Genomic DNA, 1,153,433 nt, shown 5'->3' on the forward strand with positions numbered 1-1,153,433 from the left:
TGATTTATGCATATACACACACTCCTACACAAATAAGCATGTATTCATATGTGTGTGGATATGTTTCTTTGTGTGCCCATGCGTGCGCACACATACCACACACACACTAACACACATATATATGGAATAACTCATTCGAGTTTTCTTGAGGAGTATCCTCTTTATAAGTATGTTTTGTTATTTATCATTCAATTACTGCATCTGAGTAAGGTTGAACAGCTAATTCTTCCCACCGAAACATGGTTCTCAATTGCCAATGTACTAGATGTGTCATTAATAGTCTGCCTGTGAAGGTGAGTGAGGGGATCATACACTGATGGGGTACAGAAGCCTTGTCTGGATGGTGCAGTAAGCAGAAGAATTCTAATTGTGACTTCTGATGCTTAGGACGTGATCTGCACAGGTTAAACCGATAGGACTCTGATACGCCAAGATCACGTTCATGTGTAGGATACATTGTATTCTTTAAAACATGATTGTTTTCTTCCATTTTCCACATGTAGTGCACCTTTATTTACTGTGTTGGGAAAATACCCAATTGTGCTCTTAAACAAAAGGGATACAGTTCACATTCATGATAAGTCCCTTAACTTTAAGTTATATCACGCCGCTTGACATCATGTGAAATCTAATGCCAGCAAACAAGTGTTCACTCAGATAAATCATTGGTTAGTTTGGTAAAATTGCATTTGCTTTTGGCCGCTATTTCCCTCCATGGTTCAATTCCCTCTCAGCATAGTACATAGTCAAGATCCTTCTGAAGAGCAGTTCAACTGGTTGTTGCTGCAGAAACACGCCCCTAAATTCAATATGAGATTCAAATGTGAGCCAATGCCGTCCTGCCTTTCGATGTATAAGGGAGTGATTACAAATTATCTCACATGTATGGATGAAATGAAAGTACCCTTCTGGCCAGATATTTTTAAGTTACATATTGAAAACGAATAAGGAGAGCAGCAATTTTCGTTTTGAAAACACAATTTGCTTTTGGGCTAGAGTTCAAAATGCCCTTTGTATATTGATATTTTCACCACTCCCAGCAGGCCATACCTTCAAATAAGCTTATATTTAATATTTTGCTTTATGTAGCACTTAACGTCTTGTGTAAGCCAGCGCTGCATCAACACATGACGCTATTACCCAACTCATTGGCACAACTTTTATCTGCTAGGTATGCCCTGTTGAGATTCACACTTACTGGTTACACATCAGTTCTTGGGGTGAGTTTTCAGGGACTCCCATTTATTTGTGATGTGAATGTAAGACTTACATGAAGCGAAAGATATGACAAGCAAAGGGTCAAGAGTTTTTGTTTTTTGCAGCACTTAATCATTAGCCGTCCTAGCCGCGCATTAGGGCTAATTGGGCAGGTTTAGCAGCCACCATTCAGGTTCGTCTGTTTAATGGTCAGAATGTTGTTACTGAAAAAGAAAACATTTGGCCATGATGTTATCATGTTGCTCCTGCAGGTCAAAATATGAGTACACCGCTCAGCGACAAGCACAGCATAACCAACTGCGCTGAAGTAAATTACATTTAGTGTCTGGGCGAACAGATGTAGACAGCATGTTAGAAGACAGCGGCGACCTAATCCTGGCGGTGTAAATGTCACTCCTGCTGGCTTTTTGTATTAAGAATTAATTCAGAGAGTCGCGTTTCTTCTAATGGAAAGATTACTTTACTGATTGCCAGGAAGAAAATGGCAACACAGAGACACTGAAACCAAGCAGCTAACAAATGCACTCTTGAGATTGGGTGTGCAGTTGGTACAGAGCCGTGGACTGCTCGTGGACCTTGTTTATGTTTCCATTTGCAGGTTCTGGCTCAAGGGCTACTGTAATATCCGTGGATGAATAGCTCAATGTCTGTCCTATGCTGGTGTTGGCCATGAGTAGGGTTCAGATACGCGTGGAATGCCTCCCGCTCTAAGGTATTTTGTGCTGCTTTGTACAATTTGTCTAATCCCACCTGAATGAAACATCTAACTAGAACACTTTAATACCATTTTAATTTGTAAGTCATTTAATAAATTTACTGCATATCCCTAAAATTATAAGACCATCTCTCCTGCCACACATATATCTCAACGCGCAAAAGCACTGCCGCAAAATCTGGACTATCACCTATGGGCCAGGCAGTTGGATGGCCATTAATATGACCATGCACTTGAAAACTAAGTGGCTAGTATCTGTAAACAGTGCCCAGACCACTACATGTTGCATGAGCGCATGACCACTTTTACCCCCTCCTCTACCCTCCAGCTTCAACTGTGTCTACCACCGTCACACAGGCTGCTTCTACATAGAATACCCATCTAGGAGTTAGAGTTGTCATAACAGTATGGGCAAGTATAATAAAGAACTTTCTTAAGAGACTTCCCAAGATCAGGCATCTGAATGTGACACTTGTAAAGCGCTCTACTATCCGGAGGTGTCTAAATGTAAATTTGGCATGTATGGAAATGATGAAATGAATTCTGTTAGCCTGTTCTTGGTATTTGCTGCTTTGTAGTGACAAGGTGTTTTAGTACAAAAGGCGCCATACACGCACACAGATCACTCTACCTTTAGCAGTATGGTTGTTGTGAGAGAACAACCGTCTTTGCTGTCTCTTGCTCAAGGCTCATGAATGGCATGCCACACAGCTTACATTAAGAGAAAATATTGTAACATCATGGGTCAATACAATACCATGCTACAGGCCCTGTGGTGTAGCTCTAACTCCATACTATAACATAGGATGGTATTGTGTGTACTACTGTAACTCAAGGCACCTTGTTTCACTCCGTCCCTTATGTTCCTTTGTAACTGACAATCACTGCATGATGCAGATGTTGCACTGATGCCACTCGGGCGATTTTTTTATAGGAATTAAAAGAAGGAAAATGACGTTTAATACCTTTGGACGTTTTTAAAAGCACATGCTCAAATTGTAGAATAAAGCAAACCCAGGCAAGGCTTAAAACCAGCAATTACAAGCACAAATCATTTTGTAAAAACTGAATTCACTGTCATGGTTATTCTTCGAACTTACGTCATTAAGTTGTTCTTTGACATTTAGTGTAGGAAGGGTATGGGTTGTATTTTTGTTTAAAGTATTATCAGATGATATCACAGTTGGTTCAGATAAATATCTGCAATCCTCATACTTGGCAATTTTATAGAGCACACCTCTGTACAGCCTCAAACCCATTAATAGAATTGAATACAAATACTTTGCTTACCAGCCATTGCAATTTACTCTCATTCACTTCCACTAAAGCATATTTCTTCAGTTTGGAAAAATACTTTATAATGCCACAAACAGAACATTTTCTAAAGCTATGAGTTAATTAGCAGATGGACTGTCCTTTCCTTGAAAATATTGTTTATTTATATCCCATAATAAAAAGTAGAGATTCCAATGTAATACTTACTTTGATAGAATTCAATTACCTTTGGGCAATGCCACACAGCATTTATTTGTCCATATCTCCTCTGAATAGTTATTTTCAAATTCTTTCAGTACACAACTTGCAGACTTACAAAACGTAGACAGCAGAGTCTGAGCAATGTTACAAGAGCCCCATGAAGTTCTGGTATGTGTGGTAACTCCCATATACACACATCCACACAACATAACTCGATAATGTCTTACTCATTTATCATCGCACAGTTGTCACAGCAATACAGCTTAAAACAACACAGTAGTATCTGTCTTTTAACCTAGAACCTCAAAACAATTACCCTATCCTCTCCGATACCACTTATATACATCCTCTCGGTCCCCCATCCTCCTAACAAGAAATAATCTCACTCTTTATCTGACAAGACCAGCAAATATGTTTAAAATCCTCTTTGTGATACAGAATGTGTGAGATTTCCTCGCCCTACTTCTGTGGTGCCTTCAATGACTTCCTGCCATTATGTATGTACTAACATGGAAACTGTTTGACTGTGTAATTAGAAAGTAAAAATATCCAGAAGTTGAAAAAACTGTATATTGATATGAAATATACATTTATATACAAATTAATTGTACCAAACTGATAAAACCTCATAACTTCATGCATGTAGACCCCAACGATATAAGTCATACAATAAGATGACTGCGGTACAGCACATTTTAGTCACTTATACACAGATCATATAGTTTCAGCTACCTTTTGGAACTTAATCAGTTGCTTCAGATTTAATTAGAGAATTAACCGCTTCCATGCGGCGCCGATTCCGCCCCTGTGCTGGACATTCCAGAACAGGGCGCGGTCGTGACGGAACCGTTCCGTCATTAGCACAGCTCAGCCGTGACTGATGACGGAACGGTTCCGTCACAAGCATCGAAGGGGTTAATACTCAAATTCTGTTCAAATATAAATGACACATACTAATCATAAAAAGAACACACAGGTCACGTACCTCCATGCAATGTATGTTCTAATACACCCCATGCTACCTTATCCTGTGATAACTTGTGTGCATATCCTGTTCCCCTTCACAAAGAATTTATGTCCACACTTGCATTATAGAACGAATGCACATGTACTAGACATAGCGCTCCATTGTACAGATGCACACATTGGCATGCATTTTTGCTTCACATGTACAACTAACGCATACTATGTTACTACATACACAAACATAAAAGAATATTATTATGACTGCTTGCTAGTTTAACCTAGTAAGAACTGTATTGGCAAGCCCTTCTATTAAGTCAGTTTGAACCTTTTAATGCTAACAAGAGTGAAACAATTAGTGCAATTAGAAGCCAGGAAGTGAAAGGCAACAGTTGATTCCAGTATGTTTAAAGCTTTTCTTCCCGATGTAGAACCTGACATATTCTTTAAACTGGATGATGGACATTTTCTCTTCCCTTAAATACCTCCCTGAGATTATGAGTGATTTATTGTTGGATTGCAACTATAAATTGCTGCTACTTCACACTTGGTACATCATGTGTTATTCTATGGTCTGTGCACTCTATCATACTCCGAAGTGAGACTTTAGCAACCCAGGTATTTCTTCATGCAACGTCCAAAATAGAGGCATTTTACCTGGCACCTACTGTAATTGTAGGCTTCTATTTATATCTCACACCCACAATTTTAAGCATGGAAGATTTTCGACTTATAAAAAGAATGGCTCACAAACCTTTAGTACAGAATTATATTGATTACTCCTATCAACGTTATTGATTGACTTATATTGTCTGCAAGCTGAGTACAGCGTATGCTGGTTCTTCTTATTTATTCACACTCACAAAAGGATGAGTATAGAATTTTTACACGGGAAGATTGTCAATGTTTGACAATTATGCTTAAGTGCAAAATAACAGCTAGTATAAATTATCCAAACTGTAAACATTAAGCCATAAAATTATACATTTAAGATACCCATCACAGTTTAAGTAGTTATAATAAAACGTTTTATAGAGCATAAAAAGCATCTGGAATAAAGATAGGTTGTTTTAGTCTATCACTTATATTTAAAAATGCATATACATTTTTAATTGTTATTTTCAGATTTAAAAAATATACTAATACATATACGAAAAATTACACCAATCTGTACAGAAACATCTACTAATGACAGTGAATTCAGACATTTATATGAACAATTAATATATTAGGCTACAACACCTTTACGTGTAGAGAGACAGAAATTATTAGGTACAGCAGCAATAACTTTTTGTTTTTATATGATATGTACTTCTGTGTGCTTAAACTGTGCATGCTGTATGGTGTACAATAAAAAGAGACAATGGAATGCATCAGGAGCAATAGAGTTTTGTACACATGTTCACCTTGTGGATACCTGGTTTTCATGATCGAAGCGGCCATTAGCATTTGTCTTTTGCTCATCCGGTACAAAGGCAACATTATCCGATTCAGTAGCGAAATGCGATTGACAGTGGACACTTTATTTGATGTCACCAAACTGTTTCTTCCTCAACATCTCCCCCATTGTAGCTGCTGGCTCCTTAAGTAGTGACCTTCAAAAGGATTATGGAGCAAGCCAGGGCAGGAGAACAGACTTTCCCTTGAAGGTTGTTCTGCTTAAAAAGCAGCTCATGAAAAATACTTCAATCTGTCTTGATTAGATTCTAAGCTCAGCAAATCAGAAGCAGAGGGGATTATTCAGTCAGACTCTTCGGGGAATCAAATGCAGCTGGATCTTTCTTTTTTTCAGTAACACCATAGTTCTTTCTAAGGTTCAACATAAGCACATTTTGCTTTGACAGACAAAAAATTTATATTATTCTTACCTTCAAGGTTTTCTATTTGTCCATGCATTCCTATGCAGCAAATGTGTTTTTTAATAGCAAATGTGTTTTTATTATATAATATTAAACAGTATTGGTTATTATGAGAAATTATGGCAATACATGAATCTGTCATTCCTGCTCTGAGGCATGCAGATAACCAAGGTAGCAGTGGGGTCAGACTAGTGACCATACATAATGCACAACAAATAGTTCTAATTAAGTTCCTTATCCTCATCTCACTCAAATGTGTTTATGCATGTATGTCATACACTCACAGGTGTTGTAAGGCATTTCAACAGTAAATGGTCTTACCTTGTAAAGACAGTACAGTAACTGCTTCGAAAATATGTGAATATCTGCAACATTCTGCTTTTAACTCTACATAGCCTGCCTCATCTGATTTCCACTGGATAAAATAAGGAAAAAAAACTACTATGTATTGTAGAAAGTGTAGAAGACAAATACAATATTTTTGCAGATGTAACTACTTTTAATATATGCTAGTTGGAAGTCTCAAACAGTTGTATGCCGTCTGTGTAATATTTCTGTTGTACATAACTTGAGGCAGTGCATACACTGTTGTTTTCTATGTCTGTTTAAATTGAAAACTTTGTACTTGTTTTTTAAAAGGACAAAAAAAATTGAAGAGCAACCAACGTACTTCCTTCCTTTTGAGTGTTAAGGACACTTCAGTTTGTACAGAAAACTGATTGTAAGAATACAGACTAGCCTTTTGACCTGCCTACATTTTTCAGCATACACTCTTGCTTGCGATTCTGAATGCTATGAGGCTTCTGCAGACACCCTCCCCCAAAGCTTCTTGCCGTCACCAGTTTGGACTCACAACTTCAACTGGAAAGCCATGTATTGCAACAAGATGATTCAATGACGCCTGGGACATTGAACACGCATTAATTTTGAAAATGTTTCATATATGGAGGACTTTGGAAACAAAGGACCCCGCTAAATGGCTTCAGCAAGCCCTTACTTTATAGTGTTTTGGGGCAACGTGGTAAAACAGGACCCTAATTAACAAAGAACCAAAACTAAGGTGTAATTTAAAGCCATACTTACTTTTGAATAAATACATATTGCAAAGAATCAAGGAAAAAATCAATAACAATGTTTTTATGTGTCTGCAAGAACTGTTGTACCACTAGGGCACACATAAGGGCATATTTATGTGGTTAAAGGTCTCCCCTTACAATCAAACCATGACAGTGAATGATGTTTTTGGAGACCAATTTATACGAAAGAGATGTTTTAGATTTAAAAGAAAAACATTTTTCAATATTTGAATATTTTTGGAGAAAAGAAAACTCAAATACTTCCTGGTTTTAATAGAATTGTTGCAGAAAATACAGTTTTGTTATATTTCCAATTTTCAGAGGATGTATTCGATTTTATTTTGGCTATCATGGTCACAGTCCACCAAAGGCTGAATGACTGAAGGCGTCATAACAAAAGGGAAGGTCACAAAAATAGTACACCCTCCACCCAGATTGCAAGGACTCTGGCTTATTTGGTGCTTGGCTGTAGTATTTAGGAAGTGCTGTCCTATTGTTGGTGTAGTTTGCTACTGTTGATAAGCATGCTCACCACTGTTGGTAACCCACTGAACCCGCATTGCCTGACAAGTGTGTAATTATATTATTCACTCCTAAATCATAGCAAGAAAGTACTTTCAAAGAAATAAAACTCAATTGCCTTGTACAGCCACCACGGTTTATTTCATTTCTGCTTAAGTGTATGATAATATTTTTGTTTGAATGTCCTATGTCTATAAAAAGGGCGAGATCATAAAGGTTTTTAATTATGGCATTTGAAGGTTTCTGTCTCTCCCCTGTCCCTGTTTACTACACAAGCCCTAACACGTTATGTACTGCAAGTAAAACTACAGCCTGACTCATTACATTTTAAAGGCCATCAAAAGTTTTCCATGTATCTCATAGGACCACACTACGACGTCCCCGGTCAAAATGTTTTCTCTTAATTTAGAATGTAATAGGATTGGTCCTATTTTATGTTGTTTAAATTATTAGTTATGTACTGTTAGCATTCCATTAAAATGCACATATGATTTATAAATGTTTTCTGTAAATGACAATCAATGTTGATGAAGTTACTTTCTTTAATGCTGGAGAAAATAAAAAAAAACATATACAATATAGAAGCTGTTGATGGACTTTTTTTTACAGATGAATGAATGTCACAAAACCTCTTCCTGAGAGGGGAGCCTTTGTCTGTATTTCTCATAGTTACATGAAATGCATACTCAGTACTGTGCATAATAGTTCTAACATCTTCATGTACATTAGACTGCTACAGGAGAGCTGCAAATCCGTAGTCCCACTGTCCATATTACTCATACTAAAAAAGCAAAGGGCAAGCAACACTCCCAACACCTTCATCTGGAAGGCAGCATAAAATGTTCAAAAACAATAAACAAAAGTAATGATAGAAAACTCAAAAGTTATGGCATGCTTATGACTGCCAAATACAAAAAGATGTATATATTTAGAAGAGTCAAATCATGTAAGTTGAAATACACATTATAGCCTACTCCTAGCTATGTCAGTGTCCTCCTCTTCTCTCAAGGGGACAACGACCACCTCTCTACATCAAAAGCCAATTAGTGCATAAGTGTTTTCCCACCAGTCTTTTATGGGCAATGATAGCACACCCTGGAATGCCTTATATACAGTCGATATGCAAAAAAAGTTTTGAATGCTAAATCCTACTTCTTCTATCCTGTCAGTAACAATCTTCACTTGTCTGAGATAGCAAAAGTCTTGGTATTTATTTGCTCCATACATGTACTGTTTACAATTTATAAAGAACTTGCCCACTGGCTTGACTGGTGCAGCAGGGAAAAGGGTGTATTTAGCAAATATTCAAATTCACAAATGAATTTGCTCAAAATGTGATAGGTGTACACATATCATGCTGCAAAAACCTACTTGCCCCAGTGAAAAAGGGTGGTGGCAAGCATGGATATGTGCATTCGTCTTTCAAACAGTGATGCACACAGATGTACACCTGTGGGAGTCCTGGCTAGGCACAAAACTACAGCAATGGAAGCACAATAAAGGTAAAGGACGAATATGTCTGTTGCAGACTCTGGTCACCCATGCTCATCCTGGCCAAGAGTACTATCGTGAAGCATTAGATTCCCACCTCTAAATTAGGGGCTTTATTCATTAAGGCGTTTCTAGGTTCACTTCAAAGACATCTATTTACATTGTGAATATAACAATTTCATTTTCGCAGATACGATTATTTACAATACGCCACACTGCCATAGACATTTGGACTTTTGTCTTCTGAAGAGTCCTCTTCATAAACGAGTTTGGGATACTCCGGATCAATTGTGTCCCTTTGTTGGGTTCTCACACCTCCCTTGGTTTTAGTGGGTTCAGAAGTAGGTTAACTCAGAAGGAAACACCTTTAATGAATGTTGCTGACTACTTCTTGGGACTCTGTATGGATTGCCTTCTCTCTCCCTCTGATCCTAGTAGCAGATAGAAACATTTGTGTCTGCTTTTTCATGTCTTGGAAAAATGCCTTATAATTGACCAGTTCTTCCAAAGTAGTAAATCTCTGTCGATCTCACAGTGGGATAATATATCATATTCTTTTATTTGGAAACATGCTCAGCCTTCTCCTGCTGCAGTTATGAATTTTCATTTACACCTAAGTAACCTTTGCCTGCCTGTTTTCACAGATACAGTCATCAGCTGGCTGTATTACCTGGGCTGTCTGTGCACTACTCCAGCTTACTACTGAGTTTGAGCCTGCTCCTGCACATCCTGACCTCTTAGAAGTATTATTTCCAAATTTAGGGGAATATTTATCAAGGATTTTACGTCGCACTTGTGCCACTCAAGGGTCACAGGACAATGTAAAACTTATAATGAGATTTACCAAGCCACGCAAGGCCACCTTGGGTGGCCCTGGGTGGATTAGTAAATCTGGAGTACTGCAAGGAAGCGCTAGTCGCTGCTTTGCGTTACTCTGCCCCAGGGAGGACATGGATTCTGAAGCATTCCCAGATTTACCAATACTGGTAGACCTGGAAATGTGTCAGAATGTTATGCCTTCCCAGCAGAGGCACAACAAGACTATCTTTATTTCTCCTCATTGATTCCTCTTTCTACGTGTGCTGTAGAAAGAGAAAAAATCTTAGAGGGTTTTTTTAGCAGGAAGGTTTCCTTCAAGCACAAAACAATCTTGCCTGTAACACAGGCACCCTTGTACCATGATTCAGAGGTTCCTGCATTGTCACTAGGTAGCAGTTTCTGCACCAGCACAGGCAAAGAGCTGGAATGTGCCGGTATACACCCGTTACAACGGATCTTTTACTCCGCAGACCCATTACAACGCGACCATTACTCCGCATACCATTACAACGCATTGCGCTGGGGGGCGCTCTAGGATAGGGAATAAGTATAATTTACTATCCAACACCTTCCCTAGGGTCCACGGGGACTGGAGTTAGAATAGTAAATTATACTTACCACTATCCAGCGCCCCAAGGCGCTATGCGTTGTAACGGTATGCGGAGTAAAAGTCGCGTTGTAATGGTCTGCGGAGTAAAAGTATGCGTTATAACGTCATACATCCGAATGTGCCACATGCTGATAAAGATGATGCATTCCTGCCCTTTTACGCAGCGCAGTAAGGTGTCTTGCTGCGCTGCGTGAAACAATGATAAATATGTCCATCAATTCTTCTCTGAATATATAACATGCTCTTCCTCTGTATGCTGCTATTTAAATTTGATTGTATGGAGATCAAGAGAGCACCTCTGTTACACAGTCTGGTCCTACAGATTTCAGTAGTCTGCCCTCCAGGATATCAGAGACCTCAGAATATGAATGGTCAAGAGTGTCAAAGAAATGTAGGACTCTTGAATGCCATTGGGCAGAGTGGTATTTCAATGGCACTGGACATTGAATTAGATTTCTCTGCTCTGACAGGCAGACACCTGGCTTTAGCTTTAGATTCTACCATTGTCAGTAATTCCTCCTGGATAGGTTGGCATTAGCCTTTCCAGTCCTGTCACTTCCCTCCAGCTAGAGCTGTGGGCCGCTGCAACTACAGCCAAAGAGATGGAGAGGTGTGTGGATAGATGGGGTAAAGTGGGCTGCTCACATGCTGACAATATTAAGGAAATTAGCAAGCGGTGGATAAAAGGTAAGGAGCTGCCATCGAGTGCTTACAAACACCATTGACCGTTAGACTGTCAAAGGCTTGGTGCCCTCTGAGCCCGACAGGCAGCCATGGAACAGCACTCCCTGTCACTCACATCCTTCCAAAGTTGCCAGATGGCGTATTGTAGTGCCAGCGTATGTCTGGCTATAAGTAACCAGCAGTGACTGCTCTGCATGCAGGAAGATTCATTGCAAGTTGTTACAACATCATATGTGCACCTGCCTGCAATGTGTGCACTTCTGGCTATATGTACCCTACAAATATATCGATCGACAGAAGACCACAGGGCATTAGGCTGCAATAACCATACTGTCTTCACGCAAACAGACTCAGTCACATGCCAATATAGTTACTACTCATGGAATCATGTGTGCCCTTTACAACTATAAATCTGCAGTAGAGAACACGTGGCATGCTTGAGCTGACATAAACTTGGTTCATCCCTTTCTCCTATTAACTTGCTATTACCCAATCCGACCCAACAGTGATAACATGTTACCTAAAGACAGATCACTATAAAAGAAGTGGCAGTGCTACCTTCAATATACAGTGTTCCAGCAACAACATCTGTATTGCTTTTGCTTTCTCGCTCTAAGTGTGCCGGGTATGCCCAGACTTGGGTCCCGGGCTCACTGTGTCACTGGATTCAACCTAGCCTGGCTGATGAAGGGTGATGCCCTAAAACCGGTCCCAGTATGCTTGTTTCTGGTCCAGGGAGGACCTGGATTGGCAGTTTGGGATGGACTGTTCCCATTAACCACAGCGTCAAGACTGATTTGCATAAGGCTGAGTCTAACAATTGATTGCACTGACATCTTTTGCGTATCGCACAAATGAAATTCAAACTGAACCCTCAAACAATTTAACTCCTTCCCCTCACTAAAAATATACCCTTCCTACAGAATGGAATGGCCACATAACTAGTATATGTCAAGTTCAAATCAGACAGTTTCCTTATTACTGTTCAAGAAAAGCCTTAACATTCTTTACTTATATTGCACACACCAACTTGCTGAATTCTGATATCCCATTGTATATAGTCTTCAGGTTATGGTGATACTTCTCCTGATGAATTTCTGAGGATCATACTGCTGAAATCTATTTTTCTTTCACTAAACTGTATATCAGTACTAAAGCTATCCCATTGCTCCTATACCTTAGTCTTATCCTCTCCCTCATATGATACGTTATGCTTGAGATGTTAAAGTGATATAAACATCCCTCTATGTAACCATTTTGTCGCAATTCTTGGGACAATTTCATGTTTAATAGAAACTCTGGGGAAAAAAAGAATTCACTTCCACTTCCTCACTTCCACTGCAGGCTCTCCTTCCTGCCTGCTGACATCATCAGGTGACCTACCTTTGACCCACATGTCTAATAGGAGCCAATGCAGAGCAAAGATACAGGTGTACAGTGGTGTGCTAACCTGAGTAGGTCAGCACCAAGTTTAATAACCAAGTTTAATAAATAAAGGAAGCAGACTTTTTTCAGGTTTCCCCCCACTTTATGGCCCCATTTGAACTCCTAGCTTCTGTTTTTGCGACACTAAGCATGCACTGAGGCCTGCTAATCAGATCCCAGCACCACTGTTCTACCCGCTTACAAAGTGTATGTCGAATTGGCTACCCCCAATTGGCAAAGGCTGACTTACTTATAAAGCCTTAGAATATGGTACACAGGGCATGCAAGGCAGAGTGGACATCCAGGGCTGCAGTACAGATTGTGCCACCTTTGGAGTGACAAGGTACAAAATGAGTCCCAGCCTGCCACTACAGATTGGAAGGGCAGTGGTAACACTGCTAGTTTGACTTTGCCATTTCAACTATTTGGAAAGCCCCCACTTCCCTTAACAATATATGTAAGTCTCCCCTAAGGAAGGTCTACCGAGCCCCAAGGCAGGGAGCTATATATTAGTAAGTAGGAAATATATTTTATATATATGTCCTGACAGCAACACCAAATTGTTGTTTTTTTACTGTGGATGAGTTAGTAGCCCCATTGGCTAACATAGGGCTACTGACAGCCCTCAGCCTGGCTAATTTCTGAATAGGACTACTGATATGGGTTCTGTAAGGTATCAAATTAATTGTAGCTTTAAACCCGACTTGATGCTCAAGTAAAATTTAATGTCAGTATTAAACAAATATAACTATTCGGAATTTGCCACTCTGTGACCCAGTTTGTTCAGTGGACTCACATGGTCACTGGCCACCATACTACTTTCTGTCCTCCTGGGGAATAGTGTTAATGACTCCCAGGCTTAGGAACAAACGCCCCATGCTACAGGGTGAGGTGTTAGCTCCACTTCGTAGGAAGTACTCCGTGTGTTAGCCCAAAAGGCAAGCTCAAATGGCGAAGTTGCCTTTGATGGGCAAATGGCAACCTCATTCTTGAGGGGCTGCCCTTTGTTCAGATAGATGGGCTGGCGGTGGGAACAGAAAGGGGAGACCAGTGCCCAAACCAGTTTCCCCATGGGCGTGTACCCCACAGGCAGCCACATCTGTAGGGTAGGATATCAAACTCCTAACATCTGAGGAAGGGTCCCAACATCTTGAGAGTGTGTGCAGAATAGTGCACTCTGGGATTGCTAGTTGCCACATATAGCTGGAATGTCATCACCAAGAAGAAGGGGACCTGGAGACCCTTTGTCTAATGACCACATAATCTCCCGCGGGCACTTTCTGGGAATAAATATGGCACCCTGAACCTCAGGTCACAGAACTGGAACAAGCACCAATTAAGGACTGCCTTGCTGACCTCTGGACCTGGAAAAGAGAGGCTACACCATCCGCTGGACTGCATCTGCTGAATCTTAGGTTAACAAAGAGAGGACTGTGCCTGTTGCCCCTGGCTTGGGGAACAGTCATGCCCCAGACCAAAGATGTGTTTTGTATACAAAACTTGAGTAACCCTACTCACAAGTAACCAGGGCAATTAACACATATTAAAGAGACATGTGGACAATGTGCAGGATACTTAATATTGTTGGTGCACATTGACAGTTACCATTGGCATACAGATGTCAGTGAAGAAGTCAATATCACAGAATGCAATACATAGGTCTATAATGTTAGTGCAAATAGTATATTTGTAGTGTAGTGTAGTACTGTCGGTGCTCGGTGTCGGTGCTCGGTGTCCCAAGTGAGCTAGAACCTATATTGCCAGTGACAATTTATAACATATATTGAGGTTTCACAATCAACAAAAACGACCATTTGTTCAATACATAGTCATTGTTCCTAGCCTTCTACCACATTTGTGAGGGCTATCAATTGGTTTGTTTAAATATGTGTTGATGGCGTTTCAACCCCACCTCTAGTAAGGGGCTCATCAACACCTAACAGTGAGGGACACCTGAAAGATAATGAAAAAAGGGTGGAGGGCTAAGCAAATATTCCAAAAAGTTAAAAAAATGGTATCCATCTAGGAATGTTATGCATTTATAAAATTTTACTTGAAATTAGATTGATAATAACTTGTCAGGTAATAGTGCACACCAGTCATGTGAGTGAAAACAAATGAAGTGATTATTCACATGAGACCCAACAGGGGAATGTTAGAGGTACAGGAAGAAAAACAAAGAGGGTAGACTTTAAACGCATGGCTCTATCTTTCTCATTTATGCAGTTATAATATTTAACCCAAATTAGCTACTTATCCCAGTGAGGGGAAGCCTGACAATTTCTATTACATGTTCGCAGATGTACACTGTCACTACCAAAGAAGTGGCACCAAGAGTCAGTCGACTGACCCTCCCGTAACCAGCACCAGGGATACCAAAGATGAAGTAGCTACATCAATCAATCAATCAGGTGACTTGTAAAGCACGACTACTCACTCGTAAGACTCTCAAGATGCTGGGGGGAGGGTTGAGAGGGGTTGCTGATCAGCCAAAGGCAATGTGGTTCAGTCGAAGAGTCAGGCCTTCAGGTCCTTCCTGAATTGAGGCACTGGCGGTGTTTGCCTGAGGTTGAGAGGCAGGGTGTTCCAGGTCTTTGCTGCAAGGAAGGAGAAGAAGCTACCTCCAGCCTTAGTCTTGCAGATACATGGGATGATGGCCAAGGCCAGATGGGCAGAGCGGAGGTCTCTGGTGGGTGTGTAGAATGAGAGGGGGTGGTTGAGGTACGCAGGTACTGCATCACCTAAGGCTTTGAAGGCATGTATGAGGAGCTTGAAGGTGATTGTTTTGTTGACTGGGAACTAGGGGAGTTCTCTGAGGTGGCTAGTGATGTGGCTGCAGAGGAGAATAGTGAGGATGAGTCTAGCAGAGGCATTCTGAATGTTCTGCAGTTTCTTGAGGAGTTTCTGAGTGATGCTGGCATACAGTGCATTGCCGTAGTCGAGTCTTATCCTGAGGAGTGCGTGGGTAACTGTCTTTCTGGCCTCGGTGGGGATCCACTTAAAGATCTTTCAGAGCAGGCATAGCACGTGGAAGTAGGATGATGAGACAGCGTTGATCTGGCGGTTCATGGTGAGCAATGAGTCCAGGAGGATTCCAAGGTTTTGCATAAGGTCTGTGGGTGTGGAGGGGGATCAAAGATCTGCAAGACACCAGGAGTTTTCCCAAGCAGAGGAGGTGGAGCCCAGGAAGAGGACTTCAGTCTTCTCTGAGTTGAGCTTAAGGCAGCTGTCCTTTGTACATATAGCGACAGCCTTCATTACGTTGTTGAAGTTGTTATTGGAGACTGTGGTTTCATTGGTGAGGGAGAGAATCAGCTGGGTGTCGTCGGCGTAGAAGACAATGTTGAGTCTGTGGTTCCTGACGATGGCGGCGAGCAGGGCCATGTAGATGTTGAAGAGAGTGAGGCCCAGGGAGGAGCCCTGATGCACTTTTCAGCTGATTTCTGTGAGCTCAGAGTGGGACTGAGGTAGTCTGACGCTCTTTATTCGGCCGGTGAGGAAAGAGCGGATCCATTTCAGGGCTTTGTTGTGGATACCGGCTTTGTGGAGTCTTGTGCATAGGGTACGGTGGGAGACGTGTCGAAGGCGGCAAAGAGGTCCAGGAGGATGAGGGCTGCAATTTCGCCTCTGTCGAGGAGGGTGCAGAAGTCACCTTTGGCGGCAAGGATGGTGGTCTTGGTGCTGTGGTTGCTTCACAAGCCGGATTGGGAGAGGTCCAGGATGTGGTTCACTTCAATGAAATCAGAAAGTTGGACATTGATGGCCTTTTTGGTGATCTTGTCTGGGAAGGGGAGCAGGTAGATGGTTCTTAAGTTCTTGAGGTCCATTGGGTCAGCAGAGGGTTTCTCCAGCAAGGGGTTGATCTCTGCGTGTTTCTAGTCTTCCGGGAAGGTGTTAGGGGTGGTCGGATTTGACCCCTTTCATGAGTGTTCAATGTAGATTCCTCAGAGCTGCGCAGAATGCAAACCGTATTGTGCCCCTGTGACCCTTTTGTGACCTTCCCTAAACCTCTTACAGACTGAAGCTACGGTATTTTGAGACGCTCCCTAGGTAACAGAAAAGGGAAGCTCACCCGCGAATCCTTGCTTGGCTTACTGTTTGGTTAGTGACCACGCCCCCTCTACTCAGCGTTCTGCTCCGTGAGGTTCCCTTAGCGTTCTGAGATCCTGCTTTGCCCTAACGATCCCGTTTGTGCTCTTTTCCTGTTCCTGTGGTTTTTGCCCTTGAGTCACGGTATTTCTGTTCCTGATCTGGGTCCTACTCATTGTTTGTACCTCCCGCTACCTTTCTCCTTCGCTGTGTAACAAAGAGGGTTTTGGCAAAAGCACAGTAAGGCTGTGCCTGATACTGAATGAACAAAAGATTGCCAGTACTGTGCAATTATTTATGCTTATTTTACAAGGTGTTGAGCGAAAAATTACTCAACCCAAAGACCACCATTTCAGTCTAGAATCTTTATGAAAATTAATTTATTTCATTAGTTTTTTGTTAGCTTTTTTTCTTTTTTTCTCATAAACGAAAATAAACCAGTCAATTTGAACAAGAGATTAATTTCAGATGAGTGTTTGCAATAAACTCAACATGTAAAAAACACTCGTTTAAAGGTTCATTTCAATACAATAACAAAAACCAAAGACAACAGGGTATAAAGACCCAAATCACAGTTCACCAATACAACATGAAAAATGACGATTTTAGACAACGATTAGACAATAGACAACATATAGAAGTAATGGGGCTAAATGAAGCCTCTATTTGAATTCAAATTATTCAAGATAGGACCTATTGCAGAATCTCTGCTCTAATCTAGAATCGGCCTATGCATCTAAATGAAAACGTGCCAGATTAGACATATCTTTTTGCATATACGACCACACACTATGTTTGTATTTTACAGATTTTCAAAAGAAGGTTGGTCGCAAAAACAGAATAAGTCAGAATTAATGAGGAGGGGGGGTCGACGCGTTTCGAATCTCTGCTTAAGTTAAGAGATTCTCTTCAGGACCGACAGACATGATCTGAAAAACATAAATAAACAGACACTCAGTCGAAACCACACATGAGAGACCTTCAACTCACATACTGATCAGCGCAATTTTGTATCATACCTGTGTTTACTTGTAACAATGTTCAAATCCTAAAATCTGAAACGGAAAGAATGAGCCATTCTTAGTAATTGCAGTCATTTTTGAAGTAGGGGTTCAGGCATTGTGGGCACAACGAGTTCGAAGTGAGAGCAACTTACATAATTGATGTTTGCGATAGTCCAAAAATAAGTTTGAAGGGCCAGTGGGGAGTTTCACCCGACTTGCAACTCGATCTGATAACAACTCCTGAAAATGACAAACGGGTTCGTGATTAGCAGGGCGTGTAGGGCGCCAGATCGATAAGTCACGTTTCAACAAGGAGAAAGTCCAATGTGCTCATTGAATTAGCGACTGCTTAAAACGGATGGTTTGTCAAAATGTATTCAACCGGCGGCATTCATGCAGGGTTTTTTTTTATAAACAAATTTATCGGGTTTGACACCGGGCAGAGATTCGAAACGCGTCGACCCCCCCTCCTCATTAATTCTGACTTATTCTGTTTTTGCGACCAACCTTCTTTTGAAAATCTGTAAAATACAAACATAGTGTGTGGTCGTATATGCAAAAAGATATGTCTAATCTGGCACGTTTTCATTTAGATGCATAGGCCGATTCTAGATTAGAGCAGAGATTCTGCAATAGGTCCTATCTTGAATAATTTGAATTCAAATAGAGGCTTCATTTAGCCCCATTACTTCTATATGTTGTCTATTGTCTAATCGTTGTCTAAAATCGTCATTTTTCATGTTGTATTGGTGAACTGTGATTTGGGTCTTTATACCCTGTTGTCTTTGGTTTTTGTTATTGTATTGAAATGAACCTTTAAACGAGTGTTTTTTACATGTTGAGTTTATTGCAAACACTCATCTGAAATTAATCTCTTGTTCAAATTGACTGGTTTATTTTCGTTTATGAGAAAAAAAGAAAAAAAGCTTACAAAAAACTAATGAAATAAATTAATTTTCATAAAGATTCTAGACTGAAATGGTGGTCTTTGGGTTGAGTAATTTTTCGCTCAACACCTTGTAAAATAAGCATAAATAATTGCACAGTACTGGCAATCTTTTGTTCATTCACCTTTCTCCTTCGCGGCACGCCCTTCCCCTGTGCCTAGCTCTCCCTTCCGCATTGATTCCCCGTCTGCCCTTCTCTCCTCGTGTTTGTCAGTTACTTGCTGGCGATTCAGCTCTGTTATTCTCAGCGGTCATTTCTGTGATTGAAGGGGTTCTGCTTATGTGTGTTTCTGCGCTCCACTCAATCTTTAGTTTACGAGTGGAGCACTGCTGGTCTATCTCGTATTGTTACATGTACGCTCCGCTCTGTTCTAAGTTTAAGAGTCGGACGTGGTTTGTTTATTGTCCGTGTTCTATGTTGTTTGTCCCCTCTCCGCTCTGTCTTAAGCTTATGAGCCGGAAGTGAGGATTGTCTGTGTTGTATGTCTGTTTCTCACTCCGCGCTGTCTTAAGTTTATGCGCTGGAAGTGGGAATTTCTGTATCACTTTGTCTTTAGCTTTATAAGTGATACCAGTTTGTCATCAGCTGCGCTTGTGGCCCCAGTCCTGCTCTGTCTTCAGTTTATGAGCAGGACTGGATTTGTATGCATTCTGCCTTGGAGATATCCTTGCTAGTTGTCACCCAGGTTCCCTCCTGTATCTCCTGATTCTCGCCTTGACTACTAGCATAAAGCCCTGACGCTCACTTGGTGAGGTAAGTGGAATGCTATGTTGAACACTTATGTATCAGCCCTGTAAAGTACTGGTGAGGTTAGTATTGTTGTACATTTATTTTCCAGTCTTCTCCTGCCATCAAGACTGCAGCGACGTCACCTTGCTGGGGGAGAGTGGTATACTCCTTGGGATAATTCCCCCCACACTTTTTGGTAGCAGCTGACTTTGAGTGAAGTTATCTTTCTCGCTTGGGTCGCTGTTGTCTGGAAGTGTGTGGGACATTCATCTTTGCTCCTGTGGATGAACAGCCTCCTCTACCGAGGGGGATCCTTGACAGAAGGTGGCAGAGTTGATGGAGCAGTTGAAGGTGCGGCAGAGTTAGGGGGCGATTGAAGTGCCGTCTCTGTTGATGATGTGGTGAGGGCAGGGGTCTGAGGTGCTCCAGAGTGGATAATCATCATGATCTTGAGGGTGTCATCAGCGGTGGGGGGATTCCAGCTGAGCAGGGTCTGCTGGGGTCCGGTGTTGTTGGGTGCATTGGTTGCAGGTGGAGTGCGAGGTTCTTGGGTATTGAGGCTGTTGAAGCTGTCGTGAATCTCCTTAATCTTGAGGAGGAAGACAGTGCCAAGGTAGTTACAGAGGTTTGAGAGGGTGGGATGTCTGCAGTCTCTGTGCTGGTTTTGGTGTATTCTTTGACCGCAGCAAAATCCTCTTTGCTATTGAGTGCGTTGGCATTGATCCTTTGTCGTAGGGCAGCTTTCTTTGTTGTCCTGATGAGGTGGTGGTGTGTGGTGACAGCAGTATTGAAGGCTGAGTGGTCTTGCTGCTCCACCTTCTCTTTTTGAGCTGGACAATGAAGGGCGGGAGTAGCTCAAGTCAGAAAGTCAGTAGCCACCTCAGAAGAATCCCCGCTGACTGCCGTTGGGCCCCCCCAAGAGACCAATCATCGATGGCCAAAAGTTGTACATGAGTCAACTGGACCCGGGAGTGTTGCCTTAGTACAAACTAATCACCTAAGAGGGACACTAGCCACCATTAAGTGATAGATATTGCTCGGACCGCTGTGTACAGAGATCAGTAGTCCAGCCCCAGCTGGCCTTCTACTGTCTTAAAAAGGACTACAAGGGATGCCGACTTCCATGGCCAAAATCACCCCACATGACCTATTGACTGTAGAATAACCACAAGTGCACCTCAATCGACCGCACAGCAGTCAGAGCATCCTTTAGCATCTACCGCATTCACGGCATCAGGACCACTCCATTGAAGTATATGACGATCGTGCTGTAAAGTTTGGAACTGGGCTGGAAATTCTTTGATGGTGAGATAGCTGTCTAAATACTCCTTATTGCCCCTCTAGACCTTCTCCCTGCTGGATCTGGTCAGCCAAGCCAGGCTGGAGTAGTCAAACTCAAATCATACAAACTTTTTAAAAGTTTGCAAACTTTACGGTTAACTTGTTTGTTGTTATACTGAGATTTAAGTTTTCTTTAAAAATCTGTATCTCCAGAACCCTCTGTTGGATTTGACTCATTTTGGACTATAATCTATTTTAATAAATTGGTGTTGGATTTCTTGTGGGTTGTGTGGCTTTTTTATTTCGTTGGCTGGTACTTTAATTGCTTTACAGTGTTTCCTTTGTTTAAGCCTTGCTGGTTGCAGCCGCAGCTACCCAGGGTTGAGCTTAATATTGTACAAACAAGCCTAACTGAAACCAAAACAGTTTTTGTGAGTGTATTACACAGTTACGGCCGCACAGTCATACTATATAATGCACCCAAATCCTCACAGATCTCCACAGTGAAAAAAATCAAGATCCAATGTTTTAAAGATTATCTTTTTTATTGGCTACAGATCATATATCTGTACTGCAAGGGGACAACTTTGCATTATTCAGAGTGCAAACTGAAAAACTAAAATTTCATCTACCTCAACACATATTCAGGACCTAATACGTAAAAAGGTTTCAGAAATAAATATTTTCAATATTATTCACACCAGACTCTAATATAGAACATAACTAGTTATTATATAGAAATGATCATAATTCTCATGCCTAGTTAACTATAGGTCTCTAGAAAAACCTGTAGGTGAAACATCTGCTTGAGACACATTACCATTACAATCTAATTTCATTGTTCATTTAACCCAATAATACAATAAATAAATTCATATATTGTATTTTCCACATTAACCAGGTGTATTGTTGGTGTTTCAGGACTCTGAATAATGAGTCCCCTTTATCAGGGCCATGTATAATTAAAATAGTGGCACATCAAAAATATTTTAATTTGTTAATTAGTGCAAAAGACTACAAATCACTTACATTTAGCAATCACATAGTGTGGTCTTGTGTTTTTTATAGGCTTTTATACTTGTGGGGATGTGCAGCGTTCACCAACTGAGTTCGAGGGTGTCTTACATGTGGAATGTTATATTTTTACATATTTCACACATAGAGGCATATTTATCAAAAACTCATGCAGCACCACGCAGCAAGACACCTTGCTGCACTGGTTGATAGGGAAAGGAAAGGAAGGCGCCGTATTTTACATTATAAGGCACATTACGGTCTTTTACCTAAGCTGGCGCACCCTTGCACCGTGGTTTAATGGTGCCTGTGATGTTAATAAGTTTGTTTATACACAGGAAGGAGCTCCTTCCTGCACAAAAACAATCCCCAAGGCATTTTCCTCTTTCTATGTGTGCAACAGAATGAGGCACACATAGAAAGAGGAAAGAACAGGGAGAAATAAAGATATTTCTCCTCTTTAAGCCTCAACTGGGAAGGCATGGCATTTTGACACATTTCCAGGTCTACCACTAATTGTAGATTTGGAAAATGAGTCAAAATCCATCGGTTGATGCGTGGGAACACCCACGCTCCACCAATTGAAAACCTCCGTGGGGCAGAGTAACGCAACTGAGAGATTTGCGCTGTTCTGTGTTGCTTTACTTCAGATTTATCAAGTCACTCAGGGCCATGCAATGTGGTCTTGCGTGTCTTGATAAATCTAAATTAAGAGTTGTGTCGCTCCTGTGCCCGAACGCATGGTACAAGGGTGATGCAACTCTATGATAAATATGCCCCATAGTGTTTGGCTTGGTTAGGTACTAATATCCACCATTAACGCTCCTGTAGGATGTGTAGCATCGCCCACACCCCAGCATGCACAGAGCCTTTTTCTTCTTTTTTTAAAACCATTTTAATTGATTTTTGATGTATAACAAAATTCAAGCAACAAGATTTTCACTGAAGATGATGATTAACCAGACAATTCAGGCAAAGAGTCATAGAAGGGAAGTAACTGTACTTCTCCAGAAGACTAGGAGGTACGGCTTTTTTACTGTGTGATGATGGCACTGCTGAGTGTATTTTTGGTCCATCCTGTTTTATGACCAGCTCATCAGTTCTACTTTGCAAACCTACATGGCAGATTTCACAGCTGGAACAGTGACCTTTAGAAGGTACTTCTTCACTCTGGTGTACCAGGGTGTGCTGGACCTCCGCCAATGAAAGCTGTTACGGAAGACCAGCTATCCTACGAATACTACATTCAAAGTATATTTTGAACTTCCTGAAGTTCAGTTTATAAGCTGCTTCAGATATCACTGTAACTATACTGGGCAAATGCTGTACATGTTCTTTCAAATCATCATCTCATATGTATATGTCGCTGACACAAGAAACTATGCCCTAGCAGTAATGCTATTATTCTTTCAGAGAATACTGCAGGTCAATTGTTGGAAAATGTCCCTCTTTGCATTTTGCCTGCCTCCTCTTCTTTTTCTAACCTTGTTTTTGTTGGCTTTAGGACTCTGAACACCTTGCTACTGCTAACCAGTGACAAAGTGTATGTGCTCTCTCTTCTAAACACGGTAACATTGGCTAATACACATTTGGCATATTTAATCTACTCATACGCCCCTGGTAACGTGCATTGCATGTGCCCAGGGCCTGTAAATTCAATGCTACTAGTAGGCCTGCAGCACTGATTGTGCACCCACATAAGTAGCCCCTTAACCATGTCTCAGACCTGCCACAACAGAGCCTGCGTGTGCAGTTTTAAACTGCCATGTTAACCTGGCAAGTTAAACCTCTTGCCATGCCATACCTTACTTTTTAATTCATATAAGTCACCCCTAAGGTAGACACTGTCCAAGGTCAGGGTCCAGTGTATTTAAGAAGTTCCGGGTTGCCGGTGCAGTTGCTTGGCCACTCCCGCCTTCCTTAGCATATAATTACCATCCCTTCCCGGCAGCGCAGCGGCCGTGCCACTGGCGCGCCGAAGGCGCGCCTAAGGCAAGCCCGTCTGTGCCCGTCCGCGGCCGCCTGGGGCCTGGGGCCGCAACCCCTGCATCATTTATCAGCCCTTTTAGGAGCTATAGTTCCAACTTTCTCCTCAAATTAAGAACAACTGTAAAGGCCCCATGCCATTACTCCTGGCACCCACTAGACTTGCCTACCATCTGCCCCCAATGCAAAATTCAGCTCAGCTCAATTCACCATATAAAAGAAAGGCTTGAACTTAAAATGTATCTCCTGAACTGTAGGTCACTCCCCAAGCATCGCATAGAAATCGCTTTGCTCCTAGAGGAACTCTCTCCAGGTGCCCTTTTCTTAACAGAAACTTGGTTAACCACCGACTCTGAACCAGATCTGGTGTAAGTACTTCCTCAAGGGTATCAAATCACACGGAAATACCGCTCTCATGGAAAGGGGGGGTGGCTTTGCAATTATCTGTAAAGATTGTTACACCTGCCGCTGCTCCTCTGATTTAATCCCAGACTGCGAAAGTCTGTCCTTCTCTATTGATTTCTCCCCCAACAACAGTTTCTCCGGAATACTTATTTACCGCCCTCCTGGAACCTTAAAACAGTTCCACAAAACCCTACCTTCCATTGCTGCCCACCTAGCCACAACTCCCTCTAACTACACTCTGTTAGGAGACTTTAACATTCATTTTGATGATAGTTCAGACCACACTGCATCACAACTAATAGCTAGTCTTTCTGCTTTACAATTGCAACAATTTGTCCTTTCCCCTACTCATGTCAAAGGTCACCTTCTTGACCCTGTTTTTAGTAACTGTACTGACCTTAAGGTGGGCTCCCCCGTCCCTCTTGCGTGGACAGATCACTCTTTGATCCCCCTTATTTGGAACACCCATAACCTCCCCCCCTCAAATCCTATCTCACGAAAATCTCGCAACTGGTCGAAACTTCCCCTAGACGACTGGATTGCAGCCCTAGAGACCTCCAGACCCCCAATAAATCAGGACCCTATATCAGCCAACAACAATTATAATATTTGGATCTCAAACTCACTGGACTCCACACTCCCTCTACGCTGCACTAACTCGAAACGACACTCAAAAACTGCCTCATGGTACTCCTCAGGACTTAGGGAGATGAAACGTCAGTGCAAAAAATTGGAAAGGAAGTGGCGATTACACTATTCCCCAGTAGACAAAACAATATATAGGGAAGCGATAAGATCTTATAAAAACGAGATAAAAACTGTACAATCTGCCTTCTATACACGAAAAATCACTGCAGCCACCTCCAAGCCAAAAGAAATATATCAGATTGTAAAAAGCCTTACTAAGCTCCCACAAAATCTACCATCCAACCACAACATACAATCTCGCTGTAATGACCTGGCGGAATTCTTCTTCCAAAAAATTAAACAAATCTACACTTCTTTTCCCGCCACTGATATTGACCTTTATCCTGACTGCACATCCCTGCCCCCCGGAACTCATGCGGCACTTTCCAAATACTCTTGACAACCTTCCTCTTCTGGACTCAGAGATGCTTAGCCTCATAATGCTCCAAGTAAAGTCCGGTTCCCCTTGTGACCCAGCACCCCCCTGCACCCTAGTTGCTGCTACTTACATAATTCTCCCTACCATCCTTGACTTACTCAATGCCTCCATATCCTCAGGCATTGTCCCTCCCCTGTGGAAATAAGCGATGGTACGAGCACTCCTTAAAAAATCAAACCTGGACCCCAACAACCCCAGTAACTATCATCCCATCGCCCTGCTTCCCTGGATGAGCAAAATCCTCGAGAAAGACGTCAATAAACATCTGACGAAGTTCCTCGAGAGTAACTATCTGCTCGGCCCTTCCCAGACGGGCTTCCACCAAAAGCATGGGACGGAGACCGCTCTGATTGCGGTAACAGAAGAAACTAGGGGGATCTTGGATCGGGGGGGGGATCGGTGGCAGTCATCCTCCTCGATCTAAGCGCCGCTTTCGATACGGTGAATCATGGAATTCTACTGCATCGACTCCTTAGTCTGGGAGTGGCAGGGACAGCGGTAACCTGGCTCAAATCCTTTTTGAGCGACCGATCATTCCAGGTTTTTGAAGGCGATACCGTCTCCCTTAGCAAACCCCTGGACTGTGGGGTCCCGCAGGGCTCATCCCTGAGCCCTACGTTATTCAACGTATATATGAGCCCACTAGCTGAGGTTGTTCGTCCATATGGTATAAAGATCATCACATATGCTGACGACACTCAGCTAGTGGTATCCCTCAATCAGCTAGACAGTCAACTAGCACAGGTCAATCTGAGGGGCTGCCTAGAAGCAGTCAACAACTGGATGACCGCCTCTTGTCTCAAACTTAATGGAGACAAAACGGAGTTGATGCTCCTCGGTAGCTCCATCTCTCCCACGATCAACTCAATCTGGCCCCCCTGTCTCGGTTCTCCTCCAACGCCCAAAGACACTATAAAAAGCCTCGGCGTCTGGCTGAATAAATCTCTCAGCTTTAACAGCCAGGCAATCAAGTTATCAGCCACCTGCTTTGGCCTTCTCAGACTTCTTAGGAAGATTCTTCCCCTCTTGCCCTTTGAAGCCAGACAAATCGTGGTTCAAGGTTTGATCCAGTCCCGCCTTGATTTTGGCAACGTCCTCTACCTGGGAGCCCCTGAATATACTTTGCGAAAACTTCAGATAATACAAAACTGTGCCGTCCGAACTCTGCTTCAGCTCCCCCGCAGCCTCTCGGCAAAACCCGGCCTGAGAAGCCTGCATTGGCTCCCGGTTAGGGAAAGAATCAATTTTAAAACTCTTTGCATTTCCCATCAAGCTTTCTGGAAAATGGGCCCGGCATTAACCATCCCTTAATCACTCCTTGTCATCCCACTAAACAGCTTCGCTCAACTCATGCCTTCCTTGCCACAGTCCCCACAATTAAGAGATCAAGATCTGGAGGCCGGTCATTTTCTTATAATGCAGCCAAATTGTGGAACTCCCTTCCCTTTCACTTGAGATCTGACTCCAACCTACTTTCATTTCGTAAACAGTTAAAAACTTTCATTTTTAAGAAGTCGCACTAAACTCTCGATGCTAGTAGTCTCACTAGAAAGCACTTCTTCTTTTTTTAGCGCTAGGACGCCTCAGGGCAGCTACCGCGCTCTATAAATCTTCTTTTCATTTCATTTCATTTCAACATATACTTTTAAGTTTCACATGTCCTGGTATTGAAAAAATCCTAAAGTCACAGCTGGGCTTTGTGTATTCCTGTAGACAGCCACACACAAAGGGAGCTTAGGTGTGACTTTATGGGCCATCCTGGGAGATGTGAGGGAAGAGCTGGTCACAGCCTCACACTTACACATGAATAGGAAAGTCCCCTACCCTGTAATCCGCTGGTTGTCTAGTTTTTAAAAATATCTGTGGTTTGTAGGTTTGTATGGGTGGTGCCACAGCGTCGCCCCAAATACAGCAACTTCCCCTATTGCTTATCTATCAACGTAGCGCTTTAGGGCATTTTGTGTCCTGGTCCCTTGTCTCAGTGACACAAGTGGGGTACTGTTCTAATTGGGGGACATGTGGTTACTCTGGGTAGGAGGAAATTTGTGGCTCCCACAGATTCCAGAAAGTTTGGCGCTTGCAAGGGCTTCTGGGTAATATTATCTAGTGAGATCCACACAAGTCACCCCACCCTGGATTCCCCCTGGAATTAAATTTTCATAAATGTTAATGTTTGATAGGTTTTCTTAGTTGCCGGCTGAGGTATGGGCCAAAATTCACAGCTACCCTCTTTGAAAAAAAGGTTAGTTTTGAGTGGAAAAATTTGATGTAGCCATGTTTCTTTTGGGCCATTTTGTGCTGCAGGCAGTAGGCCTCCCCACACAAGTGTAGTGCAATGTTTATCGAGAGATTTGGGGGAATGTCCACTAGAGGGAAGTTTGTGGCTCCCCGCAGATTCTAGAACTTCCCATCACAAAAATGTGAGGAAAATGTGTTTTTTCGGACATAGCTTGATGTTTGCAAGGGATTCAGAGTAAATAAACCTGGTGAGAACCACACAAGTCACCCGACCCTGGACTACTCCAGGAGTCTAGTTTTTGAAAATGTTCATGTTTGCTAGGGTTCCTTAGGTTCCTGAGCTATGGCACAATATCCACAACTGCCCAATTTGTAAAAAAAGGGTTAACTTTGAGTAGACAATGTTATGTATCCATGTTGAGTTTTGGGCCACTTACTGCCACTGCCGCTAGGCCTACCCACATAAGTGAGGTAGTATCAAGAGACTTGGGGGAATGCTGGGTGGTGGGAAGTTCGTGGCTCTCTGCAGATTCCAGAACTTTCCATCGTAGAAATGTGTGAAAACTATGTTTGTTATAGGTATAGTTTTATGTTTGCAGGGGATTCTGGGTAAATAAACCTGGTGAGAGCCACGCAAGTCACTCCACCCTGGATTCCCCTAGGTGTGAGTTTGTCAAAAATGTTCAGACTTGCTAGGTTTCCCTAGGTGCCGGCTGAGCTATGGACCAAAATCCACAGGTCCCTACTTTGCAAAAAAAGGGTCAGTTTTGAGTGAAAAAATGTGAAGTATCTATGTTCTGTTTTTGGCCGTTTCCTGCTGCTGGCACTAAGCCTACCCACACAAGTGAGGTGCCATTTTTATCAGGAGACTTGGGAGAATGCTGGGTGGAGTGAAGTTTGTGACTCCCCACAGATTCCAGAACTTTCTTTTTTTTTATTGGTATTTACAGATTACATACATATAAACAAAGAACATACAAGTAGAGTTCTTTGGAGGATCATGTAGGGCAATAGCGATGAGCTTGACGGACTGTCTTTGTTCGCCCAAGTCGACTGGCTAACAAGTAACATGTAACACATAATCTGTTGCGTTTGGCGGGTTTCTAGTTAGAACATAAAACATAAAGTGGTGGTGGTTGTTTTGTGACAGAACCTCTGGACCGGTCTTGGATGTAGGTAGAGCTAGAACCGGGTTGTACCTTGTCTATGGTGGTTTGTAGGAGTCTATGAATTTGTCCAGTTTTGACCACATCTCTCCGCTGGGGTGTCTCCAGGGTGTGTGTCTGAGAGTGGTGTAGTCTGCTCCTCTGAGGAAGATCACCCAGTTCAGCCACCCTTTGAATGTGGCCTTGGAGGTGTCCTTCCAGTTGGTTAGCACCATCTTTGTTGCAGATGTAAGGAGGAAGTCAAGGAGGTGCCTTTCTTCTTGAGTGGCTATGTCTGATGTGATATGTGCTGTGATTATTGTGGCAAATGTTTCCTTTATGCTGCAGTTTAATGTCTTGTTTGTGAAGTCTAGCACCTGTTTCCAGAGGTTTTTGACTTTTGTGCAGCGATAGATAAGGTGTTCTAGGTCTCCTCTTTCTACCCCGCAGTTCCAGCAGGTATCGTTCTCTTTTAGACCTATCGCGGCCAGCCGTGCCGGTGTCCAATGAGCTTGGTGGAGTAGCCAGAATTTAGTCTGTGCTAGCACTGGGGATATCAGTTCAATTCAAAAATACTTTATTCGACAACATTGTCATAAAAGCTTTCAACCCTATCTACACATAATAAATACTAATCTAGTAGTATAAAAAACATATTAAATAACATGCAATATTGCTTTGTTGGCGAATAAGAAAAAATCTTTAAAATTTTAGACATTAAAAGTATCATCACAGTCCAAAGGAAGTTCATGTAGTTCATGGGGGTTTTAAAGTGCGCGTGCGTATGATCCAAGCCCATCCCAGGAACTTGGCGACTGCAATTACAAGTTGAGGGGCACAGTTTGATTTCAGGACCCTGTAAGCCTCGAGACAACTCCTTGTGCCCAGGTTTTTGCATGCAGGTTTCAGCCATCTGCTCCTTGGGGCTGCATATAATGGACATACGAATAAAAAGTGCAAAAGATCTTCTGCATGGGATTTACAATAAAAGCATGTGCTGACGTTATCAGGGGACCATTTAACAGTGAAAGCATTCAGGGGTAGGGTGCCGACTCTAAACTGGAAAAACAATTTCCTATCTAAAGGCTTGGAGATCAAATCCCAGTACAGTTCGAACATAGGGAGTGTTTTTATCTCTAAGAACTGGGATGTCAAGGCAGGGGATTGGCTGGAAACCAGTACGGCATTATTTATCATTTCCCAGTATAGCTTTTTTAATGCATTCTTGGAAGGAAAGACATCTGGGTCGGTTTCATACCACAAGTGTTCAAGGTGCAATTTTTGAAGTAGTTTCCTCACCTCTTTCAACCAAACTACTTTGTGAAAAGTGTCAGATTTATCAACATCTAACAAGGCAGCAGCATAGTGGCTCAATTCCAGAGTAGTTTTTATACGCCTCCAATATAAGAGGGGGCGGAGTCTAATCATGTCCTCAATCCTTTTCCTCCCCAAATCATACAGGAGAGGAATGGTGGGGGTACTCTGTGGGACTCCGATTAGGCCTCGCAGGAATTTATTTTCTGCCGCTGATAAAGCCTTCAAATTGGTGAAACCCCAAAGTTCTGACCCATAAAGACATGCACCCAGCACTTTCATGCCGTAAATTTCCAATGTTGGCTGTATTGGTTTTGAAAATGAGGTTTTATGCTTCTTTGTTATTGCCCCTGCCAACTGATTATATTTTAACATTACAAGGTCCATATGAGATCTCCAATTCATACAAGCGTTCATAGAAATGCCTAGATAGGTAAAAGCGTCAACTTCTTCTAAAAAGGCCCCATTGTAGACCAGTTTCCCCTTGTATTTCTTAGAGGGATTCAGGTTCATAAATTTTGTTTTAGATGTATTTATTTCTAAGCCTCGGATCCGGCAGAATTCTCCAAAAGCGTTTAGTGTCTTTTGTAGGCCGCTAGGAGTCCGCGAGACCAGCAAGGTGTCATCCGCGAACATGAGTACTGGAACTCGCTTCCCATCCAATAATGGAGCATCTGTCGGAGTTTGCTTCAGAAAGTCCACGATACCGTTTATGTAGAGGGAGAAGAGCGTGGGAGCCAGGACACAGCCCTGCCTTACTCCTCTCTCCACAGGAAAGGTTTCCGTGATCTCCCCCTGGGTTCCCCACCTTATCCGGGCGTAGTTGTTCTCGTGGAGTCTTACAAGCAAAGTTAGTAATTCCTGGCTTATTCCTAGATCCCTTAGAACACCCCAAAGTTTTTGACGGGGAACTAAATCAAAAGCGGCCTTCAGGTCAACAAAAACAGCGAGCAAGGGACCATTTAGCAGGGTGACGTTCTTCCAATATATAGTTAAAAAGTGAAACACTTGGTCAACAGAGCTGGTTAAAGGGCGAAATCCAGCTTGATAAGGCGAAAGAATGTCCTTGTCAACTATCCAGGCTTGTAACTTCTTTTGAACCAGCCTACCCATCAATTTTTGGGCACAATCGATAAGGCTGATTGGCCTGTAGTTGCTTGCTAGAGCCTTATCTCCTTTTTTGTAGACTGGAATAATTTCTGCTCCTTTCCACGTTGAGGGAATCTTCGCCCCCTGTGCGATAGCATTCCCAAGCCATACAAAATATTTGCACCAGCTGTCTCTATCTAATAGGAAAACGTCAGCCGGTATACCATCAATGCCTGGTGCCCTGCCTCTGGTCACTCCATCCATTGCCTCATGTACATCTTTTATTGTGAATGGTCCATTGGCATAGAAGACCCTTTCTGGGGGAGGAACTACCTGTTGTCCTATATTATCAGCGTATTGGGGTTTGAAGAAGTCAACCCAAGACTCTTTCGGGACATGATTTTTTGGGCATTCCGCTACACCCCCTGAGCCCCATTTTAATATGGCCCAAAACTCTTTCTGGTGTTTGTCAGCACAAGCCTTCTTCAGTTCTAACCAGAAATTCTCATCCCATTGCTTTTTTGCCTTTACCTGAGTTTTTCTATATTCATCTCTGGCTTTCAAAACTCCCGTTTTAGACCTAAGAGCATTACTAAGGTTATGCCTTGCTACTCTACATGATTGGTCATACCAACCCTTTTTTATAGGTTGTCCATTTCCCTTCTTCTTCTTGCCAGCCTTCAAAAATAATTTCTGGAGGTTGGCAAAAAACTTTGGCTGTGACTCTTCAATTATCTTTATAAAATTTCCATCGTTCATTAAAACCTGCAATCTGGCGACTTCATCAATAACTAGCCCCTCTAGGACCTGCCTATCCTCTGCATTGGCCACTAAAGTTGCCCATCTAACATGACGGACGTCATTTGTTAAAACAACGTCTGAGGTCATAAAGTTCCTAGCTAAAATTTCTGTCATGATTTTTTGTTCAAGATTGAACGTTAAAGACAGAGGGTTGTGATCACTCTCCAACCTGGATATGACCTGCATATCGATCACTTTATTCCAGACTCTAATGTCTATCAGAATATAATCAATTCTACTGCTTGATCTAAGATTATCAAAGGTATGTCTACCGTGAGGATCAGAGGGAGTACGACCATTTGCTGCCCTCAATCCTCTGGATAGGCATAAACTTTTCACCTGGATGGCTACTTGTGACCATTTTTTAACCACTGGAATGTCCAACTGAGGGATTCCCCATTTCGTATCTTCTTCGTATGTCAAATCGTTGTCCTCACAGCCTAGAGGTTCGAATGTTGTGTTTAGGTCGCCTCCTACTAATATATTATACTGCGTGGATAACTTCTCTAGGTCCGCATCTAGAGCAGCTATTATATCTGAGGGTATTCCCCCTAGAGTCCCCCTAGCATAGATATTGTATATTGCCAGCTTGCAACCATCGTTGCAAGTAAGCAGGATAGAAAGTAGGTCTCTGTTTGGAATAAGATTTTGCTTAGCAGTACTGGGGATATCATATTTTTTGATGGAGACGTCCACAGTGTTTGTAGTTCCTGTTCCGTGAGTTTGGACCCTATCTGGTTTTCCCAGTAGGTCGTGTTTTTAGCGTTAAGTTTGGTTGAGGCAGGTTGGAGTAGTTTGTAAAGAAGTGAGACTTGGTGCCCTGTCTTGTTTATGATTTCCATAAACTGGAAGATAGATGGGGCCTGTTTGTGTAGTTTTGACTTTGCTAGGGCTGTTTTGATAGCTAGGAAGCTGTAAAGTTCTATATCAGGAAGGTTATGTTTTGTTTTCAGATTGTTGAAGGTGTATGGCTTCCCATCTGCTTCCAGATGAGCTGGGAACAGAATTGCTAGCTTCCTCCATGTATATATCTCTAGTGTTTTCCTTTTGTATTTAATCTTGGGGTTAGACCAGAGTATTTCCCACTGCGAGTTCTTGATGCTAATTTCTAGTTTACGATCAACTTTGAGTAGCGTGTGTCTTGTGATCTTTAGGATCGGATTGTTGCTGAGTGCTTGCTTGTTACATGTGAGCAGTGAGAGTGGCTCTGTATTGTTCAGAATGGCTTTCTCTATGTGTAGCCGTGTAGGTGTGGACTGTTGTGGTGGGAGCAGCCAATGCATCCCTTGTCTGGCTATGAATGCTAGTTGAAATGTTTTCAGATCTGCTATATTGAGCCCGCCCATTTCTTTCCCTAGTCTCAGCTTTTGGAGACCTATTCTAGCTTTTTTTCCTCTCCATATAAATTTGTTGATCATTTGGTCTGTCTTCCTGTGGAAGTCTTCTGTAAGGGGCAGGGGTAGCATGTCTGCCAGATAGTTGACTAAAGGAGTTACCATCATTTTGATAGTGTCTATTCTGCCCCACCATGTGATGAACTTGGGTGACCACGTGTCTAGTAGCTCTTTTATCTTTCCCAGCGTGAGCTTTTCGTTCAGTTCTAGGGTACTTCTTAGGCTTCTTGTAAATTGGATGCCCAGGTATTTTACAGCCTTCGGTTGCCAGGCTAGGCCTGAGTCCCCTATTACTTCTGTAGTTGAATGTATGTTGAGTGGCATGCATTCTGATTTGTCCTTATTGAGTTTGTAGCCTGAGTGTTTGGCGTATATTTCGATTGTGCACATGAGTGCTGGTATGGGTTGGGTTGTTCGTTATTATGAGCAGATCGTCCGCATAGCCGGCAATCTTGGCTGTAGTGTTGTTGATTGTTATCCCTGTTATGTCGCTACTAGCTAGAGTGTCTCTGATCAGGGGTTCTAGGGCCAGTAGGAACAGCAGTGGAGACAGCGGGCACCCTTGTCGCGTTCCTCGCTCTAGTTCGAATGAGGTCGATGAGCCTCCATTAATGGCTCATCGACTAATTAGTCTGCTGCTAATCATACTTTCTATTTCTATGGCAAAATGAACCCCCTCATTTTGTTCCTTTTTAAATTAAATGTTTCCAGACTTACCACTTCATTCCAATCAAGATGGCTTCTGGTGTGCCATACTTTTGTCATAAGTAAGACTGTTAGCGCTCTAGTTGTTCTTTAGAACACTCTGGGACATTCTGTCATTGGGCTATACTTGGGTTACATCTGGGTGATATTTGGGCTACATTTGGGCTCTTTTGTCTCTGGTGGCCATCTTGGGAGACTGCATGTCAGAATTTTTTAATGAAATAGAAGAGGATTTGGGAAGTCACTCAAAATGTGCCCTAATTTTTCTTTCTGCAGCACTAATCATACTTTCTATGGCAAAATATACCCCCTCATTTTGTTCCTTTTTAAATTAAATGTTTTAAGAGTTACCACTTTATTCCAATCAAGATGGCTTCAGGTGTGCCATATCTTTGTAATAAGTAGGACTGTTAGCGCTCTAGTTGTTCTTTAGAACACTCTAGGAGGCTGCAGTAGAACACAAAGGAATCAACTGACAGTCTCTGCCCTTGTTGGATGTACATGTTTTACTGAGAATGTCAGACTTCATTCTCACATGACTGAGAAAGATAATGTGAATTTACAGAAAATATGCTTATAGATCCCCTTCCAAACCACTGTGGGAAAAGCATGAGATAATAGTTTTCTTTCAAACATGATTCATGATATCCCAGCAAAAGGCTTTTTCACATGGTAAAATCACCTTAGAACACACCACAATTCCTAAAATGAGTATGGTACCATCAACAAATGATTTATAATGTAACTAAAGTCCTAAAACCCTCTATTAACTACAATGCTTTTTAATGAGGTGCTATCATGTATATCGGTCCCAAGATGGCTGCCAACACTTCTTGGATGAAGTGCTGACAGCCAATCAGATCTCACGATGAGATGTGTGGTTAGGCTCCGCCCAGATATATATGTGTTTTTGAAGTTAATTTTCATAAAAACCACTGGAGCAATTTTCACCAAATATAGCAAAGGCACTTCTGCGTACCAGTCCCTACAATTTTGCCAAGTTTGGTGTAATTCCGTTCAGCGGTTCGGGCTGTAGCCTTGTCAGAACGTCCTATGGAAATTAACATGGGGAAAACACGTTTGGGACCCCCCTTTTTTCTCAGCCCCCACTTCACGAATCTCCCCGAAACTTTCAGGGAAGGAGCGGAGCTGGCCAAAATTTTGGGAAATTACACGCAAATTCCCCAACCGGCGCCAAAGTTATTCCCAATAGAATGTTGCGGATTTCCTATGGTAGCTAGGTCCTAACTATATATACCTACTGGCTATCGCCAGTGGGTAATATATATATATATATATATATATATATATATATATATATCACAAACAATGGCGAAATGAGCCCGCGCCACTTTCAAAAGGCAGGCCGCAGCGGGGTTCGCCTTACCCCCGTAAATCCAGTAGAAAAGTTGTCACCACTCTCCGTAAGACAACAAGCTGAGGCCCAGTTGCATTCAAGGTGAGTTTTTAATAGCAGAAAACACCCAACGCGTTTCGCAGCCGCAGCCGCTTGATCACTCGAGGGGACACTGGAGGGGACAAAATGTGCTTGACAAATAAAGGTTTGATACCCAACTTGCAGTGGTGTGCGGCTTCAATTTCTGGGCAACTTTTTTGGACATGTTTACACGGCGGCTCCGGCCGTGGAAGCGACGCACCTCCGACTGACCGAAGAAAGGACCGGCAGGAGGGTAACGTCCCGCCTGCATCGGCGCTGGGAGTTTCATGAATTAAGCACATTGTGTACCGTCTGGGGCCCACTGGAGGGCTATTTTAATATATCCTGGATTGTGGCATGGGGACGGGACTCAGTGGAGGGTTAAAAGTGCCTAAAAGAAACTCCATTCCCCAGCATGCAGTGTTTAAAGGACACGTGACATTACTAGCACACCGGAGGCTGATTAAAATAATATCAAGCATTGCAGAAGGAATGGAGTGGTGAAGGAATCTTTCCCTGTGCCGGCCTCTGAAGAGATGCACAAAAGCATCGAAACGCGTCAGGCCAAAGGATTAAACAACTGGAGGGGACAAAATGTGCTTGACAAATAAAGGTTTGATACCCAACTTGCAGCGGTGTGCGGCTTCAATTTCTGGGCAACTTTTTTGGACATGTTTACACGGCGGCTCCGGCCGTGGAAGCGACGCACCTCCGACTGACCGAAGAAAGGACCGGCAGGAGGGTAACGTCCCGCCTGCATAGGCGCTGGGAGTTTCATGAATAAAGCACATTGTGTACCGTCTGGGGCCCACTGGAGGGCTATTTTAATATATCCTGGATTGTGGCAAGGGGATGGGACCCACTGGAGGGTTAAAAGTGCCTAAAAGAAACTCCATTCCCTAGCATGCAGTGTTTAAAGGACAGGTGACATTACTAGCACACCGGAGGCTAATTAAAATAATATCAAGCATTGCAGAAGGAATGGAGTGGCGAAGGAATCTTTCCCTGTGCCGGCCTCTGAAGAGATGCACAAAAGCATCGAAACGCGTCAGGCCAAAGGATTAAACAACTGGAGGGGACAAAATGTGCTTGACAAATAAAAGTTTGATACCCAACTTGCAGCGGTGTGCGGCTTCAATTTCTGAGCAACTTTTTTGGACATGTTTACACGGCGGCTCCGGCCGTGGAAGCGACGCACCTCCGACTGACCGAAGAAAGGACCGGCAGGAGGGTAACGTCCCGCCTGCATCGGCGCTGGGAGTTTCATGAATAAAGCACATTGTGTACCGTCTGGGGCCCACTGGAGGGCTATTTTAATATATCCTGGATTGTGGCATGGGGACGGGACCCACTGGAGGGTTAAAAGTGCCTAAAAGAAACTCCATTCCCCAGCATGCAGTGTTTAAAGGACACGTGACATTACTAGCACACCGGAGGCTAATTAAAATAATATCAAGCATTGCAGAAGGAATGGAGTGGCGAAGGAATCTTTCCCTGTGCCGGCCTCTGAAGAGATGCACAAAAGCATCGAAACGCGTCAGGCCAAAGGATTAAACAACTGGAGGGGACAAAATGTGCTCGACAAATAAAGGTTTGATACCCAACTTGCAGCGGTGTGCGGCTTCAATTTCTGGGCAACTTTTTTGGACATGTTTACACGGCGGCTCCGGCCGTGGAAGCGACACACCTCCGACTGACCGAAGAAAGGACCGGCAGGAGGGTAACGTCCCGCCTGCATCAGCGCTGGGAGTTTCATGAATAAAGCACATTGTGTACCGTCTGGGGCCTACTGGAGGGCTATTTTAATATATCCTGGATTGTGGCATGGGGACGGGACCCACTGGAGGGTTAAAAGTGCCTAAACGAAACTCCATTCTCCAGCATGCAGTGTTTAAAGGACACGTGACATTACTAACACACCGGAGGCTAATTCAAATAATATCAAGCATTGCAGAAGGAATGGAGTGGCGAAGGAATCTTTCCCTGTGCCGGCCTCTGAAGAGATGCACAAAAGCATCGAAACGCGTCAGGCCAAAGGATTAAACAACTGGAGGGGACAAAATGTGCTTGACAAATAAAGGTTCTGGGCAACTTTTTTGGACTTTTACATATATATATATATATAGATATATATAAATACGAAGAATCCTCGTTCTCCCGTTTTTCAAAAAGCAATCGAGTGTGGACCCAGGTAAGTGCTTGATTTTTCTTTATTGCATTAACAAGCAATCCGCCATGACGCGTTTTGGCAGCTCCTTCTACCTTGATCACATGACAGCGTTACCATTGTGCTTCACCAAATTTAAAGTGCTAGTGCCCCAATCACATGTTATAATAAACAGTGTAAAAATACTACCATGTATGTATTTTTTAAAACCATGATGAATCTTATACATTTTAAATAAATATCAGTGCATAGTTGAATTGGATAAAAGCATAAATGCAATTAAGGTATGTATACAACAAATGAATATTTGTTATAAAAGCAAAGAAAGTGGATTTCTCATAGAATTCATTGATTCACTCAGAGCATAAATGCATAATCAATTTTCCAATGCCACTTTACCTTCGCACACTATCGGCTTCAATGCATATTAGAAATGAATATTTAATGTAGCACTTTTAGCCTCTATCTTTTACATATCCTTATACTGATATAAAAATTCCCAGTTCATCCGTTTTGAATGCATAAATGCAGAACATACTAATTCTGTAGTGATAACATTATGGAGGGCACTGAAATAAACCGGAACCTATACCCTGTAAGTGGAAAATTGTGCTAAGAATAAAGTGAATGTGCAAAAAAAGAAAGAATTTTTTTTTTCTCCTATCCAATATTACTCAAAAAGATTTGGTACTATCCGGGAATCTCTCTCTATATATATAACCTACTGGCGATCGCCAGTAGGTAGTTATAATTAAGACCTATTTCCCATAGGAAATCCGCAACATTCTATTTGCAATAACTTTGGCGCCGGTTGACGAATCTTCGCGAAATTTTTAAAACTCAAGGGGCGCTCAAGTCCGCACCTATCCTGAAAGTTTGGGGGTGATTTGTCAACCGAGGGCTGAGAAAAAAGGGGGTCCCTAAACGTGTTTTCCTCATGCAATTTTCCATAGGAACCTTTAATCGCAGCTACAGCCCGAACTGCTGAACGGAATTACACCAAATTTGGCAAAGAGGTAGTCCTTGGTTCACACTCATGCCTTTTGGTTAAATGGTGTAAATCTGTTTAGTAGTTTTTTAGATATTAAAGAAAATAAAATACACATATATCTGGGCGGAGACTAACAACACATCTCATCGTGAGATCTGATAGGCTGTCAGCACTTCATCCAAGAAGTTTTGGCAGCCATCTTGGGACCAATATACATGAGACTGTCATTTGATTCCTTCGTGTTCTACTCCAGCTTCCCAGAGTGTTCTAAAGAACAACTAGAGTGCTAACAGCCTTATGACGTATGACAAAAGTATAGCAAACCTGAAGCCAACTTGATTGGAATAAAGTGGTAACTCTTAAAACATTGAATTCAAAAAGGAACAAAATGAGGGGGTTCATTTTGCCATGGAAAGTATGATTAGTGCCACAGAAAGAAAAATGAGGGCACATTTTGAGTGACTTCTCAAATCCTCTTCTATTTCATTAAAACATATTCTGACATGCAGACTGAAACATGTACTTTCAGTACCAGCAGCAGACTTTCCTGGTGAGCAGTAGCTTTACTACAGTGATCTAAGGAGCAACTAGAGTGCTAACATTCAGAATGTATGGTAAATGTGTGACACATCTGTCTGAATGCCTTCTTGATGGAACCAAAGTAAAACACTGAAAGTATTTCCTGCTGAGGAGACTGTAATAAATGAGGACATTTGGAAACTTCATTACAAATAGGTCTCTCAAGATGGCCGCCAGAGACAAAAGAGCCCAAATGTTGCACAAATATCACCCCGATGTAGCCCAAGAATAGCCCAATGACAGAATGTCCCAGAGTGTTCTAAAGAACAACTAGAGTGCTAACAGTCTTACTTATGACAAAAATATGGAACACCTGAAGCCATCTTGATTGGAATAAAGTGATAACACTTAAAACATTTAATTTGCAAAGGAACAAAATGAGGGGCTTCATTTTGCCATAGAAATTATGATTGGTGCTGCAGAAAGAAATATTAGGGCACATTTTGACTTCTCAAATCCTCTTCTTTTTCATTACAAAATTCTAACATGCAGACTGAAACATGCACTTTGAATACCAGCAGCAGACTTCCCTGGTGAGCAGTAGTTTTACTACAGTAATCTAATGAGCAACCAGAGTGCTAACATTCTGAATTATTGGCAAATGTGTGAAACATCTGAATGCCTTCTTGATGGAACCATAGTAACAACTGAAAGTATTTCCTACTGAGGAGACTGTAGTAAATGAGGAAATTAGGAAACTTCATAACAAATAAGTCTCCCAAGATGGCCACCAGAGACAAAAGAGCCCTAATGTAGCACAAATATCACCCAGATGTAGCCCAAGTATAGCCCAATGACAGAATGTCCCAGAGTGTTCTAAAGAACAACTAGAGCGCTAACAGTCTTACTTATGACAAAAGTATGGAACACCTGAAGCCATCTTGATTGGAATAAAGTGGTACCACTTAAAACATGTAATTTGCAAAGGAACAAAATCAGGGGCTTCATTGTGCCATAGAAATTATGATTAGTGCTGCAGAAAGAAAAATTAGGGCACATTTTGACTTTTCAAATCCTCTTCTATTTCATTAAAAAATTCTAACATGCAGACTGAAACATGCACTTTGAATTCCAGCAGCAGACTTCCCTGGTGAGCAGTAGCTTTACTACAGTGATCTAATGAGCAACTAGAGTGCTAACATTCAGAAGTAATGGCAAATGTGTGACTTATCTGAATGCCCTTTTGATGGAACCAAAGTAAACAAGCAATGGAAATGCAATAGGTCTCTCCCTCGTTTAAGTTAAATCAATTCTGTTTGAAATTAAGTGGCTTTTTAGCTTAGCATTTATTAGTGTTTTTCAAACTTTTATGTACTTAACATGCATATGTATGCATATATGTATATGTATATGTATGCTTGCATTTATATTTGTATTTATATAGATATGCAGATTATATATGTTTATATATGTATGTATATATATATATATATACACATACACATATATTAATGCATATATGTGCATACGTGTGCGTGTTGAGAGAGGTAGGTAGAGAGGCTAGAGGTGTAGAGGTAGAGGTAGAGAGGTAGAGGTAGAGGTAGAGGTAGAGAGGTAGAGAGTAGTAGAGAGAAAGGTAGAGAGGGAGAGAGTAGAGAGTGAGTAATAGAGTAGAGGGTGAGTAGTGGAGAGTGAATAGTAGAGAGTGAATAGTAGAGAGTAGTAGAGAGTGAGTAGTAGAGAGTGAGTAGCAGAGAGGGAGTAGTAGAGAGTAGTAGATAGTGAGTAGTAGAGAGTAGTAGAGATTTAGTAGTAGAGAGTGAGTAGTAGAGAGAGTAGTAGAGAGTGAGTAGTAGAGTGAGTAGTAGAGGGAGAGTAGTAGAGCATGAGTAGTAAGTAGTAGAGAGTATGTAGTAGAGAGTAGTAGAGAGTGAGTAGTAGAGAGAGAGTAGTAGAGAGTAGTAGAGAGTAGCCGAGTAGTAGAGAGTGAGTGTGAGTAGTAGAGAGTAGTAGAAAGTGAGTAGTGGAGTGAGTAGTGGAGAGTGAGTAGTAGGGAGTAATAGAGAGTGAGTAGTAGAGAGGAAGTAGTAGAGAGTGTGTAGTAGAGAGTGAGTAGTAGAGTACTAGAGAGTGAGTAGTAGAGAGAGTAGTAGGGTAGTGGAGAGTGAGTAGTAGAGAGTGAGTAGTAGAGTATAGTAGTGAGTGAGTAGTAGAGAGAGAGTAGTAGAGAGTGAGTAGTAGAGAGTAGTAGAGTGAGTAGTAGAGAATGAGTAGTAGAGAGAGAGTAGTAGAGAGTAGTAGAGTAGTAGTGAGTGAGTGGTAGAGAGTAGTAGAGAGAGTAGTAGAGAGTGAGTAGTAGAGAGAGTAGTAGAGAGTAATAGAGAGTTAGTAGAGAGTGGATAGTAGAGAGTGAGTAGTGGAGAATGAGTAGTAGAGAGTGAATAGTAGAGAGTGAGTAGTAGAGAGTGAGAGAGTAGTAGAGAGTGAATAGTAGAGAGTAGTAGAGTGAGTAATAGCGAGTGAGTAGTAGAGAGAGAGGAGTAGAGAGTAGTAGAGAGTGAGTAGTAGAGTAGTAGAGAGTGAGTGATAGAGAGTAGTAGAGAGTAGTAGAGAGTGAGTAGTAGAGAGTGATTAGTAGAGAGTAGTAGCCGAGAGTAATAGAGAGTGAGTAGTAGAGAGTAGTAGCGATTGAGTAGTAGAGAGTAGTGGAGAGTGAGTAGTAGAGAGTAGTAGAGAGTGAGTGGTAGAGAGATAGTAGTAGAGAGTAGTAGAGAGTGAGTAGTAGCAGAGAGTGAGTAGTAGAGTAGTAGACAGTGAGTAGTAGAGTGAGTAGTAGAGAGCGAGTAGTAGAGAGTGAGTATTAGAGAGTGAGTAGTAGAGAGAGAATAGTAGAGAAGTGAGTGGTAGAGAGAGAGTAGTAGAGAGTAGTAGAGTAGTAGAGAGCTGGAGGTAGAGAGTAGTAGAGTGAGTAGTAGAGCGTAGTAGAGAGTGAGTAGTAGAGAGAGTAGTAGAGAGTAATAGAGAATGTGTAGTAGAGAGTGGGTAGTAGAGAGTGAGTAATAGAGAGAGTCGTAGAGACTAGTAGGGTAGTAGAGAGTATGCAGTAGAGAGTGAGTAGTAGAGAGTAGTAGAGAGCAACTAGTAGAGAGTGAGTAGTAGAGAGAGAGTAGTAGAGAGTGAGTAGTAGAGAGTAGTAGAGTGAGTAATAGAGAGTGAGTAGTAGAGAGAGAGTAGTAGAGAGAATGTAGTAGAGTAGTAGAGAGTGAATGATAGAGAGAAGTAGAGAGTAGTAGAGTGAGCAGTAGGGAGTAGTAGAGAGTGAGTAGTAGAGAGTGATTAGTAGAGAGTAGTAGAGAGTAGTAGAGAGTGAGTAGTAGACAGTAGTAGTGAGGGAGTAGTAGAGAGTGAATAGTAGAGAGTAAGTAGTAGAGAGAGTAGTAGAGAGTGAGTAGTAGAGAGTAGAAGAGTGAGTAATAGAGAGTAGTAGAGAGTGAGTAGTAGAGTAGTAAAGAGTGAGTGATAGAGAGTAGTAGAGAGTAGTAGAGAGTGAGTAGTAGAGAGTGATCAGTAGAGAGTAGTAGTAGAGAGTAGTAGAGAGTAGTAGAGAGTAAGTAGTAGAGAGAAGTAGCGAGTGAGTAGTAGAGAGTGAGCAGTAGAGAGTAGCGGAGAGTGTGTAGTAGAGAGTAGTAGAGAGTTAGTAGTAGAGAGTGAGTAGTAGAGAGTAGTAGAGGAGTAGAGAGTGAGTAGTAGAGAGTAGTAGAGAGTGAGTAGTAGAGTATTAGAAAGTAGTCAGTCAGTGTCAGTCAGTGTCAGTCAGTGTCAGTCAGTCAGTGTTAGTCAGTCAGTGTCAGTAAGTCTCAGTCAGTGTCAGTCAGTCAGTGTCAGTCAGTGTCAATCAGTGTCAGTCAGTCAATGTCAGTCAATCAGTGTCAGTCAGTGTCAGTCAGTCAGTATCAGTCAATCAGTGTTAGTCAGTCTCAGTCGGTCAGTGTCAGTCAATCAGTGTCAGGTAGAGCAGCTCTGCTGATCTGGTTCTCTGGCTCTAAAGCAGCTCTGCTGACCTAGTTCCCTGGCTCTAAAGCAGCTCTGCTGACCCGGTTCTCTCCCTCTAAAGCAGCTCTGCTGACCTGGTTTCTCTGGCTCTACAGCAGCTCTGCTGGCCTGTTTCTCTGGCTCTAGAGCATCTCTGCTGACCTAGTTCTTAGGCTATAGAGCAGCTCTGCGGATCTGGTTCTCTGGCTCTACAACAGCTCTGCTGACCTGGTTCTCTGGCTATACAGCAGGTCTGCTGACCTGGTTCTCTCCCTCTAGAGCAGCTCTGTTGACCTGGTTCTCTCCCTCTAAAGCAACTCTACTGACCTGGTATCTCTGGCTCTACAGCAGCTCTGATGAACTGGTTCCCTGGCTCTAGAGCAGCTCTGCTGACCTGGTTCTTAGGCTCTAGAGCAGCTCTGCTGATCTGGTTCTCTGGCTCTAAAGCAGCTCTGCTGACCTGGTTCTATGGCTCTAAAGCAGCTCTGCTGACTTGGTTCTCTGGCTCTAGAGCAGCTCTGCCCCCTGAGCCACCAGTACGTCACTTTTTGTGACGTAGTGATGGCGCTGGGGACTCCTTCATATTTAGAAGGAGAGGAAAAGCCACCCTGCGTGGTTTTTCCTCTCCTTGAAAATACGACCCATTCAAATGCAGCACTTTGCGTTGAAGGGGCGTTCCATGGGTGTTGCAGTGTCTGTTCCCACACAACACCCATGGAATAACACATCTCAAGACTTACGAGAAAGTGTAAATCTATAGATACGTGTGAATGGCGCGCCACGCTAGAGGTGGTGTAGCGAGGCACAACAAGGAGAAATGTTTTAATTTCTCCTCGTTTTTTCCTCTTTCAATGCAGTCTGCATTCCATAGCACACATTGAAGGAGGAAAATGCCTTTAGTGATTGTTTTTGTGCAGGAAGTAGTCCCTTCCTGCACAAAAACCATCTCCCCATGACACAGATATCCTTGCACCATGGTGCAAGGGTGCCTGCGTCACTGCATGGCTGCAGTTCGTGTGCTAGTGCAGAGGGAGCACAGAATTGCAACATATTCCTGGAAATATGTCACATCTCTGTGCTTCAAAAGTGCTGCAGCGTGGTGCAGTTAAAGGGCTTGCAGTGTCACGCTGCAGCACTTCCTCATAGATCTGCCCCAATAAATTTACCATAGCACTAATGCATTATTTCAGTCAATCATGCTCTACACATACATTCAACCAAACTTTTCAGACATTGCCATGCAATTATAGTTCATTTTTAAACCAGATAAGATAGTTCTGAACTTTTTTTTTCTTCAGTTTTTTGTTTTCTATTTTTTTGTAGTTTGTAAACAATTTTGTACTTTTTTTGGTGTTTTTTAAAAATTGAACAAAAAGCAGTTAGCTTTTGGAATATAACATCATTCCAAAAACAAAAAAAGAAAAAAAAATTACATTTGTGGTTCTGTTGAGCTACACAAATAGCGTCTACTGACTGCTCACCATAACAGATGATGGTTTTGCACTTAGTGCAGTGCTGCTGCAGAAAAGCAAATTCTGGGCGAATGCCTACTGGTGGTGCTGAAGTGGACGCTCCGGAGGTGCTAGCAATGCCTGGTGGTGGATTTATTGCTGCATGCCTCATTTCTTCTCCTGCCAGATTCTTCGGGTGAATGGTCCGCAGATGTTTATACATACTCGCTGTTCCACAGGAGTATTTCTTGTCACTGCCACTCGACAGGACCCTGACACACAGCAAGCATGTGACTTTTCTTGCGTTTACCTTTTTTTCTCTGGCAGGAAGGGTGAAACATTTCCATGCCACTGATTCAGGCCTCTGCTTGGGTGGATCTTCCTCCAAGATATCTTCATCTGAAGAATGATGAGGAGCTTGTGAACCAGTTGCAGTTTCTCCCATGCAATTTTTTAAAAGCACCCAAAAAAAATTCCAAAATCAGCTCTTAAAGAAAAAGAGATGTCTCTCATCAACTGCTCCAAACAGAATAATTAAAATGGGTGGGGTCTTTCAATGAAAATGTTATGAACCAATCAAATCTACGTCACATGGGATCCGCACACCGTGTGCTCACGAAGCGCGCACCCGATGCAACTTCGCGAAAATATATTTAAAAATAATATACGTTTATTACAAGTAGAAATATATTATTTTTATGAATACCATAGATAATCTTTTGCCCTAATATGTACATTAAAGACACGTACATATCATTTTACAACATAACAAATTTCACGGGCGTCGCGCACCCAGCGCGCCTCAGCACGTATATGACGTCACGTGGGGCCCCCCACACGCAAGCATTGCGTACCCTAATACGCATGTGTTGCGAATGCGCAGGAGTCATGGACCAGTCACATACGGGTCATGCACATCACGTAACATTGTACATATATGACGTAACTGAAAAAATCATGCAATCGTCGCTCACCATACGCGGATCCTTCACGACTTTTCCAAAATGGCAGCTAGAATTTGCGGACCCGCTGCAGTAAGTACGCTTTGGGTGCACAACTCCCCCCAAAAAATTGAAAAGAAAATTATATAAATATATTAAAATACAAAAAACCCCAAAATATTTAAAAATATTTCAGTTTTAGTTTTTTTTTTTTTGTTGAAATTTTCAGAAAAATATATAATGTTTAATAAATAAAATGTTTAAAAACAAACAGTTAAAAAACTGTAGAAATTCAGTACAAAAAAATAGTTATAACTACTATTGCACTTAAAAATTAGCCTTTAAAAACCTTTGAAATTCAATGAAAAAACATAGGTTTCAGAGAAGTTATAGTTAGAAATTAGCATTTAAAAAACCTTTGAAATTCACTGAAAAAACCATGGGGCAGATTTACAAGCCCCTTCTGCCTCTTTTACGCCGCCGTTGCGTCACTTTTGTGACGCAGTGGCGGCGCAGATCCAGCACCATGGTGCGGGGTACTTACAACGTGACGCATCTGGGAGATGCATCACGTTGTAAACCCTGCACCACAAGAAGGCGTTCCTGCGCAGGGGGGGGGGGCGTTCCGGTGCAGGGACACCTCCTAAAAGTGGCTGAGTGAAATCTTCAATATTTCACTCAGTCACTTTTAGGGCCATGCTGCGTCAAAACCCTGCACCTGCTTGAAGCTGGCCTAGGGATTGACGCAGCATGTTAGAGATAGGGACCCAACTCCAGCAATGCACCGTATTTCCGCCGGGGATGCATCACGCATCTGCCCATCCGAGCACCACGATGTGCCGCATTGTAAATGCGGCCCATCAGTGGTGGTGCACGGGTGGGCAGATGCGTTGCAACTCTTCTGCCGCTTCTCTGCTGATTAGCATAGATGCACCAGAAGTCGTAAATCTGCCCCAATAAGTTTCAGAGATGTTATAGTTAGGAATTAGCATTTAAAAAACCTTCGAAATTCACTGAAAAAACCATAGGTTTAATGAGTGTTATAGTTAGCTGGACATTTCTCTTCTACAAAACCATAGAAATTCCTCCGTTATAGTTAGTTGTGCTAACTATAACTCGCGCGCTCGCAATGCACTGCTGACGATGTCACATATTACATCATTCATGACATGGTCAGTGAATTTTATTCAATAGCAGATTCCGCCCCAGTGGGCGTACACACTTGGCCTTCTGGTCTAGGTAGTCTTTAGTGTGAACCTGAAAGTTTCTCAAACCAAGTGGATGCCGCTTCCTTCGTCAGAGGTCCCCTCCATTCTCATGAGCGCACACTGTCCCAAGCACTCGAGAACCGGCTGAGAAGCGGTTAGGCCTTTCCACATTTTCGGACCAGCCGCATAGTTATTTGCACAAAAGGTTGCCCTTGGGAGAACATGGCGGCTAGCGGCAGAAGCTAGTCGGGAGGCTTCGAGACCAGAGACGGCTCTTTTCTTATGTCTCCCGTGAAAAACGCATGATTTTTTTTATGGAAAGGAACGGAGAGGACGAGCAAAGGATGCGGGCGCTGTAAGGCGCAGAGGATCAGTTTTCGTGCAGAACGGAGGTCCGTGTTTGTGTTTGGCAGTGAGGGAAGGTGAACGCGGAAGTGAGTGGAGAGACGCCGGGACAGCTGTATGCGGTCCAGGGCTTGAGAGATACACTATCGCGCACCACGTCTGGGGAAAGCAGTTTACCTCAGCATTTCTCCAGCGGTCTCGGCGGGTGTCCCAGGGCGATTGCCTGGGGGGTAAGAGGACCTGGCGGAGACAGGCTTAAGCATCCGGGCTGACGCCGCCATTGTTGGTGGGAGCCTACAGGCTCAAGCGGACTCACAGCTGCCAAGTAAAGCGAAGGAGGTGAGGAGACTACAAGAGTGTAGCTCAGGGAAGGGGGCTGTCCAGTGGGCTAGAGCTGCGGTTGAAGTAAGGAGGGAGCGCAGTGCTGTGGCAAGAATTTCGCATGTAGGTAGAGGCAGGGGGGCAAACTATATCCATGGACTCCAACTCCCAGTCTCCATTGGGGCAGGAAAACAAAGACAAAGGCAGGAGGAGAGCACTTTAGGTATTGGAGGAGCAGAGGAAGCTCCTCTCGATCTAGGGAATAATTTACACGGTATAAAGGGCTGGAAAAACTGCCTGAGAAGCACAAAGCAGGACGAGGAGGGGTCTAAGGGCTCAAGTACTTCGGCATGTGTGAAAAAAGATACAAATCTACCGAAAAATAAAGGGCCGCTTCCTATAAATAAACCGCCCCTGCTTCTCAACTCTAAGGGGAAATCAAAGAAGAGGAGAGACGGGTTAAAAAATGTACCCCCTCAAGCTATAAAAAATTTTTAAAAAGCCCGTACCCTCTCTTAAACAATATTACAAGGTGGTACCCCCGACTCTGGAGCTAAGACCCATATGGGGTAGCCTTACAGGTGCGGATTTGGATTATCCAGAGGATCTTTTAAGCCCGCATAGATTTCAGCCCTTGGCTGGTCAGGAGGGCATAATAGACATGCAGAGCTCAGGGTTAAGTGAGGACCTATCTAGCTCATAGAATGGGTTAGGAGCATCTAGCAATGAAGAGGTACCTTGTAAAGAAACTAAAGGTCCCCAACTAGTTACTGTCCGGATACAATGATAGGTAGCACAAGGGTGGAAATATGAGAGGATGACGACATGACCTCTAATGATCAGTCAGTTTTGAGGATGTTGCAGTCTTTAAGCCAGGAAATGAGGAACGGGTTCAAGGTCTCACAGCAGAACCAGCAAGAAATTAAAACATACTGTGAAAAATTGGAGGAGAAATTTGAGGCCCTTGCTGTTAGAACGACAGACAATCCACAGTCACGGATCTGAGAAAGCTAGCTTCACAACACTCAAAGAAAATTGACGATATAAAACAACGTGAGCAGGGGTACCAGGAAAAATGGGAATCAATTGAAAATGCTCAAAGAAGAAACAATCTTTGTTTGTTGAAAGTACCAGAAGGGGTAGAGGGGAAGAACATTGTGGAGTTTGTTGCCAAGTTAATCAAACAAGCCACGGAAATTGAAATCTCAGAATCCAACATAATTAAGGACATACAGAGAGTACATAGGGACCCATATAGGCTGGAACCAAACAAGACAAGGCCAAGGAAGATTCTGGTTCATTTTTTAACATACACGTTGAAAGATCAGATTCTGAATAGGGCTCTGAAGAGTAATACTCTCTCAGTAGAGGGCATTACTTTTCAAATCAGATCGGACGTATCTTCAATTACGGCATCCAGGCAGTGGGAGCTTGGGAAATTATTAGACCCATTCAGACAACAAGGGGCGACAGCACAGTTAAAGTTCCCGACATCTTTGAAGATTATGTTTAAAAATAAGATGATAATTTTTAAAAGGGTGGAGGAAGCTGAAGCCTATTTACAGTTAATCACAGATTCTGTTCAGGAGACAGGGTCGGGATAACGCTTGGGTTTTTCTTGTGGAGTTTTGGAATTTCCTAGTTTTCTCCCTTTTCTTTCCTTTAGTTTTCCACCATTGTGCCCTTTTTTTTTTCTCTGGTTTGAGAGATTGAAGGCAGATAGATATGAAACTAAGTGCAAAGCGAGAATAAGGGGCTCATAAGGGAGACAATTCATTATGTAAAAATATAAATAGCCGTCGGGAGTCAGGGGAGGAGCCTCAAGGCCAGAGTAGGGCCAAGAAGAAGAAGGGGGGTTTTCCAGGGGAGCACTAGGGGCGGGAAGGGGGAGGGGTGGGAGGAGCGGGCACATTGGGTGGGGAGCATGTGGGAAAAAAAATGAAAAAAAAAATGTCTGAGTTGCCAAAGTGATGTAGGTAATTATAATTTCCGCCAATGGTCCAGGTTGGGTTAACCCAGGACATATATCTGAAGGTCTTATCTTGGAATATAAACGGTCTAAGGGTAGTGCATAGACGGGAAAGGCTATTTCAATACATAAAAGATGCACCGGAGCAGGTTTTTATATGCCAAGAAACCCATTTAACAGAGGAAAAGTTGCGAGAGGTATGTAATAAGAAAAAATGGATCCAAGAGGTGATCTGGACCTCGCAACAATTAACTATAAGAGGGGTAGCGATTTTGGTTAAAATGAATCCAGCAGTATCAGTAGAGAAGTCCAGGGTAGACAAAAAGGGCAGATGGGCGATAGCTATGAATAAATACCATTTCCATAAATTTACAGTGGCAGGATATTATGGCCCGAATCTGGACGACCCTCTCCCCTTAAGGGAATTGATGGAAGAATTGTTAGAGTTTAAGGATCCCCTAATTCTAGCGGGCGACTTTAATGTAGTTTTGGACCCACAAATAGATAAAACATATAGGGATAGATCCTTATATAATTCCAAAACTCGTAACCTTCTGCGAATCGCTATGCACCAGTTGGGCTGGTCAGATATATGGAGAAAGAGATGGGGATCAAAGAAGGAGTACACGTTTCATAATAAGAAGTTAGGGCATAAATCAAGTTTAGACTTCTTTTTAATCACAGAAGAATTGGGGGATAAGGTGAAGGAGGTCAAGCATGTAGGGAGTCATTTATCCGACCATTCAGCAGTTACCCTAACTTTAAAATTGCTGAGTGAGCTATGCATGAAGAGGTGGACTCTGGATCGCACTATTTTGTTGGAAGACAATGTGGCAAAAAAGTTGATAGACGAGTCCGAAGGCTTTTTTGAGCTAAATATGGGAACAGCCCCAATTGAAGTTGTATGGGGCGCTTACAAGGCCTTTTTGAGGGGGGTGATTTTAGGTATTCAAGCCATGAGACAAAAAAGATTTAGAGGTTAAAATAGCTAGGCTAGAACAAGATCAATCCGCCCAGAATTACCAACTAGATCCATCGGCTTTACAAGAATTAGTAGTGTGTAAATCGCAATTAGAAGAAGTGTTGTATTCTAGGCTTAGGAAACGATGGCAGGCTTGCTCTCTCTCCCATTTTGAATATGGAGAAGCGAGTGGGAAACTTTTGGCCTGGAAAACGAAAAAGGGCCAATCGAGGAATAGAATCAATGAGATACAGATGGATATAACTGGGGAGACCTCAGATAACGCATCGGACATAGAAAAAGCTTTTTTTAGCCACTTTGAACAGGTGTACAAAGGGGATCTGTCTCCACAGAATTCCTCGATTTTTGCTTGGTCAGAACAATATGCAATCCGGAGAATTGAGGACGAAGAAGCCACCAATTTAAGTGGGAAAATAGATTTGAGGGAAGTAGTTGGGGTAGTTAATTGAAGTAAGAAGGGTAAGGCTCCGGGGCCGGATGGGTTGCCAGCAGAGCTATATAAAATTCTGTCTCCAGTGGTTGCCCCAATTCTCTGCAGGCTATTTTCCTCAATTTTTGAAGAGGGAGGGAAGATTCCTGCATCATGGAACGAAGCAACGGTGGTGTTAATTCTCAAACCGTCAAAACCACAGGCGTCATGCGACTCATACAGGCCAGTCTCTCTGCTGAATCTGGACTATAAAATCTTTGCTGGGATTTTAGCAGAGAGACTGAATGGTGTTGCTGGCAATCTGGTGCATGAGGACCAGAAGAGATTTGTCAGAGGGTGATATATACAGAATCTGATTCAAGCATTGGTGGGAGCTATAGATCTAGCATCTTTTCATAAATTGCCTATGGCCATTATCAATCAATCAATCAATCAGCGGATTTGTAAAGCGTGCTACTCACCCGCTAGGGTCTCAAGGCGCTGGGGGGGGGTGCTGCTACTGCTGGAAGAGCCAGGTCTTGAGTTGCTTCCTGAAGGAGAGATGGTCCTGGGTCAGCCGAAGGTGTGCGGGGAGGAAGTTCCATGTCTTGGCCGCTAGGTAGGAGAAGGATCTTCCCCCGGTGTTGGTTCTGCGAATCCGTGGGACAGTGGCGAGGGCGAGGCTGGCGGAGCGGAGCTGGCGGGTGGGAGTGTAGAATATGAGGCGGTTGTTGATGTATGTGGGGCCCGTGTCGTGGAGGGCTTTGTGTGAGTGGGTGAGGAGCCTGAAACGTGATCTTCTTGTTGACTGGGAACCAGTGTAGGTCTCTCAGGTGGGCGGAGATGTGGCTGCGGCGGGGGATGTCCAGGATGAGTCGTGCAGAGGCGTTTTGTATGCGCTGGAGTCTTTTCTGTAGTTTGGCTGTGGTTCCAGCGTAGAGGGCGTTCCCGTAGTCCAGCCAACTGGTGGTGAGGGCCTGGGTGACCGTTTTTCTGGTTCCGGTCGGGATCCACCGGAAGATCTTTCGGAGCATGTGCAGGGTGTTGAAGCAAGAGGATGAGACGGCGTTGACTTGCTTGGTCATCGTGCGGGAGGAGTCTAGGATGAAGCCCAGGTTAGGTGCGTGGTCTCTGGGCTTGGGGGTGGTACCCAGTGCAGGGGGCCACCAGGAGTCGTTCCAGGCGGAGGAGGATGGTCCGAAGATGAGGACTTCCGTCTTGTCTGAGTTCAGTTTCAGACGGCTGAGCTTCATCCATTCCGCGACGTCTTTCATTCCTTCCTGGAGGCTGGCTCTGGTGGTGGCGGGGTCGTTGGGGAGGGAGAGGATCAGCTGGGTGTTGTCAGCATAGGAGATGATGTTGAGGTTGTGTTGGCGTGCGATGGCTGCGAGGGGGCTCATGTAGACGTTGAAGAGGGTGGGGCTGAGCGAGGAGCCTCGAAGCCTCGAGGCACGCCGCAGATGATCTTGGTGGCTGCTGAGCAGAAGGGAGGCAGGCGGACTCTCTGGGTTCTTTCGGCAAGGAAGGAGTTGACCCATTCCAGGGCCTTTCCTTGGATACCGGCGTGGTGGAGGCGTGAAGTTAGGGTGCGGTGGCAGACGGTGTCGAATGCGGCCGAGAGGTCGAGGAGGATGAGGGCAGCCGTTTCCCCATTGTCGAGCATGGACCTGATGTCGTCGGTAGCTGCGATGAGGGCGGTCTCGGTGCTGTGGTTGGCTCGCAATCCTGATTGTGATGGGTCGAGGGAGTCGTTTGTCTCGGGGAAGGCGGTCAGTTGTTTGTTGACGATCTTCTCGATGACTTTGGCGGGGAAAGGGAGGAGCGAGATGGGGCGGAAGTTCTTGAGGTCCGTGGGGTCCGCGGTGGGTTTCTTCAAGAGGGCACTGAACTCCGCATGTTTTCCAGCTCTCCGGGAAGGTGGCCGATGCGAAGGAGGAGTTAATGATGTTCTGGAGTTGGGGTGCGATGATGGTGTCGGCTTTGTTGAAGATGTGGTGTGGACAGGGGTCGGCTGGGGAGCCGGAGTGGATGGTGTTCATCACGTTGGTGGTGTCTTCAGTGCTGACGGGGGTCCAGGTGCAGAGGGTGGTGGTGGGGGGCGTAGGTTCGGTGGTAGGGGGCGTGGTGTGGGCGCCAAAGCTGTTGTGTATGTCGGCGATCTTGTGGTGGAACAACGAGGCAAGTGAGTCGCAGAGGTCTTGCAAGGGTGTGATGTCATTGTTGCTGGTGTTTGGGTTGGAGAACTCTTTGACGATGCTGAAGAGTTCCTTGCTGTTGTGGGCGTTGTTATCCAGTCATTCCTTAAACGCTGTCTTTTTTGTGGTCCGGATCAGCTGGTGGTGTTTGCGGGTGGCGTTCTTGATTATCACGCTCGATGCCGCTAAGGCATTTGACAGTGTAAATTGGGTCTTTTTAAATAGGATGTTAGAGAAATGCAATTTGGTTGAGAATTTTTGCAGAGCTATCTCTTCAATTTATCAGTACCCAACAGCTAGAGTCTTGGTCAACGGGAACTTATCAGTACCCATATGTATTAAAAGGGGGACAAGACAGGGATGTCCCCTTTCGCCCCTGCTCTTCAATTTATACATTGAGTCCTTGGTGGAGAGGATTCGACAAGACACGAATATAGTACCCTTTAAATGCAGGAATTGGGAAAAAAAGTCTCAATATATGCTGACGACATTCTTATATACACGTCAGACCCAACTCAAGCAATTCCGGCAATATATATCGGGATGTATGCTTTGGAATGTCGAAGTTCGGCTTCCTATAGTAAAACAGGAGCTAAGATACTTAGGTGTCCAAATCACTCAGGACATTGAAAAGTTAACAGACAGAAATCTAGATAAAGTAGCAAAGGAAATAACTGAGACGTTGAAAGGGTGGTCTCTCCTCCCCCTTACACTTATCGGAAGGTTGAATATCATAAAAATGATGTTGCTCCCCAAATTGATTTTTTTGTTTCAGAACATTCCGTTAGCTTTTAAAGAAGATAAGCTCAGACTAATTCAAGCTAAATTTAACTCCTTTGTATGGGCCGCAAAGGGTATCAGGGTCTCGTGGAAGAAACTGAGCAGAAAAAAGAGTAAAGGCGGTTTGTGTGCTCCAGATGTGAAACTATACGCATGGACCTTATTACTGAAAGCAGGAATTCTACTTTGTAAGTGTCCAGACAGGTCAGACATTGGAATAATGTTCAATGAAATGTTGATAGGGATTCATGGAAGTTCAAATGGTTTTCTTTATATATACGGAGATCCTCGTTTTTCTAAAAAGGTGCGATTGAAAATCTTGAGGGATATGGCGTTTACCTGGGACAGACTAAGGAAGGCCCTGAAACTTACATACTATACGGCCATGTCTCCTATTTGGGAGTCCCCTGGTTCCCTGGGATGGGCAAATGATAGCCTCGCAAAGCCTTTAAGGGAAGCGGACATTAATCACTGGTCTCAGTTAATGATGGAAGGTGCATTGTTATCTTGGGAAGAGATCTCTTATGTCACTAATTACAACTTATCTAAGTTTAAATACTTTCAAATAAAAAGCTGGAGCCAGGCGATAGGACTGCAAGTAGGAACCACAAGTACCGTTGAGGATCTACTTCAAGGAATTAACGGTAAGATAAAGACAGCAACCCTGTATTGGGCCATCTTAGAAGCAGAAGACCGCGATTTCACTTTACCATCTCATCTGTGGGGAGAACAAATCCTGGACGTCGATCTTGAGAAGTTATGGCAAGTATCTTTTGACATACTACATACCACAGTCTCTCCCGCCAATTTAAAACGCAATCATTTTTTCTCTCTTCACAGAGTGTATTGGTCTCCCGTTAAACTTTCTAAATTCTTGAAGGAGACTGTTCCTTGTTGTCCTAAATGTAAGATGGAAAAAGCAGACGATCTCCATATGTTTTTAACATGTCCTGCCTTGCATAAGTATTGGTGTGGGGTATCTGAAGGTATGGAAAGTATATTGGAGTTAAATATACAGGTCAGTACCTTACTCGTATTTTTTGGTATTGTTTTGAATTTTGAATCCCTTTCACGAGAGACAAATAAGTTGTTGTTTTATTTAATTATATTAGCTCGAAGAGAAATAGGCAAATTATGGATAAAAGATACCGCACCGACTTATTTGGATTGGATTAATTCAATTAAGTATACACTAAAACTAGATAGTATAAATTGGAACAGAAAAAAACATTTTTGGACTCCGTGTATCTCTTGGCTGGACAAGCTTTAAGCTTTAAGAATAAGGTTCAATGATTATGCCTTTTTGTAGTTTAAAGTACCCTAAGATCAGTTCTATGGTGGTCAGTTAGAGGAACTGAATTGAAGTATCTTGGATGGGTATCTACAAAAAGTGCTTCCAATAAGATCTTCGGAGGACATGATCATTCCTGGTTACATTCGATATCAGTGGTTGGTAACAAGGGAAGGATCTTCGAGAATAAAAAAAAGAAAAAGACAAAAGGTTGCCCTTAGAAAATGCCACACTCAGAGGTTGCTTAGATGAGACGGTGTCTAAACAAATGCTGTTGACAAAATATTCAGCTATCGGAAACGCCTTAAAATTTAACTATCAAACTATTGGGAATAAAATAAAGGCCGCAAGCAAAGTGCAAGTGCAAAAGATTGTCTTAATGGCCAATGAATATAAGATGCTAAAAAACTGGCAGGGGCTATATGTGTAAAAAGCCCAAATGTAAACATTCAAATAGTGCAAATAGTGCAAATTCGTATGTTTGCATAGGAATGTGCAGATACAGTTGAGAACAGTGATAAAATTACATATGCCTATACTTAATATTTATGAGAGCTATCAGGTTTAAATTCGGCATATCTATCCAAACAGTATGTAAATAGCTCTAGTGCCTATACATGTGAAAAATAGTGCAAACAATTCAAAATTATATATATACTAGCTTACCCGTCGGGCGTTGCTGCGATCTCCGAAGAAAGGACATTCAAGGAAACTTGTTATGATTTATTTATTCGAGTGCTTGTGGATACACGATTTTTTGTTTTTCCGTCTGGTGCGTACATAAGTATTCGAAAGATTATGAGGGCCCTGGGGGGGCGATATTTCAAAAATTTGTATGCCAGAAACCTTCGTGGGAGTGTACTCAACAACTTCCCAAAGTTTCCTGGCGATCGGTTGAATGCTGTTGTAATTCTATTTATTTATTCGAGTGCTTGTGGATACATGATTTTTTGTTTTTCCGTCTTGTGTGTACATCAGTATTCGAAAGATTATGAGGGCCCTGGGTGGCCGATATCTAAAATGTTTTTATGCCAGAAACCTTCGCGGGAGTGTACTCAACAACTTCCCAAAGTTTCCTGGCGATCGGATGAATGCTGTTTTAATTCTATTTATTTATTCGAGTGCTTGTGGATACACGATTTTTTGTTTTTCCGTCTTGTGCGTACATCAGTATTTGAAAGATTATGAGAGCCCTGGGGGGCCATTATTAAAAAAGATTTTTATGCCAGAAACCTTCGCTGGAGTGTATTCAACAACTTCCCAAAGTTTCATGGCGATCGGATGAATGGTGTTTTAATTCTATTTATTTATTCGAGTGCTTGTGGATACACGATTTTTTGTTTTTCTGTCTTGTGCGTACATCAGTATTCGAAAGATTATGAGGGCCCTGGGGGGCCGATATTTAAAAAAAATGTATGCCAGAAACCTTTGCGGGAGTATACTCAACAACTTCCCAAAGTTTCATGGCGATCGGATGAATGGTGTTTTAATTCTATTTATTTATTCGAGTGCTTGTGGATACACGATTTTTTGTTTTTCCGTCTTGTGCGTACATCAGTATTCGAAAGATTATGAGGGCCCTGGGGGGCCGATATTTAAAAAAAATTTATGCCAGAAACCTTCGCGGGAGTGTACTCAATAACTTCCCAAAGTTTCATGGCGATCGGATGAATGGTGTTTTAATTCTATTTATTAATTCGAGTGCTTGTGGATACACGATTTGTTGTTTTTCCTTCTGGTGCGTACATCAGTATTCGAAAGATTATGAGGGCCCTGGGGGGCCAATATTTTAAAAAAATGTATGCCAGAAACCTTCGCGGGAGTGTACTCAACAACTTCCCAAAGTTTCATGGCGTTCGGATGAATGGTGTAGTAATGCATAAAGGACAAACAGACAGACAGACAGACAGACATTCGTTTTTATATATATAGATATAGTTAAAGTTAGGAGCTAGTTTCCATAGGGAAAAATGTTTATTCTTTTGCTAATAACTTTTGGCACCGTTTGATGAATCTTCACAAAATGTTCAAAACTGGTTTGCTATTCACAATAGCTGCTTTCTGGAATGTTTCAGGGTGATTCGTCAAGGGGGGGGTTGAGAAAAAGGGAGAGTCCCTAAAGGTCTTTTTCCCATGCAGTTCCCCATAGGTATTTAGACATGATCACAACCCGAACCACTGAATGGAATTACACCAAATTTGGCAGAGAGCTAGAAATTGGTCCAGAAAGGTTACAGAAAAAAGATGTGTGTATGTCCATACATGTGCATCCACCGTGGTGAATCAGCGGACCCACAAGCCAAAAGCAATGCCATGATTGGCTGGCCGCAACCTGAGAGGAAAGTTGCGGCCACAATTTTGTGAATCGGGACTCCGCTCTCTGATGGTAAAATAAAATATAAATAGGATAGAAGTGGTCTGGCTAGAGGTACCCTGACCCCATCAGACTGATGGAGGAGTCTGTGAGGAACCCCTTATGGAAAATAAAAAACTTTTATTGAGGGCGCGCGAGGGTCTGCAGATCTACTGTTGCACTCAGAGTGGCCCGTGTGAATCTGCGGTGGATCCGCTGTTCCAGATCCCAATTTTAAAAACATACACCCACTCACACACCCATTCATACACTCTGTCATACCCCCACACAACCACTCACACACCCATACAGTTACTCGCACACCCTCTCACACACCCATACAGTCACTGATACATCTATTCACAGACCCAGAGAACAACTCATACACCCACTCACAGACCCAGACAGACACTCACACACCCATGTGTGAATCCACAACAGATATGCAGAGCCAGATTCTAATTTAACACCCTATCACACACCCATACAGTCACTGAAACATCCACTCACAGACCCAGGGAACTATTCACACACCTACTCACAGACCCACACAGGTACTCACATACCCACTCACACAGCCATATACACAAGCATACAGCCACTAGTTCACTCACTCATAGAACCAAACAACCACTTACACACCCACCCACATATACACAGTAAACCCACAGACACATCCATTCATACACCCATACAGCCACTCACATACCACTCAGAGAACCACACAGCCACTCACACACCCAATCATACACCTACCCATCACACACTCACACACCCAGTTACACACCCACATAACCACTCCCACACCCACTACAGCACCAATATAGCTATTCACATACCCACTCAGATACCCAGAAAACCACTCACACACCCACTCACACACCTGTACGGACATTACACATATAGTAACACATCTATACAGCCAGTCACACACCGATACTGACAAATCCACTCAGAGACTCAGAGAACTTCTGACACACACACTTACAGACACACACAGGCACTCACACACCCACTTACACAGCCATGCAACCACACACATACCCACTCGCATATCCATACAGAGGCTCACACACCTACTATATTTAGTCTGTTGTGTATTGTATTGAATATATGCTTTGGTTGTCACTAGATATGTGGATCTGTTGAAAATCCTCCTGCAGCATAGCCAGCAGACCCCTTATTTGACCTAGGATCTACAGCGTATCCGTGGATCCGAGTGAGAACTTAGAAAAAGGATTTGAAAACAAAAATAACCAGTGTTGGGTAAAAGGTTTGACCCTGAAAAGAGCCTTTGTGTTTATGGTATGTGGGTAATAACTACACAAAGAATAGGATGCAGTCTGTTAAGTTGTTGAGGAACACCCTGTTGCCTGTGAAATAGGCTCCATCTTTTCGATAAATTCCATCTATTCCAACTTGTTGTAGCTTATATTGTGGTCTCAGAGAAATGTAGAAACAGATGTATTGACATGTTTCCTAGTCTTCTTTGTCTGCAGACAAAATTGGGTTGACCTCTGCCACTTCTCTCTTTGGCAAATGTTGGAGAACACCAAGGCAGAATATGGGAAAAGTGTCATTAATTTACCAAAGGTATCCTTCATTAGGATTTCCAGTCCTACTCCAGTAATTGTGCCTGGGTCATTGCCACCACAGTGCACAATCATGAGGTCTGGATGTAAACAGCAATGTTTTCAACAAAAGGCAGCCGTTGATGCCACTTTAACCCACTCTGGCCAACCCACTGAATGTCTACATTGAATAAACTAGGTAATTGTAAATGCCACGCCTTCTAGCACTCTCTCTAGCCCAACTCTTACCATTTAGGAGACAATCAGGAGTAGCACACAGAAAAAGGCTGCAGCAGAATGAGGCGGTTTGGAAGATGAAAGGCAGCTAAAATGAAGGACAGGAAGTAAAATATAAAAGGACATATTTGTTGGATGCAGGAGATGTGCAGGAAACTAAAATTAGGTAGTGGCTTTAAGAAAAAACTCTGTGATTGGATTTGGAAAAAAATGTATTTGGGATTTGCTTGGAATTGCAAACAGTCAACCACACCTGCTACAGTGAATGTGAACCATGTATGCTGTTGGGAGAGTGTCTTGTAAACCTTAGACCAACTGGTGGGCAGAGACTATTGGAAAGGGAACAAAAGAGACTGCAGTGTGAAACTGAAAAGCAGAATGGTGTACAAAAATTGCATAGTAGGGAGTGTATGTCTTGTAACTGACAATATTTTACAAAATGAAATATAAATGAAACGCATTAGCAGCAGATTGTTGAATGCTTTTAATGGCTTCCGTGTGGATCTGCTAATCCACCGTGGATTCACATAGGGGGCTGCACTGAGTGCTGCAGTGGATCCGCAAAAAAACAACTACGTTGAGCTTCTATGCAGGAAACATGGAAAGGGTTAAAAAGAGTGACCATTTATAAGTGGTATAACAAAAATAAAAGATAAAAGGAAGTTTGTGATTTACAGGAGTATCAGTTAGAGTGCATTGGGAAGAGTGTCCATTTTAGGTACTTTTCTACTGAGAGTGGAGGAGGATTGCCATATTTCTGACTTGAGATTTGCAGTGGAAAACAGCAAAGAGATTTTCCTGGTATGTTAATTAGGTTGTACTATAAAAAAACTATATTCAAAAAAACTGTGAGTGTATATAAGCTGATAGAAAATGTGTAGCATCTAGACACTACAGTAAAAGGCAAAATAGAAGGGAGCTTAGATGAGAACATTATCTAAAAATATAGGGTCATATTTATGGGCAAGTCACGCAGTGCAGCAAGTCACTTTGCTGCCCTGCACGACAGGGAAAGGGTAGAAATGTGCCATATGTAAGCAAATACAGCACCTTACTGCCTTTTCCTCTGCACAGTTCCCTATTGGCTGCCTAGCGTCAAAGTGGGCACCCTTGCACCATGGTGCAAGGTTGTCTGCGTTGTAAGGAGGATTGTTTTTGTACAGGAAGGGGCACCTTCGTGCATAAAAGCAATCCCCTGATGTTTTTTCTTGTTCAATGTGTGCTGCAGAATGCAGCACACATTGAAAGAGGAAAAAAACAAGGAGAAATGAAGATATTTCTCCTTGTTACACCTCACCTGGGGAGGCATAGGTTTTTGGCATGTTCCCAGGTTTACTGCTTCTGGTAGCTCCAGGAATGCGACAAAATCCATGAATGTTGGGTGGGAACACTCATGCAACACCCATGAAAATGCCTCCCAGATACAGAATAATGCAACACTGCGATTTACGCTGCTTTGCATTATTCAAGATATATGAAGCCTCTCAGGGCCTCGCAGGGGGCTTGCATGGCTTCATAAATCTCTTTTTGAAATTGTGTCACTCTTGCACCACATTGTTTGGTGCAAGAGAGACGCAAAGGGGCTTCTAAATATGACCCACAGTGAGCAGCAAAGGAGGAAGGGGAATTGCGATACTCATAATATAGTTTTTCTATTAAGCCTGTATGAATAAATGTGTTTGTAATTAGATGTGGGTAGTTGTTTATAGTATGTAATTTAATAGTATGAAATTTGCATACACTCACACAGTCAGGCAGGCACTTAAACACCCAGTTGCACTCCCACAAAGCACTTATGTATCCACTAATCATATAACCAGGCAGTGACAGACACACTCAGTTGCACACCCTAAAAGCATTCACACACCCATTTACTCACCTATACATCCACTCAAATAGGCATTCACAGACTCATACAGGCACTGTCATGCCCATTCACACACCTATACAGCCATTTATGTACCCAGCACTTAGACAGTCAGTTACACACTCACTTACACACCTATACACCCAGTTATAACTCCAGTTACCCACCGATTTAGCCACTTACATACCTATTTATAAAACCATAAAGTCACTGACACACCCAAACAGACAACAACAGAGGTACCTACACATCCACTCACACACCCACACAGCACTTACGTATCCACCACTAACAGAGCCACTTGCACACACAGTTATACACCCAAACACCTACTAACACAGTCAGTTTCCAATCCACACAGCCACTTACATACCCACTTATACACCCATACAATTACTAACATAACCTGTCACACACCCACACAGCTACTTACATATCCAGTAACACACCCACAGGAGCACTGATACACTCACTCACATATCCACTCACACACCCAGTCACCCACAGTACAACCATTCATATACCCATTTATACACCCATACTGAGACACTTAAACAACCTTTTTTATACTGACATAACCACTTATTTAGCTACTCACTTGTTTATAGTATTTAATCTAAGAGTATGTAATCTCAAGTTACATTTATTCTATATTTGCTTTTCAAATATGTACTAGTGTTTAAAGAGTAATGGAAGATGGAATGGTGAGATTAAAAAAATTAAGAATTATGCTTCTTAACAGCATCCACAAACTGGACAACAGATGATATATTTAGTCCAACTGGCAAATGGCATTTGCCACAATAAGTGACCATGTCTTGCATGTTTGGTGAAACAGTGGGATGGTGAGTATCTGGTCAGGTGGTAATGTTCCCACAGATGATCCAACTGCTGATGATGAGGCACCACCTTCCCTGGCCCCTCCCGTCTGATTTTGGCCCCGGAGACCCCAACCCCAGAGGCCTGATGTATGTTCATGGGGAGGGGGGTACACCGACCCCCTCCCCGGGCTGACTTCAGCCCTGGAACCCTATCCCCTAGGCCCAGTGTAAATTTTAGGGGGAAGTGTGAATGCGGCCCCCTCGCTGAGTTGATTTTGACCCCAGGATCCCAATCCCCCTCCAACTTAAAGGTGTGTGCTCTAGTGCCCACCCAGGGAACCCACCATATCCTTGTTTGAAGGACATGGAGGGAGCCACAAGACCCCCACAGCCCCAGCTGGCACCCTGCATACAGCAGGATCCCACTTGGAGGGAGTTTTGAAAATGAAATGCTCCTGCCACATGAGAACAAACACAGGTGTTCCATGTCCATGCAGGTGCAGGCAGGGAAACGTCAATGGGCCAGGTTTGGACTCCCCATGGACGTAACTTGTGACCCAGCCCAGGGGATGGGGTCCCTGGGTTACTAATGACTCAGAGAGAAGTGGTTCCTGGCCCCCTCCCTTAAAGTAAATGGCCCCAGGGGTGGGCCCACTGGTACCTAATGAGGCTCAGGGAGGGGAGCCCTTTTTCTAAAATGTTGGCCCGAGGGTTGGGCTTCTTGGGCCTGACCATAAATCGAAGAGGGGGTCAGATGGCTGCCTCCCCATACAAAGTATATTATGCCCAGGGGTGGCCCCCTCCCCATACAGAATATGTTCAGCCCCAGGTTGGGCCCCTGGGGCTTCTTATAGCTCACAGAGGGGGTGCCCCCTCCCCCTAACCAATATATGCAGCCCTGGGGGTGAGCTCTCTAGGGCCACTGATGGCTCGGGAGGTGGCCTAGAGTCTCCCTTCCATATAAACAATGTTTTTGGCCTCAGGTACGCTACCCGGGGCCTCTAGAGGCTCCGGGAGGGGGCTATGCATCCCCTTCCCCATTAGGAGTACATCCCTGGGGATAGGTTTCCTGGGGCTTATAATTTATAAATGTGGCCTGGCTGCTATTTTTGTTTTTTTGTTCACTGCATTTTTTGCCAATTTGTTTTCTGTTTGATCCCGAGGGCCCCCTCCTTGGGAACTAGTGGTCAGGATATCCCTACCCTACCCCTATATATCTTTATTTTTTTATATCTTCAGGACAGGGTTCTATATTCCTGAGTCCTATAGAGGCTGCCAGCAACATTTTTTCCATGTTGCTGGCGGCCAATCAGAGCGCTTGCTCTCATGGAAGTCTGACTCTTTCAGGAGCAAGATAGCCCAAGGAAAATAAAACTCCCTGGGCCAGTCAGAATGCTCTCTTTTTCAAATTGTGCTCCTGCAAAAGAACTGCCTAAATATACAAATACGTTTTACTGTAAATTTCTCAAAAACTACTGCAAGGATTTGCATCAAATTACAAAAAGCCCACTTTGGGGACCAAGGGCTAGCTTTCTGCAAAATTTGGTGTAATTCTGTTCATCAGCTTCTGTTGTAGTCTTGTCTAAAGAAGTCTATAGTAAATGCATGAGGATTTTGTGTTTTGGGGCACCCCCTTTTTTCTTACTCACCCATTTGACCGGTTACCCCAAAGCTTTCCAGGGTGGAGCTGAAGTAGATGGACTTATTTTGGGGAAGTTTTGGGAATATTCATCAAACAGGGTCAAAGTTATTAGCAAACCAAAAAATGTTCCTTCTTTGGACAAACAAACCTAACTAAAACTACCTACTGGTGACTGCCTCTGAGTTATATATATATATATATATATATATATATATATATATATATATATATATATATATATATATATATATATATATATTACCTACTGGCAGTCGCCAGTAGGTATATATAGTTAGGATTTTTTTCCTATGGGATTTTGGAAAATTCTATGTCGAATAACTTTTGCGTTTGAGGACGGAATTGGCTGAAATTTTCAGGAAAATGGAACATTATATTTCTGAGCAGCCCCTGAAAATTTGGGGGGGTTTCGTCAAGGGGGGGCCGAGAAAAAAGGGGGGTCCCAAAACACGTTTTTCCCATTCAATTTTCCATAGGGCGGTTGGACTCACTTTTAGCTCGAACGGCTGAATGGATTTCCATGAAACTTGGCAAAATTGTTGATATTGTTTGCCCGATGTGCCTTTGCTAGGTCTCAATATATGTGCTCCAGTGGATTTTGATAAATTAACGTTCAAAAAAATATATATATCTGTAACAGCGCTCCGGTTAGCGCCCGGTTCGCGTACCTGACGCGTAACGGAACTTCGCGAAGCGAAGCTGATTGGCTCTCCGGTGTCTGTCAACATTCCAAACAGTCCGGAGCGGCCGCCATCTTGTCTCTCGTTAGGATCGAGAGACAAGAGGTGAAGAAAAACGAAGGGGGAAATTAATGAAAGGGGGCAAGGTAGACCCCTCCTGACCCCCTAGGATTGATGAGGGGGCTATTAAAGGGTCCCGCGGGGCAAAAAATAAAAAAAAATAAAAAATCTGTTTTTTCGCGATAGAGGCGCTACCCGGTACGCGAACCGGTTAGCTAACCGGTAGCGTAACGGGAGTCCGCCATCTTGTGTTTCGGTCGAATTTAATTACAAGATGGAGGAAAAACAATGTGGGAAATGGGTATAAGGGGGCACGGGAGACATATCCTGACCCCCTAGGTTTTCTGAGGGTGGCTGAGGAGGCCCATATATGCGGAAAAAAAAACACATTTTTTTTCTAATTTTCGCGCGGTTAGCGTCCGGTGCGCGAACCGGGTAGCGCTCCGGAAAGCGTAAATCATGAAAATTATTTTTAAAAAAGTTACATTTAAAATTTGTTTAGAGTGATCATAGTTAGGGTAGCTCTGAGAAGAGCTTTTGGGTCTGTGGTAGATTTAGGTACTTATAAGTAGGTACCAATACATAGTCTTAAATTCAGGATGAAAATTCTGTTCCCCTCATCTGAGAAGTGAACTCCATCTCCTCTGTAGATATCTTGCATGTAGTAACGCAAGTTATTGTTGTAGATGGAGCCCATTCCATGGTCTCTCATGTAAGCTGAAACAGACTTATTTACATGCTTCCTCGATTTCTCAATTTGTGGAGAAAATTGCATGGACCACCTCCATTTCTGTCTTTGGCATATATTTGAATATACCAAGGCAGTTTGAGGAAAAAGTGCCATCAATTGTTCAAAGGTGTCCTTTAAAAGCATTTCCAGACCTACCCCAGTCAAAGTGCCCAAATCATTTCCTCCACAGTGCACAATTAACAGATCAGGGTTTGGCAAATGCAAAAAGGTTTTCACCAATGGTATCAATTGGTGACATCTCAATCCTCTGTGGCCAATCCATTTAATTTCCACATTTTGTAAATTGAGGTTGTGTAAATTTCTGTTATCAGCATACCTTTGAGCCCAGTGGATATAACTATGTCCAATAATCCAGACAGAAAACATGGTGAGAGGAGGTTCTGCTGCAGTCAGATGAAGTGTGGGAATGAAATGGCAGTTGAAACAGTAGGAGTTTGTAATGAAAAAAACTGTGGAGTTTCAGTGCTAATGATTCAGTAGCAGTGATTGGTGGATTTTGATTGCTGAAAACAGAAAGTTAGGGTGCATGGATGAGTTCTTTGAAAGATGAAATTTGAATGGTTAGGAAAAAAAACATTTTAAGAAACAATGCTCTGGATACGCAGGTGTACTGAGAGTTCAGAGTTCAATTGAAACGTTGGGTGAACTTGTATACATGAGAGGTCTTTCAGGAGGTAGTTGCTATGGAAAAAAGGCAGAAAGGGTAGATGGGGGAAGGGTGTTGATTTGAAAAAAGTGAGGGAAGAGTTTTGATTGGGTGACATGAGAGATATGTGTGATGAATTTCAGCATTTCTGCGCCTTTGTTGGTTGCAGCCTCTGGAGTGCATACCCTTTGCTCTGCTAAAGAAAAATTGGTGTGTGTCTGAGACTGTTTTGAAACTCAAAAAGTATTTGCTAAGGTGAGAAAAGATTCATTTAATTTAGATAGAGATTAGTATGCTTAAGGGAAAAAATTAGGAAGAAAGTTGTGTATTTAAAATGTTGCTTTGTGTGAAGTGTTTTAGAAATAGATTTTGTTTCTTTGAGAAATTGTAATTGGAGATAATGTGAAGTATTAGTACTGACAGGGTATGCTTGTACATAGGAGCTGTGCTGTGTTTTCAAATTATGACTTGAAAATCGTTTTTGAGGAAAAGGAATGCTTTTAAAATTTATGACAAGGAAATAATGGTGTCTGCTTCTTTAAACAAATATTTCACTTGCCCCATGATTTAGGGAGAATAATTTGCTTACTTGATGTGTTTAAAAACGTTTCTTGAAGACATTTAGGTTTCTTGATATGTACTGCTAGAGTTTCATAGCCAGCATGGGGCATATTTAGAAGGACTTTGAGCCACTTTCACGGTATTTTCCCCATATTAAAAGTTACGTACAAGTGGTGCAAGGGCCTTGTAAATACACTCTCATGTTTGAGCCACTTTCATGTTATTTTCCCTATGTTAAAAGTGATGCAAAAGTGGTGCAAGGGCCTTGTAAAATATGCCCTCATGTGTGTTAGGGCATTTTAAGTCACTTCACCATGAATCTGGGTGAATAATTTGCTTACTTGATGTGTTTAAGAACGTTTCTTGAAATCATTTAGGTTTCTTGATATATACTGCTAGAGTTTCATAGCCTGCTTGGGGCATATTTACAAGGCCTTTGAGTCACTTTCACGTCATTTTCCCTATGTTAAAAGTGACGCAAAAGTGGTGCAAGGGCCTTGTAAAATATGCCCTCATGTGTGTTAGGGCATTTTAAGTCACTTCACCATGAATCTGGGTGAATAATTTGCTTACTTGATGTGTTTAAGAACGTTTCTTGAAATCATTTAGGTTTCTGGATATATACTGCTAGAGTTTCATAGCCTGCTTGGGGCATATTTACAAAGCCTTTGAGTCATTTTCACGTCATTTCCCCCATGTTAATAGTGACGCAAAAGTGGTGTAAGGGCCTTGTAAATACGCCCCCATGTGTGTTAGGGCATTTTAAGTCACTTCACCATGAATCTGGGTGAATAATTTGCTTACTTGATGTGTTTAAGAACGTTTCTTGAAATCATTAAGGTTTCACAATATGTTCTGCAAGAGTTTCATAGTCAACATGGGGGCGAATTTACAAAGCGTATGAGCTACATTCACGTCATTTTCCCCATGTTAAAAGTGACTTTAAAGGTGATGCAAGGTCCTTGTACATAAGCCCTCATGAGTGCTTGGTAAATTTAAGTCATTTCTCCGTGGTGCAAGGCTCTTGTAAATACGCCCGCATGTGTGCTTGGCAAATTTAAGTACTGACAGGGTGTACTTGTACATAGGAGTTGTGCTGTGTTTTCAAATTATGACATGAAAATAGTTCATAAAGAAAAGGAATGCATTTTACATTTATGACAATGACAAAAAGGTGTCTGTTTCTTTAAATAAATATATCACTTCTCACCATCAATCTGGGAGAATAATTTGCTTGTTTGTCGGTTAAAAAATCGTTACTTTAAGACATTTAGGATTCACAATATGTACTGCTAGAGTTTCATAGTCACTATGATGATAATGATATACATTTAGAACTGTGTAGGAGGCATGGAGAAACTGAGGCTTCTGTAAGTGTCAAGGGAGGTGAGTAATGTACATTGCTCTGTTGCATACAGTCCTCATCTTCTGCGTACTCTTGGATATGCTAGACTACATCTGCACAATGAGATACCTAAGCTGAGGAAATACAGGTGATGTGATTGTGAAATGAGCAAAAATATTTGCATGTTTTTCAATTATATCACCTGTGTTTCCTAACATTACGAATCACATTGTGCAGATGAGGTTTAGGCCTGTCCAGGGAGACAGAGGAGGTCTGGCCTTTGTTCAAGAGTGCAGTGGACATGACTCACTTCGTTGGTAGGCCTGCACGTGTATTATCTCCTTTGTACTCTTCAACAAGCCTAAATTTCATCTGCAACCTGAGTAGGTCTCACCTCAAACAAACCTCTGGATAGGCCACACCTTATTGTCATCTTGAACCAATCATTTAAAATGTTAGGGGCAGATTTATGATGGCCGTGCGCCTCTTTTGCGCCGTCGTTGCGTCACTTTTGTGACGCAGCAGCGGTGCAAAAGATGCACCATGTTGCAAGATAGGCCTCACTTCATCTGCAACAAGATTCCGTCAGTTTAAACTATATACATTTAGGACTGTGTAGGGGGCATGGAGAAGCTGAGGCTTCTGTAAGTGTCAAAGTTGTTGCATACAGTGCTCACCTTCTGCGTACTCTTTGATATGCTAGACTACATCTGCACAATGAGATACCTAAGCAAAGGAAACACAGGTGATATGATTGTGAAATGAGCAAAAATATTTGCACGTTTTTCAATTAATCACCTGTGTTTCCTAACATTACGAATCACATTGTGCAGATGAGGTTTAGGCCTGTCCAGGGAGACAGAGGAGGTCTGGCCTTTGTTCAAGAGTGCAGTGGACATGACTCACTTCATTGGTAGGCCTGCACATGTATTATGCCCTCTGTACTCTTCAACAAGCCTAAATTTCATCTGCAACCCTGATTAGGCCTCACCTCAAACAAACCTCTGGATAGGCCACACCTTATCGGCATCCTGAACCAATCATTTAAAATGTTAGGGGCAGATTTATGATGGCTGTGCGCCTCTTTTGCGCCGCCGTTGCGTCACTTTTGTGACGCAGCAGCGGTGCAATAGATGCACCATGTTGCAAGATAGGCCTCACTTCATCTGCAACAAGATACCGTCAGTTTAAACTGTATACATTTAGGACTGTGTAGGGGGCATGGAGAAGCTGAGGCTTCTGTAAGTGTCAAAGTTGTTGCATACAGTGCTCACCTTCTGCATACTCTTTGATATGCTAGACTACATCTGCACAATGAGATACCTAAGCAAAGGAAACACAGGTGATGTGATTGTGAAATGAGCAAAAATATTTGCACGTTTTTCAATTACATCACCTGTGTTTCCTAACATTACGAATCACATTGTGCAGATGAGGTTTAGGCCTGTCCAGGGAGACAGAGGAGGTCTGGCCTTTGTTGAAGAGTGCAGTGGACATGACTCACTTCATTGGTAGGCATGCACATGTATTATGTCCTCTGTACTCTTCAACAAAACTAAATTTCATCTGCAACCCTGAGTAGGCCTCACCTCAAACAAACCTCTGGATAGGCCACACCTTATCGGCATCCTGAACCAATCATTTAAAATGTTAGGGGAAGATTTATGATGGCCGTGCGCCTCTTTTGCACTGCCGTTGCGTCACTTTTGTGACGCAGCGGCGGCGCAAAAGATGCGCCATGTTGCGACATATTTACAACTTGATGCATCTAGGCAGATGTGTCACGCTGTAAAGTCCTGCGCCACATGAAACCTGTGTCAGGTTTCATGTGGGCGTTTTGTTGCAGGGTGGGCGTTCACTTGCATGAAAGCCCTGTAAAACTAACACAGTGAAATTTACAAGATTTCACTGAGTCAGCTTTATGGCATTGCTGAATCAAATCCTTAGGCCTGTTTGAAACAGGCATAAGGAGTGACGCACCATGCAATGTGTGGCTTGCCCCTGTGCATTGCAGGAGTCATGTCGCGCTTGCGACGTGATTCCTGCAATGCGCCGCTTTTGCGGCACAGATGTGTGACGCATCTGTGCTGTTTTTGCCCCATGGTGCTCCGCATTGTAAATGCGGCACACCATGGGTGGCAGAGCAGCGGCGCACGTTAACTGGTGCATCCCTGGGGATGTGCCAGTTAACATAAATCTGCCCCTTTACATTTAAGTATGAGCAGGGGACACAGAGTCGGTGAGGCTTATCCAAGATTAAGAAGAGATGGGTCCTGTTCACTGAAAACTTGGACATAGGCCTCACCTCCTCAGCATCGCTGGACATGGCTAAATAATATCTGCAAAATGTTACTCTTGTTAAACAATTTTACTATTATAGTCTCTGAGATTTGTCTCTTACTCTGCAACATCTCATTGTTGTCCTCTTTCTTTAAAGATAACGACAACATCAACCATGAGTGATAATGAGCAATCTGTTGATCTCGATCTTATCATTGAACTTGTCATTGAAACGTCAGTGGAAGTAGATCCCTTGGATGATTTATATCCTGTGGATGATGAAGAATATGATGAGGATGCCGATTTGTCAGAATTGTATGACATAGGGTGGGTAGCTGATCTGCTCGAGCCTATTGAACTATAAAGACTTTAAAAAAAATGTAAGTTACTGGAAATGAAAAGTAACCATGTTAACCGTTTTATTTAAAATTAAATACAACTTCAAAAACAGATTGTGTGAAGTGTCTTTAATAAAATATTGAAATATGCTAATAAAATTAGTTCAGATTCACATATAAAAGAGCACAGGTCAAATGTAGAAGCATTCAATTTCTTTGCTACTATTTGTGAGTTTTAAATTTGTCAATGCACTAAAAATTATTGTATGTAGAATTGACAACTAGTGTGTTAATTTTTTGATGACTGTTATTGATTTACTGTTTGGTAATAGTGGTTAGTAAAATTTTTTATTATATTTTACCACAGATTCAACTGCAGATCATTTCAAAATTAAAAAAGGCCTTCACGGCAACGGAGGAGAAAGGCTACAAAACGTCAAACACAGCAGCTTACTACAAGCCTGCAGCAGTCTTCTACAATAAAAACTCGTTAAGTCACCAAAAAAGCTCCGGGTAAGACAACGAAATCTTTCCTAAGAAACATTTTCAGAAAAAAAAGTATCACTACAGAACATGTTTTAGTCCAGAAGAAGAGAGTCAATTTAAACAGGAAGGAAAGGCCCCTTAATAAAGTTAGTGGTAGAGCAGGAGAAAACTCTGTGAGTGCCGGTAGAAGGCACAATCAATTTAGGGACATTCGTACATGAATGTTCCGCAACAGGATAATTGTAAATTTGATGAAAAATGTAAAGAAAGGTCAACAGAAACTGGCTTTTTATAAGAAAAAGAAACATTTTGAGATAATTATTGATCAGGCTTTGGAAATGAAACGAAAGTCATTTATTTTGGTAATCAATAGAATTAGGAAACTAAATAAGGCAATTTATGAATTCAAAACAAATAGTAGATGGAAGAGAATAGTTAATCGTACAAATTTTTGTGAAGCATTTTCAGGAGAATGGATGCATAGTTCAAGTTGTGAGGCATTTTTCAATGAGGAGAGTTACTTCCAGGACAATGATTTGGTGCATGCAGTTGACACCAGTGGTCGAGCATATGAGGTGAAAGACGGTTGTCCAGTTGAAAAAGAAAAACTTGTGTCAACAGAGGCAGAAGAGGTGTTAGGTGATGAAGTTTTAGGGAGACGTCCTAAGGGTCCAGTGTACACCTGGAAGTGTAGTAGTATTTGCAGTGTGCGACAGGATTCCATCAATTTGCTTTGTGATTTTGTACGGACATTTAATAAGAAAAGTTTAAAACAGAAAATGAAGTTGTTGCAGGAATTAGATCCATGCAGAGTGAGAGAAGTGACAGGTTTACATGGTCATTCACTGGCTTGTCTTTCCAGGAGAGTATGCCAGAGTGTTTTTCATCATTTCAGGATGCTAGCAGTCCATCATAATAAAGTGCGGAAATTAGTGAGAATGTTGTATTTTGCTAAGAGTCCAGCAATTAAGCTTAAACAATTAAGCAGTGCTCTTTTGCATGGTTCTGAAGTAGATGTGAAGAATATTTGTGAAGAAATTGAGTTTTGTTACTTTGCAAGTAAAAAGGAGAATGTTGAAATTAACCCAGAAGAAGAAGGTAATGTGGAAGAGAGTGTACAGATTTCCAGTACAGATAATTTTCAGAAGGAAATTGCCACGTTTCAGGTGAAATCAAGTGAGAGGCCTCATTTCACTTGTGTGTGTTGTCGACGCACTTATTATAAGAATCAGACTAAGTTAGTGGATTTATATGCAAAAAGTGAAAGGGAAAATAATAGTGAATGGAAAGATTTCGCAACATACTTGATGGTAGAAAATTGTTTTGATTTGGGATCGGATCAACGTGTGTGTACTTATTGTTGTAACAAATTAAATCAAAACCGGATGCCTGCTAGAGCGGTTCATAATAATCTGGAATTGGTTGACATTCCTTCTGAATTGAAGGATTTAAATACTTATGAATCTATTTTGATTCAAAGTGTCCATCCCTTTCAGGCTATTGTACGAATGGAGCCAAAGACAGGGAAATTGCCTCCATCAGATTTACAGAGAGGATTAAAGGGAAGAGTTGTTTATTTGCCTCTAGATTTGAAGAAAAACATTAATACAATTGGAGTAGAGAAAGTGGAAGAGGAACCTCTGGTTATCTTAGTTAATGGGGTTCCGACAAAGAGTAAGAAAATCTGGCAAGATTTAGTGGATGTTAGGAAAGTCAAAAAGGCAACATTGTATTTGATGAAAAACAATAAGTATTACAAGAATGTATGTGTTGCAGAAGAGGAAGTAAGTGAAGAAGAGGACAGCGATTTGTGTGCTGGACAAATTGAGAAAGTAGAAGCCTCTAAAAATTAAGAAATATATGAACATTATAGTGTTCATCCTTTGCATTCCAAGGAAGTCATGGGGAATGCTATTGAGTTGTTTCAAATGAAACAAGCCAAAGGGAGTCCCATTAGTGTTTGGGAGGAAAGTTTGTAAGCTCGGTGTTTCCCACAGCTATTTCCAACAGGTCAAGGAGGAAGATATGATGAGCGACCTGATCAAATTCCTGCTTCTGAATAACGGACTTTACGATTGTATGCAGAAGATCCTAGGTTCCGTCAATGCATTCCCCATTTGTTTCATCTACTGTTTGAAAGTGATCTGTCTGGACTGTCATATGCAGTGAACCACATCTTGAAAAGTGGTGTACAGATGCAAAATATCTCGGCAAGGGACTTTATGGATAAAGTCAATGTGCAAGACAGTATTTTGGATTCTCACCTGATTAATCTCATGGCATGTCAGCGTGGTACTAATGAGTACTGGTACCGTCGGCATGGTGATTTAAAATGTATGCTGAGGAACTTAGGAACTCCCACATGGTTCCTCACTCTCAGCTGTGCCGAGTATGGCTGGGGAGACTTACTTGAATTTCTACGAGAGGCAAATGGAAACATTGAAAATATCGAATTCAAGACACCCGGAGAACTGTGCTCTTTGGATCCAGTGAATGTATGCAGGTACTTCAATCATAGATTTGAAGCTATGATGTCTTTCATCATGAACAAGAAAAATCCACCTCTTGGAGAGGTGTTGGATTTCTTCTGGAGAAAGGAGTATCAAGCAAGAGGTGCTCCTCATATACATATGCTGCTATGGATCAAAGATGCACCCAAATTTGGAACAGATCCGGATGACTTAGTGATGAGTTTAATAGAACAGTATTCTACATGTGCTGTTCCAAAGACAAAGGAAGACAAAAGCCTAAGAGAACAAGTTTTACGCTTTCAAAGCCATCGTTGTGGAAAGTACTGTCGTCGTAAATTCAGAAACAAGGACAAATTCTACACAAAATGTCGTTTCGGCTTTCCACGACCGGTGATTTCTAAAGGAAGAGTGAACAGTTTGATGTCTTCGCTGCGACATAATGTGATGAGGAAATCACCCAAAAATACATACAATTTGAAAAGAAACGAAGAGTCCAAGTACATCAACGACTACAACCCAGTGATTTTGTCCATTTGGAATGCTAACATGGATATACAGTTTGTGGCTGATAACTGTATGGCTGTGGCTCGGTATGTGACATCTTACATCACAAAAAAAGAAAAGACAGAATTGAAGGATATGTGGGAGGACATTTCCCATGAAAAGAGCCTCAGTAAGAAGTTGTACAGTTTCAGTCTGAAGATGTTGTCGCATCGAGAAATCGGAGCTTACGAATGTTCTGACCGGTTATCTTCAGCAAGTCTCTATGCCAAATCTAGGAGTATCATTTGGGCGAGTCTTGGTCTTGCTGCAACGCGTAATCGAGTTCTGAAACCTGTACGGGAAATTGAGTATTTGGCGGAGAAGGAGCCAAACATACAGATATTTTGAAGACCAACATGTTGGATACATATTATCCAAATAGAAGCAGTCACCTCGAGAATGTTTGTCTGTATGAGGTTCTACAAAATTACATATTCAAGAGGAACATCAAAGAAGATATTGATAAAGGAGTGTATGCTATAATTGGAAGTGAGGGATGTCTGGTCAAGCAAAGGAAATGTCAATTGGTAAATCATCGAAAATTGAGTGGCGAATCTCCTGAAAGAAAAGAGTTTTTCTATTTAGCTCTTTTGCAACTTTTCAAGCCTTGGCGTGCAGAAGAGGAACTGCTTGGAGATTTCCTCTGTTACTAAGATTCTTTCAATGCAGCCAAGGAGACCATAGAATGTCCTGTTTTTGTTATGTTATGTTATGTTATGTTATATTAATTTATTGTGCGCAACAGCTACTCCAGCCAAGGAGCGTCCCGGCGCAGAGACGAGGAGAACATAACACAACAGGAAAAGATAAAACCTAAAAAGGACAGCTAGAACAAGAATGTTTTAATAGCTCTCCGGAAAGGCAGCAGGTCTTCTAGCAAACGGATTTCAACTGGGAGGGTGTTCCAAATTAGTGCAGCTTTCACGCTGAAGGAACGACCCCCCATCCGGCTGAGTCTGAATCTGGGGACCACAGCAAGGGCTTGGCCCTGGGATCGAAGACTACGGGTGGGGACATAGAAAGAGATGCAGTTGGACAAGATTTCGGGGCCGATACCTCTTAAGATTTTAAAGGTCAAACAAAGGACCTTAAAAAGAATACGCTTCCTTACAGGGAGCCAATGCAGGGAGCGGAGGACATTCGACACCGGGCAAAATCTGGGTAGGCCAACAATGGCTCTAGCCGCAGCATTTTGAACCCGCTGCAGGCGAGTTAACTCAGCCTGGTTGGCCCCAGCCAGGAGAGAGCTAGCGTAGTCCAGACGAGAGATGATGGTTGCCTGGACTACAAGCTGTCTAGTTGGGGCGTCGAAGAATTTAAGAGCAGGTCTTAATCCTCTTAGCAGACCGAAACAACAGGCTGCAGTTTTTTTGGTATGCCCAACAAAAGTAAGGCCAGCGTCCAACCAGACCCCCAGATTTTTCACCTCCGACACCGGGGTCGGAGTGGGGCCCAGCTCAGACGGCCACCACTGATCGCCCCATAGCTCCACTCCCTTCCCGACAACCATTACCTCCGTTTTCGTGGCATTAAGCTGGAGACAGTTTCCTGTCAACCAGTTAGCCACTGCCTTCAGTCCAGACTGAAACCTGGGGGCATCATGTTCTGAATCCCCGCTGAGAGTAACCGCCAGCTGTGTGTCATCGGCATATGAGACCAAAGTTAGGCCCCACTGCCTCGCGACATCAGCCAGCGGTCTCACGTAAAGATTGAACAACGTGGGACTCAGCGAGGACCCTTGCGGGACCCCCATGGCCAGAGGCTGGAAACTGGACGTGAAGGGAGGGATGGCAACACAGAAGGAGCGGTTGTTCAGGAAGGAGCGGAACCATTGCAACGCCAAACCACTGGTACCAATCTCCTCGAGCCGATGCAGGAGGATGCTGTGAGATACCGTATCGAAGGCGGCGCTGAGATCTAACAATATCAGCGCCGCCGTCTGACCAGCATCCAACCTTGCACGCAGATGTTCCACCATCACAAGAAGAGCGGTCTCCGTGCTGTGACCAGCACGGAAGCCATTCTGTGTGGGGTCGAGGGCATTGGTCCGAGCTAGATGTTCTGACAGGGCCAGATTGACATGGGCCTCTGTCAACTTTGCCGGCCAGGGTAACAGCGAGATGGGACGGAAGCTTTCAGGCTTAGACGGGTCCAAGGAAGGTTTTTTGATAATCGGGGACACCACCGCCTGCTTCCATTTAGTTGGAACTACCCCCGACTCCAAGATGAGGTTGGCAAGGGAACGCACAACAGGGCGTCCCATAAAGGCCTGATCTCGAAAGAGAGCAGGTCTCACTGGATCGGATGGAGACCCAGATTTAACTTGCAAAGCAAGTTTATCAAACCCATCCGAGGTAAGAGGGGGAAATGAACGCAGGGTGATCTGACAAGGTGTCCCATTGGAGCTCCCCGACGAAACCCCAATGCTAGGGAACGTCCGATAGATAGCTTGGACTTTTTCCAAAATATCTAGAAATGTTGAATGCGGAAATCGAGCAGGAAGCAACAATTGCAGCCGAGATTGCTAGAGACAGTTCTCAGGACAGTCAGAGTTCTGTTTCATTGAGTCAGGATCCACTAGGAGGACCAGTTATCGAAAATGAAGCTGCCACTGCCATGATTGAAGTGGAAAGAGCCATGGAACATGCTCAGGAGGATGCGGTTAACTTAGAAGATTTGGAAAGACAACTCAACGTTGAGCAGAGGAAAATATATGACGAAGTTACCAACCAAATTGATCATGGATTAAGTCATGAGAAGAAAGAGTGCTCATGTACGTCGTTGAAGCCTGTCCGACTGTATGTGAGTAGAGAAGCAGGAACTGGAAAAAGTTTCCTCATTAAAGCAATTTCATGTTATCTGCAGAAAAGGACGGAGTCATCGTTGTCTTGTGTTGTCACCGCTCCAACTGGGCTGGCAGCACATAACATTAAAGGAATTACTTTACATCGTCTACTGATGCTGCCAGTGGAGCATGATAACAAATTACAATACCACAAGTTATCTGGAGATGCTTGTTGTGAAGTTTCAAGAATCCTGAAGAAGATGAAACTTCTTATCATTGACGAAGTAAGCATGGTTTCTAATGTCATGCTTGCCTTTGTGCATTTGAGGATGCAGGAAGTTCTTAAAACAGAGTATGATGTGTTATTTGGTGGCAAACACATCATTGTTTTCGGTGATCTTCTGCAGCTGACACCAGTGAAAGAACAACCACTGTTTAAACTGCTTACGCATGAAGATACCAGGAAGTGCCTAGGGAGCATTGGCAACGTTAACATATGGTTAAACTTCAATTATGCTGAGCTGCGTGAAAATATGCGTCAGGCGAAGGATGAAGATTACAAGAATATTCTACAAGATGTTAGAATCGGGAAAGTGACCGAGCATGGGAAAGAAGCTTTACATGCACGATTACTGTCAAATTTGTATCCAGAAGAAGACATTCTGCCAGAGAATATTTTTCGGAAAATTACTGAGAAGAAATCTGGAATATGTTTGATGCCAACTCTTGCAGAATGTGCCATCTTCAACAACAAAATGTTGAATTTAGAAAACCAAGAGATTGGGAAACTGGAAGCTATTGACAGAATAGAGCATATGGGAGCAACAATTATTTTGTCTGAGAATTTGAAATCTAAATTGGATTCATTAGAGAAGACTATATCTAAAACTGCTGGTTTTGAAAAGACTCTGAATGTGTGCTTAAATTGCCGTATCATTTTGAGAAGGAATTTACATGTTGAAAGAGATCTGGTAAATGGATCAATGGGTAATGTTGTTGATTTTGAGAAATACAGAAATAGAGATGGAATTGAATTTTTAAAAATTAAATTTGATGGCATTGAGGAAGTACAGCTAATTGGTCGTTGCTCTGCTAGGTTTTTGCTTGTAAAAGACTTATATGTTCGCCGTAAGCAGTTTCCTGTTTGCTTGGCATATGCGGTGACAATCCATAAATCGCAAGGTTTAAGTGTAGACAGTGCATTGGTGAATATTGGCAGTTCAGTGTTCAAGGAGGGTATGGCATATGTGGCATTGTCACGAGTCAGAACTTTAACGGGATTGTACTTGATTGAGTGTGATGTCACAAACATTTGTGCGGATCTAGATTGTGTTAAGGAATACAATAGGTTAAGAAGAGAGTATGCGCCACATTTGCCTCAATATCCTTTGTTTGAGAAACGTGTGGTAGGCCGGAAACGAAGAAATGTGACCAATAGTAGGGAGGTTGTAGCAAAAAGACGAAAAGTCGATGAACCCGAAATTATAAGCAGAAAGAAAATGGATTCTGTTGAAGATGTTGTTGGTTTTCAATTTGAAAATAGTTCTGGTGTCAACTGCTAGGCTAATGTAGTGGTTAATGTTGTCTTTTCTCTAGAAACTTTAAAAGAACAGATTGTGATCAATTCGGATCAAAGTTTTTGCTGTTTGTTGAATTCTGTGTTAGAGAAATGTAGTACTGATAGAACAAAAATAGAAAGTGTGTCTGAAATTCGAAATCTGTTAGACAAATGTTCAGGTCAAACGCAATTCTCTCAAAATATTCAGCAAGATTGTCAGGAGTTTTTAATGTATATGCTTGATGTATTGCAAAATGAAGGTGTAGATGTAGATCATCTGTTTGGCCTTTCTTATCAATGGCAGCATGACTGCGAGAACTGTAGGGTATCAAGTACTACTAGTGTAGACTCAGAAAGATTTATATATTTAACTTTGCCAGACAGTAAATCAGTGTCCTTTAATAAGCTAGTAAAAGCAGCCGATCAAAACATGGAGTGTAGCCAATGTAAGTCTGCAATGCTGTCCACATTATTTATAAGAAGTTATGGCCAGTATGTCATTTTAATGTTCCAACGATGTAGGCCTGATGGAACAAAATTGTCAACTTTAATTAAAAATATTGTGGCTTCGCAGTTGTCAATATCAGGAAGGACTTTTGTAACTGCAGCAATTATATATCATGACGGTCCTTCAACAACATCAGGACATTACACAGCTTATTTGAAGTCTGGAAATGGCTGGTCATTCTGCAATGATTCTGTTTTAACTTTGAAAAAAAGATTGCCTTTTGACCTTAAAAATTCTTAACTGGTGTTTTTACAACCAAAATTTTAGGGAAGGAATCTCGGGATTTGCTCTGAGGAATTTCAAGAGGTTCGAATGGCTCCTACACTATTTGGCCTTGAGGATAAGTGTAGTACAGAGTGAAAAGTTAATGTGGAACATGAGTGAGCAAGAAGGGCGAGATATTACTAGTACAGGATTGTGAAAGTGATCTTGGACGTTTTCTTTCTGAAAGTTGTGGAAAAAGAAAATGACGGGATTTGCTTAGAAGAAGTCCAAGAGTTATAAATGGCTCTTACACTATTTGGCCTTGAGGAGAAGTGCGGTAGAGAGCGAGAAGTCATTTATTGTATGTAACATATTTGTCAAAACGATGGAGCTTTTCTTTCAGAAAGTGGCGGGCAGAAAATAATAGCAGCACAACAGAGTATAAGCTGTTCATAGGACATCCTTCGACGTCATGGAAAGTAAGTTACTTTTGAGGAGTTCTGATTTCTGATTGGTTATGTTATATGGGTTTTTTAAACACAATCATTTTGATTGTGTTTTTTTCCCCGCTGTTATATGATGAATACCTTCAACTCACTGTTTTTAGTGAAATTTGATATATTCTGAGAACAGCAAAAATAAACCATTTAACATGTATAATTAATTCTGTACTTTGTATAGTGAATTTTGTACTCATCTTGTCTCATGCTCACTCGTCTTTTACTACCTTCTATCAATCCTCTTTACATACTCACATTGCCTTTTGTTTTATTCTCTTTCACCCTTGTTCTCTAACTCCACTTATCTTTCAACCTTTGTTTCCCTATTCCAACTCTGCTTTTTTCTTTTCTCCCTTGCACCATTTTCCAGCTTTTAGACCTTCTGCTTCGCTTGTCTTTTCCATCTTTCCTCCCTTTGTTTTCTAAATTAAATATTTTTGGGTTCTCCTTTTTTGGTGCAATCAGTTAGTATAACTCACCCTATCTCATTTATCTTTCTTTGTTGCCTCACTCAGTCTGCATCTGACACTCTTTCCTTCACTTCCTCTGTCTCCTCTCTCCCTCACTCTCTTTTCCTTATTCACCCTTTCCTTATATAGTTTACCTTACTCACTTTCTTTTAGTAGCTTACACAACTTCAATTTAGTTTTCTCTTCTATCCTTCTTTTCTGTCACTGAAAGTATCTTCCTTTTTTTCTCTTAGTAATTTACTCTATTACAATTTCTTTTTGTCTCTGACTGTCTATCACCGTTTCTTTCTCTTTTTTTCTGCATGTTTATCTCTAACTTTATTTCTTTGTAAAATTGGATGATTTTCAATCTTTTCCCTTGTCTTTTCTAATTTTTAAATACATGTTTTAATATTGTTCCAATTTTTGTTCTTTCTTTCACAGATTGAAAGTATAAAAATAACAAGTGACTAAGTTAACGACAATTATAAGGTAAGTGTTTTGTACTCTTTTCGTTACATTTCTATCACATTTAACTTCTATTAGTTCCACTGCTTCATTTCTTTAACCCTCAGTTTCCTGCCTTTGCTACTTCCCTCATTCCTTTTTCTATTACTTACTTACTCTACTCCTTCCACTCCTTTTCTCAGTCCATCTGTTCTCATAGTTCCTCACTCCTGTTCACTCACTCCGTCTCTATTACTCTCACTGTCTCTGACTCATCACTCTTTCACTACTTGTTCATTATGCTTTCTCCCTGTAGTTCAAGCACACTATGTTATTTACATTTCTTTGCTGTTTCAATTATTCCTTTTCTGTCACTTCTTCTTTTCTGCTTTGTGTTGTTTCTCTCTGTTATTCCACATGTTTTAACCTTAGTCACTGTCATACATCTTGTTTTATTCCTATTTACTTTCGCTCACTGTTTTCTTAACACTTTCCCTCAGGGTTGTTCTTTTACTCCGGTTCTATCCCTACCTCTCATTCCACATCCTTTACTGTTTTTCTTCCTAATTTCAACATTCACTCACATTCTCTAAGAAACTCTTGTTTATTATTCTTCTACTCTCCTTTTTTTCTTTCACTTCCTTATCTATTTTGTTTTTCTCAATTATACCCTCTTACATCTTTTCTTTGGTAAATAGATCTATTAAACAGTATCTCTCTGTTACTCCCTCTAGCTGTCTTTCTTTTAACATTACTCTCTGTTTCCTTCCCTTATACTCACTCTTCCTTTTTTTTTTTTTTTTTTAATTCTGTTTCGCTTCCGGTTCGCGTACCGGCGCGCGAACCTGGAAGCGAATCAAAAGAAATAGAGGTTGCCAGAGTGCTAAACATTCTAGCAATTTTTTATAAATGGGAGGTAGTTCTGAAAAGAACTTTTTTTTATTGTTTTTGTTGTTTTATATTTTTGTTATTATTTTTCTGAACATTTTTTTACTTTTTTTGTATTTTTTGAACGGTTTTATATTTTTTTGTTTTTTTTGGGGGGGGAAACGAAAATCTTTCATTATAAAGGGCTCAACAGGAGCAACAAAAAAAAAAGATAATTTACTTTCTGGGGCGTTTTGTACATTTATGATTTTCAATAGCTCTGTTGATCAGATTTATGCTACTCTCCCTATAGGAAATTATTCGGCCGCAAAAAATGCAGACTTGCTTCACGACCCCGAAGTTCATCTGTATGTTGGGGACCGTCTCCCTCGCCTCTGGTCCCGTCACTGCCTGTTCGGTTGATGTACTGGCCACAGGAGGGGGGTTTTCCTGCATGTCACGTACCTGCGCAGCACTATAATTTATAGGGTGCCACCTATCCATGTGCCGATGCATGGTGTAATTCCCAAAGCTGTACTTTTTATCAGTCCCTCTGGACAGAACTTTGTCACAGATCAGACATGTGACATAGCGGGCATTTACTTTTTTTTGGCCCCGGGGAAATGTATAAAATTGCCAGATATAACTATCCTTGACATGGGACCTCCTTGGCTCTTCAGGCAAAAACAGCCTCCTCCCTTGCTCCTCTTCCTCTTCTTCCTCGTCTTCCTCCTCTTGATTAAGGATGACCTGAGGAGGTGGTCCATCCTTTTTTGGTGGTGGTGGTGGATTGGCTCCAGCAGCTGCAGCTACAACACTTGCCATTGTAGAAAAAATAGAAAGTAGGTCTTCCTCTCACAAAGATGAAAGTCAGAGTGAGGAAACAAGGAGGGGTTTTCATCATTTGGGAAAAAAAATAGTTCTAAACCAATGAAAAGTGTTATTTACAGGTCACAAGACCTGTTATGCTTACGTTACGCGTCCCGCTCCGCGCCCCGGATCGCTTCCGGGGAGCTGCGCTTCGCGCCTCGGTTCGCGTTCCGGAGCACTTCCGGGTGCGCTAACGCGGCGCGTCATAAGACGCATTACGCGGCAACGCGATACGTTGCGCTTACGCGACGTGCCCCGGATCGCTTCCGGGGAGCTGCGCTTCGCGCCTCGGTTCGCGCTCCGGAGCACTTCCGGGTGCGCTAACGCGGCGCGTCATAAGTCGCATTACGCAGCAACGCGATACGTCGCGCTTACGCGATGCGTCACGATGTTGTTTTGTAACGCGACAGTTGCGCTAATGGAACGTTTACCGGTTCGCGGACCGGGTCGCGGCAACAAATTGAGCTAACGGGAAGCTACCCGGTGCGCGGACCGGTAGCGAAACAAAAAATAAAAATAAAAAATATATATATATACATAAAATAATTATATTAAATACATATAAAATATATTTTTCCTTTAAAAAAAGAATACATTTAACAGCTTTTAATATTTGCTATTAAAAAACCATTGAAATTCACTGAAAAAACCATAGGTTATAGACCATATATAGTTAGGAATTAGCATTTACAAAACCTTGAAAATTCACTGAAAAAAACATAGGTTATACACCATATATAGTTAGGAATTAGCATTTACAAAACCTTATTTTACTCACACAAAACCATTGAAATTCGCACATATAGTTAGTTGCACTAACTATATATCGCGCACCCGCAATCCACTGCTGATCATGTCACATATTACATCATTCATGACATGGTCAGTGACATCACTGATGACATCACTGATGACATCTCAAATGACATCACTGATGACATCACTGATGACATCTCAAATGACATCACTGATGACATTACTGATGACATCTCAAATGACATCACTGATGACATCACTGATGACATCTCAAATGACATCACTGATGACATCACTGATGACATCTCATTTGACATTACTGATCACATCACTGATGACATCATTCATGTGATAATGCGACGAACCTCTTCAGACTCTAATATAACCTTAGATACACTCAGTGTAAACAGACACTCACAGACTGTCACTCATCCATGAAGTTACACACACGCCTAGTCAGTCATGCAAAGAATCAATCACACCTCCATTTTCTCAACTATACAGTTATACACACCTTACTTATTCAAACATATACTAACACATATTTACTCTCCTATACAATCCTGGATACAAGTTCACAATGATCCATACAGCCACTCACACATTCACTGGCTGTTATGCACATTTATTTATATATGTCAACTCTCGCATGTACTGTGTTTTACATATGTACTTACTTTGACATGTAGCACTGAGATATCCATTCACTCACCAATACACTCATGCACACAGTCAACCGCCCATACAGATGTTTCCACATGCACTTTTGAACCCATACATCTAGTGAATCAACTGCTCACACATCTATGCACAGTCATACACCTCCCAGCCACCCATACACACTCTCAGTTTCCCATACAAATACTTGGGCAAACAATTAATAACCCATATAGTTAATCATATAGCTAATGATTAACACATGCAGCAGTTTACAGAACAACAGACATAATGATGCACAAATTAAGACAGTTTAGTCACTAACCCATGCACTCAGTGAGACACATTTAATCACTCACTCATACAGTCAGTCATGCACCTACTAAATCCTTTATCCAGACACTTATAAATCCACTCATTCTTCAATATGTAAGACATATTTTAACTTTACAGAAACATACAGTCACTGGATGATGTCATCAGTGATGTCATCAGTGATGTCATTTGAGATGTCATCAGTGATGTCATCAGTGATGTCATTTGAGATGTCAACAGTGGTGTCATCAGTGATGTCACTGACCATGTCATGAATGATGTAATATGTGACATCATCAGCAGTGGATTGCGGGTGCGCGATATATAGTTAGTGCAACTAACTATATATGGAATTTCAATGGTTTTGTGTGAGTAAAATAAGGTTTTTTAAATGCTAATTCCTAACTATATATGGTGTATAACCTATGGTTTTGTCAGTGAATATATATATATATATTCACTGACAAAACCATAGGTTATACACCATATATAGTACACCAATACACCAATAAGGTTTTTTAAATGCTAATTCCTAACTATATATGGTGTATAACCTATGGTTTTGTCAGTGAATATATATATATATATTCACTGACAAAACCATAGGTTATACACCATATATAGTTAGGAATTAGCATTTAAAAAACCTTATTTTACTCACACAAAACCATTGAAATTCCATATATAGTTAGTTGCACTAACTATATATCGCGCACCCGCAATCCACTGCTGATGATGTCACATATTACATCATTCATGACATGGTCAGTGACATCACTGATGACACCACTGATGACATCTCAAATGACATCACTGATGACATCACTGATGACATCTCAAATGACATCACTGATGACATCACTGATGACTACATCCAGTGACTGTGTGTTTCTGTAAAGTTTAAATATGTTTGATATATTGAAGAATGAGTGGATGTATAAGTGTCTGGATGAAGGATTTAGTAAGTGCGTGACTGACTGTATGAGTGAGTGAATAAATGTGTCGTACTAAATGCATGGGTTAGTGACTAAACTGTCTGAATGTGTGCATCAGTATGTCTGTTGTGATGTAAACTGCTGCATGTGTTGATCATTAGCTATACGAGAGGCTATATGTGTTATTGATTGGTTGCCCAAGTATTTGTATGGGAGATTGAGTTTGTGTGGGGGTGGCTGGGAGGTGTGTGACTCTGTGCATAGAAGTGTGAGCAGTTGATTCACTAGGTGTATGAGTTCAAGAGTGCATGTGGAAAAAGCTACATGGGCGGTTGACTGTGTGCATGAGTGTATTGCTGAGTGAATGGATATCTCAATGCTACATGTCATAGTAAGTACATATGTAAAACACAGTACATGTGAGAGTTGGCATATATAAATAACTGTGCATGAGAGCCACTGAATGTGTGAGTGGCTGTATGGATCATTGTGAACTTGTATCAGGGATTGTATAAGAGAGTAAATATGTGTTAGTATATGTTTGAATAAGTAAGGTGTGTATAACTGTATAGTTGAGGAAATGGAGGTGAGATTGTTTCTTTGCATGACTGACTAGGTGTGTGAGTAACTCCATGGATGAGTGACAGTGTGTGAGTGTCTGTATACACTGAGTGTATCTAAGGTTATATTAGAGTCTGAAGAGGTTTATCGTATTAGCACAAGAATGATGTCAAATGAGATGTCATCAGTGATGTCATCAGTGATGTCACTGACCATGTCATGAATGATGTAATATGTGACATCATCAGCAGTGGATTGCGGGTGCGCGATATATAGTTAGTGCAACTAACTATATATGGAATTTCAATGGGTTTGTGTGAGTAAAATAAGGTTTTTTAAATGCTAATTCCTAACTATATATGGTCTATAACCTATGGTTTTTTCAGTGAATTTTCAAGGTTTTTTAAATGCTAATTCCTAACTATATATGGTCTCTAACCTATGGTTTTTTCAGTGAATTTCAATGTTTTTTTAATAGCAAATATCGTAAGCTGTCGAATGTCAAGTACGTGGTAAGTAAAAACATTTTCGTGTTTATGCACACTGATCTGCTTTGAATGCTGCCCCCCCACCTCATTTCTATTACGAGTACTCTCTCTTTGCAGATAGTGAAGGGTAGTTAACGCAGGCCTTTGCCCCCGTTATAATCCGTCGTGCCTGCTTCTCTCTCCATTTGATTCATTGTTATCCAAGCATTTACTGTTTCAGAATTGGTTCGCTTTGGTTTATTCTCTATGTACAAACAAGCACAGAGTAGCAAAACTCTGTTTAGTCTTTGCAGATAGTGAAAAATCGTGTAAAAAAACAAAAGGAATCGAGCAAAATCAGTAGGCCACTAATGGGATCTCTTTTTGACCTCGCTAAAATAGAAACATTAGGAACAACCCCTCATGAGAAATACGAAACTAGTGAGAAGAACTGAGCTCCACGCCATGATGGCTGCAAGACAGCTCGGCTCCGCCACCCATCCCGCCCAAAATAACGATAAACTCTATGCAAATATTACAAATATATACAACACACCAGCAAAGTAACAGGGTAAAACGTTTTATTAAATAACTATTTACATAACTATTTTATACTTTTTGTTGCCCGATCCGGCTAGCTCAATCGATCAAGCATGAAACTCATGCACTCTGATAGTTCAAAGTTTTGAGGAGTGCTTGTTACACTGTCTGAAGGTTATTTGCACCTGCTACAGCTTCACTATTCTCAATGTAAGTGAGGGCTGTTTGAGGACGTGACTGCATTTGAAAACAATGTGATGCGGTGCCTCCCTGAACCGCTTGACGGAGGCCCCCGAGGGACGGTGTGATGGCGCGGACTGGGAGGGGGTGCTTGGCTCCTGCCCCCTCCCCAAGTCTTGTTGCCCTGGTGTGGCCTGAGATGCGCCCCCGACATAGGCGGCCGGCTCCCGGGGTCAAGCGGAACTTTTTGCCTTTTGGTGACTCTTCCATTCTTGACCTTGTCCCACAATCCGTTTGACCTGAAGACACGCTGTAGTGGGGCGCCCCTTTACCGTTTCAGTTGCCATTCCGCCCGCTTTTGCTACACTGTGCCTCTTCCGCTATTCAGCTGTTTACCGCCCGCTCTTGCGACTACAGCGTTTCGCTCACCATGTAGTTGAGTTGCTCCCGCTCTTGCGGTGCAGCGATAGGCGGCTGCCACAGGACTCTCAAAATGGCGGCCGGCTCTTCAGATTTGGGCGTGGTCCACTAAAATGGCCCTGCGACACCTTGGAACTCGGACGCTTGTCTGGTAGGGCTTGGGCTCCATTCTCGAAATCGTCCCCTCAGCCTTGAAGATTCTACAAAAGACTCCCGCAGGCTTCTGGTGGGGAGCGGCTGCCATGATTGCTCGTGAAATGGCCACGACGGAGCTACGAGATGATGGTGCTCTCATGCTGACGCCAGCTTCAGTCTGAAACATCCAGAAACACTGTAGACTACCAATTCGATCAGTTCCGGTAGCGCCCCAACGTGACCCGGTAGAGAAGAACTTGCCCTCCCCTCTTTGACTGATGGTTCTTGTTGCCTGTCCCTTCTGTTGTCATTTAACAGAACTATTTAGCCTGCTGAAAGGGGTTGTGTTCCGACCGCTGGTTGGTGGAGACATTTTGACTATATTCTGGACCTGCGTTGTCGCGTAATGCGTCATATGACGTGCCGCGTTAGCGCATCCGGAAGCAATCCGGGGCGCGGCGCGCAGCACGTAACGTAAGCATAACAGGTCATGTGACTTGTTAATAAAACTTTTCATTGGTTTTCATTTTACTTTTCTTATTCTAATGATGAAAGGCTTGGTCATATGACCTAAAAATTACGCTTTTTATTGCTTTCGAACATTATTTTTTCTAAAATATATGTTATAATGTTCCAGGCTAACGTACTTTCCCGGAAAATTTACAACTGTCCTGCAAGTAAAATATATTCCTTTTTCGAGAAAAAGGGCGTTTCTTCGTCCCATGACGGAGCCGTTGAGCAAAAGAGGCTCCGCCTGCTGTCTTAGTCGCCGATACGCCTGAATATCAGATTCTTATCAATCACTTTATGTTGCAGAAGTAGAAAACACAACAGCCCTTGACCATTTATCTTTACTGCGTTCCTGCGTATTATACCTTTTACCCTTCATGTAATTGGACTGCTTTATTTCACTTGCCTTTTACTGATTCGAAAACAGTGACTATTATTAAAAACTTTACCAATGTAAATACTACTACCATGTTTTCTTTTAAAAACCTTTATTGTGAAAATGTCAGTATACAAATACGGGCCTATAACCACGTGGGCCGGCCACGGTGCAAACTGTAATCGTATATGATGAGGAGACATTTACACTGTAGAGGAACGTAACGGGCGGGCCATTAGGTTGCAAGAACTAAGGTGTCTAACAGTTGCGGAATCGGTGGACGTACATTTTATAATTAAAATACGACAGGGCCAGTTACAATAAAATTATCTAGATATACATTTGCGGGCAAGTACCATGGGTGACGTTAAATCGAACTTTCAATAGTACAGTAATCAATAACACATCAGAACTTAATATCAATAGGGATGTCGAAATATTCAATCAATTCTCATCCCCGCCCGCCATGTGCTTCAAAACTGCATACGTATCTCGTGATATCAAGGTTGTGCAACCAGTACACAACAAGGAGTTACGAGTCCCATTTATTCCGGCGCCATTTTGGGCGAGGACGGGCAGGTCCAGGATATAGTCAAAATGTCTCCACCAACCATCGACTATGATGATGTTCATATGCTGTATTGATTAGAGTAACACTCATCTGTCCACATGAAATTAATTTGCCACAATCTAAACATGTCATTTTAATCTTTCCAAAGTTCTTCTGAATATTTGGGACCGTTTCCCTTGCCTCTGATGCTGTCAGTGCCACTTCTTTGGTGAATGTACTGGCAGGTCGGGGGTTGTCCTCCAAATCTCTCTTTTGTGCACCACTATAATTAATCGGTGCCACCTCTCCATATGACGATGCATGGTATAATTACCATAACTATATATTTTTTCGGTTCCTCTGGAGAGTACATCGTGGCAGATGAGGCAGGTAACGTACCGGGCATTTACCTTTTTTGCATGTAGAGGAAAGGAAAAAAAATTCGAGCGTCCGAGTTCTAAGGTGTCCCAGGGCCATTTTAGTGGACCAGGCCCAAATCCAAAAAACAGGCCGCCATTTTGAGAGTCCTGTTGCAGCCGCCTGTCACTGTAGCAGCAAGAGCGGGCGAAACTCAGCTAGACGGCGCTCCACTGCAGATGAAGTGCCTCAACCTGGAGAGGCGGGAGAGGCTCGTTTGCGCCGCCTCCCTCCCCCCTTCGGGCACCCCACGCCAACTTTCGGCACAGCATTGTAGGATGGCCACACCAGTGCGGCAACTTGCTAGACACCACCTCGGTGCCATCCGGATCGCGGCGCCCCACTGCAAATGAAGTGCCTCCACATGGAGGGAGAGACTCGTTTGCGCCGCCTCCCCTCCGCTTCTCAGAACTCTCAACTATGACACCATGTTGTGTAGATAAATCACACATCAATTAACTTGGAAGTAGGTTTAATACAGGAATGTCCTGTAGCAGGTACACAGCCAGACAGGTTAGCAGTCAGCAGTAACTGAATACATTGGAATACAATATGTAGGAACACTCGGAATAGAATGTAGAATGAACATAGTTAAAGCGATACTCATGAATTACACAACATAACACACCACCTCGGTGCCATCCGGATCTTGGCGCCTTGTGCTGGTTCCGGCCTATTCACACATCGGTCCGCTACTGACGCCACCTCAGAGGCCAACGTGGTACCCCACGCCGACTTTCGGCGCAGCATTGTAGGATGGCCACACCAGTGCGGCAACTTGCTGGACACCACCTCGGTGCCATCCGGATATTGGCGCGTTGTGCTGCCTTCAGCCTATTCCCACATCGGTCCGCTACTGACGCCACCTCACAGGCCAACGGGGCACCCCACGCCGACTTTCGGCGCAGCATTGTAGGATGGCCACACCAGTGCGGCAACTTGCTGGACACCACCTCGGTGCCATCCGGATCTTGGCGCGTTGTGCTGCCTTCGGCCTATTCGCCGCAAGTGCGCACGCAACTCAGCTGCATAGCGAGTGAAACACCAAGGGGCGCCCCACTGCAGCCGAGGAACCTCCATCTTGGGGACGACGCACAGCATCACATTGCTTTCCAATGCAGTCGGATCCTCAAACAGCCCCCACTGACTGACGCGAACTCACAGGCCAACGGGGCGCCCCACGCCGACTTTCGGCGCAGCATTGTAGGATGGCCACACCAGTGAGGCAACTTGCTGGACACCACCTCGGTGCCATCCGGATCTTGGCGCGTTGTGCTGCCTTCGGCCTATTCGCACATCGGTCCGCCACTGACGCCGCCTCACGTGCCAACGGATTTTCTACGCTTTTTATAACCCTATACTGCATAACAGGTCATGTGACTTGTTTATAAAACTTTTCATTGGTTCATTTTACTTTTGGTTTCCTAATGAGGAAGGCTTGATCATATGACCTAAAATAACACTTTTCATTGGATTAAAACATTTTTTTTTCCCAAACGATGAAAGCCCCACCTTGTTTCTGGATGTTTCAGACTGAAGTTGGCGTCAGCATGAAAGCACCACCATCTCGTGGCTCCGTCATGGTCATTCCGCGAGCAATCATGGCAGCCGCTCCCCACCGGAAACGTGCAGGAGTCGGGGGCCCCCAAGACTTTTGTAGAATCTTCAAGGCTGAGGGGACGCTTTCGAGAATGGGGTCCAAGACCTAGCAGACAAGCGTCCGAGTTCCAAGGTGTCCCAGGGCCATTTCAGTGGACCAGGCCCAAAAAGGAAAGAGCCTGCCGCCATTTTGAGAGTCCTGTGGCAGCCGCCTATCGCTGCACCGCAAGAGTGGGCGCAACTCAGCTGAATGGCGGATTTTGCCACAGTGTACCAAAAGCGGGCGGAATGGCAACTGAAACGGTAAAGGGGCGCCCCACTACAGCAGACGAGCCTCCACCTGGGGAGGCCCGTTCACGCCGCCTCACACCCCTCCCCCCCCCCCGGGGCACCCCACGCCGTTATTCGGAGCAGCATTGTAGGATACCAAAACCAGTGCGGCAACTTACTGGACATCACCTGGGTGCCATCCACATCTCAGCGCGTTCTGCTGCCTTGGGACTATTCGCACAACAGACCGCTACTGACAATGCCTCCCCCGGGACGCGTCACGCCGTTTTTCGGAGCTGCATTGTACGATACCAAAACCAGTGCGGCAACTTACTGGACATCACCTGGGTGCCATCCACATCTCAGCGCGTTCTGCTGCCTTGGGACTATTCGCACAACAGACCGCTACTGACAAGGCCTCCCCCCGCACCCCCTGGGACGCCCCACGCCGTTTTTCGGAGCTGCATTGTAGGATACCCAAAACCAGTGCGGCACACAGGTAACATCACCTGGGTGCCGTCCAGAACTCAGCACGTTGTGCTGCCTTGGGACTATTCGCACAAAACACAGCTACTGACCATTGTTGCTTCTTTTTTCCATAAAATGTTTAAATGTATTTACTGTTTTTGTTGCGTTGTATATATTTATAAGTTATTAAAGTTTTATAATCCTACTACTTTGTTGGAGTGCTATATATTTTTAATGTGACACATAATTGTAAAAACTTTGATGTACAAAGAGGCATCCCTGGAATCTTCCGCTTCAGGCTGGGTCCCCTCCCCAATCACAATACAGGATGGTTTTCAGATAGTAGGAACGCGTGTGGTGTGACGGATCTCATCGGGTGGGGGCCTTGATCTACTGTAACTCCTTTGAAGAGGGGTGATTCCTTACAGCTGGAGCCATAAACTACATCTGCAGGGCTAGGTGATAGCCTGGGACCGGCCTGGACAATCGGACACATAGGAAGAGGAGTGTCAGAGGGTGCGGTAGTGAATAGGGCGAAAGGGAGGTGTCGAGCGGGCACAGGGTGTGATTCTCAGGGAAGAACAGCGCAGATGGGGGGAGGTTTATTGCCCATGCATAAGACAGAGAGCGGGGGTGACCAGTGCCTGGGGGAGATGCTTGCGAGGGTGGGGAGCCATGCTAAGGATCGACAGCGTGCAGAGAGTGGGTCTGGTCAACGCATCTAAAATGGCTGCCGTGCACGACAAAAGTGTGGCATTTGAAAAAAGGCAAGATGGCGCAGACAATGTTTATCAACACTTCCTGATTTCCTTCGAATCGAACGTTAACAGACGTTATCTCTCCCACACTACCGGTCCCCCTGGGCTTAAACGCCGAGATGGTAGGGACTGCATCCCGTGGAGATAGGCCAAGACGTCACTCGGCAGAAAAAAAAAAAAAAAGTCTATAAACATACAATAAGTTAAAAGTCAATCATTCTTGTTTCCTTGTAGTACGCTCCCCAGACCGCTTCCCGGTTCGCGAACCGGGCGCACCCCACGAAAAAAAACCTAGGGGGTCAGGGAGGATCTACTATGCCCCCTTATGGTCATTTGCCCCTTCGCTTTGGCCTCCTCTTGTCTCTCGATCCTACCGAGAGACAAGATGGCGGCCGCTACGGACTGTTTGGAATGTTTACAGACACCGGAGAGCCAATCAGCTTCGCTTCGCAAAGCTCCGTAACGCGAAAAGTACGCGAAACGGAGCGCTACCCGGGACGCTGTCACAGATATATATCTTTTTTTGAACGTTAATTTCTCAAAATCCACTGGAGCACATATATTGAGACCTAGCAAAGGCACATCGGGCTACCAGTCCCTACAATTTTGCCAAGTTTCGTGCAAATCCATTCAGCCGTTCGGGCTAAAAGTGAGGCCAACCGCCCTATGGAAATGAACATGGGAAAAACGCGTTTGGGACCCCCCTTTTTCTCGGCCCCCCCTTTACGAACCCCCCCCCCCCCAAATCTTCAGGGGCTGCTCAGAAACAAAATGTTCCATTTTCCTGAAAATTTCAGCCAATTCCGTCCACAAACGCCAAAGTTATTAGACATAGAATTTTCAAAAATCCCATAGAGAAAAAATCCTAACTATATATACCTACTGGCGACCGCCAGTAGGTAATATATATATATATATATACATATATATATATATATATATATATATATAAAAAAACAACTGGCTTTTATTAGTAGGTGGTAATAATTAGGACCTAGTTTCCATAGGAAAAGCGTTTTTTGTTTTGCCAATAACTTTGGCAACGTTTGATGAATCCTCATGATGTTTTTAAAACAGGTTTGCCGCGCACTTCAGCTGCTGTGCTGTCAAGTGGGGTCCGAGAAAAAAAGGGGAACCCAAAACCCGTTTTCCCAATGCAATTTCCTTTACAGATTTTAGACAATACCACAACCCGAACCGCCGCTGAATGGAATTACATCACATTTGACAAAAAGTTAGCTCTTGGTCCTGAAAGAGCCCTTTTGTGATTTGGTGTAAATCCATTTAGTAATTTTTGAGACATGAAAGGAAAATCAGATTTGTATATTTAGAGGTGTGAATCCTTCACTCTACTTTGTGAATCCACGTGCGAACAGCTATGCCATGACTGTCTGGCAGCAACCTGAGTAGAAAGTTGCGGGTGCCACATTATATAATGAGACATGGGGGGCTGAAAATAAACCTGCAAAGTAATAGACGGGGTCAGGGTAGAGGTACCATGACCCCATGTGTGTAATATAGGGGCCTCTGAAGGACCCCTTATGGGCAACAAAATGCCCCAAAATGATTTTTCTCCATGTGCAGGAGTTCATGAATCTGCTGGGATGATCAGCACAGCCCCTTGTACCTCTACAGCAGATTCACAAATTTAGTAAAAATAAATTTAAATGTACACTAACACACTCAGACACTATTGCACCAATTCACAAACCCAAGCAGACTCTATCACTCCCTCTGACAGACCCACTCAGACACTCATTGACCCACTAGGAGACCCACTGAGATGATTATGCATCTGCTCAGAGACCCACTCAGACACTCATGCACTCATTCATACTGATCAATGGGAGATCTCACCTGCGCTCCAATATATATATAGAGAAAGTTAACTGGTAATCAACTTCAATCACAATGGAGAATACAAATAGAATTATCACAATTATAAACACAGAAGTGTAACCATAAGTGTCGGGTCACAAACACTCATATACATAAAATGATAGAATTCAAGTATTAATATCTATAACTCTGGTGATATAAAGATAGGAATTTGTGATTTTTTGTGAGTATTTTGCACATTACAAGATGGCGCTGACTCACTAAATAGTATAAAAGGGCTTACAAATATGGCGACGAATTTGCACGCCGAGACTGATAATGACGAGGATCTGTTACCACAGTGAGAGGGGGATGCTACTTAACTTGAAACTATAAATATGCGATAATGAGCGCATATTGACATGCGCTTTTATCTTTTTCTCCCTCACTGTTTATGGGATAGGACATCTGGATGAAGAGGAATAGCGAGGTGAGTTGTAACTTGGTAATCCTAGTTACGACATTTGGACCTATGCTCTGGGTGTGTGATTAATGATTTTTGTATTTATAACTTCTAAGGTTATGATAAATTGAGGATATAACTTGAGGTAAGCGCCATGATTAAGGAATTGTGATAAGAGTGCTGGGGATAACCTTTATTGTTCTGATTGCTGGGCAATTTATCTTTGTTTTCTCACAGACATTGGTGAATCTGGGGAGGCTTTAGATATAATATTTCAGTCTCTGAAGGAGTGAGACACTGAAATAAGGAATTGTTGAATATATAGGGTAGGGTGGACCAATTGCAACATTATAATTACTGGAATGTCTGTGATGATATCGTCGTATGCCTGATGTTGCAATTTATTTACTACAGATACATATACTGTCTGACCCTTTCGCGTGCGACCTGGAATCGTGCTATCTTTACTTATTGTTGGAGGCCATGATGATATATTGAAGTGGTGAGTTCAGTGAGAGTCTTACATGGATTTTTGTTGCTGTTGGAATAGTGTTGTATAACACTTACTAGAGATATATGGTATCTTTAGCACCAAAGTACGTTTAGGAGAAATTGGGCGATGGGTTACGTGGCATCGATACTATGTAGCGGGGACAATAAGAGGAAGTATTGAAGTTTAGTTAGAGTAATTAGTAATGTAATAAACTTCTGTTATTTAGATTACGAGAAGGACTAATTCTCTTCAAGAGGATGAAATAAATCTTCCATGTATTTATTACAATTAGAAAAGGTGAATATTGCCTTACTTTAAACATATTTTGGGTTATAAGGTGTGCACAGTGGAGACCCTATGATCTCGGTGACGTTTTGGTTTCCTTTTCTCCATTTCTCTCGTAGTGAATTAGAAAACTTTTTGATCTAGTTACTATGGGTGCACTTCGTGGCTAATCTACTTTTGGACAAGCCACTTTTCTTTTCTTACTTTCAAGACCTACTTTTCAAACAACCCTTTTTGGAACTATACAGTCCTGATATATATTTATTTGATGTTTATAATGCAGCCCTGATGAAGTCTTTGGCAAATGTGAAAAGCCAGACGAAACACGTGTTGGCTGTTTTCTGAATATGTACTGAAGCTGTGATACATCACGCAAGAGAATAAAGAAGAATTCTACTGGATCCTACAGCTTGTGGATATTTATTTTGGGTCCAGCTATCAATACTGGATTTGAATGAGTTACTGGACCAGGACTTGAGGAATGGATTCTGAGTGTTTGTGACCGGACACTTATGGTTACACTTCTGTGTTTATAATTGTGATAATTCTATTTGTATTCTCCATTGTGATTGAAGTTGATTACCAGTTAACTTTCTCTATATATATATTGTAGCGCTGTTGAGATCTCCCATTGATCAGTAGTAACGGCCACACCCTGGTGTGGCTTCTTAGGGTAGTCTGGTAACCACCCTTTTCTCACCTTGCTGCACCACCTCCTATAAAAACTTTTTTGATACTAATATCCCTGAGGATAGTGTTGAGCACCCTTATCTGCGAGGTTACCATTTACTAGTCTTTCATGCACTCATTTATAGACCCACTCAGACACACACACCTACTAACAGACCTAAACAGACACTCATGTACCCACTGGGGACTGACTCAGTCACTCATGCATCCTCTCAGTGACCCATTCAGACACTTACACACCCACTCACAGACCCACTCAGACACTCACCCACTCACAGACCCACAGATGCTCACACACCTACTCATAGACCCACTCTGACACACACACACACCAAGTGATAGACCTACTCAGATATACACACACACTCAAAGACTCACAGGCACTTAACACCCACTCACAGACTCACTCGGGTACTCACACACCCAATCAAGGATCCACATGCAACCTCACACACACAATCATACACTCACACACTAACATTCACTCACAGATCCACACAGAAACTCACACACCCACTCACAGAACTACGCAGACAATCCCAGACCCCCTCACAGACCTACTCAGACAATCCCACACCCACTCAATTACCCCCTCAGACACTTATGTATCTACTCACAGACCCACCCAGACACTCATGCACCCACTCACAGGCCTACTCAGACACTCTCATACCCACTCACAGACCTACTCAGACACTTATACACTCAATCACAGACCCACCCATACACTCATGTACCCACTCAAGACCCACTGAGGCACTCTTACACACACTTACAGACCCACTGAGACACTGATGCACCCAATCACAGACCCACTCAGACACTCACACACCCACTCAGGCACTGATGCAGACACTCGTATGTCCACTGTAACACTCAGACACCCACTTAGTCAGCCATACAGCCACTGACATACCCAGTCACACATACAGCCACTCACACAGGAACTCACTGACTCATACACTCACTCACATATCCAGGCACATACAGTTTTTCTTTTTTTAAATCAAAAAAGGTGATTCTAACTTTTACTTACTTTCCTGAAAAGAAAATTGTGTTATTTAACATTTCGTTTTTTGGGGTGTTTTTTTTTGCTTAGAATAGCAACTGGAAAGAATTAACTTTTGAAAGAAAATACTCAAAACTAGAGTAACAAGAGTCATCATTAAAAAAATATTAACACGTGCTTCTAGAACAGCGTCAACAGACTGTTCACTTACAGTTACAACCTTTTTGCAATCAGGTTAAAATGTGCCACTTTTTGTAGTTCTATTTAAGAAACAACAAAATGCCGACCCCACCACTATTCAGATGCTCATCAGTCTGAGCAAACAAATCAGACTGGATTCAAGATTTGTTTGGTATATTTTATTTATACCTTTTGCTTTTAGAAATTTTATATGCTTAAAAATGAACATATGTCTGAGAAAGACACCCTACATTTAACATTCTACAAAAATGACATTCTACAAAAATGACACCAACATAACTCAATTATAAAACAAACACAAAACACAATATGCCTTGTTAAACAAAAAATAAATCTTTACATGTATTCAAAAGAAAAACAATATTTCACAATACTCCAACTCAATGATAGAGACACTTTTCAAGGAAGAAATCAAAGAACACAGATTAATTCAGAACATTAATCAAGATCAGAACTTAATCCTGTATAATTCATGTATTCCTTATATTCTGCCGACGCGTTTCGAAACCGTGGACAAAGTGCACGGAATCTCATCAGGGCTCAATCAATGGGGTTCTGTGAGGTGTTTTAAAAAAAAGAAAAAAGAGAGCACTGTGTCACCAACCTTCATTCAGTACTGGGTGACCAACCCACCTCCCCCTGTGGTAGCCCTCCTGTACCTGTTTATGAATCAGGAGCAATTGTCGCGGTGATCCTATGATGTCATCAATTTGTCAAAACAGTGTTATCTGCAAGATAACAATGCACTAAGTATATGGAGTTATAATCAAGTACGTCTGGTGTATACTATGAAAGAAAAAAGACATTCATACCTTGGACGGGTCTATATAATCCTCCCTTTCCAGTGATTTAATTTATTGATGTGCTTTCAGCCTCGGAGCATAGCGTGTAGTATAGCTCTCGCCGCGATCTTAGTCTACAGCGGCACCTCTTAATGTGTACACAAACAGCGTTCTAGAAGGGACAGAGAGCGGGACTTTAATCTATTTGTAGTCATTGGCCAAATGGTTTCTGCATATAGGGCAATACTGAAGAGTACAAAAAAGACGAGTACAAAAAAGACGGACTCCCACGCCCATTTACCTGCGCTCGTATGCTTCTGCGCTTCTGCTTCGCTCTCCTAGCTGGTGTGTGTCTTCTAGAGCAGTCGGCGAGGAGACGCCTTCCCGCTCGTGTATTCCAAGAGTCACCTCGCACTAGGGAATAGAAACTAGTTACTGTTCCGTTCTCTCTAGAAAAACGGGTTTCTAAATGCGCTTGCTCACGCGGAGGCTTACTGTTTTAGTCATGCGCCCAAAGCTCAAAACTGTCCAAATGCTTCAAAAACAGCAGCCGCCATTTTTTTGGGAGGCGGGGATATAGACAAGAGCCCAGCGCTTGGGCTTGTGGTACCTGTAGTTAGAGTTGAGTTTCTGATAGGGACAAGTACGTCTCAAAAGTCAGATGGAGCACTTCAAACACACAGGCAATCGGGAAAATTTATAGCCTTGAGACCTCAGACATACTGTTCAGTCCGGTCTGGGCACTGTTGAACCTCATAATTAAATAGGCCTCTTTCCGTAATAAAATCTCTTCAATGTCAACATGACCTTTTCCCGTGGGCATTGTGAAAAGTAAAGTCCACGTGAAATCAGTTTCCGCATGTTCCTGGTCAACAAAATGTTGGACCATGGGGGCAGTGAGTACTTTATTTTTGATCCGCGAACGGTGTTGTGTCATCCTTGTGTTCACTTGCTGGTTAGTCTTGCCAATATACAATTTCTGGCAACCACAAATGATAGCGTAAACGACATTTTTTGTTTTGCCATTTGAAAAGCCTTTATTGGTCCATTTCACGTTTTTATGTTGGAATTCACTCCCCTCGAGACAGGACCCACATGACACACAATTACCGCATTTGTGATGTCCAACTATGGGTTTGAGTCCCCATTTCGAAAGTAGATCTTGCTTGGGTCTAGGTGTTCTTATGTCTGCACGAACCACATGTTGACCAATGCTTCTGTTCTTTTTGTAAGCGAAAATGGGCAGCGGAAAAGGACACTCCAATTCCTCCAATAAATGCCAGTTTTTAAGGACCATTTGCCTTATCCGGTGGGTGTCTGGTCCAAAGGTCGTAACGCATACCATTTGTTCCAGGTCACGTTTCACTTTATTTTGTAGTAAACACTCCCTTGGTGTGTAGCGGGCCCTCTTGTATGAGTGTTTGAGCATCTTTTTAGGATATCCACGGGTAGTCATCTCTTCGCAGAACCTGTGGGCATGATGGTCAAAGTCCTCTATGCTTGAGCAGTTTCTGCGGATGCGAAGCAGTTGCCCATATGGTAGGTTGCTTCTCAAGTTACGTGGATGGGCACTCCGATGATGGAGAATCGTGTTCTTATCTGTCTTCTTGCGGAAAAGGGAGGTTTTAAGATGCCCCTCTCTGCAAGTGATTTCAACATCTAGAAAGGTCATGGAACTTTTGCTTTGTTCTAGAGAGAATTTAATGTCCTGGTGTTTATTATTCAGCCACTGGTGGAAGGCAATCAGTTCCGTGTGGCTCCCCTGCCACAGGAGCCACACGTCATCGATATACCGTAGCCACTGTCTGATATTTTTTTGAAAGGGATTATTGTTTTCAATTAACCTTTGTTCATATTGTGCCATAAACAATATGGCTACCTCCGGAGCATAGGGACAACCCATGGCTGTCCCCTTGATTTGCATATAAAATTGATCGTTGAAACGAAAATAATTCTTTTTCAGTGTCAATTCTGCAAGTTGCAAAATAAATTTTGTCGGTACTCTATGTGGCCTTTCGCGGGTCTCCAAATACATCTCAATCACCTCAAGCGCCTCGTCTTGAGGGATCTGTGTGTATAAGGACGTAACGTCCATGGTGACCATGATTTCAGATCCAGGGTCAAACTCGATGTCCTCAATCTTTAGAAGGAAATCGGTAGTGTCTTTTAGATAGGACCGCACTCCGCTTACAAAAAGCCGGCAGGAGATATAACACCGGGGTGCGTGGGAACTTCTTCACAAGATATTCACTTTCTTTCACTCCTACATATCCACTCTCCCTGCCCTCCTGAACTAGATCCATTATCGCTCCCTGAATCTCCTTGACAGGGTCTCCCTGTAGCTTCCTGTACCAAGTCACGTTGTCAACTTGCAGCTGGCCTTCCAGCAGATATTTGTCTTTAGGCCATATCACCACGGCCCCACCCTTATCTGCTGGTTTAATCAAAATAGATTGATCTTCTTGTGAAGAAGTTCCCACGCACCCCGGTGTTATATCTCCTGCCGAAAATCCATAAAAATCTGACTGACCCCCCGGGGCGACCAATCGTCTCGGGATGTGATTCCTGTTTGGAGCCTATCTCCAAATACATTGACTTCTTTTTGAAGCCTTTTGTAAGCGGAGTGCGGTCCTATCTAAAAGACACTACCGATTTCCTTCTAAAGATTGAGGACATCGAGTTTGACCCTGGATCTGAAATCATGGTCACCATGGACGTTACGTCCTTATACACACAGATCCCTCAAGACGAGGCGCTTGAGGTGATTGAGATGTATTTGGAGACCCGCGAAAGGCCACATAGAGTACCGACAAAATTTATTTTGCAACTTGCAGAATTGACACTGAAAAAGAATTATTTTCGTTTCAACGATCAATTTTATATGCAAATCAAGGGGACAGCCATGGGTTGTCCCTATGCTCCGGAGGTAGCCATATTGTTTATGGCACAATATGAACAAAGGTTCATTGAAAACAATAATCCCTTTCAAAAAAACATCAGACAGTGGCTACGGTATATCGATGACGTGTGGCTCCTGTGGCAGGGGAGCCACACGGAACTGATTGCCTTCCACCAGTGGCTGAATAATAAACACCAGGACATTAAATTCTCTCTAGAACAAAGCAAAAGTTCCATGACCTTTCTAGATGTTGAAATCACTTGCAGAGAGGGGCATCTTAAAACCTCCCTTTTCCGCAAGAAGACAGATAAGAACACGATTCTCCATCATTGGAGTGCCCATCCACGTAACTTGAGAAGCAACCTACCATATGGGCAACTGCTTCGCATCCGCAGAAACTGCTCAAGCATAGAGGACTTTGACCATCATGCCCACAGGTTCTGCGAAGAGATGACTACCCGTGGATATCCTAAAAAGATGCTCAAACACTCATACAAGAGGGCCCGCTACACACCAAGGGAGTGTTTACTACAAAATAAAGTGAAACGTGACCTGGAACAAATGGTATGTGTTACGACCTTTGGACCAGACACCCACCGGATAAGACAAATGGTCCTTAAAAACTGGCATTTATTGGAGGAATTGGAGTGTCCTTTTCCGCGGCCCATTTTCGCTTACAAAAAGAACAGAAGCATTGGTCAACATGTGGTTCGTGCAGACATAAGAACACCTAGACCCAAGCAAGATCTACTTTCGAAATGGGGACTCAAACCCATAGTTGGACATCACAAATGCGGTAATTGTGTGTCATGTGGGTCCTGTCTCGAGGGGAGTGAATTCCAAAATAAAAACGTGAAATGGACCAATAAAGGCTTTTCAAATTGCAAAACAAAAAATGTCGTTTACGCTATCATTTGTGGTTGCCAGAAATTGTATATTGGCAAGACTAACCAGCAAGTGAACACAAGGATGACACAACACCGTTCGCGGATCAAAAATAAAGTACTCACTGCCCCCATGGTCCAACATTTTGTTGACCAGGAACATGCGGAAACTGATTTCACGTGGACAGTATTTTTCACAGTGCCCACTGGAAAAGGTCATGTTGACATTGAAGAGATTTTATTACGGAAAGAGGCCTATTTAATTATGAGGTTCAACAGTGCCCAGACCGGACTGAACAGTATGTCTGAGGTCTCAAGGCTATAAATTTTCCCGATTGCCTGTGTGTTTGAAGTGCTCCATCTGACTTTTGAGACATACTTGTCCCTATCAGAAACTCAACTCTAACCACAGGTACCACAAGCCCAAGCGCTGGGCTCTTGTCTATATCCCCGCCTCCCAAAAAAATGGCGGCTGCTGTTTTTGAAGCATTTGGACAGTTTTGAGCTTTGGGCGCATGACTAAAACAGTAAGCCTCCGCGTGAGCAAGCGCATTTAGAAACCCGTTTTTCTAGAGAGAACGGAACAGTAACTAGTTTCTATTCCCTAGTGCGAGGTGACTCTTGGAATACAAGAGCGGGAAGGCGCCTCCTCGCCGACTGCTCTAGAAGACACACACCAGCTAGGAGAGCAAAGCAGAAGCGCAGAAGCATACGAGCGCAGGTAAATGGGCGTGGGAGCCCGTCTTTTTTGTACTCGTCTTTTTTGTACTCTTCAGTATTGCCCTATATGCAGAAACCATTTGGGCAATGACTACAAATAGATTAAAGACCCGCTCTTTGTCCCTTCTAGAACGCTGTTTGTGTACACATTAAGAGGTGCCGCTGTAGACTAAGATCGCGGCGGGAGCTACACTACACGCTATGCTCCGAGGCTGAAAGCACATCAATAAATTAAATCACTGGAAAGGGAGGATTATATAGACCCGTCCAAGGTATGAATGTCTTTTTTCTTTCATAGTATACACCAGACGTACTTGATTATAACTCCATATACTTAGTGCATTGTTATCTTGCAGATAACACTGTTTTGACAAATTGATGACATCATAGGATCACCGCGACAATTGCTCCTGATTCATAAACAGGTACAGGAGGGCTACCACAGGGGGAGGTGGGTTGGTCACCCAGTACTGAATGAAGGTTGGTGACACAGTGCTCTCTTTTTTCTTTTTTTTAAAACACCTCACAGTACCCCATTGATTGAGCCCTGATGAGATTCCGTGCACTTTGTCCACGGTTTCGAAACGCGTCGGCAGAATATAAGGAATACATGAATTATACAGGATTAAGTTCTGATCTTGATTAATGTTCTGAATTAATCTGTGTTCTTTGATTTCTTCCTTGAAACGTGTCTCTATCATTGAGTTGGAGTATTGTGAAATATTGTTTTTCTTTTGAATACATGTAAAGATTTATTTTTTGTTTAACAAGGCATATTGTGTTTTGTGTTTGTTTTATAATTGAGTTATGTTGGTGTCATTTTTGTAGAATGTCATTTTTGTAGAATGTTAAATGTAGGGTGTCTTTCTCAGACATATGTTCATTTTTAAGCATTTAAAATTTTTAAAAGCAAAAGGTATAAATAAAATATACCAAACAAATCTTGAATCTAATCTGATTTGTTTGCTCAGACTGATGAGCATCTGAATAGTGGTGGGGTCGGCATTTTGTTGTTTCTTAAATATAATATATGGTCCTGCTGACCCTGCGTCCTGGGACCTACCTCCTCAACTACTCACTTTTTGTAGTTCTGGCACTCTTTCTGGGAGTCATTGTTCTACATCTGCTGGAAGGGATTCACCAGGTGCAATTGGCATCGCAGATGAAGTGGAATGGTGTGATGTATGACGCTGACTCTCCGCTCTTGCCAGGTGTCTTCCACGTAAAGATTTTAAATTTTACAGCATGCTTTTTGTTCCATGCGAATATTTTTTGCCCATTCCTCTGGAGAGGATCTTATCACAGACGTTGCATTTTACATTTGTGATGACTCCCTTCTCTAGAGGGGATGGTGAAAAACTCTCAAGCTATTGACTGCTTCTTTACAGGGCTTTCCTCCTCTGAAGAACTGGCATCCCTCTCCTCCTGGTGTTATTCTGCCTTTCCTCCCGATGCCGTTTTAAAGGAGAAAAGGTTAAAAATATTGAAGAAAGTAATTTTTACACCAAAACTAGAGCTCCAGGAAAAATGAATTCAAATTTTAGCAATGTTAGTAAAAAGAGATGAAAACTGGGTGGGGATTTCCTTTCCAGAATCATGAAAAGGGTTGTATCCAATGAAATTGCTTCATTCCAAAGTCACGTAGGATTTGCAAACACTGAGGTAATCCCGATTTTGGTAAAATGTAATAAAACAGTCTCTTAACATAAATGTAATTATTTAAATCTAAGGGCCTCATTTATGAAGACCCTTGTGGCACTTTTGTTTTGCCAGAACGTCACTTTTTTGACGTTCCGGTGGCGCAATGTGTCCCAGCATATTTACAAGGCCACGTAAAGCAACTTTAAATGGCTTATCATGGTCCTGTAAATATATGCCCCTTTCACGCAGAAACCTGTGACAAAGGGGCGTTCCATGGGTGTTGCTGGGGGTTGTTCCCATGAAACACCCATGGAATCTGAAGCATTCCCAGCTATACGAGAAATCGTAAACCTGGGAATGCGTCAGAATCTAACACCACCATAGGGGTGGCGTTAGGGAGGTGCAATAAGGAGAAAGGTTTTCATTTCTCCTCGATTTTTCCTTTTTCTATATGTGCTGCATTCTGCAACACCCATAGAATGAGGAAATCACCTAATTTGGTTGATTTTGTGCAGGAAGGTGACCCTTTCTGCACAAAATTAATCAGCCCCACTATACAGGCACCCTTGCACCATGGTGCGTTATCACATGGCAGCCCATTGTGCACCAGCCCATCGAAGAAGGGCAGGAATAAGCAGTATCTTATTGATAGGGTGCATTCCTGCCCTTTTCTTTTGATACAGGACAGGGCAGCAAGATTCTTTGCACACTGCTCTGCAGGAAAACCTCATAAACGAAGCCCTACATTTTTATGTCATGTTACTAAAGCACTGCCCTCAAACAATAATTTTATAGCATGTATACATGTTCTTAGGTATTCTTAAAAATCACTCCAATTTCACAAATGTCCTTGGTACCGTAAAGTATGTATCACAACTGTTCGCAACAACTTTGTGAATTCTTTTAAAAAAAAGCTTCTTGACATATCTACATTTCACAGCACCAAAGTAGAGGAAAGGTATACATAGAGGGCTGTAGCAAGGGTCAGATAGAGGCCTACCAAAAAGTATTATCCAGTAGAGTAGCAATAATGCCTTGGGCCATATTGCAAATAAGGAAAATTAACAATTTGCCTGTTGTTGGGGAAGAAAATACATGGGGTCAATGGGCCCTGGTGCATCTGCACCTGCTGCACCAATGGTAGTGCTGTTGTCATTCGGGAATATTCAATTTATTTTGTCACACTCTTGATCACAGCACAATGCAATTCTTTGGTGTGATTCACACATATTTGCTTGCACATTTTAGGCCTCATACAATTGCCATATGGTGCATGTCATAGTGTTTTTGAATCATTACAACATTCACACTTTATGACCGAGTCATGGGTGCAAAATATATCCACCCTACGGCCCCTAACTCATCATAAAATGAACCCATCTCATCTCATCACTGAAATGTGATCTGTGTGGGAATCCGGCTGAGGAACATGTATGTGATGGCAACATTAGAATTGTGACAGGCCTTCAGTAAAGGTAACACACTCTGCCAGAGGGATTACTATAAGGTTATCAATAATAAAGCTTATCCTGGGAACCATCCTGAAAAAAAGAGTGATACCCTTCAGGGAGCTTTGTGGTGTCAGCAGGTTGCTGATTTAAACTTAAGTACAAAGACCAAGAGCTTTGTAGTGAGCTGTTGCACTATCAGCAATTCTATAGTTGTAGAATAGGGCAAGAGCATAATTGGCATTTTTATGTAAAAATGCCCACTTTCAGTATTACCTAGATGTTATAGAACAGACCAAGAGGCTTAAACCGTAAGCATTTTCTTTGTCGGTTGCTCCTTGATGTCTGTAGTCTAACAGTACCTTTTTGGCATTTTTGAAGCCTCATTTTCATACTATCTGATTACAAAATGTATTTCTGCATGTATTTGTTTATTCATTTATTTATGTTTTTATTTATTTGTTTGTTCTGTTGCCAATTAGATAAGAGAAGTTAGGAAATATAGTTTCAAAAACTTAGAAATTCACTCAAAAACAAAGGTTACAGGGCTGTTATAGTTAAGAAATAACATACAAAACTGTAGAAATTTACTGAAAAAATAAAGGTTACAGAGATGTCATAGTTAGGAAATAGCATTAAGAAAACCTTAGATATTCACTAAAAAGTCAAAGGTTACGGGGACGTTGGAGCGACCCGTGCAGGTAAGAGCAGTCATTCAACCGACAACTTGGAGGGAAAATTAAATAAATAATAAATTGTCCCTCGTTGTTGTCTGTCGAATCCCCCCATCCCGCCCCACAGCTCTTACCTGCATGTGCCGCTCCTGCAGGGATGTTATAGTTAGGCTTATATTTCACATGTATCAAACCATAGAAATTCTGCAGTTATAGTTACCTGAGCTAACTATAACTTTTGCCCACACAATGCACTGTTTGTGACCTCACACATTACATCACTCATGAAATGGTCAGTGACATCACTGATGGCATCACAAATTACATCACTGATATCACTAATGACATAATCCTCAGAACCTCTCACACACCCATATATCCTCACATAAGCCTCATCACATACCCTCATACCCGCTCACATACTTATTGACAGACCCATACAGCCACTCACACACCCACTCATAAACATTGTAAATGGAAAACCCTGCCAGCGAAAAGTTACAAAGATCCCAAATGTACTATATTTTCTTTATTTATATATCTCTTATTAACCCCTTGCGTGCTAAAGATGGCTCCGTGCTGTCCTCTGCATAAGTCCTCGTGTGCTGAGGCTCTGTGCAGTCCGCACACCCGAGGCAGGAAATCCTTCTGGAGAGCGCACCAGAGGAATTTCCTCTTATTTTTTAGCCTTAGGCGCTGAGAAGAACTTCCCTGGTAGCCCAAAGCATTTTTTTCCAATGTAATAACTGCTTTCATGCCGTGCTGACGTCATTTAGTTGAAAGTGAAAGTCAAATGAGGCAATCAGCTCATTTCATTTTCACTGCATCGGTGCTTGGGGCATATCTCAGCCACCTGAGCACAGATTCAGGTGGGGGAGGTGTCATTGGAAACAAGAGAATCACGGCAATGGGCTAGTGCTTTCTCCCTCATTGGGCCCAAAAGTCTTTCTGCCTCCCAGGAGCAGATTGGAGGTACTAACCATTAAAATGCCCAGGGTGGCAGAAAGCCCACTAGACACCAAGGATTTTTAATATGGCCTTAAATATGTCTGGGAAGCCACCTAGGCACTAGGCCTAGCCCGCACCCACCCATAGAACTCTCAGCAGTAGTTCTGTTGGGAGCATATTGGAGGTGTCTGCCTCCAATCTGCCCCTGGCGGGGGCAGAGATCCCAATTGACCACCAGGGACAATAGTTGGAGGGGGAGCGCCGCCCCAGCAATGACTGGTGTGTCCCCCCCCGACCTAAAATCTTTCTTCCCACCTCGGCAGACTGGAGGTTCTATAGCCCCAGTCACACAAATGAGGTAGCATTTTGATCATATCAAGTGGGAGAACACTGGGTAGTAGAAATTCGGTTGATTCCTGCTGATTGCGGAAGTTTACATCACAGAAATGCAAGGAAAATGTGAAATTTTGACAAAATTTGGGGTTTGCAAGGCATTGTGGTTAAGAAAACTTTGTGGGATTCACATGAGGCATACCACCCTGGACTTCCCTGGGTGTCTAGTTTTCAGAAATGTCTAGGTTTGGTAGGTTTCCCTGGGTGGCACTTGATCCCCGGCCAAAAAAATGCTGCTACCCCATTTGTCAAATCAGATCACTTTTGTGACAGGAAATGTTGATGTCTCCACATTGTTCTTTGGGGCCTTTTCTGCCAGCTGAACTAGGGCCCAAAAGCTACAGCTACACACTGCAAATAACGGGTTAATTTTGAGTGGAAAAGTGAGATGTATCGATGTTCCATTTTGGGACATTTCCTGTCACAGGCACTAAGCTTACCCACACAAGTAAGGAACCAGTTTTATCAGAAGACATACGGAATGCTGTGGCTTCCTGCAAATTCCAGAACTTTCCATCACATAAATGTGAGGGAAATATGTTTTTTAGTCAAAGTTTGAGGTTTGCAAGGGATTCTGGGTAAAGCAACCTGGTGAGAGTCACACAAGCCATCCTGTATTCCCCTATGTGTCTACTTTTAAAAGATTTACAGTTTTGCTAGGTTTCCCTAGGTGCTGGCTGAGTTAGGGCCCAAACTCCATAGCTACCCACTTAAAAAAGAAACATTGCAGTTTTAAGTGGAATAATGTGATGTTTCCATGTTGTGTTTTGGGTTGTTTCTTGTTGTGAGCACTAGGTCTACCCACACAAGTGAGGTAACATTTTTATCAGAAGACTAAGTAGAATGCTGAGTGGAAGGATGTTTGTTGATTTTGGAAAAGGGGGTGGTGATGGACCGAGTTTCTGAATGATGCAGAATACTCCTACCAAGTCAAGAGATTATGGTTTTAATCCATCACCGTTTTTTAGCTCACTGCACCATCCCAGCTCAGAACCTGGCTATATGCAAATTAGTCTGTTCCTGTCCCAGTGCATGATGGGAACAGGGCAAACCAAACTACCAAGCCAATTCTTATACTGGGAAGGAAACAAGCTTCCGGGGACCGGTTTCTGGCATCACAGCCTTCGTCGGCCTGGCTTGCTTGAATCCTGATGGTGCAATGAGCAAGGGACTCACGTCTGAGTATACCCTCCCACACATAGTGTGGATAAAATCGATTTTGGAAAAGGGGGTGGTGATGGACAGAGTTTCTGAATGATGCAGAATACTCCTACCAAGTCAAGAGATCATGGTTTTAATCCATCACTGTTTTTTAGCTCACTGCACCATCCCAGCTCAGAACCTGGCTATATGCAAATTAGTCTGTTCCTGTCCCAGTGCAAGATGGGAACAGGGCAAACCAAACTACCAAGCCAATTCTTATACTGGGAAGGAAACAAGCTTCCGGGGACCGGTTTCTGGCATCACAGCCTTCGTCGGCCCGGCTTGCTTGAATCCTGATGGTGCAATGAGCAAGGGACTCACGTCTGAGTATACCCTCCCACACATAGTGTGGATAAAATCGATTTTGGAAAAGGGGGTGGTGATGGACAGAGTTTCTGAATGATGCAGAATACTCCTACCAAGTCAAGAGATCATGGTTTTAATCCATCACCGTTTTTTAGCTCACTGCACCATCCCAGCTCAGAACCTGGCTATATGCAAATTAGTCTGTTCCTGTCCCAGTGCATGATGGGAACAGGGCAAACCAAACTACCAAGCCAATTCTTATACTGGGAAGGAAACAAGCTTCCGGGGACCGGTTTCTGGCATCACAGCCTTCGTCGGCCTGGCTTGCTTGAATCCTGATGGTGCAATGAGCAAGGGACTCACGTCTGAGTATACCCTCCCACACATAGTGTGGATAAAATCGATTTTGGAAAAGGGGGTGGTGATGGACAGAGTTTCTGAATGATGCAGAATACTCCTACCAAGTCAAGAGATCATGGTTTTAATCCATCACCGTTTTTTAGCTCACTGCACCATCCCAGCTCAGAACCTGGCTATATGCAAATTAGTCTGTTCCTGTCCCAGTGCATGATGGGAACAGGGCAAACCAAACTACCAAGCCAATTCTTATACTGGGAAGGAAACAAGCTTCCGGGGACCGGTTTATGGCATCACAGCCTTCGTCGGCCCGGCTTGCTTGAATCCTGATGGTGCAATGAGCAAGGGACTCACGTCTGAGTATACCCTCCCACACATAGTGTGGATAAAATCGATTTTGGAAAAGGGGGTGGTGATGGACAGAGTTTCTGAATGATGCAGAATACTCCTACCAAGTCAAGAGATCATGGTTTTAATCCATCCGTTTTTTAGCTCACTGCACCATCCCAGCTCAGAACCTGGCTGTATGCAAATTAGTCTGTTCCTGTCCCAGTGCATGATGGGAACAGGGCAAACCAAACTACCAAGCCAATTCTTATACTGGGAAGGAAACAAGCTTCCGGGGACCGGTTTATGGCATCACAGCCTTCGTCGGCCCGGCTTGCTTGAATCCTGATGGTGCAATGAGCAAGGGACTCACGTCTGAGTATACCCTCCCACACATAGTGTGGATAAAATCGATTTTGGAAAAGGGGGTGGTGATGGACAGAGTTTCTGAATGATGCAGAATACTCCTACCAAGTCAAGAGATCATGGTTTTAATCCATCACCGTTTTTTAGCTCACTGCACCATCCCAGCTCAGAACCTGGCTATATGCAAATTAGTCTGTTCCTGTCCCAGTGCATGATGGGAACAGGGCAAACCAAACTACCAAGCCAATTCTTATACTGGGAAGGAAACAAGCTTCCGGGGACCGGTTTCTGGCATCACAGCCTTCGTCGGCCCGGCTTGCTTGAATCCTGATGGTGCAATGAGCAAGGGACTCACGTCTGAGTATACCCTCCCACACATAGTGTAGATAAAATCGATTTTGGAAAAGGGGGTGGTGATGGACAGAGTTTCTGAATGATGCAGAATACTCCTACCAAGTCAAGAGATCATGGTTTTAATCCATCACCGTTTTTTAGCTCACTGCACCATCCCAGCTCAGAACCTGGCTATATGCAAATTAGTCTGTTCCTGTCCCAGTGCATGATGGGAACAGGGCAAACCAAACTTCCAAGCCAATTCTTATACTGGGAAGGAAACAAGCTTCCGGGGACCGGTTTCTGGCATCACAGCCTTCGTCGGCCCGGCTTGCTTGAATCCTGATGGTGCAATGAGCAAGGGACTCACGTCTGAGTATACCCTCCCACACATAGTGTGGATAAAATCGATTTTGGAAAAGGGGGTGGTGATGGACAGAGTTTCTGAATGATGCAGAATACTCCTACCAAGTCAAGAGATCATGGTTTTAATCCATCACCGTTTTTTAGCTCACTGCACCATCCCAGCTCAGAACCTGGCTATATGCAGATTAGTCTGTTCCTGTCCCAGTGCATGATGGGAACAGGGCAAACCAAACTACCAAGCCAATTCTTATACTGGGAAGGAAACAAGCTTCCGGGGACCGGTTTCTGGCATCACAGCCTTCGTCGGCCCGGCTTGCTTGAATCCTGATGGTGCAATGAGCAAGGGACTCACGTCTGAGTATACCCTCCCACACATAGTGTGGATAAAATCGATTTTGGAAAAGGGGGTGGTGATGGACAGAGTTTCTGAATGATGCAGAATACTCCTACCAAGTCAAGAGATCATGGTTTTAATCCATCACCGTTTTTTTAGCTCACTGCACCATCCCAGCTCAGAACCTGGCTATATGCAAATTAGTCTGTTCCTGTCCCAGTGCCTGATGGGAACAGGGCAAACCAAACTACCAAGCCAATTCTTATACTGGGAAGGAAACAAGCTTCCGGGGACCGGTTTCTGGCATCACAGCCTTCGTCGGCCCGGCTTGCTTGAATCCTGATGGTGCAATGAGCAAGGGACTGACGTCTGAATAAACCCTCCCACACATAGTGTGGATAAAATCGATTTTGGAAAAGGGGGTGGTGATGGACAGAGTTTCTGAATGATGCAGAATACTCCTACCAAGTCAAGAGATCATGGTTTTAATCCATCGCCGTTTTTTAGCTCACTGCACCATCCCAGCTCAGAACCTGGCTATATGCAAATTAGTCTGTTCCTGTCCCAGTGCATGATGGGAACAGGGCAAACCAAACTACCAAGCCAATTCTTATACTGGGAAGGAAACAAGCTTCCGGGGACCGGTTTTTGGCATCACAGCCTTTGTCGGCCCGGCTTGCTTGAATCCTGATGGTGCAATGAGCAAGGGACTCACGTCTGAGTATACCCTCCCACACATAGTGTGGATAAAATCGATTTTGGAAAAGGGGGTGGTGATGGACAGAGTTTCTGAATGATGCAGAATACTCCTACCAAGTCAAGAGATCATGGTTTTAATCCATCACCGCTGATGAAGGCTGATAGCCAGAAACCGGTCCTTGGATGCTTGATTCCGGTCTGGGAAAGACATGGCTTGGTAGTTCGGACTGGACTGTTCCCATGAGGCACAGGGTCAGAGCTGATTTGAATATAGCCAGTGTCTAATCCAGGGTGGTGTGGAGTGCAAAAAAACGATGGATTTAGGCCCAGATCCTTGTACTGGGGTGAATGTATGACATTGTTCTACATTCTGTCCATCAACTGTGTTTTTTGCAATTTTCACCCCGAGTGTGCTGGGGATGCTCAGACGTGAGTCCCAGGCTCTCCACACCACTGGAGTCAAGCTATCCAGGCTGATGAAGGCTGATAGCCAGAAACCGGTCCTTGGATGCTTGATTCCGGTCTGGGAAAGACATGGCTTGGTAGTTCGGACTGGACTGTTCCCATGAGGCACAGGGTCAGAGCTGATTTGCATATAGCCAGTGTCTAACCCAGGGTGGTGTGGAGTGCAAAAAAACGATGGATTTAGGCCCAGATCCTTGTACTGGGGTGAATGTATGACATTGTTCTACATTCTGTCCATCAACTGTGTTTTTTGCAATTTTCACCCCGAGTGTGCTGGGGATGCTCAGACGTGAGTCCCAGGCTCTCCACACCACTGGAGTCAAGCTATCCAGGCTGATGAAGGCTGATAGCCAGAAACCGGTCCTTGGATGCTTGATTCCGGTCTGGGAAAGACATGGCTTGGTAGTTCGGACTGGACTGTTCCCATGAGGCACAGGGTCAGAGCTGATTTGCATATAGCCAGTGTCTAACCCAGGGTGGTGTGGAGTGCAAAAAAACGATGGATTTAGGCCCAGATCCTTGTACTGGGGTGAATGTATGACATTGTTCTACATTCTGTCCATCAACTGTGTTTTTTGCAATTTGGAAGGATGTTTGTGACTTCCTGCAGAATCCAGAACTTTCCATCTCAGAAATGTGAGGAAAATGATTTGTTTTAAAGCAAAGTTTGAGGTTTGCAAGGGATTCTGGGTGACCTAGTGAGAGTGACACACGTCACTCAATCCTGGATTCCCATTCCCTAAGTGTCTAGTTTTAAAAAATGTACAGGTTTGCTAGGTTTCTCTAGGTGCCTACTGAGCAAGGGCCCAAAATCCAGCACTACCCACTTTGCAAAAAACGGTGCACTTTAGAGTGGAAAAATGTGATGTATCCATGTTTCATTTGAGGCAGTTTCCTGTCTTGAGCACTAGACCTACCCGCACAAGTGAGGTACCATTTTTTGTAGAAGACAGGTGGGAGCATAGATCAATAGGATATTTATTATCGCTAATTTTCTTTCGCTGAGTTTGTGCCCTCTAAATGTAAGCCAGTGAGTAAAACAGAAGACATTTTGAAAAATATGCTAAAAATCATATGCACGTATGGGTACCCTCAAATTCAGAGATGTACAAATAACCACAGCTCCTAAACTCCATATCTTTTGCCCAATCCGGAAATACATAGGTTACCTTGATAACTATTTTTCACTCTTCATATTTCACCATATGAATTGGTCTATACTCAGTACAGAATGAAAAACCATTGAGGTAAATTTATAAACATTGTGCATTGGGTTAGCATCACAAAAGTGATGCTAACCAGCACAATTTTTTATTTTTATTTACTTTCCAGCGCAAAACAGGTTTTGTACCCTAAAAGTAACGCAAAACAGCGTGAAGCACTGCATTGCATTACTTAACACCAAGTGGGCGCTACATGGATACTACCATGCAACCACCCATGCCTTTTGACACAAAACCCTATGTACAAACAACTGTAGACAGGGTTTGGTGCCAAAAGTTAACGCCACTTCAAAGGAGGCGTTAACAAGAGAAATGTTTTTATTTCTCCTTACTTTTCTGACAATGCATGTGTGCTGCACTGTGCAGCACACATACAAAGTGGGAAAAGTGTTTAAACGTGTCTAGGCATAGTATTTTGCACAGGAAAGGTACCATTCCTGTACAAAACATATGCTAGACTCAGGCACGCATCCTAGCACTATGGCGCTAAGGTTTGTGCCTGGTGCACTGCAGCTGAAGTCAGTGCCAGCGCTAGGGAAAGGGAAGGAAAGTGCAATTTCTCTGCTAATATGGCAATCTGCTGCTCCCTCCCTGTCACACAATGCAGCACTGCCTCTTTGAGTGCTGCACTGCTTTGGTATCTTTTTTTGAAAATCTGGCCCATTGTACAGTGCAGCTCAGTTGTTGGCTCTGAGTACCTCGGGTTCTTGGAGAACCTACAAACCCTATATATCCCCACAACCAAAAGGGTTTAGTGAACATAATAGTGCATTGCCTTTGTAAATCAACCATTGTAACAAAAAGTTTGGGATGAAAACATTGTTACAATGGGCTGTTTTTAGGTCGAGCCTAGCGCAGCACGCATGCACTGCTCTAGGGAAACTACCTATTGGAATCACTCTGGACTTTCCACACGCTCGTGCGTGTGTTTTTTTATCGGCATTATTTTAATTGGTCTTTGAGTGTGTCTTTCTAAAAAGACAGCATGCAATTGGGCAAAGGTGGCTGCATGTCCCACCTTTTCCAGTAAATGTATCCACCCTTGGCCAACGCCTTGTGGTTAAGAGCAGGGGCGCCATCTGTTCGGGGTCATGTCACCATCTGTTTTTAATTAGCACGTTCGCTGCACTACTGTGCTCACTTGCCCGCTTCTCTCTTGTGCCATTCTTTTTAACCAACTCTCCCTTCACATGCCACATGCACAAGCACAGCCCTGCCAATGCTCTATTTGCAAAGGGGAACTTGTGCAATTGCTGTCATGCTAGGCCCATTGCTGTTGACTTGTGGAAGGAGGAAGGCAATCTTAACTTTAAGGCAAGCACCCTATTAATCTTATGTTTGATCCTTCAGAACCACAGGTTCGAACCTCAGTGCTTCTGCTCAGTCTTTCATCCTACTAGAGGCCGACGAACTAATTAACATTCATTTAGTTGGTAATAAGCATCTGTTACTCTGCACTAAGATGCAGCATACTCCAGCCCCGCCTTAACTCGCACACTGGGATAACTCACATTCGCCTCCTTTCAATTTGGCTCCTGATTTCCTTTACTGCTCTCTTTCTGATTTGGTACTGGCAATATATAATGCAATCTTTACTTTAAGGCAAGCCCCCTATTAATCTTATGTTTGACCTCACAGCCGCAGGTTCGAAACCCAGCGTGTCTGCTCAGTCTTTCATCCTACTAGAGGCCAACGGAGTAATTAACATGTATTTGGTTGGCAATAAATATCTGTTACTCAGCACCAAGATGCAGCATACTCTAGCCCCACCTTCACTTGCACATTGGGATAACTCACTTTCGCCTCCTTTCAATTCGGCTGCTGATTTTATCTACTGTGCTCTCTTTCTGATTTGGTACTGGCGTTATATAATGCAATCTTAACTTTAAGGCAAGCACCCTATTAATCTTATGTTTGACCTCACAACTGCAGGTTCGAACCCCAGCGTGTCTGCACACCATTTATCCTACTAGAGTCCGATTAACTAATTAACATTCATTTGGTTGGCAATAAACAGCTGTTGCTCGGCACCAAGGTGCAGCATACTCCATCCCCACATTCACTTGCCCACTGGGATAGCTCACTTTCGCAGCCTTTCTATTCAGCTCCTGATTTTCTCTACTGCTCGCTTTCTGATTTGGTACTGGCATTATATAATGCAATCTTAACTTTAAGGCTAGCACCCTATTATTCTTATGTTTCACCTCCCAACCGCAGTTACAGTGACATCTTGCTTTTCCTCTGAATCGTCAGCACTGTCTAATGAGCGGGCCTTGGTCAAAAAGCCTACCCTGGAAGGCAACAAGCAGCTGCTACAGTAGTCAAAGATCCTTAAAGGCCACTCATGTCTTGGGGAGGAAGGGAAAGATCCTTGTGGGGTTTCAGTAAATAGCTACATTGTGATGCTTAACCATTTGTTGACCAGATGATCACGCTTCTGGGTAAACAAAACAGAAGTACGCTAGCAATCAGCATTTTACCCTAACTGTTGTGGAGAAAAAACAAACATCTACAGCAGGTAGGCAAGGCGTAACTCTACAGAGTGCTTCTTTTCGCTCCCTCACCTCAGACATCTGCAAGCACTTCTCCTCTCATTCCTTTTTATTTTTTGCATTATGTAGCGTGAATGAAGGTATTAAAGCACTTTACATAAGTACTAGTTCCATTACAGAAATCTGCCCGGTGGGTGATAATGTGCTGCATGGCTAAACACTTATAAGGTCCCAAAGGCGAGACCTATTAGCTATGCCAGTGCTTGTTTCTACTTGTTTTCAATATTTATTTATTTCAACAGAAAGGTTTTGGGGAAAATCTTGAGGGATCTACACATATGACACCTTCCTGAATTTCGAATTTTGTCTACTTTTCATAAATATATAGGTTTCCTGGATCACACATGGGTTTCACACTGATTTGCACCACAAACTGGAAATAGGTTGAAAGCACAAAAAATAGGAAAAATGGACTACATCTTGGGAAAGTGGCAAAACTGTGGTAAAACATTTGGTGGCATATTTACAATGAAATGTTGGAGCATGGAGCTCTGCCAAATTTGACAGCACCGCACTCTGACATTTCCAAAAAGCAGGGATGCAATGTATTTACAACAATACGGTGCACCCCTGTGTTTTCACTAGTGCTGGTGCTCAAATTATCTGCCTAGTGCCAATGCAGGCGTCCTTATACCATAGTGCAAGGTTGCCTGCGTTGCAGGGAATGATTGTTTATGTGCAGGAAGGTGTCCCTCCCTGCACATGAACAATCCATAATGGCGATTTGTTTCTTCCATGTGTGCTGCAGAATGCAGCAAACATAGAAGTAGTATATCGTTATTATTCAATAATGGTTTATGTGTAGGAAGGGAAACATTCCTGTACATAAACAATCATTAATGGTGTTTTGCTCTTTCTATGTGTGCTGCAAAAGTATTTCTCCTCATTTTGCCATTCTAACGCCTGCTTTTGCATGGCGTTAGTTTTTGGCGATGCCTCAGATTCACACATCAATATAAATCTGGGGCAGCGTTAAGAAGCAATGGGTTTTGCGGTGGAATGCCCACAGTAACACACATTGCATGCCCCTTTCACGCTAAGTGATGCATGTAAATGGGCCGTATTTACAAGGCGTCGTTAGGCCACAAAAAGTCGCTTAACGCTGCTTTGTAAGTATGGAGACGGGCATAGCGCCACCACAACGTCCCTAAAAGAGACATTCTGGTGACGCTATCCCCTTGTAAATATACCCCTTGATTTTTAGGTCTCGCTGAACCAATGCGTAAGCATTGTTCAGCGAGATTATAGTAAGGCTTCCGAAAAGTCTCCCCAAACTGCGGATTAGGCACAATTCATGTGAGCCAGGCGCGTGCACATCACCAGCCACATCGCACTCCATACACCATTTGTCTGCGACTTCAAAGGAAGCCGCTCGCCCGCCCCCCATCAGACTTCAAAGGAATGCGCTCCCCCGCCCCCGCCACAGCAATGCTACTCCCCTAATGAAAGTCTTTACATAGTCCATTGTCCCCACGTTTCTGTGCACATTTCGATACCGCTTTTCTGTGCCTCGTACATTAATTCATTTATTTGTATATTCATAACAGTGTATTTTGCTTTTCAGCCGTCGCTCATGTGCACCTCTCTCCCAATCTACTTTCCATGTTGCTCTGTCGCCAGCGTCCTTCTCCCCCACCCGCTCTGCACTGCTCTTTTTTTACAAGCACCAACGGTGGATCACCCTTGTAAATTTCAAAATAAATAAAATACTATGTTATCAAAAACATATTCTATGTATCTGTTAAGAGCCTGGCGGTAGCAATATCTGTTCCAGATGTAGTTTTCTGATGACCTGCACTTAGCTTGTTTAGTTGTTTACCTTCTTACTGATCAGAGTGCCCTGCATGTGGAATTTATATGGAGGATTTGCTTTGCATTTGAACCATACCCTTCCAAGGACCCATGTCTCAGGTTCCAGCAGGCGCGGTTATTCAGAAGATGATGGTTGTTTATTTTTCTTGAGTTGCAATTTCACAACATGCTTCTCTAGTAACGATTTCTATGAAATTGCATTTTTGCGCCATGGTTGAATACGTGTATATTGAAAATGCACGGGTGTGATTTCCATACATCAAATATGATTGAACGATGGAGGTGCAGGAGTTTGTTTCAATCTAAGCAGGTGGTGTGCATTGAAATGCAGATACCGTGGCAAGCGGCACTGCGTCAGTTGAGTGAGTTGGCCCCACTGAGACTTGAGAAGAACACGTCTTCTCTATGTAGCTAGATAAGCAGCAATGTTGAATCTACCGCCCTCACTCTACCACTCTACCGCCCTCACTCTACCGCTCTACCGCCCTCACTCTTCCGCTCTACCGCCCTCACTCTACCGCTCTACCGCCCTCACTCTACCACTCTACTGCCCCCACTCTACTGCCCTCACTCTACCACTCTACCGCCCTCACTCTACCACTCTACCGCCCTCACTCTACCGCTCTACCGCCCTCAATCTACTGCTCTACCGCCCTCACTCTACCACTCTACCGCTCTCACTCTACCGCTCTACCACCCTCACTCTACCGCCCTCACTCTACCACTCTCCCACCCTCACTCTACCACCCTCACTCTACCACTCTACCACCCTCACTCTACCTCTCTCACTCTACCACTCTACCGCCCTCACTCTACCACTCTACCGCACTCACTATACCACTCTACCACCCTCACTCTACCGCTCTACCGCCCTCACTCTACCGCTCTAACGCCCTCACTCTACCACTCTACTGCCCTCACTCTACGCCCTCACTCTACCGCCCTCACTCTACCACTCTACTGCCCTCACTCTACCGCCCTCACACTACCACTCTACCGCCCTCACTCTATCACTCTACCGCCCTCACTCTACCACTCTAGCGCCCTCACTCTACCACTCTACTGCCCTCACTCTACCGCCCTCACTCTACTACTCTACTGCCCTCACTCTACCGCCCTCACTCTACCACTCTACCGCCCTCACTCAACCGCCCTCAGTCTACCGCCCTCAATCTATCACTCTACCGCCCTCACTCTACTGCTCTCACTCTACCACTCTATCGCCCTCACTCTACCACTCTACCGCCCTCACTCTACCACTCTACCGCCCTCACTCTACCACTCTACCGCCCTCACTCTACCACTCTACCACCCTCACTCTACCACTCTACTGCCCTCACTCTACCACTCTACTGCCCTCACTCTACCACTCTACTGCCCTCACTCTACCACTCTACCGCCCTCACTCTACCGCCCTCACTCTACCACTCTACCGCCCTCACTCTACCACTCTACCGCCCTCACTCTACCGCCCTCCCTCTACCACTCTACCGCCCTCACTCTCCACTCTACCGCCCTCACTCTACCACTCTACTGCCCTCACTCTACTGCCCTCACTCTACCACTCTACCGCCCTCACTCTACCAACCTCACTCTACCACTCTACCGCCCTCACTCTACAGCCCTTACTCTACCGCCCTCACTTACTCTATCGCCCTCACTCACTCTATCGCCCTCACTCTATCTATCTATCTATTTATCTATCTATCTATCTATCTATCTATCTATCTATCTATCTATCGCCCTCCCTCACTCTATCTATCACCCTCCCTCACTCTATCTATCGCCCTCCCTCACTCTATGTATCGCCCTCCCTCACTCTATCTATCGCCCTCCCTCACTCTATCTATCGCCCTCCCTCTATCTATCGCCCTCCCTGTATCTATCTATCGCCATCCCTCTATCTATCTGTCACACTCACTCTATCTATCGCATCACCACAGCATCACTCAGCACCACCACAGCATCACTCAGGGGCACAACAACATCACTATGCGCTACCACAGCATCACTGAACGCCACAGCATCACTGAATGCCACAGCATCACTCGTTGCCACCACAACATCACTCAGCGCCACCATAGCATCAATCTGTGCATCCATTCAACAACTGGTTCAAATATGTTCTCTCAATGTTTCAAGCTTTATTACAAATGTCACAAAAATATGTTAATATTTCACTTCTGTTCTCTGATTTTTGTCACAATAAAATACACTGAACATAATCTTCACAATAGTTATTTACAAAAGTTTAAGCTATTGCCATTATAAATTATAATAACTTGTATTTAAGTATTAATTATTTTAAAAAATTAAAAGCCATTGTTATTTGTAATATCAATACATCTAAGTCACGTAAATACAACACATATTGCATTACAAATGCTATGGGTGTCAAATTTGCGAAAGTTAAAACTATTGGAATTGTAAATGACAAAGCTATTAATTTTGCTATTTTCAAAACCAACACATAAATACAAAATTTGTCATTTACAATACCAATAGCTCAAACTTTCCTAATGCGAGACCTATTGAATTGCAAATGCTTGTTTGGTTTAGCTCTGCATGTTCCTGAAAGATGGAAAGATTGTGACAATAGCACATCAAACCGTTCATTGATGCCATTTTATTTTTTTGTAAACAGACACTTTTATCCAAAGCATTTTCTTCCTGTTTTCCCCCAAAAACTCAACAATATGATATGCTATCTTCTCTTTCCCCTCCAGAAGAATCGTCGAACCCTGGGTACCTTTAGATTCCCCAAGATGCTGGAAAAAAGGATGCAAATTTGGAGTGAATAGCCTATTTGGATAAAAAGGTAAGGAGGCCTAAGTGCGAGCTACTCCAAATAGCCAAAAAAGGCTTATCACAGGGGGTGAAAAGGTTTAGCTGCAAAAGGTTTAATCTTACTCTATAGTACCAACATGCAACGTAAAAATGCATGTTTTTATTCCCTTACAAGGCACTTTGTGTCATGCCTGCATGGGGCAACATTGTGCATGCACGACGCAAAGCTCTAAGTTATACTTATGAAGCCGCACAAAGTCACTTTGCGTGGATTTGAATGGCTTCAGAAATATGACGTTTAATGCAATGCCGCGCCAATTGCTGTGTTGCTTTACTCGGCAAAAGGTAGGCTGTCTATGGGTGTTGTGGTGGGTGTTCCCATGCAAATCCCATGGTTATTGATTCATACCCCGATTAATCAAACGTAGTAAACCTGGGACTGCGCCAAAAAGATACGCCTCCCCAGGTGAGGTGTAACAAGGAGAAATATCTTTATTTCTCTTAGTTTTTTCCTCGTTCTATGTGTGCTGCATTCTGCAGCCCACATAGAAAGAGGAAAAAGCCTCTATGGGTTGTTTTGTGCAGGGAGGTGTCCCTTCTTGCACAAAAACAATCCTGTCTACAACACAGGTACCCTTGCACCATGGTGCAAGGATGCTTGCATTGGTGCTAGGCTGCCGAATCAGCGCCAGGGCAGGGGGAAAGGACAGGAATACACTGAATTGGATACATAGAGCACATTTATGCCCTTTCCTGTGAGCAGGGCAGCGCAGCAAGGTGACTTGCTGCGCCACAAATCTTGTAAATATGCCCCTTTGAATTCAGAAATTGATGGATAATTTTGCACATTGTTGCACATAACACATTTTAAATATTAACATATTACCCCCAACAAAAACACATATTTCTCAAAACAAACAGGCATATCTGCAGAGAGGCAAACAATGAAGACTAAATAGATAACTTTCAAATGCTAGAAATCTTTGCAAAAGATACTAAAATCAATTTGTCGATCATGTAATATAAAAAATATATAATAAGTAAGGGGCATATCATCAAGGCCATGTGATAATTATCGCTCAGTGCTCTTAGCGCAAGGATAATTATTGCCGGCCAACTCTGAATTTTATCGCGGAGATAGCGTGCTATCAGCAACGCTTATTTCCAAAGCGATAAAATTCCGAGTGCAAGCTGCCAATTGTGCGATTATCGCTGGAAATACAGCGATAATCGCACAAGCTTTGGCGAAAGATTGCTGATAAGGCAAGGCATACTTAGCCATGATATCGACCTTACATGGGATATCATGGCTAAGACAGTTTTAAAGCAGGTGTAAGGAAAGTAGCGATAACAGAGGTTATCGCTACTTTGCTTGTCGCTCTGCGGGTCAGCGTGCCCATTGATAATTGGAGAAATGTGCTTAGCGACATTTCTCCAGTTATGTCAGGGCAGGAACGCCCACTTTGCATCTCATTAGAGATGCAAAGATTGGCATTGGGGAAATGGCGATAATGCAAGGATTCACGCGATAGTGTGACCTTGCTGATAAAACTATTATAATTATTGCCGCTTATGTCTGAAAACAGACGCTAAAGCGGCGATAATTTTATCTCCGGGGCTTGATGATATGCCCCTAACATGTATAAAGTGGTCCAATATTGCCGTCTCAGGGTTCAGTTGATATTTGTGAACCACTCAGCCTTTGGTCTTGTGGTTTCTAAATGTCACCAGAACTCCTCGATGGAAACACATGTCCATATTACAACCTTAGCGTTATATATTCCCTCTCTCTCTCTCAACTATGATGATAAATAGCATGCTGCATTCTGAGCATTGGCCCATATAGATTATGCCATGGCATTTTCTCACTTTTGTTTAAAAAATGGATATCGAACTGAAACAAGGATGCAAGAAGTTAAACTGGTGCAGTAAGGTGAAATCACACCCAACAGATAAAACAACTATTAGGTGAGTTGCTTTCATTTGTAAGTGCAATTTTCCATGTCAATGAAAATAAATGTGGCGACATAACACATAATTTGAAACACGTGTACTAATAAGCACACTTTCACTCATTTATTTCTGCAGTACAAATGTCAAATTCCATATTATTACAAGAGAGTGTAAGTAATTGGAGAAGAAAGCGTATTATCTCACAGATTCCATCTAGAATCAGTTGAGAGAAGAACAAACCTTCTGTCACAAACACAAAGCTTTCTTATTGTAATTGTTCCCACTGCACACATTTAAACCCTTAAGTTTTATATGTTGGTGCATTTATAACTGCTGCACCTGCACTTGAATAAAACAGTATGCATAAACCATACATTCAGACGCGCAATCTTATCTGTTACTTTTTAACCATTATTGAGGGAGGGTTGTGGAATCTACTCAGTCGAGGCTGATCCTCTTGTGTGTCATAACCCCTCCTCACTCACAAAAGTGGTAATAAATAACCAGGGCTCGAGTCGGGGGTACACGGACATACACATCAACCCCCCACTTTTTTCAAGGGGTGGACGCTGTCCCCCCTGACAAGCAGGGCCCCACAGAAATATGCTGAACTTGTCCCGGTGTCATTTTCAGACATTGGGACAGGTTCACAGCACCTGCATGTTGCCTGCTTTCCATTTCCAGCAGCAAACGTGCAGGCAGGGAGTGAGCCTTTTTTCACCTCCAGCTGGGCCGAAGTTAAGGGGCCATCCGGCCTCCTTTTGTTTGTATATGCTGACTGGGGCCCGCCTGGAACCTTACATTTAAATGTAAATGCCACAGAGGGAAACAAAAATATTTACAACAAGGGGTGGTGATGGACAGAGTCTCTGAATTAAGCAGAGTACTCTCACCCAGTCAAGAGATCAGGGCTAGATCCAACACCGTTTTTTAGCTCATTGCACCATCCCAGTTTCAGAACCTGGCTGTATGCAAATTAGTCTGTCCCTGGCCCAGTGCATCATGGGAACAGGGCAGACCAGACTACAAAAGCCAATTCTTACACTGGGAAGGAAACAAGCTTCCGGGGACCGGTTTCTGGCATCACAGCCTTCGTCGGCCTGGCTTGCTTGAATCCTGATGGTGCAATGAGCAAGGGACTCACGTCTGAGTATACCCTCCCACACATAGTGTGGATAAAATCGATTTTGGAAAAGGGGGTGGTGATGGACAGAGTTTCTGAATGATGCAGAATACTCCTACCAAGTCAAGAGATCATGGTTTTAATCCATCACTGCACCATCAGGATTCAAGCAAGCCGGGCCGAAGAGGCTGAAATGCCAGAAACCGTTCCCCCGTAGCTTGTTTCCTTTCCAGTGTAAGAATTGGCTTTGTAGTTTGGTTTGCCCTGTTCCCATCATGCACTGGGACAGGAACAGACTAATTTGCATACAGCCAGGTTCTGAAACTGGGATGATGCAGTGAGCTAAAAAACGGTGTTGGATCTAGCCCTGATCTCTTGACTGGGTGAGAGTTTTCTGCTTAATTCAGAGACTCTGTCCATCACCACCCCTTGTTGTAAATTATTTTGTCCACCCTAAGCGTGGAAGGGTATGCTCAGACATGAGTCCCTTGCTCACTGCACCATCAGGATTCAAGCAAGCCGGGCCGAAGAGGCTGAAATGCCAGAAACCGGTCCCCGGTAGCTTGTTTCCTTTCCAGTGTAAGAATTGGCTTTGTAGTTTGGTTTGCCCTGTTCCCATCATGCACTGGGACAGGAACAGACTAATTTGCATACAGCCAGGTTCTGAAACTGGGATGATGCAGTGAGCTAAAAAACGGTGTTGGATCTAGCCCTGATCTCTTGACTGGGTGAGAGTTTTCTGCTTAATTCAGAGACTCTGTCCATCACCACCCCTTGTTGTAAATTATTTTGTCCACCCTAAGCGTGGAAGGGTATGCTCAGACATGAGTCCCTTGCTCACTGCACCATCAGGATTCAAGCAAGCCGGGCCGAAGAGGCTGAAATGCCAGAAACCGGTCCCCGGTAGCTTGTTTCCTTTCCAGTGTAAGAATTGGCTTTGTAGTTTGGTTTGCCCTGTTCCCATCATGCACTGGGACAGGAACAGACTAATTTGCATACAGCCAGGTTCTGAAACTGGGATGATGCAGTGAGCTAAAAAACGGTGTTGGATCTAGCCCTGATCTCTTGACTGGGTGAGAGTTTTCTGCTTAATTCAGAGACTCTGTCCATCACCACCCCTTGTTGTAAATTATTTTGTCCACCCTAAGCGTGGAAGGGTATGCTCAGACATGAGTCCCTTGCTCACTGCACCATCAGGATTCAAGCAAGCCGGGCCGAAGAGGCTGAAATGCCAGAAACCGGTCCCCGGTAGCTTGTTTCCTTTCCAGTGTAAGAATTGGCTTTGTAGTTTGGTTTGCCCTGTTCCCATCATGCACTGGGACAGGAACAGACTAATTTGCATACAGCCAGGTTCTGAAACTGGGATGATGCAGTGAGCTAAAAAACGGTGTTGGATCTAGCCCTGATCTCTTGACTGGGTGAGAGTTTTCTGCTTAATTCAGAGACTCTGTCCATCACCACCCCTTGTTGTAAATTATTTTGTCCACCCTAAGCGTGGAAGGGTATGCTCAGACATGAGTCCCTTGCTCACTGCACCATCAGGATTCAAGCAAGCCGGGCCGAAGAGGCTGAAATGCCAGAAACCGGTCCCCGGTAGCTTGTTTCCTTTCCAGTGTAAGAATTGGCTTTGTAGTTTGGTTTGCCCTGTTCCCATCATGCACTGGGACAGGAACAGACTAATTTGCATACAGCCAGGTTCTGAAACTGGGATGATGCAGTGAGCTAAAAAACGGTGTTGGATCTAGCCCTGATCTCTTGACTGGGTGAGAGTTTTCTGCTTAATTCAGAGACTCTGTCCATCACCACCCCTTGTTGTAAATTATTTTGTCCACCCTAAGCGTGGAAGGGTATGCTCAGACATGAGTCCCTTGCTCACTGCACCATCAGGATTCAAGCAAGCCGGGCCGAAGAGGCTGAAATGCCAGAAACCGGTCCCCGGTAGCTTGTTTCCTTTCCAGTGTAAGAATTGGCTTTGTAGTTTGGTTTGCCCTGTTCCCATCATGCACTGGGACAGGAACAGACTAATTTGCATACAGCCAGGTTCTGAAACTGGGATGATGCAGTGAGCTAAAAAACGGTGTTGGATCTAGCCCTGATCTCTTGACTGGGTGAGAGTTTTCTGCTTAATTCAGAGACTCTGTCCATCACCACCCCTTGTTGTAAATTATTTTGTCCACCCTAAGCGTGGAAGGGTATGCTCAGACATGAGTCCCTTGCTCACTGCACCATCAGGATTCAAGCAAGCCGGGCCGAAGAGGCTGAAATGCCAGAAACCGGTCCCCGGTAGCTTGTTTCCTTTCCAGTGTAAGAATTGGCTTTGTAGTTTGGTTTGCCCTGTTCCCATCATGCACTGGGACAGGAACAGACTAATTTGCATACAGCCAGGTTCTGAAACTGGGATGATGCAGTGAGCTAAAAAACGGTGTTGGATCTAGCCCTGATCTCTTGACTGGGTGAGAGTTTTCTGCTTAATTCAGAGACTCTGTCCATCACCACCCCTTGTTGTAAATTATTTTGTCCACCCTAAGCGTGGAAGGGTATGCTCAGACATGAGTCCCTTGCTCACTGCACCATCAGGATTCAAGCAAGCCGGGCCGAAGAGGCTGAAATGCCAGAAACCGGTCCCCGGTAGCTTGTTTCCTTTCCAGTGTAAGAATTGGCTTTGTAGTTTGGTTTGCCCTGTTCCCATCATGCACTGGGACAGGAACAGACTAATTTGCATACAGCCAGGTTCTGAAACTGGGATGATGCAGTGAGCTAAAAAACGGTGTTGGATCTAGCCCTGATCTCTTGACTGGGTGAGAGTTTTCTGCTTAATTCAGAGACTCTGTCCATCACCACCCCTTGTTGTAAATTATTTTGTCCACCCTAAGCGTGGAAGGGTATGCTCAGACATGAGTCCCTTGCTCACTGCACCATCAGGATTCAAGCAAGCCGGGCCGAAGAGGCTGAAATGCCAGAAACCGGTCCCCGGTAGCTTGTTTCCTTTCCAGTGTAAGAATTGGCTTTGTAGTTTGGTTTGCCCTGTTCCCATCATGCACTGGGACAGGAACAGACTAATTTGCATACAGCCAGGTTCTGAAACTGGGATGATGCAGTGAGCTAAAAAACGGTGTTGGATCTAGCCCTGATCTCTTGACTGGGTGAGAGTTTTCTGCTTAATTCAGAGACTCTGTCCATCACCACCCCTTGTTGTAAATTATTTTGTCCACCCTAAGCGTGGAAGGGTATGCTCAGACATGAGTCCCTTGCTCACTGCACCATCAGGATTCAAGCAAGCCGGGCCGAAGAGGCTGAAATGCCAGAAACCGGTCCCCGGTAGCTTGTTTCCTTTCCAGTGTAAGAATTGGCTTTGTAGTTTGGTTTGCCCTGTTCCCATCATGCACTGGGACAGGAACAGACTAATTTGCATACAGCCAGGTTCTGAAACTGGGATGATGCAGTGAGCTAAAAAACGCTGTTGGATCTAGCCCTGATCTCTTGACTGGGTGAGAGTTTTCTGCTTAATTCAGAGACTCTGTCCATCACCACCCCTTGTTGTAAATTATTTTGTCCACCCTAAGCGTGGAAGGGTATGCTCAGACATGAGTCCCTTGCTCACTGCACCATCAGGATTCAAGCAAGCCGGGCCGAAGAGGCTGAAATGCCAGAAACCGGTCCCCGGTAGCTTGTTTCCTTTCCAGTGTAAGAATTGGCTTTGTAGTTTGGTTTGCCCTGTTCCCATCATGCACTGGGACAGGAACAGACTAATTTGCATACAGCCAGGTTCTGAAACTGGGATGATGCAGTGAGCTAAAAAACGGTGTTGGATCTAGCCCTGATCTCTTGACTGGGTGAGAGTTTTCTGCTTAATTCAGAGACTCTGTCCATCACCACCCCTTGTTGTAAATTATTTTGTCCACCCTAAGCGTGGAAGGGTATGCTCAGACATGAGTCCCTTGCTCACTGCACCATCAGGATTCAAGCAAGCCGGGCCGAAGAGGCTGAAATGCCAGAAACCGGTCCCCGGTAGCTTGTTTCCTTTCCAGTGTAAGAATTGGCTTTGTAGTTTGGTTTGCCCTGTTCCCATCATGCACTGGGACAGGAACAGACTAATTTGCATACAGCCAGGTTCTGAAACTGGGATGATGCAGTGAGCTAAAAAACGGTGTTGGATCTAGCCCTGATCTCTTGACTGGGTGAGAGTTTTCTGCTTAATTCAGAGACTCTGTCCATCACCACCCCTTGTTGTAAATTACAGAGGGAAACAAAGGCACACAGCGTGCCTTCTCTTCACAGGTACTTAAGAGAGGCATGCTTTTGCTTTGTTCTGTCCCTGTATATAAATGCAGACACTGTAAGACTGTCGTATGGGTTAATCTGTCCCAGTATTTAGACAAATAATTTAAATAGCACTATTTTATTTCTTTTATAGCGCTACGTCGTGATGTCATGAGGTCATTTGCATATTGTCCTACTTGGTCCGTCCCCCCACCTCTTTTTATAGGACCTGTGCCCTGTAACTAACATATTACACTCTGCACATTGACATATATGCAAATCCTAGAATGCTGCTGCTTCCTGCGTTTTGCTTTGTACCTGCCCTATCCATTAGGGAGACGTGTCCTGCTCCTGTCCATGTTAGGGATGTGTTGTGTGGTAAACAAGCTTGGAGGTGGGGGGGGGGGGGGTTCGCCATGCAGAAGCCGAAACGATAGCCTTTCCCAACGCTTCTTTCAAGAAATTAAAAACTAAATCGTGTGTTTAGTTGCATGCCCAAATACCCCCCATAAAATGGCTCAGATGGGTCTTTTAATAACTGTCCGCGCGAAGCACCCAAAAACCATCTGTGATGCATGGCATATGATGATAGCCGTAGACGGTGCGTGGGTCTCTATGGAAGAAATATTACAACGCAGGGAACCGTTCTGAAGGACAACAAGCTCAGAACAAAACATTAAAACCGGGAAAATGCATCTTTTATGCCCTAAGAGAGAAGCTCCTCTTTTACGAATTGCGACAAATTCTCTTTAATATGATCAGCCTGTTGGGGCAAAAAAAATAAAGCTAATGGAACAGTTCTGCTCTGAGAAACGCCCTGAAGGGAAGCCGCGTAATTTCAAATGAATGTGTACTTGCATATGTAGGCTCGACAGTTGACTTCCCTCTACCCCCTTGCAAAACATCCGACTAGAATGTCTGCCCTACTTGAGATGGTAATGTGCATTCCCACCAGCGAGAGGAAGCGCTTCAGCGTGACATTAAACGGCCCCTCCCCGCCCCCCGAACGCATTATATCTCAGGTTAAATGCGATAACGCGCCGGGAGTGGCGAAGTCAATTCAGTTCAATTGTCTGACTGCTCGCGCTCGTGAAATGGAAAGGATGGCGGGGGTCCAGGGATCTCGGGGTTCCACTTTACGGTAATTCATTGCCCTCTGCAGAGGCTTTGATCCGGGTATCCAGAGTGGTCATAGCCGCGGTGGCTCCAGACGCCCAGCTCTTCGCCGGAGTACAGCAGATCGCCAGCTGCTCGGCCAGATGTCAAAGGTGCAGTAATGGCTGCCAGGTCTGCGCGCGCCCGCTCTGGAGAAGCCCGATGAATGTGGCTGTTAGCGCTACAATAAAATGTGATTGTGATTAACGAAGCGGTGGCACCTAATAAAGGAAGTTGACTGGCGCGTCCCCCTGGTAGGCATTCTAAATGTCCACTAAACAGTGTTTTTACCTACCAGCGGGGACGCGTAAAAAGCTAATCACCGTCTGTGGGCCATTAGAGAAGTTGTCTGCACTTTCTCAAGTTGAAACCAAAGGGGAAAAGATAATAGGTTTGGTTAACAGAGCTGTTCGGAGAGGGGAGGCATACAGAGAAGGGGGCTGATGAAGCCAGCGTGGTACAGTAGCTGGGCGCACAAATCCGTGGGAGCTCTTGTTGACTGTACTGTGAGTCCAAATCCTGGTCGGTGATGGAAGTTCGTGGCATAGGCGAGAGGACTTCCTTGGGCACGAGTCGTCCATTTGACCACTGTTGCCGGGTGTGTCCAGAGTGACAATAATACAGTCAGACATTGTTTATTGCAGTGAGCAGATGCAGAAGGTCACAGTAGAGTTGGTAACCTTAGACTGGCTGTGAATGCCACGTTTGGCACTGGAAGGTTCTATGAACTACATCATGTGCAGTATTTATGCTCTACATCATTTAAAGCTCGCTCTGTGCCTGGTTACTGCACAGGTCTGCGCTGTGTACGTTTTTGCCGGCAGACCCAGCTTAAGAGCCAGTGGTGCCCATTGTGACAATCTTTGTTGGCATCTGTAGGAAGGTGGAGTATTATGTGGTGATGCTGGTTAGTCTTAACCATGTAATACTCTCAAAATACCCCAAAGATGGTCCTTAGATTCACAGTAATAAATCCTTAGCTCAGTCCTGGTAGACTGGCAAAGAGCAGTCAGGCTTTACAAGAAGAGTATGTGTTAAGCATTTCAACATGAACGATAAGTAATTGACATGACTCAAAAGAAATCTGACACCAACTCATAAAAATAAAGAAGATTTTTATATTTTTAGACACTTGAGCGAAGTAAATTAGATAAGTACAATCGAAGTTGTGGATTTTAGAAGCAATAATGAATCAGTGCAAATCAATGCTGCAAAACTTTATCATTGTGGTCAAAGGGAACTAGCACTCGTGAAAATTGGTCACATGCAGGTCAAGTTTTTGATCCCAAGTAGGGTAAAGGTGATTCAGGGCATCAGGACCAAGCCACAACAATTCGTGTTTACATGGCTTGAGAAGCCTAGGTGTAGTATTGCTGTGGCTGGCCATGGGTAAAGCGGGAGCCGCAGGAGAGCTGGTTTTAAGACTTACGCAATGCTGGTGGGGAACAGCGTGAAAAAAGTCAACAGCAAAGCCACTGCTGACATCAAATGAAGGTTTTGCAGAGTTCCCTCGAGGTGCAGCATCAAGTAAAAGGGGTGGTTGCTGTTCTAGTGACCAACAAGCCTTGGCAGCAGTAAGCACAAGAGAAAGTTATTTTGAAGTCCAAAGATTCGGGGGAAAACGGTAGCTGCCTGAAACTTCGCGGAAGTCAGGGCTACATTTCCTAAAATGCACTGGACCATTTACTACCATTGAAGAGTCTAATGACCAGCGATTTTTTTGTTCTGGTACATTGTTTTGTCTGCGGCGTGCAGGGTACTAGTGCCTCTAGTCCAGAGGCATTTGGTGATGCCTTTGGATCTCAAAGTGGTCCCTCTGTCTGGGGAACCGAGCTTTGGTCCAGGGTGAGTTGGAGTCGTGCAGTTCTAGGATGGTTGCCACAGGTGCAGTATATCACGCCTTTTGTTTGTCCAGCTCCTGCTGTTCCAGACTCGGGCTCTTCTTGTATCCTTTGTTATTTATTTATTTAATTATGCGTTTTTACATAGCGCAAACTTTACCTGAATGTGTCAGACTGCTTTACAATAGGACCAGTTACATTACATAAGGTCTTCAGAGTACATGTATAACATAAAATATACAAAACAAATAAACTCTAAACTCACATACGTGACTCGCGTATCTAAATCAGAACTGGAGATCTCGTGTCAGATGTAGCCCTTAAATCCTAGATTTAGGGGCATTAGGTGTGTGGGTTCACAAGGCCAATGGGCTACTAGCCCTAAAGGCGAATCAGCCCAAGAGGTGACCACATCCAGGGGAGTAGGTCATCTTTTCTACCCAGAAATCTCTTTTCTACCGCTTTTAAAAATGGCAGAAATCTTTCTTAGCTGTACAGACCAGGTAGCCCACCCGAGAACTGTGGCTAGCCTTCTGGGGGTTTATTCCTCTTGAATACTTAAGTTTCCCTCATGCTCGGGTGAAAATGTGCTGCGTGGGAGTAGGAGGAGGGTTGGTTCCTCCTTTGGGAGGCAGCCTGGTTGCATTTGATAGGTGGGTCATCCCTTGAAGTTCACCACCTAGATGTGCCACGTCACAAGCCATCCTTTCAGGCTGGGAGGTGTGACTTCCTTCCTGTCCAAGCCATTTTGTCTCACTCCTGGGAGAGTTCACACCCCCTGGCAGGGTGTTAGATTCCTGTCTTGGTGACAGCAGCTGCAGGCTGACAGCCAGAGCACAGAAAAGGCTGGGGTAACCAGGTGGGCAACCTCCATGGTAGCCACCTGGGTGCTTGCCACATAGTCCTTGACATGAGATGAATGTCAGGGGTGATGAGGCATGTTGTTTTATACCTAACATGACATGTTTATGCAGTACCATAATGGAACTGCCAACCTTGGGTTTGCCAGGGTGCCAGCCCATGTTATTGTATGGACCGTCTAATACAAGCCTTTAATGGTAAAGGCCACTAAAGGGACATATAAGCTTACACGTACGTGTCCATACATTTAATATAATGCACCCTACCTCCTGGGCTCAGGAGGCATTCCTTAGGGGTGACTGGCATACATTAAAAATAGTGCATTGACCTTGCAACACATGGTGAGGGCAAAGTCAAGCTAGAGTAGTTTGCACTGCCCTTGCAGTCTGCAATAGCAGGCCTGCAGTCAGTAGTTTACTTGGGTCACTTAGGGTGGCACAAACAGTCCTTCAGGCCCTTGTGGCCTTTTTAACCCCAATGCCCTTGGTACCACTAGAACCATATACTAGGGACTTATAAAGGGGTTAAAGTCCTTGCCAGTTGGTGTTACCAATTCAAACATATCAGTTATAGGGCGAGAGCACTGGTACTGGGACCTAGGCAGCAGGCTCCAGTGCACTTTCTACTTGTATACAGTGCTCATGTTGCCTTCTCTGGGGTTGTTTTCCAGTTAAACTTGTTTTATTGTACATGCAATGACGGAATTAAACCTTATTTCAAGACCAGTACATGAAAGTATGAAGCTCTACTCGTGAGGTAGAAGGACATTATCATATGGAATATATTGTCCATCATTGGTACATACCTACACACAAGTTCATCAATAACAGGGAAAGTGGATAAAATCTCTTGGCATTCGTATTTAGCAGGAAAGGACTGTGCTCTATTTACACTTCTACTAATATAGAGTTCGATGTTTAGGGCCAATTCACAGCGGCATGTAAGATTATGCAGAAAAAAATACGTCTAGAGTATTACTTCTCATACTCATAGGAATTGTCCTTTTGAATTGGCCCCAATGCGACTATCCTCTCCAAATCAATTGTGCCCCAATAATGCTAGCAAGTCAGAAAGCAACTCAGAAAAGACCATCCTGGAATGTAATAATTTGTCTTAGTCTGCATAGCACAAAAGAGGTCATATTTACAAAGACTTCATGCCAGTTCTCAACATCACACAAAGTGATGCAAAGCAGCACAAAGACTTAAAAGGGTATTTACTTTCCAATGCAAAAAGTATTTTGCTCTGGAAAGGTGCTGTTTTCTCAGCGCAAGTTGTGATTTGAGCTGCTTTGCACCACCTTGCGTTAAAGGGGTGTTACATGGCTGTAACTTGGGTGGATTAGTGCAAGCACATGTACCTTTCGAAGCAAAGCTCAATCTACTAAATTAGCCAAACTAGGCTTTATGTAAAACAATAATGCCTCATTGAAGCAGGCCCTGCCTTGCAGAACATTTTTAATTACTCCAAATGTTCAATAAATTGCATGCATATTTCAATGTGCAGCACACATCAATATTTGGAATGTTTTAGAATTTGTCTAGGCATTGGATTCTGTACTGGAAGCTTATGCTTCGAATACAAATCCTACACTAAACATCACTAACACCTCTCTGCACCGCTGTGCAAAGGTTGAGCGTGGCACTAAGAAACCGTTTTGTTCACCAGCGCAGGGGATGAGAGCAGCAGTAGGCCATTTTTAGATCAAACATACTGGAACGCAAATGCGCTGTTTGTTGCGAGGCATATTGTGGCTTAACAAGAACAAAGGGGTGCTTGAGGCTTCCCATCACTTACTATTGGTGTCTTTCTTTGTCACTTTAATTTGCCTGCACTTGTACATGTCTCAAAGCAAACACAGGAGGCAATGGATGGAACGCTGCAACTATTCAGACACTCACCCCCAGTCACAGATCTGGGATGAATCCATCATCGTTCTATAGCTCACTTCGCCACTCCAGTTCAGACCCAGCCATATGCAAATCAGTCTTGACATTGTTCCTCATGGGAACAGTCGAGCCTGAACTGCCAAACAGGTCTTTCCTGGACCGGAAACAAGCATCCTGGGATCAAAGGGGTGCTTGGAGGCTGCCCTCACTTACTATTGGTTGGCCTTCTTTGTCACTTTCGTTTGCCTGCCTCAGCTTGCATGTCTCAGCTTGTCAATCTTGAGTTTGTCCCTCCCATTGAGCATTTACACTTTACAGTCTCTTTGTTTTGCATGCATTGCTGCTTCCACTGCTTGCTTTTCAAACACTACTTTTTTTTCATTTGTGTGATACACTTCATTAGAGGGTGTGTGTTTTGGAGCCATCTTCCTTTTGTATGTCTCTTACCCTGTACTCCACGTTTCTCTCTGTTGCCCGACAACTTCTACCTACTCCCCTCTTGCACTCACCCATGTGCTCTGCCTCATTGCTTCCCCCACCTGTGCTCTCTGTGTTGTTTTCCAGCCCTTACCCCCTGTTACCTTCGCTTCCCCTCCTATGTTGCTTCCGCATTACCCTCACCCTCTATTGTATTGCTTCACCATTTTCCCAGTCTCTCATTCTTTTGGCTTCTGGTCCCACCACCAGCTTAAAAAACAACAAAAAACCTTTTCCATATTTTCTTTTCATTTTAATTACCTATCCAATTTATATTAGCCACTAACAAGAAAAAAAAGCACCTGTGTCATTTTGTTGGCACATGCATGAGTTATGTGGGCATCTACAAAATGAAGCAGGCAGCTGTATCAAGGATTTTTTTGAAAAAAACTATAGCCATGCTGCATACTATTGTGGATGCTATGCAGCATGGCTAAAAAGTACTGTCAAAGCCAATAAGTAACAAAGGTGAGGCCTATTGTCTTTGCCAATGCATGTTAATAACTATAGTTGTGCCCTGCTTTCTTCACGCTTGCACAGCGCAGCACAGTGCAGCGCAGGGCATCACAGAAAAATAAAATAATAAATCGGCCCAATAGTTCTACTAGCTCAGTTACCTTTACTCCAAGCTTCTAACCTCAAATCCTCACCACTCTGTAAATGATCTTCAATTCTTCACCCGGCCATGAATGTATTAATGCCTGACTAAGCTCTCCCAGCTTACTTAAACAGGGTTCATTGCTTTTTGGGTGCTCTATAAATTTTCCATATAACATTTCATGATGTTTCCACACAGAGGTTCCTCTAGAGGCAAAATAGCCAATAGGTCCACCTCCAATGAAAAAAATAAAAGAAAAAACATGGAATGCAGAATGGAGCAGCCAGGAACAAGTGCAGCACAGATCAACAACCTCCCTAAACCCCCCAACAGCCAGGATGACCAGCCAGAGTCCCAGGGGAAGAGGCAATGCAAAATCAGGGCTACATATATGAAAAGAGGCACATCGCTGGGGAAAACCTGTTATGCATCTCTTTTCATAGCGCCCTCCTTGCATGGCAGCCAAAATCTTGAAAGCGCGGACAGTCCCTGGGGCCCGGAGGCCTCGCTGTGCCTGCATCTGGGACCCGGAGAGGGATGCAAAGGTGCTGTGGAGTTGCTGGGCCGTAGCAGTAGACATTGAGGTGTCGAACTTTGAGGCGACTGCTGTATCCATGCTTGTGAAATCCTGCCTGCCTAAGGCTCCTGCTGGCTGAGTCATAGATTTGGAGAGAGTGCAGCGGTTTGCGCCACAGTGTCAATGTGCAGGTGAGGAGAATCTGGGACGCATAGTGGAGGAGACCCGGAGGTCAAGTTGGGCCCAGGCCTAGCACCTGTGGGTGACGCATCCACAGAGGCAGCTCTTCTGGCAGAAGAGCATCTCCCCACTGCATTCAAGCAGGGCAAGAAGAGGAAACATAATATGATGATAACTTTCTGATATTCTCATGCTATGTTTCTTTTGCGGCCGGGAGGGTGTGTGGGGCTCCTCTACTCGTGGAGTAGGGCAGGGGTGGAGTGGTATGCCCACTCAGGTGTGCAATGACTGTTTGGTCAGCCCTCTCAGGCCGCCAAAAGCAGTCATGTGCACTTCCCTGTTTGCAATAGAGGCTGCATTACAGCCTACATGGAGAACATACCCACCCCTAAAGCCCCTGGCTGAATGCCTTGTCCCAGAGCTCAAGAACAATTACATAGCCGCATATTGCAGCATTGTGATTATCTGAGGGTAGGGAACTTGGCTGCCTGCTTCCTGTTCCTTCAAGCAGACTCAGGAGAGCAGGAGCACAGAAGATGCTGGACCCGGCCTCGAGGTACGATTAAACAAAATATATATTTACAGCCCCCACTCACCCGCGTCCTGCTCCCTCCTGTGTCCTTTCCTATGTTTCCCACCTCCCAGCTGTCCAGTCCTTCCCACAGCCCTACTTAATGGTGGCTGCTGTGCGGCCATGCGCAGCGGGTGTACCACTGGTACGCCAAAGGCAAGCCTTTCTGCATCTGTCTGCCCCTGGACTGCGCCCAGCACCAAGGACCCTTCCTCTCAGACACTCCACCGCTTCGACACCAGCACCCTCGTCGCCATCAGCCCTGGATGCCACACCACCTGCCATCTAGCATCACTGTCTATCTAAAATGACAGTCCCGGTGATCAGGCGTGCAAGGATTGGTGGTCGATCCTTTCGCTATTTAGTCCCGAAGGAGTGGAATGAACTACCACTCTCTCTCAGACAGGCTCCCAATCTTCTTACTTTTAGAAGAGAGCTAAAAACGTGGCTTTTTACTAAGTAAACGTGATCTTTCCCCTGTGTCTGCTTTTAAGTTGTTGTGTTGTTGTTTTCTAGCTGTTCTTTCTTCACCAAAGCGCCGGGATGCTCCTCGGAGTAGCCGTGCGCTATAGAAGAAATAAAATAACATAACATAACATAACTGTAGAATTCCCTTGCAACATGCGCCTGCCGAAACCGCAAATGCACCATCTGCCACATCAGCACACCAGCATCTCCTGCCGCCCAGCCAACCAACAGCGCAGCAGACCGGCTCAACTGCATCCTCCTCAATGTGTGGTGCCTCCACAAAGATGCAACAGAAATGTGGGACCTCCTCAACACCACCTATTCAGACATCGCCTTGTTCATGGAAACCTGGACCAACCTCTGCTCCGGACCAGACATCGCCATCACCTTCCATGACGTCCACAAGTTCACCCTCACGACCACCCCGAGTGCCCAGGAGGAGGCATTGCCATTGTCTAAAAATGCACATTCCTACTGACAGAGCACTCCAATGACCCGATGGCTACCATTGATACCTCCACTTCCAGATCCGGAACAACCCCAACTCCACCCTCCTTGGCACCCTCTTTTCCAGGCCCCGTGGCCCATGAACCCCCATTCACTGATGCCATTGTAGACCTTATCGCACCCCAGGCTTTCCCATCCACTGACTACATCCTACTTGGATACCTCAACTTCCACCTGGACAACCCCAGTGACCAGAACATCACCACCCTCCTGATGAACCTCGCCAAATATCAGACTCAAGCAGCTATTCACCGCACCAACCCACATAGCTGGACACACGCTCAACTCTGTCTACTCCGTCAGAGGGAACTTCAACTACAGTCACACCCCTGAACTCTCCTGGACCGACCATCATAGTATACATCGCACCTTCACCATGCCGATCATGGCCCCCCCAGCCGCAGCTGGATCAAGGCTGTCCAAGAATTTTTTGGCAACTACCTCAGCACCACCACTCCACCAATGCTTACAAATGGCAACACAGCAGCGTGCACACTTCACCAATGAGCGCCAACTGCGCCGACACCCTGGCAGCTCCTCCGTGTCAGTGGACCGAACATCTGGGGGTCACTGGACACCGGGAATGTGACAGCAGACGCCCTGGATGCCTAACTAGACTATGTACAAAAGGACACGTCTAGGCATATGCGTGAACTTGCGAATCCCAATGCAACATTATACCTGTGTCAGGTAGGATGTATGCAGGGTTGGCGTTCCCACATAACAAAGCCTCGTAGGAGTGGTGCAGTGAAATCTATGAATTGGAATTTTATGTTGAAAAACTGTGGTTTTATGTATGTTTTTATGTATGCTTTTATGACTTAATTGTCGAATAAAGTATGATGATGACGAAATCTATGAGATATCACTGCAACAATTCTAGGACCCCACTGCATCAAAACCTTACACCTGCCTCATGGCGGGTATAAGGGTGACCAAGTGCCATAGGGATAGGCCTGCCCCATGCATTGCTGGAGTTGCATCATGCTTGCGACAAAATTGCAGCAATGCGTGACTTTTTAACACTGACAGATACATCAGCAATACTGACATATCTGTAAATCCCTGCAACATGGAACGCCGTACAGTAAATACGGCGCATCCATGGTGTCGCAAGGAGGGCGCAGTGAAAAGTGTGCCAACACTGTTTTGTTTCAGCAATGCAACACTTTTCATGAATAAGGCCCAGGACTGCACTCTATCTTATTGTGGGGCGTATTCTTGAGCTTTTGTTTTGGCGCAGGGCAGCGCAGCAATATTCTTTGCTGTGCTGTCCAGCACCAAAACCTCTGTTATGAGGCCCCAAGTGTTTTCACCAATTTTAAGACCAGCTATTTTCTGGTCTTAAAAAACTGCCTCTAACTGAACGTAAAGGCAGTTTTTGGGGTTTTGCACCATACAAGGAATTCCTTGTAAATATCGTGAGTGGGGTTAGCAGCAGTTTTTTCACAGGAACGCCCACCTTGCGTCTCATTTCCGATGACTCTCTCTTAACAGAAGTTGCGATCTTAAAATTCATGTTTTCACAGGAAAAGTCCCGCTAACTCCAGTTGACCGCAACTTGTAAATACGGCAATAAAAAAATTGCTGCTGTAACGTCAAAAAATTGATGCTATGGCAGCGTTAAGTACTTGTACATATGCCTCAGAGATTATACAGTGATTTACATAGTTACCGCAAGTGACTAAAGTGTCCTGTCCAAGGTAATTCTTCATTTTTGCCTCTTACGATACTGCTGTCTTCTGATGTCAGATTTGGAGGGTGCACAGGATCGCATATTACAGAGAAGTAAACCTCCACATTTTGGTTTTCATTCAAAGTACACTTTCATGCAAGAAGCTGACTTATGTACAAAAACAGCTGTGCAGATGCAACTTCATACCTTGGCTCAAGGCCAGATTGAATATGACGATTGGTTTTATAAATATTTGAGGCCTAAATTTACTAAACTTTATACAGCGCTGTGTGGAAATCAGCACCACTGTGCATACTGTATAAAATTGTACAGCTCCATATTCATACAGTTGTGCAGGGATAGTGTAATTGCTTCACGTGAGATAAAAATGCAGCTTTACCATGATGCAGTGAACCAGTAGTTCCTTGTTTGGAGTTTCTGCTCGAGGTATACCTTCTAGTACAAATTTCAATGTGAAGAAAACCGGCAAAGGGTAAGTCACGGAAAATGTGAAATTTCACATAAATTACACGTTATTCATAGAAATAACACTCTATAAGCCATTACCCTTACCTCACCCTTGTTTACTCCTAGGCGCTTATTTAAAAAGTCCCTTGCGCTGCCGGTGCGTGACTTTTAACATGGGTAAAAGTGACATACGGGTGGCGCAAGAGGCTTGTAAATAAGCCCCCCAGTTTCATTGGGGCTTGGATTTCACACAAAACAAGGTCATGCTATTTTATTAGATCTTGCTTTGTGTGGAATGTTATGGGTATGGGTGTAGGTACAAGTCAATTGAGCCAGATCTGCATTGATTAAAGTGAGGTTGGCAACCTGTGATGCCAGGAGATTTTAGCTCTGTCGTTTACTCAACTTTCACTGCAAAATATCTTTTGCATAAGAAAGTTGATTGCCACTTGCATTTCCTTTAAAAGATACTCTCCAAAACTGTTCATGATTTTCAGTGCTGTTCTTCCATCAACACATCCCTTCCGTCTGTGCAGTCATTCTTGCGTTGCCTCGTTCTCTTAAACATCCCTACATTTTGTTGTGTTCATGCGCCTGCCCAAATCAGGGGCCTCATTTATGAGAAATGACGCATCGCTGCATGAAAGCAGCGATGCGTCACTACTCAGTGTGCACTCCTTGCGACATACATGATGCGTCATATTTAATGTATGACGCATCATGTCGCAAGGAGTTACAGATACATCAGTATTTCTGTGACGCAACTCCTTCAATGCGCCCTTTCACATGGGGCAAGCCCCATGTGAAAGGGCCTGCGTCAGTCTTACGCCTGCTGTGAGGCCGGGGCAAGATTTTGACGCAACGGCGTCCTAGAAGTGACGCAGTGAAATCTCATAGATTTCACTGCGTCACTTCTACGAGGCTTTTTGCGGGGGAATGCCACCGCTGCATACATTATACCTGACGCAGGTTTAATGTAGGGCAGGGGTTTACAAAGTGACGCATCTGCTCAGATGCGTCACTTTGTAAATAGTGCGCAACAGGAGGCATGTTTTATGCCGCCGATGCGTCACAAAAAGTGACGCATCGGCAGCGCAAAACTGACGCAAGGCCTCATAAATGAGGCCCCAGGAATTTTTATATCCGCACATCAGAATCACCTCTTCTGAGGAAAAAAATCCGGGGCATTTTAAACATAATTGGGTAGGTCTCTAGATTTATTTTTTCTTAACTTCTTCAGATACCTTGCTCTGCTGACAAACAATGGCTTGATAAGATCTCATACTGATGGATTCTTTGCATATTTGACACAATATGGATTCCTTATCATATGCCAAAAAACACTTCCCCCAAAAAATATTTGTTTCTACATTAGGTACACTAGAAATAGAGAATGGATTTTTCAAATATATTTTTATTTAAAGGCTAATATTAAGCGATAATGGGCATGAGAGCATATGTATACTAGAAATTCATTGGCAATACACTGATCATGTGAATGGTTCAGAGAATAGTTTATATAGTGATAGAAATAAAAAATACTTTTTAGAAAAAAATCAGTGAAGGAATATGTAGCCATCTCCAGAAGCAAGGAATACATAGGCCGAGAATGATCAAGTCATTGTGTTGTCCTTACGTCACGCAAGGTGATGCAAAGATAATGCAAAGGCTTCAGTAATGTTTACCAAGTCACACAAGAGATTATTTGCGACACCTTGCAAGGCTTTGTAAAGAAATGTAACACAACACAGCAGTTTGCACAGTATTTGATTACATTTCAAGTTGGGAGGCATTCCATGAGTGAAGCATGGACATTCTCATGCATCCACCCATGGATTTTGGTGTATTCCTAAAATTACTAAAGCTAGTATACCTGGGAATGCGTCAAAATGCTGCGCCTTCCCCAGTAAGATGTAACTAGGAGAAGTATGTTTATTTCTCATTGTTTCTCCCTTTTTTATGCATGGTCTATTCCACATTGCACATAGAAAGAGGACTGTTTTTGAGCAGGAAGGTGTCCCTTTCTGCACGAAAATAATCCTGCCTGTGACACAAGCACGCTTGCACCATGGTGCAAGGGTGTCTGTATTGGTGCTAAGCAGCACACATTCACCTGCGTAAGGATGGAGCCAAAATGCTCCATATCTGTGTAAATATAGAGCATTTCTTCTCTCTCCCTTTCAAGCAACACAGTGCACAAACGTTGCTCATTGCCCTGCGTTGCGTGAAAGATTAGTAAAAATGCCCCATTGTGTCTATGGCAGACCTTCGTCTAGAGTGTAACATATAGCTCTATCAAATATTTGTCTGGTCTACAAGTATGAGAGCCGATCTGGTTGTTCTGGGTGGCTTCTTCTCTTAAGTCACAGGGTGGAAAAATTGAGAACCAATGTAATAGCGCCTGTGGTAGTGAAACCTGAAAAACAATAGTTCATCTTAGCATGATCATTAAGGGTCCGGCTCTCATGTGAGGCAAAATAAATGTTATCACGGAAAAACTCAAAAGTTCAGTAAAATTAAAGGAGAGGAGTCTGAAAATATAGAATTGGAATACTATATTCTAGTCTTACCTGTGAGACATAGACTACACGAAAGGAAGTGTACGTGTAGGTTTCTCGGTTGCATATGGTGTTAAATTTGTGGGGTTACCAAATAAGGGAGAAGCCTGCTGTGATACTGCAGGGGAAAATAGCATACTAGTCTCAGGGGTATCCGATGAGCTCTTCTGGAAGGAGTTCGCTCGTTCCTTATTTGTGAGACGATTCTTAAGAACAACATTTTGAGTCTTTTCCAGACTTTAAGAAAGGTTTTGGGGGTAGGCTGTTACAAATTATCAGGGCACAACCTGAGAAATGCTATTTGAAACCTAATTTCTTTTTAACCCCTTCGCTGCGGGCTATTTTCCCCCCACTGTGCGAGGGGAGGGGGGCTGCGCGTGGCACCGCCGTGCTGGTGACGAGCTCAGCTCGTCACGGCCACACCCATTTTTAGAACATTCAGCACAGCGGGGAAATTAGCCCCGCGTGCGAACGTTCCAACGGCCGTGACGAGCTCAGCCCGTCATGAGGTCAGCTCGTCAGCAGCACCCATGTGATTAAAGCTCAGGAGCTCCAAGTGTGTGTTCTCCTTGCTGCCAAGGTTACAACATCAGACTGATCTGACGACTGTCATTCAAGTAGTGTGGAGAGTCTGGGAATAGTTATAAAAGTCAATCCTCAGCGTTGAAGTTCGTGGAAAATAATCATTTTTGCCCCCCTACAACTGTTATGGAGGTTTCTCCAAAGATTGATATTTGTTGTATAGTAAATCTTGTTCACAGCATTAGTATGGCAGAAACACCTGTTTGTTACTTCTTACGAAACTGAGGGGCATATTTACAATCGAAGTGACAGAGCGCTGCGTTAACCTTCTTCACATAAAGCTGCTCTTCGCCACTTATGAAACGCAGGGCTGCACAGTACTTACAAAAATATGGTGTAGCCCTGCATTTCCCCCTGTGCTACCACTAAATGTTCCTGTCTAGCACCAACGCAGGCACCCTTGCACCATAGTGCAAGGGTTTCTGAGTTGCAGGGAAAGATTGTTTATGAGCTGGAACAATCTGAAATGGGTTTGTGAAGCTTCTATGTTTGCTACTTAATGAAACACATATAGAAGGTGCAAAACATAATTTTTTTAAATTATTGTATATATGTAGGAAGGGACACCTTCCTGCACATAAACAATCAATGGCATTTTGCTGTTTCCATGTGTGCTGCACAACGCAGTACACAGAAACAGCAAAAACAAGTAGAAATTAAACGTTCTCATCGTTGCGCCAGGGTTAGACCAGGTTTTTCCTGGTCTTAATTATGCTGCTTCCCCATATTTACGCCACCCTTGTAAATATGGAGCAGTGTCAAAATCAATTGGTCTTGCGGTGGAACGCCAACCTCAACACCCATTGCCCTCCCCTTTCATGCTAGGTATAGCGCGCAATGGTGCCTTATTTAAACGGCAGCGTTAAGCCACGTTAAGGTGTAAATAAGGTGAAGCCCCTATCGCCACCACAACGTTGTCAAAAGTGACGTTGTGGCGGTGATAGGGGCTTGTCAATATGCCCCATAGTTGCATCTCATGAATCAACACCTTTCTGAGAATCCACTTAGATGCTATTGAAATTACCTCCATGTCAACAGCTCTCCAAACCAGGCGCTATTTACATGAAGGTCAAGTCAAAGAGCCAAGGGCAGGGAATCCCTCTTGTGCTGCAACCACTAGAAGGATTTTATTTTTTTAAATGTTCATGTCAGTCTGCAGGAGCAGACCTTTCTCAGCATCCTCTGTTGTTTTATTATAATTAAGATCTGCATGCATTGGGCACAGACATTATTACTGTAAAAGTGAAAGTAAGATGAGCTGATCGGGCCATTTTACTTTCATTTGCATTGATGCTCGAGGGATGCCTCATCCAAGGAGCACCAGTTTTGATGAGGGAGATTTTTCCCTTTCCAAAGTTCTCCCTCCCTAATGGGTTCTTGCTTGGTTATTGGCATCATACAGTGATCCCCAAGCAGGGGTCCACATCACAAGATGCCAGCCTTTGTTTTGGGTGGTAGACGCCCCCTGGCCATTAACCTTACCCCCCCCCCTCCCCCATGGGCACAATCACTCTTTCTGTCTCCCCTCTTCCTGGTGGGTGGATCGACCGCTTTACACCCAATCTGCCCACTGAGGGGGGAATACTTGGGAAGGTTTGTGGGGGCATAAAGCTAACTAGCCACCAGGGAATTACATTGAATGAAAAAAAGGGTTGGGTGTAGCTCACCCTGGCGTAAGGTCATGCCCCCACCACAAAAGGGGAAAAATACAGTATTACTTCCCCCATGCAAGGCAGATTTTGGTTTGCCGCCATTTTTTTCTGGATGCATTTTCCAGGAACAGGCCAATATGTGACCAAAATCTATTTTCCATATCTAATCATGGGAAAATGCAGGAACAATTATTACATTATTTATTGCAGTTTCAAAAATGTAATTCAATGGTTTAAGCAGATTTTTGATAACTGTAGTAGAAAACTAGTGTTGAGACATTGTATTTTTGCTGCCTGGAAGAAAACAGGTATAGAACTGGTTTGCCTCTCAGCCCTAATCCAGATCCTTGGCTGGTTTGCAAATCACCATCTACATAGAAGACTGTAGATTAGATGCTGGTAGCAGAAAACAGAGGTGTTGTCAGCAAGTGGGCACTTATAATGGATTAGCCACATGGTGGAGGGAGAAGCTGTTCTTCTTTTGATTTGAAAATGACAAATAGGGCTTTCAGGAATTCATGATATTAATTCCCAGAACCACAAAAGATTTTCTGACTCCATCTGTAGCAGAAGGGAAAGCTAGTTCCAACTTGATAAAACAGAAGACACCTTATCTCAAGAGGGTATGGCCCACTGGCTAAAGTGGTTAACCTCGAAGCTGGGGAATCAGGTTCGAGTCTCGGCAGGGATGCCCAGCATCCTGTGTTTCTGGGCAAATCACATAATCTCCAACTTGCTAACAAAAAAAATTAATGTGTCCATCTGTAACGCAACTGGTGCTCATGTAAAGTGCTCTGGTACCTTTGGATCTAGTTCGCACTATATGAAACCCCCCCACCAAAAAAAAAGCAGGTAGTGGTAGGGAAGAGCCAAAGCGCCTCCAGGTGGATGGAGCTGAATTGGTTTAGGGACTTTGCAAAGGTTTTCAGTAAACAAAGAGACTGAAAAAGAAGGTGGGGATTCTGTGAGAAAATACTCAGGATTTGGTGTAGAAAATTATCCAGTCACTGGCTAGTGCACAGGATAATAGGTGCACCTCATCAGCACGTCTCCAGAATGCTTGTTGACATAGGAAAGACATATCTTGGAAGAAGAAGACTACGTATGAAAGCTCAATGAAAGAAGACCCAGGTACTCCTCACTCTTACTAGCCTTCTGTTATCCGCAACAGAGACAAGGAAATACTTCTGACACCACGAAGTTCCACTGACCACTGAGGACTGGACTCTGCCAGTGCCTTGACTAGAGACTCACCTGGTGCCTAGACACATATCCTGAGGACCTGCAGGAGTGGCGAGAAGAACTTTGCCAGAATCTTGTAAAAAAATTGTATTGGTAATTTTTTCCACCTCAAGGGGACCAGGACAATCTTCAGAGACTTCTCCACACAGGTTGAACCCTTGACTCGTTATCAGATCTTTTTGTTCACTACTGAAAACATATTTAGTAAATGTATTCTGCCTCATGGATGCCTTCCCAGCTAAGATTTCAACCTTACTATGCTCATGGATTTTGAGAATCCAAAAGGAGACTGAGTCCAAAGGTACAACCTTAGACTCAGGCAAGGTGGCAAATCTATGCTTGTAGCAAAACAATCTCTGCATCTATGGAATCCAGCTTTGCCCACTCTGAGCTTTTGATGGGAATGTGTCTGACTTAGAGAGACCCTCAATGTCTTTAGCTGATGAACTTGCTACTGGAGAACCTGGAGCTAAACAAAATCAGATATTAAGTCGAACCCGAAAGTAAAAACCAATGCAAGCCACTAGGTGTAGCCTAGGTCAGTCCATCGCAGTCTGACAGAAACCACCCCTAGGACATGATCAACTGCAAACCGATCCTTTAGATTGGCACTTAGTATGTTCGAAGTGCTTTTTGCCTTAACATTTTACAAATTCATATCTCTAGTTCCCCTACCCAAGCTTGATTATTTGTCTTTTAATTTGCTTATTCATTTTCTCACCAATTTTTGAAATTAGAAATGCATTGTGTGGTATTATTAACTTTAAAATTACTCTGCTTGAACTTCATTACTTTTTTCTAGGGAGTTTGCTGCTGCTTGTGCTACAGCTGCCAGAAATTCAGCAACGTTTCTCCTAGAACAATCTTGAGAATTAACACATAGGCGTGTTTCTTAAGTTGGTAAAAGATCTGTCTTTCCCAAATTAATTACCCACTTTGGCACTGTTTAGGACCATAAACCCACTGTTTCACGTAGTCTGCCAAGTACTGGTTTGTGATGTTGAGAAAATGTTTTCCTCACATATTCTTACTTGCTGGGTTACTTTATATTCACTGAGCTAGCTTTCTAGGATTAGTAGGGAAGTTTGTTGGGTGATGTTACTATAATACCACAACATCCACAGATACAAGCCAACATCTATTCAGATGATAAATATTGGCTTTAAAAGACTGTGGTGTCCTTAACAAATTACCTCCGTTTAATACAAATTACCTAAGAGAAAGTTATCAAGTCTAGTAGGGAGTTTCCATTCGCCATGCTTCCTTGACCGTATATTAAAAAACAAATCGTCCCATAGCTGAATAGAGGAACAAATATACCTGGGGTCGAATTGTTCTAGCATCTTATAAATTAAAGTATAAGAGCCCATTAACAAAAAGTTCCCCTGAATTAACTGTTGCATCTCACCGGGAGTTAGCCAAGCTTCCTCCCTTAAAAAATCTGATAAGGTATTAAACCCTGCACGATCCCACTGCATTACGATATCTGAACCGATTTGGATCCCAGTATATCTAAAAACTTACATTAATGGGGTCCTGTAATTAAAATGTGGGAGAGAGTATCTTTTGAGGATAACATCCCGTCGTTTAAAGAACCAGTTCATGATCTTATATCGAGCTAGTTTCGGAGATTTAGTAACTTGCAAAGGAAAGGGAATTTGAGCCTCACGGCAAATTTGATTAAAAAAAAAGTTAATAAATATATTTGGACTATGCATTCCAGTTTTGAATCGCTCTAAATATTCAGCAAAATATGCACTATAGTAGTCTTTAATATTTGGTAAAGAAAGACCTCCATGTTCAGTATCTGTATAGAGTGTCCCTATTGCTAACCAGGGAGATTTTTTTGCCCAAATGAACCCTGAGAACAAAGATTCTGTTTTTGAAAAGAAAACCGCAGGCAAAGAACATGGGATCGTTGAAAATAGGAAATTAAAAAGCGGAGGTACAGACATTTTGATAAGGGCCACACGACCCAAAATCGAAAGAGGTAACGGATTCCATCTGACGAACATAGAATGTACTTTCCGAAGAAGTGGTTCAAAATTAGGTTTATATAAGTCTGAAACCGAAACGGAGAACAAAACCCCAAATACCTCTTAGGCCTTGAATTAACGCATCCAGCTAAATCTGGATGTAAGTCTACATTTACACCACCACAGACTAATATTTCGGTCTTTTTTTTATTAATCCGATAGCCACCTAAGGCTTCGAATTCTTCAAAAAGCTGTAAAACCAAAGACTGAGATTGAATATCCGGCTTAATTAATAACATAATATCGTCTGCGTACAGTTTAATTTTAGCCATGGAGGCAATCGGAGGGGCAATATTTACAGAGTTATGGATAGCTACAGCTAGTGGCTCAATAAAAAAAGCAAAAAGAATGGGGGACAAAGGACAACCTTGCCTGGTGCCTCGCTGCACCAATACTGTACCAGCCATAACCGAATTAATAATTATATTGGCTTTAGCACCAGTGTATAGATTTTGAATTAATGTAATAATTTGTGAAGGAATTCCAAAATGTGCTAAAATAACAAATAATGTTGTCCAAACCACCAAATCAAAAGCTTTTTCTGCATCCAACAATAAAATTAAAGCAGGAATATTCTTAATCTGAAAATAATCTAAGGCCTCAATCAAAAAGTGAGTGTTAGTGACCAATTGACGGCCCGCAATAAATCCATTTTGATCGAGATGGATAAGACCCGCCGCAATGGTGTTAAAACGTATTGATAGTAGTTTGGTCATAATCTTATAGTCGGTATTCAATAAGGTAATAGGCCTATATGAATTAGGGTCTTTAGGATCTTTACCTTTTTTGAGAAAGCCAACAACAGTACCAACACCAAAAGAGTCAGGAACGTGCCCACCGTTTAGCATGGAGTTTAGCAATTGAAGTAATAAATCAGAAAAAGAGCTAAAAAAAACCTTTAAAATTCGTCTGGAAGGCCATCAGGGCCACAAGCCTTACCAATTGGTAAGTCCTTGACCACCCGTTCTAATTCAGCCTTCGAGAATAGGTTTGACATTACTTCCTGATCCGCTTGAGAAAGAGAAGGCACTTCATATCTGTCTAAAAAATTAGAAAGCTTTAAATAATCTATATTTTGTTGTTGACTATATATCTGTTGATAATGAGAGAGCATTATAGTACCAATTGCTGCAGCCTGTGATGTCTCTATATGTGTAGTAGGACATTTTACCAAGCGGATCTGATTTGCGGCAGCTTGTTCTTTCGCCTGCCAGGCCAAAAGTTTACCGGTAAAGTTGCTCTCCTCATAGATTTTCTGAGATTGTCTTCGAAATTGCTCTTCACTCTGTTTAAAAAATTTGCACTGAGTTCGCGTTTTGCCTCGTTTAATTTATTTTGAACGGTACTGGAGGGATCGGATTGCCGTAGTAAAGTTAAGGTATTTATTTTTCGATAAAGTAAGTTTCTCGCTTGCTTAATAGCAAGCCATTCCGATGCATCCTTACTTATTATGATACCACGAATAAACGCTTTCAACGAATCCCAAACAATGTGGAGAGGGGCAGTACCAGAGTTGCGTATTATAAACTCTGAAATCTCCAGTTATAATGAAGTGATCCAGTTATCATCCTGTAAATATGCCTTATTAAATAGCCATCTTTTAGGGACTCTACTATCTTCACCGACCATAAATTCAATAGCCAACATAGCATGGTCTGAGAACCCATTGTAAAAGAAACTTTGATAGGAAAATTCTAATTGCCTGGAGGCCAAAAAAAAATCAATACAGGAGGAAGATTTATGTCTGTCCGACCAACAAGTGAATGCTTTTTTTTGTGGATTATGTAAATGCCTAGGATCACAAAGATCAAGTACTGTTATATTATGCATAATAGATCTTCGTGATTTAGGCTTAAGCTGTTTTTTAGAGAAGACAGTCGAATCCAATTTAACGTCCATAAGAATATTAAAATCACCCCCAATGACAATGTCCCCCCTAACCATAAGCAATGATTGAAACAAGTCATCATAAATTTGGTGACAATCATCCACTGGGGCATAAAAACAGACAAAGGTAATCGGCCTGTGTCTATTCTTCACTAAACATGTAACCCAACACCATCATCGACGATTTGTTTTTGAATATACGGTCAAGGAAGCCTGGCGAATGGAAACGCTGTTTAGCTTATCACATCGAGGTGGATGTGAGTTTGAAAGCCATTAAAAAATGGCAGGAACAAGAGAACCTCGATCTCCCTGTTAATGTTTGGAAGACTTTAAATAAACTGAACTTTAGTGTGTTGCGTGGCTCTAACTGGAGAAGAATGCTATTCTTTAGTAAATGGCTTTTATACCATACCCCGGCGGTTATTTAAAAAATGTACGTTAACGCTTCTGCTAATTGTTTTAGATGTCAGCAATTTACTCCAGCCAATTGGTCCCACACTATAGTTCATTGCTCTAAAATTGTACCTTTCTGGAATGAGATTTTTCTATTTTTGCAAACTTACTGTGAGATTCAGGTTACGTATAATGTGAAATTAATGTTGTATGGCTATGATTCCGATCTTGAACTGGCAGATCAAATGGTTAAATTGTTGTTTATTGCAATGGCAGTAGCAAGGTACTTAATATTGCAAAATTGGAAATCAATACAGGTCCCTTTGTTTCATGCATGGATTCAAAAAATGAGGAATGTTAGAAGGAGTGAACTATTATACGCACAACGAATTGGAGGGACGAGGAAGTTTGATAAAATTTGGAGATCGTATAATTTTGGACTAACGTATTAATGTCAAAAATGTTGCCCTTTCTGCCTTTTGAATGTATTTTGCGTTAACTTCATTTTTTGTTTTGAAGTTGTTTGTTTGTTTGTTCCGATTTCATGACCCAAAGAACTTCAATAATAAAAATGTTTAAAAAAAAAAAAGTCTAGTAGGGAGTCTGAGATGGGACTTAATGCATTTATTTAAGTATTTCAAGTAATACATACATGGTTGGTCTTTGTGGGTGAAGGTTGATTAAGAATTAAGCTTCCTTTTTATGGGCCTAGCCTTTCTCGCCAGTTAAGTGTCCTGAGGGAGTTTTCAATCATTTAAAAAGAGATTCATTTTAAGGCAGAGTCACTACTGCACAATTGGAAGCCATTGCTACCAGCGTCCATGCTTGGTCTGCATTTAACTCCACTGGCAGAGGGAGAGAGGAGAGCTGAGCTGATGCTGGAGATGGGGGCCACGAGCCTCTAGTGTGCCATGCGAAAGACCGCATGAATCGCAACGCTCCTCAGTCTACGATTACACCAGGCCCCTCATTTGACTGCCAGCACAAGCTGATCTAGGCCTCCCGACGGACGCACGTGTGTGTGTGTGCGCCTGTTCTTGTATGAAAGACTATGTTCACATTTGTGTGTGCTTGTGCATGTCTGTGAGTGTGATGGTGTTGACATGTATTTGGTTATTTTTGTATTAGAGCATGTGAATCTATGTGTGCTTGTGTTTGTGCTCGCAGATGTTTCTGTATGTGTGCTTATGTCTGTGTGTGTGATGGTGTGTGCATGTATTTGAGTGTTTTTGTATTAGAGCATGGGATTGTATGTGTGCTTGTGCGTGTGGATGTTTCTGTATGTGCGCCCTCTGTTCGCGTATGAGAGTGCGTGCGTACATTTGTTGTGTGCTTGTGCATGTCTGTGAGTGTGATGGTGTGTGTGTGTGCATGTATTTTTGTGTACGTCCTAGGGTATTTTTGTTCTGGAGCATGATAGTTTCTGTATGTGCATTTGTGCGTGTCTGCGTGTATATGAGAGTGAGCGCATTTGTGTGTGCTTGTGCATGTTAATGCATGTGATGGTGTTTGCATGTGCATGTATTTGGGTGTTTATGTATTACAGCATGGGATTTTTTGTGTGCTTGTGTTTTTGGATGTTTCTGGCTATGTGCTTCTCTGTGTACGTCAGTGCGCATATGAGAGTGTGTGCTCACATTTGTGTGTGCTTGTGCATGTCTGTGCGTGTGATGGTGTGTGCACGCTGGATTTGTTATTTTCTGGCGGCCGCTGTCCTGGATATTGACTTTAACTGCCTGATGCCTAACCTTAGGATGGCCACCAGTGTACCAGTGTACAGTACAGTCCCTTGCCTGACCCAAAGATGGCTTCCATAGTGGTCCCCTACACGTTGTTTTACTTCCCTGGGACAACAATTTGACATTGACCAGACCTTGAACCTATCCCCTAACCTGCCTACACACCAGGACTTTGAACCTGCGGAACTTACCATAGACTGTGGAGACCTGAGCGATTTGGCTGATGCCCGGTGGAGCTACAATATAGCTAAAGGGAAAGATGGGTTGTGGACCCCTCCCTGCCATCACCTTCCCAGCCGGACCTTGGGCAGATTTCCCCCTCATCTCTGCATCCTGTCTTCCCCCTACCCCTTTACCCTATCCCCTTACCCTTCCTGCTCCATTCACCTTGTCCCCTATGTTCTTTAAATGCTTTTCTTGAAATTTATGTAACTTTTAACTGATGTAATTTGCAACAATATTGTCCCTCATGTAAAGCGCTCTGATTACATTGGGTCTAGCCAGCGTGATATAATAACTCATTAATTAAATTTGTTCCCATTTAGTACTCTTTCTCCCTTTGTCTACCTCCCTAGCTCCTATCCACTCTCCCCTGAATCTCTCAACTTGCCTGCTAGTCTGCCTAGCCCCCTGTCCTTTGTGCCCTTTGACTAAGCACTCCTAGTCCCCTTGTTGGGGAAAAATCCAATATTTATACTCTAGAGTCTCAGCGTACCCGCTGAGAGAGTCCACTGCGCCAAGGCAGCCACTCACAGCTGAGGTATAGTATGGCATCCCTTGCCAAAGCACTCCCTCTCCCCTTTTTGGGGAAGGATCCAGTATGTAGGCCTTGGAGTCTCAGAGACCCCTCTGAGAGAGTCCACTGTGTAAAGGGAGCCTCCCGCAACAGAGATAGGGAAGTGATACCACTTCCCCTGGGATCACAGCTTACTGGACTTTGGACGTTGCATTGACTCGTCTACCGGTTTGTGTCCCCGTCACCCTTCCCCTCCTCTTCCCATGCGATGTCCTTCACCCTCCCCTTTCCCGCCTTTATTACCTGTCTACTTCCCCAGCTCCTCCCCCCTCCCCTGAATCTTCCCCCTTGCCTGCTTTTCCCCTTACATATTTGTTCTTATTGTTTATCTTGACCTTACAAGTAACTATGTTGCCATGCTCTAATAACTGTGTAACCTTTGTAACAATGTAACCTGTAACTATGATCTGATGCACATGTAAATCGCTCTGATACCTCTGGGTCTAGACAGTACTATATAAAACCTTTAAAAAAAAAAATATATATATATATATATATATATATATATATATATATATATATATATATATATATATATATATATATATATATATATATATATATATATATATATATATATATATATATATATATATATATATATATATATATATATATATATATATATATATATATATATATATATATATATATATACCTTTGCATGGAAAAAGCTTGCCCATTATAGGTTCCACATTATGAAGCAAATGCAGGTGATGTGATCAAGGGAGGGATCTCCCGAAACGTGTTATGGCGGCACTGGCTAAATAAAAAAAGCGCTAAAATACCGGGTCCATGCTCGTGTATTCGTGTGGGATTCGAAGTGAAGGCGGGTTTTGAGTGATATATATATATATATATCTATACTACTATTATAAAGAGAGAACTGTCAACCTTTGAGGCGGGTAAACTCGGGAACCACTGCGCCAATCCAAACACCTAATACATCATTGGAATTGTCAGGGTCTGCAGAGTGACATAGGCTATATACCACAAAAAAATATACGTTCTTTAAAAAATATACGTTAAAAAAAAAAGTAGTCCCTTGGAAGTATCGCCGGCCGTGTGCGCTAACGACATGCGTGCTGACATCATCAGGAGCGCGGGGAGGAGCGGCGGACAGGAGCGGTGAACGGTGAACTTTGGTGGACTGGAGCGGGCTGAGGTACGTGAAGCGCGGGGAGGAGCGGTGAACTTTTGCGGACTGCAGCGGGCTGAGGAAGGTGAAGCGCGGGGAGGAGCGGTGAACTTTTGCGGACCGGAGCGGGTTGCGGAAGGTGAAGCGCGGGGAGGAGCGGTAAACTTTGGCAGACTGGAGCGGGCTGTGTGCGGCTGATTGGGGGCCCTGAAGGTAGCGGTCTGGAGCGGGCTGAGGAAGGTGAAGCGTGGGGAGGAGCGGTAAACTTTGGCGGACTGGAGCGGCCCGTGTGCGGCTGATTGGGGGCCCTGAAGGTGGCGGTTGACTTTGGCGGGCTGAGGAAGGTGAAGTTTGAGGCTGAGGAGCGGCGGCGCCCGCGGTGGACTGGCATAGGTGAGTGTGGGGTTGCAGCGTGGAGCGGACAGGAGCGCGGGAAGGAGCGGGGAAGTTTGAGAGCCTGATTGCTCCCGGACAAGGTCGGGACGGGCTGCTAGTATATATCTATACTACTATAATAAAGGAAGAACTTTCAGCCTTTGAGGCGGGTAAACTCGGAAACCACAGCGCCAATCCACACACCCGATACACCGTTGGAATCGTCAGGGTGTGTAGATGGTTATAGGCTATATACATTTTTTTAAAAACGTTATTTAAAAAATTTACAGTAAAAAACAAAGTAGTCCCTCCGAAGTAGCGCCGGCCGCGACGTGCGTGCTCACGTCAGGAGCGCGGGGAGGAGCGGCATCCAGGAGCGCGACGAGGAGCGGCAGACATGGCGCGGGGGAGGAGCGGTGATGTGAGGAGCAGCGGACAGGCCAGCGGCGGTGCGAGCAGTGGACAGGCTGGAGGAGCGGCGGCTGAGGTAAGGGAGCGGCGAACATGGCGCGGGGGAGGAGCACTGACGTGAGGAGCAGCAGACAGGCCAGCGGCGGTGCGAGCAGCGGACAGGCGGGAGGAGCGGCGCCTGAGGTAAGGGGACCCATGTCGGGGCAGAGAGGACCCATGTCGGGGCAGGCGGGGGTCGGGGCAGGCGGCGGACGGGCCGGGCTGAGAAGCCTGTTGCTCCCGGACAACGTCGGGACGGGCTGCTAGTATATATATATATACCTTTGCATGGAAAAAGCTTGCCCATTATAGGTTCCACATTATGAAGCAAATGCAGGTGTAGTGCAGTGTGCACACACATTTGTCTTCTACCATTACTGGCTACTGTCAGTGTAGCCAATAAGTTTTCTGCAGAAGACCCTAGGTTCCCTGCAGCTGGATCTCCAGAATACAATGAGGGAAGATGCACAGCCTCTGAAGTTCACATTTTATGGAGGACATTATGGACAACCTTGAGCATTGAGCGTTTGCTCCCAACCAAAGATAGATAATTCTGTGCGAGAGTTGAAGTGTCTATATAGCCCCAAGCATGTACTGGCTGGTAATGGCCATTTTTGACATTTCAGTATATTAAGATGCTTATAATGGAAATCTTTTCTTCCCAAATTTCTCTTGCAGTCTGATCGCATCTCTTCATATTTCAAACTAATTTTTCTTAGAATTCCAGTCAATATTCGTTTCGAACAGCTCTCATACCGGTTGTTTAACAAGCACCACATACAAAGACACATACACTTTAAATTGACACCCTTAAATGAAAAACACACAAAATCATATTCACTAAAGCCAAATTATTATGCATCAGACAGTGACAAAAGGTAACTCCTCAACACCGCTACACCCATTACTTATGACAACATCCAGTACGCACAAAAACAACACATTCCAAAAGGCCCTTTGATTTCTCCTCAGGGCCACCAACTTAACAAAACACATTACAATCAAGGCTACTGCACTTAACAAATGTAAGCGAACGCTGAAGCAGCAATGCACTACCACATCATCATCATGAACACAATACCCCACACCTACCTCTGCAACTTTGCGCAATAGCAAGGCTATGCGGCAATGACCAGAACATGCCAGCCCAGAGGCGTGTTAATGCAAAACCCAGGCAATCCCAGAAATGTTTGGTAGCACCAAACCCAGACTAGCACAGAGCGATGTAGCAATGTACAATCCAGGCAGCCTACTTCAAAGTGCAGATGTGAGCAGCACAAACGCCAGTAATATCATTGCTTCTCAAATCCTAAGGCACTGGTATGATAATTAGGATTACACCTACTAACAACAGTCTTTGAAGTTCCAACATTTGTGTATCTAGTGTTGTGCCAAGTGCAACTGAGCCTACAGGCCAAAGATTATCTCAACTATAACCAAGATGGTCTTTTGACAGTGTGTGCGGCTCTGGTGTCTCTTGTGTACCAAGTGCCCAGGCTATGCAAAAAGTCACTAACTCTTCGTGTGGTAAGAGGTAAGGAAAGTGCGACATGATATCTCTTATAAGAAGACACAATATATTCTAGCACTGAGAGACGGCTGGTTAACCACACTATTAAATGGCGCACACCAGACTAGAGATATTTAGAGTCAAAATAACTTTTTTTTAAAAACAGTATGTGTAGAAAACGTGTAAACACCCTCCACCCCCTCCGATTGAAACATTAACAGAAGGGCGCCCTTACGCAAACCTTAAAATTATATAATGTGTTACAATGCATAACAAATAACACTTAGCCGCCATTTAAGTCCAATTTATTGTAGCCGTGGTCCTGTCTATGCTGTGAATATGGTCACTCACCCTGAGAACGAAATGAGCGCTCCACGGGACCCTCGGTGCAACCACCGAGTAAGTAATAGAGTTGTTGTGTAAACAGCTCCACTTACATCACAGGCTGCGCCCTCATGCCGCCTCCGTGGCTGTGCGCAATTCAGACAGAACATTGCTTCGAGAACGTTCCTGTTTGCGCATTGCCCCGATGCTGTTATCTGTTAATCAGCACGACTCTTTTCTTCCATCTCCTCGGGTAAGTGTCTGCATGGACGCAGCCAGTGTTCAAACAAGCTGTCGCTTTGCGTGCTGGGAAGTCTGTGTATCCTGTTTAAGTCTGTAGGAGTTTTCTATTAAATGACAACATGAATATGTAAAGTTTTCCGACTCGACATTGTTTGCGAGGCTTTGTGATATGCATATAGGGGTAGCATCTTCCCTGGGGTCTTTAACATGCATAGGGTTTTAGAAAAAGGAGACCAGGATGCATGCATTTATTTCATTCCAGGTTCAGAGTGGGGGGGGGGGGGGGGGGGGGGGGGGGGAATTGACGCACGAGACGCTAAAGTGGTTTGCCCAGGATCACACATCTTGGTCAGGTGCTGGGGATTCAAACTGAAGATCCTGGATCCAATATTTGCAGATTGTTCTATTTGCCATATAAAATGTTTGTGGGATTAAAATGAGGAAGAGCACTATACACCTTTTTCTCTGTGGTGGTGCCATATTACAGAACTAAAAACGCGCAACTGTGCCAATCAGGGGCTGTATTATTGAAAGTGCCCTGGAGCCAACAGGCTCATGTTCCCCCTTTTTGCACACCCAGGGCACTTTGGTACTACAGGCAGAGCCGCAAATGCTTGCCTGGCCCCTTTTGTAATGGAGCCAGAGCCAGCGCACGTGTAGCGTCAGTGCTATCCCAGAAATTCCTTCGTTTATGTGTATTTCTTTTCACCCGGTTTTAAGTAAAATCCTAGAGCAAACTATCTGGAACCTTGGCAGGTGGAATTTTATCAGGGTAGAGGAACTAAAAACTGCTCTGGCCGTGGATGAGTTAAGGAGCTATGGCTTGAAGGGCTAGATATGACTTGGTTTCATTTACTCTCCACTAATCGGACAGTAGTGCAGGAGATGACGTGTGGAGCATCCCCGTTGTAACCCATCTTATTAACATCTACATATGGCCTTTGCTACATCTAGTAAGGATCATTTGGCTATTTTTCCGTCATCTCCTGTACCAATGATACCCAGTTGATCTGGCTCAGTCTGTCCATGTCAAACAATGCTAGCAATGTGGCCAAAGGTCTACTAGCCGTCCAGAACATAATGTCTCGCAATCTTCGCTAGCTGAACAGGAGTAAAAACAAGAATGTATTGGTAGGAAATAACACTGAGGGATGACAGGAGTATTTTTGAACAAGATCAATGAGTTACCCATCACCCACTGTATCTAAAGTTAAATAGCTGGGGATCCTATTAAATGCTCACTCATCTTTGGAGTCCCAGATTAAATCAGCTTGTTTCTTCTCTATCTGAGAACCTTGAGGATAATACTGACTTTCCTTCCCACGCAGTATTGCTTGCAGGTGGTAGTAGCACCATGTATACTTCCATATTGGGTTACTAAAACATGTATATTGGGGCCTGTCCGATTATTCTTGGAAGCAACTTCAGAGAATTCAAAACTTTGGGTATCAGTTCACCTGGGGATTGGAAGAGAGCCAAACATGTCTCACAGGGCAGCAGAGTGTTGCATTGGCTTCCCTTTAAACAACGGGCAATCTTTAGGACTTTATGTCTATTACTGTTGTGGTGCCGGGCAGCGCAGTAAGTCTCCTTGCTGAGCTGCCTTGCGACACAGGGAAAGGGCAGGAGTGTGCCATATTTATCCAATACGGTGCATTCCTGTCCTTTTCTCTTGCGCTGGCACCATTTTCGCAGCCTAGCGCCAATGCACGCACCTGTGCACCATGGTGCAAGGTTGCCTTTTTTACAGCCAGGATTCTTTTTGTGCAGAAAGGGTCACCTTCCTGCACAAAAACAATCCTGAGAGCCTTTTACTCTTTGTATGTGTGCTGCAATCTGCAATACCCATAGAAAGATGAACAAACGAGGAGAAATAACGATATCATGTTATGCCTCTCCTGCGGAGGCTTATCTTTTTGAAACATTCCCAGGTTTACAAGTTCTTGTAAATCTGGAATGTTTCAAAATCCATGGATGTTTAGTGGGAGCACCCACACAATGCCCCTGGAAATGCCTCGCTAGCCCAGAGTGATGCAGCCCCCAGATTTGCTCCTAGTTACATTACTTGAGATTTATGAAGTAACACAGGGCCACAAAGGGTGGCCTTGCTTGGCTTCAAAATCTCATTTTACATTGCCTTCACTCTTGCACTACGTTGTGTGGTGTAGGAGCAATGCAAAGGGGCTCATAAATATGCCACACATTGTATGACAGCAAACAGAAATCTCCTCTTGCATTGCACTTCAATGGCTAAACGATCTTAAGGTTCTTGCAGTCTCATTTTTCTATTCCTTGCATTATGAAATTCAGAGTGTGAGGTAGATGTCTCTCCTGGCTGGACCCCACGTTGTGGAACCATCTTCCTACAGGGGTTAGATCCATCATAAATAATTACTTTAGGAAGGCAAACAAGACTCTCCTTTCTTGGCAAGTAAACCATCAGCATCATATATAATTACTGTATAGAGTTATTATACTCAGCGCCAAAAAACTGTTGTTGTTGAACATTTGTTCTATAAATTCTCTCACTTACTCATTCATTCACAAAGGTAATACAGCACCCCCACAGCATAGATATTGATCAGGTGTGGTAAATACAGTGCTTCATTTGTGAAAGAAAGAGTGCTGTTGCCCAAAACTCTGCTCAGAAACCTGTGCGATTAAATGTTGGCATGCTGAACACTGAAGCCGGTAGTCTTCAATGCACTATCAGACAATTCCTGTCCCATTTTCTCGCACTTGCAGGTTCCTGCTTTCTGTTTGTGACAGTTTCGCCATCTTTCGCTTCCTCGGTCTTTCCAATCTATGTGTTTTCCCCTCTCTTCCACTCAGTGAATATGTGATACAATAAGTGCGGCGTCCCCCACCGGCAAACGTGGCTCAAATTAAGTACTGGGTAAATACCAAGCTCTTTCCCAGCTACTTTGTAATTAGGGCTTCCGAAGTGGAATTAGTTTTAAGGTGTCTGTAGGTATTTGGGGACATAACAGGTCATTTAGACCTTAGCAAGCTGGAAGGCTAAGGTATTCACTCCTCTGGCAGAAAAAAATAACACAATGGGCAATATGTATCAAGCACAAATGCGTTCGCAAACGCCGAAATTCGCCGAAATGCGCACACATGTGAATTTCAGGGGTGCATCAGGGTGTCCTTATGACACCCTTGCACCCTTGAAATTATTCTCAATTTGCGATTCTCAAATTGCGATTCGCACATTGAGAATAACTTCCCATTCATTCCTAAGGGCCTCCTGGCCCATAGAAATGAATGGGAAATTATTCCTTAATTGCGATTCGCAATTTGCTAATCGCAATTAAGGAATTTTAAGAAATTGCAAAATAAATTCGATTTTCTACATACATCCCTATTTGCAAATCTCAAATAGCGACTTCTAAAAAAATACATCTGCCCCTAACATGACAAGATCCCTACCTGCCTGGATGGGAGCTCTAAGCCTACAGAGCTACTTCAGATGGGGAAATTGTTCAGAAGACTGAAGAGTTTGTTGAGCGGGTACTAATTGTATATAGTGTCTATTCTGCAGATTTTTTTCTAAACTATTCGAGCTGAAGTTGTTTCTGAAAAACATAAATAAATCAATGACCCTGACGAACAAGGGATATCCTCCCTGCACGTTGGGAACACTATTTGCCTGCCTGGAAACATCATTCCTGCATGAGAGGATTCTAGTGGTGTTTACCATGTTCTAAAATTGGGTGGAGCAACCTTCATTGAAAAAAAGACAATCTCTTAGGAGACAGCATCCAGGACAGAGGTTCTAGATGGTGGAGCCAGCTAAGGCATTTTTAAAGCAAACCAAACTTTTAATTCTGGGACTTGTTCTTCTCTGATTTCTTTAAAAGGATGTGTGTGATTCAGTCTGCCTACAAAGTGATTTTGCTCACAAAGGCTCTACCAGTTTAAGGAGTCATGTATAATTGAAGCTCATGTTCAAAAGGCAAAGTAATTTCTTTTACTAAAATATAATTGCAGTTCTCTCAAGTTTTAGCCTATCCGGACCTGGGTTTATTCCTGGTGTTCCAGTACTCACAGATTTCCTTTCCCATTACAAATCCATGGCTATAAGTCCCTGAACTGAAAGCAAAAAGTAGCACTAGATGAGCCACACAAACACGAGACAACTTACAGAATTTTCTGTTGGATTTTAAATTTCCATGTTGGTTTTCTTAGTAGGTTCATTGCTTCCATGGGGAGTACTTACCTCTGTGTTATGTTGGTTACCCAGAGCTGGCACATCTGTTTGTGTGACTCTATCCAAACTTGCAAAATAACAAAACAGAACATGTGTATTTGTAAAGCGCACGTTCACCACTACGGGTATCTTGGCGCTGAATAACAGATGTGTGTTGTTACCCAACTTAATGGTACTCATTTTATCAACCTCAGTTGGATGAAAGGCTGAATGGACCCGCCTGGATTTAAACCTGTGACCATGAGGTCAAACACAGGCCCCTGCAGTAGACCAATTAGTCCACTGTGCCACCAGACCCGGTTTGGGGACTAACTGGACTTCCAAAGGCAAGGGAGGGAAGGATGCTCTAATCTGAGTAATGAGGAACACGTGCACCTCATCTTTCTCTTGGTAAGTAAACAAGAAAGTCTTGTCTGACAGGCTTATGTCTTTGATACAGGTTTCTGGGGTATGGGGTGTTTCTGCCCCACAACCTTAATGTCTTCAGTTTCTCCTCTAATCGGGTCATCTTCACTTTTTGGGCTTCTACGATGGTCATGAGTTCAATTGGTTGTTTTGATTTATCACATTGTTTTTTAACATATTCATATAACGGGTTCAATAGTAAGGTAGACGTGCCTCCTTTGCTATAAAGTGTAGGCCATCACTTCATCAAACGGGTTTTTTGGAGAGCAAGGGGAGTACTAAGATGAAGCATGACACCGGGTGCTGTGTGAGGACATCCAGTCACAATTTTTTGTGTGTCCATAAATAGGCTTGAGGTGGACAACCACTTATAAAGGAACAAATAAACATTTTCTCGGGTGGATTTTCTTGTGTTTAACATGTGCGATTGGAGGCCAGCTCACCCTAGAGAACCCACTGCCTCCTGTCCCCAACCGTGGAGAATATCCAAGGTTTTGTGGATTGATAATAGTTGACCTTACCCTGACATGTTTTTGTTTTTTTAAATCCTCACACCAGTTTGCATTACAGAATTTACTTGATTGATAATAATGTTTTTTCAAATGTATTGTTAGAAACACTTTATTGTTGAATAGAATGACTTCACATTATTTCACAGAATAAATACAATGCATAAATAGAAAATTTTTATAGTTTAACCAATTTCCTTTCTGATGTATAATGAAGAAATATGGTACTGATGTTAAAAAAAAAATGTTCATGCTTATTCATTGTTTTATGTAAGTTAGCATTCCCTGCGCCATTTTCTATTTGGGCGCCATTTTAGGCTGTTCAAAACTGATCTAGCTCAATTTCGAGAAATGCTTCTCTCTGGGTTTCATTTCTGCATTTGGGTTTTGAAATGAAATACCAGTATTTGTAAAGCGCACAGCTACCTCCGAAGTGGTGTCCCAGCGCTGGGGGCCCTCGGGAAGATTAGGCAAGCTATTGCCCAGAGTCACATGGTGCTGGGCTAACCTGCCGCCGGCACCGAGGATCGAACCGTGAACCCGGTAGTCCAGAGTCAGGCATCCTGGCCGCTGCGCCACACCTCTTCCACAAATTCTGTAGTAACAAATTCACTGCTCTTATTAGCGCATACCTTTCTCACTAGATAAAGGCCCTCTCCCCTTTTCTGGTGGCAAACCCCATATAGAACGACCTTGGGTTTGTTACTTTGTGTAGAGAGATGGGTGCTGAAACCATTTTTTGCTGTATTTCACTGTTTAGCTGCACCTGCTTGCACAATTTCACTGTGGGCATGTTTTTGCCCGGCTACGGAACATACATAATGTATCTTTATGCTTGTTGACTTCAGTCCTCTCTGTAGCACTCCTAGCGACTCTGCAGACGGGGCTCCACTCTGAGTGCACATAATAAACGGTTATTGGTTTGTATTCTCTACTCTCTGACTGACTCTTTATTTGGTATGGAAGGCTGAGAGGTGGTCATTCAGTGACCTGGGTGGCCCTAAATGGGTCACTTCCTTCACTGAATAATATTCATTGCTGCAAATCATTAATTTTCACAGAGATCTATTGTTTAGCCTAACATGCAGTTTATTTAATTGGAAGGTCAGAATGTGCTCATATTCATGGGAAACGAGGTCTAAGAAACAAAATCCTCCTAGTTTTTCATAAGTTTTAAGATTTGTTTCATACCTCATGGTGATTCTTTGTAAGCCTATCAAGAAGGAACTTGAGGAAGAACAGGACGAGACAGTTCCAAAAAAGACGCGAAAGCCCATTCGTTGGAAGCAAGGAGAAGATACAGAATGATTTGCAACATTACTTTCAGCTGTTTATATTAATGAGTGTTCCTAGAGTAGGTTAATGCCTCTCCTTAATCCAATCCATTCCATTTCTTATGCTTTTTCCCTGATTCTTTCCAGATCCTACTATTGAGGTGCTTTATTATTTTCATTACCATTTGCCCACATTGAAGCTGAATGTTATTGGTTTTATTACAATGTTCTCCGAGCACACAAATAATCTAAGCATTGAGATCGTGGTATCAACAGTCCTTCATTCCAATGTTCAAATCGGCCTTTGTACTTGGACTTTCTACTTTCCTTGCCAACACGTGTTTTGTCTATATGTTATGAATAAAACAGCAGACTTCCTTAGGGCTGTACTGATATATGTTATACTTCCTGTGGTACTGCGTGTATGCTAGGTCTGTATCCTATAAGTATTCCAAAAATACTGATGCAATGCAGCACGCCGTAGACCTGTGTTCCAGCAAGACCATCATCCAAACAAACATGTTGTCCGAACAATGTTGACACCAGATCTTACGACACTGTGAGGGCAAAAATATCCTTGCTGCGTATTATATAGGATACAGCTGTGATAGCTTAGATTATTTGTGAGCTCAGAAAACATTGTAATTCAGTTTGGATTTCCGCCGGTTGAAGGAGATTAGGTGGCTCTTCTTGCTCCAGAGCACCAAATGAGATATGGATTTTCTTTTGATGGACTGAACAGTATATTCCTATTCATAATAATTTAGTTGTGTGCGCCTATATTCCCAGCCACCATCCATACATTGTAACTGGGATCCCGTGAGGAATTCTCCAATATGGTCCGGACGAGTGGACCAACCAGCGTCTGTTCTTCATCCAAGTTGATATTGGTATTTTACCACCAGTACCCATGCCTTGAGAAAGTCTTAGTGCAAGACAAAACGCGTGTTGGCAAATTACGTGCTGGGAGATTTTACACAAATACTTTTTGAATACCAATAAAGAACTGATGAAATTACAAGAAGATTGACAGTAAATTTACTTTTGAATCGTCTGGATCTTTGCATCTGAAGATTATGCTTGTTACATTTTGTCCTATTGTCCAATAGAGGGTTTATTGATCCTGAACAAAATGTTACTTAGCTAGAATTTGAAAGAGAGACTTATAAGGTGTGCTTTGGGTAGCCTCAATTTTGTTTATTGTAACTGCTATCGGCTTTATGCTGATGGTTGAATGCTGAGTGAAATCTTACCTGATCTGTTTGCTGACTGCAGTTGCTACTGCTTCTGCATGATTATTCTGCTTTTGTGAACCTATCTTTATGGGAAGTTCAACTGATATTGATTGATTGAATTTGAGCGTTATGCTCACTCTCACTCTTGACTTTGAACTCTAAATGGGTTCCTGATAATACCCATTTTTCACCCCATTCCTTAGAATAGGGATTTCTTTCCTTTATAGAACGTGCTGTGTTGCTTATTTGATGATTCTTTCTAAACAATATTTCTACTATCAATTCTGCAATTTGATTGATGCCTTTTTGACTACTTAAATAAAGAAAAATGAAAATCTAACTAAACCTCTTATTGAAAATAAAACCCTTAAAAACGAATCAAAAACTCTCTTTATTGACTGAACTTAGAAATACTATTGTGATTGTTGATTTTGTGATGTATAGCTCCTGATTTTCTCATACCCACGACAAAGGTCTGCTGCACAGAAGTGAGAGGAAACTCACACACATAAGAGAAGCCGTATCTACCCTGTTTTGGAGTGTGATAAAGATGTTAAACCAGTTTATTTAAATTGATTTCTGCTCCAGCAGATGTAAGGGTGAGTTACTGCTGCTGGCATTCAATGCCCTGGCGTACAGCAGCAAGTAGATAATTCACTGGTCCATCCCGTTGGCTGGTTGTTTACTGTCTGTGTGTGCATGCGTGTTTACATGTACACATATGGGTCGGTGTAAAAGAAAGACATGGCATATATGTGTGTTTTATGGCCCTTGGTTTATTATTGACCAGACAGCCAAACCCTAAATGTCATCAAGAAAAGTTACAGTTTTCAATGATTTGTTAAAAACAAACTAGTTATTACATCTTTAAGGAATTAAACAACAAAAAACCTGCATTATTCGTATGAATGTACAAATTTGTTGAACCAGAGTAAAAAATCCAAGGTCTTCGAAGACAAGGAACGTAAGTCTTTTAAAGCAGCACGAGGTATATTTACTGAGGTTTTGTGTGGGCCGCCTTGCTTTAATTTGCTTACCATTATAGAAGCCTGCAGGCGCAGTGCAAAATTGCACAGTGCTGGGCAAGCGCCCGCCTAGCCCTGAGTAAATAAGTCAATATTGTTCACAATTATAAAATGATTACAATCGTGTGTCATACTCCAAAGACTCGTCATCTTCGTCGCCATCCGACTCAGTATTTTCAAAGGCAAGGCTGATCCTCCCGGGTGTATAATCATTCCTTTTCAAATCTGCAGAAAAGTAAGGGGAGGTTAAGCTTAAAAGTGAAGTCATGAAGTTTACATTTTTTTAAACATTCATAGAAAGTCATGAAAAGCAAACACTTTTTTCCTGGCTATTCTTTTCACATCCTATAAAATACTCTACATTTATTTTCATAAGGCTGCTCTCGGCTTTATTTTTATACAGTATTGGTGACTTATACTCAGGGCCGAACTGGAAAACCAAAGCAGCCCTGGGAATTTTTGTCAGATTGGCCCCCACCCCAGGAAAGGGGGTGCAGGCATGAAGCACTGCTGCTTGACATAACAGGTCCCTAGCACTACTGCTTTTGTTACTGGGGCTGCTATTGCTGCATCACTACAAAACCACCCCACAGTAACAAAACCGGCCCCCAACCATCCAGCCTCCTGGGCAAACGCCTGATGCCCTTTATGCCCACTCCGGCCCTGCTTATACAGCGCACGTTTACCCAAAGGTATCAAGGCGCTGTAAACCTCTGGTGGAGACATAGCACGCATTCTGTCAGTTACTGAATTCCAGGGCCAATGGCTTTCTCGAGCCAGGTTTCAACGTCTTTCTAAAAGATTCAAGTGGTGTTTTGTCCGAATAGCAATAAGGATGAAATCCCATGTTTTGGGAGCTGAGACTGAAAAGCTGTGGCCTCCATTCTAGTTTCAAGAAACCAGTGCAGGGCACGAGTCGGGGGGGGGGGGGGGGGGGGGGGGGGTGTAAAAGAGGGTGAACGGCGTCCGCCCACTATTTTCACAGGGTGGACGCCGCCCACCCTGCCAAGAAGTTGGGCACCTCTGTAAAATATGCTGAATTCGTCCTGGTGTTATTTGCAAACACCGGGGCACGTCCAGCAGCGCCTGCACGTTGTTGTCTGCTTTCAATCACAACAATGTGCAGGCGGGGACTGGGCTTTCTTAGTTCAGACTCCTGCTGGGCCAATAACAAAGGCCGAATATGAGGAGTCATCAGGCCTCCTTTTGTTGGTGTCCCATGGTTGGAAGCAGTCAGGAGCCTCACACCTAGATTCAAATGCAGCATAGGGGAAACAAAGGCTCACACCTTGTTAGCACTTCACACATACTTAAGAGAGGCAGCTTTTCACTTTCTTCAGGCTCTGTTCAGGAGATGTGCATGCCTGTAAGAATGTCAGATGTGTTGGTCTTTCGCTGTATTTGCACAACATAAATGTAATTTATATAGTGCTTACTACCCCTGAGGAAGCGTTGAAATAATTTAAGTACCACTAATTTTCTAGTAAAGCACTATGGGTAGAGGAAGTTTGCACTGACAAAAGGAACACTGTTTTACGCGTAGCTTTCAAAAGTGTGAATTTTCTCCCTCAATCAGGAGGGTTTGCGTGTATACTCGAAATGTGCTCCAATGTACTCATGATAGACCTGCTAAACATATAGGTGAGGGCTCAAGATCTGAAGCCACTTCCTGTGATGTCACACGCTGTGATGTGACGCGCCATGATGTCACACACTGCGATGTCACGTGCCGTGATGCCACTTGTATTCTGATTAACTAGGTTAGTCCCCTCACTTCTTTTTTTAGGACTTGTGCCCTGAACCAGGATATCACTGAAAGATTTGGACTGAATAAGCGTGGGGCCCCATTCAGGATGTAGAGTGATGCATTTTACTAAGAAAGTCTGGAGCTAATCCACGACCAGCCCTAAAAACTAAACAGCAAACTTTAAATTGGATACGCTCTGCTACCGGTAACCAGTCTGGTTGTTTTAACAATGGAGAGGGTATGTGATCATCGAGGGACTTTGAGCTCCAGTTTAGCTGCTGCATTCTGGCCAACCTGGAGACGTTTCAGATCAGTCTGGTAGCCCCCGATAGATGCTATTAGCATAGTCAATAAGCCAGGGCAAGGTTTTCGTACGCAGCAAAATTCAACATAAGGTGCACAGAACAATGCTCATGGGAAAAGTTCCAATCCTAAATCAAGGTGCATTTGGAAACAGACATTCCCAAATATGGTGGAATCATCGCAATCGCAATCTTAGATCTACGAGCGGGTTTGTAGGTGTCCGGGTGGTCCTCTCAGTAAAATCCAACAACTTGTGTGTTTCCTGGACAGGCCCATCCCCATTGCAATTCACTGTGGAAATGTACACCTTTCGAAAGGACAGGTGTATGTGGATTCCTAAAAGCTATCAATAGTGCAGCCGGTACAATGCATGAAGACCCAGAGGTGGGAGGGGCCCAGTCTGCCTACACCAGCTGAGGTTCAGTCAGAGACGGCCTGTCCTCATTATTTTCTTTTTCTAGACACAGTGCACACCATGGGCTTCGGCTGTGTTTACTTATCAGGGGGTTGGTTATTGAAGGAGTAGAGTATAGGGGAACAGTAGGAAAGTGAATGAAAAGGAATGAAAGAAAAGGAGAGGGTGAAAGAAAGGCGAGGAGGGCAGGAAAATGTGTCAGCATGGGAGAAGGAAATAGGGCTGAGCAAGAAAGAGAAAGGAGACTAGGATGAGCAAAGTGAACAAGAGAAAAGGATGACAAAAGGTACCAGAAATAAAGAGAAAAGGGAGGAAGGTGAGGATGAGTGCGAGATAGAGGGGCAGAGAGACTCAGGAAGGGGATAGAAAGATGAGCATTAAATGGATGAAGGAGATGAGAGGAAAGCGGGGTGGAGATAGGGAGGTAAGAAGAAAAGATGAGCAGAGTGAGGAGTTTGGAGCCCCATAAAATACATTAGTGGAGCAGGTGCAGTGACACTGGGTCAAGGGGTGTGATTGGCGCTTTTCATCTCATTTATAGCAGTATTGTAATACCGGCTGCGGGGCAAGTTCATTGCTTGCTCTAGGGCTCACGACCCCCAGGCTATGTTACTGTGCATTTCAGGGTGCTATGGAGGCGAAAACACATGCATCTTTAATGGGGTGTCAGAGAAGGGGTTGCCCGCATGGATAAATATTTTCCCGTGCACAAAAACAAAATGCTGTCTAAATCATAGCCACATTTCCGCCCCTCTACATTTTCACATGGTTTTATTCTGCTTGCAGAAACTGTTATGTCCATGATGTCTCATTGAAATCGACGAATGCTCTTGCCTGGGTTGTGTGAGTCGGCCACTGTGCTCACCACTGTGATCACCCTTGCAGCCTCGGCAGCATTCCACGTGTACAAATAAACACACTAGTGGCGTTCTGCCAAAAATCTAAATAAAGCAGTGAGTAAAAAATGATAAGGTCGATAACTTGTGGGCACCATCCAGTTCAGTCTTGGCCACTCCCAGGAGGCTTTGATGCCACTGTAGTGAGTGCACCGCACAACTGCTGAGCAATGTATCACCGTGAAAAATTTAAAATTAGATTTACACCAAACCATTGATATTAGAATTACATTTGTACCATTTGAAAATTGCATATTGTGCAGGCATTTTGTGCAGAACGTCAGTGCAAACGTCGGTGCAAAATGTCCACCAATGCTGCAACATGACTCAGTCACCAGTAAAATGCATGCAGTCCGGGCCCAGATGGTGAACCTCTTAAGTACTGGCACAGTTTAAAGTCGCCAAAACTGAGCCAGTACTTAAATTGTAAAAATTGTAAATTGATACTTGTATAGCGCACTACTCACGCGCAAGGGTCTCAAGGCGCTTGTATGAATACCGCTGTGGAACCCATCCTGGCTTTCCCTGTGAGGTGTCCACTCCTGGGCACCCCCAAGGTGGAGGCCAGGCATCCTTAGCGTTGTGGGGGCCGTTGTGGAGATTAAGCAAGCTATTGCCCAGAGTTGCAGAGTGGGACTCCATGATTGGAATAGGCACCGAGGCGAGAATTATCAGGTCCGTGGAATTTTTGAGCTCAAGACCCGCCGAGGCGGGGAAATGAACCCTGGTCCCGGGCTAGACCTCTGCATCAGGGTCTGCCGCTCTAACCATGCTGAGGGCCACACTTCGTGTCAACCAGTGATAGAACGAGAGCCGCCTGTTGTGGCCGCAGCCCCTGTGACATGTCTGCCCTTCTGATCTCCTGTATTCCTTATCCGAGGCAGCACACTTCGCGGCCCGATTTCCCTCTCTTAACAAGCGCCACAGTTTATTGGCATTTTCGACAGTTGTCTACGGGGGAAAGAAAGCTACTTTGTATTATATTCTTCTCCATAACATATCGGCAGTCTGGCAGCAGACTCCAGTTTTCATTAAGAACCTGCTTTTTTTCCTCTAGATTAAATTGACATCCGCCGCTGATTAAAGACAGCTTAGTTGTTGTAAACTGCTGCAGGTTGGCCCTGCACTGCTTGCAATTAGACAGGCTTGCTGTGATTACTGAACTGTGCCAACATGATGTGCAAAGGCTGATTATTCTAAACCGCGGTGTAATTTCTCTAAAGATCCCCCCAGCGCTCATGTGGCAGCTATGGTAGAACAGTCTTCTAGGGTGAGGCGCAGGGCTGCTGTTTTGTCTTTCTGCGGAGATTCGATGCTTACTTTCACTAATATAAAATGCCACAAGCCGCAGCATCAAACTGAAAAATCCCCATGGTTGCAAGTTATTATTTTTGTGCCAACAGCCTGATGCTCTGTTCTTATATATGCAGTGCCCACAGAAAGTCTAAACCCTCTGGAAGTTTTACTGTATGTTGACTCAGTACCACGCATGAGCGTATTTCCACGTACTTGCACCTTTGGTTAGTTAGTTTCTAAAATGTACGTCCAGTTGTAAAAAATAGTAAAAGTCTGCCTTGAGGGCAGTCGGGGAGTTTTTTTTTTAAATGTGCAAAGATGTAATCGAAATATACCTCTTAAAAAGTCAGTTCTACTTTTTTCTTTTGTTTCATTCTTCAGGATGTCCCTCCATGGACAATAGTGGAGCAGAAGCAATGGAAGGACAGGGGATTTGGTGCAGGGGAGGAAAGTATTAGGGGGACTTATTTACAAGCCCCTTGCGCCGCCAGTACGTCACTTTTTTGCATATTAAAAGTGATGCACCGGTGGCGCAAGGGGATTGTAAATCTGCCCCCAGGAATTTTAGGGGATGGCGGGTGGGCGAATCTTTTTGGCCAGGCATCTTTGTGGTAGGGGAAACGCCAGCCATGAAAACTGCAGATGGGTGATGCAGCTCAGAGCTTGGCTGCTCAGGTGCTGCCCGTGGTGGGTCATTCTAGGAATCTGTTTTGGGGGCTCAGGTCAGGGGACAGGGTGGACAGCAGCCAAGAAATGTCTGTCCCTTCATTACCATTGTGACCTTTGTGCAGAAGCTGCACAAGTTTTCTGTACTTCCATGATTTTAGGTCATTAGCTACAAAGATCTCCAGCTGTCTGTAACATACACTTAGACTGGGGCTTGGGTCAGCCCCTTGCTCATGATTGGATGGCTTTGCTGTGCGAGTTGTCGGCTGATGATATTCTTCCCAAATTTTGTGTATGTCCCACCTAGTGGCATTAGGGTCTCATAGTATTCTGACCGGATTATTTCTATCCTTCCAATGCATTTCTCAAGCAGCTCTTTTTTATTTAGTATTTAGCTTTTCGTGGGAGTGCATGTGCTTCCTCGCTCTCTCCCTTTTTTTTTTTCTGCATCCCCACTGTCCACTCTCTTCTAATTTCTCCAACCTGTTCACCATGCTCCCCATGCTCCCCTGCCCTGTACCCTGTCCCTTCCCCTGTGTTCATTTTTAATTAATGTATTTACTTTCATGAGGGTCCAGCAGCTACAGATCGCTGCAGGTCACTTCCTTTGCTGCAATTCATATTGTTATTCTTTTTTTTTAATTTAGCATTCTAATAAGGCCATCTGACACAATGCATGTGCATGCATGTGTCACAATCCATTTGTGCACATCGGAGGTCACCCTGGAATGGATCTGCTTTAATAAAACACACCTAAATAAGGACAGAGGGTGAAGGATTTGTTAAGTAAGGAGCCTGATCTTTCCCGGGGAATACATGCCTATCCTAGAGCCAAGTCTGTTATCTGTATCCATATTTCCAACCTTAGGGGCGGGGCACTGATTCCTTGATCCGAAGAGCCCTCATCCGCACAATTCCATGTAGCATGCTTCATCATTGTGTTCTCATCCAGTGTTATATATTAAGAGCAACAATGGTTCCATACATGAAGGATAAGTACAGTATTGCAATTTTTACAATCAAAAATTGGAATTATGCGGGTATTCAAAAAATAGAAACAATTTATTATCATTAAATTAGAGGCACAAATTATAAAAAAAGGTTAGTGAGCAGACAGTGACGCGGTAAAAGGAAATCAGTTGATTTCCTTACCACAGGCAAGTGACTTTAAAAGTGACTTTTGAGTGTGTGGAAATGTAAATAAAAAAGTCACAATCAATTAACATCTCATACTCAACAATAAGATACAGATTATAGTATGGAGTTAGAGACGTGTGTCAACAACGTTTCAATCCCTATGAGATAGTGGGATCTCATCAGGACAAGGCGATGGAACGAGTGCCTGGTAAGTTTGCCTCGGTAGATGTAAGTAGAGAGGATGGGGAAGGTAGGAAAAAGGGGGAGAATGGGGTAAGGATTAGTAGACGGCAAGGACAATTATGTATATATAGGTCACAACACACTGATAATTAAGAAAACAAAAATAAGGAAGGCATAAATTCTAACATTTTGGTACATGCGGAAATTGAGGATTACGGGAAACGAGACAGTCTTGCCAGTAGGGAGAGTAAAATTAATAGAATAAAAAATGAGCAACCGGCGTAAGGCCAAGGGATATGCTGTGGTGGTAAACAGTTGAATTATAAACCTAGTTGGCCGGTAGGTATTGTACACATCATTGTAAGGAAAGATGGTAATAAACAGGAAAGGTAGGAGGAGTGAAATCGTGGTAGGTCCAGGTAGGTTCGTGAGGAATGGCTAAAGGGCGAAGGTGCGGTGGAAACAATGCGTTGGGTTTAGAATGGTGGCATGCAGGCACGGTGTGTCACTGGTAGTGCGGAGGGAGGGGGACTTACAGTGAGCACGGTGAAGATGCAAAACCAATGATGAAAAGACGGCCAGCAGGCAGCTGGGACCTCGTGGCGCCTAATAACGTGATCGGTCAGAGTCCAGTCCCTAGGAGGTACGAGGTGCGGTTATCCCATCCGGGATATCTTACTGGGAACTCAGTAGGGCAGGAAATTGCACCTGTAAGTAGAAGCGCACAGTAGTGAACAGGGGTGAGGGAAGGAAGTTAAGGGAGCAGGGAGTGGAGTAATACGCTTACCTGCGTGAAGGTTAGGGGGAGCGGAACAATGGGGCTGGTGAATCCCAGCCGGGATCGTTGTGGAACAGTGTCCACGTGGGGTTGAGATCGGCGCCTGGGGAAGGGGAGGTGGGGATTAGATACAAATTGGAACTGGGGTGCTCCTGTATGTAAGAACAGGGAATTCGGGATTAAAGTCGCAAAAGCACTTTTAGGCAAAGTCGAAAAAACCCTCTCTGAGTTCCACAGAATTGAACAGAACAAGAAAATCACTAAGGTAACGTGACGTCAAAAACTAAAAAACAGACAGGACATACCCCTACCTAGTAGAGGATTTCTACACAAACAGATCATACCTGGGCCCCAGAACACAACGACCCTGGGGTAGATTTAACAAACAACATAATATAGTAGGATTCTTTGATACCTCAGCGGAAGCTTCTGGCAATTCTGACTCTGCGGAGGGCCTGAGCACATCTAGAAACTGAGGCAACAACCCTAATTTTTTAGGACAGGGACGTCAAGCCAACCACGGCACGCCGTGGCCACCCCGGTGGTACAGCGTGCCCGGGGACAGACAAACACGTCAGAGATACTACCAACGGTAAGACACCACAGAACGCATACTGACCCTACAACCACTGTTTTTACCGGCAATATGCCCGACTCCAAATAAATCCCAATTTTCAACCTCTCTAATAACCAACTATCCGAGAAAGAAATTACACTACTCAGTGAGGGATTGTCCTTTGTCCCTACCATTAGACCTGAATATCTTTAACACCAGATCACATTACTACGGTTCTTCAGAAAAATACGCCTCCAAGCATTTTTTCTCGATACACCATATATACCCTCCACAGCATTCACTGCATTCCGTCCCCCATCTACCTTTTCCCCTCCACATCACAGCATACCAGCTGAGATCCTCACCTTCGAAAAGTTGGTACTCAAAGTAATTACAGATCATGAACACACACGTAGATACATTCCTTACAACCTCACTCTTTCTGAGAAAAATGCTTTACACGGACTTAAGCAAATTGAGAGTTTGATTATCAAACCAGCAGATAAGGACTTCGTACCTACCACCAAATGCTACATCAAGGATACCATGGTTAACCTTGTAGAAGGACTCCCCTTTGACCACCTTCACAGCCTCCTCTGTACCCTTGACGTCGAGTCACTTTATACCAACATTCCCCAAGACTAGGGCATTGATGTTATTGGCTTTGCCCTGAATTCCAGACCTCAACGCCACTCTGTCCCAACATCATTTATTCTTTACCTTTAGAGATCTGCCTCACACATAGTTTTTGCCTCTTTTATTGGCAATTTTTATCAGCAAGTTAAGGGCACCAGCATGGGCGCAGTTTTTGCCCCCAATTTTGCTATACTTTACATGGACTGGCTGGAGACGCAGAGAATACCATCCCCCTACAACCCATTCAGAATTAACATTCTTGAATGGAAACGGTAAATAGACGATATTTTCCTTATCTGGAATGGGGCTGAGGAAAACCTCGTAGACTTTCAGAATTGGCTGGACACACATAGTAATGGCCTTAACTTTACTATCAACAGCAATAAACAGGAGGCGGCTTTCCTTGACTTATCCATCATAGCCAAAAATGGTACAATTTACACAACACTCTACCGCAAACCCACTGAAAAAAATACCTTATTAGCATACAGTAGTCACCATCCGAGAGCCTTACGTGATTCCCTCCCATATTCACAATTCTTCCGCATATGCCGCAATTGCTATCGCAAGGAGGACTATTTTATGGGGGCAAGCTTCCTGTCCAAAAAAATGCCCAGCAGAGGGAAGCAGCGCAAACTGGTTAAAACTGCATTGAAAAGAGCATGGTACTACCCTAGAGAGACGCTTCTTAATCCCAAAGAAAGAAAAAATGGTGATAAAATAGTATGTGTCACTACATTCTCACCCATCTCCAATACATTGAGAAAATGCATTTTGAAACACTGGCCCACACTGAATGCAGGCCACCTCAAATTAGCGCGCCCTCTCTTCGCCTTCAAAAAGAGCAAAAGCATAAAAGACCACCTGGTGAAGGCAGCCCTCCCCAACACAAAAAAGGACTCCTCTTTAAGAGGTCTATGGGGCCTACAACCTATAGTAGGACATTTCAAATGCAGCAGCTGCAGCGTTTGACATTTGACCTCGGATACAAAAAAATTGTGCATGCGAATATTGACATTACTCTTACTAACTTCTCCAACTGTAACACCGTCAATGTTATATATGCAATTACTTGTCCTTGAACCTGAGTTATGTGGGTCAAACAGCACAAAAGATCAGAATCTGCATTTGCCAGCACAGAAGCTGCGTGCGTTGCAGAGCACACAATGCGCCCCTTGTTGAACATTTCACTTGCCCGAATCACACTGAAGATGACATAAGATGGCAAGTGATCAATGTGATCCAGCAGCCCCCAAGGGATACAAACATTGCTGGCATCCTTAACAAGGAAGAACTAAAATGGATAATTCGCACTGACAGCCTCCATACAGGTCTGAATCGCCTGGAGGACTGGACCAATCTCCTATAACTTGGTGAAACCACGATGAACAGATGACATGTTTTCCAATGTTCTATAACTTCTGAATTGTAACCACATTTCAAATTTGTTCTGTCCACTATAATGGGTCCATCTTTATGTGTCTCTATTTTCTGTCTATTTAATTACTATATTTACATTGTTTATCTGCTGGGGTAACTTGTGGCACTTATGAATACTCATATCTATCACTATCAAAGGAGAGAGAGAGGACTAGGTAGCTAGCCCGTATCCCCATGGTTTTATATGTGAAATCAATAAGGACTAGCCTATTTGTGAATTTACATAGACTCAAGACAGTAAGACAGGGTACAAACCCTTTTGTTTGTTCATGAAGCCCTCACCCACCAACCTGGTTGGTGGCATGCTTCATCATCGGGCCCACCCAGTGAGACCGAGTGCGTCCCGGGTGTGCTTCGACGCCTGAATACAGCGGAGTACTGATGTTTCTGAGTGTGCAGTGTAGTGACGTGAAGGTCAAAGTTTAAAAGCTATACAGGGATCCCAGTACCCGAGGGTAAATTATATTTTAATAACTGGGTCACCGTTAGCATTAAAAGAAGGCTGTTGGATGTTATAGGAGTGTTAATTAGGGTCTCCTACATCGAGGTGTGGTCTACATGTTTCAGCCAGGCCTTTATGATTAAAACTGGCTTTCCTTAGGACCAAAGTGTGTAGGTGCAGATTACTTAATTTTAAGTGACTGTGTAATATTGAAAATGTGTAGCACTCGCTAAGGTGCTTTACATGTGTGAGGGGGATTCCCTCTTAGAGCATTACTGGACATACAACAAGTATGACAAAACACACATACAGGGGAGAGTCTTAGTATAGTAACATATTCACAAGACAGTTTGATTGCCAGATATCTATTGTGCTGTGCAGACGATAAATAAACGGCAAATGGTGTAGTCATATTGGTGGTATGACTAAGGTGAAAGTTATCATATATACATGAAGTTTTGTGGTGGGCTAAACATCGTAAGCGCATCAACACAAAAAAACGGTGGTAGGTGCATGATAGGAAGATTATCCTCACGTTGGCTTGTTGCCAAATTAGCCCCATGGAGCAGTTCGGCAGAGGAGTGGACCCTGGGAGGATAAAGGGGCCACAGGGGGTTAGGGACCTGTGGAGAGAGAGCTTACCTGCTCGTAGCTGAAGCGCTGGGTTTACTCACGCAACTTTCGGCCAGTGTCTGCATTGAACCTCTTGTCATCTCTGCGGCCTCCGTAAGACTATCCTGGGCCATGTTTGTGCCTTAAGTGCAGTCTGCATCATTCGGAACACCTGTGCGGGGAAGGACAGAGAAAACAGACTGTGCGAGGACACACTGAATCATGGCTATGCTGCACATGTGCAGGAGAGTAGTGTACCCTGCTGTGAGCATGCCCATGTGTGTGAACACGCTGAGTCATGGCTATGCTGAGCATGTGCGGGAGAGTAGTGTTTCCTGCTGTGAGCATGCCCATGTGCGGAAGAGTAGTGTATTCTGCTATGAGCATGCGCGGTACCGATTGTCGGCACCTGCGCTTTGGGTGTGGCTTTGTAAGCTGTACCCAGTGTACACAGATTAGTGTACAGGTGTAGTAACATGAACGGTTGAGAAATAAAGAGCGCTAACAGTGAAAAAAGGACTAAAAAAGCGCTGAGGGTTAAGTTGTGAGGCCAGGTGTATTATAACTGGCTAATACAACAGAGGGACATTTTGCACGGAGAGGAATCAAGAGTAGTGTTTCGTGTGGGGAGAAAAGAGTCATATCTTCAGCGAGCTCCAAGGTATGGAGTCATTCAAGCCCAAACCCAGTTGCTGGGTGGAGAGGCGATAGATCCATCTCTGTTCTTTTGTATGAAGGATCCGGTCATTGTCTGTTAGGTTAATGTCAAATTGTTCAATGACAGTCAAGGACATGTCGTTGGGGGTGTGGTGTGCCGTGAGGTAGTGCTCTGTCAGTCTGCTGATGTTTTTGCCACACCTGATCGTGCTTCTGTGTTCAAACACTCTAGTCCTGATTTTGCTGGTCGTCATGCCCACATAACGGAGCCTGCAGGGGCATGTTATGAGGTACACAAGGTTGCTGGAGTTGCAGTTTGTGTGTTGGCATTGTGTCCAGGTTTTGCCATGTTCAAGGTTGAGAGTTTTAGTTGGTTTAGTGAGATGGCACACACTGCAGTTGTTACATGGGTAATGGCCAGTGACTTTGGGAAGGCCCCAACAGTTGAGGACTGTATTGTCCATACATTTAGGACTGGCACATGGTCGTGTTGACACTAGTTTGTCTTTAAGGTTGTTAGCACGTTTAAATGCAAAGCGCAGGGTCTCCCATTCTCCGGTGCCTGAATTGATTATCTTCCAATGTTTGCGGATAATACTAGAAGCTTGATTTGACGCTGTATTATAGGTGGTGACACAGGTCATGGGTGGTGGTTCCTGGTCTTTTGTCTCCGTTTCCAGTAGCGATTCTCTGTTTATATTGCGGGCCCTTTTGCTGGTTTTGGGAATAATGGCGTTGGGGTATCCACGCTCCTGTAGTTTGTGTGATAAGGTGCGGGATTTTCTTTTGTAGTCCTCTAGGTGGCTGCAGTTTCTGCGGATCCACAGGAATTGCCCAAAGGGTAGGTTTTCTCTTAAGGGTCTGGGATGGAAGCTATCAAACCGCAACAGTGAGTTCCTAGCTGTGGGTTTGTAGGAGGTGGTAGTGCGCAGAATCCCTTGTTCTGCTGTAATGTTGAGATCCAGAAAGGCCAGCTCGGTGGCACTGGAGTTACACGTGAATCGTAGGTAAGGGTCACGCTCATTAAGCCAAGTGAGAAAAATGTTTAGTGCATCCTGTGTTCCCTCCCAAATCACGAAGATGTCATCTATGTACCTACGCCAGGTCTTTATGTTTTGTGAGTATGGGTTGGTCAGTGGTATGACGTGTTCCTGCTCGAAATGGTGAATGTACAGTCCTGCCACGCTTGGAGCAAAAACACTACCCATAGAGGTTCCGTTAGTTTGCAGGTAGTAAGTGCCTTCATACTTGAAATAGTTTTCTTTGAGTGCAAGGGCTGCGAAGTCAAGGATGAATTGCCATGGTGTATGGTACATCCAGGGGTTTTGCATCAGTACATCTTGTAGGACTTGCAGGGTGGTGTCTTGTGGGAGACTGGTGTAAAGACTTTCTATGTCCAGTCCCCCCAGGAGTTGGGTGGTTTGATCGAAGTTCATTTTGTTGATGATGTTCAGGAGATGTTTGGTATCTTTGATGTAGGTAGGGGTTTCTTGTACCAGTGGGTTCAGGAAGTGGTCACAGTACCTAAATAGTGGTTCCAATAGTGAGTTGATCCCTGACAATATGGGTCTTCCTGGGGGTGGAATGGTGCCCTTGTGCACTTTGGGTACAGTATAAAAGTAAGGTACTTTCACATTTTTGGTGCACAGGTATTCTGCCTCTTGGGTTGAGATTTGTTCAGCGTCACTGGCTCTCTTTACCAGGGTGTGTATGGTGATTTCCTGCCCTACCGCTTAGATATCCCAGATGGGATATCTGCACCTCGTACATCCTAGGAACTGGACTCTGACCGATCGCGTTATTAAGCGCCACAAGGTCTCAGCTGCCTGCCTGCCGCCGGCCGTCTTTTCATCATTGGTTTTGCATATTCACTGTGCTCACTGTAAGTCCCCCTCCCTTTGCTATACCGGCATCCTACTGTGCCTGCATGCCTCCGTTCTAAACCCAGCGCATTGTTTTCATCGCACCTTTGCACTTTAGCCATTCCTCACGGACATACCTGGACCTACCACGGTTTCACTCCTCCTACCTTTCCTGTTTATTACCATCTTTCCTTACAATGATGTGTACAATACCTACCGGGCAACTAGGTTTATAATCCAACTGTTTACCACCATAGCACATCCCTTGGCCCTACACCCGTTGCTAATTTTTTATTCTCTTAATTTTACTCTCCCTACTGGCAATACTGTCTCCTTTCCCGTAATCCTCCATTTCCACATGTACCAAAATGTTAGAATTTATGCCTTGCTTATTTTTGTTTTCTTAATTTTTAGTGTGTTATGACCTATATATACATATTTGTCCTTGCCGTCTACTAATCCTTACCCCATTCTCCCCCTTTTTCCTTCCTTCCCCATCCTCTCTACTTACACCTTCCCAGGCAAACTTCCCAGGCACTCGTTCCATCGCCTCGTCCTGATGAGATCCCACTATCTCATAGGAATTGAAAGATCGTTGACACACGTCTCGAACTTTATACTATAATCTGTCTCTTATTGTTGAGTATGAGATGTTAATTGATTATGACTTATTTATTTACATTTCCACACACTCAAAAGTCACTTTTTAAGTCACTTGCCTGTGGTAAGGAAAACAGCTGATTTCCTTTTACCTCGTCACGATCTGCTCACTCACCTTTTTTGTATAATTTGTGCCTCTAATTCAATGATAATAAATTGTTTCTATTTTTTTAATAGAAGCATAATTCCAATTTTTTATTGTAAATATTGCGATACTGTACCTATCCTACATGTATGGGACAATTGCTGCTCCTAATATATGTCTACCCTTGGTCCCGTCTGACCTCTAGGGTCTCCTTGTATTTTTCTTTGTCTCATCCAGTGTAATGACGACCTCCGGGTGGGCTCAGTGTCACTTTTCGAGTGAACACTTTGGTGTTACCAGTAAACAGTTGCAAATTGTTGTATGGATCCTCAGAGGGGAGCTAAAAATGCCAAAGGGTGATACCCCAAATCTTTATTAGGAGCACCCTTGGTAGGTTAAAAACACAGTAGATGCAATGAGAAAATTGATTGTGTCTCTGCATCCTGTAGGGAAAATGAATGCCCTCATTGCATCGTTTCTATTTTCCTTTTAGGTCTGGCTTAATAGCGCAGCTGTCTGCAAGATGTATTGTTTGTTACCAATTCTTTAAAATATACTCAGAGTGGGCTTCGTCTTTAGCCAGAGCATTATGAGTGACTCAACTCATACTATTGGCTCCTTGGTGTATCATCCTGACTCCTATGGAGCGATTGCACTGCATTGCATGAGGGACTATTTTGTATATAAAATATACACTCAATCATGGAACATTTTATTACTTATCTTATACATTTCTTACACACATAAACTATTTATTTGCAATTCTGTTACTGCAGTAGGCTTTTTCAATATTTCTGCCAGGACTCAAGGGTGAGCTATTTCCAACACCATCTTCTTTACCACCATTACTACAACAATCATTGCCATTATCACAACCACCACCTCCACCATTGCCACTATGACCATCACCAACACCACTATTGTTACAACCACCGCAGTTGTGTCTTCCTCTGTCTGCATGATTTATCAAATGAAAGCCTGACCTATTGACTTTCTTATGTGATTTAATTATGGGTAACCATATACTGCACTTAGCAACATGTAGTTTGTATAGAAATTAAACAACACTAACATACACACAGCATACTCAACACCTTTAATGGAACACATATTTTATTGTCAAAATGTAATACATTTGAAATACAAAATGGAAGTATTATTGAGTATGTCATTAGCTGCCTAAAATGGAAGCACAGTTATAAGCAATTACAGCCTAATGGGATAGGTCACTACTAACACTGCTAACCAGATTTAACAATACTTCAAGGTATGAAAGTTCAGTTGCGAAATGTTGATGGGCAGCAATAAATTATCCATCAAATTCTCAATGGGAAATTAATCAGGGGTGTGACTTGGACACTTTGGTCAATTCATATTCATATGTACAATGGATAGTGCCCCAGTCCCTGTTGATGAGAAGCATCCTCATTACAAGAGACTGCCACCTCTATGCTTCACAGAAGGTATAGTCCTCTTTAAGGGATGTGCTCTGCACTGTGGTCAAAAGATTCCATTTGAGTTTTTCAGGCTGCAAATGTTTTTATTAAATGTTTACAGAACATCTTGCATGATTTTTTTCCGAACGCTTTAACTGAGTTGAGATTCATGGTGTGATTTTGTGAGGCAATGTTTCCATCTTGTTCCCATACTGCATTGCACACATTTATGGAGTACTTTGGGTATTGTTGGGACATGCGCACATTGAACAGTCTAGTCCAGAAAATGCCTGCAGCCTTTTTAAAGTTGTCTTTGACCTCTTAGTAGTGTCTCCGATCCTTATCATTCGGGCACAGTGGTTCCCCTTGGAGGGACAGCATGACCTAGGTAGGGTCTTAGAGGTGCAATACACCTTCCATATTTTAATAATCATCATGACCATGCTCCAAGGGATACTCCAGGCCCTTGAACACTTTTCTACAAATTTCACAATTGGTGTCTATTAAATTTTTGTCACAAAGCTCGTTTGTAAGCCCCCTTGGTGCTCTTACTTTGAAATGCAAAATGCAGCAAAAGACCCCTGCCTGCAGGACCTCTCGATCTTATGACTTTATACATCGGAGCTAAGGTAGGATATTAACGCAAAGGGCAATGAGTGGACACTTATCCAATCAAGACTATTTAGCTTATATTCATAATTCATTTTCTAAAAGTGTCTTTAATGCATCCTAATTTCGAACTATAAGGCAACAAAAGGTGCAAAGCTTGACAGGAGATATAGACCTTTTGTGCCTAGGTGACTGATACGCAGGCATGAACACAAAATTACCACTGATTGAAAAAGAAGGTCACTTGGGGAAAAAACTGCTTCTCTTTGAAGAAAAGTTAGTGTTCGGAAATGCACGAACTCACCAATATTCTAATCAGTAGTAACGTAGTTTAATGCTGTTATTAACAAATGTTAAGATTTTTCAAAAACAGGAAAATGCCATTATTATTAAGAAGGTATGTAAAAACTAAAAGATATACTTTTCTTGCCTGCTTTAACAGCTATTTTTAGCACAAAGTCTCCAAATGATTTTCAGGGTCATATTTATCAAGGGGTTGGATCGCTTTTCCACCACACAATGTGGTGCAAAAGCGACACAATCCCTAAAGTGCGTTTTATCAATCCACACAAGGCCCCCTTGCAGGGCCCTGAGTTTCTTGATAAATCCAGAGTAATACAATACAGCGCAAATCCCTAAATTATGCACCAGGGAGGAGTTCCATTGGTGATGCATGGGTGTTCTCATGCAACAAACATAGATTTTGATGCATTCCCAGATTTACCATTACTGGTAGAACCGGAAATGATCCAAAATGCGATGCCTTCCAAGGGGAGGCGTAACGAGGAGAGATATCTTTATTTCTCCTTGTTTTTTCTGTTTCTAAGTGTGCTGAATTCTGCAGCACACAAAGAAAGAGGAAAATGGCTCAGGGGATTGTTGGAGATTATTTTTGTGCAAAAAACAACCCTGCTTGCACTGCAGGCATGCTTGTATCATGGTGTAAAAATGCCTGCATTGGCGCTAGGCAGCACATTGTGTACCAGAACTGGTAAAAGGCAGGAATACTCCGTATAAGGTTAAATATGGTGCATTCCTGCACTTTCCCAGTCAAACACCGCAGCCAGGGGACGTGCCGCGCTGCATCACTTTTTGATAAATTAAACCCTCAATGACCAAGGGTTTTGGAGGAGAGAAGACCAGCTATTTGTAGTGAGGGAGGGAAGACTTGAATGGAACCTCAAAGGTGGCAAAATAGGAACTCTGTCCGTTTACAGCAGATGTCCAATTTCAGCCATACATTAAATGGCTCCTTTCGAATCCTTCATTCTTTGTACGAAAATGCACTTTGTGTATGAGTCAGCCACAACCTCCTAAGCATTGCCTTCTGCATAGCAGTATGGGTGTATGAAATATGCAAGAATGTGAAACTGTTTCTACTGTACACCACAGATCCCAGCACAGAATAATTTTCTTCCTTGAGAAAGTTAGTGTTATTATTCCTTAAGGAATATTAACACGTGTCAATGTGAACCATACAGTCACTAAAGTAGCCTGAGTTCAAACCCATTGTACAGAGTAGGCAGGCTTAACTTAGGGCAATGTGTAAAGTATTTATACTGTAAACAAACAATAATAACATAAAATCACCAAACAATAAAATATATTATATAAACAAAATTCCAACAAAATCATAAAAATCCAATAAGGGAAACCACACATATTACTTAATAAAATTTGAAGTAAAACTAATACCAAAAATCAATAGGCACCAATGATAGTCTATGGAAGAAGTAGCCATGGACCTAGGCGTAATTTCAGGCTGACCATGATAAAGCACATGTCGGGTACACCCAAGGGGTTTGTCCCTGTCAAAGATTTTACCTTCTGATTTAGGGCTTGGTTACAAGGTTGGCAGTCTTTGAGTGGGTCGCCACGTCAGCATCCCGCTCCTTGATCGCCAAACCCGTAGTCTGGCCGCTTGCCGCTATTTGATTGGAATACAAGTCGGGCGGCCCTGCAGGGCGGTTCCACAGTGGTGCCTTTTAAAGACCCAGCACCTACGAGACCTCCACTGGCTCCCCGTTGAAAAAAGAGTGACATTCAAGCTGCTCACACATGCCTACAAAGCCCTCCACAATACCGGACCCCAATACCTCAACGAACAAATCTTCTTCTATGCCTCCAAGAGAAACCTAGGCTCCGCTGACCTAGCTCTGGCAGAAATCCCCTGCATCCACAGAGCCAGAAAGGGAGGCAGATCCTTCTCCTACATCGCGGCCAAGACCTGGAACGAACCCTCAACATCAGATGAAGCGCGACACTGCAAGCATTCAGGAAGAGCCTTAAGATCTGGCTCTTCCAATGACCAGAGCTGCCTGAAACCCACCTTCCCACAGTGCCTTAGGACCCTGACCGGTGAGCAGTGCACTATACAAATCCCTGATTGATTGATTGAAACATGAACTGACACTGTGTTTGATTGGCATTTGCAAATATAATACAGGTATTTCCATAATTAAGCTAATCAACAGTGGGCTTACCACTATAATCAAATACCTACAGCTTAATTTAATATTCTATGCTACATTATGCCTATATATCTGGAGGGGACCCACGTATGTGTGTTTTGATACTCATGGTTTCTGAACTAAAGATAATGACTTTGGTCTTCTTACTGTGGAGCTGCATCTGATGTATGTGTATCCAAACATTCCTTCTGCTCTTTATTAAAAACGAGTTTGATCTGGAAGTAAAGTTAAACTATAATGCCAGCATGCACATGGTGTGCCAAAATTCTAGCATTATTTCCTGAGAAAAGAGTCATGTCTTCCGCAACACGTTGAAGACACCATTTCCGTTCTTGGTAATTCGACATTTGTTTGACTGCTATACACTGTTAACCACTGCTTCAACAATATGAGTGTAGATCATGGGTTTCCAACCCAGGCCCTTGAGGTCAGGGTGCATGCACGTTTTCTGGATATCCACATAAGATACATTTAAATACTGTTAATCAATGTGGAACTCATGTAAATATTTAAGGCTTGATTTCCAGCTTGTCTGAGGTTTACTACTTCATAAACTTAATGATATCCTATCTGTTATATTACAAGTGCTACAGGCTATAATCGATGTAATAAGGTTGATGGGTGTTAGACCTTGCATCCTCTGTGTGATTTTGTCCTAACATTTTGCCTCCAGACCTCCTGTTGTGGCTGACTTTGTTTTTGTTAGCCTTAAGATTCTGCTCACTTTACCATGGCCAGACAGTGCTAAAGTGTTTATGCTTTTTCCCTAAAACATGGTAAAATTGGCTTATTATTAATTTACTTATAAGTCCCTAATAAAGTTCACTACATGTGCCCAGGTCCTATATCACTTATCGTGCTACCCACTTAAGTAGCCCTGTAAATATATCTCAGGCCTTCCATTGCGGAGCCAGTATTAAGCTGAAACTGCTATTTCGACCTGGCAAAATAAACCTCTTGCAAGGCCCAAACCTTCCTTTATAATACACGTGTCACTCCTAAGGCAGGCCCTAGACAGTCTCAAGGGCAGGGTGCAGAGTATTTAAAAAGTTGGACAAGTACTTTTAAGTTCACATGTCCTGGTAGTGAAAAACTCTTAAATTTGTCTTTTACTGCTGCACGCATATCTCTCCCATAGGATATGATTGGAAGTTGCCTTAATATATTTTATAAGTGTAATTTCCGAATGGGAAGAGATAAGTGGCTCATGTTTGGTGTCTCTATTATCCTAAATTAAAAAATTAAAATGGAAAGATTATGGCTAAATCGGATTTCATAGTACATTTCAGAAAATGGCACTTCTAGAAAATGCCATTTTCTTGCCTTACCCGTTTGGTGCCTGCAGCCTGTCTCTGGTCACATGGCTGGGTGTAGTTAACAGTTGGGCTTTGTGTATTCCTCTTAGACAGCCACACACAATGGGAACTTAGGTGTAACTGGATGGGCCAACACTGGCAGGATGGGAAGAGCTGGGCCCAGCCTCACTTACACCTGAATCGATGTGTCCCTTCTCTGCACAAAGGAATGCATAACCCCTGTCGTTAGTCTGGAGCCAGGGGATGGAAGGCAGTGCATCTGTGCACTTCAAATGCATGCCTTTAAACACTTCTCCCCACTGCCTGGGCCAGAAGGACTGGACGTGCATCTCTTATACCCAGAACCCAGATTAACTCCAAGAGCTATTTGGCTGGCCTGAGCTCCTGATCTGAAGCCTTGGGGACATGCGAGGCTTCCAACAACCTTGCATCTGCACCTGAAATCTGCAGCGCGGCACAACCCCAAGCGGAGCCGACGGATCTCCGCTGCGGCATGGATTGGAACTGTCGTGAATTACTCGCATCACCGGCGCAGGCACATTGCCTTCTGAACTACCACTGCACGATGCACCCTTGGCTCAGGCCCTTGCACCTCTCAACAGCAGCCTCAACAATGATGCCGGGCTCTCCATCACATCCTTGCAGCTCCTCGGAACCAACGCATAACCCCGACTGTGCATCGAATCCCTGATACTGGACATCGCATTGCCAGCTCGGTCAACTGGATTCCTGATCTCGACACAACAGAACTTCGCCGCATCTCAGAACCAATACATTTCTTCATCTCCGCATCCCATCTTTAATGCGGATCCACACATCGCTACACAAACATGGATTGAAGGTACTTTTGTTCAGCAGGCCTAACTGGGTCCCTCTAGCCGGCCTGCATTTTATCGCAGTTGGCCTGAACTTGTAATTTTGTCCAGGTTTGGCAGGCCAAGATAAGCACAGGTGGCACTTTTTGACTTTTAGTGCTATTTTCCCCCAAAACTTTAAAATTCAATATCTCTAGTTCTATTGATTGGATTTCTACTGATTGGATTTTTGTTGTTTTGGTCTTGGTTCATTTATTAAATTAGGCTCTATTTTTCTAACCTGGTGTGGAATCTTTTGGCGTGGTTATTTCACTGTTTTACCGTTTGAAGTGTTATACAAATACTTAACACATTGCCTCTGAGCTAAGCCTGATTGCTCTGTGCCAAGCTAACAGAGGATGAGCGCAGGTTAATTTGGGGTTTGCATGTGCCTTACCCTGACTAGAATTATGATGGATGCTTCACCAGGGCTCACATCCCAGTCAACCAGTAACCCAATTTCTAACAATGGATCTGTCAGATTTGTAACGTGCTAACCAATCTGCCAAACTCCAAATAACCCTCTTTATGGTGAGCCTGAACATGTTGTATGTGTCCTGCCCTCCTTTACTTACGTTGGACACTTATGGTGTAAACTAACATATCCCAGGTTATATTACCTGGGCCAGGTCATATTGGTAAGTGTTGCATACCTATGATAAGTGCTTTTGATCAAATATTTACTTTTCTGAAGAGCTTCTTTCCATATTCCTCCAAACCTTTCAAAGCTTATAAATATAGAGCTGTAAGCATTGTTCTAAGAACAGAAAATATAACTTTTGGGTACTGATAAAATGTTTTCTAATACCTAACATTGCTAGTAAACCTTCCAGGTCCAGTTACACACATACATGGAGCCATGATAAACAATATAATTAATAACTGCATCAACATCAAAGATTGTTCTAGTACGTACCAGGAAGTTTAAGTTTCCTACAACAGGAATTGCATCGATGGTTTGCAATAAAGTTTCTCAGTGCATCTTCTCCTAGATTGGCTGGGCCAAATACCATGCCTCTGGATCTTGAAGGAAATATTGAAGGAGAAGCAATCATGAGTGCAAACCAAAGAGAATTCTGTGAAAACACTACAGCAGAAAAATCAATTTACAAAGGCATCCGAAACAAGATTCGAAGCTGGGTGGCATTTGCTCAGGTGCGAATTTGTCATCTGCTACTTGCCTATGTGCAAAATACACATGTCATTTGCCAACACCTTTCAGCAGGTAAATCCCAATAAGTATCTTGTTGGCAAACATAGCACAATTTTGATTTTCTCTAGGGTGCACACATTGGAATTTCACACTAGGTGCACAAATTAAAATGTTACGCTGTTTGCCAACAAGATCTTCGACTAGAAACATATCTGGTTTCAATGATGGGTTGCAGACATTCAAGGTTGGGGATGCCAGCATAAGAAAGTCAACATGCACAAACATGCATGAATGTACCAGTTTTACATTTATGCATGTGTAACTAAGCATGTCAGGCTTCTGCAAAGTAGTGACAGCTGGAAGTCTTCTGGAGTGCTCAGTGAATTCCAAATAGGTCCAACATTTACTCCAAATGTGGACGAGTACAGGAATACATGTTAACATTATTTTTTCGGAATCAGAGCCATAGTCTACAAACACGGGAGGCCAAAATAAGGCTACAGTTTTTGAAGAGTATAACTCTGATTCTAAAAAACAAATAGGTGAAAGGATAGGTAACACAAATAGAAAGAAGAAAATGCCTCTAAGGATTGTTTTTGTATTGGATGATGCCTGCATTCGAGCTAGGCAGCACTCAGTACACCAGTGCACGGAGAGATATATCTTAATAGATATGGTGCATTCCTGTTCTATCCCTGTCACGCAGCGGAGCAAGTTGTCTTGCTGCATTGCATTGCATGACATTTTGCTAAATCTGTCCCCCAGTGCTAGGCAATGTCACTACCATGGAATACTTAAGAGCAACATGTGCTACCAATGTGAACTACCAAAAAGAGACCTAGATATGTTTGCAGGAATGCAAAATAATGAAAAGGGTTCTGCAAGGGTTTTTTTTAGAACAAGTTCAGCTCCTCTTTCAACACGGTTTACAATATCACCCTGCAGTGCTCACCATTTTACCACTGTTGGCATTAGAGGGTCAGTGCTCATTTGGTCCCTCCTCTAACCTCTCCAACTGATCTTTATCAGTCTCCAGTGCAGGGGACAAGTTCTATGAAAGAGTGGGTGGGCTAATTAACATATGTATTTCACAGTGAAGTCACAGGAAGTTAAGTCACCATAAGTAATGTCATGCCCTTATAATACTTGTGCCTTAAAACTCAACAGGGCTATTTTACAAAAACAACAAATTAACATAATCACACAGAAACGTTTTTTTCATACTTTTAAAAATCACTTGTAGGTTTCCACAAATCAATGTTTAATTGAGATCGGGAATGGCAGAAAGGGACACTCTTTTTACCTGATATGTGGAACTTGATATGACATCTTCAACCTGCGTTTAAAGTGTAAACAAATGTGCTGGGATTTTTTTTGAACAGTCAAACCTGCTGTTAGAGAGCATTCGTTTTCTCTTGGTGTTATTTGTCCAGCTTCAAAGCACACACATGCTGCATATTTGCTTTCAGTAGGCAATAGAAGGGTTTTTGGCTTAAAGTTCCCTGTTACTTGTTAGATAAGAGATTCAACAATAACCCCTCAATGGGCCTCTCTCACAAATTAAGTGGGTGCTACCAGTGGGAAGTGGGGTTTAAAAGCACTCGGCGCCAGGTCACATGCATGCCATGTGAGTAAATGCAAGTTGTTGCAGTGCTGGGGTACAGCGTGACACCTCTTCACCTCCTTGTGCCTTGGGTAGGGGAAATAGAATCCTCTCTCTAAAAATAGTGGGGGGACTCCATACAGTAACATCTACACTCAACTTGGGTCCTAATCCTGGTGCTACTTTTGTTATGTATCAAATGCTCTGTATTCAAGGGGTTTGTTTACTAAGGGGTGCACAGGCACTCACACGGTGCTGCTGCACCTTTATGTCCAGCGACCACAATCTATCATTCATAAAGGTAAGTACATTGACACAATACTGTGAATCACTTTACACCTCTCAGACGCCCAAGCAAAACCTCAGTAAGCAAACCCTTAGAATCTTCCAAGTTTTGGTTTCGAGTCTCCTAATCTTGTTCTGGTACACAACCTAGTCAGGTGATATAATTTGGCTTTTACTGTCACCTCAGTGCCAGTGTCCCTTACATCTTCAGTTCATTCTTGTCCATCTTCCCTGGCACTTTGCTCTATTTCTGACTTATCAAATATTTACAGTGGGCTTAGATCAGAGGCGCAACTAGAGCCAAATTTCGGGGGGGGGTAAGAAAAAATTTCGGGGGGGGGGCTGAACCTTTAATCAGTAGGCAGCGTGGAGCTGCAGGGCCTCCAACAAGGGGTGAAACAACAGCAAGGCCTAATTAGCATTCAAATGGTCTTATAAAGACCTGTGAAACGTTCGGGTGAGGCTGTGTGTGTGCCCGGGATCTGGGATGAGACAGATCCCGGGCTGCCACACACGACAGGGGGGGCTGAAGCCCGGTGAGTCCAATGGGTGTTGCGCGCCTGCCTTAGATCCCTCCCATTGTTTATCACTGTTTCGCACTCTCATTTGGTTGCCTCCTATTCAATGATTGGTCTAGCTCTTCTTGTGTTTGTCCTTCCCCTGAAACATGGCCTCTTCGCATCCTTTTCAATTGCTGACTTGTATCTTTCCACTAGTCACTTTTAGGGACTGCAATTCTCTGTTTGGTGAAGCACTCCATGAGAATGCATATGTATTTCTCTCCCTCGTGTATTTCTCCCCTTGCTAAATACCTGCTTCCAACACTCTGTGTTGCTCGCTACCTCATGTACTGCTCTCAATCCCTTGTCTGTTTATCCCACCACCAAATCCCCCAGCACTCTGTGTTCTCTCTCCTTTGTGTGCTCTCTAACCCCGCCCCACCTGCCTTTAATATACTTAATATCCCCCAATCCCAACTGCTTCCACCTAACCCCTTTGCACCCGAACATTTTTTCTATTTTTATTTTATTTACTTGAGAGGCCCAGAGCTGCAATTTGTTGGTGGGCCACTCAGCATTGCAGAAAGCCGAGTTGCATTGCATTTTTACGCAAAACAAGTTAAGAAAAGGGCTGTTGTGTCATAAAGCTGGTGCACACATGCGTGGTGATACACTAACATGCAAGCAGAACGATGGGCTGCATCACGGCACCTTTTTTTCTTTTGTAGATGCTACACAGCATCGATGTGAGGAAATGGTGCATATTACATTATATGGTTGTGCGACCATGTAATACACTTCAAAACCCCTTTAGGACCAGTAGGTTTTGTTTGTTACCCCTAGATCAACTCTGGGTAGCTGTAGATCCAAGCAGGCAGGCCTACCTGAAGGAACAAGTGTACAGCATTTAAACAGCACCAAACCCATTGAAGAAGAAATACATAAGACACTAAAGAAACGTCACACCAATTTATAAAAATAGTTCGATTTTTATGATTTTTGGCACCCAAATGAAAAAGATCCACCTCAGGGTCCCAGACATATAGAATTTACCAAGTATTGTAAATCAACACTGTTTACTTAACTGTGAACAAGCATCATCAAATTCAAAAAATTTGAAACAAGTTTTTTCAAGAAAAACTTGGGTAAGTATCAACGTGGTTACATTAAGTGACAGGCACCTTCAGGGACCCAGTCATGGGGACCAGCAAGGTCCACAGAAACAGTTATGTCTCCAAGAAAAGCAGCCTTCAGTTCAGTTCCAGTGTCACTGACACCTTGCCATTGACTTCTATGGAGTGGCTCTGACGCAAGGGATACAGGATGCTGAACATGACCAAGGATGCTGAAGATGCTGTGTGGTGGATGGAGGTATTCCTGTGACTACTCCTCAGTCTACGAGATTGGTGAACTGGGTGACATCCCTCGAAGTCCTCTTGAGCTGGGTAGAAGTCCAGTCGCCACTAGGTTAATAGTCGCCCGGTACAGCGGTTTCAGTGTTTTTTTCCTTTTGGTGGTAACTTGTCTTCTGGACAATCATGGTAAAAGTTCGATGGCTGTCCAGGAACCAGCAGACTCAAGGCAACTTTTGAGCATCAGGTCTTGGTGATGCATGGTGGTGAGGAGCGGCGATCCGGTAATCTAGGCTACCAACTTGACAGAGCAGACTTCTTCAGCTGTTGTGGGCCTGGGCTTTGAACACAAGCTTAACCAGCAGACTCTTGGAGTGCCTTGCTTCAGCTGGCCTTGGGAGTCGATTTCTTCACAAGCAGGAAACAGCAGGAAAAGTCCCTTTGCTTTGTTAGACACCAGGTGCAGCAGTTGCAGTCCATGTCTGTACAGTTCCTCTTCACCGAGTTTTCGGTCCTCTTCTCCAATTCGAAAAAGATCTGAGTCTGGGTGACAGAGGTTCTCTTAATATACCTAGAAAATTCCTTTGGGGGAGGTTGCAGTCACTAGCCAATGGGTTACTAGGTTCCTTCCCTCCTGATAACTATTTCCTTTGTGGCATCAACCTATCCCAGGCGCCTCCATTCAGCCCACTCCCAACATATCAGAACCCCTCTATTGGTCTACAGTGCTCCCTATCCTATCTCAGATGTGTTACCACCAAAGGAGCTACACACCCTTGGAAAACTGGTTTGACAGCTTGCTTCCCTTCTCTGTCCCTAGAATGCCTGTCTGCTTAATCAATAGAGCAGCCCCTCTCCCAAGTGTTGGCCTTTTGCCAATTCAAGATGGTTTCCCCTTTGAAGCTTGCTTTCTGGGCTAACACCCATTAGGCTTCCTGCCAGAACCTCTACCCCATGCAGGCATCTATTGTGTTCTCTTCTGGGAGTCATTCTCCTCAGGGGGCAGAAGGCTGTCTTTGAGGACTGTTCTTGTGTATACCCATAAACTGGCACCGAATAGCTTGGGCAACTAAAGTGGCAACTTCTAAAGTTGCTCTTTGCCCACCATTGACATTGGATTTGATTTAACCCTCACATTTAATTATTCAATGCACTGATTCTTTTCATACCCAACAGCACCATCAGCAGTCCCACTCAGAAGTTAGCAGGGCAGAAATGTCAGCCTGTAACTCCATACTTGCAGACTGAGCTGCTATTCTTTTTCACCACAGTAAAAACAACATTTTGGGGTTTTACTGTGATAGAGTTTGGCAGACAGGTTGCTTATCACAAATGTGACTGATATCCCGCCCATCCTATTGCAAGTGCATGATATCCTATGGCACTTGAAATAAGGCAGACAGGATATTCGCCACGTTTGCGATGAGCCCCCCATCCTCCAAACTCTAATTCAGACCCTTAATTCTCAAAATGTATTGTGCTTCTTTCCTGACCATACTATTTAAACAAATGTTAGACTTTTCTCTAAAAAATACCCTTGAATGGTATTTTGGGACACAGTCAGTTTACATGTCAATGAAAGCAGCACTACTGGGTGGACAAAAAAAGGTAAGATTAGCATCTGGGAGTGCTTTACGATTACTCATAATCCCAGAATCACACATTCACCAAGTTATTTACACTTTTATGGGCTCTAAAACCTAATCTTTCAGCGGACTAAGCACATTTTTAAATGTTGTCCACCTCATTTCATGATGTATTTCACAGTTTCATTCCTGCTTAATTAAAAACTATTATCATTCATATTGCTATAATAAACTGTTGAGACAGTTGTTAACATGTTCTTTGCTTCCCATTCACAATTCTTTCATACAAAAGCATAGGTACAATGTAATTCTTCTGTAGGATGCCTGCATATAGCTCTTTTCTACGAATCTACACCAATATAACCTGTTTAATCGTTCACTTAGAAAGCACACTACATTGTCTCTACATAACTACTGCATCTTACTATTAATAAACATCTTTGCAACATTTGAATACACATTGATCTGCTCCTGGGGTGGGAAATCGACAGAAAATGTCCCTAAATTCAAAATGGAGACAGCAAGTTTCAGAACAGCAGCTTGTTAAATGATTTTACACTTACTGCTTGTCTTCTGGTTTAATCACAGATGGGTCTGTAAGATTTTCTCCAACACCTGGAGAATACAAATTCAAACAATGAAAATGAATGGAGATCACAACACATATTGCACAAAGCAATCATTAGTAGGAAATGATCATACCACTCTGTCACTGCATGCAAAAGGCCCCTTTAATTACAACTGTCAAACAGAATACTTAATCCTTTGGTTGAGCTCTACAAGCTACCCTGTCAACTGCGCCAACAAAGGTTCTAAACCCACCCGCCTCCCTAAGTAACTCCCACCCCCAACACCCCAAACACGTCTGAACTGCACACAACCTTTGATATGCCATGAGCCCTTGTGGTCCTCGCACCGGAACCCACATTAAATCTGAACTGAGTCAGCTCACTCTTGGACCAGGCACTCTTCCTTGCCCCAAATCTTGGATCTATTTTTCTTTGCTCGGTCTGAAACCCTCCATCTTCTCACAACCAGCTGAAGAGTTTGCTTTCCTCAACTACCAGAAATACCCCACCCTGAGATGCCATTTCTGTTATCCCCAACTCAGAGCTTCTTGGAGTATTTCATCCACCCTTCCAATGACCTTGTCAAATCTTCTTAATACCGGTTGTTGCCCTGCTCAGAAAAGCGTGTGCTCCATTGTGCCTGAACAAATGTGGGGACCTGAAACCAGGCCCCCAGACTCCCAATAGCTCTGTTCCCTTCTTTCTACCTGCTGAAACCCCCATTGTCTAAAATACTGTGTATCATATACCTTTCAGAGACAGGCAGCATTCTGCAGTTACTTAGTTGTAAATATAAATGGCTTGACTGAAACTTATACTATGAAATGCTAGTCTGAGTCTAACCCTTCTGCAATTTGATGAGATATGCATGCTTACCCTAATTCCTTCACTACCATGATTATTATCGAATGTAGCTTATAATAATATTCAGAAAACCACATAAAGTATTTCATGAAAATCCATCAAGAAAAAAACTGCCTTTGAAGTAATCTCCCAGATCATACCAACGCAGCTGGTGGCACTACAACAAGAAAAAGGTTCACTGAAGAATTTCAAGTGATTTCATGAAGAGTATATTCCGGAGAAGACTTCAAAACTAGTCAGTCATCAAACTGAGGGAGAAGCAAACATAGGAATACTGGAAAATGAAAACCAATATTCTCTATGGGGACCTGATATACTAGAGTTCAAGGATGGCCGCCACATTTTAGTTCACATTTGTTCTCTTTTGGAATGTGACTCTCACTATTTGGGTGACAGATTGGTTTGCAAAATATACACCAAACCCTTCCCATTTCAGCTTCAAGTTTAGAATTAAAGACTATTTACTTAAATCTGGGTTCAATATTAATTACCTGAAAACAGTGCTCAAAATATAAAAGTTATGAATAACTAAATCTAAGAAACTATAAATGTACTCATGATCACGGCCATCTACCTTGATTCCTTGATTAGCCTCCATGGTAAAAGGTTTTCCACCATAATATTGTTTCAAAAATATCATGGGACACAAATATCATGTAAAAAATTATTGTTATGTCTAAAATATCTTGGGAGAGAATACTGAAGGTAATTTTTTAGGTACTTTATATATATGTATTATATGTAGTTGTATAAAATGGATTTTTTTATTTTGTTGTGTTTATTAGCTTTTATTTGATAAGTTATTATTATTTTACTGTTATATCTGCTTGCCTTAGGGTAGTCTTACAACAAACCTTGTGCCCCCCTATTTCATTCATTTCATTTGTTCTTGTTGGCTTTACGAAAATAGCAACAAATACAAGTTTAAGCTCCTCATGTACTTTTGCTGTAATTTTGCTTAATTACACTACAGCAAGTTACACGCGGTGTGTCCTCCTCTCATTAGTTGGAGCTGCAGCAGCAGTTTCAAACTGTGACACAGAGAAATGTGGTAAACTTGCTTCCTCACCAGGTAGAGGATTCCTAACAGCTTGTAAATGATATACACAATAAAAAACATCTGAGAACTGTTGGCATAAAATTGTATTTTCTATTCGAGCCTTAACCATATTGTTGTGTATGGCAATATCAGCTAATCCTATTTCATTCAAACAGTAAACATTTGGGGTCATGATACCCTAAAGACCATGAAGAGCACCCGCTCCGGAGCATCTTCAGACCCCTGCCTACCACACATCTTCCACAGGGCCTCCACAGTCCTCCCTCCCCCGAGACCGCCACATTCCCCAACAACTGGAAGTGAACTGAAGTCAACCCCCTCCTAAAGAAACCCTCAGTAGAACCGAGGGACCTCAAGAACTTCAGGCACATCTCACTGCTTCCTTTTGCAGCCAAGGTCATCGAAAAGTCATCAACACCCATCTATCATACTTCATCGAAGCTAACAACATCCTAGACACCTCGCAAGCCAGATTCCACAGACGACATCCATGCCCTCCTCGATCAAGGCCAAATGGCATCCCTCATCCTCCTGGACCTATCAGCAGCCTTTGACATAATCTCCCACCGCACACTAACCACCAGACTCCACGACGCCGGCATCCAACGGAAAGGCCCCAGACTGGATACGCTCATTCCTCACGGGCAGAACACAGAGAACAAGACTCCTCCCTTCCTCTCAGAGCCGACAGATACCAGATGCGGAGTACCCCAAGTATCCTCCCTCAGCCCCATCCTCTTCAACATCTACATAGCCCCCCCTGCAACCATTATCAGAAACCATGACTCAACATCGTCTACTACGCCGATGACACCCAACTCATTTTCTCCCTTACCAAGGTACCTGACATCACCAGGCACAACTTCCAAGACAGGATGAAAGCAGGCGCAACTTGGATAACTAAACACTGCCTGAAACTCAACTCAGAGAAAACAGAAGTACTCATCCTTGGCTCCACCCCCTTCACATGGGACGACACCTGGTGGCCCCTGCCCTCGGAAACCCACCCACCCTTATAGACCATGAACGTATCCTCGGCATCATCCTGGGCTCATCACTCACTATGAATCGCCAGATCAACGCAGTCTCCTCCACATGCTTCAACACCCTCTGCATACTACATATTACATTCAAATGGATACCATCTGACTCCAGGAAAATGGTCGCTCAGGCCCTCATCAACAGCAAACTTGTCTATTGCAACCCCCTCTTTGCCCCAATCAACAATAAACTCCTCTGGAAACTCCAGACTGTCCAGAACGCCACAGCCAGACTAATCCTCGATATCCCATGGCACAATCACATCACCTCCGTGACTTCCACTGGCTCCCCGTTGAAAGAAGAATAACTTTCAAGCTGCTCATGCACACCTATAAGGCCCTCCCCAACATTGGACCACAATACCTCAACAACCGCCTTTCCTTCCATGCCCCCAAGAGAAATCCTTCGCTCAACCAACCTCTCCCTAGCACTTCTACAGGAATAGAGCGGGTGGAAGGTTCTTCTCCTACCTCTCAGCCAAGACCTGGAACGATCTCCCCCCTTCACCTCTGGTGAAGCCCGACACCGCACCAATTCAGGAAATACCTCTAGACGTGGCTCTTCGAATGACCCCAACGGAGCTGCACCCCCCCCCCCTCCCTCAGCGCCTTGAGACCCTTACAAGTGAGTAGTGTGCTCTACAAACCCCTGATTGATTGATTGACACCTGAGCAGGGAATTAATATGGGCTTTCCAATCTGTCAGACCCACGGTTCCAGTGTAGGGATGTTTGAACTTCATTGCTTCTCCGTATCATCCACCTTGTACTCTGAGAAGGCTAAAAAGCCAATCCGTGAATACAGGGGGAAAGCGGAATTGGCAAAGACACTGTGTAGTGCACTATGGTATAGACTCGTCTCGTGCACTCAAGTCCTAAAGAAAATAAACAAAAATGTATTATATTATCTTCTGAACTGAACTATATCTTTTAGAGTTGAGTAGCATTCTGCAGAACCTGTGTGGTTGTAAATATAAAGGGTTCACTTTCACGACGATTTTATCCCACTTGTGTCTGGCCACTGCAGCTCCAAGGTAGAAAGGGGATTATGGGTGGTGCTTTTGCACAGACAAGATCATCCAGAGCCTTCAGACACTGCTCTCCCCGTACAAGCACTGGACTGTTGCCTGGGATGATGAGAGAGGCTCTCACAAATCTGCTCATCAAGATTGCTCAGGGTCTCTTCTCTCACATTGAAAGCAGACTGAACACCACAGCTTTAGGTAGCAAGAAAGGAAGGAAAGCAGAAATCAGTGGGAAGGTGGCAGGACGAGAAGAATTATTTTTTGCTCCCTGGATGAGGGAGGGTAGTGTTTTGTGAAGGGACAGTTTCGCATGACGCAAATAATTTGTTGATCTTGGGGCACAGAAGTGGTGGGCATTACACACAGTGGTATGATTGGGTGGTCTAATGCAAGATATTTTAGATATTTGGATGGGGGAAACTGATACTAACAAGGGTGATGTGGATGGGTGGTGGGATGTAAAGTATGTTTTTTTAAATATTCACGTGGGAGGATTACCTGCAGATGGTGGTGATGGGTGTTAGGACACCAAGCATTTATAATTTTGAAAGTACAGCACAGGGTTGGGGGGGTAAGGCAATGCTATCTATGGCTATCCTATGGCTCAACTATCCTTGATCTTTTCATCTTACAAGAGGTAGGGGATTTCGGGGAGGTAAATACATCACAAAATTGTAGATGATTTGCTGTCAACAACAGGGGCATTGCCACCTCACGGTAGCAAGTCACATCATAGATAACTAGAGATTCATTCTTTTTTGCCAATGTTACATTTCTTGGTAGCCCTTAGTGGAAAGCACCCCAGTTATTGACCGCTATCCACCAATAATTCTATTTGCTATGGTTTGTTTTATTATTCCGAAGCAGTCTCTAAAACAAAATCCCGATCTATATGCACATTTTGTTATGCAAAAACTTTGCTGAAATCTGGCAGCACTTTTATTCTTTCAGCTTTCTAAAGATCACTTGATGTGTTATGCATTTACCTTGTAAATCCAGCACAAGTAGTTCTCCACGTGTGTACTCATAGCTCCAGTGGGAAAAAGACAACAACGTCTCCTCCAGCATGTTACTCGGTGTGATTTCATCTCCGTTGTTATTATTGTACTTTCGAAACTCCCCAGTCATGTACTTCTCGATGGTAAGCCACTGGTTAGCTGAATGGCAGTAAATTAAAAACACTTCCAGAAACCTAAGGAGAAAAATTGCTTCAAATCAAATTTACAAATACCATTAAAGTTTAAAAACTCGTAGTACATGCTTTTAGCTAAAATTACGATCATGTTTTTAAGCTATGAACTATCAGTCAAAAAACGGTAGGCTTTTTATTTTTTTTTACAAAATAAGACAATATATTTTTTACAATGTTTGCCTGCATAAATTGTACTTGGGGAGACAAAAGTTCTCAATGGCACCCGCATATTCCAATCTGTGATGCACAAATAGGGACTGTTGGTTCTCTATAGGTGCAGGTGGGATACTATGACTTGGGAAAATTCACCTGTTGGGTTTGAATTTACAGATTATCACATGTGGGTTATGGGTGGGAACATAGTGATTCCCAGTGAGACTCCAGGTGTTCCCTTTACAGATAATGGAAACACCCACAAAATTAAAACTTTGTGAACATTCGTGAACATTAAAATGCACCTCTTACCCTACTGTTTAAGCCTATTTATAGGTTTTCTATAATCAAGTTCTATGCGCCCAAAATCCGCCATCGATCGAATTGAATTGATCTTCTTCTCCACAATAATTTTTACCAATTTCACAGCTGGCAAAGAGTAGCACACAATTCTCTTTGCAGATATAGAAAATGAAAGGAAACTTGTTTTCTGGGATATGTAGCAAAAATTACTCACCACGTTGCAAAATAGATGACAAGATTGACAGTGCTCTGTTTTTATTGTCAATGTCTATGGCAAGCTACATACACCATAGCACGCACTACAACACATCTCTGAGGTTTAGAACTGTAGTACACTATGGAGGACTATTTTGGAATGTGACTTGGATTTTAGGATTGCTAAGTAAGAGCTAATTTGCCCAGAATTAGCCTTCGTATGTCTGTGAACCCAGTAGGGGAAGAAAGCCCCTCATAAATGCCAATACAATGCAATACTATAAAGTACCTATTTATAAACAAACCATTTAAAAAATATATATTCCTTAGGTAACAGAGTTGAACAATCTGTCCTAATTTTTACTAACTTCAGTAGGGAACGTTATTTTTGTCAGGTATCAGATAAAAATACGTAGGGAAGGGGAGTCAGAGTGAAACAGAGGAAATTGCAATTCTTGAAAAAACAGTAAGAACATGTCACTGCTCACGTGTCACTGCTCATATAATTTCAATAGCAGTGATTTATATTTTATCAGCCCAGATGGTGCACCAACACAGCCCCACACTTTAACTTTAGAACATATATATCCAATATGTTGGTTACATTTACAACTACTTTTTATTTAGAATTAATATATATTTACTTGCGGGTCTAAGCATGGGTAGACATTATACCATAGGATACTAGTAGTTGCAACATTGTTTTAGGCATCATATTGTGGGAACTGGAAACCCCAGAATGGACTGGTATGGAACAGACCACACCTCCACCCTTTTGTCAAATAATCTACTGCACGGTAGCTGTAATCAGGGGCGTAGCTTAAAGAGAAGGGGTGTTTGGGGTGTTACATACCCCTAATAAATGTATTTCGTAGTAAATAGTTAGGAACAGGTGCCTTAAGTCGTGTATGGTGAGGTGTTTGTTAGATTTCACTTGGGATTTTTACATACACATGCAGACAAAAATACACACTCTTTTCTCTTTTAAAGGTCTTAAAAAATATTTATTTGACATAATATTCAGTTATAAGTACCCCTCACAACCTTCCTACTGTTCCTTATGGCCCCCTCCTGCCCTGCTTCTTGCATGATGTATTTCAAACCAAGTGATTGTTGGAAAATATGAAGCACCCCCCCCCCTAATCTTACTGACCAAGCTACGCACATGGCTGCAATTGATTATCTATGTCTTTATAAATACACGCTTGTGATTTGATCATGGGATGAAACATTTGCTAAGGAACTTCTGCCACCTACTCGCTCCTTTTTGCACATGAGCACTGTTCACTATGAGCAAACAGAAATACAATTATTTTAATACATTTGTAAATTCACTAGTCAGTTTGGTTTGTAAAAATGTTTAAAATCAATTGTTCGTCCAATTGTTCTTCCACATATAGTATGTGTATCCTCAGTTATTTCACTGAAATAACAGTATAACAATTCATTCTATTATTGATTAAAAAAATTACAATATTTAAAGCTGAATTTGCCTTTAACAACCATGCATTATGTCCTTTGCTCTTGAGCATGTAGGGCTGCATCTTACCTTAGTGTGTAGGGTATGGTGTGAGGCTTCACTTGGTTGAAGGTGTATATCAGCTTCTGAGCAGCCCTCTGTTGTTGAATTTCCTAATAAAGTGTGAACATGTCAGGCCTTTATAGTTATGCACATGTTATTATGACAATGAATGAGCAATTTCTTAACACTAGTTGAAATTTAAAATTCTAACCATTCTACTATATACATGTGTATGTGTGTGCATGTGTGAGAAAGATAGCAACTGAAAAACACTGTACATTTAGATAAAAGACCTATCATAAGCACATTTTTGTTTGTACTGAGTCTGTGTTTCATTCTAAATCAATGCCTATATGTGTGACAGTTGCTAATATATCAGTAATTATAACAAGGTTATTCAAATATTGTCTAGTTGTCTTTTGTGATAGGATATAAAAGTCAACAAAGTGAACATGATAACTTTCTTTTAAAAGCCACACATTATACCCATTACACCACTTCCTTTCGCATTGCTTACATATATTTGCATATTTGACCTAGCCACATGGGCAGCATCAAAATATCACATGTAATTGGAAAATACACTAAAGCTACAGAGGAATAGCATAACAATAATGATAATAATGGCCAAAAGATGGAATAAACGGTTGTGAGGATCCAAGTGCAATCTTTCAAATAGATTATGTATATGTGGATCTTCAGGTTTCACCTGCAAGATAGATTGTTGTAGTATGATGTCTTCATGTAGGTTGTTCCAGAGACTTGGATACAGACTTTAGAAGGCTTGGGTCAGTCTTTTGGCTTTTCTTACATTAGCAATTTGAAGGATCGTCTGAGGTTTTCTTCATTCCATCCAGTGCTTGTAATTTTGTCTTTTGAACAGGAAGGTAGACCTACATGCCGGTTTTGGGATTTCATGCAAGCCAATTTGAAATAGATTTTCACATTTAAAAGCAAACGTGAAGTTCGTTCATGAGGGGGCAGCATGGTCTAATTCCTTTTGCCTTTACAGAGTTGGGCAGCTGCATGCAGAAAGGGTCTGGATGAAGGCTGGTGCTATTTTGTGTGCACATCCGTCTACAGCATTGTTTCCATCGAGGTACTAGAGAACCAAGGGCTGTACGGTGGTCCTAGAGTCTTCAGGTGGAACAGAAGGTTTCATAATCTTGAAAAGGTGGAGCTAAAATTAAACAGTGTTGTTCATTTGGAGATGTGAGGAGGATAGTTCGGTCACTGGTGAATCCAAAGGATTGGGAATGATTTCTAGAGCAGAGGGAGTTACTAGCCATTTAGCAACTGAAAGCAAAGACCATGAGATGAGTGGAGAGTAAGCGAAATACCATTTTGGAGGGGTTTAATTTGAGAGCTAATGTATACATCAATTTTGAGAGATTTCCCATAAATACTTTAAAGAGAATGATGTCTGATGTGATTGATATTTTTAGATAAGGTTAGGTGTCATTGGAGTAGAGCTGTGATGTTATCCCTTTAGTGTGTAGCATAGGATCAAGAGAATTTGTCTAAATGTCATAAAAAGGAAAAAAAGATTGAGCCTTGGGTTTTACAGTATCTGAGAAGATTAGAGAGTGATCTTGAAGAACAATCCATTTTCACAAATGTAGATGTAGATTTGATACTTGGTTAAAACCATTTTACGACCAGGAAATTCATTCCTATTCTATTACATAGGTTGTTAAGTAGGTGACCATGGTCTCTGGTATGAAACGCTGCTGATAAATCTAACAGCACCAAAAAGCAGACACCTTTTACATCCAGAAAAGGTAGGGCATCATTATGGATTTGTAGGGAGGTACTTGCTATGCTGCTTTTATGACAGAATTCAGATTGTTAAGAACTTGGCAAGTTATTGGTCAAGATGTTTGAAAGGAATTGCAGAGACTAATTTATCAAGTACTCATCCAACTAAGACTGGTTTTAGGTTTAGATGTCTTAGGAGCTCATACTTGACTTATTCAGTCAGGGGTTTGATCTGGCCAGATTAGAGAGAAGAATAATATATGTTGTCACATGCCGTCAAATCATAGAGTGGAAGATGTTGAGAAATGGGCATTGTGGTCCTTATAGCATGTTTTTATCAGGTTTGCTGAGATGGGATTGTCGGCATATATGAAGGATGTTTTTAAGGGCATAACTTGTAGAACAGAGTTCTGTATGTGATCTCAACATTTTCATATCTTTAGTTGGCAGTTCTTTACCGATCAATCAATCAATCACTCACTTAAATAATCAATCAATCAATCAAAATGTATTATGTGATTTCTTAAATTCATATAAATACAGCAAATAATTCGGACACTTCTGTAAAAACACTGTGTAAAAACACGACCCATTAAAATAACATTTCCTAAATCAAGAGTTATCTTTCAGACATGTTGAAAATAATGCGTCCTGCAGCTTATTGCTCTATGCAAGATTCAGCTCAGGTCATGTAGAGTTAAAGACATCTGAGATATCGCCATGCCCTGACTTTATGTCCATAGGGTGGTGGTATAGAGTGTGTTATTCATAAAATGTCACTGATGTATAGTATAAATGAAAGCTTGATGCTTACACTACAAAGATTCATAGTGCTTTACAGTTTGGAAGTGTGTATTGGGAGTTTGAAGGCTTCACTTATCACTTATGTCTTTTCGAATTTTTGTTTGACTTTGTAGAATTTGAATAGTGTATGGGGTTTGGTAATTTCTTCAGATTCATAATAGTTTTCTTGCACGTTTCTTACTGGAGTTCAGGTTCTTGTAGCAAGTCACACAGGGTTTTATGGGTCAAGTTTATGAATAGTGTTTACAGTAGCTTGTGTGTAGTACTGCATAATGTCTTCCTTAGGGCTATGAATGATATGGATGATTATATACCATTGAGTTTCTCAGAGAGTTGATGGGTGGAAACATTTTTCAGTGGTTCGTTGATAACTGTAGTTGGTTGGGGCTGTCCCTTGTTATGGAAAGCTGGTGCCCTGCATCTCAACTGCCATTTCAAGTAAGTGTTTACTTAATGAACACAGGAGCGGCAGGTAAGCACTATGGTCTGTCAAGTCAGAGCATTTTAGTTTCAACAGACAAGGCAGCACTTTTTCACATTCAGATCGAATGTCCAGCATACCCAGTAGATGCATGTGTTACTGGAGGCCTGAGCCAAGTATTAGCCAAGTAGAGGAGTTTTCTTCGAAATCATATGTGGATGTTGGGTACAAGGAACTTGGGCATATTTATGCAACAAAGTATGTACAAAGGAAAGGAAGTGGACATATTGGATGTGTAATTGTAAGTGGGAAGCTTGGAAATCTTAATATGATTTACTCTCTCTCATCACCAGTGCCTTACAGGTTTACACTTTAAAAATACTCTCTTTGATCATTTCCGAAGAGGGAACCTGCTTCAATCTGAAGCAGAAGAATGCCTTTCCTGTCTTAGGCAATACATAGCTCTTGCCTGCCTGCTACAATACCGGAGAGAACAGATCACAATTTGGTTTTGAATTGCTACATTCCAAAATTTTGCTCCGAAACTGGTGGCACCAGTCTCCTGATGACCCATAAAGCTAAATTAGGCGAAAATTCTGCTGGCAACACCTTATTGCCTCATACAAAATTCCACCCTGTGAGTGGAGGATGCGGCATACCTTGACTACATGGAAGAAATCCTGTGAAACAGCTAGAAATTGGCATTTCCTGTAAACCAGCTGAGCTGAGGGAACTCTAATTGGGAAATATCTGTTTTTCCTTTACAAAGCTTTATGGTGAAAGGTCATTTAGTGGATGCATATAATCAACATATCAGCTGCAGTCTTACTGTTAGAAATTGGTTACTGCTTGAGGTGGGTATAACTTGAATTAAGCAGCAACCACAATCCTTGTCAGGGTGAGGCACAAGCAAACTCTAAATTAACCTGTACTCAACCGTCTGGTAGCTTAGCACAGAGCAGTCAGGCCTAACTTAGAGGTAATATGAAAAATATTTATGCAGAAAAGACAGCGTAAGAAAAATTCCTCAGAAATTTAGAATAAATAAATTAGGACCGAAACTAAAAAAATCCAATCAGTAGAACAAGAGTTTTACAAGTTTAAAGATTTCTGTGAAAATAGCACCAAAAAGTACCAAGCTCCAAATGTTGACATCTAGTAATGCTAGACCGGCATAAAGTCACCAGTTCAGGCCGACCACGATGGAGTGCCGGCTGGCTACAGGGATCCACTTAGGCCCGCTGAACAAGAGTACCTTAAATCCTGGTTGTGGAGCATTGTAAGGTTTCATGTAAAGGATGCGTCACATAGCCAATGCGATGCATCGGTTCCGAGGAGCTCCGAAGCTGCGATGCGACGTCCTACTTCATTATCAAGGATCCTGTCAATGAGGGCTTGTGATGGGGAGTCCGGCATCGAGAATGCATTGAGCAGTTGAGGAGTTGCGTCGGTTCTGAGAACCTGCGAGGTTGCGATGCGAGAACCTGTGTTGTCATCGGGGCTGCCGTCGGTGAGAGATTTGCAATGCTAGGGTTTGCATCAAGGAGGCATCACACAGTGGTAGTTTGGATGCGGCTGAATAGTGAAGGCAGATGCCTTTCACTGGCAGAGTCCCCGCAGCAGAGGAGATGCATTGATTCACCTCAGGGTTGCACCTCTCAGCAGAGGAGATGCTTTGGTTCTGTTGGAGCCAGAGATGGGCTGGTAGTGCTTCCAATGGTCCAGGAACCTGTGTTGTCATCGGGGCTGCCGTCGGTGAGAGATTTGCAATGCTAGGGTTTGCATCAAGGAGGCATCACACAGTGGTAGTTTGGATGCGGCTGAATAGTGAAGGCAGATGCCTTTCACTGGCAGAGTCCCCGCAGCAGAGGAGATGCATTGATTCACCTCAGGGTTGCACCTCTCAGCAGAGGAGATGCTTTGGTTCTGTTGGAGCCAGAGATGGGCTGGTAGTGCTTCCAATGGTCCAGGACTGGGGTGGCACCACTTGAAAGTGTAGGACTCACATATTGCAATGTCCAGGTGCTGGGTTAAAAGTTGTTGGAGCCTTCTGTCTGTGAGGCTCTATTCAGGAGGCCAGCCCACTAGCTCTTGGAGTTACTCTGGTGTCCTTAGTTCAACAAATGCAGGTCTAATCATTCTCACCCCGGAATGAGGGCAGCAGGTCAGTACAGCAGGACAGAGGTCCTTCAGAGCAGCTGTACAGCAGTGTGTCAGTCCTTTCAGCAGCACAGTAGTCCTTCATCCTGGCATAGTCTCCACAGGTCCAGACTTCTACTGAAGAGCTGGTGTCTGTGGTCCAATATTTATACCTGGGCCTTCCTTTGAGGTGGGAGAAGCTTCTAGAGTTTTCCATTTGAAGTGCACAGGTCTCATGCCTGCCCTGCCTTGGCTGTATATTAACTACATTGGGTACACAGCCCTTTGTGTAGAGGCAGGACACTGCCTATGTAAGTTTAAGTCGAGCTATGCCACCTCTGCCCTCACATACTGACAGTGATGGCCAATCCAGACAAACCTAAGCTCTCTATTGTGTGTAGCTGTCTAGGAGGAATATACAAAGCCCAACTCCCAGCTACACCCAGACGCTTTTTCATTACAGTTCCAAAGACACCAAACATGAAATGGAACCTGCTTCCATTTGGAAATTATAACTTAATAAATGTAATAAGGTAACTCCAATGTTATCCTACGGGAGAGGTAGGCTTTGCAGTAGCCAAAAATGAAATGAGTTTTTCACTACCAGGATATGTAAAACTAGTACTTTTTAAATACACTGCGCCCTGCCCTCTGGGCTGCTCAGGGCTTACCCTAGAGAGACATATATGTGAGAAAAAGGAAGGTTTAGGCCTGGCAGAAGGTTTGCTTTGCCAGGTCGACAGGGTAGTTTAAAACTGCATACACAGGCTCCAATGGCAGACCTGAGACATGTTTAAAGGACTACTTAAGTAGGCAGCACAATCAGTGCTGCAGGCCCGCTAACAGCATTTAATTTGCAGGCCCTGGGCACACATAGCGCCACTTTACTAGGAATTTACAAGTAAATCAAATATGCCAATTGGGTAAAAGCCAATTTTAACATATTTAGAGGAGCGAGCACAAGCACTTTAGCACTGGTAAAAGTGGGCAGAGTCCAAAGGCCAGAAAAACAAATTCAGCATAACAGGTGGATTGAAGGCAAATACTTGGGGGGAAACCAAGGAGGCCAGATCTAACACTAGAAACGTTTTCTAATTTTTAAGATGAAAAATGTCTTTGAGGACAATCACAGGTTTAAATCCAACTGTTTTCACTTAAGTGTTGGCCACAGAGATGCCTAGGTCTCACTCAAACACATGGAAGACACTTTATCAAGTGTTTAAACTTTGTATGCCCTTCCCATAGAATAACATTGAGAATTTTCTAATTTACATTAATATGTAAAATACAAATATGCTTAATGATTTATTAAATAATGTAATATACTTTATAAATGTATTCTGTACTTTATCATATAGAGATCTCCTTTCTGACTGTGGAGTCTCTAAGACGTCTGACCTCAGACCAGGTCCACTCTCCACCAGCAGCTCCGCTGTTCCGTCTCCTGCCCTCAAGACCCTGACCTCCTCCTTGGGAGGTTTGAGGCTGCTGCCAGCGCCTGCTGCCAGCTCCACCCAAGAACTGGCCTGCCATCAGCCGCCACCGTAACTATTTAATCCGCTCTTAAACTAGTGTAATTTTTCACTGTTGTGCCATCTGTGTTCATTTTTTTTTTCCCCTCTGTTTTCTTTTGGTGCCTGCCTCCGCTTCGCTGCTTCACCCCTGCTGCCCCTGCGGCCTCTCCACCCTCAGACAGCCCCCGCTCCTGCCACCCAGCCTCTTGTTCCTCCCCTATCCTCTACTTAATGGTGGTCGCTGCGCAGTCGCGCAGTTGACGCGCGCCTCTGGTACGCTGCTTGCGGGCCAAAGGCACCTCTAAGGCAAGCTCGTCTGCACCCGTCCGTGACCTGACCGCGACCAGCGCCAGGGACCCTGCATCTTGTCCCACCCACCGCTAGAGCACAGTCGCCCTCCAGGCAACCAAACACAGTAGACTCAACGACTGCCAACAGGCCACGCCGAACACGACTCATAGCCAGTTCTCCTGCCCCCACTGCCGCCAGACCTTCACCACCACTCCAGCCCCCACCACCTTCAAGGCATACACAGGCAACACCCTAAGTTGCATCCTCCTCAATGTGTGCTCCATGCACAAACACGCCATTGAGATCTGGAACCTACTCGACTCCCTCTCGCCTGTCATCGCCTTCTTCATGGAGACCTGGGCCAATGCCTTCTCCGACCGACATGAACACCGCCATCCCGGACAGATAAAAGATCCAGAGGAAGGAGCGCCACAATAACCCGGGCGGGGGCCTCGCCATCGCCCACAAAAACACCCTCTGCCTCACCACCTCCAGCAAAACCTTACCTCTCCGCCAAACACCTGCACAACCAGATACAAACCAGCCCCAACTCCACATTCCGCAGAACCCTAGTTTACAGACCCCTCGGGCCCCCTTTGCTGCCACCATCACTGACCTCATCGCACCCCACGCCATCGACAACCACAGCGACCCCAACTGCACCACCCTTCGCGACAACCTTGCTAACATCGGACTCAAATACCTCGTCACCACACCGACCCACAGAGCAGGACACACACTCGACCCCATCTTCGCAGCAGGAAGCAGCGTTCACTTCAGCCACACAACGCAACACCCATGGACCAACCACCACTGTGTACACTTTGCCGTCAAGGTTCCAAAGACACCAAAACCAGCCCCATGCCCACCACGAAGGAACTGGAGCAAGGTCACTGACGAGCAACTGAACTCCGCCCTCACCCGAGACAACCACACCTCGGCATCCAACGCCAACGCCACAGCCAGGGAACTCCACACCTGGATCTCCAACTGTGTAGACGATCTCGCCCGCTATGCAAGCCGGACAAACAGCACCCCAGGAAAGCCGTCTGGTTCACCGCCGATCTCCAAGAAGCCAGATGCACCTGCAGACGCCTGGAGAAAAACTGGAGAAACACCAAGACACCATGCCATGACGGACTACCACAACCAAATAAGAACCACCAAGAGGACTTTCGTCCACAACAAAATCCTCGCCAACTCCAAATAATTCTTCAGTGTCATTCAGGACTTCATCAACACCCTTAGCGAAGACACAGACATCTCCCCATCCCAAAACCTCTGCGACAAGCTCAGAACCTGTTTCCACCTCAAGATCAATAACCTCTACGACAACTTGGTCGACCATCCACTGGACGCCACAGATGGCCTGCTCCCCAAACACACCAGCCAGCCAACCATCTCCTCCTGGATGCCTAGCACATCCGAAGACACTGCCGCGACCATGAAAGACATCCACTCAGGTGCCGCCACCGACCCCTGCCCTCCACACATCTACCATAGAGGCGTCACTGCCATCGCACCCGAACTACAAATCACCATCAACACCACCTTCGAAACAGGCACCTTCCCAGATGACTGAAAACACGCAGAAGTCAGGACCCTGCTCAAGAAACCCACCGCTGACCCTACTGACCTCAAGAACTATCGGCCCATCTTGGTCCTCCCCTTAGCGGCCAAAGTTGCAGAGAAAACAGAAAACGAGGAACTGACACGATTCATCGAATACAACGCCATCCTTGACCCATCCCACTCAGAACCACAGCACTGAGACCGCCCTACTCGCCGCCACAGATGACATATGCACCCTCCTGGACCAAGGCCACTCCACAGCCCTTATCCTACTCCATCTATCAGCAGCCTTCGATACGGTCTCCTACCCCACACTCATCGCCATACAATATGACGCGGGCATACAAGGGACAGCCCTAGACTGGATCAGATCATTCCTCACCAGAAGAAGCCAAAGAATTAGACTGCTACCCTTCCTCTCCGCTCCCACAGAAATCACCTGCGGAGTCCCGCAAGGGTCATCACTAAGCCCTACCCTCTTCAACATCTACATGACCCCCCTCGCCGCCATCGTCCGACAACACTGCCTCAGCATCGTATCCTACGCTGACGACACCCAGCTCATCCTCTCCCACACCAAAGACCCCACCACTGCCAAACTCAACTTCCAGAAAGGAATGCAGGACATCGCAGTCTGGATGACCAACAGCTGCCTAAAACTCAACGCCGAGAAGACAGCAGTCCTCGTTCTAGGAACCAACCCTCCAGCAATGGACAACACCTGCTGGCCAACTGCCCTCGGAAGCCCACCGACCCCCTTGGGCCACGCCAGAAACCTCTGCATCGTACTCGACTCAGCCCTCACCATGAACCAACGGGTCAACTCTGTCACCTCCAGCTGCTTCTACACCCTCCACATCCTCTGTAAGACCTTCAAATGAATACCCCCAAGTCAAGGAAGACGGTCACCCACGCACTTACCCCCAGCAGACTGGACTATGGAAACGCACTCTATGCCGCCATAAACAAACCCCTACTCCACAAACTCCAAACTATACAGAACACCGCCGCCAGACTCGTCCTGGGCATCCCCCAGCACGAACACATCAGCCAACATCAAAGAAGGCTCCACTGGCTCCCCATAGAGAAAAGAGTCACCTTCAAAATCCTCACCCACAAATGCCTACACAACACTGGACCCAAATACCTCAACGACAGAATCAACTTCCACGTACCCAAAAGAAACCTCCGATCCTCCAACCTCGCACTAGCCGAAACCCCGCGCATCCACAGAGCCATGGCAGGCAGGAGATCCTTCTCTCACATTGCGGCCAAGACCTGGAGGGAGCTCCCGGCAGACATCAGATGCGCCCCCTCCGTGAGTACCTTCAGGAAGACCCTCAAGACCTGGCTCTTCGGATAAGCAGATCTGCGGACCCGCCCCCAGTGCCTTGAGACCCTCACAGGTGAGTAGTGCGCTTACAATACCCTGATTGATTGATTGATTGACATGGTAAAGTATACAGAAAAGTGAAAAAGAAAACATTAAGTATGGGCCGAAAATTCGTTCCGCTCGCGGAATTTGCGGATTTTCCGCAATTTCGCGATTCGCGAATCTCGCGAAATTGCGGAAAAATCCGCGAGCGGGATGAATTTTTTTCAGGAAGCACTTACAGGGTTACAGCAGGTGCCCAAGTTGAAGCTAATTTCTTTGTAACCATTTACAAAATGGTTACAAAGAAATTAGCTTCAACTTGGGCACCTGCTGTAACCCTGTAAGTGCTTCCTGAGCGATGCCTCATTGCCTACTTGCAACTATTCTCTGACCCTGCTCTGACCCTCGAAGCAGGGTCAGAGAATAGTTACAATTAGGCAACGAGGCTCCTGTCACAAAAATTAAACCTCAGCAGGAAGCACTTACAGATATTAATAAAGCAGGTGCCCGAGTTGAAGCTCAAATTCAGTAACGCATTATAATCAGCCCAAGAATCTAGTGAGCACGGTCGAGGCTAGGCAGGTGTGCTTTCTCCCCAAATCTAGCGTCTACAAATAGCTGTAATCCGTGATGGAGGTCTAGGCATCCACGAGTTTCTCGAGCGCAATCCCCCTGTACTTCCAGTGACCAGGAGGCTGCTTTCTCCTCATCTGCTTCTCTGATCGGTGTCTGACCCTTTATAAACAAGAGGTATGTGAACTCGCACAGAAGCCCGGCCCCACACACACTAGGCTATGCAACCTCTACCCGCCCTTTCCCCCACTGTGATGGACAGCTCACTCGAGGGACCTCGGCGCCTTTGGGCGCGGTGGCAAAGTTACAGACACACGTGGTGACTGGACAACTCTTCTGGGCCTTTACGCACCTGTAGTGTAGGAAAAGCACAATACATTTACCCAATGAGGTAGCACTTACTGCTTTCTCCTCATCTGCTGCTCTGATCGGTGTCTGACCCTTTATAAACGAGAGGCATGTGAACTCGCACAGAAGCCCGGCCCCACACACACTAGGCTATGCAACCTCTTCCCGCCCTTTCCCCCACTGTGATGGACAGCTCACTCGAGGGACCTCGGCGCCTATGGGCGCGGTGGCAAAGTTACAGACACACGTGGTGACTGGACAACTCTTCTGGGCCTTTACGCAGCTGTAGTGAGGGAAAAGCATGATACATTTACCCAATGAGGTAGCGCTTACTGCTTTCTCCTCATCTGCTGCTCTGATCGGTGTCTGACACTTTATAAACAAGAGGCATGTGAACTCGCACAGAAGCCCGGCCCCACACACACTAGGCTATGCAACCTCTTCCCGCCCTTTCCCCCACTGTGATGGACAGCTCACTCGAGGGACCTCGGCACCTATGGGCGAGGTGGCAAAGTTACAGACACACGTGGTGACTGGACAACTATTCTGGGCCTTTATGCAGCTGTAGTGTAGGAAAAGCACAATACATTTACCCAACGAGGTAGCACTTACTGATTAGCCAGTAGAAAGTACTCCAGTTGAGTATAGTGCAATTGCAAAAAAAATCTGCGATTTCGCAGGGAAATCCGCGAATTCGCAAATTTCGCCCATTCTTAGAAAACATAACTAAATGAAATTGCACACATATTTATGTTAAACAGTAAAGTAAATGAATAGTATATATTCATTTTTAATGTAAAAAAATGAAACATGCTACAGCACTATTACATTAATTTTTATTACATCTTTCATTGATTTAAATATAAAAGTAAACTCAAAAATACTCTTATCTAAAGTAAAAAAACTATGCATTAATAATTACTAAAAGTGATGTATAGAATTAATTAAAAGTAATTTCATTATTTTTTAATAAAAATTAATGTTACCTTACTATATAAATGTAAAAAAAAGTTGTTAAAATATTGTGTAACTAAGTAACATTGGTGTTTTGTTCTAGATATTTTTAACATTAAATAATATTTGTTTATAGTTTTAAATGTTTTAAATAATGTTATTTAACATTATTTTCTATAGAGTTTAATTTTATGTCCCTTCCTCTGTACTACTGTTTTAGGTCGCTTTTAGAGTGTAGTAACATTAGATGTGTAGTGTGTGAATAGCAATAGACTTACTCTTTTGTGGGTGGGTGCATGTCCCTCCCTAATCCTCCCTAAACAATGCCTTACTCCCACCCAAACCCCTCTTATTTCATAGGAAGAGTGCTCCTATTCCAGCCACTACCCCGGCCCATTTCATATTAACTACTATGTAGCGAACTTAGGTGTGTGAGGATCTCCCCATAGAAATGACAGGAGTAGTGGAGGTGAAGAGTTACATTGTAGGTTTGGGAATAGCATTTTGTAATATTTTAGTAGTACTACTGCAATACCATTAAACATAGTACAAAATGCAGTTTGTAAATAGGCCACTCTGATTTCTTATACTCAAGTATATGTACCAAATATGCCCTTTATGACATGAAAATGGGTTGATAAATACAAATACACACACAGACACATGTATGCACACACACACCCACAAACACAAGTTGGTATTTATTTATTTATTTAGCCCCATTAACTCCTTCCTTACTTCTTTTTCTGCCAGAAAATTATGTTCCTCTGTTTCCTCATGTAGTGCTGAGTGGTGGCTGGTTTGGAGGGATATTCAAATGCAAAATGTCACCTGCAGCATTATATATGTTTAGCACAGTTAAAGAAATTGACTTCCAGATGAGGGACAGGTAGGCAAGAGAACCAAGCATGAAAGGGGCAGTTTGGCACAGTGTGCTATCAGATTCGCTTCTCTTCATTATTCAAGCAACTCCTGGGGAGAGTTGGAGTTCTATTATTCAGAAAAACCTATCACCACCAGAGACGTTTCTCTTGACTTGTTTGCCAATGACTGTTGAGAAATGACAGTCCCTAAAGCACTTCGCGGGTCCCCACCACTACCTTCAAACACAAATGCACACACTGATACACTGTGTGTGTCTTGTTGGCAACTCTGAAGAAACCCTACACAGTGCACCTGGACTGATGTGAATTTTTCAACTTGTTGATGAAGTTTAGAGATTAGCTGGAATACCTGCGATGTTGCTATGCTACCAGATTTGTAAAGAGCAGCAAATACCTTGAAATGTGTCCTGGCACTAAATAAATACACGAAAGGAAGATTATGAGCTAAAGCACAGAGACACCTCTATCAACCAGCTAGAGATCAGCTCAACATGTCCTAGTTATTGAAAAGCCAGATCTGCAAAGCCTTCCTGAACCTTAATAAGGAAGGGTACCGTTGTAAGAGAGCTGGTAGCTCATTCCAGAGCTATGTTGCCCTCACTAAAGAGGCCTTGTCACCTGAGTGAGCCTTCTTATATTTGGGCATATCCAGCAGTTGCGGTCAGCGGGAGTGCAGACAGCATGATGGAGTATAATTGTGGAATTTCTGTACCAGGTACTCGGGGCCTCTGTGTTTAACTGCATTAAATACCAGACAAAGGGACTAAAAGATAAGCCTCTTTTTCACAGGTAGCCAATGCAGAGATTGTAGAGCGTCAGAGGTGTAAGAGAAAAGAGGAACCCAAGGCTAATCTGGCCAATGCATTTTGTAATCTTTGGAGTTTCTTAAGAAGACCTTCATCCAGCCCCAAAAAATAAAGAATTGCAGGAGTCCAGGTGACATACTGTAGTGGTCTGGATTACCACACAGTGAGTTGATTTAAGAAGAAATAGTATTGTCTTCCTGAGTAGTTTAAAGAGGGCAAAAAATGTTGATCCAGCATGCTTTACTTGGCTCATCAGGTAAAGGTCAGATTCCAAATAAATCCCTAGGTTTGTGACCATTTTAGCAGGAATTGGAAGGGATGGTGAAGAGATACCCCTCTAATTGCTTAGCCATTACGGTATGGAAGAAGTAAAAACAGAAGATGACAAAGATGATTCACATTTCCCAGCTTCACATAGAATGTGGTTTCATATATTCACATTTTCTGTACTGAGTTATGTAATTTGCTCATGATTTATATTATACTGAAGATTCATTATTTACCACAAAACTCTGGCTTATATTTTTTCATTGAAAGCACCATACTCAAATGTTTACTCGGTTCCACTGCAAATTAGGTCCATCCTATGTACAATTTGGGAACGTGTGGTGGTGGGAGGGGACTCCCCTCAGCTCATGACCTTCTAAGGCACAACAGAGTATTCATAAAGGTCTACAGTTGTATTGCAGAGAGCCCAGAAAACCCTGACAAGAGAGCCGGTCTTGTGTGCCACTTTCTTGGTATTTTTTGAGGAATGTGGGAAGTCCTCATAGGTGATATACATGTTCACGTTCCTTGACTGATGCTTTTATGCGCTACAGTGTTTGCAGCTAAGAACATGCTTTGGATGACGGATGCTTCTTTGATTTGGAATGAACATACTCCATGCAACTTAGTATTAAGCATTTTTAATGTGTGCGCACTTTAAGAACAAACATGCACTCAGTATTAGTGAAAGTACTGCCCCTAAAACCGTAGCATTTGGCTGCTATGAGCGCCATTTACAGAGATCTCCAAACGTTTTACATCATTGAGAATGCTCTTCTGATTCTAGATTTAGAATGATTTATGATTACAATTTAAGGGTATAATGTCAAATTGTGAAGTTATTGCATTCTTATAGTCTAAATCAAGATAAGGGTGTATGACAGGTTAGTACAGATTTCCCCCTTGACAGTCTACCAAGAATAGATAGTGTTTTGTTTATATCACTTTGTGCTTTCTTTATATTGCTTCACAGTGCTTGCAAGGAGACAGGTGAAGAGCTGCAATCAAGCACAGAATAGACGCATATGGGTTAAAGGGCTTCCTAGCATACATTATGGCCCAGATTTTCAAATAAAACACCCAACACGGGCAGCAAGTAAAGTGTTGCATGAATGGGACAGTGCAGAACAGAGCCATATCTACAAAGATGTGGTGCAGTTCTGCTCTCTCCCTGGGCTAGCCCACGTTATGCTGCCATGTGTCCATGCAGACACTCTAGCACTAGGGGAAGATGGAACTCTTAAAGCTTCACCCAGCAGAATTTTGCCGGAACTCCACGTTACAAGAGTAACGCAGAGTCACCAAATTCCACCAATTCCATGGGCAGAATGAAATATTCCGCCCACCCCTATCTAGCATCATAGTGCAAGGGGTCAGCTTTGCGATCTGCATAATTTTTGTGCAGGGAAGGGTCACAAAAACTATGCTAAAAGTCAGTTTTCTCTTTGTATGTGTGCTGCAGAATGCAGTTCACATGCAAAGAGGAAACACGAGGAGAAATTAAAACATTGCAAGTCTTTGTAGATATGGATTTGCTTCAAAATCCATGGGTGGAAGCACAGAAACATCCATGCACCACACATGGAATACATCCTTGATGCAAACTAACAAAAGGCATTGTGCTGCTTTGCTTTATTTTGAGTTACAAGCCAACACAAATTGTGATTTGCATTGGATTGTAAATACCAACATTTTGCGTCGGGTCCACATTAAAAAAGTAACACAAACCTAACACATATATATATTGCGACTAACTTACAAATGACTTCCTTTACACAGCCACAGAACACTGAGAATGCTTGGAATATCATTTTACTATATGCATTCATGATCATGCTATCACACTCATTGCCCTACAATATTTGGTCTGTTGCACCCACTGACACTAAAGTGAGATTTACTATCAGATAGTGCTGGTGCATGGAAAAGAGTTAGGAAAGCGCCATAGAAATGCTTCAATATGATACATTACCAAAGAACAGTCTACATATTTGGTAAATTTCAGTGGTCAAAGGAGGACTCAATAACATATTTGGGTCAACGTAATTGGTGGTATAGAGCATTGCTATCAACCTAGTCTTGCAATGAACAAGATTTTGCTGCACTAAACTTAACAGAAGAATAACGATAGCAAAACGATAAGTATAGTCTACCTCTTGTTTGATCTGGAATCTTTTTCTATCTGCCTATGCCTACGGACCTTGACTACAACCTCGTATCTCGCCAACCTCAAACTAATTATACAATCTCTTACATTCAGCAAAAAAAGTTTTTCAAGCAGAAGCGAGGTACTAGTGAATATCAGGAATAAAACTGACCCAGTAAATTTCTTCATATTACAAAATAAACGTGTTTAGCCAAAAGGTGAAAAAGTATATCCAAAGTAACACGTATATTTAAATGAAATTTGTAGTAGGTAATCCTACTCAGACAATATAAGCATATATACATATAAATATATTATTGTGCTGATTACAGCTGGCCTAACTGACAAAGCCATATTAACTATAAGGTAATACACTAACCCAGAAAGGCGTTTTTTCATGTTGAGCTATTGATTTGGACGAGATGATTTTCTCTTTTGCTGCAGTTTATGGTGCGACTTTCCAGAAGCCATCTGTTAACTAGTGAATAGGCATTTGGTTTGTATTAGAAAACTGAAAGTAAGGCTCTCACCTGGAGGATAGGAGACAACAGGAAGGATGATTCTTGGAAAGAACCCTGTGAACCACAAATTGTGGACAAAGTATCTTTTAAAGATCTTGTGTCTATGGCCCGAATGCAGACATGAAAAATTAGAGAAATGTCCTATTACCAAAGGTTTACTGAAATCCAACTCGACATTGTAAATGAAGAAAGTGAAAAATTTTACAATCTAGAAGATTGTGCGTTTATATCAGTGACTGTTCCTAGAGCAGAGAAAGGCTTCTATCACTTGCATTTGCTGAACACTCCTCTCCTAATTTCTTGAGATTATTCTTCATGGGGGATTGTTTAGCCTATTTTCTGTTTTACTAGATGTCTGCTGATTTAAAGCTGAGAATACGGGGCGTGGCCAAGATGGCGAGCTGAGTGGATACACTCTCTGCGAGCTCCTCCACCCTCAGGCCCCTGAACCGTGAATCCGCACAGATCTCCCCCCGGATCGTAGCGGTGCATTTGCGGATTTCCACGATCTCCAGCGGCTCTCTGGGGGGCACCCTCCCGGTTTGCAAACGGCACCTAAGGGGATTCCGAGGAGCGGCGACTTCTGGAAGGCGGCCATAGCACGGCGCCACGCAGACGGCCCGCTGGTACAGCGTGCCGCTCCGAGTCCAATGCGGAGCAGTTCTAAAGACACCGTGGGGATGAGTGCCAGTTAACACCAGCGGCCGCCTGACCGAGCGCCCAGAGAGAGAGGGTCAGCCGCGGGCGGAAGTCGGCGGCGCCAATCCGGGATCCCGTGGGACCGGAAATCCTCACGCGAGGTCGGGGACGCGGCCTGTTGATGAAGCGCCCCGGACCTCTGCCACGAACTGGGCAGCCGCGCACCTGCACGTCGTCACACTTTTGGAGGTGAGGTGCCCGGCGCCGATTGATCTGCAGGGGGGCCGCGACAGAGAGTCCAGCGACTACAGCGACGGAGGGAAGCGCCCGGGACCCGGCCAACGCGGAGTCCGGGGTCCCGGAGAGCTGTGACGGAGCGCTGGTCCGGCCGGACGCTGCCACTCGGCGGACCCCTGAGATTCCACTCCAGGCCCGGCAGCGGCGGTGAACACCGGACTCGGTGAGCGACCGGGGACAGCCGACGAGCAAGCGGCCGGACTCTCCCCGGGTGCGGCTCCCAGGCTGACCCGAAGACGCGGCCTACAGCCGGGAGAGACCCCCCCTGCCCCGCACTGTCTAGCGGACGCCCCGACAGCCCGGGGACCACTGCTGCACCTCTTGCGGACTCTGTAATCCTGCCCCAAGCCCGATAGCAGTGGTGGTACGCGGGAGCTACGAGGAGTGAACCGGAGGAGCGTGACCGACCGCTCCTGGAGTGCAGCTCTCCCGGGAGGCCCGGAAAGCGGCCTACAGCTGGAGAAGACGTTCCCCTGGTCCTGGACAGTGCAGCAGCTGCTCTCACCCCTGAAAGAGGACGGGCGAGTGGCGGAGCGGAGGGCTTGAGGTGCCGACTCCAGGTACACTATAGCGCTAGACCACGCAAAGGCTTCACCGACTCCCGAGCTAGCCCGTCTCAAAGTAAAGAAGCCGCCTCACTGTGCGCTCAGTGGGTCACCGTCGGCGATCGGCAGGACCTGCGACACCACGGGCTGCACTGGTGGGAGCCAGTAGAGGGACTCACCCGACTGGGGCTGGCAGACTGAGCACTGCACAGGGCCCTCTCGCTTGTGGCCACAAGGGCGTGGAGGGAACACGGGGCACGACCGGAAGGTCCGTGCTGCGAAGAGGGGGATCCCAGGTGCCCCCACCGCCAACGACCTGACCCAGAGGAGGATCAGTGACTCTACGCAGAGGGGGACCGCTCTACCCCTACACCGAAGGCGGGGACTTGCAGGGCCCGGGATACAGGCGTGTCCACTCCGCTTGGACTCTACTCACCGTCCGCCTGCCCTCCGAACTAGCCTTGCGGGCTGAGCGACACCGCCCACGCGCCAGCGCCCTCAACGATGGCTGGCAACAGAGGACCCAAGAAGGGCGACCGAACATTACCTGAGATGATGAATAGAGGGTCGTCGAAACCCAACAAAGGGCAACATTCACCGGGCCCCTCGAGGACTCCGCTGGAGGCGGAGGACAGAGAACCACCGGTCACCAGATCCTTCTTGGAATCTCTCTTCAGCTCCCTGCGAGATGACTTTCAAACACTGAAGCAAGAGGTGGCCGGAGAAGTCAGAGAAGTGCGGAGGGAGGTGGATAGCCTGGGTGAGAGGGTAGCTACGATGGAGGAAACTGGCCACTCCAGAGACGTATAGATCGAACATTTGCAGCAGGAAGTGCTCCGCCTGCGAGATCAACACTTGGACCTGCAGGCGCACAATGAAGACCTGGAGAACCGATCCCGCCGCAATAATATCAGAGTCCGAGGAGTGCCATCCAAAGAAGAAGGGGAAGACGTCACCACTTACCTACAGTGCATGTTCAGGGAAATACTGGGGGAAGCTGAAGACTTTCCCGTCAGGATAGACAGGACACACAGAGTGGGCCTAGCGCGCCGGAGCTCAGCGCCGCCACCGGACATTCTAGCCTTCCTACCGGACTACCCGCTTAAGGAACGAATTCTCCGCGAAGCGAGGAAGCAACAGTCGTTGCACTTCCGAGGACACCCGATCGCTCTTTTCCAGGACTTATCAGCGATTGCGCTCCAAAAACGGAAGACATTTAAAATTGCGACTGACTTTCTGAGGAACCATGACACGCAATACGCTTGGGGGCACCCTTTCCGACTTATCTTTCGCTGGAATGGCACTTTGCATCAGCTCCGCTCCCTCCAGAATGCCTGCGAGGTATTGGGCATCACCGCATCCGATGAATCCCCGTCTACACCACGTCGCAGACGCTCCACTAGAGACGGCTGACAACGGATTCCGGACCGCCGGTCCTCTGCCTCCTCCACCCGCCCAGACTCGCCTACCACCCGGTCCGGCATGGACAGAGCTGTACAGAAGGCAGCCAGGGGCACAGCCGCCAATACTACCGAGTTGACAGCTTGAGATGTCTCCAGGGGGAGATTGACGCAGCCTTACTATGAAGCAGGTTTGGGGGTGCAGGGGAAGGGGGGTCAGACGGGGGTGCGGTGGCAGGACGTCCACTACTTTAACTGACCACAGTCTTGTCCTTGCGGGACCGGCCTGGGACTATGAGACCTTGGAATTCCTTGCGGGGCATGGGAGGGGGGAGGTGGGGAATGTGGGGGGGGTGTTTGTTTTTGGTGCTTGGGGACCCAGGTTGGGGGTTGTTCAAAGGATGTTGGGGGGGAGGGGATGGGACCGTCCAGTGTTCTAGTCACACACACTTTGCCCAGACAATGCTCATATACTCTTCTTAGCACTGAGGCGCCCTACCCAGGCTCTACTTCCCTGCTCGTGCTGCTGTTGACCCTATGACTATGGCAGCTCTTAAGGTAGTGTCCCTTAATGTAAAGGGACTGAATAACCCAGTCAAAAGAAGAGCAGTCTTGTCTTTGCTTGAAAACACCCATGCAGATATCTGTCTCCTACAGGAGAGCCACCTGTTAACTCGTGATTGCCATACGCTGCGATCTCACACATTCCCCACGCAATTCTTCTCATCCAACACTACCAAGACAGCGGGGGTGGCGATCTTGATTTCCCGGACCTTCCCGGGGGAGGTTTTGCACAAGTTTGCGGAACAGAAAGGGAGGCTCCTGGCGTACAGGGTTAGGTTAGGGGGACTAGTGTTCACCATAGGGTCGCTATATAGCCCCAACGAGCACCAGGAGCGTTTTTTTCACTCAGCTCTGGTGGATGTCACGGCCACGGCAGATAGACACATTATCCTGGGGGGTGACCTGAACATGGTGTTTGACTCATCTTTAGACAGGTCAGCGCAGCGATACCCCCAAACGGGAGAGATTTCCCAGGGTGGCAAGGCCCAGCTGGAGGACCTAGATCTTCACGATCTGTGGCGCCGCTTTCACCCCACTGACAGGGACTACTCCTTCTACTCACATGCGCATAATACATACGCGAGATTGGACCATCTTTTGGTCACGGGGCCGGTGTGCGCCCTCGCTACGGAGTCAGAAATGGGGGTTCTCTCCTTGTCTGATCACGCGCCCATCACAGGCACCTTTCGCCTCCCACCGATGTCCTCCTCGTGAGGAATTTGGCGCCTCCGGGACACCCTACTACATAAAAAACCAGTAGTGAAACACATTGTGGACTCGATCCGGGATTATCAGGCCCACAATGGTAACACTGACACCTCCTTAGCGACGCAATGGGCGGCCCTGAAAGCGGTGCTCCGAGGGGAGTTCATAGCGATATCGTCTGCAGAAAATAGAGATCGACAGGCTAAACGGGACGAACTCACTCGCTCTGTTCGTGAACTGGAGCAAGTGCATCAGCGCACGGGAGCCCATAGGGTATGGAGACAACTTAATGCTGCGAGGAAACTCTTATCGGCTCTAGACACAGACAGAGCGGAATATGCAGAGCTGCGTCTGAAACATGCATACTACACGGGAGGGGACAAATGCGGCCGGCTGTTAGCGAACAAACTCCGAGTGGCGCATCAACGACACTTAGTGAAGGAACTTCGGGTCTCAAATGACGAGACGGTCACGGACGATGACCAGATTGCTGAGACCTTCCGCCAATTCTATGCGGAGCTATACGCCGGTGAACCCCCTTCCCCGCGGGCGGAAGCGAACTATTTGAACTCGGTCACTCTCCCTTCCTTAGCGCCGGAGCAGGCAGACTACTTGGAAAGGGACATTCGCATTGAAGAAGTGATTTCGGCCATCTCCAAGCTCAAGCATGGGAAGGCCCCGGGCCCGGATGGCAATTCTGCCCTCTTCTATAAAACGTTCTGCTCCGTGCTGGCCCCTATTCTTACTCGCCTATTCAACTCATTCTCCGCTCCTGGTGCTCTACCACCTGACTTGCTCCGAGCAACCATATCGGTCATCCCCAAACCGGGGAAAGACCGGACTCACTGCAGCTCATACAGACCGATCTCCCTCCTGAACATAGATCTCAAGCTATACACCGGGATCCTCGCGGCCCGGCTGGCACTCCACTTGCCGGGTCTTATAGACCCGGACCAGGCGGGGTTTGTCCCGGGGAGACAGACGGTGGATAACACCAAGAGAGTGGTTCACATCCTAGAGAAAGCATCCCGCATTCCTGGGGAGATAATATTGCTAGCCGTAGACGCGGAGAAGGCGTTTGACCGAGTGCACTGGCCTTATCTGGAGAAGGTCCTAATTAAGATGGGTATTGGTGAGAAGTTCCGCACACTGGTATTCAACTGCTATAAATCCCCATCAGCGGTGGTACGAGTGAACGGCTGCAGCTCCCGGAGGTTCACTATAGAGAGGGGCACCAGGCAGGGGTGCCCGTTATCGCCGCTGCTTTTTGCTCTATTTATGGAGCCTCTGGCCCAAAGGATATGCCAAAACGCATCCGCAACGGGAGTGAGAATGGGGGGACATACCCATATGATTAGCCTCTATGCGGATGACGTTATACTGACCCTAGAGGGGCCCTTCCAGCATGTATCGCAGAGTTGGACACTTTCGCATTGGTGGCAGGGTTCAAAATGAATATGGGGAAGTCAGCAGCCCTTGATATCTCCTTAACCGCGACCACAAGGTCGGAACTCCAGAGTCTTTTCCCCATGCACTGGTCTTCGGATGTTGTCCCCTATTTGAGCATCCTTTTGGCGCCAACCTTGCCTGCTATGGTCAATGCCAACTATGCGGCATTAGGAATGAAAATTAAGGAGGAACTGAGACGCTGGGACAAAGGCACTTTGTCCTGGCTCGGTAGAGTGGCAGCGGTGAAGATGACGGTCTTACCACAGGTTCGATACTTATTCCGAGCCCTGCCGCTCCCGCCTCCCAAAGGGTGGATTCAGCAAACGCAGGCGGATCTGGCTAGTTTTATCTGGCAGGGTCGCAAACCCCGCCTGAAGAGAACACTCACCACACTGGCCCCAGAGGCAGGGGGTCTGGGTGTACCGGATCTACGCAAGTATTTCCAGGCCGCACAACTGCGCTATCTAGTTGAATGGAGCAGACGAGAATCAGATAAACACTGGGGAGCAGACGAGAATCAGATAAACACTGGCTTTTTCAAGATCAGGCGGTAGCGGGCAGGCCACTACAAGAGATACCCTTTTTACGCAGAGCGCACCGCCCCCCCAATTTATACGCGTCCTTTGTCACACGCACCCCACTACGAGTGTGGGACACCACTAGTGTTGTCTACGATCTCACCACGTTCCCCTTCCCGTTTACGCCAATAATTGAGAACCCGGATTTCACCCCCGGGATGGAAGCAGGTGCCTTTCAGGGTTGGCGGACAGAGATGCATGGCGCTGTACCACATATATACCACGGAGGGCGTTATCCCATTTGAGGATCTTAAGCGCGAGTATCACCTAGGGGAGACGGAAAGGATGCGGTACCTACAGGTGCGACATTGGGCGCTGCAACCACAGGTGCGTGACTTGGCGGACAGGAAACTCTCGCCCTACGAGAAGTGGCTTGTAACACGTACTTCATATGCAAAGCTGATTTCGGATCTTTACCGACTTCTACAGCCTCCCTCTTCTCATATCTATAACCCGGGCAGAGTGCGCTGGGAACGGGAACTGGGGAGGACACTGAGTCATACTGAGTGGGATCAGATCTCATACCGAGCACGACACTCCGCATACCACTCCGGCCTTACTGAAACATTTACCAAAGTGACCACTTACTGGTACTACACCCCAGAGAGACAGCACAAAATGAATCATAATATCGAGGGCACATGCTGGCGGGCTTGTGGGCAGGTGGGCACTCTTACACACATCTTATGGGATTGCCCGTTGCTGCGACCTTACTGGAATTAAGTCCTAGACGACATAGACACACACTTTGAGGTTGAGTTGCCGCGCTTCCCTGCTTATGTGTTGCTAGGCTTACCCAACCGGTTGATGTACCCTTTAAAGTCCCGAAGAGGCAGACAGATAGCGATAGCGCTGTGCTCAGCGGTTCAAAATATTCTTATACACTGGCGCACCACTACAGTTCCCTCTACCGTGGGCTGGCTACACAGGTTATGGCATGGTTTGGGCATGGAGAAGCTGTCACTCACAGTTGCGGGTGACGTAGATCGCTTTAATGACCTGTGGCAGCCATTCCACTCACTGCTGGTTACAGAATTTAAAGAACTTACGTGTCCACGATATCTTCGACTCTTGCGACTAACGTCGGCTGCAGACTCAGCTATCTAGGGAGGTCGTGGCAGGGTAAACCAGGAGGGAACACGAATGCCGGTGTATGACTCCAGGGAACACACTGGACACTGGACGGGGAAGGGAGGGAGGGGTTAGGGGAGGGGGAGGGCTGAAGGGAGGTGGGAAGGGAATTGTTTATTGGTTTATTGTTGTCGCTGCATGCGCATCACTGAGGGTACCGGCTGATCACCTTCTTGGCAGAGACTTTAAGCGCCCTTGCGCTCCAGAATAGCGATGTTAGGTCAAGCTCCTTCTGCGACTTTTGTTTTATGTTTTTGTGAATAACTCAATAAAATGCTTTAAACCTAAAGCTGAGAATACCTTCCAGCTTGATCTTCCTTTTAATTGATATGCAAAGGCATTCTGCTTATGCACTTATTCTTTCTTCATTACTCCTTATTAGGTATCTGAACTGACACCTTATTCTATTTCATTCTAATTTAACTTAGATTAGGGAAATTTCTGTACGCAGCATGCTTGTTGTATTATTACAATATTGTCTGCTATTCTTACAAACATTGTATCCTGTCTTATATTGAAATATCAATTATTGGATTACATTCATTTTAATGCAGATACTTAAAATACTAATACTTATTGAATACATAAAGCAACTAAAAGAATTGAAAAATAAAACCCTGTAACTCACACAAATTCACATTATTGACTGCACTAAAAGTCTTTTGCAATTTTATTGCCCATATGTTTTAAAATAGATGATCGATCCTTTTCAAATCTCATTGTCGACAAACAAAGGTCCATATGACCAATGGCAGGGGTTATTTAATTATCAGACCCGAATATTAAGATATAGAAAACCCCACTCCAGCATAATTAGGCCTGACAGCAACCTGGAGGCCATCCTGCTAACTTATAGCCTGTTGACATCACTATCCATAGCCTAGCACATGGATTCTTAAGCTTTGGTCCGAGGAAAGCACAGGGCTGTGAATCCTACTCAGGGGATCCACAAGGGTTAGAGATAGCAGATTAATTAAGAATATACAAATAAAAATTAAAAAACTGAAAAAAAATTATGCTCTGTAAATGCGAAGGAATTTAAAATTGGAAGCTAAAAAACTAAGTTAGTAGCTGTAGTTTGATTGGTGTGAGCGGAGCAAGTACAGCAAACTGAAATATGGTTGCCTCAACGGAAGCACTAGCGCCGACACAAAAAGAGAGGAGGTGCGAGGTTTAAAAAAGTCAAAGTGATATACAAGATGTTAGACCTGGCATCCTTGGCGTGGTTTCCCCTATCTTTTTGCCTCTACCTCCTGTAATTTTGATGCTTTGCTGGATTTCGTTTTTGCTGGTTTAGATGCTTTGGGCACTTTGCCACTGCTGATCAGTGTCAAAGTGCAAGTGCTCCCTGTGTAAATTGTTATTGTGATTGGTTATTCATGATTGGCATATTTTTGTCACCCAGAAGTCCCTAGTAAAGTGCACCGAGTGTGCCAGGGCTGGTGATAACAAATGCTACTAGCGGGCCTGCAGCACTGATTGTGCCACCCATATGAGTAGCCCTAAAATGGTGTCTCAGGCCTGCCACCGCAGTGCCTGTGTGCAGTCTGTGAACTGCCATGTCCTCCTGGTCAGTGTCCCCACTGACCAGGCCTAACCCTTCCCTTTCTGTACACATTGGTCACCCCTATGGAAGGCCCAAGGTACCCCCTTGGGCAGGGTGCAGTGTAGGTGAAAGGTAGAGCATGTACTAGTGCAGGTGACATGCTCTGGTAGTGAATTACAGCCATTTCCGTTTTTCACTATTGTAAGGCTATCTTGCCCCATAGGCTCTCAAGGGGAATGCTGGCTACAGTGGCTAAAAGCATATCTTCCCATAGGAGCACGATAGGACATACACGTCTGGTATCCTTGAACTCAGAGTTTAATAACACATCTTTTAGGAAAGGTTGTTTTTAAATCCTGTGTTTCAGAACAGCACTTTTAGAAAGTTGCTGTTCTCTTGTCTGACCTTTCTGTGTGCCTTGGTCTGTTTGTGAATTGACTGTCTGGTTAGTGAGTGAGAGGCTCCCTGAGGCTGAGTGGGCCATCCCTGGGCTGAATAGCTCCACATGCATCTAGAGTGGTGGGAGGGGGTAGCACCTGGGCCTGAAGAGGGCTGTGCCTGCCTTCCACAATGCTGGCTCCACCTCCTGCTGGGCGGCTGACGACCCTGCCCCTCTCTCTGAAAGGAAAGGAGAGGCCAGGAAAACAGAGTGCTCAAGGAACACCCAGAACTGGTTCAGACCGGGCTCAGAGCCCTCCTGCACAAAGGGAACAAAGACTTTTTGGGGTATAAGTACAGGACCCCAGACTACAGAAAATTAGATTATCCTGGAATGAAGAAGGAATCTCTGCCAAGGAGAAAGCTGGGAGACTGAAGAAGGAAGACTGTCCCGAGAGTCAAGCGTAAGAAATGGGGAGGTTTAAGATTCTCATTCCTTGCTCCATCTTTTTGGAATGCCCTCCCATTGGACATAAGGCTTGCTTCTCCCTATACCTGTTTTAGATCCCTTCTTAATACTTATCTGTTTCGCATTGCATACAACTAAAAAGTTTTTTTCTTCTCCGTTCTTTTTCTCTTTTTTTTCTGTTGCTGCTGTGCACTACCTCGTCCTGTCCAGGTGGTGCCCACCATCCTTCTCTGCCCCAGCGCCAAGAAACTGTATAGTGTATGCTGCGCTTTACAAATGCCTTTCACATCACATCACATCGTCCTGCTGTTGCTTTGCTGGACTGACCTGCATTTGCTTTGCTGCCAAGGAGAGGGGAAGGACTTTGCTTTGTGCTGTGTCCCCTTGCTTGAAGGAATCTCCAAGGGCCTGAGAAGAGCTGGCTTCCTGTTAAAAAGTCCCAGTAACAAAAGGACTTCACCACCAGCTTCCCTGAACTCTGCTGAGAGAGTTTTGTTCTTCCTAGAGTGTGTGGGGCCAGTTGTGGTGCCTCTGGAAGTTGTACCTGTGTTGGGAAGCTGCAAACCAAGATTTTAAAGACTTTATGCAATTTTTAACGCATCGCTCGCTTGCGGAGCGCATCGCCGTCAGTGTGAGGAAATTTCTGCCGCCGCAAAGGCCGAAATCGTCGCCGCGCCTGTTGCCGCTGCCAGAGTCACTGCATCCTTCGCTTGTGGGACGCACCAGTCCGGTGCGGGAAGATTACCATTGCTGCGAATATCGGGGCAGAGCCTGTCGTCACTGGGTGAGATCGTCGCACCACTTGCTTGCAGATCGCATCACGTCGCTGCGAGAGTCGTTGCAGAGCCATCGCATCTAGGGGCCGCGAGAGGAGAAGAACGATGCTGAGCCGTGCATCGTCGCTGCACCGGAGATCGTCGCCGCCCCAAATATCGCCGCATCGTACCTTTTGCGAGCCGCTTCCACCGAAACCTGTGCACCGGAATCCACGCAAGGTATCGCATCCCTCCCCATACAGACCGGAGTCATCGCAACAGGCCCGCTGCGTCCAGCAGGGTTGTTTCATTGCCTCCCCAGGGTCTCAGGAGTGACGCATCGCTTGCTTTTCACCGCTACAGCTTTCACTTTGAACTTTTGTCGCATCTAAAGGTACTGTTGGCTAAAACGTGACGCAACTGTGGGTTATATTAACGCAACCTTAAGAACTCCTTTGAAACCATATCCTTGAACTGTGTATGTTGGATTTTTGTATTTTGGACTTGTGTAGTTTAGATTAAAATACCTTTATTTTTCTAAACTGTTGTCAGTGTGTTGTGTTTTCACTGTGTTACTGTGAGTGTTGATACAAATACTTTACACATTGCCTTTGATAAGCCTTGACTGCTCGTGCCAAACTACCAAGGGGGTGAGCAGGGGTCATCTCAGAGGGTTTCCTCTTTACCCTGACTAGAAGCAATGGTCCCTATTTGGACAGTGGTACCTACCCCTGCCAACTAGAGACCCCCAGTTCTAACACTAGAGTATAGCATGTCATTGACTTTTTTTAAATGAAATAAGATTTAGAAAAACTCAACCTTCCCTTTGAAATTGGAATGTTGACTTTTGCACTTTTTGTTTGTGAATTAAAGAAAATATTTCATATTTTGTGTATTTGATTATGCTTATTTGTGTAGTTTTGTTTATTTCTCGAAGTTCAAATGATTAAAAATGCTTTGTTCGGGGTTCCCTGCTTCCAATAGCAATTGAGTCAGGATCCACAGAACTCCAAAGTAATGAACCACTGCCCTAGTACTCTGCAGTGACAAAATGGGCCCCAGACCAAAATACATAAACAATTAGCTCACCCTCAGACAAAGATGCAGCACGGTTCCGTTATGGAAGATCTTCTGCCAGGTCTGAACAACTTCAGGGAGAAATGATTTCACAATGAAGACCTCGCCTGGTTTCAGCACGTCGTTCTCAGACCAGGTGCACACCACCTTCATGGCTCTGCGGAGGCCCCCGTCCATTTCCTGCCTAGACAAGACCTGGATCATAGCAGCTGTTCCCCGCTGTGACCATGAGGACATGCTCTTGTCGAGATTCACTGGAGAACTCTCTTCCAATCTGTAGATAGTCACTTCCTCTCCAGCTGTGCCCAAAAATAGATTTTATTGGTGAACTTATACAAAATTTAGCAAGAAGAAACATTTAAATGTAGAAATTGTGATCAGTACCATATTGTATGAGACATACAGAGGTTCACTCTGAGCTAAGAAGTTAACAGCTAAAAGAAATGTTAATATAAAAGAAAGTCAGTTACATATCAGCTGAATGAGTGAGAATCAGGAACAGTGAGGAGCTATGTTCTTGTCACAGACATCTGACGTACGAGAACCTGAGGGTCATCTTAACTGTACGCAGCAAATGTCAGCTTCTACATAGGGTGATTCCCAAGAAGGTATGCAGCTTTGTTACTTCTTTTACAATTTAACCAAGTCTTACAAAAAAGAAAAATTATTTGCCCGTCCTTGAGGTCACAATAGTAAAGATTTTCCTCTTGCTGCTGTCTCTTTGGGAGAAAATCAGTAACAACCAGCTTTTAATTAATTAGTCCTAGAATTCAAGAAACTGTTAATTAAGGTGCAATATTCATAATTTTAATAGGGGGAAATATTCAAATTAGTGAGCTGGTATCTTTCAATGTTACCAGTAGGCCTGTTAACTCATTAATAAATATCACCAAAACCCAATACAAGGATGGGTGAATTACATCTTTTAGGTCAGATAATAAACCTGTCATTTTCTCTTCCCCTTACTTGCTTAACTGAACTGAAAGTGCCTCTTCAGCACTCCTTACCTAAGCCTCTTTTTATGTTTACTTCCTCCAATATAAACAATCCTCCCACTCTCCTCACTTCATGTTTTTTCTTCCTGTCCCCCTATTCTTTGGGCTCTTGTGGCCACCTTTAGAAATACCATTAATTAGGCACACTGTTCTAAGAGGTGTAGCTGGCCCACTTTCTTTATTTGCAGGTTATTCTTTTCAAAGGCAGTCTACTGGCATGTGCATGAATCATTTGACATTTTAGAAAAGGAGCTGTGTGTCAGCACGCTCCGAGCTTTAGTCCCCCGGAAGCTGCAGTTGCTGCATGAGCGGCTTGAGTGGAGGTGCATCGACCCACTCAAAATATATGACCATTTGAATTCCTATGTGAAGCCAAACTTGCAGGAAAGGGTAAGGGTAGTGTGTACCGCCCATTTGCTAAGCTTTTTTTGTGGCCGTGTTGGCATGAAAAACAAATAATTATTTAATCAGCAGTGCTGAAGTCCGCTTATCTTCTTATGAGGTCACCAGAAGATGAAACACAATAATGGCATGCTTACCTTTTCGTGGACAATTCGATTTATGGGTTTACTTTTGTAATATTAGTTTTAAGGTCACAGGCATATCTTAGCCTTCCCTCGGCTGAACTATTTATTCAGATTTTTTTCTGCTCCTTCCTCATAAGTTATTCTTTATTTACAGAGGAAAATATGAGAAAGCGTGCACAGTAAAAGCATCACTCATCCCCCCACTCTTCATCCAAGAGAGAGTATGAGCATGGGATCAGGAAAATTAGCCACAGGTCTGCTAACTCTTCCTCGATGTCAAGGATGTCCCTTGATTCTATAGTAAAATCTGCCTTATGAATACAACAAGCACAGGGGCATGGCTTCTTCCGTCTCATGAAGACTCAGGTTTTTCTTGTTGGTCAGTTTCTTTCTTCCTTCTCCTCATCCTGACTGTTATGCCTCCTCTTCTACAGGGGCGAAAAATATTCTCAAATAGGAACCACAGCCAGTGGTTACCTCTCTGTCTTCTAATAATTTCTAACTGCCTCCATAGGCAGAAGAGCTGAGTACCAGTGGAGAGTGGTTTCGGTAATACCATACACATTCAATCCCTAAAATACTAATGATCTCAGTAATCCAGTAGAGAATGGAGAGACCCCCACAGACCTAAAGTTACTCATTTTATGCTGAATCTTATTTCTTTGTCGAATGGTGAGCTGAGCGTCTTTAATAGCAAGTCATTGATCATCTAATGGCAAACCTGACAGGACAAACTACATGGCTAACAGAGGACATTTCAATGTTGGACCCTGTGGATAAGAAAGTAGAGAGTGCCTTGAAGAAAGCATATGCGAGTCAACATCTCGTATGAGATTATTTATGCTTCCCAATCCCAGGTTAAATACTTTAAATTTTTATTTGGTCATATTCAAAATGGGAAGGATTTCTCTCAAGTTCTGTATTGCATGAAAGTATAAGTGAAGTTGTTGTCTAACATTGCCTCTGTTACTCTGAGGGCTTCAGCTATGGATTCAAGTGGTGTTGTAGAATCTCATAGGAATTTGCCTCTCAGATATGGAAGTTATATTTTTGCTCCCCAAAGACTTTTCTTCTGAGGATGCCTTTTTCAGGATGCTGTTTTTTGTGAGAAGAAATAGAATCCATGGTTTTCAAGCTCTCCAAAAATCTAATTTTTGTTCAGAGGATGCCATTTCCAGCACTAGGCTTTTCTGAGAAGAACTAGAGTCTGTGGTTTACAAGTCCTTCAAAAATAGGAAATATTCAAAGACGTTTAGGTATAAAGCCAAGGGGCAGATTTACAAAGACTTTGCACTCATGCAAAGTGAGGCAAAGTAGCATAGTCCAGGAAGGGTATTTACTATACAGAACAAAAGGTATTTTGTGCTGAAAAAGTGTCCTTTCCTCAAAGCAAATTGTGTTTTATGCTGCTTTGTGCGACTTTGCATCAAGGGGGTGTTACATGGGTGGTACGTGGTAGACCAGTGCCGCCACATATAGATTTTAAAGCAACTCAGATCTACTAAGATAGTGAGACCAGGCTTTTCATCCAAAATGAACACCTTCCTGAAGCAGACACAAAGTAGGAAAAATGTTTTAATTTCTTATAATATTCCACACACTGCATGTGCTAAATAGGACAGCACATATCTAACATGTAGAATGTTCAGAAAATTGACTAGGTATGCAATTTTGGACTGAAAGTTTATACTTCAAGTACAACACCATTGGTAGATATCTTGCACATACCTCTGCACCATGGCACAAATGTTGTGCATTGTGCTAGGCAGTCTGCTTGTGCATTAACGCAGGGCATAAGACTAGCAGCAGGCCACAATAAATAAATATGGCTCTACATTGCTTTCTTCTCCTTCTGTAATGAAACAGCTTTGAATGCTGCACAGCAATGTTCCACAAATAATAAATCTGCCCCTTAGTCCTTTGAGAAAAGGAAGAAATCTTTTGGAAGAGATCAAAGGAGAAGACCTGAGTTTGTTTCAACATGTCAAAGTTTCAGTCAAGGAACCCTCCAAGAATTCACATCTCATGCTCCAACTTGCTACATAAGGGTAGTCAGAAGCCACATTCCTGATTATGCTGGGAAAAGGCATCCTTCAGAACCAGTTGGCAGCTGCCTAGTAAGAAGCCGTCTATTTCAGGACTGAGGGGGCAAGCTGGTTTTCAGATAGATCAGTCCTGCGGATTGTGCCAAAAGACTATTCAATAGACTTTGGCACAATCCCTTCATGTTCTCATTTCACCCACACTCCTTAGCTCATTGGTTTACTGAGAAAGAAAGTCTTGGAGGAGAGCATAGCTGTTTTCATTCTGAAGAATGCAATTCTCCATGTCCCACCTCAGGAGAGAGTTTTAGGGTGGAATTCAATTGTCTTTCTAGAGAAGACCTCTTCAGGCAAGTACAGAATAGTGATGGGCTGAAAAGGAGTAAACAGATTCATTATATCATCCTACAACAGCTACTGCTGATATTTATTTGGAAGAATCTTCTCGGTCAAAATAGAACTGCAATGCCTTTTATACATCCCGATTAAGGACTCATTTCAGAAATTGCTAATGCTTGCAAACATCACTGTCAGTTCTTGTTTTTCACAACAAATCACTCAGGATTTACCTACCTGGTCTTTAATATCAGCCATCTTCTCCTGCTTAGGGTTTGATGGACCTGGAAGTTATGAGATAAACTCCTTTGCAGTCAGGTCTTCTCATCAACCTCTCCAAGTCTAATATACAGCCTACTCACTATGTACAACACTTTGGATTATAGTTCAGGATGGATATAGGCAAAGTCCTTTTCCCAGAGATAAGGAGACTTAACCACATCGCTGCTTGAGAGTTTCCCCTGCTGTGCTGGACAGCAACGAAAACGGGTGTGGTCATGACGAGCTCAGCTCGTCTTGAGCACCTGAGAGGTGCATGCCATGACGAGCTGAGCTTGTCATGAGCATGGAAGTGGTTAAGCAGCTACTTCATCTCCAGCAGTTAATAGCAAAGAGCAATGCATTAGCCACAGAGTTGCTTCACAGCCACGCAAACATAGTAAGTGACTAGAAAGAAGTTGATGTGTTTGGTGAAAAGTCTTTGTTTTTTTGAAGGAATGACAATTTAATTATCTTCATTCTTTTTTCCAGAAGGCAACAGTTTTCAGAATTTTACTAACACAACAGCATCTGGGTCGAGTAGTGTTGCATGTTCCAAATAATTGGTCTCCGCTTTTAATGAACAACTTTGCTCTGATTACAATATTTCAGAACATTTGAGATTGTTTCAATGGTTGGTAATTCCATCAACCTTGGGAACACGGTGGGTTGTTAATTTCCAGACACATTAATTACAATAGGTGGTAGCAGTATAGGTTGGTTGATAACACTGGGCTTCAGTTCAATTTAGGGACCATACTCCAAAGAAGCGGTTCATCGATTCGCCAACTGGAAATAAATAAAAGAGGTTTGAAAAGCACATCAAGAATCTGCATGCAGTCTGAAGGAGTTAGCTGCAGTGATTTGGATGGACAATATGATAACCAAGGCCTATCCTAGCTGAACTGTCAATTCAGACCAGGGCCAAGAACCTTGAATCCACTTAAATTTCAGATCTGCACTTGGATACAATTAAACCTTTTGTCTCTCAAAATGGTTTACATATGGGAATGGAACAATATCAGACCAGGCCCCTAAAGTTGGATTTTCTTGTCTTCTCACAAGCATTCTCTAGGTTTTCCTGTATTTCAACTGGTATGTCAGCCATTTGGGAACCCGGAGGTAGAACTTTTTGTAAATCATTAGAATGTTCATTTGTCCCAGTTCTTCCCTAAATTCCTAAACCCTCAAGCATTAGCAGCAGATGCTCTACTATGTACCTGGCTGATAATTCTTCTTTATGCCTTTCCCCTAATTCCTTTCATTCACAAGGTACTACCCAACATTCAGAGGTAGGAAGCAGAGTTATTCTTTGTTCTCCCACATTGGCAAGGAGATCTTGATATCCTCTTTCAAATCTAATCATGATACAGAAGGATTGGTTGATTCCCTTATCTCCTGTCCCTCTAAATCATCCTCTACTTCCAATGGGCAACTACAACGTTTCAGACCATCGGTGTGGAGGTTGAAAGGTCAGGCCTTTTAAACAAGGATTTATTCCTACCATTTTGCACTTCATTCAAGCTTCTAAAGGAGCATTTACTAAACAAGCATACTGCCATCATTGGTCTTTTTTAGTGTGTCAGTCTAATGCTCTTTTCCCTGTTGTCTGTGCTCCAGAAAATATTTTGCAGCTTTTATAAAAGGGTTTGTAAGAAGCACTTTTCAGCAGCCAAGTCGAAACTGCAGTGGCAGTGATTAGTAATTTTTGGTCACCATAGGATCATTTATCAGCTATTGAGTCTCCAATTTCTCAAATTTAAGGGTTATATTTTTTTTAGATCTAGGGTAAAATAATTATTTATATTTATTGTGATCTAGGGTAAAAGAATTATATCATCATAAGGATCGTCCCCTAGTTTTTGATTTTCTTTAGGAAATCACTTATGAGCATTTTGTTTTGAAGAAGGTAGATTATTATTTCCTTTTTAAAAATGTTTTCATTTTAGTAGCAATCACAGTAGCCATAAGGTTGGGGGAATGGAATTCTCTCCTTTGTAGAAATACTTTTCTAAGAGGTTTTGGGGATGGAATTGTGTTTATATTGGATCCAAGCTTCATTCCTAAGGTCAATTCTGCGTTTCACAGAGACTAAAGAAATTACATGTCCTGCTTTTGACCCCAACCTTCATGGTGAGGAAGAATCTATATTGTGTTGTTTGGATGTGGTAAGAGCAGTAAATAGTTATATTCAAAGGTCAATTGACCACAGCCAGTCAAATAGTTTGTTTGTAAACTTTGGCCTGGCAAGGAAGGAATGTAAGTCATTGATGCCTACACTGGGCCATTGGATTAAATCATTAATTTCTTTAGCTTGCCAGAAATCAGGTATGAATTGTCTGGAAGCAATAAAGACACATTTAACTTGTGTGATGTTTGGTTCCTGGACGGAGTGGGTCATTGATTAATATTTGGAGGGCAGGTACACGGTCTGTCCCCTTCAACTTTTATTTCTCATTAAAATTTTAATCTGGCACAAGAAAATTAATTGCCATTTGGTTTGTGTATCATACCAAAAGCATGTTTTGCTTATTTTTCCTGAGTTATTATTTCTATTCACAGAAGTGTTTCTATTAAATTTGTTGTGTACCTAAGCAGAACGTCTGTGGTGGGGTTTGTCTATAAAGGGTTATCCAATACTTTTTCTTATGTCTACGTCCTCAAAAGGGGAAGTAGACATACAGTAAGGCTTAGATAGTGAGGGCAAGAGGCTGAGAAGAAAGGCCTTTAGTTACCAAGGAAAGAAAGTGGATGAATAAGAATGAATATAAGAAACGAAGATTACCAGTAAGTAAGTAATCCAACCACTTAACAGAAAGAGAAATTATTGTGGTCATAAGTACTTGTGATCCCTGTTTTCTTGCCTCTGCTGTGAATCATTTACTGCAATATTGTGAACAGATGTTGATTTGACATGTAAAAGATGGCTAAACAAAACACATCTAGGCATGCTCGAGGAACACCAAAAAAACAAATATTGTAGATGAGTCATTATAGGCAATTAGTTCACATACATAAAGCAATAACTCGGCACCATGAAATTCGAGTATGAAAAAGAGAAAGTTTGTCCTGTCATAGCAAACGAATGAGCAATATGGACAGAGAGAAAATCTATTTATAATGACTCTTAAAGGGGCAGACAATCACAACATGATGCCAAACATTTAAAATACTTCTTAGCAAGATGATATCTGTTAATATTCACCCTGTTATATACAACAACATTTTACACTTACGAAATAGCTGAACAGGTGTGAACGGTATGGTGTGGGCAAGTCTCATTAGGTTGTTCCTTTCAACGGCTGTTTAAAAATGAAAAAATAATATTGGAATTAGTAAACTTTATTTTGACTAGCTGTTCAAAATGCTATAACATAATACGTAGGAAGAAATTCCTAAATAGATATAATAGATTTAAATAATAAACTATTTAACACCACTAAACGCCCTCCTTTACACAAAATGGCTTCCAGTCCTCATCAATAAGTGATAGAGAGTAACAGGCTACACTTCTGCTGAGACTTCTATTTTTGTGTCTTTGAGCACAAGGGTGTATACTGACAATAAACTGTAGCTTATGATTAAGGTTTTGATGGGTTATGGCTTCTTTTGTGTTTGGTGTGTCCCTTCTCAGCTTGAAGTGTGATTCTGGGGATGGAATGTTAGGCATGCCAAAAAGTGTTAGGCTGGCACTAGGCGAAAAAAAAAGTGTACTTTTCAACTTGAAAAAGAAAGTATTTCCTTTTATGACAGCCAGTATCCTGCCTGCTTCACGTATTTACTTGGGATATAATTACTACTCGTTTAAATATCTGTTCAGGAAAGATTCAATTGAAAATGTCTACAATATGTGCATAATGTGAAAATCTCTACATGGCGTTTTCTGCGGCCAGATATTGGCCAACAGAACGTTTGATTTTCCCTTCACAAGCATGGTATTTCGGAAAGGTAAGAGGAAATGCACTGAGCACTGGAAGAATACTGTTGCTCATGAACAAAAAAGAATGCTGCCACTTACATGCTAAAAATCACAAAATTAAATACTATCATGTGAATGATATCAGTACATGCATACTGTTACTCAGGCAGGTTTTGAAAATATTTTGAAGTCATTTAGGAAAATATTCTTGTAAATAAAAATCAGTATCCAAAAATTGAAAAAATAACAAGTGTATATTTAAATGTATCTAAATTTAGCAAAAGGTCAATGGTACAGTGAAGTAATGAGACTGCTTTTTTACAACTAAGAAAGGGTTCCAGATTGTAAAGGATAGCCTCTCTTATAAGTCAAAAGGTGCCTAGGCGATAGGAGGATGTGATTTCTAATGTCTTTGGCACGTATGGTCAAATATGCACAAATGACCATCAATTATGTGTACTTTATGAGACTATCCCACGGGTGTTTGCACTTGTCTGGTTGAATACATCCTCCATTCTTCTGGAGTCATTTTTGTGCGATAGCTCATATAATTTACACTTATGCCAAGTATTTGCGAAGTCCGCAGAATATGTAAGCACTTGTGTGAGTCGCAATGTTGTCCGTAGTTTACCTTTTTTTGATAGTCATGACATGACTCACAACTGAGTTAATAAATTATTTTCCCTTTGCTTACAGACTTTGTAAACCTACACCCGTTATGTCACAAGTGTGAGTCCATTTCATGAACTTTCAACGTGCCAAATGTGTGGTATCTTTTTAGAAGGTGTGTATTTACTGTGCATGCTGTGTTGCGTGCCGAGCAGGAACAGGGTTCCTGCCCGGCACTGTTCCTGCTCGGCAAGCAACATGATTGTTTCTCTTTGACTTATCTGTTTATGTTTGTTGTACATCCCACCTTCCAGCACTGGTTTCTCCATGGAGTTCGTTTCAAATTCTCTCCTGGCAGTTTATCCTATACATCCATGGTGAGAGCAATCCAGTCATGGGTTCTATGTATTACAATAAACTCTTTTACTTTTTCACACCGACTGTGGCTCTTCTTCTTCTTAACACTCTTGTAAGGAAGAGACTGATAGCTAATTGCAGCAGGTATTGTAAGGTTTTACATTTATACATAGTGCCAACTTGGCCTGAGAGCATCTAGGCATTCTACTGGAGGACCAGATGTTACACATGTTTTAGGCAACAGAGTACCCTCTTCACCAAACTTAAGATCTTTCTGCCTCATGTCGAAGTGCATGGAACTCAAGTATGTCAGTGACCCAATCTAGTAGGGACCCTCCTCAGAGGTTCTGCCATTTGTCCACTCACTCTATTTAGGGTTAAAGAACTAATGGTTAGTTTTTAGCTCCACTCATCGCCATCCAAAACGTGGTGGTATGTGAAGGTAAAAACATTTTAATGATTCTCACATCATAGGATACAACTCCTATGCTAAATGAGTCATTGCTTTTTTTATTTTCAAAAAGAGAATCCCACTTTGGGATTTTTTTTTGAGAATAGAAAAAAAGTTGAAACTGTGTCACATGTCACTCTTATGTTGATGGAGCTGCACAGCATTATACAAAGCATTGACAGGAATTGCTGTGACAGCGGTTCCAGACACTATAAGAGATGTCCACTGGGGTGGCAGAACATGGAGTACAGTTACTTGGTAAGGTTGCCCTGATGGAGTAAATAACATACTCCGCGATCTAAATCATCACCTCAGTGATTTGTCCAGAATCACAGGATATTGAGCTGAAGACAGCATTATCACCTAGTTCCCTAGTTCTAAAGTTGGCAGTTAGAGATCTGAATTAATTTCACTTACCAGAATAATGGGGGTTCAAGTCTGGAGAGGTTTTCAATGAAGCAGGAATTTCTAAAATGAATTGGAACAATATTAAAAAGTACATTGCACAGTGTCTTTAGGATTTTTCTTTTCAATTAAACTGGTTTATAAAACTGGATATCAATAGTGGAAGAATCGGAACAGATTAGGTACACACTGGCAAATTCACATAACTTTACTACGTTGGGCTTTTCACAACATTCAAGTGCAGAGTTACTAAAAAATGTACACGTACACGTCCGCACCCCCTGAAAAAAGGTGAGGAGTTACATTCAAGAGTGTAAAGTTACTACTGCCAAAATGGATCAGTGGTATATCCAGCACCACAAATGGCCAACCACTGATACTGTAATATCCTCCCGTAGAAAATTATGAGAGTGGGGACCTAAAATAGATCCCCATAGAAATAATAAAGGGTGGAGCTCTCCCAATTGTAAGGGAAAGTTATATTTTCCTTAAACTTACCATACAGAGAACTCCGCCTCAACTGTGGACCTTCTCTATGGTAAAGCATAGGGAAAATTTGAAAAGTTTATTGAGCTTGGAAAAAAGAGTAAACATATTTTTATGTTAAAGATTATTGCAAACTAATGTATACATCTTTCTTAGGTGTAGAAAAAAGAAAAATGCTACAGCAGTTATAAGTTATTTTAGGTTTAAAATGTAATTATTTTGAATATATTAAATTTAGATTTTTTAATAATTACCACTTAAAGTAAAAAATATGGTTTTAATAAGTATTACAAGTGATGCATGGAAATATTTAAAACTAATTGAATTATGATTTTTTACAGTAAATTAAATTATTTAATGTTTAACTATTTTAATTAATGTGACTGAACATTATTTCCTATGGGGGGCTATTTTAAGTTCCTACCTCTATTATATTCTATGGGATGGTGTTGCAATACCTGTCCATGTGAGGTGCTGGACTTACCCCAGCTCTGCACTGGAGTATGTTTACTGCTATTTGGGTTTGTTTTTGGCAGTAATACCTATAGAAATGCAATTTGTGAATTGGTGTGAAAGTTATTCTTTTGTGGGTGCTGCCTTGCCATCTGGTCACTGGGCTGGCCGGTCAGTTACGGACTGTGGAAGAATATGGGGCTTCGGAGGCTTCACAGCTCTTGCAATACCGCTTTGTGGGCCCAGTCCCTGCAGGCTGTTGGTGCCAGCCAGAAGGCAGGGCCCTCCACCCTGCCCAGGGCAGCTGGTGCCCCAACCACAAGGGTCTGCCAAGTTTCAAAATGTCCACCAATTAGCTTGTAAGCTTCATGTGGGCAAAAACATCACCAGTAAGGGTTTCATTGTCCAGGCCGTTCCAGCCAATGGATGAGTATGGGTCTTCCAGATCAGTGAACCACATCACCAGCTCAGTCTTCCAAATTTAAATTTCCTCAAGCCTAGTTACCATTCAAAAAGTAGAAGCAGTCTGTATCTAGGGAGTACACAGATGCTCCATGGTCTTCTATTACCTCAATCAATGCCTCCCTCAAACTGCACTCCCATTCCTTCTTTAAAGGACAACATAACCAGATGTCAGGAACACTGGAAATGTGACTACAGCTGTCCTGTACTTGTTTCAATGTCACTATTTACATCAAGGAGGGAAGGTAAAGAGAAGCTATGGTCCATTCGGCTTCCGTACCTTAATATAAAAAATCAGGGGGGAGAATGGACTACTTGTACCTGTGTAACTAGGGTCAATCAGTTGTGGATCTTGCTAAAAAAAAAGCCTCCTTTTCGTACACAGGTGGTCGGCGGTATATCTTGATTCTCCGTCTTCCTGTAACGTGACAGCATCATCATTGGGTTTATTGTGAGTATGCTGACCTCCGCCTGGAGGAAGACCAACTGCTATTACAGTAGTGCCCAGAGATAAAAATAAGTGAGTGCGGTGCTCAAGTGAAGTGAGTTAAAATTCCCTACACCGCCATATAATTTTTTTTTCAATGAAATGGCGGTGTGGAAAATTAAAAACAAGAAGGTGCACGTGTAGATCAAGTTACTAATCTAGCGCACTCTTGAGTTCATATAGGTGGTCGACATGTTTCAACCTTGTTGTCCAAACAGATCTAGGTGCTTTCTTCAGGACCTATAAGTATGTAGACGCACGTTGTGGGGACTACTATAAGTGGGTTATTGACTTACCACTCTTATTGTGTTGAGCCAGGTCATTAGTACCTGTAGCTCAGTAAACCCCATTGTAGGTTTCCTCGGGGTGCCGGCGGTCTCTTCACACCTGCTCGGTAGCAGCTGAGTCCTGACTGGTGCTAGCTCTGTGCACGGTGCCCCGTGATAATGCTGTCACATTACTGGAAGGCGGAGAATCAAGATATACCGCCCACTACCTGTGTATGTGAATGAGTTTTTTTTTTAGAAAGATCCACAACCGATTGACCATGGTAACACAGGTACAAGTAGTCCATTTTCCCCCCTGATTTCTTGTTTCAATTTCTTCATTAACAAATGTGAGATACGCTGCATGCATCCTATGTACAACTCAATTAGCACAGTTCATTTGTCTACCATTGGTGCTGGACTGAACATCATTTGCATTACAATGGAAGGTCAAATTGATTATTCCTAAAAGATTCCAGCAGCACAAAAACAAGGCATTATTTGTTGCGTGTGATGTAATAATATATGCACCAGAGTCTAAAAGCTGTCAATGAGATTATTCCTAAAACAATTCCTGTAGCACAAAAACAATGCACCAGAGTCTAAAAGCTGTCAATGAGATTATTCCTAAAACAATTCCTGTAGCACAAAAACAATGCATCACTTGCTGAGTGTGATCTATTACTGTGTGCACCAGAATCTAAAAGCTGTCCTTTTACTTAGGTGCATCAGACGCTAAAAGCCATTCTTTTGCTACTATCTGCCAGGCACTAATGGCTGGTCCCCTTGGTGTTGGCAGCATATCATATTTGCTTTGTTGGAGGGAAGCACACTATGGAATATCCTTTGTAAAACATATTCCTCCACCTTGTAAGGGACATTTAGTGAAATTTGTGAGTGGGAGAGAGTGCATGCCACTATGTTCATGACCATGTTATGTTTTTTGTATCTCCATATGTGCCCTTAACCTCAAAGATTGTGGAGGTCCAGTTGCAGTACATATGTGGAAAGCAGTCCACATTGTGCCTGCAAAGTTAAAGATGTACTGGTGACTTCAAAAAGATGGCCCCTCTTTTACAAATGCATTGCCACAAGGGAGTGGTTTTGCATTCACATATGAGCACCCTGCAACACTGAGCTCCTGTAAGGCTGTGTTGCTTCAAAAGGCTGTGTCACAGTAAACATTTCTGACATGCTTAAAGCCATCTTTTTACATTACCTAAGTCATGTGTAAGTACTGCCCTGGAGCGAAAATGTCTGAATGCATGATGTGGGTGTGTGATGTGGAAAGTTGAGAAATATGTAAATAACACGTTTCTGTAGTAACATAAATAAAATGCAACTGTCAAATGTTTACTGCATTAGACCAAAACAGCATTTCCATTTTGTCTAGGTTTGGTATAAGTTAAAAAGTAAAATTCTCCTAAGGTGGCTAGGAAAGGGCTAAAAAAACAATCTTCACTGCATTACTTGCAACCTATCCAAAAGGATAGGGAAGCTTGCAGAAGTAAGTCATAATCATACCAGTGGGTATGCTTAAACCCATGGCTGAACTAGCAGAACTCGCAGAAGCTCCTTCTACCCCCTTGACCACCAGTAATGCTAGCAGACACGCTCCTAAACTAATAACAGGTTTTTATCAGCAGATTGATAAGGAGTCTGCATCTATGTTAATCACTAGAACAGTACTGAGTCCCAGGACATTGGGGGGTATATCAGCAAAGTACTCCAACTGACGGCCTGATTTAGAACTCAGCAGCCGGGGTACTCTGCCACAACGGTGACAGATATCATGCCTCCCAAAATATAAATCCTATGGAATTTATATTTCAGCGGACGCGATATCTGTCACCGTTGTGACAAAGTAACCCATCCGCCGAATTCTAAATCAGGCCATGAGTTGAGAATGGCATTACTCAAAAGCGGGTCAGTTCACCCTACTGTAGATAAAACTGGTGCAGACAGGTCTAAAGGGTGGCTAGGAAAGGGCTAAAAAAAAACATCTTCACTGCATTACTTGCAACCTATCCAAAAGGATAGGGAAGCTTGCAGAAGTAAGTCATAATCATACCAATGGGTATGCTTAAACCCATGGCTGAACTACCAGAACTCGCAGAAGCTCCTTCTACCCCCTTGACCACCAGTAATGCTAGCAGTCACACTCCTAAACTAATAACAAGTTTTTATCAGCAAATTGATGAGGAGTCTGCATCTATGTTAATCACTGGAACAGTACTGAATCCCAGGACATTGGGGGGTATATCAGCAAAGTACTCCAACTGAGGGCCTGATTTAGAACTCAGCGGACGGGTTACTCCGCCACAACGGTGACAGATATCACGCCTCCCAAAATGTAAATCCTATGGAATTTATATTTCAGCGGACGTGATATCTGTCACCGTTGTGACAAAGTAACCCATCCGCTGAATTCTAAATCAGGCCATGAGTTGAGAATGGCATTACTCAAAAGCGGGTCACTTCACCCTGCAGTAGATAAAACTGGTGCAGACAGGTCTAAAGGGATTGTCTGCAAAATTGAGGATGATATAGTTGATCAAATAGCCCGGGCACAAGAACAAGTGACAGTAAGGTTAAACAGCAAAACAATTTATCTGCGAAGTGCATGGGATTCACCACTGACTCAGCATGTGGAGACTGCTAAGAAGCCAAGAAAAGCCAGTAATCCTCCCTCTCTTAAACTGCCTAAGTGCCTAGCCTGGGACTGTGCAAACAAAGGCCTTGTAACGTTGTGTAGCCAACAGGGAGATAAATGCCCAGGTAGCGACTCCCTGAGTACCAGGTCCCTAATGTTCCTTGACTATACCCTTTCTGATATACCAGTAAGTGCTATAACTCATGGGAGGCCCAGCATAGAGGGGGCAAGGAATTAGGATGGCCCTATCATCTCGATGACTCAGGCGAGGCCCAGGGCGAGTCTGATAATACTCCCTGTGGAAAGTAGCACAACTTTCACTGGGGGTACTCGCTTTGACAACTCAATTTTTCACACTATCCCAGTTAACCAGCTTCCTGGGAGCATTTTATCCAATCTGAATGCTTAGCAAGGTGTAGAATTTCAAAAGCCATGAATGCACTCAACAGAGCCCTGTCTTCAACACTCTCGCTTCTGGAGAAGTCCCTAGATAGGACTGAACACATAGGATCATTGTAGACCCTGATACTCCTTGCCTTAGTGCCAGAAGGCAAAAAACTTGATGAAGTCTCCCAGACGAATATATGACGTTACAATGCATACATTTACAATGCATGCATTTACAAAGCAGTTTTTACATCACAACATCATTTACAATGCATTCTTTTACATCACAAGCCATTACATCGCAGTTTTGGAAACTACCTTTACAACGCATTCCATGACATCGCATCATACCATTACAATGCATACCATTACATCACATTTCAGGTAAGTGTTGGATACTGTAGGGGTAATAATTACTATTCTAACTCCAGTGAGTGCAACAGTAGGGTAAGTGTTGGACAGTGTAGGGGTAAAAATTACTATTCTAACTCCAGTGAGTGCAACAGTAGGGTAAGTGTTGGACAGTGTAGGGGTAAAAATTACTATTCTAACTCCAGTGAATGCAACAGTAGGGTAAGTGTCGGATAGTGTAAGGGTACTATGCGTTGTAATGGTATGTGTTGTAATGACTTGCGAAGTAATGCCTGCGTTGTAGTGACATGTGTTGAAATTACATGCATTGTAGTGACATGTGATGTAATGGCTGCGTTGTAATGACATGTGATGTAAAGGATGTTGCGATGTAATGACTGCGATGTAAAAGTAGTGCGATCTAATGACTGAGTTGTAAAGGTAGTGTCCCCTCCCAGACAGACACCCAAAATGAACCAGAAAACTTGGTAGCACAAAAGGCAACCTCTGCCACATAATCTTACATAATAGCTGATACTCGCCCAGTTGTAATGGCATGATTAGGCCGCCAGCCCATCAGATGGAAGAAGTAAATAATGTGGGCACTAGGGCTGGTACAACTACTGACCCCCCTCAATATTGACACCAAAAGCCAAAGGGCAAAAGTTACCTGTACCACGAAAGGCAGTGAGACCAAGCCAGGGGTAGCTGCACCGGGTGTTCTAGCAAAGCACCTTGTAATATGGGGAGTACTGCATTAAAAATTAACTCTGAAAAAGGTGCAAATACTACCACAGGACCTGTGAACTCTGGGATGAAGGGTAAACCCCCAAACAAGAGAGGGAATGATCCAAACGTCCTAGTATATTCATTTAGTTGGCCGTTCTCCAATCCTAAGGGGCGCAATATTGGATAAGTGGTAGTTTGGTATGTCCAGACATAATGGAGAGTAAGGTTGCCTGAGATTCAACCCCTAACCAAACTACCAGAAGTATAAATGATACAAGTGATGTAAACAACACTGTACACCGCAAGACTGATATAACTCTGCAGTGCTATGTCGGCCAACGATTAGACAACCTGAAAGAAACGAAAAAACAACAAATGCAATTTAAAAGGAAAAGAAAATCTCAGGCATGTTGATCCATTAAAAGAGCACCCCAAGACTGATATAACTCTGCAGTGCTATGTCGGCCAATGATTAGACAACCTGAAAGAAACGAAAAAACATCAAATGCAATTTAAAAGGAAAAGAAAATCTAAGGCATGTTGATCCATTAAAAGAGCTGTTAAGGTGCTTTGGTTGGCTTTGGTATCTGAGTCACGATATTCGATAACTCCTGTACAGGGCCTGGGTGCCCAGTCCAAGAGCATGGTCGCTAATCCAATAGAGGAACCTGGGTCAGTGCCTAGCCTTAATCCCTTTGCCCAAATATTTGTAAGAACAGGAGGTGGTGTAAGAGGTCAAATTACAAATAAAACCTCCTTGTTAGATACTACTACCTTATCTGACCAAAAACAGCTGATTGCTATCTGGAATTTATCCATCTCTTCCTGGACATTGACACTGTGAACCACTTAAACAGATCAAGACTGCTAGCTCTTTTCTATGCAATTCCTGAGCTAAGATTGGTCTTGTCAGGTGATATGAAAATAGTGAAATTGAGCAATCAGCAACTGGGGTCGGGCTCTGAAGGGAGCAATGCCCATTCTGCTAAAGTTGAGTTCACATTGCCCGACATTACCAGACTGGTGCTCAGTCATATAGACGACTTTCATATTATAAGGGTCGATGTCATGCCTTGCACGGGCTTCAGCCAAGAAGAAGCAGCTTCACCAGGACAGCATTGGCCACATACAGTGCCCACGGACATGAGCACCTTTCTAGCCATTGATCATCTGTGGGGTGACAAAGAGGGATTTACCAGTTACTAATGGAGTAGCCAACGAGAATGAGAATCTGTGCATTACCATGAGAAATAACACCAGGGCAATCAAGCATCTAAACCCTGGTATTAAGAAGGCCAAGACTAAATATAAAGACTAGTCCTGGATAGCAGTAGCACTGGCTACCAGCTCCAGTGTTTCTGTTAAAGGGCAATCTGTTTGAGTATGGTTGAGCCCGTTCTCCCTTTCTGCTGCCACAATCTGAAACAGGTTTCTTAAGGCCAATGTAACGGGCAGCACTAGCAACAAATCCTGGTATGTTTAATCCTGGAATATTGTGGGCTTGGCTAGCAAAATGAAGGATGAGTACTGTTTGATGTTTGCCAATCAATATGAAATATACTGCTTCCAGGAAATGTGGGCTCGCGATGGAATAAGTTCATACGGGTTCCTAGATATTTACACTTTGGCTGCTCACCCCATAAAGGGGCAGCCTTCGGGAGGGATTTCAGGGTGTCTTGTAAACTGAAATGCAAGATAGAGCAATTGGGGGTAGCTCATTTATCGTCTAATGTACAACATGTGAGGGTCTGGTTCACTGGTCCTAAAGGTGGTGTGGTCAATATTTTAAAAGTATACATTCCACCTGGGTGGTCCCCAGAGATCCAGGTGATTTGGGGGAATTTTTTCTCCTATATTGAAAGCATTACGGAGGTTGTGGCTAATTGTAAATTGATTGAGGAGAGCAAAAGGGGGAAGCATTTGCTATTGATCTGTGGAGATTTGAATACAAAACCATCTGATGCTATCAACAACAGTGAGGTTCTAATGGAAGACCGTTGCCTAAGTGTCCCTGAGGCAACTATGAGCTGTTTTAAATCAACCAAGAAGGGTGGTGCATTCTCTGATTTTCTGATAAGTTATCAACTGCATTTTAATAATGGTAGTACTGCCTCAGATAGCACTGCTATGGTGACTTTTGACAACGTGAGAAGTGTATCGTTAATTGACAAAAGAATGTCCCAAGGAAATGTATTTTAATTGTTCATGACTTTTATGGTTTTTAACTAATAAATTGTTTTTAAACATGTATGTACAAATAAATGACCTGTACATTTTGATAATCAAACTTTTGGATGCTCGTGTATTATTCAAGTGTTGGCTGACACAATGAAAGTGTAGTATTTCTCGTTGTTATATTGTGGTTACATATACATGTCTTTTGCCAAATTAAACTCACATAACTGTACGTGAAACCTTGGGACATTCTTTTGTTTCTTAGATTTTACCCAGTCCCTATTACACGTAGTAGTGTACCTCCCTTTCTTTGTAAACCTATCGTTAATTGACTACATTATATTCAATAAGGGGGGTTGGGAAGGTGTGTGTGTTATGACCATTATCAGTAGAGTGGAAAGTGGCCAAGATCCTGTGGCACTCGGCTTGAAGTTGTGTCCCAAGTGGTGTGCTGTTACAGAAAGGGGGGTTGGACCCATGCAGTCGCGGGGACCTGGGCGCTACGTGGTACATAAACAGAAGGGTCCCCGCAAGGACAGCGTATTGTACACTACATACACTGAAGACTAAACACAATACAAAAAAATACTGTAAAAATATATGTCAAGTATTGGCATTTATTTGTCAACACCATGTAATTGCCAATTAGCAATCAAAATTCACAATCAATAAATGGCCCCATAGGAAGGCAGAAAGGGAAAGAGGGAAAGAGGGAAAGAGGGAAAGGAAGATGAGTGCACGTGAAGCGAGTGGGGAAAAGGTGAACACAGTCCAAAGACAAAATCAATTGTAACTTTATCGATCAATCACAATACATAAAATACATAAACCCTAAATCAGGGCAGACAGTGAGACTAAATAAACAAATGACAATCAACGGTCACATACAGATTTTGAGAACAGTCTGGGGCATGTGCCGGAAGTCCAAGGAAAAATAGTCGACGTTTCGACCCCTGTCTATAGGCTATCTTGAGTCCTTTTACGGGGTCTTCATCAGGACATAGAACCGGGAATTGGGGAGGGAAAATTGGGGCGATGGTCTCTGAAAAATTAAAAACAAAAATGGCACTTAGTATGGCGAAGGTGGACTAAATCCAACCATCCGTAAGGTGTTCTAACATATAATGAAATGGTGAATTACCATGGAGTAAAGGCCCACAATGGCTCTAAACATGGAAAAGGAGATGATGCCACGCGATGTGTCGTGATCAATCTCATCGATAAAGATTCGCAACTACAGAGGGGGACAGTAAATCATGAAGGTGAGTACAGAACTCCGATCATCGATATACTCTAACATCAATTAACTTGAAACACAATCAAGGATTAACACATGACTCCCTTTCTTATGTAGTTGAATGATGTCTATTCTCAGCTGGGGCCCTTGTAGGTTGGGTAGGCTCATAAATCAACAATTGACTCATTCACTGCCCATCACCTTTTGAGTCATGTGTTAATCCTTGATTGTGTTTCAAGTTAATTGATGTTAGAGTATATCGATGATCGGAGTGCTGTACTCACCTTCATGATTTACTGTCCCCCTCTGTAGTTGCGAATCTTTATCGATGAGATTGATCACGACACATCGCGTGGCATCATCTCCTTTTCCATGTTTAGAGCCATTGTGGGCCTTTACTCCATGGTAATTCACCATTTCATTATATGTTAGAACACCTTACGGATGGTTGGATTTAGTCCACCTTCGCCATACTAAGTGCCATTTTTGTTTTTAATTTTTCAGAGACCATCGCCCCAATTTTCCCTCCCCAATTCCCGGTTCTATGTCCTGATGAAGACCCCGTAAAAGGACTCAAGATAGCCTATAGACAGGGGTCGAAACGTCGACTGTTTTTCCTTGGACTTCCGGCACATGCCCCAGACTGTTCTCAAAATCTGTATGTGACCGTTGATTGTCATTTGTTTATTTAGTCTCACTGTCTGCCCTGATTTAGGGTTTATGTATTTTATGTATTGTGATTGATCGATAAAGTTACAATTGATTTTGTCTTTGGACTGTGTTCACCTTTTCCCCACTCGCTTCACGTGCACTCATCTTCCTTTCCCTCTTTCCCTTTCTGCCTTCCTATGGGGCCATTTATTGATTGTGAATTTCGATTGCTAATTGGCAATTACATGGTGTTGACAAATAAATGCCAATACTTGACATATATTTTTACAGTATTTTTTTGTATTGTGTTTAGTCTTCAGTGTATGTAGTGTACAATACGCTGTCCTTGCGGGGACCCTTCTGTTTATGTACCAAGTGGTGTGCTAGCGTGAGAAACCTGGGTGATCGCCTCAACCAAAGCTGGAGAATAAGATGGAGTAGTGAGAAGCACCTACTCGAACTCCCACAGCTCAAAATTATAGTGACCAGGTATGGAGCCAGAACTATGAACACCTTAAGCAATGATAGTGGAATTTTTCTTAGCAGCTATGCCGAAATGGTAAATGAGCTGAAGGTTTTGTTGTCCAAGCCAATTGGGCCCAAAAATGTTGGACCTATGGGAGGGAGATGGACCGCAAAGGTTAGTTGGTATGATAAAGAATGTTTTAGAATGAAGCCAGTTGTCTGGCATGCCCTAACACGACGCAACTGCAGTCCCAAAGTGCAGCGTTAATCCGAAAATGTAGGAGTAAGTAGAAATGCCTTCTGAAAGCTAAGAAATTGCTGCTTCAAATTGCATTATGGGTGGAACTGAGGGAGTTCTTGTATTACAATAACACCAGAAGATTCTGGGAACTTGTAACCCAGGTACAGCAGTGAATCTTCTAGAAACGTATATTTGTTTCATTCGCGTGGGTTCGTCATTTCAGTACCTTATACAGCCCCAACCCCAGAGGCCCACCTGGCTTCCTATCAGTGTAGGAGGCAGTCTGCAAGGGTCCTTGGGCAAATGGCATCCTAGTAACAGAGGTCGATAGAGCAGTGATCGCTATGAAGAAGCATAAGGCACCAGGCACTGACCTTGTGCCTACTGATATTTACTGCATGGAGCCCCATTTGTGGGCCAGTGACAATCGTGGCAGTGCTTCTAAATATCACCCGATCTCACTTCTAGAGGGGCAGGCAAAGATCATGGGAAAGTCCCGCTCAACTGTTTCCAGGGCTTGTTGGATGTTTATAATTTCATGACAGAAGTGCAAGCTGGTTTTCGATCAAGAACAGGTACCATCAATCAGGCTCTTCGACTATATAGGATTTCATATAAATTTACTGTCGTCAGAAAACCTGCTCTGTACCTATTATTTGTAGACCTGAAAGCAGCCTTCGATCTAGTTGACCGGGAGAAGCTGTGGAGATGACTGGTAGATCTAGGGGTTAATATTACCCTGGTACTACGGTTTACAGACAACTTGCACCGGAGTAGCTACATACAGAAGGCAACTAAAGTCCTGAGACAAATGACCGGGGTGGTTCTAAAGTTTAGGTATAAGGCAGGTGCCAGAATTATTAGTGTTATCCTGCAAATATATAACCAGAATGCAGTGGCGCCAGCGCTCTACGGGGTGGAACCCGGGGGATGGGGGGAGGAGTATGTGAATATATGTCATCTGCAAGTGGCCTTGCTGAAGTTGGGGCTAAGCACTCCCTTATTAGCACTCTATGCTGAGCTTAGTTTTACTCCAATATCAGAAAAAGCAGCCCTTAGGCCAGTGCTCTTTTGGGTCATGCTAGTAAAAAAACAAAGGTCAGCGATATACTCGAGAACCCTGGAAGAAGATTCCACCAGCGCTGGCTGAAGGGGGAGCACGCGGTTATCCCATGTACATAACGTTTTAAATGAGCTACAGATGGAGTCCTTGTGGGTGGATCCCTGTACAGTAAGGCAGGATACTGTAGATCTTATCAAAGACGGATACCACGAATGCTGGGACTAGGAGGTGCAAATGTCTACCACCAGCTATGTTTATGGTTCAATTTACATTCTGAGGTCAGAGAACACCCCAAGATGGCACACTGACAATAGGAGTTTTTATTAATTATACTTAATAGAATTGAGTGCATTTCCTCCGGATGTAGAATTTTTACTTTTAGAAAGCTGCCATTTACTGCCTAAACCAACAGTACCTTTCTGCCAGTGTCCAGGGTCACATGACTGCAATGGTGTGATGTGTATTTTGCCCGGAAAGGGTACAGAAAGGGCTTGGGTGACTGGACTGGGGAAGAGTGTTCTTCTCCTGAGCAGGATGAGAGAGCTCCAAAGGGTAGCCAGAAAGCTGTGCCCACCCCATCCCGACTTTTGGAGCTGCCTGCTCTGTCACTGGCAAATGCAGCTGACACCTGGGCATACCTGTCCTTTGTTACTCTAGACAGTTTTGAACTACACCCAGGAGAAGGGGCAGAACTCACCAGAACCAGTTTTGGGTTAGACAAAAAGAGAAACCCCCGCACACAGGCTGACACTGGGCAAAAAAGTGGCACCCTCCAACCTCTCATCAGAACACTCCTAGACCTGTGGATAATTCAGAAGAAGACCTGCTTTGCTGTCTGAAGAAGGAAGGATGGATGTGCTTGCCTTGAACCCAGGAACACCGGAAGTTACTTCTAGGGTCAGTTGGTGGACCTACTGTTTGAGCTGCATTGACATAACAAACTTCCAGAGGCCTTCCCTGCAACCGCCCAGCTGACCAGCAACAACTGGACCTGCCGGTACCCTGCTGCTAGCCTCTGCTGGAGGGAGTCCTGATCTCTAAAACTGTCTTGGACCCTTGGCTGACATCAGAGTGCACTCCACCTACTCCAAAACTGCAAAGACTGAACTACAGGTGAAAATCCATAAGGGCTTTTAGCGACTCTTCACGGCAGCAGTGACTGTCCACATCTCTCACCAACGCAAATATCCGACGGTGATCTGCTCATCAACCCCACAACGATCTCATTTTGCTCCCATTAATGTGCAGTCCTTGTGTCTGACCATCATTCCAACACAGTTGGCCTAAACATGTGTCACTGACCAGGTCCAGCATTTATAACTCTGCTCCTACTGATTGGATTTTTATCACATTGGTGTCATTTTATTTATTAAAATAGTCTCAACTTTTCTATATTGGGATTATTCTTGGTTTGTGTTTTTTACCATATTACTGTTTGAGGTCTGCCTGAATACTGCCTCTACGTTAAGTCTTACTGCTTTTGTGCCAAACTACCAAATGGTTAAGCACAGGTTAATTTAGTGACTTTTCTGGTTCACCCTGACGAATATTGTGTTTATTAGTTGAGTGGAACTCCCGCCCGTCTCAACTATTTTTTTTTTTTAATACTTTATTTTGAGCGTGATGTAAAAACATACATTTGAGCAAACCAGCACATGTCTCATCCGTAACGCAAGGAGTCGGAGAGTTCTCAACAGACACAGCCATTCAGCCCACATCCCGGAGGCTGGGCGGCAGTTAGGTACCAGAAACATGGGCTCCGTAGTCATGACAAAGCAAAAAACATGCCGTAAATACAGCCAGATAAAAATACATCATCACTGTGCTCTTTTCTGTTTACTAGAACAAATGGAAAAACGTTCCCCCCCCCTCCCCCCACAAACTCGGCATCAGTGAAAAAACAGGTATATACATTCCGTTCAGGTCGACAGGGCCCATCCGGGCGCAGGTATCATATCAAAGACAAACACAGATCCATTAGGGATAGCAAGTAAATCACCTATTTACAGAGGGTATGCGTGCGGTATTAGGACGACACTAGCTCGGAGCAATCCCCTCATCACCACTCCCGTCCACCTCCGCCCCGGAGACCGACCCCTGTGGAGTGAACAGCTCAGCACTGGTGGCATCCGAATCACTATCTACAGAACCCACCGCACACATCATGCGCCATGCTAAGAGGTCCTCCTGCAGTTTGTCATCTCTATGTGTATGTTGCATGTGTGTTTCCTCCGCCAGGGACCATTCCTTGAAGTCTCTAAGCCAAGATGTCACCTCCGGGGCTCGACTTCCCATCCAGGTGATGGCCACCCTGCGTCTTGCGAGCACCAATAGCAGCTGCAACAGCTTATAGGACAATTTACTCTTTTTAGGCTTGGGCACCAGGGCCAACAGACAATGTAGTGGATCCAAGGCGATCCGGAGTCCCGTAATCTGCCTGATGCGCCCAACCACCTGCCCCCAGAAGGTCGCTACCGGCGGGCACTCCCAGCCTAGATGGAAAAAACCCGCCCCACTCTGTCCACATCTAGGGCAGTCGTCTCGTCGGTCGTTGGAGATGCGGTGTAAGGACACTGGGGTAAATATAGGTGCGGTGCATAAAATTTAAGTGGATGAGCTTGAATCGTGCGTTACACGAAACCATACGGGTCAATGTGCCGATTCGTTTGCGCCGGTCGGGTTCCAGCGGGATCCCGAGATCCGCCTCCTATGCAGCCCAAGCCGGGGAGACCGATGTGGAGGATCTGAGTCCCTCCGCATCGCGGCATACAACAACGCAGTGAGCCGTCGGCCCCTGCCACAGGAAAAGAGGATGTTAAGGGTGTGCGACATCGGAGGCGCCTCCGGGAACTGCGGCCAGGTCACTCGCGCCATATCCTGCAGTCCCCTATAATGTAGGTAATGCCCCTCCGTCAGGCCAAAGGCTGCCGTGGCCCCCTCGAAGGTTACAAAGGAGTCATCCAGGCACCGGTCCGCCAACGTTTCACATCCCTCCTCCCTCCAGGATCGGAAGGACATGTGTTCTGCCATCCGCACTACAGGCGCCAGAATCCACACTGGCAATTCCCTATGGAAAGGGGCTCGCCTCAGGATTTTCTCTACGAACCTTTGCCAGATCGTTGCAGCGTGCCTCACCACATAGGGTAAGGACACATCCGCTCCCCGTCCTTGCATCAGTGCTACCTGGAGGGTCTCCTCATCAGTCCGTCCTGCCAAGAGGGCCAATTCCCAGTTAGCCGTGCCGGAGAACCAGCGCGCAGCTGGGTGGAGCTGTGCCGCGAAATAGTATAGGTCGAATCTTGGAGCCTCTAGACCTCCCTCCTCCCGACTCCGGACGATAGTGCGCAAAGCAATTCTACTGCGCTTACCCGCCCAGAGTAATGACGTAAGCAGTGAGTCAAGTGTGCGAAACAGGCTTGTCGGGATCGGGCACAGCGAATTCTGTAAGACGCACAGCAGTCGCGGGAGCATCACCATTTTAGCCACCGCCAATCGTCCCATGAGGGAAAGCGGAAGCGTGTTCCAGAACGAGACTGACTGCTGAAGGGATCGCACCACGCGCCCGGTATTGCGGGCCAGCAATTGGTCATCCGTCGGCGCCACCTGGACGCCCAGATATCGGAAGGCTTCCAGTTCCCATCGCAACCCCAGATGTGGGAGGTGCGCCCGCTGGTCGGGGTCATATCCCGCCAAGGGGAAAATGAGGGATTTATCAGGATTAATCCGGAGACCCGAGGCCGCGCCGAAGCGATCCAATAGCTGCAGCAAAAGTGGCAGCGACTCATTCGGGGAAGTTAGGTAAAATAGAGCATCATCTGCGTACAGGGGGACCACATTGACGGTGTCCCCCACCCTGGCACCCCACTGTGCCATTTCCATCCGCACTAGGACCGCCAAGGGTTCAATTGCCAAGGCAAAGAGCAGCGGCGAGAGGGGGCACCCCTGCCGCGTGCCCCTGCCCAGGGGCCAGTCTTCTGATCGGGCTGCGCCGAGGCGAATCCGAGCTCGAGGTGACCCATAAAGGATCCGGATCCAGTTACAGTAGATGGGGCCCAGACCCACCATTCGAAGCACTTCCAGTAGATACCGCCAATCCACCGTGTCGAATGCCTTGGCCAGATCTATGGACACCAGGACCTGGGGGTCCTGACTATCGCGCACCTCGTGTATAATATGGTTCAACCGGCGGAGGTTCATCGCACTGTTGCGACCGGAAATGAAGCCGCATTGATCCTGATGCACAAGATGCGCCATGTGCGGTGCCAGACAATTAGCTAACATTTTCGTGAGAAGTTTTGCGTCCGTGTTGATGAGAGTAATGGGCGGATACGCTGCAGGGTCGCAGCTGTCGCCTCCGGGTTTGAGAATCATGCACACCTCCCCCTGATTCATAGTGGGGGGGAGGGCGGCACTCTCCAGCGCCTCACCATAGAGCTGCAGGAGCCGGGGGGCTAGGGCCTCCTCAAATGTCTGGTAGAATTCCGGGGGAAACCCATCCCCTCCAGGGGTCTTGGCCCGCGGCAGACTGGCCAGCGCGACCTTGAGCTCATGTAGGGATAAGGGGACCTCTAACTCCTTCTCCGCCTCCTCCGATAAAGTCTGGAGGGGCAATCCCCGAAGGTGAGCCTGAGAACCGGACTCCGTAACCGAGGGGTCTGCAGCATATACTGCCTGTAAATGGGCCCGTAGAACCCCCAGGATACCCGCCTCCGAATGTACGAGGTCCCCCGCAGGGTTGCGCAGAGCAGCTATCCGTTCCGGGGCGAATTCTCTCTTAAGAATCCAGGCCAGTAGTCTCCCAGCCTTATCCCCTTCGCGATGGAGTCGCTGACGATACTGGCCCAGAGTGTACTTATCCAGCCTGGTCAGTATGTCCTGGACCTCCTCCTTGGCCGACCTCTCCGACTCCAAATCCGGGTCGTCTGGGTCCGAAAGAGCCTGACAGTTCCGTAGGCGGTCCTCCGCCTTACCCAGGTCACGGAGTAATTGCTTCCGGACACCATAGGTCAGGCCCATGCACGAACCACGCACCACAGCTTTCATGGCATCCCATTTGACCGCATAGGACAAGTCAGCTCCACCCCAGTTCAAATCCAAATAATCAGTAAGAGCTGTCTCCACATGGGCTTTACCCACTGGGTCTTGTAATAGATCCCCCGGCATCCTCCAGATCCGAGGACGAGATGGCCGGACAAGCCACTGGGCTACGCACGTCACCGGGGAATGGTCTGACAAGAAGCGGGCCTGGTGGGTGACCGTCAGGGAGAGGGACACGTCCCTATTCGCAGCGAGGACCCTGTCCAGTCTGCTATGCGTATTATGTGTCGGAGTGTAGCAGGTATACAATTTTTGTGAGGGATGGTGCTGTCGCCATATGTCTACAAGCCCCAGATTAGCCATCACTTCCCGAAGGTTCGCCGTCATACGAGGTTTCGTGCCGGCCCTGGGGGGATGCCTGTCCAACTCCGAGTCTAACACACAATTAAAGTCCCCAAACCAAAGGAGGGGGGCATCAAGCTCCAAAACCAGGACATCCTGGAGCCGGGAGAAGAAGTCAGGGTCATCAACATTGTGCGCATATGAATGTAAGATCGCTAAATCCCTTCCATCTAGCTTCACCCGCAGTAGCAGGTACCTACCCTCTATATCAGCCTCTACATATTGTACTGCAAAGGGTACCCCGGGGGCCACCCAGATCAATACCCCCCTAGCATAGGTAGAGAAGGAGGAGTGGAACACCTGATCTCTCCATTTTTTAGCCAGTTTTTGAGCACCCTCATCTGTTAGATGCGGTTCCTGCAGACATGCGATGGCGACTCCGTGGCGGCGGAGGAAGGACAGGACCCTATGTCTCTTGGTGCAGGTGCCTAGCCCCCGCACGTTCCATGTCATCAACTTATAACCCATGGCCTGTGTTGATGCCCTTCCGGGGTACTAAGCGCATTCCAGTGGGTTCCCCCGCTTGTGACCCTGAACGGTGCCTCGATGCCAACAACAATCATCCCCCAACCTTTGAAAGCCCCAAACCCCTCAACTCCCCCAGAACACACCCAACCACCCCCACCCACAAGGAAACAGGCAGTGAAAACCATAAAACATGCTACCTTGCCCTCCCCCTGCCAGTGCCAGGATGTGCACAGCCACCCCATCCGTTCCATACAACTCCACACACACACCAACCCAACCGGTACTCCCCACCCACCCCCCTCCCAGCTCCCCGCTAGACCCAGACTTACATAGCAAATCTCAGGCAAGATACTACAACAGAGCATACAGTTACCCCGCCTTAGATTCCCCCTCAACTGGATGCAAGTCCTCCGCTCCATCCCATCATCCCGAGCAAACCGCGGAGCCCACCCGCCTCACAAAGGATCAGCAAGGGCATCAAAGTTCCTCCCACACCAAGGACAACATTGCAGAGTTTACAAGTACCTCAGGATGGGACCGGCTGCGTCATTGTCTCGGGTAGTCCGGTCTCAGGAATCACCGGTGCCTCGGTGTCTGTGGTGGGCACCGTATCTTGCAGGGTGTCCGGAACCAAAGTGTCCCCAGGGAGAGACCTGAGCAGAGACTCCGGGCCCGCCTCCCCCCCGGGTGGTCCCAGCAGGAGAACGCCATCCTCACCCACCATGATTCTAGGCTCTGCAGGATCCATTGAGGCAGATCGGCGCCGTCGTCTCCCGCGGCTTCGTCGCTGAGGGCAGGTGCCCCACGTCTCCCGGGGACCTCCTCGTTCTCCCGGTGGTAGATCATCGCCGCGTATCTCTAGCCACTCCCAGACCTCCGCCGGGGATTCGAAAAAATGAGCACGACCTTGTGAGAGTACTTTGAGCTTAGCTGGGTACAAGAGCATATACTGCAGCTTCATCTCCCGGAGCTTCAGTTTCACGGCCAGGTAAGATTTCCGCTGCTCCTGTACCTGCTGGGTGTAGTCCGGATATATGGAGATGCGGCTGTTTTCAATAGTGAGGTTGTCCGTTTCCCTTGCCGCCCTCAGTATACAGTCCCGGTCCTTGTAGTTCAATATCTTGGCGATAAGTGCTCTCGGGGGTTCCCCCGGGCGCGGCGGCGGCGGCACCAGGGCCCTGTGCGCCCGTTCGATAACAAAGACACTGGATAGTCCCTGTGGGCACAGGTGGGTCCGAATCCAAGTTTCCAGATAACGTTCGGCGTTGCCCGCCTCCAATCGTTCCGGCACACCTAGGACCCTGATGTTACTACGGCGTGCCCTACTCTCCGCGTCCTCTTCTCCAGGGCAAGTGTCGTAGTCGTGAGGGTCGTTACCGTTTTCTTGAGGGAGGCCACCTCACCCTGCAGTTGAGTGATATTGCTCTCAGCGTCAGAGACCTTATCCGCCACCTTACGGAGATCCGTGCGCAAGAGGTTGACATCAATAGAAACTGTCTCGATCTGCCGCTCAAGCGCAGTGTGAGAGCCCTGTATAGCTTTCAGCAGTTCAGCTCTGGATGGTTCCGCCGGCCCCTCCGCACCCTCCTCTTGGCCAGTCTGACGGGTAATTCTTTGTGAGGGCAGCCTCTGGGTAGTGTATTGCGTGATTGTGTTGGGCTGGGTGGACTTCGACATCCTGTCTTTACGCATCGCCGGTGGCAACAGGACTCAACAATCCCTCTCTGGGTGACTCCGAGATTTCTCGTACCCCCTGTCTCCCCGCCTCAGGGCTCCAGGCAGTTCCTCGAGGAGCAAGAGGACCCCAGGCCGCATCAAGGCAGGCCCACACACCTGCGCCGAAGGCTATGAGGACCACCCTTGCCCCCTCAGAGCAGCGGCATCGGCGGGGGGGAGTTGAAGTCGACCACCCGCTCAGCCTTGGAGCGGTCAGGAATTGGACGGATCCAGGGGTCCCAGGAGAGCGAATACAGGATGCACCCCACCTCCTCCGTCCAGCAAGCGGCGAGGTTCAGATCCGGCAGGCCAATGCAGGGATCAAGGGTGTCGTAATGGGCTAACACTCCACTAGTCCTCCATTCCCATGGACGTACGGCTCTTCAGGCACCTGGAGATCCGGGAGGCCTGCCCACAATGCTGAGCCCCCGTGGGGAGACCGGGCCTCCAGTCAATCACCCAAGGGCCACCAGCCAAGGAAACAGTCTCTCAGGAGCAGCCGGAGCGCGATCTAGCAGCCTCCTCCCCACCAGGCCGCCGGAGGGGCCCAGGGGAACCAGCACACTCCAGGGAGGCCGGGGCCCAGCAGCAGCGGAGAGAAACGGCTCCACCAAGCGTCGAGTCAGGGACACCGGAGATCGGCTCCCTTCTTCCCTTTTCCACGGCCCAACACGGAGGCGCCCAGGCACCCGACCCCCTGGGCGGGGGGGGGAAAGCAGCACAACGCCTCCGCTGGGGTCCGTAAACCCCCGCCGCACACAGGCCCCAAGGCAGCCTGCGTCTCCGCTATGCCGCGGACAAGATGGCGGCCCAGCCCTGCAGGGCCTCAGCTCCAGAGTTCAGAGCCACCGGGCGGGACACAAGGCCACTCCGCCCTGGACTCCACGTAAGCCTCCAAGTCCCGGCTCCAGGGGCATCGATCCGGGCAGGGGAGCACCCCGCAGATCACTCTGCAGCCTCCGGGCGAGAGGGCGGGTGCCGCGCCTCACCTCTGATCCCCCGACAGGTCCCGAACCGAGCCGAGCGCTCCCGGAGAGCCCTCCGGGGCTTCACAGGCGCTGAAACGGCGGAGCCCCAGATGGCAGCAGGCTCCGCCGATGAAACGAGAACACGGCCGGCACCAGGGAGCCCAGAGAGGCCACTTCCACTGCACCCCTCCGCACCAGGCCGCGATCCCCGGCCTTGCGTAGATGCTCAGCCGGGCCCCTCCGTAACAGCTCTCCCTTCCACAGGATTCGCGGGCGCCGTCGCAACCAGTCGCCAGCCAGGGGGTCTCCAGGACAAGGGGATCTCCGGCAGTCGAATTAGTCCACTAAAGATGCCTGGACAGGATTAATTTCAGGATTTTTCGGGTCCGTCGGACGGGAGCTGGCGGAGCTCACGTCCTGCCAGTCATGTTGCCTGGCCACGCCCCCTTGTACCCCGTCTCAACTATTAACCCAATTCTTACACTGTTACTTTGCTGATCATTCGTTCTATTGTTTGGTAGAGGTATGGAGGTATAAACCATCTTTGAAACTTGAATCAGGCATCTTTTGGGTGCCAAAACGTAACTAAGAAAAAAGTGGGTGGGTTGGAGATACTAATATAAAAGAAACATTAATATGTTATCACAATATTGCAATATTTGTTGCTATTCACACTTCTGATACACATTGCTGTCACTGGTTTGTTAAGTTTCATAATAGTTAGGAGTAATAATGTATGCTCTAAAATAGGATTTTGGTTTTAAAATAATCTTTCAAATAAATCCTTGGTTTTCCATTGTTCTTGAATGGGTCTTTCCATAAAAACGAGGGTTTGGGTTCACCTAACTATTCCTGTGTATCTCACAGGATTGCTTGTTACATAGAACACATCTCACTCAAGTCCTGCTCAGTGGGTTATAGGGTGGTTGCAGTCTAATTGGCTATCTGTCTTCGATTGGCACATTATCAACGTCAGTGATGCATATGGTCTAGAAAGTCTATTATTGTGCCATGATTTGGAAATGTAATACTGAAAAGGTATCAACTGTGGAAGGAGGGAAATACATTTGAAACTAGAAAATGACTAGTAAGTAACCTCTCACACTTTCAACTACCCAATGTTGCAGATGAAGTAAACACAGCAAGACAACGAGACTGCTGGTGGACCTTAGCTTAATGGCACCCCTTGGGTTCGTGAAGCAAAAACAACAAGTTTCTGGCTATTAAAAACAAAAAAGTAGTACCTAATCGGATATTGTTGCATAAAAATATGCCGCAGTCAAGAGTAAATAACAAAACACTACTATTCACCTTCAAATGCCTATGGAAGTCACAAGGCTAAGCTGGAGCCATGGAAAACAGGGCTCCTCAATGAAGGAATGGATCAGCATATCCTCTCTTTGATTTCCGGTTCTAGGTGGGTATATGTAGTGATAGTTTAGTTTCCAGTTTAGTTTATTTTGCATAGTTACTGAAAACCATTGAAACATTTTTTTTTAAAAGAGGAAATGCATTAGAGTTAATATAATACACCAATAAAATTGATAAAACAAATACTAAAAATGCTCTACAATAGTTAAATATTATCAATGCGAGCGATTGCGAGAATCGACTGATTCACAGGATAAAGTGCAATGCAATCCCTGAGCTTTGCTAATGTCAGGCGTGCGAGTGATAAGGTGCCATACATTGCGTAAAGTTCAGTTGTTATAACCTGCTCAAAGTTATAAAGGGTGTGGAAGGTGCCCCTTTTCTTGATAAAATCGAGAGAATCCACACCCAGTTTGTATGCCGAGTTCTCCAAGGCAGCTTCTTACTTCTGTGGCCGAGATTGGGCTGTTAATTTAAGCATTGTTTGTTCGGCCAACATAATAAACTTTACCATTCTGTAGTTCAGTTTCGTGCCCCTCGGATTAAAGCATGGCAGCACTGCTTGCCTCCTAGTGTGGATGCCTTTCTGCTTGAAGGGGTCTTTTAGCAGTTGTGACTGTTCGTCCTTGAATGTGCAAATTAAATGTAAGATGTCTCCTTGAGTAGTGTTGCACAGCCTGCAAGTGTTTTGGGTTATTGCCCTCTGCCAAGGTGGAAGGTGCGGACTGCATGGAAGGATGCCCAGCCTATAATTTAAGAATTTTATTTTTATGGATTTGGGACAGCCCTAATTAAAGTACTTCTGCAGTGCAAGTGTTTTGTAGGTATTTAGGGTCATTCAGGTACTATGCGTTCTGGCTGAGAACATTTCCTTGTCATCTACCAATGAGATTTTTTTATGCATGTCAAAGCCAGTTTTTTGAAGGTCAGGTGGCCGAGTTGTGTATTCCAGAGTTCCGTGAGCCTAGTAGTATCCAAAGATGTCTGCAGGTAGCTTCTCGCGTGGGAGGATTCCCTGTGCTGGATTTCATGCCATAGCAATTGATTTATGGAGTTTGGGGCAGCAGCTCTGATCTTATGCCAGCAGATAATATAAAATCCATGCCTGGCCAGTGATTGTTGTAGATGTCCAAACTCCAGCCTTATTTGAGCGGGTATAATAGCATGGTTCTGTAAGCTTTGACCAGAGTGCTATCTATTGCTTTGGTGTCTCTACCTCCATTACTTCGCTGCCGTAGGTGATCGTAGGAAGTAGTTTGGCTTGAGCTACCTTCAGAAGCAGGCTCAGTGTTTGCCCCGTCAGCTTGTTTGTGAGGTTTTTCATAGATAGTGCAATAACAAACCCTCTCCTTCTTATTTCGTCTTTTTGGCGCGTGAATGTCCTTTCCTTGTCGATTATGACTCCCAGGTATTTGTATTCCTGGGATGGTTTGAGTTGTGTGCCTCCCAGATACCATTTCCTCTGCCGGTTTCTTTTGTTATTTACGGACATTGACCGAGTCTTGCTAAAGTTGATTTTAAGTTGTTTTCTGTTGTGTAGTTCTGCATTTCCATTAGTAGATGTTGAAAACCCACGTATGTGTGACTGAGCAGAACTACATCATCTGCATACATAAGGTTGGTCAGTACTTTGCCTCCTAGCTTGGGTGCATGTGAGTTGCGGATGACGAGTGCTTTTGGAAGGTCAGCCATAAATATGTTGAACAGTGTGGGAGCAAGCACACAGCCCTGCTTCAGTCCTTTGGTCGTAGGGACCTTTGAGGAGAGGTGAGTACCGCTGCCTAGCTTCACCTGCACCCAGGTATCTGTATGGAGAAGTGCCAAGATGTTTAAAATTGGCTGTGGGATTCAATGGCGCACCAGCTTCCCCCACAGTATGCCCCCTCCACGTTATCAAATGCAGCGCTGAAATCGATGAAGCATAGGTGCAGAGGAAGGTTGGATGTTTTTGCTGAGTCAATCAGTAAAGAGAGAGCTAGAATATTTGTTGATGTCCCAGCTGTTTTACGAAAGTCTCTCTGGTTTATCGGTATTATCTTGTTTGCTTCCGCCCAGTTAGTGAGGTCCTCCAGGTCAGTGCCGGCAAAGTATTTTGCTTCATTGTCTATTAATGCTACTAGCCGATAGTCACTTGGCTCTGCCTTAATGTCTTTTTTGTGGATTGGCACGATTGTTGAACCCTTCCATGATTCTTGTATTCTTTTTAAAAGCCTGAATTCCAGGAAAAGAGGTTGCAGGATGTCGGCCCAATCATCCGACTTGGCTTTGAACAGTCCAGGTGGAATACCTTTTGGTCCCGCTGCCCCTTCTCTTCTCCCTTTTGGGATCTGCTTTTTTATCAGCAGTGACAGTGGGCTGCTGGCTGCGCAGGGTGGAGTAACTTCAATGGCTGGCATCTTCAGCTCCGACGTCTTATTATTGCGTACTCCTATGTGGTCCTCTGTGGCCCTCTGTTGGCCAGCTGTTGCGATCTTGTATTCCGCTGCCTTTCAATTGGTTATTGAAGTGCTTGATGAGAAATTCCACTCAAATTTCTTCCGAAATGTGTGACGAGATTCCCTCATGATGAGAATGGATTATCCCGTTCACAGTTTTCCAAAAGCGGGCGCTGTCGTGATTTAAATTAAAGTTTTGCCCAGAGTGCATTGACTTGATCTTTGTTGGTGTCCCTTTTCAGTTTTCTGAGTGAGGTCCTTTGGTCCCTGAGCAGTGAGCGTATGTTTGCGTCACCAGGGTGTTTTTTCAGCCTGCGCATTGTGCTGTTTGTTAACTTTTATGAGGCGCTTGAGGCGATTTCATTGACCTTACGGGATTCTGTTTCTCCGTCTTGAGGCCTGGGAGTGCACTTTTCCGACTGTGGATGGCAGCCTGACAGTCTAAAAGTGTGGCTGTGAAGTGTCCCCAATGGGCTATTTGATCTTTTGAACTTGTCATTTGTGATTTAAAGAGTTTGATCGCTACAACTGCCTGAGATTCTGCATTAGTTGTTGAGCATTTGATCCTTCTTAGGTTGGAGGTGTAGGTAGACCCCAGGGTTAGATCTTGCTTGATAGTGCTAGAAGCAGTGACTGTTAACTGCAGTTCTTGTGGGTGGTGGTCGCTCTCCCCCTTGTCCCCCATTCTGAACCCAGAGAAATGTGTGAACAATGAAAGGTTTACGAACGTGTAGTCCAATATGGAGCTTGTTGTTGTGGAGTAAAATGATTCTACAGGAGGTGAATTGTCGGGGAATCTGCCATTGAGGGCTAAGAGGTTTAGATGGTCTAGAAGGCAGCTTTTCCTGCAGCTCTTCCTTCTGTATGTTGGTGCGCATTGGGTTGGGGTGTTATAAATTGCAGTTTGCATTGTAGCCTCTTCTCCCCTGATGTTCCGAAAAGGTATTGGTTTTGGTCCCCTGACAAGATAAACTGAGGTTTTCATCTATATTGCATACCTTGTTACTTGGTCGGTTAGCCTTTTTGAATCTTTCAATTTTTTGTTTTGGATAGATATATGTGTTACTTAGGCCCACCTCCGTTTCTTTGCCCTGGAGGGATATGGTGATTTTAACTGCTATTGTAGCTCCTGAGGTAAAGCCCATGAGCGCTGCTGATGGTATATTCGTTGTAGATATGTAAGTAGCGAGCCCCCCAGACCGGTGTCCAAATTTCCTCCCCTTGTGGCTGGTGTGGTGAAGCACATAAAGCCCTGAATATGATGTGGGTACGTGAGCCAGGTTTCTTGCAGCATGATTATGCCGAAGTCACTGACATATCGCAGGAAGTCCGGGTCCTCTATTTTTGTTGATAGACCATTGATGTTCCACAAGCATAAACTGAATGGCGCCTCCTATAATCTTCTGCCTTCATCTTGTGAATAGCGTCAGTACCCTTTTGTGCATGTAGTTATGGTTCGGGTAATTAATTCATTATAGGCTGAATGACTCCAAGAAGCTGTGCTATCCTGAGTCTTTCTCGTGGGTTCGCCAGTCCGTTAGTCCGCTGTTGTGGGGATCTTCCCAGTGCCCCTCTGAGCACGGAGCTTGTACTTGCATGGAGTGTTGTTCGTGCTGGGCTTGAATTGCGTGCTAAGAGGGGTAATGGATACCCTAGTTTTTGGTATGGGGATATGTCAATACCCCAGGCTTGGAAAGTGCCCTGTTCTGCTAGGATTTTCTCTGCAATTTTCGTTGATTTCCATGTTGCCTTTGTGGCCTCTGGCCTTAAAGGATTTGCAGTGCGGATGAACTCTATAGAGAGTAGATCAGTTGAGCTCAGACCAGCGAGGGTTGGAATTGCATTCGTTAGCCTTATGATGTTGCCTCTGCTAAGGGTGTCCTGATGACCTTAAGAAGTGAACAAGGGGTAGAAAAGCGTAGCCTGTGTTTATTGCTGCGTGGTTCTTAGTTGTTGTAGTGCTGACGGATGGTCAGTAGCTGTGCGAGTTGCAAGAGATTAGTATGTAAGGCTAGTTGCTTCTTTTGGCTGAGTTTACACTTGTGTGCTTATTGCTCTTAACTGTGAATTCCAAGGGTTTGTGTTGACTATTAATGGCTCTGAAGGTGCCTGTTTTGTGGCTTGCGCTCATATGCTTAGTGCTCTCAGCGGTGAATTCCCATGATTTATTTTGACTATTGTTAAATCTAAAGGTGCCTGATTTGTAGTTTGCACACAGTACTGTGCCTCCTTGTCTGTACTCCTCCAGCTGGTGCGGTCTTTGAATGGTGAGGGGGCCAGCGTAAACTGTGAGTGCCAGTTTGGCCTAGCTTTAATTCCTGAGCCTTCACCGCTGTGCCTGTTGCTTGGATTCATGGTGGTTGCTTTACCCATTGTATTTGCCGGCCTTTGAACTTCCGAGCATTCCTCTGTTGCCTTCAACTGTTGGGGATTTTCAGAGGTTTTGAGTGTTGGGGAGGCTCTCCTGTAAGAACTTGACAATGCTGCGCCTGATAGGAACTGCCCTTATTCGACATATTGGTTAGCGGGTTGGTCTGTAATTCCTTGTGTCTTCCCTATTTTCCACTTGTACCTTATGTTTGGCAGAGGAGAGGTTCCTCCTTGTTCCTGGAGATTGTTAGGGCTGCCGTGGGGTTTGTTTTTGTGGGATTGATTTGCCTGAATTAGTGACCCGTTTATTGTGGTGACCTGAAAAAATTGAAAAGTAGGCTGTTGGAATTGGGGTGGGCTTCCGGTGACGCCCTTTCCCTTTCTGTTGGCGACGCTGTTTAGAGTTGAGCTTCGGGGCTTGAGCCCTTCTAGTTGGTCTTTCGTCAATTTGGTGTGGGCTCCTTCGTTACCATGCCCGCATGTCTTCTCCATGCTCTCTTGTTGGTTGGCTTGCAGAGCCTTGCTGTTTAAGAAGGTTATTGCTTGACCATTGGCCATGCCCTGTGTGATGTTGCAATGGTCCTGGCAAATACTGGTGGGACCAGAGGATACATGTTTTATGTCCTTTATCATTCTATTTAGCATTGAGGGCAGGGTGGAAAGCTTATCAACGATCTGGCTGCAGCTGCAGCTGAGGTGGGCGTCGGATTGGGCTCTCTTGAATAAGCCGTTCAAGTCTCCTAGTTCTCATCAATGCCTGCCATGAAGAGTGCCAAGGTGTTCAGTAGTGAAAGCTGGATGCCTTTTCAGACTGGTATTGAAGTGCGTCAATGGCCAGCTGTATTGTGTTTAAAAGAGAAGCCCAGGTGCTGACAGTTTGTCCTTGCGGGACTCCCCCGCCTTTGACTTGTTTTTGGTCAGGTCTCTAGATGGTGGGTCCCATTTTGGCTCTTGGGGGGGTGCTCCCTTCGTGACTGGTCTGGTGAGTAAGTGGCAAGCATGTCTTCCTATTTTTGTATGTTCAGGTAGGAGATGATCGCCTTCCTCTCCTCTTGCTGAGTTAGGTCCAATGTTCCTGCTAATGGACCTCCTTGATTGATAAGCGGACTCACTTGTGCAAGCAGTGGTAAGGTGGTTGGTGAGTTTACCTTTGCTGTCTGTGATATCAATGCAGGATTGCTGTAAGTGCTGGTCCTCTGTATATGGCTAAGATTGATGTCTATGGCTAGTCCCTTTGTCGCACTCCCTGTGTCTCCTGTGGCGTCACTCCCGTCTTTGGTCGTGGTGATGCTGTCCCCTGCCCCGAGCCCAGGTGGTGGAAGCTGCACATTTCTTTTATGATCAGACTCTTCCAGTGAGAGGGTCCACTGAAAGACACCCTGTTAGCAGATTATATTTAGGGGAGGTCTGGAGCACGCGGGCCCTCCGTCAGAAGCCGGAGAGAGTGTTAGTGCTGTTGCTGGTGCAGGATCCAGTGCTGGATTTGTGGGGACTCGAGACTTGATATGAACTTGCTACCATTGTTGTTGGAGCATTGAGTTTCTTAAAAGCCATGTTGAGATCAAGTTGTTTTCAGCGATGGTGTGCAGGCCCTTTGGGCTGCCCATTTGTTCGGAGCACATCGATCTCCTGGTGCCATCAGCCTCTAGGGCTGTCAGCCTGGGTTTTGGGATGTGTTGATTAGCTGTTGCGTTTGCCATGGCACTTTTGAGCTCTTTAGATCCCTGATGCCCAGGCAAGCAACCTCAGGTGGTGATTTACTTGGCGATATGCTTGGGGCCGAGAGCTGCAAATGTAGGGGTAGCAGTGGGGTTTGCAGACCTTTGAGAGTGGCGTTGCTTTGCAGAGAACAGATCCTGCGTCCTTAAAGAAAATGAATTTTGTATAGATTTTGGGGTGAGTTAGATGAGTTCCGTGCGTTGAGCTGTTTGGTGTTGACATAACTTTTTGATCCAGGTCTGTTGCTATGAGTTGCAGATTGGCATTTTGCTGAATGCGGGAGTTTTTATTTTTTTCCTTTTTTCCCCAGTCCTGGGGGGATGGGCACCCTAGTTCTTCCTGACCTCATCTACTTGGGTGCGTAGTGCTTAGAGTAGCTGGAGGTTGCTGGCAGTTGATACTTTAGAGGCCGCTTTAGAGGTCCTGGTTTTTTGTGCCTTGGTGTCTCCCAAACTTTTTTCCCTTGGCTGGGCCTTGCAGGCTTACAGAGTTGGGGCTGTAATATGGAAATGGGAGCGAACAGCCCAGGTGTTGTTGTTATTGTTGTAATTGTTGTGGTTGGTTGGGTACAGGCTTAACCCTTGTTCACCCCTTAGGCCTCCTGGAGAATCAGCACTCTAGTCCGTGCCTCCAAAGTATTGATGCTTATGTTGTAGTTTGCCCTATATATCCCCCCTGCTCCCATATACCCCCTTTATTTCCGGTGAACTGAGTATTAAGGGGCACTGGGGTGCAGGATGGACAAAGGGCTGTGGCAGCGGACTATGCTGATGGTGGCCCTGGAGAGCCTAGGCAGATGGCGGATGAATAGCAGATGCCTGGGAGACCCATGTGGTGGCTGGGTGAGGCTGGGTGAGGCCGGATGAGGCTGTAATTTTATGTTTGATGTTTGTTGACTTTTCTATTGGCTTCTAGTTGACTTTTGTTTGCTTTTTAATGAGTTTTGTGTGGGAGGCTGGTAGGCTAATATGGGAGGCTCTGTGTAGAGGTTCTATGTAGAATCTCCACTGTGGGGCTGCCTCCCCCTGCTTCTGCTTCTCCATGCTCCACACTGGGCGTTGAGCTGAATAGCTTGGTCAGCTGGTGCCACTTAGACGGAGGCTGGCTACTGTTTTCTGTGCCTGAGACTGTAGGAGCCTTGCTGAAGGGGAGGAAGGGGGTGGGTCCGAGCAGGAGCACTCGGGGACCCCGTAAGCCACACCTAGCCAGGATGCTTCCGCAGAGTTTCCTGGCTCACTCTTCCACAGATGGGGCTGGCCCACCCCTGAGCTCAGACCCCTTGCTTGTGCTCAACTGCTAAATGCCACCGCCACCACTACGATGATCTCGCACCCTCAACCACTTGCCTCACAGTGTCTCTCGCAGATGCGGGTCGGGAGGAGGTGCGGGAGCTTCGTGGTGCAGACTGTCACCCCCACTGGTGTGTGGGGTGGACGTCTAGGGTATCGGGGGCCTGAAGCAGCAGCAGCTGGCGGCGGCAGTCAGCAATCAGCGAGTGGTTAACAGAGCAGAGCTGTGGAGCCCCCGTGGCAGCTTCGCCTCTGGAGCATGGCGTCTGACGTCACACAAACAGTAGTGATAGAGAGAGTTAGGGTCTCCTCAATAATCATTATTTTTATAATTTTTCTTCCATTTTATTTATGGATTAAGATTTACAGCCTAGGAAATCTATCATGCAACCTTTCTCCATCTCCTCAATATAGAATTGGTCAGAAAAATGCAGGGGAAATTACTATGAGCACTAGAAGAATGATTAGGCATTGAAAACTGAAAAATGCATTACAATTCTTATACAAATAATACTAAATATTAGGTGGCAAAATACAAAATTAGTAGTCACAACACTCTCCAACTGACTGCAAAGATATGGACAAAATTAAACTTACTGTCTGCTCCATTTGAATCACCCGACCTGTTAAAAAAGATTACATGTTAGAAAATGTATGCCCATTTTTCATGGTCAATAGTGATGCATTCCTTCCAATAAAACCATCTTGTTAACTTGATACCAACACAGAAGTACTCTGTAAAATAAGGAAACCAAAGACTACTCTTTCTTCATAGACAAGCCATTAGAATTAGAAATCTCACATAAGATTGTGCATGCAGTGATCTTGGCAATACTTTGCGAGAAAGGGCCAATTTCCAATACAATTAAGACATTATTTCCAATACAGTTAAGAAATGATCAACCTTTAGGCCTTTGTCTCCAACTAAACTTTAATTGTTGGTACATTCAGGATTGTTATATTCTATGAAATGTATGAACAGGCAAGCAGACAGCTCCTGAAATCATGAGATTCTAGAACTAGAAGGTGTAGTCTCACACCACACCTTGATGTTCCTTTGGCAAGGTGTGGGTGGAGTTTATTTTATTCCACCTGATGTTGAACCTCAAGGGTACTGTGGAATCAAATTACCAATGATAGAGTATTGTTTTGGCTACATTTCTTCTATTAGGTTGTCATGAATACACATTGGTAGACTATTTTAATGTGGATTTGCAATTTAAGGGTAGGAAAGCTTCATGAAGGGTATATTTTGTGGAGAAGGGTGATACCTTGTTGGGTTTGAGAGAGAACAGTGAGCCTTGGGGATGATAATTGATTCCAGTCATCCCGACCAAGTGCTTACGGGTGATGGAGAAGAGAAATGAAAAAGCCAATATTCTAAATTATTTCATGAAAGTCTGTTTTTTTTAAAAATAATGTGAACACTATATGTTCCACGACTGAGAAGAGCCCACCACGACTACCGAGCCTCCACCCGAGCCTCCACCTGAGTGTGGAGGCTCCTTGTGAATCATTGCCGTCGACTTCGGAATTTTTATTGGGTTATGTTTAGGTAGAGCCAAGAATCTGCAACATACATTGCGCTTTATAAATACTTTATATCACAACATAACTGGTATATTTAAGATAACTTCATCCGAACGGATCTTAAGTTTATATTGCAGGTGGGGTAGGGGGAGTGTTGCTGAGTTTTCAGAGCTTTGACAACTATCAGAGCTATTTTTAGTCATGTGTATTCAATATGGAATATTTCCCCCCCCCAATTAGGATACTTTTTTGCGTACATTATCCTCCTGCTCAAACCAGGAGGAATATATGCATGGAAAAGGGTCAGGAATTAAGATCAGAGTTTGGATCCAGTAAGTATTTGCAAGTTCCAGTCCCAAAAACTCAAAATGAAAAGAAACTAAAGTGTAGATATCACACAGATTCCGTAACTCCAACCCTCTATCTTCACATCCCATTACCAGCCAATTCTAAATGGGGTCCTGTATGGATTTGGTGCCCCGTTCAGTGCATGACGTATTACTGGGTCTATCTATTAACCTTTTTGTAAGATAGGTTAATTATAAAAGTGATTATACTTGTGCTGTATACAGAGTATTGTTGCTGGAAATTTAAGAATGCTGATAAGCAAACCAGATGTTCTATCTGGGACAAGTTGGACATATGTTAAGGGTTCTGCCCAATGTCTTCTGTTGGATGTTTATAGTTTAGGATGATTACAATGAAATGTCACAAAGAGATATTATACGCAAAAGATGTGTTAACCCTTTTGATGAGAACATGTAACAAGATAAAAAGTGTCTTTAAGTTGGAGTTGAGAGGTTTGTTTACATTTTTTAGTTAATACTGATATGACCTTGTGCATTAATCATCAAATATATTCTGCATACTTACAAAGAGTATCTGCTCAGCTTGCTTTGACTGGTCATCCAAAGCATGTTATTGTTGAGATCCTGTAGGTAGGAGAAATATCATTACATCTATCATTACCCAGCACCACACCAAGCATCTTTGTAAAATGCAACAAACATACATCAAATTCAGCCCTCATCAAAGTTTGTAAATTAAACTTCTGATTTATGATCTGACATTTTACGCCTTCAGGTGGCAAGGGTCCAGTCTAGTGATATACATCTGTCATTTCAGATATAGAATAATATTATCAAAGAAGTCAAACAGTTCTTTTCAAACAGTATAATGTGTACTGTTTGACTGTAGAGTAAACCTTTAGATTGACTCAGCTATTTTATTTTATGGATTTATTCAATGTACTTATACACATGGAGAGGGTTGTTGGTGCAAAGAAGGCTGAGACAGTCAAGCACAAACTGCAGGGCTTTAGAATACCAGCTGGAGAAGAACCAGGTTTTCAGATGTTTCCTTACAGTTAAAATACCTGGAATACAATGAAGGAAAAGAAGAACACCACTGCAAAGTGCCAGAGTTAGAAGGGAAGACGTTCTGCCACCAAGTCATAATCTCCACAGCTGAGCAACTACAACATTTCAACGTGTCCAAGGATGTCACAAATGAGCTGTTTTTTTTTTTAACGAAACTGAGGATCTTTCTTGTGGAGTGATTTATGCAGTTTACAGAGCAATTTAAAAGAGATACATGGCTAAGTGGGAAGCAGGTTTAATTTCTGCAACAAGTTACAAGATACAATGTGTCCTTGGTAATCATTCAGGCTGCTGCATTCTGGATAACCTCCGTATGAGCCTACAAATACTGGGAAAGGGCTCAACAAATAGGATGCCCAAAACAAAATATGATCTGATGATCACATCCACAGGTGCATGGGTAACATACCTTCTAAGCTCAGAAAGCTATGCTCTTGTGAAGGTTCATTAGATTAAAGAAACAGACTGAGGAAACAGAGACCCCCTATTTTATCAGAGTTCAAACTGAGCCAGAGGGCGCCATCTATTAACTGACTTGTCGCATGAAAGCTAAAGCAGTCACACATTTAATTCCTAGAATAGGGGGATTTGCAGGGACTGATAGTTTCAGCATGGCGTTGTGATAGCCAGCTGAATCTGTGATTTAAATACAATGTTAAAGATGATGACCAGAATTTTGCCAGATGTGACCTTGCATCTCCATGGAGCCTTAATCTCTCTGCAGCCTTAAGTATGTATTGAACGTGGTCTATAATCACTTGAGACAAGTATTTATAAGTAAATATTAGACTACAATGGATGCAATTAAATGAAAGCTCAGAATAATATATATGGTGAGTAACGGGTTAGATAGTATGAGAACAACCTAAACATCTTAGAACGGGGGTTACATTTTGCTTACTGCATATAGCCCCACTACTACTGTGAAGAACAATTGAGAACACGTTAGAAATAAGTTACATTCTGTAAACAAATTAAGGTATCTCAGATTTGCAGAATATGCAAATCTTTGATTTATATACTTGAGTTCGGATAAATAATAAAAATAAATGCAAGGTGATTTTACAGTAATCATGACAATACTGTTTTCTCAACCCTCACCTCTCTGGAATGTCTCAAGTAGTCACTGGTTTGTACCAGCTGCCTTTCAATTTCTTGACTCTTCAGGTGCTGATGCAAGTAACTTATACGTTCTAAACCTGCAAAAACAAAAATATTAAAGAAAAATTATAATCCATAGTTTATATATTTGTTATGACTTCACCCAAAGAACTTCTTCAGTACTTAGAAGTATTCTTCATTATCATTTGAGACAATGAAACTTAGATCAGGATGCAATATTTATGTCTGGGATTCAAATAAGTTTTCAATAAATTTACCACAAATCTGAAAATGTTTCCATTTATCTTGACCCCCCAGCCAAACCCATCATACTGGGGACTCGCAGAACAAATTACTTACCTTCAGTAATGCCTTATCTGTAGAGACTCCAACTAGTCGCAGAGTCCTCAGCTTAGAATATTCCCCAGGCAGCAGGCTGGATCCACAAATGTATTGGTGAGCAGAACCCCTGCGCACCAGTAAGTGGTGTTGTTAGGCTCCACAAGACATCGTCCACGCCGAAAGTGACATGTACGGTGGCTATATAGGCGCCACTCCAGTGCACTGACGTCAGTTTCTTTTCACAACTTTCCATGCCAGCAGCACAGAGCTAAGAGGAACAGTGACCACTGGTGCTTAATCTAGGGCCTTGAGGAGGCTAAAGTCTGTTCACAGAGCAGGGAGGATGGCTGGGCCGGTAAGGAATCTGGGGCTAGATAGAATCTCCAAAGGTATGTAACTTGTTCATGTGATAGGGACTTCTAACTGCATATTCCTTACCTTAGAATAGATACCCAAGCAATTACTCCCCATAAGAGGGGTTGCTATATGGATTATACGACCAGTCTCACATAACATCTTGACTAAAAGACTGGAAGAGGTCAGATTAAGAAAAACAGCTTTACAATGGATGAAGAGTTTTCTATCTGACCGCTCTCAGGTGGTCAATTTAGGACCTTATCGATCAACCCCAACAAAATTATCCAAGGGAGTACCTCAGGGCTACATTATTTAACATCTATGTTGCTCCCTTGGCCAATCTTCTGAGGTCCCATGGGTTCATCCCATATCATATGCCGATGACACCCAACTACTCTTCCCATTTAACAAACTCACCTCAGAAGTTCGGGTGGGCTTCTCCAATGGAATGAGAGCAATATCACACTGGATGAGGAAGAATTTCCTCCAGTATAATGTGGGAAAAACGGAAATTATACTCTTTGGAGAGGCACCCCTTCTGTGGAGCTGTGGACACCTGACTGGTGGCCGGTAGACTTAGGCCCCCACCCTGTACCCAAGACAGTGGTCAAAAACCTGGTGATCCGGCCAGACCAGGCACTTACAATGAAGGAGCACTCGGATCAAACTGTGGGGTCCTGCTTCCATGTAATGGGCTTACTACGCCGAATCTTCCCTCTGCTCCCTGATTCCTCTCGGCCGGTTAGTCTCGGCCAACGAAGCTTCGTTGGCCAGACTGCAGGTAGTTCAAAATTCGGCAGCACGATTGGTACTTAATGCCCCACCGAGAACCACTTCTCGCACTCTTCTGATGGAACAACTCTGGCTCCCCATCCGCCAAAGGGTTAAGTTTAAAATCTGCTGCACCATACATAAGGCATTGTACAGCTTAGGCCCCGCTTATCTCTCTGAGAAATTCAAGCCTTATGCTCCCCCTAGAGCTCTCCGCTCAAGCACTAAACAGATGCTGATGGTACCCCGAGTGACAAGAATAAGAATGGGAGGTAGGGCTCTTTCCTATCTTGGCCCTCACTACTGGAACGAGCTTCCCCTACCTCTGAGACAATGCCTAGACCATCTACGCTTTAGGAAGATGCTCAAAACTATTCTTTCCGCCACCTGTTAGCTTGCGGGGGCCAGACCTCTACCTCATGTTCTGCTTAAGTGCAGAGATACCCCTTTGGGGGTCGATTCTAGCGCTATATAACCTTATAAATAAATAAAATAAAATACATTCCTGTAGGACTTAATGGGTGAAATGCCTATCATGCCAGATCTGACTGTCCAGGCAGTAATGCTTTGTGAACTTGTGCAGCGAAGCCCACATTGCTGCCTAACAGATATCCAGGACAGGAACTCCGTGAGCTAACCCAGTGGTCACAGCCTTCGTTCTGGTGGAATGACCTTGCAAGCCTTCAGGAGGTTTGTGTTTTGCAAATGCATAGCAGATCTTGATGCAGAGCACTATCCAGCAAAAGAAAGTCCATTTCTGCACCATCTTGTACCACACGAAGAGTCACCCTGAACTCTCTTGTGAGGTCTTGGTAGAACAACACTTTTTTGGGGTCTAGCCGATGGAGTCTCTCCTCTTCGTTATAGAGGTGAGGTGGAGCGTAGAAGGTAGGCAGAGTGATAGACTGGCCTATATGAAAGGGCTCGACCACCTTCAGTAAAAAAGGATGCTCTAGTCCGAATTTTTAGTTTGTCTAGGTAGATGTTAAGGTATGAAGGATGTGCTGACAGTGCCTGTAGCTCACTGAACCTTTGGGCAGATGGTATTGCCAGTAGGAAGGCCGTTTTTATGGTAAGAAGCCTGAGAGCGCAGTTATGTAGTGGCTCGAAGGGAGCACACATCAAAAATGTGAGAACTAGGTTGAGGTCCCACTGTGGCGTAATGAAAGGTGCTGATGGGAACATAGGTCGAAGAACTTTCAATAACCTATTTACAACAGGGGATTTGAAAAGGGATGGCTGATCTGACAACCACTGAAATGGCGAGATAGCAGACAAATAATCTGCCAATGTGCCCAAAACAGAGCCCTGCTGGGCTAGGGTAAGAATAAACAAAAGAACCTGGGAAAGGGGTGCACATAGAAAGTCAGCTTTTTATCTGTACAGCATGCAGCAGGCTATGAACTAGCTCCAATGGCAGGCGTATACCATTTTGGTGGAGGGATGCCTGGCTGCCAAGGTAACATTGCAGACTTCTCGCAGATGGTCGAAAGCTGTCAACTGTTGTCGCTCAATCCCCATGCATGACGGCAAAGTGTTTTCAGGTTCAGGTGCAGAACTCTGCCCTGCTGCTGCAACAGAAGATACTCCCGAAGAGGCAGCCAATCAGAGGTCCCGTGCTTTTGCTCAACAGCTCCGGATACCAGACTGTCTGTGCCCAATTGGAAGCCACAAGAATAACTTGGGCATGGTCATTCCTAATCTTCTTCAGAACTCTGAACAGAAGTGGTTTGGGTGGAAAGGCGTACAGGAATGAAGAAGGTTAGCCATAATCTGAGGTGAGAGATGAATGCTTGAGTGAGCTTGCTTTAACAGCCAATCATTGAAGTTAGGGAAGACTGGAACATATGACCTGCGTAGATGAGTTGCGACCACCACCATCGCCCCTCTGCTGCAACAGAAGATACTCCCGAAGAGGCAGCCAATCAGAGGACCCGTGCTTATACTCAACCAGACTCTCTGTGCCCAATCGAAAGCCACAAGAATAACTTGGGCATGGTCATTCCTGATCTTCTTCAGAACTCTGAACAGAAGTGGTTTGGGTGGAAAGGCGTACAGGAATGAAGAAGGAACACACAAGGGGCACTGGTAACGCCAAAGGGAAGCATCGCAAACTGAAAGTGCTCCTCGCCAACCATGAACCTCAGGTAACGCCTGGGAGCAGGCAGGGCAGGGTTGTGAAAATATGTATCCTGCAAGTCCAACTATATCATCCAGTCTCCTGGGACCAGAGCAGGCAGGACTTCCACAATTGTGAGCATCTTTAATTTCTCTTTTATGGAAGAGATTGAGCAGGCACAGGTCTAGAATGGATAAAGTCCTCTGATCTTCTTGGGCACCAGAAAGTAGCAAAATAGGAAACACAACTTACCTTTGATGCCAGCACCTGCTCTATAGTTCCCTTGTTCAAGAGAGCTTACACTTCCTTACAGAGCAAGGACGGATCTATGTTGAAACATCGCACACTATTACACTGCGTGCGTTAACCACACGGTTATTACATTGTTCGCTTCTCAACATCGCGTACTTTTACACCGTACGCTGTTGCAACGCCAATGCGTTGATTTCTATGGGCATGTAGTTCACTTCGCAGACCACTACATCACACATTTTTACAACGTGATTTGTGGTGTCCTCCCTCAGTTTTTGCATTCTTCTTTTTCAAATGCGTGATCCCGTCTCTAATCCCTGGCCCCCGCTGCCCCCCCCGACCCCTGGCGACTCCACGACGATAAATCTTCAACTTCTATTCCCCCTTTATTTCTTTTTTTAATTAACATCTTGTCAATACAGTGTTCATCGTGCAATTACAGCATTATTAAAACGCTTACATTAAATATTGTGATAAACGTATGGGGGGTACAAAAGGTGTCACGCACCGTTGCTCCATCTATTTCTGCGTCTGTTGTCCAGCTGCCCAGATGTGAGTCAAACGTTCCTGTGCCCAGACATATCCGGTAAGTTTCATCCATTACGGGCTGCACGTGAAATCCGCTCTTTGTAATTATTTCTCATTAATTAATTATGTGTTTCTTTTCTCAAGGTCGTGCCTTTGAGAGGCATACTGCTGACATTTTTCGCAGTTCACAGTACGTGTTCCCCCGACAATTCTCTCACAGTAGGTAAGTGTTTCAAATGCGACTGATGCCGCACTGTTTACTATGGTGTGAGCAATTGAAATAGGTCAAGTTTGTGTTGAGAAATGGGGGCCATAGCACTACACTAACAGGTATGCTCGCTATACTAGAATGGGCTCAACAATGCAAATAATTAAAGTCTGTGTGTAGGGTTGTGTGCCATAACACTAAATTAAATGTGGAGGAAGCAGCGTCTAAAGGGATTTCAGTGCCACAGTGGTGTCCGTTCAGGAGTTTATACAAAAGGGGGTGGTGATGGACGGAGCATCTGAGTCAATCAAACACTCACACCCAGTCAAAAGATCTGGGTTTAATCCCATCACCGTTCTTTAGCCCACTCTGCCACCCCAGTTCAGACATGGCTATATGCAAATCAGTCTGACCCTGTGCCTCATGGGTACAGTCCAGCCCGAACTGCCAAGCCATGTCTTCCCTGGACCGGAAACAAGCTTCCAAGGACCGGTTTCTGGAATTCCAGCCGTCTTCAGCGCGGTTTGCTTGAATCCAGTGGCAAAGTGAGCAAGGGACTCACGTCTGAGCATACCCTGCCACACGTATGGCGGCCAAAAGCGGTACAAAAGGGGGTGGTGATGGACGGAGCATCTGAGTCAATCAAATACTCACACCCAGTCAAAAGATCTGGGTTTAATCCATAACCGTTCTTTAGCCCACTCTGCCACCCCAGTTCAGACATGGCTATATGCAAATCAGTCTGACCCTGTGCCTCATGGGAACAGTCCAGCCAGAACTGCCAAGCCATGTCTTCCCTGGACCGGAAACAAGCTTCCGAGGACCGGTTACTGGCATTCCAGCCGTCTTCAGCCCGGCTTGCTTGAATCCAGTGGCAAAGTGAGCAAGGGACTCACGTCTGAGCATAACCTGCCACACTTATGGCGGCCAAAAGCGGTACAAAAGGGGGTGGTGATGGACGGAGCATCTGAGTCAATCAAACACTCACACCCAGTCAAAAGATCTGGGTTTAATCCATCTCCGTTCTTTAGCCCACTCTACCACCCCAGTTCAGACATGGCTATATGCAAATCAGTCTAACCTTGTGCCTCATGGGAACAGTCCAGCCCGAATTGCCAAGCCATGTCTTCCCTGGACCGGAAACAAGCTTCCGAGGACCGGTTTCTGGCATTCCAGCCGTCTTCAGCCCGGCTTGCTTGAATCCAGTGGCAAAGTGAGCAAGGGACTCACGTCTGAGCATACCCTGCCACACTTATGGCGGCCAAAAGCGATACAAAACGGGGTGGTGATGGACGGAGCATCTGAGTCAATCAAACACTCACACCCAGTCAAAAGATCTGGGTTTAATCCATCACCGTTCTTTAGCCCACTCTACCACCCCAGTTCAGACATGGCTATATGCAAATCAGTCTGACCTTGTGCCTCATGGGAACAGTCCAGCCCGAACTGCCAAGCCATGTCTTCCCTGGACCGGAAACAAGCTTCCGAGGACCGGTTTCTGGCATTCCAGCCGTCTTCAGCCCGGCTTGCTTGAATCCAGTGGCAAAGTGAGCAAGGGACTCACGTCTGAGCATACCCTGCCACACTTATGGCGGCCAAAAGCGATACAAAAGGGGGTGGTGATGGACGGAGCATCTGAGTCAATCAAACACTCACACCCAGTCAAAAGATCTGGATTTAATCCATCACCGTTCTTTAGCCCACTCTGCCACCCCAGTTCAGACATGGCTATATGCAAATCAGTCTGACCCTGTGCCTTATGGGAACAGTCCAGCCCGAACTGCCAAACCATGTCTTCCCTGGACCAGAAACAAGCTTCCGAGGACCGGTTTCTGGCATTTCAGCCGTCTTCAGCCCGGCTTGCTTGAATCCAGTGGCAAAGTGAGCACGGGACTCACGTCTGAGCATACCCTGCCACACTTATGGCGCCCAAAAGCGGTACAAAAGGGGGTGATGATGGACGGAGCATCTGAATCAATCGGCAGTGTACAATGTGCAGAAGTCTGTCTGAGATGGAAAATGCTACTTACCCAGTATGCATCTGTTCTTGGCATGTAGAGCTGTAGAATCTCATGCTTATGCATAGATGGCCATCTAGTGTTGGGCCCAAATGTTTGCACTTTGTTTTTCTTCGAAGAAGTCTTCCTAGTCACAAGGTAGGTAACTCCTCCTTTCGGTGATAGTGCGCATGGTGATCAACTCCATCTTCAGCTTCCCGCAGAGGGTGAGAGAATGGAGTAGTAGTAAAGAATAGAGATGTCCATGTGTATGTATATATAGTAACAAGAGAACTACAGCAGCTACTGGTACCCGGGGAGATGGGGGGTGCATGAGATTCTACAGCTCTACATACTAAAGAACAGATGCATACTGGGTAAGTAGCATTTTCCGTTCAAGGCATCTGAGCTGTAGATCACATGCTTAGGCATAGACTATACAGCAGTCTCCCCTAAGCAGTGGCTATCCTGTAACTAATGGAGTTGTCTGAAACAGTGTTTTAAGTACTGCCTGGCCCACGTTAGTTTGTTTTCTGGCTAACACATCTACACAATAGTGCTCGTTGAATGTGTGTGGTGTGGACAATGTTGCAGCTTTGCATATGTCAGTAATGGGGATTTTCCCTAAGACAGCTATTGTAGCCCCTATCCTACGAGTTGAATGTGCTCCAGGGGGTACCGTTGGTGTTCTTTTGGCTTTTGCATAGCAAATCTGGATACATGTAACGATCCACGTAGCAATACCGGATTTGGATATAGGATTGCACTTGTGAGGTGGTGCAAAAGCAACAAAGATTTGCTTGGTCTTACGAAAAGATTTTGTTCTTTCAGTGTAATACAACAATGCTCTTCTAACATCTAAGATGTGTAGAGCTTGTTCTACAATGGAGTCATGTTGAGGGAAGAAAACGGGTAACTCAACCGACTGATTTATGTGAAATGCAGATACTACCTAAGGTAGGAATTTAGGATTGGTACGACGAGCCACTGTATCTTTGTGTAGCTGTAAAAAAGTTCTTCTATGGTTAGTGCCTGACATTCACCTACTTTCCTCAATTAAGTGATTGCAATGAGAAAAGTCGTTTTCCAAGTGAGGAACTGTAGATCACATTTGTGCATGGGTTCAAATGGTGGGCCCATTGGCTGTGTGTGTGAGGACTATATTAAGATGCCATACTGGGGCTGGTGAAAGTCTTGGTGGTATAACTCTTTTAATACTTTCATAAGTGCTTTGATTACACGCACTCTAAAGAGTGATAAGTGTTGCCTATTTTGCACATAAAGTGGTACAAAAGGGGGTGGTGATGGACGGAGCATCTGAACCAATCAAACACTCACACCCAGTCAACAGATCTTGGTTTAATCCATCACCGTTCTTTAGCCCACTCTGCCACCCCAGTTCAGACATGGCCATATGCAAATCAGCCTGACCCTGTGCCTCATGGGAACAGTCCAGCCCGAACTGCCAAGCCATGCCTTCCCTGGACCGGAAACAAGCTTCCAAGGACCGGTTTCTGGCATTTCAGCCGTCTTCAGCCCGGCTTGCTTGAATCTAGTGGCAAAGTGAGCAAGGGACTCACGTCTGAGCATACCCTGCCAACTTATGGCAAACAGAGGGGTACAAAAGGGGGTGGTGATGGACGGAGCATCTGAACCAATCAAACACTCACACCCAGTCAACAGATCTGGGTTTAATCCATCAAAGTTCTTTAGCCCACTCTGCCACCCCAGTTCAGACATGGCCATATGCAAATCAGTCTGACCCTGTGCCTCATGGAAACAGTCCAGCCCGAACTGCCAAGCCATGCCTTCCCTGGACCCGAAACAAGCTTCCGAGGACCGGTTTCTGGCATTTCAGCCGTCTTCAGCCTGGCTTGCTTGAATCCAGTGGCAAAGTGAGCAAGGGACTCACGCCTGAGCATACCCTGCCAACTTATGGCGAACAAAGTGGTACAAAAGGGGGTGGTGATGGATGGAGCATCTGAACCAATCAAACACTCACACCCAGGCAACAGATCTGGGTTTAATCCATCACCGTTCTGTACTGGGGTGAATGTATGACATTGTTCTGCATTCTGTCCATCAATTGTTGTTTTTGCATTTTGCAGATAGGCTGCAATTGCAGTGAGATGCAGTCTGATGGATGCATAGGCCAATAATGACCGCTGTAAATGTAACAGGTAGCAGATAATGTTTTGTATGGAAGCATCAAGAGGGTTGATTATTGCAATAGATAACAAATCTCTTCCATTTGGCTGCGTAGCAGGCCCTTGTAGTTGGCTTTCTGCTGGAAGGTTCCAGATAACCAAACTCTATGACTTCAGGAGCCAGATCGCGTGGTTCAATTGTTTGGGATATGGGTGGTTGATTTCTCCATGGTTCTGTGTGAGGAGACTGGGAGTTAAATGTCATTCTTGATGCGGTACCAGAGAGACTTCCAACAGGGTTGTGAACCAGGGTTGACATGCCTATGTTGGAGCTACCAGTATTAGTGTGAGGGATGTTTGTCTGAGTTTCCGAACCACTGATTGAATGAGTGGGAGAGGCGGAAAAGCATAAGCAAATATCCCTGATCAGTTCATCCATAGAGCATTGCCTTTGGACCAAGGGTGTGGATACCTGGAGGCGAAGCTTTGGCATTTTGCGTTTTGGGGTGTTGCAAACAGATCTTTGTGAGGGACTCCCCAAGCTTGGAAGTATGGGTAGAGAATTTGAGGGTGAAGTTCCCATTTATGTATTTGATACCTCCAGGTGTCTTGGGCTAAGTGGGACAGTTGGAGAGAGTGTGTCCCCCCTGTTTCTGTATGTAATACATAGCTGTCATGTTATCGGTTCAAACCAAGACAGCTTTGCCAGACAGGGGATTTTGAAAGGCTTTGAGAGCTAGGAAGATTGCCATCAGCTCTAAATGATTAATGTGGAACAACTTTTGCAGGTGGCTCCACAGCCCTTGTACTGTGTGTTGTTGACGATGAGCTCCCCAGCCAGTTAGGGACACGTCCGCTGTTAAAACTGTCTGTGGAACCGGGTCTATGAAGAGCCATCCCTTTGACAAATTGTGGGTGTTCCACCACTGCAGAGAGCAATGAGTACGGCCGCTTACCAACACTACATCAGTTAAAAGACCGTGCGACTGGTTCCACTGACAGGCTAAGTATTCTTGAAGTGGACTCATGAGCAGCCTGGCATGGGAAACGATCATGATGCAAGACGCCATCATTCCCAACAGCTGCATAAAAATTTGAGCTGGAAGTGACTGACTGGCTTGAAACTGGAGAATTAATGCCTGAATGTTTCGAATCTGGCTGCGTTGGGAAACGCCAGGGCCCTTTGAGTATCCAAAGTGGCTCCTAGATAGTTCTGAGTTTTGCCTGGCTGAAGATGTGATTTTACAATTGAAGTGGTGGGGTGCACACCTTGTTTTCATATTTCTTTATATTTATCCATGATTATCTAAGAGTGCGTGCTTGTTGGTGAGGTACCATGCCCAATGGGTACTTTAGTTACTGACAACATAATTGGGTGGGGCATTCTCTTGCCCCAAACCGACCGCACAGCTGCTTTGCGCCACGTTGGCAAATAGTTCATTTTTTCTCTCCATTGTAATCCATTTTTACACATCTATTCAACTCTTATTGCATCTCTATATTTTGCGACTGATACTCAAAATCCACGCGCGGGATGTTATGCCATTTTCAAGTTTCTTATGTAAAAGCTGCGCAGAAGTTTGTCCAAAGCAGCATTTATTTAAAACCCAACGCATTTCGGGCTAGGAGCGCCCTTCGTCAGGGGCCACTGTAACTGGTAATAAAACAAATATCCATCATTTCAATGACCTTAGATCAACATTTTAGGTAATCACAGAAAGAAACAAAAAATGTTTAAACCCCTTGCACCATTTCACCACGTCTTCATTATAAGCAATATGAGATAACACCAATACCCCTCTGTTCTCATGGTGGACCGAATCAGCCAATTTCCTTTTTTTCACCCACTCTATTCTGCTAAACAAACATCCGCCCTTTCTCTGTATAAATATTGCTTAATGACATATCCTTTTTCACCCCTTACTTATCTCCCCTTCCGCATACATACTGCTTTCTCCACCTCCATTAATTTTACTCGCAGATCCATAAACCTGTTCCTTCTCTCACCTTCTCACTACACACTCCTACTCCTCCTTTCATTAAACTCACGCTCAAGTGCAGCGAGTAACATCCGAACCCAATGGTGGAAAAAAACAATCTGAAGATGGAGTCGATGATCACGCGCACTATCACCCATAGGAGGAGTCACCTACCTCGTGACTAGGAAGATTTCTTCGAAGAAAAACAAAGTGCAAACATCCGGGCCCAACACTAGATAGCGCTCTATGCATAAGCATGTGATCTACAGCTCACATGCCTCGAACTTCCATTTTCCATCTCTCAAAGATTTGCCTGGTGGCGTTGAGTTTGCTGAATTGTAAGTACATTCTGACGTAGAATTTGAATCTATAGGTATGTGTAGAATCAACTCAACTGGAAACAAATTAATTTGGGACCATGGGACAGGAGTAGAGAGTTTATAAGTTGTCGGATTTTTACATTTTGCAGACTCTTTCGACTTCAGCCTCAAATAGATGTTGTTCATCGAAATGAATGGTCAAACCTTTCCTCTTACTATTTGTATAACGCATTCTGACATTTCTACTCTCTTGCATACATTTTATGTCTATTTACAATTTTAAATGGTGCATAAGTTGGTTCTATAATAGTTTGCACAGTGCTTTGAAATTAGGTTCATGATCCATAGCAAAAACATACACACATAATTGCACACATAACTATTCTGCAAATGAATCAAGATATTTACTCTATTTGAACACTCTGTTGAACGTATATATTAATTGCCAGTCGACATTTCAAAAAATATTATAGAGTTCTAAAAAAGTTTACATATTTTATCTAGAACTGATTTTTAGCACACATATTTGCAGCTTGAGTTATGAAGCCTCAATGTGTGTGTGAACTAGGAGAGTGAGTCTATTTCACATTCTCCACTGTTTTAAGACTAGTGTTCCATCTTGGTCTCTATGTATAAGCTTGAGCATCAGTAATTTCCAGTTAATTTGGGATGAGGACACTCTAATGGTTTTCGTAAAAAGGATGCAGCTCATGGCAGCAGTAGTAAGACAGGCAATGTTCTTCCTCCATGACTACTGCACTTGACTACAATAATGTGAGACTGATGCAGAAATATCTCTATTGGGCCCACAGCTCATACTAATTCCTCTTGCTGTTCAAAGCTGTCTTCCAGTTTGTGTTCTGACTGGGTTGTTGGGTTGCATGAATTGCTTGCACGGACTTTCAGTTCCACCCAGCAACACCTATGAGACAACTCATCTTCATCAGCCATGATGCAGAGTCTATAACTTTAGCATCACTGGAGGTTTGTTAACATCAGAGAACCAAACTATCCAAATGCCTTGGAATGCCTCTGGTCAGGAAAAGAAAAGTATAGAATCAGGAGGTCGCTTCGTTGGCTGCTGCCTAATGAAGTTCTCTGTCTGTGGAAATGTGTTTGGTACTTACTGGTTTTTCCATTCCAGCAACTAAAATCCTACTCGTATGTGTATTATTCATTGTTTTAACCCTTTTTAGAGTACTATATCACTGAATTTGTGAGGTGCGAACTTCTTAACAATGCCATTGTTAGATAACGAAATACTTACTGAGCTGGCTGAAGTTGGTTACAGAAAGAAAATTCTTGTTGTGGTCTTCTTCCTCATCACACTGGAAGTTGCAGTCTGCCGGCTCTGAGCTCATTTGAGTGCTCTGGGAACACCCATCCACAGTAATGACCTGGAATTAAGAATATACAAGACGCATAATCAGTAGCAATTACAATGACTGCTTCAACACCAAGTGAATATTTCTAAGCAGCACTGATCTGCATGCATATGAATGGAAATGAGCACACATATTCTAACTAGACCTGCTGTCTCCTAATTTTATTAGATTAAAAAAAATGGAAAGATTTACCATGGACATGTCTGAGTTTATGTTTTGCATCATTAATGATTGTCAAATGATCGGGTTCTGGTAGTTTCAATCAGTTTCCGGGTTTTTCAGATGTCATCCAGCCTGAACTATTACACTACATCATTTGAGTACGTATATGTATTTTTCGACCCCATGCCATCCTCCAAGAACTATTTTACATTATTTTTCCGTTATAGCAAATTTCATGAAAGAAAATCATGTTATTCCACAGAAACATTCCAGTTGGCTTATGTGCAACAAATTTGGATACCAATACAATTTTCTTTCCTCCAAGAAGTTAATATGGATCCAAATAATGTTTTGAATTTCAAAATGAGTATGCCATATTTTCATTTCAACATTAATAGTAATGCTAAGAAACTATAATATGGAAGGCTTTTGAAGATGTAGCAACATTAGCATATGAATGAATGTTAAGCAGTACCTACTCAGTGAAAAAAAATACAGGCTGAAAAAGGAACTCACAACTAAACACATTTGATTAACTTTTCTGTTTGAAATTAAACCGGTACATATTACATAAAGAATCTCTAAATTAAAGCCAAAAATAAAATTGAAGAAAATAATATATGAAATAAAGATCTTGCTTGGGCCTCATGGACAAAATACAAAATGGATTACCATAAATAATGGACTTAAGCAAGGCTACATCTCTGAACCCATTCTTAAGGTGGCGCCTGTTTGAGCATCTGCCTGAATGGATACAGTGTGCTTTAGAGGAATAAACATCCCTCATGCTACAGACAATTTAATGTAGCATTTCACAACCCAGGGAGTCCTTCCCATTGCAGTTCATGAGATGCATTGTTTTTAGCCTTAAGCAGGGATTATTTGATTAACAAAAAAGACACCTTGAAAAAAAAGGCTTTCCATTTGTAAAAGAAATGCATTCTCTAATATAAGCAACTGCTTACTAGAAATAAGATTTTAAAATTAACGATGTAAATGCTCCTTATTATGTGTCATGTTTTATTTCTAAAGAAAACAATATTTTGCTGTTGGAAAAATGGTTACATAAAAAAATCAAATCTTTTCTTTTAAAATAATACTTGCCAAACAGTATACAGCATTAACACGATTTTCTTGGTGAGCTGGGTCAATACTTTACTCAAGCTGCCACTTCATTTCCAAGGTTGGATTGGGTAGTCCCTTGCCATTCTGAGCATGACCCTCTCAAAGACTGTACGTGCACATTGGCCCCTAATCTCAGCTTTCTTTTGTGACCTGTTATTACTGTGAAGTCTATGCACAATAGAACATGTACTACTGTAAATACTTCACATATGCAAATGTACACTCATATCTTTGTCTTCGTGAATTGAGCTCACGCTTAGTGCGAACAAAATATATAACCTTCTCTAATGTACATTATCATAGTGTTCCCATTATGTACAATCTGAATATGTAGCTTTCTGTTTAATACATTAATATAGATGCTGGTGATGAGTTTTATATAAGCCATGACATAGCTGCTTTATTGCTAATTGAAATATATAGTAGACGAATCCATTTAGCTGTAAAATGAATATGTGTGTTCAAAATGGATACATTGTTGGAATGAGTATAATGAATTTAGAATGTATTGGGAACTGTCAATCCATAGGTTAATGTATTGCAGGCACCCTTGTGTCATGGGCAAGGGTGCCTGCGTTACAGGCTGGATTGTTTTTGTGCACGCAGTGTCCCCTTCCTTCACAAAAACAATCCTGTCTGAATCACAGGCACCCTTGCAACATGCTGCAAGGGGGCATGCATTGGCGCAAGGCAGCACACTGTGTGCCAGTGCAAGGAAAGGACAGAAATGTGCATATAATGTTAAATATGGCGTATTCCTGCCCCCTCCCTTTCACGCAGTACAGGGCAGAAGGTGTCTTGCTTCCTTGCCTTGCGTGAAAGTTTGCTAAATCTGTCCATATGTCTTTAGACTTCAGATTCTGTGGGCCAGTGGACCGATTCTCCTTTTTAACCCGTTAAGTGCTGCCGTCGGCCGTTGAATGTTCGGAGCACTACCTGGCTGGGGCTGCACACGTTCAACGGCCGACACAGCACCGCCTGTTTTTAAAAACGGCCGCACTGCCGCGAAATCGCGGCAGCGGCCAACGGCTTAATGTGCAAATGTTTATATTGCCTTCTGTATGCAAAGCAATAAAAACAACCTGCTTTGTAGACAAGCAAGGGATTTTCATTTTTCGTTTGAATAAAAACATTGTGGAAGAGATACAAAGACAGTATGATGTTGTACTGGAGAATGTTAGCCCAGAGTTGAGCACAGCGGCAGCTTATCCCTATATGAATTAGACAAGTATTGTCATTAAGGCACCTATTTGCTGGATGAAGCTTTCTCCGTGTTAATATGTGAGGGGTGCAAGTCACCCACCTTCATGGGTGTAAATGCCTCACTATTTTAGAAATTACATTGTTGTGTGAGTATGTTATCAAAAAAATATGTTTTTAAAGTATTTAAAAATAAACCCTTCCTGTACTCATTCACTTCAAAACTCCATAAAATTATTTTTAGGAATTGCCTGTGCCAAACTGATACAATCCACTCTAAGCTCAGAGTAGTCAGGAATGGAGTAGACATTCGTTTTTTCCAGAGGGCAACTTTCTGCTCTTGTAGAAAATGACTTCTCCACTTCTGAGTAAACTCTTTGAGATATTTCTGATTTCATTGTTTATTGCTGCCTGTCCTGGCTCCAAAACATAAGGGTGACAGTGGAAAGATGAATATAGTTCCTTGAGGAGATGCAAACTGGGAGAATAGGGATAACTTCTTATAGACATAGGAAGCTTCTGGATATGGTGACAGTCCTGGGTGGGTGGTGTGCTGCTAGTGGGGCCATGTTCATGAAATCCCATGTTAAGGGTGAAGTGGATGGAAGGTCTGGTGGGTGTAATACACCTCGAGGCGGTAACTGAGCCTCCTCATTCGTCTTCCTCCTAAAGTCCTCACATATGAGTTCATCTCGATTCATGCAGAACCTAACCACCAAACTTGACTTTTCCTTCCCAATACAAGATGGTCCCCGCACCCCTGAGTACAAGTACCTCACTTCCTGGGAAGGACCTCCTGAAATCATCAAGCACAGACAGAAATCCATGGACCACAGGGAGAGAGGGGTGGGAACTCCGGACTGTGACGAGGAAGACATGGACTCAGATTAATGATTACAGGTAAGTAACAGGGCAATCTGGCTGATAGTAGAAGATGTAGGATGCATAATACTGGCTTCTAAGAGGGTTTAATGAATGATACTGGACGTTGGAGCACGGGACACCTGTAGAATACAGACTGTGGGTTGCCAAACTTTTCAACCCTTATTATTTATACTGTAAAAGATAGAAATTGAGCAGGAATTTAATTGGTCTAAAATAAATCCTAATAGTGCCTAAGTCTAATTATTCGCAAATAGTATCGCCACTCCTATCACAAGTTCATAGTGCACCATGAGATTAAGTAAAGCACAGTTTGTTGGCACTTACAGGAACCTGAAGTTGTGTTGGCTTCTTTTCTTCTCTTGGGGAATTACATTTGCTGTTGCAAACTTTCTTTCTTGTACACACACCCTGATCAGGATCTGATGGCTTGAAAAGCTCTGCAAAGTGAAAAAAACGGGTTCTACCCTATGAATTCTAGACAATTAATTTTTCACCCAATAAAGCAAATCACCTTTCAAAATGTTACCATGGACGAATTTGTATGTATTTTTTAGCTTATTCACATAGTCTCTGCTATGCAAATATAGATGATAGTAGGACACGTGTCTGGCAACTTTCGGCATGTGAAACATCATCTTGACGCTCAGGTGGCTTTACCACTTGAATCCACAGGTCGGAATGAGTGATAACATGCAGTTTCAGTTTAACTGCACGGTAAAATAACAACGCCCCTCCTTTCTGATCAGCAAAGTTTTGAATTTGGACATGTTCTCCCCGTACAGATTTCACCAGGTAATATCTGGCAAAATCTGCACTGGAGAAAGATTTTGTTTTCTGGGGCAGTTCATGCTGGACTCATCTACAAAGGCTGTGTGCACCTTATTTGATATTTACCATGGGACTCTGAGTGAGGCTGTTGGCGCCACTGGCCCTTGAGGATTTTCGACAGTTCTATGGCAGATTTTTTATTAAACACAAGGTACCCAGTCTACACTGTGTTTAATTAAACATCTGCCAGCTGCTTTCTTTTTTTCTTTTGTTTGGTATTTCTGATGCCATTGTTTACAATTAAAAGGCACCACTACCAAGAACTGTGTAAAGTGTTAAACTGACCCTTTGGCCCGAAGTTGATGGATTCATTACAACATTTCTTACATTTCACCACATATCCACAGACTGCTTAAATAAGTACACCCATTGAAATGCATGGATGCTTTAGTGTCCATTCACCACAGGGGACATTGACCACTGCTATGCATATTACTGTATCAAACACCCAAGGGCCTTGACTCACCTCAGTAAGGCTGAGTCCGTATAACGTCAAAAGTAAACAATTGCCAGTACTGAGCAACACTGATAAAGATTAATTTTTCTCTTACCTGTATGAACCAAATATATAGATACACTTGGAAATAAATCCATCAGTAATTGTTTTTTATTTCAAAAGCCATTTAGACCATATTTCAAAAACCACTTTATATACATGTGTAGGGAGACAACAAATCCAACAACAAAGGAAAAATCCTATAAACAACAAACTCCACTTAAGTGTGACACCCCCCAATCTATCTAGCCTTTCACTCACCCAAACGTTACAACAATCTTTCACAACCACAATCCATTCTCACTATTATTATTCACACAACAAACCAGTGCTACTTAAGCTGGAAAACACCTAAAAACTAATCCCCACGTCAAATGATAAATCTGGATAACTCATAAAAATTGTAGGAATAGTTCTGATTAAACAATCTTCCTAACATAAACGTCTTGAATTGTTCAATTGAGTAATTGATTAGTATCCACAAATTGGTTTGACAGGTACAAAAAAAACCGGGGTCGTCGTGTTTTGAACCAGACCCTTTGTCCGGTTCTCATCAGGACCACAAGTACTCTTGTTTTGGATGCAGAAACTTGGCAAGTTCTAATAGAGATTGTTTATGCACATCGGTGGCCGAAGTCTCGGTATGACGTCCGATATACTTGTAATATCTCAGGTCTCTTGTGAATGCAAACTGTCAGGTGGGAGACCATGTCATTCCCTCGATTCTTCTAGGAACATATGCCACACACCAGAGCTGGAGGTGGTGTAGGCGCTCTCCGATTTAAACGGAACTGAGTCAGGTTTGGCTACGATTGAACCAAGCCTCCCCAGCTGGAGGCTTGGGTGGATCATTTCTTTGGCTTATACTCTGATGATAGGGTTATTATAATTGCCTACGCTGACCAATCACTGCCGTTTTAGACGTCACTGCTTCTGATAGGCCCATACATAACCCCCAGAGAGTTTTCAGCCTTGATGACACTTTGTCAGCAATCCAGAAACTTAAAAGATCGGTGGGGAAGTGTGGCTCAATGGTTAGAGTGGCAGACCCTGTTGCAGAGGTCTGGCCTGGGACCAGGGTTCAATTCCTGCCTCGGCTCAATTTCCTGGGACCTGATAATTCTCGCCTCTGTGCCTATTCTAATCATGGGTCCCACTCTGCAACTCTGGGCAATAGCTTGCTTAATCTCCACAACGGCCCCAACAGCGCTAGGATGCCTGGCTTCACCTTGGGGGTGCCCAGGAGTGGGCACTTCACTGGGAAAAGCCAGGAAGGGTTCCACAGCCAGGAAGGGTACAAGCGCCTTGAGACCCCTTCGGGGGTGATTCGTGCGATATACAGCTACTACATTTACATTTAAAACAGGTAAAGCTGCGGGACCCGACCTGATACCAGGGGACTTGTATAAGTCTGAACCCGCGATATGGCACCATACATTAACCTTTTGTCTAATTGTATATTAGCTGGTGGTGAAATTCCCGAAACCTGGAGGGGGGCAGAGGTAATAACCATCTTTAAAAAGGGTAACCCTGCTATCCCCTCTAATTATAGACCCATCAGTCTGATTGACAACCTACAGTAGGTGTTTGCTAGACAAGTTTTGAAAAAACTCCAGGACTGGATGGATGAAAAGATGATACTGTCCCCAGCCCAAGCTGGTTTCCACGCAAAAATTAGCACATGTGACCAAACTTAGATTTTCTCTGTTAGCTTGGAAGTACCTGCTACATAGGAAACAGCGGCTCTATGTAGCTTTCATGGACCTGCGAGCTGCATTCGATTTGGTACAGCGTAATCTACTGTGGAAGACTATGCTTGACCAAGGTGCCCCAGTTGACCTGGTGACTGTGCTTGCTAGATTGCATAAGGAAAATTATACCCAGGTTAGGTGGGGGGGTAAATGGGAAACTGACAGAGATGATTCCAATTGATCGTGGGGTGCACCAGGGGTGTGTTCTCGCCCCCACATTGTTCTGTCTGTCTATTAATGATGTGGTGAGTTGTCTATTGGATTGTAAAAATGACGCCCCTTCATTGAACAATGCAAAAGTACCCATTTTGCTATTCGTCGATGATTCATTATTAATATCCACTACCCCTATGGGTTTACAAGTTTTATTGAATACATTCCTGAGCTTTTGCAAGGAGAGGAGGCTGGAACTGAATACCACAAAAACAACATTTATGGTGCTCAGCAAATCAATGGGTGGCATACAACAGGTCAAGATCAATCATGAACCCCTGGATTGAGTAAAAGATTTTGATTACTTGGGCATTGGCATAAATGAGTCGTTTAGTTGGGAATATCAGCTACGGAAGAGTCTCCTAACCTTATGTCAGAGATGGAAATCAGTTTTAAGAATTTTTTGAAAATCCTACACTCAACCCCTCAACACGGCTCTTGAAATACACCGTGCAAAGGCTCAAAATGGAGCTCTGTATGGAGCGGAGATCTGGGGATTCACTCCTGTAAATCAGCTAACGACTTGTGAGAATAACTGTGCAAGGGCTTTGATCGCACTACCTGTCAGAACACCACTTATTCCACTTTTTTGTGATCTTGGGCTAAAAAGAATTGATGATCTGGCTGCCCTTAAACCCTTAACCTATCGGTTGCGTCTGCGGACTACTCCCCAACTAACTGAATATTGTAACTCTTTACGGGACGTCCTAGTGCTTAACGGGGCAAAACAACTCCCTTGGTTCAAGCACATCGCTAAATGGTGCAAGTTATTGAAGCTAATGGGCTTATGGGAGTATCCAGAAAGGGCTAACAGTCGTGACATTTTGTCTCTCAAAGCTACTTACTGGAAGGTGGTGGGCGAGCACTATATGAATAATCCAACTAGTGGTCAGTTAACTACAAACTTCGTAATTATAAAATCTTGCTCCCTATTTGAACCGTTCCTTGACCCGATCTCGCCCTCTCTTGCTAAAAGCTTGTACATCAGGTTTAGGTATGGTAATCTGTTGTTGAAATTTCCGGGGGAAAGAGGTGAGGGGCCTAACTACAGAAACCTGCCCGGCATGCTGCGTGGCTGCCGAAACCGAAGAACATATTTTGTTCGTCTGCCCCAAGTATAGGCAGTTACGCAGGAGATGGATTAGACCTATGTGCCTTAACATGAGTATTAGGAAGTACCAGATTGTATTTAGAATTTTAAAAACAGACACTTCTGGACCAATTGTGTTTTCTCTTAGTCGTTTTCTGTTATCTTTGTGGTTGATTCGTTAAAATTGTCTGTTAATTATGACACCATTTTTAAACCTTTCTTATTTATTCTTTCATGATATATATGTATCTTACATCCTTAGCTGACTCACATGGTTTAGTTTTCATATGCTGGTGACTGCATTGCGCCCCCCTCCCCCCCCCCCAGCATGGTTAGATCGTTGGTACATGTATTTATGCTCTTAAAATGATTCAAGATGTCATTTGTATTTGCGATTGCAATGGTTTAATACTATTTTAATTGTAGAGATATGTATGTTTCATTTCTTGTATACTTTGATGGTTCTTATACAAATTACCGAGTAAAGATATGATGATGATGAGAACTGACGTCATGAACTTGAAGTCAATCCCCGGACTTCACACTCTGCCCTGAGTGTGACATAATTCAATGAACATGGAGTGGGTCTCCCCTGGAGACATCTCAGGATGAATAGGGGCAGGGGGGTTGCTAAAATGAAGAAACCTCAAAGACAGCATCACCCACGCTCAACAATGTGTAGTTCGGTTCCAATTATAAACCTTAACTGTGTGTTTTATTGTTGTGTTTGGTGTTTAAATTACGCTTATTTCCTTCAAGAGGTACTCTTTTAGTTTAATGTGTTTACACCGTGTTTTATTGTGCACCCAGTAGGCGATGCTAGCATACCAGTGTAGCAGTCACGCTAGTCACACTTATTACATGCCAAAACGAAACACATTGAATGTCTACTTTGCGCTGAGGTAAAGTTACACATGACAGAGAAACGAAGGGCATATTTCTGGAGGCAGCACTTCATCAAACAGTAACTCCAGCAATCCTTTATCGCTGTGTGCATGCACGTGACAGTTTGCTTGGCAGAACTCTCAAGCACTGCACTGCAACATAAAAGTTCGCAAAGCATAGAAAACAGACTTCCCTTCCAAACATCAGTCTATTTAAGGGAATTCACTCTACCAAAACACATAAATAGTTACCGCGCTGTCATTAGTTTCACTGGAAGGAGATAACTGCATCTTTTAGGTGCCTAAGGCCATACTTTAAAGGTAAGTAGAATGCGCCATGAACATGCGTGCTGCTACAAAACTGCCTCTCCCCTTAAAGAAGCATTAACAAAAACAATATGTTTGGCTATGTATAGTGCAAAGACATTGATTCAAAAAACGTGCAGGGCACAAAACTGTAGAAAGCACAGATACGTCCTCAAATGCATTTCATAAGTGGTATAAATTGTTACATGGAACAACACACAGTGGCATTTTTACCTGTTCTCTCTAACACTCACAGGACCTTTCTTTTACGAAGCAGTCATATAGGGCCAGATTCAAACATTTGTACTCCCCATTTCACGCAACGCACCACGTCAACTTTGCTTGCAGCCCTGCATTGCATGAAATATTAGTAAATGTGCCCCTAAATCTCTGCTTCTAAATAGAAAATTCTAAATTACAGAATTCACTTTACAATTCTGAAATCAATTTACTTTAATTGAATAAGCCACCATGTGACCGTCGATTCCACTTGAATAAGTTTAGGAAAGAGTACTGCATGAGGTGGCGTCGCTAAGGGTTTTTACAGATGGGAGGTAATAGGTATAGAACACCTGGGTGATGTGTGGAGGGAGAAATCCTTTGGGCACTTCGAGATCCTCCGCCAAGAATATGATTTGGCAGATGGCGAACATTTCTGCTATTTACAGTTGGGAAATGCGTTGCGGGTCCACATTCCGGAGGGGGTAGACCTTCTGGATTCCTCCCCCCTGGAGGATCACCTGCTCACAGAGCCCATCCCAACCAAAGGAGTTTCTATGACCTATCAAAAACTAATAAATAATTCCCCTGAGCTACTGGGAGGCCTCCCTAATGCCTGGGCCAAAGACCTGGGTGTTGTCCGATGATGATTGGGCTGAGGCCTTTTTGTGCCCATGGGAAATAGCTATCTGTGCCAGATTTAGATTAAATCAGCTGAAAGTACCCCTCAGGGTGTACTACTCGTGCACCGCCCTACATATAATCAGGAAGACCAGTTTGTCACACTGTGTTAGGGGCTGTAACTAAGAAGGCACATTTTTCCATATCCTGTGGGAATGCCCGATGATCCAGAATTTTTGGGAGGAAGTGACAAGGGTGATGTCCCAGGTGATATCTCTGCGGGTGTAACCATCTGGTGGCAGTGGAGTGCCCCCCACTGTCCACGAGAAGGGGTAAGAGAGGTGAGGGTAAGGATACCTCCTTACAGGTTAAACTCTACTCACAACAGTGTATCCTGATCCCAAATTGGCTCAAAAAGCCTTCTCAACTCCTTAGGTGGCATGTACCGCAATAGCTGGAAGGAAATGATTCCTTTTATTATTTAACCCGCACACACCCTATTGGTGTCATGCTTCATCATCGGGTTCACCCTAACTCCTAAAGGTCAGGGTGGGCTCGACAATATTTCAGGGAGCTCTTAGGAGATGTAGGCCAGGGAGACTTAAAGATAAAAATCCTACTACACCACCCAGGTATCCCTTTATTAGTGGTGATGTAGTAGGAAGGAAATGATTCCTTTTGTTATTTAACCCTCACACACCCTATTGGTGTCATGCTTCATCATCGGGTTCACCCTAACTCCTAAAGGTCAAGGTGGGCGCGACCATATTTCAGGGAGCTCTTAAAAGATGTAGGCCAGGAGGACTTACAGATAAAAAATTCTACTACAACACCCAGGTATGCCTTTATTAGTGGTGATGTAGTGGATATTAAAAAGATAATAAAAGCAGGTCTTTATCGGAAGTTATGGTCCTAAGGCCCTAAAAGGGGGAAGAGAACTGGCTGCCAATTACGGGAATTTGGAAAAAAACTGGTAGCGGTGGCAGCAAAAAGTAATATTGCAAAGAAATGAAGGGCGAGTTTCCCTCCGAGTGTTGATGAATGGGAGGCAGACATCTACTGGTGCCAGAGAGAGAAGTAGTAATATACAAGGATAGTGGGTGCTCCAGGAAGTGGGATAAGGTGTGGGGAACCTGGCGTAAATTCCAGGACATCAACAGCGTATACGCATGATTGTGGGGTTGGTGTGTTGCATGAGTGTCCAGATATGCGTTGAATGTCTAACCTACATTATTAGATGGCCGCAGAGATACCCTAAGTAACCTATATCTTTGGTCTGTGGTTCCTACAAGGTATTCAAATAAATGATGAATACAATTTCATTGCTGGCTGTATTAATTTACTCTGTCTCGCAAATGTATGATGAGCAACTGTTCAACAAAAAAAGTTTAGGAAAGAGGTGGGTAAAGTGGCAGAAAGATGTGTAAAAGGGCGTGTGGCCAAGTTAAAGTTTTAGGAGCACCCACAAAATCTGACCTTTGTGGCATTCAGAACATATTTGCATGTAGCCCCAGGCTCAGAAATGCTCCTAAATGTTCTCCAACAAGGTTGGTCTAATTTCTAATCCTAGGAAAGGGAACAGCACAAAAGTTCAATGGGTTGTTGTGAATAAGTGTTTGCACATGGAACATTATGGTCGAAATGGAGAAGAAAATAGGGGAAATAAATACAATGCCAAGGTATGCACTTTTCATCTAACTACCTAATCAGTAGGATTTTTCGTGGCTAAAGACCAACCTGAACTAGAATTACATTTTTCATGCACATGTCCGGCAATTTATGATAGGTGTGGGTTTCAAGGACCTACACCTGCAAAAATGGTTTTGTGTATCACACACAAATTGGTAATTTAAAGACAAGGGAAGACGCATATCTACTTTGTTATAGCCATGTTTCACTGGGGTGCATAGCAAATAGGTGAGAATTTGCTCCCCTAAAATTATCTATCCATAGTAGCATATTTCTGACGTGACTTTTATAGGATTAATAGTAGACAGTAAAATAGAGGTCAGTCATAGATTTCACTGAGTACTCAAATAATTATAATTTCCACACGCGGAACTCTAAGCAGATGTAGAATTTAACATGCATACAGAGAATGAAAATCTGATAAATTCCTTTATACTATAACTATATACAATATGCAGTGTGCCCTATGGTCTCCAATAATAGATTCGCACATACTCTTGAATGCAACATGAGTGGTTTTCAGTGTAAATGGTGGGGGGTGGGAAATACCTTTCTATATGGTTACAACTATCCAAAAATGTTCGCGTTTGTAGGTGCTTGAACGCTTCCCTCTTAAATACATATGTTCTCTAAATCTCGCCTTGTCTACAAAGTAGATATTTCCACTACTGCTCCCTTATTTATATCATTAATTCCTGTGGGGGTCCCATCTACTTTATGTTTTACCCAGAATTGCATAGAACTTTGGTAAAATATGTCACCTGATTGTTCTAACTCCAAAAATCAAGGGTGTAATCCAGTAGCATCTCACAAGGTAACGAAAACAATTCTAGATTATCACCATGACGTTTAGCAACTTCGTGCATTTGAATTCCATTATTGGCCCCTCTTCTAACTAAGCCAGGTCAGAATGTTGGGGTTCTCCCTTTACACACCTAGGGCCCGATTCACAAAAGTAATCAGAGACAAAATCCTAACTTTAGGACTTTCGGTATTCACAAAGGGCATTTAGGAGTAGTAAAGTTAGAAATCCTAACTTTACTACTCCTAAATGCCCTTTGTGAGTACCGAAAGTCGTAAAGTCAGGATTTTGTCTCAGTTAAACTTAAGTTTTGGTCTTAAGATCAAAACTTAAGTTTTACTTTTGTGAATCTGGCCCCTAGTTCATATTTCTGAGTTTGACCTCAATATCCGCGTGACCTGCCATTCTAGTACAGTCATGCTTCCAGGGACACTAACACTGTGTGTAGGGAAACTGGCCTATCCAAATCTACCGACTTGTTATGTCCACTAATCTCTCCCCCATTAATCGCATTCCCACAAGTCTAGCTTCTTCATAGCCTTAACCAAATGAATATATACTCATAACTTGGCATAGGGGTCCTTAGATTTTGTCCTTGACAGTTTTTGCTAGCTGCAGAACTCTGAGCACTTTACCACTGCTAACCAGTGGTTATGTGCCTGTGCTTTTAACATGATTCAATTGTCATACCATTAATTGGCAACATTAATTTACCTATAAGCCCCTATTGTATGCTACAGAGTGTACCGAGGGCCTGTAAGTTAAATGTTACCAGTGGGTTGCAGCACCCATTGTGCCACCCACTGTGGTAGCAAGGCAACATGACTGTAGGCCTGATGTGTGGCACAGTTCTGCAGGTTTTCACTTGTGTGCAGTGTTTCATTGCAAATTCGACTTGTCAATATAACCCCTTTTACAGGCCTAAATCCTCCTTTTGAATATTATTAAGTCATCCCTGAGAAGGCCTTGATGCTCAAAAGGCAGGGGGTCTGGTATTTAAGGGTAGGCCATGGTGAAAATGAGTGTTAAACATTACCTTACAGTGAAAAGGCCCAAAAGGTATTTCTCAGTGTAGCAGGGTTGACTGTTCCATAGGAAAGCATTAAGATACAATTTTACATTTAATATGACTTTATCTGCCTATTAAACAGCTACAGAGTTAATTCGCTGGCTTTTTAAAATATTTATTACCAGGCCAATTCATTGGTAAAGTTGTATTTGTAATAAATATTTTAGAAAAGGTAATTTTAGACAGTTGCCTGTTATCTGTCTAAAGCCTCTCGAAACCCATTTGGATGAGCTTCCAACTGTCACAGAGAAGCTGAATCACCCCTTTGAGGAGGTTTTACCTTACTCTCAGAGCTGAGGCAAAGGCCTTAGGTGTGGGGAGATGTTCTGTTTCTCTGGCGAACAGACCATCTGGGCTGGGGCCGGGAACTGAACAAATTTCAAAGAGGCCTATTCTGTCACAGGTAGATGTAGCTAACACTTGGACCTCTCCCTACCTTTGTCTCCAAAGCCAGTCAAGCACCAAGCCAAGTGGAAGAGGAGCTGCCCCCAGAGTCGGTTTTGAAGGACTACAGATGAGGGCTTGCTTATTTCTCTGGCCACACCTCTTGATTGGGCATAGGAGCTCTACACATGTGAAAAAAGGTTCTGCCATGTTGCTTTTAGGAAGAGAGAGGCACAGTAGAATTGCTTACAATATAACAACCCGGAGGTGTTGCAAAGGTAGATAGGGTCACTCCGGGGAGGCATTACCCTATTAGTTACGGATTGTCCAGGGGTTACATGGACCCACATGCTGCCAATAGGCATATATGTGGCACCCACTCAGAAAACTGCTGGACTGGTGGAATAGTCAGAAGAAGGCCTGTCCTGCTGTCTGAAGACCTGAAAAGACTTTGCTTGTTTGCCGCGAATATCCACAGAGACCATACCTGTTATTTTGGTGACTACCTTGGAGCCCGCTGCCCGTCACCCGTTGCAGCCGTGATAGCCCGCCTCCCGCTGCCGCACATTACCTGTAGGAGACTGTGGCCGCCGAGTGGAGGGGGGGGCGGTGGCACCGTTGGACTACGGAGCCCAGCAGCCTTTGCGGCCGGAAGCCGCCTACGGGATCAGCGCTTAAAACAGGGAACCACCTCCCGCATCGCGGGACCGCGCGCAGGACTCGCCGGGCTAAGCCCGGGCAAAGGGCGGGCCGTCTGTGGCCGTCCGGGGCCGGAAGAGGCCAGGACGGGCCACACCTCTTACATCCATGTTGGACCAGCATCAGAGACATCAGTAAGGAGGGTCCTGTACATTGCCAGACATTGTTAAACCAGGCTAATTGTATTGTCACAGTTGGGTAGAGAGCCCCGATAATATACATCAGGGGTGTAATATTGTATTATTATGATCAAAGTTAACCCTAAAGTGTGTTCTGGGGCTGGTAGGTTTGGAACCTTAGATGCCTTCCTTAAATTAGTCGAAAGCGCTGTGGCAAAAGAAATTGAACTTGTGGAAAGAAGGCGTTCCCTGGATCCATCCTGTCACACTGTACCTCCAATATTAGTTCCAGAGACAATGGATTGCCCTACGGTTCCATCTGCTCTTATACATCTCCTGCAGGCTACTAATGGGTCAGTCTTAGATGGTAGCTTATCTATCAGCTCGGCTCCATCTTCCCCATCTTCTGGTAGCAGTTTAGTTCCTTCGCCCCCGGTAACACGCAATAGGCAGCAGCGGGCCAGGCAACAGAAAGGCTAGTAATGCACCCAAAGGTAGCCAGCAACAAGCTAAACAACCTAGAAAATTAATTTCCTTACCTGGGTTGGGTGGGCAGCAAAATAAGGTTATACCTAAGGCTTTTGAAGGCAGAACCCCAGGCAGAAATGAGCAGATGGTGAAAGAAGCAGGGGCCAACCAGGGATGCAATATGACCGAGCTCATGAGAATCATGGACGAAAGCCTCAGGTCCCTTATCTTGCCATTAATGGCCAAACTCGAGCAAATAGATGGTAGATTAAATGCCATAGAAAAACATTTCCTAGACCATAAAAGCCCATCACCAGAGAATGACTTAATAGCGGCTCACCCTTTGAATACAACTAGAGTAAACGACCTGGTGGACTCTATGATAACTTCTTTGCCTCAGGATATAGCCCAAGTTGTAGCACCTACTACGACTTCCCCAGCTTTAGGACCCAGGGAGGCAGCAAAACAAGGGCCTCGGGGGCCTGTAGGGAGACTAAGCCCACACTGGAACAGCCAACTAAAAAAATCTTCTCACTGCACCTTCTCCCGGAGGCTTGCCCATATTCAGTAATCCTGGCAAATGTCCCGAAAACCCAGGATGATCGCGAAGAATATTGGACCACACTAAAAAACAAAGCACCAGTGGAAACTGGGCTGCAAAGCCCATTGGTACAGCTAACCACCCCCAGTGGGGGTAGGGGCACAGACATAATATAGACCAGGACCAGAGCTACTGAACATCCTATAGGGGAAAGTGGGTCGGAATCTGGCCATGCCGAAACCCTGGAATGTATTCGGACTATTGGGGGAACAGGGGAAGCTCAGGAAGTAGTAAGAGTTATCTCCTGGAATATAGCGGGTCTGGCATCCAAATTCAATAACACTGAGTGGCGCCACTATATTAGTGGCTATCAGATAATTAGCCTCCAGGAGACATGGGCGGTCGACAATAGCACCTTTCATATCCAGGGGTATAAATGTTTCTTTGTCCCGGCACAAAAATCTAGATCGGGCAGAGCCATGGGAGGACTATCCATATATGTAGACCTGAACCTCCAGGGCATATGGTCTAACACGGACTGGTGCTCGTATGCCATTCAAGCCGTACAATTTAAGGGCAAGGAGTTAAGGTTGACCATGTTTAACGTTTAAAACAATGGGGCGGGGGGAGACTATAACACACTTGTAGGGGAATTGGATGACAGATTGAGCCAGGAAACCACAGTTAGGAAGGGGGCACATGCACCTGCTATACTTGTCATGGGAGACTTTAATTGCCACCTATGTCCGGCCCTAGTTCCAATAGATGCTGAATGGTCTCATTGCCCCGTGGTGAACGGGCCGCATTTTGACCATACGCCGGAAGGTCTGGCCTTTAGCAAACTCCTACACAACCATGATTTAGAACACACAATTAATATGATGGTCGTGCAGAAGGATGGCAGTCTACCATCGAAATTTAAGGGCAGAGGGTGCTCCTCATTTATCGATTCTATCCTAGCCTCTAGAGTTTTAAAAAACAGAATCACTAGTGTAGGGATTGAATGGAGCTCTTTAAGTGATCCCAATCCCCTAGTATTGGAGTTGCTCTATTTGGCTTGGCCTAGAAGGAGACAGCCTGGTATAATTATTGAGAAGGTAACGGACCAGGGTAGGCGACTGAGGTAGTCTAAAATAGATGAGGAAACCTTCTATAAATCCTTGATGGATACTGGGAAATCCGTTTTCGAGGATTGTTTAGATACCGCAGTAGAAGGTCCCCCGTTACTCGTGGCATTTGGGCAGATTGCTAAGCTGATAGATGAATTGTTAAAAACAAGGGCGCCTACAAGGAAACACTGTCACACATGATGGTTCGATCGAGATTGCTCACAGGATTTAAGGGAGCTTAAAAGGAGTCTTAAAATTAGACCAAGGGACCCCCAACAAGTTACACTGTGCAGGAAAAAATATAAGAGTGAGACTAAGAGGAGGAAATTAGTCCTACAGGGGGAAGCATGGGCAGACTTAAGAGAAGCGGGGGAAAAAAGGGACATGTCTGAATTCTGGAGAATTATTAACAGACCAAGTTTCAAGGATAACAATGTCCCCGAAATAGGGACGAATATTCTGCCGGACCAGTGGGTCTCCCACTATAAGGGGCTGTATAATCACGAAGCAGGAATAACTGAAGAGCAGGTAGGGAAGGCGCACCAGGGCCAGCCTGTAGTTTTTTCCATTAAGGAGATTACTGCCGGAATTGAGGGTTTGACGAAAAATAAAGCCCCTGGCCCAGACGGGATCCCGCCTGATTTGTTTCTGAGCTGTGTGGAGCTGTGGGCCCCTATAATGACTAGGGTCATAAATGCTGCCATTAGCTGTGGTTTGCCGCCCTCATGGTCAATGGCCATAATCGTCCCCATCTTTAAAAAGGGCAATAGGGACGACCCCCAGTGCTATCGCCCCATTTCCCTGATTGATGTGTCTTCTAAACTCTTGGGTAGGGGGGTCCTTCACCGACTGACTGAGTGGACCGAGGAAAACAACATCATCTCGGACACTCAGTACGGCTTCAGGATGGGGAGGTCCACTAGTGACCAATGCTTGAACCTCTATATGCTGACTGCCAAATACACCAAGGCCAGCATGGATTTGGCAGCTGCATTCGACCACGTGAATAGGGATAAGCTCTGGGACATGATGTCCCTCATGGGGATTGAGGTTGGCCTAATTAACATTTTAAGGGAGCTTCACAGTGACACCTCAGCAAAAGTCCGGTACAATATGGAGGGTGGGTTGACTGAATCATTCCCTTGTAGGAGTGGGGTACGCCAAGGCTGCATTCTTGCCCCGTTTTTATTCTCACTTTACATAAATAATTTAGAGCAGTTTTTGTTAAATTTAAGGACAGACTGTCCAAGAGTAGGGTCGCGTCACATCCCTGTTTTACTTTACGCGGATGACGCAGTCCTGCTTGCACGTACGCCAAAGAGTCTACAGATTTTGATTGACGGATTTGTTAAATTTATGGGTTCTTTAGAACTGTCCGTTAACCTGGGAAAATCATATGTGCGTTTGGCAGGCAATAACCCTTGCACCAAATCCACTTATAGTCACAAAATAGAAAAGGTTAAAACATTTTCCTACTTAGGCTTACTATTCGATGGGTCTTTACAATTTAACTCCCTGGTAGAGGAGAGTTGTTGTAAAATGATTGCTACCAATGGCGCTATTGCAAGCTATGGGAGGAGGGTAGGTAGATGGTGTCCCGAACAGGTGATGAACCTTTATGTTTCTATGTGCTGCTCCAAAGTCATCTATGGGGCGGAGGTATGGGGCTTTGCCAACATCTCGCAACTTTAGTGGGAAGAAAATAAATATTTAAGATCCATCTTGAAAGTTCCACCAATTACCGCCGGCGTAATAGTCCATAGGGAACTAGGGAGGCCATACCTCGAAGACTTGGTGAAGCTTAGACCCATAGTGGCTTGGTTGAAAATTTGGACTAATCCCGAGGCGTCCCTGAGTAGGGAAATTCTAAATGATTGCCTAGGAAGAGAGAAATGTATGAGAATCCCATGGCTCAACTATGTAAAGGCCACCTTAGAAGCTCTGGGCTATAAGAATCTCTTTGTCGAGCCGGTAGCAATTGTACCTCAGCATAAAGTGATCGTAAAGAGAGCTTTTCTAGCCCAGAAAATAACACAGAGAGCTGAGGCCGAAGGGTCAAAAAAGACTGTGAGGGCTCATAGTCTTGTTAAGAGCACCGAGGGAATGGAGCCATATTTGTACCTTATGCATAATGCCCAGGATAGGTTTTTAATGTGCCGTTTTAGGCTCAATTTATTACCTTATTTATTAGCGTTAACAGAAGGGTTTTTAACTACAATTGAGCAGAAGGGAACCTGCGGTTGCGACAATAGGTCTCCGCAGGATTCCCTTCATTTTGTACTGTTGTGTCCTTTTTACTCAATGCCTAGGCGTAGATTCTTGGTAAATATTTTAAAACAAGCTAAAATGAAGCATGCTCGAGAGCCCTTAATTTATTTACAACAAGCAACTGACCCGTTGACATTGTGTTGCATCATGAATTTTATTAAAGTGGCGGTCCAACTAAGGGTAACCAGAGGGGGAGAATGATTGTCAAGACTTCTATTGTACTCTTTTAGATTGTCTTTTCTCCTTTTTTAAAGTATTAGATAGCACTACAAGCAGGATTATGATAATAATTTAATTGGATTTTAAACAGTTGTATATATATGTGCTTTTATGGTGATTTTTAATCATCGAATAAAGAATTCTTGACTTGACTGGGCCTGCTCCCCTTGTACCCAGAAACCCAAAAGTGACTCAAATGGTCATAAAGCTGACCTCATGTTTGAGCTTCAGGGTCACAACAAGCTTCATTATGTCTTTTTCTACATTAACAACTGACTAGTACCAACCGGACCTGCCCTAGATCCTGCTGCTGGCCTCTGTGGGAGTGAGACTTGAACCCAAAGTGTTGTTCCCAACGTGCTGGGCCCTTGATTGGTGTCAATGTGTACTCCGCCTAAGGTTTCCTGAAACATGGAACTTAGAATTTCTTACCAACATTTTGCCCTTAGAAACGGCGTGGGATAGGGAACAACCTGCCAAAATGAATCAACAAGGGCGCATCACCACTGGGATTGAGTAAACCACAGCTCCCTTCACGTTCTTCTCTGCAGTAGCAAATCTGATTCAGCTGCACTACTGTTCACTGGCATCCGACACATTGAACCCTCTTTAGCAACACCCTGCAGCCGTGCCTCACTGAGGAGATCAAACCTCCGGAAAAGTGTCTAAGTCCAAACGCAAAAAGCTTCACCGAAACAAGCAGGTGCCTGCATCTGATCGAAGTCAAGAGCTTTTTGGGTGTGAAACCTGAACTTTCCCCACGCTGATACTTCGTCCTTTAGCTCCCCATAGTTGATGAGCCCATTTTGTGCCATAGCCTGCTGCAATGCCCCCTGAAGACTTTCTGCTTCATGACAATTTCTACGTATGGAGGTAACGTTTTCCCAGGGACGAACCTGATTCCTATATCTAACTCACTCTTCATCGCGGTCAGCCTAAACTTTACCTTGGTCCTGGTCAAGCACAACCCGGATGTCAGAGGTTGATGCTTAACGCTGTTGTGTGTCATATTTACATTAAAACTTTAAAAATTCATAACTCCATATTTTCTTATTGTATTTTTGCAGTTTGATGTTATTTTAATTAATAAAATTCTATAAATTGGTTTGGGATTTTTCTCGTGTTGTGTTTTGCCTTAATTACCGTTTGAGTACTGCATAAATACTTCACACATTGCCTCTAAGTTAAGCCTATCTGCTCTGTGCCAAGCTGCCAAGGTTAATTTAGTGACTTTAAGGGTTCACCCTTACAATGATGGTGGTTATTATTTGTGGTGGGTACTCACGTCCTTAAACTAATACCTTAATATCTTAGATCCTCAATGCAATGACCTTATTCAGATAAATTGCTTCTGTCATGAGTGGTCTTTTGATTATCTCTTTGAACTTTACCATCCCCTTTCATGGTGTGCAGAGATAGAACTGGATGCCTCATTTTGCTGAATAGGCACACAAAAGGTTCCACAAAATCTATCACATCCTTCAATACAAGTAAGATTTTGCTTAATTCAAGAACTGGAGCATGAATCTACAAATGATACGTGATACAAATCTCCTAATCATGTAAGTCTAGGTTACAGATTACAGTGTAACAGAAAAAGTATTCCAGCACAATTTAGGGGCATCTCCCTTCTTTCTGAATGAGAAACATGAGTTCTATGAACCTCTAGGTGGTACATTAGTGGGCAGTCTTGTTGATATTTAATTTTTGACCACGTGTTTTGTTAAAATTTTCTTGAAAATATTTACTACTTTTGCCCTGCTCATTTGTTAATTGAACAAAAAAATCTTTATTATTTCATTAGGATCCTGAACATGACCTGCTATCTTGTCAGAGGACCTAAAATATTGACTATTTTAATGTGCTCTCCATTTTCACACCTCCGCTCGTTAGCCTTGCATTTTACACTGACTCCATTAATTCTAGTTCAGGTGTTAAGTCATGATGCCAAATGACCATCTGTTTCTCCTCTTCACTCCTTCCCAAATTGGATGCTTTCAATAAAGTATCTTCTTCTCCCCAAAGTAGGCAGACATTGGTCTCTGACTTCTACGTATCCTATGCAGTGTGCATGTGCTGCATTGAAGACCTTTAGCCGTCGTTCAGCTCTTTGTTGAAGCACTTACTCGTGCTTGTGGCGGCAGACACCTTTCAGGAGCGCGCAAAGGCGCGCCACAAGCACGAATGTGTGCTTCAAAAAACAGCAGACTGTGCGCGCACGCCCCTACTCACTCCCTCTTTCTCCCGCGCCGCCTTCCTCTCCGTGTCTGCCTCCCACTCTCAGATGGAGCCTTTAAACCACCTACTAGGACTCTTGGACAAGACATTCCTCCCACTGGCTGCCACCTGGTGTGGACTGCACTACAAGTCCCCGTATGCCCTTCTCCCCCTCACTGCCTGTAGTCTGTGCCCGGGTTTTGATCGAGGGAAGCCTGCTAGGCTTTGCTGCTCGCTCCATTCCTCCTGCTGCTCCTCGCAGCGACCTATATCAGGTCAGTGCTGCGGCTTTTAAGCTCACTTAGTTTCTGAGCCTGCCCAGTGATGCACATTGTACACATTGAGTGCAGATGATACTTGCCACTCATTTTCTTGTTTCTTATTTGATTGCATTGATTGCATTCCTTCATCTGGTGCTTGAACTCTTTACCTTCCTTTTGATTGGGTGAATTGTATCCAAACACAGCTCACCTTTTTTTCTTTTTCTATAAGCACTCAGTTATCTTGCAGTTTCTTTTGTGCTCCTTCCCCACCCTCATCTTAGTGTCCGTACCCTTGATGTGTTGCTCATTCTTCCCATACCCTCGACCCTTTCATCCCCCAAATCCTGGCCACGTTGGGAGCCATTAAAAATGCTAACAGCTCAGATTTAGTGCCTCGCTACTGGGCTCTTCAAATTTTTTTAAATTACCACTCCAAGTGGTACCTGTATTTTAGATAGTTAAATAACATTTTAAAAAATTGTATATTTAGCATTCTGTAGGCGTGTGTATGCGAAATGATGCAGCCACAAACAGCATAATTTTCTTGCACTGGATCCGCAAATAGCATTGCTAAAGACAATTGGCCAAAGAGGTGAGATCTGTTGTCTTTGCCTGTGCTTGCTATTATAGACATTGCAAAAAGAGATTTGCCTACCCCTCATATATTTTGAGTTTTGCAATTACTAAGGCAACAATGATAAACACTTTTCTTCTGTTTATCATAGACATTTATTTGTCATTTCATACAAAATTTTCGTTTTTTTCGAACATGTATGCATGTGGAAAAAGAAACAATTGCACTTCCAACTTCTGCTCACATATCACAAATAATGAATTTCATGAGAAACAAGGGATTTTTATACAGTGAAAAATTAAACAATATGTGATTTATGTACAGTGACAAAAAAGTGATAATATTTGTCAAAACAACGATGCAAGATAATGATTTCAATCAAGCATATACCGCTTTTATACAATTTAGTACATTGCGAACAATGAAGTTATTTTTGAAAGAACTCAAAGTGAAAGACCAACTTGTCTATTTAAAACAGACATAAATCAGTGCGCCTCGTTTTATTACTAGGCTTGTGCCGACGCGTTTCGAGTCCAGACAATCAATCGCCAAACTCTCATCAGGGCTTTATTGTTCTGATCTACAAAATGAAATGTTTTGACAACATTAGGACGGAACCTCTCTCTCTTTGTGATTACTGCACTATCTACCGTTATGTTAAAAAGGGGGGTACCTGAATGAATGGTTTCGTCTTTCAATGTAATTTAGGAGCGTTGTGGCCATCCAACAAGCACCTGCAGGGGAACATATTTAAAACACTCTCAGTGTTTTGATTCTTTTCTGTGAGTTAATGTTTATGACGCATGCAGGGAAGAGTACATACCAACAGAGGGTGCTCCTGGACCTTGATTTACTCACGAAGTTGATCAAAAAATTGGGGACTATGTTGTATGTATCTGAAATTCAAAAACGTTTTGGTTTTTGATTACATGTCCATTCCTTAATCATCGTTATAAGTGAACCACAAGGATAGAGTACGGCGCAATGGTACCTGAATTAGTCGTTATTAAGTTGTAACATTGCTGGGGATCGCTTGACCACACCCGGTTGGCCAGAGGGGTTATACTTCAATTGCTGTCTGCAATAAAGTGACAACACAATTTTGAGTAATCTCTTCTCCTAACAGTGTCATAGTTGCGTGTATTTAGGCTGGAGAAACTCACCGCACTTAGGCGCTCGTTTTCCTGGTAATCAGTCTCTCCTGCCAAAACGCCATTACTCCTTCACCAAGTGTTTGCTCAAAGTGTTGTTTCTATAGGGTCATGTGATCAATCATGTGACCTGATATTTCCCCTTGGCATTGTGGGATGTGTAGTCCCTCTGTTGTGCCACTGCTGAGTTTCCTTCGAATATAAGCATTCAAAACCTATTTACTTCGCTCATGCTATTCAATCCACTCAGTACACTATCAAATTTCATTATTAGGTAGGCCTCCCTACGCAATAATGTAGATTCAATATCAGTGGAACTGGGAGCATTTATGACTGACAGCACAGTCCACTGAAATTCGTTTTCACCATGTTTTTCTTCCATAAAGTGTTCCACCATGGGTGCAGTGGACACCTTATTTTTTATGCGTGATCTGTGCTGCGTGATCCTTGCATTCACTTGCTGATTAGTTTTGCCAATATATATTCGACTGCAGGGGCAGCGGATGGCATACACAACGTTTTTGGTTCTGCAATTAGTAAATTGCTCATGTTTCCACCTTATTCCATTGTGGGCAAATTCTATACCTTCAATAGTCTGGCTACAAGCCACGCAATTCCCACATTTGCGATGGCCTTGTATAGGTTTTAAATTCCATTGGGAAATCAAATCACATTTTTGTTTGGGAATCGAGACATCTGCTCTCACTATTTGCTGGCCAATACTTGTGTTCTTCTTCATTGCAAATATTGGTTTTTGTAGGGGAGTCTCAAGATTCTCCAATAAGTGCCAGTTTCTCAGCACTATCTTTTTGAATTGATTTGTTTGGGGGCCAAAAGTAGTTACACATACCAATTTTTCAAGTTCCGATTTTTCTTTTACTTGCAACAATGTTTCTCTAGGCGTGAACCTGGCTCGTTTTTTAGAGTGGTTTAGCAGTTTCTTTGGATAACCCCTTTTACTCATTGCTTCACAGAAAACCGAGGCATGGTTTTCAAAATCAGATATCTCAGTGCAATTTCTCCGAATGCGGAGTAGCTGCCCATAAGGAAGGTTATCTTTTAAACTCTTTGGGTGTGAGCTCCTGTAATGTAAAGTGGTGTTTTTATCCGTATCCTTTCTAAACAATGATGTTTTTAGTTTCTGATCATGTATGCTGACTTCCACATCTAAAAAGGTCATTTTAATTTTGCTAGACTGAATGCAAAATTTTATGTCTCTATGTCTGGTGTTAATCCAGTCATAGAATTCATTGAGTTCCATCTGGCTCCCCTGCCACAGGAGCCAGATGTCGTCAATGTACCTCAACCAATGTAGGATGTGTGTCTTGTAGGGATTATTGTGTTGGATAAATCTTTTCTCGTATTGCGCCATGTAGAGCACCGCCATCTCCGGCGCATAAGGACAACCCATAGCTGTGCCCTTGATTTGAACATAAAAGTTATCTTCAAATTTAAAATAGTTGTTTTTAAGGGTCACCTCTGCCAGCTGAATAATGAATTTAGTCGGAACACGATGAGGGCGTTCTCGTTGGTCAAGGTAAAGTTCCATAACTTCAAGTGCCTCCTCCTGGGGAATTTGTGTATATAGTGATGCAACATCTAGTGTTGCCATCACTTGGGTCTCCTCATTAAACACTGTGTCCTCAATCTTTATGATGAAATCGGTGGTGTCTCTTAAATAAGAGTCCACCCCGTGTAAGAAAGGCTTAAGAAAAAAGTCGATGTACTTCGACACTGGTTCCAATGCCGAGTCACACCCCGAAACAATCGGGCGTCCTGGTGGTCTAGAGCTGTTTTTATGCAACTTGGGTAAAAAATAAAGTATGGGGGTCCTTAGTAATTGCAAAACTCAAAATATATGAGGGGTAGGCAAATCTCTTTTTGCAACTTCAATTGGCCCAGCCAACCCTTCTGTCCCATGGGCTCTACTCCCCCCTTTTTTCAGTATTGCTATTATAGACAGCCGGAACCAATTAGTAAAATTCATAGCTTAAGAACTCCTTGTAATATGTGAAATGTTGTACACTATCTTTGTTGGTGGCTCTGTTCTAGGCACAGCTAAATCCCGAGATTCTTGAACACCAAGGTGGCATAGGGCCGTATGAATCAAGCAAAATTGCATTCGCAAATGCCGAAATTCGCAGAATTTAGGCGTTTGCGAATGAAATTTTGCCAAATGGTATGTATTAGGGCAAAATAAGGAATCGCAAAATTTGCGATTGCATTTAAGGAATCGCAAACTTTGCGATTCCTTAAATGCAATGTAAGAAGCACCAAAAAAGTGCAATTTGGCCATGAGGAATTGCAAATGACCACCAACTTCAAGTTGGTGGTAATTTGCGATTTCTTTGAAAAATGCACTTTTTTGCATTTTTCAAAGTGCAGTGTGAAGCACATACATATCCTTAGGGCATGCATGTGCGCCACATGTGCACCCATGCTTATTTTAGGGGTGCAACAGGGTGTCCTTTTGACACCCCTACACCCTTGAAATTGCATTCTCAATTTGCGATTCGCTAATTGCTAATCGCAAATATAGAATGTCTTCCCAGTCATTCCTATGGGCCTCTAGGCCCAAAGGAATGAATGGGGAGGTATTCCTTAATTGCAGATTCGCAATTAAGGAATATGTAGGATTCGCAAAATTTATTGCAAATCCTACATACATAGCATTTTGCGATTCTCAAATAGTGATTCGCAAAAAAATCGCTATTTGAGAATCACAAAATGACTTTTTGATACAGATGACCCTTAGTCTTTATTCCACCTCCTTCGTCTACCACTCTACACCTCCTGCTTCTTTGTCAGTCTTAGGGGTTCTTTATCTCCCCAGAGTTCTCCCTTTGTCACAGATTTACAAACTTGCTTTCCTATCTTACTACCTTTCGATCTCTCACTCTGGGACAAAATTTAAGTGTTGGTCCCAAAATGAGGAGTTGGTGAACAGCACCTGCAAACATGAAAACAGATTAAGCACGGACTATATGTGGGGAAAAAGGAAAAGTTGTCTGTATCCTCATCACTTTTTCTACTTTTGTATGTCTATATATGTGTATATTTGTGTGTGTGTGTGTGTGTGTGTGTGTGTATATATTATAGTTTTTCTATAGTGTACACTCATTCAAAATGCAGCTTAATGCTGTATGTGTTCTAAGGCAAACTTAAAGTCGACGAGTTACAGTAGAGGAAACTGAATTGTGGATGATTAATGCATTGTGATTTAGTATTGTTTTAAGAGGTGAGCCTTCAACTCCTTCTTAAATTGGAGCAGCATTGGGGTGGTCTTGATGGCTACAGAGATGCTACAGATCCTGGGTGCATAGATAGAAAAGGCCTATTGCCTTCTTTTTTTTCTTCTCTTTTACACTTATACAGCCAGGACACTGTGCAACTGCAGACTTTGTGGTGACAACCACTAGAGATGGTGAGCTTGACTGCAAGAAAACAAGCATTTGTAATGCAATAGGTCTCGCATTTACGCAAGTTTCAACTATTGACAGTGCAAATAACAATGCCTTTTTTTTCGTTTTTAAAACATAAATAAAAGGCATTGTCATTTACAATGCCAAAAGCTTAAACCCACGTAAATGTGAGACCTATTGCATTGCAAATGCTTGTCTTCCTTTCTGCCCTACTATAACTGTAGAAATGTGCCACTGTGTTGAAATAATTAAGCCCAATGTGCCACTGTGTTGAAATAATTAAGCAGTTACTGTGCCGCTAAAACCTCTGCCATACTTTCATTGAATTTCTTAAAATAGTAGAGGGGACAAATGCTCTGGCAGTTTTGCACCTTGACATTTTCTAGTTTTTTTGTCCTTTAAGTTATATTTTTCATGTTTTGAACTAATCAAAATAAACTCATCATGGTCTTCATGATTTTTTTCTTTCAAAGCATTGTGAATCTTTTCTATTGCTTTGCTTCAATTTATTATCTTTGTCATTTATTTGTGACAACTCATGTACAACTTAACTGGTTACGCCCAACTTCAGGAACATGATCTGAATAGCCGTTAGTTCACAAAAAAGAGCAATGTCAGTGTTTCCAGATATGCTGGTGCATTAGTATTATCAGATGAGTAGTGAGTTGTGAAAAATAAACTTTCCAGTGAAGCTGCTTTAGTTTGTTTCTCGTCTAACGTTTCAGAGAATCCCAGTGTTGCTGCTGCCCAATGTTTCTCCTAAAGAGCGTGTCCTGAATATTTCACATTATAATGATTTTTTAAATCAGAGCTCTATGAAGTTGCATGCAAAAATGTATGTTCCAACATTTTTCAAAAATATGAAATGATGATTAAAAATATATGAAATAAAGTTAGACGAAAACACCAACTTGAGAAAGCATTAGGTCTGGCTTTAAAGAGTTGCACACTAAATGCTCACTGGGACACGATTCACACAGCACTCACATGGAAAGAGTCTATTACCTTTGATGAACTTGGAATAGGATCAGATTCGAGAAAGAAGGTAAGCCTTCTCTGGTTCGATGGAAAATGATCACAATCAAACATGCATCAACAGAGGTACAAATATTGCAAGAGGGCTCCTAGGGCTGAACCCGAGAGTTGAAAGTATTGGGGCATGTGCCAGTAAATGTTTTGCACCATACAGTAGGAGAAAATAAGTAACAGATGTGGCAGCAGTATCTGAAAGAGACATATAAGATATTTGGCTAAGCCAAGCAAGATGCATTCCTATATTACAAACAGAATGAGACAGCTACCTGGATCAACAATCTTCTCCCTTCAACTTGGAAGCAATGAAGATCTTAAAAAATGAGTAACATATACTGCATATACAAGAGCCCCACTGAGAGTAACACAAACATTTTTGGCCATGGTAGTAGTTGCAGGGAGTGAGCCAAAAGCCAATGACTACCGAATGGAGGTCCATATCTAAGATTGATTCTGTAGAACCAACACTTCCATTGTACCCATAATTAACTACAAAAGGGTATTGATTGTCCAACAAGTGATAGAAGAAAGACATTCCAGAAGTTCAAGGGGTAAATCAGTGTTAGTACCATTTTGTACCATTTCGTTATAACAGGTACTGAGTTTTAACAAATTATTGTCAGCGATCCAAACATGGATTGCTGACCGTAATGCACTGAACTGATCTCTCTCCCTCGCCGACTTCGTTAAATCACTAGGCATCACCGTCAACAATAAACTCACACGTAATTCCCACATCAAGAACTCTGCAAAAAGTGCTCTCTTCACTCTCCACCATCTCAAAAAGATCAAACCCTTTATCCCAGCTGAAGACTTCAAATTAATTATCCAGTCTCTTGTTCTATCCAAAATAAACTATTGCAATGCCCTTCTCTCTGGCACCCCCAAAATTCACCTGGCCCCCCTCAAATCCGTTCTCAACCTAGCCACCAGGTTAACAACAAACTGTAAACGCATGGACCACATCTCCCCTGCCCTCAAATCCCTAAAGTGGCTCCCCATTGAAGGCAGATCCTCCTAAAAAATTGCCTGCATCACTCACAAAGCCCTTCACCAGAAGACCCCATCCTACCTCTCCAATAAACTTAAAAAAGCTGGCTGTGCCCGAACACTGAGAAGCTCCAACACTCTCCTTCTCATTCCCCCCCTACTCAAAAAAGCTGCTTCCAAATCCCGCTCCTTCTCAGGTAAGGCCCCAGCCATTTGGAATGCCCTACCCAAAGACCTTCGAAGCAACCCCTCCTACCCCAGATTCAAAAAAGACCTGAAAATTCATCTACTCGCCACATTCTGGGGAAACTAAATCCCTGATCTCCTTCCTGACAACCTCTCCTCCTACCTCCTTAGACTTCTCCCCATTCCCTCTTTCCACCCCTCCCATTTTCCTTTTTCTCACCTCCCTTCCCCCTCCCTTTACCTCCTACTACCTACTATTGTCCTTTGAACCCTCCCGGACATTCTATGCATATTCCTACCTACAACCACACTCAGGTTCCTGCAACCTGCTATTCTTTCCCTACCTATTTGTGCCTTTAATCATTTTTGTTTTGCCTATATTATTACCTGTATTTTGTATTGATTTTAACATCTGTATAACTCGTATGTGATCAATTTACTATCATTATTTGTTATTGTGTAATGCCATTGCTGATGTAAAGCACTCTGATACCCTCAGGTGGAGCTAGCGCTATATAAAACCTTCAAAATAAAATAAAATAAATAAATACATTTTCAGAGTTTTTACCTTAAACAATCTTTAATGTACACTCAACTAAATACTAAACATAAAATTACAAATGTACGCAATGAAAATGAGACCTCTCTTATGACAACTGAACTAGAGATCTTTGTCACAAGACCTATCAGTGTTAAACAATGTATAGCTACTTCCTATGATGTTCATCACTTCTTTACAATGGGAAGTACTTCCTCTTGCAGTTGCTATACAGTTATCAATCTAAACCTAATTTCACTTGCGCTTGTCAGAAATCTCACAATGTGACTCTGCTTCCTAGTGCATTGCTCAAAGAGTTTACAATATAAAACCTGACTCTCAGAATGATATGGCAGAGTAGTCCAGGGAGGATTCAGGGATGAGTAGTGGGCTAGAAACTCCAAACTGAGCAACACACAAAACATCAAAGTTCAGCCAATGCCTTTTCTTTCTAAAGAAAGAGTACTGTAATGCAGACACAACTAAATACTATACCTTCTGGTATAGAAACAATATTTCCTTACCTGCGTATGTAAAATAGAACCTGAGTTATGCCTTGTTGATACCCGGTGCGGGACAGTAATGCTTTCTGTTGCTTCAATAGAAAGGAGACTCTTGATCTGCTAATGTCAGAGACTCCTTAGCCCTAACGCTGCCAAACTGTAGACTTTCCTACTATCTAATACTTTGATTTTCTTGACTGGTAAGAAACAGAAAAGGAAATAAATCTACAAAAACTGGATATGGATATCAAGGTTAAATTGTCTGAATGGCTTGTAAAACCAACAACAAGGTTATTGTATGAGTCTTAAGCATACTGACTGTATTTCCAAAGTAAGGTCTCATGCTGGCCTCTTTTAGTCACCCTTTTTCATGGACATCACTGGGATGTTTTGTGGCAGTTTGTTCTTATGACTATATATTCTTTCTGTGGTTGATTGCTTTGACACATATATACATGCAGGATCTAAGTATGGTTGGAAGGTTTTGGAAGTAATGGGTGCACGTTCACTTGCAGCATGGAGTGTCTTCCTCATTTTTTCAATTTTACTTTGTTCCAGATACACTAGTCCTATTTAATAAGGGTTATTGTTTGTCACTGTTCGTTGAGCCTTTCATGTAAGTTTATTCCCTATACAGGTCTTCTTCCTGTGGTTTCCCTTGCCTGCCCTCCTTTCTGACATTTCATTTTCACTGTGCCCTGAAGAAGTGCCCTGTACACTGCATTTGGGTTTTGCACTGAAACTCACATTGGCGCTAATTAAATGTGAACCAGAAGACCATATCAGCCTTCAGGAAATATTAGTGTGATCGACAGAAAACTATTACTATGAGAGTGCATTACCTCTATGTTCAACTGAAAGTCTGTATAATTTGAAAGTGATACAATAGAATATGTTGAATATGTATATGACATACTAGTGGACATACATATGCACAATAATGATTCGTATAATATTGTGTTTTCATATTATTTTGCAGTATTAATTTCAAGTTATTATATGTTTTGGTCTATTCTCTAGTGCTGTACTTGATGGTTTTCATCACTTATGTTGATTAATCTATGTATTAATGAGGTATGATTGACATGTTTGCAGGTATGCTGACATTTTAGTATGGTTGGAGGGTACATTAGCAATAACTTTGAGAAAATACATGGTTATGTGTCCATCAATCAATCAATCAGAGCATTTGTAGAGCGCACTACTCACCCGCGAGGGTCTCAAGGAGCGGGGGGGAGAGGTGCTGCTAATGCTCGAATAGCCAGGTCTTGAGTAGCCTCCTGAAGGTTAGAAGGTCCTGGGTCTGCTGTAGGAGGATGGGGAGGGTGTTTCAGGACTTGGCAGCGAGGTGGGAGAACGATCTGCCACCGGTGGTTGCTCTTCGGATGCGGCGGACGGTGGCAAGGGCGAGGTTGGCGGAGCGGAGCCGGCGGTTCTGGGTGTAGAAGGTGAGTCGTCTGTTGAGGTATGCCAGTCCTGTGTTGTGGAGTTCCTTGTGTGCATGGGTGAGGAGCTTGAAGGTGATCCTCTTGTTGACGGGAAACCAGTGCAGGTCTCTCAGGTGGGGTGTGATGTGGCTGTGGCAAGGGATGGCAAGGATCAGGCGTGCAGAGGCGTTCTGTATCCGTTGTAGTGGTTTCAGGAGTATGGCTGAGGCTCCAGCGAAGAGGGTGTTTCCGTAGTCCAGCCTGCTGCTGACGAGGGCCTGGGTGACAGTTTTTCTTGTCTCTGTGGGGATCCACCTCTAGATCTTGCGGAGCATGTGAAGGGTGTTGAAGCAGGAGGATGAGACGGCATTGACTTGCTTGGTCATGGAGAGTGTTGAGTCGAGGATAATCCCCAGGTTGCGTGCATGGTCGGTGGGTGTTGGTGCTCTTCCCAGTGCGGTAGGCCACCAGGAGTCGTCCCAGGCTGAGGGGCTGGAGCCGAGGATGAGGACCTCTGTTTTGTCCGAGTTCAGTTTCAGACGGCAGTTCTTCATCAAGTCGGCGACGGGTGTCATTCCTTTGTGGAGGTTGGTTTTGGCGGTAAGAGGGTCCTTGGTGAGGGAGAGGATCACCTGAGTGTCATCGGCGTAAGAGATGATGTTGCGGTCGTACAATGGGGCAACGTGGGCGAGCGGTGCCATGTATATGTTGAACAATGTCGGCCTGAGGGATGATCCTTGGGGTATGCTGCAGATGATCTCGGAGGCTTCAGAGTGGAAAGGGGGAGGGGGATGCTCTGGGTTCTGCCGGAGAGAAAGGAGATGGTCCATTCCAGAGCCTTGCCTCGGATCCCTGCGTTGTGGAGGCGAGTGCGTAGGGTGCGGTGGCAGACAGTGTCAGAGGTGGCTGATAGGTCCAGGAGGATGAGGGCCGCGGTTTCGCTGTGTTCAGCAGGACCCTGATGTCATCGGTGGCAGCGATGAGGGCAGTTTCAGTACTGTGATTACTGCGGAACCCGGACTGGGACGGGTCCAGGATGTTGTTCTCCTCGAGGTAGCGGGCCAGCTGTCTGTTGACGGTTTTCTCAATGACCTTCGCTGGGAACAGGAGCAGGGAGATGGGTCGGATGTTCTTGAGGTCCCTCAGGTCGGCCTTGGTTTTCTGGAGTAAGGTGTTGATCTCGGCGTGCTTCCAGCTCTCCGGGAAGGTCGCGGTCTCGAAGGAGATGTCGATGGTCTTGCGGAGATGGGGTGCAATGGTGGCGCTAGCTTTGTTGAAGATGTGGTGTGGGCATGGGTGTGACGCAGAGCCGGAGTGGATGGTGTTCATGATTTTGATGGTGTCATCATCATCATTTATGTTGATCCAGGTGAGCAGGGGGTTGATGTGGGTGGTGTCCGTGTGGTCTGAGGTGTTGGTGGCTGTCGGGCGGTCTGGTTGTTGAATCTGTCGTGGATGTCTGCAATCTTGCAATGGAAAAAGGTGGCAAGGGAGTTGCACAGGTCTTGCAATGGTGGGATGTCGATGGTGTTGGAGCTAGGGTTGGGGAGTTCCTTCACGATGTTGAAGAGCTCTTTGCTGTTGTGTGCGTTGTTATCGAGGCGGTCCATCGGTATGTGTTTATATTAGGTTATATGTATGTCCAAATTGTATCTATAAAGTACAGTAAGAAAATGTGCTAAAATAGAAATTTCAAAAGAAAAATACTAAATACATCGTTTTTTTGACAAATTTGTTTTTAGACTGGGTTTGTATATGTAGGCACAAAATATATGAAACAAATATATGCTATAAATTAAATAAATGTATGAGAAGTATATCCAGCTAATGTAATAGAGTTGGCAGCTGTTGTTTACTGCTCTGAGTTCATTTCTCTTGGTTCTGCCTCTCTATATTTGATGAGTAAGGGGCTCTCTTATTTTCCTTAGGTACATCTTGGCTCTGACATGACCCATCTCATATCCTAGCCTGCCCTCAAATGGCAACAGCAGTTAATATTTAATTAGTGAACTGATTACTGCTAAAACATCCCACCTGGCTTCGTAAATTCAGAAATGGAATCCTGCACTTATATTTAAGCATTCATCAATGCTGATGTGAGCAACTGAAAACCCAATAAATCAGCCTTTCAGCAGTCACTCATTAAAAGTCCATCCTTTTAGCCTTAGGTCTAAATAAATATCACCTTAGGCCTATGCAAATGGCCCCCTAGGCTTTTAGTTCACCAAAGGACTAAATTCCCCAAACATGTGTATACCATAGACAATTAAACTGGGCCAGATAAGATCTATTAAAGCTCAAAGAATTTACTTATTTGAGTACTCTTCTCTGAGTACTCTACCAGCTACCTTACCAGAGTCCACGACCACAGACAAATAGATGTTTGCACTCATTTTAAAGTGCTAATTAAATGTCTTTGCTTACTCAGCACCTGAAATAATTGCTAGCTGCCCACATTCTTTATTATGGAAATGTGATGCAATGTCACAGCAGTGGGAAGTGTCCAGGTTCCCATTTGTAAAAAGTACCTATCTGTTGGGAAATCTTGGTAAAGCTATAACATTAAGGGTCAAAAGTGCACTGAGGAGGGCTCTGTTGTGTAGTTTCACTTTGCAATCTCATACCTTTTAACAAACGGGTCTTCATTTCTGCTGCCAGCAGGTGGGTAATAGACATGTGATTATAGATTTATGCAGAAGATGTTATGGGAGTGTGAGAAAGTCATCCTTTTTGCCCTGATCACCCCGTTTTGTTGCTTGGTACTGGTGGTAACTTACTCTGACTTCACCCTGGGCTCTTCTTTCCATGCCCAGGGCTCTGATTATAAGGATATGCAAATTAGGTGTAATTATAATTGGTACTGACAGCCTAGCTGCACGTCCCTATTATATAAGGCATGTAGGGTTAGAGGCCCAGTAGACTTAATGCACTTAAGTGTGCACTACTGTGGTGCCTGCTATCACTTTAAGAGCAGAACTGCCTTTCAGGCTGCCTTTACCTTAAATTTAAATGCACAGTCAACTTTGGATTTAAAGGTACTTCCAATGTCTTAAACCACCTTATAATTACATATAAGTCAGCCCGAAGGTCTCGCCTAGTTGCTCCAGAGCTATTGAGCCTTGTAACTATAAGCAAGGACATTATAGAATATGTTTTATAAGCCCTGTGAGGGAACAACTGTCAAATTAGTTTTTCACTATTGTAGTGAATGGCTGTATAGGCCAACATTTTTATTAAGCATAAATATTGATAGGAGCCACCTAAAATATACTTCAATGTATCCAATTAATAGTTCAGATAAATACAACAACTTGCCACTATTAGATTTACAATAACTATTATAGAAAATAAGTTATTAAACTTTCTATTATGTGAGCTAAAATCCAGCTTTCAGCTGCCCTGTCCTGATTGGTCAGCCTTTCCCAGGCTGAGACAGAGCTGCTTGATGAGGTGTGAAGTGTCCTGTCAGAGTAGACAATAGATTTCCTGTTGGTGGATAACTATAGCTGCAGAAACCAAAAGGAAGGAAGGGTGTTGGGGAGCCAAACTGGTCTTCAAAAGGAAAATGCCAGTCTGGGACCAGCATAGACTGACCCCCACATCCTGCACCCCCAGCCACACAGAAGCCTCAGTAATAAGATTAGTCATGGGGTTGGAAGCTGTTAGTGAAACGTAGCCACACCAGAGGGTTGGCTGAGCCTGATTTAACCTTCAAGGTGACACATTCTGCATTTTGAATTTTGTGAGAATACTGCATTCTGGGACAAGAATATGTCACACTTTGGAGGAAGTGGTCATTCCACTGGTCAGGGGTACCCCCCTGTGTGACACACAGAAACTGCAAATAAATATAGAAGAGCTGCAATGCAACTCAGGTTTGCTGCCTGAAACTACAAGGAGAAGAAGGACTGCCCGGCTGGAATCTGATTATGCACCCAAAGTACTCACTCTGAAGGGCTGCACCTGCCGCTCAATCTGGTACTACAGCCCTAGGTACTTGGCCTTGCTTCAAGAACAATTAAGGAGTGGACGCACTGCAAGCTACAGGTAAACAGAGCCCACCTGCATCATCTCCATCAAGAGTCCCATTCCTGGAATGAGAACAGTGGACATTTAAGGATTTGGCCAGATACATTGTGGGAATTGTATTCCAGACATCCCAAGAATCCTATAAGAGATTCCAGGCCCTTGGATTTGTGTTTTGGACACTTTGAACTCTCAAGAGGAACTTCAGGAAGACGGGCTAGAAGTTTGGGCAAGTTTTGGGAACTTTCTGTCAAAAAACTCCATAAGGTGACCGACTTGAAGTCGAGAGTCAAGCTGGCAACCATCAGCTGCAACCCGGCCTGGAATTCAGGTTTGTCCCACTAAAAGCTCCGGAGCTCCAGGGTTCCAGGATTTGACTGAGGCCTCGTGGAGAAGCAATCTGATGACATTGCATCAAAATTGGCCTGCTGGAGGGGACCACTTGACAATGAGGGAAAAATCCTTCAGACACATTTCTAAGTCTGAAGGCAAAATTTTAACTGGGGCTTCCCGCTGAGTGTATCCAAGTAGGGCTCCATCGCGGTTGGCCTCAAAGTTTGACTTTATCCCAGTCAAGAGCGACCAAATGTCCTAAAGTGGGCCTATATGTTTTTTAAGCACTGGAAAGTGTTTATTCTTTAGAAATTCGTATCTCTTGTTTCCTATATTGGATTTTTGTCATTTTGGTTTTTATTTGTTTATAAAAATGTAAGCTATTCTTATAAATTGGAGTTGGATTTTTAGTGTGTGTTGTGTCTTACTTTTTTAATGAATTGGTGTTTTCCAATGCTTCGCCCACCTGTTTCCTAAGTTAAGCCTGCCTGTTTGTTGCCAGCTAGGGAATCGTTTATTGAGTACCTAACTGAACCTTTTATGGTGTTTGTGGACTTATTAAGAGTGGCAAGTCACTACTTATTACTACTAATAATCCACTTCCCAACAGGGAGAGATTCAATTGTTTTTCAAAGCACACTAAAATATAAGGTGGTGCCTTAAAGGAGTTTATATTTTCCATCCACTATGTATGCTAATATTTTTAAAAGCTTGTGGCATGTGTACACTGTGCCTTAGATTAATTGCATATCTCTTTTAAGCTTCTGTAATTTTTCCCAATAACCCAACAATGTTTGTGTGTTGTGTTTTTCTAAGATTATATTTAATTCAAAGAAAATAGTAGCTGTAGTTTAGTATAAACATGTCTTTATGAACACTGACATTTTGAAATGTGTCTTTGAAAACAATCTAAACTGTGTGGCCAAGATTGCTCAAATAATTAAATTAAGTGGTGTCACTTAATCATGCTAAATTAGTTGTTAGTCAAAGTTTCAAGAGTACATATGTATATGGCAATTCAGTGATAACATCTTGTTACAGTTGGTCTAATGACTGGAACCACAACACATTACTGCTGTAAAAGCAGGAGAAGATATAGATCCACCAAAGCAGGGACAGCTCAAACCTACATAGAAAAAGTATTATAAAAAGTACTTGCCTTTGGTTGAACTGGTTTTGACTTTCCCCATATTCTCCAACTTGCGGGACTTGAAACTAGCAGCCTTGCAGAAAGACCAATCTTTGCGAAGAGGATTGATCCAAAAAGAAGTGCTCTGCCGTCGCAAGGAGCCACACTCTGAACTGTTGCAGCTATGCGCCGATTTCTCAAAGCTGAAAGCAAAGGATTTCGACTCTTTTATTTTGACTCTCCGGGGGATACTATTGCTGCAGGTCATCTCAGTAGCATTGTCACTATCATGCACCTTTCCCTCCTGCATTTTCTTCTGTGTGAACACTCCGGTTTCATCCCCTTCTGAGAATGCCCAGTTCACATAGCCACCACCTGCATCCTCACTAGGAATATCTATGGGAAGGGACCTCTGTAAGTTTTTGTTGTAGACTTGTGGATTTTTGTGGAAGGCTTGTTCCTTTGAAGAGTGCTTTCTCATCGACCCATTGTTGAGTAGTGTTGGCAAGTTAATAGACTGATCCCAGTTGCAGTCTTGGTGTTCCCAGTCATGATTCACAGATAGACTCCGTAAACTTAGTTCAAGTGGAACATTGCAAGCATTTGTTTGTCCCTTTCCTGCTAACAAGTCTGCCTTGTTTTCAATGAGGGTATTAGGCTGGTGGAAAACATCATCATCAAGTGCCTCATCTTGACCTGGAGGGACAAGTAGAAAGTTTCCATAGTGAGAAGATTTGTTTTCTGAAGATACCCCTGATGTTGCTGTGTCACTTTCTATGTCATGCTCTTCCTGGCCACCAACGGCACCCATGCTTATTTCTTGAATGGGGCTATGGCATTCAGAGGGCCACTGGCTCCTTGCCATGGTTCTAAGAAGTGATGGTGGCATGCTGTAATAATTGTACTGCTTGTCACTGATCCCATCCAAACTATCCAAAGTTTTGGAGTACATAACGTTGCTCCAACTGTGTGGGAGCTTTTTGCAGGCGTGGCGACTGTTATCCACCAGCATGGCTTCCTCCACTTGTAATGTGTCCACAGCAGAGATCACTTTCAAGGTGTCCACTGTTAAGGCTGAGAGGTCTTGCAGGTGTCCTAGCTGGCTGTCCAAGGAAATCAAGGCATCTTTAATGTAAAACACCTTCTCATTCACTTCCTTCAGCTGCTGAAACATCTCTTCTACTCTGAAAAGAAAGAATATGTGATTTCATTATTTTTATTATTTTTTTACTTTCCCACCATGCTCACTTTGAAAAAGGTAAAAATAAATAATTAAGGCATGGTCAACATTTGGCAAGCTGTCACATACTTTCTGTGTTGTGTAATGTGAAAAGACAATAGATGTGCTATACAAACAGGCTTAAATGGGACAAGAACATCGTGTTGGCTGGTATCTTGAACTTAACAAGTTCAGAAGCAACATTTTCATAGTGGGAGTATTGGTCCTGAGGTACTGATAAGGACAGGCAACACAACCATGTGTTGAACTGACCCTTATACATGTGCCAGATCTAGAAACAAATATGTGATGCGGAGAAAAGGGATGCTGATCATGTTTTCTGGATATTCAATAGGATGTCAAACATCAGCAAAAGGCTTCTGCCGTACAGGTGAACTAAGTATTATACTTTGGGAACAGTGTAGAGAAATATGAAATATTGCCCACTGTGTTTTCGGAGGGGCCATATGCACAGCCACCAATCTCATCTGGGGTACCGCTAGGTGAAACACAAATTATATAGATTATCACTACTTCACCCTTACTCTTCAGGAAATAAACATATAAAAATCACTTATCACAAAGGTCTAGGTGACTGTCACCTTCTGTGCTCCGCATGATACCATATTCTCATGAATCTACAATGCACTCTTGCTTCAGACACAATCACCTCCTCCCATGTTGTAGTTTGCTTAACTAAACTATAGGGGACTGGTATATTAATTTAAATCCTTGCAATTGACTGAAAAATACACTGGTTAAGGTTTAAATATGTTTGAAGGATACAACACAAACCATACAATGTGTGGAAATCAACCAATTAAGTTATTTCCGTAAGTTGAACTCCGGCACAAGTTAATATTTATAACTCACACATTTGCTCTCTTACATATTATACAAAATGTTACAGTAAATAATATCACTGGGATCATTGTTAATATTGCCACATGGTTTGAATCACATTTCAGGAGTAAACTACACCACCACGTACAATCTCACACCTAAAAGAAACATTATTCTCTGAAGACCTTACACCAGAGCTTGCGACCAGCATACGAACAAAGGTACGACTCATGTGCCCATGTGAGTTACAATATATACATTCTTAAAAATGTAACTGTGTAATTCCTAATTCCCATACTCTATGGCTCAACAAACAGTCAAATGTCTCACACACGCATTCAAACTCCCTCTCTCAACCACAATCACTCTGTTGTTGACATAGTCACTCGGCATTTCAAATTTCATAAAGTGGGTGTAAATTAAGATTAAGTCACTAAAGTAATTAATGAATTCCCATACCTTTTAGTTTTTGTGTTGTAGACAACTTTACTCCATCTATCAACCTCAACTAAGCCAATGCTGTTTACACTGAATATACGCGTATTACAAAGGGTGTATTTGAGCTTCAGTAGTTGGGGTTGAGGTGTGCATGCCATATAAAAGGCCTATTTTGCCTCTCTTATAACTAAGTTATAAAAGCCATCCCCAGCAGGGATGGAAGGGTTGGACGCAGGCCCTATCCCAATAGCTAACCACCTCTTAGCATGATCAAAGGTCGTGCAGAGTGGGGATTTCTGCACGGCCTGGCGTTTGACTTCCTCGAAGAAGGCAAAAGGATGGAGAAATTCCTTTTTATACTTTATAATTTGTTTTATTTCATTGACTTTTGGTGTGAGTTGGTGGGTCTGTTACAATGCAATTAATATGGACAATGTGTGGGGGGGGCGTGGCTTGGACGCCGGGAGGAATGGCGGCGTGATTCAGTCCTCCTCCAGGCAGCTACACCATTGTCGACCACAGACGGCTGCTACCTGGATCCAGTTCCTGAACTACAAGGAATTCGATCATCGGAACCCTAACTCAGCATGCCCTGAAAATCTGGGCTGATTCCGAGCTCGGAATCCTGGTGAAAGAGGCCTTTTTGTTCCGACCGATGGTGACTGCGGAGCGGGGCGGAGACTGAGGCCGGATACAACAACGTGGTTGCCCCGGGCATCTGGTCCGCTCCACCGCAGGCAGTGACGGAGCCAATACGATGTCGGAAATTGCCTCAATTCCTCCCAAACCGGCGGCATGACTTATGCCGGAATCGTGAGTACGCTTCTGCTGACTGTTTGAGGGAAAGAGGAAAAAGGCGCGAAGTATCAGCAACTCCAGTGGCGGTATGATCAAGCTCCCGATTTTGAACGCTGCTCCACAATCTATGCGATAATCTATGCAAAATATATAAGACTGCTGGGGCCCTCTGTATTTGTCTGCTTCTGGCCACACTCGATATCACAATGACTCAATACCCGTAAGGATGTGTGTGTAAACGCGCGGCAGCTAAGCCCACGAAACGCGCTTCAGCAAAATGGCGGCGACTGCTACACTGCGACTGGTCTCGGTGCTCTGCATCCTCACAACAGCTATTAACAGATATTAGCATAACGAGGGCCATGTGCACACTGTCGTTTTTTGTACGGTCTCTTCCCCACACTAATGCGCCGAATGCAAACGGACTTAACAGATCCAATTCTATGTTGTGGCAGCTTGTAATGACGGCTCCCCAGCGCGCCTGACGTCACGCAGACATCGTAGCTGGGTCATCCTGCTGCTAGATCACCCTGCCACTCTGTTCAGTGCCTGGGTCAATGCCTATGTGTTGGCTGTGAGGAGTGGTGCAAAGCACCTAAAACGTCCCATACAGTGGCTCTACAGCGCACCTGACATCACGGATGTATCACCCTGAGACCTGCTGCCGTGTGGATTATGGTGTATACAGCCTCTGGGATATGTCACTGCGAAAAATAATGAAAACGATCTAGGTGCTTGTCAACTGCTGTGATCACCCTCATTGCCTGCCCTACATTTGCTATATTTGCTGTGTTTGCTGTCAAAGCAGATCTAAAGTCATCAAACATCTAGTGAATTGGGAGCATATACATATAAACAAACCTACAGCATGGTGTGCTATACTGACTGATCCCTTATAACAACTTTATGTAACCAGTAGTTACAGGGAGTGATATTAACACTGTATAAAGTAGTGACGCCTACCGATGTGCGTTTCTGAAAGGGAATGCAGCTTATAGATTGTTATTGAATACATCACTTCCAATTGAATAAAGCACTTTCGCTAAGGGAGAAGTATCTAATCAGTTTGCCTGCACTGTCACAACATAGATTGGTCTCAGCGTTGTACACCTGAGGGGCGCCGAGGTATTTACACAACCCATTGCTACACACGACTAAAATGGGGGACAAGGATAATGGTGCAGCTTCCAAACGCCTGAAATCTAACCCACCGACACCGGTCAAAGGGAACAAATTAATGGCGGAAGCCATGGAAACAATTTTGAGCAGGCTAGAAGAAGTTAGAGACTTGGCAAAGTCCACCAAAGATGAGGTTGTTGCTGTCCGCCAGGATATCAAAGACATAAATTCAAGACTAACGGAGTCCGAGAGCAGGATCAGCAAATTGGAAGACTTTGAAAATAAAGCATGTGGAGCTATCAAGAACCTCTCCTTATGTTCCGACCATATCGTGAGGAAAGTTGCGGAATTAGAGGACAGAAACAGAAGGGGGAACCTAAGAATTTTTGGTATGCCGGAAAAATCAGAGGAATCCCATGACTCATGCATACCCTTCCTCGAGGAGTGGTTCACGCAGGCCACAAATCTAACCTTCACTCAGCCACTGGAGTTCGATAGAGCACATAGGGTACCGGGACGAGCCACTCCATCTGGCCTAGGATAAGCTCTGGTCTGGGGCTTTGGTGCTATTACTCTCATGTTCCTACTACTCTAATGTTCCTGAATCCTCGTAGAGCCCACTCAACTGGGGCTGGTTTTGGTTGGTTTTGGCCTGTTCTTCTGATCGAAATGGTGCTCTTCTGTGTACCTTTGGACTCTCTGCCACCGATCCTCTGGCTTCTTGATCCCTTAACTCAAAAGCTGTATCATAAAAGTTATGTCTATGCTGCCATGATATTGCTCGTATCCCTCTTGGGCCTCACCTAGGTACTATGTTGTGGTGTTGTTTTGTAGCAATCCTCCTTACTGTTAAGTGCACCCAAGATTATTCCTCGATAATTACTGTTGTGCTTGGTTCACGACACTGAAGTTAATGCAGCGACTTTCCTGTGCTCACTGTTATGGCGTCACTGTTGTTTATTGTTACCTACATACTTAGCTTATTTTTTCCCTAGATAGGGGTTGCAGCCCCAAAGATCAATAGTTATGAGTAAGCTGCTTGGAGGCGGCCTCGTGGTCGTCCTTCCCGAGTCGCCATGTTCTGTTGTTTCTACTATTGGGGACGGAGGGGTGGGCTGTGGGTGAGGGAGGGGGGCGGGGGGAGGTTGGTAGGGAGGATGGGGGGGATTGTTTTCGCATTTTGCATATTGTTTTGTTTAGTTTTGTCCATCTTGCATCCTACCTTGCATCCATTGTACCACATTACGTTCCGAAGCTTATACTCTGTCCTTCTATTTCCTGCATATTGTGCTAGCCCTACATTCTACGTGAAAAATGGTACTGCTGGTTTTTTCAGGGGTATGAGACTGCTTTCACAACCCAATCCTTATGCACACACATGTGTTATGAGACGATATCACTGGTTGTATAGTTGATGGCTCCTGTTATAGATACTCCAATAGGGACGACAACTATAGCTAACCTTAGAATACTATCGTTGAACGTGAAAGGCCTTAACCAGCCGGTTACACGCCAGAAGACACTTGACTATCTACGAAGGCAACGTGGAGATATAGCCTTACTGCAGGAAACAAAACTAGAAGCAAAGCAATTTCACACACTGCGCAATAAATACTATACCGAAGTGATAGGCTCTGAGGCAATCTCAAAAAAGAATGGGGTGGTGATGCTAGTGGCCAAGAATGCAAATGTGGAAATAGTCTCTAGTGCAGCAGATACAAAAGGTAGATGGGTTTCGGCGAAACTACTCAAAGATGACACTGAATTCTTTATCACAACTATCTATGCCCCTAATACACACGATCCGTCCTTCTGGGTTGGCCTAACGAATCAGATAAATTCCATCCCCGACACGGCAGTCCATATTTTGGCGGGCAACTTCAATCTCCCATACGACCCAATAATAGATAGAGACTCTAAATGCGTCTTTCGCCCGGGCAGAGCCCATAAGGCGTTCATGAAACTATGCAATAGATTTCATATGGTAGACACGTGGCGCTTGATGCATCCTGATGGTAGAGACTACTCCTTCTACTCCCCACCACATGACTCGTTTTCGAGAATCGACTACATACTCATATCTAAAAACGCGGTGGCAAGAGTTGAGGACGCGGACATTGCTCCCAGATTAGTCTCTGATCATTCCTGCATCTCCCTCACATTATCTAATATTAAACCAACTACCCGTCAATCTATGTGGCGATTCAATGACACTATTATTAATGACACGAAACACAAAGAAACCCTTGACACTGCCATTAAAGATTTCTTACTGTTAAACAAGAGGGGGGACACCTCAGACACCGTCCGATGGGAGGCACTGAAATCCACTATAAGGGGACTTATTATAAAAATATCGTCTGCAATTAATAAGAACCGCACTGCAGCCTTGTTGAAATTAGAGGAGGACATTTCAAAACTCCAGCGCACATACTTGATGAGTAGAAACCCTGAGGTCCTAACTGAACTGTCCAATCAGAAATACACCTATAACAAACTTATTAGTGAAAAGGCAGGAATTTGGCTGGACAGGAGGAAACGTTTCAAAATTTGTGACTCGAACAAAGCGGGGAAGGGGCTAGCGGCTTATCTTAAATTTAAAATTCAAAAGAATACCATTGCCTCCTTACTCGATGGAAATGGTACTCCTAACTCCGATCCCACTAAGATTGCGAATATCTTCAAAGACTTTTATGAGAAACTCTATGCTAGGAACATGCACGTGGACAGTGAGAAAATGAAGAAATACCTCTCCAATTGCACACTCCCAACGCCTACGACTGCAGAAAGAGACTCCTTGAATGAACCAATCTCTGAATCGGAGGTTATTAGCACGATCAAATCCCTCAAAAAGGGGAAAGCCCCTGGCCCTGACGGCTATACAGCACAATTTTATAAGACCTTTGCCCATATTCTTACAACTCCTCTTCTAGAGGTCTTTCATGAAATTAGCAATACAGGAGAAGTTAAGGGGACTATGGCAGAGGCTGTAATTGCGGTATAACCCAAGGAAGGTAAAGACCACAAACTCCCCAAAAACTACAGGCCTATCTCACTGATAAATTTAGATTGTAAGCTCCTGGCATCGATTTTAGCGAGTCGCATTCAAAAGGTCCTGCCATCCCTAATACATCCCTCGCAAGCGGGTTTCCTGAAGAACAGGCTCTCGAGCGATAACACGAGAATCCTGGCTCATGTTATTGAAAAAGCGAAATTCTTATCCACACCTACCATTGCAATTACACTAGACGCTGAGAAAGCGTTCGACAAAGTAGACTGGACTTACTTAAATGCTGTACTACACAAATTCGATCTGGGTCCCCTATTCACTAAATTAGTCATGTCCCTCTATGCCTGTCCCTCTGCTAGAGTACGAGCTGGTGGCGCTTTTTCCTCCCCCTTTAATCTAGAGCAGGGCACTAGGCAGGGTTGTCCATTGTCCCCGTCCTTATTCCTCCTGGCAATTGAGCCCTTTCTGTACTACATAAGGGAAAATCCTGACATTGCTGGAATTCGGTTCGCTGACTGTACAATTAAACTCACGGCCTATGCAGATGACGTGTTGGTGATGAGTGAACAAGCTGATAAGGCTATCCCGGCGCTACTGTCCACAATAGAAGAATTCTCAAGTGTATCTGGATACTCCTTGAACAAGGATAAAACTGAGGTGAAATCATTAAATAACCTATGTGATAAAAACATCCTGGGCGACTCCGGGCTTACCTGGCAGCCGAAGAGTTTTAAATATTTAGGACTGGAATTTGAAAAGGATTTGATATCCACCTTAAAAATTAATGAAGAGCTGCTCTATAAAAAAATACAAAAACTATTAGACGGCTGGTCTCCAAAATTCCTCTCGTGGTGGGGTAGGGCGGAAACACTAAAAATGATGATCAGTCCCTTGGTAAATTACATGGCATGTATGCTCCCCATGACCTTCACGGAGGACTTTCTACATAAAGTCGAGAAATTGCTCTCGGATTTCTTGTGGAAGGGGAAGAAACCGAGAATTGCCATGAAAAAACTGCAACTTCCAAAGCTTAAAGGGGGGTTAGGATTACCAAATTTCAGAAACTACCAGACCGCCTTTCTCTGTAAGCAGGGAGCCTCCTGGTTTATCGAAGACCCTATTTATACGCCCTTATGGGTCGATATTGAGAAATCCATTATAGGCAAGGCCCCGCTCTCTGCTGTCCTAACAATGGACCTCTCACACCTTACGAACTCTAAATACATCATGCTCAATACCAAGAGAGCACTTCTGCGGCTAGATCGCGTTCACGTCACTGGTCAACAAATCCACAATTCCTCCTCTGCATCTTTATGGCGTAACCCGTCCATTAAAATTGGCGGATCGCCCATCATATGGGACCACTGGTCTGATAAAGGTATTAATGTGGTTGCTGATCTACACGAAAATAATATGCCACTGCCATTCTCGACTCTGCAGGCTAGACACTCCCTGTTACCGATTGACTTTTATGCTTTCCTGAAGCTAAAGTCAGCCCTATCCACTAGAACATTCAAGCTAGTGACGCCTTGGCTAAAATCTATGCTACCCCACTTTCAATCCTCTGGACATTTTGTCTCAAAAATATATAAACTACTCGCGCCAACGGCCAACAAGTCGATGAGGCGCAATGAGATCAAATGGGAATCAGAACCAAACAACACTGGCATAAGTATAGACTGGGTCAGGATACATGCATCAGCACTCACACACAAGGTATCGCCGATACTATCACAGACCAAGTATATGATTATTAACAGGGCATTCTGGACCCCACAGCGGCTATTTAAGGTTGGCCTGCGGGATACGCCGAATTGCTGGAACTGCTCCTCTGGCATTGGTGACCTTCCACACATGTTGTTTGATTGCCCCATGCTTCACACCTTTTGGGCAAAAATCTTTGACTACATTGGGCACACGTTTGACATACACCCTGCAAGGGAATTCATCTACATTCTCCTAGGAGCCTTAGACCCATTATTAAAGGGGGACCATGACCGCCAGCTCCTGGATCTTTTGCTAACATTAGCATGCAAGGTGATCCTATGCAATTGGAAATCAACGGGTGAGGTCTCCTTCAATGCATGGAGGGAATGGCTGTCCTGCATTAGGGGCACTGACAATCCCGCTCTACACTCATCACCATGGCAGGTTACCAACAAAAAATTATGGTCTTCCTTGGATCAGGCCTCCTTCATCTTCGACCCACCCTGAAGTACTAACTGATGAGGTCTACACTCAGTCAACCTCAATTTATTTTTTGTATAGTTCTATGACTAGATATGAATTACCCCTATTCATTCTCTTCTAAATGTATCCTAAGCTCTGTGACAAGTTGATAGTATTATGTTTTTCACTTGTGAAGTTATTTATATTGTGGATAGGGCACTAAATGTGGCAATGCCGAAGACCGGTTTAGGTTGAAACGCGTTGCCTGGAACAGATTTTTTTGAAAGCAGTAAGCTGAGTGCAATCATCTTTGTGTTCCACTGATACGTGAGACGCCGCCTTCCCATTGTTTATGGGACGCGTACCCGCTGCATTGCACCAGCCCCTTCAGGTGGACTGAGAGTGTAAAAATGTAAGGCTTGGCAGAAAAAGGACACACTGATCATCTCTCTGGATGCTAGGAAATACTATCCCCAGGGTGGCTTTGAAGAAGCATAAAGAGTGTTGCAGACTATTCACCTACTGGGTGTTTGGGGAGCTGGAACCGGTACAGGGAGTGGCCCTCGATCGTACCACGACCAGACTAACCACTATGGAGGGAAAAGTGTGAGGGGAAGTCCATAGACTTTAGCTCATGAATGAAGGCCACATTGTATGTTTACCAATTACTTCTCACAAAAAAAATTGGGAGTTATAGGACGTCCCCCCAGCATAATGGATTAAAAATCAATAATGTGTTGTCAACTGTGATGTCAACAAAAGTGAAATTGGTGATGTTATACGTGATCTCAACAGTGACGTCATGAATAGAATGATATCACTGTAAAAAAAAAGTCCAAACGCATTGACTGTTACTTGAAAAAGAGAGGTCTACACATGCTGACAGTTCTTAGAGGCAACAAAATACGTGGTGAATTATGCTTGTGAATAAATAAGAGAGTAGATACGTTTCAACTTTCTTTGTACAAATAAGCCATATATTGGCAATGAAGACACATCAAACAATGTAATTGTGTGGTGCCTAAAGAACAGTTGCAAGAGCTTTTCCAGTTAATCATGTTGGTGTCTTTTGTGAATATGTTACTTTTTTAAAGAATGTGAACAACTTTTGAATATCATTAATAAAAATCTTGTTGCTGTCTGCATGATGTATAAGCCCTCGTAAAATGTAAATTGATACTTGTATAGCGCACTACTCACCCGCAAGGGTCTCAAGGCGCTTGTACGAATACCGCTGTGGAACCCATCCTGGCTTTCCCTGTGAGGTGTCCACTCCTGGGCACCCCCAAGGTGGAGGCCTGGCATCCTTAGCGTTGTGGGGTCCGTTGTGGAGATTAAGCAAGCTATTGCCCAGAGTTGCAGAGTGGGACTCCATGATTGGAATAGGCACCGAGGCGAGAATTATCAGGTCCGTGGAATTTTTTAGCCCAAGACCCGCCGAGGCAGGGAATTGAACCCTAGTCCCGGGCTAGACCTCTGCATCAGGGTCTGCCGCTCTAACCATTGCAAACACAACAGTGATGGACAGAATGTGGATCAATGTCACACATTCACCCCAGTCCAAAGATCTGGGCCCAAATCCATCGTTTTTCCACTCCACACCACCCTGGGTTAGACAATGGCGATATGCAAATCAGCGCTGACCCTGTGCCCCATGGGAACAGTCCAGTCCGAACTACAAAAGCCATGTCCTTCCCAGAATGGAATCAAGCATCCGAGGACCGGCCCGGTTTCGAGGTAACACCTCTCATCAGCCCGGCTAGCTTGACTCCAGTGGTGTGGAGTGCCTGGGACTCACGTCTGAGCATCCCCAGTACACTTAGAGCGGTAATTGCAAACACAACAGTGATGGACAGAATGTGGATCAATGTCACACATTCACCCCAGTCCAAAGATCTGGGCCCAAATCCATCGTTTTTCCACTCCACACCACCCTGGGTTAGACAATGGCGATATGCAAATCAGCGCTGACCCTGTGCCCCATGGGAACAGTCCAGTCCGAACTACAAAAGCCATGTCCTTCCCAGAACGGAATCTAGCATCCGAGGACCGGCCCGGTTTCGAGGTAACAACTCTCATCAGCCCGGCTAGCTCGACTCCAGTGGTGTGGAGTGCCTGGGACTCACGTCTGAGCATCCCCAGTACACTTAGAGCGGTAATTGCAAACACAACAGTGATGGACAGAATGTGGATCAATGTCACACATTCACCCCAGTCCAAAGATCTGGGCCCAAATCCATCGTTTTTCCACTCCACACCACCCTGGGTTAGACAATGGCGATATGCAAATCAGTGCTGACCCTGTGCCCCATGGGAACAGTCCAGTCCGAACTACAAAAGCCATGTCCTTCCCAGAACGGAATCAAGCATCCGAGGACCGGCCCGGTTTCGAGGTAACACCTCTCATCAGCCCGGCTAGCTTGACTCCAGTGGTGTGGAGTGCCTGGGACTCACGTCTGAGCATCCCCAGTACACTTAGAGCGGTATTTGCAAACACAACAGTGATGGACAGAATGTGGATCAATGTCACACATTCACCCCAGTCCAAAGATCTGGGCCCAAATCCATCGTTTTTCCACTCCACACCACCCTGGGTTAGACAATGGCGATATGCAAATCAGCGCTGACCCTGTGCCCCATGGGAACAGTCCAGTCCGAACTACAAAAGCCATGTCCTTCCCAGAACGGAATCAAGCATCCGAGGACCGGCCCGGTTTCGAGATAACACCTCTCATCAGCCCGGCTAGCTTGACTCCAGTGGTGTGGAGTGCCTGGGACTCACGTCTGAGCATCCCCAGTACACTTAGAGCGGTAATTGCAAACACAACAGTGATGGACAGAATGTGGATCAATGTCACACATTCACCCCAGTCCAAAGATCTGGGCCCAAATCCATCGTTTTTCCACTCCACACCACCCTGGGTTAGACAATGGCGATATGCAAATCAGCGCTGACCCTGTGCCCCATGGGAACAGTCCAGTCCGAACTACAAAAGCCATGTCCTTCCCAGAACGGAATCAAGCATCCGAGGACCGGCCCGGTTTCGAGGTAACACCTCTCATCAGCCCGGCTAGCTTGACTCCAGTGGTGTGGAGTGCCTGGGACTCACGTCTGAGCATCCCCAGTACACTTAGAGCGGTAATTGCAAACACAACAGTGATGGACAGAATGTGGATCAATGTCACACATTCACCCCAGTCCAAATATCTGGGCCCAAATCCATTGTTTTTCCACTCCACACCACCCTGGGTTAGACAATGGCGATATGCAAATCAGCGCTGACCCTGTGCCCCATGGGAACAGTCCAGTCCGAACTACAAAAGCCATGTCCTTCCCAGAACGGAATCAAGCATCCGAGGACCGGCCCGGTTTCGAGGTAACACCTCTCATCAGCCCGGCTAGCTTGACTCCAGTGGTGTGGAGTGCCTGGGACTCACGTCTGAGCATCCCCAGTACACTTAGAGCGGTAATTGCAAACACAACAGTGATGGACAGAATGTGGATCAATGTCACACATTCACCCCAGTCCAAAGACCTGGGCCCAAATCCATCGTTTCTCCACTCCACACCACCCTGGGTTAGACAATGGCGATATGCAAATCAGCGCTGACCCTGTGCCCCATGGGAACAGTCCAGTCCGAACTACAAAAGCCATGTCCTTCCCAGAACGGAATCAAGCATCCGAGGACCGGCCCGGTTTCGAGGTAACACCTCTCATCAGCCCGGCTAGCTTGACTCCAGTGGTGTGGGGTGCCTGGGACTCACGTCTGAGCATCCCCAGTACACTTAGAGCGGTAATTGCAAACACAACAGTGATGGACAGAATGTGGATCAATGTCATACATTCACCCCAGTCCAAAGATCTGGGCCCAAATCCATCGTTTTTCCACTCCACACCACCCTGGGTTAGACAATGGCGATATGCAAATCAGCGCTGACCCTGTGCCCCATGGGAACAGTCCAGTCCGAACTACAAAAGCCATGTCCTTCCCAGAACGGAATCAAGCATCCGAGGACCGGCCCGGTTTCGAGGTAACACCTCTCATCAGCCCGGCTAGCTTGACTCCAGTGGTGTGCCTGGGACTCACATCTGAGCATCCCCAGTACACTTAGAGCGGTAATTGCAAACACAACAGTGATGGACAGAATGTGGATCAATGTCACACATTCACCCCAGTCAAAAGATCTGGTCCCAAATCCATCGTTTTTCCACTCCACACCACCCTGGGTTAGACAATGGCGATATGCAAATCAGCGCTGACCCTGTGCCCCATGGGAACAGTCCAGTCCAAACTACAAAAGCCATGTCCTTCCCAGAACGGAATCAAGCATCCGAGGACCGGCCCGGTTTCGAGGTAACACCTCTCATCAGCCCGGCTAGCTTGACTCCAGTGGTGTGGAGTGCCTGGGACTCACGTCTGAGCATCCCCAGTACACTTAGAGCGGTAATTGCAAACACAACAGTGATGGACAGAATGTGGATCAATGTCACACATTCACCCCAGTCCAAACATCTGGGCCCAAATCCATCGTTTTTCCACTCCACACCACCCTGGGTTAGACAATGGCGATATGCAAATCAGCGCTGACCCTGTGCCCCATGGGAACAGTCCAGTCCGAACTACAAAAGCCATGTCCTTCCCAGAACGGAATCAAGCATCCGAGGACCGGACCGGTTTCGAGGTAACACCTCTCATCAGCCCGGCTAGCTTGACTCCAGTGGTGTGGAGTGGCTGGGACTCACGTCTGAGCATCCCCAGTACACTTAGAGCGGTAATGGCAAACACAACAGTGATGGACAGAATGTGGATCAATGTCACACATTCACCCCAGTCCAAAGATCTGGGCCCAAATCCATCGTTTTTCCACTCCACACCACCCTGGGTTAGACAATGGCGATATGCAAATCAGCGCTGACCCTGTGCCCCATGGGAACAGTCCAGTCCGAACTACAAAAGCCATGTCCTTCCCAGAACGGAATCAAGCATCCGAGGACCGGCCCGGTTTCGAGGTAACACCTCTCATCAGCCCGGCTAGCTTGACTCCAGTGGTGTGGAGTGCCTGGGACTCACGTCTGAGCATCCCCAGTACACTTAGAGCGGTAATTGCAAACACAACAGTGATGGACAGAATGTGGATCAATGTCACACTTCACCCCAGTCCAAAGATCTGGGCCCAAATCCATCGTTTTTCCACTCCACACCACCCTGGGTTAGACAATGGCGATATGCAAATCAGCACTGACCCTGTGCCCCATGGGAACAGTCCAGTCCGAACTACAAAACCCATGTCCTTCCCAGAACGGAATCAAGCATCCGAGGACCGGCCCGGTTTCGAGGTAACACCTCTCATCAGCCCGGCTAGCTTGACTCCAGTGGTGTGGAGTGCCTGGGACTCACGTCTGAGCATCCCCAGTACACTTAGAGCGGTAATTGCAAACACAACAGTGATGGACAGAATGTGGATCAATGTCACACATTCACCCCAGTCCAAATATCTGGGCCCAAATCCATTGTTTTTCCACTCCACACCACCCTGGGTTAGACAATGGCGATATGCAAATCAGCGCTGACCCTGTGCCCCATGGGAACAGTCCAGTCCGAACTACAAAAGCCATGTCCTTCCCAGAACGGAATCAAGCATCCGAGGACCGGCCCGGTTTCGAGGTAACACCTCTCATCAGCCCGGCTAGCTTGACTCCAGTGGTGTGGAGTGCCTGGGACTCACGTCTGAGCATCCCCAGTACACTTAGAGCGGTAATTGCAAACACAACAGTGATGGACAGAATGTGGATCAATGTCACACATTCACCCCAGTCCAAAGACCTGGGCCCAAATCCATCGTTTCTCCACTCCACACCACCCTGGGTTAGACAATGGCGATATGCAAATCAGCGCTGACCCTGTGCCCCATGGGAACAGTCCAGTCCGAACTACAAAAGCCATGTCCTTCCCAGAACGGAATCAAGCATCCGAGGACCGGCCCGGTTTCGAGGTAACACCTCTCATCAGCCCGGCTAGCTTGACTCCAGTGGTGTGGGGTGCCTGGGACTCACGTCTGAGCATCCCCAGTACACTTAGAGCGGTAATTGCAAACACAACAGTGATGGACAGAATGTGGATCAATGTCATACATTCACCCCAGTCCAAAGATCTGGGCCCAAATCCATCGTTTTTCCACTCCACACCACCCTGGGTTAGACAATGGCGATATGCAAATCAGCGCTGACCCTGTGCCCCATGGGAACAGTCCAGTCCGAACTACAAAAGCCATGTCCTTCCCAGAACGGAATCAAGCATCCGAGGACCGGCCCGGTTTCGAGGTAACACCTCTCATCAGCCCGGCTAGCTTGACTCCAGTGGTGTGCCTGGTACTCACGTCTGAGCATCCCCAGTACACTTAGAGCGGTAATTGCAAACGGACGGATGCTTGATTCCGTTCTGGGAAGGACATGGCTTTTGTAGTTCGGACTGGACTGTTCCCATGGGGCACAGGGTCAGCGCTGATTTGCATATCGCCATTGTCTAACCCAGGGTGGTGTGGAGTGGAAAAACGATGGATTTGGGCCCAGATCTTTGGACTAGGGTGAATGTGTGACATTGATCCACATTCTGTCCATCACTGTTGTGTTTGCAATTACCGCTCTAAGTGTACTGGGGATGCTCAGACGTGAGTCCCAGGCACTCCACACCACTGGAGTCAAGCTAGCCGGGCTGATGAGAGATGTTACCTCGAAACCGGGCCGGTCCTCGGATGCTTGATTCCGTTCTGGGAAGGACATGGCTTTTGTAGTTCGGACTGGACTGTTCCCATGGGGCACAGGGTCAGCGCTGATTTGCATATCGCCATTGTCTAACCCAGGGTGGTGTGGAGTGGAAAAACGATGGATTTGGGCCCAGATCTTTGGACTGGGGTGAATGTGTGGCATTGATCCACATTCTGTCCATCACTGTTGTGTTTGCAATTACCGCTCTAAGTGTACTGGGGATGCTCAGACGTGAGTCCCAGGCACTCCACACCACTGGAGTCAAGCTAGCCGGGCTGATGAGAGGTGTTACCTCGAAACCGGGCCGGTCCTCGGATGCTTGATTCCGTTCTGGGAAGGACATGGCTTTTGTAGTTCGGACTGGACTGTTCCCATGGGGCACAGGGTCAGCGCTGATTTGCATATCGCCATTGTCTAACCCAGGGTGGTGTGGAGTGGAAAAACGATGGATTTGGGCCCAGATCTTTGGACTGGGCTGAATGTGTGACATTGATCCACATTCTGTCCATCACTGTTGTGTTTGCAATTACCGCTCTAACCATTGAGCCACACTTCTCATGAAATGTGATACAAAGGTTACTGAATAAAGAGGTGTTAAAAAGTTGCAGTAAAACTGCATATCTACGAAAACAGGACATTGGGATGGTTCCTAACCTTTTAATGATGCTGTGAACTCTATCCCCAGAGGAAAATACTATCAGGGTATGCTAACTATGCATATCCCTAGTTTTCTCGAGTTATAGGGCTCATCCAATGCTCAAATATACTTGAGATGTCATCAGTGATTCCATGTGTGAGGACATCAACAGCAGATGGTGAAGGCATGAATTATGGCCTGCACAGCTTCCCGTAACTGATGGGTTTCAACAGCTTTAGGTGCAAATATAACATCCCTTTGACTGTACTTTTATAGGAGAAAACGCATGTAGTTCTTTATAAACACACGTTAACTAGCATCAACAAAGTTAAGCATAACTCCTATAACTAAGTCTTTTCATTTAATAAATATGCACATATGCATTTCCAATCATTAATTGAACAGACATTATAGTTAAGACCCCAAACCCAAAAAACACCGCATTTGACAGCTATTGAGATGGACAAACAAATGTCACAAATGTCCCTCCTTCGAATGCACTGATAAAATTCATGAGATCAAAAGTTCCAATGGCATAAAAAGCACAGTAAAATTAGAAAACAGAAACACCTGTAATGTCTTGATTTTAAAGGGAACAAATGAAAAGGTCTGCATTGCAGGAGCCCTGATTTCACCACAAAGCAACACAATGAATCCTACTCGCCAGAACAACAAACACAGATCTGGGGGGCAGAACTACCTTGGCCAAGGGAACAAATGCCACACATGATTGAGCCTTTCTGTCAATACTGCTGTTCCTAAATACTGCAGGGACAAATTCATGTAATAGCTTGTACTACAGCGTTCAAAGAATAGTTATGAGGAGGATATGTAATGCTAGCGCATTTACTTGAAACACCCTTGATTATCTAGGGGAATAGACAGCATCAAGAGAACATCAATGATGACGTCAGTGACGGCGTCTTCTATCACATGACCGTATAATTTATCAATGAACCTGACTCCATAAATGATTGCTCTCTTTCACATGTGTTGCTGAAAGTGGAAATATAGGCGTGTTTCACTTCCCTTGGTCGAGGCCGAGCCCTAGTAGCTGCTGTGGCAAGATAACTTAGCACAGGGCAGCCCCCAATGAATGCAGCAGGACTGGGAATATTGCTGCCAATTGACCAGTGCTTTAACGTTTAACGGAAATCTTCGAATAATTCATTTTAAATACATTCTCCAGGCCTTCTATACGCCACTGAAACTGTTTAACGATGGGCTAAGAGATACCAATATATGTAAGAGATGCAAAATGGCAGGAGCTGACTTTGGGCATCTCGCTTGGTCATGTCATGTTGTAGCGACGTACTGGGAAGATGTAAAATGCAAACTGTCCACTATGATTGATGCTGATTTATCATGCTCTCCGCAAATATGCTTGCTAGGTCTGGTGCCTTTTTTGAAAGGGGTAGTGCGGAAATTTGTTACAGTGGCCCTGCTTCTAGCCAAAAGACGGGTGGCCCTGACCTGGGAGGGAGCAGCAAAGCCTCAATCTGCTCACTGGATCATGGATTTGGTATATTGTCGTGACAATCTAACACTATATGCTGAAAATCTGTCCTCCTCCTCTCAACCTCGTGATATTTGGGAACCTCTATTGCAGTACCTGCGCACTGTGGTGCACGATGATCCCCCAGACAGATTAGTGCCTCTGTTCTCCCTCTATACTACTGGTGTGATACTTCTTTAAGATGTGCAATTTAAATTTCTGCCATTGCCACGGCTCTGTATTGTTCATGTGTGGGTTGTTTGATGCTTATTATCTACACTTTTTTTGATGCTGCATTTGTACTTTTCCGAATGTGTTAATGAAATCAATTAAAAAAAGGAAAAATGTTAGCAAAGGGCATGGTTGGAAGTCATGCCCAATATCCAGACGCCATTAGGCATAGAGAAGGCTGTGCCTAGCAGACTCATGGGAAGGGCCTGGTCCAAGCCACTGTTCAAGGGCATCTTCTACCCCTAGAGCACGTTAAGAAGGGTCCAAGGTAATAACCAGTATGCTCTCTGAGCAGGGGACTATGTACTTGGTTTGATTAGAGGTCACTCCCTACATCAGTGGCTCTGGGGTCAAGGGAGCAGCTGCAACACCGTCTGCATAGAGAGTTCAGTAGCGGCTCCCACAAGTAAGAGTGGTGAGGCGTTGGGGCACGCCGGGTTGGGGGGTGGTGGATGTCGACAGACAGAGGGATAAGTAATAACAAATAAATAAATAAAATCTCTCAATTTGCATTCACCGCGTCCTGGTGCTAAAAGTGTATCCTTTAGAACCTGTGATCCACTGCACTTGACTTGCACAATGCCAGTTTCTGATGACTAATGACTCACGCATCTTAATGTGTCACCTCAATAACAACGGATGGAGGCCTATTTGTAAACTGATAAACATGGTGACTGATATCTACTAGTTTTAAAGGGATCATTTTAGGAAAACAAAGAATTATATTGGCAGAACATTTGGTAAGTGAAATCCCTTGCCCTGTGTTGTTTGGGATTCATGAGATCCTTACACAGCTTCATTCATTTCGTATTTTTTCCACTTTAAAAAATTGTGCAATAAAAATACATTTATACCTCTCAGTTGTAATACGAATCCTTTCACTGTCACTGGAATTAAGGCTTTCATTCTTCTCGTGGAAGTATTTTTCCACACATTGCTCCTCAAAGTCATGAAGTTTCTTCAGCTCATCATCACTCAAGTACAGTTCTGAAAAAAGGAAACAGGTAGGCGATATCAGAATGCCTTATTCGCTTTAGCTCACAACGGTGTATTGCGTGGGGGCAGTTCTTTTTATTATTAAGCAAGCTTCAGCACCTGGGGTGAATCCTAAAACTCACACATTTCGATCCTTAAATGGCCCTTGCACTCTATTTTTCTCTTTCAGATTTAGACAGTGAGTACGAGAGATTTGAATACTAGGAACCCCCTTATCTCTACTGCTGACACATCCCAATGTAGATTATACCATTTTAGTTTGCTCTCAGTCTGAAATAGGTTTCCTATTATGTCTTAAGCAACAAAAGCAAAGCATAAGGTGTTCATAATAAATGAAAATCTCAGAGATTGGAAACATCTAGCCATAGACAGTTAAGAGTCCTCTTATTTGCCAGTGTCATTCTTGATCTCACTATATGACTTTTGAACTGTTCCCAAGGAAGAGAAGTGGCATTATTGTGCAGGGGGATATTCTGGGAGCCATTGAGCATTTAAGATATTACATTGTGCCTTCTGCTGCCCTCCGACACCTTCTTGAGGGCCTAGACACAAACGGGTTTGAGGTGCAACTGTTATGCATACCTCATTAACCAAGCTCTCTAGCTCTCGCCATCACCAACAATACAGAATGATATTTGCTGTCTCCTCCACACGTCATCGTCTTTCTTGTGGCTCCTCGTTCTCAGGCATAAAATGGCCCTTGATGTTATACCTCTCTCACACAACTGCCTGTCGATGTTTAGGAGGGCGGAGTGTTGTGCATCCCTAGCTGAAAGGTCTATTCATATGGCTAGGGCTTTCTGATGTGTCCCCAGAGAGCAGTGTTGTAGCTTATGATGAAACACAGCAAATGTAGGGGTAGAGTCACTAACACTGGCACACCTTTTAACAAACAGCAATATTATGAATCTTATGACTACACCATAGCACAACCTTTAAAACCACTCAGCTCCAGCTACACAATCCAATGTTAGATCACACAACACTTTTCTACATTTCACACCATGTAATCACAGCTAAAGATTTAAAAAAACACACATTACATTATGCCATACACCACAGGCAATTCCATTCCAAACTGTACTTTACACAATTCAATGTCACATCACAACATAATACACCACATTTCACTACTGCCTCTAAACAAAACCACATATACCACATCAGACTTTGAACGAAAGCACCAACTGTATAACACCACATCTCACCATAGAATCCCTTATTCTAAGCTATGCTATACATCTCATCGTTTCACACCATGCTACAGAATATCTCACACAACACGGTACAGTAGATAATCCAAACCCTCACTACACCAGACCACACGGTCTTAAATCACACTATAAAGCAGCATACTATACACCTAACCACTCCATATGATGTAACACCACAGCATCCTACACATATTTAACAAGTGTACCATAGAGCATCACAATAAAGTACAGCATACAGCACACAAAGGTGTGCTACCTTTACATCACAGGCAGTACATTAGGAATCACAATACATCTGGAATTTATACTTCGCGGGTATGTTTTGCAACTTTTACATTAAAGAACGGAGGATGGCAGCACATCTGCCATAGCTGCAAAGTGACCTAAGTCACCAGGAAATCCAGCCCATTCTGAGCTTGACCAATGGCTTCAGCAAAAGAATGACAACAATGAATTCAAATTCAAGCATCCTTAGCCTGCTTCAGCCCTGGAACTTGTTCCACTGGGATGTTTTGGGGCAGATTTACAAGAAGGTGCTGCAGCGTGGCACCGCAAGCCCTTTGGCTGAGCTACGCTGTGACACCTTCAGAGCACAGGAATGCGACATATTTACAATGATATGTCGCATTCCTGTGCTCTCCCCTACGCTGGCGCACAAACAGCTGCCATGCACCAGCGCAGGCACCCTTGAACTATGGTGCAAGGATGCCTGTGTCATGGGGAGATTGTTTTTGTGCAGGAAGGGGGGCATTCCTGCATAAAAACCATCACTGTAGGCATTTTGCAGCACACATAGAAGTTGCCAATCTTTATTTTAGTAATGATTGTTTATGTGGAAAAAGGCACACATTTCTGCACATAAACAACCATTCATGGCGATGTGATTTTTCTTTGTGTGTGTTGCGCTGTGCAAAAACAAGGAGAAATTAGACATTTCTCCTCATTTCTCCATGTTAAGACCAGGGTTTTTTTGGTCTTTATTTTGCCGCTGCCCCATATTTACGGCACCCTTGCCTCTATCCTCTGAGGCTCTTCGGTAAGCATCACCCTCCATACTCACTCGGACTGTTCTTAGCGCATTGCCACCTCACGCGAATGTTTCCCCTTCTTAACTCACCCTGCCGTGCCTGCCGCCGACCCTGTTTTCATTGCGGAAGTATGCTTATGTTCACGACGGACTCGACCACGAAGTCCGCCTTTTCTAGCACTCTCACATCTTGCGCTGTGGTCACCTCCACGTTCAGTTCCCTTGGTAAGTGTATGGAACTTCCCACACCCTTGCGTTGGAGAGCCCAAACTTAACTGCAGTAGCGCAATCTTCACCAGGCTGCTCCTTCTACTACCTACTAGATCACTTATTTTTCTTGCACTTAACCAGTGTCGCGCCATACACTGGCCACCACAAGTCACTTATCTTTTGTGTTCATAGTCTTTGTAATTAAATGGATACATTTCCTTTTTCCCCCCTTTAGGCATTTAGAGGCTAAATCAATTTTAAGGCTTTTCATTGTAATTGTCCTGATGATGGACCCTGTGACTTACTAGGGGTCCGAAACGCCGTCGACCTTTTAAGCACTAAAACAAAAACGTGATTACTATGTGTTTTAAGGTGCTCTGTTGTGATACTCTGTACAACTGCATTTATGTCAGAGAAACTCGCTTTGCCTTATAAAGCCCTTCTTTGCTTTCTATATCCACCCTGTGTACCCGTTCCGTAAGTGCTGGGCACAGGCTTGTGTTCCACACTGGCTGATCTGTGGAAGGTACTTTGTATGATTTAACTACATGAATTTTGAGTAAAAACTCCGAAAGACCACTGTCCGGCTGGACATGTCTCTCTAAATATAGATTGACTCTGTCTATATTTTATTTATCCCTATCTCTCTTGTATGCATGGGACCAATGTTGTTTGATAAAAAAAAAAATATATGTAAATTGGGGGCAGCGTCAAAATCAATGGGTGTGGTGGGGAACCCCCACTGCAACACCCATTGCCCGCCCCTTTCACGCTAAGTGTAGTGTGAAAGGGGGCCTTATTTACACGGCGGTGTTAAGCTACCTTAAGTGGCTTAACACCACCTTGTAAATAAGGCAATGGACTTACACCACCAGAACACCTTAAAAATTGACGGTCTGGTGGCGTTAAGTCCTTGTACATATGCCCTCTGGCACATGTGTGAGGACTTCCTGTCAATTTTTGTGTAGCTGTCAAAAAGCTGAGACAGATGGTAAAAAGCAGGTAGATAGAAACTGTGAAGCAACCCCGGGTACAGTTCTCCGGGTTCGCTCCTAATCTTAAAAGCACCTCCTCTCTAAATTGTTTCTTAGAATCCAGATCGCCAATGAGTATCACCTCCCCGGGCACTTAATTGAGAATGTCAACATAGGGGGTGAGCTTTCAAGATTCAGATAAGTCCAGATTTCTAACTAGACCCTTACACGCGAGCAGGGAGCATACAAAGAAGATAGCAGCCAAGATCTTGAAATACATGCCAGATCCTGAAGAGGTATAGCACATGAAGTCACTTCGTAGTACTCTTGTTTTCTTAATTGAAAGGAAAAATTTGATTCTAACAAATTTGCCTCCTTTACCTTTTTTTAAGGCGGGCACACTAGTTCCATGAATCATTTTTGCGACAGAAAGACACATGCCGGGGGCTGCCTTAATTACATTTTCGAGTCTAGACAATAGCAACCTGGGAGCTCCTGTAAGCAAATTACCGGCGGAAATATCTTCCCTCTGTAAATCGGCAAGATGTTCTAGTGATGTAATCAAAGAAGCGATTGGCTTATGTTAAGGCGAACAGCGTTTCTGGGATTTGGCCCTCGGATGCGTGTCTCTACGATGCTTGGAAATATGTCATTGGGTAAGTTTAAAATTAATTCAGTCATAAGAAGCATAATTCCGAAAGCCACTAGATGGCAGTACAGGATCATGAGTACAGTGAATAATATACAGTTACGAGCGCAGAAAGAAATTTCATAACCAGTGTGTGGCTCTTTTCTAGGGTTTAAATCGAACATATGCCACATTATGTCGCAGGGCGGGGCAACAAAAGAAATGGCAGGGACATCAGTTTGGCAACTGTGAGGAATGGGGCACAGTCGCCCATGCCCATTTTAATTGAGCTAGTCACCTATGTTGGTGATGAGAATTCCGACTGTGCGTGGGGACGTGCGTGCTGTGGGAGGGGATGACGCCGTAAAACCCTTTCGCTTACTCACTCGTACTTGTCCACGATAAGAATTGACAGAGTCACTGTTATAGTTCAAAATGTTTAATTTTAACTCGTGCTCTATAAAGCAGTATAAGAGCCACTATCAGCAGGAAAACGCACAAACATAAAGCAGTTAGCATTGCAGTAAGTCCATAGACTATGTAAAGGGAAGTCATCGTATACAGACAGTGGACAAAGGACTATAAGGCCTAACCACCCTCCCCTTCAAAAGAATATGTTTTATTATATAAAGGAAGATCTCTGGGCTTTGTCAGCAGACCCAGTACCTTAGTGCCTACATTGTAGTTTTTACATCATAGGAACAGCATAGCTCTTCTACCTGAAAAGGTCCCTCTCCAAGTGTGTGTTAAACCAACATGCAATCCCATAATATCAAAGCACGGGTTTATAGGAAATGCAGCTGTGTAGCATGTTTTGTCTAAATGCTAGGGACTGACCAGAACAGAATAACAAGGGGCATTGTTTGTCGACTTAGCGCAGTGTGTTCAGAATAAACTCCAGGAACAGGCAGAAAACGCAGAACGCGGACAGTTCTCCTGTGAAAGGCACAGAGTCTTGGAAAATAAAGTCATGTAGTAACGTGTGCAAAAGCAGCATCATGGCAGCAGAGTTCATGCTTGTAGTGTTGGGGCCCTAGGCCCACATGGTGGAGTAAATGATGACACAGGACACCAGTTAGGGGATCGTAGATCTGGCCACGAGCACGTGCGCTCAGGGTCTTTTATTAACAGCGTCACCTGACCCAGTGACGTCTGTGGTGGGTGGGTGTTTAGTGTAGGGTTACACATGAAACAACTAGACTGTGTCCTAGCAGGACACTACATTCCTCCCAAAATCTAATGAAAGGAAAAGCGAATGTCCAACCTGCAAGAAAACAGAATAATAACATTTGATAGCCCCAACAGATCTTCTTCAGGCGATCAGCCGGGAGAATGTTGGCAGTTCCAGGACTACAAAGTCAGTCAGATGAGCTTCACCTCGGCGGTGTACTTCAGATCATCCTTGTCTTGCTGTGTTGACGCTTATATACAGGGTTCATCACTTGGAGCATTGGGAGCAGAATGGGTGTGACCCTTGAGGGGTCTCGCAGGTGTTCCTAGTCCAGTGGATGACAACGCTTGTTGGTTGTAGGAGACGACTATGGCACGAGAGGTCTTTCCTTGGATTTGCTGATCTTGATGCCTTCACATCTCCGTCCGGCCAAGTAACTTCCGACTTGCCTTTCTTGCCAGACTCCTCTCTCACTGGAGCCTCGAAGACTGGCCTCTCCTGCTTGGACTCTTCTCTCACTAGAGACGCTGGGAGGACCCTCTTGCCGGACACGATGGGACCGGGTGGACCGTGCGGGCTTCGCATGAGCCGCGCAAAGGCGTCGCTGCAGAACTGCCAACGGACTCACCGCCAAGTCTCTCATGACGTCCTCGGGGGTGTTGATGTCATCCGCCAAGATGGTCTTGCCGTTAGGACATGGGTTCAGTGTCTTCACCAGACCTTTTCTCGGTGCCAGGTGTTTACCTGGGGCCTTCATGCTTCCTGTTGCCTGTCGTGGAGCTGCCGCTGCTGCACCTCTCCCATCCGGATTCCTTTCTCACAGGACATGCGGCCGAGGCCCTTGTCCCCTGGACTGCCACATGATCGTGTGGGCTGTGCGGGTCACTGCGGAACTTCGGACATGGCCACAGTCGAGTCTTGTGTAGTCCACAAGGGTTGATTGTCTAGTGCTCGGGTTTGCTCTGCTTCGGCAAGCTTCAGGTTCACGGGGCACCCATGCAGTTCTTCAGTGGTTGGTCTCCTCGAATGCAGGTTGTAGGGATTACTGGGATCCACACGGATGTTGCGATGTTCCTTGGCCAGCACCGATGTTCCTATGTGCTGACTGTTGCGATGCTCCTTGGACAGCACCGATGTTCCTGTGTGCTGTGGTTGTCTCTCCTCCTCTGTGGAGTGATGTTGTGTTACTCCATTCTTCCTCTTCGTTCACTTCCTCGACGCGGTCCGGTCTTCTTTCTTGCTTACTCGTGCTAACCAGGCTTCTCCATGTAGCGGGCCCTCTACATGTCGTCCCCTTGGTCTTGTCCATGTGGTAGGACACTGTCTTCACTTGGCTTGGTGACTAGACCTGTCGTCGTTTCTTCCTGTCCCTTCTTCTTTTTCTTTATGGCGTCGCGCCCTTCCTTTCCATGTTCCTTCTTGCGACGTGGTCTGGTCCTCTTGCTGTCATTGGCCTTCCCGACCAGTCTTCCCCAGGCAGCGTGCACTCCACCTGTTTCTTTCTGGTCTGGGCATAGCTCTCCGGCATGGTGTTCTTCTCTTGTCTGACTGGACCAGTTGTCGCGATCTTCTCTGTTGCTGCTTTTCTTTCCTTGGTGACCAGACTGGGTGGTCGGCTTTCATCTTGGGCATGAGTTGTCATGCTGTGTTATTTTCTTTGTGGTCGCTATTCACCGTCACGGTGTTTTGGCGTTGGCGCGCTTTGTCTGCGCGGAGGAGGGTTGCGTCACCGCTCCTGGTGCATGCCGCCATGCGTGCTGACGATGGCGTTCTGGTTGCTGTGAGACATCGCTGTCTCCGTTGGGGACTTTTGTGCTCTGTCCCGTGGCGTTGGCGTGTCGCTGTGCAGCGTCACTTTGGCGCTCTTGATTCCTGGCAAGTTCTGGTGCAGTGCTGCGCAGTCCTGTCGTGCGGGTGTGGAGTTCTTGGACTCCTGTCGCGTCCTTGCGCTTTGTGGTACGGTTCTGTGCTTCTGGCGCGTTCCTGCGCGGTCTCCCTTTTGTCCTCAGGAGGTTGCGTATTGACGTGGAGTCGTTTGAGCGTGGCAGTGTTGCTGCACACGGTGTGCTCAGTTTCTCATTGCGGGCTTGCCCTGGTGCTGTCTGGTGCGTGGAGTTCTTGGACGCCTGTTGCGAGTCGTTGGGTACTTGCTGCTTTGGCTGTTGTCAGGGACTTGCTGCTTTGGACCGTTGGCGGGAGTGGTTGATGCTGCGGTGAACACCTGTGGCCACAAGGCGTTGCTGCTCTCTCCGTCGTTTAATCTTGGCACTCATTTTCCCTGGACGTTCTTCCAGTGCTTGGCAGTCGTTTCCTCCAGACGTTCTGTCAGTGCTTGGATGCTTAGTGAGGCGTTCGTGCCTCTTTCCCACGTCGCGCTGGAAGTGGCATCTGCAGACTCCTTGCTGGTGTGTGTGGGTGTCTTCTGCGTGGTTGCGCACTTACTTGCTGCGTGGTAGTAGATTCTCCTTGGGGGCGTTACTCAGTCTGTTGCCCCTTGCTGCTGTTGACCCATCGTGGGTTTGTGCAATGCTTGTTTTCTTCCTTTCTTGAATGGCAGGTGCAATTTTCCTTTTGGCCACTGGGTGGCAGTGTTGCTTTTCTCGGTGTCTCGCAGCTTGCTGGGACCCGTGGAGAACTGCTTCTGTCCTGCCTCATGCTGCACTCGCCGTGCTGGAGTGGTGAGAGACCAGACTGGCACCCGAGGGCTGCTTCCTTACTCTTGGTGAGTGTCTTCCCCTCGCAGCAGTCAAAATGTTCACCGGCTTTGGGGGAGGGGGGGTAACTCTGTCCCTGTGGGGTGGGCAGTCTCTTGTTGATCTCCCCTCGCTGCAGGCCCCTTCAGGTCCCGGGCTGAGGAAGGGGGGAAAAGGGGGGCCGTTTGATGACCGCGGGCAGTCTCTTGTGGCTCTCCCCGCCGCCGCAGTTTACTTCCTTCCCCGAGGGCGGGGGAGGGTCGCGCTACTCCCGAGGCTGCCTGCCTTCCTTCGGGACACACTTGCTGTTCCTCCCTGGGGCGGGTGAGACGCACGGTAGTCTCTCCCGGCAAGCGCCCGGCAGCTCTTTCATACGCTGCGGGCGTTTCACTTCCAAGTCTCTTCCGACGCTTGTGGCAGGCCGCGGGTGGGCTCCGCTGGCGCTGCTGAGTCTTCCTTTGGGGGGCGCTACCGGCGGGCCGCGGGTGGGCTCCGCTGGCCCGGATCACGTTGCGAGGGGCGGTCGGGAGGCGGGTAGCTACTCCGCTCCCTCCCCCTTGTTGTTCTCCTCGATGCCGGGTCCGGTCGCTCCTTCTCACGCCGCCTCCATTCTCTGTGCCCCGCCGCTTCCACTCACACACGCGGCGGGGGCAGGGGACGACTCGGGCAGGCCGCGGGTGAGCTCCGCTGGTCCTGCTTATGTCTGGGCCTTAAAGTTCATGTCTATAGCGGGTGGGCTCCGCTTTGGTGCACAGTCTTCCGGGGGAGTCACCTCCCGCTCCCGGCTCACCTTCGGCCGACGGGCCAGGTCCTGGGCTGCGGTCGTGGCGGGTGGGCTCCGTCCGGCCGGTGCACCTCTCCGGTGGGGGTCTCTGCCTCGCGGCCGTCGCATGTAAATGTAAATGTAATGTACAGGAATTTATATAGCGCAAATCACCGAGCGGTTTCTAAGCGCTTGCTTAGGGAACCCGTCCTGGTATTCCCCTGTGAGATAACCCCGGGAGTGTATCCGCAAGGTGAAAGCCAGGCATCCCACCGCGAGGGGCCGTTGTGGAGATTAAGCAAGCTATTGCCCAGAGTCGCAGAGTGTGAACCCGTGAATCGAGTAGGCACCGGAGCGAGAATTGTCGAGTCCATGGACATTTTAGGACTCAAGACCCCGCCGAGCCGGGAATTGAACCCTGGTCCCGGGCTGACCTCTGCTTCCAGGTCTGCCTCCTCTAACCAGTGAGCCACACTTCTCCACTAGTCGCAGGTGGGCACTGGGCAGTCCGCTCGGCACCGGTGGTGCTGGATGGTGGCGGCCGACGCAGGTGGGCTCCGGTCGGCTCGTCCTTCAAGGCTGGTGCGGTGGGCCTCACGGTCGCAGCAGGCTGTGGGGCTCCGACGTGCCCACCGGCTTCTCGGCGCGCTGCGCCGTGCTGCAGGGGATGCCCTCCAGGCGGGCAGCTCTCTTCCCCTTTTTCTGCGGGTAGTGGGACGCATGGGCTGCACTACCGACCTCGTCGCCAATGTAGTGTTGGGGCCCTAGGCCCACATGGTGGAGTAAATGATGACACAGGACACCAGTTAGGGGATCGTAGATCTGGCCACGAGCACGTGCGCTCAGGGTCTTTTATTAACAGCGCCACCTGACCCAGTGACGTCTGTGGTGGGTGGGTGTTTAGTGTAGGGTTACACATGAAACAACTAGACTGTGTCCTAGCAGGACACTACAATGCTAACTCAGCAATGTCGATAATGCCCCTAACGACCATGGTACAGGACATGGATTTTCATCTAAGAAATGAAGAAGTTTTTGTAAAGCTATTAGGCCTGCTGTTGCCAAGCAGACATTTTTCAAATGTATTTTTTGCAAGCATATGCGCACATATGAAATAGGACTTAAGGGCATGATTACGATCTTGGCGAACAGGGTTACTCAGTGGTCGAAGCGAGCGATATCGTCAGGGCACGGCATGCCCCTAATTTGTAAATTGAATCCATTCCCCTACTTTTTCATTGTAGAAATGGATCCCAGGATGGCAGAAATAGCCATGGCCTATAGATAAGGCTCGGCAATTTGTGGCCTTTCGAGATGGGTGGGGCGAGCAGAGAAAGAAAAGGGCTGTCTTTTTAGGTCTTGTCTGGGCAATGCTTGAAAAAACACCCATCTTTTTCATTGGTACTTCTTGCTGTCTTTCCTAAATTCCTGCCTTTCATTGGTTAATATGCTTAGTAGTCCATCCTTTTCCACTTTTGTAACCTCTCATGATTACTGCCCCTTTTGCATGTGCTGCCACTCTTCATGTTAATTTATGGGAATTGGAGAGCACTCTTTTCTTTTTTTTGGCCTGCGTGTGTTATTTTTACTTTGGGCAAACTAAAACGTTACCAACAGAATCATTAACCAGTGCTTCCGCTTCAGTCGTTCTGCACATACTTTATGCTGATGGTATTTTTTGTATATTTAAAATTTTACTGACTTTGCACAATATTAATTTTATTAGGTTCTGGTTTCTCCCCCTCTGTGTTCATGTTTCCTCTGCCACTCCCAACTGCTCCTGCTGGATATCTGTTTGTTTAGTTTATTGGCATTACTGCAATTGTGATCGATAGTCATGTATTTACATTCTATTTTTAATTTTTAAATGCACTACCTATGCCGAGTATCGAATCTGGTTCCCCAGGTCCAAACTAAGCAGCAGTGAATTACACCACAACCTCTCTTCTGCTTGTTTACGTTTACTTTTGCGTTTGCTTGGTAAGCGCTCCATTTGTAATATCAGTTATGTGCAGCAGGTGGCAACGTTGTATTACTTCTATTTCTTGTTGTGGCAAAGCAGCCATGAGTTCCAAAGCCTTCAGGCTGGAGCCTCTTTACGACACCATGAACAGTTCCTGCCTTATCAGCAGCACTGTTATGTGAGATGGTTACAGGAAAATAACCTCCGCCTTGTTATTTTCAGGTACCTCGTGATTGGACATTCAGAAAAAAATAAGTTTTTGCCTAGCACCGTTTTACCGGTGCATATTGTTTAATCAGTTATGAATACTTGGCCATTTAATGGAAAATGCAGTATCGAGGGGATACTTCTTAGTTTTTTAAGTGGTGTATTATCTGTCTACAGGCATCTCGTACGCAAAAACACTGATTTAATAACCAAGGCCCCCTTTACTTCTTAGAAAAAGTGAAAGTAAAATTAAGTGTACTCTTCAAAATACTCACTTCTATCATTGTTGCTCTAGAAAATCATTAGGGGCGCCTGATCAAAAGAACGGATGCATTAGGCCCATCAGACGTCTTTTGAAGGTCTCACTGTCCCTAAAGAAGCACTTGTGTGGCATGCTGTGCCACACACCAAGGGCTACAAGGCCAGTCTTGCAGGAATCCACCTGGTGCCATCTCTTCCAGGTGACAGTAGCTATTTGCCTTTTTACTAAATACTTAAATTCCATCTCCATCTTGTCTACCAAGCATTGAGGCAGGATACCGCTTGGATCGAGAGAAGTGGATTACTGACCCAATTTAGTCCCTAAACTGGCTCCAGCTAAAAAGACAGGGACGCTTAGTTACACTGCTGCCACTCAACACTTCAACTAGCCCCCAAGTCATCAGGGCCAATTTTAGCCAATCATAACTGCCTATGCCACAGCACTGTGGATTCTGGGAGTTGAAACTTCCCTTTTTTCGTATAGGTTTTTAAAAAAAACTGCAGCAGTAGTGGTGGACTGGCAAATACTTGTTAGGGCAGCTGAATCAAGGTTTGCAAGGCAGCTATCCTGCTGAGTCAGGGCGGTATTAAGCAACCCAGGAATAGACATTCTTAAACAACAATGACCTCTACACAAAATCTTGTGAGCATGTCTACAGATAATAGGTATGGACATGCCCATCACCTGTCTGTCATGTATTTAGTCTTCTGGGTTCGGCTGCTTCTTTTATGTTCTTTGTAGGCACACAGCCTTTTGGCATTTGTTTCTTTCTAAGTTGTGCACCTGAGTTGGCTGTCCAAGAACATATTAGTCAGGTGACCGCCCTACTTATAGCGCACAATGAGCATTTTGAATAAACATGTGGTGTTCCAATTTTTGGTGACCTGTTTTCATTTAACCACCGAAACAATCTTCAACAGTGTTCACTTCGCTCACAAGAAGTGAGAATCCCAAATACATGTAATTGTTCACTATATTTATACAAGTCCCTTGTCACATATTAATAAGCTTCAGCTTTTGGAAACATGTAAATGTGGTGAATAGAGACATATATTATAAAAAACAGCCTGGATTTATTTTACAAACGTAAAGAGACAATCAACAACTTTATACCCCATAACATAAAAGACAGGGTGTGCACGGCTCATCCAAATCCACACCACATAATTCTACCACACACAGCACATTTGAACATCTCATAATTCCATGCCACACAATTCAACTATACATAATTCCACTCCACAACAATCCATGCCACATAATTAAAATCCTAATTCCCCAACATATAATAGCACGCCAAGCAAATTAATATCACTCCAAATCACATAAGTACACTTTACACAACAACATTCAACTGCAAACAATTCAAATACACATAATTCCACTTCAACCTACATAATTTCACTTCATGCCACATAGTTACACTCAATTCCAAAACACATCATTACACTCCACACACTACAACTCCACAACACTCTACATAATTACACTCCACACAATTATACACCATACCATGCCACATAATTCCACACAACGCCACACAATTCCACAATTCAGCCCCACACAATTTACCACACAACATAATTACACTGCACATTACAGCTCACAACGCCACATAATTCAACACCACATAATTACACTCAACTCCATACCACATAAATACACTCCACATAAATCCAGTGTATGCCACATAGCAACACTCCACATAAATACACTCCACACCATGCCACATAATGCCACTCAACATATTTTTCACTCAACGCCACACACTTATATGCCACACAATTCACCTCTACACATTTCCACTCCACACCACATAATCCATCAACAAACCACATAATTCAACTCAGCAACACAATTACACAACACACCACATACATCCAGTCCACACCACAAAATCCCACATCATGCCACAAAATTCAACAGACACCACAGAAGTAAACTCCACTACATAACACTCCACAACACAAAATACCATTCCACATAATTCCACTCCATGACACACAATCCCACTCCACATAATTCCAGTACACTCAATACCACTTAATTACTATCCACATAGTTCCACTGCACACTCTGTCACATTATTCCATGGTTGAAGTGTTGGTAGCCAATAAAATTTCAACACGGGGACTGTGGATCCGTGAGTCCACTGCAAGGATCCATGTCCCTACATAGCTATATTTTTTTTAACCTTGAATATCTCTAAAACTACTAAGCGGATTTATACCAAAGCACAACAAGCATTTACAATGCAATAGGTCTCGCACTAGGAAAGTGTGAGCTATTGGTATTGTAAATGACAATTTTCTTTTAATATGTGTTCGCTTTGAAAATATATAAATTAATAGCATTGTTATTCACAAAGCCAATAGCTTACACTTTCCTAATGCGAGTCCTATTGGCTATGGCAATGCTTATTGGTAGCAAGCAAGGACAGTGCTGTTGTGGTGCTGAGTGATAATGTAGTTGGGCTGAGAGATGTGGTGGTGTACCTGAGTGATGTGGTGGTGCCCCTGAGTGATGTGGTGGTGCCCCTGAGTGATGTATTGGTGCCCCTGAGTGATGTGGTGGAGTCCCTGAGTGATGTGGTGGTGCCCCTGAGTGATGCGGCGGTGTTCCTGAGTGATGTGGTGGTGTCCCTGAGTGATGTGGTGGTGCCCCCGAGTGGTGCTCCTGAGTGATGTGATGGTGTCCCTGCGTGATGTGGTGGTGTCCCTGAGTGATGTGGTGGTGCCCCTGAGTGATGTGGTGGTGTCCCTGAGTGATGTGGTGCAGCAGCACAGAGACTGAAGCTAGGAACACGCAGGGTTGAGTGCTACAAAGCGCGTTCAGTTTCAAAGCACAGAAGGATGGAGCCGGGAAAAAGCAAGGGGAAATAGGACAACACAAGGACAGTGTATAATGATAGAGGCAACTAGGGCTGGGGCTTGGACAGCAATCAAGTACAGGGTTGAGAAGGCACTGAATGGGAGAACACGGAAAACACCCAAGGCTAAGGAAGGAAGATGCAAGCACACAAGCAAAACAAGCTCTCTGCATTGCTGTGGCGGGGGGCGGGGGAGCGGGAGCACATTCCTTTGAAGTCTGATGCGGGGGACGGGGGAGCGGCAGCCTTTGAAGTCTGATTGGGGGGGCGGCAGCCTTTGAAGTCTGATGCGAGGCACAGACAAATGGTGGTGTGTGACGTGGCTGGTTTGTGCACGCGCATAGATCACATGAACTGTGTCTAATCCGCCGTTTTGGTAGACTGTTCTTTTCCCCTTACTATAATCTCGCCGGAGTAATGCGCAAGCGCATTGGCTCATGCAAGACCTAAAAAGCATGCTTTCTGGACCAACATCTAGCTTGTTGGCAAATTTGGTGCAATTCCCTTCAGCTGTTTGGGCTGTAGTTCTGTTAAAAATTCCTATGGGAAAATGCATAGGGAAACACGTTTTGGGCCCCCCCTTTTTCCTCAGCCCCCGCTTGACAGATCACCCCGAAACTTTCAACACAACAGCTAAAATGTATACATTTTGAAAATGTTCTTGAAAATGGTTCGTCAAGCGGAGCCAAAGTCATTGGCAATACATAAAAAGCTCTTCCTATGAAAACTTTATTCCCATGGGGAGCAGAGCAGGATCAAGACTGGTTTGCATATGGCTGGGTCCAAACTAGGGTGGCATTGTGAGCAAACAAAATTGTGGATTTAGGACCTGCTCTCAGTATTGTTGGTGAACTTTTGACATTGTTCAGCATTCCGTCCATCAACTGTTCTCTTTGCATTTGGCACTCCAAGGGGACGGGGATGCCCAGACGTGGGTCCTGTGCTCGTCATGTCACTGGATTTAGGCTACCCAGGCTGATATGGGGTGATACCCCATAACAGGTCCTGAGATGCCTATGTACAGTCCAGGGAGGACCTGGCCTGCCAGCTCAGGCTGGACTGCTCACATGTTGAAAACTGATTTGCATATGGCTGGCTCCAAACTAGGGTGGTGTGGTGAGAAAAAAATTGTTCTTTTTGCATAAGTAAATAGGAGGTCACTTCCTGTGAGCTTATGTCAAAGATAACAAATCAGAAAGCAAATTGTATAGAAACCCAACAGCTGGAAATACAGTTCTCCATGCTGCGAGCTTCCACCCTATATAAAAAAAAACCATACCATATGGTGAAAACTCGTGAGTGAGGAGAAACTGTAGTGAGAAGAGGAGGCCTATTTGGTGCAAGAGGAACTAAAAACTCGATTTAGGGAGAGAGGAAACTTCATAGCTTCAGATATAGATGCCATTAAAAAAGAAAATCTAGGAGAACGTGAGGCAGTTGTGTTCAACAAACAGAAGACAAAAAGAAATGAGCCATCTAAGGTCATGAGTCCTAGTCTGGTGTCCACCTACAATAGTGAGCTTGGGGCAATGTGCAAAATGTTACAAAAATACTGGCATTTGATAGAAATGATTCGGTAATTGGAGCCTGTTGGACTTGGACATTTTTGCAGGGTCATCCCTGAACTTTTTGCCTTCCTCCTAGTCTTTTTTCTGACCTGGTATTGGTTGTTTTAGCCATCTGTGCACTTTAGCACTGCAGCCAGTGTATAGTGCATGTGCTCTCTGTGGTAAACATGGTAAGATTGGTCTACACCTGTTTGGCATATTTAATTTACCTGTCAGTCCCTTGTAAAGTGGTATCTCAGATACCTAGGGCCAGTAAATTAAATGCTACTGGTGGGCTTGCAGCGCTGATTGACCCACCCACCAAAGTAGCCTTTCAAACCTGTCTCGGGCCTCTGCCATTGCAGGGCTTGTGCGCGCAGTTTACTGCCGCTGTGACGTGGCACATAAAGTGCGTGCCACGTCTGTGACACCCCCTTTTATTGTATGTCAGTCACCCCTAAGGTAGGCCCTAGCTAAGCCTATGGGCAGGGTGCATTGTAGGTAAAAGGTGTGAGATGTCCTGGTAGTGACAAACAGCCATTTTGGTTTCTCACTGCTGTGAGGATGCCCTCTCATAGGAAGGCATTGGGCATTCCCTGATAAGTGTTTCAGTGGTAATTCCTGATATGAGAGGAGCAGCGTCATCAAGTCTGGTATGTTTGGAATAGTAATAATAAATGCTGCGTAATGGTATGCGCAGATTTATTATCACTATTTTAGAAATGCCACTTTTAGAAGTTGGCGTTTCTGTGTGCTATGTGTCTCTGCCTGCCTGATGTGTATTGCAGGTCTGGCTCTGGCGTGACATGGGCTGGTGAAGCATGTGGCTCCAGAGGGGCTGGGTGAGTCAGCACTAGGCTGAATGGGCAGATCTGCATTTGGAGTAGTGGAAGGAAAAGTCCCTGACCCTGAATAGGTCTGTGCCTGCCTGGTTGAATGCTGGCTCCACCCACCGGTGGTGTGTCTGAGGACCGAGCCCCCACCTGAAAAAGAGGAGTAGAATCACTGTAAATAAAGTACTTCAGTGCCCTCCAGAACCTGTTGGGACTGGTTCTGCAGGCCCTGTGCCAAGGCGGAACAAAGAGAAAAGGGTGTATAAATATTGGGGCTGTGATCCCAAGTTGGTGTGCTGCTTTTGGGTGCTGCTTGCTGGGCCCCAGGAGGACCCGCCACGAGGGACTGCCCTTCTGCTGGAGGGCCCTGTGAGCTGGCCTGCCTGGGCCCCTCTATAACTCTTGGATTCTAGCGCTTCGTGAGCGCTTCATCTTTACTGCTGGAGCCCCAGAGAGGGGGACTCCAGAGGATGAGAGGTGCGTTTGAGCCCTGCAGCGCTGGGCTGCGAAGTGTCCTGAGGAAATCCCGGTGTGGGGATTCCCCCGTGGTCCAGAAACGGAGCGGGAGCCCACCCTGCATTTTTGTGCATCTTCGAGAAGTGCTGCACCACAAGAGGCATCCCCGGAAGTCAGGCAAGCTGCCTGGTGTAAGGCGGGCCTGGTCAAGGAAGCTGATGGCCGGCTGGGGACAAGGAAGCTGATGAGGCAGCCAATTGCAGCGCTGCGCCACCAGAAGACAAGCAACCCTGTGCCTGGTGTAGGGCGGGGCTCCCGGAGGGTCGCACTGCCGTAATGTGGAGCAGAATCAGGCGGTAGCCTAGCCCGCACTAGTGAACGCCCAAAGACGACAGAGACTTTGCTACGCAAATGGGGGCCGCCAGGCACACTGTTGGTGTCTGCCTCCTACCCCCAGAGACCGCAAGGAGTCCACAAAGAGCCCCGGTGAGTGGGGCTGAAGTATTGGGCATTGTTGGTGCCGATCGAGGTTCGTGCCAGTGCTTATTTGACTTCACAGCTGCACCGCAAGTTCGCGGGCAGCTGCAAAAAGGGGGCACTTTAATTTTGCTTAGTCCTGGAGTGGGGCTTCAAAGGCACAGGGGTGCCCAGGCTGATTTACTCAGCTGCACTGCAAGAGCACGAGCAGCTGCAACAAGGGGGCCATTCTTTTTCTTTGAAGGCCCACCATAGAGTTGGAGGGGCTTGAGTGGTACTGTGGTGCCAGGTCACACAGCTGCACCGCGAGAGCGCGGGCAGCTACAAAGTTAAGGGCATTGTTTTGGGTCCCTGGAGAGACCAGGGTGGGTTGCACCCTCACCCCATTTAGCGCCCTGACTTTTGGACAGAGGGCATTGAGGGGAAGACCCAGATGGGCCCCCGAGGAAGGCCAGTTGGCCGATGAGTACCTGCGGTACTGGTAGGGTGCAAAGCTCTAATGTGATGCATAATGTGTTTATGCCTATGGTGATGCATAATGTGTTTATGCCTAATGTGATGCAGACATAATGTGTTTATGTTGCTTGTGATGATGCGGAGTACAGTATTTTACTAGTAGTTACTGGTTGTGTTTTATCACCTGCCCTTATGGTTCTGACAGTGGCCCGATTGGCCCTATCATGTATATAATCCCCTGTGAAGTATTGTCTAGTGCCAGGTGGCACAGTGTTGTGATTAGGATTCTAATGTGTTTATGATAATAAAAGGCTATTTGTTATATAACATTGAGTGGAGTTTATTTTGTGATGTGCCTAGTGTGTTGCCCAAACGCTTTACACATTGCCTCTGGCATAAGCCTGACTGCTCGTGCCAAGGGGGAGAGCAGGGGTTATCTTCAACGTGTAACTCCCTTGCCCTTACTAGAGTGGCGGTTTCTGCCTCACTTAGGCGCATGCCCTAGCCAACCAGAAATCCCATTTCTAACAGGCCCATAGTCACAAAAAAACCTAGTGTTAGCTTTACAAGGGCGAAATTACCCAAATATGGTCTGGTACAAAGTAGTACAGAGATCCTGTGTAGGTAGACCTAGCAAGGAGCTCGCCATGGTTTTAAGAAAATGCAGTAAATACAAAGCATGCAAGTATGGGGTGAATAGAACAGAATTTAAGTCCACATCTTTACAAGATCCCACAAAAAATCTAAAGAAAATATAATTGCAATAGGGATCAAGTAATTTACATCTTACGTTGTATCTGTGATTTGAAATATGGGGAGCACAACTTTGCAGGTTCATAAGAGAATAGTGCAACATATTTAAGTAATAAAGAATAAGGATAACAATGATCCAGAGGCCTGTCATTTTGAATAGATACACAGGGGCACTGATAGAGGGAATACTTTGTTGTAGACTCTGTACCAAGAAGCGTCGGGGGTGAAAATCTGGAGAAGGAACTCAGGAGGCTGAAGTCAAGATATACAATCAAACTATATAAAAAAACACCGAAGGGCCTTAACATGGAGGAAGATATGTATACTCATTGATACACGTCTATTTCCTCTATTTTAGGTGGAAGGAGCAGCTATGCACAGCCAGTAAGGAATATAAATTAAGATAAGATAAGTCATAAATTGGAGTACTAGGCAAAAAAGATTGTGCAATCATAATACGGAGAGGCAGTGGCAGCCGCCACAACATGAAGGTGGAAGATCAGAGGAGGGGCGGGCAGGAGGAAGGGTAGGACAAGGGACAGGAAAATAATATTTTTTTTAAACGTACCTTGTGCTGCTGCCTTCGACGGCTGCCGCAGTGCTCTCCCATCAGTCTCTCGGAAGGCAGAGACTGCCCAGCCAATCCAGACACTTCTCTCTATGAGAGCAGCACCAGGATTGGTCTGAGCGGCCTGCTCTGCTGCTCAGACACGGTCTTGTAGCCTGCACCCTTGGGTTGGAGAAATAGAAGTGCATGTGTCTGTTTGGTCGGCTGTCCATGCGCACTTCTAATTGCCCACCAACTGTCTGTCATGGCCCGCCTCGCCCCTCCCTACACGCATGCCAGAGCCAGTCATAAAAAAATAAAATGATATTGTTTCATTATCATTTTATTTATCTGTAACTGACTCCGACCAGTGGGGCGTTGGTCCTCCGCCATTACAGAGCAGACACCCCTGTGTGGAGAGGTACTAATTGGGAAGAAAGAAGGAGTGTTAAAAAAATGAAGTTGCAAAGTATAATTGCCAAATGGAATCCTTACTGACTTATATTGAGTATTTTAGAAACTATTTATGAGCAAAGGTGCAATTTTTATAGTAGCACTTTATTAATAATGTGGTGAGAGGGAAGGTACTATAAAAAACATGTAAATTTCAGGTGATGAAATTAAGCAAGAAAGGATTATAAGCCCACTTGGGTATGATTGCAGTGCATGTTTATGCCAGAATTTTTACAATGTGTTTAGCGAGTATCCGTTATTATTTAGTATGTTTTTATGTCTATGGTTTGGCGAAGCACAAGAGCACTTTAAAAATACTCTCAATATGGTGTTCCGCTATGTGAACAAGGCTCTTGTCACAGCCGAACCGCATCGTGGCAGTACACGAGAGAACAATATAAATTGTGTATGCAACACAACTCTGGTTTTGATTGCCTCTTTCCATGAAAAAAAGGAGAAATTAATGTGTGGTTCCATGGACGTTGAGGTGCATTTAGATGAGGGTGCCGGATTATGGCTGAACCAAGCCATTACTTATCAAAACACCTCCTGTCTCCCAATCGCACTATGCAAGAGATTTGACCTCATAGGGGCATTTTCTGTGCTTTATTCTGTCCTCAACATAACACAACACTAAAAACTCAATGCGTTTCGGTCTTCCTGGACCTTGTTCACAAGAATACCTTTTGTCCTATCTGACTATTATTAAGCTTTCACGGTGAGTTACATAATTTCCCATTCTACCCATAACATTAGTGCTTATATGGATCACTGTGCACACTTTTATGTGCAAAAGGCAACAAATCATTGCCTTAAACTTAATCATTCTTTGGCTACCAGAGTTATCTTCCTGTGAAAAAGATAATTGTTCATTTGGAGCAATGATTGCTCATGTCTGCTGAGGTTTTCAATCAATGTTTGCATATTGCATTGTGGATGATGTAGTATTGCAGAGTCTTAGTGATGAGTACCATTGCTTCTATGTTGTGATTTATTTTTGGGCTCTTTTTCTTTGTATTCATCCAGTTGTAACTATTGGCCAAGTATTGTAGATATTTTATTCCCATTTGCCTCTTATTGATTCCAGTGCAATGTATCTCATATTTCTGATGTGTGCCACATTTTAAATGAATTGTGGATGAGGTTCTTCTATTTCACAAATTAGTTTCCAAGTTTCCGTTGTTAGGTTGACATCATTGTTCCAATAGATCACTGTTTTTATGTTGCTCGTGCTCTTTTATCACCACATTGACTCTTCAACATAAATAAACCTTTATTCATAATGGCTGCTTTTGAAACATTGTATTCCCCTCATATATTTATAAATCCTGCCCTCTATTGGGCTGCTACAATTTCTATTGTTGCTTGTATGTTCTGTTTGTCTCTTCTGCTTATGTGATTTTCAATTATGTGATTTAGTTGCTTTGAGATTAATGGTATCTGTTTTGAGTGTCCTTTTTACTGATGAAATTTTCAAAAGTGTTATTTAGTTGCTTTATAATTTCAACTATAAAAGACTGTTTATGTATGCACATATAATTGTTCGTCTTGATTGATACCATTCAGGGTCAGAGTGTGAAGGGAAATGATATACCTTGATTTCATATGGTGTAGTTTTTTCTCTCGGTCTCACCTCTTTCCACCTTTGTTACTTGATCGACTGGAATATATTTCCGCCAGTCACTCTCATGATGTTGTTCCATGTGTTAAGCCATTGCGTAACCGCGGTCTCTTTTTAGTATGACCCAGATGTGTTCTAGGATTTGAGTTTTTAAGGAGCAGGTAGTACTCCCCACATACATAAGATCACATGGAAATATAATTATGTAGATCACAAATGTACTTTTGCAGGTTATGTGTTTGTTTAATTTTAACTTTTTTGTTCTTGCGCCAATTTGAATTACTTTATGTTCACATCAAATGTATTTGCTTTACATTTTGAACATTTCCAAAATCCCCTCTGGAGTAACCATTTGGTGTCACTCGTTTCTGTGCTACTAAAGCAACTGTACACTAGTCTGTCTCTCAAGTTTCTTACCCTTTCATGGGTTATGGTGGGATGCTCACTCAACTGATTTGCAATAGAGTTTCCATCTGTATGGTGTGCCAATGTTTTGTAATATTTTTTTTATTTTGAATTATTCTGCTGAGTAATTAGTTATCATTTTAATTATATTTGATTCTTGTCCGATGACCTTAGTTTGTATTATTACATGTCTACTTTTTTTCTTTTCCCGTTCCAATCCTGCTTAAATTATTTTACTCTGGTATTTCCTATTTTTTAATCTTTTAACAACTTCTTGACTATAGTTTTTAAAATCTTCTCCCTGCGAGCTTTTTCTATTTGAGCGTAGAAATTACAAGTACAGAATACTTCGTTTTAGATTTAATGGATAGAAACTTTCTGCATGAAGAAGTGCATTTGTTGTGGTCGGCTTCTTGCTTGTCACCTGATTTGTATTATGTTTTCTTGTATGAATATTTCAGTGTCCAAAAATGTAACTTTTGTATTATTTCTTTCGTAGGTAAATCTCAAATTTTCAATATTATTGATAATTTTAAAGTATGTCTCACAATATCGTGCTATTCCTTTCCAAATTATAAATAAATTGTCAATGAATCACACTCACAAGATAATTTGTTTTACATATTGCTTATTGTCAGAGACCCAGGCTATCTGTGGTTCCCATCAACCCATCGTCAGGTTGGCATAGCTCGGTGAAAAGGAAAATCCCGTTGCAGTCCCTCTGGTTTGCTTATATACTGCTTTGTCAAGTAGGCAAATACAGGCACATTTCCCCAGGAAGAAATTGCAAGCTCTTATTTCCACTTTGTGGTCTAAGATTGCGTAAAGAGGACATGGAACATGTACATAGGCCTCAAGCTTCACTATCCCTGTTGGAATCACATTAGTATCTGCACATTCCTCAGTTGAGTGGCACTGAATGTGCAGTCACTGTTAGCCTCTCTAGTGCCATTGCAAAACTGTGTATGAACTGCGACAGATCAGCAAGTCTGAAGTTGAGACCGCTGTTGAGCTGCTGCTGGGCCAATTGTGAATCACTTCTCGGGCCAGTGTATTATGGTTACATCTTTCTGAGTATATTCTCTGAATGTTAATTTCTGAGCTTGCTGATTTTTGATTTGTAGAAGTTGCTTCAGAACTGTACTTTGTCAAATCTCGGCTTCGAGCTACACAACAGTACACCAATGGTTGGTTAGGTTATGGCCACTCAATGTCATTGATCACTAACAGTCAGGAGTCAGCAGTTGCTCATTGATGGATGAGTGGCTGCTAATCTGTCTTCTTGATGGAGAACTCCCTTGGGACGCTACACAAGGCCAACAATCTCTTGCATCTATTTCTGGTCTATTGAAGGTAACCTGATACAGACAAAGTACGGGTATCTGGCCATTTTCATGGCACTGACCTTGAGTTTCATGCTATGGAGAGACTTAGTAGAGCGTTAGATATGAGCATGACTCAGGAATGATTGTTCAGTCATATTAACAACATGGATGTCAGCATTTGTTCCAGGTTCCATGACACAACCCTCCGTGACTGGAGTGCTTTGCTGAAAGATGATTCTTGGCTTTCAGTGCCTCGTACAGGAGAAGACAGGAGTTTGATAAAGTTAATTTAATTTTTGGTGCGATGTGGAAATAAACAGGCCCAGCCTGTTTTTGGCCATGACTGACTATGGCTGCTGGGAGATACTGGGGTGCACGGGGCTCCTGTCCTTTCCCAGGATACTGGAGAATATCTGGGGTGGTTTGTCAAGGCCTTCAGTACCTTTGTCTTATTCAGGGATGATCACAGGTTACCCTATTCAACAGCTTGGGAAGCAAGGCACAAACTACTAGAGGCTACAGTGATTCAGGTGGTACCAGAGGAGTAGCTACCTCAGGCCTGGAAGTCTGCATCTGACTCAGTTATTAAGTGGTGGGAGACACAGGCCTGGTGTCACATATACGCCTGGGCATGTGTATGAATGTACTCTCCCTTCGGCTCAAAATGACAGGGAGTAGGAGAGGGTCCTGTGCAGCTCACCTACCACTCCCTATGGCTCTCAAATAGTGTTTCCTTCTGGCCTAGCCATGCCTGCAAATGGGCATTGTGAAGGTAAAAGGCAGGGCAGGCTTGGTCAGTATTTTTGTCTTGCATGTTGCAGACTTTCAAACAGTACACTTGTGTTCACTTTCTTATGTAAGTGAAGCAGCAACGGAAGTAGGTCAAGGGGGAGCTACGTCACAAGTTTGGCTGGGAAGAAAGACTATAATTTTACATGCACATGTTTCTTAAGTTGCCTTCTTTTCTACACAATGACTTTTGATACACATTTGCTTGTGTGACAGTGCAGGACTAGTTTCTCTGAAGCCATATTTCTTACATTTCCAGTTCATAGGCACACTATCACGACACCTTGAACATTTAGTACAAGGCCTAAATGTTCATTGTGCAAATGTTGTTTGTTGTTCGTCCATAGGGGACACAGTTTTCACAAGGGGATAAACAATGACAGCTTGGCTCAGGCCTCAGCACGGAAGCATGGATGTGGTAATTAAATAAACACACACACATTTCCGTGTCCAAATCAGAGGAGCACTCTGCTGTCATTGCGAGGTCGCTGTTTGCCGGAGTCTCAGTCCAGCTGATTCCTGTTTTCCCCGATGTCCAACTTGTGACAACGACGGGCACCTGAGCACATTCACCCACAGGCAATGGAGAGTTAGAACATTCGGTAAGGGATTTTGGCAGATCAACTGCCCTAGGTAACTAGGTTAGGGAGCGCATAGTAGGAGTACCCTACTATTATAATATTGAAACGCCTCTTCGCGTATTTCTTGTATATCTCGCTTGGTATTCATGAGTGACTGAGTCAAAAGGTTCTAGATCTGTTACCACGTTTCTTTGGGGAGTCAGGGTTGTCATTTTCTGAGGTTGCCCAATCCATTTGTTACCTTCTCAGGTTTAAGGATACATATGGTGGCACTGTGAGGTAGCAGGACAATAGGCCAACATATCCTTAGGGGGTGCATAGAATCAGTCTGGCACAATACCAAAGTTTATGACTTCAACCAAATGCACAGTCTTCCTGAGAAAGTAGGAGATGTATAACAGCTGAAGAATGTACTCAACAGAACACCAATGTTGTGGTATCAGGGCAGACTAGCCTGGGGTCAATCAGGGCAATAACTTTAATTTCAGCATGTTAACTCATGATATTGTGCAGTTTTGGAGACAAAGCCTTCCAGGCTGACATGGAGGATTTGTCCCCAAAAAACAATGTGGTATTACCACATGGGATGCTACAGTAGGCTTCATATTAATTTTAGAGTGGAAACATGAGTGCAAGCACAAACAGATATTACGATTCTACTAGTTATGTTGTTCATCACATCTTGGAGATGTTACTACTTTTCCTGAGGGTAGGTCCAACTTTGGGTCTAGGCACCTGTGATGTGAACAGAGATTAAGACCTATGTCATGGGGGCTCTCAATACCTTATATGTGACACATGCTGCGCAACTGCACTATGTTAAAAAGCAATGGTCACCCAACCGGGCAGAACCTCCAACACATGAACTAGTTAAAGCTTTATATTTTAATGGACAGGGGAGCCACCTCATTGAATGGCTGTACTTGAGTGTCCGCATGCATGTGAGGTTCCCCCTTGATGCCCTCTGGGCGCTCTCTGGGCGCAGTGGGTGGTGGATATGGGAAGGGAGTTAACAGACACGGAATGGGCAGATATCTTAAAATACCCATGGAAGATGCAGCGAAATGCAAAGTTCAAATTTATACAATGCATGATTATACACAGAGCCTATCTGACCCCACACAGACTACAGAGGATGTATCCGTCCACCGCCCATCACTGCCCCAGATGTAAGTTACTAGAGGCTGACCTGCTCATATGCTCTGGGCATGCCCGGGACTGAGAGTGTTCTGGGGAAGGGTGACACAACTAATTGAGGCAGTTACCCATCTTACCATAGGGGTGCAGTGTTGGAGTGTTTACAGTGTCTCCGTAAACGCAGAACAGCGCAAAAGGTCCAGTTGCGTTTTCTAGATTTGACGTTATTAGTAGCAAAAAGGTCCATCACCATGTGCTGGAAATCAGCCAAAGATCCTTCACTATATATCTGGCACAGTGAACTGGTCAGGTGGGCGTGGGCAGAATGCGCACCCATGCGTAGGGAGGCAGCCAGGGGACTCCGCAAAAATCCAATATCATTAGGGTGGGACACAACACTGGAGGCCTTCAAAGGAAGAAACCTGGACGACATCCTGGATGTTCCACACCAGCAACAAGTGGAAATATAGTAAATGAGTAGGGATGACGTACGGTAATAGGGGAAGGACACTTACACGACCTGAGGGTCTGCCTCAAACAGGATGTTGAAAAGGGATGGAAATGTGACTTTAGAACTTATATAATCAGAGCCCAGGGTGTGGGTGGGAACAGGGAGGGGGGGAATTGATGGGTCGAAGTTTAAACTATTCAAATGCATGTTGTTGATACAATTTCTTGCAATGATGTATACTATATTTGGGGTCTCGACTTGGATTGACCAAAAAGAGTGATACTGTCATATATGCAGAACCCGCATGACAGATGCTACACGTTTATCAGATGTATAATGTAGAAGAGTATTGAAAATTGAAAAACCCAATAAAGTTTGTTTAAAAAAAAGACCTATGTCATGGTGCTGGCCCATGTCCAGATCAATGCCAGATAGGTTATATAAAACTGTCTCATCTGCAGTCCATTAACAATGAAATTAATTTGTCCATTGTTTAAGAATATTCAGTTTATAGTCGTTGAAGCACATGTTTTCTACTTAGAGATGGGCAATCACAAAACCCTTCTTATCCAAAATTGTTGTCCATGTAACTTGCTTTGAGGAGCACGATCATAGATGCATGTAGCAATATGGACTACTATGTAGCAATCTCAAAGATTCAAAAATGTAAGAAACTATATCACACTAAGCAATAACAGTAGTAAGTAGATTTAAATGGTATCATTTTAATAGGCACTATCTAGCAAATTCTACAGCGCTATTCATATTGTGCAAAGCATTAACTGATTTTACTAGTCAATCTAATATTTGTGCAACAATGAAATGAAGAAGAGAATATACTCAAAGGAAAACACAGCAGTGGCAGAATAATGATCTTGTAAATATGGGAAAGCGAGTTAGTGCGCATATTAAGATGCACATGGGGCAATATGGTGCTACTTAGAACCAATCATTACAGTGTATGCACCTCGTTCCATAGAATTCTACCCAGCTATAAACCTTTTTAAACAAGAGACTTAGGACATGCTAGAGGACTGAGGCATGTCTCTTAATTTGACGAACATAAGACAATGGGCGTGTCACTTACTTAGACCAACATCTCCCTCCTCTTGATCCACCTCGTTAAGAGGGCGATGGTGGCAAAGGCGACCGATGAGCAGGCCAATGTGGCTGAGAAGGATGAGTGGAGGCGGCAGCCAGGGCTTCTCGTAGTAAGTCATGATGTAGCGATAGCGGTTGTACTTCCACAGCTTGTGTGATATGGCCTTAAGATCTGTGTATACATTGCTGTAACGACAACACATGGTTATAGTAGAAAATCTGAAGAAACACACATAGCACTGCGTACTGTTCAAAATATTGATTTCAGAAAAAGTACTGAACATTCCTTTTGTGTTGAACAAAATAGTCCCACTGCCAACAACTTCCAGGATGCTATTCCTGAATCAAACGTGTACTTTTCTTCATAGAAATGCAATGATAAATTATTTACAAGTATACAAAACTCACAATAAACTGGTACTCAACTTGTCTTTAATCTCGGTCAAATGTGGCTTTTGGCCTTGATTACAAGTGCCACGTAATTTTGCAATCCCTGTTTGTGCAGATATCGCAATTACAAGAGTTGCTGAGTTTACTACACCCGGTTATTACCAGGTGCGAAAAGTCAATACCCCCAAAGTTTTTCCTTTTAAATTTCAACATGCCAAGCCGGCAGAAATTTAATGGGTGTAAAATGGTAGGTAGATACCAGGAGAGGAGGATTTTGACGCAGAAAGACCCAAAATCTGCATAATTTTTTCCATTGTTAAGTGAAAACCCGTAATAGGTGCTATTTATCACACCTGATACATTCCCATCCACTAAATATCAGATTATATCAGGGCAATCAGGCCTTAATTTGCAAAATTATAAGTGCTATTGCCCTAAGGCTTCTCATGAGATCGCTGCCGGTGCTGCCAAATGTCGGGGTTGCCGAATATCTAGGCTGAGTAGTTTTGATTCTGCCTCAGTCCCCTTTCATCCACCACTATTCACTCCTTACCCATTTATCTCACGCTTGCAATTTCTTATTCTCACCCATGTTCTCCCTTTGCCATTGAATTTTATTCTTTCTCTTCCTCCTTCCTCCTTCCTTTCCCTTTTTGTTATTTTTCTCTCCTTTGCTAGTGGTCAAAGTCTTGTGAGGAAAAATAAGTGTTGGTTCCAAAAAATGAGCACCGTGGACACCACCTGCAACCCCTAGCTCAAATTAACCACTGGCATAATTAGCCCCCACCTTCTGGAACACTCGTAATCCAGACCGTGGTATCTTTTGATGTTCATATACAAAAAATACACTTTTTATATTCAATGTTTTCTTGAACACTTTTGACTTTTCTCCCATCAGTCTATATTCCGCAAAAATGGCCTCGCCATTCAGCATCTTAGGATCCTCTTCTGCGTGGACTTCATAAAATTAAATAGTCTCCTGTGCAGCATTCGTGAAGGGCGCTCCAGCACTTTCAGTGCTTAATTCGAGCCGGCGGTTTCCAGTGCTCAGCACCGTGCACTTAATCATCAACACCGGCGTTTTTCATAAGCACCAGTTAAGGACACATTCATAAATTATGGTAGGCATGGGGTGATTAAGTGATTTGCCCAGAATCACAGGGTGTCGAGCTGACGCCATGATTGAACTTGATTCGTCCAAAACTGAAGTCGGCAGTTCTGGCCATTATGCCACATCCTCTCCTCACTTTCATTGTTAGTAGTTGGTTTTGTGTTAGGCGGCCCCAACAGGAGAAATGAGCTGGTGCAAGCTGTCTCCTAACGAGAGCCCCGGTACTCTCTTTTTTTTTTTTTTTACAAATTAACCACTGATTTAGCCAGGTGACTGGAATGCCCTCAACAACGATCAATAATCTGTCCTCGTGCTTCTTTACTTCATTTGTATGTATCTGATTTACCCGGAGCAGTTCAGAAATACAAGCTTTTCTACCTAAGGGCGTATGGTTAATTTATTTATTCTCGAAACTGCTCTGGCACAAATAACTTTGTTTTAATTGGCAGGTTACCGGGCTGAGCCAAGATAAAGAAACACACTGGAAGGGACGCAATCAGACCATGCGGTGTTATTATTGCCCTTCGGGTGACGCCTCCATTTTGGACTCTGACAGCAAATCCATGACCTGACTGCGTTGCAGACTCCAGGCAAATAAACTGTAATAAAACTAAAAGGATAAACGTTGGCACAGTGGAAGTCACGTTTCGCTGGACTTTGTAGCAAAAACCAACGGAATTGTTTATTTACAGACTCAAAGCATTCATGCGAGGATCAGGGCCCGGGGCCATCTGATCTGACTCTTCGCTGGCCTACTGTACAATACAGCTTCAAACATTGCCTAGTCTCCTCAACGCCCTGACTTATTACACACTTCAACAAACACTGGCAATACAGATATATATTGCGTGTGTGGCTGCATAGTGCACTCACAGGACAACTGCTCAGCTTGTATTCACACGAGCACGACTTTCATCCAGCAATTATACACTGCTCAACCTGCTCTTACAGGGGCCCACCACTCAACCTGCACTCACACGCCCACATCCCTCACCCTGCACTCCTGTATGCAAACCACACTCCTTCCTCTCCATTTGACACATCCCTTATATAGCACTCACACAGAACCGCCCCTGCACTTACACACAACTAACCCTGCGCTCACATGGGCTACTCTCGCACCCTGCACTCTAGTCCCTCTTCCAGCACTCATAGTGACACACTTTTGCACATACAGATGCACTCTGGTCACTAACTGCAATCACATGAGTGCACTGCTAACACTGCACTCACGTGCACAGACTGCTCAGCCTCCACTCACACAGGTACACCTCATTCCATGCAGTGATCAGATAAAAGCAGATCTCTCACATAACGAAAAACATACTTTAACGTGCATTAGAACATTGGAATGTGGAGCACTCCATTGCAGACATTGGAGTACTCCGGGCTTCTACGGGCTGGTAAAGGCCCGCAATGCAATATTCCAATGTTGTTTAAACAAAGGCCTCTCTGAGCCATAGGGGATTTTAATCCCCTCAGGCTCCGAGAGGCCCTTGTATAATTTGTTAGAACATTCTGCTCTCTAGTGGCAGAATGTTCCAATAAAACAAACACAAGGAGATGATGGACGGAGTGCTGAAACTATTCAGACAGTCACTCCTAGTCACAGATCTGGGTCGAATCCATCATCATTCTTTAGCTCACTTCGCCACCTCAGTTCAGACCCAGCTATATGCAAATAAGTCTTGACCCTGTGACTCATGGGAACAGTCCAGCCCGAACTGCCAAGCCAGGTCTTCCCTGAACCAGGAACAAGCATCCTTGGACCGGTTTCTGGGTAACACCCTTCATCAGCCAGGCTAGCTTGAATCCGGTGGCAAAGTGAGCAAGGGACCCACGTCTGGGCTTTCCTTGCCAACTTAGGGCGAACAAAGCAAACACAAGGAGATGATGGACGGAGTGCTGTAACTTTTCAGACAGTCAACCCCAGTCACAGATCTGGGTTGAATTCATCATCATTCTTTAGCTCACTTCGCCACCTCAGTCCAGACCCAGCTATATGCAAATCAGTCTTGACCCTGTGCCTCATGGGAACAGTCGAGCACAAGCTGCCAAGCCAGGTCTTCCCTGAACCTGAAACAAGCATCCTGGGACCGGTTTCTGGGTAAAACCAAAGGGGATGATGGACGGAGTGTTGATCATTGCAAGCACTCACCCCCAGTCAACTGATCTGGGTTTAATCCATCATCATTCTTTAGCTCACTCTGCCACCACAGTTCAGACATGGCCATATGCAAATCAGTCTGACCCTGTGCCTCATGGGAACAATCCAGCCCGTACTGCCAAGCCATGTCTTCCCTGGACCGGAAACAAGCATCCTGGGACCAGTTTATGGCTAATCAGCCGTCATCAGCCAGGCTAGCTTGTATCCAGTGGCAAGGTGAGCAAGGGACCCACGTCTGGGCATACCCTGCTAACTTAGGGCGCACAAAGCAAAACCAAAGGGGATGATGGACGGAGTGTTGAACATTGCGAGTACTCACCCCCAGTCAACTGATCTGGGTTGAATCCATCATCATTCTTTAGCTCACTCTGCCACCCCAGTTCAGACATGGCCATATGCAAATCAGGCTGATCCTGTGCCTCATGGGAACAGTCCAGCCCGAACTGCCAAGGCATGTCTTCCCTGGACCGGAAACAAGCATCCTGGGACTGGTTTCTGGCTAATCAGTCGTCATCAGCCAGGCTAGCTTGAATCCAGTGGCAAAGTTAGCAAGGGACCCACGTCTGGGCATACCCTGCCAACTTAGGGCAAACAAACCAAACACAAGGAGATGATGGACGATGTGCTGAAACTTTTCAGACACTCATCCCCAGTCACAGATCTGGGTTGAACCCATCATCATTCTGTAGCTCACTTCGCCACCTTAGTTCAGACCCAGCTATGTGCAAATCAGTCTTGACCCTGTGCCTCATGGGAACAGTCCAGCCCGAACTGCCAAGCCAGGTCTTCCCTGAACCGGAAACAAGCATCCTGTGACCGGTTTCTGGGTAACACCCTTCATAGCCAGGCTAGCTTGAATCCAGTGGCAAAGTGAGCAAGGGATCCACATAGAAGAATGTTCTATTAGCCTTATAGCCCTTCGTAGCTGGGCTATACCGGCCATTAAAGTCCCGCTCCCTTTAATGCTGGAGCGGACCTTTAATAGTCGGTATAGCACGCTACAGCGGGCAATTAGGCTATAATAAAGTGGGTGTTACTACTATGCCCTCCCAACTACTAGTAGGACACTTATAAAGGACAGCCATTCGTATCCCCACACGCAGACACTGAAATAAGAATGAATAAAAGAAAATTGCCTTTTAAGTTTGAGCAAATGATTTTGCCACATAGTTCTTCTCAAAAATCATTAATTAAAGCAACATTATGGCTACACTATTTACTGCCCCAATGCCTCCCTACAACACACAATCTAGAGTCCACCCCATCCTTCCAAATTCTGTCAATTTTTCACAACATCCTTCACTGAGCGTATTCCAGTAATCCATGCCGCTAGTCCATCCCCTGTGCCATCTCACCCACTTATCCCTCAGACCAATAGACCTCTAGACCACATGCCCAGTGCTCTACGGTTGTCTGAACTCTATCTGTTCATCTATTCCCTGATTTCTGGCACATCCCCTTCATGTTGTAGATCTGCTGGGGGTCTACATCTCTTTAAAAAATATATATTTATTGTACATCATTTGTCTCCTTCAAACTACTGCCCAGGATCCCAACTTCCCATTCTCAACTTTTATTCCTTTCCTTGCATTCCTTGCATTCCTTGCATTCCTTTTCTCCTTTTTATTTTTCAAAGATGGAACAGTGTGCATCACAGTCGCTCTCGTGATAAAAGGATGCTATTGTGAAGTGATCGACCTTTATAGCCTGAATTGTTTCTTTATAATGTAAATCCTATTGGATGAGTAAGGTAACTTGATCTTAACTGAGAATTGGAATGAGCTCCTGAAATCATTCGAACTGAGCAGAGATGAGGGAAATAGAAGACCCCAGTACTCATTTGTAGCAAGGATGCTTGACTAGGTCTGGCTCCAGGTGCAAGTTCAAAAACAGATGCTTTCTTCTTGAAACTACAGGCAAAAAGTAGACATGAATGAGGTATTGTAGCTCATGAGGGGGTCTGAAAGATGCAATGTTGGAAAGACCCTTTATTGTCAGGGGATCTGGAAAATCAGAAATGTAACAGTCAGATAAATAAGAGTGTATGAAGATTGGACCTGATTAATCACTGCTAGTTTAGCACCATACAAATAACACATGCATTCATACACACCTATTGTGTCAAATAGAAGTTTGCAAAAAGCAAATAATTCTGTAGCAAACAGTGAGAAAATACAGAGCAACAATGAATAAAATGATAAAACCAGATAAAACTACAAACCTAGGGGCCTATTAGGATGGCGGACGGACCTGCGTCCCTCCGCAGGGGCAGCGGCGGTCCCACCGTGCGAATTAGGATGTGACCGCCAACCTGGCGGTCACATCCTGTATTTTTAACATTGCGGCGGGTGCTGCTCGAAGCAGCACCCGCCGCAATGTTAAAACTGCATGCAGTGCATTTGCATGCACAAAGCGGCAGGCACCGCGCGGTGCCTGCCGCTTTGTGCATGCAAATGCAGGGGGATACCATAGGTACCCCCATGTGCACTCCCACCCCCCCTTCACCCTGGGGGCCCGCAACGGGCCCCCAAAGAAAAGACCGTACGCGGAAAGGCATGTCCCAAGGCTAATCCTAATATGGCTGGCGGTGTCTGATAGACACCGCCACCATATTAGAGCTTTTCCGCCGCGGTCTGAAGGCGACTGCGGCGGAAAAGCGGCGGACGGTCTCCCCGTCTGCCGATGACCCCCCAGCCATCCTAATCTGGCGGGGGGGTTTTACAAACACCGCAGAGGTGAATCCGCATCCTCCCGGAGGATGCTGATTCACCGCAATCATAATCGGCCCCCTAGGTAGGACCTTAATTAGAGCTTGCTGTGGTGAGAGCATTTTACACAATTCAGAGCCCACCATCCAAACTCACAGCTCTCCTGCTCTATTTAGAGACCAGGAAAGTTCAAAGTTTATAACAGAAAAGCCACCACTAGCTCTCCTGGTATAAACCTGGTGTCCTGTCCACCAAGGGGGCCACCCGACCACAATGATGGCCTTCCCACCTTATTCAAGGGGGGCAACTGTCGCTCATTTTCCCTGCTGTCTGTGCATGCTATACTATTTTTTTTATATTAAGAAAACAGACTCCTACTTTGGGAGTTTATTTTCCCAGTACAAATAGCCTTGTTGGGTGAGGACTTTAAATGTAGCACCTATTCTGCAAACCTTTAGGCCACCATGAAAGCAGGGATGTTTTAATAGGGTGGACATTCCTTCACTATGGTGGGCCCCTGGTGGACCACTGAAGACTCCACCGGGTTCTAAACAAACTCCTCATTCAGCAAATATATATTACATATGTGCAACAATAGAATATAAATGAGTGCATAGGCTACGAGTAAAGTACACTTAGCTAACCAAAAGCAGCATTTAAAAGAGGCCATATCAAAAGAATTGTGTAATTGTGTTTGAGATACATCGTTCACGATTGGTAATAGTTGCTTCAGTGTGTATGGCAATTAAAAGGAAACTGCAGGTAACATCGGTGTCCTTGTCTTTAATAACATATTGCTATTCACCGTTTAGTCAAGGAAAATCTCAATTTTGCAACTTTTCTGTACTTACTTAAAGAATGCAATTAGCAAGTTGACCATGATGATATACTGTATGAAGAGGTACACTGCCTGCAGAAAAGGAGTCAGGAAGGAGCCAGGGGGACAATCAGGGTCTTCTGCACAAGCTACAAAAAACAGTATGCAAATAGTGTGTCAATTGGATGCTGTAAGTTTTAATGTCCAGCTATAAATCTTACATTAATTACAGTTTTCATCCCTCCTTTAACTTTTGGCCTGTGGTAGCATTTGGAGGACGCGCTACTCCGTCACTATCGTGAAGGATATTCTGTCTGCCGTTCTATAGGTGAAGTTGGATATAATCAGTGCTACTGTCTGGTACTGAGTACCGGCACTTTTTTATTTTGAGAGGGAGAGTACCTGCACTTCACAAGAGAAACATAATACTTTTATTTGGAGAGTATCAGAAGTTATCAGAAACAAGCAGGTACTCTGGCAGTCTCGTCCGGCATTGGCTCGCGGGTAGGAGGGTGAGCGCGAGTTCGCTCGGGGAGGGGGGATCACGTGGGGAGGAGTGGTTCAATAATAAAAAATAAAAAAAGAATTAAAACTCTACCTTTCTGCGGGCAAGTGTCCCGCGTTTTCACTGCTCCTGCCATCCTGCCTCTGGCAGGAACAGGAAGCAGGCAGCCTCCCTCCCCTACCTCAAGCCAATCACAACGCTCCAGTGGGGCATTGTGCTTGGTCAGGATGCCGCCCAGACAGGGGCTGTAGGCTGTAGGGGATGGCATGTTCTCGATGTAGGCTGCAATGCAGCCTGCATGGAGAAGTGCAGAGTGCGCATGACTGGTTTGGGCGGCCTGAAAGGGCCGACAAAACCAGTCCTGCGTACTCATGAGTGGGCAAATCACTCCTGCCTAGGCAGCTCCGCTCACCCACCCACCCACATTGCGGAAAGAAACATTAAATGGTGATAGCCAAAAGTTATTACCAGATTATGTTTTTTCTCGCACTGCGAGAAAGCAGTGGGGCAACACTCCTCTACAGTAGTGGAGGATCGGCCCTTGTACTCTGTAGGGTGACCAACTGGCGTGGGTGTAAATTCAGGACAGTGAGTGAATAAATTCAGGATAAAAGGTCAGAATTCAGGACAGGAGGTCAGAATTCAAGGCAAAAACTTGGGATAAAAGTACATTTAACAGACACATCAGAGGAGGTTGTGCAATAATACTACATAAGTAAATAAACAACCAACAAAAGCACAAGTCAAAATAAGTTTATTTTAGGTTGAGATAACCTTGCACTGCGTCTGTTGTGTGTTGGAGTGAAACTTATATACCTGCATTTGCATATTGGATGCACCTGGGTAACGTGTCAAAATGAAACCTCTACCCCTCCCCAGAGATTGGACCATGGTTATGTGACAGGAGCCCATTAACAAAAGCAGTTTGCCATGCCCTCGGTTGTGGCAGGAGGTGGCCCAGTAAATGCTGTCACTGGCCCATTATCATTCTGTATGTGATAATTAGGCCAACATACAGAATGATAATGGGCCAATAGCCTGGTTGGGGAGGGGCTCCTGCAGGCCTCTGATCACAGCAGGTGCACGAGCTGGCGCCTGCAGTGAGAGTTACCGAACTCCCAGGCTGCTTGCAGGGGGCAGCTTGCTCTAAAGTATGAAATTACGGACAAAAGGCGTTCGTGGAAGAATTATTCATGGACAAGAGGCCCAAATTACTGTCAGTCCGTAAAATTTACGGACGGTTGGTCACCCTTCTATTTTTCCATTTCAAGCACCTGATATAATGCACTTGTAATACAATAGATGGGATATCCATCATGTTAAACACACTCAGTAACACGTCCACCGAACTGTAATCAGGTCCTTTGTTCTCAAGCTAAACTGGCAACCGTCTGCTAGTGTTACAGGAACCAGTGTGGAACAGAGTGCACTCATGTTTTATACATATTCTTAAAAGAGGTAGCATCACTACACCAGAACAAGTCTGTGCTGTGCCAGGTTTAGAGTGAAGAGATCACTGGCTTAATAAAGGTGCTGAGACACCACAAATCTGTTGTAATCAGCAAAACTAGGCCAACAAAATCTGAGACTTGTAGGTATGCTATAAAAAAACAAAAGCAATTGATCTACAATGGTCAAGCAAAAACTTGGGACCACATGGTTATGAAAAAAAAATGTGTTTGTATAACTGGGTGGCTTTTATCATTTTGCAATTGAAAGAAAGTGCTCAAGTTTGAATGTTTTAATTACACTGCCTAAAACCTTGAGTTTCTGCAGAAATGCTCAGCTGTAAAAAAAAAAAGCTGCTGTGCAGATTTTCGTTTCAGCAACATATACAGTTTTTTTGCACAAAACGTGTTTTATTGATTTGTGCCCCACAATTTATTAAAAATGTTGCTAATATTTTGAAAATACATCAGTAATTCATGTGTTTTATTTATTTATACAAAATTTGTGAAAGTGCCATAATTTTGCATAATTCTGCACAACTCTACACAAGACGACATTCACTGACTGTATACAACATATTTTGCACCTATTGTCTTTCAGTTGTCAGCATTTGCTGACTGCGAACAACACATTAACTCTCTTAGAACAATGGAATGTGGAGCACTCCATTGAGTGGTAAAAAGCCTGCAGAGCGACATTCTTATGTTGCTTTTGCTCACAGACAGTGCTGTGATCAAAGGCCTGTAGGAGCCCGAGGGGATTTAAACCCCCACGGGCTCGAGAGGACTTTGTTTTATTTGTTAGAACATTCTGCGCTCTAGTGGCAAACTTTTCTAATAGCCTTATAGCCCTTCTTAGCTGTGGTATACCAGCCATTAAAGTTCTGCTCCCTTGTTAAAAGCCCTTGCCTTTGGCTCGGGCCTTTAATGGCCGGCATAACCTGCTAGGTGGGCTATAAGGCTATATTAGCTAACACATTCAATAATCTCTCTGCTCAGGCCTCTTTTGATGCCGGAAGGACTCCGACTTACAGTCCTATTCACACACAATGCTAGATTGAAAATGTAAACGTCTAACATGAGCAAGGTTAAAGTAAATACTAGCCCTGAAATGTTTATTCTGGTGAATTTAAATATATTTAGCAAAGCCAACTTAAGCATCAAAATGACAAAATAGGACAGAAAAAAATATAACGAAGACAGATCTCACGTAGTCAAATATACCGGTAAAGTCTGGCTTAATCTCATAGAGCCCGCCTCACAAAGCAATTTGTGACTGAAAATTCAGCCTTGTTATGCAGAAATCATTAGTTTACATTTGTAAATGAATTCACTAACAGGCAAAATAATGTCAGTATAGTGTAATAGGATCCCCCAAGGAGTCATTACTGGATTCAGGAACCCCATCCAACCTAAGCATTTTCAATGATTTGAGCCACAAAAAAGAAACGAAAATACAGAAACAAGCACTAACAAAACCAATTAAATATTGTATTTAATACACAAATATTAAAAATATATATATTTTAAAGGGAAGGGTGGAACTTTTCAAAATTCAATTGAGGCCTCTCATTGTCCATACTATATTCTGTTTGATGAACTTGCAGTGTCCATGAACAATCTGATAAATTTTTTGCCTCCCACTTTAAATTCCTTCACATTTATAGAACATTTACCAATTTTCAATTGTACTTCATTATTTATTAATACAATGTATTAATCTGTTAATATTTTTTAACTTTATAAGCAGTTCCAGACCCCAAGAGTCCCCGGACCCCAGGTTAATAACCATTGTTCCTTTGCTATTTCCACTTCTTGGCCCAACCATATTTTTAAGCCATTTGTAGTGACTACACAGAGGCAGGAATGTGTAGGAACACTTAAGTTTAATGGCTGTTCATCTCCACAGCTTCCAGGGACACAATTAAACATCCCACAGTATTCAGACCATCACATTCTATTACTATGACAGTGACATCACAAGCATAGATAAGCACATCAATAACTCTATTGAATGCAGCAATAGGAAGACTACTACACTACTTTTGTCAGGTGTCTATACCTATCAAAATACTACTAACAAAACTACTCATGGGTTACAGTTGTGAATCAGGCATTTTGTGGGTAACCAATTCACGAGTCAAACATATCTCCTTAGTGCAAGGTTTCGTATAGTCAGGTCTCAAACTCACAACATATGGTTTGCATAGAGAAAATAGTGCTGATCAATATATATTCGAGGTACAATGTGATGTAGATTTTTAAGGAACTGTGCTATTTATTTTTTAAATAAGCCTGCCTACACACACAAACAAAGCATTAAAACAAATAACTAAACCTACCATCAATTTCTCCAGCATACACTTCTCCAAACATCATCCAGTATGGCTGAAAAACAATATCTCGAGCCAGAGTCCAAGAAGGGAGCTCGTGCGGATCCAAGATCGCCTTACGGGAAACTCCAAAGCTCAGCAACACTATTGCCATCATTATCACAATGCAGAACATATTTGATGTCTGAAAAAAATGTTGACATGCTTGAGCTCCGGGCATCAGCTCCTCAAGTACAGAAATGCAAAGTGTGGCTCTGCCCATCAGATGTGCTTTCTCAGAAGCCATGCACGCTCTCAATTGGGTAGCGCTTGAAGTATCCAAATTTACAAAGGTCAACAATTTAATTCATAGAGTTTTACATTCCTCTTACTACTTCTAAAGTGTTCATGAAGGGATTCATGGAATTACAAAATGCAAAGGATACAAACAGATTCAGGTTAAACATCTGGATGCTTTTCATGTTAACTGAGATAATGCAGATATTTGTGCAGTAAATGCAGCTGCTGGGATAAATTAGTCTTTTTCAGCTCATTGTACATTAACATCGTCCGATTTATTGCGTTAATAAATAGTCTTTGTAACTGACAGAGATAGTCACTATGTAGTCGCGGAAGGTCATCTGGATGGGAATCCCTTGTGTGAGTTTGCATGTATGTACTGAATGTTTGACTAGTGCTGCTTCTGAACACACTAATGAGGTGACTACTGAATAACATGCAGGTTATGGTGCTGTAGGGTGGCGATTTCAACTGTGTAGTGGGTGGGAATATTGATAAATCATCCTCCCACATTGGGACATCTAGATAGAACATGGCATGTTAATTTGAGGTTTGTTTGCATTTCACCCTGACAAGAATTGTGGTTGCTGCTTGAATAGGGTTTCATCCCATTAACCAGTAATCCAATTTCCTACCGTATATCTGAGAATGAATGTAACTGGGCTATCATGGACTACAATGGTAGTATCTCACCTATGACGGACATATCCAGGCATATGATAGGAGAAACTGGTGTATAATTGTGGTACCTTGAAAAATAAACCTGCACACAACTTTCCCAGTGGTGGCAATGGCTCGATAATATTGGTACCACCTTACCTGTAATAGCAAAGCCTGGTAGAGCAGCACTGGGCACAAACAACTTTGCCATTAAAGTTTCTCTCTGTGTGCATAGAGTTGCATGTGCTACAAGGGAGGCTTGTGGGAGGAGTTCTCTGTTGCTTATGTCAATTCTCAAATGGCCTCAGTTGTGGGTGAATGCTTTTTTCAGGTAGCTCTAATTTTAATCCTTGCATGGATCAATCTTCCTCTCAGGAAAGGGCAAGATCTACTGAAGTTTGTGGTGTATTCTGTGTTTCTCACTCTTGGGGCAATGATGCCATACGTCTGGTTATTGGTGCCTCCTTAGCATGGGATCTGACTTTCTGGTTAAAAGTGTAGGGCTGCCTTGACTACAGTATTTGTGATGTGTGCAGAAAGTGTTTGCAGCTACTATACCATTAGTGGCTCCAGGTGGAAACACAAACGATGTATCTCTTGTATGGAAGAAAGAGTGAAGTAGCCAGGCATGCTTGTGCCAACTCTGCGGAGTTACACTGCCTGCAGTAATGTGATTTGCTGTCCTCTGGGCAGTTATTGTTAAATATATGCATAAGTGTTCTGGAAGATGCTAGCGGTGGCCTAGAGAAAGGCATAGACGGAACAAGGAGCTTGTAGGTGAGCAGCCCAATGGATAGCCGTTTGGAGAATGAGCCTTACCTCGCCAGATTTTGAGGGATGAAGAGAACAAGATATCTGTTTAGGAGTATCCTTAACAGCAGCATGGCCACTCTGAGCCTTGAGAGCCCACGAGTTAGGTGGGTTTGAGCCACCATTTGAAAAATTGCAGGGGTAGCCGGCCTCCTTCACTGGGCCAATGGCTAAGAAGATGAACAGGAGTCATGGGAACTGTGTTTAATGTCTGGCTGTGCGGTAAGTGGCTGGTGTGCTGAGGGTGGCAGCTGTTAGAGCAATTGACCCTGGTGGGCGAGTCAGGAGATAAGGAGGGACCTTGATCCACTATCTTGACTTGACTATTTTTTAAATAATCAAGCCAGTGTGTTGAATGTTTCTAATTCAAGGAATCTAGGCTGGAGAAGCGTGGCTCAGTGGTTAGAGGAGGCAGACCCGGAAGCTGAGATCGACCGTGGACCAGGGTTCGATTCCCCGCCTCGGCGGGTCTCGGGCTCAAAAATTCCACGGTCTTGACAATTCTCGCTCTGGTGCCTACTCAACTCACGGGGTCAAAATCTGCGACTCTGGGCAATAGCTTGCTTAATCTCCACTACGGCCCCTCGCGGCGGGATGCCTGGCTTTCACCTTGTGGACACCCTGCCGGGGTTTCTCACAGGGGAATACCAGGACGGGTTCCCTAAGCAAGCGCCGGGACGCTCACGGGCAGCTGTGCGCTTTACAAATCCAGCACATTTACATTTACATTAGGCCATTTTACTTGCATCCTTAAAGAAATGGTCGTCACATCTGTCAAATGATTCGGAGTAACATCACTCCTGGGCCCATTGAGGGTATACAAGCTTCAAACACTTTCTGCACACTTGACTTCACACATATTGTAGGGAAGACCTTGGAGGTGTAGGACACTTCTGTGTTTACGACCACGAGAGAGGAAGTGTTACTGTATGTGCTAAGGGACAGAAAGATATGTTATATAATCTCAGAGTGAAATTCAGCCACATGGCCCTATGTGAACGAAGTGATAATTTATATATTTCCCACTTGAGTGATGTGTAAAAATGTGTTTACCTGGGTATTGAGAAATGCGGATGGCTCTATATAGTTCGGTGTGTTTTTCCCGTCTATGTCAGAGACGTGATCTGTAAATAAAACTCAAAGTATGGTAACAGCCTACTGAGTGAAGAGTTGGTATTGGAGCAGTGATAACCATGTGAAGCAACTAAGGTTTTAGAGTTTGGCAGATGGGGCACTCCGCCACTAATGTGGAGGATGCCCCGCCCTCAGAATTATAAGTCTGTTATAGCCTATGGCACTGGCAATATGGCGGACTGGAAATCCATCACCTTTTAAAGAAGTATCCTGTCCCTAAATTCTAAATAGGCCACTAAGTGTGATATCATTATTTTTGCTTTGCAAAACTGTAAATACTTTCATTAGATAGGGTCCTGAACCAGATATAAGACTCACCATTTTACCAATCATTGTGAGGTAAGGGCCAGCATGCTGGTTGACCGCAAAAAAGTCCAGCAGTCGGACATACCAAAAGATAATATCTAGGCAGTAAATAATCCTGCCTGCTGTTTGCATGGGCGGATCAGCCCAGCGCAAGCCGAATCCAGTCACAAACAGGATGATGGCTATTGAATCTGTAACGTTCCAGTATTCATTAATCCAAACTTTCACCTTTTGGCTGAACTTCCCTGGCTCCGAGATGAATACCTACGAAGAAAGGTGATAACGAATCAGAAGCCGATTTATGTGGTAAAACAAACGACAAATAAATTATAGACATACTGCGCAGCTTTGTTTTATATATCCTTTCTTAACAGACACAAAGTAAGTCATTTTCATTAATCTGCTGTAAACCTGCATGCAGCTTTCACGGATTTGAAAGTGTGACTCCAGATCATGCACTTTATCGCTATCTCGCCCATGTATCTATGGTCTGGGCTATTTGTTTTAATTCGTTTATTTACAATGTGCTGCTGTTAAGATTCTTATGGAAAATAGGACCCTGGAGCTACGTTCGTTGAGCAAACGAAAGAGGTATGTCAACAATGTACGGTACCATTTTGCAGCCATGGAAAAAGGCGCTGCGTGCCGGTAAAATGTCAGCAATTTGCCGAAAATAAAATCACATAATTTAGAATAGAATCTTTGATGGTCATGAATTAGGTTGCTATGTAGGTAAAAAAAAAAACATAATATTTTGACTGTTCAAATGTTTTAGTCAAGTCACCTGAGACGGGAAACTAACGAGCGCCTAGAAGCATGCGCGAGCGCAGCGCAAGCCAGGTTTCCTCCTTACAGCATAAGGGTTTTCGAGCAAAAATTACTAACCCAAAATGAATGCTTTCTGATGATCAAATAGTCATACCACGTTAGCATCAGTTTGTAATCCCATGTCAGCCTCATACACTCCGTTGGACTGTCCTTTGGTTCTTCCTACCTTTTGTACCTCTGCAGGACACTGGAGTTACTACAGACAGAATACATGCTTTACGTCAATTCAACGAAAGCACAATTCTCGCAAGGGGATTAAAGGCAAGGCCTTTGAACCACCTTTGATTCCGAGCCTTATCAAAAGGGTGGCAAGGCCTTACAGTGAGAGAATCAGAGTACCAGAATGCCACTATAACTGCAAGCAGAAAAGCAGTATCAAGATAGCATGTAGAGTTTAGGTGAGCAGGTGAACCACTGTGAATTTGTGGTTTTCCCACTCTATCAAACAGTAGCGTAGCTAGGTTGCCATGGGCCCTGGTGCAAGCAAAGTAACTGGGACCCCTCACTAAGGTTGCATCTCAGTCTGTAAGCTGTCTCTGACACTACTCAGCCTCCTTTGACAAAGTCTGCATCTGCCATTTCAAAACCGTCTACCATTCTCAGCCATAATCCTAAAAGGCATTACCAAAGTCAATAGGTTTGGTCCCTGTAAAGCACATGCACACAAATACATAACATGCAGGGACCCCGCATTCACACTGCTGCCCTCACATAGGAGCATCCCTCATGCAGCACTCACAGAGGTATATGTCTCGCTCTGAACTTTCACAGGCACAACTTTCCCCCTACAGACCACTTACCCTGTGGTTCAATAAAAAATGAAAAAGTAAAGCTTCATGCTGATCTGTCAGTATGCAGAATACCATTTCAAGATGGTGACAAGGTTTTGAAACTAGGCTCTCTGCATAAAATAATTGTGGCCTAGGAGTAATGGCAGCAACGCTGCTGGAACTCTCAAATAGCACCAGTCTGCATTCGCAGGTGAGCCCGCTGGGGGACAAACTAAAGGAAATATCTCTTTAGGTCAGACTTATCTGGATGCAGAGTAACATAGAGTAAGTAGTCAAAATATTGTTGGTCAGTCTACCTTACATCCTTAAGACCAGCATTAATCTTCTAACCAGAGCCAAATATTGGCAACAAAGCCAATAGCTGAAGAGGGATGATCCAGGCCCAATTGTATGTATGCTGTTCAGAATGGCTGAACTTATATGTGAATGACACCCTGTCTGATGAATAACTGAAGTGGGCTTACCTAAAGCCCAGTTTTGCTAAGCACGATTATATATATTATTTTGAAAACTAGAGGTTGATGTGACAGCTAAACAGTCTTTTGGTGAGACCTAAAATGCAAGGAAGTAGAGCATAGGGAGTAGGAGTGCAAGGGGGGCCCTTGGCTCACACCCATAAGACCTACAGCACTGGTCAAGAGCATCAAAGTATTCCCTGAAAGACAGATAACAATAGTGGCACTACAGGACCAGTGCAAGTTTTCTTTAAAGATATGAAACAAGTGTGGTACAACAGTGCCAGCCACTGCAAGCTTCCATCAAAGACATGAAACAAGAATGGTGCTGAGTGCCAGAGCAAGTGTGCTTCAAAGAAATGGAACAAGTGTGGTATTGAAGGGCCACCTCAAGTTTGCTTCAAAGACAGGGAACACGTGTGGCACTGGCAGCAAAATATAATGCCTCTCTTAGATACCATAAACAAGCAGCATTTCAGATGTAATGCAAGTGTAAGGCATGGAATTGAAGTGCATGAGTTCAAGTTTGACTCACACACATAGCAAGACAAGATTTCCATACACAGGTACAACACCAGACAGGAGAAAACGCTTGCCTCACTCTCACAGAACACATTCGGACATGGTCAGAATCAATGCAAGATTCCCTCACATGCTTAGAACAGTGTCACTACCTGCAGCAGCAGTCCAAGCCTGTGTATAGGCACACACACACAATGTGCAGCTTTTGTCAGCAGTGTATATTTCTCTTGCACGCAGCACAGGTACGCAATGGTCATCAACAGGGCAAGCTAACATATCCTCACATAAAAACTGTTATCACACTGGCAGCAACATCTAAGCTTGTTTCAAGCACAGAATATCCAGAGTAAAGTATATAGGAAGGTGAGCCAATGAAGGCTCGAGCCAGATGCTAGGCTCTTTTTCAGATCGAGGTCCTCTTGATCTCTCAAGTCCTAGATGAACTGAGCTTTCTTATGACTCCTGCTCGCCACTCATTCTCTAACCTCATGCACAAAGAATGAAAGACAAAGCATAAAACATTGATTTCAAGCAGGAGCAACACCGTGATACCAGTCTAGAGGCTAAAGTACACAATGTGAGACTAAAAACATGTGATCAATCCTGGCTCTGCCCCTTGACCAAATTTGTGTGGTCCTAGGCAATTTGATATTTTTATTGTGTTTCCTATTGATTTCATTATTGCATATGAGAAAACCTTGGAATATTTGAGGATGTGTGCTTTACAAAAATCACTCTTAAGTTTGACTTAAGGGACTATAATGCTTCTGTGGGCAAAATAAGAATGCAGCCCACATGTAGGGTGCACATGTCAACCAACCTGCCTCTTGATTCACTAATGGTATTGTCGCCGGAGGTGGGGATGTGGGCATTAATGTTTCCATGTTCCTGTTTAACTTAATAAACGTGTTTCAATGCAGTGATTTTATCTGAAGTCTTAAAGGGAAAGACTTGTCAAAGAAATACACTTTTTTTGAATTGAAGAAAGTTTATCATATTTAAAAAAAGATTTGCTTCACGATATCCATGCCAAATGTTGCCATGGCTGAGCTGGTGCCTGGGCTTTTAGAGCCAAGACAGGCTTTTAAAGCCAGGACAGACCCTTAACTCTCTCTCTCTCCCTGTTAATTTGTTGGCTTGTCCATCTCCTTCTACAGTACTGTGTAGAACAGTTACTCGAGTTCCCCCTTTCTCAGTATCTTCTTCTTGGGAGCAACATCTTGTTTTCTGAGATTCTGGCTGGTTCCTACGGGTCTCAGAAGGAGAACTATTCATACATCTGGTTTAAATCAAGAGGAATTGCACATTAGCAACCAAAAGAAGTTGTTTGAAGTTATGTGTGCAGTTCCTCAAGCAGAAAAAAGAACAACCAATGCTCCAATCACGCATATTACCAATTCCAGCAGGTGTCCTAAGTATGTCTATGTTCTTTTACTAACTGTCATTGTCTACCCCCCCCCCCTGTCATTCTGAAGCAGTGATTACCATGACTGCCTTCTCTTCAGAATCCAGCGGCATGGAGAAACTTCTTCTTGACCTCTGCTGGTGTTAGAGAGCCAGGGCAGAATGAAGAACTCTGCATTTACAAAAGTGAGCATATGCACTCCTCGGCCATTCATTGTGCAGGCTTTGAGGATTTCACAGTGCCCCCGCAGGTGCTTTAGAAGATTCTGCAGCTCAGAGTCTGAATCTTGCAGCTGAGAGAATCGGAGGGAGCTAGCAGCAAGTTCCCAGTGGTGTAAGAGCTTCTGTGGCCCTAGTAGGCAGTGATGCTGGAACAATTTTCAGTTTGGTGGTGCTGCCATCAATGTTACATCAGTGAGCCATTACACATTCTCACAGATTACATGTAAAAACAACTGTCGCAAATGCCGCTGACCGCGCAACCCGCAGGGGAAGCATGGGTGGGGCAGCGCCTTAGTCCCACACGTCTGGCGAGAGGAGCTTCCTGTTTGCGCCCCTCCCTGTGCCCACCTCCTTATTCAAGCCAATGGGGAGGGCTTACCTGGGAGGAGGGGCGCCCCTCTGGTATTTAGCGCGGCAGCACCATTACTTGGCTTCTTATCTCGGCGGGAATCTCCCTCGGCTCTGCGCTGTTCCCACCCTGATCCCTGACCCAGCGGCAGAGCGACAGTGCTAAAATGTTGAATTTTATAATGGTCTGGTTTTGTGTTGCAGGCGGAGTCACAGGGCGATCTGGAAGCAGACGGACCGTAATGGTACCTCTGCGGTAGAAGGGTACAGTAAGGGTACCTCTGCCTGGCACAGTAAGGGTGCCTGAGCCAAGGACCTGGAGCCGATGGAGGTTCCGGGAAACCGCAACGGCGCCCCGTTAGTCCTTCGGGCGGTCGGGGGGCCTGAACCGACCGGGGATGTGCCCACTGCTCCGCCCTGACAGGGGGGGTGGGAGTATAACAAAAGGGTAATGAAGGCACCGTCAGAGCATCGTCTCGCCGTGCAAGATGGCTCCTTAGGCATGCGGGACAGCGAGGGGCTGCCTGCTTTGGATCGCCCGTAAGATGACCCACCATAACGTCATACCTGTCTTGTATGAAATAAAACCTGCAACAGTTCTTTCCCACAGATATGTCTCCTGAGTTTCTTTGGGAAGTGTAAGTGTGTGAGTGTCAAGCGGGTGAGCACATGGCGGTGTGGGCACTATGACTCATGCCCATTCTGCAGGAGAGTGATAAGGGTGTAGTTAGTAGCTGCTGTTGCTTTTAGGAGCACACTGTCACAAATATATTACTAAAGCATGGGTGGTGCCACTCTCATTTACAGAGAGCAGATTTCCCATTGAAATTACCACTAAATGTGAAAGGACATACAATTTTACTGATCAAGCTATGTAGCGCACAAACGACAATATGTGGGAATTGTGTTTTAGCGAATATTTGTCATTTGCACATCACCAACTAAATTGTCTTGTTTTACTTTAACCCTATTGAAATACTTGTGTCCATCACAATTTAAAATAGGAAAAAAGTGCTTCATTTGTGCATTCCTGGTTATTTATTTGGAAATTCTGTGCAGTTCAGTTATAGGTATTTAAATGTTGTTGTGTGTTTGAAGAAAAGGACATCTTACAGCCTCTCCTTTCACACCAACACTATTTTCACACAGTTCACTTTACAATATTTACACACTTAATCTCACACTTTCCTTGTGAATTTGTTATAAGACTAGACTGACATTTATGTCTTCTGCTGCGTAATACTAGGCCAGATCTGGTCCTACTGGAAGGATTCTACTTTAGTGTAAACATTTTTAATAAGCATTGGCATAGCCAATAGGTCTCGCCATTTGTACCTCATAAGTATTTAGCCATGCAACACATTATCCTGGGTGCTGAAACATCTACTGCTACTTCAGGTGCACTGGTGAAAGGCCACACACCCAATGATGGGCTTCCATGCTATTTCATGAAAATATGATAAAGTTGTGTGCATGTATGTCATGAGAAAAAAACCTGTGGAATTGAGAGACACCAGGGTCTGGGCATGCAGACAGCAGAAGAGTGCATCTGGAATACTGTCTCTATGACAACAGGAATTGTGCATAGTTGTCTGTGTGCAAAGTACGGTGGTTGTAAGTGCTCAAGGGAGTCCCCATGTTTGGTTTTGAGGGGCTGAGAGCACGGTCATTGTGTACATACTGTGTGCAGAGAAGGGTTTTCGCGAGAGAGCTCAGACATGGTCTGTCACATTGTCTTTGTGAGAGGAAAATGGGCATAGCTATCAGTGGTGCCCTGCTGCCAGGCCAGAGGTGCCCATTGCAACCAAATTGCACATGAAATGTGGAGCACATGCAGCTTGATTGCCTTGTGACTGCATCTAAAAACACATATTGACAAGGAATTAGGGCATCAGCAGTTCAATGTGGTGAAAAAAAAACATTCTCTCACCTGAAGAAGTTCCACAGTCAGATGGAACGATATGTGTTGACAGTTTTTGTTGCTTCTTTAACCAAGAATAAAGAAAGAATATCAAAACTGTTTTGAGGGCTTTATTGTGTATTGTTTATATTGAAAATGTGCTCTTCCTCAACCAGAAACAAAGTTTAGATACTTTTACTTTAAAACGAGGAAATAGTTGGGACATTTTGAGTGCATGCACCAGGGCCAATGGCACCATTGCCCCTTGTTTAAAACAGCTGTGTACACTTGTGTGCACATTACGGCGTCTCCGAGAGACACTCAACAACCGCTACCTAAAGCCACTGTCGTCAGCAAATGCAATATTTCATCTATGCCACAAAGGCTGTTAGGCTTATGACTTTACGAGGAGAGACCGAGTTTGTGTGCGTTTGTGTGCACAAAAATGTTGACCACGCAGGCCACAGAAAGTTTTTTTTTAAACAATCTCATGCATGCTTCCAGATCCGAGGAGAGAGGCGGTGACTGAAAAAACTGGCATGCGAGTGAGATGGGATTTTGCGGCCCCTTCAGTTCCTTTGAATGAATTAATGATCTTATTTAAAGGCATGCAAGTTTAAAACAAAAAAAATAGCGACATAGCAGCAAACGCCAAGTGGTATTAACTCTTTGGAAACCAGATCGACTTCACTCCAGGGCTTTCCCTTGCAATAAGTTACTTCCTCTGCTGAAAGTCGTACCTTTGTAAGAAAAACAATTGGTTCTGTCGGTTTCTTAAACAACCGAGCAATTCATTGTGTTATTCATAAAAAACAATTTGCTTTAGTTCAAAGAAACAAACACAAAGACCATACGGGGTATTAAGTAGTTTTTATAATTTTTTTATAAATTACATCATTTATAAATAGATACCCAAATCGATTTTGTAAGGCTGTCAAAACGCACAGTGAAATATAATATGTGACAAGGTGACATCTAGTGCTCAGTGATACAGTGATGGTGCGTAATATGCACAAGGTGGCTAAGAGTACGGGAAAATTGGAGGGCCAGACAATAGACACTAAATAATTCTGCGAACTGAATAAATTGAAACGGACCGGCGAGCCAGGACTCAAGCCTGATCTTGCCTTAGACATCCGGAGGCTCTCCCAAGTAACTTAAGGAGACTTTGCCTGCCACTAGGAAGCCACGAAGTACGAGCACCCTCACAACTGTATACTGGTCTTAAATCATTGCAAGGGGCCACACGTTTTGGAGAAGACAAACGCTCTCCTTTTGTCGCAACGAGCCGCGAAATCTGACTTACCATCACAATAATTACATTTCATTTTTGAGCTGCGCTCCACTGTGCATTCAGGAGCTTCAGTGCAATCCTGTTCTTTGATACATACTGAAGCATGTGGGACGTGCAGAGTGCGTATCGACTCTGTAATGACAACCGAAGGAGACCCAGGAATGTGACATTTTGGTGCACATTCGTACGATGTAACTAGCGACCGGGCATCGCGCACACGTAAAATTGAAGTGACTGTGTATGTTTTTGCACAGACACTCTACCATCCTGTGCCAGCTCTCTCCTCCTCCTCAGTACAAAATACTTTAAAAACAAGCATTTGCAATGCAATAGGAATCACATTTAGGCGAGACCTATTGCATTTGAAACAGGAGTGTGGGCGGGCATAAAGGCACAAACGGGAGTGCGGAGGGGTGGTGGGCCCGAGAAGTCACGGTCTGCGGAAGGGTAGGGGGGAGCCATGGGAACAAAATAGTGTTGAAAGTAAAGAAGCTAGAAGCCATGGAAGGATACAAATGATGACATGGCCGTCAGGAGGAGGGACTAACCAGTCTAAAACCAATGGGAAGGAAACATTTAGGACCTAAGCCAATAAAAAAGATGGGCGGCGAGTGAGCGGGGCTTCCACAGAGCTTCCACGCCATACTCAATACTGCATGCCTCGCAAAGCGAGCAGCGCATGCGCGGCATTGAGAGGCTCGACCTAAAAAGCAACAAAAATTCACCCATTTGTTATAGGCCCAAATCCCTATAGGACTCCTTGGCTAAAATCATCAGTAGGGTAATCCTCCACAAGGCAGTCCTTTAAAATATCTTTGGTGAAGGAACAAAGCGGGGTGGTCCAAACTTTAATCCACAGGAGCAAAGGGTAGCTAGGACTGCATCTTCAGGAAAAGAAAGTCCAGAGTCCAGATGGTTCATTAATCTGGCTGTGCTCTGGGGGCTAGCCAACAGCCTACAAAGGAACGTATTCTCAATTATTTGTAAAGGACCTGGAAAAGTGTAGCCCCAAACTCCTGCCCTGTAGGTTCCCAGATGGATGCACTTCACTTTGTACAAGGCGATCAACTCCTCGATTGGTTTATGGCCTGATTTCTTTGAGAAATGGCTAAAATTAGAACAAGTTAAAGCTATCTCCTGGTTGTCTTAAGTAAGAAAATCTTTTTTAGAACCAGATCTTCCCTATTTCTTTTTTACCCCAAAACAAATGCACTGGAAGTGCAAAAGATGAGACGAAAACAGCTTTATACCATCATAGAACCCAGTTGAGATTTATTAACCAATATTTTACAACCTCAATTTTGCGCTATTTAGGTTTCAAACATGAGGCAGGGTTGAACGCCATCTCCTTTGGGTCACTAATTTAGAACATAGGTTCTACCTTACACGTTTTAAATTAAGCATGGTCCACGGTCCATGGTTCCACAGTTTACTTCTTTGTCCCTGAGATGGCATCGCGATCTCATGTCCATTTTATATTTTCCTGCAAGTTTTATTCCCAACCCAGAAGGTCTTTTTTACGACCCATTCTGCTGTCATTTGGGGCCAGAGTTATAATGCTAGCTTATCCTGTCTTTTATGACTAGTATCAAAACTTTGTTGCTTTGTTATTACTAGTTTTACCTGTGGAGCTTTGAAAATCAAAAATTCCCAGAAATAGAATTGGTTCAACATAACTGCAGCATTTTTAAAACTGTGAACTTAGTACTGCATTTGAATTATTGACCCTTTTAACTTTATCATGTATCATTTATAACTGATTCCCTTTTATAGGTTTTATACGTGTAGCTCATTGTAATACGTTTTGCTCAAGTGGTATGTTTTTCGCCATTACGGTTTTACACTTCCCCAAGTAAAACAGACGAATAATTCGTCAGACTCTTTTCCGGATTGACATCCTGAGTAACATGTCAACCCTTTTTGTGACCTTTTATGGGTTATTTAGAGGTTTTAATTTTCTCAGGCTTGTCTTAATCATATGGTATTGTTGCAGGGTTTCTGTACTCACACAGAACTGTGCACAGAGGAGTGGAACCTCGGCAAATTAGGGTGTCCCAAAACTTACCTTAGCAACCAACTCACCCCTTACCGAGCTAGCTACAGTGTCTCATTGGACATGTCAAACTCCCAATGTTTAGACAAACCAGAACATGAACTTACAGTACCTCAGGGTACGTGGGACTCATGAACACTCTTTCGTTATATTATCATTACAAACCAGAACATGGAGTAAAGAAGACACATGTGCATTTGAAATGTTTATTTACTAATGCCGTCTTCTCAGGCGCAGTATCTTAGATAATACAAGTATACTTATTATCAGTATCAAAATTATCAGCATAGTTACTAAGACATAAAAAGCGAATGGTGACAGCATGTTAACATGCTGTAATGAATAAGAGTTAACAACACTTATATCTCACCCTCCCTAACACATATATTATATTATTAGCTAAGAAGGTCTCTTTGGGTTGTTTTAGGGCGGGCCCATACCTTAGTGTCCTAGCATGAAGGAATCACATCAGCATACACCAGCTCTCTCTGCATGTGCACCGCATCAAGTGTGTTAACAATTCTCGTGCAAAGCAATATCAATCCCGCCTCAAGCCCAAGTTGGCAAAGGCTGCACTTGTGTTATGACTATGAAGGCGTGGAGATCAGACCTCATAACAATACCATATCGTGTTGCTCCTGAAACTTCAGCACTCTCCGTGCAGACATGGTTTATTAAACAAAACTGATATCAAAACAATAACATATTTTTCTCACATACACCACGGCAAACCACTAGGTTGAAAGCTAAGTCAACAATTAAGGGTCGTGTGCAGAAGTTGCAAGAAAGGAAAAATGGCGTTTAAATCTCAAATGTACCTATGCTAACTTAACACGATATAAGGATATATAGGAGCTATACAACACCCCCCCATGATCCGAGAACGGACTAAATAAGATAACAGAAGTGCCATCACATGAGAGCAGAATCCAACAATAAACGAGCATGAATAAAAATTCAATTATAAAAACTAATGCTAAAAAATAGCCCACAAGTATAATGTGGCTCAAGCCAATAGGCAAGCAAAAATAAAATGTCTTGACCAAAAGTCAATAAAATCAAGAAAATGCTATCAATCAGCATGTCCATTTGAGGCAGTGTCTATGATAAGACTGTATATGAAAAGTAAGTTGCAACAGCCTCCAGGAGGAAGTCACTGTCCTCATCCGAAAACAGTTCAGCCATCCAATTTAAAAGATGAAAGGAACATACGTGATCTTCCAGCACCGGATCCTCTATAACCATCAGAGGACAGCTCGGTGGGTTTTCAAGAAAACTTTGTTCCAAGAAACTTTGCGCTGCCGACAACACATCCCAGGGACCCATTAGTCCATGTGCCACCGCCAAGGCCATAATCCTTTCGTCAGAACAAACCAACTCGTGAGCAATGATAGGACTCATCAGTTGATCAAAATCGACGTCAGAAGATATTGGTCCGCAGAGACACAAATCAATGGCCCAAAGGAAATCACAGGTCAGGCAGCGAAATACAGGCTGGACACAGGTGAAATAGGAGAACCGAAAAGATAATCCAAACGCCGTGCTTAGAGTCGCCAACGGCAGTGTGCCATAATAATCAAGCATGCGGTTGCGAAACCGCGTCAGTAGCAGTTGAGCGTGGTCTTGCACAGGAAGGGCATCCATATTTAAAAAGGCAGAAAACCACCAATGCGCCAGCCGCTAATGCAAGTAAAAACGGGAACCCTCCAAATAAGGATGAAAAAATAGAATGGAAGAAGGCAGGGATGACTCCAAAAATCTTCTCAAAGGAAGTCACGAGACCACCGCTAACAACTTTAAAAAAATGCGCTAGGCCCGTTGTGGAGGATGCGTTAAAGATAGAACGGACCATGGCTCCGAAATGCAAAGGCAAATCAGTGTTTAAAAGAGCCTGAACCTCCGTACGGGTGTTAGCAATGTGAAGCACGAAAGTTTCACGGGCCGAGCTCAAGGCCACCTCTTTCTGGGACAATAGAGCTCTTATTCTAGCCATGCCGCTGAATTCTGCTCCCAAGGTCGGTATCTGTGGCCAAATGGAAGACTCCCTATGTTCACGTGTGGGAGGATAAAGAACATTTCTGCAGCAAATAACTCGCTCACTAACTGTTACTATGAAAGCTATACCTTTCATTAAACCACAACAGTTTTCATTATTGAGCATTAAATAACTACCATTCTCTAACAATTTAAACGTGGGGATGATAGCAGGAACTGGCGTGCCCTGTAAAACGCAAGCCATATTCGGTCGGTCCTTGTTACATGAACCGTGTAACTGTATGTGTCTGCACATTAAAGAATGATCTGGCGTCTCAGTACACTCATCCCCCGTTAGATAAACTTCTTGTTCATCCTTGAAACATCTGTATGTATATGGGAGTGACCAGACCTCATGAAGAAAACCGCTACCTAGGGGTTCAAAACGACCTATTGGCACATATTTCATACAATTTGAAAACTTATATAAAGCAAAAGGCAGTGTTATTAAACCGTGGATAAGCCACGTAGCAGTAGTGGCTTCTGCCACAGAAAAAGGTAAAGACTCCAACCTTTCAATATGGAGCATAGAAAAGGAAGCATCACGCATTGAAAGCAAGCGTTGTTTATCTGTCAAATTAAACGGTGAAAATAAAGAGGAAACGTTCATGTATCCCCAGGGAACTTTACCCATTTTCAGAGTCTGAAGTGTCCACGCAAACTGCATGATTGACCGTAATTGATTTTGACCATGGTATAATACTGACACTTCATCATGCACAATATCAACAACAGACGACACAATATTATCTAATGTGTAAATTCTAGAGGAAAGCACGTTAATGCTATTGTCAACAACTGCAAGCACTTTCTCAAGATTCGCCTGATCAATAGCCCTAAGGCGTGAAGCAGCCTCAATCTGTGAGAGTTTCCAAATTTCATTGTAAACCCCATATAACCACCGTTTCGACCTGCCACTAGCTGGGCCCTTAATGAAATCATTCAAATCCACGTCTGCATTCAGTTTGGAAAGGTGATACTTAACCGCAGGTAAAGTTGAATGTTTCAGCCAAGCTTGACACAACTTGCCCACAGAGTAAGAGGTGACAGTATGACTCAAATCAAACCGGGGATCAGATCTAACAGTCTTAAAACCGTCAGTTATATTTAAAAATCTTTTTTGGCAAGAATCAGCACTACGTTGCCAAAGCAGCCAACCCTTGGGATTCATACTGGAAATGTTAAAGGAGGAATTAAGAAGCAGAGCCTGTATATCTTTAATGGACAATCGAGTAAAATTACTCCAATCCTCATATTCCTCCAACTCCGGGAAAGACGGGGTGTTTAACCTTTTAGATGTAGCCAATCCAAAGCATGTGGTCTGGGAAATGGTTTCATTTAAAAACAACATATGATTCGGGATGAGACATGCACGGTGCAAAGCCTCAGTGCCTCGTACCTGCCAGGCCCTTGAACCCCAAACCGATTTAAGGTCTATTGTTTCCTTCCATAACTCATAGCCCCCAGTAACTAATTGATCTAGGAAGGCCTTCGAATACAACAATTTTGTATCGGTAAGTCTAACCTTGGACAGTGGCTGTTTGTGAAATTTAAAATAAAAGGACTCGGGATTGGACTGGTTAAAGTCAGTGAAATAAGTATACTTTTTAAGAAACGTTTCTGAACTCCCTTGTGTAGGAGCTGGGCAATGTTCCCACTGAGTAAAATTAACAGCATCCCTTCGGGAAGATGTTTTGTGTAAGAAGTGATTGCCATAATGTTGGTAACAGAACAATTCACCATAATTAGCAGATTCTAAATATAAATTCTCAGCATCAAAAGCAGCATAGTATTTCAAATCAGAAAACAAACTTTCCACAGCATTAACATCCCAATCATCAGAACGAATGTTTTGTTTCACCACATCCCCCATATTAACTCTTAGTACATTAGGAACATTAACGACTTCCGTTGGGCCATGAATCTGAAAACGAACTGCATCCCACGCGATTCCATCCAGAACAGGCCATGCTGTGATGTTAACCAAAGTCAAGTCTCTTTTTAATCTGTGTGTAGAATGTGAAGAGGAAAGTGGGGCCAATGTTCCATTTAAATGAGTAATGCAAGTTCTCTCCTCGACATAGTGTCCATTCATAATCCGAAAAAAATAAAACACAAAACCAATTGACATAAAAAGGTAAACCGAAAAAAGGACCAGCCAAATGTATATCCAAGGAGGAATCAAAAAATGTTTTTTAAACAGGCTAGCATATACCGCAATTTGAGAGGGTTTTATCGAGGCAAGGGAAGCAGAGTCAAATGAAAATCTGGATTCCGTGGCTAAACGAGCTTGCAGGTCAGGCATGGACAAATCAGTGGGGTATGTATAGTCTGTCTCATCAATGTTAGTTCCGGGTAAATTATTTAATAATGGACTGGAAACTGCAGGTAATTCGATGGCCACCTCAGGTTCATTATTAGAAGCAGTGGGCATAATTGAATTTCTCACAATGGAAGGACAGGAAACAGCTGGTGTCATGCTAAGAAGAATCGGCCACTCTGTGTATCTTGACATTGTCAATAGAAATAAACCTGTTTTCCTTACGACCTGGAAGTGGTGGTAAAATGACTGTTCTCGTGCCCTTCACTCCAAGCACTGGGACCGGAGCTCGATAGGAGGGACCAAACTCTTTCTTGTTGTCGATCTTCTCTCGAACCAGTTCTCCAACTTGGGGTAGCCAGCCAACTACCGGGATCTGCAACGCATCATCCGATGTGGAGGGCAAATGTTCCTTTGCAAGACTGTCTCTGGTCTTTTGTAGATTCTGTAAAACATTGCAATGTTCATCTGCGTCAAAGGAAGTGGCGCGAACCACAGAGTCTAGACCGTCAAGGTCAGGGACGTACATCTTGATGCCAAAGAGCATTTCGTATGGGGTCCGCCCACCCAGAGACCTTCTAGGGAGATTATTAAGAGCACGCTGCACGCCATAGAGGTGAGCCAGCCAGTTTCTGCCAGTGCCTATAACTCGGGCTGTCAAAGATTGCTTTAAATCACGGTTCATTCGTTCAACTACACTATTACCCTCAGGTCTGTAGGGTGACGAAAACTTGACTTGGACCCCCATCGAAGTCATGGCATCCTTATACGCCTTAGAGGCGAAAGCCGGACCCTGATCCGAATGGAAGGTACCACAGGCAAAAATCCCTATAAAGATACGCAAATCTCTAATGACAGTCCGTGAATCAGCGCTGCGATGTGGCCATACCCACACAAAGCGTGTGCATGAGTCAACTGCTACTAAGATGTACTTATACGCAGTATCAGATGAAAAAGGACCGAAGTGATCTAAATAAACACAGCCTAGTGGTTTATTAGAAATGTACAACTGAGTCTGTGGCGGACGCGTAGCAGATGAAGGTTTAATCTGCTGGCATATGTCACAAAGAAGGACATAATCACGCGTCTGTTTGTACAGTCCCCGCCACCAGAAACGTTGTTGTAGTAGCGTTACAGTGGCTGAGACGCCCGCATGCGCAGACGCCACACCTTCATGAGCCGCTGTAATCAAGTCTGTTCTGCGATCCGAGTTGGGAATCAGCCGTTCCCCAACATCAGGAATTGTCACAAAAGGAACCTTTTCGGGACTTAAGTGGTATTTATACTTCGAAGGGAATCCCGCAGGATGTTTACTTCCCTTCTCAGAGGCAGCAATCGCTGCCAAGATGTCGCTATCAATCTTGGCTTTAGACCTAGTAACTGCTGCAACTAAGTATGTAGATACTGCTGATTTCGCTGCTTCATCAGCAAGCGAGTTGCCAACAGCGTGAACTCCCACGCGCTGATGACCGAGAGTATGAATCACATAGACGAGTGGCAACCTAGCCTTAAGCTCTGCCACTCGAACCCAGATCATTTTATGTTTTATTGTGCTACCCTTGGAATCATGAAAATCATTTTGAATCCAAAAGAACAAGTTTTCATTGTAAGACTGGACACAGTATTAAGAATCACTTACAATTAGAGTAGTAACACTTGGATCTGCGTACTCCAAAGCTAGTAAGAGAGCACGAAGCTCTGCCAATTGTGCGGTGCAATCGCCCAGGGGCAACGTGTGCACTTCCCTGGAAACTAACTCATCATTCAACATAGCACCGACCACAATGGCGCATGCGGAAACGTAGGCATGTTTAGAGCCATGCGCAACCTGCGCCGACCCATCAGTGTAAATGATGCAATGGAAGTCCTCCAAAGGTCGCATAGCCAGAGGAGCAGGATGAACGAATTCATACTGCAAGTACTCCTGCGACCGTAAGGAAGCGTCAAAAATAAACATGACATCCGTGGATGACAATGACGCAGCCCACTGAATCCACCGAGGGTGCAAAGCCTTTGAATTCGGTACACTGGCTTTCGTGACTGCCTCCAAGTGAGGACAGGGTGTTACCACTAGCATGCGTTTCCCCTGGGACAGTGCTCGTTCCTTCAGAATAGCCATCTGTACAGCAGTTAAAACCTTTTCCACTGTGGGAAACCGCATCTCAGCCGAAGTGTACAAGTGTGACTTGTAAGCAATAGGTACTGTGTCACCTTCATTAAAAGTGAGGTATGTGAAACCCACCGTCCCAGGAATTATTCTTATTACCAGGTTGGTGTGGTTATCACGAGTCAGTAAATATTTAGAAGCGAGCAGATCAGCCTGCAAGGATTGCAAAATGGCTGAATGCTCAGGCAGCCAGCATGATTTTGAGAAAGTTGGTTGTATCAAAGCATACAAAGGCTTGATACGCTGGGCATAATCCGGAATGTAAGTTCTGCCGAAATTCAAAAAGCCCAGTAAAGATTGTAATTTTTTCAGTGTTGTTGGAGCGCGCAATTGTGCGCACTTCTCTAAGAAGTGAGGAGCCAAACCCCTACCTTCATTGTTGAGCTCATAGCCCAAAAACAACACTGTGTGTTCAGCAATGTGCGATTTTGCAAAATTAAATTTGTAACCCATGTCTGCAAAGGTACAAATTATGGAATTCACTCGACACAGATGCATCCAAATTTCGTCGTCTGTGAGATAAATATCATCCACATAAGAACAAGCATCCGGATCGATTCCCTCCAATAGTGTGACTATTCTGGAGGTGAAGACCCCAGGACTATTTTTGTAGCCCATTGGGAGTCGCCGGAAGCATTTTTGCACACCAGCGGACGTAAAACTTGTCCATTGGGAGCTAAAGCCATCCAGTCTGTGGGCATAAAAACCATTGGAAATGTCAAGCGTTGTCTTGAAACGCTTACGCACTAGACTATCCACTAGGGCAGAGCCGTGAGTATTCTGTACTGCACAGTTACGGCAATGCGAGTTCAAATGCCGGTAATCCAATACCAAACGATATGATCCGTCAGGTTTGGTCACAGTAAAAAGGGGATTATTCATTGGTGACACACACGTTTCAATAACTCCCTGATATTCCAATTGTTCAAGGATTTCTGCGACGGCCGCTTTAGCTTCACGCCGTATGGGATATTGAGGCTGAGGCTGCGGCTCAGACCGCAAAGGAATTTCGTGGCATGGGGACAATTTGTCCCAACCACATTGGTTGCGGTAGAGAGCCGGTGCAAGAGCCCGAGCCCACTCTTCTGCAAAATGCTGCGCATGCTCAGTCGAGACAGTGTGCGCGAAACTGGGAAGGATTACCTCCTCCCCTCGCGGCGCTGCGAGCACAAAAGGTGGGGGCCAGTCAGCCTCGGAAAGCAAAATGTCGTACGTAGACGAAAGGTTCTCCCAAAATACCCCTCTGACAGTACGCTGTATGTCACCTTCAATTAACAGGACAATTTCAAAAAGTCTTTCAGGGGGAGCTAATCTCGTATCAGCTGTTTCTATTACAACAAACACTTCAGTCGCTGTCACCCTCAGTAGTGGACGGAGCGCCTCTCTGACTATGGTAATCTCCGCCGCGCTGTCCAGCAAGGTCAGAGCCCACGTCAGATTCCGAAGCCGCGTTCTCACTATCTGTGGCATATCTATGCGCTGTTAAGGCTGCGACTTTCTTCTTCGCAAACTGCGGACGCTTAGGCGTAGAATCCTCCAGCTTCACTGCGCCGTCTGTCTGGCGGGACTGACCACGTCCTTGCTGGCCACCACGTCCACGTCCACCCACTCCTCCACCACCGGTCTTCTGGGCCGATGTTTCCTGAAAGGAACGAGGAGAGCGTTGATCAGAACCCTGAAAACGATCAGGTGATTTAATCATCGCGCGATCGCGCAAATCATAAACTCTGTCTGCCGGCGCAGGAGCTTGTATTGCAGGAACAGAATCCTGAGTTTGCCTAGTCTGCTTCCCCTGTGTCTGTTTTTTAGGCCAATTCTGTTTTTTGGACTCGGGCTGGACATCTGTCACTGCAGATTGTCCCTGAGGTTGTTTTTTATCCTTCACTGGAAAATATTTCAGACCTCTACTTGTGCGGCCAATTGTCTTATAAGCGGCCACCACAATCTTTGCTAACTGGCGGGGTTTGTCGGCATCGGGCAGAGCAGCCAAAGCATTCGACACCTGAAAGTTAACTGCATCTCCTTTAACATTGGAGAGAATGAGATCACTTACAATCTCAAATGAACCACACAGGCGCATACCCAATTCAACCGCTGCCTCTGGACCGTGATCATTCTGAACACGTCTAATGATTTCAGGCAGGGCATTCATAGACGGGGTGCCGAAGCACCTCGTATAAACTGCCGCAAAAGTTTTTCCCCAGCTTTCACAGTCAGCAAGTTCAGGAGTAATATCCTTTGGTAGAGTAATCGTTAACATTCTATGTTTATCAGCAGGAGTAGAATTCGGAAAAACCGCCTCCAGTTGATCAAACTTCTCCGCTAGCCAGAATGGGAAGTCATCGTTGTCAACTGGACGCGCACCAAAAACCGAATTAACCATCACAGGATTGAGACGCATTCCGCCTCGTTCCATGGGAGCGGCTGCACCCCCCTGGGGACCACCAGGAAGATGTCGACCGATGTATTGCACTAAAGCACGAATCACGGAAATGGAAACAACATGTAGCCTGCGAATTTCTGCCAGGGTACAAGCCCCGTGATTCGGGTGCGGGGTAAAGCCACCCAACGCAGGCCAATTTGTACCTGGAATTGAGAGTGGACCTAACCTCGCAGCGGACAAAGAGTGGGGGAGGGCGCCATCAAACCAAACTCGATGCTGCCAATGATCAATAGGTATTTCCAATGCCCTGTACGGCGTATATTCAGCCGGGACATCCGAGGCGGTGTAGGAGTGGAACAAACCAGAATTAGCGTCCACAGCCGGAAACGTAACCCAAGAGTAAAACAACTCGTAAGGAAACGCCGGATCTGCACATACCACGAAAATCACAGCCATCCCATCTACTGGGACTTGGTACGTCTGAAGATGATTGCGTACCGCTACGCGACTATGCTGCGCAATAGCCACCGCCGCCATGTCAACACTGGAAACAAGAACACACAAAGAATACTTTGTAGCACAACTGGGTAGTAATTCAAAGAAACCGTTTGAGAAAGAATCAAGCTTGAATAAAGACCTATTTCAAAAAATAGGTAGGTTTCACCGACACCCCGTTTTCCGGAAACGGATGTGAAGGGGTTAAGGCATGAACGATAAACTACTCGAGTGTCATGATATAAGACCACCGAAACCGTCTGGCGCCATGTTGCAGGGTTTCTGTACTCACACAGAACTGTGCACAGAGGAGTGGAACCTCGGCAAATTAGGGTGTCCCAAAACTTACCTTAGCAACCAACTCACCCCTTACCGAGCTAGCTACAGTGTCTCATTGGACATGTCAAACTCCCAATGTTTAGACAAACCAGAACATGAACTTACAGTACCTCAGGGTACGTGGGACTCATGAACACTCTTTCGTTATATTATCATTACAAACCAGAACATGGAGTAAAGAAGACACATGTGCATTTGAAATGTTTATTTACTAATGCCGTCTTCTCAGGCGCAGTATCTTAGATAATACAAGTATACTTATTATCAGTATCAAAATTATCAGCATAGTTACTAAGACATAAAAAGCGAATGGTGACAGCATGTTAACATGCTGTAATGAATAAGAGTTAACAACACTTATATCTCACCCTCCCTAACACATATATTATATTATTAGCTAAGAAGGTCTCTTTGGGTTGTTTTAGGGCGGGCCCATACCTTAGTGTCCTAGCATGAAGGAATCACATCAGCATACACCAGCTCTCTCTGCATGTGCACCGCATCAAGTGTGTTAACAATTCTCGTGCAAAGCAATATCAATCCCGCCTCAAGCCCAAGTTGGCAAAGGCTGCACTTGTGTTATGACTATGAAGGCGTGGAGATCAGACCTCATAACAATACCATATCGTGTTGCTCCTGAAACTTCAGCACTCTCCGTGCAGACATGGTTTATTAAACAAAACTGATATCAGAGCAATAACATATTTTTCTCACATACACCACGGCAAACCACTAGGTTGAAAGCTAAGTCAACAATTAAGGGTCGTGTGCAGAAGTTGCAAGAAAGGAAAAATGGCGTTTAAATCTCAAATGTACCTATGCTAACTTAACACGATATAAGGATATATAGGAGCTATACAACAGTATCTTATTGTAGTAAAATGCTGTTAAACGTATTTAATTTTATTTTATGCTTTTGTACAGTGACCTATATTTTATCGTGTTTTTTAACATATATCCTGTTTACTTTTATGGTTCCCTTGAACTGAGTAAAGATGTATGATTGACTGACTGACATTTGACCTGTTGTGTTTTGTGCTAATGTGACAAGATAAAAACAAACGTAAAGTCATCTTTAATGCTCAGTTCACCTTTGGAACTCTATCATGGTTATTTAGGTATCCTCTCAGTATTCAATGCCCCCTGCTCTACTTCCTTCATGACACTCCACAACACTCTACACCACTGCACGCCACTACGTGACATTCCACGCCACTCAACTCTACGTCACTCCACGCCACTCTATGACACTTAACTCTACTCCACAGCACTCTCCTTTAACCACTAACTTTTAGCCATGCTGAGCAGCCGTCACGCTGGTGTACAACATGACTAAAACATTTTGGAAAAGTCAATAGCTCTTACATAGGGGAGAACTAATGGCTTTGCCAGTGGTTGTTTGATAATGTGACACACGCTGTCGTCATTCTGGAATATGCTACGCAAGGTATTCCAAGTGGTTCAGAAGCGTTAGGTCAAGAACTTCCAAAACATGTTTTCTCTACTCAGGTAGGAATTTTCATTACACAGTATTTCCATTTGCAATTTTTAGAAATAGATATCGCTTACAGTGTTGATAAAGGGATCCAAGTTCATGTTGCTAGTTTGCAAGCAAGGAGCTTATACTGAGAACGTAAATCTGTCCGGTATTGGGGTTGAAACACCGAGTAACTCTGAGAAGATCATTATTAGTTCAAGGGGATTTTTTTCGTTGATGTAAAAATGCTTAAAACAAGATATCTTGAGTTATAAGGCCTGGTCACAAAACCATTTGAGGTTGGAAGTCCAATTTAGATGCACAAAAATGGCTTGATTTGTGAGTGCAAGATATTCACACAAGGTGACCTTGCACTCGTAAATCATTTTACTCCTGCCTCATATTTCCAAAGAATGGTGTCAGACAGGGTGTGAGACCATTTCAATGAAGAGGTAGGGAGTGAGCAGTTCCAGGGTGGGATTTTCCTGCAAATTTAAAAAACATTCACAATCTCAAGAGTTTGTTGGTATTTTCAAAGTTTTCTTCAATCCAAACTCATCCCGGAAATGTTTAGGACATTTACTAATGCAAAAGGCAGGAGCAAAAGTCTCTCCAATGTGGGAAGGGAACACCCCTAAAACTGCTGCAAGTATGAGAGATGGGTTTTCCACAGGGAAGAATATTTTTCCCATGGAGATAATGTGATGCCCTTTTAGGATGACCAGTGTGTACTATATGCACCTGCTAGGCCGTACACGTTTCCGTGAGCATGAGTTGTCTTTTGGAGTCGTCTCGTCCCCCGGCACAGCAGACACACTCCCTCCCACATGGATGAATTTCGATTTGTGAGCCTCCAGTAACAAAAGTTTCAGAGTGCACAACCTTTAATTGGACATAAGGCCGAAAAGTGGGCTATAACTGGTTCGGCGGATAAAAAATACTTTGTTCACCACAGGTAATTAATATGAATCTACTGCTCGATTCCCAGCAAGTGAAATTCGCTACTTTCCAGCGAAATAAGTTCAAACATTTTTAAATTGCAAATGAATCACACAGCAGCGTACAGTATTCTCAGCACTTCTGTTTACGCATGAGCTGGGAGTCACACACGAACCTACTGTTTTTTTAAATGTGAGCGAACTCGGAACCAGGGCCGGACTGGCCAGACGGGCATCGGGCATTGCCCCGGAAGGCTTGAAGGGTTGGGGCTGGTTTTGATACTGGGGCAGGTTTTCCAGCGGTGCTGCAATATTGGTCCCACAGAAACAAAAGCAGAAGTGTTTCACACTTGCCCCCCGCCCTGCCCCCGGGGGCTGGTCCGAAAAAAATGCCAGGACTGCTTAGAGTTCCCAGTCCGCCCTGCTCGGAGCTGAGTGATGCTGTCACCCTCCCTGAAGTATGGGAGTCCACTTCAAGAGCCAGGGCCCAAAGCTTTGCAGAGAAGCTGTGGCCAGCGCTATCGAATGTCAGGGATGTCAAATACCAAGATTGCACAATCTTGATTCTAATTTATTGTTCTTTCTGACACTCCCTGTCCCTTTAGCTCACTCTTTCAGGTTCGTTTTCATCCCTGCTTTCTTTCTTTGTCATTGTTTTACAGTCTTCCTCTTTTTTCCCCTTTTGAGTTTTCTCTCTTTTGCTCTGGGTCAAAGACTGATGAGAAAAAATAGGTGCTAGTCTACAAAAATGAGTGCAGGTCACCCCCACCGGTAACCACCAGCTCAAATTAAGCATTGGCTTGTCCTAGAGGGCTGCAGAGGTATCTGATTGTGCTTTATGGAAGGTAGTAGTGGAAGCTGCGTTAGGAAGCAACATGGTGCGATTTTAGGTCTGGCGTGGCAGAGGATCTATCAGCTGAAGTATCATTAAAATATATGTAAAAACTGCATAGAGTGGGCTATGGTTCCTCCTGAGGACTATTACTATCTCGTCCTTTGCCATTTGCTCTTTGGTGTGTCATTCCATTGTCATTGTTCACGATAGTGCATTTCCCACTGATCAACTTGTATTTCTTTTTCCTTTAAGCTGTGTGTCATTTTATATATAAATTCCTGAAAGTGAAAGATCAAAATAGTTACAGAATATGTTATTTTTTAGGCACGCCTTTAACCCCGCCTCTACACTCACTGACCCCGCCCCCATTGCACACAGCATCATAGTACCCATACTTCTTGTAATGCACTTCGACCACTGGCCAGCCAGTACTATGCATTTCTATTGGTGAAAACAGAATCTTGTGTAACAGGAAAAGCTAAATTCTACTGCACGTTTTCTAATACGAAATTGTACCTCAAGGACATATTAAAACACAGAAGCGTTTAGTGACTGGAATCAGGCGAATCACCGCGTTTTAGAACAATTAACAATGCTTAATTGAATGACTCTATTATATTAGGCAAGAAGGAAAAGTGGAACATTTAAAAGGTCACGAGGCACGTTTTACACATTTAAGCTCGATACAATTACAACTATTCTAGGGAGAACCGATAAGAAGCAGACGGAACAGGTGTGCTGTTACGTGCGCCTCTCACAATTTCCTGATAACATCTGCAGGAACACACTGACCTTGTCACATACAACCAGCCTCTCGCAGCTAATCTCCGGCAGGCATGTATAAGACGGGACGTTCTCAATAAAGCTGCTATTTGACAATGACAGGCCCACGACACGGTTATGGGTACCATGTATGCAGAGCACAAGTCCTCAAAAAAGAAGTGGTTGGACTAACCAAGTTAGGCGGTATGCAAATGGCATCCCAACGCATGACATCAAGGCATGTGATATCCCACGTGGCATCACAGGAAGTGGCATCACAACTCAAGACCTCACAGGAAGTTACATCAAAAGAAGTGACTTCAGATCTTAACAACTGTGGTAAATAAATAAATAATACCTCTATTTTTGACTAGATATAACAATAACAGATAGCTCAATAAATAAGAGTCAAGATTCGAGGTAGTAGGAGTTTGCAGGTTTAATACAGCATAAAGGACAGGAACAGGACAACCTGCACGGGGAAGATCTGGGATGGCTAGCAACTTTTAATAACAGTGCACAAGCATATATAGTTAAACAAAATACATGGTGTTCAATACAATAGGCGTAGCAGTGGGCGGGGCCTGTAGCAGTCGCGAAAGATAAGGCGGAAAGTAGGTGTAACAAGAGGCGTGAACAGGGCGTATACATAGACATGTGATGTAAACGTAACGGAATATGTCATAAATGGGCGGAAACATGGAGGGGGCTACCTAAGGAGCCGGGACCTCTAACCTAGTGGTGCGCGCAAACTGACAATGACGTGTTACTAGGAGAAGCTGGGGGCTATGACTTCTGCGCTAGAAGGAGAGACTAAAGTCTGGAGAGTCAGAGCGGCATGTACCTAAACACTATCTAGTATCTGATGTTTAGAGAACATGTTGATGGAATCCAAAAGTTATCAGGGCAAAGGCTAACAGACACTAAGACTGGTGCATGCATTATTCTACATGTAGTGTGTGTTGAGGAATATTAAATGATCATTAATACAGTATTTCTCTTACATGGAGACGTAAAGGCTAGACGATGACTGAAACTATTGATGCGATTCAGTAGCTTAGGAATGCAGAGAAGGAGAGCTGGACTGATAACTAGAATCATAACATACTCTTGGCAGACTGACAGGCAGAGCCAGGCCGAGCCGGGCACTGTGAGGCAGGAAGTAAGTGAAGGGTCAGGGATACAGGTGGGGGCTGTATCGCTCCTCGGAGAGGGTTCAGGAGACAGGGGCTGAATCTGAGTCCGGGCCCTTTTGAGGCCTAGAAACGGAGACTTTTCAATGAATTTAACGTGCACACTGTAAAACGTGGCAACATAACTTTACATAGGCCTGATGCTCGTTGTATTCACGAAAACTAGGAACTGGCATACTAGAGATGGACACAGCTGTAATTGCGTCTTTAATCGATCATGAGGAATACATATGCATATTAATCGTGCACATATAACATAACATGGGGAACACGTAGGGACACAGAACATGGCAAAATTTACTTTTCCACATTCCCTCCTTGTCACTGCGTTTCCATCAAGAAACATCAATATTCATGATACCATCTATCATTTCATACAGTATCATTTGCTCGTCTCGAATTTTCTTGGAACGGGATCTAGGACGGGACTTGGGACTAGGAATACAAGAGGTAGCACAAATGCCGCAAATCGCAGGGCCACATTGTATACAGAGGCAGCAACTGAATATGATCGCTACTGCAATACCTAGAAATGACAATATTTTCCATCCCCAGGCAGAAATAATACTCCAAAACCAACCGGACCATGTCCAGGTGCCTGGATTCTGGTGTAACTGATGGGCAATTTTATGAAGTCTGGTTATAGCTGAATAAACAGACGGCGCGTTATTAGGAATGAAAATGCAGCAACTAGATCCGATGACTCTACATGCTCCTCCTCTATCGGCCAGTATGACGTCAAGAACGAGACGATTTTGGAGCACGACAAATCTCATAGCAGATTGCTCTTCGGTTAAGTTACCTAGGGCAGAAGCAGTCTCATTCACTACTGCTTCAAGGGTTCTGGTTAATCTACGTATTAACTTACTATTCTGGATAGGTCCTATAAAGAAAAAGAATCCTTTATTGAAATCTGTATACTGTTCTAGAGCAGTTTCAGTTTGATCGACAATCGGGGACTCAATCTCCCTTCTATGTCTAATGTGTACTAGATGTGTGTTTCTATGATAATCAGATGGGGCTAGGAAAACTGGTGGCAGTAGGAAGGCAATGTAACAGGTTCCCTCCCAATTGAGGGGCAGACGAACATATGCGGTCTGACCACAAACAAAATAAGAATGACGTGAAGCTTTAAAAATAGATTTCCCACTGTCACTATACTTGACAATAGTAGTACAATCACTATGTCCTACATGTACGGAACCATTATTTCTGACACATAATTCGCCTTTGACTGGTAATACTGAAATAGCAGGTAAGTCTGGAGTAGGATCAGACTGAACATTCAGAACCATGAAATTCGAAGAATAATTACCCAAATTATAAACTTCATTTTCTAGATCTAACCCTGTTCTGTGGGGAAGACCTTGCTTGTCTGGAAAACATGTACTGTTCAGAAGGGACATATCAGTCGAGGATGACGTTAACGTGGACCATGCTCCACACGAACCATTATGTGAAAACGGATAAGGAAAGAGTGGCAGAACTCCCTTAGGTGTCTGGAAAGGGGGGAGTCGACCACACACCCAACAATTAGTGGCATTGCTGGTCTGGTGTGAATAATGTAACATACGGATAAATGAATTGTTGCGCATAGCAAGACGATAGGATAGTTCGTGAGGAGGCAGATCACTAAACGTGTGCTCTACTGTAGCATTAGAAGACTTATTTACATGAGAAATTGGAAAACATAAATGAAATGCATAACTCGTGCAGGTAACCATCAGGCTGAGAAACAATATAAAACTTAGAAAAACGATACATCGGATAGAGTTTTGACTAACTCTCTCACTATGGGGGTCTATTTCATACATGTCAGATACCTGTCTAACCGTTTCACCTAGGGGAGGACTTAGACAATTAAACTGGCTGACTTATTTTACTAGACCGAAGCATCTTTTTATACTCCTGCTGCGGAGTTTCCTCTAACAGGGGAGGTTTTGAATCAATGTCATTGGCGGGACAGTCCTTAAGAATAGTATCTGTAGAAGTGTTATTTAAAGTTTTAGGTCTTAGTCCGTGAAATTTCTTGACGTGAGACAGATGCACCCAGCCTTTCCTGCCTTCCAACTTCACGGCTGTGCGGGTGGTTAGAAGGACTAACTTCGGCTCCTTCCAGCGAGGCTCCAGCGGACTCGAACGATCAAAATTCCGGACAAGCACTAGACTTCCTGGAACGATTTCATGCGGTTTCACCTCGGTATTGTCTGGAAATGCGGCGGCAACCTGTGAACGACAAGAGTGTAGGGCAGACATCAAGGAAGCTAGGTAATCTGTCAGCATATTACTGGAAACATCTGTAATACTTCGGGGTCTAGGTGTACCCCACATATTCGGGGGACGGCCGAATACGACCTCATAAGGGGACAGACCTGATCTGGAATGTGCGATCATGCGCATATAAAACAAAGCGACTGGCAGAGCAACTAACCAGTCTACACCTTTTTCTTGACAGATTTTGGCAATGCGGATTTTCAGGGTTTGATTATGTCTCTCTACAAGACCGGCTGCTTCTGGATGGCGTACACAATGGAACTTCCACTGGTACCCTAACAAAAGGGAAACGTGCTTCATTAGTTCGGATGAGAATGGCTGGCCGTTATCAGAATACACGACCCTAGGGAGTCCATAACGGGGGAAGAATTCACGAACCAGCTGCTTGGCAGTGGTCGCGGCCGTATAATCTGGGACTGGATATGCTTCTGTCCACCTGGACAAAGCGCATACAACTACAAGGATATACTTGAAACCTCGACATCGCTCCATCTGAATATAATCCATCTGGAGGACTTCAAAAGGGTGGTCAGGGGGTTGGAACCCACCTTGTTCCACCGGGACACTTTTACCTGGATTGAATTGACAACATATCATACAAGTACGGACTTTCTGCTTGGCTGCAGCTCGTAAATGCTTGTTAAACCAGATGTTCTGGATACTGTCTATCATGGCTTTTTCTCCTAAATGTGCAGGACTATGTGCGGTATTGATAATGACTTGAACCATTGAGTCGGGGAGAAACCATGTGGCTTTTCCCTTCGTCACCCATCCCTGGTCTGTCTGGACCCCTCCTTGTTCGGACCATTTCTTGATTTCTTCGGGAGTAGCATGTAACTGGATATCTATGACATCCTGAGTAGGGTCCTTAACTGTCATACAAGTAGTCTGTTCTAGAGTGGATGTCGGTGTCTTGTTAACTGGTATGTCTGGTGTCTGTGCTGTAAGCTTGGCTGTTCGATCTGCTAGATCATTACCTTGGGAAATAATGTCAGTGACTTTCGTATGTGCTTTGCACTTCATGATAGCGATAGATGTCGGTAAATGTATTGCATCTAACAGAGCTTGAATAAGGAAACCATGCTGAATCTTGGTTCCATGAGAAGTCATGAAACCTCTCTCCTGCCAGAGCACTCCGAAGTCGTGTACGACTCCGAATGCGTAGCGTGAATCTGTGTAAATATTAACTTTCAGGTTCTTGGCACGTATGCAGGCTTGTGTCAGAGCAACTAGCTCTGCTGCCTGAGCAGACAGGGTGTCAATACGGTGTGTTTCAATAACTTCAGTGTCAGTAGTCACTGCATACGCGGCTACTAGTTCTCCTGTACTCGTTCTCATACATGAACCATCCACATAAAGTGTCAGGTCGGGGTCTGGTAATGGAATATCTGTCAGGTCTTGTCTCGGCTTAGTCATAGTGTTAACTACTTCCACACAGTCATGTGTGGCAGGATTTGAAGTAACTGACGGTAACAGTGTAGCAGGATTTAGAACGTTGCAGCGTCTGATTTCTATGTGTGGCTGGAACAGTGTTAGTTCATAACCTGTCAAACGTGCAATTGTCAAGTGCTGGGTCTGTGTTCGGTTTAAAAGAACTTCCACGGAGTGTGGAACTTGTACTGTCAGGGAATGTCCTAATACTATGGAATCACTTTGTCTGATAGCTAGTGCTGTGGCTGCAACTGACTTGAGGCACGCAGGCAGAGCCTGGGCTACTGGATCTAATGTGCTCGAAAAATAAGCACAGGGCTTGTATTGTCCTGCTTGATCTTGTGTGAGAACAGATAATGCAGTACTATCACGTTCTGTGACAAAAAGTGTGAAAGGCTTACTGTAGTTCGGTGTAGCTAGAACGGGAGCTTGGCATAAAGCTTTCTTTAACTCATTGAAACTAAGTGTATGTTCAGATGTCCAAGGGAGGACAGTCGATACGGCTGCCTCCTGTGTCGTTAACTGTATCAGTGGTTTAGCTAGAAATGCATACTGAGGAATCCATTGTCTGCAATAGGAAGTAAGGCCGATAAAAGCACGTACCTCCTTCTGGGTCTTGGGCTGAGGAAGACTCGCTATTAACTGGATACGGTCAGGTGTCAACTGCCTACCCCACTTGGACAGTAAGTGGCCTAAGTAGATCACTTGCTGGACACAGAATTGAAGCTTTGAAGGGGACACCTTGTGCCCCATCTCGGCTAGGAAATACAGAACTGTGAGTGACGCTCGCTCGCAAGCACGTTCAGAACGGGCTGTGATCAGTAGATCATCGACATATTGGAGCAGGGCAGTGTCAGTTGGCATGTGAATATTGTCTAGTTGTCTCTTAAGTGCTTGACTGTAAATGCTAGGACTTTCTGTGAAACCTTGAGGAGCTCGTGTGAATTTATAGCTCCTTCCATTTAAACAAAAACCGAAAAGGTACTGGCTGTCTGGATGAATTGGAACACTGAAAAATGCGTTTTTGAGGTCTATGACTGTGAAAAATGTAGCCTCAGAATCAATGGCTGTCAATAGAGATGAGATATCTGGGACTACTGGATACTGGGGGATGATACATTTATTAAGTTCTCGAAGATCAATCACTAATCGATATACTGGAGGTGCATTTAGATCAGTACGTTTCATGACTGGAATGATAGGAGAATTACATACATTGGAGTCAGTTTCTACAACTACTCCTTGAGCCATAAGCTCGTCAATAATTTTGGATAAGGCTGCTACAGCCTCAGGTGGCAATCTGTACTGTCTGATTCGTGGTAACACTACACCTTGCTTGAGAGTCACACGATGGGGTGTGATTTGCATGAATCAGTTGGACCTTGCGCCCATAGATGTTGCGGGACATTTGACAATCTCGGATCAAAATCTCGTAATACATAGTGACCCTTGAAGTCACGTAAAAACAAACGTATCCGCTCTGGGGAACAGCAAATAACTGCACCTAATTCTTTCAGTGTCTTAATACCTAACAAATTTTCTGGACATGACTTCGTAAGCAATAGATCAGTAGTTCGGGACAATGGACCTACTTCTAGAGTAACTGGTTTGGAAATCTCGTTAACAATTGGCTTTCCTGAAAATCCAAGGGAAACATTTCTCGAGCCTGAGAGCGGAGCCCCTGGAACCTCGTCGTGACTAATAGTAGTCCTACTTGCCCCTGTATCAATCAAAAACTTTCTGTCTTTCCCCAATACTTGACTATGTACATAGGGACCTTCTTGATCTACAGGAATCTCGATGAGAGGCAAGCCTACCTCCCTCTCTAGGCTGTTTCATGAATACGCTTGATACTCTGGATACTCTGACTGAGCATACTGGTACATCTGCTGTGTAACATGCTGTGTTGCAGCAATAGGCTGCGGTGCTGGAACTGTCTGTTGTGCATTCTGTGGTGACTGAGAAGTCTGTGAAACTTGTTCTTGTCTAGGCGGACGTGGTCTTTCTTTAGTCTTACCAGTGGCTATATTGTGTTTCAGAACTGCACACTCGTTTATAAAATGACCTGGCTGTTTACAATAATTGCATGTCCCTTTAACGGGAGCTGCAGGATGACTGGCTTGATTCGGACCCCTCTTCTGACTGTCTTGAGGAACAGATTGTGCAACTAGTACTTTCATTTTCGTGTCTTTCATACGTCTTCTCTCGTGTTCTTGCTCTTCTCTGATTCTATTCTGGTGATACTGGAGCATTTGAAGCATTTGTGACGGGGTACTAGCTTGCCAAGTACTTTCGACTTTCAAAACTCGATTTTTAACTTGTGGACTTGAATTCTCGACTAATTTAGTAACAAAAAGATGAGGGTATGACTCACTACTCGTCTTCAAACCACTGTTTATTATAAAACATTTCTCAAATCTAGAATAAAAATCACTAGTATCTTCGTCTGGTTTCTGTTTACATGCTGAGATTGCATCACAGTCTTCCTTTTTCGTGGCTAATAACCTAGGCAAAACTTGTATCAATAATTCTGGTAATTCTTTACATTTATCTCCAAGACCGGTACCTGGTACTCGTATCTTATCTTCAGCTTCTAGAGCTGTCCAATCGATCTTTTTCTCTCCCACCTCCCAATCTTTTTCCTTGAGTTTTTCGTATACCCCTGCGGGCAACAGGACTTTTAACATTTTAATAATATCTGGATACGTGTATTCTCCCATACGGAGCATGTCTTTTAATTCTCGGTGGAACCCTGCTGGATCTTTGTCGTGACAGGGAATTAATTTCTTCATCTCTAAGAGTTCCATCTTGGTAACTGGGGTGTAAACAAATACTCGTTGCATTTCACCATCTGGTGTCCTAACTGGGTGTACTTCTCGTAACGGATGCTGCCTGTCTATGTAAAACGGTTTACTTTCTGGAGGTGAGACATGAACAAAATGCGGGTTCAAAAACGTTCTGTATTTGTGGCGCTGTTCTAGAATGACACTAATTAAATCAGTACCTAAACCTTTCCATCTATACTGGAGTAACTCGTTCAGGACATCATGTAACGGACCTGGATCAGAATGTTGACCCTCATACAGTGTAATGAGGTGTTGGATCATATACATACCCACCAGTCGCTGCTCGGCTGGGGGCAATTTCAGAAACATTTGTGCCACTATTTCGTCTGGAAAAGTGGTAGAATCAGTAATCCATCGGACTGCTGATCGGGCTAGTTCTTGTTCATGCATAGTACTTAATTCACTATAACCGATTCGTGATTTCAGAATTTGATCGGTAGCTTGAAATACTTGTTCTAGAGAACCTTGTTCTGGTGCTGGAAGATGAAAGACTTTCTTGTGTTCTAGGCGTAAATGTCGGTCTGGAAATCTAGATTTACCTACATACGCTATTCTGGCGGTAGTCTCGTCGTCTACCTCTTCAGTAGAAGAGTCATTTTCTTTCTCGCTTACTTGTGCTTCTTTGCGTTGTTCGTGTAACCTTATTATTTCTTTACGTATTTTCTTGTACATACTCTCTATACTATTGAGTGTCTTGTGCTTACCCTCGGCTATATTATCACTCCACTTTGTCAAAATTTTCATTTCGTTCGGATCTTTAGTCGGGGAATCTTGTTCCCTAATTAAACAATTGATCAGAAACTTTAATAACATGAACTGGATCTCAGATTTCCTGAGAGACATGACTTCAGCAATACTTTCTGGATCTTGTCCTGTACGAATGAAACGATACATTCTGTCTAGATCTTCTTTCATATTCGGTAGGGTGACCAAATACTCGGACACCTGCCTTATACGTACGGAATATATAACCATACTATCCTCGCCTGGGACTGGATCATAACAGCATTCAGTAAGGAGTCGCCTGATTTCTGCAATGGACTTATATTTAGGCGTACGCTGTAACGCACGTTCATGTAACTCGACTGCCCCTAGACGTCTACTTGGCGGCGGGGTACCAGGAGGACCTCCTCCCGCGGCCCCTAAACTGGAATCGTCGACTGATACTCTTCGAGCTGGCAGAGTGACTGAAGTAGCGGGAATTTGTACTACGGGCTGGACCGGGGGTACCGTAACAGGTACTGCAACAGGTGCCCCGGTGGCTGGAAGACCATGAATTACATTATTCACAGGAGCTGGTGGAACAGGATTTGCATATTCTGGGACTGTGTCGTCCAAATAGGACGAGAGAAAAATATCAGCTGCGGTCGGTTTGTGACGCAGATTGGTCGGAACTAAAGGTGGCGGAAAATTACTGGATGCTTCCGGGGTTGCTTTTGGCAAGCCCTCGGCAAGAAGAGGGTACATACCCTTAATAAGGGCATTTCTCTGCCTGTCTGACTGTTCGGTTTTAACTCGTTCACCTATTTCGATTAGTTCCTTTTCTTGGGCTTTTTCTAAGGATTCTCTACTTAATTCTGACTTTCTGATTTCTTTTTCGGTTCTTTTATGAGATTCTTTGCGCCATAACTCGATGGCATCTTTCTGTGACTGTCTGGCTTTCTTTTTCCATAATACTTCTTCTACTCGCATGATGCACTCGGCATCCCATGTACCCTATACGGGCAATCTATACTTTTCTTCTAACTGTTTGGTGTACTCCACCCACAAATCTAGATACAATATGGCACTTATGCCATGCTTTTGATACATAAAATGACCTGGACTGTCCCTAGGCGGGACAGGAACTGCTTCTTCTAACAGACCTTTTCTAGTTTTTAACTGACGTAACTTGGAAAACAATGGCATGACTGGGCTGGAGTCTAGACACAATACAATACACAATGAACACGATGATTACTAAACAACACATTCATACCACGACATTGAAATACATGAATGACATTTAGGATAACAGTTCGGACAAAACACTACCTGGAATACTGAAAACAGAATACATGAATTTCTCGAGAACAGAACGGACTAGAACAGAAACTAGATGCACTGCTAAAACAGTACGAAACTTACCGGTCTCATAAAGAGACACGTCAGGACCCGCATCCACCTAAGTGGACACTTCGTGTTGGATCTGCGTACCCAAACCCACGGACCAGAGACAATGCAATTGACCCTGTCTAGATACTACCCCAGCAATGGTACTCACCGGGCAGCAAGAACGGAAGGCCTCGGACTGGACTGGACTGCTTCGACGCCGGACGGACGAACTTCGGACTTCTGTTACGGGTGGGCCTCCGGATACCTCGGACCTTGGACTCTCGGCTTGGGCTCTGGTCGGGACTCGCCGCGTTCCTCCACCGCCTCGTCTGGATGCTGGACCGCAACCTCCGTCTCCTCCGTGGGCCTGAGGGATACTTGAAGCAGAAATATCTGCACGTGCACGGTATGGTTCCGTCACGGCTGCAGAGGATCAGGGGGCTTGCGTGGCTTCACCGGCGCGTGGGGAAAGGGCAAGTCCCTGTTCGGGCGCCATTATGTGGTAAATAAATAAATAATACCTCTATTTTTGACTAGATATAACAATAACAGATAGCTCAATAAATAAGAGTCAAGATTCGAGGTAGTAGGAGTTTGCAGGTTTAATACAGCATAAAGGACAGGAACAGGACAACCTGCACGGGGAAGATCTGGGATGGCTAGCAACTTTTAATAACAGTGCACAAGCATATATAGTTAAACAAAATACATGGTGTTCAATACAATAGGCGTAGCAGTGGGCGGGGCCTGTAGCAGTCGCGAAAGATAAGGCGGAAAGTAGGGGTAACAAGAGGCGTGAACAGGGCGTATACATAGACATGTGATGTAAACGTAACGGAATATGTCATAAATGGGCGGAAACATGGAGGGGGCTACCTAAGGAGCCGGGACCTCTAACCTAGTGGTGCGCGCAAACTGACAATGACGTGTTACTAGGAGAAGCTGGGGGCTATGACTTCTGCGCTAGAAGGAGAGACTAAAGTCTGGAGAGTCAGAGCGACATGTACCTAAACACTATCTAGTATCTGATGTTTAGAGAACATGTTGATGGAATCCAAAAGTTATCAGGGCAAAGGCTAACAGACACTAAGACTGGTGCATGCATTATTCTACATGTAGTGTGTGTTGAGGAATATTAAATGATCATTAATACAGTATTTCTCTTACATGGAGACGTAAAGGCTAGACGATGACTGAAACTATTGATGCGATTCAGTAGCTTAGGAATGCAGAGAAGGAGAGCTGGACTGATAACTAGAATCATAACATACTCTTGGCAGACTGACAGGCAGAGCCAGGCCGAGCCGGGCACTGTGAGGCAGGAAGTAAGTGAAGGGTCAGGGATACAGGTGGGGGCTGTATCGCTCCTCGGAGAGGGTTCAGGAGACAGGGGCTGAATCTGAGTCCGGGCCCTTTTGAGGCCTAGAAACTGAGACTTTTCAATGAATTTAACGTGCACACTGTAAAACGTGGCAACATAACTTTACATAGGCCTGATGCTCGTTGTATTCACGAAAACTAGGAACTGGCATACTAGAGATGGACACAGCTGTAATTGCGTCTTTAATCGATCATGAGGAATACATATGCATATTAATCGTGCACATATAACATAACATGGGGAACACGTAGGGACACAGAACATGGCAAAATTTACTTTTCCACACAACTCACATACATGTTTAGCAGGTCCATCATGAGTATGTTTGAGAACATTATTAGATTTAACAAAATCGATTTTGCGTCGGAGTTGCGCCAAAAAAGTAATGCAACCCGATGCAAAATGTGGACTTCAAATTATACATTGTCTTTTTTTAAACCCTGCCACAAAGAAATTGCCTGCACGGAGAAATGTAGAGAGTAAATCTATTCTGCTCATTTTTTTGCAAAGTCTGCATTTTAATATATCTTATGGGGTTAAGGCACCTGCTGTAGAGATCTTTGTGAGCTCAGAATATCTCAGGGAATAATAATAATAATGGAAACATAACTCTGGAGGTTAACAAATTTTCTGGAGAGATCTCTGTTTTGTCTAGTCTCAATTTTTAATCAAAGTAGCATAGAGGGTTAATATGTCTCCTGCAAAGCACATCATGTAAAATGCAGTTTTTAGGTCTCGCCTGTCAATGCGCATGCGCATTGAGCTTGCGAGACTATGGGGGCTTAAACAGACTTTAACCAACTTGCAAGGAATCGATGGCGATTCCTTGCAGTGCCCGTGAAATTCAAGCTCAATGCGCATGCGCATTGACATTAAAAGCGCGTGCACATGCCCCAGCCGCCTGCCTTGCATGTCTTTTCCCTCAGCCGCACTCCTCCCACACCCCCGCTCCGCCCCCTCCCCTGCCTGCCGTGTCGCATTTCTTCAGGGCACCTCCCCTCATCAGTTCCCCAGCAGCATCTGTTCCCCAGCCTGCCGAGAGCAGCTCTTCCTGCTCCGCCCTCTCCCCACTCTCTCTCCCCTCACAATGCTTTCCGGCTCCGCCCCCTCCCCACTCTCTCTCCCAGCACACCTCCCCCTCCAGCATACAGCACGGAATTCAGGCATCAGCTGGACATGCGGAAAATTCCCCAGATTCTTATAGCGCAACTTGTAGAGATTGCATAAACTGCTTGCTAAAGAAAGAAAGTTACATACTATTTTGTTCTGCAGCTCTTCCCGCTCCGCCCCTTGCTCTCCGCCCCCTGCCTCCCCAGCCGCCAGCACCTCCCCTCATCCGTTCCCCAGCAGCATCTGTTCCCCAGCCTGCCGACTCTTAGTCGATCAGCCTATAATCCACTTTACTGCTTGTCTTCCGTGAAACTGTCTGTTCTGCCTCGAGCGGAAGGAGGCTCAAGACGCAGCTTGCCTCTTGTGTCATACACCTATGCATCACCGCTTACAGTGCGGCTTCTTTGGTTGCAAGTCGCCTCCAGCACAGCCCCTGCCCGATAGCTTTCAGTCTCTCCTACCCATCTGTTGGCGGAAGCCTCTGCTCTCCACACCGATTCCTCTCACAGAACGGGGCATGTTTCCGAGGGCGCCCATAACAAGGATGCTCCGCCAGCAGCTCTTCCCCTCCCCACTCTCTCTCCCAGCACACCTCCCCCTCGCTCCGCCCCCTGCCTCCCCAGCCGCCAGCATTCCACACTGACACAGCCTGCCGAGAGCAGCTCTTCCTGCTCCGCCCTCTCCCCACTCTCTCTCCCCTCACGACGCTCTTCCCGCTCCGCCACCTCCCCCCCAGCACTCTAGCATACAGCACGGAATTCAGGCATCAGCTGGACATGCGGAAAATTTCCCAGATTCTTATAGCGCAACTTGTAGAGATTGCATAAACTGCTCGGTAAAGAAAGAAAGTTACACACTATTTTGTTCTGCAGCTCTTCCCGCTCCGCCCCTTGCTCTCCGCCCCCTGCCTCCCCAGTCGCCAGCACCTCCCCTCATCCGTTCCCCAGCAGCATCTGTTCCCCAGCCTGCCGACTCTTAGTCGATCAGCCTATAATCCACTTTACAGCAACACATCGCCCATAACAAGGATGCTCCGCCAGCAGCTCTTCCCCTCCCCACTCTCTCTCCCAGCACACCTCCCCCTCGCTCCGCCCCTTGTTTAAAGCATGAAAATACATCCCGCCTCTCCTCCCCCTTCCTTCCCTCCCCCCGGCTTCTTCCCACCCTCCTCCCTTTGCCCGAGGACATCACGAGAGCCGCTAACCCTCCTCCAGGAGCCTGATGATGAGGGAGGAGACGCACAACTGCGGACCTCTCCTGCTGGCACACGAACAACGTCACCTTCTTCACTCTTCAGCACACCAGCCATATTTTTGGGGGACTAGCCAGAGTTGTTAAAGTTGAGCTATATGTACTGTGAAGCCAATGCAGACAGCGGCAAAGTGGCTTTGGACGAAACTCAAAACAAGTCACTCTCACTAGGGTCCGCAAGGCTTTAATGTCGAGAAAGAGTGCACGCTCTAAGAGCTGAAAAAATAGACAACGTTCGCGTTCACTCAAATTCTGTGATGCTTCTATCCACAGCTCGAAAAGTTATTTATAAAGAAAGAGACATCTCTCACTTTCCTCTCGTTCCTGCCAGCTGTCACCTCCACATTCCATATCCTCCGTACTTTTAATTTTGAATCATTATGTTGCCCTCCTTCTCCGTAACTCATTCTTTCTCCCGACTTTTCTTCCCTTTACTCCTTTGTTATCTACTCCCAACGTACTTCTCTCTTCTAATTTCATTTAATAGGTCGAGCCTGGTCAGCCCATGCACTGCTATGCAAGGTGTGCTGTATTGGAGTATGGACTTGAAGCCCTGCCCACTCTCTCCCCACCACCACATCCACCACACCCACCACCACCACCGCATCCACCACCACCGCATCCACCACCACATCCACCACCGCCACATCCACCACATCCACCACCACCACATCCACCACCGCCACATCCACCACCACCACATCCACCACCACCACCACCACCACCACATCCAACACCACCACCACATCCACCATCACCACCACATCCAACACCACTTCACCACCGCATCCACCACCACCACATCCACCATCACATCCACATCCACCATGATATCCACCGCCACATCCACCACCGCATCCACCACCACATCCACCACCACCACATCCACCACCGCCACATCCACCACCACCACATCCACCACCGCCACATCCACCACCACATCCACCACCACCACCACCACATCCACCACCACCGCATCCACATCCACATCCACCACCACATCCACCACCGCATCCACCACCGCATCCAACACATCCACCACCGCATCCACCACCACCACATCCACCGCATCCACATCCACCACCACATCCACCACCGCATCCACCACCGCATCCACATCCACCACCACATCCACCACCACATCCACCACCGCATCCACCACCGCATCCACCACCACCACCACATCCACCACTGCATCCACCACCACCACATCCACCAGCACATCCGCCACCTCATCCACCACCGCATCCACCACCACCACATCCACCACACCCACCACCAGCACTTCCACCACCACATCCACCACCACTTTCACCACATCCACAACCACCACATCCACCACATCACCACCACATCCACCACCACATCCACCATCACCACCACCACCACCACATCCACCACCACCATATCCCCCAGATCCACCACCACCACATCTATATGTGTGTGGCTCTGTGTGTGTGTAGGTGCAAATGCAATGTTCTTGGATTTTTGTCACAATAAAATACACTGAACATAATCTTCACAAAAGTTATTTACAAACATTTAAGCTATTGCCATTATAAATTAAAAAAATTATTTAAGTATTAATTATTTACAAAAATTAAAAGCCATTGTTATTTGTAATATCAATACATCTAAGTCACGTAAATACAAAACATGTTGCATTACAAATGCTATAGGTGTCACATTTGCAAAAGTTATAACTATTGGCATTGTAAATGACAAAGCTATTAATTTAGCTATTTTCAAAAACAACACATAAATAAAAAAAAATCATTTACAAGACCAATAGCTCCAACTTTTCTAATGCGAGACCTATTGCATTTCCAATGCTTGTTTATTTAAGTGGGTTACTGCTTTTAACACAGATTCTTTTGTTACTTGCAGTTCATAAATTGTACTCCTAATATAGCACAGTGAGCTATGAAGGACAAGAGACTACTACACCTTGTAACTCTTTCTGCCTTATGTAACACATCTTGTAAATTGATTTACACACTTGCGTGATTTATTGTCAATGTATAATGTGTACTTGTGATATAAAGCACTCTGACACCCAGCATTCGGATGGGTAGTTGTTAGAAACGGGGGTCTCTAGTTGGCAAGGGCTTGCACCTTTGTCCAAATAGGGTCCTTCTTCCTAGTCAGGATAAGGGAGTTACACTCCTAAAATAAACCCTGTTCACCACCTTGGTAGCTTGGCACAAGCAGTCAGGCTTATCTTAGAGGCAGTGTGTAAAGCATTTGCACATAACCAACAGTAATATAGTGTAAGCACTACAAAAGGACACCACACCAGTTTAGAAAAATATCCAATATTTTTAAATACTTAAGACAAGGCCAAAAACGGTAAAAATCTACAATACAGTACTTAAAGATATTCAGTTATCAAAATAACCTTGAAAAACAGCTCCTTGATGTCGATAGCTCTGTCCGGCGCTATCACGGCGTCATGAGCAAACAAATCCAAACAATCCTGGCTGACCGCGGAGTCACAGGGCAGCTACATTGTTGGGAGGACCCGCAAACAGTACCTTTTAGAAATGCAGGGCGTCTGCGACCTCTCATTGAGCTTCCGAAAGCACGGTGTCCACAGGCATCAGTTTCGGAGGTCGGTGCAGGAGTCGTCGGGGCCCTCGAAGTCACACGCGTTGCAGGTCTTACTCCTCATTGTTGAAGCCAGGAGCACTGGCGTCGGCAGGCGTAGTCAGGCATCGAGTGCTGTTGTGCAAAGTGCAGCGGTGTGACGTGCGGTGCCCGCAGGATGTGGTACGAAAAGCGGCTCGATGGCAGCATCAGATGGCGTCATCGGTGAGACCAGGGTCGCGGTGCGAAGTGGATGCAGTGCTCGTCACGGTGCTGGCAAGTCGCGGTGCAAGCAGCAGCATCATCCTTGCGGAAGCGTTGTTGTCGGCTGACAAACTGGAGTTTATGGCACCGGCATCGGTAGGCCAAGGCTGCAGTGTGGGATGAGGGTTGTGAGCCGGGTAACTTTACGAGCGGGTCCCTCGAACCCCGGTGCAAGCAGCATCGTCGATTCCGGCGTGGAGTGATGTCGTCAGGGATCACAAGGCGTTGTCGTGAAGTGAGGCGGGCGGAGTGTGGTGCCCACAGGTCACGGTGCGAGCAGCAGCTTGGTGGCGGTGTCAGCAGGCATCGTTGGTGAGACCAGGGTCACAGTCCGGCGGTGTCCTCGGCGGTGCTGTCAGGACACGGAGTCAGCAGCTGCATCGTGGACGGAGTCGGGTTGCTTTTTCTTCTGTTGCAACACAAAACACACAGTCCCCAGTGCTGAGGGCAGAAGAACTTGAAGTCTTTGCTGATCCTGAGACTTCTTGAACAGGGGGCAAGCTCTACCTCAAGCCCTTGGAGAAACTCACAAAAGTAGATTGCAGAAAATTCAGTCCGGTCCTTTCACTGCTCGAGATGGATGGAGCCACTGCAGGCCAACACAGCAAAGTGGTAGTTCCTCCTCACAGCTTCTCCAGCTCTTCTTCTTGGCAGTCTTCGTAGTCCAAAAGAGTTCTAAAGTTCTGGGGTTTGGGTCCCAATATGTATACCACAAAATCATTTGTTCTTTGAAGGCAGAGAGTGTCTGTACCCAGCCCAAACCAGTTCTGTCCTCCCTGGTGCAGCTTCCTTGCAGGAGGTGGAGACAGCATTGTTGAAAGCAGACCTGGCCCAGGCAGCTGAAAGGAAAACTCCTCCCCCTACTCTCTATTCTATGAAGGCTCAGGCAAGTGAAAGGAAATCTCCTCCCCCTATTCTCAATTCAATACAGGGCCTATTCAGTCCTGCCCTGACCCATCAGACTGCTGGAGCCAAGGCCCTCTCCAGCCCCCTGTCACTCACAAACCTGACACAACCTAGCAAAGGCATACTGGATGGTTAGGCAAGAAAATACCTACTTTCTAAAAGTGGTATTTTCAAACACAGGATGTAAAAATCACTCTCACTAAAAGATGTACTTTAACATTCTGAGTTCAGGCATACTAAACTTGTTCTTCTACCTTGTTCCCTGGGTCAGTTCGGATTATAAGGTGTTATAATCAAACTGCCCATTCTGGCCTATGGGAACAGGTAGCCTTGCAATAGAGAATAACGAAATTGGCTGTAAATCACTATCAGGACATGCCATACACAACAAGGCATGTCCTACCTTTCAGATACAATGCCACAGGGGTACATTGGGCCTACCTTAGGGCTGGCTAACATGTAGAAAATGGAAGGTTTTGGGACTGGCAAGTGGGTGCACTTGCCAAGTCGACATGGCAGTCCCAGACTGCACACAGGCTCTGCAATGGCAGGCCACAGTTGCACTTTACGGCCTGTTTGCGTGGGTGGCACAACCCAGTGCGGCAGCCCACCAACAGCATTTGATTTACGGGCCCTTGGCACACACAGTGCACTTTACTAGGGAATGACACAAAAATCAAACAGGTCAATTATGGAAACACAAATCCATAACAAAATTTACCACAGGAGCACTTTTACTTTACCACTGATCAGCAGTGAGAAAAGTGTGCAGAAACACTACGCCAGCAAAAACAGAGTCAAAACCGGGAGGTCAGAAAGCAAAACACTCAGGGGAAACACGCCAAAAGATGCCAAGTCTAACAGTAGTGCTATAAAAGAAATAAAATAAAATAGTGGCATTTAAATTCTTATTTGCGTAAATACTGTGACCGAACAACACATCTGACTTCTTACAGTGCATACATAACTCATATAAAGGGACTGAACAAAGTCAAAACCATGCCTCTCTTCAAGACCTGTGAAGTAATTACAAGCTGTGAGCCTTTGTTTCCCATCCATTGCGTTTGCATCTAGGTGTGAGGCTCTAGATACCTCCTAGCCCGGATACTCGAACAAAAGGAGGCCTGACGGACCCTTAACTTCAGCCTTTGTTATAGGCCCATCTGGAAATTGATATGTCTCCCTCTCTGCCTGTCCGTTGCTGCTCCTTATGAAATCAGACAATGTGCAGGCGCTGCTGAATGTATCCCGATGTGTAAAAATTACACTGGGACGAGTTCAGCATATTTCTTTGGAGAGCAACTTATTGGAAGGGTAGGCGGCATCCATCCTGTGAAAATAGTGGGTAGATGCCATCCACCCATGTGTACCCTCAACTCGTGCCCTGCAAGTAGGAGGAGTGTTACCCTCCTGCACTGCAGACATGGTATGGTGAAACATGCAATTGCAAACAGAACTTCCTTGTTGGTGTGTATTTAAAGCTATAGTTTTATAATTACGGCTTTTATATTATTTTATCAACCCACTTGTTTTTGCAAGTTCATATTTGTGTGTGGTCTGGTGGCTACTTAGAATGCAGGATTGGACCACGTTGATTTCATTCTTCTTGTATTCATGTACTCTTAAACGTATGGAAGCCTTATTTATTACTCCTTAGACTTTATCAATCACTGAGTGTATACCCGCTATGTCTTAGGTTATTGATTCAGCTGGAGGAGACTCTATTTTCAGTATATAATACATTCATTTTATGACCCTCACAGTATGGTCTGGGTGCTTCCCATTGCAATTTATATTTTTCCTTGTCCTGATTCACAATTCATACTTTTCCTTGTCTTGCCACTCTCTCCATACAATGTAACCAGGCTTAACCTGTACTCTGTATTAACAGGTCGAGATAATGGACATTGTCATACAAGTATTGGTTCTTATGATTATTACATGTTAGATATTTATGAAACAAGTATACTAATAAATTTTATGCATTCACTGACTTTCTTTGGATTTTCCTATAAGGTGTCTGATGATCTATGTCCCTCATTTCTTTCACTAACGATTCACAATAATTTGTCTGTGACCTAAAGTATTTATTTGTGTGTTATTGTTATGTTTAAAAACAACATATTATGCTTTGATAACTCCTGCTTCTGTATTTCTCTCACCATTGACTCCTCTCTCAGAACGTACGGCCCACTCTCATCTTCTAAGATGACATTCACTTACGACCAATCTCACAGTCCTATTTCTATTTCTCCCAGCCAATTTGTGTACAACTACATGCCGTACTTCTACGGCAGCACCGCTTCCTTCCGGATGGACATCTACTCCATTCCTGTGTTGCCCATACGGTAAGATTCTCACCCCTGGAGGTATTGACGATTTTAATGTTTTTGCTCACTGCGGTTCACAGAACCCCTGCACATAGACTATATAAGCTCCATCGGCGTGCCTCATAACGCACTACCTTTGTTGTAGATATACTTTTCTCCAGGTGGGTGCCGTTAATTATGTGTTTTTATGCCTCTAAGGTGTTCTGGCGCTAGTGAAGCTAGACATAAACTTTATTCCTTCTTTGGTGGCCACTTTGCTGGGCATTTCTGGTGGACATTCCTCACCTTGGCATAAACGTTATGTTCCTTCCACCAATGAACTATGGTCTTAACAAGCATTATCTACGTTTTTAGGCTAAATATTGTGAACCTCATTGAAACTTGACTGGAGTCCTCAATAGACTGTGTATTGGAACAGGGGGCTAGCTTATCTCAAATTGAAGTATGTATTTTATAATTCCCTGCATGTGATCCTCTACAATCAGTACTCTCGCTTACCATAGTGGTTTATTCTATAGCATTGGCTGACTATCAACAACTTAGCCAGATTGGGTTTTCATGGATCTACACAACATCAGGTCAGCATATAGGTTCTCTCAACAGTAGGTTGCCATGCATGTGTCCTGCTAACATTGGTTGCATGAGCACCCAAGCTTCACAAGCCTGACACACAAATTGTTCGGTTCACATCTCCAACGTATATTGGTATTAATGGTTGCATGTAGCCTTGCATTGTCATGCACGTCCTTGCATGTACCGAAGACTGTTTCGACTAATCATTATTCTTGTAATTAATTCCATTAGTTCATTATTCATCTTTCTTTCTCCTTTTTTCTTACACTTCAGGTGTTTTATCCATTACTGTACTATGTAGCTTTGTTTCAGGCATATGATTCATTTTCCTGATGATAATCCCAGAATTGATACAGGATCGAAACGCAATCCACACACACTCTGATCCGCTAGATTATGCAAAAAACTTTAGTTTGGGCGCAGAAGTGAACTGTTTTTTTTATATATGTGACCCTTCTATTGTATGTGATTATTGGTCACACTTTTCATTACCTGTTTGTTTTCTATTTTTCGTTTGTTTTGCTTTTAACACCTATTTTTGCATTTACTTCTGTGTGGGTATATTATTTAGATGTTCTTTTGCTTGTTTTGACTCGGGAAATAAATTGAATTATTTACAGTCATTAGAGCAATTAATGGTAATTATTATTTTTCCATGAATATTGCTTACAAAAATGTAATGCTTAGGTACCATTGTTCCTTTGATTGCACATTACCCTTGTTCCCTCATGATCCTATGGTTTCCCATGTTCTTGAAACTAGTTTTTGAAAGTGGACATTTCTCTGCACTTACTGCTCTGTGTGCCAAACAGCATGTCTCCAATACACATCTAGGATGGGTGACAGCTACATGTTATGCATTCCCTAAAGGAAGCCACAACAGGGGAAGGCTAGGTGTGTCTGAGTACCCATCTACATACATCTGCATTCTGATGGCCTTCCTGGGCAGAATGGGAGGGAAAGGCTAACACTTTACTTGACTAGGCAATGTCCTGTCCCCACACAAAGGACTGATTACCCCTGGCAGACAGGACTGGGTTGAAAAGGATGCTTGTGCACTTCAGAGAGCTGCTTTGAAGTCACCCCACATCAAAAGCACTTTTGGCTACCAAATTCTGGATCTCTGACCCCCTAAAATCAGACACCTCTGGATCTTGAAATGAACCTCTGTCAGAAGGACTTCTTTGCTGCGTAAAGGACTAATCTTTGGGGAGTGTTGTAAAGGACAGCAAGCGGTTGCCTACCTGTGGAGGCCGGTCCAGTGTTTTTTGTTTGGAGGGTGTTGGTGTCTTCCTTTGCCGCAGCGCCTTGCTGCACCTGCTTCGCGGGTGCCGCTTCGTGGCGCTTGGTTTGCCTGTAAGGACCCCGGCTGTGGCGTGGAGTGGAACAGCTGCTGTAGGGGTGGAGCGTTGCAGGGACTCACTGATCCAGGAGCCCCTGCGTGGCCTGAGTGACCCGGCCTGCGCCCCCTGCTAGCCCCGCCTCCTGGCTTAAAAAATTGAGTTAAAGCGCCCAACTCCCAGGTACTCTTCGGGAGTGTTGTAAAGGACAGCAAGCGGTTGCCTACCTGTGGAGGCCGGTCCAGTGTTTTTTTGTTTGGAGGGTGTTGGTGCCTTCCTTTGCCGCAGCGCCTTGCCGCACCCGCTTCGTGGGTGCCGCTTCGTGGCGCTTGGTTTGCCTGTAAGGACCCCCGCTGTGGCGTGGAGTGGAACAGCTGCTGTAGGGGTGGAGCATTGCAGGGACTCACTGATCCAGGAGCCCCTGCGTGGCCTGAGTGACCCGGCCTGCGCCCCCTGCTAGCCCCGCCTCCTGGCTGTCACACGCCCTACTAATTCAGCCTCCTTCTCCGATGTGCGGGACGCGCGCGGGAGCGCCCGGGGCTAAGCCCAGGCAAAGGGCGGGCCCTCTTAGGCCCTCAGAGGACATCAGTGGTCGGGCAGGCCACCCCTCTAATATATACTATAAGAGGTGAGCCCGGGAAAATCACCATGGGGAAACGTAACATCAGTACTACTATGTTTGCTCCTGTAGACCCCTCTGCCCTGCCCCCTTCCTTTGAAAGCTTACTGGAGAACGCCCTTAACATGGTCACAAATGAAATCGCTAATACTGAAAGGAGGATGTCATTGGGCTCTACCACCAGTCACCTGCAGTCATCACAAGTAAGCCCTATTAAGTATCGCATTTTGTGGAGAAATCCTCCGCTGCCTTTTTCAGCGGGAGGACAACACCACAACTCGCGGAACCCGCTCCGCGGGTCCCGCTTCGCCTCTGAGTGCAAGGAGTCACAGGAGCTGCAGGCATCAGCTGGGCGTGTGTGCGAGAGACAGGGCTGCGAGCGCAGGAGCCGGGACTCGCTTTCCCAGGAGTCCCGGTAATCCTACGGCCAAGTCACCTGGCCCGCTCTCCCTGACCGCCCCGCCCGGCTCATTACCTTTAAAAGACCCCGCCTTCAACTTCCTGTGGGGACGCTGACCTTATCTTTTGCCAGCTGCCGTTTTCAGCGGGAGGACAACACCACAACTCGCGGAACCCGCTCCGCGGGTCCCGCTTCGCCTCTGAGTGCAAGGAGTCACAGGAGCTGCAGGCATCAGCTGGGCGTGTGTGCGAGAGACAGGGCTGCGAGCGCAGGAGCCGGGACTCGCTTTCCCAGGAGTCCCGGTAATCCTACGGCCAAGTCACCTGGCCCGCTCTCCCTGACCGCCCCGCCCAGCTTAACCCAGATCCATAGCTATAAAAATCTGTGAACAACGCTGCGCGGGAGCGCGCGGGAGCGCCCGGGTTAAGCCCGGGACAAGGGCGGGACCGTCTGTGGCCGTCAGGGGCCGAAGGAGGCCGGGCAGGGCCACCCCTCTAACTACTATCTGCCAATTGTATTCTGCCCTAGGGGATGCCCTCGCCGGCACCATCCGAAACCCCATTAAGGGAGGGAGGTAGTAACGTAGGGACGCTGGACACCTATTTTAAATCGGCCAAAGGTGATGGGACTAAAGAAAACTCCTTAGAGAGACGCAGGGTGGAGCGACGGCGCTCAATTGAATCCATAAAGAGCCGATCCCTAACAGAAATCATTCCATATCCTACATCTCAAGAGGAAGGTACGCTTCTAAATAGCTTAAACCCCCCCACCCTGGACGATTTCCCTCTTTTACTTCGGGATACGCTAGGTACCCCGGGTATGGCGTCCACAATGATTACAGACACAACTCTCCCTACGGTTTGTCCCACTTCTGTCAATCTGGTTACGCAGTCTCCCGCTTTGAGCGCAAACAAGAAGTGTAAGCAAAAACAAAGTGTTGTGGTAGAGGTACATAGGCCCCCTCCAAGTAAACGCTGTAGGAAGACATTGGGGGGAGGGGGGAAACCCAAACCTTCCCATCTAGATTTTGGGAAGAAAAACCTAAGCGTCTTCCAATTTGGGAAGGATAATCAGCAGGTGCCTATCGTTGTACCCCCTAAGGCCCCCATCTCGAATACAGCTTGCACCACTAATGACCCAAAGGTTAACATTTCTACTACAAATTCCCCGCCCATATCCATAGGGAGTATAGAATCTTTACTCCGCTCCCTTCTCCAGCCACTTAATGATAGCCTAATCAAAGTAGAGACTAGGCTCACTTTACTAGAGACATCCCTCACTACACTAACTACCCTAGTGAGTAAGCAACCCATCGCAGGCAATCCTCCTAATCGAGGAGTATCCCAGGGTGCCAGTGTAGTCCACCCTCAGAGTGTGGCCATTGCCCCTCCTTTGCAGCCCTTAATGGCTATTCCAACAAAGATACCGCGTAACATCGAACACAGTAGGCCCCTACAAACAGCAGTGGCTGCCCCTCAAAGCTCCCAGATGGGGAACAACGATGGCCACCAAGAAGCTGGTGGAGTTCCTGTACACTCCCCGGGCTTGCCACCTTCAAGAGCACGAAGACCAGATCTCCCGCCAGAAACTAATAGTATAACGGTGGTCCTAGCAGGCGCCCCTCAGCTAAGAGCAGGAGAACACGAAGACTACCAATCTCTAAAGAAAAAGGTTATCAAATGGTTAAATTGGAACCGACCCCTACCATCATGTTTTAATAACGAGATCATCATGGTTAGAAGGGTCCCTTGGTTAGGGAGGTCTAGAAAGACTATAATAGGGGATTGTATTCTGGTATCGTTCAAAGACCCAGGCACTGTTCTCCATATCTGCCAAGGCGTAAATCGATCACTGGATTCAACTATTCAGACTCTTCCTGTAGCCTTTTTTTTTCCTCCAATTCGCATGCATAATGTTCAATTGCATGACGAATGGACAAGGGTGGAATATAGGCGCAGACCAAAGAATCCTGTACAACGTCCAAATGCTCAAGTGCCGGATACACCCTATTCCCATTTTAATCGTTTCAACTGCTTGAATAGCCTGGATGGGGTTGATTGACTCTCTGCATATAACTCAATGCCCCGGGATAACAGCTTTGGCTCAGTCCACGAGCCATCTATTCCAACCGTTGGCAATAACCCTGGACTATCAAAGGATACAGCGACCCTGGGTATTGGTTCCACGGGACCTTTGGACGAATTTGTACATAGCGCTGAGTATGCATCTGGCACATTGAATGGCCCAGTGCTAGTGGACAATGCATCTTGCAGACTTCTCGATCCACCCGCCTCTATTGATGACAACTTGCCAGGTTTCCTGAATGAAACGGTGTTAGAAATTACTTCCTCTAACCTAGCTGACCAGGCAACCAACACACCTGACCATCTGAGGTTAATATGCTGGAACGTTGCCGGGCTGGCCAATAAATTGGGTGACCCGGAATGGACAAATTACATTGAGACTGGGGACATATGCATGTTCCAGGAAACCTGGGCCAGAGAGGACCATGGGCATCAGGGCTATATGTCATTTTTCATTCCAGCTAGGTGGGAAGGCAAAGGTCGCCCATCGGGTGGTCTCACGACTTGGGTTGCATCCCATCTGGGCTGTGTGGCAACTCGGTTGCTGACCAACTCTGAAGACATTCTTGCGGTCACATTGTCCTGGCCTAACCAAGTGAAACTTGTTTGTATTAACATCTACTCTAGGCCAGTGGGAATTGCAAGGGAATCGCAGACCATAGAGGAACTCTCAAATTATTTATCCGAACTACCGAATGATTCATTTTATGTGGTGGGAGGGGATTTTAATTCTCATTTCGAGCCACTACCCGATCTTTTGGAGGGGTTCCCTGCGGAAGAAGAGGCCAGATGGGCAGTGCCCCCAGTGGAAGCGCCCTCGCCGAAGGCTTGGACCCCACTAGCATTACAAATTACAGCCCTTACCCTCAAGTTTGGAATACGAGCCTGTAATGGGCGTTTGACCTCGGATATACCCAGTAAAACTACTTACAACAAACCTGGAAGGGAATCCCGTTTGGATTACCTCATGGTCCAAATAGTGAAGTGGCCGGTTATACAGGACTTCAGGGTGTTGGAGAGGGCGGAGAGTGACCATAACCCGCTAGAGCTTGACCTTATCCATCCGTGCCCCCAACCATCCGCGATTAACGCGGAAGGGAACAAACCGGCTCTTCTCCTGGATAACACCAGGAGAAGAATTAGATGGGAGCACTTAGTTGCAAGCAAGAACAAACTCCCCCTACTCTATGACGGGATAACTCCCATCTTGGAAATTGTGGGGGGGCTGTATTGCGAGGAAAATAATAAAGATTATCAGGCCAAACTGTATAGGGCCCATGAGGACCTTATAAATGTAGCGGCCCCCCATCTCTCCTCCAGCTCACGAAAGCCTAGGGAGGTGCAACGAGGCAAAACTCTATGGTATAACGCAACTTGTAGAAGGGCAAAAGCAGAACTGCTCAGACTAATCAAGGAGGGGGTAGGGGGGGATAGTCTAAAAGAGAGTAGGAAAGCTTATAAAAAGCTTGTTGCCTATGCTAGGGTGGAATGGGAGGAAAACCAGTGGGAAGAACTCACAAAGGCCCTAGCGATCAAGAACCAGCGTTTGTTTTGGAGGTTAGTGAGTGGGGGGTCAGGGAATCTATATTCGGCACTGGAGCCTAACATCGCTCCAGGGGTGTGGCAGGCACACTTTCAGGCCTTATATAGTTCTGAACCGGGAGAATCCACTGCAGCTACGGAGGTGTGCTGGCAGAGACATGAGGGCGAGCCCATAACGCTGGGTGAAGTAAATCTTGCCATCTCAGCCTTGGCTTCTGGTAAGGCGCCAGGACTGGATGGCCTACCTGGAGATATGTTTAAACAAGAGCCCATTGTTTGGGCGCCTTACCTTACTGCCCTTTTTAATGGAGTCATACGTGGCATGGAAATCCCTAGCACTTGGCTGGGGGCAGAGGTGGTCCCCATCTTTAAAAAGGGCTCGCCTCTGCTCCCAGCCAACTACAGACCCATCAGTTTAATAGATGTGGCACAGAAACTGTTTGGCAGGGTCCTGCTCAATCGGCTCCAGGATTGGATGGAGGAGGTGGGTGCTCTCAGCCCCTATCAGGCGGGTTTTAGGAGGGGGGTATCCACATTGGATCAGGTTTTTAGATTGAACCTTATTTATTGGAGGGCAGCTAAATTCGAGGGCGGCAGTCTGTACACAATTTTTGTGGACTTACGAGCCGCCTTCGATTTGGTGCCTAGGGGGAAACTGTGGAGCGTCCTGGCGGAGATGGGCGTTCCCCCGGACATCCTACAAATCCTGCAGAGGCTCCATCAAAATAATTATGCCCGAGTGAGGTGTGGCCGTTCGGGGGAACTGACGGACAGATTCCCCGTCGGACGCGGGGTAAGACAGGGTTGTGTGTTGGCACCGACCCTGTTTTGCCTCTTCGTCAATGGGGTAATCGCCCACCTAAATGCCACAGATTATACCGATGCCCCCAAACTGAATGGCAGCAGGGTACCCGCAATTATGTTTGCGGATGATACCCTGCTGCTATCCAAAACCCCTATGGGGATACAGAGGATCCTTGATTTATTTCTGGCCTTCTGTATCGACAGAGGGCTAGAAATCAACGCAGCAAAAACCAAATTCATGGTTCTGAATCCGAGTCAAAAATTGCGGCCTAATCCGAAACTGGGAGCTGTGCGACTCGAGAGAGTATCCACCTTTGAATATCTTGGTGTGACTCTTAACGAAACCATGTCTTGGGGATCCCATCAAACTAGGGCAAACCTCAAGCTCATACAAACTACTGGAGGTATTGCCCGGTTGATGACTGGTTCGACATATCGCCCACTGGGGGCAATAATTCAGATATACAAAGCTCAGGCTAGGGGTGCGATTATGTATGGGGCAGAATTGTGGGGGCATACACCCTGTCGGACTATGTCACTCACGGAAAATAAGTTTATAAGACGGATAACTGCACTCCCGCCTAGTACTCCGCTGCTCCCCCTGAGGCTGGATTTGGGCCTACGTCCGTTAGCGGATGAAATAAGTCTGAGACCTATAGCATTCTGGCGTAGGCTGTGGAGCAGTAACGATCTTGCAGAATATAGGGCGGAATTGGCCGAATTACTGACCCATCCGAAAGCGCTCCACATCCCGTGGGTCAAAAACATCAAAGCTACCTGTATGGAATTGGGGCTCCCTGATTTATGGACGGACCCGGCGAAGGCCGCATTAAGTATCTCTAAAAAGTCACTGGCTAATCTGCATTATGAACACAAACTATCCAGGGCTCGAACAACGCAGGCAGAAGGGTCCTTGTCCTCTGACTTTTTGCAGAGCAAGGACACTTATAGGTTCGAGAAGGTACTGGATCCTATCTATCCTGTTCTTGCTAGGAAGTTGTATCTCCAATGGAGATACGGCACGCTGCCCTTCCGGTCCTTCACAAGCACCTGGTCACTATGCTCTGCCACAAAGCAGTGCCCAGCCTGTGATGCCATGGAGGAAACCGATTTACACGTGGCTTTTTTCTGCCCTGCTTACAAGGCAGCTAGAAAATACTGGCTCCTCCCATTGATAAGGAACATGGGTTGCAGGGAATATGCACCAATGTACAGGATTTTAAAATCTGAGGGTTCTCCCCCAATAGTGTTCGCACTAACAAAATTTCTAACTAAGGTTTGGTACACGCGTAACCGTATTTTAAAAACGCTGACCCTTTCTTAAAAAATTTTTTTTTTAAGATGCATAGTTTAATGTATTTTTACATGTTTTCCAATGGTTCTTATCTTTCATGAATTGATTCACTGTGATGTATTTGTTTTGTTTATCTTTTATGGCCAACCGGCCGAAATAAAGATTGGAAACTTGAACTTGAATACTTTACCGCTCTCACCAGTGGTTACTGTGTTGAAGCCTACTACCCAGGCTACTCGGTTGCAAGTGTTGCATGGGGGTAGTAGCCCAGTTATTATTATTAACTCCCAGCTTGACCCCATTGCACAGACTGTTACTGCCCCCCCCATCCCCAAGCAATAGGACTGTCGACGGAAAAAGGAAAAGGGGCCCCTTGAAATCTACAGTAAATAAGAGGAAGCAACCTATCCATAATAAGAACCAACCAACCCCCCAGAGCATGTGGTCCAGAGGGAAGCATCATCAATCTGGGAGTGATACAGACAATATGGAACATTTGCAACCAGTAGAGGTGGCCTCTGTTGCCGCTCCCCTAACCCCCTCTACAGAAGACCACAATTCAGTATGCACACAGACTGAGTTTTTAACTGAAAGTATCATTCAATCTAAGCCTAACGGGAACTTCATTGAAACAATTGTTGATACTATTTTTAAACAATTGGAAAGTCAATTGATCAAACAATTTAATACTGTTTTTAAAAGACTTGATAAATTAGAAAATCTTGTAAAAAAGGATGAAGCAAAAAGGAAAGGGGCGATTAGTCTTGATCAAATGAGGGGTGATCGAATTTTGAAAGATCTAGAGTCTGCTAGTAAGGCCTTCTTGTGTGGTGGGCCTAATATTAGCAGTAGTTTCACATCCAAGGGTGGGCCTAAAACTATCAGCAGCACACCAATATTTAACACTACACCCAGATGCGACATTGTAGAGCAAATTCTACCTGCCACAAAAGCCCAGCCTACTCCCTCCGTAGCAGCTGGCCCCTCTCGTACTACTACTATAGTTAGTAATACACAGAAGGATGGCCCTACTGTAACTACTGTGAAACCTGTGGCCACTAGTAGCAGCAACGGTGGCAAGGGACAATCGGTTGTTAGCAGACCCATAAAACATCAGGAACCTGCCCTCCATTTAACCCCTGACGCCTGCCCTTATGTTCTAGTCCTAGCAGGCGCCCCACCGCTTAGGGAGGGACAAGGTGAGTCCTGGGTTCAGTTGAACAACAAGTGCATCGACAGGCTGACCAAACATAAAGGGGTAGGTCATGACATCGCAAATGAAATTTTGTCTGCCCGTCGGGTGAGCTGGGTTGGCCCCTATACAAAAACTTTAATGGGGATTGTATTGTTATTAATTTTAGGCGCCCTGGCACTGCTAAATTTATACTCAACAACAACAATATCTACCCGGGTCTATCTACTGTTGTTACTCCATTGCCTTTGAGTTACTTCTATAGGCCCCCACAAAGACCATTTCGCTCAGCCCCACCGCCTTTTTTACTTTACAATAGATACACTGCATTAGCTGAAACGGGCAGTCTGGACTGACCATCAGTTATTTCACCTCACATTGTAGTTAGTGATTACACTAACACGCATGATCCCGTAGGAAATTTGTCAATCTGTCCTATTACTATGTTGCCCAAATCACCCAGAAGGCCCCGGGCGTCATCTGACTCCACAACAGGTGTCCAGGGCTCCCTCTCCCCCATATTGTCCGATGATTTGTCTCTCTTGAGTTGGAATATTGCAGGCCTCAACGCGAAAATGAAAATTAAGGCCTGGACTGATTGGGTAACCAATTTCGATGTCCTAATGTTGCAGGAAACTTGGTGCACGAGTTCTCTGCTTCACGAAGGATACAGTTGCCACAACCTGATTGTACCTTCCCAGCCTATGGGTCGTCCCAGCGGGGGTTTATCTATTTGGGTTAAAATTACTGCAGCAGCTAAAATCGAACCATTGCAGAGAAATAACAAAAACTTCATGGCGTTGACATATACCGGCAGGGTAAAGTTATGTCTCATTAACTTTTATAATAATGAGAAATTGGGGCAAAAAACCTAACGGCATCGACCGACAGGTTAAGGGTGGTTTGGAAGGGGATAGACAACCAGTGCGTTTTAGCTCGAGTCATTAAAAAACACCCGACATTAGCACTGGTTTGCCTATCAATTGACAACCCTGGGCTTGATATCGTTAATTCATTTTGTGAATTATGTAAGGCTATAAAAAAAGGAAATCTCCAAACCTGTCCTAGCTAACAACAACAGTAATCCAAGGTGGTTCAACACCTCATGCTCCAAAGCTAATCGGGCACTTAGGGCCGCCCGTACAGCTGAACCGCGTGATTTGTCCCTGGTAAGGACTCTGAGATCTAGATACAAACACACCTTAAGAATCAGATCTGATGAGTTACTAAAAGATCACGGGGACTCCCTTGTTCGCACAGCAGCTTTAAAAGATGTAGCCGGGTTTTGGAGGGCGGTTAAAAACCTGAGATCATTGGGCTCTAACATCACCCCTATAAATTGCAACATAACAGGGGATGTGTGGGTTGACCATTTTTCTAAGATCTATGATGCTTCTGGCAACCCCACAGAAACCGTTTTTCCAGCCAGGCCCTTGACTATTACGTTGTTGGAGGTGGAGGATGCCATCACAGAAAGCGCTGGGAATAAAGCCCCCGGACCCGATGGTTTATCCATCGACCAAATCAAATCTGAACCTGATTTTTGGGCACCCCTACTATGTAACATTTTTAATAATCTATCCCATACCCCTGTCCTGGTAACATGGTCTTATAGTACCATTGTGCCAATTTTCAAAAAAGTCGACAGACTCGACCCTGGCTGTTACCGCCCGATATCTTTAATCGATAATACGTTAAAGGTTCTAGGCAGGGTCCTTTTTAACAGAATTAGAACCTGGGCGGAGGAAAATACCATTTTACACCCGTGCCAGTTAGGTTTCAGAAGTAAAGTGGGAACGGTGGAGCAATGCCTAAATTTAAATCTGCTCATGGCTAAATATACAATTGCTAAAAAATCCCCTTTATATTTTGGGTTTATGGATTTAAGTTCTGCCTTTGATTTTGTAAATCGCTCCCGTCTATGGTCAGTCCTGTTGAATTATGGTTTGGATGAATCTCTAGTTTATTTTTTGGCCCATCTTCATAGCAATTTGAAAGCCCTCGTTCGCATTAACAATGACGGCGAAGTTTCTAATGATATTTTAATTGGCAGGGGGGTCAGACAGGGTTGTGTCTTGGCCCCCCTGCTTTTTATCTTGTACATAAATGAATTGAGTAATTCTTTGAGTAATCTAACTAACGATGTTCCGCAAGTAAATGGTAAACCCGTCCCCGCACTTCTTTATGCGGATGATGCGGTCCTTATGGGCCGCACACCCAATGCGTTGCGTATTTTAATTTCTGGCTTTGTCACATACATGGCAGACTTGGGCCTATGTACTAACTTTAAGAAATCATTTATAATGACATGTGGCCCAAAAAGTTATAAAATAACCCAGATTCTGTCGGGGGACAACATTTTAAAAAGCACTTGCACTTTTCCCTACCTTGGCTTGTTGTTCTCCAATACTGGATCCTGGCAGCCTCATGTTGCTCAGGGAAGTAGCAAATTGGGCAAAGCTATAACCTCTATAATCTCCCTCCGCCAACCCAACCAGGCAGATGTGATTACATCATTGTTACAAATTTATAGAACACAATGTTTACCCACAGGAACCTATGGTGCTGAGGTGTGGGGTTATTCGAATTGTACCCAATCACAGATCAAAGAAAATAGATTCTGTCGGAAGGTTCTGGGGGGGTTATTACAGCCCCAACTTATGTGTGTCACAGGGAATTAAATCTCCATTATATAGAGGATTTCATAAGATCCAGACCTGCCCTTTTTTGGATAAAAATTTGGAGGAACTCTGCTGCCTTTTTGTCCTGTGACATTATTTCGGATTGTTTAAAATGTGAGAGGGCCAATCTTATACCATGGTTTAGGGCTGTGGAAAAAGCTTATCAAGCGTGGGGCAGGGGCATCTTTTTACCTCCCCCCAATTGATTGATTGCACACACAAGAATTTAATGAAAAGGGCTTTGTATGATTTTTATCGTAAAGAGAGGGAAAAGTGCGACTTTGCAAAGTTGACCACAATAAGGTACATTTCCCTTCTGGAGCCATGTGACAGGCCTTATGCTTTGCCCCAGGGTTATCTCCGTAAAAAGCTAGGCAGGTGGAACAGGAGCCTGTTATTTCGGTTCAGGGACGGGAGCATCATTAATCTACTCTGCTTCCCGATAGGCTTCAATAAACATGTGGAAAAATTAAGCTGTCCCTGTAACCTTGGTGGAAAACAAAGTCTGCTCCATTTTACCTTTTTTATGTTTTTTATAGAATGTACACTAAGCACTATTTAATACCGTATTGTAGAAAGAATGCTTTGATGGATTTTAAATTAGCTTTTAAAGATTTATTGATGTTAAACTCGGATGAAGTAATTTTTAGAGTGAGCTGCTTCCTCAAAGCAGTTGTCCGGTCCCGTGCTACTCTGCTCATTGATTGAGAAATGTGCACTATGCGCTCTTTGCACATTGCATATTTTGCACTAGTGGTTGCCTCTTTGCACATGACAAAGCTATCCATTGCTATGAATTTGTACTTTTGTAAGCTGTTATTTGTCTATATTTTATCTTCTATGACTGTGTTATTACCTTTGCTGTGCTTGATATGTACTTTTATGGATGTTTTATAATCCGAATAAAGATCTTTTGACTTGACTTGACTTGACTAATCTTTGGACTGCATACTTGGAAGGTCTGTTTTTCTCTTGGGTTGCCCTGCTGCCTGCTGCTCTCTGACTCTGCTGAAGGAGAGCTGGACTCGGCCTTCCCTCCAAGTGATCTCCAAGGGCTTGTTTGCTTGACACCTGTTGCTAGAGACTCAGGTATATCAAAGTCTCTACCCCAGCTCTTGTGCCTGGCTCACATAAAGTGGCCCAGATTCCTGCAACATGGATTTCAACACATTTCCTGAATGCTGGTAGCAGAACCGGAGCATCGAACTGGTAGCAGGTGAAAAATCAGTGCATGGCATCGGAACCAGCGCTTTGACTCTAGAGATCAACGCATCGGACAGCATATTTCTGTCTCTGCAGCTTGGTGAGATCGACATATCCCCTCAGCTGCATGGTAGAAACCGGCACATCGCTGGACGCCTCTCGACTCCTGCACCCTCCCTCGCAACTGATGTATCGCCCTCACTGCATGGAGAAGATCGACGCATCTCGTTGCTTGCAAATAGGAAAGGTACTTTGTCCACCGGGGCCAGTTGCGACCTGTAGCCAGCATGCGCTTCCACAAGGTCAGTCCGTATTTTGACTTTGCCCCAGTCCAGCGGGACCTAAAGTAACCTTTTTAGCGTTACTTGCTTCTAAGAGCCTTACTGCATTTGTTCTTTTAAAATTCAATATCTTAACTTCTTTACATTGGAATTTTGTCATTTTAGTCTTGTTTAGTTCATAATACAATACTAACCTTTTTGGAGCATTTTTTGTGTTGTATTCATTGTTTTACTGTGTGTGTGTGTGATGCACAAATACTTTACCCATTGCCTCTTTAGATAAGCCTGACTGTTCTATGCCAAGCTACAAGAGGGTGAGCACAGGTTATCTTTTAGCATGTGCTTAGCTTACCCTGACTAGATTGGTGGTGCCTGCCTGGCCTGGGTGCATAACTCAGCCAACCAGGAATCCCATTTCTAACAAGAGATATTAAAGGAGAGCCAGAACACATTTGTATAGCAAAGACCCTAGTTAAAGCAGTGAAGATTAAGATTATCATGTTGATCACTTCTAGCATGGTAACAATATGGGATATGACTTTTGCACTGTGATATTTAATCTGTGAATCTACTTTTATTACTGCATTTACTGTAAAACAACATTTCTTATTGGATCATAATTATGTTAACTGGTATAAATACATATGTTTGATGAGTGATCAGAAGGTTCGGATTGTTGGATCGAGGAGATGGACTGATTGCTTGAGATGTGTATAAGGGATTACACATTAGCACATATTAGCAAATAAGTATAAATTAGAGTCACTAAGAGAAGAAAAGCCCTAAATTGGAGCCATGCGCTGTATAATGTAATTGCATGAGATTACTTTTGGGGTTGCTATAGAGAATACTAATGATTATGGGGTAAGCACTGTGAGCAGGGATGTCAAGCACAGCTGTATCACATAGAGTGAGCACAGAGGCACTAGGGTAAGACGGTCTCTGCCACATTTCTGGGCTGACTGTGGTCTTCAGTAGTTGAAGAGCTGAAGCAACGCTATTTTACCACTTTTGGCAGTGGTAAATGGTTGCTTGTCACAGGGACTTTCAAGGCATGTGCTACTTTTGGCTTCAAAGGTACCAGCATTAGAGACATTTCTGAAAAAACATCAGAACATAACAAGAGCCTACACTAAGCAACATAGCAACACAACTGAAACATAACAGTGCACATCACAAAAAAGTCAAAACAAAACACAATAACACAATGACAGTACAACACAACAAAATCATATTGTAATAATGCAGCACGAACACAAAGCAGAACAAAAACAACAGAACAGACCACCACCACAACCATAAGCCACACAAAAATATGCACAAACGTCACACATTACCACCTCCAGAAACCTGTTTTCACAATATGAGGCTAAAGGTCTTTGGGAGCAAGTGATGCTTTAACTGACCAGCAAGACATGAAACAGCACAAGTCAAAACATGTTGTGATCCAGCTATTAGTGACCATGGAGAGTGCTCTTGTTATCAGACTTCTTTAGTAGTGTATGGAGATAGCTAAAGTTATAGGCTGTCACGGTTCCAGGTTCGAATGATGGTATGGCAATCAGAAATTCGAAACTGAGGTGTATAATGTAATTAGATTTATAGGTAGCAAGCATGCTCAGTAAACAATATTTGGCCAAATATTTATATTTTCTGACAAAACCATTCAAAGCAAGGGACCAACACTGCAATATATGTGTAGCATGCTGTATTCAATTGTCTTCGGAAAAACAGCATATTAGTGAGCTGTCTGTAAACAAGAGTAAACAGTAAAAACACATCTAGGGCATACCTCGCGGATTTTCTCGATAGCTGTGGTGAAAATGTAGACAATGACACACCACTCTTGTACCGTGGGCCGGGGCTCCATCTTTACAAGCACTGTGTATGTAAACAGCATCAGGAACACCAGGTACGCCATCTGCGAAACACACACAGCATGTCACATGTACATATCATGGCAGGAGTATTTCACTCTGCATGTTTCTCTTTAATTAACCCTGCGAGTGAGTGGTGGACACACATTGCATTATTTCACAGAGTAGCCGAGTCAAGAGGCTGGGTCATAGAACATTGCTGACTGGCGCATTTACGTGTCCTTGGTGACAGGGCGGGCTTTAGCGCTGGTGGAGTCCGGTGTGACTGTCTTTTTTGGCGCTCCCTGCCCCCCCTCGGATTCCCACACTGTCACATTGATCGCTTCAACCTCCTGAACCAATTTCAATCTGGTTTCAGAGCTGGTCACAGCACAGAGTCAGCCATGACACATGTATTAGATGACGCTCTAAAAATCCTCGTCCAAAACGAAGCTTGTCTGTTAATCCTACTCGACCTGTCATCAGCATTTGACACCGTCAAACACGACAACCTGCTGAATCTCTTGAAACACAGAATGGGTTTATCTGGAAGTGTTTTTAACTGGTTCGCCTCCTTCCTTCAAAACAGATCCCAAAGATTCAAGGTCAACCAATCCCTGTACTTCCCCTCGTCTGTCACGCTGGGAGTTCCTCAAGGCTCCTCCCTCTCTCCCACCCTTTTCAACCTTTTCATGGAACCCCTCACCTATCTTCTCATCCTTTCCAATATACAATTCCGCATGTGTGCTGGCGATACCCAAATCTACATCAAAATTCACTCTCTGGAAGACATCAAATCACTCAATTCCACTCTACAAAAAACCCAAATCTGGCTGGCCGAAAACCACTTGAAACTTAACTCCCTCAAAACGGAATTCCTTGTAATCGCCCCCCCTAACAAAACTCAAACTATCACAGATTGGTTGAAGCATCTAACAACTCTCAATGGACAACCGCTCATAGCTCATAGTCGTCTCAGCAAAATCTCTTGGGGTAACGCTGGACAATAACCTCAAAATGCTGAAACACATCAGTGCCTCAACTAAGGAAGCCAACTTCCACCTAAAGACCCTATGAAATCTGAAACCTTATCTGCCCACCTTTGATTTCAAACAAGCTGTTCAAGCCTTAGTTATCCCTCGTTTGGAATATGGAGCAGTAACCTTATGCGGACTCCCGAGGTCTTCGACAGCCCCACTAACAGCCACGATCAACTCAGCTGCAAAATTCATTACAGGCTCTAAGAGAAACACCCACATTTCCCCAGACCTGAGAGCCCTCTACTGGCGACAGTTTGAAGGCAGAATTCATTTAAAAATCGCTTGTATGACTCATAAGGCTCTCTACCACAACACCCCACAATACCTAGCTCAGAAACTGGTGCTCTCAGCGGGCAGCAGAGCTTCCAGAAGTGCCAAGACTCTTCTCCTACAACCTCAGCGATTTGCCAAGAAAAAAACGTACAACCGGTCCTTCTCCGGTATGGCTCCAAGGATTTGGAAAGCTCTACCCAGTGAAACTAGAATGAACCCTTCCCCGGCTTCCTTCAAAAGAGAAGTAAAAGCTATCCTCATGGCTCAATCCACGTGAACTTGCTGTTCTATTCGCTGTACTTTATTACTTGCATTTCCTCGCTTATATTCTTCCTTCGATTATATCTTTGCCATTTTGCACTAGCTTCGCACCGCCTTGTCTTGTTCTAGATGTATCTAGTACTTAATTATTGTGTGACTCATTATATCGTTATATATTCTGTATATATTTCTACCTGTCATGTAAAGCGCTCTGATACTCGCAAGAGTCTGGTTCGCACTATATAAAACCTTCAAAATAAATAAATAAATAAAATAAAATAAAATAAAACTCACGGTGTGGAACCAGAACTTCACGATGGGGGCGTTGTAAAATTCATAGGCTTTCCTGGACAAAGGAAGGCTTCCATGCCCGCCTCCAGGGCTGCGGTTTTGACTTTCAGCCGATGTTTCGCATCCTTTTTCTTCATCATAACCCTGTGGGAACAAAGTGTTTCTTTTAAACGCTTATTAAAAACAAATTATTGGCACACACGGATGTGAGGATACTTCACTGCGTAATACCCAGAACCAACTACTTCAGACATACAGGACCCCAACAAGCTAGGCTGCCCGTGGTTAACGATTAACTGCTGCGCCACAGTGGTCTTTCTACCGCGGCCTGAGTCATCTATTCTCGTTAGTGCTACTTAATGATCGCAACAAGAAGCCCTAAGAATATTGCCATGGGCAGAATGCTACTGGCAAAAGATGCCACGAGATGCAATTATATGCCACCGGCTGTTAAACCACACACACCAGCAACACCAGCAACGTTTTTTCCAAAGACCACAACACGGGCATTCACAGCATTGCTGCAGTAACACTGCATGAGGGACAGATAATCTTTTGTTCGTGAGCACTCCTGCCACCCAAGACCTCATGAAAACAAGCCACTGTCAGTGGTGGTAATTCACATGGATTGCAGTCAAGGGTTTTATCTCAGGAGGGAGAGAGAGTGCGTGCCTGCCTGCGTGAGTGCGTGCGTGAGGTTGGTGGCATGTCAATCATAACTGGGCCACATTTACCGGACATGTCCATTGTTACTACCAACATGTCACTGGAGTTCTGATTATTGATAACAGGGAGTGATAAGTGCTCTTCTCTCTCCCCATTGCGGATTATTGCCCTGTAGTATTTTTTCATAACATCGAGTTTTTGATATCAACCTGCACCAAGTGGCAGAATATTGACTACCACAAAGGACCTGATTGCAGGTTAGGTTGAATTCCATGTGGAAATTTCCAGCAGTGGAATTACTGTTAGTTAACAGTGACTGTCACACGGTGTATCATATGTCATACTAGATATAGTAGTTTTCGAACTTTAATGGTGAAAAACTACAAGTTACACATTATCTTTTGTTTTAGATATGCAGTGCAGCTGAGCCCAGCTAAAAGAACAGGAAGAATTAAGATATCCAGTGGCTGCAAGTGAATATGGTTGTCTGAACATTTTGTGACAATGTTTAAGCGAACGTAGGCTGCCCTCTTCATCCTTTAATATTTATTTTATATCTAGAAGTGAATGAGCGAGTGAGAAAGCTTGTAAAACTCAAACGATTGCTGTTGGGTGCTAAAATGAATGAGGTTTCAAAACCCTCCTAAAGTTGGAGTGATCCTGTGTAGCACACATTTTAAAAAGGAAGGGGTTCCAAAGAAAGGATGTGTGGACAGAAAACGAGAATTCCCAGATCTGGATCTCAGAAAGCAAGAATTACCAGTAGGGACAGAAACTCCCACTGAAGTGGACGCTGAGGAAGAGAAGAGGTGGAGGAGGTCAGAATGGTTGTAAGAGCGATATCAAGTCCTAATATCTTCTGGAGAACCTGATTTCGTAAAAAGGGTCCAGAAGTCAATCGGAGAGATTCCAAAAACAGGGAAGTAGAAGATGAATAGCCTCCTACTATTGTGTAGGACCTTGATCTTACTGTAAAAAAGTGCTAGATTACTGCATATCTGCCGCAAGGAGGGAACAATCATTTTCACACTCTCTGGATTGGCCAGTTATAGTTTAAATATTTTTATTTTCACCTAGAATTCCACATACTCTTGCCTACAACTACTGGCCGGTGGTATGATAGGAATGCAATCCAAGAGGTAGATTGCAAAGAAAGAAAAAGTCATTTCTATTACAAAAAAAGGAAAGAATGACCTTAAGAAATAGTGGAGAATGGTGGGGGCTAGAGGCTTCATGGAGCCAGGTTTCCGAAAAGAAAATAATAAGAGGTGTGAAAGATCAAAGTAAAAATCTCCAATTGGCGTTTTGCAGGATATTGAACATTAATCAGTTTGGAAGATAAATTTGATTTAGAACCTTTATTATCACATAGGATGATGGAAGAAGTAGCACTATTGATGCTAAGTTCATTAGAGTTCACTCCCTTCAGTCCTTTTCTCACAGAGAGTCTCTCTTCCCTTAAGTTCCATCAATTTACTAGTAGAGCTAGGTGGGAATCTAAAGATGATAGATGATAGGAGTGAAAGATAGCAAGCCATACCTTAAATATAGCACGGTTTCTGCTTAAGTTGTATTAGAAAAAAATAACCACATTAAAACAGTTGATTTCAATGTTGATATTATTCAATTGTTCATCTATGCAGATGCTACCTTAATCAATATGTGAATTTCTTAACTCTGTATGTTTACTCCTATGTTTAAAGACACCAGCTTTCGTTTGAGTCCAAAGAAAAAATATATAGGTGTTTGGCATTCCATAGATACCAATTACATTATTAGAACTAATGTTTATTTTATTAAATACAAATGTAATTATTTAATTATAACATGGTATGCTATATATCTGATGTGGCGGGCATACCCAGGATACATCTGTGTTTCATGTTTTAACCCCTAGCTTGCGTATTTAAGAATTTGCAATTTAGTCTTTTAACATTTTTATGGAAAAGTGAATGCATCAGAGTGTTTGGAAAATATAAAAAATAAAATTGGAAGGCGGCATATTTTCTCATGATGTTACGGTTTATTGCTTTTGTTTCTGTTTCAGGTAAGCTTGCTGTCTATTTAAACAATGTTTAAATACTTTTAGTCAAAGATGAGCTTGCCTTGAAAGAAAAGTACTGAATATTTATTTTTTATCTAAATTACTTACATGGACAAGTGCAATTCCTTAACCAGGTTCCCATTGATTTAGCATAAATACAATCTGTTTAAAAAAATGTGTAGTTTCCCAAAAAATTTATGTGGATCATTGTTCTCCCTCTACAATTTAGTACAATAAGTTGTAAAAAAAAAAAAAAAAGGTCTATATTTTGGAAGGTTTAGAATGAAAAGCGCTATTCCCAGTCGGTACAATTAATGAATGCTAGCAATTTTACTCCTATTTAGGATCTTCATACCGCTTTCAATTTCCCTTAATACATGCCATGTAGAGCCCAGTGGGAAGGGAGAACTGACATAAATCAGTAAATCAATTTTATAGCATTCATTTAGCAAAAAAAAGACATCAACCAATGAGAGTATTCGTACACCTGCAAATATGTGCGCGGTTGCAAACTCAATAATTTCTGAATTGGTGCACACTGTAGGCTTTAGAAAAAAAAGTGACATGCCATATCTTACTAACCAGAGACAGTTCATCTTTAGTGTTGCTGAGGTTCGAGTCCACATAAAGCCGAGTGAATTGATGGAAGTCCTGTGATTGGGGTATATGAGACATTTCGGCTTTGCTCTTAAATTCCAACATTAAGATGGAGGGTGGAAGAAGAATACAGACAATCACCTTTAAAAAAAATAATAACATTTGTTAAGCAAACAGAAGTATAGTGAAGGTTTCCCAAGTTTCAAATACAAAACACTCAGGATGTCAAAAATAGTCTCAGACTAAGCAATGCCAGACCTCTAACCTCCTGATCAGGGAACCCTTCTCTCTCCTCATGCAGCTCAGTTGTTGCGCCGCTGCCCTCAGCTCCTCTCTGGTTGCAGGTAGGTGTTTGTGGCCCTCCTCCACCCGCAGGCTCTTGCCTGCGCGCCATTCCTGGTAGTCCAGTGGGAGAGCCGTGCTCTTCTGCCGGTCTGGTCTGCCAGCTTTTCTGTTGTTTTTCTGCTCTTTGTTTATTTGTGCCTGTTCTTTGTCTATTTGTGCCTTTGTCTGTCTGTTGCCTTGTTGGTCTATTTGTGCCTTTTTGTTCTGTCTGTGCCGCTTTCACTGTTGGTTTTCCATATTTTGCCAATTTTTCGCCTTTTGCTCCCCTTCCCGCCCCTCCTTCCCCCGCTGCCCCTGCCGGTTTCTGTTCCTGCCTCCCAGCTACGCTCCCTCCCCGTCCCCTACTTAATGGTGGCAACTGCGTGACAGGTTGAGCAAGATCTCTGACCTCCTGATCAGGGAACTCTACTCTCTCCTTGTGCTGCTCCATTGTTGCGCCGCTGCCCACAGCACCTCTCTGGTTGCAGGTAGGTGTTCGAGGCCCTCCTCCACCCGAAAGCTTCTGTCTGCGCCTCATTCCTGGTGGTCCACTGGGAGAGCCTTGCTCTTCTGCTGGTCCGCTCTGCCAGCCTTTCTGTTGTTTTTCAGCTTTTTGTCTATTTGTGCCTGTTCTTTTGTCTATTTCTGCCTTTGTCTGTCTGTTACCTTTTTGGTCTATGTGTGCCTTTTTGTTCTGTCTGTGCCTCTTCTCTGTTTCTGTTGCTGCTTTCACTGGTGTTTTTCCATATTTTGACAGTTTTTCGCCTGTCGCTCCCCTTCCCGCCGCTGCTGCCGCCCGGCCCCTCCCCCCTACCGGTTCCCGCTCCTGCTTCCCAGCTGTGCTCCCTCCCCACTTAATGGCGCCTGCTGTGTGGTTTCGCAGCAGGCGTGCTACTGGCGCACTGAAGACACGCCAAAGGCAAGCCCATCTGCGCCCATTCGCGACTCGACCGCGAACAGTGCCAGGGACCCTGGTTCTCTGACCTCCCACTGCTATGACTTAGCTGCCCTTCCCGCACTCAACCTCAGAAGAAACAACTGCCAGCAGTCGAAGTCAAATACCAACCATGGTCAGTTCTCCTGTTGACACTGCTGTCGCACCTTTACCCACCTCCAGATCCCCATGGCTACCGCCCACCCACCGGACGCCAGTGCACACAAACCCCTGAGTTCCACAAATGTCACTCCCTGCCCAGACACGCAGTAAAAATCTGGGACCTCTTCGACACCCTGTCGCCAGATGACACCTTCCTCACAGAAACGTGGACCAACGCCACCTCCGCCCCCGACATCATTACCGCCATCTCCGACGGATACTAGATCCAGAGGAAGGACCGCCTCAACCACCCGGGAGGAGGACTCAACATCGTACACAAGAACTCCCTCCGACTCACCACATCCAGAGGGAATGACTCCTCATCCGCCACGGAACATCTCCACTTCCAGATACAGAATGACCATATGTGGCACCCTCGCCTACAGATCTCCTGGACCATAATGTGCATTCGCCACAACCATCACTGACCTCATTGTGCCCCATGAACTTCATACTGCTCGGAGAACTGAACTTCCACCACAACAACCTCAGCGACCCCAACTCCCTGCGTTCCTAGGCAACCTCGCCAACATCAGACTAAAGCAGCTCGTCACTACCGCCACCCACAAGGCAGGACACACCCTCGACCCTATCTGCGCAGGAGGAAACAACATCCACTTCAGCCACACTACGCAACCCCTCTGGATGGACCACCACTGCGTACACTTCTCATTCACTAAACCCACCGCTCACAAACCTACATCATGCCCTCTGCGCAGGAATTGGAGCAAGGTCATTGAAGAGCACCTCAACTCCACCCTCAACCACACACTCCCTCCCGCCACAACCAAAGTCAACTCTGCAGCCAACAAACTACACAGATGGATCACCGACTACGCACACAAGCTCGCCCCCTCCATAACTTCAACAGACAGCACCCCATGAAAGCCACCTGCTTCTCCACCGACCTCTGAAAATTTAACCGCACCTGCAGACGTCTCGAGAAAGTATGAAGAAACAGCAAAATCCCAAAAGCACGGACCAGCTACAAGAACACCATGACAGAATACCATAAACGCTTCAAATCTACCAAAAGGAACTTCATCCAGGACAAGATCCTTGCCAACTCCAGCAAATCAAAGGAACTCTTCAGCATCATACAGGAATTCACCAAACCCCCCAGCGAAGCCTCAGACATCGAGCCCTTCCAGGACCTCTGCAACAAACCCAGCTCCTACTTCCATCTCAAGATCGAGTCCCTCTACCACAACTTCAACAAACAGATACTAGACACCAAAATCACACCTACCTCCAGTAACGCCAGTCAGCCTACCATCTCAGACTGGACCCCAGTCACCACAGAAGACACTGCCACGACCATGCAGAGCATTCATTCAGGAGACCCCAAAGACCCCTGCCCGCCACACATCTTCCACAGAGCTGCAGCCGCCATAGCACTCGAACTAAAACACACCATCAACTCGACCTTCCAAACCGCCACATTCCCCAATGACTGGAAACATGCAGAAGTCAAGCCCCTCCACAAGAAGCCCTCTGCAGACCCAACAGACATAAAAAACAACAGACCCATCTCACTCCTCCCCCTTTGCAGCCAAAGTAACTGAGAAGATCACAAACATCCAGCTCACAAACTTCATTGAACACAGCTCCATCCTCGACTCTTCCCAATCTGGATTCTGCACCAACCACAGCACCGAGACCACCCTCCTCGCCGCCACAGACGACATCCGCACTCTCCTAAACCAGGTCCGCACGGCGGCTCTCATCCTACTATACCTCTCTGCAGCCTTCGACACCATCTCGCACCGCACACTCAACACCAGACTCCACGCCACCGGCATGTGGGCCCTCGACTGGATCCGCTCTTTTCTCACCGGCCGAACCCAAAGAATCAAACTCCCGCCCTTCCTCTCCAAACCCACTGAGATCAGCTGCGGAGTACCCCAAGGATCTTCGCTCAGCCCCAGGCTCTTCAACATCTACATGGCCCCCCTCATCACCATAGGCAGCCAGCATGGACTCAGCATAGTACCCTACACCAATGTCACCCAGCTCATCCTCTTCATCACAAAGGAACCCAACACTAACAGACTCAGCTCCTAGGAAGGAATGAAAGACAGCGCATCCTGGGTGAGCAGCAGCTGCCTGACGCTCAACTCGGAGAAGACAGAAGTCCTCATGCTCGGACCCACCCTCTCCACATGGGTCAACACCTGGTGGCCCACTGCCCTCGGCAACCCCCTCACACCCACGGACCATGCCCAGAACCTCTGCATCATACTTGACTCCGCCCTCACCATGACCCGACAGATCAACGTCGTCTCCTCCATGTGCTTCAACACTCTCCGTGTCCTCCGCAAGACCTTCAAAGGGTTCCCCCGAATCTAGAAAGACCGTCACCCATGCACTCATAACCAGCAGATTGGACTTTGGAAATGTCCTCTACACTGGAATCAACAAATCCTTGCTCCAAAAACTCCACACCATCCAGAACACCGCTACCAGACTCATCCTAGTCATCCCACAACATGACCACATCACCCAGCACCTACGACTGGCTCCCCGTCGAGAAGAGAGTAACCTTCAAGCTACTCACTCATGCCTACAAATCCCTCCACAATACCCGACCCCAAAACCTCAGCGAAAGAGTCTCCTTCCACGCACCCAAGAGAAGCCTCCGCTCTGCCGACCTCGTCGAAACCCCCCGCATCCGCAGAGCCAGAGAGGGTGAAAGAGTCTACTCCTACATCACAGCAAAGACCTCGAACGAACTACCGCTCAACATCAGACGTTCCCCGACTCTGCATATCTTTAGGAAGAGCCTCAAGACCTAGCTTTTTGGGTTAGTCAGAGCTACACAACCTCCCCCCGAGCTCCTTCAGACCCTCACATGTGAATAGCGCGCTTCACTAATCCATGATTGATTGATTGAATGCCACAACATTAGAATATCCACATGACACTTGTAGATATAATACATTTAAATGTGAATCATCTACATAGTCGGTGAATATTGTGAAAATCTGGAATGACTCAAGACCAATGTAATACACCATTATACATGTTGCTCCTGCATAGCACAAACAACAAATTATAAAGACGGTTTAGAGTCATTTAAATAAAAACTGCAATTCGAGGCGCAACACCATGTCATGATGGCTGGGGTTAGTTTCCGCAAAACAAAATAGCAATGACCTGAGACCATGTTTTTCCCCCATACTGTGGGAGGAATTGTGGATTTTCCAGGGTCCTATTTAGTACAAGCCACTCAGTACTAATTACGCCTGTGTCCCTGTGGCAGCCAGCAAAGCATTCCCAGAAGCGGAGCCAACTGACAGTCTACTATTGGAACCAAGAGGCTCCCGCGGCTCTAAATGAGGCAAAGAAACAGGAAGGCTGGTGGTCTGGACAGCTGATTTTTGTCAGCTACCCTGTTTCCTCCCAGCTCTAAATAACCTCCTTAGTCTCCTATTTTTAGATAATTTGTTAGGGTTTGTACAGACTCAGTGTTACATTATGTACTACCTTAAACTAGCTACCACAATACAAAATAATGTTCCTTTATCAACTGTATATTTGTAAAGATAACTAAGAGGACTGTCCGAGCTGAACTTTTCTGAGCTGAAAATGTTACAGTCCAGTGGGCATGGCGTCCTCAGCTGGGCAAAGGACATCCCCTCATGATGAGGGGGAGCGTTAATGCAGGAACATCTTAAGGATTTATGGGGCCCTGGGCCAAACATATTTGGGGGGCCCTTGTTCTGAACATCTCTGAATTTATGATCCAGTTTGAGCTCTTTGAAGCACTCTTTGGCCAGGTCACTGACAGTGCACTGAAACACTGGTCCAAATTCTCATATTTGTAATATAGCAGCAGCTCAGTAATATTACTGCAAATAATATCTGTGACACTCTTCTATTTATTGCATATGAGGTCCTGTTATGATCTAAAAGAAACTTTTTTATGAGTGTTGCATGAAACATAAACACAACATTTATCTGCAAAATGCCTGTAATAGACCAGCATACAACATCACCTGCATTCAAAACAAATGAAAGAAAAACAATATTTAAAACAATCTGTTTAAGAATTATTCAATGTAATCAGGGCAAGACTCTCTGCAGAATATTGCTTGCTCTTTCATGGGGCCCTATGAAAGGCTGGGTCCTTGGGTCAAAGCCCACTTTGCCCATGCCTTAAAATGTCTCTGCGCCAATGATGGCCTCAGACCAGGGTACCTCCGTTCCAAGTCTAGAAGTGCCCAGGGAGGAGGGTCTATCAGTGACAGTGCATCATAATGTGGGGTGGGGTCAGCAGTTCCACTGATCACATCCCACTCCATGACAAGAAATGGAATGCCCCTCTTCTCATTGGCTGACCTAAGATCAGCCAATGAGAGGAGGTGGAGGTCCCAACCATTCTGGACCCCAGGCTTCCCTCCCTGAGACGCTGCAGTCAGTAAGTTTTGTGTTTTTAAATGTTTGGTATATGTGTATTTGTGAGTGAGTGTTGTGAATGGGTGTGTGTGTGTGTGCGTGTGCGTGTGAATACATGGGTGTGAGTGAGTGTGCATGTGTGAGGCTCGCAAGTCCCACCCACGCTCTAATTACTGGCTGCCACTGATTATAAGTAAGGCTTCCTGTTTTCCGTTTATACCGATTTTTACAGATAAAAACAGACAGAAAACAATGTGTTTTCTGTCTGCATTTATTTTTAAAAGTGGATAAATACAGAATATTGTGCTCTCTTTCATGAACAGCTGTGCAGATGGACAGCATGGGAAATTAAAATACAGGATGAAATTTCTTTACATAACGTATGTTTCAATATCCATTTGTGGTGTAATGCTAGTGTTTACCAGTGGATGTATTGTTATGTAACATTTGGCAGCTTAAATAGCTAAAACACGACAGACATCAAAGGATAAGTGCACGTCTATCAGTTAAGTAAATATTGAAATGTACAGTTTTACACCTTCATTTATACGCAAAACACAAAATAAATATGGATAAATGTATTTATTATGTAGTTTATAGAGCGCAAAGCTACCCCCGAAGGGGTGTCCCGGCGCTAGAACCAGAGCCTCAAGGGAAAAAGAAAGGGAGGATATCATCAGGAGGGGGATCAAAGTCCGGAAAACAGCCAAGTTTTAAGTCTGGCCCGAAAGATGGATTCTGAGGGACAGAATCTGAGATCGATTGGAAGACCGTTCCACAGTTTGGCAGAGATAACACTGAACCCTCTGCCGCCCATTCTAGCGCGTCTAAAGCGGGGAGAGATCAAGAGGCGTAAGTTGTTAGATCTCAGGGATCTAATGGAATGAGATATTGATACTCGTTTTTTAAGGTAGTTGGGTCCAAGGTCGTTGATAGCTCGGAAAGCAAGGGTAAGGATCTTGAACTGAATGCGGCTAGCAATGGGAAGCCAGTGGAGCTCTTTGCGATAGGCGGTGACAGACTGACGGTAGGGGATGTTTCCAATCAGTCTGGCAGCCGCGTTCTGAACGATCTGAAGCCGGTCGATCAGATACTGAGGAGCACCAGCGTAAAGGCTGTTTGCGTAGTCCAGGTGAGACGTTATGAGAGCCTGGGTAACCGTTCGGCGGGCGTCCAAGGGGAGATAGGGGAGTATCTTCTTAATCATGCGCAGCTTCATGAAGCAGGCAGATGTAACCTTGTTGACTTGAGCCTTGCATGAGAGAGAGTCGTCGAACTGGTATCCCAGGTTGCGGACTGAGCGGACAGGGGAGGGAGCGGGATCAAGTGCCGTGGGCCACCACCGTGAGGGGGGATAGGATTTTTCTGGTTAAAAAACAGCACCTCTGTCTTATCAGCATTGAGCCTTAAATGATTGTTAGTCATCCAGACACTAATGCTGTCAAGACATTGGCGGAAGTTGGAGAACGTGGAGTCCGAGTGGTCTCTGAAAGAAAATATCAGCTGAGTATCGTCAGCATAAGAGACCACTCTGACTCCGCAGGACTCCACAACAGCGGCCAGGGGGGTGAGATAGACGTTGAAAAATAGAGGGCTGAGAGCAGAACCCTGTGGCACACCACACATCAAGGGTTTATCCTCTGATTTAAACGGCCTCAGCAACACCCTCTGACTTCTTCCAGTAAGGAAGGATTCAATCCAGGTGAGGGCAGTGCCGCCAATGCCGGCCTGTTTGAGACGGTCTAGGAGGATGGAGTGGGAGACCGTATCAAAAGCGGCGGATAGGTCGAGGAGGACAAGCATGGCCTCCTCGCCCCTATCCACACACTCACGGACGGTCTCAGCCACCTCCAAAAGAGCCGTCTCAGTGCTGAAACCTGCTCGAAATCCCGATTGTGAGTCGTGCAACAGAGAGTTATTCTCCAAATACTCCGTAAGTTGCAGTTGCACGGCCTTTTCCAGGATTTTAGCGGGTTTGGGGAGGAGGGAGATGGGGCGGTAGTTAGCGAAAATTGTGGGGTCGGCATCGGACTTTTTCAGGATGGGGACCACCAGCGCTTCCTTCCAGGTGGTTGGGAAGAAGCCATGGTGGAGGGAAGCATTCCAGATGGAGAGAAAGGAGTTGGCTAGTGAAGGGGCCAACTCACCCATTAGTTTGGCAGGGACAGGGTCGGAGGGGGCTCCAGATCTACATTGGGTGAATAACCTAAGTGCGGTATCAAGGGTCAGATTGTTGAAGGATAGTAGGGAAGAGGGTAACGGGGACCTAGTGTGGGGGGGCTGGGGAGATGGCCCATTGGGGAATGAGGCACAAAGAGAGTTTATTTTTTCGAGGAAAAAATCAGAGAGTCCATCGCATAGGGCCTGACTGGCAGAGTTCTGCGTGGTCCTAGCGGGGGGATTGATGAAGTCTTTGACGATGGTGAAGAGGATTTTTGATGAGTTTTTGGCGTTAGCTATTTGTAGTGAGAAGTAGTCTCTCATAGTAGTTTTTTTTTGTTTGAGGAAATTTTTCAGAGCGGATTTGTAAATGATTTTGGCTTCAGGATCGTAGTTCTGCCTCCACTTGCGTTCGAGTGTTTTACATCTGCTTTTTTCCTCACGGAGGGTGGTAGAGAACCAGGGAGCAGAGGGGCGGGATCTGGCAGAGGAGATGGATTTAAGGGGGGCAATGGAGTCGATTGCTTGGAGAAGAGCAGTATTGAGCCTAGAAACATTTCCATCAATGTCAGTGGAAAGATGGTCCGGTTGGAAGTGGAATAATGGGTCTAAGCTGGCACTGGTGACCTTATGCCATTTTCTTCCCAGCTCTTTTCTGGGGACCGTAGGGGCAGGTTTCAAGCCCAAGGCAAGGTCGAAAGGGACGAGATAGTGATCAGACCAGGTGAGGGGGAGGGGGGGGAGGACTGTGATGTTAGAGAAGTTGGCAAAGATAAGATCAAGGGTGTGACCCCCAGTGTGAGTAGGGCCATTGACTAGTTGTAAAAGATTCATACTTTTCATAGTTTCCAACAGGTTATTAGCTTTCGCGCAGAGAGGGTTGTCTACGTGAAGGTTGAAGTCACCAAGCACCAAAAAGTGTTGGTGTTTGAGGGAGAGGTCAGCCAACTGGTGAGTAAGTGCAGTAAGTGAGAGGGTGGAAGCGGTTGGGGGGTTGTAAACTAGAGTACCCGCCAGTATTACTGCCGCAGAGTCGGAGACAGAGAAATACATAGCTTCAATTATCCCGATGTTAGTTAATTTGGTGGTAGTCAAATGAAGATGGGATTTGAGTATGGCGGCTAAACCGCCTCCTGATTTGCCCCCAGCCCGATTGATGCACTTTATGGTGTATCCTGGCGGGGTGGCAAGATGGATATCAGGGGTAGAGGAGTCTGTGATCCAAGACTCAGTGAGGAATAGAATGTCCCAATCGTCAGAGGTGATTGACATCCAAATGTCGTTGGCATGGCGGGGCAATGACCGGCAGTTGACCAGGCCTGCTTTCAGCGTCAGGGGGTTGGACAGGCGGTTCTGTAAGTTGAGGCGGGGGGGACGACGAAGGTTATAAGGCGGGAGCGTAAAGTTACAGTGAGGGCAGTGGAAGGGAGCATCTTCCAAGTGGTCAGGGCTGCAGCGAGTAGTAACCGGGCAGGTAGTGGGGTTTAAAAGGAGTAGTTGGGTTTTGGTCCAGCACATGCGGGCAGAGCCAGCCGGACGGGCAGGGTGACTGGCCCTAGGCACGGTCCAGGCGCGGACGGGCGCAGACGGGCTTGCCTTAGGCGCGCCTTCGGCGCGCAGACGGCGCGCCCGCTGCGCCCGTCCGCTGCGCGTACGGAAGTGACACATAGTTCTATGCAGATAAAATGGCCCAAAAATAAATATGGATGAATACAGAAAGAAATGTTTGAAAAATGAATACCAGAAACCGGGTGCCCTAATTATAAGCCCCAGGTATTGGCAAGTAGGAACGTGGCATTCCTTTGCAAAATTCTAGAGAACAATGTAAGTGAAAAACTGGAGAGAAAACTATTGGCAATAATACAAAACGAGGTCTGGGGTTAGCCCAAACTCTACAACTAAAACTGAATGGAAATTTACTTTCAAAATTGCAGATTTATGCATTAGAAGGTAAGCTATTACCCTTTGTATCAAGCTAGACTGCCCAATATAGTGACTGTGACCTGTGTCCTGTCTATAAAACATCTATCTAAAGCATCTTGGTACTTTTATTCTATAAACGCTACCTATATTGTCTTAACACTTCTATAGTATCATGTAGAATGTAATTGTCTATTCTTGCTATCTCAATTGCTCATTGTTGGTGTGAAGAACTGCTTTCTTTTCTTCTTAAGCACTCATTACAAGAGTTTGCTGAATATTGCACCCAAATTCTGGATTATTATGTGCCCACAGCGTTGAAAAAAATTAATATCATTACCCGCGGGGCGTGGCTTAGCAGGCCAGCATGGCGGACGCTTGCTGAACGAGCTTCGTCCAGCCCGCCGTATAGCCTGCAATGATCCTACCCCTCCGATGTCGCACAGACCATAGCAATGACCCGGCGGTCCCGTGGTGTCCCCAACATCACCCTGACTGACTTTGGGACACCCGCGGGGGTTAGTGGCGGCATACTGAAGTTTCGGCCGAGACGGGCCATGAGGGGGCGAGGCCTGGCTGATCGAGGCACCGCGCTGCGGAGAGCCCGCTACCGGGAGAGAGCGGCAGCCTCGACGTGGCGTCCCGTGAGGGAACGGAGCAGAATATCGCTGATATAGATGGGCGGGTGGAGGCAGCCGGCTGGGGGCCGGCCACTGCTTTGTGGTGCAGCCTGCGGCGAAATCTGGCGGGAAGGCTCGGCGGCCAGATTGGGCCGCGGAGGTAAGGAGCGAAGCGGGGGAGTGGGGGTCGTTGTCCACGGGCTGGTGATCTCCTGGCCTTGGGGGCGCCCACGCCCCAAGCGGCCTCCCTAGCGATCCCCCCGGCGGCGGTGGGGGCCCGAGGCATTTGCGGCCTACAGACCTGGCATAGAGGGGCATATTCACCTGGACCCATCCCCCCTGGCCTGCTGCGTAGAAGGAGTGCAGCGGTGCTGTTGAGCCGCTGAGGGAATGGACGCATCGGAGGTGGAGGACTGAGGCGCGTATGGGAAGGCTCCTGGACCAACGTCCGGACACAGAAGAGGCAGGCCCTCTCCCTCCTTAGGGACCCCCCTCAGGCCACAAGAGACAATCCTATAGGCAGCTGGCCGGGCAGTGTGGGTGCCATTGAAGACCCTGGGCCAGGCGGTGGCTAGAGGGGGTGGGCGGCTCTGAGGCGTTTGCGCTAGACAGGCTGTGGGCCTGGGGAGCCGCGAGCGCTGGGGGCCCCCATCCTGGACCCAGGACACCGTAGTGTGGACTGAGTGACGCAGCGGATCCCTGGTGGGACCGTCTATAGTGTGGTCCACTGGGCTGCGTGCTGGCCTCAGCTCTGGGGCGGCTTCTTGCGGGCCCCAACTTGGCAGTTGGACCGGGCCGCGGGAGCTCACAGTTGGACTATCCTTGAATTTACTTCCTCCCCGGGCTTCAGCGAACTTGAGTGGGGAGCATTGAGAGAGGCCATGACACAGGACAAGGGCGGTGGCGGCCCGGCCAAGCAAGGCCCTATTGACAAATAGCCCTATTGACAAATATACAGGTGCGGGAGTGGCTGCTGGGGCACCCGGTGGACAGCAGGGGGCGATGCCTGATAATGCGGCTCTTATGGCGGCCATCACTCAATCCAGGGAAATGCTGGATGTGAAAATTGGAGCAGTCGGCTCTGATGTCATGCTGCTGAGACAAGACTTGTGCAATACAGTGTCGCGTATCACGGAAGCTGAAACTCGTATCTCTGGAGTGGAGGACGATGTCACCTCACTAAAGAAAAAAGTGGCTGACATGGAGAATGCTCAGAAGGGGCTTGCATTGCGAGTGAAGGATGCGGAGGGATGGGCCCGACGCAACAACCTCAGCTTTGTTGGGGTCCCGGAGGGTTGCGAGGGGGGCAATATGGAGCGCTTCCTGACACAGTGGCTGGAGAGTTGGCTCCCCCCGGAGGCCCTGTCTCGTTGCTTTGTTATAGAGTGGGCCCACAGAGTGCTCATGCAGAAGCCCCCACCAGGGGCTTGCCCACGGCCAGTTATAGCAAAACTTTTGACCTACCTTGATCGCGTCGCCATATTGAAGCAGTCCCGAGCCAAGGATCCGCTGCTCCATGAAAATGCCCGTCTGAGGGACCTTAAGCTCCCCTATGCTCTCCTGTTTCCTGCCCGCCTGAGGGTTGTATACCACTCCCACACACACTTTTTTGACACTCCTGAAGAGGTCTTCAAATGGACTGATGAGACGGTGCGGGTGAGAGTGCACACACCACCTGGAAGAGAATCTTATTCCTCATCAAGCGAGATGGTCTGGAAGGCTCCCCGGGGTCAGCTGAGGGGTAACAGATGTTCGCGATCTCGGCGCTGCTCCTAGTCCTGCAGTCCTGCAGTGCCTCCTCGCCGGAAGGCTCCACTTCAGGGCGGCACATGTCGGCAGATTGATTTATGGATCCGCGGGGAACTGCAGGATTCTAGACTGCTCATTGCTAATCGGAGAGACTCTGGCACGGGCTGGTTTTCTTGCCAGGCTCTTCCTGGCGGGGAATAGGCCCAGGAGGCATGGGCTGTAAGTTGGGGATCCATTGGTTGGGGCAGCTCCCATTCCCCCATTGGGGATTCGGGTCCAGCCCCACCGCGACAGATGCTTCAGTGATTTTGAGGTATAGGGTGGGGGGGGGTTTGTTGGGTGGAGGTTGTTTACATTCACAGATCGCTCTTTTGCTACTAGATTGCTGCTCTTCGCATATGCACCGCACAGTCCCTGGGTCTACAATAGTAGTGGATGCCCGCTCAGATGGCCAGCACATCTAGTAAAGGGAGGGTGACCCCGGGTACCCTTCGCATTGTTAGCTAGAACGTTCATGGAGCCCTAAACAAAATAAAACGTGGGGCCATATTTCAACAGGCCAAGCGGGCTGGGGTCAATATACTTATGTTGCAGGAAACACACTTCATGGGTACGAAGGCCCTCTGCCTCCAGTGGGGTGGGTTTAAGCAGGTCTTTCACTCGGGCTTTACGAGCGGTACACGGGGAGTAGCGATACTGATACACCGCAAGGTCCCCCATAACCATGATAAACCATGGACGGACACACAGCGGCGGTATCTGTTTCTTCGGGGCAAGATAGGGGAAGACCCCCCTAGTGCTGGGCAGTGTGTACGCTCCCTCTCCCCTGCAATGGAATCTGGTAGAACGGCTTATGACTTTATGGTCGGATATGCCAGAGGCACTCTCTGTAGTAGGTGGGGATTTGAACAATGTCATGGAGCTGGCCAGGGACAGATGGCGGGCGGGGGGGGGTGCTCCGGAGAGTGGTCGCCCCACAAGGCTGCACTCCCTAGTGACGGGACTTGATTGGGTTGATGTACGGAGGCGACTTCACGGTGATAGTGTTGTAGTTCTATCTAGGACCCTAAATTCGATAGTCCTGATTTATGCCCTTATGTGGTTATAATCAATAATATCCTTATAAAGGCATAAGAATCATATCCATATTTAGTCACAGCCCATGCTGTCCAAATTAAGCAAGGCTACTTCCCCAGGCTCCTAGCAAGTACAACGAGTTCTGTAAACAAACCAAACCTCCAGCAACCTGGGAATTCCCCACTGCTTTTGTTTTGATTTCATCCTAGAACTCCTGTGAGCACTCTAAGAACGGCCAGTTCTTAGTGACATCTTTATTGACGTCTTATGTCCCACCTTACGTCAAACCCGGCACCTTTCAGGTATAAATATACCAACGTTGCCTTAAGCAAACACACGGTGGTGGTTTTGGAGCAGAACAGCTATCTACTTGCCCAAAAGCCCAGCTGATGCGAGAGCCCACGGACGCTGCCCCTCCTCTTTGACGCACTGAGAGAGACGCTGTCTTTTCTCCTGCCGAGAAATCCAGCTCCGGTGTTTCCAGATACCTTCGCGGGTTACTGGGATATCGAGTCCTGAGAGAGAGATACCAGACCTCCTGCTTTCTATTAACCCAGGTACAGAGCTGACTAAAACCTTAGAGAGAATTCTTGAGTCAGATTCTTGGCAAAACCAACTTAACTTAAACTGCTACTTACTTACTCCTTCCCACGTATTAGGCTTAGGTCAGGTACACCGGGGTATGCTTATTTAGAAGCACCAGTTGAGTACGTTAGTCAATGTATATAAGTATGTATATATTTTATCTATTTTAAAGTATCTTACGGCTAAGAAACCATATCAATGCTTTTACAGTATTATTTCTTAATCCTCCTTTTACTGTACGCACTTTACTTTACTATGAGTATTGCAATTGTGACAATTCATTTCTCTTGCATGAGAAAGAAGACTGCTCAATAAATAACATCTTTTATTGAAAACGCCCGTCTCTCTTTTCTCTGCACTCTGGTGAAACTAAGTATGCACACTTGACTGAGTGAAATAGCTGTCTATTGTTTTCACACGACTCTAGAGATACACTCTTATTCTGAGGGAGCAAAGTTGTCATGTTATATGGTTGTCAGAAGCTAATCCCTTCTTGTCTATCCAGGGAGGTTAAACTCCTCCTCGTTTATTCGAGAAAGTTTCTAGTGACCTCTGAGCTGGCTGGCAAAAACTTAAGTCTAATATAGTCAGTAGAGACCTAGTCGACCTCAGTCCTACGTCTACACTGCTGAATATATTATTCCAATGCGCAGAGCCTATTGGGAATATAGGAACTGCACTACATGGCGCCCAACGTTTGGTAAGGCGATAAATCTCACGCAAGACGTTAGAGTAACTCAGTCGTGCTTTTTCACACAGAACCCTTTTCCCGTAAATACTCCAAAAGACGTCTGGAGTGGGTAAAAGGTTAAAATCCGCCGGAACTTAGTAGGAAGAGATTCCTATGTATAGTTTTTGGTTTAGTCAACGTTGAAGGATACAGTGTTCCAAAATATTGTGCACCTAATCTTTGTTTCCTTGAAACTTGATCTGCAACAAAAACCTTTCTGTCAGTAAAAATGTCAGAAAGTGAAGACGAAAGGGAGGCAGCTAGAATAGCAGCTCAATTCCTAGCGGATGACACAAGTCTCCGAGACAACGACCCGAATGCTATACTCATTCCGGTCAACATAAGAAAAACTATAACTATTAAACTTATAGAAAACGGACTGACATCACGAGGTGGTATAGTCATATTCGTGATAGAGGCCCATGAATATCGGCAGACAGAGGTATTCTATTCATGGATAAACTTTCCAGCAGCAAACGCTGTTACACACGACTTCCACTATTACAAAATAGAGGAACCTCCGGAAGAGTACACCCCTTTCGAGGAGGTAGAAATCCCACTAAATTACCAAGAGCACCTGCTCTGGTTTAATGGCGCCCTAAAACATACCAATCACATCACAAGGCTCGGTCCACTAGGTAGACCAGGAGCAACGTGGCCGGTTCTAGCCAGTTACACACCACATCCAGTCATTGAAAAAATGTCAGTACCAGAACTTTTAGCGCAGCTAAAACAACTGATTAAATTACATAGACAATTAGTCCAATATGTAATGCGGACTACAACAGTCCAACCAGCAATTAACATTCCACAGCTGACCCCTCATCAGGGGAACACAAACAAAATAACACCACAGAATATACAATCCTGTCTTGGTAAAACACCCGCAAAACGGGAACAAATACCATTCTGGTTAGCACAAAAAATAACTCAAATAGAGGCAGTATTTCCGGATACTACCCCTACTGAGAAACACAGAATTCTGACTATCTGTCTTCCAATGGGGATCGCACCACATGTGGAGGACTGTGACACTTGGGGCACAGTCTTTGCTTCCATATACACAAAAACATATGGTGTTCCGTCCATGGCAGTAATACCAGATGTACTAAGACAGATTCAAAATGAATACGGTCCAGAACCTGCCTTAACTCTGGGTATGAAATTACTGAAAGACTTTAAGCAGGTCTCGGCTATATTATTAGCCAACATAAAAGGAGAAGCAGCATCTGTGGCGATCCGCCAGAAATTGAAAGAAACAGATAGTGCAGAACAGCCATTTGAACATGCCAGAATCATAGAAAAATCCTAGGAAGAACTAGGAAGAGATAGTTTGGGTGGGAAACCAGTAAAACCCCAACTAACTGAAAATCCTGAAAAGATATTTATTAAAAATAATCTAAACACTCCAAAAAAGAACTGGGATGGAAATAAACAATCCACTCCCAAAGAAAAAAGATTGCAGTCCAGAGGAAGGTCTCCTCGGTAGAGAGAAAGATCTCCGGACCAAGGGCACAAGTCTCCTCAGAGGGAGCCCCCTGAGAAAAGATACAACCTTAGAAATAGGGATAATTTGAAAAAACCTGATAGATATCAAGACAATGATACACGTACCTCTCGATCTTTTCAGACTTCCTCACAGAAATCGGAAAGAAGAGGACGGTCAGAACACAGGGAAGAGCACGTCAAGTCCAAAGACAAAGAACCTGCTCATCAAAGTAAAAAATTACGATTTCCAAGAAAGAAGGTAGCCAGTATTAAAATAATTAAACATGCCGAGGATACTGAGGACACAACTAAAAAACGGAGAGTGGGCCCAGGCAATGCTAGACAGCGCAGCAGAAGTGACCATAGCTCGCAAGATCCTGATGAATCATCTGGAGACAGTGGACACGAATGAATACATTCAGGCGGAAACTGCAGATACCAGAGTTAGCAAACCTCATAAAATATACGAAATAACATTACGTATAGAGGGAGATAAGACTAGGAAAGTAAGGAGTCTATTTTGGGATAACCTTTCAAAAGGCTATGACATCCTTTTAGCTGAGAAAGACTGGCCACCAGAGTTTGTCGGGGAGTGCCCTCATGGCGAAGAAATGATTATGCCTGCCTTCTCAAATCATATTCCAATTCATAGAAAATATACATATGCAAGAAAATGGGCAGTAGCCCAAGCTCCTGCATTATACAAAAATCATGTAGGATGGGATGAGGACTCTCCTCCTCACAAATCCAGTTAAAATGTCAACCCACTGCACAAAGGCAGTACCCAATTAAACAAGAAGCTAAAAAGCAAGTCAGGGAGATCTTAGATCATCTTGAATACCAGGGGGTGATTGAAACATGCACCTCTCAAATGAACAATCCTTTGTTTCCTGTCTCCAAGCCAGATGATTCATATCGTCTAGTTTTGGAATACAGACACCTTAACTCATGTTGCAAAACATTTGCAGGAAAAAACTCACACAGTGCAGCACTAATGAATAACATCGTGCGCAAAAAATACAAAACGACATTAGACATCTCTAATGGATTCTTTTGTCAAAACATTGCACCTGAAAGCAGGTATATGACCGCTTTCTCAATAATGGGATCACAGCAAATTTCTGTCGACTCCCACAGGGATTCAAGAATAGCCTAGGATTATTCTCAGCAAGGGTAACAGAGTTACTACAAATGTATGATGATGAGGCATTATCATATGTCGATGACATCTATCTCACAGATGATGACTTGGACACTCACTTGAAAAGAGTAAACACCATAATACTTGGGTTTGCAGCTGAGGGTTACAAATTCAACTTTAACCTTTTCAGCGCGACCGCGATTCCCCCTCCGGTGCTGGGCCCTAATAAAAACGGGCGTGGTCATGACGGAACGGTTCCGTCATGAGCACAGCTCAACCGTAGCTCATGACGGAACCGTTCCGTCATGAGCATCGAAGGGGTTAGAAAGTCACGAATTGCCCATCTAACAGTCCTGTTTTTAGGATATGAATTATCAAGTGAAGGCAAGAGCCTAGCGGGCAATTTCTTAGAGAAATGCGCTGTCCTCCAAGCACCAAAAACGCTGAAGAACTTACAATCAAAACTAGGTTTTCTGAATTTCGGAAGAACATACATTCTAAATTATGCAGAGAGGGTTAAACCTCTCTATGAATTAATAAAACCTGATTTCAAACCAATCAATTGGACTCAAAAACACACAGAAATTTTGAGGTCATTACAAGCAGACATGTTAGCTAAAACAAAATTACAAACACGCGAAAACACATGCAACCTTGTAATCCGAGTCATCCCAGGAAGATGCGGATTCACGTACCTGACCTCTAATGAGGGAGAAAAGGTACCAATAGCTTACAAATCACACTTGTACACACAAGCTGAAAAAACATTCAGTATTACAGAAAACATTGTAAATGCGGTTCAAACTGCTGTAGCAAAAGAAAGAGCCCAAGCACAAGGCAAAAGAATAACTGTTTTAACAGCAGAATCAGCCTTTGAGGCATTAACAAGCCCACGCAATTTGACTACCGTGGCATTAGATCCAAAATGGATTGAATGGGAAAATTCTCTTGCTGCAGAAGACGTGAAATACTATTTTGACCCGGAAATGAAAAAATTAAAAGATCTAATATATGAATTAGAATATCCTCTGCCAATCGAGATTCTGCCTCTACAACTTTACGCCTGTGTAATATATACAAACGGATCAGCACAACCCACAGTTGGGGTAAACACAATTACAGTGCTGCGTGCGCAGTTGTTAAATGCCGGTGGCACAAAGGAAAATTGAGACCATTGGTAACCATGACTCAATCTGTAAAAGATAGTTCGGATCAACGAACTGAACTGCTAGCTTTAAAGATGGCTCTTGATATTGCGGATCGCGAATTCCCCGCACTAATAGTGTGCGATTCACATTACTGCGTCAAATCTTACAATAATGACTTGCAGAACTGGGTTCAAAACAATTACAAAGATGACACAGGTGCCACAATAAAGCATAAAAAGCTTTGGGAACAAGTAGTTCTTTTGCAGAAAGAACTACAAAAGACTCACGTGATACATACACTGAGTCATCAGCGTGATGGCGTTCACGTTGCAGGGAATTCATTGGCTGACACAGCCACAGCGGAAGCAACTAATCCGGCTTCCGTAGCCACAAAAAAGCGTTCAGAAAAATACATAGACGGGGAGACCATGCTGGCGGTAAAAACGTCTTTAAAAACCGACTGTGCAGCATTACCCGTGAACTATCCACTCAATTATACATACGTAATAGATGCAAACTCCGCTCCATTTGCTCGAATCCCTGGAGTGGGGGATAGAGTGATTCCAAACACGAACAGGAGAATCTTCTTGATTCAAGAAGCACAAATGGGATTAGGTCTACGGCACCAAAAGTTTAATGAATCTCTGAAAGAATTACAATCAGAATACTGGTGGCCGGGGATGAGCCTGCATAACTACAAATTTGCAAAGGGTTGTCAAAACTGCAACAGAGATCACAGTGGCGAACCGGCCGGAGTATTGCCAGGACCCTTCTTTTAGAAAGCATAAGGCTATCTATACGCAGAAATCCAATAGGAGAAATGCGTCCCTTTTATGTTTAAGACTAGATTCACTTAAAATGCAGACACCAGCGCTCGGCTGACTCCAGAACTGTTATAAAAGATTTGCGAGTCTTTATCGGCACATACGCAATTGGCATGCTACATTCTGACCAGGGTCCTGCTTTTAGCTCTCGAGCTTAAAGGAGGCCATGACCAGCATGGGCATTGCATTGCGGTACTCTTGTCCCTTCCATCCTGAGGGAAATGGGATTGTGGAAAGAAAAAACCGGGACATAAAGCAATCTATAACGGCGAGGGTATTAGGTTTGGGTGATGGGTGGGTCCAACATTTAACAAGTGTCCAGCGTAGTCTTAATAATCTGCCAAGAAATTCTCTAAAAGGTTTCAGTCCGTACGAACTATTGTTCGGGACTAGGATGTATATTAAGGACCTCGATAGTCAGACTTCAGTGGTAGAAGAAAAATGCTTTGATATCAAAGATCGTTTGGCTATTTTACAGGACTTAAATAAAAGAAGAAAAGACCTGAGCAACGTAAAGTTAAAACAGAAGCCAACAGCCACTGAAGAAAAACCACCTGTCCCACCAGGGCCTGTCTGGATTCCAAAGATTGGGGATCTAGTCAGAGAGAAGATCGCGGTGAAGAAGGAATTTGGGCCTTCTTATAGAAAAGCAATACCTGTCTTAGCTGTCAGCGGAACAAGTTCAGTTGTACTACCGCCCCTTGCTGGTAAAAAGGAGAACGAGTTGTATCCATCGACCTGGTAAAACCACAATCATGTGGCCAATAATAAGTAGTAGGCCCAGTGGACTCCCAAGAAGTAGCAGAGTACCAAAACTTGCTACAATACAAGAGGTTCAAACTGAGAGACTAATCACATTCGATAAACCTACAGTGAATAAAAAAGGACAATGCAACAATGCCATGGAACTTGTGCCTCTTGAAACCCAAATTGCAACAGTTCGTCAAGAAACACCAGTCTACAACGATGTAGCCTCAGACTATGCTAATGAAACAAAGAAAAATCCAAAAGCAAATGAAAAATTGGAAGCAATTCCTACAATTGACAGAACTGCATCTGGCTACTTCATCAATTTCGATGACTTTTCTGAGGATCCAAGCGAGCTGAAGAACAGCCAACAACAAAAACTTTTAAAGACAAAGTAACAGAACTCTTTCATCAACTCAAAGAAACCTATCTGATTTCTCCATGGATTGAATTTTTGATTGTGTTAGGTGTACTTTTCCTCCTGCTTTGGCTCATCATGGTTCTTTGTTTGGGAAAATAATTGAGGGAAAATACAGTACAATGGACACAGCAAGTCAGAACATCAACTTGGTCCTAAAACCACACAAGTCATCTCACATCGAGAAAAGAGAACTATCATCAGTAAATGTCACAGCCAATCCAATACCCGGTGGGGTAGCATGGGACAAAACGGATTACGAAATCTATGGCCCGGTCGAGCTCTTGAAATATCCATATCAGTTCAAGGTTTCATTAAGTGACTTTGTAAAACCGAGTACATTCTCTGATGATTGGGACTTTGAAAGTATTAATGATATGATGTCAGATTTAGTAATGTCAGCAAAATTTACAGAACATGATTATTTACAGGGTTTATCAAATTATGAAGACATGTATTGCTACAACCACTTTGCACATCACTATTTGCATGAATCTGCTCAACCTAGAAATGTTTTTAATTATAATCAATGGGAACATTGTGCAACTCCACCGAAAGGTAGTTCAAAAACATTTTACGGGAAATTCCCATATTTTTCAGGATTTAACACAAGTGATACAGAAACATTTTATTTCAAAATGTTAAATAAGACAGGAATGAAAACAATGCTGACTAATACTAAATTGATCTAGTCGGAAACATTTTATGAAAAAATGATTACATTTGGTTTTGATTTCTGGAAAAACAACATTGAAACAAAAACCATCTGGGGTACCAAAGATTGGCAGGTCCAAGGTCTAGAAGCATTATTTAGAGCCTGCATGATCCCAGAACAAATAATATTCTTGAATGATACCATTCAACAGACAACCTGTCTTGGCCTATCCAAGATAAAAGACTTAAACAAACCATCTATTCCACAGCCAACACCTGACAGTAATAGCACTACAGATGTTGAGATAGACGTATCCCATATTTTTAACCAAAACAGAACACATCCTGATTGGAAAAAATGGTTGATCTGGCCCACAGACACAAATAACTGTCAAAATAGATTCCTGAACAAAAAACAGGGGTTAAAAATAACCAGGCCAGACCCAAGATACTCCCAGAGACAACATCCAGGGATAGTAACAACATACAGTGTAGGGAAACTCTGCCTCAAATGGCTACAGACATCCACACTGGCTGAAAGTAAGCAACACTTGACTTTACTTAAAGAAGGTGCTGACTTGCGTGATTTCATAATGGGACCACGCAAACAGCGTCAAAAACGTTTCATAGCGGTGGGTATATACGCTACTTACAACGAAGCTTGGAAAGTGATGCAAATTAAAACAGCAGAAAAAATACGAGAAATTGATCGTATTAACTTGGAAAAATCATTTTCTGTTGTGGACAATGGGTTAATGACTCTGTCCTCCAGAATATATTCACTGGACAGTATTGTATCCTCTGCTATTGATATCATACGGCAGGACTTACTAATGTTACAACACGGTCAGTCCCAATTACGTTCTATTGTACAGCGTGGCTGGACGTTGCAAAATCTGCGTTCAGGCTACGTGCCCTGGCGTTTAATCAACACAACGTCATTATTCTCTATCTTTAACCTTACTGATACACAAATCAGTTTGGCACAAAAAGGAGCAGACTATACGATTCTGAGCATTGAAAAACTTGAGAGATTACCATTGACAATGTCAGAAAGACTTGTCATTGAATGGATAATACATGGAATAATCACAATTCCGATAACAACTTTCCAATTTAATTACTGCCAAGAGTATATACCAGCGGGCCAGTATGAAAGGTTGGGTAAAGGGTACATTAAGTCATCATGGAAATTACCTTATACACACACATGTTACAGTGAACAGAAACAGAATGTACTTCTTAGTGGTAAAAATTGTAAAAAATCACTAAGCGGTATCCTTCTGTGTCAAGGTATTGACCTGCATGGGGCCTGTGAGGGGACTTCAAATAACCTTTCATGTCACCAGCACGGCACACCTGCAACACAAATAGAGCCATTCTTTAGACGACTTTCTAACGGCAGTTACATTCTAATAGTGGACCACAGCTGTTGTGGCATGGTGCCAGGAAAAGCCTATCTCGTGAGTGTGAGTTCCATGGTCACTTGCTGTATGCAACTATTGTATCCAAACAGCACTCCAGATACGGAGGCAACAATTTGGCCTTCTTTGAATATCTCTTCTATTCGAATTGATACTTTAAGTAGAATAAAGGTATACTTTTGCAGACAACTGTGCCCTTAACGTCATCAAAAGAAACGTATGATCTGCAAGTTGCAAGGACAACGGCAGAGATACATACCCTTTTATCAACAAATTGCCCCGTGCATTTCGTAGAAATTCTAAGCCAAATTCTAAATATGTCAGATACCAGTGGTATCCCACATATATTTAAGACAATTTTTTCGGGACTGTTAACACCCTTCAAAACAGTTCTGGGCATTTTTCCTAATTTTGTCCATTCTGTCTTTGGCGGCCTACCACTTCTGTTGGGACTCGTAGCAGGCATTTTATTTTTGATCCTTCTGCTCCGATATGGCAAGCCAAGTCACAGACAAGACTCCGGCAACAATGGAAGAAACGATCCTAACTATACGCTATCGGGACCGCATAACTAAAGTCCTTGGATTAGCCCGGCTAAGAGATCTGAATATGACCTGGTTTCTTTCATTCAGACCCATCTGGCAGAATTGCATCTTACCTGTGCTTCGATGTATGCTATGCGGAGAAGAATGCATGTTGGACGTCTGTCTTACACTATCATCAGCAGTACCATTGGATACAGATACTTTGCTAAGTCCTGTAACGGGTCATGCATCGTGTTGTCCCCAGCGGCTACCCATTCTGATGACGGCATTCGTTGAGACTTCACCACTACGATTAGGGGCTAGTGAAGTGCGAGATGAGAGCAACATCACCCAGGTACGACCTTCTGTGAGCATTGCTGATCCTGACATCGATGATAGCAATCATTCTCACGACTGCACTGTTGCGGCATTTTCAAACTTGGTCGAACTTTCACCTGAAGCCGTAGACCAATTTTTTGAGAGTCTGTCTGAAATGATGTTCTCCCCTGAACAGAAAGAATAACTTTTTTAAGCAGCGAGCCCACAGCGTTCCCTGAACTCTGAATTCGGCATTCAGCTTTGATAAACAAAAGCTACAGAAAATATTTGGAACTATTTTTTTCCCTAAAGCGTAATTATTTTTTTTCCACTTCCAAAATATTTACCTTTTTCTGGCACATGTACTCTGCTTAAAGTAGAACTATTCTTAGAGAACAGAGCTTCTATTTTTAGGAACTCTAGAGACAATATATTACCTCAGCCTCTAGCATGTGTACAAGAATTTGTATTATTATGTGATGGAATGGTCTCGACCTTCTTTTCTGTATTAAGAGCCATTTCATGTGTAAACGTTTGTAATTCATTCAGCTGATTGGTTATAATCAATAATATCCTTATAAAGGCATAAGAAACATATCCATATTTAGTCATAGCCCATGCTGTCCAAATTAAGCAAGGCTACTTCCCCAGGCTCCTAGCAGGTACAACGAGTTCTGTAAACAAACCAAACCTCCAGCAACCTGGGAATTCCCCACTGCTTTAGTTTTGATTTCGTCCTAGAACTCCTGTGAGCACTCGAAGAACGGCCAGTTCTTAGTGACATCTTTATTGACGTCTTATTGTAGTGTAGTTCCTATTATCCCAATAGGCTCTGCGCATTGGAATAATACCTCCAATAGTATAGACCTAGACCAGACGTTAACTAGGTCTTCTACTGTCGATATTAGACTTAAAGTTTTGGGTTTGCCAGCTAGCTCAGAGTTCACTAGAAACTTTCTCGAATAGACAAGGAGGAGCTGAACCTCCCTGGATAGACAAGAAGGGATTTAGTTTCTGACAACCATAGAACATGACAACTTTGCTCTCCCCTAATCAAGAGTATATCTCTAGAGTCGTGTGAAAACAAAAGACAACTTATTTTACTCAGTCAGTACGTGCATTCTTAGTTTCACCAGATTGTAGAGAAAAGGAAGAGACGGGCGTGTTCAATAAAAGATGTTATTTATTGATCAGTCTCTTTTCTCGTACAAGAGAAATGAATCGATATTATTGCAATACTTATGGTTAAGTAAAGTGCATACAATAAAAGCAGAATTATAAAATAATACTGTAAAAACATTGATATGGTTTCTAAGCCATATGTTATTTAAAATGGATAAAATAGATACATACATATAAACATTTGACTAATCGTACTCAACTGGTGCTTCTCACCACGACTACCCCGGTGTACCTGACCTAAGCCTAATACGTGGGTGGGGATAGAAAGTAGCAGTTTAAGTTAAGTTTGTTTTGCCAAGTGACTGACTCAAGAATTCTCTGCAAGGGGTTATTCAGCTCTGTACCTGTTATCTAGGATGGTTGAGGGATAGTATCTCTCGTCTGAGGTCTCGATATTCCAAGCTGCCTGCGAGGGCTGCTCGGAAGCGCCGGAGCTGGATTTCTCTGCAGGAGAAAGGCAACGCCTCGTTCTCAGCGCGCCAGGAAGGCGGGGCAGCGCCAGTGGGCTTCGCTCTCTGCTGGGCTTCGGCAAGTCTCGCTGCTCCGATCTCGTCACCACCGCGTGTGTTTGCTTAAGGCAATATCGGTAATATTTATACCTGTAAGGTGCCGAGATTGACGTAAGGATGGACATAGATACGTCAATAAGGATGTCATACGAGCTGGTCGTTAGCACATTCTTTTACTGAAATTCTCGGGGAAATCAAAACAATGGCCGCAGGGTTTTTCCCAGGTTGTCATAGGTTTGATTTGTTTTGAGAACTCCGTATGCCTTATCAGGGGCTGGAGGAATATTTGCTTTGCCTAATTAGATGGCAAGCGGTATGACCTAATCAGATAACGCGCTCCTGAGCCGTGGTCTGGCGTAATCAGATAACGGTTTCTGCATCATGGGATGGCTGCTAGTTAGCTTGTTAACCAGAATAGGGTCAGGAATAGGGGGATCGATACAGAACCTATAGGAATACATCACACCCACTCCACGCTAACTATGGCCATATTTACGAATCTAGGCATAGTAAAACATACTGTAGAGTATCGTGTATACCTTACCACCCCAAAATACATATAATGCATTTCGAAATTATGTAATATACGGGGAAAAAAATAGTCATATGTACTATATGCACTCAAGCAGTAGAATAATGCTAAATTAATCACGCATATGTATACATTATTAGTAATCGAATATGAGAATTACACATGAAATGGCTCTTAATACAGAAGAAAAGTTCGAGACCATTTCATATCAGTTCTAGAAAAAAATGTCTATGAACATACCAGCGGGCAGCTAATGTCTATGAAGTTTCTAAAAACAGAAATTAGTTCTCTAAGAATAGTTCCTACTTTAAGCAGAAGATAAGTGTTCCGAATTTTTTTTATTTATGGGGCTTTTTAAAAAAAATTGCTGTCCGTGGACTGGAGGAAAAGTCGATCTTGCTACTTTATTTTTAAAGTTGAAGGCCAAATTCAAGGTGTCGGGAACGCCGTGTGCTAGCCTGTTCAAGAGTCATTAGTTCTGCTCTGGTGAGAACATCATATCGTTGACACTGCTGAAAAAGCTGTCAACAGCTTCCTGTGAGAGTTCTACTAACTCGGAAAAAGATGTAACCATGCATTCATGTGCATGATTGTCTCTATTGACGTTTTGATTAGTATTGCTGACAGAAGGTTGTACCTGATCGATGCTGCTTTCATCTTGATCTTCACTACCCCTTAATCGTAGTGGTGAAGTTTCCACGAATGCCGTCATCAGGATTGGCAGCCGTTGAGGGCAGCACAATGCATGAGCCTTTACCGGACCCAACAATGTTTCTGCATCCATTGACGCATCCGATTGTAGCGTCAGACAGGTGTCCAACACGCATTCTTCTCCGCACAGCATGCACCTTAATACAGGTAAAACACATCTTTGCCATATCGGTCGAAATGAAAGAAACCAAGTCATGTTCAGGTCTCTAAGCCGGGTTAGTCCCAGGATTTTTGATATCCGGTCCCGGTATCCAATGGCTCGGATTGTTTCTTCCCTTGTCGCGGGTGTTTTGTCTGTGACATGGCTTGCCATAACGAAATATAAGGACTAAGAATAGGATTCCTGCAATTAGTCCCAAAATGAGGGGAACTCCTCCAAAAATCGAATGGACGAAATCTGGAAAAATAACCAGTATGGCTTTGAATGGTGTTAATGCCATCGAAAATACTGTCTTAAATACATTTGAGACTCCACTGGTATCAGAAATATTTAAGATTTCATTCAGGATTTCTGCGAAATGTATGGGGGAATTAGTTGATAACAATGAGTGAATCTCTGCAGTCGTCCTTGCGACTAGGAGATCATACGTTTCTTTTGATGACGTGAGCCTGGTCGGCGTCTGAAGAAGCACTGTTTTCATTCTGCTTAAAGTATCGACTCGAATAGAAGTAATTTTCAAGTGAGGCCATGCCCTTGCCTCCCTGTTTGGAAAGGAGCTAGGGAACAATAAGCGTCCACAGCACATGACCTTCGCAGTCGTACTAACGAGATAAGGAACCCCGGGCAGTAGACTACAACATGTGCGATCCACAATTAGAATGTAACTCCCGTTATAGAGTCTTTTAAAGAATGGTTCTATCTCTGTTGCAGGTGTGCCTAGCTGGTGACATGAAAGGTTATTTGAGTTCCCTTCACAGGCTCCATGCAAACTAATTCCATTACACAGAAGTGTACCGCTTAGTGACATTGCACAATTATTGCCACTAAGAAACACTTTCTGTCCTTTATTACTGACACATGCATGTGAATAGGGCAAGTTCCATGTTGTCTTAATGTACCCTTTTCCCAATTTTTCGTACATGCCAGCCTGTATATATTTTTGGCAGTATTGAAACCTGAAAGTAGATATCGGAATATTAATTATCCCATGTATTATCCATTCAATGACAGGTCGTTCTGACATTGTCAATGGTAATCTCTCGAGTTTCTCAATGCTCAGGATTGTATAATCAGCACCCTTTTGTGCCATACTGATTTGTTTATCAGTAAGGTTAAAGATATTGAATAGTGACGTTGTGTTGATTAAACGCCAAGGCACATAGCCAGAACGCAGATTTTGTAACGTCCAGCCAAGCTGTACAATAGAACACAATTGAGACTGACCGTGTTGTAACAACAGTAAGTCTTGCGATATAATGTCGATTGCTGATGACACAATGCTGATGACACAATGCTGTCCAATGATAAGATTCTGGAGGACAGAGTCATTAACCCATTGTCCACTACAGAAAGCGATTTTTCCAAATTAATACGGTCAATTTCCCGTATACTTTCTGCTGTCTCAATTTGAGTTATCTTCCAGGCCTCGTTGTAAGCTGCATATATAGAGGCTGCTATGAAGCGTTTTTGACGCTGTTTGCGCGGTCCCATAATGAAATCACGCAAGTCAGCACCATCAGTAAATAAAGTTAGGTGTTGCTTAATTTCTGTCAGTGTGGAAGTTTTTAGCCATTGAAGGCAGAGTTTGCCCAAACTGTAGGTGGTGATTATCCCTGGGTGTTGTCTTTGGGAATATCTAGGGTCTGGCCTGGTCAATGTGAACCCCTGTGTTTTGTTCAGGAATCTGTCTTGACAGTTATTAGTATCTGTGGGCCAGATTAACCATTGTTTCCAATCAGGATTTGTTCTGTTTTGGTTTAATACATAGTTTACGTCTATCTCTTCATCCGCAGAGTTATTGCTGTTCATTGTTGGTTTTGGGATAGACGGTTTATTTAAGTCTTTGATTTTGGCTAGGCCAATACAGGTAGTTTGTTGAATAGTTTCATTCAAGAATATAATTTGTTCTGGGATCATACAGGCTCTAAACAATGATTCTATACCTTGTACTTGCCATTCTTTTGTACCCCAAACACTTTTAACTTCCACATTTTTATCCCAATAATCAAAACCAAATGTATTCATTTGTTCAAAAAATGAGTCCGAATATATCAATTTCATATTTCTAAGCATGGTTTTTGTTCCTGTCTTATTTGACAATTTGAAATAAAATGTTTCAGCATTACTTGTGTTGGACCCTGAAAAGTATGAATATTTGTCATAAAAGGTTCTTGAGCTTCCTTTGGGAGGGGTTGCACAATGTTCCCATTGATTATAATTTAAAACATTTCTAGGTTGTGCTGATTTATGTAAAAAATGGTTACCATAGTGGTTGTAGCAGTACATACTATCATAATTAGATGAACCCTGCAAATAATCATGTTTGGTAAATTTAGCAGACATCACTAGATCAGACATCATGTCATTAATACTTTCAAAGTCCCAATCATCAGCAAATGAGTTTGGTTTTACAAAGTCACTCAACGAGATCTTAATTTGGTGTGGATATTTGAGGATCTCAACCGGACCATAAATTTCATAGTCAGTATTGTCCCATGCTACCCCACCCGGTATAGGATTGGCTGTGAAGTTGACTGAAGAAAGTTCTCTTCTCTTGACGTGTGAAGACGTGTGTGGCTTGAGGATCAAGTTGATTTTCTGGCTTGCTGTGTCCATTTTTGCATATTTTCCCTCAATGAAGCGTCCCAAGCATAGTATCATGATGAGCCAAAGTATGAGGATAAATACACCAAAGGACACCCAAAATTCAATCCATGGAGAAATCAGATAGGTTTCTTTCAGCGCTTTCAAGAGTTCCTTAGCTTTATCTTTAAAAGTTTTTGTTGATGGCTGTGTCTTTGATTCACTTAGATCTTCAGAAGAATCATCAAAGTTGATGAAGTAGCCGGATGCCGTTCTGTCTATTGTTCCAATAGCTTCAGGATTACTGTTTCTTGCAGCTTCAGCATATTCATTTGTTACTTCATTGTAGGTTGGTGTGTCTCTACTAAATGTTTTTATTTGGGTTTTCAGAGGTGTGAGTTCCATTGCATTGTTGCATAGTCCTTGTTGTTGTTCTGTAGGTGTTTCGAATGTGATTAGCCTTTTAGTTAGCACCTCTGTACTTGTAGCAAACCTTGGTGTTCTACTACTTATCGGGAGTCCACTTGGCCTACTGTTTGTTATCGGCCACATGATTGTGGTTTTACCAGGTCGATGGATACAACTCGGTTCTCCTTTTTACCAGCAAGTGGCGGTAGTACAACTGATCGTGTCCCGTTGATGGACAAGACAGGAATTGCTTTTCTTTAAGAAGGCCCAAATTCCTTCTTTACCGCAATATTTTCTCTGACTAGATCCCCGACTTTTGGAATCCAGACAGGTCTTGCTGGGACAGGTGGTGGTTCTTCAGTGGTTGTTGGCTGCTGTTTCAACTTTATGTTGCTCAGGTCTTTTCTTGTTTCGTTTAAGTCCTGTAAAATAGCCAAACGATCTTTGATATCAAAGCTTTTCTCTTTTACCACTGAAGTCTGACTGTCGAGATCTAAGTCTAGCATCCTAGTCCCAAACAGTAATTCGTACGGACTGAATCCCCTCAGAGAATTTCTTGGCAAGTTGTTTAGACTACGTTGGACACTTATTAGATGTTTGACCCACCCAGCTCCCGAACCTAATACCTTTGCTGTTATAGATTGCTTTATGCCTTGGTTTTTTCTTTACACCATCCCGTATCCCTCAGGAAGGAAGTGAGAAGAATCCCGCTTCGCCATGCTCATTTGGCCATGCTTTCCCACAAGCTTGAGGGCTAAAGTGAAAACATTGGTCAAACGTAGCATGCTCCTAGCGTATATGCCATTTAGACTCGCAAATCTTTGTATAACAGTCCCGACGTCAGCCGAGTGCTGGGGTCTACATTTATAAGTGGAAACTTAGTCTTTATTTGTTAATGGGACGCATTATTTACACTTGTTTCACTGATTATTGTTTAACCCTTATTGAGTGAAACGCCATGGTATTACCCCGTTCCTCTCGCCGCTGCGATCTCTGTTGCAGCCCGGGCATTTTTTTACAAAAATGTGATGATGCAGGCTCATGCCTGGCCACCAGTACACTGATTGTAGTTCTTCCAGAGAATCTTTCAGTTTGAGGTGTCTGAGACCCTCGCCCATATGTGCGTCTGCTATTAACAAATTTCTCCTGTCCTTGTTTGGAATTACTCTATCCCCCACTCCAGGGATTCGAGCAAAAGGAACAGAGTTCGCATCGATTATGTATGTATATTTGAGTGGGTAACTGATCGGTAACGCTGAGCAGTCGCCTTTTGATGACGTTTTCACCGCCAGCATTGTTTCACCGTCAATGTATTTTACTGCACGCTTTTTTCTTGCTACGGAAGCCGATTTAGTTGCTACCGCTGTGGCTTTCTCAGCCAATGAATTCCCTGCAACGTGAACGCCATCACGCTGATGACTCAGTGAGTGTATCACGTGAGTCTTTGGTAGTTCTTTCTTTAACAGAACTATTTGTTCCCAAAGCAGTTTTTGCTTTATTGTTGCACCTGTGTCATCTTTGTAACCGTTTTGAAACCATTTATGTAAATCGCTGTTATATGATTTGACGCAGTAATATGAATCGGACACTATGAGTGTCGGGAATTCGCGATCTGCATTATCTAGCGCCATTTTCAATGCTATTATTTCAGTCTGTTGTTCTGAATTAGTTTCTACTGAGTGTGTTTTTGTTAATAGAGGTCTTAGTATACCTCCGCACCACACTTCTTTTGTAATCTCACATGTGGGGTTGTATGCTTGTTCTCCCCAAACGGATGGTTGAGCATGTCCGTCTGTATAGATTACACATGCGTATTGTCGTAATGGCAGAATGTCGATTGGCAGAGGGAATATTCTTTCATATTCTAGATATTTTAGTTCCTCTAGTTCTGGATCAAAGTAGTATTTTACTTTGTCCATTGTAATGGAATTTACCCATTGTATCCATTCCGGATTCAATGCTGTTGTTGGTAAATTACACGGGGTTGTTAATGCCTCAAAGGCTGATTCTGCTGTTCTGACTGTGATGTGTCTACCGTCAGCTTTATCTTTTTCTCTAGCTATTGCGGTTTGAACTGCATGAACAATGTTTTCTTTAATGCTGAATTTCTTTTCAGCTTCTGTGTATAAGTGTGATTTGAATGCAATTGGTACCTTTTCTCCCTCATTAGAGGTCAGGTATGTGAATCCGCATCTTCCTGGGATGACTCGAATCACAAGGTTGCGTGTGTTATCACGTGTTTCTAATTTTGTTTTAATTAACATATCTGTTTGTAAGGATCTCAGAATTTCTGTGTGTTTTTGAGTCCAATTGTTTTTTTTAAAATCTGGTTTTATTAGATCATAAAGGGGTTTGACCCTTTCTGCGTAGTTTGCAATGTATGTTCTTCCGAAATTTAGGAAGCCTAGAATTGACTGTAGGTTTTTTAGTGTTCTAGGTGCTTGGAGTACGGCACATTTCTCTAGGAAATTGTCAGCCAGGGTTTTGCCTTCACTTGATAATTCATATCCTAAGAACAGGACTGTTAGATGGGCAATTCTAGATTTTTTAAAGTTGAATTTGTAACCCTCTGCTGCGAACCCAAGTATTATGGTGTTCACTCTCTTCAAGTGAGTATCCAAGTCATCATCTGTTAGGTATATGTCATCGACATAAGATAATGCTTCGTCATCATATGTTTGTAGTAACTCTGTTACTCTCGCTGAGAATACTCCTGGGCTGTTCTTGTACCCCTGGGGTAACCGACAGAATTCTTTTTGAGCGCCATTTATTGAGAACGCAGACAAGTATCTGCTCTCTGGTGCTATATTCTGACAAAAGAATCCATTAGAGATGTCTAATGTTGTTTTGTATTTTTTGCGCACTATGTTATTCATTAGTGCAGCACTATGCGAGTTTTGTACTGCAAAGGTTTTGCAACATGAGTTAAGGTGTCTGTAATCCAAAACTAGACGATATGAATTGTCTGGTTTGGAGACAGGAAACAAAGGGTTGTTCATTTGTGAGGTGCAAGTTTCAATCACCCCCTGGTATTCTAGTTGATCTAGAATTTCTTTTACCTGTTTTTTAGCTTCTTGCTTGATTGGATACTGCCTTTGTGCAGTAGGTTGTGATTTTAACTGAATTTTGTGAGGAGGAGAGTCCTCATCCCATCCTACATGAATTTTATATAAAGCAGGAGCTTGAGCTACTGCCCACTTTTTTGCAAGTGTATATTTTTTATGAATTGGAATGTGATTTGAGAAGGCAGGCATTATTATTTCTTCGCCATGTGGGCACTCCCTGACGAACTCTGGTGGCCAATCTTTTTCAGCTAGAAGGATGTCATAGCCCTTGGAGAGATTATCCCAAAAAAGGCCCCTTATTTTCCTAGTCTTATCCCCTTCTATACGTAATGTTATTTCATATATTTTGTGAGGTTTGCTAACTCTGGTGTCTGCAGTTTCCACCTGAATGTATTCATTCGTGTCCACTGTCTCCAGATGATTCATAAGGACTTTGCGTGCTATGCTCACTTCTGCTGCGCTGTCTAGCATTGTCTGAGCCCACTCTCCGTTTTTCAGCTGTGTCCTCAGTATTCTCGGCATTGTTGAATACTTTAATACTGGCTACCTTCTTTTTTGGAAACTGTAATTTTTTATTTGGATGAGCAGGTTCCTTGTCTTTGGACTTGACGTGCTCTTCCCTGGGTTCCGATCGTCCTCTTCTTTCCGATTTCTGCGAGGAAGTCTGAAAAGATTGAGAGGGACGTGTATCAAAATCTTGATATCTATCCGGTTTCTTTATGTTATCCCTATTTCTAAGGTTGTATTTTTTCACAGAGGGCTCCCTTTGGGGAGACTTGGGTCCTTGGTCTGGAGATCTTTCTCTCCGCCGAGGAGACCTTCCTCTGGACTGGAATCTCTTTTCTTTTGGATTGGATTGTTTGTTTCCATCCCAGTTTTTCTTTTGACTGTTTAGATTATTTTTAATAAATATTTTTTCAGGACTTTCAATTAGTTGGGGCTTCACTGGTATTCCACCCAAACTATCTCTACCTAGTTCTTCATAGGATTTTTCTATAATTCTGGCAATTTCAGCTGGTTGGTCCGCTATATCTGTCTCTTTTAACCTCTGGCGGATCGCCACATTCGCTGCTTCCCCTTTTATGTTGGCTAGTAATATTGCCGAGACCTGCTTGAAGTCTTTTAGTAATTTCATACCGAGAGTTAAAGCGGGTTCTGGCCGTATTCGTCTTGAATTTGTTTTAGCACATCTGGTATTACTGACATGGATGGAACTCCATGTGTTTTTGTGTAAATGGAAGCAAAGACTGTACCCCAAGTGTCACAGTCCTCCACGTGTGGTGTGATTCCCATTGGAAGACAGATAGTCAGAATCCTGTGTTTATCCACAGGGGTGGTGTCTGGAAACACCGCCTCTATTTGGGTGATTTTTTGTGCTAACCAGAATGGTATTTGTTCCCGTTTAGCTGGTACTTTTCCTAGGCAGGATTGTATGTTCTGTGGTGTAATTTTATTTGTGTTCCCCTGATGTGGGGTCAGCTGTGGAATTTTAACTACAGGTTGGATGGTTGAAGTCCGCATTACATATTGGACTAATTGTCTATATATTTTAATTAATTGTTTTAGTTGTACTAAAACATCTGCTGCAGACATCCTTTCGATGTCTGTATGTGGTGTGTATCCGGCTAGGACCGGCCACGTTGCTCCTGGTCTACCTAGTGGACCGAGCCTGGTGATGTGATTATTATGTTTTAGGGCGCCATTAAACAAGAGCAGGTGCTCTTGGAATTTGAGTGGTACTTCCACTTCCTCGAAAGGAGTGTAGTCATCAGGAGGTTCCTCTATTTTATAAAAGTGGAACTCCTTTGTTACAGCATTTGCTGCTGGAAAGTTTATCCATGAATAGAATACCTCTGTCTGCCGATATTCGTGTGCCTCAATTACGAATATGACTGTACCACCTCTTGGTGTCAGTCCATTGTTTATAAGTTTTAACGTTATAGATCTTCTTTTGTTGACCGGGATGAGTATTATATCCGGGTCTGCTTCTTGCATAGTATTATCAGCTTCTATTATTTCAGCTGCTAATCTAACTCTCTCTCTTTCATCATCACTTTCTGGCATTTTACTGTCAGGAAGGTTATGTTTGTTTGCAGATCAGGTTCCTTACGGAAACAAAGATTAGATGCACAATATTTTGGAACAGTGTATCCTTCAATGTTGATTGAACCAAGAACCATACATAGGAGTTCCCTCCTGCGAGGTTTGGCGGATTTTACCTCTCACCCACTCCAGACGTCTTTGGAGTATTATGGGAAAAAGGGGTCTGAGTGAAAGAGCACGACTGAGTTACTCTACAGTCTTGCGTTAGTTTTATCGCCTATCCAAACACGTTGGGCGCCATGTAGTGTAGTTCCTATTATCCCAATAGGCTCTGCGCATTGGAATAATACCTCCAATAGTATAGACCTAGACCAGACGTTAACTAGGTCTTCTACTGTCGATATTAGACTTAAAGTTTTGGGTTTGCCAGCTAGCTCAGAGTTCACTAGAAACTTTCTCGAATAGACAAGGAGGAGCTGAACCTCCCTGGATAGACAAGAAGGGATTTAGTTTATGACAACCATAGAACATGACAACTTTGCTCTCCCCTAATCAAGAGTATATCTCTAGAGTCGTGTGAAAACAAAAGACAACTTATTTTACTCAGTCAGTACGTGCATTCTTAATTTCACCAGATTGTAGAGAAAAGGAAGAGACGGGCGTGTTCAATAAAAGATGTTATTTATTGATCAGTCTCTTTTCTCGTACAAGAGAAATGAATCGATATTATTGCAATACTTATGGTTAAGTAAAGTGCATACAATAAAAGCAGAATTATAAAATAATACTGTAAAAACATTGATATGGTTTCTAAGCCATATGTTATTTAAAATGGATAAAATAGATACATACATATAAACATTTGACTAATCGTACTCAACTGGTGCTTCTAACCACGCCTACCCCGGTGTACCTGACCTAAGCCTAATACGTGGGTGGGGATAGAAAGTAGCAGTTTAAGTTAAGTTTGTTTTGCCAAGTGACTGACTCAAGAATTCTCTGCAAGGGGTTATTCAGCTCTGTACCTGTTATCTAGGATGGTTGAGGGATAGTATCTCTCGTCTGAGGTCTCGATATTCCAAGCTGCCTGCGAGGGCTGCTCGGAAGCGCCGGAGCTGGATTTCTCTGCAGGAGAAAGGCAACGCCTCGTTCTCAGCGCGTCAGGAAGGCGGGGCAGCGCCAGTGGGCTTCGCTCTCTGCTGGGCTTCGGCAAGTCTCGCTGCTCCGATCTCGTCACCACCGCGTGTGTTTGCTTAAGGCAATATCGTTAATATTTATACCTGTAAGGTGCCGAGACTGACGTTAGGATGGACATAGATACGTCAATAAGGATGTCATACGAGCTGGTCGTTAGCACATTCTTTTACTGAAGTTCTCGGGGAAATCAAAACAATGGCCGCAGGGTTTTTCCCAGGTTGTCATAGGTTTGATTTGTTTTGAGAACTCCGTATGCCTTATCAGGGGCTGGAGGAATATTTGCTTTGCCTAATTAGATGGCAAGCGTTATGACCTAATCAGATAACGCGCTCCTGAGCCGTGGTCTGGCGTAATCAGATAACGGTTTCTGCATCATGGGATGGCTGCTAGTTAGCTTGTTAACCAGAATAGGGTCAGGAATAGGGGGATCGATACAGAACCTATAGGAATACATCACATTATGTCCCACCTTACGTCAAACCCGGCACCTTTCAGGTATAAATATACCAACGTTGCCTTAAGCAAACACACGGTGGTGGTTTTGGAGCAGAGCAGCTATCTACTTGCCCGAGAGCCCAGCTGATGCGAGAGCCCACGGACGCTGCCCCTCCTCTTTGACGCACTGAGAGAGACGCTGTCTTTTCTCCTGTCGAGAAATCCAGCTCCAGTGTTTCCAGATACCTTCACGGGTTACTGGGATATCGAGTCCTGAGAGAGAGATACAAGACCTCCTGCTTTCTATTAACCCATGTACGGAGCTGACTAAAACCTTAGAGAGAATGCTTGAGTCAGATTCTTGGCAAAACCAACTTAACTTAAACTGCTACTTACTTACTCCTTCCCACGTATTAGGCTTAGGTCAGGTACACCGGGGTAGGCTTATTTAGAAGCACCAGTTGAGTACGTTAGTCAATGTATATAAGTATGTATATATTTTATCTATTTTAAAGTATCTTATGGCTAAGAAACCATATCAATGCTTTTACAGTATTATTTCTTAATCCTCCTTTTACTGTACGCACTTTACTTTATTATGGGTATTGCAATTGTGACAATTCATTTCTCTTGCATGAGAAAGAAGACTGCTCAATAAATAACATCTTTTATTGAAAACGCCCGTCTCTCTTTTCTCTGCACTCTGGTGAAACTAAGTATGCACACTTGACTGAGTGAAATAGCTGTCTATTGTTTTCACACGACTCTAGAGATACACTCTTATTCTGAGGGAGCAAAGTTGTCATGTTATATGGTTGTCAGAAGCTAATCCCTTCTTGTCTATCCAGGGAGGTTAAACTCCTCCTCGTTTATTCGAGAAAGTTTCTAGTGACCTCTGAGCTGGCTGGCAAAAACTTAAGTCTAATATAGTCAGTAGAGACCTAGTCGACCTCAGTCCTACGTCTACACTGCTGAATATATTATTCCAATGCGCAGAGCCTATTGGGAATATAGGAACTACACTACAATAGTCAGGAATTTACCTACTTGTCTGCAGTTCATGATTCATACTCCAGAATTGACTATCTCTTTGTTCCCAGAGTGGCGGTGGGCAGGGTAGTGTCGGCGGAGATTCTGCACCGGGGCCTGTGAGACCATTCCCCCGAGGCCCTCACAGTCCAGATAGGTCGGGGACAGTAGCTGTTTAAGTGGCACCTCTCGGTATGGCACCTGCAGAATATTGACTACAAATATCACATGAGTGAAGCTATTAATCACTACCTGACGGCTAACGTGAGGTCTGTATCTAGTGCCAAGACACTGTGGGAGGCACTGAAGCCCACACTGATGAGGTGGATATATCCTGGTGTGCGGCGGCACGTAGGGAGCGCAGGGCAGAGCTGCTGCGAGCGGAAGCAGGAATGAAGGAACTCGAAGGCAAGAGCCGGGAGATGGGGAGGCCAGTCCAGGAGGCAATTATTGATGGCTCAACAAAACTTATGCGACTCTTCTGATGGACGAGGCCCGCCAAGCTTGGCTGGTGACGCGTAGCAGAGTCTTTGTCAAGGTACCTTCCATTCCCAGACCCTGCCGGGATCCTTGGGCCAAGAGAGAGAGTTGCTTAAAGACCCCTGGGCCTTAGCCGAAAGAGTTGCCACCTACTATGCAGAGATGTACGCTCCCCGAGAATGCCTATCGGCCGCCGTGATTAATAAATTCATAACTTACCTCCCACCTAAAACTGTGTCAGATGAGGTGCGAGAGCAATTGGAGCTACCACTGACGGATGAAGAATTGGACACGGCCCTGGGGGAGCTCAACCCCTGGAAGGCACCGGGACCCAATGGATTCCCCAGTGACTTTTTTCGACATTATTTTACACAGCTGTCCCCCCATTTTTAACCTGCAGTGGAGGAGGCTCGGGAACGGGGCTCCCTATCCCCAGACTGGAGACATGCGGAGGTGGTGGTGTTCCACAAATCAGGCAGGCCCCCGGAGGAACATGCTTCGTATCATCCGATTTCCCTCTTAAATGTAGAGGCAAACGTTCTGGCCAAAACCTTGGCCAATCGCCTCTTGCCCCACAACTCCACTCTGGTACACCCTGACCAGGCTGGGTTCATGCCTCAGAGGGCGACCAGGCACAATATTAAGTGAGCGCACATGGCAATGGTGGCCATCCGGCGGTTGGGGGAACCAGCGGCACTTTTACTGGCAGACATGGACAGGGCGTTTGACTCCCTCAGTTGGGTGTATCTATTCGCCCTGTTGAGAAGACTTAATCTGAGACCACGCTTTCTCTCATATTTAACGCTCTTATATACAGATCTGACAGTGTCAGTGCGAGTGGCTGGGGCGATCTCATGCACTTTCTCTATTAAACGGGGCATGCGGCAGGGCTGTCCCCTGTCCCCATTCTTATTTGCGCTAGCTACGTAGCCTCTGGCTGCACGGGTGCATATTGATGCGCAGGTCCGGGGATTCGAGTGGGCGCCGTGCCTGTCTGATAGAATCGAACTATACGCAGACGATGTCCTATTTTTTCTGACAGATATAGACAGGACGGGGCCGTGGCTATTGCGCATTATGCAAATCTTTGGGGAGACCTCAGGACTATATATGAACCCTCATAAGTCGACATTATGGGTTCTTTGGGAGCAGTCGGGAATGGGCGCATAGGTTTCCTCGGTTCAGTTGGCGGCTGGGGGACTGAAATATCTGGGTGTGTTCTTATCGGATGTACCCGCAGACTCCTGGGAGCGTGATTTGGTTCCAGTATGGGAGCGGGGAAACATCCTTTACAACAAAACTTTTACAACGCACTACCATTACGACGCAACTTTTACAACGCAAACTATTACAATGCATAGCGCTTGGGGGCGCTCTAGGATAGGGAATAGGTTAATATACTATCCAATAACCTTCCCTAGTGTCCACGGGGACTGGAGTTGGAATAGTAAATTAAACTATTCACTATCCAGCGCCCAAAAGCATTATGCGTTGTAATGGTATAGCGTTGTAAAACTTGCGTTGTAAAAGTATGCGTTGTAACGTCATACATCCATAGGAGCGGATCCGCAAAGATCTCAAGTCCTGGTCTCGCATGCCCCTATCGTTATATGGCAGATCGGCGATATTCAAGATGGTTGCGCTCCCTCGGCTCCTCTATCAGCTGCAAAACCATCCCGCCCGATGGTTTAGCCAGGTGAATGCGGCGCTTGGGCAATTTTTGTGAGAGGGGGGAAAGGTGCGTGTAGCTCTACGCACACGCTTTCTGTTCACCTACTGCAAGGGATTAGCGTCCTCCGATGTTCTTTCCTATTACCAGGCATCGCATCTGCTAGTACCCAACGAGTGGTGGTACGGCGATAGGGGAGACCTGGCATATGAAGTGGCAGCTTATGGGGCACCACTCACTACATGCGATTTTATACTCGGTGCCCTTGCGGGGCTCGCTTCCGTCGGTTACGCAAGTGGTGTTCCAGATTTGGAGGCAAGCACTGCGACGCATGGGGTGGTGGAAAACACTGACTCGGGAAACCACCCTCTGGGACAATGGCCGTTTACCCAGGATGGCAGCCCTGCAGGGGTTCAGAGGGTGGGACAACATAAGCTTCTCAGTCGTGGGTGATGTTATGAGGGGCCAGGCGATCAAATCTTTTCAAGATCTTCAGAAAGAATTCCACATTCCCCGGTCCCAGTTTTATCGCTATCTTCAATTTCAACATGCCCTGTCCCCCAGCTTAGAGGGTCTGGAGTCATTGCCCGAATTTATTCCACTGGAGGCAAAAGGCTTCATGGGAGATTTAACTGACCGGAAGATTTCCCGGATATACCAGTCCCTGGTTACACATTGCTTCTCCACACTACAGAAGCTTCGGGGGGATTACGAGGAAGACATAGGCAGACTGGAGGAGGAGGACTGGACTGAGGCCCTGGCGGCCCCTCGGGGGCGGCCATAGCAATGCGACTTCGCCTAGTCCAGTTCAAGTATTTACACAGGGTTTACTTTACTCAAGTGCATCTGTGGAGGGCAAGGTTGATCGCTTCGCCTATGTGTCTTCGCTATAGTCGAGAGGAGGGTACATTTATTCAGAACAGATTAAGCTTTTGCCACCTATTGTGACATGGTTGATTTTATTTTTGTAAAGTAGGGACAACTTTGGCTGTTACCAGCTGAGAGTATGTGTCACTTAATCATTTGAGATAGGAATTGATATGAAATTTTTTTATGAATTGTGTCTTTTTGCCCATTTTTAATTATTGTGATGTAAATTTTTTCTTATGTTATATATATGTGTATTAGCCTCCTTCCCTAACTGATTTTTGAATTCTGTAAAAAATTAAAAGTTGAGTAAATGAAGTAGATATGTCTCTAATTTATTTTTATTTTTGATTACATATAATGTTTATGAATTTTTGTATTTTATGAATTTTTCCTAGCCAGCTGTCCTAGTTTAATAATTTTTTATACAAAGTATTTGTCCCTGTCTTCTGGAACTTCTATTTCCAAATCAGGGGGTCCTTGTTATTTGCACTAAAAAAGGGTACATTTATTCATACAGTCTGGCATTGTCTCTCCCTCGATAGCTTTTGGAGGGGGGTTTCTGCCTGCTTTTCAGAGGTCCTGGGGTGGGAGCTCCCACGCACACCACAGCTGGCCTTACTTCATGTCATGGAGGGAATAAGAGGCAACATTTATAAGCAACACCTCGTGCAACTCGGTCTCACTCTGGCGAAAAGGGACATTGCCAGGGCATGGAAGGCGCCAAGGGCCCCATCAGTTGCTGCATGGAAACATTGGCTCGATTTCTGCATGGGGCTGGAGCAACCTATTTTTGTTGCTAGGGGGGCCCACACAAACACTATAAGATCTGGAAACGCAGGGCGGATTATCGGGGGCTGTTCTTAGATCCGTCACCTGCAACAGAGGTTCCTGCCTTGGGATAACTCACATGTGCATCTCCGGACAGTGGTGATATGATGTGGGGGAGGGGGCCCGGAGGGGTACACCCCATCTGTTATGATTATACTTTGCGGTCAGGACTATGCAGAACTTGTGCGATCAGGGGGGAGGGATGGGAGGGGGAGTTGGGGTATTCATTTCATTGTTACATATACATGTTTGGATTTCACCTGAAAAAGTCAAAGTCAACATATCTATATGGTTTGATTGTGCAGCTGTCTCTGGGGTACGGAGCTCTGCAATACATGTGCAACTTGACAAATACAATTTGTTTTCAAAACATCATTATCCGCGGTATCAGCATTTATGCTTGCAGTGTGTGTCATATGCAGTACTGCAGACATTAAAAAAATGCATGTAGAGAAAAAACGCATGCCATCTTTAACGCTTCAGATATTTACTGCATGCATTATATAACAAACATTACTATCCACTTAATTGCACCGGCAGGCACAGAAAAACAAATGTATGGACTAGGGCGTACTGGCACAGGAAGTAGTACCGACAACGGAAGTTGTAAGCATGGCCTTGTGTGTGGGCTGACGCTGAAAACACTATTAAAACACTTCACAATGCTGTGTCAGGTAATACGTGATGAAGTTATTGCTGCCTCTTCTTACCCAAGGTGCTGGATGAAATGATTCAACAACTTGAAGAGTAGAGTGCAAGGTAAACATATGTGGCTGTCGAGAGCCCCAGACCCCAGGTGTTAGCCCCCCACCACCAAAAGTGTCTGAAACTGTGGAAGGAGTAGATGCTTGAAATCATGGATCTATCAGGGATCAAGGGCCTCAATGGAGTGGAAATTGGAGGCATCCAATAGCAGACCAGTAGATTTAGTCTATGCACTACTGATGGTTACAGAAATGAAATGTAAGATCACAATCTCTTTATTGTAGATGGTGCTGAGCCAACCTATATGTAAGGATGTATGTCTTTAGTCACACACATGCAAGCTAATACTCAAGGTCAATTCCCTGGATAGGCCTCACTTCTAACCTATTGAGCAGAGACCTTTCAGTTCACACAGGTCTGGAGAAATAACTTCCCAATGTCTAGACATCAATGGTAGGGATAGGCACATTTCCTAAAACCCCATTGAAGTCACTGGATCCAATTCAATTCAATTCTTTATTTATGTTTTGGAACTCAAAAGAGGTCCACATAAAAACAAGTCACAGCAGCAAGCATGAAGCACATTAGTAGAAATAACAGTGGGACCACCATGAACAGGCAATCAGAAAGGGGTAGCCTAATCCCTCTAGGGTGCCTGCGCAGGCACTGCTCCCATTGTAGGGATTAGGAATCCAACCACCGTCCCGACGGGATCTTTAATCCTGTCAGATACGGCGGTCCTACTCCCCACCTCTGCGGTCCGACCAGCGGCACTGTAATGTAGCACTTAGACCAATGCCCTAGATGGCGGGTAAACCGCCACTGACGGCATGCCGCTGGCATTCCACCCACCATCGTAATGAGGGCCTAAAACTCAATAGGGTATGGATACAAAAGGCAGTCTTGTCACGAGCAGGGACAAGCCACTCTTCATCTCACTCAATGGACCAAAGTACACTAGAGGCACAGTCCTGGGCCAGTTAATGCACCTCAAAACTCATGATAAATCCTTCGGGCCAGAGTACACCACTGCAACAGCGGTCAGAGGCGCACTAGCGGCTCTAAAAAGAAAGTCAGCCAGTACACTACCCTTATACACAATATAGGATGAATTACTAACACCCTGGAGGTGCAAACATCATATAATTCATGGCTATAAGCTGAGGAGCGTTTACCACCTCAATGATTTGAGTATCAATAACATCTTAAACAACAACATTATCCACATCATTCAATGATGCCACTCTGGAAGCTTCCTGGATAGAAGCTTCATAATTCCAGCTTGTTCATCTTGAATTCCACAGCAGAGACATTAATGTACTCAGTTAGCCTTCGGCCCTTCCATCGCATCAAAGACCACACTCAGTTGCTCATCTTCTAAAAGCAAACTCACATATTGTGAAGCAAATTAAAGAACGTAACTAATCCAAACTCACTTGAAGTTCATTGGACATTTCCATTCCAATTCAATGTATTGTGTTTGCTCGTCAATTATTAATGCACTGTTAAAAAATTGAAACATTTCATGACATTTTCAGAAAGAGCTAATAGTTTCAATCCACTCATTAGGAAAATAATTGTTTATGTGTTTTAATGGTTATTTTACTATATGGCAAACTAAAGAACTAATATATATTTTCAGAGAGATAAGGGATTATAAAACGATTCTTCACTATAGGCTGACACATGTCTATGATCAGAGACAAAAGTAGTCACCCAAAAGAAATTACCTAGGGCAAACCTCTTAAATTAAGGCTAGTATTCTGTGGGGACGTTTACAAGTAGTGCATACATCAGTACCTATATGAAATACAAAGGACAGATTTAGTAATACAATCTTGGAAGCACCATGGAGTAAACCCATAACTGTGCCTGTTAACAATTTTGTGTTTGGTAATCATAAAACTTGGAGATGTATTTTTTGGAATTGATCACTCACAGACCAATGTTTAAGGAGGGGTTCAATGCACCACAAAGACATACCTTAAGCCAGGACTTCTTCCGCATTTTAAGGCGCCCCATCCACATATCAGTGAGCAACATTTGTGTGCATGTGTGAGACACAAAGGGTCTTAGTGCTGAAGAAACAGCTAGCTTCAGACAGGTTGAATTACTCCAGTTTTTTAGTTCATATGTAAGGAGCTTCATAGCCATCTGCTCGTTTTGTTTGAATGCCTTGTCTAAGAGGTCCAGAGCAAGCTGACCAAATTCCCTATAAAAACAAAATAAAACGGCAGACATCAAAGACTGTTAATATTAATTGAACTCATCTCTCATCAGACAATTTGGAAGTATAGATATTCTGGTACAGACCAGATCTGCAGTGTGGCAAATTACATTTCTCACTTGAAACAGTGTTCTTCCAAAAGAGTTGAAATATTACAGTATAGTTTAGGCATGTCTAAATAGGAATACCTCATTATTTCTCCTTAATTACCCCATTCATCTAATTATTGACATTCTAAGTATATTTTGACCTTAACTGTGATTTTATAGTTGGGTTGGAGAGTAGGGAAGATGCTGGACCTGTGGATAAAATCACATCTTTGAACGCTCTGAATATTTCTTTCAGTATGTCGGCCAGTGAATGATACATAATTAACAGGGCATGGGTGAGAATGAATATTCCACCCTACAACAGCAGAATCACAAGTATTTGCATCAATACTGGACAAGGGATATAGCTGCCTCATCATCTTTCTCCATTTATTTGGGGGCTTCTATACCATTCGCTGTAAGAAACCTGCATTTTCTGCATGGCTCCCCCAGACTGTCCGTCTTTTTACAGCCCCCCTTTTTGCAGGACTTAAAACTCAGTTCACTGTTACCCCTGCTAAACAGGAGTAAAGTGTTTGTGCTTCCCCCTTAAACATAGTTAAAATGCCTTATTACCTAATTGACAAACTTAACTTGCGCTTAGTATATAGTGTAGAAAATGTACCCAGGGTCTGAAAGTTAAATGCGACCTGTAGACTGCAGCAACTACAGAGTGAGCATGTAAAAATGTATACCAGCCTACTATTGTAACCTGACTGGTGCAGTATAAAACCTCCAATGAGACCTGCCAAAATAATCCTTTATGAAAGGCAAACGCCGCCCTTTTAAATATAAATAAATCACCTCTATGCAGGCATTATAGCCCACAAGGTAGGGTAAATGGTTTTTACAAATGGAACATGTAGAAAAATAATGTACCCATGCCCTTACAGTGACAAGGCTCAAAAAACTATTTTTAGTGTTGCAGGACAAACTGTTTTGTACAGAACATATTACAATATTAATATAGCTATCTCAGGTTTGGAACTGTCTAGATAAATAATAAAACTACTATTATTAATAGTAATTAAAAGTGAAATTCAATGGTGAAGTCAGATTTTTAATAAGTATTGAAAAGCAGTAAGTTCACTTTACCCTGCATGACGGTCCAGGAGGCTAATTTGCTTTAGCTTTCCAGCAGATCTACAGCCTGCACTTAGCATTTAATGAGGTATGTCATTCCTCCCAGGGCCACACAATAGACCACTTTGATTGACAGGTCACTTGAATGGGCAGGGATGACTTCTACGAGCTCAGCTGGACATTCAGCATGGGGGCTGCTGCCCCCACTAATGTCAGAACAGTGTAAAATCCTACCTGAAAGGCCTGTTTGAGGCATGTGCAAAACGTTTTCACTCTTGAGAGTGATCAAACAGGACTAGATCACAATTCTCGTGTACCCCCTGCCTGGCTGCTGAAGGACCCTACATACCATATTTACGTATGTTGGCCAGCTACATTTGTGGGATTTTCTCAAAGATGACTGAACCAAAATTAATCAAAATGAAGAAGGCATTGAAATAGGCCTACCCCAGGCAATTTCTAAATATGTTATATATTAAATCAGCCTACTTTCAATTTTCTTAAATAAATATCCCTGTGTGAATTTCTATTCGAATCACTACTTTTAGAACTCCTCCTAGACATGTCCTCTTGCCTTTGAGTCTGTACTTTGAATTTTAAATCCTGTTTCTGAAAACATGGTGCAGATTGTTCAAGGAGAGCACAAACATTCTTAAAAAAGAAACAACTTTCCGTACATCATATTTTTTTAACATTAACTACATAGGCAAAAAAAAACATAAAATCAATAATTCACAAAACTGATATATCTGTGATTCCCTACCTCTGTATTAAAGATTAATAAGCGGTACACAGTTTAAGTGGCTCACTTTGATAACATGCATGCAGTTTGTAAGCTAACAATGTTACATGAATTTTAATTCCTTTTATTAACATAGCTTGTCTTTGTACAACTACTCCTTTTCTCCTTGTTTCTCCCTTTTCTTGGTGCTCCAGCGATACACGGCTATCACAGATGTTTATTCTATTCTGTTCTATACTATTCTGCTCATTTATATCCTATTTTATTTTAGTTACATAAAAATGTAATCTTATGCTACTCATTACACTTGGCTAAAGAGTAGCATTCATTCACTGAATTGGCATAAAGACATTCCTATTTGAATAATAGCATCATTTGGTAGTGTTGATATTTTGCAAAATAGTACTACTGTACGTCATCACTTAACTGACAGTTGTGAAAAATGCATTTCATTGGACAGAGAGAAAAAATTCTAACCATTATAAGATCTTTATTAACTGAAGTGAAGGGAGAACTCCTACTTTGAGTACTTCTTCAACTCTTCAGAAGTGTCATCCACCATGTTACTCTGCTTTGCTTCATGTGCCATTGCCCGGTACAGTTTACATGCCACCACTGCCTTGACCATAGCCTCCTCTCCATGCTGCCAGAAGAACATTGCCATCTTCTGCCTTTTCATCAATACTGCCCATACCAATAGGTCATTGTAAGGGTAGATAAAGCCTGCTGGCTCATTGTCCTCAGAGAAATTTAATTCCTCTTTTGACTTCTTCCTGGACTTGTGCAGACCAGTGCTCTTTTCCTGAAAATAGATGCAAGGTGCATTAGAAAGTTTAAACTAAGTGCAAACTAACAAGACATCTTGAATGCATTGTTTTTTTAAACAGACTTTTAAATTTAGGACTCACATGAAATCTGTTCTGATACATATTAGAGTAAGTGTTGATGAATAAAACACTTTTGAGATCTCCATATACAGGGATCTGGATTCTACCCCGTCCACTCAAATGAAATGGTCTTCATTCATGTATCCACCTTCACCTTTGGTTAACACAACTAATTGTCTTCCATTTTTTATCATCCTCGACCTTTATGCTGCCTTCAATACCACAGTAATCTTGGTACAACTTAATAAAGCAGTGACAGCTGTAAATTGCTTCTAATCTGACCTCTCCAGAAGTTCATTCTTAGTGTCCTGGTGTCCAATCAGTCAAGGTTCAGGCATTCCTTGTGATGTTGCTTCCCAAGATTCGGTATTTGGTCCCATGCTATACTCCCACTATGTTTCTTGCCTGAGTAAAATCATCTACTGATTTGACTGTTTCTATTGCTAATGTGCTGATAACTTTCACATATTCACATATGGGGGCAAAATATCTTTGATAGCCTTAAAGCTCTTTATCACTACAACTCACTTCCTTTTCATTTTATGTAAAAATAGAAATCTTCTCTTTCCCTGCCTCCAACAACGTTCCTCCCTCTACTACTCTGATTGAATCCTCCCTGACTCCTCACTTGCTATGCCAGTGCCAGAATTTTGGACTCCTCACTGATTCACAAATAAGACTGGACTCCTTATTTCATTGCCTGTCAGCAGCCCAATATCAGCAGTATTAAATGTGAAAACACAGGCCCACCTTCCTTCCAGCACTGGAGGAAAGTGCACTTGTGGCGAGTAATCTAAACTACAGCTACAACTTGCTCATGGACCTCATCAAATAAACCCTCATTCCAATAAACACGTTTATCAACTTTGCAACTCAACAGTTTGCTACACTTTTTGCAATTATCCCATCTCCCCTTGCTTGCTCAAAAAAGGCTGGCACTCAGCTCGCAGCTGATCCCAACACAAACTACTGACACTGGTCTTTTAAACTATTAGTGACATGCCCCCACTGTAAGCTGCCAATATCCCACATTTCTAAACAGCCTTATAAAGACATCATATAAATCTGACATCCTATACATATGGACTAAACATCAGGTCCTCCTGATCCTCAAATTTGATAGCCATGATTTAAATTGTGTAGCAAAATATATATATATATACATATACATATATATGTATATAAAACATATATATATATATATATATATATATATATATATATATATATATATATATATATCACAAGTGGGCTCAATTTCGCAGGTGTAAAAGTGCTCTCGGTGGTGTGATCCTCTTAAGCAATAGAGCCACGCTGTGTTTATTTATCACTCTTCCAGTGGATAGAAATGACCCGCACTCACGGGTGAATTCCCAATCTTTATGCTTTAATGAAAATCCAGGCTGTAAACAATACGATCCACATTCGATATACAGCATTTACGTAATACCACAAATACTGATATTTTTTATACTTTTTTTATTTCTACATTTTTCGTCATTTCCACCCACATCATTTCCAAACATACATACGAGGTGTCGTATTATGTATTTAAAAAGTGAAAAAACGTGAGTAACAATATATAAACTTTTGGTAAAAACCCATATTATATAATGACCATTATGAAATGATTTAAATATCATACCTATATAGTTTTTGAAAAAAACAATCAATAATTATTAGTCGTGATTGACTTCATTTAGTGCATGTTGGGATCAGTAGTTTTTGAATGTTTTTCTTTTGGTTACATGTCACATTAATTATACAATCTTTTCAACATGTGTGCTGTTATTTATATATAAGAATTATGCCCTCTGGTGGGCCTGTACTCTAGCAAGATGTCCATTCATGGTGACCCTTACTTTAATAATATTCTCATTTATTCATCGTGTGTCAAATTCTTTTTGTTTTTACTGATTCCCGTCAGCATGATGGTAAATCTCGGCTAGATTAGTTATAGTATTCCTATTGATGTTTCTCTGACATTTATGTCCTCTAGTGGGCTTGCATTCAGCTAAATACCTGATCCTAGCATCTCTTCATACCTGAGCAAGATTGTGTCAATTGTTTCATTGATGGTATAAACCTTAGGTTTTGCCAATCAAATAAAGTGCATAATTCCAGTGCAAATCACACAACATCTATTAGGAAAATTGTAAAAAAAAAACATAAAAGCATCCGGTGAAAAAATAATAAACAAAACAGTTAATAGTCGAAGAAGTTACAACTATTATCCATGCCACTTATAAATGAATATATAATTATTCATCCAGATTCAGTCAACAAGGTGCTAATATTCTCAGATTAAGTATATGACAAGATTCCCTTTGTCGTAGCTTTCGCTCTCGATCTCCTCCTGATTCATTTGGTTCACTTTGTTCAATTGCATAGCATTTTAATTTCTTCCAATCACTTTGGTGATATGTTTCCATGTGTTTTGCCACCTCATTGCTCCGAGCTTTATTTATAGTTGCTCTCACATGTTCTAGCATCTGCTTTTTCAATTCACAGACTGTACTTCCTAAATTTTGTAGAATGCAAGGACATTCTATGACGTATATTACAAATTGACTTTTGCACGTAATATGTTGTTTGATTTTCCATTTTTGATTTGTCACTAAAGTGACCTCTTGTTTGTTAACTGCTATTTGATGAACATTGCATTTATTACATCTAGGAAAGCCTGAATGTGTAAGCCAGCAAGTAGGTATATTTTTCTTAAAGTGACTGTACATTAGGGAGTCCTTTAGATTTTTTGCTCTTCTAAATGTTACATTTGGATGATTTACCACTATTTTGCCACTGGTGAATCCAGTTTTAGAATGTTCCAAAGTTTTCTTAGAATTCTATATTTTTTTCTCCTCTGCGGAGTATGTAGTAATTAATCTTATGGGACCATCCTTTTTAGTTTCCTTCTCCTTATTTTTTAATATCGATGTTCTTGATATGTTTCATTTTCATTATTCCTATTTTGATTACATGTTTTTGTATCCTCTTTATTACAAAAGGCTTATGCTAAAAAGTCCAACGGCCCACTGTCAAAGGACTGAAAGTGTCAAAGAAGAACCAACACAAAAGCACCTAGTAGTTATATGGACATAGACTCTCAATGTATAATGGAATATTGTATTATCTAGTCTTGTGATTATTAGGTTTCCTTGTCACCTACATACCTTTCTCTCCTTTCTCTTTCTCTATCCTATGCAAAAATTTGAATAATACTAATAATATTACTACTAAAAATAGTACCTTAATAATAATTACTATGTATTTTTACTACTTGTTATTATAGTAATAATATGTATATTAATATTAATTATAATACCTCTCAGTCCCCTACCACATGAATACCGTTCCTTTTAAGCTTATGGTAATTCTCTCCTTATCACTATTCTAAACAGTCTTAAAAAGACGCATAATGTATCTGAAATCCTGCATATGTGGACTAAACCTCACATCCTATTGCCTCTCAAATTAGACAATCATACTTTAAAATGGGTATATAATAATAATGATAATAATAAGGATATTAAAAAATTTCTGATGACTGTCTCTACTAAGGACACCCCTTTTAACCTCTTCGCCGCTGGGCTAATTCCCCGGCGGTGCGGAGGGGAGGGGGCAGTGCGCGGCGCCACGGTGCTTGTGACGAGCTCGGCTCGTTACGTTGCACGGTGGTGCTGTGCTCATGACATACGCCCGTTTCTTTAGAATGCTCAGCACAGCAGGGGAATTATCCCCGCGTGGGAGTGCTGCGGCGGTCAAGACGAGCTCAGCTTGTCATGAGCACAGCGCCACTGTGCCTCATAACGAGCTATTACCTATTAACAGTAATGTTATTGGTAGTGATATGCATCATATACTTATCTTGTTCGGATTTATGCTTCTTTTTGTATTAGGTATCATCGTACAATAGAAAAGCGGAATCCTAAAATAATTGAAGCATGCAGTGTCTTAGAAGTCACAGGGTTACTAAATCCACAAAAATCATGTTTTTAATGCAAGCCCAAATCATAGGTTTTGGTGCAAAATGTACAGGCACAGCAAATGGAGAATAAGCTCTTGGACCCTAAAGTGCTTTATATTGTCCAAGTGAAAACAGTGATGATGTGTGCTTGTATTTGTATATAAGCAATCTCACCTAATCCTTCTCTTTCACACCCTGCACCTTTGGCATTTCTTTAAACATTTTTGGTTTACCTGTACGATAGTTGTATAAGTGAATTATTTTAGACCATTCAATTGGAAAAAAGAACTGGGAACTGGAAAAGTGGGAAACCCTCAAAATTGCACTAACTAACAACGATCTGAAGACCATCTGGGCAACAGTTAGTGCAGGCAATAACCAAGGGAGGTCAGCCATTGAACCAAATATATCGTCTGAAGCTTGGTAGAATCACTTCCGCTCCCTGTATAATAGCATGGCACCTATAACCACAAATGATGATCCCTTGCCAGCATCCTTTGCTGAGGAGGTAGCCACAGAGGTCACCCTGTCTGAAGTCATAAATGCCATTAACAAGCTCTCTAGCAATAAAGCACCGGGCTTAGACAAAATACCAGGGGATCTTTTTCGGGAGGAACTGAAAGTATGTAGACTGTATTTATGGTCCCTATTTAATGCAAATATGAACTGGATGGATCCCCCTGACACTTGGCGAGTGGCAAAAATTGTCCGGGTCTTCAAAAAAGGCTGTCCCCTCCTGCCTACAAACTATAGGCCTAATTGACATATCCCAGAAACTTTTTGCCTGAGTAGTTCTTGACCGCCTACAGGCGTGGATAGAAGAAGAAGAGATCCTGAGTCCATAGCAAGCCGGCTTCAGAAAGAATACTTCCACCATTTACCAGCTATTCAGGCTTCAACTCCTGTACTGGAAAAGGGTGGCCATAGAGGGTGGTAGCCTCTTTTTAATATTTGTAGATCTGAAGTCGGCTTTTGATCTTGTTGCCAGGAGCAAACTCTGGGATGTGCTTAGAGACTTGAGGATCCCACCTTATCTCCTCAGTATGTTAGTAAGGCTCCATGAAGATACCTTTGCCCAAGTAAGGTTTGGGAAACACAGTGAATTAACACCCCGCTTTCCCGTTGGTAAGGGAGTGCAGCAGGGCTGTGTGCTCGCTCCTACCCTCTTCTGCCTCTTCATTAATGGACTCATAGAGCAGCTCAGGGAGGTGAAGGACAATGATGCCCGAGGCTAGCTTCTGGTAGGGTCCCTGCGATGATGTTCGCTGATGATACCCTCCTACTCTCAAAGTCCCCCATGGGAATCCAGCGTATTCTTGACAGCTTCTACGCTTTTTGTAAGATCCACAGGCTGGAGATTAATACATCAAAGACCAAATATATGGTCTTCAACCCTGCCAACAAGTCTCGCTCCCACCCATCTTTACATGGTACACCACTGGAAAGAGTGTCGGTCTTTGATTACCTGGCCGTTATTCTTACAGAGCATCTGGAATGGGGGCCCCAGATGACCAAGGCAAGCCATAAGCTAGCGCAGACGGTGGGAGGGCTTATGAAACTTTATAGAACCTCTACATTTCAACCTGCAGGGCCAGTGGTTAAATCTACAAAACCCAAGCTAGGGTTGCTACAATGTATGGGGCGGAATTGTGGGGTCGTTGCTCTACTATCAGCTTGAACAAAGTTGAGAACAACTTAATGAGACAGTTGTTAGGTCTCCCCCCCAGCACACCCCTCATTCCCCAACACTTGGACTTTGGCATTAGGCCTATTTATTAAGAGATAGCTCTTAGACCCCTAACCTACAGGCGGCGGCAATGGGTGACCCCGGAACTGGCCACACATCAAGCTAAGCTTAAAAAGATATTGAACAACTCGGGCTCTGCTAAGTTACCCTGGTTCAAACATATTAAGGTTCTTTGTAGTAACCTGGAAAAAGTTGAATTTTGGAAATAACCAGAAGAATCATGCCCATCAACTTCACGGCTGGAACTGATAAGATCTTATATAACGCATACATTATCAGTCATCCAAAGTTCGTCCTATGGCCGATTGAAGGCTGATTTTATCCAAATTAAAGACGAATATTAAATGGAGTCCTTTTTGGATGACATCCAACTTAGTTTGGCTAGAAAACTGTATATGTAGTTTAGAATGGGGATTCTGCCGCTTCGCGGTTTCACTAATAAATGGTCCTAATTTCATTCTGATGGATGCCCTGCCTGCAGTCACAAGGAGGAGACAGATTTGCATGTCCTCTTCTTCTTTCCCGCCTGCAGATCAATACGCCAGCGCTGGCTTATCCAACTATCCAAGAATCTAGGTTTTACGCAATGCGCTGGCTCATACAGAGTTCTAAAATATGATACTCACGGCCTCACTGTCATTGCTGTTTCCGGCTTCTTAAATTCCATGTGGCACGCTCGGCGGACCTTCTTAAACTAGAAATTATGTCTCTATTATTTTGCACATATCTTTACTGTTTTAATTTGGGACAGTTGCCAAATTTTATTTGTTTTAATTGTTAACAGACTTATTTGCACCTGCACTTTAATAAAGAATCATGTCTGGGTTGGTGGAGAATTCAAACATGTATTTCAAATTAGGTTCATTCATCTTCAAATGCACAGTTTTCTTTCTATACATTGGCATACATAGTAGTTCTATGATGGGGTACTATCCATGATTTAAATGTATATATTGTCCTTTTTATATTGCTATGACCTGTACTTTTATGGTCCTTGAGACCGAAATAAAGTTATTAAATGGAATGGAATTTTTATACCCTTCTCTTTGTGTCTAGGTCTATATTTTTTTCTGATATTAAATACATGTGTTTAATTAGTTAATAATTAGTCATGTGGGCAATGTGCTTAGATCTAGACATAATGGGCATACAATCTACTATGTAATTATAATAATACTGCTATTTGACCATCTGGGCATGTAAAAAACATTCCTTTCAAGTCAGGTTTCTAGTTTTTGAAGATTTAAGATCGTGCATGAAAGACAATGCTAGGCTTACTATTAGAGCTCGATGACCACGCTTTAAAAGTGGCTGTAGAATTTCTGTTGCACTGATGTTATCTATCTATCAGCCACATTTGACACTGTCAATAATTCCAGCCCAATCGGGTGCTCAGCTGACGAGCTAGTTCCGCTCTTATGATATAGATTTCAAATGAGGTTGGTTTCACTTTCCCTTCCCAAAGCACTACTTTGACTTGTTGTTTACCCTAGGACCCCCAACTATTCCTTCTTTTTTTACGTTTATTTTCTGCCTCTGGTCTGTTTCATATGTTCTTTTGTGCTTCCAGCTATACTGATTACACCAATGTTCTTCCTCTATGACTCAGAACAAGCCAATTACTTGATTGAATGGTTGTGTAGATGGGCAGGCCTCCCCCTGCAGAACTTTGAAAATTGATACATTTGAGGAATGAACAGCATTGCACCCTGACTCCTATGCACAATATCAAACTTGTTCAAAGTTACCAATTGCCCTTCAGGCCATATGGGTTGATGGTATCCGTTTCTTGCAATTACCAGTTCTGGAGAGAATTATCTTGCCTTTGCATCTCAGTTTTCATAAATCTGGGTATGATGAAGGTGTGAACTATGAACATGTATTTTTCTCCCAGTTCCAAGCATTTAAACTGCAGCTGTCACAGGTCCAAGGATATTCAACTATATTGCTCACTGTTTGCTGAGACTGTCCTGGCTCCTACAGAGTTCACTTTAAAATATGTGCAACAGAAATTCCAAAATCAAGGCCTACCTTTCTTCTAGGAAATACTAAAACTCTCAATTTGGAAAACAACAGGTGGTTTTTCTACAATGAAGATTGACCAAAAAGTGGCAGATAACACAATTTTGAATAACACAAGAAAAAACGTCTTGTTTTCAAGGTAATGTAAGATGGAATCTACTAATATCCCTAAGAAGTGGAGCATGAATAGTTTATAAAGGTGATTGTTGCAGTGCATGTGAAAATATGTAACTAAAATGTGATTTAGAATTGGCTACCGGGACACAAAACAATTTTATTAGGCGCTGTCCAGGTGTCAAGAATAAAACAGCGTGTCTGCAGTTTCAAACAAATAACTGCAATGGTCCAATTCAATGGCAGGTCTACATGTTTCAGCCTCTTGATCCTAATCCGATCAAGGCTTTCATCAGGACCTAGAAGTAATATCGCTACTGCAAATAGTGAAATTGTGCAAAACACGTACAGTCTCAATAAAGTGGTTGGTTCGAAACAACCTACATTCACCAGTGATTCAAAATTTGTGACCAAATGTCACAGGAGTATTGGACCTCCCCTTCCAGCTCACGTCCGGCCAGGGGTACCGACGGACATAGCGGTGCCTCACTTCCTGAGCGGATGCCAGGTGAGGTGGGGAGTGCTCCTGCATAAAGACGGGAATGAGTCCAATACTCCTGTGACATTTGGTCATGCTCCACCTCTGAGGGATCTTAGTAGATTCCATCTTACATTACCTCGAAAACCTCAGTGAGCTCCCTTCCTCTGTTGAGAAGGTTTTAGCCGTTGGTTGCACTAGGATTTGCAACTAAGAGGAGATTCCAGATGATGAAGTATGCCACTTCGGTGGGTGATGGGATTCCGTCCTCTTTAAGAGGACTTCTTTAATCAATTTGTTTTTTTATTTCTGTTAGTGCTCAGTTCTTTTAGACCCACGTTTTTTCTTCTTGTGTTATTCATGGTTTAGAGTGGGGATGACATTACATTTGGTCTTTAAAATATTGTCCCTAGGACCCCCTGTTTAAATATTTTGTGGTATAGGTAACACAATTTACCAAGGAGAAAGAAGCTAATAAGATCCAGAGAACAATAAACCCAAGTAAAGAATGCCTATCCTTCCAATGTATGTATACCGACTGGCTAAATTTTCAACAAAAGGTACAGTTATCAAATGTTGGAATCCATGCCTGGAGCCCGGATCACTCCAATGCATGATGTAACCCATGAAAAACGGCCTTGTTTTGCTCTAGTTGCTCTACTTAATTCATGCAACCCTAACTAAAAAATAACAGGCACAGTCAAGGTTCAATAAGGCAAAACATTAATCCAGCTTGGGGAGGTTTCAATAGTCAGGGAGCTTTCACAGTCCACATATGCAAGATTGCATTCTGAACCTGAAAACAGATAGATATGGGTAAATGTATGTATTTTCTACAATGTACAAAGTTTGGTGAAAGGCCTCGTTTCTGAAGAACCTTAAAGGGGGTTATTTGGTGAATAATATCACAATAGGTTTTACAACACAAACAAAGCATTCAGGAGCCATTTTTGTTGGTTATTGTTCATGATGTAAGATTGTGTGAGAGGGCCAACATTTTTCTTTCCATTGGATGACCCCTTTAAAGTAGTTCAATTAAGACCAATGATGCATGTAACTGAGTGATAACCTATATAGAATCCAACAGCTTAGATTACAATGTGACAAAAAGCATCAACCTTATATGTGTTAGATTGGGCAGCGAGGCAGGTATTTCAAGTCAACCATTTTCCCTGAAACTTACATAGAACCCCAACCACATACTATTAAAGTTGATACTTCTTGGAACATGTGGCTCTTTTACGTTGATATATTATTCATCATCAAGCCCAAGTACTGAGAGGCTCTAAATATAGAAAATCAGTTAAAAAATTTAAAGTCTGTCTATTGCCAATTACAATTTGTATTAGGAGGAGCAGCCATAGGGCTGTGAAAGATTTGATCCTTACTTCATCATAGTTGTTAGACTTGGGCCTTAGGGCAGGTTCACCCCGAATCTTTTTGCCTTTATTTGTGACCCTGTGTAGTGATTTTTGGGTCTTGGCGCACTTTTTCCCTGTGTCCCAGAGTGAAAGTGCGTGCGTGTAGTATGGCTGGCCTGCTCTCCCATAGGAATGCATGGGGAGTGTGTGTGCCCTGGTAGTTCCTGATGTGTGGGGAGTGCAGGCTCGAGTTTAGTATGTATGAACTCGTGAGAAGGAATGCTGCGCAATGGTATGTGCGGCTTGTATGTGTCTAGAAGGGAAGTGCTACTTCTGGACATTGATGTATGTGTGCAGTGAGGATAGTGGAGCGTGATTGGCTGGAGCTGGCTGGCATGCCAGGCTCCAGGAAGTCTGGATGGGTCTGCCCGGTGGTGAGTGTGAGATCAGCATGAGTGATGTGTGGGAGGAGTAGATCTGTGTCCTGGATGGGCTGGGTTTTTCCCCACACAATGCTGGCTCCACCCCCCTGTGGTTTGTCTAATGACCCAAGCCTCCCCAGTGAATGAAAGGGGTGGTTGGGCCATCAAGGGTACTCCCAAGCCAGCTGGAACTGGTTTCCCCCCACCCTGCACCTCCTAACAAAGGAATTCATGGTATAAAAATGGGGCTGTGTCCCCACAGAAATTGTTCTACTTTTGGATCCTTGCCAGAGGGGGCTGTTGCTGCTGCTGGGGCCAGGAGGACCGCCACTTGGGGTGTCTCCCTGCCTGGAGACCCAGTGTGCTGGCTCTGGCCCTGCCTTGCCCCCCTGCCTACCTCCAGACCCTGCTGGAGCCTTTGTTTTACTCTTAGCGCTTGGGAGCGCTTTATCTTTACCCCTAGCGCTTGGAAGCGCTTATTTGCCTGCTAGCGCTGTGGAGCGCTCTATTTTGGTTATAGCGCTAGGAGCGCTTTATTTTCACCCAGCTCTGCCTTCTGGCGCCTCGGAGTGCCGAAATTGACATAGCGCGCAGAGCGCTGTTACTTTCCTGCCAAGCGGCTGCCACGCCGCATTTGCCCATTTTTATTGATTGAAGCCGGTGCCCACCCGGCATTGGCCGCCCGTGATCACCGCCGCAGCCCAGGAGCATCGAGAACCGTTGCCGGGCCGCTGCCTAGTGCGACCCGGAAGTCCCGCCTCCGTATCCCCAGGGCCGCGCTGCCATTGGCGGCCCCAGGGGAAGTCAGGCAGAGTGCGGCAGGACAAGGCCAGGCGGAGACGAAGGAAGCAGCCGGACGAGTCCCCGAGGCTCCCCGAGTGTGGAGAGAGGAGCCCTGCAAGGAGACCGGCAGCGAGTGCTTCCCCGCCTCCGCAGACCCTGCGAGACCCGGTGAGTGAGGGACAGGGTCTTTTGAATTTAGAGTGGCCCCGGTTGGCAGCGGGCCACTCCGAGAACCTGGGGCATTTGAGTTCCTGCGTCCACGAGGGCGCCGGGCGCCTTGTGTGATTTATGAGCCCCGAGAGGCTCTTGGGGGGCATTGGCAGTTGTTCCTGAGTCCCCAGCCGCGGGACTCCAACGTCGCCCCATAGGTGCTTGAGGCCCACAGCGCCCAGTTGTATTTAGAGCCCAGAGAGGCTCTGGGGGGCATTTCATTGTTGGAGAGCGCTGAAGCTCTTAAGGGCCACTTACTGTGCTCTAGGGCCCCGAGAGGCTCAGTGTCCCATTTTTGTTTTGCGTGCTCACAGAAGCTCGAGGAGGCAGTGCTTTGTTCTACAGAGCCTGAGAAGGCTCACAGCGCCCACATTTGTTCTAGAGCCCCAGAGAGGCTCTTGGGTGCCACCTGTGTTCTTGAGCCCACGAGGCTCCAACGTGTGCCCATCTGTGATTTACAACTGTCCAGCACTTAGTGGACAGTTGCTACGTTTAGGCTGTTGTTCTGTGCTGCCTGCGCAGACCTCCCTGACACTGAGACTCAGGGCATTCCGCCCCTTTCGAGGCCAGTTGGCCTGAGGGACATTTTGAGTGTTGTGCTACATGCACCCTGCGCATTGTGATTTCTTTGCTATATGATTCTTGCGCAAAAGTTCTAACCTGCACCTCTGAATGTGTTTTAATGTTACATGTGCAATTCTTGTTTATTATTACCTTTGCTAAAAGTGACCTGCTTAGGTAATTCTTTATGTGTTTATCCCCTTTGCTAAAAGTGACCTGCTTAGAGGATTGGTTGTGTCATTACCTTTGCTAAAAGTGACCTGCTTAGGTAGTGCCTTGTTCTTTTATTCCCCTTTGCTAAAAGTAACCTGCTTAGAGGAATGTTGATGTTTGATTGCCTTTGCTAAATGTTACTTGCCTAGGTGATTATTTTAGGTTTCCTTCCCCCTGCGTGATTTCCCTACAGAGACTAGGGTGGCGTAGGAGGTGATAGGTTTTCCTTCCATAGGTCCTGATGATAAGGTCCTAGCTCCCTGCGTGATTTCCCTACAGAGACTAGGGTGGCGTAGGAGGTATTTTCCCTTTACCAGTAGTTACTGGTTGTATGCTACATTTACTATTTCTGGGTTACAGTCATTGTATGTTGATGTGCTAAAGTGTTATACCTACAAGTATTATTTCTAACAAGTGCATACCCCTGACAGTGGTCCAGGTGGCCCTGTCCTGTACATAATCCCTTGTAAATCTTGCCCGTGCCTGTTGGCACATTGTAAAGTGTGTGTGTTATCTAATGTGTTCTTATTATTATAATACAAAGGCTATTTTTGATATAACCTTGTGTGGAGTTTCCTTTGTGGTGGGCCTTTGGTTGTTGTCGCTGGGGTGCGCGCGCAAACGCTTTACACATCGCCTCTGAGATTAGCCTTGCTGCTCGCGCCACGTTACCTAGAGGGTGAGCGGGGGTTATCTTGGTGTGTGACTCCCTAGCCCTGACTTTAGAAATGGTGATCCCTGACTGACCTCGACGCGAGTCTTGGCCGGCCAGGGTCCCGTTTCTAACATTGGTGGCTAGCGGTGCGGATTGGACTTGCGTTTGCGCTGTACCACAGTGGCGACAGGCCACACTTCAAAACTCTGCAATTTTAGATAACCACATTTTTGGGATTATTGTTTTTAGGGAAGTTCAGTTTTGCTTCTCCTGAAAGGTGTCATTTGTATTTTGTCCAGTACCTTGTTCCCCGCCCTGCTCCCAGAGTTTGGTACCTGTGTCGCTAGTGGTCAGGTTGAGATAATCAGGGGTGGTAGAAACTGCCTTACCAGTCCGAGGGGAGGGTTGTGTGTGAATGAGTGTGTGTTACGCTGGACAGTGGAGTGCAAGTTCTGAGATAGGAATCTTGCTGAATTGTGTTAATTGTGTACTCCTGTTTAGCTCAGACCCCCAGGTTCCCTGTGTGATCTCGTCTCTAGAACGTCTGCCAAAATGGAGCCTGTTTTTGATCTCAGTGATCTAGTTTGGTACAGTATGCAGGAGTTGGAAAGGTTCTGTAGAGAGAGAGACATAGGGGTGGATGAGTCAGATACTGAGAACCAACTTAGGAACCACCTGATCCAATGGTATAAGGATCAAAGGGATCTTGAGCGCAGCGAGGAAAGGGACCAGGCCACATGCCATGAGGGTGGTGAGTCTGTGGGGAGCCCTGAAGATTCTGATGAAGAATGTGAGTTGGATGATGACAGTGGTTGGGCCCCAGCAGATAGTGAGGACCCCATAGGTAGGGAGTCCCTTGCTGGGCCCAGTGTCAGTACCAGCGCCCCATCCCTTGTCCTGTCCCCAGAAGAGTGGGAAGATAGGGAGAAAGAAAGGGAGCACCAGTTAGCGATGGAACAGCTCATGTTAGAGCATGCCCAGGCTATGGCGCAGCTAGAGATCGAAAGACTCTTAGCGCAGGAGAGGATAGAGGTGGAGAGAAGGGCCATCATCCGTGAGAGAGCAGCCCTAGAGGATAGACTCTCCCCTGCGCACAGTTGTAATTGTCTGGATTCCCCAGAGAGGGTGGAGTCCAGTGGTGGCAGCTTTTTAAATATAAGTGTAGACAGTCCCACTCTCAGTTCCCCGAGTATGGTGCCTGTTTTCCCAGAAGAGGAGTTAAGGTTGAGATTCAGGAATCTTAGAAAACTGCCTCACCAGTCTTGGGAAGATTTTGAGGACGAATGTTGTGGGACACTGTTTGATTGGGTAAAGGTTCACACGGAAGATGATTTTGACATCTTTTTTGATTTGATTGTCAAAGAGCACCTGCTCAGTTGTTGTTCACCAGGGTTGCGCACACACCTGTTGGGGTGTGGATTGTCTGGCGCATGTGAGCTGGCAGCGGAAGCAGAGCGATGGGACAGTGCGAGAGGTTCTTCTGAGTCACTAGTGAGTGATTCCAACAATAGTGGGTCAGGTGTCTTCCAGCCCAGTGTGGTGGAGGAGGGTGAGAGTAGCCCAGCTAGGTCCTTGGTTAGTGAGGAGGGTGTAGGGGCTGACTGCCTGTCTCAGTGGAGCGGGAGTGAGTGTGTGACCGAGAGTCCCCATACGCCCGAAGCCTTGTCACAGAGTCTGGATGGTTCCTTTAGGGAACACCAGGAAGGGAACCTAGACTTGCCTGTTAGTTCACTTGAGGGAGATCTCCTAGTGGGTAGAGAACCTGGAGCATCTGTAAGCGGAGCTTCCATGGTTATAGAGTCTGGCAGTACTGCTCCAGTAGGGAGAGTACCGGAGTCCAGCGTGAGGAGTGATTGGGGGAGTTCCCCAGTGGAAGAACCAGTGGGTCAGGGACTACCCAGTGGGGCTAGGATCCCGTGTAGTGACCATGGTGACACCACTTCTGTGCTGGGGGATCTTTGCGCACTGTCAGGTGGACAGGAGGCGGGAGATCTGCGCCAGGCAGACAGTCACCCAACATATGTGTCATTTGCTAGCCTCAGGGGGATGGTGTGTGAGTCCCCAGAAGTCCTGGAGTGCCAGGCATTGGTTCCACCGAAGGTTTTAGACCAGAGGTTGGATGGCCAGGTTCAGGATCAGCCTGACCTGAAGGGTGGGACTACTGTAATCAGTGTCCTAACCAGTTCTTTCTCCAGAGGTACCGCCCCGGTTGGGAGGGAGCAGGACTCTGGAAGGGGGTGCAGAGGGTGGGAGAGCCCACCTCTGACCCCGGTACCACCTGAGGGGTTAAACCCTAGGTTGGGAGAATGTTGTTTAGAGGGAACCCCTCGCAGGAGGAGGAGGAACCCTAGGAGAAGAGGTAAGGGGAGGAGAGCCTTCCCTGAGACTCCTGGTCCGCCTGAGGTTGTAGACCCTAGGCTGGAGAACCAGTGGCAGTCTAGCCCTGTCTTGCAGACAGGAAGAGTGGAGCATGGCTATTATGTGCCAGGGGTTATTACCCCCCACTTTATGAGTAGGCAGGATCCAGTGGTACCTGGATGGCCTAGGGCCTGGTCCTGGCCGAGGGCAGCTGGAGAGTATCAGTGGGGTACCCCAGTTAGTCCCTACAGTAGTTTTAGAAGGAACCCTAGGGGTTCACCGTGGCGTAAAACAGGAGGGTGTCCCTGCAGTTGTGGGCCCGCGTCCTTGTTTTATCGCCCCAAGCAGGGAAGCCCATCACGGTGGTGATCGGTCTGCCCTGCGTTTTGGCTGGAAGGGGGTCGTGTTAGACTTGGGCCTTAGGGCAGGTTCACCCCGAATCTTTTTGCCTTTATTTGTGACCCTGTGTAGTGATTTTTGGGTCTTGGCGCACTTTTTCCCTGTGTCCCAGAGTGAAAGTGCGTGCGTGTAGTATGGCTGGCCTGCTCTCCCATAGGAATGCATGGGGAGTGTGTGTGCCCTGGTAGTTCCTGATGTGTGGGGAGTGCAGGCTCGAGTTTAGTATGTATGAACTCGTGAGAAGGAATGCTGCGCAATGGTATGTGCGGCTTGTATGTGTCTAGAAGGGAAGTGCTACTTCTGGACATTGATGTATGTGTGCAGTGAGGATAGTGGAGCGTGATTGGCTGGAGCTGGCTGGCATGCCAGGCTCCAGGAAGTCTGGATGGGTCTGCCCGGTGGTGAGTGTGAGATCAGCATGAGTGATGTGTGGGAGGAGTAGATCTGTGTCCTGGATGGGCTGGGTTTTTCCCCACACAATGCTGGCTCCGCCCCCCTGTGGTTTGTCTAATGACCCAAGCCTCCCCAGTGAATGAAAGGGGTGGTTGGGCCATCAAGGGTACTCCCAAGCCAGCTGGAACTGGTTTCCCCCCACCCTGCACCTCCTAACAAAGGAATTCATGGTATAAAAATGGGGCTGTGTCCCCACAGAAATTGTTCTACTTTTGGATCCTTGCCAGAGGGGGCTGTTGCTGCTGCTGGGGCCAGGAGGACCGCCACTTGGGGTGTCTCCCTGCCTGGAGACCCAGTGTGCTGGCTCTGGCCCTGCCTTGCCCCCCTGCCTACCTCCAGACCCTGCTGGAGCCTTTGTTTTACTCTTAGCGCTTGGGAGCGCTTTATCTTTACCCCTAGCGCTTGGAAGCGCTTATTTGCCTGCTAGCGCTGTGGAGCGCTCTATTTTGGTTATAGCGCTAGGAGCGCTTTATTTTCACCCAGCTCTGCCTTCTGGCGCCTCGGAGTGCCGAAATTGACATAGCGCGCAGAGCGCTGTTACTTTCCTGCCAAGCGGCTGCCACGCCGCATTTGCCCATTTTTATTGATTGAAGCCGGTGCCCACCCGGCATTGGCCGCCCGTGATCACCGCCGCAGCCCAGGAGCATCGAGAACCGTTGCCGGGCCGCTGCCTAGTGCGACCCGGAAGTCCCGCCTCCGTATCCCCAGGGCCGCGCTGCCATTGGCGGCCCCAGGGGAAGTCAGGCAGAGTGCGGCAGGACAAGGCCAGGCGGAGACGAAGGAAGCAGCCGGACGAGTCCCCGAGGCTCCCCGAGTGTGGAGAGAGGAGCCCTGCAAGGAGACCGGCAGCGAGTGCTTCCCCGCCTCCGCAGACCCTGCGAGACCCGGTGAGTGAGGGACAGGGTCTTTTGAATTTAGAGTGGCCCCGGTTGGCAGCGGGCCACTCCGAGAACCTGGGGCATTTGAGTTCCTGCGTCCACGAGGGCGCCGGGCGCCTTGTGTGATTTATGAGCCCCGAGAGGCTCTTGGGGGGCATTGGCAGTTGTTCCTGAGTCCCCAGCCGCGGGACTCCAACGTCGCCCCATAGGTGCTTGAGGCCCACAGCGCCCAGTTGTATTTAGAGCCCAGAGAGGCTCTGGGGGGCATTTCATTGTTGGAGAGCGCTGAAGCTCTTAAGGGCCACTTACTGTGCTCTAGGGCCCCGAGAGGCTCAGTGTCCCATTTTTGTTTTGCGTGCTCACAGAAGCTCGAGGAGGCAGTGCTTTGTTCTACAGAGCCTGAGAAGGCTCACAGCGCCCACATTTGTTCTAGAGCCCCAGAGAGGCTCTTGGGTGCCACCTGTGTTCTTGAGCCCACGAGGCTCCAACGTGTGCCCATCTGTGATTTACAACTGTCCAGCACTTAGTGGACAGTTGCTACGTTTAGGCTGTTGTTCTGTGCTGCCTGCGCAGACCTCCCTGACACTGAGACTCAGGGCATTCCGCCCCTTTCGAGGCCAGTTGGCCTGAGGGACATTTTGAGTGTTGTGCTACATGCACCCTGCGCATTGTGATTTCTTTGCTATATGATTCTTGCGCAAAAGTTCTAACCTGCACCTCTGAATGTGTTTTAATGTTACATGTGCAATTCTTGTTTATTATTACCTTTGCTAAAAGTGACCTGCTTAGGTAATTCTTTATGTGTTTATCCCCTTTGCTAAAAGTGACCTGCTTAGAGGATTGGTTGTGTCATTACCTTTGCTAAAAGTGACCTGCTTAGGTAGTGCCTTGTTCTTTTATTCCCCTTTGCTAAAAGTAACCTGCTTAGAGGAATGTTGATGTTTGATTGCCTTTGCTAAATGTTACTTGCCTAGGTGATTATTTTAGGTTTCCTTCCCCCTGCGTGATTTCCCTACAGAGACTAGGGTGGCGTAGGAGGTGATAGGTTTTCCTTCCATAGGTCCTGATGATAAGGTCCTAGCTCCCTGCGTGATTTCCCTACAGAGACTAGGGTGGCGTAGGAGGTATTTTCCCTTTACCAGTAGTTACTGGTTGTATGCTACATTTACTATTTCTGGGTTACAGTCATTGTATGTTGATGTGCTAAAGTGTTATACCTACAAGTATTATTTCTAACAAGTGCATACCCCTGGCAGTGGTCCAGGTGGCCCTGTCCTGTACATAATCCCTTGTAAATCTTGCCCGTGCCTGTTGGCACATTGTAAAGTGTGTGTGTTATCTAATGTGTTCTTATTATTATAATACAAAGGCTATTTTTGATATAACCTTGTGTGGAGTTTCCTTTGTGGTGGGCCTTTGGTTGTTGTCGCTGGGGTGCGCGCGCAAACGCTTTACACATCGCCTCTGAGATTAGCCTTGCTGCTCGCGCCACGTTACCTAGAGGGTGAGCGGGGGTTATCTTGGTGTGTGACTCCCTAGCCCTGACTTTAGAAATGGTGATCCCTGACTGACCTCGACGCGAGTCTTGGCCGGCCAGGGTCCCGTTTCTAACAATAGTGAAAACCAGTCTGAGATATTTGAGGGAAGACCTGCATTGAAATAGTGTATAATAGCGGTTATGCTGAACTTTAGCACATTGTTGTTCACATGAAAACACTATGAAAAATGTCACTATCTCCCCATTCAGCATAGGATCTCATTCACAGTTTCTGTACCAAATCTACAGCCTCTCTAGTCAAAAGCAACAATTACATACCAAGCATTTAACATATGGGAACAAGTTGTGGTGATTACTCAAATTAAAAACAAGTAAATACATCATTGATTTTTTCGGTTTTCTGCATACAAGACTCAGAAACTTATGAATCTAAACATTAAAGGAACCTCGCAAGATATTGTGTATTTCTACTTTGCAAAATCTTGCAATTTCATCTTTTATCTCCCTTCTTTCCCCGTTCTTCAATCCTACCCTGTGAGGTTTCTTTACTTGTCCATTATCACTATCACCATGGATGGAGTGTAAAAGATTAATCATGATTGCCTCTATCAATTCTCACCATTACATGAGATTTACAAAAATAATCTGGAAAAAAGTGAAAATTAGCTGAAAATGGAAAACGTGAGATCTTCTACTGCATCATAAAAGCATGCAGAAGTGTTCTGAAAACCTGAAAAAGTGAAAGACGAAAATAAAGAGAGAAAAACTGTTATTTGTTTATGCAATGTAAACACACGTTTAAGAAATCAAACATGGTTAACTCAGAAAATGTGCTGCTGATTACCTAACGTGAAAAATTAAAAGAATTGCTCGCATAATGAAACACTTGAACACGATTGAAATGCTAGTTTAAAGATGCTTGACAGTACAAGATTTGCTGTTTTAGTCTAGTAATATGTGAAAATAAACAGGAAAAACAAAAGTGATATATAGCAATCTGCTTCAAAAATAAAAATGTGTGAAATGTTCTTTTTAGTGGTACTTAATATTGACATGTAACTTCTGGAAAAGAGAATAATGAGTGAATTTACTAAAAAACTGAATTATTCATATTAACGTGTGTTTTACATTATCATAACATGGTAATGATTTAACAAGTTTTCATGTAGGCCTCAAAATGCTTCTTTTTACTCATTTAGAAAAGCAGAAACTAGCTGAAGCAGTAATTTCAGAAGATATGAGAACTTTTCCAAGGGTTTCTTTTTATGCTTATGAACAATAGCTCCTTTTATGATTCAGCAACACTTTTGACAGAAATGTATCAATACAATTGCAAACCCAGAGAGAGCATCTGGTAACGGACAGACAGTGAACAAATACCTTTTCTTACTTCAGAGGAAATAATGGAAACTATAAAGTTGTTAAATTGATGATTTGGCAAAAGGATTACTTAATGCTTCCGGATTTCCTAGTGAGGTATTGAATTAACCATGAGCAGCCCACTGTGGACAACAATGGAAACCATAACGTGTGATGGAACTGATACTTTGTGGGTGTAAACAGAGAACTTTTGGAAGTATAATTGCCCCCATGGAGGAGGAGTCGGCGCAGGTTATCATTTTCAATTTACTTGCCTGGCATGCTGTCGGGCTTAACTTTGATTTATTTCCCTATGCCAAACCCAATCAAACTTACTTTTTGAACTGATTCAACCTGTACTTGGCTGATGGCTGGTAAAGTGAGCAGGTATAACTCTTCAGCTGGAGAGTTTATGGACTCATTGCTGTGACTCCTTATGCTTCAACTCTGCATATTAGGTTTGTACAACCTAAATGCTGAACTTGACTTTACCATATGTCTCTCTCTCTCTTATCCCCTATGTGATCAGCAAATGTCTACTTTCTGAATCTGTATGACATTGTGTGATAGCTTGTACTAAATGATTTCTATGAACAAAAGCTTAAATGTGATTTGTGTTTCTTGACCATTCAAATTGAGGCTTTGATAAACGATATACATTAGTAATTCTATTGTATTTAAGTCATGCTTGGTGTCAAATTTCTTGTTGTAAGTTTTATTATTTAATGTCTATAGAAAGGTTGTTTGTTGTCAGCATGAATTTGGGATTTTCTTATTCCAGGTCCTCATAATAATTTGCCACATGTTCTCTTAATATCCAAGTTCCTGTTAGATCACATAAAAGATCCATTGGAGGATCTATGGTTGTTTAGTGTTTTGATATGGATCCAGATAGGAAACAGTCAGAGAATTTATGGAATTATGTTAGTATATGAAAATAGTTTGCTTAGCTTCCGCTGGATCACCTTCCTCTGGCAGAAGCATAGTTTTCCATTTTGCTTGTTACACCATAAATAAAAGTAGTAACTCTACAAGAGACGTATCACCTTTGGAAAATCTACCCTCCATTAAATGGAAACAAACCTTCAACTGCATTACTGAGTAATCAAACATTTATTAATTCTTTTAATGTACTTTGAGGAAGTAATTAGGTTCGTATGGTTAAGACAAATGCCAAATATTGTTCTTAAACATTGCAAAGAGATTGCACAACAGAGAAACATGCGTGCTCCAAAACCTAATGCCTGTTGTTGTGCCACAATATTTGTTTAATCAAGATGCAAGAGAGAGAACAACCGTCAAGGTAAAAATACAAGATTGTTCTTGCATGTATCTATTTATTTTTATATACATTATATTCATGAACAAATGTATTCAATAAGGAATACTGTACATAATATTAAAGAGGGTAAATTAAACTAAGACTAGTGTTTACAAAGAAAGGTTGTAAGAGCGATTTATGTTTTACTGGGCAATGCCATTACACTGTGACAAACAAGACATGTGTTCAATTATAAAATGCAGGTATTTATGCAAAGGTCTTTGCACGAAATGGGGGAGAAAGTTAGGTGGCCCAGGGTTCTGTAATCTGAAGCGGTGAGCCTTGGCAGCTAACTTGAAGGAGGGTGGGGTGTATCAGCACATAGTTTGAATGTGATGATATTGTATTGAAAATGTGCTAGAGATTTGAAGGATCTGAATTTTTAGTGGAATTATTTCGATTTGGGAAAGGAAGTGAAGCTTTGCAGAGTGTGCCATCAGTGTGTGACATGACAGAAGAGCTCAAGCTACTGTTTTAAATATTTGGATGAGATGTTTGTTAGGTACCCTTCACTTCTGGACAGCCAGCTGACATAGTAATGGTAGGCAGAGGTGTGTGTGTCTAGTAAGACTTAAGAAGTCAATGTTGGGTGGCACAGTTGATATCCTCAGGTACAAAAATGGGACTATGTAACCTTCCGTGAAATTCCATGGTCTTGATTGAGAGTACATCCAAGGAACAGCAGACAATGAACTTTAATGGCCGAAGGGGTTGGCCCAAAGATTACTCCCTCTCTCTGTACTCCTTTTCTATACTTATAAAGAATTTATTACATTTAGTCATAGAGGCAGCTAACATTGCCTGAAGTCAAATATAACAATAGACGCATTGGAAGTCCATACCTTGCGCTTGTAAGGTTGTGCTGTCCTGATAAACTGTGAGTGCATGGTATTATCAGGGGATCCCAGTCTGCTGTTCATATGGCTGTTCAGCTGAAGATTCCTTTGGGATAAACTGAGTGCCAAGCTTGCTGCAGAGTGATTGCCAGCCCCCTAGGTACAAACAGCAAAATGTAAATATGTGTCTCAATGCTAGAAACGAATTTTTTCGCAAACCTGTGTAATCTGCAACACTTTCATCTCCAACAAGCATGAATAGGCAGAGATAAAATAAACATCACTGGATGCATTCATGCAACCCATAGCTATGTGCCGCTCTGAGTGGAAATCTCTAGGGTTATAAAGGAAGGAGAACAAAAACTAGCCTTCTATGCTCAAAAAGTTTGAAACGGCCTACCCACGCATCTCATATTGGCTCTGACCCACTTCCCCTTAATGTCTTGTGACTTCCTCTTTCATCATATTCCCCCGAGTGAGATCTCTCAACCTTCATTGTGTTTCTTGGGGCCTTCCGGCACTTCTTTCTTCAAACTACTTTCATTCAATAACCCATGATTACCCACAACCATTGCCCATTAGATTCTTGAATACATTTTCTCCTGCCTGATGTTTAAGATGCTCACACAGGCTAATTGTATGCTTTGTTTACATACCTATTTAATAATCTTTTACGGTGTGTCCTATAGACATAGGGATTGCACCAATGCCATCACTAAAGCCTAGAAAACCTTCATAAATAGGAGTGTTTTTTTAATCACAAACAGATACAAGGGTCAGGAGTCAGGAGGTGACCACAAACATACCTTGCGTTTCCTGTAGAGGCTGTTATACAAAACGCGAAAATGTTTTCGAGTGTAACTGCTTCGGTATGCTCCACCAATGAGATACTCAATTATTAAACCAACATCAATTAGCGATATCTTGTAGTCTGATGGAAGGGTGCTCTGCAATTGAAAAGTGAGCAATATTTTTAATAACCAGGTAATTTTAGCATTAGAAAACCTATTGTCTATGTTTATGATTCCCATTGTCTGCTCCTCACTCGCATACATTGCACATCACAACACAAAACACACCTCAATCTTCAACTCTTGGCAAACAATATTCCACTTTGCACCAGAATGCTCTTTACAATGTCTTCTCACTTCCACCTACCGAATGTGCTCACAGCCAGAGAAACTGTGCGGCTAATGCTTGTATCAGTCTTAAATTAAGCTGCTAATATATATTCTAGCTAGGGGCGGCTCTATCTCTAAGGCGGAGGAGCATCGCCCCACTGCTCTCAGAGCAGGAAAACCTTAATGATAATATCATCATTAATATCATTTTATTTTTGGGAGGCTCGGGGCTAACTTAGGGTGGAGCTGGTGGCACAGGGGGAGGAGCGGTTTGCACACTCCAAGTACGCATGACGGTTTGGCCAGCCGTCTTGGGCCGGCCAAACAGTCATGGCACTTTGCATGCTCCTCACCAGGCTGGAATACACAGCCTGGTGAGGAACATGCACAGGCTCCCACTCCCTGTGTGAGTGGTGAACCACGGTGCTCAGACCAATCACAACGCGGCATTGCAGTGTTGTGATTGGTTTAGGGGAGGCTGGGTGCTTCTGCTTCCAGGACTCGCTGGAGAAGGAGACACAGAGGTGGAGAGACGGTCACAGCAACAGTGAGGAGGTAAGGTTTTTTTTTATTCTGTCCCATACCCTTCTAAGCCTTGCCCCTCCACCCTCATTCCCTGCCAACCGATACCAATTCTAGCATCACCTCCCATACTCATTAATCAAACACAACCACCCGACTACTTACTTCCCTAAAATTTCAGAACACTGTGTCACCAGTCTGCCTAAAATCAGTGCCAACGGATGTCTTTTCAGTCAAGTAGCAAATACCACTATTGTGCATTGTTATCTACAGAATGTTTCAAAAAGTATTTGTCACCCCCAACCGTTTATGATACTACCAGTTTTTCGGGGAGAAATATCTTGCGTACACGCATTTTGAAAGCACGAACAAGCAAAAAATTCTGCGAAGCTGCGGATCGCAGAATTTTTGGCAATTCCACGTTCTCCGCGGAACGGGAAATTACCCAAATTCCGCGAGCGGAACGGAATTTACCGCCCAAGCCTAATAATTATCCTGTTTTGCTATCACATGCGGATAGTAGTTCAAGGGTCACAGCACCCAAGATGATAGCATAAAATATATCTCTAATACAAAGAAAAGAAGCTACGTGTGCCATAACTGAAAAAGAGTGTCTGGATTCTAGTTACCATCAACATCCAGTTTACATTTCTGGTTCTCATTAAGTTGTATCGATAAAAGGCCATGTTTACCGATCCACACGGAGAAAAAACGAAGACTCAAACCCAGTAACTATGGTCCCATATTAAACACTTTTTCACAGCTCCACAATGTAGTAACCTCTATATGCTGTCAAAGTATTTGTGCAAATAAGGCCCTGGTGCTGAAATGAAACTATTGTCAGTGGAGGTGAAAAGATGCCAGAAATAAGGAACACACTCGGGGGAGTGGCATGCCCGATCAAGATGGTGGACGCACTTTGATTGTGCTCCCGGTCATCCCTGCCATCCTGGGTTATACCTGGACCGATGTGTGCTGCCCGGGCACTGGGGATCCATATGGGGGCCCTGGAGACCTGCTGGACGGAGATCAAGCTGTCTCTAGTCTGCCTGGAGATTCAGTCAAACTCTCAAAGATCTGGAGGCCTAATGCTTCCCAGGCCCACAGCCTCAAAGCCTGCAAGTGTGGAGCAATGAGGTGCCCGGGATGCCGGGTGAAACGACGCCGAGACCAGGAGAGCAGCCCCCTTCCTCTGCTGTGGCTGGATAGAGGGATCGGTTGTCAGAGACTTGTGTGGCCCGGCCTCCCTGGGGATCGCGCATGCAAGGAGAACTTGGAGCACTCCGGCAGAGACCCTGACACCACCACCCTAGAGGCAGAGGTGAAAGCAGCCAAGAGTGGTGGGCACACAGGTGGGCTTTGGACTAAGTTGACTATTGACTGAGGACTACGTAGGTTGCCTGCTGCTGTCCGGGCAAATCGGGATACAGACCACCTATACCTGAGATCATGGCCTGACATAGGGATAGCTGCATGTACGAAATTGGGTTGTTGGATGACTGGGTGTGAGTCGTGATCAAGCAGCAACCACTTATTCTGGTCAGAGTGAGCCCAAGCAAACCCCAAATAAGTTGGTGAACAACCGCTTGGTAGATTGACACAGAGCAGTCAGGCTCAAAAAGGATCCCATGCCAAGTTAGAAAAGTTGAGCTATTTTTAATAAACAAAACAAGTCCAAAATGAAAAAATCCAATCACTAGAACTGTAGAGAGGGCAATTTAAAGGATTTCAGTAAAAATAGTGCCAAAAAGCACAAGATGCCATCTTTGGATGTCTGGTCACGCTGGACTGGGATACAAGTCACAAGTTCAGGCCGATGGCAATGGAGCGCAGTTAGGCCTGCTGAACAGAGGACCTTAAATCCTGATTTGCGGCACACTGAGAGGATCCGAGCCAAAACTGTGTCACACAGCCAAAGTGGTGTATATGTTCCGAGGTGAGGCAATGTGAGGCCCTGCATCATCATTGAGGATCCCGTCATCAAGAGCTTGCGATGCGAAGTCCAGCATCGAGGATCCGTTGTGCAGTTGGGCAGTGCTTCTGTTCTGAGGAGCTACAATGCTGTGATGCAGAGTCTGGCATCGTCATCGATATTGACATCAATGAGGGATGTGAGGGCCTGTGCTAAGGATGTGTCACGCAGCAGTGGTTCTGAAGAGGCTGTGGGCTGAGGCAATGTGGGTCTTTGCAATGGGTCCAATCCACGCAGCAGGGGAGATGTGTCGGTTCTGTTCAGGGATGTGCCGCACAGCCTGGGGAGATGCATTGATTCCGCTGGGTCCACTGAGGCTGGCAGAGCACCTTAGGCCTACTTCTAAGGGTCCAGGACTGGAGTGGCACAACTTGGCATAGTAGGCTCACAGATGGCACAGTCCAGGTGCTGAGTTAATGGTTGCTGGAGCCTTCTGTCCCTGAGGCTCAAATGAGCCTAGCCCTCAGAGTCACTTTGAGGTCCTGGGTTCAACAGATGTGTGTCCAGTCTTTCTCACCCATGGAAAGAGGGCAGCAGGTAGGCAGCAGGTAAGCATAGTAGAGTAGCAGTCCTTCAGAGCAGCAGTCCAGCAGAGTGACAGTCATACAGCAGCACAGCATTCCTTGTTCCTAGCAGAGTATCCACAGGTCCAGAAGTGTATTGAGGAGTTGATGTATGAGGTCCAATATTTATACCCAGGTATGCCAATAAGGTGGAGAGAAGTTTCTACAGGCACACCTTTGAAGTGCATAGGTGCCCTGCCTTCCTTGTCCTCGATCCAGACTATCTATTGGGGGTATGCAGCCCTTTTTGTGGAGGCAGCACGCCTCCTATTCAAGTGTGTGTGTGGCTCTGTGCCCAGCTCCTCCTTCCCATCCTGCCAGTGATAGCCAATCCAGCCACACCTAAGCTCCCTGTTGCGTGTGGTTGTTTAGGAGGAATACACAATGCCCAACTGTCAAATCCACCCAATCGGGTGACCCAGAAACAGGCTGCAGGCACCAAGAGGCTAAGGCAGGGAAATGCCAACTTTAATTTAAAATCCCAATTCACCATGAGTTAGAATTTTTCATTACAACTTCAAAGACACCAAAAGTGAACTGGTTAACTATTCTCATTTGGAAATTACAGCTTATTGATTGTTGTAAGTTAACTCCCATGTTATCCTATGGGACAGGTAGGCCTTGCAGTAGTGAAAAACAAATGTTTCTCACTATCAGGATATTTAAAACTAAAATGTACATGTGCCACTTTTTAAATACATGGCACCTTGCCCTCTGGGCTGTCCAGGGCCTACCCTAGAGGTAATATATGTATTAGAAAGGAAGGTTTGAGCCTGGCAAAATGCTTATTTTGGCAGGTGGTAATGGCAGTTTAAAACTGCACACACACAGAGGCTGCAATGGCAGGCCTGAGACATGTTTAAAGTGCTACTTAAATCGGAGGCACAATCTATGCTGAAGGCCCACTAGTAACTTTTAATTTACAGATCTTGGGCATTGGTAGTGCCACCTTACTAGGGACTTAGAACTAAATTAATCATGCTAATCGGGTGTAAGCCAATTGTACCTTGTTTTAAGGAGTAAGCACAAGCACTTTAGCACTGGTTAACAGTGCTAAAATGCACAGAGTCCTAAAGCCATCAAAAATAAAGTCAGCAAACAGGAGGATTGATGGCACAAAATTAGAAGGAAAGCCATGCCATGGATGCCAGGTCTAACACTGCTGAAGAGCTACTGGACTCCCCTCGGGTAGGATTGACCCCCCCACCATTCCCTTCTGTTGACTCCGTCTGCCTCACTTAATTGTGAGGACAGACTGGGGTGGTTTCACACTGACTGTGCCTTTGCACAGTGGCATACCTGTGCGAGGAGCCGCGCTCACCTGCCTGTTGGCCCAGCTCCTATGGGGATGGGGCTTCCGCAGTAGGGGAAGTGCAGATTCAAAGTTCTTTATGCACTTGGCTGGAAAGCACACAGCCATCTACATGCCCAGGAGACACCAACTTTACCCTGCTGTAAATTGACAGACAATCCCGCGTTCTCATGCTGCCCTCCTCTCCTGGGGCAAGCAGACCAAGTGAGGACCACCTTCATTGCATCCCTATGGCCCTAATTTCAAGTCTGCTTCTGGTGGGTCGCATACTCTGGATCATGAGGATTGACAAATGGCCCGCGTTGTACGCCCAAACTGAGATGGACAAATTTACTATTAACCAGGCTAAGAATGTGAGGAAGTGCAGCAGGCAATTGCTAGCCTTTCCCCGGACAAGGCCCTTGGTATGGATGGACTCACAGCAGCCTTTCATAAAGAATACTCTAACATTTTAGTTCCCCAACTGCTGGAGGTCTACTGTGATACCTTAGAAGTAGGCTCGCTCCACCCTTCTATGCAAGAAGCTGTCATTTTCACGTTCCTCAAACTTGATAAACCAGCTGACCAGTTTGATTCCTATAGGCCCCTATCGCTCATCAATATTGATAAGAAAATATTTGCAGAGGTATTAGCGACCAGGTTGAAGCTCCTGCTGCTGGTAATGATCAGGCCCGACCAATCCGGGTTTATACGAGGCTGCACCACATCACACAACCTCCGGACCATGTTCGCAGTAATGCACTAACTACACCCCCACATTACAGTACTGGCAGCCTTGCTTGATGCAACTAAGGCATTCAATACATTGGAATGGGGTTTCTTGTTCCCACTCCTGGTCAGACTGGGCCTCAGCCCCATCTTCCTTGCACAGATACGACTCCTTTATATATTGCCCACCGCCTGGTTACGCCTTAGCGGGCAGGTATCAGAGCCCTTTCCGGTCAGCAGGGACATGCTGCAGGATGCCCCCTCTCACCCTAGCTCTTCACCATTGCAATGGAGCCCCTAGCTGCATACATTTGCCAATGGAACCCCTTGCTGCACAAATTTGCCAACACCCTGCGAACTGGGGGGTGGGATTCACAACTCGAAGCTTCACCGTATCCCTATATGCGGACGACGTCACTCTCTATGTAAGTCAGCCAGAACACAACCTGTCCCCACTAATCCGTGAACTCGTACGCTTTGGAGGCTTATCCGGGGTTCAGATTAATTGGGCCAAATCAATACTTTTTCCACTAACGGAAGCCACAGTCCCATTTCCTGTAGAATATCCCCTTTAGTGGGCAATGGCGCTAGTTAAATATCTAGGAATCTACATTAGCAGAGATCTAAACAAGCTGTGGCAGGCCAATTTTGGCAGAGCGATGGCATGGCTTGAAAATCACATTTCCATATGGAAGAATCTCACACTGTCCTTCGCGGGCCGAATCGCCATAGTGAAGATGGTGGTATTACCAAAATGTCTTTATCTATTTATAAACATTCCTACCCCAATCACACAGGCCTTCTTCAAACGACTCAGGTTCAAACTCATCGCACTGGTCTGGGCAGGACAACAACCTCGGGTTAAATATGAATTGCTGACCTTGCCGCAAACTCAAGGAGGGTTAGGTGCACCTGATCTACAGCTGTACGCGCTATGTGCTCAGGCACACTTCCTACATTATTAGACGCATCCCACGCCATTTCAACAGCATATTGCAGTAGAGATAGACGTGGTTTCACCATGGCCGCTTTCGACAGCTCTGTTTACTCCATATAAATGGCCCGTGTCGGAAATAGACACTTCACAATGCATGAGGTGGACATCGGCTGGGCTAGCACGATGCGCAGCCGTCTCGCTCCTTTACGCCCATCGATCCCTATTACGAAACACCCACTAATAATCCCTCTACATGACGGCAGCGCATGCAGCAGCGTGGACAGGCTCAATATGCATACCTTCGCAGACCTTATTCCAGGAGATCAATTCCGCGGCCCTCCGACTCCGCAGCATACATTCAGCATGCTACTAGACACCTTTTTATAATATCAACTGCGAGCGATGTGCCGATAATTATTCAAAACGTTTCCGTCGACCCTTTCCGCCCTAGAATATATGTACAGCACCACCTCCTCCTGGAAACTTAATACGTCATTGTATCAAAGCATGCAACGCACCTCCTCCGCAGTGCATACCCCAGCAGGAGAAGCCTGGGTGGTAGACCTCGCCCTTCCACTTACAGAAGCACACTGGGCATTTTGCTGCAGCCAGCTTCAGTCATCATCCCCAAACTACAGGTTACACCTCATTCACTTTAACTTTTTACAACGCACCTACCACACTCCAGTACTATTACACCGAATGGGTATATCTCCAGATTCTCAATGTACACAATGCCATGCTGCTTCAGCGGATTTCATTCATCTCACCTGGAAGTGCCTGGGGGTTGCAGCATACTGGGTGAAGGTTTCTGAAGTAATTGGGAAAACCCTACAACTGCAGCTGTCCCCTTCCCCCTTAACTGGGCTGCATGGCAGAGAAAACCAGCAGCTCTCACAAACTCACCGTAAATAGCGGCCCAAAATTGCAATTTCGCAATTTTAAAATGATTCATGAATTGCATTGCATTTAAGGAATCTCAAACAGAGATTCCTTAAATGCAATTCTTCGCAAATGTGCGAATTCTTTAATAGCGAATTTTGCATTTGGGATGATGAATCCCAAAAGCAAAAATTGTACTCGCAAAAGGCAAGTGCAATTTAGCTTGATGAATCAGGCTGTTAATGCCTCCGAAATCTCGCCCAAGACATTTGGGAGCCCTTTATCAGTTATATTCGTCAACAAGAATCCGACCTCCAGCCGAAGACGCCCTTTGGTTAATTGATCCCGAGAGTAAAAGTTTTTGCCTAAAAGTTAATGATGTTTATCACAATGTTGAATGTAAGTGTGTCACTTTTGTAATTGCCAAGACATTATAAATGATATGTATCAACGTACATGATTGCCAACAATTATAAATAAAGTTTAATAAAAACCATGCTACGAGTGCAGGACCGAAGAGGGCTGTCTCTTTGCATCAACGCCTGATGGAACCCACTGACCTTGCCCACATTCTTAAGGCCATACAAGAATCTCGGGAGGCGGTAGAAACCAAGATAGGTTAAAATAGACACTCATTCTTCAGGGCCCCCATAACCTCCCTCGAGTCCACAGCAGCCAAGCTGTTGTTCCTAACCTCCACTCTTGAAAAATGCACCGAAGACATGAAAAATAGATTGCGGTGCAACAATCTGTGATTTCTGAGCTTTCTGGAGGAATCAGAAGCCTCTGATCCTGCAGACTTCCTACAGGACTGGCTACAGTCATGGCTACCTAAGGCCTTTCTTTCGCAGCGGTTCGTGACTGAGAGGGCTCCCAGATTGTTTGCTCCATGCTCTCTCCCTGGCGCACCCCCACGCCCACTGATTGCCAAGATCCTCAATTATCGTGACACAGATTCTCCCCAGGGGTATCATTGATCACTTCCCAATTGAGCTTTGAATTGGTGATCAGATACACACTGCACCCTATGTGGTTCTTAATGCCTGACTCCTCGGAGATGAACGCTGCACAGAACTCCTTGCTGCTGAACTGTAGGCCTACTTTGATGGCAACACTGGCTCTGTAGAATCCGTGAGTATGCTCTGGGCTGCCAGAAAGGGCACAATTTATAGGGCCACCAAGGGTTCCTGACTGACTGATCTTCCCAAGCATTCTATTAATATAAATAACTAATGGCAGCATAAATCTAATTTACATTTGAGGTGTGTCTAAGCATAGACAACATTACTATAAATCACCAGAGAACAGCAAAAAATCTTTGCAATGACTGCATGAGGCATGTGGGAAGTTGTGTATCTGTCCTTATGATCATACATGAATGTTTTTAAACAAAATGTTTTATTGGTTTGAACTTGTTAAAAAATACAAATGTATACATTTCAAACAATGGATTGGTGAGGAAAGCTAGTGAGAGTCAATACAAATCAGCACATTATCTCACTGTGATGCTATAGATTACTATGCATAAGAAGTAGGCGGAGAGACCAGTGCTATAGGTGTCTGGTTAGTCATCATGTGCCTGCTCATGCACAGCAGCCATGTGAGGGGGAAAGCTTTGACAAAAGTCAGTAGGTCCGCACCTTGTTATTACAGGCTTATTGGTTAATGCCAATGCTTGTCCTTCCTTTGTTTTAAGTATTAAATGTGGATATTCCAATTAAGCACATGACAAGAGGTACTGTGCATGAAAGTTCACATTACTGTTTAAAAGAGTATTTATGGTTTCTTTGAGGGATTTTACAAACATGTTCTGCTATCAGGATAGCCTGAGTAGCTCTAACAAAGACACTGAGACACATCTTTAGGCAGCTCAATTGATCGATGGCTAGCTTGCACGAGAATCATAAATAAAGAAGCTATTCATGCTTTGCAAACACACAAAAACAAGTGCAAACATTCCTCCCCATCACCTTTGCTGTGTTTGGTGTGTCGCCATAAGTGGTAAGGGTTAGCCAAGATGTGAATTCAGTACCTAATCACTGTTCCCAAGACTGACTAATGTCCACCAGTGGAAGGGGAATGAAACATGGTGCTGATACTCAAAGCGAACATACATGGGCAAAAGTTCTGTGTTTATTCATAATATGTGCAGCATTTCGCAATAGAGCAAGGCATAGGGAAGGGAGTCAGCAGACGGAACAGGCTGGACTGTTCCAACGGGGTAGGGTTAAGAGTGATTTGCACTTAGCAGGGTACAAACTGAGGTGGTATGGTGGTCAAAAGAACAATAGTTTGGAATGCTACCCAAGCGATTGCCATTAGTTAGACAAATTTCAAGCATTCCTCTCATCATCTTTGTATTTTGGATGCGGGTCACCTGCTAAGAGCAGTGGATCCCATTGACTCTATTTAGCGAACACTGACATCAGTTATTACTTGTAACCAGTGCAGGGCAAATGGTGCAGAGGCAATGGGTTCAATTCTGCAAATTTTGAAGATGAGCCCCTTTGCAACTTGCAGGTGTTTGATGGAGCGAGGTACTGAATGATATTTTGTTCAAACTGGCAAAGTTAAACTTCCACAATAATGTAACCGTATTAACTAGTATGTGGTGAATTATTAATCAACTTAGTTTTAAAATGCATATACACAAGAAACACGAGGGACTAATCTATGTCCTCTATGTTGCAATTGCAAGTACGTAGAAAATAATAAACTAACCTTGTCTATTGTCTTTGTCATTGTTAAATGCGGCTGTTTAACTAATGGCATGTGCTTATTTTGTGTGCTTATGTTATGTTTTACGTTATATCTTTTCTGTGACAAAGCTCATGGAGAATCCCTGTGGCCTATAAGAAGAAGGTAGATAAAAAAGGCTGCTTTGTGTGCTCAGCTAGGTAACATAAATTAATGGGTTAATAATTAGCAAAGGGGGTGGGTAACAGAATGGGTCTCAATTCTCTAATTAATTAATGTTTTGTGTTTGTTTAAATAATGGTTTCCGAGTGAGGCCTAAGTCATGCAAAAGAAATGGCGTTTCGGATTTTGTCCAGAGAAGAGCCTTACACGTTTCAGAAGGGGAAAACTTTTACCACGTTGACATTCTTTTTGTCAGAGAAAAAATGCTGTTGAATAAATTGTGCTAACCGTGCTCTTGGAGAAAGGCTCAAGAGCAGGAAACCGGCAAGTTTGCTAAGGCAAGGAAGTTGAACTGTTATTCAAGAGAAATGTTTCTCTTTTGAGGAAGCTAAAAGTCACGAAAGCAGAGGACAATAGGGCTAAAGAAAAGCCTGTACTTGGTGATGAAATGGAGATGATTTCATATGGACTGACATAAGCCAGCCAATAAAAAGCCTGGATTTGCTTGGAGAAATATAAAATGTAGACAGTTTAGCTAGATAGAAAGGTATAAAACCTGACCTCATGGGCAGGAGGGTGCTGCTCGCTTTCTGATTCCTGATTGACGTGACATGCTTTTCAGGTGGAGTAAGAATAGTCAGGGAAATAGTTTGAGGGAATGGAAACTGTTATTTTGCTTTAATTCATGATTACTGATTTGCTTTGATAATGTCAGTCTAATAAATCATTTCCTAATAAATGCTGCTTTTAATTGCTAATAAAATAAAGATTCTTAATAAAATGCTCATACTTGGATAAAAAGTTAAAATAAAAATTAGATTTTGAAACGACAAGCTGGTCTTGTTTATTCATGGTCTAGTTACCATCAGTTGATCCATTTACCTGAGTGATTTAATTAAAATGATTAATGTTTAAAACCATGGTAGGAAAAGATAAACTGCAGTTGTTTATAAATTTGTAAATAGTTTGTGAATAGTTTTGATTAATTAGTTCACATGATTCAGTCGCCCAAAAATTGTCTCGTTAGTTTATGGGCCTTGTGTGTGATTTATGATAAATGGTAAGTATTGTGGTGTTGGCTAGCGTTGGTGAGACAGTTTTTCCTTAGGGGCACTGGATCAATTTCTTGGTAGCAGAGTTACGGTTACTATGGTAACTGACATGCTACATGGTAACTACATAGGATCGATGTTTAACATATGTTGAGTTTGTTCAGTTGTTATATGTAGTCGAAAGGTTTTTTCCAGCAGTGTGAAAATTCCTAGTTGTGCCGGCGAGAGTAGTGTAACAGGTGAAGTTGCACGGTGCATTTGTTCTGTTTCAAAATAGTGGTATTGTCATATATCACTAGTGTTGTGGATGTACAGCACAAGTTTAGGGATTTTAGGTGTGTAAGGTAGAATGTATAGTGAGGATTGTCCATGAAATTGTAGCTTTCGAGTATAGGGACACTTGTCCTGTTTTAAAACTCACTGTGAAAAAAGTAATGGATTTTATCCAAGCTTGAGTGAAGGGTAAGGAAGCGTCGTCTATCTTACTGGCAAGTGAAGTTTTCTTGTGTGGGTTAAAGTCCTACCAGGATTTATGTATGTATGGCTAGGGATTTTTCTGTTTGAATGTGTGTAAATGATTTTGTAATATACGATCAAGTGAAACTTTGATTGTCACTATATGTGTATTCAGAGAGTAACAAGTTCGTTATTACTCGTTAGAAGGTTAGAGTAGCCTTACTTTATCAACGAATTTAAATATTCTGTGAAAATAGCGTCGTCTATTTCACGCAAAGGAATATCTGAATGATTGGGAAAGCTATCACTTTATTTAGCGAAACAGACAAATGGTTTGTTTTTGTGGAATTACTAACTGAGTTCCATTGAAAAGCTTTGTAAAACATGGCGCTGTGAAAATATTTTGTGAAGGAGGTGTCAGTGTCACAGCGGAGCGAGGACAGAGAAGCTGCAGCGGCAGTATACGTCACTAGTGTCGCGCTGTGATTGGCTAACATACGTCACAGTAACCGCGCACTGATTGCTTCATGTGACTAGGCAGGCTTGCAGCTGATTGGTTTATTCTAGAAAGCAGTATTTCTATTGGTCGAGCAAAACAGTGACGAAGCTCAACCTGATTGGCTTGTTGGTGAGTTTCGCGCACGGATTGGTTGGATTTGTGGAATAACTATTTCCTTGTTAAAAATAAATACGATCGATTCTGAAGTAAGCGGAACAGTTTAAAACATGGATTATTATTACATTACAGAGAAAAAGAAGCTTTCTTGGTTTCAGAAATTGAAAAATAAATTGAAACCTGACAAGAAAATTGAAACGCGAGGTGGAAGATTAATTCATAAGTACAAAACACCTGCAGCTTATATGCTAGGTGAATATGGTTATCACACTTGTCTCTGGATTGAGAATTGGATGGAATATACTAAAAATGATGTTGTATTAGCATGGCTGGAAGATGGATCATTTAACATCAAGGTTTTGAAAAACGTAAGAGAACAAATTATGTCTCTTGTACCAAGACCTAGACCCACTCAATTTGAAGCTTTAGTTGAATGGGAAGATGAAATGTTTGAATTACAACGAGAAAGTAGAGGAGTATCAAGGTTTGGAGGATTAGATTTAAATAGAGAAACACATCAGGATAGAATGCGTCAATGGAGACGTGGAGACATGTGTGATGGTCTCTATCCAGCAATATTTGGTGAAGCAACTGATCAAAAGGGTGCTCAAAAGAATGGTGAAGAAAGTGATTTAGAAGATGCAGTTTTAGAAGAGATTTATGTTACAAAACCGAAACCGCCACCTTATCAACCAGTTTGTTCATGGTCTTCCCCAAGAGTTCCTCCAGCAACTTCTCCAAGTGCTCCTCCAAGAGAAATTATTGATGAGGTTTCACCCAGAATAAATCAGAATAGTGGAAAAACGTCTGTAAGAATAGAAACAAGATCTAATTCTAGTATATCAGGGGAAAATAGAAATTATGCAGAAACCCCAGTTCAGAGAAATGAAACCCCAAGAAATGTAATGAAAACAGAAAGAAGTGAGGAATTACCAAATACCTCAGAATATTTTCGATCAAAAGATGAATTAATACAGCAATTAACTAAAAGCATGGAAGCAGTAACAGTACCGGTAACAATTGGACCTGTTCTTCCAGTATTTGATCAAAGAGAAGTTAAACATTCAGCTTTGACTGTTCCATTAAATGCAGAAATTCAAAAAGTGGCTGAAAATTTTTATTCAGATTTATGCGGCCTGTGAATAGATGTCGACTTTTCGACCCTTAAAGCGCCAATGTTTGCAGTCGCAGCGGGTCTTTCCCAAGACAAATATGCGAGGCACGACAGTCCTACCATCCCGGTGCATAAGTCACATGGAAACAAAATGGCGAAATCGTCCTATCGTCGTGAAATGTTTGCGGAATCACGCTCTATTCGACCTGCTTCTCGGCTCACGAACCGGCTGCTAGCAATCAGCCATTGTCGTGCCTCGCATATTTGTCTTGAGAAAGACCTGCTGCGACTGCAAACATTGGCGCTTTAAGGGTCAAAACGTCGACATCTATTCACAGGCCGCATAAACTTGGAGCCCCAACGAACTTGAATGAAATCATAGGGTTCCCAGATGGTATCAGTTGATGGCCTTTATGAAATGATACTCTGTACATACGTGTATAGTTTTTCTATATTTTGAGTTCATTAAAATTGGATGTATTTTGTTTATATCACGTGTTCACTATTCACTATTGTCACTATTTCTTGCACTATATTTGATATATTGACAGTTGTTGTATATAATGTACAGAAATGACTTTTTTGACTCAGAGTATTGTATAAAGAGAATACAAAGTAACATGCAAGATTTCCTTTTTCATTTATTGTAAGGAATTGTCTTGATTTCAATATTTCAGAGGAGGGTTGTTGGTTCTTTTGGGAGCATTGCATAAGAAGATTGTTTGGATAAATCACTGTTGTTCGAACCCGACAGAACCAATTTTTCTGACTTAACTTTTAATCAAAGTTTGTCAAATAAAACTCCATCTGGTGCAGAATCTGATTCTGGATCTCCAGAAAAGAGCATGAATAAAATAGATTTAACGAATACCCCACAAAGCTCAGAATTTAAATTACTTGATGTTGCTAAATTGAAGGCAGATTTGAAGGAATTGATTATTGGTACAATTGGGACTGACAGTTTGAAGCTATATCAGGATGATGAATTATTGTGCATTTGCAAAAGCATACAATGGAAAACGAAAACCAAGTATGATCAATTAGAAGAAATGGCTGCGGAATTGGAAATAGATTTAAGTAGACAGAAAAATTTGCAGAAACATTATAGAGTGGATTTCTCTGAAAAAGATATTGAAAACATGAATACCACAGGAAGAATTATTCATATAAAAGATTTAATTGTGTTTCTAAAAAGATTGGGTGAATTAAGTAAGTGGAGAGTAAAATGGACAATCGAAAAGAGAGGAAGAAAAAAGAGAAAGAGGAGAAGTAGTAAATGAGTTTCCAATGAGAGAAATACCAAGAGGAGGGTATGTGCATGTTCCTTGGACAAGACAGGACATTTTATTGTTTACAAATGATTTTCCTCGGCTGAGAGAAAAACCTGTGGAATGGTATCGACAAGTAGACAGATTTGTTAAGGTTTCAAAAGTTCTGTGGATTGATCTTGATGGATTCTTTGACATGGTTGTCCCATCAGATTTTTGGACAGAATGTAAAATTTCTATAGATTGGCCTAAAGAAGAACCTGCTCGAGATAAGGTAACAGGTGCTCCTTCAGCAGATGTTATGAATCTGTACGATAAGGTAATTGTATGGTTGAAAAACAAGATTCCCCCTAAAGAAGTAGATTGGGTTAAAATAGATAGAACAAATCAGGAACCAAAAGAAGCGGTACAATCATTTTATGAAAGATTACTGCTGGTATTTAAACAATACAGTGGTTATGAAAAATTGAGTGAGAAAGATATGAGCCATTTCATATACAGATTTGTTCATGGCTTAAGACCTGAAATTGGTGAAATGATTAGATCAGGAATTGTTGGTTGGCAATCACTTACAGTAGATGACATTTTTAGAAAAGCAAAATACTGCAGTGACGAATTGGATGCTAAACAAAAGAAGCTAAAGGAAAAAGCTATGTGGGCAAAGGTGAAAGTAGCTGAACAGCAAATAGCAACTCTGGAAAACAGAAATATTAATCAAAATCAAGGAAAAATCTAAAGGTAATTTTAATAAGCCAAAATTGATGGGAAATATTGAAGAATTAAAGCAAAAACTCCCATGTTTTAATTGCGGTGAAATTGGACACTGGAAGCGCGAATGTAAGAATCCGCCCAGAAATTTTAAAAATGCATCATTAAATCCACAGATGCAGAATGAGATAAATCTGCAGCAACAGCTACAGCGACAGGTACTGAATCATCAAAGTCAGATTCCCCATTCCACAACCGCCACTTCCAAACTGTGTAAAGGCGCAGAGATACAATACAGACACAGGATTCTGCGGAGGTGAACAGGTAAACAGATTGCCAAGAGTGAATGTGTCAAATGTTTCACAGCAGTATTGGTTAAAAGAAAATGGAGGGAGTGATTCGGAGGATTACTTATGACGGTGCCTGAGAGAGGAGGAAGAGTGTGTGCTTGGAGCCACTCTTGAGGTAGATCAGGCTGGTCCATTTGTAAATGGTAAGGTGAATGATGTAGAAATCACTTTTCTAGTGGACACTGGTGCTACCCGTTCTACTGTTAGATCAGTGGAAATAGAAAACCTGCCTCTCTCGGGTGAAAAGATTCAAGTAGTTGGTGTAGCTAATCAACAAATTAAAACAGATTTAACAGAACCAGTTGAAGTTGAAATTGGTCAATTTAAGGATATGCATACATTTGTAGTTTGTAACAGCATTCCTGTAAACTTGTTAGGAAGGGACATACTTTGAAAGATGAATTGTAAAATATATTGCTCACCGGATGGTATTGAGCGCCAAACTCAAGAAGAAGATGGGCTTTACAAGTTAACAATGTTAATGGTTGAAGCTGAAGAAAGTAAATTATTTCCTGTGTTTGATAAAAAAATAATCTACCTGAAGAATTAAAAGAGACAGTTAATGCTGAAATTTGGGATCTCACTGGAAGTGAAATAGGTTTGATGAAAAATGTTGATCCAGTAAAAATTACAGTAAAACAAGGAGTAGATTATCCAAACATTCCTCAGTATAAAATGAAAGCAGAAGTTATTGAAGGTGTCATTCTTGTAATTGATAAATTCATTAAACAAGGTGTTCTAAGAGAAATTGAGAGCAGTCCATGTAATTCACCGATTATGGGAATCAAAATGGGACGGGGGCGTGGCTAGCAGCCAGCAAAGATGGTGGCAGCCTAACGAGGCTCCCGCACCCACCGCCAGTAATCCGCGATATTATCCTGTTTTGAAGCCCGAGAACCCCGTGGAAACTCGGGTGCCCTCGGTGGTACACTGCTGCCTGCTCCAGTGCTGCGAAGGAGCCGCTTCTGGCACCAAGAGAGACGTGCTGCCCGGCGAACGCTTGGCGGTCCTGAGACGCAAGATGGCGGCGGCCCCGTGATCCCAAGAAGCCGAGACCTCCAGTGCGTCCCCGAAGCCTGGTTGAGCGCGCCGACGAGCGGCCTCGGGAAGAGCGGAGAAGACCGCCCGACGACGGGCTCCGGTGCCTTCTGCGGCCGAGGGGAGGAGCCGCTGCGGAGCGGAGTTGGGCGCCCCTGTGGTCCTGGGGTGACTCCTCGCACCCCGGGAGACCAAAATTGAGTCCCCGGCGCCGCTGAGGCCTGCCACCCCCGAAGTCAACGGACGCTCCTGACCGGAGCGGAGGCCCGCGGCTGCTACCCCGGAGCGGGTGGCGTCCCCCCTGGGTGAGTGCATCCCCAGCCCCGAGACCTTGAGGCCCCTGACCCGGCGCCCGTGACGTGTGCCCGAGGTGCGGTTCCGGGAGGCCCGGGAGGGTGACAGCCCTGCCCCCGTCCTTGGGGCCGAACTGAACTGCAGTGTCCGGCCTGCGCTGGTGAGCGCGGAGAGTGATCAGGGGGGCCGGAGAGGACCTGCGAAACGCCGCTGCTGCCTGGCCGGTGTGGAGACGAGACCGCGCCTCGGCTGTCCGGGAGAGCTGCCACAACCAAGAGTGCAACCGCCGACCCGACTGTGGGGGTCCTGCGGCGGGGACCCGGGCTGCCCTGGCTTCGGTGGGCCCCGCCCCTGGTGGGGACCTTGTGGGACAATAACGCTTGACCGGAGCGGGGGGACCCCGGTGTCTGGGCCGGGCGGGCCCCGCTGAAGAGGTAACCCACGGTGTGCAGGGGGCATTGGAGGCGACCACGAGCTCCGAGAGCCTACCGACCGGACAGAGGAGAAACCCTGTGGTGAGTGGTGGGTCGCCCTCCTTGGCGGACAACGACGTGGCCGAGAAGCGCCACGAAGTGAGCCCACTGCCCGCGACACACGCTCCAGACCAGCGGCGCCTGTGACGGCGGCGACCGCGACGGGCCCCCCCGGTTACTCCTGCGGCGGACTCCCACGGCTGCGCCGCATAACGACCGCCGGACATCCCCCTCACTCGCCGCGGCCCGGCTCTCCCACTAACACGCCACTATGGGGAAACCGAAAGGACCAAAGGGGGATGCCAGCCCCGCCACGGACCATCCGGAAGACGCTCCTCCGCAACCCACAGACCTACAGCACCTGCAAGACACAATCCTCCAGGCAATCACGGACACGAGGGATGCCCTACACCGTGACATTGCACAAGTATCAACGGGCCTGGGCCTCCTTCGTGCGGACCATGCAAAATTGGCGGATAGGGTCAAGGGGACGGAGGAAGCCATTGCAACCCTGACACCGGCGCAGACCTCAATGGAGGGGCGACTCACCGAGGCGCTAGACCGCATTCAGGCGCTAGAGAGGCGGGCTGAGGATGCCGAAAACCGCAGCCGCAGGAACAACGTGCGCCTGGTGGGCCTTCCGGAGAAAAAAGAAGGTACGGACATGGTGGGCTACCTTGATGACTGGCTCAGAACTGTAGTGGCCCCTGAGGGTCTCTCCCCCTTCTTCACGTTGGAAAGGGCGCACCGTGTCCCGTCCAGACCCCCGAAGCCGGGCCTGCCTCCTCGCCCCGTGGTCATCAAACTGCTGCACTACAAGGACAGGGACTGGCTGTTGCAACGAGCCAGGGAAGCGGGACCCTTCCAAGTAGACAACAGCAAGGTAACCCTGTTTCCGGACTATACATTTGAAACGCAAAAACAGCGTGCCTCTTTCCTCTCCATCAAAAAGGAACTCCGCACGGAAGGTATCCAATACTCTCTGCTGTTTCCCGCCAGGCTCAGGGTAGAACTAGATGGAAAAGCTCAGTTCTTTGCGACTGCGGAGGAGGCCTGGGCCTGGTGGGACACCTACAAAGCGGGCACGGATGGGGCGCTTTTCAGGGCTGAGGAGGAGCGCCAAAATCAACCCATAAGGAAATCACGGAGGCTCCGACAACTACGACGGCGCACCGGGAAGCCGACACAATCCCAAACGGAAAGCGAACGGCAGGCGGCGCTCCAGGCGGTGAAGGACGTTTCGGGATCGACTCTGCATCAATTGGAGAGGGAATCGGGATCAGAGAACCGGGGCTCCGGATCCGAGACTGAATTGTCAGAAATGAGCAAATCTGGTGGCCCAAGGCTAACGCCACAAACTTTGGAAGTTATCATTGGCAGCTAACCTCCCGACCATGCCCACTGGAAGCTTGGCGATGACGAGCTGATTGGCCAAGACGCGCACCTGAGCAGGACAATGTTAGTCTGCAGTTTCGTAAGTTGCACAATGTATGGCGGGAGGGTTCTGTGGAGTCGGTATTGGAAACTACCAGGAACTAGCTCACGCTCCCTAGAGCCCATAAGGCTTCCGTGATACTAATCACGACTACTTAGAGGTTTTGAGCACGATTGCTCGCCTGTTTGGACGGGAACTACTCTGTCGCAGTTAGGTCCTGTTCTGGGGGGGGAGGGAGCCTGGAGTAGTTGGGGACACTCGGGGCGCAGTTTGAGGGAGGGGGATTGTGGGGATTGTTGGGAGGGTGGGAAATGTTGTCGAACCTATTGTCTGGTTGCTAACCAAGCTTGAATTGACTCGTACCCAATGGGACTATGGCTAACATGGGTTCACTGAACTGTGTGTCCTGGAATGTGCGGGGGTTGAATACGATGACGAGAAGACACAAGATCCACTCTTATCTAGTCCCCAGGGGGGTGCACATAGCATTCCTGCAAGAAACCCACCTGACACGGAAGGAGGGGGTGGCACTACAGCGCAGGTGGAGGGGCCACCTTTACTACACCACATACTCGGCCTTCGCTAGAGGGGTATTGATCTGGATCAGAGCGGGTGTCCCTTTCCAAGTCACTAGACACACTGTAGACCCGGATGGGCGGTTCGTAGCGGTTGAGGGCCTGCTTAGAGGCCGACACATAGCACTTGCTAGCGTGTATGCCCCGAATGTAGACCAAGCGGCATACTTCACGAAACTCTCTCGAGCTCTAGCTAGCTACTTCACTAGCCCGCTGCTAATTGGAGGCGACTTCAACTCGATAGTGGATGTCTCCCTGGATAGATCACACCCACCATTACAGACATCCCCAGTACATAGACTAGCTAAGCACCGTGCAGACTGGCAGGGAAAGTGGGACCTATCGGACGCTTGGCGGGTACAACACCCGGGGGACAGAGACTATTCATTCTACTCCAGCATCCATGATCTCCATGTCCGTCTCGATGTCTTCCTATGCTCGCAAACGGTGCTCCCATCGGTGACCCGAACTGAATACTTAGCGCGAACAATTTCCGACCATAACCCCTACTCCTTACATTGAATTGGATGAACGAACCCACACGTATCCCAACGTGGCGGCTACGGCCGGACACGCTCGATGACCCACCCTTCCGCGAGGCGTTAGGAGAAAGGATAGACCAATATTTCACGGAGAACGAGGACACTGCTTCCACTAGGGCTGTCGAATGGGATGCATTTAAAATAGTGGTGAGGGGACACTGCATAGGGAAATTTGCGGGGGCGCGGAGAACGCTGATAGAGGATCTAGATAAGGCGGAATCGACACTGAGAAAGGCGGAGCGGGAGCGCCCCAACCATCCTGACCTTCAGGATAGGGTCAGTAGTGCGCGGGAGGCAGTGGCAGTGGAAGTGGAACGCCTGCGCAGCTTTGATTATAAACTGCACCTGACGAGAACCCTCGCGGAAGGAGATAAACCCGGCGCGCTCCTGGCCTGGCTAGCGAACCCCAGCCGAAACAGTAAGCCGATTCTGTCTCTTAAGGGGAGCGGAGACAGTATGCTCCAAACGCAACCAGAGATACTGGCCTGCTTCCGCTCCTATTACGAACGGTTGTATCGGAGCAGGCTAGTGGACCGGGGCGCGGCAACGGACGCCTTTCTGGCGGACTTGCATCTACCCCAATTAACTCGGGAAGACGCCGAGTCCCTGTGCAGCCCGATAGACTTAACGGAAATAAGAGGTGCGGTCAAACATATGGCGCACAACAAAACGCCGGGACTAGACGGCCTGCCTGTTGAATTCTACGTCAAATATCTTGACCAGCTGGCCCCGCGCCTCCGAATAATCTATAATGAAGCTAAGGAGACAGGCAGCCTCCCTTGCTCAATGCGCGAGGCCATAATGATCCCCCTCTTAAAACCTCGGAGAGACGGCACGGATCCGGCATCCTACCGACCGCTCTCTATGCTGACGACGGATTACAAAATCCTCAATACCATCCTGGCCACCAGGTTAATATCCCACATGCAACATTTAATCCACGGAGATCAGTCGGGATTCATACCCACGAGAAACACGACACACAACATACGCAGGCTCCTTAGATTGATAGATAACCCTCCTCCCGGAGCACAGTCCCCCCTGGTGCTCGCGGTAGACATAGAGAAAGCATTCGATAGCCTAGAGTGGGATTACCTTTATAGAGTAATGAGAATCTTTGGTCTGGGCGAGGGGTACATTGCGTGGACGAAAGTACTGTACGCGTCGGCGAAAGCCAGAGTGAAAGTCGGAGCCTTGGTATCGGAAAGATATGAGGTGAACCGGGGAACCAGACAGGGGTGTGCACTCTCCCCCCTGTTATTCGCACTGGCAATAGAACCCCTGGCGGCAACTGCCAGACAGGGTGTCCACTATAGTGGCCTGGACTCCGGAGATGCCCGCCATTTCATCTCCCTATATGCAGATGACCTGCTCCTCTTCTTAGAGAATGCGGAGGAGGCAGTGGAAGGTGCCGAGAGGCTGCTAGACTGCTTTGGCGACATCTCTGGTTTACGGGTAAACTGGTCGAAGACCTGTCTCTTTCCACTGCGGAGGGAGGGGGCGCGTCCCTCATCCCACTCGTTGGTGAGATGGGAGCCCAACTGCCTGTCTTACCTGGGTGTGCACATATACCATGACCCGGCGGACTTATTGGATGGCAATATCGGCCGCTGCATCAGAACCCTGCAGGGCAATATCTCCTTCTGGGCGACCTTGCCCCTCTCTATGTCAGGTCGAGTATCACTGCTGAAAATTATAGCCCTTCCGAGACTGCTATACTTTTTCCGGACCCTCCCGATATGGATTCCGGGGACAACTTTTAAACGACTGAGGTCATTAGTAATCTCCTTTTTATGGGGATCGGGCAGGCGTAGAATCGCCCTAACGACGCTGACCCGCTCGAAAGACGAGGGTGGCCTGGCGGTCCCGGATTTTGAATTATATTACCTGGCAGCCCAATTACAGCACTTTACGCAAGAGGTTGCAAGAGCCTACCGAGGCCCGGAGCAGGAAAGAGACGCCGGCACACCCCGCCATGTTCTAGCGTACATTACCATGCAACAAAAACTAGTCCTTAGAGGACTATCCCTGGAGGAACGAACGCTGCGGCTATGCTGGAACAAATCGCAGAAACGAACGGGGCGGAAGCACCCATACGCGCCCGAAATTCCTCTGGGCATGGTGACAGCGCTGCCACATGGGGGGGATTGGTCGAGACTGCAGGGTTGGGAGGAAGCAGGCTTACAAATGATAGGGGACCTTTATGACGACGGTGTTTTGGTACCATTTCAGACTCTTCAGGAGCGCTACGATCTTCGAAGGGGCGACTATCTAACACACGCAGCGGTAGTGAGGGCCATACAAACACACTGGGGAGAGGGGCTGACCGAACCACAGACAACACTGGTGTGCCAATACGCAATGATGGCGGCAGGGACTTTCAAAGCAGTCACGTGCCTTTATTCCCGACTATCATCAGACAACATTCAACCCCTCACTTCACTCAAAATGAAATGGGAGGCTGACTTGCAGAAAGGCATACCCGACACAACATGGTCCCAACTGATACGCAGGGCTAGGAAAAGTACGAGGAATGCGCGCTTTCAACTTATACATCTGTACATCCTCCACAGAGCCTACCTAACCCCGAACAAAGTGGCAACATATTTCGGAGTTACAGATGCAGCGTGCCCCAGATGCGGCCTGGTGAAGGCAGATCTACTCCACATGCTCAGGGGTTGCCCTCAGGTACAGGAATATTGGAGTGAGGTAGGCGACACATTGAACACAGTAACAGACAGGGACCTACAATTCGACAATGGGGTCGCTATACTCCACTGGTTCCCCCACACATGCAAAAACAAGCTAACCAGCAAATTCATAGACATGGGACTGCTTTTAGCCAAACGGGAGCTGACCAAGGGCTGGAAGGCACAGAAGGGCCCGACACACAGGAAATGGCTCTCCGAATTCCTGAAATGGGCGACGGCCGAGAGCACGATTAGATACCAATTGGCACGCCGCAGCTCAGACGAGAAAGCGCAGGACGCAGCGAGAGCATGGGAATCGTTGACCCAAGCTCTGAGGGACACTACACGGGAGGGACTAGAGGACGAAGAGGTAGCGGGCCCCCCGACCCCTCTGGCACCCATCGCCCGCCCAGCACCGACGCCAGGCGCACTCACACAAGAAACCACATGAAACTCCTTCAGCATATACCATGGACATGGGCACCAGCACCGGACATAGGCACAGACTCACAATGGGGTGGGGGGGGTGAGCGCAGACCACCATAAACATAACCAGAATCCTGCGAGCGAGGCTGAAAGCGGAGTGGGGGGAAGGGAAAGTAAACATAAAGCAGAAACTGATTGGCTTATCCTCCTATGTCATAACCTAAAACACCCATGAACGTACCTGGTCCACAGGAATTGCCGCCCGGCCTCCGGGATGAGGGCTAAAAGGCTGTGTATCAAACTATGGTAGGAACTGTGATTACGCCTATGATGTGCAAACTGTTTATGAATCTAATGTGTGGATCTGCAATAAAAATTGTTTTACAAAAAAAAAAAATGGGAATCAAAATGGGACTTTCAGAATTGTTCAAGACCTGAGAAAGGTTAATAAAATAGTTGTTCCATGTTGCCCTGTTGTGACAAACCCAGCGGTAATTCTTTATCAGATTCCGCATGATGCAGAATGGTATACTGTTATAGACCTTTGTAATGCATTCTTTACTGTACCATTGCATCCAGAAAGCCAACAAGTTTTTGCGTTCAGGTTCCAAGACCGTATCTTAGCATGGTGTCGGATCCCTCAAGGGTATACAGAGAATCCATCTATTTTTAATCAGTTGCTAAAGAAATCCTTGGAAAATCTAGATTTACCTGGAAAATCAACGTTAGTGTAGTATATTGATGATCTCCTTGTAGCTGCAAAAACACGAGATAATTGTGTGACAGATACCATTATTCTTTTAAATCATTTGGCAGATGAGTGTCTCCTGCAAAATTACAGTTTTGCGAACAAGAAGTGAAATACCTTGGTCACAGAATTGCAAAAGGAATCAGGCAAGTGACAACTGTGAGAATCAAAATGATTCAGGCAATGCAACCTCCAAATACACAGAGACAGGTCAGAATGTTTCTAGGAATGGTAGGTTATTGTCGTCAATGGATTAGTGGATTTTCGGTAATTGCAAAGCCACTGCAGAGATTGACAAAAGCAGACATAAAAGATCCGATTATTTTGACAGATGCTGAGTTAGAAGCTTTTGAGCAATTGAAGAAAAGCTGGTGTGAAGCTCCGGCATTGGGTATGCCAGATTATGAGAAGGAGTTTGAGCTGTATTGCAGTGAAAGAGAAGGATGTGCTTTATCAGTCCTAATTCAAAGACATGGAATATTGAGAAAGCCAATAGCATATTTCTCAGCTGTTCTTGATCCAGTTGCAAAAGCATTACCAGGCTGCTTAAAAACAGTAGCTGCAACAAGTGTGAGCTTAGAACAAAGTGAAGAGATAATAATGGGATTCCCTGTAAAAGTATATGTACCACATTCAGTTGAAATTCTCCTCACCAGAAGCAAAACACAGCATTTGACAAGTAACAGGTTAACAAAATATGAAAAAGTTATTCTTGGATCAGATAATGTATCAATTGCAAAATGTGTGAATTTAAATCCTTCCACATTATTGCCTGATGGAACTGTAACTGAAATCAGAAATGAAAATGATATTGATCATGAATGCTTGGATGTATTAGAATATTGCACCAAGCCCAGACAGGATATAAAAGATGTCCCATTGGCTGAATCAGATTATGTTCTATTTGTTGATGGTTCATGCTTGAGAACAGATGAAGGTGTTCTGAGTGCAGCATACTCTGTCTGGACAGTTGCAGATGTAATTGAAGCCTCCTGTCTCAAAGGAATTCGTTCAGCTCAAGTAGCAGAATTGATTGCTTTGATTCGTGCATGTGAAAAAGGAAAAGAACTAAAGGTTACTATAGTGACTGATAGACAGTATGGGTATGGCGTAGTCCATGACTATGGCCAGCTCTGGTCACAAAGAGGTTATTTAACTTCAGCAGGAACTCCTATTAGAAATGCAAATTTGATAAAGAGGCTGATTGATGGTATACAGCTACCAGAGAAAATTGCTGTTGTAAAATGTACAGCTCACAGGAAAGGTGACGATTACATGACAAAAGGAAATGCATATGCTGATAAAATCGCCAAATTCTGTGCAAAGAATAATATGTCCATTAATCGGGAGAAAAATAATGAACATGTTTTGAACTCACTTATGCTAACATCTGTAGTTGAGACATGGCAAGGAGTAAAAGATTTACAAGATGAGGCAAGTGATGAGGAAAAAGACACATGGCTAAAAGCAGGTTGCAGACAGAGAGAAGAAGATTTACAAAGATGACAGACCAGTTATGCCAGATAGCATGATTACTGACATGGCTCGAATGTATCATGGTCCAGGACATATTGGAAGAGATTCAATGTTCAGATTGTGTAGGCAAACATGGTACAATCCAAAGTTCACATTAATTGCAGAATCTTTTTGTCAGAGATGCTTAATCTGCCAGCAGATTAATCCAAACAGAAAAACAGTTGTGAGCATGGGAACCATAGGACAGGAGGGTGGTCATTTTACCATATTACAACTTGATTTCATTGATATGCCACCTCATAACAAGTTGAGATATGTTTTAGTGATAATCTGTCTGTTTTCGAGATGGGTGGAAGCATTCCCAACACGTCACAATGATTCAGTTACTGTAGCAAAATTGCTTTTGAGGGAAATCATACCAAGGTACGGATTTCCAGTGACGGTTGAGACTGATCGTGGCACACATTTTGAAAACAGATTGCTAAAATTGATTTGTGAAGCACTAGACATAAAGCAAAAGCTGCACTGTGCTTACAGACCAGAAGCATCAGGTGTTGTTGAGCAAGTGAATGGCACTATCAAAAATAGAATAGCAAAAATGTGTTTAGCTACAGGAATGAAGTTGGACTGATGCACTTCCACTTGTTTTGATGTCTTTGAGAAGTACTCCAGATAGAAAAACTGGTTTGAGCCCCCATGAAATTGTCATGGGCAGAGTAATAAGACAAGCATTTGTACCAGTTGGTAAACTTATGAGCATTAATGATAGCGTCATATTGGAGTACTACAAGAACCTATCTGACGTGGTGACTTCTGTGTTCCATCAGGTGGGAACTGAAGTGATTACCAAAGAGAAGGAACAAGCCCATGATCTGTTACCAGGAGACTGGGTGAGAACAAAAGTTCACCGAAGAAGAAATTGCCTAGTACCCAGGTGGCAGAAGGCAAGACAGGTGATACTGGTTACAACAAATGCAGTAAAGTGTAGAGGATTGAAGAGATGGATTCATGCTAGTCATACCATACGTGTGTCAGCTCCTGAAAATCCTGACAAAGGTGACACTACAGCTGATTCAGATTCTGAAGACGAGCCTGAAAGAAATTGAGATTCTGAAGATCGACAATAAAGTCGACATCTGGAAGATTCAAATGCGAATGAGGCATTGAATGAAGAAATTGAAGAGATTGTGATACAAGATTCAGAAAATGATGATGATCTGCTAGATCAAGAAGCAGAAAAAGAAGCTGAAGAGGTGGTGATTCAAGATCAGGAGAGTATTGAAAAGCAGATTGAAAGCTCTGGAAGAAGGAACGAAAATTCTGAATCTGGGAAGTTGGAAGTAATTGAAGAAGAAGAAGAAGGTGAAATTCCGAGTACCAGTTATAAGGATGATGTTCCTAACAGAGTGAAGAAGCTGCCGAGTAAAGAAGTACCTGAATCTAGAATTGTCATCATAGAAAGCGATACTGATGAAAGTGATGATGAATCCAAAGTGAAAAGTTCAAGGAAAAGTGCTTGGAGAGCATAGTGTAATCTGACTGAATCAAAGAAGAAATTACTTAGAAAAGGAGATAACTGGCCAAGTGAAAATGAGAATTTAAAATTCAAATTAGTGAACAGATCAAAGGAGCAGGTTAATGAAATTTCAAGTCAGAAAGGAGGAGACTCAGATAACAAAAATAAAGTAGGGAAAAAAATAGAAATGATAAATAGTAAAGCAAAGAGAGTAATAAAGAGCCAAACCAGAAGTACAAGTCGCCTGAATGGACCTACATAATAATCCCACCAGTAGTTGAAGTGAATAGCAGTAGTCAAGAAGATTTAGATGATACTAGTGATAATGATTGATTTTGTTCTGACACAAGGTTGAAGAAATTGTGTTAGGTGACACAAGATCGAAGAAATTGTGTTAGCTGGAAAAAATACATCCATGTAAGACATAAGGTCGAAGAAAGGCTGTTAGAAAATAGGGTTTTCTTAAAAAAAAAAAGTAAAAAAGTTGGGTGTATATTTAGTAATTTTTGAATTTTTAAATTTTTGTTTTTTGTTTTGAAAGGCTCTCGTTTCAAAGTAAAGATGCCTTCTGCTAATAATAATTCGAGATGCTCTATTGTAAGGAGATGTTGCAAAATGTCTTCTATTTGTGTAATCTTAATAATTTTGATTTGGTTAATTTTAGCTGTCATTTTTCCTTTTGGAATTGACAAGGAAGAATATAAAACTAACATGACTAGTAAAGTTGTGGTTTAACAAGATAATCATGATGTAGTAGGCAAGTCTAATAAAATTATAGAGCATAAACCAGAAATTCACCAAGATAGATCTGTTGGAGATTTTTCTAGTAATACCTTTTCAAGACTTTTATCTGAATATGTTAAGGTAATGGATGTGAAGGATTGTTACATTTGTGTGAAGTTACCCGCTTCTGTTTCCGAAGGGGTGACCTATAACATGCTTCCTCATACTTATGGCATCACTTGTAGCGTAATAGCTAGTTTGTTTTATCAGACAGGTCGTCTAGAATACTATTACTCGAATTTCGATGAAATATTTGCAAATGTAAAAGTTGATAACAGCTTGAATAAACATAAACATGCTAAACAGATGAGGGAATTTTTCATAGTCACTAATGAACTTACTTATGAGTATGCTTTTAGAAATAATTTGACATGTAAGTTGAGGTCGGAAGAAAAATCATTTTTGAATTTGGTACAAGAAAGAAGGGCAATTTATAAGTTAAATGAGATGCTGAAACAAACCAAATCTAAGTTTTGGCAGATTGAGGATGAAAAGCTCAATGGTATAAACGAGAATGTTGCAATTCATATAGATAAACCTGTTAGTGGAAAGCTTTGGTTTAGAAGAGATAATACTCTGTTTGACAATTATTTTGTAGGTGCTAGTCAATGTGAGGATACATATCAAATCCTAGGGGGTTGGGGATTTAAAGGAGGTAAAGATCCAATTTTTCCTGGAATCTATTTTGTATGTGGAGACAAAGCCTATTATAATCTTCCCGATCACTGGTATGGCACTTGCTATATCGGATTAGTTTTTCCAAAGATTTTTCATGTAGATAGAAATACAAAGGGTTCATTTGAAATTAGCAATCACATGAGTAGATTTAGGAGGAAAAATTTTTCAGAAATATTGGGAGATATATTTGGTGCAGTAATACCTTTGGTGGGTATAACCCTGAATGCAGTTAAAATCAGAAAAATGTCTACAATAGTTTTTTTAATTTTTTTTTAATTTTAATTTATAGAGCGCGTAGTCACCCATGAGTATCCCAGCGCTAAGATCAATACACCTGAGGTTCAGCAAAGGGGGGGGGGGGCTGAGACGGGATTAGGGGAAGAGGTGTGTTTTTAATCGCTTCCTGAACCGTAAGTAGTTGGGTTCAGATCTTAAGTCAAGAGGAAGGGTGTTCCAAAGGCGTGCGGTGTGAACCGAGAAGCGCCTACTGCCCGTTCGGGCTTTCTTGACTCTGGGGATGACGATGAAATTTTCCTGGTCGGATCGAAGGGATCTGGGGGCTTTGTAGGGCTTAATGAATTTTTGTAGGCTTGGGGGGCCTTTGTTTTGGAGCAATCTGTGCGCCAGGCTGAGGGCCTTACATTTCACACGCTCTCTTACTGGGAGCCAATGGAGGTGCTTTAGCGCTGGTTTGGCTGAAGCTCTGACCGATGTGTTAGTAAGGATCCGGGCGGCTGCGTTTTGGACCCTTTGTAATTTATTCAGGGTAGCCTCCGGTGCTCCCAGATAGATGGCGTTACTGAAATCAAGCCTAGAAAGTATCAGGCCTTGAATCAGCAGTTTTTGAGATTTGGGGGGGAGTAGGGGTAGAATCTTTCGCATTGACCTGAGGAGCCCAAAGCAGATGCCGGCTACCTTTTTTGCCTGTGATGCAAATGAAAGGTCTTTATCAAGCCAGATACCCAAGCTTTTTACCTCTGGTTTAGGGTCTGGGGGCGGACCTAGAGAGGGTGGCCAGATGTTCGGTAGCAAGGAGGGCCCCTTTTGGCCGAGGAGGAGCATATCAGTCTTTGAACCGTTAAGTTTCAAAGATGATTTATTCATCCATCCTTGTATCTGCGAGAGACAGTTGTACAGATCCGCAGGTTGTTGCCTGGGATGAGAGAGGGACACCACTAGTTGTGTGTCGTCGGCGTAGCTGACGATGCTCACTCCGAACGGGATAACAACCTCCTCCAATGGGGACATGTAGATATTAAATAAAGTAGGGCTCAGAGAGGAGCCCTGAGGCACGCCACATTGGAGGGGGGTGTCGGAGGAGCGGGTGTTATTCTCCCAAATTTGAAAAGAGCGGTGACTCAGAAAGGACGAAAGCCAAGAAAGCGCGGTCCCTTCAACACCTACACTCCTGAGTCGGTGAATTAGGAGCTGGTGATTGACGGTGTCGAAGGCCGCACTAAGGTCGAGGAGGATCACTGCCACTGATCCTCCTTCGTCCAAAAGTGCTCTGGCCTCTTCCACTGCCATAAGGAGGGCGATGTCAGTGCCCTGTCCAGGGCGGAATCCCGTCTGCGAGTTTTTAAGCCGGTTATTGCTCTCCAAAAATTGTGAAAGTTTCCTGTTCACAAGTTTTTCCGCGATCTTACTCGTTCCCGGGAGGAGGGAAATTGGTCTGTAATTTGCCAGGTCGACAGGGTCAAGGGATGGTTTTTTTAATAATGCTTTGACCACTGCCGCCTTCCAGCTGGGTGGGACAACTCCCTGTTGAAACGAGGCGTTGATAAGGTGGGTGAGAGGGAGCACAATCGAGGGTGCGACTGTTTTTAGAATCCGTAAGGGGGCAGGGTCATTAGGTGATCCGCTTTTAATTATATTCAGCGTATTTTCAACCTCTTCTGTTGACACTTGTCCCCAAGAGGTGAGACATGGGGGGGTTGGCAGATTATTGGATTCTTTTTCCTCGTTTAAATTTGTAGCAGGGATGGAGTTAAGGATATTTTGAATTTTTTCCTGGAAGAAGTCTGCTAGTTTGTGGCATTTTTCCTTGTCTGCCTTGGGATCTGGTGGGTCTATCGTTCTGGGGACGGGGACTTTAAGGAGTTCTTTTAAAATGGTGAATGATTCCTTGCTGGAGCTAGCAGAGTGTTCTATTCTTTCTTGGAAGAACAGACTTTTGGTGTTCCGAAGGGCGGTTTTATAATTTTGTAGTGCAGTATGATAGCCATCCTTTTTTTCTTTGGTTTTATCCTTCCTCCAGGAGCGCTCAGTTCTCTTACATTCGTGTCGTAGAGATTTGAGCGCTGGGGTGTACCAGGGAGCAGGGGTCACTCTTTTCGTTTGTATAAGAGTGGTGGTATAGGGAAGGAGTTTATCCAGTGAGGATATGATCCAGGAATTAAATTGTTCATCGGCCACCACCGGGTCCATGGAGAGCACGGGTGTGGAGTCTGAGAGCACCTTGGACCATTCAGCTGGTGCAAGCTTATGCCAGCGTCGGTCTGTCACACGGATTTTCGGGGGTTGAGGGGGTGCTGTGACTAGGTGCCAAGAGAAAGGGACTAGGAAGTGATCTGTCCAAGGGTAAGGGATGGGGGGGCCCGAGGTAATATCCATGATGTTGGTAAGGACGGGGTCTAATAGGTGCCCCTTATCATGGGTTGGTTCGTTGCTGGTCATTCGGATGTTAAATGACCTAAGATCTTGAAGGAGATCCGACGCAGAAGAGTCTGCGGGATCGTTAAGGTGAATGTTCAAATCGCCTACTAGAAGGAAGTTCGGGGCGGCGGATGCTAGTTGAGACACCGTATCAGTCAGGGCGTTGAGGAAGTTCCCTAGTGTCCCCGGAGGGCGGTAGATCAATAGTCCCGAGAGGGAGTGTACCGGGGAAATTTGAAGGGCAAAGTGGAGGCTTTCACAATCCTCGACATTGGCATTACTGGTCCTACAGACCAGGTGTCCTCTGTAAATGATTGCCAACCCCCCTCCTCTCTTTTTTGGCCTGTGTAGGGTTTGGATGAGATAACCTGGGGGTAGGGTGCTGACGATATCGGAGTCCGTGCTATCAGAGAGCCAGGTTTCTGTAAGAAACAAACGATCCAGGTCGTGATCCCGTATCAACAAGTTGATTTCATGCGCGTGCTTCGGGAGGGAGCGGCAGTTTAGGAGGCCAAACTCCAGTCCTGGTTTTCGCGAGCAGTGTTCGACTGGGTTGCATCGTGCACAGTTAATAAAGGGTTTACCTTCAGTATTGATGTAGTGGCACTCCTGATTTTTCTCCTGATGAAAAGCCCAGAGCATATCCCTAGTATACACCAGACGATCATGTGGCAAATCCGGCAGAGTACCTGGGCCTGGGTCCGGCTGGGCCCGGACGGGCCCAGACGGGCTTGCCTTAGGCGCGCCTTCAGCGCGCTGACGGCGCGCCCGCTGCGCCCGTCCGCTGCGCGTCCGGGGATTGCACATGGTTTTATACAGGAAAAAGGGTGGTGGGGGCGTGGCCTCCGGAAGTGGGCGTGGCCTGTGAACAGGCTCGCTCGCTAATGGTGGTGCTGGCGATTTCTAACCCCGTGGCAGCGTTCAGGTCGGCTGCTCGGGTGTTTAAGATACAAAATGAGTGGTGCTAGCAGGTGAGGAACAGAGTGAAATTTTTAAAATCAATTCACACACAAAGTTATTTAAAAATGCAGCGAAATGCAAACAGAGCTCCCGGCTGTGCCTCAGGAGTATGAGATCAGGGGAAGGCTGGGCGTCGGCGCTTTATATAATCGCAGGGGGCGTGGCCTCCGGAAGTGGGCATGGCCTGTGAACAGGCTCGCTCGCTAATGGTGGTGCTGGCGATTTCTAACCCCGTGGCAGTGTTCAGGTCGGCTGCTCGGGTGTTTAAGATACAAAATGAGTGGTGCTAGCAGGTGAGGAACAGAGTGAAATTTTTAAAATCAATTCACACACAAAGTTATTTAAAAATGCAGCGAAATGCAAACAGAGCTCCCGGCTGTGCCTCAGGAGTATGAGATCAGGGGAAGGCTGGGCGTCGGCGCTTTATATAATCGCAGGGGGCGTGGCTGCTGGAAGTGGGTGTGGCCTGTGAACAGGCTCGCTCGCTAATGGTGGTGCTGGCGATTTCTAACCCCGTGGCAGCGTTCAGGTCGGCTGCTCGGGTGTTTAAGATACAAAATGAGTGGTGCTAGCAGGTGAGGAACAGAGTGAAATTTTTAAAATCAATTCACACACAAAGTTATTTAAAAATGCAGCGAAATGCAAACAGAGCTCCCGGCTGTGCCTCAGGAGTATGAGATAGATTGTCAACTGATACTGCTAGTGGTTTTCAATTGGTGAATATTGAACTAATTGCTATGAGAACAATGGTAATGCAGAACCGTCTTGCATTAGACATTCTGCTCGCAATAGAGGGTGGAGTCTGTGGAATTTTACATGTCCAGCATTACTGTACATATATTCCAGATAAAAGCCAGAACATAGAGATGTATATTAAAAATATTACAGAATTACATTCTGAAGTTGTACCTTTAGAAGATGAAGATTTTTCAGAACGTCTGAACAAAAGATTTGCAGCAATCAGAAACTGGTTTTTAGAGATTGGTAGTTCAATCTTAGGTAAAATACTGTGTCCTTTAATAGTCATAGTTGTAGTAATACTTTTGTTAAAAATTAGTTGCATTTTACACAAGAGAAAGAAATATCTAAGGGAAAAGAAAAGAATTTATAAACTCAGAAAAGAAAAAGAAATAGAATTAGAAGAGTTTCGTAGATCACAATATGAGAGTTGCAGACAAACAGCTGAATCAAAAGTTTATAAATACTAATATCAAGAAAGTCCAAAACATGTTCAAGGGTTGAAAATGTTGTTAAAATTTTGGGTGTGTAGTTTGGTGATTTTGAAATCACCAGATGAGGGAGTTGATGGAGCGAGGTACTGAATGATATTTTGTTCAAACTCGCAAAGTTAAACTTCCATAATAATGTAACCGTATTAAATAGTATGTGGTGAATTATTAATCAACTTAGTTTTAAAATGCATATGCACAAGAAACACGAGGGACTAATCTATGTGCTCTATGTTGCAATTGCAAGTACGTAGAAAATAATAAACTAACCTTGTCTATTGTCTTTGTCAGTGTTAAATGCGGCTGTTTAACTAATGGCATGTGCTTATTTTGTGTGCTTATGTTATGTCTTACGTTATGTCTTTTCTGTGACAAAGCTCGTGGAGAATCCCTGTGGCCTATAAGAAGAAGGTAGATAACAAATGCTGCTTTGTGTGCTCGGCTAGGTAACATAAATTAATGGGTTAATAATTAGCAAAGGGGGTGGGTAACAGAATGAGTCTCAATTCTCTAATTAATTAATGTTTTGTGTTTGTTTAAATAATAGTTTCCGAGTGAGGCCTAAATCATGCAAAAGAAATGGCGTTTCGGATTTTGTCCAGAGAAGAGCCTTGCACGTTTCAGAAGTGGAAAACTTTTACCACGTTGACATTCTTTTTGTCAGAGAAAAAATGCTGTTGAATAAATTGTGCTAACCATGCTCTTGAAGAAAGGCTCAAGGACAGGAAACCGGCAAGTTTGCTAAGGCAAGGAAGTTGAACTGTTACTCAAGAGAAATGTTTCTCTTTTGAGGAAGCTAAAAGTCACGAAAGCAGAGGACAATAGGGCTAAAGAAAAGCCTGTACTTGGTGATGAAATGGAGATGATTTCATATGGACTGACATAAGCCAGCCAATAGAAAGCCTGGATTTGCTTGGAGAAATATAAAATGTAGACAGTTTAGCTAGATAGAAAGGTATAAAACCTGACCTCATGGGCAGGAGGGTGCTGCTCGCTTTCTGATTCCTGATTGACGTGACATGCTGTCGGACTTTTGACTCACGTAAGGACAGCAGTCTTAATTTCTTTATTCCTTTTCAGGTGGAGTAAGAATAGTCAGGGAAATAGTTTGAGGGAATGGAAACTTTTATTTTGCTTTAATTCATGATTACTGATTGCTTTGATAATGTCAGTCTAATAAATCATTTCCTAATAAATGCTGCTTTAAATTGCTAATAAAATAAAGATTCTTAATAAAATGCTCATACTTGGATAAAAAGTTACAATAAAAATTAGATTTTGAAACGACAAGCTGGTCTTGTTTATTCATGGTCTAGTTACCATCAGTTGATCCATTTACCTGAGTGATTCAATTACAATGATTAATGTTTAAAACCATGGTAGGAAAAGATAAACTGCAGTAGTTTATAAATTTGTAAATAGTTTGTGAATAGTTTTGATTAAATAGGTCACATGATTCAGTCACCCAAAAATTGTCTCGTTGGTTTATGGGTCTTGTGTGTGATTTATGATAAATTATAAGTATTGTGGTGTTAGGTAGCGTTGGTGAGACAGTTTTTCCTTAGGGGCGCTGGATCATGTCTTTGGTTGGACAGACAAGATGCCACCATAAGAATCAGCACAAAGCAGTGTTGAAGGATTAAGGTGTTCCCAGAAGTTGTGAATTCATTTTCTTTATGAGTGAAATGGATTGGCCTGATGGCCCCACTAGTCCGTCACATATGATGATTCGGAGTGGGGTTCGAGATGTGAACCACAACATAGGGCCAATTATGATGCCGGACAGACCCGAGTCCACCCGACATCGTTCTGGAACTGGAACCAAACGACCTCCAGTCGTCGGTTCCAGCCCAGGAAGCAGGATGCGACCAAATCCTGTTTGGTTGCAATCCTATCATTTGCTATGAGAGCATGTATTCCGAACGGAATGCATGCTCACATAGCAAAAAGCAGAGGTGTGGTTCATCCCTGCACCCCGTGGCAAGCACCTCAAGGTGCCTGCCACCGGGTGCAGGGAGCACCATTGGTGCCCCCTAGGCCGCCATTCAGTGGCCTTGCGCCCATGGGGGCCCCAATTTTCCCAATGCCTTTTAGTGCCGGAAAGGCCGGCACAAAAATGCAGTGGGAAACTGCCATTGTAATGCCTGAGCCGGAAAGAACCGGCCGGGTGATTACTGTGGTCCTTCCGAATGGCGGACGGGCTCTTTGAGTCATAAGCCATTAGGAAGACTGATTCAGATTCCATTCTGACCGAGCCCTTCAAAATTGCTCAGTCGGAATTGAATCCAAATCGGTGATTACGATGCGACTGGAGGGGTCCGGCCGACAGTCGGAGCCCTTCTTCACTCATGATAATCAGGCCCATAGTGTTCTTCAATTTAAAAAAGTCTTTAGAAATGTTTTAACCTAAATATTAGCTAAAATCTAATCAAAATCATGATATTAACTTGCAGAACGCTCTTGCCAATCATAGCAAGAGAAAAAGCTTGTTTAAGGAGGCCTGTTCTATATTTTGCTATCCAATTAAGAAGGAAATGCACACATGAGTCATCTGGTTTTCTGTGGCAATGCTGGGCAAGTGAGAAGAAGTCCACACACACCCCGCACCTAGAAAGGACATTTTGGGTGGTCAACCATCTACCTAAACTGTTCCTTTATGCCTAAAAGTCTCTTTGGACCAGATGCACTAAGGTAAGTGTTTGAGATTACAAAATAGCAAATTCTTGTGATTCGCTATTTGGTAATCGCAAACAGCAATGTACAAATGTGTGTTTAACACATTTTGCAATTTCCAGTGGGTCACAATTAGGCCTACCTCATTAATATTCATAAGTTAGCTCTCCGTATGCAACCCATTGGAAATTGCAAAATTCACAGTGATGGTGGCCTGCTGGGGTCAGCAGGCCACTGTGTGACTGCTTGTCAAATAAGCATTTTTTTAAATTGCAGCCTGTTTTCCTTAAAGGAACACGGTATACATTTCAATAAGATAATGAAATAGAGCTGGAAGAACTTTTAATACTTTCTAAGGAGTCTTTAATGTCGGCAAATTTAAAAGTTCAGTTTTTTAAGACATTGTATGATTTATATTATACTCCGATTCGAATGGCAAAATGGGGAGCAGGAAATGAAGGCAAGTGTTTTTCGGTGTGGAGACAATGATGCTGGGGATGTGCATATTTCCATAGCTGTGTCAAACTTCAAGGTTTTATTTTAGATCTTGAATTTTTTTTATCTTTGGTAATCAGAACACCTGTTGCTATCACGCCAGCAAAGTTATTGCTGGGAAAAATACCGAAGGACAGGCCTCGTGAACTGCTATTTCAATATCGGCATTTTATATTTTTTGCGATGACAGTGGCACGTCTATGCATAGCCACGGAGTGGCTTCAGGAAAAACCTCCGGATTTCCATCAATAGCGTGCTAAAATGCTCAGTTTATATAATTTGGAATGGGGTCTTTTTTCTATTAAGGGGTTGAGGAAAAGAAGACTGGGCATAAAAATTTGGAGTGCTTTCCGTGATTATTACGAGGACTGATTTGCTATTTGCTATCTACTTTGTATTTTTTTCTTGTCTTGCTGTAATGTCCCAGGAGAGTATTGGAACTGTGAATTTGTTACTTTGTATGCAAATTTGCTGTGAAAGAACAATAATAATAAAAAAAATTAAAAAAATGAAAAGTTTTCTTTAAATTTCTTAAAACTAAGCAGTAGTCTGTGGGACCACTTGCATACTCTTAAAAATGTTTTTCCAAACATTCGCAATGGGGAAGGGGTCCCTTGGTGACCCATTCTCATTTGTGAATGGGTTACCACCTATTTGAAGTAGGTGGTGAAATGCAAATGCTAAACATTCACACATACCACTGTGTTTACGTATTTGGAAGGGATGCCCTAAATACACCCCTTCTTAATACTGATTCGCAAAATCAATTTGCGTTTAGGCAATAGGTTACCAAATCACAAATTTGGCCTTTGTACATTGAAAATGCCCTTTTCGTTCACAAACGTCCTGATTCTACGAAATCAGACCATTTGTAAATGGAAAACAGCTTTGTACATCTGGCTCTTTATTTCTGTTCATTTGGAGCTTGACATAGTTCTTCATTGACAGTGCATATTTCAGATCACTCTGCACATAGGCAATAGAACGTTTGCCCACATAATGTGGCATGCTTCATTATTAGGTTCTTTTATCTAACACTGGGGAAGCACTCTCAGTGATTTATATCATGAACCATACATCAATTATTAATACTCAAGGTCCACCGGTGGAAGTGGAATAAAACATGGTGCTGACAATCAAAGCAAACATGCATGGGCAAAAGGTCTGGGTTTATTCATATTTATTTTATTGCACAGTTACTTAAAACCATTTGCAATATAACAGAATAATTCAAAAGCAGACCATTAAGAGAAATGTATTTACAATTATAACCAATTTAATTAATTGGAAAGTACAAGTAAAATATGATTTTTTTTTAAATAATGAATTAATTATGTATGAGGCATTGTGATGGAAGTGTGCCTTTGTCTGTCCACTGCTAATCTATTTTCTCGCGGTTGGCGTGATCTTATTCTTTACCAAGTCTGGAATGCACTTCCTCCATAAATCTCATGATTCTAGTCAGGTTGGTCAGTAGAGTGCAAGAAAATAGAGCCACAACAGCTTCTTTTACTGTCCGTATACTTTTGCGTGGCAATATTGGCTTTAGTAGCTTCAGAAGAGATTGTAACAGACCCAGGCAGCAGCACATCAGATGTAGTAATGATTCTTGTAGGCATATGATATAACCCTCTAGCAGTTTTATTTATTGCTGTGACTTGTTTAAGAGGTTTTTGTAAACCTGACACTTTCCAGGAGACAAGTTTAAGGCTGTGTCGTGTCTTTTGAAATAGAAGTAACCCTTCTGGTGAATGTTCACCAGTATACTGGATGCACAGCGTGAATATGAAGAATCAACACTTGACAATTATAAATGACGGACAACAAGCCAGTTCATTCAATTGCTTTTCCCAAAGATTCTGTATTGAACATGAGATCCATGAAAAAATGTGGTCACAGCATGAAGATGCTGTCTAATGAAATACGAAATGTTATACAAGAATTTGAACGAAAATCAATACATAAAAATAATTCTCATTAACATGACTGTTACATGTTACAACTCAATTACCCAGCCTAGCCCAATGCATTTCGGAATTGTATTAATTCCTTCTTCAGGGGCCACTGTGAAAGAGAACAACATATCAGCAATATTACAAATTAAAAATATTAACAAAGCCACGTTTTGATTCAAGCAACGCAGTTAATGCTCAGTGAAAGAATAAATGCCTGCACATGTGTTTACGCTCGGCAATGCAAAGAAATGTAAAGATTGAAAACTAGAACAATGCTGTGCAATAGTCAAGTACCTTGTGTTTGTGACTATAGGTGAAATAACTAAGTATTCTTGTGCAAAAGTAATTTGTGATGATATGCTTTCAATAGCCTGGAGGCTATTGAAACTGCTCTCCTTCAAACCAATAAACCCACGGATCTACAGATTTTCATTCTTGAATTTATGCAATTCATTCTTCACCACAGCTACTTTAAATCTTCTGACAACCAACACCATCTTCAACTGTCTGGAGTAGCCATGGGCAACTGTGCTGCTCCAGCATATGCGAACTTGTTTATGTATGATTTTGAAAGTCAACATATCCTGAAGAATGATAACTGGGAACCATTCTTGTGTTTATACTATCGTTACATTGACAATATCTTTCTAATTTGGAAGGGTACTGAAACTCAACTGAATGATGCAATCTCTAATCTCAATGGTATCAACGATCGAATTCAGTTCACTCACACTTTCAGTAGAACTGAAATATCATTTTTGGATGTTCACATAAAATTTGCCAATAACCGGTTCATCACATCCATACACACCAAAGAAACTGATCGCAACAACTATCTCCATTTTAGTAGTTTTCATCAACCTAGCTTGAAACGCCACTTACCCTACTCCCAACTATTACGTGCAAAAAGAATAGCTTCAACTGAGGAACTATACTCTAAAGACAGTCACAAAATCATGTTAAAATTTCAACAACGAGGTTACCCTAATCAATGGATTAAAACTGCTGAAGAAAGAGCTATGTGCCTCAACAGAGAAGATCTACTGAAAGCTAAAACTCCAAATCTTGAAGATGAGAATCGTTCCGTCTTTGTATCTAAATTCTCTGTACAATCCAAGAAAATTAAAGAGGTGATTCGCAAACACTGGCCAATGCTGAATCTTGAAAAAGATTTCAATAACATTTTTGAGAAACCGCCCATTTTTGCATACCAACGCTCCAGAAACATACAATCTTTGGTAAAACAACCTACCTTGAGAAACACGACTACCTACAAGGGGACAATCCCTTGTTACAATTGTGGACATTGTAACAGCATTATACCTGGAACTACACTTAACCATCCTACGAAAGGTACACCTATTCATTTACAAGTAAATGCCACTTGTGATTCTACCAACGTTGTATATATGATAAAATGCCCGTGTGGTCTCCCATATGTGGGAAAAACAGAGCGGAAAATCAAAATTAGACTTAATGAACATCGAAGTAATATTCGGACTAAGAATATGAAGTCATGTTTGGCTGCACATTTTGTTTCTCAATCTCACAACCCCAGCCAAATCCGATATTTAATCTTGGAGATCATTAACAAGGTTCCCCACAGAGACAATAACAAACATTTGCTACAACGGGAACTACATTGGATTTACTATTTACAAGCCCTCCAACCCAAGGGGTTGAATGAAAGAATTGAACTTAGTTGTCATCTTTGAACTTTATATCATGCTGTTATTTGACATATGATCCATCTTATAGCTGTGTATATGACAGAAATTTGATTCTTCTCTCACTAAGTCTATTTGTTTCCTTTACACTTCCATTATTACCTTATTGGGATTTTTTTAGTGTATTTAGTTTCATTGCACTCAATTCTGATTGGTCCTGTCCTTTTTCTCGATGACACTCGATTTTCTCTGACTTTATACTGTGTTTATTCTTTTGTGACCCAGCTATTTTTTCAACATTTGAGCTTTTTCCTCTTTAATTCATTCTTGTTTCTCAGCACATACTGTACTTGTGTCAAGTAGTTTCATACATGTTTACTTGTGTTTCTACTATTTACGTCCTACTTTGCACTTTACTATTTATTTCATTCGCCGCGCTACCATTAGTCCTACTTCTATTTCTTATTTCTGTTTATGTGGTAGCCTGTGCGCATACTCGGCGTCTTCCGGGTTTTGACTCGGACATACCTTCACGGTACATGCCCGTTCTTGGTGACGGGTAAGTTTTTCTGCATTCTTCACGTTCCGTTGACTCTGGTGGCGGTTCTCCCGTCTTTTTCACGAGACGGCCTCACTCTGTTTAGAATGTATAGATAGTTTGAACTGGGTGACTTTCACATTCGATCGCGGTTTTCTTGGTACCGTTGTTTTCTTTTCCTCTGATATTTGATCTTACTGGTTACTTTACACATTATTTCCATGGCCTTTTCTTAGCATCTACTACATAGTTATTCTGAGTTTTTTCCGACTTTCATGTTTCACTTTTTCTGACGTACGTTCGTATTTATTTCCAACATGCTTATGTCTTTTCAAATCTTGTTTGAGCAGTTTCTTTTAATGGTTATAATTTGGTTCTGGGGCACTATTTTGGTGCTCTTCCACTTGTATTTTCCTTCACATGTTTAGCGTAGATAAAATGTGTGTGTGTCACGTGGTTCCTGTTCAGCAGACACCTACAATACGTTCTATTTTTTCTTTGTAGATAAATATCCCCCTGAAGAAGTGCTATCCTAGCACGAAATGCATTGGGGTTTCCATGTCATCTTAAATTGATCATTTGCCATGAATTGCTATGGATTTTGGATTAAGAGTGTAATCATATGAAGAAATATGTACCTACGAACATTGTGTTTTCAGATCAATTAAAAAAAAATATATATGGATGAATAAATATTTTTGAAACTCTGAATACTAAGTGAATTACCATTAAGTTGACCTATAGCCACGCACCAGCTGTGCATCAAGAGAGCTCAGGGTAGTTCTTACCTGTCGTAAGACTTTTCAATTTTCTTAAAAAATGCTTACCCCAATAGTCCTGGTTCTAGCCTCGAGGTTGTTTTGAATTTCCAATGTAAAACCACCACGCCGTTCCACTCCTGTAACCAAAACATGAAAACTGGTATCAAGCACAACTCATCGCTGTATGGCTTGACCATTATGCTTTACCGCATGTATTGCTTGAACAGCCTGCCATTAACCGAGTCTAAAACAAATGCTTACCCTAATTATCCTATGTGTAGCCTCTGGAATAATGAGATCTCTAATGTAAAACCTTGCGTCGCTGTACTCCAAAAATATCCTCTCCTGTAATCAAAACATAAAGTCTAATCTTAATTGCAACTACTAACTGTGTTGCGTAGCTATCACCAATGCGTCCATGTGCGCTACTTACCCCAGAATCGAAAACTGAAGCTTCAGCAAAATCCGCTGTGCTATCGCGTTCTCTCAACCGACCACATAACTGACAGTGGTTTCTCTCTACTGATTTAAATTTGCCTCCAAACGCTGCTCCGTAACTGAACACACCCGCGTGTAGAACCTGTAGCTAACTATCTGGCTGTATGTGATGAGACCAGAAAAATGAGGCCATGAAAGCTGGCAGATCAAAACAAGGCAAATCCTTGTGTGTGCCCAAAATGTGACAACAATGATGGTAAATGTTCCATCTCATCTATGAACAATGAGCTGTAAAGTGATGCCCAACACAGCCCAACACCAGTCTCCAAATCTGATAGTGTACGAAGTGAAAAAAAATAAGATTAAATGCTGCCACCTAAGTGGCAACAGGTCATGCATGTGCAATCTAAACAGAATAGTCTTGAGTAGAACCGAACATGCTGTGAATGAAGTGAACAAAGTGTGAAAAAGAGACAAGAAGAATAATTACTACTGTGTGTCCACCGCAGAAGAACAAATAGAGATAACCTGGAAGACAAATGGAAAAGATATGATTGCCGTGCCAAAACCATATATATACAATCTGAAGGGGTTGTGTGAAACAAGGTACTCTATGGCAAGATGAAGTCATCAGAGGAAACACAACATTTCTAGTTTATCATTAAGACCACCTGGCATCATTGTCTGCAACATTTTAATCCACCACACTTCCCTTTGCGATAACAACTTAGCATTGTCGCAACCATTTTTGCATGTCAATGACTTTTGAATGGTGTGTCTCAATTGCACTATTGTGTGCTTGTGTTCTGACCAGTGTGATGCTAAGTGAGATTTGTTGGTCTGGGTACGTATTGTACTCTTATGTTCTGATATGCGCACCTTTACTTTTCGTGTTGTTTTGCCTACATACAACAGCCTACATGGGCATTTGATCGTGTAAATTACAAAACTGGAGTTGCAATCTCCATTGTACCTCAATGTGATAGGTTTCCCTGAGTGTGGGTGATTGATACTGTTTCCTGGGGTCACATTGTTACAGTTGACGCAATTAAAACATCTGCGCATCCCTGTATATTGTTCGTGGTTCAATTTGAATTCATGTGACAATATTTCTTTGATGTTTCTGCTGCCCGTATATGCAAACAATGGCTCTTCAGCAAACAGTCCATTAAAATCCGGTTCATGTTTGAGTAATTCCCATCTTGACTTGGCAGGAGATTTCGTTGAGAATTTGGATACAAACACGTGTCGGTTTTGAACAATCTTCGGTCTAGACGTCAGTAGCTCCTCTTGTTTCAATTGCTGCATTTTAACCAACACTTTTTTCAGTGTTGCTTGAGGATAGCCTCGCTGTTTAAAATTATTACACTGTTCTTCTAAAGTGGATTCCAACTTCTCCTCGTGAGAATCAATTCTTCTAATTCATAACATATGCAAAATGGTAAATTTTGCAGTAGCGACGGAGGATGTGATTAGTACATCTAGAAATGACAGACTCTTATCACTGATGTTGTAAGTGAATTTATTGCGTTCATTTTTTAAATTCAGTTCCATGATTTTAACGTTCCTCTGAGCTGTTCAGAATAAGAAAGATGTTGTCAATAAATCTGGTGTAAAAAACAAATTGGTACTCCATGCGTCATCTGTGAAGATATGGTCAGATTCAACTTTAGACATAAAAGTATTTGCATACGAAGGGGCCCCAGAAAAACCCATGGAGGCTCCGCTTAGCTGAAGACAAAAGTAATCCTTCCATTGTAGATAACTGTGTTGCAAGCAGAACATCAACAGTTCCAGGATGAATACTTTGTTAACACTTAGTTCTGGTAATTGCAACAGCGCCCACTCACAGGCTTCTATGCCTTCTTTGAAAGGTATCGAAGTATACAATGCTGTCACATTGATTGTGCATAGGATCCATGACACTTGACACTGATCTTCTACTGCATGAAGTAATTGTAAAAAGTGTGTGATGTAATTAATGTAACTTCTCCATGATTGTACGAACTTTTGCAAAAAGTGGTCCACAAACTGACCAACGGGTGAAAAAAATGGAATAAAAGGCCGACACTATTGGTCGAAACGGTGGGTTCTGAAGAGTTTTATGCATCTTGGGAAGCATGTACAACTTAGGTCTCCAAGGGTGAATTACACTCAAAAATTTCCGCATGTTGTTAGTGATCCATTGCATGTTCTCCGCATGATCTAGAATTTGGTTGAGGGTCTCCATAATCTTGAGTGTGGGATTGTGTTCCAACCTGATGTATGTTGTGGAATCTTGGAGGTGTTGAAAAACACTCTGCTCATAAAATGTGGTATCCATAAGGACCAATGCACCCCCCTTGTCAGTCATTTGAAATGTGAGTCTGGGGTCCATGGTGAGTTCTTTGGTTACGTTCATTATGGAATTTCGCAATTACCTCGCTAAACTAAATCTTCAGCCATCAGTTAAAACCAACTTAAAAAAATATGAGATGATTTCAGTTACGGAGCAGCGTTTGAAGGCACATTTAAATCAGCAGAGAGAAACCGCCGTCAGTTACGCGGCGGTCCAGAGAACGCGATAGCACAGTGGATTTTGCAGAAGCTTCAATTTTCAATTCTGGGGTGAGTAGCGTACATGGATGCATTGGCGACAGCTACGCAACACAGTTAGTAGTTACGATTAAGATTAGACTTTATGTTTTGATTACAGGAGAGGATATTTTTGGAGCACCGCGACGCGGGGTTTTACATTAGACATCTCATTATTCCAGAGGCTACACATAGGATAATTAGGGTAAGCATTTGTTTGAGACTCGATTAATGGTAGGCTATTCAAGCAATACATGAGGTAGAGCATAATGGTCAAGCCATACAGCGATGAGTTGTGCTTGATACCAGTTTTCATGTTTTGGCTACAGGAGTGGAACGACGCGGTGGTTCTACATTAGAAATTCAGAACAACCTCGAGGCTAGAACCAGGACTGTTGGGGTAAGCATTTTTTAGGCACTCGTTAGTGGGCAAGTTTGCATGCATTTGCAGCAACAGACATGAGGTGTCATGTTAAATACAAGATTGAGCTAGGAAACGCTCAGATTACACGAGTCATACTCTGAGCTACAATTATGTTCATCACTTCATGATGAACACACATTAGAGCTTCAAGTATGTGATAGTGGGCTATTGTTGTTGCTTTTTCAGGTTCCAAATATCGTTTTCTGTTTCTAAATTTCCATAGACAGTGGTTTCCACGTTACAACAGTCCATAGTAAGTGCCATTGCTTATTTCCTGCATTTTGAACTGCCTTCTGTTACCTTACATCACAATGGGTTTAGAACGAAGATCAAGCGTTTCTTTAGATTATTCCACACTCCCACAGCATTGATGCTATTTTGTTGACTTTTATTACGCTTGGTGGCTGACATCTATTGATTAGCTTTACAAAAAAAGGGGGGGGTTTGGCCCTGTGGGAAAGAGGGTAGGTTGGGCCACGTAATACTCAAAGAAAGGGGGTTTTACGTAAGCCTCTAAAATTAGTTGAGACAATGAATGTAAAGTAGAAAGGATAAACACAACTTTATTAGTTTATCCTGACAATTAATTGATGTCTTTTTTTCTTTTTATGAAAACATTTTCTAGAAAAGATTTTTTGTGGACAAAAAAGGGAACATCATCAACTTCACCTCAAGTCATACACAATTGTTTAAACAAAACCATACAATATATACAACAACACAATATGTGACAAATTTAAGTGCAAAAACAGTTATACTCACAAATTAATACAAAGCAAATCAAATAAACAGTTTCCGGGAAAAGAAGAGCCAGGCGGAGTTGGAATATTTCCATCATTGGCTAAATTCTAGGCATAACGACATAAAATTCTCCTTGGCATCCAGTAACAATAAAATGACTTTTCTTGACATCACTGTAGGTACCTGCGAAGATATGCTTATAACCAATTTACACAAAAAGGAAACAGATAGGAACACCATCTTACATTTCAGAAGCTCACATCCACAGTGCTTGAAAGAAAATCTCCCGTTTGGACAACTGCTAAGAATAAGAAGCAAATGCACAAATGTGGAAGATTTTGAGTCCCATGCAAAACTATTTTGTGCTGAAATGGCACAAAGAGGGTATCCAAAGAAACTATTAAAACATTCCAAGAAACGGGCCAGATTCACCCCTAGAGAACATCTACTCCAAATCAAAGAAAAGGATGAGGTGAACAAATTGGTTTGTGTGACAACCTTCGGTGCGCACACTAACCAATTCAAACGTATCATCTTAAAAAATTGGCATTTGCTGGAGACCCTGGAACACCCCTTACAAAAACCAATTTTTGCCATGCGCAAAAATATCAGCATAGGCCAACAATTTGTAAAAGCAGACAGCTTTATTCCTAAACAAAAGAACGACCTAATAGCACAATGGAAACTTAAACCGGTTTGTGGGCACCATAAATGTGGCAACTGTGTATCATGCCCAACAACATTAGAGGGCACCGTGTTTGACCATGACGGCGTTAAATGGAAACATCAGATGTTTACGAACTGTAAAACTAAGAATGTCGTCTATGCCGTGGTGTGTCCCTGCAACAGAGTCTACATTGGCAAAACGAGCCAGTCCGTCAATGTACGGATCACACAGCACCGCTCAAGAATTAAGAAAAAAGTCCCAAACGCTCCTATGGTCGAACATTTCATAAACAATAACCATGGAGAAAATGAGTTTAAATGGACTGTTCTAACATGGGTGGATCCCAAATTGCGAACACCAGATGTGGAGGCTGCACTTTTACGCAAGGAGGCGTACCTGATCATGAAGTTTGACAGTGTCAACAAAGGACTAAACAGTCTGAGCGAGATCAATAGGGCGTAGCAGCTAAATATAAAACAAATCTCTTTTCCAAAAAATCACGCTGGACTAGAAAACAGTTAGAAACTTCATTGCCCACAATACATTGCAAGAGGAATTATACCTCTGTTAAGTATGATTGGCCACTATTGAGTCACGTGATCGGAAAGCCGTTTTTTGACTGCCATTGCGCATGCACGGCCCCCACCGGGTGCAAGAAGCCACGGACGAGACATAAACAGCGCGAAAGATTTTTAAACTTGATGGTAAGCAATATATGTGTTCGCTTAGGTGAACGAAATTCACCTGGATATCGTACGAAGAGCTCCAATATTAAAGCTCTCCCCTTGTTTCATGTTTTTCAGCACACACGAATCGGCTAGAAATTCAATAGAGAAACCGATCTGAGCTCCCTGTCTTTGACGAACAAGTAAGTCTTCCCACAAGTAGCGGCCATAGCGGGTCAGAATGTCTTTTTCCGATTAGTGCAGAGAATCACATCCTGCTCCTCATTTTTTCGTTCCAGACATGTAAACCTTACTCGACATTTCGAGTGAAATGTGCACCGGTGGTTCACCCCACAGTCAGATCGAAAACTAAGGTAATTACAGTTAATTCCTCTGTGCCTAATCGTGCAGCCCCACTCCACTCTAACCAGAAATCACAACATAGTGTACTCTATTGCAGAGTGACAGCCACGGTTCCGAAGACATTCCAAAATTTCAGTGCATCCTTGGATAAATAAGGTATGCCCATTCTCTGTTCACGATAATTTTTGAATGGATTGAGGACCAATATATAAAAATTAAAACTCTTTCCCCCTTGTATTTCCCACAAACAGTTCCCATGGATTTGATTCATCCAGCCCTGATGAGAGTCCCGTGATTCATACACAGAGACTCGAATCGCGTCGGCATTGCAATTGGCATTGTACTTACCGTTTTTCTAAAAGAGACAGCATTAATGATATCTGTCTATTCCCTATTACAATAAATTGGAATAGTACAATATCGTAATAAGGCAGTGGGTGGTAAAAAGGTTTTGTTCACCCTCTGGGAATAATTTGTTAAAGACATTTCTTTGTTTCTTTTCCCGGAAACTGTTTATTTGATTTGCTTTGTATTAATTTGTGAGTATAACTGTTTTTGCACTTAAATTTGTCACATATTGTGTTGTTGTATATATTGTATGGTTTTGTTTAAACAATTGTGTATGACTTGAGGTGAAGTTGATGATGTTCCCTTTTTTGTCCACAAAAAATCTTTTCTAGAAAATGTTTTCATAAAAAGAAAAAAAGACATAAATTAATTGTCAGGATAAACTAATAAAGTTGTGTTTGTTTATCCTTTCTACTTTACATTCATTGTCTCAACTAATTTTAGAGGCTTAGGTAAACCCCCTTTCTTTGAGTATCTATTGATTAGCAGCATATCATCACGAGTTACTGTTACACAAGAATACTTAGTTATTTCACCTATTGTAACAAACACAAATTACTTGACTGTTGCAAAGCATTGTTCTAGTTTTCAATCTTTTGCATTTCTGTGCATTGCCGAGCGTAAACACATGTGCTGGCATTTATTCCTTCACTGAGCATTAATTGCGTTGCTTGAATCAAAACGTGGCTTTGTTAATATTTTTAATTTGTAATATTCTCTTTCACAGTGGTACCTGAAGAAGGGATGAATACAATCCGGAAATGCATTGGGCTGGGCTGGGTAATTAAGTTGTAACATGTAACAGTCATGTTAATGAGAATTATCTTTATGTATTGATTTCCGTTCAAATTCTAGTATATCATTTTGTATTTCATTAGACAGCATCTTCATGCTGTGACCACATTTTTTCATGGATCTCATGTTCAATACAGAATCTTTGGGAAAAGCAATTGAATAAACTGGTTTATTGTCCGTCATTTATAAGTGTCAATCAGAGGGGTTACTTGTATTTTGAGGCTGGCTGCCTCACACTGGGTAGCATGCAATCTTGACGTTAAGTGTTACGCAGAGATTAGTTTTTAGCAATACGAGTGCACTGACTTCACACATAGTCTTTTGAAATAGCCCTGATATGCCGGTATTTACCACTGTTGACAATTTTGTCTCGGGCTGCGCTCGGCACCGCCCTCCCCACCCCACCCCCGAGAAATCAGCAATGAGCACTTTTACGTAAGGTATGATGAGTGCTGCTCTGTGCGTCACTGTTGTTCCCCTTATAATTCCCCCTCCATCGGATTTTCTGGGGTGCCTCTTCTTTTATTATTCTGTTTGTGGTTGTTTCCTCCTGTATTCTAACAGATATACTTAGGTTTTTATAATTCCGATCTAATTGTGTATTCGAGGTGCCTTTCAGTGTACTGTGGGGATGTTCCTTTACTTTCTTTGTGTGGTTGGCGGTATTTGGCGGTTCAAGTAAAATTAGCCGACATTTTTCTAGTTCGGGTATCATGATCGTTATCCCCCAATTTTTGAAGATTTCTTTTTCCAAGAACACAGCTTCTGGAATATAATGGTTTATCCAGGTCACTACCATATTTTCCTGGGTGGGATCTTCGTCCCTTGGTTCGAAGTGAACACTCACCATATCTACACTTGTTATATTGGATAGTGATGGTATATGTTGAAGAAGCCTTAGTAAATTGCCCCTATTTAAGATGTCGTGCCTGCCATTTGATTTGCGAAGCGGTTGGAAGATGCTTAGTTTTACATCTCTTGTGTCGGCAAGAATTCCCTGGGACGTTATCTCTCCTGAGAACTTAGGTGTGACAGCCTGAGGTTGCTTCTTTCCTTACCCCATTTTGTCTTTGGGGTTCTCCTTTGATATTCTGTCCAAGCAGATTGCTTTTGTATCTGGTGTGTCCCTCTTTGCTACCTCCACTTGTTCAAGTTTCTTCTGGATTTCTCCGGTAGCGAGTTCGTTGTAATTTTCGATGCTGCAGGATCAGCTCTTGACTGTTTATTTGCTTTTGAAAATTTGGTAAAGATTTGATATGGTTTTTTATTCATTTGCAGGTCCTCTTTTTTATCTGGTGTTATTATGGGTTCATTTGAGGCGTATGTTGACTGCCCCCAACTTCTTCTAATTTGTGTAGTCTTTTCGCACTTCATTTGTTTTCTTAGTTTTTTCTTCAGGCGTCTTGTCAGGTTCATCTGTGTTGATTGGATTAATGTTTCCTGCTTCTGCTCCACATTTGTTTTTTCTGTAGTGGCGCTCAGTTGATTGTCAAATGCTGAGTCTGTGTTTCCGCTGGCCTTGCTTGGTTCCTCTTTTGTGGCGTTGTGCTGAGGCCATGCAAGCATGTTATTGTGGTTGTCGTTGGTTACTCTGATCTTTAGATCCTCAATGAGGGTAGTCAAGATTGTTGCTAATTTATCAATTGGTGGGCAACAGGCACACTCCATATTTAGTGTGGTTGCATAGGCTTGTGCTCGCGTGATTAGAGAGTTAAGGTTGGACAATTTTTGATCAATCCCTGTAATTGCATTTGCCATGATATTTAGCAGATCTACTTGAACGTCCATCTTGTTTGATTGGTAGTTCAGTGCCTCCAAAGTAAGTTGTGATGTTTCCTGAGTCAATTGCTGGCACTGTATTGGTTATTGATACGTTTATCTCAGGGCTTTGACACAGCTTTGTGCCTTTGAGCAACTGTTTTGATGGTGATGGTTTTATCATTTGTGAGGTTTTTTTATGGTGCCTGGATGTTTTGAGCTGCCAAGTCAAGTCAATAAAGCTTTATTTCGATAAAATGTTATCATAAAAGCTGCACATGAAACAAATACATCAAATTTAAGAACAAAAAGCAAAAACGAACATACAAAAAAAGTTTAACCCAGTAAAAAGAATTAGTTTAAAATTTTGCAGATTTCAAAAAAGTTCATTTGGCAGTTTTTAAAAAAAAACATTAATCAATTGATTTTAGCCTTTTGATTCGAATTGACCATGCCCATGATAAAAATTTAGCTAGGGCACAAACATAGGTAGCACGACTGTCAGACGTTAATATCCGAATTGCCGCCATGTGGCTCCTAGTACCCAGCTGCCGGCATAGATTTATGAGCCAAACCCTCCTAGGAAGGGCATACTCTCTGCACTCAAACAAAAAATGTGCCACTGTCTCTGGTTTACAAAGGCATACTGGGCAAAGTTCTGTAGACTGTGCGGGGGATTTCCAACGTGAAGTAAAATAGTACAAAGGAAGGGTTCCTACTCTAAACTTAAAGTACAGAGCCCTATCGAAGGGTTTTTCTATAATATCAAGGTACACTTCCCGTTTGGGTTGATCCTTAAACTTCAAGAAGTCCTCCGTAAGTCTGCCCATAGTAGTACTGGTGTTCCTTTGTAGAAAGATCCAGTCCCAATAAAGTTTCTTAAGGATTGACTTCGGAGGTGAGGATCTATTAGCCCACGCATCATTTAAGCCCAGGTTTGATAGCATTGTCTTGATATCTTTCAACCATTTAATTTTATGCTACCCTGGTGATGACATAATTTCTGCTAGACCTTGCGCGTATGTTCCAAGTTCCTCCACACGCCACAGTCGTGCCCATAGCAAAAGTGGACGGAGTCTTGCAAGATCATCAATTGGGCGACATCCTAGGTCCAACATTAGCGGGACCGTGGGGGTGCCCTGGGGGAGTGACATAATTGCTCTACAAAATTTCTTCTCTGCTCTTGGTAAGTCGTCAGTAATGGATGAGCCCCAAAGTTCAGCCCCATAAAGAGCAGAGCTAACCCCTTTAGCCGAATAGATCTCAAGAACTACAGCTATTGGTCTTATTTTGCAGGAGCGTTGTTCTTTTAAAAGAGCTCCTGTTATCCTCTTGTGGGTTAACAGCATTTTGTCCAAATGTGGGGACCATTCCATTTTGTGTGAAAGGCGAATACCAAGATAGTCGAAGACTTCTACCCTCTCCAGGGGTTCAGCGTTCAGGGTAGGAGAGCGGACTGTTTTTTTTGGAGGATTCAACACAAGATATTTTGTCTTGCTTGTGTTGATTACCAGACCTCGTTTGGAGCAGAAAGATTGAAAGTTATTTAAGAGCCTTTGGAGGCCTACTGGGGTTTTTGATATTAAAAGCGTATCGTCCGCGAAGAGGAGGGTAGGTATACGTTCACCAGCCAGGGATGGTTCATCTGAAGGATGTTCCCGGAGATGCTCAACCACCCCATTGATGTAGAGAGAAAAAAGGGTGGGAGCTAACACACATCCCTGGCGGACACCTCTCTCAACCGGGATACTGCTTGTTTTTTCCCCCCCTTGGCCCCACCTAATCTGGGCAAAGCTATTTTCATGAAGCCTAATGAGTAGTGATAGCAAGTAGTGGGGCAACCCCATTTCAGCCAATACACTCCATAGGGTCTCCCTAGGTACAAGGTCAAAGGCAGTCTTTAAATCGATGAACGCGAGATAAAGACTGCCCTTGCCTATAACCACGACTTTCCAGTACACCATCATTAATCTAAAAGCTTGTTCGATTGTCCCAGTGCCCACCCTAAAACCCGCCTGGTAGTCAGAGAGGATTTTATTTTCGGCTACCCAGTCTAGTATTCTGACCAGTAGAACCTTTCCAACAACTTTTTGGCTAATGTCTAGCAGGCTGATGGGCCTATAATTTGATGGGTCACCCCTGGGGCCTTTTTTATAAATAGGGACCACCTCCGCCCCTTTCCACGAAGAGGGGATAGGAGCACCCCTACAGATGGAAACAAGCAGGGAGTGAATCAATGTTCCCCACTTCGGGATGTCAAATCTCAAAAGGTCACCAGGGATGCCATCCGGGCCTGCAGCTTTCTGAGGGATGATAGTGCCTATTGCATATTCCACTTCCTTAATCGTGAAATCAAAATCTTTAGGATAAATATCCAAGATTGGAGGGAAAGATACTGGAACCATAACCCCCCCATCATAAACACTGGAAGCGATGGGAGTAGAGTGAACATCTTGTCGAGTATAAAGCTTTGAAAAATGGTTGACCCACTCCTGGCTAGGGATATTACAAGTGATCAAGTCACTATATGGCCTGTTTCTAGCTCTAATGGTGTCCCAAAAGCATTTTGAATCTTTCTTGGAGCTAGCTTCTTTAAGGGTAGACCAATAGGCATCATCCCACTCCTTTTTCGCCTGTACCAGAGTTCTCTTGTGCTCCTTCCTGGCTGTCTATCAGGGTTTGAGATTTGCTTTTAACAGCCTCAATTAGACGAGACTTAGCTTTCCTACATGCTGTGGTATACCAGTCGTGCATCCCCTTGATTTTATATTGGGACATATTCCTCCCTGCAGAGCCTTTAGCCCAGAAAACTTCGCCTATATCCTTGACAGCTGCTTCAAAGATAGGTGTTGCCTTTTCAGCTTGTGAGGCTAAGTTAATGTTATCAAGCTCTACTTGTGAGGCCATAAGAATCTCATCTATGCTGGAAAGTTTGTCAGCATTATTAGCAACTTTATCCCACTTTATGCGTCTTCCACAGGAGGAGACAGTGATCTTGTGAATAGAAGGTGTTAACAGTGCACCGTTGGGCCAGAGGTTTGTGATAGATAGGGAAAGCGGATTATGATCGCTTTCCACTGTTTTGAGCTGCTTCCACATGGGGTGCTTGCTTTGATGTTTGTTTACTGATGTTTACCAGTACCTCAATTGGTTGTTAAGACTCAATACTTATAGATTGTTCTTGAGTTTTTTGCAAAAGTGGACTGTCGAACTCCTCTAGAGGGTATTCAGTTGCTAGCGGGGATTGTTCTCTAGATGTGATAAGTTTCAAATCTGGTATGGACCCCATGAGTTATTTTGTTGTCCCGTTATTATAGTTTTGACAGACCCTCGGTTAAACCTAAGGATGTTCTTGAGTCATTTGAGACATTTGTCTCAAATGTGTCCTTGACTTGTGTGTCCCTTGTTGTTCTTTTCTTTACTGGTGTGATTGGTGCTGGTAGTTGGCTTTCTCCCTCTTGATTAGTGAGCATTGTTCCTACTGGATCTTTTAAGAAGTCAGTCTTGCTTAGTGCATTGTTTTTTCTTGTAAAGATTGGAAAAACCGCCGTCATTCCTTGTGTTTTTCTTTTCCTTTTTATTAAAGAGAAGGGCGCTCTGTCTCTTCCTGACCTCATGATTCGCCGTTCTATTTTTTAGTCTTCTTTTTCCTTTTTATTTTATTATTTGGTTGTTTGGATGTTTGGTTGTTCAGTTGTTTGGTTGACACACTATCTCAATGTCCAGGCCGAGAGTGGAATTGCAGAGTGTCCAGAATGGTGACCAGATGGCAACCCAGCTCCTAGGGCTCATAAAGCTCCTAGGGCTAACACTTGAAGCAAAAAAAAAAACAAAAAAAAACAGTACTGCTGCAGAAGTTCCCCCAGGTGCCTAACCAGACATCACACCAGGCTGTTCACCCTGCTGGCTTCCCACACCCCTGCAACCCCGCTCCTCTCACTCACTTGCTTGCTGTATCCCATTTCCATGTCCAAGTCCTGGGTGGCTGGCTCTCTCAGCACTCTCCACCTCCCTCAGCATGGCCACTCTCCTGCACCCTTGCTCCGCTCCTGAGATGAGTGGTTAGCGGGGCGAGAGAGGAGCAATAATCAGTCATTCGCAGTGCCCGCCATCCACAATCCTCCAGATGAAGCAGCGGGGACCAATGAGCTCCCACGAGCCGTCCACCATGCCGCTCAGCTGCCCAGCCGCACTGCCATCCCGCTCTGCAAGGCAGCGGTAGTGATGATGTCAGCAGCAGCAGTAGCGGCGATAACGGCCGCGTTGAAAAGCGGCTGAAGGCAGCAGAAGGAAGAAAGAGCAGCAGCGGCCGCAACAGCAACAGTCGGTAACTCCTCCTCTTCCAGCACACAATAATGTGTGTGCTCTTTGCACATACACCACCTCACAGTCTGTGCTCCTCCTGTCACTGCAACACTGCTTGTATCCTGTAAAAGTCCCATAAGATGTCACCTCTACTTCTCTGAGCCAGTCTAAATGAACGTTTCCAGAGCAGAGAGGCTAGGGGTGTGGGGGTGGCTGTCGCACTGCTCAGTGGTGGCTCCCTGGGGGCAGCTTCAGGGTGACACTGCAGGCGGGGCTCCTTGTCAGCCAGGAGGCACAGGGTCTATCTAAGGCTGGACTGTGTTTGCCAGCTGCTGTCCTTCTGTGAATCAAAGTAAGACAAACGGAAGAGGAGGTTTATTAATAATATGTGCAGCATTTCACAATAGACATAGGGAAGGGAGCTAGCAGCTGGGACAAGCTGGACTGTTCTGATTGGGGTAAGGTCAAGAGTGATTAGCATATAGCTGGGTACAAACTGAGGTGGTATGGTGGTCAAAACAACAATAGTTAGGAATGCTATTCAAGCGAATACCATTAGTTAGACAAATTGAATGCATCATCGTTTGTGTGCTGGATGTGGTTCATCTGCAAAAAAGCAGTGGATCCCATCGATTGTACTTAGAGAGCTCTGACCACAGTTTTTACTTGTCACGATTGCAAAGCACATAGTGTAGAGGCAATGTGCTCAATTCTGCACATGTTGAAGATGAGCCCCTTTGCAATTTGCCAGTGCCTTTGGTTGAACACACTAGAGTACATGGTCCTGTCTCAAGATGCCACTATAAGAGTTAGTACAAGGCAGTGTCGGGTGTTCCCAGAAGTTGTGATTTATCTTCTTTATGAGTGAAATGGATTGGCCTGACGGCCCTCCTAGCCCCAACACACATGATGATTCTGAGCAGGTTCAGAGATGTGAACCACAACATAGTGTTCCTCAATTTAAAATAGTCTTTAGAAATGTTCTATCCTAAATCATAGCTAAGCTCTAATAAAAATCAAGATATTACCTTGCAGAATGCTCCTGGTAAACAATTCTGTGAATTGGGCCATCTGCGAACGAAAAAAAGCTTTGTACATCTGGCCCTTTATTTCTGTTTGTTTGGAGCTTGACATAGTTTTCATTGGCAGTGCAAATTTCAGATCTCTCTACCCATAGGCAATAGAACGTTTGCCCACATAATGTGGCATGCTTCATTATTAGGTTCTTTTATCTAACACTGGGAAAGCACTCTCAGTGATTTATATTATGAAACATACATCAATGATTAGTCCTGTATACGTAATCACTGTTCCTGTGACTGACTATGGTCCACTGGTTGGAAGGGGAAAGGAATCTGGTGCCGACACTCAAAGCAAACATGCACAGGCTGGTATTATTGATAATATGTGCAGCATTTCACAATAGAGCAAGACACAGGTAAGGGAGCCAGCAGCCAGAAAAAAAACATTGTTGTTAATTAGGTTCTTTTTCAGTTCAATGCAAACACGAGTAGAGATGGAGGATACATCTAATAGCGAATACCATTAGGTGAGAGTAGAACACACCACAGGGCTGAGCCAAGAAGTGATTGACAAAGTCTCAAGCCAATGGATGAAAGAGGGAGGTCAAAGAAAGCCACAAATTGATAGGTGTGGATCCAAACAGTAGTCTATGTATTTTCCTGGCAACAGGTCTGTAAAGACAGCTGAGCAGTCAAAGCCCAGGCCTAAAAGTGTATGAAGGTAAACAGGCTTTTTATAAGGTCTCCTTACCACATTAGTAAAAAATAGCGAGTGTTGCTAAACTCAACTCTTTGTGTTTTATCAATAGACATGTTTCTGTTTTCTGTTGATACCATTACTGGTTTGGATAGACAATAAGAGCAGTCCAGTATTAATACATAGGCTATTAGTACACATTAGTTATTTATTCATAAAATATATTAACATTGTTACATCTATAGGCAGCCTCTTTCAGTCTTTGTGGATTTTTGCCCCAGCAAAATTGTTGTGATATGGTAGCCTTCCTAGCAAGAGGGGGTTCCTGAATGGGTTCCTGAAAGCTTTTACCTTCAGTCTTATGTGTTTAACCCTAAAGAAAATAATAAAGCAGACATTGCTGGGAATATTGTCAGAAATTGAGTTAACAAAAGTAATAGCAATGCGCTCCAACAAAACACTTGGTAATGTTGGTCCTCTGCTCATGGCTGGCTTGTTCTTCCATAAGGTGACATCAGGCAACAGACTAAAAAGTATGTGAGTACCCCGTAGGAGGTAAAGTACTCGTTTGGCTAGATTTTTTTAAATCCTCAACCCATTCCTGCCGCTGAGCTCAAACTTGCTTCAGAAATCAGTGATCACAGAATATATGTATGTATAATCAAGTTGTATCTTTACAGACGCAAATTGTATAGGAATGCATCAGGGAAGCAGTAGAAATTACCTTTTGTTTTAATGGCATGGGCATGAGCAGTTTTAAAGAAAGAAAGTAGCTAACTAGAATTCAAAGGAATACACCATATATCTGAGAAATTGGGTCATTGATCGAGTGGGGTGTTAACTTTGCTCAAGCAACAGTCACAATTCTTGTCATGGTGAACTACAAGAGTCACTAAATTAACCTGTGCTTAACTCTCTGATAGCTTGGCACAAAATCGGTCAAGCTTTACTTAGAGACAAGGTGTAAAGTATTTATGCAGCACACAAACAGTAATAAAGTGAAAACCCAACACAAGCATAATTCAACACCAATTTAAAAAACTGAGTACATTTTAATTAATTATTTGACTTCAAAACAACAAAAATCTAATTAGAAGAACTGGAGTTGTAATTTTTTAATGCTTAAGGTAAAATCTAGCACCTAAAAGATCAAAACGCCAGCCACGGACATCTAGTCGCGCGAGACCGGGTGAAAGTTGAAAAATATTGCCAACTGCAATGAAGTGCAATTCAGATACAAAGAGAGGATTGGGTCTGTTTGGCCCTTACCTTTGGACTTAAAAGTAATTTGAAGAAAAATGCTCTGAGAAGGTAGATGTTCAGCAAATCAGGCAGCAGGAGTTGTCCAAGAAGGAGGCCTCACCCGGTGCAGCCACTGGACGAAGTTTTGTGAAGATTTATATATTCTGACTTAGTCTCTTTTTTGGAAGTCAAAAATCTCTAATTGGACAAAGCTGGAGACTGTAATGGACAAGATTTCTAAAAGGCTGGATACCCATTTGGCGAAGGACCAGTGAACTTGAATTTGCGCTGCAGAGAAGACTGTAGCAGAAGCTGCAGTGAAGTCAGGCTGACCAGCAATGCACCTTGAGCAGATTGACAAGCAGCTTAGTCCCTAGTATCCTTTCGGTCCTCAAAGAAGTTTTTAGCCAAAAATATTTTAAGTTCATAGTTTGGATTTTTGTACCTTTAACACCATCACCAGGGGTCCAGGACTGGAGGAACACCTCTTGGGAGATTAGGACTCGCTCAAGGGTTCAAGATGGTCGGAGCCTTTTTCTGTCCATGAGTCTCTCACCAGGAGGCCAGCCAATTCGCCCTTGGAGTCACTCTGGCAGTTTCGGGGTCAAGAAGTGGAACAGGGCTCCAGTAGTGGGACAGGCCTCTTAGGATTCAAGGAAGGCTTCGGGCAGCAAAACATTCCTTCCAGGTGTAGCAAAAAAGTCTTCTGAAGTATACAGTTTAGGTAATTTTTCATACTAGTCAAATGCATTTATCCTTTAGAACATAATGAATTTCACAAACACTGGTAAAACTTGTCTAAAATGTTAATGGTGGTGCAGAAACATATTCATATCAAATGCCTCAGTTTGTACAGCAGTAGGGCGATAAAGGGCCATTTGTTAGCGAGCATTGACACCCGGTGTACATCTTTGGAGAACTGAAACATCAAGTTTGAGGTATAGAAAACAGGGAATAGCAACGAAAGGCAAAAAAAGAGAAAGGTTGCACAGAGACACAGTACAAACAGCGGCTCGATTCACAAAGTTAAACATTCACAAAAGGGCACATTTTACATTGTCACTTTTTTCTCGCTATTCACACGACTTACTACGGAACTCCGCAGGCTGGGCGGGGAGCTCCGCACATAAAAAGATATACCTGTCCTATCTTATGTGCAGAGTTCTCCACCGGAGTGTCCGCAGTCGTAAACTTACTATTAAACAAATCGTATGTGAACTGCAAAAAAGAGTAGTTTTACATAAAAGTATAAGGTTATCTTTCTGATTTGGGCCCAGCATGCACACGTTTGAGCATTCTTATGTTTGTGTGTGTAAGCACATTCAAGGCAGACCTATTGGATTTGAAAGTGCTTGTGGTCGATGTGTGCGAGGTCTCGATACCAATTCTGTTTCCATTTTGGCATGGGTGGGTGTTAGGGTCATGATTATAAGAGTAATGCGAAATGGGTCTGACCAATCCAATTTGAGAGCATTAAAAAAGCATATGCAGTGTATATGAAAACCAGGCCATGGGTAGAACTCTTATCGTGGGTAGATGATGAGGTTGTTGTCTGACAGGAAGGATTGTGGAGTGATGCGTATCTTTGTCTTTTTCCCACTGGCTGTTGAAATTTCCCAGAAATGAAATAAATTAATTTATGCTATAATTAAGGTAGAGATTATTATGACTCTTTTTGCTGCCCAGTGGATAGCAAAAGATGTTCAGCCTCAGCGGTTTAGGGGTCATGTTTGTAATCTTCCCAGTGAGTCACTGGAATGAGAAATGTATTAAGTTAATCAGTACACTTTTAATTTAGCCCTTGTGGAGAAGAAATACCTCATGACAGTTTTTATGCCCTGTCAAGTGTGATGATGCTGTATGATAGTGGTAGGACAAACATTGGTCATGACGGCTGGCAGAAAAAGGTTATAGTCAACAGCATTCAAGTCACATTTCTGGATGAGGGCAGAAATGGAAAATTGCATTAGGAACAGTAGATCTATAGTTCAAGTGGGAAGCTTGGCTGTATTGTGTTTGGAATGTGTGACTAAGTTTAGAGTGGGTGAATTTCCTGAGGTTGTTTGTTCATATCTTGATCTTTGTCTATTTTTATAACATCCATTTGTTGAGATTTTGGCAACAAATGTGTAGTGGGATCTGTAATCAAATAGTAGTCAAGTCTGTGGTATATGTTAGGGTTAATGAGTGTTGATTAATGCTCTGAAGCATTGAGGTTGGTGTGTGTGTGGGGTCTTCCAGAGTGGGTATGTCAAGTAAGGTATAAGAGGGGGAAAGGTATAGAGGGGGGACCTAGGAGAAGAGTGCTTGTGGGAGTGTGATAGAAAGTGTGGTTTTCAGACTTGTGATACGTGTTCACTTTCATGTTAAGTAGTTAATTTTGGGAGCAAACAAGAGAATTTTACTCAATGCCATTTTCTTAACACAAATTCATATGTCTATTCTCAAAATTATTTCCTGTATCTGCTCAGATCACTTTTGAATACGATTTTAATTAGTACTACTCCTAGTTCAACCTCTTCAAAAGTAGACCCACTGTGAAGTGGTCTCGCACCATCTGGCAAGGGTGGGTGAGTGAAAAGCTCACCTACAGAGAGCACACTTGCTAACTTTAATGCTTCATGTGAGGTAGTTGTATGGTATGTTTGCCACCTAATAAAACTCCATCCTAACTTTCTCCTGTTCATTCAAGAGTACAAACACATCATACCCATTGTTCAATTCACAGCCGGGAAAAATAAAACCAAATAACCACCGGATGGAAGAAACACCAGATATCAGAAGAAATGGAAACCTATGAAAGGATAATCAAAAATTACACGCTGGCCATAAAGAATGCAAAAAAGTGATTGGGCTAATTCCATTTCTATAAAAAAACACCAACCCAACAAGCTTTTTAATAGGTTAAAACGATAATTTCTCCCACTCATTGTTATTCAGGTTTAAAACCTACATGACAATTGTGAGAAAATCAAATCTAATTATTTTCCCTCTATAAAATTCACAAATTAAAAGTTTGCCTAGTCGTGTCTCCCAGCCTTTTCCCTCTCTTTCTCTCAAATGAAGAGGAGTATGTTATAGATTCTCTGGAGTCGACTGATTCTTCATTTGACTAAGCCCCAGCATGGCCTCTATCTGCCCTATTTTTAATATCTCCTTACAATAGCAGTCTGTCACGAATCTGAGAAAACAAGCACTGAGAAAGCCAATAAGTCTCACCTGTGACACCCGGCCTCAGACCCATTGACATTGGGCCAATGTTCGCCATAATTCTTTTTTTGTTAGTTTTGCCTTCATGTACACAAAGCGGCATCTTGGAACTGTTTTTTATAAAGCATACGAGAAAGCATTCCACGATGGCTGCTGAACATGCGCACACATGCACATGCAGAGTAGCCATTTTAGACTGCTTTCCCTTACACTAAAAATATTCTAATACAGTCGGTACCCATCTTGGAATCATGATTGCATCTATGAAGACTTTAAAACCCATTCACTGATGGCCACCCACCGACACACAGCAGCATGCCGCAGATCTAGTACAGGAGGGCTGGTGGCCATTCTGGAAGGGTACACTTTTAAATAAAAAGAGTAGGAAAACAGGAAGGAAAGAGCAGGAAGAGCTAAGAGAGAGATTGCAGGAATATAGTCTGTAATGCAAGGCCCTGATCACAGCATTGGAAGAATACAACTCTCTCAATCCAAACACATTGAGAATGAAATGCTCCTTAAGTAGGATAAAGACAAGGATAGGAAGGAAAGCCAATGTACAGGGACCAGAGAACTGTATCGTAGGTCTGTTTCAATAGGTGAGACCTATAAAGGGGCTATATAAATCTCCTACTAAAAAATATGGCTAAACCCAGCAACTGTAGACCCTTCCCCAATTTGCCAGCCTTAGCAAAACTCTTTGAAGAAAATTGTTGTTTCACAATTGCAGGATGTTAGACCTGGCATCACTGGCGTGAGTCTCCCTTCCATTTTTGATGGATTGCCTCATCTGTTTTTATATGTTTTTGCTGGATTTATGCTTTGGGCACTGTGCCACTGCTTCTCCTCTCATATCGGGAAGGGGTCCAGTCATGTAATGGACTCCGTATCACGTGACCTTGACATCCTGCTACATTGCAAGACTAGCGTGATGTTATTTTTCCCTTTTCCCGTCAATGGGTAGCAACTTTATTTAAATTAATAAATGCAGTGTCTGTACTGATTCTGGTACGAAGTCTGTATGGGCCTCCGTGTCACGTGACCCTGATGTCTTGTTACATCGCAAGGCTTGTGTTAAGTTATTTATTCTTTTCTTTCAAATGGGGGCCAACTTTATTAAAAGTACCAAACACAAAGTCTGCTTTGAAACTGGTACACATTCAGTGAATATTATGCTGCACCCCTTAAAAATAAGCTGCCATTATATGAGGGTGCGCCGGCATAAATTGCACACTTTACCTCAAATTGGTAGGGATACCTTCCAATAAAAATACCTGATCTGAAAAACCAAATTAACATCCATACCCACCCTTTCTACAACCTTGATTACAGGCCATCTAGAAAACATACCTTGTAACACAATGACAAATTTGGGACTTGCCCCACTTGGACCCATTATATCAATGGCTACGGACTCATATGGTGATGCTGGTCTGTGTTAGTACAAATAGAACAGTCATGTACATATTGTTCAATTTCAATATCCATACCCAGCCCCCAAAAAGAGGCATTCACAGTCTGTTTAATTCTAATTGAATTGAATTGAATGTAGTCTTGTAAAGCGCGGACTTAGCCCAAGGGCATCAAGGCGCTAGTGCGAAGCAACCGGACACAGGAAAAATAGAGCCAGCTTAAGCAAAGGTGTCAGGAAAAAGCCAGGTTTTTAAGGCCTTGCGAAGTAACAGAAGAGAGGCCTGACCGGAGATCTCTAAAGGAAGTGAGTTCCACAATTTGGGCGCGGCCGTGGAGAAGGCTCTGCCACCCCATTAGAACTTCTGAAACCTAGGGACAACAAGAAGGTTTTTATGTAAAGATCGAAGGGGTCTACTGGGGGCATAATGCTGGACAAGCGACTTGATATCTTCAGGGCCGGCGTCATAAAAGGCTTTATGGGTCAAACACAGGATCTTGAAAGTGATCCTGCGGTCCATTGGAAGCCAGTGCAGGCTCCTGAGCGCGGCCTTTGCTGAATTGTGTCTAGGAAGATTCAGCACCAGCCTTGCTGCCGCGTTCTGTGCCATTTGGAGCCGGTGGATAAGGCTCTTGTAATGCCCATATAAAGGGCAATGCAATAGTCCAGTCTGGAGGACACTAATGCCATAGTGGCCTGCTTACGTGCATCAGGGGAAAGATAGTGGGAGATCTTCCTGAGGATCCTAATAATACTGAAACAGGTGGAAACAGTCCTGTTTACCTGAAGATCTAAAGAGAGGGCAATATCCACTATCACACCCAAGTTCTTCCCATGGGAGGCCGGGCAAGGGCACTCCCGAGCATGGACGGCCACCACTCACTGGACCAGATTTCCTGATCTTTCCCAAAAATCAGGACCTCGGTCTTCTCTCCATTCAACTTCAGGAAATTCTCCACCATCCATTGGGAAACAGCCTCCATACAGTTCCTGAAATTAAGGGCACAGTCCTTTACCGTATGTGTAATAGAGACCATTATTTGGGTGTTGTCCACGTATGATAACACCTCCAACCCAAATGATCTCACCACACTTGCTAGGGGGGCCATATAAATGTTAAAAAGCGTGGGGCTTAAGGAGGAGCCCTGTGGGACCCGGCAGTGCAAGGGTTTAGGAGCAGAAAGGAACTGGCCCATCTTCACCCTCTGTTCTCTTTCGCAGAGAAAGGAGGCAAGGAGACTCAAAGCGGGGCCCTCAACACCTATCTCTCCTAATCGAGACACCAGTATATGGGGAGACAGGGTGTTGAAGGCTGTGGTGATATCCAGCAGAATCAAGAGAGTGGTGTGGCCGGTGTCAACCTGGGTGCGAATGTTATTAAGGACTGCCGTAAGGGCAGCCTCCGTGCTATGATGTCTCCTGAAGCCGTGTTGGGATCTGTCCAGAAGGTGGTGGTCCTTTAAATAAGTACTGAGAAGGAGATTTAAATAAGCCTCCAACATATTAGCAGGGGCAGGCAGTAAGGAAATGGGTCGAACATTTTTCAAATCGCCCGGATCCAGAGAGGGTTTCTTTAAAAGAGGCTTCACAACCACTGTCTTCCACACAGAGGGATAAACTCCCTCGGAGATGGCGCAGTTCATGACCTCCATAAGAGGAGGAATGACAGCTTCCCGGCAGGCTTTAAACACCTTAAGAGGACAGGGGTCCAAGGGAGACCCTGAGTTGACGCTGTCAAGAAGCCTGTCAACCCTCTCTAGTGACAGCAGGGGAAAGCTGAGAAGTCTCGGGGTCAGCCCCCTAGGCAGACTCTCTCCTAAAGAGGTAGGGATTGGAATGCCCAACCTGATAGAAGAGTTTGCTGTTTCTAGTGAAGCATAAATCTCCGAAATTTTGGTATGGAAAAAGACGGAGATTTTATCATAAAGTTCCTGGGATCCTTCTATGGGTCTGCTACCTGTGGGGAGGTTAAAGAATCAATGTTCTTAAAGAGATCCCTAGAGGAGTTTAACGAGGCTGTAACCCCAGAAAAGTATGATCTTTTTTCTTCCAAGATAGTAGATTTATATTCTTTTAGACAGTGCTTATGTCGCTCTTTCTCCAGGGGCTCTAAGTGGGTACGCCACTGCCTCTCCTGTTTTCGACACCCTTATCTCAGCGTTCTGAGTCTGTCTGAGAACCAGGAAGCAGACGGGCTTTTTCTAGCTGAGTAATGCCTCTTAGCTGGGGCAAGGGCGTAATCGCTAATGTGAGTGTATGAGAAAGCTCCAAGGCCGCCGAGTTGGCATCAGGCTGATTAGAGAGCTCCAACTTATTCAGGAAAGTTGAAAGTGTATCCTTATTTATAAGGTTACATTCTAACACTTCCAAAATGACCCTCATGACATAACTCCATTACTAATTTATGTAAGCTTTCTGGGAGAATAACTCTCTCACCTCTCCAAATATTCTCACTCTATTCACATATGTCTGATCCTATTTCCCAAAGTGATAACAATCCAATCAGCAGAACCAGAGTTATGAATGTAAAAAATTTTTGTTAAATCTAGCACCTAAAAGATCAAAGCAACAACATGGACATCTGGTCGCGCGAGACAAGATCAAAGTCGAAAGTTAAGGTTCACCACGCTGTAGAGCAATTCGAATACAAGAAGTGAATTGGGCCTGGCAAGTGCTTATCTTTGGAGTTAGAAAAAGTATGAAAGAAAAATGAAAGTGAAGGTAGGAGATTAGTGGGGCAAGGCTGCAGGATTGTTCGAGGAGGGTACATCTTTGTCAGATGGAAATGGAGCAAAGCAGCAGTGAAGATTTTTACCTTCAGACTTAGTCAAAAAAATGGAAGTCGAAAATCTCCATGGGACAAGGCATAAAGCTGTAGCCATAGACAGCTCCGTGAGGTTGCATATCCCTTTGACAAAGGCCCTCTGACAAAGATTTGCTGCTGCAGAGAAGAACGTAGCAGGAAATGCCACAAAGTCAATTGCTCGGGCAAACAGGACCCGCTGGTTGGTCTTCTCCTGGTGCTCAGAGCACTCTTTGGCCAAATTTTTTTAATTGGCCATCTGGGTACCGTTAGCACCACAACTAAGAGTCCGGGCACAGTTGGAGACCTCTTGTGCGTTCAGGACTCACTTAGGCTGGGTCCAGATGTAGGTTCAAGATGGTGGAGCCTGTTATGTCCCTGTGGCTCTGAACAAGAGGCCAGCAAACTAGCCATTGGTGTCACTTCTGGTAGTCCTGGGTGCAGGTGTAGCTGCAGGGTTCAAAGGCCTGGCTGGACTCTGAGGGTTCAAGGCAGTCTCAAAGCAGCAAAGCAGTCCTTACAGGTACAGCTTGAGTCTGGCAGAGTGCACAGCAAGCCACAGCAGCAGGCAGTCCTCTGAAAGTCCTTCTGCAGGTCAAGTACTGAAAGAGTGGGTATACAAATGTTCATTTTGTACCCTGGTGCCCTTCTTCTGGAAGGTAGTAGAAGTTTCTGGAAAGGTTCTTTGAAGTGCATGATATTTCCTTACTCCCTTGCCCTTGCTCCAAGTTGGCTGCAGTGACAACACAGGGTCATTAAGCCTTTTGTGTAGAGACAGGACACAAACTATTCAGGTGCAAGTTGGGCTTTTCCCAGCTCCACCCCCTATCCAGCCAATTGAGGGGCCATTGAGGCACACCTAATTCTATTATTCTGTGACTGTCAGGGAGGAATTCAGAAAGTCTAACCGTCAGTCATGTGACCAAAGACAGGCTGCCAGGCTGCAGGCACAAATGGCTAAGGGAAGGCAAATGCCAAACTTCTAAAAGGGGCATTTTCAAAAATGTAATGAATTATTAGATTTTACCAATAAAGAGGGTACCAAACATGATATTACTTCTTCCTCTCAATTAGGAAGCACAGCTTAGTAAATGTAATAAGGAATCCCCAATGTTATCCTATGGGAGGGAAAGGACTCATATAGGGAAAAACGAATTTGGATGTTTTCACTACGAGAGCATGTGTAATTTAAAAGTACATGTCCAACCTTTTAATTACACAGCACACTGAGCTTTGGGCTCACTAGGGCTTACCTTAGAAGTGACTTATATGCAATCAAAGGGGAGTTTAAGGCTTTGCAATGCAGTTTAAATGCCAAATGGACATGGCTGAGTGACAATGTTATCAGGCTGCAATGGCAGGTCTGGGACATGTTTCAAGGTGCTATTTAAGTGAGCGGCACAATAAGGGCAGCAGGTTCACTGATGGCATTTCATTTACAGGCTCTAGGTATATGATATACTACTCTGCAAGGGACTTATAAGTAAATTAAATATGCCAATAAAACCATGTGTAGGGGAGTGAGCACAAGCACTTTAGCACTGGTTAGCAGTTGTAAAGTGCACAGAGTCCAAAGGTCAACAAAAAACAACTTCAGCAAAAAGGTGGAGGGAAAAAGGCAAAAGGTTTGTGGGTGACCCTTCAGAGAGGGTCAGGTCTAACAGACCACTACAACTTGCATCAGTTGTAATCACACAAGGTGCATTAGGATCAAAACCCATATTTGTTATACATTCCTTCACACTACCAAAATCCAAATCACATTATTTAGTCAGTCCAAATGTATGCTTATTTTTCAACACTTGCCTGACGCTATACATTTTAGCTGCAACATTTGGAATTTATTTGGAGCAAAATTCTGCAAACCCTTTACAACTTGATCTGTTGTAATCACAAAAGGTGCTTTTGGATCCAAACTCCTAAAAATCCCACATTTGTTTTATATTCCTACAAACTACAAAAATCGAAATCACATTGTTTTGTCCATTCAAATTTAAACTTATTTTTCAACAATTCAAAATTTGGAATGTATTTGGAACTAAATTCTCCAAGCCCAAATATATGATTGAACTTCATCTGTAGAACTAGGATCTGGTGCACTCTGTATCGGATAAACCAAGGATGGTTTGGTTCTAATTCCATTCCAATCAGTCACAAGGCCCAAATACATAACACTAGCTTCGGCTAAGGAAAATTTGGAAAATTCCGTAATCAAAACTTTTGATTCCAAAATGCCTGAAACCCCCATCAAAATGTAATCATGTTTAAATGTGTCCTTTCCGAAAAACGGGATATCATACTAGAAAGATTTCACACACCTTTAATTTTTTCAAAAAGCTGATTCATCAATCACAGAAAAAACACTGAAGCAGATGTCAAACCATAAGGCATATAAGTTTAAATTGAAAACACCCACTAGGAGTAATAAAGGCAGCTGTCATCTGACAAGGAAATTTGGAGGTACACCTCAGACAAATCAATAATGGAGAACCATTTAGCATCTTTCAACATAGGCAAAAGTCAGTTTATTCTAGGTAATGGAAATTGGTCCACTACAATGTTACTATTTAAATGGCACAATTCTACACATATTCTTCAATTGCCATTACCCCGGCGCGCCACAACTAAAGGTGAAATCCATGCAGAAGAAATGAAAATGAAATACCAGCATGTGTTAAGCGCACAGCTACCTCCATAGAGGTGTCCCAGCGCTGGGGGCCGTCGGGAAGATTAAGCGAGCTATTGCCCAGAGTCACATGATGCTGGGCTAACCTGCCGCCAGCACCGCGAATCGAACCATGAACCACGTGGTCCGGAGTCAGGCACCCTGGCCACTGCACCACACCTGTTCCTCCAATAGGCTCAATTATATCTGAGGTTGCTAACTTCTCTAATTCATCCTCAAAAAGAAAGATCCTGGCTTTTTGTATTTTACACACAGTGTACTCTTTTAATCTAATCTTATGTCCAAATCCACATAAATAGTAAATTATTTTATTAAAACACCTCCTAAACATCAAATCACCCACTCTAACACCTTCATCTACCACTAATGCCTTCTCTCTGCTAGTTGGATCCAAAATGATATATAATTTTTTCTGATCATGCCAACCCAAAACAGATGGGACTTTTTTTAGCCACATACAATTTACCATACGCATGTTCAAATTTAAACCAATGAAATCCAATCATATCAACCGTCTCACCACTCTACCCTTCAGGTTGTAGATCAGTGGCATATAGTTTTGTTCTAACCTTCCCCACAAAATCATTCTCCTAAACATCCTCATTAATAATGGTAACCAGAAGTCCAGAATCAGCAAAATGTTTTAGACTCACACCTCCAAACTTCATCCAATGTTCCGGTTTGTTTTCAGTCAAAAAACAACCACCTTTAATATTCAAAACAAGTTTTTCTGTTAATTTTAAAACACCTTCTGCATCTTCCACCTCGCCCTCAACAGAATCACCATCACAGCCATCATGGTGACTCACACACTTGATTTTCTAAGATGTCTTCCTACAAACTTTAGCGTAATGGCCCACAACACCACAGCCACTACATTTAACCTCTCTTGCTGAACATGACTTTGAAAATCACAATGGTCCAAGTTACCACACCTATAACACCTAGCTGGTTCCCCAAATGAATTTGAACTTTTTGAACTACTTCCCTCCTTCCATTTCCTAGTACTACTACCTATTTTAGATACCACATCCAATTGTTTTGTTTCAGGCTTCAAGGCGCCTGCACACCTTCTGGATGTTTCTCCTTTGCGAACAATAGCAAGCACATCATATAACACTGCACTCCCATCCACCCCTAAACGTTCTTTGAGAGCATGGTTTCACGCATGCATGAACAGTTGATCACAAGTTAAATCCACCTGCAACACACCAAAAGCGCAATCCATAGCTAATTTATTCAATTCGCTAATATACTCATCAATAGACTCATATTTATGTTGCTTTCTCTGAAAAAACTTGTATCTTCTAATACCAAAGTAAACTTTAGGGGCAAAATAAGTATTCAAATTCTCTAGAGCAACATTAAAATCATTAACGTCACCGCTTTCAAGAACAGTTTTATGCATTTAGTTAAACGTTTTTAAACCCTGAGACCCTCAGGAATGCATTGCAATTTGTTTCTTCTGCTCAGAAGACATTTTTCCATCCAAATCTGTTTCAATGTAATTTCAAAAATACTCTTTACACTCATTCCAGCGTAAAGAAGGTTCTGATCCTGATGGCCAAAAGGCTTGTGGAGGACACAAAGAGAACATTTGTTGGCTAATGTGGAATTGTTCAGTGTCCTTGCTTCACCAGTAATTACTGGCCCAGTTCACTGTCCTAACTTCACCACGCAAAGCAATAGTCTAAATCCAATTCGAAAACTGCTAAGGGCCTCGAGGTGGCCCGGTCCCTGTCGCAGCTTTTGGGCATTGCATCAGCTCTATAAAGCGCCTCACGAGGTCCCGCAGCGTGGGAGCACTGTGTGTGGAGAGCAGCCAGATGGGAATTAATCTCTGGTATACACCTTATTGGCTTATTTAACTTACCTATGGGCCCCTAGCATGTGATGTCAAATGTAACCAGGGCCGGTAAATTAAATGCTAACAGTGGATTGGAAGCACTCATTGTGCCATCCACCGAAGAAGCAAAGTAAGCATGTCTCCAGACCTACAATTGTAGGCTGGCTGTGCAGTTTTGAACTACACAGTCGAACTGTTGAAAAAAACATTTGAGACAAGTAGATGTTATTGCCTATAGGGAAGGGTGCACGGTATTTAAGATTAGGACATGTAAAAGTTTAATGTTAAACATGTACTTACAGTCAAAATGCCCTCAAAGCTATTCTGTACTACTATCTACTGTAACAGGGTTGGCTATTCCATAGGAAAAGATTAGGATACCATATTCAAGTTAATAACTATTATCTGTACCTAAGAATTAGCTACAAATCTAATTTGTGGAATTGTGGAAATATTTATGAAAAGACCAATTCACTAGTGAAGTCGGATTTGGAATAAATAGTTTGGAAAGATGACTTTTAGAAAGTCTCATTTGTCTTGCCTGAAGATTTTTTGACTCAGCAAAAATGTACAAACCTATCAAATTATAGAAGCAGGTTAATTTATTATAGGCTTGGACATTTTTCAAAATTGGGACCTTGAAGAATAATTTGAACTCAAACAGCACAGTATTGTTAGTTACCCTTGAATTACATAAGTACTATACTATAATGCATGGCAGCTTGAGTAACTGATATAAAGACAGAACCTGGAAGATCTGCAAGGTCATTGCACTAACCATAAAACTATCCCTGTAACCTTTGCGCATCCACATACACACAAGAACATACTATTCAAAATGTTTACAAAAACTATATTCTCAAACTAATGTTATAGCCCTAAAAAGTATTATTATGAGCAAGATAATATAACTGAATAAGATTATTAGACATATATATGCTTAATGATACATGCAACTAAGCTGCAGAACCTGAGCATAGCAGTTAAAGAAGTTGTCTGATATCAAATCTCATCACACACTTCAAAACAGGACATGTGTACCAATATAAAAGAATACTCTATTATTGACTAATTTTCACTTTCATGAACCTATCAATTCAACGTACCTGCTTGACATCACGAACAAGGTGGTTTAGGAGTAGATTAGTTGGTCCTTGTTTCTAGAAAATAATTGATAGATGGGTTAGTTTAGTTGTTTAACAGCTCTTCTAGTTAAAAAATTGCTGAGTTTTATTTCAGAAATATCATCCCATGTGCCTATCGACCAATATTAAAAATATTTAAGCCTGTCAGCCATATTGGATAATATTGCTTTTGTAAACTATATCCTTGATATTTTTGGTGGATTTCAGAATATTTTATAGGATGGTTTTCCTGTTTCTTTAAGGTTGGAACGTTACCTGAAGAATAACTTCTGTGTTGGTTTTGGACAAATATTTCTCCAATAATTACCAATAGGGGTTTGGAGAGGTGAAGAGTGCAGCAAGAGATTGCAAACCAAACATATACTTTCTCCCAATAGTCATATATACAACAAAATGTACTTGGGCCTGTGGTTTAGATAGTTTCCTGTGAAGGTTCAAATATGCTTGTTTTCTATGTCGCCATAGATGTATGAGTTCACCCTGGCTAAGAAATATAACCAGGTGCTCGTCTACAATAACAATAAAAACTACAAAATAGATGATTTCTCTCAGTAAACGCATTTACAAGTAAAAGGTTTTCTTGTTCTGCAGCCCATGCTGGGTTATCTGATATGGCCTAGTAGAACAAGCTTCTCTGCTCATCACCAGAACCAGTAAGATCAAAAAATGTCAGAATTCAGAAGAACTAGAAATGTTTCATAAACAATAGATTCATCAGCCATGGGTATCTCATGTGCCTCAACATGGACAGAGAGACCTGCAGCGGGCCCATGTTGATATGAAAGCTGATGAGTATGGCACAGAAGTGCTGATAGAGTAACAGGATCGGTTTGCATCGTATACAAAAAGTGTACTGTTTCAAAGCCTCAAATGCGCACATCTAACGCAACATTTCTTAGTTATAATGGTTATGGTGATCGAAGTTAAGGGTATAGTGTTAACAGTTAAGGATTTGAGGTATATGATTAAGGGTTCGGATAGAGAGATAAGGCATTCAAGAATTAGGTAAATCAAGGGGTTATGGGATAGGAGTTAAGGGTTTTGGATAAATGGTTAAGGGTATAGGGGTTAAATGTATTGGGTTAGGGCATAAGGGTATAGGTTGAAAGGTATGTGCGTAGGCATTTGAGATGAAGGGGTTAGAGTTTCAGAGGGCAAGGGTAAAGAGTTGGGGGTATGGATTTAAGGGTATGAGGTATAGGATTAAGAGTTTGTGGTATAGGATTAAGGGTTTGTGGAATAGGTTAAGGGCTTTGTGTACAGCATTAAGGGTTAAGGGTTGGGATCTATGCTTTATGGGATAGGAGGTTAAGTGTTAGAGGAATCGGATCTGGGGCATAGGGGTTAAGTGTACGCTGTTTAACCTGTTCCATGCTCATGACAAGGTCAGCTCGTCATGCAGTACACTGGATGTGTGCTTATGACGAGCTGACCTTGTCATGAACAATGGTAAATATCCATTTGCAGCACAGGAGAAAAATCTCCTGTAGCATTGAAGGTGTTAAAGGTTGGGGTTAAGGTTCCGGGATATAGGGTTTGTGGTCAACAGTATGAGATTACCTTTTTAAGGGTATGTGGTATGGGTTTGGTGTACTGGTTTAAGGTCTAAATGTGTGTGGTATAGGGGATGGGGTTAAAAGATTGATGGTTAGGGGTTAAGTGTAAGTGATGGGTGTTAAATGTTATGGGTATTTTTTATAGGGGTTATGGATTAAGAAGATAAAGGTTAAAGGTATACAGTTGAGGGTATAGGAAGTAAGGATGTGGGGTCATAGATTGAAGGTTAGCTCCTAAGACTCCATCTGTTCAGTGTCACAAATGGAAATGTGTTTAAGTTAAAGTGTGGTAATACATTTTACAAATCTTTTTGCCTATTAAGTTATATAAGAAATTACTTTCCCAGTAACACTGCACTTAATGTCAATGTAATGCACTTACATTTCACTGAAATTAGAAGTGTTAAAAGCAAATTGGTGCAATTTCTCAGAAGAGGAATTGAATTAACAATGTAAAGACCAAAGTTTGTACAAAGGTAGGTAGATAAAGAATGGTCTTGAGAAGGAAGCACAAGGACTGGCACCCAATGCCAGACCTAATGGCTTTGCAAATGCTTGGTTAGCTATCTGGTTTGCTAATGGGGGCACTTTTATTCTTGTGCCCTAGCCTAGTTTCTGTTCTTGTTTTGCTCTGATTTGGCTTAGTTTTAACTGGCATACCTAGAATTGTCTCTGCTGCATGTGAATGCCATAATAAATGAACAGTAACTGGAGTGGCCTCACCCCTCGTCCTATGAAGTAGTTGTATGCGGCAAGTTGAGGTAATACATTCTTCGTTTTAGAATCTTTGGAGAAGTTATTTGGAGAATTTCTTCGGATCGCAGCATTGAGCGGCTAAGTGCTTTGTTTGCATTTTTTAACATATCACACACACACACACACCCCTACCCACTGAATTGTAAGCAAACGTCCGCCTTCTACCTATGTCATAACATTTCAGAAGCCCACACCTTAACTTGAGTAATTTAGGAGAGTTCTGAGGCAGGATCGGATATTGGACAGCATCAGAGGAAGAGGATAATGGAGCAGAATCTGGAACAAAAAATTCAGTCGGTGGTGTTCCATCCGATGATTTATCTCCCAGTGATTTTGAGAAACCTGACCCTGACAGTCATGATGTCTCTTCACAGCACAATCTGTGCAGCTTATAGATAGTAGTCCAGAGAGATGTCACACATGGCGGCAAGCACAGACAGAGTGTTCTCGTGGCTGCCACCCAATTTAGTTCAATCCCAAATTTCCCAAATCACTGCACATGCTGGAGGTAAAGTCAATATTGCATTATTTGTCTATTGACTATGTTAATCTCTTTCTGGATTTCTTGAAGAAATTGGGCACCAAACAAAGCTGCATACTGAACAGTTTCTGAGGTAGCATGGAGGCACTGTTGGGCCTTATTCTACAGATTCTGGCATTAACAGACAAATTTGATCAATAATAATTAGAGTAGTCATGGTAACCTTGATGTTTTGAAGTAGAATGAAACAAGCTAAAATCTAAAAAAACATGTGGCAAGCGTAAAATGTTTCCATTCTTAATCATTTTCAGATACAGTTAACATCCCAGAAAACAATTGTCATCTTTGGATGCTCATCATGACTTTACTGTATACTGACTGTATTATAGAGCTCCTCCAGTCGAGAGATTGTGAGAAAGCGGTGCATGTTGACACCATGCTCTATCAGTAGCTTCACAAAATCCACACGATCCATTACCAATGCATCCTGCATAGCCTGCTCCAGTGATCCAACCTTAGGAAGAGATGAGATGAGATTCAATACATAAGGTTTTTTTTCTCTAAAGTAATCAAGAAGGTCTGGTTATTAATATTAATATTAATAAAAGAAAATATGCTTTTATGTAGGGCACTGCTTCTGTTTCAAAGCACTATAAATGACAACTGTTATACTGGTTCAGCTGCAAATTCCAAGAAGTCCTTTACTGAATAATTATAACACTTTACAAGCAGTAAATTAGTCTGAATGATTGACAGCTTAAAAGCACTAGCAGAATTGTGCCAAATCTGCAAACTAAAAATGCAGTCATCATCTACTTTCTTGCCAAGGTGTAATGTAAAGAAACAACACATACTTCGATTTGAACTTGATTCAGTTCTGTTTTAATGAGTTTTACACCTATTTTAGATGTGAATTGCTCCAGAATTTCACAGCTTCAGTTTCCTCTGAGTAGTTTTGGCTTACGCCAGATGTATTTGTGACTTTGATCCTTATTTAGAGTTTGCAGGGTGAGATACTGCTTCAAAATGTAACAGATATCCTCATACAAAACTTTTAATATGGCAGATGTATTTTTGTGACAGAGTATCCCACCTGGTTAACTGTAAATATGGCCCTTCAAGTCTCTTGTCCTCCAATGTATAGAGCTAGCTCTCACGAGGAACTTTTTTGAGTACAAGGGACAATTGTACTTACAGACGTCTGGGACATCTATGGGGGCTACATTTGCTCCTAGCCTGGCCTGCATTTATGTAGGCCAGTTTGAGGAGAGTGTGATTTACCACCCCTCTAATCCATTCCTAAGTAACATCCAGGAATGGAAACGATATATAGATGACGTCCTCTGTATCTGGACAGGTACAGAGGACCGATTACGTCTATTTCTTGACTGGTTGAATCAAGCCGATGAAAGCCTCCGCTTTACGTGGTCAATCAGTAACAGCAAAGCAGTATATCTTGACGTAGATATATCAGTGCAGAACAAAAAGTTGGCCACGACTGTCCACCAGAAAGATACGGACCGAAACTCTCTTCTTCATTACCACTCTTTCCACCCGCGTGCACTGAGGGACAATCTGCCGGTGGGTCAGTTTCTCCGGTACCGCAGAAACTGCTCCTCCACCGAGGCGTATGTAGATCAGTCCTCTGGTCTGGTCGAAAGACTAAAACAAAGACAATACCCCAATAGAGTCATCAAACACGCAAGAAAAAGAGCCCTCAATACCCCTCGTGATGCCCTTCTTGAACGCAATGTAAGAATCAATCAACCCTGTTTACCAGTGGTGACTACTTTTGACCCACTTTCCACAAAGATCAGACAAATCATCCGGAAAAACTGGAATCTATTGGACACTCCTAATGATAAGATGCCAGTCCCGCGCTTCGCATTTAAAAGGGCAGCGAACCTGCGCGACAAGTTGGTACACACAAGGACCACGACTATTAACCCTCAGACCAATTCTATACCGGCGGGTCACTACCCCTGTGGTGGCTGCTCTGTATGCTCACTGACCACTGCAACCAAAGAAGTTACACTACATAATGGCAAGACGTGGTATTTGACCAAATTCAGTAATTGTAACACCACACATGTTATCTATAGAATTACCTGTACTTGTGGGTTACATTACATAGGCCTCACAACACGTAAAGTGAAAGTGCGCATTCAGGAGCACCTTAGCACCATCCGAGCCAGAAAACTCACAACCCGTCTGGTCCAACATTTCATAGAAAGAAACCACGGGCCTAGTGATTTGCATTGGACAGTACTAGAGAAGGTGATGGGTAACACACACAATCTAGACGCAATACTTGCCAAAAAGGAAGCACGCTGGATTTATTCAGAGAAGGCTGACAAAGAGGGTCTTAATGACTCTATCGAATGGAATAAAGTGAGCAGGCGGTAGACATATTGCTGGCCCGTCTTAAATGAATATTCCAACCTGGCAGCAGCTTAGACTCAGCACGGCCACTATTCTCTTTCTATAAATCATCAATGTAATGGGGTGGCTGTCCGGCAGTCGGAACGTGGCATTGTATCACTCTGCCTGGCACGAGCATGTGCTGTGATCCCTGATGGCCCCTCTCCCTTGAATGTCTATCTGCCGGTGAGTTCTGTCTGTGACCGGCTCTGGCACACTCGATTGGCTTGTTCAGAATAAATCGTCCATACAACGGTTTATTAAATCCTATTCTTTAAGAACAAACAGCGTTAGATCTCTGAATTAGATCTTTGAATTGGGGCGCCTTGACTCTGAGCATTTGGATGCTCACTTGCGAAACGAATGAAGTCAGGTCATTCCTTACTCTGACTTCACCCCTTACTCAAGATGGCCGCCACGTTGCGCGAGGGGTGGAGTCCCCTCCGGGTTACTTCCGCGTCCCAATCCAGGCTTGGATTGTGAGACGACGGAAGCGCCGGAGGGACTCGGCAGTGGTATGTTGTAGCGAGTAGCGTTGGCTCCCCGTCCCGGTCCACTTGCGTCCATTACAATTCTGGTAGGCACGCACCCCCTGGGCACTCCGCTTGAACGGGCCATGTTTTTGCGCTCTCCCCGCATACTGCGTGATTGTAAAAGGTGAGCGGAATCTCCGTGTAACTTCGGGGGGAGGGAGTCAACAACCCCCATGGCGATACAATTTTTATGTATTTTTATGTAATGCTACTACTTATCGACCTGACAATGTTTGTGGCATTTGTAAAACCGACTTGTAATAGTCGTTACCGATGGTCTATCTGTTGGTACATTATAGGCAACTCCTTTGCCCAAGCAGGAACATGTAAATAACGAATGAGAAAGAGTATTCTGAGATACATGAAACGGGCGAATTATGTCTCTCTATTTAGGTGACTCACCTTGAGGAGTCTCCAAGACGGATTCGTGATCAGCTGACACGCCGTCCTATTTGATGCTCGCCGGTATACCCATTATTTGCGAGCACAAGGTAATAGCCAGGGGCATGAGTGTGAGATATGCTTAGACTCCCATTGGTTCATCACCTTACCACTGCTGTGTTCTGTTGTTTTTATGTATGTATGTGCACAGGTTTCCAAATGGAGGATTAAGAATAAGAGACCCAACCATTTGCCCTGATGAAATTGCCAATGACAAGGCAATGAAACATGTTGGTCCAATTACAACATCAAATGGTATCAATTTAACCATTTTTTATAAACAGTGCAGTTTGGCAGCACCAGAATAAAATTGATTCAGCCAGCCAAACCTCACTATTTTAAATATTTTTATGTTTTGTTGGTGTTGGGTGTAGGTACTTGTTAGTTTTGAACACATATCTCTTTCCTACTAGGTAGTGTATCTGTACACTCCCTTTCTGTTTCTCTATCCTGTTTTGTGCACATCTTCTTTTGCACATTTTCATCCTCCTTGCAAGGAAAGTAACCGATGATGAGAAGTGGGTAAACCGGCCATTCATAGACCGGGAACCCCCTCGGGTGTTACGTCCGTGAGGTGCTTTCCTTGCTTTCACACATATTTTCTTTATGTGTTGTACCGTGTGCACTGTGTTGTTGGTATGTTTGAATGCATGTCTGGACCTGTAACGCAGCACTGACCTGATTTGGCCACTTGGTGTGTGGACGGGAGGTATGACCCCGTAAGTTACTGAGTCTGAGATTCATTACATGCAGGCTAAGAGGGCTTCTTGTTGTAGATTTGTTGAGTGGGGGACTGCCCTAGATAGCCTTTTCTCCCCTCGTATCCCTTTTTGATTAACACATGGATATACAGGAGCCTGCTTTATGCGTTTGGTCTGTGAGTAATCATAGTTCACACCTGGAAATTGATAACCCAGTAAGGGTAACATAATTGCAATACTCAATTGACAGTGTTTGTCTTTCTCTTCCTCCCTTTACAAATTTAGAACATTTCAGTGGGTGGAATGTTCTACTAGCATTATAGCCCTTCTGCCTCAGTCTAAACCGATTATGAAAGTCCTTCAAATACATGTAAGAAAATTCCTTGCTCTTGTGGTAATCTTCAAACAAATATTGATCACCATAACAACCATTGGTAATGCTAAAGTGCCTAACTGACACATCTTGAATACTGCACGCTTGTAAGCTGTAAATAAAGATAACTCTTCTTCCAGTATGTCAAAGGTTGCACGGACATTTCTAAAATGTACTTTACACATTCTTATACCCAATATTATAACATGTATCTTTATATTATTGGGGTTAGGCCAAACAATGTGCTTTAGAAATCAAACCTAGAAACAAAGTTGTTGTTACCTATACATCATTTAATTGAGTTTCCCACATATTGACTGGGTTGACTTAGTCAAACGCTATCCTTTTGTGCGCTAATATTTTCATGCACTTGCCAAGAAGCTGAATAAGGGGCGGATTTAGAATTCGAAGTACAGATTCTACTCTGTCAGGGTGGCAATGTAAAATGTTCTGTTGCCCTGACGGAGTACCCGTACTCAGAATTTAGAGATGTCTGCCAGCCCAGCTGAAATCTCTAGTTATTAGGAGGAACCATCATCACATCAGTTCCTTTCAATGAGTTAAACATTTGATGAACATTACAGCCGCTCGCAAAACCTTAAACTTGTTTTTGTTTTTTCAAAAATGAAATGCCGTAGCGGGATTTTTGGGGGGGAAGAATACAAAAACGAATAAACCCCACACCATGGAAGATTTCCTCCCATGGGGTGGGGGTCTTGTATACATTTTAACTGTCACTTACTGGCAGGTTTTACACAGCAGTAAGGGATAGTAAAACCTGGCCATTGGACTGCCCACTCTAAATCGGGTGCACTGTCGAATAGCCAACCCTCTGATGGCCCCTACTCGATTGGGCAGTTGGAGGAGTATGCTAGCAAAAGAGTCAGAGTAGGCCCTGTAGCAGACATAGTTAGAGTTCACCCAACCATAAATCCGGTGGTGGATCGTCAGTTTGGCTAAGAGGGTTCTCTGTTGCCATTGTGACAGAATACCCTCTCAGCCAAACTCAACGTCAGTCACTAAGAGTCATTGTTTTTAAGGACATGCATACCTGGAAAGAAAAGTATGAGTTGCTGAAAAAACTGCATAATATGAATGATAGTGAGACTGACAAGTAATAGAACCAACGCTGTGCATTCAACATAGTTGTCCAAGCAATTTGCAGATCATTTCAGCACACTTACCATTCAATTATGCAATTGTAATATATGTAGAATGCACATAATACCTCATTATGCATCAGAAATCAGTAAATGTTCAAAATATCATTCAGAATGCAGCTCTCATTTGACACCTGTGCTCATTTGCACATGTGGTTATCAGCATAAATTGAATTGTTGCATCAGTTGATTGGAATTCAATTATGCCTGCTACCATTTGAACTTAACATTTTTTATTAATATGTTACCTACTCAACCCCTTCTTCATCCCAGTAAACACTTCTTGAAGGGGAGGTCATGGCTCCCCAGTCCATAAACCACTACACCTAATGTTTCTCCCCACCTATTGCGTCCGCCATAAAGGGCTTCTGTTCGCAAACCATAATCTAAACTATCCCTATGCCCTCCCAATGGCTCTTTTTGTGTAGAGCGGTGTCTCATTGCTGAGAAGCAGGGCCAGAGATGCTGCAATGGAGTATCAACCTCTCTGGCCCCCCTCCCACCTCATGTTTTCAGAGCATCTAATAATTGGGGCTGGTGCAGGTTGGTGGTAAATATTTGGAGGTTGTAGAATGGGAGAGGCAAAGATCTGGGGTCTCAGGTCTACTTCCCTGGTCACCTCCTTCTTGGACTGTGCGGATGGGTACAGCCCAGTCCTGGTGTCCATTCCTGATGTTGGCGGTCTGTGGTAAGATCCTTACTTTTCTTTCTCCTGCTTGACCGTCCGGGGTCTGGATCTCCGTCACACACTTTCAATGCCCGCCCCCTCAATCCCCCCCAGAGTTTAGCTCCATAGAGCAACTGTGGGTCCACATTTTCCTCACTGGACCATATCAGGGGGCTGTGAGGGTACATGAATAACAATTATTAAAGCTGATGAGGCCCATACAAGAGGTGTAAGTCTGAGTTCTATAGTTATCCAGATGATTAATTTACAATCTTTTTTTAAAAATAAAAATCACTTGGAACATTCCTCACCCTTTATAGTGCCACTGAACTTCCCTAGATTGATTACTATTGAATTTATAAATCTAATCATGTGCAATGTTAGAAGTCATCCTTCATCTCCCTTTTCTGCAAAGGATCTTCCCTTAGCATGAAGATTTAAATTCAGGACTAACATTTTAACCATAGTAAATGAATATCAAAGATATTTGACGGTAAAATATAAATTTGCACAAGGTGAAAATCATTTCAAATATTTTTGTTAAGTGGTTTAAAATATGTTCTAATCATGTAAAATACTATTCCATGGCTAGGATCACTATTGATTCCAGGCTAAATTGCATTTGACATTAAATGGTTTAGTGGTCCGTTGGATAATAAGTTTTGTGCAAGTTAGTAGCAAGCTTACTTTTTAACTCTTCTGGCCAATACCTAATTGTAGGATGGAACTATGGATCATTTTAAAAGATGCAGGGGATGCCCCTGAAGGATATTTTAGAATATTTAAAGGAACATGTTGAAGTTTTTGCACCAAGGAAGTAACATTAGACCTTACATTGTAGAATGTAAAGATTATTTCAAATGGCAGTGTGTGAAAATATAGCAAATAGTGCATTTAACTTTTAAATACATAAGGATTTGAAAAATGAATTACAGGCTGTTAAGATTTCCAACAAGCAGATAATTGTGGACTTTGGAGTTAAATATGTGTCTTAAAGCCCATAAGGCCACTAACATTTTAGTAAGCCTGATAGGACGTAAGGGTGACTTTAGAGTGAGGCTTGTGGATTCTTAAGCATTCTTAAATCATTAGTTAACAATTCATTTTGGATACATCACCGTTCTTTAGCCCACTCTGCCACCCCACTTCAGACATGGCTATATGCAAATCAGTCTGACCCTGTGACTCATTGGAACAGTCCAGCCTGAACTGCCAAGCCATGCCTTCCCTGGACCGGAAACAAGCTTCCGAGGACCGGTTTCTGGCATTCCAGCCGTCTTCAGCCCGGCTTGCTTGAATCCAGTGGCAAAGTGAGCAAGGGACTCACGTCTGAACATACCCTGCCACACTTAAGGCGGCCAAAGTGGTACAAAAGGGGGTGGTGATGGACGGAGCATCTGAATCAATCAAACACTCACACCCAGTCAAAAGATCTGGGTTTGATCCATCACCGTTCTTTAGCCCACTCTGCCACCCCAGTTCAGACATTGCTATATGCAAATCAGTCTGACCCTGTGCCTCATGGGAACAGTCCAGCCCGAACTGCCAAGCCATGCCTTCCCTGGACTGGAAACAAGCTTCCGAGGACCGGTTTCTGGCATTCCAGCTGTCTTCAGCCCGGCTTGCTTGAATCCAGTGGCAAAGTGAGCAAGGGACCCACGTCTGAGCATACCCTGCCACACTTATGGTGGCCAAAGCGGTACAAAAGGGGGTGGTGATGGACGGAGCATCTGAACCAATCAAACACTCACACCCAGTCAAAAGATCTGGGTTTGATCCATCACCGTTCTTTAACCCACTCTGCCACCCCAGTTCAGACATGGCGATGATGAAGCATGACACTCGCAAGGGTGTGTGAGGGAACTATATCTAAAAGGAGGGATTCCCCCATCATTATTTATAAACTCAACCTCTTTGACATAGACCACTTTCCATTATTCCTCTCTACCAAACAGAGTTTGGTTGCCACTCTCTTGAGACCTTAGGAACCGCTATCAGCAAGCCGTGGGACAGTTATACTATCCTTTCTCCTAGACACCCTTTCTATTCTAGTGCACTCACACACTACACCATACTCAGGGTAGTCGTACTGAGGCACTCCCACTACTGAACATGGAAAACCCGGCTTTAAGTGTCGATGAGGACAGTGTGGTGGAGATTTTCTGAGCACCCTCACTGTTAGCTGAAGATGGAAGCGCAGCCACAGGGAGTAAGGTAGATGAATGTAAGGTGAGTAGATTACAGATCAAGACAGCCTTCCACAGGATAATCATGACGGAATACCTGAGGGACAATATAGCGCCGAATGGCCTTCTAGTCACTCTCTCTCCCAGAATCTTTTTTAGAAGATCTGACCTTCCGCACGCAATGGTCGAAGATAGCATGGAAGTGCACACAAGATTGGCTTGTTTTAATCATTTATTTATTTATTTATTTATTTATTTATTTGGGGCAATTTTTAGAGCGCGCAAATACCCGAGGGTGTCTCGGCGCTGTGTCACAGAACTCTCCGTAGGAAAGGAAACTAGGCATGGAATAGCCATGTTTTCAGATTTTTTCTGAACTTAAGCAGGGTAGGTGCACACTTAAGGTGGAGAGGGAGAGTGTTCCACAGTCTAGCTGTGGCAACGGTGAAACGTTTGTCTCCCCAGTTAGCCCTTCTTGTGCGGGGGACTGTTAGCAGATGGCCAAGCGCCTGTCGGATGAACTTCTGATACAGAGCACTCTAGCTGAGAACGGATTGAAGGCTGGGATTTGGGCCACAGCATACAAATCACGACTCGCTGAAATCAATGAAGAACTGAGCTAACATGAGGAGTTCCTCACCAAACAGAAAATAACAAACTTCAGAAAGACATTAAACACTTCAACAAAGAGAAGGTATATCCTTACACTAAGGAAGACTACGTGATCCAGAACGATGAAACCACCTCCGATGAAGGATCAATCATTCCAAGAGATCAGGATCTTTCAGTAGAGATTCAAGCTACGAGGGAAGAAACTACACACCTCGTGCCAGGGGAACACAAAGACAACATCGACCCCCACTATTCTAGAATTTAGCGCAGCAAACATTCCAACCACTGGTGTACCCAGGTCAGTGGATGGGACCCCCACCAAAGTGGAACATACCACGGGGACACCACCCCCCAACCACCCCAATACCACCAATTCCCAAACCCCCTTTTTACAACAGAGAGAGGGGCAAAGGAAGAGGCAGAAGAAGAGGATCCAAGACGGTCCAGTGGCAAGACCCGGAACCAATGACACAGCGGAGCAAGACGATGGGGCAGATACCTTAGTGGCTAATCTGTCCTCCAGACAGTTGACAGTGGGCGAATCCAGACTCTTGGAGAAGGGACTGGGTTTTGTTCCCACTCCAACCGAAGACTCATTCAGACTACATCAAGAACTTCACCAATTCTTCAGAAAAGTTAGACTCAAAGCCTACTTTCAGAACAAACCTGACACCTCTTCCACAGAGACCAGTCTCAAGAATAAATCTAAGTTCACCCCTACAGCTGCCATGACACCCAATGAAGTCATGACGTTTGAACAAGCCATCCTGGAGAATGTAGCGGCCATGAACCACAGACATCCCTTCCTTTATACAATCTATCTAAAGCAGGGAGGACCCTACTGAAATCCATCACAGAAGACACCAATATCATCTTAAAACCAGCAGACAAAGGCGGGGAAATAGTCATTCAGGATATTGAAACATACGATGCCAAATCCCACCATCAACTTACGGACACCAAATACTATCAACCCATCACTGAAGACCCGACAATGTGACTCTTCGCCCGGATCCAGAGCATAGTCAATGAAGTGGCCACGGAAGGTTGGATTTTTCGCCAGGAGGAAGACTTCCTTATCAACGAGGGCCCCCGGTCCTCTTACTACTATACCCTACCAAAGATTCACAAAGGAGTGAATCCACCACCTGCACGACCTATCGTGTCTGGCATTGAATCTATCCTAGAACCGCTGAGCAAGTTCTGCAACTTCTACCTATGTCCCCTGGTGAGAAAAACCCCATCCTACCTAAGAGACACCACAGAGGTACGCAATTTGATAGAAAGCTTTCCAGATCCAGGAACCATTGACCTGCTGGTCACTCTAGACGTGGAGGCTCTATATACGAACATTCCCCAGGATGCCACCTTGGACATGCTAGAGTCCACCCTACGGAACATTGAACCATGGCCTTATGACACTCCGATCTCCTTCATCTGTGAATGTGCTTCAATAGCACTCAAAGAAAATGTCTTTGCCTTCAAGTTACAACTATACCACCAAGTACAGGTCACCAGCATGGAAAGCACCTTCGCTCCCAGACTGGCCTGCCTCTACATGGCAGACATTTGAGAGAAATATATCCTAGGGGAGGCCAACCCCCACCGACAGAACACTTTAATGTGGCGTTGTTACATTGATATCATCCTCTTCTGGAAAGGGGATGAGGAATTATGAACGACGTTCTGCAGATGGATCAACACTTTGGAACCCTTCTTGAAATTTTCAAGTACAAAATCACGGGAAAGCATCCCTTTCCCAGACTTGCTTATCTCTCTGGACAATGGTTCCTTACATACATCCAACTACAGGAAGCCCACAGACAGTAACAGCCTCCTCATTTATGATAGCTATCACCCAAAAGCACTGAGGAACAACTTACCAGTCTGACAATTTCTACGACTGCGGAGGAATTGCAACACCATCAATGAATTTCAAAAACAATCAGAGATTCTATCAGAAAATCTGAGAAGGCGCAACTACCCTAAGAACATTATACGCCAGGCACACAATAGAGCGAGAAACAACCCCAGAGCTGCACTCCTAGAAGTGAGAGACAGGCCAAAATCTGAAGCCATCACATGTGTCACCACATTCACGCCTAGTTCCAACAAGGTCCAGAAAGTTATAAAGAGAAACTGGGACATTCTAATAACAGGCACATTCACACCGGGCCCCCCCCACCACTTTTTGCATTTAAGCGCACCCGGAATCTGATGGACCAGCTGGTCAACAACAGCCCTAAAACACCACTCACGAGACAACCAACTCTTTGGGCCTTACCACCTTTGGCGGGTCATTTTCCTTGCGGCTCCTGCTCCGTCTGTGCTCACACCACAGCTTCCAAACAGATTGACCTCAGTCTAGCCACACCCTGGCAGCAAACAAAACACACCAATTGCAACACAAAAAAACTGTATATACACCATCCTATGCCCCTGTAGTAAGAGATACATTGGCATGACCACCAGACAGGTCAGGATTAGGATTGGTGAGCATAAAAGCACCATACAACGTGAAAAAACCAACACCAAGCTGCTCACCCTCTTTCTGGGGAACAATCACACCGCAGAGAGTATAAGGTGGGCCATCATTGAGTCCAACACTAGCTGGACCAAAAGAACCCTTTTCAGGCAGGAACAGCGCTGGGTTCACAGGCTAAGGAGTGACACTGAGGGACTTAACGATGAAATACCTTTTGTGGAATTAATGACTTAGAGCAAGAATTTCCTCTCTATCCGTGAAGCCTACATCACCCCCTGATTGTTCCCCATCAAACTCACACATTATCCCCAGGGAAACCCAAGAGATATCATGCATGTGGATATGTAACTTCCGCATCACAGAACATGCCTCTAGTCTTGTCATGAATTTAGGTTAGCTCCCCAAAAATAACTGTTTTTGAGGAAGACTACTTCATTAATATATCTGGGTACCTTCAAACTCCCCTTATACAAACATTATGTGGCCTATATTATTTGGGAACCAAGGGCCATCACCACACACCCCATCATGGCCTTTCCATCTACAAAGCACTGCCCACCAGCGTTGCTTTTGACCACCTAAAGGTACCTGTGATGAGGACACCACACCTAGATGGCCGCCATTCATGGTGCACATCCACTCTTAATACCACTGAATCTACACCGCTATTCACCAGTGTTGATTCATTAGCTCTTAATTTTAAATAAATATAATTATTGGTGTAAACTAATATCCTTGTTCAATAAGAGCCGTAAATATGATTATAAATCCAGCTTTAATAATCAATCAATCAATCATTGACACTTATAGAGCGCGCTACCTACCCGTAGGGTCTCAAGGCGCTGGGAGGGGGGGGGGGGCGCTACTGCTCGAACAGCCAGGTCTTCAGCTTCTTCCTGAAGGAGAGGTGGTCTTGGGTCAGGCGCAGGTCGGTCGGGAGGGAGTTCCAGGTCTTGGCGGCCAGGTAGGAGAAGGACCTTCCTCCTGTAGTCGCTCTTCGGATGCGGGGGACGGCGGCGAGGGCGTGGTTGGCTGATCGGAGGTGGCGTTTGGGAGCGTAGAAGTTGACTCGGCTGTTGAGGTAGCTCGGGCCTTGGTCGTGTAGGGCTTTGTGTGCGTGGGTGAGGAGGCGGAAGGTGATTCTTTTGTTGACGGGGAGCCAGTGAAGGTCTCTCAGATGTCCGGAGATGTGGCTGGTTCGTGGGATGTCGAGGATGAGTCTGGCTGAGGCGTTCTGGATCCGCTGGAGTCTCTTCTGGAGCTTGGCGGTGGTCCCGGCGTAGAGGGCGTTGCCGTAGTCCAGTCGGCTGGTGACGAGGGCCTGGGTGACGGTCTTCCTGGTCTCGGTGGGGATCCACCAGAAGATTTTCCGTAGCATGCGTAGGATGTTGAAGCACGCCGAGGAGACGTTGTTGACTTGCCTGGTCATGGAGAGGGAGGAGTCCAGGATGAAGCCCAGGTTGCGTGCATGGTCTGTCGGTTTGGGTGCGGTGCCCAGGGCGGGGGGCCACCAGGAGTCGTCCCAGGCGGAGGGTGAGGAGCCCAGGATGAGGACCTCCGTCTTGTCCGAGTTCAGTTTCAGGCGGCTGGTCGTCATCCACTCGGCTACCTCTTTCATCCCTTCGTGCAGGTTGGCTCTGGCGGCGGCGGGGTCGTTCGTCAGGGAGAGGATCAGCTGGGTATCGTCGGCGTAGGAGATTATGCTGAGGTTGTGTTTGCGTACGATGGCCGCGAGGGGGCTCATGTAGACGTTGAAGAGGGTGGGGCTCAGAGATGATCCTTGGGGGACGCCGCAGATGATTTCGGAGGCCTCTGACTTGTACGGTGGTAGACGGACTCTCTGTGTTCTTCCGTCGAGGAAGGAGATGATCCATTCCAGCGCCTTGTCCTGGATTCCGATGTTGCTGAGGCGCCGTACTAGGGTGCGGTGGCAGACCGTGTCGAATGCCGCGGAGAGGTCTAGGAGGATGAGGGCCGCTGTTTCTCCATTGTCCATCAGGGCTCGGATGTCATCGGTGGCGGCGATGAGGGCGGTCTCGGTGCTGTGGTTGGCTCGGAAGCCGGACTGTGAGGGGTCGAGGGATCCGTTCGTCTCGAGGAAGGCGGCCATCTGCTTGTTGACGGTCTTCTCGATGACTTTGGCTGGAAACGGGAGGAGCGAGATGGGGCGGTAATTCTTGAGGTCGGTGGGGTCCGCTGTTGGTTTCTTGAGTAGAGCGCTGAGTTCGGCGTGTTTCCAGCTCTCGGGGAAGATGGTGGTGTCGAAGGATGTGTTGATGATGTCTCGCAGGTGGGGTGCGATGACAGCGTCGGCCTTGTTGAAGACGTGGTGAGGGCAGGGGTCGGTCGGTGATCCGGAGTGGATGGAGTTCATCGTGCGGATGGTGTCTTCGGTGCTGATCGGGGTCCAGGCGTGGAGAGTGGTGGTGGGGGGTGGTTGTTCGGTCATGGTGTGCGTTGGTTGGTTGATGAAGCGGTTGTGTTGGAAAGCTCTTTCACGATGTTGAAGAGTTCCTTGCAGTTGTGTGCGTTGTTGTCCAACCGGTCCTTGAATGCTGTTTTCTTGGCGGCGCGGATCAGCTGGTGGTGTTTCCGGGTGGCAAGTTTGAAGGAGGTCCTGTTGTCTGGTGTCGGTTCCCTTCTCCAGACTTTCTCGAGGGCTCGGCAGTTCTTCTTGGAGCTCTTGAGTTCGTCGGTGAACCATGGGGCCTTCTTGCTGCCGGGTCTGCTAGGCGGGGTCCTCAGTGGGGCGAGTTCGTCCGCGCAGTTGCTGATCCACTTCGTGAAGTTGTCGGCGGCCTGGCTGGGGTTCGCTGAGCTGGCAGGAGGGTGCTGGCTCAGGGAGGTGGCGAGCTGGTCTGCTGTGATCTTGTTCCAGCTTCTGCGGGCGGCCTGTTGCTGGTGTTGGTGGGTCGTTGTTCTCTTGAAGGTGAAGTGGACGCAGCTGTGGTCCGTCCATTGAAGCTCTGTGGCGTGGCTGAAGTCGATGTCTGTGCTGGAAGAGAAGACTGCGTCGAGTGTGTGTCCGGCGAGGTGGGTGGGGGTGGACACCAGTTGCTTGAGTCCCAGGTTGGCGAGGTTGGCGAGCAGGGTGCTGGTGTTGCGGTCGTTGTTGTTCTCCAGATGGAAGTTGAGGTCTCCCAGGAGGATGTAGTCAGCGGAGGGGAGGGCATGCGGGCTGACGAAGTCGGCGATGTCCTCGCTGAATTGTGTGCGTGGTCCAGGGGGTCGGTAGATCAGGGTGCCTCTGAGGGTGGTGTTCGGGTTGGTGTGGATCTGGAAATGCAGGTGTTCGGCGCTGGTCAGAGTGTTGTCGGTGCTGGTCGTGAGACGGATGGTGCTCCTGTGGATGATGGCGATGCCTCCCCCCATCTGGTTGGCGTTTCGGTCCCTCCGGACGATCTTGTAGCCCTCTGGGATGGCGATGGCGATGTCAGGAGCTGAAGAGGCGTTCATCCAGGTCTCCGTGAGGAAGGCAACGTCAGGGGCTGTGGTGTCTAGGAGGTTCCAGAGTTCGATGGCGTGTCTGTGGACGGAGCGGGTGTTGAGCAGGATGCACTTGAGGTGGGTGCTGCTGGTGTTCGACTTGGCGGGTGCTGGTGCGAGGCAGGCCCGGGTGCAGGTGAACTTGCAGGCGTGGCAGCTGAAAGGTCCGTGGGTACGTCGTGGAGTGGCTTGGTGGCAGTCTGGAAGTCGGCCGGTGTTGAGTGCGATGAGAGTGGCGGCGGAGTACGTCAGGCGGGTCGGTCGGGGTCTTCGGGGGCCAGGGGTCCTGGCACTGGGCGCGGTCCGGTCGCGGACGGGCGCAGACGGGCTTACCTTTGGCGCGCCTTCGGCGCACAATCGGCGCACCCGCTGCGCGTGACCGCTGCGCGTGACCGCAGCGCGTTCGCACGGTCGCCATTTAAGGCGAAGTGCGCGGGTGGGCGGAGCAGCTGGGAGGCGGGAGCGGGGAGGGAACAGAAGAGAAAAGGGGCGGGGCCAATGGCGGTGGCGGGAAGCGAGAGCGGAGGGCGGCGAGGGTAGGCGGGCAATCAGGAAGGAAACTGGACACGGCACAGAGGATGCAATTTAAATTAACAGGCACAAATGGAGGGCAAAACGAAGGAAAACAGAAGGAAAAACGGAGTTACGGCAGAAGGAAATGCAGGCACAAATTACGGGCAAAACAAAGAAAAACAGCTAAATAAACGAGCAGACGGCAAAAATAAACAAGCACAAATATAAGGCAAAACAACTGGTAAACCAGAGGGGAGCGACCACGGCGTCAGCGAGGCCGGCGGCGAGGCAGAGGGCAGGCAGAGGGAGACACACGCAGCAGCTGGTGGCCGTGCGGCGCGGGGGTGTCCCACAAGTGGGTCACCACTGCTACAAGATGGCCGCCACAAGCTGGAACATTACAGGAGAGCAGAGCAGGACTCCGTAGTCCCACCCACAACGCCGCACGTCATCGCGCATGTTTGGATCAGCCCACTTCATCCTGCCGGGATTGCAATACCGGAGGATATAACTGGGCAGGCAATCCTCACTCCCCTTCGATCCAGGAGCACTGCTACGGAGGGGTAGGTGAATGACCAGGAAGAGGCGAGCTAATGTGAGTACTTACTCTCCAGCCGTGCATCCTCATGGATCAAGGTAACGACGCCCTCGAGTTCGAGGGCCATGCTCGCCTACATACTGACGGCACTTTTTTTATCTTTATTGCCTGATAGAAACTCAGCCTCTCGCCGAGTGCGTGCCAATGAAGCCCGATTTCCTTCACCAGAGGCTGGGGGAGCAATTAGCGACAGGTGGAGGGGAGCCCACTGTCCCACCGAACACCCCACTGGAGGACCAAGTGGAGGAGACCATCAACCCACAGGCCTGCGTGGGTGTGACCCAGCTTGACACCTCCCGACCCACCCAAGACACACCAGGTAAGTGCCATGCGACTGCAACCCCCTGTCCCCTAACATCGTCCATGACTCCAGTGCATCCCATAACAAACCCCAATCATGCAGCCAAAGTACAGCTCCATAGCGCTATTGCATTGTGGGACAAGCAGTCTGCCCACAATTACCATCCTGTACCATAGAGCCTGACATGTCCAGTGAGAGTCAATCCTGCAGCGAGACAGGGAATGGTAGACTGCATGCATGTAGCAAGCCTAACTGTGTACGGAACATGTCACTAATCAACGTCCACTTCACATCACAGGTGGCGCTGATGTCCCCAGCTCAGACAGCGAGGCCCTGGTGATAGAGGAGAACACGGAGCACAGGGAGGGGGATACACATCATACCCCACAGCCCGGACCATCAGGGCAACCTGCCACAAAAGCGGTCATCCCACCACCCGCCACTGTGGCCCGTGCCACCCCCGTGACAACAGGCGCTGCTGCAGCACCACGCAGCACACAGCCACCAGTGGGGCCTGCAACACCAGCAGCAGGTCGCCAACAAACCCGCCGCCCTGCGGCTGTGAGGAACCAGACGAGCGGTCTGCTCAGGGAGCCGCGCACCAACACATCCCGCGCTGGCAGGGCAGAATTGTGCGAGCAGGTGGGCTCTCTATTGAGCGCAGGATACTGAGTGTGCACCAGACCCAGGCCCGACACCTAGCCGCCATCCACCTCCAACTGGACAAGACGGCATGTAATGTGGCACATATGACAGCAGCCGTGGAGGCCAACACTCAGGCAATGTCCAGGCAGCGGAATGTCAATCGCCGCAGACACCGCCAACTATTGACCCGCCTGTCGGCGTACACGCGGTCAAATCACGTTTTTGGGAACGCCACCTCCCAGCTCTCGCGACGCTCCCTGGCCATGCAGGGGCAAATGGTGCAGTGCTGCCAGGACGTCGCAACAGCCCTGGAGAACATAGCAACAGCCATGCAGGGCATGCAGGCCACTGGCCATGGCCAGGCGGGGGGGCAGACGACAACAGTGAGGCAACATCAAGCCACAGCAGCCAGTCCATACCACCGGTTGTAGCACCCCGCCGCAGCAGCAGGCCCGCTGCTGCCGCACGGCAGAATCTGGAGGAGGACGTTGAGAGGAGGTCAGGGGAAACTACCCGGAGACGCCACTGAACTGTTGTGCATTGCAATGAGGCCACATGCTGACGCAACAAGCATGCCATTCAGACTAACCTGGACATATGATGCAATATGTCAATCTTTTCACACTTTTCAGAATGCCATGTTTATTGTGCAGTAACAGTAACTAAAATTCTGAATAACGTAAAGTGCCTCATGTCATTATTAATGTCGTCATGCATGAGTTGAGTTATGGGTGTGGGGAGTGGGTGCCCTAGAAGTAGTTCCTGCAGATTTGGTTGCGGCGCCTGTGTCCTTCTGCTGGGTTCTCCCCGCGTGCGTGACGCACATGTGCAGGTGGGCGATTGTCCCCTTCTGACTCACTGCCAAAGATGTCAACAGGGATCCTGCGCTTGGTAGCAATGTTGTGAAGGATGGCACACACGGCCACGATGCGGCAGCAGACCTCAGGATCGTATTTCATGGCCCCACCTGTCTTGTGCAGTATGCGGAACCTGCTTTTCAACAGGTCAAATGTCCCCTCAATACAGTTCCTTGTGCGAATGTGTGATGCATTAAATCGCCGTTGTTGTGGAGTTGCAGGGTTGAGGTATGGGGTGAGGAGGTACTCACGGTGAGCATAGCCGCGGTCACCTGTATGTAAGGAGCAGAGAGTGAGTGCCTGTTCTGCGCAGCTACATGATCACAACGTACACATTTGGGGCATGTGAAATGGGAGGCTAAAAATTAAGTTGGTATTTTTACCTTGATTGGTGGGAGCAGCACAAGTAGAGCAAACAGAATCTAGTAGGACAATTGATGTCCTCAAATAAAGTACTGTTATGAGCGACAATAAAGAGCACACATTGGGGCCTATTAAAAGAACTGCATTGTGTAGTACATTTATTAGTATTATAAACGTACTACTAACCTACTATAAAATACTATTCACTAACCTATGTGCGGAGGTCTATCATTCTGCTTCTCCTATATTTTATGTGCAGAGATCGCTGCCCCAACTGAGGAGATCTACACATTGGTATTCGTTTTAGTGTTAAATTAGAGACGGAGTGAGAGGCTGGAAAATGGAGTATGTTTATGAATAAATGGGAGGGATTAGGGGAGAAGAAAGGAAGGGTTAGGGAAGGACTAGGGAGGAGTTTATGGAGGTACATGCACCCACACACAAAAAGTACGCCCATTGCTATTCACACACTGCACTTCTATAGCTACTATAGCCCAAAAGACCCAAAACAATTGTATAATTACTCCAGCTCAGAGGTAGATGAAGTCCAGCACCACACATGGCCAACCACTAGTCGTGTAACACACAGCAATAGAAAATAATGACGTGTGGGAATTGGGCTACATTGTAAAATTGCAGCTTTGTATCATTGAGGTCCTGTTGGCTGGTGGGGAATGATATATAGTGGTGTCGCCGGGTCAGCATTGCCTCCAGGAAACTCCTTAGGCAGCGGGACATGGTAGGCTGGGATATCCCCCCTGCAACAGCGACCATCCCCTGGAAGCTTCCGGAGGCCAGGAGGTGCAGGCAGCACAATACCTGCACATGTGTGGGCACGGCATTGGTCCTCCTTGTAGGGTGCTGCATCAGGGGGTCTAGGTCCCGGATGAGCTTGATTATCATGGCCCCACTCAGGCGGTACTTGGCATAGATTTGCTCCCTTGTTTGGCCCAGAAGGGAGACCCGCTGGCGGAATATCCGCTCCTGTATCCTCCGTCTGTTACGTGCAGCTCGCTGCAGCCTACGCCGCCTCACCAGCATGTAAAGTCCAGGCATTGTGGGAATCACCAGGCTCCAGCTGCATGTCCTTAAATGTGTTTGATCAGCCCTGCACCTGTTGGGAGTGACCTAACTGTTTTTTGAATTTTTTTCTTCAGTACTGGTTACCACCTGATTTGAGTTCTTCTTAAATTGCGCATCGCAAATAGCGATTTTCACGTTTTTCGCTTTTAGCGTATTTTCATGAATGGCATATTTGCGAATTCGCTATTAAATTCGCAGAATCCATGGGTCCTTGCAATTTCCGATTCTCAAATGCCCATCCTCCAGGATTCTGCGAATTTAATAGTGAATTCGCTATTTTTAAATTGCGAATTCGCTATTTTGGTTGTTTGGGTTTCTTGATTTCCTTCCCTTCAAATTGCGAGCGGAATTGCGAATTCGCAGCTATTGCGAGCGCAATTTCCTTTCATGAATCTAGCTGTATATCTTCAGTTCGGATTAGGGACCCTACCCTTTAAAGTGTTTACTTCAGGATGGGCTGACGATGGAGGCACCTGCTGCCTATCTGTAACTCCTCAAGAGAAAGGGTCTCCAGTGTTTTGTTTGCTTGTTCAGACTACTCATCTCCTCAGCATACTTGCCGTGCACCTACATGCAGGTTACTAGGTGTACATACCCAACAGGAAGCCCTCCGTATTCTTAGATCGGAGCCCCGCACCGGTAATATCCATTTCCATGGCTAAATTCCTGGGTGCTATATGGGTGCTCCACAGTAAAGCCCTTTCGGCCAGATTCATGAAACGAAAATCGGCTCGCAAAGGGCCAGATTCTGAGAATCTGGCCCTTTGCAAGCGCAATTATTGCATTTGGGATTCATCATCACAAATGCAATAATCGCTATTATAGAATTCGCTATTGTGCGAGGAATTGCATTTAAGGAATCTCTATTAGAGATTCCTTAAATGCAATTCATCAACCAATTTTAAATTGCGATTTCGCTATATTTGGCCGCTATTTACCACGAAGTCTGACTTCGTGGTAAATAGCGAAAAAATAGATTAAAGCACTTTAGTGCATTTTTTTCTTTTGCATGTTACACACACACATGTCCTTTGGACATGTGTGTGCGCAACACCTGTGTAATGTTGCATTTCAGGGGTACTACAGGGTGTCCTTTGGTCACCCCTGGCACCCTTGAAATCGCTTCCTTATTTGCGATTAGCTAATTGCTAATCGCAAATAAGGAATAACTCCCCATTCGTTCCTATGGGCCTTAGGAATGAATGGGGAGTTATTCCTTATTTGCGATTAGCAATTAGCTAATCGCAAATAAGGAATGTGTAGGAATCAGGGTGTCCTTTGGTCACCCCTGGCACCCTTGAAATCGCTTCCTTATTTGCGATTAGCTAATTGCTAATCGCAAATAAGGAATAACTCCCCATTCGTTCCTATGGGCCTTAGGAATGAATGGGGAGTTATTCCTTATTTGCGATTAGCAATTAGCTAATCGCAAATAAGGAATGTGTAGGAATCGCAATTTATTTAGCAATTCCTACATGAATCCCGTTTTGCAAGTCCTTAATAGCGATTCCTTATGAATCGCTATTAAAGACTCGCAAAACGGCCCTTTCATGAATCTGGCAGTTTGTCTCCCTGTTATATGATTTTAACTAAGTGTATTGTACTTTATACGTGTTCATTGTTGTTTTGTTAATTTCCCAATATTATGCCACCTCCCCACACCACATTCAACTATGTACACATTTATATGCTTTTAGATAATTAATTAACTTAATTATGAATTAATGTGTTCTTTTATGATTCATAATATCTGTAACAAAGTATGTGTTTTCATCTGTTATGTGTCTTATGGTTGAATTTTTAAGTGTGCTTTACTTATTATATCTGTTTCAAATTGTTTGCACGTTTATTGCCTTGGTTGCTGAAAGTAAGTGATTTGAACTGAACTGAGCTCTCTCCTTCCTGATCTTTACATTTTGAGTTAGCCCTCTTTCTTCAGGACTCTTAGACCCATCAAGTTTGATGTGATTCACAGGCTTTTTCTGTACTAAGGTCAAGAGCTTATATTCACTTTCTAGTTCTCCTTATCCAACCAATGATACTGCTTCCTTTTCAAAAACCACAACAATTGTTGTTTTCTTTTTTAAGCACCTGATCACGCTCACTACAACACATTTTTCCTGAGGAAAAGTGCACTTCATAAATGAAAATCAATCAATCGGATAAGTATTATAATGTACTTTGTGCATGTAGGTGTTCATTTCCTAGAGGAGGATAATGTACACAACAGGTTGTCTAGTGGATTTATTATTAATTTATGGAGTGCAACATCCTAAGTGGGACTGACACTGTTCGGGAAATTAACCAGTATAATAGATTAATAAAGTACATATACATAAAATAGCTAAATTGAAAAAGTCCTATAAATGTGTATAAAATTGAAATGGGAGGCTACAAATTAAGTTGGTATTTTTACCTTGATTGGTGGGAGCAGCACAAGTAGAGCAAACAGAATCTAGTAGGACAATTGATGTCCTCAAATAAAGTACTGTTATGAGCGACAATAAAGAGCACACATTGGGGCCTATTAAAAGAACTGCATTGTGTAGTACATTTATTAGTATTATAAACGTACTACTAACCTACTATAAAATACTATTCACTAACCTATGTGCGGAGGTCTACCATTCTGCTTCTCCTATATTTTATGTGCAGAGATCGCTGCCCCAACTGAGGAGATCTACACATTGGTATTCGTTTTAGTGTTAAATTAGAGACGGAGTGAGAGGCTGGAAAATGGAGTATGTTTATGAATAAATGGGAGGGATTAGGGGAGAAGAAAGGAAGGGTTAGGGAAGGACTAGGGAGGAGTTTATGGAGGTACATGCACCCACACACAAAAAGTACGCCCGTTGCTATTCACACACTGCACTTCTATAGCTACTATAGCCCAAAAGACCCAAAACAATTGTATAATTACTCCAGCTCAGAGGTAGATGAAGTCCAGCACCACACATGGCCAACCACTAGTCGTGTAACACACAGCAATAGAAAATAATGGGAGAAGAAACTTAAAATAAACCCCCCCCCCCCAGGAACTAATGTAAAATTAATTTCCCTTATTATAGCTTTTTAGAAATATAAATGTAATTTAATGGTCAAACATTATAAATAAATATGACTTAAATATTATTTTAATTACAAAATATGTAAACATATTAAATGTAAACATAATAATCATTAATAAGAAATACAATATAAAAAGGAAATAATGCAATTAGTTTAAATTAATTATTTTGATACTTTCAAATAATTTTTGCCACATAATAAATAAGTATATAATAAATAAATTTAAATGTTATATTTTAGGTGGTAATTTTGTTGTACATTTAAATTAACATTTTACATTAATTTACATTAAGATTTAACCTTAAAATATTTGTACTAATTTATTTTTTAACATTAACATATTTGTACTGATTTTTTTCAAATTTAAAAAACAATTTTTTACCTTTCCCTATTGTTTACTAATGGGAGCTCTCTGCCCGGTGGTGGAGATGTAAAGTAGCAACTTTAAACTTGTAAATTTAGGTTAGAGACCATTTTTCAGGGAGTGGGGACATACAAGTCTGCACAGTTGAGTACATTTACACTTGTAAATGGTGAATAGCCAATAAAGGAAAGTTACTCGAAAGTGTTAAGAGTAAACTTACACATGTAGATTTACTTTAAAGTTTACCTTTGTTAACAACCCTTACTGTGTTATGCTAGAGTCTGGCATATAGATTTCTCTTTAGAAATGAAACCACATTTTAAAAAGAACCCATTAAATTTAAAATGTTGATTTTGTTTATTTTTCTGTTTATGAATTAAATAAAAGATTTCATAATTTCTGAATTTGCTTCATGTATGCCTGTTTGTATTTTTTGTGTTTTATTATGAGGCTCAAATGGTAGAAAATGCTTAGGCTGGGGGTTCTGGCTTCCAGTAGTGATTCATTGGGGGTCCACAGAAGTCACAATATAAAAACATGCTAGTCTAAGGCTTTCCTATTGTTTGCTGTCAGAATGTTATATCACTTTTCTATAGGTTATACTACTTTCCTAATAGACCTTTTGTAATATTCACTTAACCCTGCAGCTACCTTAAATTCAAATGCACTCATAGTTTTGGCCATATTATTGGAATCCAGTACCAACTAATTTCTGCATCACGCTTGCATCATTTTCTTTATTTTGTTTAACGACAGGAGTAGCAAAAGAAATTACATAAAACAAATTGTGAATTTTTGAAGAAAAAAAATATAATGGATTTGCACGGTTTGGAATGCAATGTACCTTCCAGTGCTGCCCATACACCAGGATACGTTTTTTGGCAATATCAACTCTGTTCCAGGCCAATGCCAAACTAAGTTGATCTGAAGCTAGCATATTTGCACCTAGAAAAAAGAAAAAAACATGTTATCATTATACACATGCGACCTATTTATAGTTAGACCATATATTTGGAAACAGAGATGGGAGGTTTATAGAAATACATTTCCCCATTGACTTGCAGTGAGGATTTTGTACCTGGAAGAAGCCAATGTGGTTTAAATAGCGATTTTCATCATCTACAACAGACATATGTGGTCTTAGACTACATTTCTATGATACAAAGCACAGGCCCCCGAGATCAGGAGCCAAGCAAAGTATTGTTTTTCCCAATATCGTAGCAACATATGAGAGAAACGGCCATCTCATTTATTTATTTATTTTTGCAGTAACATGGCAGTAGGTTGTCAGGGTGTAGCCCCATATTACAACTGCACTGCGCTTGTTTTTAATATTATAAGGGCACCACCTACCTTATTAGCAAAAAATCTGTAGCTACCAACCCACAGAATTAATTCAAATGGTGGTGAGGCAGGAGTTGGTCTTCTTTGTGGGGAAAGGGTGACATTGCACTAGTCAACTGCACTTGGTTTGTTTTCTTTTTCTCTGGAGGGCACTTTAATATCTGGAATTACCACACACGATTTTTGTGGCTCCAACAAGAATTTTACAAAATGTTGTAATCCTAATGAAAGCATTTTCGTGGTGTAGCAACCCGAATGATCCCCTCACTCCATTTTAAGGATCCTTAATGCTGAAGCAACAATTTATTGATGGTAGGTGGTACAAAGCTGAATTGCTTAGCCAATCAGTGCTAACCAGTCATGCTGACAGATATAAAGATATAAAGATATTCTTAACATAGCACAAAAAACATACAGACTCCCTAGTACGCAAGCAGACATACAAGTACACATTCTCATAGAACTAGAGACAGAGGACACTACATTCAGTCCAACAGGGATATATGACCACAGGCACACATACCAATGGCATAGAGGGAAAATCATGCACAGATACAGACTTACAGGTAAGCAAGCATACAGACCAAGATTTAAGCAGCCAGCCACATACACAGAGCCCCGTCCACACATACAGATAAACATATACACAAACACAACCACACTTACAGAAATACAACTACCACAAAAAGACACATATTTTTGGAGAAAACAAAAACACACAAGACCAGTCGGATAGACGAACAGACAGTGGGATGGACAGGCTTATGTATGCATGGGTGGATGAATGCATAATTGGCACTAGAGAAATGGAGGCTAAAGGTTTAACGTCCTTGAAGAAAGGACTGAGTTGTTAACATCCCTCAGTAGACTAACTTGGGGGCGCTGGGACCCAGAGGAAGCAATGAAGCTAGGCCCCGCCAGCAGGTATTAATCTACTGCTATAAATGAGGTGAAGCATGCCCATTACACCCCCGGTCCTTGGAGTCATTACACCTGTTACACTAATCTGAATTACACGTTCCCAAGTTCCTCATTCTACTCTCACTTTCTTCATCCATTTAATGCTCTTCTCTCTATCCCCTTCCCCGGTTTCGCTCTTTCCCCTCTCTTAATCTCTATACCATCATTTCTTTCCTCCCTTCTCTCCTTATTTCTGGTTCCTTACTCTTCCTTTTCCCTTGCTCTCTTTGCTCATCCCTATCTCCTTTCTCACTCAACCTTATTTCCTTCTTCCATTCTATCACCTTTTCCTGGCCTCCTCCATATTCTTTCACCCTCTCATTTTCATGCACCCCTTTCCTCTCTCTCTTCTTTATTGTTTCCTTATCCTCTACCCCTTCTATACAAACCACCCTGAAAAGTACATACAGCTAAGCCCCTGACATGCACTGTGTCTAACAATAGCAGAACAGGTAGCCTCTGAAAAACAGCAGCTGGTGCAGGACAGATCAGGCCTCCTCCCAACTCTGGGCCCCTTGCATTGCACCGGCTGCACCAATGGTAGCAACGCCCCTGATGGCGATAGCGTCGTTGAGAGGCTTGCTACCCAAATTGGCAAATTGGCTCTTTGATGCCCACCTTTTGATATGACTCTGTAGACACCTTAGCTTCACTTCAACCTACAGCTTGCAAGCCTTGGGATATACGGTGGCTGCTGAGATCCTACCTAGCAAGTAGCAACAACGATAACAACTACGCATTATATGGGCGGGGTTAAGGAACATACATAAGAATTGATATAATACATTCCTCTCTAGATGTATGTAACTGTTCTGTTAATTAACAGGTGGAATGTTAATTCTATGTGGCCTTGGAATGCTGTGCAACTAGCTTGTTACCCTTTTACTGTTCAATGCACATATATTAACTTAAAAACACTTATTATGGTCCATCTGAGCCATATGCTCATCAATGCAATGTATCAGATTGTTATGTCACTGCTCGCTTCTGCCAGGTCTGATTCATTTATTGTCATTGAGAATGGCAAAATAACGTTTTTAAAAAAAGAAGTTAATTTGCCTAGAAGAGTTTCTAGATGTCCATTATTCAAAGAGTAGAAATCAACCAGTGAGTGTACATTAAAAAATAATTGAGATTTTGTAATGTTTCTGCTATTTAGTAGACTCTTAGGCCCCGATTGCTAGTAGACGTGCTATTTAACACACCTGATAAAAATAATATCACACGGTATATTATTTGTTAAGTGTGATCAATAAAACCTATTACGACTGGGAAATAACATGCAGATTTTGGTGTTTAACGCACCAAAATTCGTATGACACGGTAAATACAGTATGGTTTTCCCCCATTAAATTTCAGCAGGTTGGACCGAAATTTAACAATGTTGGATGTATTTAATGCAACTCATAATACAACTGTGCATAAACAGGGGTTTACGCACAGGTCCGGATACACCGGCAAACTCATAATCAGGTCCTCAAAGGAAAGTTAAAATAACCAAAGGTGTTTTCAACATTTTACTGCATTGTAACTGGTTGTCTCAAATGAGGGTGTATTCTATAATCAATGAAAACGTTCTCATACTGAATTCCTAAACTGACTACGTGGGGACAGATTCACACACTTTTTGCATACCACCAAAGTTCCATCTAGGTGCCCACAAGGTTCCAGCACTTAGTGAAAAAATCTGCTTTTCATACACCAAATTTAATTTTGAGGACATTTGCATCCAAGAATGCAATATACTACTAGCTAAAGTACGGTACATTTTTTGCAGTCATATATTTTGGGATTGGCTCTGGATTATGGTTTTTAACAAGAATGCAAGGCAGACTGAGGTTGGTAAAGAGGTGATTTATGGGCAAAGCCTGATTTGATCATTTAGTGCATTTTTCTTGTTTCCTAGTAATCCAAATGATATTGCACCATGGTAATGATTTTACAGGGGTATCCGTCTGTCTTAAGAGTCTGACGTTTCCTTTTATGCGAATCATCACCTGTGATGCCCCTTTTCGAATAACTTGCAAGAATCAAGATGGCCTCCTGCTTGCCAAAGAGGTTTTCAAAATGTACTACTGCATTGATGGCATAACAAATACTGTGTGCCGAGCACCAAGCCCATTGCATTACAATTATTTCCAGTATGTTACGCTCCACCAGTAGACAGCTTCAGACAAAGCTTACATTACAGTTAGCAACGTCCCATCACTCCATTGAATTTTTAATTTCCGTTGTACCCTTTTGTTGCTTAAATATAATTTTTTCTCTACATTCGATTTTCTTCATATTGGTGTCTTTTTAGCCATTACATTATATTTATTTGATTTAAGTGATTTGGGATTTTGCAACTATTTCCTAAGTTTAACGTTTTGTTGGTGCAATTTCTCGACGTGAACCACATGTAATTATCTCTGAGGAATTCCTTGATGCATGTGTCTGTACCTTCCAGAAATCCTTTTTAGGTCTCGCAGACCTAGCACTGGAGTGCGCATGCACTCCTCGCTCTGCGACGGCTTTCTGAAAATCAATACAGTTTCCAAGGGGACTTGAAGCCCCGCCCATGATGCCTATTGGCTTGCGTCATAGAGCATGGTAAACGCTGGCTTCTCATCGTAAAGGAGGCTTCGTAGTCCCTCCTGGATACCGCCCTGTCCACAATTGGCCCCAAACACCCAGACTTGATCTTTCACATGCAGCGTTACACTCTCTCCTTTAACTAGTCCGTACGCACTCTTTCCCTCCATACTTGATGCCGGGCACGCAGTCGTTAGGTTGTTCAACCGTTGTATTGTCCAACCATTGAACACGCCGTTGTTTGTTGTGCGTTCTGTTGTCATCGTCTCGGTTGTCGGGTCCGGAATACCGCCAAGTTGTGGTAAGGTTAGTCGCGATCTCTTCCCCACACGCCCCCGGTATATTTCCAATCGCCCCCTTCAGTCATAGGGATGGCCTGCTGCTCGCCGGAGAGCCATGGCTAGTTTGCAGTGCACCGGATGGCCGATGGAGGCCTTCGGTGGTGCAGCTGGGGGGGTCGTTGTTTTATGCGGGGCATTGAAAGCAGCAATCTCCAAGCCGCCATTTAAATCGTTTTCTAGTGTTTGAGGTATGAGGTTGTTTTACTCCTGCCCACATGTTGATGACTTCTTACACCAAGTTTTTTTTTGTTTCATGTACGATGTAGCTCAAGCGGTTATGGTGTGGCAGTCATAAGAACAAAGTTGAGGTTTACTCTCTTCCGGGACGGGTAGTTCAACGATAACTGATTAGATGTCACCCACAAATTTAGGCAAATTCTACAGGCGGTGTTCAGGGCAGCGTTTCCGCAAGGCTGTCTGCTCCATTGGGTGTTATATTTAGGCTTCCGTTACAAAGTAAGGCAAAAGTACATGCGGCAATAGGGGGCGGTCGCTTCGCACGCGGTGTGCGGACAGGTTTGTCAAGGGCAGCACTGGAATCGTATGGGCACCCGTGGTGCAATGGTTTATCGTGCTGGGGGCAAGTGCAGGTTGTGCATGCTCGCGCCGCACCCCCACCGCCAACCGGCACACACAAGGTCATCATCGTATTGATTGTACCTAAGCTTTTTTTATTACTTTGGCATCTAAGGAAGCATCTCGTAAATTTCTCTGCCAAATTTACCTCTGAGTATCCACCCAGTTTCTCAAAATGTTCCTGATAACACATAGGTAGAAAACATTCTCATTTCCAATGCCAATAGCTCTAACTAAAACAATTGCGAGACCGATTGCATTTGTAATGCTTGTTTTGGTGGCTTTTGGGATTTTTGTCCTAAATCCGTATAGCAAGACAGTTCTCTTTACAGAGCAAAATGTACATGTGTGCCGTGGTAATGCTACTTCACTCATATAACTTGTGCAATGGGTTTATTCATTGTTTGGCTGACAATCTTCACATCTGATCCAAAGTGAACTTATTTATTCTCAACTATGTTATTGTTTTTTTATCTTGTAGTGTGCAGGTGCCTTCCACCCAGGGCACAAGTCCTAAAAAAAGAAGTGGGGGGACTCTCCAAGTAAGGTGGAATCACAGGAAGTGACATCACAGCGTGTGGCATTGCAAGAAGTGACATCATGGGACGTGACCGGTTCCTTTACCCAAGGATTGACAAACTAACTCTGCTGCCAGCCTACCCCACCAGGCGTAATATTCCATGTGCAGCACATTTCCATGTAGGTGTGATTGCTTTAGCTGCCTGGTGGTTAACATATTTAAAAGAATGATCTGTTTTTGTCTAGTCCTAGTTTTGAGTTAAAGTAGCATACAGGGTTAATGCGCCTCCATGCAAGCACATCATGTAACATGCAGATGGCAGATCTTATTTTATGTAGATAGGTTAGTAGGTTACTGCTTTGAACAAAGAGATCCTTTTGTTACATGCCATTGCATTGTAATCCTTCTGGTATAGCAGTGAGCTAAGTAACCCTCACTGTCTTATGTAACACATCCTGTACAATGATTTACAAATGTGTGTGATTTATTGACAATGTAATATGTATGTTTGCTGTAAAGTGATCTGGCACCCTGCATTGGGATGAATAAAGCTGTAAAACAAATACAAAATACTGGTATTTAAATTGTATCTGATATTCTTACAGTGCATGAATATCTATTATGAATGGGGGTCTGAACAAAGTCAAAATCGTGCCTCTCTTATGCGTCTTTGAAGTGTTAACAAGATGTTGCTTTTCCTTCCCTTCCTCTTACATCAAGGTGTGAGGTTACAGGCAGCCCCAAGTCTGGATACTCGGACAAAGAAGGCCAAATGGGCCCTTAAGTTCGGCCTTTGTTATGGCCCAGTTGGAGTCTCAAATAAGAACCCCCTCCCAAGGAAAGCAGATAATGAGCAGGTGCTGCTGAATGAATCCCGGTGTCTCAAACTTACACCAGGACGAGTTTAGCACATTTCAGAGGCATCCACCCTGTGAAAAGAGTGGGTGGACGCCGTCCACCCGCGTGTACACCCGACCCGAGCCCCGCTTCCACCCTATTCTGTCTCCTCTTTACTTATACCTTGACTTATACCTTGACTAAATAAAAAAAAAAGTCTTAATTTAAAAAAAAGTATAGGTGTGCCCATTTATGCGTGGACTGTAATAACAAGTGATTCTTGCATCGGGTCATAGTTATCTTATATTTACTTTCAAGGTTCCTTGATGGCGTCGTGTTGCTTTCACACAAGTAAAAAGCAACCATTGAGACATACAAATGCATTATCTCATTTTACAACCGGGGCTTGTTAGATAAAATCAATAGAGGAATAACGCATGTTAATTCTCCCACGGCCAGTTGCTTATCTTTCAAATACCACTTGCATATACTGGACCAAAAACTACCCCTAGTAAGCTCACTAAAACAAATTCAGGTGAAAATGGATAGTAATGCTAATGCATCATGAAGGAACATATGTTGACAAATCAAATCTATAAGTGGTTGTTAAAGCTAAAAATGCTATTAGGCAAACCTTTAGAACATTGTTATGCTGATTTATTTTGGAAAGCATGTTTCTAATACTAATGCATAGTTGCAATATGTAATTCACTTTGTTCGCACCTGGTGCAGATTTAATGCCACACTGTTTTTGTATTTCAATTACACTGACTAATATGTAACTCTGGACATTACATGAAAATGACACAAATGTCAAATCTCATAGGGAAAGCCTAAAGGAGTTAAGCTCCATAGTCCTTGACATTACTCCACTTTGGCAGCAAATAAATGGAGCCCCACAGGAATGCTTTGAAGTGTGCATTTTACTTCACATTGTTTCCAATCTTATTTGTTCTCAGTCAATCAATCAGTATTTGTATAGCATAGCACTATCACACCTAGGGGTATCTGGGTGCTGTGAGTGCGATATCTCTGTCGAAGAGCCAGGTCTTGAGTTTCTTCCTGAAGTCCGCCAGGGAGGGTGCAGCTCGAAGATGGAGGGCCAGTTTGTTCCAAGTCTTGACAGCGATATAGGAGAAGAAGAGGCCCTTGCTGTGGCTGCAATAGATGCGGGTGCTATGCGCACTGGCTGGTGAGGAGTAGCGCAGGTTTCTTGCAGTTAGATGGAAGTTCAGGCAATGGCTGATGTCGGAGGGTCCTTGATTGTGTAGAGCTTTGTAGGTGTGTGTGAGGATCTTGAACTGGCATCTCTGCTGGATGGGGAGCCAGTGGATGTTTTTGAGGTGGGGGGTGATGTGGGTCCATTTGGAGAGGTCCAAGAGGAGTCTGACTGCAGCATTCTATATAGTCTGGAGTATTCTGAGGATCTGGGTGGAGATGCCAACGTAGAGAGTGTTGCCGTAGTCGAGGTGGTTGGTGACGAAGGCCTGAGTGATGGTCTTTCTGGCATTGACTGTGATCCATCTGAAGATTCTGTAGAGCATGTGAAGGGTGTGTAAGCAAGAGAAGGTGACTGCATTCACTTGTTGCTTCATGCTTAGTTCATCATTTAGGATGCTGCCTATGTTGCGTGCATGGTCTGTTGATGTGGATGTCGGTCCAAGTTCTGCTGGCCACCAGCTGTGGTTCCATAGGGAATTGTTCTTCCCAAAAATCACTACTTCCGTCTTGTTGGAGTTGAGTTTAAGGCAGTTGTTAGTCATCCAGTTGGCTATGTTGGTTATGGCGTCGCAGAAGTTGTGTTGCAGGGATTCTGTATAGAAACAGAACTATGCCTGGGACTACAGGACATCAGAATGTAGGGACTCAGTCACCATACCACATCAGCGTCTATGGACCCAAATCAGACTAGCTCATAGTGTCCATCCTGTCCTCCTAACATTCCGAGAGTAACAGGTAAATTGGCACCCCAGAACACAACTCTTTAACCCCCAGGGGGAACCGTGGAAACAGATTGTCACCTTTTATTTTCTCACTCATGCATCGCCATGATGAACAAAAGAAATACATGAGGAAAGTTTACAATATTTATTGAAAGTATTGTGCCCTATTATGAAACAATTGTGCTGCAACTAGAAAATGTATGCAAGCTAGCAAAGTAATTAGAATTACAAGTAACACCAATTGGTTCTGGTGGTGGAGGGGTCTTCAGTGAGCTAGAGGATAAGTCGAGTGCTGTCTGTGTCTGAAATTATGTTGAGGCTGTGGGATCTGATGTCTAGAAGGGTGTTCATGTAGGTGTTGAACAAGGTGAGACTGAGGGATGAGACTTGGGGTACACTGCATATGATGTCCCTCAGTTCGGATTTGAAGGGAGGCAGACGGATGCTCTGTGTGAGTCCTATAATGAAGGAGGTGATCCACTTACGGGTGTATTGCTGTTTGCTGATGTTGTAGTGTTTGTTGTTGAGGGTGTGGTGTGAGATGGTATTCTAAAACTATATCTTAGACTTAGCTCATATACAAACACAGCAAAAGTTCAGATGTGAAGCTTTTGACAGCACCCATAATTAATTTATGTTCTTGTATGCTTCAAATGACAAGTGCTGTTTAACAGAACTGATGTTCTGATTCGCTTCAAATTGAACAGCAATATATTCAGTATGTTGTTCTAAAATTGCCTAAGTTTCTTCTAGAAAATTGTCACAACTTGCACGAAGTGCTTACATTTTTTAATATACTTAATTAAAATATAAGAAATATGCATTTGAATGGTACTGTTTCCGTGTTCAGGACTGGGTATTATATTATAAGAGCAGTTGTGTATTTGTATTAGTATAACTAAGGTTTATAATGAGATACTACATGCCTGTTTGATATAACAATCATGTTGTTGAAAGTGTATGTAATGCTTGGAAAAGGTACTCTACACTGCTTCCTGGGGTTACCTGTATTTAGGTATTTAAGGTAAGCTATTTACGTCATTGATAAACGTTTGTATCTGCAAGTCCTACTCAATGTAATAAGCCTCTTTTCTCGAGATAAATCCATATACCATGTGTTTATGGACTGAAAATCATTTTAAAATAGTGCATTCAAGTCTAAAGGTCTGTTTTAGGTTTCGGAGGTAATTAATTTCTGGTAGAAGTACCTTGAACAGAACTCAGTCTCCAGATTTGGCCGGGTCCAGCCTCACCAAAAGCCATAACCAAATATAATACATACTGTAATTAGATTACTTATAATAAATCTATTTCGAAATATTTAGGGGGACAGTGACAATACAAAAGACTGTAAGAAGGAACCTACCAAGCCAAACTACATTTTCCCAAATTGCATCTGCTGGTTATATTTTCAGTAAAGCGTGCCAGGTTCAAATATTTTCCCTTTCATAGATGTTAGGATGTGAAGCAAAAATCAATTATTATATCAATAGTTTTAAGAGCTAAAGAACTTACCGGGACAAAACGATTACAAAAATAATTAAAAAATATTTAACTTCACACCACAATGCTTAGAAAAGTGGAAGTTAAAGGATATAAATAAGGTCAACAAAAAAAAATTAGATAACGGGAAAAATTAACTTCGGATAGGTGATTTCCCTTAGCGGATTTATCACAAATATGCTAAAGCAAAAATAAAATGCACGAACACAACCACAAAACAGCCTTTTTGCAGAAGTTTTCATAGACTAAATACAAATATCGAGCACCGAAAACAGTGAAAAACGAAAATGAACAGTAGAAGGCCTCAGTCTGCCTATGTTGCTCCCAGGATAAGTCACTATGTGCCGACTAGAGTACCTTTGTGAGACAGGATTCTTTCTTTACATGGACTGGGTATCTAGTGTGAAGTCAGTCTGCTTTATAGGGTGCACGTTATTATAGTATCCCCCTGACCTTTTCTCCTTTTCGATTAATTGCTTTCAATTCCTGCAACAAGGATTCAGGGTGGTATAAACATCTTCAGGACTAGGTTCAGATAGCTAAATTTATGTGGATACAAGGCAGTTGGTTGCACGGGTCCAAAGTTCCGTCTAAAACAGGCTAAGGATCAGTTTTAAGAGTGCAGAAGTGTTTGTTTTAGGGAGAGAGGCAGGTTTCTGTCTTTTCTGTCAGGCCACAGAGCTACCCTCAGGTCCCAAGGAATACACTCACTGGGGCTCAGCAAAGTAGTCAGAGTACAGCTGGACAAGGATTTCTTTAGACCTACGAGTAAGTTTTTAAAATACGGATTTAAAAATAATAGGCCAGATGTACGGCCGTTTTTTGCGGTTCAAAGGGGATTCCAGCCACGTTGCAACAGCAAAATAGGCCAACCCAATTTAGTCACCATATTTTGTTAGTCACTAATTAATTAGCGACTCGCAAAATAGGGTTGGCGAATCGCTATAAGGAAGGGGCATGCCAAGGGCGTCCCTTCCTAATAGCGAGTCCATAATTCATGTATGAATGTTTTGCTACCGCAATTGCAGTCACAAAACACTGGCAGAAACCACCTTTCTCAGAAGGGTGGTAAGGCACTTGCAAACAGGAAGGGGAACCCAGGGGACACCTTTCCCTTTAAAAAAAAATAATTATTTGCAGATTTGTATAGCACGAACTCGACCCGAAGGATTTGGAGCGCTTTACATGAGCACTGGTTACGTTACACAAGGACACATTCACTTTTTTTAGTAGGCACAGGGAGATTAAGTGATTTGCCCAGAATCACAGGATGTGGACGTGACTCCGAGGCTCAAACCTTGGTTTCCCAGCTCCAAAGTTTGCAATCTAGCCGTCAGACCACATCCTCTCCCCATCTTCTTTGGAAAAGCATGTGCAAATATTTACTAAGAGCAGGCAGTGGTCCCAGGAACCACTACCTGTCAGTAAAAAAATGAAGCTGAAAAGTTTCATTTTAATTTTGTTAATGCATCCCGTTTTCCTTTAGGGAATATAGGCTGCATTTTTTTTAAACTGCTTTATTGACAAAGCATTCCCAGACATTTAGGTCTGCTGAGCCCAGCAGGCCGCCATCCCTGGGAGTGCCAGCCATTCCCAATGGGGTCCCAAATTGCGACAGCCTCATTAATATTCATGAGGCATGCAATTTACGACCCCATTGGGAATCACGAACAGTGTCTGAGACACTGTTGTTCATTGGATTTTGCAACTCGCAATTTGTCGCAAATTTAAAGTAGCAATCCAATGGTTGTACATCTGGCCCTGGATCTCATCAAACTTTCAGAATGAATATCTTCACAGACGCATATGCATTTCAATTTTCAGGTTACTACGATCTCCCATTTTTTAGATTATAGAACACAATTCTATTCATTCAACCTAACACAGAGCGCTTAGGCCTCTTATGTGAAAATATGCTGGCGTAGGCCAAGCACAGACAGAGGGACCAATTGCATTTTTCCTGCAATCACTGTACAAAAAGCAGTTACATTTTTGTATAGTCTATAGAACTACATGCCACCCAATGAAAAGATATACATTTCATAATAAAGAATAGTAAATAATGTGAAGAGCAGCAGGACTAGCTAACATGACATCCCAGATATTACCAATGTGGAATGCACAAACATTGGTCTGTATGTCTCTGACATGTACAGGAGCACGCGGAACCTGGGGTAAAAAATATGGGCCACAAACCTGGGAGTCTGCCGTTTGAAACATCCATTACAATGCTGTCATTAAATCGCACTGCTTTTACAACGCAGCTGTTACAACGCAACTGGCTTTACAACGCAACTGTCTTTACATTCCATGCCATTACAACGCATGCCATTACAACACATGTCACTACAACGCAAGCCATTACAACGCATACCATTACAACACATGCCATTACAGTGCATAATAAGGTAAGTAATAGAGATTTATTTGTTTTAGGGTGGGTATGGGTTTTGGGGTAGATGTGAATAATAATTTTTACCCCTACACTATCCAACACTTTCCCTACTCTTGCACTCACTGGAGTGGGAATAGTAATTTTTACCCCTACACTATCCAACACTTACCCTACTGTTGCACTCACTGGAGTGGAAATAGTCATTTTTACCCCTACACTATCCAACACTTACCCTACTGTTGCCCTAAAATTATTATGCATTGTAATGGTATGTGTTGTGATGGTATGCGTTGTAATGGAATGCGTTGTAATAGTAGTTTTAAAAAATGTGTTGTAATGGCATGCGCTGTAAAATCATGCGATGTAATTATGTTGCGATGTAAAAACTGCGTTGTAAAAGCATGCGTTGTGATTGGTTGAATTGTAACATCATATATTTGTCTGCCACATCTTACAAGTGTGATAACGAAGGTTAGCTGAAAGACCGGTATTGATTCCAGGTGCATCCCCATATGGATTGCTTAAGTCCTTTACATTTCTCTCTGATAGTGACAGACACGTCAATGTGAGCACTGACTGGATAACTCTGCTGTAATAGTTTGGTGATGTCATGCGGGATTATTCATGTCTCACAAGATATGCCAATTGAACTGGCAGGTATGTATCTGTGATCCACCCATGTCATCTACTGGTTGCCAGTAATAGGAAAAGCCATATCTACAGACTTGTTTTTCAAAGATTGACTTCCTGGCTAAGTTTAGTGTCAAAACAACATTTTAAAAACTATTGCTTGTTTACACATGTGGAGCAAAAAAAAGCTTATTTGTTGTTTTTAATTAACAGAGGCATTGTTTATTATGTCAGTGGATTATGAAAATAATAAAGTAGCACATGAGCACAGATAATGAACTATTCATTCAAGGCATCAATACAAACTACAGAAAGCGAAAGTGATGGGACCCCCTCAAAAAGGTAATTATAGGCCAGGGAACAGAGGGGAGAGAAATAAGCAATAAGAGAAAAGTTCCCTCCTAGGCCACAGTTATTCCAAATCCGTGTATATCATATTCTTCATATACAAGAGACAAATATGCACCAACCACAATATTTCATCTTTTTCAAAAAATATATATAATTTATTTTTTTATTTTAGATTATTCTTTTGAGTATTAGCATTGCTCTCAGAAATACAATACATGATTCATTATTAAATAACACAAAAAGAAACTAAATCACAAAATCCATATAACACAAGGACATTTTTGACACAATACATACTACAAGAGAAAAGAACCACTATTTACAATGACATTACACAAAAAAAATTTTTTAAATCTAAGACAAGAAGTTATTTATATACAAAAAAGAAACAATTCATATGTCCCTAAAGGTTCTCACATACCCAAGCAACAACCACACTCATGCATACACATTCACATACTACAAATGTAAAAAAGGAAACTGGGTACTAATGAACAGGGAGCCCCCTGTCACTAGAACGGTCTCAAAAAGATTGTGAGACCCGCACTCTGGTAGTCGACGCGCGTTTCGGCGGCTCTAGGCCACCTTCCTCAGGACCCTTTTTCCCAGATGAACAGCAACCCAGTGAGACCCAAGGGGACACTGTACAATCTTGATATATATTCTAATCACTGGCTGTACCACAGGTGGAAAGACTCTTATTCTATTCATTCCCTTAAGTTCGTAAGTAGGGTTGCTTATATGTTGCGGAAGGAGATTCCTTGATTTGTTAGACAACGACGTGTCTATTCGTTTCCACCCTGCACACCCACCATGGAGGATTCTCAAATGTGCACAGCGTGCACGGTCAAAACGGAACACCACGGCCACCGGCGACCTCTTGTATATGAAGAATATGATATACACGGATTTGGAATAACTGTGGCCTAGGAGGGAACTTTTCTCTTATTGATCAATACAAACTACATACAAGAGAGAACAATCGATCATCAATACCTACCTTTCAGTAATGCCGTCAAGATTGCTAAATCAATGTCCTGCTGCTCTTCTGACTCTGCATCAAAAATCGTAATCTATGAGATGATTTAAGAAATATGTCACAACGTTATCTCTTCATATGACACTAAATCTTTAGTAAAGAAACAGCAGAGGGCAAGAATTAATTGACAATGAATATAAACAATCAAGATTTGCATGAGGGTATTACATCCTTATACAGATGCAAACTCCTGCTGGACATTAAAGAACATGATGCATTTATCACTGTAAGAGTAAGGCCCCGATTTAGAGTTTGGCAGACAGCTTAGCATGTTGCCAACAATGTGATGGAGTACCCTACCCCATAACAAAAATAGAGGAAGTGTAGAGGTAATGATAGAATCACCCTCCTAACTGATCTATATAAACAAAAGGATTCTATCAATGTGTAGTGGTGGCTAATTTTAGTTTTTTTGTTGTTTTTGTGGTGAAAATCTAATATATGTGGAATCAGGCTCTCTCTTAGAATGACAAGACAAGGGCACTATGTGCTTTTAAAATACCCCTCACACACTAAGAATCCCTTAGTGTCATGCTTCATCATCGGGGTCTGCCCGTCCCTCTACGGGGGACGGGAAGACCCCGATGATGAAGCATGACACTAAGGGATTCTTAGTGTGTGAGGGGTATTTTAAAAGCACATAGTACCCTATCCGCCAAGCCATTGGTTCATTTGCCTCATTTAGAGATCGCAAAAAGATATTTCACAGTCCACCTTAAATCGGGCGGGTTGTGTAATATTCTTCCTCCAACTGCCTGACAGAGTATGGACCATCAGAAGAAGGGCATTAGCCTGCCTGCCCTAGTTAGGGGCGCAGGCCAGAGAGCCAACCTCTGAAGCTGTCCACGGTTGACTGTGTGATGTACCAATATAAAGGATGTCACTTTCAGTAAGGGAGACCTATTGGGTTTGTCAAAGGGTCAGCAGGACTATTGGCTTTATCAAGGGGTCAGCACATCAAACATTAATAAAGCAGGCCTGTTGCTTTTGTCAAGAAGTCACCAATAATTGTAATCAAATGTATATTTTATATATTCACACACATCTAAATATGTACCTGATGTTCTGCCACTGCTTAGACCTCCCTCTGTAACTTATTCCCTGTCCACATCCCAGTATGACACAAATTAAACCTCCTCTTTATCCCATAAGAGCACTCCCCTCCCTTTCTGCAACACCGCTCTCCCCTGTTATTCTGGGAACATGGAACGAGCACTGCATTCCCAGAGTTCTGGAAGCGGTGCTTTAAGTGCAACTTGAATTTACCCAGCAGCCACTGGTTTGCACTGACAAGTAGCTGACAGGTGAGATGGCGAGTGGCAACTGGAATAGAACCTGCATTCCCCAGCTCCTTTGAGGCTCTGGAGACACAGGGTAAGTGTAGAAGATCACCAGAGTCTAGGCTTTAGAGCCCTCTGTTCCAATACTCTGACGTCACTATTTAAACATTTAAATATTTTTTCACTTCTCTTATGCCAGAGCAATGAATAACTGGGTTTCGAAACAATGTCTTCACAAGAAAGTCAAATACGAAAAAACTATTTTGCTTACCAATTAAGGTGAAACAATTATAAGGAAGGAACATACCCCCAAAACCTATTACACTTACTGATTCTCTGTGCTCCATACACTCCATAAGAATTTTGAAGAGATGATTCGATTGTTTCTGTCCAAAATTAAATGTCTTCTGAATCATTAGCATTATTTCCTCCTTAAGCTGAGGTCGCGCCTCACTAATGGATCAGACAAGGATGGAGAGAGGGACATGGTTAACAGCAGCACTTTCAAATGAACTTTGAACACACAGATCTCCCCCAGTCATGCAAAACATGTGTTTTTCCAGAAATAAACTAAGATGATTTGGAGTTTCAGAGAAGATAGCTCAAGATATCAATGGAGTCTCTAGTGAAACAAATGCCTGACATCTTATAGGTCAAGCTTGCACACCCTTTAGCAATAACCCCAATATTTCATTAATCTTTTGGCTAGATGGTACCATTCCTGCTTCCAGGATTAGTAAGCTTATATAGAAAACAAAACCTATATAAAATTGATAAGTGGTATCGCAGGTTATTTTTATGTTGGAAAGTGACAACTTAGGTTACAAAACAAGTACACATGTGCCAGCTCACCTCTTATCTGCGGTGTGCTTAAATGTGAAAGCCAGGAGGTCTGCTGCTCGGCCGGTTCCCTCACACACCACAACTGGTACAGGCGGGCTGTCTCTGACAAACTCCCACACCATGAGAATCACGTTTGGACCTCCTTCAATTACGAGTCCAACCACCGGCACAGCCTGGCCCATCCCTGGTGGATGGCACATAAACAGGTAAATCTAATCGCCAGATTACATGTGTTATGGAATATATTCACTCATTTAATCATTAATTATACTCTTGTACAGCACTATCCTTGCCACTTATTACATTCCTACTATTAATCTTAGTAGAGCACCTAATATATTTTATGGCATAATATGGCGTAATGATAATTATTCAATTACTTAACATCTGTTCTTCTTATCTACAGGAGAACAATCAGGATCTCAGAAACACTCAAAGAGTTGCAAGTCGCAAATTGTGTACCAATCTCTATCTTACTTTATGGCCATTGATAATAAAGCTGTTACTTGCCATAAGGTGCAGCTGTGATTCCTTTATTCTTATATGTGTTTCTGGATTAAAGTATTCTCCCAAACTACCCATTTGATTTGTAGCATGCGCTTTTAATGAAACTGAGTTTGCTGTGCGCTGCTAAATTACATACCATATTACATCCCTCATGACATGTTTTATGACCTCATTGATAACATCACTGCATCATTCTTCAGAAAACAGAATGTGGCGGGAGAGCTAGTTAAAATGACTTTACTGCTCGAGTTATAGTTACTTAATATAACTAGTGAATTTCAGTGTTTGTTTTTAGTTTAAAACTATGTTTTAACTGACATTAGTTTTTTAGTGAATATATTAATAAATATATAATAAATGACTCACCATAAGGACATATAAAGATTGTCATTTAGATTCAGACAAAATATGAAGGGTTTATAAAATAGTTGTGTTGATGTATCACTTTTACAAAGATCCTTGAAGGATCTGCACTCAACACCAACTTGATCAGCATCAAGTAATACCTTCACATGGCTGAAACACCCTGGAGTGACTTATGGTTTCATTTAGAGTCTGGTGGCAGGGGGTCTGCTAAGTCAATGGAAGCTATGGACTCCACTCCCCTAGAGGGGGGTGCCAGTCAAATATAAAGATGCCAGAGAGTGTCAGTTGAATGCTGCACCGGCGAATCATCACTGATCCTCTGGCAAGCAGGGTTTTGCTTTCAGAAAACAAACAACAACAAAAACAATGGCTTGAATGTGCAGAACAATGCATTCCTGAGCATGGGATCACTGAGTGCCCTCCTTGCCCAGGACCTCTGTGCCCCCATAGCAGCCTCAGGTAGAGAAAAAGAGTGATGCCCTGCCCTAAATAGGGTGATGTGAGCAACACCATAACATGGGGGCCCACTGCAGGCAGGCTGCCAGGTTAGGGGTTTATGCTGATGCCAAACAGGTGTACACCCAACACTTACCCCCGACTCTAAACATAGCAGTTGAAACCTGAGGTGCCATCACACTTCAAATGACTCTGTTTCTGAGTTAACTAGTTCTTCAGCACTGAGAAGTGACAAGTGCTGGTAGAGCCTAACACACAGAAATACATGGCCAAAAATTAATTAATTATTCCTCCCAAGGGGCTTGCACCTGAAGAAGGTCAATATAGTATGTATAAATGTCATCTGCTATGCAAATGGTGTCCTAAATATTGTTTACAAGAATATTGTCTCACTGGAATTAATAATAGAACATCTGCACTCAAATAGATGATATTTTTGTAAATGATAATTAGGACAACATTTTTATGTCAGATGACAGTTGTTTCAGATAGGATTCTGACTCCAATATTCCGGTACCGTACCTACGGGATTAGGAAATCCAACCTGAGATGGAATGGAATACAGAAGAGATCTCAACCGGCCTCAAGAGATCCAAACTAAAGTGCCAAGTGTTACTCAAAAGATCCTTTGAGTGAAAGGACATCAGAGTCTTACCCACACAAGGTGGCATGCTTGGTCATTGGGCACGTTCCGCAAACCAAGCGACCAGCTTTTGATAGATTAAAGCTCCACTCTTTAATTGGGGGATCAATTATTTGCTTTCTGACACAGCACAACCTAGTAGAGAAGTGAACCAATGGGGTACACTGAATGTACAGCAGAATACAATATGCTGCAGTTGGCCCCTAACAAATTTGCTTGAGGAAGAACAATGCTATATTTTTGTATTTTTTTTGCGACAACTCTAAAAACAAAAGGGCAAATACGACCCTTAATGTCTATCTGCCGAAACGTTAGGTGAATCACACCACAGCATGCAGTGTTTATCCTGTTGTATGATGTGCTATGAAAATGGTCACCACAACAGCTAGAGTTTATATACAACAAGCGTACTCAGCCCTAATAGAAAATGGACACAGGGAGACAGCAGCCATATGCCTCCTTAGAAGTCCTTCAGAAATCTACAAGAAAATAATGGAGATCTCTAATTTAGTTATCAGGGCCCAGGTGGAATGCAGTACTGAGCCATGTTTCTTTGCGCTAGCGTACTTGCATATACAGTGTTACAGGGAATCAATGACGGACTTGCCTACCCTTCCAGATACTCTCTCCCACTTTGTTTAACTCAGATGGCACCATACTGACTGGATTTCTACTTCATTTATCCAACCGTGTCATAGCATTAACAGTGGCACATAGACACATGACCATCTGGCCACCTAGTACTGTGCCGCAGATCCAGCCCAGAGATTTGGAGACCAAGTCCCTCATAATTAGTGGGCTAGTGATAAATGCAATATATAATGCGCCCAACAAAATTTAACTCCACTGGGTCAGAATCTATAGGGTGTGATAATTAAACGTTTTTACCACTAATGGTTAAAAACATGCAGATTTTGGTGCTTCCTGCACCAAAATCAACATGTCTGGTATTTAGCAGGTACATTCCCTGAAAATTACCAGCAGGTTATATCCACTGAAATGTATTGGAGGGATGAAGTATTGATTGCAAGACTTCAAAATTCCACTATGTGAAGTAACATGATTTAGCACACATATTGGAATTTAATGGTCAACTCACAATGGGGGCCCATGTATAGTGCAGCAGCTATGTTGGGTTCTAATGCAAACATATTTTTCTCATACATAGATATATATCAAATTACTAATCTGTCCAAGTCAATAAATACTGCTGCTCAAATGGTACAATCATATTGCTGCACTTTTAATATCCAGCATTGCTCTTTGTTAAAAAGAAGGACATTCATTCTGGTTTAGTCTGGATCTGGTTGTATTTTCTCCAGAACAACCCAGCTCATATATTTTTCCAAGTGTCCAAGTTTGAGAAAGTGGGACATTTTTATTGCACTACCTTTGCACTGGATAGTGCTCTTGTGTTCCAATCTCTTCTCATAGCTTTCTAGAACTCATTCCTATATAGTGTAAGTTACAAGGACATGTGATGATGTAAATTTCATGTATCATGACCACATAGGGCGTCCTCTGTAACTGTGCAAGACATAGAGGACATAATCACTATTACAAAAAAGTTATCCTATGGTAATCAGCATATTATTTGTGGGTGCCAAATGTTATTATTTAAACTCAACAATTATTTGTTCAAAATCAATATCTCTCTTTACTTGTTGACTTTCACATTCTACCACATTTCAGAAACACCATAGCAAAGAAGGAAAAAGTAAAGAGGTTTTAAAATGTATAAGTTCAATGTGTATAGGGTATATCCAGGTTGACCTAGAATTAGACACATACTTTAGAGACTAAAGAGAATCAACAGATTCTGTTTTTGGCCATTGTTTCATCAATTCATGTCTACTTTGAAGCCAAGGGGAAAAAATGGTTTAACAAACAGGACGTGAGAGATTTTAAAAAAGGTGGAGATATTCATACCTCTTTAGGGAGTCGTTAGTTGTCTACAACAATGGATGTTGAGGCAATTAATTGACTTGTGGTGGATCACTGTAAAGAGTTTTATTTCTGTACATATGGCTTGGTGAGCAAAAGAACAATGGATTTAACCCAGATCAAGTCACTGGGGGTGAATGTTTGATTTGCTGTGCATTCTGCCAATTATCTGTGTGTCTTTTGCTTTCTCGCCTTAAGTGCGCCGGGTATGGCCAGACATATGTCCTGGGCTCACTGTGTCACTGGACACGAATGCACCGAAACTGGTCCCAGGATGCTTGTTTCCGGTTCAGGAAGGACCTGACTTGGCAGTTCGGTCTGGACTGTTCCCATGAGGCACAGGGTCAAGACTCATTTGCATATGGATGGGTCTAAACTGGGAGGCATGGTGAGGAAAAGAACAATGGATTTAACCTAGATCTATTGACTGGAGGTGAATGTTTGATTTGCTCAGCATACCGTCCATTATCTGTGTGTTTTTTGCTTTCTCGCCCAAAGTGCGCCGGTATGGTCAGACGTGTGTCACGGGCTCACTGTGTCACTGGATTCAAGCTAACCTGGCTCATGTGGGGTGATGCCCCGAAACTAGTCCCAGGATGCTTGTTTCCAGTCCAGGAAGGACCTAGCTTGGCATTTCTGGCTGGACTGGTCTCATGAGGCGCAGAGTCAAGACTGATATGGCTGGGTCTAAACTGGGGTGGCATGGCGAGAAAAAGAACAATGGATTTACCCCAGATCTATTGACTGGGGGTGAATGTTTGATTTGCTCTGCATTCGGTCCATTTTCTGTGTGGCTTTTGCTTACTTCAATACTCAGCATAAACATCGGTATTATCGCTGCAAGAGTACAAGATGGTAATATTTTCTGCTTTTTATTAAACAAATTATACGTTTTTAAGGCCAAAAAACATTGAATACACTATTTACTCACGTTTGTGTATTTTCTGAAGGGAAATGTATTTTTCCAAGTTTCTTCTCAATTTCATTTCATTGCCGTATTTGCCCACAGTTCCATCATCTGCCAGGATAAAATGGGAGTGCATGCTGTTCAGGCTTGTTAACTTGCTGAGGGGGTTGCCCAGTGTCTGATACAGACACACTACCTAAAAAACAAAGTTAACAGAATTCAGTAAATGACTTGCAAACTACTGTCTATCTATTGTTATTTTCTTTCCGTTCTAAAGTTAATTGAAAATAGATATATCTGTAAAACTTGGTGGGCAGAAGGATACATACTACCTGGTAAAATAACTGAAGACTGGAAAGCATATTACAAGATCACCATAGGAAAAATGCATTCTGTTATTGAAAACTTGTGAAATAGAACCCAAGGAAAATACAATTTAATGAAGGTGTTTAATGTGAGTTTACAAATCTTGTTTGCAATGGCTATGGGCCCGAATCACTAAGGCAAAGCTAGACGAAAGTCTAACTTTTAGACTTTTGGTATTCACAAAGAGCATTTACTACTTGTAAAAGCCCTTTCTGAATACTGAAAGTCTGAAAGCTTGCCTTTCGGTATTCAAAAAGGTCATTTACGAGTAGTAAATTAACTTTGTGAAGCCCGAAAGTCGTAAAGTTAGACTCTCGTCTAACTTTACCTTTTTAAATCGGGCCCTTTATTTCTGCATCTGTATGCAATCATCACCCTCCCTATTTTCCTTCCCTCAAAGACGCTGTCATTTCATATACTATCAAATTAGAAGCTGATATGATAATATATACAACTACTGACTAATACACAGAGGGCCCGATTCACAAAAGTAATCTGAGACAAAATACTAACTTTATGACTTTCGGTATTCACAAAGGGCATTTAGGAGTAGTAAAGTTAGGAATCCTAACTTTACTACTCCTAAATGTCCTTTGTGAATACCGAAAGTCGTAAAGTTAGGATTTTGTCTCAGATTACTTTTGTGAATCTGGCCCAGAAACTCTAACGTGCACTTTGCAAGTCTGAGAAAAACAGTGCAGAAACTTAGAAAATTAAATGTGTTGAAACAAAAGAATTTAAATATGATTAGTTTAAATGTTTATTAATAAGAGAATTATAACGGAAGAGTTATGAAAATGTATGATGAAAATGCTTTCACTAACAAAATTGTGCAATTCTTAATGGTGAGACTTAGCATCTCTATTACTTTCATTGTAATACATCATGAATAAAAATGTAGTGCAAAATTAGAATGCCTTATGTTATCTGAATGATATTTTCAGTATAAACACTTGACATTATTTGGATCATAAATACCTGGAAAGGATTTTAGTAAAATTATTTTTAAGAATAAGTTACATGGGGGAGGAGCCTAGCTCGAGGACGTAATGGCCGCCTTTTAGCTCGGCTCCGTCGGCCCTCCGGCTAACCTCGACTATCCTGCAATATATCCTGCACTGCGACGCTACTTCAATACAGAATTTGAAATTTAAAGACCCACTCTTACTCACCGTCTGGTCCGGAGGTTCCTGTGTGCTGTGGGTCCGCAGCTGTTCCCTCGGTGAGATTGGGGCTTCCGGGCACTCGAGACCGGGACCTCGCCTGCGGGATCCGACCGGCGGAGAAGAGATTGCCGGTTCCGGCCGCGAGAGTGAGCCACTGGTGGGAACCGTTGTGCGTGTGCCCCGGAGATCCTGAACCGGCCCCGATGACTGGGCCGTGCGGCTGGAGGGGGACGAGATGTGTTGGGGGCTGACCGTGTGAAGGGGTCCTTTCGCCTTTGTCCTGTCCGGCGGCCCTGAACCCCGCGCCTGGCTCTCGCCTGTGGGGCCTGCCACTGTTCGGAGGGGACACCCCCCCCCCCCATCGGGCGCTCGCCCATCCTGTGCCGGTGAGGCCGTTGTTGGGAGCCTCCGGAGGTCTGTAAAGTCCTACATTTGGGAACTGTTTGGGGGCCCACGGTGGAGTGTGGGGCGGCGAAACTCACAAGATGGCTACCGACAATGCGGGGGGTGCTCCACTCTGCACCGACGCTCCTTGCCGGCCGGATTGTGCGGAGGCCTGGGTGTGTACTCGAGCGCCCACGCCCGGAGATGTCCTGGACGCCTTGATGTCATTGTACGCTGTCTTGGCCCCCGGTGCCTCTACCGACCCCATGCGGCTCGCCACCATTTTGGGCCGCCGCTCTTTCATGCACCCCTATCGTCCTGATGCCGCCATTGCTTCGCCCCCTTCGGCTGCGCCAGGAGTTGCTGTTGTTGTTCTTCGGCCGCTTGATGGGCCGGTGACTTTTGACCCTCTGCTTCCTCGCCGCCTGGATTTCGAGGACTTCCACACGACGCAGAGATCTGCTCCTTCCCGGGTACCTGGGACTTATGGTGGGCCGCTGTCTGCTCCCGCTTCGTTGGATTCGAACTTTTGTTCTGGAGGGGTACCTTTGTGTTGTCGAATTGCGCACCTGGACTTCGGCTTGCCTTTGCTTGCCCTGTCGTTACTGCTACAATTGACTTGCTTTATTGACTTTTTGTATTCCCACCGTACGAAGGCTCTCCCTGATTTATATCACTGCCGTGACTCTGGACAACATTACGATTATTTTGTGCTGGGTGGTCTGCTCCACATTATCCTTTATTGGGTTGGTTTCGTGGTTAAGAAGGGTTGGGGGTGAGTTGTACGACATGATAGTTTGCTGGCTTACCTGCCCGTTGCACTGATGTTTGTACTCCCGACACGGTGAAATGTTACAATCTCTTCCTCCTCCCCCTCCCTGTGGTTTTTGCTGTATGTGAAGGTGCAGTATTGATTTGATACTTATTCATTCGTTGGTCGGGGGAGGGTCGTAGCCGAATGTGTTTGCTCATATCCTCTGGCTCCTCCCTCACATTTTATTTTTGTTTCGTATTTCCTCTCCTCCTCTTTTTGTCTTCTTCCTCTACTTTCTATTTTCACTATATTTCGGGTTTCGGATTAGGGCGACAGGCACGCTGTTTGGAGGGTAGGCCGTAGCCTTCTGCAGGGGTGCGGGGTGGGACGGGTGGGCGGGGTCTTTCAGATGTTTTCTTTTGGTTCTATGGCCCTTTTCTATCCCTTTATAGCGGTGCCGCTTCTGTCCTCGCTTCTCAGGCATAAGTGGGTTGGGGTCTGTTGCTATGCCACTTTTATTGGTCTCGATGCTTCGTTGCGACTGCCATACCCTTCTTTTCGCCAGCTTCCACTTTCTTCGGTACTATTAGCCGCGGGTTGCCTGGCCCGGGGTGGCGCCCATCTTGCACGATTGTCTTTCTCCTTTTATATTTCTTTTACTTTGCTCTTCTCCTTCCTTTCCCCCCTTTTTTGTCCCTTTTTGGTTTCCTCCCCCTTACCCCCCCTTACCCCTTTTTCCCAGGCTCGTATTGAGAGAAGTGGGTTCGGTTCGTACAGTTTATCCGCTCCCCTTGCCTCTGTTAGCGTGTTATTGGGTGGGGGTCATGAGATCTTGGTAGCACTTGTATGCTTCTCCACTATATTTTGCGTTTGTTTTGTGCTACGGTCGACTCGTGCCCTTACATCCTCCTCCCCCCCCACCCACCCCCCACCCCCACCCCCCTCCTCTCGTTTTGGCATGGGTGTATTTCTGTTTCTGGGTTTTCCCGTATTTGTGAGTCAGCCATGAGCCTTGTCCCCTTATTATAAAATAGACCTCATTGATCCTGATATTGGGCCGTTATTGCCGCTTATCCCATTTCTAGCATTGTTCAATTATGTTTGCTTGCCTGCCAACTGGCCTTGTGTCGCTTATTTTGATTCTTGATCGTTTTTGACTTGTGGCCGGCCGGATTGGTTGTAGGCCCACACATGTTTATCCTAATGATGCAAATAAAGGTCTTCAAAAACAAAAAACAAAAAAAAAAAGAATAAGTTACATGTATATACTTTAAAATGTGTGAAAATATGCTATAATTAGCCCTGGATATTTCTATATAATAATCACTGACAGTATTGCCACTATTTCATTATATGAAATTCTTGATTTATTTCGTTATGTTTGAAATTATTTATACATTTAATTTACTAAATAAGAAATGCTAACTCTAAAATGATAAATTGCCTTTTCCCTAAGCTCCATTATTTCATAGCTTGGTACAATGTACTTTTGACATGCTTCTTCAAATGTTGCTTTATCTGTTCTGTTTATGTAACAATTTTGTATGAATAAGGACATTTTACCAGTCTTTCATTGTAAGTGAAGTGGTGAGAACCTGACTTCTGGTTGAAACAAAGTATATACCTCTTTGTCAACTAACCTGTGAGGACGGAATGGACAGTCGTTTCTCATGAGCTGCATGGGTAAGTGTGCTGGAGTAACAAAATGACAATCAGACCATTGTGCTACAGTAACTGATGTCACTAAGGAACATTTTACAATTATAAAAGTGACTCTAAAGAGGAGGAGGTGCGCTAGTTTTTGGTCTGGTACTGATCAGAGCTAGCCCTTACTTGTCGTCCGCTCTTACTTTTTAGACTTCTTTGCTGATGCTGCTGCTCTTAGCAGATTGATTGGAATCCTTCTTTGCTGACAACCTATCTTCTATGCCCCATGCTTTATTACCTTTGCTAATGAACTTGCTCGCTGGACTATTTGGAGACGTCTGGTGAGAGACTAGAGTTGATTTTTCCTGATTTTTCTCCATTTTCCTCTTAGCCATGCCCATGGACTTTCCCCTAGTGGACTTTAGCTTGATTCCTTTAACCCCTTTTTAGAGAACTCTTTTGATCCAGTTAACCATCCTCCTTTCTTTTATTGGTGGTAGGAATCTGTAACTTTAACTATCCTCTTAGGATTTTAAATAATAAGTGGTTTTATACTACATGCCGTAAGATTCTTGACTGAAATGCTCAAAATGTTACTTATGTGCATTGATTTTGGATCTTTAACATAATAACTAAATTATCTAAATTGCCTGAGTCTATGTTCTTTCCTTAGAAAGAACATTCCTTGTCCTATGTTCTTCCCTTAGAAACTGTGCTTATGAGAGACTGAATTCTAAATGCGTAATAGTGAGAATCATAGATTATTCTCAGAACACCAGGTTCTGCTTCTCTTATTTTGTTTTGCAATAGCAGAACGTTTAGTTTGTATAAATCTGGCTAGACTGAACTTCTTTAGGAAGACCCAATCTTCCAATTGCAAAGCTTTTATAACATGGTTTTGAGAATAATGCATTTGAACCTCATCTCTAAATTGTGAGTTGGCTACCAATTATTGGTCCTCATTAGGTGACCAATTGGTTTGAACATCGTGATTTCTCATCCCTCACTATGAAGGAGAAAGATCCTTTAGTGGACCATTGCCTCTGTGGTAAAGTGCAGTGATGAGGATTGTCTAATCGTAATAAGGGCCCAGTATGGTTAGAGAGTTAGTTAAAGTTAAAAAATGCTTTCGCTGGATCAAATATTGGTAGCAGAGTTATGGTTCTGTCTAGTGAAGTGAGGTTTTAGGTTGCCTAAAATAGGTTTCCCCTGTCCAAGTCCAAAAAAAACAGAATTTCATGGTTCGGCAAAAAGAAGGATTGATGGAGTACTGATGAAGTGTCATCTGAAATTCAATGACGTGTAGGAGCAAAGGAGTGGGAGTATTAATGGGGATGTACTTTGTGTTCGCTTTGGCTTAGATTGTGTTGTGTGATGAAATGCAAAGATGAGAAAATGTGACATAGACAGACACCTTCAGTTGTTATCGACAGAGGTGATATAGAAATACAGATGCTTCCTATGAAAGAAGTACCGAGTGGAGGTTATGTGCATGTGCCTTAGACAAGATCTAATATTTTGTCATTTACACATGAATTTCCAAAATTGAGAGAAAATCCAATGGATTGGTGCAGACAGATTGAAAGGTTTGTGAAAATGTAAAAAGTTTTATGGATTGATTTGAATACTGTGTTTGATATTGTGGTACCAGGAGACATATTGGCTTCATAGAGATGCCCATTTGCACCAGTTTGAGATATATTTTGGTCATTATTTCATTTTCTCAAAATAGGTAGAAGCTTATCCGACACAAAGGATTGATAGTTTAACAGTAGCTAAAATATTGTTAAGACAGTTAATTCTACGGTTCAGATTCCTGTCATTTGAGTCAGACTGAGGAACTAATTTTAATTATGAGGTCCTGAAAATGTTATGTGCAGCACTACAAGTTGAGCAGAAGCTCCACTGCAATTACCGTCCAGAGGCTTCAGATCTGGGAGGGGCAGATCAATGGCACATTGAAATCCAGATTGCTAAAAGCGTGCACTTCAACGTCACTGAAGTGGCCCCATGCATTGCCTCTTGTGTTGAAGAGTTTGAGAAGTACACCAGACGAGAGGACAGGATTGTCACCCCACTAAGTTATAATGGGTCAAGTGAAGACACCGCCAGCTGTTCCTGCAAATGCACTTGTCAGCATAACAGATGATCTAATCCTGGATGTCTGCAATGGTTTGGCAAAGGTTTGGCTGATGTGGTACATTCCATGTCTCACCAGGTTGGAGAAGCTGCTCTTAAGACTCAACAAAAGCACTGCCTTGACCTGTGTTCCGGTGACTGGAAAATGGTAAAGAAGCACGTGTAGAAATCAAGCTTGGAACCCCACTGGAAAGGGCCTTACCAGGTGATCCTGGTCACCAACACTGCTATAAATTGTGGGGGTCTTCTGAATTGGGTGCACAACGCCCATACTCACAGAGTCCCTTGTAACCTTGATGACACAACAGCACCTGTTCCCGATGTGATGGTGGTTACAGTGAGACAGAGAGAACAGGTTAGTCAAGCTGTTGGGGACCAGCAAGCAGCTGGGACAGCACTTGTTTAGCATGAGGGGACTCTGAGAGAGTCAAATATTGTCAGTTCCGAAGGGTCTAAGCCAATAGAGTTGACTGCAAGAGATACAGATCCTAACAAAGGGCCTAGTCCAGCAAGAAAGCGAGTTGTACCCAGAGACCGTTGGCCCCAAAAAAGTGAGATATTTTGAAGCTGCCTGACTATAGGATGAGTACCACCAACTATTTCTGAAAGTTCTGAGCAGTTTGATTAAAGTGACAGTGATGTTGAGCAAACAGCTGTAAGGAGATCAAAAAGAGCAAGAGTACCCAGTCAAAAATACTCCTCTCCTGAATGAATTCTCTGGCTGCAAATGAAGGGAAGCAGGAATTTGCTGTCTTTTGCTTTAACAATACGAGTCCACCTGAACCTCTTTGAAATTAACTTTGTTGTGCATTTGAATTTCAACATTGGTATTCCACTAGAAGGACTAACACAATTCATACTGAATATACTCAACAGCGAAGCTGATGTGCGTATTTTTCCATATTGAACAGAACCATTGAATTGTGCCTTGAGATTTTTGTGCAAAACTCCTCAAACCACTTGCTGCTATTTTCACATTTTTAATTTTTAATTAAACAATCTGAATTACAAGAAGCTATGAGGATTAACACTGAAATCTCTCTTAGATGTTGCTATAAACGAGGTAGCTTGGTGCGGAGCAGGTAGGCTAAACTCCGGAGCAATGTGTAAAGCATCTGCACAGTCCACACTTACAGGCGACACACCAGGCACACTACAAAAGAGACTCCACACCAGGTTGTGTAAAATAACTTGTGTATTAGGCAAACACAGTAGAATCATAATCACAGGCACCTATAACACTGTGCCAACTGTCACCAGGTAGCAATTTACAGGGGATTATGTACAGGGCAGGGCCAATCGGGCCGCAGCCAGAACCATCACAGAGTACACCAACCAATGCAAAACAGCCAGTATTTACTGGCAAGATTATGAACATAGCCTCACTATACTAACATAAGGCCTGAACACATGGGTATTAGACAGAAGCCTAAAACATCATTCAGCACAATATTAGGTGTCACCATCAATGTCGAAACATTAGGCATAACCATAAGTGTAAGTGCAACATTAGGCATACAATTACACGAGGCATACCCCTAGTAGGATGGGCATAAACCTTAATCAGTAGTGCACACCGGAAAGTCCCATCCCTGGAAATGAGTGAACATCACCTTAGGGCATACGCAGTGAATGCCAGACCACCAGTAAAACCTGGGTCACGTCCAGTAGCAAAAATAGAACAGTAAATAGCCCCTGATGAAATAGGGAACTTCTCATCATCACATTTGCAGTAGGCCTAGAACAGAAATATCAGGTTAGGCAGAGAGACACATTATGCACCGCACCAACATAAGGACATGGGGCATCTCATTAACCTAAAAGCAAGAGCAAAATCTTTAACATAACTTACATCACGCCTACCCCTATTAGAACGGGGCATAAATTATGAACCTGAAGGCCTCCTCAGCCGGCAGGAAACGCATTATGTATTCTCATTATTATACCTGCATCAGCAACACCTTGGGCATAACATTAGCATAAACATCGCATTATGCATCGTAACAGCAGGGCAAACATGGTAGCACCTAGAATAAATGTTCCACATTGTTGATTAGCTTGGGACCCTGGGACTCTACCCAATGGATTTGTCCATGTTGCCACTGCCCACTGTCTGGCGGGGTAGTTGAGTAAAGGAAAGTCAGTCCTGGCCAACTTGGAGCATGGGAGCCGCTCTTCTGGGGCTCTCAAATTCACAATGCCCCAAATGGTGCAGCGACCCGCAACGGCGGAGCCGCTGTGCAGGCACAAGGATACTGGCCCGTTGGGGCCCTACTTGGGGCCTCTGCACTTCAGAAATGCTCCCACGTGGACTCCCACACAAGCTAGACGCACGTTGCAGCTGCCCACTGCTAAGCGGGGCAGCTAGGAAAGCCAGCACGACCACTCTGGTCCTCTGGGAAGGACCACCGGGGGAGGGGGGGTCACCAATAATGTGCCCTGTTGCCTCCTCCACCACCAGTTCCCCAATGCCCCACTCACCGGGCTCTCAGAGCAGGCTCTGGATGTCTCCTAGGGCCAGAACTCCTGGCCAGCTGATATGCTACACACTGGTCTCTCTTAACCAATTCCTGGGCACATGCACTCTTGGGATGGCCATGCGGGGCTCCACTCAGCTCACAGGAGCCCCGCTCTCTCTCAGGCGCACCGGGTCCTATAGGGACAGCGGGGGCAGGCACGACAATGTGCCCCGGGCTCCCCCTGCACCACGCACACTCACTCCACTGCGGCCCTCGTCAGAAGCAGGCTGGACTACGGCAACGCACTCTACGCCGAAATCCCAGGCAAACACCTACGACAACTACAGCGCAACCAAAATGCCTCCGCCCGACTGATCGTCAACGTCCCCCGCCGCAGCCACATCACCCCCCACCTGACAAACCTACACTGGCTCCCCGTCGACAAGACGATCACCTTCAAACTCCGCACCCACGCACACAATGCACTCCACAACACCGGACCAGCCTACCTGAACAGCAGACTCAGCTTCCACACCCCCACCCGCCAGCTCCGCTCCGCCAGCCTCGCCCTCGCCGCCGTCCCCCGCATCCAACCAACAACCTCCGGCGGCAGATCCTTCTCCTACCTCGCCGCCAAGACCTGGAACACCCTACCTACCCACCTACGGCAGACCGAAGACCTCCTCGCCTTCAGAAGACTCCTCAAGACCTGGCTCTTCGAGCAGTAGCGAACCCCCCCTCTCAGCGCCTTGAGACCCTCACGGGTGAGTAGCGCGCTTTACAAATACCATGATTGATTGATTGCCCGCGGGGCTCTCCCTCCCACATAGGAGTCCCGCGAATCCCATCCTCCTTTCTGCCAGCACTTCCCTTGGCTTCCCCCGGGCCCCCTTCCTAGGACCTGGAACTTCAAGGGGAGCCCCCAAGGCTCCGGACGGCTTCAGCAGGTCGCAAGGGTGGAGTGGGAAGCCTCGTGCTCCCTGGGCCTCCACGCGGCTTCTTTAGGTGACGCTCCTCCCGGCCGCACCAATCCCAGCACGGCTCTCATCTGACGTCAGCGGGGGAGCCCGCGCAGTGCTCCGGGACTCCTGGGCCTGCAGCGGCGATCTTCGGCATTTCCTCTGCGCGGCAATGAGGGGAGGCTCCCTCCTAAGTTGAAGCACCACGCGGGTTGGGCACCCGCAACTAAAATATGCATAAAGCGGGGTAGGCTCCAGCTGTATTTTGAAATAGACAGTTCTCCCGTGCAGCGCGCAGGGTAGGCTCCCGCTATGTTAACAGCACCAAGGGAATCCCAGTGCTGCCAATTAAAGACAGAAGCGCTCCTCTCCTGGCAATCGAGGAAATAGGGCCCACAAGGCGCTGGAGTGCAAGCAGGGAAGCACAGTCAATTCAAATATAGCGCTCCAGGGACAAAAATGTAGCGCCTCTCTTCATCTGAGGCACAGAAGTGGCAACAGCAGGCAAAATAAAATTGTAGCACTCACAAAGTGCTAAGTCAGGGTCCAAGGGTGCAGAGGCAAGGCTGGGTAAGATCAGCAGGCAGTGAGCAGCTTATCAGAACCGGACAGCAGTTCCTTGGAACAGTCAACCCCCATAATGTGGCCCTCCTCCTGGCACAGCAGTCTTCACTCCAGCCAAGGTTTCTCCTTGGCCCTGTGGACAGCAGAGCACGCAGGCCCTTGCGGCAGTACCTCCTGGCAGAGTGTCCCCTCCACATCAAAGTCCCAGCACACCACATGGAGTCCCAGCTCCTCTGTTTAACACCCCTCACCCCACCTACTGGAAATGGCCAGAAGCTTCTGGAAGGCTCTCTGGGGAAACCGGTCCCAACTGATTTTGGGGGAGGTGTAGAGCACCCTGTCACTTCGAGAACTAGACCTGCAACAAAACCTCAGGCATGCGGCACAAAGCATACAGAAATGGCCACTGTTGAAAGTGACATTTCTAACACAGTGAAAATAAACCTGCGTACACCATTGCGCAGCATTTATTATTTCCAATTCCACCACACCAATCATAACATATTTATTTGGTTTCCTTTAGGAGTTATCCATAGGGGGGAAAGTTCTCCATGCTAGCCTATGGAGGCCAGAGAGCACAGGCACTTTACACCAAACCAAAAGAGTCCGTAACCCGCCACTACTATAACAGCATAAAGAATAGGCGGAAGGCAAAAAGTTTCGGGGTGACCCTGCAAGCAGGGCCAAGTCCAACAGATGTAAATTAATATATACTGGAATCTTTATTCTTACGGCTTTGATTATTAGTTGCATTGCTTATTTTGAATTTGCCACACTATGTTCCTGTAGGAGATTCTAAGCTTACAATTTCTTTTGAAACCGCTCAAATTAATAGCACAAATGCTATTGCTTTGGAAGACAATTCTTAACATCATGACCTCTCAAAAACTGACTATACATTGAATGTGTACACTAGTTTATTAAATGAGTACATTGACACAATGGATGTTAGTGATTGATACGTATGTGTGTAATTACCTTCATCAGTTGCCAAAGGTGTTACTTACCATAATTTGCCGTTAACATATGGAATATCTTGCAGTGTATTAACTAGTTTGTTTTATGGTACTGATCATTTGCAGTATTATTATTGAAATCACGATCTGATCTTTTCTGAACTTCCTGTGCTAAAATGCTTAAATCCACATTCTGAGGCTTCGTTCACTGAGACTATGGAATATCTATTTAGACCAACTCAATCTTTCGACAAGGCTTATGAACGTAGAAAGAACTTAACAGATAAGCTAGGGAGAGCTGAAAAGAAATTCATTGACTCAGTAGAAAATAAACAAGATAATACGACAATTAACACTAATGCACCTTCTAAACTAACTCATTGGAAATTACAGCTAGAGGAAAACAAAATAAGAGAAGGAATGGCTACATTAGCTTTAGACTGTCAACATAAAGGAAAACATTGTATATAAAGAAAAAGATCAAATATTAACACAGAATTTGTTGGTCTTAGTGAATGTGAACATGCATTTGATGTTTTATGAAAACTGGTGAAGATATTTAAAAGGAGCTGATCCCATCTTTCCAATAGGTTATTTTGTTTGTGGAAAGAATGCTTATTATAAATTACCAAAAGGCTGGTATGGAAGTTGTAACATGGGAATTTTTTTTCCCAAAAATTGTCATATGAAACAAATTGAAAGAGAATTAAAAGAAGAGAGCAGGAGAATGAAGAGAGGTGTGAGTGCAAGTGAGATAGTAGGTGATATTTTTGGAGCTTTAATACCTTCTGTAGGTGTAGCATTAAACTCACAGAAAATTAGAAACCTTTCTAATAGAGTTGATAAATTAGCCACCAGGACAACTGGAGGATTTTGTGTAGTAGATACTGAAATGATTTCAATAAGATCGATTGTGATGCAAAATCGACTTTCCCTTGTCATCTTTCTTGTGAAGGAGGCGGCGGAGTCTGTTGGTTCCTAAAGGTCCAACATTGTTGCACCTACATACTGGATAAGAGCAGAGACTTAAAAAGTTACATAAAAAACATCCCTTACTCAAACAAGGACTTGAAATATTTAAAATCTCATGCTGCCGGGGAAGGGATAGGTAAAGGATTGTCAACTGTTAGCAACTGGTTGGGTAACTCAGGTATTAGACCAGTGATTTTGATTGTATTGTTGTTCCAATCCCACCACGAATTCAATCCACCTGAAAGGAGCAGTAGAAAACTCAACAAATAACCGAGATATAGAAAGGCTTAATGACCTGCCGATACAGTCGGACTCATTTTCCAGCGATAGAGTCAAAAGGTTTATTAACAAACTTAAAACAGAAGGGGCACCAGGACCCAACGGTCTGCCTAATGCAGTATTTAAATATAACGCTGATTTTTGGGCCCTCCAGCTGTCTGCCCTGTTTAACCAAGTTTTTGCCCGTAAGCAGCAGCCTCCATCATGGAATGGTAATATCATCCACCCCATTTTCAAAAAGGGGGACAGGAGACTGCCACAGAACTATCGTCTAATATCTTTGATAGACGTGGAAGCCAAACTATACGCATCCTGCATTCTGGAGGAAATACAGGAATGGGTAGATAATACCAATCTAATCCCCAGTTATCAAACAGGTTTTCGAAAAGGGACAGGGACAACAACAAATCTCACAGCCCTAGCACTCCTGATAGAAAGAGCCAAAACGAAGAACAGCCGGTTATACGGCTGCTTTATCGACAACAGAGCCGCCTTTGACCGAGTTAGTAGGGAGAGACTTTGGGCAAAACTCAAGAAGTGGGGGCTGTCAACAAACCTTCTCAACTCTCTAATGCTCCTCTACATGGACACTTGGGCAAGGGTTAAACAAGGACAGGGCACACGTCTCACGTCAAAAATTCCAACTGAAGACGGACTGAAACAGGGCTGTGTCCTGGCTCCTTGCTTATTTAATCTATACTTCGCCGATCTAGGGAAAAAACTTGGTCAAGTTGTAAGTCATGCTCCGAATCTCTGCAACACCCCAATGCCAATTATTCAGTTTACAGACGACATTGTCCTTTTAAGCCATACTCCAATTGGGCTGCAAAGGCTGATAAATGCTCTACAACTCTACTTAGACGAAGAACATCTGGAACTTAATAGAGACAAGACAAAAGTAATACGTCTTGTAGAGCCAAAATCAATCAAATACAATTGGACATGTAACCACCTTGCAATAGGGGAACAGCCGCACTATCGGTATCTGGGGTTCACCATCGGCAAAGATAATTAAAAAAAACAACACTCTGCGGTGTTAAAAGCTAAGTCCCAGACGTTAATCTACGGATACAGGCGTCTCTTGCAAAAACTGGATGGTCCAAATTATACCCATCTTTTAAAAGTAATGGCCGCTCAGGTTTTACCCACATTATCGTATGGGCTGGTAACATGGCTTGGAGGGGAGATTGGTCTATTAAATACTCTACAAAACAAAATATATAAAGAAGTATTCAAACTGCCTAAATGCTCCTCACCAGCGCAGGTGAGATTAGAATTCGGGCTTCAAAATCAAAACTTCAGGGTCAAGTCAACATTTGTTAAATTTTGCCACAAACTTAGTGCCGCCGACCCAGACACTCTAAATAATCTTTGTTGGCAAGCAATTAATACAGATCCCACTCAGCCCTGGGCCATTCATTTGGAGAAATGCCTTGTGGACTTTGATCTGCCAGTAACATGGAATAAAAAAGTTGATCAAGCCAGCTTCTGCAAAATAGTTAATTTTATTGCTAAAAGGAAGTCTGTTTTAGAAGACAAACAAACATTGTCTCATCGACGTCATGCCTGGTCAGTCATTTCTTCTTACTCACTCCAACAACCTCAGGCCTATTTGGCAACCCATTTTAGTAACTATTTAAAAAACATACCTTATCAACCTCCGTATGGGCCTTCACGAATCTAAGGACTTACTACCTTCCTGGAAACCCCAAGATGATTGCCCAAAATGTCGACTCTGCGGATATCATACTGAATCTCTAGTTCATTTGTTTTGTGTATGTCCATCCCTTATGGTATCTATAAGACGCTTTATACGGGACATATTGAAAACCTGAAAATAAGAACATGTCGCCAGGCCGTTATTATCTGGCTGGGAGGTTCATCTCCAATCCTGACCTGTCGGGGTCTCAAATTTATGATGGAAATTAGAAAGCAGCTACAGGCCTCCCAATGATCATTTTACATATTGCCTTGCACCTACCCTCTTTGCTAGTGACCCCCAGCCCACTCTATAAATCCTTATCTTGTAAGAGGGGGCGGGTTTCGAGTAGAGCTCTGGTTTTAACTCTTTTTTAAATTGTTATCTTCTTGTTTTTTATAATGTAACCTGCGTTGCAAACACTGGTTAATCTTACCTTTCTTATTGTAAGGATTTTTATTAATTCAACAATAAAAATATTTTGTATGGTATTGTAGTGATTTCTATCTTGAGACCATTAATGGTGTGGCGATCTCTTTGTGCATAATGCTGATGATATTATCTATCAAATTCTGTAGGTATAGAAAGAACAAAGGAAGTGTGAAAAGAACAACATTTGATCTTGAACAAGAGGATGAACAATATAAATACTATGATGAAATGAGAATTCTAGAGGAGTTTAGAAGAAAAAGGTTAAAGGCAACAAACCCGTAATTTGTGACGATTTGATGTGGGAAATTGTGATGGCTTGATTCACCATCAGACAGGGGCTTGATGTTGTGAAAAATGTGGTTATTGATTACATGATACAACTACTGTCTGAGACAAAAAAACTCTAACGTACACTTTGCCCATGTCTGAGAAAATCGGTACAGAAAATGAGAAAGTGAAAGTGCTAACACCATAAAAGCGTGATTGCATGTGTAGAAACAAAAGAATTTAAATACAATTAGGTTAAAAATGTATTAGTAAGAGTATTATCATAGAATAGTTATGAAAATTAATAATGAAAATGTGTTCATTGACAAAATAGTGCAATTCTTAATGGTGAGACTTAGCATCTCTATTGCTTTCATTGTAATGCATCATGAAGAAGAATGTGGTGCAAATTTAAAATGTCTAGTGTTACATGAACGATTTTTTTAGTGTTAATACTTGACATTATTAGGATCATAAATACTTAGAAATGATTTTAGTCAAATGATTTTTAAGAATAATTAACATGTATGTACTTCAAAATTTGTGGAAAGAAGCCATAGTTAGTCTTAATAATTTCAATGTAATAATCACTGTCAGCATTACCAATATTTCTTTATATGAAATGCTTGATTTACATCGTTATGTTTTAACTTAATTATGAGTTTAATTTACAAAATAAGAAATGCTAACTTTAAAACGTTGAATTGCTTTTTCCCTAAGCTGCATTATTTCATAGCTTGGTACAACAGAATTTTGACATGTTTCTTCAAATGTTGCGGTATCTGTTCCTTTTTAATGGATAAGGAAATTTTTCTAAGCTTTCATTGTGCATAATTTGGTGAGAATCTGACCTCTCGTTTGAAATTATGAAGTGAAACAAAGGATATTGGGCCAGATGAACAACAGCTGTTGCGGTTAAAAACGGGCAATTGGCCAGTTTGCGACTGCAAAATAGGTCTGCCCTATTTACAAACCCTATTTTGAGAGTCGGTAACCTATTACCAACTCACAAAATAGGGTTTGCGACTCTCTATTAGGAAGGGGTGTGCCAAGGTAAGTCCCTTCCTAATAGCGACTCACACTTTAATGTAAGATTGTTTTGCGGCTGCAATTGCAGCCGCAAAACATTCAGAGTTTTCCACCCATTTCAAATGGGTGGTAAACCACTGGCAAATGGGGAAGGGTCCCCAGGGGATCCCTTCCCATTTGTGACTGGCATTGAAAATATTTTTTAAGAGCTGGCAGTGGTCCCATGGACCACTGCTTACTCTTAAAAAATGAAACAGTAACGTTTCATTTTTCTTGTTTAAATGCATCCCGTTTTCCATTAAGGAAAACGGGCTGAATTTATTTTTAAAAACTGCTTTATTGAAAAAGCATAATTTCAAAAAGGGGGTGGTGATGGACAGAGTATCTGAGTTAATCAGAACACTCCTACCCAGTCAACAGATCAGGGCTAGATCCATCACCGTTTTTTAGCTCACTGCACCATCCCAGTTCAGAACCTGGCTATATGCAAATTAGTCTGTCCCTGGCCCAGTGCATCATGGGAACAGGGCAGACCAAACTACCAAGCCAATTCTTCACTGGAAAGGAAACAAGCTTCCGGGGACCGGTTTCTGGCATTACAGCCGTCTTCAGCCCGGCTTGCTTGAATCCTGATGGTGCAGTGAGCAAGGGACTCATGTCTGAGCATACCCTTCCACACTTATGGTGGCCAAAATAATTTCAAAAAGGGGGTGGTGCTGGACAGAGTATCTGAGTTAATCAGAACACTCCTACCCAGTCAACAGATCAGGGCTGGATCCATCACCGTTTTTTAGCTCACTGCACCATCCCAGTTCAGAACCTGGCTATATGCAAATTAGTCTGTCCCTGGCCCAGTGCATCATGGGAACAGGGCAGACCAAACTACCAAGCCAATTCTTCACTGGAAAGGAAACAAGCTTCCGGGGACCGGTTTCTGGCATTACAGCCGTCTTCGGCCCGGCTTGCTTGAATCCTGATGGTGCAGTGAGCAAGGGACTCATGTCTGAGCATACCCTTCCACACTTATGGTGGCCAAAATAATTTCAAAAAGGGGGTGGTGATGGACAGAGTATCTGAGTTAATCAGAACACTCCTACCCAGTCAACAGATCAGGGCCGAAGACGCCTGAAATGGCAGAAACCAGTCCCCGGAAGCTTGTTTCCTTCCCAGTGTAAGAATTGGCTTTTGTAGTCTGGTCTGCCCTGTTCCCATGATGCACTGGGCCAGGGACAGACTAATTTGCATACAGCCAGGTTCTGAAACTGGGATGGTGCAATGAGCTAAAAAACGGTGTTGGATCTAGCCCTGATCTCTTGACTGGGTGAGAGTACTCTGCTTAATTCGGAGACTCTGTCCATCACCACCCCTTGTTGTAAATAATTATTGAAAAAGCAGTCACAGACATGGTGGTCTCCTGACTTTAGCAGGGCACCATCCCCGGGAGTGTTCGCCATTTCCATCGGGGTCGCAAATTGCACCTGCCTCATGGAGATTAATGGGGCAGGCAATTTGAGACCCCAATAGGAATTGCAAACAGTGTCTGAGACACTGTTGTAAATTCCAATTTGCGAGTAGCAACCTGTGAGGATGGAACGGACAGTTGTTTCTCATGAGCTGCATGGGAAAGTATCCTGGAGTAACAAAATTGTATCTGATGATCGGAAGAATAATCACATGAGAATAAGACCATTGTGCTGCGATGAATGATATCACCAAGGAATATTTTACAGTTATAAAAGTGACTCTTCAGAGGAGGAGGATCATTAGTGCTTGGTCCTGGTCCCGGTCAAAGCCAATCCTTACTTGTCGACCCACTCTTACTTTTTGAACTTCTTTGCTGATGCTGATGCTCTTAGCAGGTCAACTGGAATCCTTCTTTCCTGACAGCCTATCTTCTATGCCCCATGCTTTAGTCTCTTTGCTAATGAACTTGATTGTTGTCCCATTTGGAGCCATCCGGGGAGAGACTAGACTTGAACTTTCCTGATTTTGCTCCATTTTGCCCTTGCCCTTGCTCATGGACTTTCCCCTAGTGGTTTTTAGCTTGAATCCTTTATCGCTTTTTAGAGAACTCTTTTGATCCAGTTAACCATCCTCCTTTCTGTTGTTGGTGGTAGGAATCTGTAACTTTAACCAACCTCTTAGGATTTTGACTACAATGCGGTTTTATACTACATGCCATAAGATTCTTGACTGAAATGCTTAAAATGTCACTTATATGCATTGATTTTGGATCTTTAATATATAACCAAATTATCTAAATAGCCTGAGTCTCCTCATAGTAGCCTATGTTCTTAGAAACTGTGCTTATGAAGGACTGAATTCTAAATGTGTAACAGGGAGAATCATAGATTATTGTGAGAGCGCTAGGTTCTGTTGCTCTTACATTGTATTGCAACTGCAGAACTTTTAGCTTGTATAAATCTGGTTAGACTAAATTTCTTTAGGAAGACCCAATCTTCCAATTACAATACTTTACTTTTATAGCATGTTTTCGAGAATAGTGTGTTTGAAACTCATTTCTAACTTGTGAATTGGCTGCTAAGGAATGGTTCTCATTGGGTGCCAAATGGTTTTGGGCATTCTAATTTCTCAGTACTACGGAGAAAAATCCATCAGAGGATCATCGCCTTTGTGGTAAAGTGCAGCGTTGTGAATTGTCTAATTGTAATAAGGGTCCAGTACAATTAGAGAGTTAGTTGAAATTAAAAAACGCTTCAGATGGATCAAAGCAAAACGTCTTTTTTAGAGCTCACTTGTCTCCACTGAAATGATTCACCTTAACTACAAAAAGTCGTAGATAGGTTTGTAAAATGCCTAATGGAGGGTGATTCATGGCAGGAAGTACATTAAAATATAGACCTAATTTTCCAGCCACAACATAACTTAGTTTCGTATAATAGGGGCTGATAAGGTAAAGAAGAAGTTACTACATGCAAAAGTCACAACTTATTTGGAATAATTATTTTACTCACATCTTTTCCAATGAGATCCCTTTGGTTCTCTATGATCCCCCATGGTGGGATTCCAATTGCGCAGATCTTTCTTAGATACTGGGAAGCATGTGCCTTCAGCGCATCACCCACATGCTTAGAAACACCTAAACAGAAAGTGCATTTTGAGATTGTCAGAATAAACTCCAGTAACTCATGCTCAAACGGACAAGCCGAGAACAATAGTTGTCAGGAAAGTTAGGGAAATAGCACTAAGCAAAAGCATTGATAGCCCCAATATTTGTGGCATGTACATACTTGAAAGGTGTTATCACTCAGAGAAACTCTAGGTTTAAGACAGGCACTAGCAGTGCTATTGTACCTCATACACTCAACAGCTACAGTGTAGGAAGCAGCACTGAATGCCTGCCTCACATACAGAACATGTGCAGCACAGCCAGCACCACTCCAAGCTTCTTCACAAACTGAACGGTTCAGCACCACAGCACATGAGCCAGAGGTGCAAGCCGCCCTCCCACAGACTTAGTGGTTCGGGTCGAGGTGCCGCACTGAGCAGGAGCAATAGTGCAATCTTCAGACATTCTTCCCTCAGGCTCAGAATATTTCCAGTGCAGGTAAAAGGAATTCAAACCACATTCAGATATGGAACAGGCACAGCACAGCGAGTGGCAGCTCAATTCTGCCAAGACCCAGAACATGTACAGCACGATCAGTGGCCACTTATCTCTCATACACAATAGGTACAGCAGATAAAGAGGTGCATTGTCCAAGCATCTTTTAGAAACAGTGCAGCCAACCATCAATAGCAATTGAAATTTGCCCCAGATATAGGCAACATCACTTGCAGTGCAATTGTCACTCTGCTGCAGAATAGGTACAGCAAAAGCCCCTTCACATGGGGAGCAGCACTGTAATTTTCACTCAGAACATAAGGTGCATAGGCCAGCTAAAGTCACTCCAGACCCACAGATCTTGCAGCCTTGTTCAACTGTGGAGAAGGCACTCATTCTTCCCACAGAGATCAACCACAGATGTTCTTTAGATGCAATATCCAATCCTCCAATGGGAGTAGATATGGAGGGGAAGGCATAGCATCCTCCCACAAGGACCTTGAATGGGCCACTTGGAATGAATGCAGCCACACTGTCATGTGGATTTCCACCTATAATGGATGTAGGCACAGTGATTAAAGGAGGGGCATTCCCCACCATTAAGCCGGCTGACTGTTGAAGAGTGAGCCATCGACTGTGGCCTGACGCTGTAATGTCACAGGAACTTGCTTCTCTGATGGGTGCAGTGCAAGCCGTGGTAGCTAAAACTCAACCCAGGCATTGACTGCTTCACCAGGGGATCCATCCAGAGTGGCATTTAGCCTATCAGTAGACTCTGTCTTTCTGTAGGGTGAGAACATCTAGAAAGAGTGAAGTTGGCATTCCAATTAAGCCTGGTTTGGTTAGACTGCATTACATGCAGGTACTTCATGGCAAAACAACAGCGCTCCATTTTGGCTATAGGCACCTCTAACTACTAAGTCAATAATATGAAGAAGGGAAGCAGCTGAACCAAATGCATGTATATCCTGCCTATTCGCCCTTCCCACACTTAAGTCAATCATTCACAGGAGGACAGCACCAATCTGCATACAAAGCAATCAGTGGGCTATGTTTATACCAATGTGCACTATGACACTGATATACTCTTTAGTGTAGGCAGAAAGCACAAAGCACAATGACAAATACAGCTTTCCCCCCACGTATGGACTGAATTTAAGATTTAGTAGGGCGTGCAGATGAATACTCTAAAGCCAATTAAAATGTACCCCTTTTATATTTGGTTATTCCTTTCCATGTAGCATGTAAAACGTTGAAAATTTTCACGATTATGTAATTATTTTCATGTTTCCTTTTCACTATTTTGTGTTCTTTTCTCCATATGCTTTGTTATGTTATGTTATGTTAATTATTATTTATTAAGCGCGCATACGCCCAGAGGCTTCTTGGCGCTGGAAAGAGATAAAAAAAACATAACAAGGGTGGATCAAACGAAAGTCTCTATTTCAGATATGCCTGTGTGAATAAGTGCGTTTTGAATGCCTTTCTGAAGGCAAGGAGATCCTTGCACTGCCTAAGAGCTGGCGGCAGAGAATTCCACAGGGTTGCTGCTAAAAAGTGAAAGCTACTGCCTCCCTGTCGTTTCTTCTTGAAGCGAGGTACCTCCAATAGGTCTTTGTGGGCTGACCTCAAGCTGCGTGAAGGAACGTATCTGCCAATCAGCTGTTTAATAAAGGAAGGGCCGTTCCCTTGCAGAGCCTTAAAGATAATGCAGCCAGTTTTAAATTCGGCTCTTTGAGCCACAGGAAGCCAATGCAAGGGCTCTAAGCCGGATTTAATCGAGACCCATTTGGGAACATTACAAATCAGTCTTGCGGCTTGATTCTGTAGGTACTGCAGTCTTCTAAGTTGGCCTATAGGTAGGCCAAAATAGAGACTGTTGGAAAAATCAATGTGGGAGAGGACTAGGGCCATGACCACCTGGATTAAGGCGGTATGGGTGAGGAGGTGTGAAATTTTCCTGATCTTTCTCAATTGGAAAAACCCCGAAGAGACCACCGTTCCGATCTGAGTTTTTAAGGTAAGGTCCTCACTAATAGTTATCCCCAGGCTCTTGACAGTTTTTGATTTCATGGGGGGAAGGCCCATGTCCATGGGCCAGAAATTAGGACTCCAACCAATTTCACTTTTACCAGGCAGAATCAGCTCGGTTTTCCCCGGATTTAATTTAAGATGATTTAGCGACATCCAGTTCTGGATTAGGGTCATAGTTGCTTGAAAGTCCTCCACAGCATTTGGGGAATTAAGTGTAAAGACTAGCTGCAAGTCATCTGCATAATTGTATACAGTGACTTTATGTTTACTTAAAGCAAAAAGGAGGGGCCGCATATACAAATTAAATAATAAGGGAGACAGGGAGGAGCCCTGAGGGACCCCGCAGAAGGAATTAATTTTAGGGGCTGAGAAAGAACCTAAGCAGACAGACTGGGTGCGTTCAAATAAGAACGATTTCAACCAAGCCAAGGCAGAATCTCTAATGCCTGCCTGTTCGACACGGTTGACCAGAATGGAATAGTCAACCGTGTCGAATGCCGCAGACAGGTCAAGGAGCACCAGGGCTTGGTGAAAATTATTGTCAGCATTGGACCTCAAGGTGATCTGAACAGCCAATATGACTGCCTCAGTCGAATGACCAGGCCGAAATCCTGCTTGATTAGGTTGTAAATAGCCCGATTCCTCCACAAAACTTGAAAGGCAGTTGGTAACATGGGCCTCCAACATTTTGGATAAAAAGGGCAGCAAGGATATGGGCCGATAATTCGTAAGGTCCAATGGATCAATGCCAGGTTTCTTCGTGAGGGGTATGAGTAAAGCCTGCTTAAAGCTACTAGGGACCATCCCTGAAGTGAGCGAGTTGTTAAGCAGGGACATTATGCTGTTAGGAATGGCTCGACCAATCTCCTTCATAATTTGAGGGGGACAAACATCCATAGGGGAGCCAGATTTGACTCTAGCTAATAACTCTGAGAAGACTTTCAAATCAATGAGAGGAAAAGAATGTAAAGTTAGGGGGTTAAAAGAAATATCATCCACAGGGGCACACATAGGAAGTGTGGAAATGTGCTGTTTGATCAATAAAATCTTTTCTGTGAAGAAATCATTCAGGGAATTGCATAATGCTTGTGTAGAAACAACCGGAGGGGAGGTTCTGTCATCGTTACAAAGGTCGTTCACTATCCTGAAGATTTCCTTCGACTTATTAGTGGAATTTAAAATTTTGGACGAAAAGTAGGCGGTCTTGTGGTTGAGTAGTATTTTTTGATATGCCTTTCTTGCTAGGCAATAAGTAGCCCTAGCTAGAGGGCAATATTGAGTGCGCCAAGCCCTTTCCTGTTGCCTCACTTCCAGTTTTAATTTTTTTAGCTCAGGAGTGAACCATTTGTGTGCCTCCCTACTCCTAGAGCTACAAAGGCGTGTGGGTGGAGCGTAGATATTAATCGCAGAAGAGAGCCATTCCTTAAATCGAAGGTCGGCCTCCTCCACGTTAGTACTCTCTAGGGGAAGGGAAGTATTTAGGAAATTTAAGAACATAGGGAGATCCATGGACGTCCATTTCCTAATAGTCCTACAGGTTTGAAGCTTAAATTGAATATTCTTGTCCAATTGGAAAGAAAAGCTTATACAGTGGTGATCAGACCAGCTGCAAGGTTTGATATCTATTGAGGAGATTGGTAGGTTCAAAGACCAGATTTGGTCGAGACTATGACCTTTCTGATGAGTCTCCGTATGAATAAATTGTGTCAAATTGAGATCATCAAGAAGTTCTTTCATCTCAGCAGCTTGAGGGTCTAACGCTGGATTATCAAACCATAGATTTAAGTCGCCGACCAAAAGAAGTTTAGAATGGTTGGTGACCAAAGGAGCCAATAGCTCAGCTAGGGTGGAGGGAAATGTGGCCATAGATTGCGGTGGACGGTACAATAGCACCAGTATAAGTGTTCCGTTAGGAGAATCCAATTTAGCAACTAAGTTTTCTGTATTGGGCAGAGGCAGAGATGACAGTTGTCTAAGTTGGTGTTTTTTATTAACAATAATGGCTACTCCTCCCCCAGCTTTCCCTCCTGGACGAATTACAGACAGAATATAATAGTCTGCTGGTAAGGCTGCTAAGATGTCCGGCAGAGAATTCGGGGTAAGCCAGGTTTCGGACAGTAGCAACATGTCAGGTTGTGAATCCGTTAATAACAGAAAGATGTCTGTTTGATGTTTAGTCATAGAGCGGGTGTTTAAGTATATACACCTAAATATACTAATGGTGCTAGGTGTGGTGGTAAGCATCGTATACTCAGGGGCGGAATCGGCTGTGAGAGTGGCAGTGTTACTTATGCCTAAATGAGCAATTCGTTTAACCGTGTTGTGAGGGATAGTAGGGCACATCGGGCTGGCTGGTCGTAGCGCTTGTAAGTCAGCGGATGTATATGTGTAGGTACCTGCGAAATCCCCAGCTTTTAGCCAGTTCCTCCCTTTACTAATTTCTCAATGATGATCTCATGCGGGTTTGCTGTCCTGTTCACCTACAATAAATGTATCTCTGTCATGAGTCTTCCGTACAAAATTACATTACAAAATGTTGTCATGACAACCTTCCAAAAGAGCTGTCTTTGAGATATTACAGCTGCAATAAGTGAGGACATTTACTGCTTGCAAAGAAACCTCCCTCCCTGCACAGCATGCACTTGCATGGTTCACACAAGCTGTTAAGACTACAACTGTTTGAATAAACTTCAATAAAGTTGACAGGTAAAGCACCAATCAACGACTTCGATCAGAGAAGAAAAGAAGTGAGTTAAGTTGGTGTTTTAGCTACAGGCCCATAAGGAAACCTCTCAAGAGCAAAGTCACTGAGTTTCGTAAAGTCAAAGACTCCATATCCGATTCTTGCTTAAAAAGAGAGACCCAGAGCTTGATACCTTGTGAACAGGAAGGGATTTCCTTTGAGTGCACATATTTCGGACTATGGGAAAGGAGGACCAATCAGCCCCCAAAGCTTCCAACTATTTTATTAGGCTACCTAAGCTTCATGAGACACGGCTACAAAAGCACAAGTGAGAGGAGACGGTAAGGGAAGGAATTTGTTCATGTTTTTTCTTACCTCTTAACAGAGGATTCTAAAACAAGACACAAAAATTTGACTTTTTAATGAAAGGTAAGCAAATTCTTTCATGTTTTTCTTACCTCTTAACAGTAACAACAAGTCACCCAAAGTTGACTTTTTAATGAAAGGTAAGGGAAGTCTTTCATGTTTCTTCTTACCTCCTAAAAGAGGATTCTAAAACAATCACAAAAATGATATTATTTTTTAATAAAAAAAGTATTGGGAGGCCAACAGATTATAACGCACATGAAAGATCAGATCAATGCCTATCAGTACAGCTGATACATTATGAGTAGAAGTAGCTCATCTGGTCATTCAAGAGACAACAAATTCAAGGGAAAAATGCTCAAATTAATTTAAGGTACTGGGGAACGGTCAGGCTGTATTCCAGTCCATCGTTTTCCATCCACTGAGCCACTTTAGACAGAGACAAGCCTCATGTAAATCAGTTTTAGTCTTGCTAAATTAGGAACAGTCCAGCCTAAACTGTCAGGCTTCGTCTTGACTAGAAGGAAACACAAGCAGCCTTAGATCAGTTTCAGTCTTCTTAGGCCTTATTAGAGAATTATACCTTGAGTCCTACAGCACTCTGAGCACTGGACGTGTCTGCGCATACCGGTCATGCTCAGGCTGTCTAGTGCCATAAACAACCTAGTCAAGGAAGAAATGACTGAATTAATCTCAATCCCTGGGGATGGCTCGGGACATCTTCCAGTCCATCATTTTTCACCGACTGTGCCACTCTAGACAGAGATCAACCATATGCGAATACGTGTTGGTCCTGATGCAAAGGGGACAGTCCAGCCTGCATTGCTGTTAAATTGTCTGCTCTATTTGGGAACCCTAGCAATCTCAGATCAGTTTTCAACTATTAGACCTTATTGGGTCTTGTGGCTCGGAGAGTACAGAAGTCACATACAAGCATCCCTCTCAACTTAGGGCATCTGCTACAACAAACAGTTCAACCCAAACTGCCAGGCCAGGCTTGGGTTCTGTACTAACTGTGGAATTGGACTCAAGCTGCAGCTCACTGATGAAGCCAACTAGTCCAAACCCGGTCTGGGTTGATATATTCATGCTAAATGCATGATTATTGGGTAAAAACACATATGTAAATGTTTGAAGTGTTAAATATTTGCATAGAAGGTGCACAATTATGGACACAATTGTTACATGGATTTCTGAAATCCATTATAGAGCACATAACGCACATAATAAAATGCTATAAAATTGTATGGTACAGGATATATGGCACAAATCTTTCTTTTTGTTCTGAAAGAGGTGATTATTTTGTTGCTCCATATCACACCTGTTAGGTTTTATTGTAATAAATCTGCCAGAATCCTGAAAGTAGAGCGCCTAGAAAGCAGATAAATCTTGTACTGGAGAAGGCAAACAATAAGGGACACACCTGAGAAAACTTAAATAAGAGTACAAAAAAATCCTAAGTGAGATGGTACACAATGGGTATCTATAAACAAAGCAGGGAAACTATCTGAAAGTAATAGAGCATGGAAAATGCTGACAAACTACTTAAAATATACTAAAGGGAAATCAATAACGCATGCCATTAGAGATACAAAGGGAATTACCCTCATATCAACACAAATCATTTGTACACCTTTCAAGACTTCTACCAGAACTTATATAATATCGATGTACACATGAAACATGGTGACTGCATTAAATACTTTGATAATATTCCACTACCTAGAACTGACCATGAGGCAAGAGTAGCTCTCAACAAGCCCATTGAAAAAGAGGAAATTCAAATAGCTGTTTGTTGTATTAAAATTGGCAAAGCCCCAGGCCCTGACAATTTCTTTGGGAAATTCTTTAAAATCTACACAGACCCCCCTGATTCACTTTTTCATCACTTTGCAGAATCGGGGTCTAAATCAGGAACGACAAATACTGCAACCATTGCGGTTATACCAAAAGGAGGGAAAGTTATGAACCACAGACCCATCTCACTAATCAATATTGATTGAAAGGCATAAGCATAGTGTAATAAAGTTGAGGGAGTCCAAGTAGTTTATATAAGCAAGTGTAGTTTATTCAGCCCCAGCCAACAGTCAGCTAACAACTGACAATCCTGGAATTACCAGTAATGGGAACCTTGGTGACATATGGTTCCAAACACTAGGTTCCAACATGGAACCAGAATATCTAGAAAGACAAGTCATCACACTTCTCCCTCTTAAACATTAAACAGGTTTACACGTCCAGCAATGAAGTAGGCAACAGAAAGGTAAAGAACTCAAAGAAGAAACTACCTAGACATAATCACGCAAATGAACAGGAGGCCTGCATACTCTCACACTCTTGCGAGAATAATTAGTATGCAGATCAGGAACAGCAACAACATCATCACACTTCCCTTTACCCCCAAAATGAGAAACACGACTATTGTTCCAGATACGACCATCCTCCGTCTTTACAGCATTTTTGAAAATGTTCACAATGGTTCTAGGCACAGAAAACTTCGACCAATTTTGACAGCCCACAGGAGCCCTGATCTTTACTATCTCCCCCACCACAAACTTCGAATCCTTTGCAGAATTTCTTCTATCCACATATATTTTCCTTTTCCTCTGTAGTTCCAATTCCCTTTCTCTCCATGTCCCCACCTCATTATTTTTTACACCTTTGTCTGCAATCATCCAGGCAGGAGATAAGTAAGTGTTAGGTGCTCTACCCTTGAAAAGTTCAAACTGAGTTTTTCCTTGTTTATGGCACTAGACAGCCTGAGCATGACCGGTATGCGCAGACACGTCCAGTGCTCAGAGTGCTGTAGGACTCAAGGTATAATTCTCTAATAAGGCCTAAGAAGACTGAAACTGATCTAAGGCTGCTTGTGTTTCCTTCTAGTCAAGACGAAGCCTGACAGTTTAGGCTGGACTGTTCCTAATTTAGCAAGACTAAAACTGATTTACATGAGGCTTGTCTCTGTCTAAAGTGGCTCAGTGGATGGAAAACGATGGACTGGAATACAGCCTGACCGTTCCCCAGTACCTTAAATTAATTTGAGCATTTTTCCCTTGAATTTGTTGTCTCTTGAATGACCAGATGAGCTACTTCTACTCATAATGTATCAGCTGTACTGATAGGCATTGATCTGATCTTTCATGTGCGTTATAATCTGTTGGCCTCCCAATACTTTTTTTATTAAAAAATAATATCATTTTTGTGATTGTTTTAGAATCCTCTTTTAGGAGGTAAGAAGAAACATGAAAGACTTCCCTTACCTTTCATTAAAAAGTGGAGGTGGAGAAGTGTGGCTCACTGGTTAGAGGAGGCAGACCTGGAATCAGAGGTCAGCCCGGGACCAGGGTTCAATTCCCGGCTCGGCGGGGTCTTGAGTCCTAAAATGTCCATGGACTCGACAATTCTCGCTCCGGTGCCTACTCGATTCACGGGTTCACACTCTGCGACTCTGGGCAATAGCTTGCTTAATCTCCACAATGGCCCCTCGTGCCGGGATGCCTGGCTTTCACCTTGCGGATACCCTGCCGGGGTTATCTCACAGGGGAATACCAGGACGGGTTCCCTAAGCAAGCGCTTAGAAACCGCTTGGTGATTTGCGCTATATAAATTCCTGTACATTTACATTTACATTCCTGTAGTTGAGTGAGGAGAGAATCGATATGCTGAAATTCTATTCTGTAACTCCTTTCTCCAGTCCAAATTGTTGACCCTTGCTAATTGAATGCTTTCCTTCAAAGTTTTGTTGAGTCTCTCCAAAGCACCATTCGCCTCAGGATAATACAAACAAAATTCTCTTGTGAACAATGCCACACTTACTGAGGTACTCCTCAACTTTCCCTGAACAAAATTGTGGTCCATTGTCGGAAAGAATGGAGTTCGGAAAACTCTCACGTTTAAAGACAGACTCCAAAAAAGAAATAACAGACTCGCTTGTAATCTCCCTTACCAAACTAACCTCAACCCATCTAGAATACAAATCCAATAGAACCAACATAAATGGAGTTTGGTGCTCACCATGTAAAGGTCCTACAATATCCACTGCAATTTCATCCCAGGGGGACCTAGGCAACCTCCTGCAAACCATTGGAGAAGACCTCGTCTTCAAAACTTTATCACTTGCCTGACAAGAAGAGCAATCTCTAACAGTGCGTTCCACCAACAAATCGATACCAGGCCACCAGAAGTCCATTCTTATGCGTTCTTTCGTCTTTGAAATACCCAAGTGCCCCTCATGAGACATGTCAACCAGAATACTTCTGAGATTAACCGGTGGAACCAACCTAGTACCTCTCATGAGTAATCCATCCACCACTGCCAACTCATCGGCAATCAAAGACCAAGGTTTCTTCAAAGAACGAGACCTTCCACCTTCCAGCAATTTAATGACCTCCTTCAACTCCTCATCCTTACCCAGCTCTTCTCTCCAAGCATCTTCTTTCACCGCCCCCAAGGTGACGTCACACACCTTTAAATCACCCTCAAAATCGTCAGCCAAGGCTTCCTCACCATTCTCTACCACATCCACCAACCTTGACAGACAATCTGCCGAGACATTAGTTTTCCCAGGTATGTACTCAAACTTGAACACAAACTCCTGCAACGAAATTACCCATCGCCTTATTCTTGCAGAGATGGAGTCTAGCCCCTTTTTTTCGAAGACCTCCTTTAGTGGTTTGTGATCAGACCTGACAGTGAAGGAGGAACCCCACACAAACTTTCTGAATTTATTCACAGCCCAATATATACCTAGTGCCTCTTTCTCTATGACAGAGTAATTCAACTCTGCCCCCTTCAAACACCTCGAAGCACAAGCTATCAGGACCTCTTTGTCCTTCCTCACCTGTAACAACAAAGCACCCAGACCCTTGCTGCTAGCATCTGTAACAATAAACGTCGGATCCCTTGGAACAAACGCCTGCAAATTTGGTGCATTCCTCAGGTCCATCTTCACCTGATCAAACTCTCTGCTACACTCTTCTGTCCAATTAAACACAGCATTCTTACACATGATTTTCCTCAGATTAACAGTCTTATCTGCAAAATTTCTGACAAACTTATTATAAAATTCTGCCATGCCCAAAAACGATGAAACTTCTTCTTTTGAGCAAGGTTCCTTCAACTTTTCAATTGTTTCTACATGATCTTTTTTTGGAGATATGCCCTTCCTTGAGATGTGGTGGCCCAAATAATCTAGCTCATTGACACCAAACTTGCACTTGCTCTGACGCAGAGTTAAACCAACATCCAACATTTTCTTCAACACTAGGCAAACCCTCTCATCATGTTCCTGTTCGTTCTTACCAGAAATGAGAACATCATCCTGATAACATCTTACCCCCGGTATTCCTTTGAACAGATCTTCCATAATTCTCTGGAATACCGAGGCAGCTGAAACCAGCCCAAAAGGCATTCTTAAGAACTTGAATGCACCCATTGGAGTAATGAAACTAGTAAGCTCTTGACACTCTTCTTTCAGTGGAACTTGGTGATAGGCTGAAGCCATGTCTAAGGTGGTAAAATAGCATGCTCCATCTAATGTAGAAACCAACTCCTCTATGTTTGGCAAAGGGTACTTGTCAACTATTACTTCTTTATTTAAAGCACGAAGGTCAACACACAGCCGAATCTCATTGTTAGGCTTCCTCGCGACCACAATAGGTGCGAGCCACTCAGTTGCTTCTACTGGTTGTATAACCCCAGTCGACAACAACTTCTCAATCTCTTTACCTACAGCATCTTTTACACCAATTGGAATGCGCCTTACTTTAGCAGCAACAGGTACCGCACCCAACTTCAGCTTTATGTTGTGATTGTAACCCTTTATGCATCCTAGTTTTTCACTGAATAACTCTTTAAAGTTCTTTATAAACTTGTTCTCCACATTGTCTACAGCCTGAACTTGAATAACTGGACGAGCATTAGGATTGAGACTCACCCCCAACCTTGCTTGATGAGACCAACTCAACAAGTTGTCTCCCCTGTTTACCACATAAACTTTTGCTTCTGTATACCTTCCCTTATATTCAATGCAGTCAAAAAAGTAACGCCAAACGTTTTCCGCCATCTTCTATTAAAATTAGCAGGTCATCAGCATAGGCCAAAACTGAGTTTTTGCTAAATGAGAATGAAATCCCATTGAGTCTTTCATTGGATATTAGTGAGTATAGCAGTGTTTCTGTGAACAGTAGAACTAAGAGAGGGGATAATGGGCAATCATGATGTATACCTTGGGATAAATTAAATGGGGTGGAAAGGTGTCCATTAATTCTTATAGTCAAAAAAGGAGCTTTAGAGGGAAGAAAAACACAGGTCGCCCTCCACTCAACAATCAATCAAAACAAAAAGACCTGGTTTTTAAGGCACCTCTTGTCAGGCTACACAATTTAAAAAAAACTGAGGCGAGGATCTACTAACTGTAGATTCCATATAATCCTCTCTTTTCTTTTCTATGAGGTATTCGCCAAACGTTTTCCGCCTTTACTTAAAAAAGTTTTTACAAAAGACAGTTCCCACGTTTTATAATATTTCCATCAACTTATCACGACGTGAAAAAGAACCCAAAGGTTTCAAAATGAAGTAGGAAAAGAGGAAAAAGGAAAAAGTGTAAATGGCAAAATGACCCCTCACATGCGCACCACCAAGGGGTTCACTGGTTGGTACTCACCAGTTGTGCCCACTTTTATCATCATCGGTGGTCATTTTGTCTAGAAAAAGAAAAAGATGTCCAAGAGAAAATAACCTCGGTACAGTGAAGTGAACAAGTCACATCTCACGATGTAACCATGTGTAATTCAAATTGAAAAATACAATATATTAGCAACCACTTTATTATTCACAAAGTGTATCTTTTCAAATTAAAAACCGGCTGCTTATCATGTATACCGTTTCCAGCACCGGAATGGGTCATTTTGCCATTTACACTTTTTCCTTTTTCCTCTTTTCCTACTTCATTTTGAAACCTTTGGGTTCTTTTTCACATCGTGATAAGTTGATGGAAATATTATAAAACGTGGGGACTGTCTTTTGTAAAAACGTTTTTAAGTAAAGGCGGAAAACGTTTGGCGAATACCTCATAGAAAAGAAAAGAGAGGATTATATGGAATCTACAGTTAGTAGATCCTCGCCTCAGTTTTTTTAAATTGTGTAGCCTGACAAGAGGTGCCTTAAAAACCAGGTCTTTTTGTTTTGATTGATTGTTGAGTGGAGGGCGACCTGTGTTTTTCTTCCCTCTAAAGCTCCTTTTTTGAATATAAGAATTAATGGACACCTTTCCACCCCATTTAATTTATCCCAAGGTATACATCATGATTGCCCATTATCCCCTCTCTTAGTTCTACTGTTCACAGAAACACTGCTATACTCACCAATATCCAATGAAAGACTCAATGGGATTTCATTCTCATTTAGCAAAAACTCAGTTTTGGCCTATGCTGATGACCTGCTAATTTTAATAGAAGATGTGCACAAAGTAATCCCAGGCAAATGAACAACTATGCAGTAATGTCAGGATACTTCCAAAATAAAGAAAAAAGCAGTAGTATTCCCGCTAAACATTCACCATAATCCTGCAGTATTAGACACTTCAGGCACAAAGTGGCAAAATAATAATCTCAAATATCTAGGCATCTGGTTCGGAAGAGACCTAAAAGATTCATTCTCCTTAAACAAAAATAAAACTCTAACAAAAATTAAAGTCCGGGAGGAGGCAAGATGGCGGCTGAGTAGCGGCTACCCGATGCCGCTCCGCAAGTCTGGCCCCTAAACAGATTCCTAGCAGAGCAAAATAGGGGGATCTCTATGGCAGAGCAATCACGGTTAAGGCACTGAAGGTTACCGCGTAATTCTTACTGCATGGACCGGCATTTCAGCATAACAGCCTTTGCTATCTTCATGTGGGTCAGAGATCAGAGGGAGCGGTGAGCAGCAAAGAGATGTCTGACTCCGGCATCATGCACAACGAGCTGCGCTACTCCATCATCTCCTGAGTCCACGCTCTACATTGCCCTGCGGCTGCCTTCAGCGACGCTGCACCCAGATGCAGCACTATCAGCACTCAGCGAATTCCTGACGGCTCTCCCAGACTCGGCGATAAGAGCTAGATACAGCAGAGGGCTCCAGCTTAAAATTCGAAAGTGGGTGACACACTGCTTCCAAGACTCCCAAAGCTCCTCTGCAACAAAAGGAGAAACAAGTAAGGATGTTGGGGCGTGGGGTCGGAAAGAGTATTAAAGCCAAAGATATCCATGTGCCCGCGCCCATAATGACTGAAACTGAGAAGCAGACTTTGCCAGGACCCTTCCAAGGCGTCCAGAAACGCTGGGTTTAAAAAGCAGGAAACACGCTGTTGGTGGGAACTCCACAGAAAAGCGTAAGCGGGTAGCTAACCAAGCAAAAAGACTGCAACTTAAAAAAAACATTAAGCTCTCGGACAGTGTCCAGATGATCGACTCTCAGCCTCTAATATCTAATATGTTTGGCCCGATTGTGGGGGGGGGGAGCATAATGACCTAGCCATGGAGGTAACATCGGAAGGGCAGCCTAATCTAATTACCCTAGCAATGGCTGGGGAGCCCTCTCAAGACCCTTAAGATCCCGTGGTCCCCACGCCGGTCCCTGCAGCAGTGATTTCACCAACACCAGTGCTGGCCCCAACAACTTCGATATCTGGGGAAATCCAGGGACAGCCGCAAACACTGATCCAGATAAAAGTGCAGGATGTGTGCAGAGTCTGAACGCCCCTCAGGCCCTTCTTCAAAAATTGGAAATAACAGCATGTGGGACAGAGCTTGGTGTCAAGTAGCTTCCAAACTGTGCAAATTCCAAAAGCTTTTCAAAGGGGAATCCAGCTAACCCGAAGATTTCTGTGACCCAACATCTAGAAACCCCTGATAGCATGGAAAAACCTAACTCAGTTACGGATGAGGCAGAGAGATACGAGACTGGTATCTCTACCTCCAGTTATGGTGAGAGGCAGAACTTGGGCAGCAGCGTGGACTCGAAGGATTCATTGGACTCTTGGCAAGATATTGCACAAAAGAAGAAACTGGAAAAGAAAAGAAGAAAACAAAAAAGACAAAGTGAGCACAAGAGTGGGGAGACCACGGATCAAGGCAGTAATACCGAGCTCGGTTGGGATTATTCATCCTCGGAGTTCGCGACCCCTTCAGATCAAATAGTATGCTCAGGTGGTAACCCCTCAACCATGGGTGATTGGAGAAGTGGAAATTCTGGAATCCTCAGAAATCAGGAGGAACCATCCCTCGTCGAAGTCTCGCACTCAATCAAGAGTTTTCAAGAAGAGATTAAGCGGGACAATCGGAAAAACAGACAAGCTACCCAGAAACTACAAGGTGCAATGAGCAAGGTGGGCCGAACCTGTGCTGAAATAGCCGATAGAATGTCATCGGTCAAAGTGCGCACTGAAAATCTGGAGAAAGATGTCTCCTACCTTAAAGGACAGGGGGGAGAACATGACGGCATAGTAAAGGATTTAATGCTGAAGATCGAGGAGCAAGAGAACAGGTCACGCCGCAATAATCTTCGCCTTCTGGGGGATCCCGAAGGAGTGGAAGGGAGCGACTCTAGGGCATATATGATAACACTCTTCAAAGGCGCATGTCCCAAGCTGCAATCCTGAGACTGGGATAAGGAGATACAGCGTGCTCACCGCTTTCCATTAACTCCCTCTAAGAGTCCTATGTCCTCTGCGCAATATCCTTGTGCAGTGTTAGTATATTTTGGTAATTTTCTTCTACGCCAGGCACTTTTTGATAGTAGCAAGACCCACCAGTAAGAGGGAGTTTAATGCTGTTACTATTTTTAGCAGGCCTGATTTTGCCCATGCCACAGTTGAGCAAAGATGGAGGATGAGGCAAATCTTTGCCCCTTTTCAACAAACTGGGGCAACGGTATTGTTACAGAATCCAGCACGCTTAAAAATCATCTTTAATGGAGTTACGTGCAGCTTTACGTCCGAAATCCAGGCCCAAGCCTAATTGCGGGAGATTAAAGAGCCGGGAAGAGACAGAACTAAGGATTGAACCATCCAGTTTTGTGCTTTAATGCTTGAACCAGTGGCATCTAAGTGAGGGCACTGGACTTAATGGATTCTGCATAGACCGAGATAGAGATTGGACCCAGCTATGGACTCAGTTGAGGATTAAGCTACTTAAATATTGTGTGTCCTAAATGCGCCTAACAGTAGACATCTAGGAGAGGTCAATGGCTATAAATTGATTCTGCATAGATGAAATTGGCTCGTTTTGTGAAGGGGTCAGACAGGGGGAGCGGGGCACGGGACCCTGACTGCCCAGATGTCCTCATCCTGGTTCTTGTTGAACCAGGTTGCCTCAGTGGTTGATGGCGGGTGGGGGATCCATGAGAGATGGGGGAGGGTCAGGGAAAGAAGGCGGCACTAAGAGCGTTATTTTGGATCTTTTTCTTCTATTTTTGCCTTTTATTCCAGCTTTTCCCGTCTTTTCACTTCTTTCTCTCTATCTGAATTTTTGTGCAGCAATATAGGGAAATTTAGCTATATTTAATGAGTAAATTACGCATAGCAACAATCAACGTGTGTGGCCTTAACGATATCAAGAAACAACGCAATACGGCTGTGGCACTGCGGCTACTTAAAGCAGACATTCTTTGCTTGCAGGAAACACACATAGAAAGAACGCAGATTCACCTTTTAGATTTACTTGGTTTTACAATAGTTGGGGCTACAACTCAAAACGCCAGGATACGGGGAGTGGCAATACTTTCAGTGAAACGCTCACTTCAATTTACACTTACAATAACTGATCCAAATGGGAGGTGGGTCATCACAGTATGTCAAAGGGAAAATGGGAACTCTTTCGCTGTATGTACCTTATATAGTAGCACTGCAGATGACCCCGCTATTTTTGATTTTCTAAATAATGAATTGGCCGAATGGCCACTACCTTTAGTTATCTGCGGGGATTTTATTATTAATTTATCAGCAGACAAAAGTATAACCTTAGATAAAAACTAGACATATAGTGGTCGAAAACCAAACGTTTTTAAAGCCCTGAGGACGTTATGTGGGGAACAAGTACTTACCGATATTTGGCATTCACAACACCCCAATGAATCTGGCCATACTTTCTATTCTTTCCCACATTATAAGTTAGTGAGACTCGATTATGTCTTTATATCACAGCCCATTCTTCACGAATGCTCAATAGAGAAGACCCCATGCATCGTGGCAGATCACAACCCTTTAGTGGTAGATATTAGGGGGTAACTGTGGCAACCAAAGACTTTGCTAACTGGACCTTTGAGCGATCCCTTCTTTTAAATGAGAGGTATTCCAAACACATGAGACACTGAATCCCACAATTCATTAAGGATAATCTAGGCAGCACAGGGATTGATGTGGTTTGAGATGCACTAAAAGCAGCAATCTGAGGTGAGACACTGAGCTTCTCACTCACCTTAAATAGAGAAAAGCGTCAATTACTGGATAAATTGCAACTTCAGTTGGCGAAGGCCGAAGAAAACCTAATCACCACTCTTAGGGAAGGGGAGGACTCAGTGGGCATGCGAGTAAGAATAATATCAGCAAAATCGGCCGTCATGGAGGTAATCGCTAAAAGAGCGGCAGACAGATTAGTCATCTGAAAGAGGGAGGCATATGAATGCAGTGAGCAGGTTGAACATCACCTCGCAGTTAGAGCAAGGCAAAAAGCAACTAGGAATATTGTCACTGCTGTCAAAAACACCTCACAAGTAGTAATCTCAGATCCAGAGGGAATTCGTAAAGAGTTTCTTGCTTATTATCGAGATCTATATTAGGAGACGACTAAGGCTCATCTGAGTGAGATTGTCAACCGGCAGTTCAACTTTCGCAAGAGGACCAGGTGCAACTTGATGAGCCCCTCCAAAGGGTTGACATCCTGCTCTACATTAAAAGTCTTCCTAATGGTAAAGCCACTAGGTTGAATAATATTCCAGGGGAATTTTATAAAAGCTTTTCAACTGAATTAAAAGAGGTCATGCTCCTTTTATTCACTCATGTTTAAGGAGGAAAAACCACCAGAGTCATGGTCGCAAGCAAAAATCATTTTTTTTTAAAAAGCATAAATCAGCACTAGACCCCGCTTCATACCGCCCTATAACCCTAATAAATGCGGATAGCAAAATGTATTCCAAAATTCTGGCGGTTTGACTAGCTGGGGTAATTCATAAAGTAGTATCTCCTAGGCAGCACGGATTTATACCTGGACGCGGGACCATAGACCATATTAGGAGGACTATCTCTTTGTTTGATGCAGCACACATTACTGGAGATCCAATGGCACTTATCCTTCTCGATGCCGAGAAGGCCTTTGACAGGGTTTCTTGGCTTTTTTTTTATGGGAGACCCTGTCAAGGGTTGGAATAGGTCAGGGATTTAAACAGGCATTTAAGATGCTGTATTATAAACCCACCGCAAGATTATTTTTAAATGTCGCACTTACCGATATTCTTAAAATAACTAGAGGTACCCGCCAAGGAGGGCCCTAGCTCACCCCTCCTGTTTGCGTTATACATAGACCCTTTTTTACGCACGCTGGAAACTAACCCCATAATTTGTCCCATTATTTCACATGGTTGGGAAACGAAAGTACTGGCCTATGCTGACGTTATTTCCCTGGTGACGGCCAACCCTGAAATATCCATTGCAGAGGTCGAGCTTGAAGGGGCTAGGTTTGGAACCCTATCCGGATGCTCCCTGAACAGATCCAAAACCCAGATAATCTGCAAGAATGTTAATATGGGGGACGACACTAGACAGGTGGAAAAGGCTACGTATCTAGGGGTCGAAGTTATGGCCAGTGTTGAAGAAATAGTTGAGTGCAATATTGATCCCCTGATTGATAAAATTAAACCTGAATTGACCTGACTACATAATATGCGTCTTTCGATAATAGGGAGATGCAATTTAATTAAAATTATTTCTTTCCCAAATTTATGAATTTTATAAGAGCTATCCCGCTAGAATTTAGCACCATGTGTCTAAAAAGGGTTAAAGACCTGTTCTGACGATTTATATGGGCTTATGAAAAGCCTAGAAGAGCATATAAATATCTTTCTCTACCAAATGAAAGGGGTGGGCTGGCTCTTCCAAACATAAGACTCTATTATTGGGTAACCACTCTTTTGCACAATTTCATCCTTTTATCAGATAATCCAATCGATAGACCTCAGGGAGATATACCATACCAACCCCCTATAGAACTTATAATGGGTAAAGATGCATGGGGATGGATCTGGAGGTTTTTAAATGACTCTCACGATAAGAAGGTACACTTTAAGACACTGGCTGCTGTGTTCAAAAGTATGAAATCTGTTCGCAAAATGCTAGGGCTGGCTTGTCTCAACTGCTATACACCGATGTATGACAATTCAAACCTGCCCAACATTTTTAAAGATTCAATACTCAAAAAGTGGCAAAATAAGGGCCTATCTAAACTGGGGGATTTATACCCCTCATTTGATGTAGTTTCTTTCGAAAATCTTAAAAGAAAAATACAAATTGGACTGGAAAGATTTTTTTAATATCTGCAAATGCGTGATTTTTTAAGGAGAAAGTGCGGCGTCCAGCAGGATTGAGCAATAACTCTATTATAGACAATTTGAGAATGAATCATCCATCAATTGGCACTGTTTACAACTCTTTTAACACTTTATTGCCGGATGATTTGGTAACGCGAGCTAGGAAGCGGAAAGAGGAAATTGATATCTACTAAGACCTATTTTTCCACTCAACAGAGCTAGCACAAAGTCTGCTAATTCCAGCGCAGCTTCAAGCCCAGTATTACAAAATCTGCTTTTCGCTGTACTATACTCCGAATAAGATAGTGAAATGGGGGATGGGAGAGTGACCTTTTGCCCGATGTTCCCTATACCAGGCGGACCTCAATCACATGTTTGCCTCTTGTGATGTATTAAACAATTTCAAACTTGAGATCACAAACTTTTTTAAAGAAGTATTAGGGAGGGAAATTCTCCTTTCTCCTTCCCTGATCTGCGTAGGGGTAGATCGAGAGGTTCAAGGTAAGCCTGGATAGTATTTGATATTTATAGCCATGGCGATATACCGACTTTGCTTTGCCTCTTCTTGGCTTGATCCATCCCCCCAGGGTACTACCAATGGCTAACTCGATTAGTGGCAAACTATAAATTTGAGAAAGCCATCTATGAGAAAAGAGGCATACAATCCTATACGAAAGGGTTAAAGATTTGGGAACTTTTGACTAAATTGCTAGAGAGATAGCACCAGGTTTAAAGCTAACTTTAGTTTTTGTTTGCTTTTTAGTTTTCTAAGGTATATGAATATGTGCCAACCCCAGGGGGAGGGAGGAGTGGGAACGGGGGTTTAAATAGATAAATGTGTGCATGATGAATAATTGCTGATTAATATTAATTCTCATTTACTAATTTGTAGCTTGTATAATTGGTACATGCTACTTACCTGTGGTGATATAATACTTGCATGTTCTGTATCTATGAATTGATCGAAAAGTGAGGTGTTATTTGTAACATTGTAATCATGCACCAAATAAATTTAAAAACATTAAAAAAAAAATGTAATTAGAGTCATCGAAGTTCATCACATGATGGGAAAGTACAGAGACCATAAAGATGATGATTTCCCCTCTATTCAACTTTCTAACTGGTATGATTCCTCCTTCATTATCAGCTAATTTCCTCTCCCCTTCTATTTTCTCCCCTTTCTCCCTCTGTTATCACACTCTTTTCACTTTCCACTACCCTCAACTACAAGCATATTAGCAGATTCTTTCATCACACCGGTTGGTAAACTGAAATCTATATTAAGACACAGTTAAACTCTAGATCTAGGCTAAACCTTTCCAGATTATTAGCTTTCTCAAATGAACTCAAATGAACTCTCGTTGCATCTCCATGGTAGATCACAAAGCATGTTCATTCCCTAAAATAGCTCACTTTCATAGATGGGACCCACCTCACAGCTATATTGTGATGTTCCGCATTTGTACATAAAGATCTTCCTATATGCTCGATATTACCCTTGTTGCTCTATTGAAAAGTAATACATTAATAAACACTTCTGAACTAAAAAAAAATGTAATCTGTTGAAGAATCCTCCTAGAGGTATGCATATAGAGTGTGTTCAACACTTGCTGTCTGGTGCAGAAAACACACAAGGACTCGGGGTACTTACTGCCTGGTTTGATATTAACTGGTATCTGTGCTGGCGAGGAGGGATAGGTGACTCGACCTTGTTCCGTAACGGAATGGACATCATGTTCCAAATGTCTATTAGAACCGCCGCACACCGACTGAGGTGACATTTCCAATATAGTGAGGTTACTGAACAACACTACTGAGGATTTGAACCGCAGTGCATACATGTGGTAGGTAGCAAACAGCCCCACCACAAGGTTAGATAGATTCACTATTCCACGGATTAGGTCCTGAAGAATTGCCACAGATTGAACTGACCATGAGGCAAGAAACATGTTGACCTGGAGAGATGAGCATAGCCTTAACTGAACCTTGAAGTCAGTTAAGCGGCCACTCGTTTTGTTTTATTGAGGTGGATAGCCAGCCAGAATAAAAGGGTTATTTGGACAATCCTACTTCTTTTAAATCACTTTTCCACTCCACTATATCTACATCCCACAGGCCACACACCCCCACTTCATCATACGGCGAGGAACAAAAGATCTCCAACAAAGAGCCCCTTTACGGGTGCCCATTGGGTATTGCAGCGCCGACCCAATGAGGAGCAGGTCCAGATGATGAAGCATGACACCTAGCTTGCTGGGTGTGTGAAGACCTTAGTTCCGAAAGAGGGAATCCTTCCACTCTCCCTCCCAAGCCAGATACCACCTTCCTTGTCACCACGAATGACAGTGGTTGTTTTTCTTTTTTTTTGTTGTCTAGGCACCACTTCAAGAAGAAAAGCATACAGTTAGGTATTAGGATCTGCCTGGGCATTTATGCTGGACCTCGAAAAAAAGCCCACTAGTCCCTTTTCTTGTTGACTAGATATTAACTAGATCATTGAGCACTAATCACAAATCAATATAAATTTTGTGGCTTGAGCTCTGACTCTTTAAGTTGACTATTCCGGGTCATGTTGTTCCACAACATCGGTGTTCACTCTGCTCTTGTTGCACCGACAGAATGATATTTCAGATGCCTGGATGATTTCTTAGCAGAGGCAGTGCTGGCGTGCTACTTTTTGTAGTATCTTTTACATGTTTTCTGATTTCTGCTGAGGCCTCTCAGGTAGGACTGAAATAGAGCGAAGAATGACTGTGCTGAGTGGGAGAAGGATGGAAACAGGTATTAAAATGTACATGGAAATCCTACCATAGGAATGAGGTAGGGAATGCACTGAGCTTTCTCCAATAGACAGATGTAGCACATTAACACCAAAATGTTAACTAAAAAACAACAGGGAAATTAACTAGTAATGTTGACTTGCAGGGTACCATCGGCTGGCATGGATCTTTGAATGTGAAGGCTGATTGCACTGCCTGTTGCACACTCAGTGATTTAGAGGTGATGAAAGAGGCTTGAGGTATGGAGATGGATCTTGAGTGGAAAAAAAAGCCTGATAGTGGTCTTTCATATTTTCGTGATCCCTCACAGTACTCAATAACATAAATGTGTCCTCTTTTGGAAACATATTTCTCATGCTTGCTTAAAAGGGAACCATTCTAATTTTCACGAGTCACATGTTGCTGTGTCATACAGCTCATATATTATTTATTCTTTTTTTTAAATCTTTTTATTAACCTTATAGAAACAGTGGTGGTTGTCACATGAAACATAGGACGTTATATACAGTTGTACTGTGTGGAGCCCATTTAGATAATACATATAGGTACGATCACATTTGTTACAGCTTATCACTTAGCATGCAGTTCTACGAGTTATATATTATTTATTCAATGTTTTCTATATATTTATTGTTTCGTATGCGAAGAATCAATGTCAACAAAGCCCATGCATCCCATAACATCCCGGAACAGTTCTATATATACTGAGTATTTCATATTTCATTCATCAATAAGAAAAAAAACACTATATAGATATAAAACAAACACTGGAGACAACTTGATTTCATTTAAGTCGTTGTATATATGTTATGCCGTCTTTACCCCGCAGATGTTACTCTGCAGGACGTTATCAGGTAAGAACCACACAGGTAAGTGTCACAAAAGCCCGTTTTTTGTTACTTTACCCCATGGTTCTTTACCACCATAATTATTATGTCATTATAAAAAAAGCACGATTTAAGGGTCAAGGGATGGGCAAGAGTTAAGGGATGGGTAAGGGTAAGGGAGGATAAAGTTAAATGAAGGTAAGGGCTTTTAGGGTTTAGGAGTGGGTAGAGGTAAATGTAGGCAAGGGATTTTAGGGTTCAGAGGAGGGTGGTGGTAGAGGGAATAGGCCTCCTTAGCCTATTTGGCAGCATTATTCATTGGCGCTTACAATGTATTTGGCCAAATTCAGGACTGATCCTCCTCCAGATGGGTTCTAGTTCAGACATTATTTGCCTACCACCCTCTAAACCTACATTCTGGTTCTACTAACAAACTACAACCATGCCAAGAGTTATCTATTCGGAAAGACAAGTCTCATGAAGAAGACTACAATGAATATCATCTGCATCACCATCTTTAAAACTCTAGCAAGGGTTATAGTTAGATTGTTTCTAGATTGAGAGGCTAGTGTCTGCATTAGGTATTGCATGTGGGCACATTTAAGGCAGTGACCACTAATGTGTGTTATTACACAAGATCTCATTCATTTTTTAGGCACAGAGAGATTGAGGGTCTAATTAACAGTTCTAGACCACTGAACTTGTGGTGGCGGTCCACCCATCGTATTACAACAATAGAGGTGAGACCAGCACAGGACTGTCGCAACCGCCTGGGATCCTTGATCGTGCAGCGGTGGTATAGCGATGTGAGCCTGTAATATGCTGGTGGTGGCGCTGCAGCACCGCCAAGCATATTACTAGTTTCCTGACTGTGGGCCCGATTCACAGAACTCACTTAACCCAAAATCCTAAACTTACTACCATTTTGGTATTCACAGAAGGCACTTACTCATTTTGGTATTCATAGAAGACACTTACTCATTTCGGTATTCACAGAAGTTAGGAGTCCTAACTTGAGGACTCCTAAATGCCTTCTGTGAATACCGAAAGTCTTAACGTTAGGATTTTTCTCAGTTTAGGAGTAGTAAAGTTAGGACTCCTGACTTTAGGACTAAACTGAGAAAAAGACTTTTGGAATTCACAGAAGGCATTTAGGAGTCCTAAAGTTAGGAGTCCTAACTTTACTACTCCTAAACTGAGAAAAATCCTAACGTTAAGACTTTTGGTTTTCACAGAAGGCATTTAGGAGTCCTCAAGTTAGGACTTCTAACTTCTGTGAATACCGAAATGAGTAAGTGCCTTCTGTGAATACCAAAATGAGTAAGTGCCTTCTGTGAATACCAAAATGGTAGTAAGTTTAGGATTTTGTCTTAAGTTCGTTCTGTGAACCGGGCCCTGTGACCCTTTTCATGGTGGTGAGCCCGCCATTAAAAGGGTTGCAGTGAGGAAACTAAGGAGGCCCTACAGGGGCCCCTGTTGCCTCTGTGCATGCAGGGGGACATAGGGTGAGCCCCCCTGTCTGTATAAATACCCTGTTCCTGCCCGGAACGAAACGCACAACGATGTGCATTTTGATCTGTGCAGGAACGGGCTGCAGCGCTCCCACACCAGTGCCTTGATAAGGCTCTCCTACAAGCCTTAGAAAGGCACTGTCGTGGGACCGCCGCTGCAGGACCTCCCGACTTGTATTCTGTTGTAAATAATGATGATGGTCCATTGTAGATGAATATATTATATTTATTATGTACTACAGAGAATAACTGGTGTTCCCATCAGAAAGCAGGGAGCTAACTGACAAGACAGAATACAGAGACCTGTGACATCAGAAACATAGAATGTGGGTCTTAAAGCAATACAACAAAATGGAAGTGATGAGAATACAACATATCCTCTCTCCTTCGCATAGATAACAGAATAAAATTTTTAAAAAAACAGAACTCATGTCCTTCGTTACAGAACCCACATCAATGTGAAACAAAATCTCGTAAGTAGCTAGGAGGCTTCCTATCCCTCTGACCTCTACCAATATCGGCAGAACCTCTACTTACTGGTTCTGATACATGGTCAGGTTGAGGTAGTTTAACTTCCTTTTCAGCTTTCTTATATAATGCTACTCGCCTCAAGTTCCAACATTCACCATTAAACAAAGTAACAAACCTTTTATGAACAGACTTAACTTTAAACGGACCCCTAAATTTCGTTAACCCTACACCTACTCTTCCAGGTTTCACCTTCACCCAATCATTCACCGACAGATTGCACTGACTCTCTGACACTTTCCCGTCTTTTAGCTTGTCCGACCCTTCTCCACGCTTGTCTGACCCTTCTCCACTTTCATGTTTCTCAAACACCCCAGTATTCAAACATTCCTTCATCCATGCAGCAACTAGTTTGGTACCTGCCGAACGTCCTCTCATTAAGCAAAAGGGAATCTCCCCTGTCACACCATTTTCAGTAGTCCTATAGGCCCAAACCATGTCATTAACCAATTCTCTCACATTGGCTTTAGATGAGAGGGCCATTTGGATCGCACCTTTGACCATACGGTTCGCCCTCTCCACTATGCCATTCCCCTGTGGGTTGTAAAGTGAAGTTCGTGAATGTGCAATGCCACATTCTTTCAAGAAACTAGTCATTTGTGTGGATGTCAATTGCGTTCCATTATCCGTGATGATCTTCATAGGAAAACCATCTTCCCTGAAAATATCCTTCAATGCAATGATAGTGCTGCTGGTGGTGATTTCCTTAATGAATTTGACCACCAACCACTTTGATGAAACATCTACAACCACTAGACCAAACCTCATATCCTGACTCAACTGATAAAAGGGCCCAATAAAATCAAGACATATGGTGTGCCATGGGCACCCTGGATCTTCAATCGTACCACAACTATTTTGACTACCTACCTTAAGCCTCTTCTCGCTTTCTCTGCAATCAGAACATCTTTCCACCCAATCAGAAATTTCACGGTCCATGCCTGGCCACCAAAAGTGTTCCCTTACTCTTCTTTTAGTAATAGACTGCCCTAGGTGACCTTCATGAGCTAACTTGAATAAGGTAGATCTCACCTCCTGTGGCGGGATGAACTTGTCTTCTTTCAGGACGATCAAACCCTCATCATCCAAAATAGATAAATCTTCCAACACTTTTAAATACGGGCGAAGAGCAGGAGACACACAACTCTCCCTCCTTGAACCCTTGATAATAAGGTCTTTCACCCCTTTCAACACCTCATCCTTCACCATGGAGGCATTCCACCAACTCCTACTAATTGCTCCAGCACACATCTCTATCATCTCATCTACAGCTGCTACGGACTCTTCTGAATTGAGTGAATCCACACCTGGTTTGTCTACTGTCTCCCAGGGTAGTGGAAGTCTGGAAAGGCCATCAGCTTGGCAGTTCTTCCAACCAGGAATATATTCTACAGTGTACAAATATTCTTGGATTCTTGCAGCTAGTCTGGCCAATCTCGCCGATCCTTTCCCAGCCCCACCAGGTGATAAGATCTTAACCAAAGGTTTGTGGTCAGTTAACAGAGTAAATTTAAACCCCCACAAATACATTCTATAATACTCGCAACCCCATGCTGCAGCAAGGGCCTCTCGTTCTATAATAGAATAATTTCTCTCTGTGGTTGTGAGAGTTCTTGACGCAAAAGCTACGGTTTTCAAACCGGAATCATGCATTTGAGCTAATACTGCACCGACACCTACAGCGCTTGCATCTACTGTCAAAACAGACTTACAATTGGTGTCAAATGGTGTCAAGATACCAGCTTCACATATTTCTCTCTTGATTTCTTGAAAACAATTATCCTGTTCCAGATCCCACACATACTTGTACCCTTTTCTCAAGAGAAGCTTAATTTTTTCAGTTTTCTCTGCAAAACCTTTTACAAATTTCGCATAATACTCGATGAGGCCAAGAAAAGACCTCAACTGATCTTTGTCACATGGAACTGGTGCATTTCTGATGGATTCTAATAAATCCCTTTTTGGTCTAACTCCTTTGACTGACAATGTATAGCCTAGGTATTCTACTTCTTCTACTGCAAACTTGCACTTCTCCTTTTTCAATGTTAACCCTGCCTGTTCCATTCTCTCTAAAACAGTCTTCAATATGAGATTATGTTCCTCTACAGTCTCTCCGAAGATTAACACATCATCTTGGAAGTAGACAACTTTGTTCACTCCCTTTAACACAGCACCCATCATCCGTTGAAAGACTCCTGCCGCAGATGCAAGTCCAAAGGGCATGCGGGTGAATTGATAAATCCCTTCAGTGGTTATGAAAGCAGTCAGTGCTTTAGAGTCCTGGTGCAATCTAATTTGGTGGTATGCACTGCGGAGATCCAACTTGGAAAAATACTTTCCACCCTTTAGCGACAGGACCAACTCGTTGATATTTGGCAACGGAAAATTGTCTACAACAATGTTTTGGTTCAATGTGCGAAGGTCTACACAGAATCTGAAACTTTTGTCAGGTTTGGTCGTGATAACAACTGGGGAAATCCAGGGTGATGTTTCAATTTGTTCTATCACTCCCTGATCTAACATTTCCTTAAGCATTTTCTTGACCTCTTCACGCGCAATGAATGGAACTTTCCTGACTCTGTGTTGTATTGGCATGGCACCATCACGTAGTATAATTTTGTGTACATATCCCTTCAATTCCCCGATGTGTTCATCAAATAAACTTGACATTCCATTGACTATCGACTCAGTTGTTATGCTATCTACCACCATCACTTGTGGTACTGCCCTGGGGTTGATAATTATACTGAGATCGTACTGTTGTTCCCAACCTAAAATTGCAGGGCCTGACTCTGCTATGTAAACCTTCCCTGTCGTGAAACGATTTTCGAAAGAAATTTCACACTCCATGTACCCTAATAACACTATACTTTCCCCTTGATATCCACAAGGACTAATATCACTAGTTAACAACTGTACATTTCTCCACTTTTCCAAGTACATATCTTTTGGAATAATAGTCCAGAACGACCCTGGGTCAACCATTAACTGGACTTCTTTTTTATCAATAAGGAATAGGGCCTTGGGTCTATACCTCCTGCCAGGTTCTCCTTTACTCACGTTCTGTCCACCTAAGCATAATAATTTATTGGTGCCCTCAACCCCAGTGTCATCTCTCACCATTTCTCTCTTTTCCACTACCGCTACTTTTTCGCTACTCATCCCTTTGCACATTTTAAAAAAATGGCCTTTTCTCCCACATTTCCTACATACTTTGTCTAGGGCAAAGCACCTCTTGTAATCCGAGGTATGGAATGTGCTACCACACCTACTACACATCTTTGTTTGGAATCTATTCCTCTCAGTATTTGGAAACCCACTACTATATCTCTTGGTGCTCTTTTCTCCTGTATCTATGTTTTTCCTATTCACAGCCGCAACTTCTTCCTGTTCTACACAAGAAACACCATTCCCACTCTCCTTCACTCCGTCCTTTTTTTCCATTTCTTTCATACATGCGTTAGATTCTTCAACCACTTTGGCTATGTCAATGGCTGTCTGTAGAGTGGGATTCTTTGCTGCCCATAATTTTTCTTGCATTTTCTTGTTCCTACACTGTACTATTAGTTGATCTCTTATCATTTCATCCCTTATCTCTCCGAAATTACATTTGATGGACAACTCGCGTAATCTGGTTACAAACTGATCCACAGATTCCTCTGCTCTCTGTGGTTGGGTGTAGAATTTGTGTCTCGCCATGACTATATTTACTTCTTTCGAATATTGTTTCTTCATCCTCGCTTTAGCTTCAGTATATACATTGGACAATGTCCTACCATCTTGGTTTAGACCTACTGGTAAGTATTTAAAAGTGTGCTGTCCCTCTTTTCCTAGAGCGCTTAACAAAAGAGCTTTCTTCCTAATAGCACTGAAATCTTTCCCATCAAGTGCCTCTATGTAATTTTCGAAAATATCGATCCATTCATCCCATTCGATGGGAGGATCTCCAGCTGACTGTAAGAACATTGGTGGTGTTATAACGTTAATGTTCTCCATGGCACTGGTTCTTTCGTGGATATCACACCCTTGTAGTTACTCTAGATTATATACTGTTTGGATGAAGTATGATAAACTACCAATGTAGGTCGCTTACTTATAACTCACTTGTACAAAAATAAACAATTGTGGCTTACTTGTGAAGAGAACTATATTTTTTCTTCAATTTGGTACAAATTGTTGTTCCCGCTTCATGCAGGTTGCTTACTGTGGGGATAACGTTGATTTTTTCCTTTTAGAAACAATTTGCCGTCTCTGCCGCTTCGACAAATAGATTGGTTGCTAGGTAACGCGTGACACACAAGATGGCCACCACGCAACGTCCGTCGCTCCGTCGTTTACCGTGGTGACGTTGCACGTTCAGCTGTGAGCGAGAAGAATAACACTGTTCTGATGGAGTCGCGGGGAAGGCAAGTTCCAACCGTGAGTACTCACGTGCAGCAGCGCTCATGTGATTTTTAAATAATGCTGTGTATGGTTGAAATGGCTCTGTGACTGCACTCGGTTGAATGAGCTTCCGATAACGTTATTCCCAACTGCGTTTGTACCAACATCCAAGTCTATGTGCGTGTCACAATTTCACACTTTCGCCGCAATTTCGCTGTAAATTCAATCTCAGCACAGCGAAAAAAATGTACGTTAGAGTTTGGAGTCACCGGTTGTTTGGGGTCACGCTTGGTACTTCCCTTGAGACTTTAGTTTCTCCTCTCCACAGCGACAATTTTCTGTTTTGGGACGCATGAGTCTATTTGCCTAGGTAAACACGTAGCGTTTCATTCACAGTTTCCTTCTGTTGGAAATATGCTCCTCTATTGGCAATGGTTCTCTTCAATTAACAAAAGTTCACGTATCTCACCCTTTTGAGTACGATTTCTTCACCTTTTTCTTTCTTCCTTCTTCAGCTTTGTATTTCCTCTTCTTGGTAGAAGTAACTGGTTCTCAATTTTTCTTACAATTTGGAAAGGTTAACCAAGAGAGCTTGCGTGGTTTTTTTTTTTCCTCACCAGTGGAGTCTTCTTCTCCCTCTGTAGTTGATTAGCTCTTCCGGCTCATCGTCGCCATGTGTTGTAAATAATGATGATGGTCCATTGTAGATGAATATATTATATTTATTATGTACTACAGAGAATAACTGGTGTTCCCATCAGAAAGCAGGGAGCTAACTGACAAGACAGAATACAGAGACCTGTGACATCAGAAACATAGAATGTGGGTCTTAAAGCAATACAACAAAATGGAAGTGATGAGAATACAACATATTCCAGTTGGAATACGGCAGGCGAGCCAGTGGTGTAGTTGGGGGGGCACTGTTTTTGGGGGCGGCAGAGGTGAGTAAGTCATGTCTGTCGACTAATACCATCCCCCTGCCCCCTAAAAACAAGTCGTCTGTCGGCCCCAGACCCTAACCCCTGGACAAGTCAGCCGCCACCATCCCCCTGCTCTTACCTGCATCGAAAGGCAAACTTAGGTTCCACCCCGGTTGCACTAAGTCTAGCTATGCCACTGGGGCAGGCTGACTACAGGTTTGGCAGTGTTGTAGCCGGTCGCTGGCTTGATGGGTCACTGCAACACCGCCAATCTTATAATTAGGCATTTGCTTTTAGTTCCTTCAAATCTCGTTCTTGGTATCTTTTAGGGTGCAGGACTCTTCCTCCATTATTTGACATAGGTTTGCCACCACTATCAAAGCTACTAAGGAGATCAAATTCTGACATTCATATTTATGTTGATGCTACTTAAAACCCAATTCATGGTGCAATTATGGGAGTAGGAGTCAACATTGATCTCAGTGACCTTTTGCTCCAAGTCCAAAATGGATGTAAAGCAGTTTGATGGGTCCAAGCAGACTATGACAGAAGTGTTGCTCTTAGAAAGTAATGTGCTACCGCTGATCTCAAACTGACTTTCAACTTTCAGACTTATGCCGGCACCCACGAAGGCTGTTAAGGATAATTTGGTCTGACCATGAAATTACAATGAATGGACAGGTCAGTGAAGGTGTCATATTCTATAATTATCATTTGTATTCTGGTTAGAAGCATTTTGCCATAGCTAGGTTTCAAATTCAGGTATCCTCTACCTATGCCCTTCATATTATCAGAGCTGGATTAGGGGAATACCCAACATGCAGAATGCCCATAATATGTTTTAAATAATTTGCAATGCATCCAGAATTATGTTGGGTGTACCTTTTGCAAATTGAAGAATAGAGATCATGTATCACTACATAGTGGCCAGAGGGAACTGGTTTGAAATGATGATGACTCTGAATAACTGCCAACTCTTTGCTAGGAGTCTTGTGTATTTATTGGTGGTGTTTAAAACGTCTGATTCACCTTGCTTTCTCCAATGCCATTCAGATATAGAAAAGATTTCCAAGTACCAAGAAACATCCTACTGCACATCTGATGGTTGGGAATACCACACCATTCACTATCCAAGCGAAGCCTTTAATAATATGGAATTATGTTATTCCCTGACAGAATGTGGGGCTGATTGCAAACCTCTATAGATGAGGCACTTTCATCCATATCCCATGATCCTTAATTCACTGCAACAATTGTACATAATGAGCTGATACCCATATTCAATGCACCTGTTCTTAACCCACCATCGTGCTTTCAGAAGCAGAGGCTCCAGCTACAGGATATGCAGCTCTCGTGTTAGGCAACCAAGTGGATTACTTTTCAAGGTATAAGCAAGCATGATAGCAGTAAAGGCATTTGATGCATAGCCTACTGAGCTTCATGTGAAGTTCATAGTTGACTTTGCCATGCCTGAGCAATCATGGTAGATGAAGTGGTGGTATGTAGTAAGAGCGAAGGTTTGGGCCTAGCAAGTGAGTGCACTAGCCATGTCGACATGGCAGTAAAAACTGTGTGCTGACACAACAGTGGCAGGTCGGAGTCACCTTTGAAAGGCTACCTGTGTGGGTGGCACAACCAGTGCTGCAGGCCCACCACCATTGGATTTACAGGCCCTGGGCACACACAATGCACAGTACTAGGGAATTACCAGTAAATCAAATATAGCAATTTTGGAAAACCAATCGTAGAAAACCAATCATGCCACAATTTACAGTAGGAGCAGTTGCACTTTAGCACTGAATAGCAGTGAAAAAGTGCGCAGAGACACCAAACCAGCAAAAACGAAGCCTAGCATATCATCAAAACAGGAGGTCAGAAAGCAAAAAAGACAGAGAAACACACCAAAAGATGCCAGGTATAACATATAGGAAATCCAGCAGCAGTGAAAATGATTTATCAGCTGTAGGAAAAGTTGTGGTTTCTCGGGATGGAGGATATGGTGGAATCACCTGTGTGTTTTTGCATATTCCTAATATTGACAGGACTACAAGAAAATCGAATATGCAATGCCTAGATCCCACAGCTGTTGCCAGTTACAGACCCATTGCGTGTCTGCCCTTTCCTGCCAAAGTATGCGAATTTCTGATGAATAGACAGCTCTCAGAGTTCGTCGAGACTCACCAACTTCTCGACGACACGCAATTTGGTTTCAGGAAAGGGCATGGAAGAGAGACCACTTTGATAAAAGCCTCTGATGAGATCAGGGTGATCATGGATCAGGGAGGGGCGGCTGTCCTGATCCTCTTGGATTTGTCAGCGGCCTTTGACACGGTCGACCATGTCACTCTAGTCGACCGTGTCACAGCCCTGGGGATAAACGGTTTGGCCAGGGATCTTATTTCATCTTTCCTCGCAAACCGCACCCAGATGGTGAGGCTGGGAGAATTTTATTCACCTATCTCTGCTCTCCCCTGTGGAGTCCCACAAGGCTCCTCGCTAAGTCCGATGCTATTTAATATCTATGTAGCGGACTTAGCGAGGGTAATAAAGGCCTATGGGGTACGGCTTACATCTTACGCAGATGATACCCAGCTGGTCCTGGCTATCCACAGGGATGGCCTTGCTGTGGCAGCTAACTTCCAGAGAGCTATGCTTGAGATCAGTACCTGGATGACCTCGAACTGTCTTAGGCTCAACTCGGACAAGACCGAGATTATGACCTTCGGAAAACTTTCCCCTGAATGGTCTTCCAGTTGGTGGCCGGAAAAACTTGGCCCTCCACCTGTCCCAGTGGAAAAAGCCAGAAATCTGGGAGTGATATTTGATAGCAAGCTGGCTTTTGACCTTCATACTAACAAGGTTATTTCCTCATCATTCTTTATTTTGAAAAAAATAAAGAAACTACTGCCTTATCTCCCTCCCTCAGCTGGGAAGACTCTGGTCTCCACCTTAGTCTTCTCAAAAATAGATTATGGGAACGCTCTCTTTCTTCACACCCAGAAGCGTGTCATAACTAAGCTGCAATCCATTCAGAATGCGGCTGCCAGGATCCTTCTAAACATTCCTCGCCGCAAATCCACTACCCATGGCATCCGTCAGCTCCACTGGCTGAGAGTTGAGAGCCGCATAAAATTTAAGGCCCTCTGTATTGCATATAAGGCAGTACATGGCATAGGACCCAGGTTCCTGACTGAAGCCTTTCAGCTTTATGTCCCCAGAAGGCAATTAAGATCGGCTAACATCAGTCTCCTCTCTGTGCCACGTACAAGAACGGCCACTTGGGGAGACAGGCGTTTTCTTGTAGCCACACCAAAACTCTGGAATCTTTTGCCACTCCCCATCAAAACTGCCCCGAACCTGATGAGCTTTCGCAGGCTCTTAAAAACTTGGTTGTTTAACCAGTAAGAGGATAGCTGAATTCAGTAGCTCCACAGCGCCGAGACACCTCAGGGTATTTGTTGCGCTATAAAAGTTGCGTAAATAAATAAATAAATAAATAAATAAAAGCGGTACATATGACAGAGATAAAAGGTATCTGACAACTTTTCCCTCTTGTCAAAGGTTCAGCACATCCATACGGGGTAAAACATTTCTAGAGATATCATGGGATGTAATTCCTATATTGCTTGTTACCAAAATGTAGTCAACCTAAAGCTTGAAAAAGATGCTTACTGCTATTGGCGTCTTGGAAGCACTACAATCAGACCTACTTTTCTTTAAAACCTCCATACACCCATTCACTCAATTATTCCAAAAGCTTGTAATAAAAAAATAATAAATATTTTAATTAAACATATAATGAGTGTAAAAAGATTAAACATGTTAAAATTTAAAATAATCATTTACAAATGAAAATTATTAATACATTAATCAATTAATATGTGTATATATATTTGAAAAATACTACCCATCCAATCCCCTAAAAAACTCACATCCCACGAATAAAAATATATAAGTGACTATAAAATCATACAGTAAACCAAATAAAAACTAATAACTATACTCCAAATTAAACATAGCGCAATTAGTATACTCTTGAAAAAAAACACAACCCATCCGAACTCCAATATAACCACAAGCCGTTCAAAAATAATAAAATAGGTTTAAGGACATTAAACAAATAGTTCTATCATTTAAAATTAAACATAAAAATAATTTTCAATTTAAAAAATGCATAACGAATACATTAATCAATTATTACAAATATATATTTTATTACAAACACTACATGCTCATTCACACACTATAAACCCCAAACCAGAGTTTTAAACGTATTACATAGCTAGAAATGTATTAAATATGTAAACAGGTAAATAACAAAAAAATACATAACTAATATGTGTATCCGTTAATATGAATTGATGTATAATTTAAAAAAAAACGTATTCCCATCCACACCCCCAATAAAATTAACAACCTGAAAAAAATGATACATTTCTACAATATTTCTAACAATAATTTAGCAATATTACCCAAGCCGGATGGGCCTTCCAGGTATTTGACCACCCAAACACCCAACAATTTGGGGACCCCGTTCTAGTATCATACTGGGCACCATCAGGGAAACCTCTAAGACGAAGTTATAATAAAACCGGGCCCCTGGTATCAGCTGCCAGAAATGACCTGGATGTGACTTAGAACCTGTTTTTTCAGAAAGTTTCAGAAGTGGAAAGTCACTTTTGTACTGTAGGAACTGCTGTTTATTGCTGTGATGCCAACATGATGGACTGCTAGCTAATGGTGACCCCAGCAATATTCCCGCTTCTTTTCTGCACATAAATCTTGTTAATTCCAATGACAGTCTAGCAAACGTCATTTGCCTTTCCAATGTTTCAGTTACTCTCCAGTCTGTAAAGACATTCCTCAGGATACAACCTTAGAACTCACACAGGAAAGCTGTATTTGTTTTCAAGACTATATCCATTAACCATGCTGAACTTGGATTTGTTCCTTGATTCTCATTAGCAGTGCTGGCACGTTAAGAGAGCATGGGTTTAGGGGTGCACATGGTTAAACATCCAGGTTTTCAGCTCAGTGCACAAGTTGAAGAGTGGAGTGGTGGTCCTGATGTGTAGAGGGAGTTAGTAACAGTTTTTGGTTGCAATGAAGGTGAAAGGACGACCTCCTGTCTTGCTTCTGTGGATGTGGGGGACGCATGTGAGGCAGAGAGAAGTGGAACGCAGATGTCTATAGAGTTGGTAGAGTTGGATTCAGTCGTTGAGGTAGGCTGGTAAAGCGTTGTGGAGGGATATGTGCCATGCATGAGAAGTTTGAATTTGTAGCGTTTCTCAATGGGTAGCCAGTGCATATTTGCGAGGTATGGGGTGATGTGTGCACTTCTGGGGATGGCTAGGATTCGTCTGGAGGGGATGTTCTGGATAGTTTGGATTCTTTGAGTGAGTTGGCTGGAGATGCTGATGTATAGTGGGTTGACGTAGTCAAGTCTGCCTGGGTGACCGTGCATCTAGTGTGCATAGGGAGCCATTTGAAGATTTTGCAAAGCAGTCTGAGGATGTGGCAGCCGGCTGAGATCACGGCATTGACTTGATTGTTCATCGAGAGCTTGTCATGAAGGATGATGCAGAGGTTTCTGGCATAGTCAGTGGGCATCAGAACCAGGTCGGTGGCCCACAGTAGTTATCCCAAGGGGAGTTCTTATTTCCGAAGATCAGGACCTCTGTTTTATCTGTGTTGAGCTTTAGGCAGTTCGCTTGCATCCAGTTTGCTATGTTGGACATGCAGGCTGTAAATTTGCTCCTGGTGCTGTGGTTTGTGTCAGTGAGGGAGAAGATGAGCTGAGTGTCGTCAGCTTAGGAGATGATGCTGATATTGTGTGTTCTTATGATGTGGGCAAGAGGTGCTATGTAAACATTGAACGGGGTCGGGCTGCAGAAGGAGCCCTAGGGGACTCCGCAGATGAACATCTTGGGTTCGGAGGGGAAAGGGGAGAGCCAGACCCATTCTGTCCTGCTGGAGAGGAAGGAGGAAATCCTACTTAGGGCGAGTCCTTGGAATTCTGATTCCTGAAGTCTGGTGATGAGGGTGCCATGGGAGATGGTGTTGAATGCTGCTGAGAGGTCAAGTAGGATGAGTGCTTCAGTTTATCCTGATTAGTTGGAGTCCAGGAGGTGGTGCTCTTCAAGATGGGTGGAGAGTTTCTTGTTGATCTCTTCATCCAGGACTTTGGCTGGGAAGGGTAGGGTAGGAGCAAGATAGGCCTGTAGTTGATGATATCTTTAGGATTAGTCAAGGGTTTCTTTAGCAGAGGAGTGACCTCTGCATGTTTCCATTTGTCTGGGAAGTGTACGCTAAGGAAGGAAGAGATGATGGTCCTGGTGAGGTTGGCGCTGATCAGTGTGCTTTCCAGGTTGTACATGTGGTGAGGGCAGGGTTCTGAGGGGGTTAGTGAGTGTTTGCTCTGTATGGTGGGTCTAGAGATGTTCTCTGTGGTGAGTGGGATCCATTTTGTTAGGGGGTGGAAGTTTCAGATGGTCATGGGGGTTTGCTTGGTGATATCCTCAATAGTCGTTGGGTGCGATGTTGGAGTAGATCTTGAGGATTTTGATGTGAAAGAAGTCTGGAAGGTTGTCGCAGAGGGTCTGCGAGGGGGGGATGGTGACAGCTGTCATGTTGGAGAATTCCTTAATGATATTGAAGAGTTCTTTGTCTGTGTTGGAGCAGAATTCGAGTCTGCTCACCAGGGCCCCTTTCCTGGCCTCTCTGATCTGCACGTGGTACCTTCTGAGAGTGGATTTATTGGTGGATCTGGAGATGTTGTCTTGGCTGGTCCTCCATCTTCTTTCCAGCTGCTTGCAGTGGCGATTGTAGTCTCCAAGGTGTACCAGCATGCTTGAGGTGGAGTTCTTGTATGACTGATCTTTTTCACTGGGGCCAGGTTGTTGACACAGTCTGAGATCCAGTTGTCGAAAGTGAGTAGGCCATTCTGCAGGTCAACTGTGAGGGTTGGTTGGATCTAAGGGCGTGGGTCGAGTCTGACTCTGTTATGTTGCTCCAGCTGTGGCTGAATTTGATGGTAGGTTTGGGTATATTTTGGTCGGGGGGGGGGGTGCTGACATAGAAGGGTACGATGGAGTGATCTGTCCATGTGAGCGGGGAGGTGTGGCTGAGGATAATCTTGATGCTGAGTGTGTGTGCGTGTGCACGTGTATGTTTGTTTTTTAAGATAGTTTCATGAGGGTTGTGGCATACAGCAAGGTAGGGTTCACTGCAAAACGTTAAGAAATCTAGCAATGTTGTACAAGTGGGCTGATCGCTGTTAAGATGCACAATGAATGTCAGCATGATTTATTGGTAATGTAAGTCTAGTAAGCATAGAACATAACAAGACATAAAAATGGTGAGGCAGTGTAAGTAGTTAAGCTGCACCAGCAGTCAGGGGCAGGGTTGTGGATTTTGTTCACTAATCAGCTTGTCCAAGGGACAAGTCCTATACAGTCCTCCTTGTCCACTTGTCCCATCTACTCCCAACAACCATGACACACATATTCTGGAACAGACGCATAAACACCCCTTTGTAGACAGGACACCTGTGCAAATACACACATCTCTGCTCAGACACGCATAACCACTCCTGCACAGGCGTTGCAAAGCCTCGCACTATCTATTTGAAATCTAATACACAGAAGGACAAATAAGTGGCTTGACTGAATAAAATGTCATGTTGCGTAATAAAGTTCAACAAGTGAGATAAATATGCACATGTACCTGTGTTGATGCCTTCGGTCACAATCCATGCACCTGTAGTCTCTGCAGCTTTGATCAAACCTTTGCTGATGACCTGCTTGACCTTGGAGGGAAGCTTGAAGTTCTGCACACCCCCATGTACAGAAATCACTAGCTTGGGCAACTCCATTTGCCATTCTTGTACCATGAGATGCAACAGCTGGTCCAAGTTGGTATCGTAAGAGGTTCTGATGTACTGCAAAAATGTATTCACACATTTAGGGTCAGTTGCACCATAAGTCAAGCGAAGCACAGTATGTTTTCCTGATGTAGAAGCAAATAGCAAAAATCAACATAGACTGTTAAGAACATGCCTTAAATATGTTATTTGAGAAAAAAGTAGTTTGTGGTTTTTATTGAGTGCAGTCCGACTGTGCTAAAATACCATACAAGCTGGTTTAGCACACAGCCTGAAAGCAATATTATTTCAACATTGTCTTGACTTAATTAGATATCAGAAGAAGTTACCACCCGTCCTCAGTCACGCACATTTGATTGTGTGAATGGGGGTACAAAGTAGACAAAATTAATCAGCTGCACAGCATAAAAGTTGCCAACCCTCCTGAGGAAATTAGGGCTATATATATATATATATATATATATATATATACTAGCAGCCCGTCCCGACGTTGTCCGGGTATTAATTGCTGCCGGCCAGTAGTATATTGTTTTGTAGGATTTAGTTTTGATAGCATTTCTTATCTGTGACAGGCCTGTGAAACGCTCCGATTCACAGTGCACTGCTGATGCACTTAAGAGTGCGCGTTCAGTAGTGTGTGAACTCGAGTTTCCCTACTTTATTTTTCCTTGCAATATTATATAGCGCGAACTCGACAACATGGCATGAGCACAATTTACATTACAGAAGAACACATTCATTTGTGGTAGGCACGGGGAGACAAAGCGATTTGCCTGGAATCGCAGGATGTTGAGCTGATGCTGAGATTCGAACGTAGCTCCCCAGCTCTAAAGTTCGCAATTCTAGAACTTGTGGCGGGAGGTGTGTCTAAAAGTGTATGTCGGTGCTGGCCATCAATGAGAGAGACCTGTGCATTTTTCAAATCGGTGGTGAAAAAATATGAGTATGTTGCTGGAGATGTGGGCCGCCGTGCCACCAATGTACTTACCGGGGGAGGGTAAACACCCAGTATTCCGCAACTTTCTTTCCGCATACCATCACTCCGCATACTTTCATTACGAAAGCACCATGACTCCGCAATGCTATTATAACGCATGGCATTACATTTTATATGCTTTTACCATACATACATTTACAACGAAATTCGTTGTAAATGCATGAATGGTAAAATCATGTTTTTTTTAATGTTTGGATAAGGTAAGTATGGGTATAGGGGAATATGTTTTGGGGTACTGAGATATATGTTTTGGGCTGTTTGGGTATTTTAAGGGTTCAGATATCGTTTTGGGTTATGGGGTACAGGGGTAGTTTTAGGGTTTAGGGATAGGGATGGGTTTCGGGGTACAGGGGTATTTTTAGGGTTCAGGGCTAGGTTTGGGTTTTGGTGTATAGGGGTATTTTTAGGGTTCAGTGCTAGGTTTGGGTTTTGGGGTACAGGGGTATTTTAATGGTTCAGGGCTAGGTTTGGGTTTTGGGGTACAGGGGTATTTTTAGGGTTCAGGGCTAGGTTTGGGTTTTGGGGTACAGGTTTATTTATATGGTTCAGGGCTAGGTTTGGGTTTTGGGGTGCAGGGGTATTTTTAGGGTTCAGGGGTAGGTTTGGGTTTTGGGGTACAGGGGTATTTTAAGGGTTCAGGGCTAGGTTTGGGTTTTGGGGTACAGGGGTATTTTAGGGTTCAGGGGTAGGTTTGGGTTTTGGGGTACAGGTGTATTTTTAGGGTTTAGAGCTAGGTTTGGATTTTGGGGTACAGGGGTATTTTTAGGGTTCAGGGGTAGGTTTGGGTTTTGAGGTATGGGGTATTTATAGGGTTCAGGGCTAGGTTTGGGTTTTGGGGATTGGATGGGTAGTATTTTTAGGGTTTAGGGATAGGTTTGGGGTACAGGGTATATTTATAGGGTTAAGATGGGTTAGTGTTTAAGGGTGTTGGGGTATTTTAAGGAGTAAGGGTGGGTTATGATTTTGATTATGGGGTGCAGGGGTATTTAAAGGGAGCAGGGTGGACACCCGGAGCTGGAATGTACAGAACCTGGGAAGAAAAAACAATGAAATATTGGGCACAACAATCGCTTTTTTTCCGTAATACCACGCCCCGCACACGCCCTAGCCCCCAGCACACGCCCACAGCACACAATATGAGACATGGCATGAAGGGCGAAACATACCACACGCCCCCAGCATTTGTCACGCCCCCAGCACACGCCCCAGCACAACGCAGACACGTCCACAAGGGACTACTTTGCTTGCACAGTTCTTTTACCTTTTAAATGTATATGGTGGGCGTCTGCATGGCCTATGTCCTTCTGCTGCAAATGCCTTTTCCAACGCTGTATTGGGTGTTGTGATTGGTGCTGTGGTTCCTGAGATTACCCGCCTCAAAGGTTTGGGCTCTCTCTTTATTATATTAGTACTAGCAGCCCGTCCCGACGTTGTCCGGGAGCAATCAGGCTTCTGGGCCCCCGGCCGCCCCGACGTTGTCTCAGGCTTCAGGGCCCCCGCCCGCCCCGACGTTGTCCGTGGGTCCCCCGGAGCGCACCCGCCACTTTCAAGGCCCCCAATGAGCCGCACACGGGCCGCTTCACCTACCTCAGCCGCCGCTCCTCACCGCTCTCATGTCCGCCGCTCCTCCTCGCGCTCCTGATGTCAGCACGCACGTCGCGGCCGGCGCTACTTCCAAGGGACTACTTTTTTTTTAATCGTAAATATTTTAAAGAACGTATATTTTATTTTTTTATATAGCCTATGTCCATCTGCAGACCCTGACAATTACAACGATGTATCGGGTGTTTGGATTGGTGCTGTGGTTCCTGAGTTTACCCGCCTCAAAGGTTCAAAGTTCTCTCTTTATAATAGTAGTATAGATATATATATATATCATGTGATCAAGACTGTGGACACAGTCGAAACGCGTCGTGGCGGCTTGTTAAGCTTTAATTTTGCACGAATAAAGACACCTTGATTCTGGCACCAGACCTGGGTTCCATTCTTCATCATTTATCCGATTTTCAATCTTAGATCGGTGACGCCGGTGGCGTCTGGCGAGTATTTCCTCATATATATATATATATATATATATATATATATATATATATATATATATATATATATATAAAGTCTAAACAGGAAGCCCCAAATTAAAGCAAAGTCACACGAAGTTCAGATTAGCATTAGCACGTTTATTTGCATCCATTTCACTGCTCGCACCTTGACAGCTTTCAGAGCAATCTTTGAACATGTAAAGCCTGACGCGTTTCTGGAAATAATCCTTTCTTCAGAGACATTGTTCACGAAGGGCTGGAAGAGCAGTTTTTGGCCGCGTCTGCTCATATAATCACTGGCACCTGCCACAGTGGGCGTGGCTAAATCGCAAAGCCTTCTGTGCCTTGTAGTACACTGGCCCTCTTCCCACAGTGGGGCCACTCAACAGTCCTTGCAATTTGAACCAAGTATTCACCAAGTGGAGTAAAGTAAAGCGCTGTAAGCCCTCAGATTGCGCTTTGCAGCAGTGAATTCGTGCTCAAGGCAGCACCACCTGCATTGGAGCTGCTCTTGTCTTCGTTCCGTCTTTGCAAGCCCCTTCTCAGAGCCTGCACGAACCCTTCGTAAGGTGGGCCTCGCTTCTCGACTGGGCAAATAGCCGATATCCATAAAGTCTAAACAGGAAGCCCCAAATTAAAGCAAAGCCACACAAAGTTCAGATCAGCACGTTTATTTGCATCCATTTCACTGCTCGCTCCTTGACAGCTTTCAGAGCAATCTTTGAACATGTAAAGCCTGACGCGTTTCAGGAAATAATCCTTTCTTCAGAGGCATTGTTCACGAAGGGCTGGAAGAGCAGTTTTTGGCCGCGTCTGCTCATATAATCACTGGCACCTGCCACAGTGGGCGTGGTTAAATCGCAAAGCCTTCTGTGCCTTGTAGTACGCTGGCCCTCTTCCCACAGTGGGGCCACTCAACAGTCCTTGCAATTTGAACCAAGAATTCACCAAGTGGAGTAAAGTAAAGCGCTGTAAGCCCTCAGATTGCGCTTTGCAGCAGTGAATTTGTGCTCAAGGCAGCACCACCTGCATTGGAGCTGCTCTTCTCTTCGTTCCGTCTTTGCAAGCCCCTTCTCAGAGCCTGCACGAACCCTTCGTAAGGTGGGCCTCGCTTCTCGACTGGGCAAACAGCCGATATCCATATAGTCTAAACAGGAAGCCCCAAATTAAAGCAAAGCCTTTATTTGCATCCATTTCACTGCTCGCTCCTTGACAGCTTTCAGAGCAATCTGCGGCCGGTGCTACTTCCAAGGGACTACTTTTTTTTAATCGTAAATATTTTAAAGAACGTATATTTTATTTTTTTATATAGCCTATGTCCATCTGCAGACCCTGACAATTACCACGATGTATCGGGTGTTTGGATTGGTGCTGTGGTTCCTGAGTTTACCCGCCTCAAAGGTTCAAAGTTCTCTCTTTATAATAGTAGTATAGATAGATATATATATCCACAGATTGATCAGTATTAATTCCCTAAAGTTACATTTAAGTAGAAATAATCTCATCATTGGTTGTCATTCTGAAGGTCGTAAGAATTCTGATTTAAGTGTAAATAGGAGTTTGCACCCAAACTGGGATTCCAAGATAGGCGGAGCTAGCAGCACCCCATGGTATTTTCAACACACAATTTTCTAACAGGTTAACATTTGGAGGAATTCTTGTGGAGAAAATCCTAAGCAATTTCACACATTGGAATGGGGAAAACAGAGAGCATTTCTAAACAATTTCCTTCATGCTACAGTGCAGAGCCAGGAATACAGCACCTGTCGCATACTAAACCATGAGGTGTTGTGATCTTAGTATTTAACGACTGTGTTTTTACCTCTCTGGATAGCAGGCCGAACGTATGTTAAATTCAGGTGATAATGTATACAGATATTGGCCAGGCATAGGTAGACAGCATGTCATGTTTTGTGCTGTTTGAAGAGGATAACTGCTCAAGTTTTTAAGAGCATAAAGTTCCAAGGCATTACACGGAGCCGGCAGCGGATTCTCAATTAGGGCTTTGGGGCTGAGCCCCTGATATTCTTTCACAGTGTACAAATATTAAGTAGATCGATTTATGTAGAGATACAATCGTATCTCTAAACAGATCGATGTATTTAAGTCTGGGCTGTCTGTCCCAAGCTGCCTGCCCTTCCTCGCTCTGAAGCAGGATACGGAAGGCAGGCAGTAATCAACTTTCTGAACTGTGACGTATGGCACAGGCCTTACTATTCTAAAGTCCTTCATAATGAATTATTGTCATTGTAGTCCATGGCAGTATTCTCTACAGGCCAGTGATAACTTTCTGCCTCATGGTTTTGGGAGCTGGAGTCTCCGTCCCTGCGTGCGAGCATCCATCTGTCATTCACAGGTACAGATCCCACCCTTTCCCATTCGTCACATGTAGGAGTGGATACAAGCATGTGTGTTTTGGTGCCTTGTTCTCGGTAATGTTAAGTATTACAATAATGCTAATCTTCTGTTATGAATATTGTGCTGAGACCCCTCGCCACGCTAACCTTCCCCACTGTGACACCCCAGGCCCTGGCTACACGTCACTGTCCCCGTTAGAAGTGGAGCTGGATGAAGATGACCTTGGAGCTGCAGCTGTGAGGACCAGGCAATTCTGTGAAAGACCAGGAGCCATTCACAGAGCTGTACCACGTCCATTGTCAAGAGTTGAGGGATCGGTGTCCGTCATGAGCACCAGCAAGCCTTGGCAACTACAAACAACATGGAAAGCGAAGAAGTTGCAGTGTTGGGACCAGCAAGGTCCAGGGGACTCACCACAAGTAGGGGAGTCGGGGCAGGCCCCAAGCAATCAGGGGAGTCCAAAGAATTCAAAGGTGACCTTCAACATGACTCACAGGCCGGAGGCACTGGAGTCGCAAGAGGACCTCGAGCAGTTCACAAAAGAAGCAGGCCCACGGTGCAAGCGATGAGGTGTGGTTGAAGATTCTGGTCACTGGAGATGCTTGAGGTTGGGGTTGCTGGGAGACCAATGATCTTGATGAAAGGAAGCCAACAAGCCTTTGCAACAGCAAGTAGAAGCGGTGCACAAGGGTTCAATTCCTGCGGCTCTGACAAGGGATACTGACCTCAAATTTGGTGACATGACAGGGCAGGCCTTGTGGGATGCGAAGGACCACAACCTGTGTTGCTGAGCCTTGAAGTGACTGCTTAACTTCAAGGGAGATTACTTCAGGAGTCTTGGATTCTCACAGGCCTTAGAAGGTTTCCTGTTTAGAGCACAGGAATGGGACGTTGCAGCAGACGAGCAGGTCGAAGAGATCAGTGCAGCAGGATTTTTCCCGGTTGCAGCCTTGATGCCCAGAGCGAAATCCAGAAAAGTCCAGAGTACCCAGATGGTCGAAGTTGAAGTGGTGTCTGAATTGAATCATGTCCCACGACGAATCTAGGGACCCACTCTCAGGTAAGCCCTTAAGTAACCTAAGGAAAGGGTTGGGGCGATTCAGTGTTCCCTCCCAGGGGAGGGGTTGGACAGTGGGGATGATACTCCCATGTCCTTTGTCCAGTTTTGTGCCAGAGCGGGAACCAACTGGACAATGCAAGGAGGGCACCTAATGTGCCCTTCAAGCAGACTGAGTGGCACTGGTAAGCGCTCCCATCCGGCCCCAATACACTAAACCCTGTTTGGGAGGTGGTCACACCTCCCTGTGACAGGATGCCTATTGTTCTGCCTTCCCTTTGCTCGAGCTCGGCTCAGCAGCAGGAGGGCAGAATCGTGTCTCTGGTCGGCAGCAGCCATGCTGTGCTGTCTGGGTCTAGAAGACTGGTACTGGGAGCACTGAGGTCCTAATGGAGGGCCTTTACGGTGCTTGGAATCATATCCCCACATCGTTTATGGTGTAGGGGTATGATACCAACATGCTTGATACCAAACATGACAGGGTTCGTTACAGCCAGTTTTGAAACGGTTATCGCGTAATGATGTGGTGCCTCTCTATATATTATATTGCTGTCTCAGTTACAACCCAGTAGAATGGACTCCGAAGGCTGTATGGGGTGTCCTGCTCATGCAAGGGTATCCTCACACTTAGAACCAGGCACCCTGCCTTCAGGATTGAAAAGACCTGCTGTAGGGGTGACTTATAGGTTTTAAGTGTTGCCTGCAAAGTGTACATACCAACAAGAAAAATTAAAGTCTCTTACGCTTCAGCATCAACGAGATGTACATAGACGATGAATCAGTTCCAGCAGAAACAGCCATTACAGAAGTTATCATCGACGTTGTCATCATCGACGTAAAAACCATCATCGCCGATGCTGTCGTCGTCTAAGCCTCTGCCGTCGTCGACGGTGGAACCGCCGACGGGAGTTGGACCGCTGTCGACGGCGGAAGCGTTGACGGGAGGTGGCTCGTCGTCGATGAGGTGGGCGTCGATGAGAAATGACCACTCGTCGTCGCTGGTACCGTCGACGGAACAGGCAACATTATCCTGAGAGACTACATGCCAGTAAACAGTGAGCTAACATGTCAATGAGTAGAGTCAAGACACATTTTGTGGATTGATTAGCTAACTAAATATTTGCCAATAGGTAAGATTTTGAGGCTTTATTATCAATCAATCAATCAATCAATCAGGGTTTTATAGAGCACACTACTTACCCGTGAAGGTCTCAAGGTGCTGAGGGAGGGGTGTGAGCCTCTCCATTAGAGTCATTCCAAGAGGCAGGTCTTGAGGTCCCTTCTGAATTGGTGATGTGAGGTAGAAGAAGCATCTTCCACCTGCTCTGGTCCTCCTGTGGAAACAAGGGACGGTGACTAGGGCGAGGCCGGATGAGTGGAGGTCTCTCTTGGGGACGTCGGAGGAGAATCGGTCATTGAGGTTTTGGGACTCAGTGTTTCGGAGGGCATTGTAGGCATGTGTGAGCAGCTTGAATGTTATTCTTCTTTCGAGGGGTAGCCAGTGGAGGTCGCGGAGGTATTGGGTGTTGTAGTCATGTCATGGGATGACGAGGATGAGTCTGGCTGCAGCGTTCTGGACGGTCTGGAGTTTGCGGAGAAGTTTTTTGTTAATTCCGGCATAGAAAGCGTTGCTGTAGTACAGTCTGCTGGTGATGAGTGTGTGGGAGATGGTTTTCCTGGAATCGGGGAGGATCAACTTTAACGTCTTGCAAAGTATGCAGAGGGTGCTGAAGCATACGAAGGATATGGCGTTGATCTGGTGATTCATGGTGAGTGAGGAGTCGAGAATGATGCAGAAGTTGCGTGGTCTGTTGGGGTGGGTGGGTTTCCGAGGGCAGGGCCCACCAGCTGTTGTCCCACATGGAAGCGTTTAACGAGTTGAGCTTGAGGCAGCTGTTGTTCATCCCGGTCACAACAGCTCATCCCTTCTTGGAAGTTGCGCCAGGTGTTGTCGGGCTCCTTGCTGAGGGAGAGTATGAGCTGGGTATCATCGGAGTAGGAGACAATGTTGTGCCCGTGGTTTCTGACGATGGTTGCGTGGGGGGCAATGTAAATGTTAAAGAGGGTGAGGCTGAGGGAGGATCCTTGGGGTACTCCACATCTGATCTCTGTCGGTACCTAGAGGAGGGGCGGGAGTCTTATTCCCTGTGTTCTGCCTGAGAGGAAAGATCGTATCCAGTATAAGGCTTTTCCTTGAATGCCAGCTTCGTGGAGTCTGGTGGCTAGTGTGCGGTGGGAGACGGTGTCGAAGGCTGCCAATAGGTACAGGAGGATGAGGGCTGCTGTGTGACCTTGGTGGAGAAGGGCGCGGATGTCATAGGTGGCGGGAAGGAGGGCGGTCTCGGTGCTGTGGTTGCTGCGGAATCCAGATATAAGCAAGACTGGAGCAGTTATGAATTAGAAAGACATGATTTCTAGAATCTGGGGAACTCTCTTGGAGGATCGGTTTAGAGAATGTTGTTTTTTCAGCCACAAGGCTTCAAGGAAGTGCTGCTCTGTACAGCAGGCAACGAGGACTCCTTGTGAAATCCACTTTCAGATATTCAAGGGAGTTGCATAAATCTGGGACCGCATCTTGATGGGCTTAGCTAGCACTGAGCAGAATCAAGCGACAGTTTTATGCGCATGCAGTATGTAAAGACAGTTCATTTACCCTGCTGTTTCTCCTAGGTAGTGCATTGCTTCAGACAGCACAGCCCAGAAAGAGAAAGAGGCAAACCTTGTTCACTGCTTCTAAGCTGTACTGTATAAACATGAATTCTAATTCAGACAAATATGGAGTTAAATAGACGCTGTGCACTGCAGGCACATGATACAGGCGCTCAGCTTTGCGTTAAAATAGCAGAGCCCATCATGATACCGCCCCAGTTATGTAAATCAGGCAGGCAATTTTGATAACACAGGGGTGGACTACTGAAGAGACTGCTGAGAGATCACACAACGCTTTGTCACCCAGGCATGAGCAGGGATTCCGTTCTGCTTGCAGTATTCATGGTGTTCGCCGCATTCAGCGGCCGCATTTTGGCAACACTGGATGGGTGCTATTTATGGTTCTTCAATAAACCCTGGTCAGAGAGTCCAGTGATCAGGAAAACCAGGAGATTCCTGTAGGAGGAACCTCAGGATCCATCACCCTAGTCCATCTGCTTTCTGCTCTCCCACCCTCCTGTGAAAGTGCAAGCACCTTTGTCGTCATCGAAACCAGACCTCTGTCATCTGCCGCTGATTCCGTAGGCTGCCCATGTGGAATACAGGGTTTTGAATGTAACAGCCCTCCTTCTACAAAATAGCAGGAGACAGTAAAATAACTGGAAAGAGGTGAGCCGCCAGAAAAAAAGTGCAGTCCAGTCATTCATACGACCACCCTCACCATCTCCCCTCTAACAGGTTATCTTTTGCCTTATATTTGTTACGGATATCATGCTTCTAGCATTTTCTCATTCATTCTTTACTCCTTTTGTTTGTATCATTTTTTCTTACACCCCTCTATACATTCTGTCTCTGCCCTGCTCTATGCGTGGGCTTCCACTGCTGGGCTAGTACCCCGTGACCTTTCATTTACTGATTAAAGTCTCATGCTAAAAAAGATACAGCTGTTACAGCCTATACAATCACTAGCCTTGAACCCCTGCAAACCTCATACAAATGCTTTTTCTCGTAGGGGCGATGGGAGGCTCGGGGGTCATTTTAGGTGACAGTTGCAAAGGTATCAAGAGACACCAATGTTGTTACTCTTCGAACTGCACTTGTTTTTTCAGGATGGAGTATAATGCTGAAAGCATAGCATGGAAATGCCCCTTGATGCGCTGATTTCATGTTACGCAAGGCCCTCATCACCAGTGCTGGCTGTCGGGGTCGCAGTCACATGCCAACATTTGTTCATTGCTGATGAGCATCCGTGTTCTGCCCAGGTATTAATCTTGGAAATGTCTAGGAAATACAACTTCCCCTAGGGATTACTTTTGACTAGGTCATACAAACCAAGACGGGACTAAGAATGAGAACAACAGGCAAAAGCCTTCAGGGATTATCCTTGAGAATGGCCTTTAAAAAGCATCAAGAAATCTACCAGAGCATAGAAGCATGCTAAACTTGCCATGGTCACACAGACCAGAGTATAGATAAATTCAACAAGATGGGAAAACCATGGAGATTCCTACTTGAAAAGACAGAGGAAACACTGGAAGAGTAGAGAGCAACACTAGATCTCCTGCTGCTACTCCACAGTTCTATGTGTACCACAATACTCCGACCAGCACGACTGGCACAAAAACCCTTGCACAGGGAGGAAGTCAACTAAGGACGCAAAGATAATGGGAAAATCTCCATAGCATGGGCATTCACTCGCCAGCCAAAAGAGTTCAGTATTTAATGATCACAGCTATTTTAATAACACCCATGCTCCGCCTACACTGAGTACTTAGACATGTTAAATTCTGAATTAAAGAGAGCGCTGTACATAAGGCACAAGCTGAGTATCCTGCCGACTAGGGATTACCTAACCTGAATTTTCAGGCTTGCCCCAGGATCTGAGTGCTGTGATTGTAGCTTTGGTGGGATTGATAACCAAACTCATTTTCTCTTGTTTTGTAGTAAGTATGATTTCACCCTGCGTCGTTGTCTTCTCCCCACTTTAAAGCTTATGAAGCTAGATGGGTTAAGTCGACAATGGCACTATGCCTTAGTTGGGATGATATGTACGTGGATAATTCAGTGGTGTCATTGCTTTGGGTGACATGGCCCTGTCTGAGAGAACTAGCCACTGTGTTAAAGACCAATTCAGCCTGATACCGTAAGAGGCTTTGCTCATCAGGTAATGTGCTACTGGCCCTAGTTCTTACCGTGTAAATTATAGAAATTGTCTAGTATCGGACTATTTATAATGGGACGGCAAATATCACCTAAATGTTCTATTCCTCGTGCTTGCACTTTCATATTTCATGAATTTTGTGACTGGTAGGCTGGGAAGCAATGCTGTGCTTAATTGTGGGATAGCTTATCTCACTTAAGTGTTTTACTCCATGCACTTGTATTTTCATGTATTTCATGAATTTGAAGTTTTCTATGTTCCAATGCAATGCTGTGCTTAACTGTGACTGTGTTTTCAAGCAGATTGCATTTTCAACATGTTCTTAAGAAAAATCTATTGTATTCATTGTGTTTTTATCTGCGTTTTTATAATTGTATGGTGGTCAGCTGAAACAATACACTTTGACTTAACTAACGAACTCAGTATGAAGGCAGAAGCAACATCTAAGAATAACGTGCCATGCCCCTCGTGCTGTGACATGCAAAAAGGAGGAGAAAGATGACTCAGATAAGCTGGTCAAGTCTAATGCAAAAAACACTAATTTGATCAGATAGCTGGAACAGCTACAGAATGGTCAGAAGGCGCAGAGCCAAAAAAGAACTGGAAGTTCAATGCCAAAGCCACCTGCACCTACTCCATCCTCATGTACTGCAGAGGGTACTCACAGTGGATATAGAACAGGGTTCTCCAAAGTCAGTCCTAGAGAGCCAGATCCATGTTAGATTTTTAAGATAACTACATTTATCTAAGTGGGGATTTGCTAAAAATCTGGCATGGATACGGCCCTCTAGGACCGGCATTGGAGAACCCTGATATAGAAGAACTGAAGGACATCAAAGAAAGAAAGATCAAGCATGCACAGGAAATTCCTCATGAAACCAGATATGATGGCTTACAAACAAAAATGTATACAAAAATCTGTGTAAAAAGAGATACTAGACATACTAAATGACAGACTATGGTCTTTTGATGAGAAATTGGAAATAGCATGACATTGTTAGAAAAAGTTGCTAGAGGCAGCAAGTAAAAGGGCCTCACTGAGCCATCTGAGATTCTTATTGAAATTCCCCATCAAGATTTCAAGGTCAGAATTAAAGGACAGGATATGGAGGAAAAATATGCAATCAGATACAGCCCACAAACAGGCGACATTCCTCCATGGAATCTACTCAGACTTTAAAGACAACACAGAAAGCAAATTACATTGGTTCAAAAGCGATAGTAATCCTCTTAGATCAGAATGAAAAAGAATGGAAGCAGGATTGTTTTCAACAATCTATCTAATTTGATCAAATCTCAATTTCAGCTTCTCAATTTGGGGAATCTGTGCTAGACGCCAATTAAACTATTAACAAAACAGAAATTATTCTTATCCGTGAAAGAAAACGAGGAGAGGTGCAACACCAGGGAAATACCGTCTCTTTCTACTCAGACTTCATGTTGGCAGTGCAAGCGGCGAGAAGAGAATTTCTGCTCGCCAAACGAGCACTCCAACAACTTGGGGTGAAGTATGCCCTGTTCTACCCTGCCAAGTTCAGACTCACACATGAAGGGAAAACACAAACATTCCCAGTTTCGACGGCCACGGTGAAACTAGCCAAGCAAATCGGCAAGAGTAGGCGTGCCTCATCCAAGTCCCCCCGCTCGTCGGAGGAAGGCCGTACTAGTGATAACGACTGAGAATAGAGGAAGCTACACTTTAAAAGACTGCCACCAGTGTGCGGAAGAGAGACTGGACTGTGGCGGTGGTTCCTTCTGAGTGTTACTGGCTGACGAGGCACGGTCAGCATATAAGGATGGTTTAAAAAATTATGAACCTGACTGCCTTAATTCACCTCTCGGCCACCCTAGTCCTTGTGGCAGGGTTAATAAGCCAGGTGTTCCGAGGCCCCACGGGACAATCCCACTTTACTCTGTTGTTGGGTTAACTGGGAAATGGGAGGTGGGAGTAAACAATGTCTCAACCTGATTGGGGGGTTGGAGTGGGAGGGGGGAGTTTGACCATTGCAATGTTTTTAATTTTGTGGGATATTCGCGGGGGGACAATGGGGGAGGGACGGTCACACAAGCCCGACTACCCGAGATGATACATAGACAGATTGAACCCAATGCAGAATGCTCAGGCCATATTAGCACTAAAGTTGATCACAACGCTGACGGCCTTGACTCCCGGGTAAGAGTTAAAATGGGAATGAGCATAGCTACATCTTACCAAGATGGTTAGCATCAGATGTCTCACTTGGAATATAAGAGGCCTGAATGACTATTGCAAATCCCGACTTGTGCATGCCTACCTGGTAAGACATCAAATTGATATATGTCTCCTGTAGGAGACACATATGACTGCTGGCACAGCCACTAGATTGCAAGCCCAATGGTGGGGGAGACACACTCCTCAATGTACTCAAATTACAGTAGGGGAGTCTCTCTGCTGATGAAAAAAGATGTCCAGTGGCACACTACACAACTTCACATTGACCAAGATGGCAGATATATAATTGCAGTAGGCACCCTATACAAAAAGGCCATGACATTGATAGCTGTGTATGGACCAAATGAAGACGACCCAGAGTTCTTGCTGAATGTGTGGAGACATGCAGCGAATTATGGCCCGGGAATGGTGCTCGGGGGGAAGAATTTATTGTGGCGCTACATGGGATGCTGGACTTGTCTGATACACGACGAACAAGTCCACAGGTGGCCGGGTCACTCAATAAAATAATATTGACCACTAACTCACTAAACAGCGGTGTCTCAGAACCAATCAACATCACCTGGGGCACAAGACAGGGATACCCATTGACCCCGCTCTTGTTCGCTATAGCCATGGAACCGCTGGCAGCCAGGCTACAGCAGCATCATGCAGAGCGATGCATTGGCTTCAAGTCCTGAGCTCATAGTGTCCATGTATACTGATGACGTGGCTCTAAATGTCTGCAATCTAACAACTAATCTGGAACTGGTTATATGCAAGGTGATACGCTATGACGGACACTCTGGCATCCAGAATAACTGGTCTAAGTCAATCCTATTTCCACTGACAGGTACCACCAAACCATACACAACTACATACCCTCTAAAATGGACATTGGAACCAGTTAAATATCTGGGCATATGACTTGGTAGAGATCCAGAGGAGGTATGGAGAGCAAATTACGGCAGTGCCATCGATTGGCTGGAGGCCCGAATTCAATTGTGGACTAAATTCCCTCTGTCACTGGTGGGCCGCACAGACATTGCCAAAATGGTCATACTGCCAAAGATGCCATATACCTTTTTGTAAATATTCCAATCCCCCTCATAGCTCAATTCCTTAAAAGGCTGTGATCCAACTTGATAACGCTTGCTTGGGTGGGTAAACAATCGAGGGTGGCCTACAAAAGGTTGGCTGTGCCACCCAGACTGAGACCTGAGGAGCCCGGAAGGCGAGGGAAAAAGATCTGGGTTCTATGATAACAGGGACGCAATGGTCCTATTGGTGTGCCCAAATAGAGAAATTATCTTCCAACTACAGACTACCACTGATACACTTTTATTACTTACACCAACACAACTACACAAAATGGGACTGACTGCAGATCCACGCTGCTTGCACTGCCGGAGGTCGGAGGCAACTTTCCAACACTTAGCATGGTCCTGTCCTAGGATAGCATTTTTTGGGGTGAGGGTATGCAACACGAAAAATGCTATAATTGGGGAGAATCTCCTATCAGACCCTATCATTTGTCTGCTGGGCTTCGTTGGGGAGATGTAGATGACTCACGGCTATGTTGCAAAACGTAGGGTGGCGATACACTGGGGGAGGCAACAGGTCCCTACGACGCGGGTTTGGATGGCAATCATTTCCCATTGCCAGGAGCTGCTGATGACATACTGGGACATGATGCCTCTACCTGCGCGGCCTGAGGATATTTGGTAACCTTTTGTGGCTTACTTCAGACAAGGCGACACGGGCAGGTCGCACGCACTGAACACAGACACCCGCCCAGATGGAAGTTGGGAGGGCCTGTTGAGGTCAACCTGCAGTGGCTGTACTACCACTAGCCTGGCTTAGACACATCATAAAGAGACAGGAGCATTGGTAGTCAGTATGAGTCAATGACATTGCAAAATCCATATTGTATAGATTGAGCATGCTGTCTTATATCGCATACAATGAGTACAATGATACAATGTAACAGGGTCAAGTGTTACTATGCTGGGTGGGGGGATTTGTTATTGTTTAAAAATCAATAAAGAAAATAAAAAAACTGCAAATGTAATCAATTGAGATAGCATCTATCTTGTGTGTTAGTGACATTTCTCAAGTAGCCTTGAATCCCCTGATGTATTGGTCCCATGCAATACCTTTGAAATTCCTAGTCTTGGTTCTTCCTCGCTGCTCTCTAAGGGCATCCATTTTGCCTAAAAAAGACTGTTAAAGCTCTTTCTTACTAAATTGCAGGATGTCAGTGGGGACCAAGACGCTAAGGTAACCCCCCAATTCCTGTAATATTCCATCCACAAACTGCAACCATGGGATTTTATTTGATGATCAAGATCTAGACAACCTCTTATGATATCTCTAGTGAACTTGGTGCCGTTTTTACTCCAAAAACTATGCCACTTAGTCAAGGTACTAAGGTGAATAGAATCTTCTTTGTATATTAGATCAAGTTCTTTATTAGTAATGTAGGATGAGGTCGATTTAGGAAGTGCCAAAAACCTGCCTAGGAAATTAATTTCCTGTATCTGAATCATGTTACAATTTGTTTTGCCCCCATACTTGTGCTCCATACAGTGCAGCTGGAAGGCATATAGTTTGATATAATTTCACAAGCTCTCTAATGGGTTTGCTGCTTATTTTGTTGGCAAATCTAAACACCCCTTCGATAGATCCTAATGAATTTTAAATTTGCAGTTTGAGCATGTTGTCCCCATTGTCTTCCAGTGAAAACAGCATGCCCAAATAAGGGAAGGTCTTCACTTGCTCTAGATTGTGTCCTGCGGCAAAATAGCTTTTGCCCTGTTTTACCTCCTACCACAGTCCATGGTGTATGATTTTGTTATTTCAGTTTTAGGTCTCTGCACTCCATAAAAGTTACAAAGTTATTATTCAAGAGCTGAAAGCCGCTTGCCGTCCAAGGCAACAATTCCACGTCATATTATAAAATTGGGGTGACATGGGAGCCTAATCCTGAGTGCATCTGTTTTTATCCCCTGTAACAAACCATACTCCCAGTTAATGTATAATAAAAATAAAAATGGGGTGAGGAGAGGACGCATTCCCATTTTCCATAAAAACGTACACAGACTGTTAGAGATGCAAAAATTGTGAGAGGTGGCAGATGATGTCTGCTGGAGCTCCCATATCCACTGAGGTTTGCAACAGTTTCACTCACTCAAACGCACTACTAAAATCTGTGAAACAGAGATGAATGCACCCCTGGTGTGCCAAGGTATATTTACTATTAGATACAGATTAATACTTTGTTCCACTGTGCTAATTTCCTTTCTAAATCCATATTGGGAATCTGTCAGAATATGATTTTCCTGGGTCCATGTTTCCAAACTGCCTAATATTACCCTCCCTATTATTTTTACAGAAGCATCTAGTAAAGAGTTTGGACGGTAGTATCTAGCGTCACCTTTGTCCTCCCCCCACACTTAAATATAGGTACCAGGGCTCCGAAAAGTAACTGTTTGCTGCAGCATTACAGACCTGGCTTAAGACTGGCACCCATAACGATATACTAGATATGAAAGCATCAACTGGGGCTCTGCCTGGCGTCTTTCCTAGGGAACTTTCACGTAGGGCTACAGTTACTTCTTCAATATCAATTAGATTCACAGGTACAAACATCCATACATCAGATGGATCTCTAATTGGAAGGACAGCAACATTTTCTGGATTCTAAGCTTCTGTGGTAACTGAGACCACAGTGGAGGTTATGTCATTATCTTTAAGAAAGGGGGAATTGAAGATTTTCCAGAACAAGTTACTATCCCCAGTGTCCGCTGCATGTTCTAAATTTACCCAAACCTGTTCCTGGAGTTCCCTTTTCCCTGTGGATAGCACTAACTTATAGTTCCTTCTTAGATCTGATTTGCTCTAGAGCAGGTGCTATCAAACCACCACTTGGCCTTTCTACTTTTCCCTGGATCCTTCACCTGAATTTACAATTAATCTGCAATTGCTGATACAATATTGAGAAAATTCTCCAGCAGTTATTCACAGTTGATCCCCATTGAGTGGTGGTATTGAAAGCTTCCCAGTTCTCTTCAACTAGTGTTTCTGTTAGTTTTTCCTTGTTTATGCCGTTCCATTTTAAACTAATTCCATTGCTGCCCACATTTCCAATAGGTAATTGTGGCCCGACACCCTTTATTTTATTATAAGTCCCAATAGGTGCAAGCTTAAATACCAAATGATCGCTGAGTACAGTGGGTTCTAGCGTAAGACAATTGCACAGGTTAATTAATTTACTGAGATCATAATGTGGTCGATGGTAGAACGATGGTTGTTTCCATGAAATGTAGGCAGTAAAACTCCAGCTTGTTCTACTTCGTGCTCAATCAGTTCCATAATTATTCTATACATAAGTTAATTTAAAGACAGCTCTTGGGAAGTGCATGTGTTCTTTCCCATAATAGTTTGTGTGGCCACATACTATACTAGAAGAGCAATTACATTTACTCATATTAAAATCACCCCCCCCAATATAAATGTAATCAGTACCAGTTTTCTTTGCATATTACCTCATTTCCTTATTCAATTCCATGACAACAGTGTAATGTGTACTATTAAACACATTGTCATAGAAATGTATCTAAATTACTTCATACTTTGGATCGATTAGCAGGTGTACCAGATGATAGCAAGGAAAGCTATTAAACAATTTGTTTACGGTAAGGGAAGCTAAGATTGAAATAAGCATCACAAGGCCTTATTTTGCTCGCCCACAGCGTGAAGGAGTAGCATGGGTGAGTAATGAGATATAGCCTTTGATATGGAAATCTTCCCTGAGCCAGGCTTTCTTGCAAGCTAATTATGCTGGCAGAGTATATGAATTTCAGCCACCCGGGAATCCCTAATCTACTCTTCACCCCCACCACATTCCATGTTTTAGTACTAGTTAATCAATGGGGTTATGCCTTTCTCCCGGCCTACGCCCTGTACCATCTATGCCAGTCTCTACTTCTAGGGCTTTGTCACAGACATATATCTCATTTACTTCCTCCCATCAAGTGGGTAACGGGGCAAATCTATTTGCTGAAATGAACTAAATCAAATAAATATCAAAGTCTGGTGAACATCCACAAACTCATATGTTTGTGTTTCTTTGACAAATATTTTCTGGTACTTTTCCACATGAAAAAGCTTACATATCTGCCATGATCAACAGCAGCAGTAGATGTCTTTTCAAAATATAATGGGGGAGAACCACCTAAGAATTGATGGGGTGTAGAGAAGGGGACTTCTATGGATGAGAAATATCTTCCCCACAGAGAAATCAAACAAATTAACCAGTGCAAATTCAGTTTTGAATTACATTTATGCTTACAAAAATGTATACCTGGTATATTCCCTTATTGAGAAGAGGTTACTCATCTGTGTACTCTTGGGAACGTGACTCCGACATGGATTTTCTGGAGAATCAGAGTAATAGTTTCTGAGACAATAAACATTTTCAAAGTTTCTTTAAAATTAGTATTCATTTTCCAACTTTTCCCAGGGCATTTAGTAAATCAAACACAGGTTACTCCTTCTGTAAAAACATGTCCATAACCTGCTTAAAACTATAGAAAAATATTGATAAACAGTTATTATGTATCATACCTTTGCATGGTACGTATGGTCTCCATCTTGGAAGTTGATGGTACCAAAAGCATCAGTAGGACTCGTTTTAGTGTGCTTCTCTATAAACCATTCTTCATCCTCTCTATCTTGTGTACATGTGTAGACTGGCCAACCATTATCTAATTCTGGGTGATCCCCAATGAGTCTCCCACAGCAACATCTGGAAAGATAGAAAGAACTGTCATTTTTACTAAATTAGACATAAAATATACTCATCATTTTGCTACCAAAAATGTCAGCATTTTCTGAATATAATTCCGGTAAGTTACTACAGCCAAAAGGTGCAATAGTCCAGCATCACACAATCACAAATTGTCAACCACTGAACCTGCAATATCCTCCCATTACAAATAATGAAAGCAGAAAGCTGGTACCTAAACTAAAACCCAAGAGGAAACATATTATATATAATGTTGGTTTTAAGCTTAAACATTTAAATACAATTAAAACATACATATTTAGCAATAACATATTTTAATAACCTTTTTGTTTTATTTAATGTCTTGTCTATTTAAAAATAAATATAACTTAAATGTTTAAAAATGAGTGAATCAATTGAAGGAATTTTATATGTAATGTGTTGAAACTTTATAGTGCATAAATAAAAAGATGTTACTTTAGGTGGGATGTTTTTTAATAAATAATTAAAAATATTGTTCATTTAATTAAAATTAAGTTATTAGTGATGTTGCATTTCTTTATTTTGTTCTATATTTAAACTAATAAGTAGTAAATGTTATTCAACATTAAAATGTTAACAAACTTTTTAAATGTAACCTAATTTTTACTGGTGGCACAGATCTCTATTTGGTAAAGTGTATGGAAAATTTAAAAAAAGTTTATTAAACATGTTCAATATTTATTTTAATGGCAGAGCAACATTTTAAAAAAACCTCTCCAGTGCTCTCAACTTAATTTAAGATTTAAAAATCGATTCGTTTTAATATATTGAATGAAATTACAATTATTATTCTGACATTTAAATTACAAAAACATCTAAAAGGATGGTATTTTGTTATGGAAAAATAATCATTTCAAGTGATGTGCAGACTTAGTGAAACATAATTTAATTATATTTTATTAAAATTAATGCTACATTCACATATGTTTTATATTTAGATTATTTTTAACATTATATTACATATATCTATATCTATATTTTTAAGTTATGTAATTAAATGTAATATTATTTACTATGGTGGTTTATTTTAGGTCCCTACTCCTTTATTGTCTATGTGAGGGTGTTCTAATACCATTGGTTGGCCATGGGTGGTGCTGGTCTTACTCCAAGTCTGAGCTGGAGTACATTTACAACAGCTTTGGGTCCTTTTTAGCTTTATTAACTTCAGAGGTGCAGTTTGTGAATAGAAATTGGCTTACTTTGTGTGGGTGGATGCACGTCACTCCCTTAACCCTCCCTAATCCTTGCTAAGTCACTAATTACTCCTCCCTGAACCCCTCCCAGTCAGTAGGAGGTATGTACCCTTTTCCAGCCTCTCCCCTCATCACACATTTACTACTAAGGGCCCGATTACGATGTCGTAGGAAGGGCTCCAGATCGGATTCGGTATTGTAGAATGCGATTCGGAACCCTTGTTTCCGACTGAATCGTACAGATTTCCCAACGACTGATAACAAAGCCCAGAAAACGTTCGAGCAGACCGAATTGGTTCCGAAAGGCACTGGGACAGTACGAGTTTTCCGAAGCCGAACAGTACCGCTCTATGGGCACGGTTTCCAGATGAGAGATTACGATGACCGATTCGGACAGCTGTACCGAATCGGTATGCCCGAGACATAACTGCTGCAGGAATCGGTCTTTGGGGACCTGTTGTGTGACCCCTTCATCCGGAGATGTAGAGATGTAGGTTGTGGACGCACCCATGGGACCCCTCTTCCCAACCTTGTACAATGTGGCAGGTACCATGGGGTGCCTGTCACAGAATCCAAGGTTTTCCTCAACCGCCCTGTTTTTCAATGGGAGCCTGTGTTCTCGTTCGGAACACTGGCTCCCATTGAAGTCAATACGAGTCCGACCGAACGATGTTGGTAAGCATCGTAATCCGGACTTGCAGGACCCGATTAGTGTGGAAACTAGTCTGGACCCGATTTGTTCGGGACAGTTTCCAAACATCATCTTAATCGGGCCCCAAGTAGCAAACTTATATGTCCCGATAGAAAAGGTAGAAGGTGTGAAGGTGAAAATGTTTGTCAAATGCATTTTGTAGCCAGTACTACTATTGTGGTACTTATTTGTGTACTTCAAGTGGCAGCTTGTGAATTAGGACCTAAAGGTTTTACCATAAATTTAGGCAAGACAAAAATTGCACATTTTGGAAGAGCAGAAGTCAAATGTAGGTTTTAATTTCGATTACTGTGGTGTTGAACAAGCCTTGTTCCAATCTTAATTGTGTGCCATATTTTATGGTGCCAGGAACGGGAATTCTGGAATCTATGTAATGTATGCAGATGTTAAAAACAATGTGAGAACTAAGGTGATCCTATTGTCAGTGTGGAAGCAAATCTCACTTCACTACCTTGAGCATTTCAGTGCAAAAAATGAGCATCCATTTTGTAATGGGGAAAATTGTTTCAGATTTCAATTTGCCTTAGCGAGTCCAGATTTAACCAGAAGCTACCATCATTGATTTTCTTTGTGAAAATGGTAATTTGCTTGACCTTTTTGTCTGCACTGAACATCCCTGATCTTTGTGAGCTATACATATTTAGCAATTTTCCTCATACATCTTTAGGCTACATAGGCTCTGAGAAACCAATCGATAAACTCAGCAAAAGCAGACTCTAAAAATCAGAATAGTGACAGTAGTGTGAAGGTGACTGTAGATGTCCATGAAAACTGGGATCCCTGTTCACAATGAAACATCTTTGAAAGCAAATAGTGAGGTGTTTTTCAAGGGTAATTTCACAGAAGTCCAGAAGTAGAGGACTATGCAAATTGAGGAGATGTGGCAGCCCTAAAAGAGAGAATTTGACCACAGGACACTCAGAAAATGTCAGTGACAAAAGAAGAGAAGGAGTCTTTTTGGATAAAAACGCCAATTGTCTTGCTTTTCCTTCAGAGCACCTGAGCAAGGCTTTAAAATACCAGGACACAACATGAACAATCTTCAAAATAGAACTCTACACACTTTAGAATACCAAAATACAATAGGAACAGATCTCAACTCTCATTTGCCAAGTAAAGGAGAATATTTGTTGCAGCACGGACCTATATATCCAATGGCAATAATGCACAGGTAAAATAATTTCATATAATGAATGTATATACACAAGAACAAATGCATAGAAAGATAACTGCATGTACACAAGAATAGATAATTAGAACTTGGAATACTTCACCGGCTGTCTGTCTGGCATCACCCTGCCAGTACGACTGGGGAACCCATTGACAGTCTCAGCAGGAGCTCTCAACCCAGAAAGGTGTCTAGGCAGAACATCCACTCCTAGAAGAGTTCCTGTCAAAGCACCAAGAGGTCTAGAAGTTCCCCCTTCTTTCATCTGCACAGTAGGTGCTGGCTGCACTCTCTGCATTGAGGTCACTCAATGGAGCTGGCCAGGCTCCAATGAGAGCTGAGATAGTATTCTTCACTTTCTCATTCTTGGACACTGTAGACCGCCCACACTGTCGGACTGTCTGTTCTAGTAGCTTATCTCTCCCACTCGAAGAAGTGAGAAACATAAACAACCTATGTGCAAGCAAGTATCCTGAGCCTGCCTGCCTTCGCAACTGAAAGGAAGGGTCAGACAGACACAAGATAAAATTGTGTTCACAAATCTAGGTAAAGTAACATGGAGTCATGGGTCAATACACATTCTTGCAATGTACGACTGCCTAAAGCATTAAACCAATGCAGAGAAAATCAAGAAGCATGAGATAGAGACTATGTAAGTTAGGCTCATTAGTTCTTCTATTATCATAATGTGCAACTTATGCAGCTTAACATAATACTTCCTTGGCCTTTTAGTACTGTTGGAGGATTTGTTGTGCATGGATGTATGTATGTTTACCAAATGTACAGGGCTTCTATCAGGAGTTCAGAATAGCAACATTCTAGAAAGTCAATCAATATATCCCCCACCCTCAGTCTCAAAGCATTCCTGTTTCCTGGGAGGAATCATATCATGTCTCCATGTCACTGCATTGCTTTGGCACTGCCATGAAAAGTGTAGCCGAGAGAAAACTCATAATATGCTTGGTGGGGCCGCAGCAGAGCCCAGGATGAAAATCCGATACCCTTTGGGGAAAGGCATGACTAATTTAGCTATTTTCAGTTTTACATAGCACTGTTTTGTCTTATTAGGTGTTAGAGCAATTTACAAATAACCAATGAAAAAATATTGAGATATATAAATAATTTTATGTGAAAGGGCCATACTTAAAATACAAATAGAGGAGGTGAGTCTTAGCAGGCATTGAGGTTGTGAGAATCCAGTGAATACAGCACTTGACATAAATCATGCAATATGAGAAGATATAAGCAAGAATAACAATAAAGGTAGGAATAGCGAAACATACACAGTAAGTTCAAATAAGGCAGGAAAATGGGGATTTTCAACTACTTTCTGAGGACAAACAAATCCAGTTGAATCATGAGTGATTGTGGAATGAAGTTCCGGAGAATGGTCACTGTGTCATTAAATGGTTGCTTTGCCGTCACTGTGGTGTTTAAGGGAGGTAAGAGGGAGTATACTCTGAAGCCCCCTCTGCTCACTGGAGATGGTAAGAAGTGTAGCTACGCTGGGAGGATTGTCTACAAGAAGGATCAGAGTGCTAATTTTGCACAGCATTCTTGCATGGATGGGGGGTAGAGTTCCTTTAGCACCCATCAGATATGACGGATTCTTCTCCTACAAGAGATGAGTTCAGAAATGTTGTCTGATTACCTGAACGGGAAAGGAGGAGGTTTGTGATATTCCTGTAAAAATTACACTGCATGTTTAAGGCGAGAGATGATTAGTGCATGGTCTGCAGTACACATTGTGCCAGAGTTCATATATCTTTGATTTCTTTCAGGGCACATATGAAGAAATTAGCAGAATAGGACAGTTTATTAATATGAGGCACTAAAGACAGATTATTGTCTGTGATTAAATGAAGATAGTGAAATAGGATAAAAATCATCAGAAGATAGCTCTTTCAGAAGGGCTCTGTCAAATGTGTATCTGTTTGAGTGGTGAATATAAACTCAGTATTTTGGTATTTTTAAGAGGAAGTTGCTTCACAGCCAGTGCTGTATTTTCTTTAGGCAAATTTCAGTGAAATTATGTCCACCAGGCACCTTGTTTTTAGAAAGTCCTCAAGTATTGATGTATGCTGAATTCAGTATCTTTTAGTTTCTCAGAGACAGTTTATAGTTAGATTTGGAATAATAATGGTGCAAACATTGATCCTTGAGTTACTCTGTATGTCATGTTAAATGCTGAGGTGATGTTATTGCCACTTTTTTTACCAGATTGCTATGATTAGAGGAATATGAAGCAAACCTGCAGGAAACCTTCTCTTAGAGACCCATTCTTTGTTCAAGAATGTTTAGTAGCCTATGAACATCAAGAATGCCAAAATCTCTCTTTCTCTTAGAGAGAGTCAGAGAGAGAGAGAAAGAGAGAGAGAGAGAGGGAGAGACAGAGAGAGAGAGAGACAGAGTGAGAGAGATCCAGGATAACCAGAAGGCAGCAATAACCTTAATCAAGGATATGTTCAATGTAGTCAAGCACCTTCAGGGTAACCATTTCCGTGCTGAAGCATGGTCTGAATTTTGGATGATCGTGATTTAGGAGATGGTTGTTATTGACATATTTGTTTAATTGATTGAAGTCACAACATTCTATGGCTTTTTCAGTGGCGTATCTAGACGTGATTATTAGGGGGCATTCTGGGCCAAAGATAAAACAGGTGGGGCCACCGGCAATAGGCAATTGCAAAGAATTTGAAAGAAAGTGTGTGCAAGTGTGTGCAAGTGTGTGCGCGTATGTGCGTGTGTGTGTGTGTTTATCACAGAGAGCAGGTCCTTCTGGGATCGAGCCCGTGGTCAGGTGGCGCATGTTGCCGGTAGAACCCCAACCGGACTAACGTAACCCAATTTGCTTTAAAATGAAGCGCTCTCTCGAAAGTCCAAGTGCAGTAAGCAGATAGCTCTTTATTTCTCAAACGTTACGCGTTTCGCCAAATTAATATGTATGCATATATATATAAATGTGTGGGTGAGCGTGTACATATATATATATATAAACGCCCTTGCGCTCAAGAAATTCACTCAACGATGCTCTAACCACTTGGCCTGTATTAGCCTCGATGCAGCACGCTTCCCCTCTGTCCAAAATTGCAAAACTGATACTCGATGCATTTCGAGGCAGACGCCTCTTAATCATGAGTTCACAGAGGCACAGAAAGCTCACCTGTTGATTTACTCTTTATTTATTGAAAGAGTCCCCCCATAGTGGGCGTGACTTACAGTAAGCGCCACTTTGCATGATGGTACTTGCAGTTTATATAGGTAGGTTCTAGTATCAATCCTTAGAAGGCTCCATGCCTCTGTGTGCACTAAAACTTCTTCGTGGCATCCTTTAGTAGGTAGGGACTTTGGGGCTGCGTGCTATCCTTTGCAAAGAAACATCGTGCCACAGAAAGGAATGTTACCTTCCCCAGGCTTTCAGTCGGAAAGTGTGCAACTCTTGTTACCGCGGCTGAGGCAGCCGCGTTCCATTTATGTTCTTCAAAACGCCCTTGCGCTCAAGAAATTCAGTTGACAATGCTCTGACCACTTGGTCCGTATTAGCCTCGATGCAGCACGCTTCCCCTCTGTCCAAAATTGCAAAACTGATACTTGACGAGCTTTGAGGCAGACGCCTCTTAATCATGAGTTCACAGAGGCACAGAAAGTTCACCTGTTGATTTACTCTTAACCTATTGAAAGAGTCCGGTGTCTTCCTCAAAACACGTCGAGTATCAGTTTTGCAATTTTAAACAGAGGGGAAGAGTGCTGCATCGAGGCTAATATGGGCCAAGTGGTCAGAGCATCATCAAGTGCATTTCTTGAGCACAAGGGCGTTTTGGAGAACACAAATGGAACGCGACTGCCCGAGTCGTGGTAACAAGAGTTGCACCATTTCAGACTGAAAGGCTGGGGAAGGTAACATTGCTTTCTGTGGCACGATGTTCCTTTGCAAAGGATAGCACGCAGCCCCAAAGTCCCTACCTACTAAAGGATGCCACGAAAAAGTTTTGCTGCATACAGAAGCATGGAGCCTACTAAGGATTGATACTTGTAATTACCTGTATAAACTGCAAGTACCATCATGCAAAGTGGCGCTTATTTGAGGCCACGCCCACTATGGGGAACCCAGACATGGGTCCTGTTCTCAGTGTTTCATAGGAATCAAGCTGCACCCAACTGGCATTTCCCAAATAGCCCAAGCCTGGTGTTGTCTTCTAAAGTGGGCCTAGCCTGGCATTTCGGGATGGGCTGTTCCTATAACAAGCTCTGTGAGTTCTGATTTGCATAGGCGGGTCTCTTTCTACTGTGGCCTATTGGTTAAAAATCATGATCTGGAATGTGGTCCCAGCAATCAACAGCAGCTGAGATTAACTCAAGCCTTTAACCTATCGGCTTGTTTGTTGACATTGTAACTCGCGCATTCAACTCCAAGCAAACAAAACCTGCGTGGTTACCTTTAGATATAGAAGTGCACCATGTATTTAAAGATCGTCTTATTCAGTAGATAGATACTATTAGTATCAAATATTAACATATACATAGCTGGGTTGAAGGATAAAGCAGACAAAATTAAAAGTTCTTACCTAGAATGTTCATTTCCATTTTAAAAATCTACAAAGGCACCTTCATTTGTTTTCAAAAAATGGTTTCCTTTCTTAAATGCAGGCTCTTTGGAAGAATCTGAGAAGAGAGCTGGGGATTCTGCTGGAAACCCCGGATTTAGCATTTTATGTCACTGGAGGCTTGGCCATAGCATACATGACGTAATACTGTTGCAAATACTTGTCCCCTAAGATAATGGTAATGTGAAAATAATGGAGCTGAGGCTTTTGGAGAATACGATGAAGAAACTATTACAAACTTGGAAGGCTACTACCCCATGAAGATTCAGAGAGCATTTAGGTATGGGATGATGCAGAGATTTTCAACATTCATGCAAGACTGCTCCCAATTGAAGAGTTTGCCCATTCCATTGGCTCGTGGCTTTAACAGGCAGAAGATCACTTCCTGTGAGTAAAACACATGGACTGTAACGAATGAGAAAAACAAATCACTGCTCTTGAACTGTAGTCCATTGCCAACCTTAACAGATTGCCTGTGTTGACAATGTAATCCATCAGAAAATAACAGCTGACAGAATATAATTCATCCAATAATAACATGTCCCTCGACTGTTAGAACATGGGCATCAAGTACAATCAACAGTGCTCATCCATTATGAGAAGTATGTGTGTTTCGGAATGCAGTTTTACAAGAGGTCCACCACCACTGACTGCCATGCTATGTCTGGTGGGCAGGACATGCAGAACTACTCCATCAGGTTTGTTTGGTCTGTTTTTTTTAGCCACTGCATACAGAAAAACTGAATCACAGCCTTTCTCTAATAAGCTGTTTCTTGGCCACGTGCTGTTTCTATTATCTGCTTCCTCCGTTGCTTTGGGATGAGAGTCTGAATGCACCAGATAACAAATCACCCAGCTGTTACAGACAGTTCACCAAGTAAACGCATAAAGGACTTCAGCACTTCCATTTCTACATTTTCAGGTAGATAAGGTGCACTGTAGATATGACTTCACTGATGCTGCTGAACTAGATTTCTGTAGGCAGATTACAATAACTGCCCAAGAGTACAATGGGCTTTTGCAACTGTTCTTGCACATTTGTGGCAATTTGGTGATATAAAAGCAGTTAAATATATTTGCAAAATGTCTGTTGAAAAGTTAAAATCCATGAAAGGGAAAGTGGGATTTGCCTAATGTGCATGTGGCTCGGCCTTATCCATTCAGCAAAAAGCATTTGCCAGTACAGCTTTGTAAAAGCCTGACTGTAGGATAATAAGGCATGTGTAAACAAGTCCTGGAAAATGCAGCAATTAAGTACAACCGAGGAGATGATGTAGACTTAGTGCCTAAGTCAGACTTCCCTTACTGGCAGATGTAAGAATGCCTTCACACAGATATTTGTAACTGTAACAAATGATGGACGGAATGCTGAATGATTCAAACATTTTCCCCCAGTCAAGAGATATGGGTTAAATCCATTGTTCTTTTGCCCACTACACCACCCCAGTTTGGAATCTGCCATATGAAAATCAGTCTTGACCCTGTGCCTCATAGGAACAGTCCAGGCTGAACTGCCAAGCCAGGTCCTTGCTGGCCGGAAACAAGCATCCTGGGACCGTTTTCAGGGTATGTCACCCTTCATCAGCCAGGCTAGGTGGAATCCAGTGGCAAAAAGTGTAACTGCAACAAATAATGGATGGAATGCTGAAAGATTCAAACATTCTCCCCCACTCAAGAGATCTGGGTTAAATCCATTGTTCTTTTGCCCACTACCCCAGTTTGGACCCAGCCATATACAAATCAATCTTGACCCTGTACCTCCAGACCGAACTGCCAAGCCAGGTCCTCCCTGGGCCGGAAACAAGTATCCTGTGACCGGTTTTGGGGTATGTTCCCATGAGGCACAGGGTTAAGACTGATTTGTGTACTGCTGTGTCTGAACTGGGGTTGCGAAGTGAGCTAAAGAACGATGATGGATTCAACCCAGATCTGTGACTGGGGGTGAGTGTCTGAAAAGTTTTAGCGCTCCCTCCTTCATCTCCTTGTGTTTGCTTTGTTCACACAGACATTGGCACAAGACCTATCTCTTGGAGTCCACACAGAGGCACCCTTAAACTCATCCCAAGATGGGTCTCGATACACATCAAAATGCCTGGTGCAAGGTGTAATGTACTCATTCTAAAACGCGTGTGCTGCTAAAAGCTTGCGGGCAGCTCTCTTCTTGAGAGAAGAATAGGGCAGTACAGTTGTGCAACTGCACAAACTAGAGTCATGCTGCCACAAATTTCTGGCTCCTGAGTTTTTGAAGAGTGGGATATGTTGGTATGTAAATATTTGATAGGCCACTGAGCAAAACAGCTTATGTACTCCTCTCCCAATGCCTACCCTTAAGAGAAAGGAGGAGGAACTGCGGAAGTACTTCAAATGTGTACTCTTTTTCTAGTTTGTGGACAAATTTTAAGTTATACACATATTTCTCATGCCTTGAGACAGAATGCGATCTTTGTTCTGGTGTTTTTACAAACTGTCAGCAATGCAAGAATTGTCTCTTTCAATCATTAAAAGCTTTTTGCACAAATGATGGCACGCAGGGGATATGAATTCAAGATTAGTATCAACTGTGCACAGCCTCATGTTACATAGCATTGTGGAAATACTACTGATCATTCAGTGGGGTTTTAGGATAAAAGGAATTGGGTTTGTAAATCTGAAACATATGGAAAAAGTTGATAATTCAGCTAGTAAAAGTTCCTTCTTAAGGTTCAGACTGAAATTTGGGTTTTCAGTTTTTTTCCCAAGGCGTGGGGTCATTTTGGGGTGTTTTTGTGTTTCTTTTTAGGACCATTAGGCTTTTTATGGTGAACCTAAACAGAAAAATGGTACATAGAATCCTTCCTTCAGAGCACATGAGCAAGGCTTCAAAATACCAGGACACAACATAAACAATCTTCACAATAGAACTCTACACACTTTAGAATACCAAAATACAATGTGAACAGATCTCAACTCTCATTTGCCAAGTAAAGGAGAATATTTGTTGCAGCACGTTCTTATATATAAAATGGCAATAATGCACATGTAAAATAATTTCATGTAATGAATGTATAGACACAAGAACAAATGCATAGAAAGATAACTGCATGTACACAAAAATAGATAATTAGAACTTGGAATACTTCACCGTCTGTCTGTCTGGCATCACCCTGCCAGCACGACTGGGGAACCGATTGACAGTCTCAGCAGGAGCTCTCAACCCAGAAAGGTATCTAGGCAGAGCATCCACTCCTAGAAGAGTTCCTATCAAAGCACCAAGAGGTCTAGAAGTTCCCCCTTCTTTCATCTGCACAGTAGGTGATGGCTGCACTCTCTGCATTGAGGTCACTCAATGGAGCTGGCCAGGCTCCAATGAGAGCTGAGACAGTATTCTTCACTTTCTCATTCTTGGACACTGTAGACCGCCCACACTGTCTGTTCTAGTAGCTTATCTCGCCCACTCGAAGAAGTGAGGAACATAAACAATCTATGTGCAAGCAAGTAGCCTCATCCTCCCTACCTTCGCAACTGAAAGGAAGTGTCAGACAGACACAAGATAAAATTGTGCTCACAAATGTAGTTAAAGCAACATGGAGTCATGGGTCAATACACATTCTTGCAATGTACGTCTGCCTATAGCATTACACCAATGCAGAGAAAATCAAGAAGCATGAGATAGAGACTATGTAAGTTAGGCTCATTAGTTCTTCTATTATCATAATGTGCATCTTATGCAGCATAACATAATACTTCCTTGGCCTTTTAGTACTGTTGGAGGTTTTGTTGTGCATGGATGTATGTATGTTTACCAAATGTAAAGGGCTTCTATCAGGAGTTCAGAATAGCAACATTCTAGAAAGTCAATGAACATATCCCCGACCCTCAGTCTCAAAGCATTCCTGTTTCCTGGGAGGAATCATATCATGTCTCCATGTCACTGCATTGCTTTGGCACTGCCATGAAAAGTGTAGCCGAGAGAAAACTCATAATATGCTTGGTGGGGCCGCAGCAGGGGCCAGCATGAAAATCCGATACCCTTTGGGGAAAGGCATGACTAATTTAGCTATTTTCAGTTTTACATAGCACTGTTTTGTCTAATTAGGTGTTAGAGCAATTTACAAATAACCAATGAAAAATATTGAGATATGTAAATAATTTTATGTGAAAGGGCCATACTTAAAATACAAATAGAGGAGGTGAGTCTTAGCAGGCATTGAGGTTGTGAGAATCCAGTGGATACAGCACTTGACATAAATCATGCAATATGAGAAGATATAAGCAAGAATAACAATAAAGGTAGGAATAGCGAAACATACACAGTAAGTTCAAATAAGGCAGGAAAATGGGGATTTTCAACAACTTTCTGAGGACAAACAAATCCAGTTGAATCATGAGTGATTGTGGAATGAAGTTCCGGAGAATGGTCACTGTGTCATTAAATGGTTGCTTTGCCGTCACTGTGGTGTTTAAGGGAGGTAAGAGGGAGTATACTCTGAAGCCCCCTCTGCTCACTGGAGATGGTAAGAAGTGTAGCTACGCTGGGAGGATTGTCTACAAGAAGGATCAGAGTGCTAATTTTGCACAGCATTCTTGCATGGATGGGGGGTAGAGTTCCTTTAGCACCCATCAGATGTGGAGGATTATTCTCCTACAAGAGATGAGTTCAGAAATGTTGTCTGATTACCAGAACGGGAAAGGAGGAGGTTTGTGATATTCCTGTAAAAATTACACTGCATGTTTAAGGCAAGATATGATTAGTGCTTGGTCTGCAGTTCTCATTGTGCCAGAGGTCATAAATCTTTGATTTCTTTCAGGGCACATATGAAGAAATTAGCAGAATAGGACAGTTTATTAATATGAGGCACTAAAGACAGATTATTGTCTGTGATTAAATGAGATGGTGAAATAGGATAAAAATCATCAGAAGATAGCTCTTTCAGAAGGGCTCTGTCAAATGTGTATCTGTTTCTTAGAGTGGTGAATATAAACTCAGTCTTTTGGTATTTTTAGGAGGAAGTTGCTTCACAGCCAGTGCTGTATTTTCTTTAGGCAAATTGCAGTGAAATTATGTCCACCAGGCACCTTGTTTATAGAAAGTCCTCAAGTATTGATATATGCTGACTTCAGTATCTTTTAGTTTCTCAGAGAGAGTTCATAGTTAGATTTGGAATAATAATGGTGCAAACATTGATCCTTGAGGTACTCTGTATGTCATGTTAAATGCTGAGGTGATGTTATTGCCACTTTTTTTTTACCAGATTGCTATGATTAGAGGAATATGAAGCAAACCTGCAGGAAACCTTCTCTTAGAGACCCATTCTTTGTTCAAGAATGTTTAGTAGCCTATGAACATCAAGAATGCCAAAATCTCTCTCTCTCTCCTAGAGAGAGTCAGAGAGAGAGAGACAGAGAGACAGAGAGAGAGAGACAGAGTGAGAGAGATCCAGGATAACCAGAAGGGAGCAATAACCTTCATCAAGGATATGTTCAATGTAGTCAAGCACCTTCAGGGTAACCATTTTCGTGCTGAAGCATGGTCTGAATTTTGGATGATCGTGATTTAGGAGATGGTTGTTATTGACATATTTGTTTAATTGATTGAAGTCACAGCATTCTATGGCTTTTTTAGTGGCGTATCTAGACATGATTATTAGGGGGCATTCTGGGCCAAAGATAAAACAGGTGGGGCCACCGGCAATAGGCAATTGCAAAGAATGTGAAAGAAAGTGTGTGCAAGTGTGTGCAAGTGTGTGTGTGTGTGTGTGTGTGCTTGCAAGTGTGTGTGTGTGCATGTGCATGTGTGTGTGTGTGTGTGTGTGCTTTCATCACAGAGAGCGGGTCCTTCTGGGATCGAGCCCGTGGTCAGGTGATGCACGTTGACGGTGGAACCCAAACCGGACTAACATAACCCAATTTGCTTTGAAATTAAGCGCTCTCTCGAAAGTCCAAGTGCAGTAAGCAGATAGCTCTTTATTTCTCAAACGTTATGCGTTTTGCCAAATTAATATGTATGCATATATATATATAAATGTATGGGTGAGCGTGTATATATATATATATATATATATATATATATATATTCACTGAAAAAACCATAGGTTATAGACCATATATAGTTAGGAATTAGCATTTAAAAAACCTTATTTTACTCACACAAAACCATTGAAATTCCATATATAGTTAGTTGCACTAACTATATATTGCGCACCCGCAATCCACTGCTGATGATGTCACATATTACATCATTCATGACATGGTCAGTGACATCACTGATGACATCACTGATGACATCTCAAATGACATCACTGATGACATCACTGATGACAACATCCAGTGACTATGTTTCTGTAAAGTTAAAATATGTCTTACATATTGAAGAATGAGTGGATGTATAAGTGTCTGGACGAAGGATTTAGTAGGTGCATGACTGAATGTATGAGTGAGTGATTAAATGTGTCTCACTGAGTGCATGGGTTAGTGACTAAACTGTCTTAATTTGTGCATCATTATGTCTGTTGTTCTGTAAACTGCTGCATGTGTTGATCAGTAGCTATATGAGTAACTATATGGGTTATTGATTGATTGCCCAAGTATTTGCATGGGAGACTGAGTGTGTGTGTGGCTGGATGGGAGGTGTGTGACTCTGTACAGATCAATGTGTACTTGTATCAATGATTGTATAAGAGAGTAAGTATGTGTTAGTATATGGTTGAAAACGTAAGGTGCTCTATGTTTAACTGTATAGAGTAGAAAATGGAAGTGTGATTGATTCTTTACAGGACTGACTAGGTGTGTGAGTAACTCCATGGATGAGTGGCAGAGTGTGAGTGTCTGTATAGGTGTATGAGTGCATATGATTGTGTTGTAAACATGAGTGATTGTATGTATGAATGATTGTATGGGTGAATGAGTGAATGTGTGTGTAGACGTAGGAATCAGTGAGTACGTATGTAGTAACTAGTATTGGTGTGTCAATGGTTTCAAAAATTATACTCTGTTTTTAACACTGGGTGAAACAGAGGTTATATTAAAATGTGAGGAGATGCATTGTATTGTCACATGAATGATATCATCAGTGATGTGGTCATTGATGTCAAATGAGATGTCATCAGTGATGTCATCAGTGATGTCATTTGAGATGTCATCAGTGATGTCATCAGTGATGTCACTGACCATGTCATGAATGATGTAATATGTGACATCATCAGCAGTGGATTGCGGGTGCGCAATATATAGTTAGTGCAACTAACTATATATGGAATTTCAATGGTTTTGTGTGAGTAAAATAAGGTTTTTTAAATGCTAATTCCTAACTATATATGGTCTATAACCTATGGTTTTTTCAGTGAATTTTCAAGGTTTTGTAAATGCTAATTCCTAACTATATATGGTCTATAACCTATGGTTTTTTCAGTGAATTTCAATGGTTTTTTAATAGCAAATATCATAAGCTGTCGAATGTCAAGTACGTGGTAAGAATTTTTTTTTTCGTGTTTATGCACACTGATCTGCTTTGATTGCTGCCCCCCACCCCTCATTTCTATTAGGAGTACTCTCTCTTTGCAGATAGTGAAGGGTAGTTAATGCAGCCCTTTCCCCCTTTGTAATCCGTCGTGCCTGCTTCTCTCTCCATTTGATTGATTGTTCTCTTTGGTTCATTCTCTATTTACAAACAAGCACAGAGTCGCAATACTCTGTTTAGTCTTTGCAGATAGCGAAAAATCGTGTAAAAAAACAAAAGGAATCGAGCAAAATCAGTAGGCCACTAATGGGATCTCTTTTGACCTCGCTAAAATAGAAACATTAGGAACAACCTGTTGAAAATAGCAATGCGTATGTATATAAGCGGCGTTCATTTGTGTTCACAGTACCCCTTGTTGATTGTTTCAATCGAGCATTGAATTGTTCGAAGTTAATTCTCTTAACGATCTTCTCTACCTGCAAACGAGGAAGAATAGGAATATTCTATCTCCCTTTGCAGATAGTGAAGGGTAGGTAACGCAAGCCTTTAACACGTCGTACCTATTTCATTCCTCATTGATTGATTGATTGTCCGAACATTGACTGTTTGGGAATTAGTTCTTTTTGGAGGTATTCCCTGTTTGCAAATAAACGTAGGAAAATCTTTGCAAGTAGTGAAAGGGTACGTAATGCGGACCGTTCTCCCCCGTTGTAATCTGTCATGCCTATCTACTCCCCACTGATTGATGCACCTTTTTCACCCGGACCATTTACTAGAGATACGTCATCTGGCCCGACCAGAGAGCACCCCTAGTGAAAAGGACATATGCAATAATAACGAAGTGATCACTGTATCCTGTTAACAGAAACTTTACCATGAAACAACCTGGAAAGAAAAAAATAGGAAAACGAAAATCAGTAGGCCACTGATGAACATGAACTTTTATTAAACAACGAACAAAGAAACGATAACATAACGTAATGATAAAACCTATTAATGTCCTAGAAACAAGAAAACGTTAAAATATGCCAGTGGTGAGAGACCAGAAAAACAGTAAGAGAAACCAAATCACCCCTCGCTGTCCCACCGCCTGCCACGCCAAAAAAATCGATAGACTAGGGAAAATGCAAGTCAGTAGAACATCCACCCCCACTCTGGAAACTTCCAAGGTGGGGCAGGGTTCCGGCTACGCCCAGCCGGGAGCAGCCCATATAAGGCAGGTTCTGCTGCCACGCCTCGGCCAGGAGATCCTAACGTAGGGTGTAGCCGGAGGAGAGGCCGAGACCAGCGGGACCCGGCCAGGGGATTGCCTTTACAACGCTGAACAGTTGCAGGGGGGGGGAATGTCTCCTCGACCCTCCCCTCTCTCTCCCAGTCCGGCCGCGGTGGCCCTTGAGAGTTGCAGGTAGTCCCGCCACATGCTCTTCCGGTCCGACCACCAACGGTCGGGGGGCCGAGGCCGACGGGATCCGGCTGCAGCCGATAAACCAAGAAACCCGTTCATGGGGCCAGAGCCAGGGGCGTCCGGCCGACATCCACCGGAAGCCCGGCCCGAAGACGGACGGGACACTTCTTTCTTTTATAATGGCTGCGACAACACTGGAGGGGGATGTCTTGCACATGCCTCCGACCCCCCCTCGTCCTCATCGCCTGGTCCGGCCATAACAAATCTCAAGCGAGACGCCGTGGGGTGCACTGGGAGGGAGAGACGGTGCGAACAGGCCTCTCCCGCCTCCCCAGGTGGAGGCTTCCCAGCTGCACCCTCAGCGCTCCAGGCGGTGGCATCCTAACAACTCCAGTGCTGCACAGTTTCGGAACGACCTAGATAACGGTTCTTCCACTGTGGCCATGCTGCAACGTCTCGCCCGGCAGGGTGGAGCCCGTCCGCTCATGTGACCCCGCGATCGCCGGTAGCTGCCGAACTCTCAAAATGGCGGTCGACCTGGCAAGAGCGGGCCCAACATAAAGAAATGGCCCGGTCACTGGTTGACTCCACCACCGTAGTCCTCCACGACCTTGAAGATTCTAGAGGAGCCGCGGGAGTCTCCGACCCCCGATGGGGAATGACTGCCATGATCGCCCGTGGAGTGACGAAACTGTATCCGCGGGACGTCGGCGCTCCCATGCTGGCGCCAGCCTCACTTTGAATTACTACAATCCTGCAGACCTCACTTCCGGTGAAAGCACAGTGTGACCCGGTAGGAAAAATTATTGCACCCCCTCCCCTTTTTGACTGATAGTTCAAACCACCGATCCTTTCCTTTGCCCTTTTAACGGAACTTTGGACTGCCTCCCCCTCTTTTACATTTTCTAGAGAAAACAAAACATTAACCACTACATTAGCATAGCAGTTGACACCAGAACTGTTTTCAAATTGAAAACCAACAACATCTTCAACAGAATCCTTTTTGTTTCTGCTGTGACCCTGCTACAGCACAGGCATTGTCCCCAGCAGTAATTCTGCAATGCCGGTAAGAATAGCTGTGGTGCCTACTGGACTCACTCACCCCCGCGGCGCCCCACGCCGTTATTTGCTGGGCGGCAACTTGCTAGACATCACTTTCGTGCCATCTAGATTTCAGCGCGTTCTGCTGCCTTGGAACTATTCGCACAACAGACCGCTACTGACAAGAATATTTCATTATTGGTGCTGTCAATTTCAATAAATCTATTGGATAATTAAAAAGAAATTGCCACGGTCTCTTCGTTGTTTAAATGTTTTTACTGTTTTTGTTTTGTTGTATATATTTATATGTTATTAAAGTTTTATATTCCTACTACTTTGTTGGAGTGCTATATATTTTTAATGTGACACATAATTGTAAAAACTTTGATGTACAAAGAGTCATTCCTGGAATCTTCCGCTTCAGGCTCGGTCCTCTCCCCAATCACAATACAGGATGGTTTTCAGATAGTAGGAACGCGTGTGCTGTGACGGATCACATCGGGTGTGGGCCTTGATCTACTATAACTCCTTTGAAGAGGGTTGATTCTTTACAGCTGGGGCCATAAACTACATCTGCAGGGCTAGCTGATAGCCTAGGACCGGCCTGGACATTCGGACACAGAGGAAGAGGAGTGTCAGAGGGTGCGGTAGTGAATAGGGCGAAAGGGAGGTGTCGGGCGGGCACAGAGTGTGATTCTCAGGGAAGAGCAGCGCAGATGGGGGAAGGTTTATTGCCCATGCATAAGACAGAGAGCGGTGGTGACCAGTGCCTGGGGGAGATGCTTACGAGGGTGAGGAGCCATGCTACGAATCGACAGCGTGCAGAGAGTGGGTCTGGTCAAGACATCTAAAATGGCTGCCGTGCACGACAAAAGTGTGGCATTTCAAAAAAGGCAAGATGGCGCAGACAATGTTTTTCAACACTTCCTCATTTCCTTCGAATCGAACGTTAACAGACGTTGGGGCATATTACCAAAGTTAAGCGATATTTATCGCTAACGATGCTTACCAACCAATTTTTTACCACTAAGCATCGTCAGAAATTATCGAAGATAAACCTTACTATTATCAAGGTTTATCGCAAATGCGATAATAAACGGCCGCAATGCATGAATATCGCTAAAAACTCAGCGATATTCATGCATTACCGAGCTAATACTCTTAGCCATGTTATCCACCTCCCATTGGATAACATGGCTAAGAACTGCTCAGGGCAGGTGTTACTTTTTGGAGATATTCGCGCTTAGCGCGAATATCTCCAAAAGTTGGTAATAGGAGATAGATATCTTGCATGTTGTAATGCAAGTTATTGTGGTATATGGAACTCATACCATAATCTCTCAGGAAAGCAGAAACTGATCCTTTTGGGACCGCCTAAAAAGGCCTAGGGGGTGAGGAGTACTCTACTTTGCCCCCTTTTCACGTTCCGAACTATTTTATTTTACTCTCTTCTGTAATTACACAAAATACCAGCGATAAGATGCATCGGAGACACACAGTGAGAGAAAGGAGGCCGGAGATGAAGAAGACATGTCAAATACACATTGGAGATAATATAGTGGCAGAAGGGAAGTAAATATGAGTAAACTTACCATGTAACATAAAAATGTTGCACTCTATACTATAAGTCTCATTTTATACTACAATCACTTCGCTACAACCTCATAAATTAAAAATAAAAATAAATAATGTCTCAAACAATTTTTGATTTCTAAATATAAATTTATTCTTCAGAATTTTCTAAATTTGAAACAACTACTAACATGTCCTCATCAGTAATTTCCTCTTCAATCATCTCATCTGGAATCTCCTCATTAAAAGTCTGCAATGATGATTCTTGTAACTCTATGGTCTCCAAACACTCGATAAATTCGCCATCAAGAGATTGATCAAAAAAATCATTCAAGTCATCTCCTCCTTCTGACAATATTTCATTATTGGTGCTGTCAATTTCAATCAATGTAGTGGAATCATTCAAGTCATCTCCTCGTGACAATATTTCATTATTGGTGCTCTCAATTTCAATCAATGTAGTGGAATCATTCAAGTCATCTCCTCCTTGTGACAATATTTCATTATTGGTGCTGTCCATTTCAATCAATCTAATGGAATCATACAAGCCATCTCCTCCTTGTGACAATATTTCATTATTGGTGCTCTCAATTTCAATCAATGTAGTGGAATCATTCAAGTCATCTCCTTGTGACAATATTTCATTCTTGGTGCTGTCCATTTCAATCAATCTAATGGAATCATACAAGTCATGTCCTCCTTGTGACAATATTTCATTATTGGTGCTCTCAATTTCAATCAATGTAGTGGACAATTCAAAAGAAATTGCCACGGTCTCTTCATTGTGAGCCATTTTATTTTGAAATTGCTTGCTGTAAATTGCAGAAAAAAATAATCACTTTCATTTATCGTTTTTAGTAATACATAATATAAAACTAACTTCATCAAGTATTTAGTATAACAGAAGGACAGCAAATAAATAACAGAAAACATTTTTCAAATTATCTTCAAGTGTACAACATAGTTCCCCTTACAAATTAACAACTCACCTTTTTAAAAGTAGCAGAAGTGTTAGTACTGTGTAAATCAAACACCAGAAATTCACCACCAAAAATTCCTCACAAATGTACCTCAGACAGTAGTATCACAAAATGGCTGTGGTTTCCTCTCATTTGACATATATACATAACCAATTAACTTTCATCACACACAAATACAAAACCAAAGTAACATTTTAATTGGTTCTAAATTTCAACACTTTCAAATGTGTTTTCCCCATGCAATTTTCCATAGGACATTTACATACGTCTACAGCCTGAATGGCTGAACGGAATTACACCAAACTTGGCAAAATGGTACATCAAACCTAAGAGGTCAGGAAGGATCTACTATGCCCCCTTATGGTCATTTCCCCCTTCGCTTTGGCCTCCTCTTGTCTCTCAATCCTACCGAGGGACAAGATGGCGGCCGCTACGGACTGTTTGGAATGTTGACAGACGCCGGAGAACCAATCAGCTTCGCAAAGCTCCGTAACGCGAAAAGTACGCGAAGCGGAGCGCTGTTACAGATATATATCTTTTTTTCAACGTTAATTTCTCAAAATCCACTGGAGCACATATATTGAGACCTAGCAAAGGCACATCGGGCTACCAGTCCCTAATATTTTGCCAAGTTTCGTGCAAATCCATTCAGCCGTTCGATTATTATTATTTTGGTTTTTTTTTGCCCCGCGGGGCCCTTTTAAAACCTCCACATCAAACCTAGGGGGTCAGCGAGGATCTACTATGCCCCCTTATAGTTATTTCCCCCTTTGTTTTGACCTCCTCTTGTCTCTCGATCCTACCGAGAGACAAGATGGCGGCCGCTACGGACTGTTTGGAATGTTGACAGACGCCGGAGAACCAATCAGCTTCGCTTCACAAAGCTCCGTTGCGCGAAAAGTCCGCGAACCAGAGCGCTAACCGGTCCGCTGTTACAGATATATATCTTTTTTTAAACGTTAATTTCTCAAAATCCACTGGAGCACATATATTGAGACCTACAAAAGGCACATCGGGCTACCAGTCCCTACAATTTTGCCAAGTTTCGTGCAAATCCATTCAGCCGTTCGGGCTAAAAGTGAGGCCAACCGCCCTATGGAAAACTCAATGTTAAAAACACGTTTTGGGACCCCCCTTTTTTCTCGGCCCCCACTGGACGAACCCCCCCCAAATTTTCAAGGGCTGCTCAGAAACAAAATGTGCCATTTTCCTGAAAATTTCAGCCGATTCCGTCCACAAACGCCAAAGTTATTAGACATAGAATTTTCAAAAAACCCATAGAGAAAAAATCCTAACTATATATACCTACTGGCGACCGCCAGTAGGTAATATATATATATATATATATATATATATATATATATATAAATGCCCTTGCACTCAAGAAATTCACTCAACGATGCTCTGACCACTTGGCCTGTATTTGCCTCGATGCAGTACGCTTCCTCTCTGTCCAAAATTGCAAAACTGATACTCGACGCATTTCGAGGCAGACGCCTCCTAATCATGAGTTCACAGAGGCACAGAAAGCTCACCTGTTGATTTACTCTTAATTTATTGAAAGAGTCCCCCCATAGATGCCGTGACTTACAGTAAGCGCCATTTTGTATGATGGTACTTGCAGTTTATATAGGTAAGTTCTAGTATCAATCCTTAAAAGGCTCCATGCCTCTGTGTGCAGTCTAACTTTTTCGTGGCATCCTTTAGTAGGTAGGGACTTTGGGGTTGCGTGCTATCCTTTGCAAAGGAACATCGTGCCACAGAAAGGAATGTTACCTTCCCCAGGCCTAGCCTGGCATTTCGGGATGGACTGTTCCCATAACATGCTCTGTGAGTTCTGATTTGCATAGGCGGGTCTCTTTCTACTGTGGCCTATTGGTTAAAAATCATGATCTGGAATGTGGTCCCAGCAATCAACAGCAGCTGAGATTAACTCAAGCCTTTAACCTATCAGCTTGTTTGTTGACATCGTAACTCGCGCATTCAACTCTAGGCAAACAAAACCTGCGTGGTTACCTTTAGATATAGAAGTGCACATCTATTTAAAGATCGTCTTATTCAGTCAAGTAGATAGATACTATTAGTATCAAATATTAACATATACATAGCTGGGTAGAAGGATAAAGCAGACACAAACCAAAGTTCTTACCTAGAATGTTCATTTCCATTTTAAAAATCTACAAAGGCACCTTCAATTGTTTTCAAAAAATTGTTTCCTTTCTTAAATGCAGGCTCTTTGGAGGAATCTGAGAAGAGAGCTGGGGATTCTACTGGAAATTCCAAAACAATAGAGGAAGTGTAGAGGTGTTGACAGAATCACCCTCCAATTAGATATACATAAACAAAGAGATTCTATCAATGTGTGGTGGTTTTAATTTTTAATTTTTATTTTTACATGTGGATGGTGAGAATAATAAACTCTCTCTTAGGATGGTAAAGATGAGAGCACAATGTGCTTGTTAAAATACCCCTCACACACTAAAAAAATCCTTTAGTGTCATGCTTCATCATGGGGGTCTTCCCGTCCCTCTACGGGGCGGGGCGTGCTACGACCTGACGAACTACGCTGGAGCACTTTGAATGTGACAGAGGCTATGTGACAGTGCAAGGTGACAGTGCAAGGTGAGTGATGTCAGTGAAGTGTAGGGACCTATTTATGTGTGGGTGTTAAAAAGACTAAAAATTCCCTGGCTAGTGGAAAAAAACGATTTATTCACTTCCCTGGCTGGGAACGTTAAGAAGGGGGTTTTGAGGTAGAGCGATTAGCTTGCTACCTGGTCTACATGTTTCGTAAGCAGTCCCCTACTGCTTAGTCGTCAGGACCTTCTAGTGGCCCCTACTAGAAAATGCTCGGTTTCTAAATATAATATGCCTACAGTCCTAAAAACTAGCAGCAAAAATCAGCTGGTAGTTTTAGCTTCCGGGCATGAGCTGGCCCAGGGGAAGCGAGATAAAAATTTATCAAAAAAGTGGACCTTATTGCGGTCTCTGTAAAGGAAATGGGAAAAAGGGAGAGAGAAAAACACCAGATTTATACAATTGTATATATAATCTGTCATTCAGCACAAATTATTGACAGTGCCACTGGTCTCACTATACGTCCATATCAGCCTGTTTGATAAAGAATATACATAAAACTTTATGAGCAGAGAAACGGTGCATTCTACCATCCCCTGGTTGTTCGTTTGCACTTGCTGACCGAACATCGTGTAGCCCCATACAATTAGGGCTGGCTTGTGTCAACACACACACAATCATAACTCAATGCACACATCAGCATCACACAGGGTTAAAATAGGAGGGACCCGATTCATTCGAGAGGAATGTTCAATTCGAAAAGTGTTATTCATAACAGTCATTCAAAATCGCTGTAGGGCACACAAAAGTTTTTGATACATACTACTTTGGCACACGTTATATGCCCCATGAGCTGACAGACGGTAGGTGTTCCCCACGGTACTCTGCAAGAGAAAGCCGCGCCCTTAGCGTAAAATACACAAACCAAAGTAGTTCGTTATTAATTATTAGCTTCTGTCTCGTGGACCAAGTTTTTAAAGACTCATGGCCAAAGTCTATTACTCACAATTTCCGCATAAGTTCACTGCCATACTCCTACCCGTGCTGCCGCTCCGAAGAATAATGGGGTCTTGTGCTCGGCAATCATATAAACTCCGCGTTGCGCTGTCCTCACGTTTGGTGTGTGATGACAAGACTAGCACGCTGACCTAAGATGGCCGCCGTTAGCGGAACGTCGGGTGGTGCATTCACGGAAGTCTTTCTTCCGTATTTACTCTTTTAAAAGGATCGTATGCCTCAGAATATTTATTTCTATTTGCTATAACTCCATGATTATTATTATAGTTTCTAAATTTTCGGTTATGTCTGGTTGTAGAATTAGTTTGGGTAATGATTGAGGTTGCTGACACTAGTGTGAAGTCAATACACATCGCGGATTATTTTAGGGCCTGAGTAACAATGTAGAAAATAAGGAGGCTTTTACCTAGGTGCTCTGAACTTATATATTGTGATCAGTGACTATATATACCTGTAACAATGATGTCACGGGAAAGGTTTCGTTGTTACATGGTATTCATAGACAGTATGTGTCGTTTCCATGATGATGTCGCTCAAAGAGAGGTGGCATCTCCCATGCTACATGAGGAGCGGTGCTCCTTAAACGAGACAGAAGAACTACCTTTAATATTGGTCTGCAATCTGTAAATTTAATCAAAAGCAGGTATCGCCCCTGTTGGGGCTCTCATAATTCTACTGGAAACCCCGGATTTAGCATTTTATGTCACTGGAGGCTTGGCCATAGCATACATGACGTAATACTGTTGCAAATACGTGTCCCCTAAGATAATGTGAAATTAATGGAGCTGAGGCTTTGGGAGAATACAATGAAGAAACTATTACAAACTTGGAAGGCTACTACCCCATGAAGATTCAGAGAGCATTTAGGTATGGGATGATGCAGAGATTTTCAACATTCATGCAAGACTGCTCCCAATTGAAGAGTTTGCCCATTCCATTGGCTCGTGGCTTTAACAGGCAGAAGATCACTTCCTGTGAGTAAAACACATGGACTGTAACGAATGAGAAAAACAAATCACTGCTCTTGAACTGTAGTCCATTGCCAACCTTAACAGATTGCCTGTGTTGACAATGTAATCCATCAGAAAATAACAGCTGACAGAATATAATTCATCCAATAATAACATGTCCCTCGACTGTTAGAACATGGGCATCAAGTACAATCAACAGTGCTCATCCATTATGAGAAGTATGTGTGTTTCGGAATGCAGTTTTCCAAAGAGGTCCACCACCACTGACTGCCATGCTATGTCTGGTGGGCAGGACATGCAGAACTACTCCATCAGGTTTGTTTGGTCTGTTTTTTTTAGCCACTGCATACAGAAAAACTGAATCACAGCCTTTCTCTAATAAGCTGTTTCTTGGCCACGTGCTGTTTCTATTATCTGCTTCCTCCGTTTCTTTGGGATGAGAGTCTGAATGCACCAGATAACAAATCACCCAGCTGTTACAGTCAGTTCACCAAGTAAACGCATAAAGGACTTCAGCACTTCCATTTCTACATTTTCAGGTAGATAAGGTGCACTGTAGATATGACTTCACTGATGCTGCTGAACTAGATTTCTGTAGGCAGATTACAATAACTGCCCAAGAGTACAATGGGCTTTTGCAACTGTTCTTGCACATTTGTGGCAATTTGGTGATATAAAAGCAGTTAAATATATTTGCAAAATGTCTGTTGAAAAGTTAAAATCCATGAAAGGGAAAGTGGGATCTGCCTAATGTGCATGTGGCTCGGCCTCATCCATTCAGAAAAAAACATTTGCCTATACAACTTTGTAAAAGCATGACTGTTGGATAACAAGGCATGTGTAAACAAGTCCTGGAAGATGCAGCAGTAAGTACAACCCAGGAGATGATGTAGACTTAGTGCCTAAGTCAGACTTCCCTTACTGGCATATGTAAGAATGCCTTCACACAGACATTTGTAACTGCAACAAATGATGGAGGGAATGCTGAATGATTCAAACATTTTCCCCCCGTCAAGAGATATGGGTTAAATCCATCGTTCTTTTGCCCACTACACCACCCCAGTTTGGAATCTGCCATATGAAAATCATACTTGACCCTGTGCCTCATAGAAACAGTCCAGGCTGAACTGCCAAGCCAGGTCCTTGCTGGGCCGGAAACAAGCATCCTGGGACCGGTTTAGGGGTATGTCACCCTTCATCAGCCAGGCTAGCTTGAATCCAGTGGCACAGTGAGCAAAGGACCCATGTCTGGGCATACCCATCTCACTTAGGGCGAAAGGTGTACCTGCAACAAATGATGGATGGAATGCTGAATGATTCAAACATTCTCCCCCACTCAAGAGATCTGGGTTAAATCCATTGTTCTTTTGCCCACTACCCCAACCCAGTTTGGACCCAGCCATATACAAATCAATCTTGACCCTGTACCTCATGGGAACAGTCAAGACCGAACTGCCAAGCCAGGTCCTCCCTGGACCGGAAACAAGTATCCTGGGACCGGTTTTGGGGTATGTTCCCATGAGGCACAGGGTTAAGACTGATTTGTATACTGCTTTGTCTGAACTGGGGTTGCGAAGTGAGCTGAAGAACGAGGATGGATTCAACCCAGATCTGTGACTGGGGGTGAGTCTCTGAAAAGTTTTAGCGCTCCCTCCATCATCTCCTTGTGTTTGCTTTGTTCACACAGACATTGGAACAAGTCCTATCTCTTGGAGTCCACGCAGAGGCACCCTTAAACTCATCCCAAGATGGGTCTTGATACACATCAAAATGCCTGGTGCAAGGTGTAATGTACTCATTCTAAAGCGCGTGTGCTGCAAAAAGCTTGCGGGCAGCTCTCTTCTTAAGAGAAGAATAGGGCAGTACAGTTGTGAGGTATACAGTCATAATATCGAATAAAAAATATCGAATGGGCAAAATATCGAGTCAAAAATATAGAATGGACACAATATCGAATGGACACAATATAGACCACAAAAATATCGAATAGAATAGCAAAATATCGAATAGAATAGCATTAATATCGAATTTGAGGTAAGTAAGTTAATATCAATTTTTTAAAGTGTTTTTTATGTTACTATATGTGTGAAAAGTGTATATTTATTTTATAATTCATTTTAATTAATTAATTTAATTGTATTTGATTTTTGCGTAATATAATTCTGTAGCGGGTTGTGGGTTTATAGGGGAATAGGGTGGGAAGTAATTTAAATATAATTAATTAAATATGTTAATTTATTTATTGGTATTTATGTTGAATTAATTGGTAGTTAATTATTAATTGGTAATTAATTAAAACATAATTGGTAATTAATTTTGATTAATTGATAATTATGTTAATTAAATTAATGTATTTTCTGTAGCGGGTTGTGGGTTTATAGGGCAATAGGGTGGGAAGTAATTTAAATATAATTAATTAAATATGTTCATTTATTTATTGGTATTTATTTTGAATTATTGGTAATTAATTATTAATTGGTAATTAATTAAAATATAATTGGTCATTATTTTTAATGAATTGATTAATTGATAATTATGTTATTTTATTAATTTCTTTTCAGTAGTGGGTTGTGCGTTTATAGGGGAATAGTGTGGGAGGTAATTGAACTATAAATAATTACATTTTTTGTTTATTTATTGCTTATTTTTGTTGTAATTAATTATTTATTAATTGTTAATTTAGTGTTAATTGGTAAATAATTTGTATTAGTGGGTAATTTTTTAAATAATTAAATTTCATTTGTAATTTTAATTGATTAATTAATATATTATATAAAATTGTTAATTATTTTATATTATTTGTAATTGGTATTAATATTTAATTTTATTTTATTCATATATGAAGTATTTACTTTCCTTACTGTTGCCTTCACTGGAGTGGGAATAGTAATTTTTAACCGTACGCTATCCAACTCTTTCCCTACTATTGCACTCTCTGGAGTGGGAATAGTAATTTTTACCCCTACGCTATCCAACGCTTTCCCTATTGTTGCACTCACTAGAGTGGGAATAGTAATTTGTACTTCTACGCTATCCAACGCTTTCCCTACTGTTGCACTCTCTGGAGTGGGAATAGTAATTTTTACTCTCCCACTATCCAACGCTTTCCCTACTGTTGCACTCATTGGAGTGGGAATAGTCATTTTTAACCCTACGCTATCCAACGCTTTCCCTACTGTTGCCTTCACTGGAGTGGGAATAGTAATTTTTAACCCTACGCTATCCAACGCTTTCCCTACTGTTGCACTCACTGGAGTGGCAATAGTAATTTTTACCCCTACGCTATCCAACGCTTTCCCTACTTTTGCACTCTCTGGAGTGGGAATAGTCATTTTTACTCTCCCGCTATCCAATGCTTTCCCTACTGTTGCACTCATTGGACTGGGAATAGTCATTTTTACCCTCCCGCTATCCAACGCTTTCCCTACTGTAGCACTCACTGGAGTGGGAATAGTAATTTTTACCCCTACGCTATCCAACGCTTTCCCTACTGTTGCACTCTCTGGAGTGAGAATAGTAATTTGTACCCCCTACGCTATCCAATGCTTTCCCTACTGTTGCACTCTCTGGAGTGGGAATAGTCATTTTTACATTAATTATTTATTAATTTTAAGTTTATTTAAGTATTTTAAGTATGTTTAAATTAATTATATTTATTATTATATTAATTTTAAATAACTTTTAAGACATTTAAAAAATTCGATATTTTGACTGTCTATATTTTTTACAACGATATTTTGCATTCGATATTTTTGTACTTACCTGTTTGTAGATAGGAATTCGATATTCTGGCATTCTATATTTTCTCCACGATATTTTGGCAGGTCGATATTTTGCTCCTCGATATTCTGTCAGTGATCCTAGTTGTGCAACTCCACAAACTAGAGTCATGCTGCCACAAATTTCTGGCTCCTGAGTTTTTGAAGAGTGGGATATGTTGGTATGTAAATAATTGATAGGCCCACTGAACAAAACAGCTTATGTACTCCTCTCCCAATGCCTACCCTTAAGAGAAGAGGAGAACCTGCGGAAGTACTTCAAATGTGTACTCTTTTTCTGGTTTGTGGACAAATTTTAAGTTATACACATATTTCTCATGCCTTGAGACAGAAAGCCATCTTTGTTCTGGTGTTTTTACAAACTGTCAGCAATGCAATAATTGTCTCTTTCAATCATTGAAAGCTTTTTGCACAAATGAAGGCACGCAAGTGATATGAATTCAAGATTAGTATCAACTGTGCACAGCCTCATGTTACATAGCATTGTGGAAATACTACTGATCATTCAGTGGGGTTTTAGGATAAAAGGAATTGGGTTTGTAAAACTGAAACATATGGAAAAAGTTAATAATTCAGCTAGTAAAAGTTCCATCTTAAGGTTCTGACTGAAATTTGAGTTTTCAATTTTTTTCCCAAAGCGTGGGGTCATTTTGGTTGTTTTTGTTTTGCTTCTTTTTAGGACCATTAGGCTTTTTATGGTGAACCTAAACAGAAAAATGGTACATAGAATCAGTTGTAAATATAAGCAAGCATGTCACTATGTATCCACCTAATTGACTTAGTCACATCATCCCATACTTCCATAAGCAGGAACGGAGAATTTAAATTCTCAAGAACTGCCCTTAGGTAAGAGAGTCTAGGCTTGGTTCATGTGACTTGCTTGGAGTCTGATATGGTGCATGTGGGTCATCTTTGTTGTGTTGGTCTGTGTCATCTGGGACTTCTGACACTGTGTCTGAGCTGTTTTTTTTTTTTTCTTCTCCTTCCTCCATCGACCTCCCTTTCGATCTCCCATTAATTCCCTTTACTTGTAGACTTTCATCATCTGTTTCATATAGTTTGAGTTCTCGATTGGAAGGTTTTCCCACTAAATCTACCCTCTGATTCTCCCCTTGCAATAATCTTCACCTGCACTTTTTAAACTTGCATTAAGGAATTATCTTTTCCAGGCTAGATTCGAATGTGTCAATCAAGTGATCAAGCAATAGGAGATGTTAAACTGTCTGCCATTCTGTATTCCAAATATATGTAAAATCAATCACAGGAAATCAGCCTGATTCACAAAATTAATTTGGAAGTTGTATTCCAGTAATACTACCGCACATACTCCAAAACATTTGGAGAACTCTGCCTTTGCTTCGTCCGTTTATGTAAAGATATCTACTCCCAGGTAATGGAGATCTCTGCACACATATGTGAAGTAGGTAGAAGATTTAGCAGTAAATGTGGCAAGGACAAAGAGAGTAATTACTACTAAAAGAGCGGGTTCAGGGAGATTTAAGGAGGGGCTCAGGAATGCGCATTTTAATACAAAATAAACACCCACAAACGAGTGAAACCACTGCAATTCACAGAATGCACTTCCAAATGTATTAGAAGTGTCGAAAGAGACTTAAATGTACGTTGCCAAGTCTTGGTGTCAGTCAAGCTAGCACCAAGGATGGCCAAACACTGGTATTGCAACACATTCCCAAAGAAAACAATGGAGGTAGCAAACTAAACTAAAACTAACATCCCACAGGAATTGATTCAAATTACGTATATACATTTAGTTTTCTTGATGTAAAATTTAATTTAATTATTGATCGGTTGTGATGTAAAATTTAATTTAATTATTGATCGGTTTTAGTTTTTTATAAAGTTGATCATACCTGTAATTTACAATAATTATGTAAACTTTTTTACTTAATTTGAAACTTTGAAAAAAATAAATGAAAACTACTTTTAACCAAGTCAAATATAAATGCTATAGAGGATAGGTGATTTTATTTTTAACTTTTTGTTTAAAAATAAATATTTATTGCACAAAACTGGGCTATATGTTGAGAGTGGTGGAAGCCCCACTAAAATAATAAACACAATCCTTGTCAGGGTGAACCACAAAAGTCATTAATTAAACCTGTGCTTAACCCTCTGGTAGCATGGCACAAAAGTGTCAGGCTTAAATTAGAGGCAACGTGTAAAGTGTTCATGCAGGACTCAAACAGTAACAGAGTGAAAACACAACACAAACAATTCCAAACCAATTTAGAAATATCACAACACAAAAAATCCCAAACTAATTTAGAAATATAGAGTTTAATAACATCAATCGACAAACATTCAAGCAGGTGTAGGCCAATTTTACCATATTTAAGGAAGAGAGCACAAGCACTTTACCAATGGTTAGTGGGGGTACAGAACTACAGATCACAGAGTCCTAATGCAAACAAAAAACAAATTTAGAAAAAACATGGGTTGAAGACAAAGAACTTAGGGGAATACCATGCCAAGGATCCCAGGTCTAATATTTATAAATTAAATAATTATATATTCAATTATTTTTATATTGACTACAAATTCAATTTGATGACGCAATTTGTTGTAACTTTTTATCTTAGTACTTTTTGGGCAATATTAACTTTACTAATCTACCCTACATTTACCTTAACTGAGATCTCCTCCCCAGTGGCAGAGATCTACACACAGAGACACACAGAGACACACACAGACTAACTTTAAGGTTGTAAAATTGATTGAAAGAGGTTTCACCCCTCATTTGAGGACGAGGAGACTCAAGTCGATATATAGGTGCAAATATCCACTCAGAAACAGTGAATAGCAGAAAAGGGGCAATTTACAACTAGGTCCAGGTGTTGATCTATACATGAGTAAGTCTACTCATGTATATTTACCTTTTTGAATCGGCCCTAAGGAATATAATATCATACCCATTGGTAAATTGGATATAAACCTATTAAGTTGAGAAAGTTCTTATGAGTAATATATCTATGCTCCTAATTTGTACTTTGCATTCACATTGCTGAATGCTAAAGGTGCTGTAGGCGCTCTAGCTGGGGTCCTTATGGGGGGCACCGCAGAAGTGGGGAGAAACTCAATTAATGTTTTGTCGTAAGAAGGTGTAGTGCTCCAGGACCGACAGTTGGCTTGAATCATTGGGTCTGCAGGGGCAACAGTTGCTAGCTGGGAAGGTTATTGTGTATACATAAGTCTTTACTTGTTGTTATTTGCCACCAAGCCTTATTTATTTGGCTGACTCACCATATAAACAGAGACAAGCAGCAGAGTCTGGGCATCCTCTTTGATAGCTGCACACTCAACCCATTTGTTCAGTTTGGTCAGGCTGTGGAAGCTGCCTTACTGAACCAGAGTCCACGATTGAGCTCCAGCAGATTGTACACTATGTTCAACAGTAAATTCTACTAATCCTGTGCAGTGGTTTATATGAGGTGGTGCATATGTGGACCCCTTCTACACCGGCTGTCCAGCTTTACCTTATCACTTTGCAAGAAATCCTGTGCATGAGCAGGACATTTCGCTAACATGGAGACATCATAAGACATTAGCAGGTGAAGGGGGGTGATTGTGTGACACTGCAACATTTTGGATTTTATTCTGTAACTCTCTCTTCTAAATTAAGCGCTCTCATAAAATATAACTTGACTGGACATTAAACCTAAAAGGCGTGATTATATTTATAATGTATTTGAGTTCCAAAACCTTTACTCCACACTGAAGTAAGCCTTGGCTGCTTACATTTGCCACTTTTGAGAGGCACATTTGAAAAATGAACAACCCTGTTATCCAAAGGTATAAATATACTCTTTAGTCCTGAAACACCACTGGTAAATACCAGTTTCCAACATGGAGACTGCCCATCATAACCACTTACAGTCCCAGGACCAAACAAAGAGGTATCTCAATCTACTCATGTCCCTTTTCCCATTATATGAAAATATTGGGGGAGTTTAGAAATAGGATCACTACATGTTGTGAGTGCAATAAAAAAACTTTCACAGGACCCCTAAAAAAACTACAGTACTTCACCATAGGATCTCTCTTTGGATAAACCTAAGAGAGCCTGAGAGAACCCCAGACATCTTTGAAAGTATAAAGGTACGACAAGGGCTACATAGGCTACATGTACGAAGGCTCCTACCAGTATTACCTGCATAAAAGTGAATCCCCTGACCTTCAACCCCTTTCTTCTCAATTCCCACCTCCAAGTGACTTTCATCTCACTATTCCAATGATGGCATCACAGGTGATTTAGCTCTAGTTGGCACACACATGTTCTACCCAGCAGCACACATACCTGCCTCTGACATACAGACACAAGAACAAGGAGAGATGCTAATTAGTAAGTAAAACAATGATGATGCAAGTGTTGCTTACAGCAGAATAATACTGATCTACTAAGTGGCGTAACAGTATTACCTCTGGTTAGACCTTCATTAATAAGGAAATTCTAGAACTGTGGTCCTTAGCAATTCAATTGCATTTCAGTCTTCCTCAATGTGGATGAAGCAAAAAATATGACAGACTATGAACTTTATTTGGGCAAGCTATCATTTTTGCCAGCAGCAACGTCGATGAATGATGGAACTGATAGTTGAGTCAGCAGGGGCTCTGTCATTGGGTGTGTCAGCCTTCCATCACCCTAATCATAGGGCTGTGAAATGCTGTGAATGCTCTTAGTAAAATTACAAAATAGGAAATTACAGCAGTCTGCAATTTATCTTTGGTTAGCAAGTGAGTTTAGTTGTAATATTTTTAACTTAACTATAAGGATAGAATATTTTCCAGTAATTATCATACAATAAGTCTCATTATCAGCAAAGGAAACTGACTGCATGATACATCGACAGTGGCATAAATATTTCTGGCTATAGGAAGCATCAAGAAAAATCTTCAAAAATTTACCTGATTAGGTTCTGGCACACCTGACATCCTGTGAGACACCTGTACCAAAAAATAAAAACAACATTAGGGAAATACTCTTTTGGGAGTAATATTGTGTGATAAAACAGACAATGTTGTTGTATGAGGGCGGACGTTCAATACAGATGCTTCAGAGAATTGCAGGGTATTGGTGCTTCTTAACAGTGTAGAACTAAACTGACCAGGCTAGTTCTTTATTCCTGTTAAGCTAGTACTTGTACATCTGAAACAAGAGTAAAAAGAGGTCAAAGTGCATATGCAGTCCCACTTATATGTTGATCCTAACCCCCCATGACTTTTTGAAGTCCATGTCTCAGTGTCTTTTTCCAATTTCACAGACAAATCGTACAACTTTAGGTAAAGAAGAAGTAATATTGGGCTTATCGGAAGACGAAAATTGCAGGACTAAAAATATGCCTACGCTTACACCCATCATTCCTTTCTTCACACTCATTGAAATATTCTAAAACATATAAAACACTTGTGGGCGGGAGAATGGAAATTCATCTAAAACAAAAATAGGTCTGCCCTTAGAAGGTTTTCATCATAATATGATAAAACTCTGAATCAACTATGTAAGCAATGACTACCTCAAAGTGTATAGGTACACAACAGTGTTCACAAGGAACTCATTTATATCACCAATATACACTTTTGCAATTAAATAGTTGCACCGCTAAACTAGAAATAAGATATGAAATGAGGGACCTTTCTATAGGTCAAGGTATTAATCAAACAACTCTAGTATTCCTAAACAAGCCCGCAGAGACTTATTATTGAAGTATACCTGGCTTCAGCCAAAGCAGGTAAATTTATTTTGCACATAAGTAAAAAATATACACAATCAAAAGATTTCTGTCGTTTTGTATTTTTTCACAATTAAAGTGATGTCGTGACCCCAGGTGTAGTGACCATAACCCTATTTCAGTGAATATTTGGTGACATATTTAGACATAAAGACGGTTATTATACAATATAGCAATGATCAGTATGAAGACAGTGAAGGCTGCAATGGAGTATCCGGACAGTGTTTAGTCCTGCCTGGTCATATGGAGGATCGGGGCACCTCCTCGTGTTTGATAACACTTCAATGGACCCACTTAGCGTGCGATCGCTTCCTCAATCGTCGGCTTCCCATGGTCGCTCGGCTGCGGCAATCGCTGTCTTCATACTGATCACTGCTGTGTACTTATGTACTTACCCAGCTCACAAGGACATATGGGTTGCTCTTGTTATTTTAAATACCTCAAAGTGTATGCATCAACTGCGAAGTATTGCCTGGGCATTTTGGAATGAATCATCAAAACTCCACAAGGTCTGACTTGTTCCTAAAATTCTGCAAAAGTCTCTCTGACATTGAGGAAGATCTTTTTGGGAATAACTGTAAAAAGGGTGAAAAGAAGCGGCATGAAAAGTGTAGCATCATCCCCAGCCCAGGAGTATGCAAATTAATACGCCACACACGGAGTACTGTAAAAGATATCTTTATTTATCAGGATACGATCACACATTGGACATCATAACTGTTAACCAAACCTTAACACCTCCCAGCAAATTACGCAATTCCTCTGTTGAGTCAGCCCAGAACCACAATGGTCCTAGTGGACATAGTCTCACAATACTACATCTCACCCTTTGTTAAATAAAAAGGATAAACAACAGTCACATCACAGTTCTTCAATAAGTCGTTGCGGTGTTAGCACTTGTAAGCCAGATCGAGTGATTTGACGTAGATGAGATGCACTCTGATTGTGCACCAATAGCACAGGTGCTGATGTTTGATCTGAACGTTTGGCGGGTTGCCTTATACATACTTGCAGAGGCTGAAGAACTTTGAGGTAGTTACTTAAAGTGTGACAAGTCCGTTTCCGGGACGATGCACCATCACCATGTGTCCTTTGAATGTCACCACACTCCACCACCCTCAGAGGATTGACAGCAAACAGAGTGTTTGTTTTAAGCTTTTGTGTCTGTTTGACAAGGACTCAGTCACCTTCATTGAAGACTGTTTCCTGTGCTTGTCGATGAGTATATGTTTTCATTTAGCACTTTTGAGAAATATCTGTGACACAAACCTTATCAACATTCATGGGATTTGTCGACTGTCCACTGAGACAGTTTGATGCAGATAACTCTCCCAAATAGCAAGGTGGCATGACTCTCACCAGTTGTGGTGTGATGTATTCCTATAGGTTCTGTATCGATTCCCCTATTCCCGGCCCTGTTCTGGTTAATACTTAACTAGCAGCCGACCCACGGTGCAAAACCGTTATCTGATTAAGCCACACCACGGCACAGAAACGTGTTATCTGATTAGGTAATAACGCATGCCATCTAATTAGACAAGCACTATTCCTCCAGCCCCTGATAAGGCATACGGAGTTCTCAAAACAAATCGAACCTATGACAACCTGGGAAAATCCCTGCGGCCATTGTTTTGATTTCACCGAGAACTTCAGCAAAAGAATGTGCGAACAAGCCCGTTCGTATGACATCCTTATTGACGTATCCATGTCCATCCTTACGTCAATCTCGACACCTTACAGGTATAAATATTACCGACATTGCCTTAAGCAAAGACACGCGGTGGTGACGAGATCGGAGCAGCGAGACGCGCTGAGGAGCCCAGCAGAGAGCGAAGCCCACACGCGCTGCCCCGCCTTCCTGACGCGCTGAGAACGAGACGCTGCTTTTCTCCTGCCGAGAAATCCAGCTCCGGCGCTTCCAAGCAGCCCTCGCAGGCAGCTGGAATATCAAGACCAGAGACGAGAGATACCAGCCCTCAACCATTCTAGATCTCAGGTACAGAACTGAACAACCCCTTGCAGAGAATTCTTGAGTCAGTCACTTGGCAAAACAAACTTAACTTAAACTGCTACTTATCTACTCCCGCCCACGTATTAGGCTTAGGTCAGGTACACTGGGGTAGGCGTGGTTAGAAGCACCAGTTGAGTACGGTTAGTCAAATGTATATATTGATGTATCTATTTTATCAATTTTAACTATCATATGGCTTAGAAACCATATCAATGCTTCTGCAGTATTATTTTATACTTCTGCTTTTATTGTATGCACTTTACTTAACCATAAGTATCGCAATAATATCGATTCATTTCTCTTGTACGAGAAAAGAGACTGATCAATAAATAACATCTTTTATTGAACACGCCCGTCTCTTCCTTTTCTCTACAAACTGGTGAAACTAAGAATGCACGTACTGACTGAGTAAAATAAGTTGTCTTTTGTTTTCACACGACTCTAGAGATACACTCTTGATTGGGGGAAAGCAAAGTTGTCATGTTCTATGGTTGTCAGAAACTAAATCCCTTCTTGTCTATCCAGGGAAGTTAAACTCCTCCTTGTCTATTCGAGAAAGTTTCTAGTGAACTCTGAGCTAGCTGGCAAAACCAAAAACTTTAAGTCTAATATCGTCAGTAGAAGACCTAGTTAACCTCTGCCCTAGATCTATACTATTGAAGATATTATTCCAATGCGCAGAGCCTATTGGGATAATAGGAACTACACTACATGGCGCCCAACGTTTGGATAGGCGATAAAACTAACGCAAGACATTAGAGTAACTCAGTCGTGCTTTTTCACACAGAACCCCTTTTTTCCCATAATACTCCAAAGACGTCTGGAGTGGGTAAAAGGTCATATCCGCCAAACCTCGCAGGAGGAGACTCCTATGTATGGTTCTTGGTTTATTCAACGTTGAAGGATACACTGTTCCAAAATATTGTGCATCTAATCTTTGTTTCCATAGAAACCTGATCTGCGAACAAACAGAATAACCTTCCTGTCGGTAAAATGATAGACAGTGATGAAGAAAGGGAGACAGTTAGAATAGCAGCTGAACTCCTAGTAGCAGACAATACTCTGCTGCAAAATGACCCGGAGGCAAAACTCATCCCGGTCAACATAAGAAAACGCTATAACTTTAAAACTAATAGAAAATGGACTGACATCGAGAGGTGGTACAGTCATATTCGTAATTGAGGCACACGAATATCGGCAGACAGAGGTATTCTATTCATGGATAAACTTTCCAGCAGCAAACGCTGTAACAAAAGAGTTCCACTATTATAAAATAGAGGAACCACCGGATACCTACACTCCTTTCGAGGAGGTGGAAGTACCACTCAAATTCCAAGAGCACCTGCTCTTGTTTAATGGCGCCCTAAAACATAATAATCACATCACCAGGCTCGGTCCACTAGGTAGACCAGGAGCAACGTGGCCGGTCCTAGCCGGATATACACCACATCCAGACATTGAAGAAATGTCTGCACCAGATCTTTTAGCACAGCTAAAACAACTAATCAAAATACATAGACAATTAGTCCAATATGTAATGCGGACTTCAACAATCCAACCAGCAAATAAAATTCCACAGCTGACCCCTCATCAGGGTAACACAAATAAAATTACACCACAGAACATACAGTCCTGTCTGGGTAAAGTACCCGCAAAACGGGAACAAATACCTTTCTGGCTAGCACAAAAAATCACTCAAATAGAGGCGGTGTTTCCAGACACCACCCCGGTAGAAAAACACAGGATTCTGACTATCTGTCTTCCAATGGGAATCGCACCACACGTGGAGGACTGTGACACCTGGGGTACAGTCTTTGCTTCCATATACACAAAAACACATGGTGTACCATCCATGTCAGTAATACCAGATGTGCTAAAACAAATTCAAGATGAATATGGTCCAGAACCTGCTTTAACTCTGGGTATGAAACTACTGAAAGATTTCAAGCAGGTCTCTGCAATATTATTAGCCAACATAAAGGGAGAAGCAGCAAACGTGGCGATCCGCCAAAGGTTAAAAGAGACAGATATAGCAGACCAACCAACTGAAATTGCCAGAATCATAGAGAAATCCTATGAAGAACTAGGAAGAGATAGTCTGGGTGGAATACCGGTAAAACCTCAACTGATTGAAAGTCCTGAAAAGATATTTATTAAAAATAATTTAAACACTCAAAAAAAAGAGCTGGGATGGAAACAAACAATCCAATCCTAAAGAAAAAAAAATTCCAGTCCAGAGGAAGGTCTCCTCGGCGGAGAGAAAGATCTCCGAACCAAGGACGCAGGTCTCCCCAAAGTGAGCCCTCTGGGAAAAAATACAACCTTAGAAATAGGGATAATATAAAGAAACCTGATAGATATCAAGATAATGATACACGTCCCTCTCAATCTTTTCAGACTTCCTCGCAGAAATCGGAAAGAAGAGGACGATCAGAACACAGGGAAGAGCACGTCAAGTCCAAAAACAAGGAACCTGCTCATCCGAATAAAAAGTTACAATTTCCAAAAAAGAAGGTAGCCAGTATTAAAGTAATCAAAGATGCCGAGAATACTGAGGACACAGCTGAAAAACGGAGAATGGGCTCAGACAATGCTAGACAGCGCAGCAGAAGTGAGCATAGCTCGCAAAGCCCTTATGAATCATCTGGAGACAGTGGACACGAATGAATATATTCAAGTGGAAACTGCCGACACCAGAGTTAGCAAACCTCACAAAATATATGAAATTACATTGCGTATAGAGGGGGATAAGACTAGAAAAATAAGGGGACTATTTTGGGATAATCTCTCCCAGGGCTATGACATCCTTCTAGCTGAAAAAGACTGGCCACCCGAGTTCGTCAGAGAGTGCCCTCATGGCGAAGAAATAATTTTGCCTGCCTTCTCAAATCACGTTCCAATTCATACAAAATATACACTTGCTAGAAAGTGGGCAGTAGCTCAAGCTCCTGCTTTATATAAAAATCATGTAGGATGGGATGAGGACTCTCCTCCTCACAAAATCCAGTTAAAATCACAACCTACTGCACAGAGGCAGTACCCAATTAAGCAAGAAGCTAAAAAACAGGTAAAAGAGATCCAAGATCAACTTGAATACCAGGGGGTGATTGAAACTTGCACCTCACAAATGAACAATCCTTTGTTTCCTGTCTCCAAACCAGACAACTCATATCGTCTAGTTTTGGATTACAGACACCTTAACTCATGTTGCAAAACTTTTGCAGTGCAAAACTCACATAGTGCTGCACTAATGAATAACATAGTACGCAAAAAATACAAAACAACATTAGACATCTCTAATGGATTCTTTTGTCAAAATATAGCACCAGAAAGCAGATATTTGACTGCGTTCTCGGTAAATGGCTCACAAAAAAGTTTCTGCCGTTTACCCCAGGGGCACAAGAATAGCCCAGGATTATTCTCAAAGAGAGTAACAGAATTACTACAAACATACGATGACGAGGCATTATCATATGTCGACGACATTTACCTAACAGATGATGACTTGGATACTCACTTGAAGAGAGTGAACACCATAATACTTGGGTTCGCAGCAGAGGGTTACAAATTCAACTTTAAAAAATCAAGAATTGCCCATCTAACAGTCCTGTTTTTAGGATATGAATTATCAAGTGAAGGCAAAAGCCTGGCTGACAATTTCCTAGAGAAATGTGCAATACTCCAAGCTCCTAGAACACTAAAAAACTTACAATCAATTCTAGGCTTCCTAAATTTCGGAAGAACATACATTGCAAATTACGCAGAAAGGATCAAACCCCTTTATGATCTAATAAAACCAGATTTTAAAAGAATCAATTGGACTCAAAAACACACAGAAATTTTTAGATCTTTACAAACAGACATGCTAATTAAAACAAAATTAGAAACACGTGATAACTCACGCAATCTTGTGATTCGAGTCATCCCAGGAAGATGCGGATTCACATACCTGACCTCTAATGAGGGAGAAAAGGTACCAATTGCATACAAATCACACTTGTACACAAAGGCTGAAATGAAATTTAGTCCAACGGAAAAAATTATGACAGCGGTACAGACTGCTGTAGCAAAGGAAAGGGCCCTAGCACAAGGTAAACGAATAATCATCGTGACACCAATACCAGCCCTGGAGGCGGTAACAAAAGCAAGCATTCCAAATGCTAAAGCACTCCATCCAAGGTGGATACAGTGGGCTAATTCTCTTGCTGCACTAATGAATAACATAGTACGCAAAAAATACAAAACAACATTAGACATCTCTAATGGATTCTTTTGTCAAAATATAGCACCAGAAAGCAGATATTTGACTGCGTTCTCGGTAAATGGCTCACAAAAAAGTTTCTGCCGTTTACCCCAGGGGCACAAGAATAGCCCAGGATTATTCTCAAAGAGAGTAACAGAATTACTACAAACATACGATGACGAGGCATTATCATATGTCGACGACATTTACCTAACAGATGATGACTTGGATACTCACTTGAAGAGAGTGAACACCATAATACTTGGGTTCGCAGCAGAGGGTTACAAATTCAACTTTAAAAAATCAAGAATTGCCCATCTAACAGTCCTGTTTTTAGGATATGAATTATCAAGTGAAGGCAAAAGCCTGGCTGACAATTTCCTAGAGAAATGTGCAGTACTCCAAGCTCCTAGAACACTAAAAAACTTACAATCAATTCTAGGCTTCCTAAATTTCGGAAGAACATACATTGCAAATTACGCAGAAAGGATCAAACCCCTTTATGATCTAATAAAACCAGATTTTAAAAGAATCAATTGGACTCAAAAACACACAGAAATTTTTAGATCTTTACAAACAGACATGCTAATTAAAACAAAATTAGAAACACGTGATAACTCACGCAATCTTGTGATTCGAGTCATCCCAGGAAGATGCGGATTCACATACCTGACCTCTAATGAGGGAGAAAAGGTACCAATTGCATACAAATCACACTTGTACACAAAGGCTGAAATGAAATTTAGTCCAACGGAAAAAATTATGACAGCGGTACAGACTGCTGTAGCAAAGGAAAGGGCCCTAGCACAAGGTAAACGAATAATCATCGTGACACCAATACCAGCCCTGGAGGCGGTAACAAAAGCAAGCATTCCAAATGCTAAAGCACTCCATCCAAGGTGGATACAGTGGGCTAATTCTCTTGCTGCAACAGACGTTGTATACGAATTTGATCCCAACTTAAAAACACAAGAATTTCTCCAATACGAATTTGAATGTCCTCCGCCAATCGAAATTACGGCTGTATAATATATACAGACGGGTCAGCACAACCCGCAGTAGGGGGTAAACAAGCTTACAGTGCTGCGTGCGCGATCGTTAAAGGTCGCTGGCACGAAGGGAAATTTAAACCAACGGTCACTAAAACACAATCTCTAGGAGATTGTACAGCTCAAAGAGCAGAACTACTAGCATTCAAGATGGCGCTTGAAAATACCGATCGAGAATTCCCCACACTCATAGTGTGCGATTCGTATTATTGCGTTCAGTCTTACAATGAATACTTACAGATCTGGCATCAGAATGGTTTTACGGATGCAAAAGGAGGCACAATCAAGCATAAAATGCTTTGGGAACAAGTAGTTCTTTTGCAAAAAGAACTACCAAAGACTCACGTGATACATACACTGAGTCATCAACGTGATGGCGTTCACGTTGCAGGGAATTCATTGGCTGATGAGGCAGCGAAGGCAGCTGTGCAAACGGCTTCCGTAGCCGCCATCACACGGTCAAAAACAAAAATAGACAGCGATATATTACAAGCTGTCAGCGCGACAGGAAAGGATTAGATAGAAACACTCCCAAAAGGCTTTCCAGTGAAATACTCATATATGACTGATACAAACAATGTTCCGTTTGCTCGAATCCCTGGAGTGGGGGATAGGGCAATTCCAAACATGGAACATAGGTTAGGACTTATCATAGCGGCACACGAAGGACTTGCTTCTGTACATGCTGGCGTCTCAGCCACAGTATCATTATTAAAACAGAGATACTGGTGGCCGCAAATGAGAAGACAAACACGGAACTATGTTCTAGAATGTGAAATTTGTCAAAAAATGAAAGTATCAACAGTGAGACGACCAGCTCAGACGCCCCTTCTAATCTCGGATAAACCATTAGCTTGTGTTTACCTGGACCACTGTGGTCCCTTACAAGGGGATGGCAACTATAAATATATCATGGTCGCAGTGGATTCCTGCACGAGATTCATTTGGATGTGGCCCCAGCGATCGGCTGACGCCAGAACTGTTATAAGAGATTTGCGAGTCTTTATCGGCACATACGCAATTGGCATGTTGCATTCTGACCAGGGTCCTGCTTTTAGCTCTCGAGCTTATAAGGAGGCCATGACCAGCATGGGCATTGCATTGCGGTATTCTTGTCCATTTCATCCCGAGGGAAACGGAATCGTAGAAAGAAAAAACCGTGACATAAAGCAATCTATAACAGCGAAGGTATTAGGTTCGGGAGCTGGGTGGGTCAAACATCTAATAAGTGTCCAACGTAGTCTAAATAACCTGCCAAGAAATTCTCTGAGGGGATTCAGTCCGTACGAACTATTGTTTGGAACTAGAATGATGGTCTTAGATCTTGACAGTCAGACTTCAGTGGTTAAAGAAAAAAGCTTTGATATCAAAGATCGTTTGGCTATTTTACAGGACTTAAACGAAACAAGGAAAGACCTGAGCAACATAACGTTGAAACAACAGCCAACGACCACTGAAGAAAAACCACCTGTCCCAGCAAGACCTGTCTGGATTCCAAAAGTCGGGGATCTAGTCAGAGAAAAGATCGCGGTAAAGAAGGAATTTGGGCCTTCTTACAGAAAAGCAGTTCCTGTCTTGTCTATCAACGGGACAAGATCAGTAGTACTACCGCCCCTTGCTGGTAAAAAGGAGAACCGAGTTGTATCCATCGACCTGGTTAAACCACAATCATGTGGCCGATAACAAACAGTAGGCCAAGTGGACTCCCGATAAGTAGTAGAACACCAAGGTTTGCTACAAACACAGAGGTTCAATCTAAGAGGCTACTCACGTTTGAAATGCCAAAAGAACAACAACAAGGTCTATGCAACAATGCTATGGAACTTAAACCTCTACAAACCCAAATAAAAACATTTAGCAGAGACACACCAATCTACAATGAAGTAATAAATGACTAGGCTGCTGCAACAAAACACACGGATAACGCAAATATCAATCCTGAAACTATTGGAACAATAGACAGAACGGCATCCGGTTACTTCATCAACTTCAGCGATTCATCTGAAAACCTGAGTGAATCAAAGGAACAAACATCAACAAAAACCTTTAAAGACAAAGCTAAGGAACTTTTTCAACAACTGAAAGAAACCTATCTGATTTCTCCATGCATTGAATTCTGGGTGGCCTTAGGTGCACTTATCCTCATACTTTGGCTCATCATGATACTATGTTTGGGACACTTCATTGAGGGAAAATATGCTAAAATGGACACAGCAAGCCAGAAAATCAACTTGGTCCTCAAACCACACACGTCTTCACACGTCGAGAAAAGAGAACTTTCTTCAGTCAACTTCACAGCCAATCCTATACCCGGTGGGGTAGCATGGGACGATACTGATTATGAAATCTATGGTCCGGTTGAAATCCTGAAATATCCACACCAAATCAAGATCTCATTGAGTGACTTTGTAAAACCAAGCTCAGTTGCTGATGATTGGGACGTGGAAAGCATTAATAATATGATGTCTGACCTAGTGATGTCTGCTAAATTTACAAAACATGATTATTTGCAGGGTTCATCTAATTATGATAAAATGTTCTGCTATAATCACTATAGTAATCATTATCTGCATAAATCGGCACAACCTAGAAATTTTCTAAATTATAATCAATGGGAACACTGTGCAACCCCTCCAAAAGGTAGCTCAAGAACCTTTTATGACAAATATTCATATTTTTCAGGGCTCAACACAAGTAATGCAGAAACGTTTTATTTCAAATTATCAAACAAGACAGGTACAAAAACCATGCTTACAAACACTAAATTGATATATTCAGACTCGTTTTTTGAACAAATGAGTACGTTTGGTTTTGAATACTGGGACAAAAATGTTGAAGTAAAAAGTGTTTGGGGTACAAAGGAATGGCAAGTACAAGGTATAGAATCATTGTTTAGAGCCTGCATGATCCCAGAACAAATGATATTTTTGAATGACACTATTCAACAAACTACCTGTCTTGGCCTAGCCAAAATCAAAGATTTAAACAAACCGTCTATTCCAAAGCCAACGATAAACAGTAATAGCTCGACAGATGAGGAGATAGACGTAAACCATATATTAAGCCAAAACAGAACACATCCAGATTGGAAAAAGTGGTTGATCTGGCCCACAGATACTAATAACTGTCAAGACAGATTCCTGAACAAAATCCAGGGGTTCAAATTGACCAGGCCAGACCCTAGATATTCCCAAAGACAACACCCAGGGATAATTACCACGTACAGTGTGGGCAAGCTCTGCCTTCAATGGCTACAAACATCCACACTGGCAGAAATTAAGCAACACCTAACTTTACTTACTGATGGTGCTGACTTGCGTGATTTCATTATGGGACCACGCAAACAGCGTCAAAAACGCTTCATAGCAGCCTCTGTATATGCAGCTTATAACGAAGCCTGGAAAATAACTCAAATTGAAACATCAGAGAGAATACGGGAAATTGACCGTATTAATTTGGAAAAATCACTTTCTGTAGTGGACAATGGGTTAATGACTCTGTCCTCCAGAATATATTCTTTGGACAGCATTGTGTCTTCAGCAATCGACATAATATCGCAAGACTTACTGTTGTTACAACACGGTCAGTCCCATTTGCGTTCTATTGTACAACTTGGCTGGACGTTACAAAATCTGCGTTCAGGCTATGTGCCTTGGCGTTGAATCAACACAACGTCACTGTTAAATATCTTTAACCTTACTGATAAACAAATCAGTATGGCACAGAAGGGTGCTGATTATACAATCCTGAGCATTGAGAAACTCGAGAGATTATACATGGAATAATTAATATTCCAATATCTACTTTCAGGTTTCAATACTGCCAAAAATATATACAGGCTGGCATGTACGAAAAATTGGGTAAAGGGTACATTAAGTCAACATGGAACTTGCCCTATTCACATGCTTGTGTCAGTAATAAAGGCCGGAAAGTGTTTCTTAGTGGCAATAATTGTGCCATGTCACTAAGCGGTACACTTCTGTGTAATGGTATTAGTTTACACGGAGCCTGTGAAGGGTCCTCAAATAACCTTTCATGTCACCAGCTAGGCACACCTGCGACACAAATAGAACCATTCTTTAGGAGACTATCGAACGGGAGTTACATTATAATCGTAGACCGCAGATGTTGTAGCTTGGTGCCCGGAGTAGCTTATCTCATAAGTACGACTGCGAAGGTCATGTGCTGTGAACGAGTATTGTTCCCCAGCGCAATGCCAGACAGGGAGGCAAGGTTATGGCCGAATTTGAAAATTTCTTCCATTAGAGTTGATACTTTAAGCAGAATGAAAACAGTGCTCCTTCAGACGCCGACCAGGCTCACGTCATCAAAAGAAACGTATGATCTCCAAGTTGCAAGGACAACGGCAGAGATTCATTCATTGTTATCAACTAATTCCCCCATACATTTCGCAGAAATCCTGAACGAAATCTTAAATATTTCTGATACCAGTGGGGTCTCAAATGTATTTAAGACAGTGTTTTCAGGGGCTCTAACACCATTTAAAGCCATTCTGGGTATTTTTCCAGACTTTGTCCATTCCGTCTTTGGTGGACTTCCTCTCCTTTTGGGACTAGTGGCAGGAATCCTATTTTTGATCCTGTTATTTCGTTATGGCAAACCGTGTCACAGACAAAACACCTGCGACAAGGGAAGAAACAATCCTAGCCATTGGATACCGGGACCAGATATCTAAAATCCTTGGACTGTCCCGGCTTAGAGACCTGAACATGACTTGGTTTCTTTCATTTAGACCAATGTGGCAAAGCTGTGTTTTACCTGTATTAAGGTGCTTGCTATGCGGAGAAGAATGCGTGTTGGACACCTGTCTGACGCTACAATCGGATGCGCCAATGGATGCAGAAACTTTGTTGGGTCCGGTCACGGCTCATGCATTGTGCTGTCCCCAGCGGCTACCAATCCTGATGACGGCATTCGTGGAGACTTCACCACTACGATTAAGGGGTAGTGAGGTTCAAGATGAAAGCAGCATCGATCAGGTACGAACTTCTGTCAGCTATGCTGATCCAAACATCAATGAAGGCAATCATGCTCACGAATGCATGGTAACATCTTTTTCCGAGTTAATGGAACTTTCACAGGAAGCTGTTGACAGCTTTTTCGAGAGTCTAAATGATATGATGTTCTCACCAGAGCAGAAATAATGGCTTTTGAGCAGACTAGCACACGGCGTTCCCAACACCATGAATTTGGCCTTCAACTTTGATAATAAAGTATCATGAACAATTTTCTCCAGTTTACGGACAGCGGAACATTATTTTTCAGCGGCCCCAAAAATTATTTACAATTTTTCGGGACACTCATCTTCTGCTTAAAGTAGAGACTATTCTTAGAGAACTATATTTCTATTTTAGGAACTTTAGAATCATTAGCCGCCCTCTAGCCTGTTCATAAATATTTTATTTTGTGATGAAATGGTCTCGCATTTTTTTTCTTCTGTCTTAAGAGCCATTTCATGTGTAATTTTCATATTTTATTAGTTATGATGTATGAATATGCGTGATATTTAGCATTAATATACTGCTTGAGTGCATATAATGTATATATATATCGTTTCGTATATTTCATCTTTCAAAATGCATATGGATGTATTTTGGGGTGGTACGGTATACACATGCTCTACTAGTGTATTTGCTATGCCTAGATCTTGTAAATATGGACATAGTCAGCATGGAGTGGGTGTGATGTATTCCTATAGGTTCTGTATCGATTCCCCTATTCCCGGCCCTGTTCTGGTTAATACTTAACTAGCAGCCGACCCACGGTGCAAAACCGTTATCTGATTAAGCCACACCACGGCACAGAAACGTGTTATCTGATTAGGTAATAACGCATGCCATCTAATTAGACAAGCACTATTCCTCCAGCCCCTGATAAGGCATACGGAGTTCTCAAAACAAATCGAACCTATGACAACCTGGGAAAATCCCTGCGGCCATTGTTTTGATTTCACCGAGAACTTCAGCAAAAGAATGTGCGAACAAGCCCGTTCGTATGACATCCTTATTGACGTATCCATGTCCATCCTTACGTCAATCTCGACACCTTACAGGTATAAATATTACCGACATTGCCTTAAGCAAAGACACGCGGTGGTGACGAGATCGGAGCAGCGAGACGCGCTGAGGAGCCCAGCAGAGAGAGAAGCCCACACGCGCTGCCCCGCCTTCCTGACGCGCTGAGAACGAGACGCTGCTTTTCTCCTGCCGAGAAATCTAGCTCCGGCGCTTCCAAGCAGCCCTCGCAGGCAGCTGGAATATCAAGACCAGAGACGAGAGATACCAGCCCTCAACCATTCTAGATCTCAGGTACAGAACTGAACAACCCCTTGCAGAGAATTCTTGAGTCAGTCACTTGGCAAAACAAACTTAACTTAAACTGCTACTTATCTACTCCCGCCCATGTATTAGGCTTAGGTCAGGTACACTAGGGTAGGCGTGGTTAGAAGCACCAGTTGAGTACGGTTAGTCAAATGTATATATGTATGTATCTATTTTATCAATTTTAACTATCATATGGTTTTGAAACCATATCAATGCTTCTGCAGTATTATTTTATACTTCTGCTTTTATTGTATGCACTTTACTTAACCATAAGTATCGCAATAATATCGATTCATTTCTCTTGTACGAGAAAAGAGACTGATCAATAAATAACATCTTTTATTGAACACGCCCGTCTCTTCCTTTTCTCTACAAACTGGTGAAACTAAGAATGCACGTACTGACTGAGTAAAATAAGTTGTCTTTTGTTTTCACACGTCTCTAGAGATACACTCTTGATTGGGGGAGAGCAAAGTTGTCATGTTCTATGGTTGTCAGAAACTAAATCCCTTCTTGTCTATCCAGGGAAGTTAAACTCCTCCTTGTCTATTCGAGAAAGTTTCTAGTGAACTCTGAGCTAGCTGGCAAAACCAAAAACTTTAAGTCTAATATCGTCAGTAGAAGACCTAGTTAACCTCTGCCCTAGATCTATACTATTGAAGATATTATTCCAATGCGCAGAGCCTATTGGGATAATAGGAACTACACTACAGTGGAGTGAGGAGTTGAATGATAAACACGGAGGGCTTGACACAGGGCCTGGTTTAACTTGATTCCCTCCGTTGATGCTCGTTGAACTACCCTTTTGAGGGTATCCATGAATCGTTCCACAACACCATTGGCTTGGGACCACAGAGGTGTACTTGTCTGATGCTTGACATTGAGTCTGACTTGAAACTCTTTGAATTCTCTGGCACTGAATGGTGGTCCACTGTCAGATTTGAGAATGGCTGGGCTGCCCCACGCTACAAAGATGTCATCCAGCTGCTCGATGACCTTGTCATGGGCTGTTGATGATAACTCCTCTACTAGAGGAAAGTGTGAATACTCATTAATGTCTATCATGAGATAATGTCCATTTCCAAAGGGCTCAAAGAAATAAACTGTAACTCATTCCCGGTACATGCAACAATGTGGTCCTACTGACAATTACTTACAAGGAGTAATACGATATTGGTTCACGTATTATGATCCTGGTGAGAGAGAGAGAAAAAGGGAAGAGTACACATGTGGGATTTTCAAAACAAATTACATTTATATTTTCAAGAAATTTTTAGTAATGCATACATATTTTGAGAACTTTATATAACGGTTGCTCCAAAGAGTGTATAGAAGAGTGTTCATAGAAGTGCTCATGTGCAAGGTGATACAGAAAAGAGGAAACATAATGATTGTCACAGAATTATTTTACACATTTTTTAACAATGACTAAAGTGCCTCAAATCAGCCAGTGTTGGAAAAACCAATCTTTTGTACAAAAATAGTAATCCATAGCTGAGCCTCAGTGGTCACTTAATCCTAACACGCCATCCTTAAGGATCTGTGTATTCAATACAGGCTTTAAAATCAATGAAGGCGTTTCGAAACAACTGTTGCATGAAGTGAATTTAAACCTTGCATAGAGGTCTTCATCAAGACAGTGGTGAAGGTATAATAGGGCAAACTATAGCAGTGCAAACGTAAGGTAGGCAACATGGTCCAATTTGGATACATCCGTAAAGAGGTCCAGGACTCCTAGTCCAAAATCTCCAGGTAATCAAAAAGATCTCTCATCATTAAGGTAAAGCATGTGAATCAGCTGAGGGCACACAAGAGAATTGCAGGAATTGCAAGGATGATTAAGCTGATTTAGTTAGGCTTCGTTAATCATGGCCAAGGGAATAGAATGGTTCAATAAATGTGCACCCAGAAAAACGAAGAATCGTAAGGGTCCCTGGGTCAACCCGTCAGCCCGAGTGTACTCCCTGCAATTATCTTGTGTGCCCTTATTTGATTCATATGCTTTACCTTAATGATAAGAGACCTTTTTGATTATGTCAACATTTTAGACTAGGAGCCTTGGGCCTCTTTACGGGTGACCTAACATATGGCATCCCTGATGGCATGTTAAATGCCTTAATTAATGACATTACTGAAGACATCTCAAATGATGTCCTCAATGATACTGCTGTAGACATTGGGTGTCTGAAGTGTAGGCATGTGTAGGGAGTAGTTTGGTGGGTGAGCAGTGGGTCTGTGGCACAAGCACCGCTGCTGCTGTGCTGTCTCGTGCTGTGCACTCAGGTTGTGTTTGCGGGTGGCACATATACCTGGGAGCATCCAAGGCAGTACTGGAGCAGAGCAGCGGCTACAGCTGCAGAGCAGAACCAGGGACAGGGGTGTCAGCATGGCAGTGAAGGAAGAGGGGTTTAGGGTAAACCAGAGCTTCAGGATTAAGATTGAATTCCATTCTTGACGTCTGGTGGACTGTGCTGCAGTTCTTGGAGCTCCGTGTCCCATACTCCTGCTGGATCTGAGGAGGAGGGGCCCATGACACAGTTTCCCCATGCCGCATGCTGAAACGCGCCCTCCACCTACCGTGGCATGGGACGTCTGGTGGGTTGGACTGCCATGCTGTGGACTCTGCTGGATCTGAGGAGGAGGGCCTGTGACCGTTTCCCCGTGCCACATTCTTAAAAAGACCCTCAACCTACTTCAGCGTGGGCCACGCTTTGGCAAAGTCAGGGCCAAGGGCATGCCCATCCGCTCCGTCAGAGCATCTTGGCGCAGGCATACGGTATAGTCAGTCACTGGAGTGTAGCTGGTCTACTTCATCCCTCCAACTTGAACTGCAGTGTGTGGTCATGTCATCTCGAGAGGCACTGATAGAGCTCATGCTCCTGCTCATATCAGTCCATTCCTGACTGAATCTACCTCCCTTGCATCATTGATGTGCTTGTCGGGTGTTTACCCGCAAGTGAGCTGGCATAAAGTGTTATTTATTTTTAACAATGTGTCACCTGGTACTTTGCCTCAACTTTTGTCTGACTGAGGGGTGAGAAGGAAGTGTTTGAGAAGCTGACAAATTATACCTGTTCTCTCAAAGCAGGAGGGACTTCATGGGCCAAATCCTGGGTAATTGGACTTTGGTTTGTCAAGTTTTGGGAGCTGGTCATGAGGAAACACAAGCTTCCGGCTGGTGTTCATAAGGCCCCTACCAACATGGTTACTACCATGGACACGTTTGTGCAACATGCTGAGGTTATCATTGATAAGGAGATAGAGTTGGCCACTCGCCATTTATCCCATGCTCCCTCATCTTCCTTGTCTCCTGACCTACCCGGTATGTCTTTGCCTGCTCCTTTAGACTTGGTTCATGGGTACAACCCCACCCTTGCTGGGTAGAGACCAAGAGGGTCCCACATCAGTATCTACTGTTTTGGAAAATTCCCCGTTTGCAAAGGCCTGTGACCCTGCATTTTGGTGGAACCCATTGCCATGAAAGAACTGGAAAAGGGATCTAGAGTGGTAGAAACGAGGAAGAGATTGGAGGTCAACAGTACATCCAAGCACCCAGGTATCATTGATCAGTTATTTAGGGATAATGACTCAATTTTAATGGAGAAGCCTAATATGGAAGCTTTAATGGATTTCTTATGTGACACTATAATCGATGGATGCTAAAATGAAGCCTACATGTCAGCGCCTAGTAGCAATTGAAGCAGAACTCTCCAAATGAAATCAGTTGACGTAACCCATGGGAGCTACCACTTCCATCTCTGTCTCCACTTGTCTGCCCACATTTGCTACGTTGCAGCTTCCACAGAATGCGGTATGGGTAAAGGATGCTGAGACGATGAGAATTCAGGGCAGCGATGTCCCTAATGGATCTTGTTCTCATCAGTCAGAGGAAAAGCCAACTCCCCGACATCATCAGGGATAGAAGTGCATAGTGGGGGCTGTGCTCGCAATCAAGACTTAATGAAAGATGTCACATCCAGGGGTTGTGAAGACAAGTCCCGTAGTCATGAGTTGAGATTTTCCCTGAGGCCTACTTCTCCTAAAGGATAATATTGGGTTACCTTACTATATTTTTTAAGTGCTAATTATTCATTGGGAGCAGGTAGAAAAGTCATGGTATCCAGGAAATGGCAATTTAATATCATGTTTAATGGTAAAGATCGGATTTTAAGCCACAAGTCTGAAAAAGTCACATTTAGAAAGTTGGCATTTTCTTGTCCTACCAATTGGTCCAACATAGGTGAGATGCACATACATCACACGTAATACAATTTTTCTACTTATTATTTCCTAAAGTGATTAATAAACTGTATAGTTCATCCTTCGGGACTTGTAAAAGGCCTAGGCTTATTTGCCGCTACAGGGAGAACCACATATTGGCTGAGCTCTAATAATTATTACCCATTGTATAAAGTACTAGTGAAATAAAAGATTGAATTCAAGCACCTGGGGAATAATATATTTGTATTTCGGAATCTGGAAAACTGATGGATCTATGCACAAGAAGGATTCTTGCTAATCCAATGAACTAGATGTGTTATTAATCTCTTTAGAAAATAACAATTAGAAAATTGTATTACATGTGATGCATGTGCATCCCACCTATGTTGGGATAAATGACCTTTCAACTTGTTGGGCCTAAACCTAGATTGATGTATCTGCAATTGATTAAATTAGCTTTGGATATTATTGGTCAAAGAAAACACGTAAATTCCCCTTTTTCATTTTTCTAATTCCTAACCATTTAGTGTCTGTATCCTGAGTCACATGATGGGGTGCAGGTGGCAGTTGGCTATTGTGTATTCCTCTCAAACAACCACAAAATATAGGGACTAGGAGTGCACAACCCCATTTTACTTCAAAAGGCTGTGCCCTGTTCTTAAACAAAGAACTTCACACTAGCCAATTGAGTCTGTTGACAGCTTGGGAACAGGGCAGGGAGGCAGGAAATTCCAGACACTTCTGTGAGGAGAAGCCTATAAATGTTTCTCCCACACCAGGTATAAGGATATAAGAATAGGAGGCTCATACCCACTGTTCAGATCACTTCTGGACCTGTGAAAGACACAGAAAAACAGCTCTGTTGCCCTGCTGCCCTGCTACCAGAAGAAATGCTCTGCTGCCCTCCTGCTGTGTTGCAAGAAAGACTGCTTTACTGTCCTGCTGCCTGAGGAAGAAGGACTGGACCTGCACCTTGAACCCAAGACCACCAGGGTGACTCCAAGTGCTAGTTGGCTGGCTTCCTGTTCTGAGCTAAAGGGACACAACAAACTCCAACACCCTTTAACCCTGCAACTGAACTCTGCCTGCTGCGAGTCCTAACCTCCCATTGGGTACCCCCCCCCCCGTGCTGGACCCTTGGAAGTGGGGATAAAGGTGTTTTGACAGCCTAACTGCAGGCCCCATCAAAACCAACAGAGCGAGACACAACCCGCCACCACACTCATAGCTTTTCAATGGACCCAACAAAGCGTGATGCAGCTCGAAACAGGAACTCGCATTGCAGACCTCACAGCAACTAGCACAGCATCCAAAATATATAATTTAATGTTAATTGATGTATTAACTATCCACTTTTTTTATTGGAAAATATTTTTCACATGTTTAATTATTTTCAATTATAAAACGATTTGTTTATATTTTGTTTAGAAAATACCAAAATATAAATTACATTTTTTGACCTTACGTAATGTATATGCAACAAACGCATCATTTTAGGATAAGAGAAGTAAGTCACTACTGTATGCAACTACCATGTATATATGTATGTGTACATTATAACATATGTGGATTATATAAGGACCCCAAAAATCTATGTGCATACCCAAAAATCAGCAAACAATACACATACATCAGCATAACATATACAGAACATAGTTTGCCAGTCTATTTCAATATCTTTGAGATTCAGACCCTCTGTTTTTTTTTTTTAAATTACAAAAAGCATTGTAGAGGAAGAGTGCATCTTTGACAAAAAATGCAACTTCAGTTAACAGTTCCCTGCCTAACTTTTATGAAGGTGAAAGTCAGTGAGGCAAATAGATACAAAAGATCTGACAAACGACTGGAAAACAGGAAATACAGTATTCAAATGTATATATAGCAATTAAGTTAAATACTAGAAATCTCATAACATGATGTGCATTTATAAACACATATGACATGAAATCTGAAGACAAGAGATTTAGGTCCCGATTTAGAGTTTGGCGGATGGGGTACTCGATCGCAACAGTGACGGGTATCCAGTCTGCCATATTACAAGTGTCCTTGTATATAATACACTTATAGTATGGAGGACGGTATATTCGTTATGTTTGTGATGGAGTAAACTGCCTGCTGAACTCTAAAGCAGGCCCTTAGTTAATGACGACATTTATGCACTACAGCAAGTTAAAGAAAAGCCACACTACCTGTGAGGGTCTCTTGAACTAGGTATGATTTTTGAACATTCTCTCTTATAGAAGACTCCTTCAATCCACGCTTTCTGGGACTGAAAAGAAGAATAAGATGTCACCAATGTTAATATAACCTACAGTGCACACAGATAAAATACAACAATTAATATGGCAGTAGCTAATGTGCAGACTGGAAGAACACTTGTCGCCAAAATGTGGTTTAGAACTTTTCCATATTATATCATTCCCTTTTAGTGTCAGAGCTGATCTAAAGTTGGATACAAAGTTAGTGACTAATGTGGATGGATATAAAGCCAACTTACCTGTAACTTCATTTTCTAGGAAATATTCAGGCAATGATACAGTGTTCTTCACAAAGACAGGAGCCACAAACCAGGAGGGCACATTGTTGTCATACATAAATCCATCCTGAAATGTGCTATCACAGATTCCCCTTCCTAAAATGACTTTGATATGATATCTGTAACAGTCAGCTTCAATATTTTCCTGGGTGTCGTTAACATCCCTTGAAATATTGTCATAAATCTACCTGTTGCAAAACTGACCGAAGAAATCAACATGACATCTCCAAAATTCCTACGCATCGAAAAGGAAAACTCATGAACTGGTTTTCTACCTCCTTAACCCAAAATAATATATGATAGCACATGATTCTTCACTGGACAGACCACCAGACACTCTAATTTCACACAACACGCATTCAGATCTACAAATCAGGACAAACAAAGACATTTAAGTTGACAGAAGACCTCTAAATCACTTTTCAAGTAGGTAGCATCCAACAGATTTGAAATCCGTGGCAAGTGCTAAAAAAACCACTATTAACAGAATATCTTACCACAAATTCTCATCATTAAAAACTATCAACAATGTACCCACCTTCACCCAAAAATCATTTAAGGAAAAATAATTTAGCTCCAGGGTACACTAACAAGTTAATTCAAGAAGGATAACCAGGAAACTTGAAAAGATTTGGCATAAGTTATAAACTTTTGAAATTCTGTAGGCTTTGTAAATACATAGAAAACCTCATCGAAAAAATATCTTGCCCCAAAAGCCAACAACTTAATATAACAATGAATCCTCCAACTAACCCAAAGCCCTTTTGCAAACTTCATCCTCCGCTCCTATTGCTTCCACTATTGCCAGATCTTAAAAATGTGCAAAGACATCAAATCAGCCAGAGATGAAAAGCTGTAGCTACAAATTCCAGAAAGAAATATTAAGGAATGGTCAATATTCACAAAACTGCATTAACAAACCCCTCATCATAAGTAGCTGATCATAGCTCTGCAAAATTTCTAAAACTTTGTGATTGGGACATTGCCCAACGAATTTTGGAAATACTAAATATCCCCACAGAAGAGAAATGTTCACATGTGGGTTAAATTCAGGGCAGATTATTACCTTCTATAACAGACATACTAATAGCCAACCACATAGCTTTGCTTACCCTTTAGTTTTTTCAGGGATTTTCGATAGTTTTTAAATGTAAAGTAAGATGTTCGTTGGTGTGTGTAGTGTGGGGTTCGGAGCCCAGCTTGGCAGGCCCTGTGCCCAACCTTTTGCATGCACCCAACCCCACACGGTGCACAGCTGATGGCTGTGCACAACGTGGGTTAGCCACGGGGCCAACTGCCTGTATGTGGCCAACCCACCATGGACACCCCCCCCTTTCTTTTAATACTTTCCTGATCGTGTGGGACTCTCACGGGTTCCATCTGGGACACTCATACCAGGTGCAGGGATCAGGGTACATAGGCTGTACCTTTACGCTTATATATTTTTTTATTTTCATTACATGCAGACCAATTCCTTGAGTCCTGAAATGCCAGATGCAACATTTCTCTTCATGTTGCAGCCTGCCAATAAGTGGGTGAACTCTCCGTAGGACGCATATGAGCCTGGAGCGAGATAATCGATGGGTAAAAAAGCCCCCTCAGTCAATCAGATTATATTATTATTCTAAATTTCGTGCCCATGGGACTCTCACGAGAGTCCCGTGAACTCAAACGTATGTACATACATTTTTAACCTTATTTTCTCAAAAATTATAGAACAGATTTACACTAAGGGGTCGATTCCGATCCGGTAAAATCCCCGTCCGTACGATTCGTATCCGGAGCCGTTTCCGTACGACTCGTACACACACCGTACGACTCGGCGAGTACGATCCAGACCGGGTGATCGGGACGCTATTCGTACGGTCCACGTCAGGTAAGGGCGATTCGTACGGAAAAGCGCACAATCACATACACACCGTACGGCACGTACCCCCCATGATCGCAGGGGTACGACGCGTACCCCTGCGATCATGGGGGGATGTGCCGTACACCCAGCGTACATGGGGTACGTCCCGTACACCCACCGTTCATGGGGTACGCACCGTACCCCATGTACGCTGGGTGTACGGCACGTACCCCCCATGATCGCAGGGGTACGGCGCGTACCCCTGCGATCATGGGGGGTACGTGCCGTACCCGGGGGGGGGGGCGTTCCGTACTTGTTTCGGCGCGAACTCTGCGTTTACGACTGTTTTCAGCTCCTGTAGGAAAAGGGTCGTACGGTGCGTACCCGACACGAATCGTACTTGCAGGGTCGTAAAAACCAGCCGCGAACCGTTGTGATGTCGCGTACAGCGGGTTCCGAGTGAGACTCGTACGGAGATTTGAGTCGTACGGAGTCCTGTACGACTCGTACGGAGTTCGGCACCTGGTACGGATCGTACTTCGTCGTACGTACGGGACGTCTACGGGTACGATTCGTACGGGGAAAAAACGCTCCGTACGACGATTCGGAGCGCATTTTACCGGATCGGAATCGACCCCTAAATGGCAAACAGCATGCTTTCTGAGTAAAGATGTAGCTATGTGACAAATTTGGTGTGATTCCGCTCAGACTTTTGGGCTGTAGCTCTGATCCAAAAATCCCTACGGCCCCCACTTGACCGGTCACACCAAAACTAACTTTCAAGGAAGGCGCTGAGATTGATTATGTTTTTTTAGAAAGGTTCTTGAAGATTTGTCAAACTGTGCCAAAGGTATTAGCAAACCAAACAAGTGGTCTTCCTATGGTAACTATAACTTCACAGTGGTGAAGTTATTATTACCCACTTATTGCCACTTTATTAAAGTGGTACTTGGTAGGGAAAAATATTCGTAGCTTTCTACATATTTTTGTTTAATGGATGGAGGACCACTGTATTTTTTAGGAAGTACTGCAGTACTTAAAAAACCAAACTAAAACAAATATATGTTAAAAAATGGAAAATACACTGTACTACACTATATTTTTCAGAAATATAGTGTACTACAATATATTTTCAATTTTCTACATATTTAATGATTTTCAAAAAAGTCTACGGAGTACCGCAGTAATACCTACAAATTACTAAACATTAAAAAAAAGTTTTAAAAATGATATTACACTTTACTACGCACTATCGCAGTAATATAGACTACTTCAGTGTGTTTTTGTATGTTAATATATATTTTTGGGTAACTACCGCTGTATTTTCTAGGTACTAGAGAGGTTCTCCGTAAACTTAAAAAAATATATATATAGAAAAATATAAATACATTTCTCGACCTATTAACATTTTAATAAAGGGGTGATAGGTAGGAAACAACAATACAACGTAATACTTACCTATGTCTAAGGTCCTAACCCAGAACGCAGCCAAAGTGTGCTGAAAACTACATGGCTGCCTTTTTTTGTTTTAAAAAAATAGCCATTAGCCAATCATATACTGCCTTCTCAATGGCATGTACCGCAGTTTACCGCAAAGTTACCGCTGCGTACAGTAGAACAATATATAATCAACTATTTTCACAGTTATAACTTTAAATCTACTCAAACTATTTTCACGTACCACCAAAAATTTCCATTGTCACCCTATAATCTATATACTCCTGCAACATTACCTCTATAACCATTCACCTACTTCCATACTACATCTTTTTAAATTATCACACTCTACTCTATGATACTCAACCGTATGCAACTCCACTTTACGCTGTTGCTTGAGTTTGAAATACCTTGAGAAGACGAGGCATTTGGCAAAACAGGAACAGTTCATTTAATGAAACATTGCGACAGGGAGAACAGTTACAGGTATAGTGTCTGAGAACTGTCTCAACTTACAATCGATCTGAAATAGTTTATATACAATTCATTGACTGCCATAAACAGTTCTGGCGATCATTTTTTGGTAAGCATTGTGAATTGCTGTCTATGGAGTCGTAAATGAATTCGATAGGGAATCCAGGTGGGCCTCAACTTTGCTTGGACACAATGTGGCCAGTGGGTAAAGTGTCCAGATGTCGGCATGGGAAGCACGTGATCACTACATGTACTGTGTTCTGATTGGCTATATGTTCCTAACTTTATGTGGCATCTGACTTTATGGTATTTTGGAAACGCGCGTACCCCACCGACCATGTGTGCTTTATTGGGGCCAATCTTCCTGGACCATTGTGGTGTTGCTGCGCCTATCTGTGGGAACGATCTGGGATTTCCTGTTTGTGTGTTTTCCTTCATATTTCTGAATCAGGGTTGACATGGAGTTCAGATCGGGTGAATTAATTAGTAAAGATGCAGTTTCATTTTTATAGATAAATGTATCATTCTTCATATTGACATCGACTTTCTCAATATTCAAAATGCCACTCCAGTGTATGCTATTCCAGGCTATGCCACTCCACTCTATGTGACTTCACTAGATGTCACTCCACTCTACGCCTACTGACTGTACACCACTTCACTCTACATCACTCCACTCTACGCCACTCCACTCTATTCCATTCCATTCTATACCACTCTACACCAGTCCACTGTATACTATTCCAATATATGCCACTCCACTCTATGCCAATCTACTGTACACCACTCCACTGTATGCCATTACCGTCTATGACACTCCATTGTATGTATTTCACTGTAATCCTCTCCACTCTACGCCACTCCAATCTATGCCACTGCAATTCACGCCCCTCCACTCTACACCACTTGGTTCTATGCTATTCAACTGTATGCCACTCCACTCTACACCGCTCCACTGTACGCAAATCCACAGTAAGCCACTCCACTCAACTCCACTACACCCAACGCTATTCCACTCTACCCTACTCCACTATAAGCTACTCCACTGTATACAACTACGTTCTATGGCACTCCACTCTAAACCACTAAACTCTATGCTATTCCATTGTGTGCTTTTTCACTCTATGTCACTCCACTCTACGTGACTCCACTTTGCACTATTAAAATGTACCTGCAACACTCTACCCCATTCCACTCTACCTCACTCTACAACACTTCACTCTACGCTATTCCACTCTACGCCACTGCACTCTAAGCCACTGCACTCTAAGCCACTCCAGTCTTTGCCACTCCACTCTATGCCATTCCACTGTGCGCCATTCCACTCTATGCCACTATGTTCTACTCTATTCCACTCTAAGCAACTATACTGTAGGCCACTCCACTGTAAGCCACTCCAGTGTATGCTATTAAACTACGTTAGAAATTGGGTTACTGGTTGACTGGGGTCATGCCCTGGGAAATCAATAACCACAATCCTAGTCATGGTAAAAGGCAGGCAAACCCTAAATAAACCTGTGCTCACCCTCTGGTAGCTTAGCACAGAGCAATCAGGCTTACCTTTAGAGGTAATATGTAAAACATGTGTGCAGCACTTCAACAGTAAAACAGTGAAAATACTACACAAATAGATTCCTCACCAGGTTAGAAAAAGAGAGCTTAATTGAATTTTAAAAACATGACAAAAATACAATAATTAGAACTTTTGAACTTCAATGTTTTTAGGGAAAAATAGCACTTAGAAGCAAAAAGCACTATTTGGAATATCTGGTCGCACCGGAGCAGGACAAAGTCAGACGTTCAGATAGAGCCTGCTGGAGAATGGGCCGGATACAGGGACCCAGTGAGGCTCGCTGAACAAAAGTGCGTCAACATTGAGGATGCGTAGTACAGTTGAGGTAATGCGTTAGTGCAGATCAACGCAGCAGCAATGATGTGTGGGTCCTGAACCGCGCAGCAGTGGTGATGTGTCAGCTCCAATGAGCGCTGAGCTTCGGTGCGGAGGTTTAGCGTTGCCCTCAAGGCTGCCACCAACGGGGCTTCGAGGACCTTGCGCTGGGCAGAGTTGTGGTTCCGAAAGTGATGCATAGGGTTGGATCTATGCAGCAGCGATGATGTGTCAGTGGTGGACCACACAGCAGAGGTGATGCATTGATTCTGATCCATGCAGCAAGAGGTGATGTGTCTGTTCTTATCCATGCAGTAGCAGCAATGCGTCTGTTGGCCAGGGGATGCGTTGGTTCTGCTGGAACAAGCACCTTAGGCCCACTTCCAATGGTCCAGGGCTGGGGTGGCACCAATTGACAGGGCAGACTTACAGATAGCAGAGTCCATCTGCTAAAGTTGGGTGTAAGTCTTTTATGTCGCTGAGACTTCTGATCAGGAGGTCAGCCAACTAGCTCTTCGAGTCACTTTGATTTCAAGCGATGCAGGTCCTGTCCTTCTTACCCAGGCTGGGGAACAGCAGGACAGCACAGCAAGGCAGGAGTCCAGCAAAGCAGTAGTCCTTCAGCAGCACAGCAGTCTTTCTCTCACAGGGACAGAAGTGTACTGAAATGATGGTTCAGTGATCCAGTACTTATACCCAGTTTGGCCTTTGAAGTGGGGGAGACTTCAAAGGCAGGTGCAGGGATATTCCCTTCCTGTCCTGGCTCCAGACCTACCACAGGGGGGTATGCAGCCCTTTGTGTGGGGACAGAACACAGCCTATTCAGGTATAAGTGAGCCTGGGTCAAGCTCCTTCCTCCCATCCTCACAGGATGGCCTGTCAAGTCACACCTAAGCCCCCATTGTGTGTGGCTGTCCAGGGCAGTGGTTCCCAAGCTGAGTGCCATGGCTCCCTGGGGAGCCGCCAAACCTAGCCAGCGGAGGCGCGCATCAAGCACTTTAATGCATTTAATGTTGAAGGGTCTGTTGGCTTAAGTTAAACTAATTAGACTTAAACGCATGATATCGATGATTTGTAAGTGACATGCCTAAAGCTGTAGACGTAGTGCTCAATTGATGGAATGTCGAGATGACCTCCATATTTCACTGGATCCCCACATTCCAACACTACCAAAGTAAGCAGAAAATGTTATATTTATTATTTTACTCGTTAATAGTTTCGTTTCTTCCCAAATGCCTTTTGCACCAATGCAGGTTGTTAGGAAAGTACAGTTGTCCTGTCTATTCAAAACATTACATTAAGTATTGACAGGTGTACGTGAACCATAGATACTCCCAGTACATATTTCCTTCAGGACACACACATTTCCAGACAGGCCTGGTCTCTCCTTGAGCACAGGGAAGTAAAACACCATATACAGCATAATGCCAACATTTAGAAGCAAGAAAGAGGTATGTTTAAACAAACAAAACGAAATCAGAGGAATTTATTTGGCTTTCATTGATTTGGAGGCAGTTTTAGGGAGGAGACAGCAAACAATAAAACTATGTGGTTTAAAAAATTTGTGAGTCACTCTGCTGAGACCAGTGTTGGCATGTATGTCATGGGTAGAAATGGAAGTGCATGCAGATATTCTTGAAGCGCAGAAACACTTTGGCAATGGGGCTGCATGCATAGGGTGCTATCTAGCACTTTAAGTGGGGGGAAAAAAGTTTGAGAAGGTACTCTAAAAAAGGCATGGGCAAAGAAGTGTAACTAGGAATATTTTATTAGAGGCACTGCCTTAGTAATACAAAACATCCTGCGTATATGATTATAATACCTTCATCAGCTTCACCTCAATTATTTTCAAGGAGAAAAATGCAAGTACTCCCGAGTCCAGGCTTACATCCTTCCCACTCTCCAAAAAAAGTGAGGAGCCACAGGCAATGGCCAATAGGTCAAGGGAGCCGTGGGTCGAAAAAGTTTGGGAACTGCTGGCCTAGGGGAATACACAAATTTCAGTTGTCACCCACACAGACTGATCAGAGACAGGCAGCAGGCACCAAATGGCTAAAGTATGAAAATGCCAACTTTCAAAAAGATTCATTTCCCAAATTGTAATTTAAAATCCGACTTCACCGTGAATTCAGACTTAAATTAGGACTCCAGAGACACCAGACTTAAGGGTCTTATCTCTTCTCAATTGGAAATTCCACTTATAAAATGTAATAAGGTAATCCCAATGTTATCCTATGGGAGAGATAGGCATTGCAGTAGCGAGAAACGACTTTGGAGTTTTTCAGTACCAGGTTGTCCAGGGCCTACCTTAGGGGTGGCTGATATGTATAAAAAGGGAAGCTTTGGGACTGGCAAAAAGGTTTTTTTGCCAGGTCGACACAGCAGTGTAAAACTGCACACAGGCTCTGCAGTGGCAGGCCTGAGACATGGTTAAAGGGCTTCTCCAGTAGGTGGCACAATCAGTGCTGCAGGCACACTAGTAGCATTTAATTTATAGTTCCTCTGTACAGGGGGTACCACGTTACTAGGGACTTATAAGTCAGTTAAATATGTCAATTATGGAACAAGCCAATGTTACCATGTTTCGGGGGATGGCACAAGCACTTTAGCATTGGTTTGCAGTGGTAACGTGCAGGGAGTCTTAAAGCCAGCAACAACAAGGTCAAAAAAGTGGACGAAGTATGGAAAAAGCTGGTGGGGAAGATCACCCTAAGGCTGTCAGGTCTAACACACTGTATGCCACTTCACTATATGCCACTCCACTCTATGCCACTCCACTCTACACTACTCCACTCTACATCACTACACTACGATCTTTCACACTACGCCACTCCATTTCATGCCACTACAGTAAAAGCAACTCCACTGTATGCCACTCCACTCTATCCTACTCCACAATTTCGTTCTATGCCATTCTACTCTATGTTATTCCACTTTATACTATTACAGTCTACAACACTCCACTGTCCACTGTATGCCACTAGAATATACCTCACTCCACTCTGACACTCCATTCTACGCACCTATACTGTACGCTATTCCACTCTATCCCACTCCACTACACGCCTCGCCACACTAAGCCACTCCACTATACACTATTCCACTGTATGCCACTCTACTGTACCACTCTACGACACTCCACTCTACATCACTCCAGTGTATGATATTTCAGTGCACCCCACTCCACTCTACGCGACTCCAGACTACATCACTACACTCTACAACACCCCACTTTACGCTATTCTGCTGTATGCAACTCCACTCTACGCCACTCCACTTTATGGCACTGCAGTCTACGCCACTCCAGTGTATGCCACTCCACTGTATACTATTCCACTGTGCACCACTCCACTCTATGCCAATCTACTGTACACAACTCCTCTACAAGCCCCTGCACAACACTCCACTGTATGCTATTACACAGTACACTCCTCCACTCTACACCACTCTAGTCTATGCCACTCCAATGTACGCCACTACACTCAACACTATTCCATTCTACTCCCTTCCATTTAACTCCACACTATGCTACTTCATTTTAAGCCACTAAACACTACGCTAATCCACTCTACGCCATTCCACTCTATACCTCTTCACTCTACACTATTACACTGTAAGTCACTACACTCTATGCCACTCCATTCTATGCCACTCCACAGTATGCCACTCTACTCAATGCCACTACACTCTATGCTATTCCACTGTATGCCACTACAACATACCTCACTCCACTCTACTGTATGCTGTCCCAGTCTACGCCACTCCACAGTATGCAACTCCACTCTATACCACTACACTTTATGCTATTCCATTGCATGCCACTACCATATACCTCACTCCAATCTATGCCACTTCACTCTACATCACTCTACTGTACGCCATTCCACTCTAGTGCACTCCAGTATACGCTGCTTCACTCCATGGCACTCCATTATATTCTATTCCATTGTATTCCACTCCACTGCACCACACTCTACCCCACTCTACTCTACACCCTCCATTGTACACTCTTCCAATGTACGCTTCTCCAGGTTATGCCACTCTACAGTAGGCTATTATACACACTGTGCCACTCCACGTTATGCTATTCTACTGTACGCAACTTCACTCTATGCTATTCCCCTCTATGCCACTCCACTCTACACTATTCAACTGTATGCAACTCCACTCTAGGCCACTACACTCAATGCTATTCTACTCTGTACCACTCTACTCTACGCTACTCCGGTCTACGTCACTCAATCTACGCCATTCTACTGTACACTATTCCACTGTATGCCACTCCACAGTACGCCACTCCACTTTACACCAATCCTATATATGCCACGCCACTGAACGACACTCCATTTTAGGCTATTACAAAGTACACAACTCCAGTCTACGCCACTCCAATGTACACCCCTCCACTCTATGCTATTCAATTGTATGCCAATCCACTCAACGCTATTCAACTGCACGCTGCCCCACTGTGTGCCACTTCACTCTATGCCACTAAACTCTGTGCCATTCCACTCTATGCAACTCTACTCTATTCCACTCTACGCCACCCCACTCTACCCCATAACACTCATCGCTATTCCACTTTACAGCACTACACATATGGATAATCACAATCCAGACAATATTGTGTTTTTTCAATATGTTATTGATGATTTCATGTGTGTTTAATCTATGTACATTGATATATATATATACATATATATATATATACATATATATATATATATATATATATATATATATATATATATATATATATATATATATATATATATATATATATATATATACATATATATATACTTTCTATTACCTGCCAAAGGTTCATAAGGACAAAATTAATCCTCCCGGTAGGCCCATTGTTGCCTCACAGGGGAGTTTGACAGAACATTTGTCAATGTATATTGACTCTTTTCTCTTCCAATATGTGATTAAACTAAAATCATTTCTAAAAGATACTAAGCATTTCTTGAGCTGTATTAACGAGATAGATTGGAAAGATGGTTATTGCATGATGGTATTAGATATCGCCAGTCTCTACACGTGCATTACACACAAGGATGGGTTAAAAGCAGTAAGGAGTTTCCTAGAAACACGACAATTGAGATTCTATGAACATAATAAGGTGCTACTTGAATTTGTGACCTTTTGTTTAACAAATAACATATTTCTGTTCCAAAATCAACTGTTTAGACAAATGTCGGGAGTGGCCATGGGAACCTGCTCCACCCCCAGCTACGCAAATCTTTTCGTGGGCTGGTGGGAGGAGCAGGTGGCCTGGGCTAATTCCAAGCAACAATAGAACATGAAAGTTAAAGCATGGCATCGTTACATTGACGATCTTTTCATTATACTTGAGGGTACACCAGAGTGGCTGCACTATATGTTGAAAGATTAAATAAAAATTATGTCAATTTGAGATTCACAAGAGAAATTAGCACCTCAGTAGTCAATTATCTAGATCTCACAGTGTATATTGAAGAAGGGCATATATGCACTGAACTTTTTAGAAAGTCCACGGCAGGAAATTCCACTCTGTTTGCCACCAGCAACCACCCTAAAAAACATATAAATAGTATACCTTACGGAGGACTATTGAGAGTGAAAAGGAACAACATGAGTGACATTGAATTTCAGAAGGCAGCTAAATCCAGCATGCAATGCTTTAGAGTGAGAGGCTATCGCGAGGCAGTATTGTCACATGCTTTATCTAGGGTGAATGGTCTTCAAAGAAGTGAGTTATTGGCCATTAAAGAAAAGAAACAACCTGATAGTGGGACATTCTGGATGATTACCACCTTTTCAGATAATGCGGGCCAGCGCTAAAAAGGATATTGCGAAAGAATTGGAATATCCTTCACACAGATAACATCTTTAGAGATGACCTACCTACTAATTCATTGGTTACTTTCAGAAAAGCTAGGGCACTCAAAGACCATTTGGTACATAGCCATCAAGATGTGAAACCTGTCCAATCCTCTCTAAAACCACTTAATGGCTTTTATCCTTGTGGTCGATGTAAGGCATGTAAAATAAGTAAACGCACTTTAACATATGATGTGCCCGGGATAGGAACACCGAAGAAAATAAAGAAATGTTTAACTTACTCCACCCCTTATGCCATCTACTGTTTGATATGCCCATGTGGGCTTAGATATGTTGGGAGTACCATCCACCCAGTAAAGATACGCATATTGGAACATATGCGGGCTATAAACAGCATAGACGAGGCATACCCTGTAGCAAGACACTACAACAAGGTACATGGTCACAATAGGGATCTATTGTCGTACTTTTGTTTGGATAGTGTTCCAGTAAGTCCTAGAGGTGGAGACCGTATACAAAAACGTAGGCGCTTAGAGTTGCGTTACATCATAGACTTACAGTGCAAAAGCCCCTCAGGCCTTAACAGCAGCGAGGAATTAGCGATACATTTAGGCTAATTAGTTTGTTGTATTCTGAATGACAGTTTTTGGGCATTCCGAATTTGTATTGAGAAAACCAATGTATTTTTTGACTCTGATCTAACTTCCTATTGTGTGATATAGTATATCATATGAATTTTTCCATGAAATTGAAATGATGATTCGTGCTTGTGATGAATATTGTTTTCGGCCTGGCACTGTAGAGGCTTATGCCCACTCAGGGCGAGATTGGACATACTGCAGCTTTTTACATTTGTTAACACATTTGAGTTTTCATTTGTAGAATTATGTTTTCGAAAGATATATACCTTGAATGTTTACATATATAGCGGTTACAGGAAAAACGTTATATACGTTTACTCTGTTCCATTTTGCCTGTTTAAAGATGGTGGCATTACGTGGTTTTAATTGTGTAGTCCTCTTTCAATGTCGATGTGCCGAAAACCAGTTTACGGAGTAGATAAAAATAATGGTGGCCGCGGCGTTTCTGTGCAACAATTGACAAAGGCTGAGTGCCGAAACGCATCTGGTGTGCCGAGGTTTCCACCCTTTTGAATAAATTTGATTGGAAACCCCCCCTGGGAGTGCTGTCTTCTTTATAGGGTATGATTACCTGGAGGAGTTTGGAGCAGTGATATATATATATATATGAATGAATGAATGAATGAATACATTCTTCTATAGGGCATCCCAGCGCTGTGTGACCTGAGAGCTGGTGGAATCTCAATGGAACAAGAATGTCTTCAATCGCTTCCTAAAGGCCAGAAGGTTGGTCTCAAGCCTGATGTTATCCAGGAGTAGGTTCCAAAATTTGGCCGCTTGAAAGGAGAGCTGGCGGCCCCCCATGCGCGCCCGCTTCACCCTAGGAACTACTAGGAGATTACGCTGATTAGATCTCAAAGGTCTAAGAGATGGATGTCGCTGGAATAGGGGGGCCAGAATAGTGGGGCCGGTGTTAGAGATAGATTTATGCGCCATAACCATGGTTTTAAACAAGATCCTTTCCTGGATGGGCAGCCAGTGAAGGGACCGAAGAGATGCTTTCGCCGAGCTGCGTCTGGGAACGTTCATGATTAGCCGGGCAGCACAATTCTGTACTACTTGCAGTATTTTGATGGTAGCTGTGGGGGCCCCTAGATAGACAGCATTCGCATAATCCACCAGTGATAAAATCAGCGACTGGACCAGCAGGCGTCTGGCCTCGAAAGGCAACAGAGTCAAAACCTTCCTAAGGATCCGAAGCAGACCATAGCAAGTCGCCGCAACCTTTTTGGCCTGAACTTGGAAACCCAAAGTGGAGTCGAGCCAGACCCCAAGGCTCTTAATCTGGTTCTTAGGGACTGGAGGAGGGTCCAGACTGGTTGGCCACCAAGGGTCAAGATTAATGGGGGTTTTATATCCCAAGAGCAAGATGTCAGTTTTGGACCCATTTAGCTTGAGGAAAGAGGCAGTCATCCACTCTAACACCTTGGAGAGGCAGGGTGTATATATATATATATATATATAATGAAATGAAAGGCACACACCGAGTTGTTTTTCAAAGCCAAAAATGCTTTATTCGGTGCTCAGCCTTCTCCCCCCTATCGAAAGACGCGTTTCGCCTCGCGGCTTTTTCAATGTCGATTACATATGTAAAAAACAACCATTTTAAACCCTTCACATGTCGTCATATCCATGGAAACAAAAGATGGACTTTCCACCGACCTCAATGGTGTACTTTACAAGGCAGCCATCTTGTAACAGGTTTTTTGTGGTACAAAAATCGTGAGTAATTTCATTTTAAAGTGCATGTGCAAAGAATAAGTAAACTATAATTGTAAAACGAGGAATACTTCATTTCAAACATATATTTATGCAAGAATTCATCAATTTCAATACACGTCGCCTCTTTTTGTAGACCACAGTAGGAAAAAACAAGTATGTACATTAAATTAATTTGTAATTACAAGTTTCATTATCAAAACCTAACTGTGGTTTCAGAAAAAAAAATATATATATATATATTATATATATAAATCGCTCCATGGTCAATACTAGAATGTATTAGGCTGTGTTTTATTAATATAAGCACTGTTTTTAATATATTTTAATAGTTTTATAGTACTACTATAATAATAAAATGAGACATTATTACATATAATTGGGGTTCAGTGGTTATATATATGTGTGGTAGAGGTTGAACAGGGGATTGCCTGGTGTGTAAGGAAACATAGTGTTACTTGGGGGACACTACCTTGATTCTTTGTCCATTTACAATTATGGCATGCTGAGATCCAGGGTGGCTCATCATACAATACACTCGAGAGGGGTTCACAATAAATAGCCATAACCCAAAGTGCAAAGTTACAAGATCACAATCACCACAGGCATGACAATGACTAATGGTCCTATCACGCAAATAGAATCCTTGGTGCATGTATCTCTCAAGGCTGTACAGGCTTTGTTATTTCAGTATAACCAGTCTTTTCTTCAACTTTCACACTCTTCCTTTTTCCAACTGGGACTTTCCTGTTTTTCGTCAATGACGTGAATACGTAACCCTGCCTGTCTGGTAATGCTGTGGGCCATGCCTGGAGTTTTGAGTGAACTGCACCTGTTACTGTGATTATTGACCCTCTTCCAGGCCAGAATCAGCCCTCCTCCTATATATTCCACAAAGTGCAGACTTGCACCCCCCACAATTGGACAAATATATAGAGATTTTCGCTCAGGGGTGCATCAGTCAGGCACCACAAGCTTGCTGTTTTGTACAGGGAGGGCACACCCACCAGCTCAGCAAAAGTAAGACACACTTTGCTTTTCCTGCATTCTAGGATTACGAAAACAAAGTGCACAGCACTACCCCTGCCTGGGAAGAAGCAAGGAGAGCCCCAATATAACTAGAAGATATCTTTCACCTTTGAGGTGTCCCTCAGAAAACAATGGTCCCTTTCAGATGCACACAGTGAATAATACTACAAGATTAAAGGGTTAACTGGCAACATTTACTGACATTACGTGCTATTCAAAACCTCATTGTTTTGGAAATAGAGAAACAGTGTCGTTCACAAAAGAGAGAAGCACATATATTTAGGGGCATATTTACTAAGGGCTAACGTTGTCCTTGTGTAATGCAAGGTGATTCAGGGCAACGTAAGCCCTTAACTGGGATTTACTAAGTGATGCAAAGCCACCTTGTATGGCTCTGCGTGGTTTAGTAACTTCCAAGTAATGCAAGGCCGCATATTTTGCTGCCTTGGTTTACCTTGCGGCACAGAGGGATTCCATTGGTAGTGTGGGAGCGTTCACACACATCCACACAACCCTAGATTACAAAGGTCTGTAAACCTGGGATTGTACCAAAACAGTGTTCTTCCTTGGCCTCAGCATAATGAGGAGAAAGAAATATTTGTATTCCTTCTTATTACTTCCTCTTTGTACCCCAGCTGCATTCTGCAGCAAGGGTGCAAGGGTTCCTGAGTTGGCCCTAAGCAGCACACAGTGCTCCTAAGCAAAGAGGCAGCAGAAGTGCACCATGTCTTAGTAGATAATATATTGAATTTCTGCCGTCTCCCTTTCATGCAGGGCAGCAAGTTGACTTGCTGTACTGCGTTGCGAGAAATATTGGTAAATCTGCCCCCTAATGCTTTGCACAGCCTTCTGCTGTCTAGAGAAAAAGCCACTGATACCATCACTTCCTGTACGTGAACATGGGCAGAGAGTGAGACGGACAAAGAACACAGGCGAATGAAAAATAGCTTAGGGATACCCTAAAAGGTGACAGTCCAGGGTGGAAGGGCCCTTAAATCCACTGGGCATTTCCCCAAGGGGCTGGAGCCATTAGCAGTTGGTTTTTGAGGTCCACTAGGCATTCAAGAAGGCTCTCTGTAGGTTATTGCAGCAGGTGCACCAGGTGCGTGAGAGAGTAAGGAAAGGAGAAAGAAAGAAAGAAAGAAAGAAAGAAAGAAAGAAAGAAAGAAAGAAAGAAAGAAAGAAAGAAAGAAAGAAAGAAAGAAAGAAAGAATCCAAGAGTAGATAAAAGTGTATAAGCAACACTTAGTATACAACAGATACCTTCTGGGAAAATTCTTCTTACCAACTAGAACAGCCTTCCTAATATTTTGACTACTGTGGACCCCCACTGAAGCAAAACTGGAAGCCAGTAGGCCTGGCATACGCAATTTCCATGATTTGAACCTCAAAACCATACACAAATATACAAAAACATGTATATATCAAATGAATACACAAATTATAAAATATTTGTTTACATTTACAAACCAAAACATACCAAAAAGAGAAGTTCTAATTTTAATGCGAAAGTTAGAGATTTTCAAAATCCGGTCTTATTTCTAAAAGGTAAACGATATGCCACGCTCTAGCTCTATTGCTCTTTTTGTTGGAGCATTCCAGCGCTTAAATTCAGGCCACCAGTTGTCCGTACTTGATGCTGTTTGCTGTACTTGCTCTCCTACCAATGGCGGACCCCCGAGTAGGTTTCGTGGAGCCCCAGGGGTCTGCAGACTCCTGGGCATGTCCCGCGGAACAGCAATACAACACTGCCCTCTCTCAATATGATTTACTATCAGTATTCCGTATTGGCTTCGCCCAAGGCACATTCACTATCTCACTGTCCTAAGCAGAACCGTTTCTAGTTCCTAACTGCCTCTCACCTTTTTCCATTTCTTCTGATAACTACGTGCATGAGAAATACAAAAAAAAGTCCACGCTTTAGGCAGCTGTACAATTTGGATGTAAAATACTGTTTTATGTCGTGTCATTTAATTACACACATGCACAGTGCACACAGCGCTTTTGTGTGATCTACGACGGACAGGTGCAGTGGAGAAAATGACAGTAAAGGGGACCTTTACTAGAGTTGGTAAAATGAGAGAGCGCCCGATGAACATATGTACCGACGCCGAGTGCCCTGCTGAGAGAGTTAACAAAGGTCATAAGCGCCAGACCTTAGACTGTTTTAACACAAGAAACAGTTACAGGCGAAGGCGGCGGTGCACTTCTAAACATCCGCATTAGCGGATGTCAGCCACCGCCATCCTAACAGTGCTTCTGCTGCCGACAAAGTATTTCTATACACGCGTTCCACCTCAGTGTGTGCATCCCATTAAGGCATGGGTACTCACAAACTTTCTCTCGGGGGCCAAATTTACAGTGTGGTTTGTGGCCGAGGGCCGCACCGGTGGGGGCAGGGTCATTGGGGGAGGGGGCGGGGCTAGAAAGAAAAAAACTGTGACCATGAAGTTGGACACAGGCACCTGCAGCTGACGCGTTCATCCACTGAGCCAACAGACCAGCATACACACACATCTCTCTTTCTCTTTCTCTTTCTCTCTCTCTCTCTCTCTCTCTCTCTCTCTCTCTCTCTCTCCCTATCTCTCCCTATCTCTCCCTCCCTCCTATCTCTCTCTCTCTCTCCCTCTGTCTCTCTGTCTTACCTCTCTTTCTTTGTCTCCCTCCCTCTCTTTCCTTCCCTCTGTCCGTCTCCCTCCATCTGTCTCCCTCTGTGTTCCACTGTCCATCTCCCTCTGTCTCCCTCCCTCCGTCTGCCCTCTGTCAGTCTCCCTCCCTCCCTCCCTCCCTCTGTCTCCCTCCCTCCCTCCCTCCCTCTGTCTGTCTCCCTCCCTCTGTCTGCCTCCCTCTGTCTTTCTGTCACACTCCCTCTGTCTGTCTCCCTCCCTCTGTCTCCCTCCCTCTGTCTGTCTCCCTCTGTCTCCATCCCTCTGTCTCCCTCCCTCTGTCTATCTGCCTCCCTCTGTCTCCCTCCCTCTGTCTCCCTCCCTTCATCTGTCTTTCTGTCTCCCTCCCTCTGTCTGTCTCCCTCCCTCTGTCTGTCTCTCTCTCTCTCCCTCTGTCTGTCTCCCTCTGTCTCCCTCTCTGTCTCCATCCCTCCCTCTGTCTCCCTCCCTCTGTCTGTCTCCCTCCCTTTGTCTGTCTCCCTCCCTCTGTCTGTCTCCCTCCCTCTGTCTGTCTGTCTCCCTCCCTTTGTCTGTCTCCCTCCCTTTGTCTGTCTCCCTCCCTTTGTCTGTATCCCTCCCTCTGTCTGTCTGTCTGTCTCCCTCTATCTGTCTCCCTCCCTCTGTCTGTCTCCCTCCCTCTGTCTGTCTCCCTCCCTTTGTCTGTCTCTCCCTCTCTCCCTCTGTCTCCCTCTCCCTCTGTCTGTCTCCCTCTGTCTGTCTCCCTCTGTCTGTCTCTCTCAGTCTGTCTCCATCCCTTCCTATGTCTGTCTCCCTCTCTCTCTCTGTCTCTGTCTGTCTCTATCGCTATCTGTCTCTATCGCTGTCTGTCTCTATCGCTGTCTGTCTCTATCGCTGTCTGTCTCTATCGCTGTCTGTCTCCGTCTGTCCCTGTCTCTGACCCTATCTAGCTCCGTCTGTCCCTGTCTCTGTCTCTGCCTCTATCTGCCGGTGATGCACCGTTACATCGCAACTTTTACAACGGGAGGCTTTTACAACGGAACTTTTACAACGCAGGATCCATTACATCGGATGCCATTACAACGCATGGCATTACATAGCAGATGCTATTACAACGCATGGCATTACATCGTAAGTATAGGTAAGTATTTAATTTTTTTAAATTTTATTAATATTAATTATAATTAAATATATCTATTTATGTTTTTTAATATTATTAATTTATTATTTATTATATTAATTAAAGTAATTTTTAAAATAAGTACAGGTGTACAGGGGTGTTTTTAGGTTTCAGGGTAGGGTTTGGGTTTTGGGGTACAGGGGTGTTTTTAGGTTTCAGGGTAGGGTTTAGGTTTTGGGGTACAGGGGTGTTTTTAGGTTTCAGGGTAGGGTTTGGGTTTTGGGGTACAGGGGTGTTTTTAGGTTTCAGGGTAGGGTTTGGGTTTTGGGGTACAGGGGTGTTTTTAGGTTTTAGGGTAGGGTTTGGGTTTTGGGGTACAGGGGTGTTTTTAGGTTTCAGGGTAGGGTTTGGGTTTTGGGGTACAGGGGTGTTTTTAGGTTTCAGGGTAGGGTTTGGGTTTTGGGGTACAGGGGTGTTTTTAGGTTTCAGGGCAGGGTTTGGGTTTTGGGGTTTCAGGGCAGGGTTTGGGGTACAGGGGTGTTTTAGGGTTCAGGGTTGGGTTTGTGCTTAGGGCTAATTAAATTATATTTACCATTTATAAATTAATTAAAATATATTTATTAAATAAAATTAATTATATTATATTAATTACATTTTTTAATTAAATGAATTAAATGAAATAATTTTTTTTAATTAATTTAATTTAATTACAATTTTAAAAATATTTAAATTAAATTAATTTCATTATATTAGATTTAAATCTATTAAATTAAATTAATTACTGTTTTAAAATGTATTTTATTTAAATTAATTAAATTAATTAAATTAACTTAATTACATTTTTTTTAAAAAGGTATACTTACCTATACTTACGATGTAATGCCATGCGTTGTAATAGCATCTGCGATGTAATGCCATGCGTTGTAATGCCATCCGATGTAATGGATCCTGCGTTGTAAAAATTCCGATGTAACGGAATGCGTTGTAAAAAACCGCGTTGTAGTGACACCAATCCCTATCTGCCTCTATCTGTCTCTATCTCTATCTGTCTCACAACACCCGGCTCTTACTCCCTGCTGCCCTCTGTCACCTCACCCGGCTCTCACTCCCTCCTTTGCCCTCCACCTCCCTCACCCGGGCTCTCACTCCCTGCTGCCCTCCACCTCCCTCACCCAGGCTCTCACTCCCTGCTGCCTTCCACCTCCCTCACCCAGGCCTCACTCCCTGCTGCCTTCCACCTCCCTCACCCAGGCCTCACTCCCTGCTGCCCTCCACCTCCCTCACCCAGGCTCTCACTCCCTGCTGCCCTCCACCTCCCTCACCCGGGCTCTCACTCCCTGCTCTGCCCTCCACCTCCCTCACCCGGGCTCTCACTCCCTGCTGCCTTCCACCTCCCTCACCCAGGCCTCACTCCCTGCTGCCCTCCACCTCCCTCACCCAGGCTCTCACTCCCTGCTCTGCCCTCCACCTCCCTCACCCGGGCTCTCACTCCCTGCTGCCCTCCACCTCCCTCACCCAGGCTCTCACTCCCTGCTGCCTTCCACCTCCCTCACCCAGGCCTCACTCCCTGCTGCCCTCCACCTCCCTCACCCGGGCTCTCACTCCCTGCTGCCTTCCACCTCCCTCACCCAGGCCTCACTCCCTGCTGCCCTCCACCTCCCTCACCCAGGCTCTCACTCCCTGCTGCCCTCCACCTCCCTCACCCGGGCTCTCACTCCCTGCTCTGCCCTCCACCTCCCTCACCCGGGCTCTCACTCCCTGCTGCCTTCCACCTCCCTCACCCAGGCCTCACTCCCTGCTGCCCTCCACCTCCCTCACCCAGGCTCTCACTCCCTGCTCTGCCCTCCACCTCCCTCACCCGGGCTCTCACTCCTCCCTGCTCTGCCCTCCACCTCCCTCACCCAGGCTCTCACTCCTCCCTGCTCTGCCCTTCACCTCCCTCACCCGGGCTCTCACTCCCTGCTCTGCCTTCCACCTCCCTCACCCAGGCTCTCACTCCCTGCTGCCCTCCACCTCCCTCACCCAGGCTCTCACTCCCTGCTGCCCTCCACCTCCCTCACCCGGGCTCTCACTCCCTGCGCTGCCCTCCACCTCCCTCACCCGGGCTCTCACTCCTCCCTGCTCTGCCCTCCACCTCCCTCACCCGGGCTCTCACTCCCTGCTCTGCCCTCCACCTCCCTCACCCAGGCTCTCACTCCCTGCTGCCTTCCACCTCCCTCACCCAGGCTCTCACTCCCTGCTGCCCTCCACCTCCCTCACCCAGGCTCTCACTCCCTGCTGCCCTCCACCTCCCTCACCCGGGCTCTCACTCCCTGCGCTGCCCTCCACCTCCCTCACCCGGGCTCTCACTCCTCCCTGCTCTGCCCTCCACCTCTCTCACCCAGGCTCTCACTCCCTGCGCTGCCCTCCCACCTCACCCAGCTCTCAGTTCCTGCTGTCCTCTCACCTCCCCCCTCCCACCCCCCACCCCCTCTCCCCTGTGCGTCAGCCTGGCTGACACAGCCTCCCGGGCACCCCAGTACTTAACAGTCTTTAAAAAACCATTTGTTTGTTAATGAGGCTTAGTTCACCTCTTAGCGCCCCTGCAGCTCCACTCTTGACTGTGGCTGGAATCGCCCGGGCCCCCACAGAGCAGTGTCTCTGACTCGCACTGCTGCTCAGCGAGGTGTTTGCTGAAGTAAAAAAAAAAAAACACACACAGCACACACATGTGCGATGTGTCTCAAGCTCCGCGGGCCGCCAGGGAAGGCTTGCCGGGCCGCTACTGGCCCGCGGGCCGTACTTTGAGTACCCCTGCATTAAGGTAACGGTGTCAGAGAGGCATCCCCGGTGATGGATGGGATTCAGATCTTATAAAATAAAGAGAGAGTTAAGGCGCGTGCCAGCCAGAACCCAACTACTCAGAATAACAGATAGAATATTAGCTACAGAGCCAGGTTGTTGGGGCCTTTCAAAAGCTATTTAATCCGTAATTTTAACACTATACCCACATGTAAAATCCCTATTAAGAGAGAAGGGTCATAAAGCCAGCATGCAAGTTAACAATAGAATGAATTTATTCATATACAGCCTGATTCATCAAGCCGAAATCGGGTCGCAAAGGGCCAGATTCTGAGAATCTGGCCCTTTGCGAGCGCTATTTTTGCATTTGGGATTCATCATCCCAAATGCAAAAATCGGTAATAGCGATTTCGCTATTTTGCGAGGTATTACATTTAAGGAATCTCTATTTGAGATTCCTTAAATGCAATTCATCATCCATTTAAAAATTGCGAATTCGCAATTTCGGCCCGCTATTTACCGCGAGGTCAAACCTCGTGGTAAATAGAGAAAACTTAGAAAAATGCTTTTAAAAGCATTTTTCTAAGTTGCATGTTGCACACACACATGTCCTTTGGACATGTGTGTGCGCAACACCTGTTTCAATTTGCATTTAAGGGGTGCTACAGGGTGTCCTTTGGACACCCCTGGCACCCTTTAAATCGCTATCTTATTTGCGATTAGCTAATTGCTAATCGCAAATAAGGAATACTCCCCAATCATTCCTGTGGGCCTTTTGGCCCATAGGAATGTATGAGGAGTTATTCCTTATTTGCGATTAGCAATTTGCTACTCGCAAATAAGGAATGTGTAGGAATCGCTATTTATTTAGCAATTCCTAGATGAATCCCGTTTTGCAAGTCCTTAATAGCGATTCCTTATGAATCGCTATTAGGGGCTCGCAAAACGGGAGAATGATGAATCAGGCTGTAAATTCTTTGCACAATTACTTAAAACCATTTCAATAAAAACACCTTTGTTACAACCTTGGGAGCAGTAATCATACTACCCTTCACAGTTAAGGCAAAATCATTATACATGAAAGGCGATCTTATACGATAGCCCTGCTAAGAATAAAAAACATTAACATCGAGGTTAAGACATATAAAATGGCTTAGTGTGTTAATGAAACTCTAGGGCAACCCGTAAAATAGTCAGTTAGAAGTTTTTGAGGCGCTGACATCGCTTTGGAAGGGTCTGGACAAGGGAAAAATAAGTCTTCCAAGATTCTCACATATTTTCCGCACCTTGCGAGCGTACGAGTGCCTGGTCAGGTAAAACTAAGTGCTGAGGCCTCCAGGCATGTATAGTGTCCCCTTTTTTAGGTACAATGGCTTCAAAAGAGATCAACTGGGAGCGTCAGAGGATGGCCAGCAGCTCAGGAGGTGGAGCCAAGATTCTGACCTATAGATGCATAGTCTACAGGCCCTCTCCTCATCGTGTGTGGCCCAATGGTTAAAATCGATGATTCGCATGCCTAGGAGGCGCAAAAACATAATATTCCTGCAGGTCAGCGCGTTTAAGCTATCTAAGAGGGATGGTTGCGGAAGCCTTGGGAGATAAGAGCCGTTCAAGACAGACAGAGTAGATGACGCTTTTAAAGACCAGAGATCCTGATGGTACGAGGTCTGTCACACATGGTTGTTTAAGGCCCTTTTCCAGACTGCGTAGGAGATGGAGTCTGATTTTAGAGATGCTTCGTTGATTTGTAAAGAACTTATGGGCTTTTCCCTTTGTCTGTACCATGAGTTCCCGGGGCTCCCAAAGGTTTCTTTTAGGTGGGCTTTGAGGGTGTTATCCGGGGCTCTTAGTACACTTATGTAGTATTTCAGGATATCTGCTTCACAAATAAGAGATTGTCCTGAGAGGCCATGCTCGAGTCGTAGTCTTGCCCTATGTGTGTCTTTGGGGAGTCGAAAGATTTGTTTGTAGGTCACATTTTGGGCGCTATCAAGACTGCCCGCTCGCGCCTCTGGGAAGGCCTGGTGCCCTTAGCTTAGGGCGCGAAGAAGGGTGGCTTTAATTATCTTTAGTATGGGATCAGCTGAGGAGCTGCTCGAGGTCTGCTTGAGATGTGTCAGGCTGTATGTTATGGCAACGCTCTCTTTTTCAGGGCAGCTACGTGGACAAGTGGGCTAGAGGACTCGCTAAACCGTACCTCCAAGTAGTTGTACTTAGGTGTCGATCTAATCTTTGCAGACCCAATACTCCAAGTAAAAAATTTCTTTTCTTGACATCATACTCAGGGCACGTTGGAAACAAGATTTGGCATGGTCCATTATGACAATATCGGCAGCATATTGTAAGATGTGCAGTTTCGATTTTGATTGGACCAACTGTGGAGGAAGCAGACTGCTCCAAAAATCTCCCAAGGTCAGCAGTGTAGGGATTAAACAGGAGGTCTGCGAGGAGGCAACCTTGCTTCAGGGCGTTTTGGTGGAAAGTTTTGTAGAGATTGTCAAAAGGTCTGTTCTCCCAAGCACCCATGTGTTCTTGTGCAGAGAAATTAGTGCTCCAAGCAGGTCCCCTGGGTTCCCCGAAGCGTCTAATTTCTGCCAGAGAATGTTGCAACTTTGTCAAAGGTAGCGCTGTCGTCTATGAAGCGGTACAAAAGGGGGTGGTGATGGACGGAGCATCTGAACCAATCAAACACTCATAGCCTGTCAAAAGATCTGGGTTTAATCCATCACCCTTCTTTAGCCCACTCTGCCTCCCCAGTTCAGACATGGTCATATGCAAATCAGTCTGACCCTGTGCCTCATGGGAACAGTCCAGCCCGAACTGCCAAGCCATGCCTTCCCTGGACCGGAAACAACTTTCCTAGGACCGGTTTCTGGCATTTCAGCCGTCTTCAGCCAGGCTTGCTTGAATCCAGTGACAAAGTGAGCAAGGGACTCACGTCTGAGCATACCCTGCCAACTTATGGCGACCAAAGCGGTAAAAAAGGGGGTGGTGATGGACGGATCATCTGAACCAATTAAACACTCAAATCCAGTCAAAAGATCTGGGTTTAATCCATCACCGCTCTTTAGCCCACTCTGTCACCCCAGTTCAGACATGGCCAAATACAAATCAGTCTGACCCTGTGCCTCATGGGAACAGTCCAGCCCGAACTGCCAAGCCATGCCTTCCCTGGACCGGAAACAAGCTTCCTAGGACCAGTTTCTGGCATTTCAGCCGTCTTCAGCCAGGCTTGCTTGAATCCAGTGGCAAAGTGAGCAAGGGACTCACGTCGGAGCATCTGAACCAATCAAACACTCACACCCAGTCAAAAGTCATATGGCCATGTCTGAACTGGGGTGGCAGAGTGGGCTAAAGAACGGTGATGGATTAAACCCAGATCTGTTGACTGGGTGTGAGTGTTTGATGGGTTCAGATGCTCCGTCCATCACCACCCCCTTTTGTACCGATTTGTTCGCCATACGTTGGCAGGGTATGCTCAGACGTGAGTCCCTTGCTCACTTTGCCACTGGATTCAAGCAAGCCTGGCTGAAGACGGCTGAAATGCCAGAAACTGGTCCTAGGAAGCTTGTTTACGGTCCAGGGAAGGCATGGCTTGGCAGTTTGGGATGGACTGTTACCATGGGGCACAGGGTCAGACTGATTTGCATATGGCCATGTCTGAACTGGGGTGGCAGAGTGGGCTAAAGAACGGTGATGGATTAAACCCAGATCTGTTGACTGGGTGTGAGTTTTTGATTGGTTCAGATGCTCCGTCCATCACCACCCCCTTTTGTACCGCGTCGTCTATGAAGCAGCAATAAAGAGGAAGACAACTTTTTTCGGTTGATTGGCGGCTCAGGATGGCTAGTGCAGTGATGTTGTGAATTGTAGAGGCGGCTGCATGAAACCCCGCTTGGAAGTATGGTACGATGTTATTTTCCACAACCCATTCTTCTAATAACGTGAGAACACACAGAGCATAGGCCTTGGCCTCTAGATCCAGTAAGGCTATGAGTCGGTAGTTGGAAGGAAGGGAGGGATCTCCTTTTTAAAGAATTGGGCATAAAATCGACCTTCTCCAAGAGTTAGGTATCTGGCCAGTAATAAAGGCGTGGTTATACAAAGGGGTTAACAGCTTGGCCCATTTATCCGGAGCACACTTAAATATGGTAGCTGGGAGGCCATTGGGCACAGAGGCTCCATTGTTCTTCATGATTTTCAAGAATCTACAAACCTGGGCAGGGGTTGTCAGCACATGTGTTTTTGTCGGCGTATTGTCACATGACTCCCTGATTGGAGCTTCAGTGAGGCCGAGGTATTCGCTGCTATATTGTTGGGTGACATGCCGTGTCCAGGCTGATTCAGACACTACGTTCCCCTAAGCTTGTTGGAAGATCGAAGTTTGCTGATGTGGTTTCAGAAGTGGGTCAGATTTTTTTCTTTCAACATTCCATGCATTTTCAAACACTCCTTCTGTTCTTTAGATTTCTTGGCTTCCCATGTTAGTTTTTTCCATAATTTGCAAAGGTTGACCAAGTTTTTGATGGAAAGCATGGTGGGATTTTGTTTATACGAGCACGCTGACCTCCTTGGGGATCTTCTTGCCTTGGCAGAAGCCATGTTGAAGGGCAGCCATAAAGAGGGCCTGGCTTGTCGGCCGGGGGCTATAGGTCCTGTTAAGATGTCTCTTAGTTTGGCTGTTTGAATGTCCCACCTGTGGTAGTGGTTGCTGGGGAGGTTGGTGATAAAATTAAATGTTTCTTCCTTAAGACGTTTGCTTACCTTGGTGATGCCTGAGGTGTCCCATTTGATTCTTCTGGTTCTTCTGGTTAGTGTATGAGATTTGGTCCGCTTCAAATGCCCCACTTCTATAACTTCGGTGGCGACAGAAGCTAATTGGCCCATTATTACAGTCAGGTTGTTATGGTCATTTTCTGAGAGAGTGGGAATCTTCAGTTTGACTAGATGGTATGCCAGAGATGTTGACATGAAGATGTAATCAATGGTTGAAATGTTCTGGGAAAAGTGCACTGGGAACTTGAGACTGTAGAGTTTGTTTTGTAGAGCATAGATTACAGTTGGTTAGTATTGGGAGTATTCATAACTTCTTGTTCTTTAGGTTTAGTGACTAAGTGATCATTGGATCCCAGGCCCCTGATATTGAAGTCACCTAGTAACAAGATTTTGGCAGAGGCAAACTCTAATAGGAGATCTTCCAAGTTCTTGATCCGAAGAGCTGTTGCAGATAGCTTTGATGTTTTCGCTGTTTTGTGATAACAGTTAATTAAAAGGAGAGGGAAAGCCATTGTTTAGGATGAAAGCCCTGTTATTAAAACAGCTTGCCCAGACGGAAAATTGCGATGGAGGGGGTGCAACCATAATCTTGCAGGAATGTTTAATGAAAATTGAGAGGCCCCCAGAAGGTCCTCCATAGATATTTGGCCCGGACGTCGATTGAAAGAGTTCATAGGAGCCGTAGAGGGCTGATGGAGATTGAGCCCAGGTCTCATGTAGATAGATAATATCGCTTTTTCTGGATAGTCCACAGCGGATTTGGATGAGAGTGTTGACTTAAGCCCAGCCACGTTTCGGGAAGTAATGGTCAGTATGGAGTCTGCCATCTTAGGTGGACAATGGGGGGGCGGTGGGGGGGTTCCTGCTAGGGGCGGAATACTGACTAATCTCGCTAAAGAGGCCCCTGGTGACTCCGACTGTTAATGGGGTCTTCGGGAATTAATATACATCTTACCAGACATTGTTTCTTGTTATACGTAATTTTGATGGAATTGTTGGCTTTAGAGGTGCCTGGGAGCCAGTCATGAGTAGTTCCCCATGCCCCTCTGAGAACGCTTTTATGAGACCTTGACAAATCATCCTGAAGGAGTACATGTGTGTATTTTTGTTCGCTGGGAGTCCAGAGCTAAATGTCCCAGTCTTAAAAAGCCTGGTTTCTCTGAGGATAGAGGCCCTTAAAGTCTCTCTTGACCAGGTGGTAATGGTTACTTCCGAAGCCATTTTGCCCGGTACTTGGGCAAACTTAACTGCTGTTAGGTCAGCGGAGATTATCCCACTGAAGGCCGGGACATGCCTGAATAGGCATAGAAGGCTATTCGTGTTTAGGATGTCATGTGGGCCCTTGTGGGCATGGTGCAGAATGAAGGCAAGATCAGAGTGATTTACAGGAATTTGCTGATTCCGCTCTCCTGGTTCTGCAAGAGAAAGTGAGAAGGTCTTAAAGTGATGAGATGTGGGATCAAGTGGCAAACGATTCTCCTCCAATCATCTTTCCTTGTCGGTTGACTGTGGTGTTTGTGGCTGTTTGGAGAGTGACATTCGTGAACAGCTGGCCCGAGGGCTTTCAGAGGAGTCGTATGTATGCTGTGGTATGCATGGTCCTAACAGGCCGGTGCTGGTTGTGACAGGTGGCGCCGCCATGTTGTAGCTTGTGTTGGCCATGATCTTGTTCGGTCCTCTCCACGCCTTGGAAGTGCCCCTTGGAGATTGTGTGTAAGTGGCATGAGAGACCAAACTACAGGGTTGGAAGGGTATCCCCGAGAGTTGGGTAGGCACAATGCTGGCCTTGGCTGTAGTAGTGAACAATGACGGTGAAGTGGGAACAATGAGGATGACCATGGGCGCTTACTGTGTAATTGTCAAAGGATTGTTGAGAGGAAAGTTGATACTGGTGAGGGTATCCTTGGAAACTGCAGTTTCTATTTTTGGGTTTAAAATCTGATTAAACATGGGAAAGTGGGTTGCCCCCCCCTCTCATCCGTGGCTGACATGGAGAGAGCACTTGCCCCTGTGTGCCAAGATCTCGTTTAGCCAGACGTTGTTTTTTGGTTTGTTTTTGTAGCTTATTTTTGTCTCCTCTGGAGGCAGTTGATTTTATTAGGAGATGAGTGGAAGACTGTGGAGCAATTGATGAGGCTGGGTCGCTAATTCCAAGATGATTTCGAGCAGGCAAGAACGGAATAGCCGTTGAGCTCTAAATGCTGGTTGACATAGTTCTGGCTATTCGTTTACAAGGACTGCTGCCTTGTGAACAGAGAAAATTGGCTTGCTAGAGCCTGGTCCACGAGGTGGAGAGATATTTCCTCTGGGGGCGGGCGAAGTACCGTTGGCTGTGGCGTACGATGCCTGTATCAAGACAAACCCAATTTGTACATTTTGAGTGGGAATTACGCAGCCCTGAGTGTAGTTCTGCACACTATCCAGAAGCGAGCGCAGCATTTCAGGGAGCGACAAACGTTTATTGATTAGTGGAGAACATGAACATGTATTAATAGCATCCGGTGGGAAGATGGTATTTTCGATTGTACTTAGCCTAGTCCACAGGTCAGCTAAGGTTGAAGCCATAGTTTGGATTAAATCAATCTGAAGGTCCATATTCTGCGATTGCCATAGTAGTGCTGTGGAAATGGAGTCTTGCTTATTAAGTAAAGAGGTCAGTGAGACCATGGTGGGACTCATGGGGTCAATTGCTGATGATGGTTCCTTTTCTGCTTGTGTTGGAATGTAGAGGTTGTAGTAGGACCCTATGTGAGGCCCAGTGTTTAGGCCAGAGAGGCTGTGGTTGAAAAGGTTGACTTTAGAGGGCTTGATGTAATACCTATGGTGGTGGGATGTCTAGGGCTGGGGGAGTAAGCTCTCTTTGTGTCAAAAACATTATCGGGGGTCATTGTGGAGTCCCTGGTAGTTGAATGGGGCAGATGAGGAGATTCCTGAAGCTTGAACGAGCAAGGTCAAGAGGTAACAGGGGGGTTTCGCATTGGACCTGGGAGTGGAAGGCTGTGCTTTGACCCCTGTTCCTGGATTTGATTGCAGGATAGCTGATGGAGGTAAACTGGACAGGGCCTGGGCTTGGGTTGACACCTTACTAAAAAATTCACTGATACGCGTTTGTGAAGGCTGGCCTCCTGATAAAGATGAGGCTTGCTGCTGTAGCTGGGGCACACTGGACTCACCGGGCGGAACCAAGGTGGTGTCAGCTCGGAGGGTGGCGTCCTTTCTCTTGAGAAGCTTCCTTATTGGCATGGCCGCTTAGCCTTCCACGGGCCATCCGACCTTTTCCGATGGAGAATTTAGAGGATTTGGGAGATGTTGGGGATATGTAATTGTCTACTTACAATAAACAGGTGACTGTAACGGAACATGGCACCTTCACAATGCTCCTCCTTGGTCCATGAGGCTCTCTGACCTACAGAGGACCTATAGTGCTCTCTTCACCTTCTAGGTCCTCCTGCCTCAGCCTCCGTCCTGCTCAGTCACAAGGAGCCAGCCACTAATGCAACGATGTAGAAGTTTGGAGCTGACTGTAACATCACACACCACACTGCCCCCGTCAAGAATCCGTGCAGGGGATAATGGTGCCACTGTTTCTTATGATTTTGCCGGATTGACCACTTTGCAGGTGCAAGCGCAGGTCCCGTGCACGCCCAGGAGGTAACCACGGCTCACCACGGCTCCCACTGCTCCAACTGCATGTACCACTCTCAGGGTGTCTAAGGTAGCATGTAAAAATGAAGGGATTGGAGAGGTTATGAAGAGGCTTAAAACTAGGTGCTTGAGATTAGGCATACAGGGAAAATTCTGCCTGTCCCACACAGCTTGTGTCCTGTTTTTGTTACTTTCTTTGTTCCTTTGATGTTGACACTGGCTATGGGTGGATGAACAGGCTTCACCCTGGATAGAAGTGTCAGGGGACATGAGGATATATGGAGGCAGAGCAGCGCATAAGCGCAGGGGAGGGGGTAGGGTGAGCCTCTCTGCTGTGCAAGCCGCACCGGCCTAACGCAGGCAAGAGGTAAGGTGGCGCTAGCCTCGCCCCCACCTGTGTAGCAGTTCACTAGCCTCTTTGACCGCGGGCGCCCGGTCCGCCTGACCACTGAGCTCACGGCCACCACACCGTAATGAGGTGCTCAACGGGTCCGGGACTCCGTGGCTCTGCAGTTTCTACTGCAGCTTTCACCGTAGCTTGTCACTTCCGCATCGTCTTGTCACCTCCTCATATATTAGAATGAAATATGTAGAATTATAGATGTTTTCCACCTTGGGGTTCTGTGTGACATGAAATAGACAAGGAAGTGAAGCTCAAGTAGTCTATGATGTCACTCAGAACCCCAAGGTGGATAACATCCCCGTAATTTGGTCTGACCCATCTATAATTTTATGTTGTGTATAACCCCAACACCCCCAACCTCCACACACCCCCACCGATATTATCTACCCTTGCTTTAAACTGCAACGCAGGGGTAGAGGAGTAGTGGGGGAGGCATACATAACAAGGCCTCTCCTCCCTGTCCCAAATGTAAAATAAAATAAAACTACCCGACCTTCTATCTCCCATCCCCACAACTCTCTGTGCCGGCTCTTCCCTCTCCTTCAGAAGTGTGCTCCCTGCATTCCAGCTCTGCTCTGACAGACTCTCACAGAACCCAGCCAGAGCAGCCTCGAATTCCTTTATGAGGAAACAACAGTGAGTTATGAGACCTGTAACCTACCATTGCTATGTCATAGCAGTGAATTATCACATTTAGAATGTGATAGTCACGCAAATGGCTCTCAATGAGAGCCATGCATACCAATGTAAAAACCCATCACTGAGAGCTTCCATAGTAGAAAACTGGAATTGTAACCAAAATCAATGGGAGGTTTCGGCAGATATAGATCCTGACGAACTAAACCACAAAACCACAAGAAACAACCTCTGTTCGTCATTGTGTCTCACCAGCCACAAGTGCCCTATTCTTGAGGAAACTTGCACGACTTCACCACTGGTTGCTCTTCACTGACATCTCTCTCATTGATAATTATCCATACCCATCACCAACACATCTGGTTCCTTTCTGCTCTCAAATGATCATGCACCTGTCTTACAACTGGTGGCTCCTACAGGAACAGACACCAAACGTTCCTGCCCAATTCACCTCCATAACCTCTTCTTTTCTGATAACACATTTCTTCTTGACCATTCTATGCTTGACCAAAATAACAGCAACTTATCTTTTCTCTGCAACACCACTGTCTCCAGTACCATGGTCCTAGTGAATCCTCCCTTCCACACCTAGAGAAAAGTAAGTCCCAGTACACAAAAAGGCAAAATGCATAGCCACCTCAGTCACAAGAATCACAAGACCAATAATAAATCACCGCTTGTAAACACTAAAGAAGTGACTACCAGTCACCACAAAAAGCGGTAGTAAACTTCCACAACCATCCTATTGCAATAGGGTAGTCACTCCTCTTCCCTACATCTGCAGCAACATAAACACACGTCACAACAGTGTGCACTTCTTCCCCATTGTCACAATACCACATTCACATTGCAAAAGGGTACAATTCCCCCACAATCATAATACCACATCACACAACAACAGGTTAATCGTCTTTCACCATTCATTCATAACATCATATTAAACACACAGAATGTGCACATTGTGTATGTAGTCCTAGAACCACTTAGAAAGGTGGTATACTCAACTCGTCCAAGCTGCCAACCAGACTCACACTATCACAAATGTACTGGTTCAGAGTTTATACTTTGTGTCCTTCCATTCAACTCCACTAACTTTTGGCTACCACCCCGAACCCACACTTTGAAACAAATAAAGATTAAAAAAATAACTATCCTGCCACCATGTCTACCGTCATGGAAAGCACATTCCACTCACCCATGCATTCTTAAAACATGCCTACATAATTCCACCTAATCCCACCACCACTGGTATCACCCTTTACTAGCCCAAACACTGATACCACGTGTCCTACTATCATACTCTAAAACCCTCTGTTGGAAACGTCACCTTCCCCCGCCCAAATACCTTTTTAAAAAATGCCCGCCGTCCCACCACCCTCTCCCACCATTGGTATTACACTTCATTTATCCCAGAGCACTAAAAAAAAACCTGGTGTCCTAAAACCCTTGCCCGGAAATCTCGTTCAAAACCTTCAGTTCTCGGCTATATATTTTTTTTTAAAGTGCCACCTGCCACCGTTCTTCGTCATCCTCCTTCAGACCTGTGTGTCATGCTCACTACTCTCAAAGATAGATAGCGGAGAGCCGGCGGGGCTGTCATCAATAGCTCTGACTGAACCACAACAACATGTAGAGAACTTCTCTGTGAGCTGCAGTTCCTCGCAGACCCACAGGCTCACAGGGAAAGGGCCGGTTGGTGATTACACTGAGCCACATTCCCACATTCTTCTACCTCTCTTGGTCTGTGGAGTCTCAAGAGAGGCGGAAGACGACAGGACAATCGTCAATAACTTCGATGCAATAATGTATGTTTGTTTCTACTCAGGAAACATTCTATAACTGTTCGTATCTAGGCAGAACAAGTTCATATTTATGTACAAACTGCAAACTTGAACAGTTGGAAATGTCCGTTTTCTTCCTAGGCGAGACTCACTTTTCATTTTTGGCAAGGATGCGAGTTTTATACTTTCACGGGACCTCGTTACGTGGTGGCTAAGGCCTATTTTGGCCTTTGTCCATTTAATTCCTTTTAACATTTGTTGTGCATTGGTAAAAGGATTATGAATGCCAGGCAAAGTAAGGCCGTTCATTGTTGTCTATATCTGTTTGATCTAAGTTCCCTTTGTTTGAACATCCCACGGGTGTCTGAGAGTCTGAGCTATACATAGTCAGGAGGAAACAGAACTGTTTCCAAGTGATCCTGTTTACTCTCTGCCTTACCCTTTTGCTACTAATTTAAGCCAACTATGGGTCATGCTAGTGTTTTATAGTGCATAGGCACACTGCATTGAATGCAGACTTTCAGTTGGAGCGAACAGGATTATTCAAAAAAGGTTCTTGTGTTTGAAACAGCTCTGACATTTAGTGGAACAAAATTATAACTTGGAATATATTAGAATGATAATCGATATCCAGGTTGTAGGAGAAAGGGTGGGCTAGATGAATATCCAATTTGCCCAAAATTTGATCTACTCATATGCACCACATAAGACACAATACAATTTTAGAGACTGTACATCTTCCTTCATACAGTCCTGTGAACTCGTATATCTACTCATTTTAGACCCTCGAATGTCTGCATTTACCCACACTTTAACATTCTACCCATATCTATAATGTGGTACTAAAACTTGAACCCATACCTCATTACCTCTTTTTTAACCACTTCCCAGTCTCTCTTGCACCTTCTCATTGTGGGTTTTTGTTGCTGAATTCATTCAATGTTTTTGAGGAAAGTGTCTATTTTATTTTGTAAATTCTCTCAAAAGGAGATGTGGTTTTGGCAACACAATGGACAACAACTACTGACAGACCAGAAAGATAACCCGCAAGTCATATAAACATTAATTCTTTGTACAGAATAGACTAACTGGAGGCCAAGAGCACGTACCCAAGGTAATTCGAAGATGCTGGCACTGCCCCTGTAAGAGACTGGGTTGAGGGTAATACATTACTCTGACGCAGTACTCTGATGTGCACATGTTCTGTTAAAACAACAACTCGAAGTTGCTGATGAGTCAGCTTGTGAAAGTGCAGGATGTGTGCAAAAGTGGGACCTAAATATACTGTAAGGAACTCTGCACATTCTTGAAAACACAAGAAGGAGCTTGGTCATGCAGTTTCTGCAGTGTGACAGACCCAAATAAAAACCGAAATAAAAAAAGCATTGGCAAAGCAGATAGTTCTGGGTTTAATGTGGTAAGGCATGAAAATAGGTTAAAACCAGCCATAGCTACAGAAACTTCCAAATTCATCATTACAGCTTGGTAATGCCCCACACCTGCACACTGATATTAATTTACTCTTTTGGACTTGAGATGTTCTGTTCAGCGAAATGGTAATGAACAACGCATCCCTAGACTGTCAAATGTTGTCCCTTATCTACTATAAAGCTGTTGATTTTCAATTGCTTTGCGTTATATGTTTCCCACAGTCGCACTTTTTCCTTTAGTTACATTAAAATGTATATTAAATGTAAACATAGAGACCTTGAATTGATATCAGCACAAAGGAAATGGCCCACTGCTCCTTCATAGATAGGATGGCTTGCATAACGGAAAAAGTGAGCAAAATTGGAGTTGTTCTGCTGAAAAACACATAACTCAAATAATGTAAGTACGCCAATGCTAAACTCGGACACACTGTTGAAAATTTCATCTCACCCCTTAATAGAGCGACCACATTGGACTAAAGCTCTGCATTAGCACAAAATAAAAGGAACGAATCAGGGTGATGCAAGGCCAAGCTGATGGTTGCTGTAGCTGCCAGTGACTAATATCCATATCCATCCATACTACTATTATAAAGAGAGAGCCCAAACCTTTGAGGCGGGTAAGCTCAAGAAGTACAGCACCAATCACAACACCCACAGCATTGGAAAGGACAGTTGCAGCAGATGGACATAGGCTATACAGCTGCCCACCATAGACATTACAAAGGTAAAAGAACCTTAGGGGTAAAGTAGTCTCTTGTGGGCGTGGGCGTTGTGCTGTCAGCGATGGGCGCGGAAAAAACAACCCTTCACAGTACTCCCTTGTGGGCGTGGGCGTTGTGAGAGGGGCGTGGCCAAACACCAATGGGCGTGGCATTGACGGGGCACGGCATTGACGCGGCATTACTGGTAAATGGGGCGCGGAAATACTTCGGGGCCCAGGCGGGGGCTGAGGCGAGGCAGCGTAGCAGCGGAGATTACACACTTACCAATTTCAGTGCCCGAACTACAGCGGGAACACACGCTCACGCCTTAACATATTGCTCTGGTGCTCAGGCGGGGGCTCAAGCCAGTCAGCCTACCAGTGAGGATCACACACTTCGCAATTAACACTGCCCTCAACTACAGCGGACAAACACGCTCGCGGATGGAAACGCTACACGTTTTCACAAATTGCTCCGGGGCTCAGGCGGGGCGTAAGGCGAGTCATCGTCCCAGCGGCCATTAAAAACATTTCACAAAGTGATATTTCACACACGCGCAGGCCTCGCAAGCACGCTGTCACGCACTTCAGTCTCAGCGTAAATGAATTTACAACAGCCACACAACGTCGGGCACAACGCTGTCGGGGATTCTATAACCAACGGACTACACAGCACCCACAAGCTGCAAACGTTACCGCGGAGGAGGCACATATCACGAACGCTCTTCCTAACAGTGCATGCACAAACGGACGCCCATATTGCACAGAAATTACCAAGTAACGTTACCGCATATGACCAACTTCACAAAACAGGTAAAAGACAACATGCAAGCTCATTGATAAAGAACGCAACTAAAAATGTTGTATAGCGTGAAATCTTAAAATACATTTTGCTTGCCTATTACAACCATTGCACACATTCTATTTCATCCCCGGACAATGTCGGGAAGGGCTGCTAGTAAGTTCATAAAAGTTACTTTTTTAGAGGGAAGCAAACAAAATGATTAGAGCATTTATCACAGTAACAACTCATTATATGTTTGGTATTTAATTGGATTTAAAACAGACATTTTTCTTTGAGCACACCGCCACTCTTGAAAAAAACAGTACTTTATTTCAAAGAAAAGCATTCATAATATGGTAGTGATTGCCAGTCTAGCTAATAGCCCAGGATAATTATACGATTCATGGGATCACTGACAGAATATAGAATGCCAAAATATTGACCTACCAAATATAGTGGACAAAATATAAAATGCAAAAATATCGAATTCCTATCTGCAAACAGGTAAGTACAAAAATATCGAATGAAGAATATAGTTGTAAAAAATATAGTTAGTCAAAATATCGAATTTTATTAAATGTCTTAAAAGTAATTTAAAATTAATGAAATAATAAATCTAATTAACTAAAACATACTTAAAAATACTTAAATAACCTTAACATTAATAAATAATTAATGTAAGTTAAAAACAAAATAAGCATACAATTTTATTTTTTAATAGGTATATATTAACGTAATATTAATAAAAAATATACAATATTTTTACCGTAGGATAGCGGGTGGGTAAAATTTACTATTACCACTCCAGTGAGTGCAACAGTAGGGAAAGCGTTGGATAGTGTAGGGGTAAAAATTTCTATTCCCACTCCAGTGAGTGCAACAGTGGGGATAGCAAGAGGGTAAAAATTACTATTCCCACTCCAGAGAGTGCAACAGTAGGGAAAGCGTTGGATAGCGTAGGGGTAAAAATTACTATTCCCACTCCAGAGAGTGCAACAGTAGAGAAAGCGTTGGATAGCGTAGGGGTATAAATTACTATTCCCACTCCAGAGAGTTTTACAGTAGGGAAAGCGTTGAATAGTGTCGGGGTAAAAATTACTATTCCCACTCCAGTGAGTGCAACAGTAGGGAAAGCATTGAATAGCGAGAGGGTAAAAATTACTATTCCCACTCCAGAGAGTGCAACAGTAGGGAAAGCGTTGGATAGCGTAGGGGTAAAAATTACTATTCCCACTCCAGTGAGTGTACCAGTAGGGAAAGCGTTGGATAGCATAGGGGTAACAATTACTATTCCCCCTCCAGTGAGTGCAACAGTAGGGAAAGCGTTGGATAGCATAGGGGTAAACATTACTATTCCCAATCCAGTGAGTTTAACAGTAGGGAAAGTAATGATTTAATATATTAATAAAAATAAATTAAATATCAATACCAATAAACAATTAATTAAAATGAATTACCAATTTAATATTATGTAATAATTAACCAATTAGAAATACAAATAAATATTAGTTATTGAAATTAATTACCTATTCATAATTAAGTAACAACTAATTACTTTTCAATAACAAAAACTAATTAATAATAAAAATTAATACCAATTAATACTTAATTAACAGTAAATTAATTATCAATACACAAAATGTATTTTTAATATGTAATTAATTACAATTAAATTACTTCCCACCCTATTCCCCTATAAACCCACAATCTGCTATGGAAAAAAATAATACAATTATCATAATTATCAATTAATCAATTAATACAAATTAATTACCAATTAATAAAAATGAATTACCAATTAAAAATTAATTAACAATAAACTGAAACTCAATACCAATAAAGAATTTTTTTAACTTAATTACAATTAAATTACCTTCCACCCTATTCCCCTATAAACCCACAACCCGCTACAGAAAATTAATTAATACAATTACCATAATTATCAATTAATCAATTAATAAAAAATAATTACCAATTAAAAATTAATTACAAATAAATTTAAAATGAATACCAATAAATAAATACAAATATTTAATTTAGTATAATAAATTACTTCCCACCCTATTCCCCTATAAACCCACAACCCGCTACAGAATTAAATTACGCAAAAATTAAATAACATAAAATTCATTACTTAAAATAAATTAAACATACATTACAAAAATAATATACACTTTTCACACATATATACTAACATACAAAACACTTTAAAAAATTCAATATTATTAACAATTCGATATATTTTAATGCCTATATTATATACTTCGATATTTTTACTTCTATATTTTGACAATCGATATTACTTACCTTCAATTCAGTATTTTTAACTACTATATTGTGTCCATTCGATATTTTGTCCATTCTATATTTTTACTTCGATATTATGTCCATTCTATATTTTTTTTCGATATTATGGCTAGTTACCGATTTATGACATCAAGGGGCCGATTCCGATTCGGGCAAAAAAGCGTCCATCTGATTCATATCCGGAGCCCTCTCCGTCCGAATCGTACACGTCCGTCCGAATCGCGTAGTACGATCCGTATCTCGTCAATCCGTCCGAATCGTCGCAAACCGTACGAATTGCAAGGCTGAAACCGTACGACATGGACCCTCACAGTGAACCGTACGATTCGTAAACATGCCGTACGACCCGTCGAGTACGATCCGCACCGGGGTATGAGGAAGCGATTCATACGGTCCACGTCAGGTAAGGGCGATTCGTACGGACAACCACACAATCACATACACACCGCATGGTGCGTACACTACATGGGGTGTATGCACTGTACCCCATGATCGCAGGGTGTACACACCGTACACCCTGCGATCATGGGGAACGGTGCATACACCACATGATCGTGAGGTACAATGCGTACACCCCATGATCGCAGGGGTACAAACCGTACCCCTACAGATATGGGGTGTACGCACCATACCGGGGGGGGTATTCCGTACCTGTTTCGATGCGTACTCTGCTTCTCCGGACGTTTTAAGCTCCTGTAAAAAAAGTGTCGTACGGTGCGTACCCGACACGAATCGTACTTGCTGGGTCAGGAAAACCTGCTTCGAACCGTAAGGATGTCGCGTACAGCGGGTTCCGAGGGAGAATCATACGGAGATTAGAGTCGTACGGTCTTTGTACGAATCGTATGGAGTCCTGCTCCTGGTACGAATCGTACTTCATCGTACATACAGGGGAGGCTTCAGGATACGATTCGTATGGGTAAAACGCTCCGTACGGCTATTCGGAGTGGTTTTTCCCGAATCGGAATCGGCCCCCAAATGTGAGAGGATTTGCAGCTTGGTTGAGGCAAAATCTATTAAATGATTGTAGAAAACATTATAAAACCAGGTTAATGTAGGACAAAATCATGTCTTCCCTTATGCCACATTATTTGGTAAAAAACTGTTCATTACAAAGCAAAAAGCAGAGCTCTATCATCAAAACAGAGATGCAGGCAAGCTGGCACATCTTGGGGATCAGCCATTTTTTGTTCCTTTTACAGAATTAAACCTCCAAAGTAGGGGGTTGTTTCAACAAAAGGGAAAAAAGCAAAGGCACTGACAAGGAGGCAGTTCTCTCCCCACATTAGGGGGCCATTGGTATTGTTTCCTGCACCATATGGTAGCTCTGGATAGGAAAAATGTCCATCGAAAGGCCTGGCCTAAAAAGAGCGTGCCTTCCAACATTCAGCCCTGTAGCAGATGCGCCACGAATCCATAGGTCTTCTGGCAGCAGAAGCAAATGAAGCGGCCATAAGAAACATGGCGAAGACCAAAATTCAGCTTGGAGAGGAACATAATTTATTTGACACCTGAACACCTGCCAACCTTTAAATGAGTCCATTATTCTCTAACAGATAATAGGTTAAACACATCTCACATAAATGGAGCTATGATTCCTCTAACACAATAATATATATGTAATCAGCTGAGAGGTTGCAGGTAGGAGCAGAGTGTGGCATTGGTGTGAGTCAAGCAGTCTTAAGCAGTCTCCACTTTAGGAACAATATTTCAGTGATAGGGTGATAAGGCTTGTGCACCTTCTTGTGTGCTCATACGCCTCCATTGTGCCAATGTATTTAGGCCATAGTGGTATTCATACACCCTGCCTCTATCTCTCCAGTGAAGAGTATGTTTCCCAACCAACCATTTCATCATACATCTTAGTACATGTGTGACACCAGTACCTCACCCAGGTGGGCTTTATCCATCGTTTAGTTTCCTAGCGGGGCCATAGTCTCCTTTGGATTTTTATATAAACACATTTCAATAAAATGTCAACAGAATAAAGCAGTAAAATTGACAGACATAAGTGCATCATCTAGCTGTATCGACTTAGGAAGCTCGCGGAAGGAAGTGCAGTACCACATAAAGCCAGACTATCATCAAAATAGGTTCTTGTTTACAAAATATCTAGGTCAAAGTAATTCAATTTGGAGACACATATCTTTCAGTAGGTCTCTTTTGTCCACTGGGCATTCCCCTGTTGGGCTGAGAGTCGCTTCAGGCACCTCTGTCACTTTCTACAGCTTTCCTAGGCAAATAAAGCAAGCATGGCAGTGTAGGGGACTTTAGAAGCCATAGAGAGGCAAGGGAGAGATGAGAGAGCGAGGAAGAAGGGAGAAGGGCCAGTGTGAACATTTTTACCAGGGCTGCTTTTGGTTCCTAGTTCGACTCTGTCTTACTGTGTTTTGTAGGGAAACCCCTCGCCTGATATATCACCTTCTCTGTGATCGTGCAGCAGTCCATTTTTAGCAGCCAAATCATGTGGGGTACAGCCCCGTGAACCTCCCATAGCATGCAATGTCCTTTTTGGACTGGAGGAACTGAACCCCAGCAGGAGGATAGTAAGTCATGAACCCGTCTGCTCACCCATGACGCCTAAGAGGATTTTCAGAAAAAATAGTGTTTAAAAATATTGTGCTTCAAAATATCTTTTAAATATAATATTAAATCACACAATATACTTGTAATATCAAAATATATTCATGTAACAAAAATATATACCAATAATAACATACTATATATTTTTTTCATAATGCTAATAAATAAATCGTGGACCAGAATATACAAGCGTTTTTTATGGATATTAGTTATTGTATTATTATGTTGTATCAGTATTTTTAATAATATTTGTATTTAATTGTTAATTAATGTTTTTATATTTTTTAATATAATTAGAAATTGTTAATTTATTAGTGCATTGTTCAGTTTGTAGAGGATTAGGGTGGGAAGTTTTATTAAAATGTAAATCATTTTTTTTAATTATGAAATATTTAAGTAATTTAGGTAATTGCATTTTTAATTGATAATTATGTAAGTTAATGAATTGAATAATTATTTTTTTAATTCTATTTTTATTACCTGTTTATTGGTTGTATAGTTTCTTTAATTATTCGATCAAAACAAAGTAGAGGTAATTTAAGAGCTATAGTCCAGTGTGGGTTGTTCTCTGCAGTGACAGTTAACTCTCAGTCAAAGGTATGTATGAAAAAGTAAAACTGAATGTAAAGAGGCATCTATTTTATCCACATAATGTTAGAAACCATATAAGCAGTTCTTCTTAAGACCGGGGTTTTATTTTCAGATTCTACATTACATTATTTCATGTACATAAACCATTAGGATATGACTAGTTTTATTTATTTATTTATTTAAGGGTTTTGTATTGCGCCTGAATCCCCCCTGAAGGGGTATCTCTGCGCTTGCGGACATACAAGAGAAGGCTGGCGCAGAAGTGAGTCTAAAACAGAACAGTCTTCAGAGACTTTCTGAACTGATGATGGTCCGGGCATTGCCTCAGCGAGGTGGGAAGCTAATTCCAGTAAAGGGGAGCAAGATGCGAGAAAGCTTTCCCGCCAGTCCTTGACTTCTTGACCTGAGGAACCACTAGAAGAGATTTGGAACCGGAGCGGAGATCCTTAGAGGTGGTGTAGCGATTACATTTCTCCGCGAGGTAAACTGGGCCGTTTCCATGCACGGCCTTATGGACGATGCAGCAAACTTTAAACTTTATATGTTTTTGCACCTGCAGCCAATGGAGCTGTTCAAGAAGCAGTATATTAACAGTTATACCGTGGTAAATCATAGTATAACAATTTTATTTTTCTTTATGTGTAACTCAATATCAGTGATAATGATTGCAGGTTAGAATGTATCCATGTGAAGTGCTGCTAATATTATTAAAACCATAGTACCACAATTATATGAAAAAAATATATAGTATGTTATTATTGGTATATATTTTTGTTACATGAATATATTTTGATATTACAAGTATATTGTGTGATTTAATATTATATTGAAAGTTAATATAGTGTATAACAGTTATACTCAAAGATTTGTTTTTAAAGATACCATAATCTTCTATTTGCTTGTCAATATTTTGGACTTTGCATACAAAATATATGAAGCTGATATTTGTTTTCTCAATATTTTTCACTATTATTTTTTGCCAATATTTCTGTAGGAGATATTGCATTAGATAACCGCCCAGTAGACACAATGTTTGGTCAGAGGACGACAGCATGTCCCCATACCCCGGCCAGTGCTGAGGCTATCCATTGAGAGTACTGTCAGATCACTGGGCATCTCCAAGTCATACGGAGTCAGTAAATCTTTTCTGCCCATAACATAAGAAAACAGGAGAACGTGTTGTGCTGATTTTCTACAAGCGAGTTTAGGAATCAGTGGAGGAACTTAAATTGAATGAAACATGACATGCACGGATGATGAGGTTGTGGGGTATCTTTTGGGGCTCAACCCACTCTTCATATTCTAGCAGACCAATACCTTGCTTCCAGTAGATCCACTGAGGGACTGAAATCTGAATTGGGCCTAGTAAAACATATGGTAACAGTTATTAATTAGCGTGATGTATCTGTTAGTCTAGTAAAGATGTTTGAGTGTTATTAACCACACACACATAGTAGTTAAAGGGTCGATACTTGTCTTATGCAAGTCGTTTGCCCTCTTTTACGAGCAATATAGATTAACCTGACCAGCGCCATTTTGCGGCCTAGTCTGCTTGCGTCACTAGTGGAAACCTACCATTGCATTTAGTAAGAGTCGTTCTCTCGAGAAATAGGCTGACAAATGTAGCCAACTGCTGCTTCTGCCCGTTTGGCCTGTCAAGGTTGTAGGTGGGGGTAGAATGGATAAGCACATTCCAGGAGGTGCTGTGCGGACTCTCCTAGCGCTGGCAGAAGGAAGTCACCCTCCTCGACCTTGCTATAACGAGCTGAGCTAAACTAAGGATGCTTTGTGTTCCATATATGGTCTTTCCTTTGCACCAACCTGTACCAACTTGTATTTTTCCTTCTTAGGTAACGGTTTTGAAATGCAACAGTATATATGTGATCTGTTGATAATGTGCCAGCAGTCTTCTCGGCGGACCTCGAGGGGTTAGGTCGCGAGAGGCTCCTCTGGCAGAGTTTGTTTGTTTAATAAATGATTGAACCTCCTACACTGCCAACTGACTGATTATTGGTAATTGGTATTGGGGCTATTTGTCAGTATAGCTCTATTGGGTTGTAATTATTTTTTCGGTACTTCAGTTGGCGACTCCGCCGGGACTCCGCGTTGGGGTCGTCCCTCTGTAATCAGAACAAAACGGGACATTGGGAAGGTTGATCTTGAACGGGGGGGAGGACCGACCGAAAATGCGAGGGTTGCTCCACTCTCCCGGTCGAGAGAGCCTAAGCTGCTAGTGACCCCACGCCGGAGTCCTACGGGTGTAACCCGGGAACAGACCACATTGAGTCTGCAGGAGTTGGCAGTGGAGAAGCTTGAAATCAAACCTGAGTGCACCAGGTGAGTGATTAGTTTTGTCTTGTGTTGGATATCCTTTGGATTTGAATTTGGTATTTGGTGGTTTCATGCCACGGAGAACCCCGAAGGGGGTCTGACGGTGCAGTATTGAGACTGCACGGGCAGACGCTCCTGTTTTGGAATATTTTGGAGAATAATAGAGATTGTGACCCGACGCCCTGGTGTAACTTGTGGAAGAAGTGTGCACCCGGCCGGATTGCTCTTGGAAACGCTGACAGCTGAGAGTGGGTAGCCCTCGGACAGATCTGGAGCGGCGCTTGGAAAAGCGGGCTCAACCAGAATAGTCCGGGAGGTGAACCATGAAGGCTGCCGGATGGTCCGTAGGTCGATCTGTGGTTTAAAACCTGTGTGGCTATCTCCAGACAGTCTAAGGACAAGACTGTTTGATTTTGAAGTTTGATTTTGGGTTTGGAAAATACGTGGGTTCTCCATAGGTGGGAGTCGACGGGCTCCACCTTCTGTTTGAAATACGTTGTTTGTCATTTATGTTGATGTATAAATTGTTGTTGGTTCAGTATGTGTGTATGACTGAATTTGATTGTAAAACATGGCCATGTGTATGAGAGTGTTGTAAATAACATTTTCCTTTTCAGCTAGCGATGTTTAGAATATATAAAGAGGGGCAATGCCGTGTTTTAGTAAGTTATGCTTTGGCTGTATTTGTCAGGGGTACGAGACTGGACGAAAGCCAGCCGGCCCCTCCGGAGGGAAGCCCCAGCCATGATATGTATTGTAATAAATACACCAAAGACAACGTAGAGTTACAGTGGCCGCTGACAGGCTCCTTTGATGAGAAAAAGATCCAGTATTTGCAAGATCGTCTGTTTGCTAAACGCAGCAGAGAGGCCATGTTTGACACCCTCAATAAGTGGCAGAAAGAAACAAAAAGGAGACGTATCAGGACAGAGAAATTAGTGAAGATAAAGCAAGGACAAACCATAACTCAGAAAGCCATTGCTCATGATAAGAATCAGACTGAATAAAATATTGAATGTTTAGATTACAGGTGGACAAAAGTTATGTGACTCGAAATGAAGCAGAAGATGAAATAGAGGATTTACTGGATGTTAGACCTCCCCCACCATATGCGCCGCAACGCATATATCCCGCTGTACCTCTACACGCGGCAACGGCGCCTTCAGCCTCCGCCCTGGAGGCAGACGTGTCTCTCACCCCTTTGGATGCTACTCGTGCCACGACTACCTCATTGAGAGTCACGGCTACCCTTATCCCCGACACACGGCAGCCCCGGGGTACTTCCTGTGTCGTTTTAGCAGCACCTAGTCCCATATGGACATGTCAATCAGCTGGCACGACCCCTGAGGATAGGGATCGTACTCCATTGGGGGATCCAGGTGGGATGAATGCTAGGCGACTATTTACGAGAGCTTCACTGGGCTATAGTGAAAAAGAGGCTATAGCGGAACAGGCAGTGAAGTGGATGCGGAAGGATGTATATACAGTGGCCGACTTGTGGAGTACCATAAGGGATCTCGAGCGGGTCATGCAGCAACATGCTTTGCATCAAATGTCTTGATATCTTATTGACGCATGGGAACAATGTTTCCAAGACGGATTAGCCCCCCAAGTATTGTATGACATCTTGGACCGAGCTCATAAGTTCGATCTAAGTCCGGTAGAAGTGTACAAAAATGTAGAGACGCTGGTGAAATACAGAGGTAGAATGTTTGTAAAATGTCCCAATTGGAATTTTCAACATCCCATGAGGGAAGTGCATCCTATTTTCCATCCTGAGGTACCTGAAATACGTGATAATGCTAACCAAGTTACAAGAGCCCAAGAGGATGCGCGGTTTCAGGAACAGTGGGTATATACGCCATAGCAGCGAAGTGAAGTCCTTGCTCTAAAATCACAGCTGCATGACCCTCGTACAAATCCCACCGCTTACTATAGTTAACTGAAGCCGCAGCATCAGCTGTAATGACTTTAGCTGATGTCGAATTGTTTTTCGGGCTGTTGATCCTTGTAGATATATGGCGACAGGTTCATGACACCGATCATGGAGCAGAATTAGGGGGAACCTGGAATCAGTTGAAAGACTGGGGCCGGGACCGTAAGCCTGGAACCAAGCCTAGAGATGAAATTACTACTCTCCCTGCGAAAATAATTGCCTATATGCACACGTTAATTTCCCCACGCAAAGTCGACTGGGATAAATTGACTGCTTGTAAACAAAAGAAAGATGAAAGTGTCTCTGATTTCTTCACTCGATTCGATGGTACTTTTATTGATTTTAGTGGGCAGGACCTTGCCACAGAAGGCGGGGTCCGGTTGTTTGTAAATCGCTTCGTAACCAACCTGATATCTGAAGTCTCTGCTCGGCTGCAAGCTGCAGAGAGTACCTGGACGACCTCTACCCCTTCCATAATATTAAGCATGGCCCAATATTATGAGCACAGGGAAAATGAGAGTAAGGATAAAGTAGAGAAAAAGGCTAAGGATCTCAAAGCTCGGGTGTTGTTACAGCAAGTCATTCGAGGACAAGGAGGAGGGAGAGGAGTCCGAGGGCCCGTGTCCAGAGGAGTGGGGACAGGAAGAAGTGCAGGCCCGGCCCACTCGTTAGGGATAAATCAGTGTGCTTATTGTAAACAGGAAGGACATTGGAAAGCTCAGTGTCCGTTACTGCTTGCCCAGAATGGAGCTGTCCGAGGACGGGGACGTGGTCGAGGTGGTCCGGACCGAAGCGATGGTAGGTCTGAGCGAAACTACTTTGATAACCCTCAAGGTAGGCAATATTTTAATGAGGATTATGCATTTGGGGATCAGGATGGGTATACTCATCCATAGGACAGCCAGGGACAGAGTAGGGGCCAAGTGTCGATCCCAGTCAATCAGCAAGGACCCTATGTGAAAGGGGAATTGATGGGGACTTCCGAGAATTTTCTAATTGACACAGGAGCAATGAACAGTTCTGTTGCTCGATCATTGGTTCCAGGGGCGGCTCTGTCCGGGCAAAATAATGTATCCGTGGGATTTTCAGGATTTCCGGTGGTAAGCCCCATCTCTAAACCCCTCCCATTTACCATTGGCCCTGCTACCATTGATTCCCCCTTTTTGTTAACTTCACATTGTGGTGAGAATGTATTAGGTCTGGATATGTTGAAGAAATGGAATGCAAAAATATATTGTTCCCCTGATGGTGTTTACTTAACAATACAACCCTACACAGAGAATATGAAACAGTGCTTTACTAAGAATGAACCTCTCCCCCCTGAGTTCGATGCTATCCCTAACTCATTGTGGGCAACAGGAGATGCGGATGTCGGTAAATTAGACATCCCTCCCGTCCATATTACGCTGAAACCTGGTGCGAAATTGCCACATATACCTCAGTATAAGATCTCGACGGCTGGCGAACGAGCTTTACTTTCAATTATTCAGGATTTGATTGATAAAGGAGTGGTGGAGGAAACCGCTGCCAATATTTGTAACAGTCTTATTCTCCCGATTTTGAAGAAATCTTCTGATTCTGGATCTCCCGGGAATATTGATTCATATCGTTTTGTAATAGACCTGCGGGAGGTTAATAAGATTGTAGTGCCTCAGTAACCCATGATGACTGATATCACTACTATCCTCACCATGATCCCACCAACTGCCAAATATTTTTCGGTCATTGATCTGAAGAATGCTTTCTTCAGTATCCCGATTCATCCAGATAGCCGGCAGATATTCGGCTTCTCGTTATCTGGCCGAAGCTTTAGAGTTTGTCGCGCACCTCAAGGCTATACTGAAAGTCTGAGTATCTATAGTCAGGCCCTTAAGGCCCTTTTGGATGATTTAGTTCTGCCCGCAGGTAATGTACTATTGCAATATGTGCATGACTTGTTGATAGCGTCCGACACCGAGCAGGGTTGTAAGGATGCCACTGTTAAGTTACTGCACCATTTGGCGGCGAAAAGTAATAAGGTATCCCTGTCCGAATTCCAATATTGTCGACAGGAGGTGACCTACCTAGGTCATCTACTGTCGAAGGAGGGTAGGTGTTTGACTCCTGAGCAAATTACTACTATCTCTAACATGTCTGTCCCTTGCACCCAGCGTGAAGCTCGTGCTTTTCACTTCCTACTGTCGCCAATGGATACCTAATTTTTCTCTTCTTGCTAAACCTTTGTTACATTTAACCACTAAAGATGTGCATGAACACTTTCCCTGGACTGACAAATGTTAGCATTCTTTTGACTCTTTGAAATCTTCTCCTTGTTCTGCACCCGTCTTGGGTACTCCTGACTACCGTAAACCTTTTGTACTTTATGTGCATGAGGTCGACGGTTGTTCGCTTTCAGTGTTAACGCAAGGATTTGGTGGTAAGCAAAGACCTTGCGCTTATTTCTCGGCCACATTGGATAATGTTGCCAGAGCGCTTCCTAGCTGTCTGAGGGCCACTGCAGCTGTTGCGGTGGCCATCCGGCAGTCTGAGGGGCTCGTTCTAAATTCTAATCTAACAGTGATGGTGCCGCACGCAGTGGATGCATTGCTAAATAAAACAAAAACGCAGCATATTACAAGTGCACGCCTCACCGGCTATGAATTGACATTGTTTGCCCCGCATATTACGATCATGCGATGTGCCACGTTAAATCCTGCCACATTATTACCTCTCCCTTCGAATGAAATTACAAATGATGTACACAATTGCATATTTCGGACTGAAGAAGAAACGAAGGGGAGGATTGACCTCACTGAGATTCCTCTATCTGACCCCCAAGGGGAATTATATGTGGACGGGTCTTGTTTCCAGTTAGCAGATGGCACAACAACAGCTGCATATGCAATCACTACGCTGAAAACGGTAGTTGAGACCTCTCAAGTTCCCTATCGATCAGCTCAGGCTGCTGGATTAGTGGCATGTTACGAGCTTGCGAATTAGGCGAGGGACTCGAGGTTAACATAGATACAGACAGCCAATACGCCTTCGGCGTGGCCCATAGCTTTGGGCGGCTGTGGAGGGAACGGGGTTTCCTCACCTCCCATGGTCAGAAAATACAGAATGGCCCTTTGGTGTTGCAATTACTTGCTGCCCTCAACTTGCCCAAGAAACTAGCCATAATAAAATGCAGCGCCCATAAGGCGGTGGTAGGTGAAGTGGGGGAGGGGAATGCCTTTGTCGACCAGATTGCTAAACAGACAGCTCAGTCCATGTTATCAACTATGTATGTAACAACCTCAGCAAGATGGGTGGAAGAATCTGATTTGTTCAATAATACTATAGAGAGTGTGACAGAAATACAGAAGGAAGCCACTCCAGCTGAATTAACACGGTGGGAGCAGGAAGTGGGAAGGTTGTTGAAAATAACTGTTGGGTTGACTTAACAGAAAAACAAAGATGGTTGTTGCCCAATGCTTTGGTACAGGCCGCTGTAACTATGGCCCACGGTCCCGCTCATATTGGAGCTAAAGGTATCTGTGCTTTGTTGGACCCAGTATGGAATAACCCCAATATTCAAAGGACGGCTGTCCACTTAGTTCAATATTGTATGGTTTGTTTGCAACACAATCCAGGAAAAGGGGAAAGTGTGTTGAGTGGGAACTTCGCACCTCCGACTTTACCATTTGAAGTGCTTCAGATGGACTATATCCATATGGAGCGCGTCAACAATTTAAAGTATGTTTGGTGGTGGTTTGAGCCTTTAGCAAGTGAGTTGAGGCTTACGCAACTAAAGATAACACTGCTTTGGCTACAGCAAAAGCTCTTATCAAAGAGTTTATCCCTATATATGGGGTGCCCCGCTTGATTTGGTCTGACAACGGAGGGCACTTCCATGGGGCTCTTGTCAAACATATTTGTGACGGGCTACAGATACGACAGAAATTCCACGCAGCTCGACACCCTCAGTCAGCAGGATTAGTGGAGAAGTATAATGGGATACTGAAGCTAAAAATGGTTAAGATTCAAGAGAGTACTGGTTTAAAATGGCCTGACACCTTACCCCTGGCCCTCATGTCATTACGAGTTACCCCTCACTCACGTTCTGGTCTCTCTCCTTATGAAGTGATCTTTGGGCGGCCTGCTAATGTATGGGGAGTGCCTAGACCACGGTCCTTTACCGATGTTGAATATCCTATGTTGATTGATTACTTATATACCTTGACTAAAGACCTCCGTTCTATTCATCAGCAGTTAGCATCTGTACTGCAGCCCCTGCCAGTGGGTCCCGGACATCGATTGGAACCCGGCCAGTGGGTACTAGTTAAGAAGTACGAACGAGACACCAGTTTGGCTCCGAGGTGGTCTAAGCCATATCAAATCCTCCTCGCCGCGCGGACAGCTGTAAAGGTGGATGGGAAGAAGCAATGGATCCACGTCTCTCACCTTAAATGGTTGCCGCTCCCGGAATTTTGACCCAGGAAAGTGAAAGAGCCGCTGCATTTGTTCCTTTTTCCGACGCCTGTGAAATAGAGCCAAGGCAAGAAGAAGGAGTGACGGGATCGGGCGAAACAGCCCCAGTTGAATCCGCAATTGCCCCTAACCCTGTCACTGATACTCCAGTAAGCAGGGGCTCTGATGAAGGAAACGTATCTTCCTCTGTGCTATTCTCTGATCAGGAAGCTCCGGGTCACGTGCGATACAACCTACGGCCAAGAAAACATCACGGTACCTCAGACATCACGGCTAGGAGATAAGGAAAGACTTGAATAAATAGGATCTGTTAGATTCGTGTCTGAGGTACTGAGCGAGACACTGGACTGAACTCGTTGAGAGCTGGAACTTTGGTATTGTGCTCTGTTCAGAAAGAAAGACTGTCACATGTAAAAGGCCAGGTTGTACATCGGATTTCCGTGACAACGGCGTTTTGTTTTCTTGAGATGAACGATAGGAGTCTGCCTGTGAGACTCTAGACGGACACAGGGAGAAGAACCCTCTGGCAGGACGGACTGCTTTGCCCGAGTTTAGCTTTGGACTTTTAGTTAGGAATGTACCCTTTTGGTCGTATTGTACTTGAAGAAGAACGCCCTTTTACACCACGATACTTGCCATTTTATGAGCCAATGTTTTCTACTTGGACCATGCGTGTGAAAATAGCATTTGTGTTAGTAATAGCCATTATATTAGCCGTTTTTACGAGTATATTTGTATATTTAGAATATAAGCATCCGATGCATGCGATGATGCCCACTACCATTGCCCCACCTGAGCATCTGATGTTCACCTTAGCCCCACATAAGGAAAGACATCGTCAGACCTACGCTAAGAATGTATTTGTAGAAATGCTCCACCAAACCCATAGCACCACCAATATGACCGATTGTTGGGTTTGTGGACTTCTGCCATTGGTTATGCATAAACATGATTTGTTTCTCTCTCTGTCATTATCATATTTAGGTAGTTGTGAGGCATGGTTCCAACTGTTCTCAGCCATGTATAACCATTATGTGGAAAACCCCAAACAATATTCAGAAAAAGATTATAACATGATCTTAGCTTATATTAAAACACGCCAAGGGTTTGATCCAGCAGGAAATGGGGGGGAGGGATCATTGGATCCAGAGGCCTGTATGAACTTATATACGGCAAGTGAAAACAGTACTTGGTTGAAAGATCATTCTCAGTACTTCCAGCAGTTTATTACCAGAAATGTTACTAGTGAACGTGTCTTGCCCATCCCTATCTTGAATACTTCCTCACTCTTTTGTGTGCAGGGGATTGGGCATGTACAGGTTGGGAATAGCATTTGCAATTATACATATAGAATGAAGATTTTTAGTAGCCCTCCATTGTTAACGCCTCCGAATGTGTACTTTGTATGTGGGGAAAATGCCTATACCTGGTTGCCGCGAGGGTGGGCAGGCCAATGTTATCTGTCCTTTCTATACCCTCCTGTATATATAGCATCATCAGATTATCACAAAACACATCAACTCCATAACACAAAGGTGATTTCCAATAGGCAGCGAAGACAGCTCGGAATGACTAAAGTTGACCAAACTGACACTTCCTTGCAACAATTTACGGATTTTACTACGGGTTTGCTCCCATTCTGGGGACCGATATTCAATAGTAGGGAGATAAGGCGATTGTCCAGAATAGTGGAGAATGTCATAAATATCACTACTGAGATTATGACAAATATAACTGAGGAGCTTCAGGCTACGAGACTCGTTTCTCTTCAGAACCGGATGCTTCTTGACGTCATCTTGGCCGATCGAGGAGGAGCATGCCGGGTGATCGGCAGCTCCTGTTGTGTTTACATTCCAGACTCCGCCCCCGCGGTCCATTTAGTTATCCAGAAGTTGCACCGCATTGCTGCCGAAATGCACATTGAAAATGGGTCCTGGTCACTGTCTAGCTGGTTTTGGGGGCTTCTGTCTACCTGGGGTTGGAAGTTATTGATGATAGTTGCTGGAGCTGCCGGTATCCTCTTTACTTGCTGCCTTTGCATGCAGTGCGGTCCGGCATGTTGCTCTTATTGTGCTACCAAATTGACAGCATGATCGTCCCTTCTCCCAGTCCTTCTAAATCTCAGATGCTCCAGCAGGTGATTCGTGAGTTAATGGCCATTGATGAGGACGTTTTCCAGGATTAGTATTTTTCTTAGTTAGCTACATCACGCTAAAAGGAGGGTTTGAGGGACTGAAATCTGAATTGGGCCTAGTAAAACATATGGTAACAGTTATTAATTAGCATGATGTATCTGTTAGTCTAGTAAAGATGTTCGAGTGTTATTAACCACACACACATAGTAGTTAAAGGGTCGATACATGTCTTATGCAAGTCGTTTGCCCTCTTTTAGGAGCAATATAGATTAACCTGACCAGCGCCATTTAGTGGCCTAGTCTGCTTGCGTCACTAGTGGAAACCTACCATTGCATTTAGTAAGAGTCGTTCTCTCGAGAAATAGGCTGACAAATGTAGCCAGCAGCTGCTTCTGCCCGTTAGGCCTGTCAAGGTTGTAGGTGGGGGTAGAATGGATAAGCACATTACAGGAGGTGCTGTGCGGACTCTCCTAGCGCTGGCAGAAGGGAGACACCCTCCTCGACCTTGCTATAACGAGCTGAGCTAAACTAAGGATGCTTTGTGTTCCATATACGGTCTTTCCTTTGCACCAACCTGTACCAGCTTGTATTTTTCCTTCTTAGGTAACGGTTTCGAAATGCAACAGTATATATGTGATCTGTTAATAATGTGCCAGCTGTCTTCTCGGCGGACCTCGAGGGGTTAGGTCGCGAGAGGCTCCTCTGGCAGAGTTTGTTTGTTTAATAAATGATTGAACCTTCTACACTGCCAACTGACTGATTATTGGTAATTGGTATTGGGGCTTTTTGTAAGTATAGCTCTATTGGGTTGTAATTATTTTTTCGGTACTTCACCACAGTGCTGTAAATTGGTGCTATTGCCCAATGGTTCTACGTTTATTTTAGTATCATGGGTGGGTTGAACTATGGAAGCAATGATAACATGGCCCTGAATTGATCTAGGGTAAGGATCTGAGATTTCCAAGTGGGTAAGTTCATACTACTCATACTACTCAGAGAGCATTCTAGAATTTTAGGTGGGTGACTCCCATGCCTCTCCCAATTTAAAAAAAACTTCAATAAGGTCCCATAGGTGCAACCCCTCTAATTTAGTCTCCTGTCCTAATACTGTGCCTTGCTACAACAGGGTCTCACAAGCTATCATTCCACACCCACCTATTCAGTGCAAAGTATTTTGCCAAGTGCCCTTTGATAGCCACCCGCACACAGTGGGGGAATGGAGAGCTGCATAAGTATCTTATTAATTGGGGACCATGCAAACAAACTTAGCTTCCCAAAAATCATTGGACCATTGCAATAATACAGATGAAAATCAGCCATGCCCAGGCTGACTTCATACATGGATTTAATATCTTTACCTCATTAGATTCTTGGAGAGGTTCCACCCAGAGAAAACTGCAGGGCATCACTTTAATAGTGTCAAAGAATCAGTCTTCCATCTTGTGTGGATAGTTGGGGACCACATATAAGAGCCTCAGGGGTGTCACCGTGAGTGCAACTTGGATGAGAGAAATAATGAGAGGAGCATTCTAAGTTTGAAACTCCCTTCATCTATGTACTGCTGAAACTTAACTAGAACCTTAACAACTAACTCAAGACACCCAAGTACTCCATACCCCATGCTTCCTCTTCAGAAGCAGCTGTCTCCCATAACTTATAACCCCTACACAAACTACAACTTTGGGGTGGGGGTATGGTGCCATTCCTTGATCCATCCATCCCACACATCAACGTACCCATGTACAACATAAAGGGTCAAACGTCAGCAATTTGGAAGTGCCTAATTGAGCTGGAAGAGCAGGAACCCCCTTTGGCTAGCGCTTGAGAGCGCTTCATTTGGCCCCTAGCGCTGTGAGCGCTTTATTTTGTCCTCTGGCGCTTGGGAGCGCCTTCTCCTCGCTGTTAGCGCTGCTAGCGCTTTGTGTACCGTGGTCGGTGCCCACCCGGCATCCTATCACCCCGTGTGGTGATCGAGCGGCGCGGGTGCCACCCCGCTCCTTTGCCGCCTCTTATTTTGCCCAGGTCCGTGATTTACTTTAAACGAGGGAGTCTACCCCTCTTCCGTCCCGCATCACCGCCGCAGCCCCAGGTCAGAGGAGACGCCGAAGGAGCAGCCGCTGATGTCACCCGGGAGCCGGTCTGCCATTGTTTTAGGCAGCGGGAGGCTCGCCGAGCGACCTGCGCGGTGATTGGCTGCTGGGAGGACCGGAGAAGCAGGAAGCAGCCTGCCGCGTCTGGCCGAGGCTCCCCAGGGAGAAGAGGAGCCCCGCCCGCGGCCCCAGTAGAGCCGCCGAGAAGCAGAGAGCCGGTGAGTGGGGCCGGGAGAGCGAGTGCAGGGAGGAGGGCGTCGGGGCACATTGCCGGTGCCCGCCCCTCTCCTGCAGTGCACGGGCCTGAGAGAGGCCCAGTAGTGTTCGAGCCCAGGGAGGCTCATGGGCCCTTCCCCTTTGTTCCGAGTCCCCCGTGAGGGACTCCCAACGACCCCGCATTTTTGGTGATTGGAGCCCCGAGGCTCCTGGGGGCAATTAGTGTGTAGAGCCCCGAGAGGCTCTGAGGCCATTTCTTGTTTGGCGAGCCGCAGAGGCTCAGACTCGGCCCCATTGTTCCTTGAGCCCCGAGAGGCTCCAGTACATATCTATTTTGCGAGCCCAGAGAAGGCTCAGGGGCATTCCTGTGTTCGAGCCCACGAGGCTCCACGCCCACCTCAGTGACGAGCCCTGAGAGGCTCAGGAGGGCCAGTCCTTGTTCAGAGCCCGGCGAGGCTCACAGCCCAGATTCGTTCTGCGAGCCCAGAGAGGCTCGGAGGGTGCCATTTGCTTTGCGAGTCCCAAGAGGCTCGAGTGCCCATTCCCGTTTTTAGAGCCTGAGAGAGGCTCAGGAGGGCCAGTTCTTGCTCAGAGCCCAGAGAGGCTCATCGCCCGCATTTGTCCACCAGCCCAGAGAGGCTCAGCAGTACCACAGTTGTGGTTCTTGAGCCCATGAGGCTCCAACGTTGCCCTATCATTTCCTACACCAGTTGCCCACACTTTGTGGGCAACTGCCACGTTTAGGCTTGTGTTCTTGGCTGCCTGCGCAGCCTGCCTGACATTGGGACTCAGGACATTACAGCCCTTGCGAGGCCAGTTGGCCTAGGGGCTGCCACAGGTTGTGGCTAGTGGGATTCTGGTGCATTTGTGGTTTATGTGCCAATGTGTGTTTTCCTTCCTTACACCTCTGAATGTGTTGATGCATCATGTGTTTTGCTCTTTCCCTTTGCTATGTGTTGATGCTTAGGTGATTGCTTTTCCTTCCATAGGTCCTGATCCTAAGGTCCTAGTTCCCTGCGTGATTTTCCTAGAGTGGTTAGGGTTACGTAGGAGGTATTTACCCTTTACCAGGCAGTCCTGGTTGTGTGCTACATGCGCTATTTTGATGCTAAAGTCATTATATGATTTATGTGCTGAGTATTATTCCTACAGAGTTATTATTTCTACAAGTGCTAAGTTCTAGTGCATACCCCTGACAGTGGTCCAGGTGGCCCTGTCCTGTACATAATCCCTTGTAAATTCTGCCCGTGCCTGTTGGCACACTGTAACAGTATGTGTTTTATCTAATGTGTTTTTATTATAATACAAAGGCTATTTTTATATAACCTGGTGTGGAGTTTCCTTTGTGGTGGGCCTTGGGAGTTGTTGCTGGGGTGCGTGCGCAAATACTTAACTCACATCGCCTCCAAGTTTAGCCTTGCTGCTCGCGCCACGTTACCTAGAGGGTGAGCAGGGGTTATCTTGGCGTGTAACTCCCTTGCCCTGACTTAGGAGTGGTGGTCTCTGACTGACTTTGGCGAAAACCCTGGCCAGCCAGGGATCCCGTTTCTAACAAGTGTCAGGAGCTTTTATCATTCTGGCTGTTCCCGGACTAGCCTCCCAGCAGCCCATTCTGATTGCAAAGGACTGATTGTTTATTTCCACTGGAATTATTGGTTCTTTCTATGCCGAGACTCTGCCAGAGACATGCCATTTTGTAGAGCTGCTGCGGGCTTGTTAATGTGTCACAGAGGGCCTATCCTGGTACCTTCTTTGTTGAGTGCCCAGGGGCACTCTGTCTCTGATCATGGTTGGATCAGTCAAACATGAGTCAACCATGAGGGATAAGGCTAGACCGATGTTGTATTCTACTTAGCTTACTCTGTGTTAGCCTTCTAGATTGTTTAAACGTTCTACCTATGATGCTTGTCTCTGTTCCACGATCTGGCAGTTTATGATTTGGCCAGATAGGTTACAGACCTGTTATCTTCTGTGCTGCAATAAATGTACTTCTTATATATTACTGATATGTGAGATCTCTGTCATCACTTACTTCATTTGGCGACTTGGCTGTGGATGCTTCTGGCCATTTCTCAAGTCTTCTGGTTTGCAGCTGAAATTGAATTTTACGGAAGTACGGCGCTCTGTTTCCTGAAAAACCCGGCGTGTCAAGCAGTAAAAGAGTGTGACATTCCTTCGGTCCTCTCATCGAGTGGTACGACGAAAAACGAAGAAAATTCCATTTTTCCATTTTCTTCGGTGTTGGTAATGCCGTTGCCCGGATCTCCTGACGTCATTCCTGTGTTGCCGTAGCAACTGCTCCGCGGTGAGTTTACTTGTCTCCTAACAACTAAGAATCTCCCACACCCGGCATGCCAACGAGTTGATGTCTCCCGTCGTCAGCACAAGGGCAAACGTGTGACGTTTGATGCTGACGTGACATCTGACCTTGGCGGCCATCTTTCGGAAAGCATATCGGCTTTCGATGGTCTGAGAGAGTACTGCGTCTGGATTTTCAGTGTACAACTGGATTCTGCTCGGCCATTCATCTGATTATTCTCTCATCTCTCATCCCATCAATAGTAAGCGCGCTCTTCTCCAGTATATCCCATAGTATAAAGGAGGTGTCAGTTACTTTAAAGACTACCGATTCAGGTGAAGTACTTTTGAATGCGGACCAGCTGCATAATATAATTAAATGAATCGAAATTTGCCTAGCATAGTAACGGTAAGTTTCAATTCTATTAAGGACACGGAGGCGAGGATTATGCTTTTCTCTCTCCGCTGTTTATTAACAGAAAACACATAGCAGCCAGAAAAGCAAAACTTGTAAAGGATATGCTATACCACTCAACACTGGGATAAACATATCTCCAAAAAACATCAAACACATGGGATAAACTACAACTCCCATCAGTCCATAAACATAGTCCTTCCATAGTGTCCACTGCGCTAAGGTAGGGCATCCATCTTGTGATCCCATCCTCTTTCTTCGCGCGAGTCACGCCAAATCAACCACGATCCTGTTTAGATTCGTTACCTGGAAGGAAAACAACAGCGTCAGCGCCGCAAACGTTCATAAGTGACTTGAACAAGGCAAGAAACAATAAATATGCCGACACGTCAGAAGCAAGCACTTCAAGTGTTGTTACTACACCAATACGTTAGAAGCAAGTACTTCAAAGAATCTTTACTTACACCAATACGGGGAGGGATCTCCGCCGGAGAGTGGGTGGGATAATCCTCGCCTCCGTGTCCTTAATAGAATTGAAACTTACCGTTACTATGCTAGGCAAATTTCGATTCTATGTCAGGACCGGAGGCTTCAGATTATGCTTGTTTAAAGCTGACCGACCACCAAACTCGCAATATCCACCACTGGCTTGAAATAGAACCGTTTGAAAGTGGAATCCGAGGACCAATCTGCAGCACGCATTAAGTCCTCCAAACGTGCTCCCAAGGAGAAAGCTTTCGAGGCCATAGCACCTCTGGCCGAATGAGCTCCAAACTGCTTGGTATCAATGCCAGCCTCTTGCAATATCCACCGTACCCAACGGGCTATGGTGGGAGAGGATACCGCCTTATGCGGTTTTCGCAGTGCGATCAGGAGCTGCTGTTCGCCCGGAGGACGAAGTTCTAAAGTCATATCTTCGTATGCTTTTAGGCACTGGACCACACATAGTTTGGGAACGTCCACGAAGGCCGGGTAAGATATAGATCTCGTTGCGGACTTCGTTCGACGACCCACCGTGAAGGTAACTCCATCCGGAGAGAACACTCTCGCTGAGATATCCAAAGCACGTACATCGGACACCCTCCGACACGACACCAGGCACAATAGCATGGCCAATTTTGCCGATAGTTCTTTCAGAGAAAGATATCTATTCTGTTGCCAAGAAAGGAAAAGGTTCAGGACCAAATTAACGTCCCAAAGGACAGAATACCTTGGCTCCGGGGGCAAATCAAGACGTACCCCCCGAAGGAGCCTGCACACCAGGGGATGTTCCCCAACCGGGGCACCGTCTATCTGTTCATGTGCCGCCGAAATCGCCGAGCGAACGGCATTAATCGTTCGATAGGCCAAACCGCTAGTCGCTAGATCCGCCAGGAAATTCAGTACGTGAACGATTCCTGCGACCAGGGGATCCAGGTCCAGTCGAAGACACCAACGCACCCACCTGGACCACGCTGATCTATATCTCTTCGTGGTACTGCTGGCCCATGCTTTAGCCAAAAAGGAGTCAGCTGCTCCCGAAAGGCCAGGGAGCGACCAGCGTCTCCGGAAAGCCTCCATGCCATGAGGCGGAGAGAACCCTGCACTATCAGGTGATGTGGGTCCCCGTCTGGATTGAGAAGAAGATGAGGGAGCCGGGGGAGTAGGATTGGAAAATCCCAAGAAAGTTCCAGAAGAACCGGAAACCAAACTTGCGACCTCCACCACGGCGTCACCATCACCACCTCCGCCTGCTGGCGGTGAAGAAGGGCCGCCGACCTCATTATCATTGAAAAAGGTGGAAAAGCATACGGGCGCTCCTGACTCCAGTTTTGAAGGAACGCATCCGTGGCCACCGCTAGAGGATCCGGCCTCCAGCTGAAAAACCTTGGTAACTGGAAGTCGAGACGGGACGCAAACAGGTCCACCGAGAACGGGCCCCAAATGGTCTGTAGCCAATGGAACACCTGTGTGTCCAACTTCCAGAGACTCGAGTCCCGCAGGTACCTCGAGTGCCAGTCCGCCACCTGGTTTGCTCGACCCGGTAGGTACTCTGCTGTCACCGAGACCTGGTGGGCTAGGCAGTAGTCCCAAAAATCCTTTGCTAAATTCGCCAAGGCTTTGGACCGAGGGCCGCCCAGGTGATTGACATAGCGCACCGCTGAGATGTTGTCCATCCGTAGAAGGACGCACGATGACGCTGAATCCTTGGTCCAGCAACGGACCGCGAAAGAACCTGCGAGGAGCTCCAGACAATTGATATGGAGACGCTGCTCCTCTGACGACCAGCCTCCGCCTGTGGAGAAATCGCCGCAACGGGCGCCCCAACCAGATCTGCTGGCGTCCGACTCTATTACTAGATCCGGAACCGACCCGAAAATCGCCCGGCCGTTCCAGGCCTCCATGTGGGAGAGCCACCAGGACATCTCCTCCTTTACCTCTTCGGACAATGGGACCAACTGTTCGTAAGATAGACCTTTCCGAAGGTGGTACGCCTTGAGGCGCTGAAGGGCCCGATAATGAAGCGGACCCGGAAAGATCGCCTGGATGGAGGACGAGAGGAGGCCCACCACCCTGGCGATCTGACGCAGAGACGTGCGCTCCTTGGCGATCGTCTGCCGGAGTTCGTGCCTGATCTTGGCCATCTTCCGTGATGGCAGACTGAGGGAAGCCTGCACCGAGTCCACTAGGAACCCCAGGAACACCATCCTCTGGGAAGGCGTCAAGACAGACTTGTCCTTGTTGACGATGAAACCCAGACCTTGCAATAACGTTATCGTTTGGTTGAGCTGAAGAATCAGCTTGCTGGGACATTGCGCCATTAAAAGGATGTCGTCTAGATAGACGATCATTCGGATGCCCTGACTCCGAAGGACCTCCACCGCTGGATGTAACAATTTGGTGAAACACCACGGGGCCGAGGAGAGTCCGAAAGGAAGGGCTGTGAACTCGTAAACCTGGTCCCGCCAGAGGAACTGCAGGAACCGACGGTGAGGCGGGTGGATGGGCACTACCAAGTAAGCGTCCTTCAGGTCCAAACGGACCATCCAGTCGTTCGCCCGTAGGACGTCCCTGAGAAGATGGATCCCCTCCATCTTGAAATGGTTGTAAACCAACCAACCGTTGAACTCTCGGAGATTTATCACCGGTCTCTTGCCGCCATCCGTCTTTTCCACCAGGAAAATGTTGCTGCGGAAACCTGAAGGATGCCGTGTTGAACGACAGATGGCGCCTTTCTGGCACAGAGCCAAGACCTCCTCGTCGATCAACCGGGCATCCCCTTGGGAAAAAAGAATGGGCCGTGGATCCCTTAATTGAATCGGGTGATCGTAAAATTCTATGTGGAACCCACGCACTGTCTGAAGAACCCACGCGTCCTTCGTAAGTGCTGACCAGGCCTCCTGGAAGCAGGCCAGTCTCCCCCCAATCTGGACCTGGTCCGCCGGGATTACACTCACCGTGAGAATTGTTGTTGTGTGCGTCATTCCTGAAGCCGCCGCGGCCTCCTCTGAAGCGTTGACCCCTGGAGGGGTAGAAGTTAGTGTAATTAGCCGAGGAGTTGTATTGACCCCTGCCGGAGCCTTGACCCTTATTTGGTTGGTTCTGTCCACCACGGCCGGACGTGAGGCCCCTTCCACGGCCGGCCCCCCGGGAAAAACGCTGGTTAAACACCCTTTTTATGGTGGACTGTGCTCTGTCTAGGGATGAAAAGGTGGAGACAAATTTCCCCAGTTCTTTTATGAATGGATCTCCAAATAGGCCGCCCTGCGCTACTGCTCCCGCCTCTGACGAGGCCAGGTCTCCCAATTTAGGATCTAACTTAATGAGCAGCGAGCGTCTACGCTCTGTTGAAAGGGCGCAATTAGCGTTGCCCAAAAATATCACTGCCCTCTGAGCCCAATTAGAGAGAACTTCCGGTGAAATTGTGGAACCGGAAACTTTGGCCTCCTCCGCCATGTCGAGGATCTTCGTTAAGGGGCCTATTGTATCTAAAAGCTTGTCTTGGCATGACCGCCAGGAACGGTCAATGCCTTTTCGCGGGTCCTTAACAAACTTTGCCATAAAAGTAGCCATTTTCCCGTCTAACTCAGGGGTCAGGGCCACCTTGCCCTCCAGTGAAGGCCGCGGACACTCTCCCCTGAGGCAACTACGTGCCTCCTGCTCCAGTGGCTTGCGCAGACGTCCCGCCACGAACTTCGCGACTTTGTCGCCCGGTGCCCAGGCTGCCGACCTCGGATGGATAATATCGTCCGGGTCAAGCATACCTGAGGCGTCATGAGGCAACTCCGCCGCTGATCCGGACGGGCGCCACGAGCGCACTGAATCTTCGTCGTCATCCGTGTCCGCCGGGGAGAGCCCTCCCGGGGAGGAAGGGGCTGTCGCGGTCGACCCCGAAGGGCCCGGGGCTGGGAGCGACGCAGGGGTGTCAGGCTCCGTTGCCTTAGCCAGGAACGCATCCCGGAGGCGTTCAAAGGCGTCCTTATCCACCCCTTGCGACCCTCCGGAGCCACTATCCCTGCATACCTTTTTGGGGGCAGGTGGTTTAATCTCAGAAGTGGCAGGGGCAGAACCCTGGGTACCCGGTACCGTAGAGGCCAATTTAGTGCACTCCTCCACAATGCGGGCCGAGAGTCTATCCTCCATAGGCCCCACGATCTCCTGTACACACCTATAGATGGACTGATCTACAGCTTCATAAAATTCGTCATCCCCCAAGTATTGGTGGGTTTCCTCCTCCACATAATATCCCTCTGCCATGACTAAGTCCTTTAGGGCGGGGAATGAGGTTTTAGACTGGCCCAGGCACCAGCAGTGTGGGCTAACCAGAGGTTAGCAAAGGCTTTGAATATCTGGCACGCCAGACAGCAAGAGGCAGCACCCCTCTGAACGCGCTGACCCTCTTAAACAAGACCGGGTCTCAAGCCGCCCCCCAGCGCGCTCACAGAACAAATATGCAAATGACGCCGAGTAAAATCGGCAAGTGCTGAACCAAATACCGCCCGCAGGCGTCAGCGCGGTAAAACCGCAAGTACAGACCCACAAACGGGCGTCAAGATACTGGGGCAGTACAACCCTGGTCGGGCGTCACGGTGGGGCAGCAGTCGAAGGCTCTGGCGCGATCGCTCTCCTCAGCGCGGCTCCCGATGAAGGGAAAGACGCGCTGAGGAGAACGAGACGCGGCAGGGCCCTCTAGCGGCAAGCAAAACGAGCCGCAATTCCGGGGACAGTCGCGTCAGGGGCGAAACGTCCCCGCGACAAAGGCAAGAAACACGGGCTCTGCAAGGGAAACAAAACCTTTGAAAACCCCCACAACAAGAGCCCACACAATTTGCAATAACACACGCAGTACCAAACCCCAAAACGCTCTCACTACACCCAAAAACGAGGGAGAGAACAGGGAAGGCACTTAACTGGCTGCGTAGCAGCGAAGAAAGAGGATGGGATCACAAGATGGATGCCCTACCTTAGCGCAGTGGACACTATGGAAGGACTATGTTTATGGACTGATGGGAGTTGTAGTTTATCCCATGTGTTTGATGTTTTTTGGAGATATGTTTATCCCAGTGTTGAGTGGTATAGCATATCCTTTACAAGTTTTGCTTTTCTGGCTGCTATGTGTTTTCTGTTAATAAACAGCGGAGAGAGAAAAGCATAATCTGAAGCCTCCGGTCCTGACATAGAATCGGAGTATTTCATGACTTGTTAAATCCACCTCAACTGTGACTTTATTATTTATTTTAAATCGTTTTCACAGAGTACTGTCCTTACATTTGATTGAGGATTTTTGTGGGCATATAATTCATAGTTCCAAATATGGCACAGCCAATCAATGTTACTCTTCCTCCTCAATTCCTCAGTGAACCCGGAAATCCATCTACCGCATGGGAAGATTGGATTGCAATGTTCAATAATTATATAGAAACGTTAGATGGAGAGGATTTTTCGGCCAAAAGAAAAAAAGCACTTCTCATGACAACTTTGGGAAAGGAGGGACAGCGCATTTTCAAATTTTTGCCACAAGTTTTATCTTCCGAATCATCCTCATCTTTAGATGAGTTTAAAGAAGCAGTCACAAGGTTCGAGACAAGATTTGGAAAAGAAGAGAATTTAGTTTTACAGAGATATAAATTCTATAAGAACAAACAACTTGAGGATGAGAGCATCGATGATTTTGTTGCGCGTTTGCGCGAATTGTCCGTTAAATGTAACTTTGGACATATGGCAGATGAACTGATTAGAGATCAACTTATAGTGCAGGCGAATAATCGCAAAATACAGGAACGTTTATGGGCTGCTAAAAACCCTACTTTGAAAGTGGCGATTGAATTAGCCAAAGTAGTTGAAGAAAGCGAAAAGTGCATGAAGGAACTACAGAAAAGTGGGTTAGAGTCAAAGGTTGCTGAAATTTCCCATAAATTGGCCAATAGTGATGACAGTGACTGTGAAGCGGCTGCCATCGCTATTGTAAGAAAAAAAGGTTATGTGCTACAAAAGAAAAATGTCTCACATCAACACTCTAATAAGCCTCACTCCAAAATGTGTTCAAGATGTGGTAGTTATTCACATTCTTCCGAAGCAAAATTTTGTTTTGCAAATAACAAGGAGTGTTTGCGGTGTGGTAAGCTTGGACATTTTGCCAAGATGTGCAAAAACAAATCTAATTCAAGAGTAACGGTTATGGATGAGATTAGTGAGCTAAAGCGTGATGTGAACAAAATTCTTGTTCTGTGTGATTCAGTTTGTTCTTGTCTAGGAAAAAGAGAACAAGTTCCTAAAGCTGATTTCATTAATGACGATAAGTCAGTCAGTCTAATGGTAGACACTGGTTCAAAGTGGACCATCATTCCTGTGTCCTTATTAAAGAGTGTGTGGGGTGATAGGTGTCTCAAAGAGTGTGACATCTTTCCCTCTGGGTATCAGGGAGAGAAAATCGATCTCCTTGGTTACTTTGAAGGGAAGATTGTTTTCAAAAACAGATCCACTTGGGGTAAAGTTTACATATCTGTTGATGGTCCTGCCATTCTTGGTCGTTCTCATCAGTATGACCTACACATTGTTGTAAATCCAAGGGCTGAAGAACCTGTCATGATTGTAGACAATCTCACTGTTGACGATATTCTTTCCACTTATATCAATGTCTTCAGAGAACAGTTGGGTGAGTTGCAGGGGTACTCACATCGTATTATGTTGAAAGAAGGCAGTATTCCTGTTCAGCATAAAGCAAGGTGGGTGCCTTTCGCTTTGCGTAAGGAAGTAAAATCTGTCTTGGAAGAAATGTTACAAGGGGGCATTATAGAGCCTGTAGAGGCTTCACCTTGGATTTCCCCTGTTGTGATTTCTCAGAAGCCTGACAACAAGATTAGGTTCTGTGTGGATTTGCGCTCGTTGAACAAGTGTGTAGTAGCTGATGTGTTCCCGTTGCCTAATATTGGAGAATTGATTTCCACTCTCAAAGGTGCAAGATTTTTCAGTAAGTTAGATCTGAAACATGCTTATCACCAGATTCGTTTAGAGGATGCTTCCAAACATTTGACAGCGTTTGTTACTGGAGAGGGGACTTTTCAATTCACTCGTCTACCTTTTGGGCTAATATCAGCTGCGAGTGTTTTCCAGCGCATGGTTGCCGAGGTATTTAAGGGTCTAGACAAAGTAATATACTTTCAGGACGATATCCTGATTTTTGGGGATTCTCTTGAGGAACACAACAGTGTCTTACGAAGTGTTTTGTGCAGAGTAGCTGAGGCGGGACTCACTCTGCGTAAAGAGAAATGTACATTCTTGGTCAAGGAAGTTGAATACTTAGGTTATTGCTTGTCTGCTGAGGGTATTAAACCGAAGAAAAATTTATTGGAAGCCATCGAGTTAGCTCCTCCTCCTGCTGACAAGGAGCAGCTGAGATCTTTCATGGGGCTGATCGAATTTTATGCTAAATTCATTAAAGATTTCTCAACCAAAACTGCTCCCATGAGGTGTTTGTTAAAGAAGGGGGCTAGGTTCTTGTGGTCTAGTGAGCAAGATTCTTGTTTCAAAGCGATCAAACTTGAACTTAAGTCCGCCAATGTTCTTACTCCGTTTGACACCTGTCGCTCTTCCATTTTGATGGTAGATGCAAGTGGAATTGGCCTAGGTGCTGTTCTCCTTCAAAAATATGGTGGGGCGGAGAGAACTATAGCTTTTGCATCCCGACCTTTGACTGTGTCTGAATTAAATTACTCAGTTATTGAACGAGAAGCTCTTGCGGCAGCTTGGGGTGTAAACTATTTTAGAACTTACTTGTGGGGTTCTCGGTTTGTTCTTCGCACAGATCACAAACCTCTGCTCAATGTTTTGGCTCCTGGAGGTACTGATAAAGGCTCACCCAGGTTGGCCAGATTAGCCTCTCGTCTTCAAGACTATCAACTTAAAGTAGAATTTGTTCATGGCTGGAAGAACATCCAGGCAGACTGCCTGTCTCGTCTTCCGGTACAGTCTATTGGGTCACCAAGTTTCTCAGAAGATGATACTGCTGTTGCTTGCTTACAAGATGTTTTATTTTTGGGAGAAGGTTCTTTTTCTGCAGAAGAATGGTCTAAAGGCATGGAGGAGGATTCAGTCTTGAAAGCTGTAGTCGATCTTGTTATCAAAGGGTCAAGAAGAGAAAGTACTGTTGAACCCTCTGTTAGGCCTTTTCTTAGAGTTTTAGATGAGTTATCGTTGTCTAGCAAGAATGTCCTAATGAGAGGTGATCGATTTATTCCTCCTCATTCTTTAAGGAATAAGATTCTTAACTTAGCCCACGAAGGTCATTTAGGGCAGACCCTCACTCAAAGACGTGTGAAGGAAAATTTTTGGTGGCCTCTGATTGACTCTGATGCTGTAGAATGTGTGATTAAGTGTAGTTTCTGTAAAGAAGGGGAAAAACGCCTCAAAATCGTAGACTCTCAATCTATTGGGAACATCTCCTTTAAAAGTCTACCTTGGCACAGTATTTGCCTTGATTTCATTGGTCCAATGAGTGAATTGCCTACCAATCAGCGTTTTGCTGTTGTAGTAATTGATTGCTATTCTAAGTGGTTGACTGTTCACTTTATGAAAGAAATCACTACTGACTCCACTATTGCCTTTTTAAAGAGTGTCTTTGTTGAAGAGGGTTTTCCCTCAGTGTTGATTACTGACAACGGCACTCAATTGACATCTGCCAAAATGGCTTCTTTTGTTCGGGATTGTGGTATAGAACATCATCGCACGTGTCTATACAATCCTGAAGGCAATGGTTTGTGTGAGAGGGTTAATCGTCTGGTTAAGGGCGTGATTCAAATGTGTGTTGCGTCTGGTTGCTTCTCGAATGAGCATGTTCAAGAACTTGTGTGGGCATATCGCTCAACCCCTCACAAGCATGGAGAAAAGTTTCCTTTTGAGCTGATGCGTGGTCGTCCTCCAATATCGAGGTTGACTCCCTCTTGGTTGAGACATCCTGACAATTTGTCTTCTCCCCCTAACTTGACTTCTTCACCAATCTCAGCTGGTGATCTTGTCAAAGTCAAACCTGGACGTTATTCAAAAGGTCTTACCAAGTTCAGAGGTCCTTTTTCAGTTAAGAAAGCTTTTCCCCATTATGTCTTACTTGACAACGGTGAGAAGTGGAACCACAGGAGAGTGGCTCTTTACCAGAAAGGTGGGAATGTTTCTAAAAGTGGAAATGTTTCTAAAGGTGGGATTGTTTATAAAGGAGTATCTGCAAACTTGTGCGATAAGAGCTGCAATGGTTACTTATTATCTTCTCACAATTTTGATGTTTCTTCTCCACCTCATGTACGGGGGGAGGTGGGTAGTGGTGATGCTTCAACTTCTTTGTGTAGTGATACTTCAACTACTCTTCCTGATGATGCTCCTGTTGCTGTTTCCTCTGTTTCTGTCCCTGTTCTCTTAGCTCCTCAAGGTGTCAGTCTGAGGAGTCCTCGCTCCCGTCACCCTCCAGCTTACTTGGATGATTACATTCACTGATGGTTCTTTTACTCTTTTGTTTCTTCTGTTTTCTGTTTATTTCCTTTATTGTCTAAGGGGAGTAGATATGTTGTATTCTACTTAGCTTACTCTGTGTTAGCCTTCTAGATTGTTTAAACGTTCTACCTATGATGCTTGTCTCTGTTCCACGATCTGGCAGTTTATGCTTTAGCCAGATAGGTTACAGACCTGTTATCTTCTGTGCTGCAATAAATGTACTTCTTATATATTACTGATATGTGAGATCTCTGTCATCACTTACTTCAACCGACACGGAGGAGGAACCACAAGCATAGTCTTTCACAACTTCATCATATTTTACCTTCTTCCAAGTCACAGGGTAGAAAACAAAAGGACAGTTGTGCAGTGGCTCTCATGTTAATTATCCTGCATGTATCCATCACCAGGTGTGGGCTGCCATGGCTGCAGTCAATTTTGGGAACTGTCAAGCCCCCACCCAGGTAGGTCTTTTTTTGGTAGTCGGACCACCACCTTCTTGGCCCACAATATTTTCTATTCTTTTCACCAGTTTTATAAAGTGCATGGCTACCCGAACAACAGGCTTCCCAGCACTATCGGACTGTTTGGAGTAAGTGAATTCAAATGACTAAAAGAAAGATTAGGTAAAAAGATAGGGCTTTAGTTTTTTCCTGAAACTCATGAAATTGTCCTCCATTCTAAGGCTTGCAGGCAGTGTTCAAAAGCTTGAGTGTGAGATAGGTAAAAGATGGACGTTCATTCCTAGCTATCTTGATTCTGGGGACAAGAAGCAGCTCACGGTTGTTTGACCTAAGCTCCCTACTGGCACAGTAAAACATGGCCAAATGCTGAAGAACAAATGAACCTGTGTTGATGTATAGTGCCTTAATTGGTCTGTAAAGATATGCAGGATAATATCATGTGGCCTTGCTGAAAACTAGAGCACCACCAGACCGAGGCAACTAGTATCAATGGATGAAAGACTATTGACAGTGAACACAGCAAGATTTTTCCCACCAATCTGGCCCCTTAAAGTGCAAGGAACAATAATAAAAGAAGTTCAAAAAGAAGTAAACGCGCATTAATCAGGTCAAAAAGAAATGCCACTCACTCCAACTCTACACAGACGTTCTATGTCACCCTCGTTAATCTCCAGAACTGGAAAGAGAGGTCTCTCAGCTTATTTGCCTGTTCCCCTCTTGTGATCACCTGACTGGGATATTTTTGACCTACGGTGCACACTGCTGCACATGCACAGCCCCATGCCTCTGCCAGCTGAATCTCTGAGAAGCTCATGTGCAGCAACAGTTGTCCTGACTACCTTGCACCCATGGTCAACACCAACAAATCAGGTACTATTGCATGGAGGGGCCCAGAAGCAGCTTTAAGTCTTTGGCTCTGCCATTCACATCTCAGTGTGATCCCTAGGTCTCATCTCTTGTGAGTCCTCTCTGCTGTGGGTCAGGAGTCCAAGGTACCCTTCACAGCACCAATGTCGCCTCTTTCACTATTCTTCAGGCAGGGCTCAGCTGTTAGTCCACCGGCTCTTGCCTCTTCCATCCACCCCAGCTGGGAACAAAGCCTGGTCTGGTACCACCATTCTCTAATTCCCTGACACCAGGGAGGAGCAAGATTAAGACACCACAGCTCAACACAGTGCTGGGAGGAAAATATCATTTTATATGGTTCATATGGTAGCTTTATAGTACAGACAGTAGCAGATTTGTGGGGCTTCAGCCAAGAGCCTGGCTAATACACGTCTATCATTTTGGCTCATCAGGCTCCCATACCCACCACCCCACCTCCCTCAAATGTTTGAGAGACAAGCACTTACATGAGGTTTTAAAGTGCTGATTATGACACCTATATTATTGCATCTACAGTGCAATGTAAAATGTATAATAGGAACCATACCATGGTAATACTTCATGTGCAAGCATGTAAAAGTTTCATGAAAAATTCTCTTCTCTGTTTTAAGCATGCCTTTATTTTGTTTCTAAATCGGAAAAACATGAAAGAAATATAAATTAGTTTTTCTAAATGAACAGAGGAAATGAATAAAAAGCAACTGCATGTTAGATAGATCATTGTATTATATAAGTAAATCAATACAAGGATCACACTAAAACAGAATAGCAGTGCTGGACTTTTGTATACACAAATAGGAGCTTGTGTGGCAGCTGTACCAAAATTCATGGTATTCCTTCTTCAATCAACATTAGTTTCACTAGCAAAGAGAAGCATGCGTTAACATGTTAGAATAAGTTTCATTACCAATGGGGTTTCCGCTTCTTAATATGGCGAGCTCAGCTAGCAATATATGACTCTATTACATGTCTGATCTCTCCAATACTTATCCTAACCTATGAAGTTCAACCCCCAGAGGAAGGTGTGCAAGCGCGCTGTTAATGAAAATGATTGCTGCGCATGGGCAAATAAATCTTCCCATCTTGTGCTGCTGCAGCTGAGTGTCTGTGGTACGCAGAGGCAGGAATATCAAGCTGAGGGTTGATGGTTTGTGCAAATGCTTATGGAACTCTTGCTTTATTACTAACAATAAATATTATACCAAGTTTGTATGAAGCAATTCTTGAACATATGCGGTGAAAGCTTGAAAGATTACAGAGGACGGCTAGTGCAATGCGCCAATCCATGACCATGTGTCAGACAGTGTAACAACGTTCTTATGATTGAGTGCATCACATTTTCCGGCAATTAACTGAAAGAAAGCTGTTAAATGCAGCTGCTGCTCTTCCGCAATGGCGGAGGAGCGTCGTCCCACTGGTTGAGAGCCAGCAGCTGAAAAATCAAATAATATTTTATTATCGTTTTCTTTTTAAGCTGCTGGCTGAGCCTGCATATGTGGGGATGGGCAGGGCCGGGCCATGGCAATGATGCAGAGTGATGTGCACTACTAACTGTGCATGTCGTCTTAGGTTTCTCCAACGCAGCTGTATTGGACAGCCGGGTTGAAGAAGCAGCACAGACTCCCTGTGCCTGAGCAAGCACTAAAAAAGCTCGCTCAGGCCAAGCTCTGCCTGCTCTCATGTTGCATGCAGTGGTCGAAGTGGGGAAAAAAAAGTAGGGGAACTGTGGGCGGAGAATCAGAGGGGGCGGGAATAACCTGAGCATTGGATCAGTGGGCGGAGTTAGAGGTGTGGCCAGGATGCGCAAAACATCCCAATCTTTAGTATTTGTGTGGCATTTCACTGACCAGTTACAGCTTATTATGTTATGTAATTCAACCAATGGATCCACATGATTATTTAATGATTAATATGAGCTATTGACATTAGAAACATATTCCACTTTGTGAATTTATTTTAATCACAGAATGTCCCAAAAATGCTAAAAAGCAGAAGCACGAGCCATTTGTTTCCGAGCCATGGAGTTTCTGTTGTCAGCAATATACACAGAGACAATCAATTTTACGTGTGTAAATGACTGTATAGGAAATGTTACATAAGACAAAGGACTACAAGGTGTAGGAGTCACATGATAACCATACAAGTAGACAGTATAGTTTAATAGTGATTGGCCTGGAGAAACACAAACTCAGAATTTAAAATTCAATACCATGATTGGGGGTTCTCTTTAAAAATCATTATTGATTTGTATCAAAAATAACACTTTTTGCAACATTAGGATAATCAAAGGATTAGAGAAAAAACCATAACGCTCTAGTTTATACCTTGCAGTTTGTATGCAGCTCTTAGATGAAAGTTAATAGCTCACTGTTCTTTGTTAGGATTTTAACTTATAAACTGCAAGTAGCAAAAGGATCTCACTGACAAAAGCAGTAACGCACTGACCTATTTACAATATGTGCACTTTGTGATGGGTCTGGTACATTTTCTATGCAGCAGGCACATTAACCCTCTGCGCTATCTTTCCTTGAGTCAAAACTTCCACTAGACAAATCTCCGATCTCGCTCTAGGAAGAAGTTTATTCATCAGAGTTATCATGTCATTTTTATTATTGCCGAAAATAGCTGGCGGCCAGGAAGGAGGCAGCAAGTGCTTTTAAAACTATAATATATGACGCCCCCACTCAAAGTCAGCACCCGTTGCGGTCACATCAGTCGCACCGCCCTAGAGCCATCTCTTCTCAGGGGTCCTGTGACCTCAGTGACATAGTCACTGTTGCTCTAGGGTCTGCTACTTCGTAGGCCTACCCACTAGACTGGAGGTGAACTTCAGTATGGATTGTGGTGGGCAAGCCTTCAAGGTGAACCCACACTTGCCACTGCTAGGGTCCACCTGCAGGTGCTAACACACCAGGGCTTTTCTGGTGCCTTCTAAGGTCTGGCATGGGAATGTGCTCCCTCAGGAGAGTGGTCTGGGGGACTGTTCATGAAGGCTGAACCTGGTTCCCCAGTTCTAAATTTAGCAGTTCTGCCCCCAGTGCTACATACATCTGCTCCCTCACTGAACACCATACTGCCCCACTGAGAGAAACTCATACTGCCTTCAGCTACAATCCAATTTGACCTGCTATAAATAACTGGATGCAACTCAATTCAAATTACACACTAGGCAAGAGCAATATGCTGCCTAAAAGAAAAGGTAACAACATCCTGGAAAAAGCAAACACTCATAAGGAATGAAAAATTTAATAAAGCATGGAAAATGTAAGCAGGAACATGGTGAACTTAACGCTTTTACAGTCATTATTCAGAAATCAACAAGTATTTTTGCCTGAAAAGTTAAGGACATAACTACAGGGCCCAGAAAGGACCCATTTCAATGTCCACTGCTTATATGCTTATAAAACGTAAGCAGTATGGTTTCAAAAGACCACATTTGTGAACACAAAGCCACCATACACATTTCGTTTTCCAATCCACCCATCAACCAGGTATTGCAGTACCTCCAGGCAGGGCCGGTCCTAGGATTTTCGGGGTCCTGGGCAAAAGGGAATGTGGAAGCCCCTGAACTCTACATAAGTGACACCTTCTGATCTCAGGGAAGCTGCTTTATGAAGACTCCACTTGGGCCGCAGCTCCTCTTCTCAGCCACCCCAAGCAACTCTTGTACAGCCCATTTTGAACTGAAGGTGTGAGAATTGCTTGGGGGCTGAGTTAAACCTGTGTGGGCTAAAGTGCTGACAATGGGCGCCCTGCCGAGTCTCTGAACTGGCTGCCTGAGAGGTGTACGCTCCCATAGGCCTTCCCACACCATCCCTTAGAGGCCCCAGGAGGGGGGGGGCCCTCCCATGAGCCCGTTTGTGAAGCATTTCTTTCGACTCTGATCTGCAGACATACACGAGGACTAGTGGGGTGTTAATTGCCATTGTGGGGGGGCCCATCCTGGCAGGCAGAGTGCCAGGCCCTGGGCAGCTGCCCACACTGCCCAAGCCTAGCGCCGGCCCTGCCTCCAGGTAGGAGGTACTGGAGGAAAACAATGCTGTTCAAAGAAAGACAAGAAAACAAAAGTAGCGCTTTACTGGCAAACTCTGCAAAGTGGCGCTAATGTGTTGGGGTTTGAAAAAAATTATCTGGCCACTTTAAGAACACTCCATCTAGCTTTATTTAATTATTTTTCAGAGTTTGAACCTTTTATTTCCGAGGCTGCACTTTGGAATAGAAAAATGTCAAAACGGCATTTCCAGCAAAAGTGTTTTTCTTTTTTGCATCCATTTCACAGGGGTGCAAATGGACGACAGGAAAAGACGATGAGAACCATTTCTTGATTCATGATTTTCGGAAAAGTGAGGAGTTAGACAGAACGAGAGGGAATAGGAGTAAGAAAGAGGGGGCAGCTGCCAGCGGCAGAGCAGAAGCGGACACCTTCCTTGTCTTGTCTGGGCAGGAAGTAAGAGACAGAGACCTTTTCCTTCTCGGCTCCCCGTCAGTCGCCAAACAGAATATTTCTGACGTCCAGGGACGCATGTTCATAATAAAAAAGTAGGGGAACGGAATCGACAGTATTAAAGAAGTAGGGGCACGCCGTGCCCTGCCGTTCCTGCCCACTTCGACCACTGGTTACATGAGAGCAGTGGAAGGATTGAACAGGGAATCTATGATTCTGTCTCAGGGGCTGCCGGGACCAGGAAGCAGAGGAGCACCAAGGCACGAGGGGGCAAAAGCATCAGGTAAGTTTTATTTGTATTTGTATCATTAAACCCTTCCTCACCCCCTTGCTGCTCCCCTGCCGCACTCCCCCCACAACCCCTCCACCCACCCTACCACTGTTTATATGCGTTGGCCGTGGCTGCTTAAATGGCCATAATCCAGTTACCCAGTTTGCCCAAATCTCTCAATTTCTCTCTACTTGCGAAGAAGTTTAAGGATTTCCAGAATGCTGAGACACGTTAGTAAACATATGTAAGTTTAGTATCTTAGGAAGAGAGCTTGTGCCTTGCTGGGAAAGTTGTATGTGACCTTGAAATATGAGACTTAGCCTATCAGCAAGGCTGTCACACTTGGTCTGGGTTTCTAGTTTGATCCATGTATATGGGAGTCTGTATTTAGTAACTGACCACAGTGAATATTCTGCAACTTTACAGCTCAGTATTGCATGGCACTCATAATTATCATTCAATGTCCCCGTTTGCTGAAGGGATGTTTCTTTTGATGTCACCGTGTACTGCTTCCACTTGGGTCTGTTCAACTCCATCAGAGACCCATTCCCCTGCAAGTGCTCGCTTGTATAATGCCATTATGGTCCCTTGGGAATCCTTTCCCCATTATAAATGTCAAAAAAATTCATTGGGAGTAGGTAGGAGTTCAGGAAACTATTGTCTACTCTCAAACAAACCTTTTACATGAAAAAACAAGCATAGCAAATGAGCCACATCTGTTTTTTTAGCCGGAGAGTGCTACAAACCTTTTGCTTTCAGACTTTCTGTTTTTGCTGATTTCGATTTGCTGGCCTTAGGACTCTGCACACTTTACCACTGTTAACCAGCACTAAAGTGCTTCCGATCTTTACCTAAAACATGCAGGCATTGGCTTATACCCTATTGGCATATTTAATTTACTTGTTAGTTTCTATAAAGTGGCACTACATGTGCCCAGGGCCTGTAAATTAAATGCTACTAATGAGCGTGCAGCATTATTTGTGCCACTCACTTAAGCAGCACTTTAAACATTTCCCTGGTCTGACATTGCCAAGCCTGTATGTGCAGTTTAAATTGCCATGTTGACCTAGAAAAATAATCCTTTTGCCACGCCTAAACCTTTCTTATTAGCACGTATACATCACCACTAGGGTAGGCCCTGGACAGCCCAGAGGGCATGGTGCAGTGTTTTTAAAAAGCAGTATATGTACTTTTAAAATTTTACATATCCTGGTAGTGAAAATCTCCTAAATTCGTTTTACTATATCAGATTATTTCAAGGCCTAGCTCTCTCATAGGATAACACTGCAGTTGTCTTAATGCATTTTATAAGTGTCATTTCCAAATGGGAAGAGATAATCAGTTCATGTTTGGTGTCTTGTGAAATCACAATTTAAAATCCTAACTTATGGAGGTGTCTGATTTTAAATTGCAACTTTTGAAAATGCCACATTTAGAAAGTTGCCATTTTCTTCCCTTAGCCATTTGGTGCCGTCAGCCTGTCTCTGGTTCACATGACTGGCTGTTGCTCATGGTTGGGCTTTGTGTATTCCTGCTAGACAGCCACACACAATGGGAAGATTGGGTCTGACTAGATTCGAAAACACTGCTAAGATGGGAGGAAGGAGCGGGGCAAAGCTTTACCTACACTTGAATAGGCTGTGTCCTGTCTCCACACAAAGGACTGCATACCACATACCCCCAGTAGTTGGTCTTGAGCCATGGCCAGGAAGCCAGGGCATCTGTGCACTTCAAAGGCCTACCTCTAGAAGCTTTTCTCCATATCAGAGGCACAACTGTGTATAAATATTGGACCTCGGACACCACCACTTGAGTACACTACTGGACCTGTGGATACTCTGCCAGGAAGAAGGACTGATGTGCTGCTACAAGGACTGCCACTCTGCTGGACTGCTCCTCTGAAGGAACTGTTGTTCTTCTGTGCTGACCTGCTGACCTCCTGCCTGGGCGAGAAGGATTGGGACTGCATCTCTTGAACCCAGATTGACTCCAAGGGCTAGTTGACTGGCCTCCGGATCTAAAGCTTTAGGTTCATAACTGGCTCCCAAAAACCTTGCATATGCACCTGGACACTGTCGTCAGTGACTCTGACCTGCCATGTACTGCTATCCCAATTCTGGACCCTTGAAAGTGGGCTCCTCTGCTACACTGCACAAACCCAAGCAGAGCCAAGGCATCGTCCCTCCTTTGTGCATTAAACCCGTCGCAGGGACCCACATCACTTCGTAGCTATTGGGAACTGCTGCATCGTCCAGACTACACAAAGAATCCTCAGCGCAGGCCCTTGCACCCCTCGTAAATGACAGCCTCAACGAGGATGCCGAACCCAACAACACAGCCCCACAACTCTTTGGAATTGATGCATCATCCTGACTGCTCGCCGCATCCTCAACACTGTACTTCGCATCGCGAGCCCCATCAACGGGAATCCAAATGATGATGCAGGCCCTCTAATAGCATCTCAGAATTGATGCATTCCTTCAACTGCACAAAGAACCTTTGTTGTGGAACTATGCACTGCTCCGCAAACCAGGATTTAAGATACTCTTTCAAACCCGGTCTGGGATTCTTTATGCGTGGTGTTTACACTGTTTTGCTGTTTGGATTGTTGCACAAATATTTTACACATTGCCTCTAAGCTAAGCCATGTTATTTTGGGGTTTGCTTGGCCTTACCCTGACAAGGATTGTAGTTGCTGCTTGACCAGGGCACAAACCCCAGTCAACCAGTAACACTGTTTCTCACACTAGTGGCAAAGATGGGACCAGGTCTTGTGTTTGTGCAGTGCCATCCAGTGATTTGGTGCACACTACCAGCCAACATTTAAGACTAATTTCAGTTCACAAATTCACCTCAATTGACTTATTTTAGTTTTTTCCAAATTCTTCCTCTGACTGTTGTGTCTGAAACCACACCTGCAAGGATGAAATTCGAGCTGACCAATATAGATGCCTACACTGTGGCCCACCTCAAGGAGTTCTGCAGGGAGAGGAGACTTCTTGCAAAGAGCACCACCAGGAAGGTTGAGTTGCAAAACGTGCTGAAGGCCTGGGCAGAAACCCATCAGTCAGTGGTTGAGACCTCAGAGGAGGATGAAGTGATGGAGGGGAAGGACAAGGAGAGGGCCTTCCTGAGATCCAGCCAGCAGTGGAGGAAGATTACTTCACCCCTGAAGTGGAGCCTCCTGCCAGGGCATAGAGCAGTGTCTCTTCCGGCAGCCTTCCCCCAGAGGGGCTGTCAGTGAAGAGGGTAGAGAGGGAGTTCAGGATGAAGATAGCTAGACTCAGGATGGAGCAAAGGAAACTGGCCATGAGGGCAGCAAATGAGAAGACTTATGTAGAGAGAGCCTTAGAGAGAAGGAGACTAGCCATGGAGGAAAGGAGAATGTCCCATGAGCTAAGTCTCAGAGAGATAGACATCAGAACTAAGCAGGTGGGGTCCAGCAATAATGGTGGCAGCATATCTGCAGTGCCCTCTGGAGACAAGAGGGCCCACATCCCTAAAGGTCTGGTGCCTGAATTTGTAGTGGGAGACAATATTGACAAGTGGTTTGAGGTTCATGAGATTGCCTTATAAATGTACAAGATCCCAGAGGGGGGCGTGGCTTAGCGGGCCAGTATGGCGGACGTGAGCTGAGTGCGCTCTGTCCAGCCTCACATTGATCCTGTCTTTATCCTGCCTCTTCAGAGCTCTTCTCAGACCCTGGGCTGCTCCGCTTGCATGGCCCGCTGAGGACTGTCCCCGGAGCTGGTTTTGGAGTCGTTGGAGGCTCGCAGGCAGAGGTACGGCGATTGGCTGCAGCAGCAGCCCATGTATGTCGCGAGCGTCTTCTGAGCGGCAGCGTTGTTTGAACTTCCTGCCGCGGTGTTTGATTGCGGCCGCGGCCGCTGAGGGGGTTCCTCTCGGTTGAGACTTGCGGTGCAGCATTGGTGGTCCTTTGATCCCCGGTCGGGGGAACAGATGTCGTCTGCGGCCTGATCGGGTCGCCGCACTGAGTGGCTAGGACACTGGGAGTGCGGGACGAGGCCGGCTGGTGCTATCTTGAGACTGTAGCTATCTCCAGCCCGAGCGGTCCCTGGTGGAGAGGGGGCCTCTCACGACAGCTGGGATATCCTCTACACAGGTGCCCAATGAGTGAGTACTGCTGTGCTACCGGTAGCTCCCGCTTTTTCATCCCCCCCACTTCTCAGTGTTTGAATCTCCTGGGGGCTCGGTGGTCATGTCAGGCCACGGGGGGGGGGGGGGTAGGGGTGTGCAGCACTGAGAGAGGGAAGACCTTGTGTGTGGGTGAGGTTAGAGCGGCCCATTGTGTCTCAGACCCACAGAATATTTGGTTGCCTCGACCGGCTGCTGGCCGGACATCGCGAGTGCTTGAGGAGGGGGCATTTATCCTGATCTGGGCACGGCCAGTAAGGCGCGTTGGTGACATCGGCGGATGAGTCGAGTCGCAGTGGGGAGCGCCGCTGGGGCTGGCGCCCTCGAGTCCTCGTTGGGGCCCGGCATTCCCCACTCACCCTTCCCCCTATTTCCCGACCTTCCCCACTCGTGAACCTCTCTGGGGTGGCACCATCTAGGGTTCGGCGTCCACGTCTGGCCGCAGGGGGGGGTGCCATGTTTTGGGGGTGCTTCTGGGGGGCTCTGCGAGCCGGCTAGCCGAGGGGCAGTCCGGGGGCAGGTTGCCTCCTTCTAAGCGACACAGAGTGTGGGACCCCGACTTCCATCGGAACGGCTGCAGATTCATCTCTTTGAGGCTCTCCGGCCGGGGTTGGTGGCAGTGATTGGGCCACCATGACCAGATACAAGCCCGGAGGTGGTTCGACTAAACAGAGTACCATGGGCAAACTCACTGGCCAGGGGGCTTCGGCGGCGCCGTCCAGGGGGTCTCAAACTGCTATACCAGATAATGCAGCCCTCATGGCCGCCATTACCCAATCCAGGGATGACTTGGAGGCCAAGAATGGGGTGGTTGGCTCGCACGTAATGCTCCTACGCCAGGATCTGAGGAACGCGGTAGCCCGCATTACAGAGACAGAGACAAGAATCTCGGGCGTGGATGATGTGGTCACCACACTGTAGCAGAAGGTATCGTCATTGGAGACCACCCAACGGGCCTGGCATCGAGAGTGGAAGATGCGGAGGGGAGGGCGCAGCGCAACAACCTGCTCTTTGTTGGTTTTCCGGAGGACTACGAAAAGGGGAATATGGAGCGTTTTTTTACGGACTGGCTCGAGGGCTGGCTCCCAACTGGGAAACTTTCGACTTGCTTTGTGGTGGAGCGTACACGTAGGACTCTAATGCAGATGCCCCCGCCCGGGGGGCCCGTCCGCAGCCTGTCATCGCCAGGCTTCTCAATTACCAAGACAGGGACACCATCCTGAAATAGGCCCGAGCTAAGGAACCGTTGCTGTTCAATAACTCACGCATCTTCATTTTTCCGGACTATACTAAGCTGGTGCAGCAGCGGCGGCAGTCGTTCCTAGCTGCCAAAGCCCGCCTTCATGAACTCAAGCTCCCTTATGCTCTACTTTATCCGGCCAGGCTGCGAGTAGTCTACCGGTCCTGTACCCACTTCTTTGATACACCGGAGGAGGTGTTTCACTGGACAGATGACACTGTGTGGCTACGTTCCCATTCTCCTCCGGGAAAAGACTTCGACTCCTCCTCGGGTGGGCCTGCCCGGAATAAGCATGGGCCGAGGGGGAGAGGGGGCAGGCGCTCCAAGTCTAGGCATCGATCGCAGTCTGCAGGTGCTGCGGCCTGGGAGGGGTCTGTTTCTCGGCCACGGGTCTCAGCGGACTGACATCAGGTTGGCCATGCAATTATCAGTATTTGGGCATTCTTTATAGAACGAAGAGGCATGTGTGTTAGCCAGTCTCTCCTTGGGGCTCCACTGAAGGAGAGGAGGTCACTAGACAACGGGCTGTGACTTGGGGATCCGCTGGTGGGTGAGGGGTGGGACCTCCTGTTGGGGTCAGCCTGCTTTGCCAGCTGCGACAGGTACTTCATTGTTCTGGAAGTATGGGATAAGGGGTAGTTGCTGGGTTGGGTTATTTTTTTTGGGGGGGGGCGTTTGTGGGGTTGCTGCACTGTCTACCTGCGTTCTGGACTCTGTTTTATTTTGTGGAAGATTCTTGCTGCTGCCATGGTACTGTATAGGTTCTGCATGGAGTGGGAATGTCTGTTGATGCACGAGAGGACCCAGGTCTTGTTAGGGTCCTTAGCTGAAATATCAGGGGGGCATTAGCCAAGATCAAACGGGGGGCTATTTTGAAGTCTGCTAAGCGCACCCGCACATTGTCTTATTGTTGCAGGAGACCCACCTCATGGGGACTAAGGCATTATGCTTTCAGAGCTTTGGATTTACACACGTCTTTCATTCAGGGTTTGTGAGGGGTTCCAGAGGGGTTGCTCTTTTGATTCACCGTAGGGTTGCATACACACATACGAAGAACTGGGGAGATCTTCAGGGCAGGTACTTGTTTACACAGGGCATGGTAGGAGGTGAGATGTTGATATTTGGGAGCATCTATGCCCCCCGCCTCCTTCCTGAAGGTTGGCGGAAAGAATACCCACCCTGTGGACGGACATACCCGAAGGTCTTGCAGTGGTGGGAGGGGATTGGAATGATGTGATGGATGTGGCTAGAGATAGATGGAGGTTGGGGGGTTTGCCTGAGGCCCGCCATCCTACTAAACCGTACTCCTCAGTGACGAGCCTTGATTGTGTCGACCTCCGGCGCAGGATGCATGGTAATACGCAGGGCTATACATATCTTTTGGCAGTCCATGGTTCTTTCTCCCGCCTAGATTATCTGTTCATCCCACGGGTCTCTGACAGTAGAGTGGTGGTGGCGGACATTCTGCCGCAGGGACTCTCCGACCACTCTCCTGTGGCACATACTATACGAGCCAGGGGAGCTTGTGGGCCATTCTGATGTCTCTTATCAGTCTGGAGCCTTCAGAAGAAGGATTACAGGGAGCGGATGGCAGATGCTCTTGATCAATATTTGGCTATCAACCCGGGTTCGGTCTCGGGGCTGGGACCTTGGGAGGCCTTGAAGCCCACTATTTGGGGGTGGACATCTCATTCTGAGCTGTGGCCCGAAGGCGGCGCAGAAAGGCCCTGGTTAGAGAGGAAGCTACTATTTTTGAGTTGAAGGCGCGCAGCAGGGAGGAGGGTGGATGGCTGGCTCAACATCAATTGTAGCTAGCTCAACAAGAATATTCTCATATCCTTTTGGATAAGGCTCGACAGGCCTACCTTGCTCCTTGTCGAAGGATTTATCAATGGAGTGACAAATCTGGTAAAATGATGCATCGATTGTGTCAGGGTTCGCTTCACCCCCACGTCCTCACGGGGGTTGTGGGATCTGATGGGCTGCCTGTGTCAGGCGCGTCGGCTATTGTGTGTAGTTTTGCGGAATATTATGCTCAGCTATATGCCCCCACGGAATGTCTCCTAGCGGACGTCATTGATTGTTTCTTGGACGATCTTCCACCCGAAGACGCTCTCTGAAGCGGTCAGAGAAGAATTGGAGGACCCGCTTACTGAAGAAGAACTGGGGGCTGCCCTGGGAGATCTTAATTCCGGCAAGGCCCCAGGCCCTAATGGCTTTCCATACAAATTCTTCAAAAAATATTTTCTGCAGCTGGGACCCCATTACCGCAGGGTGGTGGAGGAGGCCAGGGACCGGGGTTTCTGCCCAGTGATTGGACACATGCGGAGATCGTAATTTTTTATAAGCCTGGTAGACCGCCGGAACACCATGCCTCGTATCGTCCTATCTCCCTCCTGAATGTGGAGGCCAAGATATTGGCTAAGGCCTTGGCAAACCACCTCCGCCCATACATAGCTTTGCTGGTCCACCCGGACCAAGCTGGGTTTATACCCCAGCGCGCATTATCGAGGTCTGGAGCTGGAGCCGTCACAGAGAGTAACCAGTTAGCCTCTCCCGTTCCCTGCACTCCCTTCTGTGTGGTTTGTGATTCTTCACTAGAAAATGGTCTTGTGGAGGTTGAGTTCTTGTGCAGATTCATGGCAGCCTTGGTCAGTAATATTTTGTTCCAGAATGAGGTGACGGTGCAGTGGGGGGTGGGCGGGAGGTGGGAGGATGGGTGTTTGCGGGAATTGAATTTATTTGTACTGCCTTTCATATTCCCCTGTCTTTAAATAAGCGAAATTGTCAAAGTCAATTTTTGTTGCTTCTTATATGCGCAGTTGTCTCTGGGATTCAGAGGTCTGCATCAAATGTGTAATTTTTGACAAATAAAATCTGTTAAAAAAAAAAGATTCCAGAGTAGGGTTGTATTGTATTGCGTACTTGTATAGCGCAGACTGTCACCCAAAGGGTATCCTGGTGCTTTGACTTATCCAGACCAACACAGAACACCTCACTACACTGCCCTAGGGAATAGATGGGACTTTAGACCTTTTTTAAATGGGCAGAATTCCCCCGTGCTCCTTAGAGTCACTGGCAGGGAATTCCAAAGTTTGGCCGCAGTGTATCCGAAGGAACGGCCTCCCATCCGTATCCTCTGGATTTTAGGGACCGTGGCTAAATAAGCAGATGAAGAACGCAGGGTTCTGGAGGTCGAGTACCAGGAGAAAAGCTTTTGTAACGGGACGGGGCCCTGATCATGGAGGGCCTTAAACACTATACACAGTGATTTAAAACAAATACGCTGATAAACAGGTAACCAATGGAGGTCCTTAAGTGCCAGGGATGAAGAGGACGAGCGCAGACGAGAAAGGGCCAATTTAGCGGCCATATTCTGGATACGCTGCAGTTTACTGATCAGAATCCCAGGGGCACCCAGAAGCAGTGCGTTGCAGTAGTCAAGCTTACTGAGAATAATACTACGCACAACTTCTGATCTAGCTTGAGCCGGGAGCATAGGGAGAATTTTACGCAGAATGCGAAGCAGCATCATACAAGTGGCAATGGTTTTATTTACAAAAACATTCAGTTGCAGATTAGATCCAATCATAACGCCCAGGTTAACGGCGGAATCTGCTGCCGCAGCTGTACCCTGGAAAGCAGTAGGCCAAAAATCCACCGGCAAAGGCCGAGAAATGCGATCCAGGGAGCAGTGCAACACCTCAGTTTTAGAGCCATTGAACTGAAGGGAATTGGTACGCAGCCAATTCGCAGTGGATGTCATACAGCGATGAAACGTCTCCTGAGACACAGCCTCTTTACCTTCCAGTGAAAAGATAAGCTGAGTATCATCGGCGTAGTTAATGACTGAGATACCGAATGATTTGATCAGCTTTACTAAAGGACGGAGGTAAAGGTTGAATAAAATGGGACTGATGGCCGACCCCTGGGGTACCCCTTGCCCCACTCTTTTTGTGCCAGATTTAAAAGGCGGTAGAGTCACTACTTGATGTCGATCCCGAAGATAGGAGACCAGCCAATCTCTGGACAGACCCGCCACCCTGGCCTCTTCCAATCTGCTGATGAGAATAGCGTGGCTGACCGTGTCGAACGCGGCCGACATATCAAGCAGCACTAAAAATGCTGCATGACCTAAGTCGACCCGCAAACGAAGATCGTCCAGGACGACCACTAGCGCAGATTCAGTGCCGTGGGCAGGCCTGAAACCAAACTGGGCCATGTCCAGCCAGGAATTTGTTTCCAGAAAGCTGGACAGATGTTTTGTGACCCACCTTTCCAGGATCTTAATAGGGAAAGGAAGAAACGAAATTGGTCGATAATTACCCAAGCAGGAGGGGTCCAATGTTGCCTTTTTCAGGAGAGGAGAGACCACGGCAAGTTTCCAGCTGTCCGGGACCGTAGCCGTGTTAAGAGATTGACAGCAGATGGAGAACAGAGGCGGAAACAGTTCCTCTCGAAACATCTCCTACAGTCTATGGGGTAAAGGATCCAAAGGAGATCCGGGTTGGGGTGCTAGCTAGGGTGCCATATCCCTAGTGAAGGGAACGGCACCCTACTAGCCCTAGAGAAGGTAGACAGAATGAGGTATTCCCTCATGAAGGAAGCGCTTGTCAGAGAAGTTTACAGACAGTACAGACAGAAGATAAGGGAGATACGGGAGAGTCAGAAACTGGCTTAGTGGATGGGTGGGTGAAGGGCAGTGAAGTGAAGGATTATCAGAGGCTATACAATTTGATTGCACAGGAGCACACGTTGAGTTTTGCAGATCTACGCCAACACCTGATTGACAGTAAGCTCTGTGACCCCAGAGAGCTTGCAGAAGAGAGGGACTGCTGGGTCACACCAGGGTCCACAAGAAGGTGTCGGGGGGAGGGAGGGGGTGGGATCACCACAAGAAGGAGGAGAGAAATAAACATAAAAACAGGGAATTCTATAAAGATCCTCAAACTAGCTCTAAGTGTCAGAACTCCCAATCCCAACCTGAGCAACAGAAGTAGATTTTTTTCTCTGACAGTAAGTAATCAAGGAAGGCACTCCCTAAATGCTAGGAGTACTCTTAGGATGGGTACTTCAAGGGGGATGCCAAGTGTCCAAATTGAGCATAGCCCACTACTGGTTGGCAGTAACTGGGGAGGTGATTGTCCCAGTTAGCCATCATGGTGGAGGTTAACGCTGCATGCAATGACACCCACCTGCCGAAAGGCTTTCCACTCAAGTACTCCTACAAGTTAGATACACAAAACATCCCATATGCTAACATTCCTGTAGAGGGGGAAAGAGCAACACCTAATTCTGATCGCAGGATGGGTTTAATATTAGCTGCACACAAGGGTCTTGCATCAGCATAAGCAAAGGTGGCTGCTACAATTTCATTATATCAGCAACACTACTGGTGCCCTGGTCTTTACAAACAGAGAAATGCAAAATCTGCCAGCAGGTAAAGGGTTCCACTGTGGCAGGTCCACCAAAAACACCTCTACTGATTTCAAGCAACCCTCTGGCTTGTATCTATTTGGACCATTGTGGCCCGTTTGTCATAAGATGGGGCTTACAAGTACATCTTGGTAGCAATGGATTCCTTCTCTCAATTCCTGTGGGCATAGCCACAGATGTTGCCTGATGCCCAAACTGTTATAAAGGATCTGCGAGTCTTTATCGGGACATACGCAGTAGGCACATTACATTCCAGCTAGGATCCAGCATTTAGCTCTAGAGCTTACAAAGAGGCCATGAGAAGTTTGGGTGTGGCCTTGTGTTTCTCTTCCCCATACCATCTTGAGGGAAATCCAGTCGAGGAGAGGAAATAACATGAATTAAAGCAGTCTTAAACAGCTAGGGTAGTAGGCTCAGGTTGCAGTTTGGTCCATTACTTACATGGGGTCCAGAGGGTCCTTAATAATCTGCCTAGAAAATCCCTGGGTGGTCAGACTCCCTATGAAATCCTGTTTGGGGTAAAGATGTGGGGCCTAGAACTACTCCCAGCAGAGTGGCGGCAGAAACTCCATTTGGCATCAATGAACGTTTGGGTGTTTTACAGGAACCGGATAGCTGCCGGGACAATCAAGGAAACGTTCAAGTAAAACACACAGCCACTGGGTAAATTAAATACCCAGGGTTAGACTGGCCGTAGCGGGAACCGGGCATTTCCTCGGTCGGCCGCCATGGTGGGGGCCATTTTTGTTACCGGGGGCGGCAATTTTGGCCCCCTGGTACAAAATCGTCAGAAACCGGCCATAACGAACAGCTTGGCTGCACTCCCCTCCTCCCATCCAGTGGGGCCGGCCAAGCAGTTTGCCAGGGCCGGTTTTGGTTCCAAGTCCAGCCCTGAAAGTACAGACAAGACCTGGGTGGGTCCCAAAGGTTGGGGATCTGGTCTGGGAAAAGATTTTGGACAAAAAAGAATTTGAACCTGTACCTGTCCTGGCTGTAGGCTGTTGAAGGTACCATAACTGTACTTCTTCTGCCTCTTGCCCATTACAAAGACAAGAGGTTTGTCTCCATTGATCTGATCATTCACGCTATTTGGCTTATTCCAAACAGTAAGCCACATGGACTCCTGGGTAGCTACCTGCCTCCTCTCACTACTGTACAGGAAGTTCAGATGAAAGCTTTAATAACTTATGAAGCATCCTCTCTTCAAAGAGAGACAACAATCAACAACAATGAAGTATGCCTTCCACCTGTGGTTACATCAGCCACAACTGTATAGTGTACTAGTACAGAAACACAGATTTAAATTCGGAATCCTGACAAGAATACGGTGTACGTCAAGATACCACAGATCGAGTCTTCTCCCAATTCTGTAAAATCTGCTGAGCTACCAAAAACAGATAAGACTGCCTCTGGCTACTTCGTCGACTTTGATGACCACCGTCACCTCTACCATTCAGGCTGAAAGTTTGTGATTTCTATCTTTGGCTCAAAAGGACATACTTTGTTTCTCCAGGGTTACACTTCTGGATTACAATTGCATTACTTTTTCTGGTCCTCTGGATTGGTCAGGTGACAGTCTTTTTTCTTGCTTCTGAAGGGACACTATCTCCCAGAATGTTCTGCAGCACAACTGGTGAACTTGGTTCTCAACCACACTCGTGATCACACTGAGAATGAAGATACCTTTCCCTGAAGAACATTTCAGCTGTTCCAGTTCCTGATGGAATTGTTTGGGGTAGGGTATCTTTTATAATATTATTAAGCAATCTCAGCCCGGCTGGGACTGCTATGACATGGTTATGGTTCTGTGTGACATATTGAACATTCCTGACAAGAAATTGTTTGGGGAGATTGGCACATTTGGCTGTGAAGTTGCAGTGTTTTTCATGTTGAATAGAACATGTTCCTGGGAGGAGAATCAAAGTGGCAGACTCCTCTCGAGATTACTGGACATCAAGGCAATGTGTGAAGAGCAGCAAGCTGAGCAAGTTGTAGACAATCGTGACAACATCATTTAGGGCTTGGGTAATTTCATCTTCAGAGCTGAATAGGTTGTATGCATGCAGAATGATGATACATTAAGGGTGTTATGAGGATGGTGAAGAAAGGGGTATTGCGAGAAAGTACTATAGCTGAAGGACTTAGACCTTTTAATAAAATACAAAGTGAGTTGTCCATTCCAAATGATTGGGTGTTTTTGAGAACGAGAGGTTTGTGCCACCAGAGCCCATCAGGAGCAGGTTGAATGTATCACCACATGAGAGCACCTAGGGCGGACATTAACTGGTATGGAAGTGAAGGAAAGTTCCTGGTGGCCAAGTAAGGACAAACATAAACAATGGGTTGAGAAATGTGATTGTGGAAATCTGAAAAGAGATTACGGGTTGGTTTGGGTAAAGTGAATCGTGTGCAGCATATTGTTGGGGTTGATGTGGCATGAAAGAAGGTTTGCCTAGACTTTATTGGTCCTTTCAATGGTTTGTAGGAGCATGAAAGATTTGCAGCAGTGTTGGTGGATGCTGGATCAAGGTGGGTGGAAGTAGTGTTCATGGAATCAATTACCACTGAATCAATGATTAATGTTGTAAGTAAAGTTTTCAGGAGAGATGGAATTTCAATGGTAGTCCTTACTGACAATGGAACACAACTCAACTCGAGGGAGATGAAATAATTCTTTAGAAAAGTGGGTTCAAAACATGGGTGCACCTCACTCTATAATCCACAAGGAAATGGGTTGTGTGAGAGGGTAAACTAAATGGTGAAGGGGACAATGCAGTGAGCAGTTTCTGCAAGCATAACCGTAAAGAAGGCTATAAAAGAGAAGTTGTGGGCATATCATACAACAGTGCATGATGGTATGGAAAAGAGTCATTTTGAATTAATGCACGGCAAACAACTGGACACTAAATTGGTCTCATCATGTTTGCTGAACAAACATAGAAAAGATGTTATGAGAGTTGTGGGAGAAGGTGCCAGAATTATCCAGGAGGGTGATTCAGTGAAAGTCAAACCAGGAGGAGTGAGTAAGGGGTTGTCCAAGTTCAGAGGCTCTATAAGGTTGAAAGTGTAGGTGGAAATTGGGTAAAGTTGCACAATGGTCAAATGTAGAATCTTAGGAGGGTGGTGCTCTATCAGAAACAAGGGAATATAAGGAAAATTCAGGGGAAGTGGAGGAGTTTGAGTCCCCTTGGTCATTCAAGTGTGATGACGAATTCAAAAAAAGTTGGGACGATGCCACTATGTCCTCAAGGGAAGGGGCACAGGAAGCAAGGATTTCTGTACAAAAGGATAGGGACTGAAGAGGACTCTTAGCTATTTGAAAGATTACATGTTTGGATAATTGTTCTCAGAAATTGATGTTCAAGAAAATGAATAGAGTTGTACATTCTTTTACGTGTTAAAAGAGCATTGTACAGGGGGGGTGGAGTTTCATTTATGGTTGACCTACATTGTGTTCTTCCTTGTGTATTTTTCCAACCCTTCCCTGCCCATTTACCGGATGTGTGGTGTTTGCTTGTGTCATTGCTCCGTTTACCTTACTTATTGGAGGTTTCATTCTTCAGCCTCAGTTTGAGTTACTTTGTATTTCTTTGTTAGACTTTTGTGCTAATAGGAAGAAAAAGAGACGTGTTATACTATTTTTAGGCAGTCTCAGCCGGGCGAGACTGCTATGACATGGTTATAGTTCTGTGTGACGTACTGAATATTCCATGGTTCAGCAGTTGACAGGATTGTATTTACGCTTGGCAGTGATGGTTGGGTGACCACTGTCTCTAATGAATAAAACTTAACAGAGGAGTGTGAAGAATGGTGTCATCTAATTATTTTGCTACAGTATTGTCTGATGTGTACCGCCCCACTCAACTTTTACAAATTTCATATTTGTTTAAACTATCATTGAATGATGTCATGACCCCTCATACTATTTCAGACGATTGGGACATTGATACAGTGATGAAATGCTAAACAATATAGAGCAAAAAAAAAATTGTGTATTCATCTGATGAATTGTATGAAGGCACATCCAATTATGATGAAATGTATGGTTTCCAACATTACCATCATTATTTTCTGCACAAAGCAAGCACTCCACATGCTGTTTTCAATGGCACACAATGGGAACATTGTCCTACACCACCACTCGGTAGTTCAAAAACATTTGCACAGAAGTTTGCTTATTTTTCTGGGTATGATACATCTGACCCAGTCACTTATTATTATAGGCTTGCACCATCACCTGCAAAAAATATATGCTAACCAAAACCAAGCTGATATACTCGGCTTCTTTTCTTTCCCAGCTGTCCTAACAAGGATTTGACTTTTGGAGGAACACTACAGAAGTACAATCGATTTGGGGAACAAAAAACTGGCCGGTTCAGGGAACTGAGTCTTTGGTTAGATCATGCCTAATACCACAGTGTAGGAATATGGCTCTATATATACTATACCAAGTAAGGTATAGCGGGCACAGAGTCCAGTGGATCCCCAGAGGTGTAGCAGAGGCTAAATTAGACAATCACTAACAGCTCTCTTTGTTGTAGTGTGGTTGAGCAGTTAGGCTTATCACAAGGGTGTGTTAAACATTTATTGTATTAACTCAGGCAAGAACTTATGGCACACACTCAGAGACTGATTCCAGACCAATTAGCTAAGTTTAAAAAAAAGGTATACTTATGTTTTATTTCTGGAAACAAGCAGAAGTTAGTACAAGTAGGTAAAATATATTTTCAAATGCAAGGTTGTACACAGAAATGCAGTTGTAGTTGAAATTGGAATCATTACAGGTTTGTATTTGCTTTTAAAACAGTTCAAAATACATTGGAATTACTTTGAATTACTTTTACAATACTTTTTAGTTACATCGACTACTCTGGGTGATATGCCTAGATGTCACACTGTGGGTCCTACAATACAATACAAAGGTAAGTAAGACAATTTAGGATTTAAAACACAACATAGGTTCCTATGGAGAAAAACAAGAATGTTGTTTGTTTGCCAGTAAGTAAACTACTTACAATGCTGGGTGTCTGGGGTTAGAACCAAGGTTCAAGTTGGCACTCAGAGGGCACCACCAGTGGCACCAGGGCAGCCGGGTGCAGGGTGCCAATGTTAGCTAATGGGGGCACCTTGGTTGGGAGCTGCTCACGGGCAGGCCACTCGGTCTTTGGAGGGAGCCAAGCTCCTAGGGTTAAGGTAAGGGCAAAAGGGGTCCCAGGTTGGTACCAAGTCCACACCACCAGCAGCACAGGGGTGGCCGGGAGCAGGGTGCTTAGGAGGCTTGGGAGCCCAATGCAATCCTATGGAGGTTGTCAGTTTTGGATTTAGGCTGCAGGATCGGTCCAGGAAGTGATCAGGGAGTAGCCAACAGCTGGGCAGGTACATTAGAGAGCTTGGGAATGTAGGTGCACCTCAGATCCTCTTTGTCAGGACACAGGGCAGACAGATGCAGGGGTGCTTTTTGTGGTCGAATTTCACCTTACCAGGCCACTCGCAGTAGGGGTGTCTCCTGCAAGTGACGTTGGGGAGTCCTGAAGGGGTCAACTCACGGTGGACTCAGATTCTGGAGCGCTGGGAGACCTCCCTGGGACCGGTCGGCCACTTGGACTTGGGCCATAGGTGAAGGGTGCAGTGGTGGTTCCAGGCATCAAGTTTCTTCATCCTCAGCAGGCTCAGAGTCTTTCTTTGGAGTTTCTTTATAACAGAGCTGCTGTTCACAGGAGATCCATTCTTTGTTGAACGCAGTCAGTAGAGGTTACCCTATTGTGCCTGGAGGGCAGAGAGATGATGCAGAGTACTCATATGCCTAGTAACACTAAGAAATACAGGCAGTGAGTCACCATCAATGGGCAAAAAGTGGATTCTCCAAGGGACACTGAAGCCAGCATGACAACTGTCAGATGTCATTTGGTTGTCCCTAATGCATTCCACCAAGTCTGAGCAGCTAACAACCATGACAGTCACCATCCAGTGCTTCTGGTTCCCTTTGAGTGGACGGGGGCATCTCAGGTTCCTTGAGGATAGCTGTAAGTCTGTCATGCCTGTGGATTGTCTGCTTGACAATTACCTGGAGCACACTATCTGGAAGAAGGTGGAGCTCATGCGCTTTTTGGTGATGTAAGGATTCCTAAGTAGGTGTGCCTGACCACATGGCAGCCTGAGAGGGTAGTGTGGGGGTCCTTCAGCCTGGAAGAATGGACCAGGTGCCTGCCACAATAAGGAAGGGTAGGGGGTGCAGGAAACCAGCTTCTGAAACTCCTATAGTCCAGGAGTAGTCTGAACCTGATGGAGGCATCCGAGAGCCTACAGTGGAGGATGTTGATACTCATGGTAACCTACATGAGCTGGTCAACTGGCAGCAGGAAGGGGGTCCCACCAGGGAGGAGATCTGCAAGGCACAGATGGAGTGCAGTTCAACGGCAGTAGGCCCAATGAGCTGGCAATATCTCTGGTGATCACCTGATTTACTGGGAGAATGGTTTCCCGTATAGTGACTCTAAGGTTCCTGATCCTGGAGTAACACGTGTGTTGGTGGTTCTCCAGTGCAACAGGGCTTTCCATCTAGGAGTTTGCTCATGACATACCCCTTGCAGGTCATTTGGGGCAGAATAAGGCATTTGACAGTCTTGTCATCCACTGTTATTGGCCTCAGATGAGGAGGGCCTCTGATGCGTTCTGCAGGTCCTGCCCTACCAGCTAGGCCTGTGGCAAGGCACCCCAACAACATTCTCCTGTTGTTGGCACCCCCTTTGAAAGTGGAGGCATCAACATTGTTGGGCCCAACAGGTTCATCCAGATCTTGGTGGACTATGCCACCCGGGACCCAGAGTATCTCTCTAAGAACAGTGACTGCACCTGCAGGGGCCAGGGCTCTGATGGGACTCTATTTCCATGTGGGATTCTCCAAGGAGGTGGTATTAGACCATGGTATAAACTTCTTATCGGGGTACATGAAGGGCATGTGGAAGGCATGTGAGAGGTTCAACCAGACCTTTAGGGGCATGATCATAAGCCTGTCGGAGCCCTTGAGATGGAAGTGGGGCACTTTCCTGCTATGCCTTTTGTTTGTCTACAGGGAGGTGTCGCAGAAAGGGGAGCTTCTGTACGGGCACCCTGTGAGAGGACCTCTCAGTCTGGTCAAGTAGGGCAGGGAGTAGCTCCTAGGAAACCTCCCAGAATGTGGTTAGCTACCTGCTGGCTCAACGGACCCAAATGAAGCGCTTCTGGAAGAAAGCTAAAGCAAATCTCGAAGCCACCTAGTCGAGTTTTAGCCTGGCCAAAAAGTGTGGGTAATGGAGACTGTGGAGTCCAGAGCACCACCACAAGTCTGGGGCCAATCAGGCAAAGGAGCGCAAGAGTGATGTCACCTACCTGGTGGCTCTCAAGACTCCAAGGAACCCCTTAAGGATAGTGCATGTCAATCGCCTCAAACCCCACTTCAAGAGGTCTGAGTTAACCATGCTCCTGGTTAGGGATGATGGGGTGGAAGAGGAGAGTGAACCTCTCTCCGACCTCTTTTCTTTCAAGAAGCAGGAGGGATCAATGGAGGGCGTCAACTTCTCCCCTACAGTGACCCTAGAATAACAGAGAGACTGCCACCAGTTGTTGGGGAAGTTTGTCTCTATATTCTCCCTTACCCCAGGGCACACTGCATGGTGTGCCCATGATATTGACACTGGGGACAGCAAACCTGTGAACAGCAAACTTTACAGAATATTTGATAACGTGAGTCAGCCAAGATGCTAAAGTGATATTAAGCCCTCAAACAGCCTTTGGCCCAGCCCAGTGGGTTCAGTGCAGTCATCAAATCTGACGCACACCCCATCCCCAGAGCTGATGAGCTCATAGATCGGTTGGGAGCTGCCAAGTTCCTCAGCACGTCTGAATGAACGTCTGGGTACTGGCAGATTTCCTTGACTGAGGGGGCCACAGAGAGGTCTGCGTTCTCTACCCCAGAAGAGCACTTGCAGTTCTGGGTAATGCACTTCGGGTTCAATAATGTGCCTTGCCATCTTCCAGAGGCTGGTCGGATGTATGACGTATTCATGCTTGCGTTTACAACGCATGCCTTTACAATGCAGGCAATACAATAACGTGTTGTTACTACCCATTCCATTAAAACGGAAGTCGTTACAACTTCTTGATTTAGGAAAGCGCTGGAATTTGGAATAGTATATTTTACTATTCCAACTCCAGTCTGTGCAACAGTAGGGAAGGTGTTAGATTTAAAATCCAACACTGAGTTCCCGAAAGCCAGTTGATGAATGGCTTGCGTTGTAATGCAACGCGTTGTATTGGAGCGCGTGGTAACGACACGTTCGTTGTAGTGCCTGCGTTTTAATGGCACTGCGTTGTTCTGACAGCGTTGTAAACGCTGGTTCCCGAGGCTGATCACATAGTTTCTGACTGAATTGGAGATGTTCAGTGCTGCTTATATAAACCACATTGTGGTCCTCAGTACTAGCTGGGAGGATCATTTGTGCCACCAAGAGAAGTGCTTCAGGCTCTGCAGAGGACAGGCCTGACTATCATAGCCAGTAAAGGCAGGGTTCAGTGGCCTACTTGGGTCACCAAGTGGGAGAAGCCCCGGTGCAGCACCTGCAGGCCAAAATCTAAACCATCCTGGCTTAGAAACCCCTAAGACCCAGACAGAGGTGAGAGCCTTCTAGACCTCACTGGCTACTACAAGAGATTCCTCAAGTGGTATGGTACCATTGTTGCACCCTTGACGGAGCTGACTTCCCAGAAGCAGCCGTATGAGGTGATCCGGACAAAGGCGGGCCAGAACACTTTGACCCCCATAAAGGAGGCCATGTGCACTGCACCCATGCTCAAGGCCCCTGACTTCGTCCAAGAATCCATTGTACAGACAGACAGCTCAGAGCATGTCATAGAGGCTGTGCTCTCACAGCTAAACAAACAGGGCCTGAATCAACCAGTAGCGTTCATCAATAGCTGGAAACAGAGGTGGAATGCAACAGAGAGTGAAGTCTTCGCTGTGGTCTGGGTACTGAAGAAGCTGAGACCATACCTGTTGTTGCTCACTTCCAGGTTCAGAAAGACCACAGACCATTCACATGGTTAAAGCAGATGAGGGGTGAGAATAACAAACTGTTAAAGTGATACATCTCCCTACAGGGAATGGACTGTACGGTGGAACACCATCCTGGAACAGACAACGCCAGTGCTGATGGTCTCTCCAGTTTCCACTGCCTATGTGAAGAGAACTCCCAAGAGGTTGGGTAGTTCTCCGCACTTTCAGCTGGGAGGACACGTTTTTGCTCACTTTGACACAGGAAGGGTGTAGTATGTAGCCAGAGGTGCATTTTTTAGAATGTTGATGTAAATATATTAGTAAAGCATGGAGTTGTAGTGCACTGGCATTTAAGAACAGCCAATTTTCCATTAAAATGGCCACTAATTTTTAACAGAATTATACAGCGCACAAATTATAATAAGAGGAAATTTGGTTTTAGTAAAAATGTATTATTTGCGCCTCACAGAGTCTCTTGATTTGGTTTGATCCTATCAAAATATATGTTGCCATCGCACTACAGAATTATAAATGTAAGTGCTTCATCTTTGCTATCCTAACTGCTGATGTATTAAAACATATATATTCAGTTCGAATTCTGTGTTTAGAAAACAAATGACCATCCTACAGCCTTTCCTTTCAGACTCAGCAATGTTGTTACATAGCTCACTTTAAAAATTCCCTTACTTTGCTGGGTAAGAAAAGTAAACACCAATCTCTGTATTAAAAGAATAAGCAGCAATTCATCGGAATCAGAGCCTAACATTTGACCTCTGGGCCAAGATGAAAGCAAAATCTAAAGACATCTTTATTGCTCATTCACCTTCGGAACTTCATCATGGTTAATTTGGGGGTGCTGCAACACCCCCAGCACTCCTACCTACACCGCCTATGCACAGTTTGGATTGGATTTAAAGGTGAAATTGAAGATGAAAAGGAAGCAATAAGTAATCAGACCAGTCAATGGGAAAGCAGGGTGGACAGTAGACTCAGCTGGAATTATTGAGCATGAGGTCACAATCTTTGTTTTTGGAGTTGGTGGGCAGTGAGATTGTCTGATGCATATCTTAATGAAAGACAGTGGGTTACCCAATAAACCCTTGCGGGCTCGGGCTGATAATTAATTATAAAAAGAAGGTGCCAGCAAGGGAATTTGTTTTATCAGAAACAATTACAGATTATAGACACGTGAGTCCACGTCGGGTTCGAGAGAGTCGGTTGTGCTTTGAATTGAGCAACAGCGAGTGCACGACAAATCAATGAGATACTCTTATGTGAAATCGTCACTCAGGTCCCAAGTAAATAAACAGACCATAAAAAGATTCGAAACAATTGAGAAGACAGAGGCAAACTCACGAGTTGGCAACATCATAGAGAATTAATCAGGGGGTCACATTTCTATTTAAATATTGATTGTCCTGAAGATGGTCTTAAGGAGTCAACAACTATAATACCGAAACGTCGACCGAATTGTCCAGGTCTTTTTCATCTTGATTGAATTTATGCAACGTCATTCCTTATGTTGTTACAAAGGAGTTGTTGATGATATTTTTTGCTGTACAGGACTTTAGCTCAGATGGATTAATGGAGTGATTGATTTAATTCCTGTTCATTTGATATCTCATGTATATTGAATTTTAATTATTTAGCTGTACCCTTCAAAATATATAAAAATAATCAACTTTTTCACAAAATCAATTTCCTGTGTAGCAATTTTTCATTTTTTCTTTTGTTTGATTTGTTCCTTTGTCTGAGAAGTGAGACTCAAATAACAGTAAACAGATACCATTTGGGTTGGATAGACAATAATAATTCACTCACGTGTCTATAATCTGTGATTGTTTCTGATAAAACAAATTACCTTGCTGGCACCTTCTTTTTATAATTGATGCATATCTTGACACATGTTTAGAATTGTGAAAAAACTATTTTCTGGAATGACCTATATGACATTAAAGTCACCAGAGAACATTTGCTCAGCACACGTGTTGCTATCATTGTATTCTGAAATCAACTGTATTAATTTGGAGGTGTTTTTTGGTGGCTTGTAGATTGTGTGTATGTGGGAAGGAGACAGTAAGAGATAATTAAGATATTCAAAAGTTTTATAATTGCTGGAAGGAGAGATCTTGTGTAGTGTAGTTCCTATATTCTCAATAGGCTCTGCGCATTGGAATAATATATCCTATAGATTAGACGTAGAACTGAGGTCGACTAGGTCTCTATTGAATATATTAAACTCAATCAGAAGTGCAGAAGTGCTCCATCAGAACAGTGGGTGCCGATGAGCTTCACAGGGCCACCTTGTAAGTGGTTTGGTTTCTGTGGCTAGAACTTTTCAAAGTAACTAATGCTTCCAATCTCCTTCCAATGACCACATTGTTGTTAGCATGGTGTTGCAAGCACTGGGTTCGAAGTGCATAGGACATCTCCAACTTCCTAGAAATGCAAAGGAAGAAAAGGTATTAAAAGTCCCCCTAATCTAGGACGGGGACAGAGAGAGATAAAATGGTTGTTGGGAGTAATACTGTCAGTCACGACAACGAACTGAAGACCTGCTGTTTTACTGATATGCAGAGGTATTGCATGACTTTGAAATAAACTAAACAGTAAGAGTATAATACTGCAAGGCAGCTAGAGAGAATCTGAATAATTCATGTGATGAATAATGTTTGGGGTGTGTCTTTTATTCATTCTAATACTATTTGTAATTACATAGCGATTCTTTATCAGAGTGACATTTCTTACTCTCAACAGTTGCAGAGTAGAGCATTATAAATGCAAATTATGATAAAATACTACATTTTGTGTGTGCACTGATTTGAGAATTGAGTTTACCTCCTTATTTTTCCCCTGGTGGAACAACTCTCTGTCAGATTTGATGAGTTCTAAGCGTGCCTTCACTCCTGTACAACTCAAAGGTATAGGTAAGAATCACCTTAATGTTTTCCATTTCTCAGCAAAGGTCGCAGTTTCCTTTGGGAACTAGGGAAATCAACTGGGTGTGGGCCCAAAAAATAGAGGTTCAAACAGGAACGTAAGACTGTCTTGAGCCAAATATTTGACTCTGCTTGACATCTTTTTTCATTTTAATTATGGTCCGAATTAAAGCCAAGTCATGTGACAGGCAGGTAATAGGCTACCTGGATGAAATATCCTGCAGAAACGCATCACACCACCACTTACCTCTGCATTAGTACTGGCACATCTCAAGGCTGCTGCCATATTTTCATGACACACTGACAAATCTTTCAAAAGCCCTGAAAGAACTAGTCAACATTACCCAGCAGAGATGCTTATATCATAAGTGAATTCGCACCAACACTTCTCACAAGGATGGCTATTAACTAATGGGCAACGTTAAGCCTTCTGACAGGGCTTCTATACTTGTACACAAGAGTATCATCACTTCTTATCAAGGCTGTTACACTTGTAATGGACACTGGCACCACTTAACAAGTGAGATGATAAACGTATAATTGGAGGCAATGCACCTTCCCAGAAGCTAAACCCTTGGAATGCCAAAACTGATAGCTATTTGATATGTCATCAATTAATTCACCCTAAGAGAGAAGTTGTGCACTGTAGATGACCCACTTGTTAAAAATCCAGATGAAATGATTCACATTTCAAATTAATTTCTCAAAACACCAGACTAAAGAAACTTGGCATCCCATTCTGCCCCAAGTAGGGCTCACTCTAGAGACTCAAAGAGAATGCAGCTTAAAACAAAATACATCCATCAATGGTTACCCTTTGTAACGTGAAGCCTCCTCCAAAATGAAGAATATTATGTGCCTGTCTGACGATCAAATTTAAAAAAAGACAGTATTCCTCCATTGCAAATGCTCTGATGGAGGTGCTGCTGGTAAACAAGAAATGTCCTCCTCTGCATGGATCTGACTGCTTGAATTCTCCTCTTCTCATCATCACAGTAACTCCTCATGCTGCAATCCGGGGTTCAAAATGCCCAATACCCGGTACTGCTAGAGAATCTCAGGTTCATTGAATGCCAGCTCGGACCTCAAGCCTGCTTCAAGGAGTACTAAGGAAGGGTCCCATTCAGCACCGGTTCAACATAAATGTGGAACAAGAACGAAAAATGTGCTTAGCAGTTCAACTTCACAGATCTGTTCCAAGAAGAAGCTCTGACCTCTAAACTTATGCTATGCGACCTTTGCGAACTAAAGGTCTATTGATTCATTTGAGTAGCTGGGCTTGGTATGAATTGGTTATATTAAGGCAGGGGATGCCAGTGATAATAAATATATATCAGGCACACTTACTGACTTTTCCTGGAGTGCCAAAAAGCACAGCTTGGTTGAGTGACCAAGGGCCACAGTGACTTGTGGTTCTCTTTCTATCTCTGACTTCATCTTCCTTGCTCAACCTTTTTTGTCTGGCCCTCTCTCACATTCTCTCTCTCCACCTTTCAATTGAAAAATACTGACCATGTCTAGATTTTTTGCTGAGCTCCCCTAATTTTTTTTGACGTTTGGGCTCTGCATATGTTATTGTGACCTGTTTTTCAGCTTGCATCTTCTAAGCCGTTCCCATCTGCGTGTGCACTTCCCTATGAATTAAAAACGATTTTGAAATTAAATTGATATATTTAGCTCTATGGAAAGTCTGATGTATTGTGTGTACAAATGGCACAATTGCACAAAAGTTACATCGTGGACCTAAGTTGCAGAAGAACAATCTCCCCGCTTACACAATGAAAAACAAGCACGGTGGGCTTAGTACAGCCCATGTGGGGGCGCAGGTTTGTTCAGTGGATAAACCAAAAAAGAACTCAATGTTAGTAAATAAAATGGTAAGTTAAAAACTTTGCAAGTAAAGTGTGCATATAGATTAAAGGTGTGATCAAATCTGAACTAAAAGATTGATTGCCGCTTACATTTCAAAATATTGCACTTATTGTGCTTTTTAGGTCGAGCCTAGAGTCAGTGCGCATGCGCATGCGCTGAGAGGCATGCTGTATTGGAGTATGCATTTTTCATTGGTTTGTGTCATTGCCCTTAGTAAATGCTGGCTTTTGATTCAGAAATAGGCTTGTTATTCCCTCCTTAGTACCGCCTTGTCTTCATTTGTAAATTCCGATGTCGACTGGCCCCATTTACTTCCTGTTGTTACACGGTACGTGTTATATAGTGTTTAAGCACTATTTTCTTTAGTTTCTCCTACTGGAGGCACAATATGTGTTACTTCAGCTGGTTTTTAATAATGTTCCACGACAACGCAGCATGCTGCACGTTTTTAGTAATGTATTTTAATTACAGAGCGGTCCGCTTTACCTATAGCGGCCGTGCTTATTCACAATGAATCGCACGCACCACTCGTGGGATGGAACGTGTGTTTTTTTATTTTATTTACATGAAATCTCAGCGGACGTGCGTCTCCTGCAACTTAATGATTTTTTGTAGCTGGTATTTACCTTGGTGTTTCTTCAATTTGTATGTTGCCATTGCATATTGCCAGGTAAAATCGGAGCACATATGTGATGTTCTAAATATTAATTTTTCATAGTAGTTTATGTTCCTAGGAGACTTTAAATTAAAATAAAGTCTGTGCACTTAAAGATGGTTGACATGTTTGAGAAACGATTTCAGATGCTCGCCTCTTCTTCCGACTTGTTGGTCCCTTTTCTGAGCGAGGCTGAAGTTGTGAGCCATAGAGGTGTAGGCACAACACATGATGTGTGCTTGTGCTTGAGGTGGATAGTCACTTCTATCTCCACCCTCAGTCTGGCCAGGTCAGGCAACCACTGAGTGGTTTTTCGTGTGCTCATTAATGTATTGTTGAAATGCTTTGCCGTTGATGAGGCCTAAGGGTGGTCCAACGCCATAGTGAGTAATAAAAATGTGGAGTGTACAAACTGAGCCTTAGTCGGCATACCGCCACAACTCCAGATTTCACGATATGTCGGGCACAAGACATAACATTTTTTGCAGTTTTCTGGTATTGAACATGAAAGATGTTTCCTGATCTGCTTTCCTAAATTGCTTCCCCTTTCCCCTGAGAATTTCCCTCTCCTTCTTTCAGTTTAGAATAAATTGGGGGTTTGGTTTGAAAAAGAAAGGCAGCTTTAATAACACAAGCATTTGCAATGCAATAGGTCTCGCATTTGTGAGAGTTTAAGATATTTGTATTGTAAATGACAATGCCTTTTATTTATGTTTTAAAAACCAAAGCATAAATAAAAGGCATTGTCATTTACAATGCCAAGAGCTCAAATTCATGTAAATGTGAGACCTATTGCATTGCAAATGCTTGTTGTAAGAGCTGCTCAAAAGCATTTTCATCTGAAACCTATATTTTCTTACTTTTTTTAGTCACAACTTGCTATCAACAGGACCCAAGACTTATGCTTCCTTTGTGAGGAAAAGGTATTCCACACTCAAAGAAGCCCTTCCAAGCATGAGTTGGGAGCAAGTGTGTTCTTGATGAGGAGGGTTTCTTTGATTCCCTGGAAGTTGAATTTGGCTGACCAAGGGCAGTGTTGGACACGAGGTAGGAAATACCAGGAAAGATTTAGAACCACTCATCTATGACACCTGTTGCACAAAGCACTATGTAATTTGATTTACAGTAAAGCACCATTATGAATCAGGAAGTGGGTCACATACAGGTAGATTCATCAAAGACCCGTTTTGCGAGTCTTTAATAGCGATTCATAAGGAATCGCTATTAAGGACTTGCAAAACGGGATTCATGTAGGAATCGCTAAATAAATAGCGATTCCTACACATTCCTTATTTGCGATTAGCAAATTGCTAATCGCAAATAAGGAATTACTTCCCATTCATTCCTATGGGCCTCCAGGCCCATAGGAATGAATGGGGAGTTATTCCTTATTTGCGATTAGCAATTTTCTAATCACAAATAAGGATGCGATTTCAAGAGTGCCAGGGGTGTCCAAAGGACACCCTGTAGCACCCCTGAAATGCAAATTTACACAGGTGTTGCGCACACACATTTCCAAAGGACATGTGTGTGTGTAACATGCAACTGAAAAAAATGCTCTAAAGTGCTTTTTTCTATTTTTTCCGCTATTTACCACGAAGTCTGACTTCGTGGTAAATAGCGACCAAATATTGCGAATTCGCAATTTAAAATTGGTTAATGAATTGCATTTAAGGAATCTCAAATAGAGATTCCTTAAATGCAATTCCTCGCAAATATGCGATTTCGCTATTACCGATTTTTGCATTTGGGATGATGAATCCCAAATGGAAAAATTGCGCTCGCAAAGGGCCAGATTCTGAGAATCTGGCCCTTTGCGAGCGCAATTTCCTTTCATGAATCTACCTGTTAGTTTCAAAACGTAGGTGGGAAAGGTGCAAGAAGGGTCATTCATTAAAGATTGTCACCATTCATTGTTAAGTTCACTACATAAAACTGCTGCAATGCACTCTGAAGGGAAAGTGTTGATCAGGTCAGAATAATAGACTGTCCCCCAGATGCATCAAGCACCAATTCTGCGAATTCTAATTTGCGAAAAATACCGAATCGCAAATAGGAATTCGCAGAATGGGATGCATTAAAAATTGCGATTAAAAAATGCGATTCGCAATCAGCCGCAATCGCCGAATGCAAATTTCCTAAAATCGCAGGATCTCCTTTCTTCCTACCCGAAATTGCGATTTCGCAATTACCAAAATCGCAAATTGCGATCTCGCAAATTGCGAGATCGCAAAAACGGGAAGTCACATTTTGAGCACAATGATATCACAACCAGGAAGTAGCCAGTTCCCTCACTCATTCTGTACACAGAGCTGGAGAGAGGAAGAGGCACAGCAGTGAGCTCCATCAGACACAACCTGCAGCCCCACTACAGGACATACATCAAACTCCAGAATGTCCCAGGATGCAGCAGGAGCCAGTGCAACTGGCAGGAAGCGAAAAATAACATTTTCACAACAGGAGCTGGAGTTCCTGATCCAGGGAGTCAGCAGGGACCATGATCGCCTCTTTGGGAAGGAATCCAGGAAGGTGCCTGAAGCAGACAAGAGGCGCATTTGGTAGCGCATCAGGGCGAAGGTGAACTCTGTGGGAGTGACCCAGCACTCAACTGATGAACTAAAGAAGAGGTGGTATGACCTCAGAGGCCATGCAAAAGAACGCATAGCAGAGAGGCAGGGGGAGCAACTTGCCACGGGAGGAGGAGAGCCCATAGTTGCGGCCAATACTCCACTTGAGGACCTTGTGGAGGATACCATAAACACAGCAGCCTGCGTGGGGGACACTCGGCTGGACACCTCCCGACCCACACAACAATCCCAAGGTAAGAGCCATGCAACTGTGACCCTGTCCCTTAACAAAGCCCATGCCCCCAGAGCTAGATATTTGATAACCCCAATGATGCTGGCCATGCACATCAGAAACGCCATATTGCATTGTGGGACCTGTAGTGTGACAATAGTTCCCTGATAGCCACACACAGCCAGACCTGTCAAGTGAAACATATCCCTAAAGCCAGTCAGGGAATGCAAGCCTGCATGCATGTTGCAACATCCCATGTGCAAGATACATATCATTAATCATGCACCCATTTACATCACAGGTGCTGCAGAACAACCCAGCACAGACAGCGAGGCACTCCAAATTGAGGAGAACCCTGAGGACACCGAGGGAGAGAGCCATCCTGCCCCACGACCTGGACCATCACAACCACCAGCACCAGTACCACCACCTCCCAATGCGGACAGGGCCACCCCTGCAGCCACAGGAGGACAGCAACCACCCCATGTGACACCCATGGCAGTGGTACAGGCCACACCACCACCCAGGAGGCAGACACGGCGCACAGCCACTGTGCGTTTGCAGTCCAGCGGCCTGATGAGGCAGCAGCTCAACGTGGCATCACGCGCTGGCAGTGGGCAACATGTCCAAGATCCAGGGCTGGGTATAGAACCCCGAATGCTAGCTGTCCACTAAAAGCAGGCACGGCACATGGCAGCCATGCAGCTGCAGCTTTATAAGACTGCGCGCAATGTGAGCCAGCTCACGAAAGCGTGCAGGTGTTGACCGCTGCAGTAAGGGAGAACAGCCAAATCATGGTGTCACAGCAGGACATCACCCGCCGCCGCCACCGCCAGCTGCTGACCCGGCTGTCAGCATATACCAGATCAAACCACCTGATCGGTAATGCGACCTCCCAACTTTCACACCGGTCCCTGGCGATGCAAATTCTGATGGTGCAATGCTGCCAGGATGTTGCTAGGGCGTTGGAACAGGTCACAACCGCTGTCCAGAATCAGCAGGCATGTGGCCATGGCCATGCAAGGGGGGGATGATGCCAGTGAGGGCACATCCAGTCTGAGCAGCCTGTCTGTGCCGGAGGTAACCGAACGCCGCCGCAGCACCAGGCCCAGTGCAGCATCACGGCCAATACTGGCGAGGAGGATGTGGAGAGGCGACTGGGTGTGTCCGGCCGGAGGCACCAGTGATTGCATGTACTCTAGCAGCTGTGCCATGCTGATATGACAAGCACGCCTGCTTCGCTATCATGGGGCTATATGAGGAAATAGAGTTTTCATGTATTGTGAAAAAAAAATTTAAGAAACATTTTTGTCCAAAAAATAAGAAGAATTTATTTCAAACGTAAATCTGACTCATGTCATTATTTCATTTGGCATGCATGAGTTCAATGTTGTGTGAGGGGTATGGGTGCACTAGAAATAGTTCATTGTGATGTTGTCTTTCTGCAGGATTCTCCCCACGTGCGTGATGCACATGTGCAGGTGGGCGGTTGTCCCCCTCCGAATCACTGCCAGAGATCTCCACAAGTAAACTCCGCTTGTTAGCAATATTGTGGAGTATGGCACACACGGCCACGATGTGGCAGCAGACCTCAGGCTGGTATTTGAGGGCCCCACCAGTCTTATGTAGGATGCGGAATCGGCTCTTTAACAGCCCAAATGTCCGTTCAATGCAATTTCTAGTGCGAATGTGTGCAGCATTGTAACGCCATTCCTGTGGTGTGGCAGGGTTGGGGTGAGGAGGTACTCACGGAGGCCCTAGGCGCTGTCACCTGAAGGAAAGGAGCAGAGGGTCAGTGCCTGTTATGCGCAGCTACATGGTCTCGACGTACTGTATGTGGGCATGTGTACTTACCTAGGAGGTGTCCTTCGCCAAAGTCACCCCTGGCCAAGCAGGTGTGTATGCCACTGTGCCGGAAGATGAAGGAATCATGTGTGCTCCAAGGGGATTGGGCCACTATGTCAGTGATGATTGTCTTTGCATTGCAGACCATCTGGATGTTTAGTGAGTGGTAGAACTTGCGGTTCCGGTACATGTACTTTGTCTCAGCGGGTGGGCAGATGTGGATGTGGGTGCAGTCAATGCATCCAATTACATGGGGAAATGGCGCAATGTTGTAGAAGGCAAGCTTTGTTTGATTTAAGTCCTGTTGGGTGGTTGGAAAGGTTATGTAGTGGTGTATCCGGGTCAGCATGGCGTCCAGGAAACACCGTAGGCAGCATGACAGTGTGCTCTTGGAGATCCCCCCTGCATATGCAACTATCCCCTGGAAGCTTCCAGAGGCCAGGAGGTGCAGGCAGCACAGGACCTGGACATGGGTGGGCACGGCATTGGTCCTCCTTGTTGGGTGCTGCATCAGGGGGTCAAGGTCTCTGATGAGCTTGTGAATCATTGCCCCATTTAGCCTGTATTTGGAGTATATCTCCTCTTCAGTCTGGCCCAGGAGTGTTATCCGCAGCCGGAAGATGCGCTCTTGAATCCTGCGTTGGTTCCGGGCTGCTCGCTGGAGCCTCAGCCGCCTTGCCACGATGTATAGACCTGGCATTGTGAATGTACTCATGCTACTACTGTGTCTCCTTAAGTGTGTTTGTTTTGCTCCGCCCATTGTTCCTGTTTCAATTTTGTTTTTCCCCAATTGAACTTCATGGTTACCACCTGGTTTGACTTCTCCTTAAATTGCGACTCGCATTTAGCGATTTTGTTTTTTTTTGCAATTTGCGATGTTTGATGAATTGTATTTGCGACTTATTTGCGAATTCGCAAATTAATTTGCAGAATTAGTGGTAAATCGCTATTACAGATTCGCTAAGGGGGGTCCACATTGATTCTGCAAATTTATGTTTGCGAATTCGCAATTTGGTGGGTTTTTGCTTCATGAATTGCGGAAGCGGAAATTGCGATCGCAATTGCTGTTTCGCAGCTATTGCGATCGCAATTTCGGTTGATGAATCTATGCCTATGACTCCCTGATACTCATTAAAAGAATGTCCACATGCCTGGAGAAGGTCTGTGGAAAGACTGGCTTTATCCTGAATCTTTGGACGTGAAAGGTTGCTCCAAGGCTCCACCTTCTCTTTATGAGTTATATATTTAACTCATACATTTAATGTGAGCTTAACTTCATTATACTGAGTATTCCACTATAATAAGAATTTTAGTAAGTCATCACTAATAATCAATGTAACCGCATTTACTGAATGTACTTACACTTTAATAATAATAATCTTTTGATTGCTAAAGATTAATATCACCATAATGTCCCATTTTGATTTTCGAGTTAGCTTAGCCTGACGTTGGACCTTAACTGAGCATTTTTACACTTTAAAAGCTGCCAGTATGCTGCTTTTTTTCAGTTGCAGGCGTGTTCTTGGGTTCCCAGTTAGCTGGAGAAAGGTTTATTGCTATGTATTAGACTGATAGTGAGGCTAGCAAGCTTGCAGCAGACATGTAGAGCTCAAGGTGAAAGGAGACTCCTGTACCTGGTGTGCTAGGAACATGCAACTCTCAAGGATAAGCAGATGTGTACCTAATTGTGTAAGAATGGGAATTTCTGGAGTCTACTGGTGCCATAGGATTGTTCTCAGACTGTGGGCATGAGATATGGATGTTAAGGAGCCTTCAAATGTGCTTTTAATTGGTGTTCCATAGTTAGTTATGATAATACCCTACCCCGATTTAGCAAAGAGCAGACCTTTCTGCTGGGTTTTTCCATGTGTAGAAAACGTTATGCTAGACACTCTTCTTGTTTTCTCTGAACTTCTACTGAAGTTCAGAGAATGCTAACACCTTCCTCCCTTCCTCTTTAAAAATCTCCCGACTCTCCTTCATGTTTTAATCTAGACAGTGTGGGTATCTTTATGGAACACATTATTTGGAGATTTACAGGCTGGTCGTTACTATTCTGCACTTTGTTATAGTTACATTCAGAATACTTGAGCACCTGAATATAATGGCTGTATTAATTAATATACTTTCTGAACCATTGCCAAATTTGCTGATTGATGACTGACTAATAACTTAAAAAATAAACCTTTATGTGAAGCCTCTCAGATTTACTGTATTTGCAATGTGTTTCCAATGTCAACTCCATCTCAAAGCTTCGAGTCGACAAGCAATGGTCCATATGGCCAGTGAGGGATTCTGTTTGATCATTTCACCAAGAAATTGAGGTTCAACTATCCCCACTTCATCAAGTGTTTGCTGCTGTACTAGTGAGTATTTAGGACATAAGAACTACAAAAACTGTGTTCGTTTAAGTGTTAAAAAATTCATTAATTCACTGTCAAAAACAAATTCACTGGTGACCTTAGTAGCTGTTTAGGAGATCAACAGTTGGCAAGTTGCTTTAATTGATTTGTGTTCCCAAAACAAACTCTAGCATTAATAACTATCAAGTTTTCGACATAGCATTTGATCCCTACATAAAACTCCTGAATTTTTGTTTTATTTTACTTATTTCATTCTTAGCATAGCACACATTTGTTTCTCAAGGAAGCCTTGTTTCTTGTACCACCAATCAAAAGTGAACCAAGTATTCCTCACAGAAACCTGTTTATCTGACAGGAGCCATGTTACTGTTTTTTGTAGGGACCCAGATGTTTTTCACGTCAAGACTGTCACCTTAGTCTCACCCAGCTTAACAACCCAGTTTCCTACATATACATTATCCCCAAGTGTTACCTGCTTCCCTAAATTATCAAAGAAGGGGCATATATTAATCATGTACAGAGTTTCATGTGCACCCCTTCACTTCTCAGACTACCTTAGCAACAGCAAGGAATAAATTGCCCAATTCACAAAAGTACACTAACTGATCTGAAGAGAGCAACTTAAACTCCACAGGTCTGCACACACGTGTAAGATCTCCCATTCAGGTAGAGCATTCACATTTTTTTCTGGGACGGGGCTTCTGATCAGCAGTGGTTTGTTTGACCAGCCCCTTTATAAATATGAATGTAATGATTTTGCTGCTGATGTCAACACATGTACTTGTACCTGAGATACTTATGACGATCTACCAATATCCTTCATCTCTATTCTTGGTCAAGAAATGTCAAAGGGGCTCATTACGATGGCGGAGGGACCGCCACCGCAGGCCGGGCAGTGGCAGTCCCTCCGCCATCTGCATGCCCAATTCCCCCGCCACATCAGGATGGCAGGGGGAATCATTCCAGAAGGGTGACGGGTGCAAAGCCCGCCCGCCACAGGCAATCATAACAATTGCCTGGTGAAGCGGATAAGGCCGGGGATATGGGGGCGGTCCTTCGAAGGCACTGCCCGCCCGATCACAATGCTGGCGTCAGCCAGCCAGGCTGGATTCTGGGGGACAGTTGTGCACTGGGGGGATACCCAGGGTAACCCCCTACATTTCGATGTACAAGGTGGCAGGCACCGCATGGTGCCTGCCACGTTGTGCATGGAAACGCACAACATGGCCATTTAATATTGCGGCAGGTGCTGCAGTCAGCAGCACCTGTCGCATTGTTAAATTGTTGGATGGGACCGCCGCGGTGGCGGTCACATTGTGATCAGGGGTGTAGGACAGCCGCATTACAGGCGGGCGGTCCCGAACCCGCTACAATGGCGGGCGGACTCAAGTCAGCCCGCCATCTTAATCGCTCCCAAGTTCTGAAGAGAGGCATTAAATTCACTGGCCCCTTGGATTCCTAATGGTGTATAATAGTTTATACCCTTACGAATAAAAGACACACTTCCATTGAGCCTGGTCAACCCAGACTTTAACCTCTAATTGAGCACCCTCTTCTATCTATGTCCAATAAGTGGGTTAGAAGTTAATCTAAATATACATAAGCAAACACTTGTGATTGAACCGAAAAACATTTTACACAAAATCTGCATACGAGTGGTTTCAGTTCCCTAATATCATCTTCTTACTGAAAGTAAAGTGTTGTCCCCTAAAAAAACATTTTAAAAAATTGCATTCGTTGTTGTGGCTTTGTAGCACTTCAAATAAGGATTTACTGCCTATCTCAGTCCTACTCATGTTATCAACCACAGGAACATGAAAGGCTGAGTCAACTGAATGGGTCAAAGCACCTACAACATACCAGCTGATTATACTGACGACTAAAACAGTAGCACTACTCTCTTTTGTCAGGGCACTGCTCCACAAATGGACCAGTGCACTGTTGGCACCAGAGATAATGTAGGGAGGTCTTTGTGGAAAAGTGAGGACTCCGGACCATCTGGGCCTTTGTTATTGTCCTGGTCTTCCTCTGGTCTCTCCTCAACTCTGATACGCCCTCCAACAAATGGTGAGGAAGCAGGCGCTCTGTAACTCATGTGCTCCTAGAACATAGAACAAAGTGGAGAAGTGTGGCTCACCGATTAGAGCGGCAGACCCTGAGACAGAGGTCTGGCCCAGGACCAGGGCTCAATTCCTGACGTGGCAGGGTCTTGGGCTCAATGTCCACGGACTTGATAATTCTCGCTTAGGTGCCTACTCTAATCATGGGTCTCACTCTGCAACTCTGGGCAATAGCTTGCTTAATCTCCACAACGGCCCCGAAAGCGCTAGGATGCCTGGCCTCACTTTGGGGGTGCCCAGTAAGGGGCATCTCACAGGGAGAGCCAGGAAGGGTTCCACAGCGGTATACAGCGCCAGGATGCCTGAAAGGTGATAGTGCGCTTTACAAGTATACATACATTTACATTTACATTTACATGTATAATGCTGCAAGACCCTTCGTTGAGTCCTTGAGTGCAGCGTCTATTAAAAAGGTGACACCATTGCAACTACAGAGGACACCCACATTAGCAGGGTCATATTGGAAGTTGTGGATAGCAAAGTAGACCAACCACCAGGAAACAAACACTGTATGAACCAAGGCACAGGGTCAGACTGATTTGCATATGGCCATGTCTGAACTGGATTGGCTTAGTGAGCTAAAGAATGGTGATGGATTAAACCCAGATCAGTTGACTGGGGGTGAGTGTTTGATTTGCTCAAGCGCTCCGTCCATCATCCCCTTTTGTATCGCTTTGTTCGCCCTAAGTGTGGCAGGGTATGCTCAGACGTGAGTCCCTTGCTCACTTGGCCACTGGATTCAAGATAGCCTGGCTGATGAGGATTATGAATCCGAAACCGGTCCCAGGATGCGTGTTTCCGGTCCAGGGAAGACATGGCTTGGCAGTTCGGGCTGGACTGTTCCCATGAGGCACAGGGTCAGACTGATTTACATATGGCCATGTCTGAACTGGGGTGCCTTAGTGAGCTAAAGAATGGTGATGGATTAAACCCAGATCAGTTGACTGGGGGTGAGGGTTTGATTTGCTCAAGCGCTCCGTCCATCATCCCCTTTTGTATCGCTTTGTTCGCCCTAAGTGTGGCAGGGTATGCTCAGACGTGAGTCCCTTGCTCACTTGGCCACTGGATTCAAGATAGCCTGGCTGATGAGGATTATGAATCCGAAACCGGTCCCAGGATGCTTGTTTCCGGTCCAGGGAAGACATGGCTTGGCAGTTCGGGCTGGACTGTTCCCATGAGGCACAGGGTCAGACTGATTTGCATATGGCCATGTCTGAACTGGGGTGGCTTAGTGAGCTAAAGAATGGTGATGGATTAAACCCAGATCAGTTGACTGGGGGTGAGTGTTTGATTTGCTCAAGCGCTCCGTCCATCATCCCCTTTTGTATCACTGTATGAACCAAAGCTGCTACTGCAGAGTCATTTTGTAGGTGGCAATGTGCTTAATTATTTCACACTCTTCTAAACAATGGTGACGAAGACGGCTATGCTTCAGCGTCAGCAGCACTCATAAGCCAGTTTAGCCCTCAATTCAGACCACTAATGGGCTGTGCTGCAGCAGTTCTAAAAGGCTGAGAGGGAACCTTGTTGAGGAGGTCGGGGGTCAAGCCATTCACGGGTGCAGGCTGTCCAAGTTTCAGGCAGGTAGGTTCTATAAGAAGAAGCTATTGCCCTCGATCTGGACAAGGTGCATCAGCCACCTAATGGAAGGACTTTGTATATGCAATTGACGTTTTTTGACTCATCTTTAAGTGAGAATGAGTGAACATAGTTGGCAGAAATTGCAGTGAGGTCATCAAGAGAAAGAGACCACACTGAGACCAAAGAAAAATAATTGGCATCAGCATGTACTGAATGGGCAATCTCAGTGTTTAATTTGAGGTAGAGATTTCCTACAATAGGCCTTGCCCTGCAATAGGACTCTTGCAATTCAGCCATGGAGAGATCAACCATTATACCAAGGTATGCTGAACTTAGGAACCTGTGAAGAGGTGTCTAGGATGCAGGCCCAAGTCAACTCAAGTGATCAAAATGAGTCAGAAATCAAGTTTTGTGAAATCCCTGGTGAGCAAGGTCACCAAGCAAAAAGGACTAACTCGAGGTATTAGGTCAAGATTAAAAGCCTGGAATAGCTCGTCGATACACACACAGCTAGCTGTTTTTAAAGAAGTGGCTATAGAGCAATTGTCGAAATACCAGGCAAGGCCAATGCTGCATTAAACGAGGATGTAGATATAATGCTACCTGCATACTCAACCTGTGCCTTTGAAAGGTACACTAGTCACCTGGAACCAGCATCAAGTCACTAAAGACTTCAAAATGCAGCGTTTTAAAGATGGCACATGGGTACAATTTAAGACTACCTGAATTCTATTCTGCTATTTCTGTAAAATGTCAGGCTCTCTGAAAATTGCCATCCACGCACTAACAACAACCTACATGTTTTTATCCTGGATTATTCAGAGCACATATAAGTATTCACACTTCTCAGCAATTTCACCCACTCTACAGTCAGGCAAAGATTGCTCACACTGTGATTGTATAACAAAGTGATTCACAATTAACTTTTATCTAAACGCAGGGCAAGAAGGCCTATAAATAAGCGTTAATGTGTGAAAATAAACTGGGACTGAACATAAGTGAACCTTCTAAAATTGTGGAATTTTTAAATATAAACAATAAGTAGCACTTATTTTAAAAACTTGTTTAAATTATGTTGGAAAATGAGGCAGCATCTGTGAGGCCTGCACAAATAACATGACTACATTTGTCCTTCACTGGGAACCAAACACCCAGTTGTAGTGCCTGACTCTCAGAGGGTAGCGTTGCAGAGCAGTCTGAGGCTTACTCAAGGGAGGTGGTGTGGGCTAGTAATCGCCATTACAGGTGCGCAGCAATAACACTCAATAATTGATTGTCCAGTCTGTACTTTGCTTAATAAAAGTAAGAGTACATGTATTGAACACACACACTACTCAATACTATGCACTAATTTACAAATATACATAAGCTGTTGGAATTACTTTGTGACATTGGATAACATCTCCACCCCTCCCGCAGGGGGGCTGGGGTCTGGTACCACCACTCCCTTGAATGCACATCATCTTGCCCCAAATGCAATTAGTTGAACATAGCATGGAGCGAGGGCCCTGTACACTGGCGCCATCCCAGTGGCGACCCACCCCATTACCTCAAAAAGCATTTAAAATAGGCACCCCTCCCCTGGTGACACATAACCTTGACTGAGCATCTCCTACTGACCATAAAGTATACACCTCTACATCGTCGGGGCTAACAGTCTGGGTTCCTCTTCACCTAATGCAGCAGCAAGAATATATGTTTAAGCATCACTTTAGAATGACAGTACTCATCACACTTGTTGTTCATTAGAATGCATTGCAATTATAGCCTCTAAAGGCATCCCAGATAAAATCACAGGATTAAGCATATACAGTCAGCCATCCTATCGGGAATGTCTGGCAATAAAACCCCACTTTGCTTATGATTCTACCTTACACAGGTACTTCACACTCCATATGTGCCTTTCAATCCCTCTAAAAGAAATAATATCAGTAAAAGCAGTTCTGGTGCAATTACACATCTTCACCTCCAGGGGATGCCAATCTCCAGACACCCCTAACTTAGCCCTTCTTCCCTTATGACGCACTCTCTAAGGCACCCACAGCTGAAGAACAAAAGTTTCAGCCACTAGGTACGGTTGCCGGGTTGCTGAGCGCTTGAGGGGTTATTCTTTTAGGTCACCTAGAAACTTAGGTTGGAACTTATCCTCTTGGTGCTGGGGGGTTGCTCCTGCAGCTCCCCCTTTACCTTAGCACAATTGAGGTTGACCCCCCCTCCTCTGGGGCCACCAACCACCAAAGAAGAATAGAATTCCCCATGCCTTGCAAGGTATTATGGGGTGCTTCGTGCTCCTTTCCCTGCATATCATAGCAGCGGCTCTCCCGCTGTGCCGGTGAGAGCCGTGATCACCGCTGTGGTGCTTCGCGCCGCCTCATCTCTGCTGTGGGGGACCCGGTCCCATCCGGACCCCCAGGTAAGTGCGGCAGCTCAGGGATCCCACCCCCAGCTGCTCCTGCCATCCTGCAGGGGCCCGTCCCACCCGGGCCCCTTGTGTGTGCCTCCTTGTGTAGCCACCTGGGGAGCCCACCTCCTCTTAATGCGGTAGCCAGCGCTGTTCTTCTGGTCCGGCCGCTCCGGCGGGCAGGCACAGAGTCTTCTGCCAGTCCGGTTGGATCCCGGGGGAGTGCGGCGGCACTCCCCCAGCCTAGTCCATCTCTTAGGGCCACGGGGACGGGGGTCCAGGGACCCTGGATTCAGCTTCACAGTGTGCACGACGGCGCTCCCTAAATTGGATTCTCCCGCCGGGGCCCGGAGAAGGGATTCCCCTTCGTGGGGAGCGTGACGGCGGCCTACTTCACACACGGGCCCGGAGTTGGAATCCCAGTCCCCTCCCTGGCACATCCTCACGGGGAATGCGACGGCGCTCCCCGGCTTCATGTTCGGCGGGTGTCAGGGGGGGCACCTTCACGGGGTGCGCGATGGCGCACCTTGACTTGTCTTTTCCTGGGGGCAGCCCCCAGGACCTAACCCACCCGGGGGGGGGGGCACATCATTTACCGGCGGCAGAGCCCCACGCGCTTCGTCGTCGGTCCCTCTAGAGGTCAAGGGTCGCCTACCTTCTGTGGGCATATCTCGGCCCCCAGGTGTCCGATCTTCGTGATCTTGGCCTCTTCTTGCTCCTGGTGGCGCACCCCAGCCACTGGGAGCACTCTGCTTTGCCCTCCTGGTCTCAAGGAGGGTGGATTCAGCATGGAGCTGTCTTCACTGGGTCCCTGTGCCAGCCTTTCAGCTGGCTCTCCTCCTGAGCCTTTCTTCTGCTTGCGCAGAGGCCCAGGTTGCTGCTCACTGGCCCTGGACTCCTCTCCTGGTGCTGTTCAGGGTTCGGGGGCAGTTAGGGGGTTCCTCCTTCCAAATGCCCATTGCATCAGGCTCCATCACCCCCTGCCTCAGCAGACCACACCCCAGAGAGAGATTCTCTTCCTGTGCAAACACGTTTTAAAGTTTGAGGAGGGGGCTGGCAGGAAGTCTATGTTGGCCCTATCTCACAGAGACACATCACTTCCCTGCCCCGGTTCCCACCTTTCTGCCCAGGCCTCTGGGTTGGCTCAAGATGGCGTCGTCCAGGGTCTCTGGCCACTTGGTCTCTGAAAAAGCCCCTTTCCTCCAGGGCTGCCTTCTCCTTGGTGCAGCCTGGTGCCTGGCACCCAGTGATAGCTGCTGATGGATGAGCCTGTAGCTCCACCCATCTTCTCTTCCTTGGAGTGGAGGCCTTAGCTCGTGGAAGAAAGGTTTTTAATCCAGCCTGCTGAGGTCAGCCCTCAGCAAGGCCCTGGTTATGGCTGACTCAGAGAAATATGACATTTCTGGAGGACCCAAAAGTAGTACAAATAGGACTTTGGACTCTGCAGAATACTTCTTCTCACACTCGTTACAGTGGACTTTAGTGCGTGTCTGGAATCTGTAGGCCTTACGAAAGTTAATCTAGGCCAAGGGCTCCACATCCCCATAGGGGAATCATGAAGTAAAAAGTAAAACACACTGACTTTCCCTGGCATTTTTCTTCCCAGTGTATAAAGCCTATTCAATGTCACCACCCCATACTGCATAAGTCCTGCCACACCAGTCTATCCGCACCTGCTCTTTGGCTGCGCATGCTAGGAATCTCCCCTGCGCAGCCCCTACACTTGCGCACACACATGTACACATGTGTCTGCATGTAACCAGCCCGGTGTCCCTTACTGGTCAAGCCAGGGGGACACCAGTAAAATCCCCATGCAGTCTCTTTCATCCTGAGTTATGAGCCCCAACTTATGAGGGTTCCCCACAATAAAAGCTCAACAATTAGGTGCCCAAAAAGCAAAAATCCGGGCCGCCCATAGTGTCAGAACCAAATTATTTTTCATATTTCTCCCTCATCGATGCCTTCTATACAACTATCTACAGACCTCATTATGGGTGGGTCTACCTTCATTAAAAAGGTTTGGAATAGAAAAAAAGCTAGTTCCCAAGTGTCTCTCCAAAATATTCACCCAGTCCATAAACGCTTGAAAATACACTTGGAGGGTTCAACTGCCACCTTCACTTTTGTCTTATTTTTGGGTGTGGCTAATGACTGCTGTAGCTTTCCTGCAGTGACAGCGAGTGACAGCTCTAACTGTATCACAGAACTTGAAGTCTGTCCCAATAGTGAGTATGTGAGAGAGAAGCAAAACGTAAGATTCCTTCAGCCTTTGCCGTCTGTGCCACTAAATACTGATCAGCCTGTACTAATCATCACTCATTCATTGTAATTGTCAATCCTCGTCTGTAGAGTTTTGCCTGTGCACCCAGACGAAGCAGTTTCATTGGTAGAGTAGTTGTGTATATTTGCTTCAGGAGAGGGGACTCTATTTTTAGGTCTGCCCTAAAAACAGATTTTCCTATCTCGCCAGTCTAATGTAATTTAAAAAAATCAGAATTAAAAAATGCACACATACGTAGATAAATAAGGGAATTTTGAGTCAGCTCTCTTCATCCATTGATGTGTTCAACTGTAATTTACATTTCGCTATCTGACCAGCCCAGAATTCCGAGGAGTCAAACGACTAAAACCACTGTCCCTCTTGCACAAGTGATGCAATTTTTTCTGATCATGTGCAGATTTACCTAAAACGTAGTGCACTTTAGTGCCAGGACTGGTGGCCAGTACATACTTTGCCAAAGGATTTTCTTTTCATTCTTTATCTTTTTTTCAGTCGTCCTCGTGTGTTTGAACTGCAACATCAAGTTACATTAATTCAAAGCCAATGTTACCTTATTTTGCACGAATAACAATTATTTTGTCCTGTGATGTACGTTAAAATTCAAGACGGCTTCATTATCAGTTCCAAGCACCACTGCTCCTAAGATATCCATATACTTGTCTATTAAAATTATATCCAATGGTTATTTTTTTTATGTAATATTTTTACCATATGCACATGGTTGCCACGTTTAGGCAACCCACTTTTTATTCTTTTACGTTTTGAGTCATTCTTGCAAATAAATAAATAAGCATCGCACCAGCTTGCCCAGCTCTTAAGTCACAACATAGAATCAAAAAATAACAGCCTGCAATTATATCGAGTGAAAGATATGGAATACCACTATATCATCAAGGTAAGTAAATATACTTTTCGTTTGTTGTTTGTTTTTACTTCATTAACTGCCTTCTTCTGTGCTATTGCCACAACTTGGGCCATCAATGCTTGGAACCAATTACACAGGAGAAAGCATTTTCTAGTAATGGTGGGAACGTGAGATGAGCTTGGATTGGAGAAAACTCCTGTCACTGGATTCTTTTAGAGATCGACGGTTGCTCTTCAGATGCAATTTTGTGACTTAGGAATGCTGTTGTAGTGTTTTCCAGCTATTCATTTGCTATTATACCCTACAGAACACAAGTGTGCAGTAAACGATGAGTGTTTGGACATATATCATTTAAAAAGTAACAGGAGACCAAAATATAGGAAATGAAATATTGTGGCACTAATATCGTGATAATCAACTATCGTGGACAAGAATACTGTTTTTTGAGATAAGTAATATTTGGGGTGCCTTCGGAGGCGCTGGCGGACTCTTCTCCAATCGAGCATCAGTAGAACAACAACAGCTCAAACAAAGCAATTTGCTACAACAAGGCATTTTTAAGAGAGAAACAAGTTCACTACTTAAGCCTAGCACATATTTGCAAATATCTTTACCCATGTCGGTCCTCCGACCTCATCAAATACAAATCAAAGTGGTACCATGTTCATAAAGAACCCAAACAAATTCAAGCACTTGTCCAAAGATGGTCCTTAGACCGCGCCAAATACAAACCAAAATGGCGCCATATCCAAAGACCCAAAGCAGACTCACTTGGTGCACACAGGTCAAACAAAGTTATTCTCCACTGCCAACTCTTCGGACCAAACAGTCAGATCCAAGGGTTTCGCCGTTGAGGAACCCAGTAAGGATGACCACTGGAAGAGGCACCGCCTGGTCTTACAGACGGGGGAGCTGCTAGTCCAAGACTCTCTCATGCAGGGATCCCCGATTCGCCCATCCGAGGCGACGTGGCCCCAACCTCCTCACCCGTCTTCGGGCAAGGAAGGTTAACTCACCCGATGGGGTAGCTGTTCGGGGGCCAACTGAATGAAGTGACCCCATTAGGGCCACCCAGGTCACTCGCGACCACCTCTCAGACTTCCATACAAATGAAGAGTCGGTCAGACAGTAGAGAATACAAACCAAAGTGATTTATTAGTCATACACTCAAGCGGAGTCCAGTCTGACCAGCCTCCTTGGATTGCTGCAGAGGGGACTGACCTCAGACAACATGGTAAGGCATAAAGTACATTTCCAGTACCCCTAAAAACACGCCCAGACTGAATTTTTCCAGTTGGGAGTTAATGAACAAAGGAGATACAGAATGATGAGCTACAATCCTGGGAGCGGACACACATTATCTTGTATTCAAGGTTACTCTGCCTGCTCTCACCGTTCTGAACGGTGGGAGCAAGCATATCTAGTCAGAAAGGTATGCACTAATAAAACATTCTATTCATTAGCACAGCAAACTCAGCCTTGAAGGAATACACGTACAGAGGACACAGTGGCAGCTGCTTTTCAGTGAGGCAGACACAGAGGGAGACAGAAGTTAGTTTCGATCATGGCTCAAAATGGCGGCTGAATACAGAATGGTGCAGCGAATGCTAACTTAAATATTATAGTGTACAGGCTGGGCAGTTAATTGACAATCGAATAACATTTATTTATGAATTGGACATTTTTTTATTGACTAGTAATTATGTAAATTGAATACTTGTTTTTAGTTCTTTTAATACATATATTGTTTAAGGTCGGGCGGTTCCAATCCGCAGGAGTGTCGGGTGGACACAAGTGCACCTGACATTGTAATAAACCCCACAGTGTATTTAGTTGAGGAAACACTGAAGGAAATCATAGGCTTGTATTAACCCAACAAAGAGATGGAAAAATTGGAAAGGCAACTGTAGATAAAGAAAAATGAAATGCTTGTACAAGAGAGTTCAGAGAAATTTGAAGACCGTGCATTTGCCTCTCTTCCAATTTGGAATCAAAGGTGGAATTTCTAGTTAATAGGACCGAAGCCTTGATGGATGATTGGAAAGGTACACTAACCAGTGAAGTGGGCAAGCATAACCCAGAACTGCTCTCCAGGGCTATGAGGAAGAATAGAAACCTGTAAATGAACAGATCTAATATTGTCCCAGACTGGTGTCATGAAACCTTAATGGTGTGAAAAAGCACGCAAACCTTCAAAAAGAAGTTGCTTTGGCTGGGTTGGCTCTATCCTTGCTATATCTAACCAGGGTATGGATGTTCTCCTGGGGAAAGATGTTTCTCTTCTGTAATCCTGTAGTGACGCAAGAGTATTTGGAATCACAAAGAGCAGGCATGTCACAAGCAGTTGGAGGGAGGCTTACATGAATCTAAAAGTAACACTGAGTTGTAATGCTATGGTCCCAGAACATCGTGGCCTAAAATATTGCCTGACAAAAATGCATGTCTGAAATATTTACAAAAATATTGCTCTGTTGGAATTATTAGAAAATCTAATGTTATTTTTGTAAATAATACTTAAGCGACCACATTTATGTCAATTGAGATTTTTGTTATTGATATTCTGACGCACCGCAGTGGCAACAAAATATAGGCTTGCCTGAATTTGTGTCTTGTTTATGGTCAATGATGAGAGCCATATTTGGGCATGCATTCCTTCGAACTTATAAAACTTTTAACGGTCCCTTGAGTTTCATCCTATGTCAGTGGTTCTAAAGAATTGTTATACACCTGATGCTAAATTGTAAAGCATTGTTTTATCTTCAACCAGTGGTCGGCAGACAAGCCAGTTTGATTACATCTTTCTTTAAGCCACTTTTAATGTCTACTGCCTTTAATGACTTGTTGCTCAATGAAACAAGATGTACAACTAAAAGAAAACAAAACAATTGTTTTATGAGTCCAATTGAAAATGACAACCCGATAGGCTACACTCTTCAAAAGAGGAAAACAAAATTAATTTAAATGATAAATTCTGAATGTTCACTAAGTGTAAACAGTGACATGTGTCAGAGGTAATGCAAGAAAACTACGGTGTGTAACTAGATTTGCCAGGCCTCAACATGAGCTCCGTTGCTTCCAGAGCTGTATTGTAAATGTACTGCACTTGCCTTAACTGAATTAACAAACAGTGATTTGGAAAACGACAGCCCAGAATCGGACATGTGTTGTGCACTGTACGAAGAGCGGTCTGGCAACCCTTAATGTGACATATGTTATTTCTAGAAAAATTGACTTACTAAGCGGCAGTGCTGCATAAAATCAAGAATGGAAAAAAGAGAACAGTGAATTTTATATACAGTTGCTAATTAGAAATATGGCAAGGGTTGGACAGGCATGAAAATTTAAATCCACCTTTACCAAAAACGATTTTTCCTAGGAGAGACCAAGAGCCGAAGGATGGTGACTATAAATGACTTTGTTCACATAAACTATGACTTCTTCTGCAAAAGGGCTAAATATTAAGTTAAAGCAAGGCATCAACTATTCATCGATCTGTCTCTCCTCCTACTGCCTGTCCAAGTGACTCCTGTCTGTTGGTGCCTGCCTCTGTATTGTGGGGCACTGTAAGTGCGAGAGTGATTTAGTCATCTGTGAATGCGACCTTCGCTTTGCTGGTCTGCGTGTATTGTTACATACGTACCTATTGTTCTGTTGGCTTTGGGGGCTGTAGGCTTTCGGTATGTGTGCATGTTTGCACATAGTGTGGCAGTCAGATGTTTGAGTTCCTTCATGGATGTATGTACCAGTATAACTCTGTCTACCTATGTCTCTGAGTGTATGTGATCTTTGGCAATTTGTAAATAATAGTTTTGTCTCACTGTGTGAGCGCACCGTTCAAAAACCAAACCCACTGCATTGGTCTGTTTGTGTAGTTGTATTTATTCATCCCTGAATTTAGAAGGCAGTCCCAGAGTTCTAAGCTGTGTCCCCAACTGTCCAGTGTCGCCAAAATGTCTAGTTCATGTGTCGATTAACTCATGGCTATCTAGAGCACTGCTGGGAGGAATGGGCAGCTTGCTGGATGAAATAAATAGCTGAGTGGCAAACGTTCTTGGAAGAAGTTAACACTGTCAGTGCTGTCTCTGGGTAATCTAACGTCTACTAAGGAATGCGAGTTTTATACATAACAAAATCAGAGACAGTGAGAAGCTTTGAAAATCCAAGTGTTCCTTTTTATTGTCTGGCTTGACAATACTGCTGTCACCAGACAATTATGTGAGCATTACCGGAGAGGGACTTTGGCTTCGCCTACATGATGGGAGCCAGGCAAATATGTTTTGATTGGGCAGAAGTTATGTGCTTCCACAAAAACGTACTTGCCCACGCCCACTAGGCAGCCGTAATCATTTTGTTTATTTATCCAGCTACTTAGAACTTTCAGGGGCCTACACATGACACTGGACTGCTATTAAAGTGTCTTAGATACCTAGATAATTTATGTTTTGTTTCTTTGGCAGCAGCACAGAAAAGAGGAGGGCAGTCATTAACCCACATGGATTTTTAAGTCTGGCCTGAGAGTACAACTGTCATATGACCTTTTAACCTATACCTATATTATTCTATAATTCTTTGCTTCCATACAAATATATAACTATTCCCATATTTACTTGTAGTGCTTAATATTACCATACACAATTTCTTTAAAGTCAGAACTATTGGCATTGCCAATGCTAGTTCCTTATGGCAAGCCGATCTGTGTGAGAAGTATGCTGTCACACTCAAACAAGAAATGGTTCCTGGAATACCATTCAGGAAAAATGTACATTGCAATAACTCTTACACACTGATGATAAAATGATGATTGCGATTTTATTTTTCCATTATGTGACGAGAAAACATTTAAAAAATAAATCTGTTTGTTATTCTTGCATACAATTAAAAGAAGTCAGGAAAATTCATACACTAGAACTGTCAAAACAAGACCCCTAATTCTGCAAGATAATTTAAACAAATCGCTTAGTTCTACTAACTTCCTTCTTGTGCATGCTTTCGTGGCTTGTGCCTGCTACTTCAACACATGACTGCTCTCTTTTAACTAATGCTTATAAAGAACACCCTGCAAAAATGAACACACCGGACCAACCCCAGTAAAGAAAATGAAGCGATCTGCCCAGGGTAGCACAGTTTGGTTAGGTGGAGAAGTACCCTGTCAGATGCAGATCGAAGGTTACTGAAGTTTTCACATTAGCCAGTAGACCAACAAATCCCTCTTGCTCCACTCCCATCACATTCCTTTACCTACTGACGTCACACTGGTGAGCCAGTTGACTGGTGTAGGTGCGGTGGAGTGGAAGATGCTTTGTCTAGAAGCATTACCCTTATAGTATAAAGGGGTGTACTAGCACACCAACCACAATGTTTTATATTTGTAAAGTCTATCAATAGGTATTGCTAGAGAGCTTACAGCACTCTACATTGTATGAGTGCACTGTACTCATGGTTTAAACGCCCTCACATGTATTGTTATCGTTTGCAGTGTTTCATGATTATTAAGATGTATTAATTCAAGTTTTATCAGCATTGAAATGTAGTGTACACATTTAAGTAGGATTTTGTATGTATTAAAGAAACCTATAATTCCTGTATGTATAATGTGCAGGATGAAAATTGTTTGTGCAATGCAATTTGTGTTTAGTTTATGTTGCCTGAATTGTAGGCCCATATTGCAGGTTGTTTTGAGTTTCGTTTCTCCTTAGTTGCTCAAGAATTATGATTAAATGAATCCTTTTTTGCTTCAAGACAGTGTGTTCTCATCCTACTGCAGGTGCAGGAATTCGACCTCGTTATTCTTAGATTTAAGGAAATACCCGGAATGTCTTTGAAGAAGGCTGGAAGGTGAAAAGGGAGGACGCCTTTCGTGTTTGGCCTATCTGGGAACCAAGGCCATGGGCAGAAGAATTAATCATGGCTTCTGTGGAAATGTACTAAAGGATGGTGCAAATGGAAAAGTTTACCATGGGACAGATTCGAGAGACTTCTGCTTATTTCGGAGGAGAAGGAGCATCTTAGAGCGAGCTCCATAGCTTTAAGCTATCAGACCCATTTGACGTGAGTACTTCTTAGGAAATCAAAACATGCGGACACCTTTGGGATAGTATATCAGGAAATAGGTAGGATTGTCATTTAGAGCAGAGTAGGAAAAGATACCTTTGGTTTTCCTCAAATGAAAAGAGAATTGGACTCAACTTCTAGTCTTTGTTGCATTTTGATTTTGGAGTTCATCATATTATGCCTTTTATGTCGAATTAATTATAAGCGTAGATTCGGCTCTGTATTGATTTTTATGTATCTATATACTCTGATATTGAGGTGTGTTTATATTCAATTATTTTTGGCTTTATAATAAATTCACAAAATTGAAATTCGGAGTCTGTGGTCGTTTAAAAGCATGACTAAATTGAAAGTATATTCTTGAATTGTCTTACTTTCCTCAAACACTTTTAGCAGGCTATAAAAGACCATCTGCCTTGAATTTAATAGGTAAGGCAAATGTAGCGTAATCAGTAGAGTCGATTTTTATTTGTAAAAATGTTATTTTTCTTATTTGAAAATAGAACTCAACGCAGGATGAGATATCACATTAACATCCGGTCCTTATTCTGGCTCCTTATCTTGCCCCAGCATCAGCACCCATCACCACAAAGATGTAGTCTCTGATCTTTCTCCAAATAGGTTGCCCTGTGGGCATTACGATAGCATGTGCATTAAGTTGCACATCAAGCTGCAGCCTCGCTGGCATTCATTGTAAGTAATCACACCATACCCCACAAATGTGTTCTAGTGTTTAGTAAAGTCGGTGTACAATTTTCAACTGTGCCAGCCTGAACCTGGCTATGATAAAATATTTCCTATTTTCTTGTCAGGTAATAAAACTGTCCTTGCTGGTGCACAGAAATAAGATTTCTGGGGCGCTGACAAGCTTTGTCTGTCCCCTTTATAGCTTCATGAAACTTCTGTTATTTTTCAAAGAAATAGCCAGCAAATAGTTTGGTAACTTGGGGCCTGAGGGGAGACGTGGCCTTTGTGGCAATATCTCGGGAAAATCTGCAGACTGACGGCGATCTGAGAGGCAAGAGGAGTTGAGAATGCCCCGGAGGACAACATGACAGGAAAGAGGGTACAGAAGAAGGCTTACTCTTTCACCTGTTCCATGCACACCTGTGACTTCAGGAAGTTTTGGGCCCACCCATCCTGTAAATATAGAGGCTTGAAGGGGTTTAGCTTTAGAACAAGGAAGCGTTTGGTAAAAGGGGCTTCGGGTTGCTTTTATAGACAGATTTGGGCAAAGGGTGTTTGGTAGTATGTATTGCTCTTTGTAGGCAGTGGTTCTACCTTTGGAAATTTTGAGAAAGGATGCATAGCTTGTGCAAGCTGGATAATAGTTGTCTTGAGCCATAGGCTGGTGAGACAGCTTGAGCTGAGATTTGGGAAGGAGTTGAGTTGTGATGCTCTGAAAAACTTGCTTGACTAATTGTGGCACTTGCGGGGGGCAATGAAGGAGCAGAGATGAATCATGGGGAAAATAATTAGGTAGCATTCGTGGGAAAACATTTGTCAGGGGGACTGACAGTTATAGAAAGTGATGTTGGGGAAGGTGGCTATGCTAGAGGATTAAGAGTGAATGGGAGTTAGGTGTTTTGTGTATTAGACCATCTTTCTGTTTTATCCTCTAACGCATTACCAGTTTACTATGATTGTTAGTGCAGACCTATCTCTTTAAAGTGGCCCGTTTCACATTTGAAACAGGTCGACTTGCACACTGTGATGTCTCACTCGGACACCATGGGCCTAATTTGGATGCCACTGCAAAGTGTTTCATAAAAACAGGCATAAAAATGTGCATGAATTTTTTAACTTGCACTTATTGTGTGTTATGCAAAATTATTCTCACATTGATATGCAAAATTATTCTCACCTGGGTTTTATGCTTCACTTTGCCTTCAACTAGAAACTGTTTTAAATGGTAGTGCAGAGGGCACAGTGCAAACCCGACCACACGCAGGCCTGGGAGATGAACCTACAAGACTGCCTACTGATCGCCTATGATGAGCAGTTGCACTCCCTCCCAGATGGAGATACCTCCAAGGAGTAACAGCCCTACGCTCGCCGAGCAGTTGAGAATTTTTGGGTTGTCACAACTGGCCCTGCCCCTTCCCGACCTATAGAGGGTGCTCTGGTGGGGACCCTGCATCCGCCATACCCTCACCTAGCATTAATGTTTATGTTGCGTGTGTTTGTACATTTGCTTCAGTGGCACTTTGAAGTTGTTTTATTTTATTTAGTCGTTTGGTTTTTCCTTTTCCCTTAACTCTCTGTCTACCCATCCATGCACATTTCTATTGCAGCCTTTTGTTTTTGTATCTCACTGTTTAAAATAGCCTCATTGTTTCATTAATACACCGAAGATGTAGTTCAAGAAGGCACTTGTGTTTTTATTGCTGTGGACTCCTACACAGACTGTACTGACTCGTTACAGTAATGGTTGTTATATCAGAAACTTAATAAAAATATGTTGTAAAAAAACCTATAAACTGTTTTGAAAATAGTTCTGAAATAATGCATAAAAATTAACAGTAACAATTACTGGTACAGCTTGAAGCAATCTAAGAATAACCACCAGATTAGGGGGCCGATTATGATGGCGGACGGACCTGAGTCCGTCCGCCACCATAGAGTAGGAGGGACCGTCCGCAGGGGCTGCGGCGGTCCCTCCGTGCAGATTAGGATGTGACCACCAGGGTGGCGGTCACATCCTCAATCTTTAACATTGCGGCGGGTGCAGCTTCAAGCTGCACCCGCCGCAATGTTAAAAATTCAGGCACGGCATTTGCGTGCACAAAGCAGCAGGCACCGCGCGGTGCCTGCAGCTTTGTCCACGCAAATGCAGGCGGGTACCATAGGTACCCCCCATGTGCACCCCCCACCCCACCTTCACCAAGGGGGCCCGCAACGGGCCCCTGAAGTCAATGTCCGTATGCTTTTCCACGGCGGAAAAGCCGCCGTGGAAAAGCATATGAATTCCGCCATCCTAATATGGCTGGCGGTGTCTGATAGACACCGCCAGCCATGTTAATGCTTTTCCGCCGCGGTCGGACGGCGACCGCGGCGGAAAAGCAGCGGACAGATTCAAAGACCCACCAGCCATCCTAATTTGGCGGTGGGTCTTTCCAGCATCCGCACTGGTTTTCCCGCATCCTCCGGGCCGGCGGTGGCTTCCGCCGGCCCGGAGGATGCGGGAAATCCGCCATCCTAATGACCCCCTAAGTATGTATCACTGAAAGAGGGCCATAGATTCGGGTATCTCAGATATGTCTTTGAAAAATGAGGCAACCTTATTGTAAAAATGTTATTGTATAAAAAGAATAACTAGTTTCCTACTTTTAATCTCCATTAGAGCCAATATGTTCACTCAGTCCAATGCGCTCAATTAAGAACTCAAGTGGGGTGTCCATTAGAACTCTTGACAGGTTGTGATATGTGAACGCATATCAACTCACAGACAGGCATGCATCTGGAAGTTTTGAAAGGTTGTGGGCCAACATTCTGTCTCCTTTAAATTGAATACAATAACATGTTCCAATGATACCCTGAGAAGTGTGTGGGAAAGACGCAATCAGGTCCCACGTAGCCAAAGTGCTTGCACCAGGCGATGCCAGAATTCTTTCCTGACTTAAAATCAGTATTGTGATTTAAAGCTCTGTGACTCTTACATATCAATATTTGGAATCACATACTTGCTAACATTCTGTGTTCAAAAAGAGGGCCTTGATTTACAAAGATTTAACTTTAACACAGAGCCTCATTTACAAAGAGATGTAGGCATGGGTTTGCACCAAACTGGTGTGACTGCTAGGGCTGGCGTAATGAGGAGAAAGATCTTTATTTTTCCTTGCTATTGCTTCCTTGCATATGTGCTGCATTCTACAGCACTCCTACAAAGAGGAAATAGCCTCAATGGATAGTTTTGTGCAGGAAGATACTCCTTCCTGTACAAAATCTATCCTGACCACCAGTGCTTAAATTTCAAAAGAAATAGTACTACTGGTCCCAAAGGTCTGCTCTGAAGCCTGTGGCTGGTACAATTATTCATCAGAGTGTGAAATACCAAGGCTGGTAATCTTAAACTACCTCATGCCTCTTTAATCCACTACCAGACCCTCCCTGTCCCTTTATGTCACTCTTCCATGTTCCTGATTTCTCAATATGTGATGTTTTTTTCTTTCTTTCTCTTCCTCGTCTTTCCGATCTGTGTGTTTTCCTTCTCTTGCGCTCAGTAATTATCTGAACCAGAAAAAATGTGTGCCGGTCCTCAGAAATAAAAACTATGCCCCCTCACCGCCGGTCAGCATCTCAAATTATGGCCTCCCACCCACAACGCAGGTACCCTTGCACCATGGCGCAAGAATGCATGCATTGGCGCTAGGCAGCACAAAGAATGCCAGCATATGGAGAGAGCAGAACTGACACCTTTCTTTGATGCTATGGCGCAGTTTGTCTCTCTCTTGGTGTGTAATACAACCAAGCAATTTTGCATGCTGCGCTGCGTTATGTTGTATCCCGTATTTGTAAATATGCCCCAGGAATTTTAAGGGTTCAAAACTACCAATTAGTAAATATGTCCCAGGATTTTTACGGGTTCAAAACCACCAATTAGCATAATGATGACATCCAGGGCTTTAAGTGGGTGGGATCTTACCGGGTATGAGCACCAGCAGTGTTTTAAGGAGGCCTAGAAACGGGTCTCTATTGGGCTCTGTTTTGTGCCGTGGCACAGGAGGTCCGTTTTATTCGTGCGTTATAGGAGAAGGGATAACAGCCGCACTGTGCCCATTCCAGGAACAATACCATACCTGTATATCTGTATTACTACACACAGCCAACAGTCATTGTTTTTGTGGTGGTTGTTGGCCGCAGTTTATCACTCATTACATACGTCATATTTGTACAACTCCCCTGGACACCTTCTCAGGCCGGGGTCATAAATCATAATCATACATTATCCCAATTTGTTATCAATCCGTGTCATTTGGACATCATAAATCATGGGTCATAAATCATCAGGTATCATAAATCAGTCTGTCATCGTTTTGTTGTCATAAATCACTCTGCCGGAGCATCATAAGATGTGGCCTACGGTATGTGGGGATGACCACCCGCAAAGTACGGACAAGAATGACGGAACACCGAAGTACCATCCGTTGTGGCAAAAATATAAGTAAACTGACAGACCATTTCCTGTCCCACAATCACACCCCTAATGACTTCACTTGGACTGTGATTGAACAGTTTGCCATAACTGAAAACAATGAAAGATATCTCCTCCAAAAAGAACAACGTTGGATTTACAGACTATCCACTCATACTGGGGGGCTGAACGATTCCATACCGTGGAATTCCCTGACCACCTGATGTATGATGTTCCCCCCTTTCTTCTCTTACCAATGCTGTGCATTAACCCAATCTGAATCACCCTGAGCTACCAACAGTGCATCTTTATTTTATTCCTTCTACCTTTATTCCTCTAAAGCGCTTCATTATTTTCATTATCTGTGTTTTCTATGAGCAATAATGTGCTCTTTATGCCCCCAAGCGCTTTCCTGGTACCAGCGAGCGCTCCCACGCTCTCCCGCACATGCGCGGTAGCTGGACTCAGCCACTGCTCCTCCGCGCATGCGCGGAGCACAATAACCAGCGGCTCGCGCGCAGAACAGGGACCACTACCCCTCTGAGCATGCGCAGACCGTGGATGACATGGCGCTTTCGCGCAAAAGCACCCCTCCCTCTATTTCCACTCTCACCCAGGTGCAGGCAATCACGGAGGCTTTAAAAACATGCCCGGCCAGGCCCTCCTTTCACAACCGGGCGCCGCAGAAGGACGACAGGTCCAAGGAGGAACCAGACCGACATTTTCGTGAGTAATGAGGCTGCGCACTACAGCTACTGTTGGGGTAAGGTGTTGAGGTCTTCCCTTACAGGTTGGATAATTTTGTAAGCCAATGCAACCTTCTTTTAGGGTCTTTTTCTCTGCCAGGCGACCCAAGGAGGCTTTGAACAGCAAAATACTGTGTGAGGATAATTTTCTTTCACTTACCTGAACCTCACATTGGTATTTTCCGTTTTCCAGCTCACCACAACAACCGGCTTCTAGATAACAATCACATGAGTCTTGCCACTGACAAGGCCACACTTTAGCCATGCATAGTTCGTTCACTCACCTTATAAGACGGTGGAATGACGGCTTATTTCGCAATAATATGCTAATATGACTCTACCCTGTACGTCTGTCTGTCTCCCTTTTATGTTATATGTAGCAAAGCGAGAGGGAACCCCCTTCTCACCCATATAGCACCTTAGGGAGTGCTACACATAAAAACAAAAACACTCACTGTAAATTAACTTTTTCACCTCCACACATACTCACTTGGTCCTGAGGAAAGCCTGTTTTAAATTAAGAAAGGCCAGGCTGAAACATGTAGACCACACAGGACACTGGAGGTCATAATCCATACTCCACCGTGTCCGTCTGCCTTTTAATATGCCAACAGAGACCCAGTTAATTAAAATATTGTTTTTACCCTCGGGTGCTGGGATTTCCTGTATGGCTTTTTAATCTTCACCTTCACACTCACCACACTGCACACTCAGTAAGTATACCAGCTCCGCAGTAATCTGGCGTCGAAGCACACCCGGGGCACGCTAGGTGCCACTGTGGTGGGCCCGATGATGAAGCATGCCACCAACTAGGTTGGTGGGTGAGGGCTTTTCAAAAAACCTACTGGTTTTCCTTGGCATACGTACTCCATTGAGTCTTTCCTGTAAAAAACCTAGCTAGTCCTTCTTGATTTTTGACATCATAAATCATTGTCATAAATCATGTTCATAAATTCCCTGGATGTCATATATCATTCTACCACAAATCTGTCATCATTCTGTTGTCATAAATCATTCTGCATGGGCATCATAAATCATGAGCCATAAATCCTCGGCTGGCCATAAATCACTGGTTTATCTTTTTGCTCATTTGCATATCCTAGGGTCGTAAATCACCGTGACAGCTTGTATATTGTTCTTTGTTGTTTTCCATGCCCCTTTGCATGTGGGGGGTAGCCTTTTTTTTCCCGGAGCCAGGCCACAACTCGCTATCTTGCTAGGCCCCTTGCGCGTACTGAGCTCCAGTATTCATTTACGCAAAACCATACATATACAGAAAACAAACACATATATGTACATCACATTCCACACAATTATATTCACAATATATACATTTTTATCTTTTTCATGTGTTCTAGCACACATTTTTGAAAAAAGGATGCTTAATTAACGTAAAGCCAAGCATTCCTAAAAAACAAAATCTACCAAAGAAATGAAAAGGAGCCTAACCGGTCTATATTATTTAAACCTATCTAATTTTAGTACTCCTTGTTGGTTTACTTATACAACGTAGACATTTTGAATGGTGTCTTCTTAGAAGTGTTGACGCGTTTCAGCCCAATGATTACGGGCCTCATCAGGACAAGGGCTATTAGTAATCCGTCAAGGTCTATGGCCTCCAACAGACTGCCTAAGTATAATTTCTAAGGAGTCTTCTATTCTATATTGTGGCAGCTAGAATGATCTGTGGCTCTCGGTGTAAATATTTCGTCACAATTATCACAGTTTTTTTAAAAATTCTGAAAAGAGCCGGAGAATCAGCATGGCGTGTAGCGGACCTACATAGAGGTGTGTGCTAAATACTCCACAGAAGGATTGCCACGTACACGATTTTCTCGTGAATACAACGCGGCGTACAGCAATCCTCCATTATAGGGGAGAACGGCTCTTTTCAGAATTCATCCCACTTAAAGCCCTGATGACATCCCTTGAAATAGCACTGTTTGCAGAAAGGTTGTTGATGCTTTCACTGGGAAGAACAACTCAAGATATTGCACCCAAAGCCCAGAAAATGACAGTGTGGTTTTAGATCGACTTTTGAGAAATAAGTTACATGGCAAAATGATTGACACTGTTGCCTGTCTTAAATTCAGTAACAAATATCGCTGCAAGCAAACATGCACGAGCAGTACAGTGATGTCAGTAACTCGGGTAGCTGCTCTGAGTCATGCATTTCAAGGTGCTGCGCAGCTTTTACAGGCTTGTTAGCATTTGTCTTCCTGCTCAGGCAGCTGGATTTCACCTCCTAACACCTTCAATACCCAGACACCCAATCAGCTATAGAAGGGCTCCAATAAATATGTAGGCAATCGTTTTATAGAAAAAAGCCGTAGCCTACCTCCTAAATCGGTGGGAGTATGGAATCAGTGGCTGAGTACGGGTGCAACGTACATTAATGCATGCAGGGGACATGCCCCCCTAATTCCTTATACGGTAATAAAAATTATTCAAAAATGGGGTGCAGCAGGCCGCTCGCAGCCCAAGGCCTGGTGACACTGCACCTGCTGCTCGTCTGATTGCTACACTTCCGTTAAGAATAAATAACAGAGATGTACCCAAAAAAATGAGGAATTTAATTTTCTGGCTATTCTGTACTGAAGAGTGAGTTTTTTTAAGAGGGAGAAAGCTAAAATAGAGCAACTTTTTGCTTAAAAAGTAGAGCGTCCTCTAACTAAGTCTGGCGCTGTCTCATGTACGAACGACTGACTGCCCCTTGCTCTAAAACTAAGTCCAGGCATGTTTGCATCTCATGCAGATACCGTTGGATAACACAACCCCCCCCCCCCCCCGACAAAATTGCATTTAGAAAACGCTTTGGAACTGGGCGTTAGGCGCACTCTAATTGACGACGCAATTCCTGCGACACAGAACTCGGCCAACAACCACGACAATAAAGACTACTGCACGGGCTCACCTACGCGGTGGTGCGCTATGACGTACCTTTCGTCCGCATCACGCACGCATACTTTTAGGGCACGCAAATATCATTACTTTGTTCCGTGAATTACCTTCAGCTGAACTTTCATGTCTCCGCTGGTTGGGCGCCGTGGCGGGGAGCTGCCGGCCGCCTGCTGCAGGGGTCGCTGCCGCCACCTCAAGGCTGGGTTTCACCGAGGTCTTCGGTCTCGGAGAGGGCTGGGTAGGCGGCAGTGGCATCGCATCAACCTCCGATTCGTATCTTCGCAGCAGCTGAGAGCCGCTGCAGGAAGGGGGAGGAGGCGCCTGCACACGGTCTCATCTACGTTACATTTCTTTGGAGCCATAAATGCCACCTTACCCTTGAACTCACGGGAAGAAAGCAAGGGTCGATCGCTCACTGCTCCTGTCCTTGTTTTACAGCCACTTGCTCCTGAAGATACCGCCGCTTTGTCACTGAAGCAGACAGTCACACCTGCTGACAGAGCAGCGAAATGTCACTGTGCAAGGGTGCTGGGAAGCCGACGTGAGAGGGTTAGCGTGCTTACTTTACCACCTTATATGAGAAGTGTCTTCTCTTGATTCCAGGTGATAAGTATTCTGTAAACAGCATGCCACTTTAAACTTGAGTTTATTTATGCAGAGAGCTTCCAGAGCTAAAATCAGTCAAGAATCTTAGTCGCTCCTCCACTAAGGCGATGGGGTGTCGCCCCAATGCTTTTTAGCAGTAAAATAAAGGGAAAATAAAATGATAATAACTTGCAATATTATAATTTTATTTTGTCCTACTTCCGGCAGCTTGAAGGGGCGAAGTGGAGCTGCTTTTGCTCAGAGAGCAGGGCAGGGGAGAAGCGGTAGCACCCTCGTAAGTGCGCAATGACTGGCCGGCCCTCTCGGGCAGTCCAAACATTCATGCGCACTACACATGTCCTCCATGCAGGCTGCATTAAAGCCAGGGAGGAGAACATGCCCAGGCTCGCAGTCAGCATCTGAGTGTGGAACCACAGCGCTCAGACCAATCACAACGCTGCTAAGGCAGCAATGTGATTGGCTGACTGGGAGTGCTTCCTGTTCAGGCCAAGCGAGGGACTACGGAGGAGAGACGCGGCAAGGAAGAGGCCAGAATGTACGTTTTTTCTTTTCTTTTTTAATACCTGCTATCCACCCCCCCACCTGCCCCATTTTTTTCCAGTCCATGCCAGCCGCCGCTGGGCAAGACAATGGAAGTATATACCATATACTATAGTTATTTCATATAACTGCATGGATGGTAGAAGGTAGAACTTGAGGGCATAATGTTCTGAAAAGAGCAAGTGTGCACTTGACTTCCAACTTATACACCAAGGTGTAAATCTGAGGACGTACCTGCTAACACCTTGACTCTAAAATGAGGGTAAAGGCAGGAATTTCGGAGAGTGATCCCATTAGGGTGAATCGAGACTGAAGAGGTTTTTTGAAGGGTGATTTGTATGAAATGATGATGACCCCATTGAAGGTTTTGGAGGAACTGGCAGCTAACTGCATTTTGTATTACATTTAGTAGTACTACAATAGTATTAATACCATAGTACAACATGCTATCCTGAAACTCACGTGCAGAGGACCTGCCTCCGCGTCTCCTATCTTTTACTGTGCTTAGATCTCTGCCACGACTGCATAGTCTCTCCACATGTAAGTATACGTTTTAGCCGTAAATTTGGGATGGGCAAAGGGGAGTGGCTGGGAAATGGGAAATAAAACTAAAGGAAAGGGGATTGGGGAGATGTAAAATTGGTTTGGGGTGGGATTAAGGAGAGGCATTCACTCACCTACAAGAATAAGTACACTGCTGTTCACAAACTGCACTTCTAAAGTTACTGCAGCAAAAAGACCCCAAAGAGTGAGTTCAGCACCACAGATTCCAACCTCTGGTACAGCAGCACCCTCTATAGAGTTATACAGAATAATGGAAGTAGGGGTTTCAAATAAACAGCCATCCGAAATAATGTCAAATTAGATTACATTATTTAAACTATTAAAAATTATAAATACAAATATAGATTTAATGTTCATTTTTTTAAAAACAAAACATTAAAAAATATAAATTTTAATAACGTTTTTAATGTAAAATTATTGTAACATACTTTTTTATTAAAATATAATACAATTAATTTTCTTATTGATTGATTTATATCTTTATTCGGCAAATTGATCACCATAAAAGAATACATATACATAAAACGTTTTTAATACATCAGTAAAACTTTAAAAATACGGATAAAAGGGAAAAATGCACCACAGTCACTCGTTTGCTACAGACGGTTTCAAGCATCAGACCGTAGGTCCCCCCGAGTGCAATTTCAGTAGACGGGAGCGCGTCGCCCACGCACTGCCCAAGAATTTTGCCACCCCGCAGATCATGATGGAGGAAGAAGAGTCAGTAGAAAATATACGTAGTGCCTGGCTATGGCACCTCAACCCCAATTCCCTACACACAGGTTTCAGCCAGAATTTCCGCGCCCCTTTGTAAGCGGGGCAGGCAAAAAATAGGTGGGCCACAGATTCCTTTGGTGCTGCACAGCCAGGGCAAGAGTGCTGGGGGGCACCAGAGTTCGACCACCTCGCCGTGAAGTCATGCACCGGAAGCGTCCCATATCTCAGCTTTAGATATAGCGCTCGATCTAGTGGTTTAGTTATCAGGTCAAGGAAGGTTCCAGTTTTTTCACCCATTTAATTAACAAAAATTGATCCGTGAGTGAGCCCCCATCCATGACCCTCAGTGCATTACTCTGTACCCAGTCCCAATATAACTTTTTAATCACTTCCTTGGGTGGCGGCGATTGTGTCTCCCAAGCATCCCTTAAACCCAAGTTAAGAACCAGGTCTCTCAAATTCTTCAGCCAACCTATTTTTTTCCCCGTGTCCGACAGAAGAAGATCGTCCAGCCCTTCAGCATATTTTGCGAGCTCCTCAGTTCTTCTTAAACTGGTCCAGAAGAGCAACGGGCGTAGCCTTACCAAGTCCTATAGTGCTCTTCTGCCCAAATCAAGTCTCAGGGGGATCAGTGGGGTGGAAGCGGGGAGAGCCATCACCTTCCTTAGAAAATTGTTTTCCGCTGTCGATAGCTCTGAAACATTTTCAAAACCCCAAAGTTCGGAGCCATATAATGCCGCTGGGAGGATCTGCCCCTCATAAATCGCCATGGCAGGAGAGACTGGTTTGCTACTTGACTCGCGAAGCTCCCTCAGAGTCACCCCGGAAACTCTTTGGTGGCTGAGTAGCATTTTGGCCAAGTGGTCCTTCCAGGACATTCGACTATTTATCCGGACACCAAGATAGTCAAATGAGTTGACCAACTCCAGGGGCGCACCACTGAGCAAAAAATTATTTTTAAATCTTTTAGAGGGGGAGAGTGCCATCAGTTTAGTTTTCGAGGTATTGATGGTTAAGCCTCTGTTGGTACAAAAGGAACTAAACCGATTCAAGAGTTTTTGCAGACCCACTGGGGATTTGGAGATCAATAAGGTATCGTCGGCGAAGAGTAAAGTGGGGACTCTTTCCCCCGCCAGGGATGGGGCATCCGTCTCTTCCCCTTTCAGATGGTCCACCACTCCATTCACGAATAGGGAAAAAAGGGTCGGAGCCATAACGCAGCCCTGGCGTACTCCTCTCCTCACAGGGACCCTATCTGTTAACTGTCCCTGGGATCCCCATCTGACCCTCGCGTAATTCCCCTCGTGGAGCTTTACGATTAGACTCAGGAGACTACTGGGAAATCCCATCTCTCCTAAGATCTCCCATAATTTTGCCCGTGGGACCAGGTCAAAAGCCGTCTTGAGATCTATGAAGGCCATGTATAAACTGCCTTTCTTGATGGTAACTGCCTTCCAATAGATAACAAAAAAACGAAAGACCTGGTCCATCGTGCCTACCTTCCTTCTAAAGCCCGCTTGGAGGTGGGAGAGAATACTGGCCTCCTCCATCCAATCACCTACCCTCGAAATGATAACCCTGCCAACCACTTTCTGAATTATATCTATCAAGCTGATAGGACGGTAGTTCGCAGGATCATCTCTTGCCCCCTTCTTAAACACAGTAACCACCTCTGCCCCCTTCCAAGAGTCTGGCACCTGGTGGCCCATAGTTATCAAGTTCATGATTGTGGCGATTAACTTGGCCCAAGCCTGCGGCTCCGCGATCAACAGGTCCCCAGGGATCCCATCCGGCCCGGCCGCCTTCTTTGGGGTTAGATGTCTAATCGCCGTCACTACTTCGGTGGTCGAAAATTGGGGGTCATCCACCCCTAAGTTATCCCCAGCGCCAAAACTAACTGCCCCGGGGCTGATTGGTTCATCATTACCTCCATATAGGGATGAAAAGTGACTAAACCATTGCTGGCTAGTTATGTGAGCTGCTAAAGGTTGCGATTTCCTCTGTCTAGTTCTATTAATCAGATCCCAAAAAAGGTTCGGGTTCCTTCTACTCACAGCATTGTATAGGTCCTGCCAATGCTGTTCCTCCCACTCACGTTTAGCCAGCGATAATGCTTTTAGGTAGTCCTTCCTGGCCGCTCTAACCAGCAAAGGATCCCCAGAAAGCAGGGCTTTTGTCAGATTTTTCCTTTTGCCCTTACACTGATCTGTATACCAAGGATTATTTGAAGTGGGAGGTGTAATAATTTTTCTGTTGCTTTTCCCTTTCGAAATAAAAAATTGGCTAACATGAACTATTGTAGCCTTGTAAGCTGAGTCGAGGGAAGAGTGCAGCGACATACTAATCTCATTTTCACAGACCCAGGCCTCCAGATCAGTGGACAGGCCCTCCACCAGGGATTTGATAGCCCCTAGGTCATCCTCCTTCAGGTTAGCCTTATCCCATTTCAGTCTGCGATTGTTGTTGTATGGGATAATCTCTTTAGATGTTTTTAAGGGGGCATTCACCCTACTGTCTTTAAAGGTGCCCCAATTAAACTTACAACACAGGGGATTATGGTCGCTATCCTGACTTGAAAGCACTTCCATGTCAATAAGGTCTGCCCAAAAACTAACATCCATTAGGATGTAGTCAATTCGGGACGGCCCAGTAAGTCTATTAAAGGTCAGTGCACCTGCCTGGTCGGATATAGTCCTGCCATTGAGGGCTCTTAACTTGTGGTCCCTTGTTAATGCATTAATTTGGATTGCCCTAGCTGACCATTTTCTAATGGGGGGCAGGGATAGGGTAGGGATAGACCAGTTAGAATCTTCGTCTTCAATGCCCAGGGGGTCGTCTCCAAGGAGGGGTTCGAACGTGCAATTGAAATCACCCCCCACGATGATTTTTGCAAATAAAGGACAGTTAGCTAAGGCAGAGTCCAGAGCTGTTAAAGTTGAGGAGGCGGTGTCCCCCGGTGCCCCTCTGGCATAAACGTTAAAGAGGTCTAGCCTACTACCCTCCGCATTCCCTCTAGAAGAGAGGTGGAGTATGTCACTACACTCCAAATTGTAGCGTGTGACCACCCAGTCCAGCTCTATTTTAATCCAGACCATGAGGCCCCCCGCTGGTCTGCCCTTTCCTTTACTTGCTGCAGGCAAATAGTGGGTGGTATACCCCGATTTGTGTAAGGGTACTAGGCTCCAGGTTTCCTGAAATAGGCAAACATCAAACCTCTCAATGAACGTATGCCACTCTGGTAAATCTAACTTCCTTTTTAACCCCGCAACGTTCCAAGATAAGAGGTTTATTACCCGCCGACCCTTGGGCACTATGGTATGTCCCCCCTATTCCCACCCTCATTATCCGCCGTGATCATACGGCTGTCCCCGTCTTGGACCAAGGGAGTAGGGTTTACAGAACAACTAGACATACTAGCCATAGACTCGGCTATCATGGAAGCCTCAGTAATGTTGTTAGTAATGGCAGTTTGAACTAGAGGTGGACTAACTTGCCCTGCGTCTATATTACCACAAATTAGTGGGGCCTCCTCCCCATGATGTTCACATGTCTCCCCTCCGGGCGCTAGACTTCAATCGCAATCTTCCAGCCCAGAGAGCTGCGAAAACCGATTGTAGGTGTCCAAGGGAGTGAAGGGTCTTAGATGATCCATCCTGGTGTCGTGGTTCATCGTGTGTCTGTAGGGCACCGTAGACCAGGCAGAGTGCTGGTCAAGCACCGAGGCAAAGTGTTGCCCATACTGGGGATAATTGTTGTTATATGGCAGGGTGAGGGGTGGCCTATATGTTTGGAACTTAAGTGGATATTTGGGAGGAATAACCTCTGTCCGGGGATAGAAATAAGTTAGGGCCCGAGGGATGATGCGAGTTTCCCCGTTACCAGGTGGCCAGTTTAAAATGTAGTCTACTGCTCTGGGGTCTCTAAAATTGACCACCACTAAATCCCCCTCTATATCTTTAGTTCTGCTCCCCAGCCAATTGATCCGTCTAACATGCACTATATCCCCATCTATATTGGGCGCTATCGGCCTATGTGTCCTCAACCAATGGATAATTTTATTTTTGAGATCAACGTATCCCTCCTTCTTATTTTCTACTAACGGGGGGACCCCAGTCAAAACTACCACAAAGGGCACTGCTTCTGGGGGAATCTCCACTTGTGGCACCTTTTTCCGTGGTATTCTATTATAGCTACCTTCCCCATGGTCGTTCTTGTTGTTGTTACTTATCGGGGCCTTTGGGGCTGGTTTTTTTGGGTCACCACCCTTTACAATTACAGATGTATTTAACAGTTTGGGAGGCAATGGGTTTTGGGAGGGGAGGTCAACCCTACCTTGGTGTTGTGTAGTTTTGTTGGCCGGCTGAACTGGTGCAGTTGGATTTTTTGAGACGGTGGTAGAGGGAGGCCTGGCCATAGATGTAGGGTGTGCCACCCCATTCCCCTGGGTTTTAGTCATAGTAACCATGCTAGATATGGCGGTTTCCAGTATGGTCAGTCTAATTTCCACCGTTTTAATGGACTCATTGATAGGTAAAAGGAGAGATCTCAGCAAAAACTCAAAATTCCCTATCAGAGTAGGGGGAAGAGGAGTAGCAGATACTGTGGCTCCAGCATTGCTGTCAGGAACCACAGCCTGTGCAACTGCTTCAAGTGAACTATTTGCAAATGGTGGTACTACCACTGGTGTAGGATCCAACACCTCTACTAGGGTAGTCCTAGTTGAATTGAGGGTTTTTGCCCCCTTACCAAATTCAGTATGCGAGATTTTAGCTTTACCTGATGCCACCCTTAATTTCCTCCTTTTTTTACTAGGTGGTGGGCGGTGGATCTGGGCAGCAACTAAATGCTTAGGTTTCTGTTTCCTAGGCTTGGTTGTGACAGTGATGCGACTAGGACTAGGGGTAGGAGAAACAGTTATAATGCTATCCAAGGGCAAGCAAGGTGTGGATACAAAATCACGAAACAAGAGGGGGACGCCTTCCTGGCTAGCATTATCCCCACTCAAGTCTACAGAGCCTCCCTCCCGGGTCAAAGCAAGCAGGGAACTATCGATAAAGGGTCTATGTTTCATGCTCTCAACTGAGCGACACCGCTCGGCCCTGCGCTCTGCTAAAATGGAGTCCTTATCAACCTCACTTTGAACCTTGGGAAAATAATTATCCAATGACCCATTACGCAATCTTCCTTTTTTCCCAGGGGTTTCCTCTTCTGTTGACATGACCGACTTGGCAGGCCACTGAACTGCAGATGTTAGAAGGTAGGCCCAGCCCAGCCTACTCTGGCCTACGAGGGCCTCAGAGGGCCCGCCCTTTGCCCGGGCTTCGCCCCGAGCTACGTCCCGCTGCGCGAGACGGGTAGGCTGATTATATCCTCCTATACGAGGGGGGCGGAGCCGCTGCGGGAAGAGGCTGCAGGTGTTGGAGTGCCTCGCAGTCCCGCAGCGGTGTGGGCGGAGGGCGGGTCCTGGTGCAAACGATGGCAGCTCGGGGCCAAGAGCCGCGTCCCAAGGCAAGTCAGCAACAAGGTCACAGCGCTTCCACAACAGAAGCTGAGGCAGGAGAAGCAACCCTCAGCGCAGGTCAGCCCACGTCGTTGAAATGAGTAGCACCCGCGCAGCGGGTGCTGCGAAAGTTATACAGCCACACCGGGCGGGGGGCGGAGCCGCTGCGGGAAGAGGCTGCAGGTGTTGGAGTGCCTCGCAGTCCCGCAGCGGTGTGGGCGGAGGGCGGGTCCTGGTGCAAACGATGGCAGCTTGGGGCCAAGAGCCGCGTCCCAAGGCAGGTCAGCAACAAGGTCACAGCGCTTCCACAACAGAAGCTGAGGCAGGAGAAGCAACCCTCAGCGCAGGTCAGCCCATGTTGTTGAAATGAGTAGCACCCGCGCAGCGGGTGCTGCGAAAGTTATACAGCCACACCGGGCGGGGGGCGGAGCCGCTGCGGGAAGAGGCTGCAGGTGTTGGAGTGCCTCGCAGTCCCGCAGCGGTGTGGGCGGAGGGCGGGTCCTGGTGCAAACGATGGCAGCTCGGGGCCAAGAGCCGCGTCCCAAGGCAAGTCAGCAACAAGGTCACAGCGCTTCCACAACAGAAGCTGAGGCAGGAGAAGCAACCCTCAGCGCAGGTCAGCCCACGTTGTTGAAATGAGTAGCACCCGCGCAGCGGGTGCTGCGAAAGTTATACAGCCACAACGGGCGGGGGGCGGAGCCGCTGCGGGAAGAGGCTGCAGGTGTTGGAGTGCCTCGCAGTCCCGCAGCGGTGTGGGCGGAGGGCGGGTCCTGGTGCAAACGATGGCAGCTCGGGGCCAAGAGCCGCGTCCCAAGGCAAGTCAGCAACAAGGTCACAGCGCTTCCACAACAGAAGCTGAGGCAGGAGAAGCAACCCTCAGCGCAGGTCAGCCCACGTTGTTGAAATGAGTAGCACCCGCGCAGCGGGTGCTGCGAAAGCTATACAGCCACACCGGGCGGGGGGCGGAGCCGCTGCGGGAAGAGGCTGCAGGTGTTGGAGTGCCTCGCAGTCCCGCAGCGGTGTGGGCGGAGGGCGGGTCCTGGTGCAAACGATGGCAGCTCGGGGCCAAGAGCCGCGTCCCAAGGCAAGTCAGCAACAAGGTCACAGCGCTTCCACAACAGAAGCTGAGGCAGGAGAAGCAACCCTCAGCGCAGGTCAGCCCACGTTGTTGAAATGAGTAGCACCCGCGCAGCGGGTGCTGCGAAAGTTATACAGCCACACCGGGCGGGGGGCGGAGCCGCTGCGGGAAGAGGCTGCAGGTGTTGGAGTGCCTCGCAGTCCCGCAGCGGTGTGGGCGGAGGGCGGGTCCTGGTGCAAACGATGGCAGCTCGGGGCCAAGAGCCGCGTCCCAAGGCAAGTCAGCAACAAGGTCACAGCGCTTCCACAACAGAAGCTGAGGCAGGAGAAGCAACCCTCAGCGCAGGTCAGCCCACGTTGTTGAAATGAGTAGTAATTTTCTTATTCTAAACACCACTTTTACTTATTATTATTTTATATTAAAAAATATATGTTTTCACTTTAGGTGAGAATTTTTTTAATTGAAGCTTTGGAAAAATAGTCTCAAAATTACTGTATCTTAAATTAAATTAATAATGCTGTAACATGTATCTGTTTGTCAAGAATCTAAAATAACTATATGAAATTAATTAAAATTACTATGTACATAAAACTATTTTTACTGTTTTTTACAGGTTTAATAAGCTTTTCCCTGTAATGTACCATGGGGATCACTCCACTACGAGTGCAGCAATTTCCCTATGATATAAAGTCTAAGGAAAATGTTAAAGTAAATTTTATTTAAAAAAATATATAAAGTGACATTTGTTTTTAAATTATAAAGGGTTATTGAAATATGATATCATAAAATATTTATTTGTTAACTATATTTCCATTTTCCATAAATATATATATATATATATATTTATATATATACATACATATTATTTATATGTATTAAAAAAATTAAAATACATTATTTTAATTGAACATTATTTTCTATGGGGTTTTATTTTAAGTCCCTACCTCAATTATTTTCTACAGAAGGGTGTTGCAGTACCAGTGGTTGGCAATGTGTGGTTCAGGATATACTGCTGCTCCTTTTTGGCTCTAGTAAGCTAGACTCCTGATTTGGGACCACCTCCAGTTTAAAGGGGTGGAGACATGTAAGTCTACACTCCTATTAATGGCGATCATCCAAAAGTCGAAAAGTTGCTCAAAATTGTAAGAGTGAACTTACATGTGTAGATTACAAGTGTAAGTTACCTCTGTTAATAGCCCTGATTATATTTGTCAGGAAATTGAACACGAGTGAAAAGAGGGTGACATCTTCCAAATGAGGGTGAGTTGACACATATGTGGTGGAAACACCCACCCATTTTCTGGCACAAATATTATTTCCACTAGGGTGCTAATGCTCCCACTATTCACACTGCATTCTAAATGACGCTGTGAGTGTTGGAAATTTGAATGTTGTGCAGCGTGTGACTGCTACTTCAAATTCTGCTTTAGCCTCTGTGTCACCTATGGTGGTTCTTTTGAACAGTAGCAGCACTGTGGCTGTCATCACCTATCTTGCATACACAGATTGAGGGATACATGCGCATTTCAAATTAATCACAATGTGTAGTAGCTGGTTCTGCTACCCCAAATGACACTACTTACTTTAGGCTTATAGGGCTAAGTCACATAAAGTTATCTTAGAAAGCGCTATTAAGGACTGAAATTATAACGTCGTTTTAGATAGACTGGTGTCTTAAAGCACTGCAGTTCCACAGCAGTAGTATTGGTAATAGTTTTCACTGTAATATTAATGAAATGTGCCTCTTTTAGATGAATACACAGAAGCTTTTGTTGGAGTCTGTAAAGGAAGCTAAATAATACCATAATAGCAGAACACAACAAGACGACACAACAAAAACAATAAAGCAGCAAAATATCCAAATGAAGCACAACAAAATACAATAGAACACAATGATATAACATAACAAAATAACCAATATATAAACACAACCACAAAACACAATTAAGACACATATCAACATAAAGACACACCAGAATACAACACACCTCAACACTGCAAGACAGATTTCAGCACAACCACAACATAAAACAAAAATACAAACCAACACAGCTGTATTTGTGTGTTATTGTGTTAGTTTGGTGTTTTGTTTGTGTGTTATATTTGTTTATTTGTTTTCTTTTGTGGGTTGTGTAGGTGTGATCTGTTGTGGAGTAATAATCTATTGTGTTTTTGTGATGTGTTTTTTTGTGCATTGAATTAGTGCATTGTGACATTTTCCTTCTGTTGTATTGTATTGTGTTGTACTGTTTTATTGTGTTGTGGTGTCAAGTTGGGCTGATGTTTTGTTATTGTGTTATACTGGAGTTTTGTTTGAGTGTGCAGTATTGGTTTTTGGTGTTATTTTGTGGTGTTGATGTAACATTATATCACTAACTGTGCTTATTTGTTATTTTAGTATGTTTTGTAGGTTTGTTTTCTTGTCGATATGTTGCTGAGTTGTACTGTGGATTCATTATCTCATAATGCCCTTTTGTTGATGTGTCAAGTCTAGGTTCAATGGCCGAACTCCTACCTTGCATTCAGAAATTGGAAAATTAGTATAGAGTAAAGGAGACCCAATTTCAAGAGAAGAGCTTTTGTTTCTTTAAGCGCCACTGTTTTGCAAGGAGGCAGGAAATGTCACTTGGATTTATGTTGATAAAGGACCTACAATACTGACTTACCTTCTTAGGAACAAAATATTTAATTTAGCATACCATGAACATGTATTGTGTTTCCAGTCCAGGGAGGGCCTGGCTTGGCAGTTCGGGCTGGACTGTTCCCATGGAGCACAGGGTCAACACTGATATGCATATGGCTGGGTTCAAACTGGAATGGCATGGTGAGCAAACAAACGATGGATTTAGGCCCAGATCTCTGTATTGGAGTGAAGGTATGACATTGTTCTGCATTCTGTCCATCAACTATTGTTTTTGCAAATAGAATACTGGCCATTCTGAAGACAGTCACCGGGAGTATTTATCTCTTTGATAGCACATAAGAAGAAGAAGCAGAGAAGGATAATCAGATCCAGTGTTCCACATAGATGGCAGCCAGCGGCCACATCCACTTGCAACATAGATCAATTGTCACCACCATAGAAAATAATATTTGAAGGGAAAGAAGTAGGGCTTGCTAGTTTAAGCCCAGTTTAGAAGGTGAAATAGTCGAACCAGGCTTGCTTTGAAAAAAGTATTTTATCTGTCTGAAGCCTTTCTCTAGATTACAAGGAAATCATAAACCAGAAACTCCTGCATACTTCAGTATCATTTGGTTGCTGGTTCTTCTGTGAGAAGAAAAGAAATAAAAAGTAGCATTACATCAAGAAAAGGAAAAACTGTAATGTGCTTTCTAAGTAGGCTAGCAGCCCAATGAAATCCCAAGCCATAGGAGAGCACCTTTAGGACAAGACTGTGAATAAGGCAAACAAAAAATCCTTTGTAAAATGTAGGAATCACTGAAGAAATTAGGAGGGTAAATGCTGGCAAAAGCAAGTGTCATCCTGAATCCCCTGTGTGCTTTTGAAATCCACAGATACTCAGATACTTTTACAACACTCTCACACAAGTCCCCCTAATTTCCTCATGAATTAGGCATATCTCCTGAGGTCCACAAGGTTAAAAGCCTAGGAAAGCCTCAAGAACACACTGGAGACAGTTAAACTAGTAGCATAATATACCTGTTACATAAGCTTCTCAGAATAAAGAACCTGAGAGAAAAGATAGATGGAACCCCTTTGCAGTGTCACCTTTCTGCAACAGACTCGCCAGGAACCATCTTTAATGAATGTCATGTTGGTTCAAACCAAAATTTAGGGGTATATTTACAAGAAATGTCGCTAACCAGTTGTTGCCTTGGTTAGCAGCAATTTTCTTAACGCTGTCTATCGCCGAAAACTATCACCCTGTTAGCTACGAATTTACAATACATTGTTACATGGCAATAGTACCAGCTAGCCGTGCTGAAAACTGCAGCTTACAGTGGCGTCAAGGCAATACAAATTTGATGTTAGTAAGAGAAAAGTGACGAAAGGCCAATTAGTGGCAAAAAGATTCACGTTAGTCAGCCTAACGTCACTTTTCAGCCTGTAGAGTCAAAAATAGCCTATAAATCACCTCTAATGAAACAAATAAAATAAAAACAATGTAATGCAGAATGGAGCAGCCAGGGGGCTAAGTTCAGCACAGGTCAACAACCCCCTCAAACCACCCAACAGCCAGGATGATCAGCCAGAGTCCCAGGGGAAAAGAAAATGCAGAATCAAGGCCTCATTCCTGAAAAGAGGGGCAGCGCTGTGGAAAACCAGTGATGCAGCACTTTTCATAGCACCATCCATGCGACAACATGGCAGCCAATGCCTGGAAGTGCGGACAGTCTCCGGGGCCCGGAGGCCTCGCTGGGCCTGCGCCTGAGACCCGGAGTGGGAGGCGGCAGTGCTGTGGAGTCGCTGCAGGCTGACGGTAGAGGCGGGCCACGTCAGGCCCAAGCCTGTGGGCCGGGGCGGTAGACATTATGGCTTCGGTGATCGCCCTTACCTGATGGCAAAGTCTGGCAGGTCGCACAGAGACACGTTTCTGACCTGTGTGAGAAGACCACCTGGCAACCATTTGATCTGTGATCGGTAGAGGCGATCCTGCGCACCGACATAGGGAGGTCTTCATTGCATAACAAGCGCCACTACACTGGGGTGCACGGAGGAGATTGCACATGGTGGGCTGCACCTCTCTGCATCACAGGCCGGAGGATGTAATGCTGTCTGGACGCTGTGGAGAGTGAGGCCCCTGCTGAGGCTCCTGCTGGCTGAGGCGCCTGCTAGCTGAGTCAGAGATTCGGAGAGAGCATGGCAGTTTGAGCCCTGGTGTCGATGTCAAGGTGAGGAGAAGGTGGGAGGACCAGGGGTCGAGTCAGTCCCAGGCCTATCGCCTGTGGGTGGTGCACACCATGCCCTGAGCAATTCCTGCGCTGAGGATGACCTACATCACATAGGGCACCACACAAGACTGGTGGGGGACTCCACTAACTGGCTCTAGTCGCTGATAGAAGCCATTGGTGGCGGCGGGTGGCGGGAGCCCAGGCCCTTGGGCATGCAGCTTGATCTGACGTTGCTCACTTGGGCACCTGGGAATACAGAATCTGGTCACCACTGTTAGATGGGAGGAGGCAACCGCGTGGTGCTGCCTTTCCTCACCCACTGGTAATGAGCTCTTGGGTGTATGGATGATTTCCATTGGTGCCTCCCAAACGAAGACTCCTTGCTAGCATACACCTAACTGGAGGAGAGAGGCCAGCTGGCCACACTGCACTGCACCGTATGTCATACATAGTGCCTGGGCGTCTGGCGCATTGATGGGGTGGCGTCGACATTTGGCCGCTTCTCCATGTTTGTGAACTGTACGGCTGTGGATCGCTGGCCGCCGGGGCAGGTGACAGTGGACAGCCTGTACTCCAAACTAGACTCTGTACTCGCAGTGGGTACCTCCCTCGAACAAATGGGTCCTTCCTTTGAGGGCCGCATAGACAAAATCAGTGTCGACTTTATGCTGGAGCACAGAGATCATCACAAGCTGACTTACAAGGTACATAACATTGAGCAGGAACTGGTCAAAGTCCCATAAGGTACCCTGAGCGCAGCGTTTGAGGTGTAGCAGCTAATGGCACATGTGAAGTCACTGGCAAGAACAGCAGAGGATGTGGAGGGCCGCTCCCAGTGTAACAATGTGAGGGTGTTGCGTCTGCCTGAGGGAGCAGAAGGGACTGATGCAGCGGAATATACTGAGATATGGTTGCATGACCTAGTGCCAGCAGGTGCACTGTCCCCATTCTTTGTTGTGGAGCAGGCCTATTGAGTGCCGGTGAGCTGCCCGCTACCGGGGACAGGTTCTTGACCCTTTCTCTTCAACCACCTACTGGGATCATGATGATGTCCTGAGGGAGGTACGCAAGCTGAGGGAGGTGAAAGTGTATAACGCCACAGTTATTTTCTTCCCTGACCACGTAACGGGGGTGCAGACGCAGAGAGGCTAATCTCTAGTGGTTAAGCGATACCTCTAAGAGATGGGCATCAAATACTCCCTCCTCTACCCATAAAGGCTGCAAGTGATCTCAGATGTTGACACACAAATCATTGACACCGCTGAACAGGTCTGGACTTGGCTTTAATCTACTGTTCGCCAGGTACTGCGGAAAGGGGTGAAGGGTCTGCGGAACAAGCTGTCATTTGTGGAGCCAGTTGTATTTGGAGGCGTAGGAGAAGAAGGTGTCCCCGCTACAACTACAAGCCACCCCCAATCTGCAGCAGGTTATACAAGAGAGGCGGAAGGCGCTGCAAGGTGCGATAACGATATGCAATCGCACTCAGGGACAGGATCCCAACACTTCCCCTGAACGCTCCCCCAGCGACGTGGGCTCCACTGCAGCATGGTCATCTGGTGCGGAGTCCGTGTAACCCCTGGATGTGACTCCTCAGGTCAGATAACCTAATTTAATGATGACTGGTTGTGCGTCTCTCCTTCTTCCACGGTTACAGGCAGCTCTGGAGAGTCTCTGGCTTTCTGCGGTTCCTGGTCACCAGCTTCCTGTTGCTGAAGTTCCGGTGTACCGAGGTCAGCACTTAGAGGGGTTCAGGTCCAGTTGTCACCCAAAGGGATCGGAGCAGTTGTTCAGGTGAGCAATGTATGTCAGGGGTGCTGTTAGTGGTGGTCTCCGTGATGCTCCGAGCTGCAATGGCAGGAGGGTCATGGCATCGTTGACCTTGCCAAGGAGGAATTTTGGGAGTTCTTTTATTATGCAAGGGCTTCATTTATGAGGCCCTATAGGCACTCTTGCAATGCTATGACATCACTTGTTTGACATTCCTGTGACGCAGTGTGCCACAGCATGTTTACAAGACCATGTAAAGCCACTTTACGTGGCTTTTCATGGCCCTGTAATTATGTGCCCCTGCATTAAATAGTGTGAAAGTGGCATTCAATGGAATCTGAAACATTTGCAGGTTTATGAGAAACTGTAAACCTTCAGAATGCGTCAGATCTAACACCACCCCAAGGGTGGCGATTAGGAGGCGCTACGAGGATAAATGTTTTCATTGCTCCTCTTTCTTTTCACTTTTTCTGCAGCATACAGAGAAAGAGGAAATACCCTGGATTGATAGGTTTTGGCAGATAGGTGTCCCATGGCGCAAGGGTGCCTGCGTTGGCACATGGCAGACATTGTGCGCCAATGTAGGTGAAAAAAACAGGGGGGCTTATTCATGAACCCATCACAACAGTTTAGCACCACCGGTGCGTCATTTTCTTGAGGTACTTGCAGCATGAATTTTGCACCACGTTGTACCGTATTTACAAAGTGACACATTTAGGCCTATGCGTGACTTTGTAAAGCCCTGTGCCACATTATACCTGCGTCAGGTATGATGTATACAAGGTGGGCATTTCCACGCAACAAAGCCTAGTAGAAGTGATGTTGTGAAATCTATCAGATTTCACTGATAATTTTAGGACGGCACTGTGTTGAAACCTTACGCCTGCCTCATGGCAGGTGTAAGGGTGACCAATGCCATAGGGATAGGCAGTCCCCATGCATTGCTGGAGTTGCGTCATGCTTGCGACACAACTGCAGCAATGTGTAACTTTAGCGCTGACAGATACGTCAGGATTCCAGACATATCTGTCATTGATTACGACATGGAGGGCCGTACAGTAAATACAAACACAAGGAGATGATGGATGGAGCACTGAAACTTTTCCTTGTAAATGTCATGTTGTGTGTTTAGCTGCAGTTTTTTTCATGGGAACTCCTACCATGCATCTAATTTTCATTAAGTCCCGCTAACAGAAGTATAATTACCGCAATAAAAAAAAGCCACCGTAACGTCATAAAATGCACACTACGGTGGCGTAAAGTTCTTGTAAATATGCCCCTTAGTGCTCCAACTTGCACATCAAATAAGCAAGGCCGTAACATACACCCAACAGCCCCCAGTGTCCGCTACATGAGTGGGGCCCCATCAGCAGGCCTGTGCAATGTGACATTCTAAAGCAGCAGCAGTGTGCAGCATACAGAGCGCAGACCCAGGACTAAAAGAAACATTTTTATTTCTCTTCCGCCTGAGCCTGCCAGGTACCTTACATGAGGGGCTCCTCGATAGAGCACTGCTACCTTTAGAAGGAAAGAGGCAGCACATAAAAGACTGGAGCAGAGGTAGGAGTTGCCACATTTCCTAGAGAAAAAGTAGAACTGTATATGAAATAATTTTTATTAACTTTAACAGTGTCTTCCTGTTTTTGTTTACTTACGTTATCAGTCAGGGGAGATTACAGTAGCAGAAAACACTTTTTAAAGTGTTTTCTCCTTACATTAACTGTTAAAGGTATGTATTGATGAGGAAGAAAAACATATCAGCCAGGACATTAAATGCAAGTGATTTCCCACTGTTTCTTTTAAAAGGTCTGGATAGAACACCAAAGTAATTGATTTCCTCATGCATGCATTGAATAAGGTGTGTGTCAAAAGTTAAAAGCAACATGCAATACATATAGTTTTAAAAGAATTGACAAATATATACCTATTAAAGCACAACATTGAAAAATGAAAGTGACCCGCTTTACTTAAATATTTCCAAAGCACTTTGTGTATTTTTTTAAACTAAAGTAGTCTACAAAGCAGGTTGTGTTTGTGTTTCATAAAAAGATTCAATGGATTCCATATTTAAATAACCATTTTAAGTTCAGGTATTATAAAGCAGACATCTCAATGTCTCTCGTATCAGATGTTTCTTTTTTTCCATCCTGTTTATTGTTATTTTGCTTTTCCCATTATAGATAAGACAACAAGTACCAGAAAGCAATGCATCAACTACTCACACCTGAAATGGAAATATGCGAGGTCACTGTGTTGGGTTCAAATGGATGATTTCTTGTACACATATACAGCATGAAAGCCTTTTCCTTCATTGTTTCCACAAAGTAAGTTTGCGTTTTCATACTGAAATAACAGGGATGTTCAACATCATTGCAATTTTAGTTTCCAAACTTAAATCCTTCTCTCCTGTATAACAAGGAAGTCCATGATACCAAAGCATTGTCTATGGGCCTGCTAGGAAGGGGACCAAGCACATAATTTTATTTTTGCAAATGATGATAATGCCAGGTGGCTGTGGGTAAATTATTGCTGAAAGGGGAGGCTCAAAGACTTTACTAGATTGCAAAAGGGGTTTAGTGCGTATTAAAAATCTATTTGGTGTTTGTAAACCCTATGACTTTCTGAATCACAGAGACTGGGAATCCAAAATTGTTTGATAGTTAGGTTCTATGTTAGGTAAAGAATTAATTTATATTCAAGTGGTATGTTGAGGTTAGAAATGTAATGTGTTTGGATTCGCGTGAGCATGGAAGAAAGATGACTGCCTCACGTTAGCTCTCTCCTGATGCCCTGAATATCAACGAAGTGATTACAATTTAAAGCTAGCATTACTTTTATTTTTTGCCTTAAATCGACCTAATATTGCCAGCGTTCCAAGAAAATCATTTTTTGCAGCATTTCCTGCGATTTTCATGTAATTGTGCCTCAGGTTCCTCTTCCCGGTCTCTCATGCATTCTGTTGCTGAAGTTCCTGTGAGGAGGGTGGAGTTACTTCAAGGAGAGGACACAGCTAAGGCCTCAACCACTCTCACAGATGGTTTTAGCTGCGGCACAGCCTGCTTTTGTGGTGACTTTAATTTCCTTACTTTTATTATAATTTTTTTAATTTTACATTTGCTCGTTTATTACAGTATTGGTTTTTTTTACAATGGAGGGAAAAATTTGCATATAATTAATATCAAATGTAAACAAGCAGTATCCCCTCCTCTAGTCAAGTCATTGTCATTGTAAAGCTTTATTTTTGACATCCAATGTCATAAAAGCAATAAAAGACATTTTATAAACAAGATACAAGATATGCATATATACAGCAACATACTAAAAAAATATATACAAACAATCCATCCAGGTACCCTACTGCGCCAGTGGTGTAAAGTGCAGATACTGTGTTCAACTGGTTAAAAAGTTGTTATAGTAAAAACAAACACTTGATACAATAAAATTAGAGAGAGAGGAATGACATAATATTCATCTTACATAGGGTCGGGAAGCCGGTTACAACCCCCTGCGGGCCTGTAAAATGTTCCAACCCTCCTAGAGATAACAGCACATAAGGTAAAATAATATGTATATAAAAGTGCATGTGCGTAACTTGTGATTTTAAAACTAGAAGGATCAACTATGGAGCCCTGCAATGATTTCGTGTCAGCATAGTTCGGGCAGAGAGCTGTACCGATCATGTCAAAAACTTCCGTCTAATGAGCAATGTATGACTGAGGAACTTTGCCACACAACAAGCAAAAAAAGTCCCGGGATCAGATCTAAGAATGCGCAGGCCAACCCAATAGTCCTAAGTGCCTAGTTGCCGGCACAGTGGTTTCAGCCACCTAGCCCTCTGGATGTTATATACCGTGCATGCAGACAAAACATGGGCAACACTTTCTAACGGGGACCTGTAACATGGGCAGACCTTTTGTGTTTGATTGTGTGGGTGCCATTTCGCTGTTGTCTCACAGACAGGAAGTGTGCCGAACCTAAAATGGATGTATAACATCTTATCCCGTGGGGCCTGGAAAGTATCTAAAAAGGGCTCTAAGTATCTAGTCTGTTTATGAAGATAAAATTCTGCCTTTAAGCTGCCTAAGTTCGGTTCACAGCTTTCTTAGTGATCCACCCATTCCCAATAAAGGCGTTTGAGCTCTCCTTTTGTTGGTGGATCCTGCCTATCCCAGTGCGCTTGGAGCCCCAAGGCTGACATCATTTTCCTAACATTGGAAATCCAGCCTATTTTGCAGCCAGTGTCTAATTGTTTCCCCTCAGTAAGAGCTACAGCAAAGGGGAGTAGCTCTGGTGTCTGCCTAATGCGAGCCCAAAAGAGGAGCGGACGCAACCATGCTATGTCACAAAATGATCGTCTCCTCATATCAAGCATTAGAGGGGTGAGGGGGACGTATTGGTGAACACCACCAGGTCCCTGAGGAACCTATCCTCAGATCTGCAGAGATCATGGGCCTTCTCAAATCCCCATAGCTTTGCTCCGTACAAGGCTACACTAACTGCTTTGGCATCATAAACCTGGAGGGCTGGAGCTGTCAGGATTCTGAAGAACCTCAGGATCAGGGTGATGCTAAAAGGGGTCCACCTCCTGATTTCCCCACTCTCTGACTGTTTATATAACACAGAGCGTAAAGGCAATCAAGCGAGGGATAACACAGGGAAGGTAGGGATGGGGTCTGGAACGGATGGGATAGCTGAAATGACAAGAACAAAAAATATCATTACACCAGTTCTACCTACTCTCATTCAATTCTCGCTAGAGGAACGATACATACCACTGAAATCAGGAGGGGACCTCTTTCTTCTAAAAACATAGATACTTCTCTATTTCTGAGTGCTACCTGGAAGAAAACCACAAATTACTAACAGTACCACAACCTTCTGAAAAGCAGCACACAGGTCAACCATACACCACACATACCCTTAAAAGGCTTCCTTCGCAGCTGTAATAATCCTCTCCAATAACCCAGTGAAAATAATAAGGGATGTCACCAGAAACCTCAGTTCCACTCACTGAAGATCAAGAGTTCGATATATGAATATCTTCCAAGTCATTCAAGAACAAAAATGAATACAGTTCATTTAGCATTCCTAGCTGGGCCCAACTATAAAGGGAACACTAACAAAAATAGTTCTGAACGAAGGCTTCCTCATCCGAGGCTTACCGACTTTCCTTTTCTATCGAGTAACAAAAGGTCTTTAATTTGTGTTGTACCAACTTTCAGTTAATACAATGACCTCTGCCTCGTCCTCGCGGCAGCCGCTCACGAGAATGCACCAAACACGGTCTGGCATCCGCAAGAAGATCGCTTCAGGCTTTCACGATGTCCAAAACAAATGCGCCCACGCTTATGAGCACAGACTTCAGGAATCTTCCCTCGCGGCAGCCGCTCGCGCATCGGGGAACTCCGACTCCTCGCAGCAATGTCCTCTGCCAGCCGGCAAAGCAAAACTCGACTTTCTCCTCGCGGCAGCCGCTCGCGCAGGAAACAGCGAGAAAGGGAAAGCCTTCCCCCTCGCTTTCTATGGGATGATCACTTCGTTCCAAAAACCTTCAGTTGAACGGGCAATCCACAATGTCTCTAGTCCATGAACAAAAGCTCCCCACTACAGGGAACACGACCACACTTCTCTCCTTCAGGATTCAAGAGTAAAAATCAAATACAGCGCCATCTAGTGGCCACCACCAATATATAGACTCTGTTCACCTACTACTTGTGGGAGTTGTAGTTCTGTAGGCGCCATATGCGATTCCTGACAGTATGCCCCCCTTACCGGCGCCTTCTAGCACCAGGCTTCCCAGGATTCTGAGCATGGAAGCGACGAATCGCAAGAGGGGCATGTACCTCAGTGCTAGGTTCCCAAGAGTCATCTTCCGAGTCGTATCCTTTCCAAGATATCAAATACCATAGCTTACCCCGTTGGTATTTGGAGTCCAAGATACGACGCACCTCATACTCCAGTTGGCCGTCTCTCATCACAGGAGGGACCGCTTGACGTCTCCCAGTTCTGGCAGGTTTCAAAAGACTGCAGTGAAAAACCGGATGAATCCGTAAGGATGCAGGTAACTTCAGTTTGTATGCCACCGGATTCACTACTCGCAGCACTTCATAAGGTCCGATAAACCTAGGGTGAAAGATACTGCGGAAGCGGAAACGTATGTTTCTTGTCGACAGCCACACCTTATCCCCCACGTTATATACCGGACCCTTCTGACGCCGTCGGTCTTCCCACTTCTTGTATGATGTTTTCGCCTTTTCCAAATGCTGTTGTATCCGCCGATGTATCTTCAGCAAAGCCTTCATCCGAGCCGCCACGGTAGGATGGTTGTGCACATCACTTGGGATGGTAACAGGCAAGATGTCAGCATGATAACCCGTGTTGGCCCTAAAGGGGGATTCCCCCGTAGAACTGTGCCATGCGTTGTTATAAGATAATTCGGCTAACCACAGCAATGAGACCCAGGAATCATTGGCCTCTTCAGCGTAACATCTTAGATATTTCTTGAGGGTCTGGTTAAGCCTCTCGGTTTGACCGTCAGACTGTGGGTGAAAGCTCGTAGACAAAGCATCCTTGACCTGCAGAGCCTTACACCAAGTACGCCAGAATCTAGCGACAAATTGCGGTCCACGGTCCGATACGATGGTTTTGGGGATTCCATGTAACCGCACCACTTCCTTCAACACCAACTGCGCGGTTTGAGCAGCCGTAGGAAGATTACGACAAGGAATAAAATGGCCCATTTTGGTCAGGCTATCCACCACTACCAGAATGGCATCGCAACCCTTATCCAACGGTAGTCCAAGTACAAAGTCCATACTGATCACTTGCCAGGGTCTGGAGGGGGTGGGAAGAGGCATCAACAACCCCTTACTTCTGGTTTGTTCACTCTTGGCTCTTGCACATATTTCACACTGCTCAATCCATGACTTCACATCATTCATCATTCCTTCCCACCAAAATTGTCTCTGTAACATCTGGAAGGTTTTTGTGTGTCCCGGGTGACCTGCCACCATGGCGTTGTGACACCAATTAAAGGCCATCAGACGCAGTTCATGCGTGGGAAGAAACAGGGCGTTATTCCGCATAGGTAGTCCATGTTTCAATGTGCGTTGTTTTTCTTTACCCGCCCAAACCTGCCACTGTAATGCGGAACGTTGTTTACGGACAGCTTCCAGGAACATTTCAACAGTAGTGGCACACACCACTCGCTCTGGAGGCAGGATCGACAACTGTTCTCTCTTTGATGATGCACCGGGATCCAATTGGCGAGACAGAGAGTCTGCCTTTCGATTGTCCGCCCCAGGACGAAAAGTGATTGTAAAGTCATATTCTGCGAAGAATAACATCCAACGCATTTGGCGCTGTGAAAGGTGTCTAGCAGTCTTCATAAACTGCAAATTTCGGTGATCAGAGAACACCGTAACTGGATGTTGACCCCCCCACAAGTAAGGCCTCCACTCCTCAAAAGCCCTTTTTACTGCCAACAGTTCTTTTTCGGCCACTGTATAGTTCACCTCTGCAGGATTCAGTTTTTTGGACAAGAACGCAACCGGGTGCAGTTGCCCGGTGGATTTGTCTCTTTGTGACAAAACCGCTCCAATGGCGATGTCCGAAGCATCAGCTTCAACAATGAATGGAACATCGGATTGCGGATGTCTCAAGATAGGGGCAGAACAGAAAGCTTTTTTCATCTGATCGAAGGCCTCTCCTGCCTCCGAATTCCAGCAGAATGGGACACCCTTTCTCAACAACCGGGTCACTGGAGAGGCTAGTTGGGAAAAATGAGCAATAAACCTCCGATAATAATTGGAGAAACCTAGAAAACATTGCACATCCTTCACACTTCTAGGTACTGGCCATTCTTGCACTGCCTTCACTTTTCTGTCCGCCATCCTAAACCCCTGAGGATTCAAGATCACTCCCAAAAACTCCACTTCAGTCACTCCAAACTCACACTTACTTAATTTGCAATATAAGCTGTGTTCCTGTAATGTCTGAAGAATCAATTTAACCTGACTGACATGCTGTAACGGATCATCGGAATAAATCAGAATGTCGTCGATATAGATGACAACAAAACGGTCAATATATTCCTTCATGATATCATTTAGGAAGAATTGAAATGCCGCAGGGGCATTGCAGAGCCCGAACGGCATCACCAGATATTCAAACAGCCCAAAGCGCGTTTTAAACGCCGTCTTCCACTCATCGCCGTCCTGAACTCGCACCAGATGATACGCCCCTCGTAGATCTAACCGGGTGTAGATGTTAGCTTCTTTCACCTGGTCTAACAGGACGGGTATGAGTGGAAGAGGGTAACGATTTTTAATCGTGATCTTATTTAGCTGTCTGAAGTCTATGCAAGCGCGCAGCTCACCGTTTGCCTTAGAAATAAAGAAAAGAGGCGAGGCCGCTGGGGATCGTGAAGGTCTTATGAACCCCAACGAGCACAGATGTTCTAAGTACTCTCTCAGATATTTCGTCTCGGAGTCAGACAACGCATAGACCCTACAAGTAGGAGTCTTGGAGCCTTCCACCAAATCAATGCGACAATCATAGTCGCGATGCGGTGGAAGTTTCTCTGCCTCCACCTTGCTGAACACGGCTTGATACTGATGGTATTCTACCGGTAGAGTCACCTCCTTCTCCGCTGCCGTAGCCACCCTGAAACTCTGGGCCAAGGACAGGGTATGTGACCCTTCCTTGTCTTGCAAGCATTCGGATACACAATACTCCGATGTAAACTGGATGGTTTTCAACTTCCAATCCATCAAAGGATTGTGTCTCCACAACCACGGCATCCCTAGAATGACTTCGTATTGCGGAGCTTCGATCATATTTAGTACTATGGATTCTACATGATCCCAGGGATGTCCACAAAGAGTCAATTCCAAGGCTTCAGTATGTTCGACAATGGGACCAGACTTGAGAGGGGTGCCATCCACTGCCAACACCAACTCGGGTAGTTGAGTGGGTACTTTCTTTAGACCTAGCTTCTGCACTAACCCGTAATCGATGAAGTTTCCAGTAGCCCCCGAATCCACCATGGTATTCACCGATACTTTTTGCTGGCCTGATCCCAAATACATGGGCAATATCACATGAGACACTGCTTCCATTCTATCCACTACCCCCAAGGATGGTATTCTCCATTCCTTCGGGGGAGCAGGACTACTCTCAGCCCCCTCGTTATCCTCCTGTACCGCATAGGTGTTGTCTGCTACAACGGCCACCATCTTTTTGGCAGGATAAAACACACCCCGTTTTTGGGGTTTAGCCGGACATTCTCTCACATAGTGCCCCTTTTTGCCGCAATACATGCACAAACCCAGGGCACGTCTGTTCTCTCTTTCTGTCTTGGTCAATGGAGGGCGAACCGCCCCGATTTCCATAGCCTCGGGACCTGTATCCTTTTTGTGTGTAACACTCTCTACCTCATACCCGCTCCAGGTTCTTCCTCCCCTCTTCCTCTCACCTCCCCTCTCTGAAAGGCGGTGATCCAACCTTAAGGTCAAATTAATCAATGCTAAACAACTTGTGGGTTGAGGATCGATCTGGGCCAGAACGTCTTTCATATCTTCATTCAACCCCTGATAGTACAGTGCCATTCTTTTCTCTTCGGGCCAGGCCGTTTCACCCACCAGTCTATTGAATGTTGTCATATAGGTTAACAAATCTTTTTTCCCTTGCCGTAACCCCAACAGATCACGATCGGCACTAAGGGTGGTAGCCCGTCTATCAAAAACCCTCTCAAACTCGCTGCGGAAAGCATTCCAGTCCGTCAACAGAGGATCATCTTTGCGTACTAAAGGGACAGCCCAGTTTGCGGCCTCCCCCGTCATATAAGAAATCGCAAACGCTACCCTAGAATGATTAGTAGGGAAGGAAGCAGGCCTACATGAAAAATGCAAGGTAATTTGCGTCAAAAATGTCTGTATCTTTAGAGGATCCCCTGCATAACGCTCCGGACTAGCCAATGGTATCGGAGGGGGCACTGTAACCTGTATTTGGGGTACACCTGCAGAGGCATCAAAAGGATTCCGAGCCTGTCTGTCAAAACGTTCTTTAAGAGCAGTAACTTCTGCCCTAGAATTAACCAACTCCTGCTGAACAAGAACCAAAGCCTGCATCACTTCATCTAGTGTGGTCATCTTTCAGCAGACCCTGACCGGGAGGCTCAATATATCTTAGGTATTTGATTCTGTCAGGATTCTGAAGAACCTCAGGATCAGGGTGATGCTAAAAGGGGTCCACCTCCTGATTTCCCCACTCTCTGACTGTTTATATAACACAGAGCGTAAAGGCAATCAAGCGAGGGATAACACAGGGAAGGTAGGGATGGGGTCTGGAACGGATGGGATAGCTGAAATGACAAGAACAAAAAATATCATTACACCAGTTCTACCTACTCTCATTCAATTCTCGCTAGAGGAACGATACATACCACTGAAATCAGGAGGGGACCTCTTTCTTCTAAAAACATAGATACTTCTCTATTTCTGAGTGCTACCTGGAAGAAAACCACAAATTACTAACAGTACCACAACCTTCTGAAAAGCAGCACACAGGTCAACCATACACCACACATACCCTTAAAAGGCTTCCTTCGCAGCTGTAATAATCCTCTCCAATAACCCAGTGAAAATAATAAGGGATGTCACCAGAAACCTCAGTTCCACTCACTGAAGATCAAGAGTTCGATATATGAATATCTTCCAAGTCATTCAAGAACAAAAATGAATACAGTTCATTTAGCATTCCTAGCTGGGCCCAACTATAAAGGGAACACTAACAAAAATAGTTCTGAACGAAGGCTTCCTCATCCGAGGCTTACCGACTTTCCTTTTCTATCGAGTAACAAAAGGTCTTTAATTTGTGTTGTACCAACTTTCAGTTAATACAATGACCTCTGCCTCGTCCTCGCGGCAGCCGCTCACGAGAATGCACCAAACACGGTCTGGCATCCGCAAGAAGATCGCTTCAGGCTTTCACGATGTCCAAAACAAATGCGCCCACGCTTATGAGCACAGACTTCAGGAATCTTCCCTCGCGGCAGCCGCTCGCGCATCGGGGAACTCCGACTCCTCGCAGCAATGTCCTCTGCCAGCCGGCAAAGCAAAACTCGACTTTCTCCTCGCGGCAGCCGCTCGCGCAGGAAACAGCGAGAAAGGGAAAGCCTTCCCCCTCGCTTTCTATGGGATGATCACTTCGTTCCAAAAACCTTCAGTTGAACGGGCAATCCACAATGTCTCTAGTCCATGAACAAAAGCTCCCCACTACAGGGAACACGACCACACTTCTCTCCTTCAGGATTCAAGAGTAAAAATCAAATACAGCGCCATCTAGTGGCCACCACCAATATATAGACTCTGTTCACCTACTACTTGTGGGAGTTGTAGTTCTGTAGGCGCCATATGCGATTCCTGACAGGAGCAACCTGTCTGGTTTGTGAGAGGCGATGTTCCCTCCCGAGTGCTCCAGGTACACGTTTGTGCCCCAGCAGCATCTTTGCAAGGTGGGGCTTCAAGACAATTTTTAGGAAAGTCGGACACCAAGATAGTCAAAGGTGCCCACCCTTTTCAGAGATATCCCACCTAGTTGATAGCTGCTTTTGTAAGACCTGTGGGGGTTGAAAGCCATAAATGTGGTTTTTAGGGTGTTAATAACCAACCCCAGTCTTCGCAGAAAAGATGGAACCTATTGAGCACTTTCAGCAACCCTGCTGTGTATGGGATACCAGTAAGGTGTCGTCAGCAAACAGGAGGGTTGGTACCTTATCACCCCCTAGGGTTGGTGCGTCTACTGGATCTTCTTGCAGAAAGCTAACCACCCCGTACATATAAAGAGAGACTAAGGTGGGAGCCAAAACACAGCCTTGTCGAACTCCCCTGTTGACTGGGATGGGCTCTGTCAGTTGTCCTTGTGCCCCCCCATCTGACCTGGGCATCATTTCCTTCATGTTTCCTTCATTTTTGTCAAAAATTGTTGATTTGTTTTCTACTTTATTAGAAGATTTTCAAGCAGTTTATGATAATACAGATAAGAATGCGTCAGGGATCAACAATATCCGTTAGGACATGGCCAGTCACTCGATGAAAGACTCTGACAATTCAATTAAATTCAGGAAAACAAAACCAAAATTGACAGTCTTATGCCTATTTCAGCCACCATTAAGCTGATGTATACTCTTTTATTGGATTTAGAAAATGGTAAACAGCAATACAACTTTGCATCTTTATTTTGCCAGAATATGTTGACGGCACTGACTGTAGAAGGTATTTCGAGAACTTATTACCTGGTTTATTGCAGTTAAAACTCATGGAAAAATTCTAACTCGATAAGCCGCACATAATTCCTTTGCATCGTAACCCAAGTCAAACCAAACCTCGCCAAATGATCTGTAAAGTACTGCATCACCATCATTTAGTCATGATTTTGAAACAAGCAAGAGAGATCCCGTCTTTAATAGTCAACAGTAACAAAATCATTCTCCATCAAGACTTCACCAAGGAAACAGTCGTAATGCGTAAAGAGATCACAGACCTTCGAACTCAACTACAAAGCTCTGATTTTAAATACATGCTTACTGAACCGCCCATTATGAGATTATGGAAAGATGGGTTGCCTGGTCTTTTCACTGTCCTGATGAGGTATGTGTCTTTTTAGACCAGCATTTTCTGCTCTCCCTTGATACGAATAAGACTGATACCTAAATCTTTTGTTCTAATATTTTTTTGTGGCTAGCCTTTTCCATGATTTTTGTCGCTAAGGCATTGGCTTTGCGAGTCATTCTTGCACATGCGTGTGCATGATTTCAAAATGTTTTTTATGTTTCTATGTCGTCTTTTATGTGCTTGTTTTTCTTTTTTTTCTCTTCATTCAATTCTAAGAGCTACTTTTTACTCTCATAATTTTCTCTTTTCTTCTTACAGTTTTTTCTCTGTTATGCAAACGGATAATGTTAACAGAATTAAAATAATTTCTCATAATGCTAAAGGGTTATATCACCCTGTTATGCGTGTTAACGTGTTAGATTACTTGGCGAGTCAAAAAGCTGATATTTATTTACTCCAGGAGACTCATATAATGATACAACTGGAAAAATTGGGTTGCTATTTTCTTTACGAAAAAGTTGCAGATTCAATTTTTAAACAAATGTTCCGATGCTGATGGTCGTCACCTTATAGTTAAAATTAAAATTGATAATACTGTTTTGCACTTGATTAATGTTTATGGCTCAACAAATGATGACTCTAATTTCTGGTCCCTTTTTACATCTGAAGAACTTAAATGAGTTAATGTTACACTTATTATTGGAGGAGATTTTAATCTAATACATGACCCTTTATTGAACAGAATATCTTTAATCAAATATCATTCTCCCATGGCTTTTTTTTAACTCTTAAAACTTAAAAAAAATACAAAATGGTGGATATTTGGCGCTTACATCACCCAACAGATAAAAATGTTACTTTTGTTCTAACTCTCATAATTCCTATTCTCAAATAGATTGTTTCATAGTATCCCATCATTTAATTCAATCAATTTCTAACCCTATTATTCATAATATTAATATTTCTGATCATGTGCTAATGTATTGTGTTTTTCAACTCAACTCCACACTCCAAACTCAGCGTAGGGGGTGTATGAATACTAATGCTGTCCTTAATGAAAAAATAAAACAAAACTTTCTGCCTGCAATTCATGACTTTTTTGCTTTCAGTCCTGAATGTTCTACATCAATCGTAAATCACTGGGATGCTTTTAAGGCATATATCAGAGGTGTAACCATATCCATTAAGGCACATGATAATAAGTCATTTAACTAGAAAATTAAAGTTTTGGATAAGCATATAGAAAAGTATGAATGTCTTTTTATCACATCTAGTGATATCAAATATAAACTACATTTACAAAAACTGTTACAAAATAAATCCCATACTTAGTAACAGGGCAGGCACACAAATTTCTAATATTAAGGCCAAATTTAGTTTCAGCGCAAATAGATCTGAAAAACCTTTAGCAAATTATCTTCATAGCAAAAAAGATGCAATGCATATTGCTACAATTCATGGTCCAGATGGTAAGATTGCCTTACCTTATGAAGATATCATCAATTAACTTTAGAATTATTATTTCGCTTTATACAATAATCCTCCTTCTACTGATACTCCTCATATTGATCATTTTTTAGAGTTGTGTGGCTTACCTGAAATATCTCAATCAGTTAAGGAAGAATTGGATGTACCAATTTCCATAGATGAGGTTGAGTCAGCCATTAAATCCCATACATTGTATAAATCCCCTCACCTTTTACTTCATCTGCTTAAGACATTTACTCACTTTAGTACATTAGGAGCAACTTCAGGGTCCTTTAATGAAGCTTTGAGTATAGTTCTGCCAAAACCTATTATCGATCCTACCATTGTTTCTAATTATCACCCTATAACTTTAAATAATTAAGATTGTAAACTGTATGCAAAAATTCCTGCACCTAGGTTAGCCTCTGCTTGACTCTAGTATTCATATTGATCATCTGGTTTCATGAAACATAGAATTTCTGTGAATAACATAAGACTATTATTCCATGGTATTGAAGCTGGTTATTCCTTACCGACACCCTCAGGAGTCCTTGCATTTGATGCTGAAAAAGCTTTTGATAAAGTTCATTGGCAGTCTCTATGTCATACCTTGTCTGAATTAAATTTTGGTACTCAGTTTATTTGCATGATTTCAGCACTTTATTCTGGTCCGTCTGCAAATATCTTTATTAATGGCTAAGGGGCATATGTATGAAAATCCCACTTTACGATTCTCAAATAGCAATTTTTTAGAAATCGCTATTTGAGAATTGCAAATAGGGATGTATGCAAAAAACTCACAATTTCTTAATATTCCTTAATTGCGATTAGCAAATTGCGAATGGCAATTAAGGAATACTTTCCCATTCATTTTTATGGGCCAGGAGGCCCATATGAATGATTGGGAAGTTATTCTCAATTTGCGATTCGCAATTTGAGAATCGCAAATTGAGAATAATTTTAAGGGTGTCATAAAGACACCCTGATGCACCCCTGAAATTTACATGTGCGCGCATATGGCGCACATACATGCCCTAAGGGCATGTATGTGTGCCACATGGCACCTTTACAAATGCAAAAAAAGTGCATCTGTGAAAGAAATCGCGAATTACCACCAACTTCAAGTTGGTGATAATTTGCAATTTCTTAATGAGAAATCGCACAACTTGGGTGCTTCATACATAGCATTTAAGGATTCGCAAATTGCGATTCCTTAATTTTGCGATGTGATTTTAATCATACATCACATTTTCTGTTTTTTTTGTTGCAAGCACTGCTTTTGTGCGAATCGCAGCGTTTGCGATTAAAAAAAAGGATGATACATATGCCCCTATATCTCTAGAACTTTTCACTTTTAAGAGGTACTAGGGAAGAATGTCTTTTATCTCCTTTACTTTTCCTCCTTGCTATTGAGCCATTACTTAATACCATTAGAAACTCAATTGAAATTGAAGGTCTTAATATTGATGATGGAGCTGTAAAAACTTCAGTAAATGCTGATGATGCACTACTTTATATTAGTAATCCTGACCCTTCCATCCCACCTTTATTAAATCTAATTAACAAATACTCTCAGATTTCAGGTTATAGTTTAAATACTAATAAAACAACATTATTTCTTCTAAATGTTCATTGTACTCTGCTATGCTCCCAATAATGAAATAATATGGCAAAATGGAAAACGTGAACATCTTGGTATCCTATTTTCTCAAACCATAAAACAATTGATTTCTTTGAATTCTAAATACATTCTTAACCATATTAAAGACACATCTCATAAGTGGTCTCCCTTACTTCTACCATGGTGGGGGAAAGTTGATTCTGTTAAAAAGGCTACAGCTCCAAATGTATTTTACCTCCTTTCTATGATGTCCACACAACTTCTTCTTAAGTTTTATAAAGATGTGGATAAGCTTTATCTAAATTTATTTGGAACTAGCTGTACCCTGCCACGCGTTGCTGTGGCTCAGTCTGGTTAAATGGAAGAGAAAGAAAAGAGTACGGTAACGTTTCTAATATGTTTACTTTCACAATGCTTGTGGGCACACAATATGTTTTTGTGACTATTGTCCCGTTGTGTATATATAAACACGCGCTAATGTTGTAAAGTGAACCAACTCCTCCCTGCTCCCTCCACCCACTTCCCGGTCTGCCATCCTGACACCAACTGGTCATTCTAATATATGTAGACTATTGTCTCTATGGTTGCTTTCTTAATGTTACAAAGTGAACCAACTCCTCCCCCCTCCCTTCACCCACTTCCCGGTCTGCCATCCTGACACCAACTGTCCATCCTAATATATGTAGACTATTGTCCCTATGCGTCCCTTGTAGTTGTTGCGCAGCAACCAAATTGATAGGGTCTGTTCGGCCTTTCGATTAAAAACACGCGAGTATTCTAATCCAACGTTGTGTATATATAAACACGCCCTAATGTCGCAAAGTGAACCAACTCCTCCCCCGTCGCTCCACCCACTTCCCGGTCTGCCATCCTAACACCAACTGTCCATCCTAATATATGTAGACTATTGCCTCTATGCGTCCCTTGTAGTTTTTGCGCAGCAACCAAATCGATAGGGTCTGTTCGGCCTTTCACGTGCATATTGGACACGCGCGTACTCTAATCCCACGTTGTGTATATATAAACACGTGCTTAATCGAATCCAATGTTGTGTCAAAATTTCAAATCAATCGGTGAAGAACATTTGGAGATTTAAGATTTTTAACAAAGGAACATTGACATTTTTATGTGCCTGTTCCGGCTTTCGATTAAAAACACGCGCGTATTCGACACGCGTGTATTCGACACGCTCATATTGGAATCCAACGTTGTGTATAAAAATACCCCCCTATTCGAATCCAACGTTGTGTCAAAATTTCAAAGCAATCGGTGAAGAACTTTCGGAGATTTGCGATTTTGAACAAACGAACATTTACATTTTTATTTATATAGATACCAAAACCTCTCATATAAGTTATGAAAAATTTTAAATGGCAAAGTTTAATGGTGCTTTTGGTTTGACTGATTTTCTCAATTGTCATCAGCATTTATTTTAAAAAGCAAGGTTCTTTTTGGTTCAATCAATTTACCTTCTTTATGGCTATGTCTAATTCTACCACATTACTGAAAAGGTCCACCATACTTAAATCTACAAAACTAATATTACAGGACCTTGACTCTTTTTCAATATCCTATATCACATACCTCAAAAATGTCATTTTGATATAACCCTTTACTGAAACCTGAGCGTACTACAACATTTTGACAATCTAGGATAAAAGCTGGCATGTTTTACTTACAAGATAAATATCATAATAGTGTTTTTTTACCTTTTGATGTATTGCAACAAAAAAGTTTTTGTCCTCCTTGGATATTTCTAATTATGAGCGATTATGTCATTCCATCCTTGATTCGTTCACAAAAAATGTTCCTTCCAAAGGTCAAATCTTATTTGGAGATTTATATTCAAAGATAGCTGCTTCCTCACATGCTGTATCAAAGTTTTATAAAAAATTTAACAATTCCACAGGAGATAATATGATTTCTCTCTCTACTTTTTGGAATAAGGAACTAGATATAACTCTCTCTAATGATTTATGGAAGAAAATATGGTTGATTAGTATTTCAGGCTGGTTGCCTGTTTCTTTATGCCAAACTAATTTCTTTCATTTTATTTAATTGTTTATGGACTCTTTTAAGGTTGTATAATGTGAAAAATGTAAAATTCCCCTAATTGTTGGCACTGTAATCTGACTCCAGGCTCGTTAAAACACATGCTTTACGAATGCAATGGTATCCCTCAATATTGGAAGGAAGTTTGGAATGTTATCATAAAAATCTTCACAATGTCAAATAATATTTCATATGACATGTTGACTTGTAAGTCTCTTTCACTGTCTGTAAATTTGTCTGATTTAATAACAAATGTTTAGACTTTCTGATATCTGCTACTTTAAAATTACCTTCTACTCATTGGAAAAAGGCTTCATTACTATCAATTCATGCATGGTGGTCATGGATAATTTTCACTAGAAGAGGAGCTACTTTGACTCTGTTGGGTGTAGTCCATAACTCATCAACCTATCACTTATGTTGGAAACCGATTGATGAATATATTGTTCTATATTTATAGATAAATTATACTAATGTATATAAAAGTTATTGTTATTTAAGAGCTTTGAAGTTAATGTCAGTAGCTCTATTAAGATTATCATGCAATGGCATTTCTGTTGATTCTTTGCACCTCTTTTGGTGCTCTTTTTCGTATTGTCTGTTGTTCATATTATAAAATTCAATAAGTTATTTAGAACACAAAAAATGTAATGTGTTTTAAATTGGACTTTAAAAAATCTTTTTGCAGTCAAATATTCTTGTTTTGTGTACCTGAAAACAAAATACAAATATAATAAATAGAAGTTGGGTCTGCTGGTTTCACTATGGGCAATCACATATCTAGACTATAATTCATCCCACAAATATATATATTTACTGGATTTATTGGAGTGGGGAGACATGTGGTGGGGGCCCCATCAACATATCTCGGAGGGAAGCCCCCTCAAGTTCGCTATGCCACTGCAAATAAGCCTAATTTAACCACTTGATAACAACATACATCTGCAGAAAATATGTTTTGGATGCTAATCTGTTCTCAGCACAGTACTTAGATTTTAAAAAGAAGTTCACTGGGGAGGAGCATCGCGAGCGTCCAAGATGGTCGCGTGAGCACAGAGCTCCCGGGACCCTCGCCGCTCTTCGCTATTATCCTGATTTATATCCTGATTTCGGAGAAGGGCTCTTGAAGACGGACTTTGGCTGATCTCAATACTCCTTCAAAAATCTAATTTGGACGTCGGGAGCCGCTGTTACACCGATTTGAACTTTTGCGGCCTGCCCGGGGAGTTGCCGGGGGCTCAGCAGGCCGTGGAGTAGTGGAACAACAACGGCTAGTGGGGTTTTCCCCCTGACGGCCTCGTTTTAACTTTCAGTTTCGTTTTCCTACTCCGGGCCTTATCTGATCAGAAGTCGGCTTGGATTTTCTCCGGCTTGGCTTTGCCTCTTCGCCGTGCATCATTGTCGGTGAGCATTCCACATCCAGCTCTCCCGGCATCTCTGTTATTTTGGGTCATTTTCATTGATTTTTGGCATCGCTATTAACGGCCATTTTCACCAGGTCTCGCGGGCCCCTTCGGGGCTCCTTTTCCAATATGGCCACCAGACTCGATAATGAGAAGCGTAAGACTAAGACGCCTATCCATGGGGGACAGACTCAAACCAACGTCATGGATCGCTACGCCTTTCCTAAGGGATCCCCCGGCGGTACTGGCCGTGCTCCTGAAGACCCTAAGGCCGACCCTGCCGCTTCTCCTGAACTATCCCAACAATATGAGGCTCTCGCTTCGAAGATCGATACGGTGGCCGTTGAAGTTACTTTGATCAGAGCGGACCTGGCGAAAACCAATGAGAAAGTCAAGTCGCTGGATATCAAGACCTCCAGCCTGACAGCCGACGTCTCTGAGAATGCAGACCGAAGTTGGAATTTGCGTTCCTCAAACGACCTGATGGCTCGCCGACTTGAGGATTTTGAGAATAGGGCCTGACGTAATAACGTACGCATCATTGGGGTCCCTGAGGGCCCTGAACGCTCTGCTACCGACCTCCTGGTGGAGGATCTTGTTCTGAATCATCTCGCCCCCACCGGGCTCAGCAAATTCTTTGCTGTGGAACGTGCCCATCGAGTTCCGGGTGGGCAGGCAAAACCGGGTGCCCCTCCCCCCCCCCCCGAGACCCATCATTGCGAAACTTTTTCACTTTCGTGACAGAGATGCCATCCTGCAGGCCTCTCGGGTGGGCGGCCCGGTAAAGTTCGAGAATGCATCTGTTCATTTCTACCCGGACTTTTCCCAGTTGGTTCAAAGGCAGAGGATGGGCTTTCAGGGAGTGAAGCGCCGGCTACGAGACTTGGGCCTTAAGTACGCCATGCTGTTTCCAACTAGACTGCGGATTGAGTACGGAGATCGAACATTTTTCTTCGACCGTCCAGATAACGTCAGTGACTGGCTTGACTCTTTGCCTAAGAGAGATGATCGAACTGAGCACCCTGGCGGAGCCGAGGGTGGTTTGCCGGAGCAGGAGTGATACTGTGGTTCCCGATGTCTGAACACTTTGTTTTTGCAGCTGAGTCCGAATATTTTAGTTTCCTTATGTCTTCTCCTGGGTGAAATGGGACTCTTTCCTCCTCCTGGGTTTCTTTGTGTAGATTAGTTTAATGTCTGGGCGACAGGCACACTGCAAGTTGGGGTGGCTTTTGAGTCGTATGCAGGGGTGCAGGGTGGGGGGAGTTGTAACGGGTTCAAGTTGGGTGGTGGATGGGGGGTGTTTATGTGTTTGTTTCTTCTTACAAGGCACCGTATTGTTTTCTTTTTTGCTCCGATCATTGTGTTCCATGTGGGGTGTGCTCTACATTATTTCTGGACATGGGGGTTAGTGAGTTGCGACTGCTGTCTTGGAATGTCAACGGGTTGGGTGATAGGATAAAACGAGAGGTTGTTTTATAGTTTCTGAAACGTCATTCTCCTGATTTTGTTCTTTTGCAAGAAACGCATTTAATTGGTAATGCATGTCAAGCCATGAATAGGCGTGGATATCGTCTGGTTGCTCACTCTGGATTTACATCTGGCTCCAGGGGGGTGGGTATTTTGGTTCGGTCTTTCCTCCCATTTGAAATCGATGCTGTACTACTTGATGACAGAGGGCGCTATGCCGCGCTCACTGGTAGATGGGAAGGGAAGACGCTCTCCATACTCACAATTTATGTCCCCCCGGGCCTGCAGACTTCCACCTTTGCTGATATTGGACGGTTCATTTTAGGGCTTCCTGAAGGTCTTTTGATCCTGGGTGGCGACTTTAATTCGATCGTTTCTGGCACTTCAGATCGCTACCCTCCTATGGACTTACCTAGATCTCAGTTGTGGTTGAGTGTGCTATTGGAAACCTTTGGGCTGATAGATAGTTGGAGGTTGATGCACCCTACGCAGTTACAGTACACCTTCCATTCGGGCGTCCACGGGAGCCTTGCCAGGCTTGATTATTTCCTAATGCCGGCGGCCCAATCTTCCTCTATCAGGGAAATTTGACATCATCCCAGGGGCATCTCCGATCATTCCCCTCTGTGGCTCTGTGTGGAGGCCGGGTTGTGAGGCGAAGGTAGGGTAGCTCCCATAAACCCCTGGTATCTCCGTAATCCCAAGACTCGCTCGGAGCTGATAAAGTCCATCGACCATTACTTCCTTGATAATGTGGGATCTGTGTCCTCATCTGTGTCACTGTGGGAGGCTTTTAAGACTGTTATACGGGGACATTCTTTGTCGTTACTTGCATGTGCCAAGAAAGCCAAGTACGATGAATTGGTACGCCTTGAGGCTGACATAACTGCCCTTGAGATTGACCTCGAGGTGGGTGTCACCCGGTCTAAACTTCATTCCCTCAGTTTAAAACAATCCGATTATAAAGCCCTGTTGACCGATACTGCTAAAGTAATGAACAGAGAGCAACAGGGTAGACTGTATGACGTGGGTGATAAGGCTGGTAAACTGATTGCGTGGCTTGACAAGAAGGAAAGAGTGAATCGTGTCGTCCCTGTGATTGAGAGGCCTGATGGAGTATGTGTTACTGACCCGGTTGGAATTGTTGAATGTTTTGTAGACCACTTCTGAACTGTGTATTCGTCTGTCTGTGATAGGGACGAGGAGGATTCTCAGTTGTTGTTACGTGACATTTCGCTGCCCGGCTTATCCGAAGCTGATAGAGATCTCATGGACGCACCTCTCACGATAGATGAAATCGCTGTTGCCATCCGTTCCCTTCGTTCTGGTAAGGCTATGGGCCCCAATGGTTTGCCCATTGAACTGTACAAGCTACGACCCAACAAAATGGCGCCCTATCTTAGGGACATGTTCCTCGAGGCATTGGACTCTGGTTCCCTCCCCGCGGATCAGCGACTGGCCTCTATTGTGGTAATTCATAAGGAGGGTAAGCCGCGCGACCGCTGTGCCTCTTATAGACCCATTTCACTTTTAAATGCCGAACCTAAAATCTTAGCCAAATTGTTAGCTAACCGTTTGATTAAGGTGATCAGTGACTTGATTCACCCGGATCAATCTGGTTTCATCCCGCATCGCAATTCTGCCCTTAATCTTCGGCGACTCCATGGAGTTCTCGCGAGAGCTGGAACCCTTTCGGAGTCGGCCATTTTGGCTTCTTTGGACGCCACGATGGCTTTCAATACAATAGAATGGCCGTATCTTTGGGCGGCTCTCGCTAAGTTTGGATTTGGCCCTGTTTTCATTGCCTGGGTGAAGCTTCTGTACGAGAGGCCTCTTGCTCAGGTGGTGGTTAATGGTAGGGTCTCCGGCACTTTTGTTATGTTATGTTAGGCCTTACTTTTAGAGCGCACGGCTACCCGAAGGGGTGTCCCGGCGCTTTGACAAAGCGGCCTGAAAACCAAGAGACACAAAGGCTGCGGGAACGCTACGGTCACAGGATTTAAGCAGTAAAGAGCATGGTCTTCAGCTCCTTCCTGTAGGCTAAGAGGCTGTTGGCTTTCCGAAGAGTAAGAGGGAGTTCATTCCAGCGGCAAGCGGCCACATATTGGAAAGACCGTCCTCCCATCCGGGCACGTCTAATAGACGGTACCTCCATCTTGGCCACCGCAGCTGAACGCAACATCCTCCGTGGCGCATAAAAAGTCATGCGCTTCCTGATATAATTAGGACCCACGGAGTGAAGGGCTTTGAAAGCCAGTGTGAGGATTTTAAACATAATTCTTCTAGAAATAGGGAGCCAATGCAATCTATGTAGAAGCTCTGAAGCACTGGCTCTCCTTGGTAGACCAAATATGGCTCTGGCCGCCGAATTTTGTACGATTTGCAGTCTGGCCAATAAATACTTAGGCAGTCCTGCATATAGCGCATTGGCATAGTCTAAGCAAGACCCTACCAACGCTTGGACGACAGTCTTTCTATACTGCAGGGACAGAAATGGAAGAAACTTTCTGAGCATCTTTAAGATGCCAAAGCATTTCCCTGCCAGCCCCATGATATGGGGTCGAAAAGAGAGGTTGTCGTCGCACACTACCCCAAGATTTTTGGCTTGGGAGGACACCTTCTCAGGGGGGAACATGTCCTGGGGCCACCACGATTTCCAGCCGGGATCAGGGGCACAGCCAAAGAAAAGCAGCTCGGACTTATCAAACACCGCACTCAAACAGTCTTTGATCCTGTCGCCGTCAAAGACCTCTCCTTTCCTGCAAGTGAACAGGAGCTGGGTGTCGTCAGCGTATGATATGATCTGGGCCCCAAAAGTCTCCGCTACCACCGCCAGAGGGGCCATATAGATATTAAAAAGGGAGGGGCTCAGAATGGACCCTTGGGGAACCCCCACCTCTAGTGGTGGCATTTCAGCGGAGAACGGTGGAGCCCAGATCACCTGTCGGCGGCCCGATAAAAAGGATTGAAACCAATCCAACACCGATCCACGCAGTCCGATCTCCCAGAGTCTTAACAGGAGACCTTCATGCGGGACGGTGTCGAAAGCCTCCGACAGGTCCAGCATGACTAACATAGCCTTTCCCCCACGATCGAGTGTCTTCCTGATGGCTTCGGTCACCTCCAAGAGGGCTCTCTCCGTGCTATAATTAGCGCGGAAACCAGATTGAGAATCATGGAGAAGATTGTTACTCTCAATAAAGTTGGTAAGTGTGTGCTGTACATGTTTCTCAACCACCTTAGCCAGAGCAGGAAGCAGGGAGATAGGTCTATAGTTCGCATGCGACAAAGGATCTAGAAGAGGTTTTTTGAGCAGCGGCAGAATCAGTGCGTGTTTCCATTCCTGAGGCACCACTCCGGAACTCAGGGACAGATTGAGCAGAGGGTTCAGCAAGCTGTTTACTGCCGATGCCACTCTACCCAAACATTTTGCTGGACATGCATCCAGAGGTGAGCCCGATTGAAGCCGGGACAGCAACTCAAGAGATGTTACGCAGGACATCCGAGGGAAAACCGATAGTGTAGGCCCCGGCTCTGCCCCTAGAGATGGAACAGGCTTCCATTTACATGCCCCCACATCAGTGACCATGGCAGAGTCCATGGAAGGGAAAGAATCCTGGATAGTTTTAATCTTTAATGCAAAAAAGTCAGCGAGCTGCCTAATCCACCCCTCAGTATGGGAATGAGAGTGGACACCTGCGACAGGGTCAACAAACTCCTTAACAATTCTGAAGAGTTCCCTACTCACATTATCCGCCTGATCTATTCTTCGTTCAAGATATTCTTTTTTGGCTTCAGAGATATGTTTATGATACTGTTTTATGGCTTCCCGGTATTTTGTTTTCTCCTCAGGATCATATTTACGGCGCCAGAGTCTTTCCGCCTTTTTACAGTCTTGACGCATTTTTCGTAATACAGAGGTGAACCAAGGAGCGGACTCATGGCAGAGGACAGTTCTAGCTGTCTTCGCAGGAGCTAACTCCTCAAATCTTGTTATCATCCATTTCTGAACCAAAGCCAGGTCAGCATCTAGATCACCCGTAAGATTACAAGGATGTCGGCAGATGGCATCTGACAGCATATCTGCTGTAACTAAGTGAAATGCCCTAGACTGCCGCATCACACCCTTCTGTGGTCTCCGGCTAGTGCTAGACTCTTGAGGGATAGCAAAATTTATAAAAAAATGATCCGGGCGTGGCACTCGGCAGGGCTGCCCGCTGTCACCCTTGCTCTTTGCCCTTGCACTGGGCCTTTGGCCGCATGGCTCCGCTGGGAGCCCTCGATAAAGGGCATTCGGTGGACCCCTGATTTCGAGGATCGCATTTCGCTCTATGCGGACGACATCCTTTTGTACCTCACCTCTCCCCAGAAATCCCTGAACTTGCTTTTTGACGTGTTGACCTCCTTTGGGAAGAACTCGGGTCTTATTATTAACTGGACAAAATCCTGTGTCTACGTATTGGCTGGCGACCTTCCTCCGCTGCCTCGTAGATTCCCGATTCAGGTATCCGAGACGGGGTTTAAGTATCTGGGGATTCACGTCTCCTTGGATCCCGTTGTCCGCTATGAGCGCAATCTGCTACCCCCTCTCTAACGGTTGAAACTTGATGTTGCGCGCTGGCGTCAGTTGCCGCTGTCGCCGCTCGGGCGTGCGGCCCTCTTTAAGATGATGTCACTGCCGAGATTTCTATATGCACTCCAAAACTCTTTTGACCCTATCCCTTCAAATTATTTTCGGGAAGTGGAGAGCCTGCAGAGGCGTCTGTTTTGGGATGGGCGTGCGCGTATTGCTCTCTCCAAACTCACGCTCCCTTGGTATGACGGAGACATCGCCCTCCCTGATATCAAGCGCTATTATTGGGCCTCCCAATTGAGTGTGATTAACCACGCAACCTATGCACCCGGTCCTGCCCCGGCTTTTGAGATGGACAAACATCTGTTGCCGGGCGGACATTATGGTAGGGCGCTCTACTCCAAGGGGATTTGCAAGACACTGGCTGGTCCCACTAGATTGCCGTACGAGTCTGGCATGATGCGACTGCGGCTTTGGGTTGGAGTGATAGATTGACTCGTGCGACCCCATTGTATGCGTCTGAGAGATTGGGCTGTTTGTGGAAAACGAAATGTTTTGAGAGGTGGGACATGATTGGCATCAGCAGAGTGGGTGACCTCTGGTCCAAAGGTACTGTTAAAACCTTTGAGATGTTGCGGACGGAATATGAGCTCGGGGACAGGGAATTTTTCAGACACGTACAGGTGCGTCATGTCCTGCTCTCGGTTTTTACTGCTGGCACTGATATTCCCGAGTCCTCCCCTCTTGAGGACCGTATATTGGACGGCCATGTGCCTGACAGCACGATTTCATTGATTTATAAAAAGTTGATCAATAATCGGACTGATCTACTTGTGCATCTCTGAGCACTATGGACTGATGATGGGTTGGAGCCGGACGACGAGGACTGGCAGTCTGCGTTGTCATCGCCCAAGGAGGTCGCCATACCTGCCCGTCTTCGTTTTGTCCAGCTCAAGATCTTGCACCGTGTGTATGTCACTGGTCCGAGTCTGGTTCGAATGGGTTATTCTCTGGATGGGTTGTGTAAGCGTGGGTGCGGTATGCCTGGTACCTTCCTCCACATTCTATGGGAATGCGCGGAGGTGGTTGCGTTTTGGGCACGGGTGCATGCTATAATGGAAAGGGTTACCGGGGTGTCACTGCTGCCTGAGGCCAGGCGTTGCCTGTTGAATGTGTGGGAACCGAATGATTACACTGCCGCTCAGATCCGGTGGGCGACCCTCGGTAACATGATAGCTAAGAGGGACATTGCACAGTTGTGGGGTTCCCAGAGGTCGCCCACGGTATTGGTGTGGAAGGAGGGCACATGTTTAGGGAAAAAAACGTGTATCTAGCTAGGGGAAGACCTAGGAAATGGAACAAAGTCTGGTCCCAGTGGAATGCTTACCGTGGAAATATATGTACCCCCCGCATGATTTAATCCCTGACGTCTCCTTATCCCCCTGAACAGCATTCCGTGTATCGCTTACTGATTGTATTTCTCGCAATGTTTCCTCACTGCCCCCCCCCCTGTGTATCTGGTTACAATTGTATGATTCTTATCGTCTTACTTGGAGTAACATCCTATGTGGACACATGATCGTAATTAATGTGACTATTGCCTTGGAAAATTCCTTTTTTTTTCTGTTTGTTGTTATTGTAACTTCTTTGTTTTCAATAAAACTATAAAAAAAAAAAGTTCACTGCCTAGTCGAACCACTTCTTTGTTATCTCTACCTTATAGCCAGAGAAAGGAAATCCAAAGCCCCTAAGGACTGACCTTACAAGCTGAGCACCTTAAAAATTGGGGTAAGCTTCTTGGAAGTACACGTTGGCATATACAATATGTACAAAGGATGAAGAAAGTCTGGGTCATTCTGTATTATTTGTCTGCTCCAATATCTGTATTATTGCATCTATTTCAGCATCAGTTTAGAAAAATACAACTTGTCAGGCCAGTCCTCTCGACCTATGGAACTCAATGTTAATGAGTAATCCAATAAGTATTGACCTTTGTTCCTTTAAGCACAGCATCCATATACTACTGCAGTCTCACTAAATTGCAAGTACTTTTTATACCTTAAGGGGGTATTGACATGGGTGTCAATACATCAAAATGCCAGGGGTAGCGGAAGTGACATCACATACCCTCTGACCTCAATGACATCAGAGGAAGTGAGATCGTATGACCCTCGTCTCACATAACCCTAAAATCAAATGCACACTCTCGTACACCCCTTACACTCATTCTTATTCATTCTCACTCACAGATTTGTATTCACTCTTGATTTCACTCATGCTCACTCATACGCTTTGACACTCAGGCCCATGTTTACTAACACTTTGCATCTTGTTTATGTCACTTATGTGATGCAGACCTTGTGCAAAATTTTAGGGTGGGACTTAGTATCCAACAAAAATCCTGATTTGCATTGGATCGCATCCCAAAGTAACGCAAAATTTTGCTATGCACTGCTTTGCTGCATTTTGCATAAAGGGGATGCTCCATGCATGGTGCATGGGCATTCTCATGCAACCACCCATGTGTTTTGATGCAATTCCCTATCACAGACATCAGTAGACAGGAATTTGCCCCAAAATCTTATCACTCCTTGAGGCAGGTGTAGATTATTATTTACTATGAATATAGCCACCCTTATTTTATTAGCACTGATTTTTCCACCTCTGAGGCCAGGGGACGCAAGCACAGGCCAGGTATCATAGCTGTGACTCCTGGCAACCCCTAAATGATGTCCGTGGGTATTGAAGTTGGAAAGTCAAGGTCTACACATCTAGGTTGGTATGGCATCACTTGGTAAATTCAATCAACACACAGATAACGAGCAATAAATATATTGTCTAGTGAGTATTACTTGTATAAAGAAGATGACTTATATTAATGTTGATTTAAGTTAGACAAAAGGTTCCTCTCACAACAGAATGATCGTAACTCAATTGTTACTGTGTGGGAATGTTCTTAAATCCTGTGCAAGGTTTATTTAGGCCCTATAATGGGGCTAACTTAATTACAGTCATTTTCAGAAGTGCCTGCTCATAGAAAAAGGCTAGATAATGCAGCTAAGCAATCCTACTCAGTTTAGGATGCACACACCATTTGGAATTTTGACAAGGACTGTCTGGTGTTGGCACTTTTCCAGAAACTCCAGTCCGGTCCAGCTAAGTGGAAGAGCTCCTATATCCTTGAATTTGTGCAGTTGTGTGCCACTGTTCAGCAGGAACTGTGGCTGTAAGATGCTTATTCCAATTTCTTTCAACTCTTGCAGTCAGCAGTGAACAAAATGTCAGCAGAAGAAGGGATGTTCAGAATGATGTTGTCTTTGCAAGCATGTGCTGGCAATGCTGGGCATCATAAGAATGACAACAGAAGGCTGGGTATACTCCCCAGAGTATGTCCTAGGGAAATGGGGAAAGTCAACCACAGAGGAAGAAGAGTGCATTTAGAAGTTCCTATCTCCTAAAGCAGTCTGTCCCATAGCTTTCTTGACTTTTTACTCTCTCTTCTAAGGCAACTGGTATCGCTCTGGATACAATCCTTTCTCAGGAGGTAAGGAGAGCTTTAGGAAAGTGGGTTATATTAGTAAGTGGGAATATCCCCCCTTAGCCAGTAGTAATACCACAATCAGTATTAGATCCAGTAATGTCTCAGTAAATGAATCCTTGCTCAACCCTTGGGAGCTTGACAAACAAGCAGTCAGGCTTAACTTAGGAGACACACATGTGTAAAGTATTTAATACCACCAAAATAGTAAATAGGTAAAAAGACACAATACAATAAAAATCCAACACCAATGTATAAAAATAGGAAATATTTTTATCTGTAAAATAACACTGAAATGACAAAAATCAAATGTAGAGAACCGGAGATAAGAATTACTATAGTTTAAAGTAAAAAATTCACTTTATAGCACCCTAAATCCTAAAGCGCTTGGGGGCGCGCTACCATGACAAAGGCCGACCATGATGAACTTGGGGCAGGCTAGGCTGGGGCTAGGTCCTGGTCAAAGTTTTACCTTCGGACGTATAAACGTTCTTGGTTGTTTTGTCTTGTCAATGCCCACGTCGACGGGACCTCTGGCTGGTCACATCCAAAGTTTGATTCAATGACAGTGGCCTGCTGCAGCTCGGTAAAATGGCAGAAGTGGGGTCCTTGACCTTGACAGCGAGGAGAACCAGGGAGCTGGTGGAGTCAGCGGCCAATGCCAAGGAGGCGTCGCCAACACCGGCTTACTTTTCCAGTTAGGTCACGGTCTTCTCGTACTTAGAAACTTTTCTGCTTCTCTAGAGCTTTTCAGCAAGACAAACCTGTGCAGTCAGTTCAATCAGCAAGTTGACATCGGTGGCTTCACTCTTAACTTCAAGCTTTCTTTTACTGGAGCTTTTCTGCAAAAATTTGCAGAGAGATTCTAAGTTTCCAGATCTTGCTGTTTCTTGGTTCCTTTAGCGAGATAAGTGTCCTCTAGCACTGGCCAATGGTTCAGAGGCTCTGGGATGCCACGTGGGGACTAGGACACAATCTCCAACAATGCTCTTGCCCAGTCTAGGCCAAATCCAGTTGCAACTGGCTAATTGGGGGGTCTTGTCTTTGGTCTTTGCAGGTGACTGCTCCAGCACTTTTGTACCTGTTGCTGATCAGGGCATCCACTCCTTTCCTTTTGGAGCCAGGCACAACCCTTTTTTTGTGGAGCCCCTGGAGTGCAGCACTTTAGTCTTTTGGAGTGCAAACCTTTTTTTAGTGCAGTCCAGGGGTCCAGCAGGGCTGTCCTTCTCTTCTTCTTTTCCAGGCAGTGTTATGGTGAGCTCTGTAGAACTGAACTAAGCTACCTCTCTCTAGCATGACCACTTCCTGTGAAGTGTGGGAAACATCCAGCCCAGAATTCAACATTTTCCCAAAAATCAAAATGGAAAAACTCTCTCCTTGTAGTGTGTCTGTGTAACCCAACCCAGAGGTATCGCTAACAACTGATTGCACTCCCCTATCAGCCCATCACTTACTCTAATTATGGGGGCTCACATCTGGCTAGAGATCAAGGAAGTGGAGGTCCTGGGTCCTGTGACATCTGGTTTGTGCAGTAGCCCCTGCCTTTGAAGCCCAGTTGGTATACCCAAACCCCTTTTTCTCCCTGGCGTCACCAGGAAGAAAAAGGAGATCTCCTCCCACCAAATGGCTGTACTGTTGCTGCCTCAAGCCTATTCACACCTACTCAGAGAGCAGCTTGGCTCCGGCTGGCAAAGGCTGACAACTCAGAAGAGTCTGCTTTAAGTATCTTCAGGATAGTAAGTTCTAAAACTACTTTCCTGTAATAGTTATACTAAATTCGACCTTGGAAAGTTGTTGGATTTAATGGAACTATTTATTAGTTACTGTGAATGATATGGCTGGCTAGCTCCAATCCAAAGTTTTACTTTATAAACTGTAATGATGTCCTCCCCATGTTAGCACATGGGGCTAGCAGTACTACTGCAGGGAAAAAATACGTTGGCTGTGTTTTCCTACCAGGGCACATAAAACATGTTTAGATTGTCCCTGTTTTTTTATAACTATACACCCTATCTTTGGGGCTCCTAGGGCAGAAGTTAGGGGTGACTTATAAATAATAAAAAGGTAGTTTTGAACTTTGGGAGGGCTTTTAAGTCGAATTTGGATATAGATGTATTTCAAAACCAGCCTGCAAAGCAAGCCTGGCTTTAAAATGACATCAGACCACAGCAGTGCTCTCTTAAGTACATTAAGGCAACTGGGGTCTCCAAGCCTATATGGCCTACCATACACTAAGGACTCAAAGCTGGGCTATCCGTATCAATTAGAATTATACCAATCAGCATATACCTTTAGAGGGTAGAGCACTGGCCCTGGGCCTGCTTAGCAGAGCCTGTAACCACCAGCATCAGCACAAAAATCGGGGGTGAAGCCGGGCAAACAAGGATGGCTTTACAACAAGAGCTCTACTATAGATATTAGTAGTCTCTAGTATTGGTTGAGGAAACGACCTCACAGCAGCATGTGACCAGCTCAGTTGTTTTTCTCAGCATGAATAAGGCAGGTTATCGGTTTGCCAGGCAGTGTACCTCCTCCTATGGATCTCCAGAACAGCAGGGCATATCCTTAATCCTGACATATGTTGCCTCCTCCTTCAGGTGAGACAGACAAGCTTTTTACTTCTGGACCAAAATTTCTCTGGGCAGGTGCACATATTTGTTACAAGTCGAAAGATGAACTTGCACGCAGGGACAGCATCTCTTCAGAAACTTGCAAATTTTGACCCAACTAACTAATAGCCATTCACTTTTAAAGTTACATTAAAATTGGCATTGGTCACCGGTCAAACTACATAAAGCTGGTTTACTTTCAAATTCTGATTGTTGGAGATGTTCTGCTTCTGGCTGTGACATAACTCACATTATTTATGAGTGTCCAAGAATTAGACCTTTTTGGATTTATGTTGGTAAAACATTACACTCTAAAATGCCCTTACATTTACCATTTACATCTGCCAACATTCTTCTGCATGATCTGCGTCATTCTCCTAAGCTTTCTAATCTACAACACTGTCTCTTCCACACTGCATTGGCTACAGCTAAAATTTGTATAGAGGGGGAGGAAGATGGGGGCCGGCTAGGAGGTCCGGTCGGGAGCTCCACACTTGTCGTTTGAACTGAACTGAACTGAAGACATGACCTAATCCTATCCTGATGAGTAATGAGTTACGGACCGTAGTAACTAAACACCACGCATATCCTGGTAAGAGCAAGAGCAAGAGCACTGAAAATAGCTCGGGACGAGAAAAGCACTTACGAGCGGTGTCAAGCGGCACAGATTCAGCTCCAGCGGTGTTGACGGGGTAGCGGAGTGTCGACTCGTTTCCGATCCTGGTTCTGGTCCCGACCCTTGGCGTTCCGGAGCTGATCTGATCAGGTCAACTGCCATAACGGATGCCCCACACAGGTGGGCAGCAGCCTCGGGGGCTCAGCGCGACTGCCGGAGAGCGCAGGGAAGAGTGAGCTTCCACTTCCGGGGCAAAGACGGCAGCTGCAGCATCAGCGGTAACAAGGAAGGCTGCCCAAGGGTCGGAGAATATCTGCCGGCTCATCAGAGACACAGAAGGGAAGACTACTGGGGGAATCAAGGGAGTGCCAGCAGGCAAGAGGACCAGGAGTTCCACAGGAGAGGAGGTGCCCCGTTTCTGACCGATACCTGGTGTTTCTATCCGGAGAGAAAGCAGATCGAGCTACGGAGGCGGGAGAGCGAGAGAAGCAAAGAAAGAAAGTCGGATTTTTGCTTCTACTGCAACCATATGAGCCAGGTACGAGGGGTCGAAAATAGCCAGGGGAGGATTGCTCTGGATTTAATAGAAGGGTGCAAGGAGGGTGAACACCGGGCTGATCAAAAAACAGAGGTTAAAAAGGATAGCTGCTTGGGGGGCAGTGGAGAAGGAGTGCTTGACCTTTTTTCAAAGACAAAAAGTAGGGCAGAGGGAAAGGACCAGATAAAAAAATCAGAACTTGAAGAAGGAGGTGGAGTGATATCAAGCTACTGCCTTAGAAATAGGCAATTCCCAAAGAAAAGTTTTACACAGCCTTCCAAACAGGTAACCCTGCCTATACAAAAAAAGAACAAAAAAAGTTCTACCAACAGAGAACGTCAACCCAAGCCAAAACCAGACAAAGCAGAAGCCCCTACTGAGCATAAACTTAAAATCACACCCTCACTGAGATCATTTTTTAAAGTGCAACAGCCCCTGCAAATAGTAGAAAAAAGCCCCCCTGTTTTGTTACCCCAAATTGAAGAAACCCCTGAAAGTTTGATCGGTAAAATTTCAAAAATGAGTACAGAAACAGCTAGCAACATTAATATACAAAGTGAAAATGCAGAAACTCCTGAGAATTTACCTAAACTTTCCGCAATTTCCGCAATTGAGTCGGGCGCAAGTGCATCCAATTGTGCCTCTGATTATCCTCCTCCTCAAACCTTCCTTGAGCAAACCGTAAAACTCATGGAAAGTCTCATGGAGAAAGTTCTAGGAGAGATGAGAGAGAGGTTCTTGGTATCCGAGTCCAATCAGGCTAAGATCCAGGAAGTCTGCGAGACTTTAGAACAAAAGCTGAATGCTCTGGGCGATAGAGTGTCTGCAGTGGAGTCAGAGATGGTGTCCCTCAACAAAAGAGTTGACTCTAACCAGTCTGAGATAAGGAAATTAAGAGACTCGGATAAAGCCACCAAGGAAAAACTAGAATCTCTTGAAAACCAAGCAAGAAAAAATAATCTTAGGATTCTAAATGTACCAGAAAATCTGGAAGGGCAAGACATAAAGAACTTTTCTATCTCCCTGCTCGAAGAATTCTTTCCATGGACAAAGGACATAAACCTGAGTGATGACATTCAAAGGGTACACCGAGATCCATTCAGAAAGAGTAGAGATAGGAAGACACATAGAAGGATTTTAATAAACTTCAAAACGTATACCCTAAAAGAGAGAATCCTAAGTGAAGGTCTAAAAAGCAGCTCTCTAAAGAAAGACAATTGGACTTTCAGGATACGTTCGGATATGTCAAAAGCCACCCAAGATAGGCAGTGGGAATTAGGTCAATACATGGCCGAATTGAAAACCCTAGGAGCTACGGTCCAAATGAGATTCCCCGCCACATTGAGAATCATGTGGCAGAACAAAATGTATAACATTAGAGAACCAAGTGAAATGAAAGATCTCATTCAACAGATTAAGACTCAGCTACGTACTACAACATAAATTTAAGGATAGGTAACGTAAAAAGACAAATTGTGGAGCTCGAATAGGGCGAACAATAACGCCCAAAAGAAAGAAGGGAGGCTTCCTCGGGGTGGGCGAAGATAAACACAGAAAAAATATATAATCAAATAGAAAAGACACCATGGGTGGGGAGCAAACTAGGGAAAAAACTGAAAAAATTATCCTCAAGAGCGAAGTAACAGAGAGTGCAAGAGAACGACGAATAAAATGGAAACTAGAACTAAAAACTTAACAAAAAGAAAATACCTTGTCTAAATCAGCGAAAGATTTTAAAATCTTATCATGGAATGTAAATGGGCTCAGAACATCGAGTAGACGGAGGAGAATCTTTGAATATTTAAAACTAGTGGATAGTGAAGTGATCATTCTCCAAGAGACTCATCTTCTAAACCAAGAATGGGAACATATAATAAAATCGTTGAACTGGGTAGATTCCTACGTCTGTACTAACCAAAATTGCAATATAAAGGGAATCGCAATACTCTTCAAAAAAACACTTAATGTGAAAATCATACAGAAAACAGTAGACAACAAAGGTAGATGGGCCGTAGTAAGAGTGAAGATATACGAAAACAACCTAACAATAGCGGGATATTATGGACCAAATATTGATGATCCAAACCCCCTACAAAACTTGTATTCAGAGCTTTTAACCACATCCGATCCAATACTGCTCGGGGGTGATTTTAACATTATGATAGACCCTAATTTAGATAGATCTCCTCCAGGAAGACAATCAAATCTACCAAAAATGAGAGAATGGCTTAACATCTATAAAAGGGATTTAGATCTGATCGACATGTGGAGAGAGAAAGGGAACAAGGAGCACCCATTTACTCTACATAACAAAAAACTAGGCCACAAGTCTAGAATTGACTATTTTCTGATTAGTAAAAATCTCCATAGAAGCATCGAAGCTCTGGACCATTTGCCTGAACACTTGTCCGACCACTCAGCGGTCCAACTAACCGTACACTTTGAAATAAATAAATCTCAATCTAGACGGACAGTAGATCGCACTCTGTTTTTGGACCCAAAGATAAGGGAAGATCTGAGCATAACCTCAGCAAATTTCTTTGAGGATAATAAAGTAGGTACCTCAGATCAAATAACCTGGGACGCCTACAAAGCAGTCATCAGAGGTAAACTCATGAGCCTGGGGGCTTACAGAGCAAAACTTACCAAGCAAGAGATTAAAGAAAAGGAAGAAATTATAAGTCAACTAGATGTACGGATTAACACAGAACCAAACTTAGAAATAAGAAATACACTGGAAAAGGAGAGAAAAGATCTAAGAGGAAAGCTGGCAGACTATCTTGAAGACAGAGTGAAAACTAAGTGGGAGGCTAGTAAACTAGCCACTCATGAGTATGGTGAGGGATGCGGAAAATTACTGGCCTGGAAAACTAAAACGGAACAGACCAGAAACAAAATAGACAAAATACAACTAAGTAATCAGTCTGGGACAACTTCTGATGAGTCAGAAATCAAGCAGGAATTCGAAAATTTCTTCTCCGATTTGTATGTGGAAGACTCCTCCTCTTCTTCAGAGCAATTAGGAGAATATCTGGACTCTCTAAATCTGCCGAGGCTATCAGATCTGGAAAACGAAGAGTTAAACGCAGAAATAACAACGGAAGAAGTAAAAACAGTCTTGAAATCTCTGAAAAAAGGGAAAGCCGCTGGGCCTGACACTCTACCAAACGAACTGTATTCAGCATTAAGGGAAGTTATAGCCCCCCCACTAACGAGATTACTAAACAAAATCTACAGGGAAAAATAAAAAACTCCTGACACCTGGCATGACGCTATCATTAGTCTTATTTTAAAACCAGGAAAGAACCCCACAGTCTGTGAGTCATATAGACCCATATCCCTGCTAAACTGCGACTATAAAATCTTCACAAAAATAATAGCAGGTAGATTAGCTCTGGTAATGTCAAAACTGATACATCCAGACCAAAAGGGTTTCATAAAAGAGAGGCAAATATTTGATCTTACCCACTAACTTTTTGCAGCAGTTGATATAGCTACTAGTGAAAAAATCCCCCTCACAATAATAACTTTTGACGCTGCCAAAGCGTTCGATCGAGTTAACTGGTCCTTTCTAAACAGACTTGTCAACAAATATAACCTTGGCCAAAATGTTAGTCATCTGATAACTGAGACTTATAGAAACCCAAGAGCAAAGATCCTAGTTAATCGGGGTCTAACCAACAACTTTACAATACAAAGAGGAACAAGACAAGGGTGTCCGCTGTCTCCCTTGCTTTTTAACCTATACATTGAACCTCTGGCAGCCACAATTAGAAACAATGAATCAATAATCCCTTTTAAATATCAGGACTGGGTCAAAAAGGTGGCACTTTATGCGGACGATTTAATGATTTTTACAGGAAATTATCGAAACTCCTCCCCAGCAATAAATAAGGCAATCACAGAGTTTGGGAAGGTATCTGGATACTTAATAAATGAAGCAAAAAACTGAATCAATGAGCTGGAACACACAACAGAATAACCCATACACAAAGGATAAAATAAAATACTTGGGTATAATCTTAGTAAAAGATCTTGAAAAAATCCCCCAAATAAATCTGAATAGGATCTCACTAGAAACGAAAAAGCTCTTGAAGGTATGGGACAAGCTACCTTTAAACATGATAGGAAGATCTAATCTGGTAAAAATGTCGATCCTTCCTAAATGTACCTACCTTTTTAACGTCATACCATTGGAGTTTAAGAAAGACCATCTGAAAAAAATTCAAGGAGATATAACGACCTTCATATGGGCCTCAAAAGGTTCAAGGATTGCCTGGAACAAAATGAGAAGAAAACAACAAGGAGGAATAGCTAGCCCAGATATTATGGAATACTGTAGAGCTTTCCAATTCAAGAATGCAAGATCTCTGGTGAACAGCTATGATTTTTACCCCCAATATCTCCAAATATTAACAAATAAAACTGACCACTTCCTGTTTAAATTCGAACATCCCAAATTCTTTAAAAAAATAAAACTAAAGGTACTAAAAAATCTGGCAAAACTCTGGTATCAAGTAAGAAGCGCATTAAATATTCCTTACTACAGCTATGCAGCCCCTATATGGGATTCACCAGGCACCCCTGAGTGCTTAAAAGATGCCCTAGCAACCCCTTTAAGAACGGCAGGACTTAACAAATGGGGACAACTGATGACAGAGAACTCAATAGTGCCTTGGGAACAACTTACAGAAATCACTAACGGGACCCTTTCAAAATTTAAATATTATCAACTTACAAGCTGGGCAAGCTCCTTGTCGGAGAAAAAAACTGGAAATAGAGAAAGAGATCATGAAAATCTCCCCAATAAAAAAGGAAATTTCAATATGGTACTGGGCTATAATCGCGTCAGGAGATGATAACGCCTCAATATCGGAATCAATCTGGAGTAAAAACATCATAGACTCGGAACTTGATAACTTATGGCAGAAATCATGTGAAAAATGTTGGAATATTATTAAACCAGCGCGTCTAAAGAGAAACCACCTATTCACACTGCATAGGGCATATTGGACACCAAAAAAACTGTCAAAATTTAAAGGAGCAAGCATAAAATCCTGCCCCAAGTGTGGATTAGAAAAAGCAGACGATATACACATGTTCCACAGATGCCCACAATTGGAACCCTTCTGGCAGGAAGTAGGTAACACGCTATGTCTGATATTGGGAACAAACCTAAAAGTAAGTACAACATTAATTATTTTTGGGATATGCACCGAGTTAAATGTACTGAAAAGGGGGTGGTGATGAACAGAGTGTCTGAATTAAGCAGACCACTCTTACCCAGTCCAAAGATCAGGGCTTGATCCATCACCGTTATTTATCTCACTGCCCCATCCCAGCTCAGAACCTGGCTATATGCAAATTAGTCTGTCCCTGGCCCAGTGCATCATGGGAACAGGGCAGACCAAACTACCAAGCCAATTCTTCACCAGAAAGGAGACAAGCTACCGGGGACCGGTTTCTGGCATTTCAGCCTCTTCGGCCCGGCTTGCTTGAATCCTGATGGAGCAGTGAGAAAGGGACTCATGTCTGAGTATACCCTGCCACACCTATAGTGGCCAAAAACGATACTGAAAAGGGGGTGGTGATGAACAGAGTGTCTGAATTAAGCAGACCACTCTTACCCAGTCCAAAGATCAGGGCTTGATCCATCACCGTTATTTATCTCACTGCCCCATCCCAGCTCAGAACCTGGCTATATGCAAATTAGTCTGTCCCTGGCCCAGTGCATCATGGGAACAGGGCAGACCAAACTACCAAGCCAATTCTTCACCAGAAAGGAGACAAGCTACCGGGGACCGGTTTCTGGCATTTCAGCCTCTTCGGCCCGGCTTGCTTGAATCCTGATGGAGCAGTGAGAAAGGGACTCATGTCTGAGTATACCCTGCCACACCTATAGTGGCCAAAAACGATACTGAAAAGGGGGTGGTGATGAACAGAGTGTCTGAATTAAGCAGACCACTCTTACCCAGTCCAAAGATCAGGGCTTGATCCATCACCGTTATTTATCTCACTGCCCCATCCCAGCTCAGAACCTGGCTATATGCAAATTAGTCTGTCCCTGGCCCAGTGCATCATGGGAACAGGGCAGACCAAACTACCAAGCCAATTCTTCACCAGAAAGGAGACAAGCTACCGGGGACCGGTTTCTGGCATTTCAGCCTCTTCGGCCCGGCTTGCTTGAATCCTGATGGAGCAGTGAGAAAGGGACTCATGTCTGAGTATACCCTGCCACACCTATAGTGGCCAAAAACGATACTGAAAAGGGGGTGGTGATGAACAGAGTGTCTGAATTAAGCAGACCACTCTTACCCAGTCCAAAGATCAGGGCTTGATCCATCTCCGTTATTTATCTCACTGCCCCATCCCAGCTCAGAACCTGGCTATATGCAAATTAGTCTGTCCCTGGCCCAGTGCATCATGGGAACAGGGCAGACCAAACTACCAAGCCAATTCTTCACCAGAAAGGAGACAAGCTACCGGGGACCGGTTTCTGGCATTTCAGCCTCTTCGGCCCGGCTTGCTTGAATCCTGATGGAGCAGTGAGAAAGGGACTCATGTCTGAGTATACCCTGCCACACCTATAGTGGCCAAAAACGATACTGAAAAGGGGGTGGTGATGAACAGAGTGTCTGAATTAAGCAGACCACTCTTACCCAGTCCAAAGATCAGGGCTTGATCCATCACCGTTATTTATCTCACTGCCCCATCCCAGCTCAGAACCTGGCTATATGCAAATTAGTCTGTCCCTGGCCCAGTGCATCATGGGAACAGGGCAGACCAAACTACCAAGCCAATTCTTCACCAGAAAGGAGACAAGCTACCGGGGACCGGTTTCTGGCATTTCAGCCTCTTCGGCCCGGCTTGCTTGAATCCTGATGGAGCAGTGAGAAAGGGACTCATGTCTGAGTATACCCTGCCACACCTATAGTGGCCAAAAACGATACTGAAAAGGGGGTGGTGATGAACAGAGTGTCTGAATTAAGCAGACCACTCTTACCCAGTCCAAAGATCAGGGCTTGATCCATCACCGTTATTTATCTCACTGCCCCATCCCAGCTCAGAACCTGGCTATATGCAAATTCGTCTGTCCCTGGCCCAGTGCATCATGGGAACAGGGCAGACCAAACTACCAAGCCAATTCTTCACCAGAAAGGAGACAAGCTACCGGGGACCGGTTTCTGGCATTTCAGCCTCTTCGGCCCGGCTTGCTTGAATCCTGATGGAGCAGTGAGAAAGGGACTCATGTCTGAGTATACCCTGCCACACCTATAGTGGCCAAAAACGATACTGAAAAGGGGGTGGTGATGAACAGAGTGTCTGAATTAAGCAGACCACTCTTACCCAGTCCAAAGATCAGGGCTTGATCCATCACCGTTATTTATCTCACTGCCCCATCCCAGCTCAGAACCTGGCTATATGCAAATTAGTCTGTCCCTGGCCCAGTGCATCATGGGAACAGAGCAGACCAAACTACCAAGCCAATTCTTCACCAGAAAGGAGACAAGCTACCGGGGACCGGTTTCTGGCATTTCAGCCTCTTCGGCCCGGCTTGCTTGAATCCTGATGGAGCAGTGAGAAAGGGACTCATGTCTGAGTATACCCTGCCACACCTATAGTGGCCAAAAACGATACTGAAAAGGGGGTGGTGATGAACAGAGTGTCTGAATTAAGCAGACCACTCTTACCCAGTCCAAAGATCAGGGCTTGATCCATCACCGTTATTTATCTCACTGCCCCATCCCAGCTCAGAACCTGGCTATATGCAAATTAGTCTGTCCCTGGCCCAGTGCATCATGGGAACAGGGCAGACCAAACTACCAAGCCAATTCTTCACCAGAAAGGAGACAAGCTACCGGGGACCGGTTTCTGGCATTTCAGCCTCTTCGGCCCGGCTTGCTTGAATCCTGATGGAGCAGTGAGAAAGGGACTCATGTCTGAGTATACCCTGCCACACCTATAGTGGCCAAAAACGATACTGAAAAGGGGGTGGTGATGAACAGAGTGTCTGAATTAAGCAGACCACTCTTACCCAGTCCAAAGATCAGGGCTTGATCCATCACCGTTATTTATCTCACTGCCCCATCCCAGCTCAGAACCTGGCTATATGCAAATTAGTCTGTCCCTGGCCCAGTGCATCATGGGAACAGGGCAGACCAAACTACCAAGCCAATTCTTCACCAGAAAGGAGACAAGCTACCGGGGACCGGTTTCTGGCATTTCAGCCTCTTCGGCCCGGCTTGCTTGAATCCTGATGGAGCAGTGAGAAAGGGACTCATGTCTGAGTATACCCTGCCACGCCTATAGTGGCCAAAAACGATACTGAAAAGGGGGTGGTGATGAACAGAGTGTCTGAATTAAGCAGACCACTCTTACCCAGTCCAAAGATCAGGGCTTGATCCATCACCGTTATTTATCTCACTGCCCCATCCCAGCTCAGAACCTGGCTATATGCAAATTAGTCTGTCCCTGGCCCAGTGCATCATGGGAACAGGGCAGACCAAACTACCAAGCCAATTCTTCACCAGAAAGGAGACAAGCTACCGGGGACCGGTTTCTGGCATTTCAGCCTCTTCGGCCCGGCTTGCTTGAATCCTGATGGAGCAGTGAGAAAGGGACTCATGTCTGAGTATACCCTGCCACACCTATAGTGGCCAAAAACGATACTGAAAAGGGGGTGGTGATGAACAGAGTGTCTGAATTAAGCAGACCACTCTTACCCAGTCCAAAGATCAGGGCTTGATCCATCACCGTTATTTATCTCACTGCCCCATCCCAGCTCAGAACCTGGCTATATGCAAATTAGTCTGTCCCTGGCCCAGTGCATCATGGGAACAGGGCAGACCAAACTACCAAGCCAGTTCTTCACCAGAAAGGAGACAAGCTACCGGGGACCGGTTTCTGGCATTTCAGCCTCTTCGGCCCGGCTTGCTTGAATCCTGATGGAGCAGTGAGAAAGGGACTCATGTCTGAGTATACCCTGCCACACCTATAGTGGCCAAAAACGATACTGAAAAGGGGGTGGTGATGAACAGAGTGTCTGAATTAAGCAGACCACTCTTACCCAGTCCAAAGATCAGGGCTTGATCCATCACCGTTATTTATCTCACTGCCCCATCCCAGCTCAGAACCTGGCTATATGCAAATTAGTCTGTCCCTGGCCCAGTGCATCATGGGAACAGGGCAGACCAAACTACCAAGCCAATTCTTCACCAGAAAGGAGACAAGCTACCGGGGACCGGTTTCTGGCATTTCAGCCTCTTCGGCCCGGCTTGCTTGAATCCTGATGGAGCAGTGAGAAAGGGACTCATGTCTGAGTATACCCTGCCACACCTATAGTGGCCAAAAACGATACTGAAAAGGGGGTGGTGATGAACAGAGTGTCTGAATTAAGCAGACCACTCTTACCCAGTCCAAAGATCAGGGCTTGATCCATCACCGTTATTTGTCTCACTGCCCCATCCCAGCTCAGAACCTGGCTATATGCAAATTAGTCTGTCCCTGGCCCAGTGCATCATGGGAACAGGGCAGACCAAACTACCAAGCCAATTCTTCACCAGAAAGGAGACAAGCTACCGGGGACCGGTTTCTGGCATTTCAGCCTCTTCGGCCCGGCTTGCTTGAATCCTGATGGAGCAGTGAGAAAGGGACTCATGTCTGAGTATACCCTGCCACACCTATAGTGGCCAAAAACGATACTGAAAAGGGGGTGGTGATGAACAGAGTGTCTGAATTAAGCAGACCACTCTTACCCAGTCCAAAGATCAGGGCTTGATCCATCACCGTTATTTATCTCACTGCCCCATCCCAGCTCAGAACCTGGCTATATGCAAATTAGTCTGTCCCTGGCCCAGTGCATCATGGGAACAGGGCAGACCAAACTACCAAGCCAATTCTTCACCAGAAAGGAGACAAGCTACCGGGGACCGGTTTCTGGCATTTCAGCCTCTTCGGCCCGGCTTGCTTGAATCCTGATGGAGCAGTGAGAAAGGGACTCATGTCTGAGTATACCCTGCCACACCTATAGTGGCCAAAAACGATACTGAAAAGGGGGTGGTGATGAACAGAGTGTCTGAATTAAGCAGACCACTCTTACCCAGTCCAAAGATCAGGGCTTGATCCATCACCGTTATTTATCTCACTGCCCCATCCCAGCTCAGAACCTGGCTATATGCAAATTAGTCTGTCCCTGGCCCAGTGCATCATGGGAACAGGGCAGACCAAACTACCAAGCCAATTCTTCACCAGAAAGGAGACAAGCTACCGGGGACCGGTTTCTGGCATTTCAGCCTCTTCGGCCCGGCTTGCTTGAATCCTGATGGAGCAGTGCAATGAGCTAAAAAACGGTGTTGGATCTAGCCCTGATCTCTTAACTGGGTGAGAGTACTCTGCTTAATTCAGAGACTCTGTCCATCACCACCCCTTGTTGTAAATAATTTTGTCCACCCTAAGCGTGGAAGGGTATACTCAGATGTGAGTCCCTTGCTCATTGCACCATCAGGATTCAAGCAAGCCGGGCCGAAGACGGCTGAAATGCCAGAAACCGGTCCCCGGAAGCTTGTTTCCTTCCCAGTGTAAGAATTGGCTTTTGTAGTCTGGTCTGCCCTGTTCCCATGATGCACTGGGCCAGGGACAGACTAATTTGCATACAGCCAGGTTCTGAAACTGGGATGGTGCAATGAGCTAAAAAACGGTGTTGGATCTAGCCCTGATCTCTTGACTGGGTGAGAGTACTCTGCTTAATTCAGAGACTCTGTCCATCACCACCCCTTGTTGTACCGAGTTAAATGTAAGCAACGAGAGGTTAACCAGAAAACAAGAAAATGTATTATTTGTCTTGATACTTCTTGCTAGAAGAGAGATCTGTCTGAATTGGGTTAAACCAACGTCTCCGTTGCATGAAGATTGGCTTAATTCCATTATAACCACTAATAAATTAGATAGAAAGGGAAAATTCTCCAAAAAGTTTAACTTCTGGGAAAATCATTATACTAATTAATATATAAGAGAAACTTGAAATAAAAACAATATGTCCGATGATTAAAGCGGTGACAATAATTCAGATGGGAATAATTTCCCGCCGTGTAGTCAAAAAGGCTAGCTCTCTTTCCTCTCCGCCATGAATTATTGAATATGGTAAAGGATACAGGAGGACTATAACATGACAGTTCCACCAAAGGGGTACTCTATGTGGCCGGAAAGTATAAGAAAAGAGTGAAGGAATAAAAGTGGAAGTCCTAAAGTTCCCTGTTGCACTCCTTATACATTCATACGCAAAATGAGGATAAATAAAAAATAAAAAATAAAAAATAAAAAATAAAAAAAAACTCTGCTATAGATATTAGTAATCTCTAGTATTGGTTGAGGAAACGACCTCACAGCAGCATGTGACCAGCTCAGTTGTTTTTCTCAGCATGAATAAGGCAGGTTATCGGGATGCCAGGCAGTGTACCTCCTCCTATGGATCTCCAGAACAGCAGGGCATATCCTTAATCCTGACATATGTTGCCTCCTCCTTCAGGTGAGACAGACAAGCTTTTTACTTCTGGACCAAAATTTCTCTGGGCAGGTGCACATATTTGTTACAAGTCGAAAGATGAACTTGCACGCAGGGACAGCATCTCTTCAGAAACTTGCAAATTTTGACCCAACTAACTAATAGCCATTCACTTTTAAAGTTCCATTAAAATTGGCATTGGTCACCGGTCAAACTACATGAAGCTGGTTTACTTTCAAATTCTGATTGTTGGAGATGTTCTGCTTCTGGCTGTGACATAACTCACATTATTTATGAGTGTCCAAGAATTAGACCTTTTTGGATTTATGTTGGTAAAACATTACACTCTAAAATGCCCTTACATTTACCATTTACATCTGCCAACATTCTCCTGCATGATCTGCGTCATTCTCCTAAGCTTTCTAATCTACAACAACGTCTCTTCCACACTGCATTGGCTACAGCTAAAATTTGTATTTTACGCAATTGGAAATCACCAGCCCCACCCTCTCAAGAAGAGGTTAGTGGCAATGATTCAGATAGCTTCACATGAACGATTGATTTATAATCTACAGGATCAAGTTTATATATTTTTACAGACCTGGTCACCCTTCCTTAAAGCCAAAGCTGAAGAAACTGACACCTCTCTTCTCCCTCTTAATACTCTCAGTCAAGCAGAATAATTCATCACTTTTATCCCTTGTCCTCCAAGCTTTTACCATTACTATTTACTCTATCTCTCTCATTTTGTTATATTCACATCATGGTAATCATATTTCTTCTTCCTCTCTCTGTGTACTCTGGCTCCACTTTTCCACATTATTCCTCAGGGTACTTTCTTTTTCTCCCCTTCCTTTTGTACCCTAAACTTTTACTAGATGAGTATTTTTATATGATAATATATTTCTATACTATTTCTATGATGCTCCTATTTATAGTCATTGTTTCATATTTACATTTAATCTATTTATATTCATCAATTGATGTTGTATGCTTCATTAATTATCTACATTGACTTTTATTACATCTCAATTTGCTTATTTATTTACTTATGTATCATATATCTATATATTCCATATTTATTCGTTTTTATTCAACAGCAAAATGTTATACCTTCATTAATATCTTTTATAGTATTTATTAACAAATGTTTTATTGCATTGTTCTTAACTTGTATTATATTATAAAACTCAATAAAAAATGTCAACACCAAAAAACAAATAATAATATTAATAATAAAGTTCCATTAAAATCTTTGGGGGAACCAATCGGTGTATCTCACTATAGGTGTTGTTCAGCTCATAGAAACAAGATTCTGAAAAGATGCTCTTATTTCCTTGGTGACAGCCAGCATCCCATAATGTCGATGGCATATGAACATCAAACCCAGGCAGCATCCTTGTTTTTTTTTTTTTTTTTTTTTTTTTTCAAAAACCTTTATTGTGCATTTAAGAAGACAATATACGGGCCCACAACCAACCGGCTGGCCACAAAAGCGTGAAGGCACTTGCGCAGACAATATGGCGACACAGTAATATATCATAACTCCAAGCGAGCATCAAAGACCACAGCTTAGTTCAACATGATACCGTGACGAAGGAGCAATGAAGGTAGATTTTAAACATTTTTCGCAGCAACAATAAAGGTCAGCATTGCACTTGCAGATCAATAATATAAAATATAGAAGCAGAACGCTGAGTCCGTGTAGGCGTAACGGCAATAGATTGACAAATCAGTCTGACAGTCCTAGCCCAAAAGTCAAGCTTCCCCCGGCGGTACGGCGGCCAAGGTACGTGTAACTAAAGTAACAGCAGGAGCAATCGAATCATCGCATGCCGCCACCCGCCCGCATTAGTCCCACACACGGACCCAAAGAAAAGAAAAGAAAGACAAAAGAAAAAGAAACAAAGGCACCATAGAAACTAAAACCCATAAACTAAGGACCCCACTCCCACCCCCCACCCTACACGCATGCGGAGGCTACGGCCTACCCCCCCCCCCAGCAGTGTGTCTGTCGCCCAGCAATCCCGAAATGTAGAATAGGAAGAGAAGAAAGAAAAAGGAGAGGGTTAGGAAAGAACCTAAATTATGAGAGCAAGAAAGGAACATCCCGATCTAAAACTCCCATAGAGCACCGAAACCCGAAGGAGGGCCAGAACCAATTATTCCCAGACTCCACAGCCCGCACGAAAACTATACCCCACCCAAAAGGATCAACAACAGGACAAATTAATACAACCTGAGGTGGGGAAAAGAAACATTCAAAACAGCGCATTCAAACATAATAGAAAGCGTCCCAGTCCGAATCATCGCCCGTAGAACAAACAAAGTCAATGAGAAGAAAACCTTCAGCCCTGGCCCGAACGTCGAAAGCCCATCAAACATGGCCACCGCTGGGAGCCCACCGAAGGCAGAACAAAAGGACAAGATGGCCGCCCCCAACGAAGAAGACGCAGGAGAAGATGAAGTGAAAGTCTCCATTTTACAATATGTCCAGTGTCCAAGAATACCATCGTCCCCTTATGCACAGGATAAAAAACAGTCCACCACCTTAGAGAAATGCCTTTAGAGGGAAAGGCGGCCAGGAGGGTCAGCAGCCGAGAAGGCGGTGATGAAGGCAATGGGGACAAAAGCAACGGCAGAGTCACAAGTCTCGAAGTGGGGGGAGACAATGTAACAGCAGCTCCATCAACCGACTGATACAATTCGTTGTTGCCAGGAATCATCCACTGTACCGGACAGGCATGTAGAAACATATTATCCATTTCAGGAGAGATCGGAAATAATAGGGAGCCGGATCGCGTCAGGCGCCCCGGGGCAGAAATGGCGTCGTTAATCTTCCAACCCAGCTGCTGGGTGCATCGAAGCCATGTGTCCCATAAGCCGGCGAGCGCTGCCAGGATATCGCCATGAGTCAAATCCCGCTGCGGCTCCAAGCGGTCCATGGCGTAGGTTGTTGCCGTCGGGCCGTCACCACTCTCAAGACCAGGCAGGATAGCACCCCCGGGAGATAAGGGGGCATTCATCAGCCCATCCCAAAAAACCAGCGTCAGTACCTTATCGCCGATGAAACCCCAGTGAGAGGGGGAGGGCGACACAAACCCCGGGGGAAAGGTCGGGGTGCAGGTAGAGACACTGCTCGTAGCACGGAGTGGTGCTTCAGGCGAGGAGGGCGACCCTAGGCAGGAAGGATGTTCAAAAATGGAGGCAGCTCAGCTCGTCAGCAGAGGGACAATGGGAGGCATTACGAGAGGGGAATCCCACCTCGTCAGTGTACAATACAGCCCAGAGGGAATCCGCCACTTCCGCGAAGGATACACATCATCTCTTACTGCAGCCGGCAGCAGCACCGCAAACAACAGGGCATCCCCATATCGTCTCTCCGACGTCGGTGAGACAGCGTCCAGCGGCGGCGGCAGACAGAGGGTCCAGGGACAACCATGGAAGAAATGCGGCGTGTCCAGATCTCCGCAATAACAGCAGGCAGGGACTTCGGAGGAACGCGAGCGTTGTCAGCGCGTTTCAATCTCCGTTTTACCGCATCACAGGCATAGGAAAAGAGGCAGGATATCGATGCAGGAGTGAAAGGCTCGCGGAGCCGGGCGCTTACACGACCGTCCCGACGGCCATCTTGGCTCCTCCTCGGCAGCATCCTTGTTGCTGAGTTTTTCTTCCATGGCTGGTCTGGACGCAGGATACAAGAGATGGACAGTGAGTCCATCTACTTGTGGAGGTGTATTGTAATGGCCATGCCCTTGGGCACAGTCCTTTGTTCAGATGTTCCCTTTGTCAGGCCACAGGCTGACCTAGTGTAACTATTTTGATGCAGAGAAGAAACCAAAACGTCTTGAAGAGCACCTGCTAGGGGACCTGTAACATGGATCCTCTGCTCAGGAAAACCCTGGGTCAACCAACATAATGTGCATTACCTTTAAAGAAATGTACAATGACCAGGGCCGGACTGGCTACCCAGCAGTTTGGAATGCTGCTGAGCTGCTGGAAGATTTTACTGCAGTGGGGGCTGATTTCGTACATGGAGACCTGCGTGTACTTCGAAATAATGAAAACAAAACGAATTTCGTTTAGTACACGCAGGTCCCCATCAATGAAATTAGCGTCCAGCTCAGCAGCATTCCAAACTGCCCGGTAGCCAGTCCGGCCCTGACAATGACCACAACTGTACATAAATTCTGTTTATAGAAAAGGGCGAAGATCAATCATGTACTAGGTAGACATTTTTAAAACACCATAGACATTTCACTTGATAGACCGACCCTTCAAGCAAAACAACGAAAAATAAGACTTTATTGGGCAGCACCTTTGGAGAACAGTACAACCTCCAACATGCTAAAGAGGAGACACTCTTTAATGAAAAGTGCAATGAGTGACCCTGACTAGACATGCTTAGGAACAAATATCACACTCATTCCAAGCATATAAGCCTTTTCACAAAATAAACACCGCACTCAGAGCAAGAGTAGCACCCTATCACCAACTAAATACCACACTCATAGCAAGAAGATTTCTCTTTTCACCAACCAAGCACCACACATATAGCAAGTATCCTAGCCTTTCTTCGACGAATAGCAGATGCTTACCAAGTTGGCTAGCCCACTCTGATACTCAGCTGATTCTGACAGGACAGTTATGCTCAACACCAGCGATTTTACACTAAATAAAAAGCAATAGCTATTGGTTTTGTCAATGTTTTTTTTTCATTCTGTTCTTAAGAAACTCACACGCAATAAACACTGCACCAAAAGATGTCCCTTAACTAATCATTAGCTTGGCGCTATGAACCACGTGTCTTTTAAGTAGATAACTTCTGCCAACACTTCAAAACCTATCTGTCAAAGTACAACACTGCTTTCCAGCTGAAAACACCAGCGAATCGAGGTCTTACACTGTTCTGCAAATTACGTTCAGCCAAAAGGTCAACGAGGATTCTCTGTAGGAAGGCTTGTAACTCTCCTCTCTGCTGCGCGCTCTGGTGGATGAATGGCCTGTTAACAATTTTATCTTTCGGGTTATATAGCTTGGGTGCTTCAAGGAGCAGGGATAATTTCCTGGAATAAACATGGACTCATAGAAGCGCAAAGGTGAAAGCAGCAGAATTCTCGTGGGAAGTTACACAGGTATCAAGCATAGTCCAGTGTTAGAAGTCTACAGAGCAGGACGTGGATTCTGAATACACCAGAGCTAGTCTGTGAGGTAATGCAGCTGCTGCAGGGGCTTTGTTTGTATGTTTTATTGAAATCAAAAAGAAGTGGAGCACCAAACCTTTCAGAAGTAACATATCGCAAGTCATTTCTCTGTATATGGGAGCTGCCTCTGTACTCCCCTCCACAAATTACTTCATTAAACAGTCCCAACAACTACTACATATATCCTCCACACATGGTGTGGCAGGGTGAAAGTGTGCATAGATGGAGGTGAGAAGGGGATAATGTTAGAATGCAGCTGTCGAGGCTTACTAAATGACTTTTTAAAACTAGGGAGCATATTATCAAGAGCCTTATCTCCGCTTTTTTGGCTTTAATAGCCAAAAAAGCGGAGATAATGTTTTCACCCTATTAACAAGGCAGTGCTAAAATGCATTAGTGCATGTTAGCAGCCTTTTTACCGATGCCTCGCTTTGTGTCTATAACGAGATGCAAAGTGGGCGTTTCCTTCAAACACAACACGGGAATCATGGCTAACAGCACTTCTCCCTATCAACAAGCTGGCCCAGGACACCAATACCGATGTTAAAATCCAGGCTAACTGCGGATATCGCCGTAAGCTAACGTCTGCAAAAAAGCAGACTTAGCTATACATATGATGGGAGGTGGATTCTATGGCTGAATCCACATCTCCCTATTTGCAAGGAATACCTTACTGCTTCCGTTGTTGCACTGGATTTCCAGCGATGTTCGCGGATTTTGCCGATATCGCCGGATTTATTAGCGCCCTGGAGATATGCGTTCTTAATAACGCGATATCTCGGCGATCAAATATAGCCGGCGTTAAGCAAATCCGCGCTAAGCCCGCTCACCGATATTTAACGCTGTTCTTTGATGATATGCCCCTAAGCTCTTAACCTCTCCCAAAGGTCACAGTGGAAAAGCTTCCAGTCCTTATGTTGGAGTATGCCTATATGTGACTTATAGCTTTCTGTACCATAGGGACTCAATCTTCACCTCAAGGCTTTGACACATCTCAACTTACTAATATGGTATTGTACTACCCCTGATGAGCCGTTTATGTGCTTTGCAGACAGGTAACACGCTACTCCATGGAGACGTGTTCCAGTTCAGAGGAGACTTCTCATTTAGGGATGGAATAACATTAACATACGGTTGATCAGATTCTGTGCATGCCAGTGATCTCTAAAAAGATGGAATGGAATGACACACAAACGACTTTCCAGTCGTTGAGACTGGATCAAACATTTCCATACATCTCTTTTTTACTTTCTGTGTTGAGGGCATGATTATGAAAATGTGCAGCTGCCTGTGGCAGCGGTCCTTGCTGTTTTTACTATTTTTCATTTGCCCCTAAAGTTCCCGTGCATTCTTCCGGTGTTTGCTCAGATTCAAGGGCCTCTAAAACCAAACTGCAAGTCTATTGCTCCTATGGGCCCCCTTGGTGTCATCTAGGATAGCGGAGATGCCAAACTGGTCTTCCTACACCATAGTATTGAAGGTGTTTCCCCAATTAAAGCCCTGGCTGGTGGTGTTCTTTGCATAGTTTTGAGAAACTGCTGCTCATGTCTCATGCTTTCTGCCAACCATTGTAAATTAAATCACATGAACTCTGTTAAACTGGGCCCCTTTTGTGTATTGTTTGTTAATCAATTAGCATATTACTCAACAGTATCTCGATTGCGTTGGCAATTGAGGACTATTGAAGTCTAATGGGGAGTGCATCTTTGCACCTGTCATTGGGGTTAACCTTAAAAAACAACAAACATCTTTTTGGGTGAAAGCTGAATTTAAGATGAGGAACAGCAGTAGTCTACATGACAATCATACTGAAAACCCACTCCACTTCACCTTCTTCCTTCTTGCATGTTTGTTCCTGTTAGACATGGCCCTTTCTGCAGGGTCACTCCCGTTTTTTGCCTTCCCTTGCTGAACTCGTTGTATTGGCTTTAGGACTCTACACATTTTTACTCCACTAACTAGTGTTAAGGACTTGTGCTCTCCCTTTCAAGTGTGGTAACGTTGGCCTACACCTGATTGGTACATTTAATTTACTTATAGGTCCCTAGTAAGTGGTACTACATGAGTGCCAGGCCTGTAAATGCTACTAGTGGGCTGCAGCACTCATTGTGCCACCCACTAAAGTAGCACTGTTAAACAAGTTTCAGGAATGCCACTGCATCATATAATGCAGTGTTTAACTGTCATTTCGACCTGGCAAAATAAATCTTTTGCCAGGCCCATGCCATCCTTTTAATTTATATGCAACCCAAAAAGTAGGTCCTAAAGGCTCATAGAGCACGATGCATCGTATTGAAAAAGTAGGACATGTTTACTTACGTTTTACATGCCCTGACAGTGAGAAACTCCTAAAGTCGTTTTTCACTGTGGCAAGGCAAACTCTCCCTTAGACTACCACTGGGTTACCTTAGTGATGGTGTCAGTTCATTGAGCTGATAGAAAAATACTTCTTCCACTCATTTGAATTGTAATTTCAAATCCTCTTTAATGGTAAAGTCCAATTTTAAGTTACTATTCTGAAAATGGCGCTTTAGAAAATTGGCATTTTTTGGCCTAAACCAAAGGTGCCTTTTGCCTAGGGTTGCATTATTGTTAATGGCTCGCTTGCAGGGTGATGTGTATTCCTTCCAGACAGGGGACAAAAGGGCCTTAGGTGGGGGAAAAGGTGTTCCTCTCCTGAGTAGGATGGCCTCTGGGTTGTACACAACATTTCCTGAGCTTCAAAGGGTAGCCTGAGAGCTGTGCCGACCTCTTCCAGACTTCTGAAACTGCCTACCCAGTCACTGGCAAATGCAGGGCACACTTAAGGATCACAGAAGTGACTCCCAGGGTTAGTAAGCTGACTGCCTGTTTGAGCTACAGGGATATAAATAGCTTCCAGAGGCTTTCCCTGACACTTCCCAGCTGACCAGTAAACACCAGACTTGCCTGGACTCTGCTTCTGGCTTCTGCTGTAGTGAGTCATGACCCCCAAGAGTTGCCTCTCTGGGACTTGGACCCTTGGTTGCTTACAGAGTGTACTCCTCGAACTTCCAACCTGCAAGAAATGGACTCCAGGAAAAATTCCAGAGGTTCTGGGCTCTTCACTTTGAAAAAGAACCATCCCCAGGCGCATTCTGAACACGAACGTACTTCACTGAGACCAAAATGAGACTTGCATCTGACTTCCAGCGCAACCTCCCTGTCTACATACTCCAGACTTTACCTGCATGGTGCTCTTGGCGTCAGCAATAACAACCCATGTTTCCAGTCAAAGCATAGCTCTGGCCAGTGGCCAGCTCTTTGCGCCAGCAATGACCTCCTTGCAGTCAAACAACAATCTGCAACGAGTTGTTAGCACTGACAAAGTTCTACATGTGACATCTGCCTACCCAAAGTTCTGACTGAACTCCCAGCATCGAACTGGACCGAGTTTGAAGGTAACATTTTCCCCATGACAAACATGTTCCTTGTATCCAGCCCATGCTCCATTGCAGTCAGCCTGAACTTTTGACATTGAACCGGTCCAGCACGGCCAGATAACCGCGATTTCGCATTGTGATTTTCCGCACTATTGTTACTTAAAACTATAAAAGTGCATAACTCTGGGTCTACGTATTGGATTTTTGACATTCTGTTGTCATTTTATTTAGTACAATTTACTCTGTATTTCTAAATTTGTTTGGATTTTTCTTGAGTTGTGTTGTCACTATATTGCTGTTTGAGTGCTGCATCAATACTTTACATATTGCCACAAACAAAGGTGCTTAGCACATACCAGTATATTTGAAATGTCAAGAAGATATTGTAGTACAATCTATTGAAGTGCAATCTAGTATCAGTCACAATCACAATAAGTACGCTCCCAAAGCCCAATAAATTTGCTGAAAACTTCGTTTTATCCAAAAATGTTCTTCTTTCTTTATTTTGATAGATGATATTTTCATTCAGTTATTAAAAACAAGATACATGATCATAGCCGACGCCGGGCGTTTCGACTCCATGAGTCTTCTTCAAGGCTTTATTTATACTCCTTTATTCGTATTTTCCAACTAGTCTTGCTAAAAAAACGCCCAATGGTTTAATTTGCGTATTCCTATCCTCAACGCAATCGTGTCTGCCACGGAGCACTGGTAAGTATTCTCCAAAGTAACGCAGTTTGACCTCAAAATATGGTGTCCGTCTTCTATTTTACCACTGCCCACGCCTCTGTTGGGCTGCATAATCAGTGAGCCGGGTGTATAAATCAATCAATCAATACATTTCTAAAGCGCACAACTCACCAGTGGGGGTCTCAAGGCGCAAGGGGGGGGGCGGGGTGTTGCTCCTGCTCGAATAGCCAGGTCTTGAGGAGTCTCCTGAAGGACAGCAGGTCCTGGGTCTGTCGTAAGCAGATGGGGAGGGTGTTCCAGGTTTTAGCTGCAAGGTGAGACAACGACCTGCCACCAGCGGTCGCTCGACGGCTGCGGGGGCGTGGGCGAGATCAGCAGAGCAAAGCTGGCGGTTTGGAGTGTAGAAGGTGAGTCGTTAGTTGAGGTACGCTGGTCTGGTATTGTGGAGAGCTTTGTGATCGTGGGTGAGGAGCTTAAAGGTGATCCTCTTGTTGACAGGGAGCCAGTGAAGGTCTTTCAGGCAGCTGAGATGTGGCTGTTGCGGGGGATGCCGAGGATGAGGTATGCAGAGGCGTTCTGTATGCTTTGTGGTCGTTTCAGGAGTTTGACTGATGATCCTTCGTAGAGAGTGTTGCCGTAGTCCAGTCTGCTGCTGACGAGGGCCTGGATGACTGTCCTTCTGGTACCGGTGGGGATCCATCTGTAGATCTTGCGGAGCATGCAGAGGGTTTTGAAGCAGGATCGGTGCAGCCCCCAGTGCGGCCGGCCACCATGAGTCGTCCCAGGCGGAGGGGGTGGGTCCGATGTTGAGGACCTCCATCTTGTCCGAATTCAGTTTCAGGTGGCTGATAGTCATCTATTCGGCGATGGCCTTTATTCCTTCATGGAGGTTGGATTTGGTGGTGGTGGGGGCCTTGGTGAGGGAAAGGATCAGCTGGGTGTCGTCAGCGTATGAGAAGATGTTGAGGTCGGGTGAAGAGTCCTCCGCCTCCCACTACGAGATTCGGACACTTATGCAACAGCCATCACATGCAAGTGAGTGTTGAGCTTTTTATTATTTATCTGGCCTGTTCTTCCGGTGCCCGTTTGTTTCCCTTTTCTTTTGTTTTATTTATTCCTGCACCGTATTGGCAGTAACAACAGCCTGCACCGGCGCTGATGTGTTACCGGTTTATCCACATTGAGTGCATTTAATAATGCTCATGTTGATTTCACCTTGCGCCCATAATAGTTTATCATTTGTCCAGGTGAAGTTTGTTTTAATTTACATGTTCCCGCCACTGCTTTTAATTTCATTTTTTTTTAGTTTTTAGGTCAAGCTTCGATCAACCTGTTAAATCTGTTCTGTGGGGTTTGGCAAACCCACCAATTGTCATTGGATGCTATCTGTGACGTTCAGAAATGCTGGCTTGTTATTGGTGCATTGGTGTAAACGCCCCGCCTTTACGTGCTTAGTTCCTTCTCTGGTGATTTCACTCCGAGAACCTTTTGTTTTGCCATCACACTCTACAGCGTGTGATAGCCCTTCCTCGTTGTTTACTTCCACAGCTGCACTGTAGTCTTTCTTGTTTTTGACCATTCCAATTGTTGCCACTGGCTGCCAGGCACTTAGCACCAAGTACCGAACAAAGGAGGACTTCTTTTTAGAAGGACTATTTGAGTATTGTCGGTATTAGAGCTTCATTATTTTATCCACATAATTGCTGAGGAGGAACTTTATGTGCTTTTTTAACCCAAGACTGTTCAATATCCTAGTTTGTAGAAATTCTTTCAACAATCGACTTGTTTTCCTGCACACTGATGAGGTACGGCTCGAGAGTACCCCATACCAAGGGTAGGATCTCTCAACAATAGGAAAGTCCCGAAATCCCCCCCCCCCCATTGGTCCTCCCCCTCCCTCTTTCCGCTATATTGCAGTACAGGTGAGTAGCCGGTCTTCTTCTGGCCTTATTAACATTGGTAGGGTATCAGGGGCATCCCGCTTGCAGTATGTTTTTCGGCCAACTGTTTGACTCCGTTTTTTACTCCGGGGAACCTGGGAGTGGATACCCCGCACCTGTAGCCCCTTTCGCGGGTGAATGAAGAAAGCAGTGTTTTCCCTGTTAACTCGATTATTGATCTTCTCGGATGTTGGACAGGCCGCATGGTCGGGCTGTCCCCCCTCCCCACAACGGGGCCCGGACCCTGGCTCTCCCTGAATCCCCAGCCAGAGTCCCCGGCGACCCCCTGAAGTAACCGGCAATCCCTCCACCACAAGACACCAGCTCCGGACCCGGCTGGCCCGGGTCACCCTCCGCACCCTGACCTCGGCCCAGCCGCCATCTTGGGGTACTACAGCACGAGGCCTCAACTCGACCCTAACCCTGGGCCTGGCCGGCCCCGACATCGAGGCACCAACCTCCCCCCAGGAGGCAGAACGACTACTTGGCGAGTCAATGGGAGAAGGAATCGTCAACGGCTCTCCTCCGCCAGGTGTCGATCACCCCCGGCCGCCCTGGGCGCTGGCTCCACCCCCCTGCTGGGTGTCTGGACTCCCTCATCCCGGACCTCCCGGCCCCCAGGCGCGAGGGTCCGGACATCAAAGGGGACCAGACCTATAACTGGGGCAGTGCCAGACCAGGAAGTCAGTTGTATCCTGGAGTCGAGAGACACAGAGAGAACTCATTCTTGGCCTGCTGCCGCTGCCGCGGCCCTCTGCCTCGTGAAACCATCGTCTTGGCCTGCTGGCGCTGCCGCGGCCCTCTGCCTCGTGAAACCGTCATCTTGGCCTGCTGGCGCTGCCGCGGCCCTCTGCCTCGTGAAACCATCGTCTTGGCCTGCTGGCGCTGCCGCGGCCCTCTGCCTCGTGAAACCATCGTCTTGGCCTGCTGGCGCTGCCGCGGCCCTCTGCCTCGTGAAACCATCGTCTTGGCCTGCTGGCGCTGCCGCGGCCCTCTGCCTCGTGAAACCATCGTCTTGGCCTGCTGGCGCTGCCGCGGCCCTCTGCCTCGTGAACCCATCATCTTGGCCTGCTGGCGCGGCCGCGGCCCGACTTGCAGACTCTCCAGCTCGAGGATTGTGAGCTCCCCTCCTACCACCTCCTGTACCGACCCGGTACCAAGACTGTCCCGCTACCCCCTTTCTCCCTACCGAGACTAGAATTGAGAGGACCCTCGAGTCCGATATCTCCTGTATCGTTCCTAACCTTGCCGCACGAACTTTATATAAAGTGTTGAACTCATCCTTGTGTGGTGTCTATCTGTGGGGAGGGAAGTGACCTGTCTGTACGATCGCCGGAGACGGTCCTCATCGGAGGCCTCTCCCTCAGTCTTCGGCCGACCCTCTGGGTCCCCGTCTAACATTGGTGGCCAGCGGCGGGATCCGAACCGACGCATAATCGCACAGAGGGCCACTCGCCCCACAACACACGACCACCATGACAACAGAGAGCGGAACAACGGAAAAATTCCATATGGAAAAATTGGAAGACTACAACCACAGGGAACTGAAGCAATATTGCATAGAACTTGGCCTTCCAACCACAGGTCTGAGCACGAAGGAGGACTTCAAACGAGCCCTAGAGGCATGGGCGGAAACGGGTACAGCCGTACCCCGAACACGAAACACCGAAACGAGCCCCGCGCCAATAGAAGGAAGAAGAGCGGGTCTCTCCCCAGAAGAGATCCAAGAACGAGAAAAAAGCAGACTCCATGAATTGGAACTGGCCCGACTTCGCTTGGATGGAGAACTCAAACTGGCGGAACAAAAAATAACGCTAGAACACTTACGGCTCCGGGAGGAGCGAGAAGAGAAGCAAAAGCAGAGAGAGCTAGAGGAAAAGAAGCTAGCGTACGAACATGAGCGCAACCTCAAGGAACTGGAAATTCAGAAACAGAATAAAGAGCTCGGGGTCCCCGAACGCCCGACCCTGCCTGCCTCTACCGAGCCCAAGGTTCACATCCCCAAAGATGTCATCCGGGAGTACTACAAGAACGATGATATTCAGCAGTGGTTTAAAGCCTACGAGGTAGCCATGACCTCCCACCGGATTCCCCGGAGCGACTGGGGAGCCGGGTTATGGGGGAGGTTTGTCAACGAAGGGCGAGACGCTCTGCTGCAACTCCCGGACCACCTGATGACATCCTACGACCACATGAAGGCCGCCCTCCTCACTCGATACGGACTCACACCTGAGATGTACCGCCAGCGGTTCCGCGACTGCAAACGGATCCCGGGTACGACTTGGGTGGAGTACGTGAACTTCTTTAGTCGAGCCTTCGAGGGGTGGATCAAGGGCAGCAAAGTGACCACCTACGAGCAACTTTTCGACCTCATCGTATGGGAACACCTTTCTAACAATTGCTTCGTTGAACTCCGGCAACACCTCTTAGACAGTAAACTAACCGAGCCTCGACAACTCGCCGCCGAAGCCGACCGGTGGGAAAGCACACGAGTTGGCCGGAACGGGCCCAGCGAATCACACAGACCTTACCAAGGGTCCCATCGTCCCCGAGGAGGAGGAGGCCAGGGCCGGGGGAGAGACCCCGGCCCCATGACTCCCGCAAGCAGACCCTCGGCCCCGGCCGGAAGGGGGAGCCCGCCCCTACGGGCCGGCTTCCGGGGCAACATTATGTGCCACCGATGCCAACGACCCGGCCACTACGCCAGTGATCCCAACTGCCCAAAGAACCAGAACGCTACCCCCCGCCAGGTCGCAGCGGCCGCCCTAGGGGAAGAACTAATCCCGGAAGACCAAGAAGAGTACGAGACCGACCCGCCTGAGTGGGCACCGGCCGCCATGTCCCTGGTCTGCTTGGGGGAGAGAGATATGATTCCGCGGGCCCCCCTTCCCGCCAACACGCAGAAGTACAGCCAGTGGGTCAACATTAATGGCCGCCGGGCGGAAGCCCTCCGCGACACCGGGGCCAGTGTAACTGCAGTCCGATGCCACCTTGTTACTCCAGACCAAATCCTGCCGAACATTCTTTGCCCTGTCCGATCAGCAGACAACTCAGAAAGCCTGTGTCGCATGGCCTGCGTCCCCTTCGAGTGGGGGGGAGTATCCGGGATGCTAAAAGTGACTGTCCGCAATGATGCCCCCGTGGATTGCCTCCTGGGAAACGACCTCGAAAGTTCTCCCTGGGCAGCCGTCGAACGAAGAGAACACCTGGGGATGCTGGGCCTTCCCGAATGGGTCTGCGTCACGACCCGGTCCATGACCACCCGCGCGGTCCCCGGCCCAGAAGAGCCCGAGTGGCCGGAACCTCCTCCCGCGCTCACCCAAGAGGAGGCCGCCCCAGGAGCCAGTCCCTCGACCCAAACCGAAGAAGCATCCGACCAGCTTCGGGACGTCCCTGACCTGGCACAGTGGCATCAGGAGGGGGGTCCCACCCAGGAACAATTCCGGGATGAACAGAGAACATGTCCGTCCCTCGAGGGACTCCGGCAGCAAGCCCTGGCCCAGAGCACAGGGGATACCTCGGGGGCCCACTGGATCTACTGGGACCAGGACCTGCTCTACAGCGAGCAGAAAATTGCAGAACTAGGAGCCAGTCGGGTGCTGGTGGTGCCCCTTCGCTTCAGAGATTTTCTCCTGAACTTAGCCCACGATGTCCCCCTTGCCGGACACCTGGGACAAGACAAAACCTACGACCGCCTGGTGACCCACTTTTACTGGCCCCAAATGCGAAAGGATGTCACCAATCACTGCAGGGCCTGCCCCACCTGCCAGGCCAGCGGAAAAAGTGGCCGAAAAATCAAAGCCCCCTTACAACCCTTTCCTGTCGTCACCACCCCGTTCGAACGAGTGGGAATAGACATTGTGGGGCCCCTCGACCCCCGAACAGCCCAAGGACACCGGTTCATCCTGGTCCTAGTGGACCACGCCACCCGCTATCCCGAGGCCATCCCTCTTCGGACTGTGACGGCCCCCGTGGTAGGCCGAGCCCTGATGGGGATCTTCTCCCGGGTGGGGTTTCCCCGGGAGGTCGTCAGCGACAGGGGCACGAACTTTATCTCCAGATATATGAAATCTCTCTGGCAACAATGCTGGGTCACCTACAAATTCACGACCCCCTATCACCCGCAAGGAAACGGACTGGTCGAGAGGTTCAACCGCACCCTCAAAGGGATGATCATGGGCCTAGAAGAACCCCTTCGTCGCCAGTGGGACGTGCTACTCCCGTGCCTTCTGTTTGCCTATCGGGAAGTCCCGCAGAAATCCCTCGGCTTCAGCCCATTTGAACTCCTGTACGGGCACCCCGTCCGGGGCCCCCTCAGCCTAGTCAAGGAAGGTTGGGAGCAGCCCCCCCAAAAAACTCCCCCGGACATCTACAAGTACCTCCTGGCTCTTCGCAACCAGACCCGGCGATTCCGAGAGACCGCAAAAGCCAATCTAGAAGCCTGTCAGGAGGACATGAAGAGATGGTACGATCAGCACGCTTCCTCCATTGAGTTCGAACCGGGACAACAGGTCTGGGTGATGTCCCCGGTTGAACCCTGTGTGCTCCAAGACAAATGGTCCGGGCCCTTCAAGGTGATCGAACGCAAGGGGCCCGTCACATATTTAATCGACATGGAAACCGCCCGGAACCCTCTACGGGTCCTCCAAGCCAACAGACTCAAACCCCATTTTGTGCGATCAGAACTCAGCCTCCTGATGGCTACAGATAATGGGACGGAAGAAGACTCCGAGCCCCTTCCGGACTTACTGAGGACCCTCGAGCGGGATGGCTCAGTGGAAGGGGTCCAGCTCTCCGAGGCCTTGTCCCCGGAGCAACGCCAAGACTGTCAAGCCCTCGTGAGGCGGTTCGCCTCCCTGTTCTCCCTCACACCCGGGGTCACCCCCTGGTGCCTTCACGATGTGGACACCGGGGACAGCCCTCCTATTCGACACCGGGCGTACCGCGTACCAGACCGGGTGCGCGCCTGCATCCAGACCGAGGTGTCCAAGATGCTGGCCCTAGGGGTGATCGAACGCTCTGACAGCCCCTGGGCCAGCCCAGTCGTCCTGGTCCCCAAGGCGGCCGCCCCGGGCATTGCCCCTGAGCTCCGGTTTTGCGTGGACTATCGGGGGCTGAATGCCGTTACCAGGACCGACGCTCACCCCATCCCCCGGGCAGATGAGCTAATTGACCGGATGGGGGCCGCCCGCTACCTGAGCATCTTCGACCTAACAGCGGGCTATTGGCAGATCGGCCTCACCCCTAGGGCCCAAGAACGATCCGCCTTCTCTACCCCGGACGGTCACTACCACTTTAAAGTGATGCCCTTCGGCATGAAAAACGCTCCGGCAACGTCTCAACGGCTGGTGGACCAGGTGCTGGCGGGCCTCGAAGAATTCAGCGCCGCCTACTTGGACGACATTGCTGTGTACAGCCACCACTGGACCGACCACCTCCGTCACCTGCGGGAAGTTCTACACGCCCTCCAGCAAGCCGGGCTCACCATCAAAGCCAGCAAATGCCAGGTTGGCCAAGGGTCCGTGACCTACCTGGGACACCAAGTGGGAAGCGGGCTGGTGGCCCCCCTCCAGCTCAAGATTGCTGCCATCCAGGCCTGGCAACCCCCTACGACCCAGACGGAGGTCCGGGCCTTCCTGGGGCTCACCGGATACTACTGGTGGTTCGTGAAGGACTATGGTAGCATCGTGGGGCCCCTCACGGAGCTCACCTCCAAGAAGAGCCCCAAAACAGTCAACTGGACCCCGGACTGCCAATCAGCCTTCAAGAGATTGAAGACAGCCATGTGCACGGCCCCCGTGCTCCAGGCTCCCGACTACAGCCGGGAATTCATTGTACAGACGGACGCCTCCGATCATGGCGTGGGGGCCGTCCTCTCCCAACTCAACGCCGAGGGGGTCGATCAACCAGTGGCCTTCATTAGCCGGCGGCTACTGGCCAGAGAACAGCGATGGAGCACCATCGAGAGGGAGGCCTTCGCCGTAGTCTGGGCCCTCAAAAAGCTCCGACCCTACCTCTTCGGCACCCACTTCCGGGTGCAAACAGACCACCGACCCTTGCAATGGCTGATGCAAATGCAGGGGGAGAACCCGAAGCTGTTGCGCTGGTCCATCTCCCTGCAGGGGATGGACTTCACGGTGGAACATCGTCCAGGCCAGGACCACGCCAGCGCAGACGGCCTGTCACGCTTTTTCCGCCTCAGCGAGGAGAGTCCCCAGGAGGATGGCTGACTCTCCCCGCCTTCAGCTGGGGGGGACGCATGTTGGACAGGCCGCATGGTCGGGCTGTCCCCCCTCCCCACAACGGGGCCCGGACCCTGGCTCTCCCTGAATCCCCAACCAGAGTCCCCGGCGACCCCCCGAAGTAACCGGCAATCCCTCCACCACAAGACACCAGCTCCTGACCCGGCTGGCCCGGGTCACCCTCCGCACCCTGACCTCGGCCCAGCCGCCATCTTGGGGTACTACAGCACGAGGCCGCGCGGCCTCAACTCGACCCTAACCCTGGGCCTGGCCGGCCCCGACATCGAGGCACCAACCTCCCCCCAGGAGGCAGAACGACTACTTGGCGAGTCAATGGGAGAAGGAATCGTCAACGGCTCTCCTCCGCCAGGTGTCGATCACCCCCGGCCGCCCTGGGCGCTGGCTCCACCCCCCTGCTGGGTGTCTGGACTCCCTCATCCCGGACCTCCCGGCCCCCAGGCACGAGGGTCCGGACATCAAAGGGGACCAGACCTATAACTGGGGCAGTGCCAGACCAGGAAGTCAGTTGTATCCTGGAGTCGAGAGACACCGAGAGAACTCATTCTTGGCCTGCTGCCGCTGCCGCGGCCCTCTGCCTCGTGAAACCATCGTCTTGGCCTGCTGGCGCTGCCGCGGCCCTCTGCCTCGTGAAACCGTCATCTTGGCCTGCTGGCGCTGCCGCGGCCCTCTGCCTCGTGAAACCATCGTCTTGGCCTGCTGGCGCTGCCGCGGCCCTCTGCCTCGTGAAACCATCGTCTTGGCCTGCTGGCGCTGCCGCGGCCCTCTGCCTCGTGAAACCATCGTCTTGGCCTGCTGGCGCTGCCGCGGCCCTCTGCCTCGTGAAACCATCGTCTTGGCCTGCTGGCGCTGCCGCGGCCCTCTGCCTCGTGAACCCATCATCTTGGCCTGCTGGCGCGGCCGCGGCCCGACTTGCAGACTCTCCAGCTCGAGGATTGTGAGCTCCCCTCCTACCACCTCCTGTACCGACCCGGTACCAAGACTGTCCCGCTACCCCCTTTCTCCCTACCGAGACTAGAATTGAGAGGACCCTCGAGTCCGATATCTCCTGTATCGTTCCTAACCTTGCCGCACGAACTTTATATAAAGTGTTGAACTCATCCTTGTGTGGTGTCTATCTGTGGGGAGGGAAGTGACCTGTCTGTACGATCGCCGGAGACGGTCCTCATCGGAGGCCTCTCCCTCAGTCTTCGGCCGACCCTCTGGGTCCCCGTCTAACATCGGAGTTTCGTGCTGTACAGGTTTCATTCTTACCATGTGATCCTGGTGTCTCGGTGCCTGACAGACCGTTAGGTTGTGGCATCACATCATGTGAGCTAAAAGCACCTCTACATCTGCATATCTGGTGCTATCAGATCCATACACTGAATATGACATTTATTGTTATTGTTAATTGTAGCTTATATAGCGCGTAATCACCTGCAGGTCTCTTAGCGCTTGTAGAGAATGCTCAGGTAGCCACTGAAATCCCAGAAACACACAGCCAGTGTAGTATACTGTAGCCAGGGCTTCCCTAAACAAATAAGTCTAAAGACTTTTCCTAAAGGAGAGGAGGGTAGAATCCTTCCGAAGGTTCTCCGGTAATCCATTCCAGATTCGGGGAATTAGAACAGCGAATGCTCGCACAGGGTTTCGATGCCAATTAGGCTCTTTGGAGGGCCAGAAGGCCGGCCGTGGATGATCGTAATGTGCGTTCCGGAGCATAACTCATCAGACGCTTCTTAATGTAGCACGGCGCCTGGCCAAAAATGGCTTTATGGGCAATGCAGAGGCCCTTAAACTTGGCTCTCTGTTTAACATGGAGCCTATGCAGCAAAGGGGTGGCATGAGCCCATCTAGGCAGCCTAAAAATCAACCTAGCTGCATGATCACCTGCATCTTGCTGATTAGTTTCTCAGGGAGGCCGATATACAAAGCATTGCCATAGTCCAATCTGGACACAATCATGGCAGATACGATCATTTTTAAACTGGTAGGTGAGAGCAGGAGGGCCAGCTTCCGCAACTGTCGCATTAGACCCAGGCAGGTGCCAACCACCGAGGACACTTCATTGGTCAAGTAAAGGTTGGCATAGATCTTAATGCCCAGGCTTTTACCGACAGGCGCTGGCCTAAGGGCAATGCCAAGCTCCTGCGGCCAAAAGAGGTCGTTCCAAGGGTTCCCCTTAGGAGAGATTACAAGGATCACAGTCTTGTCCGGATTAACTTATAATGAGTTGGCTGTCATCCAATTTACAGTGTATCTGAGGATGTTCTGGGTGCAAGACTGAGCTTGCGGGGAGTTATTAATCTGCAGAATAAGTTTGGTATTATCTGCATAATTAAGTACTTGACAGTCCATAGTGGCTAATGCTGCCACTAATGGTTGCAGATACACATTAAAAAGAAGAGGAGACAAATCTGCACCGTGGGAGACTTCACAGGTGAGGTCACCCCTGTTTAATATTTGGTCACCCAATTAGATCCTTTGGGACCTTCCTGACAGAAAGGACTCAATCCACTGGTGAGCCAGCACGCCGATACCCAGATTAGCAATTCTCAGCAAGAGTTGTGCATGGTTGACCGTGTCGAACGCTGCTGACAGATCTAACAAAATCAGGGCGCTCGCGTCTTTATTATCAGCTCTAATTCTGATCTCATCAAGCATGGCCACCATCACAAGTTCAGTGCTGTGATGAGCCCTGAAGCCAGCCTGCCGCACTTGGAGTAGATAATCAGGCACATGCATCAAAGGATTTTGCGATCGCAAACGGTGCGAATCGCAAAAATCGGCCGTTTGCGATCGCAAAATCTGCTTTTGGAATGCATGAAGGGTGAAGGCCCTCGCAATTTGAGAATTCGCAAATATTTGTGAATTCTCAAATTGCGATTGCATTTAAGGAATCGCATTTTGCGATTCCTTAAATGCAATGCATGAAACTTAAAAAAATTGCGATTTCGCAATTAGGGGGAGCAAATTACCATGAGGTTGAACCTCATGGTAATTTGCGAAAACTTTGAAAAATGGACTTTTGTGCATTTTTCAAAGTTTCATGTTGTGCACACACATGCCCTTAGGGCATGTGTGTGCACAACATATGTGCACAGATTGATTTCAGGGGTGCAACAGGGTGTCCTCTGGACACCCCTGCACCCTTGAAATCGCATTCTCAATTTGCGATTCGCTAATTGCAAATCGCAAATTGAGAATGTCTTCCCATTCATTCCTATGGGCCTCTAGGCCCATAGGAATGAATGGGAAGGTATTCCTTAATTGCGACTCGCAATTTGTGAGTCGTAATTAAGGAATATTAAGAAATCGCAATTTTATTCGCGATTTTGTGATGCATTGCATTTTGCGATTCCTTAATTGCGATTCCTTATTTTTCGCAATTAAGGAATCGCAAAAAGCCATATTGATGCATGTGCCTGAATGTTCCTCTATAAAAGATGACAGTATTGTGAGGACACGTTGCTCCATAACCTGTGCTAGAAAGGGGAGCTAGGAGATGGGCCTATAGTTTTCAAGGTTGGCCACATCCGCCCCTGGCTTCTTCAATAGAGGGGTGACTCTGGCTTCCTTCATGCTAATGGGCAGGTAGCCTGTCTCCAAGAAGTGATAGAGTAGTGAGAGAATCTTAATTTCTAGCCCGGGAAGAGCTATTTGAAAAATCCTTGGTGGGCAGGGGTCGCGGGGGAGCCTGATTTGATCCCATTCATCAGACATGATATACAGGCTAAGTTTAGGTTAGGAAAAACAGTGAGCCTTGCATCTGGATTACAGGGAATTTGAGTCTGGTCCGGGTCCACCTGATACATTGGGATGTTGTCCATCTCAATGAGAATGTCCCTGACTTTCTGGAGAAAGAAGTCCTGAAATGTATTGCAGTCAATTGCCTCAGCTGCCAGTTTTTGTTCTGACTTCTGGCTAAGCTCCTTGAGAATTCTAAAAGATTCCTTCTGTATATTGGCGGCCTCCGTTATTCTGGCCTCATAGTATTTGCCATTCTTGGCTATTATGGCTTTTTTTATATAACTTTAACAGGACTTTATAGTTTGCAAGTGTGTCTGGATGGTACAGTTTACGCCATAATCTTTCAGCTTGACGAAGGATTTGTTTCCTCTTTCGCAGATCTTCCTTAAACCAGGGGGCTCCCTTACCCTTATCTCTTATTCTTTCAGTCCAGGCCGGTGCCACCTGATCTATAGCTCTGCTTAGATTTCCCATTAGCGCTTCACACTCCTGATCAAGGTTGTTATTTGAGGCTTTATTTGGGGAGCTATTGGACAAAGCACCAATTAGGTAGTCTGCCTCAATCTTATTCCAACTGCGCACCATTCTTCACTCAGGAGTGGGACGAAGTAGTTGGCTAGCCAGCGGAACCCAGCAGCTGATTAAACAGTGGTCTGGCCAGGTGCAAGGGCTAATGTCGGTGAGAGTCTATTTATATCGTATTTACTGTAGCAGCACTATGCATGTAAATGTATTCTGTGCCATTTTGTTTATCATTGTCTATAGAACCACAAACAAGTGCTATTTTTATACTTTTATACTTTTTTCCGGCTGCAATTGTTTATGGAATAAATGAGCTTTGCAGTAGCCATAGTTCATCATAGGGGGGGGCGACATGGAAACTTCTAGAGTGCCGCAAATTTTGAAAACCTGCGCTGCATCCATGTCTTTGTGACAGACTTTTGCCATCCTCTGTCCTAGGTAGCGTTGTACTGTGGCGGCCTCGTGTAAATGTTAACAGGACTTCGAAGAAATGTGAGTTTTCTTATGCAACCTTGAGTGAAAACCACTCACTATATTCTAGCTTCTGGCGTATTCCTGGAATCAGTACATTGTTCCGATGTCCCCGAAGCCACTTTCCGCATATTGGTATCTTATGCAAGTTTCGCAAACATGCCTATAGACTTTTTACAGCTTGCGCTTTAAACCATTCAACCCCGTTCCTTATTGACCATGGACACTTGGAAAACTGTTGTATTAATTGTGTTTATGTCCATTGATCTATCTGACATTACGTTTTTGTTTAATTGCCATTTTGTTTAAAAGTCACCGTGGTGCGCATTAATGTTCTTGCAGAAGCTCTCAAAAGCACCAACAGAGCAGAAAAACGTGAACAAATGCCAGGTTCTGACGAGGCCCTGCTCCAAAGTGATTGTGTGTTTATTAACTGTGATGATGAAACATGGTAAGTGTCTTAAATAGCAAGTATACTGTCAAATGCTGACAGTCATATTAGTTGGATAGCATATTACCATACCCGATTGCAGGTCTTTTTTGAATATATGATTATACCACGATTTCAATTACCACGCATGGCTTTACCACGCGAATTTTACATCGCAAGTGGCTTTACCACGCTGGTATTTACAACGTAGGATTTTACTACGCCTAGAAACGTCTTACCTGCACGTCTTTCTCTACGAGCCCTTACTTCCATCCTTCATTGAAACAAGCGTCAAAACACGTATACCAAAATAAAAAAAGGACTGTTTTTTTGACGTACACGGCACGTCTTTGGGGGAGGCTCTTTCCTTTTTCTTTTAAAATTATGTTCGTTTTTTTTTTTAAAGTAAACTGCTTGTTATTTTTTGGGGGGGAGACCCCCCCCAGCCCCCCTCTGCCCCCGCTTGTTATTTTTGGGGGGGGAGACCCCCCCCAGCCCCCCTCTGCCCCCCAAGCCCACGCAGAACGACTCGAAGGAATACCACATCTCCCCCCCCAGCCCGTGGTAAAGACGTCGTGGAAGGCACCCTGCGTGGAAGGCACCCTGCGTGGTAAGTGTCACGTGGTAAATGTTAGTAGTGGTAATGCCTTCGTGGTAAATGATGTTTCCCGTCTTTTTTGTGTGAAAATATGGGGTCGGTATACATTTTGTATTAAGTCCAGTTGAATGACTATTGACCAATACCACAATCAATATACTTTTGTATACATACGTTTCTCTTTGTAGTCTCATATATCACTGGGTAACTCGTCACGATCTTGATTTTTGCAGGTTACAATGGTAAATTTTAAATAATTGATGATCACATAGATGGAAAAATTGTTGTGTACCTCACTGGCAGACTAAACAAGGTAGGCAATCATTTGAAACCAACGCTGTACTTATTTTTTGCCTCTCAGACTTGCTCCTGCCATTCAGGAAAGCTATTAACACCCTCTTGTAAGTAACTTCTTACTGTCATAAACTCACTTCCATCCATGTTACATTTCCAGTCTTTTTTACCTATTAATATGAACCCCCTAGAAATCAAACCCCTTTGTTGTGGGTCAGCATGCTGCACGTTAGAGGTATGATAGTTTTTTCTTTTTTCTCTTGTTAAAGGTTTCCTTGATTTGTACATTTCTTAATTTTCTTGCCTTCTTAAAAAAACACTATAAACCAAATGTGGGTTTAAAATTAGTAGTATTCACTACACACTCAAAAACCACTATACATCGGACCCGGGCAGCATGAGAGGCGGACTTGCCCACCCTCACAGACGACGATTGGGCCGAGGCGCTGGCTAGCCCCAGGTATTCCACTGTTTCCACTAGATACAGGCTGATCTAATTTAAATATCTCCACAGAATATATTATACACGCCACTGCCTCTGGAGGATGGAGGCTATTCAGTTCTCTACATGTCTCCGCTGTGACTCGGATGTGGTATAGTTTCTCCATATGGTGTGGCGTTGCGGGGCACTGCAACACTTTTGGTCAAACGTTCTGTCTTGCATCGGGCGGGTATTGGCATGGGACATTCGGCAGACCCCAGAATGACACTCATACACAGCACAGAAGACATTGGGGGGAACAGATATAAAAGACACCTTCTGTTCTTGGGCCTCGCGTTGGAAAAGCGAGACATTGGACAGCACTGGAAGGCTACGTCCCCACCATGTGTATCAAATTGGGAAAAGGCCATAGATAGGTGCATGTCAGCGGAGATTGCGGTGTTTCAGGCGAGGGGCTGTCCACAGAAGCATGGGAAGATGTGGGTCAGGTGGGCCAAATATCGAGCTATTCAGTGGCGGCTGGTGACATTTGAAAGTGGTGGGGCGGAAACTGATAATCATACTGCACCGTAGCGAGCGAGCGTAGCGAGCGAGCCCGAACCCCCTAAGGAGGAAATTTTTTGAAAAAATAGTGGAAAAATGGTGCATTTTCAAGCAAATTTGAGTAAGCAGGAAGGTTAATAAAGCAATTGTGAAAGTGCAGGTATTACATTATTAAAGAGCTGTCATATAACATAGGTAGCTGCTTATTCAGTATAACCACAGAGCTTCATAACAGACTCCTGCAGCGCTTAGGAGAAAAACGGCCCGGGCGCTGGTCTGTGACCGAATCAGGGAGTGTGCAGGCCCGGGGCTTGAGACACACTCGTGAGAAGGGGGTTGCGCACTCGCAGTCCTTCAGGAAGAAGGACCGTCAGGCGAGAAGAGTGTGCGAATGCATTGGTGAAATATGCGAGTGCATGTCTCCTGTCCCGGGACTATATATGAGACAGCATGAACCCACACAGCATGAACCCGCCCTACACCCCAAGACCAGGGCTGTTCTGAAGAGATCAGGGCAATGCAACTAAGGCCAATAGATGTTGGGGACTATGCCTAGGACGTGGCAGAATGTTAACTTGCCCCAACTGCCTGAACAGTTAGTGGGAAACTGAGAATTCAATGCAGGTCTCTTAATGAGGCTGATTGCTTTTCTACAGGTTTAACGGTAACCTTCCTTCCCGTCGATGCCCTGCAGTTAAAAGGCTGTGCAGTAAAAAGTAACAAAATATTTGAGCTATTAATTATTCATCCAAGGTTCAGGACAATCCCCAGTTGGCAGCACTGGCATAGGCACAAATAAATATCTAGCCAACACTCAATACACTGCAGACTTGTAGCCTAGCGAAAAGCAACAGACATGCAGGCTGTTACGTAGGTAGTGTTTTCAAGTAGGCACACTACTCAGAAAATTCCCAACTTAAAGCGCAGGAACGAAACTGTTTGCAAGATTTCCTGTCCCATCTAGCATAGATGGACAAGATACAGAGATTAAAGGCGCGCTCTTGTAAACTGTTCAAAAAACATTTCTAAAGACTCGGATAAGCAAAGAAACAAATCTTAATACCAACTCTGCATATTAACACGTTAACAGTCCCTTCCAGACTTAAATCTAGCCAGGATGGGCATGGGGAAAAGGAGAAGCTGGGCAGAAAAATCTGCAACCTTCTAAGTGTAAAAATCAGTCTTCCTGAAGTGAAACCAGTTTTAGTGCAGACCTCAACATTGCCCAGTGTTACCTACAAGTGCTACAAGTTGCCTTTTTAAGATTGGAAAAATCCTTTGGACTCAATGATAACTAGCACCCTCACCCCCACAAACAACCAGAGAAATCTAGTCTCCCTAACCCTATTTCAAAATCAAGACAAACACATCCACTTCCACGTTCGCATGTTGAGTTGAAGATGAAAGAGCTGTAGATACTGGAAGCCGCACGTATCACCAGTGAGTGAAATGTCCTTTGAGAAAGCGAAGAAACAGGCATGTGAGAATTGTAAAGGCCCAAAATAGCGAACAGAGGGTGATTACCAGAATTATATGCAACATTCAGAGCGACGAATGCAAACAAAATTTTTTGGGTTTTGAAGGGTGGAGGCACTGCCTGGATGTGATCCACGGTCTTGGCAATAGGTTCTTTCGAAAATATTATTGGAATATCCTTCTTTGGCCCCGATTTTGAGCAAAGGCGAAGTTGCTGTATGGTTTCATGCGTTCATTTTACTCAGTGTGATTACAAGTTTTTACGCATGCAGATTAATTCCACCCGAATATACCGATCAGTAACATGCTACTTGAGGCTTCTGTGTAGGGAAAAGTGGGTGGTAAAATTGCATGCAAAATATTTGCATGTGGAAACACACTTACCTGGAATTAACAAAGCTTTAAAATTACATGCAGAAAATGGAAACCTGCACTTAGAAGGTGGGTAGTAACAATGTCTACATAAGGAATTAGCATCAACATTTTCCTCCTGTCTAGAGCAGGTGCAAATCATGTCCGAAGAGCCCAAAACCAATTAAATGTAATTTTTCAGCCAAGTTGCTTCCAAAAGTCACGCACATAACAACTGCCCACATAAAATTGAGCAAAATAGGTCATTTTGGAGGAGTATTTGTTTTATTGTCACGACCAGGACAGCAACAGCAGGATGCCAGTATTGTTTGAATCAGACACTACCTCATACACAACTATTTCTAGATTACTTGCACTATTGTGTAATGTTTAATAAACAGTGGCGATTTCTCAACACGGGTGGGGGTGTGCCCCACCGTCACGTGCCATGGGTGAAAAACTAAAATGCCAAAGAAATGAGTTCATTGCCATTTAATTTTTTTTACTGATGTGCGCGCCGAAGTCCCTCCGAGCCAAAAGACAATGCTCGTGTCCCCTGATGCCGATTGGCGGCATGCAGGTCTCAGTTATCCATGCCGAGCGTGCCCATGCCTGGAGCCCTGGAGCCCCACAGAGAGGCTTCTTGTAATCAGAGCCCACATGTCTAGGCCAGACTAGTAGTGTGACTGACACACGACACACCACGCACACCGACACACTTCTGGACTGTCTGTTCTGGATTATTGTTCTCTAAATAAAACGTACTTTTTATGAGGCAGGTGACGTGATGTGACTCACTCGACAGTCTCGACTGACTGTGTGGAGACAGTACTGCAGCAGGCGCACACGACTCACGAGGAGGGTACGTACATACATGATGACAGAGTACTACTCCCCTCTCCTCGTGACTCTCTCACTCCTCGTCGTGTGTTGTTTTGACACGCCAGGCGCGGTGACGTGCATACAGTCCTGGCGCAGCATTACCAGCGCCCAGGATTGGCTAAAGAGCAAGGTAAATACTGCCCATTATGAGACCCGGGAGAGCCGGGTCTCTGCCTGTTTGTGTGCTGTAGGGGAGGAGGCGGGGGGAATGTACTACTAGGTGTGCGCATGCGTGGGCCAGTCAAAAAAATGACTATCCCAAAATGCGCACACACACACAGTGCCTGCTGCGCTACCTATGGCTGCGCTGTCACTCATTGCCGCAGCCCCGCCCCCACTGCCTTCCGCGATGTCGGGCTTGTACCGCTGGCTCTCTCTGCCGCAAACAGTACTGCAAGTGCGCTTAGTGAAGGGCGGATAAATTATTTTTGAAGCCTATAGTGTTTACTACTTCCTGCAGCGTGCGGTCGTCCATGGTTAGTGGGGCAACGCCCCAACGCCCCTAATGGACGCACCGCCACTGGAGCTATTGACTTGTCCTTAATAACGCAGCCAGCAAACCGAGGCCCTCTTGAACGGCTAGTGGTAAATGACTTGCAAGTTTAATGTGATAGAGTTACACGGATGTAGATGGAAACTCATTCAATGTGTTTATGCTATGTTTTTTATGGTATGTATGGTGCATGGTTGGGGGAGGGGATGGTTTTTTTTCCTGGTCTCATGTTCCACAGACCTTTAGGGTGGGAAATTCTCAGTACCTAGAGTTTTTACAATATGCCTTTCAAATATACGTTACTTGCCGGGCTTGGCCCATCTGGTACTACGGAAAATCAATAAAATCTGTTGTTATAAAATGAGTTGTATTAGCAACACAAACAGTTGCAGTGGGGCTAACACAACAGTGTGATTGCAAGTATGAGTAAAGAGCTACAATCCATCATTCACCGATGCAGTATGCTTATTTATTTAATCTATTTATTTATGCAATTTATATAGCGCACAAATACCCGAAGGTGTCTCTGCGCTGAAGGACAATAATACAGAGCAGTTGAGGTGATTTTTACTAGTTAAAAAGCCACTTTTTTAATGACTTCCTCAACTTAGTATTGTAAACACCTTTATCTAGCACTTACTACCCCTAACAATGTGTTTGAAGCCCCTAAAGCGTGGTAGTGTGCTGCTTTAGAACCAAAGGTTAGTGGTTATTCCAGTGGTTATTTCTTATTGTTGAGTTTTGGTATTAGCCTTTTGCTGTTGTGTGATAGCACCATCTAAGCATGAATTGCATTTTCAGTGTTCCTTAAAAAGCACAAAAATCCGACTTTGTGTGTGTGGCCGTTAACCAGTGGCATGTGAAGTAACAGTTAATCAATCAATCAGGAAGTTTAAAGCGCGCTACTCACCCGTCAGGGTCTCAAGGCACGGGGGAGAGGGAGTGCAGCTCCGAGTCAGCCGAAAAGCCAGTTCTTGAGGCTCTTCATGAAGGTGTGCAGAGTAGGGAAGCATCTGATGTTGACTGGGAGCTCTTTCCAGGCTTTGGCTGCGATGTAGGAGAAGGCTCTTCCACCTGCTCTGGTTCTGCGGATGCACAGAGTTTCTGATAGGATGAGGTCAGTAAAGCAGAGGATTCATTTGAGTATGTGGAAGGAGACTCTTTCGTTGAGGTATTTGGATCTGGTGTTGTGGGGGGATTTGTAGGCGTGGGTGAGTAGAAACCAAGATAATGTGCTGCATGGCTAAACACTCATAAGTCTCCAAAGGCGAGTCCTTTTGCCTATGCCAATGCTTGTTTAACTTGTCAGACCCCTAGCTGTCCTGCAAATAACCTGCTGTATTTCTTACACACACTGTTTAGAAGCCAAAGATCTGTCCAGTAAAAACAATTCTGCTTCTCATAGGAGTTACAAAGATTCAAGTGCTCAGCTCCCAAGCACGTAGTTTAACACTGTTGCAATAGTGTGCTGAACGTTTCCATGTCTGTTTGTGCAACATTTTCTTAACTGAATCACAAGACATATGAGCAATTAAATTATGTACATATAGAGATCTAAATTTGGTATCCACTATTTACTCAGCTGAATATTTCACAGGCTCTCTAAGCAGCCACAAAAGTCAATAAAACATTCTGATATCTTCATGTTTGAGGAGGAATGTTAGGAATATATTAAGAGACGATAATTTGCAGCTCTCTTAGAAGTTATTTCAACATGCCATATAAAGTGGGTGATAGGGGCTTATGTGAAGTGTTAAAGTGTCACCTAGCAGCTTCAAAGTATCATCAGCCTTCTAAAGATGGAAAACAAAGAATAGAAAACAGAAAAAACATCATAAAACAGGGATTAGGTCTATTAGAAAGTGAAGATGCAAGATGGAGCTCGAGTAGCTCCTCGCTCGAGACGCTCCTCCAACCGGACCTCCAGCCCCTGAAAATAGCCGATTCAATAGGAGCATGCAATACGAGATCTACCTGTGTGTTGAGATCGGAAAGGCATGCTTGCTTGCTTCATGGAAGGATCTCCGGAATGGGCTGTGCACGGCGGCCTGCACTGAATCAGCTGTGGCTCCCGGCGGCTCCTGCAGCTTCCCTCTGCCTGCGGTGGCGCCTTGCGCTGGATCATCTGCTGCTCCGGGCAACTCCAGTTGTGACACTGAGCCTGAGGTGTTTGGTCGTGCTAAATCAGCTGCTGCTTAAGACGATTCCTGTTGCCTCACAGAACTTGCGGCTTCGGGACTAGTTGATTGTGCAGGGGCGGCCTTAGGCATGTGCAAGCTGTGCACCTGCACAGGGCCACCAAACCCCAGGGGCCACCACGCCAATATATATCCTTAATATAATAATCCTCTGAGGATGAATACATATTTCTGTGGTGGCCCCTGACAGGGATTTGGAGGCATCGGGCTCTGTTCCACTTCCAAACACCCTGACCCCCCCTCTTCACTGGCCTCTGCGCTCCGCCCCGCCCGAACACACTTTTCCGGGGCCCCCTACCTACACTCCCTGCCCAGGGCCGCCATGAGCCTAGAGCCGCCCCTGGCTGGATCTCTGTTGATCACTAGCATTGCGAGGATCAGTCTCAAGACCAACACATGAATCTGAATCTAAAATATAATCATTAGATGCCAGGTATGGTCACGCCGCACTCCCGAAGAATAGGACATTTAAAGCCAGAAATGGAAGCAAATGATGAGGAACATATATGAAATTGTGATGTTCATCTTGACCATGATAGTCAGAAACACACATTTAAGTTATATTTATAATGCAGGTCAGATTTAAACGTTAGAAGCCAAAACATCGTATACGCAGTCTTCAATGCTGATAAAGCTGCGCTGTAATGTACCACCTGAAATAAAAGCGCGCTACAGTTGACACAAACATATATCTTTCGTCTATTGATGCAAACGTTTACCAATGAGTACCTTTGTTGGCAGCGCTGCAGCATTGTGGTAGCGGGTACTGTATCATATTTATTGCTAAAGAATTCAACACCTTCTCATTAGATGCATTGCCAATCACAACAACGTTCTTCAGTTAATCTGTGACATGCTGCTGATGAGATTTGTGTGACCTTGGAAAACTGCACATCAAAATGTAGGAACCATTGCCCTCACTTCAGAAGTTAGAGCTGCCGGGAGGAATTTCACGATTTGTAATAGGAATTCTATTTGACTTTTGCCTAGCGCTCAGACAAACCGGATGCGGCTTTAGTGCACTTCAGAATGTTGTAATGCAAAAAACAGGGAAAAAATCGAAGATGTCGCCCATTGCAATAACAGTGATTTGCCAGCAGATCAGATGTGGGCAGAAAACGGCCGTAGGGCAGGTGCTGGCTAATGCCTGTCAGAACATGTGTTTTAGACCCTACTAAAATTTCACAAGACCTATTGAAGTCAACAGAGCAAACATGATGATTTTCATTGGGAAGAAACTGATACATGCGCTGTTACAATCCAGTTGCACTAAGATTGGTCTGCCAGTGGGGGAAATGTTCTATGAGTACAGCTTTTTATGGAGCACTCTGTGTCGGCTTATGGTTCCTTGAGAAAACAGTACACGTGCAGTTAGAGGTGAGTGTCAACAGACTGAGGGGTAGCAGGAGTCAAACTGAATCAAGGCATCACCCCTAGAGTGTTCCCCTAGCTCACTGCCTCAAAGTTGAGATCTTACTCAAAGATCAGCATGGACAATTCACTTCACAGCAGTTTTCTGACATACAGATCGATGGGACATTCCCTCAAGGACAGAAAACACTCTCTAATTTGCAACAGATAAGGGTAATGCATGGGCCCCAGCTTGGGTGGCACCACAGCCGGAACGTGAACCCAAGGCTCCCTCAACTCCAAAATAAAGTTCCCAAACTGCACAAAGCCCAGATGAGCGTCTTCTTCGCCAGCCTACTGGCGTTCTCCAAAAGGTTTGGTGGAAAGGCATGGGCTATTTTGTTGCTGATTGTTATAAACATGATTTTCAGGTACAACTGAACAATCTGGAGGTGGGACAAGAGTGACCATGGTTTCAGCTTGTGGAACAGAAAACGTGTGCAGCATGGCCTTCATCATGCTGCATTGAAGGTTAGCTCCTGTACCAAAGACACGTTTTCTTCTCGCCAAACCATAAACTATATTTTCCAAAGGACAGGATCAATCATGTTCGTAGAGGTGAAGCAAAAATCTTCACCAAAGAAAATGTTCACATTTAGTAATACGGGTTGGGATTTGATAAATTAGATGTAGGGTGTGAGAAGTTGGCCTGATGTGCAGTGCTCACTATTCTAGTGATCACTATATATCAGTCCAAACAACCCTTATTGATGATTGGTTGTAAGTCAACCTTATAGACCAGCTATCCTAGTAGCATGGATACGAGCAGTCTAAGGCTAAGACTCTAGAGGGCGTGTTAAGCCAGCTGTTTTACCATCACATTACCCCTTGAACACCAAGTGAAAGGACACCACACAAGTTGCTATGAAAATAAACAGTATATTTATTTATAACAAGACTGCCCTGGCTCTTTATGAGACAGGGAGCTAAGCACACAACAAAACTCTTACGAAAATACTTTAAGTCGCACAATTTACACAAATGCCCGAGGGGCACAAAAAACCATATACTACAAAAGTGGAATGCGAATTACTAGCAGGTAAGTAACGATTCTCAGAGGCTTTAGAAACGCTAGGCCTACAATACTGAACACTCAGGTTAGGAGCAGGAGGCCTAGGGACGCCACGTGCAGAGTGGGAACTCTCACGCGTAAGGCGGGAAAAAGTCTATGGAAGCTAGAACTCACAAAGTTACTGTTCTCGGGCGAACCCGACTAGCTGGGACGAAAACGGGAGTGGATCCGAACACTTGGAGTGTTGGACTATGCTGGGGCACCGGAGTGCTGGATTTACCTAGCCATAGGGTTCAAGTTGCGTCGGAAACCCACGTTGACGGACCAGGAGCCTGAAGAAGAAGTTGCTGGCAGGCGGCCAGTGAAGAAATGTTCGAAGAGATCCAAGCCTGGATCAGGGAAGAAGATAACCTGAAAGCAGAGGGGACCAAGTTCTGAATCACTAGCCAGTGATTAAGTGGGCACCAGGATGGCACCGGGCGAAGTCACCGCAGTCAGGTGAGTGGGCGCTGCTGGGCTCTGCAGTCTCTCGGACCAGGAGGCGTTGTCGGCGACCAGGATGGAGGTGCGAGCTGTCCCACGAAGGTTCTTGCTGTCGACGTCGCTGGACCCAGGATTGGGGCAACAAGTCTTGGAAAATTCAAGCCCACGCGGTGGACTCAAAATGGCGTCTGAAGTGGACCAGGAGGGTCCGGGGTGCTCCTCTGTTGGAGGGGAGCAAGGGCCAGTCTGGAGCAACCAGACCAGCAGTGTTGTCGTCGAAGTTCGTCGTCAGGAGGGCCACTAGCCGACGGGCAAGTGACCTGGACAACGCGGTGAGCAGCAAAGAGCAGAAGGGCCCCACGCAGATCTCGTGGATGCAAGGGGGCTGGACTTCGGTGCTGGAGCTGCTCAGGGTCGGGGCTTCTCGGGCCCCAAAGCACTCACGTGAGGATTCCTCAGAAGTTGTGCTGGGCAAGCGTCGTGCAGTTTTGAAGATGGCCGGTCCCTCGAGGTCTCGTCGCACCCACGGATCACAGCTGGGCTGATGATGTAGGTTGAGGTCAGAGGTGCCAGGGAAGCCGGTTCTCATCGTGCTTGGGCAGTCTTGATCCGGAGGAGAGACTTACAGCAAACCGCGATGCTTGGATGGTGCCTGCTGCTGCAGGGTGACTACTCCTTAGTCACAAGGGAGAAATCTTAGGAAGAGTCTTGAGTTCCTTCTTGAAGATAGTAGTTTCAGGATTCAAAGATGATCTGATTTGGAAGGGGGCCAGGTCCTACCTTTATCCTGCAAAAAGGGGCTGGCACGCGACTAAGTCCTGCCCTATGGGTGGGACTAGGAGGGGGGTGGTTACACCCCTCTCCTTTGGCGGGCTTTCCCCAGGCCAGGGGCTGGAGGGCCCCTGGAACTGGTTTCAGCCGGCCTATGCACAGTGAGCACCGGGGTGCCACTTGCAGTCACCTTCCTCTGAAGCCCTGCCTACCTAGGATACACAAAATCCTGCCTAGGACGGTGCTAGCACCGCCCCTGGCAGGAAACCCTTTGTCCTTGCCTCCTGCTCTGGGAGGACTCCCAGCAGCAGGAGGGCAGACTTGTGTCTCGGTGGCAGCATCCATTTTGTGGAGCTAAGGCTCTGTTTGACTTTAACCGGGGTTACAGGTTACATCCATGTCGTGTCCCTCTAGAAGGGTGGAATGCTAACCCCGTCGCCAGAATTGGCGAGGGGTTAGTATTCCAATTCGTATGACACCTTACTCGACATGTTTTGATAAAGCGATACCAGAGTTGGCATATAACCGCGAGGATTATAATGCACTTAAGAGTATATGGTATGCGATATCATGGAAACGGCTAAGGGATGGATCCCGAAAGCCGCAGACAGGCTCAGCTCATGCCAGAGTACTATCTCACACGATTCCAAGCACTCTGCCTTCAGGATTGTTAAGGCCTGCCATAGGAGTGACTGATAGGAGATCTGTGTGTCCATTTAGGTTTAGATATAGGAATACTATATCTAAAGCAAAGGGTGATTACACCACCTTGCCCCAGCTGTCGTGCAGCCAGTTGTGTCAGATTTAGTTAGTCAGGCCAGGGGTGGCATAATACATGCTGCAGCCCCTGGGAGACTTCTGGGTGCACCTCAGCCCTGGGTACAGGGACTTGAGAGGGCCCAGTGCCAATTCAGTACCTGGGTACAATTTGGATTAGAGAGAACAGCTAGGCTGTGGGTCTGATTAGCAGGCCCACAGCCAGGGAAAGTCGTAAACCAGTGAAGCAAAAAGCAAAAAATCTGGGTGATCATAGGATTGCAGACCCTACTCTCCTACATGACCCCCCCCCCAAACTTTGGGACAATAAACTAACCTTGACCAGGTGAGTCTTCTTGCTCTAAGTGGAAATACCTGGAGAGCCCATCAGCATTGCTGTGATCAGTACCAGGTCTATGCTCCACTGTAAAATCCATCCCCTGTAGGGAAATGGACCACCTAAGCAGTTTGGGGTTTTCACCCTTCATCTGATTTAGCCACAAGAGGGGCTTATGGTCGGTCTGAATGGTGAAGTGAGTGCCAAACAAGTAGGCCCTCAGCTTCTTCAGGGCCCAAACCACAGCAAAGGCCTCCCTCTCAATAGCTGACCAATTTTTCTCTCTGGGGGTCAGCCTCCTGCTAATGAAAGCAATAGGCTGGTCATTACCATCAAAATTCAGTTGAGACAGAACAGCTCCCACACCCAACTCAGAAGCATCTGTTTGGACAATGAATGGCTTGGAGTAATCTGGACTCTTAAGGATAGGTGCTGTGCACATGGCCTGCTTTAGGTCATTGAATGCTTTCTGACAGCTTGCTGTCCACTGAACTTTTTTTGGCATCTTCTTGCTTGTCAGGTCATTAAGAGGGGTCACTATGGACCCATAATTTCTGACAAACTTTCTGTAATAACCAGTCAGGCCCAAGAAAGCTCGAACCTGAGTCTGGGTGATTGGAGGAGCCCAGTCCTTGATGGCCTGTATTTTACTCTCCAATGGCTGAACCTGGCCTCCACCTACAAGGTGGCCCAGGTATACAACCTGTGTCTGCCCTATCTGGCACTTAGTGGCCTTGATAGTGAGGCCTGCCTTTTGCAGGGCCTCTAACACTTTCCTCAGGTGGACCAGGTGATCCTCCCAGGTGGAGCTAAAGACAGCAATATCGTCAAGATAAGCTGCACAGAAGTCATCCAGCCCAGTGAGGACTTGATTCACCAACCTTTGGAAGGTGGCAGGGGCATTTTTCAACCCAAAGGGCATTACCACAAATTGATAATGCCCACCAGGGGTAGAAAATGCTGTCTTGGGTTTGGCCTCCTCAGCTAACCTGATTTGCCAATACCCAGCTGTCAAATCAAATGTACTTAAGTAGTTGGCAGAAGCCAATCTATCTATAAGTTCATCTGCTCTTGGTATTGGGTGGGCATCAGTCTTAGTGACTGCATTGAGGCCTCTGTAGTCTACGCAAAACCTCATCTCTTTCTTACCACCCTGGGTGTGAGGCTTTGGCACTAGAACTACTGGGCTAGCCCAAGGGCTATCTGAGGGCTCAATGACTCCCAGCTCCAACATTTTCTGCACTTCTGTTTTGATGCAGTCTCTAACATGATCAGGCTGTCTGTAGATTTTACTCTTGACAGGCAGACAGTCTCCAGTGTCAACATCATGGGTACACCAATCAGTTTGGCTGGGTGTCAGAGAGAACATATGTCTAAAGGATTGCAGAACTTGTCTGCAATCCTGTTGCTGATGTTCAGAGAGGCTGCCACAAAAGACAACACCATCTACTGATCCATCATCAGGATTCTGAGTGAGCAGGTCTGGGAGAGGGTCACTCTCTTCCTCCTGTCCCTCATCTGTGGCCATGAGCAAACTCATGTCCTTCCTGTCGACATATGCCTTGAGCCTGTTCACATGGAGCACTCTGAGAGGGCTCCTGGGAGTTCCAAGGTCCACCAAGTAGGTAACCTCTCCCTTTTGCTCAATGATGGTGTGGGGCCCAGACCATTTGTCTTTGAGAGCTGCTGGGGCCACTGGCTCCAGCACCCACACCTTCTGTCCAGGCTTGTACACAGTCAGGACAGCCTTTTGGTCATGCCAAGCTTTTTGGAGTTCTTTGCTGGCCTCCAGGTTTTTAGATGCCTTTTCCATATACTCAGCCATCCTGGAGCGGAGACCAAGTACATAGTCCACTATGTTGGTTGCAGGCTTTTTGAGAGGTCTCTCCCATCCTTCCTTCACCAAACACAGGGGTCCTCTTACAGGATGCCCATACAGAAGCTCAAAGGGGCTGTAGCCAACCCCCTTCTGTGGGACCTCTCTGTAAGCAAACAAGAGGCAGGGGATCAGGACATCCCATTTTCTCCTAAGAGTTTCAGGTAGTCCACGAATCATCCCTTTGAGGGTCCTGTTGAATCTCTCAACAAGCCCATTGCATTGTGGGTGGTAGGGTGTGGTGAACTTGTAGTTCACACCACACTCCTTCCACATTGCAGTCAGATATCCTGACATGAAGTTTGTACCTCTGTCAGAAACGACCTCCTTAGGGAAGCCCACTCTGGAGAACACTCCAACTAGGGCCCTTGCCACTACAGGTGCTGTAGTGGTCCTAAGTGGAATAGCTTCAGGATACCTGGTGGCATGGTCCACCACCATCAGTATAAACTTGTGCCCTGATGCTGTCTGGGGTTCCATTGGACCAACAATGTCAATCCCCACTCTTTCAAAGGGAACCCCCACCACAGGTAGTGGTATGAGGGGGGCCTTTGTTGTGCCACCTGACTTACCACTGGCTTGGCAAGTGACACAAGAGCGACAAAACTCCTTGGTATTCTCATTCATGTGGGGCCAGTGAAAGTGTGAGACAAGCTGTCCCAAGTCTTTGTCTGACCTAAGTGACCTGCAAGGGGAATCTCATGGGCCAAGGTGAGAAGGAAACCTCTCAGAGACAAGGGGATGACCAGCCTCCTGGTTGCACCAGGCTTGGGGTCTCTTGACTCAGAGTACAGGAGTCCATCTTCCCAGTATACCCTGTGGGCACCTGTGGCATTCCCTGCAGCCTCAGCAGCAGCCTGCTGTCTGAGGGGTTCAAGGGAAGGGCAGTCTAACTGTGCCTTACCCAGGTCTTCTCTGGAGGGTCCCCCTGAGCCCAGAAACTCAACTTGATCAAGTTCAAGCTCTTTAGGCTCAGTTTCCCTCAGCTCTCTCAGATCAGCCTCCTCAGAGACTTGATCCTCAACCTGGGGCAAGGGGGAAGGCAAAGCCTTAACCCTACTGCTCTTCTTCTTGGAAGGTGTCTGGTCCATTCTTTCAGGATCCAGCACCTGTTCAGTGGGGCATCTTCTGGCCTGTGACCTAGTCACAGCAAGCACATGTGCTGGCAAGCCTAACATTTCCATGTGAGTCCTCTGCTCCACTTCTGACCATAGTGATGACTCCAAATCATTGCCCAACAAACAATCAACTGGGAGGTCTGAACTGACTACAACTTTCTTTTGACCCTTCACTCCACCCCAGGAGAAAGCCACAATCGCCATACTATGACTGGTAGTGACGTTGCTGGCATTGGTCACCAGGAAATCTGTACCTGGCATGATCTGTCCAGGGTCCACAAAGTTAGGTGTCACCATGGTGACACTGGCACAAGTGTCCCTATAGGCCTGAGCCATCTTGCCATTAATCAAAGGTGTCTGCCTGTATTTGCCCAAAGTATTGGGACTTATATCAGGGGATATATCCATATCCCCTGTACAGACAAGGACAGCCTGAGTGAGTGTGCCAACTAAGTTGTCAGACCCCTCAGTTCCCAAGGTTAACCCAACTAATGCCTTGGGAGGTACACTACCACTACTGACTGTACTAGGGGGTGCAGTTGCCTTAGGGGCTGTAGTGGTAGGAGTTTGTCCTCCTCTTTTGGTGCACTCACTAAACCAGTGAGACTTACTTTTACAGTACTGGCACCACCTTTTTGACTGGCCTTCTTGAGTCTTCTTCTTCTGGGAAGCCTGACCCCCACCCTCTTTGGTTTGTTGGGGACCTGGTGAAGACTTCTGGTCAGTTTGTTCACTCTTAGCATTACCCTTCTGGTCTGCTTTCTTCTGACCACCCTGGTTCTGGTTCTGGTTCTGCTTGATCCTTGTTCTGACCCATTTGTCTGCCTTCTTTCCCAATTCTTGGGGAGAGGTCAGATCTGAATCAACAAGGTGCTGGTGCAACAACTGGTTCTGACAATTATTTAAAATTTGTTCTCTCATCATGAGATTGTACAACCCTGTGTAATCAGTAACCTTGCTACCCAGCAACCAGCCCTCCAAAGCCTTAGTGGCACAATCCACAAAGTCAGACCAGTCCTGAGACTGAGTTTTCTGGGTGTCTCTGAACAGCAACCTGTACTGCTCAGTGGTTAAACCAAACCCATCAACCAATGTACTTTCCAGGACCTGGTAATTGTTAGCATCCTCTACTCTTGTAGTGAGGAGCTTATCTCTACCTTTACCATCAAAGGAGAGCCACAGTATAGCTGCCCACTGATTCTGGGGAATGCACTGCACAGTGCAGGCCCTCTCCAAAGCAGCCATCCATTTCTGGATGTCATCCCCTTGTTTAAAGGGGGGCACTATCTTAGTCAGGTGTTTAGTATCTAAACCCTTCTCTCTATCTCTTGGGAGATTGCTGCCACCAGTGGGAGCTAACCCACTCATCTGCTGCTCCCTAGCAAAGGCAAGCTTCTCTTTGGCCAGGGCAAGTTCTTACCTTTCAATCCTCAGAGTAGCCTGTCTCATCCTAGCTTCATGCTCTATTCTCTGAGGGGAAGTCAATCTCCTCTGTGGAGAGTTCCTTCTCCTCTGGGAAGAGGCATTAGAGTGCAGAGATCTATTGGAGTCCCTAGAAAGAGATCTATCTCTCCTAACTCCAGGGTTAGGCCTACTCAGGGTCAGTACTGGGGGTCCCCCAGATCCTAGCCCAAGTAAGTCTAAGTTGGCCCTAGTTAGCCTTCTGACTACCTCAAGACCTTTGTCTACCTCATCCCCAGAGAGTTCCTCCTGATCCTCCTCCTCAACTGCATTTGCAGTGTTGGGGAGGTCTGGATCCCCAGAGGTACCCTCTAAGGCTGGCATATTCCCATCTAGCTGAGAAATCTTTCTCGCATCATAAGTCTCTAAGAGACCTATTAGAAAGGGAATGGTGGGGTTAGACCCCCTGTTTCAGTTTCCTGGAGGTACACACTTGTCTCATCTCCTGGAAACTGAGAGCTGCATATCTTGATTTGACCTGTGGAGGGTCAAGATCCACAAGGGGAGTCTCAGTAGATTCTCCTTGGGTAAACATGCTTTTTTCTAGTGAGGTGTAAGTGGTGCACTTACCTACACTATATGTTTGCCTACTGATCCCTTGCTAGAGTTGTAGTTTTAGGGTGTGCTAGGCCCTAGGAGCTACAACAGCTGGTTCAGTAGAACTCAGAGTATTCTAAGCTAAGTTATATGTACCTCAGTACTTATGTGATCTTTCACAAGATATTCTTAGGATATGTGTGGTAAAACAAACAGCAAGCTCAAATCCCAACCGCTGCTCACCAATGTGAGAAGTTGGCCTGATGTGCAGTGCTCACTATTCTAGTGATCACTATATATCAGTCCAAACAACCCTTATTGATGATTGGTTGTAAGTCAACCTTATAGACCAGCTATCCTAGTAGCATGGATACGAGCAGTCTAAGGCTAAGACTCTAGAGGGCGTGTTAAGCCAGCTGTTTTACCATCACATTACCCCTTGAACACCAAGTGAAAGGACACCACACAAGTTGTTATGAAAATAAACAGTATATTTATTTATAACAAGACTACCCTGGCTCTTTATGAGACAGGGAGCTAAGCACACAACAAAACTCTTACGAAAATACTTTAAGTCGCACAATTTACACAAATGCCCGAGGGGCACGAAAAACCATATACTACAAAAGTGGAATGCGAATTACTAGCAGGTAAGTAACAATTCTCAGAGGCTTTAGAAACGCTAGGCCTACAATACTGAACACTCAGGTTAGGAGCAGGAGGCCTAGGGACGCCACGTGCAGAGTGGGAACTCTCACGCGTAAGGCGGGAAAAAGTCTATGGAAGCTAGAACTCACAAAGTTACTGTTCTCGGGCGAACCCGACTAGCTGGGACGAAAACGGGAGTGGATCCGAACACTTGGAGTGTTGGACTATGCTGGGGCACCGGAGTGCTGGATTTACCTAGCCCAGGGGCTGCGGCTGCATAGGGTTCAAGTTGCGTCGGAAACCCACGTTGACGGACCAGGAGCCTGAAGAAGAAGTTGCTGGCAGGCGGCCAGTGAAGAAAAGTTCGAAGAGATCCAAGCCTGGATCAGGGAAGAAGAAAACCTGAAAGCAGAGGGGACCAAGTTCTGAATCACTAGCCAGTGATTAAGTGGGCACCAGGATGGCACCGGGCGAAGTCACCGCAGTCAGGTGAGTGGGCGCTGCTGGGCTCTGCAGTCTCTCGGACCAGGAGGCGTTGTCGGCGACCAGGATGGAGGTGCGAGCTGTCAAACGAAGGTTCTTGCTGTCGACGTCGCTGGACCCAGGATTGGGGCAACAAGTCTTGGCAAATTCAAGCCCACGCGGTGGACTCAAAATGGCGTCTGAAGTGGACCAGGAGGGTCCGGGGTGCTCCTCTGTTGGAGGGGAGCAAGGGCCAGTCTGGAGCAACCAGACCAGCAGTGTTGTCGTCGAAGTTCGTCGTCAGGAGGGCCACTAGCCAACGGGCAAGTGACCTGGACAACGCGGTGAGCAGCAAAGAGCAGAAGGGCCCCACGCAGATCTCGTGGATGCAAGGGGGCTGGACTTTGGTGCTGGAGCTGCTCAGGGTCGGGGCTTCTCGGGCCCCAAAGCACTCACGTGAGGATTCCTCAGAAGTCGTGCTGGGCAAGCGTCGTGCAGTTTTGAAGATGGCCGGTCCCTCGAGGTCTCGTCGCACCCACGGATCACAGCTGGGCTGATGATGTAGGTTGAGGTCAGAGGTGCCAGGGAAGCCGGTTCTCGTCGTGCTGGGGCAGTCTTGATCCGGAGGAGAGACTTACAGCAAACCGCGATGCTTGGATGGTGCCTGCTGCTGCAGGGTGACTACTCCTTAGTCACAAGGGAGAAATCTTAGGAAGAGTCTTGAGTTCCTTCTTGAAGAAAGTAGTTTCAGGATTCAAAGATGATCTGATTTGGAAGGGGGCCAGGTCCTACCTTTATCCTGCAAAAAGGGGCTGGCACGCGACTAAGTCCTGCCCTATGGGTGGGACTAGGAGGGGGGTGGTTACACCCCTCTCCTTTGGCGGGCTTTCCCCAGGCCAGGGGCTGGAGTGCCCCTGGAACTGGTTTCCGCCGGCCTATGCACAGTGAGCACCGGGGTGCCACTTGCAGTCACCTTCCTCTGAAGCCCTGCCTACCTAGGATACACAAAATCCTGTCTGGGACGGTGCTAGCACCGCCCCTGGCAGGAAACCCTTTGTCCTTGCCTCCTGCTCTGGGAGGACTCCCAGCAGCAGGAGGGCAGACTTGTGTCTCGGTGGCAGCATCCATTTTGTGGAGCTAAGGCTCTGTTTGACTTTAACCGGGGTTACAGGTTACATCCATGTCGTGTCCCTCTAGAAGGGTGGAATGCTAACCCCGTCGCCAGAATTGGCGAGGGGTTAGTATTCCCATTCGTATGACACCTTACTCGACATGTTTTGATAAAGCGATACCAGAGTTGGCATATAACCGCGAGGATTATAATGCACTTAAGAGTATATGGTATGCGATATCATGGAAACGGCTAAGGGATGGATCCCGAAAGCCGCAGACAGGCTCAGCTCATGCCAGAGCACTATCTCACACGATTCCAAGCACTCTGCCTTCAGGATTGTTAAGGCCTGCCATAGGAGTGACTGATAGGAGATCTGTGTGTCCATTTAGGTTTAGATATAGGAATACTATATCTAAAGCAAAGGGTGATTACACCACCTTGCCCCAGCTGTCGTGCAGCCAGTTGTGTCAGATTTAGTTAGTCAGGCCAGGGGTGGCATAATACATGCTGCAGCCCCTGGGAGACTTCTGGGTGCACCTCAGCCCTGGGTACAGGGACTTGAGAGGGCCCAGTGCCAATTCAGTACCTGGGTACAATTTGGATTAGAGAGAACAGCTAGGCTGTGGGTCTGATTAGCAGGCCCACAGCCAGGGAAAGTCGTAAACCAGTGAAGCAAAAAGCAAAAAATCTGGGTGATCATAGGATTGCAGACCCTACTCTCCTACATAGGGGATAGGTAAAGCTGCAGTCCTTTAAAGACCCTGGGTCTAGATCTCAGCTTGTTAAACTCAATCTGGGTCCACTCATCACTTAATTCCTTTATGTATAGACACCCCTCCCTTGGTTTTACTTCAAGTGCTAACAATACAGTCATGATTTGGGGAATGTTAAAGCTCTACCTAAGGCAAAATCTCTATTTTATGAAACACATGTATGCTCTGCTGAATTCTGGGTTGCTATGGTGATTCTTGAAAGCCTCTTTAATGCCTTGATTTAAGTTATTTTACACTTATATCCTACTCTAGTCAGAAAACAAAATCTGTGACATTGCATTGGCAAGCACAGTGTTTTCTCGCAAAACCGACCAGCCTAACCGTTTCATGTTCAACCACATACGGGAACCGACTGGTTTCCTGCATCTGCCATTCGTGCTGCAGCCTTGCAATTTTCAGATGGAGAAAAAAAAGAAAATGGTATTTTAAGTGAAGTGACTTCATAGCTGTAAGATAATTTCCTCCATAATTCAGCAATCCCAAAGGGATAGGAGGCGGGGAGCTTGACAACTCGCTACAAATGGAGAACGAGAATGATCATCACCCACCACGCATCAGGTGCGTTTGATCCCTTCGCCTTTTCAGCGGGTAGTGCAGGTGAGAGTATTACCCATGAGCCTCTGGCAGGTCAGCACCAAGCACTGGAAATATAGGTCTACAGAACTGGCAGGTTGGGTTTTAGGAAATACACAGCCATTTCTCATTAAAACTAAAATGCATGTTGGGTTATCGGGTTTCCTGCATGATGAGGTTTCCAGAGAAACGTGCCTTCACCATTTTCAATTTGATCGCTGCTTCCAAGCCAATTAATTCTAATGAAAAGGGGAAGTCTGGGCCCAAACCTCACACACGACTAGACTGAAATTTTTGCTTAAAAGTAAAATAAACAGGGAACAGTCTGTGCTCTATGGAGAACGAGAAGATCTAAAAAAATGTAATCACTTGAGAAGGAGGGATGGCGGCACGGACTTCAAAGTCCACTGCTCTTAATGTTTTCTGCTTTATTGCTGAAATATTTTTACAGTGAACTTTGAAGGAGTCATTGGCAAAGGAAAGCTCAACTTTAGTCTGTTGGTTACCCACCTCTCCTTTCCCCTCTGATTTTTTTTAAAAATGATCCATTCCCACCTGAAGAACTGCAATCTTTTATGATTTATTTGGCCGTACAACATGCAGTCACATAATTGCACAGAAAGAGAATTGGACTGACAGATTTGTTCGAAGACCGCCCCAGTGGTTTGGTGGGCATCTATCAACGTTTAAAAGGGTTTTGCCATCTAAAATCGTTGCATTAGGGTGGCTGCGGTTTTAATGTGAATTTATGCGGCTAACTGTTTTTTTTTACATGAATGAAACCACTGCTAGGATTTGTACTTTGGAGCAAAGCTGGCTCAGCACTTTGGACTGGGTGCTTAGAACTCAAAACACGTCCCTGAGGGGGCGTGGCTAGCAGCCAACGATGGCGGCCGCAGCTTAGAGAGGCTCCCGAGACGAGGCGGCGTCCCAACACAATCCGTAATATTTATCCTCTCTTTATTGATGATCTCAGGGGTGGACCGGACCCGAAGTCCTTGCGGTACCCAGCGCAGCAATTTTGGAGGCGGTGACGGCCGGACTGCACTTCGAGACGCTGAGCAGTGTCCGGGGAGAAAGGGGGCCTATCGTGTGCCTGGAAGCAGCGGAGTAGCGGACGGACTGAGGCCGGCCGGAAGTAGCCCCGGACCGGCGGTGAGTGGCAGGAAGTGCCGGCCCCCTGGACGTGGTGCCCGAAAATCCACGGAGCGTCCTCCGGCGACCTGAAAACGCGAGCGGAGCCCCGAGGCTTCCAGCGGATGCTGCCGCAACTGCGAGGTCCAGCCCAGGGGTGAGGAAAACACCTCGGACCAACGACGTGAAGCCGCCATTTTTCGCGCTTGACGCGCGTCTCACCCCGAGTCCCAGCGGCTGCCACCCCTGCTGAGCGGAGCTTCACGCAGCCTCCCGGGTGTGGGCGTGGAGGTCCGCTGTCACTGCGGACCCACTTTTGAGGTCGTCAACGGGCGGTCGTGAGGCAATCGACTGCAGTGGGGGCGGTGAGTTGGACCCCCCCCCCCTCCTGGAAAGACATTGAAAAGAGTTGGTGGGTGTTAGACCTGTCTGGATTTTTTTGCGTAGTCCCTCCTCATTATTCTTTATTTTGTCCCCTTTTTGCCCCTCATACCCTTAATATTTTTTGTGTCTACTACTTTTATAGGTGTTGGACAAGGGGATAGGTGTTCTTTCTTCCCCCCATAATCTTTTACCTCAGGCCCAGAGGCCTGTTCTGACAGGAAAGTTGGAACCACACAAAATGGTGGCTTCCAACTGCCCTAACTGTCGCACTCAGAACTTGGCCATAGCCTAGCATAGGGCATTCCAGAACCTTCTGGTCCATTCTGGACCACTGAAGGGCAGCCTATAAAAGGCGGAATGCTGGACAGCCATTTTGTCTGTCAGTGAGGAGCAGCTAGAGTGAAGGTTGAGGTCTGGCAGGGGTAGGATCCTGAAGGGTGGTTTCCTCTGCAAGAGTAGCCCTCTATCTAGGTTTCTTTTCCCCCCATTTCCTGTTGTCCTAGCCAAGTTAGCCCATCCTGCTGATCCTGGGCAGATAGGTGAAGGGGTTAATTCTGGTAGTTTTGGAAGCTAAGAAGAGCCCTGCCCTGGGAGCTGAACTAAGAGTTCCCTTGAGCCCTAGTCTGTCCAGTAAGGAGGAATAGGGGGTTAGTGTTAAGGAAGTACATATTGGCTTATCCTGAAGAAGCTTTCCCCCTCCTCTTCGTTTTAGTGAAGAAAGGAAGTAACATCACTGAATAACTGTAATATTTCCTTACCCTGGACTGGTCCTGTGGCGTAGGGCAAACCCTTCTGCCTGTTGGGTGAAAGGTGTGAGGTGAACTGGGAGCAGGACCTTGGAAACACCGATTACGCTTTGTGCCATCACCTCCCCGGGATCCACTGAGCCTGAGAAGCTTGTCGAGGCTTCCCTTGGTGAGCGGGACCCCGGGGGCGCCTATCGTGCTTGAGTCGCGTTGCTGGAAGTGTCCCATACTTGAAGAAAGTAAGAGCGCCATCGCGCATGCCCCCTCTGAGGTAGATATCCCCGGAAGGAGGGGCAAAGAAGTGAGCAGGCCCGAGTGTGTAGCGTCTCTCCCTGGAGCGGGATCTGTGGGACGCGACTTCGGCAAGAACGCTTCTGCGCATGCCCGCTGGAGAAGTGTGAGCGGAGATCAGCGCTGAGGAGAGGCGCCGGAGGGTTTTTCAGCTGGCCGAGTGATCGGCTTGGTCCCTCCTGTTCGAGCGCCGGGATGAGGAGCCGGCCCGGGCAGGGAGGGAGAGTTGCAAGGCAGATAGAGGTCTGGGGGCATTGAGGCTTCTGCCTTCGTGGTTTCCTGAGCGGGAGCAGCGCGGAGGAGCAGGCTTGAGCTGAGAAGTCTTGTGAGGCGAGAGAGCTTCGTCAGCCTTCCTTCCCCCAGCCCCTCGCGCTTGATAAGCCTTACCCCTGATGCTGGTATATCCCAACAACAACAGACACAAGTAAGGAGGTGGTTACCTGGGGGATTGTCTGCACAGGAGTAACTGGATAAATTGAGACTCTGACTCTGGGAGTACAGCGTCTATGGGGAATCCCTGACCGGGTACTGTTGGAAGCTGACATACATGGGTCTTAACCCATTTTTCTTTTACCAGATAACAAAGTGAACTGAAATGCTATTTATGTAAGGAGAAGTGTTATCCTGATCTATTTAAAGGGGCTGATCTTACCAAACTGGAGAGTAATACTGTAATGAGAAATTATACAAAGTAAGCTGAGTATAGTAAATGCTTAACTGAGCTATAAAAAGTGTAAGAGATATCTGCCAGTTGTGTCTAAGTGAATTGTCTTTACTACAAATGCTGGTTGTTAATATGGTCTAGAATTGAAACGTATTCTTGCTTTATTCCACACAAACTGAAATGCAATTTAATTGTGAATCCTAAAAGTAAAAATACAAAGAAATTATTTTTATAAACCTGAACGTATTTTTACAACAAAATTGGTGTAGTGTCCTTTTTAAGTGCTATCGCGTGAATTTACTTTTGGGTGGTCTGCAACCTTCACACTGTGCCTCTGAAATGTATGTCTTGCCCTAGGCCAGGCTACCCCAGGTTCTAACAGTGGGACACTGGCAGCAAGCATACTGGGGGGCACTAAGGCTCAGTGGAACGCGGGGACACGTCCCAGTGTTGACAACAACCCCAATACACCTCACCAGACCTGCTAACGGCCACACTACAAGCGTATTGGCTCGACGGGCCGCCTGTGTTGCGGCATTGGTGGGAGGGGTGCCGCATTGACTTTCTCTGGAGCAGCTAGCATCCTGCCCGGCCTCACGTTTTTGGGGACGAGGCTCTCCCTCACGACGGATTTGACTGCGTCGCCGTCACACGGACGACAATTGGGAAACGAGCCCTCCTCGGCCCGAACACCGACACCCGGGGGCAGATTGCAACGCCGGTGAACATTACGCCATGTCTAACAGAGGCCCCAAGCACAGCACTACCCAGGCCAGACTGGACAAGTTTGCCTATGGGGGGCAGACTCCTCCCCAGGAACAGCGCAAGAACGCGGGGAAAACAACGGAGACCGAGGGGGCGAAAAAGGCCACAATTGAGGATGTATTGGCAGCATTGGCTCAAGTGCAAGCGACGGTGGGAGCGACAGCCACTGAGGTCACCTTGATATGGGCGGACCTCCAGAAAATAAACGAAAGGGTCAAACAGGTTGAGGTGGTCACCAAATCCTTGGTCGAAGATGTGTCCGAACTAGAAACGGCTGTGGAACGACTACAGACTGATAACAAACTGCTCAGAGACAAACTGGACGACCAAGAAGGACGCTCCCGGCGTAACAACGTCCGAATTTTAGGTGTGCCAGAATCGGAAGACACGGGGGCAATGGACCTCTATGTGGAAGACATGATCAAAACCAGACTCCAGCCTAAGGGGCTCTCGAACTTCTTTTCAGTGGAAAGGGCCCACAGAGTACCAGGGGGGAAGCCTAAAACGGGGGGCCCGCCTCGGCCAATACTGGCAAGGCTGTTCAACTTCAGAGATCGCGACGCCATCCTCCAAGCCGCAAGAGTGGCGCCGGCCATTCGGGTCCAGAACTCGAGGATAGCCTTCTTCCCGGACTACACGGCTGAGGTGTCCAGGAGGAGGAGGACATTTCTGGAGGTGAAAAAAACGTTGAGGGAGAAGGAACTGCCATATTCGATGCTGTTTCCGGCCCGACTGCGAGTGGTAGCAGACAAAAAGGTGTGGTTTTTCGACTCGCCGGACGCTGCCCGGGACTGGCTTGAGGGATGGCAAACTGTTGACCGGCAGCGCAGAGCCCACAGATCAACTCACGAACGCAGAGGAGGCAGCAGGACTGGCTCACAAACGTCTGGTTGAGAGGAAGGAGCGGAGGGCTCTCCCTTCCATGGATTTGCAGGGGCAGGTGGAGAGGAATGACCCCTACTCCGGGACTTGTATTAGTGGCAATCGCTGACCATTGACACACAGTTTCAAATGCTGCAATTGGACTCTGGCATGGCTACCCCGGGACCACGCAGGGATGCCGCCTGCTTGGGGAGACGCTCTCCCCTCTACACGCAAGTACACTGGTTGTGGGATGGGTCAAGCACTCTGCTCAGTTGGGGGGGCGGGCAGTTGAAGGTCCGTTAGGCAGGGGTGCAGGGAGGGGGGGAGGGGGACGGGGATTTTTTTTGCAGTTAGGAATACACATATACGGTCAAACACGAAGACTAGGCTTCCACATGAGTCAATCCCGAGTGGGATGAGAGTGCGGGGATCTGCAGCCTCCATGAGGACCTTCAGCAACTTCCTACACGACTATACATCCAACACTCATGCTACACTTGCCCACCGATGTACCATGGAACCCATAGCACAGGTTGAGTCGAGGACACTTGTGATGTACAAGGGCGATTTACATATGCTTGGACATTTGCGCAGTGGATCTAGCTCCTCTGTGGGGATCCCAAGCAGTTTGTCATATGGCTTTACAGATAGCTGTGGGGCTATGTATCTGGTTGCATGTGCTATCATTGTCGTACCCATGAATGGCGGAAGACATTTCACTCACTGACCCGGGCCAGCGTGACCTATGCCTAAAACTACTGACGTGGAATGTGCGGGGGCTGGGCGATAAGGTGAAGAGGGGGCTGGTGCTTACTGAGCTGAAAAGACTGAAACCTGCAATAGCACTACTGCAGGAAACACACTTAGCAGGGGGGGCTTCCAAAGCTCTGGATAGAAAAGGATATAAAATGGCAGTACACTCCGAATTTACGTCGGGATTCAGGGGAACGGGTATACTACTCCACAAGTCCTCCAGGTTCATTCCCTTGCAAACTAAGACTGATGATCTGGGGTGTTTCGCAGCGTTGCAGGGACAATGGGAGGGTCGGCTCCTCAATCTGGTTTCTGTGTATATCCCCCCTGCGCTCCACTCTGTACAGCTGCCAAAACTAGCGGACTTTTTACTGACCCTTCCCGAAGGGGATGTTATTCTGGGGGGAGATTTTAATGCCACCATAGACACTCAATTAGATAGGTTCCCGGCTACACCTCCAGCAGGGGGACCCTCCCGCTTCCAGCGCTTTCTGACGGCTATTGGCCTGATCGATATATGGAGACACACCCACCCTCAGACTAAACAATACACCTTCCACTCTGCAGTGCACGGTAGCATGTCTAGAATTGACTACCTCCTGGCGCTGGGAAATGGCATCCAACATGTAGATACCATAGAAATTCACCCAAGGGGCATCTCGGACCACTCCCCAATCACGCTGACACTATCCACACAAGAGAAGGCACATAAACGGGTCTACCCCATACACGCTTCGTACCTTAAAATTCCCCAAGTCCGCAAGGCACTCAAACGAATGACGACGCTATATTTCACTGAAAACACGGGTTCAGTGGGCTCCTCAGAAATCTTATGGGAGGCTTACAAGACAGTGTTCAGGGGCCAAGCCATGAACTCGATCACGGGCTACAAACGGACACGAACTCAAGAATTGAATACCTTGGAGTTGAAACTACGGGACTTGATGGTGGCACACAAATTGAACCCCACTCCGACCTCGTTACATGCACTGCACCTCCAACAACAGCTCTACACGGACCACTTGCGGACCCAGGTCCAGGGACATATAACTGACACCCAGAATAGGGTATACGAGGTTGGGGACAAGGCGGGCAAACTACTGGCATGGCTCGATAAAAAAGGGGGAAGCTCTAGAGGAATCCAACAAATGAGGGATAGTGGGGGAGTGTTACACACGAACCCGGAACACATAGTAGAATCTCTTGCGACCCACTATAAGGGAGTCTACACCCCTGAGCACGTGATAACTCCTGCGACTGCCAGAGCAGCCTTAGAACGTATCGAGGTCCAGACTCTCTCCTCAGAGGCAGCTACAGACTTAGACACAGACATTACTGAGGATGAGATCCAAAGGGCCATACATGACTTAAACCCGGGCAGAGCGCTCGGACCGAACGGCTTACCTATAGAATGGTATCAATTGGCATCGGAGAGCCTAAGTCCACATCTGCTGGCAATGTTCACGGAATGTTTGGTGAAAGGGGTACTTCCACCAGATCAGAGATTGGCCACAATCGTAGCTATCCCCAAGCCGGGGAAACCGCCGGAGGAATGCTCCTCATATCGACCCATCTCGCTGCTTAATGCAGAAACCAAAATCCTTGCCAAGCTTTTAGCGAACAGGATCCTGCCTCATCTGCCAGACATCATACATCTGGATCAATCCGGTTTTATGCCCCGTAGAAACACAGCGCTGAATCTGCGCAGACTACATGGGGCTCTAGCCAGGGCGGACATGTTATCAACGCAAGCGGTTATCTTGAGCCTGGATGCCAAGATGGACTTTGACCTTGTGGAGTGGAACTACTTGTTCGAAGTCCTGTCGCGTTTGGGATTCGGCCCCAAATTCATTGCTTGGATAAAGTTGCTCTATGCAGACCCGGTAGCGCAGGTGGCGGCGAATGGCCATATCTCCAGCTCCTTTCCTCTAGGGAGAGGCACTCGACAGGGTTGCCCCTATCGCCATTACTCCTTGCGATTTCCCTGGAACCCTTGGCCACCTTAATACGGACATCCCCACTGCTGAGGGGGATACGTTGGGAGGAGGGCTGGGAAGACCGGCTCTCCCTATATGCGGATGACATGCTAGTCTACTTAACTAACCCCGAACAGGGTATACCGGCGCTCCTACAACTCTGTGACGAACACGGCGCTGTGTCTGGTTACACGGTTAATTGGACCAAGTCGGAGATGTATGTCCTGAAGGGTCCGACTCCGGCGCTTTCGTTGAACTGCCCCCTAAAGGCGGCTGGATCCTCCTTTAAATACTTAGGTATACATGTTACGAGGGACCCGGCAGAATTTATGGATAAAAATTTGGGACCTCCTCTAGCGCGACTCAAACAAGATGTCCAGTTTTGGGCGGGACTGCCCCTAACGATACTGGGAAGGGCTGCATTATACAAAATGAAATCCCTCCCCCGATTTTTATATATACTTGAAAACACCCCTTACCCGGTGACCCCGAGACTCTTTCAAAAGATTGCAGCATTGGTTTCGACCCTGCTATGGGGGAACCTCCCGGCCCGCATTGCACGGACCAAGCTGCATAGGGGCTGGTATGAGGGTGGAATTGCACTGCCTAATCTGAAGTTGTATTATTGGGCAGCGCAATTGAAACCCATCAACCAATGGCTACAAACTCCGCAAACTGAACCGGCGTATCGGGCAGACAGGGCACAATTGGGTACGGTTAGTCTATTGGCTCCGTTATACGACAGGAATAAATTGCGCAAATTGATGGGACCCACTAAACTGTCAGCGGCGCTATGGCATACGGCAACGGCAACGGCAGCGCTCGGATGGAAGGGGAAACTGACCAAACTGACCCCGCTATGGGACTCTCGAGCCCTAGGTAACATGAGAAACAGCAGGGGGTTCTCCCACTGGGATACTATAGGAATTTCCAGGGGAGCAGTGATGCCTTTTGATAGGTTGAGGGACCTATACGATATGGTAGAGAGAGAATTGTACAGGTACATACAGATACAGCATGCATTACTCACAGTCCTGCCCCCTGGCACCGAGCTGCCGGAGTCCTCCCCGCTCGAGGACCGCCTTCTCACGGAGTTTATGGCAGACCGTGCGACTTCCCTTATATACCGTAAATTACTCAACAACCTACCGGACCCCTTGGCCCTACTAAAAGAGAAATGGGAGGGTGACACTTGTGACCTGGACGAACAGGAATGGAGCGAAGCGCTGGCGTCGCCCAAGGAGGTTGGGATCTCCGCTCGGCTGAGGCTAGTGCAGTTGAAAGTGTTACATAGGACATACTACACTAGGACAATGTTACACCGTATTGCTAGAGCACAACACCCTTACTGCCTGCGTGGGTGCGGGGAGGAGGGTACATTTTACCACACTTTATGGGACTGCCCTCTTATCTTAGAGTTCTGGAGGCAAATAATGCGCACGATGTCACAGGCGTTGGAGATCTCATTGCTGCCCGAACCACGTAGATGCCTACTGAATGTATGGGAACCTACAGACTTATCCAGGCATGGTCGCCTTTGGGTCACGGTGGGCCTGATCGTCGCGAAGCGAGACATAGCACAGGAGTGGGGGGCGGCAGATGCACCTACGAAGTCACAGTGGTGCCTTAACATGGACAGAGTCATGGTGACAGAAAGAGCAGTGTACTCTGGTAGAGCGTGCCCGGGGAAGTGGAACAAAATCTGGACTAAGTGGAACGAGTATAGGGGTGAAATTTGTGATCCCCTGCCAATAGATGAACAAGACTTATCGGACGAAGAGGGGGAAGAGGAGTAGAGTACATCCTGAACACAGTGTTGGGGGGCCATGGACACTAGATACGCCAAAGTCTAAGGGGAGATGTCCGGCGGTTAGTGGATAGGGGACCTGGAGAACAGAGTCCGCGTAAGCCCGACTACTCACACATATAAAATTCATGGGGGGGCTGATGAGACCAAGGGTGGGGACTATGGGGAGGGGCTTCGGTACACTTAGTGGATGCGACCTTTTGAACGACATGCTTGACCATGATGTGATTCCTCAAATTGTTTCTGTGTTGTTGTTTTACCTATAGAAAACCAAGAACCGGTACTAACGGATGACTCATTGACGGTACTGTACCTTTTGATTGTGGCAATTGCACGGTGCTTTCTGACCCGACTAGTTGGTCCCAGTCTGTTTTCACTGCATTTTGCTAATAGGAATGTGATAGCGGCCGGCCCCACGGGTTGTAGGCCAACAGCTGTGTGAACTTGAAGGTGCAATAAACGGTTTTTGAAAAAAAAAAAAAACACGTCCCTGAGCATATCTTCTGCTTTCCTTATATATTGTTTTTATTTTTCTTCTCTTTAATCCCCTCCCACCTTGGCTTTAGCCATACTGGTGTATGTAACGACATTATAACATGTTACTATGTTGACGTGGAAGGTTACGCATGTCGGCATAATCTTGTAATGTCCAACCGCTGCCATGCTGAGTATGACGAAGACCTATACACCAACAGCATGTTTTCTTTGTTTACCTATGCTTGATAATATGGGGTAATGAGACAAAATGATTCATTTTTGTATCCGTGATTGTCACCACAATGGGTCCATCTTTTTTTCTTTATTATTAACATTCAATAAAGAAATACATTAAAAAAACGACTCAAAACATGAAAAGGATGGCATGTGAGTCACTCTTCTTATTTCTGTGTTTGTGTTATGTTGGTGTTTGAGCTAATGGTAAGATGCTTGCAAAGCTTGTAATCACATCTATAAAAATGTGTAATATATGTTGTGTCCTTGCAAACCCCCAAAGCTATTTGGTCTTTGTGTTTATTCAAGGTGGTTTCACTCCATCATTAAACTTAAAGCTCTATGGACCCCCACACACGACTATGCATACCTGCTCAGCTTTGAAAATAATGGTAATTTATGTGTACACATGTTCAGGGGGGCCTTAGGCATGTGCAAGCTGTGCACCTGCACAGGGCCACTAAACCCCAGGGGCCACCACACCAATATATATCCTTAATATAATAATCCTCTGAGGATGGATACGTATTTGCGTGGCGACCCCTGGCAGGGATTTGGTGGCCTCCGGCTCTGTTCCACTTCCAAACACCCTGACCCCCCCCTCTTCACTGGCCTCCGCGCTCCGCCCCGCCCGGCCCCCTCTTCCGGGGCCCCCTACCTACGCTCCCTGCCCAGGGCCACCATGAGCCTAGAGCCGCCCCTGGATTGTGTTTAGATCTCCAGCTTCTCAGAGAGGCTGGCCACGGATAGAGATGGCAGGACATGGTAGGAAAGCCGTGAAACAGAAGGGTGTTCAGTCAGCTCTCTCCCCATCAGCAGCAGCTGTACAGCCCCCCCCCAAGGTCCCAGAAAATCGCACAAATGGTAAGAAGAGTGAAGGTCGACGTGGCAAGGGGGAAAATGCAGATAAACTGGAAACTGTTAAGAAAGCACCTCAGTGAGATAGATGGCTGTCAGCCTTTGATCACTAAACTCTTTGGCGCTACTGGTACAGGCCCGCAGCTTATGGATGGTCAGGGGAGAGGGAGTGCAACCAGCTGACTGTGAGATAGTAACCCCGGCTGTGGAATCCGAGTCTGATCCATCAGCAAAACCTAGTGTAGAACCTGCCTCAGAAACTCCATTGTCTCCCCATTCAGGACTCCATCCAGGTCCCTCGAATGGAGACAAAGTGACTGAAGTCAGTAACATTATAGTTAAAGATGCCGTCCCTCATGTGGATAGAGTTACTAGAGCTAAAGCAGTAAGAACCCCTTCAAATCGTGCTATGTACACTGATGTGAATGAGAAATTGTATTCCTTGACAAACGAGTCAGAAATCTCGGTTGCAAGTATATCAGTCTAGCATGGAGGGGGTGCAAATTGGAATAGGAGCTCTGGGCCGGAAGACCTAGTAAACCCTCAGTGGCAAAGGAAATCTTTCTCTAAAAAGGGGAGGTAGAAAGAAAAGAGCCTATGGGAAATCTCTGATGGAGGCAGTACAGGGGATCTGAAGTGGGATTATTCGGCTTCACAGCTCACTGCCCTAGTGGGACGAGCGGGCAAATATGAAGGAGATTTGACAAGCTCTTAGATGGCAAATATTGGGGGAACATCGGAGACTGGAAATCAGAGTGACCATTCCCTCTCAATGGTTCTGCAACCTATTAAGAGCTTCCAGGAGGAGGTGAAAAATGATAATCGCAGAGCTTGGCTTGCTGCCAAAAAACTACAGACTGTCATCAGGAAAGTTCTGATATTGCTGAAATAATTGCTGCCATAGAAACGAGGACAGAAAGCCTTGAAGCTGATCTTGTGGCCCTAAGAACACAGAGTGTAGCTCCTGAGGACATTGCCATAGACATGATGTGGAAAATGGAAGATCAAGAGAACAGGCAACGTCATACTAATCTATGTTTCCTGGAAATTCCTGAAGGGGCCGAGAGGAACGATCCCAGGAAATATATGGTTTCCCTGCTGAGAGGTGCCTTTCCCGAGCTAAACACATGGTAAACACATGGGACTGGGATAAGGAAATCCAGCGGGCCCATAGGTTTCATTTAATGCTGCCAAAGCATTCTCCTAATACCCTTGATTGGCCACAGGCAAATTTGGAAACTTTTTGCTATGACCAGCCTTTAATGATCCAGCCCGCCCAACAGCAAAAGAAGAACATGACGGATTGACTTTCTTCACCAGACCGGATTTTGCCCATGCTACAGTTGCTCCATTTCAACTGCTTGGGGCAGAAGTATATCTCCAGAACCCAGCTCAACTGAAGGCTGTCTTTAGGGGGGAAACATACAGCTTCATCTCAGTAATCCAGGTCCAATTGTATTTAAAGGATATTTCTGGTAGACCAGAGAATGGGGTCTGATGGTATATAATATTTCACAACATGTGTTAATATGGTATATGATTATTGTGTTATTTCTATGTTGTATTCACTTTGATCAGCAGTAATTTAGTAACTGATTGTTATATTATTTTTTAGGGTTACTGGGGGAAATGTTCGAGGAGCGGTGGGGATGAGATTATCCGGATGACATCATCCTGGCTCTGGTTAAGCCAGGTTGCCTCAGTTACTGGTGGTGGGTTGTGGGTGGGGGGTCCAGGGGTGTGAGGGGTTGCAGGCTGTTGGGAGAGGTGTCTTATATGATAATGATTTTTTCTTTTTTTCCCTTTTCGCTGTCTTTGTTGTTTTGCAGCACATATGATGCAAGGAAACACTGAGACACTCTAATTGTTTAATGGATGGGGAAAAACGTATACCCACTATTGATATCAGTGGCCATAATGACCCTAACAAAAAGGCAGAATACTGCAGCAGGATTACATTTACTGGATGCTGGTATTGTATGTATCCAGGAGACACATATAGAGGGTGCCCAACTGTATCTTTTGAATTCACTGGGATATAGGCTGGTCAAGGGAACAACTCAGAACATCTAGACACAAGCGGTAGCTATCCTGACGCATAACACTAAGTTACAATTCACTCCCGCGCAAGCTGATAAATTCGGTCGATGAGTCATAACTAAATGTTTGAGATACACTGGAGAAACCTTTACTATATGTTCAATCTATGGTAGTATTTTGGATGATCCAGGAATATTTTAGCAGATAACCAGTGAACTCGCAGCTTGGCCTTTCCCAGTCGTCCTCTGCAGTGACTTAAATATTAATATACCAGCTAAGGCAGGAAACCTAAGGTGTTAATAATAATAAAAACATTTATTAAGCGCCTGGTTACACATAAAAACAGTGCGTCCCCGCGCTGTGGATGCATACCGACAGAGCTCCGAAAGAAAGTCCAACAGCCCAGAGGGGAGAGGACACAAGGCAGCAGGCAACTAGACCTTAGGAAATTTAAGTTTTCAGTTTCAGCCTGAAACGAGATTCTGAAGGTTCCATCCGAAAATCAAGCGGAAGTTCGTTCCAGTATTTACTGGCGAGGAACCTAAAGGATCTCCCTCCCATCCGAGCACGACGAATGCGGGGGACCACCATCTGCATGCTCCCCAGAGATCTTAGTGACCGTCTAGGGCGGTATAAGGTCATCATCTTCTGGAGATAGGAGGGGCCATGGCCCTGAGCAATTTGGTGGGTAATACACAACGTTTTAAACCGAATGCGTTCTTGCATGGGAAGCCAGTGTAGGGTATGAAGTGCCCGCTTTCCAGAGGATCTCCTAGGCATTTTCAGTACTAGCCTGGCCGCCGCATTCTGGACACATTGCAGTTGGCTCAGGCCCTTTTTACTAAGCCCACATAGCAGTGAGTTCCCATAGTCAAGGTGGGGAGTGACTAGAGCATGCACTAGGGATTTCCTAGCTTTAAACGGGAGAAGATCTAAGATCTTGCGAAGCACCTTAAGTGTGCCATAGCATTTCCCAACTACACTCCTCACATGTTGGGCGTAAGAGAGGTTAGAATCTAAAACAACCCCCAGATTTTTCACCGTGGCAGATGGAGTGGGCCTAGTACCCAAGTCGGCAGGCCACCAAGCTGAGGTCCATACCGATGGAGACGGACCGATGATAAGAAGTTCCGTCTTGTTGCCATTAAGGCACAAACAATTGCCCTTCATCCAGCCATCGAGCGCTACAAGACAGGAGGAGAAATTCTCTGCTATCCCAACTGGGTCATGAGATAGCGTGATCACCAGTTGGGTATCATCTGCATACGAGACAATATCCACCCCATAGGACTTCACTAATCTTGCAAGGGGCTCCATGTATGCATTGAATAATGTAGGGCTCAATATAGAGCCCTGCGGAACTCCTTGTCTAAGAGATCTTGGTGTGGATTTATATGGGGGGCAGTGAACTTGAAATTTCCTGTCCGCCAGAAAAGAGCTAATCCAATCATGGGCCCGGCCCACTACTCCCATCTCACTGAGGCGAGCAAGAAGACCCGAGTGCGACACGGTGTCAAAAGCCGCACTCAGGTCCAATAGAATTAGCGCTGCAGTGTGACCATCATCAGCTTTACGGCGAAGCAATTCGGTGGAAAAGAGGAGAGCAGTCTCCGTAGAATACTTCGCCCTAAAACCCGATTGGGAGGGGTGGAGAAGGAGGTTATCCTCCACAAAGCTGACCAATTGGTTATTCACCACTTTTTCAACTACCTTAGTACAGAAAGGCAGAAGAGATATGGGGCGGAGGTTATCTAACTGGGACATACTCATACTAGCTTTCTTTTTAATCGGAACGACCTGGGCCAGCTTCCATTCCTCAGGCACCCGACTTTCTTGAAATGATAAAGTGGCTAGATTGCCTATATGGTCGCCCAGTAGCTGTAGGTGTTTTCTAAGGATCTTGGCAGGGGCGACGTCTGTAGGAGAGCCAGATTGGATTCCTGAGATGGTATTTATCAATTCCTCCCGTGGAGGAACCCTGAATTCCTCAAGGGTGCAGCTCATCCTGGGTCTATCATAGGCGACCCTAGCTGGAGAGGTTGCAGTAGTATTCTGTTGAAAAGAGTCATAGATCTTTTCAACTTTACATACAAAGTACTCCGCTATTTTTTCGCAGATCTCAACAGAGGGGGGATCTTCAGTCACAGTCGCCATGGGGGATGTAAGTTCATTATATATTAAAAAGAGCTCTTTAGATGAGTTACCCGAATTCTCAATCCTCTCTTTAATATGGTCCCGTTTCGCCTTTCTAATCAGTTTATGAAACGCCCCAAGGCCATTCCTGTAAGATTCTTTGTGGGCTACAGCATAGCTTTTCCGCCATTGGCGTTCGAGCACCTTACATTTGGCCTTAGCTGCGCACAACTCCTCGGTGTACCACGGGGCAGATCTAGACCCACGTGCTGGAGCTTTTTGGGTCCAAGGGGCAGCCTTATCCAGGGCCTTAGTTATCCAGTCCTCAAACTCCTTCCAGGCTCCCCTGAGAGTTTGATTCAGTGACGGTATTTCTTCATTAAGGGCAGCCTCGAATGTCTCCTGATTAAATTTCCTCCAGTTCCTCCGTCTAGGAAAAGGTAGACGCTTGGGTTTATCCCTTCTGTACATGCCCTGCACACTGAACGGGACAAGGTAATGGTCTGACCATAGTATCTTAACAGGGGGAGATACTTTGATATCTTCCCAGTTCGCAAAAATGGGATCGAGCAGGTGCCCCGCTTGATGAGTAGGCCTTACGTCCAATAACTTAAACGTCAGGGCCTTAAGAGAACTGATAACAGATTGTGCTTCCACGCAATCAGGATCAAGGTGTTTCGTTCATTAAAGGTGTTGTGTAAGGATTATGGGCTAAATGATGTATGAATTGGCAAAAGCCATTGGCTCCTGGATAGCCCTTTGTAACATACCACATAATATTCATCCCTGACTTGATTTTATGCTTGTCTCCTATTCTATACTTCATGAGTGTTCAATAGAGAAAGCTCCGCGTATACTTTCAGACCATAACCCTTTAGTGGTTGAGATTAAAGGGGATGGTTTTAAACCCAAGGAAAATTACTGGAGTTCGGAGCGAGCCTTTTTAACTAACGAGGAATACTGCAACTATATGCGGAACTGGATTCTGAATCTTTTTAACAAAAATTTAGGGAGTGTGGAAACAGATATTGTTTAGGATACATTGAAAGCTGGAATACCAAGGGAAACTCTTAAATATTCTTTGAATCTTAATAAGAAGGGCCAACAGTAAGTGTATGACCTTCAAGCTGGGCTGGTTCAAGCAGAGGAGGACTTGCTCAAGGTCCTACAACAGGGTGGGGATTTGGAGGAAGCTCAGGCAAAGGTGGCAGTGTTCAAGTCCTCTATTTTGGAAATTATAGCCAAAAGTGCTGCAGATAAACTTACTGTTTGGAAAGAGAAATCATATGAATGCAGCGAGCAGATTGGCCACCATTTGGCGTTGAGAGCCAGGCAAAGGAGCGCTCAAAATCAAATCCGCGAGATACGGGATCCAACAAGGGGGCTAATTACAGACTCAGATAATATCAGACAGTCATTCCATTAATACTATCAAAACCTGTATGAGGGTGATTTAAAGGAGAATCTTAGAGAGATTAATGAGTATCTGGAGTTAACCCCCGGAGAAAAAAATTCTTTAGAAGAACAGCAGCAGCTAAAGGGATCCCCCACATGGATAGAGATCCTATGAAGTATAAATAGTCTCCCTAGTGGTAAAGCTACTGGCATGGATAGTATACGTGCTGAATTTTATAGAACATTTTCTCAACAACTTAAAGAGTGTATGACTCAGTTGTTTGTTCATGTGTTTAAGGGGGGCAGGTCGATACAAAAGGGGATGATGGACGGAGCGTTTGAACAAATCAAACACTCACCCCCAGTCAACTGATCTGGGTTTAATCCATTACCATTCTTTAGTTCACTCAGCCACCCCAGTTCAGACATGGCTATATGCAAATCAGTCTGACCCTGTGCCTTATGGGAACAGTCCAGCCCGAACTGCCAAGCCATGTCTTCCCTGGACCGGAAACAAGCATCCTGGGACCGGTTTCGGATTCATAATCCTCATCAGCCAGGCTATCTTGAATCCAGTGGCCAAGTGAACAAGGGACTCACGTCTGAGCATACCCTGCCACACTTAGGGCGAACAAAGCGATACAAAAGGGGGCAGGCCCTGAGCTCCTGGTCCCATGCTGTGATTTTTCTTAAAAAAATAAACCAGCAGCAGATCCTAGCTCATTTCATCCGATAACCTTGATTAATAGCGATTGTAAAATCTACTCTAAAATCCTCGCTTCCCCCTTAGCGCCATTTTTTTTCTTTCTTTTTTGGAGTTTTACATAGCACCAGTTGCGTTAGATGAGGACACATTCATTTTTGTTAGGCACGGGGAGATTTAGAGATTTTCCCAGAATCACAGGATGTTCAGCGTCATTGCCGAGATTCTGACCCGGTTCCCCAGATTCGAGGTCGACCGCCCTAGCCATTTTAACATTTCTGCAAATATAGATAATATAAATAATATAGTTAAGATAAATCTAAAACCCCTTTTAATTAAAACTAAACAGGATTTGTTTAGATTGAACAATCTTCATTTATCAGTTGTCGGCAGGTGCAATATGGTTAAAATGCTATTTTTCCCCAAAATTTTATATCTTTTTCGCGCAATCCCATTGGCTGAAGATAATGGAAGATCTGTTCTCTAGGTTTGTTTGGACTTATGCTAAATGAAAAAGAGCTTTTACATTTCTTGCTCTACCCAGGGACAGAGGGGGATGGGCTTTGCCTAAACTGAGATTGTATTACTGGGCCACCTCCCTACTGCATAGTTTAGTTCTGTTACAAGAGCAACCGGTGGAAAGGAGTATTGAAGAGGTTCTATCCTCCTTTGATCTTATAATGGGGGAAGATGCTTGGGGATGTTTGTGGTGATATTTAAATGACAGCTACTGTAAGAAAGCTTGTTTCAAGACATCTATATGGGGTTTTCAAAATATGGAAGACAGCTCAGAGGTTAATTAGAATAGGTAGGCTTAATTTTTATACGCCTTTAGAAAAGAATCCAAATCTACCAGAGATCTTTGGGGATCAACTGATTAAAAGATGGGTGGAGGCCGGTTTGGGTAGACGAGGGTCCTTCTTTTCTTCAGCGGGCTTTGTCTCCTTTGACGATCTTAAGAAGATGTTTGGATTAGATCGGAGGGAGTTCTTTAAATAGCTTCAAATTAGGGGCTTTTTATCTAAAAAAGGAGGAGGACAAATTGGATTCTCTAAAAATTTCATAGTTGACAAATTGGTAGAGAATAGGGATTTGTCAATAAGGGTCATCTATAATCTCCTTAACGCATTGATGAGAGATGATTTGGAACAATGGTCACTGAAATGGAAAGAAAAAATTGGCATTTCAGATACGTTGTTCCATCAGTCATATAGAATGGCACAGAATGTTTTAATACCCGCTCGATTGCAAGCACTATTTTAAAAGACCTGTTTCTCCCTTTATTGTACTCCATATAAGATTGCTAAACGGGGGAAGGGTAAGGGGACATATTGCCCTCGCTGTACATTGTATCGGGCAGGCCTAATCCATTTTTTTTGCTTCCATTTTTTTAACGAAGCATTAGGATTGGAATGCACCCTTTCTCCAGGCCTGATTTTGGAGGGGGTGGGGAGTTCAGGGCAAAATCAAATTTTTATTGGTATGGCAGTTTTGCAGCTGTACATTGCATCTGTTTGGCTGGACTCTAATCCTCCGGGATTTCAGCAGTGGCTTGCCCGGTTTTTAGCAGACTATAATCTAGAAAAGGCTGTTTATGCCAGAAAGGGGGTTCGTGCATGAATAAAAGGTTTGAGAATCTGTGCACCACTAACGGATTGGGTCGAGGGGAGTTGTTAAATAGACAGAGTTGACAGACTGCTGCTATGGCACACTGCACTTTACAGGTTTATATGGCTGCTGGATATTTAAGATCTATATTTATATTTAAAAAATGGCCTTTTAATGAAAGTCTTAAGAATGAATTACATATATGTTGTTTGGATCTCTCATCAGCTGCTGGACGGGGGTCTAGGGTGGGCAAAAAATGATAAAATGCACAAATGTTATTGGGATGATTCTGTTTTTTTCTTATCATAACCTTTGTTTCTAACTGATGAATTATTTGGTGTATTTATGTATATGAAATAATGTGCAATAAAAAATTGTTTGAAAATAAATAAAACAAGGATTAAGCACAAATGCTTTCAAGCACTGCCAAGTATTTAGAGCTGGAATGAAATCATATGCGTTGCAAAGTTGTGGAATGCTAACAGTCTATGTTAAAAACCAGCACCATCCCATAAACTATTCTTTTTTGTAAATGTCTAATAATTGCCATCTTCTCTACTACATAATACCTAAGTGGTTGGTTAATAACAGTTTAGTAACAGTAAGGGTCCAATTACATGTTCTTTAACTTGTGGCCTTCCTTCGCTGTCGTTGTTAGTTTTCATTGTGCCAACTCCCCTTGAAGTCCCTTTAACCAGTAATAGTGTTGCTTAGTGCCAACTTTAATGTTATTTGAAAGCCTAGCTTGTTGCAAGACTTTATTTAGCCATTGAAGCTTGCGTTCTGTTTCCGCCTCACTAACGCTGCCAAAGAAGCTCCACCACGCATTCTCCTCAGCCCATTTGGAAGTATTTACAGTCCTGTGTGTTCTCACTGTCAAATGCTGCTCGTTCACACTCACTCACTGCATACCCCTTTGCTACGAAATAACATGGCTTGCTTGGACACTGTTAGAAAAGGGGATCTCCAGTTGGCAGAGGTAGGTACCTTTGTCCAAATAGTGAACCTTGCTTCTAGTCAGGATAAGGGGGATACACACTTCAGATAACCCCTGCTCGCCCCCTTAGTAGCTTAGCACGAGCCGACAGGCTTATCCCAAAGGCAATGTGTAAAGTATTTGTACCAAAACTCACAGTAACAAAGTGAAAACATCACAAATGAACACTACACCAGTTTGGAAAAATAAAATATCTTTATCTAAACTAAACAAGACCAAAATGACAAAAATCCAACATACACAGTTATGACTTTCACAAGGTTTCTAGAACTTGTACCATAGAAAACTATGGATGCGTGATTTTTACACAAAGTACCTGACGATGCTTCAAAATTCACAAGGCCAAACAGCCGCAAAGAAAGGAAGCATTGGAAAACACAGTGTCAGTTCCTGAGTCCTTGGGGAGGCGAGGCGACAGTTCTGCTGCTCACAGGAGAAGTGATGCGTCCAATCCGGACTATAGGGGGAAGTGAGGCGTTGAAATCCAAGACGATTTTGGTCTGCGGGTGATGCATGGAGAACTTGGAGCACAGGTACAATGCGTGACACACCGGAGGTGATGTGTCGCTCTGCGAGGCTTCACACCGTCCAGCGTCAGTGCTAGGGGCTGCGCGGGAAGACTTCGCTTTGCCCGGCGAGACTTGGCGAGGCTTTGCGTCCTCCGTCGTCAGGTCCGAGAGACTTTGCACGGCTTTGCGATACGTAGTACTGGTTCTTGCACAGATTAGCTAGAAAACCCACCTCTGAGGCCCTGTAACTGGAAGGAGGCACCTCAGGCAAGGGTAGGACTCACAGATGGCAGAGTCCAGCAGCCCCAGCAGATTTTCAGGAAGTCTTTTGTGTCCCTGAGACTTCTTAACAGGAGGCAAGCACACACAAGCTCTTGGAAATCTCCTTCAAGCAGGAAACACAGCACACAGCAATGTCCTTTTACTTTCCGTGGCAGAAACAGCAACTGCAGGCCAACCCCACACAGGACACCGCAAAGGGGCAGTACTTCTCCTGAGTCTCTCCAGATCTTCTACTTAGCAAAGAGTCCTCTTGAATTCCAGGGATGATCTAAAAACTGGGGTTTGGGGTCTGATACTTATACCCCAAAATGTCTTTGTTCTCTATGTGCAAGGGGCTCTGAGCCCAGTTCAAACCAATTCTGGGGGGCACTCTGCAAGTGCACAACAACATCCATTGTCAGTGTGAACCTTGGCTCAAGACACACCACAGAGGGGGGGAGCCAGCATTGTGGAAGGCAGGCACAGCCCTATCCAGGTAAGGTGCTACTCCTCTCACCACTCCAAATTCAGATCCGGCCTTTTCAGCCTAGAGCTGACATATTCAGACTCCTGAAGCCACTTCACCTCCCCAGCCCCTGTCACTCCAAAGCCAGACAGTCAAACCACAAACAGGCAGAGGCACACAGGATGTTTGAACAAGAAAATAGACACTTTCTAAAAGTGGTATTTTCAAACACACAATTTAAAACACCATCTTTACTAAAAGATGTGTTATTAAATCCTGAGTTCAGGGATACCAAACTCCATTTTCCTATGTTATCCCTATGGCAAGATATGCTTCTAAAATGTTACCAAGCATTCCCCATTCTGTCCAATGGGGCAAGATAGCCTTTCAATAGTGGAAAAACGAAATTGGCAGTATTTCACTATCAGGACATGTTACACAATCCAGTACATGTTCTACCTTTCACATATACTGCACCCTGCCCAGGGGGTACGTTGAGCCTACCATAGGGGTCCCCTATATGTAAAAAAAGGGAAGGTTAGGGCCTGGCAAGTGGGGAGGCACTTGCCAAGTCGACATGGCAGTTACCAAACTGCGGACAGGGACCGCGGTGGCAGGCCTGAGACATCTTTTCAGGGCTACTCATGTGGATGGCACAATCAGTGCTGCAGGCCCACTAGTAGCATTTGATTTACCAGCCCTGGCACACTCAGTGCACTTTACTAGGGACCTCCTGGTAAATAAATATGCCAATCAGGGAGAACGAATCACAATATTAATTTACACAGGGAGCATATGCACTTTAGCGCTGATCAGTAGAGGTAAAGTGCCCAGAGTCCTATAGCCAACAACAGGTCAGGAAAAAAATAGGAGGAAGAAGCAAAAAGTTTGGGGATAACCCTGCAAAAAGGGCCATTTTCAACTGACACATTGCCTGTGAGGCTGTGAACAAGTTAGGTGCATAACTCTTTTTACAACCGTCACCTTGCTTACCGCTGGTAAGTTTTGTTAAAGTAAAATGTATGTAGCGCTTTCTAATCTTCATGTGGTGCTGAATCGCTTTGCCAGCACACCACATTGTTACTCGCTTGCAGATTCTTTCATTCAAAAAGTTACGGGTTGCAATTATAAGGCACAATAAGTGCGATAGTCAGCAACCATGAGTACTATAGTAAGGAAATATACACTTTAAAATATGGCAAAAGAGCTGCTTACACTTGGAAATACATGTTTTTCAGATACACACCACATTGTGGGTTCTTACAACAGAAACATGATCTTTATTATGTCATGTCTACTGTAATATTTATGCTTTGTACATTTGTTGTTTCCTCACTGTGTTACATCTGGGGACTAAAATGGGTCCCTCTCCTTTACAGGCACATTGTTATTTACAACACCAATAGCTCTAACTCTTGCAAATGCAAGACCTATTGCATTGCAAATGCTTGTTTTGTTTGGTACTGGTGGTAACGGACTCTGACTGCACCCTGGGCACCTGGGTATACCAGGCCCAAGGCCTGTGCTCTGATTATAAGGTTATGCAAATTAGGTGTAATTATAATTGTTAGTGATAGCCTAGCTGTAAGTCCCTAGTATATAATAGGGCATTTAGGTTCAGATGCCCAGTAGACTAATGCACTTCAGTACGCACTACTGTGTTGCCTGCTGTCATTTTAATTCATTTTGCAGAGAGATGTATAGTGCTAAAAGTAAAAATGTACAGATAGAAAGGGGCATTATATTGGTCGGAAGGGGAAAAGACTATGCACAAAGTGAGGCATAATTTGGTTGTGTATTTGATACATCTCATTGATTACATTTCTAGCAATATGTTACATTTCTTCATTACCTTCCTATGGATAAGACATTGGGTTATATATTTGATACATCACATTTCTCTGCTATTGAATACTGTACAGAGGAATTATACATGACTGTGTTCTTCGATACATACGAAGGGGAACGGCCTTTACAACGAAGCCGTTTCCACGAAATCCTTAACCACGCATGCAGTACAACGCATGCGTGGTTACCACTAAAGCCTTTACCACGCATACCTTTACTACGAGGTTTGTAGTAAAGGCATATGTGGTAAAGGTAAAAAATAAAAAAAGGGGGGCTTGGGGGGGTCTCCCCCCCAAATAAAAAAACTCACCAGAAGTCACGTCGGGATCTGCACATAATCAGCGTCGTATAAGAGAAATCGGGAAAAAACTTCCGTTTCCTCTTAACGACGTATGACGTCACCACGCAAGTAGTCGAGGTAAAGGTTATGCGTTGTAAACGAATTCCGTTGTAACGCATGCGTGGTAAAGGCATGCGTTGCAACGGAATTCGTTGTAACGTCATACATTCATACGAAGATTACATTTCCAGCAAAGTGTTACATTCATGGCCTTCCCATATATAAAACAAACAGTCTGACATTAACAGGTAGAAGAATAAGACTTCGTACAAGTAGGTAACAAGAAGATTCTTTATGAGACCTGGTGTATGAATCAGATGTGCACAGGTGTGAGTAAAAGGAAGTGTATGTCTCATGTGGGTGAGGAAAGATGGCTCTGAGAGTGACCTTGAGGAGTGTTAACCTTTCGGTGGACGTATATTATATTTGCCATACAATGAGATCTCTTAGCGTTCATGGAGGTTGTGTGGAAAAGCACTATCATCCAGTGCCTTCCATATTGAGCAACGAGGGGTTCTCCACTGTGACATCTGTAATGCAATGTTATTGGCACCTCTGAGAAAAGTCAGCCATTCTTGCCACACGTGGAATGAGACCGCTCTGAAATTTTTCCAGTTGTTTAGTACTAATTTACATGCTAGAGTGAGCACTAGATCTAGTAAAAGGCGGTCGTTATTATTCTTGATTTGGGGGTCCAAAGGCCCTAAGATGATATTGGAGAACTCTTTTGTTGGTAGAATGTCAAGGGTGTGCCTAATACATTCTAAGATATTATTACAATATTCTTGGAGAAGGGGACATTCAAATAACGTGTGCTAGGGAACCCTCCTGTTTGTAGCAGCACCAGCAATTTGGGTCTTGTTTGAGACCAACTTTAAAGAGTCTTGCGGGAGTCCAGTATGTCCTATTTATAAGCATCTATTTAGTTTGTGATAGAATAGGCGAAATTTTGTGAGTAAAGGGTGATTTGTTGATATTTGCCCAGTCAAAGGTTATATCACTTTTGTTTGATTCAGCTTCCCATTTACGCTGATTGCAAGAGAGAGATTTATTTGGTTCGGAAGTGGAATTTTGTATATACTTGATACCAAGTGGCCTACTTTAAGTAGGCGGTTCATAAGGGTAATGATGGGAGGAGTGACAGTCGAGAGATTCTTTTTGGCAAGTTTTACTTTAAGCTGCAAGAATTTATAAACATCGATATTCGTTAGATTAACCTCTTTTGTAGCGAAGAGTATGGTAGCAGAGAGTTACCTTCGAAGATATCTTGTACTAGATTGATGCCTTTGTGTGACCAGTCAGCCCAGAAAACCGGGGAGCGTTAATTTTGTGCTTTGGGTTATGCCAGAGAGATGATAAGTGCGAAAGATGTAGTTTAGTCTCCATTTGTGAGTCAAGGGTCATGAGAGCTCTTTTGGTGTTATGTATGATATTTCTAGAATGTGGTAGATGGAGTGTAGCAAGAGGGGTTTTCTGTATGAGTGATTTTTCAATCGCTACCCAGGGAGGTGCATAAGTTGGGTTTTCAATAATCAATTGGTGCCCTGCTTACATAGAAAGGCTGTTTGATAATTCCTGAAAATAAGAAGAGAGAGGCCCCCTTTTCCCTTGGCCAACTTTAGTTTTTTCACGGAGATTCTAGTTTTTTTGCCCTGCCACAGGAATTTACTAAAAGTCTTGTCAACCTTTTTAAGAATTCCTCTGTTAGGGTCATGGGCAGCATGCTAATAAGATAATTTACAAGAGGAGTGAGCATCATTTTTAGAGTCTCAGCACAACCCCACCACGATAAAAAAGTAGGGGACCAAGTATCTAAAAGTGTCCATTTTTTGGGACAGTATTCTTTCATTTGTATGTAGGGTTGTAATTAGATCATTGGTGAACTCTAGGCCTAGATATTTGATAGTATCCTGTTGCCAAGTGAGACCTGAGGAGCCCAGGGTGCTTTTTTTGCCACAGCGGCTGAGGAGTTTTACCTCAGATTTGTCTTTATTGAGGGAGTATCCTGACACTTCCGAAAGTTGGTTTATGTTGTTCATTAGGGCTGGAATGGCGTAGGGGCATTTTCTGTGATAATTAGCACATCGTCTGCGTATGCAGCCAGTTTGACATTTGCATTACTGAATGAGACACCCGTAATGTCTTTGTTTTCTCTGATGGGTTCCAATGCTAAGAGACAGATGTCGGTGAAAGAGGGCAGCCTTGCCTTGTCCCTTTTTTTAGGTTAAATGCAGAGGAAACTACGCCTCCAGCTCGCCAGGTTAAATTTCTCCAGAGCAGCCTTAACCCCTTGCGTGAGTTCGTCGGCCAACGTCCGTCACGAGCACTACCTAGGTAGTGCTGGGTACGTCCGTTGGCCGACGCGGCCCCGCCCGCGCAATCGAATGCCTGCACCGCAGCAGAATTGCTGCCGCGGTAAACAGGTTAAAGTATCTCCAGTCAACCTTGTCAAATACTTTTTCTGTGTCTAGTGTGATGGCTACAGTTGGTGAGTCGAGGAGTCTAGCCTTTTCTATGGTATGACACAATAGACGCGTGTTGTCACTGGAGAGCCTACATTTTAAAAAACTACCTGGGGTGGGTTTATTAGTTTGGAAATGTTTTGTTGAATCCTATTTGAGAGAATTGTGGCATAGATTTTCCAATCAAGGTTAATTAATGATATTGGTCTGTAGTTTTTAGGCAAGAGGGGGTCTTTACCTTCTTTGGGTATGACAGTTATGAATGCTTCAGATGGTGTGCCCGATACCTGACCAGTACCCGCAAAGTGCTGAAAGAGTTTCAGAAGTGGTGGCAGAAGCAATGGTGTAAGGCTTTAAAGAATTTGGCATTAAACCCGTCGAGCCTGGGGCTTTACCTGTTTCACATTTTTTATCGCCATTAGTATTTCATTCTCTGTAATCGGACCATTAATTGTGGCGTTTTCTGCATCTGTGAGGCTAGGACGGGAGACACTATTTAAATAGTCATTACATTTTGAGTTATTAGTGTTTTCCTCATATAAATCCTTATAGAAGTCCTTGTAGATATCAGCTATCCTCTGAGGGTTGGTATTAATGTTCCCGAATGTGTCCGTCATAGCTTTGATGGCTTATCTTTGTATTTTGAATTTTAGGTAGGTTGCAAGGGATTTACCAGCTCTGTTAGACTCACACAACTTGATGCTTTTTTGTTTAATAATCCAAAATCCCCCTCTATTACTGATGATTTTATTATATTCGTACTTCTTGTTGAGGATTTTATTAAGGGTTTCATCGTCCTTCTTATTAATGTGTATTTTTTCTAGTAATTCAGTAATTTCTTTCTCTAAGGTATTTGATTTAGCGTTGGCTTCTTTGTTATTTTTTAATCTTATCTTGATTATTTCCCCTCTTACTGTCGCTTAAAGGGGCTCCCTTCTTGTTAGCTCTGACTTGTCATCAGCTTTACTTTCAATTAGAAAATTATTTATTGTATCCTTAATAGCCTGTAGATCACTTCGGTTACTTAGTACTTCATCATTAAACCGCCAACTTGTCTCTTTTTTTTGTGGTGTCGGGTCTGAAATGGACAGTGTGATTGATGCAAGAATGATCTGAGATTATCCTAGGTTTGATTTTCGTGTGGTCTACTTTACACAAGGTATTACTGGAGACCAGGAGGTAGTCTATCCGTGAGTATGATTTATGCGGAAAGGAGTAGAATGTGTAATCTCTTCCTGTCGGGTTCTGAATTCTCCAAGCGTCTATTAGATTGTATTTCAAACAGATTTTCTTCAGAATTTTGTGTCACTTATTTGGATGGAATGGGAATCTGGAGTTTTTATCTATATGTGGGTCAAGAGGTAAATTAAAGTCACCCGCTAAAATAATGAGCGCTGTATCAGGAATTTTTCCCAGTTGTGAGTATAGATCTTTCCAGAAAGATGGAACGTCACTAGTAGGTGCATAAATGTTAGCGACATAGAATTCAGTATTATCTTTACTGAGTTTTGAGATGACCCATCTACCCTGGGAGTCAGAGGTGTTTGAGATTAAGTTGATTCTGGACTTTTTCGTAATTAGTGTGAGTACCCCACTCTTTTTTCCTCAGGCTGCTGAGTAGGCTCCATCTGAGAAGTAACTGTGTGTAAAGTTCTGAGCTAGCGTGTTGTCTAATTTGGTTGTCCAATTTGGTTGTCCAATTTGGTTTCTTGGAGAAGTATTAAATCACCTTTTAGTCTGTTCAGATAATCTACAATCTTTTGTCTCTTTACCGGGTGGTTCAGCCCTTTCACAATTAGTGATATTAGTTTAATACATTGATTTAAATCCGCCATTTGGTATATGAGAGCCAATTTCTACATTCTGTCATTTTATTTGGTTACCACCCCGCAGCGGTCACTGATCAGGAGTCTGTCACCTTCATCCTCCTCCTAATCCATTCACGGAACGCAGCACACATGATAAAAACCTGTGGTGCACTATTCGCCTTGTAGACACTCTCCCCTCTCATCTTGACTCAAGGGGTTCAGCTCGAGTTACTGGCCACCATACCCACGCTGAAAATCCAGCAGTAGCTTTTTACAAAATAATAATTTTTAGGGTTATGTACCAACTAACAAGTGTACATCAGAATTGAGGCTTGTTATTCACATCCAACATACTAAGGTCCTTCCCTGGTGTCTGAGCTGGACCTTCTGACTCGGCCATCTCCAGTGGCTCCTTCACTCCATTGTGAACACCACCATTCCTCAAGTTATCTTTGTCCTCATGAGACCCTGATATCCGCAAAAGGTCGAAACGCAGTCGACACCAACAAAGACAGACCTTATTTTTGTATAAATGATCACCGGGACACTACCCGCTGGGTTTGAAAAAGATGTGATGTTATTTGGCAGTCTTGCATAAAAGTAACCAATATACAATTTATGTTCACCTATATTGACACGTCTTCTTTCTTGGTTTTGGTTCTTGTCACAGGGTTTTTGCAGAACATCTCTTCACTATTCACTTGAATGTTATTTTTTGTGATTCAGGATTAGATTTTGATATTGATAAAAAATAAATTTTGCTTTGGCTGAATTGAATTCTTTACAAACACTGGTTGGTTTTTCGTTTGGGATTTAATCGGAACAGAAATTATTTTCTGTGAAAATATTAATGTTCTTCATGAGATTAAGTCTATCCAGGATTTCCAGTATTACATCATTGTCCATGTGAACACTTGTCTTAAGCTATAGTCATTTTAAAGGCAGCACTGAATTTCAGACAACCTTTACAGTCGATTTATATGCAATTCGACTTTGGGTTTAAAGGTACATGCAAAGTCTCAAACCACCTTATATTTACATATAAGCCCCCTTAAGGTCTCCCCCCAGGGATAGGGTGCCTGGTAACTATAAGCAAGGGCATTATGAAAGATGTTTAATGAGCCTTGGTGAAGGAAAAACTGCCAATTCCGTTTTTCTCCATTGTAATGAATGGCTCTGTAGGTTAACATTGAGATATTTTATTTAAGTATAAATACTGACAGGAGCCACCTAAACATATACTTCAAGGTATCTAATTAATAGTTAAGATAAATCCAACAACTTGCCACTGTTATATTTGTAGTAACTATTACAGAAAATAACTTATTAAACTTTCTTTACTGTGAGCCAAAGTCAAGCTTTCCAGGTGCGGTCTCCTAATTGGCCAGCCTTTCTGAGCCAGAGTCGCTTGATGAGGTGTGATGTGTCCTGTCAGAGTAGACAATGGATTTCCTGGCGGTGGAGAACTTTAGCTGCAGAAGCCAAAAGGTAGGAAGGGGGCAGGGGAGCCAAACTGGTCTTCAAAGGGAGAATAACAGTTTGGGACCCTCACAGGCTGACTCCCAAAACCTGCACCCCCAGCCATACAGGAGCGTCAGTATTTACATTAGTAGGGGGCTTGAAGGGGTGTGTTAGTGAAATTTAGCCACACCAGTGGGTTCACTTATCCAGATCTAACCCCATGGAGAGAATTTCTCCATGTTGGATTTTGAGAGAATCGTGCTTTATGGGACAAAAATATGCCACACTTTGGAGGAAGTGGTCATACAACTGGGAGGCACCCTGAATCCCATTGGTCAGGGGTGTTCCCCTGCTTGATGCCCAGAAACTATGGGAGAGCTGCATAGTGCCTCAGATCTGCTGCCTGAAGCTACAAAGAGAAGAAGGATTGACCTGCTTGAAACTGGATCTGCACCCAAAGGACTGCACGCTGAAGAACTATACCTGAGGCACAATCTGGTACTACATCCCTATGGACCTTGCCTTACTTTAAGGAGAATTAAGGAATGAACTCCCTGCAAGCTACAAGTTAACAGAGCCCACTTGCATAATCTCTACCCAGAGACCCCATCCTGGAGTGCGTCCAGTGGACTTTTAGGGATTTGACCAGATGCATTGTGGGAATTGTAGTCCAGACATCCCAAGGATGATCTAGCAGATTCTAGACCCTTGAATTTGTGCTTTCGACACTTTGAACTCTCATGGTGACCTTCTGGAAGAAGTTCCAGAAGTTTGGTGAAGTTTGGGAAGTTTTTGTCAAAAATCTCCATAAAGTGAGTGACTCCACGTCGAGAGTCAAGCCGGCTATCTTCAACCGCGACCTGGCCTGGATTCCAGGTGCATCCCGCTTAAAGCTGCGAAGCTCCAAACTTCCAGGATTTTACAGAGGTCTCACGGAGAAGCAATCAGACAATGTTGCTTTGAAATCGGCCTGCTGGAGGGGATCACTTAACGTTGAAAAGTAAAATCCTCCAGAAGAGTTTCGAAGTGCAAAGGTAAAATTTTGACCCAGGCCTCCTGCTTAGTGTCTCCAACCAGGGCTCCATCACGGTCAACCTCAAACTTTGACTTTGTCCTGGCCAAGCTCAACCAGATGTCACAAAGTGGTGCTATATATTTTTAAGCACTAGAAAGTGTGTATTCTTTAAAAATTCATAAGTTTGGTTCCCTACTTTAGATTTTTGTCGTTTTGGTGTCTATTTGTTCATAAAAATAAAATCTATTTTTATAAAATAGAGATGAATTTTTATTGTGTGTTGTGTCTTACTTATCTAATGTATTGGCATTTGTTTTAACTGCTTTGCACACCTGTCTCCTAAGTTATCTCTGCCTGCTCGTTGCCAGCTACCAAGGGTTAAGCAAGGGAATCATTTATTGAGTCCTTGTCTGCACCTTTCATTGTGTTTGTGGCCTTATTACTAATGGTAAGTCACTACTTATCACTACTAATAAAACACTTTCTAACACATAGAAACTGTGGAACCCCCTATGCACGCAGATAGGGAAATTAGAAACCTCCTTACTTTGTGCAAAGCCATAGAAAGAGCTTTTAGAGCTTTCAGGCTAGTAGGTTGATATTCGAGCAATCCTCAGGAATACACTCATTGACTTTATACATAAAATAGCATAATACATCCTAAGGATAAGAAATAAACAATTTCAGGTATGATAAAGATGCATGAAGCGTGATCTTTTATGCTTTTCACAGACCCTTTCCTTTCATGTGTCAGGATGTGTTGCAACCACACCTCTCCAACCGAGATGGCCAAGATGTTAATGTGCTATACAATTGCATTACATTACTTAAGGCAACTTTCCAATGGAAATCATGATTTACATTGGAAAGTAAATCCCACCACAACACTTTGCGCTGGGGTTTATTCACTTTGTGGCGAAAGCCCGGCTCAAAGTGTTAGCAAATCTGGGCTAATGTTCATAAATGCCAGGATCGCGGTGTCAGAACTATAAGAAATATGCCAATCCTAATGGCCTATCTAAATTTCCCCTTTTGAACAAGCTGCTTGAAAAAGTGATCAAGTAGCAAACATATGACCACTAAGAGAATCATGACATTTTGGGGAACTTGCAATTGGATTTTATACTAGGGAAACAGACTTAGATTTCTTTGATGGGTGTCAGGGAGAGTTTGTTTGAAGCAGCTGGTCGGACTCAGACATTGATCTTGATGTTGTTGGTCCTGTCACTGCATTTGACACAGAGTGAATGTCCTAATGTCTTGATGTACCAATTGAAGATGAAAGTATAGATCTCGGATACATCAATGGGCTAGGTGGTGTTTATTATTTATGTTAAACCACTTCTTGTCTTGTTGTTGGTAAAAGTTTTGAAGGGTTTTATAAAAACGCCAACATACCCAGATTATGTTTCCTCTTGTAGGAAACATACAAGATGAAGTCCAGAAGGAGGTAAAGGGTTGAATGAGAGCATAACATAGGTAATACCGAGCCGATGGTGGTCATTGATCAGCAATTGTGGCCTTCCTCTGGCTCAATTCGAGCAGGGTAGATCATAATTCAACTTTCCAAAACAATGGCTGAACTTAGAAGGTCATGTTTACCATCTAACAGCACCTCTATATTAAATGTTTATGTGGGGGCTTAACAGCACGCATTTTTGGGTGAAAAGAGAACGACAATCGCAAAAGTCATAGCTCCTAATTATGAGTTGGCTAAACTTCAGGGTGGCGAAATGGGGACAAAATTAATATTTCCAACTGGTAACTAGAACTATCATTTCATCCACTATGAGTTCAAATCGGCGGATAGGAAATATTATGCAGTACCTGTTGGGTGCTTTTTAGCATGCGTTTCCAGATTTCTGGGACTTTACAGAGACATTTTCCACCTGCTCTTGGCACATGAAAAAGGTCAGTGGTCCACTGGGTGATTTTATCATTGGGGAAATGTTATTGGGAACAGGGATACCTTTCGGTTCAACTTATAACGGATAGACTGGAATATTACTCTGAAATCTGTAAGGAGTCCCAAAGAAAATCCTAAGTAGGTTAAAGAAGATGCAAAATGATGTGGCTATGGTGGTGGCCAATGTGTGTGCTTCCGGCAAACATGTCTCCCTGACACTCAGGCGACTCCATTGACTACATATTGCAGAGAGTGTGAATTATAGAGCTCTGACTATGGTTTTTGAAAAACTTCAGGAAAATGGATCAGAATGTAGATATACGGTCAAGCATTATATTCCTGTAAGATATATATATTATATTAAAGTCAACAAGGGGACCCCAAGTAAATTAGCAGGGGACCTCGGGGAGTAAACTTTTTCAAAACAACAGTGGTCCCATGCAAACAGTAATACACTAAAAAATATAGACACAATTGATTCTATATTCAGAATGACATGTCCAGCCGGACAGAGGTCTTGGTCTTTACTTCAATCAAAAAGATACACGAAACAAGATTCCTTCAACAGATCAGAGTAATGGGGCAGAAGCCTGTACCCAAACATATCCAGATCAATACAGTGAGGGAAACACAAGACAAAGCAGGGCTTTTAAGGCAAAAGCTGCAGTTTTCTGAAGTAATACAAATGCACAGAAATTTCAAACTGACACCTTCACAAACATGTAACATATGAGATACGTTTTTACGTAAGGTGTGTAAGGAGGTCGGCGGCGTTTTGGTCCCACTAAATAGTCATGGGGACCATCATCAGGACATTGTATAAATGCCTATTAGATGACAGCCTCTATTGCCGAGGAGGCCACCACGGTATACTCAGGATGGGAGCAGGGGTCGCGGTACCAGCCTTAGTAAGGCGGGCAAGTTAAAACCCGATAATGGGTTGTGGTGGATGCGCGTCGACTCGTGTGTCAGAACGCGAGTAGGGAAATTCCGGGTCAGTCGGCTCGAGTTCCCTTCCGTGCAATGCGGGTTCTGAACCCGCATTGCATGGAATAATCATCCCCTTTTGTATCGTTTTGAAGACGTGCAGCACCTGCTCTCAGACTCACGTTGTGTGGGACACAAACTTCAGTGATCCCCCACGACAGGGGCTAACAAGCATTTACAATGCAACGGTTTCGCCTTTGCAAAAGTTAGAGCTATTGGCATTATAAATGACAAAATTGTCATTTATGTGTTGGTTATGAAAACGGATAAATAAATGGCATTGTCATTTACAATGCCAATAGCTTAATCTCTCGCAAATGCCACACACAGACCCACACCTACACACACACTGACCCACACCTACACACACACTCAGAGCCCCCCCACACACAGAGCCCCCCCCCACACACACAGTGCCCACCCCCCACACACACAGAGCCACACTTATGTCTACTATAGCCAACAAAAACGTGTCCCATCAAAACAAAGATAGAAGGGCTCATGTCAAAATAGAGGAGGCTCTTCCAAAACGACTACTCAGTTTTTAAAATTTCAGCCATTATAGCTTTGAAACATGTTTGACATCTTAGTACACGGTACTTCGACTGACAGAACAAGTTCAGGTTGCCCAAAAAAGGGAGGCACCTCTTCGCTTCAGAAATGCGCCCAAAATGACAGCCTCTAGCACTCGTGACAAACTGATAGAAAACTGCATGAATTAAAAAGCTTTCCAGAAATGCCGAATGATAGCGTGGAAAGCCTGGTCAAATGCGGTGTCAGCGGAAACAGGCCGCAGTGACAGCAGTGGGAAGAGCCCGGGGGAGGGAGGCTGACAGTGCCAGGAACGGCAGCTCAAGAAACGAAACCTAGTGCCACTGACAGCTACCCACGTGTGAGTGCCAGTGGGGACGCGGTTATCAACTGGTAAGATCCACGGCCGGAGGCTACAGAGCTACCTTTAGGCACTCACGTCTGCTAGAGGCGCCAGGCCCACTCTCTCTCAGCTGTCATGAGTCACACGTGACAGCTGACACCACTCAACCGGACCCTGAACATGGTCCGCCGTGCCAATATGACCAAAAGACAAAAACCTTAGAGATCACCACGTTAATTCAATGACTTGATGAAATCCACCCCCTCAGTAGTCAAACTCTTACCCCTGCAGGCCTCGACTATAGTTGCCACTCCTCCTCCTCCAAGGGGCCCCGTGCGGCAGCAGGTAATTTCATGCCGTAGGTGCTTGCCTTGTTCTCGCGCTTCCGGCGGCCAGGGTGGTACTGGTGAAGGTGGTCATAGTAGTTTGGGTGGTGTAATGGAGTGGCGGGCGCGGGTTCTGGCCAGGTACAGCCCGGACAGTGCACGGAGCGCCGATGCCGTGGGAGCTGCTGCTGCGGGCAGTGCGCCCGATGAGAGTTGATGTAGCCGGGCGGGGGGGGCTGTCATGACCCGGGGAAGAAACGGGGAGCGCGGAGGGCTTATATCGGCTGGGGTATTCAAGCAGAGATAGTGCGGGTAACAGCAGTCTGGACCCTCAGGGGCACGGGAGCCCCCGGCGGAGGACCCACGCAAGCCTTGCTGGGAGGTTTTCCATATTTGCATCCAGAAGGCATTGGCAGGGCCCTTCTGCTCCGGCTGAATCCAGCCTACTCTGGGATCCATGCAGAGGCCGCGCGGGGGCTTCACAGAGGCACGGGTGCCATTCCTGGGCTGTCAGGCGCACGCACGGAGGAAAGGTTATGGATGAACGTGATGTTAGGGGCGAGCTGTTGCTGTCTCAAGGATCCGCTCTCTGGCTCCTTCAAACTGAAATGCTGGACCAATGTGGCGGCGTCCTATCGCTCGAGCCGGGAGAGGAAGGAACTGCGCATGCGCGCGATGAACACACAAATGAAGGAAATGTGAAGACTTACCGAACTGCCAGGAATTAAATACGAGTACCAAAATGAAATGGAAACTAATAAAGACAAACAGAAAGCAATACATTGAATAAAGGCGAGAGAAGAAAACAAATGAAATGAAAATACCATGGACGGGGGCGCCGGAGGGGGGAGCGGAACACGGGAGGTGCTGGAGGACACCGAGGCTCATGGCGTTCGGGCACAGAGGGGGAGACCACACCTCCGGCATCATGGAGACATCCTTGGGGGCTGCCGAAGCCAAACAAGAGAAAAGGGTCCGAGCTGCGGAGCTTCCCAAATAAGCTACTGCCCGGCCGCCATCTTCGGAGGAATGAAAAAAAAAGAAACCTTGGAGAAAAAAAAAACACCCACCCACCACCACAATGACGTTCTTAAAGGGGCGGGATGAGTAAAAATCGCCGGAACACCCACGAATCTGCTCCGACAATAACGGACAGATCTCTCTTCCAATGGCTAGCCTCCATTTATGGAGCTAGCCAATGGAAGAGAAGGCGGGACAAAGCTCCATACTGGTAAAAACATAAGATTTCGCCTGCGCGAACGCTGCTGCGCAGCGGACGCCAGGCGATACCTAAAAAGGCATAAAGTGTTGAGGTCAGGAGTTGACAGGCCGAACACCCGCCTCCTCCTGTAATTATCTAACTAGGCACAGGGGCAGCAATGAACTCTTGGAGGCAGGGTGAGCAGGAAATTCTGATTTAAAAAGTGTGTCAAAGGAGGTAAATACCTCGGGCAGATTTACTACTTCTGGTGCATTTATACCACCACCCCCTTTTGTCCCACGGGTCTTCAAAAGGCACAACAAGCAGGGCTCTGGAGACAGTGGTGCCACTTAGCAGATTATCTCACGGTCATCACTACCTGAAATGTATTCCGAGTGCCAGCAGCTGCCCGGAGCCAAGGAGTGTGACAGGCTCCAAGAGACTTTGGGGGACCCACGGCCTGCAGTCTTTAGATCTGCAGCTGCAGCACTGTGACTCTTTGAACATGTTAAGAGTAAAAATTGAAAACTGCGGACATTTTAAATGTTCATGATAAGGTCGGAGTTGAAGTTTTTTAGATAGCTACTACAGGGTTTCAGACTGCATTGTGTGACATTTTCATAATTTTAGTACAGTTTTTGAGATATGTTTCCCTCATCTTCATTGCTTAATTGTGCTCGCAAAAAAGTCATTCATATTTGTTGAAATGTCAATCGTAATTACACTACAATTACGAAAATGTCACACAAAGCAATCTGAAACCTTGGCAGCTTTGTCTGAGTGGACACTGTCTCAAGCATCACAGTGTGAGCCTGGCTCCTCCCAAACATCCTGCCAACTCTGAATGAATGCTACCGGCCGCAGCTCAATTAGCGCATTGAAAGGGGAGATTGGCACTCGATTAGAGTGCTTCAGGGAAACGGACCCGATCTTTGTCAGCTGTATTGCGCTTCTTTTTTGTAAGTGCAAATATCACTGAACTTGGCTTAAAGCCCATGAGTACCGGTACTCTCTTTGGACAAAGAGAAGTTCCAGTACTCAAGTGCCGAAAATTTAGAAGTGACTGTACTCAGTACCGGTGAGTACCGGCCCATTTAAAGCACTGCCCCAAACTGTATCTACCTGGAACACCAGTGACTGAAGGGGCATCACCGGCCAATACCTCTGAGCCCTCATGAGTCTTCTTTACCCTGTGCCACAGATACGAGTCTTTGAAGGAAATTCAGGATGCCATGAAGCAGGTGCATGCTACGCAGCATGCCTGCTTGCAGGGTCTTGAACATCTAGGTGCCAACTTTGTCACTGTGATGAAGGCCACACAGAATGTCCACACAACTGCGCTCTGTTCTGTCCTCCTGAGCTTCTGTCCTTTCTTACCCATGTCCAACCTATTGCTCATCACCTGCTGGCATTGTCAGCCCCTGCTCGTCAACAACTGCCTCTTTATGTCACCCAATGTGTCTCCATCCTTACTATGTGAAAGGTCCTGCCCTAACAACCACTGTGCCCATGACTACGTATATGGTAGAGTTGACCCTCTCCTCAGACATTGTGAGCTTCCAGAACTCCTGCCCCCAAAAATGAAGACACTAATGAGGAGACCAAACCTGAGTCTGGGATTGACTTTGGACAATTTTGTACTTTTGTTTGTTTTTGACTTTGATTTGAGACATTTGGACTTTTGCTTAGTTTTCTTCCATGGACTCCCGAAGTATGTTAGTTCGTTATCCCCTGCTTCTGGGTATTTATCCCTCATTTCTTGGTACAGGCCCTCAGATCCTATAAACCTTGACTGTCCGTTTGGTGACCTGAGGGTACTTAGCCCATGATCAAGACTGGTCTACAGATACCATTCCAGCTGTTACATAGTTCCTTTTGTAGGTGCACCTATATATGAGACGACACACAACATATAGCTATAAGGTTGTTATTTTTTTTATTTCAAAAGAATTTTATTGTTATAAAGAAGCAACTGAAGATACAGATTATAAGTAAAAGTGATACAATTGATAACAGATAGGTAGCAATCAGAAGCTGACATTCAAAAATGAGTCGTAGCAAATACATTCAAAGATAGAAGCAGTCTGCCAAAAACAGAAAAATGAATTAATTAATAGAAATTAAATATCTTAGGCAGAGTCCACAACCAAGAGTATCACTATCAGCTGGTATAATCAGGGGAAGAGAGGACAGGAAAGAAGAAAGAAGAAAGAATGAGAAAGAAGAGGGAAAGAGTGGAAAAAGAGATAGAAGACAGATAAGGAGGAGAAGAAAGAAAGAGAGAAGGATTTCCAACGAACAAACCCGACAAACAAGACGCCATTCATCCAGACAAATCGAAGGGATATTGGTCAACCAACCCCTTGGATGACAACTCCATATAGTTATCCAGAGCATTCCAACCCCCACTAGCAATAGATGGAGACAGGTGAGCATGATCGACCGAGGTATGAGCACTTCGTAAAAAGGAAACCCAAGCCCACCAAGTATGATAAGAAACAGAGGAAAAGGATTTCCAGTCCATAAGAATTACTTTCACTGCAATAGTCAATAGGAGATCCAACAGCTGTATTTCCATTGGTTCCAAGGGGAGAGGGGTTGGAGCAGCTAATGGACCTAATAGAATTAATGGGAAAGAGAGTGGGAGCCTAATACCAAAGATGAGCATGAGGTGTTTGTGAATGAGGTCCCAAAAGGGTTGGAGGAGGGAGCATTCAAAAAACATATGCGGAAAGTCACCTGCCAATAAACCGCAGCTCCAACATAGGTTATCGTCTTTGAGATTAAGCGAATGTAAACGAACAGGAGTCCAATGAAGAAGGTTGACAGAGAAACATTTAGATTGCATTAACGATGGGGCGATTTTATTGCGAAGAGAAAGTTTACCAATCAACTGCCAAGTATCTGAAGAAATATGGTCAGTAAGACCATGCTCAAAATGGTGCAACCATTTTGTTTGAGCAACTGTCTGCGTAGGTAGTGAAACAGTTGATAAAAATTTATAGATTTTAGAGGCTACATGACCAGATTTAGTCCATATGTGAAAGAGAGTAATTGTAGGAGAAGTAGGATGAAGACACACCTTAGCAAGTGCTACTTTGATTTTGAGAAAAGTATAAAAATCTAAATTAGTTAAAGAATATTGTTGAGCTAAGGAGGAAAAAGGTAATGGCTCATTGTTAGAGCCATAAAGATGTGTAACAAGCGAGATCCCCTTAGCAGCCCAATAAGATATCAGAGAGGGATCAATATTAATTTTAATTTTAGAATTCCGCCAAATAGACGACCACCTAGATTTGTGACGCGGAATCGCCACTTTCTTGTCTACCTTCCGAACCGCAGCAAGAGTATCCAGAATAATAGAGCGGGAAAATGGGATGGATAAGGTAGACGCAGTGCAAAAGGAAGCAGTCGGTAATGGAGAAGCCAACTCCTGTTCTATTAACAGCCAGGAAGGAACATGAATAGGGGGAGAAGAGAACCATAGAGCACCTTGAGACGCCAAAAAGGCAGTTTGGTACTTCTCCCAATCAGGAAGATTGCATCCTCCCATATCATAAGGCTTCCGCAAGAATTTATAGGCAATTCTAGCTCGTTTATCATTCCATAAAAATTTAGAGGTCAGAACATCAATTTCATGAAAGAAGGAATCCGATAACTTTACCGGGAGCATAGAGGATACAAAGTTAATAATAGGTGTAATCATCATTTTGAGGGTCTGCAGGCGACCCCACCAGGAGATGTGTTTCGGGGACCAAGTGTCCAAAAGACGACGTACTTTAAGAATAGTCTGGGTTTCATTATAGGCAATTGTAGCATATAAGGTCGAGCAAAAATAGATACCCAAGTATTTTAATTGCTTAGACTGCCATTTAAAACCAGCAGAACCCATATGCGTAGAGAAACAGTAGGCATTTAAGGGGAACATCTCAGTCTTATCCCTATTTAAGGTGTACCCTGAAACCTTCGAAAAAAGGGAAATCGTATCCGAGATAGCAGGGATAGCCAAGGCAATATCATCTGAAAAAATAAGGACATCATCCGCGTACGCAGCAGTTTTAATACGATGAGGACCAAAAGAAAAACCTTTAATATATGGGTGTAGCTCAATCAGTCGAAGAAGGGGGTCAATAGATAATAAAAACAAAAGTGGAGATAAGGGACAACCCTGTCTGGTGCCTTGGCGAAGATTAAAAAAGGACGACGTAGCACCATTGACTCTTATGTTAGCTCTAGGTTGAGAGTATAGGGACATGGCCATATTAATAAAGGGATCACCAAGATTATGTGCACACAAGATAGCACGAAGAAAAGGCCAAGAGACCTTGTCAAAGGCCTTTTCCGCATCAAGAGCCAAGGCCGCGGCTGGGAGATGAGAACGTTTAGCTGATCCGAGAATATGGCAAAATGTACGTATATTATCACGCGCAAGACGGCCCTTAACAAAACCCGTTTGAGAGGGATGTACCAGTTTAAGAATGAAGGATTCTAATCTCTTGGCTAAGATTTTAGCAAAAATCTTAGCCTCCATGTTAAGAAGGGAAATAGGACGGAAGTTTTTTGGATCTGAATGATCCTTTCCCTCTTTTGGAATTACTACAATGGTAGCATCAGCCGCCGTGCCAGAAACAGACCCATCCTTAATAAAAGCATCAAAGACCGATTGAAGCTTGGGAACAATCACAGGAAGAAAAGTCTTATAAAACAGAATAGGGTAACCATCAGGCCCTGGAGCTTTGCCAGAACGAGTGGCTTTATTTGCGGCAATAATTTCTTCAGGAGTAATCGGACCATTTAAAAAATTGCTATCTTCCACGGATACCGACTGTACCGGCACAGATTTCAAGAAGTCCTGACACTGCTCAAAAGAGGCCTGATTAGAAGGGGTATATAAATTATTGTAGAAATCACGAAAGACTTCAAGAATTTCCCCAGTCTGAAATTTTTTAGAACCAAGGTGATCGTTAATAGAAGAGATTTGAGAAGACGTAAAGGAAGAATCCTGAAATTTTAATGTAGCCGCGAGAATTTTCCCAGCTCGATTTTTTAACAATAGCCTTTTGGATTTCTGAGCCTGAACCCCAATATGAGCTCTTTTGGTAACTATAGTGTTATATGTGTACTTTAATTGCTTGATTGACTGTAGGCAAGATTTATCCTTAGACTGTCTAAAGGTAGATTCCAGCTTTTTTATTTCAGTTGCCAGATCTGTAAGTTCTTTTTTAATAGCAGCATTCCTCCTTGACATACATTTAATAACCTGGCCACGGAAAGTACATTTAAACGAATCCCAAAGGACAATTGGGGAAGAAACTGAGCCTTCATTCTCAAGGAAAAAGGTTTCGATTGCACTAGAGAACTCATCAATCTGGGCATTATCATGCAAAATTTCTGTATTTAATCTCCAGGAGCGAGCTCTTGATTTAGGGGCAAAGGACAACAATGTAAAAGTAACCACGGCATGATCAGAAATCAGAATAGGGTGAATAAGCGGAGAGGAGGAAGACGAAACAAGAGAGGAGTGAACCAATAAATAATCAATACGAGAAAAGGTAGAATGAGGTGAAGTAAAAAAAGGAAAAATCACTACCAGTGGGGTTGTGAAGACGCCACACATCCTGAAGATGAGTGATGGAACACATGTTAAGCATTTGTTTATGGGATTTCGGAGGGCGAAATTGAAAAGCTGAATTTCTATCTAGAATGGGATCCATTGGTAAATTAAAATCCCCACCAACAATAAGATTCCCATAATGAGGTGTGTTTTTTAATTTTTTGGTAACCGTTTTCCAGAAGGACGGATCATCCTTGTTAGGGGCGTAAATATTCATAACATAAAGATCAGCATTACCATCAGACAACTTAGTTAATAGCCAACGACCCTCAGTATCGTGATCAGAAGGGACTATGGATAAACCTGAATTTTTTTAAATTAAAGTAATGACTCCATTTCTTTTGCCACAAGCATTGGAACAGACAACATCTGAAACCCATTCCTTCTTCAGGAAGAGCGCCTCTCTGGTAGAAATCTTTGTTTCCTGAAAAAGGACTAGATCTGAGGAGAGAGATTTGCAATAATCTAAGATTTTTGACCTTTTCACTGGATGATTTAAACCCTTAACATTAAGGGACAACACATTCAAGCCCGGCATAGACAGAAACTGAAAAAAATAGCATAATTCATAGATGGCAAACACAAAACAAGCAGCACGAATACAAGCATCCAGACTACAAACATTAACGTCGCAGAGGGAGAGTCCATGAGGGAAATCCGAAAGAAGAAAAGAGACAAGAGAGGAGAAGAAAGAAGAGAGAGAAGAACCAGCAGGGGAGGTCTGAAAAAGACCAAATTCATACTAGGGGGAACGTGGGAGGGCGAGCAAGGGGACCGTCACGAGGAAAGATTACAATTGATATGAACAACCCCAAAACAGTATAGAACTGAGTACACGTAATTAGGAGATAGGAACATCTGCAATATGAACTAATACTGTAGAGTATTACAAAAACAATTCATCCCATAAATCTATAAAGGCAATACGCATATACCAAGTTAATTCACAAGTAACATATAAAGTAATCAAAAAAGTGAAATAGGTGGAAGAGAGAGAGAAATCTAGTAAAATAAATGCAATAGCAAGTCTCAATTATAGTTATACCTTATCATAAAGAGAGAAAACAGCAAGGAAACATCATAAAAGTAAACGAAGAGTAGATAAAAATGAAGGCGAGGCAGGCAGCATAAAAAAAGGAAAGAATAAATAGAAGAAAAACATAATTCTTAAGAAGACTACAGGGTGTAGCATAAAGAAAATAGATGAAATACAATAGGGCAAGGCATTGAAAAAGGAGGTCAATCTATCAAATAAGGAAGCACTACACTAGATAAATATAAGGAGCTATATCATAATGAGGATGAATATGAAAAAGCGCAAGATAAGCAAACAATCAACTGTCCTTAACCACTTGGCTGCTAAGGGTGTTCGATGAGCTCCATTGACTTTCCATTGAAATCAATGGAAAGTCCATGACGAGTTACCCTTGTCATTAGCGCTGAAGGGGTTAAATATAGAGAACTTGTTATAATAATTTTATACGAAAATGCAGAAACATGCCAGATATATATTAATAGAAAGTAGGATAAAGAAGAGACTAAAAAGTGTAATATAAATAGAATAGCTTAGTATAAAGTATAAGAGAAGTACACAGATTGCAATAGCCTAGCACCGATATAGGAAGATATTAAATAGTTGAGAAGCAGAACAATCAATGAAACAGCAATGTAAATATATATCAAACCTAAATATACAATAAATATGCACAGATACTTGTAAGCAATGAATTATCATGCAAAAGGTATATAAACCTCGTTAGAATTAGCTAAAGAGAACAGGAAGGAACAGCAAAAGATAAGAAAGTCATATATGATATTTAGACAAACTGATAATAAAATATAAAAGCGATCCAATATCCGAGACCTAATAGAAAAAAGTATATAATAGTGGTAAAGCAGTCCAAGCATTAAAACAATAACCAAGTAAGCATATAAATAAATGCAAGGTACAATAATTATAGCATGGTGAGCGCAGCTAAACGCAACTATAGAAAATATATAACAATAAGCCTATGACCAACGCTTGTATCATAATATGAAACAGTACCAGACAAATTGAAGTCAAAAAGACGAAAGACATACAAGAAGAATGATCACACACGACGGAATATCCGAGTACAAATCAAGTGAGAAACTAGACTACTCCAAAAACGATAAAGAAAGAAAAAAAACTAAGGACAGGGATAGAGGAAAGAAGAAATATGAATACACATTGTAGCAACAGAACCAAAAATAGATAGACGCAAAAATGCTAACCGGAAAAAAGATCATACAGAAGCAGACTACTACTACAAAACGGAACAAGGAAACAGATATGAGATATGTCCAATATAACAATGAGGAATGAGAGAACGAAGACAAACAGAATAAACCATAAGAAGGAAGAAAAAACACTACCAAAGCGAAAAGACAAAAGCAATGAGAAGGAAAACCGACAAGAAAAGAAAAGGCACTACTACAATAATGAGAAAGAGAGAACAATTAGAAAAACCTAACATGCCAAATGACAACATCATATAGACGGAAAAGAGACCACACCGAATACAAGGAAAAAACATCATCGAAAAAGTTGACTGACAACAACAGTCACAAAAGAAAGCCATATACGCACCATCAACCATGGAGCACGCAGGTCTAAAAAGATAAACTCAATAGACCCGGAAAAACAGAGAAAAACAAGGAAGGCAAACAATCACATCAAGTGCCAGAAGCACCAGGAACAAGCGAAGCCTCCATTTGAAGTTCCATCTGTAGCTCCATCTGATTGTCTAAAAGAGAGGCCAAGTCAGCAGGTTCATCGAAGATTCTGGAGCGACCTTTGAAGGTAATGCGAAATTTGGAAGGGCCAGAGAAGGAAAAAGGGATATTCATCTCTGATAGACGCTTCCGAAGATTAAGAAAACCTTTCCTCCTTATCACAGTGTCTCTTGCAAAGTCTTGAGAAATCGAAATACGGTGTCCTTCCCAAGAAAGAACTTTAATCTTCCGCATATGAGCCAAAATTTGTTCCGTGTGCTGATGACGCAACGGCTTAAAAATGACAGCTCTTGGTTGCGTAGCAGATTTAGAACGAAAAGTGGGGACACGATGTGCCCGTTCCAGCTCAAAGTCTCTTTGAAAAGAAATTTGCAGAGTAGAAGGCAACCATTGGTATAAGAAGTCAATCATAGACGGAGCACCTTTCTCGGCTTCTTCAGGAAGGCCAAAAATGCGCAGGTTGGATCTACGGTTACGGTCCTCCTGTTCAGTTAGATCCCTCCGCAAAGCCGCCATTGAGCGCTCTAATTGTAAAAGAGATCTAGATTGCTTCTGCATATTATCCTCTGCGCCACTAATGCGTGTCTCCGTGGCAGAGACACGAATGGAGAGAGCCTTAAGATCATTTCTGATGGCTGATACCTCCACCTATAGTAAATCTGTATTAGTTTTGGTAGACTGCGCAATGTCATGCATGTCATTGAGACGTGTCAGAATAGCCTCCAGAGTGGAATTAGTATCTTTTTGAGATGATTCAGGTGTAGGAGATATTTGTTTGAGTCTCTTAAGAGAAGCTTTCGACTCCTTTGTATCTTTAGCAGTCGGCGACAAGCCCATATTTGCCGCCATAGAGCCTCCCAAACAAAGGTAGAAGAGACAACCACTTCAGAGAGCTGAGGAAAATCCCAAAGCCCGAGGATATTGGTGTACTCAGGAGGCAAGGATACAAAAAGGAAAGTAGCAAAAATATGTAAGCACACCTCCAGCAGGTATCACAAAGCAATAAATAGCGGTGGGATTACATGTAAAAAAGAAAAGTCTCATCACCGTAATGTCAGGACCCTGTCAAAAACTAAGAAGCCAAAAAGCAGGGTATCAAAGAGCAGGTAATAGCAGTGAAAGGCAATGAAGGCGCTCAGAAGAAAAGCAAAGTAGAATAAAATGCAAAAAGATTACATTTTAAAGCACCACAGCATGGAAAACGGAATAAGAAGCCTTTATAAGCTGGTAGGGGTTAATAGTAGTCACCAACACCAGTTTGCGCTCATTCCGGAGAAATTCGTATCCATGGTACCTCCGTTTGTGAGGAGACTCGGAACTGCGTGTGGAGGCGACACAAAATGGCGGCCGTTCATAGAAACACCGAGCGTCACCTTATATTGTGAAAATATCAGTCACCAGCAGCTCCAGGGCACAGGAAGGACGTTCAGACGGCACACGGCACATTCCGAAACATGAGGCTCCGTTTCTGCGTGTGTGGGGTCACTGGAAGCGGAGACGAACCTCCGACGGCCCTCGCTCGTCTCTGAGCTCAAGCGCAAACCGCCATTCCAAAGCGGCGCGCAAGCCACGCCCCCTAAGGTTGTTATTACCTAAAAAATTGCCAGGAAGGTGTCACCACCCATTTACAGTTGTGAAATAGGGAAATAAACATGTAGGTCCCTGATGTGTAAGAATTGGGCAGTCATTAGTCTGAATTCCTGAAGGTTGTGGTGATTGCAGTCCAAGTCCACAGAAGGATTGTTAATAACTATCACTATGCAACAATGGACCTATTTTGTCATAAGGATGTCTACTAGGCTACAGACCCCCCAGGATATAGCGGCATGGATTCGCAAATTTAGTGGCACAAATATGGAAATTTAGCGGCACAAATAGGGAAATTTAGTGGCATTTTTGCGGCACTTTATTTTACTCATAATCATTCATTTTCAGCCTTCAATCAATGGAAACTGTTTTAGCAGAGTATTCCACTTTGAATAGGCAACCTGGAATATGGAACAGAGGAAGCAACCCACAGGTGAAGGCTGTTATCCCATGGAAATGCAATTCTCCATTTGCTTTAGCTCCCGGAGCTTGCCCCCCCACCCACTGCGGGGGGGCTGTGTTACCCCACTCTGTCGAATTTGTAAGTGGATTAAAAATGGCAAGAACACGTAAAGGGTTAGAAAGAATAGTGGTATTAAAGAATTAAATAAAAATATAATAATTTGTAAGTGCTTTTTAAATTGTTGTGTAATTAATCATACAGAGCCCCCTCATTTTGTGTATGGAGGTAACTATTCCACTTTTACACATGATGGTACCCAACTTTCTATTTCAAAAAAATATATCTCAATTGGTTTTTAACAACACAGTAGAAACTGTTTTCCATCACTTGATAGTCTTATAATAAATGCACATGCCTGGCTTGATAGCTTACTGTTTGAAGGTGTTTCTTGGAAAACGCCCTCAGGAGTCGAAGGAGAATGGACGGCTCTCAGTAAGCCTTACATATCCTGCACAACTTCATTAAGTTGCCGAAATGCAGTTTGATACAGTACTTGGATACTTTCAGGCTCACTGTGTATATTTACCTCAAAAGTTAACAGAGGTAGCTCGTCCATTTTATGCAAGGGCACTGGAATTATTTGCGAGGTAGGCACAAATTAAGCAGGTGCATTGTCTAAATTATTCACCAACAAAAGCAAAATATGTGGCGTAATGTGTGATATTTTGCGACAGTAGTTTTGTAATTTTTACATTTTAAACACTCTCCGGGCAAAGGTGTCATCTTAATACTGTCAGTTCGGCACCTAAATACTGCAGTCAGCGACTAAAAAGGCCCGGAGTGGCTGTATCTGAAGCACAGGCTGTGCCTCTCATGCCCAGCAGTAGAAAGCCTCTCCTGGTGACCTTTCCCTTTACTAGGCTCATCTACCTGCCAGACCTTCTACCTGCCCCGTCTCCTCCGTCACCCTGGGCACTACCTCCACTTCCTCCTCTGCCATCACCTTCGCTCCACCTCAGCTCCCCACCTGACCCCACTCACTACCTCACCCCTCCTGTAGAAGCAGCATCTCTCTCTTTCACAGTCCCTTTTATTGCATCTCTCCTTCTCACTCGCCTCCTTATCTACTGGTCCCCATCTCACACCAGGCCCTGTCTTCACAGCTCCCCTCACCAGCTCTCCTCTCCAGCACCTCCCTTCACAGCTCCCCCTTCTCTCCAGCTCGCCTCTTCTCTCCAGCACCTCCATCACAGCTCCCCTCTCCTCTCCAGCTCTCCTCTCCTGCACCTCCCTTCACAGCTCCCCTCGCCTCTCCAGCACCTCCCTTCACAGCTCCCCTCTCCTCTACAGCACCTCCATTCACAGCTCCCCTCGCCTCTCCTGCACCTCCCTTCACAGCTCCCCTCGCCTCTCCTGCACCTCCCTTCACAGCTCCCGTCGCCTCTCCAGCACCTCCCTTCACAGCTCCTCTCGCCTCTCCAGCACCTCCCTTCACAGCTCCCCTCGCCTCTCCTCACTGGCCCCTCTACCTACAGAAAAGGAGCAGAGGATGAGAGGGGGCCTGGGATTTCAAAGGTCACTTAAGTGAAAGCCAAAGTGACATGCCTAAAATGTTTGACCTGCCTGCTAATTGATTAGCAGGATTGCCACACGCTCAGCCAGAGATCAGTTGCAGAGGGCAAAAGAAACGATAATTGAAATTAAAAACAGCAATAGATGCTACCTTTTATTTCATTCTCGCAGTCACTGAGTCAAAATTAAAGTATGGAAGGGTTTCCGCTGGCATCGATTGCACACAGTTATAATATGCTGGACAACATATACTGAACAGCATTTGAATTCACCAATTCAGAGTTGCTAATGAAGGCACAGCAAATTGCTGATATAGTTTACAATGGTAAAAAAAAATAACTAACATGAATTTACATTTTGTAACTGTTGAATAAAAAGATATGTTAACCTTTGCAAAAGTTGAAGAAAATATGCACCCGCTCACACAATTGTGCCATTCCAATATCCGCCGCTTTTCCCAGGAGAACCATTGTAATCTAACGCCGGAGACATAGTTGTGATCGAGTTGCACTCACAGGGGACCTGTGGCCCTCAGCCACTAATCGGATGTTTTTCACCACACAGGTAGGCAGCGAATTTACAGCCGAGCCAGGTTTCTACAACGAGACTGTAATTCAGGAAATGCTTTTTCTCCGAAGACAAGCTCACAGCGCGCGCCGTGTTGTTTTCAGTCTGTGCAGGACTACACTTCCCCTCCTTTCTCCATTGATGTTTGTGGACCCCATGTGCCACATCGCCTGCTACTCTCGTGTACCTTTCACTCTGCCCATATCTCAATGCTGTAGTGTACGGAAACACGAAGTGACATGTTTGCGTACATCCAATGAGAAGCCACCATTTTTTTTAAATTGCAGCTGGGACACCTTTTTCGCGGCCGAAATGGTAAATATCGCGGCCATCGCGCTTCTCAGCTAATTTGGCGATTTTTTCATGAATCGCAAAATCGCGAAAAGCTGGAGGGTCTGACTAGGGTAGGCCTGTTTGTGGGTCTGGTGGCCGTTGCAGGTGATTGTTTACCTTAGTTGTCTGAGAAGCATGCATTTGCTCTGCAGCTTGAGATGGGCCCCTTGTTAGCGAGGGCTTTTATGAGCTGCATCCCTTTGGAATGCTGCCTTGCATTCATATGTCTCAATAACCAGCGATTTTTCTAGTGCAACTCAGTGAGGTCCTGGAACCTATTGCTTAGGTTCTGTCAAAACCTGGATCTGTCTCTCAATCAACATTGGAAGGCCTGCTAGTGGATGTCAATGTTCTCCTGTTGGGTAGCGATGATGTGCATGGTTCCCCTGTTTTTACAGATCTCACCCTGCAAACGGTCCTGCTGGTTGAAGAACTCAACTTTCTAGATGGCAGCTATTGCCTAAGCGAAACCTACTACACATGTGTGGCTGTCTCACATGGTCAACTGTTGGTCTCCATGTTAATTATTGACATCTGGGCGGAAGCAAGGTGGAGATTGCTGAATGGAAGAGATCACTTCTTCATCAAGGGTTTTCTCTGCTTGGGGAGACGACGGCAATTGCACCTAGGTTGCAGGGTGGAACAGGGGTCTCAACTGGGCTACCTGGAGATTGGATGGTGAGTCATGTGTAGCAGCGTCCTCAGGGGGAGTTGCAATCTGGAAAACTGCCCTTAGAGGGAGACTGCTGACTAGTATGGAGGGTATGTGAATTGGTCTTCTGCCTTCATGCTCTGCGGCGTTACAGTGGGTCTTATCCCAGGATTGCACACTTTCCTCCACTTGTGCATGGGTGGTCAGCTTGATCAGGTGCATCTTTCCCAGCTGCTGTGATAGAAGAAAGTATCTGTTAGACCTTTGACTTTTGTGATTACATGATGGTACTTTGATGGAAGTCATGAGATATTAAAGAAATAGATACCTTACATGCGTGTATATGTGTAACTGGTGTTTAGAATGGAACCTGGAGTACAGATAGAATTGTGTCTTACCTGCCAGTGTCACTGATCTTACTTGTCTGGACAGATTCTGCAATGTGAGCTGCTGACCAGTGCTGCCTCCAGGAAGTGGGGAACATGTGGACACTGCAGTTGGAAAAACTAAAAATGAGAGCAATGTGAGCCGTGGCAATGTGACTGAACAACTGTGAAAGGTCTGATGATGTGTGTCAATGCTGACAAATGTCAAAGGGGAACTGAGTATATCCACAACACACACACAACACATACAAGTGGCACATATAATAAATGGGAGTTAATGAGATACAGGAGGCTACATTTCAGTGGATGGGTTAAGTCACATACCCATTTGACTGAGACCTGAGAGGGATGAACTGATGCGTAAGAAGTCCCTTGATATGGGCTGATGGGTGGTGTCACCAGGAGACATTGGGTTACTGCTGCTGTGTAGCTGGATCAAAGACTAGTCATATTTCACAGGACCTATTAGCATGTGTGTGGGAAAAACATGTCAGTGTATAACAGTCACTGTATATATAAACATTATCATGACCTGGGTGACAGCGACAGTAAGAACGGGGGCAGTAGGAAGCACAGTTTCACATGATATTATAGAGGGGTAGATTTGATAACAACATTTAAATCACACTATGATTGTAAGCAATGGATACATGGGTGGCAGGGCACATTAACATTTATTTACTAACCATAAATGGTGCTGTGTGTCATGTTATAACAAATATTTGCCTGCTATGTTAAATCAAAAATACCCTATGGATTCCCGCTGTTGTATGTCAAAATATTGACTACAGAAATGTCAATATCAAGCTGCACATACATACTCCAAACTACCCACTTGCTCGATATCATGCCCTTCACAGGAAATTATAGATTTACTTCTAACTAACCTACCTAACTTGACTATATGGTGCAAGTAAATATTTTGGGGTCGATATCTGTGCAGATCAGTATTTCAAACATCCTCTTTTGGGACCAAAACATTATAACATTAAATTGCAATGTTTGCATGGTCAGATGTTTTAAGAGGATATTGGGTATGTGTGTGTCAGTACAACCTTGATATCCCTGACCCCTATGTTGATAAAGTCAAAGGAATACGTGTATTAATGAAATAAACATGAGAAATGTTTGTTCACTAATGATATCTATTGATTATGGAAAACTACCATAAGCTCCTTTTTGGGTGACGGAATGACAATGCAAGTTGACCTGGATGTTGACTTACCTTGCTCAGGCTCTGTCATCCATCTGGTATTAGAGTCGCATCCACATGGCAGAGCAGGCAGTGCTGCTTGCAGTGGAGTTGGTATCTGATGGCTGAGGGTTGACAACACAGGCCTGAAATGAAGACTATTAAATGATAATGTATGCAGCAGGCCCATGACCATGTGACTCTTGGGAGTGCTTCAATTTGAAAGCCACACCGATTCCAGAACTCTGCTGCCTGTGAGACATCCTCTGAGTCCAGCTCTTTAATGTGGCTACAGGACTTCAGTATGACTCGATATTAAAAGACACAGATTGTTTGGAGCACTCTGTTTGCTGTTGAGATGGTTGAACACGAGGGAGCAGCATCTCTTCAAGCTCCAGCTCTGCAGATTCTAGACTAGCTAATCATAATGTCTTCATTGATTCATAGTGTTCTCCAGTGTTGCGGCACTTGGATTCATCAGCTCCAAAGTTTCAGTTTCACCATCTGCTTTACTGTTTATTCTACAGTAACTGCTGGAAGAACAAGACCCAAGTAACTTTAGTGTATCAAGGATTGTGGCACTATGAAGGTTATGGGTTTCCACTAAGTAGCGCTTCAGAACTTCAGCACTCTCAGTTTACATCTCAATGCATGATATAATGTATTAAGACAAACGGAATTCCAGAACCTTCTACCCTGAGTGTGTATTAGTATAGGTGTATGTTTCTATATAATGTTTTGGAACTATTATTTCCTTAGTAGCTTTAACATACCTTGCTTGTATTATGCTCACAAATTCTGTTAATATAAATCAACAACTAATTCTGTTTTTAATACTAGATTTAATGTATTTAATGTAATTCTTAATTTTATTTAATACTGTATTTTTAAATTGTAGACCCACCTTGGCAACACCTGGAAGAGCATAGTTTACCGCCCTTCCGGACCTAAGAAAGATTTCAGCCACTGGTTGGTTGAATGCTTGGCGCTGTATGTATTTGCTACAGATAATTTCCTCCTGGTGGGTGACTTGAACTATAATGCTGAATTAGTCTCTGACAGAGAGGTACCAATTCTGCTTAATAATCTTGAGATGTTAGGGTTATATCAGAAAGGTATTGGCCCTACAAACATAGCTGGCCAAACTTTAGACCTTGTGTGCACCAACTTCCAGTATTTTCAATTCGATCCCCCCAAACCGGTTCACTGACAGAATATTGATGTAAAAAATTTAGAATTAAAAAATATCAATTAAAAAATATAGTATGCACAAATATTGACTCCCTATACTTAAACAGGTAAGTACACAAATATCGATGTTCAAAATATAGTTCTACAAAATATCGATTTATATATATATATATATAAAATAATAAATATTAAATATATTAAATAATAAAATCAATTTAAAAAATAAAGTGAATTTAATATACATTTTAAGAAATATAACAAATAAACGTAATTAAAAAATGTAAACACATACATAATAATCAATGTATGTATATACATATTTACTTTACAACAATTAATAAACAATTAATTAAAATGTATTTTCTAATTTTAAAATTGTATAAAAATATACACATATATATATGGACGTCACAGGCTTGGACTGTCTCAGTTCTACATTGCATCAAAGTTATTTGGATTGTCCTTTACCCGCCTCGGAGCCCAGGAAGATAGCCGGCAGTGGCGAGGTTAACCCAACCTCGTTGTGGGCTGCAGGCACTGTCTTCGCAGCCCCTGCCTATGGACACCTGGAATCGGAGGCTGAGGCGTATTAGGGGAGCAGAGGAGGCTTTGTTGCGGACTATGAAGCTGCTAAACAGAGCATCACATTTTGCTCTGTTTTGTGAACCCATTTTGTTTTACTCCTGCAAGTACGCACATGGTTTTATTTTTCACTCCATCCCCCCAGCACTAACCCCCATGGTCCACTTACAAGGGACTCTGGGACCTGTAGTTTCTCTTGATGTACAGGACACTACACAGGTGTGCTGCCTCAAGCTCCTCTGGGGGAGGTGCGGACTCGTCACATCAAGTTTAAAGAGAGGCGGGACTGGAAGCACAGTGATACTTCACCTACGGAGGCTTTGGGCGCTGACGAAGGCATGACAACAGCCAGAAATGCATCCGCCACACTCTTCAATAAAAGCCTCCAAATGTTTCCCCTTGGGTCTCTGTACTCTTTTGTTCGGACGGAGTTTATGCCGCACATATATATATTCACTGAAAAAACTATAGGTTTCACACCAGTTATAGTTAGGTGGAAATTTTACTCGCATAAAACTATTGAAATTCCCACGTTATAGTTAGTTGGACTCGCTATAACTTAGATACACATTCACTGGATGATGTCATCAGTGATGTCATTTGAGATGTCATCAGTGATGTCATGAGTGATGTCACTGACCATGTCATGAGTGATGTAATATGTGACGTCATCAGCAGTGCATTGTACGCGCAAGTTATAGTGAGTCCAACTAACTATAACGTGGGAATTTCAATGGTTTTATGCGAGTAAAATTTCCACCTAACTATAACTGGTGTGAAACCTATGCTTTTTTCAGTGAATTTAACAGGTTTTTTAAATGCTAACTCCTAACTATAACTGGTGTGAAACCTATGGTTTTTTCAGTGAATATATATATATATATATATATATATATATATATATATATATATATATATATATATATATATATATATATATATATATATATATATATATATCCCAAAACAAAGTGATCCAGCAGGAGTTAGAGAGCGCTCCACAGCGTGTGCTTGCTCAGGGGTCGGATCCAGACCCAATTATTATTTTTGGACAAATGGAGCAGCACATCCAGGATTTTTTAAAGCTACTTTATTGAAGCTTTCACCCCACCAACGCGTTTCAGCCTCAACAGGCTTTGTTCACGGTCAGTAAGTCCTTCAACTCTTTTCACATTTATACTAGCCCATTTTAGCCATTATGAGGCATTATGGGATACGTAGTTTCACATATTTTCAAAAAGGTTAATTAACAAAAAGAAAGACTGGTGTTTTTCACATTTAAACTTTCTTAGGTGCATATTCAATTCATATGGGCATTTTAAACAGTTCATGAGGGATTAGTTCCCAGTCAGTTTTTAATGGTAATTGGGTATAGTACCCTGTAGAGTTCAGATATACTCAGCTGGTGTCTCTTAACAGTCACTCCAAATGTATGTGGAGGTCTTCCCCAAAGTTCATTCCTCTTGGCATTTTGGTACGAAAACGGATGATTAGCCGCGACTCCATCTGTCTCAGTTTTCTAACTGTGTCACCGCCTCTTTCCGTTTTCGTGAGCATTTTGAGTCCATAAAATCTCATGGTTTTCCAATCACCGTTCTGGCAAGCATTGATGTGTTTTGCTGTAGCGTAGAGCATGTTTTTGTTTTTCACTGCTCTAATATGTTCCAACATTCGTTTCTTCAACATGCAGGTCGTGCTGCCTATGTATTTGCTACCACATTTGCACTCGATCACATACACCACATTTTTGGATGTGCATGTGATGTGTTGGTCAATCTGCATCATCTTGCCATTGGGTTCTTCAACTGATTTCTTACTCATGCCGATCTTACAGGCCTTACAACTAGAGCAAGGCTTGAATCCTTTCCGTTGATGTGTTAGCCAGTCGGTTTGTATCTTAGCTTGGAAGTGGCTTTTCACCAGACAATCCTGAAGAGATCTGTTTTTTTTGTAGGTTATTTGTGGTTGTTTTCCTACTAGCTCTCCTATATCTGGATCCCCAGACACAAGATGCCAATATTTCTTCATTTTGTTGGCGATCATTCCACTTTCCTTATTGTATGTGGTTACAAATCTCGGCGGATCATTTTCCACTGCTTTCTTCGGTTTTACCACAAGTAGTTCCGTTCTTGTTTTTTGGTCAACCTTCTTTTTACAGTTTTGTAGGACTCGATCGTGATATCCTCGTGACTTAAATCTCATCATGCTTTCATTGATTTTTGTTTCAGCATCGTCCGGCATAGAGCAATTTCTTTTCAGTCTGATATATTCCCCATACGGGATGCTCTTAATCAGTGCTTGTGGGTGAAAGCTTGTGCCATGTAGCACACTGTTGGTTGCTGTCTTCTTGCGGAACAGAGTGGACTCTAATTTGCCATCTGAAATATAAATTTCAGTGTCCAGAAACGCAATTTTCTTTGTGCTTGTTGTGCACGTGAATTGTAGGCCCACTGTGTTTTGATTCAGTTTGGAAAAGTAATTGCGAAAATCAGAGTCCGATCCATGCCAAATTATAAATAAATCATCTATGTACCGGACCCACAATATGATCCGATCCAGATCTGATTGATTGACTGTGTTCCAAGCAACGGTTTTCTCCCACCAGCCCATGGTGATATTGGCATAGTTGGGAGAAAATGAAATGCCCATGGCAGTCCCACACTCTTGTTTGTAAAGCTCTTGGTTGAATATGAAAACATTATTTGATAAGCAGATCTTGATCATTTTCAAGAGCATATTGGTGTGCTCTAAGGTTGAGATGCTTCTCTGTTTCAAAAAATACTGGCATGCTTCCATACCTACATCATGTCTGATTGAAGTATAGAGAGAAACAACATCTATTGTTGCTAATAGATATTCTTCATTCCAACTTATATCCTGAATTATTCTTAGAAATTGTCCAGTGTCCTTGATGTAGGAAGGCATGCTTTGAGCGATTGGTGCCAGAAATTTGTCCACATACCTTGATAGGTTTTCGTAGATGGAGCTGCAGGAGGACACGATTGGTCTGCCGGGAGGGTCTATTAATGTTTTATGTATTTTCGGCAGAAAATATATACAAGGCATTGTTGGAAAGTCTATGTTTAGAAATTTTTTCTCATCATCATTTAATAATCCTTTTTGATGCCATTCATCCAGATGCTCTTTTAGTTCCTTTAGCATCTTGGCGCTTGGATTATTGGAGAGTTTCGAGTAGTTTTCTTGTTGATTTAGTTGTCTCATGGCTTCTTTCTTATAATCGCTGGTATTCATTATTACTAGGTTGCCCCCTTTATCAGCGGGTTTAATAGTAATTGAGTCATTGTCCATGAGTGATTTTAGTGCTTTCCTTTCCTCAGTTGTTAGGTTTTCCTTGTTGTTGTTTCTTGTCTTTTGTAATTTATCCAGCTCCTCATTGACAGCATCCGAAAATAGATCAATTTTGTTTCCTGGTGACAGAACAGGATAAAATCGGGACTTCCTTCTTAACCCCGTTTCGGGTCTCTCATTTGTTCTTATTTCCATTCGCTCTAACAATTGGGTGTCTGAAATTTCTTGATTCTCTTGATTGAACATCCTTGCAAAGGTTTCTCTGATGTCAGGTAGTTGTTCAATTGTGGTTATTCTTTCTGTTTCCTGATTGCTCTCGTCTGGGTTTTCACCATTTAGAATAGGAGATTTGTTCACATGTATTTTTGCTAATTTTAATTTTCGGACAAATTTGTAGAGGTCAATTTTAGTTTGAGTGTAATCGAAGTGAGATTCAGGGCAGAATGATAAGCCTTTGTTTAGCACTTTTGTTTCATTATCGGATAGTTGGTGATTTGATAGATTGACAATTAAGTTCACTACTTCCGATTGCGAAGGGGATATTGCCTTCTTGCGTTTGGATCTGCGGGTTTTTCTGGTGCGGGTGCGGGTGGTTGTTGTGTTGGTACTGCTCTTCCCCGGCCTCTTCTTTGGAATGGTCTTCTTCCCCTTCCTCCGCCAGGTGAAATATTCTTTTCCAGATTCACTAGCGTTACTTCTACATGTGAACAAATCTCCTATTCTAAATGGTGAAAACCCAGACGAGAGCAATCAGGAAACAGAAAGAATAACCACAATTGAACAACTACCTGACATCAGAGAAACCTTTGCAAGGATGTTCAATCAAGAGAATCAAGAAATTTCAGACACCCAATTGTTAGAGCGAATGGAAATAAGAACAAATGAGAGACCCGAAACGGGGTTAAGAAGGAAGTCCCGATTTTATCCTGTTCTGTCACCAGGAAACAAAATTGATCTATTTTCGGATGCTGTCAATGAGGAGCTGGATAAATTACAAAAGACAAGAAACAACAACAAGGAAAACCTAACAACTGAGGAAAGGAAAGCACTAAAATCACTCATGGACAATGACTCAATTACTATTAAACCCGCTGATAAAGGGGGCAACCTAGTAATAATGAATACCAGCGATTATAAGAAAGAAGCCATGAGACAACTAAATCAACAAGAAAACTACTCTAAACTCTCCAATAATCCAAGCGCCAAGATGCTAAAGGAACTAAAAGAGCATCTGGATGAATGGCATCAAAAAGGATTATTAAATGATGATGAGAAAAAATTTCTAAACATAGACTTTCCAACAATGCCTTGTATATATTTTCTGCCGAAAATACATAAAACATTAATAGACCCTCCCGGCAGACCAATCGTGTCCTCCTGCAGCTCCATCTACGAAAACCTATCAAGGTATGTGGACAAATTTCTGGCACCAATCGCTCAAAGCATGCCTTCCTACATCAAGGACACTGGACAATTTCTAAGAATAATTCAGGATATAAGTTGGAATGAAGAATATCTATTAGCAACAATAGATGTTGTTTCTCTCTATACTTCAATCAGACATGATGTAGGTATGGAAGCATGCCAGTATTTTTTGAAACAGAGAAGCATCTCAACCTTAGAGCACACCAATATGCTCTTGAAAATGATCAAGATCTGCTTATCAAATAATGTTTTCATATTCAACCAAGAGCTTTACAAACAAGAGTGTGGGACTGCCATGGGCATTTCATTTTCTCCCAACTATGCCAATATCACCATGGGCTGGTGGGAGAAAACCGTTGCTTGGAACACAGTCAATCAATCAGATCTGGATCGGATCATATTGTGGGTCCGGTACATAGATGATTTATTTATAATTTGGCATGGATCGGACTCTGATTTTCGCAATTACTTTTCCAAACTGAATCAAAACACAGTGGGCCTACAATTCACGTGCACAACAAGCACAAAGAAAATTGCGTTTCTGGACACTGAAATTTATATTTCAGATGGCAAATTAGAGTCCACTCTGTTCCGCAAGAAGACAGCAACCAACAGTGTGCTACATGGCACAAGCTTTCACCCACAAGCACTGATTAAGAGCATCCCGTATGGGGAATATATCAGACTGAAAAGAAATTGCTCTATGCCGGACGATGCTGAAACAAAAATCAATGAAAGCATGATGAGATTTAAGTCACGAGGATATCACGATCGAGTCCTACAAAACTGTAAAAAGAAGGTTGACCAAAAAACAAGAACGGAACTACTTGTGGTAAAACCGAAGAAAGCAGTGGAAAATGATCCGCCGAGATTTGTAACCACATACAATAAGGAAAGTGGAATGATCGCCAACAAAATGAAGAAATATTGGCATCTTGTGTCTGGGGATCCAGATATAGGAGAGCTAGTAGGAAAACAACCACAAATAACCTACAAAAAAAACAGATCTCTTCAGGATTGTCTGGTGAAAAGCCACTTCCAAGCTAAGATACAAACCGACTGGCTAACACATCAACGGAAAGGATTCAAGCCTTGCTCTAGTTGTAAGGCCTGTAAGATCGGCATGAGTAAGAAATCAGTTGAAGAACCCAATGGCAAGATGATGCAGATTGACCAACACATCACATGCACATCCAAAAATGTGGTGTATGTGATCGAGTGCAAATGTGGTAGCAAATACATAGGCAGCACGACCTGCATGTTGAAGAAACGAATGTTGGAACATATTAGAGCAGTGAAAAACAAAAACATGCTCTACGCTACAGCAAAACACATCAATGCTTGCCAGAACGGTGATTGGAAAACCATGAGATTTTATGGACTCAAAATGCTCACGAAAACGGAAAGAGGCGGTGACACAGTTAGAAAACTGAGACAGATGGAGTCGCGGCTAATCATCCGTTTTCGTACCAAAATGCCAAGAGGAATGAACTTTGGGGAAGACCTCCACATACATTTGGAGTGACTGTTAAGAGACACCAGCTGAGTATATCTGAACTCTACAGGGTACTATACCCAATTACCATTAAAAACTGACTGGGAACTAATCCCTCATGAACTGTTTAAAATGCCCATATGAATTGAATATGCACCTAAGAAAGTTTAAATGTGAAAAACACCAGTCTTTCTTTTTGTTAATTAACCTTTTTGAAAATATGTGAAACTACGTATCCCATAATGCCTCATAATGGCTAAAATGGGCTAGTATAAATGTGAAAAGAGTTGAAGGACTTACTGACCGTGAACAAAGCCTGTTGAGGCTGAAACGCGTTGGTGGGGTGAAAGCTTCAATAAAGTAGCTTTAAAAAATCCTGGATGTGCTGCTCCATTTGTCCAAAAATATATATATATATATATAAAGTTTCTATGGCAAAATGAAACCCCTCATTTTGTTCCTTTTCAAATTAAATGTATTAAGTGTTACCACTTTATTCCAATCAAGATGACTTCAGGTGTGCCATACTTTTGTCATAAGTAAGACTGTTAGCGTTCTAGTTGTTCTTTAGAACACTCTGGGACATTCTGTCATTGGGCTATAGTTGGGCTACATCTGGCTGATATTTGGGCTACATTTGGGCTCTTTTGTCTCTGGTGGCCATCTTTGGAGACTGCATATCAGAATTTTTTTAATGAAATATAAGAGGATTTGAGAAGTCACTCAAAATGTGCCCTAATCTTCCTTTCTTCAGCACTAATCATAATTTCTATGGAAAAATGAACCCACTCATTTTGTTCCTTTGCAAATTAAATGTTTTAAGTGTTAACACTTTATTCCAATCAAGATGACTTCAGGTGTGCCATACTTTTGTCATAAGTAAGACTGTTAGCGCTCTAGTTGTTCTTTAGAACACTCTGGGACATTCTGTCATTGGGCTATAGTTGGGCTACATCTGGCTGATATTTGGGCTACATTTGTTTTTTTTGTCTCTGGTGGCCATCTTTGGGCTACATTGGGCTACATTGGGCTACATTTGGGCTCTAACATATATATATCCCAATGTAGCCCAATATATATTTTTCAAAGTTAATTTTCGTAAAAACCACTGGAGCATATATCTTGAGACATAGCAAAGGCACATCGGGGTACCAGTCCCTACAATTTTGCCAAGTTTGGTGGAAATCCATTCAGCCGTTCAGGCTAAAAGTGGGTCCAACCGCCCTATGGAAATTAACCTTTTATCTCGGCCCCCGCTTGACAGATCCCCCCGAAACTTTCAGGGAAGGAGCGGAGCGCAGCGAGGCAAAGTTAAGGAAAATTACAGGCAGATCCCTCATTCGGCGCCAAAGTTATTCCCAATAGAATGTTGCGGAATTCCTATGGAAAACGATCCTAACTATAACTACCTACTGGCAACCGCCAGTAGGTAATATATATATATATTATGTATATATACCAATAACATAACATCTATTTAGAAAAACATTCTATTACAAATTAAAATATTAAGCTATTTAAAAATCTTTAAACTTAAATGTATCACTCCAGTGAGTGCATCAGTAGGGAAAGTGTTGGTTAGCAGAGGAGTAAAAATTACCATTCCCACTCCAGTGAGTGCAACAGTAGGGAAAGTGTTGGATAGCGGAAAGGTAAAAATTACTATTCTCTCTCCAATGAGTGCAACAGTAGGGAAAGTGTTGGATAGAGGAGGGGTAAAACTTACTGTTCTCACTCCAGTGAGTACAACATTAGGGAAAGTGTTCGACAGCGGAGGGGTATAACTTACTATTACCACTCCAGTCAGTGTAACAGTAGGGGAAGTGTTGGATAGCAGAGGGGTAAACATTACTATTCCCACTCCAATGAGTGCAACAGTAGGGAAATTGTTGGATAGAGTAGAGGTAAAACTTACTATTCCTACTCCAGTCAGTGCAACAGTAGGGAAAATGTTGGATTGCGTAGGGGTAAGACTGACTATTCCCACTGCAATGAGTGCAACAGTAGGGAAAGTGTTGGATAGCGGAGGGGTAAAATGTACTGTTTCCACTCCAGGGAGTGCAACAGTAGGGTAAGTGTTGGATAGTGGCAGGATACAATTTACTATTCCCACTCCATCAGTGCAACAGTAGGGAAAGCGTTGGATAGCAGAGGGGTAACAATTATTATTCTCACTCCAGTCAGTTCAAAAGTAAAAACAAACACAGCATTAACAACACAATTATTTTAAAAAACAAATAAATAATATATATATATATATATATATATATATATATATATATATATAGTAACAATTTAAATATATTTAATATTCCAAATAAAAAAAAACATATTATAATATTTAATGCATATGACAAATACCCACACATATTATAATAAATAAATAAAATGTTCAAACAAATAAATATTTTTCATTAGAATTTATTTAGAATCAAAAACATTAATTATTACATAAATTTACTTTTTTTCCCTCCCCTATAGCACCACGCAATTCACAACCCACATCTAAATTTTATTATAAAAAATGTACTTACATAATGAACATAATTAATTACCAATTAAAGAAATATTAATTAAAAAGCGAATTAAACCTTATAAAAATGAATACACTTCCCACACTTTACCCCTAAAATCCCCACAATCCACTGGTAAAATTAACCTCTAAAAAAATTTATTATACAATTAAAACTTATTTTCAATAAAAAAAATTAATAGTATATAAAAACGAAATATAAAGTAAGTAAAATGTATTTATTCCCCACCCTTTACCCCTAAAAGAGTAAAACCCACACACAAAACAATATCAGCAACTACCCTAATGTAATATCAATTAATTACGATTAATGATCAACCAATTATTAATTAATTAAACATAAATTACTTCCCACAGTTTACCCCTATAAACCCTACAACCTGCACCTAAAATGAATTACACAATTTCCATAAATCATTTTCAATCAATTAATTAATATTAATTAAGAACTAATTATTAATTACAAATAAATCACTTCCCACCCTTCACCCCATAAACCCCACAACCCACACCTAGAAAAATCACACAATAACATAATGATCAATTAATTAGTTAATATAAATGAACAACTAAGGGCCCGATTACTATGCGGTTAGGAAATCTTCCCGACAGAAACAGTTTGGAAATGGTTTCTGACCCACTCGGATCGGGAGAGTCTGACGGATCGAGTACGATGCATCCGGATACTCCCAGATACGATTTAGTTGGGCTCCTGTTGACTTCAATGGGAGCCTATGTTCCTAACCACATCTTAATTGGGCCCTAAGTCAGGAAGACACGTTCCTGATCCATTTCGGAAGGAGCAAATGCTGTTACGAGGCCTTCCTAGGTGAATTATATTTGGGCCATAGATGGAAATGCTTTGCTAAACACATCATAATCGGGCCCTAATTATTAATTAATTAAACATAAATTACTTCCCACCCTTTACCCCTAAAAACCCCACAATCCCCACCTAAAATAATTACACAATGTCCATAAATAATTTACAATCAATTCATATAAATTAACAACAAATTATTAATTAATAAAACATACATCACTTCCCACCCTTTACCCTATAAACCCCACAATCCACACCTAAAGAAATTACACAATTACCATAATTAATTATCAATTAATTAGTTAATATTAATTAACCAATTAATAATTAATTACAAATAAATTATTCCCACAGTTAACACTATAAAATCTAAATTAAATAAATAAAAAATAATCATTAGTTTACTAATATTAAATTACTTCTCACTCTATTCTTCTATAATCCCACAAATTGCTACGAAACAAAAAAACGCAAAATGTAATTAAAAAATTATAACTACTAAAAATGTAACACATATATTAAAAAATATAAACAATACTTATACACAAAACATACATCACATACATTTAAAATATACAATAAAATACATAGCACTAATGAAAAAATCGATATTTTAAACAACTATTTTTTTGCCAACAATATTAATGACTTCTATATTTTTTAAAACGATGATATTTCTTACCTTAAATTCGATATGCTTGACCACGATATTCTTGCTGTTGATATTTCTGAATCACGATATTTCTAACTCGGTATTTGTGTAAGTCAATATTTCCAACTCGATATTCTGTCTCAATACCTCCCAAGCCCTCTTATGGAGGGAGCACTACTTTATATGCTTTTAGTTCCCAAGCATTGGTGGCAACCATAATCACAAGAGGGCTAGTAGAAGAATGGTAAGGGGCTGGAAGCAAGTCACCCCCATTTCCTTTACATCAACCTTCCTTGCCCTAGATATAGAAAACATTCAAAATATCAATATTGCCCCCACCGAGTATCAGAATCTTTTTCTCTGGCTTTAGACGAAGTTCCCCTTCTTAAACAGTGCTCCCCCATTTCGTCAAATACCACACTCCTTGATATTTTGAGGAATTGAAAACAGAAAAAAATGACCTGTAGAAGATTGGAGAGAAGATGGCGTATCACAAAACATATACTACTGATAAAAGGGCATTCAAGCTTGCATTAGGGAATTACCATAGGAAGATTAGAAAAGCATGCAGAACATATGCAATTAATAGGACTGATAAAGCTGGTAACTCTGCTAAAGAATTGTTTAAAGTACTAAATTCATTTTAAAAAGCATCATGCTTGCACATCCATTATTTCTGCTTCTCAATCGCTGTGTGATTCACTTGCAGATCACTTTGAGGGGAAAAGGGACATTTATCAGAATTTTCCCAAGTCTACATCACTACCGCTTGCTTCACCCACATATAATCTTTTCTTCACAAACTCCCCAGCTTCTCTCGGGGAGCTTGAGCTTATCACTCAGGAGCAAGTGTCCGAAATGCTGATTAAAGTTTAAATCCGGTTCCCAGTCCGACCCCTGCCACCCCAAAGATCGTTGTGAAGCTGTCAACTTTACTTTTAACTTCGATCATATCTTTGTTTAATCTTTCTATGAATTCAGCAACAATGCCATTGCAATGGAAATAGACACCAGTTTCCTCCATTTTGAAAAAGCCTAATGCTGACCCTAATGAGCTCACCAATTATTGGTCCATATCGCTCTTTCCTTTCCTAGGTAAAATTTTGGAGGCTCTTGTGAACAAACAACTCTTCTCTTACCTGGATAATCACCTCTTACTGTATTCCATGCAATCAGGTTTTATGGCTTTTCACAGTACGGAAACTGCTTTGGTGGCTGTCCTTGATTCCATCAGATTATCTATAGATGCCAGACTGCTGCTGATGCTAGTTCAACTCGACTTGTCTGCCACATTTGATATCGTGTCTCTTTCCATCGTGGCCCAGAGCCCTGAACTGGCTTGAAGATTTCTTGGATAATTGGACCCAGATGGTTTCTCTTGACTCGTTCTTCTCTCAAAACATGATCTTGGACAAGTGGGTACCTCAGGGCTCTTATTTCAGCTCTACTCTTTTTAACATGTATGTGGTACCCATTGCCCAAATAGTCAAATCTTGCACCTTTGAAATAATTTCCTATGCAGATGACACTCAATTAGGCGCAATCCCGAAAATACCAAAAGCAGGTTTACTGAATGCATGAGGGAAATTGCCACCTAGGTGACTTTGAACTGTTTACGGCTCAATGGAGTTAAGACAGAGTTTCTGCTGCTTGGCAGGGCTCCGGCCTAGTGGTCGGATGACTGGTGGCCTCCTAAGTTAGGCTCTGCTCCTTATCCCAAGAGGGCAGTTAAAAATCTCAGCATCCTGGTTAATGATAATCTGTTCATGAGAGAACAGATAACGTCAGTATGTGGCACATGCTTTGGTATTATGAGCATGCTCAATAAAGTTTTCCAGTGGCTCCCGCTACGATCAAGGAAAACTCTAATTTAAGCTATTATTGTGAGCTGCCTTGACTCTGGGAATGCTTGTTATTTAGCTGCCAATGAAATTGCAAGTTGTCCAAGGTACGGCTGCGCACCTGGTCTGTAAGCTTTCCTCTGCTTCTCCATCGCCCCCCACCCAGAAAGCTCTTTGTTGGCTTTCAGTGGAAAAACGATCTCTGTTCAATCTTCTTTGTCTTGTTCATAAATCTTTGGCTGGCAAGGGTGTGGTCTATCTACGAAAGAAACTTTCCTGTTACTTTCCCAGTAGAAATCTTAAAACAAAGCATCAACTGTTGCTATGCCCCCGCCACATTCGTACTGCAGGATATGTCAGGTCGTTCTCCACACAGAGCCCGAGATACTACCTTGGGAGTGAGTTTTTTTGCGCTTTACCAAATGTTTGTAACATAACATGACATAACAATACTGCACACTCTGTTTCACCGAGAGGGAAGGACAAGCCTCTTTAGCAAGTATATAAGCAAATAGGGAATTCCAAGCTTAAATTTGCGAATGTAGGGGCATATTAGCAAGGGCAATATCGCCGCTTTAGCGAGACTTTTTCCCGCTAAAGCGGCGATATTTTTATCGCCCTATTAGCAAGCTTTCGCTAACAGTAGTTAGCGACAGCTTTTAGGCGATAGCTACAGGCTTGGGGCCCGCTTTGCATGTCAGAGATATTTATCGCTAATGACCTGCAAAGTGGGCGTACGCAAACTGTTAGCGACTGAAAACAGTCGCTAACACAGCTATCGCCTATTAGCAAGGCAGGCGAAGCGATAAAAAAAATCTCGCTATGCGCGATTATCGCTATAAACTAACGCCTTCTAAAAAGTTGACTTGCCTGTATAGTCAATGGGGGGTGGATTATCAGGTTAAGCCCCTACTGGTGTTAATGCGAGAATATCGCTGGATTTCCGGCGATATTCTCGCATTTCGCCGCTATCGCTGGATATTTTAATGGAGAAAAACATTGCTAATAGCACGTTTTCTACGCTAAAATATCCAGCGATAGCCAGTGATAAAAAAAGTCACTAACCACGTTTAGCGATAAATATCGCTATTTCTTGCTAATAGGCCCCCAAGTCTGATCCTTAGTGAAGTAATGATTGCTGAATAACCTGTTGCCTTTTCCATCACAGCAATCTTACACCCAATACATCACATTAAGGACAAAGTATGTGACGCAACCTAGTTGAGGCTCGGTCACAGGTCAGAGTGACAATACAGAGCAAGTTTTAAGATAGTACACTATCATATATTTAAATATCAAACTCCTCTATAAAAAATTAAATAATATGCCCTTGTGAATTCCCATAGAAGCCCAGGTTAAGACCAGAACCTGGGTTTCTATGGGAATTCACAAGGGCAAATTATCAAGCCCATTATCGCCGCTTTAGCGGCAGTTTCCTGTCGACAAAAGCGGCGATAATGTATCACCCTTTCTTGATAATATGGCCCTAAAGGATTACCATATGTAAGAGAATTACCATTCACCTTTATTATCTCGCTGGCTATAATTCTTTTAAGGATTTTTTTTCAAACTGCACCAGACATAGGGGCATATTATCAAGAACGGCGATAATGGGCTTGATAATATGCCCTTGTGAATTCCCATAGCAGATCAGGATAACACCAGTTTCCTGCCGTAAAACGGCGATAATTTTATCGCCGTTCTTGATAATATGCCCCAAAGTCCCCAAGGTAATAATGCGGCCATACTCAACACATAAGCACTGGACAAGCCAAGTTCTATCCTCATAGCACATACTGGCGCGGAGGTATTTAAAGAGCACACGTTTCTGAGGATTTTCCCTTTGTTAGAAACGGGACCCCGGCCGGGCAAGGCTCACGCCAAAGTCAGTCAGGGATCGCCATTTCTAAGGTCAGGGCAAGGGAGTTACACACCAAGATAACCCCTGCTCACCCTCTAGGTAACGTGACGCGAGCAGCAAGGCTAATCTTGGAGGCGATGTGTAAAGCGTTTGCGAGCGCACCCCAGCAACAACCCCCAAGGCCCACCACAAAGGAAACTCCACACCAGGTTATATCAAAAATAGCCTTTGTATTATAATAAAAACACAGTAGATAACTCCACACACTTTACAATGTGCCAACAGGCACGGGCAGAACTTACAAGGGATTATGTACAGGACAGGGCCACCTGGACCACTGTCAGGGGTATGCACTTTTAGAATTAGCACTTGTAGAAATAATACTTTGTAGGAATAATATTCAGCACATAAAGCATATAATGACTGTAGCACCAAAATAGTACATTTAGCACACAACCAGGAATTGCTGGTAAAGGGTAAATACCTCCTACGCAACCCTAAGCACTGTAGGAAAATCACGGAGGGAACTAGGACCTTATTCTCAGGACCTATGGAAGGAAAACACCATCACCTAAGCATGTCACATTTAGCAAAGGGATCACATAAGCAAGTAAATCATAAATTGCGAAGGGTGCACATGGCACATAAATCACAATGCGCCAGAATTACGTGGCACAACACAAGAACTGTCCCTCAGGCCAACTGGCCTCGCAAGGGTTGAAATGCCCTTAGTCCAAAATGTCAGGGCAGGCTGCGCAGGCAGCAAAGAACAAACCTAAACGTGGCAACTGTCCACTAAGTGCTGGACAGTTGTAAATCAATGATGAGCCAACGTTGGAGCCTTGTGGGCTCAAGAACAATGGGGAGGGCAACACAGCGTGGGAACCACGGGGCTCTGACCAACTGACTGCCCCTCAAGAACCTCGCTGGGCTCTAACAAATATAATGTCACTCAAGAGCCTGTCTGGGGCTCATAAATCAACTGTGGGCGATGAGCCTCTCTCAGGGCTCACAGAACAATGGGGGGGCTCGGAGCCTCGTGGGCTCGAAAACACAGATATGCCGCCTGAGCCTCGTGGGCTCTGATTAACAAAAGAACTGCCCCCTCGAGTCTCTCGGGACTCGTAACGAATATGGGCGGGAGCCTCGGGGCTCTCCACACAAGAAAATGCCCCTGAAGCCTCTCTGGGCTCCGTTGCAATTGTAGGCGGAACGTTGGAGTCCCTCACGGGGGACTCGAAGGCCAGTGATGCCCCTGGAGCCCTCACAGGGCTCTAGACACAACGGGGGCCTCGCCCAGCCAGGCCCGCACACTAGAGGGGAGGGGCGGGCACCGGCAATGTGCCCCGACGCCCTCCTCCCTTCACTCCACTCACTGGCTGGCTCGCTGGCGGGACGGCTCTCTCCTCCCGGGGCTTCGCTGGCGGCGCTTCCCTCCTCGCTGCCCGGCTGCGGGGGCGGGACTTCCGGGTCGCTTTGTAGTGTAGTTCCTATTATCCCAATAGGCTCTGCGCATTGGAATAATACCTTCAATAGTATAGGCCTAGACCAGACGTTAACTAGGTCTTCTATTGTCGATATTAGACTTAAAGTTTTGGGTTTGCCAGCTAGCTCAGAGTTCACTAGAAACTTTCTCGAATAGGCAAGGAGGAGTTGAACCTCCCTGGATAGACAAGAAGGGATTTAGTTTCTGACAACCATAGAACATGACAACTTTGCTCTCCCCTAATCAAGAGTGTATCTCTAGAGTCGTGTGAAAACAAAAGACAACTTATTTTACTCAGTCAGTACGTGCATTCTTAGTCTCACCAGATTGTAGAGAAAAGGAAGAGACGGGCGTGTTCAATAAAAGATGTTATTTATTGATCAGTCTCTTTTCTCATACAAGAGAAATTAATCGATATTATCGCAATACTTATGGTTAAGTAAAGTGCATACAATAAAAGCAGAAGTATAAAATAATACTGTAAAAACATTTATATGGTTTCTAAGCCATATGGTGGTTTAAAATGGATGAAATAGATACATACACATATACATTTGACTAATCGTACTCAACTGGTGTTTCTAACTACGCCTACCCCGGTGTACCTGACCTAAGCCTAATACGTGGGCAGGAATAGAAAGTAGCAGTTTAAGTTAAGTTTGTTTTGCCAAGTGACTGACTCAAGAATTCTCTGCAAGGGGTTATTCAGTTCTGTACCTGGAATCTAGGATGGTTGAGGGATGGTATCTCTCGTCTTTGGTCTCGATATTCCAGGCTGCCTGCAAGGGCTGCCCGGAAGCGCCGGAGCTGGATTTCTCGGCAGGAGAAAGCAGCGTCTCGTTCTCAGCGCGTCAGGAAGGCGGGGCTGCGCCAGCGGGGTCTGCTCTGCTCTGGGCTTCGGCAAGTCTGGCTGCTCCGATCTCGTCACCACCGCGTGTGTTTGCTTAAGGCAATACCGGTAATATTTATACCTGTAAGGTGCCGAGATTGACGTAAGGATGGACATAGATACGTCAATAAGGATGCAATACGAACTGGTCGTTAGCACATTCTTTTGCTGAAGTTCTCGGTGAAATCAAAACAATGGCCGCAGGGTTTTTCCCAGGTTGTCATAGGTTTGATTTGTTTTGAGAACTCTGTATGCCTTATCAGGGGCTGGAGGAATATTGCTTTGCCTAATTAGATGGCAAGCGTTATAACCTAATCAGAACGCGCTCCTGTGCCGTGGTCTGGTGTAATCAGATAACGGTTTCTGCATCATGGGATGGCTGCTAGTTAACTTGTTAACCAGAATAGGGTCAGGAATAGGGGGATCGATACAGAACCTATAGGAATACATCACACCCACTCCACGCTAACTATGGCCATATTTACGAATCTAGGCATAGTAAAACATACTGTAGAGTATCGTGTATACCTTACCACCCCAAAATACATATAATGCATTTCGAAATTATGTAATATACGGAAAAACAGTCATATATACTATATGCACTCAAGCTGTAGAATAATCCTAAAATAATCACGCATATGTATACATAATTACTATTTGAATATGAGAATTACACATGAAATGGCTCTTAATACAGAAGAAAAGTTCGAGACCATTTCATCACAGAATAAAATAATTATGAACATACCAGCGGGCAGCTAATGTCTATAAAGTTTCTAAAAGTAGAAATTTTGTTCTCTAAGAATAGTTCTTACTTTAAGCAGAAGATAAGTGTCCCGAAAAATCGTAAAAATATTTTGGGGCTGCTGAAAAATTGCTGTCCGTGAACTGGAGGGAAAATTGTTCATGCTACTTTATTATTAAAGTTGAAGGCCAAATTCAGGGTGTTGGGAACGCCGTGTGCTAGCTTGCTCAAAAGTCGTTATTTCTGCTCTGGTGAGAACATCATATCATTGAGACTGTCGAAAAAGCTGTCAACAGCTTCCTGCGAAAGTTCCACTAACTCGGAAAAAGGTGTAACCATGCATTCGTGTGCATGATTGTCTCCATTGACTTTTTGATTAGTATTGCTGACAGAAGGTCGTACCTGATCGATGCTGCTTTCATCTTGAACTTCACTACCCCTTAATCGTAGTGGTGAAGTTTCCACGAATGCCGTCATCAGGATTGGCAGCCGTTGAGGGCAGCACAATGCATGGGCCGTTACCGGACCCAACAATGCTTCTGCATCCATTGGCGCATCCGATTGTAGCGTCAGACAGGTGTCCAACACGCATTCTTCTCCGCACAGCAAGCACCTTAATACAGGTAAAACACATCGATGCCACATTGGTCGAAATGAAAGAAACCAAGTCATGTTCAGGTCTCTAAGCCGGGATAGTCCCAGGATTTTTGATATCCGGTCCCGGTATCCAATGGCTCGGATTGTTTCTTCCCTTGTCGCAGGTGTTTTGTCTGAGACATGGTTTGCCATAACGAAATATAAGGACCAAGAATAGGATTCCTGCAATTAGTCCTAAAATGAGGGGAAGTCCGCCAAAAATCGAATGGACGAAGTCTGGAAAAATACCCAGTATGGCTTTGAATGGTGTTAATGCCATTGAAAATACTGTCTTAAATACTTTTGAGACTCCACTGGTATCAGAAATATTTAAGATTTCATTCAGGATTTCTGCGAAATGTATAGGGGAATTAGTTGATAACAATGAGTGAATCTCTGCAGTCGTCCTTGCGACTAGGAGATCATACGTTTCTTTTGATGAAGTGAGTCTGGTCGGTGTCTGAAGAAGCACTGTTTTCATTCTGCTTAAAGTATCTATTCGAATAGAAGTAATTTTCAAATTAGGCCATGCCCTTGCCTCCCTGTCTGGAAAGGAGCTGGGGAACAATAAGCGTCCACAGCACATGACCTTCGCAGTCGTTCAGGAATCTGTCTTGACAGTTATTAGTATCTGTGGGCCAGATTAACCATTGTTTCCAATCAGGATGTGTTCTGTTTTGGTTTAATACATAGTTTACGTCTATCTCTTCATCTGTAAAGCTATTGCTGTTTATAGTTGGCTTTGGAATAGACGGTTTATTTAAGTCTTTGATTTTGGCTAGGCCAAGACAGGTAGTTTGTTGAACAGTGTCATTCAAAAATATAATTTGTTCTGGGATCATGCAGGCTCTAAACAATGATTCTATACCTTGTACTTGCCATTCTTTTGTACCCCAAACACTTTTTACTTCAACATTTTTGTCCCAATAATCAAAACCAAAATATTCATTTGTTCAAAAAACGAGTCTGAATATATCAATTTCGTATTTGTAAGCATGGTCTTTGTCCCTGTCTTATTTGACAATTTGAAATAAAATGTTTCAGCATTACTTGTGTTGAACCCTGAAAAGTATGAATATTTGTCATAAAAGATTCTTGAGCTTCCTTTTGGAGGGGTTGCACAATGTTCCCATTGATTATAATTTAAAACATTTCTAGGTTGTGCAGATTTATGTAAAAAATGGTTACCATAGTGGTTGTAACAGTACATACTATCATAATTAGACGAACCCTGCAAATATTCATGTTTGGTAAATTTAGCAGACATCACTAGGTCAGACATCATATTATTTATACTTTCAAAGTCCCAATCATCAGCAAATGAGCTCGGTTTTACAAAGTCACTCAACGAGATCTTGATTTGGTGTGGATATTTCAGGATTTCAACCGGACCATAAATTTCATAGTCAGTGTTGTCCCATGCTACCCCACCCGGTATAGGATTGGCTGTGAAGTTGACTGAAGAAAGTTCTCTTTTCTCGACGTGTGAAGATGTGTGTGGCTTGAGGATCAAGTTGATTTTCTGGCTTGCTGTGTCCATTTTAGCATATTTTCCCTCAATGAAGCGTCCCAAGCATAGTATCATGATGAGCCAAAGTATGAGGATAAATGCACCAAAGGCCACCCAAAATTCAATCCATGGAGAAATCAGATATGTTTCTTTCAGTTGTTTCAAAAGTTCTTTAGCTTTATCTTTAAAGGTTTTTGTTGATGGCTGTGTTTTTGATTCACTGAGGTCTTCAGAGGAATCATCGAAGTTTATGAAGTAGCCGGATGCCGTTCTGTCAATTGTTCCAATTGCTTCAGGATTACTGTTTCTTGCATATTCGTTTGTTACTTCATTGTAGGTTGGTGTGTCTCTACTAAATGTTTTTATTTGGGTTTTCAAAGGTGTGAGTTCCATTGCATTGTTGCATAGTCCTTGTTGTTGTTCTGTAGGCGTTTCGAATGTGATTAGCCTTTTAGTTGGCACCTCTGTATTGGTAGCAAACCTTGGTGTTCTGCTACTTATTGGGAGTCCACTTGGCCTACTGTTTGTTATCGGCCACATGATTGTGGTTTTACCAGGTCGATGGATACAACTCGGTTCTCCTTTTTACCAGCAAGCGGCGGTAGTACAACTGATCTTGTCCCGTTGATAGACAAGACAGGAACTGCTTTTCTGTAAGAAGGCCCAAATTCCTTCTTTACCGCGATTTTTTCTCTGACTAGATCCCCAACTTTTGGAATCCAGACAGGTCTTGCTGGGACAGGTGGTGGTTCTTCAGTGGTTGTTGGCTGTTGTTTCAACTTTATGTTGCTCAGGTCTTTTCTTGTTTCGTTTAAGTCCTGCAAAATAGCCAAACAATCTTTGATATCAAAGCTTTTTTCCTTCACCACTGAAGTCTGACTGTCAAGATCTAAGACCAACATCCTAGTTCCAAACAATAATTCATACGGACTGAATCCCCTCAGAGAATTTCTTGGCAGGTTGTTTAGACTACGTTGGACACTTATTAGATGTTTGACCCACCCAGCTCCCGAACCTAATATTCTTTCCGTTATAGATAGCTTTATGCCTTGGTTTTTTCTTTACACCATCCCGTTCCCTCAGGTAGGAAGTGAGAAGAGTCCCGCCATGCTATGCTCATTTGACCTTGTTTTTCCATGCGCAAATAAGGCACGTGGAAAAACTTTAGCCTAACGTAGCATGCTTCTAGCGTATATGCCATTATAGACTCGCAAATCTTTTTATAACAGTTCAGACGTCAGCCGAGTGCTGGGGATCTACATTATAAGTGGAAACTAGCCTGTATATGTTAATCGGACGCTATGCTTTTTACTGTTGATCGTTTCTGGAGTGAAACGCCACGGTAGTATACCGTTTCTCTCGCCACTGCGATCTCTGTTGCAGTCCGGGCATTTATTTACAAAAGTGTGATGCTGCAGGCTCATGCCTGGCCACCAGTACACTGATTGTAGTTCTTCCAGAGAATCTTTTAGTTTGAGATGACTAAGACCCTCACCTATATGTGCGTCTACAATTAACAAAGTTCTCCTGTCCATGTTTGGAATTACTCTATCCCCCACTCCAGGGATTCGAGCAAAAGGGACGGAGTTTGCATCGATTATGTATGTATAATTGAGTGGATAGTTGATCGGTAGCGCTGAGCAGTCGCCTTTTGATGATGTTTTCACCGCCAGCACTGTTTCACCGTCAATGTATTTCACTGTACGCTTTTTTCTAGCTACGGAAGCCGATTTAGTTGCTACCGCTGTGGCTGTCTCAGCCAATGAATTCCCTGCAACGTGAACGCCATCACGCTGATGACTCAGTGAGTGTGTCACGTGAGTCTTTGGTAGTTCTTTTTGTAAAAGAGCTACTTGTTCCCAAAGCAGTTTTTGCTTTATTGTTGCACCTGTGTCATCTTTGTAACCGTTTTGAATCCATTTCTGTAAATCGCTGTTATATGATTTGACGCAGTAATACGAATCGGACACTATGAGTGTCGGGAATTCGCGATCTGCATTATCTAGCGCCATTTTCAATGCTATTATTTCAGTCTGTTGTTCTGAATTAGTTTCTACTGAGTGTGTTTTTGTTAATAGAGGTCTTAGTTTACCTCCGCGCCACACTTCTTTTGTAATCTCACATGTGGGGTTGTATGCTTGTTCTCCCCAAACGGAGGGTTGAGCATGTCCGTCTGTATAGATTACACACGCGTACTGTCGTAATGGCAGAATGTCGATTGGCAGAGGGAATGTTCTTTCATATTCTAGATTTTTTAATTCTTTTAATTCTGGATCAAGGTAGTATTTTACTCTGTCCGTTGTAATTGAATTCACCCATTGTATCCATTCCGGATTCAATGCTGTTGTTGGTAAATTACACGGTGTTGTTAATGCCTCAAAGGCTGATTCTGCTGTTCTGACTGTAATACGTCTACCGTCAGCTTTATCTTTTTCTCTAGCTATTGCGGTTTGAACTGCATGAACAATGTTTTCTTTAATGCTGAACTTCTTTTCAGCTTCTGTGTACAAGTGTGATTTGAATGCAATTGGTACCTTTTCTCCCTCATTAGAGGTCAGGTATGTGAATCCGCATCTTCCTGGGATGACTCGAATCACAAGATTGCGTGTGTTATCACGTGTTTCTAATTTTGTTTTAATTAACATGTCTGTTTGTAAGGATCTCAGAATTTCTGTGTGTATTTGAGTCCAATTCGTTCTTTTAAAATCTGGTTTTATTAGATCATAAAGGGGTTTGACCCTTTCTGCGTAATTTGCAATGTATGTTCTTCCGAAATTTAGGAAGCCTAGAATTGACTGTAAGTTTTTTAGTGTTCTAGGTGCTTGGAGTACGGCACATTTCTCTAGGAAATTGTCAACCAGGCTTTTGCCTTCACTTGATAATTCATATCCTAAGAACAGGACTGTTAGATGGGCTATTCTAGATTTTTTAAAGTTGAATTTATAACCCTCTGCTGCGAACCCAAGTATTATGGTGTTCACCCTCTTCAAGTGAGTATCCAAGTCATCATCTGTCAGGTATATGTCGTCGACATAAGATAATGCTTCGTCATCATATGTTTGTAGTAACTCTGTTACTCTCGCTGAGAATAATCCTGGGCTGTTCTTGTACCCCTGGGGTAACCGACAGAATTGTTTTTGAGCGCCATTTATTGAGAACGCGGACAAGTATCTGCTCTCTGGTGCTATATTTTGACAAAAGAATCCATTAGAGATGTCTAATGTTGTTTTGTATTTTTTGCGCACTATGTTATTCATTAGTGCAGCACTATGCGAGTTTTGCACTGCAAAAGTTTTGCAACATGAGTTAAGGTGTCTGTAATCCAAAACTAGACGATATGAATTGTCTGGTTTGGAGACAGGAAACAAAGGGTTGTTCATTTGTGAGGTGCAAGTTTCAATCACCCCCTGGTATTCTAGTTGATCTAGAATTTCTTTTACCTGTTTTTTAGCTTCTTGCTTGATTGGATACTGCCTTTGTGCAGTAGGTTGTGATTTTAACTGGATTTTGTGAGGAGGAGAGTCCTCATCCCATCCTACATGATTTTTATATAAAGCAGGAGCTTGAGCTACTGCCCACTTTCTTGCAAGTGTATATTTTTTATGAATTGGGATATGATTTGAGAAGGCAGGCATAATTATTTCTTCGCCATGAGGGCAGTCCCTGACAAACTCTGGTGGCCAGTCTTTTTCAGCTAGAAGGATGTCATAGCCCTTGGAGAGATTATCCCAAAATAGTCCCCTTATTTTTCTAGTCTTATCCCCTTCTATACGTAAAGTTATTTCATATATTTTGTGAGGTTTGCTAACTCTGGTGTCTGCAGTTTCCACCTGAAGGTATTCATTCGTGTCCAATGTCTCCAGATGATTCATAAGGACTTTGCGTGCTATGCTCACTTCTGCTGCGCTGTCTAGCATTGTCTGAGCCCACTCTCAGTTTTTCAGCTGTGTCCTCAGTATTCTCGGCATTGTTGAATACTTTAATGCTGGCTACCTTCTTCTTGGGAAACTGTAATTTTTTATTTGGATGAGCAGGTTCCTTGTCTTTGGACTTGACGTGCCCTTCCCTGGGTTCCGATCGTCCTCTTCTTTCCGATTTCTGCAAGGAAGTCTGAAAAGATTGAGAGGGACGTGTATCAAAATCTTGATATCTATCCGGTTTCTTTATGTTATCCCTATTTCTAAGGTCGTATCTTTTCACAGAGGGCTCCCTTTGGGGAGACTTGCGTCCTTGGTTCGGAGATATTTCCCTCCGCCGAGGAGACCTTACTCTGGACTGGAATTTCTTTTCTTTAGGATTGGATTGTTTGTTTCCATCCCAGCTCTTTTTTGACTGTTTAGATTATTTTTAATAAATATTTTTTCAGGACTTTCAATTAGTTGGGGCTTCACTGGTATTCCACCCAAACTATCTCTACCTAGTTCCTCATAGGATTTTTCTATAATTCTGGCAATTTCAGCTGGTTGGTCTGCTAAATCTGTCTCTTTTAACCTTTGGCGGCCCGCCACGTTTGCTGCTTCTCCCTTTATGTTGGCTAGTAGTATTGCCGAGACCTGCTTGAAGTCTTTTAGTAATTTCATACCAAGAGTTAAAGCGGGTTCTGGACCGTATTCATCTTGAATTTGTTTTAGCACATCTGGTATTACCGAGATGGATGGAACACCATGCGTTTTTGTGTAAATGGAAGCAAAGACTGTACCCCAAGTGTCACAGTCCTCCACGTGTGGTGCGATTCCCATTGGAAGACAGATAGTCAGAATCCTGTGTTTATCCACAGGGGTGGTGTCTGGAAACACCGCCTCTATTTGGGTGATTTTTTGTGCTAACCAGAATGGTATTTGTTCCCGTTTAGCTGGTACTTTACCTAGGCAGGACTGTATGTTCTGTGGTGTAATTTTATTTGTGTTCCCCTGATGAGGGGTCAGCTGTGGAATTTTAATTGCTGGTTGGATTGTTGAAGTCCGCATTACATATTGGACTAATTGTCTATGTACTTTTATTAATTGTTTTAGTTGTATTAAAAGATCTGCTGCAGACATTCTTTCGATGTCTGGATGTGGTGTGTATCCGGCTAGGACCGGCCACGTTGCTCCTGGTCTACCTAATGGACCGAGCCTGGTGATGTGATTATTATGTTTTAGGGCGCCATTAAACAAGAGCAGGTGCTCTTGAAATTTAAGTGGTACTTCCACCTCCTCGAAAGGAGTGTATTCATTAGGAGGTTCCTCTGTTTTGTAATAGTGGAAGTGCTTTGTTACAGCGTTTGCTGCTGGAAAGTGTATCCATGAATAGAATACCTCTGTCTGCCGATATTCGTGTGCCTCTATTACGAATATGACTGTGCCACCTCTAGGTGTCAGTCCATTTTCTATAAGTTTTAAAGTTATAGATTTTCTTATGTTGACCGGGATGAGTATTATATCCGGGTCTGCTTCTTGCATAGTAATATCATCTGCTACGAGTTCAGCTGCTATTCTAGCTGCCTCTCTTTCTCCTTCGCTGTCTGACATTGTACTGTCCAGAAGGTTATTCTGTTTCTTTGCAGATCAGGTTTCTTATGGAAACAAAGATTAGATGCACAATATTTTGGAACAGTGTATCCTTCAACGTTGATTGAACCAAGAACCATACATAGGAGTTCCCTCCTGCGAGGTTTGGCGGATATGACCTTTCACCCACTCCAGACGTCTTTGGAGTATTATGGGAAAAAAGGGGTCTGAGTGAAAAAGCACGACTGAGTTACTCTAATGTCTTGCGTTAGTTTTATCGCCTTTCCAAACGTTTGGGCGCCATGTAGTGTAGTTCCTATTATCCCAATAGGCTCTGCGCATTGGAATAATACCTTCAATAGTATAGGCCTAGACCAGACGTTAACTAGGTCTTCTATTGTCGATATTAGACTTAAAGTTTTGGGTTTGCCAGCTAGCTCAGAGTTCACTAAAAACTTTCTCGAATAGGCAAGGAGGAGTTGAACCTCCCTGGATAGACAAGAAGGGATTTAGTTTCTGACAACCATAGAACATGACAACTTTGCTCTCCCCTAATCAAGAGTGCATCTCTAGAGTCGTGTGAAAACAAAAGACAACTTATTTTACTCAGTCAGTACGTGCATTCTTAGTCTCACCAGATTGTAGAGAAAAGGAAGAGACGGGCGTGTTCAATAAAAGATGTTATTTATTGATCAGTCTCTTTTCTCATACAAGAGAAATGAATCGATATTATCGCAATACTTATGGTTAAGTAAAGTGCATACAATAAAAGCAGAAGTATAAAATAATACTGTAAAAACATTTATATGGTTTCTAAGCCATATGGTGGTTTAAAATGGATGAAATAGATACATACACATATACATTTGACTAATCGTACTCAACTGGTGTTTCTAACTACGCCTACCCCGGTGTACCTGACCTAAGCCTAATACGTGGGCGGGAATAGAAAATAGCAGTTTAAGTTAAGTTTGTTTTGCCAAGTGACTGACTCAAGAATTCTCTGCAAGGGGTTATTCAGTTCTGTACCTGGAATCTAGGATGGTTGAGGGATGGTATCTCTCGTCTTTGGTCTCGATATTCCAGGCTGCCTGCAAGGGCTGCCCGGAAGCGCCGGAGCTGGATTTCTCGGCAGGAGAAAGCAGCGTCTCGTTCTCAGCGCGTCAGGAAGGCAGGGCTGCGCCAGCGGGGTCTGCTCTGCTCTGGGCTTCGGCAAGTCTGGCTGCTCCGATCTCGTCACCACCGCGTGTGTTTGCTTAAGGCAATACCGGTAATATTTATACCTGTAAGGTGCCGAGATTGACGTAAGGATGGACATAGATACGTCAATAAGGATGTCATACGAACTGGTCGTTAGCACATTCTTTTGCTGAAGTTCTCGGTGAAATCAAAACAATGGCCGCAGGGTTTTTCCCAGGTTGTCATAGGTTTGATTTGTTTTGAGAACTCCGTATGCCTTATCAGGGGCTGGAGGAATATTGCTTTGCCTAATTAGATGGCAAGCGTTATGACCTAATCAGATAACGCGCTCCTGTGCCGTGGTCTGGCGTAATCAGATAACGGTTTCTGCATCATGGGATGGCTGCTAGTTAACTTGTTAACCAGAATAGGGTCAGGAATAGGGGGATCGATACAGAACCTATAGGAATACATCACAGCTTGTCTCGGGGCCGCGCTGCAATTAGCCGGCCGGCCCAATACTTCCGGGTCGCCGCGGGCAGCGCGGCGGCTCGTTTCAGGCAGGCATGCGGGGTCTCACTATCCGAGGACTGGGCTCCCTCGTGATAAATTAAAATATAAGAACGGGGCAAATGCGGCGTGGCAGCCGCTTGGAAAAAATAACAGCGCTCTGAGCGCTAAGTCAATTTCGGCGCTCCGAGGCGCCAGAAGGCAAAGCAATGCGCTATTGAGCGCTGGGGCAAAAATAAAGCGCTCCTAGCGCTGTAAGTCAAATAAAAGCGCTTCCAGGCGCTCTGGCAAAGTATAGCTCCAGCAAAGGTCTGGAGTCAGGCAGGGGGGGCAAGCTGGGCCCAGAGCCAGCTCACTGGGTCTCCAGGCAGGGAGACAATCCAAGTGGCGGTCCTCCTGGCCCCAGCAACAGCAGCAGCCCCCTCAGGATCCTGGAACAGAACAGAACCAATTGTAAGGGGACACAGCCCCTTCTTATACTCATAAATCCTTTGTCTCAGGGTGCAGGGTGGGGGGAAAACAGTTGCAGCTGGTTTTGGAGCACCCTTGATGGCCCAACCACCCCTTTTATTCACTGGGGAGGCTAGGGTTGTTAGACGCACCACAGAGGCCGGAGCCAGCATTGTGTGGGTAAAGCCCAGCCCCATCAGGAACCAAGTGCAGCCCTCCCTCACATCACTCAGGCTGATCTCTCCACTCACTCCTGGGCAGACCCATCCAGACTTCCTGGAGCCATGCTTGCCAGCCAGCTCCAGCCAATCACGCTCCAGCACCCTCACTGCACACACACATCAATGTCTAGAAGTGGCACTTCCTCACTAGACACATACAAGCCGCACATACCATCGCGCAGCATTCACTCTCACGAGTCCACACATACCAAACTCGAGCCTGCACACCCCACACATCAGGAACTAACATGGACACACACATTCCCCATGCATTCCTATGGGAGGGCAGGCCAGCCATACTACACACACGCACTTTACCCTGGGACACAGGGAAAAAGTGCGCAGAGACCCAAAAATCACTAACACAGATCATATACTAAAAGCAAAAAGATTAGGGGTGAACCTGCCAGAAGGGCCAAGTCCAACACCCTTCCACCAGTTCCTACTTTGTTTAATCTTTTCCTGGCAGGCCTACCAGGGGAACTGGACAGCATCAAATTGCACGCCCCACGGTTGGGGGACATCCCGCTGTCCAACCTCCTCTACGCTGACGACCTGGATTTAATTAGTCGAACTCCAATTGGCCTTCAGCAACTTCTAAACACTACCAGCACATTTTCACAGCGTAACAGGTTAAAATCAACCTAAAGAAAACAAAAACCATGGCTGTGAATTATAAGAAGGCCAGGAAAAACCGCTGGTATTTGGACGTACACAAATTGGACCATGTAGCATGCTACAAATATCTGGTCGTTCTAGTAGACAGCAGAGGCTCGTCTAAACCGCAATTAGACACGTTGCATCGAAAAGGCACCATGAGCTGCTTTGCGATGATCCCCTTGAAGAAAATATTGCCAGATTACATGCTTGACCCGCTTCTACAAGTATTGAGAGCTCGCCTTCAACCGATGCTAACATACGGGAGCGAATTAACTCTCGGAAAAGATGCTCTTACCCTCGATAGAGTGATCAGCAAAACCATCAGAACCATCTTTCGGCTACCCAGTTATGTATCCCCTCCCCAAATCCGTCTGGAGTTCAGGATTCAAAAACAGACAGTGGAAAGAAGGGGCAGCTTCATAAAATGCTGGCATAAGATTAGAAATGCAGAGCAAGGCACCCTAAACGCCCACCTTTGGACTGAGCTGCAGCGACAAGAATCTTCATACGCAAGGAAGTATCTGATGGAATCGTTAGAAGTACTCAAACTGTCTGGCCTCTGGAACACCTCAGTAGATCACAAAAGCTTCAAAAAGCTAGTAACAAAGGTTACAAAAATAACATCGCTATTAGAGGACAAGGAAACTCTAGCAAAAAGGGCACATGAATGGACAGTCTTAAATGACTATAAAACACTAAAGACTCAAGCGTATATGGATCACGGATTCAATCAGAAGACTAAAGAGAAACGATTCGGTATACTACCCATTCTCCCTCACCTGGCCCCATGGAAAAGGAACCAGGAAGACAAAACTTGCCGCCTCTGCAGTGCAGGACCTGAAGATCTAATCCACATAATATGTATCTGTCCAATCTTAACGGACAAAAGGAGATCCTTATTACGCGCAACATGGAACCAGAAGGGCATTAGAACCTGCAGACAAGCAGTTAAATTATGTTTTAATCCGCTCAAGACCCAATTAAATTGCAGACTTACAAAATACTTTGATGCAGTGACGGAGAGAATTAAGGAGACACAAAATGAGGAAACAGAGTAACATTTAGTCACTGCCTCCGAGCATAACTTTGGGACCGCAGCTCAAACAATAATAAAAAATGTAAACTGTTAATATGAACTTCATAATTTTAACTCCTGATAACTAATTTTTACCTTTGACATGTATCTCTTTTAAAGTTGTGTACTTTAAATTGTGAGTTTTAATTAACTGTGCAATAAACTTATCTTATCTCAGTTCCATAAAAGCCCAGTTCTCAATATCATTTGTCTCACCTGCATATAATACAGTAGCGGGAATTTTTATTCGAAATAACAATGAGATGTGAAAAATATCTGTGACCATATGCATTACAAAAACTTCATAGCTGATTTGCATGATTCATCTCTCTCTGGGTAATTTTGGTTTCGTATACTTTAGCATCTAGCAAAGAGCTAAAGATTTTCCCTAAATAGGTATTATTTTTTACTGCTTCTAGCGGTTCAGTCTTCACCAGCCACTTCAAACATGTTTTTTTCCACTCGTTTCCACTCATAAAAGTTTAAATGTTACTTTTCACTGTATTTTTTTTAATGACAGTCAGAAAAACTTGCAAATTATTCAATCTTCTTTGTAACCTTATCGGTGTCAGATCGAAAATTACTATATTGTTGGTGCTGAGCAAATATTGTAAATTTTGCTCGCCGACTATAGGAAGATCACCTGCTGATTTAGATTGCACTTCAGGTATATCATAAATGCAGAGTAAAAACCGTAATGACTCCCCTGTTTTAAACCATTATTCGTATTTATTTTTGGTGTAACGCATTGTGACCTCCCCTCTCCCCCATAAGCACTTGACACCAGGTCGAAGAATAGAGGACAATTATTAACCACAAAGGGCAAGGCAGAATTCCTAATGCAATGAGTTTCTTCCATAAATGTTGGTCGATCTACATGATGAAAAGCAGAGACAAAATCTATAAAAGCTGGATACAAGTGCTGACTTCTAATTACTACATATATTTCCAATATTACTTTCATAGTTGCAATGTAATCAAGTGTTGAACAATTTTTTCTAAACCCCGCTTGATGTAAAGGCAGGGTTTCTCTTTCATTACCCATCCTTGCAGATATTCCAGTATACTCCTAGCGAAGATATTTGCTACTGTATCAATTATTGCTAATGGTCTATCATTGGAAGGTGAAGATATATCTCACTTTTTATACAATAGTATTATTAAACTGCCAATCCTAGATGGAGGAATGGACCCCCTTGTATAAAAAAATGTAAAAACAGGAGTTAGAAAGCTAGACCACCACTGGGCTTCCTTCTTTATCATAGTTATTGGAGTTTTGTCGGGGCCCAGGGCAGCAAAGGTTGACCATAGTCCTCCAGTGACTCTGAAATATTAGATAATTCAACATGTGAACCATAGCTATTATTACATTTTACAGAATACAGCTCTGAGATGTATTCGATCCATGAGTCTCCACTAACGGTCACTGGAAGGGTACATTGCCCTCAATTCATTTCCAGAATCTTCTAATGTTCTTTTATTTCTCAGCCTCTTGTAACGCTACCCATTTATTATATGCCTTTAGTTTCTTACTCAAAGCTTTTTATCTACTTCTTTATTCCCGTTCATACAACCCCGTTCTTAAGGATTAAAGTTAAATTGACCCCTGATTAAACTACTGATTTTCTTTGACACACTAACATCTAAATTGGGGTCATTTTCCTTCTTAGACCTTGATCTATCTCCCTCCATCTCCAATAAATTATTTTCTACCATCCTATTCATAAACAATACTCATTTATTTAAAATATTATTATTAATATTAGGTGCCGTTATCTCAATTGGTGCGAGTTCAAGTGTTGAAATCTGCTAATTCCAAAATGTACGACCATTGCCTTTATTCAGGGTTAGAGGACCTTTATTTTGATTCCAGATATCGGAATTATTCAAAGATGCCTCCATTGTTAATTCTAAAATCTTATGATCATTCATAAGGGTACTCAAATCATTTAAACCTACCAACTAACCAAACAGATCTTAGGAAAGAAATATATAATCAAGGATGGGTGTGCCAAAAGTGCCACTATGGGTGAAACATGTGGGGATATCTTTGGTTATTCTTCCATTTACTAGCAATCATTTCCCACAGAAGTCCACTTTAGAATAACTTAAGAAGGTGAGTCATGGGATATCATGTGCCTCCTCTTTTACTGTAGCCAAATATACACAAGCTGCATAGATTGAGATCTTTGCATTTAAATCCCCTACTATCCTAACTGAGTAACCTTTTTCTGCTTCAATGGTCTCAGCAATGAAATAAAGAGAGATCTTGCCATAGTGTTGTTCTTAGTGCCTAGGGATACGTATAAGTTAAATATCAAAAGTGCCCCAATGGCCAAATTTCCAAATTTGCTGATCCATTCCGCATTAGCTTAATACATTGTACCAAATTTGAGGGATGCCTAATACTGTGAAACGATCAGGTTAGATTTGATTTTAAAAGGATAGCAATCACAACACTGGAATGGCTTTTTTTGGAGACACCCGCAAGACAATTAAAAACATGATAGTTGTCAAGAATGGGGGCGTGGCTAGCGGCCGATGAGGAAGGTCGCAGCCTAACGAGGCTCCCGACCCTCCGCCCGACGATCCGACATAGATCCTTGCTGAGACCCGGGATCCCCGTGCAAATCGGGTAGATCCCGAGTACTACACCCGAGCCTGCTCTGGTGCGAGTGTTGAGCCTGCGGATTGACTGCAGCGGTAACCGCGCGTTGCGGAGTGCCTGGGCCGCCGGCTCGCAAGATGGCGGCTCCCAGATAGCCGAACGCTGAGTGAACCTGAGGATTCCTCCCCGGCGCCTGCCTGCACTGCGTGAGGTCGCCGAGTCCCTGAGTGCGACCTGAGACATCCTGGCGAGCCGCTATCCCCCGTCAGCGGCGAGACCGGTGAGGAGCGCTACTGATGGAGAGTCCCGGTGAAGCCCCGCCCCACCCGAAGAACCACAACTTCACGCCCCGGCTTTGGGGCCTGCACTCCTGGCGGGGACTCCCGTGGTCCCGGAGCCCGCCCGGCCGCGTGGGGCACCACAACAAAGACACGGTGACGGGAGCGGACTGGCCCCTGGAGCCCCGCCGCCCAGCCTGTTGTAAGCGTGTGGGAATAGCGGAACCCCGCTGCTGCGGGGCCTGCCCGGGGGACGCTGCAGCCCCGTCCTTGTAGCTGGCCACTTTCTCGGGCGGTACTGATAGGGGCCTGGACCACGGGCTGGGGCTGGTCGGCGCGCCGCCAACAACGGCGCCCTGAGTGGCGGCGACCCTGAGGAGAACCTGCCCCATTAGTCGTCTGGAACCGAGTGCCCCCCTGCTTAATAGAACGCCGATTGAAGCCCTGGCTACTAACTGTGTCTTGCCCCGGCTGTGCAGTGTGATCTCCTGCACAGAGTGCTGAGGGCACAATGACTCCCATCGAGGGCAACCAGAAGGCGATTGGACTGAACTGAGCCTGAGGCGGTGGGCGAGGTGCTGCCTGGCTCGGAGGCGAACGGCGAACTTCACGGAGAGGATCGGGAACCCACCTGGCCTCCCGACCTGTACAGGACGGGCGCCCTGGGGAGAGGCCACCTAAGGAGTGCACCTTAAATATCCACCGCTACCAGGCTTTGCACGGGGAGCCCTGCTGACTACATTACAGCGATCACGGGGTTGCAGTTGGAACCCGGGAAGAGGACCTTTGCACCAGGGAAGACCCCGCGGCCGGGTTACCGAGGGAGGGGCGGAGTAGACCCCAGACAAGCACCCGGAGATCTATTTATTGCGGGAGGAGTCTGCCTCTGCTGTACATCCCTAGGACTCGGCTCGACTTCACGAGGGAGACATGGGGAAGACCAAAGGCCCCAAAGGTGATGGGAGTCCTCCCTCAGACATACCCGACGACGCCACGCAGCCAGCGACGGACCTGCAACAAATGCAGGACAGGATCCTGGAGGCTATAGCTGCTACGAAAGATGCATTGCACAGCGACATTGCGCAGGTGTCAGCTGGCCTAGGACTTCTACGGGCCGACCATGCGAAACTAGCGGACAGAGTCAAAGACGCCGAGGCCACCCTAAAGGACATTGTGCCGGCGCAAAAGTCGATGGAAGGGAAGCTCACGGAGGCGCTGGACCGGATCCATACCCTGGAAAGGAGAGCCGAGGACGCTGAAAATCGCAGCCGACGGAACAACGTGCGCCTCGTGGGCCTTCCGGAAAAAATAGAGGGTACGGACATGGTAGGCTATCTACACGAGTGGCTGCAGTTGGTGGTGGCCCCGGAGGGTCTTTCCCCCTTCTTCACTCTGGAGAGGGCGCACAGAGTGCCATCGAGGCCTCCGAGGCCGGGCCTCCCGCCTCGCCCTGTGGTCATAAAACTTCTACACTACAGGGACAGGGACTGGCTGTTGCAGCGAGCCAGAGAAGCCGGCCCTTTCCAGGTGGATAACAGTAAGGTGACGCTGTTCCCGGACTACACGTTCGAAACCCAAAAACAGCGCGCCTCCTTCCTTTCTATCAAGAGAGAGCTCCGCACGGATACAATATTCGCTCTTGTTCCCGGCCAGACTCCGAGTGGTGGTGGACGAGAACACCCTGTTCTTCCCAACATCAGATGCAGCTTGGACCTGGTGGGACACCTACAAAGCAGGCACGGACGGAGCTAGGTTCAGGGCTGAGGAGGAGCGCCAGGAACAATCTCTCAGACGATCGAAACGGCACCGAGGGCGCGGACGGGGCTCCAAAAGACCAACGACCTTCCAAACAGCGGATGAACGTAGAGCAGCGCTGCAGGCGGTGAAGGAAGTATCGGGGTCAGCACTGACCCACTCGGAGAAGGACTCGTGCTCGGAGGGCCAGGGAACGGGCTCGGACACTGAATTGTCGGAGCTGGGTGGAGCCAGAGGCCCGAAGGTCACACCGCAGACGTCAGGTGAAATCATGGAGAGCTGAACCCTCGACAAGGTACCTGGTTGTAATGCAGGGGACTTATACAGCTGTTGAGGACTCTGGAGCAGGCCGCTGTGAGATTGGAATGTTATAGGATATGAAGAGTATTGCGGGGCGGGGGTTTGGTGGCAGCACTTAAAGGCTTCAGAGGCTAGCGTGCGCACCCCGAGGCCCATAAGGCCGACGTAGCATTGACTACGGATTAGTGGATCTGTGAGCACGTTGCTCAATTGTTTGGATGGGAGCGACTCTTTTGAAGTTAGGTCCTGTTCTGGGGGAGGGAGGGCCTGGAGCAGTTGGGGAGACTCTGGGAACTGTTTGGGGAGGGGGGTCTGGGGGTTGGGAGGGGAAGGGAGGGGGCGGGCCGTGCCTGTAATCCGGATGCAAACTACTAGACATCCTCTTTACGTCCAATGGGACAATGGCTAATGTGGGCCCGTTGAAATGTGTGACCTGGAATGTGCGGGGCCTAAATACAATGGGGAGGAGACACAAAATCCACTCGTACCTGACTCGCCGTGGAGTGCATATAGCATTCCTGCAGGAAACCCATTTAACCAAACGAGAGGGAATTGCGCTTCAGCGAAGATGGAGGGGCCACTTGTTCTATACTACATACTCTGCATTTGCTAGGGGAGTGTTAATTTGGGTGAGGGCGGGTGTCCCCCCCAGGTAACTAGGCACACTGAGGACCCAGATGGGAGGTATGTGGCAATCGAGGGTCTACTTAGAGGCCGGCACATTGTACTCTGTAGCGTCTATGCGCCAAATGTAGATCAAGCAACTTATTTTACAAAACTCTCCGGGGTACTTGCCAGCTATATCATAGGTCCTGTGCTAATGGGCGGAGACTTCAATTCCATAGCGGATGTTACACTAGATAGGTCACACCCACCGCTGCGCACCTCCCCAGTGCACCGGTTGGCGAAGTGCAGGTCTGACTGGCAGGGTACATGGGACCTGACCGACTGCTGGCGCGCACAGCATCCCGCTGAGCGGGATTACTCATTCTACTCTGGTCTGCACGACTTGCACGTGCGCCTGGATTCCTTTCTGTGCTCCCCAGCGGTACTTACTGCGGTGGCCCGGACGGAATACTTAGCACGCACATTAACTGATCATAATCCGCTCCTCCTGACGCTAGATTGGATGACTGAACCTCCCAAGATCCCAAAGTGGCGGCTGCGGCCGGACACACTGGATGACCCGCCCTTCCTCGCTGAGCTGGGGGATCGGATCACCCAGTATTTTGGGGAAAACCAGGGCACCACCTCATCCAGAGCAATAGAGTGGGATGCATTTAAAGTAGTGGTGAGGGGACACTGCATTGGGAAGTATGCGGGAGTACGCAAGACACTGATAGAAGACCTGGAGAAGGCTGAGTGTACACTGCGAGAAGTAGAACTAGACCGACCTAATCACCCTGAATTACAGGAGAAAGTGAGTGGGGCGCGGGAGGCGGTGGCTGTGGAGGTGGAGCGCCTTCGTAGCTTTGATTACAAGACATACCTGACGAAGACTCTTGCTGAGGGGGACAAGACTGGATCACTCCTGGCTTGGCTAGCAAACCCCAGCAGAAATAGCCCGCCGATTCTAGCCTTGCGGGGCTATGGAGGCCACATCCACACCACACAATCAGCAATACTAGACTGTTTCAGATCGTACTATGAGAGGTTGTATAGAACCGAGTTGGGTGACCACACTGAAGTGCTGGAAGCCTTTCTGGGCAACCTGAGGCTCCCACACATAGAGCAAGAACAAGCTGATACCTTGGGAGGCCCCATTGCCTTGACTGAAATACGGGGTGCAGTGAAGCGAATGGTGCACAATAAAACACCGGGGATGGATGGGTTGCCCGTTGAGTTCTACGGGAAATATTTAGACCAACTAGCCCCGAGGCTCCAGGTGATTTATAACGAGGCCAAAGAGGCAGGCCGACTCCCCCGATCAATGAGCGAAGCCATAATGATCCCTTTGTTGAAACCGCGTAGAGAGAGCACGGATCCTGCATCCTACAGGCCGCTTTCTATGCTGACGACTGACTACAAAATATTGAGCACGGTGCTGGCCACCAGGCTGTTATCCCATATGCAGGATCTGGTCCATAAAGACCAGTCAGGTTTTATACCCACGAGGAATACCACGAAAACATTCGCAGACTACTCCGGCTGGTGGATGCTCCGCCTCCGGAGGCGAGATCCCCCCTAGTATTGGCTGTTTATATAGAAAAGGCCTTTGATAGCCTGGAATGGAGCTACCTCTACAGAGTGATGCGTAAGTTTGGCCTAGGAGAGGGATACATACGGTGGATGAGGGTGCTCTACTCCTCGGCGAAGGCCAGGGTGAGGGTCGGATCGTTAGTGTCGGACCAATACGAAGTGACTCGGGGAACCCGACAGGGGTGCGCACTCTCCCCCCTGCTGTTCACACTTGCGGTGGAACCGCTCGCTGCTATGGCTAGGAGAGGGGAATACTATAACGGCCTGGTCTTCAAGGGAGAACTCCATTACATCTCCTTGTATGCGGATGACCTCCTCCTCTTTCTAGATAATGCGGAGGAGGCTGTGGTGGGTGCCGAGAAACTACTAGAGCGCTTTGGCGATATATCGGGACTGCGGGTAAATTGGACGAAAACCTGCCTCTTCCCACTTCGGAGGGGGGAGGAAAGCCCTTCACTCCGCCCGAACCTTCGATGGGAACCCCGCTGCCTGAGTTACCTGGGGGTGCACATATACCATGATCCAGCGGATCTCCTCGACGGTAACGTAGGCCGATGTATCCGTGCCCTGAGGGGTTGTATGTCCTTCTGGGCCACCCTGCCCCTTTCGACAGCGGGCCGAGTTGCGCTTCTGAAAATGATTGCCCTGCCATGACTATTGTATTTCTTCCGGACCCTTCCCGTATGGATACCCGGCGCGACCTTCAAACACTTGAAGTCAGTGTTAGTAGCCTTCTTATGGGGAACGGGCAGGCGCAGGATTGCACTGGCGACGCTAACCCGCCCAAGAGATGAGGGGGGACTCGCTGTCCCGGATTTTGAGTTATATTACTTAGCGGCTCAGTTGCAATTCTTCACACAGGAAGTGGCGAGAGTGTATCGTGGGCCGGAACAGGAGAGAGAGAACGGCACTCCCCGCCACGTCCTGGCGTATATCACCCTACAACAAAAATTGCTACTACGGGGGCTATCTCAAGAGGAACGGACCCTCCGCTTGTGCTGGAACCGCTCGCAGAAGCGAGTTGGACCCGGTCACCCATATGCTCCCGAAATCCCATTGGGCATGGTGACGGCACTACCGCATGGCGGGGATTGGTCGGGACTGCATCTCTGGGAAGAGACGGGGCTGCAGATGTTAGGCGACCTGTACGAGGACGGAGTGTTATCTACTTATCAGGCCTTACAAGAGCGGTACGACCTTCCAAGGGGAGACTACTTGCTGCACGCGGCGGTGGTGAGAGCCATACAGGTGCACTGGGGGGGGGGCTGATGGAGCCTGCAACAGCGCTGGCGTGTCAGTATACAATGATGGCGGCGGGAACATTTAAGGCCGTTACATGCCTCTATCGCAGAATGCTCTCGGAAACACTACTACCTCTTACACCACTTAAAAATAAAGGGGAGGCGGACCTGCACTTGGACATCCCGGACACGACATGGGCACGGCTGGTGCGGAGAGCCAGAAAGAGCACCAGGAACGCACGCTTCCAACTAATTCACCTCTATATCCTCCACAGGGCCTACCTCACCCCGAGTAAACTTACAGCGTACTTTCAAGTAGTAGACGCGGCTTGCCCTAGATGCAACCACATAGGAGCTGACCTAGTACATATGTTGAGGGGGTGTCCCGATCTACAAGAGTATTGGAAGGACATTGAAGAGACCCTGAACGCAGTCACAGACAGGGAGTTGCAATATGACAGCGCGGTCACTATTTTGCATTGGTTCCCTCACACGAAAAAGAATAAGTTATCGAGTAAATTTATAGACATGGGCTTACTCATAGCGAAGAGAGAGCTGACTAAAGGGTGGAAGTCAAGGGTGGTACCGACACATAGAAGATGGATAAATGAATTCCTGAAATGGGCGACTGCGGAGAGCACAATTCGTTACCAACTGGCCCGCCGCAGCTCAGATGATAAGGCGCAGGAAGCAGCAATGGCTTGGGAAATACTGGTACAGGCTCTCAGAGATAGCACACTCGATGGGGAAGAGGAGGAGGAGGCAGCAGAAGGATCAGCCCCAACAGTGGAGGACATGCCTGCGACACTACCACAGGATACACACACGCAATAAAACACAATAGATCCGGAATCCCACTATATAGATATTTACATTTGCACCGGACACAGAAGCAGGCACCGGGAGGGGCGGGATGGGTGGGGAGTTACGTATTGGGGGGATACCGCAGTGGTACATGTACATCTTCACTAGAACAACAGTGCAACACAATCCACCGAAAAGATAAAAGCAGAGGGCGGAGAACGCTAAACGTTGTCAGGAGTGAACAGGACGGTCCAGAGGGAGGCCTGTATTGAGAATTGACGCCGCCCTGCCTCCGGGATTTGGGCTAAATGGCTGTGTCCAACACATCTGGAAAGCATTCGATGAACAGCTACTCTATATTATGTGATACTAATTGTGGCTCTGTATGTTGTACATAACCCTGCAATAAAAATTGTTTTAAAAAAAAAAATGATAGTTGTCAAGAATAATATCTGTTAAACTCCAAGTCTCTTGAATACAGATAATATCAGCTCCTACTTCTGAGAGCAAACCCAGCTTTTTATTGTTTCTCGTATTTCCCACTATATTCCAAGAAATATTGTTTTAAATATTACTAAAGATGGCACTGCATTCTAGAGGTAGCTGAATGAGTAGCACTTAGAGCACTCATCAACCAGGACCACTTACTCAGGTAATCATGCCTTGCTATGACAGGGAAATGATTTTCCTGTCATATTATTGAAATAGATCTTCCAGATTGCCCAACAATGACTATGGTGGAATGAGCCTCATGAAATAACTCCTCCTGATTCATATGTAGCTCGGAGGTCCTGAAGGTATTTAACCCGACCCTATTTGGTCCTTTTACTTTTTGGTATCCTTGTTTATGAGGAAAAAAAGGAATGTCATCAATACCTCTCCACAGAAAAAAAATCACAGTTCACTAAATCCCCAAATTAGCAACAATGAATGAATGCAAAGATACTCTAGATCTCCTACCTCCAACCTCCTTTAAGATCACAACTGAAAAAATGTCATTACTTTTCAACAATTTAAGAGCTTCACATTTCTGCAAAGTAATTCCATAAAAAATTAATGATTAATTACTTCTAGCTGATCTTCAAAGATAATAATATGATCTAATATGCTAGATCTGTTATCAGTCATGATATTTTATTTTTCCTCCTTTTCTGTGGCATTATCAGATTCTATACTTTCTGTTCCTTCTAAAATGTGGCTATTTCTTGTAAAGTCACTCTTAATTTGAACCTTGTCTGATCTAATTGTCGTAAAAGGGGTTGCATTTGGGTTCAATCCAGCTTCAGCTCGACTACTGTTTGGAGGAGATAGGAGTCTCCATTGTTTTAACGTTCAATGACACTATTTCTTCCACCAATTCAGAAGATAAAACCCGGACCTGTGTTATGTTATGTTATGTTAAATCCATTTATATATCGCGCACAGATACTCCGAAGGGTGTCCCGGCGCGCGCTCAAGAAAAGGAACCACTAACCAAGGCGCTATTCAAAGAGGAAGGTTTTTAACTTTTTTTTGAAGATCACTGAGTCTTGAATACTGCGTAAGGTCATGGGAAGAGCATTCCAAGCCAAAGCAGCTTTGCGCACAAAAGAGCTCTCACTGAGCCTCTGGCGTTTAAATCTCGGGGTCTGCATCAGGAGCTGGGAGGATGACCGCAACTTTCTCATAGGATTGTAAAAAACAAACCTCTTCTGGAGATAAGAAGGACCCCGGCCATACAAGGCCCTCTGGGCAATGACCAGGGTTTTGAATTTTATACGCACCTCCACTGGTAGCCAATACATTGGTAGAGAAAGGATAAGTGTTAATGGTGAATGCATTCCATCCATGTTTGAAATGTCTGTTTACCACTGAATTGGACTTTTCGACAAAAAGTGAATAATAACTTCCGACAAAGATTAAAATATTTTAACAGGTGAAATAATATAGCCTTATAGCCCACCGTAGTGGGCTATACTGGCTATTAAAGGCCGTTCCCGCATTAAAGGCCCGAGCCGAAGGCGAGGGACTTTAACAAGGGAGCTGGACTTTAATAGCTGGTATAGCCCTGCTACGAAGGGCTATAAGGCTATTAGAACATTTTGCCACTAGAGGGCAGAATGTTCTAACAAATAAAACAAAGGCTTCTCAAAGCTCGGGCTCCGAGATGCCTTTGTAAAACATTGGATTGTTGCTCTGCGGGCCTTTACCGCCCCGTAGAAGCAGGAGGCATTCCATTGTCTTCAATGGAGCTCCCAACATTCCAATGTTCTAATCAATTTTAAAAAGCCTTTTATTAACAATCAAACTTTCTCAGAGAAAATACAACTTTACCTACACAGTGAAAAGAAGCATTGGGTTACTGTGCACTATGGAAAATACTTTTCTTCATATTTAGTAGGGTAAATGAAAAGTGCATGTTAGTGTGACTACAACCACCGCAGCCATGTTTAATTTTTTTGTTTCTGTTAACTGGGCTAGTCTATTATTATTTAGAATCTCCCTTAGACATCTTGGCCTTCAAAATGAAAAGCTATTAGTTTGCTTGCTCAGCCAGAGAGTCGTGTTCTTTTTACAGTTAAAGGCCATCACTTCCATTCTCATGATTACAGACATTTGCACTTTGTAATACCCCCTTTGTTAAACAAGGTCATATGAGCTGCATTGAAAGCCTATTAATAAAACACTATGGCCCAGATTCTGAAAGGTGTCAGGCAACGCAAAGATGATGTGCTGCGCTGCGTGACTGGGAGAGAGCGCCATATTCACAGAGATATGGCTCTCTTCTTCCCTCTTCCTAGCGTCGGTCCTGATTTTAGCCGCTGTGCGCCAGGCACACACCTCTGCGCCATAGTATAGGGTGTGTGCCTGAGTCCAGCAAAGATTTTGTACAGGAAGGTTAGCCTTCCTGTACAAAGTACCATGCCTAGACAAGTGGAAAAGCTGTTCCTACTTTGCATGGGTGCTGTGCAGTGCAGCATTCATGCAAAGTTGGAAAAGCCCGAAGTAAATAAAACATGTTGCCGTTTAATGGCTGCTTTTCAGTGACATCTATTTTTGGCGCTAAACCATTTCCACTAATGTTAGTGAATAGGGTTGAGCATCAAAAGGCATGGGTGGTTGCATGGGAGCGCTCACGCACCACCCAGGTAACACCCGCTTGATGCAAAGTAATGCAAAGCAGCGTTTTGCAAAGCTTTGTGTTACGTTTACTTATAAACCAATGCTAATACCAATTAGTGTTGGTTTGTAAACCCCAAAACAGGTCTAGCGTTGGCTCTGCATTGAAAAAGTAACACTAAACCGATGCTAAACATTTGAAAATCTGGGCCTATATATTTGCACCTTGTCTTAGCTTTGAGAGCTCACTTAGTTTTACGGTTCAGGGGGGAACCCCAGCCAACTGAAACTGTGACTCACAGATATATTTTTCTTTTTGTTCATAAACATTTTGCGACTTTATTAGCCATGTGAGTAGATCATCTTTCACAGCCGTTACCTCTTGTATTCATTAAGAGCAAAACCATGTGAGCCTACACTGCACACACTTATAGGTCACTTGGCTAATGTATAAAAGTAGGTTTTCTACATGGCAAAACACTTTTGCCACTGATATGTTTCTGTAGTGGTTTTAAAACTGCAGCAAGTCAGCACAGAACAGTTGATATACATTTTAGTCATACATGAGGGTGGTGTAATTATACACTGCAGCCAACGTCTGACATTTAACTTCCATACTTATTTGACCTGGCATTACTGGAAAGTTAGGTACGTCAACTGACTATAACTTATTTCACATTATGTTTTAGGAGAAGAGTACATTGGCTGTGACACTAGATGGCAGTGACATAGGGCACAGAGTTCCAATCCCAGCACAACCAAGTCAGTGGGGGGACCACCACAAGCGATGAGATTCCCTAACAATACAGTGTATATGGTAACCGTGCAAGCTTCCCTCACTTATGTTTTGCAAGTCCAGCAAAACGCCAGATTTAATCAAATCATTAGCAGTAACAAAATAAGGTCCCTTCATACACAGCCCACATTTAACACAGGCTGCATCAATCCTGAATCCCATCAAGCAACACAGGTGCACCTCTAACAGCCGTCATGTATGAATGTCTCACACACAGATCCTGGACGGTACTGACTATATCAATGCTAGTTACCCTCTTATGGTTCAGGAGAACAGGAATCTCAGTGACCGACACAGAATGAACTGTTACTATCTCCATAACGGGGAAGGTATACATGCATACATATATCCACGCAGACACCAGAATCAGCACACAGGTCAAACATTTCAATGAGCATTCTAAGCAAAACAACTCCACATGTCACCTATCTGTGACTGTCCTCAGATCATCAATTCACCACCACGCTTCCTCAAGGTGTTCGGGCAGCCTAGGCAAGCTAAATGTAATCGCATGCCCATGTTTATTTTTTGTGCATGAAGCGTGTGTGTTGTACGCTACCCAGATAAAAAGTATTGATTGAAAAATTACATACTTTTATTTAGAATTTTAAATCTACCCAGAATCAATATATCTACAAGTGATGCTGTCATGTGTGAGCCAAGAGAAAATTCACTTGTGGCGTACATTTCAACCTTGGATTTTATTTGTAGCACATATTCTGTAAAGTCAGTGTGGTCTAGTGGGGAAATATGTTTGCAAACGGGTTTTTTGTGAGAACCACCTGCATCTTAAATACCGGATCATATTTCCTTTTTCATATATGTACAATTCTTTATAAAATATTCTAATCTACATCCAAATTGGTACTCTATATGTGAAATAAATATGAAAATGTTATCAATGTTCACTCGCAGCGATATTCCTTGCTGAAAGCCTGTTTGCTTAATTCTTTTGGACTTACTTTGTGCTGCCCCTTTGGTGTGCTGGCTGGAGCCCGCGCTGTGTGAGGGACCCTGAGCACTAGGACTCACTGTGGGAATCCGGGACTGCGAGGACCAGCTCACCTTGCTCCACGCTCAGCTGCTGCCTCTTCCCGGACGAGCCCCGCCCGCCTCCACCAGCTGATTACTGCTCGCGGCCCCCGCTTCGCGGGAGCCACTCGCAGCGATATTCCTTGCTGAAAGCCTGTTTGCTTAATTCTTTTGGACTTACTTTGTGCTGCTCCTTTGTTGTGCTGGCTGGAGCCCGCGCTGTGTGAGGGACCCTGAGCACTAGGACTCACTGTGGGAATCCGGGACCGCGAGGACCAGCTCACCTTGCTCCATGCTCAGCTGCTGCTTCTTCCCAGACGAACCCCGCCCACCTTTGTATATTTAACACACGTCTTCACCGCGCGCGCGGGACGAAGCACGGGGCTAAGCCCTCCGAGACCGGAGTAGGCTGGGCTGGGGCCGCTCCCCTTAGTCCTTATTTAGTGTTTGTAATAATTTTGTGTTGTGGTCCCCCTGCAGCAAAGGTTGCTCTGGAGTTAGTTGTGTTTGCAATCCATTTTTATTTCATATGCTTATGTCAGGGAATATTTATTAGGAGCAAAAAATTGTTTGCTATTTTTAAATTTTTTAACGTTACTGGTTTCTGTACCTTTTACCGGTGATTTGTCTATTGAAATGACGGCTAAAAAGTTAAGGTCTGGGCGATTACTGGTGGGCAGGACCTGCTCTAAGACCAAATCAAATCCCCTACAAAATAAGGATGCCTCCGTCACGCAGTTAAAGGGAAAATGTCAATTATATAGTCTATGGGAAAGGGGAAAGGATAAGGCCCAGACTGGGGGCACAAACCCAGAAAACACCAATGATAAAAATAAAGAAGGTAGAATTACAATGAGAGGGCACAGCAATCAAGATGCTTCTATTGTTTTGGTAAATACAGTAAAGGTCGCTGATCTTCCCAATGCTGGCCCTCAGACCCCCTGAAATCGCCGATGCTTTTAAAGCAAGTTTCTGGGGAAACAAGTTTAAATAGTATTGTGCCACTCCACGCTTTCTCCTCTAAAACAGTTGAGGTATTAGTGCACAACTCCTCTTCTTCTCCTAGTGAAGGTCTAAAAGATTCCCCTGGACCGTCCCTTCCTGCGGTTGTTTGTGGTAATGATTTTACTCTCCTTGATATAGATATCGAGCTCTGTAAGAGATATATCACCTATGACTCCAGCAAGGTTTTAGATCAAGCAAATACTCCAGCAGGACCAGCCCCCATAGGGCTTCAACTATATAGTAGTACTCCCTCTAATAAATCTCAACGTTTTATATCCCAGTCAAACATCTCCACGAGCCCTGATTTTAACATCACTGATATCCAGTCTAACCATCCCATTAGGCACGATAAACCTATTTCTGATTCTTTGACATCCTTAGAACACCTGCTTTCTTCCATTTTACTATTACTGGAAAAATGTGTTGGCGGCACAGATTGTGTGCTAGAAACTGTAACCCAAATACTTAAGGTATTATTAACTATTAAACAGGGGGTTGAATCTAGCTTACACCATGAGTCATTCCCAGTAGATGCGCAAGTAATGAAAGACAAGATGGCAGAGAACAAGTTTGAGAGCGCCCCTCAAGATTTAGATTTAGTCCGAACTGGACATGATGAGGATCATCATCCTACTGATAGAAAGAAAATAGCAGTTACACTGGGGATTACCCCGGTACCTATATCAAAAGTAGCTGTAACCAATTGTGCTCTCGAGCTTGATCAAGAAATAGAAATCTTGATGGACCCTGAAAAAAGGATAGATAAGGAGTTATTCCCCATATTTAAACCCCAGATAAATGAAGAGAAACAGGGTGTTTCGGACTCTCCGCATGAGGGAAAAAAGGGAAAAATAGGACAACATAAAAAGTTCAGAGGAAAAAAGAGGAAACCACCTGGTAGATTTGCAAAAAAAAAAGAGAGAGGAAAATTAATTTTGATGAAAATCTAGATACCTCCTTAGAAAAAAAACAAACTCAGAATTTTGAATTTTAATGAATTTCTAAAGCGCTCTGTTACCGGAACGGTTTCCTGGCGCTAGATAGCGGTAAGCCGGTGGGGTCAAGGGCGGGAACTAGACTGCTGGGGGTCTGGGAAACAGGAAGGTTTTGAGGAGTTTACGGAATTCCACATAAGAAGTGGAAGCTCTGAGGGCAAAAGGTAGGGAATTCCAAAAAGAAGGGGCTAGGACCGCAAATCTCGTCCCCCCTGACCTCTTCTTCCTGAAGCAAGGGACTGTCAGTAGAGCTTGGTTGGAGGAACGAAGCTCTCTGGCCGGGAGGTAAGGAGATATAATCTCACAAAGGAAGGCAGGGGCGGTCCCAGATCTAGCCTGGTATGTCATGCAACCCAGCTTGAAGAGAGCCCTCTCCTTCACCGGTAACCAATGCAATGATTGCAACAGGGGGGTGGTGTGGTGAAATTTAGGGAGTACATAAATCAGGCGAGCAGCCTGATTTTGTATCTGCTGGAGTCGGTGAATCAGGTAATCTGGGGCGCCGTTGTAGACCACATTCCCATAGTCAAGGCGCGATAGCACCATGGCCATGAGGATGAGCTTAAGGGCAGGGACGGAGAAAAAACGGGAAACCTTACGGATAGTGCGAAGGGAAAAGAAGCAGGAGGACACCACCGAGTGAACCTGAGTGTGGAGCGAAAGCTGGGAGTTGATGAAGATGCCTAGGGTTTTGACCTTGGGGACCGGGGAGGGAGGGGGACCGAGTGAGTCAGGCCAGAAAGACGGGGACCATGGACTGCAACCACTCCCAGTCAAAACCAACTCTGTTTTGTCGGGATTTAACTTGAGGTGGTTGCAGTTCATCCAGTTTTGGATGAAGAGCATCACCCTCTGAAAATTCCGGGCGGAAGAAAGAGAATGGGAAAGGTTAAAGATGAGTTGGAGGTCGTCGGCGTAATTGAACACCGAGACCTCCATCTGCTGTAAAGAAAAAATGAGGGGTGAGATGTATAAATTAAATAACAAGGGGGACAAAGAGGAGCCCTGGGGGACGCCGCATGTCACTCTGCGAGGAGGGGCGGCAAAGCCTCAGGACTCTGTTCTTGTTGCATCCCAAGATATGGTTGGGCAAATTAAATCAGTCCCAGAACTTATGATCACCGTACCAGGGGGGTCTTCTAACAGTATCCGATCTGTCGAACAGACAAAACCCACTAGTCCTCTTCCAACAGCCCTTAATCCCGTAGCCAAGCCAATCCCCGACATGATTGGATGCGAAAAGGCCTCTAAGTGGCTAAATGCTATTCCTGAAAAGGAAAGCATAGATTCCCTCCAGACAAATACTGACCCTGTAAAGGAAAGTATAGACACCCTCTATCTAGATTTTGTTCTGCTGTTTGACACGGATCTTACTCTAAATAGATCTTCGCTCCTTAAATGTTTCTGGGAGATTGAAAGTCTGAAATTGATTCAAACTAATGATATAGATGTAGTTACCATCGTGAAATTAGAGGTCGGGAATCTAGCAAAAGTCAGATTTTATTCTAAACTTATCGTAAACCATATTTTACAATGGTCTGAAGGATTACAAAGCAGGGGAATTGATGTCATTCCATTTTTAGTGGAATCTCGTAATGGAAGATTCGCCAATAAGCCCCTGCTCCCCAGGCAGTTTTGGCCAGTATAGATAGGCCCGTTAAAATTTATGAACTAAAAATTTGTATTTCGGAAAATGTTCGCCATGTAACATACATAAATCCCTTACCTTGCCAACCGAATGCGGCAGAAGAGAGTCTTAAATGGAATTGGTTACCCGGTGTTCTGTCAAGCAAATCTATGAATAATCCTAAACCGTATTCCCATCTTTAGCATTGACTTAAAAATAATATCATGGAATGCAGCCGGAATAAAGAATAGTCCAGAGAAATTACAATATTTGCACACATTAGAAGCTGATGTGATTTGTCTCCAAGAGACCTGGTGTGATGAGAATTTTTTTTGCGGGTAAGGACTACTACGTGTTGGATGGTAGAGCCACTTCCTCTAGGAGAGGCCATGCTAAGGGTGGAGTGGCCTGTTTGCTTTCTAATAAGATAAAATGGAACTTTGCCCATTATTTAGATCCTAGCAACCTTTTCCAGGCAATAACACTGTCCAACCATGTTAATGATAACCCACGTAAATCGACTGTACTGATAAATGTTTATATTCCCCCAGACACCTGTTATGATGTATGTTTAAAGAAGGTCTTCTCCTATATAAAGAAAATTCTTGATTCTGAACACTCCCCCCACATAATCTTATTAGGGGATTTTAATTGTAAAGTCTCTAATTGTAGTCTAGAGTTGTTTAGAAATAAGCTTAAGGAGGAATCTTTACAGATACCTCAAGCCCTTTTTCCAGGCAATATCAAGACTAATAAGAGGGGGAAATTATTTCTGAAAGAATTGTCAGAAGTTGATGGAATTATAGTAAACAGAAGGTTGTCTTCAGATACTCTGGCTAATTTCACCCATAAGTCTAATAATAGTGAGTCAATTCTTGATTATGTGGTAGTGGGAAGCTCTTCCTTTTCCCTTCTGAAAGATCTTTCGGTCTCCAATACAGTATTTAGTGATCATAAGGTACTCACCACTACCGTAAATTTACACCCGCCCCTGACGGACTCGTGGTCTATAAATAGCGAATTGGTGAGTTTTGGAGACAAATCTGGGAGATGTTATTGGAATTTCAGGGCCATTAAGGGCTTGGCGAGTATCCTAGAGGCTACCGTGGAGAATTTGGTTTATTGGAAGGGTTTTGAATTAATATGCTTTGCTGATTTTATGAATGTGGTAACTTCTACTGCAAAAAAACCCTATCCTATAGGAAATATAAAAGTAATTCCCAGTTGTCTTCGGTATCTTAATATTGAAATAAACAAATTGGTAAGGGAACAATACCTGATTTATACTCCCGAAAGATATCACAGAATAGTCTTACTAAGAAGAAGGAGGAGTAGGGTGAAGGCTAAAATGAAAAGAGAGAGTGAAGACACCTTATGGATTAAATTGCGGGAAGCAGCTCGCAAGGGTCAAGTCAGAACATTTTGGTCACTTATTGGGGAGGGTTGTGGAGTAAGATCTAGACCACTGCCAATACCAATTGAAGAGCAAACTTGGGTTGGGTATATTGAGAACTTATATGCCAGCAATGGATTGGTGTTTGAATGTGCTAGAACATGTGTGGATAGCTCTACATATGGACCACCGTCCGAGAGGGACATCGAACTGGCTATTAAAGGCTTGCGCTCTTCTGGAGCAATGAGTCCGGATGAGCTTCCCATTTCGGTCATAAAACAAAATAGTGAGATGTGGAGTAAAATTATTTTCCCGGTTTTTAGCTTTTGTTTTTCCTGTAAATCTGTTCTCCCCTCTTGGAGGGGGGGCATATTGGTCCCCCTCCTTAAGAAGGGAGATCGTGATGCTCCCCACAATTACCGTCAAATTGCCCTTTTGGACGCCATAGGCAAAGTATTTGCAAAATGTCTTCTAAAATTGATCAACGATTGGGTGGTCAAGGGAGAAATCGTACCCCTCGAGCAGACCGGCTTCAGGCAAAGGCATGGTACTATGGACAGTTTAACGGCATTGCAAGTCATAAATGAAAAATATATCAAGGTCCGAGGAGGGAGAGTCTATGGAGCTTTTATAGACTTCTCCACAGCTTTTGATAAAGCAGATCGTTCTTTGCTGTGGAGGAAATTATTGGACCTTGGCATGCCGTCCACGCTCCTGGAGCTGGTCAGGGCTCTCCACTCTGACACATGGTGTAGAGTCTTGTTAGGTGGGGAATGGGGACTTTCTCAAGTAATTTCTTAAGCCAATGGGTTAAAACAAGGCTGTTTATTGGCCCCTTTATTATTCTCCCTTTACATATCTGATCTTCCTCATGTATTGTCCTTAAGTGAAGGAATTGCACCCATTTTGGGGGGTATACCGATCACCTGTTTGCTGTATGCAGACGATATAATAATTCTGGATTTAACGCCAAAAGGATTAAATAATCGTCTACTGTAGGTACTCTATGAATATGCAGAAGCACACCATCTGAAGATAAATGTGTCAAAGAGTAAACTAATGTGCATGACGGGAAGGAAAAAGTTGAAATATGTGAGCTTTCTTTGGTCAGTAGGTGGACAAAGATTGGAAGTGGTGAAATCTTATGTCTTCCTCGGAAAAACTATAGTTGGTAATCTAAGCGAAAAAGCTCACATAGCAAACAACACCCGGAAAGCAATTGCCCAAGGTAAAAGTTTATTCTCCCTCTATAATTCCACAGGTAGAAGACACTATGCTATTCTGCTAGAGGTCTATCGTGCTAAAATCCCAGCTTCATTACTGTATGGTATTGAAATACTTGATATAAGGCCCCTCGTGGCGGGATGCCTGGCTTTCACCCTGTGGACACCCTGCCGGGGTTTCCCACAGGGGAATACCAGGACGGGTTCCCTAAGCAAGCGCCAGGATGCCCTTTGGGTGACAGGTCTGCGCTATATAAGTACACCTACATTTACACATTTACATTTACATTTACATTTACATTTACATAAGAAACTGGGGTTTTTTAAATACTACAGATGGCAACATTTTGCGGTATTTAACCACAGTCAATACAGCGTGCTCTATAGCCGCCTTTAGGCTAGAATTTAGCCTGCGTAGTAGTTGGGTTCAGGGCCTAGCTGGGATAGTGCGTTGGGTCTTTAGCCTTGCAAGGGGAGAACCTGGTACTCTAAGACACCTTATTCAAAAAGAATTGCTTGGAACTTTTAAAGAGCATTCCTTAATTGTAAAAGACTTTAGAACCGCAGTTGACCTTTTACAACTTGATGAATCAGTTCTTTTTATTTATCTGCATATCAACTGAAGTCCATTCTGAAGCTGGCTTCTTGGAAGTTAAGCTTTAGGATGGATAGGGAAGCCTGTATCTTGAAAAAAGGTGTCTCCCTGGCCATCGATTCCTGCCTAATGAGAAAAGTGCAACCATATGTCTCCTGGAATCTTCCACATGGTATACGCCGGTTTTTGTTTTTATTAAGGCAGGATCTTCTTTCTTTGAATAATTTATTGGCCAGATGGTATGGCTCCCCAGCTATGTGTAATTTTTGCAATAATTCAACTCAGGATATCACTCACGTGCTCTTTGTGTGTCCGGCTCTACTTTTGCATAGGCGAAAGTGGCTGAGACCTATTTGTCTTCAATTAAGTATTCCCCCCCCCACACTGCTTCTCTAGACGCTATCTATAATCCCCCCAATGAAATGTTTTGCTACAAAATGTTTAACTTTTTAAAAACTTTTCTAGATATATATACTAGAGGGTTTTTAAATGCTCAGTTCCTTTGTATTTTTATTTTGTGCTTGTATGAAAATGTATTTGTTTTGGTAAACTTTTATGTGGATCTCCAAAATCATAAATAAATAAACTTGAAACTTAAACTATCAATGTTCAAAAGGTCGATCGCTCTAAAGTATAAGATGTTTTTGCACAGTGTATAAAATAATCTTTGTGGAAAGGTCTAGTTTAGTGTTTTTGGCTAAAGGGGCAAGTTCTAGCACCCTCCCTCTTCTACTTCAGAAAACAGCTCAATGCCCTATACCTCAAACAGCACTCCAAGATTGTGTAACCTCTTGGCTGAGTCTTTCTTTTTGCTCTGCCTGTCCCACCACACTGCACCTGTCCATGCTTACGTTCTTATCTAGCCTCACTCGCCCTAACTAGTCCACCATTGACTCCATCATCCAGGGACGGCCCTGTCTTCCGTCTTCCCCCGCCACATACCGCTTACCTTATCAGTCAGCCTGCACATACATACAGTAATGATAATTTACATTTGTCAATGAACTTGTTAACGTGGTATTTTACTTTTTTATCTTACAGTGATACCATGGAGCAAGTAGTGTCATAGTCAATTACCAATATGGCCAGTGCCCAGAGATAGCACTGCCCCCACTGAACAGCCTACACTGTTAAAAGGGGTTATATTCTATGCCAGTCATGAAATGGAAACCAACCAACTCTTTGGAGGTAGGTAAGAAATTAGTTTTACTTTTCAAATATTATATTTAAATGAACAACGTTTAGCTGTACCGGTGTGAGAAATTGTGTTATTTGTTGAGGGAGGTGGACTCCCTTCTCAAGCAACAACCCCAATCCTTGTCAGCGTGAACCATAAAAAGTAAGCAAGATAACCTATGCTTAACCCTCTGATAGCATGGCACAAAATCAGTCAGGCTTAACTTAGAGGCAATGTGTATAGTATTTATGCAGCACTCAAATAGTAATAAACTAAAAACACAACACAAGGCAAACCACACACCAATTTAGAACAATAGAGTAGATTTTAATAAATAAAATGATACCACAATGACAAACATCCAAACAGTAGAACTTGAGATATGCAATTTTAAAGATTGAGGTAAAAGGAAGTGCAAAGCATCCAACTGCAGTTACCTGGTCATGCTGGACCGGGACAAGTTCAGGCCAACCGAGTTGGAATATGGGCCAGATACAGGGCGAGTTTGTTCTGCTGAAGATAGCACCTGTCTCCTTGGAGCAGAGCTGAGAGGTCCGCATCAGCCGGCAACACTCTATGTTGATGTCGCTGAAGCCATCAAACAGGAGCTCCAATACAAGGTCCTGCAGAAAGATGCATCACCCTGGATCAGTGCTGATACACCTGCCGATCAGGAGCTGCAGTGCGAGGTCAGGCATCAAGATGTGTCATGCTGCATTGGACCGACAGGACCGCTGGTCAGGGGCTGCAATGTAGAGACTTGTGTTGAGATGTGTTGCGCTAGGTCGGTGCTAGTGAACCCACTAATTAGGAGCTGTGATTTGAAGTCTGGCATTGAGGTGCATCTCACTGCATCAGTTACGATAAAGCCACCTGTCAGGAGATTGCGTTACTGAGTCTTGTATCATAAATTTGTTGTGCTGCTTCATTTACAATGAAGCTGCCGGTTAGGAGCTTGCAATACGTAGACTTGCGTCAAGATGCGCTGCACTGCGTCGGTTCCAATGAAGCCACCGGCCAGGAGCTTGTTTTGTCCCTGTAGCTCAGAACGGGAGGTCAGCCAACTAACCTTTGAAGTCACTCAGGTCTTCAAGGAACAAGGAGATGGTTCAGTTCTCCTTCAGTGCAGAGAGCATCAAGCACCAGGGCAGTCCTTTAGGGATCCAACCAGGCCTCTAGCAGCAGGTCTGTCCTCCAGCAACTGCAGGGTACTCCTCTAGGGTTCAAGGCAAGCCTCTAACAGCAGGGCAGTCGTCTGGGGAACAAGGCAGTCCTTCTGGAGTCTTCCATAGGTCCATGAGTGTACGGAGGTTTTGATCTGAGGGTCCAATAGTCATACATGTGCCAGCCTTTGAAGTGGGGGAACCTCTAGGCTACCCCCACATCTGTTTCTGATAAGAAGGTCCTACCTTACCTAGCCCAGAGTCCAAGTAGTCTAGGGTGTTAAATTTATTTGCAAGCGTGTTTGAGGGAGTCCTTTGAAATGTAAGTGAGGCATGAAACAACTCCCACCAACCATCCTGGCAGGATGCCCCATCCTGCTAACACCTAGTCCCCCTTTGTCGCACTGTCTGAAAGGAATACACTCAGCCCAACTGGCTTGCTATTTCCAGTAAAATGACATGAGACACACGCACCAAATAGTTAAGACAAGAAAATGCCAACTTTCTAAAAGTGGTATTTTCAGAATTGTGACTTAAAAATGACTTTTCCATTAAAGAGGACTTTAAATTACAATTCATTTAAATCCAAACTTGAATTTCTCATATGTCCATATCATATCAAAAGTTAGCACTTATTAAATACAATAAGTTAACCCAAAGTATCCAGTGGGAGAGATAAGCCATGTAAAAGTGAAAAACTAATTTAGGAGTTTTTCACTACTAGGACATGTAAAACTTCGAAGCATAGCTCCTGCTTTTTAAATACAATGCACCTTGCCCTAGGGGCTGTTTAGGGCCTACTGTGGTGACTGAGTCTTGTGTCTTGATGACACACACACCCTCCTGAGGCACAGCCGGGAGCTAGTACGACGCTATCTTGCACAAACTGTTAATTTTTTTAAACTGTGTTAGGATTTTAAGCACTCCTTGACTTACTCCTTCTGCCTGATAGCGATCCCAGCAGCGGTTCCAGCGCTGACAGGGAGAGCCCCTGGGCTTCTTGCCAGCCGCCTTAGCCCACGCTGAATTGAGGGACACGCCCACTCCGAGGACACGCCCCCTTCAGCTGTGTTAAAAGCGCGCTGATCTACGAGCGCGTTAGATGACACACACACCCTCCTGAGGCACAGCCGGGAGCTAGTACGACACTATCTTGCACAAACTGTTAATTTTTAAAAACTGTGTTAGGATTTTAAGCACTCCTTGACTTACTCCTTCTGCCTGATAGCGATCCCAGCAGCGGTTCCAGCGCTGACAGGGAGAGCCCCTGGGCTTCTTGCCAGCCGCCTTAGCCCACGCTGAATTGAGGGACACGCCCACTCCGAGGCCACGCCCCCTTCAGCTGTGTTAAAAGCGCGCTGATCTACGAGCGCGTTAGATGACACACACACCCTCCTGAGGCACAGCCGGGAGCTAGTACGACGCTATCTTGCACAAACTGTTAATTTTTTAAAACTGTGTTAGGATTTTAAGCACTCCTTGACTTACTCCTTCTGCCTGATAGCGATCCCAGCAGCGGTTCCAGCGCAGACAGGGAGAGCCCCTGGGCTTCTTGCCAGCCGCCTTAGCCCACGCTGAATTGAGGGACACGCCCACTCCAAGGCCACGCCCCCTTCAGCTGTGTTAAAAGCGCGCTGATCTACGAGCGCGTTAGATGACACACACACCCTCCTGAGGCACAGCCGGGAGCTAGTACGACGCTATCTTGCACAAACTGTTAATTTTTTAAAACTGTGTTAGGATTTTAAGCACTCCTTGACTTACTCCTTCTGCCTGATAGCGATCCCAGCAGCGGTTCCAGCGCTGACAGGGAGAGCCCCTGGGCTTCTTGCCAGCCGCCTTAGCCCACGCTGAATTGAAGGACACGCCCACTCCGAGGACACGCCCCCTTTAAGTCCCATAAAAATGTGCCTATTTCGGAAGCGCAGCGGACGAGCGCAGCAGGCGCGACGATTGCGCGCCGAAGGCGCGCATAAGGCAAGCTCGTCTGCGCTCGTCCGTGCCGACTCCGGGCCTAGGGCCGGCCCCCCTGCTACTCGGCAAGTAGATCCTATATATTACAGCGCTGAAACCCTTCACCGCCTCAGGCCATTCACCAGCATTTGCAGTCGACACAGTTATCAAGCTGATACTTTGCCACAAGCCTGCCCAAAATGCCACCATCCCCTGAAACCGGAAATAACTACTGACCCACCGCTTGAATTTCGCATGTTCTTATTAAACTGCCGCTCTCTTCCGAAACACAGGGCCGAAATTAGGCTTTTAATAGAGGAACACTCGCCAGATATACTGTTTCTAACAGAAACATGGCTCTCTCATGATGCCGACTCAGCGGTCATAGAAGCCCTCCCTCCAGGCTTCCAAATTGCCCGACAAGACCGACTTAAAGGGAGAGGAGGAGGCCTGGCAATCATTTATAAAGAACAGCTTTGTTGCCGAGCTGCCCCTGAAACCATCTCGGACTGTGAGAGCCTAGCTTTTAACATTGAACTCTCCCCAAACAGTTGCTTTTCTGGCATCCTCATCTACCGCCCCCCAGGCCCTTTGAAGCAGTTTCACGTGAGTCTACCCTCAAGCATGGCTGAACGACTCAGCACTACACCTAATTTTACTTTGTTAGGCGATTTAAACCTTCATTTCGATTCCGCTCTAGACCATACAGCCTCGACTTTAGCTGACGATCTTGCAGCTTTGCAACTTACCCAACGTGTTACCACCCCCACGCACGTGAAGGGCCATTTGCTGGACCCTGTTTTCAGTAACTGCTCAGATTTTTTAACAACTTCACCCACCCCCCTACCTTGGACGGACCACTTCTTGGTCCCCATAATCTGGACTGCGCCTAAACCCCCACTATCCGTACCAATCACGAGATTCAGGCGAGCCTGGTCCCGCCTAGCAGTTGACAACTGGTCTAGCAAACTTGCTAGTAATCCACCTCCTATTATCCCTGACCCTTGCCTATCCAACCAAGCATATGTCAACTGGATTACTAAATCCTTAGATGGCATACTTCCCAAAAAAAGTATCACGCTTAAGCGTTCCCAGAAAACGGCACCATGGTACACGGAGGCTCTCAGGGACAAGAAACGCCTTTGCAGGCAATCAGAAAGACGATGGCGCTCTGACTACTCAGCAGACAACAAAACCCACTACTGAGAAACCATCAGGGAATATAAAACTCTAATAAAATCGGCTCAGGCTACATATTTCTCCAAGAGAATTCTGCTTGCAAAATCAAAACCCAAGGAAATTTTTCAAATTATTAAAAAATTAACGAAACCCTCCCTCAGCTTGCAGGCAGATAAGTCCATTACCCACTTCAATAGTGTTGCGGAATTCTTTCATCAGAAGGTAAATCTTATTTACTCAGTGTTTCCCCCCAATAGCTTGACCCGCGCAGTCCCACCTCTCGATCCCATAGGTTCCCCAAACCGCTCAGTCCCCACCCACCCTGACTCACTTCCTTCCTTTGGATCTCACCACCCTCGAATCCTTAGCACGAAAAGTAAAAACCGGATCCCCTAATGACCCAGCCCCGCCAGATATAATAATGGCAGCTTCTCAGGTTACTCTGCCCATTATCAGGGAGGTGTTAAACGCCTCAATCTCCTCTGGCACTGTTCCGACCGCATGGAAACAAGCCATGGTCAGGTCACTACTGAAAAAACCTAACTTAAATCCTACTGACCTGGCCAACTATCGTCCCATCTCCCTGCTCCCATGGGCAAGTAAGCTCCTAGAAAAATACATAAATCAACAGTTGGTAAACTTCTTGGAAGACCACCATATACTGGATCTCACCCAAACGGGTTTTAGACCGAAACACGGGACGGAGACCGCCCTCCTTATGGTCACAGAGGAAGCCAGGAAAATCCTGGATCAAGGAGGATCAGTGGCAGTGATCCTCCTTGATCTCAGCGCGGCCTTCGATACGGTCAGCCATGACACCTTGCTGCACCGTATGTCCTGGGCCGGGATCAAGGACAAACCCTGGTCATGGTTTAAGTCCTTCTTAGAGGACAGATCCTTTAGAGTGTTTGATGGCGAGTCTGTATCCACAAGAAAATCTCTGAAATGCGGAGTCCCCCAGGGCTCCTCTCCAAGTCCGGCACTTTTCAACTTGTACATGAGGCCACTGGCTGATGTCGTCCGTCCATTTGGAGTTAAGATCATCTCATATGCGGACGACACACACCTGGTGGTCTCACTGGCGCAGGAAGCCAACCCACCTGCGCCAGGCGGGCTTAGAGAGTGCCTAGAGGAGGTGAAGACCTGGATGTCCCTATCGTCCCTAAAGCTGAATGGGGACAAAACTGAGCTAATGCTCCTAGGCCCATTAGATCTCAGCCTGCCCGCTTCCCTGTGGATGCCTTGTCTGGGCTCCCCTCCTACTCCGAAAAACAACATTAAAAGTCTCGGAGTTTGGTTGGACAGCTCCCTATCCTTCAACGTTCAAGCCACAAAACTCTCAGCCTCCTGTTTTGGCATCATGAGGATGTTAAAGAAAATCCTTCCCCTCCTCCCCATGGAAGCCAAACAGGCGGCCATACAGGGCTTAATACAGTCACGCCTTGACTTCAATAACGTGCTCTACCTCGGCGCCCCAGAATACACCCTGAGAAGGCTCCAGATAGTGCAGAACTGCGCAGCTCTCATTCTGCTCGAGCTCCCCCGCAGACAATCAGTGAGGGCCGGACTGGTAAGCCTTCACTGGCTACCAGTGCGCCACAGAGTTATGTTCAAGGCAATGTGTATCGCACACCAGGCCTTCTGGAACACTGGTCCCACGATCACCCGTGACCTAATCACCCACTACACTCCTAGTAGGAGCCTCCGTTCCAGTCAGACCTTCCTCGCAATGGCCCCCAGAATAAATAGGTCTAGATCTGGAGGCAGGACGTTTTCCTATAATGCTGCCAGGGCCTGGAACGCCCTACCTCCTCACCTCCGAGCCAACCCCAATATGTCTGCATTTCGTAAACAGTTGAAAACTTTTCTCTTTAGCCTGCCCAACTAACTAACTCATCCCTGCCCCCGGCAGATGCTTCTGGCGGATATGTGGTATTCTTAGCGCTTGGACGCCCCCGGGCAGCAATTCGCGGTGTACAAATCTACATCATTCATTCATTCATTGTAGCGTGGGTGGAATGTATGATGTGGAATGTGGAATGTTAGTTGTCTGTAGAATCTTATACCCTGAAGGTAATTTATATATATTTAAAAGGAAACTTTCGGTCTAGTGACAGGTTTATTTTGCCAGGTCGAAAAGCAGTTTAAATCTGCACTACAGGTTGCAATGGCAGGCCTGGTACATGTTTTAAAGGGCTACTTTTGTGGGTGTTACAATAAGTGCCGCAGGCCCACTAGTAGAATTTAATATACAGGCCCTGAGCACATGTAGTACACATTACTACGGATTTATAAGTAACCGCCGCTCGGGTGGGGGCCGTTTTTGTTTCAGAGCCGTTTTTGCAGCATAGCTGCAAAATCGTCCCTGTAACAAAATCGGCAGAAAACCGGCCCTGGCAAAGAGCTCGGCACCCACAACCCCCGCAGGGGAGGGTGGGGCGCGAGCACTTTGCCAGGGCCGGTTTTGGTTCCCAGTCCGTCCCTGTTTGAGGGAAGACCTCACCAAGAATGTCAGGTCTAACAACTGTCTTGGCTCCAACCCCTTCCTCTCAAGGCTGGTTCCATCATTTTATTTACAACAAGGGGTGGTGATGGACAGAGTCTCTGAATTAAGCAGAATACTCTCACCCAGTCAAGAGATCAGGGCTAGATCCAACACCGTTTTTTAGCTCATTGCACCATCCCAGTTTCAGAACCTGGCTGTATGCAAATTAGTCTGTCCCTGGCCCAGTGCATCATGGGAACAGGGCAGACCAGACTACAAAAGCCAATTCTTACAGTGGGAAGGAAACAAGCTTCCGGGGACCGGTTTCTGGCATTTCAGCCGTCTTCGGCCCGGCTTGCTTGAATCCTGATGGTGCAATGAGCAAGGGACTCACATCTGAGTATACCCTTCCACGCTTAGGGTGGACAAAAATATTTACAACAAGGGGTGGTGATGGACAGTCTCTGAATTAAGCAGAATACTCTCACCCAGTCAAGAGATCAGGGCTAGATCCAACACCGTTTTTTAGCTCATTGCACCATCCCAGTTTCAGAACCTGGCTGTATGCAAATTAGTCTGTCCCTGGCCCAGTGCATCATGGGAACAGGGCAGACCAGACTACAAAAGCCAATTCTTACACTGGGAAGGAAACAAGCTTCCGGGGACCGGTTTCTGGCATTTCAGCCGTCTTCGGCCCGGCTTGCTTGAATCCTGATGGTGCAATGAGCAAGGGACTCACATCTGAGTATACCCTTCCACGCTTAGGGTGGACAAAAATATTTACAACAAGGGGTGGTGATGGACAGAGTCTCTGAATTAAGCAGAATACTCTCACCCAGTCAAGAGATCAGGGCTAGATCCAACACCGTTTTTTAGCTCATTGCACCATCCCAGTTTCAGAACCTGGCTGTATGCAAATTAGTCTGTGCCTGGCCCAGTGCATCATGGGAACAGGGCAGACCAGACTACAAAAGCCAATTCTTACACTGGGAAGGAAACAAGCTTCCGGGGACCGGTTTCTGGCATTTCAGCCGTCTTCGGCCCGGCTTGCTTGAATCCTGATGGTGCAATGAGCAAGGGACTCACATCTGAGTATACCCTTCCACGCTTAGGGTGGACAAAAATATTTACAACAAGGGGTGGTGATGGACAGAGTCTCTGAATTAAGCAGAATACTCTCACCCAGTCAAGAGATCAGGGCTAGATCCAACACCGTTTTTTAGCTCATTGCACCATCCCAGTTTCAGAACCTGGCTGTATGCAAATTAGTCTGTCCCTGGCCCAGTGCATCATGGGAACAGGGCAGACCAGACTACAAAAGCCAATTCTTACACTGGGAAGGAAACAAGCTTCCGGGGACCGGTTTCTGGCATTTCAGCCGTCTTCGGCCCGGCTTGCTTGAATCCTGATGGTGCAATGAGCAAGGGACTCACATCTGAGTATACCCTTCCACGCTTAGGGTGGACAAAAATATTTACAACAAGGGGTGGTGATGGACAGAGTCTCTGAATTAAGCAGAATACTCTCACCCAGTCAAGAGATATGGGCTAGATCCAACACCGTTTTTTAGCTCATTGCACCATCCCAGTTTCAGAACCTGGCTGTATGCAAATTAGTCTGTCCCTGGCCCAGTGCATCATGGGAACAGGGCAGACCAGACTACAAAAGCCAATTCTTACACTGGGAAGGAAACAAGCTTCCGGGGACCGGTTTCTGGCATTTCAGCCGTCTTCGGCCCGGCTTGCTTGAATCCTGATGGTGCAATGAGCAAGGGACTCACATCTGAGTATACCCTTCCACGCTTAGGGTGGACAAAAATATTTACAACAAGGGGTGGTGATGGACAGAGTCTCTGAATTAAGCAGAATACTCTCACCCAGTCAAGAGATCAGGGCTAGATCCAACACCGTTTTTTAGCTCATTGCACCATCCCAGTTTCAGTAATTTTGTCCACCCTAAGCGTGGAAGGGTATACTCAGACATGAGGCCCTTGCTCATTGCACCATCAGGATTCAAGCAAGCCGGGCCGAAGACGGCTGTAATGCCAGAAACCGGTCCCCGGAAGCTTGTTTCCTTCCCAGTGTAAGAATTGGCTTTTGTAGTTTGGTTTGCCCTGTTCCCATCATGCACTGGGACAGGAACAGACTAATTTGCATACAGCCAGGTTCTGAAACTGGGATGGTGCAATGAGCTAAAAAACGGTGTTGGATCTAGCCCTGATTTCTTGACTGGGTGAGAGTATTCTGCTTAATTCAGAGACTCTGTCCCTCACCACCCCTTGTTGTAAATAATTTTGTCCACCCTAAGCGTGGAAGGGTATACTCAGACATGAGTCCCTTGCTCATTGCACCATCAGGATTCAAGCAGGCCGGGCCGAAGACGGCTGTAATGCCAGAAACCGGTCCCCGGAAGCTTGTTTCCTTCCCAGTGTAAGAATTGGCTTTTGTAGTTTGGTTTGCCCTGTTCCCATCATGCACTGGGACAGGAACAGACTAATTTGCATACAGCCAGGTTCTGAAACTGGGATGGTGCAATGAGCTAAAAAACGGTGTTGGATCTAGCCCTGATCTCTTGACTGGGTGAGAGTATTCTGCTTAATTCAGAGACTCTGTCCCTCACCACCCCTTGTTGTAAATAATTTTGTCCACCCTAAGCGTGGAAGGGTATACTCAGACATGAGTCCCTTGCTCATTGCACCATCAGGATTCAAGCAAGCCGGGCCGAAGACGGCTGTAATGCCAGAAACCGGTCCCCGGAAGCTTGTTTCCTTCCCAGTGTAAGAATTGGCTTTTGTAGTTTGGTTTGCCCTGTTCCCATCATGCACTGGGACAGGAACAGACTAATTTGCATACAGCCAGGTTCTGAAACTGGGATGGTGCAATGAGCTAAAAAACGGTGTTGGATCTAGCCCTGATCTCTTGACTGGGTGAGAGTATTCTGCTTAATTCAGAGACTCTGTCCCTCACCACCCCTTGTTGTAAATAATTTTGTCCACCCTAAGCGTGGAAGGGTATACTCAGACATGAGTCCCTTGCTCATTGCACCATCAGGATTCAAGCAAGCCGGGCCGAAGACGGCTGTAATGCCAGAAACCGGTCCCCGGAAGCTTGTTTCCTTCCCAGTGTAAGAATTGGCTTTTGTAGTTTGGTTTGCCCTGTTCCCATCATGCACTGGGACAGGAACAGACTAATTTGCATACAGCCAGGTTCTGAAACTGGGATGGTGCAATGAGCTAAAAAACGGTGTTGGATCTAGCCCTGATCTCTTGACTGGGTGAGAGTATTCTGCTTAATTCAGAGACTCTGTCCCTCACCACCCGTTGTTGTAAATGGTTCCATCATTTTGACAACGTAAAATAGCACAATCCACTACAAGCGAACATTACAGGGAATAAAATATAAAAAGAGCATCCTAAAAGACAATTTTAATTGAAAACTGACAAATTTGGTACTCTTGGATACACAGAAATACAAAAAGGAAACCACTAAGAGCCTGATATCGAGTCTGGCGGTCCGAGGACCACCGTTCCCTGGAAGTGGCACTGCAGGGTAGAGGCAGAAATATGCTTAGCTGGACCCCGCTGTCCCATCAAGGATATTACTAGTTTCCTCTCCACCAGCGGTGTCATGGAGGTTCCTACTCCGTGAACACCATGGCGGAGAGGAAACAAAGAGGGCTCTAGAGGGCCCCCTGTGCCTCCTCCATATGGGGATGCATGCAGGGGGGCACAACTGTGCCCCCCATGTGCATGCACCCCGGTTCCTGGCAATTTAGTGGTGTCTGATGCACATGTGTGTGCATACGCACTTGCGGATGGCCACATTCAAGCAGTTAAAACCCATTTTAAGATGGACACCTTTTAATAGTGTAGCAGTCAAAAAAAGTAAAAAAATAAAAATACCAATCATTGGCAAAGCCAGTTGGTTTTACCTTGGAAATGTGTTGCTCTGGTGTGTTGTCCTGATTATGCTGAACAGCATCATCAGAAAGAAAAATGTGGTTGCCATTTCTTTTTTTTTACTTTCAATTTGCCATTCCCTTACGGCAGACAGCACAACAAAAAAAAGTGTTCAATAGTGCATTATAGAGGTTGAAGCAGCCCAGTGGCAAACTGAAGTTGTCAGCCCTCTGAAAAAGAGAAATATAGAAATAAAAATGAAAAAAACTGGGAGGGGTGGGGACCAACTGAGGAGTGAGCGAATCAACTCCGTGAAGTATAGCTGTGGTGAGCAGGGATGAGCGGGAAAGCAATGGAGGAACTGTTGGGTAAGAACATTTAAAAAAGCAAAGCGGATGCGACGGCCACGGGCAAGCTAGGGGGTAGCATCACAGAGGAATTGGGAGGTGAAGATGTGAGATGGATAGCGGTACATGGGTGAGAGACCAAGAAAACACTACCATGGAGTACTGACAGCAAGAAAATGGAGTCAGAAACACTGTAAAACAGATTTGCACCAGAGGAGGGGTACGCCCTAGAAGGGGAAGGACAGTCATTCAATAGTAAGGAAGCAATGGACTTACCCAAAGCCCCAATGGCAGGCAGCCAAAAATAAAACAAAATGTATAAAAGTGCATTATAGAGATACCAGCAGCCCAAAAGCAAACTGCAGTTGCTCCCCTCCCCCACGCCCTCCTCTGAAAAAGAAGGGAAAGGACAGCCATTGAACAGGAAGAAATCAATTGACTGACCCAAAGCTCACTGTAAGTGCTGGTGCTGTGTACAAAATGTCTTTCCACAATAGGCATCTAAATCTGTCTGAAGTGAAGGCCTAAAATCAGCAGTTAGCACACTAACACTTGTCAGCAATTAACATCTTCCCTACATCTTTCTTTACCCTTCTTCCACAACATTGCTCCACCAAGACATGTGGAGTGTATTCTAGGCAGTTCCACAGAACCTTGTTGCCACCACTGCAGATTCCAAATGAAGCAATTCTACATGTATTAACATAACATATTGCACCCATTGCATGCACAAACAACTTTGAGGTATGAAGGACATGTGGCTCCCACACCTTGTAAGCCTGGGCGACCAACACACCTGACATTCTTACGGTGCATGCATATATATCTCTTATATATATATAGGGACTGAACAAGGTCAAAAAAAATTCTCTCTTAAGTACCTGTAAAGTGATAAGATGTGAGACTTTGTTTCCCCTCCATTGCATCTAGGTGTAAGGCTCCCAATAGCTCCCTGACCAGGAAACTCCAAAATAAAGAGGCCTAGTGGCCCTTTAACTTCAGGCTTTGTTATGGGCCCAGTTTGCATCTAGTAAGCCCCCTTCCGGACTGCCCCTTGCTGCTCAGAACAAAAGCAGACAAGGTGCAGGCGCTGCTGAAAGTGTCCTGGAGTCAGAAAATGAGGCCAGGACAACTTCAGCGCATTTCTGTGAATTCAGGCAGAAGTAGGAAAGGAACATGGCACTCCGTTGAAAGCAGGCAGCTTTGCAGCAGGGCATGTACACTCTGAAAATAGTGGGTAGACAGCGTCTACCCGCATCTATCCTTGACTCGAGCCCTGCCTCCTGCCGAGCATGAACTATTATTCCGCATTTGGTTGCCCATGAAGACACTTGATACGCTGGAGTTACAAAGCCTGGGGAGTTGAAGGTCAAGTTAGTTGTTAAGGAAGGGGGGAATACATTTTTTTACAATAAAGAGAGGAAGATGGAAAGAAGGAGAAAAAGGTTAAGAGAAAGGAGAGAAAATAATCCATCTGGCACTGTAACGCATGACGTCAGCAGTGGAAGGATACAACACATACAATCAAAACAGGGTGAGACCGAAATGCTCCTTCAAGGGGACAAATGCAAAAATAATGAGGAAACCCATTAAAGAAGTGATACTCAACGTACGGCCAGGGGGCCAATTGAGACCCTCCTGACCTTTTCATGTGGCCCATTGGTGAACTGCAGCACTGGTCCGTTGTTTACTAGGCACAGCACTAACATTCAGAATGGAAGAAACTAAGGCGTCCTGCACCACTTTTTTAAACATTTTTTATAAACATCTTACAATAAAAAGTGTAAAAATATGATAACATCTTTTCAAAATTCAAAAACCTGTATATTAATAACATGTAGAACTTTTTCACCATAGTACATCCAATGATATCACTGCATTGAGAGGTTTTTTTCGTGATAGGTTTCAATGTGAATTTAGGATCAACCATGCTTCTACCCACCCTGACAACAATACTGTAGGAAGACGGTATTCAATATCGGTATCAGCAAGGCTCAGCTGAACAACGAAGAGGAAACCTCAGAAGCAGTAAGATCACGAAGCAAAATTATTTATGCAGTGAAGATTATTCGGCGAACTTCAGTTTCGTCCGGCGAATCTCTGCTTCCAATTAATCCAATCTTCCTTCCAAATCTTCAGCAGTTTCAATCACGCGGTAAAATTCATCCCGCCCGTCGCCAGTGTAGGAAGACGGTAATGAAAGACAGGAAGCAGGTTGGAAAGTGACAAGGTTTATTTGTCACTCCTTCTCATGTAAAGTCCACATTCAGAATGCCATACACTTAACAGTCATTCGAATCCCCGAGCTTCCCCACTTTGAAAGATAACATACAACACGAGACTGTCACGAGCTGTGACAAGAACAACCACATGCTCGTGACAGCTCATGTAACAACAGAGTACCCAACAAATATCAATAGCAAACTAAGAGGCAAGTCAGTTGTCATGTGCTGCTATTATAAATGGAAAACATCATAGTTTATTAATCAAACACAAGAGGAGTTAACGGAAGCAAAGTGAAAATAAAACAATTGCCTAGGATCACACAATTTGGTCAAGTGGGGAAGCTGGGATTGATCACAGGTTTTCTGGTTTCACATTGTGCTATTCACTCACTACATTTCAATGCTTCGCTTCCCTTACACTCACCTTACAAACCCCAAATTGCATGACTGTCACCCTGCTGGCATCAGTGCTGCCATCGGTCACACCACAGACCATACTTTGTGGCCCCTGGGAAAATGTTTGTGAGTACCCATGCATCAAAGCAACAGGAGGCAACTGCGATAGACAACAAGGCCATCCAATTGTAAACAAAGGGCAGACCTAAGGCCTGTTCTAGGTTTGCTAGGAAACACTAGGTTTGCTAAGGTTGTCTGCAGCAGAGACCTGGAAAGGGCAGAGTCTTAAATCTCATATAGATCACCGGATGGACACCCGGCTGATATTTAGGCAGGGGTGGAGATTAAATAGCTGTCTTCCAAAGGGTCCTACAAAGCCCTTCATGGCATCCTGGAAACTGGGGTGGATGATAGTATGTGATGTCACAGACAACGGTTAGTCAGGTGACGCACACTGTGATTTACAGGTGTTATTGTCCCTCATTGTTGTTCTTACCACCCCTCTTCTCCATATTGCATCCCCACTTTTCTGGTCTTGCTATCTTATTTTCTTTAAGGTAATGGATAGGTCATTCTGCAAAATATTATACTCATATTAGATGGTTTGATGTATAATATATATAAATATATATATATTTTTTTATATCTTGTTGATTTTGTGACCGTCCATAACTGACAGGCAATCCTGCTTTATGTTTACCTTATGTCCATAATAAAAATAATTTTAAATAGATTATATATTATATCAATTACAATGAGCATTATATATTTATCTCTCATGTGTCATTTCAGGGGTTCATAGTTTAAAATGTTCAATATATGACCATTTTGGCAGATGGTGTCACCAAAATAGCTCACCAGCAGGTAAGGTAGTTCTAAGAACTGAGATCTTGCTGTTGAGATCTATGTGTGACCTGCAGGTAAATGAATACCAATATTGATTGGGTAATAATAATTGTGTATGTTAAAAAATATTGAATTGAAAATACCTTGCATAAAAGTGCTATAAAATAATAGATTATTAATAATGGGAAGAGGCCACCATTATAAATGTTAACTTTTCACAAAAGTATGTTAGATCCCTGCCTAAGCACCCTATCGAGGTATGAGATCGCCTTTCTTCCGTGCAGCCGGATTTTTGTTTCTTGACTGAAACGTGGCTTAAGCCCCATTCTACTCCTGCCATTACGATAGCCCTGCCTGACGGCTACTGGATTATAAGAGTGGATAGACAGCCTAAGGTGGGGGGGTGGGATAGCTATAATACATAAGGACAGCTTCAAAGTCACCTCATTGGAGCAGCGATGCAACGCTAATATTGAAATTCCGGTCTTTCGGATAGACCTTCTATCGCAACTCAGTTGGAAGGAGGCTTTAGTCTACCGGACCCCGGGTACATTAGCCGAATTCTCACTTCAACTTACTGAACTAATGGCTCCCCATGTGATCTCGACCAGCAATTTTTTATTGTTGAGAGGTTGTAATGTTCACAGAGAATGCACCACCAATACCGATGTACTGACGCTCTTGGCAGACCTTGCTCTTCTGGGCCTAGTTAAGCTCAACGAAAGTCCAACACACACACTGGATATCATTTTCTCCAATTCTTCCAGCATTTTGTGTGAACCTCCACAGCCGTTGATATGGTCAGATCATGCATCCATTCCTCATCCAGGGTCCCAGGGAGACGAATGGCCCCTGCCCTGTCACTTACTATACTCTCAGACAATGGAAGAAAATGTCTCTGGAGCGTTTCCAAGCCTCCTTCTTGGCACCTTGGGACTTTGTACCCGACAATATAGAGGATGCTCTCACTAAATATAACTCTGCTGTGGGGGCGCTAGAGGGCGCGCTTGCGGAATGGCTGCCTAGACCTGCAGCTCCCGCTCCTTGGTCACTTATCCTGCCGTGATCCTTCGCCACGGGGTGCCGCGGTGCCCCCAGGAGACCGGATTCCGCAACCGGGGGGTGCTATCTACAATCTTGTCAAGTCTGGAGTGGCTACGATCCCCAGAGCCGTAGCTACGGGCTTCTGAAACCTGCCCGGTGCCTGCTCTGGAGCTGCCTGTGGCGGACGCTCGGCTGCCACATCTACGCGACCCCGGTGCCTGCCACGAGGCTCCCGGGCCGCAACGGACCCTCGCCTGCCCGATCCTGCTGAGACGGCGTGCGGAGAGGACGGTGAAGGTGGGAGACTGCTGCCTGCTCTCGTTGGGTCTCCCCCCGGCCGTCACCGAGCTGCCGCGGACGGCGGACTGCTCCTGCTGCGACGCCTGCAAACGCGGCGCTATCTGATCGCCGTGCCTGTCTCCCCTGGCGCCACAGCCTCGCACCTGCGCGGCGATGCCCGCCTGAACTCCTGGATCGGGTGTAGGGGTTGCCCCCCCTCACACTATCCCGCATTGCTGGGTTATAGACTATTTCGAGCGCTGGATGCGCTGGGGGCTGTACACGTATCACACAGCTGCCATACTGAGAGGCACTAGTCTATGTGCGGCGCTACTCCTGACACTGGTCTGCCTCCCTGGCTTTGACCCTACAGCCCATCGGGAGGGACGCTGCTCTGGCCTCTGCACTACCTGGCTATCACACGGCGAGTGCCTGCTACTGCAACCGGGTGCCCAGGACTGGACCAGCGACCACTACCGCTGGGCGGTTGGCGACCATTTAGCGCTACTGGTGGCGCCGGCTGCATTGCGGTATACTACAGTACACTGAGCCTGGGACCCTATTACCTACTCCTGGCTGTCTCCTACCCGCAGTGCTCTGTCGCCCTATTTCTTCCTTTTTGGCCTCTCACTTGCCTCCGGTCACAACCATGGGACGGCCTGAGACTCGCCAGCCTAAGCTGAGCTTCGATAACACACGCAAGAGCAACACGTCGGCGCAGATGAATCCGGGGCCCAGCGTACCGCCACCACAGCCTGCCCCACCCATCGCTCCTGCTGCGGACCTTACCAACCTGATACAGGAGATGCGTCAAGGCTTCGCCACCGTCGTAGAGAAGGTGGACGGCGTCACGGCTAGGCTGGACGCCCTGGTCCATAAGGTAGATCGCCATGAGGAGCGCCTTGCATCTGCGGAGCAGAGAATCTCCGATAACACTGATGCCGCCGCGTCCCATACGACGCAACTAGCGAGAATGGACAATCTCCTCCGCATCATAGCGGCGAAGAACGAGGATTTGGAGGCGCGAAGCCGCCGGAATAACATCCGCATTACGAATGTGCCGGAATCCACTGCTACGGGCAGGATGGAGCTCTATGTGGAGAAACTGATAAAGGGATCGATCGGAGATGAAGCTTTCTCATCCCAATTCATTGTGGAGAGGGCCCACCGATCCTTGGCGCCTATGCCCCAACCAGGCCTGCCACCGAGACCTATCATTGCTCGTCTCTTGAATTATCGGGACCGCGACACGGCCCTCAGGGCTGCCCGGACACAAGGATCACTGAGGTTTGAGGGCATTACATTCTCCATTTATCCTGATTTCACCCCGATGGTCCAGGACGAGCGGCGCAAATTCCTCCCAGTGAAGAAAAAACTGCGGGAGGCCCAGATAGACTACGCCCTCTTGTACCCAGCGAAGCTTAGAGTCACCCACCAGGGCAGGCAACGCTTTTTCACCAACCCGCAGAAAGCTGAGGATTTCCTCAAGACGATCCGAAGAGAACGCAGAGATGGCCAGGCCCCTGCAGACGAACAAGAGAATGATGACCTGCCTCCTGAGCACCATGCAGACTAACGGATCTTATATACTCTGCCTCACATTTGCATCATACCGGATCACTAACTGGCATTAACACACCACTTGAGAATTGGGGAGATGCGTGAGCGGCGATCATCTGGACATTGCACCCCAGTGGTAACGTATACCAAGGACCACTCTCTTGGCCCTAGACTCCACCAGGGACGGTACAGTTTGGAGCTCTGGGCCGGATAGTGGCAGCGCGTACTTTCTGATGTACCCCTATTGGGTGTTCCCCACTGACTTATTGTTTGTTTGGCTGTTTGCCTCTCTGAAGTTGGGGGGGAGGGTGAAGGGGGGGTTCACGTTGAGGGGATCCAAGGCTACTGGCATGTTTGGGATGCTGGGGTGGGTGGGGGGGGCTAGTTTTTGTGAGGTTAGCATTGAATGCGCTGTGTATATATTACTTCGCCTGGTGTATGACTCGGTCCTTTGGGGGTGGCGGTGGATCCTTTGTTTGGCCCTCTTGGGCTCGTCTTTGCTGTCGCTATGTCCATGGCTGCTGTGAACGCTGCTGCGCGACTGACATGTCTATCGTGGAATGTCCGGGGGTTGAACAATGCTAAAAAATGCAGAAATGTTATTGCTTACTTGAATAGACATCATGTACAAGTTGCCATGCTGCAGGAGACGCACATGCCCATACGCAGCGACAACTCCTTTGGACTCAAATGGGCAGGTACCCGTGCCTTCTCCTCCTATTCGACATATGCGAGGGGCGTGGCGATTCTCATTGCCCGTGGCGTGCCTTTCCATCGCTTTGGGGAAGAGGTGGATAGGGAGGGGCGGTATGTCTTGCTGTGGGGCAGGGTAGGACATGACATCTATTTATTTGTCTCTATGTATGCACCGAATGTTGATTCACCTGCCTTTTTTTCCACACTATGGGGTAGGATTGTTTCCATAGGGGCACGACATGTCATCTGGGGTGGTGATTTTAATCTGGCGCTGGCGCCCCCCCTTGACAGGGCGGATGGTGTTAGCTCCTACAAGCCCCGAGCCAGGGAGATTTTGGAGGGAGTGGTGGAGGAGGGTGGTCTGTTTGATGCCTGGCGACACCTGTATCCCCTCGGGCGGGAGGGCACACACTTCACACCTCACACCGGGACATGGGCGCGCCTGGACTATTTCTTGGTTACCCGAGACATCACTAAGGAGCTGATAGGGGTTGACCACTTGCCCAGAACTTTTTCAGATCACAGCCCTGTGAAGTTGCAGTTCAGAACCCCCGGTTGGGACAGTCCGAGACCACAGTGGAGGCTAAGCCCCGACGTGCTCCTTGACGAGCTCTTTCGCACAGAGCTGGGTGAAGAAATTAGAGAATTCTTCCCTAGAAACAAGGGCTCAGTGGAGTCGGTAGAGCACATATGGGAGGCCTTCAAGGTCACTATTAGGGGGTTCTGCATTTCCAAATGCCATGGGGTCCTACGTTCTATCCTGCGCACCATCACCACACTAGAGACAGAGCTGCGTGCTCTGGAGCTCCAAATGGCGGTAGATGATGATCCACGCCTGCAGGTGACCTTTAGGGACACGCTGTCCAAATATGAGGAAGAGGCTGCCAGGGAGGTGAAATATCGGGGTAAACACTGGGTGGCCCGGAGATACTGTGAAGGGGAGAGACCTGGGAAAGTGCTGGCTTCACTTACACGCACGCCACGCGCACACAACACTGTCTTAGAGCTTACTGATGCAACTGGCGCCGCCATTAGAGAAACAGATGCGATCCTTACTACCTTCACGACACACTACTCGACACTATATACATCCACGGCGGAGGAGGACGCTCCATATGCCGAATACTTGAGCGAAGTGGCCCTTTGCTGGCTTAGTGATGGAGATAGGGAATTCCTTGCTGCGCCCTTCGAGCTCGATGAGATCCGCGAAGCCATCATGTCCCTCAAGAACGGTAAAGCCCCGGGGCTCGATGGCATCCCGGCTGAATTCTACAAGGCCTATATTGAAATCATGGCTCCCGTGCTGAGTGAGGTGTTTGCCGAATCGTTGGCTGATGGGATACTGCCCTGCTCTATGCGGGAGGTGGTTATCACCTCGCTTCTGAAACCGGATAAGGATCCCACCTCCTGCGATTCTTACCGCCCGCTCTCCCTTCTAAATTGTGACGTCAAGATCCTTGCTAAGGTCCTGGCCACACGACTTTCACTACTCATGACCAGACTTGTCCTACCTGATCAGTCTGGATTTGTGGCGGGCAGGTCTACATCTCATAATCTCCGCACCCTTTTCTCCCTGCTCCGCACAGTCCACCCTGATATCCCTGTGGCAGCTGTGTTCCTGGACGCCTCCAAGGCGTTCGACTCTGTCGAATGGCCCTACCTCTTCTCGGTCTTGGCCAGCATGGGTTTCCCTACAATGTTCTTGGCCTGGGTGCGCCTCCTATACACAGATCCCACGGCAAAAGTGCTGATAAATGGAAAATTGTCGCCACCCATCAACCTTACGAGAGGCACCCGTCAGGGATGTCCGCTCTCGCCTCTATTATTCGCTATAGCAGTGGAACCTTTGGCTTGCCGTTTGCGCCAATTACACCGAGCAGGAGCGGTACAGTGTCTGCAGCGGCAAATCGATGTATCCCTCTATGCGGATGACATAACGCTGTACGTCAAATACCCGGATCAACACCTTAATCCCCTGCTTCGTGAGTTTGTCCTTTTCGGAGGTCAGTCGGGCGTTCACATCAATTGGTCTAAATCGCAATTTTTTCCTCTCACCGATGCTGTGCACGACTTCCCCCTAGATTACCCATTGGTGTGGTGCCGTGATGATCTCAGATATCTTGGGATTCGTATCGCGCGCACCAAGGACGAGACACTCCGCTCCAATTATGGCGTAGCCATGACCAAACTTGCTGCCTCTGTTGATAGGTGGATCACGTTGCCTCTCTCCATGGCTGGTAGAGCTTCCCTTATAAAAATGATATTATTGCCCCGATTCCTGTACCTTTTCCTCAATATTCCCTACTACCCTGGTGCCTTTTTCTTCAAGACACTTCGCACGGAGTTGCGCAGACTTTTTTGGGGCGGTAAGTCTCCCCGTTTGAAATGGTCGACATTGACCCTACCCTACGACCAAGGGGGGTTTGATGTCCCCGATTTCGAAACATACTATTTATGCGCGCAGGCGCATTACACCTATCATTGGATGGCCCCTACTCCATTCATGCCACACATAGCGGTGGAGGACTGGATAGTGCACCCCCTCCCGCTGAATGGCCTGCTGCACTGTCCCGAGACTTCCATCACCACTTCGAATACCTCGGTTTCTTGCACGCTGGATGCATGGCGCCGCATTGCTCGGCGACTGCTCTGCACGCTGCCCTACTCCCCCAAACTTCCCCTTACTTATCATCCACGTCTGGCCTTGCTATCGGAAGTAGGGTTTCGGCAGCTTTGTGGCAAGCTTCTTATTGCCTGCTGGGGAGACCTGTTCCACGACAGACTTTTCAAATCAGCCGATCAATTTTTTGGAACGCATAACCATTCGCCCCTTGACCTATTTTACTATATCCGACTACGCGCTGGGATGCGTGACATACTACCTGACTATCCTGATGAGCCTGCGACCCTGCCGCCACTACACTATCTTTTAGAGTCACAGGATGGGACCCATTTGGTCTCTGGGCTCTACCGCCAGTTTCGCGGAGCTGCTCCTTTACAGGCTTCTGCTGCCCGATTGCACTGGTCGGCGGAACTGGGAACAGATGTCTCGGATGACCAATGGAAATACTGCTGCGTATTAACTTCCCGCATCTCGGCCAGCTGCAGATTGAAAATAATACACTATAAATTCCTTCAGAGGATGTATTACACGCCGGTCCGGAAATTCAGGTTTGGACTGGCCGATAATGATCGCTGCGAACGATGCCGTGCTGAACATGCTGATTTTCTCCACCTGGCATGGTCCTGCCCCCAGGTTGCTGACTACTGGCGACAGGTCATCGAAGCCGTCGCGGAAATGGTAGATGAGGAGGTTCCTGCGGACCCTCTGGTGGCTATCCTTGGATATACCAAGCAATTATCTAGGGAATGCAGAAAATTCATTGACATAGCATTGCTCTTGGCCAAGAGACGTGTTGCTTGCCACTGGAGCAGGGGCAGAGCTCCCAAGTTCAAGGATTGGCTAACTGACTTGACATACTGCCAAGACCAGCACACCACCTTTGCTGAGCTGTTGCCTCTCTCTTGCCGGCCTGGGAACATCTGGGACCCACTGGTACACTATTTGCTTAAACACTCACCAGACGATGCGCAGTCAAGCGATGAACCCGACACTCCCCAGCTACAATGACACATTTCTAGACATTGCCTATCACCCTGGATGAACAGCGCTGCCTCCTTACCCCTTTCTGTGCCCAAGCGTCCTCCTTGCCACATAGACGGAAGGTCCCGCCTCTGGTACACTGTGTCCTTCATACCCTGCTGATCCTGAGATTGCACCCCGCGACCTTCCATTCACACTAGAAATCGAGACTAGGACAGTTAATCTCCCCGCGCAGCGCCACCTGCCAGGATGGCCGCGATGCACCATTACCATACTCTAACGCAACACAGTCATGCGACACCTCTTAGTTTGTTAACTCGTTGGGATGTTTCGTGGTTCTTGTTTCACAGACAACAAACCAATAGTGAGAATATTCTCTCGCTCAAAAAATCTGTTCGACTGCTGCTCATCCTTGCTTGGCCTGCTCCACCGGATACTGATGTGATGCAGCGGTACTCTATACTTTGCCGCCGGGCCCCCGGGATGCCGGCTTCCAGGCTGTGTATTGTTGCTTCTCCATTGCTGCCGGCCTCCGGGTTGTAGGCGATCCAAGCTGTGTATCCTACTACTTTTATTTCAATAAAGCAGATTTGAACCCCGTAAAAAAAAAAAAAAAAATATATATAACTCTGCTGTCACCTGCGCCATAGATCAGCTTGCATTGAAATTACTCCCCAACTCCTCCAAGCGTCCCCAGACAGCTTGGTTTTCCCCTCAGCTCAGTGCTCAAAAACAACTATTAAAAAAACATGAAAGACGCTGGCGTCGCAGCCATGATGAGAGGGATAAAGATAGATTCAAGCTTACTCTCTCTGGCTTCCACAAAAACATAAAGGCCGCATGGAAAGCTCACATCGCATCTCAGTTAGCCCAGGCTGGAAATGCTTCCAAGATCCTCTACCGAATCCTTCAGTCCTTTATCAATCCCAAGGCCTGTGATAATCTAGAGGCCCCCCTCACAATCTCTTTGCAATGACATCGTGCAACATTTTTCACAGAAACAGAGCTTATTTATGACAAGATTGTCTCGTCATGAAGCCAGCCTCCGGTCGCCTTGGCATCCGACCCGCTAGAACATGCAAACCCTCAGCTGTTAGAGAGTTTCCCCCCTCTGACCTTGGTAGACGTAGAAGCATTGCTTTGTACTGTAAAATCTGGCTCCACCCTAGATATTATCCCGGCCAAAATCGCAGCCTCCCTGTCCTGTCAACTGTCTCCATCCATAGAGTTTCTTCTGAATCTCTCTTTGAGGGAGGGTCATGTTCCTTTGGAATGGAAAGCATCCCAGGATATGCCTCTCCGCAAGAACACCAAAGCTCCCCTGACTGATCGCTCCGACCTCCGTCCCATCTCACTACTACCCCTCCTGAGCAAATTACTAGAAAAGCACATCAACAAACATCTGTCTGACCATGTTGAACTTACTGGCAGCCTAGATTCTTCCCAGTCAGGCTTTAGGCCCAAATACAGCACAGAATCAGCCCTGCTAGCGGTCACAGATAACATCAGGATAACCATAGACAGTTGGCAATCTACGATTCTGGTGCTGTTGGACCTTTCTGCCGCGTTCAACGCGATATCACATCAAATATTGCTCAGGAGAAGGGAGAAGACTGGACTCAGAGACTCTGCCCTCCAGTGGATGACAAGCTTTCTATCCTCCCGTTCCCAGACCATCAATCTCGGCCCTGATCGTTCGGCGTCTATGAAACTGACCAAGGGAGTACCTCAGGGCTCCTGTTTGAGGCCCACCTTGCTTAATATCTATGTTGCTCCCTTGCCAATGACCTGTGGTTTGATTCCTCTTTCATAAGCCGACGATACACAGCTGCTATTTCCCTTTACTCCATCTGTCCAGTTGTCCTTCTCCTCTGGTATGAGGGCTTTTTCCGTTTGGATGAGATGTAATTTCCTCCAATTCAATGTCGGGAAGACTGAAGTCTTGCTCTTCCGAGATGCCCCCTTACTGTGGACTCCTGAATGGTGGCCGGTAGACCTTGGTGTTCCCTCCGCTCCCAAGTCCCTTGTTAAGGACCTAGGCATCTGCCTGGACCAGGCTCTCACCTTGAAGGAGCACGCTGCTCAGACAGCTGGCTTCTGCTTTCATATGCTGGGACTATTACGCCGAGTTTTTCCCTTGCTTCTTGATTCAACTAGGAAAACCCTGACCCAGGCACTTATACTGAGCCATCTGGACCCCTGAAATGGCCTATTGGTCTCGGCCAACGAGTCCTCGCTCTGTAGATTGCAGGTGGTCCAGAACACCGCGGCGCGACTGGTCTTGAATGCCCCCCCCAGGACCGCCTCCCACCCTCTTCTCCGTCAGCTCCATTGGCTTCCAGTAAGTGAGCGGGTCACGTTGAAAGTTTGCTGCACTGTTCATAAAGCCATATACAACCTCGGCCACCTATCTTGCCGAGAAATTTACGCTGTACACACCCTCCAGGTCCCTCCGCTCAGGAACCAAATCGCTTCTTCTGGTCCCCAGAGTCAGGAAAGCAAGGCTGGGTGGGAAGGCATTCTCCCACCTTGGCCCTCTTTACTGGAATCAGCTACCCATTCACTTGAGACAATGCCCTGACCACCGCCAATTCAAAAAGCACCTTAAGACCATCCTTTTCTGTTTCTGATTTTGTTTCAGTTCCTCAGCCCTTCTTGTTGCCTGTCTGAAGCGCAGGGGGTCGATTCAAGCGCCATATAAATAAATAAATTAACTGGTTGCTGGTCTTTCGTAAGACTCAATCATTACTATTGTAGGCGTGTCATAGGCCTCACTAACAGAAGAAGTATAAGAAAGATGCACCATTGTAGTAGGAGCACCCAGAAATGAGATGTTGTGCGGGTGTGAGGGTTTGTGTTGAGAGGTGATCATACAAATAAGACTCCGGGACCGTGAGTGGTGTTAGGCATGTAAATGGGATAGTGCAAAATGTGAGGCGTATCGAGGACAAATATCTTTATTTCTCCTCATTAGTTCCTTTTATCGAATGTGCTGCATTTTGCAGCACACAAAGAAAGAGGAAAACGCCGTTAAGGATTGTTTTATTGGAGGAAGGTGTCCCTTCCTGCACAAAGACAATCCTGCCTGTACTTGCGTTGGTGCTAGGAGGCAGTAGAAATTTGCCATATCTCAGTTCATATGACACATTTCCGCTCTTTCTCCTTTATGCAACACAGTGCAACAACTTTGCTTGCTGCCCTGGGCCGCCTGAAAATAAGGACACGTGCCCCTTGGTGTTTATAGCCCTGCTTACTTTCTGTTCCCCTTGTTTTCCTCGTGATCTCAGAGCTGGAGATAACAATGGCAGGGTCTTGGTGTCCTAACAGCAATCCAGGGCTAGTGGATGGATATTTCCATTGTTCAATGTTATGTTTGAACCATCCTGTGAAAGGCTGTGTCTTTCCCTGCAAGGTACAATTAACTTAATAATGCAATTCTGTGGCAGTTGTATGGAAGCAATCAAGTATGTAGGGTAAGCATAAACCATTTTAAATCCTGCAATTTATCAAAAGTTCTGTTATAACAAAATGGTCCCTCTGCAGGTACCCTGTTTTGCAGATGCTTAAGCATATTGATATTTTCCAATGGATATGCAACATAAGAAGTATATCAAATAACCTTAGAACGGCTAAACAAAGGCAGGCATAGTCCTATCACACCATGATATGATTTTGGGTATATAAAACTGTGAGTTTTTAAAGCTCTAGAAAATGTAACCACAGAGAACATAAGGAAATCAATTTTAAAAAACACAGGGTTCATAGCAATTATCGTGCTATAACAGAGGCTCAGATTCACTGCAACACCAGGCCTAAGTATCCACCTTAACAGAGAACAGTGTCTGACATAAGGACTGTGCAAGGAACTCACACTTGGTCAAATGGAAAGTAAAAAAAAGTCGAATTTTTGCATTCATCTACAAGAGTGCACGTTTTGAATGAGAGAAAAAAACATATTTTATTCAAAACGAATTCAAACTCCGCAATGTTTTCCTCAGATCTACACAGGTAAAATTCTCGACACACCTGTTTGAATCAAGGGTACATTCATAGCATGAAATTCTGGAGCAAATTGTTGAACAAAGATAGAGATTATGTTGCAAACAGATTTTTTTAAGTGTTCACTACAAATGCCTTTCTGCTATCACATTGCTCTGCATATATAGTATAACATGTGCTTTGTTTGTCAAGAAGGCCCTGGACTGTCAACTCATTGATTAATAGAAATGCATGCACCCACGTGACCAAAATCATAGCCTTTTAATAGATATTTACTTCAAACGTTCGGATTTCACCCCAGCCCTCTTATTGTAGGAAATAACTGAGGAAATACATTGACCGTCTTTCAAAACGACTTGTTTTAAAAACACTTTTAATACGCAATTTGCAAAATATAGCACATGTAACAGTCGCTGTTAGAGTTACGTTAATGTAAGCGCATTCTGTGGCCAAATAGAATAATATGTTTTTTTGGAAGAAGTGAAATAGGTCGTTATTCTGGTTTAAAACTTCTGCAGCCCCCTCTGCATGGCTCGGTTGGTGTGTAAATATATATTTTATTTACACAATAAAAAATTACAGAAATAAATCTGACAAATAGGAAGATACAGAAAGCAATGTGCAACTGGTAACACGTCTCACAGACGAAAGAGCGAAGCATAGCTACTTATTATAAACCAAAAGATCACTTAAGGAAAGAATGTTCAAACTTACCAGTTTCATTCTTCGATTGATCGATGGCGCTCAGTAGTCGACTATAAGACTGATGTTAACAAGCACAGCCATACGCGACGCTGCACACGAAGTTCATATTAACAGCCAGGGCGGCCTGTTGGTCGCGTACCCAGGAGCTGCACGAGCCAGCCTGGGTCACCCTCTGTGCTTGCGACTCATTCACCCTCTCATCGGTTAAGGATCGTAACCGCAGGGAGTAGGAAATTATTAACATGTTCGAAGTCACTTGTTTGAAATTCCATTTCAGAGAAGCAAATTAATGAAACTGACAATAGCCCTGGGTTTTGTGGTAAATCATTCTGTGTCTGTAAACCTAACTCTCTCGCCCGAACTTCACTGGGTGATTCCTGAGGGCTATTCCTCAATCCCCGCTGTCAGGGCATGGCAGATGCTGTCCTAAATGGCCTTGGTAAAGGGCAGGCACTGCTGAAAATGCAGGGCGGAATTGAGAGTTTGGAGGGGAGGGGAGAGAGGGAAGAGAGCTGCCTGTGTAGAAGAAGATGATGTGGGTAATGTGGTCATCATATGACGTGCTATCTTTGTTCTTTTATTTTACAGCTTAGTGGATTCCACTGTCAAACTCATGAGCTTATGAAAGCATTCAGCTCTTAGGAACACACATTTTTGAAGTATAATGTGCTCTGTGATTTGGAAGTAATGCAAATGATTCATCTGCAACAAGTGTTATACTCCCCTTCACCCACGCCACGGCAGGAGGACTGTGCTCTGGCACTGTTAGATATCGAACAAGCATTTGACTCCGTGGGATGGGAACACCTCAGGGAAGTGCTGTGTATAATGGGGGTGGGACAACAGTTCCTGCAATGGGCACGGCTGTTATACTCGGAACCAAGGGCTAGGATTAAAATGGGAGGGTTGGTATCAAGGACACTTTGGTTACAACGCGGCACCACTAGACAGGGATGTCTTTTGTCGCCGTTACTTTTCCACACTCCTACAGGGAGAGATGGAGGGTTTTGGGATTCAGTTAGGTGAGACTAATCATGTGGTGTCTCTGTATGCGGATGACACTTTGGTATATTTCCGGGAGCCTATATGGGCGATCCCTTGTTTTGCTGGACGCCCTAGGGTGGTTTAGCCATGTGTCGGGCTGCAGATTAATTGTGAGAAATCTAAACTGATCCCATTGGGGAAACTAGTGCCACTTCCAGATGAGGAACTACCGGAGGTGGGGCTTATGTGGGTAACGACCGCGCCCCAATACTTAGGGATCAAGTTGGCAGAGTCAGCGGAACAGTACTTGACGCTTAATATAGGCAAGGTAGTGGAAGGATTGTGTGGGTCAGTACGTTTCTGGCGAGAGCTGCCTCAGTCTCTTATGGAGAGAATAGCCCTGATTAAAATGGTGGTCCTGCCCAGGTGCCTATATGCAATGCAGCATTATTTCTTTCGGATTCCTTGTCACTTTTTTATCACTCTTAGACAGGTTATTGATTGACCTACTGTGGGGACCCAAGCGTAAATGAATTAGCTTAAACACACTGCAGAGAACGTGGCAGAATGGGGGCTTGGAAGCCCCATGTTTGGAATACTATTATGCAGCCTCGCAACTACAACAGCCTGTACATTGGCTTGGCGGAAATGATAACTGGGAAAAGACTCTGTTGGCAGGGACGCTCGATGGCAGGGATCTGCCTGAGCTACTAATGTTGGGGGCACGGGTGCCTGAGACTAGTCCATATATTGTTCAACACGTGGCGGGAATATGGGAATTGATAGTCCGGAAAGTGCTGAAGAGAGCCCTGTACGCTCCGGTCATGCCATTATGGGTTATCCAACCCTTCCAGCAGATAAGTGCGACCATGTTGGTACAGAGATGGTGGGAGGGGGGCTGCTTGACCATGGGGAATCTATAGGATAATAATCAGCACGTGACGTGGGGGCAGGCAATGAAAACCTTTGAACTAGGCCCAGGACAGTTCCTACAATATGGGAAAATAGCACAGGAGGCAAGAGAACTGTGGCCAATGTTGACGGACGAGCCCCCGGTCTCTAAGGTATCACAGAACTTAATAATGATGGCCCATGGGCGCAGACTGATCTTGCATCTTTATCGGGAGATTAAAGAGGATGGGGCGGTCAGGACACTGCCAGTACAGGCAAGGTGGGAGGCCCACATGGTAAACCCCATCGCTGAGAAAGACTGGGTCAAAATTCATGAAGGGGTGAAGCAGGTGAGAGCGAATGTGAGGTTCAAACTCATCCAATATAATTAGATACACCAAGTATATTTAACACCCAAGATGCTACAGAAGATTTACCCGGAGCATTCAGGGATGTACCCCAGATGCGGAGAAGTGGATGCGGAATTCATCCATATGGTCTGGTCCTGCCCAGAACTGCAGGGCTTCTGGACAGAGGTCCTCACTAGGTTGCGTGAAGTGACAGGGTGGGTGATAGCCAGTTATATTCAGATGGTGCTTCTAGGATTATTACCCAGACCAAAGGGGAAAGGCCTGAGTAGGAGATTCGTCCTCTTGGGACTGGTATTGGGTAAGAGACGGATAACCATATCATGGCTGAGCCGACGACCTCCCAGAGTGATGCAATGGAAATAAGATATGACAGAACGGGTGACAGCCAAGTTGCTCAGAATACAACAGACTAGGAGGGATGACAATGTGGAGGATGACATACATGCATGGAGGGCTATGTTAAGTGAATTGGCAAAGGATAATCTGGACTGTGAAATAAATTAGGAAGATGGTGGGAATGCACAGGCAGGGCACGGGTCATTGGATACGCAGGCAGTGCTTAATTTGAGCAGGTGCTTTCATGTGCTCAGCACCTGCACCTCTATCACAGGGCCGGGGCTACAGTATCTGACCCTGCAGGTGGTGGTCTCCATATGAATTGTTCAATAAAAAAAAAAAGAATAACATACATTGCATGGTGACTGGCTGGTAAATGTTCATAGGCAGGCTGGCAAACGCCTGTCCAGGCAGGCTTGATTATGTATCACCACATTAGTGATGATGTCATCACGCTGATCACAAATCCAAGAAGTCAGCGACAATCTATGGCTTGCATTCTATTCCCCTAGTCTGCTGCACTCTGCCACTGCCTGAGCCTAAACCTAAACCTTCCATTAGATATTTGTAGCTGGGGCTGGCTCATGACGGAGTTGAGGCAAGGAAGCTGCAAGAGCGCATTTGTAACTTGGGAGTGAGGGCTCTTGAGGAAGAATAAATGAAAGTAAGTATGGACTTTCCACTTGTTGTGTAGCCAGATTAGTATATCCAGCAGCCCTGCATTTCTGCTATCCTCAATGTGCTCGATGCGGCTGTGGCCCAACACAACTTTTGTGCGCCATGACATCACCAGTAGAATCTGTGTGCGCCGCCCCAGCAAGGTAATTGCTGAGCGTGAGTGAGTCCAGTAGGCAGCACAGCCATACTTACTGGCATTGGCAGCATTACTGCTGGGGACAATGCCTGAGATGTAGCAGGCAGGATCACAGCAAGCTGAGCATTGTGGATAACATGGGATAATCCGTGTGGGCTGGAATGGGACACAGGAACATGTATGCCAATGGAGCGTTTTTGGAATATGACTGGTTTGGGAGATAATATACGATGTAATTAGACTATAAATGATATGTCTATTCAGTGTCTGCGAGAACATGTAAGTGTTTAGGTAATGGTAATGCAAAATGTTAATAAAGATATATTTTTTAAAAAGTGTTATACTGGGAGGGAGGAGCTTCGCGCGCACCCAAGATGGTCGCGTGAGCACAGGGCTCCCGGACCCTCGCCACCTCCATCGACTATCCTGTAATTTATCCTGATTCGGACGACGGGTGTTTATTGGCACAGTTCTACTGCTCATTTATTTGTTTCAGCGAACTTTTTGGGACTTCGGGGTCCAGAGCTACAGACTGTCGCAGTTTTCTGGCCTGCTCCAGGGTGACGCCCCGCGCTATCTTGTCTCGCTTGCCGTCCAGTAAGTGAACAACAACGGACTGCCAGACTTGCGTGGGCTGGCGACAGCTTTCGGTTTTGATTCCTGTCCGGAGCTCAACCTGACTTTGTAGACTCCGTGGACGGCCGGACGCTCCTACACCCTTGGTCTCTCCGCTCCTACTGCCGATCTGTAGCGGCTTCCAGATCTGAGACTGGCACCACCTTCGCCCTTTTGGTCCTACATTTGCCTCCGCAGTCACCATTTTTACCCGTCAACAGGCGACCCGTACGGGTCCAGGATCCAAGATGGCCACCAAGCCTGAGGGTGGGAGGCGCGGGCCTAAACCGGGCGCTCGAGGGAGTGCTCTGCAAACAAACATTATGGACCGGTACACTCTAGCTAAGGGATCGCCGGGAGCAGTAGCTAAACCCTCGACGACTATGCCGGAGGACTCATCGATTGAAGACGAGCCCTCGCTGCGAGATCTCATGGGTGCCATCACCGGTATGAAGGCCTCATTGGGGCAACAATATGAGGCCTTGACTCTCAAACTGGATACGGTGGCGATTGATGTCAATCTGATCAGGGCGGACTTGGCGAAGACAAACGAAAAGGTCAAATCTCTGGATCTTAAGACCTCTAGCCTGGTCACCGATGTTTCTGAATTACAGGCTGAAGTCGGGAATCTGAGGAAAGCCAATGATTATTACTCTGGGCGCCTAGAGGACTATGAAAGCCGTGCCAGGCGCAATAACATCCGCCTGATTGGGGTCCCGGAATCATCGACTGCTGCCTCGACGGACCTATTGGTGGAAGACCTGGTGCTGAATCACTTGGCGCCCAAGGGTCTCAGCAAGTTCTTTGCTGTAGAACGTGCACATAGGATCCCCGGCGGCACACCTAAATCGGGTGCGAACCCTCGACCCATCATTGCGAGGATCTTTCATTTCCGGGACAGAGACGCTATCCTGCAGGCTTCGCGGCAGTCTGGTCCCATTGCCTTTGAGAACTCTACTGTCAGCTTCTATCCGGACTTTACACAACAGGTCCAGAAACAGAGGCTGGGGTTCCAAGGGGTCAAGAAGAGACTCCGGGAAAGGTCTATGAAGTATGCCATGCTCTTTCCGGCCCGTCTGCGGGTGGTACATAGGGATCGTACTTTTTTCTTCGACCATCCTGGGGTCGTGAGTGACTGGCTTGACACGCTGCCTACGGATCCTGAACCTTTTGAGGACTCTGGCAAGTCGGATCGGGCAGAAGGTGGCCCGACAGAGCAGGAGTAGCTGTTGACTTTGACCCCGTACCCTTCCCGTTGGCTTTGAACTGTGCTATGTTGTGTTCTTAATGTTTGCAAGTAATAGTCTTTTTGGGGGTGGGTGGGGGGTGGACGGGTCCTTTCTCCTCCTGGGTTTTCTTTTCGTAGACTAGTTGGGTGGTTGGGCGACAGGCACACTGCAAGTTTATGGGGCTCTTTGATCTTCAGCAGGGGTGCGGGGTGGGGGGTATAGTTGTTTTGACATTGTTGGGGGAACTGGGTTGTTTGTTTGAATTTTCTTGTTACTTGCAAGGCGAAGGAAGGGCGCACTCCTGTTTTTTGCAGTCGCTTTGGGTGTGGGGCGGGGGAGGGGCTGAACGCGGGGATGGGGGGTAGGGGACTTCGGTTATTGTGTTGGAACGTTAACGGGTTGGGGGATGGGATTAAGAGGAGGGTGGTGTTGCAATTGCTGAAACGTTTGACTCCAGATGTCGTTTTACTGCAGGAGACTCATTTGCTCGGCAACAAGTGCTACGCTTTGAATAGGCGTGGTTATCGCCTTGTGGCGCACTCGGGTTTCACTTCGGGCTCTAGGGGGGCGGGCATTCTGGTTCGGACCTCCCTCCCCTTGGCCATTGATGATGTCATTCTGGATGATAAGGGACGATACGCCGCCATTGTGGGGCGCTGGGAGGGGAAGGTTCTTATTTTGATTTCTGTGTATGTGCCCCCGGGTCTCCAGGCCACCACATTTGCTGATCTGAGTGGACTTATCCTGGGTCTCCCCGAGGGTCTGCTTTTGGTTGGGGGTGACTTTAATGCGGTGGTCTCGGGGATGCGTGATCGTCACCCTCCCAGGGAACTGCCGAAGGCCCAGACTTGGTTGAGTGACTTCCTGGAGACGCTGGGGCTCACTGATTGCTGGCGGTTGCTTCACCCGGGACAGTTGCAATATACCTATCATTCTGGTGCTCATGGTAGTCTCTCGAGGTTGGACCACGTATTACTGCCCTCGGCCCATGCATCCCTCATACAGGAAGTTAGACATCTGGCACGGGGCATCTCGGACCATTCTCCTCTTTGGCTGGTGGTTGATGCACGGCAGGGTTCGGCGGGCCGAGTGGCTCCGATCAACCCCTGGTATTTGAAGGACCCCAGGGTCAGGGATGAGCTGGTTAAAGCACACGATTGTTATTTTGAGGAAAATGTGGGCTCTGTTTCCTCCCCTAGTTTACTTTGGGAAGCTTACAAGACGGTCATTCGTGGCCAGGCCCTCTCACTGATTGGTAGCGTTAAGTTGGCCAACCCTGCTGAGATGGTTCGACTTGAGGGGGAGGTCACGGCCCTGGAGGAGCGCTTGGAATCTGGGGTTACCGCTGAGGGGTTACATCTACTGGAGTTGAAGCAACATGAATACAGAGCTCTGGTCACTGAAGCTGCTAAGGAAATGGGGAGGGAACAGCAGGGACGCTTGTATGATGTGGGTGATAAGGCTGGGAAACTGCTTGCTTGGTTGGATAAGAGGGAGAATGCAAGTCGTGTCGTCCCTGTGATTGTTGCGGAGAATGGCGAGTGTTGTACAGACCCTGTTGATATTGTTGCATGTTTTGCCGATTATTTCCGCGAGGTGTACTCCCAGGTGTCTGATCGTTCAGAGCAGGACTCCAGGCCTGCTATTGCGTGATATTGCACTTCCCCGATTGTCTGACATTGATAGAGATGCTCTGGATGCCCCGCCTACTGTGGACGAGATTGCCGCTGCTGTCCGTTCGGTCCGATCCGGCAAGGCCTCGGGCCCTAATGGGCTCCCCATTGAGCTATATAAACTGCGCCCGGATTCGCTAGCTCCTCATCTGCGCTCTATGTTTCTTGAGTCTTTGGAGGTGGGTTTTCTCCCGCCAGACCAGAGACTGGCCACTATTGTTGTCATCCACAAGGATGGTAAACCTCGGGATCGCTGTGCCTCTTTTCGACCCATTTCGTTGATTAACGCGGAACCTAAAATCTTGGCCAGGTTGCTGGCGACACGTTTGGCGACCGTTATTGGGGAACTGGTTCACCCTGATCAATCCGGCTTTATACCGCATCGTAACACGGCGCTTAACCTCCGAAGGTTGCATGGCGTCCTGGCACGGGCCGAGACGCTGCGTGAGCCCGCCATCTTGGCGTCCTTAGACGCTACGATGGCGTTTGATACAATAGAATGGCCGTATTTGTGGGCGGTTCTTGCTAAGTTTGGTTTCGGTTTGGAGTTCGTTCGGTGGGTCAAATTGCTTTACGCCGGTCCCATGGCTCAGGTGGTGGTCAATGGTCGGGTCTCTGCGCCCTTTGCACTGAGCAGAGGGACGCGACAGGGCTGTCCCTTGTCCCCCTTGTTGTTTGCTCTCGCCTTGGAACCGCTGGCGGCCTGGTTGAGGTGGAAACCGTCCCTGAAGGGCATTAGGTGGAACTCGGAGTTTGAGGACCGTGTATCTCTCTACGCTGATGATATTCTGCTCTATCTTACATCACCCCGTAAATCCCTCATTGTGCTGTTTGATGTCTTAACGTCCTTCCGCAAAAACTCGGGTCTTGTCATCAACTGGTCGAAGTCCTGTGTATACGTCCTGTCGGGTGCCGCCCCCCTTCTGCCAAGTGGTTGTCCTATTGCGATTGTGAAAGATGGCTTTAAATACCTAGGCATTTTTATCACGCTGAGCCCTGCACTGCGGTTTGACCGTAATTTACTGCCCCCTCTTCAGCGCCTTCGGGCAGATGTGGTCGCTTGGGGGAAACTTCCTCTCTCTCCCCTGGGTAGAGCGGCATTGTTTAAGATGATGTCACTGCCCCGCTTCCTCTACGCTTTGCAAAACACACTTGACGTCGTCCCGCTACATACTTCCGTGAGGTTGAAAGTTTACAGAGGCAACTGGTGTGGGGGGGTAGGCCCCGGATCGCCATTGCTAAATTGTCGCTCCCGTGGTACGACGGTGGAATTGCTTTGCCTGATATCCGTCGCTATTATTGGGCGTCTCAACTGGGGGCGATAAATCATTGCATGTATGGCCCTTTGCCGAATCCGGCCTTCGAGATGGACAAATGGTTGTTACCGGGGGGCGACTTCAATAGAGCCCTCTACTCGAAACTCACCCCTCGCAACGTGACGGGCCCCACTAGGACGGCCGTCCAGGTGTGGCGACATGCTTCCATGGCGCTTGGGTGGACTGGTAAATTGTCTCGTGCCACCCCCCCTGTACGCGTCTGATAGACTTGGCTCACTTTGGCAGTTCCGGGGGTTTGATAGGTGGGACTTGATTGGTATCAGCAGGATTGATGATGTTTGGACTAAGGGGAGAATGAAGACGTTTGAGGAATTGAAAACCGAGTATGCTTTGAGCGACCGTGAATTTTTTCGCTATGCGCAGGTCCGCCATGCGGTGCTCTCGGTCTTCCCTTCGGGTGTGGAGATACCGGAGTCGTCCCCGCTTGAAGACAGGGTACTGGACGGACATGTTCCTGATAGTACGATTTCGCTTATTTATAAAAAGTTAATCAACTCCAGGTCTGATCTCCTGGTTCGCCTTAGAGAGGACTGGACTGGTGATGGGCTGGAGCTGGACGATGAGGACTGGCAGGCGGCGATCTCCTCCCCTAAAGAGGTGGCCATCCAGGCGCGCCTTAGATTTGTGCAACTTAAAATCCTGCATAGAGTGTATGTCACTGGTCCCCGTTTGGTACACATGGGCTTCTCTGTGGATGGTTTGTGTCGGCGTGGATGCGGTCTCCTGGGCACCTTTTTACATATCATCTGGGAGTGCCCTGAGATAGTGCGATTCTGGTCCCGTGTGCACGAGGTGATGAGTGAGGTTACGGGGGTGCGATCGATGCCGGAAGCTAGGAGATGCCTGCTGAACGTGTGGGAACCGAATGATTACTCCGTGTCGCAGCTTCGGTGGGTGACCTTGGGCAATATGGTTGCCAAAAGAGACATTGCGCAACTGTGGGGCGCTCAAGGCCCGCCCGGGATTCGGAAATGGAAACAAAACATGGACTGGTGCATGTTCAGAGAAAAAACTGTCTATATTTCTCGAGGTACCCCCCGAAAATGGGGGAAGATATGGACTCAATGGAACACTTACCGTGGTGATATATGTGCCCCTCCTCTTCCTGACCCAGATGTTGCACCCACGTCCCCGTAACCCGAGGGTTCCATCACATACTATTGTATACTGGTTCAAATTTGTCTCTTCTGCCCCCCCCCCCTGTGAGATTCTTTCTCGATGGAACAAATGCTCATGGTATTGCCCTTCCCGCTCCAACACCATGTACTGCAACGTTGTGTATATTGATGTCTCTTTTTCTTCTCTCCTTGCAAGTTGTTTGTGTTTGTGTTATAAAATCAATAAAATGTTTTCAAAAAAAAAAAAAAAGTGTTATACTCCCCAGAGAAGGACACAGAACGTTTACACAGACCGTATTTTTATGTGTGGCAGATCAGAACGCACAGAGCGCTGGAGAATCTCTAAGGCCATACCTAAAAATAAACAATAAGGGCAAAGCCAAAAAGTGGTGTTGGAATGATTTTCAGATAGGGTTGCTTCCATCAAAGTTACATCACTGGATTCATAGGAATTTTGAAAAATCCAAACATCACACCAAGAACCAGTGTGGCAAATGAGCCACACCCATTCAGCAGGAGAGTGGTAAGGCTGTCGTATGAAGCTGGTGGTGCATTTTGGAGCACACTGTCGCAAATATATTTCTAAAGCATGGTGTAGTTACACACTTTAATTTAAGGACAGCACATTTTCGATTGAAATGAACACTAAATATACACAGACATACAGTTTTACTGATAAAACTATATAGCGCACAAACAATAATGTGGGAAAATTGAGTTTCAGCAAATATTTGTCATTTGTGCATCTTCAAGTAAAGTGTCTTGATTTGTTTTGAAAAAAATCTTGCTTCCATCACACTTCAGAATTAGAAAGTGCTCCATTTGTGATTTCCAACCTGTTTATTTATTTCGAAACATTTGTATAATTCATTATATGCAGTTCAAATGTGTTGTGTATTATTAGAAAACAACATCCTATGGCCTTCTCTTTCACACCAACAAAATTGTGACATGGTTCCCTTTACAAAATCTTCACCCTTTAGAGTAAGAGAATGAAAAGTAAACATTAGTTTCCATGGTATAATAATCAGAAATTTCTCAGAAGACTAGACTGACATTTAACCTCTGTCATTCACCTTCAGAACACCAGCATGGTTATCCTGAGGGTGCTACAGCACCCTTAAACTGATATTTCGCGCGCCGGATATTGGCCCTCAGCCTTATGCTTTTGTCAATGCATGTTTTGTTCTGTCATCACTTTTGCAAAACTTTAGATTTGGGAAAGCTGCCATGTCCTCAATACAAAAAAACATGGCTAAAAAGCTTCATTAATTTTTCGCCTCAAAAAACATGCATACATTGCAGTTGTAGTCCCTGGCACTTAAGGGAACTACTTTGTGTGTGGATATGCTCCGTGTGAAAGGGCAAAAAGTCACCCTTTCAATGAAGTAAGCCAATTCCTTAAGTGGACTGGTCCAGTGACCGTATTATTAAGAATAATATATACATCATTTTACTAAAAATCAAAAAGCATTGGGTAATTCCAGACCTAAAATTAAATTACCAGGAAAACACAAATGATACATTCGTCTTCATAGACATAATGCCCTATTATGTTGCTTGTGTTTAAACGTTTTTCCACTAGATGGTGGTAGAGCTTTAAAAGAATGAAATGAAAGGGTTTTCTTATATATTGCAACGCTATCATTTTCACCATAATTCGTATCTAATTAATGATAAGGATGCATTTATGGCACAGTTATATATTTTGCGTGCCCTTTAAAAGAGTCTTAAGTAGAAGGTACCTCTGCGGCTTATAACAATGTATTTTTTAGACTGTCACATGGGAATTCCAAAGTTATGAATGTGAAAACCTGTTAAGTTTGCACCAATTTACCAGCGTCAACTGTTGCCCTTACCCCTCACATACTAATTATCCTGTAGTATAATCATGAGTCTTTTTTATGAATGAGGTCGCTTTGAGTTTTATTTTTATAATTCGTACTTGTTTTCAGAAGATGTGCCTATGTATCCGAATGCTGGAGTGAAGTCAGTGTAGATGATGGGTCATTATTTAAGCTTATTACACCAATTCATGTTACTTCTCTGCTTAACTCTAAAGCTGCATGTAAATTGGATAGCGCTGAGGAGGACTTTACAGAAGAACTGGACGAAAGAAGGACAGCGACTGAGAGGAGGTTAAAGAAACGAGTAAAGGTGAGTTGGGAAAAGGAAGAAGAATTATGGAAGATGGGGAGGGGAGGGGAGGGGGAAGAGAGAGAGAGAGAGAGAGAGAGAGAGAGCGAGAGACAGAGAGAGAGAGAGAGAGAGAGAGAGAGAGAGAGAGAGAGAGAGAGAGAGAGAAAGAGAATGAATCATCGTCAGCGTGACATAGGACATGCCCATCCGGGAATATGTCTCAAAAGGTAGATAAGTCATGCCACGATAGCTTACATTGGACCAGAGGTTCCTGAGTTACTGGGAGCCACAGATTGTTGGCCAATGGCAGAACAGGTGAGTATAGGATGCCTTCCCCGAGAGCAGCCATACCCAACTAGTAGTTGAGAGTGTTGTGTGAATGTCAACTGTGTCCAATGAGACACCACTTGAAAGTATAGCCTGTAATAACATAGCATGTCTATTTGTAAGGCGCACATTCACCCGTAGTCATCTTGGCGCTGGATAACAGATGTTCATTGCAATGACACTTCACCGGCCTGATCTTGTTCAGGCCAAACATAAGGAAGGGGTGTCCGAGTGATACAAGTGGTATGCAAAGTGACACTGGGCAGCGAAATAGTAGAATTGAAAATCTGGTGCCCCGACTCCTCCCTGATCATACGGGAGAATCAATGTGCTCCACCTGACCCGAGGCCGACAGCCAGCCCAGATGAGCCTCAGTAGAGGGCAACGAAGGACGGCCAAGAAACTATTGGGAAGGGGATGGATATGTTTCAAAAGAAATATAGGAAGTGGGGTAGCATCGCCAATTTAATTATGGCAATGTGGCCTGCTGTAGACAGCCACAGGCGGATCCAGCGTTCTATCTGTGTGGTGAGGTTATCAATGGACGGTCCGTAATTTAGGCGAATCACCTGGTGTAAGATAATACCCAGGTATTTAGCTGACCCATCCAGCAACGTCAATTGGTACTCACTAGGTACAGGAGAGATAGCTGCAGTGGGAGGGAACAGCTCCAACTTGGCCTAGTTACTGTGGAGACCCGAGAATGTACAGAATCCAATGATTTACCCAAACAAGGGGAGTCAAATTGTCCAAAGGCTGGCAGATAAATCACAAACTATCATCTGTTTGGAGCGAGAGCAGGAGGACCTGATCGGAAGTGCTGGCTATGATTCATATGTTTCTCCTGTAGATGTCAATCCAGAGGATCCATTGCCCTGATAAAAGGATTGCAGACAGTGGAAAGCCATGCTGTGCCCATTTGGCGATCACAACGGGATTGGAAATGGCATTGAAGCCGTTAACTCTCAAACGGGCCAGGAGTTGGAATACAATAACATAATAAGCGATGTGAAACAGGGAGTGAGCCCCAGTTTATGGAAGGTCACCATTCAAGAGAGTCAAATGCTTTCTCATCATCTAACAAGGCAACTGCAGCTGGCACATCCGGGGATATCCTGTTTAACACTGCAAAAATAGTGCACAAGTTCAGTGCCGTTGACTGATGTGGGACAAAACCAGTCTGAATTGGCAAAATAATCGTGTCCATCGATACGGACAACCGCGTTGCAAGGACTATGGTCAGTATTTTATTATCAAAACTAAGGAGGGTCAGCAGGCGATAAGAGGGGTCAGTAGCCGATCTTGTCCAGGTTTCTCTATTAGGTGCGGGGTGAGGCGGTCTATAAGCTTTATAAAAAAAAAACTCCTGCGAGCCCATCCAGGCCAGGGGCCCTGAACCCATCCAAGTAGTCTATCTTTGCATGAGGGGCACTCTTAAAAACTGCCGCTGGGCCTCCGTTGCCCAGATCATCGCAATTTCGGCTAAGTTCTCCTCCTGTGCAGTGGTGTCTTCACTGGGTCATGATGCATATAGATGTGTATAGTAACTAAGAAGCTCCTGAACAACACCTTGGTTATCAATCACATGAGTCCCATTGGCAAGTCGCAGCTCAAAGATATAGCCGCTACCACGGTTTGGGCGCAAAAGTCTTGGCAGTGTGCAACCCAGGCCGTGTAGCTGCGGTCCACGACATGGTTGCTGGCCTCAAAAAATCTTTAAAATATTACTAGACCTGCAGGTCTAGTGACTAGAATTATCTACTAAACCTAACAGCAAGACACTTGACCCACAAACTGGTTGTATCCAAATTTTGTTTTAAAACATTTGTAGCACCAACATAACTGACAGCTGCCTCTTTAGTGGCATTAGCATGTCTTTCGACGAAATTCTTGCATACAATCGATGCAGAAGTGAAGGGAACGGAACCGGTCCACTCTCTGCACTCCACGCCTCTTCCTAGCACGCAGGTCCTGACCGGTCTCTACCTTCACCCTTGCTAACCCCTGAACCTGCTTTGTGAAATATGCATTTATCTTTGGATATGGGAACCAGTCCGCGAGGAAGCCTTTCACGAAAAGGGAATTGTGAAATGTGTGAGGAAAGAGTTCCGATTCGCTGAGCATAGGTGAGTTTAGCAGACTTGCAGGGTTGTCTGAGGACGTGTGTTTAGAAGGATGGGGTCGTAGTATTTGAACGTCCCACCTGATGGTTCGTCCCATGTTCCAACCACTGACCTTATGGTATTGGTGGATTACTAAATCCAATAATGTTCCCTGTATCGATTTAATTTTTCCTGCATCAACATAATATTGGTGAAAACGTCCACACTTTGGAACACGGTGACCCGGTAGAGGAACAATCGGCAGCTTAATATTACTACCAAAAAATACACTGACTGGGAGTTATCCGCTCCAAAGATACGCTTGAACCACTTCCCAGGCTTACCGCCCCGAGGAAAACGCCTTTAGCATGACCTCCCAACCACGTATTTTTTTACCACAATACCGGGGCATTTACAGACTAATCCAGCGACCTCTATTCACATTGGAGATACACACCCAGGAGCACATTTTCTTTAAGGCTCATTTCAGGCAAGGATTTTTACTGTAGGTCACGGGCCCTGCTGGGTCGGAATTATCACCGATTTTTTGCAATCTAAAACGAAATTACACGAAACAGACGAGGCCGTACGGGGAAACACAGTGCACCAAATACTAGTAACAAATCCACAGTACCCGCGGCGAGAATCCACGTGAATCATAATGGAATGAAACCACAAAGGAAGGACCCTTAAAGTAAAAAGTGGCTTAGAATCCTAGTGAAAGAAAAACAACTCAGCATCCACGGACACGAACTAAGGGAATATTCACTTCAGACCTCGGGGAGTGAGGGAAAAATAAGAAAATAACCCCACGGACCCCAATTTTTTTTTAAATCTAAACAGATAGGGTCCTCCATATAGAATCAAGAGGAGTCCCATGACCATATATTGACACATATGTGCGAAAATATGGGTTATGCTGATTAAAAAGGAGAAGTAATATTAAATTGTCCTGAAGAAGGTGGTTAGAATAATTCAAACACCGCCGAGACGCGTCGACGCCTTATTGCAAGTTAAATTTGGAGTGGCCAACATTCATGAGGGGATGAGGAAGTGTTGCCAAACCTTATGTTGAATCAAGTGTTACCAAATTAACTGAATACAAGACAGATTTTATTGTCTTTTGTTGTGATTTCTCCTGTAACACTGTATGTTTCGTCGTATTATTATTATTATCATCAATTTGTTTATTTACTTGATGTACATGTAATCTTGTGTTTACCTGTGTTTTTTAAACTTTTTTAATAAACAGTATATATATATATACATATATATATATATATTTTTTTCATATAACGTTTTTAACTAAATCTTTTTGTGAGTATTTCACTGTAGTCCATCAGGGGGTATGATTGGAATCGAATGATTCTTGGTTCAGTGTGTTGAGGGCACCCAATGGTATAATCTTTTTCACCCTAAGGGAAAAATTCTTGTTTACTGAACGTATATTGATGCTCCATTCCCTTTGGGTTCACAAAGGAGTAACTCTCATTGTTTATGAGAGCTTAATATTACTACCAAAAAATACACTGACTGGGAGATATCCGCTCCAAAGATACGCTTGAACCACTTCCCAGGCTTACCGCCCCGAGGAAAACGCCTTTAGCACGACCTCCCAACCACTTATTTTTTTAACACAATACCGGGGCATTTACAGACTAATCCAGCGACCTCTATTCACATTGGAGATACACACCCAGGAGCACATTTTCTTTAAGGCTCATTTCAGGCAAGGATTTTTACTGTAGGTCATGGGCCCTGCTGGGTCGGAATTGTCACCGGTGGAGCGCCCTGAGGAGTCGCGGAAACACTTTTCCTAACTCGACGAAACACGTGTCGGCTGGCTGGTTCTGGAACAATTAAATAATTTGAACTGCAGTGATAATGTGCAGAGAAATCTTGTTTGTTTCTGTTGGCTTTGGTTTAATGATCTTGTGTTTTGACATAGACACAAATGTATGAAATCTCATTACTGTGTGCATAGGGCATTCTTGTAAATAAATGTCAAAGAAGGGACTCTACTGCGTAAATTGCTAAGAGTCAACCAGTCTGTCCCCATCCAAGCAATTCACCTTGAGTTATCCATAGACAGTGTGTATGCAAAAGCTATTATAAATATACTCCGCTGGGGAGCCTTACTTGTTATTTGAAGCTGTTCCTGAGGCCGGGCGTAGCTCCGCCAGATCCACTTTGCCGGGCTTTGATCCGCCGAGCCCCGAATCCCCACTGCACCAGCATCCAAGGGCCGGGCTCTGCTCCGCTTGTTCCTCCGGCCGGGCTAGGCTCCGCCGGGCCCCTCCCACTCCCGTGACTAGCAGCAGACGTCAGAGGGAAGCGCCAGGAGGCGCATAAAGGCTCCCTCGGTGCCGAGTCCGGGGGGAGCCTTACTTGTTGTTTGAAGCTGTTCCTGAGGGCCGGGCTTAGCTCCGCCAGATCCACTTGGCCGGGCTTTGCTCCGCCGAGCCCCGAATCCCCACTGCACCAGCATCCAAGGGGCGAGCTCTGCTCCGCTTGTTCCTCCGGCTGGGCTTGGCTCCACCGGGCCCCTCCCACTCCCGTGACCAGCAGCAGACATCAGAGGGAAGCGCCAGGAGGAGCATAAAGGCTCCCTCGGTCTATCGTCCCGCGGGACGCGCGGGGGTGCGCGCCGGGAGAAGCCCGGGACAAGGGCGGGACCATCTGCGACCATCTGCGGCCAGAAGAGGCTGGGCTGGGTCACCCTCCTTGTGACTGTTTCACAGGTACTTTATTGTCAAATCCCTCTTATTAGCACGATACCCAGACGCCCACCCAACTCTGAACTGATTGTAAACAAAAAGACAGTACAAATAGTGGACTATAAAATCATTGTGCAATCGTGGAAGGGGGAGGAGACAATACTTATATTCTGTATCAAAGTAGGGGTGATCCGCTCACCAGCTCACTACCCAAGGAGGGAGCGCAGCGGGGGGCAGGTGACAGTGTAAGTTCCTACACCCTCATCTCTCCCTGTTTTTGTCATGTCTAACAGAACGAAAACGCGCTCTGCCACGGGCAAAGCACACCTGACTCGCACCCCGAACCCTTTAGTACTTGAACCAACTGTTGTGTTACAACCTACCACGATTGACCTGATGTTGAGGAAAGTCAATAGGGAGATTGAGCGTACAGAGCGAAGTCTGTCTATTCCAGATACACCTACTCAACCCATTGATTTAAATACATCAGCAATTTCTCACACTGACACCTTGGAAAACTCTACTGAAGGTATTCCTTGTGCGCAGGTGGTAGAAGAAGCAGTTACAGACACAAATAGGAATAGAAATAATGCCCCAAGTAGAAAATTAAAACAAGGGGGCTGCAGGAAGGGTCAACCCCGGAAAAACAAACAAAGTATGGTCACACACGGTCCAAAAGATAGGGAAGTAGCAGTCACAGAAGTAGTAGGGGCGCGCCATCAAATTCCACCGGGTTGGATGGATGAAGTAATAGGAGACTTCCAAAAACGCCTGGAAACTTTTATTACGAATCAACTAAAACCAATAATTAGCAGGCTAGATAAAATGATTAACGAACTGGCAAAGCAGGGAAGATCAAAGGGCCCTACAGACTGCAACCTAACAGCAAATCGCACCACAACAGGCACCATGCCAGCCGAACAAACAATTGGCAACAATAACTGTGTGAGCAACGAGCAATGCACCATCGCACAAGTCCATGTAACACCTAAACCTACAGCCCAGGCAGTGAGGGGAAACATTCAGAAGGGGGGGGACAAAGGACACCGATAAGGCCCAACAGCGAACAAATGCGGTGTTAGCACAAATAGGAAACCCAATAACTCATGTTTTCACCGAAACAAACCCGACAGGCTATGAATCGAATGACAGATTTGATCATGCTGCACCACCACATATAAATCTGCCCCCTGAAGCATGCCCTTATGTTGTTGTTTTTGCTGGGGCACCCGAACTTAGGGCAGTGGAGAAAGAGTCACACACAGAATTGAAAAACAAGATAACCAAGTGGTTGAACATACATAGGCCCCTGCAAGGTGGAGAATGTGGGGAGATTCTCCACGTGAGAAGAGCAAACCGGATAGGCAGCAGGAGGAAAGATATCACAGGGGATTGCATTGTGGTGAATTTCAGGAACCCTGACCTAGTGAAGTATATATTAGGTAGCCATAACAAAAATCCCACTAGCACCATATGTTCCTTACCATTAGGATATTTCTACCCGAGGAGACGTGCTGTACACACTCTGACCCACACTGATAACAGAATAGGAAGGGCACCAGCGAGACACTGGGCCGGAATACTAGAGCAGAGAGGACAGGGCTACCCTCAGTGGGCAAATAGATTCAGTCGGCTACTGTCCCTCGATGAAAATGATTGACTACCCCAAATTGGGAAATGTCATGGAAAGATGGCCAAAAGGGTGGGAAACAAACAAAGTGCATATGACGCCACGGAAAGCTACCAAGTAAAGGGGGTGGATGAGCCCCGAGTAACGGGAGGCAAGGGAGATCAGGGGGTTACGCTGTTCAGGAAGGATGATCCCAGGATATATAACCAGGGAGGGAAGGTTGGAAAAGTACTGAGCGAAGGTCTGATTTTATTGTCCTGGAATATTGCAGGCCTGGCGGGGAAATTTGAAAATGGGGATTGGAGGAAATACCTCAGCGGATGCCATATGTTAGCATCCCTGGAGACATGGGCGGTAGAATTCTCCCCTTATAAAATAGAGGGTAATAAATGTTTTTTCTTACCAGCCCAAGTAGGGAGATCAGGGAGAGCTAAGGGAGGGCTAGCACTGTATGTTGATCTGGACCTAGAATGGTCATGGACACAATCTGATTTTATTGTCCTGGAATATTGCAGGCCTGGCGGGGAAATTTGAAAATGGGGATTGGAGGAAATACCTCAGCGGATGCCATATGTTAGCATCCCAGGAGACATGGGCGGTAGAATCCTCCCCTTATAAAATAGAGGGTAATAAATGTTTTTTCGTACCAGCCCAAGTAGGGAGATCAGGGAGAGCTAAGGGAGGGCTAGCACTGTATGTTGATCTGGACCTAGAATGGTCATGGACACAATCCTCTTGGACGTCGCATACCCTCCAGGCAGTTGTATTTCAAGGGCAAGGGCTGAGGTTGCTGATATTTAATATCTATAATTCAGGCCCAGTTGATGGGAATAACTCAGTAATCCAGGAACTGGATAACAGACTCAACCATAAGATTAAACAGAAGAAAGGGGAAGGAGAACCAATAGTCCTAGTAATGGGTGATTTAAATTGCCATCTCTGCCCAAAATTGTTCCCGGTAAGTGTTGACTGGTCATCCTGCCCGGTAGAGAGTGTGCCACACTTCGAGCATAACAAGGAGGGAACAACACTAATGAAGCTATTAGTCACTTATGCTCTAACTCACACAATAGATCTGATGGCCCCGGGTAGGAATGGTACCCTTACACCAACATTCAAAGGCAGGGGATGTCACTCCATCATAGACTAGATAATGATATCTACTTTTGCAAAGGACCGGGTTAAAGAGGTGAGAACAGATTGGAGTCCCTTTAGTGACCATAACCCACTGATCCTGGAATTATTATATGGAGGTCGCTCCACTAGAAGCAAACTGGCAGCCATCGAGCTGCGCCCAGTGGATCAGGGGAGACGACTCAGATGGTCAAAAATTAATGCCCAGGAGTTCTACAGAACACTAGTGGAAAAAGGCACAAAACAGATACAAGATTGTCTTGAACCCGCAGTAGAGGGAGGTGCGCTGGTCTCAGTGTTCGAGTCTTTAACCAACCTGGTTGATGAATTATTGAAAGCAAAAGGTACCAGTAAGAATGTAACACAACCGCGATGGTTTGATACCGATTGTTCCCGAGCACTAAGTGATTTAAAATCATGCCTTAAAATCCAACCCAGGGATAAGCAGAAAGTAGCCCTCTGTAGAAAGATATATAAAACCAAGGTAAAACAGAGGAAGATTACGCTTCAAGCGGAAGTCTGGGCTGACCTAAGGGAGGCAGGGGAGAACAGAGATTTTAATGAATTCTGGAAAATCATCAATAGACCCTGCTTTCAAGACCCCCGGTGATCAGTAATAATATACTCCCCGAACAGTGGGTGGCTCATTTCAAGGGCCTCTATAATCACAGCTGTGACATAATGTCTGTAGGGGGCTGGGACGGGTCCCGGAATAGTGAAACAGAATTTTTACTTCAATAAATTACTCAAGCGATCCAAGGCCTGACCCGGAACAAAGCACCGGGGCCTGATGGCACGCCACCAGACCTTTATTTAAGTAACATCGAACTCTGGGCTCCTTTTATGACAAGGGTGCTAAATGCAGCTATAAAATCTGGGCTTCCGCGATCTTGGTCTACTGCATTGATTGTCCCTATTTTCAAAAAGGGGAGTAGGGACAACCCTCAATGCTACAGACCAATTTCGCTGATAGACGTGTCAGCTAAATTACTGGGCAGGGCGGTCTTAAATCGCCTCATGGCCTGGACTGAAGAGAACCACACCATAGCAGACACCCAATATGGCTTCAGACCGGGCAAATCAACAAGTGATCAATGCCTTAACCTTTATTTACTAGTTGCAAAATACACAAAAGCTAGTAAAGGAACAATTTATATGGGCTTTATGGATCTGGCTGCGGCCTTTGATAATGTAAATAGGAACAAACTGTGGGCCATGATGAGCAACCTGGGAATCGACCCCGGACTTATAAACATTCTCAAAGAATTACATTGGTACACCACTGCCAAGGTCCGCTTTAGCACGGGGGGGGGAGTACTTATCCCTTCCCGTGCACCAGCGGAGGGAGGCAGGGGTGTATCCTTGCCCCTTTTTTGTTTTCTCTTTATATAAACGATCTGGAGAGAACACTGGTTGCCTTAAATGCGGATTGCCCTAAAGCAGGAACGCGTCACAATCCGGTTCTGCTGTACCCGGATGACGCGGTCCTGCTTTCACGAACAGCTTTGAGTTTACAACACCTCGTTGACGGATTTTTGAAATACATGGACAACTTGGATCTGTCCGTGAATTTGAACAAGTCCTTTGTGATGGTGGCAGGCAAGAAACCCTGTAGAAAATGTGTATTTAAAATAGGGTCCCACACACTAGAAACTGTTAACACCTTTTCTTACCTAGGTCTTCTGTTTGACGGGGAGGTAAAGTTTGACTCTCTAATTGAGGAAAGATGTAGAAAGCTGGTTTCCGCAAACGGTGCGATACAAAACTTTGCCAGAAGGCTGGGTCGCTGGTCACCAGAGCAAGTAATGAATCTATACATAGCTGTAAGCACTGCAAAGGCCCTATATGGAGCAGAGGTCTAGGGTTTCAGGGATGCAAGATATTTACAATTGGAGGAAGACAAATTCCTACGCATGATCCTGAAGATACCACAGAGTATCCCAGCAGGAATCGCACACACTGAGCTTGGGATCCCATTTATTTTAGATCAGGGGAAGGTGAGGCCCATTATGACATGGCTCAAAATTTGGGTGAATCCTGAAGCAGAGCTAAGTAGGGTAATAGTGGGTGATTGCCTACAAAAAGACAAATGCCTCCAAATCCCCTGGCTGAATTATATCAAGGATACACTAGGTACCATTGATCAGCCGTTACTCTTTAGTGATCCGACCTCAATTACTACCTCTTGCAGACATCAAATCAAAAAACAGCTACTAGATAAATTCGAACTGGGTAGACTAAGCTTTGACTCAGCAAAAAGTTCAGTTGTGGCACACCGTCTAGTGAGCGATGGAGAGGGTATGGAGCCCTATTTATTTTTAATGTTTAACCAGCAGGACAGATTTTTAATGTGTCGTTTTAGGCTCAATTTGTTACATAATATTTTAGCTTATCCATCAGGTTTTACTTTAACAATTGAGCAGAAGGGTGCCTGCGGCTGCGACAATAGGTCTCCGCAGGACACCCTTCATTTTGTACTCCTGTGTTCTTTTTATCGGACTCCTCGCCGTAGATTTCTTGTTGATATTTTAAAAGCGGCAAAATTTCGTCATGCTAAGACTGCACTACTCTTTTTGCAAAAAGCAAGTGATATGCGTACTTTATGCTCCATTACGAATTTTTTAAAAGTAGCAGTAAGATTAAGAAACACGAGAGACTGAGCAATGATGTATTTAATGCCAGTTTTTAAACGTTTTAACCTTGTTTTTAATGATGTACGGTTCAGAAATGTAATTAATGTATTTTGTAGAATGTATTTTTATGATGGTTTTTAATCATCGAAATAAAGATTTACTGAACTGAACTGGTGAAAACGTATTTTGAAAGCATGCATAAACATTGCCTCGTTTGATGAGTGTTCAGTCCAGATATCTACCTGGTACGGAAGCTAATGTGTTTGCTAGAGGAACCACTATCAAGGTTTTTAAGATCCTAACCATGCTAACAGATTCGGTATACTGTTTTGAGACTAAAAGAGAACAGAAGACAAACTCAGTACAGGAAGATTGAAATTGCAATTAGTACAGCTAGCTGCACCACACTGCTCTAAAACTCGGGAAAAAATAGATTGACAAAAATATATTGACGTTAAAGGCAGAATGGATATATTTGGGCAGCTTCAAAGGGAAACAAATTAGAATTTTACGGGCATGGAGTCTTTAATAAAGAGAAAAGCAAAGATGGGCGCGACACTGCTGGCCTCTCCACCGGATCGCCCCTCCGCATTCTGGGATTAGTAGTGCGAGTAGCACAGGAAACCGGAAAGTTCAAAGTGTATCACCTTGGTTGGTGCAAATCAGCTCTAGACAGTTCGGTAATCTCTAGACCCGAGACATGGCCCGGGTTTCGGGATTTATATCCCTCATCAGTAGAGATAAAGTTCAGGGGTGGTGAAGAAAGCCGCCGTAGATCCGTCAAGGGCTTCGTTGCCTGCTCGGCACGCAGGTGCGTTTCCCAAAAAGCCCGTCGGCTTTGGAGGCTCGCAAAAGCCCTTAAGTAAAAAGCAAAGATGGGCGCGACACTGCTGGCCTCTCCACCGGATCGCCCCTCAGCATTCTGGGATGGGTGGGGCGAGTAGACTGTCTTGAACTGGTCGCGATACATAGACGATGTCATCTTCATTTGGGACGACAATGAGGACATTTTGACTGATTTTATTACGTGGCTCAATCTATGTGATTCGAACTTATTGTTCACATCACACTGTAGTAACCTACAAATTGATTTTCTAGAGTTAACCATAAAACACGATTGTGGTCAAATATATGTAGATCTTTTCATTAAACCTAGTGCCCGGAATACTATTCTACATCATGACAGTTTTCACCCTCTCAAACAAAAAGATAGTATCCCTTTTGGGCAATTTTTGCGCCTTCGCGAAATTGCACCAAACTCATTGACTATGACACTCAATCTATGGAGATGAAAAATAAATTCCTCCATAGAGGTTATCCACACCGAGTAATTAGAGAGGCATATAAACGTGCCAGGTTCTATGACCGTCAGCATCTACTTCAAGGTACAAATAACAAAACACAGGAGTACAAATTGGTTTTTGTGACTAGACACTCTGTTTTAAATTAACAAATTCGCCAGATTGTATGCTCTAACTGGCATCTGTTAAATGTTCACAAAACCCACTGTGTGCCTATACCGAAACCGATGTTTGGGTATCGCAAAAACAAAAATATCAAAGATATCATCGTCAGATCTCGTATGCCTAGTCCCACAAAAACACTAACTCAGCGTAGTATCGTAGGCAACAATCCAGTAGATGGTAACTTTAGGTGTGGTACCTGTAAAACATGTCCACTTACCATTGAGTGCAAACAACTCTGCTACAATGGACACAATGTGAAAAGTAAAGGAATAACTAATTGTAAATCGAAAAATATTGTATACCTTCTCATGTGTCCGTGTGAAAAAGCCTACGTTGGTGAAACTTCACGTAGTCTGAGTGTGCGTTTAACCGAGCACAGGTCAGCTATTAGAACGCGAAAATTTAACTCACCAATGGTTTCCCATTTTTTGGAACATAACCATTCTGCAGACGACATTTAATAGTTCATTCTCGAAAAAATTGTCCCGCATTCAGGTATCTGCCCGGACAAAATCAGAAAAAAACAGGAAGTATATTATATTTTCCTTTTGGACACTGTAAAAACTGGCCTCAATGCTGAAATACCATGGGAACAGGCAATCATTTGATAATACTGTATGGGATAAGGGGTAACTAACTGCGGCTGTAGTTAGTCTTATTGTTTTGGATCTATTTCCCCCTTAACTTACAATATGGTTGTGTACTGTATAAATGTTACCATGGGTAGTTTTATTCTAGTTATGACCCTGTGGAATTCGATTTCCTCTGTCATTTAGAATGTGAATTATATGACTGTACTATATAAATGTCATTCTTGGTATTCATGGTTAAGTCACGGATTGTCTTGAATCCATAGGTTATATATATTTTAAGTCTGTTTATTGACTGTCTCTTTGTTTTCTTTTAGGTCACATTCACTAATATGTACGAATGTATGTTATCCCGGGACTTGAGCAACCCAGATGTTCCAATATAATGTACCATTCATATGCCAACTATCGACTGGTGGCCTCTGTAAGCCATTGGCAATAATCAATGCATTTTTGAGATAAAGTGTCATTACTATATTACCCCAATAGTTCCATATTTCATTGTGTAATTATCATTCTCATTCTTGTACTAACTTCGATCAAGAAGATGCAATATTGTATATGTGTCCATCATACCTACCTACATTCAATACACCAGCACTACCACTGACATCATATTTTTGGTCTGGCATCGTGCATCTATAACATTAAAATTTGTTTTACCTCAACACAATCATTTGCTATCCTCGCTTTATCATCTAATTTCTTTTTGTAAGCGAGGTTTAGGCATTTCTTGGCAGTCTGTCTTTTCTATTTCTGATCTCTCACTAATTGCGAGTACCATGACGTGATAGTCAGTTGTTGCTTTTGCATCGTTTGTACCGAGTCCGCTTTCCTTGTCAAATTCTTTGCGGTCGGCGAGTACTAACATTCCAAAGTCCGCTTTTTCTTTCGACATCATTCACCTGTTCTGGGGGGTTTCATTAACTAGTGGCGCAAAATCAGTCTATTTAAATAGCCTGTATAACGTCATCTTATTTTGCGGACATTTGGCGCATACGGACCCCCCAATTCTGACTGCATCGTAAAAGATCGAGGTAAACCTTATCACTGAGACATTGGTATAATTGGCGGCGTTTTGGGTTGGTTTGTTTCGTTGGCTATATGGTTTTTAAAAATTCTCCTTACTAAAACTCTCCTTTTGGGTTCCTAATTTTAGGACAATCTTTTAAAATAGACACATATGGCGTCCTATCCTGATTGAAACGGGGCTACCCATTCCATCTAGATATTTTCGTCCAGCTAATTTTAGCGTTTCAGGTGCGTCTACCATTCCACACATATTGAGTACAAATTGGTATCAAGCACGGATAACGGTTTTGTACCAAATTGAGCCTACGCTGTGCCTTTTTATGGTATTTGAATATACCAATATGTTCTTCTCCCGGTTTAGGATATGCGATTGTGCATTTTTGCTGCAGCAACCATCTGCATTGACAGCTTTTTATTCAACCCGTACCTGGGGGATACCTTACTGCACCCCAGGTAGATTCAATTTTTGAATTTTTCTGCTAAATTCATGGTAGGCTGGTTTTATCTGTCTTATCAAGCACCGTGCCGGGTCTCACGTCTTTCTAAATTTCCACTTAGAATATCATTCCGTTTCAGATAGTATTGGAGCGTCGTTAGAACTCTGCAGCAATCTGGCGACTCAGGATACTTAATCTCTGCACTACCATCTCTCAACACTGATGTAAGTGACAAGCCGTGTCTTTTTGTGGCAAATGTAGAGCTATTGTTTGAGATACTCTTTCACTCTTTGGCCCACCTTGTGCTATTACAATAAGATCGTTTTTATGTCTCTTCTAGTCATCCTGGTTCCTATACCGAGACAAAGAGTATTCGTCTTTACTAATAGCTGCCTGTGTCAACAGCGTCAATATCATTGGACCATTTTATTGTGTTTTGTGAACAGGTAACATAATTATACCATAGTTGTGGCTTTTCTTATAAGGTCCTTTAAACGACACTAGCACTAACTTAAACCATTTACGGCCACTAGTCAGTATAGCCGAATCTGTGTGTCAGCATTATAGGCTATTGTTTAGTAAGAGAACTTTTTCAGGTCCCCCTCCATGTCTTCTCTCCCCCCCCCCCCTCCAAGTCATACCCTGGATCTTATTCCATTACACGCCATGTAAGAAACATGTGTGACCATTTGATCTACATTTGCGCCAATAATATCGAGTATAGGTATAAGCCCGCTCAGGTTTTTCCTTTGTTGCTCAAATCCTGGTGTACATCTCATTCATATGCATATACCTGGTCAAAACCCTTTGTAATTGATTTAGGTATATTAGTTCAAATACCACTTAGTAATTGAAACAAAAGACATTAACCACTAGATGTTTAATATTGGTTTCAATGCATGTTGTAACACCTGTGCCTGTAATGCTCACTGCGTTTGGTTTGCACTGTATATATATATATTGATATAATACTTATGTTTAATTTTCCTGGAGCAACCATGTATTATATAAGTTACATATGTGGTCATATTTTGTAAATTGTTATGAAATTGTTATGAAATTAACGAGCTGGTTTTTAGTATTTATCATTGTAGGAAAAATGCCCCATTGTGTATCCTTTAAGTAACAGTTATGTCCTATGTTATTTTGTTTTCAGTACAATAAGACGGTGACCTGATGAAGGCCGAAACGCGCGTAGTCCTTACTACCACCTTGCCTCCATCAATTTGTTTATGTTTTAGTGTGTACTGTGTTTTCATCATTCTACATGTAATAATGAAATAATAATAATGGTGTGATATGATTATCAAAAAAATTTGAAAAATATATACTTTTTTACAAAAATAAATCGATATTCAACTCAAATCATGTGCTCCTAAATATGTTGTG

At 44.3% G+C, this 1,153,433-nt stretch overlaps 1 protein-coding gene across 2 annotated transcripts; it reads right to left on the minus strand.

Annotated features, from left to right (window-relative positions):
* Window positions 1–164,275: 164,275 nt before the first annotated feature.
* TRPM6 (transient receptor potential cation channel subfamily M member 6) lies at window positions 164,276–894,600 on the minus strand. Of its 2 annotated transcripts, XM_078675782.1 has the most exons (39): window positions 894,268–894,600; window positions 764,478–764,557; window positions 743,597–743,635; window positions 710,018–710,198; window positions 690,781–690,994; window positions 652,877–653,001; window positions 633,854–634,025; window positions 629,016–629,190; window positions 628,493–628,616; window positions 626,845–626,917; window positions 612,715–612,815; window positions 589,392–589,526; window positions 586,181–586,234; window positions 515,839–515,979; window positions 515,039–515,188; window positions 493,032–493,312; window positions 490,353–490,581; window positions 446,604–446,759; window positions 443,315–443,455; window positions 441,383–441,511; window positions 382,357–382,608; window positions 379,165–379,339; window positions 374,904–375,018; window positions 367,663–367,862; window positions 340,622–340,754; window positions 321,072–322,225; window positions 287,800–287,912; window positions 283,986–284,115; window positions 271,699–271,796; window positions 270,092–270,150; window positions 268,286–268,311; window positions 237,820–237,870; window positions 235,303–235,368; window positions 227,921–228,207; window positions 200,030–200,112; window positions 197,624–197,829; window positions 192,644–192,695; window positions 186,518–186,624; window positions 164,276–164,769 (listed from the first exon to the last, which is right to left on the minus strand). In XM_078675782.1, exons 1-39 carry the CDS (start codon window positions 894,283–894,285, stop codon window positions 164,660–164,662), a joined length of 6,135 nt encoding a protein of 2,044 aa, XP_078531908.1. In that variant the 5' UTR covers window positions 894,286–894,600; the 3' UTR covers window positions 164,276–164,659. The 2 variants fall into 2 exon arrangements, 1 of the variants encoding a protein (XP_078531908.1); XR_013607100.1 differs by lacking the exons at window positions 164,276–164,769; window positions 186,518–186,624; window positions 192,644–192,695; ... (11 more) ...; window positions 340,622–340,754; window positions 367,663–367,862 and having other exon boundaries at window positions 492,988–493,312; window positions 894,268–894,457.
* Between the last annotated feature and the right edge of the window lie 258,833 nt (window positions 894,601–1,153,433).

The sequence above is a fragment of the Lissotriton helveticus genome, chromosome 2_1 (assembly GCF_964261635.1).
Source record: "Lissotriton helveticus chromosome 2_1, aLisHel1.1, whole genome shotgun sequence".
Classification (NCBI taxonomy): domain Eukaryota; kingdom Metazoa; phylum Chordata; class Amphibia; order Caudata; family Salamandridae; genus Lissotriton; species Lissotriton helveticus.

Bases quoted from the DNA above. Each gene is read 5' to 3' on its own strand.
- TRPM6 (XM_078675782.1), bottom strand. The intron at 441,512-443,314 runs GTGAGTTTTATT...TGTGTTTCGCAG, and splicing joins TGAAGTTCTGGTTCCACACC to ATGGCGTACCTGGTGTTCCT. The intron at 322,226-340,621 runs GTATAAATGTAT...CTTTCTTTTCAG, and splicing joins ATTCGTATTACAACTGAGAG to AGTAGAAGAGATGTTTCAGC.